The sequence below is a fragment of the Drosophila suzukii genome, unplaced genomic scaffold (assembly GCF_043229965.1).
Source record: "Drosophila suzukii unplaced genomic scaffold, CBGP_Dsuzu_IsoJpt1.0 scf_4, whole genome shotgun sequence".
Taxonomy (NCBI): Eukaryota; Metazoa; Arthropoda; class Insecta; order Diptera; family Drosophilidae; genus Drosophila; species Drosophila suzukii.
In genome coordinates this window covers 2,208,643-3,362,075 of record NW_027255927.1, presented here as the reverse complement: position 1 = coordinate 3,362,075, position 1,153,433 = coordinate 2,208,643, and the positions used below count along the sequence as shown (strand labels likewise).

Below are 1,153,433 nucleotides of genomic sequence, written 5' to 3'. Positions count from 1 at the left end.
CCCTACAGCAACGTGGTACCGAAGTTGCTTGTTGGGCTTGATCACGGACACTTGGGATTTCCACTTTGAACGCGACGGTTGGCCAGACAGGGACCGTACGCTGCCGCAACCGAGCTGGGCTGAGTTGTTTTTGGGCCCGTAAGTGGACAATCAATATCGCCGTCGCCGATGTCTTGCCTTTTAACCGCGCCAACGGATGAAATTGTTCAGAGGATGGTGGAGGACTACTTCGATATTGAGAATTTTGGCGTGAAGCTTGTGCCACCAGTCGCAGGTAGTGTTGTGCTGCCGCCCAGCTATGACATTGCGTACATGCGGTTGGTCAATGTCGAGAAGAAGATGAAACGCAACGGTCAGTTGGCGCAGGCTTAAAGCAGGATCATCTAGGATTACGTGTCTAAAGGATACGCTCGACGATTGGAACCTAACGAGGTCGCGGTGGCTATGGTACTTGCCACATTTCGGAGTCGAAAACCCGAATAAGCCAGGCAAGATTCTATTGGTCTTCCACGCTGCAGCCAAAGCTGGAGGAACATCGCTAAACTCAGCCTTGGATAAAGGACCGCAACATTTCAAACCGTTGCGAGCCGTAATCTTTCGTCGGAGAAATGTTCCACCAAGTTCTGATCCAACCCGAGGATAGATGTTCCCAACGCTTCCTGTGGATGGCAACGACGAGAGGGATCCTGATGTCTATGAGATGAACTTGATGACCTTCGGAGACTGTGAATGCCAAACAGTTTTCAGATCTGAGAGCAGTCAAGGCCATCATCGATTGTTATTATGTGGATGACTATGTGGACAGCTTTACCACCGAGAGTGAAGCCATCAGCGTATCTACCCGAGTGGTGGAGATACATGCGAACGCTGGATTTGAGTTATGCCAGTTTTTATCCAGTTCGCCCGTTGTGGAGACAGCTCTGGGTCTGGGGTGAGTCTGAACAGAAAATTCTGGGAATGTATTGGCAGGCAGCCACGGATTACTTCAAGTTTAAAATGAAGTATCATTAAACTCCGAGCAGCGTAGTGAACGGAGAACGAGTCCCTACCAAGAAGCAGTTTTTGAGCTTGGTCATGTCTTCGTTCGATTCTCTGGGATTTATTTGCTGTCTCATGATAACAGCTAACAGCTAACAGCTGGAGGCAGAAAGTGTAGTGGGATGAACCACAACCGAATGAGATCAACAGAGCTATAGTGAATTGTCGAAAAGAGATGGACGCCGTGGGACATTTCCGATGTCCTCGCCATTATTTTGGGCGCGGACATGTACGGGGAAGAAGACGTGCGGATGCGAGTCAATCAGCATTTGCAGCAGTCGACGGTCGATAGTTTTTAAGATAGTGTTAGTATATACATCGAGAAATGTATGGATTAGATCTCGATCGGTGAAAGGTCGTACTGGGCGGCCATTGATTCGCCGCTATGGTTTAAGCTTCCGCATTTATAGACGCGTGGTGAATTGAGGAGGACATACTGCTGTAAGATTAGCTTACAGAATTGTGTTAGGTTATGTTCTAAGTGAATATTTCCAGAATAAAACGGCTTTAGAACGGCAGTCAGCCTGAGCAATCTTTCTACTCGCGGGGTGGAAACCGGCCATTAAAGGCAACTCCGTGGGGCCAGCGACATGGTCTTTTATTCGCAGTCCTAGAGGTCGACTGCAAGGCCCGGGCAGTGCAGAGGAAGACGCGGGCAGCTTCGGAACACGGACAGCGTAAAGATTGGTTTAAGTTCCTGGGCAGAATACAACAATGCAACACCCAATGGAGCAGTGGCGCGGGAAATAAGCAGGTGAAGAAGATTGTGATAGCTACTACGGCGCCGCTGATTCCTAGCCAGACCACTGCTATCAGTGTTATCAGTGGTATTGTTACCACGGTGGGAGGTATTGTACCAGAACAGATCTGGCCACCTCCAATGTTGGAACTCTTGGAGAGAATCGCGTCGTTGGAGAAGGAGCTGGAAGCTGTAAGAGCTCGTAGCAAAGTAAGCACTGGCGATTACGTAACCGAAGGCGACGGCGGCGTGGGTAACGCAGCCTCAGGGCCGCCACCATGTTGGAGCGATCCGCCATCTTTGACGAGTAGTAACGGGATCCCCTACAACGGGGTCGGTACGGCACATGTGGCGCGGCCATCTTGGAGCGGGCACTGCTAGCAGTCAGCAGCAGTCATCATCCCCCATATTGTGCAACAAGTACAGCGCAGTCAGCGCATGGTTTTGCACCGCCGGGCGTGAGTATCCAGAACATCGTGACGCCGACGTCAATAGCTGGATCCTACGCCTGGACGACACCAAATGGAAACCACATGCCACGCAAGCTTCCTGATGTGCCAGTACTTGGTAGTTTACTGAGACAACTCAAGCGTACAACAACAAACGTCAAAACTCTCCTGATCCATCCAAGAAATGTCAGCGCTGTGGTAGAGCAGCTGCGCTTTAGGTATGGCCGACCGGAACAACTTATTTGCAGCCAGCTGAGTGGTATTCGAGAGGTGCCTCCAATTTCGGAGCACAACCTGGCGAAGATTTTACCCTTCGCAACCCGTGTGAGTAACCTCACAGCCTTCTTGCAGTCAGCGATGGCAGATCAGAACTAGGGGAATCCAACATTAATGGAAGACCTTGTGGCCAAGCTCCCTACCAGCAAACGTGTGGAGTGGGCAAGGCATGCTGCGACGATTATTCCTTTCCCAACCATTGTGCATTTTAGTGCTTGGTTAACGGAGTACGCGAATGTAGTGTGTACTATCGTGGACGTCGAAGGGAAAGAACCGAGGCGTCCATAACGAAGGCTATCAACAGGGTCCCCCCCCCGAAGTTGTCCAATTTCTGGAGAACAACATGCAGTCAGGGACTGCAGAGAATTCAATGGAGCTTCGACATTGGACAGGTGAAGATATGTGAGAAGGCATCGATTATGCTTTATGTGCCTACAAAGTGGTCACATGACTAGATCCTGCAATTCGCATGGTGAGTGTCAATTTAATGGATGCCGGCAGAGGCATCACAGCATGCTGCACCAGGTGGACAGCCAACGCAGAAGATCGCAGCAACGAGGCAGCGGTAGAAGGTACAAAAAGGGAAACCAGAAGTCAGCAGTTTCTAGGCGTACCAACAATGGAGTAACTCCGCAGTCAGAGGAGGCGCCTGTAGAGAGGAATTTAAGCTGTGTCGTCGCAGAAGGAAGCCGTCTTCTGTTTTGTATATTACCAGTCACACTGTACGGGGCTGGTCGACGAGTGAATACGTACGCACTGCAAATCTTTGGATTGGGCAAGCAAGTTCGCCATGCGCTGCGAAGCGTGTATTCCGTTCCGGATCTGAGCTTGCCGATGCAGACCCTGAACCGACGAGATGTTCAATGCGTGCATAAGGATGCGCGACTGCCGGTGAAACCCTACAGCAACGTGGTACCGAAGTTGCTTGTTGGGCTTGATCACGGACACTTGGGGTTTCCACTTTGAACGCGACGGTTGGCCAGACAGGGACCGTACGCTGCCGCAACCGAGCTGGGCTGAGTTGTTTTTGGGCCCGTAAGTGGACAATCAATATCGCCGTCGCCGATGTCTTGCCTTTTAACCGCGCCAACGGATGAAATTGTTCAGAGGATGGTGGAGGACTACTTCGATATTGAGAATTTTGGCGTGAAGCTTGTGCCACCAGTCGCAGGTAGTGTTGTGCTGCCGCCCAGCTATGACATTGCGTACATGCGGTTGGTCAATGTCGAGAAGAAGATGAAACGCAACGGTCAGTTGGCGCAGGCTTAAAGCAGGATCATCTAGGATTACGTGTCTAAAGGATACGCTCGACGATTGGAACCTAACGAGGTCGCGGTGGCTATGGTACTTGCCTCATTTCGGAGTCGAAAACCCGAATAAGCCAGGCAAGATTCTATTGGTCTTCCACGCTGCAGCCAAAGCTGGAGGAACATCGCTAAACTCAGCCTTGGATAAAGGACCGCAACATTTCAAACCGTTGCGAGCCGTAATCTTTCGTCGGAGAAATGTTCCACCAAGTTCTGATCCAACCCGAGGATAGATGTTCCCAACGCTTCCTGTGGATGGCAACGACGAGAGGGATCCTGATGTCTATGAGATGAACTTGATGACCTTCGGAGACTGTGAATGCCAAACAGTTTTCAGATCTGAGAGCAGTCAAGGCCATCATCGATTGTTATTATGTGGATGACTATGTGGACAGCTTTACCACCGAGAGTGAAGCCATCAGCGTATCTACCCGAGTGGTGGAGATACATGCGAACGCTGGATTTGAGTTATGCCAGTTTTTATCCAGTTCGCCCGTTGTGGAGACAGCTCTGGGTCTGGGGTGAGTCTGAACAGAAAATTCTGGGAATGTATTGGCAGGCAGCCACGGATTACTTCAAGTTTAAAATGAAGTATCATTAAACTCCGAGCAGCGTAGTGAACGGAGAACGAGTCCCTACCAAGAAGCAGTTTTTGAGCTTGGTCATGTCTTCGTTCGATTCTCTGGGATTTATTTGCTGTCTCATGATAACAGCTAACAGCTAACAGCTGGAGGCAGAAAGTGTAGTGGGATGAACCACAACCGAATGAGATCAACAGAGCTATAGTGAATTGTCGAAAAGAGATGGACGCCGTGGGACATTTCCGATGTCCTCGCCATTATTTTGGGCGCGGACATGTACGGGGAAGAAGACGTGCGGATGCGAGTCAATCAGCATTTGCAGCAGTCGCTTACTGGAGGGTCACTTATGAGAATGACGACGTGCTAGTGAGCTTTGTAATGTGCCAAAAACAAAGTGCGCTCCGATGCGAACTATGTCAAATCCACGGCTAGAGCTGCAGACAGCAGTTATTGGGACGAGATTGATGGACACTGTCAGGCTGGAACACAGCGTGGCCATCAATGATATCGTGCTATGGTCGGACTCCAAGACGGTGCTTCGATGGATTGGCAGCACACATCGCCGTTACAAGCAATTTGTCGGCAACAGTGTGGCCGATATCCTGGAGTCGACGAAGGTATCCCAATGGAGGTGGGTGCCAACAACGACAACGCGGCGGATGATGCAACGCGTTTGCAATACCACGTGGACCTCAGTAGACAAGATGGCTAGGCGGACCAGCGTTCTCGAGGCAGCCAGCGGGTAGATGGCCACAGTCTGAATCCGGAGTTGAACAAGATCTGGATATAAACGACGCCGAGGAAGTCTCAAGTCAGTTTGCGTTGGTTGCCGCAAACAACTTTTGTATTTCGTTTCAGAGATTCTTGAGCTACAATCGGCTACTCAGGACCACAGCCTGGGTCTACGAGAAGATGCCGTAGGCAAAGAAGCCAGCTTGAGGAATATGGACTCACCGCAGCGGAGTGTGCTGCGGCAGAGAACCTGTTGGTCAACCAGACGGAACGACAGGCATTTTCCGATGAGATGCGGTCGACAGAAAACTGCAAGGTCGTCGTCAATGGAAGCGACATTCGAGGGCTGATGCCCTACATAAATGACCGTAGCGTTTTGCGAGCCTACGGCAGTGATGCCTCACTGTGCATGCCATACAGTGCGAGGAGGCCTATAATCCTGTCACATCGACACAGTCTTACGGATATGATTGTGTACCATTTTTGAATATTTCCAGTATTTTCAGTTGGCGCAGGCTTAAAGCAGGATCATCTAGGATTACGTGTCTAAAGGATACGCTCGACGATTGGAACCTAACGAGGTCGCGGTGGAAAGCGACCGGCTATGGTACTTGCCTCATTTCGGAGTCGAAAACCCGAATAAGCCAGGCAAGATTCTATTGGTCTTCCACGCTGCAGCCAAAGCTGGAGGAACATCGCTAAACTCGGCCTTGGATAAAGGATCGCAACATTTCAAACCGTTGCGAGCCGTACTCTTTCGTCGGAAAAATGTTCCACCAAGTTCTGATCCGACCCGAGGATAGATGTTGCCAACGCTTCCTGTGGATGGCAACGACGAGAGGGATCCTGATGTCTATGAGATGAACTTGATGACCTTCGGAGCTGCCTACTCGCCAAGTGCTGCGCATTACGTGAAGACTGTGAATGCCAAACAGTTTGAGCATTCGGATCTGAGAGCAGTTAAGGCCATCATCGATTGTCATTATGTGGATGACTATGTGGACAGCTTTACCACCGAGAGTGAAGCCATCAGCGTATCTACCCGAGTGATGGAGATTCATGCGAACGCTGGATTTGAGTTATGCCAGTTTTTATCCAGTTCGCCCGTTGTGGAGACAGCACTGGGTCTGTGGTGAGTCTGAACAGAAAATTCTGGGAATGTATTGGCAGGCAGCCCCGGATTACTTCAAGTTTAAAATGAAGTATCATTGAACTCCGAGCAGCGTAGTGAACGGAGAACGAGTCCCTACCAAGAAGCAGTTTTTGAGCTTGGTCACGTCTTCGTTCGATTCTCTGGGATTTCTTTGCTGTCTCATGATAACAGCTAACAGCTAACATCTGGAGGCAGAAAGTGTAGTGGGATGAACCACAATCGAATGAGATCAACAGAGCTATAGTGAATTGTCAAAAAGAGATGGACGCCGTGGGACATTTCCGATGTCCTCGCCATTATTTTGGGCGCGGACATGTACGGGGAAGAAGACGTGCGGATGCGAGTCAATCAGCATTTGCAGCAGTCGCTTACTGGAGGGTCACTTATGAGAATGACGACGTGCTAGTGAGCTTTGTAATGTGCCAAAAACAAAGTGCGCTCCGATGCGAACTATGTCAAATCCACGGCTAGAGCTGCAGACAGCAGTTATTGGGACGAGATTGATGGACACTGTCAGGCTGGAACACAGCGTGGCCATCAATGATATCGTGCTATGGTCGGACTCCAAGACGGTGCTTCGATGGATTGGCAGCACATATCGCCGTTACAAGCAATTTGTCGGCAACAGTGTGGCCGATATCCTGGAGTCGACGAAGGTATCCCAATGGAGGTGGGTGCCAACAGCCGACAACGCGGCGGATGATGCAACGCGTTTGCAATACCACGTGGACCTCAGTAGACAAGATGGCTAGGCGGACCAGCGTTCTCGAGGCAGCCAGCGGGTAGATGGCCACAGCCTGAATCCGGAGTTGAACAAGTTCTGGATATAAACGACGCCGAGGAAGTCTCAAGTCAGTTTGCGTTGGTTGCCTCAAACAACTTTTGTATTTCGTTTCAGAGATTCTTGAGCTACAATCGGCTACTCAGGACCACAGCCTGGGTCTACGAGAAGATGCCGTAGGCAAAGAAGCCAGCTTGAGGAATATGGACTCACCGCAGCGAAGTGTGCTGCGGCAGAGAACCTGTTGGTCAACCAGACGCAACGACAGGCATTTCCCGATGAGATGCGGTCGACAGAAAACTGCAAGGTCGTCGTCAATGGAAGCGACATTCGAGGGCTGATGCCCTACATAAATGACCGTGGCGTTTTGCGAGCCTACGGCAGAGTTGATGCCTCACTGTGCATGCCATACAGTGCGAGGAGGCCTATAATCCTGTCACATCGACACAGTCTTACGGATATGATTGTGTACCATTTTCACGCCAAGAAGCATCAAAATTTGGATGCGACAATTACTGAGATCCGGATGAGATTCTGGGTCACGAAGTTGAGACGTGTCCTACGCAAGTTGATCTCAGCGTGTAACGTGTGTAAGCTACATCGAGCGCAGCCGGTGCCGCCGGTTATGGGACCCCTCCCGGAGGATCCCTTGGAGGCCAATGGTTGGCCGTTCAAGAACACTGGACTGGATTATTTTGGGCCATTGATGGTGACCGTGGCTCGACTCAAAGAGAAGGGATGGGTAGCCCTGTTCACGTGCTTGACGACCAGGGCGATACATCTGGAGTTGGCACATGACATGTCGACGGATTCCTGCCTAATTGCGATCAGGAATTTCGTCTGCCGACGAGGACCAGTGTACAAGCTGCGCAGCGATAATTTTGTGGGAACTGACAGGGAAGCCAGACGTTTTGGTGATGGAGAGAATACAAGGAGAGCTCTCAGGCAGAGGCATTGAGTGGGTTTTAAACTGTCCGATAAACCCATCTGAAGGGGGAGTCTAGGAGCGATTGGTGCAGTGCGTCAAGAGGGTCCTGCGTCACACACTAAAGGAGGTGGCGCTACGGGATCTCGTACTGGAGAGTTTCCTGATCGAGGCGGAGAACATAGTCAATTCGCGTCCGCTCACCCACTTGTCGGTGGATGCGGACCAGGAAGCGCCTCTGACGCCGAAAGATCTACTCAGGGGAGTAGCCAAGTTGCCGGACATGCCTGGCGAGGACGTGGAGCTGCCCAAGGAGTGCGCTACACGGAAGCAATGGAGGATAGCACGGCTACTAAAGGACCGTTTCTGGAAGAGGTGGGTCTTGGAGTACCCGCCTACGCTTGTGCGCCGTAAGAAGTGGTGCCGAAGGACGGAGCCGATTCGCCAGGGTGACATGGTTATCGTTTGAGATCCAGCCTTGCTCCGAAGAGAGTGGCGCAAGGGAATCATCGAGGAGGTCTATCATGGAGTGGATGGAGTGATCCGACGCGCTAGGGTATGCTTGAGCGGCAACTGCCTATCTAGAATTATTATGCGTCCCGTTTCCAAACTTGCAGTTTTGGATTTGAGTGAAGCGGTTCTTCACGGGGTCGGGGATGTCGACGGTCGATAGTTTTTAAGATAGTGTTAGTATATACATCGAGAAATGTATGGATTAGATCTCGAACGGTGAAAGGTCGTACTGGGCGGCCATTGATTCGCCGCTATGGCTTAAGCTTCCGCATTTATAGACGCGTGGTGAATTGAGGAGGACATACTGCGGTATGCTTACAGAATTGTGTTAGGTTATGTTCTAAGTGAATATTTCCAGAATAAAACGGCTTTAGAACGGCAGTCAGCCTGAGTAACCTTTCTACTCGCGGGGTGGAAACCGGCCATTAAAGGCAACTCCGTGGGGCCAGCGACATGGTCTTTTATTCGCAGTCCTAGAGGTCGACTGCAAGGCCCGGACAGTGCAGAGGAAGACGCGGGCAGCTTCGGAACACGGACAGCGTAAAGATTGGTTTAAGTTCCTGGGCAGAATACAACAATGCAACACCCAATGGAGCAGTGGCGCGGGAAATAAGCAGGTGAAGAAGATTGTGATAGCTACTACGGCGCCGCTGATTCCTAGCCAGACCACTGCTATCAGTGTTATCAGTGGTATTGTTACCACGGTGGGAGGTATTGTACCAGAACAGATCTGGCCACCTCCAATGTTGGAACTCTTGGAGAGAATCGCGTCATTGGAGAAGGAGCTGGAAGCTGTAAGAGCTCGTAACAAAGTAAGCACTGCCGATTAAGTAACCGAAGGCGACGGCGGCGTGGGTAACGCAGCCTCAGGGCCGCCACCATGTTGGAGCGATCCGCCATCTTTGACGAGTAGTAACGGGATCCCCTACAACGGGGTCGGTACGGCACATGTGGCGCGGCCATCTTGGAGCGGGCACTGCTAGCAGTCAGCAGCAGTCATCATCCCCCATATTGTGCAACAAGTACAGCGCAGTCAGCGCATGGTTTTGCACCGCCGGGCGTGAGTATCCAGAACATCGTGACGCCGACGTCAATAGCTGGGTTCTACGCCTGGACGACACCAAATGGAAACCACAAGCCACGCAAGCTTTCTGATGTGCCAGTACTTGGTGGTTAGCCAGAGGACTGGCCGATCTTCTATTGTGCGTTCACTGAGACAACTCAAGCGTACAACAACAAACGTCAAATCTCTCCTGATCCATTCAAGGAACGTCAGCGCTGTGGTAGAGCAGCTGCGCTTTAGGTATGGCCGACCGGAACAACTTATTCGCAGCCAGCTGAGTGGTATTCGAGAGGTGCCTCCAATTTCGGAGCGCAACCTGGCGAAGATTTTACCCTTCGCAACCCGTGTGAGTAACCTCACAGCCTTCTTGCAGTCAGCGATGGCAGATCAGAACTATGGGAAATCCAACACTAATGGAAGACCTTGTGGCCAAGCTCCCTACCAGCAAACTGCGACGATTATTCCTTTCCCAACCATTGTGCATTTTAGTGCTTGGTTAACGGAGTACGCGAATGTAGTGTGTACTATCGCGGACGTCGAAGGGAAAGAACCGAGACGTCGATTGCTGCATGCGAGCATCGACCATAATGAAGGCTATCAACAGGGTTGCTGGGCTGGGTTGAGTTGTTTTTGGGCCCGTAAGTGGACAATCAATATCGCCGTCGCCGATGTCTTGCCTTTTAGCCGTGCCAACGGATGAAATTGTTCAGAGGATGGTGGAGGACTACTTCGATATTGAGAATTTTGGCGTGAAGCTTGTGCCACCAGTCGCAGTTAGCGACGACGTGCGGGCACGCAGGATACTCGAAGACGCGATGGTGAAATTGGGCCTACGTTAGACAGGTTTAATATGGAAGGACGACCACATTGTGCTGCCACCCAGCTATGACATTGCGTACATGCGGTTGGTCAATGTCGAGAAGAAGATGAAGCGCAACGGTCAGTTGGCGCAGGCTTACAGCAGGATCATCTAGGATTACGTGTCGAAAGGATACGCTCGACGATTGGAACCTAACGAGGTCGCGGTGGAAAGCGACCGGCTATGGTACTTGCCTTATTTCGGAGTAGAAAACCCGAATAAGCCAGGCAAGATTCGATTGGTCTTCCACGCTGCAGCCAAAGCTGGAGGAACATCGCTTAACTCGGCCTTGGATAAAGGACCGCAACATTTCAAACATTCAAACATTTCCGAGAAGTAGCCTTTGCAGTTTGTGGGGACATCAGGGAAATGTTCCACCAAGTTCTGATCCGACCCGAGGATAGATGTTCCCAACGCTTCCTGTGGAGAGATGGCAACGACGAGAGGGATCCTGGTGTCTATGAGATGAACTTGATGACCTTCGGAGCTGCCTGCTCGCCAAGTGCTGCGCATTACGTGAAGACTGTGAATGCCAAACAGTTTGAGCATTCGGATCTGAGAGCAGTCAAGGCCATCATCGATTGTCATTATGTGGATGACTATGTGGACAGCTTTGCCACCGAGAGTGAAGTCATCAGCGTATCAACCCGAGTGATGGAGATACATGCGAACGCTGGATTTGAGTTATGCCAGTTTTTATCCAGTTCGCCCGTTGTGGAGACAGCATTGGGTCTGGGGTGAGTCTGAACAGAAAATTCTGGGAGTGTATTGGCAGGCAGCCACGGATTACTTCAAGTTTAAAATGAAGTATCATTGAACTCCGAGCAGCGTAGTGAACGGAGAACGAGTCCCTACCAAGAAGCAGTTTTTGAGCTTGGTCATGTCTTCGTTCGATCCTCTGGGATTTCTTTGCTGTCTCATGATAACAGCTAAGTTGATGTTGCGAGAGATCTAGAGGCAGAAAGTTCAGTGGGATGAACCACTACCGAATGAGATCAACAGAGCTATTGTGAATTGGCGTAAAGAGATGGACGCTGTGGGACTGTTCCGATGTCCTCGCCATTATTTTGGGCGCGGTCATGTACGGGGAATAGAATTGCACGTCTTCGTGGATGCGAGTCAATCAGCAGACGACGTGCTAGTGAGCTTTGTATGTGCCAAAACAAAGTGCGCTCCGATGCGAACTATGTCAATCCCACGGCTAGAGCTGCAGGCAGCAGTTATTGGGACGAGATTGATGGACACTGTCAGGCTGGAACACAGCATGGCCATCAATGATATCGTGCTGTGGTCGGACTCCAAGACGGTGCTTCGATGGATTGGCAGCACACATCGCCGTTACAAGCAGTTTGTCGGCAATCGTGTGGCCGATATCCTGGAGTCGACGAAGGTATCCCAATGGAGGTGGGTGCCAACAGCCGACAACGCGGCGGATGATGCAACGCGTTTGCAATACCACGTGGACCTCAGTAGATAAGATAGCTAGGCGGACCAGCGTTCTCGAGGCAGCCAGATGGCCACAGTCTGAATCCGGAGTTGAACAAGATCTGGATATAAACGACGCCGAGGAAGTCTCAAGTGAGTTTGCGTTGGTTGCCGCAAACAACTTATGTATTTCGTTTCAGAGATTCTTGAGCTACAATTGGCTACTCAGGACCACAGCCTGGGTTTTTGAGGTTTACGAGAAGATGCCGTAGGCAAAGAAGCCAGCTCGAGGAATATGGACTCACCGCAGCGGAGTGTGCTGCGGCGGAGAACCTGTTGGTCAACCAGACGCAACGAGAGGCGTTTCCCGATGAGATGCGGTCGACAGAAAACTGCAAGGTCGTCGTCAGGAAGCGACATTCGAGGGCTGATACTCTACATAAATGACCGTGGCGTTTTGCGAGCCTACGGCAGAGTTGATGCCTCACTGTGCATGCCATACAGTGCGAGGAGGCCTATAATCCTGTCACATCGACACAGTCTTACGGATATGATTGTGTACCATTTTCACGCCAAGATGAAGCATCAAAATTTGGATGCGACAATTACTGAGATCCGGATGAGATTCTGGGTCACGAAGTTGAGACGTGTCCTACGCAAGTTGATCTCAGCGTGTAACGTGTGTAAGCTACATCGAGCGCAGCCGGTGCCGCCGGTTATGGGACCCCTCCCGGAGGATCCCTTGGAGGCCAATGGTTGGCCGTTCAAGAACACTGGACTGGATTATTTTGGGCCATTGATGGTGACCGTGGCTCGACACAAAGAGAAGGGATCGGTAGCCCTGTTCACGTGCTTGAAGACCAGGGCGATACATCTGGAGTTAGCACATGACCTGTCGACGGATTCCTGCCTAGTTGCGATCAGGAATTTCGTCTGCCGACGAGGACCAGTGTACAAGCTGCGCAGAGATAACGACAAGAATTGCGTGGGAGCTGACAGGGAAGCCAGACGTTTTGGTGATGGAGAGAATACAAGGAGAGCTCTCAGGCAGAGGCATTGAGTGGGTTTTTAACTGTCCGATAAACCCATCTGAAGGAGGAGTCTAGGAGCGATTTGTGCAGTGCGTCAAGAGGGTCCTGCGTCAAACACTAAAGAAGGTGGCGCCACAGGATCACGTACTGGAGAGTTTCCTGATCGAGGCGGAGAACATAGTCGATTCGCGTCCGCTCACCCACTTGCCGGTGGATGCGAACCAGGAAGCGCCTCTGACGCCGAAAGATCTACTTAGGGCAGTAGCCAACTTGCCGGACACGCCTGGCGAGGACGTGGATCTGCCCAAGGAGCTGCCCAAGGAGCTGCCCAAGGAGTGCGCTACACGGAAGCAATGGAGGATAGCACGGCTACTGAGGGACCGTTTCTGGAAGAGGTTTGTCTTGGAGTACCTGACTACACTTACACCGTAAAAAGTGGTGCCGGAGGACGGAGTTGATTCGCCAGGGTGACATGGTCTTCGTTTGAGATCCAGCCTTGCTCCGAAGAGAGTGGCGCAAGGGAATCATCGAGGAGGTCTATCACGCGCTAGGGTATGCGTGAGCGACAACTGCCTACCTTGAATTATTATGCGTCCCAATTTTGGATTTGAGTGAAGCGGTTCTTCACGGGGTCGGGGATGTCGAAGGACGATAGTTAATCCGATAGGTCTTAAGATAGTTTTAGTATATACATCGAGAAATGTATGGATTAGATCTCGATCGGTGAAAGGTCATACTGGGCGGCCATTGATTTGCCGGCATGGTTTAAGCTTCCGCATTAATAGGTGAATTGAGGAGGACATACTGCGGTAAGATTAGTTTACAGAAGTGTGTTAGGTTATGTTCTAAGTAAATATTTCCAGAATAAAACGGCTTTACAACGGCAGTCAGCCTGGGTAACCTTTCTACTCGCGGGGTGGAAACCGGCCATTAAAGGCAACTCCGTGGGGCCAGCGACATGGTCTTTTATTCGCAGTCCTAGAGGTCGACTGCAAGGCCCGGGCAGTGCAGAGGAAGACGCGGGCAGCTTCGGAACACGGACAGCGTAAAGATTGGTTTAAGTTCCTGGGCAGAATACAACAATGCAACACCCAATGGAGCAGTGGCGCGGGAAATAAGCAGGTGAAGAAGATTGTGATAGCTACTACGGCGCCGCTGATTCCTAGCCAGACCACTGCTCTCAGTGTTATCAGTGGTATTGTTACCACGGTGGGAGGTATTGTACCAGAACAGATCTGGCCACCTCCAATGTTGGAACTCTTGGAGAGAATCGCGTCGTTGGAGAAGGAGCTGGAAGCTGTAAGAGCTCGTAGCAAAGTAAGCACTGGCGATTACGTAACCGAAGGCCACCATGTTGGAGCGATCCGCCATCTTTGACGAGTAGTAACGGGATCCCCTACAACGGGGTCGGTACGGCACATGTGGCGCGGCCATCTTGGAGCGGGCACTGCTAGCAGTCAGCAGCAGTCATCATCCCCCATATTGTGCAACAAGTACAGCGCAGTCAGCGCATGGTTTTGCACCGCCGGGCGTGAGTATCCAGAACATCGTGACGCCGACGTCAATAGCTGGATCCTACGCCTGGACGACACCAAATGGAAACCACATGCCACGCAAGCTTCCTGATGTGCCAGTACTTGGTAGTTTACTGAGACAACTCAAGCGTACAACAACAAACGTCAAAACTCTCCTGATCCATCCAAGAAATGTAAGCGCTGTGGTAGAGCAGCTGCGCTTTAGGTATGGCCGACCGGAACAACTTTTTCGCAGCCAGCTGAGTGGTATTCGAGAGGTGCCTCCAATTTCGGAGCACAACCTGGCGAAGATTTTACCCTTCGCAACCCGTGTGAGTAACCTCACAGCCTTCTTGCAGTCAGCGATGGCAGATCAGAACTAGGGGAATCCAACACTAATGGAAGACCTTGTGGCCAAGTTTCCTACCACCAAACGTGTGGAGTGGGCAAGGCATGCTGTGACGATTATTCCTTTCCCAACCATTGTGCATTTTAGAGCTTGGTTAACGGAGTACGCGAATGTAGTGTGTACTATCGTGGACGTCGAAGGGAAAGAACCGAGGCGTGCATCACGAAGGCTATCAAGATCGCAGCAACGAGGCAGCGGTAGAAGGTACAAAAAGGGAAACCAGAAGTCAGCAGTTTCTAGGCGTACCAACAATGGAGTAACTCCGCAGTCAGAGGAGGCGCCTGTAGAGAGGAATTTAAGCTGTGTCGTCGCAGAAGGAAGCCGTCTTCTGTTTTGTATATTACCAGTCACACTGTACGGGGCTGGTCGACGAGTGAATACGTACGCACTGCAAATCTTTGGATTGGGCAAGCAAGTTCGCCATGCGCTGCGAAGCGTGTATTCCGTTCCGGATCTGAGCTTGCCGATGCAGACCCTGAACCGACGAGATGTTCAATGCGTGCATAAGGATGCGCGACTGCCGGTGAAACCCTACAGCAACGTGGTACCGAAGTTGCTTGTTGGGCTTGATCACGGACACTTGGGATTTCCACTTTGAACGCGACGGTTGGCCAGACAGGGACCGTACGCTGCCGCAACCGAGCTGGGCTGAGTTGTTTTTGGGCCCGTAAGTGGACAATCAATATCGCCGTCGCCGATGTCTTGCCTTTTAACCGCGCCAACGGATGAAATTGTTCAGAGGATGGTGGAGGACTACTTCGATATTGAGAATTTTGGCGTGAAGCTTGTGCCACCAGTCGCAGGTAGCGACGACGTGCGGGCACGCAGGATACTCGAAGACACGACGGTGAAATTGGGCCTATTATACCAGACAGGTTTACTATGGTAGGACGACCACATTGTGCTGCCGCCCAGCTATGACATTGCGGACATGCGGTTGGTCAATGCCGAGAAGAAGATGAAGCGCAACGGTCAATGGCGCAGGATCATCTAGGATTACGTGTCTAAAGGATACGCTCGACGATTGGAACCTAACGAAGTCCCGGTGGCCACAGCCGGAATCCGGAGTTGAACAAGATCTGGATATAAACGACGCCGAGGAAGTCTCAAGTCAGTTTGCGTTGGTTGCCTCATTTCAGAGTCGAAAACCCGAATAAGCTAGGAAAGATTCGATTGGTCTTCGGCGCTGCAGCCAAGGCTGGAGGAACATCGCTAAACTCGGCCTTGGATAAAGGACCGCAACATTTTAAACCGTTGCCAGCCGTACTCTTTCATTTCCGAGAAGTAGCCTTTGGAGTTTGCGGGGACATCAGGGAAATGTTCCACCAAGTCCTGTTCCGACCCGAGGATAGATGTTCCCAACGCTTTCTGTGGAGAGATGGCAACGACGAGAGGGATCCTGATGTCTATGAGATAAACTTGATGACCTTCGGAGCTGCCTGTTCGCCAAGTGCTGCGCATTACGTGAAGACTGTGAATGCCAAACAGTTTGAGCACTCGGATCTGAGAGCAGTCAAGGCCATCATCGATTGTCATTATGTGGATGACTATGTGGACAGCTTTACCACCGAGAGTGAAGCCATCAGCGTATCTACCCGAGTGATGGAGATACATGCGAACGCTGGATTTGAGTTATGCCAGTTTTTATCCAGTTCGCCTGTTGTGGAGACAGCATTGGGTCTGGGGTGAGTCTGAACAGAAAATTCTGGGAATGTATTGGCAGGCAGCCACGGATTACTTCAAGTTTAAAATGAAGTATCATTGAACTCCGAGCAGAGTAGTGAACGGAGAACGAGTCCCTACCAAGAAGCAGTTTTAAAGCTTGGTCATGTCTTCGTTCGATCCTCTGGGATGTCTTTGCTGTCTCATGATAACAGCTAAGTTGCTGTTGCGAGAGATCTGGAGGCAGTGGGATGAACCACTACAGAATGAGATCAACAGAGCTATTGTGAGTTGGCGTAAAGAGATGGCCGCCGTGGGACAGTTCCGATGTCCTCGCCATAATTTTGGACATGTACGGACATGTACGGGGAATAGAATTGCACGTCTTCGTGGATGCGAGTCAATCAGCATTTGCAGCAGTCGCTAACTGGAGGGTCACTTATGAGAATGATGACGTGCTAGTGAGCCTTGTGTGCCAAAACAAAGTGCGCTCCGATGCGAACTATGTCAAATCCACGGCTAGAACTGCAGGCAGCAGTTATTGGGACCTGATTGATGGACACTGTCAGGCTGGAACACAGCGTGGCCATCAATGATATCGTGCTATGGTCGGGCTTCGATGGATTGGCAGCACACATCGTCGTTACAAGCAGTTTGTCGGCAATCGTGTGGCCGATATCCTGGAGTCGACGAAGGTATCCCAATGGAGGTGGGCGCAACGCGTTCGCAATACCACGTGGACCCCAGTCAGAAGACAAGATGGCTAGGCGGACCATCGTTCTCGAGGCAGCCAGCGGGTAGCTGGCCACAGCCGGAATCCGGAGTTGAACAAGATCTGGATATAAACGACGCCGAGGAAGTCTCAAGTCAGTTTGCGTTGGTTGCCGCAAATAACTTTTGTAAGTCGTTTGAGAGATTCTTGAGCTACAATTGGCTACTCAGGACCACAGCCTGGGTCTACGAGAATATGCCGTAGGCAAAGAAGCCAGCTCGAGGAATATGGACTCACCGCAGCGGAGTGTGCTGCGGCGGACAACCTGTTGGTCAACCAGGCGCAACGAGAGGCATTTCCCGATGAGATGCGGTCGACAGAAAACTGCAAGGTCGTCGTCAATGGAAGCGACATTCGAGGGCCGATGTCCTACATAAATGACCGTGGCGTTTTGCGAGCCTACGGCAGAGTTGATGCCTCACTGTGCATGCCATACAGTGCGAGGAGGCCTATAATCCTGTCACATCGACACAGTCTTGCGCACCATTTTCACGCCAAGATGAAGCATCAAAATTTGGATGCGACAATTACTGAGATCCGGATGTGATTCTGGGTTACGAAGTTGAGACGTGTCCTACGCAAGTTGATCTCAGCTTGTAACGTGTGTAAGCTACAACGAGTGCAGCCGGTGCCGCCGGTTATGGGACCCCTCACGGAGGATCCCTTGGAGGCCAATGGTTGGCCGTTCAAGAACATTGGACTGGATTATTGTGGGCCATTGATGGTGACCGTGGCTCGACACGAAGAGAAGCGATGGGTAGCCCTGTTCACGTGCTTGACGACGTGGAGCTGCCCAAGGAGTGCGCTACACGGAAGCAATGGAGGATAGCACGGCTACTGAGGGACCGTTTCTGTAAGAGGTGGGTCTTGGAGTACCTGCCTACACTTGTGCGCTGCAAGAAGTTGTGCCGGAGGACGGAGCCGATTCGCCAGGGTGACATGGTCTTCGTTTGAGATCCAGGCTTGCTCCGAAGAGAGTGGCGCAAGGGAATCATCGAGGAGGTCTATCATGGAGTGGATGCAGTGATCCGACGCGCTAGGGTATGCTTGAGCGACAACTGCCTATCTAGAATTATTATGCGTCCCGTCTCCAAACTTGCAGTTTTGGATTTGAGTGAAGCGGTTCTTCACGGGGTCGGGGATGTCGACGGTCGATAGTTTTTAAGATAGTGTTAGTATATACATCGAGAAATGTATGGATTAGATCTCGATCGGTGAAAGGTCGTACTGGGCGGCCATTGATTCGCCGCTATGGATTAAGCTTCCGCATTTATAGACGCGTGGTGAATTGAGGAGGACATACTGCGGTATGATTAGCTTACAGAATTGTGTTAGGTTATGTTCTAAGTGAATATTTCCAGAATAAAACGGCTTTAGAACGGCAGTCAGCCTGAGTAACCTTTTTACTCGCGGGGTGGCAACCGGCCGGTAAAGGCAACTCCGTGGGGCCAGCGACATGTTGTGTTTAATTTATTTACCAATTCTCACTGAATGATTCGGTTCACAGCAAATAAAAGAATGATTTGGTCAGAGGATGCATCCCCTTTTCCGGTTGGATTTGTGGGAGGAGAACATGGATGGGCTTCGGATGAGATGGCGAGCTACGGTCCAACTGCGTTGTAAAAACAAAATAGAAAACCAAAAATAGAATAGAAAACGAAAAAATAGGTAAGTAACGTATGCACATGTCAAGAAAACATTTAAAATTATTGGCTTACAGAAAGGAAGTTTCAAGAGTGGGTCTGTCAGTAGGAGCTTAATCTACTACGACAGCCTAAAGTACATTTTATCATGCTCAAAAGAAATTTTTGAATTGATGGTCGAAAGCGTTGTACTTAAATATCTACCTTTTAATAAGTCATATATTTAGCAAATCTTTAATTAAAGTTTAGCCAATTATCGTGCTAACGTCGATAATGAGAAACCATCCTGCTTTCAACGTAGAAAACAATAATCAACATCTGAAAATAAAAAGGAAAACAAGGAAGAGCGCTAAGGTCGAGTGCCTCTACTATCAGATACCTGTTAAGTGGGCATACTAGTGCCCGAGTCCTGACAAGGACTTGGGCCGAGGGAGAGGCGTCCGATATTCAGGCACCATTTGCCGGCATAAGCTACGTCGTATTCGGGTCGTGGGATCTTGGTAAGCCTCTCTCCTCTCCAACATAACGAGACACATTCTTTTTCACATTATAAATTTATTAGGTAATATATATCTGCGTCTGTTGATTAATCTAATTTAATTGACAATTATTCTGTTAGAGGAGAGTATCGAAATTATCACCTATGAAGGTGCACACATCAGCAAAATACTGACTATTCACGACTACAAACGTCGCTCAGAGGGCTCTTGCAATTATCATATAACTACAAGGCTGATACTCGCCGCTGAAAAAGTTTATAGTAGTCTATAAAACTGTAGGATACTGCACGAATATTTATATATGTAAGTTTATAAGAAAGGAACCGTGTCCCGACAAACTTACCCCCTCTTTAAATCCTGGGCGATGAGATCTCGACGCTCCGGATCCTGGGCTTTGGGAAAATATTATATTGGATATATATATATAAATATACGTGCACCAAAATACGGCTGTTCTTAAGTATACCAATTCACTTAAACACAAAATATATATATATTATGTCAGAGGCATGCGACTTCTTCAACGGCTGGTGGAGAGATTCGTCCTCTCTAATTGTTCATCATGACTCGCACTTTGTCTATTGATTCAGTTGGTTTATATATATTTTAATGCATGTTTGAATGCTTGATTTTCACTTGTTATCCAATTGTGTTATTTGAGGATATTGGTCCTTGGTTATGCATGAGTTCACTTTAGCTTTGGTTGACTCGATTAACACACTTATATTGCATCACTACTTTCTCCGACGTATGCTATTGGTCGCTACGCTCTGAACGGATGGTTCCTACAGCTGAACAAATTTCAGGAGCATGGAGATCACTGATACTGCGTCCACAAACATCGCAGTATGTCGGATGTCGTCCTTATTGTTGATCCTCTCCACGTTCTTTGATGACAATAGCGGCGCTGGTTCGACACATAAGATTATTTCGAGCTGCAATTGTGTTCTCCTCAAGGACTGTTGGATATGGTGGCTGGTCTTGGTGACAGAAGACTCTATTGACGGCTGTCCCAGGGAAAATCGCCTTCCCTCGAAGTTGCCGGCTTCCGTCAGCAAGACACCCAAATGGATTCTCCCCTTTTCTCTATTTGTCTAATTTCTTTTATACCAGACTAGAACTTTTACTTGGCTGCGGGTATGGATCGGATAAACTAGGTGTTCCCACCTAGGATTACTGTTTCTTGATATCTGCTATCTTGGGAGTCAACGGCCGGCTGTTGCCCTTTGCAAGCTACCGGAGTATGGTTACCAATAGGTTGATAGTGGCCGTTGTTCTGGTCACGCGACACCCAAGAATTGCCGAATTGCTTTCTTCTGCCTTTACCAGTATGAGTCTGGTTAGTCACATGCACCCCTCCCCTGGCTAAAGATTCGTCGTTGTTTCTATATGTGAGTCTTTCTATGTGGAGGGCGATGAAGATATGCAATTTGGGCGGTTTGTGTGCGTCTATGTCGGCGTGGCAAACCTTTTTTGGGTCAATCGATTGGAATTGGCTAGACTAATAAACTTCACTTACAATTTTTTTTCTAGCATGAAAATTGTGGGTGACACAGGTTTTGGGCGGTTTGTGGGCGTTAGAGTGGTCGTGGCATACATAAATAGTTTCCGTAATATCCGCGTTCATACTTACTTTAGAAGTTTGTGGGCGTTGCAAACTTTTTTTTGAGTCAATCAATAGGCTATGATGAGTACAATGCAGTGCAGTTAAAATATTTATTCTAGTATTAAAACTGTAGGAGCCACAGTTTTGGGCGGCTTGTGGCCGATAGAACGGAAACAAAAGAGTAGAAACAAACTTGCGAGGGAAAACTCCAGAGGGAATATTGCTAGGATAGAATATAAGTACACCAATTTTGACTAATTTGATACTCATTATAAATACGTTTTATATGTTCTATGTATGTTCTATTTGTTTGTCATTAGGTTAAAAGATCTCTGAAATATATTAAAAATACAATTACGCACAACAATTCCTTATCTCGTAATCTGGGCTTGGTGATTAAAGTGCATTGCGAGTGTTTGTGAGGAGTTGAATAACTCCCCACAAATAGAAGCAGCAGCAGATGGCCGGCCGCTTACCAGTTACGCCGCGAATTCGCGTAGTAGCGGCGCGGCGAGGAGAGTTTGGAGACTTGGATGGAGAACGAGAGAGTTTGGAGACCAAGCGAGAGAGAATGGAGACTTCGCGGGCCAGGCAAGAGTGCCGTGTGCAAAAACAGGATAACGGAACTCCACCGGACTTTGGACTCTCCCGTGAACTTTGGACCGGGAGAGAAAGTGCCACATCTCGGCAGTGGAGCGGCACACAGGCGTGCCACAAGCATCACGGGAATCAGCGGGACTGCAGCAGTGGGCGGAGCATCGATTGAAAGCGGTTCGTGAAGGACAAGTGGGTAAACCAGGAGGCACGGACTTCGGACCCAGAGTGGAGAGATCCATCGGGCCGTGCGCAAAAGGGAAATAACGGTTCCCGGAAGCCCTATATAAGGCCGCAGAGCGCTGGCAGCTGGATCAGTCGATCACGAGGAGTCAAACCTTCAAGATCAGTCAAAGTACCAAGTAAACAGTCAGTCAAGCAAATAATCTACGAGGGAGCTACAACCAAGCGAGTCGTCGGAAGCAGCGCCGTGGGAAGCATACAAGGAGCAAGAGCGTCGAGACGTTCGGGATTAGGACATCAGGAATCTCCGAATTAAGACACAGGTGGCTGAGTTCTGGAAGGCATCACGCGGCTAAGTCAAGGCGTTTGTTTTCTAACTTTGTCACGACCACACCCTGGCGAGTCGCCCGGCGGGTCTGTCAAAGACAAGCAAAAGAGTCCTACACGAAGAACCGTCAGCTTGGGGAGGAAAGTTGTCTGCGACCCAGTGTACCTTGCCCGACCAAGCAGGACCTGGCGTGACGGACGAGCGGTAGATCGATTTGTGGTTTCAAGAGGCGGCCGCCTGGAGAGCCCTGCGATTACCGGCGAAGTTCCCGAGCAGCGACCGCCCAGCTCCCCGAGCGCCAGAACGACGAGATACTGGTCAGAAGACAGCGCAGAGGACATCGACAGCGACGCCAGCAGACATTTCCGGCAGCCACGTTACCATCGCCGCGCGGAGCTCATTGGGGAGCGCAGGAGCGTCGCGGACGTCACGCATTAGGGTAAAGCAGGGTGGAACGTTCGTCTGCGCTAGGCGTAAAGCAAAGTGAACCGCTAGACAGCCTCCTGGCGGCAGCCTCGACTGTCAGCGCGAACTAAGCAAGAACCTAGCGGGACCGTCCGGGACAGAGCAAGGGACAGGTATTGCCTCGAAAGGCGTCGGCCTGGAGAGCAAGGCTTGTTCACCCTAGTCTGAGAACGGGGACGCTTCCCTAAGCCCACAAGGCCAAACTCTCTGCGGGTCTAAGGCGCAACAAGCGACCCCGAGGCAACGCGTCGGCAAGCAAGCAGAGGCGACCACTACGAGCGTCCCGAGACCCAGGAGGAGCCAGCAAGAGGAGCGCCAGCAGCCGGCGGAACCAGAGCCAAGAGATACCAAAGCTAGCCCAGCCACACACCCGCTGTACTAATACCACGAGAATAAATCAATCCCACTGTTACCATTTGAACCCTTTGTTTTCTCACTGATCTACGGGCAATCACGTCATATAAATTTGGTGGAATGAACGCACAATCTTCTGAGCTAGCCGCACGAATCTCGTAGCGAGCAGACACACATAATCAGTTCGTTATATGTTGCTCTCATTTAAGAAATTGAGGAGTATGCAGCAGCATAATATCAAATTGTTTAATCTTGTGATTTGATGTCGAGGTCTTTTCTGATACCCCGAAAGCAAGCAACATGCCCGAAGGCATTTTCAACAACACTTCGACGAATTGTAGTTAAGGGCTCGTTTTTCTGTAGAAAGATCTAGTGAATAGGGATATGGCTTCATATCCGTCGTAGAAAAACTAAATACCGAGTAGCCACGGACAACAACTGGGATCGGAGTTCAACATATCGCGTTTGCATTTTCTTTTAATAATGGTGTCTCCTTAGACATTGTTTTTTAGTTTGCTCTACATGTTAATTTGTGAGTCGAGACATCGTCTTGGGCATCCAACATTAACGTAAATAAACCGGTACATGTAATGGTATAAGAATTTTTAGTTAAGATACAAAACATGGAAATACCTTTAACTAACTAAAGCAAATTGGATAGTGGAATGCAATCCTTTGAAATTGTAGGAATAGGTTGCATCCTGGGCTCTGGGCCGTATTTCGATATGACAACAACCTGAAATGAAATGAATAATTATTGTTATGGCATGACAAATTTATTAAGACATTACGCATCTCTCCAAAACATTGTGGGAATCCCAATTTCTGAAATCCTTCCACACCGTCATGAATTTTCATAACAGATATAACTTTGAAACAGAAATCGTTTAGAATTTGGAATACCATGGTTTTGATATGCCGAATAATTTGCCAATAGTTCTGTATTCCGAAGAAGACTCAAGCGAATAGAGGGCAACAGCAATCCGTTTATCCAATGGAATGGATGGCCGGTAAATTCTAACCTATACAGTTTTTGCAATCCGCCGCCCCTGTTTTGAAATCCGCACGGGCTTGGCTAAAACGGGCTAGGGTTGTCGCGATACGCATATAAAAATTCTCTGTTGAAAGAAATCTGAACATTCTCCATTATTTTCATTGTACTTTGGTAAGAAAGATTGTTAATCCGACATATCTAAAGAAATGCTTAAGTGTGAAAACTATATAATGCAGCCATATATCAGCTGTCAGCTATTTACAGATAAATTGATATTTGGCTTTATGTCAACACTACAACACAGCCTACAAGGTTGAGCTTTAAGTCCACAGTTTCTAGACTAATATGTTTCTTCCCTCGCATATTGTTCTTTGACTATTTAATTTTTAAGCAACATTATTTTTGTGCCTACAAATGATTTCATTAGATAAATAATGTACGTTTTGGTGCACCAGATGTCCGGTCCTCCCAAGGACGTAAGCTGGAGATTGGTCATTTCCTTAACAAAAGCGTAGACATATATTTCTTTTCAAAATGAGATCATTTGCTGGGTTCCGAGCCTTTGGGAGGCTTCTTGGCCTCCACCAACAACAATTTCCATATAACGGCGCAATTGCAGTTCAAATGCATTTCCTTCTTAAAAATTTCGAGGCACCATGTACTAAAATCACCTAAACTCGTAAAAAACACTAGAATACTGAATCGTTGAGAGCGTCCCATTTTCCGCTGCAGCGAGCTGTAGCCACATATTCCCGTCTCTTTCTTACACGTGTTTTTCTTATAGCCTAGTACTCAGATCGACGAAAACCGCGAGCTAGCCATAGGAGTGAGCGAGAGGCAAATACGCGTCTAACGCTTTTCGTCGGGTCTGTTTTTCAGCGCAGTGCTCAGATGAGCTAAGGAAATACCAGACCAAATACCAGATTTCGCGAGTGAATTTTCGATGAACGCCGTTAGCCGCGGCCCAAAGAATAAAGCCTAGTGCTCAGATCGGCTAAGAGTTTCACCAGTCGAAAAATCTTATTCTTTTAAGTATGACCGAAGTTTTCAAAGTTCAACGGCAATGCATGTGGCAGGGTCTTACTATCATGCAGCTGGGCTTGTTTCCAAACAAAAACAAATCAAATCTAGCAATTTAAAAAAAGAGTCTGCTGGTGCACAAAGAAATACAAATAAAAATACATGAAACGAATGCTTTTATTTATGGAAATTAAAAGTTTAAGGCCACGGTTGCTTCGCCATCTTTCCCACCTCCATCGCCATCTGTCCATCTGTCCACCTCCAAAACCCAATAGGCATAATGAACCTTTAGGATGTGGGAGTCGAATTGGGAACGTGGTTGTTCCGCCTGATGCTGCATGAAGTCGCCCAGCATCCTAGTAATGGCTGGTGATGGCTCCTCCAGCTGTCCCTTAGCGGACGACCTTATTTCCTCCTCCCTACAGAAGCCGGCGCGTCCTGCATCTCCGCTTTAGCTGTCAAGTAGCTGGTGGAGGTGCAATCCTCAATGGAGTGCTCGTCGGAGATCGAACGATGTCCCATGTTCCTTGGCCATGGGATTATCTATTGGATCTCCTCCAGCACTTTAACTATTGTGCGGATTTGCCCCGCTGTGGTATTGCTTCCTGTCGGTCAAGTCCTACAATAACGGGCAACAGCTTTGATTAGGCGTCCTTTTTCATCTGCACTGACCTCCTTGGGCACTTTTTTTCCATTTTTAATTTTTAAATTTCCCACGAACACCGCCAAAGATTAAATTTCTTATTCTTTGGGCCGCGGCTAACGGCGTTCATCGAAATTCACTCGAGAAATCTGGTATTTTTTCTGGTATTTCCTGAGCTTATCTGAGTACCGCGCTGAAAAACAGACGCGACGAAAAACGTTAGCTGCGTATTGGCCTCTCGCTCACTCCTATGGTTAGCTCGCTGTTTTCGTCGATGTGAGTACTAGGCTTAAGAAGTTTAATCTTTGGCGGTCTTCGTGCAAGGGCGATGTGGAAACTAAAAATTAAAAATGGAAGGGAGACCCCAAAATCGGTTGCAGGAGGTCAGTGCAGATGAAATAGGACACCAAATCCAAGCTTATGCCCTTTATTGTGGGATTTCACCGACAGGAAGCAATTCCACATAAGGGGCAAATTCACAGAATAGTTGAAGTGCTGGAGGAAATCCACTAGAGAATCCCAGTGGGAAGGCCCATGCCGAGTGGGACTTCGATCTCTACATGGACATCCTGCCGGGCACGTCTTCGCAAAGAAAGTAAGATCTGGCCAAAGGAATTTGATTGCGTTTTACTATTAGAAGTATCTTTTTAGCAGAACCACCAGTAATACGATCTCCGACGACCTCTCCATTAGGACTCCGGACACCACCACCAGCAGCTACTTGACAGCTTCAGCGGAGCTGGAGGACCCGCTGGCTTCTATAGGGAGGAGGAATATAGGGCGCCCGCTAAGGAACAGTTGGTGAAGCCATAGCCAGCCACTGACGCTGTGCGACTTCCTGCAGCATCAGCGGATCAACCCCGTTCTCCCACTTCATCAAGGTCCAACATACCTATTGGGACTCGGAGCTGTACTGCGGTGGAGCGGGAAAGGTGGCGAAGCATCCGTGGGACCAGAAGGAAGCTTTAAACTACTTATATACAAAAAGGAAAACATTCGTTGAACATTCCATTTATTTTTAATTAAATTTCTATGTGTACCAGCAGACTCCTCCTTTTTAAATTTCTTCAATTAATTTGTTTTCCGTTTGGAAACAGATCCAGCTGCATGACAGTAAGACCATGCTACATGCATTGCGGGTGAACTTTGAAAACTTGGGTCACACTAAAAGCCTAGTACTCAGATCGGCTAAGAGTTTCACTAGTCGAAAAATCTTATTCTTTGTGGTGTGACCGAAGTTTTTAAAGTTCACCCGCAATGCATGTGGCATGGTCTTACTGTCAAGCAGATAGGCTTGTTGCCAAACGGAAAACAAATCAATTGGACCAATTTAAAAAAAGAAGAGTCTGCTGGTGCACAAAGAAGTTAAAATAAAAATAAATGAAATGTTCAACAAATGTTTTTATTTTTGTAAATTAGAGTTAGTTTAAAGATTCCTTCTCGTCCCACGGAGGCTTCGATATCTTTCCCGCGCCATCTGCAGTCCAGCTACGAGCCCCAATAGGCTGTCCAATAATGGCTGGTGATCGCTCCTTCAGCTGTCCCTTAGCGGGAGACCATATTTTTTCCTCCCTACAGAAGCCGGCGCGTCTTGCATCTCCGCTTTAGCTGTCAAGTAGCTGGTGGAGGTGGAATTCTCAATGGAGAGCTCGTCAGAGATCGAACGATGTCCCATGTTCCTCGGCACTGGGATTCTTTAGTGGATCTTCTCCAGCGCTTCAACTATTCTGCGGATTTGCCCCGTTGTGGTATTGCATCCTGTCGGTCAAGTCCCACAACAATGGGCAACAGCTTCGATTAGGTGTCCTTTTTCATTTGCACTGATCTCCTTTATCCGTTCTTGGTGTTTTTCTTCCATTTTTAATTTTTAAGTTCTTCACCGCTTCTACACGAACACCGCCGAAGATTAAATTTCTAATTCTTTGGGCTGCGGCTAACGGCGTTCATCGAAAGTTCACTCGCGAAATATGGTATTTTTCTGGTATTTCCTTAGCTCATCTGAGTACCGCACTGAAAAACAGACCCGACGAAAAGCGTTAGCCGCGTATTTGCCTCTCGCTCACTCCTATGGTAAACTCGCGGTTTTCGTCGGTGTGAGTACTAGGCTTTATGCGCAGCCCGAAACGCTGGGCGTTTCGCATCAATTCCGCTGTGTGAACGCTACCTAAACTGATTCAAGTGGAAGTGTAAGGCCAGACAAGGATGTTAACAAAGAGTGAATTACATTCTTCTAAAATCTTAATAATTGCAATGAACTGCGTTTCGATTGATCCGTAAATTATAAAAGTTCAAATATTTATTCGTTATTTACAATACATAAAGAACATGGATAAATCATCAGGAGACGAAATATGGGAGGATTCGTTTGATAAATTGTTGGACCCGAGACCGTAAGATTAAAATTATTGAAATCTTTACTTATAAACAGAATATTGCTTCTAGGCAACAAAGTAATCTGAACATAATAAAGAAGAATGTAAGATTATCATATAATATCGACACGAGTGTAGAAAATAGCAGCCACAGTATAAAAGGTTGTTCACCAAAAAGTTGCAATCGAAGTGTATCTATATCAACACCTAATTATAACCACTTAGGCAAGGACTTGTTTAATTGCGGTTTGTCTCCGATCAACCGCTTACAACTTGATGGTTTTGAAGACACGACTGAGAAATGCAATGCCGATAAGGATGCAGAGCCAAATACAAAAAAAAGAGGTTTGATAGTACCATCTAAAAACCAAATTGACACATTTTCTAAATTTAGTAACCAAACAAATAAGGTTGCTTGTGCTAGTAACCAATCGAATAAGATTGTTGGTGTTGTACTAAAACCAGGAAAGTGGCGTAAGTCACTAAACATTTTTCGCCAAACTCAAATAAGTGTTCTAAATGAAAGCAAAAAATTGGAAAGCCGGAACTCAGTATGCCAGGATCGGAAGTCAATATTTTTAAATGGTCTAAATAAACAAAATGTTATTTCTCAACAAGACTTCTATAAATATTGCAATCAAGGCAAGCCCCTTAAATTTAATGCTGCATATTCGCAATATAAAATGTTGAAAACCCACAAAATAGGCGAAGGGGCTTACGGAGAAGTCTTTCGTTACACTCCAAACCGTAAAGGATGTAAAAATGATCTAGTTTTAAAGATAATACCCATCGAAGGTTCTATTGAAGTTAATGGAGAAAAACAAAAAAATTTTAGTCAAATTTGGCCAGAAATAATTATTACTAAAAAATTGAGCAGCATTCAAGGATTCGCAAACATTGAAAAGGTAATTTTTTAGATCTTAGTGATACAAATTATTGCATTAGGGGCCGGTTTCTCGAGTTCCTGTCAGAGTCCCAGATAGCTATCTGTCCGAAAAACTTAAAGACCAGATAAAGTGGTCGTAAAAGCAAATCGGTTTTCTCGACGCCTTTAATTTATCTGAACGAGAAACAATTACAGAGTGCTGTTAATCACAAATTTAAGCTGTTAAGCGAAAGCACAGGTCTTGCTTTGATTGTTACATCAACTTTTTAGGTTGTATTTATGTTCCAGATTGTATAATTTTATTTTAGTAGGCTTTGTGAAAATAGCTATCATTTTATCGAGTCGAGAAAGACTTAACAGGGAACCTGAGTTCCTGGCAAAGTTAGCACTCACTTTGAGGCTCGATGAAGCCAAAATCGCTTAGCAGGGACTTTTTCTGTTCGAGAATTGTTAGCCGGCACTCGAAAAACAGGCCCTAAGTACCCACATTTAAAACAAGAGAGGAAGTTTGTATACCCTAGCAGTTATAATTATTATATTTAGAAATAGAAAAAATTATATTTCCAATAGTATAAGATAATGTGTCAAAAAACACCGAAGCTATTATTTGTTTCATATTATTTTCCCACCAATTTTCCAATCGTTCCTATGACACCTACATGATATAGTCGTCCGATTTTGATAAAATTAAATTCGAAATTCAGAACTAATTAAAAAATTTTATTTCCAAGCGTAGGAGGTTATATGTTAAGAAACACCGAAGCTATAATTTGTTTCATATTATTTTCCCACCAATTTTACGATCGTTCCTATGGCAGCTATATGATATAGTCGTCCGATTTTGATAAAATTAAATTCGGAGTTAACTAAAAAATGGTATTTTAAATGGTATGTTAAAAAACACCAATTTTTTTCGATTATTCCTTTGGGAGCTATAAAATATAGTTGTCCGATCCGGCTCGTTCTGACTAATATAAGACTTTTGGGAAAGTTTCAGCCCGATAGATTTAAAACTGAGAGACTAGTTTGCGTAGAAACGGACGGACAGGCGGACATGGCTAGATCGACTCGTCTAGTGATGCTGATCAAGAATATTTATACTTAATACTATGAGCTCTCATAGTTGAAATAGAAGACCATTTCTGTAAAACTTAGGAAAAATAAAATCAATTACAAATAATATTAAAATAATTGCAAGGGTATAACAATTCTTTCATTATTTCTCCGACCGTTTCTTCGAGCGCTATTTGTTGGAGTCGTCTAATTTTTATTAAATTGAATTCGAAATTCTTAAAAATAAAAAAATGATACTCCCAATAGTATAAGATAATATGTCAAAAAAGAAATAAAATTAAACTTTGTAAAAAAAATTTTCATAAGCTACGTCGCATTTGGGTCGTGAGATCCTGCTAAGCCGCTCTCCTGTCCAACATAACGAGAATAAATATTTAGAGTGCCTGAAAAATAATATTATTGCGTAAAGTTCGTCAGTCATCAGTCCACATTGCCCCACAAGCTTAGCTATCCCTTGATCGCAATACGATCGAGCTGTGTTTCGGCCATATTCCCTCCCCTTCACAAATTCGTTTGCAAAATGGATCTTCGAGGGCCGTGCAACACGATCCCCTATTGTCAAGGTTGTCCGTCCCCTTTTGTTAAAGGTCGAGCCCATCGTAGTTTTAAATTGCTTTTTACATTATATGTTTATTTAATAAAATATTAGGCTTATATTGTTGGATACTGCACGAATATTTACACATGTATGTATCCTGGGCAATGAGACCTCGACGCTCCGGATACTGAGCTTTGAAAAATATTATATTGGATTATTATTGCTGTTCTTCTTGGTCACTATGCCTCTGAATGGATGCCTCGTACAGATTAATATTTTCCAGGAGCATGGGGATCAAGGGTACTGCGGCCACAGTCATCACAGTATGTCGGATGTCGTTCTTATGGTTGGTCCTCTTCACGTTCTTTGATTATTCTGGCAGCGGTGGTCCGACGCATAAGAGGGGGACGTACGTAACAGGCTCGAAGAGGTCGACGCGGACACGCATGGAATGACTTCGCAACAGGAATCTGAGTACGACCATAGTTGTCTGTTCCGTGAATTTGTTCTTCTTCTTGCCTCCATTAGTTGCCAGTACCATTTATTGACTCCACCTGCTAGTAGAATATGGAATTCCCTAAATACTTGTTGCCGATTTATGCCATACAACTCTTGCAATCGGTCGCCTCGGAACAGGATACATTCAACTCGCACTCCGTCGTTGGTGGTTCCCTCCGCGCGTTATTGCTCGAGGCACTCATCCTGTGCTGGGTTGTATAAAACCTTTTTGTTCACCCCTTCACTTATGCCCTCTCTTGGGCCCTCCTTTTCAGGCCTTCTCTTACTTAAATAGTTTTTCACTTAGTGCTGATTAATAATGGCGGTCAATTTTTAATAGTTTTTCACTTCATGCTGATAGATAAAGGCACAAAATTTTTAACGTGCTCGCTCCTAATACAACAGGATCAATGTGATAGTTATTAAACGCCCGGTCAGTGACGTAAACGCTGAATAAGTGGACAATAAATGTTTATATATGTTCACCAAGTCTCTCTTCGGTCAAGACCCGTCCGATATTTGAGCCCCAAAAAAACCAAAGCAACTGTGCTAGCCGCTTCTACACACCTGGGTTCTGCTAAGCTCACATGCCCTTTATATTCCTTTAAAGTCAGCTCAAATGTTCCAAATGAAAACTGGCTGCGCCTAGACAAGGAATCTGTCCAAATACCCCCTCCCGCCAGTCGTCGGAAATCAGGTTGTTTGACTCAACCGTTTTCCTATTTCTCTAGAGTCGAGCCTATCAAACGACCTCACAAAGTATTCTAGTACGCCGTGAAGCGTCGGTCAGAGAAAGTAAAATGGTCCCCCGACCAAATATGTCAAGGGAAACCGCAAAGACTCAAGCCTATCAAACGACCTGACAAATAACTAGTAAGTCGTGAAGCGTCGGCCTTACGTTTCATGTCCCCCACCCCTGTTATGTCCTAAATCGGCAAACGAAAAATAGATCCGCACCGCAAATGCTAAATGAGTTATCGTAATGTTTGCGGTCCTACTCTTTCTGGTTAGCACGTCGGCAGCGTCGGCCAGAAAGCACATCTAAATTCTATTTACGTAAATTATAACAAATAGTCGGTCGGAACGCAGTTACATAGTATTATAGAAAGGAAACCTCATAGTTCTTGACTTAAGGAAATCCACGTAAACTTGCCCATTAACACAACAGGGAATTTCTATGCTTATAAAAATACAAAAAGTAAAAAAAATAAAGTCAAGCCTCTATTCTGAGATAAAGTTCTGATCGAGTGGCCAATCAACACTGACAGTCGCAGAAGTTGGGGACTAGTTAAATGATAAAAACAAATAAGTATGTGCACATCTAAAACTACTTAAGCTACCTGTCCTATAGCACAGTCAAATTACTCATGGCAAATTAAGGTGAAAGCTATTCCAAAAATAGGTACATGCACTCCGATACCGCAGTTATACATTTTGTTGACCCTAATAAAATTCTTTAAGGAATATGAAAAATCCTAATGTTGGAAGTTAATTATGCTACGTGAGCTTATTAGAGCCCGAGTCATTTTTTTAAGTCAGTCGTAATTTCATGCATGCCTTATACGTACTTGGCGTATGGGAGGTAGCCTTGGAACATGTCCTTTACGCGCTTTTTGTTATGTTTTGCTTAGCTTTTATTTCCTGCCCGACAGAGGCATGTCACCCAGAGCTGACTCCAGAACTGAAAGACTTTTACTCAGAAAATCGCAGAGTTGCTGACCAAAATTATAAAATTAGAAAAACAGGAAGGATCTTTTAATAGCTGCAATTCTCGGTCGAAATGTGAAGGTAAACGAAATATAATAGTCTTCGTTTTATTTTTACTTTGTTACGTGGGCATATTAGTGCCCGTCCTGAAAGGGACTTGGGCCGAGGGAGAGGCGTCCGATGTTCAGGCACCATATGCCGGCCTAAGCTACGTCCTCTCCAACATAACGAGAATAAATATTTAAAGTGCCTGGAAAATAATATTAGTCCATAAAGTCCACACTGTCAAACAAGCTTAGCTGTCGCTTGATCGCAATACGATCGGGCTGGGTTTTTATTCCCTCCCCTTCGCACATTCGGGTGCTCCTTCGCACATTCAAGCACTCATGGTTTTGATATCTTTTTACATTATAAATTTATTGGGTAATATATACTCGTATATCGGCGTGTGCTGTGGATGAGTAACATAAATTTGGCTCATGCATATGGAATTAATTAATTGACAATTATTTTTGTTAGCGGAAAGAATCGAATTTACCACCTGTTAAGATGCGCACATCAGCAAAATGCTGACTATTCACGACTACAAACATCGCTCAGAGGGCGATTGCACACACAACTACAAGGCTGATACTCGCCGTTGAAAAGTTTTAAGTAGTCCAACATTCGACTGGCTGTCCCTTTGTAATGTTAGTACGAATTCTGATCTCGACATTAAACGCACTCTCGACTCGCCTGCTATACTCTCTTTCGCTAATAAATAGTTATCGAGCATAAAGCAACACGAAATTTCGTATTTTAATTTTGTAATAACTAATAAAAAAGCTTATTAGTTCAACATTTGGTAACCCCGACGTGATTTGTACATAAATAATACTAAGTGCAAGTCATATAAGTCTTTTTTTTTTGTCTTTTTCGTTCTTGCGGCTGCGGTGCACTGGCGGAGCAACAAATCATAAAGCCTTGAATGCAGTGAGCGCTATAAATAAATAGCAGTTGGTGATTGCGGAAATTTGCATAGAAGGCGCAAAATCAGTTATACATAGGAGCGTACATAGCCAAGTAACGGGCTGTTACTCCCTCGTTTGCTTTGCGCTTTTCGCTGGAACCGCAATTCGGGCATTTCGTCTGTTGGGTTGGTATTTGTTGTTGTAGCCATGCCTACGGGAACTTTTGGAGATGTCACCGCTGCTGCAAACAGGGCAATATTTTTAAAGCGCAAGGCAACTGCTTTACTTAATAGAGTGAAGCGTTTAGTTGATTCCCTATCAAGTGCGGCGTTAACTTTATGCGACGAATCTGGTCTTCATGTGAGGTTGGAGTTGATTGATGAGCTTCAAGAGTCATTTAAAAAGGTTCTCGGTGAGCTTGAAGAATTGGATATCGAGGAAATTTAAAGTGATTTGAGTGAGAAATTCTATGACATTCTCGTGATTCTGAAGTCATCGGTTCGAGCCGAAATTTCAAGACGAGCCTCACAGCACTCAACTTTTGCTGACGGCATCACTCCGGGAGTTTTCGACCCCCAGCAGCGTCAGCCTCGACATAGGGCAACATTGCTGCCTTGAGCTTCGAAAATTCGCTGGAGCAAAAATGGGCTGACTTTTATTATATGTTTACCATGATCATAGATAGTCATCCGGACCTCACGAACGTAGAAAAGCTGCAGCATCTACGATCATGTCTGAGGGACGCTGCGTTGGAAACTATTCGCTTATTAGAAATTTCGGATGGCAACTACGCAATGGCTTTGGATTTGCTGCAATATAGATTTAATAATCGTCGTTTAGTTTTTCAGGCACACATTACTGAGATCCTGGGACTAAAGGCGGTGCAGAGTGGTTCCGTCTCGACACTTCGGGAGCTGTCAGATAAATTCAACGCTCATATTCGCGCTCTCAAAGGACTGGGCACGACGGAGCAAAACGCATGAAGTATCATCGTCCAAGTCCTGTTCAAAGGTTGGATCCGACAAGTCAGGCAAAGTGGGAAGAGCGTTTAGAGGACCCTGCCTTCGTCAATTTAATTCCTACGTGTGCGTCAATGGCATCATTTATGAATCAGCGATGCAGGACGTTGGAGACTATAGATTTAATATGGCAAACTATGCGCCGGGCAATCTGGTGGGAAGTAACAGAATACCCAATGCGCGTATATCAGCATTTGTTGCCTCGAATTCTAACCCTTGGATTTGTATATTCTGTAATGATGCGGGGCATTCCATTTCTTATTGTCACAATTTTAAAACCCTGTCTCCTGCCAATAGGCTTCAAGAAGCGAAACGGATCGGTTTTTGCATAAATTGTCTTAATTGTCGGGCATGCGGATCTAAGCACCACACCCTGCTTCACCTGGGAAACTTAGCTTCCTTTTCTTCACAAGAAGGAGCAGAGCTTCAAGAAGCACTTCCCTCTGCCTCCAAAGGAGTTTAGTAATGATATTGTGCTCTTAACAACGGCTAGCGTTTTAGTAAAATACGGTTCCGTGGTTTTCGTTCCCTGTCGAGCTCTACTCGATTCGGGCTCCCAACTGCATCTAATAACGTCCCAATTCGCAAATCAGCTTCAAATAAAAAAAATAAAATCTTCAGCATCTGTAACTGGAATAGGAGGTTCCAGTTTTATGACGGAATGTCACTCGGTCAATATTACGATTCAGTCTCGAACTTCCGGACCTTTTAATCGGAGGCAGCGCCGTTTTTGAGATGTGCGTTGGTCAAATCAAGCTCCCACCTGTACTACCCATAATATAAAAGACGCGTGGAAGTGGAAAGCTGCGCCGAGCCAATAATACGCGCTACTAAGGAAGAATTGGACTGTGAAGCACATTTCGTAAGACACGTCGTTATTTTGCCAGCTGCGTATTATTCTGTTCGGCTGCATGCCAAGCTCAATCTAGATCTCTTGGGAGAGTTTTACCAGCAAGCTTATCCAGGATTCTTGTCCCTAGGGAGAAAGTTGAATCGTCAGCCAGTCTGGAAGGCTCAATATGCAGCATTCATAAAGGAATAAAGGAATATCTGAAGCCAAATCCAAGGAAGAGGCAGTCATCATTACGGATCAGGCATCAAAACTTCTAGCGAAGGGAAAATTTAAGCTAAGAAAGTGGTGCTCAAATGTGTCAGCTGTTTTGGATGGAGTTACAGACAACCATAAGGAGTCTTGTTTGAAGTTTGATGATGGCACTGATTTGGCAAAAACCCTAGGTCTCTCTTGGGATCCAGTTTCTGACCAACTATTGTTTTCCTTTTCGGTCTTACAGTCAGCATCAAGCCCCTGCAGGAGATCTGTCCTGTCTGCAATAGCGCGATTTTACGCTGACTGGCAGACCCCAATCATTGCTACAAAGCCAACGCTTGAGGTTCGCCGGAGAATTCTACTAATAAAATCTTTATACGAAGACATAATGGCCAGTTCAAAAATGGCCAATTCCTTGGCTGCCCTTCAAAGAATTTTCGGATACGTCTATAAGTTAAGTAATCGCATCCGTCGCCCTACGCTCACGGTGTCTGATCTTTAAGGCGGTACTCTACTGTTGCTTCGTCTTGTCCAGCGCTCACATTTATGGGATGACATCAAATCGTTGAAGTCAAAGGGATTGGTGCACTCGTCCAGCTCGCTCGCATCTCTTTCGCCATTCATTGAACTACATCGTAGTTCGAAAGTGATTCATAATTTAATTTACTAATGCTGACTACTTTATCTGTATTTGTTGTGTTAAGTAGTCTAATGAATGCATTTTCAGGGGATGCTATGGTATTTGCTTGGTTTGGAATCAATATACTGTCTTCTATTGAATCTATTTTAATTTTTCAGACAACTTGGGATCTTGCTGGCAGAATTATGGAGTTATTGCCAGAATTGTATGTTATTGGAATATAAACTAGGAATTTTAAGTTGTTTGGTCTGATTATAAGCCAATCTTCTGATGGCTTGAAGTCTAACTGACAGTTGTATTTTTTGATAAAGTCAATTCCTAATATTCCATCACAGCGAATGGCGAATCATAAATCTACAATATGAAAATTATGTGGGATTATATATTTAGTAGTCTGTATCTCAATGGATATTTGTCCTATAGATTTTGTAATATCTTGACTGATTCCTTGTATGTTTATTACATAGTCGGATTGAATGTCAGGAACAACATCTGAATTTTCTTTGAGTATCGACAAATAAAATTAAATTAAATATATCTTTGCAGAAGCTTGCAACGCATTAAAGGAGACGTTTCCGAACCCATGAAGTATATATATTCTTGATTAGCATCACTAGACGAGTCGATCTAGCTGTGTCCGTCCGTCATATTAACTTCTACTCTTGGAAATGTCAGCCTTTTAATGTTTCAGAATGTTTCAGCAAACAGCTAGTTAGCAGCTAATAACAACTAGTAAACAGCTACTAAACAGATAGTTACCATCTAATAACAGTTAATAACAGCTAGTAACCAACTAATTGCAACTAGTAAACAACTAATTAGTAAAGATAATACCATCTTACAACAGTTAGTGAACAGCTAATAACAACGTCTAACATCTATACCAAGTAAAAAATGCTCAACCCCCTTCATTAAACATGAAAATCCAGATGAGCGTTGTAATAAAGTTTATTAAAATTATTAAAAATACGCTGCTATGTTAGACAAGGATGCCTAACTCAATATCCCTTTTTGAAGAATATGCTTTGAATACTTAATTACTAAGACCTATCTTTGATTTATCAGGACAATCATGTTTTTCGGTTTCTGAAGGTTCTGGGTGTGGTACAAATGGAAGTTTTGAAAATATTTTAACATCTGAGATAGAATAAAATCTGTTGAATATTAATTGCATATAATGAGGAAAAAGGTCTCGTGATCAGTATTGTCAAATGGGGGTGTGGTAGTGGGGAAAACTAAGTATTCTTTTTATGGACATGATTGTTACATTTTTATGACATCTAAGCCCATTAAAATCAGTTAATTTATGGATTAGTCTAATTTTCACGGGAATTAAACAATAATAAATAATAATAATAAATAATAAATAAACAGAATTATCTGGTTACTAGCTGTTACTAAAAGGTTACTATCTATTTATTAGATGTTTACTAGTTGTTTGCTGGTTACTAGCTGTTATTAACTGTTATGAACTGTTAGTCTTTTGTTAAGAATAATCTAAAATTCTTGTCCTCTAGACAACATTAGATGTGAAGTAAAAACTTCACACATCCAAAATATCTGAAGATTGATATCTTAGAGGAACATGTCCGATCATGATGGGGAAAGCTGTGTCCTGTGATTGTAAAACTAATTAAGAAATCAAAAGAACCCCAATACTTGGACACAAGCTGTTTGCTGAACAGTTTCGATTCATGTTGACAGATTCTAGGACCACATAGTAATTTCATCCACATAAACTAGTGTATTGTAAAAACACATTTAATTTTTTCTTATTCTTTCATCTTATGTAGTTGTCCCTAATATCGATAGCTAGCCTTACATCCCAAAACAATCCAACGTCTAAAATGAAACAAAAGTATGGAGCCAAATAAATAAAATAATCACTCGTCTGTAAGCCTTAATAAATTTCTTAAGAAGAGGGTCAGGGCTTGAAGTTTCAGGTGGATGATGAAAGATTATTTGTACAACAAGCTTAGAAGCACAATTTTTCTGCGAATAAAGAGCTTGTGGAAATTTTTTGAAAGTAAAAGTCTATTAAAAAAATTGAAGAGCTATCATATTTATTTACATTTAAGATGTTTGCGATTGGGGTTAACTTTGATAACGAAATTCCTATGACCTGTTTGGAGCGTAGTGGAATATATGGGGATCACAACGAAGAACGCTTGTTCGTATAAGAAGTTTTGTGTAAGTATAACATTTTGCTTCTACTTTTAGTTTAGCGGACCCTTAACACAGGAACACAAAATTGAACTTTTTTGTCTTCTAAGTAAGTCCTAAATGTTAAATAAAGCGTGAAAAAGAAAATCAAAGTTTATTAGCAAAAGGAAGTATTATTATTCTATTCACATTTTGATACTAAGACTTTTCAACAAATGATTAGTTCAGGAGAAATTAAGGTGAAAGTACAAAGAAATGGCAGTTTTCACTTTAGTTTTCATAGCTTAGTTAAAAGGGTATACTAGATTCGTCGGAAAGTTTATAAAAGGTAGAAGGAAGCGTTTCCGACCCCTTAAGTATATATATTTTTGTGCAGGTTCACTAGTGGAGTCGATTTACCCTGTCCGTCTGTCCACATAAACGCAGTGATCTCGAAACTATAAAAGCTAGATTGTTTGGTTTAAGCATGAAGATTCTAGAAATTCTTGAGTAGCGCAAGATGTTTCAGCACGGTGCCACGCCCACTCTAACGCCCGCAAACCGCTCATAACTTTGGCTCCTACCGTTTTAATGTTAGAACAACTGAAATGTATTGTTTTCGACAATACCTAACAATTGACTCTCTAAAGCCCACAAACTTAAAAAAAAATCGCACGTATACCGCTGAAACCTCGGAAACTATATAACATGAACCTCCATTTGTTGGTCAATACTGAAATTCAAATTTCAGCCGCAATTCTGTTGTGGACCAGGTATGACAAATAAAATTAAACTTATTTTACCATGGTTTTTGTTCAAATACGGCTTGTTTGGTTCGTATAGACGATAACTTTATGTAATCTAAATTGTCAGGGCGAAAAATCTTTAAATGGAAATTGCGCTCTCAGCATGACAGTTTGATTTTTGGACAGATTAAGTTATTAGTTCGTGCTGAACAATTTTTTTTATAAACATAGCATTTTATGTGGTCACATCTTCTGCGAGTAAAGACTTGTCCTTATAATTTGGAGCCATCTGTATAGAAGCAGGTTGCGTCCGTCGTGCCCGGTCGGCCCTGCTCCCATTCCTCTCTGTCTGGGATCAGGGTCTCAAAGGGTGTGTGACTGTGCTCATGGGATTTGCATAGATCCGTTTACTTTGGAATCGATTATCATGTTGAACAATTTTGGCATGGCCACTCACTCGAATTGCTGCCGGCTTGGCCCTTTCCATGCCTGCAAAGTCCAGGCTATGGAGGTTCAAGATCGCGTTCAGCTTCATTCGGGGTGGTTCGAAGGGCTCCACTAATATATGCATTATTTGTGTAGAGCGGTCCACCACAGAGCCAATCCATATAGTAGCATTGGTTTGACTACCGCTGTGTATATCCAGTTGACAATTCTAGGGGACATGCCCCATCTTAGCCCATTTGATTTTTTCAGGAGTAAAGTGCAATGGTCGCTTTCCTTCTTTCAGGAGAGATTACAATTGTTTAGAATAGGTGGGTTGAGTTGTGGGATTTTGTATCTATTTGTGAATAGAACATGTTCCGTTTTTGAGGGATTTACCCCAAGTCCGTTTTCTATCGTCCATTCCGATAGTGTTTTTGTTTTAGCGGTCATAAGTGTTTGTGCATATTTTCCATTAAATATGATAGCGACATCGTCTGCGTATGCCACTACCTTTCCCTCTAGAATCCGCAGAAGTTTATTTACTGCGATTCTCCACAGGAGGGGTGATAGTACACCTCCTTGCGGGGTGCCTCTGTTCTCTAGTCTACCCCACTGGGTGTGATGGACGTTGGCGTCACAGCCTATTACCAAACCTTTCCTGAGATTTTCGCATTCCTCTGCCAGTCCTCTGACCAGCGCATCTGGGGGGTTTTCCTTCTCAAAGGCCAAATAGGCCGATAGAACCATTATAGAGCCACTCTGCAGCTCCAGGCTTACTGCGGTGTTGTCTCCTTTGTTCCTTTGTATTCCTTTGTTCCTAGTCCAGCAACCTTGCCTCCTACTACCCAAGGTTCCTGTACGAGGACTAGGTCGGCTCCGCCTTCTGTCAGGCGAAGCAAAAGTGCAGCAGACGCTGCATTACTGTGGTGAAGGTTTATTTGTAGAAGTCTTAATGACATCTACGGCTTCAACCTCCACCACAGTGACGTCGGCCTCCTCTGTGTCGCTGAGGTCTACGTTCTCGATTGCCGGTCCGAGCGCTCGCATCTCTCTGCTTAGCGACGAATCGGTAGAGTAGCCGTCCTCCGGCCCACCAGGTGCCTCCAACTCCTCAGCAAGCACCTGCTCGGCTGGGTTGCCGGCAGAGCTGCCAGCGGCGTTGGAGTCGCCCTTGTACACCTTGATGTGGATCGCACTGAACCCGAAGTTCAGCACTCCTCGAGCAGTCTCGATCGGAGCAACTGACTCCTTGTTTAGGACCAACACCGCCTGGTTGACGTCCCCTTCATGCTCCACCACCTTGACGACTTTCCAGTCCTTCGTGGGGAGGTGCGGGTTGCATTCTTGCAACATGAAGAGGATGTCCTCCGGTGTCTTGATCGCTGCTGGAAGCCAGATCCTGGCTCGGGGTCTACTGGGGACATCGCACCAGTCAAGCGCAACGATGTTCGCCCCTTCGTAAACCTCGACGAGCTTGTTTGTCGCCTCTTTCTACATATCAGCCGACCGCTGACTGTCGCATGCCACCACCTTGACGCTGCCCTGGTACTAGCCCGCGTCCATGCAGCAGGGCGAGGTGCCTGGCTTCTCCCGTACCATGCGCAGGCAAATGAGGGAAAGGTGGGACCTGCCCTCCAGATTTCCCTTGTCAATGAGGCCGAGTAGGACACGGTTCGTCGTGATTTCGGCGAACGAGACCGATGGCAGGATCTTAGATCTCTTCGCCGGTGGTCCGGGTAGTTCGAGGGATCGCTGCCTTTTTGCCTGAGTCCCTTCTTGAGTGGGCCTATCCTGCCTGTAGTTAGGAAGCACCGTCCTTGCCCACTCTACCTTATTTAGCCATTCAGGCGAGGGTGTGGCAATATTTCTTCTGGTATGAGAGCGCAGAGTCTGAGCGGCAGTCAGACTTTCTGCGTATGTGTATTTAATGGCGCCAGCGGGTGGCCCGAGCGCCTTGGCAGTACCTACCGCTGCTTTAGTCGCAAAGGCGTCCATGGCGGAGGCGTTCGCGGCCGGAATTTTGCCACCCGTCATCCCCAGTTTGGGATAGGTCCCACGAGTTGCTGAGAAGGGGAAAGGTCCGCCCGGGCAGAGATTCGCGATGCCCGGGTAAGGAGATAGGTAGAGCAGGGGGTCGCCATGTCCCTAAGCACACCGTTTAAGACTGGGCTAGTTTTTGATCCGTGCCAACCAGGCTGACTATTGGCACGGTCCGTATTACACCGTAGTTCGGCCCGGAGTGAGATGTTGTTTTGGGATGAGAGATGGGTAGGTGTTTAGGTGGTATTTAGAAGCGGCTGAACAATTCGCATCGTCGGTATGCTTCGTTGCAGGATACCCGCTGGCTGTCCGGAACTGTTTATTTACTGGGGTTTCCATCCACAATTCCGTGTTTGACTTCCCCCACCAGCTTATTCACAGTTGGCCTCGAGAGAGGTCGTCCACTATTCGCAACCTGCGACCAGCTCGGTTGCCCCAGCTAGGCGACTTTGGAACCATCTCACAAGTTCCTCAGCCGAGTATAATATGGTTTAGAATGTACAGAAGGAAAGGTTTGACAAACCTGGGAGACAAATTATCTAGGCCAGTTGCATTTGATTTGGTGACAGACACATACAACGTTATTATCACAGTTTAGTTCAGTAGTTAGGTGCGGATTGAATGTGGAATCACGTACATTGGTTGGTAAAAATTCTCCAATTAATTGATGCACGTCTATATCAATGTGTAAGTTTGGTTAAGATTTGTTTTTAAGAATACTTAACTTTTTTAGTTCCTTTCATGTTTGTTCAGTCCATATTGCACATAAAAAAATGTTTTAGCGGTCAGTCTTAGCCTTAAATATTGCACTCGTAACCTAACGTCTTAACTTTTTATGTATATCTTGAAAATCGTTTGTTAAGTAACTTTTCCACCACTTATACGCTTCATCTCTTTGGTTAATAATTCTTTTAATATGTTAATATATGTGTTGTACCAGGTTTTAACGGATAATGTGCATATCTTTGATTTAGGTATAATGATTTCAGTATGAAGTTTACAACGCAGTGAAGGAGAAGTTTTCGACCGCATAAGGTCGGTGTTTTTTGACTTATTAACTTCTACTCCTAGGAATATCATTCCTTTTATATTTCAGAGAATATTTAATTTTTTAAAATCGAAAATTTTTTTAAAAAGATTTCACTTCTCAGGTTTTTTACTTGTATTGTATTTGCTTATTTAGGAAAAATTTTGGATATAAAATCTATAAGGGGCTCATAGTTAACATAACGATTTGGTCTGTAGACACACCCTAATACCGTACTACCCGTTACTCGTAAAGTAAAAGGGTATACTGGACTCGTCGGAAAGTATGTAACAGGAAGCGTTTCCGACCCCATAAAATATATATATTCTTAATCGGGATCACTAGCCGAGTCGATCTATCCATGTCCGTCTCTCCGTATGAACGCTGTGGCGGCAGTATGATTTAAATATTAAGATTAATTTTAAACGATACTCGTAGAGTAAATGGGTATACTAGATTCGTCGGAAAGTATGTAACAACATAAAGTATATATATTCTTGATCAGGATCACTAGCCGATTCGGTCTAGCCATGTCCGTCTGTCTGTCCGTCCGGATGAACGCTGAGATCTCGGAAACCGCCCAAAACTATTTAGCTGAAATGTATTGTTCATATCAATACCTATCGATTGACCCAAAAATAGTTTGCCACGCCCATTTTAACACCCACAAACCGGCCACAAACTTCAAAAAATCGTAAATATGAATGAATTGGGATCTCAGATTTAGATTAAGTCTGTGGCGCTCACAATTTTCATGCTAGATACAAAATTTTAACTGAAATGTATTAGTCTCGTTAATACCTATCGAAAAAAATACTAAAATAACAAAATAAAAAAATGAAGTAGAAAACCAAAACAAAAAACAAACATAATATTGTGTGCATGGGGTAGCACGCCAGCCTATGCAACTACTTTTGTCTTTCGTTTCTGAGGAAAAACGTCTTCACATCGTCAAAGTGGGCCTGCCAGAAACACGCTCTCAAAAATTTGTTTACATGTCTACGTGAGCGTATATATAGCACGCTTTTAAACCACCAATATCATCTGTCGGATGATTAAAAACTCAAAAAATAAAATATTAATGCTTACAAATTAATAGTGAATCTTTGTTTTTAAATAGATAATATTAACGGTCCATGCTTTTATTTACAGGTATCAACAGTAAAAGGAAAATACCCACAACATTTTGTAAAGCTTTGGAAACGATATGACGATGAAAAAGGATCAGAGAATGACCATCCTGGACTTTTTGGAGAAAATCAACTTTTCGTAGTTTTAGAACTACATTTTGCAGGAAGTGACATGTCAAATGTTATATTTTTAAACTCGGAACAGTCATTTTACGCATTGCAACAGGTGACTCTAAGATGTTATTATTTTTAAAACTGTTTGTACTGAATTGGATCGTTTGTAGATTATTCTGACTTTGGCTGTTGGTGAGGAAGATTATCAGTTCGAACATAGGGATCTCCATTGGGGAAACATATTGATTAAATCTACCACTAAAAAACACATTTGTTTCAAATTTAATAACACTGACTTGATTGTGGATTCGAAAGGAGTGAACATAACTATTATTGACTATACTCTTTCAAGAATAACCATTGATGAATGCTGCTACTTTAATGACCTCTCAAATGATGAGGAACTTTTTCAGGCATCAGGAGATTATCAATTTGATATTTACCGAATGATGCGTAATGAATTAAAGTAAGTATTTTCCAAAATAACCAACCATGTTCGCACTCACTTTTATATAAATTTGTTCGACAAAGATAGAGATAATTCTATCTGCCTTGCATTTTCGCTCTTCTATTCTGCTTTGCAATGGACGCAACTGGTGAACATAAGATTCAAAGATCTGTAAATGACAACCCAAATCCTCGTGGCTGAGCTTGCTTAAATCGGGTTTCCTGGCCACTTTGACCTTTAATTTTTCGATTTTGGTTTCCATTTTTGAGCGCTGCGGTTGAAAGGAAGTCAATTGTGCTTCAAGTCGCTCTGCTGCTGAAACCTTGTTCATGTTTAACTGTTGGGGCTAATTGCGGTAGAGCAAAGAGAGAAACTACGGTTCAAAGAATATACGAAAAGCTAACAGTGAACTGTACTGAGTGTGCAGCCCGGCCTTATGTTTATTAGCGAATAGCAAACACAAATTCAGCACGTGTTGGTATGCATAAAGCAACGGTGGTTGGCCAATGTCGGATTGGTCCCAAGATTTTATAAAATGAACGTATAACTCTAAGCAGCCACGCGAACTTTACCATTTGTCTGGGCCAAACACAGCCTTGATTTTTTGTTGTTATATGTTATTATGTTATATTTGTGTGGTTTTTTAGACGTTATAATGTTTATTTGCTAACTCTCTAGAGCAAGAAAAGAATAATGATAGTTGTCAAAAACGCGATAGTGATTTTGTCGTTTACTGAAATACTAACTAAAGTACTAACTTCATGTGTGGCTGCAACACTTGTGGCACCATTAACTTCAAAGAATTTGTTTTAAATCGCATAGGATTTTATTTAGTTTGTCAATACCTATACTAATTCGGACGTAAGGTTGCCTTCCTATCCTTGTAAATTACTTTCGCTTAATTTGCCTAGTCTTGTAAACCGTAGAACATAGCTTGGTGCTATTTTAACGTCTTTCATTTCTTTATTAAGTTGATATACATATTACTTATTACGTTTTTGTAAATTTGTGGCTATGTTATTACGTGGGCATATTAGTGCCCGAGTCCTGACAGGGACTTGGGCCGAGGGAGAGGCGTCCGATATTCTGGCACCATTTGCCGGCATAAGCTACGTCGTATTCGGGTCGTGGGATCTTGGTAAGCCTCTCTCCTCTCCAACATAACGAGAATAAATATTAAAAGTGCCTGGAAAATAATATTTGTCATCAAGTTCGTCAGTCATCAGTCCACACTGCCCAACAAGCTTAGCTGTCGCTTGATCGCAATACGATCGGGCTGTGTTTTGGCCGTATTCCCTCCCCTTCACACATTCGTGTGCCAATGGATCGTCGCGGGCCGCGCAAATCGATCCCCTACTGTCAAGGTTGTCTGTCGAAAGTTATGCCATTGTTCTTGACCTACTCCACTCCTCGCGTCAGCACACACCCTTTGTTAAAGTTCTAGCACACCATGGTTTCCAATTCTTTTTCACATTATAAATTTATTAGATATTATATATCTGCGTCTGTTGATTAATCTAATTTAATTGACAATTATTCTGTTAGAGGAGAGTATCGAACTTATCACCTATGAAGGTGCACACATCAGCCAAATACTGACTATTCACGACTACAAACGTCGCTCAGAGGGCACTTGCAATTATCATATAACTACAAGGCTGATACTCGCCGCTGAAAAAGTTTATAGTAGTCTATAAAACTGTAGGATACTTCACAAATATTTATATATGTATGTTTATAAGAAAGGAACCGTGTCCCAACAAACTTACCCCCTCCTTAAATCCTGGGCGATGAGATCTCTACGCTCCGGATCCTGGGCTTTGGGAAAATATTATATTGGATATATATATATAAATATACGTGCATCAAAATACGGCTGTTCTTAAGTATACCAATTCACTTAAACACAAAATATATATAAGTTAACAACAGAGGGCTGGCAGCCCACCTAATAAATAGAAGAGGGCTGACCGGCCGGCTTCACCTTCCCCCCGCCGCGATGCCGACTCAGCGCGGCAACATGCGCCGGCCGGGCGCTGACCTACCTGCCCCCCGCACCCCGTGCCGAGTCAGCACAAAGACATCCGCTGGCCTGGCTCGGGAACGCTGACCGCTCACCGTGCAAGTGGAGCGCGGTGAGAACTGCAGGGTCGGCAAAACTTCAGCCGGCCGCTGACGCCGACGTCGAGCCGGGACGGGACTCACCGGGCTCTGGCAGGTGTCGGCGCAGAAGACTGGGGCAGAGTCAATTGGACCGGGGAATCAACACGACTTGTCAGCTTAAGTTTATTGAATAAAGAAGAATTATAACGTTTACAAAAGGCCAACGCTATTGATTTTGGAGGAACTATAACGTATGCAAGGGCCAACGCTATCGATTGGGAAGAACGAGCTACGCTTGGGACTGCACAAATACACCGGAATGTCTAAATATAAAGTCCTTCCCGGGGACATACGAAGCCCCTCGGGAAGGACCTAACTGGCGCCCGAACAGGGACCTCTCCATTAAGCGATGAGGATCCCTAGGACAAAAAGTGGGAGGTGAAAACTGTGTGTGTCGTGTGGAAAAAATTTTCTTTTGGAAAAAAAAATTTTAAAAAATGAAATAAATGTGGAAAAAAGTATATGACAAGAAAATGCGTTCCCAGTGGTGGTTTGTGTGTTGCAAATATAAAGAAATAGAAATTTTGATAACCGCTGCGGGCCACCCTCTATAATAAAAAATATATAAAGTGGAAAGTGGTGTGGGTAATTCACTAGATACGCTCAGTGTTACCAGCACAGAAAGAGCCGCCTATTGGATTGTGTGGCAACCGTACCTTAGTAGGTGGTAAAACCAAAAAGGAACAATACGGCACACCGTGCCTAGCACCGAATAAAGAAGGGAATCGGAACAACAAAAAATATACACAACAAATATGTGGAAAAAATCTGTACAACAAATATGTAAAAAAAAAAATATACAACAAATATGTAAAAAATATATACCACAAAAATAAGAAATTTATACAATATATACAACCACGAAACAAGTATAAAAAACTCGAACACACGCAAAAATTCACTTCCCGCTTTAAAAAAAATTGTACCTATACTAAAATAATTTTTTTTTATAGAATCTGCACTTTGTAAGTGACCGACTCAACACACGAAGAACATAACTGGAACACAAAATATAATTACACGAATCACGGGTAAGTGAGGCTTTTTCAGCGAATTTATTAAAAAAAAATATATACAATCAAAATCTTAACCGTCACCCTGTTGTCACTTAAAAACCCCAAAACTTTGAATCGATTTTTTTAATATGGAGGAAATGAAGGCACCTCTTACCAAATTTGAGGCAACCTTGGCCTTGTTGCTTGGCCAGATGGTCGATGTTAAAGAGGATGTGAAAAAGGTTATTGACAAGGTAGCGAGCCTAGAGGAGGCTCGAGAAAAGGTTAACGAAGTTGCTCCTCAATCAAAGCCCTTAGCCCCCGCTCGTACGGAGTACGAGTTAAAAGAGATAGCTAGATTGCCAGATTGTGTAAAAGAATTGCAGGTGTTTGAGGGCGAAGCTGGTGGCTACGACCCTTGGATGGGTAGACCCTTTTGTCGTACAACGTGGCAGAAGACGACTGTCCCGAGACGAAACGCGTCCTGATGCTCCACTACGCCGATAAGCGAGATCTGCGCACGCTGGAATACCAGATGGGGCAAATGACTCAGGGGACGAAGACCATAGACGCGTTTTATTCAGGAATAAATGCTCATTTTGCCCTGATAATACGCTGTCTTAAAAATGGTAACCGAAACCCGGAGATTCTTTGCGCGCTCGTCGAAACCTATAGGGACATAGCCTTGGATGTTTTTATCAGAGGTCTGAGCTTGACCTCTCGAAGCTATTAGTTATTCGCGGCCCAAAGAATTTTCCAGAGGCCTACGCAATCTGCTTAGAATTACAGAATCTGACCTCAATGAATCATGTCACATACCCTAGCAAGTTTTCATCCCCTGAGCCTTACCGCCAAAAGTACTCTTGGCCCCAACCTATCTACTCGTCTTATAATAAGCAATACCAGTACCAGGACGCAGGCAGGAATTCTCAGCCCCCGCACAGATATTCAAATCCCCGAGCAATCAAAATGGAGCCCCACCAGTCCGGCCACTCCTATCGCTCGAACCAGGGTAACGATAACCCGAGCATTAAGCGCAGCCCCAGCACCTCATCTAACCTTAACCCTTTCCGGAAATCCCAAAGATTGTATCAGCTAAATGCTGTCCCATCCTCGGGTGAGGCCGCTTTTAGCCAGCACGAAGGAAAATCCGTCGTGAGGCTTACTACGGCGAAGCCTTACCAGACAATCAGGCTGGCCACCAACCTCACACGGAGGCTGGTAGTAGCGGGGCGGTAAATTTTATGGCCGAAGCCTCTCTAGCGTTCCATACATAGAGTATGGCGTAAATGATGGGGCTAAGCTGCAGTTTCTGATAGACACTGGCGCGAATAAGAACTTCATTAGCCCCCAGATAGCCGAGGGATGCAAGCCCTTGTCGAAACCCTTCCCGGATCAATCCGCTGGAGGGGAGATTAAAATAACGCATCAACTGACCGGACCATTCTTCAGACCCGTAGGTAATAACTCGCCGTTCACCTTCTTTGTTCTCCCAGGTTTAACTGCCTTCCATGGCATTATTGGGGACGACACCTTAAAGTCCCTTAAAGCAGTTATTGATAGGAAAAATGATTCTTTAACAATAACACCAGGAGTAAAAATTGCGCTACTTGCCATGCCTTCCTTAGGTGTCCATTCCCTAATCGACAGTGAAACCCAGTAGAAGTGAAGGAATGCCTCGGATCCCTGATTTCCGAATTCTCTACGATTTTTGATCCACTCTCGCCAGGCGAGGCCGTGAACACAAGTGTTCGGGCTGAAATACGAACAAGTACCCAGGAACCTATATTCAAAAAGCTACCCTTACCCCGCGAACATGAGGGGGGAAGTGGAAAACCAGGTCGACGAGCTCCTGCGCGAGGGAATAATTAGACCCTCCAAAAGCCCCTACAATAGACCGATATGGGTAGTCCCAAAAAAACCAAAGCCAAACGGAGAAAAACAGTACCGAATGGTGATAGATTTCAAGCGTCTCAACGCAGACACCATCTCCGACACCTACCCAATCCCTGATATAACATCTACCTTGTCCAGTCTGAAAGAGGCAAAACTATTCACCACTCTTGACTTAACGTCCGGGTTCCACCAAATTCACATGAAGGAATCCGACATACCTAAAACGGTATTTTCTACCCTGAACGGGAAATATGAGTTTCTGCGCCTGCCATTCGGGTTGAAAAACGCCCCGGCCGTTTTCCAAAGAATGATCGACGACGTATTACGAGAGCACATCGGTAAGATTTGCTACATATACATCGACGATATTATTGTCTTTAGTAAAGACTACGAGTCCCACTGGCGCAACCTTCGCGCTGTATTTGAAAAATTAGGGAAGGCCAAGTTACAAGTGAATTTGGAAAAGACACAGTTTTTGCGCACGGCGGATGGGATCCGCGCAGATGAAAAGAAGGTCAGAGCCATAAAAGAAATGCCTTCACCCACGAATTTGAAGGAACTTAAAAGTTTCCTAGGAATGACCTCTTATTATAGGAAATTTATCTGCGACTACGCTAAGGTCGCGAAACCTCTGACGAACCTCACGAGGAGAGAACATGCCCAGGTCAAGGCATCTCAATCCAAGAATATTTCAATTTCACTTGACGAAGAAGGCAAGAAAGCCTTCGACGACTTGAAAACCATCCTTGCCCCTCCAGAAGTTTTGGCATTCCCAGACTTTAGTAAGCCTTTCCATTTGACAACCGATGCTTCAAATTATGCCATAGGAGCCGTTCTTTCTCAAAGCGACGACGGGAAAGACCGCCCAATCGCCTACATTTCGCGGTCTCTGAACAAAACAGAGGAGAGCTACGCAGTTAACGAGAAGGAAATGCTAGCGATAGTATGGGCCCTTGATAATTTAAGATCCTACTTCTATGGGGCCGCGTCAATTAAAGTTTATACTGACCACCAACCCCTAACCTTTTCATTAGGCAATCGGAACTATAACGCTAAGCTGAAACGCTGGAAAGCGCGCATAGAAGAATACAACTGTGGGCTTATTTACAAGCCGGGCAAATCCAATGTGGTTGCTGACGCTCTTTCCCGCATCACCTCAAACGTAAATTACCTCAATGCCGACACAGCCTCAACTTCAACAACGGACTCCGTTGCTACCGTCCACAGTGCGCTTCAGGACGCATCGGACTTAATTCCACACGTGGAAGCCCCTTTTAACGTGTTTAGAATATTCTTGCGAAACCCCACATACGGGATACGTGCGTCACTTAATCCCCATTGATAGCACACAAGACTTGCTACCCTGTTTAATAAAATACTTAAAACCATCAATTATCAATGGCATAAAAATTTCTGAGAGCTACTTACAATCTCTGCAAGAGCGCAAAGGTTGGTTACCGACGTAGCGGGCAAAGAAGAGACGATTAGAATAATAAATACGGAGCATACTAGAGCCCACAGAAATCCGAAAAAGATGAAGTTACAGATCTTGGAAAAATTTTATTTCCCCAGAATGGCCAGCCGCATTAGGTCGTTGGTCTCTTCCTGCCGGGCCTGTGATAGACACCCGGCCAAGCCGGAACTGCAATTAACCCCTATCCCTAATTACCCATGCGAAATCCTGCACATTGACCTTTTTACGATCGAGAGTCTCAAATTCCTGAGTTGCATCGATAAATTCTCAAAATTTGTCAAACTTTTCCCGATTGAATCAAAGTCGGCAGTCCATCTCCGCGAGAAGCTGACCGAAGTCCTGCACTATTTCACAGCACCAGACACAATAGTCTCAGACAACGAAAGAGGTCTACTGTGCCCCACAGTGCTCAATTACTTACAGTCCCTCGGAATAACAGTTTATTACACACCCTCTCAGAAGAGTGAAGTGAACGGCCAGGTTGAAAGATTTCACTCAACCTTCCTTGAAATATACCGGTGTCTGAAAAACGACAACCGTAACCTGAAGGTAACTGAGTTGGTTTTTATTGCCGTAGACAGATATAACAACTCTATCCATTCAGTGACGAACTGCAAACCAGTCGATATCTTCCTCAGTAGAACTTCTACAATAAATTATCAGGGACTTAAGAATTTTAAAGAACAGACGCAGGAAGACATAAGGGGGTTAATCCTACATAAACTAAAAATGTCAACCGATAGGCGCAATAAACACAGAAATAGGCCGGCACAATACAATCAGGGGGACACTGTTTATGTCTCCAACAAGCAGATCAAGAGTAAGGATAAAAATCGATTCAAACCGGAGGAGGTAGAAGGTAATGGTAGGGTCACGGTCAAATATTCCACGGTCCATAAATCCCATATAAAAAGTTAAAGACCACTTCGTTGAAAATGTTTCACAAATCCTTAAAGGAACAAATATAGGAAAAAAAATATACAATAATCAAAAAGATATAACAAAATTAGTTAAATATTAAAATAACAGCCAAACAAAAATATATAAAAGGCAAAAATCCTATACTTAGATTGAAAACAAAAAAACATAAAACTAAAAATAGTTAATTAAGTAATAACAACTAACAAAAATATAAAATACTACACTAAGATGAAATACTAAATAAACAAAATTGAGTAACGTCTCTCTCCCAAGTATGGCGATTATTCAAGTCGCAACTGCTCTTCACAACTTTAAATATGATACGCCGGTCGTCCCACTTCAACAAGGTGTGGTATGGCGCGTTAATGGAGTGTTCAAACTCGCCCATGTAATTGACCTAAAACAGATACAAAATATAATTGACAAGACCACCGAAGAAACATCAGTGGTCACCGACACCAGAGTCGCTTCGCTGATATGCCACTACCTGGAAGAAGCCTCCAATGGCATTACAAGAATGACGTCGGCACACCGCGCGCCTCGGTCCATAGACTGGCTGGGGTCGGCATGGAAATGTGTTGCCGGGTCACGCGACGCATCAGATTGGAATACCATCCTCCAGTCTCAAAGCAACGTGATCGAAAACAGTAACCAACAGATACAAATTAATACAAGGCTGTTTGACGCTACGCACGACTCCTTACAGAAGCTCGACGTTATGATGGCAAGGGTGAACTCCATTGACGGAGAGCTCCATTTGGCCACAATTTTAATGCAAAAGGCAATGATACTGCTGAAGCAAGTCGACGAAATCACGCGAGCATGTCAACTGGCAAAGGCGTCCGTAGTAAACACGAATCTCTTGGACCAAAAAGAGGTGGAAACCCTTCTAGCAGAAACCCGCAGCCTGCCATATCAAAATGTGGTGGAAGCGGTGGAGTTCGCAGAACTATCGATCCTAACTAACGGAACCTGCCTATTATACGTGCTGGCGTTACCCAAGGTCGTGGACACCAAGTACAAGCTGATGCTACTTTATCCCACGATTACGGAGGGTAAGCAAGTGGTGCTGGAATACAACAGGATGGCGGTGGACCCCCAGGAAACCTATGCAGTACTGGGAAACTGCCTCTCCATCGGAAATACGACTGTTTGCCAGAAAAAAAACTTAAGGAAGCTAGACGAGGCCAGCTGTATCCCCAGGCTCCTAAAAGGAGGACACGCTCTCTGCGATCACCTGAGAAACGATCAAGAGATAGTGGAGTTGGTTGACGACGGCACTCTGTTCCTGACGAACTTCAACGGAACGGTCGTAGCGGACTCAGGGAAACGCCATCTACTGGGATCGTTTATATACGACAACGAGACCGTCCACATCGGGAATATGTCTTACAGCAGCTACAACGCATGTGATGGCCATGCCGGCCGTACTGAGCAAAGTAACCGCCACTGGTTACCAGCTCTCGCTAAAATATGTTCATGATTTTAGCCTGCAGAACTTAAGAAAGCTGTCGGCAGTATCTAACAATTTTCTATTCTCAATCCTAACAGAAGCAGTAATGATCCTCGTTGTCGCCTTGTTATTATACATCGTATGGAGGAAAATAACCTCCACCAAGGGCATCCCAACGCATCGAGGTATCGTCGAACTGGAGGCGCACACCACCGGTGCGGCCCCCGTGAAGAGTTGCTGATCTGCGGGACGCAGATTTTCGGAGGGGGAAGAGTTAACAACAGAGGGCTGGCACCCCACCTAATAAATAGAAGAGGGCTGACCGGCCGGCTTCACCTTCCCCCCGCCGCGATGCCGACTCAGCGCGGCAACATGCGCCGGCCGGGCGCTGACCTACCTGCCCCCCGCACCCCGTGCCGAGTCAGCACAACGACACCCGCTGGCCTGGCTCGGGAACGCTGACCGCTCACCGTGCAAGTGGAGCGCGGTGAGAACTGCAAGGTCGGCAAAACTTCAGCCGGCCGCTGACGCCGACGTCGACGCCGGGACCGGACTCACCGGGCTCTGGCAGGTGTCGGCGCAGAAGACTGGGGCAGAGCCAATTGGACCGGGGAATCAACACGACTTGTCAGCTTAAGTTTATTGAATAAAGAAGAATTATAGCGTTTACAAAAGGCCAACGCTATTGATTGGGAGGAACTATAACGTATGCAAGGGCCAACGCTGTCGATTGGGAAGAACGAGCTACGCTTGGGACTGCACAAATACACCGGAATGTCTAGGTATTAAGTCGGTCCTTCCCGGGGACATACGAGGCCCCTCGGGAAGGACCTAACTTATATATTATGCCAGAGGCATGCGACTTCTTCAACGGCTGGTGGACAGATTCGTCCTCTCGAATTGTTTATCATGATTCGCACTTTGTCTATTGATTCGGTTGGTTTAAATATATTTCAATGCATGTTTGAATGCTTGATTTTCACTTGTTATCCAATTGTATTATTTGAGGATATTGGTCCTTGGTTATGCATGAGTTCACTTTAGCTTTGGTTGACTCGATTAACACACTTATATTGCATCACTACTTTCTCCGACGTATGCTATTGGTCGCTACGCTCTGAACGGATGGTTCCTACAGCTGAACAAATTTCAGGAGCATGGAGATCACGGATACTGCGTCCACAAACATCGCAGTATGTCGGATGTCGTCCTTATTGTTGATCTTCTCCACGTTCTTTGATGACAATAGCGGCGCTGGTTCGACACAAGATTAGGAACGGATGGTTCCTACAGCTGAACAAATTTCAGGAGCATGGAGATCACGGATACTGCGTCCACAAACATCGCAGTATGTCGGATGTCGTCCTTATTGTTGATCTTCTCCACGTTCTTTGATGACAATAGCGGCGCTGGTTCGACACAAGATTATTTCGAGCTGCAATTGTGTTCTCCTCAAGGACTGTTGGATATGGTGGATTCACGTGTGGCTTCGACCCACTCCTGTGATCAAGAGTCTCATGTTTTATCGGCTGAGCTGTCCCAGCTGATATCCTCACTGCTGTTGCTCTATGTCAAAGGTATATTCTGTACCCTAGTATTTTTCTTAAACTTGGTGCATGGAATCTGTGTTTTGATGTTTCCTCTTTTGATCTAACTGACGATCGCTTAAAGCATATTTATTAGAAATGGTTTGATTTATATGTTTATAAGGTGTAAGAACTTTTGTACTATTAGAAAAGCTTTGTAGTGCTGGGCATGTTTTTCACAGTATTTTTTAACCAGCAGTCCACTCGGAGACCCTCCTTTTTGAACTCCGCTAACGAAGTTAATGGGGATGTTGGCAGCAAGCCGCCCATCCGGGAGTTCATGTTGTCTTTCAAAAGCTTAACAAATTCATCTTCATCGATTTTATGCTTTAGTTTGAAATGCAAGTTGTGCATATCGGAGACATAATCGCTGAAGGTTTCGTGCTGTCCTTGCTTGCGTTCCATTAATTCCTTGACTTTCATAAGGTCACTTCCGGTAGTGGAAAATGCCCGTCTCATTTCTTGGGTCAATGAGTAGTAGTCAAAATCGTAGTCTTCAGCCTTGTCCTCCATTAAGTGTCAATACCATTTCGTGGCTGCACCTGCCAACAAAAGATGGAATTCACGAAAGACTTGTTGACGGCAGAGGTCATACAATTCTTGCAATCGGTCCACGCGGAACAGGAAACTTTCAACTGTCATGCCGCGACCACTCCCATCGAACTTTAGGTTCCATCTGTCTAATCTGACATCTTTTGGTCTTGGTCCCTGAAACGGTGAGCTCCGATCGATCTCTGGGTGCAGTTGGTGACTTGTCTCCCTCTCGTTTGTTCTGGATTGCCTGTGTGACGGAGTATTAACCCGCCTGGGTGTTCTTAGCCGGTGCATCTGACTATTGAGCATGTCCTGCGTTACCGGTTCCAGTGGCGGAGTCTCTTGATATTTTAAGAAACTGTCTGTTGGATTCGGAACTGTTCGGGGCGGCGAAGGCAGACCCTTCTGTTCGGGTCTCCTGAATGTCGGAGACTGTAATTCTGCTATTTGTGTCTTCAGAGCTTCTATCTGGGCGCTCATACCACGCTGCATTTCGTTGCTCTGCCTCAAGAGCTCCATCAATCTTTGTTCCCGCCTCTCGGCAGCCTCTAAGTTGTCCTCCTCATGCCTCTGAAATTGGGGAAGCATACTTGATCTTCCTTTCGGCGGTCCTAGGGGTAGATTCTCCCCACCGGCGGCTCCTTCTATTTCAGTATATTGGTCCAAATTGTTTTCTTCAGACAGGGTATCTACGTGTCCTGGCTGATTCTGTGCGCGCTCCCACGGCTCTCTTTCAGGTGAATCTCCCAGCCTTGGCGCGCTCGCACTCCGGGGTTGGTGACTTTCACCGCGCGTTGTTGCTCGGATCACTCTTCCGGTGCTGGGTTGGAATAAGACCTTCTTCTTGGCCCCCTTCGTTTATATGATTGGGCCTTCTTTAAAGGCCTCCGCTTTCTTTTATAAATTGTCACTTTGTGCTGATTAATACAGGCACTAAAATTTTCGTTTAATGTAAAAGGTTCACGTGATTCTTTTCAAAACACTCTGACGTAAACGCTTAATAAGTCTACAACAAAAATGTTTATAAACTGGGGGGGCTTCCCTCTGCTTCTCAAGTTTCTCTTCGGTCAAGAACCGTCCGATATTTAAGCCTCAAAAAAAAACAAAATAAATATCCCTAACTAGGGGTGTTAGCCGCTTCTACACAACGCGGTTCCGCTAAGCTAGCATGCCCTTACTTTTCCTTTCTATTCAGCTCAAATGCACCAAACGGAAACTGGCTGTGTTTAGATAAGGGATCTGTCCAAAAACCCCCTCCCGCCAGTCGTCGGAAAACAAGTTATTTGACCGATCATTCTCGGGCTCCACAACCGTCTCTATTTCTCTGGACTCGAACCAAGCAAACGACCTGACCAACTAGCCTAATACGTTGTGGGGCGTCGGCCAGAGAAACTAAAAATCGTCCACCGCCCAAATATGGTCAAGGGAAACTGCAAAGACTCGAACCAAGCAAACGACCGGAAAAATGCCTAGTACGTTGTACTGTCAGTTCCCCCACCCCCATTCTGTCCTGGATCGACAAACAAACAGTAGACCCGCACCGCAACTGCTAAATGCGTTACCGTAATGCTTGCGCTCCTGCGCTTTCTGGACACGAACCAATCAAACGACCGGACAAATGCCTAGTACGTCGTGGGGCGTCGGCCAGAAAGCACCTATAAATTGTATCTACGTTAATTTCAACAAATAGTCGGTCGGCACTTAGTTGTAGGTATAGTATGTAGTAGTATTATAAAAAGGATAACTCATAGTTCTTGGTTTAAGGACATTCTGGTAAATTTGCCCATGAACAAAACGGGGAATTTCTAAGGTTAAAAACATTTCAAAGTCAGGCCTCTATTCTCCGACAAAGTTCTGATTGAGTGGCCTCTCAAAACTGACAGTCACAGAAGTTGGGGACTTTACGGTTATTAATTTAAAGACAAAAACAAATAAGTAGGTGCATACTTAAAATTATTTAAGTACCCTGCTCTATAAAATAGTCAAATTACTCATAGCAAATAAAGATGAAAGCTGTGCCATCCCTAGGTACATCCACTCCGACACCGCAGGTACCGAGATTGTGGACCCTGGTAAAATTCCTTAAGGAATATGAAATGTCCTATCGTTGGGCATATTAGTGCCCTGACAGGGACTTGGGCCGAGGGAGAGGCGTTCGATATTCTGGCACCATTTGCCGGCATAAGCTACGTCGTATTCGGGTCGTGGGATCTTCGTAAGCCTCTCTCATCTCCAACATAACGAGAATAAATATCAAAAGTGCCTGAAAAATAATATTAGTCATCAAGTTCGTCAGTCATTCCACACTGCCCAAAAATCTTAGCTGTCGCTTGATCGCAATACGATCGGGCTGTGTTTTGGCCATATTCCCTCCCCTTCACACATTCGTGTGCCAATGGATCGTCGCGGGCCGCGCAATACGATCCCCTATTGTCAAGGTTGTCTGTCGAAAGTTGTCATTGTTCTTGACCTACTCAACTCCTCGCGTCAGCACACCCCCTTTGTTAGAGTTCTAGCACACCATGGTTTCCAATTCTTTTTCACATTATAAATTTATTAGGTAATATATATCTGCGTCTGTTGATTAATCTAATTTAATTGACAATTATTCTGTTAGAGGAGAGTATCGAAATTATCACCTATGAAGGTGCACACATCAGCAAAATACTGACTATTCACGACTACAAACGTCGCTCAGAGGGCTCTTGCAATTATCATATAACTACAAGGCTGATACTCGCCGCTGAAAAAGTTTATAGTGGTCTATAAAACTGTAGGATACTGCACGAATATTTATATATGTATGTTTATAAGAAAGGAACCGGTTCCCGACAAACTTACCCCCTCTTTAAATCCTGGGCGATGAGATCTCGACGCTCCGGATCCTGGCCTTTGGGAAAATATTATATTGGATATATATATATAAATATACGTGCACCAAAATACGGCTGTTCTTAAGTATACCAATTCACTTAAACACAAAATATATATATATTATGTCAGAGGCATGCGACTTCTTCAACGGCTGGTGGAGAGATTCGTCCTCTCTAATTGTTCATCATGACTCGCACTTTGTCTATTGATTCAGTTGGTTTATATATATTTTAATGCATGTTTGAATGCTTGATTTTCACTTGTTATCCAATTGTGTTATTTGAGGATATTGGTCCTTGGTTATGCATGAGTTCACTTTAGCTTTGGTTGACTCGATTAACACACTTATATTGCATCACTACTTTCTCCGACGTATGCTATTGGTCGCTACGCTCTGAACGGATGGTTCCTACAGCTGAACAAATTTCAGGAGCATGGAGATCACGGATACTGCGTCCACAAACATCGCAGTATGTCGGATGTCGTCCTTATTGTTGATCTTCTCCACGTTCTTTGATGACAATAGCGGCGCTGGTTCGACACAAGATTATTTCGAGCTGCAATTGTGTTCTCCTCAAGGACTGTTGGATATGGTGGCTGGTCCTGGTGGCAGAAGACTCCATGGACGACTGCCCTTTCTGTATTTGTCTAAGGTCTTTTATAGCAGACTAGAGCTTTTACTTGGCTGCGGGTATGGATCGGATAAACTAGGTGCTCCCACCTAGAATTACTGTTTCTTGATATCTGCTATCTTGGGAGTCAACGGCCGGCTGTTGCCCTTTGCCAACTACCGGAGTATGGTTACCAATAGGTCGATAGTGGCCGTTGTTCTGGCCACGCGTACCCGAGAATTGCCGAATTGCTTTTTCTTCTGCCTTTACCAGTATGAGTCTGGTTAGTCACAAGCACCCCTTCCCCTAAAGATTCGTCGTTGTTTCTCTATGTGAATCTTTCTATGTGGAGGGCGTTCGTAACAGTGTATGTGTGAGATAATAACTCGACACATAAGTTTATTATGTATTACGTACATGACACGTAAATAAATATATTTGTGTGCACATGTTTGAAAGAAACCTGCTCGAATAAAAATCACAGAAAAAAGCACAAATTGTAAAGAGTATTATACTTAAGGTGTATGTTGTGGCGGATGGCCTTCAATAAGTTGAGCTCGCGGAGCAGGTCCTCCAATTTTTCGTCATACTTGCACAAAAATAAAGAAGGGAGTTTGCAACAAAACAGAGTCGCAGCTTACTTTGATGACTTTCAGATAATTTCAAGAGAGGAGTTCGGCCTCTTTCTCCTCTCACTCTCATTTTTTTTTTACCGTTTCCTCTCACGTCCCTCCTCAACAGCCTCTAAACCGAGATTGCTTTTGACTCGGAATACTAAAATCGACATCGACAAGTGAACAGACAAAATTCTGTAACTGAGACGAACCGATCCCGGTTTTTTTTGTTTTCAATTTTTCTGGGTGTAATGAGCAAGACCCCGTAGCCTGTTCGGCGAGCCATTAATGAGGACAGGTTCAAGAGGCGCAGTCTATCGGCATAGGATACTACGCGACGATTTAACTTCCAGATACTAATACTTAATGTATGAAGGAGACCAGACACCCACTGGCAATACTCAAGAATATGTCAAACATGAAATATGTAAAGTTGTTTTGTGGTGTTAAGATCCTCAAACGTCTTAAATCAACGCATAACAAGGAGAGCAAAAAAAATTTGCTTTCTGGTTACACCAAGTATTAAGGTCTGTTCGTACCCAAGGTTGCTTAGCATGACCAGCACCCAACAAATCAAGCAGAAGCCAAGTTGGGAACAGTACCGGGCGCCCAATTGCACCGACTGCAGATGAGAATTCCTGATCAGTATATTATATGTCTTACTTAGTCACCGTCTCACCGACTCAACGGTACACTGACCCAGTCAGCACATTTTGCAGTGTCAGCCGAGCCAACTACGCAAACTGCTACCATTATCAAAACTTCCTGACCTACCTTCCTACCTATCTACTTTAGAATGTAGCTTATTTCACTAATCATTACACTAAACTTCCGTGTTCCAAGTAGTATATAAACATGTACCAAATGAAAAATAAATCAGGTATCAACACACCTCTTAACTCCTCGGTTCTACCCCTACCTCTGGGAATAGGGCTCGTAATACACTATCTCAACTAGCAGCTAACCTACGTTAGCTCAACCTCACCGCAGTTCCCGCATCGCCTGTGGTCCGGCACGGCAGTGACCATCGCACTATAGGCCACAAAAAGTGGTCAGCCAGCCTATAGTGCATCGTTACCATTGCCGCGACGCGATTAACCTGCCATCAAAGCGCCCCCGTGCCAGCGACTACCTCCTTGTGCCCAAAAGTGACTACTTCGGTAAGGCACAAACAAGGTCGTTAGAGTCCATCTTTAATAGTGAAAGCGAATCAAGATGCTTAAAATGCAAGCATATTTTTATTCCGCCTGCATACATTAAAACATCGGAAAATCTTTATGGGGTAGGTAATTAATGAAACAAACCGAACAAAAGGGGACCATGGAGAGAATATTAGAAGGGACATGAACCAGCGAATAAGTTATATTTTTAAGTTATATTTTATAATACGTTTTGAGTCCGGTTTGTTACGCAAGACGATATCCACAAGTCAGCATGGTTGAAAAGTCAAAAAGGTTGAAGCTTTTTTTTTTTAGGATTAAGGGTGATATCCTGAATCGAATGCCTTGGTTAAATCTGTAAAAATTACATCTGGCTGTATGATACTTCTGAAGTCATTTCGAATTGCTGTGATAAACTCGAGTAAATTTGTTGTGGATGGGTGCTTCATAAATCCATGTTGTGCAAAGGACATAATTAAGGTGCATTGGTGCTGTAACTGACAGGTAATCGACAGTTCCAAAATCTTTAGAATTGCAATAGGTTTTCCTCTGTAAGGATAGTAAGAAAAGGTTGGTTGAACATAGCAGCTATAAAAAAAGTGGTATCATTAGCCTAACCTTTTGGCTATACCTTAACAGTTTTATAGTTTTTTTTTGTTTATTTTTAAACTTGTCTTCATAATATATAATTACGGTTATAGCTTTTTGACGCGGAGGACCGACTTTATGTCAACTTTATTTTTTCTTTATTTGTCTAGAGAGTACCATTAACCACTGAAAAATCGTCGGTGTCAACTTTTTTTCGGACGTCCCGACCGTATTTTGGATTGATTAAGGATAACAACATCTTGGGCCATCGAGTTCTCGTTAACGGGTGCAATCACCATTGGCACTAGCACTGGTAGCATCACTGGCACCATAAAAACTTTATATATACCTTAACAAGATCCGTATTATCAAATATTACCTTCAACTATACTTGCACAGGAAGTGTTTGCAGTTCTAGAGTAGTATACCCAAGTTTGGCACAAAATTTCGCTTCAAAAAAAAAATTACATGAAAAAATCTGGCGAGTCCAATAAAGTGTCTCAAACAGAATTAAAATACTTTATCTAATCTGACATTGTCCGAAATTAATTCCTAACTTCTTCGTCTTATGGCGTTTAAAGCTCAAATTGTTAGTGCCCCCTCTAGTGTTATAATGTTTATTCATTAAAAACGCTGAGGCTGATGTGTCCAAACGGAGCATAGCTAGAATTTTCGTTTAGCAAGAAATTGGAATCAACATCAATTCATAAATTTCTATAACATTCAGAAACATGGAACGAGCTTTTAAATATTTTGTATGGTCGACTTGAAGCAAAAATTTGTTTAATTTCTTAAAATAAATATTTTTTGTTGCTATTTGGCTTCTTTTAGGTTTGAAAGACCATTTTGAACCATGGCAGCTTGTAAGAAACATTTGACTAAGTGAAGGCACTGTGAGGAGTTGTACATGGTGGCCTGCCGGTTACCAGATATGCGGCGAGTTAGCGCGTAGTAACGGCAAGGTGAAGAGAATGAGAATTTTAAGACTGAAAGGTTGAAAGAGAGAGAAATTGGAGAAAGAGAAAGTGGAGATTGAGAGATTGTAGAACGGTACGTTTGAAAAAGAGCGTTTGGAGAATGAGAGTTTAAAAATTAAGTGAGTAGAGACTTCGAAGGCAGAACGAATGTGCAGTGTGCAAAGGAAAATAACGGAACGCATCGAACCTTGGACTCTGTCGTGAGCTTTGGACTGGGAGCTTTGGATTTCAGCAGCGGGACAGCGCGCCTGCGTGCAGGATGGCGCCAAGACGTAGGACTCCAGTTGGAAGCAGTGGGCAGAGGACAAAGAGGTCATGAAATGGAGTATACCAGCGGGCCGTGCGGAAAAGGAAAATAACGGTTCCCGAAGGCCCTATTTAAGGCCGCAGAGAGCTGGCAGCTGGATCAGTCGATCAAGTAGAGTCAATCCCTCAAGATCATTCAGTTATCAAAGTTAAAGAACCAGTCAACCAGCAACAAGACAACAACAACAAGTCAAGTCGTCGGAAACAGCGCCGTGGGAAGCCTACAAGGAGCAAGATCGCTACGTAGAGTCGTACGGGATTGAGCCATCAGGAATTTCCGAATTGAGGCACAGGTAGCTGAGGTCCTGAGGGCATCACACGGCTAAGTCAAGGCGGTTTGTTCCTACTCTTGTCCACACCCTGCACAGCGCTTGGCGGGTCCGTCTGAGTTGAGCAACATAATCCTGCGACGAGGAACCGTGAGCTCGTGGGGAAAGTTGGCTAAACCCAGTGTGGCTTGCTCAATTGAGCGATCGTCCAAAGCCTCAAGAGCCATAGACCAAGATACATCCAGCCTCGCAACAAGCACGGCCAGGTGCAGAGCAGGGGACATCGGCAGCAGTAAACATCATCCTCAGCCACATCACGACAAGGACGGAGAACTCATTGAGTAGCGCAGGAACGTCACGTCACAAGCAATAGGGTGAGGCTAGGGTGAAACGTTCGTCTGTACAAGGCATAACGCGAAGTGAACTGCTAGGCAAACCCTAGTGGGGCTGTCCAGGACAGAGCAAGGGACATGTGGTTGTTGTTTTGAAAGGCGTTGTTTGAAGAGGAATTGCTCAAGGGAAAGGCTTTGAAGTGGTTCATTGCCAACAACAAACAACAAATTCAAAGAACGCTCCCAAACCTATTTCCTGCCGAGAGACTTCTTTACTAGGATGGCGGATGAAATCAGGCAACGGAAGCAAGGCTACAGCGAGTCCTTCAAGGATTATATGACCGACCCTAAAAGACCCTAAAAGAGAGCACAGGAGAACAACTTGCAACTTCCTTACACAAGTCGTAGCCGAAATAAAGTGTGCTTGAGATTGAGATTATAATACCAGCCAGGAACCGACACAATGAATAGCTCGAGGAAAAACTATCGGTGGCAGACATTCAACGGTCACGCGAGAAGGGCGACAGCACGAAATTCCTGGAGACATAGCTAGCAGACTTCAACACCATGACGGAACCATCGAAAATGGCACCAGATCGCATTAGTATACGCGCTGTATTGAAGCGGGTTACTAATATTTCGGCATATCAGATCAGAGAGACAGGCTAAACAAAGCCCATTGGTCTCAGGTATCAAAATATTTAAACAAATTACGGGATATCCTAATATTTATAAAGCAAAGGTACGACTTAACAATTTCAGTACCAACTATCCTTAACACACCTTTGAAGATAGAAGCTAGAGAAGAGTCAGAATCATCAGATCCACCAGTACAAGCTGAGGCTGACGACCCTATCTCTAAAGATCCCGATATAGAGGAAAAAGATATAAACAACCTCACTATTCCGGCAGTCCTTATTCAATCTGAATTATCAGACCAGGAATCGACCGACTCGGATTCTCACAACAGCATTGTAGAAATAAATCCAATCAAAATGGCACAAACTAATATTGATTTTATTAATACAGCATCCAAGCTTATACCAGTTTTCGATGGTAAAGCTGAAAACTTAACAAGTTTTATGGATGCATTAGAAATAATAGAATCAATAAAAGGCGAACACGAACAATTAGCAGTTTCCATTAAAAACAAAGCTAAAAGGTGTCGCCAGAAATCTAATCGGAAATGAAACAATTAATGAAGTCAATTCCAGATTAAAAAACAACGTCAAAGGCGAAACTGTAGAAGTGTTGTCAGCGAAACTGATGAACCTACAACACCGCAACAAAACTGCCAGCCAGTACACACAAGAGGTTGAGCAGATGACGAAGATGCATTTATAACAGATGGCTTATCCCTAGAGTTAGCCAGAAGTTATTCCACTCGTCATGCAGTGAAAGCAATGACTAAAAATTGCACAATCGATAAGGTAAAAACTATCATGCAAACTGGTACCTTCAATACAATGAATGAGGCCATATCCAAATTTGTAAGCAGTTGCACAGAAGCAACCGGACAGCCAAACACTGTCCTATATTACAAAAATTACCCGCAGCGCGGTGGAAATCGCGGACGAGGTAATAATCGAGGTAATAATCGAGGTAATTATAACAATACCAGATATTATCAGAATAACGGATATAATCAAAACAATGGTTATAACAGAAATAACAATAAACAAAATAACAATTATTACAGAAACAACCACCGTGGTGGAAACATTGGCGGCGGAAACAGCAGTGGGGGAGACAACAACAACCACAATAACAATGTTAGAGTAGCACAAACAAATTCGGGAAACTCCCAACCACCTTTAGATACACGACAGTAAGCAACATCAAAATTCTCACTTTAAATCTCAGTCAAAATACATTTGTCACTTTCATGAACGTAGCATCAGGAAAAGAATTAGTTCTCCTACTAGACACAGGTGCTGAAATATCCTTATTGAAGGAAAATTCCGATAATTTTCAAAACATTCAAGATAATCACATCATAAACATACAGGGTATAAGTCAGGAAGTTACCAAATCAAGAGGCTTAACTTCTATTGAAATTCAAACTTCTAAGTACATAATTCAACATGATTTCCATATCGTAAATATGCAATTCGCTATTCCATGTGATGTAATACTAGGAATCGATTTTATCAAAAGATACAACTGTCAATTAGACTTCAAGCCGTCTGAAGACTGGCTTATAATAAGACCAAATAACATAAAACATCCAATTTATGTTCCAATAGCATACAGTTCTGGCAACAACTCCCTAATTCTGCCAGCAAGATCCCAAGTCGTCCGAAAAATCGAAATAAATTCAGAAGAAGACAGTGCATTAATTCCGAATCAAGAAATTCAGCATGGTATCTATATCGCAAATACCATAGCAACAGTTCAAAATGCATATATAAGATTACTAAATACTACAAACACAGATCAAGTAGTCTATATCAAAACAAGGAATCAGATACCCGTTACTCAGCTATATGGAGATATGCAAGCAGCAAAGAGAGATTAAAATGCGCCACCTACCGGCGGTATACACATTTAAGCGTTATGGGCGTTAGAGTGGGCGTGGCAAATTTTTTTTTGGATCAATCGATAGGTATCGACGAGACCAATACATTTCAGTTAAAATTTTTTATCTAGCATGAAAATTGTGGGCGTCACAGGTTTTCGCGGTTTGTGGGCGTTAAAGTGGGCGTGGCAAACTTTTTTTTGGGTCAATCGATCGGTATTGATGGGAACAATACATTTCAGTTAAAATTTTTATTCTAGCATCAAAACTGTAGGAGCCACAGTTTTGGGCGGTTTGTGGGCGTTAGAGTGGGCGTGGCACTGTGCCGAAACAAACTTGCGCTGCGTAAGAAGCTCAGGAATCTGCACGCCAAATCTCAATAGCCTAGCTCCCATAGTTTCCGAGATCTCAGCGTTCATCCGGACGGACAGACAGACGGACAGACGGGCAGACGGACATGGCTAGATCGACTCGGCTAGTGATCCTGATCAAGAATATATATACTTTGTGGGGTCGGAAACGCTTCCTTCTGCCTGTTACATACTTTCCGACGAATCTAGTATACCCTTTTACTCTACGAGTAACGGGTATAAAAATTCATCATGAACCACTTTCAAACTACGAAATAGTAAAAACGGACTTAGAAGACAGACAAAAAATTGTATTATCCCAACTTGCAAAAGACTTCCCGCCTCAATTCAATGAACAACTTGCATTATGCACCCAGTATAGTGATATATTCGGACTAGAAACCGAATCGATCACTCCCAATAATTTTTATAAACAAAAGCTGAGATTAATTATAGAAATCCTCATAGTCAACAAGACGAAATTCAACAAGTCCAAAAACTCATCAATGATGAAATAGTGGAACCCTCTGTATCACCTTATAATAGCCCACTTTTGTTATTACCAAAAAAGTCACTTCCAAATTCGGAAAATAAAAAATGGCGATTAGTAATTGACTATCGTCAAATTAATTAAAAACTCTTGTCTGATAAATTTCCACTCCCTAGAATCGATGATATTTTAGATCAACTAGGTAGAGCAAAATATTTCTCATGCCTTGACTTAATGTCAGGTTTTCATCAAATTGAACTGGAAAAAAGTTCACGGGATATAACATCTTTTTCAACAAACAATGGTTCGTATCGCTTCACGCGATTACCATTCGGTTTAAAAATAGCGCCAAACTCTTTTCAGAGAATGATGACTATAGCTTTCTCTGGATTAGAACCTTCGCAAGCATTTCTTTATATGGATGACTTAATAGTCATAGGTTGTTCCGAAAAACATATGCTTAACTGATGTTTTCGAGAAATGTAGGAAACACAACTTGAAGTTACATCCTGAAAAGTGTTCATTTTTCATGCATGAAGTCACTTTCTTAGGACATAAATGCACAGATAAAGGAATCTTGCCCGGCGACAAAAAATACGACGTAATTCAAAATTATCCAGTCCCACATGATGCGGACAGCGCTAGAAGATTCATTGCATTTTGCAATTATTACCGACGTTTTATAAAGAATTTTGCTGACGGGAGTATCACATAACAAGATTAACTAGAAAATTCATTGCATTTTGCAATTATTACCGACGTTTTGTAAAGAATTTTGCCGAATACTCCCGTCACATAACAAGATTATGTAAGAAAGATGTAAAATTCGAATGGACAACACAATGTCAAAACGCCTTCGAACATCTTAAATCAGCATTAATAAATCCCACTCTGTTGCAATACCCAGATTTCAGCAAAGAATTCTGCATAATCACAAATGCTAGCAAATACGCTTGTGGAGCAGTCCTAACTCAAAACAAAAATGGACTACAGCTTCCAGTGGCTTACGCATCAACATCTCTTACGAAAGGTGAAAGCAACAAGAGCACTACAGAACAAGAATTAGCATCCATTCATTGGGCAATAACACACTTCAGACCATATATTTATGGTAGACACTTCACTGTCAAAACAGACCATAGAGCACTTACCTACTTATTTTCAATGGTAAATCCCAGTTCCAAACTAAAACGAATGAGACTTGAATTGGAGGAATTTAATTTTACGGTAGAGTATCTAAAGGGTAAAGATAACTATGTAGCCGATGCGCTCTCTAGAATAACCATCACAGACTTATAAAATATACAAACAAGCAATACAATTCTGAAAGTCACTACCAGAAACTAAAGTAGACAAAAATCCTGCGCAGGAAAAGATCAAATAGAAGTGCATAAGCAATCTATAGAAAAAGCTTCAAAGCCCAACGTATATGAAGTCATTAATAATGATGAATTACGTAAAGTAGTGACCGTGCATATAAATAATAAAATGTGTTTATTTAAGCACGGAAAGAAAATTACAGCAAGATATGATGCTAGCGATTTGTATACTAATGGAACCATTGACTTAGGTCAATTCTTTCAAAGGCTTGAAAAGCAGGCCGGTATTCACAAAGTACGCCAACTCAAAGTGGCACCATGGGAAAATATCTTTGAACATGTTTCAATTGATAATTTTAAAATGATGGGCAATAATATATTGAAATCATTGAGAGTAGCGCTACTCAACCCGGTGACCGTAATCAAAAATAATAAAGAAAAAGGAGCTATATTGTCTACATTCCATGATGATCCAATACAAGGTGGTCATACACGCATTACAAAAACCTTGGCCAAGGTCCAGAGACACTACTACAGGAAAAATATGTCCAAAGACATAAAAGAGTACATAAAGAAATGTCCTAAATGCCAAAAGTCGAAAACGACTAAACATACTAAGACCCCACTAACTATAACCGAAACTCCACAAAGAGCTTTTGATACAGTAATTGTAGATACTATTGGTCCACTTCCAAAATCTAATAATGGAAACGAATACGCAGTAACACTCATCTCGATTTAACTAAATACCTAGTAGCTATACCTATTCCAAATAAAAGTGCAAATACAGTAGCAAAAGCTCCATTTGAAGATTTTATTCAAAAGTACGGTCCAATGAAGACGTTCATTACGGACATGGGAACAGAATATAAAAATTCAATTATTGAAGATCTATGTAAATACTTACATATTAAAAACATAACTTCAACTGCACACCACCACCAAGACTGTAGGTACCGTGGAGCGAAGCCACAGAACACTCAATGAGTTCATTCGTTCATACATCTCAGTTGACAAAACAGATTGGAATGTATGGCTACGATACTTCGTCTATTGTTTTAATACAACTCCATCTATGGCACATGACTATTGTCCATATGAGCTAGTTTTCGGTAAAACTTCAAATCTACCAAAACGCTTTAATAGCATAGATAAAATAAAACCCATTTATAGTAAAGAAGATTATGCTAAGGAATCCCAATATAGATTAGAGCAGGCAATTAAGAGAGCTAGACTAATGCTAGAATCTCATTAGTTAAAACAGAAAATTAGTTACGACAAAACTAGTTTAGATTTCGATTTAAAAATAGGAGATCAGGTTTTATTGAAAAATGAAACGACATAAGTTAGATTCGAAATATATATAGAACAAATAGGAGATAGAGATAACATAACTATAATAAAAAACAAAAATAAAAAACAAATAGTACATAAAGATATATTAAAACTCTTTATTTCATAATCAATTTTTATTCCATAAATATATTACGTATGGCCATACATAATATAAGAGCATATAAAAATAACTACATCTAAAATAATTATACACAAAAAAAAAAAAATAGAAAAACAAATTAAAAACAAACAAAAAAGTTTTTAATCTTATTGCTATAAATAATATTAATTTTCTCAAAATTTGCTCAAAGAAAATAACTCCATTATATTACGTTATTTTTCAAAAGGAGGGAGATGTAGTATGCACTTATATTGAATATCTACTGTACCAAGAGTACTTGAATCAAACACACTGTAACACTTTGTTGCAGTGTTTACACAAACAAAGGCTCGGTCAAAAACCTAAGTGGCCGAAACATGAGTCGATCGGCGGCGTACACAGAAAGTGCAAGTGTCAGCATTCTGTTGCACACGCCGGCCGCTCAGCCAAAGTCAAGTACGTACATATACCTCCGCGCTCCAGACTAAGTGAGCATAGCTATATACATAAGAATATATAGGCCGTCTCTCCGCTGCCGCTGTTGGCAGCGCCGCTATGAGACTTAGACCTCCTTAGCTCCTAAGTAAATTAAGTTTGTCAAGAAACTCTTTTGAGCTCAGAGCGGCAACAACGGCTGCTCTGCTCCGAATAAAATACAAATAACAAGGGAGAACGCTATAGTCGAGTACCTCGACTATCAGATACCCGTTACTCAAAGGGAAATGGAGATATGCAAGCAGCAAAGCGAGATTAAAATGCGCCACCTACCGGCGGTAGACAGATTTAAGCGTTATGGGCGTTAGAGTGGGCGTGGCAAATTTATTTTTGGATCAATCGATAGGTATTGACGACACCAATACATTTCAGTTAAAATTTTTTATCTAGCATGCAAATTGTGGGCGTCACAGGTTTTCGCGGTTTGTGGGCGTTTAAGTGGGCGTGGCAAACTTTTTTTTAGGTTAATCGATAGGTATTGATGGGAATAATACATTTCAGTTAAAAGTTTCTATCTAGCATCAAAACTGTAGGAGTTACAGTTTTGGGCGGTTTGTGGGCGTTAGAGTGGGCGTGGCAGTCTACTGAAACAAACTTGCGCTGCGTAAGAAGCTCAGGAATCTGTACGCTAAATCTCAATAGCCTAGCTCTCATAGTTTCCGAGATCTCAGCGTTCATCCGGACAGACAGACGGACAGACGGACATGGCTAGATCGACTCGGCTAGTGATCCTGATCAGGAATATATATACTTTATGGGGTCGGAAACGCTTCCTTCTGCCTGTTACATACTTTCCGACGAATCTAGTATACCCTTTTACTCTACGAGTAACGGGTATAAAAATCATCCAAATGAATATCAAACCTAAATGAATTGGACTTATATTATTTGGGCTATATGGAAAGTCCTACTCGTTTAAACATATTACAGCAGCCTTTCAGCGGATTTTAAACCAAGTAATTGACCCCGAAACGTCACCTCGCGCATTCGCCAACCAGGATGACATAATAGTGGTCGCCAAACGGTAAAAGAACACAAGGAAAACCAGAGACAAGCGTTCGACGTCCAAACCAAAAATGCCAATTTAAAAAAAAAAGAACTGCTGTACCTGGGACATCAAGTGACCAGCGAAAGAATAGACACAGATGCGGAAAAAGTAGCCGCCATCGCTGAACTGGAAACCTCGACCGTTAATAAACTCCGGCAGTACCTGAGTGTAGCGTTGTGGTACCGCCTATTTGTGCCAGATTTTTAAAAAACTGTCCAACCCTTGTACGACTGGCTACACAAAGGCAGTAAATGGCGTTTGAGGAAATGAACTCATGACTCGTGGCAGATCCGGTACTGGCATGACCGGACTTTAGCAGGACGTTCATCCTGTAAGCAGACGCTAGCGACTTCGGTATCGGAGAAAGTTTGCAACGCAGTGAAGGAGACGTTTCCGACCCCATAAAGTATATATATTCTTGATCAGCATCACTAGACTAGTCAAGCCATGTCCGTCTGTCCGTCCGTTTCTACGCAAACTAGTCTCTCAGTTTTAAAGTTACCGGGGTGAAACTTTCCCAAAAGTCTTGTTTTTTTTGGATGTAGTATATAAGACGGAACCAGCCGAATCGGACAACTAAATCTTATAGCTCCCATAGGAATAATCAAGAAAAATAATTAGAAAAAATTACATCTTTGATGTTTTTTAACATACAATACGAACGCTTGCAAATAACATTTTTTAAATTAAATTTTATCAAAATTAAATTTTTAATTTTATTAAAATTTTATCAAAATCGGACGACTATATCATATAGCTGCCATAGGTACGATCGGAAAATTGGTGGGAAATATGAAACAAATCATAGCATCGGTGTTTTTTGACATATTATCTTATACTATTGGGAGTATCATTTTTATACCCGTTACTCGTAGAGTAAAAGGGTATACTAGATTCGTCGGAAAGTATGTAAAAGGCAGAAAGAAGCGTTTCCGACCCCATAAAGTATATATATTCTTGATCAGGATCACTAGCCGAGTCGATCTAGCCATGTCCGTCTGTCCGTCTGTCCGTCTGTCCGTCTGTCTGTCCGGATGAACGCTGAGATCTCGGAAACTATGAGAGCTAGGCTATTGAGATTTGGCGTACAGATTCCTGAGCTTCTTACGCAGCGCAAGTTTGTTTCAGTAGACTGCCACGCCCACTCTAACGCCCACAAACCGCCCAAAACTGTAACTCCAACAGTTTTGATGCTAGATAAAAAATTTTAACTGAAATGTATTTTTTTCATCAATACCTATCGATTGACCTAAAAAAAAGTTTGCCACGCCCACTTAAACGCCCACAAACCGCGAAAACCTGTGACGCCCACAATTTGCATGCTAGATAAAAAATTTTAACTGAAATGTATTGGTGTCGTCAATACCTATCGATTGATCCAAAAATAAATTTGCCACGCCCACTCTAACGCCCATAACGCTTAAATCTGTCTACCGCCGGTAGGTGGCGCATTTTAATCTCGCTTTGCTGCTTGCATATCTCCATTTAGCTGAGTAACGGGTATCTGATAGTCGAGGTACTCGACTATAGCGTTCTTCCTTGTTTTATTTTTAAGAATTTCGAATTCAATTTAATAAAAATTAGACGACTCCAACAAATAGCGCTCGAAGAAACGGTCGGAGAAATAATGAATGAATTGTTATACCCTTGCAATTATTTTAATATTATTTGTAATTGATTTTATTTTTCCTAAGTTTTACAGAAATGGTCTTCTATTTCAACTATGAAAGCTCATAGTATTAAGTATAAATATTCTTGATCAGCATCACTAGACGAGTCGATCTAGCCATGTCCGCCTGTCCGTCCGTTTCTACGCAAACTAGTCTCTCAGTTTTAAATCTATCGGGCTGAAACTTTCCCAAAAGTCTTATATTAGTCAGAACCAGCCGGATCGGACAACTATATCTTATAGCTCCCAAAGGAATAATCGAAAAAAAATTGGTGTTTTTTAACATACCATTTAAAATACCATTTTTTAGTTAACTCCGAATTTCGAATTTAATTCTATTAAAATCGGAGGACTATATCATATAGCTGCCATAGGAAAGATCGGTAAATTGGTAGGAAAATAATATGAAACAAATTATAGCTTCGGTGTTTTTTGACATATTATCTTATACTATTGGGAATATCATTTTTTGTATTTTTTAAGAATTTCGAATTAAATTTAATATTTGTAACTGCAAGGATATGCAAACTTCGGCTTGCCGAAGTTAACTTCCTTTCTTTTTATTCTTCGGAGAAGCTAATGTCGTCTTCAAAATCCTTGACGTGACCTTGTCTCCAGTCTTCTTTGCTGACATGGCAGTTGCGTGTATTAGAAGACTTGTAGGGTTTTCTTCTTTCTTTTGAATCGGGACTCACCATTCTCGTAATTTAATAAGAGGACGACCAGTCTTGCTTGCACCATGTTAATTTTTTGCAGAAAGTTAAATTTCTGATGCAAGCCAGCTTGCATTTGCATTATTGAAGCGTTTAACATGCTTATGGGGTTTTTTAGCAGCTTACGAACATGGGAAACAATATTTTTTAATGTCTTCTTGATGTCATTCAAGGAATTTTCAGTTGGTCGATTTTGAATTTTGAACTTTTCGCACAACCAGTTAGGGTATCGCCCCTACTAATGTGGAGTTGTTCCGAATATATTTAAATATTACGAAATGGCGCAAGTATGCGCAAAAGTTATTGGCTCCATTTAATCATATATACAATAACACATATTACCACATTTGAACTTTTTGCAATCCTGCGTACTCTTGCTAGTTCTACTCCACGAAACACAAATATTTATAGGTTAACTTCTACATAACACATGGTTCAATAAAACAATTAAATACAGCACGAAACAAAAGCATTTCTAGTGTAGGCCCTCTAAGCAATATTATACATACCTTGACGAAGATTGTCCATAATTTAACCGAAAGGAATGCGCCATATTTGGTAAAGAATAATTAATTAAACTTTTGGCACGCTTCGTAGAATAATTATGTCGCACTCAACTTAGCTCGAACAGCTGACTTTAGAGCCGAAGAGTCAGGGATGGTCACAAAAATATTTTAAAATTAGTTTTATGATAGTTGAACAATTGAAAAAAATGCTGAAAATTTAAAAAAAAATTTTTGGACTTTATACCAAAAAAATGCTTTTCATCCCTATGTGTGTGGTGCCTAGAAAGTCTAGACTCCTGGCAATCCTATGGTGTACTTTTAACATGGACAATACACTTCTAATATGGTCGGTATTGAAATCAAGTATTTTTCGCATATGCGACTCTGGGAACAGATCGGACAACCTAGTAGTTTCTTTCATCATCATTGAGAATTCAGTCAAGTTGCTTGAGTGGCGAAGAAAATTTCTCTGCTCCCAGACCAGTGCCACACCGTCCGTGATGGGGATATATTGGGCGTGCGAATAGTCCGTCACTCTAGCGTTAACTAAAACTATCGTTATCAATATAATTCGCGCTATCCTGTAAGACGGCGAAAGATTAAATTTACTGTGCGTCTAATGGGGTTAATATGCTTAACTGTAGAGTGAATGAAAATAAGGTAGAACAAATTAAGAGGGGCTTATCTAAGGTTGTCCTTATGGACCACCCTCCCTTTAATAAGAACATACGTTCCTATGTCTGTATGTACACGCTCTTTTGTGTACAGTGCGGTTAGTTTATTCCCTAACCTTTTCTTATTTTTGAGGTATACCTTTACTCCTACCTCGGTTTTGTCTAGTAGCGTTGCACCTATCTAGATTAGCCTTTTGCGCCTTTTCGATATTATGTTTTATTGCCCATTTCTGATCGTCGTTGGCTGACTGCATGGCTTACATAGATTGCACTTTCGTGACTGAGTGTAATGTTTTGTTATACTCTATCGTGGCTCTCATGATGAGCTCGACGGTGTCATCAACTTTTTTTTGTCGATTTTAATGCACCTAGCTATCTCCGTTGGGGTGCTGTGAATTCGCTCCACTTGCCCATTAGAGCTACTGTGTAAACGGGGTGCGTTTACAATGTGTATGTCATATCGATTTTTCAATAATGAAGTTATGGTCTCCGAGTTGAAAGACGACTCATTATCGCAGTATATTTTAAATTAAAAAACAAATTTACCAGTATTACATATGGAGTTGTTTGTGGGCGATTTTAACCGCTTTTGAAAAAGAGTAGTCCTAAAGGACTTCTATCACATTTTTCTGCGTAGCCCTGTGGGCACTGTTGTGTTCGCATGTAATTATTTCGTTGTGCTCGCTTGCATCCGTGATTTCATTCACGAATTTTTTGCAGTGCCAAATCTTAGTTGATGGGATGCTGGATGCATGGTAGTGTGGGAAGGTTTCAGTAAATAGCGTTCACAACATCTACGTTAACAACTTCCTTAACCAATCCTAACAGCGAGTCTCTGTAATTTTGTTTCGGAAAACTATAAAATGTCGCCGTAAAGGCTGGCCTGCTTTTTCTAGGGTTATTTGAATCCTGTAGCAGTTCAAGGGTTTGTCGCTAGATTCGACCGTGTAGAGATTCGACCGTATGAGAACTCACTGTGCTGCACAGTGGCTGCGTCAGATTAGGGTTCGCTTTGCATGGCGTTTATATTTTGTCGGGCAAAGCATCGGCCACAAAATTTTCCTTTCCATCGTTTAATTTTTGCAGTAGTATTTTGCTCAGATATAGCTAAAGTGAGAGGTTGATAGCTGTTAAAGGTCCGGATCTCTTTGGTGCCATATATGTAATTTTGTAATTTCCATATAGCCCAATCGATTGCTAATAGTTCTTTATCGTTTGTTGCGTAATTAAGCTCGCAGTCTTTTTATGTGCGAGATATAATCGTGATTTGCCTGCCATTTTCGGACAGGACCTTACCAACACCGCTTGCTGAGGCATTGGTGGACAAATCGAAAGGAAGTTTAAAATCCGGATACTTTAGTATGATATTTTCTGATGATAAAAGGTTCCGCAGGTACCACCAAATTCGATAGCAACCTTTTTTGGCTTGTGTTTGTTAACATTACCATTCTCTCCCTTAAGTATGGAGGTAAGTGGTCTAGCTATGGATAAAAGGTCCCGCAGGTACCACCAAATTCGATAGCAACCTTTTTTGGCATGTGTTTGTTAACATTACCATTCTTTCCCTTAAGTATGGAGGAAAGTGGTCTAGCTATGGTTGCGATGTCTTTGTATTGCATATTCTTGAATAGTTTTACCTTTTCCGGGCCTGTTTTGGCTCCGTTTGATGAAACAATAAAACCTAAAAACTTAAAACTTTCTTTGAAGAATATAATTTTTTTTGGCGCCACTCTCATGTTGGCTTCGCACAAGCATTTAAGAACTCTGTCAATGTGTATTACGTGGTCAGCCGCATTTTCGGACAAAATGACCACGTCGTCTACATAGACGTTACAAATTTTCCCGATTTGTTCGCGATTTGCCCTTTGGAAGATGCTTTCTGCATTTTTTAGTCCAAAGGGTAGACTGCAAAATTCATACTTTTACTTTAAATCTAGTGATACCCCGATTTTAAGTGTAGGGTAATGGAAAACTTACCCTTTCCTAAGCTCGCTAGAATCATAGGAGTACTTCGCATTGGGTAACGATCGGCGATGGTTTGCTCATACAGTTTCCTGAAATCGATCACCAATCGTTCTGTGTTAACAAAATCCGCTGCACCCATGGGATAAGGGTATAGCTTAGAATATGCGGGTTCGTTACTCTCCGTACGAATAGTAGCGATCATAGAGGTGTTAAATGGAAGAAACTCGTTAGAGTGCGGATACACTTGTTTCCTCTTAAGGATCTTTTTTTTTAATTCAGCTTTCACCGAGCTTGGGACTATTAAATCATCGATATTTGTGAAGTTCACATTTTCGAATTCGTGGTATTTAAGATGTTTCAGATTCGTTTCCATACGTGATTGCGTTGTTTCTTAGATCTAAACCGCTCTGACCTGCGTTAGCAGGTCGAAACTTATTATGGCATCAAGCAAAAAAATGGGAACCTTTGGGCCTAATATGTGCATTAAGCACTTTTATTTTACCTTACTGGAGCCATGAATGGAACTCACAGTCAATGGGGAGTCGACAAGCATTAGCTCAGCTCCTTTACGGGCTTTACATAATTCTTTGCCGCTCCAGTGTCTTCCTCCAAAAAATTAAAGAGGTCGATGGAATCAACTGAGTCACTATCGTGGTCAATTGCAAACAGTGCGGCTGCGGCTGCGGCTGCGGCCACAGTCTCATAATCTTGAGTTCCTTCTGCATTGGCGGCTTGCTCAACATTGTTAAGCCGCTGACGCCTTTGGCCATTCATTCTCTCTGAACCTTTGGTCTTTTGGGGCCAGCGAACTTTGGAATTGTGTATTATTTCCCTGCCTAAAATTCGTAGCTTGTCTGAATTTAGAGGATGATGGATCTATGTCCATTGGCTCAGGATTGATTTTGTTTACACAGATGTCTTGTTACTTTAATTCTTGTTTGACTTCTTGAAAAAGTGGCTAGTTATAAGCTTTTGTTCTTGTAGAGCCAATGCGGCCTGAAAGAATGCTTCTACACTGCCCGCGTTCACGGTGTATATATTTATTCCTTGTGCCTCTCCCTGTGATGGCTGATATCTTCGGGGTTCTCAGACCTGCTCTTCCTCGCTATCACTTTCAAATTGGCGTTTAGTATCCCTATATGGGCCCGGAAAATTCAAAAGGCCACTAACTGGTTAACCTTAAACACAAGGTATTTGGTGGCCGAATATTTTAATTCGACAGAAAATGTTTTGACTCTGGTATTTCGATATAATATATTTTAAAATTATTAAGCGGGAGTTTGGCTTCTGAAAAATTTTATTCAGAATCGGTAGCGCTGATGTTTGCAATTTTTATTCGCTTTTTATTTGCATGCAACATTTACAATCGCATTGTTATAAAAAATTTTATAATTAAAATATTGTTTTGATAATATGTAACGATTCTTATTTATGTATATTTGAAGCTTTGTGTTTAAGTTTGATCAGCCCACTTACATATTTTTGGTGTCGTGGATTCGAAAAGCCAAGTTGGGTGCCAATTATGTTTAAGGAATGTGCCCTAAGTTATCCCAGGCCGCTGTCCGTAGGAAGGGGGGTGGATCACGTCAGTGCCGATAACTGGCTGCTCTGCTTAAGCGGAGAACTTCTCCGAACGGTGTGCTAGCCGACTGTTTGTGGGCCCAGCGCCGTTCCTGGGGGGACTTTTCTCCGTTATTATCTGCCCTTAAGGCTTAACAAGTAATTCAATAATAACATTGTTTACTGGAGTCATTGAGCGATCCGCTCTTTATTATAAACAAAATCTAACTAAAGCTATTTTTTGCTGCATATAAAAAACTTATCCAATAATCACCCAAGATGTATACCGACTCACTATATATTTATTACATATATCGACATACATATATATCATATATATACATATTGAAATCGAAATCAAGCAACTGCGTGTGCTGTATCTGTCCTGGAATAAAGAAATTTTGTCTGCGCTACGATTTGTTTATGAATATCCTGTTGATATACAACTTTACTTCACTTCATCTGGACATTTAGACATATCCCAGAAAGTTACAAGGAAACCCAAATATATATAACACAATAATATTAATTTCATATTCAAAAATACATTTTAGATACATGGAATTTCGGATCCGGTTCCTGCGAGGCTTGGTACAGTATACCATCATCGAAGTTAGAAGGTAGTAACACTTTATTGGTTGCGTTATCCTCATCCGGCTGCTGGGTTGCCGGCATCGCTGGCCAGAATAGATCACGAAGCCTAGCTTTCTCGGGGTTAATTTTATCGGCAAACTTCACAATAATAAAAGAATCGTCCATGGCAGATTTATTAAATATTACATAATTAATATTACTAACCCTTCAGAGGTCGTAAGTTCGGGAACGTATTCCAAAAAAAATAGTTCTAGGTCGTATATTTTTTACGCTAAACAACGCGCATGCAACTTTTGAAGGGCAAATGTGCGTGCTAAGTGCATTCTATTGGGGTGCCATCTGGGTGTGTTTCAATATAGTGCATCCAGATGCATGCCAAAGCGGAAATTTGGGAACGCATTCTGAAACAAATAGTTCTGGGTCGTACCTTTTTTACGCAAAACAACACGCATCCAAATTTACCAAGGCAAATGTGAGTGCTAGGTGCAGTCTATTGCGGTGCCTTCTAGATGTGCATCCAACGTCTTTTTCGTCTATTAATCAAGCTAATAATATGGTCAAGCAAAGACTTTTTTGCCTCCCGATATCTTCATTAAGCTACCAGGAGTGGAATGGGACCTTTTTCGAAATAAAAGAAGATATACGCGTCTGAATTTGCAGCAAGTATCGAATTGGAATTGTTTGAATGGCATTATAGTGAGTACTTAGACGGATGAACGATCTTGTCTGTAGATCGGAAGAACCCGTTTAGATGTTTGCAGTTATTAATCACAATTGGCGGTGGTTTGTGATTTGTTAGGTGGATGGTAATGTAGTCTTCACTAATGTTCTTAATATTATTGTCGTTGTTGCTTACAATTGTTGGTGCTACTGCCGTTGCGAGCGGTGTTGTTATTTTTGCTGCTGCAATGGCTTAAGTCGACGCTGGCACTGGCCTGACAGGAGTTTTTCCTTATTCGGCTGAATGAGAGTTTATCAGGACTATTCGAATTTCGAATTTTATTAGCTGAATTGAGAGCCCTAAACTCTGGGCTTCGTTTGCCATTATAAGGGGTCTACCAGCCTTCATCGTCGCCGACGATGGCTTCCAATTCGGTTACTAATTGGGTGGGGTGTTGACGGAGGCGGGCTGCTAAATCTATGTTGTGAAATATTTACATGTACATCATGTAATTTAGTACATCTTATATTCTTTTGTGCCTAAGCCACCTTTGAATGGATGTCAAAGTGGAGGTTGTGCACTGCTTGGTACTGCTTTACCGACTTCCGGTACACTAGTGACCACTAAGTCATGGCCTACTGTGCCAGGTGTGAGCATTGCAGCCAGAAGGCAATGCGTCCAAATACGGAGTACAAACATCTGCGTTTTATTTTATTTTATTTTTTTGTTAAGTTCATGAATTAGCGTTAGAACTTTAGTTTGAATTTGAAAGCGTCTGACTACTGCCACTGCAACTTAAGCTGCCGCGTTTACAACAACAAATTGTTTTGCCACGAAGGTGAACTTGTCCATAGAATCTTCACAAAGAACTTCGCAGCGATTCAAAAATGCGTTTGTACTCCGCGAAAGCATGAATCAATGTCAATCCTAAATATCCGAATTACACCGTAAGTGAATGCTGTCTGGATAGAATACCCCCTAGTGAACGATTTTAATGTTCAGTTGAACCGCAGACTTAAGTTCACTTTACAAAATTACATTCGCCTAATTGGCGAATTATTATAAATAATAATTGTAGATCTAACTATGACTTTTCTGAACCTTTTTCTATTATATCAAATTCTGACTTTCTGCCCCTCTTAAAACGATTTGTTCGAACTATATCCTTATTTTTCTACCTCGCGTCTACCGCCTCGCAATTTGTGCTGAGTGATATACGGCAGCGTTGGGCTGGTGGTAAGACCGTGGGATTCCGCTACTCCACTTCTGTAAGCATTTTCTCATTATAATGGTCGCCGAAGAACAGTAAAGCATTTGTGTAGCGACAACGGAACAATCTTCGTTGGTGCTAATAAGTTAAAGGCACTAAAAGCTGACATCGACAACTCTACCTGCCCGACATGGCATTTCTTTGACGTACTCCGCCCAATTTTGGAGGCCATTTGGAGGACAGCGTCAAGTCGATAAAGTATTAATCTAAAGAGGATTGTAATGTTGCACTTAAACGAAAATTACAGTTAATAATAAAATCGTGGTTGACTGATCTAATTTATAATGAACATTCGGGCCTGTTCTAGTTTCCACTCGGAATTAAGTTCGTTATCATAATTCAATTTCCCTTACATCTTGTGTAATTTTTTTTATAGAAATTCCCCTTTGGTGTTAAGTAAGCTGACTTTAAACGTGGTCGTGTGGACACCAAAGACGCTGAACGCAGTGGTCGCCCAAAAACAGCAGTTACGCCAGAAAATGTGGAAAAAATCCGAAAAATGGTATTGGCCGATCGCAAATTGAAATTAAAGGAGAAAGCTGATGCCTCAAAGATATCGGAAGGCAGTGTGTTTACGATATTACATGAACATTTGGACATGAGAAAGCTCTGCTCGAAGTGGGTGCCGCGATTGCTAACACCGGACCAAAAGCAACAACGCATCGATGCTTCCGAGACGTGTTTAAGCATGTTAAAGCGCAATAGGACCGATTTTTTTCGCCGTTACGTAACCATGGATGAAACCTGGATACACCACTATACTCCAGAATCCAGTCGTCAGTCTTCTGAGTGGGTGGTAGCCGGTGAAAGCCGTCCGAAGCGTCCCAAAACACAAATATCGGCGGGTAAGGTTATGGCTTCTGTATTTTGGGATGCAAATGGGATTTTATTTATAGACTACCTGGAAAAAGGTAAAACAATAAACAGCGAATATTATATAAAACTGCTGGATCGATTGGATCGCGTTATCAAGGTAAAACGTCCACATATGGCCAAGAAGAAACCACTGTTTCACCAGGATAATGCACCATGCCACAAGTCTATGGCAACAATGGTGAAATTGAGTGAATTGAGGTTCGAACTTCTGCCGCACCCACCTTATTCTCCAGATATGGCCCCCAGTGACTACTGGCTTTTTTCAGATCTCAAAAAGCACCTCCAAGGCAAGAGATATCGATCAAATGAAGAGGTGATTGTCGATACTGAGACCTATTTTAAGGGTAAAATTTCATCTTTCTACAAAAATGGCATAGAAAGGTTGGAGAAGCGCTGGACTGAGTGTATAGCCGTAGATGGAAACTATATTGATGAATAAAACAAAATTTTCAAAAAAAAAAGTGTTTTTCCTTGTTAGGCCGGGAACTTATTGAGCGGTGTGATAGAACCCAATAAACAAGCAATAGTTGGGATAAACACAAGTTGCAATATATTGTAAAAATAATACAACCGTTATCCAATAACACAAACTATCCCAGAGCGCCCCTAGCATGTGGTGTGCATTCTCGATTGAAATTGCAAAATATTTACTATAACTTGGCTATAACTTTTTAACGACAGGTCTTATTTCAATAATTATGGTCATGTGGATGGGTATTGATAATAACAACAAATTCTCATTTGAATAAAAAAAATCCGGGCGCTGGATGGGTTTTAGTGTTATAGTCTTTTGTGGGCGTGGGTTGTGGGCTTGCCAACTCCCAACATTCTACTTCTTATAGTTTCCGAGATCTCAGCGTTTATACTGACTAACGGACAGACGGTCACGGCTAGTGATTCTGAACATGAATATATATACTTTATAGGGTCGGAAAAGCTTCATTCTACCTGTTACATACAGACGAATCAAGAATACCCTTTTCTCTTCGAGTAACGGAGTGGTATTGATATCTAGAATAAAACATTTAAAATATTAAGAAACGTGGGTGCTACACTAGTTCTAGCGTTATGGGCGTTAGAGTGGGCATGACACCCTGGATTTAAATCCGTCAGCCAAATTCTTGGCGGAAACTTTCCGTGAGAATTTTTGGAAAGTTTACAGAGTAATAACAGAGGAATATTCGAACCCGTGCAGTTCTTTCGAAAGTGAGTCATGGAACAGGATTGGGAAATTCGAATCTTTCAAAGTTAAAAACTGGAACAGGTCCGATTAAAAATAAGGCTATATTACTAAGTGGTTTTTATGAAAAATTTGGTTTATATATTGTTTTTAAATGATTCTGTCGAGTGGTGTATTTTTATGCCCTTGCAAAGGGGATAATGATTTGAATCAGAAGTTTGCAACGCAGTGAAGGAGACGTTACCGACCTCCAAATTGTTTATATAAGTAGTATATTCTTGTCCAGAATTACTGCATGAGTCGATCTAGCCGTGTTCGTCAGTCCAAAGAATGAATAGCGTCAGTGTTTTTGATATAATGTCTTCTACTCTTAGGAATCACATTTTTGAATATTCCAGAGTTTCGAATAAAATTGATCGGACGACTATATCAAACAGCTGCCATACGAATGATTGGATATTAATTAATGGTAAATTAATAGGAAAATAATTAAAATTTCGTTATTTTTGACATATTCTCTTCTACTTTGGTGTATGGCATTTTTTATACACGTTACTCGTAGAGTGAAAGCGTATATGTTCGACCGAAAGTATGTAACAGGTATAAGGAAGCGTTTCCGTCCGTCTGTACGGCCGTATAAACGCTGAGATCTCGGAAACTGTACAAGATAGAATGTTGTGATTTGGCATGCAGATTCTAGAGCTTGTTGCGCAGCGCAAGTTTATTTCAACACGCCCCTTTAACGTCTATAACGCTTAACCCTGTATAGCGAATAACATCGTATAAAAACTTTTTTATGGATAAGTTTTTTTAAATTTATTTCAGAAACTTTTTTGGTTTCTTCATGTTTTTATTTGTATTTTGAGTTTTCCCAGTCGGACCGTCAGGCATGTGGTGCTTGATTCCACAATAAGTTCCATAGGAAAAATTCAGGGGTTGGCACCACGTGAACTTTTTCAGGGGGTTTCAGGCCTTTTTCCATAAGAATTTCCTATGTAAAGCGGTCGCGAACGTTTCAGTACTGAACATTTTGGACAGCCTTAATGAAAGCCAATGGGGTTCTTTTGATTTCTAAATTAGTTTTACGTTGTTCCCCAACATGATCGGACATGTTCCTCTAAAGCAACGGGAGATGATGTTTTGGGCTTGCGACCTTTCTCACGTGTACAGCAACACCTGCTGAATATTAATTGCTGATAATGAGGAAAAGCATACATGATCAATATTGTCACAAGGGGATGTGGGGAAAGTGTGCGACCTTTCTCCCGTGTACAGCAACACCTGCTGAATATTAAGTGCTTATAATGGGGGAAAAGGTCACGTGATCAGTACTGTCACATGGTGAGGTGGGGGTGGGGGCAATTTAGTATAGTCTTTATGGATATGATCGTGACATTTTTAGGGCATCTAAACCTTTTAAAATCAGCTAATTTATGGATTATGCTAATTGTCCCAGAACCCGCATATATTAGTGAGGAGGCAGGGGCCATCAATATGTTAATTAGTGAGGGGCGGGAGTCATTAATATACTAATTAGTAAGGGGGCGGGGGCCATTAATATGCAAGTGGTCCCAGAATCCGCGTTTCCATACTACTGGTGACGTTGACCACGTTGCGAGCAGTTTCGGTTGCTGCTGCATTGACTAAGAGAATGGGAAGAACTGAGGCAATTGATGCATGCCTTCGAGCGGTCGACTATAACCATTCGCGCGAAACAATCCTTGGCAAGGAAGTCCTGGCATCGTATTTGAACGTGATTCTGTTGGCATATCGAGCACCTGATGGATCCAGACTGAAGAGGGTTGTGGAAGCTGTGTCCCCGAACAGTGGAGTTTCCCGATGGTCTGGTTGTCTGGCGATGGTTGGTCGATTATATACATAAAGACTAACTGGGATGGCTGGTTTCCTACTCTCAATTAGGTCGATGCTGACCAATCGATTGTGAAGAAACACCTCCAGCATTGTGAAGGTGGGGATTTCCACGATGTTGCCCAGGGAATGCTCCCAGGCCTGTGTTGTGTTGATAGGCAGCTTTGTAAGTAAGTGATGTACCAACCAATAATCACAGGAATCAATGGCAATGTGTTGTCGTCTGAATTCACTGATATATACATTTGCCAAGTTTAACAAATTCCTAAGGTCCACCGCGATCTTCTTGGGCAGTGGCTCGATTCCGTACAGTGCATTCATATTGCACATGAACTGCAGTCGAGGGCTGTTGTATCGTTTTACCACAAGGTTCATTGCCGCTGAATAGTTGGTTTCTGTTATTGCCCTATGGTTTGTATCCTGGTCTCGTCCGTCCGGTAGAGCTTGCTTGAAGAAATGAAATTTTTGAATGTTTGAAAGAGACGGATTTTCATGTATGTACTAGCTGCGTAAAGCTGTCATAAAAAGATGGCCAATCCCCAAAATTTCATGAGAAGTGGGGTACGGGCAAGTTGGGCGTGTTGTTTATGGATTAGTCCCCTGACACTTGTATTGGTACTGGAAACTTGGTTTCGTATTCATCGGCGAATGAACAATAAATGTATGTTTGTATGTTTGATCAAAATTGTCTTTAACAGCATCCGCAAAATATGGGTGCGAGCGTGGACATTGCTGTAAAATGAGCGCTTGATGAAAATGGTTTTGAAAGCTCGTTGAGCTTGCTGAGGCGAAACTCATAGTAGGATTTAGTTTACTTTATTTGACCTTCCTTTTAAGCATTTTTAATTAGTTGGGTCAACCTGGAAGATAAGTCCATCTGCATTGCGTACATGTCTGCAATAAGCTCGACCACAGCCAATGGTGCCGAACTCTGTTGTGCCAAATCACTACCATTACTTAAATTTTTACCCATTCTAACGTTTTTCCATTGCAATCTATTTTGAAATATTACGCACTAACACTCTCAAAACCCAACTCCCATGTTTTAGTCGTTCCGATCGTATGTTCCCCTCAAGGGCCAGCAAAATGTTGTGACGATTCGCACCCGATCGTCAAAGTTAAGCAAAAGTCTACTCTGGGGGTCTTACACACACTTTGTAATAAAAAACACAGAAAGATGTCGAACTTCACCAGTTGTATTCAGTTGTATACTTTCAATCTTTGACTTAATGCTACTTTTGGTTTTACAAATTAGGGAATATAAAAATCTCGGCTTTAAAAACGCGACCAGCTTCTACTTATATCTTCTTCGTCTTGTTGCGCTGCTAGCATTAGCAGCAGAATTCTAACATTCGCTGTTAAAAGGTGCTGTTGTCCACTGCTTCTCAGAGTGGCCAGATACAGCTGTCCAGCTTCTCCGAATCGCCAGAAACACCCGTTCAGTTACAGTTCTACTACTACTAAAAGTTTAATGCTTAGACGCGCTCTTTTCGATTTCTGTACGAAATATTAAAATTAAGGACTTACTAAGAGGACTTAATGAAGACAAAATTTTATACGTATCAGACACCTATCTTAAACTGCCAGTAACTTTGGACTCATTAAATCCATCTGCATTGAAGGCTGGCACCGTCTTATAGTTCCAGGAGTCCAAGAGTTAAGGGGAGAAGGATTCGCGTACTATAATTGACGAACTGGATGCTAATTTAAATACTCTTCAAGGCTTGTATGAAAGTTTAAACTCAAAATATTCAAAGACATTTCCTGGTTAAGATGTTGCAGTAAAGCATTGTTATGTCAATCATAGACTTTGCCAGCTGAAGCTGGCCGATGAAAAGATAGCTACTCAATCACACACTGCTGCAGCGGCTGCCCGCCGCTAATGGGCGCGTCATCCCCACCTCTTTTTACTGTGAATTGTGCTTTGACCCAAGGTTTAAATAAAAAGGAGGGAAACATTAACAAAAAATAAAAAGTTGCTGCTATTAATCCGATTGCTATGTTGAATTATGGGTTCACTAAACTAAAAGTAGATGCAAAATGTTAAACTTACACAAAACTACTTATACGCACAAAGCGCTCTTCGTCGTGATCCCCATATATTTCACTACGCTCTAAATAGGTCATAGGAATTTCGGTATCAAAGTTAACCGCAGTCACAAACATCTTAAACGTAAATAAATGTGATAGCTTAGAGCCTAGGCTCTTCACTATTTTAAATAGACTTTTACATTAAAAACATTTTCTCCAAGCTCTTTAGCCGGCAGAAAAATTTTGCTTCTAAGCTTATTGTATAAAAGAGTTGTATAAACAATTTAATCCTAAAACTTCAATAGTTCAAAGCCCTGGCTATTATCTAAAGAAATTTTTTAAGGCTTACAATCTAGTTGGTATTTTATTTTTTGGCTCCATAGGGCTGACAGATGCTCCGGTGGTCGGCGCTACGAAAGGGCCGAGAGATGCTTCGTCGGGTTGTGTTCTGATTGGTCGGTCGGGAACGTTCTACTCGGGTGGGGTTGATGCAACGGGATTGCTACTCCGCGTCGTTTCCGGGTCGGGAGCGTGACTTCTAGGGGAAACTCCCTGAGCTGGGCTGACAAACAAATTACACCGGACTCAGAGATCTTGACCGGGCCAAGGCTTGTTACTACTAACCAAACTGGGCGTCAGTGACCCTTTCTAGGTCGTGAGTCGGTCCACATCCGCACTCGACAGGAACCACCAACAAGAACAGAAGTCAGAACACTTACCCTTAGATGTTGCTCGATCAATCGCCAAAACACGAGTGACCGGTCTGGAGCCGTGGCTCTTTTTATACAGCCCCTAGTTAGTGGCTAGTGTGACCAGCTCAGGGTGCTCAAGATTGCGTGCTTATGTTTGTTTTGTTTTTATGTTTTATTGTTTCTTGTGACGGCCCGCCGCTTGGATCGATTAGGGATGTGTTGCTCTTATCCTGGTGTAGTGTTGGTGCTGTCGTCGGAGTACGCTGAGGAGCCTGTCTGGCCACTGGTGCTGTCCGCGCTCTCTTCGCCGGTCCTGCTGTTTGATGTACGACAACAGGACAACCCGTCTTCGTCTTGCCTCCAGCCTCTGCAACGTGGCCCGGTACTTTGCCGCTAAGTTTTGTAGTTTTTTCTCCATCTGTAATGCCGGTATTTGTTGTTTTTCCGCGCTAGCTCTCCTGTTTCCTTCATACGTTTCCATCGGTCTGTGATCTCTTCAATTATTCCTGAGCCTGACGTGATCTCATTACACAGGCTTCTGGGGAGCCGTATTTCCTGTCCATATAGTGGGTAAGCGGGGCTGTACCCCGTTTGATTCTGACCTACTGCTGTTTAATGCTAGCGTTATTTTCGGGCGCCACTGTAACGACATTCAACACTCATTCCTATCGGCTGCTTACGAGATTTCACTAACACCTAGGTTTCACCTTATGTGGCGCTTGTGAAATTTTTAAAGCAGCAATTATGCTGTATGAGTATATCTCTATCTCTCTTGCACTATATTGAGTTTGCTAATTGTTTTTTATGGTTTGGTTATAACTTTTTAATGAATGGTCCGATTTGAATTATTTTTTGCATGTTGATGGGTATTAATAATAAGAACAAAACCTCATTAGGACAAAACTGTAAAATATAAAACTCTAAAGGTCTTTAAAGACATTAATTCCTGAGATAATAAAATTGAAAACATTAACAAGCCTTGTTCAGCACCAAAATATTTTGAAGTACAATTAAAAGAGTTCATTGTAAAAATTTCGCACATATAAATCAGCTAGTTAAAGTTATTTGAGTTAGTTAGCTTAAAGTATACGTTCAAATCCCAGACAAATCCCAGTAAATGTCGTAAGCATTTGTCTCGTTCTAACCCTGTAATAAAAGAGCCAAACAATATTGTGATGAAAAAGAAATTAGTTGTAGCGAAGAAGTCATTCGTCAAATGTATTACACTTATTTTTGCACGTCTGGAATTTATATCAACTGAGAAAAAATAAAAGAAGAAATTCAACTACGTCGCATAATTGGGCCGTGTCTATTTTGATTTCACGCATTTAACTTTTTAGTAATTTTTGTGATTTTTATAAACGAATATCGTCATTCACAAAATATAAGCAAAATAAAGTAAAACAAAACATATCTAAACAATTTTACGTACTTGGTCAAAATAGCTAGCCTTTCGCCTGGGCTTACAGGGTTGCTAACAATTTATCTTGTTATGTTCCATTGCTAAAATTAATTCAGTTCTTATTTTATCTCTTCGCGACGCACAACGCTGGAAATTTAAAAAAAAAATTAAAAATTATATAAAAAATACCACAGGAAAAAAAAACATCTGCATTTGGGGCAAAGTTATAGCCGTGATCAAAAAATCATCTTGATCGGATCAACGGTGTACATTTTCATTCCCGTTGGTCGTAGAGTAAAGGGGTATACTAAAGGGTGGCCCACGAAATATTTGCGTTTTAAAATCCCTATATAAAAACGAGTGTATATTAAAAAAATTTTTTTTTATTGGATAGCCTCAACATTGCGGCTTATGTATGAAACACCACTTCGTTCATATGACTGCCTCGGTTGGCTTTACAGTAGCCCATTCGGTCGACCCAATTTTTAAGCACATTATCGACGGTATGGCCCTCAATGGCCCTGATGGCGACTTCAATCTTGTGTCTCTGGGTGGTTGACGTAACACTTATTCTTACGGCACCCCACAAAAAATACTCCAACGGGGTCAAATCGCAGCTGCGAGGCGGCCAGTTGACATCGCCGTTTCGGCTGATTATGCGATTTTCGAACGTACCGCTCAAGAGATCGATTGTGACGTTGGCTGTGTGGCACGTAGCGCCGTCCTGCTGGATCCTTATGTCGTATATGTCTTTCTCTTCCATTCGGGGAAAGAAGAAGTCTTCCAACATGCCGCGATATGGGACACCATTAACGGTTACGGCGGCTTACTCCTAGTTTTCAAAGAAAAACGGCCCAGTGATGCCACCCGACCACATACCGCACCAAACAGTCACTCGTTGTGGATGCATTGGCTTCTCCAAGACAACGTGTGGATTTTTCTGAACCCCAAATGCGACTGTTTTGCTTATTAACATAACCACCGAGGTGGAAATGGACCTCATCAGAAAACAGGACTTTTCGTCAAAAATGGTTATCTTCGACCAAGCGCTCCTGAGCCCATTCCGCGAACCGAAATCGCATTGGATGGTCATGCGGCTTAAGATGCTGAACCAACTGAATCTTATATGTCCTTAGACGGAGGTCTTTGGCTAAAATCCGATGCAGGGAAGTGCGCGAAATGTCCAACTCTTGAGCACGGTGTCGAGTTGACGTCGACGGATTGTCATTGACACATTCGGCCACCGCAGCGATATTTTCGACCGACCCAACTGGACGAGCGCGTAAACGATCCAGTCTCACGCACACGCTTCACAAAACTATCCACAAACTGCCTGGAAGGCTCTTTTTTTTTCCGAATTTTGAACGCAATTTTCTTGGTTTCGGTTGAAGACCCTTTACTTCGGAAGAAAGTTTTCAATATTTCCCAATTTTCTTCGAGCGTAAACTTAAACATTTCGTAAACCACAAACCTTCTACTAAATATCTGACACATTGACAATGACATTCGAAATGTCAAAGTCAAAATTATCGATAGTTCAAAAAGCAAACACCAGATGGGCCTCCAGATGAGTGCTCCCAGCATACTTAGCTGAGTTACGGGTATCTTCTCTCTTTTTTTTAGTTTTTTCCTCAAATTTTTTTTAATTTTAAATTTAAAAGTGAAAATAAATAACATTTAAGCTGTAGGGCCGGTAACAATAAATACCCCAGGTTATTAGGCTACTTGTATTTTTACTCAAAATACGCCTCGATGCTCCGTTCGAAATTACAATTACAAAAACAAAATTAGAGGACTTTCCGAAATTTTAATGTTTGTCATATCTTGGTTTTAGTATCTTGAACTAAATTTTACTGTGTTTAGCGGATTTTTGGCGGGAAATAATATAAAGACAGGTTTAAAGGCTTATAGCTTATAAACGACTAAAGATACGGACTATATGCTTAATACCGTTAAAAAGCTACTGTTGGGGCGGGGTGGCTTGATCGTTGAAAATAGGTGAAGCCCCAAGATCGAACGGTACGCATAAAAACACGGGGGTACTTTGGGGTTTTTACGCGACGGGCGACACTTGGAAGTGAGAACTGCTTAAGCCTAACTTAACTTAAGCGCTAAAGAGCAGAGCGCAGACTTAGGGGAGAGAAGGAGAGGGAGAGCGAACGGCAGTGCGAGTACGCGAGATGTAGACAGTACGCGAGAAAACCTCGGTGTCGATAGGAGTCAGCCGACAGCCATACGACGTGGAATTTTGGGACGGAGTTACTGGAGCTTGAGGTATTTGGGAGGAGCCTTTTTGGATTTGTTCCATCAGCTGCGCGGCAAATATTTCTTAAGTGGAGTACGTTTGGTAATACTTGGACTTTAGTATGGATTTCGTGTCTGCGGCGCTCTTGCCTGCAGCTATAATGCAGGAATTGAATTGCCACAAGGAATTGAAGGGATCTCGTCGGATTTTACAGGCGGATAACGTTGGGGTAGGAGCACCTGGAGCGTTCACAGTGGCCTCAAACGTTAAATAATTTAGAACTTTAATTCAGAAGTAAGGAAACGGATTGGAATTAAATTGGAATTTAGGAACCAATTAAGATTGTAAATATATACGGTCACACTGGCGGATAGGCATTGTCAATAAGTGTTTATTATATCGGATGGTCGGACTTATGTACAGAATTACGGACTTTAATATTTTATGTTTGGATGGAACATTTATTGTGAGCTCTTGACCCACTGTCCTCTGGCGAAAATATCGATATGCGTATGTATGTACACTGTACATATGTACATATGTGGGGTTATGTTTGTAGGTCGGTGCGTTTGTTTGTCACCTGCACAACTAAATTGCAAACGATTTCCTGGAGTAAATTTGTGGATACGATCAATACGATTTAGCGTCGCTTGTGAACGGTTGTGTTTACTCTTGTGCTCTGAATTTTTGTCTATTCTGTGATTTTTTGCGAGTGTTTTGTGTTTGTTTATTAACAAAGCTTAGTCTAACCGCTGGGTTAGTGTGTTTAGTGTTTTTTACTAGATCTCCCAGTGATTATAGTTATTTTAACATTTATATTAGATTTGTTTAATCTCCTAGCTTTGTTAGTGTAATTCTTATACTCACTAAACTTGCTAAAACTCTTTGATTCTCACTCTCTCTCCCGCTCTATATTACAACTGTAACTTAAACTCTCTCTGAACCTGCCAAATTTCTGGTAGACTTTTGGTGTGCTATTCTCTTGTCTCTCTCTCTCTCTCTTGCTTGCTTTACATTGTAACTGTTCCTGCGTAAAGCTCAATCGATAGAAGATTTTTTCTCTCGTGCTCTCTTACATTTAAATTATTACGCGATCTCGCGCTCTTATTTTTTTTCGTGTTTTGTGCCTTTGTGGTTTTGGAATTTGATCCCAGTGCCAAATTTACTCGAGGTATTTTTCATATATTATTTTATTTTATTTAATTTCCTTAAAATGGCTCTTGTCTGCTCTAAGAAAACTTTTAATCTTTCGTCTTCAACTAAAGACCCTTTTATTTTCTGCTGGCTCTGCGAGTCGATAATGCACGTTAAATGCGCAGGATTTACTGGTAGAGTCAAAGACTTTATTGATCAGAATTCTGGACTCATGTGGTCATGTGGATCCTGCAAGGAAATGGTTGTTGAGATGAGCGGCTTTATGAAGCAGACTCGAGACAGCCTTTTGAATCTTTCTGGTGCTTTTAAACAGCTCAATGATGGGTTCAATTCCGTTTGTGCCCAATTTAATAATAAAAAATTACTAACTGAGTCGCCTAAACGTAAAAAAACCAGCTTAGCGGCAGTTAATACGGTCACGGTATCCACCCCAAATCCGAACTTGGTGGTAAGTGAACCTACTGCGCCTATGGATACAGCTGTTTTAGGTGAAGTCACTGCTTCTCGAAGTCGGGTGGTAAATAAACCTTCAGTGCCGGCTACGGTGCCGACCGTACCTATAGGTGCAGAAGTTACCGTTTCTGGCTCTCAGCTTAGTGAGGTGCAATCTGCTGCTGGGGGACGTAAGAAATTATCAGTTGTTCCACAAAGAAAACAATTATTTGTTTCGAGATTCACCCCAGATACCACATCTGAGGATGTTTTGGAATTTGTTCGTGAAAAATTCCCATCCGAGAATATTTCAGTGGAACAATTTAAATTTTCATATGCTCGTAGTATATCGTCGTTTAAAATATTTGCTCCGCCTGATGTGTTTAAGGTACTACTTTCTGAAAGCTTTTGGCTTAATGATGATTTAGTAATAAAAGAATTTGTTCCCAATAAACCGAGAACAAATATCAGACCTTCCACGGCGCCAAATAACTAAAAAGTTTATTTTTGGCCTATCAAAATGTTAGGGGACTAAATATGAAGCTACCCAAGCTTTATGCTGACTCCTCTGCATTTACTGCTGATATTTTGGCTTTTACGGAAACTTGGCTGAAACCAGAGATATCTGACAATGAAGTTCTGTCAAACAATTTTAATGCCTATAGGACCGATCGCTCCTCACGTAGGGGAGGCGGTGTGCTGATTGCCGTTAGCACTAGCCTAACATCCGAGAGAATTCACTCTGATACTCCTAATGAAATTGAATTTGTTAGTGTGAAAGTTTCCTTGCAATCATTCTCAATATTTGTTACATGTTCCTATATTCCACCTGGTTTTGATTTAATAATTTATGAGCACCACCTGTCTGCGATAAAATCTGTTCTATCCCTTCTTTCTAACAGTGACCTTTTGATTGTTTTGGGTGACTTTAATCTCCCTGATATTTCTTGGTCTCCTCCTACTGACTCACTAGTCGCTATACCTTTATCCGCCAATGATTTTGTTGATGGTCTTCTAGAATTATCGTTACAGCAAGTAAGCTTTATACGGAATTCATTAAATAGACAACTAGATCTTGTGTTTGTTTCAGACCCGTCTGAAGTCACGGTATCTAGAATTGACGCTCTTGTTGTACCTGAAGACCGATATCATCCAACAATGGAATTGACAATCTGCCTCCCATGCGTTGATACCCTCTCTCCTTTAGTTTCTCAAACTAAAGTGAGATGTTTCCGAAAATGTAACTTTAAAAAACTTAACGACATGATTTCTCAATATAATTGGACAGAATTGTACAATTGTATGGATATTGAAAGCGCCACTGAACACTTCTATATAGTGTTAAATACCTTTTTTAATGAATGCGTTCCTGATAGGTTTCCTTCAAAGACAAACAGGCCACCTTGGTTTACCAATGCGCTTCAAAGACTTAAAAATCTTAAGACAAACACTTATAAAAAGAATAAGAAATCGGGTAAGCCATCCGATTTTTCGAAATATGTGGTGGCTCGATCAGATTTTAATGTTCTCAATAGTCATTGTTATTCTATGTATTTAAGTCGATGTAAATTTGAATTTTCAAATGATCCGAAGCAGTTTTATAACTTTGTCAATGCCAAGCGTAAGTCGTCAGCATTGCCTTCATCGGTACGTTTTAACTCAATGGAGGCATCGACGGATTCTGAAATTGCTGATTTATTTGCCGAGTTTTTCCAAACTACTTATAGTTCGGCTGCTTGGTCAAATTCTAACTACCCTAATCCCTTAAATAAGGCAAATTGTATCTTTACCCCTGAAATTACGGAAATTTCTCTCGTAAGAGACTTAGAAAAAACAACGCCAACTTATTCTCCCGGTCCTGATGGACTCCCCGGGTGTGTGCTTAAGTTTTGTGCGTCAACCATATGTAAACCGATTCTTAAACTTTTTAATTTGTCTATTTCATCGTCAGTTTTTCGTACTATCTGGAAGGACTCTTTTATCATTCCACTTCACAAAAAGGGTGCGAAGGCGGATGCCAGAATTACAGAGGTATTTCTAAATTGTCGGCAATTCCTAAAGCATTTGAACGTATTATTACTTCTTATTTGCAACATTTATGTTCCTCGCTAATATCACCGTGTCAGCATGGTTTTGTTAAGCGAAGATCGACCACCACCAACCTTCTGGAATTGTCATCTATTGTAATAAATGGATTTAAGAATAAAATGCAGACTGACGTTATATACACTGATTTTAGTAAGGCCTTTGACTCTGTCAACCACTCTCTTCTCTTATTCAAATTAAATCAGCTTGGGTTTCCATGTAATCTATTAACTTGGATTTCAAGTTATTTGAATGGTAGGACTCAGAGGGTTATATTCAAGAACGCTGCCTCAAAACTGATCTATGTGACATCTGGAGTGCCTCAGGGTAGTCATTTGGGCCCTTTGCTGTTTACTTTGTTTATTAACGATCTTCCCTCTATCATAACACACTCTCGTGTACTAATGTATGCTGATGATGTTAAGCTTTGTTTATCACATAATGATATAGCGTCGGGTTTCAACTTACAGTCAGATATTGATTGTTTTTAGGGATGGTGTGAGTATAACCTTTTAAATTTGAACTGCCTTAAATGCAACGTTATGACTTTTCATAGAGGTACTCCTACTTTTGTTAGTTACTCTCTTCAAAATACGCCACTCGACCGTATATATTCAGTTAATGACTTAGGCGTTCTTCTGGACCCAAAACTTAAATTTGACTGCCACATAATGTCCACTGTCAGCAAGGCCATGAGTGTTCTTGGGTTTATAAAGCGTTGGTCAAAAGAATTTGATGACCCTTATACAACCAAATTATTATTTACCTCCCTTGTCCGTCCTATTTTGGAATATTGTTCTTCGGTTTGGAGTCCACAATATCAAGTGCATATTGACCGTATTGAGTCAGTACAAAAAAAATTTCTTCTTTTTGCCCTTCGTAGTTTGAACTGGGATCAAAACATAAGGCTACCTTCCTATCAGAGTAGATTACTATTGCTTAATTTACCTACCCTTGCAAATCGTAGAACAATGCTTGGTACTATTTTTATACAAAATCTTATAAGAGGTGATATTGATTCTGTAGAACTTGTAAACCGCCTAACTTTCAATGTTCCTGTTAGACTAACACGAAATTATTATCCCCTAAATTTGCCACGATGTACATCTAATTTTTGCCTGCACGAGCCCTTTCGCGTTCTATGTAATAATTATAACAACCTTTATCATTTAATTTGCACTTCAACTTCTATCCCGGTATTAAAAACTAATATTTTAACTCATTTGCTTCATTCTTAGATGCTTCTTTTATTTTCATTTGTGTCCCGTCTCTATTTGTTTTTTGTATCTTCCTCGCGAACTCGTATTTTTTGCCCAAATTGATAAAAGGGCCCCGCGCGTAACAAGCACGTGCTTGGTGTCGTTGGGCCACTTGTTTGTACTGCTCGTAGTGCATCAACGTACATCATATATATATATATTGTAACTTTGTTTTTAATTTTAGAAAAAATTTAGCCGTATTTGTAGGTCGAGAAAAGTAGTTGGAGTGGCCTGTATAAGAAAGAGTACGTAGAGTGGACTGTATTAGAATATGTATGTAAATATACACACGCAGCTGGAACACAGTAAAAAATAAAGAGTGCTAATCTTAAGGAAAAATTTTATGATCGGGAATTTTTTACTGTGGCTGAGTTATAATTTACACACAATTGAAATTGAAAATGTATTTGAGAAATATTTTTGTTGATTAGTAGCACTGAAATATATACTGGAATTGTTTAAAGTGTACAATTGTGGGCAAAGGAAACTGGAATATAGTCGGGTACAAATAACGGAATGGTAATATATTTATTCAATGCCGTTGTGTCGGATTAATCACTTTTGGATTTAGACAATATATCATACAAAAAGTTAGTCGAAAAAGGGTTCGAAAAAATTGGCTGTATGACCGGCAATTATAGTAGGTGGAACTTATCTGGAGCGGTTCAAGCCCGCTGGGACAAAATCAAAGGAAACTCCAGGAGAGGAAAATCCAAAGATTTTGAAATCCGGCTTGAAGGACCAAAATGCTGGGGCGGGGTGGCTTGATCGTTGAAAATAGGTGAAGCCCTAAGATCGAATGGTACGCATAAAAACACGGGGGTACTTTGGGGTTTTTACGCGACGGGCGTAGATGTTTATTTGTACACTTGGAAATGAGAACTGCTTAAGCTTAACTTAACTTAAGTCCTCCAGAGCAGAGCGCAGACTTAGGGGAGAGATGGAGAGGGAGAGCGGACGGCAGTGCGAGCGCGCGAGATGTAGACATCTGGATAAAAAAATGGAGCTTGAATTTCCCAAGTCTGACAACAGGAAAACAGCTGTAAGTACACACAGTTGCGATCATGAAAATAGTAGTGCATGCATCGTTTCACTTAAGTACCGCTATTTTTCTTTTCGGTTTAAAAAATTTTACATTTTTTGTTAGATAAGACTATATGGAGTAATAAGTATAGCCAATAGCAATTACGACTTGACTTCATTTTTATTATTTTTAGAAATCATGACAAATTTCGACCGCTCATTAAAATAGTAGTGCCAGCATTCGTTACTCCAAAAAAATTTTAAAACGCAAAGTTGTAACAAGCCATCTTTTTTATGATAAACTACGTTTTTATTATCATTCCAAAAAGTTTAAAACTATATAATTATTTTTCGTCGTTATCCTTTTTGGAGGGGCTATTGTTTATGATGTTTTAGATTAAATAAATCGATAAGTCTTGACCGATAGAGGTAAAATTAGGTTTATTTAAAAAATTGGGCCCTAAATACAAAACACTTTGTACCTATAAGTAGTAATTTGTGGAGATTCGTTGGAGTAAATACCGCCTTTCCGTATTTGCTTACGTTATTTTCATGTACAAAGGCTTGCATTTCATTTTTGAAATTTATTTTATTTTTTACAATTTGGTGTTACTAATGTTAATTTATGAAAATTTAAAAAGAAGTTATTATATAAGTTAGCAGGAAACCATGAAATTTTGTTCTTCAAAATTTTAACAATAATACCCGTTCGCTTAATGGTCTTATTTCCAACTTAGCTATCTATTTAGAAACATTTAAGAAATTGAAATTTTAAATATTACTTAGAAAAAACAACGCCAACTTATTCTCCCGGTCCTGATGGACTCCCCGGGTGTGTGCTTAAGTTTTGTGCGTCAACCATATGTAAACCGATTCTTAAACTTTTTAATTTGTCTATTTCATCGTCAGTTTTTCCTACTATCTGGAAGGACTCTTTTATCATTCCACTTCACAAAAAGGGTGCGAAGGCGGATGCCAGAATTACAGAGGTATTTCTAAATTGTCGGCAATTCCTAAAGCATTTGAACGTATTATTACTTCTCATTTGCAACATTTATGTTCCTCGCTAATATCACCGTGTCAGCATGGTTTTGTTAAGCGAAGATCGACCACCACCAACCTTCTGGAATTGTCATCTATTGTAATAAATGGATTTAAGAATAAAATGCAGACTGACGTTATATACACTGATTTTAGTAAGGCCTTTGACTCTGTCAACCACTCTCTTCTCTTATTCAAATTAAATCAGCTTGGGTTTCCATGTAATCTATTAACTTGGATTTCAAGTTATTTGAATGGTAGGACTCAGAGGGTTATATTCAAGAACGCTGCCTCAAAACTGATCTATGTGACATCTGGAGTGCCTCAGGGTAGTCATTTGGGCCCTTTGCTGTTTACTTTGTTTATTAACGATCTTCCCTCTATCATAACACACTCTCGTGTACTAATGTATGCTGATGATGTTAAGCTTTGTTTATCACATAATGATATAGCGTCGGGTTTCAACTTACAGTCAGATATTGATTGTTTTTAGGGATGGTGTGAGTATAACCTTTTAAATTTGAACTGCCTTAAATGCAACGTTATGACTTTTCATAGAGGTACTCCTACTTTTGTTAGTTACTCTCTTCAAAATACGCCACTCGACCGTATATATTCAGTTAATGACTTAGGCGTTCTTCTGGACCCAAAACTTAAATTTGACTGCCACATAATGTCCACTGTCAGCAAGGCCATGAGTGTTCTTGGGTTTATAAAGCGTTGGTCAAAAGAATTTGATGACCCTTATACAACCAAATTATTATTTACCTCCCTTGTCCGTCCTATTTTGGAATATTGTTCTTCGGTTTGGAGTCCACAATATCAAGTGCATATTGACCGTATTGAGTCGGTACAAAAAAAATTTCTTCTTTTTGCCCTTCGTAGTTTGAACTGGGATCAAAACATAAGGCTACCTTCCTATCAGAGTAGATTACTATTGCTTAATTTACCTACCCTTGCAAATCGTAGAACAATGCTTGGTACTATTTTTATGCAAAATCTTATAAGAGGTGATATTGATTCTGTAGAACTTGTAAACCGCCTAACTTTCAATGTTCCTGTTAGACTAACACGAAATTATTATCCCCTAAATTTGCCACGATGTACATCTAATTTTTGCCTGCACGAGCCCTTTCGCGTTCTATGTAATAATTATAACAACCTTTATCATTTAATTTGCACTTCAAATTCTATCCCGGTATTAAAAACTAATATTTTAACTCATTTGCTTTATTCTTAGATGCTTCTTTTATTTTCATTTGTGTCCCGTCTCTATTTGTTTTTTGTATCTTCCTCGCGAACTCGTATTTTTTGCCCAAATTGATAAAAGGGCCCCGCGCGTAACAAGCACGTGCTTGGTGTCGTTGGGCCACTTGTTTGTACTGCTCGTAGTGCATCAACGTCCATCATATATATATATTGTAACTTTGTTTTTAATTTTAGAAAAAATTTAGCCGTATTTGTAGGTCGAGAAAAGTAGTTGGAGTGGACTGTATAAGAAAGAGTACGTAGAGTGGACTGTATTAGAATATGTATGTAAATATACACACGCAGCTGGAACACAGGAAAAAATAAAGAGTGCTAATCTTAAGGAAAAATTTTATGATCGGGAATTTTTTACTGTGGCTGAGTTATAATTTACACACAATTGAAATTGAAAATGTATTTGAGAAATATTTTTGTTGATTAGTAGCACTGAAATATATACTGGAATTGTTTAAAGTGTACAATTGTGGGCAAAGGAAACTGGAATATAGTCGGGTACAAATAACGGAATGGTAATATATTTATTCAATGCCGTTGTGTCGGATTAATCACTTTTGGATTTAGACAATATATCATACAAAAAGTTAGTCGAAAAAAGGTTCGAAAAAATTGGCTGTATGACCGGCAATTATAGTAGGTGGAACTTATCTGGAGCGGTTCAAGCCCGCTGGGACAAAATCAAAGGAAACTCCAGGAGAGGAAAATCCAAAGATTTTGAAATCCGGCTTGAAGGACCAAAATGCTGGGGCGGGGTGGCTTGATCGTTGAAAATAGGTGAAGCCCTAAGATCGAATGGTACGCATAAAAACACGGGGGTACTTTGGGGTTTTTACGCGACGGGCGTAGATGTTTATTTGTACACTTGGAAATGAGAACTGCTTAAGCCTAACTTAACTTAAGTCCTCCAGAGCAGAGCGCAGACTTAGGGGAGAGATGGAGAGGGAGAGCGGACGGCAGTGCGAGCGCGCGAGATGTAGACATCTGGATAAAAAAATGGAGCTTGAATTTCCCAAGTCTGACAACAGGAAAACAGCTGTAAGTACACACAGTTGCGATCATGAAAATAGTAGTGCATGCATCGTTTCACTTAAGTACCGCTATTTTTCTTTTCGGTTTAAAAAATTTTACATTTTTTGTTAGATAAGACTATATGGAGTAATAAGTATAGCCAATAGCAATTACGACTTGACTTCATTTTTATTATTTTTAGAAATCATGACAAATTTCGACCGCTCATTAAAATAGTAGTGCCAGCATTCGTTACTCCAAAAAAATGTTAAAACGCAAAGTTGTAACAAGCCATCTTTTTATGATAAACTACGTTTTTATTATCATTCCAAAAAGTTTAAAACTATATAATTATTTTTCGTCGTTATCCTTTTTGGAGGGGCTATTGTTTATGATGTTTTAGATTAAATAAATCGATAAGTCTTGACCGATAGAGGTAAAATTAGGTTTATTTAAAAAATTGGGCCCTAAATACAAAACACTTTGTACCTATAAGTAGTAATTTGTGGAGATTCGTTGGAGTAAATACCGCCTTTCCGTATTGGCTTACGTTATTTTCATGTACAAAGGCTTGCATTTCATTTTTGAAATTTATTTTATTTTTTACAATTTGGTGTTACTAATGTTAATTTATGAAAATTTAAAAAGAAGTTATTATATAAGTTAGCAGGAAACCATGAAATTTTGTTCTTCAAAATTTTAACAATAATACCCGTTTGCTTAATGGTCTTATTTCCAACTTAGCTATCTATTTAGAAACATTTAAGAAATTGAGTTTTTAAATATTACTTAGAAAAAACAACGCCAACTTATTCTCCCGGTCCTGATGGACTCCCCGGGTGTGTGCTTAAGTTTTGTGCGTCAACCATATGTAAACCGATTCTTAAACTTTTTAATTTGTCTATTTCATCGTCAGTTTTTCCTACTATCTGGAAGGACTCTTTTATCATTCCACTTCACAAAAAGGGTGCGAAGGCGGATGCCCAGAATTACAGAGGTATTTCTAAATTGTCGGCAATTCCTAAAGCATTTGAACGTATTATTACTTCTCATTTGCAACATTTATGTTCCTCGCTAATATCACCGTGTCAGCATGGTTTTGTTAAGCGAAGATCGACCACCACCAACCTTCTGGAATTGTCATCTATTGTAATAAATGGATTTAAGAATAAAATGCAGACTGACGTTATATACACTGATTTTAGTAAGGCCTTTGACTCTGTCAACCACTCTCTTCTCTTATTCAAATTAAATCAGCTTGGGTTTCCATGTAATCTATTAACTTGGATTTCAAGTTATTTGAATGGTAGGACTCAGAGGGTTATATTCAAGAACGCTGCCTCAAAACTGATCTATGTGACATCTGGAGTGCCTCAGGGTAGTCATTTGGGCCCTTTGCTGTTTACTTTGTTTATTAACGATCTTCCCTCTATCATAACACACTCTCGTGTACTAATGTATGCTGATGATGTTAAGCTTTGTTTATCACATAATGATATAGCGTCGGGTTTCAACTTACAGTCAGATATTGATTGTTTTTAGGGATGGTGTGAGTATAACCTTTTAAATTTGAACTGCCTTAAATGCAACGTTATGACTTTTCATAGAGGTACTCCTACTTTTGTTAGTTACTCTCTTCAAAATACGCCACTCGACCGTATATATTCAGTTAATGACTTAGGCGTTCTTCTGGACCCAAAACTTAAATTTGACTGCCACATAATGTCCACTGTCAGCAAGGCCATGAGTGTTCTTGGGTTTATAAAGCGTTGGTCAAAAGAATTTGATGACCCTTATACAACCAAATTATTATTTACCTCCCTTGTCCGTCCTATTTTGGAATATTGTTCTTCGGTTTGGAGTCCACAATATCAAGTGCATATTGACCGTATTGAGTCAGTACAAAAAAAATTTCTTCTTTTTGCCCTTCGTAGTTTGAACTGGGATCAAAACATAAGGCTACCTTCCTATCAGAGTAGATTACTATTGCTTAATTTACCTACCCTTGCAAATCGTAGAACAATGCTTGGTACTATTTTTATGCAAAATCTTATAAGAGGTGATATTGATTCTGTAGAAATTGTAAACCGCCTAACTTTCAATGTTCCTGTTAGACTAACACGAAATTATTATCCCCTAAATTTGCCACGATGTACATCTAATTTTTGTCTGCACGAGCCCTTTCGCGTTCTATGTAATAATTATAACAACCTTTATCATTTAATTTGCACTTCAACTTCTATCCCGGTATTAAAAACTAATATTTTAACTCATTTGCTTCATTCTTAGATGCTTCTTTTATTTTCATTTGTGTCCCGTCTCTATTTGTTTTTTGTATCTTCCTCGCGAACTCGTATTTTTTGCCCAAATTGATAAAAGGGCCCCGCGCGTAACAAGCACGTGCTTGGTGTCGTTGGGCCACTTGTTTGTACTGCTCGTAGTGCATCAACGTCCATCATATATATATATTGTAACTTTGTTTTTAATTTTAGAAAAAATTTAGCCGTATTTGTAGGTCGAGAAAAGTAGTTGGAGTGGACTGTATAAGAAAGAGTACGTAGAGTGGACTGTATTAGAATATGTATGTAAATATACACACGCAGCTGGAACACAGTAAAAAATAAAGAGTGCTAATCTTAAGGAAAAATTTTATGATCGGGAATTTTTTACTGTGGCTGAGTTATAATTTACACACAATTGAAATTGAAAATGTATTTGAGAAATATTTTTGTTGAATAGTAGAACTGAAATATATACTGGAATTGTTTAAAGTGTACAATTGTGGGCAAAGGAAACTGGAATATAGTCGGGTACAAATAACGGAATGGTAATATATTTATTCAATGCCGTTGTGTCGGATTAATCACTTTTGGATTTAGACAATATATCATACAAAAAGTTAGTCGAAAAAGGGTTCGAAAAAATTGGCTGTATGACCGGCAATTATAGTAGGTGGAACTTATCTGGAGCGGTTCAAGCCCGCTGGGACAAAATCAAAGGAAACTCCAGGAGAGGAAAATCCAAAGATTTTGAAATCCGGCTTGAAGGACCAAAATGTTGGGGCGGGGTGGCTTGATCGTTGAAAATAGGTGAAGCCCTAAGATCGAATGGTACGCATAAAAACACGGGGGTACTTTGGGGTTTTTACGCGACGGGCGTAGATATTTATTTGTACACTTGGAAATGAGAACTGCTTAAGCCTAACTTAACTTAAGTCCTCCAGAGCAGAGCGCAGACTTAGGGGAGAGATGGAGAGGGAGAGCGGACGGCAGTGCGAGCGCGCGAGATGTAGACATCTGGATAAAAAAATGGAGCTTGAATTTCCCAAGTCTGACAACAGGAAAACAGCTGTAAGTACACACAGTTGCGATCATGAAAATAGTAGTGCATGCATCGTTTCACTTAAGTACCGCTATTTTTCTTTTCGGTTTAAAAAATTTTACATTTTTTGTTAGATAAGACTATATGGAGTAATAAGTATAGCCAATAGCAATTACGACTTGACTTCATTTTTATTATTTTTAGAAATCATGACAAATTTCGACCGCTCATTAAAATAGTAGTGCCAGCATTCGTTACTCCAAAAAAATGTTAAAACGCAAAGTTGTAACAAGCCATCTTTTTTATGATAAACTACGTTTTTATTATCATTCCAAAAAGTTTAAAACTATATAAGTATTTTTCGTCGTTATCCTTTTTGGAGGGGCTATTGTTTATGATGTTTTAGATTAAATAAATCGATAAGTCTTGACCGATAGAGGTAAAATTAGGTTTATTTAAAAAATTGGGCCCTAAATACAAAACACTTTGTACCTATAAGTAGTAATTTGTGGAGATTCGTTGGAGTAAATACCGCCTTTCCGTATTGGCTTACGTTATTTTCATGTACAAAGGCTTGCATTTCATTTTTGAAATTTATTTTATTTTTTACAATTTGGTGTTACTAATGTTAATTTATGAAAATTTAAAAAGAAGTTATTATATAAGTTAGCAGGAAACCATGAAATTTTGTTCTTCAAAATTTTAACAATAATACCCGTTTGCTTAATGGTCTTATTTCCAACTTAGCTATCTATTTAGAAACATTTAAGAAATTGAGTTTTTAAATATTACTTAGAAAAAACAACGCCAACTTATTCTCCCGGTCCTGATGGACTCCCCGGGTGTGTGCTTAAGTTTTGTGCGTCAACCATATGTAAACCGATTCTTAAACTTTTTAATTTGTCTATTTCATCGTCAGTTTTTCCTACTATCTGGAAGGACTCTTTTATCATTCCACTTCACAAAAAGGGTGCGAAGGCGGATGCCCAGAATTACAGAGGTATTTCTAAATTGTCGGCAATTCCTAAAGCATTTGAACGTATTATTACTTCTCATTTGCAACATTTATGTTCCTCGCTAATATCACCGTGTCAGCATGGTTTTGTTAAGCGAAGATCGACCACCACCAACCTTCTGGAATTGTCATCTATTGTAATAAATGGATTTAAGAATAAAATGCAGACTGACGTTATATACACTGATTTTAGTAAGGCCTTTGACTCTGTCAACCACTCTCTTCTCTTATTCAAATTAAATCAGCTTGGGTTTCCATGTAATCTATTAACTTGGATTTCAAGTTATTTGAATGGTAGGACTCAGAGGGTTATATTCAAGAACGCTGCCTTAAAACTGATCTATGTGACATCTGGAGTGCCTCAGGGTAGTCATTTGGGCCCTTTGATGTTTACTTTGTTTATTAACGATCTTCCCTCTATCATAACACACTCTCGTGTACTAATGTATGCTGATGATGTTAAGCTTTGTTTATCACATAATGATATAGCGTCGGGTTTCAACTTACAGTCAGATATTGATTGTTTTTAGGGATGGTGTGAGTATAACCTTTTAAATTTGAACTGCCTTAAATGCAACGTTATGACTTTTCATAGAGGTACTCCTACTTTTGTTAGTTACTCTCTTCAAAATACGCCACTCGACCGTATATATTCAGTTAATGACTTAGGCGTTCTTCTGGACCCAAAACTTAAATTTGACTGCCACATAATGTCCACTGTCAGCAAGGCCATGAGTGTTCTTGGGTTTATAAAGCGTTGGTCAAAAGAATTTGATGACCCTTATACAACCAAATTATTATTTACCTCCCTTGTCCGTCCTATTTTGGAATATTGTTCTTCGGTTTGGAGTCCACAATATCAAGTGCATATTGACCGTATTGAGTCGCTACAAAAAAAATTTCTTCTTTTTGCCCTTCGTAGTTTGAACTGGGATCAAAACATAAGGCTACCTTCCTATCAGAGTAGATTACTATTGCTTAATTTACCTACCCTTGCAAATCGTAGAACAATGCTTGGTACTATTTTTATGCAAAATCTTATAAGAGGTGATATTGATTCTGTAGAACTTGTAAACCGCCTAACTTTCAATGTTCCTGTTAGACTAACACGAAATTATTATCCCCTAAATTTGCCACGATGTACATCTAATTTTTGTCTGCACGAGCCCTTTCGCGTTCTATGTAATAATTATAACAACCTTTATCATTTAATTTGCACTTCAACTTCTATCCCGGTATTAAAAACTAATATTTTAACTCATTTGCTTCATTCTTAGATGCTTCTTTTATTTTCATTTGTGTCCCGTCTCTATTTGTTTTTTGTATCTTCCTCGCGAACTCGTATTTTTTGCCCAAATTGATAAAAGGGCCCCGCGCGTAACAAGCACGTGCTTGGTGTCGTTGGGCCACTTGTTTGTACTGCTCGTAGTGCATCAACGTCCATCATATATATATATTGTAACTTTGTTTTTAATTTTAGAAAAAATTTAGCCGTATTTGTAGGTCGAGAAAAGTAGTTGGAGTGGACTGTATAAGAAAGAGTACGTAGAGTGGACTGTATTAGAATATGTATGTAAATATACACACGCAGCTGGAACACAGTAAAAAATAAAGAGTGCTAATCTTAAGGAAAAATTTTATGATCGGGAATTTTTTACTGTGGCTGAGTTATAATTTACACACAATTGAAATTGAAAATGTATTTGAGAAATATTTTTGTTGAATAGTAGAACTGAAATATATACTGGAATTGTTTAAAGTGTACAATTGTGGGCAAAGGAAACTGGAATATAGTCGGGTACAAATAACGGAATGGTAATATATTTATTCAATGCCGTTGTGTCGGATTAATCACTTTTGGATTTAGACAATATATCATACAAAAAGTTAGTCGAAAAAGGGTTCGAAAAAATTGGCTGTATGACCGGCAATTATAGTAGGTGGAACTTATCTGGAGCGGTTCAAGCCCGCTGGGACAAAATCAAAGGAAACTCCAGGAGAGGAAAATCCAAAGATTTTGAAATCCGGCTTGAAGGACCAAAATGTTGGGGCGGGGTGGCTTGATCGTTGAAAATAGGTGAAGCCCTAAGATCGAATGGTACGCATAAAAACACGGGGATACTTTGGGTTTTTACGCGACGGGCGTAGATGTTTATTTGTACACTTGGAAATGAGAACTGCTTAAGCCTAACTTAACTTAAGTCCTCCAGAGCAGAGCGCAGACTTAGGGGAGAGATGGAGAGGGAGAGCGGACGGCAGTGCGAGCGCGCGAGATGTAGACATCTGGATAAAAAAATGGAGCTTGAATTTCCCAAGTCTGACAACAGGAAAACAGCTGTGAGTACACACAGTTGCGATCATGAAAATAGTAGTGCATGCATCGTTTCACTTAAGTACCGCTATTTTTCTTTTCGGTTTAAAAAATTTTACATTTTTTGTTAGATAAGACTATATGGAGTAATAAGTATAGCCAATAGCAATTACGACTTGACTTCATTTTTATTATTTTTAGAAATCATGACAAATTTCGACCGCTCATTAAAATAGTAGTGCCAGCATTCGTTACTCCAAAAAAATGTTAAAACGCAAAGTTGTAACAAGCCATCTTTTTTATGATAAACTACGTTTTTATTATCATTCCAAAAAGTTTAAAACTATATAATTATTTTTCGTCGTTATCCTTTTTGGAGGGGCTATTGTTTATGATGTTTTAGATTAAACAAATCGATAAGTCTTGACCGATAGAGGTAAAATTAGGTTTATTTAAAAAATTGGGCCCTAAATACAAAACATTTTGTACCTATAAGTAGTAATTTGTGGAGATTCGTTGGAGTAAATACCGCCTTTCCGTATTTGCTTACGTTATTTTCATGTACAAAGGCTTGCATTTCATTTTTGAAATTTATTTTATTTTTTACAATTTGGTGTTACTAATGTTAATTTATGAAAATTTAAAAAGAAGTTATTATATAAGTTAGCAGGAAACCATGAAATTTTGTTCTTCAAAATTTTAACAATAATACCCGTTCGCTTAATGGTCTTATTTCCAACTTAGCTATCTATTTAGAAACATTTAAGAAATTGAGTTTTTAAATATTACTTAGAAAAAACAACGCCAACTTATTCTCCCGGTCCTGATGGACTCCCCGGGTGTGTGCTTAAGTTTTGTGCGTCAACCATATGTAAAACGATTCTTAAACTTTTTAATTTGTCTATTTCATCGTCAGTTTTTCCTACTATCTGGAAGGACTCTTTTATCATTCCACTTCACAAAAAGGGTGCGAAGGCGGATGCCCAGAATTACAGAGGTATTTCTAAATTATCGGCAATTCCTAAAGCATTTGAACGTATTATTACTTCTCATTTGCAACATTTATGTTCCTCGCTAATATCACCGTGTCAGCATGGTTTTGTTAAGCGAAGATCGACCACCACCAACCTTCTGGAATTGTCATCTATTGTAATAAATGGATTTAAGAATAAAATGCAGACTGACGTTATATACACTGATTTTAGTAAGGCCTTTGACTCTGTCAACCACTCTCTTCTCTTATTCAAATTAAATCAGCTTGGGTTTCCATGTAATCTATTAACTTGGATTTCAAGTTTTTTGAATGGTAGGACTCAGAGGGTTATATTCAAGAACGCTGCCTCAAAACTGATCTATGTGACATCTGGAGTGCCTCAGGGTAGTCATTTGGGCCCTTTGATGTTTACTTTGTTTATTAACGATCTTCCCTCTATCATAACACACTCTCGTGTACTAATGTATGCTGATGATGTTAAGCTTTGTTTATCACATAATGATATAGCGTCGGGTTTCAACTTACAGTCAGATATTGATTGTTTTTAGGGATGGTGTGAGTATAACCTTTTAAATTTGAACTGCCTTAAATGCAACGTTATGACTTTTCATAGAGGTACTCCTACTTTTGTTAGTTACTCTCTTCAAAATACATATTCAGTTAATGACTTAGGCGTTCTTCTGGACCCAAAACTTAAATTTGACTGCCACATAATGTCCACTGTCAGCAAGGCCATGAGTGTTCTTGGGTTTATAAAGCGTTGGTCAAAAGAATTTGATGACCCTTATACAACCAAATTATTATTTACCTCCCTTGTCCGTCCTATTTTGGAATATTGTTCTTCGGTTTGGAGTCCACAATATCAAGTGCATATTGACCGTATTGAGTCGCTACAAAAAAATTTCTTCTTTTTGCCCTTCGTAGTTTGAACTGGGATCAAAACATAAGGCTACCTTCCTATCAGAGTAGATTACTATTGCTTAATTTACCTACCCTTGCAAATCGTAGAACAATGCTTGGTACTATTTTTATGCAAAATCTTATAAGAGGTGATATTGATTCTGTAGAACTTGTAAACCGCCTAACTTTCAATGTTCCTGTTAGACTAACACGAAATTATTATCCCCAAAATTTGCCACGATGTACATCTAATTTTTGTCTGCACGAGCCCTTTCGCGTTCTATGTAATAATTATAACAACCTTTATCATTTAATTTGCACTTCAACTTCTATCCCGGTATTAAAAACTAATATTTTAACTCATTTGCTTCATTCTTAGATGCTTCTTTTATTTTCATTTGTGTCCCGTCTCTATTTGTTTTTTGTATCTTCCTCGCGAACTCGTATTTTTTGCCCAAATTGATAAAAGGGCCCCGCGCGTAACAAGCACGTGCTTGGTGTCGTTGGGCCACTTGTTTGTACTGCTCGTAGTGCATCAACGTCCATCATATATATATATTGTAACTTTGTTTTTAATTTTAGAAAAAATTTAGCCGTATTTGTAGGTCGAGAAAAGTAGTTGGAGTGGACTGTATAAGAAAGAGTACGTAGAGTGGACTGTATTAGAATATGTATGTAAATCAGTGGTCGGCAGCGGCCTATCTAGTGAGCATAGGGAAGTGTTCTGCCCATCCTCTGCTCTCTCACGTATAACGTACATGTTCGAGTGATTTCGGCATGGGTCTTCGGGTCATTTTTTCTCAACTTCGGCGCGCTTTTTTGTTGCTGCGGCAGAGGATCTCAGTGCAAAGCAGAGAAACGTCTCGCTTCAGCACGCTGCGCGCAAACTTCGTGTTTGTTACACTCACACTAATGTAAGGCAAACTTGTGATGGTATGTGTGTGCCGACCACTGATGTAAATATACACACGCAGCTGGAACACAGTAAAAAATAAAGAGTGCTAATCTTAAGGAAAAATTTTATGATCGGGAATTTTTTACTGTGGCTGAGTTATAATTTACACACAATTGAAATTGAAAATGTATTTGAGAAATATTTTTGTTGAATAGTAGAACTGAAATATATACTGGAATTGTTTAAAGTGTACAATTGTGGGCAAAGGAAACTGGAATATAGTCGGGTACAAATAACGGAATGGTAATATATTTATTCAATGCCGTTGTGTCGGATTAATCACTTTTGGATTTAGACAATATATCATACAAAAAGTTAGTCGAAAAAGGGTTCGAAAAAATTGGCTGTATGACCGGCAATTATAGTAGGTGGAACTTATCTGGAGCGGTTCAAGCCCGCTGGGACAAAATCAAAGGAAACTCCAGGAGAGGAAAATCCAAAGATTTTGAAATCCGGCTTGAAGGACCAAAATGTTGGGGCGGGGTGGCTTGATCGTTGAAAATAGGTGAAGCCCTAAGATCGAATGGTACGCATAAAAACACGGGGGTACTTTGGGGTTTTTACGCGACGGGCGTAGATGTTTATTTGTACACTTGGAAATGAGAACTGCTTAAGCCTAACTTAACTTAAGTCCTCCAGAGCAGAGCGCAGACTTAGGGGAGAGATGGAGAGGGAGAGCGGACGGCAGTGCGAGCGCGCGAGATGTAGACATCTGGATAAAAAAATGGAGCTTGAATTTCCCAAGTCTGACAACAGGAAAACAGCTGTAAGTACACACAGTTGCGATCATGAAAATAGTAGTGCATGCATCGTTTCACTTAAGTACCGCTATTTTTCTTTTCGGTTTAAAAAATTTTACATTTTTTGTTAGATAAGACTATATGGAGTAATAAGTATAGCCAATAGCAATTACGACTTGACTTCATTTTTATTATTTTTAGAAATCATGACAAATTTCGACTGCTCATTAAAATAGTAGTGCCAGCATTCGTTACTCCAAAAAAATGTTAAAACGCAAAGTTGTAACAAGCCATCTTTTTTATGATAAACTACGTTTTTATTATCATTCCAAAAAGTTTAAAACTATATAAGTATTTTTCGTCGTTATCCTTTTTGGAGGGGCTATTGTTTATGATGTTTTAGATTAAACAAATCGATAAGTCTTGACCGATAGAGGTAAAATTAGGTTTATTTAAAAAATTGGGCCCTAAATACAAAACACTTTGTACCTATAAGTAGTAATTTGTGGAGATTCGTTGGAGTAAATACCGCCTTTCCGTATTGGCTTACGTTATTTTCATGTACAAAGGCTTGCATTTCATTTTTGAAATTTATTTTATTTTTTACAATTTGGTGTTACTAATGTTAATTTATGAAAATTTAAAAAGAAGTTATTATATAAGTTAGCAGGAAACCATGAAATTTTGTTCTTCAAAATTTTAACAATAATACCCGTTTGCTTAATGGTCTTATTTCCAACTTAGCTATCTATTTAGAAACATTTAAGAAATTGAGTTTTTAAATATTACTTAGAAAAAACAACGCCAACTTATTCTCCCGGTCCTGATGGACTCCCCGGGTGTGTGCTTAAGTTTTGTGCGTCAACCATATGTAAACCGATTCTTAAACTTTTTAATTTGTCTATTTCATCGTCAGTTTTTCCTACTATCTGGAAGGACTCTTTTATCATTCCACTTCACAAAAAGGGTGCGAAGGCGGATGCCCAGAATTACAGAGGTATTTCTAAATTGTCGGCAATTCCTAAAGCATTTGAACGTATTATTACTTCTCATTTGCAACATTTATGTTCCTCGCTAATATCACCGTGTCAGCATGGTTTTGTTAAGCGAAGATCGACCACCACCAACCTTCTGGAATTGTCATCTATTGTAATAAATGGATTTAAGAATAAAATGCAGACTGACGTTATATACACTGATTTTAGTAAGGCCTTTGACTCTGTCAACCACTCTCTTCTCTTATTCAAATTAAATCAGCTTGGGTTTCCATGTAATCTATTAACTTGGATTTCAAGTTATTTGAATGGTAGGACTCAGAGGGTTATATTCAAGAACGCTGCCTCAAAACTGATCTATGTGACATCTGGAGTGCCTCAGGGTAGTCATTTGGGCCCTTTGATGTTTACTTTGTTTATTAACGATCTTCCCTCTATCATAACACACTCTCGTGTACTAATGTATGCTGATGATGTTAAGCTTTGTTTATCACATAATGATATAGCGTCGGGTTTCAACTTACAGTCAGATATTGATTGTTTTTAGGGATGGTGTGAGTATAACCTTTTAAATTTGAACTGCCTTAAATGCAACGTTATGACTTTTCATAGAGGTACTCCTACTTTTGTTAGTTACTCTCTTCAAAATACATATTCAGTTAATGACTTAGGCGTTCTTCTGGACCCAAAACTTAAATTTGACTGCCACATAATGTCCACTGTCAGCAAGGCCATGAGTGTTCTTGGGTTTATAAAGCGTTGGTCAAAAGAATTTGATGACCCTTATACAACCAAATTATTATTTACCTCCCTTGTCCGTCCTATTTTGGAATATTGTTCTTCGGTTTGGAGTCCACAATATCAAGTGCATATTGACCGTATTGAGTCGCTACAAAAAAATTTCTTCTTTTTGCCCTTCGTAGTTTGAACTGGGATCAAAACATAAGGCTACCTTCCTATCAGAGTAGATTACTATTGCTTAATTTACCTACCCTTGCAAATCGTAGAACAATGCTTGGTACTATTTTTATGCAAAATCTTATAAGAGGTGATATTGATTCTGTAGAACTTGTAAACCGCCTAACTTTCAATGTTCCTGTTAGACTAACACGAAATTATTATCCCCAAAATTTGCCACGATGTACATCTAATTTTTGTCTGCACGAGCCCTTTCGCGTTCTATGTAATAATTATAACAACCTTTATCATTTAATTTGCACTTCAACTTCTATCCCGGTATTAAAAACTAATATTTTAACTCATTTGCTTCATTCTTAGATGCTTCTTTTATTTTCATTTGTGTCCCGTCTCTATTTGTTTTTTGTATCTTCCTCGCGAACTCGTATTTTTTGCCCAAATTGATAAAAGGGCCCCGCGCGTAACAAGCACGTGCTTGGTGTCGTTGGGCCACTTGTTTGTACTGCTCGTAGTGCATCAACGTCCATCATATATATATATTGTAACTTTGTTTTTAATTTTAGAAAAAATTTAGCCGTATTTGTAGGTCGAGAAAAGTAGTTGGAGTGGACTGTATAAGAAAGAGTACGTAGAGTGGACTGTATTAGAATATGTATGTAAATATACACACGCAGCTGGAACACAGTAAAAAATAAAGAGTGCTAATCTTAAGGAAAAATTTTATGATCGGGAATTTTTTACTGTGGCTGAGTTATAATTTACACACAATTGAAATTGAAAATGTATTTGAGAAATATTTTTGTTGAATAGTAGAACTGAAATATATACTGGAATTGTTTAAAGTGTACAATTGTGGGCAAAGGAAACTGGAATATAGTCGGGTACAAATAACGGAATGGTAATATATTTATTCAATGCCGTTGTGTCGGATTAATCACTTTTGGATTTAGACAATATATCATACAAAAAGTTAGTCGAAAAAGGGTTCGAAAAAATTGGCTGTATGACCGGCAATTATAGTAGGTGGAACTTATCTGGAGCGGTTCAAGCCCGCTGGGACAAAATCAAAGGAAACTCCAGGAGAGGAAAATCCAAAGATTTTGAAATCCGGCTTGAAGGACCAAAATGTTGGGGCGGGGTGGCTTGATCGTTGAAAATAGGTGAAGCCCTAAGATCGAATGGTACGCATAAAAACACGGGGGTACTTTGGGGTTTTTACGCGACGGGCGTAGATGTTTATTTGTACACTTGGAAATGAGAACTGCTTAAGCCTAACTTAACTTAAGTCCTCCAGAGCAGAGCGCAGACTTAGGGGAGAGATGGAGAGGGAGAGCGGACGGCAGTGCGAGCGCGCGAGATGTAGACATCTGGATAAAAAAATGGAGCTTGAATTTCCCAAGTCTGACAACAGGAAAACAGCTGTAAGTACACACAGTTGCGATCATGAAAATAGTAGTGCATGCATCGTTTCACTTAAGTACCGCTATTTTTCTTTTCGGTTTAAAAAATTTTACATTTTTTGTTAGATAAGACTATATGGAGTAATAAGTATAGCCAATAGCAATTACGACTTGACTTCATTTTTATTATTTTTAGAAATCATGACAAATTTCGACTGCTCATTAAAATAGTAGTGCCAGCATTCGTTACTCCAAAAAAATGTTAAAACGCAAAGTTGTAACAAGCCATCTTTTTTATGATAAACTACGTTTTTATTATCATTCCAAAAAGTTTAAAACTATATAAGTATTTTTCGTCGTTATCCTTTTTGGAGGGGCTATTGTTTATGATGTTTTAGATTAAATAAATCGATAAGTCTTGACCGATAGAGGTAAAATTAGGTTTATTTAAAAAATTGGGCCCTAAATACAAAACACTTTGTACCTATAAGTAGTAATTTGTGGAGATTCGTTGGAGTAAATACCGCCTTTCCGTATTGGCTTACGTTATTTTCATGTACAAAGGCTTGCATTTCATTTTTGAAATTTATTTTATTTTTTACAATTTGGTGTTACTAATGTTAATTTATGAAAATTTAAAAAGAAGTTATTATATAAGTTAGCAGGAAACCATGAAATTTTGTTCTTCAAAATTTTAACAATAATACCCGTTTGCTTAATGGTCTTATTTCCAACTTAGCTATCTATTTAGAAACATTTAAGAAATTGAGTTTTTAAATATTACTTAGAAAAAACAACGCCAACTTATTCTCCCGGTCCTGATGGACTCCCCGGGTGTGTGCTTAAGTTTTGTGCGTCAACCATATGTAAACCGATTCTTAAACTTTTTAATTTGTCTATTTCATCGTCAGTTTTTCCTACTATCTGGAAGGACTCTTTTATCATTCCACTTCACAAAAAGGGTGCGAAGGCGGATGCCCAGAATTACAGAGGTATTTCTAAATTGTCGGCAATTCCTAAAGCATTTGAACGTATTATTACTTCTCATTTGCAACATTTATGTTCCTCGCTAATATCACCGTGTCAGCATGGTTTTGTTAAGCGAAGATCGACCACCACCAACCTTCTGGAATTGTCATCTATTGTAATAAATGGATTTAAGAATAAAATGCAGACTGACGTTATATACACTGATTTTAGTAAGGCCTTTGACTCTGTCAACCACTCTCTTCTCTTATTCAAATTAAATCAGCTTGGGTTTCCATGTAATCTATTAACTTGGATTTCAAGTTATTTGAATGGTAGGACTCAGAGGGTTATATTCAAGAACGCTGCCTCAAAACTGATCTATGTGACATCTGGAGTGCCTCAGGGTAGTCATTTGGGCCCTTTGATGTTTACTTTGTTTATTAACGATCTTCCCTCTATCATAACACACTCTCGTGTACTAATGTATGCTGATGATGTTAAGCTTTGTTTATCACATAATGATATAGCGTCGGGTTTCAACTTACAGTCAGATATTGATTGTTTTTAGGGATGGTGTGAGTATAACCTTTTAAATTTGAACTGCCTTAAATGCAACGTTATGACTTTTCATAGAGGTACTCCTACTTTTGTTAGTTACTCTCTTCAAAATACATATTCAGTTAATGACTTAGGCGTTCTTCTGGACCCAAAACTTAAATTTGACTGCCACATAATGTCCACTGTCAGCAAGGCCATGAGTGTTCTTGGGTTTATAAAGCGTTGGTCAAAAGAATTTGATGACCCTTATACAACCAAATTATTATTTACCTCCCTTGTCCGTCCTATTTTGGAATATTGTTCTTCGGTTTGGAGTCCACAATATCAAGTGCATATTGACCGTATTGAGTCGGTACAAAAAAAATTTCTTCTTTTTGCCCTTCGTAGTTTGAACTGGGATCAAAACATAAGGCTACCTTCCTATCAGAGTAGATTACTATTGCTTAATTTACCTACCCTTGCAAATCGTAGAACAATGCTTGGTACTATTTTTATGCAAAATCTTATAAGAGGTGATATTGATTCTGTAGAACTTGTAAACCGCCTAACTTTCAATGTTCCTGTTAGACTAACACGAAATTATTATCCCCTAAATTTGCCACGATGTACATCTAATTTTTGCCTGCACGAGCCCTTTCGCGTTCTATGTAATAATTATAACAACCTTTATCATTTAATTTGCACTTCAAATTCTATCCCGGTATTAAAAACTAATATTTTAACTCATTTGCTTCATTCTTAGATGCTTCTTTTATTTTCATTTGTGTCCCGTCTCTATTTGTTTTTTGTATCTTCCTCGCGAACTCGTATTTTTTGCCCAAATTGATAAAAGGGCCCCGCGCGTAACAAGCACGTGCTTGGTGTCGTTGGGCCACTTGTTTGTACTGCTCGTAGTGCATCAACGTCCATCATATATATATATATTGTAACTTTGTTTTTAATTTTAGAAAAAATTTAGCCGTATTTGTAGGTCGAGAAAAGTAGTTGGAGTGGCCTGTATAAGAAAGAGTACGTAGAGTGGACTGTATTAGAATATGTATGTAAATATACACACGCAGCTGGAACACAGTAAAAAATAAAGAGTGCTAATCTTAAGGAAAAATTTTATGATCGGGAATTTTTTACTGTGGCTGAGTTATAATTTACACACAATTGAAATTGAAAATGTATTTGAGAAATATTTTTGTTGATTAGTAGCACTGAAATATATACTGGAATTGTTTAAAGTGTACAATTGTGGGCAAAGGAAACTGGAATATAGTCGGGTACAAATAACGGAATGGTAATATATTTATTCAATGCCGTTGTGTCGGATTAATCACTTTTGGATTTAGACAATATATCATACAAAAAGTTAGTCGAAAAAGGGTTCGAAAAAATTGGCTGTATGACCGGCAATTATAGTAGGTGGAACTTATCTGGAGCGGTTCAAGCCCGCTGGGACAAAATCAAAGGAAACTCCAGGAGAGGAAAATCCAAAGATTTTGAAATCCGGCTTGAAGGACCAAAATGTTGGGGCGGGGTGGCTTGATCGTTGAAAATAGGTGAAGCCCTAAGATCGAATGGTACGCATAAAAACACGGGGGTACTTTGGGGTTTTTACGCGACGGGCGTAGATGTTTATTTGTACACTTGGAAATGAGAACTGCTTAAGCCTAACTTAACTTAAGTCCTCCAGAGCAGAGCGCAGACTTAGGGGAGAGATGGAGAGGGAGAGCGGACGGCAGTGCGAGCGCGCGAGATGTAGACATCTGGATAAAAAAATGGAGCTTGAATTTCCCAAGTCTGACAACAGGAAAACAGCTGTAAGTACACACAGTTGCGATCATGAAAATAGTAGTGCATGCATCGTTTCACTTAAGTACCGCTATTTTTCTTTTCGGTTTAAAAAATTTTACATTTTTTGTTAGATAAGACTATATGGAGTAATAAGTATAGCCAATAGCAATTACGACTTGACTTCATTTTTATTATTTTTAGAAATCATGACAAATTTCGACTGCTCATTAAAATAGTAGTGCCAGCATTCGTTACTCCAAAAAAATGTTAAAACGCAAAGTTGTAACAAGCCATCTTTTTTATGATAAACTACGTTTTTATTATCATTCCAAAAAGTTTAAAACTATATAAGTATTTTTCGTCGTTATCCTTTTTGGAGGGGCTATTGTTTATGATGTTTTAGATTAAATAAATCGATAAGTCTTGACCGATAGAGGTAAAATTAGGTTTATTTAAAAAATTGGGCCCTAAATACAAAACACTTTGTACCTATAAGTAGTAATTTGTGGAGATTCGTTGGAGTAAATACCGCCTTTCCGTATTGGCTTACGTTATTTTCATGTACAAAGGCTTGCATTTCATTTTTGAAATTTATTTTATTTTTTACAATTTGGTGTTACTAATGTTAATTTATGAAAATTTAAAAAGAAGTTATTATATAAGTTAGCAGGAAACCATGAAATTTTGTTCTTCAAAATTTTAACAATAATACCCGTTTGCTTAATGGTCTTATTTCCAACTTAGCTATCTATTTAGAAACATTTAAGAAATTGAGTTTTTAAATATTACTTAGAAAAAACAACGCCAACTTATTCTCCCGGTCCTGATGGACTCCCCGGGTGTGTGCTTAAGTTTTGTGCGTCAACCATATGTAAACCGATTCTTAAACTTTTTAATTTGTCTATTTCATCGTCAGTTTTTCCTACTATCTGGAAGGACTCTTTTATCATTCCACTTCACAAAAAGGGTGCGAAGGCGGATGCCCAGAATTACAGAGGTATTTCTAAATTGTCGGCAATTCCTAAAGCATTTGAACGTATTATTACTTCTCATTTGCAACATTTATGTTCCTCGCTAATATCACCGTGTCAGCATGGTTTTGTTAAGCGAAGATCGACCACCACCAACCTTCTGGAATTGTCATCTATTGTAATAAATGGATTTAAGAATAAAATGCAGACTGACGTTATATACACTGATTTTAGTAAGGCCTTTGACTCTGTCAACCACTCTCTTCTCTTATTCAAATTAAATCAGCTTGGGTTTCCATGTAATCTATTAACTTGGATTTCAAGTTATTTGAATGGTAGGACTCAGAGGGTTATATTCAAGAACGCTGCCTCAAAACTGATCTATGTGACATCTGGAGTGCCTCAGGGTAGTCATTTGGGCCCTTTGATGTTTACTTTGTTTATTAACGATCTTCCCTCTATCATAACACACTCTCGTGTACTAATGTATGCTGATGATGTTAAGCTTTGTTTATCACATAATGATATAGCGTCGGGTTTCAACTTACAGTCAGATATTGATTGTTTTTAGGGATGGTGTGAGTATAACCTTTTAAATTTGAACTGCCTTAAATGCAACGTTATGACTTTTCATAGAGGTACTCCTACTTTTGTTAGTTACTCTCTTCAAAATACATATTCAGTTAATGACTTAGGCGTTCTTCTGGACCCAAAACTTAAATTTGACTGCCACATAATGTCCACTGTCAGCAAGGCCATGAGTGTTCTTGGGTTTATAAAGCGTTGGTCAAAAGAATTTGATGACCCTTATACAACCAAATTATTATTTACCTCCCTTGTCCGTCCTATTTTGGAATATTGTTCTTCGGTTTGGAGTCCACAATATCAAGTGCATATTGACCGTATTGAGTCGGTACAAAAAAAATTTCTTCTTTTTGCCCTTCGTAGTTTGAACTGGGATCAAAACATAAGGCTACCTTCCTATCAGAGTAGATTACTATTGCTTAATTTACCTACCCTTGCAAATCGTAGAACAATGCTTGGTACTATTTTTATGCAAAATCTTATAAGAGGTGATATTGATTCTGTAGAACTTGTAAACCGCCTAACTTTCAATGTTCCTGTTAGACTAACACGAAATTATTATCCCCAAAATTTGCCACGATGTACATCTAATTTTTGTCTGCACGAGCCCTTTCGCGTTCTATGTAATAATTATAACAACCTTTATCATTTAATTTGCACTTCAACTTCTATCCCGGTATTAAAAACTAATATTTTAACTCATTTGCTTCATTCTTAGATGCTTCTTTTATTTTCATTTGTGTCCCGTCTCTATTTGTTTTTTGTATCTTCCTCGCGAACTCGTATTTTTTGTCCAAATTGATAAAAGGGCCCCGCGCGTAACAAGCACGTGCTTGGTGTCGTTGGGCCACTTGTTTGTACTGCTCGTAGTGCATCAACGTCCATCATATATATATATATTGTAACTTTGTTTTTAATTTTAGAAAAAATTTAGCCGTATTTGTAGGTCGAGAAAAGTAGTTGGAGTGGCCTGTATAAGAAAGAGTACGTAGAGTGGACTGTATTAGAATATGTATGTAAATATACACACGCAGCTGGAACACAGTAAAAAATAAAGAGTGCTAATCTTAAGGAAAAATTTTATGATCGGGAATTTTTTACTGTGGCTGAGTTATAATTTACACACAATTGAAATTGAAAATGTATTTGAGAAATATTTTTGTTGATTAGTAGCACTGAAATATATACTGGAATTGTTTAAAGTGTACAATTGTGGGCAAAGGAAACTGGAATATAGTCGGGTACAAATAACGGAATGGTAATATATTTATTCAATGCCGTTGTGTCGGATTAATCACTTTTGGATTTAGACAATATATCATACAAAAAGTTAGTCGAAAAAGGGTTCGAAAAAATTGGCTGTATGACCGGCAATTATAGTAGGTGGAACTTATCTGGAGCGGTTCAAGCCCGCTGGGACAAAATCAAAGGAAACTCCAGGAGAGGAAAATCCAAAGATTTTGAAATCCGGCTTGAAGGACCAAAATGTTGGGGCGGGGTGGCTTGATCGTTGAAAATAGGTGAAGCCCTAAGATCGAATGGTACGCATAAAAACACGGGGGTACTTTGGGGTTTTTACGCGACGGGCGTAGATGTTTATTTGTACACTTGGAAATGAGAACTGCTTAAGCCTAACTTAACTTAAGTCCTCCAGAGCAGAGCGCAGACTTAGGGGAGAGATGGAGAGGGAGAGCGGACGGCAGTGCGAGCGCGCGAGATGTAGACATCTGGATAAAAAAATGGAGCTTGAATTTCCCAAGTCTGACAACAGGAAAACAGCTGTAAGTACACACAGTTGCGATCATGAAAATAGTAGTGCATGCATCGTTTCACTTAAGTACCGCTATTTTTCTTTTCGGTTTAAAAAATTTTACATTTTTTGTTAGATAAGACTATATGGAGTAATAAGTATAGCCAATAGCAATTACGACTTGACTTCATTTTTATTATTTTTAGAAATCATGACAAATTTCGACTGCTCATTAAAATAGTAGTGCCAGCATTCGTTACTCCAAAAAAATGTTAAAACGCAAAGTTGTAACAAGCCATCTTTTTTATGATAAACTACGTTTTTATTATCATTCCAAAAAGTTTAAAACTATATAATTATTTTTCGTCGTTATCCTTTTTGGAGGGGCTATTGTTTATGATGTTTTAGATTAAACAAATCGATAAGTCTTGACCGATAGAGGTAAAATTAGGTTTATTTAAAAAATTGGGCCCTAAATACAAAACATTTTGTACCTATAAGTAGTAATTTGTGGAGATTCGTTGGAGTAAATACCGCCTTTCCGTATTTGCTTACGTTATTTTCATGTACAAAGGCTTGCATTTCATTTTTGAAATTTATTTTATTTTTTACAATTTGGTGTTACTAATGTTAATTTATGAAAATTTAAAAAGAAGTTATTATATAAGTTAGCAGGAAACCATGAAATTTTGTTCTTCAAAATTTTAACAATAATACCCGTTCGCTTAATGGTCTTATTTCCAACTTAGCTATCTATTTAGAAACATTTAAGAAATTGAGTTTTTAAATATTACTTAGAAAAAACAACGCCAACTTATTCTCCCGGTCCTGATGGACTCCCCGGGTGTGTGCTTAAGTTTTGTGCGTCAACCATATGTAAAACGATTCTTAAACTTTTTAATTTGTCTATTTCATCGTCAGTTTTTCCTACTATCTGGAAGGACTCTTTTATCATTCCACTTCACAAAAAGGGTGCGAAGGCGGATGCCCAGAATTACAGAGGTATTTCTAAATTATCGGCAATTCCTAAAGCATTTGAACGTATTATTACTTCTCATTTGCAACATTTATGTTCCTCGCTAATATCACCGTGTCAGCATGGTTTTGTTAAGCGAAGATCGACCACCACCAACCTTCTGGAATTGTCATCTATTGTAATAAATGGATTTAAGAATAAAATGCAGACTGACGTTATATACACTGATTTTAGTAAGGCCTTTGACTCTGTCAACCACTCTCTTCTCTTATTCAAATTAAATCAGCTTGGGTTTCCATGTAATCTATTAACTTGGATTTCAAGTTTTTTGAATGGTAGGACTCAGAGGGTTATATTCAAGAACGCTGCCTCAAAACTGATCTATGTGACATCTGGAGTGCCTCAGGGTAGTCATTTGGGCCCTTTGATGTTTACTTTGTTTATTAACGATCTTCCCTCTATCATAACACACTCTCGTGTACTAATGTATGCTGATGATGTTAAGCTTTGTTTATCACATAATGATATAGCGTCGGGTTTCAACTTACAGTCAGATATTGATTGTTTTTAGGGATGGTGTGAGTATAACCTTTTAAATTTGAACTGCCTTAAATGCAACGTTATGACTTTTCATAGAGGTACTCCTACTTTTGTTAGTTACTCTCTTCAAAATACGCCACTCGACCGTATATATTCAGTTAATGACTTAGGCGTTCTTCTGGACCCAAAACTTAAATTTGACTGCCACATAATGTCCACTGTCAGCAAGGCCATGAGTGTTCTTGGGTTTATAAAGCGTTGGTCAAAAGAATTTGATGACCCTTATACAAACAAATTATTATTTACCTCCCTTGTCCGTCCTATTTTGGAATATTGTTCTTCGGTTTGGAGTCCACAATATCAAGTGCATATTGACCGTATTGAGTCGCTACAAAAAAAATTTCTTCTTTTTGCCCTTCGTAGTTTGAACTGGGATCAAAACATAAGGCTACCTTCCTATCAGAGTAGATTACTATTGCTTAATTTACCTACCCTTGCAAATCGTAGAACAATGCTTGGTACTATTTTTATGCAAAATCTTATAAGAGGTGATATTGATTCTGTAGAACTTGTAAACCGCCTAACTTTCAATGTTCCTGTTAGACTAACACGAAATTATTATCCCCTAAATTTGCCACGATGTACATCTAATTTTTGTCTGCACGAGCCCTTTCGCGTTCTATGTAATAATTATAACAACCTTTATCATTTAATTTGCACTTCAACTTCTATCCCGGTATTAAAAACTAATATTTTAACTCATTTGCTTCATTCTTAGATGCTTCTTTTATTTTCATTTGTGTCCCGTCTCTATTTGTTTTTTGTATCTTCCTCGCGAACTCGTATTTTTTGCCCAAATTGATAAAAGGGCCCCGCGCGTAACAAGCACGTGCTTGGTGTCGTTGGGCCACTTGTTTGTACTGCTCGTAGTGCATCAACGTCCATCATATATATATATTGTAACTTTGTTTTTAATTTTAGAAAAAATTTAGCCGTATTTGTAGGTCGAGAAAAGTAGTTGGAGTGGACTGTATAAGAAAGAGTACGTAGAGTGGACTGTATTAGAATATGTATGTAAATATACACACGCAGCTGGAACACAGGAAAAAATAAAGAGTGCTAATCTTAAGGAAAAATTTTATGATCGGGAATTTTTTACTGTGGCTGAGTTATAATTTACACACAATTGAAATTGAAAATGTATTTGAGAAATATTTTTGTTGAATAGTAGAACTGAAATATATACTGGAATTGTTTAAAGTGTACAATTGTGGGCAAAGGAAACTGGAATATAGTCGGGTACAAATAACGGAATGGTAATATATTTATTCAATGCCGTTGTGTCGGATTAATCACTTTTGGATTTAGACAATATATCATACAAAAAGTTAGTCGAAAAAGGGTTCGAAAAAATTGGCTGTATGACCGGCAATTATAGTAGGTGGAACTTATCTGGAGCGGTTCAAGCCCGCTGGGACAAAATCAAAGGAAACTCCAGGAGAGGAAAATCCAAAGATTTTGAAATCCGGCTTGAAGGACCAAAATGTTGGGGCGGGGTGGCTTGATCGTTGAAAATAGGTGAAGCCCTAAGATCGAATGGTACGCATAAAAACACGGGGGTACTTTGGGGTTTTTACGCGACGGGCGTAGATGTTTATTTGTACACTTGGAAATGAGAACTTAACTTAACTTAAGTCCTCCAGAGCAGAGCGCAGACTTAGGGGAGAGATGGAGAGGGAGAGCGGACGGCAGTGCGAGCGCGCGAGATGTAGACATCTGGATAAAAAAATGGAGCTTGAATTTCCCAAGTCTGACAACAGGAAAACAGCTGTAAGTACACACAGTTGCGATCATGAAAATAGTAGTGCATGCATCGTTTCACTTAAGTACCGCTATTTTTCTTTTCGGTTTAAAAAATTTTACATTTTTTGTTAGATAAGACTATATGGAGTAATAAGTATAGCCAATAGCAATTACGACTTGACTTCATTTTTATTATTTTTAGAAATCATGACAAATTTCGACTGCTCATTAAAATAGTAGTGCCAGCATTCGTTACTCCAAAAAAATGTTAAAACGCAAAGTTGTAACAAGCCATCTTTTTTATGATAAACTACGTTTTTATTATCATTCCAAAAAGTTTAAAACTATATAAGTATTTTTCGTCGTTATCCTTTTTGGAGGGGCTATTGTTTATGATGTTTTAGATTAAATAAATCGATAAGTCTTGACCGATAGAGGTAAAATTAGGTTTATTTAAAAAATTGGGCCCTAAATACAAAACACTTTGTACCTATAAGTAGTAATTTGTGGAGATTCGTTGGAGTAAATACCGCCTTTCCGTATTGGCTTACGTTATTTTCATGTACAAAGGCTTGCATTTCATTTTTGAAATTTATTTTATTTTTTACAATTTGGTGTTACTAATGTTAATTTATGAAAATTTAAAAAGAAGTTATTATATAAGTTAGCAGGAAACCATGAAATTTTGTTCTTCAAAATTTTAACAATAATACCCGTTTGCTTAATGGTCTTATTTCCAACTTAGCTATCTATTTAGAAACATTTAAGAAATTGAGTTTTTAAATATTACTTAGAAAAAACAACGCCAACTTATTCTCCCGGTCCTGATGGACTCCCCGGGTGTGTGCTTAAGTTTTGTGCGTCAACCATATGTAAACCGATTCTTAAACTTTTTAATTTGTCTATTTCATCGTCAGTTTTTCCTACTATCTGGAAGGACTCTTTTATCATTCCACTTCACAAAAAGGGTGCGAAGGCGGATGCCCAGAATTACAGAGGTATTTCTAAATTGTCGGCAATTCCTAAAGCATTTGAACGTATTATTACTTCTCATTTGCAACATTTATGTTCCTCGCTAATATCACCGTGTCAGCATGGTTTTGTTAAGCGAAGATCGACCACCACCAACCTTCTGGAATTGTCATCTATTGTAATAAATGGATTTAAGAATAAAATGCAGACTGACGTTATATACACTGATTTTAGTAAGGCCTTTGACTCTGTCAACCACTCTCTTCTCTTATTCAAATTAAATCAGCTTGGGTTTCCATGTAATCTATTAACTTGGATTTCAAGTTATTTGAATGGTAGGACTCAGAGGGTTATATTCAAGAACGCTGCCTCAAAACTGATCTATGTGACATCTGGAGTGCCTCAGGGTAGTCATTTGGGCCCTTTGATGTTTACTTTGTTTATTAACGATCTTCCCTCTATCATAACACACTCTCGTGTACTAATGTATGCTGATGATGTTAAGCTTTGTTTATCACATAATGATATAGCGTCGGGTTTCAACTTACAGTCAGATATTGATTGTTTTTAGGGATGGTGTGAGTATAACCTTTTAAATTTGAACTGCCTTAAATGCAACGTTATGACTTTTCATAGAGGTACTCCTACTTTTGTTAGTTACTCTCTTCAAAATACATATTCAGTTAATGACTTAGGCGTTCTTCTGGACCCAAAACTTAAATTTGACTGCCACATAATGTCCACTGTCAGCAAGGCCATGAGTGTTCTTGGGTTTATAAAGCGTTGGTCAAAAGAATTTGATGACCCTTATACAAACAAATTATTATTTACCTCCCTTGTCCGTCCTATTTTGGAATATTGTTCTTCGGTTTGGAGTCCACAATATCAAGTGCATATTGACCGTATTGAGTCGCTACAAAAAAAATTTCTTCTTTTTGCCCTTCGTAGTTTGAACTGGGATCAAAACATAAGGCTACCTTCCTATCAGAGTAGATTACTATTGCTTAATTTACCTACCCTTGCAAATCGTAGAACAATGCTTGGTACTATTTTTATGCAAAATCTTATAAGAGGTGATATTGATTCTGTAGAACTTGTAAACCGCCTAACTTTCAATGTTCCTGTTAGACTAACACGAAATTATTATCCCCTAAATTTGCCACGATGTACATCTAATTTTTGTCTGCACGAGCCCTTTCGCGTTCTATGTAATAATTATAACAACCTTTATCATTTAATTTGCACTTCAACTTCTATCCCGGTATTAAAAACTAATATTTTAACTCATTTGCTTCATTCTTAGATGCTTCTTTTATTTTCATTTGTGTCCCGTCTCTATTTGTTTTTTGTATCTTCCTCGCGAACTCGTATTTTTTGCCCAAATTGATAAAAGGGCCCCGCGCGTAACAAGCACGTGCTTGGTGTCGTTGGGCCACTTGTTTGTACTGCTCGTAGTGCATCAACGTCCATCATATATATATATTGTAACTTTGTTTTTAATTTTAGAAAAAATTTAGCCGTATTTGTAGGTCGAGAAAAGTAGTTGGAGTGGACTGTATAAGAAAGAGTACGTAGAGTGGACTGTATTAGAATATGTATGTAAATATACACACGCAGCTGGAACACAGGAAAAAATAAAGAGTGCTAATCTTAAGGAAAAATTTTATGATCGGGAATTTTTTACTGTGGCTGAGTTATAATTTACACACAATTGAAATTGAAAATGTATTTGAGAAATATTTTTGTTGAATAGTAGAACTGAAATATATACTGGAATTGTTTAAAGTGTACAATTGTGGGCAAAGGAAACTGGAATATAGTCGGGTACAAATAACGGAATGGTAATATATTTATTCAATGCCGTTGTGTCGGATTAATCACTTTTGGATTTAGACAATATATCATACAAAAAGTTAGTCGAAAAAGGGTTCGAAAAAATTGGCTGTATGACCGGCAATTATAGTAGGTGGAACTTATCTGGAGCGGTTCAAGCCCGCTGGGACAAAATCAAAGGAAACTCCAGGAGAGGAAAATCCAAAGATTTTGAAATCCGGCTTGAAGGACCAAAATGTTGGGGCGGGGTGGCTTGATCGTTGAAAATAGGTGAAGCCCTAAGATCGAATGGTACGCATAAAAACACGGGGGTACTTTGGGGTTTTTACGCGACGGGCGTAGATGTTTATTTGTACACTTGGAAATGAGAACTTAACTTAACTTAAGTCCTCCAGAGCAGAGCGCAGACTTAGGGGAGAGATGGAGAGGGAGAGCGGACGGCAGTGCGAGCGCGCGAGATGTAGACATCTGGATAAAAAAATGGAGCTTGAATTTCCCAAGTCTGACAACAGGAAAACAGCTGTAAGTACACACAGTTGCGATCATGAAAATAGTAGTGCATGCATCGTTTCACTTAAGTACCGCTATTTTTCTTTTCGGTTTAAAAAATTTTACATTTTTTGTTAGATAAGACTATATGGAGTAATAAGTATAGCCAATAGCAATTACGACTTGACTTCATTTTTATTATTTTTAGAAATCATGACAAATTTCGACTGCTCATTAAAATAGTAGTGCCAGCATTCGTTACTCCAAAAAAATGTTAAAACGCAAAGTTGTAACAAGCCATCTTTTTTATGATAAACTACGTTTTTATTATCATTCCAAAAAGTTTAAAACTATATAAGTATTTTTCGTCGTTATCCTTTTTGGAGGGGCTATTGTTTATGATGTTTTAGATTAAATAAATCGATAAGTCTTGACCGATAGAGGTAAAATTAGGTTTATTTAAAAAATTGGGCCCTAAATACAAAACACTTTGTACCTATAAGTAGTAATTTGTGGAGATTCGTTGGAGTAAATACCGCCTTTCCGTATTGGCTTACGTTATTTTCATGTACAAAGGCTTGCATTTCATTTTTGAAATTTATTTTATTTTTTACAATTTGGTGTTACTAATGTTAATTTATGAAAATTTAAAAAGAAGTTATTATATAAGTTAGCAGGAAACCATGAAATTTTGTTCTTCAAAATTTTAACAATAATACCCGTTTGCTTAATGGTCTTATTTCCAACTTAGCTATCTATTTAGAAACATTTAAGAAATTGAGTTTTTAAATATTTGTAACAATAGGTTTTCGCCACTGCGGCTGCTTTTAATTGAAATTTGGCATAATTTTTAAAAATATGCATAATATTTTAAACCGAATACTGAATGCTATTTTTGCTGTATTCCTATACTGTATGTATAGTATAATCTAAATAAAAAAAATAAAAATACTTATTGTAGAACTTTTTAGTAAAAGGATGAGCGCCCTAGTATTTTCATGATCACAGCTGTAGCTACATTTCGAAAGACCGTAACTTCTGAACCGATAAATCAACAAACTTGTGATATGTGTAGTTAAAAGGGTTTTTTGAAATACTATTCACAGCTTTCTTATGTAATTTGTGTAAATACCACAGTTCAAAAGCAATAGAACTTATGAACTTGTACTGTAACGAACTGATTTTTGTGGTCTGCGGCTAGTTCAGTAGATTGTGTGTTTGTCTTACCAAATTTATATAGACGTGACCGACCACTAGCTCAGTGAGAAGCACAAAATTCACGGGTTCGTAGTGTGTTTATTACAAACGAGTTGGTAGTTCGGATGGCCTTGATATCGCCACTTGTGGCCTTTATTATCTCCGACGGTCCTGGTTGTCTCGATGACCTCTCGCCTCGTTGACTCGGTGCTAAAGTCCTGTAGCTCCCTGAAGAAGCTCCCTGAAGATGCTAGCTCGCTGCTCGTCCCTGACGCGTTGACTCAGCGACTGCTTATAACGACTCGGACTCGCGAGGGGGGTCAGCCGTGCCGGCTTAGGGAAGCGTCACCGTTCTCATACTAGGGTGAACAGACGCTGCGCTCTCTCTCCCTCTCTCTCTACTCCTTTTGACACACCACCGCCTGTCTTTTGCTCTGTCCCGGATGGTCCCACTGGGGTTTCTGCTCAGATCGCGCGGAAAGTCAAGGCTAAACGCCAGGAAGCTGCCTCGCGCTTCACTTCGCTTCTACGCCTAGTGTAAACGAAAGTTCCACCCTAGCCTCACCCTCTTTCGCACTGCTCCTAGCTGTGCTGGCTGCACGGCTGGACGTAGCGTGGCTTCTGGTACTCGGGGTTTCGGGCATACGCCGATCCGGGACTTCATGAGTCGAAACCGTAGGGCTCTCCTGGACAACTCCCCTCGAGACCGTACCGACCGACCGCTCTCCCTTCTGGCTCGTTATACTCGGGGTTCGGACACGACCTTCTGGGACTTCACCAATCAAGACCGTAGGGCTCTCCTGGACTACTCCGCTTGAGACCGTACAGAATCGACCGCTCTCTCTTTTCGGCTTATCGCGCCAGGACCTGCTCAGTTTCACTTGACGTACTGGGCCTACGCCGGGACACTCCAAAGTAGTGATTGGGACTACACGGGGTTTAGACAGGCTTCTCCCCGAGCTCACAATTTCTTGTCTCAGGCCTTCACCGCTCAAACTCTGACCGACTCTCCAGGCGTAACGCCGGGATTTAGTTGACAGGGATAAACGGATCACCTTGACCTAGCCGTTTGATGCCCTCTAGACCTCAGCTACCTGTGTCTCAATTCTGAGATTCTTGGTATTCCTATCCCGATCTTTCTCCTTGAAGGCTTCCATGGCGCTGCTTTTCGACGACTCGACTTTTTTTGGCTCCCTTGTAGTTTACTTGGTTGACTGACCGTTCATTTTGATATCTTGACTGATCTTGATGGTTTGACTCCTAAGGGATCGACTGATCCAGCTGCCAGCACTCTGCGGCCTTATATAGGGCCCCCGGGAACCGTCATTTCCCTTTTGCGCACGGCCCGCTGAATCTCTCCAGTACGGATCCAAAGTCCGTGGCTCCTGTTTGACCCACTTGTCCTTTACGCACCGTTTCCAACCGAAGTTCTGCATAATGCTGCCGTCCCGTTGGTGCATGTGGGACGCCTGTGTGCCGCTCCGCTGCCGAGATGTGGTACTTCTTCCTCCAGTCCAAAGTTCACGGCAAAGTCCAATGTCCGGTGGAGTTCCGTTATTCCCTTTTGCACACGGCACTCTCGCTCTGCCCGCCAAGTCTCCACTCTTTCATTCTCCGCACCTTTGTCTCCAAACTCTCTCATTTTCCATCCTTGGTCTCCAAACTCTCTTCTTCTCCACCCACTCCTCGCCGCGCCGTTACTACGCGAATTCGCCGCGTAGCTGGTAAGCGGCCGGCCATCTGTTGTTGCTGCTTCTAGGATTTGTGGGGAGTTATTCAACTCCTCACAGTACTTACTTGGTAATGATCTGATTGTGAAATTAAATGTCACTAAAAATGTCACGTAAAATGATTTATTGCCACCAAATTTGATATTATAACTTTTGTAAGTTGATCGCGCCGTCACTATTCTTTCACCTCATTAAGAGGTGTTTTTTGTCTGCTATTAATGATGAAAATATTTTTTTAATTCCCTTTTCACAAATAAAGTAAGTGGCCAGCTTCAGCGGTCTTATGGGCGTGAGAGCTGTTATGGCACTTTGCTCACACAAACTTGCGCTGACCAGGAATCTCTAAAATATACATGCTAAAGAAATCTGTAACTTTAAAAAGGAACGGTCGTGTTTTTTTCTACGCTCCTAATTTTTATTTGCTTTCATGGTTTGCTTTAGTCGCTTTAAATCAAAACTTGTTATATTCGGTCCCTTAGTTGATTAGACTAATTATTTCGTTTGTTTCGCAAGTGAATCTATTCTATTCTTGTGTACAATCTTAATAAATAAATTTACAATTTTTAGTTTACTGTTTTGTTTTTTGTTCCTGTGATTTCTATTGCTTTTCTTTGTCCATCGAAGCCACAGTGCTGTTTTGAGTTGTTGTTTCTGTATATGCATTAACTGTATTAAGCTCCCGCTTGCCCGCACACTCTCATTCTATCTCTTAACTTTGTTCCCCTAATATAAAGCTTAAGCGTGCATAGTTTGTGCTCTCCCCGTAATACAAAAATTCAGAATACTTTGTCTGCTCCATTAAAAAATGCCATCTATTTATCAGAGCTGACCAGTCAAAACTGACGTGTTGGCTTTGTGAAAAAATGGCTCATACCAAGTGTGCCGGTCGAACTAGTGATGACCATAACATACTATATTGTTGTGACCCTTGTATTGAGTTGCACACGAGATGAGGACGTTTATGCGCCAAACTAAAGGTGGCTTAAAGGGTGTGATTAATATCGTCGGCGTAGCCTTAAGCTATTAGATGAGCTACTGTTGGTAGGTAAGAAGAACACCACGCAACCGCTAGAGAGCAATCATCAGAGCTCCAGCACGGTCGCACAGCTGCGGTCGACATCAACAAATCCTCAAATATTGTTAAGATAAACAGCTAAAAAAGATTTGGGTCAATTGCAATCTGGATCGTCTGCAATTGACTCACCAATTCCTCCTTCCTTAAATAACCTGCCACCTTCAGTGAATATTTAACTTATACTTACACCGTATTCAAAAAACTTAAATCTAGCTTAACTCTTTCTAATCAGAATGCCAGAGGCTTGCATATTCTCTCTTTTGCATCTCACATTATTCTTTTTGCTGAGACCTGGCTAAAACCGAAGATCCTTAACTTCGAAATTTTTCCTGCACACCATTTATAGGCATGATTGACCATCCAAGCGAGGAGGTGGAGTCTTAATCGCCGTGGACTTTACCCTCACATCGGAAGACGTACTTGTTGAGGAATTCTGTAATTTTTAATTTATATGTGTAAGCCTATCGTTTCCTGGTTTTATATATATTACCTGTTCGTACATTCCTCCTGCATCTGAATTCCCGGAGTATTTAAACCATCTTTTCGCTCTACAGTCAGTTTCAAATAAGGTGACTATTAAAGAAATCGAATGTCTTATTTCCATTACCTCATCATGATTTCACTGAACTTAAGATCTCTACTCATCTTAAAATATGGATACTATAAATATTTTCTTGTGTTCCGTTATGCTATCCGTCAGTCTCCAACAAGCCACCTTGGTTCAGTAAAGAGCTGACGCACCTTAGAAATAAAAAGTCCAGACTTTATAGGAAATACATAGATACCGGTTATCAATCTATTTACTCTAGATACTTGAGTGCTCGGTCTAGTTTTACCGTGCTAAACTCTCTGCGTTACTAAAACTATTTAAATAGTTGTTAAGTCCAATTCTCTCAGAACCCGAAAAAGTTTTATAATTTTGTTAAAAATAAGTGTAAATCCACCAATTATCCTTGCCGACATAGTCTACGTTACCTCATTCTTCACAGTCTTATTCTTACACAGTATCCAAGACGGATTTAATATTCTGTCTGTATTCTTGATCTTCAACGTGTTAAGACCGTCTATTCACCTGGTCCCGATGGAATTCCTGGATGCGTGCTTAGATATTGCGCGAAGGCCTTAAGCAAGCCCCAACTCTAATTGTTTACCTTATATTTAGAATCTTCACAATTCCCCATATGGGGAAAAATAGTTTGTAATTCCTCTCCACAAGAAGGGTAGCAAGGAGAAAGCAAGTATCTCTAAATCAGTGGTCGGCACACACATACCATCACAAGTTTGCCTTGCATTAGTGTGAGTGTAACAAACACGAAGTTTGCGCGCGGCGTGCTGAAGCGAGACGTTTCTCTGCTTTGCACTGAGATCCTCTGCCGCAGCAACAAAAAAGCGAGCCGAAGTTGAGAAAAAAATGACCCGAAGACCCATGCCGAAGTCACACGAACATGTACGTTATACGTGAGCGAGCAGAGAATGGGCAGAACACTTCCCTATGCTCACTAGATAGGCCGCTGCCGACCACTGCTCTAAATTATCAGCCATCTCAAAGCTTTGAAAATATTATTACTCCCCATTTGCAGCACCTCTGTAGGTTAGTTATGTCTCCGTGTGGACGCGGGTTGATAAAACGTAAATCAACAACTACTAACCTTTTAGAGCTTACTTCATTTGTGAACAGGGTACTTAATAAATGTTTTTAAACAGACGTCATTTACACTGACTTTATTAAAACATTTGACTCTGTAAATCACGTTCTTCTGGTTAGAGAACTCGATTTATTATTGATCTTTTAAGATGGATCTTTAGGTATTTAAATTGCAAAAAACACAAAGTACTTTATAAAAATACTATTTCTTGCCTACTACACGTTACCTCAGATGGCCCACAAGGGAACCACCTGGGGCCGCTACTTTTTACTTTATTTATAAATGATCTATTCTTAGTTATAACTCATTCTCGTGTACCAATGTACGCAGATGATGTTAAATTATGCCTTCAGTGTGAGGTAATAACTTTTTGTCGTGTCAGTCCTCAATATCCAATATAACTGTAGTATACAATTTTAGTGTTGGACCCAGTTTTTAAAATTTCACCTTAAAAAATTGGAAACAAAAAACGCCAATATTTTTATACCCTTGCAAAGGGTATTATGATTCCAGGCAGAAGTTTGCAACGCAGTAAAAACGTTTCCGACCCCATAAAGTATACATATTCTTGATCAGCATCACTAGACGAGTCGATTTAGCCATGTCCGTCTGTCCGTCCGCTTATACGCAAACTATTCTCTCAGTTTTAAGGCTATCGGGCTGAAACTATCCCAAAAGTCTTATTTCTTTTGCAGGTAGTATATAAGTCGGAACCAGCAGGATCGGACAACTATATCTTATAGCTCCCATAGGAATAATCGAAAAAGAATATTTTTTTTTTTTATTTCTTTGGTGTTTTTTTCCACATATAAACTCCTACGCTTGGAAATAACATTTTTAATTAGTTCTGAGTCGAGTAATGGAGATATGCAAGCAGCAAAGCGAGATTGAAATGCGCCACCTACCCGTGATCTCAATATATGGTTATGTGGGCGGTAGACAGATCTAAGCGTTATGGGCGTTAGAGTGGGCGTGGCAATAGGTATTGACGAGACCAATACATTTCAGTGAAAACTTTTTATCTAGCATGAAAATTGTGGGCGCCACAGGTTTGGGCGGTTTGTGGGCGTGGCATATTCGCGTAACAAGCTTGCGCTGCGTTCAAGGCTACGAAATTTAAATCTGAGATCCCAATTCTCTATCTTTCATGGTTTGCAAAATATCCGCGCTCATATTTACGTTTTTTTGAAGTTTGTGGGCGTTAAAATGGGCGTGGCAAACTTTTTTTTTTGATAAATCTATAGGTATTGATGAGAACAATACATTTCAGTTAAAATTGGTATTCTAGCATCAAAACTGTAGGAGCCACAGTTTTGGGCGGTTTGTGGGCTGCACAGGAGTTTCTGGAATCTGCATGCCTAATTCGTTATTGTAGCTCTTATATTTTACGAGATCTTAGCGTTCATATGGACAGACGGACATGGCTAGATCGACTCGGATAGTGATCCTGATCAAGAATATTTATACTTTACGGGGTCGTAAACGCTTCCTTCTGTCTGTTACACACTTTCCGACGAATCTAGTACATCCTTTTACTCTGTTTTCTAGTTTTAATTGCATTCGGCTTACCGAAGTTACCTTTCTTTCATGTTATAATAATTATAATTGTTATATTCTTTTATAGGAACAACTGGTCATTATATTCCCCAAAAACAAATATCCTATGGTTGTCCTATATTATTGCAAAGCTAATGGATAGCGTTAAATATAAAAGTATCAATTCAAAGGTTCACAGACTGCACATTAACAAGCTAAAGGAACTGCAAAGCATTATACTGACATTTGAAAGCGCCGCACATTGCGCGAGACATATATTTAATTTGTGAGAAGCGAACAAAGAACATTCTTTTCCGTATGACGTTTAAGCTTATCTTGGAACACAACCTATCAAAGTACTCATGTATGGAGACGTCTTGTTGATGCTGACAGATAGACGAGAAACGGAGCAATAAATTTATTCACATTTGAAGAAGTAGAGAAACATTAGACTTCCTTTAAATAATCTTAACAAATACTAAAAAGTATAAAACATCAAAAAAATGCCTTGCAAAAAGTATTGCTTTATTGTGGATTGAGCAGTCCACTTGGAAGGCCAAACAGAAAATAAGAGCTGAAAATCGAAATGAGGGAAAAGTAAAGATTAGCGAGTTTCTAATCCCAATTGCAACATACACAATAAGAGAGAATGGGAAGACTCCTTTCATGTCCAGTTCTACCATTTAAATATCGAAGAATTTAAAGGCGTGCTGAATGACGTGCTACGAACGATGAAATCTCGGAAACTACAAGAGCTAGAATGTTAGGATTAAGAATGTAGATTCTATATGTTCTTGCTCAGCGCAAGTGTACTTCAGATGGGTGCCCACATTTGTGGCGCGCACATTTTTAAAGGTACAATTTAAAATATTTTTCATTTTTATATTATTTTGCTTGTCTATACCTACCGGAACCCGAATATTGTTCTAACCGTACTATTATTTAATAGGTAAACACATTACGCCCGTATCTAGAAAGAACTTCGTATGTGACGATACAAATACAATTTCTGAAACCATGTGTTCTTAACCTTTTTTGCCTCTAGCAGCTGAAATCACAAAGAGGCATATCTTAAACTTCCAAATATCAAGAATGTTTAAAAAAAATTAAAAAAAGTATACAAAAATAGTTTTAAATACTTTTATATTTTCAATAAAAGATAAAAAAGGGACAAATTTACAATTGGCAAATATTGAATATCTAAAAAAATGCCGGACAGCAAACTGTACCGGTAGTTATGTATCTAACACTAAATAAATTTGTCAACTATGAATAAAAAATCTATTTCTTAATTGTTTCAAATAGTGTATCATTTTCATTGAAAACTAGATTTATTCTCTTTTTTCTAAGGCCAAACATTCGTATCAAGAAATTTAGGAAAGAAGGATAGCTTGAATTGACTGAATTTCCGCGTAGTGTTGCTGGTATACATTAATATCAAACCAGGGCGGAACATAAGAGTAAGTAATAATAACAGTATGAGTATAGAGCATTATGATTTGTACTCATAAGCAACAAACTCAATAAGGGGAAATGAATTCGGAAGCTAGAAATGATTTTACGGAAATTGGAAATCGCATTTCAGGGCCATCTAATCGATCGCCACGAAAATGTGATAGTTTGGCGTGAAAGGCAATCACATCTGCACCAAAGGTAACAACTATCAACCTGTATTTTACTGAGTTTTCCAACTAAACTATAATAGTTTACAAAACAAAAATAATCTTTTAGTTTTTGGAATTGACATTGTTAGTGCTTAAGACACCGAAAACTGAGTCCAGTGGCCAGTGGCGCCAGTGTCCTTTTTTTTTTGCTAATAAATCAAATCTTTTGAGCAATGGATTTCGCATTACAGAAGTATATCTGCAAATCAGTGAAGCCAATATTTGTACTCAAATCGATTCAATGATAACTAATTTTTTTTAAACAAAACTTATTTTTGGCTTTATATACGTCCTTTTTTTGTTAAAGAGAAGATTAATCCAACTTGAGGTCATGTCGGCATGGACTTCAAAGAAGTCTTGGTGTTCGACATTATCCAAACACTCAAAATGGAGCGTTGATGCTTTGCTGTGTCATGTAGTAGCCAAATACCATCATCTGTAGTGAAATCTCTGTTGATCACCAGAGCGGTAAACTTCAAAGTTGATTAAGCACTTAGTGTAGTGTAGGACTTTTAGTTTGCCTGGATCTCTATCAGAGTTCCCGATGCAGATTATAAAAACTAATTAACATTTTTAGGCTTGCATGAAACAGCCATTCACGGCAAGTTTTCCGTCTTTGTCCAAAAATTGGCTTTATATACGATCTTTCTGTTTGTATACTTATACCTCTTGTGGGGCGGGGTGGCTTGATCGCTAAAAATAGATGAAGTCCCAAGAACGACGGGTACGCAAAAAACACGGCGGTACTTTGGGGTTTTTTATAATAAGAACTAGTTAACTTAACTTAAGTGCTCCAAAGCGGAGCGGAGACTTAAAGGTGAGATGGGGAGGGAGAGCGGACGGCAGTGCGAGCGCGCGAGATGTAGACATCTGGATAAAACTGCTGGTCGACACTGCCTCCTCAAACTAAACACCCTTTTGACGTAAAGATTCCCCCCACCCGTAGCAAGAACCTCAGGAATATGTTGGAAGTGAAGATCGGTCATCCGTACGTAGGAGAGTGTGGTGGCCCTTTCCACACTTGTGGCAGTGATGACCACTGCGGCAGGAGTCCTTGGAACGCACTATAGGCTGGCCACTTTTTGTGGCCAAAATTAATAACTTCAAAACGAAACCAAATATTATAGTTCAGTTTTTTATTTGGGTTTATAAATGAACAGAAAATAGGCGTGGCACGGCTTTTTTTTGGCAGAAATTTCTTGTTATATCATTAAAAATATTTTAAAAATATATAAGAAAATACTTACCCTAAAAACAAAAGTTAATATAAAGGTATATTTTTTGGATTTGGTTTTAAATTGATATATTGAACATATATGGATAAAAAAGGTGTGGCACCGCCCATTTTTTACATTTTATCGCCCTTACGCGTAGTCGCACTAGCTGAATTTATAAATAATTTAATATATCCAGCCGTGGATTTGTTAAATTTGAAGCTGCTTTTCTCTGAGCCCTTTCTCTTGACAACAAATAAGGCAATTGCCTTTCGATCTCCGCCTATTTATGCAAACCTCAGTGTGTTCTTTTAAAATGATTTAAATTTCTTTTGCAAGATATCCATTTGCGGGACAATCTATAACAAATAGCTTTGCTTTGTTTTTTTCAAAAAGTACTCATAAGCATCTGAACCAGCTATCAAAGATCTAAATCTGTCAAATGTTGCCTGCTCTATCTCTCCAGAACTCCAAATCCCAAACAATTCTGTATTGGCCTACCTGAGGTAGTGCCCTAGAAAGGTAAGTTGAGACGAAAGTGCGCAAAAGTGCACTTTAGGATTGCATTCATATGAACAAGAACTGAACAACCGACAACACAGTGTAAATAGTACGGTGAAACTCACTTTATATCTCTATTTAAATGATAGTTTTTATTTTTAATTTGTTCACGTAAAGCGACTATTAAAAACACTCTATTACAGGGACAACACAAACAAATCCAACTTGTGACGACCACAAACATATAGTACAAGCCGCTATCTTTCGACGCCATTACAACTTGTTTGACAAAAACTTAGTTTGGTGCCATATTTTTTATAATTTCAAACCGACTCTTTTTTTCGCTGTATAGCTTTCGTGCGCCCGTGACACCGAACAGTTGTTTTAACAGCCGATATTTTAACAGACTGTGACTCTGTTAAAATTTCTGTTACGAAACATTGAAGTTTGATGTTTTCCCAACACTATGACGTCATTAGATTTTAATATTAACGACTTTCGAAATATGTATTTTTGGCCACAAAAAGTGGTCAGCCAGCCTATAGTGGAATGATTGTGAGCCAAGCAATTGGAGCAGTACCTTCTGGAGCCGATTCCTGGGGGCTTAGCCGTAGAAAGTGGTGGCACTTCCGTAGAGGATGGATCTTTTGCCAGACTCGGCATTAGTAGGATTTAATACCTCGAGTACGTCTGCCATCCAAGGCGGGTATGGAAGCCAATATTCGGATGGAGTATTCTTAGGAGGTACTTTTTGTACGGAAACTTGCGCTGAATAGGACGAAAAGGTGTGTGGAACTGAGGCGGATACTGGCCTTGGAGGTCGGGTGGAATCGGCGGAGTAGTAGGACCGCTGTTTTGATGCAGCAATGTGTGATGCCGATCTTGGCAAGTGAGATAGTTGTGAGCGCTTGTGCAATCCCGGAATTGATGGCTGCTTGCAAAGCAATTGGAGCACAACTGCTTCCTTTGGATATAGGCTAGGCGATCGTCTACCGTCATTTCTAAGAAGCGTGGACATATACGCACGGGGTGGTTTTTCCTCTGACACAGATCGCAGCCTTTGGGTATCGGAACTAACCTTGTGTTGAAGGGATTTATTTTTGGAAATTCTGCCACTCGATTTGTGTCTTTGGACTGGACGTGTCGGAAGCTATCGACGGCCTCAAGAGTTCGATGGCGCTCCGTCAAATTGGAATCAAGCTCAAGCCTCGTAGGAAGTTCGGCTTTATATTGGATGGATTACTCCCATAAGAGAGCATGAGCTTTGGTAGTTTTGTCGAGCACATATAAACAAGAACATGGTCCCAATTCTCAATATTAACACCGGTAAATTTTAAGAAAGTTAAGCAACCTTGGAAAGTGCGTTAAAGTTGCTTTAAGGCTGCTCCCGACCCATTGCTAAAGATTGCACATTGAAAAGTGTTTTCAGGTGATTGTTACCCTGCGATCTCTGGGATCTCGAAACTATGAATGAGGTTCGCCACTTGTTTTTGAATTTAAGTGGAATAGTTTTTCAACGGGCGTTAGAATCGGATTGTCTATGTATTTTGCCGTGAAAAGGTCCCGGAATTTTGGGACGGTTACTGGAGCTTAAGGTACCTGGGAGGGACCTTTTTGGATTTGTTCCATTAACAATCCAATACTGAGATTTTAGTATGGATTTCGTGTCGCCTACAGCCACAATGCAGTCCTTGCCACAAGGAATTGAAGTGATCGCGACGGATTCTACAGGCGGATAAGGAGCACCTGGAGCGTCCGTAATGGCCTCAAAGTGGACCAGACTGTCAGCTGTGGTCATAAATCGGGTTAAATCGGTTTTTACTGATGTTGCCATGACGTAAAATAATTTAGAATTTTAATCCAGAAGTAAGGAGACGAACTAGAATCCAAATGAAATTTAGGAACCAATCAGGATTGTAAATATATGCGGTCACACTGGCGGATAGGTAGAGTCGATAAATATTAATTATTATGGCTGGTCGGACGTACGTAAAGAATTACGGACTTTTATTTTATTAGTTTGGTAGGAACATTTATTGTGAGCTCTTGACCCACTGCGCACTGGCGAAAATATCGATATACGTATGTATGTACACTGTACATATGTACATATGTGGGGTGCGAATAGCGGATTAACGTTGCGGGATTTGTAAAGACTTCGCTTCTGTTTGTTTGTCGGTGCGTTTGTTTGTCACCTCCACAACCAAGTTGCAGACGATTTGCTGGAGTACATTTGTGGATATCGTAACTTTAATTAATTTAGCCGTATTTGGAGGTCGAGAAAAGTAGTTGGAGTGGACTGTATTAGAAAGAGTAGTTAAGGTGGACTGTATTAAAATATTTATGTAAATATACACATGCACCTGGAACACATTTAAAAATTAAGAGTGCAAATCTTAAGGAAACATTTTATAATCGCAAATTTGTTACTGTGGCTAAGTAATATTTTATACACAATTGGAATTGAAAATATATTTGAGAAATATTTTTTAGTTGAATAGTAGCACTGAAGTATCTACTCGAATTGTTTAAAGTGTACAATTGTGGGCAAAGGAAACTGGAATGTTGTCTGGCACAAATAACGGTATTGAAATACATATATTCAATCCCGTTGGTTACTTCTAGCCTTGTTAGGACCAATTCGACTCTTCCCAAAAACAAATTGGAGTTTTATCGGTAAAAGCTCCTTACAACTTTTTCATGTGTGACCACGTTTAATACCGAATAACGATTGATCAAAACTTACCGCGGCAGATAAATGGAATTAACCCGTGAAAATTTTCGTGCAATCCTTTTTCTCAACTTTCGATGTGAATTATCACGACAAGGGGGCATCAATCAACTTAAATAGTTGTCTAGCACCATTCTATAGCACTGTAGAAATCAAAAACTGGACAAAGGTATGAAGGTCGACCGAAACAGTCTTGGACATTTGTCTCACTAGTATACATCCGATATTGCATAAACATCTGGCCGTAAAAATGGTTTCGTTCTGATTGGATCCCGCTCAATTTGACAATCGCTCAAGAAGGGGTTATTGGGGATTAATGCGAAGACTTTTTGATAAAATACAGTCGCGGTGTTTAGTAGAACGTTTGTAAGATCGTCACAAGTGACAAATCTTAAACCTATTCTTATGAGCTCAAAACAAAACTACAATCGACCAAATCCAACGAAGCACTTCGAAGCAAATGGTCCCCGGTTTCTTCGTTAAAAATGGTCATGTGGCGACTGTTTCATTTGAGCAACGTAATTCTACTATTTGTTTTGCCTGAAATCTTCGGAAAAATTCGATAAACGAAAAATAGAAAAAGGATCAAAGCACTATGACAGTGCGAGCTGTCACACATCAGCTCAAACCATCGTCAAGTCGCCGAATTGATGGGGCATCCGCCGCACAGCGCTGACTTGGCACCAAATGACTTCTTTTTATTCCCGCACATCAAAACAAAAATGCGTGGTCAACGGTTTTCGTCGCATGCTGTTGAAGCGTACAAAAACCATTGTTTGGAGGTGCTTCAATCGGAGTGGAAATAGTGCTTCGACAATTGGCTTGAGCGCATGCAAAAGTGTATAAATCTTGCTGGAGAATATCTTGAAAAATAATAATACCATAAAACCATAAGTAATCGCACTTTCATTATTAGGCCTTAAATATATAAAGCAACCCTCGTATCATATAGCTGCTACAGGAATGAACGGAAAATTAATGATAAAAACCGTTATATTTTTGTATTGGTAAACATATACGGTAGTAAATTATAATTAATCTCAATATTTCGGTAGCTATTTTCTAGTTTTCTAAAATTCGAAAAGCTCTGTATATATAATGGACACTCGGACGGACAGACGAACATGGCTAAACCCACTCGTCGAGTTATACATATACTTTATGGGTTCGGAAACGTCTCCTTCACTGCGTTGTAAGCTTCTGACTGAAATCCTTATATCCTCTGCATGGGTATAATAAATGTTTAGCAGGCGCAAAACACCAATTAGTTGTTTTTTTTTCGCGCAGGACTCCCAACTGAAGAAGGGGAGCTGCCGTGTGTCGTACGGCACGAATTCGCGAGATGATAGACGCGTAGAAAAATAAAGATATTGTTCGTGGAAAACAAGTAGGATCTAATTCTGTGCTAGAAAATGTTGTATTAATCGTTTTAAGCGAGGCAGAGAGTCAGATTTTGAGATAATAGGTAACGTCGGTTATAGTCAGAAAATAACACTCTGAAAGGTTCATGCAAGTTATATGACACATTATATAGTGGCACTTACCCAATTTACAAACAACTTTGAGCCGCATGTTATTCTCCAAATAACTCAGACTGACTCCGAGATAAACCAGTGGTCAGCTATTTTTTTCAACTACGCCGCCAAATTATTCCTACCCAGATAAGTTTGATAGACTCCGCATCAAACGGATACTGTAAACATCCAAGGCGATATTGTAAACACAAGAGCCCCAGAGCGAGCCCTGAAGTCCGCTTACGTAAACACAAGATCCTCAAAGCGATCCCTAAAGTCCGCTAACGCTAACACCAATTTGCGGCCGAATTTTAATTTCAAACTTAAATGGCCAATTGTGTCATCCTACTTTCCGACTCAATTTTGAGATTAATCTCTTAAGCTGAGGTTTGATTATTGATCATCCATTTTGGAGAATCGAATCGAGCAGTTGAAACGAATGAAAAGTAAAGAGCAGTGAACAAAAAATAAGTTCGACCTATAATATTGAAATAGTGAATAAGTGAAATTAAAATATAAAAATACAGTTTTTTCACAAATTTAATAGTGAGAAAGTTGTTTGGCGCCCAACGTGGACCGCATAACTAAAATTTTAAAACGAGGCTTTAAAACAAAAACTAAAAAAAATTTGTATGTGAAAAAAGGCCAAAAACCCGATAGAACCGACGAAAGTGAAAAAGTTTGTGTTGATCAAAACTAAAGTGGAAATAATAAATGTAATATTGTAATTCCCTTCAAACTTAAAAAACCAACAAAAATAAAAAAGTTTTTGTTGATCAAAAAAATTAAGGTGGAAACTAATTAATGAAATAATCCCCTTATATCTTCAAAAGAAGGACGACCCCAATAGGATCTTCAATCCCAAACCCCAAAAAGAGGATCATCAAGCAACAAGAAGACAAATAAAGAAGACGATTCGTGAGCGATAATATTTTTTTTTTATTGTTTTATAAGAATTTTGTATAACGGAAATAATAAAACAAAGTTTAAGAATTCATTTTTGATTTAGAACCTTCAACCAGCCAGAAGCATACAATAAAAGACCACATTAAATCCATTAAAAGAGGAGATTGTGAACCTGAGATCGCAGTTATCTCACAAAATAAAAAAGGTTGTAGATTTTCAGATTGAGATTATTGATCCCAATATTAAGTGCGACAAGTCTTATGACATCATCAAAACGGTTAGAGAATATAAAGGTGAGGAAGAAAAATATGTTAGTTGGAGAAAATCAGCTAAAATAGCTATGGGCCAATATGCCAGAGGCAGTAAAACGTTTTATTCCGCTTTATCAATAATAAGAAATAAAATAACGGGAATGGCAAATGATGCCTTAACCCATAGTAGTGCGGTGACAAACGTCCAATTCATGTTATAGAACAATGGATATTTATGGTATGTTTGATAGAAAATTATTATTATTAAATCTCTACGGTAGCTAGGGAGTAGCTTAATCAATAAAACTATTATGACTTATAGTAGGAATAAGCCAATACCACAAGAAATGAACAAACGCTTAGGAAGACAGCTCTCAGAGTTTTCTTTACCGGCCTTAACGGCCAAATTTCGGACACTATTTTCTCAATGAATCCACACGAAATGTAACCCAGAACACTCAGCAAGGTCAAACCCAATAAAAGGGTACCAACTGGAACTGTTAACCAACCGGCTAACAAGACGATGAGACTAAATAATATTGAGGACCATTTTTTAGACAAAAGTTAGGAGTAGCTTTACCCTACTTAATTAGAAATGACACGAAAAAAAAATTAAAAATATTAATTGACACTGGGGCAACCTCGTGTTATATAAGAACAGGAATTTATAAAAGTAAGAATGAGCTTCCAATATATAAAAGAGTATCCACAGTGAACGGATATTCAATAATTAAATATTATCACATGATAACTATTTTCGATACGCGATATACTTTTTATGAAATAGAAGGGCTAGACTCAGATTTACTAGTCGGGTAAAACCTGTTGAAAAAAATAGGAGCTGTAATTGATACAGCTAAGGGAGTTATTTTATATATTGGAAAAGAAGAAAAATTAAATTATAACAACGGAAACCTTTTTAACCAGCATTCTTCAACAGAAGAAAACACCACTATTCCATTAAAGGAATTTATATTAAAAAAAGAAAGGAAGTTAACTTCTGCAAGCCGAAGTTTTTATACTTTTGCAGTTATAATTGTTAAATTTAAAAAACAAAAAATGATATTCCCAACAGTATAAGATAATATGTCAAAAAACACCGTAGCTATAATTTGTTTCATATTATTTTCCCACCAAATTTCCGATCGTTCCTATGGCAGCTGTATGATATAGTCGTCCGATTTTAATCAAATTAAATTCGAAATTCAGAACTAATTAAAAAATTGTATTTCCTAGCGTTAAAAACACAGAAGCTATGTTTTGTTTCATATTATTTTCCCACTAATTTTTCGATCGTTCCTATGAAAGCTATATTATACAGTCGTCTGATTTTGATAAAATTAAATTCGAAATTTGGAACTAATTAAAAAATGTTATTTCCAAGCGTAGGAGGCTATATGTTAAAAAACACCGAAGCTATAATTTGTTTCATATTATTTTCCCACCAATTTTTCGATCGTTCCTATGGCAGCTATATGATATAGTCGTCCGATTTTGATAAAATTTAATCATCGCGAATTCGCATTTTTTGCGCAAATTAATAAAAGCGCTGCACGTAACAAGCACGTTATTGGTGTCGTTGAGCCACTTGTTTGTACTGCTCGTAGTGCATCAACGTCCATCATTAAAAAATATATGTCTAAGAATTTGTAAATACAAAACTAACTTATAGAAACTAAGATAAATATAAGTTGAAACCAATTGTAAGTTAACACAAGATCCAGGGTATCTTAAAATGTCAGGACGGCCGAATTGTAGCAGGACTACTACGTAGTATCATGTATGTATGTATATGTTATTATATTTTTTCCAGATCATTCTTGTACCTTATAAGAATAAGTGGTTGTGTTTGTACGATGCCTCTCACTGTTTTCTATCTCTCTCTCATTCTCATCGCTCTCACACTCTCCCAATGAGTCGGGGGTTGGTGCGGGTCGTGAGCTGCGAGTGAGAGCGGTTGAACGGCGACCGTGATCCTGAACAGACGGAGTTATAAAATAAAAGTAAAGACTGGATTTACAAATATATATCCGTGTTGGTGCTTAACTTGTTACGTGGGCATATTAGTGCCCGAGTCCTGACAAGGACTTGGGCCGAGGGAGAGGCGTCCGATGTTCAGGCACCATTTGCCGGCATAAGCTACGTCGTATTCGGGTCGTGGGATCTTGGTAAGCGTCTCTCCTCTCCAACATAACGAGAATAAATATTAAAAGTGCCTGGAAAAATAATAATAGTCATCAAGTTCGTCAGTCATCAGTCCACACTGCCCAACAAGCTTAGCTGTCGCTTGATCGCAATACGATCGGGCTGTGTTTTGGCCATATTCCCTCCCCTTCACACAATCGTGTGCCAATGGATCGTCGCGGGCCGCGCAATACGATCCCCTATTGTCAAGGCTGTCCGTCGAAAGTTATGTCATTGTTCTTGACCTACTTCACTCCTCGCGTCAGCACACCCCCGTTGTTAGAGTTCTAGCACACCATGGTTTTGAATTCTTTTTCACATTATAAATTTATTAAGTAATATATATCTGCGTCTGTTGATTAATCTAATTTAACTGACAATTATTCTGTTAGCGGAGAGTATCGAATTTATCACCTATGAAGGTGCACACATCAGCAAAATACTGAATATTCACGACTACAAACGTCGCTCATAGGGCTCTTGCAATTATCATACAACTACAAGGCTGATACTCGCCTCTGAAAAAGTTTATAGTAGTCTATAAAACTGTAGGATACTGCACGAATATATATGTATGTTTATAAGAAAGGAACCGTGTCCCGACAAACTTACCCCCTCTTTAAATCCTGGGCGATGAGATCTCGACGCTCCGGATCCTGGGCTTTGGGAAAATATTATATTGGATATATATATATAAATATACGTGCACCAAAATACGGGTGTTCTTAAGTATACCAATTCACTTAAACACAAAATATATATATATTATGCCACAGGCATGCGACTTCTTCAACGGCTGGTGGAGAGATTCGTCCTCTCTAATTGTTTATCATGATTCGCACTTTGTCTATTGATTCGGTTGGTTTAAATATATTTCAGTGCATGTTTGAATGCTTGATTTTCACTTGTTATCCAATTGTATTATTTGAGGATATTGGTCCTTGGTTATGCATGAGTTCACTTTAGCTTTGGTTGGCTCGATTAACACATTTATATTGTATCACTACTTACTCCGACGTATGCTATTGGTCGCTTCGCTCTGAACGAATTTCAGGAGCATGGAGATCACGGATACTGCGTCCACAAACATCGCAGTATGCCGGATGTCGTCCTTATTGTTGATCTTCTCCACGTTCTTTGATGGCAATAGCGGCGCTGGTTCGACACAAGATTATTTCGAGCTGCAATTGTGTTCTCCTCACAGACTGTTGGATATGGTGGCTGGTCCTGGTGGCAAAAGACTCCATGGACGACTGCCCCAGGGAAAGTCGTCTTTCCTCGAAGCTGCCGGCTTCCGTCAGCAAGACACCCAAATGGATTCTCTCCCTTTCTCTATTTGTCTAAGGTCTTTTATACCAGACTAGAGCTTATACTTGGCTGCGGGTATGGATCGGATAAACTAGGTGTTCCCACCTAGAATTACTGTTTCTTGATATCTGCTATCTTGGGAGTCAACGGCCGTCTGTTGCACTTTGCCAGCTACCGGAGTATGGTTACCAATAGGTTGATAGTGGCCGTTGTTCTGGCCACGCGACACCCGAGAATTGCCGAATTGCTTTTTCTTCTGCTTTACCAATATGAGTCTGGTTAGTCACATGCACCCCTCCCCCTGGCTATAGATTCGTCGTTGTTTCTCTATGTGAATCTTTCTATGTGGAGGGCGTACGTACCAAACTTCAGGGGGATATATTATACTTCTACAAGACCTTCTTTTTTGTTTTGTTATTTACTACTAAACTTTATCAAATTTTAAATATGTTATGGCAACCTACAGATTGCGAACAAACGTGTATGTTTTTATATATAAAATAATTTTATATTTATTTAAATTTTCTTTGGAATAAATTATTTTAAAAACAGCATATTGGACCCATCTGCACGAATAAGAAGTCCTTATGAACTAAAAAGCGATCTGGAGTAATCGAAGTGAAGTGATCCTTTAATGCGTAACTAGTCCTTATTGAGAGCTTTTTAATAAGATAAATAAAGTAAGGTGTAACAGTAAACTACAAAAAGGCTGCTAGCTGCAAAAAAATTGAAAATTCCCTGAAATGCGAATAAATGCGATCGTGCTCGACTATCCCATTCACACAAAAAACAACAATATTTTGTATATCCACTCTGCAAGCCGGTTAGCATGTTGATCATTTATACTTATCATACTGGATGCATCATACTCAGGATGCTTTTAAGAACAGAGTAGGTTTCTTTAAAGTGGGGTCCATACGCCACTGGAATTGACGGTCCTAACTGGTATTATGCAAAAGCAGGGCTTTTAAACAGCTTTTAAATGCATCGATAAAAAGTCGCCACTCCTTGCTAATATGTTCATAGTTAATTTTTTCAAAAAGATTCTTGATATTATGACAGTAAACAAGTCCGTCGACGTTTTCGGTGAAGACATCTTCAAAAATCGAATGTCTTACGATATGTTGATATTTTGACTTTCGTTTCCAGTGCTTAAGCCTTGACGCTAAAAGTCCTCCTTTTTTAAGATAAATCCAGATCCTGTATTAAATTATTAAGAGTCTGTTGGATAATAAGTATGGGAGTCGTATGCTTCTAGCAGTCGTCCTTACGGGCGTGGCCCATAAAGCATACGAAAGTATAGGCAGGAAAATGTAATACATACATTTTCCTCAATTAATTACAACACTTAATACGAATGCGGTAGGCATAAAACGCAAGTGAGTGGTATGGACGGTGAGAAGGAAAAAACCAGGGCTGGTATGTCAGCCCAAACGTCGATGGAAAGTACGACTGCTACCATTGGCGGTCATCTCAGTGGAAATGCTACTGACACGACTGCGAATGCACACCACAACGTGTGGGGAAGCTCCGACATCAACGACAGAGGTGAGTCACTCTTAGACTTTATTCTATCTACCAACTTATATATAGCAAACGTGGAGTACTCTGTCTTTGACAGAGTACTTTGGTCTCTGAATGGAGAGTCCTAAAAACACCATCCTTCTCAGACCATAGGTATATTCAGTTCAGGTATGTTTATAAAAGAACTCCAAAGGTAACTGTCTATAGAAACCCCCGGAACACGGGCTGGGAAAAGTGGCGTAGTAAAATCCGTGAAAGACATAAAAAAATGCTTAGAGACCCTGTCCAAGGAATTACTGAATGCGTATCACACATAATGCCCGACATGAAGAACTTGGAAGAAGATCTTGGTGGTATCAGACACCATCACTCAAAAGAAATAACCTCCAAGAATACTTCGAAATCGCCAAAAAGGCAGACGATGAGCTGCTTTCGAAGCAACCTACCATACAGAGTCAGCTAAATGCGACGACGGACAGTGGAATGAGGGCAGTAACAGCACTCATGCATTCGCACTTCCCAGGATGTACGGATCCTAGACGCCCCGAACGATCTAATAACACCTAGGAAAATAAACTGAGTCACAGACTCCTTTGCGGGCTATAAGGCACCAGGACTAGATGGAATATTTGCAGCCATGTTACAGATGACTACGGAAAGGATCACCCCATGGCTTTATGAAATATACTCGGCACGTCTAAGCGGGAAAGTGCAGTCACGCAAGCTCCAAGGATTATAGGCCGATAAGCCTTGCCTCTTTCTTACTCAAAACACTAGAAAAGCTGTTTGATCTACACATCAGGAAGGATGTAGGAAGACTTATGTCATCCAACCAGCACGCCTACACCAAAGGGAAATCTGTGGAAACACGACTGCACTCGCTAGTAATAGCCGTTGAGATAGCCCTACACATTAAGGAATATGTGCTTGGAGTATTCGTAGAGATATCCGGAGCATTCAACATTGTCAAAACGGATGGTATAATGGATCGCCCAGAAGCGACCAACACGGACCCCGCAATAAGCCTCTGGATGATAAACTTGCTTAGCTGCAGGCGGATACATTCGGAGTGGGGCCTAATCAAGAGATTCGAGAGGAGAGCCCCAAAAATAACAGCCTATGCGGACGACATAGGCATAATTATTAAGGGAGTCTGTCCATCGACCCTCAGCTCTATAATGGAATCAACATTCAGGGAGGTGGGACTCAGTATCAATGCGGATAAGACGGGCCTCATCCTCTTTACTAAGAGATACAAGGTACCGAAATCGACCCCCCGAAAATTGACGCAACCAGACTGACCCCGAAAAAACAGGTCAAATACCTTTTCACAGCTGGTATGAAGACCCAATGTAGTGGAAAGAGTGAAAAAGACCACCGTGACGCTATATGCATCCAAGAAGACGCTTAGCAGCACATGGGGCCTGTCACCTGCTCTGATGCACTGGGTCTACATCTCGGCGGTGCGTCCGACCCTGCTGTATGAAGCCTTAGTGTGGTGGCAAGCCACTAAAAAGACGACCTACAGCGAGCTTGTGGCGAGAACCCAGCTGCACTGGTCTGCATAACGGGGGCGCTGAGGTCAACCCCAACTAAAGCTCTAGAAACGATCCTCGGAATCAACCCCATAGATATCCACGCTCAACTGACTGCAGGAAAGGCAGTACAACGTCTAGTTGCACCAGGTAACATGACGACGCAAAGTTTTGGGCATAGTTTAATCGGCCGAAGCATGATCGCGATGGGTGCCGCGTTTGCTCACTCCGGACAACAAACGCAACCGTGAGACCACTTCAGAGCAGTGTTTGACCCTGTTTAGGCGCAACCCGAAGGAGTTTCTGCGTCTTTTCGTGACCGTCGGCGAAACATGGATCCACTGGTACACACCAGATACCAAGGAACAGTCGAAACAGTGGACTTCACCCGGCCAACCTGCTCCGAGGAAAACTGTCCCATCGGCCGGAAAGTTGATGGCCACCGTTTTTTGGGACTCACAAGGTGTGATCAACATCGACTACCTGAAGAAGGGCAATACAGTCACAGGGCTGTACCATGCCGAATTATTGGACCGATTCGCCGCCGAGTTGCAGAAAATACGGCCCCATTTGGCGAAGGAAAAAGTGCTCTTCCATCATGACAACGCAAAGGCCAAATATGTCGAATTGGGCTACGACCTGCTACCACATGCACCATATTCTCCAGATTTGGACCCGTGTGATTTCTATTTGTTTCCAAACTTGAAAAAGTCACTCGCTGGACAGAAATTTGCGTCGAATGAGAAGGTCGTCGCCGCCACAGAGGCCTTTTTTGCAGACCTCGTGAAAACGTATTTTTCAGACGGGTTAAAGAAGTTAAAGCACCGCTGGTCAAGTGCATCGACCTAAGAGGAGATTATGTTGAGAAAAAAATCGCCACTTTTCCAAAATTTTCGGACCACCCTCGTATTATGACTTATAGTAGGAATAAACCAATCAGAGTTTTCATTACTGGCCTTAACGGCCAAATTTCGGACACTATTTTCTCAATGAATCCACCTGACTTACCAAATGCATTGGTAATAGTTCTGACTTAGAAAGTAACAACACGAGGGCTCATTTCGCAAATAGTTTCTCAACTTCTCAGAGAAAATATAACGAGCAAAACTCGGGTGGAAATGGACAAACACACTTAAACCACAATCCAAGACAACAAAACAATAATTATAACAACCAGAGGAACAATAATAATTTAAGGTTTAGCCAAATAAACCAGAGCCAATGGATATAGACGAGTCTATTCAGGTTCAGAATAGGGCCAATAACGGTTATAACCAATGTTATAAAAATTATCAAAACAACAAGTGGGATCAAACTAAAAGAAATGTAACCCAGAACACTCAGCAAGGTCAAACCCAATAAAAGGGTACCAACTGGAACTGTTAACCCACCGGCTAACAAGACGATGAGTCTAAATAATATTGAGGACCATTTTTTAGACAAAAGTTAGGAGTAGCTTTACCATACTTAATTAGAAATGACACAAAAAAAAATTGAAAATAATAATTGACACTGGGGCAACCTCGTGTTATATAAAAACAGGAATTTATAAAAATAAAAATGAGCTTCCAATATATAAAATAGTATCCACAGTGAACGGATATTACATAATTAAATATTATCACATGATAACTATTTTCGATTCGCGATATACATTTTATGAAATAGAACGGCTAGACTCAGATTTACTAGTCGGCTATAACCTGTTGAAAAAAATAGGAGCTGTAATTGATATAGCTAGGGGAGTTATTCAATATAATGGAAAATAAGAAAAATTAAATTATAATAACGAAAACATTTTGAACCAACATTCTTTAACAGAAGAAAACACCACTCTTCCATTAAAGGAATTTATATTAAAACAAGAAAGGAAGTTAACTTCGGCAAGCCGAAGTTTTTATACCCTTGCAATTATAATTAATAAATTTAAAAAACAAAAGAATAATATTCCCAACAGTATAACATAATATGTCAAAAACACCGTAGCTATAATTTGTTTCATATTATTTTCCCACCAATTTTCCGATCGTTCCTATGGCAGCTGTATGATATAGTCGTCCGATTTTGATAAAATTAAATTCGAAATTCAGAACTAATTAAAAAATTTTATTTCAAAGCTTAGGTGGTTATATGTTAAAAACACAGAAGGTATGTTTTGTTTTATATTATTTTCCCACCAATTTTCCGATCGTTCCTATGGCAGCTATGTTATACAGTCGTCCGATTTTGATAAAATTAAATTCGAAATTTAGAACTAATTAAAAAATGTTATTTCCAAGCGTAGGAGGCTATATGTTAAAAAACACCGAAGCTATAATTTGTTTCATATTATTTTCCCACCAATTTTTCGATCGTTCCTATGGCAGCTATATGATATAGTCGTCCGATTTTGATAAAATTTAATCATCGCGAATTCGCATTTTTTGCGCAAATTGATAAAAGGGCTGAACGTAACAAGCACGTTATTGGTGTCGTTGAGCCACTTGTTTGTACTGCTCGTAGTGCATCAACGTCCATCATTAAAAAATATATGTCTAAGAATTTGTAAATACAAAACTAACTTATAGAAATTAATATAAATATAAGTTGAAACCAATTGTAAATTAACACAAGATCAGGGGATCTTAAAATGTCAGGACGGCCGAATTGTAGCAGGATTACTACGTATTAGCATGTATGTATGTATATGTTATTATATTTTTTCCAGATCATTCTTGTACCTTATAAGAACAAGTGGTTGTGTTTGTTCGATGCCTCTAACTGTTTTCTATCTCTCTCTCATTCTCATCGCTCTCACACTCTCCCAATGAGTCGGGGGTTGGTGCAGATCGTGAGCTGCGAGTGAGAGCAGTTGAATGCCGACCGTGATCCTGAACAGACGGAGTTGTAAAATAAAAGTAAAGACTGGAACTGCATATATATATCCGTGTTGGTGTTTAACTTCAGGGGGATACATTATACTCCTACAAAACCTTCTTTTTCGTTTTATTATTTACTACTAAACTTTATCAAATTTTAAATATGTCATGGCAACCTACAGATTGCGAACAAACGTGTATGTTTTTATATATAAAATAATTTTATATTTATTTAAATTTTCTTTGGAATAAATTATTTTAAAAACAGCATATTGGACCCATCTGCACGAATAAGAAGTCCTTATGAACTAAAAAGCGATCTGGAGTAATCGAAGTGAAGTGATCCTTAAATGCGTAACTAGTCCTTATTGAGAGCTTTTTAATAAGATAAATAAAATAAGGTATAACAGTAAACTACAAGAAGGCTGCTAGCTCCAAAGGATTTGAAAATTCCCTGAAATGCGAATAAATGCGTGCTCGATTATCCCATTCACACAAAAAACAACAATATTTGGTATATCCACTCTGCAAGCCGGTTAGCAACGCAACGAATTTCAGATCTGCGCATATTGATCATTTATACTTATCATACTGGATCAAACTCAGGACGCTTTTAAGAACAGAGTAGGTTTCTTTAAAGTGGGGTCCATACGCCACTGGAATTGATGGTCCTAACTGGTATTATGCAAAAGCACGGGTTTTAAACAGCTTTTTGATGCATCGATAAAAAGTCGCCACTCCTTGCTAATATGTTCATAGTGATTTTTTTCAAAAAGATTCTTGATATTATGACAGTAAACAAGTCCGTCGACGTTTTCGGTGAAGACATCTTCAAAAATCGAATGTTTTACGATATGTTGATATTTTGACTTTCGTTTCCAGTGCTTAAGCCTTGACGCTAAAAGTCCTCCTTTTTTTAAGATAAATCCAGATCCCGTATTAAATTATTAAGAGTCTGTTGGATAATAAGTATGGGAGTCGTGTGCTTCTAGCAGTCGTCCTTACGGGCGTGGCCCGTAAAGCTATACGAAAGTATAGGCAGGCAAATGTAATACATATATTTTCCTCAATTAATTACAACAATTAACACGAATGGTATGGACGGTGAGAAGGAAAAAGCCAGGGCTGGGATGTAAGCCCAAACGTCGATGGGAAGTACGACTGCTACCATTTGCGGTCATCTAAGTGGAAATGCTACTGACACGTCTGCGAATGCACACAACAACGTGTGGGGAAGCTCCGACATCAACGACAGAGGTGAGTCACTCTTAGACTTTATTCTATCTACCAACTTATACATAGCAAACGTGGAGGCGGAACACACCTTCGTAGGTCCTACCTCGTCAAACGTGCTAAATATAATGCTCGTAAAGAGACAGATTACTTTGGTCTCTGAATGGAGAGTCCTAAAAACACCATCCTTCTCAGACCATAGGAATATTCAGTTCAGGTATGTTTTGAAAAGTACTCCAAAGGTAACTGTCTATAGAAACCCCCGGAACACGGGCTGGGAAAAGTTTACAAGGACAGTTACCTCGAAACTCGCGACTAGCCCGGGCGTAGTAAAATCCGTGAAAGACATAAAAAAGTCCTTAGAGACCCTGTCCAAGGAATTACTGGATGCGTATCACGCATAACGCCCGACATCAAGAACAAGGAAGAAGAGCTTGGTGGAATCAGAAACTGTCACTCAAAAGAAATAACCTTCACGAATACTTCGAAATCAACAAAAAGGCAGACGATGAGCTGCTTTCGAAACAACCTACCATACAGAGTCAGATAAATGCGACGACGGACAGTGGACTGAGGGAAGTAACAGCACTCATGCAATCGCATTTCCCAGGATGTACGGATGTCCTAGACGCCCCGAACGATCTAATGACACCTTGGAAAATAATCTGAGCCATAGACTCCTTTGCGAGCTAGATGGAATATTTGCAGCCATGTTACAGGCTACCACGAAAAGGATCAACCCATGCTATATGAAATATACTCGGTATGTCTAAGCACGGGCTATATTCCAATCCAATGGAGGACCTCTCGGATTGCCTTCCCCCCAAAAGCGGGAAAGTGCAGTCACGCAAGCCCCAAGGATTATAGGCCGATAAACCTTACCTCTTTCTTACTCAAAACACTGGAAAAGCTGTTTGATCTACACAACAGGAAGGATGTAGGAAGACTCATGTCGTTCAACCAGCACGCCTACATCTGTGGAAACGCGACTACACTCGCTAGTAATAACCGTTGAGAGAGCCCTACACATTAAGGAATACTTGCTTGGAGTATTCGTAGAGATATCCGGAGCATTCAACAATGTCAATACGTATGCTATAATGTATCGCCCAGAAGCAACCAACACGCACCCCGCAATAAGCCTCTGGATAATAAACTTGCTTAGATGCAGGCGGCTACATTCGGAGGTGGGCACAGAGGCACACCACAAGGTGAGGTCCTCTCGCCTCTCCTTTGGAATTTAGTGGTCGACATCCTAATCAAGAGATTCGAGAGGAGAGCCCCAAAAATAACAGCCTATGCGGACGACATAGGCATCGACCCTCAGCTCCATAATGGAATCAACATTCAGGGAAGTATGTGAGTGGACCGAAAAGGTGGGACTCAGTATCAATGCGGACAAGACGGACCTCATTCTCTTTACACCCCCCGAAAATTGACGCAACCAGGCTGACCCCGAAAACACTTGTCAAATACCTCGGCACAGCTGGTATGGAGACCCAATGTAGTGGAAAGGGTGAAAAAGACCAAAAAGACTATCCAAGAAGATACTTAGCAGCAAATGGGGCCTGTCACCTGCTATGATGCACTGGGTCTACATCTCGGCGGTGCGTCCGACTCTGCTGTATGAAGCCTTAGTGTGGTGGCAAGCCACTAAAAAAACGACCTACAGCGAGCTTATGGCGAGAACACAGCTGCAGGCACTGGTCTGCATAACCGGGGCGCTGAGGTCAACCCCAACTAAAGCTCTAGAAACGATCCTCGGAATCGACCCCATAGATATCCACGCTCAACTGACTGCAGAAAAGGCAGCACAATGTCTAGTTGCATCAGGCAACATGACGACGAAAAGTTGTGCATAGTTTAATCGGCTGAAGCATGATCAACAAAACGGACTATGTTTGTGCCTAACCAAAGTAGACACTTCTGGGTCACACCGCAGGACAAGGGGGTAATGAGTACTTGTCGCTGGCACGGGAACGCTTTGATGGCAGGACGATCGCGTCGCGGCAATGGTAATGATGGTTACTGCGATGCCGGACCACAGGCGATGCTGGAGTTGCGCTGAAGGTGAGCTAACGTGGTTAGCTGCTAGTTGAGATAGTGTATTACGAGCCCTATTCCCAGATGTAGGAAGTAGAACCGCGGAGTTATGAGGTGTGTTGACCCGTTGGCCCTTGTAATGATACCTTGGCGGTCGCGAGCAGAGTATATCCTCTAGGGTTGTCGTAGCCTGCAATGGTTACTGCGCCGGCCACTGGATTGCTAGTCGGTCCTTGGTGTAACAGTGAATGATGCCGTTGCTGGCAGACTCGACAAGTGGTCGGTGATCCACAGTTTTCAACCTTATGAGCTGTAGACAAACTATTTGTGCATGCTCCTACTCGAATAGCGGCTTGGCGCCGTGCTTTGTGGTCCATTTTCTGGAAACGGCTACATGCTCTAAAATGATGTGGTCCTAGTTGACAAATCTTACAGCTCTCTTCGTTGTTAACTGACTGATGGCGGAATGTTTCTTTAGGTTGAGCGCCTATCGTCTCCAGCATGAAAGCGTGCCGCTCAATAAACGTCAGTACACTCCCTAACGTTGGAATTTCCGTTGGTGCATCCGCTGAATTCTCCAGAGCAGCTAGAGACTGCTGGTCTAGTTTTCTTCTGATAAGAAAACACGGGATTGGATCCCAGGATTTTGTGCTGACATCGAAGTTTTTAAGAGTACTCATTGAGTTTTTTATAGTGTCATGTAAGGCCCTTAGTTGGCGCGAGGAGCCGTCTATAGGCTTATGGTCAATAATTTTTGCTATGGCGGCGAATACTAGTATTTTTCCGTTCTGGTACCTGGCCTTCAAACGCAACCAGGTGTCGTCATAGCCACCCTGTGAGAAGGCTGTGTCTGTCAAAACGTTCCTCGATTCACCACGAAGCGAACTCTGTGGAATATGTAGTTTTTGACTAACCGAATACGGTTTATTATGTACCAATTCCACAAAGAGATCATGGAACCGTGGGCAGTCTAGATACTCGCCGTTGAACTCCGGAATGCTAATTGGCGGAAGTGCCAAGTTTAGGCTCATTGGCGCGTCGTTTTCTCGAAGCAGGTTCATTTTGTATTCCTCGTATAATGTACGGAACTGAGCTAGCTCTGCTTCTGCCAGAGCTGCGACCCCAGGTGTGCTACCTAATTCGTCGTGGGCTTGCCTCAGTAACGCCCAGTGGAGATCCAGGTGCCTTTGTAGGGCTGAGGTGACGGTTGGGGCGTTCGAGGCTAATGTTAATGATGACACCAATTCGTTGCATCTTCTCTGCAACTGTCGGATCACCGTGTCAATTGCGGAATCTCCTTTGACTTGATCTCTTGTTGTGATCTTGATGTTGGCCGAAGTTCGTCTGGGGGCCTTCGGAAGCCCGCTTCCAGTCGGCATGTTGTCCAGAAAGATATTCTTATATTTTTCGACCAGCTCCTTAAGTGCTACTAGTCGTGAAGAGTACTCCCTTCCATTGGGTAATGCCGCTTGCTGGGCTTCTTGGAATAATAGCCGTCTCGGTGGCGTCGGTCGGCAGAATCCTTGCCATAATTCTTAATGAGCTGTTGGATTTTCCCTTGCAGCTCGATTTGGGTGTCTAGTAATCGATTGTGTAAATCGATTCTTGTGTGACTTGTTTACTCTATGTATGAGGTAGACATATTGTGTCTTGGAAATAAAGAATCCTGTGAAGCTGGATGAAGCTGACGTTCCTTTGACGCTGGAAGAAGAAGCGTATCCTGTGAAGCTGGATGAAGCTGTGAGTCCTGTGAAGCTGGATTAAGCTGAGTATCCCGTGAAAATGGATGAAGCTGACGTTCCTGTGACGCTGGAAGAAGAAGCGTATCCTGTAAAGCTGGATGATGCTGAAGTTCCTGCGACGCTGGAAGAAGAAGCGTATCCTGTGAAGCTGAATTAAGCTGAAGTTCCTGTGACGCTGGAAGAAGAAGCGTATCCTGTGAAGCTGGATTAAGCTGAGTTCCTGTGACGCTGGAAGAAGAAGCGAATCCTGTGAAGCTGGATAAAGCTGACGATCCTGTGACGCTGGAAGACGAAGCGTGTCCTGTGAAGCTGGATTAAGCTGACGATCCTGTGACGCTAAATGACAAAGAGTGTCCTGTGAAGCTGTATGAGCTATGGTTTCCAGGGCGGGTGGATGTGGTGAACTTAACGGGTCTTCTCACCAGTCAGAGGTTCAGCCTTTGGTGGGAAGGGGGTTGCTTGAGTGTGATCCTTTGTTAGTAAAGGATCACGTCGGGGTCACCAATGTTTGTGCCTAACCGAAGTAGACACTTCTGGGTCACACCGCAGGACAAGGGGGTAATGAGCACTTGTCGCTGGCACGGGGACGCTTTGATGGCAGGACGATCACGTCGCGGCAATGGTAATGATGGTAACTGCGATTCCGGACCACAGGTGAAGCTGGAGCTGCGCTGAGGGTGAGCTAACGTGGTTAGCTGCTAGTTGAGATAGTGTATTACGAGCCCTATTCCCAGATGTATGAAGTAGAACCGCGGAGTTATGAGGTGTGTTGATAACTGATTTTTTCTTCATTTGATACCTGCTTATATACTACTTGGAGCACGGAAGCTTAGTGTAATGATTAGTGAAACAAGCTATATTCTAAAGTAGGTCAGGGAATTATGATTATGGTGCAGTTGGCTCAGTGTGCCGTTGAGTCGGTGAGACGGTGAGTTAGTGAGACATATAATATGCTGATCAGCAATTCTCATATGCAGTGGGTGCTACTGAAGGCCTGGTACTGACACTGCAACATGTGCTGACTGCATTGGCGGGTCAGTGAGCCGTTGAGTCGGTGAGACGGTGAGTTAGTCTGCAGTGAGTGCTACTGAGCGCCTGGTACTGTTCCCAACTTGGCTACTGATGGTTTGTTGGGTGTGGTCATGTTGAGTATCTTTGGGTACGAACAGACTACATGATCCCCAGATCCTGCCCGGAGTGTAGAACAACCTCGCTCATGGGCCCAGACGAGTGATAAGGGGATCGGGACCAGACTCAACACCTCAACATATACACAGACGGCTCCAGGAAGGAAGGGGGAGTTGGAACGGCTGTCTCATAAGCTACTCAGCGACTGCTGTATATTCCAGGCAGAAACTCTGTGCCATAAGAAAGGCGGCAACTTGTTCGTAAACAGCCAAGCGGCGATAAGACCCAAGCCGTCGTCAACGGTCAGTTTCAAAAATGTAATGGCGAGCAGAGAGGCACTAGATAGCCTCAGCACGACGAAGTCAGTGCGGATCTATTAAGTTCCCAGCCACCAGGGCATAAATGGCAACGAGGCAGCTGACGTTCTTGCAAAGGAGGGCGTAGAGCTGACGAACGAAAGAACGGACAACGTGCCTATCTCCCTCCGATCGCTACAAAGCGCCTTGGAGAAACAGGCGGACACGCGAGCAAAAAGCAGGTGGAAGAATACCAAGACTGCCGAATCTCAAGAATTATATGCAAAGAGCGCAACGATAAACTCAGCCACTACGTACTGCATCTACCACGGAAAGACTGCAGACTGTTAGTGGGAAACCTCACAGGCCACTGTCTGGCAGCATCACACGGAACCACACTCGGAATACTCAACAGGCGCGCCTGAAGGAAAAGCGATGAATCGGGGGCTATTGAAATCCTGAAACATCTCATCTGCAATTGCCCGGCACTCTCACGAGCAAGAAGAAGATAACTAGGTGCCCCAGTACTGGCATCACTAAGAGACGCCTCCAGCAGGAAACCAGGCGAACTTCTCACAAAATAAAAAAGGTTGTAGATTTTCAGATTGAGATTATTGATCCCAATATTAAGTGCGACACGTCTTACGAGATCATAAAAACGGTTTGAGAATATAAAGGTGAGGAAGAAAAATATGTTAGTTGGAGAAAATCAGCTAAAATAGCAATGGGGCAATATGCCAGAGGCAGTAAAACGTTTTATTCTGCTTTATCAATAATAAGAAATAAAATAACGGGAATGGCAAATGATGCCTTAACCCATAATGGTGCGGTGACAAACGTCCAATTCATGTTATAGAGCAATGGATATTTATGGTATGTTTGATAGAAAATTATTATTATTAAATCTCTACGGTAGCTAGGGAGTAGCTTAATCAATAAAACTATTATGACTTATAGTAGGAATAAGCCAATACCACAAGAAATGAACAAACGCTTAGGAAGACAGCTCTCAGAGTTTTCTTTACCGGCCTTAACGGCCAAATTTCGGACACTATTTTCTCAATGAATCCACACGAAATGTAACCCAGAACACTCAGCAAGGTCAAACCCAATAAAAGGGTACCAACTGGAACTGTTAACCAACCGGCTAACAAGACGATGAGACTAAATAATATTGAGGACCATTTTTTAGACAAAAGTTAGGAGTAGCTTTACCCTACTTAATTAGAAATGACACGAAAAAAAAATTAAAAATATTAATTGACACTGGGGCAACCTCGTGTTATATAAGAACAGGAATTTATAAAAGTAAGAATGAGCTTCCAATATATAAAAGAGTATCCACAGTGAACGGATATTCAATAATTAAATATTATCACATGATAACTATTTTCGATACGCGATATACTTTTTATGAAATAGAAGGGCTAGACTCAGATTTACTAGTCGGGTAAAACCTGTTGAAAAAAATAGGAGCTGTAATTGATACAGCTAAGGGAGTTATTTTATATATTGGAAAAGAAGAAAAATTAAATTATAACAACGGAAACCTTTTTAACCAGCATTCTTCAACAGAAGAAAACACCACTATTCCATTAAAGGAATTTATATTAAAAAAAGAAAGGAAGTTAACTTCTGCGAGCCGAAGTTTTTATACTTTTGCAGTTATAATTGTTAAATTTAAAAAACAAAAAATGATATTCCCAACAGTATAAGATAATATGTCAAAAAACACCGTAGCTATAATTTGTTTCATATTATTTTCCCACCAAATTTCCGATCGTTCCTATGGCAGCTGTATGATATAGTCGTCCGATTTTAATCAAATTAAATTCGAAATTCAGAACTAATTAAAAAATTTTATTTCCTAGCGTTAAAAACACATTAGCTATGTTTTGTTTCATATTATTTTCCCACTAATTTTTCGATCGTTCCTATGAAAGCTATATTATACAGTCGTCCGATTTTGATAAAATTAAATTCGAAATTTAGAACTAATTAAAAAATGTTATTTCCAAGCGTAGGAGGTTATATGTTAAAAAACACCGAAGCTATAATTTTTTTCATATTATTTTCCCACCAATTTTACGATCGTTCCTATGGCAGCTATATGATATAGTCGTCCGATTTTGATAAAATTAAATCATCGCGAATTCGCATTTTTTGCGCTTTGATAAAAGCGCCGCACGTAACAAGCACGTTATTGGTGTCGTTGACCCACTTGTTTGAACTGCTCGTAGTGCATCAACGTCCATCATTGAAAAATATATGTCTCTAAGAATTCGTAAATACAAATCTAACTTATAGAAACTAAGATAAATATAAGTTGAAACCAATTGTAAATTAACACAAGATCAGGGGATCTTAAAATGTCAGGACGCTCGAATTGTAGCAGGATTACTACGTATCAGCATGTATGTATGTATATGGGCAAATCCGAAAAATGGTCAACCAGGACCAAAACCAAAAAATCTTCAAAATCATCGAATTTTTTGCGTATTTTCACAAATTAATCGCTATACTTTCATAATTCCAAACCAAAGCATATTTCATTTGTGTTGCTGAAGAAATTTCGCTGAAAACTGAAAATATTAACTTTTTGTCATTTTTAGCTACTTTTAAAGGCAACTTTATGATTAATTATTTCGCAAGGAAAACATTTGATTTGTTTGGACCTTTTCTAGCAAATCTGTTTATTGCAATCTAATAAGGAGATAAAAATCCAAAGAGGTCAAAAAAAGTTTCAATTAACTGTTAAAAAAACAACATGGAAAAATCGTACGTTCGCGACCCGTACGTTCGCGACCGCTACTTAATTCAATAAAAAAAAAAAAACAAATGAACATATTTCCTTGGGAACAGACTCGAATGATAGCTACATGAATCCATTATAAAAGTAAAGTTATTGCTTTAGAATATTCCGTAACAATTCGCAGATATTTGCATTTTACTAAAGTAAGCCAAAGTCGACTTCCATTTTGTGTACGTTCGCGACCGCATGATTTTTGCCAATATTATGAAAACGATAGCTATCGAATGCTATCGATTAGCAAAAAAAAATTCAGAAAAGATTTTGTTTCATTTTTTTATTTGCACTAAGTCGGTACGAACGTACGTTCGCGACCCCTGGGAATGCCCATACCTTATTATATTTTTTCCAGATCATTCTTGTGCCTTATAAGAATAAGTGGTTGTGTTTGTACGATGCCTCTCACTGTTTTCTTCCTTTCTCTCATTCTCATCGCTCTCACACTCTCGTGATCGTGAGCTGCTCGGATCGTGAGCTGCTGAGAGCAGTTGAACGCCGACCGTGATCCTGAACAGACTGAGTTATAAAATAAAAGTAAAGACTGGAACTACATATATATATCCGTGTTGGTGTTTAACTTCAGGGGGCTACATTATACTTCTACAAAACCTTCTTTTTTGTTTTATTATTTACTACTAAACTTTATCAAATTTTAAATATGTCATGGCAACCTACAGATTGCAAACAAACGTGTATGTTTTTATATATAAAATAAATTTATATTTATTTAAATCTTCTTCGGAATAAATTATTTTAAAAACAGCATATTGGACCCATCTGCACGAATAAGAAGTCCTTATGAACTAAAAAGCGATCTGGAGTAATCGAAGTGAAGTGAACCTTTAATGCCTGACTAGTCCTTATTGAGAACTTTTTAATAAGATAAATAAAATAAGGTATAACAGTAAACTACAAACTACTACATCTACCACGGAAAGACTGCAGACTGTTAGTGGGAAACCTCACAGGCCACTGTCTGGCAGCATCACACTGAACCACACTCGGAATACTCAACAGCCGCGCCTGCAGGAAAAGCGATGAATCGGGGGCTATTGGAACGCTGAAACATCTCATCTGCAATTGCCCGGCACTCTCACGAGCATGAAGAAGATAACTAGGTGCCCAAGTACTGGCATCACTAAGAGACGCCTCCAGCAGGAAACCAGGCGAACTTCTCACAAAATAAAAAAGGTTGTAGATTTTCAGATTGAGATTATTGATCCCAATATTAAGTGCGACACGTCTTATGAGATCATAAAAACGGTTTGGGAATATAAAGGTGAGGAAGAAAAATATGTTAGTAGGAGAAAATCAGCTAAAATAGCAATGGGGCAATATGCCAGAGGCAGTAAAACGTTTTATTCTGCTTTATCAATAATAAGAAATAAAATAACGGGAATGGCAAATGATGCCTTAACCCATAATGGTGCGGTGACAAACGTCCAATTCATGTTATAGAACAATGGATATTTATGGTATGTTTGATAGAATGATCACATGATAATTTTTTTCGATACGCGATATACTTTTTATGAAATAGAAGGGCTAGACTCAGATTTACTAGTCGGCTATAACCTGTTAAAAAAATTGGAGCTGTAATTGATACAGCTAAGGGAGTTATTAAATATAATGGAAAAGAAGAAAAATTAAATTATAACAACGGAAACATTTTGAACCAGCATTCTTTAACAGAAGAAAACACCACTCTTCCATTAAAGGAATTTATATTAAAACAAGAAAGGATGTTAACTTCGGCAAGCCGAAGTTTTTATACCCTTGCAGTTATTATTATTAAATTTAAAAAACAAAAAATGATGTTCCCAACAGTATAACATAATATGTCAAAAAACACCGTTACTATAATTTGTTTCATGTTATTTTCCCACCAATTTTCCGATCGTTCCTATGGCAGCTGTATGATATAGTCGTCCGATTTTAATCAAATTAAATTCGAAATTCAGAACTAATTAAAAAATTTTATTTCCTAGCGTTAAAAACACATTAGCTATGTTTTGTTTCATATTATTTTCCCACTAATTTTTCGATCGTTCCTATGAAAGCTATATTATACAGTCGTCCGATTTTGATAAAATTAAATTCGAAATTTAGAACTAATTAAAAAATTTTATTTCCAAGCGTAGGTTGTTTTATGTTAAAAACGCAGAAGCTATGTTTTGTTTCATATTATTTTCCCACCAATTTTCCGATCGTTCCTATCGCAGCAATATTATACAGTCGTCCGATTTTGATAAAATTAAATTCGAAACTTAGAACTAATTAAAAAATGTTATTTCCAAGCGTAGGAGGTTATATGTTAAAAAACACCGAAGCTATAATTTGTTTCATATTATTTTCCCACCAATTTTACGATCGTTCCTATGGCAGCTATATGATATAGTCGTCCGATTTTGATAAAATTAAATCATCGCGAATTCGCATTTTTTGCGCTTTGATAAAAGCGCCGCACGTAACAAGCACGTTATTGGTGTCGTTGACCCACTTGTTTGAACTGCTCGTAGTGCATCAACGTCCATCATTGAAAAATATATATCTCTAAGAATTCGTAAATACAAAACTAACTTATAGAAATTAAGATAAATATAAGTTGAAATCAATTGTAAATTAACACAAGATCAGGGGATCTTAAAATGTCAGGACGGCCGAATTGTAGCAGGATTACTACGTAGTATCATGTATGTATGTGTATGTTATTATACTTTTTCCAGATCATTATTGTACCCTATAAGAATAAGTGGTTGTGTTTGTACGATGCCTCTCACTGTTTTCTATCTCTCTCTCATTCTCATCGCTCTCACACTCTCCCAATGAGTCGGGGGTTGGTGCGGATCGTGAGCTGCGAGTGAGAGCGGTTGAACGGCGACCGTGATCCTGAACAGACGGAGTTGTAAAATAAAAGTAAAGACTGGAACTGCATATATATATCCGTGTTGGTGTTTAACTTCAGGGGGATACATTATACTCCTACAAAACCTTCTTTTTCGTTTTATTATTTACTACTAAACTTTATCATATAATATAATTTTAAATATGTCATGGCAACCTACAGATTGTGAACAAACGTGTATGTTTTTATATATGAAATAATTTTATATTTATTTAAATTTTCTTTGGAATAAATTATTTTAAAAACAGCATATTGGACCCATCTGCACGAATAAGAAGTCCTTATGAACTAAAAAGCGATCTGGAGTAATCGAAGTGAAGTGATCCTTTAATGCGTAACTAGTCCTTATTGAGAGCTTTTTAATAAGATAAATAAAATAAGGTATAACAGTAAACTACAAGAAGGCTGCTAGCTCCAAAGGATTTGAAAATTCCCTGAAATGCGAATAAATGCGATCGTGCTCGATTATCCCATTCACACAAAAAACTACAATATTTGGTATATCCACTCTGCAAGCCGGTTAGCAACGCAACGAATTTCAGATCTGCGCATATTGATCATTTATACTTATCATACTGGATCAAACTCAGGACGCTTTTAAGAACAGAGTAGGTTTCTTTAAAGTGGGGTCCATACGCCACTGGAATTGATGGTCTTAACTGGTATTATGCAAAAGCACGGCTTTTAAACAGCTTTTTGATGCATCGATAAAAAGGCGCCACTCCTTGCTAATATGTTCATAGTTAATTTATTCAAAAAGATTCTTGATATTATGACAGTAAACAAGTCCGTCGACGTTTTCGGTAAAGACATCTTCAAAAACCGAATGTTTTACGATATGCTGATATTTTGACTTCCATTTTCAGTGCTTAATGTAGTATGTCCACATATTGAATGCACACTGTACTCAGTGTTTCGCTTTAAAATTATTACATATACATTGTAGCACTTGGCCACAATAAGTAAGCCACAAATACAAGTCACAAATAGTTCTTCAAGGGCCCGGTAATATGATCGCCGTTTGGTGCACTGGGGCTGGGCTGGGACTGGACTGGGCCACTGAAAAATACTGAGTGAGTAGAGATGGAGTTATGGCTAAACGCAGGGGCGTGAAGCATAAAATAAACAAAAGAATAGCGCACGTAAAGTGGCTAATATTTAAGAAACAACCACCACCCCCCTGGGCAACTGCACAAAAACTACAAGATGAAATTGATTTTTTAAAATCAAGTATCGAGCAAAAAAAGGCACTAACTTCAGCTCACTCAACCATAAAAGTTATAAATACAAAAATAACACCTCCTATCCCGAAGCCTCTCCCCAAAGGAGAGAAAGCGTGCCCGAAGGACTGCCCAGGACCGCTGGAAAGCCCCCACTGCGAAATGACCTGCGGAGAAAATCCGAAAGAAAAAACCTGTGCGACGACCGGCACCGGTACCGCCTGAGCCCAGAGGCCCCTGACAGCAGCAGCAGAAATTACAAGTGAGGGGGGCAAGCCAAAATCCCTACGCCGTCGATGGAGCATCAGCGTGCCAACCCCGGCGACGCCCAGTAAAGCTATACGAACAAATAGGCAGAGAACTGTAATTTTTTTCTAAATAAAAAAGAAATCAAAACAAAAACTTAAAAAATTAAACAAAAAGAAGAAAGACCTAAAAATAAAAAATAAATTACTAATGAAAAGTAATAGTATAAGTAAATTCGATCAAAGTAATGAGATAAGTTATATAAACACAATGGGATTGATCGACACGAAAACAGTGGACTCCACTGGAAACGTGATTAATAAAATAGAATCGACAAATATCGATCCCCATTTAACAAATATATTGTTATTGATAATTGTCATAATTTTGTGCGGATAGATAAGATTTAAATGCATACGAACAACATTATAATAATTATAACAAAAATATATATTCGAAGATCTTGAAATAAATATATATAAATTGAAAACAAAACTTTTTCAAAATAATGGTCTAAGTAATGAGGACTTCATTTATTGTCTAAGAAACATAATTTCTGAATAATGAAATTAATAAAATAAAAGCTAAAGATAATAAATAAAAATTTAAAAAAAAAACATGATCGTAAAAGAACACAAAAAAAAGAGAACTTGATTTGGAGAAGAGAGAATAGGACATTTTTGATAAATCAAAAGACAACAGAGCCCCTGTAATTTGCTATGCAAATAGATGGATAGGTACAAATGAAAAATAGGTGAACAATAAACACAAACGCCAACAAATGCCAACAAATAAAGCGATAAGGGAAACCTTGAGAAAGGACCCCGAATTTTCTGAGCGTCACCAATGTCAATCAATGAACTCGAAAATGAATACATTGAAAGATATAACCAACAATTTTCACCATTGATCCATTGCACTGCAACACAAAAAGGAATTATTCTGAGTACAGTACCAAATTGTAAAATTTTTTCGGAAGTAAATAAAGATCCGTTTCTTGGTAATGTAATAGTGATAAAAGCACAATGGAATGGAAAGAAATAAAGGATAGGCTGACAGAAGTAAAAAATACGTTTGGCAAATCCTTTAAACGCCTAAATCAAAACAGAAATATACAAGAAGGCACCATAAACAAACACGCTAAAATACTAGTAGAATGCTTTAATGAAGCACGAACGCTAGTACATAATAACAGAGAAAAACTAAACCAGTCACACTGGTCATATGCCTCAAAATTATTCCTACGGATAAGATCCAATCTTATTTATGTCAAAGAAAAATACGATTTGGATATATCTATTCCCACTGTTCTTAATACCCCACTGACGGCTGAACCTAGTCAACAACTAGAGTCAGATACCGATACTACTGAAAAAATAGATTCAGAAAAAGAAGAAAATATTGACGAGAAAAATATAAATGATTTAACATACCAGCCGTAATCACATTACCTGAGGCAAAAGTAGAAAATTGGTTAGAATCTGAATCTAATTGTAGTACTGTTGAGGATAAACCAGTCATGGCACCGGAACGGGAGGAAATGGCTTTCACACCAATTGAATTCCTAAAATTAGCCTCATCACTCATAGCAGAGTTTGATGGTAAGGCAGAAAATTTAAAAAGTTTCTTAGATTTCTTAAATTTGGTAAACTTCCTGAAGGAGTCACATGAAGCTTTAGCAGTTAATCTAATCAAGACTAAGCTAAAAGGCCATGCACGAAACTTAATAGACAATGAGAATTCAACCTCAGAAATAATAGAGAAACTAAAAAATAAAGTTAAAGGAGAATCAGTAGATGTAATTTCGGCAAAACTATTGAATATCCAACAGAGACAGAAAACAGTAAATCAATACGTTCAAGAAGTAGAGAAATTGGTAAACGCACTAGAAGGAGCCTACATAAATGACGGAATGTCCACAGAATTAGCCACTCAGTACAGCAAAACACATGCCGCCAAAGCAACGACCAAAAACTGTACAATCGATAAGATTAAACTTATCATGGAGGCTGGCATATTCAACACATTGAATAAAATTCGTAAACAGTTGTACGGATGCAACAGGCCAATCGAACACGGTCCTGTTTTACAGTAGAAGTAACCGTGGAAATTACCGCGGAAGAGGTAATTTAGCATTGCAAATACCATAGCATCCCCTGAAAATGCATTTATTAGACTACTTAACACAACAAATACAGATAAAGTAGTCAGCATTAATAAATTAAATTATGAATCACTATCGAACTACGACGTAGTTCAATCAAGCAAAGAAAATAGATAAAAGCCTGTATTATCTCAACTTTCCAAAAATTTTCCCCCACAATTCCGGACACAACTGTCAACCCTATGCACACAATATAGCGATGTATTCGGATTGGAAACCGAATCGTTAAGTACAAATAATTTTTATAAACAAAAGCTGAGATTGAAGGATGAAGAACCGGTTTATATCAAAAACTACAGAAGTCCTCACAGTCAAAAAAACGAAATTAAAGCCCAGGTGCAAAAATTAATAAAAGATAAAAGTGTGGCACCATCTGTATCTGCATATAACAGCCCACTCTCATTAGTTCCGAAAAAGTCGATCCATGGCTCAGATAAGAAGAAATGGCCATTTGTAATTGACTATCGTCAGACCAATTAAAAACTATTGTCTGATAAGTTCCCTCTAGCTAGAACTGATGACATTTTAGACCAACTAGTAGAGATATATACATATATAAAGATATAACGTCCTTCTCGACAAGCATTGGTTCGTATCGCTTCACGCGATTACCATTCGGCTTAAAAATACCGCCAAACTCTTTTCAGAGAATGATGACTATAGCATTCTCTGGACTAGATCCTTCTCAAGCATTCCTTTACATAGATGATCTAATAGTCATTGGTTTTTCCGAAAAACATATGCTTAAAAACTTATCAGATGTTTTTGAGAAATGTAGGAAATTCAACCTGAAAAATGTTCATTTATTTATTTTATTATTTATTAATGCATGAAGTCACTTTTCTAGGACATAAAGGCACTGATAAAGGAATCTTGCCCGACGACAAAAAATACGACGTCATAAAAAATTATCCAGTCCCACACAATGCGGACAGCGCAAGAATTTTTGTTGCATTCTGCAATTATTACAGACGTTTTGTTAAAAACTTTGCCGACTATTCTCGTCACATAACTAAGTTATGCAATCTTAAATCGGCTTTAATAGAACCAACATTGTTACAATACCCAGATTTCAGTAAAGAATTTTACATAATAACAGTTGCTAGTAAGAAAGCTTGTGGAGCAGTTTTAACTCAAAACAAAAATGGACTTCAACTCCCAGTTGCATACGCATCAAGATCGTTTACAAAGGGTGAAAGTAACAAAAGTATAACGGAACAAGAACTTACAGCAATTCATTTGGCAATAACACACTTTAGACCTTACATATGTGGTAGACACTTCACTTTCAGAACACAGACCACTTTCGTACCTATTTTCCATGATAAATCCGAGTTCCAAACTCACGCGAATAAGGCTTGAATTAGAAGAGTTCGACTTCACTGTAGAGTATCTAAAGGGTAAAGATAATTACGTAGCAGATGCGTTATCGAGAATAACCATCGAAGAGCTAAAAAACACTACCAGAAATATAAATAAAGTCACTACAAGATATCAAAGTAGACAGAAATCCTGCGCAGGAGAAAAAGAAATAGAGTAGCCAGGCAATCTATAGAAAAAGCATCAAAGCCCAACGTATACGGAGTCATCAATAATGACGAAGTACGTAAAGTAGTGACCTTGAACGTAGATAATATGACCTGTTTTTTCAAACATGGAAAACAAATTACTGCAAGATATAATGTTAGCTATTTATTTACCAATGGAATTCTTGACAGTTCTTCCAAAAGCTTGAAATGCAAGGCGATATATATAAAATCAGCCAACTAAAAGTGGCACCGTGGGAAAATATCTTTCAACAAGTTTCAATAGATGATTTAAAAAAAATGGGCAAGAAGACACTGAAATCATTGAGAGTAGCGCTACGCAACCCGGTGACCGTAATATATACTGATAAAGAAAAAGAAGCTATACTGTCTACATTTCACAACGACCCAGTACAAGGAGGTCTCACTGGCATAACTAAAACCTTGGCCAAGGTCAAAAGATATTATTATTGGAAAGGTATGACCCGATATATTACTTAGTACATAAGAAAATATCAAAAATGCCAAAAATCAAAAGTGACAACACATACAAAGACTCCTATGACAATCACAGGCATTCCAATAAATGCTTTCAACAGAGTGATAGTAGACACAATTGGTCCACTACCAAAATCAGATAATGGTAACGAACACTCAGTCACAGTTATATGTGATCTAACAAAATATTTATTTGCCATTCCAATTGCCAATAAAAGTGCAAATACTGTCTCAAAAGCTATTCTCGAATCTTTTATATTAAGGTACGGTCCAATGAAGACGTTTGTTTGTGCCTAACCGAAGTAGACACTTCCGGGTCACACCGCAGGACAAGGGGGTAATGAGCACTGGCCGCTAGCATGGGGACGCTTTGCTGGCAGGACGATCGCGTCGCGGCAATGGTAACGATGGTTACTGCGATGCCGGACCACAGGCGATGCGGAACTGCACCTAGGTTGAGCTAACCTAGGTTAGCTGCTAGTGGAGATAGTGTATTACGAGCCCTATTCCCAGAGGTATGAAGTAGAACCGCGGAGTTATGAGATGCGTTGATAACTGATTTATTCTTCATTTGATACCTGCTTATATACTACATGGAACACGAAAGCTTAGTGTAATGATTAGTGAAACAAGCTATAATCTAAAGTAGGTCAGGGAATTATGAATATGGTGCAGTTGGCTCGGCTAAAAGTGCAACATGTGCTGATTGCATTGGCGCGTCAGTGTGCCGTTGGGTCGGTGAATTAGTGAGACATATAATATGCTGATCAGCAATTCTCATCTGCAGTGAGTGCTACTGAGCGCCTGGTACTGTTCCCAACTTGGTTTCTGCTTGATTTGTGGGGTGTGGTCAATTTGAGTACCTTTGGGTACGAACAACGTTCATTTCGGACATGGGAACCGAATATAAAAATTCAATCATAAATATTCAAATATTCAAAAATTAAAAATATAACATCTAGAGCACACCACCACCAGACAGTTGGAACAGTAGAAAGAAGTCACAGAACATTTAACGAATACATACGCTCATACGTATCGATTGATAAAAATGATTGGGACGTATGGTTATAATATTTTGTATACTGCTTCAACTCTACACCCTCAATGGCACATGGTTACTGTCCAGATGAGTTAGTTTTTGGCAAAACATCGAATTTGCAAACACAATTTAATACCATAAAAAACATAGAGCCTTTATATAACATAGATGATTATGCTAGAGAGAGGAAATGATTAGAAATAGCACATAAAAGAGCTAGAATTATGATAGAGGAAACTAAGAGGAAAAACAAAGAATTTTTTGACAATACGGCTAATGAATGACATAGATATATCTATAGGAGATAAAGTTTTATTTAAAAATGAAACAGGACATAAGCTAGATTCTAGGACATCAAACAATAAAAATAAGAAGCAAACAGTACATAAAGTTAGACTTAAAAATTTTATTTTATATTTAACAAATGTTTCAAGTATGGCCATACATAGCAGTAAAATCATAATTACACAAAAAAAAACACTAGAAATAAAAATGCATAAATTTATATATATATATTCCTATATACATACATCTATACCTAAGCATTGAACGCTGCTCTGCCGGCGTCTAAGGCGTCGCAGCTACACTCTCAGTAGCTGTACAAAAAATTGTAATAGAGTTAAGAATTCATTGAATAAAGAGAACTCTAACTAAAAGGTTGGCGTACAATCTTAATTGGGACAACATATTACAATTGGGACAATAGCCATCACATTAAGCCTTGACGCTAAAAGTCCTCCTTCTTTTAAGATAAATCCAGATCCCGTATTAAATTATTTAGAGTCTGTTGTTTAATAAGTGTGGGAGTAGTGTGCTTATAGCAGTCGCCCCCTCGGGCGTAGCCCGTAAAGCTATACGAAAGTATAGGCAGGCAAATGTAATACATATATTTTGCTCAATTAATTACAACAATTAATACGAATGCGGTAGGCATAAAGCGCAAGTGGGTGGTATGGACGGTGAGAAGGAAAAAACCAGGGCTGGGATGTCAGCCCAAACGTCGATTGGAAGTTCGACTGCTACCATCGGCGGTCATCTCAGTGGTAATGCTACTGACACGTCTGCGAACGCACACCACAACGTGTGGGGGATCTCCGACATCAACGACAGATGACTTTAGACTTTATTCTATCTACCAACTTATATATAGCAAACGTCAAACGTTCTAGATATAACGCTCGTAAAGGGACAGAGTACTTTTCTCTCTGAATGAAGAGTCCTAAAAACACCATCTTTCTCAGACCATAGGTATATTCAGTTCAGGTATGTTTTTAAAAGTACTCCAAAGGTAACTGTCTATAGAAGCCCCCGGAACACGAACTGGGAAAAGTTTACAAGGACAGTTACCTCGAAACTCGCGACTAGCCCGGGCGTAGTAAAATCCGTGAAAGACATAAAAAAGTCCTTAGAGACCCTGTCCAAGGACTTACTGAATGCGTATCACGTATAATGCGCGAAGCAACCTTTCGAAGCAACCTTCCATATAGAGTCAGCTAAATGCGACTGAGGGCAGTAACAGCACTCATGCAATCGCATTTCCCAGGATGTACGGATGTCCTAGACGCCCCGAACGATCTAATAACACCTAGAAAAATAAACTGAGCCATAGACTCCTTTGCGGACTAGATGGAATATTTGCAGCCATGTTACAGGTGACCACGGAAAGGATCACCCCATGGCTATATGAAATATACTCGGCATGTCTAAGCACGGGCTATATCCCAATCCAATGGAGGTCCTCTTGAATTGCCTTTCTCCCAAAAGCCTTACCTCTTTCTTACTCAAAACACTAGAAAAGCTGTTTGATCTGCACATCAGGAATTCGGCCAAAGAGCTAGTGGGATGGCTCGGAGGGCGCCGAGCTGAAGGCTACCGAACGGGTCCCAGGTTGCGGATAGCGAGCGCACTGATTCTTCAGGGTAGCTACGAATAAGCGTGGAAGTTGGATACGGCCCGGCTACTGCCGAGCCCCCAACACGAAGCGATAATAAGTAGCCCCGGACAGTCAGCGGGTATCTGCGCCGTAGCAGTACCGACGTCGCGCTGGTGCTGCCGCCTCCGACAAATAGCTCACACATACCCCCTTCCCACACTCTTTGAACCTACCTCTTCCCTACCCACACAACTCATCTCACCCCGGGCTGGACTGAGGTGTCATTCGAACCGTGCCGAGAGTCAATCTGGCTGGGAGCACGAGTTATCAAAAAGCTCAGTCTCAAACGGTGAGCTCAGGCAAGTGGCGACCGCTTGTTCTAAGTCAGCCTTACCCGGGTACAGCGGATCTCTGCCCGGGTGGACCTGTCCCTTCTCCGCAGCGCGTGGGAATAATTATAGAGAACTTTACATATAACAACAAAAAAAAAAGAAATGAACAACAAAAAAGAGCCCGACACTCTGAAAAAGTCGGAAGTCGCAACCAACGACGACAAGAAGAGCAAGATCACGGCTCCGATTACCCTAGTCCCTGTGACGTCTACCCCTGTCAAGGCCAGCGAACAACGCAGCCGGCTAAGCCCAGCCCATCGACAAGCCCAAGCCTCCCACTAGCGTAGGTGTGGCTAACCAGCTACTCCAACCTGAGGGGATCGCCAAAGCCGGTCTCGTGGTGAGTACCAAGGCAAAAGAGTTCAAGAGGATACCACCTAACCAGGCAGGACCTCTTAATCGCAAGAAAGCTTTTCGGATCCTCAAACGGCTGTCCACAAACCCGATACGAGAGGATCATAGCCTGGGCAAAGGCGGTAATCCTAGACTTTGACAACGCTATGACCACCAGCAACAGCAACAAGCGAGAAAGGTCGATGGAGACAGCTCAACCAGCGAGCAAGAAGCGCAGAGTAACCAACCGCGGCACATGGTGCTGAAGTAGTAAAGGATCGGAAGATCATTGGAGTCATCGACCAGAGCGATGAAGGCGGAAGGATCCCAAGGAACCAATGGGGTCTGGTTAAACAGGCCCTTGCGTCAGTGGCCTTAAAAGTTCTGGACGAGAACCCAGGTCCGCCACCCGATTGCACAGATGCAGGGTGGTACCAGGGCAACGTTAAGTTGATCGCCTGTGAAGACGAGAGATCGGCAGCACTTTACAAGGCTGCCATCAATAAGGTCGGCGAGGTCTACCCTGGGGCCAAGCTGGCAGTTTGCGAGGCCGCAGACATCCCGTCTCGACCGTGAGCGAGGGTGTGGCTGCCGTCGGAGCCCTCGGAACCAGAGGCTATACTCAGCCTGCTGACCAGGTTCAACACGAAGCTTCCGACAGACGGTTGCAAGGTGGTCACGGTGGAGAAAACCGAGCGCGTCACCATGAACGTGGTAATCCTCTTGAACCAGGCCTGCTTGGAACCCCTCGCAGCCCAACAAAACCGGGTGAACTATGGGTTCGATAAGGTGCAACTGCGCATCTATGACACAGATAAGCTAGCGGCAGACAACTTGGCTGCCTGTGCGTCGTACAAACCCCCGAGCGACGACGAATTGAAGAATGAGGAAGCCACCCTCACCGGCTACGTGTCAACCGACTCGGATCTGACAGAGAGCCTGAAGCAGCTGTGAACTCAGTACATAACCCGACCAGGGCGCACTGTTCTCCAGGACATAGCGGAGGGAGCGGAGGGTACCCAGACCGACCACGGTCCCAAAGATGGTGCAGTTTCTGCAGATCAACCTGCACCACATCAAGGCAGCATCCGCTGCCCTCCTCACCCGCCTGGCAACAGGCAACATTGACGTAGTCCTCATTCAAGAACCATGGATTGTTGGTATCAACATCTGTGGCTTATCAACCCCCTATACAAGCTATTTTACACCAAGGATAAGGGTAAAACCAGAACCTGCATTCTTAAAAAGACACACTTTAACACATTTCTTATTCCACAGTTTAGCGAAGGCGACATCACCACGGTCAGACTGGAGCTAAACGAAAACACTCATCACACCATAGCTAACTCACAACACACACAACGAGGAAGTACAAACACAAACGAAAGGGGTGAGTTACTCTACGACTATCTCCTTCAATCAAATCTATTCATCTGCAACAAAGGTAATGACCCAACTTTCATCACTAGAAATAGGAGGGAAGTCTTAGACATTACACTGATATCTGATCCCCTACTTAACCAGCTAGAAGCGTGGAAGGTGGGGATCGAGCACTCATTCTCAGACCACCGATACATAGAATTTACACTATCTCTAGACTGTCCTCCCGCCGAGAACATTACTAATCTAGGATTAACCAACTGGGGATACTACAAAAATCTCCTAAGCAGGAACCTACACGCTCCACCGACGCACATACGTAACGGTCAAGAATTAGATAACCTAGTTAACACTTTTATTTTACTGCCTTAAAAAGGGCTTGCCCAAGCAGAACAGTCAAAGCAAAGCAAAAACCCCCATGGTGGAACGCAACCCTGGCTAACCTCAAAAGAGAGTGTAGAACTTACTTTAAAAGAGCTAAATACAACAATAGCGAATCTTCCTGGAATTTATACCATACAAAACTAAGCCTATACAAAAAGGGCTTTAGAATATCAAAACGAAGAACTTGGGCTAATTTCCGCATTAGCATAGAATCTACTGCGGGAGCATCCATACTCAGAAGAATTTTAACAAAATTTCCAGCAACCATTGGCTATCTAAAAACCAATGCTGACAGCTGGACGGAAAACAGTCAGGAAACCCTTGAACTACTGTTAGACAACAACTTCCCTAAAAACACCCATGCAATGGAGGACCTCTACATAGAGGAGAACTTAGACGACCAGAGTGTTGACAACATCTCAAACCCTGGCCGCATTCAATGGGCTGTTAGCTCTTTTAAGCCCTTCAAATCACCCGGCTCAGATGGGTTCTTCCCGGCCCAGCTACAACGGACATTAGATATTTCCCTACCCTGGCTGACAGCCATCTTCCACGGCTGCCTTGCTCTAAACCATATTCCAACAAGGTGGCTGGACGTTAAGGTAATTTTTACACCGAAAGCCGGCAAACCCTCCCACGCCAACCCAAAGGACTTCCGCCCGATTAGTCTCTCTTTCTTCTTGTTGAAGACCCTGGAAAGGCTAGTTGACACTCATATCAGGCTAACCATCGACCAAAGCCTACTCTCTGACGCACAACACGCGTACCGTAAGGGCAGATCAACAGATACCGCCCTCCACTCTCTAGTGTCCAGTATAAAGAGGTTTCCACAATAAGGAATACTCTCTGGCAGCGTTTTTAGACATAGAAGGCGCCTTTAACAACGTCACCCCAACGGCGATTACTGGTGCTCTGACTGAACTGGGCATTGAGCGGCCCATAGTGGGACACATACACACCATGCTAGCCAGCAGAGTAGTGTACTCCACTATGGGATCAGCCCACTCGACCAGGAATGTCAGCAGAGTAACCCCACAAAGGGGCGTATGGGTTTTAGTGATCAACAAACTGCTATCACTTCTAGAAGAGGCGGGCACTAAAGTGGTAGCCTACGCGGACGACGTGGTTATCCTACTGTAGGGCGAATTCCCGCAAACTCTTTGCAATCTAATGGAGACAGCCTTATCCACCCTCTCCAGGTGGACGGCTGTCTGTGGACTGGGAGTTAACCCAGAAAAGACCGAACTAGTTCTCTTTACAAGGAAGTATAAGATACCAAATCTAATTCTCCCAAAACTACACCAAACGCGCCTAACCCTTAGCAAACAAGCAAAGTGGTTATCCTTATCAAGGTGTTATCCTTGACAAAAAGCTTCTCTGGACAAACAAAATAGCTCTCTTCGCTTGTAAAAAAGCCATAGGGAGGAAGTGGGGTTTCTCCCCCATTATAGTTCACTGGCTATACACTGCAATAGTCAGGCCCATTCTCCTCTACGGAAACATTGTATGGTGGCCTTCCCTAGAAAAGAATTGCAACCTCCGGATCCTTCACAAGATCCGAAGAAGCTCTGAACTCTGCATCAGTGGGGCGCTTCGCACCACCGCCACTGAAGCATTCAACACAATTCTCGACCTCCAATCCCTGGACCTACTTGCCAAAAGCTGGGCATCTGCAACAGCGCTGAGGCTCCGCGAAGCAGCGACATGAACAACAGGCTCTACGGGTCACTCCAATATTCTATCAAAACATACATACTTACCACGCAGTACAGACTACGTTCCACCCATAGTCAACTTCGAGAGAAGATACAAGATCTTCATACCCACCCGTACAGACTGGGACAACCTCCCACACCAATTCGAAAACGCTGTCAACATATACACAGACGGCTCCAAGCTTAACTTCCAAACAGGTGGGGGAGTCTTCTCCCCCGAACTAGACATAAAAGTCTCGATCCGCCTACCAGACCACTGTAGTGTTTTCCAAGCGGAAGTCATGGCAATTCGGGAAGCCATGACCCACCCGGACACGTCAGTACGTCATGACATAGATATTTTTATCTTCTCGGATAGTCAAGCAGCCCTCAGGGCCCTCGACTCCTACACAACGAACTCAAAAACAATCTCTGAATGCCGCAAATCAACCTCATCTGGGTGCCTGGACACCGAAATATTGAGGGCAACTGCGTGGCAGACGAGCTAGCAAGACAGGGGACAACCGCCGATATCCTTCGTGATAAGGACACGGTGAGTATGCTCATGGCTACCTGCAAGCTCCATCTCAGGCAGAGACTGTACACACTTTCCAACAACCGTTGGAACTCACACTCAAAATGCCACAATTCTAGACTCACATGGTAAAACTACAACTCGAAAAGAACAAAAACTCTCCTACAATGTAGCAGGGAGAACATCTCCACTCTCCTAAATGCCATCGCGGGCAACTGCCTTATAAGGAGTCGTGCGCTCAGGCTGGGACTCAGTTACCACGACTTCTGCCGCAGCTGCAAACAGATAGACGAAGAGGAGAGCATCGAACACCTCCTATGCTTTTGCCCAGCGCATAACCTAAAGCGCTTTCAAACCCTAGATAGCTACACACTTCCGAACCTTGCGGCCATTCAGGGCGTAAGCATCCAAAAACTCTTATGTTTCCTAAGAAGAACAAAATACTTCGCGAAGTAAATAACCCATGAGCTAGTGAAAAGGATCTAATCAGAGATCATGTGGTATTACAAGGGGCCCAATGTGGCCTAAGTGTGGGGATTAGGATCTAATCTCCAACCACTCCTACCTAACCTAACCTAACATCAGGAAGGATGTAGGAAGACTCATGTCATCCAACCAGCACGCCTACACCAAAGGGAAATCTGTGGAAATGCGACTACACTCGCTAGTAATAACCGTTGCGAGAGCTCTACACATTAAGGAATACGTGCTTGGAGTATTCGTAGATATATCCGGAGCATTAAACAATGTAAAAACGGATGCTATAATGGATTGTTATAATTGCCATTACTTTTCATTAAAAAATTGCCATTTTTTATAATTGCCATGGGCAGATTTTTATTCAGGAATTGTCAAATTGAGATTGACTTACAGCTAGCTATTTGCGGCTGCGCTGCCTGCAAGCATTGGCAGCGGCCGTCATGTCAATATCGAAGTATATGCTCACAATTGTATTTGGGCTGGTAGCACCGAGAGCGCGAGAGAAGTTGTATATGCATGCCTTGTATGTGTCTGCACTCAGGCCATGGGTATATGCTGACACTAGCACTTCCCATAAGTTGGGCTCTGAGGCGCATTTATATTTCGGCTGGCCGCAAAAGTTTAGCGGACGGCACTTTGTATTTGTTTAAGTACACTGTAACACAATGTTGGTGTCGGTACAGTGGGTACTCGCTACAATGATGCATGCATACTACAGGATCGCCCAGAAGCAACCAACACGCACCCCGCAATAAGCCTCTGGATAATAAACTTGCTTAGCTGCAGGCGGGTACATTCGGAGTGGGGCACTGCTTTCATGGTAAAGGGGGCAGACAGAGGCACACCACAAGGTGGGGTCCTCTCGCCTCTCCTTTGGAATTTGGTGGTCGACGACCTAATCAAGAGATTCGAGAGGAGAGCCCCAAAAACAACAGTCTATACGGACGACATAGGCATAATTAATAAGGGAGTCTGTACATCGACCCTCAGCTCCATAATGGAATCAACATTCAGAAAGGGCCAAAGGTGGGACTCAGTATCAATGCGGACAAGACGGACCTCATTCTCTTTACTAAGAGATACTAGGTACCGAAATCGACACCCCGAAAATTGACGCAACCAGGCTGACCCCGAAAACACAGGTCAAATATCTCGCCACAGCTGGTATGGAGACCCAATGTAGTGGAAAGGGTGAAAAAGACCACCATGGCGCTATATGCATCCAAGAAGATGTTTAGAAGCACATGGGGCCTGTCACCTGCTCTGATGCACTGGGTCTACATCTCGGCGGTGCGTCCGACTCTGTTGTATGAAGCCTTAGTGTGGTGGCAAGCCACTAAAAACAGCGAGCTTATGGCGAGAACCCAGCTGCAGGCACTGGTCTGCATAACGGGGGCGCTGAGGTCAACCCCAACTAAAGCTCTAGAAACGATCCTCGGAATCGACCCCATAGATATACACGCTCAACTGACTGCAGGAAAGGCAGCGCAACGTCTAGTTGCATCAGGTAACATGACGACGCAAAGTTTTGGGCATAGTTTAATAGGAATCAAACCGCATCAACAAAACGGACTACATGATCCCCAGATCCTGCCCGGAACATGTACACAGACGGCTCCAGGAAGGAAGAGGGAGTTGGAACGGCTGTTTTATAAGCTACTCAGCGACTGCTGCATAGTCCAGGCAGAAGTCTTTGCCATAAGAAAGGCGGCAACTTGGTCGTGAACAGCCAAGCGGCGATAAGATCCAAGCCGTCGTCAACGGTCAGTTTGAAAAATGTAAAGGCGAGCAGAGAGGCACTAGATAGCCTCAGCACGACGAAGTCAGTGCGGATTTATTAAGTTTCCAGCCACCAGAGAATAAATGGCAACGAGTCAGTTGACGTTCTTGCAAAGGAGGGAGTGGAGCTGACGAACGACAGAACGGACAACGTGCCTATCTCCCTCCGATCGCTACAAAGCGCCCTGGAGAAACAGGCGGACACGCGAGCAAAAAGCAGGTGGAAGAATACAAAGACTGCCGATTCTTAAGAATTATATGCAAAGAGCGCAACGATAAACTCAGCCACTATGTACTGCATCTACCACGGAAAGACTGTTAGTGGGAAGCCTCACAGGCCACTGTCTGGCAGCATCGCACGGAACCACACTCGGAATACTCAACAGCCGCACCTGCAGGAAATGCGATGAACCGGGGGCTATTGAAACCCTGAAACATCTCATCTGCAATTGCCCGGCACTCTGACGAAGAAGAAGAAGATAACTTGGTGCCCCAGTACTGGCATGTCTAAGAGACGCCTCCAGCAGGAAACCAGGCGAACTTCTTGCCTCCGCCAAAAACACCTAGATCCTGGTGGACATAAAAACCTCCTAACTCATCTCAAGGTTTATACAAATCAGCCGGACAACTAAGAACCATATTGCCCTATGCGTGGCCCTGTGAGGGCCGTCGGGGTTAACCTAACCTAACCTAAAACGAACTCGACTATAGCGTTCTTCCATGTTTAATTTGCTCCAATTCACATTTGACTTTTATTGTATCTTTTTCAATAGAAATCTTTTGTTTTTTATTTTCCTTGACAAGTTCATGTAAGGGCTTGGAATGGTTTTAAAAATTTCATCCAATTAAAAAATTGATTGATTTTTTACTTGCTTGAGATCATCGAATTTTCGCTTTAATACAAATCTAGTTTTGGTTAAGTGAGACAAATTATTAATTGTAATACATTTTACATAAAAAACTGAAAATTTCTGAAATTTATGTAGTCTCCCCTTAGTTGCTAAACTAATTTTGTAAAGGGAACACCATAATCTGAAATAGTTATAAACCATTTCTGGATAAAAAAGATTCGATATATTTTCTTCATTAGATTTAATAAGTTTATTTTTTGTTTTCTTCTTAAAAACTCATTACTTACTAGTCATTACTTTTACGATTATTGAATTTTCCACCAACCATTTCATTGATGATTCTGATGATTCATTGATTCTGAAGAGAGGTGTACCTCCTCCTGTGCTCCTCCAACTCGAGAGCAACAGATTGAGCTTCGTGAATCTTGCAATTTCAGGCATCCTTGTCTTCGATAGCAGTGTCTTTTTGTTAAATTTATTAAACTCTTCAATTTCAATGCTCATCTATTTTTCATTGTTATTGATGATGGTAGAGCTGTTTGGACTTGGTACAGTTGTTACACGTTGCATTTAGCTGTATTTTGATGTTTACTATCTGTTTCGCAGGGGTTCAGTACTTGTTTCGTAGTTGTTTACTAGTTGTTATTGGCTGGTTCTAGCTGTTATTAGATGATTACAATCTGTTTAGTAGCTGCTTACTAATTGTTATTAGCTGGTTACTAGCTGTTATTAACTTAATGATCAAACATTCGTGTCCTCTAGACGACTTTCGTTGTGAAGTAAAAACTTAGACTATGAATTTCAACGCTCCACTTTTTATACTATACAGAGTTCACACATACGTGTACCTATACATTAATTTTCAACCCCCGAATGTAAGCTTGGAATGTAATACAATCAGCGGTTCATATGAAAATAATACACCAAAACACGCGTTACATTAGCTCGGCATTAATGTTCCGCCTGGGTATAAAATCACAGTGACACCACATAACCTAACTTATTTACCAATCTACTGTGACGAAATAAGCGCACTATCTATACGCATAGTTGATCAAAACAGTGATTTGGTAAATTAGAAAACGTTTCGATTTTCACATACGGTTGATAGAATGATTATTTATAATGAAAGACTTGAAAGACTATAGCTTAAGTCCTCAGCCAAGCATTAATAATTGTAAAGCTATAGAAAGAGGATGAACAGTTAAAATCAACTTTTAAAAATAAACTATTTTTAAAGTCGATTTGATTGAAGCTTCGAGTATAATAAATATAAAAGGCGAAAACGAAAACAATCAACGAAATTTTAAATGTTCGAGAAAAGGTTTTCTCAGATGAGAGTATTTCGAAGAAAGAGTTTCATACTTATTCATCGCATAATCAAACATTTAAACCAAACGATGAAATTCCAACTACAATCTAAAACCAAGCCTTGTACGTGCTTTCTCACGAAAGTTACCATAATTTTCAAGGAATTATTAGAAGATTCGCCGAATGGACCGACAACTGATAATGTTATCACGTTTTTTTTTAATAATTGTATTGCTTACTTTTTGGATAGAACACGATTTGTCGGTATTACTACCACCCGAAAAACCACCCTTGAACAAAACAGAAGTGACCAAACTTTTAAACTGGAACTGACAAATATAACATCAAAAATTCCCCATGTACCTCCGACCGATTTCGCAAAAATTAAGATGTACGATATTATTAAAAGTGGTGTAAAGCTACCAATCGCATTCCGTAGTTGGGATTCATATGTTAACCCCAAATTGGGTTATGGGAGCCAACACAGTTGGAATCTGAAATTGTCGGCAAATAATTTATCAAACTTGATAAGAAAGGATCCAATGCCGTCGGCAATAGGAAAAAACGCAGACCAATCACATTAAGGTCTCCCAATCTTAGGGATTCCGAGCTTAGTTATGCTACGAACGAAAGGGAACTCTTAACCATTGCATACCTCCCCATATGGCACAAGTGAAGTACCAATTTTCACAGACCTACGCCGTATCAGAGCAGAACACTAAATGAAAGGTAAAACGATAAAAAGCATACATTGAAGAAAACAACGTAAAAAACCAGACAGGAAATGAAAATTTTGTTGCACATGCCCTGTCTCGTCAGAACATAAAAGATCTACAGAACGAACCCCAGTCCGTTGTTGCCACTGTGCACAGCGAACTTTCCCAGACCTACACGGTCGAATGCACAGATAAATCTCTAAATCGCTTCAGGACTCAAATAATCCTGGTGGAATCAAGTCAGCCTTTACGGCGAGATCCGAACGAGCAGAAAGAAATAATAACATGCGAACGTAACCGCTTCCTTAGGGCTACCCAAGAAAATATAAAGCAAGTTCTACAAGATTATTATTTTCCAAACATGCCAAAACTCGCCAACGAAAACGTTCTAAATTGGAGAAAAAAAAAATATAGGAGACACCTAAAAATACAATAAATGTAGGTGCGAAATGGTACATTATTCAAACAATTATTCCTCACTTGCACCGACAAATTCTCTAAGTTGTGCAACAGTTACTTTCAAGGGCTATCGTTGACGTTCGTGGCCCCATATTACAACTAATTAATTCCTTCCCAAATAATACATTCAGAAACTGTAACTTCCTTTTTGAACCTTATACCCTTACATACATAGTAGCTCTAACGGAGAAGTGGAACGATTTGACAGCACTTTAACAAAGATAACAAGGTGTTTAAAAATCAGCAAACAAATTGACGACACTATCGAATTTATAATGCGAGCCACGATAGAATATAACAGGACAGTGCATTCGGTCACATACCTAAAGATAATAGATGCGGTTCACGCTAGTTGCCTAATGAGCAAAAACTGACCTACTTTTGAGGTAGGGGAGAAAGTGTATGTTAAAAACAACAAGTGGTTAGAAAATAAACTAGCCGCTAGAAACTGTCACATTGTCCGAGCTATTTCAAAATAGCTGTGCGCCGGGGGCAGCGGGGTACCGTGTTGGCGCTGGTGGAATGGCGTGGGAGGCGACGGCGGGAAAACGGTCGGCGTCGGCGGGCTGGTTCGCTGGGCTTCGCTGGCTTGCTGCTGGTGCGGTTTGCTGCTGGTGCTGATGAAGCTGTAGGGGAGAAACCACTCGAACGCGTATTTGCCCCTTAGTCGGAAATAAATGTGCACAAGAAGTTAACTGGGTAAAAGTAGGCGGGGGTACGACCGCGGTTTATTCTACTGAACTTCAGAAATCGAACTGACTTAGTCTAAGCTCCGCTCTGCGCTCCAAAGCGCAGCGGAGACTTCATGGCGGGAGCTAGGAACAGCGCAGGAGAGCGGGAGCGCGAGAGAGCGGGAGAGCGGGAGAGCGGTAGAGCGTTGCAGCTGGTGCAGCTGGATAGCGGGGCCAGTCCAGATTCGCCGGACAGTGGGCCTGAACATTCCGCCCCCCTTGCAATCGCTAGCGTTGCAAAAATAATAACGGAGACGGAACTTCGGCCAGAGATCAGTTGGATCCTCGGACATGGGAGATAGCGGTCTGGAATTCAGACAAGCTTCGATTCTCGCTAGGAGGGTGGACAGCTCTTCAAAGGTGTACTTCCGCGTAGCGGTGGACTTGTAAAACAAGGTCTTGAAGCTCTTGACACCGGCTTCCCATAGGCCTCCCATATGGGGTGCCCCAGGAGGAATGAAATGCCAGGTGAGCTGCTGATGACTATAGGCATCGGTCACAGACTCCTTAACGGCTTGCAGGAAGTCTCGGGAAAGCACGGTGGAGGCGCCGACGAAGGTCTTTCCATTGTCGGATTGGACTTGGCGAGGACACCCTCTTCTAGAGACGAAACGAGCGAAAGCGGCAAGAAACTTTTCAGTCGTTAAGTCGGATGTAGGCTCTAGATGGATGGCCTTTGTAGAAAAACAAACGAAAACCAACACATACCCTTTCGTAATGAGACAAGCTCTTCCGGTATAATTTTTTATGTCAAACGGGCCGGCGTAGTCCATCCCTGTGTACGTGAACGGGCGGGAAAAGGACACTCGCTCTTTCGGAAAACTTCCCATCATCTGGACTTGCAATCTCTTTTTGTGGATAACGCAGACCTTGCAGGAGTTAACCACTGCCTTCACCAAGTTCTTTATTCTCGGAACCCAGTATCTGGACCGAGTGAGACGCACCACTAACTGGTTGCCACCATGCAACGTAATGAGATGCGTGAATTTGACCAGAAGCCGCGAGAGTGCACATTCGTACGGCAGGATTATCGGATGTCGTTCATCATACCGCAAACTGTCGGAGGCCGTTACGCGGCCGCATGCCCTGATTACCCCTTTCTTATCTAGAAAGGGGTTCAGGGAGAGAATCGAACTCGCCGCGGGCACAGGACGCTCCTGACTCAAGCAGCGGTATTCTTCAGAAAAATACCTGCGCTGAGTGCAAATCGTCATGAGTTCTTCCGCGGCGGCAACGTCCTGGGCCTCTAGACGGACCCCGGAAGGCGGTGATTGTCTTCGACATCGTTGGACAAATCGATGGACATACGCGAGGACCCGCAAAGCTCTATCTAAATTGGAAAAGCGATCTAGGAAATCTTCTGACGGCATAGACGCCACATGGACTTTAACGGCACGCTTTTCGATCTCAGTCACCGGCAGGTCGGTTCCCTGGCTGGGCCAATGATCGCGCGGACGTTGCAGCCAAGTGGGTCCATGCCACCAAAGCGGGTTATCCACCTGCTCTTGAAGGGGAACTCCTCGACTAGCCAAATCAGCTGGATTATGTTCGGATTGAACGTGAGACCAATTGGCCGCCTCAGTGGACTCGGTGATCTTCGTCACCCTGTTGGCAACGAACGTAGTCCAATGGCACGCTGGTTTTGCTAACCATGCTAGCACAATCGTGGAATCGGTCCAACAATGGAATTTTGAGGTCAGCCTCGGCATGTTTGGAAGAATGGCTTCGGCCATCTCGGACAAAAGGAGAGCCCCACATAACTCCAGCCTGGGAAGGGACACCGTTTTGACTGGCGCCACACGCGTCTTGGCCGTGAGCAAGTGCACCATCGTCTTATGGCCCACTTCTACGCGCACATAGATCGCAGCACCGTATGCCTTTTGCGAGGCGTCACAGAATCCGTGATGCTCTACGCGGAACTCTGGACGGAAGGAAACCCATCTGGGTATTCTGACCTGGTCTAGGACCGAATAGCTCTGGAGAAAGCTGTTCCACCTTTGGCACAGCTCAATTGGAAGTTTATCGTCCCAGCCTAGATCCTGAAGCCAAATCTCTTGCATAAAGATTTTGGCACACACAACAAATGGAGCGAGCCAGCCTGCTGGATCAAATAGCTTGGCAATTTGGGAAAGGACTTGTCGTTTCGTGTGGGAGATTTCCGTTGCTAAATCTGGTGGGACGTCGCCTTCCATCGTACGCCGAGAGTTTTGGCTGTGCTCCGGGTGTCGATCTCGAGGAAGTCGGTTGTCAGAAGATGATCGCTTTGGATATGAGCTAATATTTCTTTGTTGTTGGAGGTCCATTTTCTCAATGGAAACCCCGCGGAATCTAGAGCACTTTGTAGCTCGCGAACAATGGACTTAGCGTCCTCGGCGGAGTCAGCTCCCGAAAGGACATCGTCTACATGCATATGGTTTCGAATGACGTTGCTCGCTCTTGTATGGCTGAACTGCACGTCAGTTGCCAACTGTTGCAGGACTCGAATGGCCAGGAATGGCGCGCAATTGACTCCAAAAGTTACCGTCTGTAATTCGAAATCTCGAATGTGCCCCTCGCTGTTGCGGAACAAGATGCGCTGGAACGGGGAATGCTTCGGATCTACCCATATCTGCCGATACATTTTCTCGATATCGGCACTGTAGACGTATCGGAAATATCGCCACTTCAGGATCTGGATAGTTAGATCGGACTGTAAGACTGGGCCAGCATGAAGGATATCATTTAAGCTGACCCCATTCTCTAAAGGGCTGGAGGCATTGAAAACCACACGTAACTTAGTGGTTGTACTTTCCGGCTTGAGCACGGCATGATGCGGAAGGTAATAACTGGCAGAATTATGGGTAGGACGGACCTCTTTCATGTGATTGAGGTCGAGATACTCTTGAATCACGGAGTCGTATTTGGCTTTCAGCTGACAGTCCCTCTTCAGGCGTTGCTCGGTTCTTAGGAACTGCGACAACGCGGAAGATCTGGAGTGACCGAGGGCGGATTTTACGTTCTGAGGATCACGAAACGGAAGACTTACGACATACCTGCCGTTATCGTCTCTCGTAGTCGTTCGGAGAAAATTTTCCTCACAAGCCAAATCGGAAGATTTTGTCACTTTTACTGGCAGATCCTCCACCTCCCAAAATTTGGTGAGAAGCCTATCCAGGGACGTGTCAACTGTGTGGGAGATTCGTGTGGAAAAAACGGAAATCTGATTTTCCCTTGGAGCAGGAACGGGTCCTGTTAGGATCCACCCGAAAATGGTTTCTTGCCCGAGAAGAGAGCCACAAATATTCGGCCGGGTGCCGCTTAGGAGAATGGATGGCAGTATGTCGGCCCCGACCAGAATATCTATCTGTGCACTCTCGTAGAACTTTGGATCCGCTAGTGACAGTTCGGGAAGATCCCGTAGAAACTGTTGCGGAATCGGATCCACCCGAAAATGGTTTCTTGCCCGAGAAGAGAGCCACAAATATTCGGCCGGGTGCCGCTTAGGAGAATGGATGGCAGTATGTCGGCCCCGACCAGAATATCTATCTGTGCACTCTCGTAGAACTTTGGATCCGCTAGTGACAGTTCGGGAAGATCCCGTAGAAACTGTTGCGGAATCGGACAAGATGGAAGGTTTCCAGCTAATTGAGGAAGAACATAGGCCGTCGTGTTTATTTGCAAGCCAGGCCTGGTCGGAGAACGGATGGTAAACTGACAGAGCTTTTTGGATTCAGCGGATACTGTCTGGTTTAAGCCTGATACTTGGGCTCGGATTACCTGGTGAGGCAACTTAATTAGTTTGAACAGCCGCTCAGAAATGAAGGTTGCCTCTGATCCTGAATCTATCAAGGCACGAGCTTTAAAATTCGACCCCAAGTGACATATGTCAATTATGGCGGTGCCCAGCAAGACGGATCTATACCCCGTCGCGAAGTAATTTTGTACTGTAGAGTCCGTGGACCGGGAAGCGATGGCAACTGGTATACTTGGTCTTGATCTGGGTCTTGGGGCGGGATTCGAAGGCGATTGGGAGGAGTTGCCTCTGTGTAGTAAGGTGTGATGGCGGCCGCGGCACGTAAAGCAACTATGAGTGCTCTCACAATCACGCAGCTGGTGCCCTCGTGCGAAGCAGTTTAGACACAGCTGCTTCCTCTTTATGTATGCCGAACGCTCGTCGACCGTCATCTGGAGGAACCGTGCACATGTGCGGACAGGATGGTTTTCCTTCTTACAAAGGTCACATCCTTTTGGCTTGGGTGCTACCCTTGTCTCGTAAAAATTTATTCTTCGAGGCGCTGCAGTGGGGGCGGATGTTTTTGGCAGAGATTGACTCGATCCCGACGGCCGTACGTCGTCTATGGCTTCTAAGGTCCGGTGACGCTCCGTAAGGAAGGCGTTCAGTTCCTGCCACGTCGGAATCTCTGCCTTGTTGTGCAGGGACTGTTCCCACAAGGATAGCGTGAGCTTAGGAAGTTTGGAGGAGCACATGTACACTAGGAGGCAATCCCAATTTTCTGTTTCAATTCCGGACATTTCTAAAGCCGTAAGGCAACCCTGGATGGTACGTTGAAGTTCACGGATAGCTGACCCAGATTCCTGATTAACGGACTGCACATTGAAAAGTATTTTCAATTGGCTATTTACTAACAACCGCTTGTTTTCGAAACGCTCAGTTAGGTTAGCCCAAGCTGAGCGAAAGCCGTCGTTAGTAAGGGGGGAGTTTGACACTATCGTGTGTGCATCGCTGCTTGTTTTGGCATTTAGGTGAAACAATTTTTCGACTGGCGTCAGCCTTGGATTGTTTATGTAAATGGCCGTAAACAGATCCCTAAAGGTCGGCCACCGCAGATAATCTCCGGTGAAAACCTCGGTATCGCACGGAGGCAGCCGACATCCAGAGGGAATGTAAGTCTGGGTAGGAACAGCTTGAACTTGGGGAGCCTGGGCTATCATATCCGGGATCTGAGCCCCACATCTCTCGTAAACGGAATAGCAGTAGCCGTATTTAGCCTTGAGAACTGGCAAACTATCAGCTGCACTGTCTCCGGCTTCTGCTATGCACCCGGTGCATTCATCGTATTCTGCCTTGATGCGGTCCCATAACGCGCGTATTTCTTCGCGGCGGATGTTCAGCATAGACAGAGTAGGAGGGATCGGCGAAGGAGTGTTTGCTCCAGATTCAAACTCACTCAGCCGATCTGAGACCTCAGTAAATTTGCTTAGAGCGATCTGGGAAGGTGTTAGTGCCATTTTGACGTTTGCACGGGTGGCCCTTTTTCGGGGCGACGAGGTCTTGGCAGTTAGTTCGGGTGTGGGCGGATCTACGGATATGCCTGGGACTACGGCAGGTGGAATAGACAACTTGTTGTTATCACTTCCAGCGGACATTTAAAGAGAAATTACCTTTATTTGGGTCTGAATCTGTTCGCCTTTGTTTATGTCGGATAAATAGGAAACCTGGCCCACTTCTGGAACAGTGGAACGAGGTGTCGACAAAAAAGTAGTGGATCGGAGAAATAGAAATTGGAAGCAAGTACCGACCTGGTTACTTTGCGGAATTAAACCCAATAATACGGATTAGGAACAGTGAGTGATGAGTTCGAATATCACCCGTTGAGAAGTAATACTATAATGTTTAACCCTTTTGGTATATGTATTATGGTTGGAATCAAGTTTGGTATATTTTTTGCTGGTATTTTTTGCGTTTGCATAAATGTGTAATGTGTTTGCACTATGTGTATATATATAGTCCCCGGTGGAGTAATTGTAATATTTTCGCCTTTATTTAAACTTCTAAATGAAGAAAAAATACCAAAATTTGTTGGCCGGAGATGCGATCGGTTGATTATTTAATATTGGAGTATTGCTTTAATTTGATTTAATATTTCGAGGGAAAAATACTAAAAATATACCAAAAAAAATGGTGGACGGAGGATGCTATGCATGCAGTGGAGTGCTGGTATTTTTTCCGTTTAAATAAAATAAATTTTACGGAGTAAATACCAAATACCAAAAGAATACTAAAAAAGTTTGATGGTAAATAAAACACAATGACCAAAAAATTTTCACGTCGGTTGGTGTAATTTTTGTATTTTATTATTTTTTACCGGATGGCCGACGGAAAACTTTAATTAGTCGGAACGGGATGGTGGAGTTAAAAATTATATGTGACTGTATGTAGATATGTGTATGGATGTAGATATTTGTATGGATGTAGATATTTGTATGGATGTAGATATTGTATGGATGTAATATATTTGTATGTATGTAATTTTGTATGTATGTAATTTTCGCCGGTTTTAAATTTATTAAATAATTATTGCCGGCGGGGTATGTGTTGTTGTGGAAGTTTTCGATTTATTGTGTGTGGACTGTATTTGGAAAAACGAAAAAATATGTGCAAGTATTTTAGCGGCTGCGGATATACAGAGAGAAAAATCTTGAAAAGTTTTGGGGGCCTGAATTGGCAGAACACTAGAAATTTAATAATTCTCACTGTATGCTTGGCTTATATTTGCACAATATTTTTTCTAAGCTTGGAATTTTTTCTCGATTTTGTATATGTGTATGTAAGTATGGATGAGCGGCCAAATGCAATTAAAAAAGGAGTCGGAAAAAATTGGCAATATGGCCGCACGTAGCAAAAGGAAAATCGAAGAAAAAAATGGCGAAGTAATTTTTAATTGCCGTTGTCGGATTTAATCGGACTAGGATTTTAGACAAATCGTACAGAAAGTCAAACGAATTATTTTCGAGTGGCTGACTGCAGACCGGCAATTAATAAGACGAAAAGCTTTACTTATCTTATCCGGCTCGAAGAACCAAAATGTGCGCCGGGGGGCAGCGGGGTACCGTGTTGGCGCTGGTGGAATGGCGTGGGAGGCGACGGCGGGAAAACGGTCGGCGTCGGCGGGCTGGTTCGCTGGGCTTCGCTGGCTTGCTGCTGGTGCGGTTTGCTGCTGGTGCTGATGAAGCTGTAGGGGAGAAACCACTCGAACGCGTATTTGCCCCTTAGTCGGAAATAAATGTGCACAAGAAGTTAACTGGGTAAAAGTAGGCGGGGGTACGACCGCGGTTTATTCTAGTGAACTTCAGAAATCGAACTGACTTAGTCTAAGCTCCGCTCTGCGCTCCAAAGCGCAGCGGAGACTTCATGGCGGGAGCTAGGAACAGCGCAGGAGAGCGGGAGCGCGAGAGAGCGGGAGAGCGGGAGAGCGGTAGAGCGGTGCAGCTGGTGCAGCTGGATAGCGGGGCCAGTCCAGATTCGCCGGACAGTGGGCCTGAACAATAGCAAATTCGAAAATTATTAGAGGCTTATACAGACCAAATCTGCAGCAACTTTTCAGTATTAAAAGTACACCATAGAAAGGCCAGAAGTTTAAATTTCTGACTAAAAGTAGTAGCGGGCACACCGAATGCCTCCGACCTAGAAACGTTGAAAATGTACGAGTCACGACTGATGGAGTGAAACAATAGGCAAATCATCATTAACTCAAAAGCGCAGAATCAAATCAATATGCTTAATGAAATAACAAAGGTAAAGAGGATCGAGATAGTTGATAGACCCCACTTATACGACATAGTCTTGGCAAGAAATAGAATGTTAATAGCCTGGATTTAAAATTTAATAAAGTATAATAAATCCAACCATTTTTAATCACCATCACTTGAAGTCGATATTAATTGATCATCCGACAATAGTACCCCATTGATCATCCGATAACATTATCCACGCACTAAGTGCATACACTAGAATTAAATTTACATATAAAAAGGTACCAAATTTTCACGTGACGACTTATGACTCAGCAAGCCACAACTCCAAAGCATTAATATTTAAAATCTACAAGTCATTCAGAAACTCGAAGGGGAAGTGAAGCTCGCCGGATCAACCAACAACTGGTTCAGCAGCTCCATCCTGTTTCATCGCGTGTGGAAAGGTTGCGAGGGAAGTTCAGCAGATCGCCAACAAATTCAAACTGTAAAAAACGTTGGTGATTAATGAATCACCCTAGGGTCTTTACATGCAGAATCAGCATAAACACCCTTATTGACCGTGCCTGGTGTCTATTGGCTGAGATATGCTCTAATTGCAAGTGTCAGCAGATGATCTGACGAGCGGTCGGCTTGCCAGGCACGCTTAGCTTGCGTACAGTTAAGTAAGTTTCAGTTTTGTATGAAATTTTATTAAAAAAAACACTTGGCTCATATACTTAACTCCAGCCACTGCAGTATATTTGTTATATTAATTAATTGGGGGGCATAGGAGTATAGTCACCCTCTCAACCTAATCATCAAAAGGTGCACACTGTACTACAATTAAAAGAGAGCAGCGGACTACTGAAATCAACCCCCTCATCACCCGAAGTACGGACCAGAGCCACGTCACCGTGACATAACGGATCAGAGACACGTTACCGGGAAACATACCATACCTTTTAAAATTAATTTTTAGTTTTAAAAATACTCACACATAAAAAAAATATACCGATTGGAACGCTTTTTGGCCTACCTCTGGGTTTAAAATTAGGAAATTTGACACTTTGAAAGCGATTATCTCGTTTGCGTTGTACACAATTTAGGTACAACTAAAGGTCCGATCGCAATCCTTTTTTGTCACTACCTGTCAACAAAAATTTTGAGTATCGAAAAATCACTTTGCGCTCAAACTTTCTTAATATTGTTACATATTCGATTTTTGATAACCCGTTCTCACGGAATCATGTCCAGCGCAAAATCAAAAGTTTTAAAAAATTTGTTTAAGACTCAAAAAACAGAATTAGAATTAAAATGTTCCCTCAAATAAGACAATCCAAAAAAGTCTACCTATTTTTCGAGATTTAACCAAGATTACTTTTTCACTTTTCTTCCTCTTTTTTCATGAAAATATTATTTTGGTTAAGTATCTAAGCACGTCATTTTATTCTCAAAATAACACACGATTGCATAGCCTGTCAAGCACTTCCATTTGTTAACACCAGTTGTGACTGCGCATGTGCAATCCGCCAAAGCTTGGAATCCACGTATCTTTGTTACCTCGCACACACAATTGGCCACAGACCTCATTGTCCAATTCTTTATTTATTAAATGGCTATATACCAGTACAACAAGTTAATAAATTTTTAATGCACTAGTGATAATATGTTTTTCAAAATTTCCAAAAATGTAATTACTTATATCTAACACTTTTTAGTTCTTTCTTTCCAATTTTGGAATAAATTTGTTCTATCTTATTTTCCTGTTTTTATAATCTTAATTATATAATAAGTTTCCAATTATAATTTATTGGTTCTTAAAATGTTTTTTACAGAATTGCGGAATTGAGCAGGGTTTCGTATAGTTTTTAAATTATGAGGTAAATTATTCCATAATCGTATTGCCAGGTATAGAGAAATTTCGCTCTAAGCCTGACAGTTTGATTCTTGGACAGATTATGTTATTAGTTCGTTCTGAAAGGCAAATCTTACTTTTGTTATAAATATAGTACACAAATCACAAAAAATATAAGCAATCTGATTTTTGAACAATTTTGTTTGTAGTTACTATTATTTTTGTTTAGAGAAACTTTTTGCATAAAAAATTTTAGTTTTAAGACGAGGATAAAAACTATAAAAGTAGATTTTCACACTAGTTCGTCCTTTTCAATAAGTACTGAATAGGTTTAGAAAAGTATTATATCATTCAAACGACATTAAAATTACCTCTCCATTGATGCCAAAGTTTACAAGAAGAAAGTTCAAACTAAGAGTATATTTAACTTTTGTTTCGTCAAAATACTTAGGCCGAGCAGTGTATGTCTTTTCGTCTTTACGATATTATAAAGAAATATTAAAATTTTTCAAAAATACGTAGCTTAAGGCCAAAGATGGAGTTTGCTGGAATTCAATCTCAGCGATTTTGCCTGCGACATTACATTTGCCTTTGAATTTGCTTAAGATTCTGCCTTTGCCTTTGTCATTAAATTCGAGGGCTGCGCTTGGCTGTCCTTCTAAGATAAATAAACCAATCGTATTGTTCGGAGCAGATCGCCAGCGCCTAGTCATGCGCGCATAGGTGTACGACGGCACCTGCAGCGCTCTCTGCTTATCTTTGTCGCCTTCTTTCTTATATCGCTTATCTATTCAGCAACTACTTTGTAAGCCTGCAAATGTCTATATGAAGTTCTTGGAGCCGAGCTTTTACACAGTCCGTCTGCCGCTCCGAATAAACGCTATACATTTTAATATAACCTATTCGTGCGTTATTAATTATAAATATAATGTGGCATGTGGCAAAAAGTAAGGTGACTTTTCAAATTTCGCGGGCAACATATTTTCGATAATCGATTTTTTTGTTTTGTGATTGTAGAACCGTCGCATGAGCATCGCTCAAGAGCTGTTGGATGACGTCAACGACGACCCAGATTTACTCAAAAGGGTCATAACTGGTGACGAATCATGGGTATATGGGTATGATATCGAAACCAAAGCCCAATCGTCACAAGGGAAGAGCCCAGGTGAGCCAAGACCGAAAAAAGCACGCCAAGTTCGATCAAATGTCAAAGTTTTGATCTCTGTATTCTTCGATTACCATGGCGTGGTGCATCAGTATTATCTGGAAGTTATGCGACGTTTGCGAGAAGCAATACGAAAGAAACGTCCAGAATTGTGGAAAAACAATTCATGGCTTTTGCATCACGATAATGCCCCTGCTCACTCATCTTTGCTTGTGAGAGATTTTTTGGCCAAAAACAACACCATAATAATGCCTCAGCCACCATATTCACCGGATTTGGCCCCATGTGACTTTTTCTTGTTCCCAAAACTAAAGAGACCTATGAAAGGACGGAGATTTGCAACGATTGAAGAGATAAAGACTGCATCGCTGGAAGAGCTCAAGGCTATACCGAAAAGTCCTTATGGGAAGTGCTTTGAGGGTTGGAAAAACCGTTGGCATAAGTGTATTGTATCTGAGGGGGATTACTTTGAAGGGGACAACATTAATATTGATAAAGAAATTAATAGTTTTTCTTGAAAATACAAAGTCACCTTACTTTTTGAACACACCTCGTATGTGCATATAAAAGTGCACAGCCGGCCGTTTGATTTTTTGTACAATTTGCGCTGTGAAAAACACCAAAACTGTGTTGTGCAAATAATTCTTAACAAAGTGAATCGCCGTTAATCTTTGTTAATAGCGCATGTTACTTATATATATATGTACAAGTACATATAACCATGCATACATTCGTTTGCCAATTACATATATCCGCTGTTGCTAGGCAGGCAATTTATCGGCAAGAACAACAACAACCAAGTTAAAGGTTCCGTTGCATCTCGGCGACGCTTGTTAACCTCCACATTTTCGCGGTAAAAGATTGAAAAATGTCTTATACGGAAAACTCGGTTCGGGCTAAAAATGAATGAATAAAAGTGACGCCGACTACTACCGAGTCAAAGCCCAATCTATTTTGCGGCAAATGAGCTCGATGAAATGTTATTTGAACGCTGATGCGGTTATTCAGTTTGACGAAGCTCATTTGCTGGCGCGAATGGAATGGGTCAATTCCTTAAACCAGGCATTTGATTCTGCGCAGACATCGTTGCAAAGACTGGATTTTGCAGAGATCTCGAGCGACCATCGGATTGAATTTGCCGTGGTTTTCGTGGATGTGAAGGCCAAGCTAAGCCGAGGCTTGGCTACTCATCGAAAGTCACAATTGCCGGCTTCAACTAATAATGGGAATCTTTCTTTTCGATCTAGGAAGCCTCGGTTGCCAAATTTGGAAAATGCTCGTTTTCATGGATCCTACTCTGAGTGGCCGGATTTTCTTGCGACTTTCACTACGATCATCGGAATTGATAAGCGGCATTGAAAAATTACAATATTTGCGTTCGAGTTTGGGCGGCGTGGCTCTAAATACCATACGCTCGCTCGAACCCTCGAATGCTAATTACAAAAAGGCTATGAATTTGCTGGTTTATCGATTTGATAACAAAGTTTTACACTTTCAGGCACACGTTCAGGCAATATTTGATTTAAAGGGTGTCGAGAAGGGATCTTCGAAGGGTCTTCGGGAGCTGAGTGATTGCATGAATTCGCATGCGAACAATTCGAACCCTGGCCAATGCGCAACAAATTTTGGATGGACTTTTAATTCACATCGTCACTCGGAAACTGGATCAGAGGACGCGGGAAAAATGGGAAGAGGATTTGTCAATCACTGAGCTGTCTACCTGGGATGCTATGGAGTCGTTTTTGGAAAAGAGGTGCAGGATGATGGAAAACTTGGATCAAGCCTTGGTAACTTAAACACCAGGCCAGCAGGTGGGAAAAAACTTCACAAATATAACCAAAACACACTTATTGCTTCTGCTACTAACTGAAATCATTTGATATGTTTATTTTTGCGATGCACGGGATCATTATTTGTCAAAGTGTTCTCGATTTTTAAATTTGAGTCCGAATCTTCGATATAGAGAAGCAAAGAAGTTGCACCTTTGCCTCAACTGTTTGCGCAAGGGGCATAGTTTGCAGCAATGCAAGTCGACTCACTGCAAATATTGTCGCATGAAGCACCATTCATTATTACACATGAACCATGACCTATCCGCAACATCCACCTCATTTTCATCTCCATCATGCGATCCATCCTCGAGCTCTCAGCCATTACCATCTACTTCATCAGCATTAGTATCATGTTCGCGTACATCATCGCATCCTGATCATCATTTACTAAGCCCTCCACCCAAAACCTTAAATATTTTGCCGATCGACTACGTGTTGCTTCCAACTGCTATTATCTACGTTAGAAATATAATTGGAGCATTTATGCCTTGCCGAGCAATTTTAGATTCGGCCTCCCAGCTAAACTTTATAACCTCTCGCTTAGCTAGCAAACTAAACTTGAATCATAGAAGATCGCAAACCTCGATTTCTGGGATAGGAGAATCTTCCATGATCTCTGATAACACTGTCGATATTCTTGTGCAATCACGGGATGCAAGCTATCGTGCGGCATTCACAGCGGTTGTGACTCACAGTATTACTGATTATCAGCCCCATTTCAATATAAATGCAACATCATGGAGGATACCGCAAAACATTTCACTCGCTGACCCTAATTTAAATCAATCAAAACGAATTGACCTTTTACTCGGCGCTGGGTTGTTTTTCGAAATAATTTCTCTGGGACAAATTCATTTCGATAGGGCCTTGCCAATTCTTCAGAACACCAAACTTGGTTGGATAGTCTCTGGAGGGTTGTCATCGAACATGCCAACACATAAATCGGTTTTACAAGCCAGCATGAAGGACCCAACTGATCATTCCGATGACACACTTGCCGCCATAGTAATGCGATTTTGGGAAATTGAGGACTTTACTTCATCTAAACCATCTTTATTGCCGGAAGACTTGCGATGTGAGTAACTTTTCACTGAAAATTGCACTAGACTTGGAAACGGCCAATACTCTGTTCGTCTCTTGTCCACTTCCGGATTCGAATCTCTAGGTGATTCTTATTGCCTGGCTCGTCGTCGTTTCAAGAGTTTGGAAGCTAAACTTGATAGAAACCCAGCCCTGAAAGCTCAGTACTCAGCATTTTTGAGGGAGTATATCGATCTAGGTCACATGTCTCTTGTAACTAAGGAACCGTCAGAAACACAATTATTTTTGCCCCACCAGTGCGTACATAAGCAGGAGAGCACGAGTACGAAGCTTCGTGTCGTTTTTGATGGATCTGCTAAAACAAGTTCTGGTAGCTCTCTGAACAACTTACTTCTGGCTGCTTCGCTTTCGATTTATTAAAGTTGCCCTTTGTGAAGATATCTGCAAGATGTACCCATTTTTTGCAGTGCATCGTTTGGAGAGAGAGCTCCACGGAAGAGTTGAGTGTTTTTAAATTGAACACGGTGACTTATGGAACCAAGCCAGTTGCCTTCTTGGCTATAAGGGCCATGCATCAACTCTCTTACGATGAGGAGGAATCATTTCCTATTGGAGCCAAAATTGTTCGTAGAGATTTTTATGTGGACGATTTAATATCTGGTGGGGACTCAGTTGAGGAGGTGAGAGAAATTCGTCGTCAGGTGAAGGAACTACTGTCGCGAGGCCACTTTCCAATGCGCAAATGGTGTTCGAATGAGTCTGGAAGGAGAGTCTGAATGCGACAAGTAGCAGCTAATCAAATTTCACGATGGATCGGATGTCGCCAAGGCATTGGGACTAGTCTGGGATCCATCTTCTGATCAACTCCTATTTAATTTTTCTCAACTGCCAAGCAATCAACGACCCACTAAGCGGGTTGCATTGTCAACGATTGCTAAATTCTATGATCCACTCGGTTTAATAACTCCTATTATCACAAAAACTAAGATTTTTCTGCAATCTCTATGGAGTGCGAACGTGGATTGGGATGACGAACTGCCAGAGCCCATTCTCTCGTCATGGGGGAGTTGACCTCACAGTTATCGGTCGGACAGAACTTAAAATTTCCACGATTCGTACTGCAACCAAGGGCTTCCGTTGAGTTGCATGGATTCTGCGATGCTAGCATGTCAGCTTATGGAGCGTGTCTATACTTGCGATCGGAGACCAATGGAGAATCGAAAGTCCATCTGTTCTGTGCCAAGTCAAGGGTAGCTCCATTGAGGGCCTTAACAATTCCAAGATTAAAACTTTTCGCAGCGCTTTTATTGGCTGAGCTAATCGTAAACGCTAAGGAAACCATAGATTTCGATTGCACCTCTCATTGCTGGTCGGACTCGTCTGTTGTGTTGGCGTGGATTCGGCAACCTCCGAGGGAGTTTAACGTTTTCGTATCAAACAGAATCGCGAAAATTCAGGAGATGACGAAAGACATGACTTGGCATCACGTTCCTTCAAACTTGAAATCGGCAGATGTTGTATCGCGAAGATGTACCCCAAGAGAATTGTTGGAACATTCCCTTTGGGCTAACGGGCCTCCATTCCTTCTGCAAAGTTCGTCGAATTGGCCGCCCTTGCTAGACTCAGTAAAGGACCTTCCAGAGCGCCGTTCTGTGGCTCTAATTGGGTCCGTTTGCATAGACAGTTCATCAAACTGCAAATCGCATACATTTATCGGTTCATTTCAAGTTGCAGAGCCAAATCTGTACCGTTAAAAGGTCGTCTTTCGGTGGAGGAGATCAAATCTGGAACTGTACTTCTTTTGAGGAGCATCCAACAGGTTAACTTGGCGAAGGAGTATGGATCTCTTAGCCAGGGCAAGCCGTTTCCACAGAAAAGCAAGCTGGTTTCGCTTGGGCAAATACTCGGCTCCGATGGGTTACTTCGCGTGGGTGGAAGGCTTCAGAACGCAAACTTGGACTACGACACGAGGCATCCGATACTGTTGCCCAAGGATCATCCAGTCACCAAGGCGATCATCGTTTATTATCATGAGAAATATTTGCATGGAGGATCGCAGGCGCTGCTTGCCGCATTACGGCAAAGGTACTGGCCGATTGGAGGCCGCAAGTTCGTCGCCAGCGTTATCAACAAATGCGTCCGATGTTTCCGAATGAAGCCTGTTACACAGCACACAGCTTCGATATCTTCCGTCTGTTTAGCTGATGGGATCGATTGGATTTCAACCCTCCGCGTGCCCCGCACTTCGGTGGTTTTTGGGAGGCTGCTGTGAAGTCAGCTAAATTTCACTTCTACAGAGTCGTCGGTGCATCCATCTTAGCCATCGATGAATTAAGAACTCTTGCATATGAGATTTCTGCTATCCTTAACTCTCGTCCACTCTGTCCAATTTCAGAAAATGCTGAAGGCCTTGAGGTGCTAACACCGGCGCATTTCCTGAAGGGTTCCAGCTACACTAAGTTTCCTGAGCCTGACATTACTCATCTTCGCGAAAGCCGCCTCAGCAGATGGCAGCGGGTTATCCAGATGCAGCAGCATTTCTGGAAAAGGTTGAGCAGCGAGTATTTGTCCCTGCTTCAAGAGAGGAGCAAGTGGCGCGTCGAAACGTCTAACATCAAGGTTGGAAGCATAGTTTTGCTGAAGGAGGACAACGTTCCGCCCTTGAGATGGCAGCTTGGGAGCATCCAGGAATTCATACCCGGCGGGGACGGAGTCATCCGAGTAGCTATGGTATTTTCGTAGCAGATCGCCAGCGCCTAGTCATGCGCGCATAGGTGTACATCGGCACCTGCAGCGCTCTCTTCTTATCTTTGTCGCCTTCTTTCTTGTATCACTGAAGCTGTCGCTTATCTATTCAGCAACTACTTTGTAAGCCTGCAAATGTCTATATGAAGTTCTTGGAGCCGAGCTTTTACACAGTCCGTCTGCCGCTCCGAATAAACGCTATACATTTTAATATAACCTATTCGTGCGTTAGTAATTATAAATATAAGGGTGGCATATTTGTTGTCTTCCCCACAAACACGTATAGTAAACACAAGCTTCCGTTCGAAGCCCAATCTCTCACGATAATCTTTTATAATTGCACTGATTAGTGGATCTTTACATTTATTTCCTATACTCGGACAGTCGGACAGACGGACATGGCTAGATCGACTCGACTCGGCGATCCTGATCAAGACTATATATACTTTATGGGGTCAGAAACCCTTCCTTCTGCCTGCTACATACTTTCCGACGAATCTAGTGTACCCTTTTACTCTACGAGTAACAGGCACAAAAACACCGAATTTATAATGTGTATATCCTTGCAAAAGCTTGCAACGCATTGGAGGAGAAGTTTCCCAACCGATGAAGTATACATATTTATATATATATTTTATACATATTTTTGATTAGCATCACTAGACGAGTCGATCTAGCTGTGTCCGTCCGTCATATTAACTTCTACTCTTGGGAATGTCAGCCTTTTAATGTTTCAGAATTTTGAAGAAAATTTAAAAATAAAGCAGACGACTTTACCATATATCTGCAATAGAAAACGATCAGATGATTAATGTCAAAATAATATAAAGATCGTTGTGGAGGCTTCCACAATTCTGAGCCATGCCATGCAAAACAAAGATAACCCAAAATCGAAAAATGGGCTTATTGTGAGTAGTTAGAAAATATAGATCCTGATACAATTAGCCTAATCCATAAATTAACTGATTTTAATGGGCTTAGATGTGATAAAAATGTAAGAATCATGTCCATAAAAAGAATACTTAGTTTTCCCCACTGCCACACCCCCATGTGCCAATACTGATCACGAGACCTTTTTCCTCATTATATGCAATTAATATTCAACAAGTGTTGTTATGTGAAAGATTTTGTCCTTTCCAAAAGTTAGTCATAAACTTGTCACCAATAATAATGACGCATAGAAGACCTACCCCGATCATAAACATCATTTACCAAAAATCGAAATGCCGTGACCTATCATTACCTGACCGTCATAAAAGTCACTTACCCGAGACCCAAGGTACAGGATCACTGATAAGAGCATACATCTCAAGAGCATAGCCGACATACCTAAATGAAGAAAATATGTTGCTTATGTAATTACAATTAAAAAGTCAGATGCATATTTGGTAGCTTATTATAACATTTTTTCAATTATTTTATTATTGTGATCATGTTTCATTAAGTTCAATTAAACATATGTATTATAAATATATTTGTATATAAGTGTTTTCTGGATTAATTTTGGTGAACTCTCATAAACTTCACTTACCAAAATCCGACATGCCCTGACCTATCAATACTGACCGTCATAAAAGTCTCAAGACCCTAATTAAATAATATACCGGTTATTATCATTCTCTTCAAACGCAGATTTCCGCTTATCTCCCGTTAATAGATGCAAAATAAGTGACACAAGTTAATGTTTCTTAAATGTTAAAATATTTTTAAAACATCCATTTGTACCACACCCAGAACCTTCAAAAACCGAAAAAACATGATTGTCCTGATAAACCAAAGATTAGTAATTAAGTATTCAAAGCATATTCTTCAAAAAGGGATATTGAGTTAGGCATCCTTGTCTAACATATCAGCGTATTTTGAATAATTATAAAAAAATTTCTTAATTACAACGATCATCTGGTTTTTCATGATTGATGAAGGGGGTTGAGCAGTTTTTACTTGGTATAGCTGTTAGACGTTGTTATTAGCTGTTCACTAACTGTTGTTAGATGTTACTATCTATACTTACTAGTTGTTTACTAGTTGCAATTATTTGGTTACTAGCTGTTATTAACTGTTATTAGATGGTAATTATCTGTATAGTAGCTGTTTACTGGTTGTTATTAGCTGCTAACTAGCTGTTTACTAGTTGTTATTAGCTAGTTACTAGCTGTTATTAAAGGGTTACTATCTATTTAGTAGATGTATACTAGTTGTTTGCTGATTACTAGCTGTTATTAACTGTAATAAACTGTTAGTCTTTTGTCAAGAATAATCTAAAATTGTTGTCTTCTACACAACTTTCGATGTGAAGTAAAAACTTACACTGTGAATTTCAACGTGTTTGCTGCGTACATGGGAATGGTCGCACATCCAAAATATCTGAACATTGATATCTTAGAGGAACATGTCCGATCATGATGGGGAAAGATGTGTCTTGTGATTGTAAAACTAATTAAGAAATCAAAAGAACCCCAATACTTGTACACATCTTGTTTAAAAGCTGTTTGCTGAACAATTTCGATTCATGTAGACAGATTTTAGGACCACATAGTAATTTCATCCACTTAAACTAGTGTATTGCAAAAACACACTTCATTTTTTCTTAATCTTTCATCTTATGTAGTTGTCCCTAATATCGATAGCTAGCCTTACATCCCAAAACAATCCAACGTCTAAAATGAAACAAAAGTATGGAGCCAAATAAATAAAATAATCACTCGTCTGTAAGCCTTAATAAATTTCTTACGATGAGGGTCAGGGCTTGAAGTTTCAGGTGGATGATGAAAGATTATTTGTACAACAAGCTTAGAAGACAATTTTTCTGCGACTAAAGAGCTTGTGGAAATTGTTTGGAAGTAAAAGTCTATTAAAAATATTGAAGAGTTGTTATATTTATTTACATTTAAGATGTTTGCGATTGGGGTTAACTTTGATACCGAAATTCCTATGACCTATTTGGCGCGTAGTGGAATATATGGGGATCACAACGAAGAACGTGTTGTTCGTATAAGAAGTTTTGTGTAAGTATAACATTTTGCTTCTACTTTTAGTTTAGCGGACTCTTAACACAGGAACACAAAACTTAGCTTTTTTGTCCTCTAAGTAAGTCCTAAATGTTAAATAAAGCGTGAAAAAGAAAATCAAAGTTTATTTGCAAAAGGAAGTATTATTATTCTATTCAAAAAATGATTAGTTCAGGAGAATTTAAGGTGAAAGTACAAAGTGGCAGTTTTCACTTTAGTTTTCATAGTTAAGTTAAAAGGGTTTACTAGATTCGTCGGAAAGTTTATAAAAGGTAGAAGGAAGCGTTTCCGACCCCTTAAGTATATATATTCTTGTGCAGGTTCACTAGTGGAGTCGATTTACCCTGTCCGTCAGTCCATATAAACGCAGTGATATCGAAACTATAAAAGCTAGATTGTTTGGTTTAAGCATGAAGATTCTAGAAATTCTTGAGTAGCGCAAGATGTTTCAGCACGGTGCCACGCCCACTCTAACGCCCGCAAACCGCTTATAACTTTGGCTCCTACCGTTTTAATGTTAGAACAACTGAAATGTATTGTTTTCGACAATACCTAACAATTGACTCTCTAAAGCCCACAAACTTAAAAAAAAATCGCACGTATACCGCTGAAACCTCGGAAACTATATAAGCTAGAAAGTTTTGAGCACTGCCTAAGGGAATAACATGAACCTCCTTTTGTTGGTCAATACTGAAATTCAAATTTCAGCCGCAATTCTATTGTGGACCAGGTATGACAAATAAAATTAAACTTATTTTACCATGGTTTTTGTGCAAATACGGCTTGTTTGGTTCGTATAGACGATAACTTTATGTAATCTAAATTGTCAGGGCGAAAAATCTTTAAAATGTTTTTGACTCCAATTCTTCTAGAAACTACCATCATCATGGGGCTTTTGGCTGTAAGGAAATTGCGCTCTCAGCATGACAGTTTGATTTTTGGACAGATTTAGATATTAGTTCGTACTGAACCATTTTTTTTATAAATATAGCAAGTTATGTGGTCACATCTTCTGCGATTAAAGACATAACTGGTTCTACAGTTAAACGCAGCTTGTAGTTTTTGCTCGTCCAAATTATTTTCCGGGGAACAGAATTTTACTTTGGTTTCATGCAATTTGAGATGGTTGAGGTAGCAGGTATCGATTATATTTTATATATTAACGTACATTTTGTTTTTGACGGGATTATACATAAAGCATTTTCCGTTTCCCAGTTACTTATTTTACCTAGTTCTTCATTACAGTCAACAATACACTCATTAAATTCTATTGGGACGACTGACATAGACTTGCACTAGAAGTTCGTTTAAATACGCTGAAAAAGCGGAGATCAGTTACAGTTTTAAAGTCAGAAAGGATTGAGTCAAATACTTTTGGCTGAGACCTACTTGTCAAAAAGCATTCTATAAGTTTCCTTGCTGTTCGCGAAAGTTATAAAGATTTCTGAGTTTCGTACACATAATTTGGTAGTAAACAGCATCAAAGGCCTTACTATGATCTTAAAGAGCTGAAAATGTTACATTGCTGTCGTCAAGCTGTACTCTAATGTCTTCTACAACATTTTGTACAGCACTTGTGCCACTTCTTTTTCTCTAATTTGGACTATTTGTCAGAATCTTGACTGTCTTGCACATTTCACCAATCGAAGATGTTGTGAAAACTGTATTCAAAATAAGTGTAATATAATTAGGTTAGGTAATGGAGGCTGTCGTACTATGGTCCGAAACACTTAGACCTCTGTGGGTCCATTGTGATACCACATGATCTTTGAGATAAATCTCCGATATTTTGGAAAGATCGTCGATGAAGGGGTTTCCTAAGTGTTTCAGTCTGCGTCTTCATATGGCTAGGCAGAAGTAGGGAAGGGTTTCTACCGTTTCCTCTTCTTCCCCATTCCCCCAGCTTCTGCAGAAATCGTTCTTTGGGGTTTTTTGCCTGCCGGCATGTGTGCTGACGGGCCAGTAGCCTGTAAGAGCTCAAATCAGCATGCCACACTCTGTGCGGCTGAATTTTAGTAATTCCGAGGTTTTTTTTATTGCTTATCAGAGGCCATGTCTGGTGTGGTGGGTTTTGCCAATGGATGTTGGCTAGTTTTTTAGAATAGTTTTTTATGTTTAGCTTGCAAGTTGCCATGGGCATGCTGACGTTCTCTTTTCCTGGGAGGAGAGGCACTATGGTACCCTGCCTGGCTAACTCGTCCGCTATGCAGTTGCCTACGATATCCCGGTGACCCGGAACCCATATTAGGCTGATAGTAAACTGACTACCCATCTCGTGGAGAGATCTGCGACAGTCTGCTATTGTATGGGAGTTTTTGCTTGTCGAGTTTATCTATTTAGTAGCCGCTTGGCTGTCACTATATATTTTTAGGTGTCCTCTTTGGAGGCTTACGTTCTCTAAACAGTTTAATGCTTCCTTTATAGCGTGGACCTCCGCTTGGAAGACTCCGCAGTGGTCCGGGAGCCTGAAATACTTCCTGATATTTAATTGTTCGGAGTAAACGCCTCCGCCAACTTGTCCTTCTAATTTGGAGCCATCTTTATATAAGCAGATTGCGTCCGTCGTGCCCGGTCGGCCCTGCTCCCATTCCTCTCTGTCTGGAATCAGGGTCTCAAAGGGTGTGTGACTGTACTAATTGGGATTTGCATAGATCCGTTTACTTTGGAATCGATTTATCATGCTAGACAATTTTGGCATGGCCACTCACTCGAATTGCTGCCGGCTTGGCCCTTTCCATGCCTGCAAAGTCCAGGCTAGGGAGGTTCAAGACCGCGTTCAGCTTCATTCGGGGTGGTTCGAAGGGCTCCACTAATACAGAAAGCAACATTCGCTGTACTTTGTTTAGGGGAGTCAATATGCAGAGCCAATCCATATAGTAGCATTGGTTTGACTACCGCTGTGTATATCCAGTTGACAATTCTAGGGGACATGCCCCATCTTAGCCCAATTGATTTTTACAGGAGTAAAGTGCAATGGTCGCTTTCTTGGTTATTTAAGCCCCATTTGAGACGCTTATTTAATACTATCCCCAAGTATGTGGCGTGATCGCTACAGGAGAGATTACAATTGTTTAGAATAGGTGGGTTGAGTTGTGTGATTTTGTATATATTTGTGAATAGAACAAGTTCCGTTTTTGAGGGATTTACCCCAAGTCCGTTCTCTATCGTCCATTCCGATATTGTTTTTTGTTTAGCGGTCATAAGATCGCAAACTGTTTGTGCATATTTTCCATTAAATATGATAGCGACATCGTCTGCGTATGCCACTACCTTTCAGCCTCCTCCCTCTAGAATCCGCAGAAGTTTATTTACTGCAATATTCTACAAGAGGGGTGATAGTACACCTCCTTGCGGGGTGCCTCTGTTCACTAGCCTAGTCTGGGTTGAGGTCCCTAGTGTGGCTGTGACCATTCTGCTTATCAGCAATTTATGGATCAACCTCACCATTGGCGGCTCAACCCCTAGTTCTGTGTCCTACCGCCAGGATGGAGTAGAAGATTTTTTTCAGTCAGTTTATAGCTAGTTGTCCTGCTTGTTGGATGTGTGCCGGTGCTATCCCGCCCGTTCCCGGCGATTTGTATGGTTTGAAGCTATGAATGGACCATTTCATGTTGCGGCCTGACAGGAGGAGATCTAATTTGATTCCTTCTCAGGCACTTCTTTCTGGACCTGACCTGTTTGTAGGCTCCCTGGAAAAAGAGCGTCTAGGAGCAGGCCCAAGGACTCTCTGCTGGAGTCTGACCATGATCCATTTGCTTTCTGAAAATAGCCCAAAGGCGCTGCTGTCTTAGAGAGTATTTTCCTGAGCCTTGCGGCATCAGTCGTTTTTTCTATGTCAGAGAAGAAAGTCTGCCATGCAGTTTATTTCGCTCTTAGCTCTGCCTGTTAGTGTCCTCATTTCCCTCCTTTGCTCTGTTGAACAGGCATCTGCAGTTGGGCCTGAGGATTGATAGTTGTTGGGTCCACCAGGGGGTTTTTCCCTTCCCCTTGGTTTCCCTGTGGGGCCTGCAACTTTAAAGGCAGTATTGCATGCTTCTGTGAATTTATCTACTGTTCTGTCCAGCTCCTGTAAGTTTGTAATGCTTTCTGACGGTTCCATGGGGAGGATATTTTTCAGAACTTCTTTGTACCTGTGCCAGTCGGCTCGTCTGGGGCTAGCGAAGCTGACCGGCAAGGGAGAATCAAGGGACAATACGGTTTCTATGAATCTATGGTCTGAAAATGAGTGCTCGTCAGAGACTGCCCAGTATTTGACTTCGCCTACGAGTGAGTCTGATACCAAAGATAGATCTATGATCGTTTGGCAAGTTTTAGTTATGAATGTAGGGACATTGCCCCCATTGCATAGGAATAGGTTCGAATTTAGAATAAAATCAAAAAGAGACTCACCTTTGTCGTTGTTGTTTGGGCAACCCCACTGGGTGTGATGGGCTTTGGCGTCACAGCCTATTTCCAAACCTTTCCTGAGCTTTTCGCATTCCTCTGCCAGTCCGCTTTATTGTGGTGTAGGTTGATTTGTAGAAGCCTTATTGACATCTAAAGCTGCTACCTCCATCACAGTGACGTCGGCCTCCTCTGTGTCGCTGAGGTCCACGTACTCGATAGCACCAGTTTACAAAAGAAAATTGATGAAATACGCCTTTCAGGAAACCTTTGTTTTCCGGTAAGATACATCTCCCTGATTAAGAAAAGGGCACTTAAAATTTTTTCTATGGTACCAATTTTTTTTTAAGTGTAAAAAACGTTTTTCTCACTTTTTTATTTTCTAACTCGAGTTGTGATAAACCGAATTCGGTCATCAAAGACTCATTTTATAGGTAATAGAATGCCCTTTAACTTTCTTATACACACCATTAAGTTCCATTCATTAGTTCAAAAGCTACACTACAAAGTTGAAAAATTTGGAAAAAAAATCAAAAACGCTGGCATAAATGGCTTCTTTAAAAATACACGCGTAAAAACCGAAATTAGTTTTATGTTGTTTTCTTGAAGGCTGAACCATAACGGAGAATATGCGCCATCGATCACGACAATCCGTTGGTAAATCGATTTTTAACAGATTTTTAAACGTATATACCCAAGTTCAGTATTCGGGAGCAGCGGCCGTTAAACGTTATTTTAAATTTTCAGTGTTGGGGAACGTAAGAATTTGGTGCAAGTTGTTATGCATAACGTCAGTTTCCTTGCTATTAGCGCTGGGCAAGCTAAAAAGTATGCGATTGCAGTTACGAGGAAATCATTTTTATATATTTTTAGCAAGGAAACTGACGTTATGCATAACAACTTGCACCAAATTCTTACGTTCCCCAACACTGCAAATTTAAAATAACGTTTAACGGCCGCTGCTCCCGAATACTGAACTTGGGTATATACGTTTAAAAATCTGTTAAAAATCGATTTACCAACGGATTGTCGTGATCGATGGCGCATATTCTCCGTTATGGTTCAGCCTTCAAGAAAACAACATAAAACTAATTTCGGTTTTTACGCGTGTATTTTTAAAGAAGCCATTTATGCCAGCGTTTTTTTTTTTTTTTTACAAATTTTTTAACTTTGACGAAGTGTAGCTTTGGAACTAATGAATGGAACGTTATGATGTGTATAAGAAAGTTAAAGGGCATTCTATTACCTGTAAAACGAGTCTTTAATGACCGAATTCGGTTTATCACAACTCGAGTTAGAAAATAAAAAAGTGCGAAAAACGGTTTTTACACTTAAAAAAAAATTGGTACCATAGAAAAAATTTTAAGTGCCCTTTTCTTAATCAGGGAGATGTATCTTACCGGAAAACAAAGGTTTCCTGAAAGGCGTATTTCATCAATTTTTTTTTGTAAACTGGTGTAGCCGGTCCGAGCGGTCGCATCTCTCTGCTCAGCGACGAATCGGTAGAGTAGCCGTCCTCCGGCCCACCATGTGCCTCCAACTCCTCAGCAAGCACCTGCTCAGCTGGGTTGCCGCCAGAGCTGCCGGCGGCGTTGGAGTCGCCCTTGTACACCGCTTGGTTGACATCCCCTACATGCTCCTCCACCTTTACGACTTTCCAGTCCTTCGTGGGAAGGTGCGGGTTGCATTCCTGCAACATGTAGAGGATGTCCTCCGGTGTCTTGATCGCTGCTGGAAGCCAGATCCTGGCTCGGGGTCTACTGGGGACATCGCACCAGTCAAGCGCAACGATGTTCGCCCCTTCGTAAACCTCGCCGAGCTTGTTTGTCGCCAGCCGACCGCTGACTGTCGCATGCCACCACCTTGACGCTGCCCTGGTACTAGCCCGCGTCCATGCAGCAGGGCAAGGTGCCTGGCTGCTCCCGTACCATGTGCAGGCAAATGAGGGAAAGGTGGGACTCCACTGCCTTCCATTTATTCCTGGGAATCCTGCCCTCCGGATTGCTCCTGTCTACGAGGCCGAGTAATACTCGGTTTTTGGTGATCTCGGCGAAAGAAACTGATGGCTGTATCTTGGATCTCTTCGCCGATGGTCCGGGAAGATCGCTGCTTTTTTGTCCATTCCACCTTTTTTACCCACTCAGGCGAGGGAGTGGCAATATTGCTTCTGGTATGAGAGCGCAGAGTTTGGGCGGCAGTCCGCCTTTCTGGTATTTAATGGCGCCAGCGGGTGGTCCGAGCACCTTGGCAGTGACTACCGCTGCTTTAGGCGCAGGGGTTTCCGTCCACTATTCCGTGTTTGACTTCCCCCACCAGCTTACTCACAGTTGACCTCGAGAGAGGTCGTCCGCTATCCGCAACCTGCGACCCGCTCGGTTGCCCCAGCTAGGCGACTTTGGAATCATCTCACAAGTTCCTCAGCCGAGCTGTAAAGGGTTTAATTTGTATCGTGCTGACCGTGAATACCACCTAATTGAATTAGAAAAAATGATGTCGGAAGTGCAATAGAAAGTTTTTTTATTGAACTCTCGAGTTCTGGCTTAACAGAAAAACCTAATCGCAACATTGAGTATACAGATTGTTCGTACCCAAGGGTGCTGAACATGACCAGCGCCTAGCAGATCAAGCAGTAAGTAGTAGCACCCACTGCAGATGAGAGTTGGTGATCAACATATTATATGTCTCACTAACTCACCGTCTCAACGGCACACTGACCCGCCAATGCAGTCAGCACATTTTGCAGTGTCAGCCGAGCCAACTACGCAAACTGCTACCATAATCCCAATTCCCCGACCTACTTTGGAATATAGCTTATTTCACTAATCACTACACTTAACTTCCGTGTTCCAAGTAGTATATAAGCATGTATCAAATGAAGAATAAATCAGTTATCAACGCAACTCATAACTCCGGTAATAGTGCTCGTACAACACTACCTCAACTAGCAGCTAACCTACGCTAGCTCACCCTCAGCGCAGTTCACGCACAGGATTCTCGCTACACAGGATTACCAGCTTAATTCAGCTTCACAGAAAACTTAGCTTCATCCAGCTTCACAGGATACTCAGCTTCATCCAACTTCACAGGATGCTCAGCTTCATACAGCTTCACAGGATCGTCAGCTTCATCCAGGTTCTAAGGATACTCAGCTTCATCCAGCTTTACAGGATACGCAGCTTGCTCCAGCTTCATAGGATCGTCAGCTTCATCCAGCTTCACAGAATTTTCAGCTTCATTAAGCTTCACAGGATATGCAGCTTGATCAAGCTTCACAGGATCGTCAGCTTAAATTAGATAGTTTTTTTTAACTTATCACATTATGTCAACTTCATCCTTAGAGGAAAAAAGTCACACAAGAATCGATTTACACAATCGATTACTAGACAACCAAGCCGAGCTACAAGTACAGATCCAACATCTTATAAATAATTATATCAAGGATTCGGTCGAACGACACCACCGAGCCAGCTATTATTCCGGTAAGCTAAATCAGTTAAACGATCTCTGGCAGCAGTTTTACGACCTAGATGAAGAAGTCCAGCTAAAGCCGCTTGCTGGACTGGAAGTGAGTACGCTTCACGACTAGTAGCACTTAAGGAGCTGGTCGAAAAATATCAAAAAATATTTCTGGACAACATGCCGACTGGAAGCGGACTTCCGAAGGCCCCCAGACGAACTTCGGTCAACATCAAGATTACAACATGAGATCAAATCAAGAGGGATTCCGCGATTAACACGGTTAACCGACAGTTGCAGAGAAGATGCAACAAATTGGAATCATCATTAACATTAGCCTCTAATGTTCCAACGGTCACCGCAGCCTTACAAAGGCACCTGGACCTCCATTGGGCGCTAGTAAGGCAAGCATATGACGAACTGGATAGCACACCTGGGGCCGCAGTTCTGGCAGAAGCAGAGCTAACCCAATTCCACACATTATAAGAGGAAAACGAAATAAAACTGCTTCGAGAAAACGACGCTCCAATGAGCCTAAACTTGGCACTTCCGCCAATTAGCTTTCCGGAGTTCAACGGCCAGTATCTAGACTAACCACGGTTCCATGATTTCTTTGTGGAATTGGTACGTTATAAACCATATTCGGCCTATCAAAAACTACATATTCTTCAGAGTTCGCTTCGTGGTAAAGCGAGGAACGTTTTGACAGACACAGCCTTCTCACAGGGTGGCTTTGACGACACCTGGTTGTGATTGATGGACAGGTACCAGAACGGAAAAATACTAGTATTCGCCGCCATAGCAAAAATAATTGACTATAAGCCTATAGACGGCTTCTCGCGCCAACTAAGGGTCTTACATAACACTATCAAAAACTCAATGAGTACTCTTAAAAACCCCGATGTCAGCACAACATTTTGGGATTCAATCCTGTGTTTTATTATCAGAAGAAAACTAGACCAGCAGTCTCTAACTGCGCAGTCTCAGCGGATGCACCAACGGAAATGCCAACGTTAAGGAGTTTACTGACGTTTATTGAGCGGCTCGCCTGCATGCTGGAGACGATAAGCGTTCAACCTACAGCAACACTCCGCCAGCAGTCAGTTCATAACGAAGAGAGCTATAGGATTAGTGACCTAGGACCACATAATTTTACAGCATGAGGCCGTTTCCAGAAAATGGACCCCAAAACGCGGCGCCAAGCCCTTATTCAAGTAGGAGCATGCACAAATTGTTTGTCTATAGCTCATAAGGCTGAAAATTGTGGATGACCGGCCACTTGTCGAGATGCCAACGGCATCATTCACTGTTACACCAAGGACCGACTAGCAATCCAGTATCCGGCGCAGCAACCATTGCAGGCTACGACAATCCTAGAAGATATGCTCTGCTCGCGACGGCTAAAGAATCATTACAAGGGCCAACCGGTCAACTATAGAAACGTCGCGCTGTAATAGATGGTGGATCACAGGTGAATCTTATCTCAAGGAGGATGGCAGATCTGCTATCTCTTAAGGAAATTTCGTCACCGACTTAAATATCTGGAATCGGAGGGAAAATACCAACAGCAATTAGATCAATACTAAAGCTCCCATCAGGTACGTCAGGTTTTAAAACAATGTAGACCAACCGTCATTACCGTTTGCAACAGGTCTTGATATTCCCGAGGGACTGCCGTTAGCAGATCCTGACTTTCGGCAACCTGGACCCATTGACCTAACCTTAGGGCTTGGTGTATATTCTCGTGTAATAACCGGTGAACTTCTTTGACTAGGACCTAATTAGCCTTTGGCACTAGGACACAAGGCTTTCTTATACAGGATTTCTCAATAAAGAAACATCATCTGATACGGAAATCAATCCTATTTTGGTAGAAGACGCAGATGATCTTACAGGTCCGAACGCTGCCTTTGAGCCAACGAAAGATAAGAATCCGGTGAATCCTAATAAATTTCATATAGAAGATAGCAACCGGCAAAATGAGATTTCTGTCGATGAAGATGGGATTCATTTAACGAACTTAGAATTGTTGGATCATGAAAAAAAAGGGCCTGTAGTATGTAGCCAATCAAGAACTAGCGACACTAACTCGACCGATCGAGAATCAATCGCCGCATATAATGGTTCATTGCAGCTGACTGAACTTTTTACTGCTAGAGAAAAACCATTTAATATAGAACCGACTTCTCATCAACTTAAAACCTTCAAGAAGTCAGACTTTTGTACAACATTTCTAAATTTAACCAAGAAATATTTTAGTTTTGTTGCAGAAGGTCCACATACCATAGACGTGCCAAATGATCAAGTTCTACGAGGGCACAATGTTAGTCCCCACGGTAATGTCTCCACGGTCAATGTTTTGTTAGGTGCTTATTATACAAGGGCTGACCGACATCACGCCTTAATGGAGGGTACCCCTCAATGGGTGAGAGACTGTTCGAACCCAATGGTGGTCCCAATTTTGTGATATCTTCATGGCATATTGGTAGATGGGAAGACGTATTCTGGAAAAATTTGCATATTATTATATTGCCCCCTTACTAGTTAGCATATTAATGACCCCCGCCACCTCATTTATTTATGGGATTAAGTGTTATAAAAATGTCACCCACACCCCCCTGTGACAATACTGATCACGTGACCTGTTTCCTCAGTATGAGCAATAAATATTCAACAGGTGTCTTTGTGAACGTGAGAAGGGTCGCACACTTTCCCCACACCTTACTATGGGAACTTTGCCCTGATTTTTTGGCATAATTCTGTATTTCACAAATATTCAAAATTGCGAAAAGTTGATGTTATCGAACTAAGAATTGATCTGTTCTTTTATGTTGCAAAACGGAAATGTGTTAAGCTAAGATTGACAACTGTAAAAATAACAGCTGTCAAGCTCAGCTGCTACAAGCGAACAGCACGTTAGTACGTTCAGCCTATTTTTTTTAATGAAAACGAAAATTAATATCTCTTGAACAACGTAAATCCTTCAAGTTTGAAATGGATATTCATTCTGCATGTGTGTACTATATGATAAGATTAATATATTGCTTATTTTGTTTTTCAAACAATTTACAAATTAAGCAAGTGACGCTTTTTTGCGTCTTTTGGAAAAAATTACATTTTTCTGTAGCAATCTTTCTTGGCAATGCGGCCCTGTTAAAAGTATGGCGCAAGCAAACGTACGGCCGTGACAAACAGAGTGCCGTACTTTATTTGTGAGCACATCCTCGGCAATATTCTTCAGATGAATGCAACTCGCACACTTCTGCAAACTAAATCTAAGGGTGTACCGACCACTAGAAAATAAATTGATCAAAATACCTTGCATAATGCCAAAAAAAAGGTCTAGGTCCCCGTAGTGCATCCCCATGTGATAATATTGATCATGTTTCCTTTTCCTTTATTATAAGAAATTAATAGTCAACAGGTGTTGCTGAGTACGTGAAAAAGGTCGCACACACAAAAGATCCAAAGATTGTTATCTTTGACGAACATTTCTGATCATGTTGTGGAAAGAGTTGATCACGTGATCTTTTCCTCATTATGGGTAATTAATATTCAACAGGTGTTGTTATGTGACAGATTATCTTCTTTCCAGAAGTGATTTATAAACATGTCACCAATAATAGGGACGCACGCAACACCTACCCCGATATTAAACTTCACTTACCAGAAACCGACTTCGCATGATCTACCATTATCTGACCGTCATATAAGTCACATACCCAAAACCCAAGGTGCAGGATCACTGATAAAAGCATACATCTCAAGACAATTGATAAGGAATGAAATCAGGACTGTGTATAATCTCTTAAGTAGCCGATATACCTTGTCCAAGAAAATAATTTTCCATTTTCCGTACCTTTAGTTTTATTTACATTTAAAAGTTTAGAAGCATATTTTGTGGCTTATTACAATATTTTATCATTTATTTTATTATTGTGATCATGTTTTATTATATACAATTAAATATATATTATATATGTATATGTACAAGTTATACCCAATTTACCCAACTTAAAAACAACTCTGTGCCAAGAGCCAATATCCAAAAAAAAAAAAATGTTCCACCCAGATCTGTTTCACACACTCCACATCAAACGGATACTGTAAACATCCAAGCCGATATTGTAAACATCAGAGCCCCAGAGCGATCCCTGCAGTCCGCTAACGTAAACAGAAGGTCCCGAAAGCGATCCTTAAAGTCCGCTGGCGTAAACACTAATTTCCGGCCGAACTTACATTTCAAGTTAAATTGGCCAATTTTGAGATGAAAAATGTTGAGATAAAAATACGAAGCGAAGGTTTGATTATTGATCATTGAACTCGAGGCACGGCAGTCCGTTCTTAAGAACCGAATTGAGCAGTTGAAACGAGTGTTAAGAAAAGTGCAGTGAATATAAAATAAGTTTCACCTCTAAGAACGTCATAGTGAATAAGTGAAGTTAAAAAACAAGCAAGAACGCTATAGTCGAGTACCTCCGCTATCAGATACCCGTTACTCAGCTAAAGGGATCAAATTAACATATGCAAGCAGCAACGCGAGATTGAATTGCGCCACCTACCCGCGATCTCAGTATATGGTTATGTGGGCGGTAGACAGATTTAAGCGTTATGGGCGTTAGAGAAGACATTGCAAACGTGGGGCGGCACACGCTTGGGCGGTTTGTGGGCGTTAGAGTGGGCGTGGCATTTTCGCGTAACAAACTTGCGCTGCGTACAAGGCTACGGAATCTAAATCTGAAATCAAAATTCACTATCTTGATAGTTTCAGAGGTATCCGCGTTCATACTTACGATTTTTTTTAACAGACGGCAAGTTAGGTTGGCAGATGGAAGGTGCGGCGGAATTGATGCGCAGCTCGAGGTGGAGGTCAAGTGACCATGAGCCTGTTGATTTTACCCGAAGTAGTGGATCCACTAGTGTTGGGATGGATATTCCTGAATCAAGTCGGAACCGAGATAAGGTGTGCTGGACACGAGATAATAATATCAGCCAGGAACCGACACAATGGATGGCTCGAGGAGAAGCTATCAGTAGCAGTCGTTCAACAAGTAAACGAGTTGGACGATACTACAACGTTTCTTGAAGCAGAGCTGGCAGACTTCAGCACAATGACGGGAACATCGAAAATGGCAGAACACCAGATCAAAATGAAGGATGACAAGCCAATCAAGCAGAGATACTACCCCAAGAACCCGAAAATTCAAGGGGAAATCAACGCAAAGGTGGACGACCTTCTCCGAATGGGGTTCATAGAGCATTCAAAGAGCCCATACAGCTCCCCCATCGTGATGGTGAAAAAGAAGACAGGCAAGTGGAGACTGTGTGTCGACTTCAGGCAGATCAACGCGAAGTCAGTTAAGGATGCCTACCCAATGCCCCGCATAAACTACATCCTGGACCAACTAAGGGAAGCGCGGTACATCAGCAGTTTGGACCTGAAGGATGGATACTGGCAAATCCCACTGGAAGAGAGTAGCAGGCAATATACGGCGTTCACGGTACCAGGCAAAGTTCTGTTTCAGTGGAGGGTAATGCCGTTCGGACTTCACTCGGCGTCGGCAACGTTTCAGCGAGTTTTGGACCAAGTAATTGGCCCCGAGATGTCACCTCACGCATTCGCTTACCAGGATGACATAATAGTGATCGGTCGCACGCTGGAAGAACACAAAAGAAACCTGAGAGAAGTGTTCCGGCGTCTAAAGGAGGCAAGCCTGAGGCTGAATCCAGAAAAATGTACCTGGAACATCGAGTGACTAGCGAGGAAATAGGAACAGATCCAGAAAAAGTAGCCGCCATCGCCGAACTGGAACCGCCATCGACCGTCAAAGAACTCCGGCAACATTTAGGAGTAGCGTCGTGGTACCGCCGATTTGTACCAGATTTTTGCAGAATCGTCAAACCCTGAATGACCTGCTGCCCAAAGGCAGTAAGTGGGAGTGGACACCAGAGCACCAGATGGCGTTTGAGGAAGTAAAGGCAAGACTCGTGGCAGATCCGGTGCTAGCATGCCCGGACTTCAGTAGAACTTTCATCCTGCAAACAGACGCCAGCGACTACGGCATCGGAGCAATACTGACTCAGGACACCGAAAAGGGCAAAAGAGTAATCTCCTATTCGAGCTGAACACTGAACGGCGCGGAAAAGAACTATTCAACAACGGAGAAGGAGTGCTTGGCGATCGTCAATCCGGAAGCTCAGGCCATATCTGGAAGGTTACCACTTTAAGGTAGTAACCGACTACATGGCCCTGAAGTGGCTCAACAGCATCGAAAGCCCTTCAGGAAGGATCGCCAGATGGGCCCTGGAGCTACAACAGTACGACTTTGAGATTGCGTACAGAAAGGGTCAGCTAAACGTGGTGGCCGACGCATTATCAAGACAACCACTACCAGAGACGCTACAAGGATTAAAAGAGGCATCGGCAACAATAACTTCGGGAGGGTGCAGCTGGATCAAGGACGTGGGCGAAAAGATAAGGTCCCAACCACAGAAGTACCCGGACTATGTTATGGAATGTAAGATACTGTACAGAAACATACCTCACCGAGCAGGCAGTGAAAACGTCGCGACATGGAAGATGTGCGTCCCTAAATCGCTACGAGAAACAGTGTTGAGCGATAACCACGACGCACCGTCTGCGGGACACGTAGGAAGCCGGAGGACAATTGCACGGTTGGCAGCCCGATACTACTGGCCAGTCATGCAAAGAGACGCCCGAGCCCACGTAAAAAAATGCGAGATTTGCATGCGGTTTAAGTCAAATCAGATGCAGGCGGCCGGGAAGATGTTGACCCAAGTGCCGAAGGAACCATGGGCCACGGTATGTGCAGACTTCGTTGGACCCCTACCAAGATCTAAGCACGGGAACCATGATAGACAGATTTTCGAAATGGACGGAACTGGTGCCCCTGCGCATTGCGACAGCAGAGTCGCTCAAGAAGGCGTTTAGGGAGCGCATAATCGCAAGGTACGGGGTCCCGAAGGTGGTCATAACTGACAATGGAGTACAGTTTGCAAGCCGCATCCTTAAAAATTTCCTGGCTGAGATGGGTATCAGTCAACAATTCACCTCGCCATACACACCACAAGAGAATCCGACCGAACGAGCAAACAGAACGGTCAAGACCATGATTGCGCAATTCGCAGGGCAGGACCAGAGAAACTGGGACGAGAAGTGGCCGGAGATTATGCTAGCAGTGAACACGAGCACATCGGAATCCACTGGCCATACACCGGCGTTTCTTACCCAGGGAAGGGAACCACGTATACCCAGCAGCCTATATGATAAGGAAACCCTAGGCACTGGACGAGCTACGGAGACCCCTGAGGAAAATGCCAACAAACTAAGAGAGGTATTCGAGATCGTGCGGCGAAATATAGAAAAGGCGTCCCAGGACCAAGCCAGACCCTACAATCTGAGAAGGAGGCAATGGTCACCAGCGGTGGGCGACATAGTGTGGGCCAAGGAACATCACCTGTCCAAAGCGGCTGAAGGATTCGCTGCAAAACTAGCCCCGAGGTACGATGGCCCTTACCAGGTTGTAGATTTCGTGTCTCCAGTGATCTGTAAAATTCGACACACACAGTCGAAGAAAGAAAGGACAGTTAACGTTGGCGAGCTCAAGCAACAACAAAACGAGCAGACAGCAGAAACGTCAGATTGTCTAACGACAGGTACGAGGCGACAGGATTAGGCGTTAGGCCGAAGCGAGAGTCATTCATACGCCACACGGAAAGGACAATCAGGATAGCACAAGGACATGGATAAGGATTTCTCGTTAATCCAGACTGCGAGGCCAAAGGATTATGCGTCAGGCCGAAGCGAGAGTCATCCAAAAGCCACGAAGAAAGATCAACCATAAATATAGGTCACAAGGATACGGGCAACGTGTAGGGATCGAACCGCAAGGCAGCAGGATTCAGCGTCGGGCAGTTGCCAGAGTCATCCGCGATTACGCCAGGCGGAAGGGGCACTTAGAAAACGGCACAAGGATACGGGCAACGTGTAGGGATCCAACCGCAAGGCAGCAGGATTCAGCGTCGGGCAGTTGCCAGAGTCATCCGCGATTACGCCAGGCGGAAGGGACACTTACAAAACAGCACAGGGATACGGGTAACATATAGGGATCCACCCGCAAGGCAACAGGATTCAGCGTCGGGCAGTTGCCAGAGTCATCCGCGATTACGCCAGGCGGAAGGGACACTTACAAAACATCACAAGGATACGGGTAACATATAGGGATCCACCCGCAAGGCAACAGGATTCAGCGTCGGGCAGTTGCCAGAGTCATCCGCGATAACGCCAGGCGGAAGGGACACTTACAAAACGGCACAAGGATACGGGTAACGTATAGGGATCCACCCGCAAGGCAATGGAATTCAGAGTCGGGCATTTGCCAGAGTCATCCGTGGCTAGGCCAGGCGGGAAGGACACGGACAAGGTCGACAACAACAGTATCAAAAGCACATCACTTCAACAAGGATACCCCAACAATACCCTAAGTGTGCCCAAAGGACACCCGAAGGACACCCTAGGGATAGCCCAACGATACCCGAAGGATACCCGAAGGACACCCCAACAATACCTTTAAGTGTGCCCAAAGGACACCCGAAGGATACCCTTGGGATAGCCCAGCGATACACTAAGGATACCCGAAGGACACCCCAACAATACCCCTAAGGATACCCGAAGGACACCCCAACAATACCGCAAAGGGTTCCCAAAGGACACCCGAAGGATACCCTAGGGATAGCCCAACGATACCCCAAGGATAGCTGAAGGATACCCAAAGGACACCCGAAGGATACCCTAGGGATAGCCCAACGATACCCCAAGGATACCCCAATAGTACTCGAAAGACACCCCAAGGATACCCCAATAGTACTCGAAAGACACCTCAAGGATACCCCAATAATGCCCCAAAGATACCCCAAGGATACCACCCAGGAACGCCCCGAAGCAAGGTGTAGGCCCAAGGACAACTTCCAAGGATACTCACCAAGGGTGATCAAGGTGGGGTCTCAAGCAAGATGGTTACGGAACCGGGAGGTACAACTAACCGCAGCATCCAGAGTGCCACGGTGATCTGAGGGAGTACAACTTGTGGTTTACGAAGAAAGGGGGAAGACGGCAAAGAGACCTGTACCGTAAGAGAGCGAGCGCCCCAAAGAAAGAACACAACGGGATCGATCAAAAGGAAGGCCCGCAACCGAGGTTTCATGTATGGGGAGCCTGGCAACGGTCGAGCATTACAATTCAGGAAACCAAGATGAGCACACGCGTCACCAGATCCGAAGCGCGCCGGAGGATGGCGGCCCTACAGGAACCTCGCCCGGGGCAGGGATGGTCGGAGACCCGGAGTACCTGAAATACAATTTTTTGTCTGTCTTCTAAGTCCGTTTTTACTATTTCGTAGTTTGAAAGTGATTCATGATGAATGTTTTTGATATAGGCTACTTGATCTGTGTTTGTAGTATTTAGTAATCTTATATATGAATTTTGGACTGTTGCTATGGCATTTGCGATATAGATACCATGCTGAATTTCTTGATTCGGAATTAATACACTGTCTTCTTCTGAATTTATTTCGATTTTTCGGACGACTTGGGATCTTGCTGGCAGAATTGGGGAGTTGTTACCAGAACTGTAAGCTATTGGAACATAAATTGGATGTTTTAGGTTATTTGGTCTTATTAAAAGCCAGTCTTCAGACGGCTTGAAGTCTAATTGACAGTTGTATCTTTTGATAAAATTGATTCCTAGTATTCCATCACATGGAATACCGAATTGCATATTTACGATATGGAAATCATGTTGAATTATGTACTTAGAAGTATGTTTATGATGTGATTATCTTGAATGTTTTGAAAATTATCGCAATTTTCCTTCAATAAGGATATTTCCGCACCTGTGTCTAGTAGGAGAACTAATTCTTTTCCTGTTGCTACGTTCATGAAAGTGACAAATGTATTTTGACTGAGACTTAAAGTGTGAATTTTGATGTTGCTTACTGTCGTGTATCTAAAGGTGGTTGGGAGTTTCCCGAATTTGTCTAACATTGTTATTGTGGTTGTTGTTGTTTCCCCCACGGCTGTTGTTTCTGTAATATTTGTTATTTTGGATATTGTTATTTCTGTTATAACCATTGTTTTGATTATATCCGTTATTCTGATAATATCTGGTATTGTTATAATTACCTCGATTATTACCTCGATTATTACCTCGTCCGCGATTTCCACCGCGCTGCGGGTAATTTTTGTAATATAGGACAGTGTTTGGCTGTCCGGTTGCTTCTGTGCAACTGCTTACAAATTTGGATATGGCCTCATTCATTGTATTGAAGGTACCAGTTTGCATGATAGTTTTTACCTTATCGATTGTGCAATTTTTAGTCATTGCTTTCACTGCATGCCGAGTGAAATAACTTCTGGCTAACTCTAGGGATAAGCCATCTGTTATAAATGCACCTTCTAAAGATTTTGTCATCTGCTCAACCTCTTGTGTGTACTGGTTGGCAGTTTTATTGCGTTGCTGTAGGTTCATCAGTTTCGCTGACAACACTTCTACAGTTTCGCCTTTGACGTTGTGTTTTAAACTGCAAATGACTTCAGCTATTATTGTTTCATTTCCGATTAGATTTCTGGCGACACCCTTTAGCTTTGTTTTTATAATGGATACTGCTAATTGTTCGTGTTCGCCTTTTATTGATTTTATTATTTCTAATGCATCCATAAAATATGTTCAGTTTTCAGCTTTACCATCGAAAACTGGTATAAGCTTGGATGCTGTATTAATAAAATCAATATTAGTTTGTGCCATTTTGATTGGATTTATTTCTACAATGCTGTTGTGAGAATCCGAGTCGGTCGATTCCTGGTCTGATAATTCAGATTGAATAAGGACTGCCGGAATAGTGAGGTTGTTTATATCTTTTTCCTCTATATCGGGATCTTTAGAGATAGGGTCGTCAGCCTCAGCTTGTACTGGTGGATCTGATGATTCTGACTCTTCTCTAGCTTCTATCTTCAAAGGTGTGTTTAGGATAGTTGGTACTGAAATTGTTAAGTCGTACCTTTGCTTTATAAATATTAGGTTATCCCGTAGTTTGTTTAAATATTTTGATACCTGTTTAGCCTGTCTCTCTGATCGTGTATTGGTATACGCGCTGTATTGAAGGGGCTTACTAATATTTAGGCATGCTTGTTCACAGTGTTTTGCTGTGCAGGAAATTAATGACGATTTCATTTCACCGTGACGCTGGTCCTGGAGGACCTAGAAAGGAACAACTGGAGGACAGAAATTGATGAATTTCATTAGCAGCAGACAAAAAATAATATCGCAGTGAGTAGAGTGTAATGTGTGCAAAACGCAGTGGTGTGGTAAAGAGACTAAAAGCCAGAAGGGCTGAATTACTGAAGCTACTAAATAGCGGAAGTAAATTAAATTGGAACGATTCGCTAATATTACATGCCGAACTCGAAAATATAAAAACTTTAATAAGTGAAAGAAAAAATCAAGCCACAGCCACAAACACACACACCTACCTTGCAATTAAAAGTCTTGCTAAAACTAAGGTAAGATTACCTCCACCACAGAAAAAAGAAATACCAAAATTTACAAAGAAGTGCCCAAACGACTGCGAGGGACCACTGTGCTCGCCCCATTGGGAGTACACCTGTGCAGCCAGCACCATTGCCCCAACAAAGAAGACCGTCAAGGAAGTCCAGCCTGTGCAGCCAGCACCGGCCACGTCTTGCCAACCAAGCGAGACCAAGGATAAGTGAGCCGACAGCGCTTCATAGAGCGCATTTTTTTTTACCATGCACTGCGTTGCATAATTTTTTTCATTGCACTGCGATGCATATTTTTTTTATATTTTATAAAAAACTAATGTAAAATTGAGCGACATTAAAGTTGCCCAACTAGCGTGTGGCCTGAAAACCATACAAAAACTATGCAGGCTTTCCCATTGTTAAAAATTAAATTTTATCAAATTATACAAAAAAAATTTCACGGCCCAATAAGGCAAATTTGTAAATACATGAGCCAAACTAAATGGCAAATAAATTATAAATTAAACTACATACCTATAGCTATATCAGCTCATAGAAAAACACCCAAAATGGGTTAAGTAGACGTAAAAGAAGTGGACTCCACAGCAAACGTCATAAATAAAATCGAGTCTAAAAATATTAATACAGATTTAACGAACATTTTATTATCAGTTATTGTCTTTATTATGAGCGCATTTATTTTGTATAAGGCATATATGTTTCATAATAAATGTATATCAAAGAGAGCCATAAATAAAAGCCAGGCTAATGATCTGGACAAAATATAAATACATAAAGCGCCAACAGTAATTATAAAAAGATGTTTAAAATAAAATAAAAACAAAAGAGCAAACCATTTAATATAAATATGTATGTCCATATATTGATATATTGAATATAGATATTATTTCATCTAATAATCATATCTAATGTACAATAAAAAAAAAAAAAAAAAAAAAAAAAAATAAACATAAAATATGAATACTACAGAGTGCATTAGAATCACTCTTGATAGGGGACCCAACTTTCATGACAGGGTATTATCAATAATTGAAAAAGGAGCTGAGCCTCTACTAATTAATGAATTCGAATATGAGTACATGAATAGGTACAACTTAGACTTTTCTCCCTTGATACATTGCTCAAGTACACAGAAGGCGATAGTATTGAGCACCGTCCCGACCCTAAAAATTAGATCAGTTATTAACGATAACAAGTTACTTGGGAGACATCTTTCATTGATGGTTTCAAGAACCTAGAAAGTATTCCATTAAATAATGGAATGGGTCGAGTTATATAAAGAACTAAATAATATAAAAATTGAATTTGACAGATCTTATAAGTCAAGACCCCGGCCAGCACAGCAAAACACTGTGAACAAGCATGCCGAAATATTAGTAACCCTCTTCAATACAGCGCGTATACTAATACACGATCAGAGAGACAGGCTTAACAAAGCGCATTGGTCTCAGGTATCAAAATATTTAAACAAATTACGGGATAACCTAATATTTATAAAGCAAAGGTACGTCTTAACAATTTCAGTACCAACTATCCTAAACACACCTTTGAAGATAGAAGCTAGAGAAGAGTCAGAATCATCAGACCCACCAGTACAAGCTAAGGCTGACGACCCTATCTCTAAAGATCCCGATATAGAGGAAAAAGATATAAACAACCTCACTATTCCGGCAGTCCTTATTCAATCTGAATTATCAGACCAGGAATCGACCGACTCGCACAAACTAATATTGATTTTATTAATACAGCATCCAAGCTTATACCAGTTTTCGATGGTAAAGCTGAAAACTTAACATGTTTTATGGATGCATTAGAAATAATAAAATCAATAAAAGGCGAACACGAACAATTAGCAGTATCCATTATAAAAACAAAGCTAAAGGGTGTCGCCAGAAATCTAATCGGAAATGAAACAATAATAGCTGAAGTCATTTCCAGTTTAAAACACAACGCCAAAGGCGAAACTGTAGAAGTGATGTCAGCGAAACTGATGAACCTACAGCAACACAATAAAACTGCCAACCAGTACACACAAGAGGTTGAGCAGATGACAAAATCTTTAGAAGGTGCATTTATAACAGATGGCCTATCCCTAGAGTTAGCCAGAAGTTATTTCACTCGGCATGCAGTGAAAGCAATGACTAAAAATTGCACAATCGATAAGGTAAAAACTATCATGCAAACTGGTACCTTCAATACAATGAATGAGGCCATATCCAAATTTGTAAGCAGTTGCACAGAAGCAACCGGACAGCCAAACACTGTCCTATATTACAAAAATCACCCGCAGCGCGGTGGAAATCGCGGACGAGGTAATAATCGAGGTAATAATCGAGGTAATTATAACAATACCAGATATTATCAGAATAACGGATATAATCAAAACAATGGTTATAACAGAAATAACAATAAACAAAATAACAATTATTACAGAAACAACAACCGTGGTGGAAACATTGGCGGCGGAAACAGCAGTGGGGGAGACAACAACAACCACAATAACAATGTTAGAGTAGCACAAACAAATTCGGGAAACTCCCAACCACCTTTAGATACACGACAGTAAGCAACATCAAAATTCTCACTTTAAATCTCAGTCAAAATACATTTGTCACTTTCATGAACGTAGCATCAGGAAAAGAATTAGTTCTCCTACTAGACACAGGTGCTGAAATATCCTTATTGAAGGAAAATTCCGATAATTTTCAAAACATTCAAGATAATCACATCATAAACATACAGGGTATAAGTCAGGAAGTTACCAAATCAAGAGGCTTAACTTCTATTGAAATTCAAACTTCTAAGTACATAATTTAACATGATTTCCATATCGTAAATATGCAATTCGCTATTCCATGTGATGGAATACCAGGAATCGATTTTATCAAAAGATACAACTGTCAATTAGACTTCAAGCCGTCTGGCTTATAATAAGACCAAATAACCTAAAACATCCAATTTATGTTCCAATAGCATACAGTTCTGGTAACAACTGCCCAATTCTGCCAGCAAGATCCCAAGTCGTCCGAAAAATCGAAATAAATTCAGAAGAAGACAGTGTATTAATTCCGAATCAAGAAATTCAGCATGGTATCTATATCGCAAATGCCATATCAACAGTCCAAAATGCATATATAAGATTACTAAATACTACAAACACAGATCAAGTAGTCTATATCAAAAACATTCATCATGAACCACTTTCAAACTACGAAATAGTAAAAACGGACTTAGAAGACAGACAAAAAATTGTATTATCCCAACTTGCAAAAGACTTCCCGCCTCAATTCAATGAACAACTTACAGCATTATGCACCCAGTATAGTGATATATTCGGACTAGAAACCGAATCGATCACTCCCAATAATTTTTATAAACAAAAGCTGAGATTAATTGATGATGAACCCGTATATATAAAAAATTATAGAAATCCTCATAGTCAACAAGACGAAATTCAACAAGTCCAAAAACTCATCAATGATGAAATAGTGGAACCCTCTGTATCACCTCATAATAGCCCACTTTTGTTAGTACCAAAAAAGTCACTTCCAAATTCGGAAAATAAAAAATGGCGATTAGTAATTGACTATCGTCAAATTAATAAAAAACTCTTGTCTGATAAATTTCCACTCCCTAGAATCGATGATATTTTAGATCAACTAGGTAGAGCAAAATATTTCTCATGCCTTGACTTAATGTCAGGTTTTCATCAAATTGAACTGGAAAAAGTTCACGGGATATAACATCTTTTTCAACAAACAATGGTTCGTATCGCTTCACGCGATTACCATTCGGTTTAAGAATAGCGCCAAACTCTTTTCAGAGAATGATGACTATAGCTTTCTCTGGATTAGAACCTTCGCAAGCATTTCTTTATATGGATGACTTAATAGTCATAGGTTGTTCCGAAAAACATATGCTTAACTGATGTTTTCGAGAAATGTAGAAAACACAACCTAAAGTTACATCCTGAAAAATGTTCATTTTTCATGCATGAAGTCACTTTCTTAGGACATAAATGCACAGATAAAGGAATCTTTCCCGACGACAAAAAATACGACGTAATTCAAAATTATCCAGTCCCACATGATGCGGACAGCGCTAGAAGATTCATTGCATTTTGCAATTATTACCGACGTTTTATAAAGAATTTTGCTGAATACTCCCGTCACATAACAAGATTATGTAAGAAAGATGTAAAATTCGAATGTCAAAACGCCTTCGAACATCTTAAATCAGCATTAATAAATCCCACTCTGTTGCAATACTCAGATTTTAGCAAAGAATTTTGCATAATCACAGATGCTAGCAAATACGCTTGTGGAGCAGTCCTAACTCAAAACAAAAATGGACTACAGCTTCCAGTGGCATACGCATCAAGATCCTTTACGAAAGGTGAAAGCAACAAGAGCACTACAGAACAAGAATTAGCATCCATTCATTGGGCAATAACACACTTCAGACCATATATTTATGGTAGACACTTCACTGTCAAAACAGACCATAGAGCACTTACCTACTTATTTTCAATGGTAAATCCCAGTTCCAAACTAACACGAATGAGACTTGAATTGGAGGAATTTAATTTTACGGTAGAGTATCTAAAGGGTAAAGATAACTATGTAGCCGATGCGCTTTCTAGAATAATTATCAAAGACTTAAAAAATATACAAACAAGCAATACAATTCTGAAAGTCACTACCAGAAACCAAAGTAGACAAAAATCCTGCGCAGGAAAAGAACAAATAGAATTGAATAAGGAATCTAAAGAAAAAGCTTCAAAGCCCAACGTATATGAAGTAATTAATAATGATAAAATAAATAATGATAAATAAATAATAAAATGTGTTTATTAAAGCACGGAAAGAAAATTACAGCAAGATACGATGTTAGCGATTTGTATACTAAAGGAACCACTGACTTAGGTCAATTCTTTCAAAGGATTGAAAAGCAGGCCGGTATTCACAAAGTCAGCCAACTCAAAGTGAAAATTTCCTCACAGGTCAAATCGGAAGATTTTGTCATTTTTACTGGCAGATCCTCCACCTCCCAAAATTTGGTGACAAGCTTATCCAGGGACTTGTCAACCGTGTGGGAGATTGGCGTGGAAAAAGCGGAACTCTTACTTTCCCTTGGAGCAGGAACGGGTCCACAAATGTTCGGCCGGGTGCCTGTTGATGATCGCATTACAGACGTTATTTAATTTTGTATCTTATTCTATCTTCGGTATATGAAATACTAACTTTGCCCTTTCTAACACACTTTAGACATTTTTTAGGACTAAGTGTTAAAAATACAACTGAAAGCATCGAACACACAAAAAATGTGACAAATTTAATAATTGAAACACAGTCCTCTCAAATCGGGAACGTTTTTATAACCACCATGTCTTTGGTCTTTCTAGCCAAATTTAGTCACTAATGAACATAGACCAGTTTAAACTTTTGAAGGCAGCTAGAATCAGTTTAAACTTTTGAAGGCAGCTAAAAGTCGTGCGAAGGCAAGCATTACGCGTTTGCTAACGGCGTCACAAGATCCACGTGCGGGTTCAAAATGGGAGCTTGATGAAATACAAGTTTCATTGGAAAGGCTCAACATCGTATGGAAAGAATTCGAGTCCATTAGCGAGCAAATGGCCCTTTTTGACGAAGATGAAGGGTACGTCGATTCAGCCGTCGACAACGAAAGGTACGAGGACAAGTTAGTAAGTACAAGCGAGCGCATTATTTCGCAACCTCATACGCACCTGTGAAGAATCTCAGGAGAATGAAAGAGAAGGCAACAACTTCAGACAATCTGGCAACCCGCATCAATGGCATCAGAAGTGGGAAACGAAAACCTAGTTCGTTTTTTGAAACAACAACAGCAGCTTAATGAGCGTTTGGCTGAGCAACAAGCAACGTTTTCAGGGCAAACTCGGCAGCAAATGTGATGCATAATAAACTTCCAAAAATCCACATCAAGCTATTCACTGGCGACTACAAGGAGTGGCCAGCCTGTAAGAACATCTTCGGGAGTACGATCCATAGCAAGCAGCATTTGACAGCAATACAAAAGTTGCACTACTTGAAAACGTACATCACTGGAGAAGCAGCTGACTTGATTCGACATATGCCAATAACGGATGCAGCTTTCGAGCCTGCTTGGACTTGCCAAAATGATCGGTTCAATAGACCACATCACATTGTTAACACTATGCTGAAACCCGTCGCAAATGGATCGAAGGAAGCCGGGAACTGGAATCTCCGTCTGTGGATGATCTACTCAAGTTTTTAGACCGTCGTTGCGAGGAATTTGAGCTCAGCAGAGACGCACATAGGCAAAATCGGCACATCCCAAGCGCTACCGAAGATGCAACGGTCACCATCAGCCATATCGCACGGGCACAAGTGGCTCCCACAGCTGAATCCTTATGCAACGGATCAACAACCGCAACACAGCCACAAGAGCTACGAAAAAGTGAATTGCCAACAGCTCTAGTGTTTGTTAGAAACGCAACAGGATCGCACACTACCTGCTTTTGGACAGTGGTTCCGAACTGTCGTACGTCTCCGAGCGGTGCGTACAGGCACTCGGACTGACACGGTCACCGTCACTAATTTTGGTGACCGGAATTTCGTCAATCAAAGCTGAGACAACTAGAGGCTGCAGCACACTGGACTTGCAGTCAAGGATCTCAGATCACACAATGAAGGTACGTGCTCACGTACTCAGCAAAATTACCTCCACGTTGGCAAGACACGATATCGCCGCCTCAGCAATCAAGGCATTTGCCGGCTTTGAGCCTGCGGATTCTGACTATCAGTCGTTGGCGCCAGTTGATATACTCCTGGGCAGCGACTACGTTTGGACCGTGTTCACCGGTCAAAAGATGTTCGACAACCACGGTAACATCATCGCCATTTCGACCATATTTGGATGGGATATAACATATATCGTTACTATTGGATGTTCATCTACAACAACAATGCTATTGACATTGACGCATCGCTACGGCGCTTTTGGGAGCTGAAGGATGTCAACCAGGAATTCCATGGCAAACCAGAGGACGATGAAGTTGAACAGCACTTTGTGAAGTCGCACACTCGGGACTCTAAGGGGCGTTACATCGTTGAACTTCCTTTTAAAAACTCCAAGGAACAGTTTTCGGATACATTACAGGGAGCGCTAACAAGATTCAGGGGTGTAGAGCGCCGCCTAAAAAAGACCCCAATCTGCACTCACAGTACGTGCAATTTATGCGTGAGTATCTTCAGTTAGGCCATATGCGAGAACTATCGCCAGAAGACATTGACAAAAAGTCGAGCTTTGACGGTTCATTCAAGGACACGAATGGACCGTCCTTAAACGAAGTTCTGAACATTGGACCCACCATTCTACGAAACCTTTTTTCGATTTGTTTGCGTTTTAGAATGTTTAAGTTCGTCTTCTCAGCAGATATGGTCAAAATGTATCGACAAATCTGGGTGGCTGCCAACCATTGTAGCTATCAGGGTATTGTTTGTAGAGAAGATGAAACAACTCCTATTAAACACTATGAACTGTCCACGGTAACATACAGCACATCCTGCGCACCATTTATGGCAGTGAGGGTCCTGGATCAGTTAGCTCCCGACCATCAACACGACTTTCCTACCGCTGCAAGGATCTTGAAGAAGCAGTTTTATATGGACGACGTACTGACGGGAGCACATTCCGAGGAGGAGCTCATTCGCAATCAAAATGAGTTGATCCAGTTGATGAAATGTACAGGCATGGAACTTGGTAAATGGGTTTCCAATACATCACGTGTCGCTGACAGATCTCCCGCTACAACCGAAGTACAAGGCAAAGGATGCAATTCACCAGCAAAGGTTCCTGGCATTTATTGGGATCCAGAAGAGCATATGTTATCCTAAAAAGGTTGCCTTACAACAAATCCGGACAACACCAAACGCCAAGTGATGTGGCACGCATTTTTGACCCACTGGGTATTCTGTCGCCAGTGGTAGTGCAGTTTAAGATTCTGTTCCAAGAGTTGTGGCTACTCGATCTCAGTTAGCACACGGAGCTTCCTCCAAAAATTTCGGACTGGTGGAATAAATGCCGTAACGACCTACACATCCTTTGAGATCTACGCCTGCCACGGTTTGTCCAAAACAACCACATCGAACTTCATGGATTTTCAGATGCCTCCATCAAGGCATATTCCGCAGTCATCTATAGCAGAGTGGTGCGAGCAGATGGCACCGTATCTGTTTCACTCATAGCAGGAAAAACCAGAGTTGCTCAGCTGAAGTCTCTACCGCTACTTGAACTGTGTGGCGCTTTCCTACTGATCCGACTGTTCTTATCAGTCAAGGCTGCCCTACAACACAACGACATTGAAGTACATGCATGGTGTCACTCAACCATAGTCTGGCCTGGTTTTCACATCCACCATCTAAGCTATAAACATTTGTAGCCAATAGAAACTCAGAAATACTCGAAGCCTTACCCCGCAACGCATGGCATCATGTAAACACACAAAAAAATCCGGCGGACTGCGCCACACGAGGAACGCTTGCTTCGGACCTTCTCCATTTCGACTTATGGTGGACGGGACCTTCATGGCTGCAAGATCCAGCAAAGCTAGCGCTAAAGTTGAGCTGTAAAAAGTTATATTCTTCCGTTTCAGAAAACCATGGCAAAGAAGAAGTAAAGACCACCGCATTAACCGCACATGATAGCTGCTCATTGTCACCAATCGAAGCTTTGACTCAACGCGTCTCGTCCTGGACATTCAAAAGAAGAAAAAAAGGTGCTTACCTTTGAGAAGATTCAGGCTGCTCGCATTCTTTGCCTGCAGGCTCAGAAATGTTTCATGGAAGTTCGCAAGCTACTGTCGGAAAACAAGCCACTTCACAGCCTCTCCCAGTTGGTGAAGCTCTTGCCGATTATCTGCAAAGATGGCCTGGACAATTCACAATTTCCAGCTGATGTAAAACACCCTATACTGCTTCCGAAGTCGAACCGCATCACCAGAATGATTTTGGATCACGAGCGTACGACAAATCTTTATCCAGGAGTGTTTGCACTTTTTGTAATTGCTCGTCAAAAGTACTGGATCTTTGGTGGGCGTAACCTTATAAGGAATCTGGTCACAATTGCATCAAATTTTTTCGCCAATCCCCGAAAAACTAAGGGCTACATATATGGAACTGGCCACCGATCTTAGCACAGACACATTCCTGGCATGTCTCCGGCGTTTCATGTCCCTTCGAGGAAAATGCTCACAGATCTTCAGCGACAACGGGACGAATTTTGTTGGTGCCAAACGAGCATTAGATGAGATGCAGCAATTTTTATCTTCGCAGGAGCATCAACACAATCTAACACTATCGCTGGCTAATGATGGAATTAAGTGGAGTTCTATACCTCCTTAAACTATACCTGCGTCGAGTTGTGAGAAAAACTGTTCTAACCTTTGAACAAATGCAAACTATGGTTGCTCAGATCAGTGCAGTGGTAAACTTGCGACCGTTATGCTACTCACCTGACACTGACCTTACCTACTTGTCTCCGGCCCACTTTTTAATTGGACGCCCATTCACAACTATTCCAGAGGGAGATCTGACTCATTTGCCGATCAATCGGCAATCAATCAATTGGCAGCACTTGCAATCGATGTATCAAGGGTTTTGGAAACGCTGGCACCAAGAGTATTTAACATCCCTACAGCAACGTCAAAAGTGGAACAACAAGGAACGCAACATCGCAGTAGACAATGTAGTCCTCGTCAAGGACTCAAATCTCCCACCAGCAGCTTGGATCCTAGGCCGTGTAGTGGAAGTGCATCCTGGACCAGATGGACTTGTACGCGCTTAAAACTTAAGACGTCTACTGGAGAGATGACCGTGGACCCGGTAGCGGTGGCAACTGGTGTATTTGGTCTTGATCTGGATTTCGGGGAGGCACTCGGCGGCGATGGGGATGAGTTGCCTCTGTGTAGTAAGGTGTGATGGCGGCCGTGGCACGTATAGCAACTATGAGTGCTTTCACAATCACCCAGCTGATGCCCTCGTGCGAAGCAGTTCAGACACAGCTGCTTTCTCTTTATATATGCTCGTCGACCGTCATCTGGAGAAATCGTGCACATGTGCGGACAGGATGGTTTTCCTTCTTACGAAGGTGACATCCTTTGGGCTTGGGTGCTACCCTTGTCTCGTAAGAATCTATTCTTCGAGGCGCTGCACTGGGGACGGTTGTTTTTGGCAGAGGTTGACTCGAGCCTGACGGCCGTACGTCGTCTATGGCTTCTAAGGTCCGGTGACGCTCCGGCCTCGGCTCTCGGCCTTTTCGTGCAGGGACTGTTCCCACCAGGATAACGTGAGCTTAGGAAGTTTGGAGGAGCATATGTACACTGAGAGGCAATCCCAATTTTCGGTTCGAGTTCCGGACATATCTAAAGCCGTGAGGCAACCCTGGATGGTGCGTTGAAGTTCAGTTGAAAAGTATTTTTAATTGTCTATTTACTAACAACCGCTTGTTTTGGAAACGCTCAGTTAGGTTAGCCCAAGCTGAGCAAAAGCCATCGTTAGTGAGGGGGAAGTTCGAAACTATAGTGTGTGCATTGCCACTTGTTTTTGCATTTAGGTGAAACAGTTATTCGACTGGCGTCAGCCTTGGATTGTTTATATAAATGGCCGTAAACAGATCCCTAAAGGTCGGCCACCGCAGATAATCTCCGGTAAAAACCTCGGTAACGCACGGAGGCAGCCGACAGCCAGAGGAAACGTAAGTAGTAGGGAAAGACGGGTTCTGGGACAATTAGCATATTAATGGCCCCCGCCCCCTTACTAATTAGCATATTAATGACCCCCGCCTCTCACTAATTAACATATTAATGACCCCCGCCTCTTCATTAATGTATGCGGGTTCTGGGACAATTAACATAATCCATAAATTATCTGATTTTAAGGGGTTTAGATGTCATAAAAATGTCACGATCATATCCATAAAGAGTATACTAAATTGCCCCCCCAACCCCACACCACCATGTGACAATACTGATCACGTGACCGTTTTGCCTCATTATCAGCAATTAATATTCAGCAGGTGTTGCTGTACACGGTAGAAAGGTCGAACACTTTCCCCACATCTCCATGTGACAATATTGATCACGTATCCTTTTCCTCATTATCAGCAATTAATATTCAGCAGGTGTTGCTGTGCACGTGAGAAAGGTCGCAAACCCAAAACATCTAAAGCTGGTTGCCTTAGAGGGACATGTCCGATCATGTTGGGGAATAACGTTTCCTATGATTGTAAAACTAATTTAGAAATCAAAAGAACCCCAAATAAAATAAATCCCACAAGTTAATGATTCTCAGATGTCGAATATTTTCAAACAGACTTTTTTTTTCGCCCCAGAATGTTTAACTGGTAAATTTTTTCAAGATCTCTCCTTTCTACAAACGGGTCATAAACATATCATAAAAGGGATTCAAGCAAGAGCTACCCGAACATGCGCACCTGTCTATTACCTGACCGGAATAAAAGGGACACATGCACAAGTCTGAAGGCGCACGCCCATTGACAAAATCATGAGCCTCACGCCAACGACCTCACGGCTAAGTGCGAGCTCTAATACGTTCCCATAATAGGGGTTGAAGTCACGACCGCGCAACAACTCGCAAGTAGCCGACATATCTCAGTCAAGGAAATATTTTCCATTCTCCGTACCTGTAATTTTAACTCGAAATAAAATGTCAGAAGTTTATTTTGTACCATAAAAATACATTTATTCATTTACATTTATTTATTTTGGTATTGCGAACATTTTTTTTTTATATATAGAAATTTATTTTCTGCTATGATTCCGGCGATTTGCATAGAAGAAGCAGGCGCACGTTTCCGACGTCATTTCTGGATTACAAAATGTAAAGTGTTCACCATAATTCGTAGTTTTGAGGTCATGTCCACCTCGATTCATGAACATAGTTTTTGTGTTTAGAAGGTATTGAAAATGCTGACCAATTATCTCTCCTTTAAATTGTTCAATAAATTGGTCAATTTCCTCATGAAACTTAATTTGGTTAATTTTGTTTTCTTGCACATCTTTACACATCTAGTCTCAACTTTAAAATAATGTATAAAAATTATTTTATTGTTTTGAAGCTACTTTTAAAAAATGTCAAAATAATGTATGCATTGTTTAGAGCACAAACCCCGCCCTTAAGGTGTGTTTCACAATAGGGAAACCGGTTTCCTTTAAACCTGTTTAATGACGGACAGCCCATTTCCTCGACATTAATGAGCTGACGACTCCCAAAAAACGTCTGTAGAAATCGTTTCTTTTCCACACCTTTACAAATAATTTGTTTTCCGCTTGTAATTGTCCTTAGATGCTTTCGAGTTTGTGGAAAACTATTTTCTCCATCGTTCCAAAAAATTTTGTGATGTGTATTGGTTAACCAAATTGCAGTCTTTCGAGATTTTGTATTTAGCAAAGTAAAATCATATGGTGGTTCTATTAAAAAACTATTATTCAAGTTTGGATCTTTTTCGAATACAATTCCAATTTCCTTTAGAATAAAATTAATATTATTATCAAAGAAACCTTGAACATCAATCGAAACAGTATCTTTCAACATTTTTCTAATGTTAAACAACTCGTTGTACTAGTCCGTTTAGTGGGTTATATTCAACTAAACGGTCTTGTATGAGGAGACAATAATCTTGGGTATTTTCATGACTTGGTGTCTTTAATTCTATTGAAATTCTCACATCAATAGGACCAATTTTACTGATTCATTTTGATATGAAAGATCAACCACAATAATAGGGGTCTTCAATTTAAATTCATTTGGGGTCAAAAATGGTTGTGATTTACGATTAACTAGATTGAAATCTTGTATACATTTTATATAGGTGAGCATACTAATTCTTACTAAAATCAACATTCAGATTATCACATGGATATGACTCAGAATTCAAGTGAACTTTCAAGTTTGATAAGTTATTTGTGATAAGTTCTCCATTTAGTGTAAATCCAATTATGGCAAATCTTGGTTTGTTGCGGTTAGCCGACAATTTCACATTCCAGCTGTGTTGACTTCCATACCCCAATTTGGCGTTAACATATGAATCCCAACTCCGGAATGCGATTGGTAGGTTTACACCACTTTTAATAATATCGTACATCTTAATTTTTTGCAAAATCGCTCAGAGTTACATGGGGAATTTTCCAGATTTTATTCGTAATTTCCAACTTAAAAGTTTGTTCATTTCTGGTTTGCTCAAACACATCACCAAGATTCTTAGTTAGCATCAACACTAGTTCATGCTTACAATTTAACAAAACTTTTTTATAATCCTCAGTCAATCCCAACAAATTTTTTAATGGTACAGAAAAATTTTAATTGGGGATCCCGTAGAAATTTCGTCTCCACTGCTCCATCCAGAATTTACTAGGTATTGACTTTGAAGATTATCCAGAGATATACAATTTTTAGGGTAGTAGCCATACCGACATAGACTTGACACGTTGGACTCGTTGTATTTAGTTGTTACCTAGCAGTATTTTGATGGTTACTTTCTTTTTAGTCTTGCTTTTGGATGGTTACTTTTTGTATAGTACCTGTACAGTACTTGATTTTGGATGGTTACTATCTGTATAGTATCTGTAAAGTACTTGGTTTTAGATGATAACTAAATGTTAACAAGTATTATGAGTCGCTATAGCCTCTTTTTAAGAACTATCAAAGTACACAAGTTAAAGTTTCTAAGATGTGTTAGCCAAACACACTTGCAGTGAACTATCATTACCTGACCGTCATCAAAGTCACATGCCCAAGACCCAAGGACATTGAATAAAATACTTCCCCTTCATTTGTACCTGGAGTTTTAATTACAGTCAGATACAAAATTTGTAGGATTATTCAATATTTCTTTATATATTTTATTATTGTAAACATATTTCATTAAATTCATAATTAATTATATTTTATGTATATTTGTATATAATTAATTTTCTTACTTCAGCCCTCTGTAAGAAACATGTCGCTTATTAATCTTCGTTCCAAGCGTAGATTTTCGCTTGGTTCCCATAGATAGATGTAAAATAGTTCTCACAATGTAATCTTTCTCAGATGCTGCATTATTTTTAAAGCATTCATTTGTTCCATCCCATAATAATATTGTAACATATTTCGAAGGCATCATTAGCTAGCATAGAAGCGCCTATCAATTTAATTTTTGATTGAAGTTTATGATAGAGGTGTTGGGACCTGGTAATATCGGTTTTTGTTGTCAACTATTTTTCTAGTTCTAGTTTTCTAATTCTATTCTATTTGTATACTATTTGTATGAGTAAGGCATCATTGTCTAAGATTCTGAATAAGTTTAATAAACTCTTTAATTACAATACTGATTAGCTGGTTACTATATATTTAGTAGATGTATACAAGTTGTTTAGTATCTGGTTTGATATGTTTAATAGATGTATACAAGTTGTTTACTAGATGTATACAAGTTGTTTACTAGATGTATACAAGTTGTTTACTAGCTATTTAGTATCTGGTTACTATATATTTAGTAGATGTATACAAGTTGTTTAGTTCTGGTTACAATATATTTAGTAGATGTATGCAAGTTGTTTAGTATATATGTTTAGTAGATGTATATAAGTTGTTTACTAGATGTATACAAGTTGTTTACTAGCTGTTTAGTATCTGGTTTCTATATGATTAGTAGATGTATACAAGTTGTTTAATAGATGTATACAAGTTGCTTACTAGCTGTTTAGTAACTGGTTTATATATCTTTAATATCTGTTTACTTGATGTTTACTATTTATTAGCTGGTTACTAGTTGTTATTAACGTCTACGAGCTTTTATAGTCTTTTGTTAAGAATGATCAAAAATTCTTGATCACTAGACGACTTTCGATGTGAAGTAAAAACTTACACTCTGATTTTCAGTGTGTTTGCTATGTACGTAAGAAAGAATGCAAAGCCAAAATAGCTCAAGATTGATATATAAATCTTAGAGGAACATGTCCGATTATGTTGGGGGAAGATGTATCCTGTGATTGTAAAACTAATTAAGATATAAATTGTTCACAAGTTGTCTAAAAGCTGTGTAGAAGCTGCTTTGATAAACAATTTTGATTCATAATTACAGATATTAAGAATATATAATAATATCATCCACTTTAACTAGTATATTGTTAAAATAAAACATTTCCATTTTTCATATTCTTTCATCTTATGTAGGTATAATAAATGTAATCTTAACTACGATAGCTAGCCTTACATCCCTATACATCAACTATAGTTATTAGCTACAATAAAATGTCTAGAAAGAACAAAATATATGAATGTCCAAAAACCATTTAAAACTAACTATAATTGGGAAAGTAATTGAAATCGCTCCGGCGTAATACAGTAAAAAACAAAAAACACTGTGATTATCCCATTTTCTATCACCATAACAAATATGTATACCCACACCTAAATGACCAATTATATCCTTTGTCCAAAAATGTCTGTGACTTTCACTTATAAATTTGTCACCGATAATTTAAATCCCATTAAGCAAACCACCCATTGCTAACCGTACCATAACCCCAGAGTCAAGTTGGTTACCTACAATAAACATAGGTGGTGGTGTAAAGGATTGCTAAAATGCATCGACGCAGGCGCAAATGTCATAAAAAATGATCATAAAAATATAATTAGGAAAGTATTTTTTATTTGCGAACCATTTATAACTGTTACCAACAACACAAATAGTTATGTTACAAAGGATTTGCTTCAATGCCTCGACGCAGGCGCAAAGGTCAAGGTATTGGAAAAAAATTCATGGAATATTATCCCTTCATAAAAGAGGTCATATAATATATAATTAGGAAAGTATTTTTTATTTGCGAACAATTTATAAATGTTACCAACAACACAAATAGTTGTTACAAAGGATTGCTAAAATACCTTGATGCAGGCGCAAAGGTCAAGGTATTGGAAAAAAATTCATGGAATATTATCCCTTCATAAAAGAGGTCATAAAATATATAATTAGGAAAGTATTTTTTATTTGCGAACAATTTATAAATGTTACCAACAACACAAATAGTTGTTACAAAGGATTGCTAAAATACCTTGATGCAGGCGCAAAGGTCAAGGTAATGGAAAAATTCATGGAATATTATCCCTTGACCAAAAACGAAAGTTTCTTCTATTTGGATAATAAAAAAATATATATTAATTCAATACTTTGATTTTTCCATCAAAATGCTTTATAAATCTAGTTGTTTGATATTCTCTAACTAATTGAGTAATATGTTTTCATGTGCCTATTTAATTTACCAAAAACAGTATTAGTCTTCTCTCATAAAATCCCTCTAATTCCCCACCGGTGAAATATATGTTCCTCATATTTAATAATGATGGTTTGTCATAGATGGGTACTTGTAATTCATATTTAAGATACTTACATCCTTCTCTAACTAATATCCTTTTATCCATCATGTAAACAGGTTTAGAATTGTATTGCGTGCTTCAACCCCTAGCCACACCCACCACTGTAACAGATTTCACTTTTCCAATGGCTGCCCCAGCTACCTAAACTGTACATTTCTTTTGATTTTCTCTTTTCCTTTCTAAGCAATGTACACAATTTTTAAACTGGTTCTGACCTCCCTCTTTAATGGCATCCTCTACTTTATTTTCGTTATATTTCTGATCTTTTCCTAACAGTAGGTTGTTAAACTTTTATTATTTTATGGGATTATTGAGCACCCGAAATCCCTGATATTAAGTCATAACATGTAACTAGCAGAATATAGTAAAAGACATTAGACTCTAAAAAGACCAGATTTACCTACAATTCAATTTACCATCTACAATCCCTGGAGAAGAGCTTAGTATTTGCAGTTTAATTTTCAAATTTATTGATTTCACAGATTCCCGCTGGTAAATACCAATTTTTAACAAATGGCTGCCAACTCCATACCATTCAGACACTGGTTTACAACCTCATAGAACTGACTCTCAAGGTATCTGTAATGCACAATATATTTCTGTCTCTTTTCTTCTAATCAATATTAAAAAATTTCATAAACTGGTTTTGGAGTTCATTTTATTCTTAGAATTAAATTATTAAAAATTATTAAGCCAACAGAGATAATAATGATTTTGTGATAGTATCCCGTTAATAATACATACATAATTCTTATTTGTATATTTTCAAATTTTTTTATTTTAGAAAATTATTCATTAATCACATTCAAATAATATTCATAATATATCTTACAATTTTTTAAATTTATCAATAATGTTTCCCAATTATTAATATTAAATGATATTGCATCATATCTATTTTTAAGATTAAATATTAAGATGGGGTCGTCCTCGCGAGACATAGCGCTGACCAACTCACATTGCTCTGCCTCACCATTAAATTTAAGATACTCTAAGTCTGATATTGAATCCCTTATACGAAAAATCATCTCCTTAACTTCCAGGAGCAGTCGTGACAGCGGATTATTTTCGATTTCCGCATCGTGAAGATCAATTTGCTGTTGAAACTTGGTTGTCTCCATCATCAGCTCGGTGATTCGATTTTCCACGTTCTCAATATCAAAGAGATGGGAATCGTTATTGTTTTCGCTCTGCAAATCCACCAAGCGCCATTTCAGGATGTCCAACTCTTCTATAGTATCATAATAGATACTACCGAATTCTCGCCGCGACTCTTTGGAAACCTTTAAAATTTCCTTGAAGATTCCTATCTCAACCAACAAATCTTCATTTATTTTAAAATCACAGTGGTTGATTTGCTTGTTGATTTCAGTCATCTTATGTCCTTCGATTCAAATTTTGTACTGTTTTAGGTTTTGTAATCTCATCAACCAGGAAAAGACAGAACGTAGAATCGAGCAGGTACTTTATATCCAAGGATCAAACCCCCTCCCCCAAGAATCAAACCACCATCCTATGCGATTGGCTTAAGTAAAACCATTCCATACTGTGTCAAAGTGAGAAGAAGAATACATAAGAAACCGGAAATCAAAGGCAAAGTAAGATTGTAGGCCAGCATATATCGATATTGGGAACTGTTGTTATATGAGTACGCATACATTTAATTGTATTTAATATAATAGTTGTTGATAATTATAATTTTATAATGGTCATCATTAAGTAGGAGGAGTGGAAAAGAATTTTTATTCTTAATATTTAATCTTATAAATAGATATGACGCAATATCATTTAATATTAATAATTGGGAAACATTATTGATAATTTTAAAAAATTGTAAGATACATTATGAATATTATTTGAATGTGATTAATGAATAATTTTCTAAAATAAAAAAATTTGAAAATATACAAATAAGAATTATTTATTATTAACGGGATACTATCACAAAATCATTATTATCTCTGTTGGCTTAATAATTTTTAATAATTTAATTCTAAGAATAAAATGAACTCCAAAACCAGTTTATGAAATTTTTTAATATTGATTAGAAGAAAAGAGACAGAAATATATTGTGCATTACAGATACCTTGAGAGTCAGTTCTATGAGGTTGTAAACCAGTGTCTGAATGGTATGGAGTTGGCAGCCATTTGTTAAAAATTGGTATTTACCAGAGGGAATCTGTGAAATCAATAAATTTGAAAATTAAACTGCAAATACTAAGCTCTTCTCCAGGGATTGTAGATGGTAAATTGAATTGTAGGTAAATCTGGTCTTTTTAGAGTCTAATGTCTTTTACTATATTCTGCTAGTTACATGTTATGACTTAATATCAGGGATTTCGGGTGCTCAATAATCCCATAAAATAATAAAAGTTTAACAACCTACTGTTAGGAAAAGATCAGAAATATAACGAAAATAAAGTAGAGGATGCCATTAAAGAGGGAGGTCAGAACCAGTTTAAAAATTGTGTACATTGCTTAGAAAGGAAAAGAGAAAATCAAAAGAAATGTACAGTTTAGGTAGCTGGGGCAGCCATTGGAAAAGTGAAATCTGTTACAGTGGTGGGTGTGGCTAGGGGTTGAAGCACGCAATACAATTCTAAACCTGTTTACATGATGGATAAAAGGATATTAGTTAGAGAAGGATGTAAGTATCTTAAATATGAATTACAAGTACCCATCTATGACAAACCATCATTATTAAATATGAGGAACATATATTTCACCGGTGGGGAATTAGAGGGATTTTATGAGAGAAGACTAATACTGTTTTTGGTAAATTAAATAGGCACATGAAAACATATTACTCAATTAGTTAGAGAATATCAAACAACTAGATTTATAAAGCATTTTGATGGAAAAATCAAAGTATTGAATTAATATATATTTTTTTATTATCCAAATAGAAGAAACTTTCGTTTTTGGTCAAGGGATAATATTCCATGAATTTTTCCATTACCTTGACCTTTGCGCCTGCATCAAGGTATTTTAGCAATCCTTTGTAACAACTATTTGTGTTGTTGGTAACATTTATAAATTGTTCGCAAATAAAAAATACTTTCCTAATTATATATTTTATGACCTCTTTTATGAAGGGATAATATTCCATGAATTTTTTTCCAATACCTTGACCTTTGCGCCTGCATCAAGGTATTTTAGCAATCCTTTGTAACAACTATTTGTGTTGTTGGTAACATTTATAAATTGTTCGCAAATAAAAAATACTTTCCTAATTATATATTATATGACCTCTTTTATGAAGGGATAATATTCCATGAATTTTTTTCCAATACCTTGACCTTTGCGCCTGCGTCGAGGCATTGAAGCAAATCCTTTGTAACATAACTATTTGTGTTGTTGGTAACAGTTATAAATGGTTCGCAAATAAAAAATACTTTCCTAATTATATTTTTATGATCATTTTTTATGACATTTGCGCCTGCGTCGATGCATTTTAGCAATCCTTTACACCACCACCTATGTTTATTGTAGGTAACCAACTTGACTCTGGGGTTATGGTACGGTTAGCAATGGGTGGTTTGCTTAATGGGATTTAAATTATCGGTGACAAATTTATAAGTGAAAGTCACAGACATTTTTGGACAAAGGATATAATTGGTCATTTAGGTGTGGGTATACATATTTGTTATGGTGATAGAAAATGGGATAATCACAGTGTTTTTTGTTTTTTACTGTATTACGCCGGAGCGATTTCAATTACTTTCCCAATTATAGTTAGTTTTAAATGGTTTTTGGACATTCATATATTTTGTTCTTTCTAGACATTTTATTGTAGCTAATAACTATAGTTGATGTATAGGGATGTAAGGCTAGCTATCGTAGTTAAGATTACATTTATTATACCTACATAAGATGAAAGAATATGAAAAATGGAAATGTTTTATTTTAACAATATACTAGTTAAAGTGGATGATATTATTATATATTCTTAATATCTGTAATTATGAATCAAAATTGTTTATCAAAGCAGCTTCTACACAGCTTTTAGACAACTTGTGAACAATTTATATCTTAATTAGTTTTACAATCACAGGATACATCTTCCCCCAACATAATCGGACATGTTCCTCTAAGATTTATATATCAATCTTGAGCTATTTTGGCTTTGCATTCTTTCTTACGTACATAGCAAACACACTGAAAATCAGAGTGTAAGTTTTTACTTCACATCGAAAGTCGTCTAGTGATCAAGAATTTTTGATCATTCTTAACAAAAGACTATAAAAGCTCGTAGACGTTAATAACAACTAGTAACCAGCTAAAGTAAACAGATATTAAAAATATATAAACCAGTTACTAAACAGCTAGTATGCAACTTGTATACATCTATTAAACACCTTGTATACATCTTCTAATCATATAGAAACCAGATACTAAACAGCTAGTAAACAACTTGTATACATCTAGTAACCAACTTATATACATCTACTAAACATAGATACTAAACAACTTGCATACATCTACTAAATATATTGTAACCAGAACTAAACAACTTGTATACATCTACTAAATATATAGTAACCAGATACTAAATAGCTAGTAAACAACTTGTATACATCTAGTAAACAACTTGTATACATCTATTAAACATATCAAACCAGATACTAAACAACTTGTATAGATCTACTAAATATATAGTAACCAGATACTAAACAACTTGTATACATCTACTAAATATATAGTAGCCAGATACTAAACAACTAGTAAACAACTTGTATACATCTAGTAAACAACTTGTATACATCTATTAAACATATCAAACCAGATACTAAACAACTTGTATACATCTACTAAATATATAGTAACCAGCTAATCAGTATTGTAATTAAAGAGTTTATTAAACTTATTCAGAATCTTAGACAATGATGCCTTACTCATACAAATAGTATACAAATAGAATAGAATTAGAAAACTAGAACTAGAAAAATAGTTGACAACAAAAACCGATATTACCAGGTCCCAACACCTCTATCATAAACTTCAATCAAAAATTAAATTGATAGGCGCTTCTATGCTAGCTAATGATGCCTTCGAAATATGTTACAATATTATTATGGGATGGAACAAATGAATGCTTTAAAAATAATGCAGCATCTGAGAAAGATTACATTGTGAGAACTATTTTACATCTATCTATGGGAACCAAGCGAAAATCTACGCTTGGAACGAAGATTAATAAGCGACATGTTTCTTACAGAGGGCTGAAGTAAGAAAATTAATTATATACAAATATACATAAAATATAATTAATTATGAATTTAATGAAATATGTTTACAATAATAAAATATATAAAGAAATATTGAATAATCCTACAAATTTTGTATCTGACTGTAATTAAAACTCCAGGTACAAATGAAGGGGAAGTATTTTATTCAATGTCCTTGGGTCTTGGGCATGTGACTTTGATGACGGTCAGGTAATGATAGTTCACTGCAAGTGTGTTTGGCTAACACATCTTAGAAACTTTAACTTGTGTACTTTGATAGTTCTTAAAAAGAGACTATAGCGACTCATAATACTTGTTAACATTTAGTTATCATCTAAAACCAAGTACTTTACAGATACTATACAGATAGTAACCATCCAAAATCAAGTACTGTACAGGTACTATACAAAAAGTAACCATCCAAAAGCAAGACTAAAAAGAAAGTAACCATCAAAATACTGCTAGGTAACAACTAAATACAACGAGTCCAACGTGTCAAGTCTATGTCGGTATGGCTACTACCCTAAAAATTGTATATCTCTGGATAATCTTCAAAGTCAATACCTAGTAAATTCTGGATGGAGCAGTGGAGACGAAATTTCTACGGGATCCCCAATTAAAATTTTTCTGTACTATTAAAAAATTTGTTGGGATTGACTGAGGATTATAAAAAAGTTTTGTTAAATTGTAAGCATGAACTAGTGTTGATGCTAACTAAGAATCTTGGTGATGTGTTTGAGCAAACCAGAAATGAACAAACTTTTAAGTTGGAAATTACGAATAAAATCTGGAAAATTCCCCATGTAACTCTGAGCGATTTTGCAAAAAATTAAGATGTACGATATTATTAAAAGTGGTGTAAACCTACCAATCGCATTCCGGAGTTGGGATTCATATGTTAACGCCAAATTGGGGTATGGAAGTCAACACAGCTGGAATGTGAAATTGTCGGCTAACCGCAACAAACCAAGATTTGCCATAATTGGATTTACACTAAATGGAGAACTTATCACAAATAACTTATCAAACTTGAAAGTTCACTTGAATTCTGAGTCATATCCATGTGATAATCTGAATGTTGATTTTAGTAAGAATTAGTATGCTCACCTATATGAAATGTATACAAGATTTCAATCTAGTTAATCGTGAATCACAACCATTTTTGACCCCAAATGAATTTAAATTGAAGACCCCTATTATTGTGGTTGATCTTTCATATCAAAATGAATCAGTAAAATTGGTCCTATTGATGTGAGAATTTCAATAGAACTAAAGACACCAAGTCATGAAAATACCCAAGATTATTGTCTCCTCATACAAGACCGTTTAGTTGAACGGACTAGTACAACGAGTTGTTTAACATTAGAAAAATGTTGAAAGATACTGTTTCGATTGATGTTCAAGGTTTCTTTGATAATAATATTAATTTTATTCTAAAGGAAATTGGAATTGTATTCGAAAAAGATCCAAACTTGAATAATAGTTTTTTAATAGAACCACCATATGATTTTACTTTGCTAAATACAAAATCTCGAAAGACTGCAATTTGGTTAACCAATACACATCACAAAATTTTTTGGAACGATGGAGAAAATAGTTTTCCACAAACTCGAAAGCATCTAAGGACAATTACAAGCGGAAAACAAATTATTTGTAAAGGTGTGGAAAAGAAACGATTTCTACAGACGTTTTTTGGGAGTCGTCAGCTCATTAATGTCGAGGAAATGGGCTGTCCGTCATTAAACAGGTTTAAAGGAAACCGGTTTCCCTATTGTGAAACAGACCTTAAGGGCGGGGTTTGTGCTCTAAACAATGCATACATTATTTTGACATTTTTTAAAAGTAGCTTCAAAACAATAAAATAATTTTTATACATTATTTTAAAGTTGAGACTAGATGTGTAAAGATGTGCAAGAAAACAAAATTAACCAAATTAAGTTTCATGAGGAAATTGACCAATTTATTGAACAATTTAAAGGAGAGATAATTGGTCAGCATTTTCAATACCTTCTAAACACAAAAACTATGTTCATGAATCGAGGTGGACATGACCTCAAAACTACGAATTATGGTGAACACTTTACATTTTGTAATCCAGAAATGACGTCGGAAACGTGCGCCTGCTTCTTCTATGCAAATCGCCGGAATCATAGCAGAAAATAAATTTCTATATATAAAAAAAAAATGTTCGCAATACCAAAATAAATAAATGTAAATGAATAAATGTATTTTTATGGTACAAAATAAACTTCTGACATTTTATTTCGAGTTAAAATTACAGGTACGGAGAATGGAAAATATTTCCTTGACTGAGATATGTCGGCTACTTGCGAGTTGTTGCGCGGTCGTGACTTCAACCCCTATTATGGGAACGTATTAGAGCTCGCACTTAGCCGTGAGGTCGTTGGCGTGAGGCTCATGATTTTGTCAATGGGCGTGCGCCTTCAGACTTGTGCATGTGTCCCTTTTATTCCGGTCAGGTAATAGACAGGTGCGCATGTTCGGGTAGCTCTTGCTTGAATCCCTTTTATGATATGTTTATGACCCGTTTGTAGAAAGGAGAGATCTTGAAAAAATTTACCAGTTAAACATTCTGGGGCGAAAAAAAAAGTCTGTTTGAAAATATTCGACATCTGAGAATCATTAACTTGTGGGATTTATTTTATTTGGGGTTCTTTTGATTTCTAAATTAGTTTTACAATCATAGGAAACGTTATTCCCCAACATGATCGGACATGTCCCTCTAAGGCAACCAGCTTTAGATGTTTTGGGTTTGCGACCTTTCTCACGTGCACAGCAACACCTGCTGAATATTAATTGCTGATAATGAGGAAAAGGATACGTGATCAATATTGTCACATGGAGATGTGGGGAAAGTGTTCGACCTTTCTACCGTGTACAGCAACACCTGCTGAATATTAATTGCTGATAATGAGGCAAAACGGTCACGTGATCAGTATTGTCACATGGTGGTGTGGGGTTGGGGGGGCAATTTAGTATACTCTTTATGGATATGATCGTGACATTTTTATGACATCTAAACCCCTTAAAATCAGATAATTTATGGATTATGTTAATTGTCCCAGAACCCGCATACATTAATGAAGAGGCGGGGGTCATTAATATGTTAATTAGTGAGAGGCGGGGGTCATTAATATGCTAATTAGTAAGGGGGCGGGGGCCATTAATATGCTAATTGTCCCAGAACCCGTCTTTCCCTACTACTAACGTAGGTCTGGGTAGGAATAGCTTGAACTTGGGGAGCTTGGGCTATCATATCCGCGATCTGAGCCCACATCTCTCGTTATTTTTTTTAATTTTATTTAATATTCCGAGGGAAGCTATTGTTGGGTCGTCACCTTTTGTGTTGTTCTATTTAATAAATATTCTTTTAGGTATTTTTTTAAACTTATAAAGTATGTACAGTGACATACTTAATATTAAGAGACCCAGTGTTACAATTACAATTATTTTGTAAATCTGGTTTTCTTTATTTTGTTCAAAAAATATTTCTTTTGCTTGTATGTATGATATTGGGTCTAATTTGGTGACATTATTTCTTGTGTATATGCTTTGTGTGTAGCTAGAATTATAATTGCTTATGGATAAATTGTTAATTGCAATTGAGCAATTGTGTATTTTGATCATATTATTTCCTTCAATTACAATTTCATTTTTAATACAATTTTGATTTAGTATAGTTTTTGAAAAATTCCTTGTAATGTTCGATATAAATAATTTGGGTAGTTAATAGCGTTTTTGTGTACCTGCAATAGTATTTGTTTGATTAACAAGACCTAAAAGACATGTGTTGGTAACAGGTTTTTTTGTTTCCTTGTTATACAAGCTGTTTCTGTATAAGTAATATTTGTTTTGGGTGTTATCTTGTAATATTTTATTATTTTCATCTGGATAAGGTAATATTTCGGATACGGGAAGTTTCTTTATTTCTCTGGGTATGGTGGATATAACTAAAATTTCGTTTGAATCTGACCTAGGCCAAGTTGAGGTTTTTATGTGTCTCAGAATTAATGTTTGTGAAGTAGTCGTGTTTTAATAACTTTGGATTTGCTTACGTTAAAACGACGTTTAATTTCAGTTTCAAGCAGTGTCGAGCGGCAGTTTTATCCGCCGTCCGCTCTCCCTCTTCATCTCTCCCCTAAGTCTCCGCTCTGCTCTGAAGCGCTTAAGTTAAGTTAGGCTTAAGGAGTTCTTATTTCAAAGTGTACTAATAAACACCTATGCACGTCGCGCAAAAAACCAGAAAGTACCCCCGTGTTTTTTGGGTACCGTTCAATCTTGGGGCTTCATCTATTTCAACGATCAAGCCACCCCGCCCCAACATTTTGGTGCAGTCGAAGCCGGATTTCAAAATCTTGGGATTTTCCTCTCCTGTGGTTTTTTTTGATTTTGTCTCAGCAGGTTTGAACCGCTCCAGATAAGTTCCACTTACTATAATTGCCGGTCATACAGCCAGTTTTTTTTAACCCTATTTCGACTAACTTTCTATATGATATATTGTATAAATCCAAAAGTGATTAGTACGACGCAACGGCATTGAATGTATGTATTGCCATTCCGTTATTTGTGTCCGACAATATTCCAGTTTCTTTTGCCCACAATTGTACACTTGAAACAATTCCAGTATATATTTCAGTGCTACTATTCAACTAAAATATTTCTCAAATACATTTTCAATTTTAATTGTGTGTAAAATATTACTCAGCCACAGTAAAAAATTCCCGATCATAAAATTTTTCGTTAAGATTTGCACTCTTTATTTTTTACTGTGTTCCAGCTGCGTGTGTATATTTACAAAAACATTCTAATACAGTCCACTCTAAGTACTCTTTCTTATACAGTCCACTCCAACTACTTTTCTCGACCTACGAATACGGCTAAACTATTTCTAAAATTAAAAACAAAGTTACAATATCCACAAATGTACTCCAGCAATTCGTCTGCAATTAAGTTGTGCAGGTGACAAGCACATGCACCGACAAACAAACAAAAGCGAAGTCTTTACAATTCCCGTAACGTTAATCCGCTATTCGCACCCCACATATGTACATATGTACAGTGTACATACATACGTATATCGATATTTCCGCCAGTGCACAGTGGGTCAAGAGCTCACAAAAAATGTTCCTTTCAAACAAACAAAATTACAGTCCGTAATTCTTTACATATGTCCGAGCATCCGATATAATAAACATTTATTGACTCTGCCTATCCGACAGTTTGACCGTATATATTTACAATCTTGATTGGTTCCTAAATTCCAATTGGATTTAAGCACGTTTCCTTACTTCTGAATTAAAATTCTAAATTATTTTACGTCATGGCAACATCAGTAAAATCCGCTTTAGCCCGATTTAAGGCCACTGTGAACGTAAAATCCGACGCGATCACTTCAATTCCTTATTGCAAACGGTAAAGGCAGCATACGACATATGCTCCGACTGCATTGTCGCTGCAGGCGAGAGCGCCGCAAACACGAAATTTATACTAAAGTCAATTATTATTTGCCGCGCAGCTGATGGAACAAATCCAAAAAGGCTCCTCCCAACACCTCAAGCTCCAGTACCTCCGTCCCAAAATTCCACGTCTTATGGCTGTCGGCTCCCTCCTATCGACACAGAGGTTTTCTCTGGCGATTATCTTCGCTGGCCGACTTTCCGGGACCTTTTCACGGCAATGTACATAGACAATCCGAGTCTAATGCCCGTTGAAAAATTATTCCACTTAAATTGAAAAACAAGTGGCGAAGCTCATTCCGTAGTTTAGAGATCCCCACTCACCAATGATGGCTTTCGCTTAGCGTGGAATAACCTAACTGAGTGTTTCGAAAATAAGCGATTGCAGGTGAACAGTCACCTGAAAACACTTTTCAATGTGCAATCCATAGCACAGGAGTCGGGAGCAGCCTTAATGGAACTTCAACGCACTTATCATGGTTGCTTAGCTTTCATAAAATTTTCCGGTGTTAATATTGAGAATTGGGACCCTATCCTGGTTTATATGTGCTCATTATGGGAGCAATCCATCCAAAATAAAGCCGAAATTCCTGCGTGGCTTGAGCTTGATTCCTATTTGACGGAGCGCCATCGAACTCTTGAGGCCGTCGATAGCTTCCGATCTGCCAATTTCCACCACGTCCAGTCCAAAGACACAAATCGAGTGGCAGTATTTCCAAAAATAAATTCCTTCAACACAATGCTAGTTCCGATACCCAAAGGCTGTGACCGAAGAAGAACCACCCCACGCTTCCTACAAATGAAGGAAGCAGTCGTGCTTTAATTGCTTTGTCTCACTTGCCAAGACCGGTATCACACATTGCTGCATCGAAACAGCGGCCCTACTACTCCGCCGATTCCATCCGGCCCTCCAAGGCCAGTATCCGCCTCAGTTCCACACATCATTTCGTCTCATTCAGCGCAAGTTTCCGTACAAAAAGTCCCTCCTAAGAATACTCCATCCGAATATTGGGTTCCATACCCCGCCTTGGATGGCAGACGTACTCGAGGTATTAAATCCTACCAATGCCGAGTCTGCCAAAAGATCCATCCTCTACGAAAGTGCCACCTCTTTCTATGGCTTAGCCCCCAGAATCGGCTCCAGGAAGTGCATATCCAGAAGTATTGCTCCAATTGCTTGGCTCACAATCATTCCAAGGACTCCTGCCGCAGTGATCATCACTGCCACAAGTGTGGAAAGGCCCACCACACTCTCCTACACATGGACGACCGATCTTGACTTCCAACATATTCCTGAGCCTACTATCCTGAGGTTCTTGCTACGGGTGTCCTCGCAAGGGGGGGGGGAGAATGTTTACGTCAAAAGGGCGTTTAATTTCAGGAGGCAGTGTCGAGCGTCAGTTTAATCCAGATGTCTACACCTCGCGTGCTCGCGCTGAAGCGCTTAAGTTAAGTTAGGCTTAAGCAGTTCTTATTTCAAACTGTACACCTATGCACGTCGCGCAAAAAACCCCAAAGTACCCCCGTGTTTTTTGCGTACCGTTCCATCTTGGGGCTTCATCTATTTCAATGATCAAGCCACCCCGCCCCAACACGATTGAATATTCCTAATCTTGCTAACTGCATTCCCATTTCCAAGTCTTCAATTTATTCTGCGAAATGTTTTAAATTAAAAAACAATAATTCAAGAATTTTTTCGTTTTCCTTGTATTCGAGATGCTTGTTTATTATATCGATGCCTTTGTTAACTATATCGATTATAATTTTTAGTTCGTTTACCTGTACACTGTTTTGAGCTATTAATAAGCTTCTAATTTTTCTTTATCATTATTTTCTAATTTTCCAAAAAGATATTTGTAAGCTGTTCCTACAAAATTAGCTAATCCTCTAATCCTCCTAACAATTTTTTACCCATTAATTTCTCTTTGTAGTTTTTCCGTTAAATATTTAATCTGCATTATTTCCTTAAGGCCAAACGCTTGTGATAACAAGTTTTTGTAAGTTTCTTCCGTTTTTGTAATATTAATTGTGAGGCAATGGTATTTACAACTATCTGGGATGTTGATTGTGTCGGTCATAAATAACAAATAGTCATTGTATGATTTTATAGGGTTAATTTCTATAACTTGGTTGTTAGCAAATGGCATCATTATTATTAATGTTGATGTCGAATGATGAAAGTCAAAGAGCTGGGTCTTGATCCGGGTCCTCCTGCAAATATTTACTTTTATTAACTTTCTTTTGTCTCTGGAAGTTTGTTTTGTAATGTTTTAGTTCTCTGTTAGTTTCCTCTGTTAGTTTCCTCAAAATGATCATTATCTACTTGTTCTATATTTCCTGTCTTTTTATAAGGATTGTGTAATTTCCCGTGAATTATGGAAGCCTTTCTAAATTTGGTATTTACCTTAAAATGTTGTCGTTTTTTATTAAGTTGTTCTATTTTAGCTTCTTTTATAACTTGGCTATTATATGCAGGGGTACCTGCTTAAATAAAAATATCAGCTGCATTGTGTTTTATTTTATGATTGTAAGTATACAGTATTACTTCCATTTTCATAGGTTTATTTTCCGTATTGTCGCTGGTCTCGATCACACGTATTTTTTGGTTAATTGTTGTGTGTAATCTTTCTACATCTGATACTCCATGTTTGCTTGTTGTTATCTACATATTTACGTTTTCTGTGTCCAGTCAATTTTTAAGCGCTATACTCATGAAAGCACTATCCCTATCTGTTTTCAAGGTTCTGGGTTTTCCCATTGAATTAAATATTCGAAAAAGTCTTTTAAATTCCATCCAGTCCTTTCCGGTTTATTCAATCGCGGTTTTAAATTTGGAGTATAAATCAATGCAAGTTAGGTCATTTTGATTTTTGATCGTATAAATATCTGCGACGTAAACTTTCCTACAAAATTCTGTTTCTGGAGTTGTTTTTAATAAAAGGGATGTTTTTCTATGTTTGGTTTTTGCTTTGCTATACACATTACACTCATTAATTAAATTCTTTGAAAAGCTTTATCATTTTTTCAATTCCTGGGTGCAATAGTTTTTCGTGGTTGCTAACAATAAATTCTTTAAATTCAATTTTTGTAGTAGAGTTCATGACCTTTTTAAAAGCTTGTTGAATGATTTCAAAATCAGAGTCGTGTTCGATGTAAAGTGCACTTAACTTGGTACAAAAGTGTTTTATTAATATTTGCTTAGCTTTTTCAATGTTTAATTCATTAAACATTATTTTAATCTTGACTTTCTTAAAATAATTTTCACTTTCTTCCCCTGCTTCGAATCATTTCTACCTGTCTTGCGAAATGATTGATTGTTTTTCAGTAATTGTTATTAAATTTTTACTACCTTCTTCAGCGCTTTGTGCTGTTGCTTTGTTACTTGCATAGTATACTTCGTTAATTTTGATTCTTGACCATGCATCGGCTACGTTATTTTGCTTTCCTTCTAAATATTTTATTTCGAAGTCATATTCGCCTACCCTTATCTTCCATCTTTGCAGTTTCATATTAGGTTATTTGATATTGCTTAGCCAGACAAACGGCTTATGGTCACTTAATATCTCAAATCTTTTTTCGAATAAATAGGGTCTTACGGTTTTTGTCGCCCATACTATAGCTAATAATTATTTTTCAATTGTACTATAGTTTTCTTCATGTGCATTTAGAGTCCTACTAATGTAAATGATTGGTTTTTTATCCTGAGATAGAATTCGTCCTAATGCAAAATTGCTAGCATAATTTTTATTGAATTGAAATTTAATTGAAATTAATTGAATTGAAATTTTTTTTCAAAATCTGGACAAATCAGTATGATATCGCTTATGATTGTTTTAATTTATTGAATGCTGCAATAAATGTATCATCTTTGAATGTCACTTTAGAATCAGCTTTTAAACATTTAGTTAAAGGCTTTAAAATGTCTGCGAAGTTTGGAATGAATTTTCTGTAACAACCGCAAAGACCAAGAAATGATTTTATTTCTTTTTAAGTTTTGGAATTGAAAATTTATTGATTGCCTTAACCTTTTCTGGATTGGGCATTACACCGATTTGTCCAACTATGCGTCTCAAAAATTCTGTTTCTTTTTTCAAAAATTCACATTTGTCTAGTTGTAATTTTAGATTAGCGTTTTTAAGTTTTTCAAAAACAGTTTTTAATGAAGTAAGGTGTTCGTGAAGAGACGTAGAGAAAACAATTATATCGTCCAAGTACACAAGGCAATGCTTGTTTATTAATTCACGAAGGACATTGTTCATGCATCGCTGAAAAGTTGCAGGTGCCTTTTTTTTATCCAAATGGCACTCGTGTGTACTCGTAGTGTCCGTACTTTGTGGAAAACGCTGTTTTGTTTATGGAATTTTGGTCCATTTCCATCTGGTGGAAACCTTTAGCCAAATCAATGGTGGTAAAGTAATGACACCGTCCTAGCTTGCCTAGTATTTCGTCCATATTGGGAATGGGAAATTTATCAACAATAGTGATCTCTATAGCCTAAAACAAGTCTAAATTTTTGTTTACCTGAAGCATGTTTCTTTTTTGGTACTATCCACATTGGACTGCAATAAGGTGATTGGCTGTACCGAATTATTCCTTGCTTTAACATATCCTGTATTTGAGACTCAACTTCTTTTTCAAATGAAAAAGGATACCCATACGGTTTTTTATAAATTGGATTTTCACGATGAGTTTTTATTTCATGCTTAACAACATTCGTAAAGGTCAAATTTTCACCATCACGATATTGAATGCATTTATATTGGTAAATTAATTTTAATAATTGAACTTTTTCTTCTTCATTTAAGTGTTCTAAACGATCATTTTTTCCCTCTGCTAATTCATTTTGAAAAGCATTATTTTTTTCATCAGTATAATTTTTAGATTTTAGCAATGCCTCAAAATCATTTGTTTGTGTTTGATTTTTCAAACTTATATTTTTGTGTATAAAAATGCGCCCACTAACAGTAGTGCGTTTATTTAAATAGTCAATATTTGCCTGGTTTGCCTCTAGTAACTTTCGTCCTAATAGTATGTCATAATTGGAAGAAAAGTCGTGAATATAAAATATTTGTTCTTGAGTAAATAAACTATTAGGTGCAAGTATTAGCCTCATCGCCCGATGGCGTCACTATTTCAGCCGAACGTAGTAGAACGTAGAACGACTCGTAGTTTTGTTTTGACTGTCCGCGGATTTTAGAAAAATGGAGAAAGAGCAATATCGATCTGTGATTCGATTCTTGTTTTTGGAAGGGAAATTGCGCAGCGAAATCAAAGAGCGCTTGGATGCTGTGTACGGTGACTCTACTACTTCGATGGCAACCGTCCAAAATTGTTTTAACGAGTTTCAACGTTGTCGCACGTCGGTTTTTGATGAGCCACGCCCAGGTGCCCCGAAAACGGCTACCACGGAGGATAACGTGACAAAAATCCACGATCTCGTATTGGCAGACCGCCGATTGAAGATACGCGAGATAGCTGAGACAGTAGGCATGTCAAAAGACCGCGTGGGTCATATCCTGCATGAAATTTTGGGCATGAGAAAGCTTGCAATGTGAAAATTTTCCAATCTACATCGACTACCTGGAGAAGGGCAAAACGGTCACAGGGCTGTACTATGCCGAATTATTGGGCCGATTCGCCGCCGAACTGCAGAAAATACTGCCCCATTTGGTGAAGAAAAAGTGCTCTTCCATCATGACAACGCACCGGCTCACACTTCCGCCCTCGCCAAGGCCAAATTGGTCGAATTGGGCTACGAACTGCTACCCACCATATTCTCCAGATTTGGCCCCGTGTGATTTCTTTTTGTTTCCAAACTTGAAAGTCACTCGCTGGACAGAAATTTGCGTCGAATGAGGAGGTCGTCGCCGCCACAGGGGCCTATTTTGCAGACCTCGAGAAAACGTATTTTTCAGACGGGTTAAAGAAGTTGGAGCATCGCTGGGTGAAGTGTATCGAGCTAAAAGGAGATTATGCTAAGAAATAAATCGCCACTTTTCCAAAATTTTCGTTTTTTCTTTTGGAGGCTAAGTACTTATCGCACCACCCTCGTAGTTCATAATGACCTGTCATAGTGCGTATAATGGTCGGATCTTGATGTATGCTCCCGTTAAGAAAATTATTATACCCGTTACTCGTAGAGTAAAAGGGTATACTAGATTCGTCGGAAAGTATGTAACAGGCAGAAGGAAGCGTTTCCGACCCCACAAAGTATATATATTCTTGATCAGGATCACTGTTTGCCACAAACCGCGAAAACCTGTGACGCCCACAATTTTCATGCTAGATAAAAAATTTTAACTGAAATGTATTGGTCTCGTCGATACCTATCGATTGGTCCAAAAAAAAATTTGCCACGCCCACTCTAACGCCCATAACGCTTAAATCTGTATACCGCCGGTAGGTGGCGCATTTTAATCTCGCTTTGCTGCTTGCATATCTCCATTTAGCTGAGTAACGGGTATCTGTTAGTCGAGGTACTCGACTATAGCGTTCTTCCTTGTTTTTCATTAAGTTAATTGATGAACCGGTATCTACGAGGCAACGATAATTATGATTATTTATAGTTTTTTTACATTGGAAAATTTTCATTTTCATCCTAAACATCTTCTTCTTTGTACTCTTTATTTTGTTGATAATTTTCGTACTTTGGGTACTGAGCCCGATCGTCAACTTGGCGGTTGGCTTTGATTCGTTGTATTATTTTGCTGTCCCTGAATTAAATTTCTTCGAAACTCTTGGTAACTTCCCCTATTTTGGTCAAAAGTTTTATTTCTGTTATTCGATTAGAACCTATAATTTTGTGGAACCATTTTTTAGGGTGTAGCTGAATTGAAAGAGCTTTGCCAGGATTAAATTGTTGGGTGTTGTACAAATTAGTGTAAGAGTAGGGGTTACGTGTATAATTTGTTTGTTGTTGCTTTTGAATTTTATTAAATGTTCATTTTCTTCGTATAGCCCTTCTTGCTGAGCCACTTTTTTCAGTTTAAGTACTGTTGAAATATTGCTTCTTGCTACTGTCATAAAAATTCTGTTAGGTAATTTTCGTTGTATTAGGTTTTTTGTAGTCCTAAACATTGCTTCTGTGTACAATATTAATTCATTTGGATTTCCCCTTAAGTTCTAAGTTGTTGCTTATAATTACAAAATGTTCTTAGGTTACCTTGTAAGTATTTAGTATTGTATAATCGCCTTAATAGTTCCTCCACAGGGGTTTGCGATTTGTACTCGTCGACTAGGGCTGCTCTAAGATCTGTAAGCCAGTTGTTGACTTGTAGAACTTGCAGAATCCTCTGAGCATCACCGGTGATTTGAAGTTCAATTGCTCCAAATATAACGATCATTGGTTATAGGATACAGACGCAAAAGGCAGTTAACTCTTCTGACAAAGGTTCCTAGGGTAGATGAATCTCCTTTAAACGTTGGAATATTCCGGATCTGGGACAAAAGCTGATTTAAGTTTTGCTCCGTCAATGGGTTGGGTGCCACCCCAATTTGTGGTTGCCCTTGAGCTGGTGGTTGTTGGTCCATTTTATTGTGTTTAATTAAATTCCACTCATCTTTATCACTGACCGAATTGGATTTATTCAGTAGTCGATTAAAATATAATTTATTTTTATATTTTTTATCAGTGCCTTTAATTTGCACTTAGGTTCTTTTGAGGATCTCTTAGTTGCACCTCCGAGCTAGTCGATTAAATTGCTTACTTGTGGGCAATTCCATACCACGCGCTGATCTGGATATCCTATTAGTTTAGAAATATCCTTTTAATTGATCAGAAAGCTCCCGACTTTGTTTTTTCGCAAGGATATTTTTGAAAGAGATCCTACCAAATGCGCCATTTACATGAGTCGTTCTTCGCCCAAATAAAAAAATATGACATTTGTTATATTTGTTGGTTATTCTTTATTAAAACGTTGGAAAAAGACTGATTGTGTGTTACAGAATTGGTTAGAATGAAACCTCGGTTTGCGTCTTAGAATTTACTGTTAGTCCATTTGGTGACGCAATCGCAAGTGGATGATGCGATCGTCACTTCTTTGTTTATGTTTACATAATTCGGACTTATTAGTTTTTGCGATCTTATTGGATTTTCACGTTTATGGAATTACGTCATTGTTGACTTTCGGACTTAATCAATTTTCTTTGTTTATTTGCATTGCAAGATCTCAAGCTTCTGTAACGTTTTAAATCAAAGCCGAAATTGGCGATTCTGTTTGTTTGTGAACTGGTTCTTTGAACTGGTGGCCGTTAAGAAATCGCAGTGCATACACGTCACACATGTATGCAGATATGGATATGTATGTATGTAATGTTCGCAGGTTTTATATTTGTTAATTAATTAATGCCGGCGGGTATGTGTTGTGGTGGACGTTTTTGATTTCTTTCTATCTGGACTGTGTTGGAAAAACGAAAAATATGTGCAAGTATTTTAGCGGCTGCGGATATACAGTGAGAAAATCTTGGAAAGTTTTGTGGGCCTGAATTGGCAGAACACTTGATATTAAATTATTCTCACTGTATGCTTGACATATATTTGTACAATATTTTAACTAAGCTTGGATTTTCTTCTCTCGATTTTATTTAAGTGTATGTATGTTATTATGGATGTAAGGCCAAATGCAATTAAAAAAGGAGTCGGATAAATGGGATAAAGGAAAATCGAAGAAAAAATGGCGAATTATTTTATTAATTGCCGTTGTCGGCATCGTACAGAAAGTCAAACGAATTATATTTTCGAGTGGCTGACTGCAGACCGGCAATTCGAAAGATGAAAAAGCTTTACTTATTTTGTTTCAAGATCCAGCTCGAAGGACAAAATGTTATGCCGGGGGTAGCGAGGAAACGCTGGCGCTGGTAGATGGCGTGGGGGGGCGGCGGGAACTTGCGGCGTCGGCTGGCTGCTGCGCTGGGCTTCGGCGGTTTGGTGCTGGTGCGGCTGGCGTACGTCGGGTGCGTCGGGTGCGTCGGACTGCTTCTGAGCTGTAGGGGAGAAGCCACACGATTCGCGATACCCCGTTGACCGAAACAAATTACACAAAATGTTCACTTTGTTCAGAACAGAGTCGGGGGAGCGACCGCGGTTTATTCTTGAACTGGCAAAATCGAACTAACTTAAGCCTAAGCAGAGTTCCGCGCTCCAATGCGCAGTGAAGACCACACGGAGGGGAGATGGGAACAGAGCGGGAGAGCGAGAGAGCGGTGCACTAGGAGAGCGGTGCACACGGAGAGCGGTACAATTGGATAGCGGTGCCAGGGTCCAGCTTTGCCGGACAGTGGTCCTGAACACCAACTAACCGTCCAACACTGTGGCGCCCACAATTTTAATGCTAGAAAAAATTTTAACTGAAATGTATTAGTCTCGCCAACACCTATCGATTGACCCAAAAAAGTTTTCCAAGCCTTAACTATTAAATCTGACTGCCGCCCACATAACCATATATTGAGATCGCGGGTAGATGACACATCACAATCTCGCTTTGCTGTTTGCATATTTCCATCTCCCTTTTGGTCCCTTTAGCTGAGTAACAGATATCTGATGGTCGAGGTACTCGACTATAGCGTCCTTCCTTGTTTTAAAACTATATACTGCAAGAAAAAGCAAAAAATGTGATTTTTAGGCTGGTTCCAGCGTATATGAGTCTTTGATGCAAACTAAAAACATCTCCAAAATAATTTTGGTATGTTTGTGAATTTTTCATTTGTTATTCAGAGGACGATGAAGAAATGTAAATTTATTCTATATGTATAAACATACATGATTCACAAACTGTCCCCAACTATTTTTTGCTTTTGCAAAGCCGTACATTGATGTAGATAAAGGCATTTGTATGGGGTAAAAAAAGTTGCCAAATTGAAACGTAGCTCAGATGGCACGCAGGCCATAAATATGGTACTGCGTCCTTAGGGAACAGTACCACCCGGCCACTCTAAGACAGCATTTCCATCTCCACTTACAACAGAAAAAAAATTGTTGAGCTTATTTCTAATTAAAGGCGTCACAATTTAAGGGACCGAGTAACTTTAAACAACCTACCATATCAAGGTAATATTGATCAACACACGGCTTCCTAGGTTATACGCTAATGGTATTCTGTTCTGCACAAGGCAACTCACAGTCCACTCAAGTACCACAATTCAACTCCGTGCGAAAAATCGGGTGTCTCTGATACGTACTAGGACCTTTATTCCTACTTTAGCATCATCCTATCTACAGCCAAAACACGTTTAAAGAAACGTCTTTATAAATTAATATTAAGATATATTTGTCTTGATTTATTATTTAGAACTTAAATTATACATATTTAAGATTTAACAAATATGATATTTATGTTATGAAGTTCCTTTCACAGGAATAGAAAAACCACTCAACACAAGTAAAAATTAATTTATACGAAATTATAGCCAAGGATGCCAGGCAGGGTCCATGCGACAAAGATTATCGATGTTGGTTGCCGATTGTATAAGCATAGAAATCTTTTTATTTTCAATGCTATCGAAATAAGAAATTTTATTAAAACGCATCATTATGATGTCCACCGCTGAATTCACAACGCTAACTGTTTGATCCATAACATTTCCATCGGAATACCGGCCTTCAGAACCATCTGAAAATTTACATTCTCTGAACCCTTTTTTTTGCAAGGCCATTATTTCATCTTTTAAAACAGTTTGTAGTATAGAACATAGCTTATAGTTCGGTTGAATAAAACATCGAGCTGTAGCCACAATTGCCGCCGATAAAGGTCCGGTTATTCCAATATGTGTTATAAATTCACCAACGTTTGGTGTTAGGCGAAATGGTACAGGTCTATGTTGGTTAAGCTGGCACTTATCATCATTCAAATCAAACTTGAAATACGATATGTTCATGAGTCCTGAGTCTTGATGAAGGTACATCATATCCGCATTTAGACGAGTAAGATTCAATGCGTGTTCGCATAAAAAAGCCAAGGCCAACTGCAGGGTAATCTGAAAAGGAAATAAGCAAATTAATTTTTAAGCTAATACTTGTAAGAATTATTTTTTTAAGATGACTTAAAATCAAAAATTGCGAGAGAACGCTTAAAACGAGTGCCCCGTTACTCAGTTAAAGGAAATGCGAGGGAAATTAATATTTGCAAACATCTCCTGGCGCCACCTGATAGTAACAACAAAAGTTCAGTCACACTTACAAAATATTCAAGACTGTGGGCGTCGAACAAACAGAATTAAGCCATAGGGGTGTCGAATGATACAACTGCGCTGCGCAGAAACCCCTAGATTCTGTATTCTTGATCCCAAATACATTTTATAGATTCCGAGAACTCAGCGTTCATACGGACAGACAGGACAAGATCGACTCGGTTAGTGGTCGTGATTGAACAGCTTTTTTGCGTTGACATTTTTGATTTGCCTGAAACTGTTTTTACGTATACTATTCGGTAAATAGGTAAAAAAAAACGTTAAATTTACAAAATTACCCTCTGTTTGAAAATCTATATCTCCAGCTGTAGTTATCCGATTGAATTCGTGTCTTTTGTATAATAACCCCGGAAACCTAAACTTTTTAAATACATTTTTTTAAAAACACAAATTTTTCAATTTTTTCTGGAACAAGAAAGGAAGTTAACTTCGGCAAGCCGAAGCTTGTATACCCTTGCAGCTATAATTATTAAAATTAAAAATCCAAAAAATTATATTCCCAATAGTATAAGAAAATATGTCAGAAAACACCGAAGCTATAACTTGATTCATATTATTTTCCCACCAATTTTCCGATCGTTTCTATGGCAGCTAAATAATACAGACATCCGATTTTTATCAAATTAAATTCGAAATTCAAAACCAATTAAAAAATGTTATTTCCAAGCTTAGGAGGTTAGATGTTAAAAAACACCAGAGGTATAATTTAAAAAAATTTTTTCCCGATTATTCCTATGGGAGCTATAAGATATTAGTGTTCGATCCGGCTGGTTCCCACTTATATACTACCTGCATAACATAAGATATAAGAAGATATAAGACTGAGAGACTAGTTTGCGTAGAAACGGACGGACAGACGGACATGGCTAGATCGACTCGTCTAGTCATGCTGATCAAGAATACATTTACTTTATGGGGTCGAAAATGTCTCCTTCACAGCGTTGCTGACTTCTGACTGAAATCATTATACCCTCTGCAAGGGTATTAAAAATATGGGAATAGCTTAACAATTGCGAAAGTACTCGCGAGTTATGGGGACACTCACACTACAATTCCAAAAGGAAAAGAGCCGTAGCACATGAAAAAATAGCATGTGCTCTGCTCTTATCTCGCTATCAATTTTTTGCTACCGTTACTGCTACACAGAGCACATTTTCTGATATCGCTATTGCTACAGTTTCTCAAGCGACAAAACTGCGAGCAGAGCAGAGCACATACTTTCTCGTTGTTCTGCTATGGCTCTGCTACGGCTCTCGTCAAAAAGAGAGCGATAGCAATAGCAAAACCAAATACTACGAGAGTAGCGTAGCTTTTCAAACGCTGTACGCAAGTAGATTCGTCCTTTTTTTCTAGGCAGCAGTTTAGTCACTTAAAATAATAAAGTTAATATTAAAATTTTGTTAACACTGTTATAAACGAAAGAAGACATAGTCAAATACATACAGGTGTGCTCTTGTGCCAGAAAATCTTATTCGCTTTGAATCGCCAACGCCAACGCAAGAGTTCTGAGAAAGGGTTCTGAAGTTGAAACTGCTGTTTTTTTGCTTTTTTTGAACCGCAGATCCAAATGCAAAAGGAGGTATAGAATATAGTTGTCTGATTCAGTTCGTTCCGACTTTTTTACTACTTGCAATAGAAAAAAGACGTTTGGGAAGTTAGCTTAAGATAGCTTAAAAACTGAGAGACTAATTCGCAAAGAAACGGACAGACATACTGGCAGACGGAGGGAAACGAGGACAAAACGCGGCCAGATTACAAAAAAGGACCAGCGTCTTAAAAAATAGTTTATAGGAAGTGCAAAGAAAAAAGCGTGGCAGACCTTCTGCTCGGATTTAGAAATGGATTTAGAACTAGACTTAGAATGGAAGTTTCACGACATTCTTCCAGTTTCCATTACCAAAACAAATCTACATAATGTATAAAGTTATTATTTCATCACTACAACTGTAGAAGCCGCATTTATGGGCGGTTTGTGGGTGCTGGAGTGGGTACCCTGGCGAAACTAAGTTGCGCTGCGCAGGAATCTCAGGAATCTGCATGCCTAATCCCAGTATTGTAGCTTTCATAGTCTCCGAAATCACAGCGTTCATAGGGACAGACGGACTTGGCTAGATCAACTCGGCTAGAGTTCCTGATCAAGAATATATATACTTTATGTGGTCGGAAAGCTTCCTTCTACCAGTTACATACTTTCCGACGAATCTAGTACACCCTTTTACTCTACGAGTAACGGGTATAATTATTCAATGCCAATATAATACAAGGTCCAAGCAAATTGTGTATAGTTGTGTCCCCCTGTCTCTTGGTTTAAGATGAGGTGATTGTAAGAGGGCTTCCCGGGAAAATACAAACGCAGAGCTTATGCTTAAATTTATACTTTAGATTCCAATTATACATTAAATATAAGTACACCTCGTTAGACCGAAGGCGTGCGTTCCAGTTTGTTCTCTTGACAAATTCAGCTGGTCGACCGATCAGCTGTTGACTGGGACAAGCAGCAAACTGAACATGTCTCCCGCCAGTGCTAGACCTAGCATGAGACATTTTTGCTTGTCCGCGTATTTCTGGTTCTTCCTGGGAGTAATAGAGCAAGAAGTGTATGGAGGCAAAACGTATATACAACAAATAGGGTGTATTGGTGAGTGCGCAGCAGCATCAATGGGTGGCGGGCAAAGCTTTGGCACAGAATGCTTTAACAGTACTTCCTTGGTTTAAAGCTTTACCATGCGGACCAACTAGTCCGCCCTGGGTCGAAGCTCCATAGCTTGAAATTCTCATCCAATTGACACCATTACGGTCTTTGCTGCAGATGAGTCAGACAGTCGCAGCTCCAGGCCTTCCAGAAATGGCGTAGCATGAATTGTTGGGTGAGGAACTGCTCTCTTAAGGATGTAGATGGTGGTAGGTATTCTGGCGGCGAAAACATGGATTCCCCAAGCGACTTTACATTGGCTTTCCACAAGCCACCGACTGATGAGAGTTCAAGTGCAAGTAGTTTTCTGCATCGCTCGTCTGGTAAACCTGTCCAGAGTCAGCAATAAGTGCGGCAAAGTCATCTGCGCACCACCATGGCAAATTAAGCAATGAGAGTGCCGGATTACCAAATCAGTAATCTAATGATAGTTAGGCAAGATTATTGGATACCGGGGCTCATGCGAAAGAGGAGAGTGGCGCAAACGTCCCTTTACTCGTAGGATGTCGTCTGACAAGATCGGTGTCAAACTCAAGAGCTTACTTCTAGAGGGTAACCGTTTAGAGCCACTAAATGGGGCTAGGTTACCTGAGAAAGCTTCGCGATGTACAATGCGTAATAAAGCTTTCAGAGCGTGGTCTAGTTCCTCAATAGTTAGGGGTCCCCTGCAGTTTCCTTTTTTCCTTCCTACGTTGTTCGTGAATCGAATTATGTAGAGCCTGACTGCATGCCGAAAACCTTTCAACAATGGTGGTGATCTATCGGTTACATGGTGTATAAGCCGCTTGTCCACCTTAACTTCCTGATCTGTGTCGCCCACTCAGCATAGTCCGACCTCTGCGACTGGCCAGCAGTTTTGGTTGCATCTAAGCCGATCTGGACCTGTCCACCACAACTCGAAATCCTTGAGCTCCGTTGGAGGAAGGCCTCTGGTCGCGCAGTCCGCTGTGTTTTCTGTGGGGCTTACGTAACCCATTGAGTTGGCTTCGAACGCTGCAGCATAAAGGCCACCCTTTGACGTCATCGCGCCAGTGTAAGGCAATTTTCTGTACGCGAAGTGAGGCCAGACAATTGAACAACTAGTTTTATTGCCAATACTGCTCAACTCAGCTATGTTCGTGGTATAGTAAATGGCTTTGTTGACCTTTGATGAGCAAGGAAGACTTTCACAGTGTCCTCGTATTCCAGCCTTAGACGTAGGTTGACGATTCATCGCAAAACGCGTGGACCTGCACTGAGACTATGGAGCCTGGATAAAAATGAACCCACCGACTCATGCGGATATTTTCAATCCCTAACAAACCATCTCAAAATCACCGCGCCTTTGAGCCATCCGGGTGCACTATCTTGACTATGGTTAGTTCCTTTAGAATCAGTTTCCGCAGATAATAACAGAAGAAATTCGGAGGTTCAAAAAATCTTGCTATACTAGATGAGATCGCCATCTTTTTGAAAATGGTTGGCAGCTCAAAGTTGGTCTGAATTTTTAAAACATTTGGCAGCCAATACATCTCCAATGCCTTTAGGGCGTCCGTGTTCTCACCAACTTAGAAGCTTGCGCTGCAGCCGAGGAATGCAGCCAGGTGCAAACACACACAAATGCCAGAAAAACTGATTTTAGTGAATTTTTTTCAAAGCAAAGAATATAATAAACTACAAATCCATATTTATATCCGTTACTAATAAAGATTTTAAAGATTTTGTGAAAGTGTTAATGTGATTTCGTATTTTATCAAGTTGTTTTATCTAGTTTTTCAGATCTGACCATTCATTAAGACGAACAAGTATTGTAATCGTCGCTAATTTGTTACCTGCAATCTCAGAAAAAGGCGATGTGATCAGTTCAATCAATTAGTTAGAGGTGCAGAAAACATCGCTTATCCGATGTTTTAATAGGCAATCATCGATGTAACATCGATGTTTCTGGACCTTTACAATTAGCCGTCTGAAGAGAAAATGGTTGTTTTCAAATCACGACCTATTAGGACAAATTGTCCCCGTTGTGGTGAAGGTAAAGTTATTTAGGAAAAATCCGTGGGGGCTGAACTTAAGTCGGGACGATAATCTTCGTTAACAGCTTACAAATGATTGGAAGAACTATCGCTCGGATATACAAGCATTAATTAGTATAAAAATCTGCAACCATATCTGTACTGGAATAGTTCCAGACATCGTCGGCATCAAAGCTAGCCCTACAAGTATCCAATTGACTGATGGGTGCAATTTTGGAAAGTATGATAACAAGTCCGTTTGTGTGAGAGACGAGTCTTGATATGTAGCGAGTGGCAGTCTTAGTGATAGATGTACAAGCAGGATTAATTTTGAGATCTCGAGAAATGGTAGTGTTTGTTGAGCGTCTATCATACGTCTTAAAATTTTGTTTTGGCAGGTTTTAATTTTTTTATAGACGTGTTACAGGCATTGCCCCAGAAGTGTATACCCCAATGTAAACTAGGCAGTGAAACCGCTTTAAGGAGCAGAGTTTTATCTAGTCCACTGCCAGGAAGAAGGATCCATCTGATTTTCTTCGCCTTTTGCCTTGTGGAAACACAGGTAGACACAATGTGCTGCTTCCAGTTAAGCCGCCTTTCCAGGGTAAGCCCATGGTACTGTGTCGGAGTGCTTTATTGGAGTCCCGTCCCGGGTGAGGCGAAAAGTTTTCAGTCTGTTCAACGAAAAAGTGGCATGCTGAAATTTTGCAGGACTGACAGCGATATTCCACCTCTAAGCCCAGGCCTCAAATTCATTTAACATGTCCTGGACCATATCTGTCGCCTCTATTCGCAGATTACTTGTCGCCAGAAGTGCAGTGTCATCTGCATAAGTAGCTGTTAGAAGATTTCTGCTTCTGGGCGAAGGAAGGTTCCAAGTGAATATGGTATATAAGACAGGGCCCAGAAAACTTCCTTGAGAGACTCCAGAAAATGTGGGTCTTGAAGCAGACTTAGATCTTCGAACCTGGAAGGTTCTGCTATTACGAAATAAGAATTATTATATTATAAGAAATGATACAATAAGAAATGATTCGGAATTGCATCGTGGAATTAATGTACACTAAAAAGCCTTTTTAGAAAAATTTGCTAAAAAATCTTGTAGAAGGCAACAGGCTTATGGGTCGAAAAGAATCTGCACCATTCGCATGCTTCCACTGCTCCAGATAATATGAAAGAACAATCATAGCATTCAAGATACGCATAAGGATCGATATAGCTGTCAGGCCCAGTGGCCTTGCTCTGGATTAATGGGCAGAGTTGAAGAAGCAGGACCAGCGGAAACTCATCAAAAACTTCTGTAGTAGCAGTCCCTTCATCTGTGACCATTTCAATAGGCTTTCATCTTTCTTTCAAAGAATCAGCGAATTCCTTAGCTATTTTATCACCTTTACTGGCCGAAGTACCGTCCAATCGAAGCAAAGGAAACTTCGGCTGCCGCTTAAGCCGGTAAGTGCATTTCCACAGCCCGAAGCCTCGATCAGCATCCGGATTGATAGCAAGTCTGTGAATGTCGCGTTTGCACCCAGGATTTAAAAGGGCATTATTTAGCTGTGAAACAGCAGAGTGATTACCGTAGCGGCAGACTGAAACTTTAGAGTCAGGTCGTTAACAGCAGCATCCATATCCAGAAGACAACTCATATAGCACACTCATCATAATCAATAAGGATTGTCCAATTTCAGCCCGACGAGAGAGCAGACTTCTTGTTGTACGTCGGGGTGAAACAGCAGCGCATAAAAAAGTACACCCAAAAAAAAATCATCGAGTGTTAATTTGATAAGTGTGGGTGAAAAAATGACACTACACCTAGGGTCAAATTTTTCGGATCAATTTGATCCTAAATGAGTGTCAAAAGTGTATTCTACATTGTATGAAAAATCTTTTTGATCCTAATTAGTGTCATTTTGAACAATTCCAGGGTTTCGTCGATACCAACAATTTTAATTCTATTTTCAAAATTCGAACTGAGCCTATCGTACAAGCAAGCGTAGTTATCGATAAATTATTGTGAGCTCGACCATTGTGTAAAAGACGACAAATATTTTGGTGCAAGGTGCTAGTGTTTATTGAATCAGGTAAGTACATTCCTAATAATATAATATATACTAAATACATATTTTGAATGTGAGTGTGAGTGTGCCATTAGTAGTTTGCGGTTCCATAAATACATATTTAGACAGGAATGTGTATCTATTCGTTGGCGATCTGCGAATTCATAGATACACACTGTACATATATATGTATGTAAGTATTAAGCACTGACGGTGTCATCGCTTGCAATTTTTGAATGCAATATTTTTTTTTTTTGTCATTTAAGTTCACTATGGAGGACAACGTTTTTATGCGGATGGCCCGCCTATCCACGTACACGGTCTTTTTATACCCCGAATAAGTACTAAATTACTGCGAAATAGAGTCAATGTGACCATTAGGGCGGTCCACATTTGTATGGAAATGTTTAAGGTCCTATTCTCACCCGCCTATACGGTGCGCTTTAAGTTATTTAAAGTAAACCAAAAGAAATTTTTGGAAAAAAACGCGTTTTTGGGGTCTGCGGATTGGTTTCATTGATCAAATATATTATTTTCATATGGGTGGCCTTGACTTGGTTTTATTTCTCAATTTCGTTTGTCACCTTTCCAAACTACTTTGAAAGCTTTAAAAATTGAAAAAACTTTTATAGTAGCTAAAACCAGAATTTACATGGTCGTACAAGATCGAATTGGATTTAATTTTTGAAAATATTGACAATAAGGTATTAAAATAATTTTATTTATTTTTGAAAAATATCGTTTCATAAATGGACCTTCTGTAAACACTTATATACCCAAATGAGGAAGGACAAAGAAGGCTCTATTTTTGTATTAACTTTTTTTTTAGGCTAAAATAATCTTTGTGAAGCCGCGATATGGATTTAATAATATGATGGTGAGGCCGGACTGGAATACCCCTTTGACTCCAAATGGTAACTAGCACTTGTGTTACATCTTTGGCGCTTTGTAACAAAGTTTTTCCGGAAAATCTAGTCCTGTAGAGGACACTAGATTATACGGATGTGTCAAATTCGGATTTTAGATGTCCAACCAAAAACACTTCAAAAATGTCCATATATTACTAATATTGACTGAGCTTAGAATGTTGACCAAGTTGGGGGTGGGAAATCGATTTTTTCGAAAAACACATGTAGTATGAGTAATTTTAAAGCAAACTTTGAGGACGATTCGCAAGGTCTAAGTCTCAACAAAAATTTTTTTTTATTTTTATTACATTTTTTACAGAAATTAATATACAATGTAAAATGGTTAGAACTAGTGACCATATATTCTTACTAAAAAATGCAAAAGTGTAGTGTTTTTTTGACACCAAAAAGTGTCAAATTGATATATTCGAAAATATCAAAATGACACCAAATTAGTGTCAATTAGATGTTCTTCGTATAAATGATTTTTTGACACTTAATGGTTTCACATTGACACCCAAGTACTGGCATATCGATGACGATTTTTCTTGGATGTATTTCAAGCGGAATGTGATTAGAACAAAGTCCATTTAATTCATGAACAGTCAGAAAGTTGGGCGAAATACCCTTATACATATGTATATAGCAAAATCACATTCCGTTGGATTTCTTCTTGCATCAGGTGGAAAGTGCGTTGGTCTTACTGTAGCTAAAACTTGCAGACAAGAAGACGTAATACAATCTAAAGGCTGAACACCTCTCAGAAAACAACAACTTCATCTTGGCGTTCAGGAGTACTATAGTATTTGACTGATATGCCAAAAACTTATTATAATTTGACTACGATCCTGAAAGATCGATCGAAGAGATGTTGAACTATCTTGTTGTATATCCAGTCTATTTATCTTATATTGGTTGTGGCAGCGTTGATGAGATTTATAAGTTGTTTGGCATCAGTAACTCCCTTTATCATAATGGCGGGAGGACGAAGGCTATGTTTTTGATGCTTTAGTCGAAGGAGTAGCAGTACCTGAAAATTCTTTGGAACTTTGGGAAATTCCACCTCTGTTGGTAGATGTTATTGTACGATTACTACTCACAGGGGGCTGGCGGGAGTTAGAGGGCTCCGATACGATCATTAGGGAGCGGGTTATCAATGTCATTATCATATAAGAGGGTATGGCCTTTTCCATGATCTGAATATTTTGACCAGAAGAGTCTAAATCCACAAGTCCCATACTATGGCTAACAATTTATTTTTATTTGTGGCATAAAGTTGTTCTGTTTTATTCAATGTTTTTAAAATAAAAACAAGGAAGAACGCTATAGTCGAGTACCTCCACTATCAGATATCCGTTACTCAGCTAATGGGACCAATACATTTCAGTAAAAATTTTTTATCTAGCATGAAAATTGTGGGCGCCACAGGCTTGGGCGGTTTGTGGGCGTTAGAGTGGGCGTGGCAAACTTTTTTTTGGGTCAATCGATAGGTATTGACGAGAACCATACATTTCAGTTTAAAACTGTAGGAGCCACAGTTTTGGGCGGTTTGTGGGCGTTAGAGTGGGCGTGGCACTCTGCTGAAACAAACTTGTGCTGCGCAGGAATCTCAGGAATCTGCATGCCTAATCCCAGTATTGTAGCTTGTATAGTTTCCGAGATCTCAGCGTTCATACGGACAGACGGACAGGGCTAGATCGACTCGGCTAGTGATGCTGATCAAGAATTTATATACTTTATGGGGTCGGAAACGCTTCTGCCTACTTTCCGACGAGTCTAGTATACCCTTTTACTCTACGAGTAACGGGTATAATAATTGGTTTAATATTGAATTTTTTACTATAATCTGGCTTAACTAATTCAACTTGTGCTATATGATTGTCTTTTAGCTCGTTAAAAGCTTGTACAGTTGATTCGTCAAACTGTATTGAAATTTTTTTAGAAACCTTTCCATATTCCCCTTCTAGATATATTGTTAATAGTTTAGCAATTTTTGCATAGTTACGGACAAATTTTCTGTAACAGCCCGTTAGGCCTAGAAAACTTTGGAATTCTCTAATATTTCATGGAATCTGATATTATGTAATTGTGGCAATATTTTCCCTTTCAGTTACATTACGATAAACAGTGTAAGCTAGAAATTCGGTTTCTAATTTTAAAAATTTACATTTTCGAGTGAAATTTTCATATTTGCTCTTAGTAAAATATTAATTATTTTATTTAAATCGGCATAATGTTGTTCAACTGTGATTGAAAAAATAATAACATCTATATTAAAATGACACGCTTTTCCCACTTGTTCCCTTAAGATATCATCCATGGTTCTTTGAAAAATTCTCTGTGCCTTTGTTAGGCCAAAAGGCTTTCGTAAAAATGCTATTTATTTTCAATATCTGAATCTATAATTAAAATTTGGAGGAATCGTGATTCCAAATCGATTGTTAAAAAGTATTAAGCCATTCCTAAATTAGCATATATTACAGACGCGGGTTGCATCGGGTATCTATCCGGTTTACTGTTTGCCATGACTGCCATCTTCATTTTGATCTTTTTTGGGTACCACGAGCTTCAGCGACCGGAACCACATCGTCACCTTTTTCTTTTCTGCCCATTGCGACCCCCTTTGTATAAAAGTTAATAATTGAACAATTGCGAAGTGTAAACATTATAAGGTAATAAATTAAAGGTTGAATTGTTATATTTAAACTTCACTGGTTTAACTACTCCCAAGAGCCCCTCTTACTATGACAGCTCGTATATCATTTTCTGCACGCCGTCACAACTGAACATGGAGGCCCATGAGGGAAATCGTGCTTGAATTCTAAAAATCTCAGTTTAATCTTTCAATTGATAAAGCATACCTATCTAACACAATTTGCGATCGACTCCGTTTCTGTCCCCAACACGTGCTCTTACACCGACAGAGGACAGACACCAATACCAACACACCTGACATTGCTTCCACACGCTTCCAAAACGGAATCGGACAACAGTACAGCCGGCACTCACACTATAGTAAACGTTACAAAAATTCGGGCGTTAGCAGAAGGAAAAAGATCAACTGATGATCCGGCCTTAAAAGGTTATGTTCCACTTCAAGAGGAGCGTCTTCTAAGTCTAACACGTCTGCAGCATAATTGCAAGAAGGCTTCCGCGTTTCGAAAAACCGAAAGCTATTATGGGAAGCGCCTGCCGCATATCGAGAGTTTAAACTCGGCTTTTGAGACCACCCATCAAGTAATAATCTGCACAGAGGGATACTCCAAATCGGACTATCACGCCAAGAAGATCGCCGTCAGTTTTGAAGATCTGTACATGGAAACCTACTGTCTTGTAGCTGAAGACCAAAAAATAAAGTTCCCGGCGATGCCGTCCTCAGCCTCTCAACCACCCGACGTTTCGACGGTTGTCGACGCACGTGTCCACACGGTTGTCGACGCACGTGTCCACATGCCACAACTGCCAGTGCCCAAGTTTAGCGGAAACTGCGTTGACTTTCCAGGATACTATTACGCCTTTACTCGGTTTATTCATCAAAACAAGCGGCTGAACAATATTCAACGGATTCATTTCCTTAAGGAATCAAATTCCTTTGACGGCCGCTAATATTCGGTGGCATGGGACAAATTAGTTCAGCGTTATAATAATTCACGCGTGGTCTTCTCCAATAACATGAACATATTGTACCAGGTGCCAAGCCTAAGCAAGCTAAAGCCCGATGATATTCGATCCATAATAAGTGCAGTCAACGTCTGCACAGCCGCCTGTAACAACATCAACGCGTCATTGCAGGACGGTGATCACTGGCTCGCCCATTATTTGACTGCAAAATAACCGAAAGAAACGCACTCCGCCTGGGAACGTCATCTCGGCAGTCAAACCCACATTTCCTTGTACAAGGATCTCGGCCCAAATCTACATTCTTTCCCCTCTTTTGCGAAACTCATCATTTGGATGGCTGATTGAAATAAAGGCTCATGCATTTATATGCAAGGGGAAAAGGATTTGCGATGTCAACGTCAACTTGCGACGATTTTGGGAAGTAGAAGAACTGAGCCCAGATTAGCCGGTTCTCAGAGGGGACGAAGAAGCCTGCAAAAAACAGTAAGCATCTCAGTTGTCAGATCTTGGTTCCGGACGCGTACAAACTCTTGGCACTTCAATTGAGACAGACAGCGCAACCCTTTGCTGAAAGATATGTACCGACATGAAGATTAGAGATCATGTTGATATCTTCCAGCCACACTACTTTATTCCCCACCATGGAGTTCTACATTCGGACAGCTCAACAACGAAACTACGTGTAGTATTCGACGCGTCAGCTACAACATCGAGTAACCTATCGCTCAACGATATTGTTATGGCCGGCCCGACCTTTCAACAGACACCCTTACTAACACTCCTCTTATTTCGCACTCACAGGTATGCTCTCACTGCAGACGTCTCAAAAATGTACCGAAAATTTATGATACACCCTGACGATCGCAAGTTTCAACTGATACTTTAGAGATCATCACCAGAGCAGCCACTATCAGCTCAACACGGTGACCTATGGAATGGCATGCTCACCATTCCTAGCAATAAGGAGTCTTCAATTTATCGCCCAACGGAAACAAGAACAGCATCCTATTGGTGCGTCTGTACTTCTCGAAGACATGTATGTCGACGATCTGCTGACAGGGGCAGACTCCATTGAAGCAGAAGGTCCGCGTAGTTAACAATGACCATCACCCCCATAGAACTGAAAAAGGAATACATACACATCGTTGCTGCAATTTAAATGCAAATACTTCGTTCTCTAAGAAAATTTCACAGCTCACCAGGAATTGAGAAACCAAGGATAAAACTATTAGAGGACGAGAGGTCGATTTACTAGAGCACAAATTTCTTTTGACAAAAGATATCCCTTGCTCCTGTTAAAGTACCATGATTTAACCTGGAAGCTTGTCAATCATCTTCATAGGACCAACATGTAACCAAAGCGCTCGTCGGACTACTTCGTCTACACATTTGTGTTGCAAACGCCAAAAAACTGGCATCGTCTGTAGACCCTGACTTACCAACCAAATAACGGGTTCGATCCCATTCGACAGACTGCAGACCATTTACTGTAACTGAAGAAGGCAGCAAGGTGCCATATAAGACCTAATATGCTATCTATGTCTGCTTTTCAACAAAGGTGGAACACATAGAGCTTCTCATAGATCTTTCAACTAACACATTCATTCTTTCGTTGGAGCGCTGTGTTTCTCGTCATGACAACCCTTGTCGCATATACTGTGACAACGCAAAAAATTTCACTGGATCCTGCGTCCAACTCAACCGTTTCAAGCAAGAACTTTTCAACCAGCAAGGTAATCAAGATCTGAATATATATATAGCAACGATAACAGACTACAACTCTTCTTTATCCTGCTATGAGCTCCACATTTCGGTGGGCTTTGGGAGGCGGCGGTGAAGTCTTTAAAGAACCTACTAATCAAGTGAATGTCGGGCACAGGGATGACATATGAAGAACTGCAGACGATCGCGAACGAGGCCGAAGCCATCTTGAATTCTCGACCAATTGCTGGACATTTAGAGGATGCCAATAACGGGGGAGCTATTACCCCTAGTCATCTCCTCAATGGTTCGTCCCTTGAGGCATTCCTGAACCAGCAGTGAATCACAGCAAGCTATTGTATCTTACACGATTTCAACGCATCGCATACACAAAATGGCGCCCATGTAGACGCTTCAGATGCGATTGAAATGGACTACCCAATGGCAAGCCTCGAACCTGGTCATGTTGTTGTTATACATGAGGACAATAGCCCTCCCCAGCTTTGGCTACCTAAACGCATCGTCATCCCGATCATTGGAGAGGACAACTAGATTCGGATGGTCGAAAATCAAACCGCCAATGGAATTATACGACGCCCAATTTGCAAGATAGCATCTTCGCCAATCCAATATGGTGATTGTACACATATCATCGGGCGAAGAAGGTTGGGACCTTGTGTTATGAGGGCAGTCCGATAAGTAGTTAGCCTCACCGCCCGATGGCGTCACTATCGCAAGAGAAATTTACTATCGTGTAGTACATTCTCGTAGACGGCTACTGTCGAAATTTCAGCCAAATCGGACTCGTAATTTTGTTTTGACTGCGTGTGGAATCGGACGTGTCCGCGGGTTTCAGAAAAATGGAGAAAGAGCAATATCGGTCACGCCCAGGTTCCCCGAAAACGGCTACCACGGAGGATAACTTGACAAAAATCCACGGTCTCATATTGGCAGACCGCCGACTGAAAATACGCGAGATAGCTGAGACAGTAGGCATGTCAAAAGACCGCGTGGGGATATCCTGCATGAAATTTTGGGCATGAAAAAGCTGTCGGCGCGATGGGTGCCGCGTTTGCTCACTCCGGACAACAAACGCAACCGTGAGACCACTTCAGAGCAGTGTTTGACACTGTTTAAGCGCAATCCGAAGGAGTTTCTGCGTCGTTTCGTGACCGTCGACGAAACATGGATCCACTGGTACACACCAGAGACCAAGGAACAGTCGAAACAGTGGACTTCAACCGGCGAACCTGCTCCGAAGAAGGCGAAGACTGTCCCATCGGCCTGAAAGGTGATGGCCACCGTTTTTTGGGATTCACAAGGTGTGATCTACATCGACTACCTGGAGAAGGGCAAAACGGTCACAGGGCTGTACTATGCCAAATTATTGGGCCGATTCGCCGCTGAATAGCAGAAAATACGACACCATTTGGTGAAGAAAAAAGTGCTCTTCCATCATGACAACTCACCGGCTCACACTTCCGCCCTCGCCAAGGCCAAATTGGAATCGAATTGGGCTACGAATTGCTACCCCATGCACCATATTCTTCAGATTTGTCCCCGTGCGACTTCTTTTTGTTTCCAAACTTGAAAAAGTCTCTCGCTGGACAGAAAAATGAGTCGCCGCCAAAGAGGCCTATTTTGCAGACATCGAGAAAACGAATTTTCAGACGGGTTAAAGAAGTTTAAGCATCGCTGGGTCAAGTGTATCGAGCTAGAAGAAGATTTTGTTGAGAAATAAATCGCAACTTTTCCAAAATTATCGTTTTTCTTTTGGAGGCTAAGTACTTATCGGACCACCCTCGTAAGTCAAAACCAGCCGGATCGGACAACTATGTCTCAAAGGAATAATCGGGAAAAAATTTTTTTTAAGTATATCTTTGGTGTCTTTTAACATATAACCTCCAACGCTTGGAAATAACATTTTTTAATTAGTTCTGAATTTCGAATTTAATTTTATCAAAATCGGACGACTGTCATAAAGCTGCCATAGGAACGATCGGAAAATTGGTGGGAACATAATTTATAACAAATTATAGCTTTGGTGCTTTTGACTTATCTTATAATATTTGAAATATCATTTTTGTATTTTTAAGAATTTCGAATTACATTTAATAATTATAACTGCAAGGGTATAAAAACTTCGGCTTGACGAAGTTAACTTCCTTTCTTGCTTAGTATTCAACTTATTGTAGGCTTTTAATAGCTCCTCGTCTGGTTCCACAAATGTATTATTTTCATTTTTTCGGGTTCTAATGTAAAACCCACTTCTTCACTGCTATCTGGATCTTATTTCCTATCCCTCCACTGCGATAACATGGTTTTTTTCAGCATTTGACATGAATTTTGCACACAAGCACTAAAATTTAATTCTAATTTCACAGATACGATAAGATAAGATATTAATTTAATATTTATTTCGTATTTTGTTGATAAGAAAAAACTTTAGTATTCTCAATAGGATAATATTTTTTACGTAATCTCAATATTTCACGAAAAGCCCACTTACATGATTTCCGTTTATTCTGTATTTTTTTCATAAGGCTAGTATGTGCCCATCCACCAGCTTCTGTTTTCTTGATAGTTTAAATAGCGAGCTCCTTTCATTCTGCAGAAGGTGGGTCTTTTAGGTATCGAGAGCTGCGTCCTGCAGCTATTTAGCAATACTTTTCTTTTGTTGAGCTTTTTTTTTTATTAGGTGTGTTAATTGTAATTTCTAAATTAGCCTCGCACACGTTTTTGTTTGAGTTTTTTTCGTAGATTTGGTTTTTATTCGAGGTCCCCGTCCTCCAGCTACTCTCCAGAATTTGTTGTTGATAAATATCTTTATTAAACGTTTTGTTCACATTAAAATAAATGTTGAGCTGTTAGTTGTACAACGCACACGTTTATGTTTGAGTTTTACGAAGATTTATTTTTTAATATTTGCTTTTTTTAGCGTGTAAACTCGGTTGGGCGACTTATTCACCCGGAAACCGTTTGGATTCTTTCGGAGTCTATTTCGAACTAAATTATGCTAAATTTAATATTCTCTAAGAAAACCGGGCAGAAGGTCTGACGTTGGCTGACCTTGCACTGCGCATCTGCTGCATAACTTTCGCCTTGGTCGGCGGTTTGGTCTCCCCTCCGTGAAGTGTCCACTGCGCATTGGAGCGCGGAACTCTTCTAAGGCTGAAGCTGTACGAATCTGTCACTCATCTGAATAAACCGCGGTCGCTCCCCCGAGTATATTTTACAAAGTGAAATTGTGTTAGTTCTTTCGGCCAACGGGGTACTTCGCGAGTCGAGTGTTTTCACCCCTACAGCGCAAAAGCAGTCCGCCGCACCAGCAGCAGGAAACCGCCGCACCAGCAGCAATCCGACGCACCCACCGAAGCCCAGCGCAGCAGCCTGCGGACGCCGAAAGTTCCCGGCGTCGCCTCCCACGCCATCTACCAGCGCCAGCGTTCAACCGCTACCCCCCGGCATACATTTTTGTCCAAAATGAAACAAGATAAGTAAATATTTTTCATCTTACTAATTGCCGATCTGCAGTCAGCCACTCGAAAATATTATTCGTTTGACTTTCTGTACGATTTGAATTACTTCGCCATTTTTTCTTCGATTTTTGTTTTGCTACGTGCGGCCCTATTGCCCATTTTTCCGACTGCTTTGGTATTTTTTTTCTTTACCCACAGGTTTAAATTAAGGCTAAAATATACTATTACTTTAGCGGGGACTACAACACATAAAAAATACACACGTATACATAAAAATATACACGTATTTTTCCCCCTCAAATTCTTTCAAAAGCAAAATAATACCAGCTCTAAACAAATAAAATTCCAAACTCAGACCCAATTATACCACACCACATTCTACATACATTGGTGATACGCAAACTCCGTGCTCACCGTTCCTAATCCGTATTATTGGGTTTAATTCCGCAAAGTAACCTGGTCGGTCCGTGCTCCAATTTCAATTTGTTCCGATCCACAATTTTTTTTGTCGACACTCCGTTCTGCCGTTCCAGAAGTGGGCCAAAAAGGAAATTTGTATGGCATGTCTGTTGGAAGTGATAACAACAAATGTCTATTCCACCTGCAGTAGTCGCAGGCATACCGTAGATCAACCCACACCCGAACTAAGCGCTAAGACTTCATCGCCCCGAAAAAGGGTCACACGGACAGCCGTCAAAATGGCACTAACAGCTTCCCAAACTGCTCTAAAAAATTTAATGAGGTTTCAGACCGACTGAGTGAATTTGAATCCAGGGCAAACACTCCTTCGCCTGTCCCTCCAACTCTTTCGATGCTTAACATACGCCGCGAGGCGGATTCACAATTCTCAAAGCTAAATACGGCTACTGCTATTCCGTTTACGAGAGACGTGGGGCTCAGATCGCGGATATGATAGTCCAAGCTCCCCAAGTTCAAGCTGTTCCTTCCCAGACCTACATTTCCTCTGCCTGTCGGCTGCCTCCGTGCGACACGGAGGTTTTTACCGGAGATTATATGCGGTGGCCGACCTTTAGGGATCTGTTTACGGCCATTTATATAAACAATCCAGGGCTGACGCCAGTCGAAGAACTGTTTCACCTGAATGCAAAAACAAGTGGCGATGCAGTTTCGAACTGCCCTCTTACTAACGATGGCTTTCGCTCCGTTTGGCCTAACCTAACTGAGCGTTTCGAAATTTAGAAAGGCTCCCATAATTCATACCATTGCCTCACAATTAATATTACGAAAACGGAAGAAACTTACAAAAACTTGCTATCACAAGCGTTTGGCCTTAAGGAAATAATGCAGATTAAATATTTAACGGAAAAACTACAAAGAGAAATGAATGGGTTAAAAATTATTAGGAAAAACAAAAGAGGATTAGCTAATTTTGTAGGAACAGCTTACAAATATCTTTTTGGAAAATTAGATAATAATGATAAAGAAGAATTAGAAGGAAAAATCAATGTAATAGCTCAAAACAGTGTACATGTAACAAAGGCATCGATATAATAAACAAGCATCTCGAATACAACGAAATCGAAAAAATTCCTGAATTAATTGTTTTTTAATTTAAAACATTTCGCAGAATAAATTGAAGACTTGGAAATGGGAATGCAGTTAGCAAGATTAGGAATATTCAATCGTGTTGGGGCGGAGTGGCTTGATCATTGAAATAGATGAAGCCCCAAGATCGAACGGTACGCAAAAAAAACCGGGGTACTTTGGAATTTTTTGCGCGACGTGCATGTTTATTAGTACAGTTTGAAATAATAACTGCTTAAGCCTAACTTAACTTAAGCGCGTCAGAGCAGAGCGGAGACTTAGGGGAGAGATGAAAAGGGAAAGCGGACGGCAGCGCGAGCGCGCGAGGTGTAGACATCTGGATAAAACTGCCGCTCCACACTGCCTCCTGAAATTAAACGTCCTTTTGACGTAAACATTCTCCCCCCCCCCCCCCCCCTGCGAGGACACCCGTAGCAAGAACCTCAGGATAGTAGGCTCAGGAATATATTGGAAGTCAAGATCGGTCGTCCATGTGTAGGAGAGTATGGTGGGCCTTTCCACACTTGTGGCAGTGATGATCACTGCGGCAGGAGTCCTTGGAATGATTGTGAGCCAAGCAATTGGAGCAGTACTTCTGGATATGCACTTCCTGGAGCCGATTCTGGGGGCTTAGCCATAGAAAGAGGTGGCACTTCCGTAGAGGATGGATCTTTTGGCAGACTCGGCATTGGTTGGATTTAATACCTCGAGTACGTCTGCCATCCAAGGCGGGGTATGGAACCCAATATTGGAGTATTCTTAGGAGGGACTTTTTGTACGGAAACTTGCGCTGAATAGGACGAAATGATGTGTGGAACTGAGGCGGATACTGGCCTTGGAGGGCCGGATGGAATCGGCGGAGTAGTAGGGCCGCTGTTTCGATGCAGCAATGTGTGATACCGGTCTTGGCAAGTGAGACAAAGCAATTAAAGCACGACTGCTTCCTTCATTTGTAGGAAGCGTGGGGTGGTTCTTCTTCGGTCACAGCCTTTGGGTATCGGAACTAGCATTGTGTTGAAGGAATTTATTTTTGGAAATACTGCCACTCGATTTGTGTCTTTGGACTGGACGTGGTGGAAATTGGCAGATCGGAAGCTATCGACGGCCTCAAGAGTTCGATGGCGCTCCGTCAAATAGGAATCAAGCTCAAGCCACGCAGGAATTTCGGCTTTATTTTGGATGGATTGCTCCCATAATGAGCACATATAAACCAGGATAGGGTCCCAATTCTCAATATTAACACCGGAAAATTTTATGAAAGCTAAGCAACCATGATAAGTGCGTTGAAGTTCCATTAAGGCTGCTCCCGACTCCTGTGCTATGGATTGCACATTGAAAAGTGTTTTCAGGTGACTGTTCACCTGCAATCGCTTATTTTCGAAACACTCAGTTAGGTTATTCCACGCTAAGCGAAAGCCATCATTGGTGAGTGGGGATCTCTAAACTACGGAATGAGCTTCGCCACTTGTTTTTCAATTTAAGTGGAATAATTTTTCAACGGGCATTAGACTCGGATTGTCTATGTACATTGCCGTGAAAAGGTTCCGGAAAGTCGGCCAGCGAAGATAATCGCCAGAGAAAACCTCTGTGTCGAGAGGAGGGAGCCGACAGCCATAAGACGTGGAATTTTGGGACGGAGGTACTGGAGCTTGAGGTGTTGGGAGGAGCCTTTATGGATTTGTTCCATCAGCTGCGCGGCAAATATTTCATAAGTGGAATACGTTTGGTAATACTTGACTTTAGTATAAATTTCGTGTTTGCGGCGCTCTCGCCTGCAGCGACAATGCAGTCGGAGCATATGTCGTATGTTGCCTTTACCGTTTGCCACAAGGAACTGAAGTGATCGCGTCGGATTTTACAGACGGATAACGTTAGGAGGAGCGTTCACAGTGGCCTTTAAGTGGATCAGACAGTCAGCTGTGGCCTTAAATCGGGTTAAAGCGGATTTTACTGATGTTGCCAGATAACGGGCTTAAATTCAAATGGAATTTAGGAAACAATCAAGATTGTAAATATATACGGCCACACTGTCTGATAGGCAGAGTCATTAAATATTTATTATATCGGATGGTCGGATATATGTAAAGAATTACGGACTTTAATTTTTTTGTTTGAAAGGAACATTTTTTGTGAGCTCTTGACCCTTTGTGCACTGGCATATGTACATATGTGGGGTGCGAATAGCGGAATAACTTTACGGGAATTGTAAAGACTTTGCTTTTGTTTGTTTGTCGGTGCGTGTGTTTGTCACCTGCACAACTAAATTGCAGAGGAATTGCTGGAGTACATTTGTGGATATTGTAACTTTGTTTTTAATTTTAGAAATAATTTAACCGTATTTATAGGTCGAGAAAAGTAGTTGGAGTGGACTGTATAAGAAAGAGTACTTAGAGTGGACTGTATTACAATGTTTTTGTAAATATACACACGCAGCTGGAACACAGTAAAAAATAAAGAGTGCAAATCTTAACGAAAAATTTTATGATCGGGAATTTTTTACTGTGGCTGAGTAATATTTTACACACAATTAAAATTGAAAATGTATTTGAGAAATATTTTAGTTGAATAGTAGCACTGAAATATCTACTGGAATTGTTTCAAGTGTACAATTGTGGGCAAAAGAAACTGGAATATTGTCGGGCACAAATAACGGAATGGCAATACATACATTCAATGCCGTTGCGTCGGACTAATCACTTTTGGATTTATACAATATATCATATAGAAAGTTAGTCGAAATAGGGTTAAAAAAACTGGCTGTATGACCGGCAATTATAGTAAGTGGAACTTATCTGGAGCGGTTCAAACCTGCTGGGACAAAATCAAAGAAAACCCCAGGAGAGGAAAATCCCAAGATTTTGAAATCCGGCTTCGACTGCACCAAAATGTTGGGGCGGGGTGGCTTGATCGTTGAAATAGATGAAGCCCCAAGATTGAACGGTACGCAAAAAACACGGGCGTACTTTCTGGTTTTTTGCGCGACGTGCATAGGTGTTTATTAGTACACTTTGAAATAAGAACTCCCTAAGCCTAACTTAACTTAAGCGCTTCAGAGCAGAGCGGAGACTTAGGGGAGAGATGAGGAGGGAGAGCGGACGGCAGTGCGAGCGCGCGAGATGTAGACATCTGGATAAAACTGCAGCTCGACACTGCCTGAAACTAAAATTAAACGCCCTTTGACTTAAACAAATCCAAAGTTATTAAAACACGACTACTTGACAAACATTAATTCTGAGATACATAAAAACCTCAACTTGGCTTAGGTCAGATTCAAATGAAATTTTTATTATATCCCACATACCCAGAGAAATAAAGAAACTTCAGGTACTCGAAACATTACCTTATCCAGATGAAAATAATAAAATATTACAAGATAACACCCAAAACAAATATTACGTATACAGAAACAGCTTGTATAACAAGGAAACAAAAAAACCTGTTACCAACACAAGTCTTTTAGGTCTTGTTAATCAAACAAATACTAGTTGCAGGTACACAAAAACGCTATTAACTACCCAAATTAAATATGTCGAACATTACATGGAATTTGTCAAAAACTATACTAAATCAAAATTGTATTAAAAATGAAATTGTAATTGAAGGAAATAATATGATCAAAATACACAATTGCTCAATTGCAATTAACGACTTATCCATAAGCAGTTATAATTCTACCTACACACAAAGCATATACACAAGAAATAATGCCACCAAATTAGAACCAATATCATACACACAAGCAAAAGAAATATTTTTTGAACAAAATAAAGAAAACCAGATTTACAAAATAATTGTAATTGTAGCACTGGGACTCTTAAAATCAAGTATATCACTGTACCTACTTTATAAGTTTAAAAAAATACCTAAAAGAATATTTATTAAATACAACACAAAAGGTGACGGCCCAACAATAGAAACACAAGACTTACAAATCTCACAAAAGTTACAAGAAATACCAAAACTATACCCCAAAATCACATAAATAACCATATGATTTTGTCTAAGTGATGGGGGAGTGACGTGTCTGCACTGCGATTTCCCAACGGCCACCAGTTCAAAGAACGAATCCGTTCACAAACAAACAGAATCGCCAATTTCGGCTTTGATTTAAAACGTTACAGAAGCTTGAGATCCCGCAATGCAAACAAACAAAGAAAATTGATTAAGTCCGAACGTCAACAATGACGTAATTCCATAAACGTGAAAATCCATTAAGATCGCAAAATCTAATAAGTCAGAATTATGTAAACATAAACAAAGAAGTGGCGATCGCATCATCCACTTGCGATTGCGTCACCTAATGCACTAACAGTAAATTCTAAGACGTAAACCGAGGTTTCATTCTAACCAATTCTGTAACATACAATCAGTCTTTTTCCAACGTTCTAATAAAGAATAACCAACAAATATAAAAAATCTGCTTATTTTTTATTCGGGCGAAGAACGACTCATGTAAATATATACATATCTACATACATATCCATATCTACATACATTTACATATCTACATACATATCCATACATACATACACACATACCTACTTACATTCATATACATTTTTAATTCTTACCATCCTGTTACCACTAATTAAAGTTATCCGTCGACCATACGGTTAAAAATAATAAAATAAAAATTATACCAACCGACGTAAGAATTTTTTTTTGGTCATGGTGATTTTATTTAACAACCACCAAACTATTTAGTATTTTTCGGAATTTGGTATTTAAGCTGTAAAATTATTTTATGCAAGGGAAAAAATGCCAGCACTTTACTGCATGCGTAGCATCCTCCGTCCACCAATTTTTTTTGGTATATTTTAGTATTTTTTATTTCCTCGGAATATTAAATAAAATTAAAAGAATAACGAGAGATGTGGGGCTCAGATCGCGGATATGAAAGCCCAAGCTCCCCAAGTTCAAGCTGTTCCTTCCCAGACCTACATTTCCTCTGGCTGTCGGCTGCCTCCGTGCGATACCGAGGTTTTTACCGGAGATTATCTGCGGTGGCCGACCTTTAGGGATCTGTTTACGGCCATTTATATAAACAATCAAAGGCTGTCGCCAGTCGAATAACTGTTTCACCTTAATGCAAAAACAAGTGGCGATGCACACACTATAGTTTCGAGCTTGGCTTTCGATGGCTTTTGTTCAGCTTGGGCTAACCTAACTGAGCGTTTCCAAAACAAGCGGTTGTTAGTAAATAGACAACTAAAAATACTTTTCAATGTGCAGTCCTTTAATCAGGAATCTGGGTCAGCTATCCGTGAACTTCAACGAACCCTCCAGGGTTGCCTCACGGCTTTAGAAATGTCCGGAACTCGAACCGAAAATTGGGATTGCCTCTTAGTGTACATATGCGCCTCCAAACTTCCTAAGCTCACGCTATCCTTGTGGGAACAGTCCCTGCACAAGAAAGCCGAGGTTCCGACGTGGCAGGAGCTGAACGCATTTCTTACGGAGCGTCACCGGACCTTAGAAGCCATAGACGAAGTACGGCCGTGAGGTTTGAGTTAATCTCTGCCAAAAACATCGGCCCCCAGTGCACCGCCTCGAAGAATAAATTCTTACGAGACAAGGGTAGTACCCAAGCCCAAAGGATGTGACCTTTATTAGAAGGTAAACTCCAGATGAGCGATCGGCACATACAAAGAGGAAGCAGCTGTGAAAGCACTCATAGTTGCTTTACAGAGGCAACTCCTTCCCATCGCCTTCAAATCCTTCCCCGAGACCCAGATCAAGACCAAATACACCATACACCAGTTGCCACCGCTACCGGTTCCACGGACTCTACAGTCCAAAATTACTTCGAGACGGGGTATTGATTCGTCTAGCTGGTGCCCTGATAGATTCAGGATCAGAGGCAACCTTTATTTCTGAGCGGCTGTTCAAATTAATTAAGTATCAGGCTTCAACCAGACAGTATCCGCTGAATCTAAAAAACTCCGAGAGACGATAATGGCAGGTATGTCATAAGTCTTCCGTTTCGGGATGCTGAAAACGTGAAATCCGCCCTCGGTCACTCCAGATCCTCCGCGTTGTCGCAGTTCCTAAGAACCAAGCAACGCCTAAAGAGGGACAGTCAGCTGAAAGCCAAATACGACTCCGTGATTCAAAAGTATCTCGACCTCCATCACATGAAAGAAGTCCGTCCTACCCATAATTCTGCCAGTTATTACCTTCCGCAACATGCCGTGCTCAAGCCGGAAAGTACAACCACCAAGTTACGTGTGGTTTTCAATGCCTCCAGCCCTTCAGAGAATGGGTCAGTTTAAATGATATCCTTCATGCTGGCCCAGTCTTACAGTCCGATCTAACTATCCAGATTTCCGATACGTCTACAGTGCCGATATCGAGAAAATGTATCGGCAGATATGGGTAGATCCGAAGCATTCCCCGTTCCAGCGCATCTTATTCCGCAACAGCGAGGGGCACATTCGAGATTTCGAATTAAAGACGGTAACTTTTGGAGTCAATTGCGCGCCATTCCTGGCGACTCGAGTCATGCAACAGCTGGCAACCTACGTGCAGCTCAGCCATCCAAGAGCGAGCAACGTCATTCGAAATCATATGTATGTAGAAGATGTCCTTTCGGGAGCTGACTCCGCCGAAGACGCTAAGCTCATTGTTCGCGAGCTTCAAGGGCTCTAGATTATTTACAATTCCATTGTAAAAATGGACCTCCAACAACAAAAGAAATATTAGCTCATACCTTCTGACAACAGACTTCCTCGAGATCGACACTGAGGGCACAGCCAAAACTGTCGGTGTACGATGGAAGGAGACGGCCGATGAGATCTTCTTCGTCCCACCAGATTTAGCAACGGAAATCTCCCCCACGAAACGCCAAGTCCTTTCCCTAATCGCCAAGCTGTTTGATCCAGCAGGCTGGCTCGCTCCATTTGTTGTGTGTGCCTCTTTATGCAAGAGATTTGGCTTCAGGATCTAGGCTGGGACGAAAAACTTCCAACTGAGCTGTGCCAAAGGTGGAACAGCTTCCTCCAGAGCTATTCAGTCCTAGAACAGGTCAGAGTATCAAGATGGGTTTCCTTCCGTCCAGAGTTCCGCGTAGAGCATCACGGATTCTGTGACGCCAGAGGATTTCCTGGATCGCTGTTCCAAATTAGATAGAGCATTGCGGGTCCTCGCTTATGTCCAACAATCACCGCTTTTCGGGGTCCGTCTAGAGGCCCAGGACGTTGCCGCCGCGGAACGGCTCGTGACAATTTGTACTCAGCGCAGGTATTTTTCTGAAGAATACCGCTGCTTGAGTCAGAAGTGTCCTGTGCCCGCGGCAAGTTAGACCAGAAAGGGCTAGTCAGGGCATGCGGCCATGTAACGGCCTCCGATAGTTTGCAGTATGATGAACGACATCCTATAATCCTACCGAACAAATGTTTAAAGAACTTGGTAAAGGCAGTGGTTAACTCCTGCAAGGTCTGCGTTATCCACCGCGCTCAGCATCCTCGACACCAGCTCCGTCGCTCGCGGCATTTCTCCAACGTCGTAGCGTCAACGTCCTTGCGACTTCTTTGTTGATCGTCGGGAGCGGGGAAGAGACGTTCGACACCGCCGTACTGATCGACCCGTGCACCCCGACAAGCTCCATCGATGCATCCATGGCCGCCGCGTTTCGTTTGCCGACAACCAACGTGGGAATGAGGACATCTGCACGGCGACGACTATAAAAGCTACAATACTGGGATTAGCCATGCATATTCTTGAGCTTCTTGAGCATCGCAAGTTTGATTCAGCAGCGTGTTGCGCCCACTTTAACACCCACAAACCGCTTACAAACTTTCAAAAATCGTAAATATGAACGCGGATATCTCGCCCAAAACTGTGGCGCCTACAATTTTCATGCTAGATAAAAAATTTTAACTGAAATGTATTAGTCTCGTCAATACCTATCGATTGACCCAAAAAAAGTTTGCCACGCCTACTCTAAAGCCCATAGCGCTAAAATCTGTCTGCCGCCCACATAACCATATATTGAGATCGCGGGTTGGTGTCGCATTACAGTCCCGCTTTGCTGCTTGTATATGTCCACTTCCCTTTGCTCCCTTGAGCTGAGTAACGGGTAACTAATAGTCGAGGTACTCAACTATAGCGTTCTTCCTTGTTGATTTTTTTAAGTTAGGTTAAAAGCAAAAAATGGCATGTTTTCTAAAGCTTTCAGTTTTTCAAAATTATAAAGGTGTACTTACAGTAGACAAATGATTCCCCAAAAAAAATTTTAAACAATCGTATTCTGATTTAAGTATTGTATAATGTTAGAACTGGACGTGAAAAAAAAATTCCCGTTTTCAAACATCAAAAATTTCATATTACCGAACCCAGTTTCTTTAAGCTGTCTGCTGGGGATGTCGCACCAGTTTACTGGAACGATTTTTTCCCCTTCGGAGACATCTCCAAGCAGGTCTGCTGGCTATTAATACAAGTCAGACGATCTTTGGCTGTCGCAGGCCACCACTTTTTACGCTGCCCTGGTACCATCCAGCGTCTCTGCATCAAGGTAATGAACCCGTCTATAAAAAGGCACTTCTAGGTCAGTATGGTCTCCACTACCTTCCACTTGTTTCTAAGAGTCCTGCCCTCCCAGTTTACCGTGTCGATAAGCCCAATCATGACTCCGTCTTGGCTGATTTCAGCGAAGGAAACCGATGGCTGGACTTAAGATCTCTTCGCCAAATGTGCGGCAGTCCGTCATTCCATGTAAGTGACTTTATTTGCGCCGATGGAAGGTTCGGTCGCCTTGGTTACGTCTGCCGCTGCCGAAGTTCTGCCTCCAGACACCCCTAATTTAAGATGGGGCCCTATATGGACCCCCGTGCTGGTGCTACCTTTGGAACCAGTATTCAGCATTACCGTTTTTCCATCGTCGAGTTTTTTAAAGTTCCCGACACTGATTTAGTGTTTTTTCTGATTAATGGTGTACATAATATTTTGTAATGTTAATGCGGTTATGGTCGGGTATGTCAAAAGATTATAAATATTAAAATTTGAAACAACTTTGAGAAGATTTATAAGAGCAATAACCGAAGAAAAAATGGAAAAAACTACTCGAATTTTGGAACACTTTGGGGTAACCTTGTAAACCAATTTATAGATAGCACGGCGTGTACAAATTATTTCAGAACATCCTTTTTATAAAATTGTATCAGAAGCTACTTCCCCGTTTTAGGCCCTTCTTATATATTATGTAAGATAAGATAATTATAAATTAAATTTAACAAAAATTGTATAAATAAATCAAAAACCCTATTAAATAAAGTAATGGGTAGTGTTAGGGTACAAAATATTACTTATTGTTTTGCCCATAATATTGTTCTACTCTTGATTATAGGTTCTTAATACGGTTTTAGCGTTGGGGCTATTTCAACTTTAGCTTGCCGTACCTGTATGTTTTTTCATATTCCGAATTTTTATTATGATTGACTGTTGAACATTTTTTGAAGCGCCAACCAAGTCGCGCTTGGTATAGTATTAAATACTATAAATATCTTACAATTCGGAAGTTGTAGGTCATATTTACCCCGTTCAACGTTTACATAAAACAATAGATAGCAAAGTAGCTTTTTATAAGCTACACATTTCTGCGATCAATTTCTTCAAATACATCGTAGCTTGCTCTGCTTGCACATACTTGATGACGACTGGTAAAGTATAAAGTCGAAAGCTATTAAAATATTTTGTTGATTAGGTCGGAAGTCTTCTTCGAAGTGTTTAAAACACAAGTTAAAAAAAATACAGAAGAACAGATGTGATTATGCGAAATTAATTAAATTTAATGCTTACCATTTTTCTGAAATGCCAAAAGTCTGTAGCTGCCGTGAATGTTTTCAAAGCCCAATGTTTTAGTAAGATCTTTGGGATCATAGTCAATTGTATTTCTGAAAATATTTCTCTCAAAATTGTGTGTGTGGCTTGAGTTCCTCTTGCCTGAACTTCAGAAAGTCGGTCATAATATTTAACTATTGGCATATCATAGTCAACCTGCATGTTGTGACAACACTTTTTAAATATTTTTAACAAAGAAATGCTGTTTGGATTATCTTCCGCTAATCGCATTTGTGGCGATATTGGGACAACCCTTGGTACCGTTATGTTCAGAAACCGTCGACTAGTTTCTTTTTGCTTTTCAAGGTAATAGTTTAACAAACGTTTTAATTGCAAAACTCTTTCTTCTCGGCGAGCATCTCCCAGTCCGGAATCAAGGACTACAAGATACGGATATATTTTTCCATTCGTACCTCTTATATATAATCTTCGTGCAGCAGTATTATTTTTTTGTACAATTTCCACACGAGGCATAAATCTGGCAATTCTAACGTAATAATGTGATGATACCGGTAGTAATAGTTCTCCAGGAAGTTCAACCTCTGCCGTTTTTTGACTAAAGTTTGATAAGAATCTACACTTATCTTCTATTAAAAATGATGTAGGTAGTTTTTTAACTTTTGTTTCAAGGACTTTTATCCATGTTTTTAATTTTGATATCAAGTTGTGTAATTTCATAGCACCTGGCTTTGAAAAATCAAAGTCATTTGTAAATTGTTCTTTCATTTTTTGAAATACTGGGTCCTGAAAAGTGACTTGGGCACGTCGTGCAAGAGATTCTGAAGCTGCTGAATTTGAAATTGAAGATGTTACGGATCCTGGAACGTTTTCTATTCCAATGCCAAATGTAGAACCAAGCTTTTTTACAAAGTGCAACGTATGGGGAGTTATAGTAGAAAGGACAACACTATTTCTATTTTCAAATGCGATGGCATAGCATTTTATTAGGCCTTGCCGTAGTTGTCGAAGCACTTCCTCTGTCCAACTTTCTCTAAACCACACCATTTGGTCAACAATTCCTTCCAAGGAACTCAATATTGTGGGATGTACTTCTCTTTGCAATTGCATAACCTTAGAGCAGCGCCACATGGGTGGCGTTGCTTTAATTGGATTAATTGAAGGAATATTTCCGTGACTAGCTCTTCCACAACTTGAAGCAATGGTATCCATATTCTAAAATAAAAAAAAAAATTACTTCATTATAATATATACATTAATATATTAATATAATTTAATTTTTTTCGTCCGATTTTAAAGAGCATTAAATTTTTCCACTAAAATGATGATTTATTTGCTGAAAATATGTTTTCTCTATGTGCATCAATTAGCAGATTAACTTTTGATATCGAAACTTTTTTTTCTTATTGACAATTTGTCGTTATTTATCCGTAAATTGTTCTTGAAGGAATAAATGTTACCGCTCCATTTCTAACATTTATTTTTCAGAAAAAAAAATTTTCGTTTTCATAGCCGTACTTATTAAACTTGAATTTTTCCAAAAATTTGTTATCTGATTTTTTGCCGATAACTATCCGTAAATTATTTAATTTATTATTTGTTATTAAAGTTACCCAAATTTAAGTTTAATTACCATACGAAAAATTGCATACATTTTTGAACAAGTGATTCAATAAGTGTGTATTGCAAATGTAAAGTGTTACTTTGCAAAAATCGATGACAAATCAAATGCAATGGATGTTTTCCCTCGATAAAAATATTGCTAAGAAGCTGCCGTCAATCTTTTCATATTGTATACGTTTTTACATGCTTAAAATACCTACCACTTTACCGTTCTTGATTTGTATCTTTCTGTTGGACTAATTAAATAAGATTTGTAGCAAAAAGGAACCATTAAAATCCAGCCAATGGCCTCGACTATCAGATAAAGAGAGTGAGAGAGGGATGGTGATACTTTTGCTTATGACTAGCTCTCTGCATTAACGAATAAGGATGTTACAGTAGCTCTTAAGGACTTAAATTCTTGATAATTTTGTAACTTTTCCATCTTCTACAAGCAGTATCGGTTTGCCTTATTTGTAGCAATACTGTTCGGAGCTGCAGCTGATAAAACTCCCTGTAAATAGAGCATCAACTCGCTCTTAATATTACCACTCATTCGAAAGCTTCTGTTAAATCTCTCTGTTCTTCTGTCTGTCGAAAGGCTGCTAAGGCGTGATAAAAGAAATTCTGCGGCTCATTACAAAAACATTGTTAAAACTAACTAAAATAAAGAATAAACTTAAATTGCTATCTAGCATGTGTTAGTTTATTAATTAATTGTTGTTGCTTAAAACGTAGAACTTTGCAGCTATTTGAAAAGTTATTAGGCGTACAAATTGAACAATAACTTGTGTGCTAACGGTATTTAAAAACTGCTCCCGATTTGATTGTTTCAGAATCTAACTTTAAGTTAATAAATTTCAAAATAAATGGCAGAGGGGCATAGTCCAACTCAGGGTGGCGGATCTGGTATCCGCCCAGCAGCACCAGCAACGCAAGGAGAAGCTTCGGGAGAAGTTCTTAACAATTCTCGGCCACCATCTACAGAGCCATCTTCAATAGACTTGAGTCCCTTAGACACAGCAGGAGGCAGTTGCGGTCGATGGGTAACTAGTAACGAACTGATTTTGTTTGGTCTGCTCGCTACGAGATTCGTAGCTCAGTAGACGTTTCACCCCAGCCTCATCATATTGCTTGTCATCCGTGACGTTCTGACGTTTCTGAACCGTTGTGCCTCTCTAGGACAACGGCTTTTGAATGCCTCAACCAGTCGACTGCTCGCCCTTTCTGGCTGGTAGTGTGGTTCTCTGACCTCGGGGTTTCAGTCGTTTGCTGTTGCGGGACATTTGCTGTTGCGGGACATTTGCCTTCGCGCTAGGTCCTGCAAGGCACACTGTGTTTAGACAACTTTCCCTTCGAGTTCACGGTTCCTCGTCGCAGGACTCTATTGCTCGACTCTGACGGATCCGCCGGGCGATGTGCCAGGGTGTGGTCGTGACAAAGTATGAGACAAGCCGCCTTGACTTGGCCGTGTGATGCCCCCTGGACCTCAGCTACCTGTGTCTCAATTCGGAGATTCCTGATGTCCCAATCCCGAACGTCTCGACGTAGCGATCTTGCTCTTTGAAGGCTTCTCACGGCCCTCCTTCAATGACTTGACCTGTTGTTTACCTGCTGCTAGTTGACTTGGTTCTTTGATTTTGATAGATGACTGATCTTGATGGTTTGACTCCTCGTGATCGACTGATCCAGCTTCCAGAGCTCTGCGGCCTTATACAGAGCATCCGGTATCCGCTGGTACTCTCCACTCCAGGTCCAAAGGTCACGGATCCTGTTTGTCTTAGACCCACATCTACCACCGGGAACCGTTATTCTCCTTTTTGCGTACGGCCCGCTGGTACTCTTCACTCCAGGTCCAAAGTCCACGGATTATGCTGAGACGTGGCACTTCTTCTCCTGGTCCAACGTCCACGGCAGGAACAGGATTTTAATTCCATAGGCTCCGAAATGTCAATCAAGTTTGAAACCAATTTAATAACTCTACTTGGCAGAGGGAGCTCGGTACGATGATCTCGAACACTGATGACGCGCTGTCAATCATGGTGTTGTCCAATAGATCCCGCTTGCCTCAATTGAAATTTCTTAAATTCACCGGGGCTTGCGCTGATTGGGCCAGTTTCTACTTTATGTTTGTAGCAGTCATTCAACTGACTTCAATCGAAAAATTTCAGCATTTGGTCTCCTGTTTATCTGGTATAGCATTGGAGACCGTAACTACGTTGGAAATTGAGGATGCTAACTACCAAGTTGCATTGGATGTTCTAAAGAAACGATTTGACAATAAACGTCTTATTATACAAGGTCATATAAGACAGATATTTGTGTTCGAGCGAGTGGACTCTTCGAGTACGCGTTGCACCTCCTGATGCTATACTTCAGTGTATCCTTTGGTAGGATTATCCGACCCTGAATATTCAGACATTTAAGCAGTTGTCGAAGCTAATTCCTACCCTTTAGGTTCCGCCGTGGTTCTACGATATTTTTAAGTAGATGATATGAACTCTTGGACTAGTTTGGGAGCCACATCGAGATAGGTTTTTGTTCACGTTTGCCCGTACTATTGGGTCTAGAAGCCAGACAAAACACTCAGATTTGTCAACGATAGCAAGGTGCTACGACTCACTTGGGTTAATCCGTCCCACTATAAACAAGGAAGAACGCTATAGTCGAGTACCTCGAATATCAGATACCCATTACTCAACTAAAGGGACCAAAGGGAAAAGGAGATATGCAAGCAGCAAAGCGAGACTGTAATGCGACACCCACCCGCGATTTCAATATATGGTTATGAGGGCGGTATACAGATTTAGGCGTTAGAGTGGGTGTGGCAAACTTTTTTTGGGGTCAATCGATAGGTATTGACCAGACTAATACATTTCGATTAACCTTTTTTTCTAGCATGAAAATTGTGGGCGCCACAAGCTTAGGCGGTTTGTGGGCGTTAGAGTGGGTGTGGCACTCTGCTGAAACAAACTTGCGCTGCGTAAGAAGCTCAGGAATCTGCACGCCGAATCTCAATAGCCTAGCTCTTATAGTTTCCGAGATCTCAGCGTTCATCCGGACGAACAGACAGACGGACAGACGGACATGGCTAGATCGACTCGGCTAGTGATCCTGATTAAGAATATATATACTTTATGGGGTCGGAAACGCTTCCTTCTGCCTGTTACATATTTTCCGACGAATCTAGTATACCCTATTGCTTTACAAGTTACGGGTATAAAAATGGACTATACCTCTTTTTAAATAAATTTGATTTTATTCATTAAAATTATATCAATATATTTATTTTAAAGAATTTTATATGAATCAATATTCATTAAATTAAAAAAAATACAAAGAAGAACGCTATAGTCGAGTACCTCGACCATCAGATACTCGTTACTCAGATAAAGGGACCAAAGGGAAATGGAGATATGCAAGTAGCCATGCGAGATTGAAATGCACCACCTACTCGTGGTCTCAATCTATGGTTATGTGGGCGGTAGACAGACTTAAGCGTTATGGGCGTTAGTGTGGGTGTGGCAAACTTTTTTTTAGATGAATCGATAGGTATTGACGAGACCAATACATTGCAGTTAAATTTTTTTATCTAGCCTGGAAATTTGTTGGTGCCACAGGTTTGGTCGGTTTGTGGGCGTTAGAGTGGGCGTGGCACATTCGCGTAACAAACTTGCGCTGCGTACAAGGCTACAGAAGGCTATATGAATCCATATTCATTAAATTAAAAAAAAATACAAGGAAGAACGCTATAGTCGAGTACCTCGACTATCAGATACCCGTTACTCAGATAAAGGGACCAAAGGGAAATGGAGATATGCAAGCAGCCATGCGAGATTGAAATGCACCACCTACTCGTGATCTCAATCTATGGTTAGAGTGGGCGTAGCACATTCGCGTAACAAACTTGCGCTGCGTACAAGGCTACGGAATCTAAATCTAAGATCCGAATTCTCTATCCTTGATAGTTTCCGAGATATCCGCGTTCATTCTTACGATTTTTTGAAGTAGATACCACTCCAGCAACAGTGCATAGTGCACAAGAAGATAATGGTGATTGCATACAAATTACCAAACGACCAGTTAACGTTTTTAATCACCAACTTATATTTGAAAAGGGAAATCAAGATACTAACGAACTTACTCACTACATTAAAAAACTATTAATAAAATTATTTGCAGTGACATGACTGAAACTTTGGCGAAAGACATAATTATAAAATTTATATGTGACACAATTTTGTTATGTACATTAATAATGACGAAGACTTTGCAATTTTTCAACGAGCTTATATGAAATTAATTAAACCAAATACTGGTACGAAATTAATGAAAACTTCAGTAGTACTTCCCAAATTACCCACATATGCAGACTTTCATGAAAAAATATTAGAAATACATGAGAAAACAATACACCAAGGTATTAAAAGACTTATGAGACTTTTAAAAAGAAATACTACTTTCCAGACGCACAAAAACGCTCAAACGCTCAAAACATTATTAATAAATGTGAAATTTGTAATTTATGCAAAGCAGAGCACAGAAAAGTTGCTCTTCCGTTTGAAAAAACTCCAGAAACTGAAAATATTCGCGATAAATATGTTATAGACTATTACTTTATTGACCAACCTAAATTTTTAACATGCATCGATATTCATTCAAAATTCATTTCTATTATTGAAACAAAAACCACAGATTGGATTGAAAGTAAAAAGCTCTTCTTAAAATCTTTAATATGATAGGTAAACCGAAAACAATTAAAATGGATCAAGATCCTGGCCTAGTATCTAAATCATTACAAAATTGGTTACAAAAAGAATATATTAACATTGAAATTACAACTAGCAAGAATGGTATAGCCGATATAGAAAGGGTACATAAAACAATCAATGAAAAACTTAGAATTATTAATACACTTACAGACGCTGAAGACAAGTTAATGAACATAGAAAAGGCAACATATGTTTATAATCATGAAATAACCCACGATGCCACAGGTTAAACTCCTGCTGAAATATTTCTTTATGGAATAAAACCAAGCAAAAATATGGAAAAACAAAAAGAACATAAGATAGATAAACTTAATAAAGACCGCGAGGAACATGAAGTAGATCTGGAATACACTAAAGTTATAAAATAAATGAAACGTAATGCTAAATTAGTAAACCCATTTAAAAAGACAGGAGCGTTAGAACAAAAAGACGAAAACATTAACATTGAAACAATTATTTCATGAAATTAAGGAATTACTTCATCATCGAGACAAAAACGGGGATTAATTAACTTTTTAGGGACAGCTCACAAATACCTATTTGGAACATTAACTGAAGATGATAAAAAAGAGTTGGAGGATAAACTACAAAACTTACAAGAAATGGTAATTGAAAACAAAGAATTTAATGAAATAATTTAAAATATAAATGAACAATCAAAAGATATAAACAAACTCGTAAAAGATAAACAAGAAGAAAAAGCTTTGCACATTTTTAGATATTCTTTAAATATATTCCTAGAATACATTGAAGATTTACAAATAAGTTTACAATTAACAAGAGTTGGAATATTTAATCCTAAAATACTTAAACATGAAGAGTTAGAGAACATAAACGAAGAAAAATTACTATCAATCAAAACTTCAGCTTGGTTAAGCAGTCAAACTAAAGACACTTTTATTCTAGCCCATATACCCACTTCATTTAAAGAAACACAAAAATATAGAATTATTAAATATCCAGATAATATGTGCCGACAAATTGATATAAATGGTAATTACGAAAATTTTGTAAATGACGAAAAGAAAGTATTTTACTTGACAAATTCACTAAATTAATTAGCAAATATATTAGAACAAAAATTTACAATCACTGATCCAATGTATCTCTCAAATCCTTACTAATCAATTTGCTAAATGTCAACACACTTTTGTATCAGAAAATGAATCTGTAAAATATATTGAGCCTAACATCATTGTTAATTATAATTTAAAAGAGACACAAATTAATCAAGATTGTGAAGTGTTCAACAAAACAATTCAGGGAAACAATATAATACAATTAAGTCAATGTACGTTAGAAATAACAGATATTAAAATTACAGCATCAAAGAATATAAAAGAATATAAAATTATATTATCCAGCACTAATATTACTTTATATGAACCAATACGATTGTTAAAACTTAAAAATTCTAATACCCATTAACAAAAACAAGAATCAATTTATAAGTGGATGGTTTTTACCACATTAATATTTATACTTTTAAGCATTAGTACTTACATCATATTTACCTATAGGCGTCAGCCAACAAAAAAGAAATTTCGTTTAAATTCAACAAGGATGTTGAATCTTCTAAAGGAGGGGCGTGTGACGTATACCAAACCCAACATACAACCTGTATATCCCGAGATACCCATTATTCCAATTGTCAATAACATAAGTCCAGAGCCTACTATCGCAGTTATTCAAATCAATCCGACATAAACATTTAACCCCTCAGACACAAATCTTTCCCACGCCTTCGATCGACGGCACCAGTAGTATAAACACTTCTCACGCCTTTATCGACGACGGCAGACATAAACAATATTCAAACTCTTAAACAAAGGGTCCAGCCTGAGAACCCATTCGTCAGCATAAAAGCTTTGGCCAATCCGAATTAATTAAACAAAAGATGCAGCCTAGAAGCCACAGATTTGACCAATCAAAATTCTTAATCAAAGTCCACTTTCGCTGCTCGCGTCGCTTTCACTGTTAAGAACCATAGAATAAATAGAATATAGAATAATGCATTTTGTAAAATCAGTTTAAGACTGGGAATCAAACTTGAAAGAACTTAACCAATAAAAACTCCGCTATATATTAACAAAAAGCATATTTTATATATATACAATATAATATTTTCCAAAGCCCAGGACCCGGGGAAGTCGAGATCTCATCGCACAGGATTTGAAAAGGGGGCAAGTTTTCCGGAACACGATTCCGTTCTTATAAACATACATATATAAATATTCGTTCAGTGTCCTACAACTTTATAGACTACTGTGTTATAAACTTTTCAGCGGCGAGTATCAGCCTTGTAGTTATGTGTGCAATTGCAAGAGCCCTCTGAGCGACGTTTGTAGTCGTAAATAGTCAGCGTTTTGCTGATGTGCGCACCTTAACAGGTAGTAAATTCGATACTTTGTGGTAAAAAAAAAATTGACAAATATATTAATTTCATATGCATTAGCCAATATTATATTACTCATCGGCGGCGCACGCCGAAATACTCGTATAGTATTCAATAAATTTATTATGTGAAAAAGAAATAAAAACCATGAAGTGCTAGAACTTTAACAAGGGGGTGTGCTGACGCGAGAAGTGAAGTAGGTCAAGAACAAGGGGATGGTATTGCACGATGCATTGTGTGAAGGGGAGGGAATATGGCCGAAATACAGCCCGATCTTATTGCGTCCAAGCGACAGCTAAGCTTGTGGGGCAGTGTGTAGTGACGACTGACTAACTTTATGGACTAATAGTATTTTCCAGGCACTTTATGTATTTATTCTAGTTATGTTGAAGAGGAGAGAGGCTTACCAAGATCCCACGACCCGATAACGACGTAGGGTATGCCGGAAAATGGTGCCTGAACATCGGACTCCCTCGGCACAAGTCCCTGTCAGAACAGAATTGGCGCCCAACGGTTGAAATTTTCATATTTCTTAAGGAATTTTACTAGGGTCCACAATCTCGATATATACTTGTTTGTCTTTGTCTTTAAACTAGTAACCTTAAAGTCCCCGACTTCTATGACTGTCAGTGTTGAGTGGCCACTCAATCAGAACTTTGTCACAGAGTAGTGGCTTGACTTTAAGATGTTTAAGTTTTTGTCTTTTTCAATCGTAGAAATTCCCTGTTTTGTTAATTTCCAAATTTACCAGAATTTCCTTAAATCAAGAACTGTGAGATTTCCTTATTATAATACTATAAAACTACGTGCTGACCGACTATTTGTTGAAATTAACGTAAAAACAATTTATATGTACTTTCTGGCTGACGCTGCCGACGTGCTATGATTAGGCTAGGTCGTTTGAGAGATTCGAGTCCAGAAGGAGCAGGAGCACAAGCACTACGGTAACGCATTTAGCCATTGCGGTGGGGTCTACTGTTCGTTTGTCGATCCAGGACAAAATGGAAGGTGGGGGAACTGACAGGAAATGCAAAGCCGACGCCCCACGATGTATTTTTTGCTAATACTATATTACTCATCCACTGCGCACGCCGATAAATTACCATGTGGTAGAGCTTTATCATGGAGGGAGTGCTGACGCGAGAAGTGGAGTAGGTCAAGAACAATGACATAACTTTCGACGGACAACCTTTACAATAGGGGATCGTATTGCACGGCCCCCATTTGGCACACAAATATATGAAGGGGAGGGAATACGGCGAAAGCGACAGCCAGAGAGGCTTACCAAGATCCCACGACCCAAACACGACGTAGCCTGAACAACGGACGCATCTCCCTCGGCATAAGTCCCTGTCAGGACTCGGACACTAATATGCCCACGTAACAAAACTTACTACCGAAATTTGGAGTCAGTGGCCTTATCTTTAAGAGCGAAAGGCCATATTCATTGAGAACGCTCAATACGGGCTGAATGGCCTTGGACAACCAGTAGTCCACACATACTCCATGAGTCACCGTTGCATCCCGAAAAAATTTGAGGCTTGGTGCGGTTTATGGGACGGCAGCGACATTGGGCCACACTTCTTCCATGCTGATAAAGACCGCCACGTTACTGTGAATGGGAACCGTTACCGCTTAATGATAACCCAATAGTTTTGGGCCGAATTGGATGGACTTGGACACAATGTGGTTCCAACGCAACTGCGCCACAAACCACATAGCTAATGTCACAATTGTTTTATTAAAAAACCAAGTTTGGTGAACGAAAAGGCCCAGCTCGGTCTTGCGATTTGACGCCGAAACTATTTTTTTTTTATTTTTTTTTTAAGAAAAACTTTAGTGGCGCTCTTATTGAAAGCCGTTAATATATAAGTCCAACACTTGAAACTTTTCTGCAGCTCGTTTGCGCGCCGTTTGTCAGATTTGATAATATTTTTGTATTATGTTCGAGATTGGACATTGGTCGCTCGCTTTTCATAAAATTTTTTCTGAAGCAAAATGATGTGTCAAACCGTTTTTCAATATTTTTTTTGCTTTTCATTCTGATATTCAGTGATATTCTGCAAAAACTCAAAACATGCCCTGAGGGGCAAGAATAGTTGAAGGTAATATTTGATAATAAGGATATTGTTGAAGTATATGTATGGTTTTCATAGTGGTGGTGCCAGTCGATGACCAAAGATGTAGTAATACTTGATCAAGCGGTCCAAAACGTAGTCGGGGACGTACAGCTTCGAAAAAAATAATAGCACCACTTACTCGAGCAATGTTTGGATAGTCACCCTACCTATATTTTTAGCTCTGTCAAAACATGCAATACCTTTTTGGAATCGAATTGCAACAAAGTATCAGAAAGTGAAAAAAAAAATTTTGATTTCTTTTTTAGTTTTTAACTTATTTAAGAAACTTTACTAAAACTTAAAATACTTAACGAAAAAAATAATAGCACCACTTTTCAAAAATGGGTTTAAAATTATAGGAACTACCAATATTCATGAGATAACAATATTGAACTGTTAAATCTATGTTTACATTCTTCATTTAATACCTTGTGGTGTATCCTTTATTGGAAATAACATCTGCGCAGCGTCTTGGCATGGGGTCAACTAGGTTCTTGCATCGCTTTATGGAAATTTGAGTCCAGGACTCCTTAATTACTCCCCAAAGGGATCCGATGGATGTTGGTTTTGATGCAGCGACAGCCTTTTTGACGTCCGACCATAGATTCTCTGTTAGATTAAGGTCTGGAGACTTCGGAGGCCACACCGTAACGTTCACAGAGTTGTCCCCAAACCTTTTCTTTGCCTTCTTGCTGGTATGTTTGGGGTCATTATCTTGTTTGAAGACCCACACGAGCGGCATTTCATACTCTGCGAAAGGTAGCATAATGGTATCCATGATATCCACGTATACGTGCTGGTCCATGATGGCCTTGATCCAATGTATCGGGCCTACTCCGTAATAAGAAAAGCAGGCCCATACCATCACACTACGCCCTACATGCTTTATGGTCCTTGTGGTGTTCTGGGGCTTAAACTCCGAGTTCTTTGGACGTCTGAAATACCATCTGGATCCTTTTCCACCAAACATAATCACCTTGCTGTCACCTGACCGTAAAATATTCCTCCACTGATCGGGTGACCAATTTGAATGATCCTTGGTAAACTTCATTCGCTTAGATATATGTCTGCCATTTAAAAATGGTACTTTTCTCGGGCTGCAGGTTTTTAGGTTAGGTTCCCTGAGATATGTACGCAGAGTTTGCACCGTCGCATTTATTTCAAGCTCCTTTTTAAGCTCAGTAGCAGATTTGAAAGGATCCTTCTAGCTCTGACGAATCAATCGATTGACGTGAAGGGGGGTCATAGATTGGTTTCGTCCTCGTGTTTCAGGTTTTTCTTTATAGTTTAGAGCGTTCTTAATCATTTTATTTAAACATCCGACCAATCGAACAACTACTCTGTAAGATTTTCCATCCTTTATCAACTTTTGGATGATATCACACTTTTCCTCAGTGCAATACTTTCCACGTCTCATTTCAATGGCTATTCATCAAAATATGGGGTTTTTGCTAATAAATGTTGTAGTGGTGCTATTTTTTTCGCCCTTTTTTGGGTTCTTTTAATAAAACTCTTAAAAATAAATTTATAGGCAGGATTTAAAAATAAGCTAACACATTTTTTCGTTAGAAAGAATACTAAAGAGTACAAAAAAAAAATTTTGTGTTGAAAAAAAACAAACACTAAAAACAATTTTATTTTACGCAGAAGAAAATGTATTGAAATGGTGCTATTATTTTTTTCGCCACTGTAAGAAAAAAATGACTTCGCCGAATTTTTAGGAGATATGGTATTCTGTAGATCAGTAAAGAGAAAAAATAAATTGACAAAAATGCGCCCCTCTACGCCAAAGAGCGATAACCGCAATTTAATATCATAAAAACAGGTAAAAAACAACAAACTATTCCATTTCAGGGAAGAAGATTGTTGTCCAAAGACCACAAAAAAAATTTTTGTACTTTTCTGCACTGTACGTTGGCTGGCAGAGGCTGAGCAGAGCTTTTTCCCTATCCCCGCTTAATGGGATACTGTCAAGCGCTAATCTACAATCTTAATAAAAAATTTCGAGCTTCCCAGTTATCAGCTTTCAGACGGACGATTTTGGGCGTTTTTTGGGCTTATTAATGAGAGCAGAACATTTTATTTAAATTTTTTTTGTATTTTAGCATCAAATCTGTAGGGGCTAAGGCCGGTCGCATACTTTCTGAAGAATCTATTATACCCTTTTACTTTTACTCTAAGTTCTTTCAAAAATATGTATGTGTTACTTGTATTTACTATTTTCAGAATATTGTTTTATCAGGTGGTTAGGGGAGAGCGGGTTATAGGGGATACAGCCACAGTTTTGGACGTTTTGTGGGCGTTAGAGTGGGCGTGGCACCCTGCTGAAACAAGTTTGCGCTGCGCAGAAATCTCAGGAATCCCAGTATTGTAGCTCTTTTAGTTTCGGACAGACGGACATACGGAAATGGCTAGATCGACTTGGCTAGTGATCCTGATCAAGAATATATATACTTTATGGGGTCGGAAACGCTTCTTTCTGCCTGTTACATACCTTCCGACGAATCTAGCTGACCACTCGGAAAGGCGGTTGGATCCTGTTTTTCGTGCGGGTGAACAAGCAGCCGATACTTGATTTCGTTATATTAAGCGCTTGGCTCCTACGTACCGTGCGAGTGAGCAAAAAGCAAATACCGTGCAACGAGCACAGGGTAGATCAACTTAGAATCACCTGTTGGAAAGAGCGCAGGATATGGCTAGGAGTGCTACAGCTAGACGTTTTAGGTCGTCGATCAGGTAAAAAAATACACCGGCTCGAAAAGCAACTATCGATGCAATTAAAAATATATGTCAAAGAGTTAGTCAGTATAGAAGCCTTAGTGGAAATAGGGAAGCAGAAAACATTCGGAACTCAATCCAAAGTCAGGAGATACGGCTTAGTGTTTCTCAGGAGCATAGGCCCAGTAGAAACCCTACTGAATTGAAAGTTCTTATAGTCACTTTTAATAGAAAAGTAAAGCTTGGTCTTTATCAGATTTGCCTTTGTTGTAAAGAGTTGTGGTTTCCAAAGCAAAGAAATAAGCTTCTTAGATCCTATTTGGAAAACATAGTGAGTTCAGGGAAGAGATTTACCAGAATGCCACCATCTTTCAGTTGTCAATCTTTTAAGTTCTGTGCAACTTTTCACAGCAATATAAAAGCCGGCAGAAAGTCCAAAGGTGCCATATTCAAAGGCCTAGACTTCCCAGAAGTTTCGCATTCCTTGAGGGGGCTTACGATCTTGGAGGAACGACTGATTTTACCTCGCTTTCCATTTCGATAGGTCATGAGCGTCAAAGTGCTATAAAAGAAGTTGTTGTAAATGTTCCAATTCCAGTGAGCAATATCGCGACGTCCCTCCCACAAGCTTTATATGAGGCTGAGGTTATACAAGCTACCCCTCAAGCGATGAATGGACTATGGACATGATTTCATGATTTTCATAAAGGTCTCTTTATTAGAGCTGGGAAAAAATCGGTGTCAACATCGATTACATTGATTTTTTTTTCGGTCGATGCATCGATCCGGTTTTGAAAAATTCGATATGTCGAATCCATCATAAAGATATATTTAACCACTGTGAATAAGAAGAGAAGAAAGACGTGCAAATAACGGTAATTAAAAAAAATTTGCTTACAAATTATTAAATATATCCAAACGTTTCCTTAAGATTGTTGTGTGTTGGTGGATAAGAAAACTGGAGGAAAATGGACATATTTTTGGAAGAGTCAGGTAAAAATTCTTAAATTCAGTATTAAGCACGAGTTTCGCGAAGCTAGAGATGGCATATAGCATGTTTATCCATATGTACATAAATAAATACATATTTGCAATAAAGTTTCCCTTATATCACCCACCGCCAGGAACGACGAGAACGGGAAGATGTCGAAGGCGCGCTGGAAGATCGTCCATGCGCGACTCGTTGAGTCTCTCTATGCACGGATGGAAGAGGCACCAACAGACCCCATGCCCACAATCGATGGTGCAGGGTGGTTGAACGGTGTCAAAATCCTGAAGTGCAAAGACGATCCGACCAGAAGGTGGCTAACGCAATCGGTCTGCCAACTGGAGGCGTTTTGGGAGGGGGCCAAGCTAGAAGTGGTGGAAAGGGAATTCATCCCATTCATGCCGAATGCGAAATTGCTCTTCCCCATCGCAATCCAAGGGGATCGAATTGGAAGATTGTGCACATGGTCAGCTCACTACCCAACGGGGGGGGGCAATGTGTGGTTCTCCAAATCAACAAGGAGGCGGACGCTCTGCAGTACCCAAGATTCGGGAAGATGGCGTGGGGCTTGGGTAGTGTCTACCTGCGTCTTAAGAAGCGCCACCCCGACGACAAAGGCGCACACATCCTGCAGGCAGGCGTGGTGGAGAAGGACCTAGGTCTGGAAGCCATCGTGGAAGCCGACCAGGACCTTGCGCTAGACGACTCGGAGAACGAAGAGGACGGTGAACTGACTGTCATAGCCAACCCGTCGAGCGGAGATAAGCCAGCCACCCATGACACTGAAGGTGCTTCAGATTGCGGCGGAGCTCCTGATTGCCCTGAAGCAAGGGCCCGTCGACATAGCCTTAGTTCAAGAGTCATGGATTGCCTCGAGCAATATCGTGGCCGGACTAAGGTCCTCAAACAACAATACATTCTACTCCGAACGGTAAGCAGGAACAGAAGCGCCGTACTTGTACGGAAGCGTATCCATGCTAACCTAATGCCTCATTACAGCTCTGATGATTTGACTACCGTGATCCTAGAAAGCAATGAGCAGCGCCTCTTGGTAGCCTGCTACATGGCACACGACAGACCGGCGCCACCAGACCACCTGAGCAGCTTGGTGGAATTCGGCTCGAAGGATGACCAACTCCTCATTGGTGCAAATGCCAATGCACAGCACAGCGTGTGGGGAGGCTCCGACACCAACGACAGAGGTGAGTCACTCTTAGACTTTGTTCTATCACTAACTTATATAGCAAACGTGGGGGAGAACACATCTTCGAAGGTCCTACCTCGTCAAACGTGCTAGATATAACGCGTGTAAAGGGACAGAGTACTTCGGTCTCTGAATAAAAAGTCCTAAGAACACCATCCTTCTCAGACCATAGGTATATTCAGTTCAGGTATGATTTTTAAAGTACTCCAAAAATAACTGTCTTTAGAAACCCCCGAAACAGTTTACAAGGACAGTTACCTCGAAACTCGCGACTAGCCCGGGCGTAGTAAAATCCGTGAAAGATATAGAAACGTCCCTAGAGACCCTGTCCAAGGAATTACTAAATGCGTATCACGCATCATGCCCGACATCAAGAACAAGAAAGAAGACCAAGTCGCCATGGTGGAATCGGGAACTGACACAAAAAAGAGATAACCTACGAGAAGTCTTCAAAATCGCCAAAAAGGCAGACAATAAGATAATCAACGGGGAAATCAAAGTCCTACTTAGGGATTACAAGAAGGAATCTCGCAGGGCACAGATAAGCTCGTGAAGAAACTTCTGCTCCAGCATCCAGAACGTCCCGGAAACAACTAGACTCCGGAGGCTGCTTTCGAAGCAACGATCTAACAATGCCTAGGAAAATCAACTGGGCTACAGACTCCTTTGCGGCCTATAAGGCACCAGGATTAAATGGAATATTTCCAGCCATATTACAGGTGACCAAGGCCCCATGCCTATATGAAATATACTCGGCATGTCTAAGCACGGGCTATATACCAATCCAATGGAGGACTTCTCGGATTGTCTTCCTCCCAAAAGCGGGAAAGTGCAGTCACGTAAGCACCAAGGATTACAGGCCGATAAGCCTTACCTCTTCCATACTCAAAACACGGGAAAAGCTGCTGGATCTACACATCAGAAACGATGTAGGAAGACTCATGTCATCCAACCAGCACGCCTACACCAAAGGGAAATCTGTGGAAACGGCACTACACTCGCTAGTAGTAACCGTTGGAAGAGCCCTTCACATTAAGGAATAAGCGACCGCTGAAGAGAGTGGACGTGTCTTGTGCGAGCTCCGCGAAAAGTGCAAGAAAGTTGATAAATTAAATGCAAACAAAACACAAAAACTAAACTGGTTAATTTCAAATAAGCGAAAAGACGCTAAAACCCAAAGAAATTTAGGTTTCAACACAAAATCGGTGTAATGACTTTAACTAGCACATACATTTTTTTCATCTTATAATAATAAATAAGTGCCACGCTAATAAAAGCTCAATGAGCTACGAACAGAATAAAGAGCGACTCAGTTCCGCGAGCCGAAGAGACGGTTACTTTTCGTATGTCTCAACGCGTGATAGCGAAGTGCAAAAAACGACCCTACTGTTGGTCGATAGCCAAAGAGCACGATCTTGCTCACCATGCTTACTTACGGCTACCCCTACTCCGACGGCGTGGAGTCAACAATGCAAAACCCCCCCACCATCAGTTTCGAGCCCTGGCGCACCAACAACATGCAACGGTAAAACTTCTGCATTCTCACTAAATTTGTCAGCAACAACTACAGCTGCGGCAAAAAAACCAACGACAACCACAGCTACGACTATTATTTCGGAATCGACTGCAACCGCAGCTCTAAATACAACGGAAACAAAAACCACGACAACAAATCAAAACCAAAACAAAATTCAGCAAGCGGGTCCGGCCATACAGACTGGACTAGATCGGTACATCCATATCAAGCGTAAGCCTAGCCCGCAGAACACCGCGGTAGATAACAAGTCAAAAATAAACCGTGTCCAAGTAGAAGATATATTACCCGGGAGATCCGACAGCAATCGATTTGCGCTTCTAGCAGAAAAGGAGACCCAACCGAAACCTAAGCCCCCACCAATTTACATTAGGGAGAAAATGTCGAACGCCCTGGTCAACAAAATTATTGCGCTGACCGGGGACGAAAACTTTCATGTTGTTCCAGTCACAAAAGGGGATATCCATGAAACCAAGCTTCAGACCAAATCTGAAGAACATTTCCGAGCAGTATCCAAATACCTGGAGGAAGCTAGGAAAAGCTACTACACATACCAACTAAAAAGCAGCAAGGGCCTGCAAGTGGTAATAAAAGGAATCGAGCCCGACGTAACCGCCAAGGAAGTTATCGATGCTCTCAAGGAAAAAGGGTTTTCTGCAAAGAACGTCAGTAACATTATAAACAGGAAAAAAGAGCCGCAACCACTCTTCAGGGTCGAGCTGGAGCCAGACAGCAGAGACTTGAAGAAAAATGAAGTGCACCCCATTTATAACCTGCAATACTTATTGCATCGAAAAATTAACGTGGAAGAGCCACATAAAAGGAACGGCCCAGTGCAATGCACAAACTGTCAGGAGTATGGACACACCAGCGCATACTGTTCGCTTCGAACAGTCTGTCTAGCTTGTGGAGACTTCCACAATTCGGCTAACTGCCCTGCCAACAAAGAAGACCCCAAAAAGAAAAAATGCGGCAACTGCCAAGGTAACCAAACGGCAAACTACAGGGGCTGTCCGGTCTACAAGGAGATGAAGGACCGCATGCGAAAAGTGATAGCAACGCGTCATCAGAATACCCAAAATGCGTACACTTACTCGCGTACGACGCCGGAAGTATTTTTCGGCACGGCTACAAGATCCTCCTTTGGTCAACTAAATACCCAGAAGGGATTCTCATACGCCGATGCCCTTCGATCGGGGACGGAAAACCCACTCCAGTCTAATCTAGGAAACGCTCAGCAGATCCTAGAACAGTCGCAAAGCACTCTGGAAACTATGATGGTCACCGTGCAACATTCATGAAAACGACCATGCAAACACTGGTTCAAAACCAGAACATGGTGTTACAGCTACTTGCAGCTAAGCAGTCTAAATAATCAGATGGCAAATCTACGAATAACAATGTGGAACGCCAAGGGCGTTTCACGGCACAACCTTGAAGTAACACAGTTCCTGAATGAAAATCATATCGACATTATGCTACTGGTAGAGACGCACCTCACAAACAAATACAACTTCCAAATAAGAGGCTACACTTTCTACCGCACAGACCATCCAGATGGTAAAGCCCACGGCGGAACCGGCATCCTAATCAGGGAACGTATCAAGCACCACTTTCACCAAAGGTTTTCAACTAATTACTTGCAAGCCACGTCTATCAAAGTGCAGTCAGGCAACGGAAACCTCACCATAGCCGCTGTCTACTGCCCGCTTCGCTTTACAATTTCTGAAGGACAATTCATGGACTTCTACAATTTGCTTGGAGACCGCTTTATAGCTGCAGGGGACTATAATGCCAAACACACGCACTGGGGATCACGCCTTGTGACTCCCAAAGGAAGGCAATTATACAATGCAATCATAAAACCGAACAACAAATAAGACTACGTTTCTCCTGGCAGCCCCACATACTGGCCAACAGACCCAAAGAAAGTTCCAGAGCTAATAGACTTTGCGGTGTCAAAAAACATTCTCCGCAATATAATAAGCGCCAAAGCGCTTTCGAACCTGTCGTCAGACCATTCGCCAGTGCTAATAATTCTTCTTCAAAGCACAAAAACCACAGATCACCCCCTCAGGCTGACGTCGCACAGAACAAACTGATTAAAATATAAAAAGTATGTAAGCTCACACATCAAATTAACCCCTCACTTCAACATCGAAGCGGACATCGACTGCTCTACCGATGCTCTTGAAGAAGTATTCGTGGAGGCAGCCACTATCTCAACACCACAAGGCAGGGACGTGCAAGGCAACCACTTCAAAACTAATCTGCAAATTGAACGGTTAGTCCTAGAAAAGAGGCGCCTGCGACGTGCCTGGTAAACCAACAGGTCGCCGTCATCAAAACAACGTCTTAAGGAAGCCACTCGCTCACTAAATCGAGCTCTAAAGCAAGAAACAGAAAATGCACAGCTGCAGTACATTAAAGAACTATGGCCAACCAGTACAAAATATCCTCTGTGGAGGGCTCACCCAAATCTGAGCTCTCCAATCGAAACAGTCACTCCGATAAGAAACTCATCTGGCATCTGGGCCCGCAGCGACGAAGATAGAGCCGAAACTTTTGCTTTACATCTAAGAAACGTCTTCCAGCCGAACCCTGTCACTGGTTCATTTTTCCTACCACAAATCGAATCTGAATCTACTTCCCTACCACCATTGTTTCAGCCAAAGGAGATCGCGAAAGTCATTGGGGAACTGAAACCGAAAAAGGCCCCTGGCGGTGACCAAATAACCCCAAAAATGTTAATTGAACTTCCAAACTCTGCCATTGAGGTTATTTGTAAGCTCTTCAATGGGATTATAACTCTCGGCTACTATCCGAAAAAATGGAAAAAATCTATTATCATTATGATACCGAAGCCCGGAAAAGACCACACAATTCCGTCATCCTACAGACCAATTAGTTTATTATCGTGTCTGTCTAAGCTGTTCGAAAAATGCCTTCTAACTCGCATAACACCATATCTAGGAGCACACAATGTTATCCCTGCTCATCAATTTGGATTTCGTCAAAACCATGCAACAATCGAACAAGTTAGTAGAATAACATCAGAAATACGCACAGCCTTTGAGCATCGGGAATACTGCAGCGCAATATTCCTCGCTGTATCTCAAGCCTTCGATCGAGTATGGCTAGATGGCCTCATGCACAAAATCAAAACACACTTACCTGATTACACTCACAAGCTTCTTGAGTCGTATCTATACAACAGGACCTTCGCAGTAAGGTGCAATACAACAACATCCGACGACTACATTATTAAAGCTGGAGTCCCGCAAGGAAGCGCGCTAGGGCCTACTCTGTTCCTCCTATACACAGCGGATATTCCCACGAACGAGCAGCTAACAACATCTACCTTCGCTGACGACCACGCAATTTTAAGTCGCTCGAGGTGCCCAGGCCGAGCCACAACACAGCTAGCAAACCACCTCCTCGTAGTAGAGAGGTGGCTATCTGATTGGCGGATTAAACTAAATAAACAAAAATGTAAACACATAACGTTTACTCTCAACAGGCAAACATGCCCTCCACTATTATTGAATAACACGCAGATTCCCCAAGTCAACGATGTAACGTATCTCGGCGTCCACCTTGACAGACGACTAACCTGGAGAAGACACATCGAACGCAAGAAAGTACATCTAAAACTAAAGGCCAGCAGCTTCCACTGGATTCTTAACGCTCGTTCGCCCCTGCGTCTGGACTACAAGGTTTTGCTCTACAACCCCACTCTCAAGCCCATCTGGACATATGGCTCCCAGCTATGGGGGAACGCCAGCAGAAGCAACATAGACATTATACAGCGCGCTCAATCGAAAATCCTGCGAACTATCACTGGGGCACCATGGTATATTCGCAACCAAAACATCCACAGGGACCTAAGCATTCTTACCGTTAAAGATGAAATAGACAAACAAAAAGCGTCCTACAACGAAAAACTCTCTGTGCACCCCAATCGCCTCGCAAGAGGCTTGACTTGGGTTTCCAGCCGATCCCGTCTACAACGCAACGACCTGCCAAGCCAGCTATAACTTTCGGGCCCCTTTAGCACAACATCAGTCATATGACTGTGAGTTAGATTAATTAGTCTAAGATTTGATACACTTATTGTTAGTATCCAAAGGGAGAAGATTCAATAAATAAATAGCAAAGCATTTAAAAAAAAAAAAAAGGAATATGCGCTTGGAGTATTTGTAGATATATCCGGAACATTCAACAATGTCAAAACGGATGTTATATTGGATCATCTAGAAGCAACCAACAACGCACCCCGCAATGAGCCTCTGGATAAGAACCCTGCTTAACTGCAGGCGCCACCGTGGCGCTATTAGCAGCACATGAGGCCTTTCACCTCTGATGCACTGGATCTACATCTCGGTGGTGCGTCCGACTCTGCTGTATAGAGCCTTCGTGTGGTGGCGAGCCACTAAAAAGACGACCTACACCGAGCTGCATAACGGGAGCGCTGAGGTCAACCCCAACTAAAGCTCTAGAAATGATCCTCGGAATCGACCCCATAGATATCCACGCTCAACTGATTGCAGGAAAGGCACAACAACGTCTAGTTGCATCAGGTAACATGACGACGCAAAGTTTCGGGCATAGTTTAATCGGCCGAAGCATGATCAACAAAACGGACTACATGATCCCCAGAACGTGCCCGGAGGTTAAAACAACCTCGATCATGGGCCCAGACGACTGGAAAACGGGTCGGGAACAGAATCAACACCTCAACATATACACAAACGGCTCCAAGATAGAAGGGGTAGTAGGAGCAGGCTTATACTGTACGGAACCTGAAATTAGGCTGTCTTATAAGCTACCCAGCGACAGCAGCAGAAGTGGCTTAAAATATAAACAGACCACATGATGTGGTCAACTTTGTCGTGGACAGCCAACCGGCGATAAGATCCATGCAGTCGTCAACGTTCAATTCCAAAAATGTAATGACGAGCAGGGAGGCACTAGATGGCCTTAACACGACAAAGTCAGTGCGGATCTATTGGGTTCCCAGCCACCAGGGCATCGATGGCAACGAGACAGCTGGCATTCTTCAAAGGAGGGCGTAAAGCTGACGAACGACAGAACGGAGAACGTGCCTATCTCCCTCCGAATGCTACAAAGCGCCCTGGAGAAACAGGCGGACACGAGAGCAAAAAGCAGGTGGGGGAATACCAAGACTTGCCGAATCTCAAGAACTATGTGACTGTTAGACTGTTAGTGGGAATCCTCACAGGCCACTGTCTGGCGCGCTGCACACGCAATACTCAACAGCCGCACCTGCAGAAAAACTAAACAACTAAGGGCCACATTGGCCTATGCGGCCACGTGAGGGTCGTCCCGGTTAACCTAACTAACCATTAGGCCTTCTAAAATTGCTTCTCTATTGCTATTTATTGAATCTTCTCCCTTTGGATACTAACAATAAGTGTATCAAATCTTAAACTAATTAATATAACTAACATATGGTATGGCCCGAAAGTTATTGCTGGCTTGGCAGGTCGTTGCCTTGTAGACAGGATCGGCTGGAAACCCAAGTCAAGCATCGTGCGAGGCGATTGGGGTGCACAGAGAGTTTTTCATTGTAGGACGCTTTTTATTTATTTATTTATTTACTTATTTATTTCGCCAACGGAATTCCTTTACTGACTACTTGTACAATTCAACAACTTATCTTACGTACTAAAATTTACAAGATAATGACTAACCTATGCTTAAGAATTGATTTACTTGAGAAGTAGTCCAATTGCATATCAATTGGAAGTGCGTTAGACTTATATAAGGCTTTATGGAGGGGTTCATTTTTGAAATAATTTGTCCGCCGCAGCTCGAGGAAAAAGGGATCAAAATTCCGAAGTTGTCTAGACGGGGCGTGAAAACCAACTTTCGATAGTAGTTCTGGACAGACGATACTACCATCCACCAAATCAGAGATGAAGCAAATGGCGAGGATACTTCTACGATGCTCAAGGGATGGTAGGTGAACAAGCCTACACTGCTGGTGGTATGAAGGGGTAGGGTCTAAAAACCTTAGCGGCAACAAAGCGAATTTCAAAAACTGTTTCTGTAGACGTTCTATTCTGTTTCCATGAGTGGTAGTGAAGGGATTCCAGGGACAAATGCAAAATAAAGCGCAAGTCTGGTGTAGGGATAGTGATGCGTTCCGTTTCACAAATCCAAACATGGCATAGGCCCTGGGCATGATGTAATCGAAGTGTGCTGCAAACTTAAATTTCGAGTCAAACAACACTCCTAGATCCAAGGATTCTTGCCGCAGTTGACCATTGATATTATAGGATGTGACGAAATTGTATACGGATTTACTGTAAGTGACATAGAAGCACTTGCTTATGTTAAGAGGAAGCGAATTCGGGCTACACCAAGAGCTCAAGGAATCTAAGTCATGTTGAATCAATTGTGAGTCTGTCGCTAATTGAATAGACTTACAAATTTTTAAATCACCTGCATACAGGAGACACTCTGAAGATAGACAGAACCTCACGCCATTAATGAAAATGATGAAAAGCAGAGGTCCCATAGCCCTCCCCTGAGGGAGGCCAGAGGTTGCCAAATAGGAATCCGAGAAGTTTCCATTAATATTAACTCTATAAAGTCGATGGTGTAAATATGATTTTATCCAATTTAGTAATGTCGAATGTATACCCAAGCGTGCCAGTTTTGCCAGTAGGGCACTGTGGCAAACTTTGTCAAAGGCTTTCGCAAAATCAGTGTAAATAGCATCAACCTGAGATCGCATATCAAAGGCATGAATGCAATAGTTGCTGAAAACGACAAGATTAGACGTAGTTGACCGACCTGCAACAAAACCATGCTGAGAAGTGCTTATATATGTTTTTACAAGAAATGATAATTTATGGGCAACAATGCGTTGGAAGAGTTTAGCGATACTACTGATCTTTGCTATAGGCCTGTAATTTTCAATGTTATTCCTCGGCCCTGAGTTTAAAATTGGAGTCACGGATGCGACCTTCCATCTGTCCGCAAAGTGTCCGCGAGAAAGTGATTTATCAAATAGAATTTTTAGTGGAACGCATAGCACCTCTATACAATGTTTCAGAAGGTAGGCCGGAATCCCATCACAGTCCGGAGTGTAAGAATCATCCACGTCTTTCACAGCCCTATGAATATTCTCTTCTAGCACGGTTAAACTACCTAAATTCAATAGGGGAGTGATTGCATTTAAGGTTTGAGAATCATTCAAGGCTGCTGTTGGCTCAATAAGAGGCAAAGAGATTTGCAGTTTCTGTATTTGAATGGGAAGACAAATTCCCTAGGAACATAGCAGATGGAACTGAAGAAGCGTTCTTCTTTGAATTGATGAATCGCCAAAAAGAGTTGGGATTACTTTTTAGGCCGTTCTCAACACTCGCTATATACTGATTGTAAAAAAAATTTATTTAGAAATTCAAATTCTCGTTTGTGCTGCAAGTGTCTATTCCAATCACCAGGATCCTGTGTAACTAAGAACATTTTATAGAATTTATTTCGAAGATTTTTAAGCTTTTTCAAACCTTTCGTATACCATGGCAACCTAAACGAATTGTGGACCCTTTCTCGAGCATTGTTCTTAATGATGCTTAAAATAAAAACTAAAATAGTGTCATAACACGACTCCAAACTGACATGTGATAAAACTGACTCCCAGTTAATGGCAGAGATCTCTTGTTTGTCTATTTCATTTTTTGCGGTAAGAATGCTTAGGTCCCTGTGGATGTTTTGGTTGCGAATATACCATGGTGCCCCAGTGATAGTTCGCAGAATTTTCGATTGAATGCGCTGTATAATGTCTATGTTGCTGCTGCAGCTGCGAAAAAAATAATAGCACCACTTACTCGAGCAATGTTTGGATAGTCACCCTACCTATATTTTTAGCTCTGTCAAAACATGCAATACCTTTTTGGAATCGAATTGCAACAAAGTATCAGAAAGTGAAAACAAATTTTGATTTCTTTTTTAGTTTTTAAAATATTTAGAAAACTTTACTAAAACTTGAAAAACTTAACGAAAAAAATAATAGCACCTCTTTTCAAAAATGGGTTTAAAATTATAGGAACTACCAATATTCATGAGATAACAATATTGAACTGTTAAATGTATGTATATTATATTATTCATTTAATACTTTGTGGTGTATCCTTTATTGGAAATCACATCTGCGCAGCGTCTTGGCATGGGGTCAACTAGGTTCTTGCATCGCTTTATGGAAATTTGAGTCCAGGACTCCTTAATTACTCCCCAAAGGGATCCGATGGATGTTGGTTTTGATGCAGCGACTGCCTTCTCGACGTCCGACCATAGATTCTCAGTTGGATTAAGGTCTGGAGACTTCGGAGGCCACTACATATCGTTCACAGAGTTGTCCCCAAACCTTTTCTTTGCCTTCTTGCTGGTATGTTTGGGGTCATTTCATACTCTGCGAAAGGTAGCATAATGGTATCCATGATATCCACGTATACGTGCTGATCCATGATGGCCTTGATCCAATGTATCGGGCCTACTCCGTAATAGGAAAAGCGGACCCATACCATCACACTACGCCTTACATGCTTTATGGTCCGTGTGGTGTACTGGGGCTTAAATTCCGAGTTCTTTGGACGTCTGAAATACGATCTGGATCCGTTTCTCACCTGACAGTAAAATATTCCTCCACTGATCGGGTGACCAATTTGCATGATCCTTGGCAAACTTCATTCGCTTAGATATATGTCTGCCATTTAAAAGTGGTACTTTTCTCGGGCTGCAGGTTTTTAGGTTAGGTTCCCTGAGATATGTACGCAGAGTTTGCACCGTCGCATTTATTTCAAGCTCCTTTTTAAGCTCAGTAGCAGATTTGAAAGGATCCTTCTTGCTCTGACGAATCAATCGATTGACGTGAAGGGGGTCATAGATTGGTTTCGTCCTCGTGTTTCAGGTTTTTCTTTATAGTTTAGAGCGTTCTTAATCATTTTATTTAAACATCCGACCAATCGACCAACTTCTCTGTAAGATTTTCCATCCTTTCCTTAGTGCAATGCTTTCCACGTCCCATTTCAATGGTATTATCAAACTTTTTAAGTTCAAAATATTTAAATTATAGATAAATTTAATTGACCCGTGCTTTGTATTAAGGCTATTCGGCAAAATATGGGGTTTTTGCTAATAAATGTTGTAGTGGTGCTATTATTTTTTCGCCTTTTTTTTTAAGCTTTTTTAATAAAACTATTAAAAATAAATTTATAGGCAGGATTCAAAAATAAGCTAACACATTTTTTCGTTTGAAAGAATACTAAAGAGTACAAAAAAATTGTATGTTGAAAAAAAACAAACACTGAAAACAATTTTATTCTACCCAGAAGAAAATGTATTGAAGTGGTGCTATTAATTTTTTCCCCACTGTATGTCCAGATGGGTTTGAGAGTGGAGTTGTAGAGAAAAACCTTGTAGTCCAGACGCAGGGGCGAACGAGCGTTAAGAATCTAGTGGAAGCTGCTGGCTTTTAGTTTTAGATGTACTTTCTTGCGTTCGAAGTGTCTTCTCCAGGTTAGTCGTCTGTCAAGGTGGCCGCCGAGATACGTTACATCGTTGACTTGGGGAATCTGCGTGTTATTCAATGATAGTGGAGGGCATGTTTGCCTGTTGAGAGTAAACGTTATGTGTTTATATTTTTGTTCATTTATTTTAATCCTGTGCGTATTTCTGATGTTATTCTGTTAACTTGTTCGATTGTTCCATGGTTTTGACAAAAGCCAAATTGATGTGTTCGTACCCAAAGGTGCTCAGCATGACCACACCCAACAAATCAAGCACTGGAAGTGAGTACTCTTCACGAGTAGTAGCTCTTAAGGAGCTGGAATATCTTTCTGGACAACATGCCGACTGGAAGCGGGCTTCCGAAGGCCCCGAGACGAACTTCGGCCAACATCAAGATCACAACAAGAGATCAAGTCAAAGTAGATTCCGCAATTGACAAGGTGATCCGACAGTTACAGAGAAGATGCAACGAATTGGAGTCATCATTAACATTAGCCTCGAACGCCCCAACCGTCACCCCAGCCCTACAAAGGCACCTGGATCTCCATTGGGCGTTACTGAGGCAAGCCCACGACGAATTGGGCAGCACACCTGGGGCCGCAGCTCTGGCAGAAGCAGAGCTAGCTCAATTCCACACATTATACGAGGAATACGAAATGAACCTGCTTCGAGAAAACGACTCGCCAATGAGCCTAAACTTGCCACTTCCGCCAATTAGCATTCCGGAGTAAAACGGCGAGTATCTAGACTGGCCACGGTTCCATGATAAATAATAAACCTACAGCAACACTCCGCCATCAGTCAGTTTACAACGAAGAGAGCTGTAAGATTTGTCACCTAGGACAACATAATCTTAGAGCATGTAGCCGTGTCCAGCAAATGGACCCCAAAGCACGGCGCCAAGCCATTATTCAAGTCAGTGTTATTATTATTCATTCACTGTTACACCCATGACCGACTAGCAATCCAGTGGCCGGCGCAGTAACCATTGCAGGCTACGACGACGTAGGAGGATATACTCTGCTCGCGACCGCCAAGTTCTCATTTCAAGGGCCAAACGGTCAATTACAAACATTTTGCGCTGTAATAGATGGTGGATCACAGGTGAATCTTATCTCAAGGAGAATGGCAGCTCTGCTATCTCTTAAGGAAAGGTCACCGATTGAAATATCTGGAACCGGAGGAAAAATATCAACAGCACTTAGATCAACACTAATGCTCTCATCAGTTACATCAGGGTTTGAAACACTAATAGAGGTATTTATTGTTCCCACAGTCATTACAGACCAACCGTCAGTACCGATTGATACCGATTTTAATATTCCCGGGGGACTGCCGTTAGCAGATCCTGACTTTCGGCAACCTGGACCTCTTGACCTAACCTTAGGGGTTGAGGTGTATTATCGTGTAATAACCGGTGAACTTCTTGAACTAGGACCTAAGAAACCTTTGATCTAATCACAGGTTATCTCAATAAAGAAACCTCATTTGATACGGAAATCAACCATATTCTGGTAGAAGACAGAGATGATCTTGCAGGATTCATTTAACGAACTTAGCATTGATGGATCATAAAATAAGGGAACCTGAAGATATATGTAGCCAATCAAGAACCAGCGACACTGACACTGTTGCAGAAAGTCCACATACCACAGACGTGCCAAATAATCAAGTTCTACGAGGGCACAATTTCAATCCCCACGGTAATGTCAATTTTATCGCAAAGGGGAGTGTTAAGCAGCATCAAGAAGATGTGAAGGACCTGAATTACAAACATGAACCGCCGCAGTTAAAGGAAGGATCCACCTCGGTCAATGATTTGTTAGGTGTTTCCTATACATTTCAGCCAAGGGCTGACCGACATCACGACTTAATTGAGGGTACCCCTCAATGGTGTGGAGAATGTTCGTACCCAAAGGTGCTTAACATGACCACACCCAACAAATCAAGCAGTAGCCAAGTTGGGAACAGCACCAGGAGCTCAGTAGCACCCACTGCATATGAGAGTTGCTGATCAGCATATTATATGTCTCACTAACTCACCGGCACACTGACCCGCCAATGCAGTCAGCACATTTTGCAGTGTCAGCCAACTACGCAAAGCCAACTACGCAAACTGCTTCCATAATCATTATTCCCTGACCTACTTTAGAATATAGCTTACTTCACTAATCATTACACTAAGCTTCCGTGTTCCAAGTAGTATATAAACATGTACCAAATGAAAAATAAATCAGTTATCAACGCATCTCATAACTCCGCGGTTCTACTTCCTACCTCTGGGAATAGGGCTCGTAATACACTATCTCAAGTAGCAGCTAACCGCGTTAGCTCACCCTCAGCGCAGCTCCAGCATCGCCTGTGGTCCGGCATCGCAGTAACCGCGACGCGATCGTCCTGCCATCAACACGTCCCCGTGCCAGCGACAAGTGCTCATTACCCCCTTGTCCCGCGGTGTGACCCAGAAGTGTCTACTTCGGTTAGGAACAACCAGATGAGTAGGGATAACATTTTTTGCTCCTAGATATGGTATTATGCGAGTTAGAAGGCATTTTTCGAATAACTTAGACAGACACGATAATAAACTAATTGGTCTGTAGGATGACGGAGTTGTGTGGTCTTTCCCGGGCTTTGGTATCATAATGTTATATAAACAGCTTACGTTCTAAGCAATAAGCGGTAAAGGAAAATTGTCACGAACTGTCTTCTTATTCAACCCACGGTAATCAACACACATTCTTATATTTCCATCTTTCTTTTTAACTAGTACCACAGCCGAAGCATATGGGGAGTTACTTGGGCGAATGATTTTATCGGCCAATAGATTATTAACTGTATCAGAAACAATCTCCCTTTCATAACATGACAATCTTCTAGGGGCGCAGTGAAATGGGGTTGTTTCAGTAAGATGAATGCACATTTTAAATCTTGGCGAGCTACAACGTTTTGAAAACTTATTAGTGTAATAGCTTGCAATAATATCCCGGCACTCCTGCATTCGAACACAACCAAACCCCTCGCCTACGATCGCAACGCTGTCAGTCGACACCACCAAGTTCGCAAACTCATTCATATATTCATGAAACATCTCAAGCTTCACCGGGGATGCAATTGTGTTTACAAATAAACATTGATCTTTTTGCTTATTTAAGCTATGGCAGGGTATGTTTTTTAAGTTTTACATCTTAGTAAATAGGGATGCACAGTATAAATCGGAATCCACCGCAATAACATTGTTTAGTGAGTAATTATTTTCATAATTTGGTACAGTTTTACGTATTACTAACTTAAGTGACAATAGTTTCAATACATCTCTGCCCAATAACAATGGCGTCGGTAATATAAGACTAGGAATGACAAAAGCTTCCATTCTATAGTATTTTTCTTTAAACACAAGTATCAGTTTAACTTTTCCAATTGTCAAAATGTTTTGTCCATGGAGGCCACGGAAACGACGATCTTCTAGGTTTTCATAATTAACAGCTTGCGGAATGATATCTTTACTAATAAAACTCACGGGGCTTCCGGTATCTAATAACGCAAAAATGTTAGCAATATCAATGCATCCTGTTTACTAGGTAATTTTATGCTTACTAGCGGAATCGTCTTCCTCTTCCTTCTCGTCACTGGTATACAAAGCAGCTGTCCGTATACGCTTCGGGCACTCCCGGTACTGCCCAGTCGTAAGTTGCGGAACGTGTTTTAAAAAATCATAGTTCTGGGTCGTACCTTTTTTACGCAAAACAGCACGCATGCAAATTTTCCAAGGCAAATGTGCGTGCTGGGTGCATTCTATTGCGGTGCCTTCTAGAAGTGTTTCAGAATAATGCATCCAGAAGCATGCCCAAACACCCGTTTCGGGAACGTATTCCGAAAGAAATAGTTCTGGGTCGTATCTTTTTTACGCAAAACAGCACGCATGCAAATTTACCCAGCAAAATGTGCGTGCTGGGGGCAGTCTTTTGGGTGCCTTCTAGAAGTGTTTCAGAATAATGCATCCAGAAGCATGCCCAAACGGGATTTCGGGAACGTAAAAATAGTTCTGGGTCGTATCTTTTTTACGCAAAACAGCACGCATGCAAATTTACCCAGCAAAATGTGCGTGCTGGGGGCAGTCTTTTGGGTGCCATCTGGGTGTATTTCAATATAATGCATCCAGGTGCATTTTAGTGGGAATGTAGAAAAACCAAACTCAAACCCGAAGTTTGCCGATGCCCATTTTTTTACAATCGTCTTTTTTCGGAACTGTTCTCTTGACAAACAAATAATAAAGACAAAAGGGAACATGCAAGGAAGCGAGCGGTTTTTCTTGTCTCTTGCATTTCTCGTCAGTTGCATTTTTAGTTCTGAAAAGTGAAGTTCGTGCCACGTGTTTTGAAAAAGTTTGTTGCTTTCTGCCACCAATTTTACATCAATATTTTCACAGGTATATAAAGTGTAGATAATTTAGTTCAATATGAACACAATAAAATAACACAGTACATGTACACTGAACATTCAAACTAAAAACATATTAAACAAATAAAATAATAACTATTTGTGTGTAAATTGTACATACAAAATAAACATATTGTATATTTGTAATGTATATACACATATTTCAAAATATATAATATTAAATTTGCTTTATATTTTTCAGAATCGCAAAAAATGAATGGGCACACCAAGGACTGAACTGCGTAAATGACAAAAGTACATAAACAAGAAGGAAGCACCAAAGCACCGTACAGAAGGGGAGTTACTCCGATTAAAAATAAGTTGCGTTCTTGAATATTGAAATGAAAATAAATATGAAATTGAAATCCAGTTTTATGTATTCCTGGGGAAAACTTCCAGATATTTGGTTTTTGAATGCTTCTAGGTGCATTCCTGGGTACATGTTACAGGTGCATTAAAAAAGAGTACACCCAGAAGGAGTTTAGTATGTTGCTTCCAGGTGCATTAAAAAATAATACACCCAGAATGTGTTTAGTATGTTGCTTCCAGGTGCATTAAAAAAGAGTACACCCAGAATGTGTTTAGTTTGTTACTTCCAGGTGCATTCCAGATATATGCTTCCAGAAGCATGCAACGGGTGCATTCTTTTATGTCCCGCAGCCGTGTAAAAAGAATGGACAGACTCATAACTTCCGGAACACCTTTTTGATGCCATTTCATAATGAAAGAACGCATGCTGGAATGCTGCCATTTACGACTGGATGGTGCCCAGTCTCAAAGCAATGGAAGCATCCTCCCTCTGGGCGCCTCGGTTTCTTGCATTGATTGCTGTAATGTCCCATTAAGCGGCAATTAAAGCACCTTATGTTGGCGTCTGCATTACGAGCATCCGAAATGTTTGCGGAAGATGACTGTCGCAAAGGTACAGCCGTGCGTGGAGCTTGTGGCTTTCATTTAATCTCGGCCTGTACGGTCTGATAACGCATCATTTTCTCACGCAGCTCATCGAGAGAAACACAGTAATACAACGGTGCTGCGCAGCCGGAGTGATCCTGCAAGCCATCCACAATGTATTTTATAACGTCGGTGTCCTCGAACGTCCCTTGTCTAGCAATATTACGCATAACTATAAAATATTGTAGCAGCGATTCGCCTTTAAGGAGTGAGCGACTCTGCAACTGCTTTGCAACCTCAAGGTTCGTCATTTGGAACCCAAAGAGTTTGAGTAGACACTCGCTCAGTTCCTTCCAGGTGGTGATTTTTTCGTACATCGTGTATGGTCGGTCTGACCCCTGTAGCTTGCGATTACCCAGTAGCCAACGCTGGGGATCGCTCCGCTATCTTACATTTATGTGTCCGTCTATCGGTTCACTTCATTTATCGATTATTATATATGTACAATTCACACTTAAAGCTAATAGTTCGTCATGATATTGACTAGATGTTTACAATATGTACAGTTCACACTTAAAGCTAATAGTTCGTCATGATATTGACTAGATGTTTACAGTTAATAGATTTTTTCCATTTTTTCGGATAGTAGCCGAGAGTTATGATCCCATTGGAGAGCTTACAAATATCCTCAATGGCAGAGTTTGGAAGTTCAATTAACATTTTTGGGGTTATTTGGTCGCCGCCAGGGGCCATTTTCGGTTTCAGTTCCCCAATGACTTTCGCGATCTCCTTTGGCTGAAACAATGGTGGTAGGGAAATAGATTCAGATTCGATTTGTGGTAGAACAAATGAACTAGTGGCAGGGTTCGGCTGGAAGATGTTTCTGAGATGTAAAGCAAAAGTTTCGGCTCTATCTTCGTCGCTGCGGTCCCGCTGCCAGAAGAATTTCTTATCGGAGTGACATTGGAGAGCTCAGATTTGGGTGAGCCCTCCACAGAGGATGTTTTGTACTGGTTGGCGAAAGTTTTTTATTTTACCGCAGCTGAGCATTTTATGTTTCTTGCTTTAGAGCTCGATTTAGTGTGCGAGTGGCTTCCTTAAGATTTTGTTTTGATGACGGCGATTTGTTGGTTTGCCAGGCACGTCGCAGGCGCCTCTTTTCTAGGACTAGCCGTTCAATTTGCAGATTAGTTTTGAAGTGGTTGGTTTGCACGTCCCTGCCTTGTGGTGTTGAGATAGTGGCTGCCTCCACAAATACTTCTTCAAGAGCATCGGTAGAGCGATGTCCGCTTCGATGTTGAAGTGAGGGGATATTTGAAGTGTGAGCTTACATACTTTTTATATTTTAACAAGTTGGTTTTGTGCGACGTCAGCTTGAGGTGGTGATCTGTAGTTTTTGTGCTTTGAAGAAGAGTTATTAGCACTGGTGAAAGGTCTGACGACGGGTCCGAAAGCGCTTTGGCTCTTATTTTATTGAGGGGAATGTTTTTTGTCACAGCAAAGTCTATTAGCTCTGGAACTTTCCTGAGGTCTGTTGGCCAGTATGTGGGGCTGCCAGGGGAAACATAGTCTAATTTGTTGTTCGGTTTTATGATTGCATTGTATAATTGCCTTTCTTTGGGAGTCACAAGGCGTGATTCCCAGTGCGTGTGCTTGGCATTATAGTCCCCTGCTGCTATAAAGTGATCTCCAAGCAAGGTATAGAAATCCATGAATTGCCCTTCAGAAATTGTAAAGCAAGGCGGGCAGTAGACAGCGGCAATGGTGAGGTTTCCGTTGCCTGACTGTACTTTGATAGACGTGGCTTGCAAGTAATTAGCTGCAAACCTTTGTTGAAAGTGGTACTTGATGCGTTCCCTGATTAGGATGCCGGTTCCGCCGTGGACATTACCATCTGGATGGTCTGCGCGTTGTATTTGTTTGTGAGGTGCGTCTCTACCAGTAGCATAATGTCGATATGATTATCATTCAGGAACTGTGTTACTTCAAGGTTGTGCCGTGAAACGCCATTGGTGTTCCACAATGTTATTCGTAGATTTGCATCTGGTACTTGGACTGCTTAGCTGCAAGAAGCTGTAACACCATGTTTAGGTTTTGAACAAGTGTTTGCATGGTCGTTTTCATGAATGACATAAATTCCATCATACTTTGTTGCATGGTGACCATCATAGATTCCGGAGTGCTTTGTGACTGTACTTGGATCTGCTGAGCGTTTCCTAGATTAGACTGGAGTGGGTTTTCCGTTCTTGATCGAAGGGCATCGGCGTATGAGAAGCCCTTCTGGGTATTTAATTGACCAAATGAGGATCTTGCAGCCGTGCCGAAAAATACTTCCGGCGTCGTACGCGAGTAATTGTACGCATTTTGGGTATTCTGATGACGCGCTGCTGTCACTTTTCGCATGCGGTCCTTCATTTCCTTGTAGATCGGACAGCCCCTTTAGTTTGCCGTGTGGTTACCTTGGCAGTTAACGCATTTTTTCTTTTTAGGGTCTTCTTTGTTGGCAGGGCAGTTAGCAGAATTTTGGAAGTCTCCACAAGCTACACACACTGTTCAAAGTGAACAGTATGCCCTGGTGTGTCCATACTCCTGACAATTTGTGCATGGCACTGGGCCGTTCCTTTTATGTGGCTCTTCCACGTTAATTCTTCAGTGCAATAAGTATTGCAGGTTAGGTTAGGTTCAAGACTCTGCTGTCTGGCTCCAGCTCGACCCAGAAGAGTGGTTGCGGTTTTCTTTTCCTGTTTATAATGTTACTGACGTTCTTTGCAAAAAAACCTTTTTCCTTGATAGCATCGATAACTTCCTTGGCGGTTACGTCGGGCTCGATTCCTTTTAGTACCACTTGCAGGCCCTTGCTGCTTTTTATTAGTACGTGTAGTAGCTTTTCCTAGCTTCCTACAATGAAAAACTCTCTGTGCACCCCAATCGCCTCGCAAGAGGCTTGACTTGGGTTTCCAGCCGATCCTGTCTACAACTCAACGACCTGCCAAGCCAGCAATAACTTTCGGGCCCCTTTTTGCACAATATCAGTCATATCAAATGTTAGTTAGATTAGTTAGTTTAAGATTTGATACACTTATTGTTAGTATCCAAAGGGAGAAGATTCAATAAATAGCAAAGCATTTAAAAAAAAAAAAGCAATTTTAGAGGGCCTAATGGTTAGGTTAACCGGGACGGACCTCACGTGGCCGCATAGGCCAATATGGCCCTTAGTTGTCCGGTTGATGTTTTTAAATTTTTAGATTATTTAAGAGGATTTCGATAGCCCCCGATGTATCACTTTTTCTGCAGGTGCGGCTTTTGAGTGCGGCCAGACAGTGGCCTGTGAGGATTCCCACTAACAGTCCGCTGTCTTTCCGTGTAGGTGCAATACATAGTGGCTTAGTTTATCGTTGCGCTCTTTGCACATAGTTCTTGAGATTCGGCAAGTCTTGGTATTCCCCCACCTGCTTTTTGCTCTCGTGTCCGCCTGTTTCTCCAGGGCGCTTTGTAGCATTCGGAGGGAGATAGGCACGTTCTCCGTTCTGTCGTTCGTCAGCTCTACGCCCTCCTTTGAAGAATGTCAGCTGTCTCGTTGCTATCGATGCCATGGTGGGTGGGAACCCAATAGATTCACACTGACTTTGTCGTGTGGTCGGTTTATATTTTAAGCCACTTCTGCTGCAGTCGCTGGGTTGCTTATAAGACAGCCTTATTTCAGGGTCCGTACAGTATAAGCCCGCTCCTACTCCCTCTTCTATCTTGGAGCCGTCTGTGTATATGTTGAGGTGTTGATTCTGTTCCCGACCCGTTTTCCAGTCGTCTGGGCCAATGATCGAGGTTTTTTTAACCTCCGGGCACGTTCTGGGGATCATGTAGTCCGTTTTGTTGATCATGCTTCGGCCGATTAAACTATGCCCGAAACTTTGCGTCGTCATGTTACCTGATGCAACTAGACGTTGTGCTGCCTTTCCTGCAATCAGTTGAGCTTGGATATCTATGGGGTCGAATCCGAGAATCGTTTCTAGAGTTTTAGTTGGGGTTGACCTCAGCGCCCCCGTTATGCAGCTCGGTGTAGGTCGTCTTTTTAGTGGCTTGCCACCACACGAAGGTTCTATACAGCAGAGTCGGACGCACCACCAAGATGTAGATCCAGTGCATCAGAGGTAAAAGGCCTCACGTGCTGCTAAGCATCTTCTTGGATGCATATAGCGCCACGGTGGCGCCCGCAATTAATCAGGTTTCTTATCCAGAGGCTTATTTCGGTGTGCGTGTTGGTTGCTTCTAGACGATCCATTATAGCATCCGTTTTGACATTGTTGAATGCTCCCGATGCTCCTATGACTAACTTTTAAGTGTACAATAAAAAATAGTCCTGGTGCCTTATAGCCCGCAAAGGAGTCTAGAGCCCAGTTGATTTTCCTAGGTGTTGTTTTCCAGTTTAAGGTTTAAAGTCGAGGAAAAAAGTTTAAAAAATATTCGTACTTTTCAATAAGTACTGAATGAGTTTAGAAATGTATTGTATCATTGCATTTAAATTACCTTTCCATTGATGCCAAAGTTAACAAGAAAAAAGTTCAAATTATGTGTATATTTAACTTTTGTTTTGTGAAAATACTTATGACTACCCCTGTAAATTGGTGGGGGCTTAGGTTGGGTCTCCTGAGGCTGTTCTGGTTCATTTTCTGCCAGAAGCGCAAATCTATTGCTGTTGAATCTCCCGGGTACATAATTTTCTAAAATTGCTGACGCTATTAGATACTTGGCGAATCCCGAGCTTTACAGAAAGCAAAATGCGTCAGTAAACGAGTGGATCTCTGATTTTACATCCGAAACTGCCCCCTTCATAGAACCTTAAGCTGACTTAGCATTAGTAGATGAAAAACTAGCCATCCAGCAGGGGGATGTAAATTCGGAGGCGACCAATTCCGATGAGAGCACAGAAGCAGAAGAGCTAAATCCTGGAGGTCAGGAAACGATGCATGAGAATAACCAGACACACAATGTAGGTATTCCGAAAATTACAATGTCTCCAGGTGAGGGCCAAAGAGCCCTACACGTAATTCTCGATGCTGACTGAAGAATATCCCAAGTATATACGTATACTGGCGTCAAGAGACAATCTTCAGAGTTTTATACAACCGTAGTTAAGTCTGAACTTAGGAACGTTAGAAGAGGTTGTAGAACTGACAAATTATTTTTCAATTATAAGAAGTTGAAATTGATTAAAATTCGAAACAGCATTTTACCTTGCTTACGTAAGCGCAGGGCCTCCAGCGCGATGTCAGCCGCGAACGTACTTGATGAAGTTTTTATGGGCAACTTAATGACCCATGATGATGGATATCGAATTTTTAAGGATATTCGCACGTCTATGGCCAGAGCTCATAGTACTGCTCACGCGCGATTTAGATAGGTTTGAAATAAATGAAGAAGAAGCTTTCAATTTTCAAATTAGGAAAAGGAGCGCCTGATTAAGACACCCCCAGTAAGGTGTTCTAAATATTTTGATTATAGATATTGGAAAGTTCTCAAATTAATGAAGAAATCTGTGGGTATCTTTTGAAGTGATTTTGTAACTACCTATTATTGGCGAGAAAAGTTTCAACAGAGAGGTTTACCTCATATTGACGGTATGTTTTGGCTGAAAGACGCCCCGGAAGTGGATATCAACAATGAATAATCTATGTCTAGTGTGATAGTGTAATTGATCAGTTTGTAACTGTGGATGTTACAAACACAGATGTGGCTCCGTACATTGAATACCAAAAGCATAGCCAAGGGCATTCGTGTTTAAACAAGGAAGAACGCTACAGGCGAGTACCTCGACTATCAGATACCCGTTACTCAGCTAAAGGGACGAAAGGGAAATGGAGATATGCAAGCAGCAAAGCGAGATTGAAATGCGCCACCTACCGGCGGTAGACAGATTTAAGCGTTATGGGCGTTAGAGTGGGCGTGGCATTTTTTTTGGATCAATCGATAGGTATTGACGAGACAAATACATTTCAGTTAAAATTTTGTATCTATCATAAAAATTGTGGGCGCCACAGGTTTGGCGGCTTGTGGCCTTAGAGTGGGCGTGGCGCATTCGCGTAACAAATTTGCGCTGCGTTCAAGGCTACGGAATCTAAATTTGAGATCCCCATTCCCTATCTTTGATAGTTTCCGAGATATCGACGTTCATATTGGGCGGTAAAGTGGGCGTGGCAAACTTTTTTTTGGGTTAATCAATAGGTACTGATGAGGACAATACATTTCAGTTAAAATTTTTATTCTAGCATCAAAACTGTAGGTGCCACAGTTTTGGGCGGTTAGTGGGCGTTAAAGGGAGTGTGGCACATTGCTGAAACAAACTTGCGCTGCGTAAGAAGCTCAGGAATCTACATGCCAAACCTCAATATCCTAGCTCTTATAGTTTCCGCGATCTCAGCGTTCACCCGGACGGACAGACAGACGGACATGGCTAGATCGACTCGGCTAGTGATCCTGATCAAGAATATATATACTTTTGTTACATACTTTCCGACGAATCTAGTATACCCTTTTAGTCTACGAGTAACGGGTATCAAAAGGTGCGCGGTGCCCCAACTTTCTGAAGAAACTCTAAACTTTTCTCTTCACCACGAAAATTTCCAAAAAAGTCGTAGCTTTTTGCTTCACGATCAATCAGATGATTTGATTAGCCAACTTAGCATATTTGAAAATTTTCTTTCTCATAATCAGGGGAGCCTCGGTTACAAGGACTACATATATGCATTGAGGTCTAGTTTTTATACCCGTTACTCGTAGAGTAAAAGGGTAACTATATTCGTCGGAAAGTATGTAACAGGCAGAATGAAGCGTTTCCGACCCCATAAAGTATATGTATTCTTGATCAGGGTCACTAGCCGAGTCGATCTAGCCATGTCCGTCTGTCTGTCCGTCCGGATGAACGCTGAACTATAAGAGCTAGGCTATTGTGATTTGGCGTGCAGATTCCTGAGCTTCTTACGCAGCGCAAGTTTGTTTCAGGAATGTGCCACGCCCCCTCTAACGCCCACAAGCCGCCCAAAACTGTGGCGCCTACAGTTTTGATGCTAGAATTAAAATTTTAACTTAAATGTATTGTTCTCATCAAGACCTATCGATTGACCTAAAAGAATGTTTGCCACGCCCACTTTAACGCCCACAAACCGCCCAAGCCTGTGACGCCCACAATTTGCATGCTAGATAAAAAAGTGTAACTGAAAAGTATTGGTCTCGGCAATACCTATCGATTGATCCAAAAAAAAAATTGCCACGCCCACTCTAACGCCCATAACGCTTAAATCTGTCTACCGCCGGTAGGTTGCGCATTATAATCTCGCTTTGCTGCTTACATATCACCATTTCCCTTTGGTCACTTTAGCTGAGTAACGGGTATTTGATAGTCGGGGTACTCGACTGTAGCGTTCTTCCTTGTTTTTATTTATTTATTTCATTGAATTCGGCAAATATATACGAACATAAACAAAGTAGTGGGCGGTGGTAAAGATAAGTGGGTTAGGATTTTTGTTACGTTCAAATTTCAATTTTCAAATTCAGTGAAAATCAAAAAGTACAGTTTAATATATTGCGAACATATAACGCGAAATGGATCATGTAATTCAAAATTAGTATTACAAATATTGAGGGCGATAGGTCGAAAGTGACGAGTTGACCTTACAGAGCTGGAGAACTATATTTGACCGAGAAGGTAGCTTTATTTTACAAGTCCAGTGATTAGTTTGTGAAGGTTAATCCACGTAGTCCAAACAAAAGAAACTGTTTCTGTACCGATTCGATAAGGTCCTGATACTTGGCATATTGAGGGGACCAAACACACGAGCAGTTTTCCAGGACGGGTTCCTCAAATTGCTTTGACCAACGTTTGACAAAAGCAAAAACCCCTTTTGCTTTACTAACTATGATGCCAATGTGATACGTGAAGTTTTAGTTGTGGTTGAATAAGACCAAGGTCTGTAGCGGAATTTATGCGTTCAAGATCCCTCGACCCGATAAAATATCTTGTGAGAAAGAGATTCTTCCGATAAAAGGACATAAAGTTACATTTAGAGTTCTTTAAGAATAGCAAATTCTGGATGCACCAAGTATGCAAATTGTTCAGATCGGCTTGTAAAAGGGTATGTGAATCGAAATTCGTTAATGGCAAGCAAAGTTTTAAATCGTCAGCGTACTTCAGAACATGAAAGGATAGAACTACTTGAGGCAAGTCATTAATGAAAATTCCAAAAAGAAGAGGTCCGAGGTGGCTTCCTTGTGGAAAACCAGGTCACGTGGACAAGGTTAGAGATTGAGCTTTTAAAAGCTACTCTCTGAGTCCGGTTCGATAAGTATGTTGAATTTCACTTAGTTAACGTGATCGGCAATCCTAATAGTATAAGTTTTTTCAATAATAACTGATGGTTCACAGAATCGAAAGCCTTAATGAAGTCTGTAAAAATTACATCAGTTTGATAATTATTTTTAAAAGCGTTTCTGATGATTGAAGTAAATTCCAGAAGATTCGTAGACGTTGACCTTCGTTTCAAAAAACCATGCTGAGTCGGGGACATAACTGAACTGCATTGGTGCTGTAGCTGAGCGGTAATTAGCTATTCAAAAATCTTTGGAATCGTACTTACTTTTGCAATACCACAGTAGTTTTTAATAGTGGAATGATACAAGATTTCTTCCAAACTTCAGGGAAATAAGAGTGTAGAAGGGATAACTGAAAAAGTTTAGATAACGGTTTACGCAAAGCAACAGTTCGGTACAAGATCAGGGCCCGAAGAGAAAGACAACTTGACTGTTTGAAGGTCTTGAAAAACGTCGTCCTCACTAATAAGTGGCATGAAAATACAGTTGGAGTGAGGGAGAAGGTATGGATAGGATGAAGTCTTATCGTAACTAATAGATGAAAAGGTGGCCTAAAAAATTTTGGCAAATAAGTTAGCAATATCGGAATCACAAGAGGCGGATGAAGTATCAAGGTGAAAACAAGATGAAAATTCATGTGCTTTTCGTTTCGAATTAACAAAAGTTTGAAAAACACCGATTTAATGCTTATGATAAGAGTTTACTTCATTTGTTATAGGAGGTTTTAGAAAGAATCGTCAGACTGATGTGGTCTACACTGATTTTAGTAAGGCGTTTGATTCTGTAAGTCACCCGATTTTAGTCCGTAAATTGGACCTTTTAGGGTTTTCAGGTGATCTTCTTAGGTGGATTTTAAGTTATTTGAATGATAGGACTCAAAGGGTCATTTTTAAAAACTCTTTGTCATCCCTAATCCGAGTTACTTCCGGTGTACCACAAGGAAGTCATCTCGGTCCGCTCCTGTTTACATTATTTATAAATGACCTTCCATTAGTCTTAACGAAGTCACGGGTTCTTATGTACGCAGATGACGTTAAGTTGTGCCTGCAATATAATGACCCCGCACAAAGTTTAGCTTTACAATCGGATCTAAATGCATTTCAAACATGGTGCATGGATAATGAATTGAATTTAAATGGTTCTAAGTGTAAACTAATGACCTTTTTTCGTGTCAGCCCCCACCAATCAACGTATACTTTGAGTGGTTGTGCGTTAGATAGGATAACGCATGCTGACGACCTTGGAGTCTACATGGATCCTAGACTTAAATTTTCCGATCACATTACTACTATGGTAAATAAAGCCAGGGGCGTGCTTGCATTTATCAAAAGGTGGTCGAAGGAATTCGATGATCCCTATGTCACAAAGACCTTGTTTATTTCATTAGTCCGACCAATTCTTGAGTACTGCGCTCCTGTTTGGAGTCCCCAATATGGGGTGCATATAGACCGGATTGAGTCTGTGCAAAAAAACTTCTTAATATTTGCCTTACGGAGACTTAACTGGGATACAAGCCTAATACTACCATCCTACTCTAGTAGACTACTTCTAATTAACTTACCATCGTTAGCTAACCGTAGAACTATGCTTGGTATTACGTTTATTAGAAATCTTATTCATGGTGATGTAGAGAGTCCCGAGTTACTGGGTCGCCTGCATTTTAATGTGCCAAATAGATTCACTAGAAACTATATTCCTTTAGTATTAAATCACTGTATCTCTAATTACGCAATGCATGAACCTTTTAGAGTACTTTGCAATGATTATAATAGACTATATCATCTAATATCTACTACTGACTCACTTCCTATCTTTAAATCAATAATACTATCCTCCCTAGTAACTAATTAGTTTTACTTGATGTATTTTGTCTATTCGTATTGACCTGTATTTTTAATTGTCTATTGTTACATTGTCTTTTTCTTTGTCCGCGATTATGTTTACTCGCCCAAAACAGTGATGGGCTCCGCGCGTAACAAGCTTTGCTTGGTGTCGTAGGGCCACTTGTTTGTGCTGACCATAGTGCATCAACGTCCAAGAAGTATAAACACATTCTTGTTATGCAAAAAGTAAGAAAAGGAAATCCAGTTAATTTTTGACGCTTTGGCTTGCTGAAGTATGTACGTTATTAATAATATTACCAAATCCCAAAGGGGTATTTCGTTCATATCAACACCTTCCCTCCAAATCATCGAGTTCGTATGCTAAGCGTCCTGCAAAATATGCCTCAGAGTTCCACTGACATCTATCAGAAAGGTTTGCTGGACAGACACGAACAAAGACCAGATTCCCATTCAGGCCTCTGTTTAGCCGAATTTGCTGCAGATTATGAGTTTTCAAAAAGCCGTGGAAGAACTCGTCATGGGGCAAATAGTAACAATTGAGAAGGGTAGCTTTTCGAGTGGTGTAGGTTTTATTTAGGATAGTTGCGTTGAATATATTATTACATATAGAAATTATAACTATAAGTGTTCTGCGCACGTTCTGCTCTTGAGTACGACTCTGTCTCGACTACTTTACATTTTCAGAGTCTGGTAACATTATAAAAAGGGACTTATTCTACACTAATATCGAAGGTTTGGTATATACTATATTAGGCGCTGTTCACAGTCCCCTTTCCTGACAAATCTCTGCGTCCTCGCAGGATGCATGGGGTGGATCATCTTCAAAGTCGCCATCTTCATCGGGCTCCTCCGGTGGCAGCTCACACCAGCGCTTCATCTTGTCGGACGAATACACCGACTTGTAGTGCCTCTGCTTTCGTTGTACGTGAAAGATATCTTCTACAAGATATCTGTCGTTCGGCAGGACTTTGTTGATTATAAAAGGTCCTTTGTAGCGCGGCTCCAATTTGCGTGATGTGCCCGTGCTGAATGGCTCATTCTCGACCAGCACAAGGTCTACAAGGCTGTAAACAGTTGGCTTCGCATGTTTGGCATCGTAGCGTTTCTTAGCAGCAGCTCGGTGATCGTTGACAGTTGTCGCAGCATCTGCTCTAAGTTGATCCAATTCCGCATCGGTTAGCATCTTTTGGTGTTGGCTTTGAATGATGTTGTTGTTCGATCTGGCGTTCCCAGGTAGCTGGTTACATCTTGCAGGACATCCACGACGTGCTTAGTTGCTGTACTTTTCACCGCTCGTACAATGGTGAATTTTGTGAATGCATCGACTATTACCAAAATATGCTCGTTTCTCTTGGAACTCTTTGGAAATGGCCCCAGGTGGTCCATGTGTATCGTTGAAAAGGGAATCGGCTTGATGTCATCGTAGTGGTACTGACCTTCCTGACGTCCACCTGGTGTTTTATAAAACGCACAGCCCACACAGGATTTTATGTAGCTTTTGACATAGTTTCGCATTTGGGGAAACCAAAATAAGTTTAGAATTCGTGCCATAGTCTTATCCGTGCTCATATGACCGGCCTTATCGTGACATTCATGTAAAATGTGGAATCTCAACTGCCTCGGCACAACCCATAACAAATTGTTACCATGTTTTCGAAACAAGCGATCTTGCTCGATCACATACTCGTCGGTCTCAGATTTCTTTTCCAATTTCATGTCGGAGACAATTTTCTGTACTTCCTCGTCCTGTAGCTGTATAGAAAATAGCCAATCCTCTTCGTCGATTATCGTTTTTGCTATTTTCAGACTTGCGGTATCCATCTCTCGAGCGTCTTCGAACGGAGCTCGACTGAGTGCGTCTACGTGGTTCATCTGTGTTCCTGAGCTGTGAACGATGTCTATGTCGAATTCTTGAATGCGTAACCACCATCTTGCAATCCGGGGTATCAGTTCACGTTTCTCCATAGTCGTCTTTAGGGCATTGCAGTCGGTGATAACCTTTATCTTTTTGCCATAAATGTAGTATTTGAATCGCTCCAACGATTCCAAGACGGCTAGAGCCTCAAGTTCGTAGCTGTGATAATTTTTTTCTGGTTTCGAAGTAGCTCGGCTATAATAAGCGATTGGTTTCATCTGGTCCTCCTCACGTTGTAGCAAAACTCCGGCTAAACCAACGGCGCTGGCATCGGTATGTAGTTCATGATCTGCGTCTAGACGATAGCTGGTGACAACTGGATTTGATACTAGGCATTGTTTTAATTCGTCGAAGGCTTCTTGTGGCGCTTTCCAAGAAAACGGCTGATCCTTGCGCAATAGGATTCTCAATGGCTCTGAAATGATGGCATATCCAGCAACGAATTTGCGGAAATAACCAGTGAGACCCAAAAAATTTCTCACATCGGTAACATTGGCTGGTTTCGGGAACATTCTGATGGCGTTCGTCTTAATTTCTCCAGGACTGATTCCTTCTGCGTGTATCTGGTGACCAAGGAATGTTATTGACTGCTTATATAACTCACATTTGTCCAGGTTTAACGTTAATCCGCCCTCCTTTAAAACTTTCAGGATCCTCTCAAGCTTCTCGTACATCTCATCAAATGTTTGACTGCCAATAAGGATGTCGTCCATGTAGTGTATCATGTCGCCTTTCTGCACTCTCTTTTGTAACTCTGCCATGAGTCGATTGAAAACCGCACGTGCGTTCTTCAATCCGAACGGAAGTCGCTTGAATTCGTATAATCCATCTGTGGTGATGAATGCAGTAAATTTTCGGCTCTCTGGGGCTATCTCTATCTGATAGTATCCACTGTTGAGGTCTAGGGATGAGAAGTACTTAAATCTTTTCGCCTGCTGCAGACGTTCTTCGATGTTTGGCACTGGAAAATTCTCCTTCTTGATCAGCTTGTTTAGGCGGCGGTAATCGACGCACATTCGATCGCTACCATTCGGCTTCTTGATGAGCACCACCGGGCTGGCGTACTCTGATGTTGACAACGTAATGATGTCCTGCTTTAGCAGCTCGTCGACCATTCTGCTTACGATTTCTTTCTTTGGCTCGGATACTCGGTAAGGGGCTTGTGCTACTACCTGATTGCTTTCGACGGTGATGTCTGCTTTGACCACGCTTGTCTTTCCTATGCCTTCCAATCCTGTCGAGAAAACATCGGCTAAGTTCTCTAGTAAGCTGCGCATTTGCTTACATTCTTTGGCGTTCTCAAAATTTTCTAGCAGCTTCCCGATATTGGTGCTTACAGGGGTTGTCGGCTGATGGACTGCTCGTTTGATTTTAGAATCGCCTGACTCAAAGTTGAGCTCGAGATGAGCGGAAATGATGACGTCCTGTCCCAACAGAAAGTCCTCCTGCAATATATCGATGTCTGCTAATCGCTGTAATCGTCTTCCCATCGATATCCATATCCACAGTCATCGCTTCTGTGAGGATACATGAACCTCCGCAAATGCCTCTAATCTTCATAGAGCACTTGTGGCGCTTGGCGTTAATTTGCTCGGCAACCGATTGTCGGATGAGACTGGCTTGACTACCTGTGTCGATGAAGGCGCTGTAATCGTGCGAGTGTACGCAGATTTTCCTAGTGAAAAGTTTGTCCTGATTTGCGGCTCCTAAACGCATGACATTGGTGGCTTGGCAACTTCCATTTGGCTCGTGGAACTTGTTGCATTTGGTACAGCGTGACTTTTTCTTGTCCCTTTTCTCCGCAGTTGTAGCATATTACGGATTCCTTTGTCCTTGGTGGCTTAACATCGCTGTCTGGCTTCTGCTCGAAGTGGCTGGCTTTCGGTGAATACTCTTTCTTGCTCGTACTTGACCGACCTCGATTAACGAAATACGATTCGGCTGTTTCATTGTGACGAAATGAATTGCTGCAATACTGTTTTGCAATTCACGATGCTGTAGACCTGCGCGAACATATCTGATGATCGCTGCCTCGCTGAGCTTGTAACGCACCCCAAGGGCTGACATCCTGAAACAGTACTCCTTTACCGTCTCCTTTGATCGCCTGGTTGCATTGGCCATGTTGAAATGCACTTCTGCTTCGTCTGGATTTGCGCCAAACTCGTCCTTTATAGCTTCGGCGAAGTTTTTCCACGTAGTGTGTAGAATGGGTGATGAATCTAGCCACATCTTGGCTGGACCTTTTAGCTTTGTATAGATGGCGAGTAACAGGAACTTCTCGTCCCACTGGTAGGCATCAGCCACTTTGTTGACACGATCGATGAACTGATTGACTGAAATGGCGTGGTCGTCGTTGGGATCAAATTCCGGCAAGGTGTTGGCAATTTCCTTGACTGAAGCTTGCCTCACGTTGTTAGTAGCCTGAACAGGAATGCTCTCGTTGTTGATCTCGTTGATATCCAAATCGATTATTTGGTACTGTTGCTGATTTCCTGCATGTGCTGGTGCTGCGTTTCCCATTTGCCTCACGTTGTTAGTAGCCTGAACAGGAATGCTCTCGTTGTTGATCTCGTTGATATCCAAATAGATTTTTTGGTGCTGTTGCTGATTTCCTGCATGTGCTGGTGCTGCGTTTCCGATTTGAACGGTAACTAATTGAGCTAACATGTCCTTTAGTTCCTTCATCTCGTTTTGCAATTGTGAAATTGCCGCTGACTGTGCTGACATCGTTTCTTCTTGCTGCATGTTGATACCCACTGCTGCTGGCAGTTCTACGTCCTCCGATTGTTCAAACTCAATTAGTCTTTTACCCAATTCGGCTCTGGTGCCCGAAACTGACACGTTTCTAGATCTCAGCAGGAATCTTAACACGTCGCCCTTAAGATCTGCTATCTTCGGCATTTTAATGTTGTTTTAGCGCCTAAGTTGGCAGTCCTCTTTGCGAGCGAGACAACTATATGTACCTCACAAAGTTCTGCATCTGCTTTCTCACTTGACCAATACACACAAACTCCTTGTATGCATGTATGTGCTCCGGCTTCTAGAGAATTCTGACTTGCATCAACTTGTAAAATTCACCAATACTCACAACCGCTTTGTGTGTATGTGCTTTGGCTTCTCTTGAGACTTCTGCTGCTCTTGAGACTTCTGCGGCCACAGGCTCACTAAGAATCCTAATCTAACTGATATGCTTGACTCCACGGCTTCACTAAGATTCCCGATCTGCTTTCCTTGAATCCGCCTGCCACGTAGAACTGGAACACATCCGTAATTTGCAATTTAAGCTGTCACATAGACCTGGGAACACATCCCATTGCAAACTTTCCACGCCGACGATTCTTGCTGCTTTCTTAGAGTTCTTGGCACAACTCCTCCGCTTCATACATATCCAACCACACTGATCCCACTTCTGAACTGAGAAGGGTAGCTTTTCGAGTGGTGTAGGTTTTATTTAGGATAGTTGCGTTGGATATATTATTACATATAGAAATTATAACTATAAGTGTTCTGCGCACGTTCTGCTCTTGAGTACGACTCTGTCTCGACTACTTTACATTTTCAGAGTCTGGTAACATTATAAAAAGGGACTTATTCTACACTAATATCGAAGGTTTGGTATATACTATATTAGGCGCTGTTCACACAATGAAGTTGAAGATGAAAATTATATTTTAGGAGAAGTTTATTTCGGGCGTCGCGACGGTTTTACAAGAGAAAGGAATAGTATAATTAGGTTTAGCCTCTTCACTGGTAATACGGATAGACCGAATTATTTTATAGCATTTGTAATGCTTTATTCTCCGTGAAAAGACAAGCAGGCAGAATTAATACACAGAAATTGTAAAGAGTTTTACCAAGGTAATAAGGAGATTATTAAAGCCAATTTTGCCATAGAAAGTTTGGAAGACGCGGGCAATGAAGGTAGAAAACAATAGCCTTAGCTTTTCAGGAAGTATGAAAGTGAGTTTTAGCGAATATATTTAAGATAAGTTATTAAATTTTGAACATAAGATAAGATTGACCCAAAAAAAAGTTTGCCACACCCACTTGAACGCCCACAAGCCGCCCACAAACTTCAAAAAATCGTATATATGAACGCGGATAGCTCGGAAACTATCAAAGATAGAGAATTGGGTTTTCAGATTTAGATTCCGTTGCCCTGTACGCAGCGCAAGACTATTACGCAAAATCTGTGGCGCCCAAAATTTTTATGCAAGAAAAAAAATTTAACTGAAATGTATTAGCCGCGGCAATACCTATCGATTGACCCAAAGAAAGAAAGAAAGAAAAAATTTCACAACACTGCCTAAGAAAATTACACGAACCTTGTTACGTCGTGTTATGAGTCTAGAGTCGAGGAGAGGGCTGCATTTGACTAACTAGACTCAGACTGATAAAGGTAGAAGAAAATGCAATTATTTGTTTCCAGTGTAGCTGAGAGGTCAATGGTCAACACCGTGGTTACACACACACAATTTTAGCAGGCACTATATTTCCTATTTGCAGGTATATTTATGTATATTTATGTTTCCGTGCGAGGCCGGAAAGCTCTCATCTGATTTCAGGAAAATATTAAATAAGTAAACAATTAATCCACTAAAACAATAAGTCCAACTAGGTCTTCAAACTGAGACTGGGTTATAGTAGTGGCTCGTAGCCACACGTAAATGGGCGCTTTTAAAAAAGGAAAAAAAGGAGAAAAATACTGAACATTTAACTAAGGTTACATTGATCACTTCGAGCCTGTTACGTACGTCCTCCCCATACAAAGATTCACCTAAAGAAACAACATCTTGAGTCGGGGGAGGGGACCAATTGACTAACCAGACTCAGACTGATAAGGGCAGACGAAAATGCAAATTCATCGACTCCCAAGATAGGGAAAGTGGAGAAACATTACCCCTAGGTGGGAACACCTAGTTAATCCTTCCAGTTTTGGAGGCTCGTGAAAGCTCCAGTCCGGTATACAAGATCCCAGCAAAGTAGAGAAGACAAACAGAATTTGTTTTGATCTCCCTGGCACTGGTTTAGAGGTGCTACTCCCACGCAGACCACCGACCACCGACTGGAAGAAGGATAGTGTCCAGAAGGACTTCTTGATTGTTTTTCCTGAGTTCAACTTTATCCAGGAGGAAGTCCGCCTGCGAAAGTTGATGGACGAAAGTACCGGTAAATGGTTTATCTAGCCAAAGGGCCCCAAGAGCTATTAGATCCGACGTTTGCCGCACTGGAACTTCTATACAATGCATTCACACATACATGTTTATACTGCCATAGTGTTATTTTTTGTATAACAGTTATACGCGTTACTCGCAGAGTAAAGGGGTATACTAGATTCGTCGAAAAGTATGTAACAGGCCGAAGGAAGCGTTTCCGACCCCATAAAGTATATATATTCTTGATCAGGATCACTAGCCTAGTCGATCTAGCCATGTCCGCTGTCCGTCTGTCTGTCAGTCCGTATGAACGCTGAGATCTCGGAAACTATCAAAGATAGAGAAATGGGATTTAAATCTGTCTGCCGCCCACATAACCATATATTGAGTTCGCGGGTAGGATGCGCATTACAATCTCGCTTTGTTGCTTGCATATCTCCATCTCCCTTTGATCCCTTTAGCTGAGTAACGAATATCTGATAGTCGAGGTACTCGACTAAAGCGTTCTTCCTTGTTTTTACTTTTCTTATTAACAAATAACAAAAATCCAAAAAAAAACAAGGTTGGCAATAATAAAGATACATTTAAATTAATTATGTAAAAACCAAATAGGTAGTAAAACTCTTTTGGACAGTTTTGTCGGGTGCACCGTAAATCGACCTGGACAGTTGTGTCGGGTGCTTTGCAAATCACAGTGTTAAGCTTACAGCTGATCGGGTTGCAATCTTGTAATTGTACTGGTGAACTACCCGAAAGCTGGTCGTGTTTTTTCATCTCTGCTCGAACTTCTTAAAACTTAAAACTCCGATTTGTATTTTATTAAGAATAAAGTAAATAGAGAACATTAAACCCATCCATCGTATCGATTCATTAATTTGTGAAAAGGAAAAGTCCCCAGAGCAGTGTTATGCTCATCTATGAAACTGTTGCAGAAAAGTTTCACAACATTTTTGGAGGCCCATGAGGGGACCCTTTTTATAACAGACATCCGCACTTTTTATTGCGACATCCTAACTTAATCTAATAACCTTTACCAGCATATAGTTGGTCCGATCTTAACTGGAACGACGAGTACAAAGAGGACGACATACATATCGGAAACCAAAACGACGAACACAAAGAAGACGACGATCACGAAATATAGACGACAGCTGCAAGAGTTAGCTACCGCGCAACATGATATTGTCCTACGACTAGAAAATCTACATCGAAATTTTAAAAAGGACAGCGCGGAGCGTAAAACAGCTTCCTACTTTCAGCTACGCATACGACAGCTAGAAACTATGAACGATGAATTCAATAAAAATAATCTGCAGCTTCAATCAGCGTCAAACTCAGGTGCCTTTCAGTTCGACGAAGATTATGCAACTATTGCGCGTGTCGTAGCAGAGTCCTTTGAAGCAAAGTTTCCTCCCACCATTCTAGGAGTAATATATCCTTCGCCGAACAATACTAACGCCCAGAGCTCCAAAATAGCCGCAACACCGCCTGTACAAATAGTCAAAGTGCCTGTACCAACGTACAGCGAAAAGGCCGTGAGTTGGCCGCCATTTTACGACGCCTTTATCCTACTTATACACGACAACACAGTTCTGTCTGACACACAAAAATTTCTTTTTCTATAACAAGCGCTTCCGACGAGCCAAGACGAAGGTGTTCATCAGATGATCCTCACTGTGTTAGAATGTTAGTGGGTGTTTAGATATTTGTAGAATGCAGATTGCAAAAGTAAATGAATGGGCAAAAAAACAACGGTCTTGCCATATATAAAAACGCAATATTGAATATTTACCCCTGATGATTAACGAAACACCAATTGAGTACGTGGAAACCGCCAATAATTTGGGTATCACAATTAATATAACCTTGTACTGGAATGACCACGTAAACAAAGCTGTAGGCAAAACATACGGACTAATGAGATCCTTGTCACTAGTTAAATGTTTTTTACCTGTTAGTGTGCGTCTTCTAATTGCGAAGTCTTGTATAATACCCACACTCGTCTATGGTCTAGAGATCTATGCAAATTGTGATGTAGCAAGTCAACATTAGCTGAAAATAGCATACAATAGTATTGCGCGTTTTATATTTAATTTGCATAGATCTGACCATGTAACTCAATTTGCTTACCAGATATTTGATATAAGCTTGGCAGATTATATAAAAAGTAGAACAATAATCTTTTTACACAAACTTATATACACCAGAAAGCCATCATACTTACAAAAAAAAATTACAATTCTCCAAATCTACAAGAACAAAGAATATTATCTGCATCCGACACAGGATTCTGCTTTCAAATAGACAATTTTTTATAAATACGATTAGAACGTGAAACGAACTAAAATAAACTATGAGCGCAACACTATTTAAGACAAAATTTAACTTTATTTGTCATTTTAAATGTTCATCAATTAATGTAACAATGTCATTAGATTTAAGAACCAATTTTGTCCAAATTTAAATATGTTTACCAGTTGTGACTAGCGCAGTAATTTATAAGTTTTAGGACTTGTAGCGTTAGGAAGTCTAAACAATAAATAATAATAATAATAATAACTTTTGCGACTACATTCATGTACCACATAAATTCGCTGTATGATCCGCCACAACTATCAAAGAAAAAGGCTTCTGACCTGAAGCATATGATCAATGTTACACTGGTATGCATCAATGCACTCACACGACTTAATGTTCCCATCTGTAACGCGGACCACAGGATTGTTCATTACCTTTTAAACAAGCTCCCAGCTTCAACTGTTCAATCCTGGGAATACAACCTTGGAAACTCAGTAAACATTCTAACGTTCTCCCAACAAATCAATCGACGTCACGGACTCCCAGCAGACCCGCCAACAGCTCCGTGCATAGGGGTAATAGTTTGCACACCATGACCGGAACAGTAGCACCATCACTGCGTTGCATGCACTGTGGAGGGCCTCATGACCTGCGTCGCTGTCCAGATTTTCTACATAAGAATTCCTTTGCCCGGAAATCCATCGTAGACAAATGCAAAGCCTGTCTCAGCAACGCGCATACACTATCGCAATGCCTGAGCAGTCGAAATTGCATACAATGTGATCAAAGACACCATACTCTTTTACATTTTCCTCAACATACTGCGAACACGACGATGTCACCGGGAAGCTCATCCGCTGATACAGACCATAACTTTCATTCCAGTGAACTTTCGCCGTCTGCAGCTCCACTTCAGACCGCACTTGTAATAAACCATAACAACAGAATTGACCAATCTACGATTGTCCGTGCCTTAGTGAATTCGGGATCAGAAGGAACAATCATCACTGAACGCTTCGGATTGAAACGACACCCTGCTGCATCCGATATTGCTGGAGTTGCAGGTCTAACAGCTTACCGATGCAGATACACTACAGAACACACAATAAGAGTCAGAATTCTCGGCAGGCATTGAACCGGTTTTCAATCTCAACTTTCTTACAACTCATTTACCTAAGCAGACGATATGCCTGCAGAACTGTCACCATCTACAAGGTCTGGTGCTCGCAGATCCTAACTTTTTGCAATCACGCCGAACCGACCTAGGGGTAGACGTGATCCCGCAATTTATTCTCCCAGAAATTCGCTAGGGGTTAAAGGATCAACCAGCCCAACAAACGCACCTCGGCTGAATCGTTTTTGGCCAAGTTACCGAAGTGGCTACTCCTACTTTGACGATAAAGTTGCATCATATTAGAAGATTAGGACCACAACCGAGGAAAGAAAGATCATCACTGCGAATGCGCACTATGCAGATTCTTCGGAGAATTTTACCCTTCGATTCTTATACTATGACAAGGTTTAGGCCGTAACAGCATACATGCTGAGATTCATCTACAACGTGCAACGAAAATCATTGCTACGGTATGTTGGTCCTCTCACCGTAAAGGAATTGAGCAACGCTTTAAACGTGATCGACGGCTTGTCCAAAGACAAATTATCCCAATTAGTTTCCATCTTACCGCCCAATCATCATTTCACAGAGCTCATAATTAGAAATGCGCACCTTTTAACTTTACACGGAGGAACTAGACTTACACTGGTCACGACTAGACATCAGTTTCGGATTGTCAACGGCAGACAAACGGTTAAACGTATACTGAAAGGCTGCATTCAGTGTTTCCGACAGCGCAAAAATGTTATCGGAACGGACAGAGCCCTTTAAAGTTGGCATCGAGAATTTCGCAAGGAGGTCAACGACATCGTTTTCCCGGCATTAGCTACCAAGCAGATTCAATGTCTTTTCAATCCGCCTCACAGTCCCAATTTTGGAGGAATTATGGAAGCCAACGTTACATTAGTAAAAACTCACCCACATCGAGCTATTTCCGTCTTTCGAATGGCCTGTGTTCAAATTCTCGGCCATTATGCACTCTTACTGATGACCCAAACGGCTTGGCAGTATTAACCACGGTACATTTCTTTATTGGCGACTCTCTGCTGGCACCGCCAGATGTTTCGCCAAAGATGGTCCTCTCAGCACACAGTTTATGGATGGTCAAAGGATACTCCGCCAATTCTAGAAGAGATGGAGCACTGAATGGCTGAATGGCACCGAAATGGAGACAGGAGTCAGACAATCTTCAAGTTAATGATGTTGGAAGATTGGTAGAATAATTGAAGTTCAACCAGGCTCAGATAATTTGGTTCGCGTAGCGTCAATTAAGACCTACGTTGGAATTTACAAACGTTCTGTCTTCAAAATTTGCCGGTTGCCGATCCCACGTGCAACAGAGCCAGAACGTCTAGTTAAGTACCGAAGTTCCCATTATCACCTCCAACTGATCGCCAATGCAACATGCCACAACAAACACTCTCTTACAGCAACTTTGGGGTCAAGTGAAAATAATACTGGACCCAGTATTGGGGGCGGCATGGACAGTTTTGTCGGGTGAATTGTAAGTCGACCTGGACAGTTGTGTCGGGTGCTTTGCAAATCACAATGTAAAGCTTACAGCTGATCGGGTTGCAATCTTGTAATTGTACTGGTAAACTACCCGAAAGCTGGTCGTGATTTTTCATCTCTGCTCGAACTTCTTAGAATCTCACAACACTGTATTGTATTTTATTAAAAAACGTAATTTGAGAACATTAAACCCATCCGTCGTATCGTTTCAATAATTTGTGAAGATATAAAGTCCCCAGAGCAGTCTTATGCCCATCTATGAAACTGTTGCAGAAGTTTTACAACATATTTCCTTATTGAACAAAAAAAAACATTAAACAAAATATTATTAATAGGCTGTATGTATATTTAAATTTATTTGGTATTGTGAATAATGTTGCCTTCCGTATGGTACGGATGGACAAAATTTTTGGGGAGCAAGGAGTTCTCAAACTTGTAGAAAGTTTGACAACGTTCTCCATGTGCCGTGCTCTATACAATATAATTCTTAATTTTGTTATTGTTTTTTATTATCTCAAGAATTGTAAATAAGCAAGAGTGTTCGTTTTTCGAGTTCAATGATTTATATTCACTTTGTGGATAAAAGTAAGACACAATTTTGACGTTTTTAAATAAAAACAAGCAATAGTCGATGCCATCGACAGAAAAATATCCGTTACTCAGCTAAAGAGAGTGCGAGAATAAAAATTTTAACTGAAATGTATTTGTTTGTGCCAAACCGAAGTAGACACTTCCGGGTCACACCGCGGCACAAGGGGGTAATGAGCACTTGTCGCTGGCACGGGGACGTTTTGACGGCAGGACGATCGCGTCGCGGCAATGGTAACGATGGTTACTGCGATGCCGGACCACAGGCGATGCTGGAGCTGCGCTGAGGGTGAGCTAACGTGGTTAGCTGCTAGTTGAGATAGTGTATTACGAGCCCTATTCCCAGAGGTAGGAAGTAGAACCGCGGAGTTATGAGATGCGTTGATAGCTGATTTATTTTTCATTTGGTACATGTTTATATACTACTTGGAACACGGAAGTTTACTGTAATGATTAGTGAAGTAAGCTGTATTCTAAAGTAGGTAGGTAGGTCAGGGAGTTTTGATTATGGTAGCAGTTTATGTAGTTGGCTCGGCAGACACTGTAAAATGTGCTGACTGCATTGGCCGGTCAGTGTGCCGTTGAGTCGGTGAGACGGTGAGTTAGTGAGACATATAATATGCTGATCAGCAATTCTCATATGCAGTGGGTGCTACTGAGCGCCTGGTACTGTTCCCAACTTGGCAACTGCTTGATTTGTTGGGTGTGGTCATGTTGAGTACCTTTGGGTACGAACATCCTCCCCCCGTTGAGGGGTACCCTCAATTAAGTCGTGATGTCGGTCAGCCCTTGGACGAGTTGTATGGAAAGCACAAAACAATTCATTGACCGAGGAGAATCTTTCCTTCAACTGCGGCGGTTTATGTTTGTGATTCAGGTCCTTCACATCTTCTTGATGCTGCTTAACACTACCCTTTGCGATAAAATTGGCATTACCGAGGGGACTGAAATTGTGCCCTCGTAGAACTTGATCATCTGGCACGACTATGGTATGTGAACCTTCTGCAAGAAAACTAAGATATTTCTTTGTTAAATTTAGAAGTGTTAAACATCCTCCGATTCCAGATATTTCAATCGACATTTCCTTAAGAGATAGCAGATCTGCCATCTCCCTTGAGAGAAGATTAACATGTGATCCAGCATCTATTACAGCGCGACATGTTTGTAGTTGACCGTTTGGCCCTTGTAATGATACCTTGCCGTTCGCGAGCAGAGCATATCCTCTAGGGTTGTGGTAGTCTGCAATGGTGCTGCGCCGGACACTGGATTGCTAGTACAGTGAATGATGCCGTTGCTGGCAGACTCGACAAGTGGCCGGTGATCCACAGTTTTCAACCTTATGAGCGGTAGACAAACAATTTGGTCATCCTCCTACTTTAATAATGGCTTGGCGCCGTGTTTTGGCGTTTGGTTTTTAAACATCAGTACACTCCTTAACAATGGAATTTCCGTTGGTGCATCCGCTGAATTTTCCAGAGCAGCTAGAGACTGCTGGTCTAGTTTTCTTCTGATAAGAAAACACATGATTGGATCCCAGGATTTTGTGCTGACATCGAGGTTTTTAAGAGTACTCATTGAGTTCTTTATAGTGTCATGTAAGGCCCTTAGTTGGCGCGAGGAGCCGTCTATAGGCTTATGGTCAATAATTTTTGCTATGGCGGTATTTTTCCATTCTGGTACCTGGCCTTCAAACGCAACCAGGTGTCGTCATATCCACCCTGTGAGAAGGCTGTGTCTGTTAAGACGTTCCTCGCTTCACCACGAAGCGAACTCTGTAGAATATGTAGTTTTTGACTGGCCGAATATGGTTTATTATGTACCAATTCCACAAAGAGATCATGGAACCGTGGCCAGTCTAGATACTCGCCGTTGAACTCAGGAATGCTGATTGGCGGAAGTGCCAAGTTTAGGCGCGTCGTTTTCTCGAAGCAGGTTCATTTCGTATTCCTCGTATAATGTGTGCTTCTGCCAGGGCTGGGCCCCAGGTGTGCTGTCCAATTCACCGTGGGCTTGCCTCAGTAACACCCAATGGAGATCCAGGAGCCTTTGTATGGCTGGGGTGACGGTTGGGGCGTTCAAGGCTAATGTTAATGATGACTCCAATTCGTTACATCTTCTCTGCAACTGTTGGATCACCGCGTTAATTGTCGAGTCTCCTTTGACTTGATCTCCTGTTGTGATCTTGAAGTTGTCCGAAGTTCGTCTGGGGGCCTTCGGAAGTCCGCTTCCAGTCGGCATGTTGTATAGAAAGATTTTCTGATATTTTTCGACCAGCTCCTTAAGTGCTACGCTTGTTGGACTTCTTCATCTAGGTCGCAAAACTGCTGCCAGAGATCGTATTAGGGCATTCACATGTCGCTGCCCCACGAAAATTTTTCCGCCGAAATTTTAGTCGCTAGCAGAACATAACAGAGAGACGCAAAAGAAATAACGGATCGGCCGAAATTTGTCTCTGAGAGCGCCGAGTGCAGGCAGATAATAAGACAAAGAAATAATAATGATGGACGTTGATGCACTACGAGCAGTACAAACAAGTGGCCCAACGACACCAAGCACGTGCTTGTAACGCGCGGGGCACTTTTATCAATTTGGGCAAAAAATACGAGTTCGCGAGGAAGATACAAAAAACAAATAGAGACGGGACACAAATGAAAATAAAAGAAGCATCTAAGAATGAAGCAAATGAGTTAAAATATTAGTTTTTAATACCGGGATAGAAGTTGAAGTGCCAATTAAATGATAAAGGTTGTTATAGTTATTACATAGAACGCGAAAGAGCTCGTGCAGACAAAAATTAGATGTACATCGTGGCAAATTCAGGGGCTAATAATTTCGTGTTAGTCTAACAGGAACATTGAAAGTTAGGCGGTTTATAAGTTCTACAGAATCAATATCACCTCTTATAAGATTTTGCATAAAAATAGGACCAAGCATTGTAACATTTGGAGCATTGGACATTTGCAAGGGTAGGTAAATTAAGCAATAGTAATCTACTCTGATAGGAAGGTAGCCTTATGTTTTGATCCCAGTTCAAACTACGAAGGGCAAAAAGAAGAAATTTTTTTTGTACCGACTCAATACGGTCAATATGCACTTGATATTGTGGACTCCAAACCGAAGAACAATATTCCAAAATAGGACGGACAAGGGAGGTAAATAATAATTTGGTTGTATAAGGGTCATCAAATTCTTTTGACCAACGCTTTATAAACCCAAAAACACTCATGGCCTTGCTGACAATGGACATTATGTGGCAGTCAAATTTAAGTTTTGGGTCCAGAAGAACGCCTAAGTCATTAACTGAATATATACGGTCGAGTGGCGTATTTTGAAGAGAGTAACTAACAAAAGTAGGAGTACTCCTATGAAAAGTCATAACGTTGCATTTAAGGCAGTTCAAATTTAAAAGGTTATACTCACACCATCCCTAAAAACAATCAATATCTGACTGTAAGTTGAAACCCGCCGCTATATCATTATGTGATAAACAAAGCTTAACATCATCAGCATACATTAGTACACGAGAGTGTGTTATGATAGAGGGAAGATCGTTAATAAACAAAGTAAACAGCAAAGGGCCCAAATGACTACCCTGAGGCACTCCAGATGTCACATAGATCAGTTTTGAGGCAGCGTTCTTGAATATAACCCTCTGAGTTCTACCATTCAAATAACTTGAAATCCAAGTTAATAGATTACATGGAAACCCAAGCTGATTTAATTTAAATAAGAGAAGAGAGTGGTTGACAGAGCCAAAGGCCTTACTAAAATCTGTGTATATAACGTCAGTCTGCATTTTATTCTTAAATCCATTTATTACAATAGATGACAATTCCAGAAGGTTGGTGGTGGTCGATCTTCGCTTAACAAAACCATGCTGACACAGTGATATTAGCGAGGAACATAAATGTTGCAAATGAGAAGTAATAATACGTTCAAATGCTTTAGGAATTGCCGACAATTTAGAAATACCTCTGTAATTCTGGGCATCCGCCTTCGCACCCTTTTTGTGAAGTGGAATGATAAAAGAGTCCTTCCAGATAGTAGGAAAAACTGACGATGAAATAGACAAATTAAGAAGTTTAAGAATCGGCTTACATATGGTTGACGCACCAAACTTAAGCACACACCCGGGGAGTCCATCCGGACCGGGAGAATAAGTTGGCGTTGTTTTTTCTAAGAGTCTTACGAGAGAAATTTCCGTAATTTCAGGGGTAAAGATACAATTTGCCTTATTTAAGGGATTAGGGTAGTTAGAATTTGACCAAGCAGCCGAACTATAAGTAGTTTGTAAAAACTCGGCAAATAAATCAGCAATTTCAGAATCCGTCGAGGCCTCCATTGAGTTAAAACGTACCGATGAAGGCAATGCTGACGACTTACGCTTGGCATTGACAAAGTTATAAAACTGCTTCGGATCATTTGAAAATTCAAATTTACATCGACTTAAATACATAGAATAGCAATGACTATTGAGAACATTAAAATCCGATCGAGCCACCACATATTTCGAAAAATCAGATGTCTTACCCGATTTCTTATACTTTTAATAAGTGTTTGTCTTAAGGTTTTTAAGTCTTTGAAGCGCATTGGTAAACCAAGGTGGCCTGTTTGTCTTTGGAGGAAACCTATCAGGAACGCATTCATTAAAAAGGTATTTAACACTATATAGAAGTGTTCAGTGGCACTTTCAATATCCATACAATTGTACAATTCTGTCCAATTATATTGAGAAATCATGTCGTTAAGTTTTTTATAGTTACATTTTCGGAAACATCTCACTTTAGTTTGAGAAACTAAAGGAGAGAGGGTATCAACGCATGGGAGGCAGATTGTCAATTCCATTGTTGGATGATATCGGTATTCAGGTACAACAAGAGCGTCAATTCTAGATACCGTGACTTCGGACGGGTCTGAAACAAACACAAGATCTAGTTGTCTATTTAATGAATTCCGTATAAAGCTTACTTGCTGTAACGATAATTCTAGAAGACCATCTACAAAATCATGGGCGGATAGAGGTATAGCGACTAGTGAGTCAGTAGGAGGAGACCAAGAAATATCAGGGAGATTAAAGTCACCCAAAACAATCAAAAGGTCACTGTTAGAAAGAAGGGATAGAACAGATTTTATCGCAGACAGGTGGTGCTCATAAATTATTAAATCAGAGCCAGGTGGAATATAGGAACATGTAACAAATATTGAGAATGATTGCAAGGAAACTTTCACACTAACAAATTCAATTTCATTAGGAGTATCAGAGTAAATTCTCTCGGATGTTAGGCTAGTGCTAACGGCAATCAGCACACCGCCTCCACTACGTGAGGAGCGATCGGAGGAGTCAGCATAAAGCTTGGGTAGCTTCATATTTAGTCCCCTAACATTTTGATAAGCCAAAAATAAACTTTTTAGTTTTTTGGCGCAGGGTAAGGTCTGTTATTTGTTCTCGGTTTATTGGGAACAAATTCTTTTATTACTAAATCATCATTAAGCCAAAAGCTTTCAGAAAGTAATACCTTAAACACATCAGGCGGAGCAAATATTTTAAAAGACGATATACTACGAGCATATGAAAATCTAAATTGTTCAACTGAAATATTCTCGGATGGGAATTTTTCACGAATAAATTCCAAAACATCCTCAGATGTGGTATCTGGGGTGAATCTCGAAACAAATAATTGTTTTCTATGATAATTAGTAATTTTTTATTATTAAATTGGGCACAAACAGAATTGAACCCCTCATTGAGCTGTTTAAAAGCACCAGAGAGATTCAAAAGGCTGTCTCGAGTCTGCTTCATAAAGCCGCTCATCTCAACAACCATTTCCTTGCAGGATCCACATGACCACATGAGTCCAGAATTCTGATCAATGAAGTCTTTGACTCTACTAGTAAATCCTGCGCATTTAACGTGCATCATCGATTCGCAGAGCCAGCAGAAAATAAAAGGGTCTTTAGTTGAAGACGAAAGATTACAATTTTTCTTAGAGCAGACAAGAGCCATTTTAAGGAAATTAAATAAAATAAAATAATATATGAAAAATACCTCGAGTAAATTTGGAACTGGGATCAAATTCCAAAACCGCAAAGGCACAAAACACGAAAAAAAATAAGAGCGCGAGATCGCGTATTAATTTAAATGTAAGAGAGCTCGATAGAATAAATCTTCTATCGATTGAGCGTTGCTTGTGGGACACTGACAACTTTACAGGAACAGTTGCAATGTAAAGCAAGCAAGAGAGAGAGAGAGAGAGAGAGACAAGAGAATAGCACACCAAAAGTCTACCAGAAATTTGGCAGGTTCAGAGAGAGTTTAAGTTACAGTTGTAATATAGAGCGGGAGAGAGAGTGAGAATCAAAGAGTTTTAGCAAGTTTAGTGAGTATAAAAATTACACTAACAAAGCTAGGAGATTAAACAAATCTAATATAAATGTTAAAATAACTATAATCACTAGGAGATCTAGTAAAAAAACACTAAACACACTACAAACACAAAACACTCGCAAAAAATCACAGAATAGACAAAAATTTAGAGCACAAGAGTAAACACAACCGTTCACAAGCGACGCTAAATCGAACTTCCGAATATCTGCCTCTTTTTGTTGCACGATCGTTTCCGTAGGCAGTCTTCTACGCTTCGCCGACTTCTCTGCTGACTTCAACAGCGGCACAGCCTTTTTGGGCACAAAAAAAAAAGTCAAAAAGCTTTACTGCAGCAGCGCTCCAAGTGGCGCACCCTAAAACCTGGCCTGGTTGTCGATGACTTAGTTCTGCTCAAGGAGGAAAACTTGCCTCCCATGAAGTGGCCCCTCGCCAGAGTGATCGAGCTTCTGTTCGGTGGAGATTGGGTTGCTCGAGTTGCCGTTCTGAAGACAGCATCAGGAGTGACAAAGCGAGCAGTAAACAAGCTGTGTCTGCTTCCCCTTAAGGATGATGTTGAAACCTAGGCTTCCAACGGGGGGAGTATGTCGGGTCACGCAGCCGCAGCAGCTAATTAACTTAATTCGATCTCTTATATTAATTGCATCGAGAAAGGTAGCTCTCTCTATCTAGCTCTCTCGTTTTTTGTGTACTTGCATTCTTGGGCCCAGCATTCGGCTGGCTGTCCCTTTGTAAAACTAGTACGAATTCTGATCTCGACATTAAATGCACTCTCGTCTCGCCTGCTGTACTCTCTCTCGCTAATAAATTCCAACCTGCAAAGTCGTATTTTAATTTATCAATAACTAATAAAAAAGCCTATTAGTTCAACAGCTACTGTTTTTGCAATTTTATTTTGTACTGGTATGGGAACAAGGTATTTTGACAGATCACATATTAAAATGACTGCATATTCATTTCCTTAATCCGATTTCGGCAGGGGAACGATCGTATCCACAATTACCTTATCGAATATCATTTCAGTAAGTGTTAAAAGAGTTTTAGTGTGTTTTGTCGTTTTCGACTTTTGGCATTTTGGACATTTATGTATGTACTGGGTTATGACTTTATTCATTCCTTTCCAATAGTAGTGTCCTTTGACCTTGGCCAAGGTTTTTGTTATACATGAATGTACTCCTTGAATAGAATCGTCATGCAGTGTAAACAATATTTCTTCTTTTTCATTATTAGTTGTTATTAGGGTCACCGGGTTGAGTACCGCTACTCTTAATGATTTTAAGATTTTGTTGCCCATTTTTTTAAAGGTATCTATTGATATATTTTCCATGGTGCCACTTTAAGTTGGGTAATGTTTTGTTTACCAACCTGCAGTTCAAGCCTTTGGCAAAACTGATATAAGTCAAGGGTTCCATTAGTATAAAAATCTCCAACATCATATCTTGCTGTATTTTTGTCCATGTTGGAAATAACATAAATTATTATTCACATGCAAGGTACTACTTTACGTACTTCGTCATTGTTAATGACTACATATATGTTGGGCTTAGAAGCTTTTATTTGAGATTGCCTAGGCAATTCTACTATATCTTTTCCTGCGCAGGAATTTTGTCCACTTAAGTAGTCTGTGCTCAGTTTTAACTATAAAATGTTTCCCATAAATATATGGTCAAAAATGTGCAATTGCCCAATGAACTGCTGTTAGTTCCTGTTCTGTAGTGTTTTTATTGCTTTCAGCTTTTGTAAAAGAAGGTGATGCATACGCTATCGGGAGTTGGAGTCCGTTATGGTTTTGAGTTAACACCGCACCACATGCTTGTTTACTTGCATCCGTTAATATAAAAAATTCTTTGAGGAAATCAGGTTACTGTAATAAAGTAGGTTTTTTACGTTTATCTTTTAAATATTGGAATGAATTTTTACATTCGGATGACCATTCGAATGGAACATTCTTTTTACATAATCTTGGTAAGTGCCGAGAGAGGTCGGCGAAGTTTATAATGAAACGTCTATAACAATTGCTAAATGCTATAAATCGTCTAGCGCTAACTGCATCATGTGGGACTGGATAGTTTCTTATGGCGTTGCATTTTTTGACTTCCGGTAAGATTCCTTTGTCTGTGCATTGATGACCAAGTAAAGTCATTTCATGCATACAAAATAAACATGTTTGTGAATGTAGTTATACCCGTTACACGTAGAGTAAAAGGGTATACTAGATTCGTCGCAAAGTATGTAGCAGGCAAAAGGAAGCGTTTACGACCCCATAAAATATATATATATCGATCTAGCCATGTCCGTCTGTCCGTATGAACGCTGGGATCTTGGAAACTATAAGAGCTCGGCAGCGCTAGTTTTTTTCAGCAAGGTTCCACGCCCACTCTAACGCCCACAAAATGCCCAAAACTGGGGCTCCTACAGTTTTAATGATAGAATATAAATGTTAACTGATATGTATTGTTCTCATCAATAGCTATCGATTGACCAAATAAAAGTTGGCCACGCCCACTTTAACGCCCACAATCTTATAAAAGTGTAAGTATGAACGCGGAAATTTCCGAAACTATCAAAGATGGAGAATTGAGATTTCATATTTAGATTCCGTCGCCTTGTACGCAGCTCAAGTTTGTAACGCGAATAAGCCACGCCCACTCTATCGCCCACAAGCCGTCCAAACCTGTGGCGCCCACAATTTTCATGCTAGATACAAAATTTTAGCTGAAATGTATTAGTCTTGTCATTACCTATCGATTGATCCAAAAAAAATTTGCCACGCCCACTCTAACGCCCATAACGCTTAAATCTGTCTACCGCCGGTAGGTGGCGCATTTTAATCTCGCTTTGCTGCTTACATATCTCCGTTTCCCTTTGGTCCCTTTAGCTGAGTAACGGGTATCTGATAGTAGGGGTACTCGACTATACTTATACAATCGGCAACCAACATCGATAATCTTTGTCGCATGGACCCTGCCTGGCATCCTTGGCTATAATTTCGTATAAATTAATTATTCCTTGTGTTGAGTGCTTTTTCTGTTCCTGTGAAAGGAACTTCATAACATAAATATCATATTTGTTAAATCTTACATATGTATAATTTAAGTGCTAAATAATAAATCAAGACAAATATATCTTAATAATAATTTATTAAGACGTTTCTTCAAACGTGTTTTGGCTGTAGATAGGATGATGCCAAAGTAGGTATAAAGGTCCTAGTACGTATCAGAGACACCCGATTTTTCGCACGGAGTTGAATTGTGGTACTTGAGTGGACTGTGAGTTGCCTTGTGCAGAACAGAATACCATTAGCGTATAACCTAGGAAGCCGTGTGGTGATCAATTTTACCTTGATATGGTAGGTAGTTTAAAGTTACGCGGTCCCTTAAATTGTGACGTTTTTAATTAGAAATAAGCTCAACAATTTTTTTTTCTGTTGTAAGTGGAGATGGAAATGCTTTCTTAACGTGGCCGGGTGGTACTGTTCCCTAAGGACGCAGTACCATCTTTATGGCCTGCGTGCCATCTGAGCTATGGCTAGTTACCGATGTCCCTTTTGCTTTTGGTCATCAGTTCTTGTGTACGTGTGCTGATATATTTCGACCAGCAATGTTTTGGTCTCCTAAGATTTTGATCCAATTCTCTGTTGTTCCTTAGTTTGAAATGGTTCTCAGTCGCTTTTGGATAGTGTTGAGTGAGACCAATTCTGAACCTTGTCTGCGTTTTCTTCTGAGCCCATACGGGCTAGTTCTTCTTTACTGATGTTACTTTAACAACAATCAGATTTGCCTCTACTTATTTCCATATGGAATAGTATTGCACCTTAACAATTTTTCTACAACGTATACGTTTCAATTTGGCAACGTTTTTTATTCCATACAAAGGCCTTTATCTACGTCAGCTTTGCAAACGCAAAAAATAGTTGGGCACTGTTTGTGAATCATGTATGTTTATGCATATAGAAAAATGTATATTTCATCATCGTCTTCTGAATAATAAATGAAAAATTCACAATCATACCAAAATTAGTATGGAGATGTTTTACACTCGTTTTTAGTCTGCATCAAGGAGTTATATACACTGGTACCAGCTTAAAAATCACAGTTTTTGCCCTTTCTTGCAGTGTATAGTTCTAAAGCAAGGAAGAACGCTATAGTCGAGTACCTCGACCATCAGATATCCGTAACTTAGCTAAAAGGACCAAAAGGGAGATGGAGATATGTGGGCGGCAGTCAGATTTAGGCGTTATGGGAGTGGACAACTTTTTTTGGGTCAATCGATGGGTATTTATACGAAAAATAAATTTCAGTTACAAAATTACCAACATTAAAACTGTAAGAGCCACAGTTCTGGGCGGTTTGTAAGCGTTAGAGACGAAACAAACTTGCACTGCGCAGGAATCTCAGGAATCTGCATGCCTAATCCCAGTATTGTAGCTTTTACAGTTTCCGAAATCACAGCGTTCATACGGACAGACGGACATGGCTAAATCGACTCGGCTAGTGTTCCTGATCAAGAATATATATATATCATCAAGAATATATATTCTTTATGGGGGCAGGAAACGGTTTCTTCTACCGATCACATACTTTCCGACGAATTTAGTATACCCTTTTATCTACGATTAACGGATATAACTGGAAGAAACGCTTTAGTCAAGTTCCTCGACTATTAGATACCCGTTACTCAAATTTCCTTTTTAAATTTTATCTACTTTACATCTTACACTTTTTATTATATTTTCCGGCTGTGGCGTCATTTACGTTGCGGGCGTAAAATAATTACTTAAGGACTAATGGTCTGATTTTAACAATTTCCGGCGTGCCGGTAGGTATTGACAAGCAGAATAAAATAAAATTTATTTTAAATTTTAATCTTTGAAAATGTGGGTGACACCGTTTTGCGCGTTCTGTGAGCGTCAGGGAGCATGACACTCTCCTAAAATACACTTGGGTTGCCAAAGTAAATCTAAGCCAACTTCTAGCTTAACTTCTAAATACTAACTTTCTAAGTTTTAAAGTTCTTAAGATATCAGAATTCATGCGGACGGACAAACAGAAGGACATAAAACGGATTAACGGACGTACAGACGCACATGGCTAAATCGACTCGTCTAGTGATGCTTATCCAGAATATATATACTTTTTGGTTCGGATCAGTCTCGTTCACTGCGTTGCAAATAACTAAAATCATTAATCGCTCTGCAATGGTATAGAAAGGTATACTTAAATTAAGTTGTTCAATATCTACATTACTAGTAGGGTGCACAAGTGGTGTTAGTATTATTAAAAGCACTTTAAGTTATATTGTTCGCTGGGTCAAGTGTATCGAGCTAGAAGAAGATTTTGTTGAGAAATAAATCGCAACTTTTCCAAAATTATCGTTTTTCTTTTGGAGGCTAAGTACTTATCGGACCACCCTCGTAAGTCAAAACCAGCCGGATCGGACAACTATGTCTCAAAGGAATAATCGGGAAAAAAATTTTTTTAAGTATATCTTTGGTGTCTTTTAACATATAACCTCCAACGCTTGGAAATAACATTTTTTAATTAGTTCTGAATTTCGAATTTAATTTTATCAAAATCGGACGACTGTCATAAAGCTGCCATAGGAACGATCGGAAAATTGGTGGGAACATAATTTATAACAAATTATAGCTTTGGTGCTTTTGACTTATCTTATAATATTTGAAATATCATTTTTGTATTTTTAAGAATTTCGAATTACATTTAATAATTATAACTGCAAGGGTATAAAAACTTCGGCTTGACGAAGTTAACTTCCTTTCTTGCTTAGTATTCAACTTATTGTAGGCTTTTAATAGCTCCTCGTCTGGTTCCACAAATGTATTATTTTCATTTTTTCGGGTTCTAATGTAAAACCCACTTCTTCACTGCTATCTGGATCTTATTTCCTATCCCTCCACTGCGATAACATGGTTTTTTTCGGCATTTGACATGAATTTTGCACACAAGCACTAAAATTTAATTCTAATTTCACAGATACGATAAGATAAGATATTAATTTAATATTTATTTCGTATTTTGTTGATAAGAAAAAACTTTAGTATTCTCAATAGGATAATATTTTTTACGTAATCTCAATATTTCACGAAAAGCCCACTTACATGATTTCCGTTTATTCTGTATTTTTTTCATAAGGCTAGTATGTGCCCATCCACCAGCTGCTGTTTTTTTGATAGTTTAAATAGCGAGCTCCTTTCATTCTGCAGAAGGTGGGTCTTTTAGGTATCGAGAGCTGCGTCCTGCAGCTATTTAGCAATACTTTTCTTTTGTTGAGCTTTTTTTTTTATTAGGTGTGTTAATTGTAATTTCTAAATTAGCCTCGCACACGTTTTTGTTTGAGTTTTTTTCGTAGATTTGGTTTTTATTCGAGGTCCCCGTCCTCCAGCTACTCTCCAGAATTTGTTGTTGATAAATATCTTTATTAAACGTTTTGTTCACATTAAAATAAATGTTGAGCTGTTAGTTGTACAACGCACACGTTTATGTTTGAGTTTTACGAAGATTTATTTTTTAATATTTGCTTTTTTTAGCGTGTAAACTCGGTTGGGCGACTTATTCACCCGGAAACCGTTTGGATTCTTTCGGAGTCTATTTCGAACTAAATTATGCTAAATTTAATATTCTCTAAGAAAACCGGGCAGAAGGTCTGACGTTGGCTGACCTTGCACTGCGCATCTGCTGCATAACTTTCGCCTTGGTCGGCGGTTTTGTCTCCCCTCCGTGAAGTGTCCACTGCGCATTGGAGCGCGGAACTCTTCTAAGGCTGAAGCTGTACGAATCTGTCACTCATCTGAATAAACCGCGGTCGCTCCCCCGAGTATATTTTACAAAGTGAAATTGTGTTAGTTCTTTCGGCCAACGGGGTACTTCGCGAGTCGAGTGTTTTCACCCCTACAGCGCAAAAGCAGTCCGCCGCACCAGCAGCAGGAAACCGCCGCACCAGCAGCAATCCGCCGCACCCACCGAAGCCCAGCGCAGCAGCCTGCGGACGCCGAAAGTTCCCGGCGTCGCCTCCCACGCCATCTACCAGCGCCAGCGTTCAACCGCTACCCCCCGGCATACATTTTTGTCCTTCGAGCCGGATCTTGAAACAAGATAAGTAAATATTTTTCATCTTACTAATTGCCGATCTGCAGTCAGCCACTCGAAAATATTATTCGTTTGACTTTCTGTACGATTTGAATTACTTCGCCATTTTTTCTTCGATTTTCGTTTTGCTACGTGCGGCCATATTGCCCATTTTTCCGACTGCTTTGGTATTTTTTTCTTTACCCACAGGTTTATATTAAGGCTAAAATAAACTATTACTTTAGCGGGGACTACAACACATAAAAAATACACACGTATACATAAAAATATACACGTATTTTTCCCCCTCAAATTCTTTCAAAAGCAAAATAATACCAGCTCTAAACAAATAAAATTCCAAACTCAGACCCAATTATACCACACCACATTCTACATACATTGGTGATACGCAAACTCCGTGGTCACCGTTCCTAATCCGTATTATTGGGTTTAATTCCGCAAAGTAACCTGGTCGGTCCGTGCTCCAATTTCAATTTGTTCCGATCCACAATTTTTTTTGTCGACACTCCGTTCTGCCGTTCCAGAAGTGGGCCAAAAAGGAAATTTGTATGGCATGTCTGTTGGAAGTGATAACAACAAATGTCTATTCCACCTGCAGTAGTCGCAGGCATACCGTAGATCAACCCACACCCGAACTAAGCGCTAAGACTTCATCGCCCCGAAAAAGGGTCACACGGACAGCCGTCAAAATGGCACTAACAGCTTCCCAAACTGCTCTAAAAAATTTAATGAGGTCTCAGACCGACTGAGTGAATTTGAATCCAGGGCAAACACTCCTTCCCTCCAACTCTTTCGATGCTTAACATACGCCGCGAGGCGGATTCACAATTCTCAAAGCTAAATACGGCTACTGCTATTCCGTTTACGTGAGACGTGGGGCTCAGATCGCGGATATGATAGTCCAAGCTCCCCAAGTTCAAGCTGTTCCTTCCCAGACCTACATTTCCTCTGGCAGTCGGCTGCCTCCGTGCGACACGGAGGTTTTTACCGGAGATTATATGCGGTGGCCGACCTTTAGGGATCTGTTTACGGTCATTTATATAAACAATCCAGGGCTGACGCCAGTCGAAGAACTGTTTCACCTGAATGCAAAAACAAGTGGCGATGCAGTTTCGAACTGCCCTCTTACTAACGATGGCTTTCGCTCCGTTTGGCCTAACCTAACTGAGCGTTTCGAAATTTAGAAAGGCTCCCATAATTCATACCATTGCCTCACAATTAATATTACGAAAACGGAAGAAACTTACAAAAACTTGCTATCACAAGCGTTTGGCCTTAAGGAAATAATGCAGATTAAATATTTAACGGAAAAACTACAAAGAGAAATGAATGGGTTAAAAATTGTTAGGAAAAACAAAAGAGGATTAGCTAATTTTGTAGGAACAGCTTACAAATATCTTTTTGGAAAATTAGATTATAATGATAAAGAAGAATTAGAAGGAAAAATCAATGTAATAGCTCAAAACAGTGTACATGTAACAAAGGCATCGATATAATAAACAAGCATCTCGAATACAACGAAATCGAAAAAATTCCTGAAATATTGTTTTTTAATTTAAAACATTTCGCAGAATAAATTGAAGACTTGGAAATGGGAATGCAGTTAGCAAGATTAGGAATATTCAATCGTGTTGGGGCGGAGTGGCTTGATCATTGAAATAGATGAAGCCCCAAGATCGAACGGTACGCAAAAAAAACCGGGGTACTTTGGAATTTTTTGCGCGACGTGCATGTTTATTAGTACAGTTTGAAATAATAACTGCTTAAGCCTAACTTAACTTAAGCGCGTCAGAGCAGAGCGGAGACTTAGGGGAGAGATGAAAAGGGAAAGCGGACGGCAGCGCGAGCGCGCGAGGTGTAGACATCTGGATAAAACTGCCGCTCGACACTGCCTCCTGAAATTAAACGTCCTTTTGACGTAAACATTCTCCCCCCCCCCCCCTTGCGAGGACACCCGTAGCAAGAACCTCAGGATAGTAGGCTCAGGAATATATTGGAAGTCAAGATCGGTCGTCCATGTGTAGGAGAGTATGGTGGGCCTTTCCACACTTGTGGCAGTGATGATCACTGCGGCAGGAGTCCTTGGAATGATTGTGAGCCAAGCAATTGGAGCAGTACTTCTGGATATGCACTTCCTGGAGCCGATTCTGGGGGCTTAGCCATAGAAAGAGGTGGCACTTCCGTAGAGGATGGATCTTTTGGCAGACTCGGCATTGGTTGGATTTAATACCTCGAGTACGTCTGCCATCCAAGGCGGGGTATGGAACCCAATATTGGAGTATTCTTAGGAGGGACTTTTTGTACGGAAACTTGCGCTGAATAGGACGAAATGATGTGTGGAACTGAGGCGGATACTGGCCTTGGAGGGCCGGATGGAATCGGCGGAGTAGTAGGGCCGCTGTTTCGATGCAGCAATGTGTGATGCCGATCTTGGCAAGTGAGACAGCTGTGAGCGCTTGTGCAATCCCGGAATTGATGGCTGCTTGCAAAGCAATTAAAGCACAACTGCTTCCTTTGAATATAGGCTAGGCGATCGTCTACCGTCATTTGTAGGAAGCGTGGGGTGGTTCTTCTTCGGTCACAGCCTTTGGGTATCGGAACTAGCATTGTGTTGAAGGAATTTATTTTTGGAAATTCTGCCACTCGATTTGTGTCTTTGCACTGGACGTGGTGGAAATTGGCAGATCGGAAGCTATCGACGGCCTCAAGAGTTCGATGGCGCTCCGTCAAATAGGAATCAAGCTCAAGCCACGTAGGTATTTCGGCTTTATTTTGGATGGATTGCTCCCATAATGAGCACATATAAACCAGGATAGGGTCCCAATTCTCAATATTAACACCGGAAAATTTTATGAAAGTTAAACAAACTTGAAAAGTGCGTTGAAGTTCCTTTAAGGCTGCTCCCGACTCCTGTGCTATGGATTGCACATTGAAAAGTGTTTTCAGGTGACTGTTCACCTGCAATCGCTTATTTTCGAAACACTCAGTTAGGATATTCCACGCTAAGCGAAAGCCATCATTGGTGAGTGGGGATCTGAAAACTACGGAATGAGCTTCGCCACTTGTAAATTGTAAAGACTTCGCTTTTGTTTGTTTGTCGGTGCGTGTGTTTGTCACCTCCACAACTAAATTGCAGACGAATTGCTGTAGTACGTTTGTGGAGATTGTAACTTTGTTTTTAACAACATTTTTAATTAGTTCTGAATTTCGAATTTAATTTTATCAAAATCGGACGACTGTACTGTATCATATAGCTGCCATAGGAACGATCGCAAAATTGGTGGGCTTCGGTGTTTTTTATCATATAACCTCCTACGCTTGGAAATAACATTTTTTAATTAGTTCTGAATTTCGAATTTAATATTATCAAAATCAGACGACTATATCATATAGCAGCCATAGGAACGATCGCAAAATTGGTGGGAAAATAATATGAAACAAATTATAGCTTTGGTGTTTCTTGACATATTATCTTATATTATTGGGAATATCATTTTTTGAATTTTTAAATTTAATAATTATAACTGCAAGGGTATACAAACTTCGGCTTACCGAAGAACTTCCTTTCTTGTTTATTTTGTTTTTGTTGAAAATACAAGGTTGTAAATTGAAATGGAACATTACCTTAAAATTTTTGTATTTAGTTTTCTAAAAATCAACAAGCTCTGACATACAATCAACCCACTTGAACGACCTGCAAGAGTATAGAAACTTCGGCTTGCCAAAGCTAGCTTCCTATCTTGTTTTGAATAGTTCTTAAGTGTTGGTAAAGTATAATTGCTAAGTAATCTATAAATAAAAAAAAGGTAGTTTTTAAATGTTGGTAAAGTATAATTGTTACGTGATCTATAAATAACAAAAAAGGTAGCTAACTTCGGCAAGGTGAAGTTGGCTTGCAGCTTAGGCCAAATCATGGAACTAAAATCATACGTATATAACAGAAACCATATATTTGGAATATTTGTATATTAATACACAGAAAATTCCAATGACAGTCTAGCAATCGGCCGAATTTTATATTAAAAGCCAGAGAAATGATGCAAGTGTTGTTTATATTCGGCTCCATAGCCAACACCATTCGTGTTGTTGAAAAACATAAAACCGGAGAATATGTTTTCTGGTATTCAAATACAAATTTTTGGTTGCATCCTTTTGCTACCAATCTTGCCTAGTAGCGCTTGTTAGAGACCCATTCCTTAGACTTTCTGCACAGGCTACTGACTCGGAGAAAAATGAAAAATGTCCACCCCGGACACTGGTCAGCATTGCGCGTGCCGTATACAACAAGGTTCTGTTTTACCTTTCGGCCACCCCATTTTGCTAGGGCGTATACGAGACAATAAGATTTTGTACTCTGTGCCATTATCACTCGTAATGGTTTTAATTTTCAGAACAAATTGTCGCTCCACCACGATAACATGTTTTGTAAACACACTGAGCACCTTAGACTTCTGTTTTAATAAACATACATTAGCATATCGCTTTTTGAGGTAAATATTTCTTTTCACCTCTTGAATCTTTCTTCACAGACCCGCATAAGTCACTATCAAAAATTTCCAACACATTACTTATTTTTCATGCACGTTAAGCATTTTGCATCGGCTGCTTTACTGGAATCCAATGTTAATCCACGATCCATCGCTTTGCTGTGTAGGTCCCAAAAGTCTTACATGTTTGTTAGTTTTACATATTATTTTGATTGTAACTCGCACAGATACAGACTGGAAACGTTCTTCGTCTTTTGAATCATACTATTTTGGTTAAAGTTGGCAAGTTTTGGCTAAACCTTACTGTGCACCCACTTGCAACTGCTTTGATTTTGAAGACCAAATTTCTTTAACTCACCACGGTGCCACGACCGTTTGCGTATAAGTGTTCACTTTCAACAAGTTCAATCTTTTAATAGAATTTTTTAAACAAATCGAAGAGACCGCGACGTTCACCTTGTGAATTGAACCTGATGGCTGATGAATCTATTTTAGGTTATCCCATATAAATTTGGCGGTGAAACATTTTTGTCATAAATATCAATGCCATCGCATTGTCATTTTGGACTTTCATCACTATTCTCATCGTGGCTTTATCTGAAAGATAGAGAAGGAACAAATAACCTAAGCTAGGCAGCATTGCCGTACATTTAGAGTCTTGCAGGAATTTTGCAATCAACAGTATGTAACAGGTAGAAGGAAGCGTTTCCGACCCATTGAAGTGTATATTTTCTGGATCAGAATCACAAGTCCGTTTCTACGTAAACTAGTATCTCAGTTTTGAAGCTATCGTTTAATTTATCTGTCAACAGAACTATCGGTATATTTTTTTACTAATCCTCCGGATATACGGTTTCTTTAACATAAATTGCATGATATGGCTTAAGAAGGAAGGGTATTACTACAGCTTTGGCTTGCTGAAGGAAACTTCATGTATTGTATCCATTATCAGTATCCTGTTTTGCAAATAATCCAATGCCTAACGATGGCCAATTAGTATAGAGGATATTACATCACAATTTTGCATTTAAAAGGAGAGCGTACTTACCGAGCATGACATTTTCCCAGCATAGACAGCTTGTTCGGCGGTTTTGTGTTTTTCCCGCTGTTCGATTTTTAAAGTCAAATATAAAGTCCGAATCGGAAAATAAACCGCTTGGGGGTATAGGCGTCCAATCTAAACAAATCAATTAGAAAGGATTGTAATAATTTTATAAATTAGGAATATACAGCATGTTTTTGCTTTCACATTTGTATACCCTTGCAAGTATAATGATTTCAGTCCGAAAATTGAAACGCAGTGAAGGAGACGTCTCCGACAGATAAAGTATATATATTATTGATCAGCATCACTAGGCAAGTCAATTAGCCATGTATGCCTGTCTGTCCGTCCGTCTGTCCGTCTCTACGAAAACTAGTCTTTCAGTTTTAAGGCTCGAAAACTTCCACAAAGTCAAATTTCTATCGCAGGTACTACACAAGTCGGAACAAGACAGATCGGACAACTATATCCTATAGTTCCCATAGAAATAATCGGAACAATAGTAAAATGTTTTTATTATAGCTTTGGTGTTGTTTGACATATAGTTGACATATAATTTTAAACTTTAGGAATATCATTTTTGTAATAATTCAGATTTTCAAATTAAATTTTAAAAAATCGGTCGATTATGCCATACGAATTGGAAATAGCTCTTATTCTCCAATTTATTGATCACGTTTTCTTATATGCCGAAAAAAATAAATAAGTGTTTACTCCTTTTTTTTATGCTGTTTTGGGCATTAATTATACCCGTCCCACAAACCTCCAACGCCTGTGGCGCCCAAAATTTTCGTGCTAGAAAAAACTTTAACTGAAATGTATATGTCCCGTCAATACCTATTGATTGATCCAAAAAAAAAGATTGCCACGCCCACTCTTACGCCCACAAACCAACCAAACCTCTGGTGCCCACAATTTTCTTACTAGATAAAATATTTTAACTGAAATGTATTGGTCTCGTCAATACCTATCGATTGATGCAAAAAAAGTTTGCCACGCCCACTCGAACGACCATAACGCATAAATCTGTCTACCGCCCATATAACCATATATTGAGATCACGGGTAGCTGGCGCAGTTCAATCTCGCTTGCATATCTCCTTTTCCCTTTGGTCCCTTTAGCTGAGTAACGGGTATCTGATAGTCGAGGTAATCAACTACAGCGTTCTTCCTTGTTTTTTTTTAATCTTTTTGTTTTTTAACATTTTAAGTTGTGTGTAATTCAAGGTTTTTTACTAGGCTTCGAAATTGTTGTTCCACTCTGCAAAAAAAAGTTAAAGTTAAGAGTTATATATTGGGGCCCTGTCATACCGACTAAATTTGTCAGATAAAAAGAATATGTTAGTATATGAAAATGTTTGGTCTTTCTTGTTGAGATAGACATCATAAGATGTCACAAGACGAAACGCTATAGTTGAGTGTCTCGACAATCAGATACCCGTTACTCAGCTTTAAAATTGAAAATTGATAAAAGTTAAGTTAAAACGTTAGGAAGACCGCGGTAAATTGGAATACTCTTTGGGCACATGAGTGCCTGGTAAAACAAAGACTTACAGCGCTGTTCCTTACACAAATTTTCGGTCCTTTTACTGCCTTTTAGTGCTTTTCAACACTGGTGAAATGATCTTCCGTCTCTTTATTTTTCGCTTATGTGAATGTCAGGTCAGAATGGAGAGAGGGGTAATGCAAAATGCGAGAAGCCCCCTTCCCGCGGCATAATCATTGTTTTTCAGGAAAAATAAAAGTTTACATTAACCTGATAGGAATTAGATAACTAAAATCGGTACTGAAAAAAGGACAAATTGCTGAAATTGTTAATTATTCAATAGATTAAGTTAGCTCTCTTAGCAGCGGCAGCGCTTTACGCTTTGCCGCGCAGTTCGGCCTGCAACTATTTACACACACATGAATAATTACATTTGTAATTGTCTGGCTCTAACGTCATTGCTTTTTTTTGGGATATCGATAGGTATTGACGAGACCAATACTTAGCAGTTAAATTTGCTTTTCTCGCATCAAAACTGTGGGCGCCACAGTTTTGCGCGGTTTGTGAGTATTAGAGTCGGCGTGGCACCCTGACAAAACAAACTTGCGCTGCGCAGGAATCTCTAGAATCTGCATGTCTAATCCCAATATTACAGCTTTTATAGTTTGCATGGTCCTGATTTGAATGCGTTGGTGTAGTCGAATTGACTAGGCGTGGGCTAAGGGTTCTATATTATCGGTTAGGTGGCTTTCACCAAGTTCATTGATATTATACTCGCCCATAATTACAATGTATGTATAGGAAAGCGATAAGGTTGAAGTTTGATATACTATATTATTATATGCAGCTGAGCGAAAGGACGAAAAACACAATCAGCAAAAATTTTTCGATCGTATTTTGAACAGTTAATTTCAACAAAAAAGAACACTATCATCATCATATATTGCAAGTCCCCCTCCATTACCTTGCGATCCGCACGAAATACAGTACAATTTTGAATTTACAAACATATATCTAAGCTCATCCAGTTTTTTGACCAAGCTTTGAGCCTTAATATAAACCAAGTTTAAACCACTAGTTTGATTATCAACATTTTGTATAATTGTTTTACTATTCGCCATGGGATTAATCAAGTTATCAAACATTAAAGGTTGGGAAAAGCAACGGAAAGAACTACAATTAAAATATTACGCCCTACAAAGTTTACATTCACAAACAACTTTCAAGAACTTAAGAATAACATATCAAACAAAAACACCTCTTAACGACGAATATGTATAATATTGCAGATCGTTCCCGTGCGACCATTGTATGTACAGAGGTTTTCCTCATTTTTAGAAAACTAAAAACTAATTAGAGAATTTTTGGATTATGTTCCATTTAAATTAGCTACCACATATGTTTACCGAAAATGAAATTTAACGGTCTATGTATTATTTTGACAGTTGTCAATACAATATTAAAAGAATAATTTTCCCAAGGGTAGAAGTTTATATGTAAAAAACACAGAAGTTATAATTTTTACATTTTTGATACATATATACATATATATTAGGATATAGTTGTCCAATCCCTGCAATAGAAATAAGACACTTGGGAAGGTTTCATCCCGATAACTTTAAAACTGAGAGACTAGTTTGCTCAGAAACGGACAGGCGGACAGAGGGACAGACGGACATGGCTAGATCGACTCGTATAGTGTTGCTGATCAAGAATATATATACTTTATGGGGTCGAAAACGTCTGCGTTGGTAACTTCCGACTGAAATCACTATACCCGCTGCAAGGGTATAAAAACGGGTTGCGGAATGCAGTCATTTCCGACTTTTTTAAATTACATCCCGAGTTGCGCTTTACCGATTTATGTAATATAAATTTTAGTTTGCAACTATGTCACCCTTTAATTTTTCCGAATAAATAATTAAACAAAAACTTCTTAAAATCTAGTGACGATCGCATGAGAGCAAACAAAAGTTCTGATATCTACTTTTGTGACGAAAATGTTTTATAAGATCTACTAAATAAATACACTTTCTTATTTTTTTTACATTCGGCACGCTTTATCAAAATCGTACAGCTAAACCCAAGCATATTGAATAGCATCAGAATTTTGCTTTTACACTTTCACCGATCTTTTTCCCAAACGAATTAAAATTGGTACAGTCTTTGTATGCAATCCTTTTGGGTTTCGCAATATCTTTTGATTGTGAGCTTCGTCACAAAGTGGACTGCCGCCCACAGTCATGTTAGTTTTCACATTGTTGTACCTCAATACCATGATCAGAAGTCATGTTTAAATTAAAAACTAATACAATAGAGTTTTTCCTTTTTCCCACTGTAAAGGTTGGGATTTCGCATGCAATTCTATGGAGCGCACATTTAAAGATTTTTTCACATTTGTAAACGGATGATTGAAAAAAGTGCATTTTAGTTTTCGTCAGAAGTTTTTAACGCAGAGAAGGAATAAAAGTCGTTTCGAAAGGCGTACAAAGTATTTCTAAATTCCTTTCTACGATATATAGCACAAACCTGTAGCTTAAGTGGTTTACAAGTTACGTGTGTACTAAATGTATCTATATGTAGCTGTTTTTCTGCCAAACTAAATTTCCAGGACCTTCAAATAGACTTTGGATACCAAAAATAAAAGGTGGCATTTTTGTTGATTATTAACTTTGAAACGAGAAACTAAAAATTGATGAATCTCAAGGGGCTATACACTATAAAAATTAAATTGAAATCGTTATAGCCGTTTTTGAGGAATCAGAAAGAAAGCAAAAAAAAAACTCTAAGCAAAAAAAAAAACGTTTGCCAATAATTTGGTGGCATTACGCAAATAATGGTAGAAAGGCGCATATAGCACAAGCCTGTAGCTTTAGTAGTTCACAAGTTACGGGTGTAAAAAATTTAGATATTTATATGTGGTAGAACTAATGTTTCTTATATTAAGCTGTTTAACATCGTCTATAATTTTCAGGACTATGAAATATCGTTTTGGGACAAACTGACAAACAAAATAAAATTTTCTTTTTGAGAAAATCCCCAAAAATCTTGTTTTGCGGAGCATACGATTTTGACAATTGAGGTGTCATTCGACGCGTATTTTAATTGAGAATACAATTAGGTTGATAGCGGGGGGTAATTATCCCCACCAGCCCCAACAGATCCAATTTTCCAAATTTTAACTTTTACACTTCACCGCTCTTTCTCCCACACCAATTGTTATTTTTAAATGTTGGTATGCAATTTTTTTAGTTTTTGCAATACCTTTCGATTGATATATCTCTCGACGGTTACAGTAGATTTTCATTCCTTCGTGTATATATAGTAGTCGGCTTTGCAAACCCTCCTGGTGTGCTTCGTCTCTACATGGACTGCCTTCCACAGTGATAGACAATTAAAAATACAGACTTGAAAGAAATTAATGAGGAATAAATTTCCATCAGTTTAAGAGGCCAGACCCGTTGAGTTCGAATTGAAAATTAAAGTAACGGCTATGAAAATACCAGCGAAAGGGGGGCCGAAGACTGGCTGCCACCCCCATATAGGTTAGGTTAGGTTAGGTAGGAGTGGGGATTAGATACTAATCCCCACACTTAGGCTACATTGGGCCCCTTGTGATACCACATGATCTTTGATTAGATCATTTTCCCTAGCTCATGGGTTATTTGCGTTCGCGAAGTATTTTGTTCTTCTTAGGAAACATAAGAGTTTTTGGATGCTTACGCCCTGAATGGCCGCAAGGTTCGGAAGTGTGTAGCTACCTAGGGTTTGAAAGCGCTTTAGGTTATGCGCTGGGCAGAAGCATAGGAGGTGTTCGATGCTCTCCTCTTCGTCTATCTGTTTGCAGCTGCCGCAGAAGTCGTGGTTACTGAGTCCCAGCCTGTGCGCATTTAGGAGAGTGGAGATGTCCTCCCTGCTACATTGTAGGAGAGCTTTTAGTCTTTTCGAGTTGTAGTTTGGCCATGTGAGTGTAGAATTGTGGCAAGTTGAGATTGAGTTCCAACGGTTGTTGGAAAGTGTGTACAGTCTCTGCCTGAGATGGAGCCTGCAGGTAGCCATGGGCATACCCACCGTGTCCTTATCGCGAAGGATGTCGGCGGTTGTCCTTCGTCTTGCTAGCTCGTGTGCAGTTGACCTCAATATTGCGATGTCCAGGCACCCAGATGAGGTTGATTCTCAGATGAGTGGCCATATCGTTAAGAGATTTGCGGCATTCAGAGATTGTTTTTGAGCTCGTTGTGTAGGAGTCGAGGGCCCTGAGGGCTGCTTGACTATCCGAGAAGATAAAAATATCTATGTCATGACGTACTGACGTGTCCGGGTGGGTCATGGCTTCCCGAATTGCCATGACTTCCGCTTGGAAAACACTACAGTGGTCTGGTAGGCGGATCGAGACTTTTATGTCTAGTTCGGGGGAGAAGACTCCCCCACCTGTTTGGAAGTTAAGCTTGGAGCCGTCTGTGTATATGTTGACAGCGTTTTCGAATTGGTGTGGGAGGTTGTCCCAGTCTGTACGGGTGGGTATGAAGATCTTGTATCTTCTCTCGAAGTTGACTATGGGTGGAACGTAGTCTGTACTGCGTGGTAAGTATGTATGTTTTGATAGAATATTGGAGTGACACCTAGAGCCTGTTGTCCATGCCGCTGCTTCGCGGAGCCTCAGCGCTGTTGCAGATGCCCAGCTATTGGCAAGTAGGTCTAGGGGTTGGAGGTCGAGAATTGTGTTTAGTGCATCAGTGGCGATGGTGCGAAGCGCCAATTCTTTTCTAGGCAAGGCCACCATACAATGTTTCTGTAGAGGAGAATGGGCCTGACTATTGCAGTATATAGCCAGTGAACTATCATGGGGGAGAAACCCCACTTGCTCCCTATGTCTTTTTTACACTTTGCTTGGTTGCTAAGGGCTAGGCGCGTTTGGTGTAGTTTTGGGAGAATTAGATTTGGTACCTTATACTTCCTTGTAAAGAGAACTAGTTCGGTCTTTTCGGTCACCTGGAGAGGGTGGATACGGCTGTCTATATTAGATTGCAAAGAGTTTGCGGGAATTTGCCCTGCAGTAGGATAACCACGTCGTCCGCGTAGGCTACCACTTTAGTTCCCGCCTCTTCTAGAAGTGATAGCAGTTTTTTGACCACTAAAACCTATAGAAGAGGTGAGGGTACGCCCCCTTGTGGGGTTCCTCTGCTGACATTCCTGGTCGAGTGGGCTGATCCCATAGTGGAGTATACTACTCTGCTGGTTAGCATGGTGTGTATGAGTCCCACTATGGGCCGCTCAATGCCCAGTTCAGTCAGAGCACCGTTGGGGTGACGTTGTTAAAGGCGCCTTCTATGTCTAGAAACGCTTCCAGAGAGTATTCCTTATTGCGGAAACCTCTCTCTATACTGAATACTGGAGAGTGGAAGGCGGTATCTGTTGATCTACCCTGGCGGTACGTGTGCTGTGCGTCAGAGAGTAGGCTTTGGTCGATGTTTAGCCTGATATGGGTGTCGATTAGCCTTTCCAGGGTCTTCAACAAGAAGGAAGAGAGACTATTCGGGCGAAAGTCCTTTGGGTTGGTGTGGGAGGGTTTGCCGGCTTTCGGTATAAAAATTACTTTAACGTCCAGCCACCTTGATGGAATGTTGTTTTAACGCAAGGCAGCCGTGGAAGATGGATGTCAGCCAGGGTAGGGATTTATCTAGTGTCCGTTGTAGTTAGGCCGAGAAGAACCCGTCCGGGCCGGGGGATTTGAAAAGCTTCAAGAGTTAACAGCCCATTGAATGCGACCAGGGTTTGAGATGTTGTCTATACTCTGGTCGTCTAAGTTCTCTTCTATGTAGAGGTCCTCCACTGCATGGGTGTTTTTAGGGAAGTGGGTGTCTAACAGTAGTTCAAGGGTTTCCTGACTGTTTTCCGACCAGCTGTCAGCATTGGTTTTTAGGTAGCCAATGGTTCCGCAGTAGATTCTATGCTACTGCAGAAATTAGCCCAAGCTCTTCGTTTTGATATTCTAATTTCCTTTTCGTATAGGCTTAGTTTTGTATGGTATAAATTCCAGGAAGATTCGCTGTTGTTGTATTTAGCTCTGTTAAAGTAAGTTCTACACTCTCTTTTGAGGTTCGCCAGGGTTGCATTCCACCATGGGGGTTTGTGCTTTGCTTTGACTGTTCTGCTTGAGCAAGCCCTTTTTTAAGGCCTCACCGCAGATATCAGTAAACTAGGTTATCTAATTCTTGACCGTTTAGTATGTGCGTCGGTGGAGCGTGTAGGTTCCAGTTGAGGAGATTTTTGTAGTATCCCCAATTGGTTAATCTTAGATTAGTAATGTTCTCGGCGGGAGGACAGTCTAAAGTTATTGTAAAATCTATGTATCGGTGGTCTGAGAATGAGTGCTCGATCCCCACCTTCTACGCTTTTAGCTGGTTAAGTAGGGGATCAGATATTAGTGTAATGTCTAAGACTTCATTCCTATTTCTTGTGATGAAAGTTGGGTCATTACCTTTGTTGCAGATGAATAGATTTGACTGAAGGAGATAGTCGTAAAGTATGTTTTCGTTTAGCTCCAGTCTGATCGCGGTGAGGTCGCCTTCGCTAAACTGTGGAATAAGAAATGTGTTAAAGTGTGTCTTTGTAAGAATGCAGGTTCTGGTTTTACCCATGACCTTGGTGTAAAATAGCTTGTATAGGGGGGTTGATAAGCCACAGATGTTGTTACCAACAATCCATGGCTCTTGAATGAGGACTACGTCTATGTTGCCTGTTGCCAGGCGGGTGAGGAGGGCAGCGGATGCTGCCTTGCTGTGGTGCAGATTAATTTGCAGAAACTGCACCATCTTTGGGACTGGGTTCGGGCTGGGTACCCTCCGCTCCCTCCGCTATGTCCTGGAGAACAGTGCGCCCTGGTCGGGTTATGTACTGAGTTCACAGCTGCTTCAGGCTCTCTGTCAGATCCGAGTCGGTTGACACGTAGCCGGTGAGGGTGGCTTCCTCATTCTTCAATTCGTCGTCGCTCGGGGGTTTGTACGACGCACAGGCAGCCAAGTTGTCTGCCGCTAGCTTATCTGTGTCATAGATGCGCAGTTGCACCTTATCGAACCCATAGTTCACCCGGTTTTGTTGGGCTGCGAGGGGTTCCAAGCAGGCCTGGTTCAAGAGGATTACCACGTTCATGGTGACGCGCTCGGTTTTCTCCACCGTGACCACCTTGCAACCGTCTGTCGGAAGCTTCGTGTTGAACCTGGTCAGCAGGCTGAGTATAGCCTCTGGTTCCGAGGGCTCCGACGGCAGCCACACCCTCGCTCACGGTCGAGACGGGATGTCTGCGGCCTCGCAAACTGCCAGCTTGGCCCCAGGGTAGACCTCGCCGACCTTATTGATGGCAGCCTTGTAAAGTGCTGCCGATCTCTCGTCTTCACAAGCGATCAACTTAACGTTGCCCTGGTACCACCCTGCATCTGTGCAATCGGGTGGCGGACCTGGGTTCTCGTCCAGAACTTTTAAGGCCACTGACGCAAGGGCCTGTTTAACCAGACCCCATTGGTTCCTTGGGATCCTTCCGCCTTCATCGCTCTGGTCGATGACTCCAATGATCTTCCGATCCTTTACTACTTCAGCACCATGTGCCGCGGTTGGTTACTCTGCGCTTCTTGCTCGCTGGTTGAGCTGTCTCCATCGACCTTTCTCGCTTGTTGCTGTTGCTGGTGGTCATAGCGTTGTCAAAGTCTAGGATTACCGCCTTTGCCCAGGCTATGATCCTCTCGTATCGGGTTTGTGGACAGCCGTTTGAGGATCCGGAAAGCTTTCTTACGTTCAAGAAGTCCTGCCTGGTTAGGTGGTATCCTCTTTAACTCCTTTGCCCTGGTACTCACCACGAGACCGGCTTTGGCGATCCCCTCAGGTTGGAGTAGCTGGTTAGCCACACCTACGCTGGTGGGAGGCTTGGGCTTGTCGTTGTGGTGAGCTGGGCTTAGCCGGCTGCGTTGTTCGCTGGCCTTGGCAGGGGTAGACGTCACAGGGACTAGGGTAATCGGAGCCGTGATCTTGCTCTTCTTGTCGTCGTTGGTTACGACTTCCGACTTTTTGAGAGTGTCGGGCTCTTTTTTGTTGTTCATATCTTTTTTTGTTGTTGTTATTTGTTAAGTTCTCCATATGTATTCCCACGAGCTGCGGAGAAGGGTCCACCTGCCAGGTCCACCCGGGCAGAGATCCGCTGTACCCGGGTAAGGCTGACTTAGAACAGGCGGTCGCCACTTGCCTGAGCTCACCGTTTGAGACTGAGTTTTTTGATAACTCGGGGTCCCAGCCAGATTGACTCCGAGGTGAGATGAGTTGTGTGGGTAGGGAAGAGGTAGGTTCAAAGAGTGTGGGATGGGGGTATGTGTGAGCTATTTGTCGAAGGCGGCAGCACAAGCGCGACGTCGGTAATGCTACGGCCACCCCCATATAGATCCATATTTTTAAATAATGTTATGTATGTCCCAAGATTCCCTTCACAGGGTTTTTAAGTAATGAAATAAGGATCATTTTAACATTTTTAAGGGCAATGGCAATGGTCAATTCTCCATGAATGTCAACCTAGCCAAAAATCTTAAAACATTATTAAAACTTATTTCTTCATTATTTTGCCCCGATCTTCTTTCCAATTACATAGATTCTCAACTAAGCTAAGCAATTTACATATCATCGGATAATTTTTTACACGAACAAAAAGTATTTTTTGGTGCTTTATCGGTACATTTTTAAGTAAGGGCTAAAGAAAATTCACCTTACACTAACCAAAGTCACTAAAAATTTTTTTGCAATTATTTCGATCCGGCTGGTTCCGACTTATATACTACCTGCAAAAGAAAGAAGACTTTTGGGAAAGTTTCAGTCCGATAGCTTTTAAACTGAGAGAATAGTTTGCGTAGAACCCGGACGGACATGGCTAGATCGACATGATGCTGATCAAGAATATATATACTTTATGGGGTCGGAAACGTCTCCTTCACAGCGTTGCAAAAACCGTGAGTTATGGGGAATTTACAATTATTTATTATGCTACTTAAATATATTTTTGAAGCTGTTTGGAGCCAATGGGAGAATTATTGAACCTTAGTGGGCACCTAAGCTCCCTATGAAATACTGAGTAAATATTTGGCTTTCATAGCTCATACGTTTTGGGCTTTGGGTTTCATCTTTAAAGATATTTAATATAATATTTTATCCTGAAAGGGAGAGACACTACAAAAGTAAACAGAGGAACAGCCAACGACGCCATATTTTTTTACTCTGTTTTGTCATTTTTCTTCAGTAAAGATTGACATTTCATCATGTAACAAATGTTACGTACGCCCTCCACATTAAAAGATTCACATATAAAAAGAACGACGAATCTTAAGTCGGGGGACTAACCAAACTTAGACTGTTAAAAGCAGAAGTAAATGCAATTCGGCAATTCTCGGGTGTCGCATGGCCGGAACAACGACCACGATCGACCTACTGGTAACCATACTCCGGTAGCTAGCAAAGTGCAACAGGTATGTCTCGGATCCCTCCGAACTCCTTTTACGTGGCGTGTTCCACAATGAAGGGATTACAACCATGGCATTCTAATATACCCACAAGTGAGTATATACTGGTTAAGCGTCAAACCAACGCCCCGGACTAGAAGCTATATCTATATACTCGTACATAGCAACCACCCCAGTAGCAATTCGAGTACTTACTTGTCGGGCAAGAACTCCCCCTTGCGTAGGGGCGAGATCTACCTAAAATCTCTACCGTTCTGTGGGTCACAGCACACGAGTTGTATAACGCAACATCCATGTCGAGCCCAGAGACTCTACCCGCGATATAGATGTCAACCACAGCACCACGATACTCCCACTAGGTGGCCAACCTCAATTAGCAGTCTAGGAAGCTGTGGCAGTATTCTTCGCCGCTACCACTCGACAAAAGAGGGGTGGGTCTAACGTCCCGACGCCTGCGATTTATCCCTCGCCGCATCAATCCTTCGCCTCGAGAGGGCAGCATCAGCGTAAAACTACTAGGAGACGCACCCGTTCTGGGGTCTCGACTACTCGCGCAACGATCCATCTTCGCTGGTCTCGAACGACTCCAAGGGTATCCAGGTCCCGCAAATCGTGGTACAGGCGGCATTCACATAGTATGTGAAGGCAGTTCTCTCTGAGGACTAAGATGCCAGGGTACCGGCATTTGGTGACGTAAGGTATGCTTGCTCCAGCAAACCGTACCGTGGGTCTCCTCGTGCGTGAAAGCTGCCCTTTCAGCAACATTATTGCCGTGTTCCTGGATAACACACTCACTACCACCTCAGCTCCCACGATGTGCTCACCCTTCCGCTCCAGATCGGCACGGCAATTCCCGTCGACGAAGAGTAGAAGATCATCTGCAAACGCGCTCAGAGCACAATGTGGCTCCAAGCGCTGAAGTAGCACATTCATCAGTAAGTTCCAAATAAATGGACCACTGACGGACCCTTGCGGGCAGCCCCGTGTAACCGCAACTGTGACTGCTTCATAACAGCTGATGATGCTTGCGCTACGGCCGGAGAAATAGCTTTTCAACAAGTCTATTTCTCGACAGCCTACGTCGACAAGCCGATCCAGCACCGCGCTCCACTCCACGTTGTCAAAGGCTCCCTTGAAATCGACAAAGATTCCAAGGACTCTCCTCTCACGACTGTTGGCGACGGTGTTTTTGGCGTGCATCCACGCAGCATTCAGGCCTGGACCTGAATCAAAATTGCCATCTGCAGCCATCCGGCACATCCTTCAGCCGATTCAACATGATTCCTTCCGAACACTGGTAAAAGGCATATGCTACGATAAGAGGCAGGCCCCTTTCCCAGCGGTATCACTCTCGGCCGGAAAGTATTTTTCCGAGATACACCTAGAGTTCAGCTTCGTCAGGTGCTGAGGGATGGCACGTCAGATGTCATCCATACCCGGCGATCGCCGGCTTCTCAGCCTCGCGACGCTACTTGCCACCTCAAAGGCTTTGAGGATCGGTGGGGCACCAGAGGGTATGGTATCGGCTGTCTTTTTCCGGCCTCGGCATATCCGGTAGACGTGCCAGACGAAGTCCCGCCAGTTTTGCTCCTTAGTCGTCAGCATGAGCTTCTTGTACTGGCCTAAGGCAAATCTCAGTCCAGCGGCAAGTTGCTCAGCATCGTCGGTGCCACTCCGGCGATCTGCCTGCAGCCTACGCCTCAGTCTCCTGACCTGTTAGCGCTTGGTACACAGTTCAGGATTCCACCATATTACTTTTCGCCTCGCTGCAGGTATCCTACGCCCTATCACCCAGTCGCACACTTCGTGTACGATGGAGCGAAGGGCAGACACATGGTCGTGCAACGGCGATTCCACCAGTTCCTCAAGGCTTTGTGCTGCACTTTACACTGAATTTTCACCAACTTGCATTGGTGAGCTTCCATTGCGGTACCGGAGTTAGGCTCTCAATGGTACTGCTCAACAGTAATAATGTTGTGGTCACTCAGTTCCCAGAAGCCAACTCTCCACTCGTATGTTGCCCATACTCGCGCCGCTTCGTTGGCGAAGGTCACGTCGATATCACTTCTGGAGCGGTGATTATCGAACGTGAACACTTGGCTGGCCGGCCTTATTCAGCACAGTGGCACCGCTTGCGATTATCCACTCGTTCATGAGCTGTCCACGTTTGCGGTTCAGGCAGTCTATAGAGTCGTCTGGAGATTTGCTGAAACTGCGTTGGCATCAAGTCCGACGATTGTCGGTGTATCGAGAAAGTCAGTGTAGGGTTCCAGAGCAGCTAGACACTAGCAGTATACGGAGGTCAGAAAAATTGTGCCATATCTTCCTGAGGCACTCACGAACACTGCGTAGTCCGTCGTCAAAGCATCGATGGGCATGCAGATGGCGGATGGGTCGTCCGCGATGATGGCAGCTTTCTTTCTTTAATCGGCGAAGATCCTCCTTCATCCAGGTAGTCCAGATGGCCGGCAATTTCGATGACAGCGCAGCGGCCTCGACCACAATTTGCTTAAATTGAGCTATGTTTAGCTATGCTCTCGGGGTGCTGACCGATATACGGCGCTCTGCTAATCAGGGCGCAATTACGGCAGTCTACCGCATTTCTGCACTGTGCCGCGACGTGGTCGGAACTGCTTTTTTCGGGCGTACCGACACTGGCTGACCTTATGGTCAAACTCAAGGCATCGGCCACCTGAGAGCGGCAATGGTAGGAGAACTACTTTATGTAGACTCTCCCGCCTTCGACAACGGCCGCACCAAGGCTAGGAGATTCACCTGAGCTAGGAGCCGTGGGAGATAGCAGAAACTCAGCCAGGACAGGTAAATACCCTGTCCGAAGACAACAATCTGGACCATTAAACGAATTGGGAGCAGCTGCCGGTGGGGAGAATCTATGCCTTGGACCTCAAATAGGAAGATCAAGTATGCTTTCCCAATATCAGAGGCACGAGGAGGACAACTTAGAGGCCGCAGAGCGGCGTGAACAGAGGTTGATGAAGCTCTTAAGGCAGAGCAATGATATGTAGCGAGGCATAGGCGCCCTGAAAGAAGCTTTGAATGCTCAAGTGGCAGAATTGCAGTCTTCATCATCTAGAAGGCCTGAGCAGAAGGGACTGCCCCATCGTCTAGAACCATTCCAAATCCCTCCGAAATTTTTTTGAGGTATCAAGAGACGCCATCCCTAGAGCCGGTAACACAAGACATGCTCAATAGTCAGATGCACCGGTTAAGAACACCCAGGCTGATGGACACCCCGTCAAACAGACAGTCCCGAACCAACGAGATGGAGGCGAGCCACCAGCTTCACCCGGAGATAGATCGAAACTCATCGTCTCAGGGAACGAGGCCAAAAGAAGTTAGGCCGGACAAATGGAACCTAAAGTTCAATGGAAGCGGTCGCGGCATGACATTTGAAAGTTTCCTGTTCCGCGTCGACCGATTGCAAAATTGGTACGGCCAAAGCCGCCAACAAGACTTTCGGGAATTCCATATTCTGCTGGCAGGTGCAGAGACTAAATGGTATTGGCAGCTAATGGAGGACAAAGCTAAAGACTATGACTTTGACTACTACTCATTGACCCAGGAAATGAGAAGGGCGTTTCCCACTACCGGGAGTGACTTAATGAAGGTCAAGGAGTTAATGGAACGCAAGCAAGGGCCGCACGAAACCTTTAGCGACTACGTTTCCGATATGCACAATTTGCATTTCAAGCTGAAGCATAAAATCGCTGGAAATGAATTTGTCGAGCTGTTGAAGGACAACATGAACTCCCAGATAGGCGGCTTGCTCCTAACATTCCCATTAACAACTATTGCGGAATTCGAAAGGGAGGGTCTCCGTGTTGACCGCTGGTTAAAAAATACTGCAAAAAACATGCCCAGCACTACAAAGCTTTCATAAGAGTACAAAAGTTTTTATACCTTATAAACAAATAAATCAAACCATTTCTAATAAATATGCTTTAAGCGATCGTCAGATAGATCAAAAGATGAAACATCAACGCCCAGATTCCATGTGCCAAGTTAAAAAAAGTACTAGAGTACAGAAACTACCTTTAACACAGGAGTGAGTCGAAGCCACACGTGAATGGACGCCTAAGAGAAGAAAAAAAACACGGAACAGGCAACGATGGTCGTACGCACATTCCTTTTGCGAAGTCATTCCATTCGGTCCGCATCGATCACTTCGAGCCTGTTACGTACGCCTTGATTCGGGGGAGGGGTGCATTTGACTAACCAGACTCAGCGTGGTAAAGGCAGAAGAAAATGCAATTCGGCAATTCTCGGGTGCCGCGTGGTCAGAACAACGGCCACGATCGACCTACTGGTAACCACTCTCCGGTAGCTGGCAAAGTGCAAGTAAAAGCTCTTGTCTGCTATAAAAGACCTTAGACAATAAGAGAAAGGGGGAGAATTCATTCGGGTGTCTTGCTGACGGAAGCTGGCTGCTCCGAGGAAAGGCGACTTTCCCAGGGGGTAGTCGTCCACGGAGTCTTCTGCCACCAGGACCAGCCACCATATCCAAGAATCCTTAAAGAGGACACAAATCGCAGCTCGAAAGAATTTTACGTGTCGAACCATCGCCGCCGTTGTCATTAAAGAACGTGAAGAGGATCAACAATTTGATCGACGTCCGACATACTGGGATGCTTGTGGCCGCAGTATCCGTGATCCCCATGCTCCTGAAAATTGTTCAGCTGTAGGAGCCATCCGTTCAGAGCCGTAGTGACCAACAGCATACTTCGGAGAAAGTACGAACCAATCAAAGCTAAAGTGAACTTATGCATAACCAAAGACCAATAGCCTTAAATAGTGCAATTGGAGAACAAGTAAAAACAAAAAAGCATTGGAAGCATTCAAACATGCATTGAAATACATATAACAAACCGAATCGATAGGCAAAGTGCGGATCGTGATGAACAATTACAGAAGACGAGTCTATCCACCAGCCGTTGAAAAAGTCGCATGCCTCTGGCATAATATATCTTTTTATTTTGTGTTTAAGTGAATTGGTATACTTACAAACAGCCGTGTTTTGGTGGACGTATATTTATATATATAAGTGACGTATACGCAAATACCCTGAATACCAAACCCAACATACAACCTGTATATCCCGAGATACCCATTATTCCAATTGTCAATAACATAAGTCCAGAGCCTTCTATCGCAGTTATTCAAATCAATCCGACATAAACATTTAACCCCTCAGACACAAATCTTTTCCACGCCTTCGATCGACGGCACCAGTAGTATAAACACTTCTCACGCCTTTATCGACGACGGCAGACATAAACAATATTCAAACTCTTAAACAAAGGGTCCAGCCTGAGAACCCATTCGTCAGCATAAAAGCTTTGGCCAATCCGAATTAATTAAACAAAAGATGCAGCCTAGAAGCCACAGATTTGACCAATCAAAATTCTTAATCAAAGTCCACTTTCGCTGCTCGCGTCGCTTTCACTGTTAAGAACCATAGAATAAATAGAATATAGAATAATGCATTTTGTAAAATCAGTTTAAGACTGGGAATCAAACTTGAAAGAACTTAACCAATAAAAACTCCGCTATATATTAACAAAAAGCATATTTTATATATATACAATATAATATTTTCCAAAGCCCAGGACCCGGGGAAGTCGAGATCTCATCGCACAGGATTTGAAAAGGGGGCAAGTTTTCCGGAACACGATTCCGTTCTTATAAACATACATATATAAATATTCGTTCAGTGTCCTACAACTTTATAGACTACTATGTTATAAACTTTTCAGCGGCGAGTATCAGCCTTGTAGTTATGTGTGCAATTGCAAGAGCCCTCTGAGCGACGTTTGTAGTCGTAAATAGTCAGCGTTTTGCTGATGTGCGCACCTTAACAGGTAGTAAATTCGATACTTTGTGGTAAAAAAAAATTGACAAATATATTAATTTCATATGCATTAGCCAATATTATATTACTCATCGGCGGCGCACGCCGAAATACTCGTATAGTATTCAATAAATTTATTATGTGAAAAAGAAATAAAAACCATGAAGTGCTAGAACTTTAACAAGGGGGTGTGCTGACGCGAGAAGTGAAGTAGGTCAAGAACAAGGGGATGGTATTGCACGATGCATTGTGTGAAGGGGAGGGAATATGGCCGAAATACAGCCCGATCTTATTGCGTCCAACCGACAGCTAAGCTTGTGGGGCAGTGTGTAGTGACGACTGACTAACTTTATGGACTAATAGTATTTTCCAGGCACTTTATGTATTTATTCTAGTTATGTTGAAGAGGAGAGAGGCTTACCAAGATCCCACGACCCGATAACGACGTAGGGTATGCCGGAAAATGGTGCCTGAACATCGGACTCCCTCGGCACAAGTCCCTGTCAGAACAGAATTGGCGCCCAACGGTTGAATTTTTCATATTTCTTAAGGAATTTTACTAGGGTCCACAATCTCGATATATACTTGTTTGTCTTTGTCTTTAAACTAGTAACCTTAAAGTCCCCGACTTCTATGACTGTCAGTGTTGAGTGGCCACTCAATCAGAACTTTGTCACAGAGTAGTGGCTTGACTTTAAGATGTTTAAGTTTTTGTCTTTTTCAATCGTAGAAATTCCCTGTTTTGTTAATTTCCAAATTTACCAGAATTTCCTTAAATCAAGAACTGTGAGATTTCCTTATTATAATACTATAAAACTACGTGCTGACCGACTATTTGTTGAAATTAACGTAAAAACAATTTATATGTACTTTCTGGCTGACGCTGCCGACGTGCTATGATTAGGCTAGGTCGTTTGAGAGATTCGAGTCCAGAAGGAGCAGGAGCACAAGCACTACGGTAACGCATTTAGGCATTGCGGTGGGGTCTACTGTTCGTTTGTCGATCCAGGACAAAATGGAAGGTGGGGGAACTGACAGGAAATGCAAAGCCGACGCCCCATGATGTATTTTTTGCTAATACTATATTACTCATCCACTGCGCACGCCGATAAATTACCATGTGGTAGAGCTTTATCATGGAGGGAGTGCTGACGCGAGAAGTGGAGTAGGTCAAGAACAATGACATAACTTTCGACGGACAACCTTTACAATAGGGGATCGTATTGCACGGCCCCCATTTGGCACACAAATATATGAAGGGGAGGGAATACGGCCGAAACACAGCGAAAGCGACAGCCAGAGAGGCTTACCAAGATCCCACGACCCAAACACGACGTAGCCTGAACAACGGACGCCTCTCCCTCGGCATAAGTCCCTGTCAGGACTCGGACACTAATATGCCCACGTAACAAAACTTACTACCGAAATTTGGAGTCAGTGGCCTTATCTTTAAGAGCGAAAGGCCATATTCATTGAGAACGCTCAATACGGGCTGAATGGCCTTGGACAACCAGTAGTCCACACATACTCCATGAGTCACCGTTGCATCCCGAAAAAATTTGAGGCTTGGTGCGGTTTATGGGACGGCAGCGACATTGGGCCACACTTCTTCCATGCTGATAAAGACCGCCACGTTACTGTGAATGGGAACCGTTACCGCTTAATGATAACCCAATAGTTTTGGGCCGAATTGGATGGACTTGGACACAATGTGGTTCCAACGCAACTGCGCCACAAACCACATAGCTAATGTCACAATTGTTTTATTAAAAAACCAAGTTTGGTGAACGAAAAGGCCCAGCTCGGTCTTGCGATTTGACGCCGAAACTATTTTTTATTTTTTTTTTAAGAAAAACTTTAGTGGCGCTCTTATTGAAAGCCGTTAATATATAAGTCCAACACTTGAAACTTTTCTGCAGCTCGTTTGCGCGCCGTTTGTCAGATTTGATAATATTTTTGTATTATGTTCGAGATTGGACATTGGTCGCTCGCTTTTCATAAAATTTTTTCTGAAGCAAAATGATGTGTCAAACCGTTTTTCAATATTTTTTTTGCTTTTCATTCTGATATTCAGTGATATTCTGCAAAAACTCAAAACATGCCCTGAGGGGCAAGAATAGTTGAAGGTAATATTTGATAATAAGGATATTGTTGAAGTATATGTATGGTTTTCATAGTGGTGGTGCCAGTCGATGACCAAAGATGTAGTAATACTTGATCAAGCGGTCCAAAACGTAGTCGGGGACGTACAGCTTCGAAAAAAATAATAGCACCACTTACTCGAGCAATGTTTGGATAGTCACCCTACCTATATTTTTAGCTCTGTCAAAACATGCAATACCTTTTTGGAATCGAATTGCAACAAAGTATCAGAAAGTGAAAAAAAAAATTTGATTTCTTTTTTAGTTTTTAACTTATTTAAGAAACTTTACTAAAACTTGAAAAACTTAACGAAAAAAATAATAGCACCACTTTTCAAAAATGGGTTTAAAATTATAGGAACTACCAATATTCATGAGATAACAATATTGAACTGTTAAATCTATGTTTACATTCTTCATTTAATACCTTGTGGTGTATCCTTTATTGGAAATAACATCTGCGCAGCGTCTTGGCATGGGGTCAACTAGGTTCTTGCATCGCTTTATGGAAATTTGAGTCCAGGACTCCTTAATTACTCCCCAAAGGGATCCGATGGATGTTGGTTTTGATGCAGCGACAGCCTTTTTGACGTCCGACCATAGATTCTCTGTTAGATTAAGGTCTGGAGACTTCGGAGGCCACACCGTAACGTTCACAGAGTTGTCCCCAAACCTTTTCTTTGCCTTCTTGCTGGTATGTTTGGGGTCATTATCTTGTTTGAAGACCCACACGAGCGGCATTTCATACTCTGCGAAAGGTAGCATAATGGTATCCATGATATCCACGTATACGTGCTGGTCCATGATGGCCTTGATCCAATGTATCGGGCCTACTCCGTAATAAGAAAAGCAGGCCCATACCATCACACTACGCCCTACATGCTTTATGGTCCTTGTGGTGTTCTGGGGCTTAAACTCCGAGTTCTTTGGACGTCTGAAATACCATCTGGATCCTTTTCCACCAAACATAATCACCTTGCTGTCACCTGACCGTAAAATATTCCTCCACTGATCGGGTGACCAATTTGAATGATCCTTGGTAAACTTCATTCGCTTAGATATATGTCTGCCATTTAAAAATGGTACTTTTCTCGGGCTGCAGGTTTTTAGGTTAGGTTCCCTGAGATATGTACGCACAGTTTGCACCGTCGCATTTATTTTAAGCTACTTTTTAAGCTCAGTAGCAGATTTGAAAGGATCCTTCTTGCTCTGACATATCAATCGATTGACGTGAAGGGGGGTCATAGATTGGTTTCGTCCTCGTATTTCAGGTTCTTCTTTATAGTTTAGAGCGTTCCTACTCATTTTATTTAAACATCCGACCAATCGAACAATTACTCTGTAAGATTTTCCATCCTTTATCAACTTTTGGATGATGTCACACTTTTCCTCAGTGCAATACTTTCCACGTCTCATTTCAATGGCTATTCATCAAAATATGGGGTTTTTGCTAATAAATGTTGTAGTGGTGCTATTTTTTTCGCCCTTTTTTGGGTTCTTTTAATAAAACTCTTAAAAATAAATTTATAGGCAGGATTTAAAAATAAGCTAACACATTTTTTCGTTAGAAAGAATACTAAAGAGTACAAAAAAATTTTGTGTTGAAAAAAAACAAACACTAAAAACAATTTTATTTTACGCAGAAGAAAATGTATTGAAATGGTGCTATTATTTTTTTCGCCACTGTAAGAAAAAAATGACTTCGCCGAATTTTTAGGAGATATGGTATTCTGTAGATCAGTAAAGAGAAAAAATAAATTGACAAAAATGCGCCCCTCTACGCCAAAGAGCGATAACCGCAATTTAATATCATAAAAACAGGTAAAAAACAACAAACTATTCCATTTCAGGGAAGAAGATTGTTGTCCAAAGACCACAAAAAAAAATTTTTGTACTTTTCTGCACTGTACGTTGGCCGGCAGAGGCTGAGCAGAGCTTTTTCCCTATCCCCGCTTAATGGGATACTGTCAAGCGCTAATCTAAAATCTTAATAAAAAATTTCGAGCTTCCCAGTTATCAGCTTTCAGACGGACGATTTTGGGCGTTTTTTGGGCTTATTAATGAGAGCAGAACATTTTATTTAAAATTTTTTTGTATTTTAGCATCAAATCTGTAGGGGCTAAGGCCGGTCGCATACTTTCTGAAGAATCTATTATACCCTTTTACTCTGCACAACAGTTACTCAGCTAAGAGTCCACGTCACACGTTATTATAATATCTATTATACCCCTTTACTCTGCGAGTAACAGGTATATATTTATTTATATACATTAATCAACAGTAGAAATATATTTGTTCAAGATAATATAAAACTCTAAGTTCTTTCAAAAATATGTATGTGTTACTTGTATTTACTATTTTCAGAATATTGTTTTATCAGGTGGTTAGGGGAGAGCGGGTTATAGGGGATACAGCCACAGTTTTGGACGTTTTGTGGGCGTTAGAGTGGGCGTGGCACCCTGCTGAAACAAGTTTGCGCTGCGCAGAAATCTCAGGAATCCCAGTATTGTAGCTCTTTTAGTTTCGGACAGACGGACATACGGAAATGGCTAGATCGACTTGGCTAGTGATCCTGATCAAGAATATATATACTTTATGGGGTCGGAAACGCTTCCTTCTGCCTGTTACATACTTTCCGACGAATCTAGTATACCCTTATACTCTAGGAGTAACGGGTATAAAAAGATTTTGCTTCATTGAGTATGTTGTGAGCTACCACTAGGCAAACTTAGACAATTGCGGATTCTTTTTAGCAATTTAAAGTTACCGCCTTAAAATTTTTATTCATAAGCTTTAGTGTGCCCACTCGCCATGCATAAGATAAACACCATCTCAAGATATATAAAGGGAAAACAAAAAAAATCAGGGTATCAGAGCACAGCCCAAGTCGTAAGAGCAAGAGCAGCCATTCGACATTCAATAGGGGGTATTTATCTAGTAAAATATTAATATTGCAATATTATTGACTGAGATATTGAATATTGATTACTCGCAGAGAAAAAGGGTATACTAGATTCGTCAGAAGGTATGTAACAGGTAGAAGGAAGCGTTTCCGACCCTAAAAGTATATATATTCTTGATCAGGATCACTAGCCGAGTTGATATAGCCATGTCTGTCTGTCCGTCCAAATGAACGCTGTGATCTCGGAAACTATAAAAGATAGAAATTTGGAATTTGGCATGTAGATTCGTGAGTTTCTTGCGCAGCGGCAATTTGTTTTAGCAGGGTGTCAAGCCCACTCTAACACTCTCGTCAATACCCATCGATTGACCTAAAACCCTCTTATGCACACAAACCGCCTTCAAACTACCCAAAAATCTCCATTTGACCGCTGATATCTCGGATACTAGAAAGTGGGAATTAAGCATAAATATTCTTGAGATTCTAGCACAGCGCAAGTTTATTTCGGCAGAGAGCCACGCCCACTCCAACGCCCACAAATCCCAAAAAAAAGCAGCGTTAGAGCCAGACAATGACAAATGATTATTTGCATGTGTGTGTGGAAATAGTTTCGATGAAAGCTATTCGACCAAATATTTAATACGCTTAAATATTAATTGTTTTTTGTCCATTTTATGTATTGCTCTCTCTTTCTTAGTGCTGCCGGAAACATAAGCGGGTCCAAAAAAATGAGAACGAAAATCGTTGCCGGCTCTAAGAGGGAGCAGTATGCGTGTCTAACTTATTATATTAAATAATTTAACATCTTAAATATATTTTTCCTTTTGGACTCGCCTGTTCTCTAGCAAATTCATTTACCTAATTCCGATTTATGTAATATAAGATTTAAATTGCTGAAAAACCATGGTATGGTCGCGGGAAGGAGGGCTCTTGCTCCTGGCATTTTCTCTTACCGCAGTGCATTCACATGGGTCGAAAGAGACAGAAGGTTGGAGTAAAAGGACCGAAAATTCGAGGACGTATAATTGGCTCGAAACAACTTTACAGCTCTGTAAGTCCTTCTGTTATGTTTTTAGTCTACGACTAACCTTCGTAAGTGAACTTTTGCCCGTGTGCCGAATGCGATTTTCGAGAATTTTCCAAGTGTATTCCAATTTCAAAGCGATAATATTAACGTAAATTAACCTTTATCAATTTTTACTTTCAAGCAATTTAACGTAAAATCATTTAAGTCAATTTCCGTAAATTTGTGTTTTCACGCGGTCGCAAGTTGTGGCTGCTTCTGCCGACGTCGCTACCGCGGTTCGCTGCCTGCTGGTTGCTGCGCATTTGCTAAGTGCCCATTTTAAAGTAGTTTTATTAACAATTGTAAAGATGTCTGTGTTCATATATTTCAAATATTTTTCCGATCAAATTTTCGATTTTAAATTTTTCCAATCGCTTCTCACTTTTTTCATATTTATATAAATATAAAAAAATTGCCCTTTTCAATAATTTTTTTTTATATTTTCATAAACTTATCATTTTTAAGGACTAACACTTATAGTTGTGTTTATAAATTATTAATTAAAGTATTTAACTCACTTTATTGACGTTTTTCATATTTAAATAATATTGGTTAGGTATCGACCTTAAGGTAGATATTTAAAAATATTTTAAGATAAGGTCTTCTTAAAGATTTATTCTTTTATTATGATTGTTTAATTTTTATCAGACTATTTGTTTTCCCAAAGCCAATTCTTATATTTTTATTAATAAGCGTATTTAAAGTAAACAATCGTAATAGTGCTTTAAGTTTATGTTATTTAGAGACTAACACTTATAGTTCTATTCATTTAGCTATTCAATTAATTTATCCTTTTTATATAAGTTACCACTTATTAATTATATTTCCAAGCACAATTTTTTATTAGGTATATTGTAACATTAAAAAAAGCCTCGCTTAAATAGACCTTCAGCATCTCAGCGGGCTACGAACTAATTGCTAAAAAAAAAGTCCAACAGGGAAAATATAGAGTATGTAGAGATATAGAGGGTAGAAAATTCAGAAGCTCAACGTAGTCGAACGGAAAATTAATTATTCAGAAATGCAGAGCTAGGCGTTAATACAACGTCTCGTAGGTCAAGACGTCTTTATAGTCCCAATCGTGCAGTCGAACAAGCTGCCAATACCCGGAGACGTTTAGAAAAGCGACAAAATATCGAAGTTAGAGATATAGAGCAGGATCAAGACAGCAAACCGCAGGGAAAGACGCTTGGATGATGCTTTCCGTGCGGATGAGCAAGCAGCCGGTACTCGGTGTCGTTCTAATAGACGAAAAAATAGCCAAGTCCGAGCTATAGAGCAGGTTCAAAGTACTGCTGACCACTCGGAAAGGCGGTTGGATCCTGTTTTTCGTGCGGGTGAACAAGCAGCCGATACTTGATTTCGTTATATTAGGCGCTTGGCTCCTACGTATCGTGCGAGTGAGCAAAAAGCAAATACCGTGCAACGAGCACAGGGTAGATCAACTTAGAATCACCTGTTGGAAAGAGCGCAGGATATGGCTAGGAGTGCTACAGCTAGACGTTTTAGGTCGTCGATCAGGTAAAAAAATACACCGGCTCGAAAAGCAACTATCGATGCAATTAAAAATATATGTCAAAGAGTTAGTCAGTATAGAAGCCTTAGTGGAAATAGGGAAGCAGAAAACATTCGGAACTCAATCCAAAGTCAGGAGATACGGCTTAGTGTGTCTCAGGAGCATAGGCCCAGTAGAAACCCTACTGAATTGAAAGTTCTTTTAGTCACTTTTAATAGAAAAGTAAAGCTTGGTCTTTATCAGATTTGCCTTTGTTGTAAAGAGTTGTGGTTTCCAAAGCAAATAAATAAGCTTCTTAGATCCTATTTGGAAAACATAGTGAGTTCAGGGAAGAGATTTACCAGAATGCCACCATCTTTCAGTTGTCAATCTTTTAAGTTCTGTGCAACTTGTCACAGCAATATAAAAGCCGGCAGAAAGTCCAAAGGTGCCATTTCCAAAGGCCTAGACTTCCCAGAAGTTTCGCATTCCTTGAGGGGGCTTACGATCTTGGAGGAACGACTGATTTTACCTCGCTTTCCATTTCGATAGGTCATGAGCGTCAAAGTGCTATAAAAGGAGTTGTTGTAAATGTTCCAATTCCAGTGAGCAATATCGCGACGTCCCTCCCACAAGCTTTATATGAGGCTGAGGTTATACAAGCTACCCCTCAAGAGATGAATGGACTATGGACATGATTTCATGATTTTCATAAAGGTCTCTTTATTAGAGCTGGGAAAAAATCGGTGTCAACATCGATTACATTGATTTTTTTTTTCGGTCGATGCATCGATCCGGTTTTGAAAAATTCGATATGTCGAATCCGTTATAAAGATATATTTAACCACTGTGAATAAGAAGAGAAGAAAGACGTGCAAATAACGGTAATTAAAAAAAATTTGCTTAAAAATTATTAAATATATCTAAACGTTTCCTTAGGATTGTTGTGTGTTGGTGGATAAGAAAACTGGAGGAAAATGGACATATTTTTGTAAGTCAGGTAAAAATTCTTAAATTCAGTATTAAGCACGAGTTTCGCGAAGCTAGAGATGGCATATAGCATGTTTATCCATATGTACATAAATAAATACATATTTGCAATAAAGTTTCCCTTATATCACCCACCGCCAGGAACGACGAGAACGGGAAGATGTCGAAGGCGCGCTGGAAGATCGTCCATGCGCGACTCGTTGAGTCTCTCTATGCACGGATGGAAGAGGCACCAACAGACCCCATGCCCACAATCGATGGTGCAGGGTGGTTGAACGGTGTCAAAATCCTGAAGTGCAAAGACGATCCGACCAGAAGGTGGCTAACGCAATCGGTCTGCCAACTGGAGGCGTTTTGGGAGGGGGCCAAGCTAGAAGTGGTGGAAAGGGAATTCATCCCATTCATGCCGAATGCGAAATTGCTCTTCCCCATCGCAATCCAAGGGGATCGAATTGGAAGATTGTGCACATGGTCAGCTCACTACCCAACGAGGGGGGGCAATGTGTGGTTCTCCAAATCAACAAGGAGGCGGACGCTCTGCAGAACCCAAGATTCGGGAAGATGGCGTGGGGCTTGGGTAGTGTCTACCTGCGTCTTAAGAAGCGCCACCCCGACGACAAAGGCGCACACATCCTGCAGGCAGGCGTGGTGGAGAAGGACCTAGGTCTGGAAGCCATCGTGGAAGCCGACCAGGACCTTGCGCTAGACGACTCGGAGAACGAAGAGGACGGTGAACTGACTGTCATAGCCAACCCGTCGAGCGGAGATAAGCCAGCCACCCATGAAACTGAAGGTGCTTCAGATTGCGGCGGAGCTCCTGATTGCCCTGAAGCAAGGGCCCGTCGACATAGCCTTAGTTCAAGAGTCATGGATTGCCTCGAGCAATATCGTGGCCGGACTAAGGTCCTCAAACAACAATACATTCTACTCCGAACGGTAAGCAGGAACAGAAGCGCCGTACTTGTACGGAAGCGTATCCATGCTAACCTAATGCCTCATTACAGTTCTGATGACTTGACTACCGTGATGCTAGAAAGCAATGAGCAGCGCCTCTTGGTAGCCTGCTACATGGCACACGACAGACCGGCGCCACCAGACGACCTGAGCAGCTTGGTGGAATTCGGCTCGAAGAATGACCAACTCCTCATTGGTGCAAATGCCAACGACAGAGGTGAGTCACTCTTAGACTTTGTTCTATCACTAACTTATATAGCAAACGTGGGGGAGAACACATCTTCGAAGGTCCTACCTCGTCAATCGTGCTAGATATAACGCGTGTAAAGGGACAGAGTACTTCGGTCTCTGAATAAAAAGTCCTAAGAACACCATCCTTCTCAGACCATAGGTATATTCAGTTCAGGTATGATTTTTAAAGTACTCCAAAGGTAACTGTCTTTAGAAACCCCCGAAACAGTTTACAAGGACAGTTACCTCGAAACTCGCGACTAGCCCGGGACACAAAAAAGAGATAACCTACGAGAAGTCTTCAAAATCGCCAAAAAGGCAGACAATAAGATAATCAACGGGGAAATCAAAGTCCTACTTAGGGATTACAAGAAGGAATCTCGCAGGGCACAGATAAGCTCGTGAAGAAACTTCTGCTCCAGCATCCAGAACGTCCCGGAAACAACTAGACTCCGGAGGCTGCTTTCGAAGCAACGATCTAACAATGCCTAGGAAAATCAACTGGGCTACAGACTCCTTTGCGGCCTATAAGGCACCAGGATTAAATGGAATATTTCCAGCCATATTACAGGTGACCAAGGCCCCATGCCTATATGAAATATACTCGGCATGTCTAAGCACGGGCTATATACCAATCCAATGGAGGACTTCTCGGATTGTCTTCCTCCCAAAAGCGGGAAAGTGCAGTCACGTAAGCACCAAGGATTACAGGCCGATAAGCCTTACCTCTTCCATACTCAAAACACGGGAAAAGCTGCTGGATCTACACATCAGAAACGATGTAGGAAGACTCATGTCATCCAACCAGCACGCCTACACCAAAGGGAAATCTGTGGAAACGGCACTACACTCGCTAGTAGTAACCGTTGGAAGAGCCCTTCACATTAAGGAATAAGCGACCGCTGAAGAGAGTGGACGTGTCTTGTGCGAGCTCCGCGAAAAGTGCAAGAAAGTTGATAAATTAAATGCAAACAAAACACAAAAACTAAACTGGTTAATTTCAAATAAGCGAAAAGACGCTAAAACCCAAAGAAATTTAGGTTTCAACACAAAATCGGTGTAATGACTTTAACTAGCACATACATTTTTTTCATCTTATAATAATAAATAAGTGCCACGCTAATATAAGCTCAATGAGCTACGAACAGAATAAAGAGCGACTCAGCTCCGCGAGCCGAAAAGACGGTTACTTTTCGTATGTCTCAACGCGTGATAGCGAAGTGCAAAAAACGACCCTACTGTTGGTCGATAGCCAAAGAGCACGATCTTGCTCACCATGCTTACTTACGGCTACCCCTACTCCGACGGCGTGGAGTCAACAATGCAAAACCCCCCCACCATCAGTTTCGAGCCCTGGCGCACCAACAACATGCAACGGTAAAACTTCTGCATCCTCACTAAATTTGTCAGCAACAACTACAGCTGCGGCAAAAAAACCAACGACAACCACAGCTACGACTATTATTTCGGAATCGACTGCAACCGCAGCTCTAAATACAACGGAAACAAAAACCACGACAACAAATCAAAACCAAAACAAAATTCAGCAAGCGGGTCCGGCCATACAGACTGGACTAGATCGGTACATCCATATCAAGCGTAAGCCTAGCCCGCAGAACACCGCGGTAGGTAACAAGTCAAAAATAAACCGCGTCCAAGTAGAAGATATATTACCCGGGAGATCCGACAGCAATCGATTTGCGCTTCTAGCAGAAAAGGAGACCCAACCGAAACCTAAGCCCCCACCAATTTACATTAGGGAGAAAATGTCGAACGCCCTGGTCAACAAAATTATTGCGCTGACCGGGGACGAAAACTTTCATGTTGTTCCGGTCACAAAAGGGGATATCCATGAAACCAAGCTTCAGACCAAATCTGAAGAACATTTCCGAGCAGTATCCAAATACCTGGAGGAAGCTAGGAAAAGCTACTACACATACCAACTAAAAAGCAGCAAGGGCCTGCAAGTGGTAATAAAAGGAATCGAGCCCGACGTAACCGCCAAGGAAGTTATCGATGCTCTCAAGGAAAAAGGGTTTTCTGCAAAGAACGTCAGTAACATTATAAACAGGAAAAAAGAGCCGCAACCACTCTTCAGGGTCGAGCTGGAGCCAGACAGCAGAGACTTGAAGAAAAATGAAGTGCACCCCATTTATAACCTGCAATACTTATTGCATCGAAAAATTAACGTGGAAGAGCCACATAAAAGGAACGGCCCAGTGCAATGCACAAACTGTCAGGAGTATGGACACACCAGCGCATACTGTTCGCTTCGAACAGTCTGTCTAGCTTGTGGAGACTTCCACAATTCGGCTAACTGCCCTGCCAACAAAGAAGACCCCAAAAAGAAAAAATGCGGCAACTGCCAAGGTAACCAAACGGCAAACTACAGGGGCTGTCCGGTCTACAAGGAGATGAAGGACCGCATGCGAAAAGTGATAGCAACGCGTCATCAGAATACCCAAAATGCGTACACTTACTCGCGTACGACGCCGGAAGTATTTTTCGGCACGGCTACAAGATCCTCCTTTGGTCAACTAAATACCCAGAAGGGATTCTCATACGCCGATGCCCTTCGATCGGGGACGGAAAACCCACTCCAGTCTAATCTAGGAAACGCTCAGCAGATCCTAGAACAGTCGCAAAGCACTCTGGAAACTATGATGGTCACCGTGCAACATTCATGAAAACGACCATGCAAACACTGGTTCAAAACCAGAACATGGTGTTACAGCTACTTGCAGCTAAGCAGTCTAAATAATCAGATGGCAAATCTACGAATAACAATGTGGAACGCCAAGGGCGTTTCACGGCACAACCTTGAAGTAACACAGTTCCTGAATGAAAATCATATCGACATTATGCTACTGGTAGAGACGCACCTCACAAACAAATACAACTTCCAAATAAGAGGCTACACTTTCTACCGCACAGACCATCCAGATGGTAAAGCCCACGGCGGAACCGGCATCCTAATCAGGGAACGTATCAAGCACCACTTTCACCAAAGGTTTTCAACTAATTACTTGCAAGCCACGTCTATCAAAGTGCAGTCAGGCAACGGAAACCTCACCATAGCCGCTGTCTACTGCCCGCTTCGCTTTACAATTTCTGAAGGACAATTCATGGACTTCTACAATTTGCTTGGAGACCGCTTTATAGCTGCAGGGGACTATAATGCCAAACACACGCACTGGGGATCACGCCTTGTGACTCCCAAAGGAAGGCAATTATACAATGCAATCATAAAACCGAACAACAAATAAGACTACGTTTCTCCTGGCAGCCCCACATACTGGCCAACAGACCCAAAGAAAGTTCCAGAGCTAATAGACTTTGCGGTGTCAAAAAACATTCTCCGCAATATAATAAGCGCCAAAGCGCTTTCGAACCTGTCGTCAGACCATTCGCCAGTGCTAATAATTCTTCTTCAAAGCACAAAAACCACAGATCACCCCCTCAGGCTGACGTCGCACAGAACAAACTGATTAAAATATAAAAAGTATGTAAGCTCACACATCAAATTAACCCCTCACTTCAACATCGAAGCGGACATCGACTGCTCTACCGATGCTCTTGAAGAAGTATTCGTGGAGGCAGCCACTATCTCAACACCACAAGGCAGGGACGTGCAAGGCAACCACTTCAAAACTAATCTGCAAATTGAACGGTTAGTCCTAGAAAAGAGGCGCCTGCGACGTGCCTGGTAAACCAACAGGTCGCCGTCATCAAAACAACGTCTTAAGGAAGCCACTCGCTCACTAAATCGAGCTCTAAAGCAAGAAACAGAAAATGCACAGCTGCAGTACATTAAAGAACTATGGCCAACCAGTACAAAATATCCTCTGTGGAGGGCTCACCCAAATCTGAGCTCTCCAATCGAAACAGTCACTCCGATAAGAAACTCATCTGGCATCTGGGCCCGCAGCGACGAAGATAGAGCCGAAACTTTTGCTTTACATCTAAGAAACGTCTTCCAGCCGAACCCTGTCACTGGTTCATTTTTCCTACCACAAATCGAATCTGAATCTACTTCCCTACCACCATTGTTTCAGCCAAAGGAGATCGCGAAAGTCATTGGGGAACTGAAACCGAAAAAGGCCCCTGGCGGTGACCAAATAACCCCAAAAATGTTAATTGAACTTCCAAACTCTGCCATTGAGGTTATTTGTAAGCTCTTCAATGGGATTATAACTCTCGGCTACTATCCGAAAAAATGGAAAAAATCTATTATCATTATGATACCGAAGCCCGGAAAAGACCACACAATTCCGTCATCCTACAGACCAATTAGTTTATTATCGTGTCTGTCTAAGCTGTTCGAAAAATGCCTTCTAACTCGCATAACACCATATCTAGGAGCACACAATGTTATCCCTGCTCATCAATTTGGATTTCGTCAAAACCATGCAACAATCGAACAAGTTAGTAGAATAACATCAGAAATACGCACAGCCTTTGAGCATCGGGAATACTGCAGCGCAATATTCCTCGCTGTATCTCAAGCCTTCGATCGAGTATGGCTAGATGGCCTCATGCACAAAATCAAAACACACTTACCTGATTACACTCACAAGCTTCTTGAGTCGTATCTATACAACAGGACCTTCGCAGTAAGGTGCAATACAACAACATCCGACGACTACATTATTAAAGCTGGAGTCCCGCAAGGAAGCGCGCTAGGGCCTACTCTGTTCCTCCTATACACAGCGGATATTCCCACGAACGAGCAGCTAACAACATCTACCTTCGCTGACGACCACGCAATTTTAAGTCGCTCGAGGTGCCCAGGCCGAGCCACAACACAGCTAGCAAACCACCTCCTCGTAGTAGAGAGGTGGCTATCTGATTGGCGGATTAAACTAAATAAACAAAAATGTAAACACATAACGTTTACTCTCAACAGGCAAACATGCCCTCCACTATTATTGAATAACACGCAGATTCCCCAAGTCAACGATGTAACGTATCTCGGCGTCCACCTTGACAGACGACTAACCTGGAGAAGACACATCGAACGCAAGAAAGTACATCTAAAACTAAAGGCCAGCAGCTTCCACTGGATTCTTAACGCTCGTTCGCCCCTGCGTCTGGACTACAAGGTTTTGCTCTACAACCCCACTCTCAAGCCCATCTGGACATATGGCTCCCAGCTATGGGGGAACGCCAGCAGAAGCAACATAGACATTATACAGCGCGCTCAATCGAAAATCCTGCGAACTATCACTGGGGCACCATGGTATATTCGCAACCAAAACATCCACAGGGACCTAAGCATTCTTACCGTTAAAGATGAAATAGACAAACAAAAAGCGTCCTACAACGAAAAACTCTCTGTGCACCCCAATCGCCTCGCAAGAGGCTTGACTTGGGTTTCCAGCCGATCCCGTCTACAACGCAACGACCTGCCAAGCCAGCTATAACTTTCGGGCCCCTTTAGCACAACATCAGTCATATGACTGTGAGTTAGATTAATTAGTCTAAGATTTGATACACTTATTGTTAGTATCCAAAGGGAGAAGATTCAATAAATAAATAGCAAAGCATTTAAAAAAAAAAAAAAGGAATATGCGCTTGGAGTATTTGTAGATATATCCGGAACATTCAACAATGTCAAAACGGATGTTATATTGGATCATCTAGAAGCAACCAACAACGCACCCCGCAATGAGCCTCTGGATAAGAACCCTGCTTAACTGCAGGCGCCACCGTGGCGCTATTAGCAGCACATGAGGCCTTTCACCTCTGATGCACTGGATCTACATCTTGGTGGTGCGTCCGACTCTGCTGTATAGAGCCTTCGTGTGGTGGCGAGCCACTAAAAAGACGACCTACACCGAGCTTCATAACGGGAGCGCTGAGGTCAACCCCAACTAAAGCTCTAGAAATGATCCTCGGAATCGACCCCATAGATATCCACGCTCAACTGATTGCAGGAAAGGCACAACAACGTCTAGTTGCATCAGGTAACATGACGACGCAAAGTTTCGGGCATAGTTTAATCGGCCGAAGCATGATCAACAAAACGGACTACATGATCCCCAGAACGTGCCCGGAGGTTAAAACAACCTCGATCATGGGCCCAGACGACTGGAAAACGGGTCGGGAACAGAATCAACACCTCAACATATACACAAACGGCTCCAAGATAGAAGGGGGAGTAGGAGCAGGCTTATACTGTACGGACCCTGAAATTAGGCTGTCTTATAAGCTACCCAGCGACAGCAGCAGAAGTGGCTTAAAATATAAACAGACCACATGATGTGGTCAACTTTGTCGTGGACAGCCAACCGGCGATAAGATCCATGCAGTCGTCAACGTTCAATTCCAAAAATGTAATGACGAGCAGGGAGGCACTAGATGGCCTTAACACGACAAAGTCAGTGCGGATCTATTGGGTTCCCAGCCACCAGGACATCGATGGCAACGAGACAGCTGGCATTCTTCAAAGGAGGGCGTAAAGCTGACGAACGACAGAACGGAGAACGTGCCTATCTCCCTTCGAACGCTACAAAGCGCCCTGGAGAAACAGGCGGACACGAGAGCAAAAAGCAGGTGGGGGAATACCAAGACTTGCCGAATCTCAAGAATTATGTGCAAAGAGTGCAACGATAAACTCAGCCACTATGTATTGCATCTACCAAGGAAAGACTGCAGACTGTTAGTGGGAATCCTCACAGGCCACTGTCTGGCCGCATCATTCGCAATACTCAAAAGCCGCACCTGCAGAAAATGTGATACATCGGGGGCTATCGAAAACCTCTTAAATAATCTTAAAGTTCATACACATCAACCGGACAACTAAGGGCCATATTGGCCTATGCGGCCACGTGACGTCCGTCCCGGTTAACTTAACCTATCCATTAGGCCTTCTAAAATTGCTTCTTTTTTTAAATGCTCTGCTACTTATTGAATCTTCTCCCTTTGGATACTAACAATAAGTGTATCAAATCTTAAACTAACTAATCTAACTAACATATGATATGACTGATATTGTGCAAAAAGGGGGCCCGAAAGTTATTGCTGGCTTGGCAGGTCGTTGCGTTGTAGACAGGATCAGCTGGAACCCAAGTCAAGCCTCTCGCGAGGCGATTGGGGTGCACAGAGAGTTTTTCTTTGTAGGACGCTTTTTGTTTGTCTATTTCATATTTTACGGTAAAAATGATTAGGTCCCTGTGGATGTTTTGGTTGCGAATATACCATGGTGCCCCAGTGATAGTTCGCAGGATTTTCGAATGAACGCGCTGTATAATGTCTATGTTGCTGCTGCTGGCGTTCCCCATAGCTGGGAGCCATATGTCCAGATGGGCTTGAGAGTGGAGTTGTAGAGCAAAACCTTGTAGTCCAGACGCAGGGGCGAACGAGCGTTAAGAATCCAGTGGAAGCTGCTGGCTTTTAGTTTTAGATGTACTTTCTTGCGTTCGAAGTGTCTTCTCCAAGTTAGTCGTCTGTCAAGGTGGCCGCCGAGATACGTTACATCGTTGACTTGGGGAATCTGTGTATTATTCAATGATAGTGGAGGGCATGTTTGCCTGTTAAGAGTAACCGTTATGTGTTTATATTTTTGTTCATTTATTTTAATCCTGTGCGTATGTTATTCTGTTAACTTGTTCGATTGTTCCATGGTTTTGACGAAAGCCAAATAGATATGGTATTATGCGAGTTAGAAGGCATTTTTCGAATAACTTAGACAGACACGATAATAAACTAATTGGTCTGTAGGATGACGGAATTGTGTGGTCTTTCCCGGGCTTCGGTATCATAATGTTAATAGATTTTTTCCATTTTTTCGGATAGTAGCCGAGAGTTATGATCCCATTGGAGAGCTTACAAATATCCTCAATGGCAGAGTTTGGAAGTTCAATTAACATTTTTGGGGTTATTTGGTCGCCGCCAGGGGCCTTTTTCGGTTTCAGTTCCCTAATGACTTTCGCGATCTCCTTTGGCTGAAATAATGGTGGTAGGGAAATAGATTCAGATTCGATTTGTGGTAGGACAAATGAACTAGTGGCAGGGTTCGGCAGGCAAACGTTTCTGAGATGTAAAGCAAAAGTTTCGGCTCTATCTTCGTCGCTGCGGTCCCGCTGCCAGATGAATTTCTTATCGGAGTGACATTGGAGAGCTCAGATTTGGGTGAGCCCTCCACAGAGGATGTTTTGTACTGGTTGGCGAAAGTTTATAATTTTACCGCAGCTGTGCATTTTCTGTTTCTTGCTTTAGAGCTCGATTTAGTGTGCGAGTGGCTTCCTTAAGACGTTGTTTTGATGACGGCGATCTGTTGGTTTGCCAGGCACGTCGCAGGCGCCTTTTTTCTAGGACTAGCCGTTCAATTTGAAGATTTGTTTTGAAGTGGTTGGTTTGCACGTCCCTGCCGTGTGGTGTTGAGATAGTGGCTGCCTCCACGAATACTTCTTCAAGTGCATCGGTAGAGCAGTCGGTTCGATTCGATGTTGAAGTGAGGGGTTGATTGGATGTGTGAGCTTACATACTTTTTATATTTTAACCAGTTGGTTCTGTGCGACGTCAGCCTGAGGGGGTGATCTGTAGTTTTTGTGCTTTGGAGAAGAGTTAGTAGCGAATGGTCTGACGAAAGGTCCGAAAGCGCTTTGGCACTTATTATATTGCGGGGAATGTTTTTTGCCACCGTAAAGTCTATTAGGTCTGGAACTTTCCTGGGGTCTGTTGGCCAGTATGTGGGCTGCCAGGGGAAACATAGTCTAATTTGTTGTTCGGTTGTGTGATTGTAGGTTTCCGCTGTCTGACTGCACTTTGATAGAGGTGGCTTGTAAGTAATTAGTTGCAAGTCTTTGATGAAAGTAGTGCTTATTAGGATGCCGGTCCCGCCGTGGGCCTTACCATCTGGATGGTCTGTGCGGTAGAAAGTGTAGCCTCTTATTTGGAAGTTGTATTTGTTTGTGAGGTGCGTATCTACCAGTAGCATAATGTCGATATGATTATCATTCAAGAACTGTGTTATTTCGAGTTTGTGCCGTGAAACGCCATTGACCTTCCACATGGTTATTCGTAAATTTGCCATCAATTATTTAGACTGCTTAGCTGTAAGCAACTGTATCACCATGGTTGTTTTCATGAAGAACATAAGTTCCATCATACTTTGTTGCATGGTAACCATTATAGCTTCCAGAGTGTTTTGTGACTGTTCTGGGACCTGCTGAATGTTTCCTAGATTAGACTGGAGAGCATTTTCCGTCCTTATCGAAGGACATCGGCGTATGAGAAGCACTTCTGGGTATTGAACTGACCAAATGAGGATCTTGCAGCCGTGCCGAAAATACTTCCGACTTCGTATGCCAGTAAGTGAACATATTTTGGGTATTCTGCGGTCCTTCATCTCCTTGTATATCGAACAGCCCCTGTAGTTTGCCGTGTAGTTTTCTTGGCAGTTTCCACATTTCTTCTTTTTAGGGCCTTCCTTGTTGACAGGGCGGTTTGCGGAATTGTGGAAGTCTCCACTACGCAGACTGTTCGAAGTGAACAGTATGTCCTGGTGTCCATACTCCTGACAGTTTTTGCATTCCACTGGGCCGTTCCTTTTATGTGACTATTTCACCTTAACTCTGAATAAGTATTGCTGGCTATAAATGGGGTGCACTTCATTTTTCTTCAAGACTCTGCCGTATGGCTCCAGCTCGAGCTTGAAGAGTGGTTCCGTCTCTTTTTTCCTGGAAATGATATTACCGAAGTTCTTTGCAGAAAACCCGTTTTCTTTGTGGGCGTCAATAATTTCCTTGGGGGTTAAGTCAGACTTGATTCCTTTTAGTAAGCCCTTGCTGCTGGTACGTGTAATAGTTTTTCTTAGCTTCCTCCAGGTATTTGGATACAGCTCGAAAATCTTCTTCAGATTTGGTCTGAAGCTTGGTGTCGTGTGTATCCCCTTTTGTGACCGGAACAACATGAAAGTTTCCGTCCCCGGTCAGCGCAACAATTTTGTTGACCAGGGCGTTCGAGATTTTCTCCCTAATGTAAATTGGGCTTAGGTTTCGGTTGGGTCTCCTGACCCTGTTCTGGTTCATTTTCAGCTAGAAGCGAAAATCAATTGCTGTTGGATCTCCCGGGTAATTTATTTTCTATTTGGACACGGTTTACTTTTGACTTGTTACCTACCGCGGTATTCTGCGGGCTAAGCTTACGCTTGACATGGATGTACCGATCTAGTCCGGTCTGTATGGCCTGACCCGCTTGCTGAATTTTGTTTTGGTTTTGATTTTTTGTCCTGGTTTTTGTTGCCGTTGTATTTAGAGCTGCGGTTGCAGTCGATTCCGAAATAATAGCCGTAGCTGTGGTTGTTTTTGGTTTTTTTGCCGTAGCTGTAGTTGTTGCTGACATATTTAGTGCGGATGCAGAAGTTTTACCGTTGCATGTTGTTGGTGCTTTAGGGGTCGAAACTGATGGTGGGGGTGTTTTGCATTGTTGACTCCTCGCCGTCGGAGTAGGGGTAGCCGTAGGTAAGCATGGTGAGCAAGATCGTGCTCTTTGGCTATCAACCGACAGTAGGGTCGTATTTTGCACTTCGCTATCACGCGTTGAGACATACGAAAAGTAACCGTCTCTTCGGCTCGCGGAGCTTAGTCGCTCTTTATTTTGTTCGTAGCTCATTGAGCTTTTATTAGCGTGGCACTTATTTATTATTATAATATAAAATAGTTATGTGCTAGTTTAAGACATTACACCGATTTTGTGATTTGAAACCTAAATTTCTTTGGGTTTTAGCGTCTTTTCGCTTGTTTGAAATTAACCTGTTTAGTTTTTGTGTTTTGATTACATTTAATTTATCAACTTTCTGGCATTTTTCGCGGAGCTCGCGCGAGACACGTCCGCTCTCTTCAGCTGTTTCTCTAAATGTTACTTTACGTCCTTTTATCGGAAGAATCTTTTCCTCACAAGATATTTTATTGGGTCGAGTGATCTTGAACGCATAAATTCCGTTACGAACCTTGGAGTCTTATTCAGCCACAACCTAAACTTCAACGGTCACATGGTCACCAAAATATCAGGACCTTAAGTATCAGGACCTTATCGAATCGGTACAGAAACAGTTACTTTTGTTTGCCTTACGTGGTTTAAACTGGAAAACACATTGTAACCTTACATATAACGTAAATAGACTGCGTCTACTGAACCTGCCCCCCCACAAGGATCGTCGGACCTGCCAACACCATGGCATGTTTATTCACAAATTAAGCACTGGACTGTAAATTCAAGCTACCTTCTTGGTCAAATACAGTTCTCCATCCTTGTAAGGTCAACTCGTCATTTTCGACCTATTGCCCTAGAAATTTGTAAGGCTAATTTTGAGTTAAATGATCCATTTCGCGTTTTATGTTCGCAATATAATGAATTGTATTTTTCCTTATCCTTACCCACCTGCCTGTGCCCAACTCTATCTCCAACTTGATGTGAGACGGGTACAATGTTGACTTTGGCAGATACTTGCTGACTTTAATAAAATAAATAAAAATTTTAACTGAATTGTATTGTTCTCATCAATACCTATCGATTGACCCAACAAAAAGTTTGCAACGCCCACTCTAACGCCCATAACGCTTAAATCTGTCTGTTGCCCATATAACCAAATACTGAGATTGCGGGTAGGTTGCGCATTACAATCTAGGTTTGCTGCTTGTTTATCTCCATCTCTCTTTGGTCCTTTAGCAAAGTAACGGGTAACTGATAGTCGAGGTACTCGACTATAGCGTATTTCCTTGTTTTATTATTACAAAATATTATTTTAACCAAAATTTTCAGAAGCTTTGAATCCCGCATTATGGCCTATTGACAATATTGTTTATGAATTTCTGTCTAAAAGACTTGAACAAGAATCCCAATATTACCGGTTCAAATGCTCATAGATTCCCCCAAAGTGTGATTTCATAATATATTTAAGCCACCTATATGCCATTCAGTTTGTAAGGTCTGCCTTAGGTTATACAGACCAAATAATAGTAATGGGTGACTTTAACCTCACACATATTTTTGGATCTCCTGTAATGACTCTATTCTACGATAGGAAAACTGGTTGGAAAATAATATGAAACAAATTATAGCTTCCGTGTTTTTTAACATATAACCTTCTACGCTTGGATATAACATTTTTTTAATTGGTGGGAAAATAATATGAAACAAATTCTAGCTTCGGTCTATTCGGACATATATACTATTTATATTGTTGAACGTTGATGCACTAAGAGCAGTACAAACAAGTGGCCCAAACGACACCAAGCACGTTCTTGTTACGCGCGGGCCCATTTTTGTTTCGGGCAAATACGGTTCGCGAGGAAGGTACATAGAACAAATAAAGTCAGGACAAAACATAGATCAACAAGACTAAAGCAAATGAGCTAAGATTTTAGCTTTGATTTCAGAGATAGATGCTGAGGAACAAATTAAATGATATAGGTTGTTATAATTATTAGAAAGAACGCGAAAGGGCTCATGCTGACTAAAATTAGATGAACATCGTGGCTAGTTGATAGGATAGTAGTTTCGCATTGGTCTAACAGGAACATTAAAATGTAGGCGGCTTACCAAATCTACAGAATCAATATCGCCTCTAATAAGATTATTCATAAAAATAGTACTAAGCATAGTTCTACGGCTTACTACACTAGGCAAATTAATTAATAGCAATCTACTCGAGTAAGAAAGCAACCTGACGTTTTGATCCCAGCTCAAACCACGTAAGGCAAAAAGAAATAATTTTTTCTGTACGGACTCTATACGGTCAATGTGCACTTGATACTGAGGACCCCCAACGGAAGAACAGTATTCTAAACTAGGACGGAAAAGGGAGGTTTCTGCAAGCAGAAACCAGACTCAATATTGTTATATGAAAAACAAAGCTTAACATCATCAGCATACATTAGTACACGAGAGTGAGTTATGATAGAGGGAAGATCATTTATAAACAGAGTTAACAGCAAAGGGCCTAAATGACTGCCCTGAGGCACTCCAGATGTCACGTTGATCATCTTGAAAACAGTGTTTTTGAGATCTACCATTCAAATAACTTTAAATCCAAGTTAACAGATTATTCGGAAACCCGAGCTGATCTAATTTGAATAAAAGAAGAGAGTGGTTTACAGTGTCAAAGGCTTTACTAAAATCTGTATATTAAACGCCTGTCTGCAATTTTTTGTTAAATCCATCTATTACAAAAGATGTCAATTCGGGCAGGTTAGTGGTGGTGGATCTTCGCTTAACAAAACCATGTTGACACGGCAATATTAAAGAGGAGCACAAATGTTGCAACTGAGAGGTAATAATGCGTTCAAATGTTCTAGGGATTGCAGACAATTTGGATTTTCCTCTATAGTTCTGAACATTAACCTTCGCACCCTTTTTGTGGAGTGGAATAATAAAAGAATCTTTCAAGATAGTAGGAAAAACAAATGATGAGATACACAAATAAAAAAGTTTAAGAATGGGTTTACAAATAGTTCGGGCACAAAACTTATGAACACACCCAGGGAGTCCATCTGGCCCCGGAGAATAGGTTGGAGTTATAATTTCTAAATCACTTAAGGGAGAACTTTCGGTGATTACAGGAGAAGACGACGAGCCAAGACGAAGGTGTTCATCAGATGATCCTCACTATGTTAGAATGTTAGTGGGTGTTTAGATATTTCTAGAATGGAGATTGCAAAAGTAAATGAATGGGCAAAAAAACCACGGTCTTGCCATATATAAAAACGCAATATTGAATATTTACCCCTGATGATTAACGAAACACCAATTGAGTACGTGGAAACCGCCAATAATTTGGGTATCACAATTAATATAACCTTGTACTGGAATGACCACGTAAACAAAGCTGTAGGCAAAACATACGGACTAATGAGATCTTACCTGTTAGTGTGCGTCTTCTAATTGCTAGGTCTTGTATAATACCCACACTCGTCTATGGTCTAGAGATCTATGCAAATTGTAATGTAGCAAGTCAACATAAGCTGAAAATAGCATACAATAGTATTGCGCGTTTTATATTTAATTTGCATACCATGACCATGTAACTTAATTTGCTTACCAGATATTTTATATAAGCTTGGCAGATTATATAAAGAGTAGAACAATAATCTTTTTACACAAACTTATATACACCAGAAAGCCATCATACTTACAAAAAAAAATTACAATTCTCCAAATCTACAAGAACAAAGAATATTATCTGCATCCGACACAGGATTCTGCTTTCAAATAGACAATTTTTTATAAATACGATTAGAACGTGAAACGAACTAAAATAAACTATGAGCGCAACACTATTTAAGACAAAATTTAACTTTATATGTCATTTTAAATGTTCATCAATTAATGTAACAATGTCATTAGATTTAAGAACCAATTTTGTCCAAATTTAAATATGTTTACCAGTTGTGACTAGCGCAGTAATTTATAAGTTTTAGGACTTGTAGCGTTAGGAAGTCTAAACAATAAATAATAATAATAATAATAACTTTTGCGACTACATTCATGTACCACATAAATTCGCTGTATGATCCGCCACAACTATCAAAGAAAAAGGCTTCTGACCTGAAGCATATGATCAATGTTACACTGGTATGCATCAATGCACTCACACGACTTAATGTTCCCATCTGTAACGCGGACCACAGGATTGTTCATTACCTTTTAAACAAGCTCCCAGCTTCAACTGTTCAATCCTGGGAATACAACCTTGGAAACTCAGTAAACATTCTAACGTTCTCCCAACAAATCAATCGACGTCACGGACTCCCAGCAGACCCGCCAACAGCTCCGTGCATAGGGGTAATAGTTTGCACACCATGACCGGAACAGTAGCACCATCACTGCGTTGCATGCACTGTGGAGGGCCTCATGACCTGCGTCGCTGTCCAGATTTTCTACATAAGAATTCCTTTGCCCGGAAATCCATCGTAGACAAATGCAAAGCCTGTCTCAGCAACGCGCATACACTATCGCAATGCCTGAGCAGTCGAAATTGCATACAATGTGATCAAAGACACCATACTCTTTTACATTTTCCTCAACATACTGCGAACACGACGATGTCACCGGGAAGCTCATCCGCTGATACAGACCATAACTTTCATTCCCGTGAACTTTCGCCGTCTGCAGCTCCACTTCAGACCGCACTTGTAATAAACCATAACAACAGAATTGACCAATCTACGATTGTCCGTGCCTTAGTGAATTCGGGATCAGAAGGAACAATAATCACTGAACGCTTCGGATTGAAACGACACCCTGCTGCATCCGATATTGCTGGAGTTGCAGGTCTAACAGCTTACCGGCAGGCATTGAACCGGTTTTCAATCTCAACTTTCTTAAAACTCATTTACCTAAGCAGACGATAAGCCTGCAGAACTGTCACCATCTACAAGGTCTGGTGCTCGCAGATCCTAACTTTTTGCAATCACGCCGAACCGACCTAGGGGTAGACGTGATCCCGCAATTTATTCTCCCAGAAATTCGCTAGGGGTTAAAGGATCAACCAGTCGCCCAACAAACGCACCTCGGCTGAATCGTTTTTGGCCAAGTTACCGAAGTGGCTACTCCTACTTTGACGATAAAGTTGCATCATATTAGAAGATTAGGACCACAACCGAGGAAAGAAAGATCATCAATGCGAATGCACACTACGCAGATTCTTCGGAGAATTTTACCCTTCGATTCTCATACTATGACAAGGTTTAGGCCGTCACAGCATACATGCTGAGATTCATCTACAACGTGCAACGAAAATCATTGCTACGGTATGTTGGTCCTCTCACCGTAAAGGAATTGAGCAACGCTTTAAACGTGATCGACGGCTTGTCCAAAGACAAATTATCCCAATTAGTTTCCATCTTACCGCCCAATCATCATTTCACAGAGCTCATAATTAAAAATGCGCACCATTTAACTTTACACGGAGGAACTAGACTTACACTGGTCACGACTAGACATCAGTTTTGGATTGTCAACGGCAGACAAACGGTTAAACGTATACTGAAAGGCTGCATTCAGTGTTTCCGACAGCGCACAAATTTTATCGGAACGGACAGAGCCCTTCAAAGTTGGCATCGAGAATTTCGCAAGGAGGTCAACGACATCGTTTTCCCGGCATTAGCTACCAAGCAGATTCAATGTCTTTTTAATCCGCCTCACAGTCCCAATTTTGGAGGAATTATGAAAGCCAACGTTACATTAGTAAAAACTCACCCACATCGAGCTATTTCCGTTTTTCGAATGGCCTGTATTCAAATTCTCGGCCATTATGCACTCTTACTGATGACCCAAACGGCTTGGCAGTATTAACCACGGTACATTTCTTTATTGGCGACTCTCTGCTGGCACCGCCAGATGTTTCGCCAAAGATGGTCCTCTCAGCACACAGTTTATGGATGGTCAAAGGATACTCCGCCAATTCTAGAAGAGATGGAGCACTGAATGGCTGAATGGCACCGAAATGGAGACAGGAGTCAGACAATCTTCAAGTTAATGATGTTGGAAGATTGGTAGAATAATTGAAGTTCAACTTGAAAAATCGGATGGATAGAAGTTTGTTTTTAGGTTTCTCAGTCTTTGCAACTGATTGGTAAACCAAGGAGGCCTGTCTAACTTAGGAGGAAAACTATCAGGAACACATTCACAGAAAAGAGTTTAGGACACTATAAAATAGTTCCGTAGCACTTTCAATATCCAAGCAATTATATAAATTTGTCCAGTTATATTGTGAAATCAAGTTGTTGAGTTTAATAAAGTCACATTTACGAAAGCATCTACTTTTAGTTGGAGAAAGTGAAGGAGAGAGGGTATCAACGCAGGGAAGACAAATTGTAAGTTCTAATGTGGGATGATACCGGTCTTTTGGCACAATTCAATTCAATTCTAGATACCGTGACTTCAGACGGATCTAAAACAAATACAAGATCTAAATGTTTGTTTAGTGAATTACGTATAAAGCTAACTTGCTGTAATGATAATTCTAACAGACCGTCAACGAAGTCATGGTCAAATAAAGGGGTAGATCAAAGATCCCTTTCGGAAAGATGAGATAGAACAGTTTTTCTCATAAATTGTTAAATCAGATCCAGGTGGAATATAAGAACAAGTTACATAAATAGAAAAAGATTTCAAAGAAACTTAAGCACCAACGAATTCTATGTCATTGGGATTAAGAAAGTATATCTCTCCGATGTTAAAGTAGAGGTAACGGCAACCAGCACCCCAGCAACCCGCCCCTATTATTAGTTCTCCGTCTGTTTGGAACAAATTCTTTAATGATCAATTCATCATTAAGCCAAAAACTTGTAGAATTTAGTACATTAAATAGTTCCAGAGGAGCAGATATTTTAAATGAAGATATCCTTCGAACATATGGAAACTTAAACTCCTCCTCTGTGGTGTTTTGAGATGGGAATTCCTGTTGTATAAATTCCAAAACATCTGCAGAAGTGTTTTCAGGTGTTAAACGAGACACAAATAATTGCTTCCTTACTAGCAGAAACTGGGACTCCTCCAGTGCTTTTGGTACCTATGGGTACTGCTGTCAGTGAAGCTTTAAGTCCCCCAGCCCCAGTGGATGCCGACATAGCTGCCGTTACCGATCGGGTAAAAATATTTGAAGCTAAGTTGGGATTCGGAACGGATGCCTTTACTTGAACAGATTTTGAAGGAGCGGTCTTTTTTAGGTGACCCTACTGACATTTTTTTACTAGCAAGGTCCGCCTTAAACTCTTTAAAATCGGCAACTACGCTCATAAGTTTATCAAACAGTTTCATAAAACGATCATTGGTCAGCGCAACATAGCCATCCAAATCACGGTCTATTTCAACGCATGAGGCACAAGTCCACGAAAAACCAACACGCAGATCAATATAATCTTTTACTCTGCCAACAGGTCCAGTACATTTTGGATGTATGACTGTATTGCAGAGACGACAGTAAATAAAAACATCATTAGGTGACGATCCAAACTGACAATCTTTCTTGGAACAAAAAAGCGCCATTTTTAAGTTTTTAAATTTAAGAAAAAAAGTTGTTTATAAAACCAAAGAATCAAAAGAATTATAAATACGTCACTTAATTTGACACTGGGATCAAACAATAAAAATGTAGACACACAAAAACACAAAAGTATAAGAGCGCGAAGAGACTGCGAAAGCGAGAGTGCACGACAGAGTGGCTGTCGACTGAGCGTGGCTTGCGAAACACAAACAAAATATACACGTCAACAGTTGAGACGACAAGAAACAGGAGAGAGATTACAAGAAAGTTATGGGAAACAACAACAAAAGCTATTGAAACAAATGCACTGCAGCGTACAGAAGTTACAATAACAAAATGCACAGGTTAAAAACAGAGTTAGGTTTTGTTAAAATTGCTACAATAAAATAGACAATTAAACATAAACAGACGATTTAAAACACAAGCACGGCTGGTTATGTTGGACTAAGACACAAAGCAAGGCACCAGTAACACAGATATTAATGACAAATTGACAAAAATCACAGAGCACAAGATAAACACAACCGGTCACAAGCGACGCTAAATCGATTAGGTTAACAACGCAGAGCTAAAAAGTATTTGTAAGGCAACGAAATATTGTCCAATAAATAAAAAACAATTAGAAGCTCACAATTTTAAAATAGTTTTAGCTTTAGTTTTCTTTATGTATCGTGTATTTATAACTAAAAAGTCAAGAATCTAGATCAAATAAAACATCTAGTAATATGTTGTCATCTCCATCATCAAGCAAAGTAAAATAATGGTTAGTCGGTGGCGGTTGAGGTCCAATAAGTTCTTCAAAGATGTGGTCGTCGTTAGGAAAAACCTCATCTTCTGGCCTGGATAAGTCGTCGTCCAATTGAAATTCCTGTGCACACTAATATTCATCTTCGCTTTTATCGTGTGTGATAAGGGATTCCAAAAAAGCCTGCATAGTAGTCCCCAATGGAAACTGGCTCCACTCCAGAGACTCCAATCCCTGGTCCCTATTTTGGGTCGACGATGCAGCCGGTTAAAATACGCTTTGTAGGAGCCGATCAACCGAATCTTCTGTTTCGGAAACCTGCACAAGGTCCAGATCCTAGTTTTTAATTATTTCAACGTCAGAATCTTGCGTAGGTGGTAAATCTAGGTTGTCAATCTCAACCTCGTTTTCCGAATCTATTAGAATTTATCGATTAGATCCATAGGTATAAGGTATAAGGTATAAGGTATAAGGTATAAGGTATAAGGTATAAGGTATAAGGTATAAGGTATAAGGTATAAGGTATAAGGTATAAGGTATAAGGTATAAGGTATAAGGTATAAGGTATAAGGTATAAGGTATAAGGTATAAGGTATAAGGTATAAGGTATAAGGTATAAGGTATAAGGTATAAGGTATAAGGTATAAGGTATAAGGTATAAGGTATAAGGTATAAGGTATAAGGTATAAGGTATAAGGTATAAGGTATAAGGTATAAGGTATAAGGTATAAGGTATAAGGTATAAGGTATAAGGTATAAGGTATAAGGTATAAGGTATAAGGTATAAGGTATAAGGTATAAGGTATAAGGTATAAGGTATAAGGTATAAGGTATAAGGTATAAGGTATAAGGTATAAGGTATAAGGTATAAGGTATAAGGTATAAGGTATAAGGTATAAGGTATAAGGTATAAGGTATAAGGTATAAGGTATAAGGTATAAGGTATAAGGTATAAGGTATAAGGTATAAGGTATAAGGTATAAGGTATAAGGTATAAGGTATAAGGTATAAGGTATAAGGTATAAGGTATAAGGTATAAGGTATAAGGTATAAGGTATAAGGTATAAGGTATAAGGTATAAGGTATAAGGTATAAGGTATAAGGTATAAGGTATAAGGTATAAGGTATAAGGTATAAGGTATAAGGTATAAGGTATAAGGGGTAATGAATTGCTTGCAGTTTTTTTTAGTCCTTAACCTTTATCTAACACATTTCCTCTGCTGAAATTACAAATTACTCAAAATACTAACTCATTTTGCTTGGGTGAGATGATACAAAATAATTATGTGAACGATGAAGAATCATTAAGAAAGAAGAACTAATTTACAAATCAGTTGAATTGGAGATGATTTATTATGATCGGGACTTTGGATAATATTAATGATAAGAAACATCATTTGAATTTTTTTATTTTAATGACTCACCGAAAATTTCGAAAATATGTCTATAACAGTCAACAAGTATCGGTACCCATCATTAGATTTTGAAAAGGCTCCCATTTCAACCAAATCTTGCCACAGATCGTTTATACCAATGAATTGTTTGCAATTTTTTTTTAGTCCGTAACCTTTATCCAACACATTTCCTCTGCTCAAATTACTGATAATAAAACAAGGAAGAACGCTATAGTCGAGTACCTCGACTATCAGATACCCGTTACTCAGCTAAATGGAGATATGCAAGCAGCAAAGCGAGATTAAAATGCGCCACCTACCGGCGGTAGACAGATTTAAGCGTTATGGGCGTTAAAGTGGGCGTGGCAAATTTTTTGGGATCAATCGATAGGTATTGACGAGACCAATACATTTCAGTTAAAATTTTTTATCTAGCATGAAAATTGTGGGCGTCACAGGCTTGGGCGGTTTGTGGGCGTTAAAGTGCAAACGTTTTTTTAGATCAATCGATAGGTATTGAAAAGAACGATACATTTCAGTTAAAATTTTTATTCTAACATCAAAACTGTAGGAGTCACAGTTTTGGGCGGTTTGAGGGCGTGGCACTCTGTTGAAATAAATTTGCGCTGCGTAAGAAACTCAGGAATCTGCACGCCTAATCTCAATAGCCTAGCTCTTATAGTTTCCGAGATCTTCGCGTTCATCCGCACAGTCAGACGGACAGACGGACATGGCTAGATCGACTCGGCTAGTGATCCTTCTGCCTGTTATATACTTTCCGACGAATCTAGTATACCCTTTACTTTACGAGTAACGGGTATAATCATCACTATAACTAGTGTTATTATCTTCTAGCTCTACATCCACACCCATATCGGCCTCTTCTTTATACATTGAAAAATGTGTCGTCCTTTCTTTTTGACACTTTTCCGTCTGTTTTTTCTCTTCTTCTATATATTCTTCTATATTCGTGTGTGAAAAGAATTCATTATAGGAATCACTATCATCGAAAGACTAAGTCTAAGTCTAAACCTAAGGCTCAGCTCCGCTCTGGAGCGCTTTAGTTAAGTTAGACTTAACTAGTTCTTATTTCAAAGTGTACTAATAAACACCTATATACGTCGCGCAAAAAACCCCAAAGTACCCCCGTGTTTTTTGCGTACCATTCGTTATTGGGACTTCAGCTACTTTCAGCGATCAAGCGTAGAATTTATCGACTCGGAAAACGAGGTTGAGATTGATAACCTGGATTTACCACCTATGCAAGATTCTGATGTTGAAATAGTTGAAAACTCGGACCTGGACATTGTGCAGGTTTCCGATTCAGAAGTTTCGGTTGATCGCCTCCTACAAAGCGTATTTCAACCGGCTGCATCATCGACCCAAAATAGGGACGCGGGATTGGAGTCTCTTGAGTGGAGCCAGTTTCCATTAGGGACTACTACGCGGGTTTTTTTGGAATCCCTTATCACACACGATAAAAGCGAAGATGAATATTAGTGTGCACAGGAGTATCAATTGGACGACGACCTATCCAGGCCAGAAGATGAGGTTTTTCCTCACGACGACCACATCTTTGAAGAACTTATGGGACCTCAACCGCCACCGACTAACCATTATTAACCTTGGCTGGATGATGGAGATGACAACGCATTACTAGATGTTTTATTTGATCTAGATTCTTGACTTTTTAGTTATAAATACACGATACATAAAGAAAAATAAAGTTAAAACTATTTTAAAATTGTGAGCTTCTAATTGTTTTTTATTTATTGGACAATATTTCTTTGCCTTACAAATACTTTTTAGCTCTGCGTCGCTATTGGAAGATTTATATAAATATAAAAAGAGATAGACATACTGATTTCTGATTTCTGACTTTATTCTTAAGTATTACATAGTTTGAATATGTATTTTGGTACATATAATGAAGACATATTGTTATCTCATTTACTCCACATGAATTGCTAGAAATATATAGTTTTTGACAAGTATAAAAGACCATGTAATTTCGAGTTAAAGAATTAGTATACAACAGTTGTGCCGTAGTACACAACGAATTCTTGTTAGACTAATGCGAAACTACCATCCTATTAACTTGCCACGATGTTCATCTAATTTTAGTCAGCATGAGCCCTTTCGCGTTCTTTCTAATAATTATAACAACCTGTATCATTTAATTTGTTCCTCAACTTCTATCCCTGTACTAAAAACTAAAATCTTAGCTCATTTGCTTTAATCTTGTTGATCTATGTTTTGTCCTGTCTTTATTTGTTCTATGTACCTTCCTCGCGAACCGTATTTGCCCGAAATAAAAATGGGCCCGCGCGTAACAAGCACGTGCTTGGTGTCGTTTGGGCCACTTGTTTGTACTGCTCTTAGTGCATCAACGTTCAACAATATATAAGAATCCAATCTTACGCTGATTAAAAATGGTATGCATATAAATTAAAAGTAAATTCTTTATCAACTAATTTTGTTGAATTTGATAGGACTTCTTAGAGACCTTAAATGACGTGAAGCCTGTGATTGGCTACACAAAAATTGTTTTCAATTTTCTTTTCTATGTATTGGATTTGAGTATAAGATCACTGGATGTAAGCTGAAAAAGACACCATATGGAACTAAAATAGCTCTGTATTTAACTGATAAGGACGATAAAGATGTTTGGATATTTCTAGCTAAAAGTTATGTGAACAAATTTTCTACAAAGACACCATTTAGGAAATTAAATGAGAATGGAATAACCCATATGGTATATAAAGAAAAAGATCTGAACAGATATAGTTGTGCTCAAATTGAATTTTTATCAGTAAATGAGTGAAGTAAATAAAATTCTTCAATATAAAGAGCTGAGTTTTTAAATCCAACAACAGTCTTAAATCAGTCCCAAAAAGAAATAGTTTTCCTTAAAAATGTACGCTCAACAGATAGAACTATTCTTGATGCAATTTGAAGGCATGCTTTTCGAGCAACACCTACAAAGGATGGAGTTCCTAAAAGCTACTTTGGAGGATTTAGAGGAAAAAGAGTTGATCCATTCGAAGTTTGGATTCCATTATAAACTTTGTCCCTGGAGCGACGATGATGCCTCATCTGGACCAGACACATGTCAGTGTCATATGCTGCCTGCACTGAAAGAGGAAGCCCTTAGTCTAATGATTAAATATTATAAGTTAAACAAACGTATTGCTCCAAAACCATGTTTTTTATTTTTTTAAATGGTTCTTAAACATTTTTATTATTAATTTATCATTAAATGAATAGTCGTTTTTCTTGAATTTTCTTAAAAAAAAATTTAGTGTTTTCTTTTTACTTTTAAAAAGACCGAACAGCATACAATAATGTCCGCAAGTGTTAGAAAAGTAACCCTGCAGTTGTTGCTAATTAAAAAAAAATTTATAAGCGTTAGATTTTAAAAATTTTAAAAATTCTTTTTTCTGGGGATATTGACCATATGAATCGAAAAATTCTGCCGACCTACGACTATCAAAATAAAATGCAATCCAATGAGTTCCAGGTTGATCTGAAGTGTCGGTATTCGCAATTATTAGTGCGGGATACTTTAAAATAGTTTTTGGTAACCTATCCGAAGGAAAAACTCCTTTAAAAATAGATTTTGTCTTTGAATGCTTAGAAAGAAAATGTTCAATTTGTAAAGTATTCATTTTAAAAGAGCGTACGAATATTTCTATGCTTATCAATATCAATCATTGAATCGTATTCACAGTATACCAAGCAAGTAACTGCTTCAGCAAGTGGTTCCGAAAATCTTCCTTCGATTCTTATAGTACCTTGACTGATTAAATTTGAACATATAGTTGAATTTGATTGATCAGCAGTTAAGTCAAAGGCTAATATAAAACTGTTTGAATCAAACATTTCCTTGGTAATTTGTAGTCCACGATCGTAATGTTTAATTCCACATGATCTAAAAAGCATATTATAACCTCTTGAGCTTTGAACCTTTTCAGCGTTCGAGTAATCGAACTCCAGAGCCTGGGAAGGAACTTGAACTCCATTAACCAATAGGTTAAAGCGTTGAATTTTAAAATGTTCAAATTGAAATGGGTCTAAGGTTCGGTTTCCTGAGTATGAGCGGTTTTTAACCATACAAAAGGCCAGAAAATTTGGTATTTGACCAATAACTGCGTTGTCTATCGACAGTGTATTGTTGCCCGGATATATTGTAAATGATTTGACTTCAACCTTGCTGAATGGGTACAGAGCATTTTTTGTTTGTAAAACATGATGGTGAGCCAATAAAATGCTTGGGTTAACTGTTATGTGGTTCATGAAAAGTTGTGCTTCAAGTATCTTTAAATTTGATTCAGTACCAGTTTCCATTAAATAAAACGCTGTTTTTTCAATATTGAAATTAATTCTTAAATCAACATTGTTAACAAGCAGTTTGGGTTGATTGAAAATATCTCCATGAACTTTTCCGAATAACTCAACCTTGTTACTATTTTGAAACATATTTTTAAGGGTTTCATTCGAGTCCGGATAAACATATTTCCCTGCTGTTATTCTTCCAAAATTGGGAAAATAACCTTGGGAGGCCAAGTGACTTTCAGAGGCGTCACTCCCATAGTTTAAAATTGTTTGCAAATACGCTCTATAGTGATAATTATTATCACTTTGCGATACCAGTATATTATTTAAATAAACTGACGAACTTCTAAATATTGAATGTAGAATATTGTTTACAACACCAACAGCATTTCCTTCAATGCTGTTGTTATCATTTTTTTTAAGTTGCACAACAAGTCGTAAATAAACACTTGATAAATCTCGATACGTTTCACCATTTCCCAAGCAAACAAATTCGATTGAAGAGGCACCGTCCAAAGAAGCAATTGGGTTGTATGAGACTTCTTCAGTTCTTAGAATAGAACTTTGCGTGGGGTGTGCCGCAAACAAATCTAATTCACTTTTCATACATTCGATATGCGTACTCATTTTGCTTTAGAAAAAATATCTTTAATATTTAATTTTCTTGTTGATTTTTTTTTTTTATGTTGCGTTTGGGTATGTTTACGTTGTCGTTTAGATGTATAATGAAGTCGTTTTTTCCTATTACCTAGCCTTTTATTTCTTTTTCCACTTCCACTTTGAAAACGGGTAATTTTATCAATTGCTTTATTTGAAAGATTTTGTAAAGCAATTTTACTTTGTTCTTGAATTATATTTCTTAAAGGCTTTCTCCCAAATTCATTGATTACAGCCTTACCAGTCTCAGCAGCCTGATTTTTTATAGCAGTTATGCCCGAAAGAAAAAGTGGTTTTATGTAATTAAAAAGACCGCTAAAAAAATTTCCGATTCCTCGTCCTTGTTGCACTATATGCGGAGATATGTAAAGACTTCCGATGTTGCTTAAGCCCCCACCACACTGATTTACATAATAATCCTGATAAGATTTCACCATGATGACTATTTTGGTTCTAAATAAATAATATTTGGGTATGCATTATTTATAGTCCTGACCTTCTTCTTCTTCTAAAGTGAAGAGTAACGAAAATCGGAACAGCTGAAGTTTCAAATGGTACCTTATATCCATTGGAATCAGTAATTAGTATTGAGATTTCATTTGGTGACCATATGTCCAAAGGGTAATATTCAATATTTTTAAATTGAATATTTTTTTCCTTTCCATTATAATGCATTACACGAAGACATCGCGGTCTTTTACTACCTACTGACCTTGGTTTTATTATGTCAGTGTAAATAAAAATCAATCCATTTTCAGGAATATTCGTTTGAACGGATACATTTTTATACCTAAATGTTTCAGCATTTACAAGACTAACAAACTCGGTTTCTTCAACGACATTTTTATCTTGGTTAGGTGTAAATTTAATGTAATTATTCAAATATATGTCTGAAATACCGACTTCCCAATCATCGTTCATGTCTTCTGGAATGTTAACAATGTTTGTAAATGCACACTTTACGTTGTCAGGAAATACATTCATTGAGTCATTACTTAACAATGTGATAAAAATCTCATTTAAATAACCCATATTTGATTTTTATGGAAGTTAATGATACGAAATCCAATTTAATTTATTTTTACCAGTTTGTACTGGATTTTTTGTTCTAACCGATCGCATTAACCTTTCACGTCCTGTTACATATTTAAAATTTTGATAAGGTAAAGTTTCCGTTTTCAATTTTTGTAGTTTTGCTTTGAATTTGCGTTGTCGTTCATTAAGCTTCACTTTGAGCACTGGTTTCTCTAATCCTATTTTCTTTTTATCTGTTTCACTATCTAAAAAAGAGGTATCACTCACTTTTCGTTTATCTGATACAACATTTTCTTTTTTATTGGAACTAAAATCCTCATTATCACTTTCAGGTGGTAAATCGGGAAACTCAAATTTTTCCGGACGTGAGTGATCGTACTTTGATGTTGATTTTGATGTGCTGGGTTTTATATCAATCCAATCAGTGGTTTGGGATTCAATTGTTTTGGTTGTAATAGGATTCGCTTTTTGTTCATTTTGAAAATTCCATGATTTATTACGTTTTTTATTTTGATAGTAACTTAATTCTTGACGAATTTTGATCCATTTATCGAAATCACTTATTTTGTTATTATTTAATATTGGTAAAAATTTTATATTTATTAATTCATTTCCTCTATCATTGTTTATCAATTTCTGATAGCTGTTAGGATGCATTAAAATTACTTTGCTTAAATTATGTTTATTCTTAATCATTTTTTAATAGTTTTCCAAAAATTCCAGAAAGCAATGAAGTTATTAGAATCGGTAGAAATCCCCCTTTTTGAATAAGGACTTTTCTCTTAGAGTTTAATGTACGCTTTGGGCACGAAAGGTAGCGCAATGCATTTTTATACTTTTTTAGAGCATTAAGATGGGATTTAGTAACTTTATGGTTTCCCTGTAATGTGTTCAATACAATCTCTACTATTGTTTTTACCAGGTCACTATTACTATTGCTTATAATTGCCTTACGTAGTCTATTGTCGGCTTTTTTGAGCACATACAATAAATGTTTGTTCGCTTTCAAGCGATTTAGGCTCTTTTTGTAAACCATTTTCATTTGAATAGCACACAGAATATTCTGAATTAAAAATGTCAGATCTAAATCTTAAGAGATCGTTAATGCCCTGAGTGAGATCAATAAGTAAATATCCGTGAGGTTGCTCCGTTACTTCTTTATATATTCTAAATAGCTCCGTGGGGTTTTCTGGGTAAATTTGTCTTGCTAAACATTGAAATTGAAGCTTATCACGAGGATTTTTGAAAGCAACAATGTATTTGGTATTTAGTGAAATATCTCTGGTGTGCGAAGATTTATGAAATATGTTCTGAGTTACCACTATTACTGATAAATTCCTATGGTGTGATCCTTTTGTAAACAGCTCACACACATTTTTATTAAAGGCTCCCATCATCAAGTCATCCAATATTAAAAGAATTGGTTCATTCGTTTCATTTTCAACTGTTTCAGGGACTCCTTTAAAATATTCAATCTTTTCGAAATTGGGCTTGGCACTCTCCTCTGCATAACACCAAATAATTCGATCTATTGGAATATTAAAAAGATCATTCTTTTTGGTGATTAGATTTTCTAAAAAGGTTGTTTTTCCCGATCCTGAGGGTCCACAAATAAGCATCGTAAAAGGAAGTGTAAATTGTGTAAAATTTTTTTATTCGGAATGAATTTTAATGTATGTTTTAAGTTACATTAGGTTTTATTAATATTCTCTTGATCGCGTTTCTTGGAGCAGTTCTTTTCGAAATCAGATCCGCAATAATTACAATAAATAAGTTGCGTGTATCCATTTTTACGGGGATCATTTCCAAAAAATCTCTTGAAAGAATCCATAATTAGAGACAACCTGATAGAACCAGGAATTTCTTTTTACTAAATCTTAAACACATGTGTCACCATTGCTATATATTTCATAATTGGTGTTTTCTATGTATACAAAAAGCTTAAATAAATTATTTAGTGAACATCGAAGTGGAAGTATTTTTTTGTGTATTCTACAATTCGTAAAAAAATTAGGTAGTTGAGTTAAACTTCTTCCAATATCTATATCGATAATGTTTGTTGATAAATACTTGATTAAGAAATTCTTTTCCATTTCACCACGAGCATGAACTGTGTGATACTTATTGAGTGGTGTTAGTATTTCTTCAAGACTTGTGTATGGAATATCTCCAGCTGACCAATCCAATCCGTTTACGTTCTGCTGGTTAAGGTGCTGTTGCTTAAGAGCTCCATTATCCAATTCTTTTCTGTTATATGGCGGTTTAAAATGGAAACAAGGAAGAACGCTATAGTCGAGTACCTCGACTATAAGATACCCGTTACTCAGATAAAGGGACCAAAGAGAAATGGAGATATGCAAGCAGCAAAGCGAGACAGACGGTAGACAGATTTAAGCGTTATGGGCTTTATCTAGCATGGGCGTCACAGGTTTGGGCTGAAACAAACTTGCGCTGCGTAAGAAGCTCAGGAATCGTATAGTAAAAGGGTATACTAGATTCGTCGGAAAGTATGTAACAGACTGAAGGAAGCGTTTCCGACCCCACAAAGTATATATATTCTTGATCAGGATCACTAGCCGAGTCGATCTAGCCATGTCTGTCCGTCTGTCCGGATAAACGCTGAGATCTCGGAAACTATGGGAGCTAGGCTATTGAGATTTGGCGCACAGATTCCTGAGCTTCTTATGCAGAGCAAGTTTGTTTCAGCAGAGTGCCACGCCCACTCTAACGCCCACAAACCGCCCAATGCAGTGGCTCCTACAGTTTTGATGCTAGAATACAAATTTTAACTGAAATGTATTGTTCTCATCAATACCTATCGATTGACCCAAAAAAAAGTTTTCCACGCCCATTTTAACGCCCACAAACCGCGAAAACCTGTGACGCCCACAATTTTCATGTTAGATGTCTGATAGTCGAGGTACTCGACTATAGCGTTCTTCGTTTTTTTTTACTACATTTTTATGTTGGAACTCCATATTACGACAGCAAGTAATATATCTTTACAATAATCATATTATTCCTAAGTTTGTATCTTTACAAAAATTTGATATTCAACTATCTGATTTAGAAGGTACCTATGATAAGGATGTGCAAATAGATTTAACACGAATATGTTTTGAAATTTCAAAAAAGATGCGTACAGAAATAAAAAGGGATGTTCTTGTATATAAGCAAGCATTATTGACTAAGCAACCATCGTCATCAAATAAAAAATAACACTAATAAATCATCACCTTAAGATGAGCAAACAACAAGTTGTCCATGAAATTCATAAGGCAGCGCGAAAAAACTTTATACGGGAAATATTATATATACTTATAATATATATATATATACGGTGGATGTAGCAGAGGCAATGAAATCTGTTTTTAAAAAGAGTAAAAGTACACCCAAGAATATTCAGTCAGATCAAGGGAAAGAATTTTTTAATTCCACTTTTAGGAAATTAATGGATAAATTTGATATAAATCATTATCACACTTATACGCATCTCAAGGCTTCTATATGTGAACGCTTTAATAGAACATTAAAAAATCGTATGTGGAAAATGTTTAGTATGCAGGGTAAATATAAGTGGATTCATAACATCAATGATCTCGTAAATCAATACAATAATTCATATCACCGAACAATTAAAATGAAGCCTATAGATGTCTGCACGAAAAATGAAGAGTTTATTTTAAAATCGGTATATAATATACCAAAAATATTTCCAAAACATAAATTTTTAGTAGGTGATTTTGTTAGAATAAGTATATACAAGGGAGCATTTATGAAGGGATACGAACCTAATTGGACCACAGACGTTTTTGAAGTTTTAAAGTAAGTCTACATACCCCTTAACATATGAAATACAAGATTATATGGGTACCCCTATAAATGGTTCATTTTATGAAGAGGAACTTCAAAAAGTGAAAGATAAAAACGCTTTCCTAGTAAAAAAAAATCCTAAAAATGAACAAGTGCTTGTAAAATGGAGCGGTTTCGATTCCAGTCACAACTCATGGATATTTGTAAATAACCTGTTAAAGTAAAAAAACGCAACAATAACAGTTTTTTTTTTTAAATATTTATTTACAAATTTTTATTCTTTTAATATAAATATATAAACATTTTTTAATAATGGGTTTAATTTTGGTTACTACTTAATATATGTTTTATATTATAATGACCATGAGCCAATGTATTACAATTATCTGATAAAATATATCTCTTATCATCCTTATAATTAAGACTTATTTTGTTCATAATTTCAGTATAGAGGAGGATGTGCGACCTACTTCGAATAACTCGCTGGGCTCCATAAAATGTGTTTTTATATTTTATACATTCTATATAATCTTCATGATTCAGTTTTTTAATAACTGATTTCTTAACTCCTTTAATTTTTTTATATATTCGTTTTCGTTTCCTTCCTTATCAACTAAACAAGAGTATGCCTTAGCCTTAAGTCCAGCAAAAGAAGTCATAACCCTACCTGCATGTTCATCCTTCATTTTTCCAGGTTCCCTATTATTAGCTTGAACTAAATTAAATTGGTTTTCTAGTTTATAATTTGAGGTATCAAATCGTTCTGGATTTTCTTTCATAGTTTCGTAAAAGTCTTCCTCTGAAGATAAAATAAATGAATCTTTATCCATATAGAATATTTTCGAAGAAGGACTTTTAAGTAATAGAAAATTATAATAGAATAGAAAATTATAATAAAATATTATATTAAAACAGCAACTCCTATGTATATTGGTTTATCATACATAATTTTTGTTGGCGTTGATTCAATCGCTGCAAGATCTATCCCGAATATCTTGTCTTGATTTATAATGTTTTACCCATACTATATTTTTTTTTCGCTTGGCGACATTTTCAGTTGTTTTGCCGTATACTGCATTATTCAATAACTTAAAAATTTTTTTTTCAAAATCATTTTCGGCTAGTTTTTTTTATCAGTGTTTAAATCAATATAAGGCTTTAACCAGCACGATTGTGTAAAAGACAAAATCCTATGTATTTTTTTACATTTAAACAATGCTGTATACAAAGTTTAGGTTGTTTTAAATGGATAATGTATATGTTTTTATTCGTTAAATCAGCTATAAATTTTTCTGTTTACCTCCTGGAGGAACTTAGTTTTCTGGACAGAAAGGCAAGTAGTAGTAGTCATGCCGAACAACTTCCAAATGAACTTTTAGTAAATATATTTTACATTTCCCTCAACAGAAATATTTTTATAATCGAATGATTCGAATTGATCATTACTTAAACATTTAAGTCCTGAAAGCGGCAAGGGTTGACTCATTGCCCAAACATATAAATTATTTGCATCAATGTAGCTCAGAAAGTTATTTTGTTTACCTAAATCAAAGTTAGTTATGTATTTATTATTAGCAATAGAAATTCTTTGGGTACATTGAGTTAACCACCTTGTATCGCTCGTTTTAAAAATTGTACGTGTCTCCGTCGCTAATAAGTTCTAAATGTACATTAGTATACTTCAGCATATCATCCCAAGATATTGATGGTGCTGTAACATAGTTAATAGGGTATAGCTTATAAATTTTCTGACTAATTTTTCTACAATTTTCGAAAACATCGGTCAAATTGAAAACATCACTTTTTAAATAAAGTTTTATATAATCTTTAATAGTATTACAATTGAAAGTTTTCCAAACCTTTTGGGTCAAATTGTAATCATCTATACTACAATTTTCTTCACTGAGAGAATTGTAAAAACTATCGATGTCAGGAAGCTGGGTATCCTCAAATTTTTCAAAACTATCTAAATGGTCGTAAGGCAAAACACCCTTTCTACGCATTTGCTCAAATTTTTCTCCCCGAAATTTAGTACTTACAATTTTCAAATCTTTGTCTACATGGAGGACTCGATAGTTTTTCTAAACTCGAATTTAAAAATCTAATCGAATTGATGTATCTTCTTTTATATTTATTTGAGGCATTTATTTTAATTGTCTGCGTTATAGGGTATGGGGCTTAAGTCTCCTTCTAATTCAGTAATGAATAAATGTATGTCATATTTAGATAAGTTATGAAATACTACAGGAAAGAACGGATCGCTATTTTTTTGTACTTTGGACTACCATTCTTACACATTTCGTTAAGATCAGGATTATATTTATGTGCTAAATAAAATGATACGGCACATGCAGTATATGCTTCTGCACTTTTGTTGTTGATGAAGTTAAAGACGAATTTAGGCATGTTTTATAGTTTTCAAGAACAGCTTCAATATCGGCATATATCATCACCAAAGGAGATCATTTTTTGTGAAAGACCTTGAATAAAGTTGTAGTATTTGGATCAGGGTAAAACGAGGCCACTTTTCCGCATTCAAGTTTGTTGTGGGTAGTATTGTTGACTGTGAAAAACTATAGACAGATATCAAAAAAATATCCTCCTGATTTGGCCTTGGGATGCTGTGAGTAGCATAATCTTTTTACACTTGTAATGTAAGCGTAGTGGATACTTTCTTGGCTTACATTATTTATTCCCAATATATTTATGTGGTTAGTGCGAATACATTTAGTTCTAAACGTTGGACCGATAATTTTGTCACCATCAGCATCGATCTCTTAAATATTTATACTAAAATCTTTATTATTTTCTCGAAATGAATAATCCCGGTTTTCGAGATGGGAAACTCTGTTCCTGAAAAATCCAATCTAATTCCGTCATATACAATTATTTCGTTGTTAATATTAATGTGGTAAGTTGTGGGCTTTGTAATTTTCTCTCGTGAATATTTTTGTTGCTTTGCTGTTGAAAGGTAGCACTCTCATGACTTTTATTAGCTATGAATGCTATTGTAGTATGCACCATTTGAAACAAAATGCGTCAGTATTCTGTACGTTTATAAGTGCATTTCGGGCTCTTATATTCTTCGGAGCCTGTATGTATCCGCTAGCAGGAATGTTTTCTAGCTTGATTATAGTAATTTCAAAATAATTTAAATTTTGTATTGCCCAACCAGAGTCTTTTTCTTGAACTTACTGCTCGATGCTAATAAGCTATCTACTGCCATATTTAGTTCATCGCTAATGTTTTCATTTTGGTATACAGATTTGTATGCAGTCCCAAAATGTTTTGTTGTTTCAACAGTAACTTCTTCGTCTGTTTGTTTAATATAGATACCATAAACTCTTTGGTTGAATTTATTGGCTCTATATTCTATCATGCAATGCTTTATAATTTCAATTATATTTTTTTGACAATGCTGATAAAAATCTTTTAAATTAATAGTATTTTGGACTGTACTATTGATTCGATATGATTTTACAGGGAAAACAGTTTGTGAGTTCAGAAGAATTATATTTTCATTATTTTTTACCTCTCTGGCTGATGCATTTTTATGCTTATCGGTCAATATGTGTTGACGTTCCCTTGTTGCAAGATATTTATCACCACAAGTAGGGCATAAGAGTTCTAATTTTAAATCCTTTTTTTTCGCTAATCATAGCTTTTTTTCCTTGGTTGAGTACTTCCTTACCCTCATCCATTCTCATCCGTTTGAGAGCATTTGATGATGTTGTGGGATGATCGTCCAGATGATTTAGCCTTCTGTTTTGTGGTTGCCGTTTTTCAACATTCATTAAAACATTGAATGCATTTATAGGTCCATTACAATTTTGATAGTGCTCGTCAAATTCATAATTATGAACTAAGGTAGAGCATAAGTCACACCTTATTTTTGATTTACACAATAAAACCTCGAAAGCATTCCGAGGCTTTGAGCATAATGAGCTTCAAACTCACTCATCTCCACATTTTTGGTGCCCAAATCACAAGCAACGAATAACTCCATTTTTAGGGTTTAGTTTTAATTTTTTTATTCCAAAAAATATATTGTTATATGTTGTAATGTTGTTAACAATTTTCACCCACTCGTTAAAAAGGTAAAAAGCACGATAATGTTGTTAACAATTTTCACCCAGTCGTTTAAAAGGTAAAAAGCACGATTAGAATTGTTAGGCGCGATTACAAGGACCGATGTGGATCTAATTATTTTATTAGAATACAGTACTGAGGCATTTAAAGAACTGATCCTGAGCAATTTGAGTGGTGTCATTTTTATAGTCTAGAATGTTCACTTAACAGGTTGACATCTACAGGGAGTGCATACAGGCATGTTGTACTCCTAGAACCAATCCGATTGGTTCTCGAACATAAGGAGCAGCCCAATACCCCAGTAGAATGGTTATTAGAAGGAAAACGAACACAAGGATTGATAGCAAATTACCGGGGGCGAAAGTGGTGTAGGAGGAGTTAGAATTTAGGTAAATATCGAAGGTGTACAACTTTCACAATGGTTAGGGAAAGGGAATCTCTGTATAAGCAAGATACGAATAAATGGTCAGTTAAGGTCGGGCCAGTATTGACAAAAGATGTCGCGATGCAACCATTCGAATTTCCTAAGCTTTGAGCGGTTGCGGAGGTTTTTTCGGCGGTTTTAAATGTATTTTGAATGAGTCGTTTTAATTGCAAGCCTACACATCCTGTTTAGTTGTGACGCCGTGCCGAGAATGCTATGTACGGCTGTCATAGTAAGAGGGGCTCTTGGGAGTAGGTAAACGACTGAAGTTCAAAGATAACAGTTTAGCCTTTAATTCATTAGCTTATAATATGTACACTTCACTCTTGATCATTAATTAACTTTACAAATAAATGGGTCGCAATGGACAGAAAGTAAAAGCAGACGATGTTGTTCCGGTCGCTGAAGCTCGTAGTTCTCTTCTTCCTGGTGGCTCTGTAGAGTTGCCAGATGTCCTGACCTTCGTCTTCAGTTGGCAGGGCTATCAGTTGTGTATACGAACTTAGTACCGTGGGACTGAACACATCCCATAGTACTCCCAATACTCGACTGAAAAAGGCAAAAAACAACGATGACCGCCGATTCCGTAATTAGTATACCCCTCACTAAAAAAGAAAAAAAAATGTAATATCATTGGAAAGCCCTTTCCAATGGTACAATTTCCTCTGTTCTAAAATAAAAACTGCACATTTTGAACAAAATTCAATTAAAATTTCACACCTTCGCGCACAAGCTTTCATGAGTAAGGACTCGAGGGTAGGGGGTGAGATTCGGGTTCGTGAGTACGCTCGTTTACTTTCTCCTGCTCATTCTCAGAAGATAACGAGGGGTCACAATATTTGAAACGCAATAAAACGGTAGGATTCCGTGGAATACCAAACACACTGATTATGGGATGTGTATATGCTTGCAATTAAAACGACTCATACAAAATACATTTAAAACCGCCGAAAAAACTTCCACATCCGCTTTTAATAGCTACTCACGGTGTATCAGCAGCGTGGACTTAAAGGATGGGTTCTGGCAAATTCCTCTGGAAGAAACAGCACGGCGGTCACGATGGTCATTCTTTTGTGAAGATTTTTTTTATTCTTTCTGGTGATTCTTTTGAGATGAGGCGAGGATTGATTATTGGATTGATATTCGGATTCAGTGCCATCCGCATAAAAGTCTACAAGGGAGACTCTAACTCGAAGGAGGACCCGACCGGCAACCCAGCCGAGCAGGTCTTTCCCGAGGAGATAGAGGCTCCTGGAGATGACGAGCCGGAAGATGGCTACTCAACCGACGCGTCGCTAAGCAGAGGGATGCAGGCGATGAACCCGGCGGAGGAAGACGACGGCGACCTCAGCGGCAGCGAGGAAGCGGACGTCACGGTGGTGGAGGGGAACTCGGCAGATGTTGCTAAGACTACTGCAAGTGAACCTCCATCACAGTAAAGCAGCGTCGGCTGCCCTCCTGCTCCGCCTGGCTGACGGCGGGGCAGACCTAGTACTCATACAGGAGCCTTGGGTGGTAGGAGGCAAGGTTGCTGGACTGGGTACCAAAGATTTCAAGCTGCTGCTTGATCCAAAAGAAGGTAAAATTCGAACCTGCATTTTAGCCAAAAGGCACCTTAGCATATTTCTGATTCATAATTACAGCAACGGAGACAACACCGTAGCAAGTCTGGAACTTCCAGCGGCTACAATCAGGGTGGCTTCAGCTTACATGGCCTTCGAGAAGGAAGACCCCGCAGACGAGCTTGTCCGGACACTGGTCAAAAATAGCGAGGCGCTCAAAATAGGACTGGTAATCGGCTGCGACGCAAACGCTCACCACACTCAGTGGGGAAGCCCAACAAGCAACAACAGGGGTGAGTCTCTTTTTAACTTCATCCTTGGCTCAAATCTATTTCTATGCAACAGGGGTAATACCCCCACCTTTATCACAAAAAATAGCCAAACAGTCATTGACCTTACCATGGTGTCAGGTAATCTGCTAGAAGCAGTCAGAAACTGGGAAGTCTCAAACGAACACTCTCTCTGACCATAGATTTATAGAAACCACTTTATCGCTAGACCCTCCTACTCCAGCTGAATTCGTCAACCTTAGACGTACCAACTGGCGCGCTTATAGGGAAGCCCTACTAAACATTCTTCCAATAGAACCCCCAAGTGACAACAGTGATATACTCAGTCTTGATAACATAGTAGGGATGTTCACGAATGCCTGCAACTCGGCTTTCGAAGCAGCCCACCCTAAACGCAAACCGAGAGGAACCAGAAAGTCTCCTTGGTGGACACAGAAACTTTCAGAACTCAGATCCAGTTGCAGAACCCTTTTTAACAGGGCAAAAGCAGGAAATGAGGATCTAAAATGGCAACAGTACAAGTTAGAACTAGCCTCCTACAAGAAGGCCATAAGGAAAGAAAAAAGATCAGCTTGGCAGACCTTCTGCTCAAACATAGAGAAAACAGCCGATGCAGCTCGGCTTAGGAAGATCCTCTCCAAAACAACCCCCTCCCTGGGGTACCTTCAAAAACCAGATGGCTCGTGGACAGACTCTAGTGAGGAGTCCCTAAGCCTACTACTAGACACCCACTTTCCGGGTAGTCTCCCGGTAGAACGCATTGAAGCATTGACTTGGAAACGCTTATTTCCGAACGCAACATAAGTTGGGCCATAAACAGCTTCAAACCCTTCAAATCACCAGGACCCGATCATCTCTCACCTGCGCACATCCAACACGCAGGTCAACTTGCCATCAACTGGCTAAAGACAATTTTCCGTACCATTCTTAGGATAGGAACGTTGCCATCATCATGGAGGGAAACAAAGGTAGTCTTTATACCCAAAGCGGGCAAGCCTCGCACACGACGACGAAAGATTTTAGGCCCATAAGTCTGACATCCTTTCTCCTTAAGAGCTTCGAGCGACTGATTGGACTGCACATCAGGTCAGTCATGGACTCGAAACAGTTATCAGCAGCGCAGCATGCATATTCAAAAGGCAAGTCCACCGAATCAGCTCTACACGCGGTAGTCAGCCAAATCGAAAAGTCACTCAATCACAAGGAATACGCACTTGCTGCATTCCTGGACATAGAGGGTGCTTTCAACAATGTTCTCCCTACAGCCATAACCGAATCCCTCACCGACCTGGGTGTTGAGATCCAAATCGTGGAGTTAATCCATAAATTGCTGATGAGCAGAATGGTAACCTCCACGCTAGGAATCTTAACACAAACAAGGTTCGTGAACAGGGGAACCCCTCAGGGTGGTGTACTCTCCCCCCTGCTATGGAACATCGCAGTAAATAAGCTGTTGTGCTACATGGAAGGGGGTGGATGCAAGGTTGTGGCATATGCGGACGATGTAGCCATTATTTTCTCAGGAAAATTTCCTCAGACACTATGCGATCTAATGACCGCCAAACTTAAAATACTCTCTGACTGGACAACAGAAAGAGGTCTAGGGGTAAACCCCTCGAAAACGGAACTGGTGCTGTTTACAAACAGATACAAGATTCCTCAACTAAACCCACCAATATTAAATAACTGCTCTCTCTCCTTCAGTAACAACGCCAGGTATTTGGGGTTAATATTAGATAAGCGTCTGACATGGAGACTAAACAGCCAAGAGAGAACGCCCTCTACTCCTGCAAAAAGGCCATCGGAACGAAATGGGGCATGTCCCCAAAAATCGTCAACTGGATACACACAGCGATAGTTAAGCCTATTCTTCTCTACGGAGTGTCAATATGGTGGCCCGCGCTAATGAAGCAGACAACCACAACAAACCTAAACAAGGTACAACGAATGGCATCCTTATGCATAAGCGGAGCCCACCCCCAAACGAGGCGCTAAATGCTATTCTGAACCTTCCAAGTCTGGACTTAGCCGGCATGGAACGAGCTAAGATAGCTGCGGTTCGGATGAGGGACTTAGGGCAGTGGAAGCCCCAAATATACGGTCATGCCAGGATACTCCAGCAGGACACAATGATCCCACCCAGTACAGATCTATGTAAACCTATTGAATACATCCACACCCCCTTTGAAGCCTTGCTCCCAACCAGAGAAGACTGGGAACAAGGCCAGCCGGGCCCTACAGAGGCAGTCAATTTCTACACTGACGGCTCAAAATTAAATAATCAAGTCGGAGGAGGTATATACTCCGAACAACTTAATATCAGGAAATCCTTCAGACTTCCGGATCACTGTAGCGTCTTCCAGGCGGAAGTATTTGCCATAATTGAAGCTTTGATGCTTCTGAAATGGGCCTCTTTCCATCTTTAAAAGCCCATAACTTGGTCAAATGAACTCGGATTTCGATATGGCATACCTTTATGGGCATGTGGAATGATTAAGTTGTTATCTGCTTTAAAATATATAACTAGTAAAAAATATGACCGTTTTTAAATTTAATGATTTCAATTTTGCGAAGGTTAACAGAAATTGTCTTTCTTTTTATCTTTAAAAGCCTATAACTTGGTCAAATGAGCTCGGATTTCGATATGGCACACCTTTATGGGCTTGTGGAATGATTATGTTGTTATCTGCATTAATATATATATTTTTAAAGGTAGTAAAAAATATGACCGTTTTTATGTCATTGATTTTAATTTTGCGAAGGTTTACAGAAATGGGCCTCCTTTCTATCTTTAAAAGCCCATAACTTGCTAAAATGAGCTCGGATTTCGATATGGCATGCCTTTATGGGCTTGTGGAATGATAGTGTTGCTATCTGCAATAATATATGTTACTTTAAGGGTAGTAAAAAAAAAGACCGTTTTAATGTCAATGATTTTAATTTTGGGAAGGTTTACAGAAATGGGCTTTCTTTCCATCTTTAAAAGCCCATAACTTGGTCAAATGAACTCGGTTTTCGATATGGCATGCCTTTATGGGCTTGTGGAATGATAATGTTGTTTTCTGCATTAAAATATATAACTAGTAAAAAATATGACCGTTTTTAAATTTAATGATTTCAATTTTGCGAAGGTTAACAGAAATTGTCTTTCTTTTTATCTTTAAAAGCCTATAACTTGGTCAAATGAGCTCGGATTTCGATATGGCACACCTTTATGGGCTTGTGGAATGATTATGTTGTTATCTGCATTAATATATATATTTTTAAAGGTAGTAAAAAATATGACCGTTTTTATGTCATTGATTTTAATTTTGCGAAGGTTTACAGAAATGGGCCTCCTTTCTATCTTTAAAAGCCCATAACTTGCTAAAATGAGCTCGGATTTCGATATGGCATGCCTTTATGGGCTTGTGGAATGATAGTGTTGCTATCTGCAATAATATATGTTACTTTAAGGGTAGTAAAAAAAAGACCGTTTTAATGTCAATGATTTTAATTTTGCGAAGGTTTACAGAAATGGGCTTCCTTTCCATCTTTAAAAGCCCATAACTTGGTCAAATGAACTCGGATTTCGATGTGGCACACCTTTATGGGCTTGTAGATTGATTATGTTGCTGTCTGCATTAATAAATGTAACTTTAAGGGTAGTAAAAAATATGACCGTTTTAAGGTCAATGACTTTAATTTTGCGAAGGTTTACAGAAATGGGCTTCCTTTCCATCTTTAAAAGCCCATAACTTGGTCAAATGAACTCGGATTTCGATATGGCACACGTTTATGGGCTTGTGGAATGATTATGTTGTTATCTGCTTTAAAATATATAACTAGTAAAAAATGTGACCGTTTTTAAATTTAATGATTTCAATTTTGCGAAGGTTTACAGAAATTGTCTTTCTTTTTATCTTTAAAAGCCTATAACTTGGTCAAATGAGCTCGGATTTCGATATGGCACACCTTTATGGGCTTGTGGAATGATTATGTTGTTATCTGCATTAATATATATATTTTTAAAGGTAGTAAAAAATATGACCGTTTTTTATGTCATTGATTTTAATTTTGCGGTTTACAGAAATGGGCCTCCTTTCTATCTTTAAAAGCCCATAACTTGGTAAAATGAGCTCGGATTTCGATATGGCATGCCTTTATGGGCTTGTGGAATGATAGTGTTGCTATCTGCAATAATATATGTTACTTTAAGGGTAGTAAAAAATATGACCGTTTTAATGTCAATGATTTTAATTTTGCGAAGGTTTACAGAAATGGGCTTCCTTTCCATCTTTAAAAGCCCATAACTTGGTCAAATGAACTCGGATTTCGATGTGGCACACCTTTATGGGCTTGTGGATTGATTATGTTGCTGTCTGCATTAATAAATGTAACTTTAAGGGTAGTAAAAAATATGACCGTTTTAGGTTAGGTTAGGTTAGGTAGGAGTGGTTGGAGACTAAATATTAGTCCCCTCACTTAGGCCACAATGGGCCCCTTGTGATACCACATGATCTCTGAAAAGATCCGTTTCCCTAGCTCATGGGTTATCTGCTTTCGCGAAGTATTCTGTTTTTCTTAAGAAACATAGTAGTTTTTGAATGCTTACGTCCTGAATGGCCGCAAGGTTCGGAAGTGTGTAGCTACCTAGGGTTTGAAAGCGCTTTAGGTTATGCGCTGGGCAGAAGCATAGGAGGTGTTCGATGCTCTCCTCTTCGTCTATCTGTTTGCAGCTGCGGCAGAAGTCGTGGTTACTTAGACCCAGCCTTATCGCATGAGTCCCTATAAGACAGTGGCCCGTGAGGGCATTTAGGAGAACCTATTGAATACATCCACACCCCCTTTGAAGCCTTGCTCCCAACCAGAGAAGACTGGGAACAAGGCCAGCCGGGCCCTACAGAGGCAGTCAATTTCTACACTGACGGCTCAAAATTAAATAATCAAGTCGGAGGAGGTATATACTCCGAACAACTTAATATCAGGAAATCCTTCAGACTTCCGGATCACTGTAGCGTCTTCCAGGCGGAAGTATTTGCCATAATTGAAGCTTTGATGCTTCTGAACGATGCAAACTGTCAGAATAAACTGATTAACATCTATAGTGATAGTCAAGCGGCTATCAGGTCGATTATCTCGACCAATACAAACTCCCACACCATATCAAACTGCCGCAAATCTCTGCACGAGATGGCTCTGCAGTTTAAAATTTACTTGATTTGGGTCACCGGAACATTACAGGCAACTGTATTGCAGATGAGCTGGCCAGGCATGGCACTACCTTTCCTCTCCTTCCGGACGAGGAGAACATCGGTATGCCGATGGCCACATGCAAGCTTAACATTAGAAATCAATACAAGAAACTTGCGAGCCTAGCATGGACACATGTTAAGCACTGTCGCATCTCTCGCCAGACATGGCCAATCATCGACGCGAAGAGAACTTCGGAACTATTAAGACTAAACCGTACCGAGTGCGGAATGGTAATACGAGTTTTAACAGGCCACTGGTTGGTTGGCACACACGCAAGCAGATTGGGCGCGCCCCGAAACGATTTCTGCAGAAGCTGCAGGGACGAGGAGGAAGAGGAAACGGTGGAACACCTGTTCTGTTCCTGCCCGGCCCTGTGCAGATCTAGACTGTACCACTTAGGGAATCCCTTCATGAACAGTCTATCCGAACTGGCGAACATAAGCCTAAAACGAATAATAAAATTCATTAAAGCAACCGGATGGGAATTGTGCTAAGCCAGCTGCAATAATGGCAGCAGATTTTTAAGAAAGGGGATACAGATCCACGCGGTACCACAATGGACCTTTTAAGGACTAAGTGTGTCAATGATTTGGCAGCCGCTCTAACCTAACCTAACCTAACCTAGAGAATAAGTAAAGTTAAAAAATAAAATAAAATTTAATTAATAACTTCACTAAGGAGAAAGGTAACTTGCACGTGGGCCGTAGTTAAAGTCGTGATCAAAACCTCACCTTGATTGAACCAATAGTGTATGTGGGATATGGATATATTGAGGGATTTACAGCAGCCTACTTAATTTCATATGGGGACACACTGTTCAGATTTCCACAACTTCATAGCATATTCCATCCGCCGAAAACGAAAAACAGTTCCTATCCCTTTTCATCAAAGAAATTTATATCCATTCCCCCCTTTTTCATTAGAAATTACACCTTATAAACTTAAGCAAGTCAGTTGATGTGGATATTTTGTCAGAGGCTGTCGTGTCTCCATAGAGTGCGAAAGTCGTGGAGTTTAAATAAAAACCTTTGTTTCTTTAATTTACTTAACTATACCCGAAATAAACATTTTAATTTGTAATACCCTACATGTATATTTTTATACCCGTTACTCGTAGATTAAAAGGGTGTACAAGATTCGTCGGAAAGAATGTAACAGGCAGAAGGAAGCGTTTCCGACCCCATAAAGTATATATATTCTTGATCAGGATCACTAGCCGAGTCGATCTATCCCGTCCGTTTGTCCGTCTGACTGTCTGTCCGTATGAACGCTGAGATCTCGGAAACTATAGGAGTAACAATACTGGTATTATTCATGCAGATTCCTAAGATTCGTGCGCAGCGCAAGTTTGTTTCAGCAATGTGCCACGCCCACTCTAACGCCCACAAACAACCCAAAACTGCGGCTCCTACAGTTTTTATGCTAGAATTTAAAAAAAGTTTGCCACGCCCACTCTAACGCACATAACGCTTAAATCTGTCTACCGCCCACATAACCATATATTGATATCAGGGGTAGGTGGCGCATTTCAGTCTCGCTTTACTGCTTGCATATCTCCATTTCCCTTTGGTCCCATTAGCTGAGTAACGGGTATCTGATAGTCGAAGTTGAATAATTCAAAAGATTCCGATTGAGATGATACGAAAGACACAAACGAATTTTCCTGTATATCGGCTGAGTTAGCTGGAATAACTGAAGTAATGCTGGGTATTTTCAATTCTTCATTTGAACACTGAATTTGCATCATTGTATTAGCTGTTAAGATAAGCAATTCATTGCATTGCTTTATCCAATAATGGGAACCAATTGTGTCACATGCTTGAGAACAAATAATACAAGTATATAATAATCTATCGTGAAGTCTACGACGCATTGAAGAGTCTAAAATCTCAAAAAATTTGGCCCGTATATGCGGATTTTGAAAACGTAAGCCGTTCAAAAATGCTCGACTACAGCGTTCTTCCTTGCTTTGATTAAAAATGCTGCTGCAGGTTTTATTCGAAGTAACGGGGGGTTTACAATTTTTTTGTTGGTTTATGATTTCTTCTTTTCATAAACTAAATTTTTGTTAAAATAGCGATAATACAAACACATTAGATGTTACGGAGCTTTTAAAAGTTTTTATATAGTTCCTTAATTATTTTTTTAGTGGTCATCTAAGCCCCCTATGAAATGTTGAGTTGGTTCCTCTATCTCTTACGGTTTGCACTGTGTTTTTCTATACATATCTTATGATGGATTGTACATTTAAACGAGTTTCGCTGATAATCGAATTAGAACGAGTTTAAAATAATCGAATTAGAATGAGTTTGAAATAGTATAAATTCAAAATTTTAAACATCGAAACATATAGACGTGATCACATTCACAATTTTTTTGCGTTTTGTATGCTCTTGCGACAGAGATTCATCTACAATCCTTTATTTATATTACACTATGCAAGGATATTAAAGTTGATATTTTAATACTTACTTGACTTAAAAGATTTAATATAACGTCGCCCTCAATTTGCTCCAAGCAGCACAGTAATTGAGGTATCCATGGAAGCCAATAAGAGGGTGGAATGCCTGGAACATATTTTTCCAAAGTACTTAATAGAGTTTTCGTGTGGTTATCATAAGACATGAACCATAAAACTTTTGCAATATATTTTCTGGTTTTGCTTTCAATTTGATTTCTGCTTGCGTGTAAATAACATATTAATGCATTAGCAGCTAGTGAAATTTTTCTTTCTTTAAGAAAAATTTGTTCCATATAATCGCCCCACATAGCCCAGGCTTTTGTAAGACCATCATGAAGCTGTGCAGCAGCACTAAATGATTTTCCAGCTTCTTCAGTTCGTCCAATTTGGGCTAGCAGAAGTCCTTTTAAAGCATAAAATTCAGCATTCATTTCACCAGTAAAGTATTTCAAATTGGTGGATTCAATAACTTCCAAGGCTTCGTTAATTTCATTTTTTCCAGATGTTGAGGGCATTTGGAGGTAGCATTTTACTTGCTGCCGAATTTTCTGCATAAAAGTAGATTAAAAGTTCAGAAGTCTTTATAAACTGATAAGGCAAGATAACTATTATGATATACCAGAAACGGAATTCTGCAACGATACATGAGTTAGAGCAGAGCATGAGTGTGCAGTCTGTCTGTCTGTCAGTATTTTTCGATCACAGCAGTGTTCTATCTTTAATATGTACAGTATAAACTAAACTAGAGCCGTGGCATAAAAATAATCAAATATTTTGGTTTGATTAGGTGAGAATAAAATGTTTTCAGTTCACTTTAGTAAATTTGTATACTCGTAGAGTAAGAGAGTATTATAAATTCGGAATTTCGTTGGAAACTATGTAACAGGTAAAAGGAAGCGTTTCCGACGCCATAAAAAGTATACACTCTTGATCAGGGTCACTAGCCGAGTCGAGCTAGCCATGTCCGTCTGTTTGTCCGTCCGTATGAACGATGTGATACAATTTTAGGATTTAAAACGCAGATTCTAGGAGAGTCCCCGCCCGCTCTAACGCCCACAAACCGCCGAAAAACCTTAAAAAATCGCCTGTATGAACGCTGATATCTCAAAAACTATAACAAGATTGAGTATACAAGAATCTAAACCAAATGCAACTTTAAAAGTATACATTTTAAAACATAAGCTCTTTAAGTTTTTTAATTTAAGGTATTAAATTATACTAAATGGATTCTGACATTAATAATTCGCTGTTGGTTTTTTTAAAGTTGAGGATATTATCAGGCTTAACAAAATTGTTGTTCTGCAATTCAATACTATTATTGTCCATTCCATCTTGATCTTAAGAATTCTCTGATTTTTTCTTATATGTTTAAATTATGATTTAAGAATTTCGAAAAATTTGTTTTTAATTTAGGTGCCATAGGAACTATCGGAAAACTAATTAGAAAACAAGGAAGAACGCTATAGTCGAGTACCTCGACTATCAGATACCCGTTACTCAGCTATATGGAGATATGCAAGCAGCAAAGCGAGATTAAAATGCGCCACCTACCGGCGGTATACAGATTTAAGCGTTATGGGCGCTTTGGATCAATCGATAGGTATCGACGAGACCAATACATTTCAGTTAAAATTTTTTATCTAGCATGAAAATTGTGGGCGTCACAGGTTTTTGCGGTTTGTGGGCGTTAAAGTGGGCGTGGCAAACATTTTTTTGGGTCAATCGATAGGTATTGATGAGAACAATACATTTCAATTTAAATTTTTATTCTAGCATCAAAACTGTAGGAGCCACAGTTTTGGGCGGTTTGTGGGCGTTGGAGTGGGCGTGGCACATTGCTAAAACAAACTTGCGCTGCGTAAAAAGCTCAGGAATCTGCACGCCAAATCTCAATAGCCTAGCTCCCATAGTTTCAGAGATCTCAGCGTTCATCCGGACAGACGGACAGACAGACAGACGGACAGACGGACAGACGGACATGGCTAGATCGACTCGGCTAGTGATCCTGATCAAGAATATATATACTTTGTGGGGTCGGAAACGCTTCCTTCTGCCTGTTACATACTTTCCTTTTACTCTACGAGTAACGGGTATAACAATGTGAAGAAAGGTACACAGGCGTGCTCCGGTTTTAAGTAAAAAAACTTTACTTTACTTTTGCGTTTTTCGTTTTCAAGGAAAATTTTTGTTTTCGTTTTTACGTGCTATGGCTTTCTTATTTTCTTATTTTTATAAAACTAAAAAATAATAACAGAAATATTAAATATTCTGGAATATTAAAAGAATGCTATTTCCAAGAATAGAAGTTAATGTCAAAAGTCACCGAAATTATAAATTTGTAAATTATTTTAAAAATATTTTTGGGATCAATCCTATGGGAGCTACAGGATATAGTTGTCCGATCCGTCTCGTTCCGATTTATATACTACCCGAAATTTAAATATCCCGATAGCTTTGAAACCGAAAGACTACTTTGCGTAGAAACGGACGGCCGGCTGATGCTAGGATCGGAAATATCGCCTTTACTGCGTTGCAAGCTTCTGACTGAACTCATTACACCCCGCAAGGTATATAAATGCCTTTAACTTTTTGTAATGCAAAACAATTTTTGTCGCTTTCAAAAAGGAAAAAATTGGGTTTTGCGTATACCGAAGCACCAATTATAGTGTTTTAGAAGTTAAAGGAAGAAGGTTCTAGGGTACAGCAATTTTTTTAATGTAACATTTGCTTGCCGAATGTAGCATACTTTCTTGTGTTTATTAAAATGGCCATTGGGACGATAACAATTAAATTTAATTTCAAATTACCTGAAAACAATCCACAATCGGAACGGAAGGAATGGTATATATCCTGGACAATGTTTCTTGACAAACACCTGTCAAATTGTGTTTTCTAGCAATTTTTCCAAAAGAAATAATTGCTTGTGCGGATGCGTGTACTCCTAGCATTGTACTTCCTTGATCTGCTTGTTGTTCTAGGTGTTGCGTTATTATTTGGTAGTGATGTTGTCGCCAAGTAAATATATCACTCCAATGTGATAAGTCATCAGAAATAATTGGTAACCGATTACGCCAAGTTTTAACGATGGCTTTCATATCGTGCAATGAATTACTACGAGATTGCGCCAGTCCTTGGTGGATTTGACTTGCTTCATGAAGTTCCATAATTTGTTGTGAGGCTTGAAGATATGGCAAGTGTATATGTGAAACTATATTGGGTAATCGCCGCCACTCACGAATACATAAGCTAGATGCAATCTCTACATATCTTTCTACACTGCCATTTTGCCTTTCTTCTTGGTGAAGTATATTCAAATAGCCTTTGAAAAGGTTTATTTTAAAACCATGATGTTTCAAATAACATTGTTCTGTTTTAGCTAAAGATGTTTTCATTAAATTCCAATCAGGTACGCGCCATGAACTTTCAAGAATTAAAAACATATTTTTATCTTTATTAGTTTGGGCATAGTCCAGTAGAATGTCCCACTGATTCAATTCCTTAGCACATCGCATCCAGTGTTTTTCCCATAATAATAACTCGCTATTAACATATGTATTAACGACACCGTTATTTAAATCCTGTTTAAATTTGGTCATTGCTAGGTCATAAGCACCTTGAGCTTCTTCGAAAAATCCCATTTGTTCATATGAAACCGCTATATTTGTTTCCGGATAGTGTGCAAACTTAAGCCAAAGGCCAGCCCACAGATCTTCCTCATGCATTGAAGAATACATTTTTGAAAGTGAGTCAAATATATTTTTTGATTCTTGATTATCCAAATCGGGAAAATTAAAATCCACATCTTTAGAGTTATCCTTACTTTGATTAACTGACATATCCTCTAAAACCAGGACTGCTCTGTGCCACAGGTTATGAGATTTTCCAAGGTATGCTAATAAATTGGGAGGAATATATATGGATGGCGTGCATTTAGTCAAACTTTCTACAAAAGTGTTCAGTGTACTTGGAAAGCAATCCTTTTGATTGACATTTGTTCCAGACGATAAAAACGGAATTAATTCCTTTGTGATGTTATGCTTTTGATCTTCAGTAAATATACTCCAAATACGTGGAAATATAGATATCCAAATGCATTGAGCTAAATGCGTGTCGATATGACAAAGCTGAGAAGTAGCGACAAGCATCTGATCGGTCCTTATATTTCGATTTGCTTCCAAAAATTCAGCTTGCTTATAAACTAGTTCAACTAACGTAGCACGTCGAGTTGGTAATATTTGTAGACAATCATCTTTTCGATCAGCGGTGAATTCGAGAGTTAAATCAATATCAAACACGTCATCTTTATCATCAACACCTTGAATAATATCAAAAGATTCCGATTGAGATGATAGGAAGGACACAAACGAATTTTCCTGTGTATCGGCTGAGTTAGCTGGAATAACTGAAGTAATGCTGGGTATTTTCAATTCTTCATTTGAACACTGAATTTGCATCATTGTATTAGCTGTTAAGATAAGCAATTCAATGCATTGCTTTATCCAATAATGGGAACCAATTGTGTCCCATGCTTGAGAACAAATAATATACAATAATCTATCGTGAAGTCTACGACGCATTGAAGAGTCTAAAATCTCAAAAAATTTGGCCCGTATATGCGGATTTTGAAATCGTAAGCCGTTCAAAAATGCTCCCTCCAGTTTGCTTGTTAATTCTGTTTGCTTAAGAACTTCATCTCTATATATAAAGTTTATAATTTCTAAGAATTGTACGTTTAGTTCAATTTCATCAGTGAATTTTTTATCAACGTTCTGCATTAGTTTTACGAGCAAAGCTGATTTTTCCCGAATAGATGGAACTTGAATCATAACATTTGCTTCTTTTGTTTTAATCCAGTCATCCATCATTTTAATTATACATTTTATAATTTTTACTTCAGAGCTTTTTTCTATAAGACTAACCAAAATTGTACCCATGAAAAGTTTTCTGATTTCCACACTCATTATAAAAATTCTATTTTTTATTAATTCCAGCGAAAGCACTAAGAGCTCTAAAGGTAAAGAATTTGAATCAGGGAGTTGGCTGTTAACATTGCCGTTTATTGTATTTATATGATCCTTTGTAAGTCGATTTAGAACTCTTATAAATTGAACCAAAATTCGATCGATATAATTGTGGTTATTCGTGGTGCACGCCTTTAAAATCATTAAGGCACCAAATAGCGACGACGCATTCGGTTGCGGACTCTTTTCGTAAAACGTGAGGTTTTCGCCAATCATTTTACTAACAGCACTATATAATAAATCAAGATCGTCATGTTTGTGTTGCGAGTCTGGTGGAAAAATTCCCATAATTCGTGTTAAAAACATATGCATTAATCGCACAATCCGAGTATTTTGATGAATTATACATAAGGACAAGCCTCGTTGAACTGGTCTTACAATTGATAGTAACTGGTCCTTGTTCAATATAGTAGTTAAAAATGTTAAAAAATCGATTCCAGTGCAAATGTTGTTTAAGTTGTGATGAGGAGTTTCCACAGTTGCAAGAACTTTATCAAGCCAATTAAGCTTAATATCAAAAGGTTGTGGCCAAATCTCAGGACGCATTGCCATTTTTAAAAGCATAACGCACCTGAAAATAAATTATACAAGAAATTGAATTAAACATATTAAATAATATAATATAAATAAATATAAGACAACAAATAACACCAGCTTATAAAACAATATCGTCATAATGCTATAAAGTTAAGTTACCTGATTTAAAAATTGACACTCAAAATTCAACGCGTTTTCCCATTGTTCTTGGGCCTATATTTATTATATCTGTTACTCGTAAAGTAAAAGGGTAAGCCAGATTCGTCGGAAAGTATGTTACAGGTAGAAGAAAGCGATTCCTACACCCTAAATTATAAACAGTGGGGAGCAAAAGTGAGTACATGTTTGCTCTGTTACTCGTAAAGTAAAAGGGTACGCCAGATTCGTCGGAAAGTATGTTACAGGTAGAAGAAAGCGATTCCTTCACCCTAAATTATAAGCAGTGGGGAGCAAAAGTGAGTACATGTTTGCAAGTTTTGACTGTTGGCCGCTTAAAAAGTTAGTACGCTTGTCAATACCTACCTGCACGACGGCAATTGTTAAAATCGGACCATTATTTCATAAGTAATGATTTTACGCTCATAACTAGCAAGAAAATCGTCAACAACGTCACAGTCAGTAGCTTACAGTGAAAAGTGTAAAATGTATAATTGTATAGTAGATAAAATGTAAGAATAATTTCATTTTGAAAATGGTTAGCTGAGTAGGCACTCAAATAGGCGTTCTCTCTTGTTTTATGTCGAGTTCTGTTGAGTCGATTGCGATTAAAGACACAAATTGCTGGTAATAAAATGCTCTTCAACCTTTTTATATACAACATATAGCTCAAGTCGCTAGCGCCCGACAAAGTTGAACAAAGCTGGTCAAATTAAAGAGGCGAACGGCACACAACGTAGTGACGAAACATAAAAAACAACTTTTTAAAGTGACAAAAACAAAAAGTTCCACACATGCGATATTTAACACGTCTTCTCTGTACTACGTGGAGTCAATACTAAATGTCGTTTAGTAAGTACCTAAGTATATGTATACGTGGGCGCAATTTAATGTCTGTTTTTAAGATCAGTCTTGTTTGTGGGTATGCATATATGTAATATTTATATTAAAAACTGTAGCTTTCTCAAAATTCGGAAAGAGGTCACAAAGAGTCACAACCGATTCCTTTAAACGTATAACGCAAAGTACCGCCACAACTCTTACTCTTCCTTATTCTCCCTTATCTAAGTGAGCGAGCTAGGTGTACATACATTCGATCTCTTAAGTAAAGTACTAGACAGAAGGGGATGCGAATATAATTCTTACAGTTAACTTGGGATAGGTTTACCGCTTATTCTATCGCACAGTGGGTGTCCTAAGTAGTAAAGTGTGGAACAGTTGACCTTGCAAGTAAATGTCCTACTACAACCTGACAGTGTATCCCCTGATCACCGTGGGTTAACGCTTCTTTATTTACAAAATGCGTTGCAGTTTTAGTAATTTAATCTTATAAGTAGTGATAATTAACATATTATATTAACATATTTTACACAGGTTTTGCAAACATTCATGCATCATAATCAGTAAAAAAGGAGCGTAAAACATTGAAGTAAGTTAAATTCTTTACAACTGATCGATGGCAAACCAATATCGTCTTTAAAAACGCAGTTTTTATTAAAAAACCTTTGTTTATAAAGTGACAGTCACAGCCTTACACTTGGACCAATTTAAAAAGACATTTAAATTGCATGATGCAATTTTTCATGTAAAATGTTTTACTTTTTAACGTCGTTATGTATAATGAGCGTTCAGCAAAACAAACTTGATCACTGATTACTGATCCATTTGTTATCAAGTTATCTGCTGATCGCGGCCAATTATGTGTGCTGTAAGCTAGTTGAGCAGCAAGAGAGAGATCTATTGATAAAAACCAAACTTTTGATATCTACCCACAGCTGTTTTCTTTGGGTTGCCAGATTGGTCGCAACATATTTATTCAGCACATTTTCTTTGTTTTATCAAATGCCTTTTAAACTTATGTATTTGAATAACAAATAAGCATTATCAGTGTTGTAAAAGATTTGAATACGAAAAACGATGGTGTTGTAAATGTGTTATTTTCTAAACCGTATACAAAGGACATACTTACGTCAAAATAAAAAAAAATAAAAAACAATTAAGACAAACTTTGGCCTGACCCCCGAGTGTGGGAGTCCTCTGCCGGCGCTCTGCCACGACACCGACCTTCCCAGTCGTAAATGATTGCATTCCAGCACCCGTTCTTTCATTATAAAATGTCAATAAAAAGGTGTTCCGAAAGTGATGACTCTGTCAATTCCTTTTGCGGGACAAAAAATAATATACCCGTTGCATGCATCTACACCCAGAAAAAAATCCGTTCGAAACGTTCAAAAATCAAGCCCATTCGGAGTTAAAAAGTGCGTAAGCCCGTTTGTTGACAATTCATGAACGGTCGTTCATAAAATTTGACCGAAGCTTTAGGGTTGGGTTCCGAACGAATGGTGTCAGTTTAAGAACATTTCGGGCTTAACTTGAGAACTTGAGAAAAAAAACTAAAAACAAGGAAGAACGCTATAGTCGAGTACCTCGACTATCAGATACCCGTTACTCAGCTAAATGGAGATATGCAAGCAGCAAAGCGAGATTAAAATGCGCCACCTACCGGCGGTACAGATTTAAGCGTTATGGGCGTTAGAGTGGGCGTGGACGGAGGTATCGACGAGACCAATACATTTCAGTTAAAATTTTTTATCTAGCATGAAAATTGTGGGCGTCACAGGTTTTTGCGGTTTGTGGGCGTTAAAGTGGGCGTGGCAAACATTTTTTTGGGTCAGTCGATAGGTATTGATGAGAACAATACATTTCAATTTAAATTTTTATTCTAGCATCAAAACTGTAGGAGCCACAGTTTTGGGCGGTTTGTGGGCGTTGGAGTGGGCGTGGCACATTGCTGAAACAAACTTGCGATCTAGCCATGTCCGTCTGTCCGTCTGTCCGGATGAACGCTGAGATCTCGGAAACTATACAAGCTACAATACTGGGATTAGGCATGCAGATTCCTGAGATTCCTGCGCAGCGCAAGTTTGTTTCAGTAGAGTGCCACGCCCACTCTAACGCCCTCAAACCGCCCAAACCTGTGGCTCCTACAGTTTTGATGCTAGAATAAACTGAAATGTATTGGTCTCGTCAATACCTATCGATTGATCCCAACAAAAATTTGCCACGCCCACTCTAACGCCCATAACGCATAAATCTGTCTATCGCCGGTAGGCGGCGCATTTCAATCTCGCTTTGCTGCTTGAATATCTCCATTTCCCTTTGGTTCCTTTAGCTGAGTAACGGGTATCTAGTCCAGGTATTCGACTATATCGTTCTTCCTTGTTTTTATTTCAATATTTAGGAATGCAACTAATTTTTATTCGGAATCACTGCCCATCTGTACGTGGCTTTGCTGCTTCCTTCTTGTTTTTGTACTTTTATCATTTACGCAGTTCTGTCCTTGTTGTGCCCATCCCTTTTTTGCGATTCTGATAGATATAAAGCAATTTGAATATTATATATTTAAGTACATGTGTATATATATTACAAATTTACAATTTATTTATTTTGTCACAATTACACTGTTTTACTATGTAAAATTACCATACAATTAATTTTTACTTTAATAAATTACTTTGTTTTTATTTTGTATGTTCAATTGTACATATGTATATATAATATGTATGAACATATGTACTATGTTATTTTATTGTGTTCATATTGAACTAAATTATCTACACTTAACTTACCTTTGAAAACATAGATGTAAAACTGGTGGCAGAAAGCAAAAAACTTTTTCAAAACAGTCGGCATGAACTTCACTTTTCAGAATTATAAATGCAACTGACAAGAAATGCAAGAGACAAGGAAAATCGCGCGCTTTCTTGCATGTTCCCTTTTGCTTTTATTATTTGTTTGTCAAGAGAACAGTACCGAAAAATTTTTGTTGTACATTCCCATCAAATTAAACCTGGATGCACTGTATTGAAACACATCTAGAAGGCACCACAATAGACTGCACCTATCACGAACATGAATGATTTTTACCTCGTTAAGGTGTTTTTTTTTGATATCAGAAGTTTTGGTTTTAGACATCAATCACATAATTCATCTTCATACGGCTTCCATTTTTTTAATTTTTACTTTTACTTTCACCGATCTTTTTCCCAAACGAATTAAAATTGTTGCCGTCTTTGTATGCAATCCTTTTAGGTTTTTCAATATCATTTGATTGTTGTAACACTAGTTATGATCGGACCATCATAGCAGTGATGCAGTGGGCTTCGTCACAAAGTAGACTGCGGTCCAAGTGATGTTTGAAAAGACTGCATTTAAGTTTTCGTCAGAAGTTTTTTACGCAGAGAAGGAATTAAAGTCGTTTCGACACAGTATATCAAACGATATATAGCACAAGCCTTTTGCTTTTGTAGTTTACAAGTTACGGGTGTACTAAACACAGCTACTTACAGCTGTTTTTCTGTCAAACTAACGAGTTTTTCCAAAAGTGATAAAACTAAAGATTCTCATATTAAGTTGTTTAATATCATCTTAAATTTCCAGGAGCTTCAAGTAGAGTTTGGACACGCACAAAAAAGGTCAATGTGCAGGCAGTGTTAGATGTTCTGAAGAGGTAAATGTGGCCTTTTTTGTTGATAAATAACTTTGAAAGGAGACTGTTTACTACAATGTGTCGCGTGTCAAAAGCTAAGGAATCTCAAGGGCTATGCACCTTAAAATTTAATTTAAAATCGTAAAAGCCGTTTTTAAGAAATCAGGAAAAAAAAAAAGAATATCTAAATTAAAAAAAAATACTTTATCCTTAGTTTTTAGCGGATGGTATTTAGACAAATCATGTTAAAAGGCGTACAAAACATTTCAAAATACCTTTCTAACTACATATAGCAACAACATATTCACAAGTTACGGGTGTACAACATTTAGCTATTTATAGATGTTTTGTCGCCAAACTAGCTTGTTTTTCCAAAAGTGGTGGAAGAAAAGTTTCTTCTATTAAGCTAGTTAAGCAACATCTTAAATTTCCAGGACCTTCAAATAGAGTTTAGATACGGCCAAAAAACTGGTAAATGTGCCCATTTTTGTTGATTAATTACTTTGAAACGAGACTTTTTACAACTATGTGCCGCATGTCAAAAGGTAAGGAATCTCAAGGGCTATACACCTTAAGATTTGATTTGAAATCGTTAATGCCGTTTTTGAGAAATAATAAAAAAAGTTTAAAGCATTAAAAAAAACTTTAGACCATTTTTTTTTAACGGTAGTTTTTACCGCCCAGTACATTTTTAAACCTCAATTGATTTACATAAATTTATCGGTTGGACCCGACACCAATCAAGACATCTCGCCGACAATCGAGCGACCAGACCATACAGTTACAGTGCGATCTTCAGTAGAAAAGGAAGATTTTTTAAAGCTCTTTATTTTATCTTGCCTTTTTTATTTGATTTTACTAATTAAAACATCGGATTTTAAAACAGTGCTATTGGAAGCTTTCATTAAGGGGTCGGCTGTAACATTCTTTAAAAAATCGTAATATAGGAGAGCACAAAAAAACAACCAAACACCACAAGTGGCTGGGTCTGAACAATAAAGTTCAATATTAAACATAGTCTAGTTCCAATCGCGGGTTCACTATTATTTGGTGCTCGACTGCGTCTTAAGAATAAGAAAGTTCCGCAGTCCCTTGCACTAACAAATAGATTCTTGCGAAGACACTCCGCTTATTGGTGTTCGTGTTTCGTGGAAAAAAACCAAAAAGAACAAAACTATAATCTGATTCCACGGTTTGCCTTTCTGCCAACTAAGGCTGTGAGTAGGGGCATAGCTTGCGAAAGCAAATAAATTTTTCCCCAACAGGCAGAGAAGCTCACAACCGGAATGAATTTCGCGAACACGATAAATTGCTTCCACGGGGAGGTGATACTTCGGTATGCCATGATCGACCCTGTAAAGACATAGTATGGGTGTTCGTACCCAAAGGTACTCAACATGACCACACCCAACAAATCAAGCAGAAGCCAAGTTGGGAACAGTACCAGGCGCTCAGTAGCACCCACTGCATATGAGAATGGCTGATCAGCATATTATATGTCTCACTAATGCACCGTCTCACCGACTCAACGGCACACTGACCGGCCAATGCAGTCAGCACATTTTGCAGTGTCTGCCGAGCCAACTACACAAACTGCTACCATAATCAAAACTCCCTAACCTACCTACCTACTTTAGAATATAGCGCACTTCACTAATCGTTACACTAAACTTTCGTCTTCCAAGTAGTATATAAACATGTACCAAATGAAGAATAAATCAGTTATCAAAGCATCTCATAACTCCGCGGTTCTACTTCCAACCTCTGGGAATAGGGCTCGTAATACACTATCTCCACTAGCAGCTAACCTACGTTAGCTCAACCTAAGCGCAGTTCAGCATCGCCTGTGGTCCGGCATCGCAGTAACTATCGTTACCATTGCCGCGACGCGATCGTCCTGCCAGCAAAGCGTCCGTGTCTACTTCGGTTAGGCACAAACATTGGTGACCCCGACGTGATCCTTTAACAACAAAGGATCACACTCAAGCAACCCCCTTCCCACTAAAGGACTCACAGCTTTATCCAGCTTCATAGGATACGCTTCTTCTTCCACCGTCACAGGAACTTCAGCTTAATCCAGCTTCACAGGATACGCTTCGTCTTCCAGCGTCACAGGAACTTCAGCTTAATCCAGCTTCACAGGATTCGCTTCTTCTTCCAGCGTCACAGGAACTTCAGCTTCATCCAGCTTCCCAGGACTCGCTTCTTCTTCCAGCGTCACAGGAACTTCAGCTTCATCCAGCTTCACAGGATTCGCTTATTCTTCCAGCGTCACAGGAACTTCAGCTTAATCCAGCTTCACAGGATACGCTTCGTCTTCCAGCGTCACAGGAACTTCAGCTTCATCCAGCTTCACAGGACTCGCTTCTTCTTCCAGCGTCACAGGAACTTCAGCTTCATCCAGCTTCACAGGATTCGCTTCTTCTTCCAGCGTCACAGGAACTTCAGCTTCATCCAGCTTCACAGGATACTCAGCTTCATCCAGCTTCACAGGATACTCAGCTTCATCCAGCTTCACAGGACTCGCTTCTTCTTCCAGCGTCACAGGAACTTCAGTTTCATCCAGCTTCACAGGATACGCTTCTTCTTCCAGCGTCACAGGAACTTCAGCTTATTCCAGCTTCACAGGATACGCTTCTTCTTCCAGCGTCACAGGAACTTCAGCTTCATCCAGCTTCACAGGATACTCAGCTGCATTCAGCTTCACAGGATATTCAGCTTCATCCAGCTTCACAAGATTCTTTGTTTCCAAGACACACAATATGTCTACTTCATTCATTGAGGAAACAAGTCACACAAGAATCGATTCCAACAGCTCATTCCAACAGCTCATTAAGAATTATGGCAAGGATTCTGCCGACCGACGCCACCGAGACGGCTATTATTTCGGTAAGCTAAATCAGTTAAACGATCTCTGGCAGCAGTTTTGCTACCTAGATGAAGAAGTCCAGCAAGCGGCATTACCCACTGGAAGTGAGTACTCTTCACGATTACTAGCACTTAAAGAGCTGGTCGAAAAATATCAGAATATCTTTCTGGTCAACATGCCGACTGGAAGCGGGCTTCCGAAGGCCCCGAGACGAACGTCGGCCAACATCAAGATCACAACAAGAGGTCAAGTCAAAGCAGATTCCGCAATTGACACGGTGATCCGACAGTTGCAGAGAAGATGCAACGAATTGGAGTCATCATTAACATTAGCCTCGAACGCCCCAACCGTCACCCCAGCCCTACAAAGGCACCTGGATCTCCATTGGGCGTTGCTGAGGCAAGCCCACGACGAATTTGACAGCACACCTGGACCCGCAGCCCTGGCAGAAGCAGAGCTAGCTCAGTTCCACACATTATACGAGGAATACAAAATGAACCTGCTTCGAGAAAACGACTCGCCAATGAGCCTAAACTTGGCACTTCCGCCAATTAGCATTCCGGAGTTCAACGGCGAGTATCTAGACTGGCCACGGTTCCATGATCTCTTTGTGGAATTGGTACATAATAAACCATATTCGGCCAGTCAAAAACTACATATTCTACAGAGTTCGCTTCGCGGTGAAGCGAGAAACGTCTTGACAGACACAGCCTTCTTACAGGGTGGCTATGACGACACCTGGTTGCGTTTAAAGTCCAGGTACCAGAACGGAAAAATACTAGTATTCGCCGCCATTGCAAAAATTATTGACCATACGCCTATAGACGGTTCCTCGCGCCAGCTAAGGGCCTTACATGACACTATAAAAAACTCAATGAGTACTCTTCAAAACCTCGATATCAGCACAAAATCCTGGGATCCAATCCTGTGTTTTCTTATCAGAAGAAAACTAGACCAACAGTCTCTAGCTGCTCTAGAAAATTCAGCGGATGCACCAACGGAAATTCCAACGTTATGGAGTATACTGACGTTTATTGAGCGGCGCGCTTGCATGCTGGAGACGATAAGCGCTCAACCTACAGCAACACTCCGCCATCAGTCAGTTCACAACGAAGAGAGCTGTAAGATCTGTCACCTAGGACAACATAATCTTAGAGCATGTAGCCGTATCCAGCAAATAGACCCCAAAGCACGGTGCCAAGCCATTATTCAAGTAGGAGCATGCACAAATTGTTTGTCTACAGCTCATAAGGTTGAAAACTGTGAATCACCGACCATTTGTCGAGTCTGCCAGCAACGGCATCATTCACTGTTACACCAAGTACCGACTAGCAATCCAGTGGCCGGCGCATTAACCATTGCAGGCTACGACGACGTAGGAGGATATACTCTGCTCGCGACCGCCAAGGTCTCATTACAAGGGCCAAACGGTCAATTACAAACATGTCGCGCTGTAATAGATGGTGGATCACAGGTGAATCTTATCTCAAGTAGAATAGCAGATCTGCTATCTCTTAAGGAAAGGTCACCGATTGAAATATCTGGAATCGGAGGAAAAATATCAACAGCAACTAGATCAACACTAAAGCTCTCATCAGTTACATCAGGGTTTGAAAGACTAGACACAGTCATTACAGACCAACCGTCAGTATCGATTGATACCGATCTTAATATTCCCGGGGGACTGCCATTAGCAGATCCTGACTTTCGGCAACCTGGACCCATTGACCTAACCTTAGGGGCTGAGGTGTATTCTCGTGTAATAACCGGTGAATTTCTTGAACTAGGACCTAATAAACCTTTGGCACAAGGCACTAGGCTTGGTTATGTAATCACAGGTTATCTCAATAAAGAAACCTCATCTGATACGGAAATCAACCCTATTCTGGTAGAAGGCAGAGGTGATTTTGCAGGACCGAACGCTGCTTTTTTTTTTTTTTTTTATTATTTATTGTTTTAGGCTTCCTAACGCTACAAGTTTTAAAACTTATAAATTACAGCGCTAGTCACAACTGGTAAACATATTTAAATTTGGACAAAATTGGTTCTTAAATCTAATGACAACAAAAGATAAAAATCCGATGAATATAGAACCGATTTCTCATCAATTTAATACCTACAAGAAGGCTGACTTTGGTTCAACATTTGCAAACCTAACCAAGAAATATCTTAGTTTTGTTGCAGAATGTCCACATACCATAGACGTGCCAAATGATCAAGTTCTACGAGAGCACAATTTCAGCCCCCACGGTAATGTCAATTTTATCGCAAAGGGGAGTGTTAAGCAGCATCAAGAAGATGTGAAGGACCTGAATCACAAACATGAACCGCAGTTGAAGGAAAGATCCACCTTCCTATACAATTCGGGCAAGGGCTGACCGACATCACGACTTAATTGAGGGTACCCCTCAATGGGGGGGAGAATGTTCGTACCCAAAGGTACTCAACATGACCACACCCAACAAATCAAGCAGTAGCCAAGTTGGGAACAGTACCAGGCGCTCAGTAGCACCCACTGCATATGAGAATGGCTGATTAGCATATTATATGTCTCACTAACTCACCGTCTCACCGACTCAACGGCACACTGACCGGCCAAAGCAGTCAGCACATTTTGCAGTGTCTGCCGAGCCAACTACACAAACTGCTACCATAATCAAAACTCCCTGACCTACCTACCTACTTTAGAATATAGCGCACTTCACTAATCATTACACTAAACTTTCGTCTTCCAAGTAGTATATAAACATGTACCAAATGATGAATAAATCAGTTATCAACGCATCTCATAACTCCGCGGTTCTACTTCCTACCTCTGGAAATAGGGCTCGTAATACACTATCTCCACTAGCAGCTAACCTACGTTAGCTCAACCTCAGCGCAGTTCAGCATCGCCTGTGGTCCGGCATCGCAGTAACTATCGTTACCATTGCCGCGACGCGATCGTCCTGCCAGCAAAGCGTCCCCGTGCCAGCGACAAGTGCTCATTACCCCCTTGTCCCGCGGTGTGACCCGGAAGTGTCTACTTCGGTTAGGCACAAACAATGGGTTCAATGTGATAATTGGAAAACTTGGTACCATTACACTTGTGGACGTGAAGAAAGCGAAAATAACATTAAAGGCTAGGCCTACCCTCCTTGCGAGAAGGGTGATACCGACATCGTGAAGACCAATACAACTGCACAGCAACGCTAAGCCGCGAAGGGATTGGCAAAAGAGCCGAAAATAAGTTTACAAGAAACACCCGGTATAAACATGTCAACTAACGATCTTATGTTACAGATGCTAGAGGCAAAACGAGAAGCTAAACAGAGATATATTGAACAAAAATATAAAATTTTGTCGCGCCAACACGATTCCAACATGACATGGATACACACGACAATGGGCCTCAGCTCGCCTTTGAAAACGGCTGTTCTGTTGCCGGCTTTTCAAATGTCGAAAATATGCTTCGACTTCAAAAATGTCTAAAAGGGATAGCGTACGATCTAGTCCTAGACAAGCTTTTGTTGCCAACCATGGTTGCCGAGGTTATACGCACATTAAAAACATTCTTTGGTCATCCAGATCAAATTCTGGATCGCCTAATTGAGAAAGCTAAACGAATTTCGGCAAAGAAGGACAGGCTGGATTTACTTATCGACTACGCCCTTGCTGTTCGCAACACCTGTGCTACCATGGAGGCCTGCCAACTAGATGCACATTTGAACAACCCTATGCTTGTTTGTGAGTTGGTTGACAAACGTCCAAATCAATATAAGCTGAACTGGGCAATGCACCCAAAAGACGATCCATAGCAAATGTAAAAGCATTTAGCGATTGGATGTATAAGATCGCAGAAGCAGCGTCCACAGTCGTTTCAACCTCATACTCAAGGACGAATAATGTATATACTCATACCACCTACAATGATGTACCGATCCGAGAACTCACTTTGCTTCGTATGCCGAAGCGCACAGCACCAAGTCGCTCAGTGTGAACAATTCAAAAATCTCTCTTACGAAGGAAGGCAACAAGTTGTTCGCGACAACAGGCTCTGTTCTAAGTGCCTAAGAAGGACGAAGGCTTTTCGGTCACACTAATAGCCGAATCCTTCTTTAAGCTTTTAAACATAAGTGGCACCCCCGAACCGATCTGTATGCAGTGGACCAATCAAACCATCAGAAGGGAGGGTAATTCCGTATACTGCAATACTCGAATCGCCGAGGCAGACGCCACTAAAACATATTGGCTAAATAATGTCCATACTGTGAGAAACCTAGGCTTGCCAAAACAGACGATCAAGGAAATGAATTGCGCATCAAGTTTCCACATCTAGATGGAATACCCCTACAATCTTATTCGAATGCCGAACCAATGATTCCCTTTGGAACCAACAACTGGAAGCTCGCTGTACCACGAAGGCTGAGAGATGGAAAATGGAGTGATCCAATTGCGTCTAAGTGGATTCTCGGTTGGGGACTTCAAGGCTCCACAAGCTCCAAAACTGAATTTTCCATGCACCACTGCCAGTGCAACTGTGACGAGATTAAAAAGAGAATTAAAGAGAGTTTTTGAAACTGTTACTACAAAGACGTTTCGTTCAACATGTTTAAAAAATGAAGGACATTATCAAGAAGGACTTGTTTACGCGAGAATAATCCCACTTTTCCGGAAAGCTACAACAACGCAATGAATCGGCTAAACTGTCTAAAGGCTAAGATAAGCCTAGAACCTGAACTTTTTGGCAAATGGTGTTTCGAGTTGGTAAAATAGCTGTTTGTTGCGACATTGCTGAAATGTTCCACCAAATTCGAATTCTGGAATCAGATGTGACGCTCAACGTTTTGTGTGGTACAACAAGGAAACGCAGGCTATCAGAACTTTTGTAATGAGATCTATGACATTCGGAATATCCTGTGCGCAATGTATTGCTCATTATGTTCGCTACAAAAACGCGGAGGAATACAAGCTGCTTACCTAGGCGACGAAACTGAAGCAATCGAGGCTACCCTAAAGGTCCGAGACATACCCGCGGCTGGAGGTTTCAATATAAGGAATTGGGCTTCTAATTCACCCAAAGTCTAGAAACATTTACAGTGTGATTCCCTCGATCTACAATCGACAAAGGAACTCGGATACCCAGAAAAAGTCCTCGGTATGTTTTGGGAACCAGCAACTGACATGTTTAAATATGTTTTCAGATTTGCACGAATGAAAAGAAACGTCCTTTCGGAAGAAAACTTGCCAACCAAATGCGAGGTACTGCAAGTGTTGATGTCCATATTTGATCCATTAGGATTATTATCCTGCTACACTATTGGCCTCAAAATGCTTCTTCAGGAAATTTGGCGCACAGGCATAAGCAGGGACAACATCTTACCTCAGCTGGGTTTTTGGACGAAATGGAAGGACTTGATAACCCAAGCTACAACTATTCAAGACCCGCGCCATTACATAACTTAATACTTTCGTGGACGCCAGTGAGTACGGACATGCCGCAGTGTCTTACAGCGTCGATCAACACACTTATTAAACCGATTCAAGGGCAGAACTTTCCTGGCTGACGATGGACCCGCGTAATTTTTCCGCTTTCGTAATGCACCGCTTAGGAGAAATTCTGGAGACCACAAACGCTGGTCAGTGGCATTGCATACCAACAAAGCTTAACGAAGCAGACATGGCGACAAAGTTTATCAGCAAACCAAACGCACAAGAATGGATTAACGGCCCATCATTTCTTCAACAGTCAAGGCCACTGGCCAAAACAGCCCACTTTGTGCCCTTCTAACAAAGTCGACCATGATGAGATTCGAAAAACTGTTTGATAATCAAAAAGGAAAGCATATTAGTGGAAGCATTAAACGTTGAGCGCTTTTCTGATTAGAAGCACTTATACCGGGCAACGGAAACTTTTTTGTTATACTTGGACATTAGGGTGGTCCAAAAAATGAAAACTGATTCTCACCAGTTTATATGGTAGATTAAGGTCTGTAAAAAATGTTATCAAAAATAAAAAAAAATTTGTTGAGGTTTAGACCTTGCGAATCGTCCTCAAAGTTTGCTTTAAAATTACTCATACGACATGTGTTCCAGCCGGAACTTTATTCGAAAAATCGGTTTCCCACCCCCAACTTTGTTAAACTCAGTCAATATTAGTAAAAAATGGACAATTCCGAAATGTTTTTGGTTGGACATCTAAAATTTTACACAACGGATTTACCATCTAAGAGATCGTATTATCTAGTGTCCTCTATATTACTAGATTTTCCGGAAAAAGATTGTTACAAAGCGCCAAAGATGTAACACAAATGCTAGTTACCATTTGGAGTCAAAGGGGAATTTCAGTCCGGCCTCACCATCATATTATTAAATCCATAACGCGGCTTCACAAAGATTTGTTTAGCCCTACAATTATTTACTTATGCTTATTTGTTTTTAAATAAATATATATAGTTGAATATTACCTTCTTTGTCCTTCCTTATTTGGGTATATAAGTGTTTACAAATATAAATAATAAATTAGCTGCTAGTTGAGATAGTGTATTACGAGCCCTATTCCCAGATGTAGGAAGTAGAACCGCGGAGTTATGAGGTGCGGTGATAACTGATTTATTTTTATCGATTATTCCTATGGAAGCTATAGGATATAGTTGTCCGATCCGGCTGGTTCCGGCTTATATACTACCTGCAAAAGAATTAAGACTTTTGGAAAAGTTTCAGCCCGATAGCTTTAAAACTAAAAGACTAGATTGCGTAGAAACGGACATGACTAGATCGACTCGTCTAGTCATGCTGATCAAGAATATATATATTTTATGGGGTCGGAAACGTCTGCTTCACTTCTGACTGAAATCAATATACCCTCTGCATAGTTATAAAAAGGTTCGTGTGAATTGGTGCAAAGAAATTTTGAAAAAATACAATCGCCGTGTTTTAGAAGACGTCATAAGATTGTCACAACAAAACAGCAATCGACAGTGTGAAGACCCACACAGACGAGTCCAATCCAACGAAGCAAATGGTCGCCTGTTTCTTCGGTAAAACTGGTCATGTGGCGACTGTTTCGCTTGAGCAACGTAGGACGGTCAATTCTGAGTGGTACATAATAATTTGTTTGCCTGAAGTCTTTCGAGAAATTTGAAAAATGAACAAGAGAAGACGGATCATTATGCACAATGACAATGCGAGCGCTCACACATCAGCTCAAACCAGCGCCCTTTTGACCGGCCAAAGCATCGAGTTGGTGGGTGCGCCGAACCGCACTGACTTGGCACCCAATGACTTCTTTTTATTCCCGCACATCAAAATAAAAATGCGTGGTCAACGATTTTCGTCGAGAGAAGGTACTGTTGAAGCGATTAAAAACCATGCTTTGAAGATGTCTCAATCGGAGTGGGATAAGTGCCTTGACAATTGGTTTAAGCGCATGCAAAAGTTAATAAATCTTGCTGAAGAACACTTTGAAGAACAATAAAAACATTTTTGATGTTAAATATTTACATGCATTACGAGGGTGGTCCGATAAGTACTTAGCCTCCAAAAGAAAAACGAAAATTTTGGAAATGTGGCGATTTATTTATCAACATAATCTCCTTGTAGCTCGATACACTTGTCCCAGCGATGCTCCAACTTGTTTAACCCATCTGAAAAATACGATTTCTGCAAAATAGGCCTCTGTGGCGGCGACGACCTCCTCATTCGACGCAAATTTCTGTCCAGCGAATGACTTTTTCAAGTTTGGAAACAAAAAGAAGTCACACGGGGCCAAATCTGGAGAATATGGCGGATGGGGTAGCAGTTCGTAGCCCAATTCGACCAATTTGGCCTCCGCGAGGGCCGAGTGTGAACCGGTGCGTTGTCATGATGGAAGAGCACTTTATTCTTCGCCAAATGGGGCCGTATTTTCTGCAATGCGGTGGTGAATCGGCCCAATAATACGGCATAGTACAGCCCTGTTACCGTTTTGCCCTTCTCCAGGTAGTCGATGTAGATCACACCTTGTGAATCCCAAAAAACGGTGGCCATCACCTTTCCGGCCGATGCACTATGGGGAATTTGCCCACTTTTTGTGGCATTAATTAATAACTTAAAAACGAAGCAACATTTCAAAGTTTTATTTTTTTTGAATTAAGTATATAAAACCCGAAGGAAGTAAATTAAAAAATATGGGCGTGGTCCCGCCTTTTTTTAAAAAAAAAATTTTTTTTTTCTTTTTCTCAATCAAATAAAAAAATGTTTCCTTTTTTTTTTATAGAAAACCAAACTGAATTTAAAAAAAATGTTGGCGTTTTTTATTTTTCATTTTCTTAATGAAATTGTAATTTTTTGTTTGGTTATCACTATAATTCTTAACAAAAATACTAAAATCCTTTATATTAACGGTTAGTAAGTGAAATGATGTTGTAAGATAATTTTAAAATAATCGTTATATAATAAGAAATATAATTGCACACTGTTTCTCTGAAGATAACATCGAAACTGGCATTTACCAGACAAAAATGCGAGAAATATACCATATTAGGTAGAGGTCTTTAAAGCTAAATTTTAGAGAAAGTGCGCAAAAGTGCACTTTTATACTAACCGAGCTCAATGAGAATTAAATACTCTACAAGATAAAAGAGGTTTCAGAGGTGGAAACAGCTGGAATCACTTTGTAGCTCCATTTAAAAATACAAATTAACTTGAAGATTTTGTTTTTTTTTTAGGTTAGCACTAGAACACGAATATACGAGAACCACAATCAATAAATACAATATCAAGGTCACAAACACAAGATACAAGTCCCTCTGATTGGATGGTATTTCAAAAACTTCAGTGCTATGTTTAGTTTTACACTTTTTGACAAATTAAACTATTAAGAATAATAGGCGTTTTACCAGCGCTGCCACCTCGTTGAAATAAAAACAGGCTTTAACAGCTGATAACTTAACAGTGGGGCGCACTGTTAAACTTTTCTGTTAGTAACATTAGATATTGATGTTATCCTGATGCACTGTGATAAACAAAACCAAATTTTAACGACTTTTAAAAAATGGGTTTTGGCCAAGAAAAGTGGTCAAATTTCCCATAGTGCGATGGGACAGTCTTCGCCTTTTTCGGAGCAGGTTCGCCGGGTGAAGTCCACTGTTTCGACTGTTCCTTGGTCTCTGGTGTGTACCAGTGGATCCATATTTCGTTGACGGTCACGAAACGACGCAGAAACTCCTTCGGATTGCGCTTAAACAGCGTCAAACACTGCTCTGAAGTGGTCTCACGGTTGCGTTTGTTGTCCGGAGTGAGCAAACGCGGCACCCATCGCGCCGACGTCTGCCAATACGAGATCGTGGATTTTTGTCACGTTATCCTCCGTGGTAGCCGTTTTCGGGGCACCTGGGCGTGGCTCATAAAAAACCGACGTGCGACCACGTTGAAACTCGCTAAACCAATTTTTGATGGTCGCCATCGAATGAGTAGAGTCATCGTACACAGCATCCAAGCGCTCTTTGATTTCGCTGCGCGATTTTCCGTCCAAAAAAAGAATTGAATCACAGACCGATATTGCTCTTTCTCCATTTTTCTAAAATCCGCGGACACGTCCGATTCCACAAGCAGTCAAAACAAAACTACGAGTCCGATTCGGCTGAAATTTCGACAGTAGCCGTCTACGAGAATGTACTACACGATAGTACATTTCGGTGAGGCTAAGTACTTATCGGACTGCCATCGTATATAGCAACCCTAGTTGTTCTAAAGACATACTCGCAAGTAACTGAATTTTATATTTTTTTTGGAAATTCAGACTCTTTTACCAAGTACCTCAATTTTTTTTCCTATTCCGTTTTGCCATTGTGACGGTATACCATCCACATCTTGTTGCCTCGCTCTGGCATGCCTAAATAGTTACAGGCGTTAAGTATGACCGCATACGAACAAAATACAACATCCACTATTTGAATGGTATTCCTTGTTTTAACTTCTAGGTTTAAATACATATAGTTGGGCCCCATTTTATTTACGTAACCGTTAAAGCCTAGTACTCAGATCGGCTAAGAGTTTCACTAGTCGAAAAATCGTATTCTTTGTATGTGACCGAAGTTTTCAAAGTTCACCCGCAATGCATGTAGCATGGTCTTACTGTCAAGCAGTTAGGTTTAAAATTGAAATTTAAAAAGGAGGAGTCAATTAAATTAAAATAAAAATAAATGGAATGTTCAACGAATGTTTTTACTTATCTAAATTAGTAGTTTAAAGCTTCCTTCTCGTCCCACGGATGCTGCGCCGTCTTTCCCGCTCCACCGCAGTTCAGCTCCGAGTCCCAATAGGCATATTGGACCTTGAGGAAGTGGGAGCCGGATTGGGAACGGGGTTGATCCGCTGATGCGGATCCCAGCATCCTGGCAGTGTCTGGCTAAGGCTTCTCCAACTCCCTCCCTCCCTATAGAAGCCAGCGGGTCTTTCAGCTCCGCTTAAGCTGCCAAGTAGCTGGTGGTGGTGGTGTACGGAGTACTAATGGAGAGGTCGGTCGTCGGAGATCACTTTCTTTGCGAGGAGACGCCCGGCAGGATGTCCATGTAGAGAGCCAAGTCCCACTCGGTATATTCCTTCCCAATGAGATTCTCTAGTGGATCTCCTCCAGCACTTCAACTATTCTGCGGATTTGCCCCTGTTGTTTTGCTTCCTGTCGGTGAAATCCCACAATAAAAGGCAACAGCTTGGATTAGGCGTTCTATTTCATCTGCACTGACCTCCTGCATCCTATTTTGGGGTTTTCCTCTCATTTTTAATATTTAGTTTCCACATCGCCTTTGCACGAACACCGCCAAAGATTAAATTTCTTATTCTTTGGGCCGCGGCTAACGGCGTTCATCGAAAATTCACTCGCGAAATCTGGTATTTTGTCTGGTATTTCCTTAGCTCATCTGAGTACCGCGCTCAAAAACAGACCCGACGAAAACCTTTAGCCGCCTGTTTGCCTCTCGCTCACTCCTATGGTTAGCTCGCGGTTTTCGTCGATCTGAGTACTAGGCTTAAATCTAAAAACAAGAGAAAACGCTATAGTTGAGTGCCTCGATTATGAGATACACGTTACTCAGCTAAAGGGACCAAGGGGAGATAGAGATATTTAAACAGCAAAGCGAGCGACTATGGGCGCCACAGTTTTGGTCGGTTTGTGGGCGTGGCACACTAACGAAACAAAGTTGCGCTGCGCAGAAAGCTCCGGAATTTGCAAGCCTTATCCCAGTATTGTATCTTTTATAGTTTCCGACATCACAGCGTTCATACAGACAGAAGGATCGACTCGGCTAGTGATCCTGATCAAGAATATATATACTTTGTGCGGTCGGAAACGCTTTTTACTTAAAACTATTAAGTTTTTCTTAATTTAACAATGCTCCGATCAGCATGTGATTTTAGTAACAAATTTAAATTTTCTATTTTCCTTAAAATTGTTTTTATTTTCAAAATCCAAATTTTGGTTACAAAGAAAATCCACTTCTAAAATAGTACGAGAACGCGTGTCAAGCCTTGGAACAATCACGTATTCGTATACGGAAACCCAAGCAAATAAACAGTTCCTGACAACCAGCGGGTATCTTGCAACAAAAGAATTTCGAAGATGCAAGTTGTTACTTGATACACCCCTGCCGGTCAACTTCGCAAACCCAATCCGAACCAACTGGCACGTGTACAAAGAAGCTGTGGTGAGTAATCTCTCCACGGAACTACCAGTCAGCGCAATATACCCACAAGAGCTGACTAAAATAGTATGCAAATGCAAATGCAAATGCTTCTGCATGCGACACGCCCTTCAAAGTGGCATGCCCCTTAGAGAATCCTAGGGGAAATAAAAACCCCTTTCATAGAGCCAACATCTATAAATCTATATTTCATAGGCCATCTGCAGAGCCTTGATTAACCCAGCAAAAGCTTGAAATGAGAAAATAACGCGGCAAAATTACAAATTAGCAACAGCAACTCTCTCTTAAAGACAGCTTCACCCTTGGACTATCTTCAGCAGACATACGGAACACGGTCAGACTTTAGTGAAGAGTCCCTGAACCTACGCCTAAACACTAGTTCTCCAGGAAGTCTAAAATTGGGACATCCTCGAGAAAGCAATGCCGATTAGGATATGGACCGAGCCAACAACACAAAACTGCTACCATAATCATAATTCCCTGACCTACTTTAGAATATAGCTTATTTCACTAATCATTACACTAAACCCCCGTGTTCCAAGTAGTATATAAGCATGTATCAAATGAAGAATAAATTAGTTATCAACGCACCGCATAACTCCGCGGTTATAGTTCCTACCTCTGGGAATAGGGCTCGTAATACACTATCTCAACTAGCAGCTAACCATGTTAGCTCAACCTCAGCGCAGCTCAGCATCGCCTGTGGTCACCAAAGTGTCCCCGTGCTAGCGACAAGTGCTCATTACCCCTTGTCCCGCGGTGCGACCCAAAAGTGTCTACTTCGGTTAGACAAACATGGGCCATAAGTAGTTGAAAACCGTATTAATCACCAGGGCCAGATGAAATAAAACCTGCAAATATTTAGCAGGCAGGAAAACTAGCCACTAATTGGCTGGGACCAATCTTTTGCAACATATTGGCAGGAGATCTACCAACCTCATGGCGAGAGGCGAAAGTGGTCGTCATTCCCAAAGCAGGAAGAGCTTCTCACACTACGGCAAGGGACTTCATAGCCACCATCGACCCAACGAAAAAAAATCAGCAGTTATCCTTTGAATTCTGTGCATTGTCACTGATCTACGGGCAGTCACGTTATATAAATTTAATGGGACGAACGCACAAACCTACGGAGCTATCCGCACGAATTTCGTAGCGAGCAAAAAAAAACAGTTCGTTACATTTTAGAGTGCTCTTTTCTGTCTGACCTCGTCGTTAGCACGATATTCGCTTGATTGCTCTGTTGTTTCAGAGTCGTAAGGATAAATCCAAATCTCAATTCCGTAATCTTTCATTTGAGCTTTTCCTGAAAGTCAGAACACATCAACGCGACGACTTTTTTGCAAGCAAACGCTGTTTTGGGCGATTGGTAAACACAAGTGTAAATATATTACTGATAATGACATTGACATAAAATTTAGCCCAGATGTCATTAACAGTCCTGCCAATTCAAGGAAAAACGAACTAGCTCTAAATGGTAAGCCCGCGAAGTTTAAATTGCCCGTACTTGTTTGCCACAGTAAAAGTTAGCATCTTATCTTGTTTTATATTCTTTCACATTTTTTTGAAATGAATAGCATTGATTAACCAAACTTATTTTTAGTTGTTTTGATCAATTTTCTAAGTGACGATCTTACTTTGGTTTAGGCTAAAGGAAAATGTTCAGTTTTATCAATCATAAACATTTATCAATTGATTTGATGCTAATAAACAAAATGATTTTCAACATCCCAGAATTTGTGATATGATTTGCTGACAGCCAATCATCCTTTTGAACTTCTTCAAGGAGGGGCTTCTATTTTTGTAAAAACTCATCCGTCAAATTGCTGCTGCAATTACCTTAAGCGCGGACTCGGTAATGGTAATTGCTTAATTTACTGCCCCACCGTTTGTTTGAGCAGACCAAGACTTTTGACATTTTTCAGCGAATATATCATAGCTGGTGACTGGAATGCACTCATTCAATGTTGGGGTTGTAGACCATATTAGACCATAACACGCCTTCTTGTCTGAAAGTTGTAGCTACAGGAGGACGTACGCACTTTCTTATTAAAGGAGGAACACAACGGTAATTCATTTTGATACTTATAAGAGAATTTGGTCAAGCTTTCTGATAAATCTGCAGATATGAGTTTTTCCCTAGATATTGATGCTGCAGCTAATGACCTGACCGTTAAGTCTGCCGCTGCCGCATCTACGGCTAATGGTTATTACTCTTGTAAATCCTGGAAAACGACAACGCTGGTTGCAAACGGGTCATCTGCAAAATTTAGCGATCTTTAAAAGAGCTGATTCTTTACTAAGGACCAGTTTCTTGTGTCCTTTGCAAAAGCAAATCGGTTTTCTCGACTATTTTAATTTATCTGTTCGAGTGATGCTAATCACAAAATTGAGCTGTAAAGCGTCAATACAGGGCGTGCTTTGATTATTTCATCAGCTGTTTAGGTTTTACTTATGTTTGAGACTAGAAAAATTATTCTTAGTAGGCTTTGTAAAATCAGCTGTCATTTTATCGAGCCAAAAAATACTTAGCAGGTAGCCTGAGTCCTTTTCAGAATTAGCACTCACATTGACGTTTGAGAAAACCAAATTTATTTAGCATCCTCTCATCGCTGTTCCCTTTCTGTAAGTAGTTCGTAATAGTCTCTCTAAATGGAAGTGATCACTATCCCATTATGACAGATTGACAAATAAATTTCAAAAAAAGCCCATCGTTTGGTGTTTGGTAATGGCAAGTGAGCAAGATAGAATGATGCTGTGGTGTGATGAAAGTGTTCGTTTAGCTCCAGTCTGACCGTGGTGAGGTTGCCTTCGCTAAACTGTGGAATATAAATGCAGGTTCTGGTTTTACCATTACCCTTGGTGTAAAAAACCTTGTTTAGGGGGGTTGATAAGCCACAGATGTTGTTTCCAACAATTCATGGCTCTTGAATGAGGACTCTCTGTCATCTCCGAGTCGGTTGACACGTAGCTAGTGAGGATGGCCTCCTCATGCTCCAATTCGTCGTCGCTCGGGGGTTCGCGTATGACGCTCAGGCAGCCAGGTTGTCTGCCGCTAGCTTATCTGTGTCGTAGATGCGTAGTTGCACCTTATCATACCCATAGTTCACCCGGTTTTGTAGGGCTGCGAGGGGTTCCAAGCAGGCCTGGCTCAAGAGAATTACCACGTTCATGGTGACGCGCTCGGTTTTCTCCACCTTGACCACCGTCCAACCGTCTGTTGGAAGCTTCGGGTTGAACCTGGTCAGAAGGCTGAGTATAGCCTCTGGTTCCGAGGGTTCCGACGGCAGCCACACCCTCGCTCTCGGTCGATACGGGATGTCAGCGGCCTCGCAAACTGCCAACTTGGCCCCGGGGTAGACCTCGCCGACCTTGTTAATGGCAGCCTTATAAAGTGCTGCCGATCTCTCGTCTTCACAGGCGATCAACTTAACATTGCCCTGATACCACTACGCATCTGCCCAATCGGGTGGCGGACCTGGGTTTTCGTCCAGCACTTTCAAGGCCACTGACGCAAGGGCCCGTCTAATCAGACCCCATTGGTTCCTTGGGATCCTTCCGCCTTCATCGCTCTGGTCGATGACTCCAATGATCTTCCGATCCTTTCCTACTTCAGCAAAGGATATCGACCATGTGCCGCGGTTGGTTACTCTGGCCTTCTTGCTCGCTTGTTGAGCTGTCTCACCGCCTTTGCCCAGACTATGTCCTCTTGGATTTTTAGGTAATCCAATTTTGACGTTTGATCCTCAGGTATCGGGTTGGTGGCCAGCCGTTTGAGGATCCGGAAAGCTTTCTTACGTTCAAGAGGTCCTGCCTGGTTAGGTAGTACCCTCTTGAACTCCTTTCCTCTGGTACCCACCACGAGACCGGTTTTGGCGATCCACTCAGGTTGGAGGAGCTGGTTAGCCACACCTACGCTGGTGGGAGGCTTGGGCTTGTCGTTATGGTGAGTTGGGCTTAGCCGGCTGCGTTGTTCGCTGGCCTTGGCAGGGGTAGGCGTCACAGGGACTATGGTAATCGGACTAGACGAGTCGATCTAGCCATGTCCGTCTGTCCGTCTGTCCGTCCGTTTCTACGCAAACTAGTCTCTCAGTTTTAAAGCTATCGGGCTGAAACTTTCCTAAAAGTCTTATATCGTTTGCAGGTAGTATATATAAGTCGGAACCAGCCGGATCGGACAACTATATCTTATAGCTCCCATAAGAATAATAGGAAAAACAAATTTAAAAAAATTATATCTTTGGTGTTTTTTAGCATATAACCTCCTACGCTTTGAAATAACATTTTTTAATTAGTTCTGAATTTCGAATTTAATTTTATCAAAATCGGACGACTATGTCATATAGCTGCCATAGGAACGATCGGAAAATTGGTGGAAAAATAATATGAAACAAATTATAGCTTCGGTGTTTTTTGACATATTATCTTATACTATTGGGAATATATTTTTTTTTTTTTAAATTTAATAATTATAGCTGCAAGGGTATATAAGCTTCGGCTTGCCGAAGCTAACTTCCTTTCTTGTTTTTTTTTGTTGTTATTTGTTAAGTTCTCCATATGTATTCCCACGAGCTGCGGAGAAGGGACAGGTCCACCCAGGCAGAGATCCGCTGTACCCGGGTAAGGCTGACTTAGAACAGTCGCCACTTGCCTGAGCTCACCGTTTGAGACTGAGTTTTTTGATATCTCGGGCTCCCAGCCAGATTGACTCTCGGCACGGTAGGAGTGACACCTTAGTCCAGCCCGGGTTTTTTTTTTTTTTTATATTCATTTATTCTCTACAATTATATACAAGTAAAAGTGAGTTCAAGAACAGGAGTAGGGGGCCGTGGTTGCGAGGTATTGCTTCTCGCAATGGTAGCCACCTGGGCTGTAGTTTCTCTCCTCTCGTTGTCGGTGCGACGCAACGTTCGCAGTACGCTCGCTGCGTAGGCTGCCGTCGCTTCCCAATTCGCCTCCTTCAGCAGCATGAGGGGCACAAAAGTTTCTGGCCGAACTCTTGCCCCGGTGGTCTCCATGAGTATCTGGCGGTCATAGCCAAAGTGGCGACATTCAAAAAGGACATGCTGAGTGTACTCGACAATGCCACTGCCGCACTCTGGGCAACCGTCCTCCGTGTCGTGCCCGAATCGCTTAAGGAAGCTTCGGAAGCAGCCGTGTCCACTCAGCGCCTGCGTGAGGTAAAAATCCACCTGGCCGTGCTTCCTATTTAGCCATGGCTCTATGCTGGGGATGAGCTGGTGCGTCCAGCGACCCTTGCTGGAGATGTCCCAGGCTGCCTGCCAGTTGACGACGCTCTGCATCCTGGCCATTCTCTTCACCTCGGTCTTGGTACTGTGGTCCGCCTGTTCGCCTGCTAGAGCCGCGCGAATCTTCTTGGCCTCCCCCACCAGTTCACACAGGGGAACTTGGCCTGCGATGACAAGGGCTGCGTCGTCCGAGATCGTCCTGAAGGCACTCGAAATTCTGACGGCGCACAGGAGGTACGTCGAGTTAACACCTCGCATGTAGCTGCTCACAGCAGTGGCCTCAGCCCACACTGGAGCAGCGTACAGCAACTGCGACTTGAAAACAGTCGCGAGGAGCCTGCGTCTGTCCTGCTTCGGTCCCCTGGTATTCAGCAGGATCCTGCAGAGCGATCCTGTGGTTTCGCTTGCCTTCTTGTTTACGAACTCCAGGTGTTCGCGGTAGGAGAGGTGGGTGTCCAGCATGACTCCCAGGAACCTTATGGCACGCTGAGAAGTTATCGTTGTCCCTCCGATCTGAGTATGCGCCGACTCCACTGCTTTCCTGCTTGAAATCAGCACCGCTTCAGTTTTGTGTGAGGCCAGCTCTAGACCCTCCACTGCGAGCCACTCCTCCACTGCTCAAATTGCGCAGTTTGCAGCTGCCTCCACGGCAGCAACTTCCTTGGCCACCACAACCAACGCTACGTCATCTGCAAAGTCAACAATGTTGGCGCTGCTCGGCAGTGGGAGCTTCAGAACTCCGTCATACATCGAGTTCCAAAGCAGAGGGCCCAGTACCGAGCCCTGAGGAACACCGGCTGCCACCTCGTAAGTCCTGGGGCCCACAAAGGTATTTGCTGAGATAGCTGTGCACTACATTCAGCAGGTATTCCGGGATGTTGAAGGACCGAAGTGCCTCCAGTGTCCTCCCCCAATCGGCTGAGTTGAACGCGTTCCGTATGTCCAGCGTGACCACTAGACAATACTTTTTCGTCCCACCCTTCCATCTGGTACCAGCGATGGCTTTAGCAGCAATGTTGGTGACCCTCTATCGCGTCCAGTGTAGATTTCCCTTTCCGGAAACCGTACTGGTTGGAAGAGAGTCCACAGCGTTAAGCCTTGTTGCAATGACCCTTTCGAAGACCTTGCCTATAGTGTCCAGCAGGCAGATGGGTCTATAGGAAGAAGCTTCGCCCGCAGGTTTCCCTGGCTTCGGCAGGAGCAGAAGTTTTTGACGCGTCCACCTGTCGGGGAAGGTCCCTTCCAGCAGGCACGAGTTGTAGAGCGATGCTACCGCGCCCGGATGGAGGGATAGCAGGGTCTTCACTGCCCTGTTCGGGACCAAATCCGGCCCGGGTGCCTTCCTGCTCTTCAGGTTCCTTGGCACAGACAATAGTTCCGTCTCCGTGACCGGACATATCTGGCTCCCAATTTGTCGCGTCCATCGGGGGATGCAATGGCGGCGACCCTCTGGCAACAGCACTTGGACAATGCCTTCCAGGACCGCCGGGTCAGTAGGCGACCTGTTGCCGGCACTCACACGCTTGACCACCGTCTTGTAGGCTCTTCCCCATGGGTCGTTTTCCAGCTCGTCACAGAGCTTGAGGTAGCTCTCCCTCTTGCTGCCCCGAATCTATCTGGACTAACCTCCTCGCTCCACCAGTACACTGGCGCGTGGTGCTTCCGAAAGGTCTTACGCTGCTGCATGCTTTGGTCACAGGCTTCCTCCAGTCTGGCTGCCAATTTGTTCGCTGCTACATCTGCCGAGTCCAGCTCAGATACAGCCAATCCCTCCAGTGCGCTGGCGAAGGTCTGTGTCCTAAAGGTGTCCTGGCGGTAGGCTTTTCTTGGCCCAGTCATCGGCTGGCTTTGGCACGGTGGACCGCCAACTGTCAGCAGGATGGCTTCATGGCCGTGAACACCACGCCTATCCTCCAGCGTGTGCTACGGGATAACGAGCTGCTCGCGAACGATAGGTCTATGATTGAACCGGCCCCAGCTCTGTTGAAGGTGTGCTGGGAGCCCTCGTTCAACAGGTCGATGTCCAGTGACGCAATTGCTTCAAGGATGGTGCGCCCCCTGGCGTTGGTATAGAGGGAGCCCCATTCCTCGGCCCAGGCGTTAAAGTCGCCTCCGATCACCACGTTGCTCCTTCCTCTCAGGTCGCTGATCAGCTCGTCCAGGATCCTGCTAAAGGACGTCAGTGATAGACTGGGGGCCAGGTAGCAGCTGTAGATCCATGTGCCGCCTACGTTGGCTCGGACAAATCCCTACGTTGGCTCGGACTGCCCTCGTGTCCCGCATTGGTGGAACACTCACACCGCAGAGCCACAGTGCCGCTTCGCCTGTGCGATCCGTGACCCAATCGCTGCTGCTTTCCACTCTGTAGGGCTCACTGAGTATCGCCACCTCAGAACCCAGCTCGCGCACCGTCTGCTTCAGGAGGTCCTGCGCGGCCCTACAATGGTTCAGATTTAGCTGAATCAATTGCATGACGGCCGAGGTCTCCCTGTCCCGATGGTTGTGGCTGGGCAGAGTCTGCTTCCTGCCTGGTGCCTGGTCTCCTTTCTTCCTGCCGCAGAGCAGAATAAGCATGAAGCCTCCTTGCTGCACTTGGCTGCCTTGTGCCCTTTTTCACCACATCTTATGCAGCAATCGCTCCTGTCCACTAGGCTCTTGCAGTTAACTGAAATATGCCCGGATTCCAAGCATTTGAAACATCTTGGGGGCCCTGTTCTTTCCCGGATCCTGCAGATGGTCCATCCAATCCGCACCTCGCCACGATGGAGGACGGCGTTCCCCAGGGAGTAGGGCAAACTGATCACAGCTAACTGCGACTCCGCGTAGCCTCGACGCAGACTCCGAACGCTGATGCGCTCCGCGTCGATACCATACTGGCTCGCAATCGCAGCGCAGATTTCCTGCTCCGTCGCGATGGAGTCGATGTCTCTTATCTCCAGAACGAGCAGTTTGGTCTCGTCCGACATGGCTCGCACTGACGCTGCGTCGCCTAACACCCTCGCAATGCTCTCCTTCATAGCTTCTGCACTTTCTGCGCTGCCTTTGGCCACCTCGAGCAGTAGGTTGCCGTTAATGGTGCGGCGTACCTTGGATACACAGCTTCCCAGCCCGGGGTGAGATGAGTTGTGTGGGTAGGGAAGAGGTAGGTTCAAAGAGTGTGGGAAGGGGGTATGTGTGCGCTATTTGTCGGAGGCGGCAGCACAAGCGCGACGTCGGTACTGCTACGGCGCAGATACCCGCTGACTGTCCGGGGCTCTTTATTTACGCTTCGTGTTGGGGGCTTATTCGTAGCTACCCTGGAGAACCAGGGCGCTCGCTATCCGCAATCTGCGACCCGTTCGGTAGCCTTCAGCTCGGCGTCCTCCGAGCCATCCCACTAACTCTTTGGCCCGAACTTGGTAATTGGTATAAAGCAAGTTTCAACACTTTCACTCTAAAAATTATATATAAACCATACGCCGAAAAGTTATTAAGTGAATGCAGCTAATCTGGGAATAACATTTAACAATACTTAATCATGGAGCTACCATATAGTCTAAGCGACAGGACGTACATATGCTCTGTTGAGAAAACTTTCATTCTCTAAATCGTTCCTAACTGAGGTAGTTAGATTATTAATCGCCAAAGTTATCCTTATGCGCATTTTTTTACGGCATAGAAATTTTTGGAAATTGTTATGCGCGGGATATGCGCACATTAACTATAGCTTTTAATTCAATTGTCCGTTCTGTGTTTAACTTAAGACGTTTTGACCATGTATCACAACTGACTTGATTTACCAACGGATTGTCGTGATCAATGGTGCATATTCTCCGTTAAGGTTCAGCCTTCAAGAAAACAACATAAAACTAATTTGGGTCAATCGATAGGTATTGACGAGACTAATACATATCAGTTAAAATTTGTTTCCAGCATAAAAATTGTGGTCGCCAATGGTTTAGGCGGTTTGTGGGCGTTAGAGTGGTAAACTTTTTTTGGATCAATCGATAGGTATTGACGAGACCAATACATTTCAGTTAAAATTTGTTATCTAGCATGAAAATTGTGGGCGCCACAGGCTTGGGCGGTTTGTGGGAGTTAGAGTGGGCGTGGCTTATTCGTGTAACAAGCTTGCGCTGCGTACAAGGCTACGGAATTTAAATCTGAGATCCCATTTCTCTATGTTTGATAGTTTCCGAGATATCTGCGTTCATATTTACGATTTTTCGAAGTTTGTTGGCGGCTTCTGGGCGTTAAAGTGGGCGTGGCAAACATTGTTTCGGGTCAATCTATAGGTATTGATGAGAGCAATACACTTCAGTTAAACATTTTTATCTAGCATGGAAATTGTGGGCGCCACAGACTTGGGCGGCTTGTGGGCGTGGCCTATTCGCGTTACAAACTTGCGCTGCGTACAAGGCTACGCAATCGAAATCTAAAATCCCAATTCTCTATCCTTGATAGTTTCCGAGGTATCCGCGTTCATATTTACAATATTTTGAATTTTATGGGCGTTAAAGTGGGCGTGGCAAACTTTGGTTCAATCGATAGGTGTTAATAAGAACTACCCCTTTCAGTTAAAATTTTTATTCTAACATCAAAACTGTAGGAGCCACAGTTTTAGGCAGCTGGTGGGCGTTAGGGTGGACGTCGCACTTGGATGAAATAAACTTGCTTAATCTTTAAACTTAATTTAAGCCTTATAGCTTTTTTTAGTTTACAAGATCTTAGTGCTTATACGGACTACGGATTCTGCACATAAATATTTGAAGAGTTCTTCTACCTGTTACATATTTTCGAACAAATATTTTACATATATTTAATATTTATGGACTCACTGTAACCATTGTTTTTACTTATGCACGGATAAAATAACAGTTTTTGGTTGATTTGCGATGCAAATTCTTATTAACTCAGAATGTTACCTTTAAACGAAGAGGCGGGTTGAGAGATAAAGTCTTGTAGCGACGGTATTGCAAAGAAGACTTTAACTGTGTAACAACACGTTCAGCAGCAATTATTAGAAAAGTCCTGCTCACAAATATAATTTTATATTCGCTGAAGACATTTTTGCAGTTGGACAATATCAAAGCTTGCACACCGTTCTGGACGGTGGCCAAAAATAACTGAGCTCAACCTCAGAGCAACAATTCCGAGGAATTGTTTGTAAAGGTCATTACCCGCAATTGCAAAAGCAAACAACATTTCGTGTTTAAAATATTTTTCTGGTGTTCAGCTATCATAATTTTTGTAACCTTTTTCATTTAGGAAGTAGTGGTCGCCAGCTCTGTATCTGTAATCAGCGGCATGCTTAATCTGATGAGAAACTGTCCCAAGGAAGCCGCTCATCTCAGGAAAGAGCTCTTAATTGCAGCCCGTCATATTTTTGCCACGGACTTACGTCAAAGTAAGTTTCTATATTATATTTGATATAATTTTAAGTATAATCCTTATTGCTGTGAAAAGGTTGCTCAACATGACCAACACCCAGCAAATCAAGCAGCAGCCAAGTAGGGAACAGTACATGGCGCTCAGTAGCGCCCAATCCAGATGAGAATTGCTGATCAGCATATTATATGTCTCACTAACACACCGTCTCACCTACTCAACGGTAAACTGACCCGCCAATGCAGTCAGCACATTTTGTAGTGTCAGCCGAGCCAACTACGCAAACTGCTACCATAATCAAAATTCCCTGACATACTCTAGATTATAGCTTATTTCACTAATCATTACACTAAACTTCCGTGTTCCAAGTAGTATATAAACATGTATCAATTATAGAATAAATCAGTTATCAACGCAACCTATAACTCCGCGGTTCTACTTTCCACCTCCGGGAATAGAGCTCGTAATCCTACACTATCTCAACTAGCAGCTAACCACGTTAGATTAACCTCAGCTCAGTTCTCGCATCGCCTGTGGTCCGGCATCGCAGTAACCACCGTTATTGCGAGTGTTTACTTCGGTTAGGCACAGACACACACCATCTTAATGTGGTAAGAAATAAAAAATTCTCACATAAACAAATTTAATTTTGGTCATGTACGGTTATAAGAATTGTTAAGGGTAGAAAAATTTTGGAGATGACAAAGAGCACCGGAATATTTTGCAAAAGCGACTGAAAACTTGTATTTTAATTTTGTTACACAGCTTGGCACTTACTCTTTTTCTACGTCTTTAGCAAAAACCCGCTAGCTTAGAGGAAAAAAAGTTGAAATTAGCTATTATAATTAGTTAACTTCATAAACATAATTTGTGGAAATACCGTAGCTTAAAAGTATGGTCGAAAGTGACACATTGTCTTTAGAAATATGAACATTGAAAAAATTGACCTTTTTTAAAAAAGCTGCAATACTTTGATTTAGAAATTGTGACTGCAAAGACAGCTTCAATTTTACGTCATCATTAAATCGCAAAAAAAATACTGTTAAAGAGCATTCTAAGTGGAGTTTTTGGAACGGAATGGTATGTTCTTTATAAATTAATTTTGACTAATTTTGAGGAGGAGCTGGAGCAAAGACTACTACAGTAGTTTACAAAATACCATTGTCAAAACTAAGATTCGGTTGCCGATTACAACATACAAATTATTTCTAAAAACCCCTCAGAAATCGGATTTTATACGAATTTTTCAAGCTTAAGGATCAGAAATTTGTTGTTTGTTAAGGCCTGTAAGGAGCATTCTTAGAGGCGTGTATATCAATTAATGGAGAATACAAGGCTGAAAGAGTAAAAAATAACCGGCTTTCTTAGCTTTTATCTCTTCGTACCGTTTCTTTTGGAGTGAAATAATATAGGAATACAGTTTACTCGCTGTAATGGTAGTTCTAAGCCATTAACAAAGTCATGGAGAGATAAAGAAATACCAAGAAGACTGAAGTCACCCAAAACAATGTAAAAGAAAGAGATGAAAAAGGGATACACAAACAAATGGTGCTTATAAATTATTTAGTCAGTTCCAGGTGGAATATAATAACAGTTAATATAAAATAGACCGAAGGACTTGCAAGGAAACTTTACGCTAACAAATTCAATGCCATTGGGTTCTCTTCGATGTTAAGGTCCAACCGCTTAGGTAATATACCATTCATGTTTTTTTACTCAGGTACCACAGTCAAAGTCCTATTATTGGTTCTCTGTCTATTGGAAACAAGTTCTTTAATTACCAATTCAAGGCAAAAACTTCTGGAATTTGGTACATTAAATATTTCGGGCGGAGCAGGTATTTGAATGGAAGATATCTTTCGAACGCAATAAAATCTGAATTGTTCCATCATAATTTGACACTGGCGACTCCTCCAAAGATAGCTGTACCTGTAGGTACAGTACACACCGAATTGTTTGACCACCAGGCTGAATTCCGGAACCAGGGACTTCTCCAGACCTCAAAGTACCTTAAAGCACAGTCGCCACTTATGTTTTTGACTTCGAAGAACTCAATTGCGTTGCAAACGTTTGAAAAGTGTAAAAGTGTAAGCAGTTCCAACAACAATTTCCATGCAAAATAGTTTTCAAGGCCTACAACACCCCAGCCCATGTATACAAATCTGTTGTACTTGTGTAGAAATAGGGGGTTAATAATGGGTAGGAATTTTATCTAAAATACTAAAAATATACTGAAAAGTTGGGTTTAAATCCATGGTAACTGTCCTTACCATGAAAGAAACAAATTTGTCTTCTATAAAACAAAATCATTTAATAACAATTTCAATTGAAGAAAAACCCTCAAGAAAGCAAGCCAGGTAGGTCGAAACTAAGCGATGGTCTGAGAGCGAAGTTAATTAAGCCCTAGATTATATGTTGCAGCAATAACGATTTAGCGTCGCTTGTAAACGGTTGTGTTTACACTTGTGCTCTGAATTTTTGTCTATTCTGTGATTTTTTGCGAGTGTTTTGTGTTTGTTTATTAACAAAGCTTAGTCTAACCGCTGGGTTAGTGTGTTTAGTGTTTTTTACTAGATCTCCTAGTGATTATAGTTATTTTAACATTTATATTAGATTTGTTTAATCTCCTAGCTTTGTTAGTGTAATTCTTATACTCACTAAACTTGCTAAAACTCTTTGATTCTCACTCTCTCTCCCGCTCTATATTACAACTGTAACTTAAACTCTCTCTGAACCTGCCAAATTTCTGGTAGACTTTTGGTGTGCTATTCTCTTGTCTCTCTCTCTCTCTTGCTTGCTTTACATTGTAACTGTTCCTGCGTAAAGTTGTCAGTGTCCCACAAGCAACGCTCAATCGATAGAAGATTTTTTCTCTCGTGCTCTCTTACATTTCAATTATTACGCGATCTCGCGCTCTTATTTTTTTTCGTGTTTTGTGCCTTTGTGGTTTTGGAATTTGATCCCAGTGCCAAATTTACTCGAGGTATTTTTCATATATTATTTTATTTTATTTAATTTCCTTAAAATGGCTCTTGTCTGCTCTAAGAAAAATTGTAATCTTTCGTCTTCAACTAAAGACCCTTTTATTTTCTGCTGGCTCTGCGAGTCGATAATGCACGTTAAATGCGCAGGATTTACTGGTAGAGTCAAAGACTTCATTGATCAGAATTCTGGACTCATGTGGTCATGTGGATCCTGCAAGGAAATGATTGTTGAGATGAGCGGCTTTATGAAGCAGACTCGAGACAGCCTTTTGAATCTCTCTGGTGCTTTTAAACAGCTCAATGAGGGGTTCAATTCCGTTTGTGCCCAATTTAATAATAAAAAATTACTAACTGAGTCGCCTAAACGTAAAAAAAACCAGCTTAGCGGCAGTAAATACGGTCACGGTATCCACCCCAAATCCGAACTTGGTGGCTGCAGCAGTCTCTGTTGACACTGTGGTAAGTGAACCTACTGCGCCTATGGATACAGCTGTTTTAGGTAAAGTCACTGCTTCTCGAAGTCGGGTGGTACAAAAACCTTCAGTGCCGGCTACGGTGCCGACCGTACCTATAGGTACAGAAGTTACCGTTTCTGGCTCTCAGCTTAGTGAGGTGCAATCTGCTGCTGGGGGACGTAAGAAATTATCAGTTGTGCCACATAGAAAACAATTATTTGTTTCGAGATTCACCCCAGATACCACATCTGAGGATGTTTTGGAATTTATTCGTGAAAAATTCCCATCCGAGAATATTTCAGTTGAACAATTTAAATTTTCATATGCTCGTAGTATATCGTCGTTTAAAATATTTGCTCCGCCTGATGTGTTTAAGGTACTACTTTCTGAAAGCTTTTGGCTTAATGATGATTTAGTAATAATAGAATTTGTTCCCAATAAACCGAGAACAAATAACAGACCTTCCACTGCGCCAAAAAACTAAAAAGTTTATTTTTGGCTTATCAAAATGTTAGGGGACTAAATATGAAGCTACACAAGCTTTATGCTGACTCCTCTGCATTTACTGCTGATATTTTGGGTTTTACGGAAACTTGGCTGAAACCAGAGATATCTGACAATGAAGTTCTATCAAACAATTTTAATGCCTATAGGACCGATCGCTCCTCACGTAGGGGAGGCGGTGTGCTGATTGCCGTTAGCACTAGCCTAACATCCGAGAGAATTCACTCGGATACTCCTAATGAAATTGAATTTGTTAGTGTGAAAGTTTCCTTGCAATCATTCTCAATATTTGTTACATGTTCCTATATTCCACCTGGCTCTGATTTAATAATTTATGAGCACCACCTGTCTGCGATAAAATCTGTTCTATCCCTTCTTTCAAACAGTGACCTTTTGATTGTTTTGGGTGACTTTAATCTCCCTGATATTTCTTGGTCTCCTCCTACTGACTCACTAGTCGCTATACCTCTATCCGCCAATGATTTTGTAGATGGTCTTCTAGAATTATCGTTACAGCAAGTAAGCTTTATACGGAATTCATTAAATAGACAACTAGATCTTGTGTTTGTTTCAGACCCGTCTGAAGTCACGGTATCTAGAATTGACGCTCTTGTTGTACCTGAAGACCGATATCATCCAACAATGGAATTGACAATCTGCCTCCCATGCGTTGATACCCTCTCTCCTTTAGTTTCTCAAACTAAAGTGAGATGTTTCCGAAAATGTAACTATAAAAAACTTAACGACATGATTTCTCAATATAATTGGACAGAATTGTACAATTGCATGGATATTGAAAGTGCCACTGAACACTTCTATATAGTGTTAAATACCTTTTTAATGAATGCGTTCCTGATAGGTTTCCTCCAAAGACAAACAGGCCACCTGTAGTGGTCAGTTTAAATAGAAAGTACAAATAGCTATGCTCTTAATGTTCTCTTTATAATTTCCATTGAGTGAAACTTCTGAAGTATAAGACATTTTATGGTTCATATGCAGAAAGCTTCGCCTTGCAAGAGTGCATCGAGAAAACGCTCATATATGATAGATAAGCAATAAGCAGGTAGAAAATCGTATGATTCCTCCGTTATCGCCCCGGCTTGAGTAATTCGGGGTCGGCAGCTCTGCACGAACTCTCAAAAGCTCGGTTGCGAGCCCAAAACTTCTTTAAGCGACAAAAGACAAATTCATTACCGCCGATCGAGTCATTGCGAACACAAGTGCGAACACAAGTTGTCCAAAATCCATTACATAAAGCAACCTCGTGTCACCCGGAATCTATTATTTAATACTCCAATCTGAATAATCGTTCGCATCACCTTACCGGTTAAAAGGGATTAAAAACCAAAGATCTTTCCTACTCGGGAGTTGCCGTCTAAGGCCGTGTACTCGCCTGGCCCCTTTGAGGGCCTGATACCTTTCGACGAGGGACTTTTAATTGGAAACAACTAAACCTGGAACCGCAGACCCCAAGCTATCGGAGAGGCTTATTCTTCACGCCGGATCCAGGTCCGGATAAAAGGTCGTAAACTGCACGTGGTCATGATTACATAAACTGTCAGAGCAACCCCACTAACAAGAAGAAATAGTGCTCCAATGACCCCATAATTGTGACCTGTACTACTCCTGATCGTCTTCAGGGAACCCGGATGACAATCACGCTTCGCTAAAATCAGTTTTGGCCAACACATCGCCGCCTCTCAAACTGTGCCAATGTGGCTACGGGAGTGGCTTTGAAATCGAAGCTGTATGCGCAAGGCAGTTGCTCTAAAACTGTTGCTGCTAAAGATGGACTGCTGTTCGAGACTTTTTTTTCTTTTATAAATAATATTTAGATTGTTAGCCTTTACGTAAATTTTGAACTTAAGTATAGTGTCGAGGATGGTACGTGAATAAGGGTATGAAAACAAAATAATGAAGTATATTTCTAGTTAAGAGTAGGCCTTGTTTTACTTATAAATCTTTTTGATTCCCTAATACAGCACTCATCAACCACCGTCATCCTTGAGCTCAACGGTCACGCTTGGAAATTGATACAAAAAGTAAAGAGTGAGTTACAGTAAGAATAATAAAAAAAATGAATTAAATCCTCTAAATTATATATATACTTGCGCCCCATTCTTAACTAAAGATACAAAAAATGAAATCCTAATATCCTAAATACATACTATCGTACAACTATTTAGTTCATCTAAATTTTGATAACTTAGCTTATAACTATTTTTCTTTCTTTATAAATATAAAATTATATACGCTAAAAACAATATTGGAAAACTGTGAGAATTACTATGAATAGTTTTGACACTTGTTTGAATTATTAAAATGTACTCTTAACATTAAAATGATCGCCTAATTTCTTTATTTACTCGTCCCGAGTAGAGTATGTGTAGGGCAGTGTTAATATGACTTAAAACTAGAACCTTTAAAAGGGTCATATTAACATAGAATATGATAAAGGAAGGGAGGGTAAAGAAATGGGATAACTAACATCTAATTCCCAGTCTGAAGAACGAAACCACCACTTGGCTATAGTCGTTAGCCGATTACAGTTATTATATTTGCCAATCCCACAACTTTTAATAGTCATAAATTCGCAGTCATACGTGTACCTAAAATATTATGCTAATGGGATCGATTGGCATATAGGAGAGTAGAAAGACCCCACGACAATCCGGCGAGCTAGTTTGAGCACAGCAAGAGGTACACTTCTCGAAATCCTGTCGATCGTCTGTGTCGTCCGAAATCAATAGCTTTTAGCTGTTTCCTCTACAACATCTTACTTTTTTTTTGACACAGGGAAACCACCCACATTACATAATTGGCGCCCGAACGTGAGGCCTTTGAAACCAGGAGAAAAATTAAGGTTTTAGATACCGCAAATAAAGCTCTTCCAATCCCACCCAAAAACAATAGTATTTTGCAAATAGTCATGCTAAACTGAGTCTGTCCCTTTTAAGTTCTGGATGATATTAACGGATATGCGATGTCTAATTCAAAACTGGATTAACCGACCTTTATTAATTCAGAGTATAAGTGGATACAAACTCAGTAAGGCTGACAAAGTAGACATAGATATTTAGGTCAATTTTAGTTTGCGATTTTACGTCATCCATTCGGAGTATCAGGATAGGGCGTCCAAACTATAAACCATATATCACCAAAGTTTGTGAAAGGAAATTAAATCAAAGCAGTTGGATATTTAATTTGCTAGATGCATTATTTGGAGATTAACCACTACCAGATTAGTTTCTATAAAAGCAAACAAAATGTATATTAAATTTCAAAAGGAAGTGTTTCGTTCTCAGCTAGTAGTTTTATATTTTACTGACTAAAACATGCTCAAAAGGGACGAATTTTTTTTTGTATTTGATTATAAAACAAACATTCTTGAGTTTAGAGGAAAGCTAGTCTAGGACAATTAATTTCTAAACGCAACAAATTTACTTATATTTAAAATGCCGTTACAACGCACCCCAGAAGGTGGGGCAGTAGGCGGCGATCTGGGGGAACCTGCCCCCGAATTTTGCGACATCTGTAAAGAGGCATTAACTACAACGCAGTTAAATTGTACCACACCATGTGGACATCGCTTTCACGATAGTTGCATGCAGGAATTTTTGAAAACGAGCCGGATATGCATTATTTGCAAAAACGAATTTAATCCGGCTATGATCACCTTTGAGGAAAACACTCTAGCGGCTGAACTACCAGATAATATGAATTTAGCTCCAGCTCAACAAAATTTTGAATTTCTATCTCCCGAGCAAAGACCTAGTGGTCGAGGGAGGGGACGAGGGGCTAAGTCTCGACAAAACCGTACAGATTTCGATCGCAGGAAGATGAGAACCAGATCACAGACTCGAAACGGAAGAGATAACTCAGTTGCAAGTACAGCACCTTACTCTCAAGAAGGAGATGAGAGCGAGAATACTTCAAACGTTATCCATGCTATTATAAAAAGCCAGCAAAAAGACATGATGACAGAACTTAGTTCATTTGTAAAAAGGACTATAGAAGAGAGTCTTAGAGCACAACTAGGAAGACTTACATTAGGTACGGACTTAACTCCGACACAGCCGCAGCAACCGGATCCTCAAAGTGAAGTACAAAGGAATCAACCTTCACAAAGAAACGCAGAAGGAGTAAGGAATCAATTTAGCAGCGCATCGAATAGATCAGTGGCACCAGAGAAGGCTGCAAATATTCTGGCCAGTTGGCGTTTAAAATTCGATGGATCAAAGGACTCCATGTACGTTGACGAATTTCTGTACAGGTTGAGGTCTTTAACATCTTCAACTTTAAATAACGACTATGGATTACTATGCGATAACCTGCATCTGTTGTTCTCAGCCAAAGCCAGTGATTGGTTCTGGAACTTTCATCGGAAGAACCCGCTCTTTTCGTGGCAAACCTTTTCGGTAGCCTTTAGGCAAAGATTCGATGATACGAAAGATGACTTTGACTTGTGGGAGTTGATAAGGAGAAGGCGACAAAGAGAAGGGGAATCATTTGACGATTTCCAATCAGCCATGGAAGACCTAGTATCTCGTCTTTCCAGTGAAGTAGCAGAAGATAAAATAGTGGATATTTTAAAGCGCAATGCTAAAGTCTCACTTAGATACGAGCTTCTTCACCTAAAAATTAAAAACCGCTGCGAACTGCGTGAAGAAGTTAAGAAACATGACACCTTTTGTATAGAAACTAACAATGCCATACCTAGAAACAGGTTCGGAAAACAACACGTATCCGAGATCCTAACCGATACTGAAGAGGAAGAAGAATCTGTGGCACAGATAGTAAAAAGGGATTGGACAAAAGTGACTTGCTTTAACTGTGATCAGGTCGGCCATGGTTATAAGGAGTGTTTGGCGGAAAAGCGATTGCATTGTTACGGATGTGGTGCTAAAGATGTATACAAGCCTCGGTGTCCAAAATGCAATCCGTCGGGAAACCGGAAGCAGGATGCGCAGAACCAGCATCGATCAGCGCATCCGACCAAGTAGAACCATTTAAGATGTTTGATATTAACGTCGCGAAAGTAGACCAAACTTCTAAGTTACACTCTTATCCATTAAAATTAGTCAGTCAAGCCGCAACTCAAACTTTAGACGAACTATTAGATAAAAACGAAAAAGAACTATATAACAATCCATTACTCAATATACGGATCAAACCCAAACGATCTACATTAAGAAGTCGGGAGTTCTGGAAAAAAGTAAAAGCAGATCGGGCCCGAATAATATCAGCAGTCATTTTGAGTTCCGACAACCGTTTATACACTGACATTATAATAGAAGGTACAACTTTTAAAGCGCTTTTGGATTCGGGTGCAACTGTAAGTTGTTTAGGGGGAGCCGCAGCCAAAACCTTAGCACATCATCAGAAAACCCGCAAATGTTTAGGGAAAATACGAACAGCCAGCAATGAGTCTTGTTCAGTTATCGCAAAACTTTTAATCCCAATTAGGTTTCAAGATAAAGTTAAGGAAATAGAATTTTTTTTGATTCCGGAATTAAAACAAGATGTTTACTTAGGAGTTGACTTCTGGCAGAATTTCGGTCTTTTAGCTAAGTTACTTAAGAAGGAAGAAACAGCGGGTGAGTTAGATACAGGAGATGATTCCTCCAGAAAAGAGGATCCAAAAATGCATTTATTAACTGAAGATCAGAAAGTTAAACTTGGGGCAGTCATAAAAACATTTCCATCATTTGAACGCGAAGGACTGGGTCGTACATCTCTGATTGAACACTCGATGATTATAAATACAGAGACTCCAGTTAAGCAAAGGCATTGGCCAATCTCACCGGCCAAAGAGAAATGGATGTTTGAGGAAGTGGAAAAGATGATAGCCTTAGATGTCATAGAACCTTCAAAAAGTCCGTGGAGCAGTAATTGCGTATTGGTTAAAAAAGGAAATAAAAACAGGTTATGCTTAGACTCACGCGAAATTAACAGACACACACGAAAGGACGCCTATCCCTTGCCCCATATAGATGGGATACTTAGTCGGCTGCCTCCAGCCAAATACATAACAGGGCTGGATATGAAGCATGCCTACTGGCAAATACCTTTAGCTGAGTCTTCTCGACCTTACACTGCATTCACTATACCAAACAGGCCACTTTACCAGTATAAAGTTATGCCTTTTGGGCTAACGAATGCCGCTCAGACTCTATGTAGGCTTATGGATCAGGTGATACCCGCTCATCTGCGAACGCGAGTTTTCGTCTATTTGGACGATCTTTTAGTGTTGTCCGATGATTTTGAATCACATCTTATGTTATTACGAGAAGTAGCGGTGCACTTACGGAAAGCTAATCTTACGATTAACGTAGCAAAGTCCCATTTTTGTATGCAGGAAATTAAGTATCTCGGGTTCATAATTGGATATGGCCAACTGAAAACCGATCCGGGCAAGATTAAAGCAATTGAAGATTTTCCAATACCGAAATCAGTAAAGCAACTTAGGCGTTTTCTGGGTCTGGCCGGGTGGTATCGTCGTTTTGTTGATAATTATGCCACAGTCAGTTGTCCGCTTACCGAGCTTCTAAAGAGCTCGAAACACTATGCATGGAATTCTACAGCAGACGAAGCCTTTAACACCCTTAAACGATGTCTTACGTCCGCTCCAATTTTATCCACCCCAATTTTTACGAAACCTTTTCTGCTTTTGTGCGACGCAAGTACTTTTGGATTGGGATGTGTGTTAGCACAAAACAATGAGGAGAACGAGGAACTACCTGTAGCATTTATGTCCGAAAAGCTGTCGAAGGCTCAAAGAAACTACTCAGTAACGGAGCTAGAATGTTTGGCGGTAATAAGAGGAATTCGTAAGTTTCGGGCGTACGTAGAGGGTCAGGATTTTGAAGAAGCTACTGATCACGCGTCTCTACAGTGGCTTATGAGTCAAAAAGAATTGTCTGGTCGTTTGGCTCGTTGGGCAATACAATTACAAGGGTTCTCCTTCCGAATAACCCATAGAAAAGGAACCCAAAACGTTGTAGCAGACGCGCTTTCGAGAAAAGAGGAACCTGTCGTATCCGAAGTAGAAGAACAGGGACCAATAGTCGATCTTAATTCCGAGGAGTTCAAATCAGAGGAGTATGTTAATCTTATAGAAAATATTCGTAATAATCAGGCTAAGTTACCCGATGTAAAGATCATAGATGGGATAATTTATAAAAGAACTGAACCAGTTAGGGGCAATGACACTGACGACCAATTAGTCTGGAAATTATGGGTACCGGCTGGACTAACATTAGATGTTATTATCAGAGCCCATGACCCGCCTAACGCAGCTCATAGGGGAGTAGGAAAAACTATTGAAAAAATCAGAAGATATTTGTTTTGGCCGAAGATGGTAAAGCAGATACGGGAATACATAACCGGCTGCGATGTTTGTCGTCAGACCAAACATCCTAACGTAGTCTTAAAGCCGCCTATGGGAAAGCCCATGATGTCCGATCGACCTTTCCAGAAGCTTTACATGGATCTTCTAGGACCTTACCCGAGATCACAAAATGGAAACATTGGAATCCTTATAGTAGTAGATCACTTTACAAAATTCCATTTCCTGCACCCGCTTCGAAAGTTTACCTCAAACCGAATATGTGAATTTTTGGAAAACAGTCTGTTTTGTACTTTTGGCGTACCTGAAACTATATTGACCGATAATGGGTCACAGTTTGTGTCTAACTATTTTAAAGCATTCTCTACCCGTTTTGGAGTCAAGCATATATGTACTGCGATTTACTCGCCTCAGGCTAATGCCAGCGAGCGGCTAAACAGATCAGTTTTGGCAGCAATACGGGCCTATATAAAACAGGATCACACCACTTGGGATGTTAAGTTACCAGAAATTAGTGCAGCATTAAGATCCACCGTTCACCAAAGTACGGGATATTCTCCATATCTGTTAGCATTTGGGCAAAATATGTTATTAAACGGGAAAGATTATGAGATACTACGTCGACTTCAATTACTTTCGGGGGATACTAAAATAGGATATCCAGATGCGCTTCAAACCATGCGTATAGCCGCACGTCAAAACATTTCCGAGACACATGATCGAAATGCAGCTAGATACAATTTGCGTAGTAGAAATATAAGTTTAAAGGAAGGTGATAAAGTATTCGCTCGAAATTTTTGCCAAAGTAGTGCAATCAAAAAGTTTAGTGCAAAATTGGCACCAGTCTTTGTACCAGCCATGGTTGAACGCAAGGTAGGATCGTCTTATTATCAGTTATTAAATGAACAAGGTAAAAAGTTAGGAATCTTTCATCTAAAAGATATCCAAATAAGAACATAAGGAACTGTCCTTCTTTCTGTTTTCTCATTGCTAGTTATACCTAGCACTCGCAAACTGGGTGTAGTGGTCGCTTTAAATAGAAAGTACAAATAGCTATGCTCTTAATGTTCTCTTTATAATTTCCATTGAGTGAAACTTCTGAAGTATAAGACATTTTATGGTTCATATGCAGAAAGCTTCGCCTTGCAAGAGGGCATCGAGAAAACGCTCATATATGATAGATAAGCAATAAGCAGGTAGAAAATCGTATGATTCCTCCGTTATCGCCCCAGCTTGAGTAATTCGGGGTCGGCAGCTCTGCACGAACTCTCAAAAGCTCGGTTGCGAGCCCAAAACTTCTTTAAGCGACAAAAGACAAATTCATTACCGCCGATCGAGTCATTGCGAACACAAGTGCGAACACAAGTTGTCCAAAATCCATTACATAAAGCAACCTCGTGTCACCCGGAATCTATTATTTAATACTCCAATCTGAATAATCGTTCGCATCACCTTACCGGTTAAAAGGGATTAAAAACCAAAGATCTTTCCTACTCGGGAGTTGCCGTCTAAGGCCGTGTACTCGCCTGGCCCCTTTGAGGGCCTGATACCTTTCGACGAGGGACTTTTAATTGGAAACAACTAAACCTGGAACCGCAGACCCCAAGCTATCGGAGAGGCTTATTCTTCACGCCGGATCCAGGTCCGGATAAAAGGTCGTAAACTGCACGTGGTCATGATTACATAAACTGTCAGAGCAACCCCACTAACAAGAAGAAATAGTGCTCCAATGACCCCATAATTGTGACCTGTACTACTCCTGATCGTCTTCAGGGAACCCGGATGACAATCACGCTTCGCTAAAATCAGTTTTGGCCAACACATCGCCGCCTCTCAAACTGTGCCAATGTGGCTACGGGAGTGGCTTTGAAATCGAAGCTGTATGCGCAAGGCAGTTGCTCTAAAACTGTTGCTGCTAAAGATGGACTGCTGTTCGAGACTTTTTTTTCTTTTATAAATAATATTTAGATTGTTAGCCTTTACGTAAATTTTGAACTTAAGTATAGTGTCGAGGATGGTACGTGAATAAGGGTATGAAAACAAAATAATGAAGTATATTTCTAGTTAAGAGTAGGCCTTGTTTTACTTATAAATCTTTTTGATTCCCTAATACAGCACTCATCAACCACCGTCATCCTTGAGCTCAACGGTCACGCTTGGAAATTGATACAAAAAGTAAAGAGTGAGTTACAGTAAGAATAATAAAAAAAATGAATTAAATCCTCTAAATTATATATATACTTGCGCCCCATTCTTAACTAAAGATACAAAAAATGAAATCCTAATATCCTAAATACATACTATCGTACAACTATTTAGTTCATCTAAATTTTGATAACTTAGCTTATAACTATTTTTCTTTCTTTATAAATATAAAATTATATACGCTAAAAACAATATTGGAAAACTGTGAGAATTACTATGAATAGTTTTGACATTTGTTTGAATTATTAAAATGTACTCTTAACATTAAAATGATCGCCTAATTTCTTTATTTACTCGTCCCGAGTAGAGTATGTGTAGGGCAGTGTTAATATGACTTAAAACTAGAACCTTTAAAAGGGTCATATTAACATAGAATATGATAAAGGAAGGGAGGGTAAAGAAATGGGATAACTAACATCTAATTCCCAGTCTGAAGAACGAAACCACCACTTGGCTATAGTCGTTAGCCGATTACAGTTATTATATTTGCCAATCCCACAACTTTTAATAGTCATAAATTCGCAGTCATACGTGTACCTAAAATATTATGCTAATGGGATCGATTGGCATATAGGAGAGTAGAAAGACCCCACGACAATCCGGCGAGCTAGTTTGAGCACAGCAAGAGGTACACTTCTCGAAATCCTGTCGATCGTCTGTGTCGTCCGAAATCAATAGCTTTTAGCTGTTTCCTCTACAACATCTTACTTTTTTTTGACACAGGGAAACCACCCACATTACACACCTTGGTTTACCAATGCGCTTCAAAGACTTAAAAACCTTAAGACAAACACTTATTAAAAGTATAAGAAATCGGGTAAGACATCTGATTTTTCGTAATATGTGGTGGCTCGATCGGATTTTAATGTTCTCAATAGTCATTGCTATTCTATGTATTTAAGTCGATGTAAATTTGAATTTTCAAATGATCCGAAGCAGTTTTATAACTTTGTCAATGCCAAGCGTAAGTCGTCAGCATTGCCTTCATCGGTACGTTTTAACTCAATGGAGGCATCGACGGATTCTGAAATTGCTGATTTATTTGCCGAGTTTTTACAAACTACTTATAGTTCGGCTGCTTGGTCAAATTCTAACTACCCTAATCCCTTAAATAAGGCAAATTGTATCGTTACCCCTGAAATTACGGAAATTTCTCTCGTAAGAGACTTAGAAAAAACAACGCCAACTTATTCTCCCGGTCCGGATGGACTCCCCGGGTGTGTGCTTAAGTTTGGTGCGTCAACCATATGTAAGCCGATTCTTAAACTTCTTAATTTGTCTATTTCATCGTCAGTTTTTCCTACTATCTGGAAGGACTCTTTTATCATTCCACTTCACAAAAAGGGTGCGAAGGCGGATGCCCAGAATTACAGAGGTATTTCTAAATTGTCGGCAATTCCTAAAGCATTTGAACGTATTATTACTTCTCATTTGCAACATTTATGTTCCTCGCTAATATCACTGTGTCAGCATGGTTTTGTTAAGCGAAGATCGACCACCACCAACCTTCTGGAATTGTCATCTATTGTAATAAATGGATTTAAGAATAAAATGCAGACTGACGTTATATACACAGATTTTAGTAAGGCCTTTGGCTCTGTCAACCACTCTCTTCTCTTATTTAAATTAAATCAGCTTGGGTTTCCATGTAATCTATTAACTTGGATTTCAAGTTATTTGAATGGTAGAACTCAGAGGGTTATATTCAAGAACGCTGCCTCAAAACTGATCTATGTGACATCTGGAGTGCCTCAGGGTAGTCATTTGGGCCCTTTGCTGTTTACTTTGTTTATTAACGATCTTCCCTCTATCATAACACACTCTCGTGTACTAATGTATGCTGATGATGTTAAGCTTTGTTTATCACATAATGATATAGCGGCGGGTTTCAACTTACAGTCAGATATTGATTGTTTTTAGGGATGGTGTGAGTATAACCTTTTAAATTTGAACTGCCTTAAATGCAACGTTATGACTTTTCATAGGAGTACTCCTACTTTTGTTAGTTACTCTCTTCAAAATACGCCACTCGACCGTATATATTCAGTTAATGACTTAGGCGTTCTTCTGGACCCAAAACTTAAATTTGACTGCCACATAATGTCCATTGTCAGCAAGGCCATGAGTGTTTTTGGGTTTATAAAGCGTTGGTCAAAAGAATTTGATGACCCTTATACAACCAAATTATTATTTACCTCCCTTGTCCGTCCTATTTTGGAATATTGTTCTTCGGTTTGGAGTCCACAATATCAAGTGCATATTGACCGTATTGAGTCGGTACAAAAAAAATTTCTTCTTTTTGCCCTTCGTAGTTTGAACTGGGATCAAAACATAAGGCTACCTTCCTATCAGAGTAGATTACTATTGCTTAATTTACCTACCCTTGCAAATGTCCAATGCTCCAAATGTTACAATGCTTGGTCCTATTTTTATGCAAAATCTTATAAGAGGTGATATTGATTCTGTAGAACTTATAAACCGCCTAACTTTCAATGTTCCTGTTAGACTAACACGAAATTATTAGCCCCTGAATTTGCCACGATGTACATCTAATTTTTGTCTGCACGAGCTCTTTCGCGTTCTATGTAATAACTATAACAACCTTTATCATTTAATTGGCACTTCAACTTCTATCCCGGTATTAAAAACTAATATTTTAACTCATTTGCTTCATTCTTAGATGCTTCTTTTATTTTCATTTGTGTCCCGTCTCTATTTGTTTTTTGTATCTTCCTCGCGAACTCGTATTTTTTGTCCAAATTGATAAAAGGGCCCCGCGCGTAACAAGCACGTGCTTGGTGTCGTTGGGCCACTTGTTTGTACTGCTCGTAGTGCATCAACGTCCATCATATATATATATATTGTAACTTTGTTTTTAATTTTAGAAAAAATTTAGCCGTATTTGTAGGTCGAGAAAAGTAGTTGGAGTGGCCTGTATAAGAAAGAGTACGTAGAGTGGACTGTATTAGAATATGTATGTAAATATACACACGCAGCTGGAACACAGTAAAAAATAAAGAGTGCTAATCTTAAGGAAAAATTTTATGATCGGGAATTTTTTACTGTGGCTGAGTTATAATTTACACACAATTGAAATTGAAAATGTATTTGAGAAATATTTTTGTTGATTAGTAGCACTGAAATATATACTGGAATTGTTTAAAGTGTACAATTGTGGGCAAAGGAAACTGGAATATAGTCGGGTACAAATAACGGAATGGTAATATATTTATTCAATGCCGTTGTGTCGGATTAATCACTTTTGGATTTAGACAATATATCATACAAAAAGTTAGTCGAAAAAGGGTTCGAAAAAATTGGCTGTATGACCGGCAATTATAGTAGGTGGAACTTATCTGGAGCGGTTCAAGCCCGCTGGGACAAAATCAAAGGAAACTCCAGGAGAGGAAAATCCAAAGATTTTGAAATCCGGCTTGAAGGACCAAAATGTTGGGGCGGGGTGGCTTGATCGTTGAAAATAGGTGAAGCCCTAAGATCGAATGGTACGCATAAAAACACGGGGGTACTTTGGGGTTTTTACGCGACGGGCGTAGATGTTTATTTGTACACTTGGAAATGAGAACTGCTTAAGCCTAACTTAACTTAAGTCCTCCAGAGCAGAGCGCAGACTTAGGGGAGAGATGGAGAGGGAGAGCGGACGGCAGTGCGAGCGCGCGAGATGTAGACATCTGGATAAAAAAATGGAGCTTGAATTTCCCAAGTCTGACAACAGGAAAACAGCTGTAAGTACACACAGTTGCGATCATGAAAATAGTAGTGCATGCATCGTTTCACTTAAGTACCGCTATTTTTCTTTTCGGTTTAAAAAATTTTACATTTTTTGTTAGATAAGACTATATGGAGTAATAAGTATAGCCAATAGCAATTACGACTTGACTTCATTTTTATTATTTTTAGAAATCATGACAAATTTCGACTGCTCATTAAAATAGTAGTGCCAGCATTCGTTACTCCAAAAAAATGTTAAAACGCAAAGTTGTAACAAGCCATCTTTTTTATGATAAACTACGTTTTTATTATCATTCCAAAAAGTTTAAAACTATATAAGTATTTTTCGTCGTTATCCTTTTTGGAGGGGCTATTGTTTATGATGTTTTAGATTAAATAAATCGATAAGTCTTGACCGATAGAGGTAAAATTAGGTTTATTTAAAAAATTGGGCCCTAAATACAAAACACTTTGTACCTATAAGTAGTAATTTGTGGAGATTCGTTGGAGTAAATACCGCCTTTCCGTATTGGCTTACGTTATTTTCATGTACAAAGGCTTGCATTTCATTTTTGAAATTTATTTTATTTTTTACAATTTGGTGTTACTAATGTTAATTTATGAAAATTTAAAAAGAAGTTATTATATAAGTTAGCAGGAAACCATGAAATTTTGTTCTTCAAAATTTTAACAATAATACCCGTTTGCTTAATGGTCTTATTTCCAACTTAGCTATCTATTTAGAAACATTTAAGAAATTGAGTTTTTAAATATTACTTAGAAAAAACAACGCCAACTTATTCTCCCGGTCCTGATGGACTCCCCGGGTGTGTGCTTAAGTTTTGTGCGTCAACCATATGTAAGCCGATTCTTAAACTTCTTAATTTGTCTATTTCATCGTCAGTTTTTCCTACTATCTGGAAGGACTCTTTTATCATTCCACTTCACAAAAAGGGTGCGAAGGCGGATGCCCAGAATTACAGAGGTATTTCTAAATTGTCGGCAATTCCTAAAGCATTTGAACGTATTATTACTTCTCATTTGCAACATTTATGTTCCTCGCTAATATCACTGTGTCAGCATGGTTTTGTTAAGCGAAGATCGACCACCACCAACCTTCTGGAATTGTCATCTCTTGTAATAAATGGATTTAAGAATAAAATGCAGACTGACGTTATATACACAGATTTTAGTAAGGCCTTTGACTCTGTCAACCACTCTCTTCTCTTATTTAAATTAAATCAGCTTGGGTTTCCATGTAATCTATTAACTTGGATTTCAAGTTATTTGAATGGTAGGACTCAGAGGGTTATATTCAAGAACGCTGCCTCAAAACTGATCTATGTGACATCTGGAGTGCCTCAGGGTAGTCATTTGGGCCCTTTGCTGTTAACTCTGTTTATAAATGATCTTCCCTCTATCGTAACTCACTCTCGTGTACTAATGTATGCTGATGATGTTAAGCTTTGTTTTTCATATAACAATATTGAGTCTGGTTTCTGCTTGCAGTCAGATATTGATTGTTTTCAGGGATGGTGTGAGTATAACCTTTTAAATTTGAACTGCCTTAAATGCAACGTTATGACTTTTCATAGGAGTACTCCTACTTTTGTTAGTTACTCTCATCAAAATACGTCACTCGACCGTATATATTCAGTTAATGACTTAGGCGTTCTTCTGGAACCAAAACTTAAATTTGACTGCCACATAATGTCCACTGTCAGCAAGGCCATGAGTGTTTTTGGGTTTATAAAGCGTTGGTCAAAAGAATTTGATGACCCTTATACAACCAAATTATTATTTACCTCCCTTGTCCGTCCTATTTTGGAATATTGTTCTTCGGTTTGGAGTCCACAATATCAAGTGCATATTGACCGTATTGAGTCGGTACAAAAAAAATTTCTTCTTTTTGCCCTTCGTAGTTTGAACTGGGATCAAAACATAAGGCTACCTTCCTATCAGAGTAGATTACTATTGCTTAATTTACCTACCCTTGCAAATCGTAGAACAATGCTTGGTACTATTTTTATGCAAAATCTTATAAGAGGTGATATTGATTCTGTAGAACTTGTAAACCGCCTAACTTTTAATGTTCCTGTTAGACTAACACGAAATTATTATCCCCTAAATTTGCCACGATGTACATCTAACTTTTGTCTGCACGAGCCCTTTCGCGTTCTATGTAATAATTATAACAACCTTTATCATTTAATTTGCACTTCAACTTCTATCCCGGTATTAAAAACTAATATTTTAACTCATTTGCTTCATTCTTAGATGCTTCTTTTATTTTCATTTGTGTCCCGTCTCTATTTGTTTTTTGTATCTTCCTCGCGAACTCGTATTTTTTGCCCAAATTGATAAAAGGGCCCCGCGCGTAACAAGCACGTGCTTGGTGTCGTTGGGCCACTTGTTTGTACTGCTCGTAGTGCATCAACGTCCATCATATATAATACAAAAATTTAAAAGTTATCTTTCTTTTGTACGTCAATTTCCTGCAACGATATTTTAAAATAGAGGACGTTCACAATTCTCGTCTGGCAAACATACAAAGTTTACACTTTTGCAACGCAATTGAATACCCTAATTGATTTCTTTTCGTTTTGAACTCCTGTTTATTTTGGCATAAGCATAATATACTAAAAATACTATGTAAAACAGCTTGGGATCGGAAATGAAATCTTTTGTTTTATATGTACGAAGGTACACGGTAAACGGTAGATAGTGATTAATGTGAATAAGCTATAAAGGACCCATTATAATTTGAATAAAATTTAAAATGCAACATATTTTCATTCCGTTTCAAAGTGGGAGTTAATTGTATATTCGAACTTTGCACATACACTAATAGTTATATTTGATTTTATAGAATTCATTCCTTCAATTGAAAAATACTTAACGACAACTTGCTTATCGGAAAAAGCGTCACATTGGAATCTATTCGCCCTTTAGCATATTCAACATTAGCAGTCCCTACTCACCGTGTTTGCCAAACCCTAAGCTTAGACCTATTAATAATAGCAGTTAGTCTTTATTCAAACAAGGAGTAACGTTATAGGCGAGTAGCTCGACTATCAGGTACCCGTTACTCAGCTAAAGAGACCAAGGGGAGATAGAGATATGCAAGAAGCAAAGCGGGACTGTAATGCGCATCGTACCCCCGATCTCAGTATATGATTGTATGCTCATAACAGTTAATAACAGCTAGTAACCAAATAATAACAGCTAGTAAACAACTACAAGACATCTTCCAAACAGATAGTAACCAGCTAATGATAACTAGTAAAAAACTAGTAAACATCTAGTAAACGGTTAGAGACCAGCTAATAACAACTTGTAGCTAGTAGCCAGTAAACAGCTACTAAACATATATAGGGTATTCAATTGCTTTGCAAAAGTGTAAAATTTGCAAGTTTACCAGACGAGAATTGTGAACGCCCTCTATTTTTTAACATCGTTGCAGGATATTGACGTATAAAAGAAAGGTAACATTTTTAAATTTTTGTGAGAAGAAGGCTATGACCATCGCTTAGTTTCTACCTCCCTGGCTCTCTCCCTTGAGGATATTTGTTCCATTGACTTTGTTATTCAATTATTTTGTTTTACAAAAGACAATTCAAATTTGTTTCTTTTCTTTCACTGTCATTACCATGGATTTAAACCCAACTTTTCAGTATATTTTTAGTATTTTAGATAAAATTCCTACCCATTATTAGCCCCCTATTTCTACACAAGTACAACAGATTTGTATACATAGGCTGGGGTATTGTAGGCCTTGAAAACTATTTTGTATGGAAACTGTTGTTGGAACACTTTTACACTTTTCAAACGTTTGCCCCGCAATTGAATACCCTAATAGTAACATTCTTATAACAAATCATAACAGTTTTTAACAGCTAGAACCAGCAAACAACTAGTAAATATCTACTAAGCAGATGGTAACCATCTAATAACAGCTAGTGACCAGTTAATAACAATTAGTAAAAAATAGTAAACAGCTGCTAAACAGATAGTAAACATCTAAAAATAGCTCATAACAGTTAATAACAGCTAGTAACCAAAGTCCAAGCAGCTTGAATCAGGAAACCAGATGAGTAGTGTTATTAAAGAGTTATTAAACTAATTTAAAATGCGCTGTTATTTTAGACAAGGATGCATAACTTATACAAATAGTGTACAAATAGAACAAACCTAGAAAACTAGAACTAAATAGATAGTTAGCAGCTAGAAACACATATTACCAGGTCCCATAACCTCTATCATAAAGTTGAATCAGAAATTAGATCAAAAGGCGATTCTATGTTAGGCTAGGATGCCTTTGAAATATGTTATAATGTTAATATGGGATGGAACAAATGAATGCTTTAAAAATAATCCAACATCTGAGAAACATTAAATTGTAAGAATTATTTTACATCTATCTATGGGAACCAAGCGAAAATATGCGTTTGGAATGAAGGTTAATAACCCATATAACAATAACCCATATAATATATATTTTATCATGAATATACTAAAATATATTCACAATAATACAAAAATATGAAATGATCCCACAAATTATGTTTCTGACTATAACTAAAAGTACAGGTACGAAAGAAGGAAAAGTATTTAATTCAATGAGGTTTGTCGGCTACTTGCGAGTTGTTGCACGATCGTAATTTCATCCCTCATCCATTGTCTTGAGATGTAAGACCCTTGGGTCATGGGCATGTGACCTTTTCGTAAGTGAGGCTTTTGATCGAGATAGGTCTTGTGTGCTTTCCCACTATTGGTGACATGTTTATGGATCACTTGCGGAAAGAAGACAATTTTTCTTATTTTTATAGCTAATGGTTCTGGGACGGAATGGCTATGACATCTAAGAAAAATTAACTTGTGTGATATGATCATTCTTAATAAGAGACTATAACGTAACGTGTCAAGTCCATGTCGGTATGACCACCACCCTAAAAAATGTTATATCTCAGGATAATCTTCAAAGTCAAAATCGATTAAATTCTGCTTGGAACAGTGGTGTCGAAATTTCTACCGGAACCCACTTCATCTTTTCTGTACCATTAAAAAATGTGTTGGGATTTGCTGACGATTATACAAAAATTTTTGTTAAATTGTAACCACGAACCATTGTTGATGCTAACTAAGAATCTTGGCGATGTGTTTGAACAAACCAGAAATAAACAAACTTTTAAACTAGAAGTAACGAATACAACCTGAAAAGTTCCCCATGCAACTACGAGCGATTTTGCAAAAACTAAGATGTGCGATATTATTAAAAGCATTGTAAACCAACCAATCCGGAGTTGGGATTCATATGTTAACCCTAAATTGGGGTATGACAACCAACACAGTTGGAACGTGAAAATATCGGCTAAACGCGAAAAAACACGATTCGCAATAATTTGATTTACACTAAATGGAGAACCTATCACAAATAATTTATTAAACTTGAAAGTTCACTCGAATACTATTTTATAATATACTTTCTCAATTATTGATACTTGACAAACCCCTTTACAAAGGTTTTATATTTTGACTATGCCGGTGATGGTAGCTACATTTTTTATGGTATTTTTTTTTCATGCTGGCAAAATATTTCAAGAATTTTCCCAATTACATTGACCTTTGCCTGCGTCGAAGCATTTTAGCAATTGTCTACACATCCAACTTGTGTATTGTAGGTAAAAAAAACTTGATTCTGGGATTATGGTATGGCTAGCAATAAGTGACTAGCCTAATAAGATATAAACTATGGCTAACAAATTTATAAGTAAAACTCGCAGACATTGTTTGGCAAAGGAAAGTATGCTTCATTTAGATCTGGGTACATACAACTGTTTTGGTGTTAGAATTTTGTATAATACCTGTGTTTTTGTTTTTACTATATTACGCCGGAGCGATTTCAATTACTTTCCCCATTATAGGTAGTTTTAAATCGATATTTTAAATTCATATTATTGTTTCTTTCTAAACGTTTTATTGTAGCTATTAACTATGGTTTTGGGATGTAAGGCTAGCTATCGAAGTTAAGGATAAATTTATTATAGGATCTTGAAACAATCGATAACTATATAAAATGAAAGAATAAGAAAAAAGGATGTGTTTGTTTTAAAATACACTAGTTTAAATGGATGAAATTATTATGTGATCTTTAAATCGTTTAAATTGTTTATCAAAACAGCTTCTAATCAGGTTTTAGACAGCTCGTAAACAACTATTGGGGTTCTTTTGATTTCATAATTAGTTTTACAATCACAGGATACATCTTTCCCCAACATAATCGGACATGTTCCTCAAAGATATCAATCTTCAGACAACTTGAGTGCGCGATCTTACATAGCAACCCCGTTGAAAATCAGAGTGTAAGTTTTTACTTCACATCGAAAGTCGTCTAGAGGACAAGAATTTTAGATCCTTCTTAACAAAAGACTATAACAGCTCGTAGACGTTAATAACAACTAGTAAACAGTTAATAATAATTAGTAAACATCAAGTAAACAGATACTAAACATATATAAACCAGATACTAAACAGCTAGTAAACAACTTGTATACATCTACTAAACAACTTGTATACATCTACTAAACATATAGAAACCAGATACTAAACAGCTAGTAAATAACTTGTATACATCTAGTAAACAACTTGTATACATCTACTAAACATATAGAAACCAGATACTAAACAACTTGTATACATCTACTAAACATATAGTAACCAGCTAATAAAAACTAGTAAGCAACTAATAGACATCTACCAAGCAGATTGTAACCATCTAATAATAGCTCATAACAGTTAACAACAGCTAGTAATCAAAGTCCAAACAGCTCAACCGCCGTTATGAATCACGAAAACCAGATGAGTATTATAATTAAAGAGTTTATTAAACTTATTCAGAATCTTAGACAATGATGCCTTACTCATGCAAATAGTATACAAATAGAATAGAATTAGAAAACTAGAACTAGAAAAATAGTTGACAACAAAAACCGATATTACCAGGTCCCAACACCTCTATCATAAACGTGAATCAGAAATTAAATTGAAAGACGCTCCTATGCTAGCTAATGACGCTTTCGAAATATGTTATAATATTATTATGGGTTAGAACAAATGAACGCTTTAAAAATAATCCAACATCTGAGAAAGATTACATTGTGAAAACTATTTTACATCTATCTATGGGAACAAGCGAAAATGTGCGTTTGGAACGAAGATTAATAACCGACATGTTTCTTACAGAGGGATGGAGTAAGAAAATTAATTATATACAAATATACATAAAATATAATTAATTATGAATTTAATGAAATATGTTTACAATAATAAAATATATAAAAAAATATTGAATGATCCTACAAATTTTGTTTCTGACTGTAATTAAAACTACAAGTACAAATGAAGGGGAAGTATTTTATTCAATTTCCTTGGGTCTTGGGCATGTGACTTTGATGACGGTCAGGTAATGATAGTTCACTGCAAGTGTGTTTGGCTAACACATCTTAGAAACTTTAACTTGTGTACTTTGATAATTCTTAATAAGAGACTATAGCAACTCATAATACTTGTTAACATTTAGTTACCATCTAAAACCAAGTACTTTACAGATACTATACAGATAGTAACCATCCAAAACCAAGTACTGTACAGGTACTATTCAAAAAGTAACCATCCAAAACAAGACTAAACGGAAAGTAACCATCAAAAAATTCTAGGTAACAACTAAATACAACGTGTCCAACGTGTCAAGTCCATGTCGGTATGACTACTACCCTAAAAAATTTAATATCTCTTGATAATCTTCAAAGTTAATATCTATTAAATTTAATAACAGCTAGTAACCAGCAAACAACTAGTATTGTATTGTATTACTAAACAGATAGTAACCATCTAATAACAGCTAGTGACCAGATAAGAACAACCACTAAGCAACTAGCAACAACATCTACTAAACAGATAGTAACCAGCTAATGACAACTAGCAAAGAACTAATTTACCTAACTCATTATCCTTTTTTTAAGAATATGCTTTGAATACTCAAATACTAACACCCATCCTTGACTTATTAAGCCCGTTCAGTTTTTTTTTGGTTTCTGAAAGTTCTGGGGGTGGTAAAAATGGATGTTTTGAACATGTTCCAACATCTGAGAAACAATAACTTGTGAAATTTACTTAACATTTTTTTATGGGAGACATGCGGAAATCTGCGTTTGCAGCGAAGGATAATAACCGGTATATTATTTTATTTCTTGGACAAGTTGGTAAGAGTTCTCCACCAGAGTTATATATTATGAATCATGTTCAAAATAATAAATAAATGATAAAATATTACAACAAACTACAAAAAACAAACTACTTTAATTGTAATTAAAAATACAAGTACGGAGAATGGAAAATATTTTCTTGATCGGCTACTTGAGATTCTACACAGTCCTGATTTCATCCCTTATCAATGGTCTTGAGATGTATACTCTTATCAGTGATCCAGCGACTTGGGGCTCGGGTATGTGACTTTTATGACGGTCAGGTAATTAAAGGTCACGGCAAGTCAGTCGAGTACCTCGACTATCAGATACCCGTTACTCGGTTAAAGGGAACTAAGGGAAGTAGAGATATGCAAGCAGCAAAGCGAGATTGAAATGCACCACCCACCCGCTATCTCAATATATGGTGATATGGGCGATAGACAGATTTAAGCGTTATAGGCGTTAGAGTGGACGTGGCAAACTTTTTGTTTGGATCAATCGTTAGGTACTGACAAGACTAATACATTTCAGTTACAATTTTGTATCTATCATAGAAATTGTGACCGCCACAGGTTTGCGCGGTTTGTGGGCGTTAGAGTGGGCGTGGCATATTCGCGTAACAAACTTGCGCTACGTACAAGGCTACGAAATCGAAATCTTAAATCCCAATTCTCTACCTTTGAAAGTCTCCGAGACATTCCCTTTCATATTTACGATTTTTTCAAGTTTTGGGGGGTTTGTAGGCGTTAAAGTGGGCGTGAAAAACTTTTTCTTTCGGATAAATGTATGGGTATTGATGAGAACAATACATTTCAGTTAAAATTTGTATTCTATCATCAAAACTGTAGGGCGGTTTGTGGGCGTTAGAGTGGGCGTGGCACCCTGCTGAAACAATTTATATGAATTATAAACACATAAAAATATATAATATATGTATATTTAATTATATATAATAAAAAATGTTCGCAATACCAAAATAAATGTATAAACGTATTATTATGCTACAAAATAAACTTCTGACTTTTTATTTCGAGTTAAAATTACAGTTACGGAGAATGGAAAATATATTCTTGACTGAGGGATGCCGGCTAGTTGCGAGTTGTTGTACGGTGGTATTTCTACCCCTATTACTGCATGTGTTTGAGCTATCAGTCAGGTAGAGGTTGTTGGCTTGTGCATGTGTCCCATTTATTGCGGTTTTTTGCGGTCAGGTAATGGACAGATTCTTGATTGAATTCCTTTTATGAAAGACAATTTCAGTTTACCAGTTACACGTTCTGGGGCGGACAGAAAAATGTGTTTTTGAAAATATTCCACATCTGAGAAGCATTAACTTGTGAGATTTATTTTGTTGGTGTTCTTTTGATTTCTAAATTAGTTTTACAATCATAGGAAACATTGTTTCCCAACATGATCGTACATTTTCCTCTAAGATATCACTCTTTGGATATTTTGGATACTACCTTTCTCACGTGCACAGCAAGCAGGTGTTGCTATTAATGCTATTGCTATTAATTGCTCATAATGAGGGAAAGGATACATGATCAATAGTGTCACATGGGGATGTGGGCATAGAGTGCGACCTTTCTCACGTATACAACAATACCTGTTGAATATTAATTGCTCATAATAAGGAAAGAGGTCACGTGATTAGTATTGTCACATGGGGGTGTGTGCAATTAAGCATACTCTTTATGGACACGATAGTCACATTTTTAGGACATCGAAATATATAAAAATCAGTTAATCTATGGATTATGCTAATTGTTCTAGATCCCGCATACGTTAATGAGGGGGCAGGGGCCATTAATATGCTAACTATTTAGGGGCGAGGGCCATTCATATGCTAATTAGTAACGGGGCGGGGGTCATTAATATTCTAACTGTGCCAAAATCAGTATTTTCATACACCTTTGGTAATAGCATTAGGTTCTCCAGTCAGCTGATTAGTAATACAACCAATAATATTGAATATTCGCGCGAAAACAAGAACAAGAGGCACAAGAGGGAAGGTTAATTTTTACAGAATTTGTAGTTAAATATTAAACTTTCTAAGAAAAACAAGGAAGAACGCTATAGGAGAGTACCTCGACTATCGGATACCCGTTACTCAGCTAAAGGCACCAAAGGGAAATGGAAATATGCAAGCATCAAAGCGAGATTGAAATGCGCCACCTACCTGAGATCTCAATATATGGTTATTTGGGCGGCAGACAGACTTAAGCGTTATGCGCGTAAGAGTGGACGTGGCACATTGCTGAAACAAACTTGCGCTGCGCAGGAATCTTAGGAATCTGCATGCCTAGTCCCAGTATTGTAGCTCCTATAGTTTCCGAGATCTCAGCGTTCATACGGACAGACGAACAGACGGTCAGAAGGACGGGCTAGATCGACTCGGCTAGTGATCCTGATCAAGAATATATATACTTTATGGGGTCGGAAACGCTTCCTACTACCTGTTGCATAATTTCCGACGAATCTAGTTACCCTTTTTGTCTGGAAATATCCAAAACAACATGACGTTTTTGACATGACATTAAAAAAAAAAATATATATATATAAATACTTGCTTTTTGCAATATGCTAAGAATTGGTTAATCTTATAGTTTCCTTCTATACATATACAATAAGAATCTTAACGGCTTCTGTTCTAGTAACGAATTTTTTTATTGGCTAAAATTCTATCTTGAATCGTTAACTTAGAAATTCTGTAGTGGGATAACTAATCCAAAAAAATTAAAAATTAAAATTTTTTAAAGCTCTGGGCTATAAAGGGTTTGTTGCAAAAAAAAAGCTAGTTTAGGCTGTAAAAACGTATTCAAATAGGAAATTATAAAAATAAGCGCCTCAATTATCAGATACCCTTTACATTGTTAACATAAGTTGCAACGCTTATAGCTCCCAAATGATTGCTTCGAACGGTTTTCGAACCCCTTAAACTTTTATTAAAGTTGTATTAAACAGTTGTCCAATTTAGTATTTTTAAAACGCAAGATAATAGAGATAATTTTAAAATTACTGTGTTAAGTTTATTTATTTAATAAAGGTTTAAATGCCTTGAACAAGCCACAATCAAAGGTAGGGACCACCTAGCTATTTAGACAACACAAATATATTCAAATTTTTACATTACCTTCGAGATAAACTCTCTCCTGGCGAAATGATTGTGACTTGTGGATCATTCACCTGGCATGCCAACCGTACCAAAAAATTTAAAACCGTATCGCAGTAGGATTTATCTATAGAGCGGAAAACGTCATCAGCCTTAGCATATGGTCCCACACCTGTAATAATGAAAAGTAATAATGTAGATCTGTTTATTTTTTTTAAATGTATAAAGCTGAAATCCGTAACACCAAACAAATAAATAACACGTTAATAATAATATTAACACTTTAATAAAAAAAAATTTTATAGTGTGAAAGGAAGCTGTAGCAGAGTGCATCAGGTGCATCCTAAAATGACTGATTTCACCTAAAACAAGACAGACCGCTTTACTGGAGTGCCAACAAGCTTAAAAACAATAAAAAAGGCTATAGGCCTGGACTATCAGATTTACGTTCCCCAGGTAAAGAGAGTGCGAGAGGGATGAAGATGTTTGCTTTTAGCTAGCGCCACCAAGATTATAACACCAACTATCTTATAGCGCCACCTAGCGCCACCAAGACTATAACACCAACTTTCTTATAGCGCACCTAGCGGCTTGGGGGCGTATTACTGAAAACAGCTGATTTGCTGCGCAACCTTGGATTGCAAAATATTACTTTTTAGTTGGGTATCACCTTTTATAAATGGTCTGATATTAATCATTTTTGGCGTGTAGGTAGGTATTGATAAGAAGAACAAACTTTCATTTACATTTCCACAAAATTGTATTTTATTAAAAAATGTGGGCGCTGGACAGGTTTTAGTGTTATAGTCAATTGTGGGCGTTACAGTAGGCGTGGACCCTGCCGAAACAAACTTGCGCTGCGCATGAAGTTCAAGAATCTGCATGCCAAGTCCCAACATTCTAGCTTTTAAAGTTTCCGAGATCTCAGCGTTGATAGACGGACATGGCTAGATCGACTCGGCTAGTGATCCTGATCAAGAATATATATACTTTATGGGGTCAAAAACTCTTCCTTCTACCTGTTACATAATTTTCGACGAATCTTACCCTTTTACTCTACGAGTAACGGGTATAAAAATGGAACGAATCTCTGGAATTTTCTACCTTGCTATCTTGGTCATCTTCCTTGCAAATGGTGGAACGTCATTGTCAGTACAGGACAGGACTTATAGGTGCGCTCAATTTCGTGACATGAACACTATGCAGCGGTACGAAACCACCAAACGGCTCTTGCTATGTCTGAATTGCTTGAACGTAGGTCATTGGGCAACCAATTGCCCTAACACCCAGAAATGTCCCAATTGCTACAAAGCTCATCACACCATGCTCCTTAGGGAAAGCAGCACCCCTCACACACCAATACTACAACGGGGCGCTCGCTCATGCTCACATCAATCAAGTGACTGATCAAATTTTGTTGTCCAAAGCCAACACCTTGGTAAAGGATAACTTTGGAAATATCACACTTGGTTGCGCACACCTCGACTTGTGCTCTCAGGTAAATTTCATTTCAGAGAAGATTTTTTAAAACTCTTCGATTACCTAAAAAGAAGCGTCAAATAGATACACTTCGGTCAAATCCCGCTTTAAAGGCACTGAGATATCTGTCGATTGCTACGTCACATCGCATACCATTTGAACTCGGATAATGATGTTTCATCTTGGAATATCCCTCAGAATATCTCGATAGCACGGGATGCCTTAATGCAGTCCCGTCGAATAGACCTGTTCATTTGAACAGAGATCTTCTTTGAAGAACTATCAGTTGGACAAATCAAACTAGGAGGATAATAAATCAAAATCAACTAAGGGACAGGATGCCAACGCTACAGAAAACTGAATTTGGATGGATAATTACTGGTCGCGCTAGAAGCCCAGGAAGGGGAGCAGACGGCAGATTACTGATCAACTTATCATTTAAGGAATAACGCTGCCTTTTTTGATCATCAATCGAACGCGCTCGGACTAGCTTTCTGTCCTTGGAACAACGACTAAACAAAGATATAGAGCTAATAACTCAATCGATTCGCAGCTCGTATTGCATTGGATCAAACAGCATTAAGCAATGATATCGGCATTCGTCGGCAATCGGATAGCAGAAATTCAAGACCTTACCCCGGACTGCGTGTGGAGACTCGTTCCAACTCGTCTCAACCCTGCGAAATTGGCATCAAGAGGATGCTCATTGTAGGAGCTTAGAAAATAATTACAGTGTGGAAGACCGTTTTACTTATTGCAGCCCGGGAAGGATCGCGAAATACTGGACATGGACGTTATTAAGGTGGAAAACGAAAATCTGCCGATATGGTCATTCAAGGACCAGAAAGGAATTATCTACTTGAGAGACTTCGACAGATCAGCTCCTACAGGAAATGTTTGCGTACAGCTGGAACTCTCAACAATTACCGAAGGGCGACTCGTTTGTCATAAACTACTTTCGGGACGTTCACCTGCAGAACTTTCACGCTGGACCCAACGCATTAGTGGAAATAACGCACGGGACGTGGCCAGATGTATAGACAGAAACTGCTTACATTGTGTGCGTTATCGGCCCAAACTCTTCCAACAGGTCATGAGAAATTTGCCTGTCGAACAAATCCCTCCTTCCCGACTATTTTCTCGCAGTGGAATCGATTTTTGTGGCCCGATCTCAACTTACTTACGCATTCGAGGACCCTATTTATCTCGCCAAATTCGTGTACTTCGCCACAATGACAGTACACATCGAGGTGGTAAGGGATTTGTGAATAGTTACAATCTTCGGAGCATTGAAGCGCATGATATCGAGGCAATGCCTACCAACTAATATATTTTGCGACAAGTGTAGCATCAAACTGGTGGAACTAAAGGAATTCTTATTCGACGACAAAGTCAAAGCAACGATAATCTAATATTGTACTAATAAATTTATAAACTTTCATTTTATCCCCCCCAGGGCACCTCAGTTTGGCGGCCTATGGAAGGCCGCGGTAAGAGCGTCAAGGACCTCCTGTACCGAACCATGTTTGATGCGCGCCTCACGTACGAGGACCTTACCACGGTTACAGAAGAAACCGAAGCGATTCTGAAATCACGACCATTGTCGCCAATGTCGTCGGACCCAAACGACCTCGCAGTCATCATCCCTGGTCACTTCTTAACAGGAGACTGTTGGATGTGGTGATGTTGATAAACGAACCTCGAAGGATACCATTTGACGACCAATCCACAAACAGGCTCCACTACCTATTTCTTGAAAGTCACCGAAAAGCATTCGATGGGTCCGGGATGTTGGGTCCGATTCACATTGCTTTGTTGGTAGAACCGAAACAGCTGCATTTTGTAAGACCTTTATGAATTGTTAGTACCTAAGCTTACATTGTTATGAGCGAAAGCTCCGAGTTAAACCTTTACATTACTGCTCTATGTTACTCTCTGATCACTGTAAATAGTTCTCTCACATTCCCTCGGAGTTACATAAAAGGGGGTAGTCAGGTACTTTTCGCCTTTCGCAAATTATTTTTTTTCAGAAAAGTTTTTATTTTACGTTTAAGATTTTATACAGGTTTATTATACTTGTAAAAACGATGAAAAAAATATTTTTCTATTTTATGCCGGTTGCTTCCGGCGGAGATATAGTTGATTCAAGATGATATTGCAAAATCTGGGCGCTACGATGTCTCCAGTTGTCTGAATCACACAAACCACTTTTTTTTATAAATCACCTGTGAATGTCTATCGCCCCTACCACCATCCTAAAAAAGTATTTTTAAATAAACAAACAGCGCCGGTCTATATTTTTTCTTCATTTTCCCCCTGATTTTTAACAATTTTTGTTATATAACATTGTTAAATATCAATGGACAATGACGATCGAGGTAGAGGCGAAATCTATGTCTTTTGTGAACATTTTAAATCGGCTCAGTAGATCAGTTGCAATCATGGCGCCCTTTTTCAAAAATACTGTTCGAGAAAAGTGCCAAGTGCGCGTACCCTCTGCGGCTGATTTTATTTTTCGACAACTTCCTTGTTTCAAAGGGTTAGTGTCCGAAAATGCAAAAAAAACAAGGAAGAAAGCTATAGTCGAGTACCTCGACTATCAGATACCCGTTACTCAGCTAAATGGAGATATGCAAGCAGCAAAGCGAGATTAAAATGCGCCACCTACCGGCGGTATACAGATTTAAGCGTTATGGGCGTTAGAGTGGGCGTGGCAAATTTATTTTTGGATCAATCGATAGGTATTGACGACAGCAATACATTTCAGTTAAAATTTTTTATCTAGAGTGCAAATTGTGGGCGTCACAGGCTTTCGCGGTTTGTGGGCGTTTAAGTGGGCGTGGCAAACTTTTTTTTAGATCAATCGATTAGAGTGGGCGTGGCAAATTTTTTTTTGGATCAATCGATAGGTATCGACGAGACCAATACATTTCAGTTAAAATTTTGTATCTAGCATGAAAATTGTGGGCGTCACAGGTTTTTGCGGTTTGTGGGCGTTAAAGTGGGCGTGGCAAACTTTTTTTTGAGTCAATCGATAGGTGTTGATGAGAACAATACATTTCAGCTAAAATTATTATTCTAGCATCAAAACTGTAGGAGCCACAGTTTTGGGCGGTTTGTGGGCGTTGGAGTGGGCGTGGCACATTGCTGAAACAAACTTGCGCTGCGTAAGAAGCTCAGGAACCTGCACGCCAAATCTCAATAGCCTAGCTCCCATAGTTTCCGAGATCTCAGCGTTCATCCGGACGGACAGACAGACGGACAGACAGACGGACAGACAGACGGACAGACAGACGGACAGACAGACGGACAGACGGACAGACGGACAGACGGACAGACGGACATGGCTAGATCGACTCGGCTAGTGATCCTGATCAAGAATATATATACTTTGTGGGGTCGGAAACGCTTCCTTCTGCCTGTTACATACTTTCCGACGAATCTAGTATACCCTTTTACTCTACGAGTAACGGGTATAAAAATCTAAACAAGGAAGAACGCTATAGTCGAGTACCTCGACTATCAGATACCCGTTACTCAAAGGGAAATGGAGATATGCAAGCAGCAAAGCGAGATTAAAATGCGCTACCTACCGCCGGTAGACAGATTTAAGCGTTATGGGCGTTAGAGTGGGCGTGGCAAATTTATTTTTGGATCAATCGATAGGTATTGACGACAGCAATACATTTCAGTTAAAATTTTTTATCTAGAGTGCAAATTGTGGGCGTCACAGGCTTTCGCGGTTTGTGGGCGTTTAAGTGGGCGTGGCAAACTTTTTTTTAGATCAATCGATAGGCATTGATGAAAACAATACATTTCAATTAAAATTTTCTATCTAGCATCAAAACTGTAGGAGTTAAAGTTTTGGGCGGTTTGTGAACGTTAGAGTGGGCGTGGCAGTCTACTGAAACAAACTTGCGCTGCGTAAGAAGCTCAGGAATCTGCTCGCCAAATCTCAACAGCGTAGCTCTCATAGTTTCCGAGATCTCAGCGTTCATCCGGACAGACAGACGGACAAACGGACAGACGGACATGGCTAGATCGACTCGGCTAGTGATCCTGATCAAGAATATATATACTTTGTGGGGTCGGAAACGCTTCCTTCTGCCTGTTACATACTTTCCGACGAATCAAGTATACCCTTTTACTTTACCCTTAAATTTAACTGAAATGTATTGGTCTCGTCAATACCTATCGATTGATCCAAAAAAAATTTTGCCACGCCCACTCTAACGCCCATAACGCTAGAATCAGTCTACCGCCGGTAGGTGGCGTATTTAAATCTCGATTTGCATATCTCCATTTCCCTTTGGTCCCTTTAGCTGAGTAACGGGTATCTGATAGTCGAGGTACTCGACTATAGCGTTCTTCCTTGTTATAGCTGCAAGGGTATGCAAACTTTGGCTTGCCGAAGCTAACTTCCTTTCTTTTTTTTATGAGTTTTGGATGAGTTATGCGTGAAGGCGATCATTCTTAAGTTAGCTAAAACTTGTACAATGTTTTGTAGTTTAAAAAAAAACTTAATTTTTTTTTACTTTCCTTGCAATGCTGATTCCCGTATGTTATCAAATGACTTCTTTCGATTTTCTACGGAATCGATTCCTGGACGCTTTATTGAGCTTTCATGCATTAGTTCATCTTCAGTCGAATCAACTTTAGTTTCTCGATCATCCTCCTTAATTCGATGAAGCTCCCACTTTATAATAACTTCTGCTAAGTCCACAGCTAGTTTCTTATGTTCAATGGATGCTGTAGGAGGAAATCCGAGGCGCTGCATATAATTAATCAAGTGTTGCACTAGTTGGTGTCTCACAGGAAAATACACCTAAAATGTAAGTCACATAATAAACAATAAGTTGAAGGAAAATTAATTTTATTCTTACTTTATAATGACGAATTATAAGTTGTAAAATATGGAATAACTGCTGCATTGCATGTCCTTCTTCAACGATAATTTTTTTGGTCCAGTGCGTTAGCATAGTGTTCCCGTCTTCCATTCGCAATGGCATAGCTGGTGTTAGTACATCAAGTGCTTGCTTAACAATAGATCTGGCCTCTAACGCATGTCCTTTCAGCAAAGAATGAAATACTTGTAAGACTATTTTCTTATGAATGGCTAATCTGGCGATTATATGAGCAAGCAATAAGTGACCATGATATCGTGCAGTAGGATCCACTGAATTCTTGCTGAGTAAACAAGGCCATGCAAAGGTCATAAGACGCCTCAACTTATTTCCTTGGCGTTTATTATTTGCATCCCCATCATGTATGTGCTGAGATGCACGTTCTACCAATAAGCATGCTAGCTGAAGCAGAGCAATTCTCACAGCATCATCATATTGTTTATCTGGGTCAAAAACTTTATTAATAAATACGGAAACAATATTTTTTTCGTCTTCTTGATAAGGGGTCGGTGGTGCTCCAATTAGTTTATTTCCTTCGCCTTTATCAAAGCTTACAGTAAAACATGGAATAATTACAGCGGTAATAATTTTGGCTTTTAACTCTTCCGAAATTATATTATTATTAAAATTTTCAACAAAGTAAAAAAAGGCATTTCGTTTCCAATTCACAGTAAAGCTTTGAGCAACTGTATTTTGCAAAAAGTCTCGTAAGAAAAAGACATCCGGTATAAATCGAAAGCATAATGCCCTTAATAATTGAAAGAGCAGTTCAATGTCGTTCGTATTGTTTGAAAAATAAAGCAAAAGTATTTTTCCAATTAAATGCCATAAGTCACAAGCTACGTCTTCAAAGCAAGTGGAACTCAAATCATTCTGCCAACAACTTTTAAGGGTGTCGACAATATCCTGCCGTGTCGGAATCCATTGATCGTCTAATTCCATTATTGTAAATATTATTAAAACGGCTTGGTGCTGAATCTCGTACTTATGCTTTTGAGGAAATTCTGTGCAGACGTTTAAGTAAATTAATAATTTATTGTATTTACTGCTTTTTATAACTGAACGAAATGTTGATCCCTTTTGATGTTTCAAAATATATATAAAAAACCGATTCCATTGAGAATCAATCATAGTAGATTCAGTCAAAAATAAATCCACAGTTTCGTCTGGGAAGCGTTGAAGAAACTTCAGAAGAGCTTCCCGATATGGGCTAGATGCCTCAATCATCAAGTTCTTTTCAGTTTTTAAGACAAGCTGGCACAATTTTTCAATATATTTTACTGAGGCCGAGATATGGAAAAACATTTCAATTAATATGACAATTTTCTGTTCATACTCTCCACCTTTCGATGATGCAAAGAAATTAATATTTGCATTTGTGCACTTGTAGTCACCAACAAATATTTCAATAATTTTTGAGCAATGTTGCAATATTTGCTCACTTAATTTCTCATTAAACATATGTGGAAATAACTGAGTAAAATAAGATAAACGTTTTATTGCTGGTATAGATAAATTCCTGTGATCACCCAATTTTAAGAGCAGTGGACGCATTGCAGATTGTACCTGAAAATATTAACACGGTAGAAATATTATTAATATTTTTGGATAGGCATGACATGAAAAGAGGAGTAGTCTAATACTTCTAAAGGAAAAAGGATTCTTATTTTACAAGAGTCTATTAACTTTTGTTGCGAAATCGATTACTTAGCATTTAAAGAGTTTAATAACTCCTGTACTTTCTGGCTAATTGGGTTAGTTGAATGGAGTGGACTTTAACATAACTTCTCCCCATTAGAAAATAATTCTTCTGAATTCTAATATTTGAATTTAATTCTGGATTTTTCATTTGTTGTGTCTTATTATCCAAGAACACAACAAAGAAGACAAACTAATTTTAAAAAAGTTTCACAACACTGCCTAAGAATATAACATGAACCTCCTTAAGTTGGTCAATACTAAAATTAAGAATTCAGGTGCCATTCTGTTATCGACCTAACAATGAAGAACTATGACAAATAAAATGTAACTTACTTTACCATTGATTTGACAAAATGTGACTTGTTTGGTTCGTTTGGACGGTAACTTTAAAGTGGCGCACGTCTCGATTAGTGTTCGGATTTTTTTCACAAACGCTTTACAGTCACTAAATGCTTTGAAAATTCCAAATTCCGAAATTTGCTGGGTTGTAGCTCACAATATACTTAATGTAGCTTAATCATATGTTCGGCCAAATTAAAGGGTAACATTAAAGTTGTATATTAACACATATATCACCTATGTTCGTTAAGCGCAGCTCGAGATATAATTAAAGCACGGAGATACAAAACAAAATATTTTTGACTTCTTTTTCGTTATCTCCCAGGGACATTCTTCTTGGGACATTTTGGATGTACGCTAGTGATATTTAAACTTTGTAGTTTTCTATGTTTTTGACTAATATATCATTGAGGACCTGTTCCTGAAATTCGAAGGGCCTTAGGTCAAAATGTGTTTTACACCAAATCATACTATAATATTGGTTGCTATAATATCCAAACGCGAGCTAAGCCAGAGGAACGACAAATGGAGTCTGACTCGTTTCGACGAGATTTTAAAATCCAACCTGCACCGGAAAGAAAAAAAAAAAAAGTTTTTATGGTTTTTTTTAAAAGTTGTAATCCTTCAAAATTAAAAGAATAGAGGCTTATAAAATATATTCACCGTGGAATGTGCCTCTTGGTAAAATCACAAAAAACTACAAAACCTTTATCTCTATGGTGGTGTGGGAATGATTTAAGTTTTGTTAAGGTAGCATAGATAAACACAAGACAAAGTATGGGATATATCCCATAGTATACATAAATATCTCAGTAAATTTTAGTAAAAATCGGTCGCATGTATACGGTTTATACGGTTTTTGTAACATACCTTAGTTTTGGATAAGTTAACCGAGTAGCTTTTTCACTTTATTTTGGCCTCTGTGTCTGCCTATCTCTCTTACTCGCTTGAAGCGCTCTAAAAGAGCGACGCTCTTCTTTGCAAAAAAGCCCGATATATCGTTGTCATCGATGCCCTTGTTGGGTTTTCCTGAGATGGTGTTTATACTTATGCTTGGCCAGTGGGCACACTAAAGGTTATAAATAACAATTTTAAGGCGGTAAAGTGGTGCACGTTTCGATTCTTGGTCGGTTTTTTTTAGTTTTTGCGATATCAACAGACGCCTTTACAATCACTAGGTTGTTAACGAATTACACATTTTCAAAGTTTGCCGAGTTGTAGCTCACAATACACTTAATGTAGCCTTATCACTGTGGACGGCAGTCCACGTAGTGACGAAGCGCACCAGGAGGGTGTGCGAAAGCGACTACTATACTATATACACGAAGAAATGAAAATCTACTGTAATCGTCCGATTGTTTCAAGTAATACATCAATCGAGAGGTAAAAAACTAAGGATTGCATACCAAGACTTTAAAGAAATCAATTGGTTTGGGAGAAAGAGCGGTGAAAGTGTAAATGTGAAAATTTAAAAAATTTGATCTGTTGGGGCCGGTGGGAATAAACACCCCCCTCTATCAACCTACTTGTATTCTCACTTAAAATACTCGTCGAATGACACCTCAACTGTCAAAATCGGATGAAGAGGAATTGGAGGCACACGGTGTGCGGCTTGTGAATATTTGAATACATATAAATATAAAGCTTGCCTTAAATGGACACTGCCTCTTTATTTTCTTCTTTTTGTTCAAAAATTCGCCGTGATTTTTTTATTAATTTCATGACAAATTTTACTTGTTGCATTTATTTGTATACCCTTGCAGAGGGTATTATGATTTCAGTCAGAAGTTTGCAACGCAGTGAAGGAGACGTTTCCGACCCCATAAAGTATATGTTCTTGATCAGCATCACTAGACGAGACGATCTAGCCATGTCCGTCTGTCCGTCCGTTTCTACGCAAACTAGTCTCTCAGCGTTAAAGCTATCGGACTGAAACTTCCCCAAAAGCCTTCTTTCTTTTGCAGGTAGTATATACGTCGGAATCAGCTGGATCGGACAACTATATCTTATAGCTCCCATAGGAATAGTCGGAAAAAAAATTATATCTTTGGTGTTTTTTAACACATGTATAACCTCCTACGCTTGGAAATAACATTTATTTATTACTTCTGAATTTCGAATTTAATTTTATCAAAATCGGACGACTGTATCATATAGCTGCTATAGGAACGATTGGAAAATTGGGGGGAAAATAATATGAAACAAATTGTAGCTTCGGTGTTTTTTGACATATTATCTTATACTATTGGGAATATAATTTTTTGTATATCATTTGTCATATATTCGGATCTGCAACGTGGATTAGGCCTATGGGGGACACCACTGTAAAAAAACGAGTGGAACGTTACCTCAATGGTGGTTCGGTAAAGTGTTCATTGAAATTATTTGAATAAATATAAAGATACAAATTGTTGGAGTGTTATTTAATGCATTAAATGATCGTTTATAGCCGTCACTTAAATCACGCTACACCATTGTAACGTTAATCATGCGTCCTTTATAGACCGCACTCCACGTATAACATGATTATTTGGATATGCTTATTCAGTAGACAAAAAAATAATATTTTTTATTAAATGAAAAAAAATGTTACATTGTTTTTTAAAGGAACTCATTTGAAACCCTAATTAGGTTTATAAGATCTCATTTAAAAATTTAATTCATTTTATAACTACTTATTACAATATAATTACTTTGATTGAATATACATATGTGAAAAGCACCCTTGATTTTTACAGAAAAACCAGAAACATTGAAATTCAATTACAAGAGAACCATGTCCGACCGCCAAGTTCTTTTTGGACGTAAACTCTTAAGAAATTGCGGTCCATGGAGGATAATTTTTTTGCGAATTTAAGGGGTTAATCCCCTAATCTAGAGTATTACCAAGCTTGTGCTATATGTCGTTAGAAAGGTATTTTGAAATGCTTTGTACGCCTTTCTAATATGATTTGTCTAAATACCACCGTTTAACAATTATGGGCAAACATTTTTTTTATTTCGATTTTTTCAGATTCCTCAAAAACGGCTCTAGCGAATTTAAATTAGAATTTAAAGTGTATGGCCCTTGAGATTCCTTAACCTTTGACATGCGTCACATTGTAGTAAAAAGTCTCCTTTCAAAGTTATTTATCAACAAAAAAGGCCACATTTACCTCTTCAGAACATCTAACACTGCCTGCGCATTGACCTTTTTTGTGCGTGTCCAAACTCTATTTGAAGGTCCTGAAAATTTAGGATGATGTTAAACAACTTAATATGAGAATCTTTAATTTTACCAGTTTGGCAGAAAAACAGCTATGAATATATATATTTAGTACACCCGTAACTTGTAAACTATAAAAGCTACAGGCTTGTGCTATATATCGTAAAAGGAAATTTTGAAATACTGTGTACGCCTTTCGAAACGACTTTTATTCCTTATCTGGGTAAAATCTTCTGACGAAAACTAAAATGCACTCTTTTCAAATATAACTTGGACCGCAGTCCACTTTGTGACGAAGCCCACTGCATCATTGCTATGATGGTCTGACCATAACTACTGGTAAAGCAATCACAAGACATTGCAAAACTTAAAAGGATTGCATACAAAGCCTGTAACAATTTTAATTCGATTGGGAAAAAGATCGGTAAAAGTGTAAAAGTAAAATTCTGTTGCTATTCAATATGCTTGGGTTTAGCTGTACGATTTTGATAAAGCATTCGGCACGCTTTATCAAAATCGTACAGCTCCTTTTAAGTAAAAACAAGGAAGAACGCTATAGTCGAGTACCTCGACTATCAGATACCCGTTACTCAGCTAAATGGAGATATGCAAGCAGCAAAGCGAGATTAAAATGCGCCACCTACCGGCGGTATACAGATTTAAGCGTTATGGGCGTTAGAGTGGGCGTGGCAAATTTTTTTTTGGACCAATCGATAGGTATCGACGAGACCAACACATTTCAGTTAAAATTTTTTATCTAGCATGAAAATTGTGGGCGTCACAGGTTTTCGCGGTTTGTGGGCGTTAAAGTGGGCGTGGCAAACTTTTTTTTGGGTCAATCGATAGGTATTGATGAGAACAATACATTTCAGTTAAAATTTTTATTCTAGCATCAAAACTGTAGGAGCCACAGTTTTGGGCGGTTTGTGGGCGTTAGAGTGGGCGTGGCACTGTGCTGAAACAAACTTGCGCTGCGTAAGAAGCTCAGGAATCTGCACGCCAAATCTCAATAGCCTAGCTCCCATAGTTTCCGAGATCTCAGCGTTCATCCGGACAGACGGACAGACGGACAGACGGACAGACGGACAGACGGACAGACGGACAGACGGACAGACGGACAGACGGACAGACGGACATGGCTAGATCGACTCGGCTAGTGATCCTGATCAAGAATATATATACTTTGTGGGGTCGGAAACGCTTCCTTCTGCCTGTTACATACTTTCCGACGAATCTAGTATACCCTTTTACTCTACGAGTAACGGGTATAACAATAAGAAAGTGTATTTGTTTAGTAGATCTTATAATACATTTTCGTCACAAAAGTAGATATCAGAACTTTTGTTTGCTCTGGTGCGATCGTCACTAGATTTTTACCTCGATAGGAGGTCTTTTTGTTTGATTATTTATTCGGAAAATTAAAAGGTGACATTATAGTTGCAAACTACAATTTATGTTACATAAATCGGTAATGCGCAACTCGGGATGTAATTTAAAAAAGTCGGAAATGACTGCATTCCGCAACCCATTTTTATACAATTGCAGGGGGTATAGTGCTTTCAGTCGGAAGTTACCAACGCAGACGTTTCCGACCCCATAAAGTATATATATTCTTGATCAGCAACACTTATACGAGTCGATCTATCCATGTTCGTCTGTCCCTCTATTCAACTGTCCGTTTCTGAGCAAACTAGTCTCTCAGTTGTAAAGTTATTAAAACTGTCAAAATAATACATAGACCTTTATATTTCATTTTCGCTAAACATATGCGGTAGCTAAAATTTTCTAATTAGTTTTTAGTTTTCTAAAAATCAGGAAAACCTCAGTACATACATGCTCGCACGGGAACGATCTGCAAGGGTATAGAAACTTCGCAGTGCCAAATCTAGCATTCTTTCTTGTTTACTTTGCCATTTATATATGTTGGATCTTCGTTTTTATACCCTTTCAGAGGGTACAATGATTTCCGCTAGAAGTTTGCATCTCAGTGAAGAAGACGTTTCTGACCCCATAAAGTGTAAACGAGTATATTCTTGAACATAATGACCAGATAAGTCGATCGAGTCATTACAGATGAAAAGTGACAAAAATTAAGTCTTGGTTTTTTTTGACGACCTGTGTTATTTGTTTAATTTTATTGGATATATATTCAAATTGATTATTCGGAGTTTTAATTTTCGCTTGACAAATAACGCTTACTTTAATAAACAAGAGAGAACGCTATAGCCGAGTGCCCCGACTATCAGATACCCGTTACTCAGCTTTTAAGCAGAAAATTGATAAAAGTTATGTTAATATGTTAAGATGACCGAGCCAAATCTGTAAAGATGGGATCGAGGAGATCGGGCAGCTTTAGTGGACCAACGAGTAGCAGATGCGTCACATTGGGATGAGGCAGAAGTCTAATCAGCTTTAGCAGCTGACTCTGCAAAACCAAAGCTAAGTTTCGGTACAGCAAGGAGTTGATCGACTCCTTCTCCTGAGACTACTACTACTACTTTGTGTCCCCTAAAATTTTTCCAGCCCAGTGGTTTAGAGGCTTAAAGTCCGCTTCCAAACCTTGTGCCAATTTAGCTTTATGAAGCATTCGTTGACGACGAGGGTAGGGTATCGCTTATAATTTTTTTTCCGATTTTGGTCTTATTTATGCATAACATTTTTGGTTCTTCATAGCTCTCTTCGGAATTATTATAGCCTCTGCACACAGTTGCTTGTGCATTTACATAGAGAATCGACATAAGCAAACCGTATCCATGTAAAACGTGTAATTGAGAGTTAACTAATAATGGAAACCAACGCAAAACTAAATATAATTTTAACGCTAGCATGTGGAAGATATGGAAGAAAAGGTAGATGGATTTGGTCGCTGAAGTCTCTGTGTGAATAGGCTATTAGCTAATAACGGGTATCTGACAGACGACGACAGTGGCTATAGAATTCACTTTTGTTTTCAGTATTCGTGTTGTCGTTAGTTATCCCCCTGGACTAGACTATGAACATTTTCTTTGATGCAGCGGAACGGGACTAATACATCCAAAATATAAAAACCTACAGCTCGATACGTAAAATTAATCTAAAGATTAAAAGATAAAATTTACAAAAGTCTTCTTCCCCTTAAATTAAGTTGAAAAGAAAAAAATTTAAAGGTGAACCCTTGCTAAAAACCACCTTAACTCCTCCTCACCATCTTTTACAGTGACGTGCTGCGGTAATCAACGAAAAAATATAAAAACACCCATTAAAAAATTCTAGATCCTTTAAAATACTTAAACTTTTATTATTTATTATTTATTATTTCAGCTACCAAGCCACCCTCCGCCCCAACAGTTCATATAGTCTGCTACTCGCCGAAAAATCGTATTCTTTGTAGTTTTCAAAGTTCACTGGCAATGCATGTACTGTGAAGCAGCTGGATTTCTTGACAAACAAACAACCAATCCATGGAGAAATTTAAAAAGAACTTCTGGTTCACTAAGAAATAAAAGTTAAAATAAATGAAATGTTCAACGAATGTTTATAATTATGTTAATTATTAGTCTAAGGCTTCCTTATCGTCACGTGGATGCTTCGCCATCTTCTCCGCGCCATCTGCAGCTCAACTTCGATTGCCGCCGATATGTCAAGATGGATCTTAAGGGAGTGGCAGCCGGATTGCGAACAGGTTTTTCCGCTGGCGCTGGTTGAAGTTGCCCAGCATCCTGGCAATGTTTGGTTATTACTCCTCCGCCTTCGCGGGCGTCCCTTTTTTCTCCTCCCTATGGAAGCGCATTTATAATTTTAAATGTGTTAGGTTGTCAAAAAAGTACTGCGGTATTTTTATTGAATTTTAAATTGTTCATAAAATAGGTTACAATAATGCGATTCAAGTCAAATATGCTCCGTTTTGTTCATAATGCTATAGAAGCTTTCTTCCCTATTGGCAAAAAACTCGGAGAGCCAATTTTCACAGGACTCTCTTATGTCCAACTTCAGACTACCAAGCGCGGTCGCCATGGACAGAAACAGGTGGTAATCACTTGGTGCGAGATGCGGCCTATACGGTGGATGCAAAAGAATCTCGCCTGCTCTTTCCTATGGTTAGCTCGCGGTATTCGTCGATGTTAGTATATATATATAAAAATTGGGACATAGAAAAGGAGGATGAATTTCAAAAACTTTAAATGCAGTTATTTGCGGGTGTGTATTAGGATTGTGAAGAGTACATTTTAAAACCAATTTAGTAACATCTATAACAGAAAAAAAAAATTTTTGTTTAACATTTTGAATTTTATTGCTCTTTGGTGATGGGTAATATTCCAATTCATGGTTAATAGGATAAAAAAACGGCAAAATTATGATTACGTAAGGGGCTGTATATAAAATTTGGTTGAGTTTTTTAAACCTGTTTTCCCTTATATAATCATTATGTTATTATGTTATAATAATACGCCTATATTCATATTTAGTAATTAAAGCATTTTAGAGTGCATTATAATAAAACGTAAAATGAATACTACGATTTAGTGTTAATTTTCATCGAAAGCATCGCTACCTATTTCCTAGCCTAGCCTTATTCCTGACATACCACCTCCTACACACACATACTTCTAAACAACGCATTTATATTAAAATGTGTGTTACACATACATTTTTAAATAATATTGAAAATATACCTTGTTTACAAAATTTGGGGCTTTGTGTAGTCGTTTCATCGCGCGAACTCTTTGGGCAATTGGTCAGTACCTGTAATGACGTCCATAGTCATCTTTTATTCTTTTACATGTACTCGTGCTGTGTAACACATTTTAACTCGTCCATCACTCTACACAGTGACTTCATGATTACCGGCTTCATCGCCACACCCATTTACTTTACCATCACCACGTCCATCAGCATACACATGGTTTCATACCGGAATTCTGAATCAACAACGATTGACAAACTTTCTTTCTTAGTCAATATCCATTCTTCTGCAATTTAAACATTTGGCCACCTTCGAAAACTTTCTTGTGAATAATTATACTTTCTGTTTCTAATCTATCTAATTTTGTCTTTCGGTTTTCTTAGCAAAACATTTAGCTTTATTTTTGTCGATCCTTAACTTCTCATCCGTAGTGGGATTTTGCCTGATCAATTTAATTTTAAATATCACTTCTAGGAGTCATTCCCAACGGATGTGTTGTTAGCCTATCAAAAGTTCAAAATGAGTCGTACCCTCAAGCTTGACTGATGAGCTACGATGACAACCAGTCGATACTGGCAAAACCCAAGAATTCAGAGGTTTAATCCCAAGTATGTGCAGTGATCTTGAACTGTGCTTAAGGTCATATGTATGTACAATGTACATATATGACTGGAATATCATCGAGGTAAATAAATAAAGGTACTATTTTGATTTTTAATTTTTTTTTCTCAAAAATAATGATTATTTTTGGAATGTTATTAAAAAACAGTAAAAAATTAAATAAAAATCACTTACTTGTGAGTTTTGTTTTATTAAACTCAAAGTAAAAGTAAAAACGCGACTAAGGATATTGTATTAGGAATTTTAGAATGATTTAAAATGGTTCTTGTTGTTCAAGTAGTTTAAATATAAAAAATTTATTTTTTTTATTTATATAAGGATTTACAATGCGTGCAGGCAGCTCGCTGAAAGACGAAGCGAGGGAGAGAGAGATGTGTTTTTATAACATAAAAGCGATAGTGCAATTCCATAACAAAACTTATGTTTTCGTTCACTGATTCCCCGCCACAAGGCCATAGTCTTGCTATTCAAACATGATCTAACTTTTTATGGCTTTTATTATAATTACTCACCCTCTACAGTTCCTAAAACTTAATATACAGTCACACAATAACATCTTACCTTTTCTTTTTCAAGTGTAACTCCTGATATAAAATGTTTCATGCATAAGTACGCAGTTTCCTGGAGTTCCGATTTATCATTTTCCATGACTTTAAAGATTATATTTATAATTTTTTCTTTGTATCCGATATCACTAATGTAGTGACATGCAGCTAGCGCTCGCAACGCACTGGTCCTAAGTGGTATAAGATTAGGAACGTTTTTGTAACAGTCCAATTTCGCCAACGTGGCATCTTCGGCCTCACTTAATGTAAGCAACTCGTGAAAAAATAGTTTATGATAGGTGTTCGTCAAATCTAGAAGTTTAAGAATAGATAAATAGTCACACGTTAGAAAACATTTTTTGACAAGAATGAAAGTAAAATAACATAGCAAAATTAATTTATTTAGTTCTTATAGTTCAATAAATTATTCATGCGTATTCCGCAAAACACTACTGTTTAGATCGTCAGTTTACACAATGCACAGTGGTTCCGTCAGAGGCTAAAAATCAAAAAAACCTATTTGAAAATATTTAAATTAAATTTACACAGTTTGTCTCTAAAATGTCCAATCTTCCAACTTGCAAACCGGTTTTCGCTGAAAACCCAACGGTACATTCTAAAAATAGAATTAAAAGCATGAACACGTGTTCATTTCAACAGCGCATCGGAGCTGTGGTGAAATATTTCAAAGCAAAAGCGCACTTCAAATCGGACTGGTAACTGTTCAAGTTGATAAATTTATATTATTCAAAATGGATTTTGAAGCTCAAGGTATTTATTTTACTTTATGAAATTAATTAATACTAACTTGATATGAAATTAATAAAATCTAACTTGATATGTGAAACCTCTTTGTTTGTACCTGTTTTGTGTGTCTCAAATTTGTTTACCTAAAGTTTTAGTTGTGATCCCACACGATTCCAAACAAGGATTTTTTGTTATATTTAGGTGCGGAATGTTGCGAATGTAGTTGTAATCGTTAATATGCTAACACGACTTCTTATTTTTTCAAGGTCAAATTTTGCCAGCGCGCTGCAGCGGAGCCCCTGTGTCGTCTTTTGTGTCTCTGTTTTTGTTGTGTCTTTGTGTTCGTCTTTTGTGATTGTTTACAGCTTCTATTTGTCAGTTTATTTCTTTTACTTAAAATTATTCTAATTATTTTTCCGTTTTTCTTTTATAATTTTTACAAAATAAATTTGGACAAATTTAATGAATACGCCATCGATACTGCTAAGGAATTGATAAAAGAGTATCCATGGTACTGTTTGACAGCTACAGTCCATAAGGTGTAAGTTCATGGATCTTCTGTAATTGAGCATGCACTCGTGTCAATCGGAGAGCTTTCGGAAGAAGCTGCCGAGTCGAATAATAAGGAATTAAAAAAATGTACATTGTATCACAGCCGAAAAATGTCACGAATTGCAATAAACACAGACATATTGAACACACTCATTTTACGGTCGGACCCATTTATAACTGGGCAAAGAAAACATGGAAAGAAGGATAAATCAACGTTACTTGAATCTGTGTTCAACTTACTTGAAGAAACATTATAAATCTTTGTTATAATTATATTAATTCGTTAATAGCTTTGAAAATATCAATATAATAAATTGGCTTACAATATGATTGTTTAATTTATGATTTTTTGATATGATATTATTTTAGTAGGTAAATTTATGAAATACAAACAAAATAGTTGATTTTTCCTATGGCAGCAAATGTGAAACTACACCAACCTTATAGTCTGGGAGTTTAGATAACATACTAATTTTCTATTTAAGGGGGTCTTCTCATTCAAAACCCGTTTTATGGACCCTTTTTAAAAAAATTCTTATTTGAAAACGCAAAAAATAATTGAAAACTTTTTTTATTTATTGGTTCATTTTAAGGTTCAAAGTAAATAAAAAAAAAATTGTGGCCGCAGCTCCATACAAGCCGAACCACTGTGCAATGGTCCGATAAGTACTTAGCCTCACCGCCCGATGGCGTCACTATCGCAAGAAAAATTTACTATCGTGTAGTACATTTTCGTAGACGGCTACTGTCGAAATTTCAGCCGAATCCGACTCGTAGTTTGGTTTTGACTGCGTGTGGAATCGGACGTGTCCGCGGATTTTAGAAACATGGAGAAAGAGCAATATCGGTCTGTGATTCGATTCTTGTTTTTGGAAGGGAAATCGCACAGCAAAATCAAAGAGCGCTTGGATGCTGTGTACGGTGACTCTACTCCTTCGATGGCGACCAACAAAAAATGGTTAAACGACTTTCAACGTGGTCGCACGTCGGTTTTTGATGAGCCACGCCCAGGTGCCCCGAAAACGGCTACCACGGAGGATAACGTGACAAAAATCCACGATCTCGTATTGGCAGACCGCCGATTAAAAAACGCGAGATAGCTGAGACAGAAAGCATATCAAAAGACCGCGTAACTCATATCCTGCATGAAATTTTGGGCATGAGAAAGCTGTCGGCGCGATGGGTCCCGCGTTTGCTCACTCCGGACAACAAACGCAACCGTGAGACCACTTCAGAGCAGTGTTTGACGCTGTTTAAGCGCAATCCGAAGGAGTTTCTGCGTCGTTTCGTGACCGTCGATGAAACATGGATCCACTGGTACACACCAGAGACCAAGGAACAGTCGAAACAGTGGACTTCACCCGGCGAACCTGCTCCGAAGAAGGCGAAGACTGTCCCATCGGCCGGAAAGGTGATGGCCACCGTTTTTTGGGATTCACAAGGTGTGATCTACATCGACTACCTGGAGAAGGGCAAAACGGTAACAGGGCTGTACTATGCCGTATTATTGGGCCGATTCACCACCGCATTGCAGAAAATACGGCCCCATTTGGCGAAGAATAAAGTGCTCTTCCATCATGACAACGCACCGGTTCACACTTTCGCCGTCGCGGAGCCCAAATTGGTCGAATTGGGCTACGAACTGCTACCCCATCCGCCATATTCTCCAGATTTGGCCCCGTGTGACTTCTTTTTGTTTCCAAACTTGAAAAAGTCATTCGCTGGACAGAAATTTGCGTCGAATAAGGAGGTCGTCGCCGCGACAGAGGCCTTTTTTCCAGACCTTGAGAAATCTTTTTTTTCAGACGGGTTAAACATGTTGGAGCATCGCTGGGTCAAGTGTATCGATCTAAAAGAAGATTGTGTTAAGAAATAAATCGCCACTTTTCCAAAAATTTTCGTTTTTCTTTTGGATGCTAAGTACTTATCGGACCACCCTCGTATGTTATATGTCGTCTTATCATTATAATTAATTTTACAGCGTTGGCGGTAAATGCTTTAATTCAGAGCTCGTAAAATACCATCAACCGATTTTTTGTAATCGGGCTGCTGCTTAGTCAAAAGACCTTAACAATTTAATCTGAGCCATATCCCCTTTTTTCGATCGAGCTTAAGGTCTCAAGGCTTACGAATGGGTCCCTTACTGACCTCTTGGTACGATCGAAAGAATTCGTTTTATATTGAGAGTCAGGGTACTTTTTTAACAGGACAGCTTTAAAGAAAGAAAAAGAGAGAGAATATAAACAAGATAAACATGTAAGGCCAAACTATACGACATTTATTTATTTATTTTATTTATTAAAGATGTTAGAAAAGTTTACAAAACTAAAACTAACATAGGGGGTTGTAGTACTAGCTGCGGGGCCTTCGACTACGTAATTTTTAGTAAGTGAACTTAATTTAAGAATATTTTAAATTTTGGTTTTAGATTAATTTGTATAAGTTGGTTTATTTTAGAAAATTTATGATAGTAGTTATATTTTCTGCTGTAGGGTGCATGAGGTAGTCGGTGGCTTTGAGATTTTTAAAAAGTAGTTGCTTGTCCTGGGTTATTGCTGGGCATGAATCTAAAATGTGTTCCATGTTAACTGGAGTGAATGTCCAAGGCGGAGTCTTATAAATTTGATTTGGTCAACTCTGGTAATTTCTTTTTGAATTATGTTAGAGAGTGTTGATATGTGGGTGTTGTTTGTGTTAATGTTTTTGTACCATGTGTTGCATTTGTTTATTAGGGTTTCTTTTTCTTGCGTTAGGTGATTTTTTAGAAGTTTGTTTATGTCTTTTATATTTTCGTTTTTCATATATAGAAGTGGCATTTCGTTGCTTCTTTGGCCGTTCTGTCTGCGAGTTCGTTTCCTTTGATGTTGGAGTATCCTGGGGTCCATAAAAGTTTTATTTTGGGTTGTTTTGATTGTATTTGTGATCTGATGTGTGCTGTTTAGTATGTTTTTTGGGGCGTACCCATATGTATGAAGTGCATAGTCAATTTTAGATATAAGTATGGCTTTTGTGATGTTTAGTAGAGTGTTTGTGTTGCAGTTAAACTTGGGGCTGGCCAAGCATTTTATGATGTTAAGTTTGTTGGAGAGTGATGGTATGAGAGTGTCAATGTGTGAGTTCCAGTTGTATTTCTTGTTTATGGTTAGTCCGAGTATTTTAAGTGATGCTACGTTTTTTATGCTAGAATTCTGTGTTGTAATTACGCAGTTGCATCTGTGTTTTCTACATATGTGTAGATGTTCACATTTAGTTTGTGACAGGGATGCGCCTGAGTAACTTCCCCAGTCTTCTATTTTCCTAAAGAGGTGGTTTAGGTTGATGGTAATGTTTTTCTTATTTTTTAGATTTACCAGCAAAAGGAAATCGTCTGCATATACGCTGAATTTGATCTGTTTATATCTTGTCAGGATGTTGGCTAGTTTATTGAATGCTATTAGAAAGAGTACCACTGATATGGGGGATCCTTGCGGGATTCCGTTTTCCAAAGGGTGTATGTTTGAGTAGTGTGTCCCTATTCGGACTGTTATCTTTCTGCTTTTGGTGAAGTTTATAATGTTATTTATTATTTTGTGGCCGCATTTCCATTTTATCAGTTGGTCAATTATTGAGTGAGTACCTACTCGATCGAAAGCTCTTGCGAAGTCAAGAGAGATGAGTGAGGTATGTTTCCTAGTATTGAGCGACTTCGTGATGATGTGATCTGCATAGAGCAGATTATCTGAAGTCGATTTACCTTTCTTGAAACTAAATTGGTGTGGGTGTAGAAGTTTGTCGTTGTTAAGGAACCACCACAGTCTGTTCGCTTTTATTTTGTCCATTGTTTTACTCAGGCAGCAGTTAAGTGAGATGGGTCGGTATGACGAGATGTCGGTTTTGTCCTTTTGAGGTTTCAGGATTGGTATGATCAGACTGGTTTTGTATGATTGAGATATGTAGTGGTTGAAGATGTGGTTGAAGTGAGAAAGTATTCTATTTTTTATTGATGGTGAACTGTTTTTTATCATGGGGTATGAGATTCTATTGATTCCTGGTGTTGTGCCTTTAAGTGATTGGAGAGCAATGGTTAATTCGATATTGGTTATGGGTTTGTCAATTTCTAAAGCAAATGTGGTTGGGATGTGATTGAGGGTTATTGTGTTGTATTGCAGGTTGTGCGAGCAGGTTAGCGATTTCGTTTTTGTCGTTGGTAGTTACGTTATTGTTGGTTGTTATGCAGTGTATTTGTTTTCCTGGGTTAAGACCGCAAAATCGGCGAATGTTGTTCCATATTTTTGTTGTTGGTGTGTTTGATTGAATGGTTGATGTGAAAGTGGTTGTGGATTCCCTTTTCCTAATTTTAATTTCCCTTTTCAGGAACGCGTTTGCTTTTCTGTAAGCAATGATCGTTTCTTGGGTTGTGTTTCTTTTCAATGCTTTCCATGTTTGTATTTTCTTTATGTGTAGCTCTGCTAGGTTTTTGTTTCACCAGGGAACTGTGCATGAGTGTCGGTTGGGTAGTGTTTGTGGTATTGGATGGTGTGCGCTTTTTACAATTATTTTGTTAATTAGTGCTGTTTCTTTGTTTATGTTAGTTGAGGGAGGATATAGGTTGTTGTTGTTATGTGTATGGGTTGCAAAGTTGTCCCAGTTTGCTTCGTTTAGTTTAAAAATTGGTGTCTTTTTGTTGATGGTGGTGTCGGTTGGAAAAAGGGTAATAATGATTGGGAAGTGGTCACTTCCGAAAAGGTCATCTATTAGATTCCAGGTTGTGATTGGTGTGAGAGAGGGAGAACAAAAGCTGAGGTCAATGTGTGTGAAGGTGTTGTGTTTAGTAAAGTTGGTGACTTATCATTTAGTAGGGTAACTTGTGACTGTTCAATGTACTTAGCTATTGTTTTTCCTCTTGAATTCGAGTGTGTGGATCCCCAGTTTTGGTGCCAGCTGTTAAAATCTCCTGTTATCATGACAGTTTCGTTGTTGATGTTAATTACGTTGTTCAGGTTATTGCGCGAAAAGGATTTGTTGGGTGAAATATAAATGGAGTATATTTTAAAGTTTTCTTTTGATTTAATTTGGGCTGCTATTGCTTCAACATCTTCATTGATGTTACTTTGAGTGTGTTGAATTGATTTGTGGATTAGCAGGGCTACTCCTCCAAATCTGTTGGATGCAATGTTTGTTAGTATATTGTAGTTTATTGGTGTCGGTAGGCTGTGAAAATGTTGTATGTGTGTTTCTTGGAGTGAGATAATATGTGGAGAGTGTGTCTTGATGAGTATTAGTAGTTGGTTGTAATTGTTCAAATATCCCTTTATATTCCATTGTAATATTTTTAAGGACATAGTTTAATGAAGTTTATGTGTTTGTTTTATGACGTTAGTGCTGGAAAGGTTTGAATTTTGTTCTTTTGCTTTGAGGTTTTTAGATAGGATGGATTTTTCTTTATTTTGGCTTCTGAGTACACGGTCGTTTGTTGATGTCGAGGGTTTTTGAGAGTCGTCATTGGTAAGTGAGCGCATTTCTTCATCGAATAAGTCGTAGGCTGCGGCGGTACGTGCTATTTTAGAGATCTCTTCATATTTCTCGTCAACCTCTTTAAGAAAGTCTTCTAATCCGGTTGTTTTCTTATGGATTACGTTATTATTATGGATTTGTGTTTCTGTTGATCTGGTGGGGTTTTCTGTAGGTGGTGGATTTATTAGGGTTTGGGAGTAAGAAGTTTCTTGGATAGGGTTGTGATGTGTGAAGTAAATGGAGCGGGCAGTTTTATGGTCTACTTTTTCGGTGATTCTAATGGATATGAGTTCCTGTTCCTTGAGAAATATTGGGCATTTTCTGTCCATGGATGTGTGGTTGCCCTTGCAGTTAATGCACTTTGGTTGCTGTTTGCATTCGTTGTTGTCGTTGCTGTGAGTGGTTTCAGAGCAGTTTTTGCATGAAGGGTTTTCTTGCTTGCAGTCAGGTTGGGGGTGGTTAAAGCGAAGGCATTTTTTGCATTGCATAGGGCGTGGTATGTATGGGCGTGTGAATACTATTTCATAGCCAATAAACACCTTTTCAGGGAGATTGGTAGAGTTGAACGTTAGCGTTATAAGTCCTGTTCGGTCTCGGGTTTGGTCGACTAGTTTGGTCCATTTGTAGACCTCAGAAACTTTTTGGGACTTCAGTTCAGCTAGAATTTCTTCTTCTGAGACATTCCTTAGCAAATTACAATAAATGACTCCCCCTTGGTCTCGTTAAGGTTCTTGTGTTCGTATGCTTCTACGTCTGCTTCACCAATTTTTGTAATTTTGAGTAATTTTTCTGCTTGTTGGGTGTTTTTTGTTTGAACCAGAATTGTACCTGCTCTTGTTAATTTGCATTTTTCGACTTCACCTCCGCACACGTAGTCGATTGATTTTTTTATGATAAATGGATTTGTGTTTTCCAGGGATAAATTGTCTTTTCTTTTTATAACAATAAATTTATGTTCAATTATTGGGTTTTTAGAAAAAAGTTTGTTTTTGTCTGGTGGTAACATTTTTCTTTCGTGGGGCGAACCCCCTGCTTGTGGTTGTTGTGATCACGTGACTGTTTGTTGTTGTATTTTTTTTTATTTTTTGGGTGTCTCTGTTGTACACTTGTTTGTTGTTGCAAGTTTTGCTGATAAGCACTGGTTGTTGGTGATTTTAGATCGCCGTAGCTACACGTCTTTACTCAATGAGGTCTGGAGTGAAACTGAAACTATACAACATAATATCATAATAATGTTGAAGTAGCTTAAAAAAAAACCAAAATTCTGATATACAGCTGCGGCAACAAAAATAGCACCAATGTGTAGGCTATTTTTCTTTCTACTACAAAATGTTAATTTTTATACCCTTGCAGAGGGTATAATGATTTCAGTCTGAAGTTTGCAACGCAGTGAAGGAGACGTTTCCGACCCCATAAAATATATATATTCTTGATCATCATCAATAGACGAATCGATCTAGCCATGTCCGTCTGTCCGTCCGTTTCTACGTAAACTGATCTCTCAGTTTTAAAGCTATTGGGCTGAAACTTTCACCTCCTACGCTTGGAAATAACATTCTTGAATTAGTTCTGAAACTCGGATTTAATTTTATCAAAATCGGACGACTATATCATATAGCCGCCATAAAACGATCGGAAAATTGGTGGGAAAATAATATGAAACAAATTATCTTATGCTATTGGAAATATTTTTTTTGTATTTTTAACAATTTCGAATTAAATTTAATAATTTTAACTGCAAGGTTATACAAACTTTGGCTTGCGGAAGTTAACTTCCTTTCTTGTTTTCCGATTATTCCTATGGGAGCTATAAGATATACGAGGGTGGTCCGATAAGTACTTAGCCTCCAAAAGAAAAACGAAAATTGTTGGAAAGTGGCGATTTATTTCTCAACACAATCTCCTTTTAGCTCGATACATTTGACCCAGCGATGCTCCAACTTGTTTAACCCGTCTGAAAAATACGATTTCTCGAGGTCTGCAAAATAGGCCTCTGTGGCGGCGACGCCCTTCTCATTCGACTCAAATTTCTGTCCAGCGAGTGACTTTTTCAAGTTTGGAAACAAAAAGAAGTCACACGGGGCCAAATCTTGAGAATATGGCGGATGGGGTAGCAGTTCGTAGCCCAATTCGACCAATTTGGCCTCCGCGAGGGCGGAAGTGTGAACCGGTGCGTTGTCATGATGGAAGAGCACTTTATTCTTCGCCAAATGGGGCGAATCGGCCCAATAATACGGCATAGTACAGCCCTGTTACCGTTTTGCCCTTCTCCAGGTAGTCGATGTAGATCACACCTTGTGAATCCCAAAAAACGGTGGCCATCACCTTTCCGGCCGATGGGACAGTCTTCGCCTTCTTCGGAGCAGGTTCGCCGGGTGAAGTCCACTGTTTCGACTGTTCCTTGGTCTCTGGTGTGTACCAGTGGATCCATGTTTCATCGACGGTCACGAAACGACGCAGAAACTCCTTCGGATTGCGCTTAAACAGCGTCAAACACTGCTCTAAAGTGGTCTCACGGTTGCGTTTGTTGTCCGGAGTGAGCAAACGCGGCACCCATCGCGCCGACGTCTGCCAATACGAGATCGTGGATTTTTGTCACGTTATCCTCCGTGGTAGCCGTTTTCGGGGCACCTGGGCGTGGCTCATAAAAAACCGACGTGCGACCACGTTGAAACTCGCTAAACCAATTTTTGATGGTCGCCATCGAATGAGTAGAGTCATCCTACACAGCATCCAAGCGCTCTTTGATTTCGCTGCGCGATTTTCCGTCCAAAAAAAGAATTGAATCACAGACCGATATTGCTCTTTCTCCATTTTTCTAAAATCCGCGGACACGTCCGATTCCACAAGCAGTCAAAACAAAACTACGAGTCCGATTCGGCTGAAATTTCGACAGTAGCCGTCTACGAGAATGTACTACACGATAGTACATTTCGGTGAGGCTAAGTACTTATCGGACTGCCATCGTATATAGCAACCCTAGTTGTTCTAAAGACATACTCGCAAGTAACTGAATTTTATATTTTTTTTGGAAATTCAGACTCTTTTACCAAGTACCTCAATTTTTTTTCCTATTCCGTTTTGCCATTGTGACGGTATACCATCCACATCTTGTTGCCTCGCTCTGGCATGCCTAAATAGTTACAGGCGTTAAGTATGACCGCATACGAACAAAATACAACATCCACTATTTGAATGGTATTCCTTGTTTTAACTTCTAGGTTTAAATACATATAGTTGGGCCCCATTTTATTTACGTAACCGTTAAAGCCTAGTACTCAGATCGGCTAAGAGTTTCACTAGTCGAAAAATCGTATTCTTTGTATGTGACCGAAGTTTTCAAAGTTCACCCGCAATGCATGTAGCATGGTCTTACTGTCAAGCAGTTAGGTTTAAAATTGAAATTTAAAAAGGAGGAGTCAATTAAATTAAAATAAAAATAAATGGAATGTTCAACGAATGTTTTTACTTATCTAAATTAGTAGTTTAAAGCTTCCTTCTCGTCCCACGGATGCTGCGCCGTCTTTCCCGCTCCACCGCAGTTCAGCTCCGAGTCCCAATAGGCATATTGGACCTTGAGGAAGTGGGAGCCGGATTGGGAACGGGGTTGATCCGCTGATGCGGATCCCAGCATCCTGGCAGTGTCTGGCTAAGGCTTCTCCAACTCCCTCCCTCCCTATAGAAGCCAGCGGGTCTTTCAGCTCCGCTTAAGCTGCCAAGTAGCTGGTGGTGGTGGTGTACGGAGTACTAATGCGAGGAGACGCCCGGCAGGATGTCCATGTAGAGAGCCAAGTCCCACTCGGTATATTCCTTCCCAATGGGATTCTCTAGTGGATCTCCTCCAGCACTTCAACTATTCTGCGGATTTGCCCCTGTTGTTTTGCTTCCTGTCGGTGAAATCCCACAATAAAAGGCAACAGCTTGGATTAGGCGTTCTATTTCATCTGCACTGACCTCCTGCATCCTATTTTGGGGTTTTCCTCTCATTTTTAATATTTAGTTTCCACATCGCCTTTGCACGAACACCGCCAAAGATTAAATTTCTTATTCTTTGGGCCGCGGCTAACGGCGTTCATCGAAAATTCACTCGCGAAATCTGGTATTTTGTCTGGTATTTCCTTAGCTCATCTGAGTACCGCGCTCAAAAACAGACCCGACGAAAACCTTTAGCCGCCTGTTTGCCTCTCGCTCACTCCTATGGTTAGCTCGCGGTTTTCGTCGATCTGAGTACTAGGCTTAAATCTAAAAACAAGAGAAAACGCTATAGTTGAGTGCCTCGATTATGAGATACACGTTACTCAGCTAAAGGGACCAAGGGGAGATAGAGATATTTAAACAGCAAAGCGAGCGACTATGGGCGCCACAGTTTTGGTCGGTTTGTGGGCGTGGCACACTAACGAAACAAAGTTGCGCTGCGCAGAAAGCTCCGGAATCTGCAAGCCTTATCCCAGTATTGTATCTTTTATAGTTTCCGACATCACAGCGTTCATACAGACAGAAGGATCGACTCGGCTAGTGATCCTGATCAAGAATATATATACTTTGTGCGGTCGGAAACGCTTTTTACTTAAAACTATTAAGTTTTTCTTAATTTAACAATATGCTGCTCCGATCAGCATGTGATTTTAGTAACATATTTAAATTTTCTATTTTCCTTAAAATTGTTTTTATTTTCAAAATCCAAATTTTGGTTACAAAGAAAATCCACTTCTAAAATAGTACGAGAACGCGTGTCAAGCCTTGGAACAATCACGTATTCGTATACGGAAACCCAAGCAAATAAACAGTTCCTGACAACCAGCGGGTATCTTGCAACAAAAGAATTTCGAAGATGCAAGTTGTTACTTGATACACCCCTGCCGGTCAACTTCGCAAACCCAATCCGAACCAACTGGCACGTGTACAAAGAAGCTGTGGTGAGTATTCTCTCCACGGAACTACCAGTCAGCGCAATATACCCACAAGAGCTGACTAAAATAGTATGCAAATGCACAGAAGCATGCGACACTTCAAAGTGGCATGCCCCTTAGAGAATCCTAGGGGAAAGAAAAACCCCTTTCATAGAGCCAACATCTATAAATCTATATTTCATAGGCCATCTGCAGAGCCTTGATTAACCCAGCAAAAGCTTGAAATGAGAAAATAACGCGGCAAAATTACAAATTAGCAACAGCAACTCTCTCTTAAAGACAGCTTCACCCTTGGAGCTTCACCCAGGAGATCTACCAACCTCATGGCGAGAGGCGAAAGTGGTCGTCATTCCCAAAGCAGGAAGAGCTTCTCACACTACGGCAAGGGACTTCATAGCCACCATCGACCCAACGAAAAAAAATCAGCAGTTATCCTTTGAATTCTGTGCATTGTCACTGATCTACGGGCAGTCACGTTATATAAATTTAATGGGACGAACGCACAAACCTACGGAGCTATCCGCACGAATTTCGTAGCGAGCAAAAAAAAACAGTTCGTTACATTTTAGAGTGCTCTTTTCTGTCTGACCTCGCCGTTAGCACGATATTCGCTTGATTGCTCTGTTGTTTCAGAGTCGTAAGGATAAATCCAAATCTCAATTCCGTAATCTTGCATTTGAGCTTTTCCTGAAAGTCAGAACACATCAACGCGACGACTTTTTTGCAAGCAAACGCTGTTTTGGGCGATTGGTAAACACAAGTGTAAATATATTACTGATAATGACATTGACATAAAATTTAGCCCAGATGTCATTAACAGTCCTGCCAATTCAAGGAAAAACGAACTAGCTCTAAATGGTAAGCCCGCGAAGTTTAAATTGCCCGTACTTGTTTGCCACAGTAAAAGTTAGCATCTTATCTTGTTTTATATTCTTTCACATTTTTTTGAAATGAATAGCATTGATTAACCAAACTTATTTTTAGTTGTTTTGATCAATTTTCTAAGTGACGATCTTACTTTGGTTTAGGCTAAAGGAAAATGTTCAGTTTTATCAATCATAAACATTTATCAATTGATTTGATGCTAATAAACAAAATGATTTTCAACATCCCAGAATTTGTGATATGATTTGCTGACAGCCAATCATCCTTTTGAACTTCTTCAAGGAGGGGCTTCTATTTTTGTAAAAACTCATCCGTCAAATTGCTGCTGCAATTACCTTAAGCGCGGACTCGGTAATGGTAATTGCTTAATTTACTGCCCCACCGTTTGTTTGAGCAGACCAAGACTTTTGACATTTTTCAGCGAATATATCATAGCTGGTGACTGGAATGCACTCATTCAATGTTGGGGTTGTAGACCATATTAGACCATAACACGCCTTCTTGTCTGAAAGTTGTAGCTACAGGAGGACGTACGCACTTTCTTATTAAAGGAGGAACACAACGGTAATTCATTTTGATACTTATAAGAGAATTTGGTCAAGCTTTCTGATAAATCTGCAGATATGAGTTTTTCCCTAGATATTGATGCTGCAGCTAATGACCTGACCGTTAAGTCTGCCGCTGCCGCATCTACGGCTAATGGTTATTACTCTTGTAAATCCTGAAAAACGACAACGCTGGTTGCAAACGGGTCATCTGCAAAATTTAGCGATCTTTAAAAGAGCTGATTCTTTACTAAGGACCAGTTTCTTGTGTCCTTTGCAAAAGCAAATCGGTTTTCTCGACTATTTTAATTTATCTGTTCGAGTGATGCTAATCACAAAATTGAGCTGTAAAGCGTCAATACAGGGCGTGCTTTGATTATTTCATCAGCTGTTTAGGTTTTACTTATGTTTGAGACTAGAAAAATTATTCTTAGTAGGCTTTGTAAAATCAGCTGTCATTTTATCGAGCCAAAAAATACTTAGCAGGTAGCCTGAGTCCTTTTCAGAATTAGCACTCACATTGACGTTTGAGAAAACCAAATTTATTTAGCATCCTCTCATCGCTGTTCCCTTTCTGTAAGTAGTTCGTAATAGTCTCTCTAAATGGAAGTGATCACTATCCCATTATGACAGATTGACAAATAAATTTCAAAAAAAGCCCATCGTTTGGTGTTTGGTAATGGCAAGTGAGCAAGATAGAATGATGCTATGGTGTGATGAAAGTGTTCGTTTAGCTCCAGTCTGACCGTGGTGAGGTTGCCTTCGCTAAACTGTGGAATATAAATGCAGGTTCTGGTTTTACCATTACCCTTGGTGTAAAAAACCTTGTTTAGGGGGGTTGATAAGCCACAGATGTTGTTTCCAACAATTCATGGCTCTTGAATGAGGACTCTCTGTCATCTCCGAGTCGGTTGACACGTAGCTAGTGAGGATGGCCTCCTCATGCTCCAATTCGTCGTCGCTCGGGGGTTCGCGTATGACGCTCAGGCAGCCAGGTTGTCTGCCGCTAGCTTATCTGTGTCGTAGATGCGTAGTTGCACCTTATCATACCCATAGTTCACCCGGTTTTGTAGGGCTGCGAGGGGTTCCAAGCAGGCCTGGCTCAAGAGAATTACCACGTTCATGGTGACGCGCTCGGTTTTCTCCACCTTGACCACCGTTCAACCGTCTGTTGGAAGCTTCGGGTTGAACCTGGTCAGAAGGCTGAGTATAGCCTCTGGTTCCGAGGGTTCCGACGGCAGCCACACCCTCGCTCTCGGTCGATATGGGATGTCAGCGGCCTCGCAAACTGCCAACTTGGCCCCGGGGTAGACCTCGCCGACCTTGTTAATGGCAGCCTTATAAAGTGCTGCCGATCTCTCGTCTTCACAGGCGATCAACTTAACATTGCCCTGATACCACTACGCATCTGCCCAATCGGGTGGCGGACCTGGGTTTTCGTCCAGCACTTTCAAGGCCACTGACGCAAGGGCCCGTCTAATCAGACCCCATTGGTTCCTTGGGATCCTTCCGCCTTCATCGCTCTGGTCGATGACTCCAATGATCTTCCGATCCTTTCCTACTTCAGCAAAGGATATCGACCATGTGCCGCGGTTGGTTACTCTGGCCTTCTTGCTCGCTTGTTGAGCTGTCTCACCGCCTTTGCCCAGACTATGTCCTCTTGGATTTTTAGGTAATCCAATTTTGACGTTTGATCCTCAGGTATCGGGTTGGTGGCCAGCCGTTTGAGGATCCGGAAAGCTTTCTTACGTTCAAGAGGTCCTGCCTGGTTAGGTAGTACCCTCTTGAACTCCTTTCCTCTGGTACCCACCACGAGACTGGTTTTAGCCACACCTACGCTGGTGGGAGGCTTGGGCTTGTCGTTATGGTGAGTTGGGCTTAGCCGGCTGCGTTGTTCGCTGGCCTTGGCAGGGGTAGGCGTCACAGGGACTATGGTAATCGGACTAGACGAGTCGATCTAGCCATGTCCGTCTGTCCGTCCGTTTCTACGCAAACTAGTCTCTCAGTTTTAAAGCTATCGGGCTGAAACTTTCCTAAAAGTCTTATATCTTTTGCAGGTAGTATATAAGTCGGAACCAGCCGGATCGGACAACTATATCTTAAAGCTCCCATAGGAATAATAGGAAAAACAAATTTAAAAAAATTATATCTTTGGTGTTTTTTAGCATATAACCTCCTAAGCTTGGAAATAACATTTTTTAATTAGTTTTGAATTTCGAATTTAATTTTATCAAAATCGGAAGTCTATATCATATAGCTGCCATAGGAACGGTCGTAAAATTGGTGGAAAAATAATATGGAACAAATTATAGCTTCGGTGTTTTTCAACATATAACCTCCAACGCTTGGAAATAACATTTTTTAATTAGTTCTGAATTTCGAATTTAATTTTATCAAAATCGGACGACTATATCATATAGCTGCCATAGGAACGATCGGAAAATTGGTAGGAAAATAATATGAAACAAATTATAGCTTCGGTGTTTTTTAACATATAACCTCCTACGCTTGGAAATAATATTTTTTAATTAGTTCTGAATTTCGAATTTAATTTTATCAAAATCGGACGACTATATCATATAGCCCATCGTCCCCAAAATGTAATCTAGATAAAGCCAATTGGGATCTGTACCGCACTAAATGCAAAAGTAAGGAATCAGAGCGTCAGCTAATGAAGCAATCCCACCAAACCAAATCCTCTACATCCGAGAAATGTTTCTTGGTGGAGCTAAACGCTTTAAGAGGAGGCAAAACACATCAATTCCTTTGGCATGCATACAAACAAACTCGGAGCACCTCTGCTCTGATCCCCTACAGCAAATGAAATGCTCTATTTAAATACAAACAAGGAAGAAGGCTATAGCCGAGTACCTCGACTATCAGATACCCGTTACTCAGCTAAAGGGACGTAAGGGAAATGGAGATATGCAAGCAGCAAAGCGAGATTAAAATGCGTCACCTACCGGCGGTAGACAGATTTAAGCGTTATGGGCGTTAGAGTGGGCGTGGCAATTTTTTTTTTATCAATCGATAGGTATTGACGAGACCAATACATTTCAGTTAAAATTTTTTATCTAGCATGAAAATTGTGGGCGTCACAGTTTTGGGCGGTTTGTGGGCGTTAGAGTGGGCGTGGCACTCTGCTGAAACAAACATCATAATATAAGTCCCCTGTCATCCACTTAGACATGGTTCGACCTATATCCTCAAATAGATAATTTCCCAAATAGCCTCAGAACAATAACAAATATCACCACTCTGCAGATATCTGCGATTCCTTTCGGAACTGTTGGTCGGATTAATCCAAGGACGACAATTTCTCCCACCAATACAAGACCCGTAAAGAAGAAATTCTCTTTCAGGAACATACATGGACTAAACTGTCCGCTGCCTTTAGATCTTGAATTTCACCTTTAGTGAGCCTTTTATGACTGCAGTGTGCGAAAGAAAAAACACCCGGTATAGACCGGATTTCATATTGAATGCCAAAAAAATCACTGCCGTAGCTAAATACCGACTATTATAAATATAAATATAAATGTATAACGCAATGCCATTATTATCCATATCCTAAATCCTTACAAAGTCCATGAAATTACATCTTTTAGACCTATTTATTTACTCCAAGAAATAATGGTGTGCTCACAATAAGTATTAACTTTCACGGTGGTGAGTAGGTCAAACTACCTTGAAATTACCAAAGGCTTTTATAACACCAGTTTACAATAAAAAATTGATGAAATACGCATTTCAGGAAACCTTTGTTTTCCGGTATCTCGCTGATTAAGAAAAGGGCACTTAAAATTTTTTCGATGGTACCAATTTTTTTAAAGTAAAAAAACTTTTTTCGCACTTTTTTATTTTTTAACTCGAGTTGAGATAAATCGAATTCGGTCATCAAAGACTCATTTTACAGGTAATATTATGACCTTTAACTTTCTTTTACTCATCATTGAGTTCCATTCATTAGTTTAAAAGCTACATTTCGTCAAAGTTGATAAATTTTTTTTTTTTTTTTTAATGCTTTGCTATTTATTTATTGAATCTTCTCCCTTTGGATACTAACAATAAGTGTATCAAATCTTAGACTAATTAATCTAACTCACAGTCATATGACTGATGTTGTGCTAAAGGGGCCCGAAAGTTATAGCTGGCTTGGCAGGTCGTTGCGTTGTAGACGGGATCGGCTGGAAACCCAAGTCAAGCCTCTTGCGAGGCGATTGGGGTGCACAGAGAGTTTTTCGTTGTAGGACGCTTTTTGTTTGTCTATTTCATCTTTTACGGTAAGAATGCTTAGGTCCCTGTGGATGTTTTGGTTGCGAATATACCATGGTGTCCCAGTGATAGTTCGCAGGATTTTCGATTGAACGCGGTGTATAATGTCTATGTTGCTTCTTCTGGCGTTCCCCCATAGCTGGGAGCCATATGTCCAGATGGGCTTGAGAGTGGAGTTGTAGAGCAAAACCTTGTAGTCCAGACGCAGGGGCGAACGAGCGTTAAGAATCCAGTGGAAGCTGCTGGCCTTTAGTTATAGATGTACTTTCTTGCGTTCGATGTGTCTTCTCCAGGTTAGTCGTCTGTCAAGGTGCACGCCGAGATACGTTACATCGTTGACTTGGGGAATCTGCGTATTATTCAATAACAGTGGAGGGCATGTTTGCCTGTTGAGAGTAAACGTTGTGTTTACATTTTTGTTCATTTATTTTAATCCGCCAATCAGATAGCCACCTCTCTACTACGAGGAGGTGGTTTGCTAGCTGTGTTGTGGCTCGGCCTGGGCACCTCGAGCGACTTAAAATTGCGGTGTCGTCAGCGAACGTAGATGTTGTTAGCTGCTCGTCCGTGGGAATATCCGCTGTGTATAGAAGGAACAGAGTAGGCCCTAGCGCGCTTCCTTGCGGGACTCCAGCTTTGATAATGTAGTCGTCGGATGTTGTTGTATTGCATCTTACTGCGAAGGTCCTGTTGTATAGATACGACTCAAAAAGCTTGTGAGTGTAATCAGGTAAGTGTGTTTTGATTTTGTGCATGAGGCCATCTAGCCATACTCGATCGAAGGCTTGAGATACAGCGAGGAATATTGCGCTGCAGTATTCGCGATGCTCAAAGGCTGTGCGTATTTCTGATGTTATTCTACTAACTTGTTCGATTGTTGCATGGTTTTGACGAAATCCAAATTGATGAGCAGGGATAACATTGTGTGCTCCTAGATATGGTGTTATGCGAGTTAGAAGGCATTTTTCGAACAGCTTAGACAGACACGATAATAAACTAATTGGTCTGTAGGATGACGGAATTGTGTGGTCTTTTCCGGGCTTCGGTATCATAATGATAATAGATTTTTTCCATTTTTTCGGATAGTAGCCGAGAGTTATGATCCCATTGGAGAGCTTACAAATATCCTCAATGGCAGAGTTTGGAAGTTCAATTAACATTTTTGGGGTTATTTGGTCGCCGCCAGGGGCCTTTTTCGGTTTCAGTTCCCTAATGACTTTCGCGATCTCCTTTGGCTGAAATAATGGTGGTAGGGAAATAGATTCAGATTCGATTTGTGGTAGGACAAATGAACTAGTGGCAGGGTTCGGCAGGCAAACGTTTCTGAGATGTAAAGCAAAAGTTTCGGCTCTATCTTCGTCGCTGCGGTCCCGCTGCCAGATGAATTTCTTATCGGAGTGACATTGGAGAGCTCAGATTTGGGTGAGCCCTCCACAGAGGATGTTTTGTACTGGTTGGCGAAAGTTTATAATTTTACCGCAGCTGTGCATTTTCTGTTTCTTGCTTTAGAGCTCGATTTAGTGTGCGAGTGGCTTCCTTAAGACGTTGTTTTGATGACGGCGATCTGTTGGTTTGCCAGGCACGTCGCAGGCGCCTTTTTTCTAGGACTAGCCGTTCAATTTGAAGATTTGTTTTGAAGTGGTTGGTTTGCACGTCCCTGCCGTGTGGTGTTGAGATAGTGGCTGCCTCCACGAATACTTCTTCAAGTGCATCGGTAGAGCAGTCGGTTCGATTCGATGTTGAAGTGAGGGGTTGATTGGATGTGTGAGCTTACATACTTTTTATATTTTAATCAGTTTGTTCTGTGCGACGTCAGCCTGAGGGGGTGATCTGTGGTTTTTGTGCTTTGAAGAAGAATTATTAGCACTGGCGAATGGTCTGACGACAGGTTCGAAAGCGCTTTGGCGCTTATTATATTGCGGAGAATGTTTTTTGACACCGCAAAGTCTATTAGCTCTGGAACTTTCTTTGGGTCTGTTGGCCAGTATGTGGGGCTGCCAGGAGAAACGTAGTCTTATTTGTTGTTCGGTTTTATGATTGCATTGTATAATTGCCTTCCTTTGGGAGTCACAAGGCGTGATCCCCAGTGCGTGTGTTTGGCATTATAGTCCCCTGCAGCTATAAAGCGGTCTCCAAGCAAATTGTAGAAGTCCATGAATTGTCCTTCAGAAATTGTAAAGCGAAGCGGGCAGTAGACAGCGGCTATGGTGAGGTTTCCGTTGCCTGACTGCACTTTGATAGACGTGGCTTGCAAGTAATTAGTTGAAAACCTTTGGTGAAAGTGGTGCTTGATACGTTCCCTGATTAGGATGCCGGTTCCGCCGTGGGCTTTACCATCTGGATGGTCTGTGCGGTAGAAAGTGTAGCCTCTTATTTGGAAGTTGTATTTGTTTGTGAGGTGCGTCTCTAACAGTAGCATAATGTCGATATGATTTTCATTCAGGAACTGTGTTACTTCAAGGTTGTGCCGTGAAACGCCATTGGCGTTCCACATTGTTATTCGTAGATTTGCCATCTGATTATTTAGACTGCTTAGCTGCAAGTAGCTGTAACACCATGTTCTGGTTTTGAACCAGTGTTTGCATGGTCGTTTTCATGAATGTTGCACGGTGACCATCATAGTTTCCAGAGTGCTTTGCGACTGTTCTAGGATCTGCTGAGCGTTTCCTAGATTAGACTGGAGTGGGTTTTCCGTCCCCGATCGAAGGGCATCGGCGTATGAGAATCCCTTCTGGGTATTTAGTTGACCAAAGGAGGATCTTGTAGCCGTGCCGAAAAATACTTCCGGCGTCGTACGCGAGTAAGTGTACGCATTTTGGGTATTCTGATGACGCGTTGCTATCACTTTTCGCATGCGGTCCTTCATCTCCTTGTAGACCGGACAGCCCCTGTAGTTTGCCGTTTGGTTACCTTGGCAGTTGCCGCATTTTTTCTTTTTGGGGTCTTCTTTGTTGGCAGGGCAGTTAGCCGAATTGTGGAAGTCTCCACAAGCTAGACAGACTGTTCGAAGCGAACAGTATGCCCTGGTGTGTCCATACTCCTGACAGTTTGTGCATTGCACTGGGCCGTTCCTTTTATGTGGCTCTTCCACGTTAATTTTTCGATGCAATAAGTATTGCAGGTTATAAATGGGGTGCACTTCATTTTTCTTCAAGACTCTGCTGTCTGGCTCCAGCTCGACCCTGAAGAGTGGTTGCGGCTCTTTTTTCCTGTTTATAATGTTATTGACGTTCTTTGCAGAAAACCCTTTTTCCTTGAGAGCATCGATAACTTCCTTGCCGGTTACGTCGGGCTCGATTCCTTTTATTACCACTTACAGGCCCTTGCTGCTTTTTAGTTGGTACGTGTAGTAGCTTTTCCTAGCTTCCTCCAGGTATTTGGATACTGCTCGGAAATGTTCTTCAGATTTGGTCTGAAGCTTGGTTTCATGGATATCCCCTTTTGTGACCGGAACAACATGAAAGTTTCCGTCCCCGGTCAGCGCAATAATTTTGTTGACCAGGGCGTTCGAGATTTTCTCCCTAATGTAAATTGGTGGGGGCTTAGGTTTCGGTTGGGTCTCCTTTTCTGCTAGAAGCGCAAATCGATTGCTGTCGGATCTCCCGGGTAATATATCTTCTACTTGGACACGGTTTATTTTTGACTTGTTACCTACCGCGGTGTTCTGCGGGCTAAGCTTACGCTTGATATGGATGTACCGATCTAGTCCGGTCTGTATGGCCGGACCCGCTTGCTGAATTTTGTTTTGGTTTTGATTTGGTGTCGTGGTTTTTGTTGCCGTTGTATTTAGAGCTGCGGTTGCAGTCGATTCCGAAATAATAGTCGTAGCTGTGGTTGTCGTTGGTTTTTTTTGCCGTAGCTGTAGTTGTTGCTGACAAACTTAGTGCGGATGCAGAAGTTTTACCGTTGCATGTTGTTGGTGCGCCAGGGGTCGAAACTGATGGTGGGGGGGTTTTGCATTGTTGACTCCACGCCGTCGGAGTAGGGGTAGCCGTAAGTAAGCATGGCGAGCAAGATCGTGCTCTTTGGCTATCGACCGACAGTAGGGTCGTTTTTTGCACTTCGCTATCACGCGTTGAGACAATCGAAAAGTAACCGTCTCTTCGGCTCGCGGAACTGAGTCGCTCTTTATTCTGTTCGTAGCTCATTGAGCTTTTATTAGCGTGGCACTTATTTATTATTATAAGATGAAAAAAATGTATGTGCTAGTTAAAGTCATTACACCGATTTTGTGTTGAAACCTAAATTTCTTTGGGTTTTAGCGTCTTTTCGCTTATTTGAAATAAACCAGTTTAGTTTTTGTGTTTTGTTTGCATTTAGTTTATCAACTTTCTTGCACTTTTCGCAGAGCTCGCACAAGACACGTCCACTCTCTTCAGCGGTCGCGACTTATCAGCTACATTTCGTCAAAGTTGATAAATTTGAAAAAAATGCAAAAACGCTGGCATAAATTGCTTCTTTAAAAATACACGCCTAAAAACCGAAATTAGTTTTATGTTGTTTTCTTGAAGGCTGAACCTTAACGGAGAATATGCACCATTAATCACGACAATCCGTTGGTAAATCGATTTTTTATAGATTTTTAAACGTATACACCCAAGTATAGTATTCGGGAGCAGCGGCCGTTAAACAATATTTTAAATTTTCAGTGTTGGGGAACGTAAGATTTTGGTGCAAGTTGTTATGCATAACGTCAGTTTCCTTGCTATTTCCTTGCTAAAAATATATGAGTATATACAGCTGCGGCAACAAAAATAGCACCAGTGTGTAGGCAATTCTTCTTTGTGCTACAAAATGGTAATTTATTGCAATATTTTTATTCTGTTTGTAAGGGTAAGTGGGTTACATATCTATTAACTAAAATAAAAGTGGTTACGCCCACAATGCGGATGGTTTTTAAAATTTCAATACATTTATCAAAAAAGTAGCAAAGTTATGCGGCAACAAAAATAGCACCACTTAAAGAAAAGGCTTAAAAAACTTAAAATTAACGCGATTTGAAAATTTTTTTTTATTGAAATGTATGATTTCATACATTTTAAGGTAAAAAATATTGTTCTAAAGCTTGGGCTGCAACAACAACAACAACAACAACGACCGACCTTGACGTCACTAGACACCAGAATTTTCCCTTGGCAAAATTGTTGTCTGGCTCTTTCAAAATAGCTCACGGGCAGTTTTTTTTCTTTGGTTTTGCATTAAAAACATAGGTTTTTAACATTTCTGCAAAGATTTTCGATGTGTTTTAGTTCTGGGGCTTGTAAGGTCCCCATTATACCATTTAGCCTTAGGGTTTTAAAACTTTGGACGTCTTTCTATCTGATTTTTTTGGTTTATAACCGTGGAAAAGCTTCCAAAATAAATTAGTGTTGTATTACGAATAAAATTGCATCACAATTTCTGAGCTATCAAGGTGAACATGTTGATCCTGTATGGGTTTACATTATGATATGGTACCAACATTATAATACGAGAATATGCCCATACCATGATACTTGCTTCACCATTATTATTCTTTGCAAATGTGAATTGGGGACTCAATTTTGGATATGTAGGTTATCTGATGTGAATTTAAAGTCCGCCAGACCGCCTTATTTAATACTAGTCCTTCAAATTTACCCATGCTCTGCAGTCTAGGGAGATTTTTTTTTTTTGGACGTCAAGCGCATAATTTTTGTTTATGTACATTATATCCAACTTTTTATGTACTTACAAATATTAAAAAAAAAAAGCGACTTTATAGGCGCCTAAAACGGGACCTACTTGCATTCATGCACATGACTTTTTAACAGTTATGGGGTCATTGCGGCTTTCGTACTGCGTGCTATTCTTTTGTGTTCTTGTTTTAGGTAACTACTAGTCATTATTTTAAGGAATTCTACGATTCAACTTATCTTTTGCATTGCCTTTATAAATTAGCTTTTTAAATGTCCTTCTATCTGTATCATTACAGCGCGCTAAATGACCGCGCTTTTATTCATTATTTTACCAATTCATTTAGTAGTACTTATTCCTAATACAACAAAACGAAAAACAGCCAACAAATCTGAGCAAATGAAGTTGTATACCCAAAAACCGTTAATAGTGCTATTTTTGTTGCCGCATAATTATGCTACTTTCTTCATAAATGTATCGAAGCTCTAAAAACCATCCGCATTACGCCCACAACCACTTTTTTTTTAGTTAAAGGATATGTAACCCTACTTACCCTTACACACAGAATAAAAATATGGCAAAAAATTACCATTTTGTAGCAGAAAGAAAAATTGCCCACACTTTGGTGCTATTTTTGTTGGCGCAACTGTACGTTTAAAAATCTGTAAAAAATCGATTTACCAACGGATTGTTGTGATCAATGGCGCATATTCTCCTTTAAGGTTCAGCCTTCAAGAAAACAACATAAAACTAATTTCGGTTTTTAGGCGTGTATTTTTAAAGAAGCAATTTATGCCAGCGTTTTTGCATTTTTTTCAACTTTTTCAACTTTGACGAAGTGCAGCTTTTAAACTAATGAATGGAACTCAATGATGAGTAAAAGAAAGTTAAAGGTCATTATATTACCTGTAAAATGAGTCTTTGATGACCGAATTCGGTTTATCACAACTCGAGTTAAAAAATAAAAAAGTGCGAAAAACGTTTTTTACACTTTAAAAAAATTGGTACCATAGAAAAAATTTTAAATGCCCTTTTCTTAATCAGGGAGATGTATCTTACCAGAAAACAAAGGTTTCCTGAAATGCGTATTTCATCAATTTTTTATTGTTAACTGGTGTAATCAGCTGGTCTATCCGAGTGTAAGTAACCAGCATTCTCACTAAATTCTATAGTCTCCATAATGGCATCCCACAAGAATCGGCCCTCTCTGTGGTATTGTTCATTATCGCCTTCCAGTCCTTAAATAACATTAGACTTAGACATAATCAAATTAGACTTTAAATATATGCAGGCGATTTTATTTTTAGCAAATGTAAAAAATCCTTAATGAAATCCAAATCTGGGAAAACACTTCCGGTGAGACCCTTGATGTATATTGTTCAGGCCCACTGTCCGGCGAATCTGGACTGGCCCCGCTATCCAGCTGCACCAGCTGCACCGCTCTACCGCTCTCCCGCTCTCCCGCTCTCTCGCGCTCCCGCTCTCCTGCGCTGTTCCTAGCTCCCGCCATGAAGTCTCCGCTGCGCTTTGGAGCGCAGAGCGGAGCTTAGACTAAGTCAGTTCGATTTCTGAAGTTCAGTAGAATAAACCGCGGTCGTACCCCCGCCTACTTTTACCCAGTTAACTTCTTGTGCACATTTATTTCCGACTAAGGGGCAAATACGCGTTCGAGTGGTTTCTCCCCTACAGCTTCATCAGCACCAGCAGCAAACCGCACCAGCAGCAAGCCAGCGAAGCCCAGCGAACCAGCCCGCCGACGCCGACCGTTTTCCCGCCGTCGCCTCCCACGCCATTCCACCAGCGCCAGCACGGTACCCCGCTGCCCCCCGGCGTACATTTTGATCCATTCGAGCCGATAAGATAAGTAAAGCTTTTCGTCTTATTAATTGCCGGTCTGCAGTCAGCCACTCGAAAATAATTCGTTTGACTTTCTGTACGATTTGTCCAAAATCCTAGTCCGATTAAATCCGACAACGGCAATTAAAAATTACTTCGCCATTTTTTTCTTCGATTTTCCTTTTGCTACGTGCGGCCATATTGCCAATTTTTTCCGACTCCTTTTTTAATTGCATTTGGCCGCTCATCCATACTTACATACACATATACAAAATCGAAAAAAAAATTCCAAGCTTAGAAAAAATATTGTGCAAATATAAGCCAAGCATACAGTGAGAATTATTAAATTTCTAGTGTTCTGCCAATTCAGGCCCCCAAAACTTTTCAAGATTTTTCTCTCTGTATATCCGCAGCCGCTAAAATACTTGCACATATTTTTTCGTTTTTCCAAATACAGTCCACACACAATAAATCGAAAATTTCCACAACAACACATACCCCGCCGGCAATAATTATTTAATAAATTTAAAACCGGCGAAAATTACATACATACAAATATATTACATCCATACAAATATCTACATCCATACAAATATCTACATATATACACATATCTACATACAGTCACATATAATTTTTAACTCCACCATCCCGTTCCGACTAATTAAAGTTTTCCGTCGGCCATCCGGTAAAAAATAATAAAATACAAAAATTACACCAACCGACGTGAAAATTTTTTTGGTCATTGTGTTTTATTTACCATCAAACTTTTTTAGTATTTTTTTGGTATTTGGTATTTACTCCGTAAAATTTATTTTATTTAAACGGGAAAAATACCAACACTCCACTGCATGCATAGCATCCTCCGTCCACCATTTTTTTCGGTATATTTTTAGTATTTTTCCCTCGAAATATAAAATCAAATTAAAGCTATACTCCAATATTAAATAATCAACCGATCGCATCCTCCGACCAACAAATTTTGGTATTTTTTCTTCATTTAGAAGTTTAAATAAAGGCGAAAATATTACAATTACTCCACCGGGGACTATATATATACACATAGTTGGTATTTTCCCCCCTCAATTTGTCCAAACGCAAAAAAATACCAGCAAAAAATATACCAAACTTGATCCCAACCATAATACATATACCAAAAGGGTTAAATATTATAGTATTACTTCTCAACGGGTGATATTCGAACTCATCACTCACTGTTCCTAATCCGTATTATTGGGTTTCATTCCGCAAAGTAACCAGGTCGGTACTTGCTTCCAATTTCTATTTCTCCGATCCACTACTTTTTTGTCGACACCTCGTTCCACTGTTCCAGAAGTGGGCCAGGTTTCCTATTTATCCGACATAAACAAAGGCGAACAGATTCAGACCCAAATAAAGGTAATTTCTCTTTAAATGTCCGCTGGAAGTGATAACAACAAGTTGTCTATTCCACCTGCCGTAGTCCCAGGCATATCCGTAGATCCACCCACACCCGAACTAACTGCCAAGACCTCGTCGCCCCGAAAAAGGGTCACCCGTGCAAACGTCAAAATGGCACTAACACCTTCCCAGATCGCTCTAAGCAAATTTACTGAGGTCTCAGATCGGCTGAGTGAGTTTGAATCCAGAGCAAACACTACTTCGCCGATCCCTCCTACTCTGTCTATGCTGAACATCCGCCGCGAAGAAATACGCGCGTTATGGGACCGCATCAAGGCAGAATACGATGAATGCACCGGGTGCATAGCAGAAGCCGGAGACAGTGCAGCTGATAGTTTGCCAGTCCTCAAGGCTAAATACGGCTACTGCTATTCCGTTTACGAGAGATGTGGGGCTCAGATCGCGGATATGATAGCCCAGGCTCCCCAAGTTCAAGCTGTTCCTACCCAGACTTACATTTCCTCTGGATGTCGGCTGCCTCCGTGCGATACCGAGGTTTTCACCGGAGATTATCTGCGGTGGCCGACCTTTAGGGATCTGTTTACGGCCATTTACATAAACAATCCAAGGCTGACGCCAGTCGAAAAATTGTTTCACCTAAATGCCAAAACAAGCGGCGATGCACACACGATAGTGTCAAACTCCCCCCTTACTAATGACGGCTTTCGCTCAGCTTGGGCTAACCTAACTGAGCGTTTCGAAAACAAGCGGTTGTTAGTAAATAGCCAATTGAAAATACTTTTCAATGTGCAGTCCGTTAATCAGGAATCTGGGTCAGCTATCCGTGAACTTCAACGTACCATCCAGGGTTGCCTTACGGCTTTAGAAATGTCCGGAATTGAAACAGAAAATTGGGATTGCCTCCTAGTGTACATGTGCTCCTCCAAACTTCCTAAGCTCACGCTATCCTTGTGGGAACAGTCCCTGCACAACAAGGCAGAGATTCCGACGTGGCAGGAACTGAACGCCTTCCTTACGGAGCGTCACCGGACCTTAGAAGCCATAGACGACGTACGGCCGTCGGGATCGAGTCAATCTCTGCCAAAAACATCCGCCCCCACTGCAGCGCCTCGAAGAATAAATTCTTACGAGACAAGGGTAGCACCCAAGCCAAAAGGATGTGACCTTTGTAAGAAGGAAAACCATCCTGTCCGCACATGTGCACGGTTCCTCCAGATGACGGTCGACGAGCGTTCGGCATACATAAAGAGGAAGCAGCTGTGTCTAAACTGCTTCGCACGAGGGCACCAGCTGCGTGATTGTGAGAGCACTCATAGTTGCTTTACGTGCCGCGGCCGCCATCACACCTTACTACACAGAGGCAACTCCTCCCAATCGCCTTCGAATCCCGCCCCAAGACCCAGATCAAGACCAAGTACACCAGTTGCCACCGCTTCCCGGTCCACGGACTCTACAGTACAAAATTACTTCGCGACGGGGTATAGATCCGTCTTGCTGGGCACCGCCATAATTGACATATGTCACTTGGGGTCGAATTTTAAAGCTCGTGCCTTGATAGATTCAGGATCAGAGGCAACCTTCATTTCTGAGCGGCTGTTCAAACTAATTAAGTTGCCTCACCAGATAATCCGAGCCCAAGTATCAGGCTTAAACCAGACAGTATCCGCTGAATCCAAAAAGCTCTGTCAGTTTACCATCCGTTCTCCGACCAGGCCTGGCTTGCAAATAAACACGACGGCCTATGTTCTTCCTCAATTAGCTGGAAACCTTCCATCTTGTCCGATTCCGCAACAGTTTTTACGGGATCTTCCCGAACTGTCACTAGCGGATCCAAAGTTCTACGAGAGTGCACAGATAGATATTCTGGTCGGGGCCGACATACTGCCATCCATTCTCCTAAGCGGCACCCGGCCGAATATTTGTGGCTCTCTTCTCGGGCAAGAAACCATTTTCGGGTGGATCCTAACAGGACCCGTTCCTGCTCCAAGGGAAAATCAGATTTCCGTTTTTTCCACACGAATCTCCCACACAGTTGACACGTCCCTGGATAGGCTTCTCACCAAATTTTGGGAGGTGGAGGATCTGCCAGTAAAAGTGACAAAATCTTCCGATTTGGCTTGTGAGGAAAATTTTCTCCGAACGACTACGAGAGACGATAACGGCAGGTATGTCGTAAGTCTTCCGTTTCGTGATCCTCAGAACGTAAAATCCGCCCTCGGTCAATCCAGATCTTCCGCGTTGTCGCAGTTCCTAAGAACCGAGCAACGCCTGAAGAGGGACTGTCAGCTGAAAGCCAAATACGACTCCGTGATTCAAGAGTATCTCGACCTCAATCACTTGAAAGAGGTCCGTCCTACCCATAATTCTGCCAGTTATTACCTTCCGCATCATGCCGTGCTCAAGCCGGAAAGTACAACCACTAAGTTACGTGTGGTTTTCAATGCCTCCAGCCCTTCAGAGAATGGGGTCAGCTTAAATGATATCCTTCATGCTGGCCCAGTCTTACAGTCCGATCTAACTATCCAGATCCTGAAGTGGCGATATTTCCGATACGTCTACAGTGCCGATATCGAGAAAATGTATCGGCAGATATGGGTAGATCCGAAGCATTCCCCGTTCCAACGCATTTTATTCCGCAACAGCGAGGGGCACATTCGAGATTTCGAATTACAGACGGTAACTTTTGGAGTCGATTGCGCGCCATTCCTGGCCATTCGAGTCCTGCAACAGTTGGCAACTGACGTGCAGCTCAGCCATCCAAGAGCGAGCAATGTCATTCGAAATAATATGTATGTAGACGATGTCCTTTCGGGAGCTGACTCCGCCGAGGACGCTAAGTCCATTGTTCGCGAGCTACAAAGTGCTCTAGATTCCGCGGGGTTTCCACTGAGAAAATGGACCTCCAACAACAAAGAAATATTAGCTCATATCCAAAGCGATCATCTTCTGACAGCCGACTTCCTCGAGATCGACACTGAGAGCACAGCCAAAACTCTCGGCGTACGATGGAAGGCGACGTCCGATGAGTTCTTTTTCGTCCCACCAGATTTAGCAACGGAAATCTCCCACACGAAACGACAAGTCCTTTCCCAAATTGCCAAGCTATTTGATCCAGCAGGCTGGCTCGCTCCATTTGTTGTGTGTGCCAAAATCTTTATGCAAGAGATTTGGCTTCAGGATCTGGGACGATAAACTTCCAATTGAGCTGTGCCAAAGGTGGAACAGCTTTCTCCAGAGCTATTCGGTCCTAGACCAGGTCAGAATACCCAGATGGGTTTCCTTCCGTCCAGAGTTCCGCGTAGAGCATCACGGATTCTGTGACGCCTCGCAAAAGGCATACGGTGCTGCGATCTATGTGCGCGTAGAAGTGGGCCATAAGACGATGGTGCACTTGCTCACGGCCAAGACGCGTGTGGCGCCAGTCAAAACGGTGTCCCTTCCCAGGCTGGAGTTATGTGGGGCTCTCCTTTTGTCCGAGATGGCCGAAGCCATTCTTCCAAATATGCCGAGGCTGACCTCAAAATTCCATTGTTGGACCGATTCCACGATTGTGCTAGCATGGTTAGCAAAACCAGCGTGCCATTGGACTACGAGTCCACTGAGGCGGCCAATTGGTCGCACGTTCAATCCGAACATAATCCAGCTGATTTGGTTAGTCGAGGAGTTCCCCTTCAAGAGCTGGTGGATAACCCGCTTTGGTGGCATGGACCCACTGGCTGCAACGTCCGCGCTATCATTGGCCCAGCCAGGGAACCGACCTGCCGGTGACTGAGATCGAAAAGCGTGCCGTTAAAGTCCATGTGGCGTCTATGCCGATAGAAGATTTCCTAGATCGCTTTTCCAATTTAGATAGAGCTTTGCGGGTCCTTGCGTATGTCTATCGACTTGTCCAACGATGTCGAAGACAATCACCGCTTTCCGGGGTCCGTCTAAAGGCCCAGGACGTTGCCGCCGAGGAAGAACAAATGACAATTTGCACTCAGCGCAGGTATTTTTCTGAAGAATACCGCTGCTTGAGTCAGAAGCGTCCTGTGCCCGCGGCGAGTTCGATTCTCTCCCTGAACCCCTTTCTAGATAAGAAAGGGGTAATCAGGGCATGCGGCCGCGTAACGGCCTCCGACAGTTTGCGGTATGATGAACGACATCCGATAATGCTGCCGTACGAATGTGCACTCTCGCGGCTTCTGGTCAAATTCACGCATCTCATTACGTTGCATGGTGGCAACCAGTTAGTGGTGCGTCTCACTCGGTCCAGATACTGGGTTCCGAGAATAAAGAACTTGGTGAAGGCAGTGGTTAACTCCTGCAAGGTCTGCGTTATCCACAAAAAGAGATTGCAAGTCCAGATGATGGGAAGTTTTCCGAAAGAGCGAGTGTCCTTTTCCCGCCCGTTCACGTACACAGGGATGGACTACGCCGGCCCGTTTGACATAAAAAATTATACCGGAAGAGCTTGTCTCATTACGAAAGGGTATGTGTTGGTTTTCGTTTGTTTTTCTACAAAGGCCATCCATCTAGAGCCTACATCCGACTTAACGACTGAAAAGTTTCTTGCCGCTTTCGCTCGTTTCGTCTCTAGAAGAGGGTGTCCTCGCCAAGTCCAATCCGACAATGGAAAGACCTGCTTTCCCGAGACTTCCTGCAAGCCGTTAAGGAGTCTGTGACCGATGCCTATAGTCATCAGCAGCTCACCTGGCATTTCATTCCTCCTGGGGCACCCCATATGGGAGGCCTATGGGAAGCTGGTGTCAAGAGCTTCAAGACCTTGTTTTACAAGTCCACCGCTACGCGGAAGTACACCTTTGAAGAGCTGTCCACCCTCCTAGCGAGAATCGAAGCTTGTCTGAATTCCAGACCGCTATCTCCCATGTCCGAGGATCCAACTGATCTCTTAGCGTTGACACCAGGGCACTTTCTTGTTGGTGGACCTCTTCTATCCATAGTGGAACCTGAAGTAAAGGGCGAATCCAAGTCCATTCTGAACCGGTGGCAGCACTTAAAGTCTCTCCATCAACAATTCCGCACTCGATGGAAGGATGAGTACCTTAAGGAGCTCCACAAGCGCAACAAGTGGCAAGTCCCCACAGAAAATCTGCGTGTTGGCGATCTGGTCGTCATTAAGGATGACAATTTGCCCTCAAATGAGTGGCGACTCGGAAGAATAGACTCCGTTTTTCCGGGAGCCGATGGTAATGTCCGCGTAGTCGACATTCGTACGACACGCGGCATTGTCAAACGTCCAGTGACCAAGGTGGTTCTTCTTCCAAGAGAGCCGCCCAAAACTACCTCGTAACGAGCCGCGTTTCTTACACACCCTAGTCCGTAGCCATTATCCACGTCAGTGTTAATCAACCCTGTTTGTTTTTTTCCTTATCCACACTCTAAACAGAAAAATGGCTCCCCGTCCACGTAGCGCTCAGGCTCTGGATAGCAGACGTACTCGAGGTACTCAGTCCTACCGATGCCGAGTCTGCCGCGGAATCCATCCTCTTCGGAAGTGTCAGAGGTTCCTAAAGCTGAGCGCAGAGAAGCGGCTGCGGGCAGTGCTTATTAACAAGTACTGCGCGAACTGTCTCGCACACGAGCACTCCACTGGGAGCTGTCGTAGCGGTGACCGGTGCAGAACGTGCAACCGGGATCATCACACGCTGCTGCACATGCATGACCTTGGTTCCCGGAAAAAGTCCGGCTCCAAGCAAAAGTCCCGCTCCAAGCAACAGCCCGCTTCTCCGCAGCGTTCGCGCCGGCAAGATCCGCCAACTCGCCAAACGCCTGCTCCTCCACCGCGCTCAGCATCCTCGACACCAGCTCCGTCGCTCGCCGCACTTCTCCAGCGGCATAGCGTTAATGTCCTCCCGACTGCTGTGGTGATCGTCGACACCGGAGAGAAGAAGTTCGACACCGCCGCACTCATCGATCCGTGCACCCCGACAAGCTCCATTGATGCATCCCTGGCCGCCGCGTTGCGTTTGCCGACAACGAACGTGGGCGACGAGAGCATATGCACGGCGACGATTCGTTCGAAGGTCGACGAGGCCATCAAACTGGAGGTGGTCCTCAAGATCGAGCCGAACGTGCGCATCCGCACTCCCATCCGTGCGCTCAGTGAGAGCGTCGTCCAAAAATTTAAGGAGCTACCGCTCGCGGATGAGGTTTTCCACCGGCCAGCCACGATCTCATTGATCCTGGGCGCAGACGTCTACCCGAAGGTGATAAAGCCGGGCTTTCACATGGTCGACGAGGGACTGCCGGTAGCCCAGAAGACGGTGTTCGGGTGGATCGTCTCCGGCGCCTGTACGCAGGCTTGAGGCGTAGGCGGCTGGCCGAAGTTCCGTCTCCGTTATTATTTTTGCAACGCTAGCGATTGCAAGGGGGGCGGAATGTTCAGGCCCACTGTCCGGCGAATCTGGACTGGCCCCGCTATCCAGCTGCACCAGCTGCACCGCTCTACCGCTCTCCCGCTCTCCCGCTCTCTCGCGCTCCCGCTCTCCTGCGCTGTTCCTAGCTCCCGCCATGAAGTCTCCGCTGCGCTTTGGAGCGCAGAGCGGAGCTTAGACTAAGTCAGTTCGATTTCTGAAGTTCAGTAGAATAAACCGCGGTCGTACCCCCGCCTACTTTTACCCAGTTAACTTCTTGTGCACATTTATTTCCGACTAAGGGGCAAATACGCGTTCGAGTGGTTTCTCCCCTACAGCTTCATCAGCACCAGCAGCAAACCGCACCAGCAGCAAGCCAGCGAAGCCCAGCGAACCAGCCCGCCGACGCCGACCGTTTTCCCGCCGTCGCCTCCCACGCCATTCCACCAGCGCCAGCACGGTACCCCGCTGCCCCCCGGCGTACATATATAAATGTAATCTCTTTGAAGAAGTTGATCGATTCCTTGAGGAATGAAAAATAAATATTTAAATAGGATTTGACATGTTTTATACTCGTTTTTTGACGAAGAAGACGATTTGAAGACGATTTTCTTGTTTATCCGCATTCTACTCAAAAATTTCTTCCATTTAAAATTTATTTTTTAGGGACTATTTTCCATCAGACAAATTGTAAAAAATTAAGGACCATGGTTACAGTGTATGAATTGAAAGTGTGTTGTAGCAAAAGTATTTAAGATAAGTCCAAATATGTAAGCCATATAATGTCAACAAACATCGTTTTTTTTGTGTTCTTAGCTATACCGCGGAGCATGTAGGTGAAGAATGAACACCATCATATCATGGAAATTTTGAAATGGTTCGTGGATATTTCACAAAGTAAAATGTTGTGTTCATGTGTTATTTCCGAATATGTTTTTTTAGATTTTTATGTCAAGCCGCAAACTAGATTTGGAGGCCATGACGTCACAATGAACAATGCGGAATATTAAAAATTAGGGGACATGGTCAAAAAGGCTTAGTTTGGGAGAATATGTTATGCAGTTAGTTGCGGGTGTACCTTTAGATTATAAGCAGCACAATATAAAACCACTTTGACTAAATTTATAACAAAGAAATGGCAAAAAAAAATTTTTTTTTTAAATTAAACGAACTTTTAAGGCCGCTTTGGGCTCAAGTGTCTTCGAATTATTTTCGAATTTCAGTTCTTTTTTAGATTTTTACGTCAAGCCGTTTTTGCTGCAGGAGCTATTTGCCATTTTTATACCCGTTACTCGTAGAGTAAAAGGGTATACTAGATTCGTCGGAAAGTATGTAACAGGCAGAAGGAAGCGTTTCCGACCCCATAAAGTATATATATTCTTGATCAGGATCATTAGCCGAGTCGATCTAGCAATGTCCTTCTGTCTGTCCGTCCGGATGAACGCTGAGATCTCGGAAACTATAAGAGCTAGGCTATTAAGATTTGGCGTCCAGATTCCTGACCTTCTTACGCAGCGCAAGTTTGTTTCAGCAAAGTGCCAAACCCACTCTAACGCCCACAAACCGCCCAAAACTGTGGCACCTACAGTTTTGATGCTAGATTAAAAATTTAAATTTAACTGAAATGTATTGTTCTCATCAAAACCTATCGATTGACCCAAAAAAAGTTTGCCACGCCCACTTTAACGCACACAAACCGCCCAAGCCTGTGACGTCCACAATTTTCATGCTAGATACAAAATTTTAACTGAAATGTATTGGTCTCGTCAATACCTACCTATCCATTGGTCCAAAAAAAAATTTGCCACGCCCACTCTAACGCCCATAACGCTTAAATCTGCTACCGCCGGTAGGTGGCGCATTTTAATCTCGCTTTGCTGCTTGTATATCTCCATTTCCCTTTGCTCCCTTTAGCTGAGTAACGGGTATATGATAGTCGGGGTACTGGACAATAGCGTTCTTCCTTGTTTTTGTTGGTTCTCATATAAAAATAGATAATAAATAATGTAGGCGACAGGTGTCAGGCAAAGCCTTGAAACTATTATTTTAAACATTTATTTTTATTTAAACACAGCAATTCGAGAATACCAAAATTAGTTTGAAATTTGAAATTAGTTTTGACCTTTGAAGGAAATGTGTTGAAGCTTTTTAACATATGCAAATTAAATATTTTTACAAAAGGATATCGGTGGGTATTATAAAGAAATTGTATTTAAACTAATCTCATTTTCTTCTTCCATGTTTGAAGATTTTGTAAAAGTTGAAATGAAATTTTATTTTGATTATCAATATCTTTCCTCATGCCAAAAATTATTCAAAGCGGACAAAATGTGTTAACGAAATGAGTTACATCTTTTGAAGATTTGCAAATTAAATATTTTTAGCAAAAGGATTTTAGTGGGTATTATAAAGAATTTTTATTAAAACGAATCTCATTTTCCACGTCAGCTACAAATGCTAATATACACACAGACGCACTGATATCTTATTTTAAGTATTCCTATTTTCATTAGTTTAGTTTCGTCCGGATGAACGCTGAGATCTCGGAAACTATGGGAGCTAGGCTATTAAGATTTGGCATGCAGATTCCTGAGCTTCTTACGCAGCGCAAGTTTGTTTTAGCAGCGTGCCACGCCCACTCTAACGCCCACAAGCCGCCCAAATCAGTGGTGCCCAAAATTTTTATGCCAGATAAAAAATTTTAACTGAAATATATTAGTCTTGTAAATACCTATCGATTGATCCAAAAAAAAATTTGCCACGTCCACTCTAACGCCCACAAACCGCCTAAGCCTACAATTTTCATGCTAGAAAAATATGTTAACTGAAATGTTTTAGTCTCGGCAATACCTATCGATTGACCCCAAAAAAAGTTTACACGCCTACCTAACCATATATTAAGGTGGCGCATTTCATTGTCGCTTTACTGCTTGCAACTTAACCCACACTTTTTAAACAATTGTAATCTCTCTTTTAGCGATCACGCCAGGTACTTGGGGTTAGTACTAGATAAACGCCTCAAATGGGGCTTAAACAACCAAGAGAGAACCAAAAAAGCGACCATTGCACTTTACTCCTGTAAAAAAGTAATCGGGCTAAGATGGGGCATGTCCCCAAGAATAGTTAACTGGATATACACAGCGGTAGTCAAGCCAATCCTACTGTACGGAGTGGCTCTGTGGTGGACCGCCTTGCACAAACAATGCATACTGACTCCTCTAAACAAAGTACAGCGAATGGCGGCTTTGTGTATTAGTGGAGCCCTTTGAACCACCCCGAATGAAGCGCTGAATGCGATCTTGAACCTCCCTAGCCTGGACTTAGCAGGCATGGAAAGGGTCAAACTCAGCCGCACAGAGTGTGGCATGTTAATTCGAGCTCTTACAGGCCACTGGCGCACATGCCGGCAGGCTAAAAGCCCCGCAAAATGATTTCTGCAGAAGCTGTAGGGATGAGGAAGAAGTGGAAACGGTAGAACACCTTCTCTGCTTCTGCCCGGCCCTATGCAGACTCAGACTGAAACACTTAAGAAGCCCCTTCATCGACGATCTTACCGAAATATCGGAGATTAATCTCAAAAGCATAAGTGCCTTTATTAAATCTTCCGGGTGGAAGACATGCTGATCAGCTTAACACAGGCTGAAACTACTGAAAGTTTAGAGAAGGAAAAACGAGATCATGCGGTATCACAATGAACCCATTGAGGTCTAAGTGTGTCGGACTATAGTCCGACAGCCGCCCTAACCTAACCTACTGCTTGCATATCTCCATTTCCCTTTGGTCCCTTTAGGTGAGTAAGGGGTGTCTGGTAGTCGAGGTACTCGACTATAGCGTTCTCCCTTGTTTTCTTTTAAGAACACCATAATTCAGTCTTTCTTTTTTGTTATTATCCATATTTGTTAAAATATTCAAGTACCTAACAGGCAAAAAACAGCTAAATTATTTAAAAGTAAATAAATAAAACTTTTTTATATAAGTTTTGTCTCAATGTTGTGTTTTTATTAGTGTTTTTCGATTTTATACGTGCAGGTCGTATGCACAGCTATTTCAATGAACACAGCTGTACTTTATGGGGTCGGAAACGTCTCCTTCACTGCGTTGCCAACTTCTGACTGAAATTATTATACCCTCTGCAAGGGTATACAAATTTAAAACAGAAAAAGGACAGAAGAAAATCGCCTATTGTACAAGTTTATACTTAGCAAGCGCCTTCGAATTATTTCCGATTTTATATTTTTTGGATTTTTATGTCGAGCCGTTTCTGCTGCAGGAGCTACTTGGAATTTTATTTTTTTGAATTTTTAACTCTTGATAGCATTATAAAACTTTTGAGTGCTAAGAGATGTTTGACCATTCCCCAAAGGAATTCGTGGATTATTTAACCTACACTGGTGGAAAAAATAATAGAAACGATTTTCACTTCTGCACTTCTTATTAAATAGCAAAGTAAGTACGAAAGTTCTGGGCTTCATACCAATAACATGTGAAGCACTGATAACTGTTCTTTATTTTGTGTTACACCTTGAGCCCCATTCGCCGTTATTATGTGCTGTGTGCATAATTTTTGAGGGCAAGCACATGTTTGGCCTGGAAAAAAAAATAGAAACACTACTTATTTCAACCGAAATTTCGGCTTAGACTCTTTGTATTTCGAACTTTTTGGTTTAGTTTTAGTACTTTAAGGTAAGTTTAACAAAAAGTTTCGAACATGGTGAAAATCCGTTTATAATTACGACTTCTAGGCTCAGAATGGGTCGAGGAGTGCACTGCACGGCTCCAGAAAGGCAGATAATAAAAAAACTGAGTGATGAAGGCAAATCAATGACTGAAATAGCTGAACTAATGAATTGCTCAAAGAAAAAAGTGTTTTCCGCTGTTCATTACATCGATAAAAAGGAGAACCGAGGTAGAAAGCGAGCCACAACCAAAAGGTTTGACGACATTTTGGCTCGAACAGTAAAAAAGGACCCATTCCTTACAGCCAAGGAACTCAAAAATACCTTAGGGGCAGCAGTTACAGCTCGGACAATTAGAAACAGGTTAATTGAACAAGATCTGAGAGCATGTTCAGCCAGGAAGGTTCCATCTCTGAGCCAAAAAAAATATGAAAAATAGACTGATTTTTGCAAAACGACACCAGAACCGCCAAAACTGGAACAATGTTCTCTGGTCCGATGAAACTAAAATAAATATGTGTGGATCAGATGGGAAAATATATGTGAGACACCCAAAGAACACTGCTTTCGATCCTAAGCATACGATTAAGACTGTTAAGCATGGTGGAGGGAATATAATGCTATGGGGATGCTTTTCATCTTCTGGAGTTGGTCGTATATTTTGGACTAAGGAAAGGATGTTTGCTGAGGACTACCGTAGGATACTTGAGAGCACAATGCTTCCATATGCCGATGAGGAAATGCCGCTTAAATGGGAGTTCATGCAAGACAATGACCCAAAGCATAAAGCAAAAATTTTACAAAAATGGTTCCAGGACCAAAAAATATCTGTAATGGACTGGCCAGCTCAATCGCCGGATCTAAATCCGATCGAGCATTTATGGGGACACCTTAAAAGACGAATTGGAAACTTCAAAGCGCCAAATAAGGAAGCATTGTGGCAGAAAGTTCAAAGCGAGTGGTACGCCATTTCTCCTTCAACTTGTGCCAATCTTGTACACTCTATGCCTCGCCGATGCCTTGCAGTATTGCAATGTAAAGGGAATACTACTAAATATTAGATGAGGAGCCATTATGGCTTAAAAAAATGATGTTTTTGAAGTTTCAACGTTTTGTTTCTATTATTTTTTCCAAGAAAAACCCAAAAATTAATTCTTTAAGTCCACACGTGATTTATAAAAATCTTTTTGTTCCTTATTATAAAACATACATAAGTATTTGTTAAAAAAAAAATATATATGAGATATATCTACTTTATTTTTTATGAAATAAAAAAAAAATACTAAAGCGATAAAGCCGTTTCTATTATTTTTTCCACCAGTGTAAGTCGTTTTTATGTTTAAGACATTTTTACCTTAGCAATCCACGGTGGCAATCGTATTCTTTCGTAAGTAAAATTATGATTGCATATTCAGACTGCATAAGGGCACATTATTGCCATGCTCTTTTCATTTAGACCCTTATTTCAGCGCAAAATGTGATTCGTTAATTCTGCAGTTCAAGTAAACCAGAAATAGAGTTTATCATAACTTTAGCCAAGAACTGAATGTTTTACCCAAAAAGCGTTGTGTTGCATAAAAATCGGTTGACTCGTTCAAAAGTTCTTGTTTCTTAAAGATTTTCTTCCAAATTACCTAAATTATTTATAGCTCGCGACAACCCTCAAATCAAACCTTTTGTGTTTGTTTTGACGTAGTGTAGGGTATAGTGACAAACGATTCGTTTTTAAATTTCAATTTTCCAAAAGTAGATGTTTTACAAAGGTTTAAAAGCAGAAAGTTGCTGACATCTAGTGAGCATATTCCTGTAAAAGTTCGATGGTGAAATTCTAGCGGAAGTTAATACTAAAACTATTGGCGTGAACCAATATTTGGTTTTCTCCAAGGTTTTGATCTGGCTGGTTTCTCTTCTGAAACCCTTATAAATTGAATAAGTTTTTTTAATTTGGCTCCACCTTTTTAGTCAAAAGTATCTTAATAATGTTATTGTAAATACATTGTCGGCACGATAAGAATAATCAACAATAAATATTTGGAATAGAATAGGCGTGCTACTTTGCTGAAACAAACTTGCGCTGTGAAATATTCTCTAGATTCTGCATACTGAATCCGAGCTTTGTATGTTTTATGGGTTTATGAGACATCAGCGTTCATACGGACGGCTTTTGGTGGTTTGTGGGCGTTTGAGTGGACGTGGCACCCTTTTAAAGAAAACTTTTGATGCGCAGAATCTAGTGCTTAATCTCAACATTTTAACATTTTAGATTTTATAGACTCCGAGTTCACAGACGGACTCTACGAATAACAGGTATACAAATAAGTATTGCAGAGCCACAAATTTTAAAATTTGAGTTGCAGCACACAACTTAGCAATTTTTTTTTAGGCAAATAATAAATAATAAAAAGTAATAAATCAAAAGTTAGAAAATAAAACATAGCTCAGCCAAATTGGTTTAGCAAAGCGTGAAATATTAATAAAAATACGGAGAAATTTCCTAAAGAAATATTAAAAAAAACGTATCTATACCAAAATTGGTTGTCCATTGGCTTTTGCTGTATTTGGATGTATACTTTTTAAACCATAATGAATTTTTAACTTACCAATTGTAAACAATCGTGGTTCTAAAGTTGTACAAAATGTATTGCCATCCATTAATCCAATTTGTGCATTTGCTGGTTGGTGCCTCAACAGATGTTTCTTCGGAGGTATTATGTCAGCGAGAACATCTTTATGTGGATCCATAACTTCAGAAACCGACTTTAACTGCATGGTTCCAATGTGCTTTAACAGTACCATAGACTCTTCTCTGACAATTGCGTTGGGGCTTGTTATATGCCGCACTAATTCGTGAATAACTTCATAGGTGGCTTTGATTTGTAAGTCTTTTAGCTCTTCATTGTTATAACATTCATTTATCGGGCTTAAGCAAATTTCTAACATGCTTTTTATATAGCTTTTTGTTATTTCGATAGCGCCGTTAGAAACATCTCCTTCTAAATCCATTAGGATAAACATAAAAGCTTTCAAAAAATTAAAAAGATTTTGAAAAAGGGCACGTAGAGACATATGTTTACATAAAAATTGAATAGCTTGGCAACCGCCTACTTTAGAGTACCAAGGGCGGTCATAACATAAAGATATCATTTTTTCTGATAAATACTGTATGATAGGCAATTTACATGCTCTTTCTTTATTTCCCATTATGTTTGTTGCAGTGTCAAGTATAATACCCATGCATGCTATCCCCGGTTTACATAATTCCTTTTCTTCATGTCCCATGCAAGAGGCTAATGCGTCAATTAATACCATGGGGTCAACTCCATTTGTAGCTTGATATCCCTTCTGTGGAAAAGGTCCTGCCTGTTGTGCAATAGCTACCATGGTATAATGTCTTACAACAGCTGCCATTACTGGACACACAGAGTCTCGCAAGTCCTTTGTAGCTGATGCAACTAGCATTCCTACAAGCGCAGTCTGATGAGTTAATCTAACAGTTTCATCTTCAACTTTGTGCTGAAATGTAGACCAATTCATAATTTTATTTTCAACAAAATCCACATGACTAAAAAGTTTTAGAAGTATATGTTTTTCATCATCCAAACTAATAAACGCAGCTAAGAAACATCGAATTACTTCCCAGCTCTGTCGTCTATAAAACTGGTCAGTAGAATTTGATCCCAGTGCTCTCAGTGCTGATTTAATAGCCTCATCAACAGGAAAATCAATTGGTATTTCATATTCTTGAAAATATGTTACAATTGAAATAGTGGGGTTTTCAGTCCGATAATAGGATAAAGTTTGTGGCTCAACCATCATCTTTCGATTCCCGCCTCCGAATTTCCCAAGAACGCGAAAAGCAACTAAAGCAGCATTGTCCTGATTTCTTAAGGTTTTCCACAAAGCTTGCATCAAAGCTGCTCTTACTGGTTGTATATGATCATACAAAAAGTCCGGCTGCAAATTATCAACGCAGAGCTCCAATGTTCGCAAGCCCTAAAATAAAAAAGGATATGATAAAAGTTAAAGTATTGCTTGTGCGTTTTGAAAGGAAGAACACTATAGTCGAGTGCCTCGACTATCAGATTACTCAGCTAAAAGAAGCAGAAGGAAGATGGTGATATGCAACCAGCAAAGCGAGATTGTAAAGCGACATCTACATGCGACTTTAATAAACGGTAATTTAGATTCAAGCGTAATGGGCTTTTGTGGACGTTAATTTAAAAAATGTACACAGGCGGATTTCATTTTTGCAAACAAGGCTTACGCGAATAGGAATCTATTTTTACTTTGCCTTTCTCTCTTTCACTTGCTCTATCGCTCCCGAAACTCCGAGATGCCAAGAAGTCAAAATTCAAAATTTGGCTCATTCGTCAATTCTTGAATCATGTTGACGAAAAAGAATCGTCCTAAAAGGCACATTGCTCTTAACAATTATAAAAGGTCTGTGGCGCATTCCGTAAGTGGCTCGCGGATAATGGGCTCGAGGTTCAATTCCACTCTGAGGCTGGACTTTCTTTTAATACTTTATATATTTTTTCTCTTTTCCAGCTGTATTATTACTATTATTATTTTTTATACCCTTGCAGCGGGTGTTATGATTGCAATTAGAAGTTTAGCTGAAGTTTGCTGAAGAACTTGTGAGATGGTTCCAAATTCGCCTAGCTGGGGCAACCGAGCGGGTCGCAGGTTGCGGATGGCGGAAGACCTCACTCGAGGTCAATTGTGAATAAGCTGGTGGGGGAAGTCAAACACGGAATCGTGAACGGAAACCCCAGTAAATAAACAGTCCCGGACAGCCAGCGGGTATCCTGCAACGAAGCAATACCGACGATGCGCATCTAAATAGTTGCTTTACACAAACCCCCTACAGACAACACAACACCTACCCATCTCCCTTCCCAAAACAACATCTTACTCCGGGCCGAACTACGGTGTAATACGGACCGTGCCAAGAGTCAGCCTGGCTGGGGGCCCGGATCAAAAACTAGCCCTGTCCCAAACGGTGTGCTCAGGGACACGGCGACCCCCTGTTCTAACTATCGCCTTACCCGGGCATCGCGGATCTCTTCCCGGCGGACCTTTCCCTTCTCCGCAACTCGTGGGACCAACTATGGACAACAAGACTAACACACAACAGAAAACAGGGACGGGAACTCTTAAAAGCCCACGGAAATGTCGAACACTGGTTCCAACATCCGCACCAGCACGGTCCTGAAAGGGCCGCATCCCAAACTGGGGATGACGGGTTGCAGAAAGCCAGCCGCAAACGCCTCCGCCACGGGAGCTACACCTTCGCCTGAATGGCTAAAGAACCATCGGACCATCGGCGAAGAGATCCAAAATCCAGCCATCGGTCTCTTTCGCCGAAATTATCAAGGACCGAGTCTTACTCGGTCTCATAGACAAGGGCAATTCGGAGCGCAGGATTCCCAGGAACAAGTGGAAGGCAATGGAGTCCCACCTTTCCCTCATTTGCATGCGCATGGTGCGGCAGAAGCCAGGCACATCGCCCTGCTGCATGGACGCGGGCTGGTACCAGGGCAGCGTCAAGGTGGTGGCCTGCGATAGTCAGCGGTCGGCTGACCTATACAAACAGGCGACGAGCAAGCTCTGTGAATTCTACGGACTAGAATGGTGTGATGTCCCCGGTAGGCCCCGAGCTCGGATTTTGGCCCCGAGCTCAGCAGCGATCAAGGCGCCGGAGGACAACATCTTCATGTTGCAAGAATGCAACCCGCACCTCCCCATGAAGGTCTGGAAAGTCGTCAAGCTGGAGGAGCATGAAGGGGATGTCAACCAGGCGGTGTTGGTCCTAAACAAGGAGTCAGTTGCTTCAATCGAGACTGCTCGAGGAGTACTGAACTTCGGGTTTAGTGCAATCCACATTAAGATCTACAAGGGCGACTCCACCACCGCTGAAAGTCCTGCCGGCAACCCAGCCAAGCAGGTGCTTGCTGAGGAGTTGGAGGCACCTGGTGGGCCGGAGGACGGATACTTTACCGATTCGTTGCTGAGCAGAGAGATGCGAGCGCTCGGAGGACGTAGACCTCAGCGACACAGAGGAGGACGACGTCACTGTGGTGGAGGAACCTTGGGTAGTAAAAGGCAAGGTTGCTGGACTAGGAACAAAGGAATACAAGCTTATGCTTGACCCCAAAGAAGGTAAAATTCGAACCTGCATATTAGCCAAAAGGCATCTTAGCATATTTCTGCTTCGCAATTACAGTAACGGAGATAACACAGCAGTAAGCCTGGAGCTGCAAAGTGGCTCTATAAGGGTACTATCGGCCTACTTGGCCTTTGAAAAGAAAAACCTCCCAGATGCGCTGGCAGAGGAATGCGAGAAGCTCAGGAAAGGTTTGGTAACAGGCTGCGACTCCAACGCCCATCACACCCAGTGGGGTTGCCCAAACAACAACGACAAAGCTGAGTCTCTTTTTGATTTTATTCTAAATTCGAACCTATTCTTATGCAATAGGGGCAATGTCCCTACATTCATAACTAAAACTTGCCAAACGATCATAGATCTATCTTTGGTATCAGACTCACTCGTAGGCGCAGTCAAAAACTGTGCAGTCTTTGACGAGCACTTATTTTCAGACCATAGATTCATAGAAACCGTATTGTCCCTTGATTCTACCTTGCCGGTCAGCTTCGCTAACCCCAGACCAGCCGACTGGCACAGGTACAAAGAAGTTCTGACGAATATCCTCCCCATGGAACCGTCAGAAAGCATTACAAACTTACAGGAGCTGGACAGAGCAGTAGATAAATTCACAGAAGCACGGGCCGTTGGTATTCTCCACTCCAGGTCCAAAGTCTGTGGTTTCTCCTGAGGCATAAGGCACACGCAGGCGCCCGTTTCGCTGCTCTCGAAGTCTCCACTTTCTCACTCTCCAAGCTCTCATTCTCCAAACTCTCGTTTTCCCAATTCTTCAACTTCTCTTTCTTCAAACTCTCTCCTTCTTTAAACTCACTTTCTCCACCACTTTCCTTTCTCATTCTCCAAATTCTCTTTCTCCAAATTCTCTTATTCGCCACAATGCATATTTGCCGCTGAAATTTGTGGGGACTCCTCTAAGCGTATTGAGAGGGTTTTTTTTAGCAAAAATATTTAAGATAAGTCCAATGACGTAGGCCACATAATTCAATATGTGGGCAACCATCGGTTTTTGTATTCTTACCTATACCTGTAGGTTATGGAACAAAAGTTTTTTTGGGACTTTTACTCATGAGGATCCAATTATCGTGGAAAACTAGGAATGGCTTGCAGAACTTTCACAAAGTTCAATTTTGTGTTCCTGTGGAATTTTTAATTTTTTTTGTATCTGCCCACAGTTTTGGTTTATCGAAACCTTCTGATCAAAGTCCACTTTTTCTGCTAGCGTCGCTCTCACCGCTAAAAACCCAAGTTATAAGAAAAATGCATTTTGTATGGTAACATCAGCTTAGAGGCAAACACATTTGAACGAAAGTACAAGAAATTAAGAAAATAAATTTAAAAAAATTGTATTAATAATTCAATATTTAATTTAAATCTAATAATAAAATCTTATACAACAACGGACAGAAGGTAACGGTTTGAGCTTCTAGATCTTTTATTATTGTATGGAATTGAAGCTTGTTCTGAAACTGTCGCATACCATTGTCAAATTAATTTATGCTGACCGATGCAATTTGGTTGAAAACTGGAATTAAGACATTTGTAACGAACTGTTTTTTATGGTCTGCTCGCTACGAGATTCGTGCGGCTAGCTCAGTATATTGTGTGTTCGTCCCACCAAATTTATATTAACGTGACCGCCCAGTAGCTCAGTGAGAAAGCACAGAATTCACGGGTTCGTATTGGGTTTTATTGCGGGTATATTATTACAAGTGTCTTAGTCGCTTGGTTGGCCTTGACTCATTGCTTGTGACCTTCGGTGCTTCCGACGATCCTGTATGACCCGACGACCTCTCGCCTTGATGACTCGGTGCTCCAGTCCTGTAGCTCCCTGAAGATACTCGCAGCTCCCTGAAGATCCTCGCCGCTCCCTGAAGATCCTCGCAGCTCCCTGAAGACGCTCGCTCGCTGTTCACTTCTCACGCGTGACTTGGTGACTGCTGGTAACGACTCGGAATCGCGAGGGGTATCGGCCGTACGGGCTTAGGGAAGCGTCACCGTTCTCAGACTAGGGTGAACAGAAGCTGCGCTCTCCAGGATCGCTCCTTTCGACACACCGCCACCTGTCCCTTGCTCTGTCCCGGATGGTCCCACTGGGGTTTCTGCTCAGCCCGCGCGGACAGTCAAGGCGGAACGCCAGGAAGCTGCCTCGCGCCTTACTTCGCTTCCACGCCTAGTGTAAACGAACGTTCCACCCTAGCCTCACCCTTTTGCTCTTTGTCCGGGACGTTTCCGTGTGGCTTTTGGTACTCGGGGTTCGGGCACGCCGCTCCGGGACCTCGCAAGTCGAATCCGTAGGGCTCTCCTGGACAATTCCACTCGAGACCTTACCGATAGACCGCTCTCCCTTCTGGCTTGTTATACTCTTTCCAGGCGTAACGCCAGGACTTTGTGGACAGGGTTAATCGACCGCCTTGACCTAGCCGTGTGATGCCCTCTGGATCTCAGCTACCTGCGTCTCAATTCGGAGATTCCTGGTATCCCAATCCCGAGCGTCTCGACGTAGCAATCTCGCTCCTTGTAGGCTCCCACGGCGCTGCTTCTCTGGCGACTCGACTTGCTGCTGCTCCCTTGTAGATTATCTGGTTGTTTGATTGTTCACTTTGGTATCTGAGTGATCTTGACGGTTTGACTCCTTGTGATCGACTGATCCAGCTGCCAGCGCTCTGCGGCCTTATATAGGGCCTCCGGGAACCGTTATTTCTCTTTTGCGCACGGCCCGCTGGATCTCTCCGCTCTGGGTCCAAAGTCCGTGCCTCCTGGATGACCCACTTGTCGTTCCCGTACCGCTTCCAATCGATGCTCCGCCCACTGCTGCCATCCCGCTGATTCCCATGATGCTTGTGGCACGCCTGTGTGCCGCTCCACCGCCGAGATGTGGCACTTCCTCTCCCGGTCCAAAGTTCACGGGAGAGTCCAAAGTCCGGTGGAGTCCCGTTACCCCCTTTTGCATACGGCACTCTTGCTCTGCCCGCGAAGTCTCCATTCTCTCTCGATCTCCATCCTTGGTCTCCAATCTCTCTCGCTCTCCATCATTGGTCTCCAAACTCTCTCGCTCTCCTTCGTTGGTCTCCAAACTCTCTCGATCTCCACCCTTGGTCTCCAAACTCTCTCGTTCTCCTCGCCGCGCCGTTACTACGCGAATTCGCCGCGTATCTGGTAAGCGGCCGGCCATCTCCTGCTGCTTCTATTTGTGGGGAGTTATTCAACTCCTCACACATTGTAGGGACAGAAAAGAAGAATATACATTAATGACAGAAACTATACAATGTCCCAAAGAAACAATTGTCCGTATGACCAAATAAAAGAAATTATGCTATCGTTGTGCAGAATAATGGAGTCAGAGGGGACCGAACCGCCTGCAGTCAGGCCTAGACAAAGAGCATGACGGCATTTCTTACGGAACTCAAGGGTAACTTAGTCAGAACTATGAGGCTATGAGGCCTGTAAACCAAAAATAAGCTTATGATTTGGCTATCAAGGAAAGAAACATTTTTTAGTGCTGCTAAATAGGAAATTAATCAATCAATCAGTTCAATCAAATCAAAATCAAGTATCAAAATGGGGACAGTAATCGATACAGCCGATTCGATAGGCTTGCTTACAATCAAAGAAGATAGGATAACAATAATCTAAACTCGGGATACCCAGCCATAATGGCGAGCGACGAAATTCCCAGTTCGTCGAGCGCCGCCCCACAGAAAAACTCTAATAATAACAGATTTAACTCAAACGGAAAATACTCGTAGATGTTCAGTATCGAGACTAAGGACAAGACAGAAGTTACAACACATTATATCGATAAAGAGGAACATTTTTAATCAAGGGCCTTAAAACGCAAACAGGATTCCTGAGTAAGTTTCGACTAGAGGCCAACTTACCGTACATAGAATTGTCACTCCAGAATAAACACAACCTAAAATTTTGTATAGACACTGGTGCTAAGGGTTCTTTCATCAATTCTAAATTCGTACCGGACAATAAAAATATCAGGCTCGAAAAGTCTATCTCAATTACGACACTTCTATTCTATTCTATTTACAATATTACTCGTTTTTGAAGAAATTAACGACCATAAGGAATTTCCCTTCCTGCCATTCGACTTCCATCAATTTTTTGACGGACTATTTGGTATGAAAATCATGACCCATCAATATCTCGGATATAATCTTCACCACGCCAAACGTTGAACTCCCCTTACTTGTTGAACCAAATCATTTCTCAGAGATTCAATTTAGTATGAAATAAGGTTAATTCTTGTGTGACTACATTTGCTTAGGAGAGGACCTTTTCATATCGGAAGAAATTTATAAAGCACATCTTTCGCTTTATCGAAATTAATAATTTCTCTACCAAACCCAAAAAGTTCTTCTTGGATTCGAAGTTGAAGATAAACAAATTTAAAGGGGAAAAGTTCGCTCTCATTAATACTATGCCTAGCATACCGACCATCGGATTGAATTTGCCGAGGTTTTCATGGATGTGAAGGCGAAACTAAGCCGAGGCTTGGCTGCTCATTGCAAAACACAATTGCCGGGTTCAACCGCTGCAAAAAATTGACATCACTAATAATGCGGATCTTTCTTTTCGATCTGGGAAACCTCGGTTGCCAAATATTGAAATTGCTTGCGACTTTCACTACGGTCATCGGAAATGATGATAAGCTAAGCGACATTGAAAAACTACAATATTTGCATTCGCGTTTGGGCGGCGTGGCTCTGGAAACCATACGTTCGCTCGAACCCTCGAATGCTAATTATGGTTTATCGATTTGATAATTACGTTTTACACTTTCAGGCACACGTTCAGGCAATATTTGATTTAAAGGGTGTCGAGGAGGGATCTTCGAAGGGTCTTCGGGAGCTGAGTGATTGCATGAATTCGCATCTGCGAACAATTCGAACCCTGGCCAATGCGCAACAAATTTTGGATGGTCTTTTAATTCACATCGTCACTCCGAAACTGGATCAGAGGACGCGGGAAAAATGGGAAGAGGATTTGTCAATCACTGAGCTGTCTACCTGGGATGCTATGGAGTCGTTTTTGGAAAAGAGGTGCAGGATGATGGAAAACTTGGATCAAGCCTTGGTAACTCAAACTCCACGCCAGCAGGTGGGAAAAAACTTCACAAATATAACCAAAATACACTTATTGCTTCTGCTACTAACTCACAAATATAACCAAAATAAACTTATTGCTTCTGCTACTAACTCAAATCATTTGATATGTTTATTTTGCGATGCACGGGATCATTATTTGCCAAAGTGTTCTCGATTTTAAATTTGAGTTCAAATCTTTGATATAAAGAAACAAAGAAGTTGCACCTTTGCCTCAACTGTTTGCCTTCGTGGTACAGCGAGCTTCCAGTTGTTGGCTCCAACGAGAATCATTGGTTCGGCATTCGAATAAGATTGTAGGGGTATTCCATCTAGATGTGGAAACTTGATGCGCAATTCATTTCCTTGATCGTCTGTTTTGGCAAGCCTAGGTTTTTCACAGTATGGACATTATTTACAAGGGGGTAATGAGCACTTGTCGCTGGCACGGGGACGCTTTGCTGGCAGGACGATCGCGTCGCGGCAATGGTAACGATAGTTACTGCGATGCCGGACCACAGGCGATGCTGAACTGCGCTGAGGTTGAGCTAACGTAGGTTAGCTGCTAGTGGAGATAGTGTATTACGAGCCCTATTCCCAGAGGTAAGAAGTAGAACCGCGGAGTTATGAGATGCGTTGATAACTGATTTATTCATCATTTGGTACATGTTTATATTCTACTTGGAAGACGAAAGTTTAGTGTAATGATTAGTAAAGTGCGCTATATTCTAAAGTAGGTAGGTAGGTCAGGGAGTTTTGATTATGGTAGCAGTTTGTGTAGTTGGCTCGGCAGACACTGCAAAATGTGCTGACTGCTTTGGCCGGTCAGTGTGCCGTTGAGTGTGAGTACGAACATTCTCCCCCCCATTGAGGGGTACCCTCAATTAAGTCGTGATGTCGGTCAGCCCTTGCCCGAATTGTATAGGAAGGTGATCTTTCCTTCAACTGCGGTTCATGTTTGTGATTCAGGTCCTTCACATCTTCTTGATGCTGCTTAACACTCCCCTTTGCGATAAAATTGACATTACCGTGGGGACTGAAATTGTGCTCTCGTAGAACTTTATCATTTGGCACGTCTATGGTATGTGGACATTCTGCAACAAAACTAAGATATTTCTTGGTTAGGTTTGCAAATGTTGAACCAAAGTCAGCCTTCTTGTAGGTATTGATGAGAAATCGGTTCTATATTCATCGGATTTTTATCTTTTGTTGTCATTAGATTTAAGAACCAATTTTGTCCAAATTTAAATATGTTTACCAGTTGTGACTAGCGCTGTAATTTATAAGTTTTTAAACTTGTAGCGTTAGGAAGCCTAAAACAATAAATAATAAAAAAAAAAAAAAAAGCAGCGTTCGGTCCTGCAAAATCACCTCTGCCTTCTACCAGAATAGGGTTGATTTCCGTATCAGATGAGGTTTCTTTATTGAGATAACCTGTGATTACATAACCAAGCCTAGTGCCTTGTGCCAAAGGTTTATTAGGTCCTAGTTCAAGAAATTCACTGGTTATTACACGAGAATACACCTCAGCCTTAGGTCAATGGGTCCCGGTTGCCGAAAGTCAGGATCTGCTAATGGCAGTCCCCCGGGAATATTAAGATCGGTATCAATCGATACTGACGGTTGGTCTGTAATGACTGTGTCTAGTCTTTCAAACCCTGATGTAACTGATGAGAGCTTTTTTGTTGATCTAATTGCTGTTGATATTTTTCCTCCGATTCCAGATATTTCAATCGGTGACCTTTCCTTAAGAGATAGCAGATCTGCCATTCTCCTTGAGATAAGATTCACCTGTGATCCACCATCTATAACAGCGCGACATGTTTGTAATTGACCGTTTGGCCCTTGTAATGAGACCTTGGCGGTCGCGAGCAGAGTATATCCTCCTACGTCGTCGTAGCCTGCAATGGTTACTGCGCCGGCCACTGGATTGCTAGTCGGTCCTTGGTGTAACAGTGAATGATGCCGTTGCTGGCAGACTCGACAAGTGGTCGGTGATCCACAGTTTTCAACCTTATGAACTGTAGACAAACAATTTGTGCATGCTCCTACTTGAATAATGGCTTGGCGCCGTGCTATGGGGTCCATTTGCTGGATACGGCTACATGCTCTAAGATTATGTTGTCCTAGGTGACAGATCTTACAGCTCTCTTCGTTGTGAACTGACTGATGGCGGAGTGTTGCTGTAGGTTGAGCGCTTATCGTCTCCAGCATGCAAGCGCGCCGCTCAATAAACGTCAGTATACTCCATAACGTTGGAATTTCCGTTGGTGCATCCGCTGAATTTTCTAGAGCAGCTAGAGACTGTTGGTCTAGTTTTCTTCTGATAAGAAAACACAGGATTGGATCCCAGGATTTTGTGCTGATATCGAGGTTTTGAAGAGTACTCATTGAGTTTTTTATAGTGTCATGTAAGGCCCTTAGCTGGCGCGAGGAACCGTCTATAGGCGTATGGTCAATAATTTTTGCAATGGCGGCGAATACTAGTATTTTTCCGTTCTGGTACCTGGCCTTTAAACGCAACCAGGTGTCGTCATAGCCACCCTGTGAGAAGGCTGTGTCTGTCAAGACGTTTCTCGCTTCACCACGAAGCGAACTCTGTAGAATATGTAGTTTTTGACTGGCCCAATTTGGTTTATTATGTACCAATTCCACAAAGAGATCATGGAACCGTGGCCAGTCTAGATACTCGCCGTTGAACTCCGGAATGCTAATTGGCGGAAGTGCTAAGTTTAGGCTCATTGGCGAGTCGTTTTCTCGAAGCAGGTTCATTTCGTATTCCTCGTATAATGCGTGGAACTGAGCTAGCTCTGCTTCTGCCAGGGCTGCGGCTCCAGGTGTGCTGTCCAATTCGTCGTGGGCTTGCCTCAGCAACGCCCAATGGAGATCCAGGTGCCTTTGTAGGGCTGGGGTGACGGTTGGGGCGTTCGAGGCTAATGTTAATGATGACTCCAATTTCCTCAATGAATGAAGTAGACATATTGTGTGTCTTGGAAACAAAGAATCTTGTGAAGCTGGATGAAACTGAATATCCTGTGAAGCTGGATGCAGCTGAGTATCCTGTGAAGCTGGATGAAGCTGAAGTTCTTGTGACGCTGGAAGAAGAAGCGTATACTGTGAAGCTGGATTAAGCTGAAGTTCCTGTGACGCTGGAAGAAGAAGCGTATCCTGTGAAGCTGGATGAAACTGAAGTTCCTGTGACGCTGGAAGAAGAAGCGAATCCTGTGAAGCTGGATGAAGCTGAGTATCCTGTGAAGCTGGATGAAGCTGAGTATCCTGTGAAGCTGGATGAAGCTGAAGTTCCTGTGACGCTGGAAGAAGAAGCGAATCCTGTGAAGCTGGATGAAGCTGAAGTTCCTGTGACGCTGGAAGAAGAAGCGAGTCCTGTGAAGCTGGATGAAGCTGAAGTTCCTGTGACGCTGGAAGAAGAAGCGAATCCTGTGAAGCTGGGTTAAGCTGAAGTTCCTGTGACGCTGGAAGACGAAGCGTATCCTGTGAAGCTGGATTAAGCTGAAGTTCCTGTGACGCTGGAAGAAGAAGCGAATCCTGTGAAGCTGGATGAAGCTGAGTATCCTGTGAAGCTGGATGAAGCTGAGTATCCTGTGAAGCTGGATGAAGCTGAAGTTCATGTGACGCTGGAAGAAGAAGCGAATCCTGTGAAGCTGGATGAAGCTGAAGTTCCTGTGACGCTGGAAGAAGAAGCGAGTCCTGTGAAGCTGGATGAAGCTGAAGTTCCTGTGACGCTGGAAGAAGAAGCGAATCCTGTGAAGCTGGGTTAAGCTGAAGTTCCTGTGACGCTGGAAGACGAAGCGTATCCTGTGAAGCTGGATTAAGCTGAAGTTCCTGTGACGCTGGAAGAAGAAGCGAATCCTGTGAAGCTGGATGAAGCTGAAGTTCCTGTGACGCTGGAAGAAGAAGCGAGTCCTGTGAAGCTGGATGAAGCTGAAGTTCCTGTGACGCTGGAAGAAGAAGCGAATCCTGTGAAGCTAGATTAAGCTGAAGTTCCTGTGACGCTGGAAGACGAAGCGTATCCTGCGAAGCTGGATTAAGCTGAAGTTCCTGTGACGGTGGAAGAAGAAGCGTATCCTATGAAGCTGGATAAAGCTGTGAGTCCTTTAGTGGGAAGGGGGTTGCTTGAGTGTGATCCTTTGTTGTTAAAGGATCACGTCGGGGTCACCAATGTTTGTGCCTAACCGAAGTAGACACTTCCGGGTCACACCGCGGGACAAGGGGGTAATGAGCACTTGTCGCTGGCACGGGGACGCTTTGCTGGCAGGACGATCGCGTCGCGGCAATGGTAACGATAGTTACTGCGATGCCGGACCACAGGCGATGCTGAACTGCGCTGAGGTTGAGCTAACTTAGGTTAGCTGCTAGTGGAGATAGTGTATTACGAGCCCTATTCCCAGAGGTAGGAAATAGAACCGCGGAGTTATGAGATGCTTTGATAACTGATTTATTCTTCATTTGGTACATGTTTATATACTAATTGGAAGACGAAAGTTTAGTGTAACGATTAGTGAAGTGCGCTATATTCTAAAGTAGGTAGGTAGGTCAGGGAGTTTTGATTATGGTAGCAGTTTGTGTAGTTGGCTCGGCAGACACTGCAAAATGTGCTGACTGCTTTGGCCGGTCAGTGTGCCGTTGAGTCGGTGAGACGGTGCATTAGTGAGACATATAATATGCTGATCAGCCATTCTCATATGCAGTGGGTGCTACTGAGCGCCTGGTACTGTTCCCAACTTGGCTACTGCTTGATTTGTTGGGTGTGGTCATGTTGAGTACCTTTGGGTACGAACACCCATACTATGTCTTTACAGGGTCGATCATGGCATACCGAAGTATCACCTCCCCGTGGAAGCAATTTATCGTGTTCGCGAAATTCATTCCGGTTGTGAGCTTCTCTGCCTGTTGGGGAAAAATTTATTTGCTTTCGCAAGCTATGCCCCTACTCACAGCCTTAGTTGGCAGAAAGGCAAACCGTGGAATCAGATTATAGTTTTGTTCTTTTTGGTTTTTTTCCACGAAACACGAACACCAATAAGCGGAGTGTCTTCGCAAGAATCTATTTGTTAGTGCAAGGGACTGCGGAACTTTCTTATTCTTAAGACGCAGTCGAGCACCAAATAATAGTGAACCCGCGATTGGAACTAGACTATGTTTAATATTGAACTTTATTGTTCAGACCCAGCCACTTGTGGTGTTTGGTTGTTTTTTTGTGCTCTCCTATATTACGATTTTTTAAAGAATGTTACAGCCGACCCCTTAATGAAAGCTTCCAATAGCACTGTTTTAAAATCCGATGTTTTAATTAGTAAAATCAAATAAAAAAGGCAAGATAAAATAAAGAGCTTTAAAAAATCTTCCTTTTCTACTGAAGATCGCACTGTAACTGTATGGTCGCTCGATTGTCGGCGAGATGTCTTGATTGGTGTCGGGTCCAACCGATAAATTTATGTAAATCAATCGAGGTTTAAAAATGTACTGGGCGGTAAAAACTACCGTTAAAAAAAAATGGTCTAAAGTTTTTTTTAATGCTTTAAACTTTTTTTATTATTTCTCAAAAACGGCATTAACGATTTCAAATCAAATCTTAAGGTGTATAGCCCTTGAGATTCCTTACCTTTTGACATGCGGCACATAGTTGTAAAAAGTCTCGTTTCAAAGTAATTAATCAACAAAAATGGGCACATTTACCAGTTTTTTGGCCGTATCTAAACTCTATTTGAAGGTCCTGGAAATTTAAGATGTTGCTTAACTAGCTTAATAGAAGAAACTTTTCTTCCACCACTTTTGGAAAAACAAGCTAGTTTGGCGACAAAACATCTATAAATAGCTAAATGTTGTACACCCGTAACTTGTGAATATGTTGTTGCTATATGTAGTTAGAAAGGTATTTTGAAATGTTTTGTACGCCTTTTAACATGATTTGTCTAAATACCATCCGCTAAAAACTAAGGATAAAGTATTTTTTTTTAATTTAGATATTCTTTTTTTTTCCTGATTTCTTAAAAACGGCTTTTACGATTTTAAATTAAATTTTAAGGTGCATAGCCCTTGAGATTCCTTAGCTTTTGACACGCGACACATTGTAGTAAACAGTCTCCTTTCAAAGTTATTTATCAACAAAAAAGGCCACATTTACCTCTTCAGAACATCTAACACTGCCTGCACATTGACCTTTTTTGTGCCTGTCCAAACTCTACTTGAAGCTCCTGGAAATTTAAGATGATATTAAACAACTTAATATGAGAATCTTTAGTTTTATCACTTTTGGAAAAACTCGTTAGTTTGACAGAAAAACAGCTGTAAGTAGCTGTGTTTAGTACACCCGTAACTTGTAAACTACAAAAGCAAAAGGCTTGTGCTATATATCGTTTGATATACTGTGTCGAAACGACTTTAATTCCTTCTCTGCGTAAAAAACTTCTGACGAAAACTTAAATGCAGTCTTTTCAAACATCACTTGGAACGCAGTCTACTTTGTGACGAAGCCCACTGCATCACTGCTATGATGGTCCGATCATAACTAGTGTTACAACAATCAAATGATATTGAAAAACCTAAAAGGATTGCATACAAAGACGGCAACAATTTTAATTCGTTTGGGAAAAAGATCGGTGAAAGTAAAAGTAAAAATTAAAAAAATGGAAGCCGTATGAAGATGAATTATGTGATTGATGTCTAAAGCCAAAACTTCTGATATCAAACAAAAACACCTTAACGAGGTAAAAATCATTCATGTTCGTGATAGCTGCAGTCTATTGTGGTGCCTTCTAGATGTGTTTCAATACAGTGCATCCAGGTTTAATTTGATGGGAATGTACAACAAAAATTTTTCGGTACTGTTCTCTTGACAAACAAATAATAAAAGCAAAAGGGAACATGCAAGAAAGCGCGCGATTTTCCTTGTCTCTTGCATTTCTTGTCAGTTGCATTTATAATTCTGAAAAGTGAAGTTCAGCTTGTTGCCTTCCTTCGCAAGAGATTTTTGAATTGTTCAGATTGAGCGACTTGGTGCTGTGCGCATCGGCATAAGAAGCAAGGTGAGTTCTCGGATCGGTAGGATACGTGTGGGTGCTCCTCCGATTCCGCATGTTGCGGCTTTACATCATTGTAGGCGGTATGAGTATGTACATTATTCGTCCTTGAGTATGAGGTTGAAACGTGTGTGGACGCTGCTTCTACGATCTTATACATCCAATCGCTAAATGCTTTTACATTTGCTATGGCTCCGTCTTTTGGGTGCATTGCCCAGATCAGTTTATATTGATTTGGAAGTTTGTGAGAAGTTGAATAACTCCGCACAAATCTCAGCAGCAGCAGCAACGGCCGGCCGGCCGCTTACCAGATACGCGGCGAATTCACGTAGTAACGGCGCGGCGAGAAGCGGTTGGAGAGGAAGAGAGTTTGGAGACCAAGGTTGGATAAGAATAGAGTTTAGAGACCAATGTGGGAGAATAAGAGACTTTGAAGACCAACGATGGAGAATGAGAGAGTTTGGAGACCAAGGTGCGGAGAATGAGAGAGTGGAGACTTGGCGGGTAGAGCAAGAGTGCCGTGTGCAAAACGAAATAACGGAACTCCACCGGACTTTGGACTCGGCCGTGAACTTTGGACCGGGAGAAGATGGGCCACATCTCGGCAGTGGAGCGGCACACAGGCGTGCCACGTGCATCACGGGAACCAGCGGGACGGCAACATTGGGCAGAACCTCGGTTGGAAGCGGTGCGTAAACAGAAGCCACGGACTTTGGACCCGGAGTGGAAAGATTCAGCGGGCCGTGAAATAATAACGGTTCCCGGAGGCCCTATAAAATGCCGCAGAGCGCTGGCAGCTTGATCAGTCGATCACGAGGAGTCAAACCATCAAGATCAGTCAAAATACCAAAGTAAACAGTCAGTCAACCAAGTAAACTACAAGGGAGCCACAACAAGGCGAGTTGTCGGAAGCAGCGCCGTGGGAAGCCTACAAGGAGCAAGATCGCTACGTCGAGACGTTCGGGATTGGGACATCAGGAATCTCCGAGTTGAGACACAGGTGGCTGAGGTCCGAAAGACATCACACGACTAAGTCAAGGCGTTTGGCTCCCAACTTTGTCTCGACCACACTCTGGCGAATCGCCCGGCGGGTCTGTAAGAGGCAAGCGAAAAAGACCTGCGACGAGGAACCGTGAGCTCGGGGGGAAAGTTGTCTAAGACCCAGTGTACCTTGCCCGACCAAGCAGGACCTGGCGCGAAGGCCGAACGGTTGATCGATCTGTGGTTTCAAGAGGCGTTGTCCTGGAGAGCCCTGCGATTACCGGCGAGGTCCCCGAACAGCAACTGCTCAAACTCCGAGGGCCAGAAACGCCAAGCTACCAGTCAGGAAGGGCGAGCGATCGACCCGTTGAGGCATTCAAGAGGCGTTGTCCTGGAGAAGCCCTGCGATTCGGCAAGTCCCGAAACGGCGGTTGCCCAAAGACACGCGAGACAAGAAACAGCGCAGTGGACATCGGCAGCGACGCCAGCAGACATCACCGGCAGCCACGTCGCCATCGCCGCGCGGAGCTCATTGGGGAGCGCAGGAACGTCGCGGACGTCAAGCATTAGGGTGAAGCCGGTTCGAGCGCGAGGCAAAGTGAGCGGCTAGGCAACTTCCTGGCGTTAGCCTTGACTGTCTCGAAAGGCGTTGCCTGGAGAGCAATCGTTGTTCACCCTAGTCTGACAACGGTGACGCTTCCCTAAGTCAGCAAGGCCGAACTCTCTGCGAGTCCAAGGTGCGACAAGCGACCCCGAGTCAGCGTGTCGGCGAGCCACTACGAGCAGCCTGCGACACAGAAGCCAGCGGTCGCCAAGTCAACGCATCGACAAGCCAGGACGAGGAGCATCAGCAGTCCGTGAAACCAGAGTAGGGAAACACCGAGACCAGCCCAGCCACGCACCCGCTGTATTAATAACAAGAGAATAAAACCCACTGTTATGCGTTCACGTCTTATAAATTTGGTGGGACGAACAAACAATCTTCTGAGCTAGCCGCACGAATCTCGTAGCGAGCAGACCAACAAAATCAGTTCGTTCCAACTTTGTCAACCAACTCACGAACAAGCATAGGGTTGTTCAGATGTGCACCAAGTTGGCAGGCCTCCATGGTATCACAGATGTTGCGAACAGCAAGGGCGTAGTCGATAAGTGAATCAAGCCTGTCCTTGCTTACCGAAATTCATTTAGCTTTCTCAATTAGGCGATCCACAATTTGATCTGGACGACCAAAAATGTTTTTAATGTGCTTATAACAATGGGAACCATGGTTGGCAACAAAAGCTTGTCTCGGTCTAGATCGTACGCTATCCCTTTATGACACTTTTGAAGTCGAAGCATTTTTTCGACATTTGAAAAGCCGGCAACAGAACGCAGCTGGGGCCCATTGTCGTGTCTGTCCATGTCATGTTGGAATCGTGTTGGCGCGACAAAATATTATATTTTTGTTCAATACATCTCTGCTCCTCTAGCATCTGTAACATAAGATCGTTAGTTGACATGTTTATACTGGGTGTTTCTTGTAAACTCATTTTCGGCTCTTTTTGCAATCCCTGCGCGGCGGAGCCTTGCTGTGCAGTTGTATTGGTCTTCACGATGTCGGTATCACCCTTCTCGCAAGGAGAGCAGGCCCAGCCTTTAATGTTATTTTCGCTTTCTTCACGCCGACAAGAGTAATGGTACCAGGTTTTCCAGTTATCACACTGAACCCATATTATGTCTTTCCCGGGTCGATCTTTTTTGCAAGTATCATCTCCCCGTACAAACATTTTTACGTGTTCGTGAAATGGATGTCGGTTGTGAGCTTTTCTGCCGGTTGGGGGAAAATTTATTTGCTTTCGCAAGCTATGCCGCTTTCACAGCCTTAGTTGGTAGAAAGGCAAACCGTGGAATCAGATAACAGTTTTGTTCTTTCTGGTTTTTTTTGCCACGAAACACTAACACCAATACGCGAAGTGTCTTCGCAAGAATCTATTTGTCAGATTCTGCCTTCCCTTGGTGTGTATACACTAATTATAAATGTCGCAGTTAATTTGAAGTTCGTGTCACGATTACGGTTAATAATTGATTGGTGTCGGATCCAACCGATGAATTTATGTAAACGACGTTTCAAAATGTACTGGGCCGGTAACATTCTGTATCTCCGGTATAAGCTTGTTGTTGCACTCGAATATCTCTCGGTTATTATGGATAGGCATCACGATATTCGAGCAAGACCATCACACCGGTGTAGCAGTTCGTGACATCATTAACAGCCCAGTCGATATAGACATGGCTGTGGCACCCCCGATAATAGGCCTTTCTAAGGGAATATAAAATGGGAGTTTTTAATTTCCTTTCATTTTTTAAAAATACGTAAATGCATATGCAGATTTAGTTATTTTTATACCCGTTACTCGTAGAGTAGAAGGGTATACTAGATTCGTCGGAAAGTATGTAACAGGCAGAAGGAAGCGTTTCCGACCCCATAAAGTATATATATTCTTGATGAGGATCACTAGCCGAGTCGATCTGGCCATGTCCGTTTGTCCGTCTTTCCGTCCGTCCGGATGAACGCTGAGATCTCGGAAACTATAAGAGCTAGGCTATTGAGATTTGGCGTGCAGATTCCTGAGCTTCTTACGCAGCGCAAGTTTCTTTTAGCAGCGTGCCACGCCCACTCTAACGCCCACAAACCGCCCAAAACTGTTTTTGATGCTAGAATAAAAATGTTAACTAAAACCCAAAAAAAAATTTGCCACGCTTACTCTAACGCCCATAACGCTTAAATCTGTCTACCGCCGGTAGGTGGCGCATTTTAATCTCGCTTTGCTGCTTGCATATCTCCATTTCCCTTTGGTCCCTTTAGCTGAGTAACGGGTATATGATAGTCGAGGTACTCGACTATAGCGTTCTTCCTTGTTTTCAGTTAAAAAACAAGGAAGAACGCTAAACTTGGAGTCTCGACTATTAGATACCCGTTAATAGGTAAGTACGAGACCAAACCATTTCAGCTAAAATTCTAGCATTAAAACTGTGGGCGCCACACCTGTGTTGGCGTGGCAAACCTTTTTTAAAGTCAATAAGTAAAGACGAAAGCAATATATTTCAGAAAACATTATTGAACATATATATTATACTTACTTTATGGCGTCGGAAGCGCTTTCTTCTACCTGTTACGGTTTTTTCGCCGAGTTCAATATACCCTTTTAACATTTAAAACACTTTTATATATAATTTTAAAGTTTTCAAATCAATAAAATACCTTAATTTACTTAGGTAATTTTTTAAAAGGAGAACATTTGTAGAACATTCAGACTCAGCCTCAGGGAAGCAGCAGAAATTCAAAGACATAAACAAACTTCTAGACCAAAATATCATTAAGCACAGCCATTCGCCCTGGAGTCTTCCAGTATTACATGTTTTCAAGAAACTGGACGCTTCTAAAAAAAAAAGTTGAGGATGGTGTTCGATTTTAGAAACAGTAGTTTTAGTCTTAGAAAATAGTAAATGATAGCAAATATATTTCACGGCCCTAGATCTGGCTAAGGGGTACCATAAAGTTGAGATGGAACCCAGGATACACCCAAAACTGCCTTTACGGCACAAGGGGGGCACTACAAATTTATTACGGCCAACACCAAGAACATAAAAAAGAGGGAGATCAAATCATTCCTGAGTCTTTTGGGCTATTATAGAAAGTTCATTTTGGACTTTGCAAAAATTACTAAGCCCATGACGCAACAGTTAAAAGTTAAAGCCGCGGTACTGTTAACGGAACAATTTACAAAATCTTTCAAAATTTGTAAAACCTTGTTGTGTAACGACCCTTTACTAAAATACCCCATTTTAGGAAACCATTCATATTCTTGTCGCGAGGAACCATTTGTTCAGATAGACCGGTTTTATTCGCAAGTAGAACGCTCAACAAAAGAGAAGAACAATACTCTACGGTGGAAAAAGAAATGCTGGCCTACACTTGGTCTTCAAATCGTCACACACCTCTGACTCGGTTAATGACGCACTGTGGCGAAAGTAATGTTTAATCTTCAAACTATAACTGAAATATTAAAAGAAATCCTAACACCGAACAGCTTACATGCAATCCTAGCATCCAACACAATTTTTGAATCGATAAAAAAGTTTACGTCCAAAACTTTAAGGACCACAAATTGGACAGGTGTAACAAGAGACGGTATTTAGGGATTACCATCAGAAGAGTAATCATCGTGGAATAGAAGAAACTTTAACCCACCTGAAAAGAACCATTTACTTTTCATATATGAAGCAAAAGATCACGCAAATAATTAGTTCATGTGATAATGAAATGTGATGAAAGACAACCTAAGCCTAAACATGAAAAAACCGAAATTCCGGAACGATCATTACAAATAATTCACAAGGATAAATATACTATAAATGGCCAGACTAACTTAACAATGATCGAAAAATTCTATAAGTCTGGCAGCGCTTACTGAATTATCATCTGAAACAGAAAGGCGAAAGGCTGGAATGTAATCATGAAGACATATTATTAGAAACGTAACCACCTATAACAGAACATACACTCCGTTACTAAACATGCACCACAAGCTATTTTCAGGGAAAACACACAATTTAAATAAAGAATTTAACTACAACACGGAACACGACTACTTACAGAAACTTAACGGTTTTCAGAATAAACTATATATACAAAAGATAAGGCCCAATTAGAGGACAAGATGAATTCTAGAATTCCTGACTTGATTTGTGTGCGAAATTCTGAAATATTAAAAGAATGATATTTCCAAGAGAAGAAGTAAGTACAAGGTGAGTTCCAAAGTAAACAGGACTTTTTTAATCTAGCGCCCTCTAGTGGCGCCATCTATATGTCAACTGGTGCGTTAGAATCTGCTATCGTTTATTGACTTCCAGTAAAAATTTCATGACATTTCATCTATTGAAAGTGAGGTTATTGCGTTTTAAGTGTCAGTATGTTTTTGTCATCGGTGCGAAAATGAGCTTCGAACAAAGAGCCAACATTAAATTTTGTTTTAAAATTGGTACAACTTTTACCGAAACGTTTCAATTGGTAAAACAAGTTTATGGCGATGATTGCCTATCCCGTAGCAGAGTGCACGAGTGGTTTCAATTAAACTGTGCGTGAATTCATAAAAAATCAGCCGAAATCATCATTGAAATTCATGGAAATAGAATTGAACATCTCCAAAACATTGATTTATCGCATTTTGACCGAACATTTGGGATTACAAAATGTGTGTGCACGGTTTGTTCCGCACAAATTGACTGACGTCCAAAAATTGCTCAGAATTCAACAGGACATCATTAAAGAGGCAAAAAAAGACCCGAACTTCCTTTACTAGATTGTGACTGGTGACAAAACGTGGTGTTTTCAATATGATCCCGAAACGAAACGCCAGAGTGCTGAATGGAAGGCGCCGGACGAGCCGAAATCCAAAAAATCGCGCCTGGAGAAGTCAAAAGTGAAGACAATGCTGATTTGTTTTTATGATTCCAAGGGTATTGTCCACAAAGAATTTGTTCCACCCGGCCAAAACGTTAATGCGGTATTCTACCTTGGAGTTTTGAAGCGTTTGGTGCGCCGTATTTGACGTGTTCGGCCCGAATATGGCGAAGATGGAAGTTGGCATTTGTTGCACGATAACGCGCCGTCTCATCGATCGACGCTTGTGTCCGACTATTTGACCAAAAATCACATTTTAACCATCAATCACTCCCCGTATTCACCGTGCGACTTCTACCTTTTCGGAAAAATGCATTTGCCGATGAAAGGAAAGCGTTGTGCAGACGTAGAGGCCATTCAAAAGGCTTGCACCGGCATACTGGCGGCCATACCGGGCAACGAGCTAAAACACTCGTTCGACATGCTTTTGGACCGTGCAAAAATAAATTGATTTTGCCGAAAAAACTATATGTTCTGTCTTTTTTTTAAAGTCCTGTTTACTTTGGAACTCACCTTGTATGTCAAAAAAACAAGTTATAATTGTTGTACATAAAAAAAAAATTTGGGGATTTAGGATATAGTTGTTCGATCCGGACTTATACTACTATTATTACTACCTGTAATAAAAATAAGACTTTTGGAAAGGTTTCATCTCGATAGCTTTTAAACTGAGAGACTAGTAGTTTGCGTAGAAACGGATAAACGGACGGACAGACGGACATGGCTAAATCGACTCGTTTTTCGAGACCATTTCGTCAAAAATGAGACGCATATCGTTCCGCCAACTGCCGGAGAGAGCGGACGTGTTTTGCGCGAGCTCCGGAAAAGAACACCAAAAAATAAGTTATAACATAATACTGGAGCAGTCTAAGAAATAATTAGTGCTATGAATTAAAAAAGTGACAAATTATTATAAATAAGAAGTACCACGAATAAAACTTAGCTTAATGAGCGGCCATCAAAAATAGTATTTAAATGCCGAAAACGTAAATGACTTCCAATCTAGGTTTTTAGTTCCAAAGGAATGCAGCTTAAAGGAACTACCAAATTATCCTTTGAGGACCGCGGTAATTTTGGCTGTAGAACTCCTTGGTGAAGTACACATAAAATGTGGCCACATTAAGAAGCCTAGTTCCCCAGCCACTCGGCGCAGCCCTTGCAAGTGTGCCGCGTTGTTCAGCCGGAAGACGATGTAGGGCACCAGAAAGTAGCGCAGCTCTAAGAGTAGCTGGAAGCACAGCACCAGGAAAAGATTGACAGGAAGCTGTCCGGCATAGGACGCAGTCCGCAGAAGAGCACGCAAATGGAGAGCAGGTAGACTGGAGCCATGGCGTACCGAATCCACCAAAATCGTCCGTAAAGTCGGCTCCAAAAGTAGAAGGTATAGTGTCTGTTGTCGGCTAGCAGATATGGATGCATCTCGGTGATCAGGTGTATCAGAACCAGTATTATCAGCATAACCAACGAATTAGGTCCGCTGCCGAACGTAACTGGCGTATGGTGTTGTATGTTCCAAAGCCCACCACAATAGAGCCATTAATGAACAGGAACTTTACGACGGGCGGATTGATCGTAGCGTAGCATTTGGCCAAAATGCTCAGAAAGCAGATGCTCCGGAATTGGGGACTGCTAAAGAGTTGCATCCACAACTCTTCGACCATCAATCGGATTTTGTCCTTGGGAACGACCAAAGTGCGGATGCATTGGTGGACTAACGTGTCCAGCACTGTCATCCCGGTGACCATGCAAACCCACACGATGTTCGTCTGGCGCATTAGCACACAAAGACCGCCGCCGGCAGATGAGCCTTCTGCTGCCAATAGTTGCAGAATAGGAGCAACATGGTCAGCGACAGAGTGTCTGTGTAGTACAGGTGGGTGAAGAAGTAGAGTGGCCGGAGAACGGTCATCGTTATCGCCTCAATGGCGGCATACGAGTTTCCCCCGAGCCTTCCAGGATGCAGCGCCTGATCTTGTAGAGCAGGAGGATGTTGATACCGCCATCGGCCAAGCTAAGCATCCTCAGGCCCGTTACCGTACACGGGTTTAAAGGATTCAGGGTGAGGGCAATCAAGTAAAAGCGCAGAATCTCCGTAAACCAGGGAAACGGTTATCTTTCATATGTCTCAACCCGTGATAAAGAAGTAGAAAAAGGTATTTAACGAGCAACTCAGGCGTACTGACCACTGACAGTGAAAAAGCGCGGTCTTGTTCTACCGCCTCCTCACCTTGTGGGAGTTATGGTGGAGCAAGCATGGAGCTTGCAGTGTAGAGAACCACCACCAGTTTCGAGTCATAGCTCACCAGCCAAGAGCGCAGTGACCTCATTAATTTCTGCAACCGCAGAAACTGCAACAACAACATCAACAGAAGCTTTGTCAACTTATACAGTGCCGATTAAAGACACAAAAACCAATTGTAAGTACGAGGGACAATATCGGTTATAACAAAACACCAGCGGATCCGGCTACACAGAGTGGCCTGGATCGTTACATCCAAATCAAACGAAAGCTTAACCTACAAAATAATATGGTCCGAAATAAACTGAAAATAAGCTGCCCAATAAAGGCGTTGAACAATTAAGGGCATCTATAATAACAAGAAATTCACCCTATTGTCGGATGTTGAAAATATTCAATCCGAACCTGGACAACTGCGGACTTCGGTCAGTCTGCATAGCTTGTGAGGCTTCCACAATTTTGAACTATGCCCTGCAAACAAAGAAGACCCAAAAACGAAAAATGCGCTAACTGTTGAGAAAACCATACCGCAAACTACAGAGGCTGCCGAGTCTATAAAGAGCTGAAGAATCGGCTTCAACGAGCAGAATACACAATATGAGGGCGTGCAATCTCAAACCACATCTGAAATTTTCTTTGGGAAAGCAGCCAGACCTTTATATGGCCCTCAAATGTGGGAGTAGCATACGCCAGTACCCTGAAAAAGGACTAAAAAATCCTACGTTGATTCCTGACATTTTCATTGCGAAAGCAACCAGACCTTTATATGGCCCTCAAATGTGAGAATAGCATACGCCAGTACCCTGAAAAAAGGACTACAAAATCCTACGTTGATCCCACAGCCGAATATAATAACCTCTCAGCAAGCAATATGACAAAAAACCAATAACATCGAAGCCGTTGGCCTTACAACAAAGTATGATGGACTTTATGTCCTTCATAAATACAACAATACAAAACCCTATGCAAAACCAAAACATTCTTATAAAGATGCTGCATCCCAACAATCTAAATAATAGATGTCTTGTCCTCATTGAAAACCACATAGACGTAATGCTGCTGGCAGAAACGCATCTTACAAGTAAATATTAAGCTTGTTAGTACATGGGAAGCTCCGAATAGCATCAAGACTGGACGAAAAGCATATTGTGCCAAAACTTTAATTTCAAAATCAAATTTTCATAGTGCAACTAAAATTAATGATAATTTCTATGCAATGTTTTTAGAATTTGCAGTATTAGACTTATCGAAAGAAAATGTATGATTTTCACTATCAATATATGAAGCCAAAGTTTCAGGAAAAGTTATTCTTAAATTATATGGATTCTGATTCATTTATCTATACAATAAAAACTGAGGATTTTTATAAAGGTATTCGTAATGATCTTGAAGAAAAATTTGGTACATCGGATTTTTCAGATGAAAGAATTCATCTATATAACTTCAAAAGAGTTAACAAAAAAGAGTTTAGGGTTTTTATAAAAAAGAGCTTAACGGTAAACTCATGACATATGTTTATATTTACTAATACGAACATGGCCCCCTTACGGAATTTACTCGCAACAAATATTTTCAGGTGATTATAGGATGATTGTAATATTTGTTTTTCAGTGGAAGAATTGACATTACCTGGACTCATTTTTATTGTTCTATGCACTCTATTATTCTATTTATTAATTAATTGCTTATACATATCTATCCACTTATATTTTCCATTAAAACTAAACTCACGCCACATTAATTTTTTAAGAGTTCTATTGAAACGTTCAACTACAGATGCTTTAAGAGTACTGAAGGTTGAATAATGATTTATCCTATAACTTTTCATCAGCACCTTAAATTTCGAATTAAAGAATTCAGTGCCATCATCAGTTTGCAGGTTTTTTGGTGTTCTATGACACGAGAAACATAATATGCATTTTTTGATTAAGTGCCTCACCCCAAGCATATTTCGAAAATGTGTCTATAACAGTCAACCAGTATAGGTACCCATCATTAGATTTTGAAAAGGCTCCCATTTCAGCCAAATCTGCTTGCCACAGATCGTTTATACCGAGATGGTCGGTAATGATATCGGTTTTTTTTACATATTTAAATATATAGTCCTCAATGGTTTTAATCTTTTCCAGAATTTTAGCAAAAAATTTGGTCAGCGCTGTCTGCCCTCTTATTATAAAATTCAATTTTATTCTCTAGGCTTGAAATTTTTGTGAATTTCTCCCAACTTTCCGAGATCTCATCAGTATATTGTTTCGTTGCTAGATCATTTTTGTCTAAAGGTTTAGTTCCGTTTTTGGTACGTTTATTTTGAGCATTTAGAATACCGTCGGTAGACTTAACACGTCTTTTCAAATTTTCTGATCGTTCCCTATCAACAGAAAAATTTTCAAACTGGTCGACAGACATGATGATGAAGTGATGTTATTTTATTATCTTTAATTTTTAATTCTTTATCTCCCAAAGTTAATTAATTGTTTGCAGTTTTTGTAGGTCCATAACCTTTATCCAACACATTTCCTCTGGTCAAATTACTGATATTAAAATCATAACTATAACTAGTGTTATTATCTTCTAGCTCTGCATCCACACCCATATCGGCTTCTCCTGTATCCATTGGTAAAGGTGTTGTCCCTTCTTCTTCACTCTTTTCCGACTCCTTTTTTCATCTTCTATATCTTCCTATATATTCGTCTGCGAAAAGAATCACTATCATCGCAAGACTTTGGTGGAGTTATATTTCGATTAGACTGCAGATCTTTCTCATTAGTTGTAAATTAGAAATCGTCAAGCTCTCTCTCATCATCATCGTATTTTTTAATTTGCTTAAATTCACGCTTTACTTTTATACAATCTTTTACATTAGAGATCTTTTGTTTTTTATTTTTCTTAAGATCATTTAAGGGTTCAGTAATGGGTTTAAAAGTTTCCTCCAATTATAAATTCGTATGATTTTTGACTTGTTTGAGATCATCGAATTTTCGCTTCATAGCAAATCCAGCAAATCCTGAGTCATATCCAAATGGTAGTCCGAATGTTGATTTTAGTAAGAATCTGTAGCTCGGGTAGCTCTTGCTTGAATCCCTTTTATGACATGTTTATGACTCATTTGTGGAAAGGACAGAATCTTAGACAGTTTACCTGTTAAATGTTCTGGGGCGGAAACAAAAATGTGTGTTTGAAAATATTCCACATCTGAGAATCATTAACTTGTAAGATTCATTTTATTGGGGTTCTTTTGATTTCTAAATTAGTTTTACAATCATAGAAAACATTATTCCTCAACATTATCGGACATGTTCCTCTAAGATAACCATCTTTGAATACTTTGGGTGTGAGACCTTTCATACGTGCACAGCAACATCTGTGATAATGAGGCAAAAGGGTACGTGATCACACCTTTCCCCAACATGATCGGATATGTTCATCTAGATAACAACCTTTGAATACGATACACATAATGAGGGGACGGAAACATGATCAATATTGTCACATAGGGATGTGGGGACGATGGGGGCAATTAAGTATACTCTGGACATGATCGTGAAATTTTTTTGACTTCAAAGCCCATCTTTCCATATATTTGTTTTGAAATTCTCTAGAGGGTATTCCAAATTTTGAGTCAATTTGAGGATCTAGGAGACCAGCAGGCCAAGTGAAAATATTGCAAGACAACAATGAGCTGTACAACAAGTTAACAAGTGAACAGGTGATCAAGTGAATAAGTGAACAGATGAGCAAGTTAGCAAGTGAGCAAGAGAGCAAACGAACAACTGAGCAAAATGAGTGAGTTGAGTCATTAAAAAAAAGAACAAGTGAACATGTTACCCTAATAAGCATTATTTTCCCAACACTAATGTCTTGGCTTCGAATAATATGGAATGCCAGCGGCGTTTCACGGCACAAACTTGAAATAATTTCAATTCCTTATTTAAAACCTCTTTGACGAAATGTTGCTGGCAGAAACGCATTTTACAAGTAAGTACAACTGCCAAGTAAGAGGATACACTTCGTAATGCACAGATCATATAAGGGGCCGTCCATATACCACGTGGACAAATTTTAAGCACTTTTTGAACCCCCCTCCCCCCCCTCGTGGACAATCGTGGATTTTTAACTAACCCCCCCCCCCCCCCCACCACTATTTTTGTCCACGTGGACTTTTTATTGAAATTTTTTTTTTCTTTTTAAAAATGATATCTATAGAGATTTTTAAAAATGGTAAATTAATAGAAGTTTAATAGTAAATTTAAAAGTGGAATAAGTAACATAAAGGTTAAAATTAAATTTTTACTATGTCCATGTGGACATTTACCTCGAACCCCCTCCCACCCCTCGTGGAAAATCGTGGACTTTTGACGAACCCCCCCTCCCCCAAAACTTTCCACGTGGTATATGGACGGCCCCTAAAGCAATTATAAGCTTCAGCAACAAACTCGACTATGTTTTCCCTGCAAGCGTACATACTGGCAGCTGTCCCCAGAAAAGTTCCGGACTTAATTGACTTCGCTGTGAAAAGGACCTCTTAAGAAATCTAGTACGCGCTAAACTTCTATCGGACTTAGATCGAGGGAATCACACTGTAAATGTTTCTAGACTTCGGGTGAATTAGAAGCCCAATTCCTTATATTGAAACCTCCAGCCGCGGGTATGTCTCGGACCTTTAGGGTAGCCTCGATTGCTTCAGTTTCGTCGCCTAGGTAAGCAGCTTGTATTCCTCCGCGTTTTTGTCGCGAACATAATGAGCAATGCATTGCGCACAGGATATTCCGAATGTCATAGATCTCATTACAAAAGTTCTGATAGCCTGCGATTCCTTGTTGTACCACACAAAACGTTGAGCGTCGCATCTGATTCCAGAATTCGAATTTGGTGGAACATTTCAGCAATGTCGCCACAAACAGCTATTTTACCAACTCGAAACGCCATTTGCCAAAAAGTTCAGGTTCTAGGCTTATCTTAGCCTTTAGACAGTTTAGCCGTTTCATTGCGTTGTTGTAGCTTTCCGGAAAAGTGGGATTATTCTCGCGTAAAGAAGTCCTTCTTGATAATGTCCTTCATTTTTTGAACATGTTGAACAAAACGTCTTTGTAGTAACAGTTTCAAAAACTCTCTTTAATGCTCTTTTTAATCTCGTCACAGTTGCACTGGCAGTGGTGCATGGAAAATTCAGTTTTGGAGCTTGTGGAGCCTTGAAGTCCCCAACCGAGAATACACTTAGACGCAATTGGATGACTCCATTTTCCTTCTCTGAGCCTTCGTGGTACAGCGAGCTTCCAGTTGTTGGTTCCAAAGAGAATCATTGGTTCGGCATTCGAATAAGATTGTAGGGGTATTCCATCTAGATGTGGAAACTTGATGCGCAATTCATTTCCTTGATCGTCTGTTTTGGCAAGCCTAGGTTTCTCACAGTATGGACATTATTAAGCCAATATGTTTTAGTGGCGTCTGCCTCGGCGATTCGAGTATTGCAGCATACGGAATTACCCTCCCTTCTGATGGTTTGATTGGTCCACTGCATACAGATCGGTTCGGGGGTGCCACTTATGTTTAAAAGCTTAAAGATATCAGTTTTGAATATTGTTCGCAGTCCAAGCAAGACGATGGGAATCCGGTTGTACCTACATACCCAAAAAGGACCGAAAGAACATAGAAGAATCAGAAGAATCAATTCGACCTCTTTTCTTGTGATAAACTCCTGACTAGTAGAGATCAAAATATTGTTCCATTTTTTTGTGTGCCAATCACAGGTAACAAAACCCTTAAAAGCTAACTTTGTTTGAGTTTAGTCTGAAATATTTCAGATAATTCCGTTATAAAGGCAACCAATTCTGCCTACACGTGGACGGCTTCACCTAGCTGGAAGATTGAGGAATTCAAGAAATATTTTCAAGAATCACCACCATCAGCACCCGATTAGGAACAGCGTACCCAAAATCTCCTAATTTTTTCCAACTAACAACAGATAAAGAAAATGAATTGAAATTGAAAAATGAATTAAATAAGCAAAACCAATAGATAAATGCAACCCATATACCTATAGGACTTACCTGTATTTTAAACCTCAATATACCTTAGCCTAACCACAAAAAAGTGAAGAAAAAGAATGGATGCTGAACAGATGAAATTAATTAAATACTGAAAACATTTTCGTTTGTTGGAATTTAGGTAGTTATTTTTGATTGATAAGTTAAACGAATGCTTATAGTCCGGAAGAAGAATATAGTTACACATACATGTGCATAGCGCGATAAAAAGAATCAAAACAAAACCACGAAAATTCTGTATATTACGTGCTATCGAATACCGCAAAAGAACAAAAGCTGTCGGCACTCGTCTCCTAATCTAATGTCTTAATAACCTTAGATACAGCAAAATCATCACTGCTGTCCTCCGCGAAAGATCTTTCGGCTCGGGAATTGCGAAGATGTAAGTGATATACCCAAATATTCATTGTCAACTGAAAAGCTCATAAATATACATATATAATATGACAACTCTTTGAGAAGTCTGCGGATAGTTAAAATTGCATTGTACTGGCTTGCATCCCAATTATTACGGCTGTTCAACAGCACGAGACAGAAAGAATAAAGAAAAAAAACCCACATTCAATCAAGTAAAACAGGGAAACTACTATCGCACTTATTAATACAGTCCTCATTATTATTTCTCAAACATTACGCACTCGTTAGCATGATCGTAATTTAAGAGAACATTTGATTTTAGTTGTAAATTTATAAACTTGTATAAATGAATTAATATTGAAATTTTAGAAATGGTCTTGAATAACTATTACATCGAATCTAACCATTTCGGCACATTTTGAAGGCTTTCTTAGAATATACAACGCTTTGTAAAAAATGAACTAATTTCTTATCATGTTGGAACCCAGCCGTATTGGAATGTTGAAGAGTTACCTCTAAACCTTTCTGAGGGATCTCTGACTTTATTAGTTTTTCTGGGTTTTTTCGGAGATCAAGGTTGGGTGGGAGTACTTGCAGCGATGCGAGATTATGTAAGAAAGGTAACCTTTGCTGATACGATACCCTGTTGTCTACTTAGCTGACAACGTGAGCTACCGAATTAATCGATTTTTTTTATACCCCCAAATCATTTCGTACGCGAACAAATTTGAATAACCGCAGCTAACGCTGGAGCTAAGCGCGAGACAGTAATATTGAAACCGCGCACTCCGTCCCAGTCCCCGAACATCTGCTCCGAACGGAATACCCGTTAATCGTTACATATTTTAATGTTGCCTTGAGCGTGCGATCAATTTTACGCCTAGAATGCGCGATAGCTCTTTGAACAGGCCAGACTCGAACTGACGTCCTTGGTTGCTCGTGATCCTCACAGGCACACCATAATGTGCGATCCACTCGTGCAGAAGTGCGCTTACCACCTCTTCAGCCGTGATTTCAGTCAATGGAACTACTGGTGGCCATCTGCTGAACCGGTCGATGACCGTCAGGCAATAGCGATAGCCATTTGACGGGGGTAGCGGTCCAATCAGGTCTATGTTGATGTCCTGGAACCGGGCATCGGGCGAATCGAAGCTGTTGAAAGCTGCTCTATTGTTGCGATATATTTTGCACCGCTGGCACTGGATGCAGGAAGACGCCCATGAGGCGATGTCTTTGTTGATGCTGGGTCACACTAAGCGTCCTGTGACAAACTTGACGGTGGCCTGCTTGCCGGAATGGGCCAATCCATGCAGCACGTCGAATAACGTTCTTCTCATCGGCGATGGAATGTATGGATGTATCGCAATACACGCTGATGCCGGAGTTTGACAATTGGAGTTTACGCAATTGCAAGGATGATTTGCCAGTCTCAGCTTGACGTCCGCTTCTTGTAGGCGCGTACAGTCGTCCATGTCGATCTGCTGAAATTCTGCGATGCGGGAGAGGGCGTCTGCAACAGTGTTAGTGGAACCAGTGATATGCTCGATTTTGGAGCACAATTCAGCGATAAATGACAAATGTCTCCCTTGTCATCGCGATGCTTTTTCGGGATCCTGCCGAAACGCATACACTAGCGGCTTGTGATCGGTGTACATACTGTACTGCAGTGGCGTCCCTCTATCATGAACCGATTAAACTTGGCCGCCTTATAAATGGCTAACGTAACGTACGCTTTTGTGTATCCTTCATGACCTTGGAGTAAAAGCTTAGCGGCTGCAGTTGTCCGCCGTTGAGCTGGTGGAGCGCTGCACCAACCGCATAATTTCTGGCGTCGACATAAAAATCGAGATGCGTATTGGCTATTGGGTGCGCCAACCGTGTTGCGCTGACCAAATCGGACTTGCAGCGCTCAAATGCGTTAGTGGCATCCTCAGTTTACCCCACTGGCGATTGATCATTTTTCTTGTTGCCAAAAATGAGCGCTTGGAGAATACCTTGGGTGACGGCAGCTTGCGGCAGAAAACGACGGTAATAGTTAAGCATAGCAATGAATCGACGCAATTCGCATGTCCTGGTAGGCTTTGGAAACTCGTTGATCGCATTCACTCGTTCGACTGTTGGGGAAATGCCGTGTGCTGTAATATAATGTCCCAGAATTGTTATATCAGTGTCGTCGATATACACTGCCACAAAATTGAGATCGCCGAGGATGTTGTTCATGTGCCGCTGAAACTTTTGCGATGCATTCCGGAGAGCAAATGTCATCACATTAAACTCGAAGAGCCCGAACGGTGTGATGATTGTGGTCTTTTCTTGATCCTTCGGCGCGAGTGGAATCTGATGATAGACGCGGGCCAAATCGATGGTGGAGAAGACCTGGATGCAACCGCGTTGACCGTGTGGTGTCCCTACTCCCAGGTCCAGTCGGCCATTAGCGCGATATTATCGGTAATCGCCACTACAAGTCGCAAGCCCTTGGTCAACCTCTCCCAGGATATGGCTTTCAAGGCGACCTCCCCGATGCCGCCCCTAGCCAGTTCGCGCATACGGCGCAGCAATAAAGACGGCTTGCTGCCCCGAGCTCCAACGACCTGAACAATTGCGCAAACTGCGCCTGATTTGAAGGTAGATGTTCGGCAATCATTTTTCTCTTTATCGCTTCATACTTTCCCGCTAGCGGCGGATTCCGCTAAATGTACATTATTGTCTCCAAGTATTCTGCCGTATGTTCAGTGCAGTATTTTCAGCGTTTGGTGAAACTTGGTGTCGTCCACCGTAATGCGGAGGCTTTGCGAACTGTGACTCCAGCAGGGTGAAGAAAACGGCTGGGTGCCCTTTAAATTGCGGAGGAGCCCTCAACGACACTCGGCTGATCTCAACTGATGTCTGCTCGATGCCATCCGGTTTGGTTGAGATCGATGGGAGCGAAGCGGACAAGTCCGGAGCAAACGCGACGGGTTGCTGGAGTGCAGTCGGTGCAAAATATTGAGGTTGGATTACACCATGCGGTTGCAGTGGTAGTTGGGACGCTGACTGCTGTGGGGTTTGGCGAGGCGTCTGCTGCGGCAATTGAACGGGCGCCTGTTGTGGTGGCCCTTGTAGTATCTGCTGGGGTGACTCCTGCCTCGAGCCGGCGACCTAATAATCGCTGTGATCAACCATGTTTTCTTATACAGACAGTAGCACATGTAGGGTTTTGCATTTTCGATGAGAAAGATTATATTTATCAGGTTTTAGCTAAACACGAAATTAATTCAAATAGCGATACAATTGAAACATGTGGGAGGTTCAATATCACAGTGACCTATTATTTGGGCTATAAGTTTTATTCGTTATCAGCGGGACTTGCACTTAACCTTCTCGTGTCAAGTCTGCGGGGAGAGAGAGATTTCCGTTACCGAACCCAAGGGAGAAGCTTTTTAACAAGTCCGCCGTGCCATTCACCGCGAAGCTTGAGTAGTCTCAGCTGTTTGACATTCACCCGTAGATGCTGGCACTGGGTTGGGACTTATTAGGTGGTCCCCACAAGCTCAAGTTGGCCATCTCGGGTGGTTCAGGATATCGGTCCAGGCAAAATTAGCCTTTCGTTGTAGGAATATCTGTGGTGTATAGAATAAACAGAGTAGTGCCCAGTGCGCTACCTTGTGGAACTCCAGATTCAATGGTATACTGGTTAGATGTTGTTGCATTGCATCTCACCACGAAGACTTATGAGTGTTTTCTGGCATCTACTTTATGATTTTATGCCTTTAAGCCAAACTCGGTCAAATGCTTCGAAGACATCGAGGAATATCGCACTGCAAAGGCTGTACGAATTTATCCGGTTGACCTGCTCGATAGTTCCGTGCCTTTCCCGGAACCCGAATTGATGTGCCTGAATTAAATTGTGTGCTCTTAGATATGGTGTTATGCGTATTGAAATTTTCTAATAATTTGGACAGCCACGATAATAAACCTATTGGCCTGTACAATGAGGGAATTGTGAGGTCTTTACCAGGCTTTGGTATCATTATGACTGCAGATTTTTTTGATTTTTTTTGGGAGGTACCCAAGTTTTGTGATCCCGATAAATAGTTTGCTTATGGCTTTGAATAAGAGTTATTAGGACCAGCGAGTTGTCCGATGATAAGTCCGATAGAAGTTTAGCGCGTACTAGATTTCTTAAGAGGTCCTTTTCACAGCGAAGTCAATTAAGTCCGGAACTTTTCTGGGGACAGCTGCCAGTATGTACGCTTGCAGGGAAAACATAGTCGAGTTTGTTGCTGAAGCTTATAATTGCTTTAGGGGCCGTCCATATACCACGTGGAAAGTTTTGGGGGAGGGGGGGTTCGTCAAAAGTCCACGATTTTCCACGAGGGGTGGGAGGGGGTTCGAGGTAAATGTCCACATGGACATAGTAAAAATTTAATTTTAACCTTTATGTTACTTATTCCACTTTTAAATTTACTATTAAACTTCTATTAATTTACCATTTTTAAAAATCTCTATAGATATCATTTTTAAAAAGAAAAAAAAAATTTCAATAAAAAGTCCACGTGGACAAAAATAGTGGTGGGGGGGGGGGGGGGGGGTTAGTTAAAAATCCACGATTGTCCACGTGGGGGGGGAGGGGGGTTCAAAAAGTGCTTAAAATTTGTCCACGTGGTATATGGACGGCCCCTTATATGATCTGTGCATTACGAAGTGTATCCTCTTACTTGGCAGTTGTACTTACTTGTAAAATGCGTTTCTGCCAGCAACATTTCGTCAAAGAGGTTTTAAATAAGGAATTGAAATTATTTCAAGTTTGTGCCGTGAAACGCCGCTGGCATTCCATATTATTCGAAGCCAAGACATTAGTGTTGGGAAAATAATGCTTATTAGGGTAACATGTTCACTTGTTCTTTTTTTTAATGACTCAACTCACTCATTTTGCTCAGTTGTTCGTTTGCTCTCTTGCTCACTTGCTAACTTGCTCATCTGTTCACTTATTCACTTGATCACCTGTTCACTTGTTAACTTGTTGTACAGCTCATTGTTGTCTTGCAATATTTTCACTTGGCCTGCTGGTCTCCTAGATCCTCAAATTGACTCAAAATTTGGAATACCCTCTAGAGAATTTCAAAACAAATATATGGAAAGATGGGCTTTGAAGTCAAAAAAATTTCACGATCATGTCCAGAGTATACTTAATTGCCCCCATCGTCCCCACATCCGTCCCCTCATTATGTGTATCGTATTCAAAGGTTGTTATCTAGATGAACATATCCGATCATATTGGGGAAAGGTGTGATCACGTACCCTTTTGCCTCATTATCACAGATGTTGCTGTGCACGTATGAAAGGTCTCACACCCAAAGTATTCAAAGATGGTTATCTTAGAGGAACATGTCCGATAATGTTGAGGAATAATGTTTTCTATGATTGTAAAACTAATTTAGAAATCAAAAGAACCCCAATAAAATGAATCTTACAAGTTAATGATTCTCAGATGTGGAATATTTTCAAACACACATTTTTGTTTCCGCCCCAGAACATTTAACAGGTAAACTGTCTAAGATTCTGTCCTTTCCACAAAAGAGTCATAAACATGTCATAAAAGGGATTCAAGCAAGAGCTACCCGAGCTACAGATTCTTACTAAAATCAACATTCGGACTACCATTTGGATATGACTCAGGATTTGCTGGATTTGCTATGAAGCGAAAATTCGATGATCTCAAACAAGTCAAAAATCATACGAATTTACAATTGGAGGAAACTTTTAAACCCATTTCTGAACCCTTAAATGATCTTAAGAAAAATAAAAAACAAAAGATCTCTAATGTAAAAGATTGCATAAAAGTAAAGCGTGAATTTAAGCAAATTAAAAAATACGATGATGATGAGAGAGAGCTTGACGATTTCTAATTTACAACTAATGAGAAAGATCTGCAGTCTAATCGAAATATAACTCCACCAAGGTCTTGCGATGATAGTGATTCTTTTCGCAGACGAATATATAGGAAGATATAGAAGATGAAAAAAGGAGTCGGAAAAGAGTGAAGAAGAAGGGACAACACCTTTACCAATGGATACAGGAGAAGCCGATATGGGTGTGGATGCAGAGCTAGAAGATAATAACACTAGTTATAATTATGATTTTAATATCAGTAATTTGACCAGAGGAAATGTGTTGGATAAAGGTTATGGACCTACAAAAACTGCAAACAATTAATTAACTTTGGGAGATAAAGAATTACAAATTAAAGATAATAAAATAACATCACTTCATCATCATGTCTGTCGACCAGTTTGAAAATTTTTCTGTTGATAGGGAACGATCAGAAAATTTGAAAAGACGTGTTAAGTCTACCGACGGTATTCTAAATGCTCAAAATAAACGTACCAAAAACGGAACTAAACCTTTAGACAAAAATGATCTAGCAACGAAACAATATACTGATGAGATCTCGGAAAGTTGGGAGAAATTCACAAAAATTTCAAGCCTAGAGAATAAAATTGAATTTTATAATAAGAGGGCAGACAGCGCTGACCAAATTTTTTGCTAAAATTCTGGAAAAGATTAAAACCATTGAGGACTATATATTTAAATATGTAAAAAAAACCGATATCATTACCGACCATCTCGGTATAAACGATCTGTGGCAAGCAGATTTGGCTGAAATGGGAGCCTTTTCAAAATCTAATGATGGGTACCTATACTTGTTGACTGTTATAGACACATTTTCGAAATATGCTTGGGGTGAGGCACTTAATCAAAAAATGCATATTATGTTTCTCGTGTCATATAACACCAAAAAACCTGCAAACTGATGATGGCACTGAATTCTTTAATTCGAAATTTAAGGTGCTGATGAAAAGTTATAGGATAAATCATTATTCAACCTTCAGTACTCTTAAAGCATCTGTAGTTGAACGTTTCAATAGAACTCTTAAAAAATTAATGTGGCGTGAGTTTAGTTTTAATGGAAAATATAAGTGGATAGATATGTATAAGCAATTAATTAATAAATAGAATAATAGAGTGCATAGAACAATAAAAATGAGTCCAGGTAATGTCAATTCTTCCACTGAAAAACAAATATTACAATCATCCTATAATCACCTGAAAATATTTGTTGCGAGTAAATTCCGTAAGGGGGCCATGTTCGTATTAGTAAATATAAACATATGTCATGAGTTTACCGTTAAGCTCTTTTTTATAAAAACCCTAAACTCTTTTTTGTTAACTCTTTTGAAGTTATATAGATGAATTCTTTCATCTGAAAAATCCGATGTACCAAATTTTTCTTCAAGATCATTACGAATACCTTTATAAAAATCCTCAGTTTTTATTGTATAGATAAATGAATCAGAATCCATATAATTTAAGAATAACTTTTCCTGAAACTTTGGTTTCATATATTGATAGTGAAAATCATACATTTTCTATCGATAAGTCTAATACTGCAAATTCTAAAAACATTGCATAGAAATTATCATTAATTTTAGTTGCACTATGAAAATTTGATTTTGAAATTAAAGTTTTGGCACAATATGCTTTTCGTCCAGTCTTGATGCTATTCGGAGCTTCCCATGTACTAACAAGCTTAATATTTACTTGTAAGATGCGTTTCTGCCAGCAGCATTACGTCTATGTGGTTTTCAATGAGGACAAGACATCTATTATTTAGATTGTTGGGATGCAGCATCTTTATAAGAATGTTTTGGTTTTGCATAGGGTTTTGTATTGTTGTATTCATGAAGGACATAAAGTCCATCATACTTTGTTGTAAGGCCAACGGCTTCGATGTTATTGGTTTTTTGTCATATTGCTTGCTGAGGGGTTATTATATTCGGCTGAGCGTTCTACTTGCGAATAAAACCGGTCTATCTGAACATATGGTTCCTCGCGACAAGACCTGGGAGCGGTCTACATTGCATCGGTGGTTAATATGAACGGTTTCCTAAAATGGGGTATTTTAGTAGAGGGTCGTTACACAACAAGGTTTTACAAATTTCTAAAGATTTTGTAAATTCTTCCGTTAACAGTACCGGGTCTTTAACTTTTAACTGTTGCGTCATGGGCTTAGTGATTTTTGCAAAGTCCCAAATGAACTTTCTATAATAGCCCAAAAGACCCGGGAATGATTTGATCTCCCTCTTTTTTATGTTCTTGGTGTTGGCCGTAATAAATTTGTAGTGCCCCCTTGTGCCGTAAAGGCAGTTTTGGGTATATCCTGGGTTCCATCTCAACTTTATGGTACCCCTTAGCCAGATCTAGGGCCGTGAAATATATTTGCTATCATTTACTATTTTCTAAGACTAAAACTACTGTTTCTAAAATCGAACACCATCCTCAACTTTTTTTTTTAGAAGCGTCCAGTTTCTTGAAAACATGTAATACTGGAAGACTCCAGGGCGAATGGCTGTGCTTAATGATATTTTGGTCTAGAAGTTTGTTTATGTCTTTGAATTTCTGCTGCTTCCCTGAGGCTGAGTCTGAATGTTCTACAAATGTTCTCCTTTTAAAAAATTACCTAAGTAAATTAAGGTATTTTATTGATTTGAAAACTTTAAAATTATATATAAAAGTGTTTTAAATGTTAAAAGGGTATATTGAATTCGGCGAAAAAACCGTAACAGGTAGAAGAAAGCGCTTCCGACGCCATAAAGTAAGTATAATATATATGTTCAATAATGTTTTCTGAAATATATTGCTTTCGTCTTTACTTATTGACTTTAAAAAAGGTTTGCCACGCCAACACAGGTGTGGCGCCCACAGTTTTAATGCTAGAATTTTAGCTGAAATGGTTTGGTCTCGTACTTACCTATTAACGGGTATCTAATAGTCGAGACTCCAAGTTTAGCGTTCTTCCTTGTTTTTTAACTGAAAACAAGGAAGAACGCTATAGTCGAGTACCTCGACTATCATATACCCGTTACTCAGCTAAAGGGACCAAAGGGAAATGGAGATATGCAAGCAGCAAAGCGAGATTAAAATGCGCCACCTACCGGCGGTAGACAGATTTAAGCGTTATGGGCGTTAGAGTGAGCGTGGCAAATTTTTTTTTTGGGTTTTAGTTAACATTTTTATTCTAGCAACAAAAACAGTTTTGGGCGGTTTGTGGGCGTTAGAGTGGGCGTGGCACGCTGCTAAAAGAAACTTGCGCTGCGTAAGAAGCTCAGGAATCTGCACGCCAAATCTCAATAGCCTAGCTCTTATAGTTTCCGAGATCTCAGCGTTCATCCGGACGGACGGAAAGACGGACAAACGGACATGGCCAGATCGACTCGGCTAGTGATCCTGATCAAGAATATATATACTTTATGGGGTCGGAAACGCTTCCTTCTGCCTGTTACATACTTTCCGACGAATCTAGTATACCCTTCTACTCTACAAGTAACGGGTATAAAAATAACTAAATCTGCATATGCATTTACGTATTTTTAAAAAGTGTATACTGCCAACTGCATACCGGCTAGCCGCCAACTGCCAACCGCCTACCTCTAACCAATCACCAACCAACCGCTAGCAGGTGCCAAACTACTGCAACGGCGCTCATCCCAACATGACATCAACGGCACTCACTCCAAGAGGACTACAACAACGCTCACCCCAAGACGACTGCAACTGCGAGGGACGCCGCAGCTCATTAATTCTCCCTTTTTGTTTTCTCATTTGCAAGATTATACTACTGCGGCTGACTACCTTCTAACCCCGACGCACTACCGAGGCTTGGGGGTTCGATGTCGTTATGTGCCTGCAACTGCTGAAGTGGACATCGCCTTCAGTTTGATCTGGGTCAACCGTGGTCAACCGCCAATTGGACACTGGCATGGCACGTAAGAGGGGCAGATGACCACAGGAGCTTTCCGCACACCGCCAACCAACCGCTTACTGCCAACCACCTACTGCAACCCGCCGCTGAAAGATGACAAGCGATTACAACAGCGCATATCCCAAGACGACTACAACAGCGCTCATCCCAAGAAGACTACAACAGCGCTCATCCCAAGACGACTACAACAGCGCTCATCCCAAGACGACAACAAAGCGCTCATCCCGGGAGGACAGCAACGGCGAGGGATGTTACAATTCATTACCCTACTTTGTTTTGTTTTTTCTCTCTCTCTGTTGTTAGATTATGCGTAAACCTACCTCTTGTCAGCCACATGACAGCAAAATAATGTTAAAGCATCACAAGTCTTCTGTTATTGTAAACGTTAAATAATATTCATGTAAATTACTATAATCGTAATAAGGTGAATAAAATGACCAGCTCTGTTTCGGCAGGACTGATTTTCATATTAAAAAAAAAGTGAAAGGAAATTAAAAACTCCCATTTTATATTCCCTTAGAAACGCCTATTATCGGGGGTGCCACAGCCATGTCTATATCGACTGGGCTGTTAATGATGTCACGAACTGCTACACCGGTGTGATGGTCTTGCTCGAATATCGTGATGCCTATCCATAATAACCGAGAGATATTCGAGTGCAACAACAAGCTTATACCGGAGATACAGAATGTTACCGGCCCAGTACATTTTGAAACGTCGTTTACATAAATGCATCGGTTGGATCCGACACCAATCAATTATTAGCCGTAATCGTGACACGAACTTCAAATTAACTGCGACATTTATAATTAGTGTATACACACCAAGGGAAGGCAGAATCTGACAAATAGATTCTTGCGAAGACACTTCGCGTATTGGTGTTAGTGTTTCGTGGCAAAAAAAACCAGAAAGAACAAAACTGTTATCTGATTCCACGGTTTGCCTTTCTACCAACTAAGGCTGTGAGTAGCGGCATAGCTTGCGAAAGCAAATAAATTTTCCCCCAACCGGCAGAAAAGCTCACAACCGACATCAATTTCACGAACACGTAAAAATGTTTGTACGGGGAGATGATACTTGCAAAAAAGATCGACCCGGGAAAGACATAATATGGGTTCAGTGTGATAACTGGAAAACCTGGTACCATTACTCTTGTGGGCGTGAAGAAAGCGAAAATAACATTAAAGGCTGGGCCTGCTCTCCTTGCGAGAAGGGTGATACCGACATCGTGAAGACCAATACAACTGCACAGCAAGGCTCCGCCGCGCAGGGATTGCAAAAAGAGCCGAAAATGAGTTTACAAGAAACACCCAGTATAAACATGTCAACTAACGATCTTATGTTACAGATGCTAGAGGATCAGAGATGTATTGAACAAAAATATAATATTTTGTCGCGCCAACACGATTCCAACATGACATGGACAGACACGACAATGGGCCCCAGCTGCGTTCTGTTGCCGGCTTTTCAAATGTCGAAAAAATGCTTCGACTTCAAAAGTGTCATAAAGGGATAGCGTACGATCTAGACCGAGACAAGCTTTTGTTGCCAACCATGGTTCCCATTGTTATAAGCACATTAAAAACATTTTTGGTCGTCCAGATCAAATTGTGGATCGCCTAATTGAGAAAGCTAAATGAATTTCGGTAAGCAAGGACAGGCTTGATTCACTTATCGACTACGCCCTTGCTGTTCGCAACATCTGTGATACCATGGAGGCCTGCCAACTAGGTGCACATCTGAACAACCCTATGCTTGTTCGTGAGTTGGTTGACAAAGTTGGAACGAACTGATTTTGTTGGTCTGCTCGCTACGAGATTCGTGCGGCTAGCTCAGAAGATTGTGTGTTCGTCCCACCAAATTTATAAGACGTGAACGCATAACAGTGGGTTTTATTCTCTTGTTATTAATACAGCGGGTGCGTGGCTGGGCTGGTCTCGGTATTTCCCTACTCTGGTTTCACGGACTGCTGATGCTCCTCGTCCTGGCTTGTCGATGCGTTGACTTGGCGACCGCTGGCTTCTGTGTCGCAGGCTGCTCGTAGTGGCTCGCCGGCACGCTGACTCGGGGTCGCTTGTCGCACCTTGGACTCGCAGAGAGTTCGGCCTTGCTGACTTAGGGAAGCGTCACCGTTGTCAGACTAGGGTGAACAACGATTGCTCTCCAGGCAAGCCTTTCGAGGCAGTCAAGGCTAACGCCAGGAAGTTGCCTAGCCGCTCACTTTGCCTCGCGCTCAAACCGGCTTCACCCTAATGCTTGACGTCCGCGACGTTCCTGCGCTCCCCAATGAGCTCCGCGCGGCGATGGCGACGTGGCTGCCGGTGATGTCTGCTGGCGTCGCTGCCGATGTCCACTGCGCTGTTTCTTGTCTCGCGTGTCTTTGGGCAACCGCCGTTTCGGGACTTGCCGAATCGCAGGGCTTCTCCAGGACAACGCCTCTTGAATGCCTCAACGGGTCGATCGCTCGCTCTTCCTGTCTGGTAGCTTGGCGTTTCTGGCCCTCGGAGTTTGAGCAGTTGCTGTTCGGGGACCTCGCCGGTAATCGCAGGGCTCTCCAGGACAACGCCTCTTGAAACCACAAATCATTGAACCGTTCTTCCTTCGCGCCAGGTCCTGCTTGGTCGGGCAAGGTAGGCTGGGTCTTAGACAACTTTCCCCACGCGATCACGGTTCCTCGTCGCAGGACTCTATTGCTTGACTCTGAAAGACCCGCCGGGCGATCCGCCAGGGTGTGGTCGTGACAAAGTTGGACTTTGTTGAATTGACTTAGCCGTGTGATGCCTTCCGGACCTTAGCCACCTGTGTCTCAATTCGGAGATTCCTGATGTCACAATCCCAAACGTCTCGACGTAGCGATCTTTCTCCTTGTAGGCTTCCCACGGCGCTGCTTCCAACGACTGGATCTGTTGTTACTGACTTGCTGCTGGTTGACTTGGTACTTTGACTTTTACAATTCACCGTTACACATTTCGCCCTCTGCATACGGCCCCACACTAGGGGGCTAAGCGCGGCGATCTACCGTTAACCCTTCGCTCCTTCTCTCCAAACTCTCTTTCCTCGTACTCCCCAAACTCTCTTGAACTGAATTTTCCAAACACTTCCTTCCCGCAGTGCCGATACTACGCGCATTCGCTGCGTATCCAGCAGCTGGCAGCCCTCCGTACAATCGATCTCTTCATCTATTTGTGCGGAGTTATTTAACTCCTCACAGTATGTAACAGGCAGAAGGAAGCGTTTCCGACCCCCATGAAGTATTTATACTCTTGATCAGGATCACTAGCCGAGTCGATCTAGCCATGCCCGTCTGTCCGTCCGTCAGGATGAACGCTGAGATCTCGGAAACTATAAGAGCTAGGCTATCGAGATTTGCCATGCAGATTCCTAAGCTTCTTGCGCAGCGCAAGTTTGTTTCAGCAGCGTGCCACGCCCACTTTAATGCCCACAAACCGCCCAAAACGGTGGCTCCTACAGTTTTGATGCTAGAATAAAAATTAACTGAAATGTATTGCTCTCATCAATACCTATAGATTGACCCAAAAAACAGTTTGCCACATCCACTTTAACGCCCAAAAACCGCCCTTAAACTTCAACAAATCGTAAATATGAACGCGGATAGCTCGGAAACTATAAAAGATATAGAATTGGGATTTCAGATTTAGATTCCGTAGCCTTGTACGCAGCGCAAGTTTGTTACGCGAATAGGCCACGCCCCACAATACGCCCAAGCCACAATTGTCATGCTACATACAACATTTTAACTGAAATGTATTATGCTCGTCAATACCTATCAATTGATAAAAAAATTTGCCACGCCCACTTTAACGCCCAAAAATCGCCTAAGCCTGTGGAGCCTACAACTTTCATGCTAGAAAAAAAATTTAACTGAAATGTATTTGTCTCGTCAATACATATCGATTGACCCAAAAAAAAAAGTTTACCACGCCCACTCTAACGCCCATAGCGCTTAAATCTGTCCATTGCCCACATAACCATATATTGAGATCGCGGGTAGGTGGCGTATTTCAATCTCGCTTTGCTGCTTGCATATCTCCCTTTCCCTTTGGTCCCTTTAGCTGAGTAACGGGTATCTGATAGTCGAGCTACTCGACTATAGCGATCTTCCTTGTTAGCTTGTTGAACAATTTATAATTTTTTTTTTATAAATATATTCCAACTTTCGTCGACGTTATGATCACCTGATTTTGTAAACGTTCCAGTTTAGGTACATTTTTAATTTCTTTTCCAGTTGATTTTTAGACGATATATACCCTTTGAATTTGTTTTTATACTACCGATCTTTCCCTGGTACATGCTAAGCGAAAATGTTCAGTTTTATAACTTTTGAAACCAAAATCCCGCAAAGCAGTACCGTTTCTTATTTTAGGTAAGAGCCGCATTAGCGTTGGCCTTTGTGAACAGAATCACATTTTCCAAACAATCATTATACATAATAAAAGGGGGAAGCTAACTTCGGAAAGCCAAGTTTCTATACCCTTGCAGGTCGTTTCCGTGGGAGCATTCTATGCACAGAGCTTTCCGATTTTTAGAAAACTAAAAACTAATTTCAGAAAGCGAAATATATCGGTCTTTGTATTGTTTTGACATTAATTATCCGATCGTTCCTATGGCATCCAACTGATAAAGTCGTCAGAGTTTTTTAAAATTTGATTTGAAGTTCTAAAATATTAAAAAAAAATTAATTTCCCCAGAGTAGAAGTTAAGTTTTTATTTTATTATATATTTTTTCTCATTCTTATTGGAATTATAGAATATAGTTGTCCGATCAGGCTTGTTCATACTTACTTACTACCTGCAATATAAATAAGACTTTTGAGAAGGATTCATCCCGATAGACTAGTTTGAGAGACTAGTTTGCGTAGAAACGGACAGACTTAGCTAGATCGACTTGTCTAGTAATGCTGATCAAGAATGCATTCACTGCGTTGCAAACTTCTGACTGAAATGCTAATCAAGTTCAAGCCAGAAAAGGTTAGATGTGGATGTATAGTTGCTATCTAGTACCAAGTCTCTCCCTGGATTCCTTTAGGCATGCATTGGACGAGATTGCCTTCGCTACCCAACCATCATTGCCGTCAATTTCAACAACAATATTTGGGTACGATTATTACTCGAGGCCATTGCAACTCTAGACGTGGCGCTACTAAGCGACGGTACGCGGAAAACGTAAATCCGGGCAGAAGCCGGATCTATCATAGACCTCACATCCTCGTTAGCCCGATGTTTTCACTGGAAAATCAGCGATTTCTTCACGGCTAGCGACCACGAGGCAATTCTGTGTACAGCAGGTACCCGCTGAGGACCAGCAATCAGGAACAGAGAAGTCAATGGCTACCGCAAAGATACGCTAAATGCCCAAGAGATGTGCAGGTGCCTCGCGGACTTGCAATTTAACTCGAACGCTGCCTCAAACACCAATGCCCACGGGATCGCAAACTGTCTGGAAGACGCGTGCAGGACAGGAATGAGAGAAGAGCTATTCAAAGGTCGAGGAGGCCGGACAGGTGCAAGATTTCACACGCCAATTTTAAACAAGCCAGGAGGTTCATGAACAGGTCCCTGACAGCAAATAAAGGAAGCCGAAGTTGCTGAAGCCTGTCGCAGACCAAGAAGGTGCCAGGGCCGGTTGCAAGATCCAACAAAGCGATGAAGGTGGCGCTGGCGTTCCGGCCGGGCACGTTTGCGGAGCTCTACAACGCGTGTCTACGCGAGGGAGGAAAATCCAGAGGCTGCTGCTCCCAAACAAACCAAAGATGTTACCCTCCAGGGCGAAGTTGGCGAAGTGTGTGCACTCGAAGCTGCAGGCGGTCTCTCCCTCAACCAGTTTGGTTTTCCAAAGGGGAAACTCCACATTAGACGCGATCCAAACGGTCACCGGGATAGCGGCGGAAGGCGGAGCGAAAAAGCACTGCCTGCTGTTCACGCTCGACATTAAAAATGCGTTCAACACAGCGAACTGAAGGCAGCATACCCAATCAAGGTCTTCGACAGCTACCTTGGTGAAAAGTTGGAGCTGTTTGAAGCCAAAATATGCCATTGACATTAACAAGCTGCTTTAAGCTGCTGTCCATCAGGTGCCATGCACCATCTTTAATGGATGGCGAGAGCAAATTATTTTAACAAAATAACTTTGCTTAGCTTCCAGCTGAAGGGAGAACTACGTGGCTCACTTTTTTGTTAGTATAGCTTTTAATACCATTTAATTGTAGAGTAAAAAAAAAATTTATTAGGTTAGTTGGCGGGAAAGTGCGTAAGAGGCAGATGTAAGGGTTTCCGACCCTATACAGGATCACTACCCGAGTCGATCGATTTATTTTAGTCTGTCCGACCGCCCGTATGAACATGTGAGGAGTTAAATAGTTCCGCAATACTTAAACCAGGAATAACTTTATGGAGACCTGCCAGTTGATAAGAACGCAGTGAATTCGCGTAGTAACAGCAATTCGGGAAAAAAAGGTTTGAATAATGCATTTAAAGAGTTTGGAGAGTACGAATAGAGTTTGAAGAATTCGAACAGAGAGGATTAACGGTGCCAAGAGGTCTATAGAACCGGGCCCAGCGCTGGAAGCGAGATTGTTCATCGTGAGTCAAACCGCGAGCGAAAAACGGCAGGTAAAGTCAAAGTCAAGGAGATACAGCCGTGAAAGCCAGGAAGGAGCAGAATTGCTACGTCGAGACGATCGATGCAATATGTGTCACTGAATTGAGACACAGGTAGCTGAGGTTTTTAGAAGCAACACGCGGCTATGTTGAGGAGAGACCCGGTCTACTGTTACAAGGACTGCTCTAGCTAGGTTGGACGTATGATCGAATAGTTAAGCAGGAATTGAGCAGACGTGGCGCCGTCTGCATATGCGTCAGGCGGGACCGGCCAGGACAGAGAAAGGGAGACAGGAGGCTGTGGATGGCAGGATGTAAGTCTTGAAAGCTCGGTGCCTGTTCAACCTAGTCTCAGAGCGATGACGTTTCCCTAAGGCCCAAACGCCGCGCTATATCTTACGAGTGGCAGCGTAAGTACCGGAGCAGCGGAGGCCACCGTAAGGTCGTCGCACGAGAAGCACTAGCACGGGATACATCAGACCCGTAAACAAACACCACTTAACAGGAAGGTTGTTATTATTGTTATTAAATTTGGACGGACGAATTTCGTATCGAGCAGACCAAAGACAACAGTTTGTTACAAACGCTGAGGTCTCGGGAACTATAAAAGATACAGAGATCGGATTATTCTTAAGATTCTAGAGATTCATGCGCACAAAAAATGGTTGCGACCGGCTTCCACATTTTAAAAGATTTTGTAAAGGTGTAAATTGGATTTTGCCTTAAAAAAATTGTTTAAATTGGAGCATAAGATGTTATGATGTTATGAACAAATATTGGATATCTTCATCTCCCTTGCACTCCCTTTAGTTGAGTAACAAGAACATGATAGTCGAGGCACTCTTCCTTGTTTGTTTTAATTGCGATTTGGTAGAATCGGACAGATAAACGAACAGACGTACTTGGCTAGATCGATAATATATACCTTATAGGGTCGGAATAGTCTCCCTCACACCGTTGAAATCTTTAACTGCAAGGGTATTCAAATAGTATGTCAGTCGACGCACATTTTCGGCAAGAATACAACCATGCTATACTGAAACATACATCACCGGCCTCAATATTCTAATGTTTTCTTCTACCTTATCACCCTTTCTTGTGAAAAATTTGATTTTATCGCGGTTATATATAATAAGTACGCTCCCGGTGCATATGTTAACTCTGTGTACTGCCGATTACAGTAATATTGCAAAAATATTTTTAAAACTTTTCATAATTAATATTGGTACTTACCTGACTTATTAAAGTAGGGGATCCGTTTAAAGCAGAAACCAGAGGATCCATTAACATTGGAAGATAAGGTAGTAAAGACGACAACCGAACTGGGACCGTAAGGCAAAGTTCCACAAAAAGGTCCCGCATATGCTGTTTATGATATCCACTCTGAAGGCGATTTAGTCCTTCCAAAAGATTTGGTAGAAGTGGCAAAAACTCTTGATATAGAAGGTCATGGCTACCACCACCAATGGACCTAAACAATGCCCTTAGAAGTAAAAAGTAGTTATACGGCTCGTCCGAAATCAAAGCCAATTCCATTGATTGAGTAACTATTTTATGAAGATGTGGACGCAACATTTGTTCATTTTCGACTGGAAAAAGACTAACGCTTCCAAAAACTAATTTGAATAACCGTAGATACAAGTTGGAACGCTCCAGATTTGATCCCATTTCTTTCATTTTTTCTAAAAGATATTCGACCAACACAGTGGCAAAAAGTGGTGAGGTAGTAGGATTTGCTAAAAACGAGTTGGCTATTACTTGCAAGGACTGATTTTTATATATTCTTTCCACTAAGAAATTAATTGTTGTTGAAAATACTTCTTGGAAGTTTTGGGAATGCATCATTAAGAACTGTTAAAAAAATAAGAAAAGAATTATTTAGTTAATAAGAATAATGTAAAACTCTCTTCGCAGACCGAAGATTTTCCTTGTTTTTACTAAGCTTAAAGTTCACTGCCCCATTTCACGATTTTTATTAGACACTTATGGCGTTCGTGTTTCTGAGTCGATTAACAATCTTTGGACAATTTCTGAATAAATTTTAACAATCTTTTCAAAACATCTGTACGTTAAAAAGGACATTTATATTTTATTTATTTTATTTTAGTTCTTAAAAAGAATATTTCTTTTTTCCCATTTAGAAGTTGTCATAAGCCATAAGAATATAAGATTGTGCGAAACAGACTGTTAAGCGACGCACAAACAAAAACGCCAAAGGCATCTTATAAATGTTAGCCAGATGCACTACTTACTGCAACGTGCGTACGTAGAAAAATGCAGAGGGTTTGTTGAAAAAAAAGCGACATTTTAAAAGCCAAAAATGGTTCCAACTTTTTAAGAAAATCCATTGAAGGTAACAACAATTAAACATCACTTTTTTTGTAGGGACAAGCCTTCAAATTTATAAAAATCTTTACTTGTTTCTTTTTTATACAAGAAATGAATGTCTTAAATAATATATTATTGTACCCTTGCAGAGGGTATAATTATTTCAGTCGGAAGTTTGCAACGCAGTGAATTGAGAAGTTTCCGACTCCATAAAGTATAAATATTTTGATCAGTATCACTAGAATTGTCGATCTGGCCATGTCTGTTTGTCTGTTTCTACGCAAACTAGTCTCTCAGTTTTAAAGCTATCGGGACGAAACCTGCCCAAAAGTATATAAGTTGGAACGAGCTTGATCGGACAGCTATATCGCACAGCTCCCACAGGAATGATAAAAAAAAATTGTAAAACAAGGAAAAACGCAATAGTCGAGTACCTCGACTATCAGATAGCCGTTACTCAGCTAAAGGGACCAAGAGGGAGATGGAGATATGCAAGTAGCAAAGCGAGATTGTAATGCACCACCTATCCGCGATCTCAATATATGGTTATGTGAGCGGCATACAGATTTAAGCGTTATGGGCGTTAGAGTGGGCGTGGCAAACTTTTTTTTGTGTAAATCGATAGCTATTGACGAGACTAATACATTACAGCTAAGATTTTTTATCTACCATGAAAGTTGGCGCAATAGATTTGGGCGGTTTGGGGCAATCGATAAGTATTGACGTGACTAATACATTTCAGTTAAAATTTGTTTTCTAGCATGAAAATTGTGGGAGCCACAGATTTGGGCGGTTTGTGGGCGTTTGAGTGGGCGTGGCACCCTGCAAAATCAAACTTGCTCTGCGCAAGAAGCTCAGGAGTCTACATACCAAATCCCAACTAGCTTTTGCAGTTTCCGAGATCTCAGCGTTCATCCGGACGGACAGACAGACGGACATGGCCAGATCGACTCGGCTAGTGATCTTGGTCAAGAACATATATACTTTATGGGGTCGGAATCGCTTCCTTCTACCTGTTACGTACTTTCCCACGAATCTAGTATACCCTTTTACTCTACGAGTACGGGAAAAGCTTCTGTCTTTTTTGAAATATATACACTGGACTCTTTAGAATTTCAGAGTTTCGAATACAATTTTAAAAAATGGGAGGACTTTATCATATTGCTGCCATAGGATCGGATAACTAATGTCAAAATAATAAATTTTGTTTTAAGTAAACATACGGTCGAAAATTGAAATGAAACACTAACAATTTTTGTAATTAGTTTTCAGTTTTTTAAAAATCGGAAAGCTTTTTACATACAATGCTCCCACGGGAACGGCCTGCAATGGTATAGAAACTTCGGCGTGCCGAAGTTAGCTTCCTTTCTTGTTTAAAGATACAATAGAACGCTAGAGGGGACACTAAGAATTTGAGCTTTAAACGCCATTAGATGAAGAAGTAATTTAGTTTCTGTCATTTTCAAATTTCATAAAATATTTGTATTCTATTTGAGTTACATTACTGGACATTAGTCGCCCGCGAGATTTTAAAATGTAATTTCTGCAGCAAAATTCGCAACAACTTAAAACATTCTTTGTGAGGCAAGGATACTTGAAGGATAATTGATTATACGGATTTTCTTGGTGTTTAATAGTTTTCATGGTGCCAGTCATGCTACTACTGTGCCAGTGATGTGCCAGAGGTGATTTCACCTGTAAAGCGATCCAAGACGCGGGAACGTCAAAAATAAGTTGACACCGCCGAATTTTCAGGGTATAATGATACTCTGTAGATCAAAAAAGAAAACAAGGAAGAACGCTATAGTCGAGTACCTCGACTATCAGATACCCGTTACTCAGCTAAAGGGACCAAAGGGAAATGGAGATATGCAAGCAGCAAATCGAGATTTAAATACGCCACCTACCGGCGGTAGACAGATTTAAGCTTTATGGGCGTTAGAGTGGGCGTGGCAAAATTTTTTTTGGATCAATCGATAGGTATTGACGAGATTAATACATTTAAGTTAAAATTTTTTATATAGCATGAAAACTGTGGCCGTCACAGGTTTGGGCGGTTTGTGGGCGTTAGAGTGGGCGTGGCAATTTTTTTTTCGGGTCACTCGATAGGTATTGATGAGAAGAATACACTTATGTTAAAATTTTTATTCTAGCATCAAAACTGTAGGAGCCACAGTTTTGGGCGGTTTGTGGGCGTAAGAGTAGGCGTGTCACATTGCTGAAACAAACTTGCGCTGCGTAAGCTCAGGAATCTGCACGCCAAATCTCAATAGCCTAGCTCCCATAGTTTCCGAGATCTCAGCGTTCATCCGGACGGACAGACAGACGGACAGACGGACATGGCTAGATCGACTCGGCTAGTGATCCTGATCAAGAATATATATACTTTATGGGGTCGGAAACGCTTCCTTCTGCCTGTTACATACTTTCTGACGAATCTAGTATACCCTCTTACTCTACGAGTAACGGGTATAAAAATTAAATTGACATGAGTTCGGTTCTCTGCGTCAAAATTGCAGTTTCAAATCATGAAGACAGAACTAAAACAAAAATGTTCTCATCATATATAATTTACAGCGGTAGTAAATTTATAAATCTTTTTACCCCAATACTGGGGCCAGGATAGTTTGAAAAGTATTTTGACATTTTGCATAATTTCTCGAAGACTTGCAATTGAATTCTAAATTTTTTAGAAAAATGTATAGCCAAGAGATCCAATGATCTCACTGTCATGGTAATGACTCTTTATTTAATTTTGTAAATTGACCTGCCACTAGTCGCATTAAAGGTGCATCCCATTCTAAATGTAACTTAGATTACCGAATAAAAAGATTCACATTAATTATTTCCATAGTTTTTGGAAATATTAATGTTTTTACAAAACACACACAAATGAAACTTTTGTTTGTTTGTTTATCGGAAAAAAATTATTATTGTCATTTAAATGTTTAAGATGTAGGTTACGTTCCTGTTAAAATTTCGTTTGTACTTATAAATAAGGAAAACTATATTTTTGCTGTCCAACCAAACTTTTCTTACTATCCTTACCGCACTCTCCACAATTACATCTTCCTTTAAAAAAAATAATTTTTGAAGTAATTTTTTATTTGTTTAAATGTAACGTAAATATTTTTGTTATTTATTTATACAAAGCTAGCTTAAAGTTAAAACTATAGACAAACTAAATTAAGAGCTCTAGCAGCAAAGACCTCAGCTCGTCTGAGGTGTGGAATTAATTACATTTTTATTTAAATTTAAATTATAAACTTAATTTGGGCTTTTTCAAGGAATGAGATGATTTTAATGATGTTGTCGGGAGTTAGGTTTGAGATGGTGTTGGTGGCGTTAAATGAATGAAAGGATTATGATCTGGGCTGGGATAAGAACGGGCAGTGGAAATCGATTTGTTGGATGGTAGAATTGGCAAGTGTTGGGAAGTGTTCTGTCCCTCTAATGGACATTAGTGAGTTTGATACGACCTAGTCTTAGCCGGTGTATGAGTGTTTGTGTTTTCCTATTGGTGTTTGGAGGTATGTGACAGATGAATTGCAGTGAGGTCTGTAGCATTTATTTGTACCAAGGAAATACATTGCTGTACATGTCTGCTTGTATTGATTCTGTGTTTTTTCAAGAAGTGTGAAATGTCGTTAGAGTTGTTGTTTGCGGAGTAGGTAAGGGGGAGTACTTCTGAGCCTCTTTAGCTGCTTTATCGGCGTTTTCGTTCCCTGTTGTGCCGATGTGGCTGGGTTGGATCCCTAATTAGTTTCCCCCATAGTTTAATTTTAGGGAAGTTGTTAGAAACGAGGTTTCTGATGGTTGAGGGATAGTAGGAATGGTTATTGGAGTTGGTGAGGGACTTTAGTGCAGAGAGAGAGTCTGAGCAGACAGCTTGTTTGCCTGGTATTTTTAACGCAATTTAAACAGCTTCATGGAACGCTATTAGCTCGGTAGAGTGAACGGATGAGTAGTGGGGAAGTATTCCTGTTTTGATTGCTTAGTTTCGCTAGTTACGCTATAGCTGATTATAACGTTGGCCGTTGAGCCGTCGGTTTAAAGAAACTGGTGGTTAGGCAGAGTGTTCTTTAGAGATTGAAAGAGCTGTTTATATACTCGTATTGTGGGAGATGTGCTGGTGCTGGTGATGTGTTAGTAGCTTAGTTAATAATATCCATGTGGTATTTTTTATTGGTGCGAAGAGAAGGTTAAGTTCCTTACAGATGTAAATTATTCTGTCTTTTGTACTGGGCTTTTTGAATTTTTTTTTGGAGGTTTTAGTAAGCTTTTTAAGGGGGTGTCAAATGAGTGTATAAGTTTTTTTGAGAGTTAAAAGTTGTATTCTCTTTTATATTGCTTATATTGGCTTCTTTAAGTAGGTTGTTAGTTGGTGTTGTCCTAAATGCACCTAGCGCTGATCTGGTTGTTGAGTTTAAGGAAGTTTTTATACGGTTAATAGCGTTTCCGTAAATGGGCAGACAGTAATCTACTTTTGAGTTGAGGATGGATTCTACAATATGGATTAGCGAGGAAGTGTTGGTGTTGTATTTTGGAGAGGGAAGGTGTTGAATATTGTTCAGAGGTTTGCATAGTTAGGTTGTTAGTTGTTGTTTTAGTTTCTGGGATATTTACGATGCCGGTTCGGATTTCAGATAAACAGTTATGTTTACGGCACATGTGTAGGCCTTGGCATTTTTCAATTGATAGGGAGGCTCCAGAGTCGGAACACCAATGACCTATTTCCTGGAAGAGGGAATAGAGGTCTTCAATGGAGTTTTTTCTTCTGTTGTGTTCGATAATTAGGTGGAAGTCATCAGAATTTTAAGAAATTAAGAAAGGGATGAAAGAAATGGATAAACCTTGTGGGGTGCCATCGTCGACATGGTCTACATATAGTACTGTCTAGAACTGATTTACCTTTTTTGAATCCGAACTGGTTGTTGTGAATGAGTTTGTTCGTTAGAACAAACCACCACAACCTTTTCACAATAATTTTGTCTTGTATTTTGGCTATTTTAAGGGTTTGAGGCAGAGCTCGCAAATAACTGTCAACCATTTCTCGTTGTCTGCAAATAAGTGTCTTTTCCTGACTCTTTATGAAAAGACTCAGAGTGCAACCGATTTATAAGATCTTGAATGAGCGCGCTCGCGCTCAGAGCGAAACCGTTTTTTTCGGTTCTCTTTTCTTCTTGTTGTTCCAAGACCGTTTTGTTGTGTTCAGTGAAGCAAAGGGTCTTTTGCGTATGTATTGGTATACATTCACACGCATAGGCAAGCAAATCGTTAAGCGTCTGTTTTGCAGACGAAATATATTAATTGCAATCGTTAACAAAAATATATGAAAATATATTTAAATTGTTATATTAAAAAAATTATATTTGCGTTTGCGTTGAGTTTTTCGGTCAATCGGTCCTTTGCTGGCTCTCATTGTGCGATCGTTTTTCGTTCCGCTCTTTACGAACTGCTCATTGAAAGAGCGACATACAAAGAGCTCAACGAAAAGCGCTCAATAGAAAACATAATTGAAGACAGCAAGAGTCTCTTGCTCAGAGCGAGAGCGAGAGAATATGAACTTTTTCGGTTGTGCTCGCAACGAGAGCGCAAGAAGAAAAACGGTCAACAGTTATTTGCGAGCTATGGTTAAAGGATATATATGTAGGTCTGTATGATTTAGGTTCAATTTGCGGTTTTTGGTTAGGAAGGACGAAACTAACTTTGTAGGTTTTGCGGTATGTGTGAACTTAGAATATTATTAAAATGATTGAGGATTCTGATTTTGAAGGAGGGTGGTGAGTTTTTAATCATAGAATAGGAGATGCGGTCCATACCAGGGGTGCACATAACATGTCTATAAAAGATATGTCGTTTTCTATTTAGTTGGCTGCTTGGCCCGGAATGTAATTTATTGTATTTAAAAGAAGTTTGTTCGTTTTAAATGAATCCGAGACGTTTGTGTCCTTGGCCTCTTGCGTCCAGAGGTCTGCGAAGGTGTTGGCTATTCCTGAAGGGCAAGTGTATGTGTCTTGTGTATTGTATATATGTATGTATATGTTTTGTTGGGTGAAGGCCGCATAATCGTTTTATGTTGGTCCACATTCTCGATAGGTCGGAGTTAGGCTTGATATCAGAAGTAAAGTTGTATAATGGTGCTTTTTTTTGCTTCTTTAATAGCTCTTTTAATTTTAGCGTTTGCCTTTTTAAGTTCTAAAATGTTTCTTGTGTTTTAGTTTTGTTTTAGAAGTTTAAATTTATTGTTTTTTGTGTTTTTAGCAATGTAAGACTGTGTGCTTAAGGGAAAAGGTTGTATTTTGTGAAATAGCTATATGAGCTGATTGTATAAGTTTTTTTTTTTTTGAGCTTCTTTATTAACGTTGCAAGGTTGTGTAGAGGAACTGAGTTGCGTAATGATGTTGGAAAATAGTATCCAGTCTGCTTTGTTCAGGTTAAAGGATGGTATGGCGAGAAAGGATGGAGAGGAGGTGTTTGGGAACATAGAAATAAGGATAGGAAAATGATCGCTTCCATGAAGGTCATCGGTGTGTTGTGAGTGGAATAGTGTTTTGGAGATTTGTCGTTAAGGAGTATATAATCTGATAGGTCTATGAATTTGGCAACAATGTTCCCCTTAGAGTTGGCACTGGGGAAACCTCAATATGGGTGCCAGCTGTTGAAGTCACCTAGGACTATAGTGGGTAGGTTTGTCTGTTGAATGTTGTTTGTGGAGATTTTGGAGGTTGTTTGTGCGAAATTGTTTGTTGGGAGAGATGTATGTGGATATTAGTGTACATTTTGTTTTGGAATTTATCAGAATGGCAATAGCTTTAAACTCTGGGATCAGTTGGTGTTGCGTGTGGGAGATAGAATTATGCCCAAATATCGCTGTGCCTCCGAATGCATTAGTATTGTGGCTGCAGAAAAGTGTAAAGTTTACAGGGGTAGGTTGAGAATGAGTCCCTAGAAACATTCTCAGGCGTAGTTGAATTTTTTTTTTTTTGTGATGGTCTTGGCTGCGGCTTTGAGGTTTGCGATCATTTGTTTGGACGTGGTAAGCGGTAGGATTTAGGGGGGTTGGTTTGGGGGGTTGGGTTAGTTTTAGTTTATCTAAGTTATTATCTGTGTTTGTTAGATCTGCATATGATGTTAGTCCTGGAGGTAGTTCGTCCTTGTTGGATATGGTGTGGTCCTTTGAGATGTTGAGGTCCTGTGTTTTGTTGTGGTGTAGGGTTTGGATGTGTGTGCTGGGTAGTTTTAGTTATTGATGCGTATGAGTGTGGGGTGGTGAGTGTGTAAGGAGATCGTGAGATGGAGAGAGCAGTTTTGTTGTCGTATTTTTTTGTAGTTTTATTTACTGTAATTTCCTGTTGGGTTCCAAATATGGAGCAACTTTGTTTTACAGAGTTGTGAGGATCGGCGGTTTGGTTTTCTTTGCAGTATACGCAATGCGCGGGTCTTGTGCACTTGTCGTTAGTGTTACATGCATTACTGATGTGGTTAAACATACAGAATGTATTCTTTAACATTAGATTTCTGGTAAGCGATCATAATATATTCCGGGAGAGTAAGAGTGTTGAAGGTGAGAATTACAAGGCCGGTGTCTGTAAGAGTACCGTTTTGTCTCTTGAGTATTTAGCTAGTTCTCTTTTTATTATGTTCTCGACGATTCCTCTAATGTCGTTCGAGTATATGACTCCCTTGGTAAAATTAAGAGAGTTGTGAAGTTGGACGTTGACCTCTATCTCGGCGAAAGCTTTAAGTTGGAATAGTCTCTTTGCTTGAAGGTTAGTTGTTGTTTTAATTAGTAGAGTTCCATTTCTGAGTTTTTTACATTCTTCTACTTCACCTGCAGGCAAGGTCAAATTGCTTCTTGATCAAGAACGGTGAGATATTGTTTAGATCAAGATTTAAATCTGATCTAGATATTGTAATGTAACGTTTATGGAGCTTAGGTTATGCTTGGCAATTGCAGTTACCGTTTGGTTTTAAATTGTTTTTTTTTTGTAGGTGGGTTTATAAGGTAAGCATTGGATTTGTAACGTAGATAGAAAGGCACGACTGTTCTCTATGAGTTTGTGACTGAAATTATTTTTATATTTAATGTAAAATGTAATAATTGAAAATATATTGTGGTTGTTTTGTGCGCCTACGTGAAAACTCGTCGGCTAGCCTTCAGTCGAAACGCCAGTCTGACACACCTTCACTATTTGTGCTTGAGAACATGAAACCTCTGTTTCCGGAACACAGTACGGAGGTAACTGGCAGCATGACCGAGGTGGAACAACGCATCATGAAGGCACTGCTCCAACGCATTAGGATTGGGGCGCTGCAGGCACAACTCTCCAGAAAACCGAGGGGGAGGAAAATGAGCACTTTGCCTGCGATCTTTAAATGCATGGCGTTTCAATGCGTCGAAGGCGAACATATTAAGACCGTGTTCCACAAGATGTGCTTTTCATTAAACCTCAACCCACCGCCAAAAATACAAAAGGTCATTCGCCTCATTCTAAAATTCTTTGTCTATTTAAATGTCTGCGGTTAACAATATCCCAGATGCGAATTGCCATACACTACAGAGTTTTATCACATAAACGCTCAGAGCTTAACGAAGAAAATGTAGGTGTTTAAGCACAACAAAAGAACAGTGAACTTGACACGAACGAATTTTCATGACCTTCGACATTGACTCTAGGACAGACGAAAGTCTGTAAATCATAATGCTGATCACCTAAAATTTGTTTCAAGTACTAGAATCTGTGATTTTAGTTAGATATATGCACAACTTACTGTTGACTCTCAACTGCAACACCTAAATACATATTTACAATTTTTACTTAATGAGTTTGTCCCATTGCGAAGTATAGTAGCCAAGCCTAAGCTTAAGCTTTTTTTAAGTGGAAGCGGTATAAAACTACTAATCATTTCGAGGACTTTAGGAAGTTAAGAAAAACTCAGTGATTTTAAATGTGTAATAGCAGGTAAACGAATGTGGAAAGAACTAAGATGCCTTTAAGTGGGTAAAAATAAGCTTCAAGGTGATCCTGAAGTTGACGTAGAAGATTTCAACACTAAGTTTGTGCAATCTAATGTTCCTCAAGTAATATACGATTCGTGTCTGAGCTTAACGCATTCTTGCAACTGTGTTAGTATTTTTAGCTTTGTCTGTGTTAGTGAACGTGAAGTTTTAAGGTTTTGTCTAAAAACTAAGTCCAATGCCATAGGTCCATAGTCTAGACCAAATAAATCCAAAGTTTCTTTAAATGTTACTCCCTCACTTTTTGGCTCCTATAACATATAACATAACAGCGACTATTACCACTTATTTTTTCCCAAATCAGTAGAAATTATGTAAAGCAAGAAAGAATGCTGTAGTCGATGCCAACGACTGTTAAATACCTGTAACTTAGCTAAGGGGAGATGGAGATATACAAAGCGACTGTTCTCAGGATTTGCATTTGCTTATAGTTTTTTAATAATTGACCCGAACTGATAAATTTTTGTCATGTAGATGGGTATTAATAGATTATAATTTCAAATGCCTCATAATTTTTACAATATCGCACTTTTTCTTTTTAAGCATAAATTAGTTTATGGAAAGGACATATCATAAGGCCAGGCAAAATTTTAAAAATCCTCCATACTTTGGGTAAAAGGATTGACCTTATATACAACCTTTTCTTGTCAGGAAGAAGTTTTAGCTAATTCGAGATCATGTAAGGATGTGAGGAATATATCTATATACCGATACTTTGACCGAGATATATAATATTGATATTTTTTCAAGTGCTTTTTGGGATATTTTAAATTTGGTCACTCCTAAGCCGGTATGCAAGCTATATGATACATTATTTAGGGGCTCTTACCCAATTTATAAACAACTTTGAGTCGAGAACTAATTTCCAAATAACTCTGACAGACCCGAGATAAATCCGTGGTCAGCTATTTCTGCCAAGCAGGCCTCCAAATCTATCCCACCCAGATCAATTTCACGCAGTCCGAATCAAACGGATGCTGTAAACATCCAAACCGATATTGTAAACAATCGGAGTTCCAAGCGAGCCCTGAGTCCGCTAACCTAAACAAAAGATCCCCAAAGCGAGTCCCGAGTCCGCTTACGTAAACAAAAAGATCCCCAAAGCGGTCCCTAAACTCCGCTAATGTAAACACCAATTTCCGGCCAAGATTGGACTTCGAATTTAATTGGCAAATTGCATCATCCTATTTTCCGACTCTCTTGAGTTATTCTCTTTATCAATTTTTGGGGATAAAATCTCTTAAGCCGAGGTTTGATTATTGATCATTGAACTAGAGAGCAGGCAGTCCGTTTTTGAGATCCGAATCGAGCAGAACAAATATTCGAGAATAAATACAAGAGCAGTGAATTAAATAAGTTCGACCTATTGTAAAATTGTAATAGTGAATAAGTGATTGTAAAAAATAAAAATAAATTTTTTTAATCAATTCACTAGTGAGAAACTTAATTGGCGCCCAACGTGGGGCCGTGTGATTAAAAAATTCTAAAGCAAAGCTTTTAAATAAACCCCAAAAAAGTTTAAAAGTGAAAAAGGAATTTTGCGCGGCCAACAACCCGATACAACCGACGAAAATATAAAGCCTGTGTTGAAAAAAATAAGGTGGAAATTAATAAATGCAATAATCCCCTTAAACTCTATACAACCGGCAAAAAAATAAAAAGTTTGTGTTGATCAAAAAATAATAAGGTGGAAAATAATTAATGGAATAATCCCCTTAAAATCTCACATTACAAAATAGTGTTCGTAACATAAATTCACTGCTCGGACAAAATAAAAAATTTAAAAAGTGACAACAAAATTCATCGAAATAAATAACCATTGTGAAAAACAATTTAATTAAAAAAATATCTAAAAACAAAAATCTACAAACAAATCTTCGAAAAGACATTTAAAGACAAAAAGGCTGAAGGGCAATCCCTCGCCAAGAAATAAACACTGAAGAAAGAAGGAAGACATCAATTTAAAAACCCGAAGAAGGAAGGAAGACCCCAAGATACAAAAAAAGGAAGGACGACCCCAAGCAGGATCATCATCTAAGAAAAACAACAACCCCAAAAACAACGACAAGAAAAAATAAGGAGGACGATTCGTGAGCGATATAATCTTTTTTTTTATTATTATTATTATTTAATAAGAAATTTGTAAAAAAAATATAATTATACAAAGTGGAAGAATTAATTTCTGATTTCGAAAATATTCTCAAAATGTCAGAACCTTCAACAAGCCAGAACGGAGCAAATAAAAGACTCCACATAAGTTCGCCTCAAGAACATCATCAGGCGATAACAAACAATACCATGTTAAATGTAGGAGATTTAATTAAACAAATTGTAAATTTTGAATTGAATCCATTAAAGGAAGAGATCGTTAACTTAAGATCGCAGCTTTCTCATAAAGTTAAAACGGTTGAAGATTATCAGATAGAGATTATAGATCCAAATATAAAGTGCGACACATCTTATGAGATCATCAAATCTGTTAGGGAATATAAAGGAGAAGAAGATAAATATGTAAGCTGGAGAGAATCGGCTGAAATAGCCATGGGGCAATATGCCAGAGGGAGTGAAAGATTTTATTCCGCCCTATCAATATTAAGAAACAAAATAACGGGAATGGCAAACGATGCCTTAACCCATAACGGTACGATATTAAATTTCGATGCCATAATGGCCAGACTTGACTTTGTCTTTAGCGACAAACGCTTTATTCATATTATGGAACAGGAACTAAGTGTTTTGAGTCAGGGAAAATTATCCATTATGGATTATTATGGTACAGTTAATAGAAAATTAACTCTACTTATTAATAAAACAATTATGACCTACGGGAGAAACAAACAGATAACAGCAGAAATGAGTGAAAAACATAGGAAGACTGCTCTTAGAGTTTTCATTACCGGCCTCAACGGCCAAATTTCAGATACAATTTTCTCAATGAATCCACCAGATAGAACTGGCGGAAAGGGATAGGGAAAAAACAGCATTCTCAATAAATAACGGTAAGTATGTATTTTGTAGACTGCCGTTCGGCCTAAAAAATGCTCCGAGCATTTTTCAAAGGGCTATTGATGACGTATTACGAGAAAAAATTTCAAAGACATGCTACGTGTATGTCGACGATGTAATAATTTTTTCTCAGACAAAAGAGGACCATGTTAAAGATATCCACTGGGTTCTCGAGAAACTCTTATATGCAGGCATGAGGGTGTCCCAAGAAAAATCAAAGTTTTTTAAAAAAAGCGTTGAATATTTGGGATTCATAGTATCAGAAGCCTACGAACCTGACCTGAAAAGGTCAAGGCTATCAAGGAATCTTCCCTACCAAAAACCCTTTTCGATCTCCGATCCTTTTTGGGTTTAGCTAGTTACTATAGATGCTTTATTAAAGGATTTGCATCAATAGCGGGACCCCTTACGGGAATACTAAAAGGGGAAAATGGAAAAGTAAGTAAATATCAATCGAGGAAAATTGGTATTGAAATGTCTAACCAACAGAGGGACGCATTTCATAAGTTAAGAGAAATCCTAGCATCAGAAGATGTCCTATTGTCATACCCTGACTTTACGAAGCCGTTCGATTTAACAACGGACGCTTCAGGTCTCGGTCTGGGGGCGGTATTATCCCAAGGGGGACGCCCCATTACCATGATATCTCGGACGTTACGTGATAACGAAAAAAACTTCGCAACAAACGAACGGGAACTACTTGCCATAGTCTGGTCCCTAAAAAACCTCCGCAACTACTTATACGGAGTAAAAGATTTACACATTTATACCGACCACCAGCCGTTAACGTTCGCTGTGTCAGATAAAAATCCCAATGCGAAACTCAAACGCTGGAAAGGTATTATCGATGATCATGGAGCAAAAGTAATTTACAAGCCAGGCAAAGAAAACCTTGTAGCGGACGCGTTGTCTAAACGTCTTCGCTATCCTACACCATTAAAACGACCGACAACCCGGTCAACTGCTTCCGAAATCAGATTATAATCGAGGAAAGAAACAGTTCATTTGTAGATAACTTTATCTTATTTAAAAGCAAAATGAGACACATAATAAAGTTCTCAGACCGCAGTAGCCTGATTAAAACGATTCAAGATGTAGTCAATCCGGAGGTAGTAAATGCGATACATTGCTCCCTCCCAGTCCTAGCTTTTGTTCAGCATAAGATAGTCGAGTTATTCCCAGGCACAACATTTAAGTATTCAAAAACCTTTGTACAGGACATAACAGATAAAACCGAACAAAAAGAAATCATAGTTACTGAGCATAATAGAGCCCACCGTGCTGCTCAGGAAAATGTAAAACAGATTTTACGAGACTATTTCTTTCCAAAAATGCTCAGGCTAGCATCAGAAGTTACTTTAAATTGTAAAACTTGTTCCATGGCCAAGTACAGCCGCCACCCCACCAAACAGACGGTCGGACAAACACCAATACCCTCTTACGCAGGGGAAATTCTTCACATCGACATATTCTCAACGGATGGAAATCTTTTTCTGACATGTATTGACAAATTAAATTAACAAAATAACCTCAAGGGCCATCGTGGATGTAAAAGCCCCAATATTAAATGTAATACATTTTTTTCCAAACACAAAAATCATTTACTGTGACAACGAGAGGTCACTTAACTCCGAAACGATAAAATCAATTCTACTTAATAACTTTAATATTTGCATCTCAAATGCACCCCCATTACACAGCACCTCGAACGGACAGGTCGAAAGATTTCACAGCACTCTTGCTGAAATTGCACGCTGCCTAAAAATTTAAAAACAAATAGACGACACTACAGAGGTTATCCTACTAGCCACAACAAAATACAATAGAACCATCCATTCAGTGACGAACAAAATGCCTATAGAAATAATACATTCTAATTCTGCAGAATTTGAGACAGGGATTAGCACAAAAATTCAGCAGGCCCAGGAGAAGAGCTTAGACCAGATAAACAAAAACAGAATTTATAAAAAATTTCAGGTCGGCGACAAAGTTTTCCTGAAATCAAATAAACGCCTGGGGAATAAACTGTCTCCCCTATGCTCAGAAGAAATAATTGAGGCAGACCTTGGGACGACAGTTCTCATTAAAGGGAGGGTGGTCCATAAGAACAATTTACGGTAATAATTATCATTAAAAACTAAATTACCCTTTCATTTTATTTTAGGTTTAAGAAATACTTTCTACTACTTACGCTAACGGCTGCCATGACAAACGCGACAGTCAAATTGAACAACTACACGAACGCGGACTACATCCCAATAGTGGACGGTGACATCGTAATTTGGGATAGTTACGGATACCTACAACATTCAACGAACTTAACATCGTACGAGGACTATGCGGACCAGACGGATGCGATGACAAAGACCTTCACGAACGATCACAGGACCCAGGTAATATCCACTGACTTAGGACACATTCGCAAATTAGTTGCTACCCTTAAGGTTCACCACAGGGATGCTAGGAGCATTAACTTAATCGGAACAGCACTTAAAGTCATTGCAGGAACTCCCGACTTTAATGATTGGGAGCAAATAAAGTTTAACCAAGAACAATTAATAAACGCCGAGGAATGGCAATCTGAATTAAATATTAAATTTCAACAACGCTTAAATACTCTCACTAATTCTATGAACCAAATTCAAAAAGTAGACATAGAGGAAGAGACACACCTCTTAGAAATCATTTTGGCAAAAAACAGAATTGTTATCACAGACTTAGAAAATATTTTGATGGGCCAAACCCTAGCGAAACTTAACATCGTAAGCCCGGCTATCCTGGATAGCAGCGACATAAGCGAATTCAAAGACAAACAGCCTACTAACATAAGCTTAGTAGAAATATTAGAAGTATCTAGCATAAGCGTTTTTCAAAATTCGGAAATAATCCACTTTCTTATTAAATTCCCCTACTCTAAGCTAGTATGTAAGAAAATAACGGTCTACCCGGTCCAGCACCAAAACAAGATCCTAGACTTCGAGAATGGAAACCTAGTCGCCGACTGCGCAGCCCGAATTGTCAACATCGGGGGCTGCAGAACTACAGTAGGCGCTACGTTCTGCAAAGAACTCCAAGGCGATACATGCGCACAACAGATGGTGGCCGGAGTGACTGCGAATGCTCTACCCTACCAGGTCACTTGAGCCCAGTTACCGTAGTGGACCACGGTACCCTCATCTTCAACGACGCCCGTGTGACCATCATCGACGACCTCGGTCTGAAGCAAGAAATATCTGGCTCGTACCTGCTAACCTACTCTAGCAAGGTGTCAATCAACGGCACTTGGTACATAAACCAACTTGGAACTTCGAGCAAAAAGCCTGCGGTCTCAGCCTTGACCCTAGTAAACATTACTGCTCATCAGAATCGACTCAGCCTCCCGTTTCTCCATGAGCTGAGCTTGAGAAATCTCCACCACATTGGGACCCTTAGAGAAAAATGTGCTTAGGAATAATAAATAAATAAAATTAAACACCTCTTCTTCTTATTTGCCTAAAAGGGCTGGGAGGAATCGGAATAAAATAATTGGCACATCGAAGCCACAATTAAAACTAAAAGCAAATAGCCTTCACTGGTTTGTCAACGCTCGGTCCTCCCGTAGTCTTGAATCCTCCTGCTCTACAATTCCGTAGTTAAACCTACCTGGAACTATGGCTCACAGTTATGGGAAATCGCTAGCAGTAGCAATATTTATGTTGTCCAGCGGGCACAATCGAAGATCCTAAGAACCATAACCTGGCCACCGTGGTACGTTCCCAACGAAAAATACAGAAAGACCTCAATATTTAACCAGTCAGAGATGTCATAGGTGAACAGAAAGAGAAATACCACAGCAAGCTTTTCCCGCACCCTAAGCACCTCGCGCGAGGGCTAACACGGCTGTGCAGCCGCTCCCGTCTTCGTCGTTATGATCTACCAACCCAGCGATAAAATCTAAAACCCTAAAACAGTTCAATTGAATTGTTAGTTTAACTATAAGATTAGATAACTTATTGTTAGTCTCAACTTAGGAGAAGATACAATAAATAAAAATGAAATGAAAAATGAAAATCAAAACTATTCAACCTTAGAACAGTTCAATTTAATTGTTAGTTAATGTTTAATTATAAGATTAGATAACTTATTGTTAGTCTCAACTTAAGAGAAGATACAATAAATAAAAGCACAGTATTTCAAAGAAAATCAAAACAATACCCACTTTTACCAGTTCAGAAGAACTAACGCTGGCTGATCATTGAATTTTGTATGTGCGTATTCAGACTCTTTCCTAGGGTCATGGATGTTTAAAACAAAACCTTCCGATACCAAAAAAACTTTTAACGAGGTAAGGGATAGTGACGATCGCACCTTCAACATACGATCATTTTTCGTCAAAAAATTAGATTTCAGAACTTTTGTATGTTGAAGGTGCGAGCGTCACGACCCCTATCGTGTGTTTTTATTTGATCAATTGTAAGACCAGTTCAACGAAGCCTGTCTATATGTATAATTCATCAAATTACTCGATTGTGCGATTAATGCATCTATTTTTAACACGAATTATGGGAATTTTTTCACTAGACACGCAACATAAACATGACGATCTCAATTTTTTATATAGCGCTGATAGTCAAATTATTTGCTAAAACCTCACGATTAACGAAAATAGTCCGCAGCCACTAATAATAATCTTAATAATTTTAAAAGCGTGAACCACAAATATATATAGATCGAATTTTGGTTTAATTTATAAGAGTTCTAGATCGTCTTACAAACATAACATAAAAACAATAAACGGCATTTTAACAGCCAACTCCTTGATTCAAATTCTTTCCCTTTAGAGATCTTGGTGCTTTCGCTAGAATTAATAAAAAATAATTTTTATAATGAGTGTGGAAATCAGAAAACTTGAATTAGGTACAATTTTGGTTAGTTTTACAGAAAAAAGCTCGAAGTAAAAACTATAAAATGTATAGTTAAAACAAGGAAGAACGCTATAGTCGAGTACCTCGACTATCAGATACCCGTTACTCAGCTAAAGGGGCCAAAGGGAAATGGAGATATGCAAGCAGCAAATCGAGATTTAAATACGCCACCTACCGGCGGTAGACAGATTTAAGCGTTATGGGCGTTAGAGTGGGCGTGGCAAAATTTTTTTGGATCAATCGATAGGTAGTGACGAGACCAATACATTTCAGTTAAAATTTTTTATCTAGCTTGAAAACTGTGGCCGTCACAGGTTTGGGCGGTTTGTGGGCGTTAGAGTGGGCGTGGCAATTTTTTTTTCGGGTCACTCGATAGGTATTGATGAGAAGAACACACTAATGTTAAAATTTTTATTCTAGCATCAAAACTGTAGGAGCCACAGTTTTGGGCGGTTTGTGGGCGTAAGAGTGGGCGTGGCACATTGCTGAAACAAACTTGCGCTGCGTAAGAAGCTCAGGAATCTGCACGCCAAATCTCAATAGCCTAACTCCCATAGTTTCCGAGATCTCAGCGTTCATCCGGACGGACAGACAGACGGACATGGCTAGATCGACTCGGCTAGTGATCCTGATCAAGAATATATACACTTTATGGGGTCGGAAACGCTTCCTTCTGCCTGTTACATACTTTCCCACGAATCTAGTATACCCTTTTACTCTACGAGTACGGGAAAAGCTTCTGTCTTTTTTGAAATATATACACTGGACTCTTTAGAATTTCTCCTGCCAAATGTCGATGAGCAGGACCTCCATCTGCTTAATCCACCTCAGTTTGCCACCGGCAGTTCGCGTATTATTGACTGTAAAATTAAAAGCAATAAATTATTACAAATATAAAGAGCATTTATGTTCATACCTATTGCTTTGTCGCCTTCCATTTTCAAAAGTTTCCCGTCATCATTGTTTACGTTTTTGTAGTGAATGTTCCACTTTCCACTTTCAAGAAGAAGAGTTTAGGGTTTCCATCCAAAATTATCGCCTAACTGTCGCATAAAGTAGTCCGTTAAAATTGGATGGGGAACTAACTAACTGGGAAATTTTCGGAACGGCAAAACCTTATGGACCATCCGTTCAACGGATGGTAGATGGTGGATGGATCTCTGTGGGAAGACCCTATAAGGGTCGTTCCCTTAATTGCTAAAATTTTCTGTTGAATTTTCAACAATTCAGCAATTCAGCAGGGAATACCCTGATTATTTGAGCGCTATGCGTAGTTTGCATGAATCATTTTAGGCCAACAACTCTTGGTTTTTGCATCCCGATAATGCACCGTCTCACACTGCACTTGTTTATTGTGACCATTTCGTCAATTCAACCATATCGTTCAGCAACCACCGCTTGACTTGACTCCGTGTGACTTCTGGTTATTCCCAAAACTCAAGAAACCCCTGCTTAGAACGCGTTTCGAATCGAGTCAGGAGATAGCTATACCAGAAAGGGACTATTGGGCATGTTTCGAAGATTGGAAAAAAAATTGGGTTTATTTTACCGGGAGCGAGTTACTTTGAAGGGTATGAAATTGATTAAGAATAAATTAAATTTTGTTATTATTTAATTATTTTATTTACACACAGATTTACCTTACTATTGTGAGCTTCAACTCGGAAAACTTTGAAAACGGGGAATTTTTATCATTCAAAGATGAGATTGAACAGGTTAGAAAAATAGATGAAAATTGCAAAGAAACAAACAAATTCAATGTTGTTAGGATTAAGAGAGTATATTCTCTCCGACTTTAGACTAGAGGTAACGGCAATCAGCCGTTTTAAAATTAAAATTGTTGAACAGAACTTTTGAATCAGATATCTCCGGTTTCAGCGAAGTGTCAGTAAAAGCTAGAATGTTTTTATTAAAAGCAACTTTTCAGTTTTTTGGCGCAGGTACTAACGTGGAAGGCCTATTATTAGCTCTCCGTCTGTTTGGAACAAATTTTTAATGGAATAAATTTTTAATTCATCATTAAACCAAAAACTTTTGGAATTTAGTAAATGAAATACTTCAAGAGGAGCAGATATTTAAAATGAAGATATCCTATTTCTTCTACTGTAATGCTTTGCCATGGAAACTCTGCAGACGTGGTTTCAGGGGAAACACAATTAACTGATTCCTATATGGAACAATCGAGAGTCTCTTTCCCTACCAGCAATTAGAACAACATTCGTCTGATTATCGGGACCAGGGGCTCCTACAGAGCTTTCTTCTCCGGTAGGCACTGAAACCTCCGAAGTGTTTGGCACCTCAGGCTGTTTAGCGAAACCAGGGACTCCTCCAGACCTTTCGGAACCTGTGTGTACTGCCGGCAGCGAAGTTTTAAACTCCCCCGCGCCGATAAATGCGACATAGCTTCCGTTTCAGATCGGGTAAAAATTCTGGATATTAAGTTGGGATTCGGGACTGATGCCATCACTCCCACAGGTTTGGGTGACCCCACTGACATTTTTATACCCGTTACTTGTAGAGTAAAAGGGTATACTAGATTCATCGGAAAGTATGTAACAGGCAGAAGCAAGCGTTTCCGACCCCATAAAGTATATATATTCTTGATCAGGATCACTAGCCGAGACGATCTAGCAATGTCCGTCTGTCCGTCTGTCTGTCCGGATGAACGCTGAGATCTCGGAAACTATGGGAGCTAGGCTATTGAGATTTGGCGTGCAGATTCCTGAGCTTCTTACGCAGCGCAAGTTTATTTCAGTAGAGTGCCACGCCCACTCTAACGCCCACAAACTGCCCAAAACTGTGGCTCCTACAGTTTTGATGCTAGAATAAAAATTTTAACTGAAATGTAATGTTCTTATCAATACCTATCGATTGACCCAAAAAAAGTTTGCCACGCCCACCCTAACGCCCATAAACCACCCACAAACTTCAAAAAATCGTAAATATGAACGTGGATATCTCGGAAACTATCAAAGATAGAGAATTGGGATTTCAGATTTAGACTCCGTAGCCTTATACGCAGCGCAAATTTGTTACGCGAATATGCCACGCCAACTCTAACGCCCACAAACCGCAAAAACCTGTGACGCCCACAATTTTTGGTCTCGTCAATACCTATCGACTGGTCCAAAAAAAAATTTGCCACGCCTAGTCTAACGCCCATAACGCTTAAATCTGTATACCGCCGGTAGGTGGCGCATTTTAATCGCTTTGCTACTTGCATATCTCTATTTAGCTGAGTAAAGGGTACCTGATAGTCGAGGTACTCGACTATAGCGTTCTTCCTTATTTTTAACTTAAATTTGTAATTGGGTATTAATATTTGATTTATTAGAAATAAATAAAACATTTCAGTAATGAGTACTGCCTCCTTTATTACTAATAACTTCATATATCCGGTCCTTCATAGAATAGTTCAGGGAATCTAGGTATTTCAACGAAATCTCGCTCCAAGCACGTTTAATAGCTGCAGGTAATGTTTCCTTATCTTTGTATTGCTTTCCTCCTTCGTATACCTTCCTCGTTAGCCAGCCCCAAACATTTTCAATTACGTTAAGATTTGGAGAATATGGTGGCCAGGTCATGATATTAACGTTTTGACTCGAAATAAACTACTTTACTTCTCGAGCGTTATGAAAAATCTTGTTGAAAAATCCAAGGAATTGGTCCAAAGGGATCATTTAATTTTGGAAATACGGACTCCAACAATGATTTGAAGCGATCGCCGTTCATCTTCTGATCGATACAAATCAAGTCAATTGTTCCATAAAACGTGATGGCACCCCACACCATTACTCCACCTTTTCGGCTGTGGTGGCGACTTAAATATAGCTCATCTTTTCGCAAATCATCTTTTTTCAATTCTAACAATTTGGAGTACTGCTTGTTCAGATAGTGTTCTTTTTTTCCTTTGAAGTTTCTTCCATATTCCTCTGGTTTCTTTAAATATCGATCAACAGTCCTGGAGCTGCGATTTATCTTTTTGGCAATGTTTACAGGGTTTTTACTTTAAATATAGCTCTTAAACAATTTGTGTGTTTTTTTTAATACATACTCAATACAAAAAACTGCACTTGTTTACGCAAGACAAAGAAATCTAAAGTGCGTCTTTTTTAATGACCAACCGAAAACACGCGTGATTGCCATGGAAATTTCTGGAATCTTCGAATGTACAGTTATTTTTTCGCAAATCAACACGCTGTGAGCACATATTTTTCGAGCAAGATTCAAACTCTGATAAGAAAAGCTTTTTGGACAGTTAGATCAAGCATTATTATAAATATAGCATTTTATTTAAAACAAAAGTGGGTGCGTCTAACCTAAGACCAGCAGTGTATATATGCAGTACTGCATAAACTGCATTAAGGGGTCGGAAACGTCTCCTTCATTGACTGAAATCAATATACCCACTGCAAGGATAAAGAAGCACTAGCGCTAAGCATGTGGGCCATCTATGATCCTACAACGGTGTACCTTTTTTTTAAATTTTGTTTTAAATTTTACCCCCAATGTGTAGGGATATTTAAATTTTTGTTGGTTATGATTTGTCCCATAATATAAACATTTTTTATACCCGTTACTCGTCGAGTAAAAGGGTATACTATATTTGTCAGGAAGTATGTAAAAGGCAGAAGGAAGCGTTTCTGACCCCAAAAAGTACATACAAGGATGGTCAAAAGTATTTTCACAAAAAAAAGGTTAAATATATTCATAATTTGAACTTACATCTTGTTAACTTTGGCATCAATGGAAAGGTAATTTAAATGCCGTTTGAATGATACAATACATTTCTTAACACATTCAGTACTTATTGAAAAGGACGAGTTTGTGTGAAAATGTCCTTTTTGAACTTTTTTCCTCGACTTGAAAACTTAAATTTTTTGATGCAAAAAGTTTCTTCAAACAAAAAAAATAGTAACTGCAAAAAGAATTTTTCAAAAATCATTTTGCTTATATTTTTTATGATTTTTTGAAAATGCTTAGAAACATGCATTTTAGGCATATTTTTCTCTTTTTCATACAAATTTTTTCCAACAGTGTCACCTTTAAAAAACCATAAAAAATATAAGCAAAATGGTTTTTGAAAAATTCTTTTTGCAGTTACTATTATTTTTGTTTGAAGAAACTTTTTGCATCAAAAAATTTAAGTTTTCAAGTCGAGGAAAAAAGTTCAAAAAGGACATTTTCACACAAATTCGTCCTTTTCAATAAGTACTGAATGTGTTAAGAAATGTATTGTATCATTCAAACGGCATTTAAATTACCTTTCCATTGATGCCAAGTTAACAAGATGTAAGTTCAAATTATGAATATATTTAACTTTTTTTTTGTGAAAATACTTTTGACCACCCTTGTATATTCTTGACCAGGATCACTAGCCGAGTCGATCTAGCCATGTCCGTCTGTCCGTATGAACGCTGAGATCTCGGAAACTGTAAGAGCTACAATACTGGGATTAGGTATGCAGATTCCTTCCTAACGCCCACAAGGCGCCCAAAACTGTGGCTCCTACAGTTTTTAAGCTAGAATACAAATTTTAACTGAAAAGTATTGTTCTTATCAATACCTATTGATATATCAATACCAAACTTGAAAAAATCGTAAATCTGAACGCGGATATCTCGGAAACTATCAAACATAGAGAAATGGGATCTCAGATTTAAATTCCGTAGCCTTGTACGCAGCGCAAGTTTGTTACGCGAATATGCCGCGCCCACTGTAATGGCCACAAACCCACTCAAACCTGTGACGCCCAAAATTTGCATGCTAGATAAAAAATGTTAACTGAAGTGTATTAGTCTATCGATTGATCCAAAAAAAAGTTTGCCACGCCCACTCTAACGCCCTTAACGCTTAAATCAGTCTACCGCCCACATAACCATATACTGAGATCACGGGTAGGTGGCGCATTTCAATCTCGCTTGCATATCTGCATTTCCCTTTGGTCCCTTTAGCTGAGTAACGGGTATCTGGTCGAGGTACTCGTTCTTCCTGGTTTTTTTTTTGCTTCTTAAAACGTTTGGAGCCGTTTGGGGTCAGTGGGGGAACGTACTGGAACTTAGTGCGCACCTATAATGTTGAGTATAAATTTGGCTATGCGCTGAATACCCTTAAATTTTTATTATTTTCCTTTCTATATCTTTATATAATATAACATAAATACTAAATATAGGGCCCTGCTAATTATTCCAGCAAGGGTTAAACATATTATTTATCACATTATTATTATTTTTTTATTATTACTTACAATGCCACTAAAATGTTCCAATACTTCTTTTTCTTCTTTACTTCTAGATATCAAACCAGAAGTTCTCTGTTGATTTGGATTAACGTTAATGGTATAAATATCTAAAGCCTCCATCGCATAATACACTAATTCGATATAAGAGCATAAGATTTCAGGTCCAAATATCTTTTCATGATTAGCAAGAGTTGTATCAGATACCTGAAACTTTTAGAAACATTGGGAAAAAAATAAAAGCAGAATGAATATTAAAAACATACCTTAGAATTGAAGAAACCCCATGTTATTGTTTTAACTCCACCTACAAGAGTTTTTACTAAGCTCCGAAATTCAGCTACATTTACGGAGTTAACCCATTGTAATCCAGAAGCGGATGCTTTAGCTTGTTCGCTGGACATTTGGTCCTAATTTAAAAAATGTTGGTCATTAAATTGAACGTATTTTTTGTAAGTACATACGTCTTTTAGATCAGGAACATTGATAAGCGACAATGAGACATTGCCGGACGAATTGATCGTAACTCCAGAACTCGGTTGCCCTTTGCTATAATGTTAAAAAAAAAGGCATTTCATTGTTTCTATGTATTACTAAGAGTGCAATCTACACAAAAAAAGACAATTTTTTTAACAACAGTATTTCTAATTTAAAGTGCAATAAACGCAGAGTATTTCTTATTTCTTCAAAAGAAAAATAAATGTTGTATGTTTTAGACTTTTGAAGAAGGTGTTAATGTTAATTTATTTCAGTGGGAAGTTGTAATGTTTAAGGGAAACATATTTGACATACAGATGTGTTCATTAAAATAGCAGTGCGACAGAAGCGAAACTGTATAACGGTTAATTAGCATAGTCCTTTTCGTTAGTTTATCGCTAGTACATTTTTTTGTAGAATGGATCATGGAGATACAAAACCCCATTAGATTTGGTCTGTTTTTGGGTTTCTTTCATATTTTTGCACACGGACACAACATTTTGGTTGTTCACTAGAATATCAGTTTTTGATTTTCTTCCAGGAAAAGTCCCGAAAATGTTTGTAATTTGGTAAAAATGGGTTTTAATGAAGACCATTATAATAAATTGAACCATAATACACTATAAATATAGAAAAAAATTAACTTTAGTGGGTAGAGGACCTCATTGCTTCAAGGGAGAAAGGAAAAATTGATTGAGCTTAGAAAGGAGGGCAAAACGTATCAATTTATTCTGTGTCCCTTAAAATGTCCAGCCAATATGGTTTACAATGCCATAAATTATGAACCGAAGCCCGAAAAACGTTATGCGATACGGAAAACCACAATTATAGAGGACGTTCGCAAAGTGCGCTTCAGCAAAACTTATCCTTTTGCATCCTGTAGGACTATAAAAGCGGATCTGAGCTTGAGAATCAGGGCTGGCACTATTCTCCGAAGTCTGTTCGATGAAAATTTGAATGCTAGAAGTCCACCAAAGGAGCCATTACTTGGTAAAAGACACCCCAAAGACAGGTTGAAGTTTGCCAAAAGCCACTTGAACTAGCCACTTTCAAAAGGCCGATGTATCCTTTGGACAGGTGAGTCTTAGCTGGTGGTTTTTGTTGGAACAGGTTCATAATAATATGTCCGTCGACCACCAAACACCGGGTACCACCCAAAACAAAATCTCAAGACCGTTGAGCAGGTGGCCTTAAAATCATGGTATGGGCATGTTTCTCATACAGCGGTGTGGGCCCCATACGTTTGATCGATGAGATCATGGGCCAACATGTTTTCGTAAATATACTGAGAAACGACATTCTGCCGTAAACTGATGATGAAATGTCCTTTATATGGACATTTCAGCAGGACAATGATCCTAAACACACCAACAAATTGGTCAAGGAATGGTTTAGCCAATAACAAATTGACGTAATGCCGTGTCCAGCACAGTCCCCGGATTTAAATCCGATTGAGAACTTATCGAAGGTCATAAGCGTTATGTTGCCATGAAATCCCCGACTTCTAAGCCGCAGCTTTGGCAAGTTGTGCAGGAGGGTTAGGGTCAGATTTCCCGCTAACGTGGCAAGGACTTGGTAGACTCCATGCCACGTAGGTGTTAGCCTGTAATAGCCAATAAAGGCTATACAATAAAATATTTGGTCGTAATCAAATCGATATTTAGTAGGATTAAGTTATTTATGAGCCATATTGAATTTTTTCATATTTTTGTTTTAGGACTGCTATTTCAATGAACACCATAATTCAGTTTTTCTTTTTTGTTATTATCCATATTTGCTAAAATATTGAAGTACCCAACCCAATAAATAATTAAAACTGTTGTATTTAGGTTTTGTTTCAATGTTGTGTTGTTTTTCGATTTTCACGTGCAGGTCGTATGCACTGCTATTTCAATGAACACAGCTGTATATAAAGTATATATACTACTGATCAGGATTGGCAGCTCATTCGATCTAGTTATATTTGTCTGGCCATCCGTCCGGTAGAAGGCCAAATCTTAAAAAACAAAATAAACCGGAAAAAAATTATTTTTCTTTTCGAAAAATAGGTATACTTCGGTTTTTTGCATTCTTAGCTATTTCGCAGAATCTTTAGTTGATAGCACAAAAATTTTTATGAGACTTTACTCAGAAGGACCGAATTATCATGGAAGAGTAGGAATGGTTCATGGAAATTTTCGGCTAAGTACCTGTGTAATTAGTTAATTTTTATAAAAAAAGAAATAATTTTTCATAATGGATGGTATGGCCTTGCCTGGAATAAAAATGTTGGCTTTACCAAGCCACGAGTAAAAAATTTTTTCAAAGTATTCACCAGTTATCAAAACAGAAATTTAGGATTGTACTTACCATTTTTGAATTATTAATGGAAGCTGCACTTTGGCAATAGTTTCAAATTTTTTTACAAACACTTTTAAAAGTTTTGTAAGTATAGCTCTTGATCTATGAGGCTCTATTTCACTGTGTTGTCGTAAGCAATCAACCAAGTTTAATAAGAGCTTGCAAGACATGGTTTGTATTCCAACGGCAAGTGTTTCATCATGAACATTTTTTGAAAATAGATTTACTGCTTTTGTTAATACGTCTAAGCTCAGGCTTTGGCGAACATGGTGAGCAAGGTCTGCTAATGTTGAATATGCTAAAGGGCGAATAGATTCCAATGTGACGCCTTTTCCGATAAGCAAGTCGTCGTCAAGTAGTTTTTCAATTGAAGGAATGAATTCTATAAAATAAAATATAACTATTAGTGTATGTGCAAAGTTCGAATATACAATTAACTCCCACTTTGAAACGGAATGAAAATATGTTGCATTTTAAATTTTATTCGAATTATAATGGGTCCTTAATAGCTTATTCACATTAATCACTATCTACCGTTTACCGTGTACCTTCGTACATATAAAACAAAAGATTTCATTTCCGATCCCAAGCTGTTTTACATAGTTAGGGTATTCAATTGCGTTGCAATCGTTTGAAAAGTGTAAAAGTGTAAGCAGTTCCAACAACAATTTCCATACAAAATAGTTTTCAAGGCCTACAACACCCCAGCCTATGTATACAAATCTGTTGTACTTGTGTAGAAATAGGGGGTTAATAATAGGTAGGAATTTTATCTAAAATACTAAAAATATACTGAAAAGTTGGGTTTTAATGACAGAAAATATCATAGCCTTCTTTTCACAAAAATTTAAAAGTTGGCGTTATTTTGTACGTCAATTTCCTGCAACGATATTTTAAAATAGAGGGCGTTCACAATTCTCGTCTGGCAAACTTACAAAGTTTACACTTTTGCAACGCAATTGAATACCCTAAGTATTTTTAGTATATTGTGCTCATGCCAAAATAAACAGGAGTTCAAAACGAAAAGAAATCAATTAGGGTATTCAATTGCGTTGCAAAAGTGTAAACTTTGTATGTTTGCCAGACGAGAATTGTGAACGCCCTCTATTTTAAAATATCGTTGCAGGAAATTGACGTACAAAAGAAAGAAGACAAATTTTTTTCTTTTGCATTTAAAATTCAAATTTGTTTCTTTCCTTTCACTGTCATTACCATGGATTTAAACCCAACTTTTCAGTATATTTTTAGTATTTTAGATAAAATTCCTACCCATTATTAACCCCCTATTTCTTCACAAGTACAACAGATTTGTATACATGGGCTGGGGTGTTGTAGGCCTTGAAAACTATTTTGCATGGAAATTGTTGTTGGAACTGCTTACACTTTTACACTTTTCAAACGTTTGCAACGCAATTGAGTTCTTCGAAGTCAAAAACATAAGTGGCGACTGTGCTTTAAGGTACTTTGAGGTCTGGAGAAGTCCCTGGTTCCGGAATTCAGCCTGGTGGTCAAACAATTCGGTGTGTACTGTACCTACAGGTACAGCTATCTTTGGAGGAGTCGCCAGTGTCAAATTATGATGGAACAATTCAGATTTTATTGCGTTCGAAAGATATCTTCCATTCAAATACCTGCTCCGCCCGAAATATTTAATGTACCAAATTCCAGAAGTTTTTGCCTTGAATTGGTAATTAAAGAACTTGTTTCCAATAGACAGAGAACCAATAATAGGACTTTGACTGTGGTACCTGAGTAAAAAAACATGAATGGTATATTACCTAAGCGGTTGGACCTTAACATCGAAGAGAACCCAATGGCATTGAATTTGTTAGCGTAAAGTTTCCTTGCAAGTCCTTCGGTCTATTTTATATTAACTGTTATTATATTCCACCTGGAACTGACTAAATAATTTATAAGCACCATTTGTTTGTGTATCCCTTTTTCATCTCTTTCTTTTACATTGTTTTGGGTGACTTCAGTCTTCTTGGTATTTCTTTATCTCTCCATGACTTTGTTAATGGCTTAGAACTACCATTACAGCGAGTAAACTGTATTCCTATATTATTTCACTCCAAAAGAAACGGTACGAAGAGATAAAAGCTAAGAAAGCCGGTTATTTTTTACTCTTTCAGCCTTGTATTCTCCATTAATTGATATACACGCCTCTAAGAATGCTCCTTACAGGCCTTAACAAACAACAAATTTCTGATCCTTAAGCTTGAAAAATTCGTATAAAATCCGATTTCTGAGGGGTTTTAGAAATAATTTGTATGTTGTAATCGGCAACCGAATCTTAGTTTTGACAATGGTATTTTGTAAACTACTGTAGTAGTCTTTGCTCCAGCTCCTCCTCAAAATTAGTCAAAATTAATTTATAAAGAACATACCATTCCGTTCCAAAAACTCCACTTAGAATGCTCTTTAACAGTATTTTTTTGCGATTTAATGATGACGTAAAATTTAAGCTGTTATCTTTGCAGTCACAATTTCTAAATCAAAGTATTGCAGCTTTTTTAAAAAAGGTCAATTTTTTCAATGTTCATAGTTCTAAAGACAATGTGTCACTTTCGACCATACTTTTAAGCTATGGTATTTCCACAAATTATGTTTATGAAGTTAACTAATTATAATAGCTTATTTCAACTTTTTTTCCTCTAAGCTAGCGGGTTTTTGCTAAAAACGTAGAAAAAGAGTAAGTGCCAAGCTGTGTAACAAAATTAAAATACAAGTTTTCAGTCGCTTTTGCAAAATATTCCGGTGCTCTTTGTCATCTCCAAAATTGTTCTACCCTTAAGAATTCTTATAACTGTACATGACCAATATTAAATTTGTTTATTTGAGGATTTTTTATTTCTTACCACATTAAAATGGTGTGTGTCTGTGCCTAACCGAAGTAAACACTCGCAATAACGATGGTTACTGCGATGCCGGACCACAGGCGATGCGAGAACTGAGCTGAGGTTAATCTAACGTGGTTAGCTGCTAGTTGAGATAGTGTAGGATTACGAGCTCTATTCCCGGAGGTGGAAAGTAGAACCGCGGAGTTATAGGTTGCGTTGATAACTGATTTATTCTATAATTGATACATGTTAATATACTACTTGGAACACGGAAGTTTAGTGTAACGATTAGTGAAATAAGCTATAATCTAGAGTATGTCAGGGAATTTTGATTATGGTAGCAGTTTGCGTAGTTGGCTCGGCTGACACTACAAAATGTGCTGACTGCATTGGCGGGTCAGTTTACCGTTGAGTAGGTGAGACGGTGTGAGTGAGACATATAATATGCTGATCAGCAATTCTCATCTGGATTGGGCGCTACTGAGCGCCTGGTACTGTTCCCTACTTGGCTGCTGCTTGATTTGCTGGGTGTTGGTCATGTTGAGCAACCTTTTCACAGCAATAAGGATTATACTTAAAATTATATCAAATATAATATAGAAACTTACTTTGACGTAAGTCCGTGGCAAAAATATGACGGGCTGCAATTAAGAGCTCTTTCCTGAGATGAGCGGCTTCCTTGGGACAGTTTCTCATCAGATTAAGCATGCCGGTGATTACAGATACAGAGCTGGCGACCACTACTTCCTAAATGAAAAAGGTTACAAAAATTATGAGAGCTGAACACCAGAAAAATATTTTAAACACGAAATGTTGTTTGCTTTTGCAATTGCGGGTAATGACCTTTACAAACAATTCCTCGGAATTGTTGCTCTGAGGTTGAGCTCAGTTATTTTTGGCCACCGTCCAGAACGGTGTGTAAGCTTTGATATTGTCCAACTGCAAAAATGTCTTCAGCGAATATAAAATTATATTTGTGAGCAGGACTTTTCTAATTATTGCTGCTGAACGTGTTGTTACACAGTTAAAGTCTTCTTTGCAATACCGTCGCTACAAGACTTTAATTCTCAACCCGCCTCTTCGCTTAAAGGTAACATTCTGAGTTAATAAGGATTTGCATCGCAAATCAACCAAAAACTGTTATTTTATCCGTGCATAAGTAAAAACAATGGTTACAGTGAGTCCATAAATATTAAATATATGTAAAATATTCGTTCGAAAATATGTAACAGGTAGAAGAACTCTTCAAATATTTATGTGCAGAATCCGTAGTCCGTATAAGCACTAAGATCTTGTAAACTAAAAAAAGCTATAAGGCTTAAATTAAGTTTAAAGATTAAGCAAGTTTATTTCATCCAAGTGCCACGTCCACCCTAACGCCCACCAGCTGCCTAAAACTGTGGCTCCTACAGTTTTGATGTTAGAATAAAAATTTTATCTGAAAGGGGTAGTTCTTATTAACACCTATCGATTGAACCAAAGTTTGCCACGCCCACTTTAACGCCCATAAAATTCAAAATATTGTAAATATGAACGCGGATACCTCGGAAACTATCAATGATAGAGAATTGGGATTTTAGATTTCGATTGCGTAGCCTTGTACGCAGCGCAAGTTTGTAACGCGAATAGGCCACGCCCACAAGCCGCCCAAGTCTGTGGCGCCCACAATTTCCATGCTAGATAAAAATGTTTAACTGAAGTGTATTGCTCTCATCAATACCTATAGATTGCCACGCCCACTTTAACGCCCAGAAGCCGCCAACAAACTTCGAAAAATCGTAAATATGAACGCGGATATCTCGGAAACTATCAAACATAGAGAAATGGGATCTCAGATTTAAATTCCGTAGCCTTGTACGCAGCGCAAGCTTGTTACACGAATAAGTCACGCCCACTCTAACGCCCACAAACCGCCCAAGCCTGTGGCGCCCACAATTTTCATGCTAGATAACAAATTTTAACTGAAATGTATTGGTCTCGTCAATACCTATCGATTGATCCAAAAAAAGTTTACCACTCTAACGCCCACAAACCGCCTAAACCATTGGCGACCACAATTTTTATGCTGGAAACAAATTTTAACTGATATGTATTAGTCTCGTCAATACCTATCGATTGATCCAAATTAGTTTTATGTTGTTTTCTTGAAGGCTGAACCTTAACGGAGAATATGCACCATTGATCACGACAATCCGTTGGTAAATCAAGTCAGTTGTGATACATGGTCAAAACGTCTTAAGTTAAACACAGAACGGACAATTGAATTAAAAGCTATAGTTAATGTGCGCATATCCCGCGCATAACAATTTCCAAAAATTTCTATGCCGTAAAAAAATGCGCATAAGGATAACTTTGGCGATTAATAATCTAACTTCCTCAGTTAGGAACGATTTAGAGAATGAAAGTTTTCTCAACAGAGCATATGTACGTCCTGTCGCTTAGACTATATGGTAGCTCCATGATTAAGTATTGTTAAATGTTATTCCCAGATTAGCTGCATTCACTTAATAACTTTTCGGCGTATGGTTTATATATAATTTTTAGAGTGAAAGTGTTGAAACTTGCTTTATACCAATTACCAAGTTCGGGCCAAAGAGTTAGTGGGATGGCTCGGAGGACGCCGAGCTGAAGGCTACCGAACGGGTCGCAGATTGCGGATAGCGAGCGCCCTGGTTCTCCAGGGTAGCTACGAATAAGCCCCCAACACGAAGCGTAAATAAAGAGCCCCGGACAGTCAGCGGGTATCTGCGCCGTAGCAGTACCGACGTCGCGCTTGTGCTGCCGCCTCCGACAAATAGCGCACACATACCCCCTTCCCACACTCTTTGAACCTACCTCTTCCCTACCCACACAACTCATCTCACCCCGGGCTGGGAAGCTGTGTATCCAAGGTACGCCGCACCATTAACGGCAACCTACTGCTCGAGGTGGCCAAAGGCAGCGCAGAAAGTGCAGAAGCTATGAAGGAGAGCATTGCGAGGGTGTTAGGCGACGCAGCGTCAGTGCGAGCCATGTCGGACGAGACCAAACTGCTCGTTCTGGAGATAAGAGACATCGACTCCATCGCGACGGAGCAGGAAATCTGCGCTGCGATTGCGAGCCAGTATGGTATCGACGCGGAGCGCATCAGCGTTCGGAGTCTGCGTCGAGGCTACGCGGAGTCGCAGTTAGCTGTGATCAGTTTGCCCTACTCCCTGGGGAACGCCGTCCTCCATCGTGGCGAGGTGCGGATTGGATGGACCATCTGCAGGATCCGGGAAAGAACAGGGCCCCCAAGATGTTTCAAATGCTTGGAATCCGGGCATATTTCAGTTAACTGCAAGAGCCTAGTGGACAGGAGCGATTGCTGCATAAGATGTGGTGAAAAAGGGCACAAGGCAGCCAAGTGCAGCAAGGAGGCTTCATGCTTATTCTGCTCTGCGGCAGGAAGAAAGGAGACCAGGCACCAGGCAGGAAGCAGACTCTGCCCAGCCACAACCATCGGGACAGGGAGACCTCGGCCGTCATGCAATTGATTCAGCTAAATCTGAACCATTGTAGGGCCGCGCAGGACCTCCTGAAGCAGACGGTGCGCGAGCTGGGTTCTGAGGTGGCGATACTCAGTGAGCCCTACAGAGTGGAAAGCAGCAGCGATTGGGTCACGGATCGCACAGGCGAAGCGGCACTGTGGCTCTGCGGTGTGAGTGTTCCACCAATGCGGGACACGAGGGCAGTAGAGGGATTTGTCCGAGCGAACGTAGGCGGCACATGGATCTACAGCTGCTACCTGGCCCCCAGTCTATCACTGACGTCCTTTAGCAGGATCCTGGACGAGCTGATCAGCGACCTGAGAGGAAGGAGCAACGTGGAGATCGGAGGCGACTTTAACGCCTGGGCCGAGGAATGGGGCTCCCTCTATACCAACGCCAGGGGGCGCACCATCCTTGAAGCAATTGCGTCACTGGACATCGTCCTGTTGAACGAGGGCTCCCAGCACACCTTCAACAGAGCTGGGGCCGGTTCAATCATAGACCTATCGTTCGCGAGCAGCTCGTTATCCCGTAGCACACGCTGGAGGATAGGCGAGGTGTTCACGGCCAGCGACCATGAAGCCATCCTGCTGACAGTTGGCGGTCCACCGTGCCAAAGCCAGCCGATGACTGGGCCAAGAAAAGCCTACCGCCAGGACACCTTTAGGACACAGACCTTCGCCAGCGCACTGGAGGGATTGGCTGTATCTGAGCTGGACTCGGCAGATGTAGCAGCGAACAAATTGGCAGCCAGACTGGAGGAAGCCTGTGACCAAAGCATGCAGCAGCGTAAGACCTTTCGGAAGCACCACGCGCCAGTGTACTGGTGGAGCGAGGAGGTTAGTCCAGATAGATTCGGGGCAGCAAGAGGGAGAGCTACCTCAAGCTCTGTGACGAGCTGGAAAACGACCCATGGGGAAGAGCCTACAAGACGGTGGTCAAGCGTGTGAGTGCCGGCAACAGGTCGCCTACTGACCCGGCGGTCCTGGAAGGCATTGTCCAAGTGATGTTGCCAGAGGGTCGCCGCCATTGCATCCCCCGATGGACGCGACAAATTGGGAGCCAGATATGTCCGGTCACGGAGACGGAACTATTGTCTGTGCCAAGGAACCTGAAGAGCAGGAAGGCACCCGGGCCGGATTTGGTCCCGAACAGGGCAGTGAAGACCCTGCTATCCCTCCATCCGGGCGCGGTAGCATCGCTCTACAACTCGTGCCTGCTGGAAGGGACCTTCCCCGACAGGTGGACGCGTCAAAAACTAATGCTCCTGCCGAAGCCAGGGAAACCTGCGGGCGAAGCTTCTTCCTATAGACCCATCTGCCTGCTGGACACTATAGGCAAGGTCTTCGAAAGGGTCATTGCAACAAGGCTTAACGCTGTGGACTCTCTTCCAACCAGTACGGTTTCCGGAAAGGGAAATCTACACTGGACGCGATAGAGGGTCAACAACATTGCTGCTAAAGCCATCGCTGGTACCAGATGGAAGGGTGGGACGAAAAAGTATTGTCTAGTGGTCACGCTGGACATACGGAACGCGTTCAACTCAGCCGATTGGGGGAGGACACTGGAGGCACTTCGGTCCTTCAACATCCCGGAATACCTGCTGAATGTAGTGCACAGCTATCTCAGCAAAAGGGAGCTGGTCCTAGATACCTTTGTGGGCCCCAGGACTTACGAGGTGGCAGCCGGTGTTCCTCAGGGCTCGGTACTGGGCCCTCTGCTTTGGAACTCGATGTATGACGGAGTTCTGAAGCTCCCACTGCCGAGCAGCGCCAACATTGTTGGCTTTGCAGATGACGTAGCGTTGGTTGTGGTGGCCAAGGAAGTTGCTGCCGTGGAGGCAGCTGCAAACTGCGCAATTTGAGCAGTGGAGGAGTGGCTCGCAGTGGAGGGCCTAGAGCTGGCCTCACACAAAACTGAAGCGGTGCTGATTTCAAGCAGGAAAGCAGTGGAGTCGGCGCATACTCAGATCGGAGGGACAACGATAACTTCTCAGCGTGCCATAAGGTTCCTGGGAGTCATGCTGGACACCCACCTCTCCTACCGCGAACACCTGGAGTTCGTAAACAAGAAGGCAAGCGAAACCACAGGATCGCTCTGCAGGATCCTGCTGAATACCAGGGGACCGAAGCAGGACAGACGCAGGCTCCTCGCGACTGTTTTCAAGTCGCAGTTGCTGTACGCTGCTCCAGTGTGGGCTGAGGCCACTGCTGTGAGCAGCTACATGCGAGGTGTTAACTCGACGTACCTCCTGTGCGCCGTCAGAATTTCGAGTGCCTTCAGGACGATCTCGGACGACGCAGCCCTTGTCATCGCAGGCCAAGTTCCCCTGTGTGAACTGGTGGGGGAGGCCAAGAAGATTCGCGCGGCTCTAGCAGGCGAACAGGCGGACCACAGTACCAAGACCGAGGTGAAGAGAATGGCCAGGATGCAGAGCGTCGTCAACTGGCAGGCAGCCTGGGACATCTCCAGCAAGGGTCGCTGGACGCACCAGCTCATCCCCAGCATAGAGCCATGGCTAAATAGGAAGCACGGCCAGGTGGATTTTTACCTCACGCAGGCGCTGAGTGGACACGGCTGCTTCCGAAGCTTCCTTAAGCGATTCGGGCACGACACGGAGGACGGTTGCCCAGAGTGCGGCAGTGGCATTGTCGAGTACACTCAGCATGTCCTTTTTGAATGTCGCCACTTTGGCTATGACCGCCAGATACTCATGGAGACCACCGGGGCAAGAGTTCGGCCAGAAACTTTTGTGCCCCTCATGCTGCTGAAGGAGGCGAATTGGGAAGCGACGGCAGCCTACGCAGCGAGCGTACTGCGAACGTTGCGTCGCACCGACAACGAGAGGAGAGAAACTACAGCCCAGGTGGCTACCATTGCGAGAAGCAATACCTCGCAACCACGGCCCCCTACTCCTGTTCTTGAACTCACTTTTACTTGTATATAATTGTAGAGAATAAATGAATATAAAAAAAAAAAAAAACCCGGGCTGGACTAAGGTGTCACTCCTACCGTGCCGAGAGTCAATCTGGCTGGGAGCCCGAGATATCAAAAAACTCAGTCTCAAACGGTGAGCTCAGGCAAGTGGCGACTGTTCTAAGTCAGCCTTACCCGGGTACAGCGGATCTCTGCCTGGGTGGACCTGTCCCTTCTCCGCAGCTCGTGGGAATACATATGGAGAACTTAACAAATAACAACAAAAAAAAACAAGAAAGGAAGTTAGCTTCGGCAAGCCGAAGCTTATATACCCTTGCAGCTATAATTATTAAATTTAAAAAAAAAAAAATATATTCCCAATAGTATAAGATAATATGTCAAAAAACACCGAAGCTATAATTTGTTTCATATTATTTTCCTACCAATTTTCCGATCGTTCCTATGGCAGCTATATGACATAGTCGTCCGATTTTGATAAAATTAAATTCGAAATTCAGAACTAATTAAAAAATATTATTTCCAAGCGTAGGAGGTTATATGTTAAAAAACACCGAAGCTATAATTTGTTTCATATTATTTTCCTACCAATTTTCCGATCGTTCCTATGGCAGCTATATGATATAGTCGTCCGATTTTGATAAAATTAAATTCGAAATTCAGAACTAATTAAAAAATGTTATTTCCAAGCGTTGGAGGTTATATGTTGAAAAACACCGAAGCTATAATTTGTTTCATATTATTTTTCCACCAATTTTACGACCGTTCCTATGGCAGCTATATGATATAGACTTCCGATTTTGATAAAATTAAATTCGAAATTCAAAACTAATTAAAAAATGTTATTTCCAAGCTTAGGAGGTTATATGCTAAAAAACACCAAAGATATAATTTTTTTAAATTTGTTTTTCCTATTATTCTTATGGGAGCTATAAGATATAGTTGTCCGATCCGGCTGGTTCCGACTTATATATACTACCTGCAAAAGATATAAGACTTTTAGGAAAGTTTCAGCCCGATAGCTTTAAAACTGAGAGACTAGTTTGCGTAGAAACGGACGGACAGACGGACAGACGGACATGGCTAGATCGACTCGTCTAGTCCGATTACCATAGTCCCTGTGACGCCTACCCCTGCCAAGGCCAGCGAACAACGCAGCCGGCTAAGCCCAACTCACCATAACGACAAGCCCAAGCCTCCCACCAGCGTAGGTGTGGCTAACCAGCTACTCCAACCTGAGTGGATCCCCAAAACCGGTCTCGTGGTGAGTACCAGAGGAAAGGAGTTCAAGAGGGTACCACCTAACCAGGCAGGACCTCTTGAACGTAAGAAAGCTTTCCGGATCCTCAAACGGCTGGCCACCAACCCGATACGTGAGGATCAAACGTCAAAATTGGATTACCTAAAAATCCAAGAGGACATAGTCTGGGCAAAGGCGGTGAGACAGCTCAACAAGCGAGCAAGAAGGCCAGAGTAACCAACCGCGGCACATGGTCGATATCCTTTGCTGAAGTAGGAAAGGATCGGAAGATCATTGGAGTCATCGACCAGAGCGATGAAGGCGGAAGGATCCCAAGGAACCAATGGGGTCTGATTAGACGGGCCCTTGCGTCAGTGGCCTTGAAAGTGCTGGACGAAAACCCAGGTCCGCCACCCGATTGGGCAGATGCGTAGTGGTATCAGGGCAATGTTAAGTTGATCGCCTGTGAAGACGAGAGATCGGCAGCACTTTATAAGGCTGCCATTAACAAGGTCGGCGAGGTCTACCCCGGGGCCAACTTGGCAGTTTGCGAGGCCGCTGACATCCCGTATCGACCGAGAGCGAGTGTGTGGCTGCCGTCGGAACCCTCGGAATCAGAGGCTATACTCAGCCTTCTGACCAGGTTCAACCCAAAGCTTCCAACAGCCGGTTGGACGGTGGTCAAGGTGGAGAAAACCGAGCGCGTCACCATAAACGTGGTAATTCTCTTGAGCCAGGCCTGCTTGGAACTCCTCGCAGCCCTACAAAACCGGGTGAACTATGGGTTTGATAAGGTGCAACTACGCATCTACGACACAGATAAGGTAGCGGCAGACAACCTGGCTGCCTGAGCGTCATACGCGAACCCCCGAGCGACGACGAATTGGAGCATGAGGAGGCCATCCTCACTAGCTACGTGTCAACCGACTCGGAGCTGACAGAGAGTCCTCATTCAAGAGCCATGAATTGTTGGAAACAACATCTGTGGCTTATCAACCCCCCTAAACAAGGTTTTTTTCACCAAGGGTAAGGGTAAAACCAGAACCTGCATTTATATTCCACAGTTTAGCGAGGCAACCTCACCACGGTCATACTGGAGCTAAACGAACACTTTCATCACACCATAGCATCATTCTATCTTGCTCACTTGCCATTACCAAACACCAAAACACAACAACTCATCCACACCCACTCATCCTGGGTGGGGACGCTAACTCACACCACACGCAATAAGGAAGTACAAACACAAACGAAAGGGGTGAGTTACTCTAAGACTAACTCCTTCAATCAAATTTATTCATCTGCAACAAAGGTAATGACCCAACATTCATCACTAGAAATAGGAGGGAAGTCTTAGACATTACACTAATATCTGATCCCCTACTTAACCAGCTAGAAGCGTGGAAGGTGGGGATCGAGCACTCATTCTCAGACCACCACATCAATAGGAACCTACACGCTCCACCGACGCACGTACGCAACGGTCAAGAATTAGATAACCTAGTTAACACTTTTACTGATATCTGGGGTGAGGCCTTAAAAAAGGCCCTGGCAAACCATAAAAGAGAGTGTAGAACTTACTTCAATAGAGCTAAATACAACAATAACAAATCTTCCTGGAATTTATACCATACAAAACTAAGCCTGTACAGAAAGGAAATTAGAATATCAAAACGAAGAGCTTGGGCTAATTTCTGCAGTAGCATAGAATCTACTGCGAAACCATTGGCTACCTAAAAACCAATGCTGACAGCTGGACGGAAAACAGTCAGGAAACCCTTGAACTACTGTTAGACACCCACATCCCTAAAAATACCCATGCAGTGGAGGACCTCTACATAGAAGAAAACTTAGACGACCAGAGTATAGACAACATCTCAAACCCTGGTCGCATTCAATGGGCTGTTAACTCTTGAAGCCTTTGAAATCCCCCGGCGCGGACGGGTTCTTCCCGGCCTAACTACAACGGACACTAGATAAATCCCTACCCTGGCTGACATCCATCTTCCACGGCTGCCTTGCATTAAAACAACATTCCATCAAGGTGGCTGGACGTTAAAGTAATTTTTATACCGAAAGCCGGCAAACCCTCCCACACCAACCCAAAGGACTTTCGCCCGATTAGTCTCTCTTCCTTCTTGTTGAAGACCCTGGAAAGGCTAATCGACACCCATATCAGGCTAAACATCGACCAAAGCCTACTCTCTGATGCATAGCACGCGTACCGCAAGTGTAGATCAACAGATACCTCCCTCCACTCTCTAGTTTTCAGTATAGAGAGAGGTTTCCGCAATAAGGAATACTCTCTGGCAAAAGCTCTTCTGGACAGACAACATCCTAGATCGCACTTGCAAAGCGGCCATAGCCCTCTTCGCTTGTAAAAAAGCCATAGGGAGGAAGTGGGGTTTCTCCCCCATGCTAGTTCACTGACTATACACTGCAATAGTCAGGCCCATTCTCCGCTACAGAAACATTGTATGGTGGCCTTGCCTAGAAAAGAATTGGCGCTTCGCACCACCGCCACTGATGCACTAAACACAATTCTCTACCTCCAACCCCTGGACCTACTTGCCAAAAGCTGGGCATCTGCAACAGCGCTGAGGCTCCGCGAAGCAGCGGCATGGACAACAGGCTCTACGGGTCACTCAAATATCCTATCAAAACATACATCCTTACCACGTAGTACAGACTACGTTCAACCCATAGTCAACATCGAAACCCGTACAGACTGGGACAACCTCCCACACCAATTCGAAAACGCCGTCAACATATACACAGACGGCTCCAAGCTTAACTCCCAAACAGGTGGGGGTGTCTTCTCTCCGGAACTAGACATAAAAGTCTCATTCCGCCTACAAGACCACTGTAGTGTTTTCCAAGCGGAAGTCATGGCAATTCAGGAAGCCATTACCCACCTGGACACGTCAGTACATCATGACATACATACTTTCATCTTCTCGGATAGTCAAGCAGCCCTCAGGGCCCTCGACTCCTACACAACGAACTCAAAAACAATCTCTGAATGCCGCAAATCTCTTAAGGATATGGCCACTCATCTGAGAATCAACCTCATCTGGGTGCCTGGACATCGCAATATTGAGGGCAACTGCATAGCACACGAGCTAGCAAGACAAAGGGCAACCGCCGACATCCTTCGCGATAAGGACACGGTGGGTATGCCCATGGCTACCTGCAAGCTCCATCTCAGACTTGCCACAGTTCTAGACTCACATGGCCAAACTACAACTCGAAAAGAACAAAAACTCTCCTACAATGTAGCAGGGAGGACGTCTCCACTCTCCTAAATGCCCTCACGGGCCACTGTCTTATAGGGACTCATGCGCACAGGCTGGGACTCAGTAACCACGACTTCTGCCGCAGCTGAAAACAGATAGACGAAGAGGAGAGCATCGAACACCTCCTATGCTTCTGCCCAGCGCATAACCTAAAGCGCTTTCAAACCCTACGTAGCTACACACTTCCGAACCTTTCGGCCATTCAAGGCGTAAGAATTCAAAAACTCTTATATTTATATATATTTCGCGAAAGCAAATAACCCATGAGCTAGGGAAAAGGATCTAATCAGAGATCATGTGGTATCACAATGGGCCCAATGTGGCCTAAGTGTGGGGATTAGTATCTAATCTCCAACCACTTCTACCTACCTACCTACCCATTACCAAGCACTTCGATTTCTTGGGATTTATACCCAAACCATTTTCCTCTGTTCACTTTTCAATTTGTGAAAACATTTTATTACCTATATGGGCACAGGCATGTATTTAAGTTAAGGGTCTACTAACATGTATTTGGACATCGTCAGCATATAAATGTACTTCACACTCAGACAGGATACTAGGGAGATTATATACATATATAGAAAACAATAAAGGACCTAGCACAGATCCGTGTGGCTCGCACTCTCCTGGATAAGTTCCGGAGAGAAGTAACTTGCGTCCCAAAGACGACTGATTGATACCTATTCGTTAAACACGACCTAATTGCTATAATACAACTCCTTTTCTCACGCAATCCAGATTGTTTTTCATTAAGTAGAGAATTATTAGCTAAGTTAAGTTAAATCTGTAAGGACAAGGTTTTCAAAGACTTTTGATAAAAAAAGGTAATATTGAAATAGGCCTATAGTCATTTTTTAGTCTAGCAATTGGGAAAATTTTGGCATTTTTCCATATTGTCGGAATTGAAGACGTGGTAAAAGTCGTGTTAAAAATATATGTAACTTGGGGCACCATTAAGGGGAGCAAAAGCTTATCAAATTTTGGACTCATATTATCGAGACCTACAGCATTAGACTTGATTTGCAGAATATTAGCTAGGACATCACTTTGGTTTATACATATAAAGCTAAAACTAGTATGACAGAGGGGTTGAGTATCCAGGTACGGATTGCATGTTGCTTCAGGTACATCTATTTCCAAAAACTTTTTGTTTATTAAATCGACGACCACCTCATACTCTGTCTATTGTTTACATATTCCACTACCTAACCGTTTTAGTTTGCTCCATCTGTTTTTAACACAGTTATTAAATTAAAATAAAAGAATTGATTTTGCTGTCAAAGGTCAAATCGTATGTTAAAAATATTAAGTCCTGAAGAAGGCTGGTACAGAAACCTGGTCATAATGTATGATTTTGCTAGGGTCATTGATAAGAAATAAGTCAAGTAAAGTATCACAGTGGCTGCTTTAGTGCGAGGAAATCGTTTCGTTTACGGAATATAGACCTAGAGATTTAATGTTATCCACGAGATGGCTTTCTGACAATAGGTTGCTGTTGAAATCGCCTGCCAATATGATGTCGGTGTACTCCAATGAAATGTCTGAAACAACATTAAGAAATGACCCGTACTCAATTGTCCGATTCGGTCTATATATGCAACCTACAATTCAGCTTTATAATTCATCTTCACATTCACATATATTGCAACACCTCCTGCATGACCAGTACGATCGGACCAATAAACATTAAAGCCTTCACAAACAATAGACGAATCACATAAATCATGTTCAAACCACGTCTCAGACACACATATCACATCGACATTAGACTGGGTGAAAAGGAATCTAAACTCATCAATCTTCTTTAACAGACTTTGTGCATTTAAGTGAACGATTTTGGGACCATTTTTATAACTACTTATGGTTTATATCATGGCACTAGCTGTGTAACAAACTTCCTCATCCTGCATTGTTGTTATCAATGATTATTAGGGGCGCAATCTCAATGTTCAAACCGTAAGTTATAAATTTCTTAAAGTGAACTATTTTTAAACCTATCTTAATTAAGAGAATACAATTTATAAGCTGAAAAACGAAAGCTATCAGCTTCAGGTCCAGCCGAAGCGTTGTAGAAAGTGGATCAGGCGAATGATTAATGGACGAAAGTTCCTCCATGCTGTTAATGGAAAAGACACCCTCTCTTCCAGTGCAGCGTACGTGCACAAGGCCGCGTCGTGTAAAGACAGCCGTAAGGACTTTATGCTTTTTTATACGCATAGCCTTTTTAAAGATGAGATAATGCTCTTTTAACAATTCTTGTGCTCGCGCCTGTACATTCCGATTTGACCAAGCAGCTTGATCTTTTCGCGTGGGTTTTACGTTTTAATTGTTATTACTGGATCCACATGTGTTTGTTGTGATTTCCTTGCTCGGAAGATATCGGAGAGTTTTGGTGGTGGAGATTAAAGCATAGCTTGTGATAGAGTGTTCTGAGATCTTCACCTTCGACACAGGGAACTCCATAAATCCTCAGGTCACATGAGCTAGACTCCCTTCATTGCGTTGCCATCCTGGCCTCCGCACCCAACCTCTCACCTGCTGCTTGTAGATTTTCTACCTCCCGGTTCAGCGTCGCAATCCGCTAACCCATTCGGTCCCTCATGGAGCGAGGATCGGCAACCTCGCGCTCCAACGTCAGGACACGAGCATCCATTTGCTTTAATTCCCCGGAGATCATGACCAAGCGATCTATAAGGCGGCTGAGCAATTCGCTGTCCAGTTTCCCGATCGGTCGACTCAATTTTCTCGGTTTGTTCCTCGAATTTACATCCGAGATGCGTTCGCTGGCATTTCCAGCATTGTTGCGGGTACGTTTAGTGGGTGGAGCAGAAAAACCCATTGATTTGATTAAAGTTAGGTGTATTTGTCGGTTGTGTTTGTATTGTATCTTTCAGATTTAATCTTTAAGTTTAAAATGTAGCTTAGCTTGCAACCACTCATTGCTTTACCGACAAACTGTCTTATCGACAATAGAGAAAAGTTGCCTTATCAGCGATAGCGTAGCTGATGGGGCAACCCTTTTCTCTCTTGCACGCACAACCGCAAGAAATTATTTTCCGATTTACAGAGTCAACTTCGTTTGTTAGCACTATGTTGTGTTGTTCGCGGATAGAGCTGGTAATATATTAGGCGGCTATAGACTTTCTTGAATTTTATAAATGTTATTTTCCATGGAGTATCGTTAATTTTATAGAGCGTTCAATAATGCGACAGAAATACAGAAACATATAAGCCTTGCCCTTCTGTCTGTCCGTTTGTTTGTCTGTCTGTCTGTCCGTCCGTATGAACGCTGTGATTTCGGAAGCTATAAAAGCTAGATATTTGGGATTTGGCATGTTTCGTGATTCGTGAGCTTCTTGCCCAGTGCAAGTTCTAACGCTAACAAATGACTATAACACTAAAACCAGTCTAGCCCCCACATTTTTAATATCTTGTAAAAATTTAAGTAAGAGTATGTATTTATTATCAATACCTATCTACACGGCAAATGTTATTAAAATAAGACAACTCGTTAATAAGTTAAAGCCAAATATTGATCGATATTGGAGCAAATTAGCTGTTTTCACTAATATAACGAGTATCTAATAGTCGAGGCCATCGACTGTAGCGTTTTCTCTTGCTTTTAAAACAGAAGATGGGCATTTTAATTCGTTAGTTGCTTTAAGAATTCTCTTGGATTAATGCATATTTAAATTTTTCTTTAGCATTGAAAACGGAGGAGGTAAAGTTCAATACATATAAAGTTTTTAGATCAAATCGAATTGAACGAATTTATTTATTTCCCTTGTTGAGTTCAGCGACTTGTTTTTTTATTTTTCTCCACTTCTTTTAAGGTAAAAATTTTATTTTTTAATAATATTTCCTTTTTTCTTGAAAAATTTGGTCGATTAAATTAAAAGGATTTTTATACCCTTGAAGAGGGTCGGTCTAGCAATGTCTGCCTGCCTGGATTTCTGTCCTATGTTTCTATGCAAAGTAGTCTCTCAGTTTTTAAGACATCCCTATGGCTTCCCAAAACTTCTCTTTTCTATTACAGGTAGTATATAAGTCGAAACAAGCCGTATCGGACAACTTTATCCAAAAGCCTTCTAGGAATGACAACAGTTTGTTTTATTACTTACTACTTATTTCTTCTCTTGGATATATCATTCTTTTAATATTTCAAACTTTCGAATACAATTTAAGTCATGATTTCTAGAATTCATTTTGTGTCTGGGCCTTTACTCTTGGATATAGGGTATTCTGGAAATCGTTAAGTTTCTGTAAGTAGTCCTCTTCTGTGTTATAGTTAATTTTTTCAATTAAATATATGTGTTTTCCCTGAAAATAGTTGGTGGTGCATGTTTAGTAACGGAGTGTATGTTCTGTTATAGGTGGTTAACGTTTCTAATAATATGTCTTCATGATTACATTCCAGCCTTTCGCCTTTCTGTTTCAGATGATAATTCAGTAAGCGCTGTCAGATTTATAGAATTTTTCGATCATTGTTAAGTTAGTCTGGCCATTTATAGTATAATTATCCTTGTGAACTATTTGTAATGATCGTTCCGGAATTTCGGTTTTTTCATGTTTAGGCTTAGGTTGTCTTTCATCACATTTCATTATCACATGAACTAATTATTTGCGTGATCTTTTGCTTCATATATGAAAAGTAAATGGTTCTTTTCAGGTGGGTTAAAGTTTCTTCTATTCCACGATGATTACTCTTCTGATGGTAATCCCTAAATACCGTCTCTTGTTACACCTGTCCAATTTGTGGTCCTTAAAGTTTTGGACGTAAACTTTTTTATCGATTCAAAAATTGTGTTGGATGCTAGGATTGCATGTAAGCTGTTCGGTGTTAGGATTTCTTTTAATATTTCAGTTATAGTTTGAAGATTAAACATTACTTTCGCCACAGTGCGTCATTAACCGAGTCAGAGGTGTGTGACGATTTGAAGACCAAGTGTAGGCCAGCATTTCTTTTTCCACCGTAGAGTATTGTTCTTCTCTTTTGTTGAGCGTTCTACTTGCGAATAAAACCGGTCTATCTGAACAAATGGTTCCTCGCGACAAGAATATGAATGGTTTCCTAAAATGGGGTATTTTAGTAAAGGGTCGTTACACAACAAGGTTTTACAAATTTTGAAAGATTTTGTAAATTGTTCCGTTAACAGTACCGCGGCTTTAACTTTTAACTGTTGCGTCATGGGCTTAGTAATTTTTGCAAAGTCCAAAATGAACTTTCTATAATAGCCCAAAAGACTCAGGAATGATTTGATCTCCCTCTTTTTTATGTTCTTGGTGTTGGCCGTAATAAATTTGTAGTGCCCCCCTTGTGCCGTAAAGGCAGTTTTGGGTGTATCCTGGGTTCCATCTCAACTTTATGGTACCCCTTAGCCAGATCTAGGGCCGTGAAATATATTTGCTATCATTTACTATTTTCTAAGACTAAAACTACTGTTTCTAAAATCGAACACCATCCTCAACTTTTTTTTTTAGAAGCGTCCAGTTTCTTGAAAACATGTAATACTGGAAGACTCCAGGGCGAATGGCTGTGCTTAATGATATTTTGGTCTAGAAGTTTGTTTATGTCTTTGAATTTCTGCTGCTTCCCTGAGGCTGAGTCTGAATGTTCTACAAATGTTCTCCTTTTAAAAAATTACCTAAGTAAATTAAGGTATTTTATTGATTTGAAAACTTTAAAATTATATATAAAAGTGTTTTAAATGTTAAAAGGGTATATTGAATTCGGCGAAAAAACCGTAACAGCTAGAAGAAAGCGCTTCCGACGCCATAAAGTAAGTATAATATATATGTTCAATAATGTTTTCTGAAATATATTGCTTTCGTCTTTACTTATTGACTTTAAAAAAGGTTTGCCACGCCAACACAGGTGTGGCGCCCACAGTTTTAATGCTAGAATTTTAGCTGAAATGGTTTGGTCTCGTACTTACCTATTAACGGGTATCTAATAGTCGAGACTCCAAGTTTAGCGTTCTTCCTTGTTTTTTAACTGAAAACAAGGAAGAACGCTATAGTCGAGTACCTCGACTATCATATACCCGTTACTCAGCTAAAGGGACCAAAGGGAAATGGAGATATGCAAGCAGCAAAGCGAGATTAAAATGCGCCACCTACCGGCGGTAGACAGATTTAAGCGTTATGGGCGTTAGAGTAAGCGTGGCAAATTTTTTTTTGGGTTTTAGTTAACATTTTTATTCTAGCATCAAAAACAGTTTTGGGCGGTTTGTGGGCGTTAGAGTGGGCGTGGCACGCTGCGTAAGAAGCTCAGGAATCTGCACGCCAAATCTCAATAGCCTAGCTCTTATAGTTTCCGAGATCTCAGCGTTCATCCGGACGGACGGAAAGACGGACAAACGGACATGGCCAGATCGACTCGGCTAGTGATCCTGATCAAGAATATATATACTTTATGGGGTCGGAAACGCTTCCTTCTGCCTGTTACATACTTTCCGACGAACCTAGTATACCCTTCTACTCTACGAGTAACGGGTATAAAAATAACTAAATCTGCATATGCATTTACGTATTTTTAAAAAGTGTATACTGCCGACTGCATACCGGCTAGCCGCCAACTGCCAACCGCCTACCTCTAACCAATCACCAACCAACCGCTAGGAGGTGCCAAACTACTGCAACGGCGCTCATCCCAACATGACATCAACGGCACTCACTCCAAGGACTACAACAACGCTCACCCCAAGACGACTGCAACTGCGAGGGACGCCGCAGCTTATTAATTCTCCCTTTTTGTTTTCTCATTTGCAAGATTATACTACTGCGGCTGACTACCTTCTAACCCCGACGCACTACCGAGGCTTGGGGGTTCGATGTCGTTATGTGCCTGCAACTGCTGAAGTGGACATCGCCTTCAGTTTGATCTGGGTCAACCGTGGTCAACCGCCAATTGGACACTGGCATGGCACGTAAGAGGGGCAGATGACCACAGGAGCTTTCCGCACACCGCCAACCAACCGCTTACTGCCAACCACCTACTGCAACCCGCCTACTGCCAACTGCCAACCAACCACCAACCAACAGCTGAAAGATGACAAGCGATGCAAACAGCGCATATCCCAAGACGACTACAACAGCGCTCATCCCAAGAAGACTACAACAGCGCTCATCCCAAGACGACTACAACAGCGCTCATCCCAAGACGACTACAAAGCGCTCATCCCGGGAGGACAGCAACGGCGAGGGATGTTACAATTCATTACCCTACTTTGTTTTGTTTTTTCTCTCTCTCTGTTGTAAGATTATGCGTAAACCTACCTCTTGTCAGCCACATGACAGCAAAATAATGTTAAAGCATCACAAGTCTTCTGTTATTGTAAACGTTAAATAATATTCATGTAAATTACTATAATCGTAATAAGGTGAATAAAATGACCAGCTCTGCTTCGGCAGGACTGATTTTCATATTAAAAAAAAAGTGAAAGGAAATTAAAAACTCCCATTTTATATTCCCTTAGAAACGCCTATTATCGGGGGTGCCACAGCCTTGTCTATATCGACTGGGCTGTTAATGATGTCACGAACTGCTACACCGGTGTGATGGTCTTGCTCGAATATCGTGATGCCTATCCATAATAACCGAGAGATATTCGAGTGCAACAACAAGCTTATACCGGAGATACAGAATGTTACCGGCCCAGTACATTTTGAAACGTCGTTTACATAAATGCATCGGTTGGATCCGACACCAATCAATTATTAGCCGTAATCGTGACACGAACTTCAAATTAACTGCGACATTTATAATTAGTGTATACACACCAAGGGAAGGCAGAATCTGACAAATAGATTCTTGCGAAGACACTTCGCGTATTGGTGTTAGTGTTTCGTGGCAAAAAAAACCAGAAAGAACAAAACTGTTATCTGATTCCACGGTTTGCCTTTCTACCAACTAAGGCTGTGAGTAGCGGCATAGCTTGCGAAAGCAAATAAATTTTCCCCCAACCGGCAGAAAAGCTCACAACCGACATCAATTTCACGAACACGTAAAAATGTTTGTACGGGGAGATGATACTTGCAAAAAAGATCGACCCGGGAAAGACATAATATGGGTTCAGTGTGATAACTGGAAAACCTGGTACCATTACTCTTGTGGGCGTGAAGAAAGCGAAAATAACATTAAAGGCTGGGCCTGCTCTCCTTGCGAGAAGGGTGATACCGACATCGTGAAGACCAATACAACTGCACAGCAAGGCTCCGCCGCGCAGGGATTGCAAAAAGAGCCGAAAATGAGTTTACAAGAAACACCCAGTATAAACATGTCAACTAACGATCTTATGTTACAGATGCTAGAGGATCAGAGATGTATTGAACAAAAATATAATATTTTGTCGCGCCAACACGATTCCAACATGACATGGACAGACACGACAATGGGCCCCAGCTGCGTTCTGTTGCCGGCTTTTCAAATTTCGAAAAAATGCTTCGACTTCAAAAGTGTCATAAAGGGATAGCGTACGATCTAGACCGAGACAAGCTTTTGTTGCCAACCATGGTTCCCATTGTTATAAGCACATTAAAAACATTTTTGGTCGTCCAGATCAAATTGTGGATCGCCTAATTGAGAAAGCTAAATGAATTTCGGTAAGCAAGGACAGGCTTGATTCACTTATCGACTACGCCCTTGCTGTTCGCAACATCTGTGATACCATGGAGGCCTGCCAACTAGGTGCACATCTGAACAACCCTATGCTTGTTCGTGAGTTGGTTGACAAAGTTGGAACGAACTGATTTTGTTGGTCTGCTCGCTACGAGATTCGTGCGGCTAGCTCAGAAGATTGTGTGTTCGTCCCACCAAATTTATAAGACGTGAACGCATAACAGTGGGTTTTATTCTCTTGTTATTAATACAGCGGGTGCGTGGCTGGGCTGGTCTCGGTATTTCCCTACTCTGGTTTCACGGACTGCTGATGCTCCTCGTCCTGGCTTGTCGATGCGTTGACTTGGCGACCGCTGGCTTCTGTGTCGCAGGCTGCTCGTAGTGGCTCGCCGACACGCTGACTCGGGGTCGCTTGTCGCACCTTGGACTCGCAGAGAGTTCGGCCTTGCTGACTTAGGGAAGCGTCACCGTTGTCAGACTAGGGTGAACAACGATTGCTCTCCAGGCAACGCCTTTCGAGGCAGTCAAGGCTAACGCCAGGAAGTTGCCTAGCCGCTCACTTTGCCTCGCGCTCAAACCGGCTTCACCCTAATGCTTGACGTCCGCGACGTTCCTGCGCTCCCCAATGAGCTCCGCGCGGCGATGGCGACGTGGCTGCCGGTGATGTCTGCTGGCGTCGCTGCCGATGTCCACTGCGCTGTTTCTTGTCTCGCGTGTCTTTGGGCAACCGCCGTTTCGGGACTTGCCGAATCGCAGGGCTTCTCCAGGACAACGCCTCTTGAATGCCTCAACGGGTCGATCGCTCGCTCTTCCTGTCTGGTAGCTTGGCGTTTCTGGCCCTCGGAGTTTGAGCAGTTGCTGTTCGGGGACCTCGCCGGTAATCGCAGGGCTCTCCAGGACAACGCCTCTTGAAACCACAGATCGATCAACCGTTCGGCCTTCGCGCCAGGTCCTGCTTGGTCGGGCAAGGTACGCTGGGTCTTAGACAACTTTCCCCCCGAGCTCACGGTTCCTCGTCGCAGGTCTTTTTCGCTTGCCTCTGACAGACCCGCCGGGCGATTCGCCAGAGTGTGGTCGAGACAAAGTTGGGAACCAAACGCCTTGACTTAGTCGTGTGATGTCTTTCGGACCTCAGCCACCTGTGTCTCAACTCGGAGATTCCTGATGTCCCAATCCCGAACGTCTCGACGTAGCGATCTTGCTCCTTGTAGGCTTCCCACGGCGCTGCTTCCGACAACTCGCCTTGTTGTGGCTCCCTTGTAGTTTACTTGGTTTACTGACTGTTTACTTTGGTATCTTGACTGATCTTGATGGTTTGACTCCTCGTGATCGACTGATCAAGCTGCCAGCGCTCTGCGGCATTTTATAGGGCCTCCGGCGGCATTTTATTTCCCGGCCCGCTGAATCTTTCCACTCCGGGTCCAAAGTCCGTGGCTCCTGTTTACGCACCGCTTCCAACCGAGGTTCTGCCCAATGCTTCCGTCCCGCTGGTTCCCTCTGTGTGCCGCTCCACTGCCGATATGTGGCCCTTCTTCTCCCGGTTGAAAGTTCACGGCCGAGTCCAAAGTCCGGTGGAGTTCCGTTATTTCCTTTTGCACACGGCACTCTTGCTCTACCCGCCAAGTCTCCACTCTCTCATTCTCCGCACCTTGGTCTCCAAACTCTCTCATTCTCCATCGTTGGTCTTCAAACTCTCTTATTCTCCCACATTGGTCTCTAAACTCTATTCTTCTCCAACCTTGGTCTCCAAACTCTCTTCCTCTCCAACCGCTTCTCGCCGCGCCGTTACTACGTGAATTCGCCGTGTATCTGGTAAGCGGCCGGCCGGCCGTTGCTGCTGCTGCTGAGATTTGTGCGGAGTTATTCAACTTCTCACAAACTTCCAAATCAATATAAACTGATCTGGGCAATGCACCCAAAAGACGGAGCCATAGCAAATGTAAAAGCATTTAGCGATTGGATGTATAAGATCGTAGAAGCAGCGTCCACACACGTTTCAACCTCATACTCAAAGACGAATAATGTACATACTCATACCACCTACAATGATGTAAAGCCGCAACATGCGGAATCGGAGGAGCACCCACACGTATCCTACCGATCCGAGAACTCACCTTGCTTCTTATGCCGATGCGCACAGCACCAAGTCGCTCAATCTGAACAATTCAAAAATCTCTTGCGAAGGAAGGCAACAAGCTGTTCGCGAGAACAGGCTCTTCTTTAAATGCCTAAGAAGGACGAAGGTTTTTCGGTCACACTAATAGCCGAATCCTTCTTTAAGCTTTTAAACATAAGTGGCACCCCCGAACCGATCTGTATGCAGTGGACCAATCAAACCATCAGAAGGGAGGGTAATTCCGTATGCTGCAATACTCGAATCGCCGAGGCAGACGCCACTAAAACATATTGGCTTAATAATGTCCATACTGTGAGAAACCTAGGCTTGCCAAAACAGACGATCAAGGAAATGAATTGCGCATCAAGTTTCCACATCTAGATGGAATACCCCTACAATCTTATTCGAATGCCGAACCAATGATTCTCTTTGGAACCAACAACTGGAAGCTCGCTGTACCACGAAGGCTCAGAGAAGGAAAATGGAGTCATCCAATTGCGTCTAAGTGTATTCTCGGTTGGGGACTTCAAGGCTCCACAAGCTCCAAAACTGAATTTTCCATGCACCACTGCCAGTGCAACTGTGACGAGATTAAAAAGAGCATTAAAGAGAGTTTTTGAAACTGTTACTACAAAGACGTTTTGTTCAACATGTTCAAAAAATGAAGGACATTATCAAGAAGGACTTCTTTACGCGAGAATAATCCCACTTTTCCGGAAAGCTACAACAACGCAATGAAACGGCTAAACTGTCTAAAGGCTAAGATAAGCCTAGAACCTGAACTTTTTGGCAAATGGCGTTTCGAGTTGGTAAAATAGCTGTTTGTGGCGACATTGCTGAAATGTTCCACCAAATTCGAATTCTGGAATCAGATGCGACGCTCAACGTTTTGTGTGGTACAACAAGGAATCGCAGGCTATCAGAACTTTTGTAATGAGATCTATGACATTCGGAATATCCTGTGCGCAATGCATTGCTCATTATGTTCGCGACAAAAACGCGGAGGAATACAAGCTGCTTACCTAGGCGACGAAACTGAAGCAATCGAGGCTACCCTAAAGGTCCGAGACATACCCGCGGCTGGAGGTTTCAATATAAGGAATTGGGCTTCTAATTCACCCGAAGTCTAGAAACATTTACAGTGTGATTCCCTCGATCTAAGTCCGATAGAAGTTTAGCGCGTACTAGATTTCTTAAGAGGTCCTTTTCACAGCGAAGTCAATTAAGTCCGGAACTTTTCTGGGGACAGCTGCCAGTATGTACGCTTGCAGGGAAAACATAGTCGAGTTTGTTGCTGAAGCTTATAATTGCTTTAGGGGCCGTCCATATACCACGTGGAAAGTTTTGGGGGAGGGGGGGTTCGTCAAAAGTCCACGATTTTCCACGAGGGGTGGGAGGGGGTTCGAGGTAAATGTCCACATGGACATAGTAAAAATTTAATTTTAACCTTTATGTTACTTATTCCACTTTTAAATTTACTATTAAACTTCTATTAATTTACCATTTTTAAAAATCTCTATAGATATCATTTTTAAAAAGAAAAAAAAAATTTCAATAAAAAGTCCACGTGGACAAAAATAGTGGTGGGGGGGGGGGTTAGTTAAAAATCCACGATTGTCCACGAGGGGGGGGAGGGGGGTTCAAAAAGTGCTTAAAATTTGTCCACGTGGTATATGGACGGCCCCTTATATGATCTGTGCATTACGAAGTGTATCCTCTTACTTGGCAGTTGTACTTACTTGTAAAATGCGTTTCTGCCAGCAACATTTCGTCAAAGAGGTTTTAAATAAGGAATTGAAATTATTTCAAGTTTGTGCCGTGAAACGCCGCTGGCATTCCATATTATTCGAAGCCAAGACATTAGTGTTGGGAAAATAATGCTTATTAGGGTAACATGTTCACTTGTTCTTTTTTTTAATGACTCAACTCACTCATTTTGCTCAGTTGTTCGTTTGCTCTCTTGCTCACTTGCTAACTTGCTCATCTGTTCACTTATTCACTTGATCACCTGTTCACTTGTTAACTTGTTGTACAGCTCATTGTTGTCTTGCAATATTTTCACTTGGCCTGCTGGTCTCCTAGATCCTCAAATTGACTCAAAATTTGGAATACCCTCTAGAGAATTTCAAAACAAATATATGGAAAGATGGGCTTTGAAGTCAAAAAAATTTCACGATCATGTCCAGAGTATACTTAATTGCCCCCATCGTCCCCACATCCCTATGTGACAATATTGATCATGTTTCCGTCCCCTCATTATGTGTATCGTATTCAAAGGTTGTTATCTAGATGAACATATCCGATCATGTTGGGGAAAGGTGTGATCACGTACCCTTTTGCCTCATTATCACAGATGTTGCTGTGCACGTATGAAAGGTCTCACACCCAAAGTATTCAAAGATGGTTATCTTAGAGGAACATGTCCGATAATGTTGAGGAATAATGTTTTCTATGATTGTAAAACTAATTTAGAAATCAAAAGAACCCCAATAAAATGAATCTTACAAGTTAATGATTCTCAGATGTGGAATATTTTCAAACACACATTTTTGTTTCCGCCCCAGAACATTTAACAGGTAAACTGTCTAAGATTCTGTCCTTTCCACAAATGAGTCATAAACATGTCATAAAAGGGATTCAAGCAAGAGCTACCCGAGCTACAGATTCTTACTAAAATCAACATTCGGACTACCATTTGGATATGACTCAGGATTTGCTGGATTTGCTATGAAGCGAAAATTCGATGATCTCAAACAAGTCAAAAATCATACGAATTTACAATTGGAGGAAACTTTTAAACCCATTACTGAACCCTTAAATGATCTTAAGAAAAATAAAAAACAAAAGATCTCTAATGTAAAAGATTGCATAAAAGTAAAGCGTGAATTTAAGCAAATTAAAAAATACGATGATGATGAGAGAGAGCTTGACGATTTCTAATTTACAACTAATGAGAAAGATCTGCAGTCTAATCGAAATATAACTCCACCAAAGTCTTGCGATGATAGTGATTCTTTTCGCAGACGAATATATAGGAAGATATAGAAGATGAAAAAAGGAGTCGGAAAAGAGTGAAGAAGAAGGGACAACACCTTTACCAATGGATACAGGAGAAGCCGATATGGGTGTGGATGCAGAGCTAGAAGATAATAACACTAGTTATAATTATGATTTTAATATCAGTAATTTGACCAGAGGAAATGTGTTGGATAAAGGTTATGGACCTACAAAAACTGCAAACAATTAATTAACTTTGGGAGATAAAGAATTAAAAATTAAAGATAATAAAATAACATCACTTCATCATCATGTCTGTCGACCAGTTTGAAAATTTTTCTGTTGATAGGGAACGATCAGAAAATTTGAAAAGACGTGTTAAGTCTACCGACGGTATTCTAAATGCTCAAAATAAACGTACCAAAAACGGAACTAAACCTTTAGACAAAAATGATCTAGCAACGAAACAATATACTGATGAGATCTCGGAAAGTTGGGAGAAATTCACAAAAATTTCAAGCCTAGAGAATAAAATTGAATTTTATAATAAGAGGGCAGACAGCGCTGACCAAATTTTTTGCTAAAATTCTGGAAAAGATTAAAACCATTGAGGACTATATATTTAAATATGTAAAAAAAACCGATATCATTACCGACCATCTCGGTATAAACGATCTGTGGCAAGCAGATTTGGCTGAAATGGGAGCCTTTTCAAAATCTAATGATGGGTACCTATACTTGTTGACTGTTATAGACACATTTTCGAAATATGCTTGGGGTGAGGCACTTAATCAAAAAATGCATATTATGTTTCTCGTGTCATATAACACCAAAAAACCTGCAAACTGATGATGGCACTGAATTCTTTAATTCGAAATTTAAGGTGCTGATGAAAAGTTATAGGATAAATCATTATTCAACCTTCAGTACTCTTAAAGCATCTGTAGTTGAACGTTTCAATAGAACTCTTAAAAAATTAATGTGGCGTGAGTTTAGTTTTAATGGAAAATATAAGTGGATAGATATGTATAAGCAATTAATTAATAAATAGAATAATAGAGTGCATAGAACAATAAAAATGAGTCCAGGTAATGTCAATTCTTCCACTGAAAAACAAATATTACAATCATCCTATAATCACCTGAAAATATTTGTTGCGAGTAAATTCCGTAAGGGGGCCATGTTCGTATTAGTAAATATAAACATATGTCATGAGTTTACCGTTAAGCTCTTTTTTATAAAAACCCTAAACTCTTTTTTGTTAACTCTTTTGAAGTTATATAGATGAATTCTTTCATCTGAAAAATCCGATGTACCAAATTTTTCTTCAAGATCATTACGAATACCTTTATAAAAATCCTCAGTTTTTATTGTATAGATAAATGAATCAGAATCCATATAATTTAAGAATAACTTTTCCTGAAACTTTGGTTTCATATATTGATAGTGAAAATCATACATTTTCTATCGATAAGTCTAATACTGCAAATTCTAAAAACATTGCATAGAAATTATCATTAATTTTAGTTGCACTATGAAAATTTGATTTTGAAATTAAAGTTTTGGCACAATATGCTTTTCGTCCAGTCTTGATGCTATTCGGAGCTTCCCATGTACTAACAAGCTTAATATTTACTTGTAAGATGCGTTTCTGCCAGCAGCATTACGTCTATGTGGTTTTCAATGAGGACAAGACATCTATTATTTAGATTGTTGGGATGCAGCATCTTTATAAGAATGTTTTGGTTTTGCATAGGGTTTTGTATTGTTGTATTCATGAAGGACATAAAGTCCATCATACTTTGTTGTAAGGCCAACGGCTTCGATGTTATTGGTTTTTTGTAATATTGCTTGCTGAGGGGTTATTATATTCGGCTGAGCGTTCTACTTGCGAATAAAACCGGTCTATCTGAACATATGGTTCCTCGCGACAAGACCTGGGAGCGGTCTACATTGCATCGGTGGTTAATATGAACGGTTTCCTAAAATGGGGTATTTTAGTAGAGGGTCGTTACACAACAAGGTTTTACAAATTTCTAAAGATTTTGTAAATTCTTCCGTTAACAGTACCGGGTCTTTAACTTTTAACTGTTGCGTCATGGGCTTAGTGATTTTTGCAAAGTCCCAAATGAACTTTCTATAATAGCCCAAAAGACCCGGGAATGATTTGATCTCCCTCTTTTTTATGTTCTTGGTGTTGGCCGTAATAAATTTGTAGTGCCCCCTTGTGCCGTAAAGGCAGTTTTGGGTATATCCTGGGTTCCATCTCAACTTTATGGTACCCCTTAGCCAGATCTAGGGACGTGAAATATATTTGCTATCATTTACTATTTTCTAAAACTACAACTACTGTTTCTAAAATCGAACACCATCCTCAACTTTTTTTTAGAAGCGTCCAGTTTCTTGAAAACATGTAATACTGGAAGACTCCAGGGCGAATGGCTATGCTTAATGATATTTTGGTCTAGAAGTTTGTTTATGTCTTTGAATTTCTGCTGCTTCCCTGAGGCTGAGTCTGAATGTTCTACAAATGTTCTCCTTTTAAAAAATTACCTAAGTAAATTAAGGTATTTTATTGATTTGAAAACTTTAAAATTATATATAAAAGTGTTTTAAATGTTAAAAGGGTATATTGAATTCGGCGAAAAAACCGTAACAGCTAGAAGAAAGCGCTTCCGACGCCATAAAGTAAGTATAATATATATGTTCAATAATGTTTTCTGAAATATATTGCTTTCGTCTTTACTTATTGACTTTAAAAAAGGTTTGCCACGCCAACACAGGTGTGGCGCCCACAGTTTTAATGCTAGAATTTTAGCTGAAATGGTTTGGTCTCGTACTTACCTATTAACGGGTATCTAATAGTCGAGACTCCAAGTTTAGCGTTCTTCCTTGTTTTTTAACTGAAAACAAGGAAGAACGCTATAGTCGAGTACCTCGACTATCATATACCCGTTACTCAGCTAAAGGGACCAAAGGGAAATGGAGATATGCAAGCAGCAAAGCGAGATTAAAATGCGCCACCTACCGGCGGTAGACAGATTTAAGCGTTATCGGCGTTAGAGTGAGCGTGGCCAATTTTTTTTGGGTCAATCGATAGGTATTGATGAGAACAATACATTTTAGTTAACATTTTTATTCTAGCATCAAAAAGAGTTTTGGGCGGTTTCTGGGCGTTAGAGTGGGCGTGGCACGCTGCTGAAACAAACTTGCGCTGCGTAAGAAGCTTAGGAATCTGCATGCCAAATCTCAATAGCCTAGCTCTTATAGTTTCCGAGATCTCAGCGTTCATCCGGACAGACGGACACACGGACATGGCTAGATCGACTCGGCTAGTGATCCTGATCAAGAATATATACACTTTATGGGGTCGGCAACGCTTCCTTCTGCCTCTTACATCCTATCCGACGAATCAAGTATTCCCTTTTACTCTACGAGTAACGAGTATAACAAACACAAGCGAGAGCCGTAGCACATGAAAAAATAGCATGTGCTCTGCTCTCATCTCGCTATCAATTTTTTGCTACCGTTACTGCTACACAGAGCACAGAACTTCATTTTCTGCTATCGCTATTGCTACAGTTTCTCAAGCGTCAAAACTACGAGCAGAGCAGAGCATATTCTTTCTCGTTGTTCTGCTATGGCTCTGCTACGGCTCTTGTCAAAAAGAGAGCGATAGCAATAGCATAGCAATATTTGTATTCATCTCGCTGCTACGGAGTAGTAATTGCAAACACTGTATTCAGTTGCAGCGTGCCAAGATCGTATAATACATTTACGTTTTAAAGGTTGATATCAGAGGTGATTTTGTTTCATAATTTATTACAGAAATCTTTGTTGTGGCACGGAGTTGATTTTACAACCAGATGCGGGGGCATATTAGTCCCCAAGTCCTGAAAAAGTACGTGGGACGAGGTGATTTTGTTTCATAATTTATTACAGAAATCTTTGTTGTGGCACGGAGTTGATTTTACAACCAGATGCGGGGGCATATTAGTCCCCAAGTCCTGAAAAAGTACGTGGGACGAGGGAAAGACGTCCTTCGTTCAGGCACCATTTTGCCGCTCTAAGACGTAGCCAGGAAGACAATAATAATTCGTACAGTTCGTCAGTTGTCAGTCCGCACTGACCCATAAGCTTAGCTGTCACTTTACTTCAGTTCTGGAATCAGATCTGAGTGACATGTCAGTAGGCAACAGTCGGGCAAGAAAGATAAGCAGATATTCGTAGATTTACATCTCTTTCTTTGTCAGAATTCGGGAAAGGTCAAAACAAAACGAAATATGCGTAAAGCAGTGAGCAGTTTGTATACCCTTGCAGCTATAATTATTAAATTTAAAAATACAAAAATTGATATTCCCAATAATGTAAGATAATATATATAAAAAAACCGAAGCTATAATTATATACAGCTATATGATATAGTTGTCCGATTCTGATAAAATTAAATTAGAAATTCAGACCTTATTAAAAAATGTTATTTACAAGCGTAGGAGGTTATATTTTAAAAAACACCGAAGCTATAATTTGTTTCATATTATTTTCCCACCAATTTTCCGATCGTTCCTATGGCAGCTATATGATATAGTCGTCCGATTTTGATAAAATTAAATTCGAAATTCAGAACTAATTAAAAAATGTAATTACCAAGCGTAGGAGGTTATATGTTAAAAAACACCGAAGCTATAATTTGTTTTATATTTTTTTCCACCAATTTTCCGATCGATCCTATGGCAGCTATATGATATAGTCGTCCGATTTCGATAAAATTTAATTCGAAATTCAAAACTAATTAAAAAATGTCATTTCCAAGCTTAGGAGGTTATATGTTAAAAACAAGGAAGAACGCTATAGTCGAGTACCTCGTCTATCAGATACCCGTTACTCAGCTAAATGGAGATATGCAAGCAGCAAAGCGAGATTAAAATGCGCCACCTACCGGCGGTATACAGATTTAAGCGTTATGGGCGTTAGAGTGGGCGTGGCAAATTTTTTTTTTGGACCAATCGATAGGTATTGTCGAGACCAATACATTTCAGTTAAAATTTTTTATCTAGCATAACAATTTTGGGCGTCACAGGTTTTCGCGGTTTGTGGGAGTTAGAGTGGGCGTGGCAAATTTCTTTTTGGATCAATCGATAGGTATCAACGAGACCAATACATTTCAGTTAAAATTTTTTATCTAGCATGAAAAGTGTGGGCGTCACAGGTTTTCTCGGTTTGTGGGCGTTAAAGTGGGCGTGGCAAACTTTTTTTTGGGTCAATCGATAGGTATTGATGAGAACAATACATTTCAGTTAAAATTTTTATTCTAGCATCAAAACTGTAGGAGCCACAGTTTTGGGCGGTTTGTGGGCGTTAGAGTGGGCGTGGCACTGTGCTGAAACAAACTTGCGCTGCGTAAGAAGCTCAGGAATCTGCACGCCAAATCTCAATAGCCAAGCTCCCATAGTTTCCGAGATCTCAGCGTTCATCCGGACGGACAGACAGACGGACAGACGGACAGACGGACAGACGGACATGGCTAGATCGACTCGGCTAGTGATCCTGATCAAGAATATATATACTTTGTGGGGTCGGAAACGCTTCCTTCTGCCTGTTACATACTTTCCGACGAATCAAGTATTCCCTTTTACTCTACGAGTAACGAGTATAACAAACACAAGCGAGAGCCGTAGCACATGAAAAAATAGCATGTGCTCTGCTCTCATCTCGCTATCAATTTTTTGCTACCGTTACTGCTACACAGAGCACAGAACTTCATTTTCTGCTATCGCTATTGCTACAGTTTCTCAAGCGTCAAAACTACGAGCAGAGCAGAGCATATTCTTTCTCGTTGTTCTGCTATGGCTCTGCTACGGCTCTTGTCAAAAAGAGAGCGATAGCAATAGCATAGCAATATTTGTATTCATCTCGCTGCTACGGAGTAGTAATTGCAAATACTGTATTCAGTTGCAGCGTGCCAAGATCGTATAATACATTTACGTTTTAAAGGTTGATATCAGAGGTGATTTTGTTTCATAATTTATTACAGAAATCTTTGTTGTGGCACGGAGTTGATTTTACAACCAGATGCGGGGGCATATTAGTCCCCAAGTCCTGAAAAAGTACGTGGGACGAGGTGATTTTGTTTCATAATTTATTACAGAAATCTTTGTTGTGGCACGGAGTTGATTTTACAACCAGATGCGGGGGCATATTAGTCCCCAAGTCCTGAAAAAGTACGTGGGACGAGGGAAAGACGTCCTTCGTTCAGGCACCATTTTGCCGCTCTAAGACGTAGCCAGGAAGACAATAATAATTCGTACAGTTCGTCAGTTGTCAGTCCGCACTGACCCATAAGCTTAGCTGTCACTTTACTTCAGTTCTGGAATCAGATCTGAGTGACATGTCAGTAGGCAACAGTCGGGCAAGAAAGATAAGCAGATATTCGTAGATTTACATCTCTTTCTTTGTCAGAATTCGGGAAAGGTCAAAACAAAACGAAATATGCGTAAAGCAGTGAGCAGTTTGTATACCCTTGCAGCTATAATTATTAAATTTAAAAATACAAAAATTGATATTCCCAATAATGTAAGATAATATATATAAAAAAACCGAAGCTATAATTATATACAGCTATATGATATAGTTGTCCGATTCTGATAAAATTAAATTAGAAATTCAGACCTTATTAAAAAATGTTATTTACAAGCGTAGGAGGTTATATTTTAAAAAACACCGAAGCTATAATTTGTTTCATATTATTTTCCCACCAATTTTCCGATCGTTCCTATGGCAGCTATATGATATAGTCGTCCGATTTTGATAAAATTAAATTCGAAATTCAGAACTAATTAAAAAATGTTATTACCAAGCGTAGGAGGTTATATGTTAAAAAACACCGAAGCTATAATTTGTTTTATATTTTTTTCCACCAATTTTCCGATCGATCCTATGGCAGCTATATGATATAGTCGTCCGATTTCGATAAAATTTAATTCGAAATTCAAAACTAATTAAAAAATGTCATTTCCAAGCTTAGGAGGTTATATGTTAAAAACAAGGAAGAACGCTATAGTCGAGTACCTCGTCTATCAGATACCCGTTACTCAGCTAAATGGAGATATGCAAGCAGCAAAGCGAGATTAAAATGCGCCACCTATCGGCGGTATACAGATTTAAGCGTTATGGGCGTTAGAGTGGGCGTGGCAAATTTTTTTTTTGGACCAATCGATAGGTATTGTCGAGACCAATACATTTCAGTTAAAATTTTTTATCTAGCATAACAATTTTGGGCGTCACAGGTTTTCGCGGTTTGTGGGAGTTAGAGTGGGCGTGGCAAATTTCTTTTTGGATCAATCGATAGGTATCAACGAGACCAATACATTTCAGTTAAAATTTTTTATCTAGCATGAAAACTGTGGGCGTCACAGGTTTTCGCGGTTTGTGGGCGTTAAAGTGGGCGTGGCAAACTTTTTTTTGGGTCAATCGATAGGTATTGATGAGAACAATACATTTCAGTTAAAATTTTTATTCTAGCATCAAAACTGTAGGAGCCACAGTTTTGGGCGGTTTGTGGGCGTTAGAGTGGGCGTGGCACTGTGCTGAAACAAACTTGCGCTGCGTAAGAAGCTCAGGAATCTGCACGCCAAATCTCAATAGCCAAGCTCCCATAGTTTCCGAGATCTCAGCGTTCATCCGGACGGACAGACAGACGGACAGACGGACAGACGGACATGGCTAGATCGACTCGGCTAGTGATCCTGATCAAGAATATATATACTTTGTGGGGTCGGAAACGCTTCCTTCTGCCTGTTACATACTTTCCGACGAATCTTGTATACCCTTTTACTCTACGAGTAACGGGTATAAAAATCGAATTTTTGAACCCATTTCATAGAGTGCCCCCCTTAATCAGGGAACGCATCAAACACCACTTTCACCAAAGGTTTGCCACTTATTACTTGCAGGCCACTTCTATCAAAGTGCAGTCAGGTAATGGCTGCCGCTGTCTACTGCGCGCCTCGCTTTCATGGACTCATGGGTTCATGGATTTGTACAACTACTTGAAGATCGCTTCATAGCTGCAGGGAACTATAATTCCAAGCACACGCACTGGGGATCTCGCCTCGTGACTCCCAAAGAATGTCAATTATATAATGCAATCATAAAACCGAGCAACAAGTTAGACTATGATTCCCCTTGCAGCCCCACATACTGGCAGGCAGACCCCAGAAAAGTCCCAGACTTTATTGATTTTACGGTGACAAAAAACATTCCACGCAATATATTAAGCGCCAACGCGCTTTCGGACCTCTCCTCAGACACTCGCCAGAACTTATAACTCTTCTTCAAAACCCAGAAACTAAAGATAACCTCCACAGGCTTTAACCAACTGGTTAAAATATAAAAAGTAAGTAAGTTCCCACATTGAACTAACCCCGCTGTTTAACATCAAAGCGGACATTGACTGCTCTACCGATGCTCTTGAAGAAGTACTCTCAACACCACAAGGGAGGGACGTGCAAATAAGCTACTTCAAAACTAATCAGCAAATTGAACGGCTTGTCCACCATCAAAACAACGTCTTAAGGAAGCCACTCGCACACTAAACCGATCCTTGAAGCAAGACTCAGAACTGAGGTACAATGAAAAACATACTCTGTGGAGCGCTCACCCAAATCAGAGCTCTGCAATTGAAACACTCCGATAAGAAATTCATCATGTAGCTGGGTCGACGAAGATAGAGCCGAAACATTTGCTTCACATCTCCGAAGCGTCTTGCAATCGAATCCTGCCACTGGTCCACTTGGCCACAAATCGAATCTGAAACTATTGCCCTATTAACATTGTTTCAGCCAAAGGAGAACGCGAAAGTCATCGGGGAACTGAAACCGAAAAAGGCCCCAGGCGGTGACCTAATAACTTCAAAAGTGATAATAGAACTTCCAAACTTCAAGAAAGAAAATGAAAAAATCTATTATCATAATGACACCGAAGCCCGAAAAAGACCACACAATTCCGTCATCCTTCAGACCAATAAGTTTATAATCGTGTCTGTCTAAGTTGTTCGAAAAATGTCTGGCGCTGTCGTCCGCTCTCCCTCTCCATCTCTCCCCTAAGTCTTCGCTTCGCTCTGAAGCGCTTAAGTTATGTTAGGCTTAACTAGTTCTTACTTTCAAGTGTACCAATAAACACCTATGCACGGCGCCTAAAAAAGACCATTCCATTATTTGTGCCCGACAATATTCCAGTTTCCTAATTGCTGGTAGGGAAAGAGACTCTCGATTGTTCCATATAGGAATCAGTTAATTGTGTTTCCCCTGAAACCACGTCTGCAGAGTTTCCATGGCAAAGCATTACAGTAGAAGAAATAGGATATCTTCATTTTAAATATCTGCTCCTCTTGAAGTATTTCATTTACTAAATTCCAAAAGTTTTTGGTTTAATGATGAATTAAAAATTTATTCCATTAAAAATTTGTTCCAAACAGACGGAGAGCTAATAATAGGCCTTCCACGTTAGTACCTGCGCCAAAAAACTGAAAAGTTGCTTTTAATAAAAACATTCTAGCTTTTACTGACACTTCGCTGAAACCGGAGATATCTGATTCAAAAGTTCTGTTCAACAATTTTAATTTTAAAACGGCTGATTGCCGTTACCTCTAGTCTAAAGTCGGAGAGAATATACTCTCTTAATCCTAACAACATTGAATTTGTTTGTTTCTTTGCAATTTTCATCTATTTTTCTAACCTGTTCTTATATTCCACCTGGACTATTTGTCTGCAAAAAAATCTGTTCAATCTCATCTTTGATGCCTTACAGTTACTGAATTGATAAAAATTCCCCGTTTTCAAAGTTTTCCGAGTTGAAGCTCACAATAGTAAGGTAAATCTGTGTGTAAATAAAATAAAATAATAACAAAATTTAATTTATTCCTAATCAATTTCATACCCTTCAAAGTAACTCGCTCCCGGTAAAATAAACCCAATTTTTTTTCCAATCTTCGAAACATGCCCAATAGTCCCTTTCTGGTATAGCTATCTCCTGACTCGATTCGAAACGCGTTCTAAGCAGGGGTTTCTTGAGTTTTGGGAATAACCAGAAGTCACACGGAGTCAAGTCAAGCGGTGGTTGCTGAACGATATGATTGAATTGACGAAATGGTCACAATAAACAAGTGCAGTGTGAGACGGTGCATTATCGGGATGCAAAAACCAAGGGTTGTTGGCCTAAAATTCTGGAGTTTTTAGACGAAATGATTCATGCAAACTACGCATAGCGCTCAAATAATCAGGGTATTCCCTGCTGAATTGCTGAATTGTTGAAAATTCAACAGAAAATTTCAGCAATTAAGGGAACGACCCTTATAGGGTCTTCCCACAGAGATCCATCCACCATCTACCATCCGTTGAACGGATGGTCCATAAGGTTTTGCCGTTCCGAAAATTTCCCAGTTAGTTAGTTCCCCATCCAATTTTAACTGACTACTTTATGCGACAGTTAGGCGATAATTTTGGATGGAAACCCTAAACTCTTCTTCTTGAAAGTGGAAAGTGGAACATTCACTACAAAAACGTAAACAATGATGACGGGAAACTTTTGAAAATGGAAGGCGACAAAGCAATAGGTATGAACATAAATGCTCTTTATATTTGTAATAATTCATTGCTTTTAATTTTACAGTCAATAATACGCGAACTGCCGGTGGCAAAGCAGATGGAGGTCCTGCTCATCGACATTTGGCAGGAGAACATCGAGGAGTTGCGCGGAGCCAGAAAAAATGTCCATATATACATGGAGATGGCCCAGACCCTAATGGAAGCTGGGTTTGATGTGTCCTGCAAGGACGTCCGAACGAAAATAGAGAACCTGACCAAAAAGTACAGGTAACTTATATGCGCGCAACAACATATTGGAAATCCACTCAACTATACTTTTCCTTGCAGGCAGGAAAAAAATAAAATGGGGCCAAGCGGTGGCGCTCCTTCCTCGTGGCAGCATTATGAGTTGGTCCACTCGTTTTTAGGCGCATACCGCATCCACAATATGGAGCAGAACACCTTGGAGAACGAGAGTATGTCCCCACACTTATATTTTCGGTTTAAAATTATTTTAAAAAATCTATTTATTGCAGATACTAGGGAATACTTTGTGGAGCTCTTGGATGTCGGCCCAGATGACAGGGAAGCCTCTACCTGCAGCGGCAGTCAGGACCATAAGTCGGAGCTTGTAGAGATTGCTCGAGAAAGACTGGAGGAGCAAAGGGGGCAGACAGAAATATTGTCGAGAATGGCAGACAGCCAGGCAAAATTCCAACCTGATTTGTTGGAGCTTTTAAGAAAATCAACTAATTCCTAATAAATTTATAATTTATAATAAATAGACCAAAATGAAATGTGATATTATAATTAAATAAAAAAACAAACAGATTTATATTTTATGAACTTTATTTGTTACCATTTAGACAATATTGGGAAATAGCTGCTCTTATTTTTTCTGCAGGTTGGCTAAAATCTGCAGACATATTAGTCCGATTTGGTTGTTCGCCTAGGTCATTTGCAGCCTGTTGCCAAGTTTCATTTATAGCGCTGTTGTGCTCATTTAAAATGTTGTGCAAAATGCAGCAGGCTAGAATAACTGCATTATTATTCTTGTAGTGGCTGTCAAGACCTTTCCCAATAAACCGAAATCTTGCCTTTAAATGGCCAAATGCATTTTCTACCACTCGCCTAGCTTTAGACAGATTATAGTTAAAATTTCGCTGTTCTTCGGATGCAGTTGTGGAAAATGGGTACGGCTTCATCAGCGTTTGGGAAAATCTAAAGGCAGAGTCCCCAATAAGCAGCACCGGAACTTGAACGCCACAAATTTCCCTTGTTATTTCGTGAAGAAACGAAGAAGACACAATTTTCCTTGCCAGGCTCGACTTTTGAAATATAGTGGAGTAGTTGCAGCGCCCAGCAGAGCCGATGTTTACATAGGTAAATCTGTATCTGTAGTAAATTTAAAATACAATGCGTTTAGAACATTGTTGAGCTCTTAGAAGAACGCAGTTTACCTGTAATCCACGAGAGCGAATAATACTATTGAGTACCAGCCTTTGTAGTTGTGGTGATCGACTGCCGCAAAACACCAAGTCGGTCCACCAAAAACGAAAAGGTCCTCTTCTCCATACGAAAGCTCTCTTTGAAGAACTCGTCCTTGTTTTCCGGTATGTCCTTCTCCAAAATGTCCCGTATCGCTTCTGTTTAATATAATTCGCACTCTTAAATCGTATTTTTAATACATTTTAAGAGCACGTACCAGCATCCACACCCTTCGTGGCATTTGCTCTTTTGCAGAAAAAATGCTTTCGTACAGATCCAATTCGTCGTCATTCCACTCCTCTGAATTGGCTGCCAATAAAAGCTGATTCAACTTAAGATTTTGCTGTTGTACAGCAGCCAAAATAATTGGTAAATTGTTCATTTTGGTCTGGCAAAATCCACTTTAACAATTTTTGCTTGTGTTTTTATTAGTCACAGCTGAACTGACAGCTGTTGTCGGATGGTAGATGGTGGATGTGCCCTGTGGGAATCGGAGTTTCACATTTGTCAAAAATCCCAACCGTTTCTAACGAATGGACTGTATGGGAAGGGGGTATTAAAGTTCCCTGTTGAATTTTCAATTTGTTGTCTGTTGTTTGTCAGATTGTCAAAATGTCAGGCTGTGCTTACCAAAGATTATGTTTAAAATTAAGGAAAATGCCGAGAATAAGCCAAAAAACTTAACTATTAGAACTGCTAACAGGCAGCATCCTATCAGATATCCTTTTATTGCATATTTTATACGCTTACAATTCCTCCATGTTTACAAGTGACCAGAGTTCCTCTAACTTTTAGTCGAGAACAGCGACAACTCTGGTTTTCAGCAATTCAACAAAATTTTCAACAGCCCCGAGGCTGTTGAATTGCTGAAATTTCAGACAGTTGACTTTGTATGGAACAGCTGATTAACAGCTGATCAAAATTCAACAATTCAGCAATTCAACAGTTTAGGGAATACCCAGAATATTTCTTACTTGCCGTTTTTCCGGGTGGATGGAATTCATAGTAAACGAAAATCGAAAAAAAACTATCATCATGACCTTGATATTGGAACGACTTTTGTGAGGAGATAAATTCCTCTGCACAAATAAAGTGAGTAACAACTGTACGGAGGCCCGCCAGTTGCTGAATTCGCAGCGAATTCGCGTAGTAACGGCATTGCGGGAAAAGAGAGTTTGGAGAGAAGATGCGGAGAGAGGAAAACAGCAGTATGAGGAGCGAGGCGGCGAGAGACGAGATAGCGCAGACGTGCCGTGAGCGAAGGAACAACGGTACATCGACGAACTTTGGACTCTAGTGTGGTGCGGTGCGCAGAGTGCGAAAGGTCGTAAAACTGCGGACTTGTACACTGGTGTGGTGCCGTGCGCACAGAGCAGGAAGAAGTCGAAGATTAAAGGTACCAGGAGACCTATATAAGCGGGACCCGAGTGAACAACATCAAGCAAGTCAAAGTCAAGAAAACAGTCGTGACTGTCAGCAAGAAGCAAGATCGCTACGTCGAGACGTTCGGGACAGCATAAATCTCCGAATTGTGACACAGGTAGCTCAGGTCCTTAGGTGCAAATACACGGCTAAGTTGAAGGAGACTCGGTCCACTGTTGCGAGGACTGCTTTAGCTACGTCGGACGGTTGAGCAGGCGGATCTCCAACGTATCCTGTCGATCCTGGCGTGGAGTTGATTGGCTATAGCGCCCAACGGTTGTCTAGAAAGCGCAGCCGTTACCTACCTTGAGTCCAAAATCGGAGGCGTATGCCGCCGATCCTGACGTGGAGTCGATAGGTTGAAGAGCCCGATGGTTGTCTGGAAAGCGCAGCCATTGGCTACCTTGAGTTTGGTACAGAGGCGATTTGCACGGACTGCTGGCGTAAGCCGGACGGTTGCCAGGAGCTTCAAAGGCAACTGAGTGAGAGTCTGGAGGGACCGACCGGGACAGAGCAAGGGACAGGCGGCTGCGGCTGGCAGGGCGGTTGTTTTGAAAGCTCAACGCCTGTTCACCCTAGTCTGAGCACGGTGACGCTTCCCTAAGCCCCAACATTCTTCTTCGATTTCTCTTACAAGTGACAGCAAAAGTATCCGGAGCAGCGGAGGCCACGCAAGAAGCACCATCACAAGGTAAGTAAACTTTTTAACCCAGAGCCGTGAATAAACCTTTATTCTAAATTGTTATTACTGTTAACTGGGCGGTCACGTTTTCTATAAATTTGGTAGGACGAACGAGCAAATCTAAAAAAAATAAGTTCGTTACACTTTAAAGTGCTCTTTTTTGTCTGACCTCGCCGTTAGCACGATATTCGCTTGATTGGTATGTTGTTTTAGGGTCGTAAGGATAAATTCAAGTCTACCCTGCAAGCATTTTCTATCGCGGAAGGCACTATTAAGTGACTTCGAGAAGATAAAAACGATCGTCCGCGATATCGTATTCGTATCGCGGAAGTGACTCCCGTCGGGAAGAAATGTGCCACTTCGGCGACACTTCTCGAAGTCACTTCTGCGTTACTTCTGGAAGTGTCGCCGAAGTCACTTCTGGAAGTGTCGCCGAAGTGACTCATAGAAGTGCCGCCGAAGTGGCACATTTCTTCCCGACGGGAGTCACTTCCGCGATCCGATTGCGATATCGCCGACGTAACTTCTAAAAGTGTCACCGTAGTCACTTCTGGAAGTTACTCCGAGGTGACTTTACATTTGCTTGTAGAAGACATCTAGAAGAGTCTTTCCCAATTGGAAAAACTTGAATAAAAACATATTTTTTTATACTTTCAATATTTTGCATTTATTATTTGTATAAGGGCTTTGTCCGCTTGTATACACGGAACAATGTTATTTAGGTCCAGCTCCGTCGACATAAGAAATTTATTAATAACCATTTCTAAAGGAAACAGAAACAAAAATTTTTTTCTGTTCAGTAAAAGTAAAAATAAACTAGAAGACATTACCTTTTACAATGAAATATGTTGAGAATCGTTGGATCCGCAGTTACACGCCAAGTAATGTCCATAGCTAGCTTGTCCGTAAATAGCTTTAAATAATCGTACAGCTCACGATAAGCACTTAATTTTGCACCCTTTGTTAAGGGGGATATTTAAATATGATAAGCAATTAATAACATTTAGAAAAAAACAAAGCAATATTTTTAAAACGCACAAAATTGATACAAAACCGCACTGTACACAGACAAATCGCGCAACGAAATGTCGCTCGGGCGAAAAATAATAGCGTGGGTCAAAGGGAAGACCAAAAAATTTTCAGAAAAAAAGGGGTAACGGAAAATTACCACGACCTCTTTTTATGGCTTGTTTTTTTTCCATTAATTTTGTTTTTGTAAAATGTGTACTATCGTCTTTCTGTCACGCAAAAGTGTCTCCGAAGTTACTTCTTCGCGATCCCGACCCTTTTTGTTTTTGTAAAATGTGTACTATCGCCTTTCTATCGTCCAGAAGTGACTTAGAAGTGACTTCTACGCGTTATATGTAAATTTTGTTTTTGTAAAATGTGTTCTATCGCCGTTTTATCGCGTAGAAGTGTCTCAGAAGTTACTTCTTCGCGATCGCGACCCTTTTTGTTTTTGTAAAATGTGTACTATCGTCTTTCTATCGTCCAGAAGTGACTTAGAAGTTACTTCTACGCGACACATGTATATTTTGTTTTTGTAAAATGTGTACTATCGTCTTTCTATCGCGCAGAAGTTACTAAGAAGTGACTCCTGGACGACAGGCGATAGAAATATCGCCCTTTTGCTTGCAGGGTAATCTCCCGTAATCTTGGATTTGAGCTGATAGTCAGAAAGCATTGTTTCACACACATCAACGCGACGACTTATTTGCAAGAAATTTACCGCTCTCGGTCGAAAAAACGGAAAATGCTGTCTTGATCGTTTGGTAAACACAAGCGAAAATATATTACTGACAATTACATTGGCCTGAAATTTAGCCCTGATGTCATTAGCAGTCCTGCCAATTCGTGGAAAAAAGAACTAGCTTGGAATGATAAGCCCGCGAAGTTTAAATTCACCTTACTTGTTTGCCACAGTAAAAGTTTGCATCTTATCTTGTTTTATAATTTTATTATTAGAACTTATTTTTAGAAGTTTCGATCAATTTTATAAGTGACGTTCTTACTTTTGGTTTTGGCTAAACGAAAATGTTCAGTTTTATCAATCATTATCACTTATTAATTGATTTTATGCTAATAAACAAAATGCATTTCAACACTCGCTCACATTCCAGAATTTTTGTAATTTTATCGAGCCAAAAAAAACTAAGCAGGTAGCCTGAGTCCTTTTCAGAATTAGCACTCACATTGACGTTTGAGAAAACCAAATATATTTAGCAAGGACTTTATCTGTCCGAAAAATATTAGCCAATGTAAGCAACAGCGTCTTCAGAAGTTTTCCCTGCTTCGATCGGACGGTACTTCGGCAAATAAAGATAGTGAGGTAGCTAACAAATTTGCTGATACTTTGGAAAACTGCGTTTCTTGCGAAGATTGCTCTGCGACGAGATGCGGTATGGTCCAGGACATGTTCAACGAGTTCGAAACTTTAGTGGCGAGATGGAATATTGCCGCTAGTCCTACCATGTCTCAGCGTGCTACCTTTGTATTAAACAGGTTCAACAGTTATCACCTTACTCTGGACGGGACTCCAGTTATAAACTCTGCTGCAGGCTTGGGCTTACTGTGGACAGAAGTCTTTAAATTTTTAATAAACATAATCAACGCCGTTTTCTATACAAAAAACATTACCAAATTTGGAGATTGCTATCAGTAACACTGCCACCCCTTTCAGAACTAACCAGAACAACGAAAAAAGATGACTTAAAAGATTGCACATATCAGACAATTGAAAACTTAAACGGCCCGCAATACACACTTACCACGCCTGACTTATATAAACAGGCATCAGCCCTGTAGGAGAGGTCTACGAAGGAACAAAAATCATTGCACTACAGTGGTGCGACATCCCCAGTGACATAATTCAGGCAATTGTGGTGCTCATCTATGGCTTCAGTGCAATACATATTATAGTGTATAAGGGCGACTCCAATGACGTAAAACTGCCTGCTGGACTAGGAACAAATAAATACAAGTTTATGCTTGAACCCAAAAACGGTAAAATCCGAAACTGCATATTGGCCAAACGGCATCTTATTTTACTTATGCTTCGTAATAAAAGTAGCTGAGATAATTCAGCGGTAAGTCTGTAGCTACAGCCTGGCGCCATTAGGCTGCTATCGGCCTACATGGCCTTTGAGAAGCACGCGCTGGGCAGAGGGCTGGCAAAAGAATGTAAAAAACTTAAGACAGGTTTGTTAATAGGCTGCAACGCCAATGCCAATCACTCTCAATGGGGCTGCCCAAATACCAACGACAGACGTTAGTTTCTCTTTAAATTTATTTTAAATTCAAATCTGTTCATTTTAGTGAAAAGTTTCTGAACCTACGTCTAGGCACTTTTTTTTCTTCTAAAAATGGGTCATCCTCCAAAAAGCAATGCCGGGTTACAAATAGTTGAAACCCGTATAAATCAGCAGGATCAGATGAAATAAAACCTGCAAATATTTAGCAGGCAGGAAAACTAGCCATTATCTGGCTGGGACAAATCTTTCGCAACATATTGGCAGTGGGAGATTTACCAACCTCATGGCGAGAGGCGAAAGTGGTCTTCATTTCCAAAACAGGAAAAGTGTTGGGGTAATTACCTGGTAAGGGTTATACCGATTAAGGATTATGGGGCTCGAAAGACCGACTTCTAGCCCACACAAGCCACTGTCGTTGTAGTCGTCGAAAGATTCGTTTGAAGAAAACACCTGTTATATGCTGATCACTTATTTTTGGATCTTTTGCAATATATTTGAGCTTTTGCGCTCGTCAACTCGTGTACTTCAAGAATTTTATATGCAAGTGGCGTCTCTTTTTGCCGACTAGAGTGACCGTCTTTCATTCGGTGATACATACGAGATTTCGATAACAGTTTAGTATTTTTCTTACATAACACAATGACATAACATCAACATATCAAATTCAAATTAATATAATGCATCAACATCCTCCTCCCAAGTATTGGAGTCGTGGAAAATTAAGTATAGACGACGGCAATACTTAGAGTTTACAATGTATCTGTTCTTACATCTAGTTTAATTATTTTTACAGCAGGTCTCTTATAAATATGGTCTTTAATTTTTACATCAACAATTCTCACACGCCCATCATTTGATGGATACGTTTTGACAATTATGCCTTTTGGCCAAACATTTCTAGGAAGGTCGGATTCCATTATCAAAACTACATCACCTTCTTTTAAAACATTACTGTCTTTTGTCCATTTACGACTACATAGTAAAAATTGTCTATATTCTTTTTTCCATTTCAACCAAAAAATGTCTGCAAGTCTTTGTGACGATTTCCACATATTTAACAGTCTCAAATCATTATCATTGGTGTTAGTGTAAAAGGATTCGCGATAATTAGAACCAATTAACAAGTCATTTGGCGTTAATGGTTCCGACATGGAGTCTGAAGGAACAATCAAAAGTGGTCTACTGTTAATCATAAACTCGATCTCACAAAACAAAGTTTTCAAAGTGTACTCTCTAGGATATCTCTCTTTTAGTAGAACTCCTAAATATTTCTTGACTGACTGTATGAGCCTCTCCCAAGCTCCTCCCATGTGAGGGGACAATGGCGGGTTAAAGTACCAAGTGCAACCTTTCGTGGTTAAAAACTGAGTAAACTTGTCATTTGGCCACTGTTCTATGATTTCTTTTATGTCCTTGTCAGCGCGTCTGAAATTGGTTCCGTTGTCTGAATATAATTCTGTCGGAAATCCTCGCCTACAACCAAATTGTCTAAATACATGCATAAACGCATTGCAGGATAGGTCTTCAGCAATCTCAAGATGAACTGCTCGTGTTGTCATGCATGTGAAAATAACACCGTAACGCTTTACATGGCTTCTATTTTGTGTAACTTCTATAGGCCCAAAATAATCAATACCTACTTTCAAAAAGGCTCTTTCGGTTGGCTTTATACGGCAACTTGGAAGCTGACCCATTAGAGGTGGTTGCGGCCTGGCTTTTTTGTTTTTACATTGCTGACAATTTCGAATGATGTTCTTTACTGTACTTCTACATTTTGTAATCCAAAACCTTTGGCGGATGTTGGCAATTACAGTTTCGGTTCCCATATGACAATTTTCGACGTGATAGTACTGAACGAGTAATTTAGTGATTGGATGATCTCTGCTTAAGATAATCGGATTTTTAGAGTCGATACTCATCTCCTCTTCACTTAAATTATTTAGTCTGCCTCTGAGTCTTAACAGATTATCGATAGAGAAAAATAGGGGTAGACTATGCAGACTGCTTGAAGTTGATACAGGTTCATTACATTTAAGTTTTCCAATTTCCTGATAATAACTGTCTTGTTGTATGCTAAGAAAGATTAATTTTTCCGCTTTGAAAAGTTCTGTGGCTGTTAGCTCATTATTGATAGATATTCTCAAATTTGGTCTTAGCTTTGTCAAGTATCTCAAAACCCAGGCTGTTGTTCTTAAGAATCTCATCCAATTGGAGAACCTTGAGACGTCCGGTAATATAAATGACTGCTTTTGAATGGTAGTGAGATTTACGAACTCTTTATCGCTAGCATCAGAACTGTCTGGTCTTAGAGGGATTTTACCTAATGGCCACTGATCTTGATTTTTTCTAAGGAATGGCGGTCCCGTCAGCCATAACTCATTTGATGAGAAGTCAAAGGATGAGATCTTTGTTGCTTTATCAGCGGGGTTCAGTTTTGAGGGTACATGTCGCCATTCACTTGAATTTGTCAATTCTTGTATCTCTCCCAAACGCTGAGCCACAAAAGTCTTGAACCTTTTGCTGCTCGTTTTCAGCCAGTATAAGACTATCTCGGAATCTGTCCACATGAAAGTTGAGTCTATTCTGAGATTGAGCGTTTCTTTAATAGCTTTGCTTAGCCTAGCTCCTAGTAAGGTTCCTTGAAGCTCTAGTCTAGGAATTGACATTGGTTTAAGTGGCGCTACTCGCGACTTAGCTGAAATCAGGGTGGTTTCTATTTGGCTGTTACACTGGAAGCGTAGGTACGCGCAAGATGCGTATGCGTATTTTGATGCGTCGCAAAATATATGTAACTGAACATTACAATGACTTATGCTAAGTGTAGTCAACTGCCTTGGAATGTAAAAATCGTTTATTTTATTTAAGCTGTTACACAATGCCTTCCATATTTGAAATTGATCGTCTGTAATGTAGTCGTCCCAATGGATTCCGCTATCCCAAATGGCTTGTAGAAGGATTTTATTTGATATCAAAAGGTTTGAAAGAAACCCTAAGGGATCAAAAATGGACATAGTTATTTTTAATATTTCTCGCTTAGTTGGTCGTCTGAGATTGTTAAGAAGTTCAAAATGGGACTTAGAAAACTTTAAATTGTATGTGAATATGTCTTTTTTGTGATCCCAAATTAAACCTAGAACTCTCTCTTCGGTTAAATTCTTTTCTGTGACTTGTTTCGATGGAGTGTTGTCTGTTATCTGATTTAAAACTTCTGGAGAATTAGATATCCAATTTCGCATGTCGAATCCACCTGCCTTGTGTACATATGTTACGTCCTTAATTAATTTTACGGCTGTACTAATGTCTGGAGCTCCACCCAAATAGTCATCCATGTAATGTTTTGTTATTATGTCCTTACAGGCTTGGTCATAGTCATTTTGAAAATCTAAGGCGTTTCTGTTTCTGACCTGTTGGGCGATACTTGGGCTACATTTAGCGCCAAAAAATAGAACTTGTATTTCGTACACGTCCGGTTCGGATTGTCGGTTGTCGCCTCGCCATAGGATTCTTTGTGCGCAACGGTCTGACTCCTGTACTTTTATTTGGAGAAACATCTCTTTGATATCTCCGACAAATGCAATTTTATGTTCTCGAAAATTCATTAGAACTGTTGACAATTGGCTATATAGATCTGGACCTGGCAAAAGGAAATCATTAAGACAATAACCATGGCTTTTGGAGGCTGCGTCGAAAACTATTCTAAGTTTGTCTGGCTTGTTGCTATTTAGAACTCCAAAGTGTGGCAAATAGTAGGTCAAGGGAGTGATATTAGTTTTCTCAGCAGAAGTCAATTTCCTCATATACCCATTTTGTATGTAGGAGTCAAAGGTTTGTTTATATTTTTTCCCGTACTCCGGGTTTTTGTCCATTTTTCTTTCGCATAACAACAATCTAGAGTATGCATTTTTGTAACTTTCAGGTAGTTTAATGTCGTCACTTTTCCAAAATAGACCACATTGAAATCTGTCATCGATTCGTTTGAGGGTTTTGTCAACAATTTCCAAACATCTTCTGTCGTCAAGTGATGTCGGAAAGTCATGAGGTGTTAATAACTCATTCTCAATGGACCAATAGGATTTAACCAGATTGTGTAGAATGTCCAGGTCATCGTTAGGGTTGTCGTAACCTACGCAATCAAATACATGGCATGAATAATTTCTATCTGGAATTTCTCTAATCATTCCCACTGTTCCATGTACAACCCAACCCAGCGCCGTTTTGCTAGCGACAGGTCCTTGAAATGATTGATATTTCAATTTCCTAGATACTATGATTGACCAATTGTCTTGACCAATCAAAATCTTTGGATGCGCGTTTTGGTAGGAACAAAAGGAAAAGTCTTTCAAAAACTCGTAGGTCTCAGACATGTCGCTTATTGACAGGGTTTGAAGGGGTAGATTTAAGCATGATACGGTCTTAACTTTTCGAAGAGTAAATACTTTGGAAGTCTGTTCCTTACCTCGGATACCCACACTAACTACCTTTGAGTTCGCTTGTTCATATACCTCGTTATTTGTCCACTGCATCTTTAAAGGACTAGTCGGTCCTTCTAGTTGTAGGTCAGTCGCTAGTTGTTCATCGATCAATGAAATTGTCGAGGCTTCGTCAAGTAAAGCGTATGTCTCGATTGCTTTTTGTGGACCTATTAGTGTGACTGGAATGACCTTTAGTAATACTTTGTTACAACCGAAATTAATGTTGCAGTTCATGTCGGGAATTGTCTTGTTTTGGTCATTATTACTAGGCATATCAAGGGAAGCGCTTGCTGTGTTGTCTTTGTCTTTATGCAACAAAAAATTGTGGTTAAACTTACAATTTTCTGCCCTACAAGTCTTTTTGCGTTTGCAGTCTTTCATAATGTGATTTCTACCCAGACAAGATATACATAACTTATTGTGAGATGTGAATTCCCAACGCTTGTCGACACTCAAGGATTTAAATTTTGGACAATCTGTTATGTGATGATCAGTAGACTTACAATAGTTACAATAGTATTTGGATTTTTCAAATGTCTTGACTGGACTTGAGACTGTTAGTGTTGTTTCTTTTGATTTATTCTGACCGAATCCGAGCAATGTCGCTGCTTTTATGGTTTGACCTAACCATTCGTGAAATAGTATAATCTTCGGATCGTCAGACTTTATTTTTTGAAAATGTTTTATGAATGAGATTCTTTGAGAAACCTGAATTTTTTCTAGAATTTCCTCAAACAGCAAATTGTTACGAATCTGATCAATATCATTGAAGGACAGTAAAGTTTGAATGAGATTTGTAATCATATCATAAAAAGTGATGAGTCTGTCATATTTATCCTCTTTGATTACAGGAAAAGCTCGAATTTTATCTATCATCATTTTCACGACATGACTACAGTCTCCGAATCGATTTCTTAATATGTCAATTATCTCATTTACATTTTGTGGCACTAATAGAAGTGACTGTACACATTCTTTGGCTCGACCTGTCAGTGCTTTTCGCAAGCGATTGATGTTTTCGTAGTCGGTGAATTTACACACTTGAGAACTGTTCTCATACTCGGCAATAAAAATTGGCCATTCTAAATGGTCACCACTGAATAAGGGAAGTTCCTGTTTAATTGTTTGCCTAGCCATAAAACTAACAATGGCATTTGAATTGATGTCATCAGGCTGATCTGTTTGCTTTCGTTGAGAAGACTTAACCCACTCACGTGTCCTGGTGCCGTTGTTGTACTCATCGCCGATGTTGTCATCTTGGTCGTCTTGGCTTCTGTTGTCTTCTTCAATTTCTGTCATTTGCATCTGCATCTCCAGTTCCAACTGTTTCTCCTCGAACTCTAGCTGCATCCGTTTAGCTTTCAGCTCTTGTTGCTTCTGTAGATGCTCCATTTGAAGTTGAAGTTTTTGGGCTTTAACGGATCGTTGAGATTGGTGGCTCCGGTTAGACTGTGCTTCTTCGTCCCACCTTTCTGGAACTTTCTGCGTTGATGCTGCCCCTCGCATAACCGTTGCCATTGAAATCTCCAGTAGATTCGCCGCAGAGGTGCCTGGTCGCGGCGTGTCCTCTATTTCCCTGGGCGTGTTGTCGTCATTCTTCTGCTTCTTGAGACGTGTCTTAGGCATCTTTTTGAGGTTGTGTTTGTCCAGTTCCAAATTTTACAGGTACACACACACTAGTCGTCGTCAATGTATGTGTGAAGACTGTTCTGTGCATGTCCGAGATCACGCTCGGTAATACATACACTTGCAAATTTTGGCTGATGAAATTGCGCTCTAGTTTCGCGTAATCCATGTGCCGTTCAGGAGGCTAAGAAGGACCATTTGTTGGGGTAATTACCTGGTAAGGGTTATACCGATTAAGGATTATGGGGCTCGAAAGACCATTTGTTGGGGTAATTACCTGGTAAGGGTTATACCGATTAAGGATTATGGGGCTCGAAAGACCGACTTCTAGCCCACACAAGCCACTGTCGTTGTAGTCGTCGAAAGATTCGTTTGAAGAAAACACCTGTTATATGCTGATCACTTATTTTTGGATCTTTTGCAATATATTTGAGCTTTTGCGCTCGTCAACTCGTGTACTTCAAGAATTTTATATGCAAGTGGCGTCTCTTTTTGCCGACTAGAGTGACCGTCTTTCATTCGGTGATACATACGAGATTTCGATAACAGTTTAGTATTTTTCTTACATAACACAATGACATAACATCAACATATCAAATTCAAATTAATATAATGCATCAACAAAAAGCTTCTCACACTACGGCAAGGGACAACACACATTTCAGAGGCACAACATGCATACACACAAAAGGTAAGTCAGCCGAGTCGCCATTACGCTCAGTGGTAAGTAACATCGAGAAATCACTTATCGTTTAGGAGAATGCATTGGTCCTGGACATAGAAATCTTTTACCATATTTCCCATATACATATATACATATATATATATATATATATATATTATATATTTATGTATTTATATATTTATATATTATATATAATATATATATATATATTTAAATGTCTTCACCATAAGTGTGTTATAAAAAAAAACTTTATTTAATTTACTTTTACACTGGTTACAATATTTTGGAAGAACACCGACTTGCTGTTGACAAATCTCAAACTGAACTCACTCTCTAACTCCTACTTAATTTACGATCATAACTCGGTTTTGAGCTTTAGAGCTTTTTGTGAGTGGGACTTATTGCTATTGGGTGATTCTCTCAATTTGGACTTTGGACTCCAGACTTGAGTCCCGAAATCTGAGTATCCTGATTTGTGGAAACGTGTCGATAGTCTGAACAGCGGCTCGTTCTAATTGTTTAGTCTATAAACTGTGGTTTTTTGTTTCATGAAAATTTCCTCTGGCTTGCTTATAGTTTGGTTATTTTCCATTGGGTTGATGACAATTAAATTTGGGTTCTTATTTCTTAGAGGGTGTCTCGAGGGTGACTGCATAATGTGTGCATGTATGTGTGGGTGTGTGGACATGTAAATTGGAGTATGTGGTGCTATGGATATGTCAGTATATATGTATATATTATATATTTATATTCCATATTTTGCTGATTATCTGAATGGTGACATCCCCGCTGGGAAGCACATTTCAGATTAGACTTGTAAGTGAAGGCATCCCTCAAGAAGGTGATTCTCTCCCCTTCTGAGGAACATCGCAGTTGTTGTAGGGTAGTGGCTTACGCAGACGAGGTCGCTATCACATTCATCAATGAGCATCCACAAACGTTCTGCGATCTTATGACCCTTAAATTGTGTAGGTTGCCAGAAAAAGATCTTACAACTTTAAAAAATGTCAATACTCTGAAGATTTCGTGACAAGCACTTCATCAAGATTACAAATCATTAAACATGAATTTATTCTAAAACGTAAGCCGCATGAGCAATGCCTCAACTTTTCCGGTTACTTAGTTTTATAATTAGGCGCACAATATTAATAGTATTACATTAATTTTTAAAAAATGTTATATAAAATAGTTAATTAAGCTGTTAGTATATACATTTACACAGCGAAAGGCTTCTTTGTGTATAAGTGTAACTCTCCGAATTGCCATAAAATAAAGCGCTGAAGGCGATTTTGAATCATCCTAGTCTTTTCTTAGCAGGCATGGAGATGACGAAATCGGCAGCTGTTCAACTGAGGAACACTGGGACAATGGAAAACCAACTCATTTGGTCATGCAAGGATTCTTCAGCACGACAATATGATCCCAGAAAAAGCGGATATGAGAATAATCTGTTACAACACTAATAATACTTGCTGTTTATTTTAAAACATTTATTTAACGGACAAATTAAAAAGGCATTTTTTAAAACAAAGAAAATGTTCTGAATATGTGCTGAGTTCTAGACCATTATGTTTATTACACCCGTTACTTGTAGAGTAAAAGGGTATACTAAATTTTCGAAAAGTATATAACAGGTAGAAGAAATCATTTCCGACCACATAAAGTACATATATTCTTCATCAGGATCAATAGCCGAGTCAATCTAGCCATATCCGATTGTCCGTCTGTCTGTCCGTCCGGATGAACGCTGAGATCTCGGACACTACAAAAGCTTGAAAGTTGGGATTTGGTATGTACATTCCTGAGCTTCTTGCGCAGCGCAAGTTGGCGCCCATAATTTTCATGGTAGATAAAAAAATTTAACTGAAATGTATTAGTCTCGTCAATACCTATCGATTGATCCAAAAAACGTTTGCACGCGGGTATGTGGCGCATTTCAATCTTGCATTGCTGCTGGCATACCTCCATTTCCTTTTGGTCCCTTTAGCTGAGTAACGGGTATCTGATAGTCGAGGTACTCGACAATAGCGTTCTTCCTTGTTTTTTTCGTTACGGTCCTGGTATATTTTTTTCATATTTGAAAAACATTTCTTTTGAAACTTTTTGAAAAATCCTTTAGATATGCGATTAAAGAGCTAGAAAAGGATAAAAGGCTAAAAACGCTTCATCAAAATCGGACAGCTTCGAACCTACAGATTGAATTGCAGTTTATGGTTGGAAAACTATAAAAGTATTTAACAACAATCGATAAGTTGTCCCCATTCCACCAATTCTTATAGATACATAACTATTGTTTATAGTAACCTGTTAAGTTGCCTGACTGAGAATACGCTTTTAACAGCGCCCAAACTAATACCCAAGATTTAATGTTTAATGGTATATTTATATTTAACTGTTTCGTAAAGCTCTGAGAGTAACGGTTCTTTTATTCGGCTAGTTGTAGAGAAAAATAACCTTTCACAGGAATTATTGATTTCGGCGGCAACATAGCCCTTATATTAAAGTATTTCGTAAAAAAAAACTATTTCGTTGGTCAAATCGCCAATCCAACGGGGCCAACCCATTTAATTATTATATGAGTCAATTTGACCCAAGTTTTTGTGTGTGTAGAGAAGAATAAAAGAAAAGAACGAACGACTAGTATGACATTCAGGACTCATTCCATTGAAACGTTTTTAAATCTTTTTTAAAACGTTTTTAAAAATAATAACACGAATTACCTGAAATATTCGGACAATATACGCCAAAAATGACAATGTCTTAATTTGTGCACCCATGAAATCTACAAAAATTTCTTTCTGTGGTGAGTTCCTGCAAAGAGAAATAGAATACGAATTAGACATTAGACAATAACCAACATATAAAACTCTTTTAAAGGGCTATTTTATTATTAATTTTCAAAAAATAAAAGCTAATAAGCCCCTATTCTAATGTTATTACCATATATTTTTTTGCATTTTTCAAATAATTCGGGTTTTTTATTTTCACAATGGTTTGCAAAAGGTGTTTTGACATCACTATCGTTGCATTACAGAAAATATCACTGTGTACGACAGTCCACGTAGTGACGAAGCGCACCAGGAGGGTGTGCGAAGGCGACTACTATCTATACACGAAGAAATGAAAATCTACTGTAATCGGCCGCTTGATAAATACCCTTAAATGGTAAATACCCTTAACATATGAAAAAAAATTTTAGGCATCAACGGCGCTATTTCTTGAAATTATGGTAAAGCGCCTTAAAAACAAGGCGAAGTGCCCTAAAAATTAAAACAAATTTTTATAAAAAATTGTGCTTGGACATGTTTACTGGTTTATCGGCAAACATTATCTGCGGTCCTTTTTTTCGGAATATTTGACTTAGTGCCCTTTTTTATACCCTTGCAGGGGGTATATTGATTTCAGTCAGAAGTTTGCAACGCAGTGAATGAGACGTTTCCGACCCCATAAAGTATATATATTCTTGATCAGCATGACTAGACGAGTCGATCTAGCCATGTCCGTCTGTCCGTCCGTTTCTACGCAAACTAGTCTCTCAGTTTTAAAGCTATCGGGCTGAAACTTTCCCAAAAGTCTTATATCTTTTGCAGGTAGTATATAAGTCAGAACCAGCCGGATCGGACAACTATATCTTATAGTTCCCATAGGAATAATCGGAAAAAAAAATTAAAAAAATATATATTTTTGGTGTTTTTTTTTTTTAGCATATAACCTCCTAAGCTTGGAAATAACATTTTGTAATTAGTTTTGAATTTTGAATTAAATTTTATCGAAATCGGACGACTATATCATATAGCTGCCATAGGAACGATCGGAAAATTGGTAAGAAAATAATATGAAACAAATTATATCTTCGGTGTTTTCTGACATATTATCTTATACTATTGGGAAAATCATTTCTTGTGTTTTTAAATTTAATAAATATAAATCAAGGGTATATTAACTTCGGCTTGCCGAAGTTAACTTCCTTTCTTGTTTTACTATAAGTTGAGAGGGTAAGGAGAAGACAAGGTTATTATTCGTCCGCTCATTGTATGTTGCTAAACCTCCTAATTAGAATCATAAGAACTGAAAGTAGCCATTAAACAGGATCAGGGAAGTGTAAAAACATAGATATCAAACAACTTCCTTTTTGAGAAAACTCATCGTGGACGCTGCGAGAATCGAACTCACGACCGCTGTCGAGAACACTACCGCTGCACCACAGACACATCGCGCTAGGCGAAGCGCAAAAGGGTTCATATCTCTATTTGTTCTAAGAACAAATTCTCAATATAGTTCTAAGAAATATTCACACTAGTTACAAGAAATTATTTTTTATTTTACCCAATTAGACTAATTACATTAAAAATCTGTTATTTTAAGGTAATATACTAGTTTTTTTATTAGTTATTTTGACGTGTTCTAAAATTTTTTTGCCTTTGCACATAAAATTGTTTAAGAAATCAATTCTAAAAACTTGAACAAAATATAAAAATAAATGTTGACTCTTCGTGGGCTCGAACTCACGCCGATTAGATGAGTTTAAAAGTTCAACGCGTTAGACCGCTAAAGCCACCGATTTTCGAATTTCAAGGGCGATTTTCTAGTTTCCAAAGCGATTTTGGATGATTTTTTGTTCTACGAAATAAGGCTATTTGCCCTACATATGAGAAAATATTAAAAGCACATACTCTGAAAAATTTACCCTAAATTATAGAAATAACTGGCATTTTAGAAAAATTAACCCAAACACATATTTTCTGTGGATATTTTTCTTAATGTTAGGGCGATTTCATGTTTAGGGCGATTTTTCTAGTATCTAGAAAAATAATTTTATGAGTGTACTTTTCACACAGCATGTGTTGATCTCCCGGAGGATGCTATTAGATTATTAACAAATGATCGCTGTGTTGTGAGTAATAATTCATACTCCAAAATCGATGAAGTAATGGAAGAACTTCATGACCTAAAGAGACTATACATGGATTTAAACTCAAAGTTTCTAAAGGCTTTTCCCAATTCTACCAATGTCAGTCAGCGTAAAAAAGTGGTGAAACCATTGGCTCCAGCTTCTTCAATTGGTCGTCAAGCCAACCATGCAGACCTGATACCCCACGCACCAGTTTCTTCTGCCGCCAGGAACCATGCAAAGAATCACAGGAACAAAAGGGCAATAGTTGGTCAAGCTCCTAGTTGTGAACTACTTGAAGTTGTGCCGAGCAATAAATTCCTTCATATTGGTAGAGCGCACGTAAGATCTGATTCTGTGTGCGAATATGTTGCAAATAAGCTAGGTGTGGATACCGCCACCATAATTCGCGCTATTCGGAGTTGTGCGCTCATCACCGTCAAACAAACAACAACGTCAGCTGGTGCTGTCGTTGTCTGTTTTGCGCGACATTCGTCAAACGCTGAACGATGAGGCGCTCTCATCATATTCCATCACGCTTCTCCCTCTAAGCGCGCTCTTTGGGGATGTGCATGCATCACAATCAAATCCCCTTGCAAGCAAAAAGGCGATATTTCTATCGCCTGTCGTCCAGAAGTCACTTCTTAGTAACTTCTGCGCGATAGAAAGACGATAGATAGACGATAGTACACATTTTACAAAAACTGAAGTCACTTCTGAGTCACTTCTGCGCGATAGAAGGGCGATAAAACACATTTTACAAAAACAAAAAGGATCGCGATCGCGAAGAAGTAACTTCTGAGACACTTCCGGACGATAGGAAGACGATAATACACATTTTACAAAGACAAAATTATTGGGAAGAAAAATTGTCTTCTAAATGACTTCAAGATGTTGAAAAGAAGATAGAAAGGAATTTCAAAAACATGTATTTTGTTTTTGTAATTTGTTGTCTATTTTCTTGTCGTCCAGTCTGCATCTCAGCAGGTACAGTGCTCGACCAAAATAGAACAGTAAAGACTTTCTTAAGGAACCAATTGTTTATATTATAGATAATGTTTAAAATAATAATAAGGTACCTTTATTTTATATATTAATATATGATTAAAATAATAATAATAAGATTGATATATTTTTTATATAATTATATGTTCAAGTATTTATTTATTTTAACTATACCTTAGATTTCAATTTAAACAAATTAAATAATGTTAAAAAAAAAGGAATAAAATATTTTTTTAAACAAATTAAAATTAAATAAAATACTTAATCCGATAGCTTCAGTGAACTTAAGTTTTTCGGCGAACGCCCCCGTTATTTAAAGGTTCACTGAACAGATTGTTCTATATTTAAAAAAACAACGATCACCCGTAAAAGGAGGTCGCGACAATTTGCCGTTATCCCTTTATTTCTGAACATTCTTCGGTTCTCCCTTTATTTTCCGCCCAAGCGTCACTTCGTTTCGCGAATTGTTTGTGGTCACTGCGGCTGTGTATAAAATTTGTGTTTACAAAATATTGCTTTGTTTGTTTATTTGCTTTGATTTTAAAATGTCCCTACAAACAAAGGCTGCTAAATTGCGTGCTAAGCGTGATTATTTTCAGCTATTTACGAGACTGAGGAATCAACAAATGTTGCCAGCTCATCTAAAATAATATCCTTAGATGTTTGTGAAGAAACAAAAGAGTGTAATAATGTGCCTGCTATTGTTGATGCTAATACACCTAAGGAAGTAGATGTTGCTATACCTGACGAAGTCAGTATTTTTTTTTATTTCATAAAAAGAAAGTAGATATGTATATCTCATATATATTTTTTTTTAACAAATACTTATGTATGTTTTATAATAAGGAACAAAAAGATTTTTATAAATCACGTGTGGACTTAAAGAATTAATTTTTAGTTTTTTCCTTGGAAAAAATAATAGAAACAAAACGTTGAAACTTCAAAAACATCATTTTTTTAAGCCATAATGGCTCATCATCTAATATTTAGTAGTATTCCCTTTACATTGCAATACTGCAAGGCATCGGCGAGGCATAGAGTGTACAAGATTGGCACAAGTTGAAGGAGAAATGGCGTACCACTCGCTTTGAACTTTCTGCCACAATGCTTCCTTATTTGGCGCTTTGAAGTTTCCAATTCGTCTTTTAAGGTGTCCCCATAAATGCTCAATCGGATTTATATCCGGCGATTGAGCTGGCCAGTCCATTACAGATATTTTTTGGTCCTGGAACCATTTTTGTAAAATTTTTGCTTTTTGCTTTGGGTCATTGTCTTGCATGAACTCCCATTTAAGCGGCATTTCCTCATCGGCATATGGAAGCATTGTGCTCTCAAGTATCCTACGGTAGTCCTCAGCAAACATCCTTTCCTTAATCCAAAATATAGGACCAACTCCAGAAGATGAAAAGCATCCCCATAGCATTATATTCCCTCCACCATGCTTAACAGTCTTAATCGTATGCTTAGGATCGAAAACAGTGTTCTTTGGGTGTCTCACATATATTTTCCCATCTGATCCACACATATTTATTTTAGTTTCATCGGACCAGAGAACATTGTTCCAGTTTTGGCGGTTCTGGTGTCGTTTTGCAAAAATCAGTCTATTTTTCATATTTTTTTGGCTCAGAGATGGAACCTTCCTGGCTGAACATGCTCTCAGATCTTGTTCAATTAACCTGTTTCTAATTGTCCGAGCTGTAACTGCTGCCCCTAAGGTATTTTTGAGTTCCTTGGCTGTAAGGAATGGGTCCTTTTTTACTGTTCGAGCCAAAATGTCGTCAAACCTTTTGGTTGTGGCTCGCTTTCTACCTCGGTTCTCCTTTTTATCGATGTAATGAACAGCGGAAAACACTTTTTTCTTTGAGCAATTCATTAGTTCAGCTATTTCAGTCATTGATTTGCCTTCATCACTCAGTTTTTTTATTATCTGCCTTTCTGGAGCCGTGCAGTGCACTCCTCGACCCATTCTGAGCCTAGAAGTCGTAATTATAAACGGATTTTCACCATGTTCGAAACTTTTTGTTAAACTTACCTTAAAGTACTAAAACTAAACCAAAAAGTTCGATATACAAAGAGTCTAAGCCGAAATTTCGGTTGAAATAAGTAGTGTTTCTATTTTTTTTTCCAGGCCAAACATGTGCTTGCCCTCAAAAATTATGCACACAGCACATAATAACGGCGAATGGGGCTCAAGGTGTAACACAAAATAAAGAACAGTTATCAGTGCTTCACATGTTATTGGTATGAAGCCCAGAACTTTCGTACTTACTTTGCTATTTAATAAGAAGTGCAGAAGTGAAAATCGTTTCTATTATTTTTTCCACCAGTGTAGGTTAAATAATCCACGAATTCCTTTGGGGAATGGTCAAACATCTCTTAGCACTCAAAAGTTTTATAATGCTATCAAGAGTTAAAAATTCAAAAAAATAAAATTCCAAGTAGCTCCTGCAGCAGAAACGGCTCGACATAAAAATCCAAAAAATATAAAATCGGAAATAATTCGAAGGCGCTTGCTAAGTATAAACTTGTACAATAGGCGATTTTCTTCTGTCCTTTTTCTGTTTTAAATTTGTATACCCTTGCAGAGGGTATAATAATTTCAGTCAGAAGTTGGCAACGCAGTGAAGGAGACGTTTCCGACCCCATAAAGTACAGCTGTGTTCATTGAAATAGCTGTGCATACGACCTGCACGTATAAAATCGAAAAATACTAATAAAAACACAACATTGAGACAAAACTTATATAAAAAAGTTTTATTTATTTACTTTTAAATAATTTAGCTGTTTTTCGCCTGTTAGGTACTTGAATATTTTAACCAATTCTATCCGAAAAGAGGTACGAACACTTTTTAAATTTATCCCTAGCAATACGTATATTGTTACATTGCAATTGTTCTTTGGCAGATAAAATGGCCCAAAATCTCTTAATAGGTTTTGTAATAGAAGTATCCTCGTTATATGACCCTTGCTTCATGACTTGTAATTTTCATTATTTGCTTCATATTCACGAGGAAGCAAAATCTTTTGGGTCCATAGAAACAATAAGCGCTTTCCGTTTTGAAAATGACCTACAAACTATAAAAATTAAAAATCAAACAATGCTGCTGACCAAATTTACAACAGACATGTTGAAAACAGTTATACCCTCGAAAGGTACCAAAAAAATATTGATATAATATTTGGTCGACAACTTTCTGATAACGAGGAACTGTACAGTTTTTTAAAAGCTGATAACTTTTACTTCTCTGTTGATATGCCTAACAATATTTGATATGTTAATGCAAATTTTGTCCTTATTAACAAAATTAAAAAGATAGAAAATGTTCCGTTTTTTGAAGGGAAAATTATAATAAACTTACAACCACTTTTCAAACAACCTTACAATTCATCAAATTTTGGTATTTTTAAAGTAGATGAGATTTTAACAGATAAAAGTATTAGCTTTAACCTTAGCAACATTAAAAACAAAGCAAAAATATATAATAATAACACAAAACACTTTTGCTATTTTTCCTTTCGTGTAGAAAATAAAAACATGGATTTTAACACCGGTGCAGGTAAGTATTAATTGTATCAGTAAATGTTTATTTATATTCTAAGACCAACTATTTTATAAAAAATTAAACAAAAATACAAGTTGCATGGAAACTAAATAAAATTAATGCTCTCTAAAAACTACTCGGTTTAAATTTTAAATTTTTTTTGCAGATTTGTAAAATTTGGGGCAAATAGTTTTTTGAGTGTATGGTTAGGTTAGGTAGGTAGCCCCATAGTAAGTGTATATTTAAAAAAATATTTGTCCAGTCTTAATAACTATTGGACAAATTTCAGACTACCTCTTTGAAAGGATGTTGAAGGAGCTTGACATGAGTCTACACAGGGAAACCCAAATTTTAAAAGAATTGGAGGAAAGTAGGCGCAGGGAGGAAGGATCTCAAAAGCTGCTAAAAACGCTAACGGAGGAGGTCTTTATGCTCCGTGACGAAGTTAGGAAACTTAAGTCCTTACCGGTTCCGGAGCCTGTAGCCAATAATCTTAAAATGCTGCCCTTCGAAACCCTGCCCGATTTTCAAAATTTCGACCAAAAACTTTTAGTTGATGATGAAATGCGGAGAGAACTGGTAATTTACATATATTGTGTCTCGTTTACGGTTACCTGATAAATAATTTTTGGCCTTTTTCTAGAAATCAAAACTAACAAGGAAGAACGCTATAGTCGAGTACCTCGACTATCAGATACCCGTTACTCAAAGGGAAATGGAGATATGCAAGCAGCAAAGCGAAATTAAAATGCGCCACCTACCGGCGGTAGACAGATTTAAGCGTTATGGGCGTTAGAGTGGGCGTGGCAAATTTATTTTTGGATCAATCGATAGGTATGGACGACACCAATACATTTCAGTTACAATTTTTTATCTAGCATGCAAATTGTGGGCGTCACAGGTTTTCGCGGTTTGTGGGCGTTTAAGTGGGCGTGGCAAACTTTTTTTTAAGTCAATCGAGGTATTGATGAGAACAATACATTTCAGTTAAAATTTTCTGTCTAGCATCAAAACTGTAGGAGTTACAGTTTTGGGCGGTTTGTGGGCGTTAGAGTGGGCGTGGCAGTCTACTGAAACAAACTTGCGCTGCGTAAGAAGCTCAGGAATCTGTACGCCAAATCTCAGTAGCCTAGCTCTCATAGTTTCCGAGATCTCAGCGTTCATCCGGACAGACAGACGGACAGACGGACAGACGGTCAGACGGACAGACGGACATGGCTAGATCGACTCGGCTAGTGATCCTGATCAAGAATATATATACTTTATGGGGTCGGAAACGCTTCCTTCTGCCTGTTACATACTTTCCGACGAATCTAGTATACCCTTTTACTCTACGAGTAACGGGTATAAAAATGGTTGGAGGAAATGATGTTCTCACTTTTACAAGGCTGGCTATCTAAGCAGTTATTTCGGACAAGCTAGCTGTGGACATAACGTGGCGGGGAACTCTGGAGAAACCCAGCGTCCAAATATTCTCAACATAGGCGATTATTGAAGGTAACGCCCCAAAGTGTATTTTTATTTTGACTGATATAAAGCACATTTTTGTTTCTGTTCCTTTTAGAAATAGCTTTTAGTACATTTCGCAACATATGCGATTATTAAAGGTAACGCCCCAAAGTGTATTTTTGTTTTGACTGAATAAAAACGCATTTTTGTTTCTGTTCCTTTTAGAAATGGCTTTTAGTAAATTTCCAACGTCAACGGAGTTGGACATAAACAAAGTTATTCAGCAGCATTTCCTACATGCAAGAGACCGTATCTACAAGCGGCAAAAGCCCAACCTCTGGCCTTCCTCAGGGGTGTGCTATGGGACCTCTGCTTTTCATCATTTCCATTAATGATGTGAGGTTCTGTCTATCTTCAGAGTGCCCACTGTATCCAGATGATTTACAAATTTTTAAGTCTATTCAATTAGCGTCAGACTCACAATTGGTTCATCATGTCTTAGATTCGCTTCCTCTTAACATAAATAAGTGCTTCTATGTTACTTACAGTAAATCCGTATACAATTTCGTCACATCCTATAATATCAATGGTCAACCTCTACAACTGCGGCAGGAATCCTTGGTGTGATGTTTGACTCGAAATTTAAGTTTGCAGCACACTTCGATTACATCATGCCCAGGGTCTATGCTATGTTTGGATTTGTGAAACGGAACGCATCACTATTCACGGGTCCCTTCACCGGACTTGCGCTTTATTTTGCATTTGTCCGATCTAAACTAGAATATGCGTTTCTTATTTGGAACCCCTTCACTACCACTCATGGAAACAGAATAGAACGACTACAGAAACAATTTTTGAAATTCGCTTTGTTGCCGCTAAGGTTTTTAGACCCTACCAATTCATACCACCAGCAATGTAGGGTTGTTCACCTACTATCCCTTGAGCATCCTCGCCATTTGCTTCACCTCTGATTTGATGGATGGTAGTATCGACTGCCCAGAACTACTCTCGAAAGTTGGTTTTCACGCTCCGTCTAGACAACTTCGGAATTTTTAACCCTTTTTTCTCGAGCTGCGGCGGACAAATTATTCCCGAAATGAGCTCCTCTATAAGCCCTTATATGAGTCTAACGCACTTCCAATTGATATGCAATTGGACTACTTCTCAAGTAAATCAATTCTTAAGCATAGGTTAGTCAATTATTTTATAAATTTTAGTACGTAATAATCAAACAAAAACAGCTCTTAACGAGGTTAACAACTAGTAACGACCACAAATTTTCAGCCTTTTCTTAGGCTATGGTAGAATTCAGTACAGCCAGGGTCCTCTACAGTTAAATTTGTAGAAACATAGGATGCGAAAAACGGGGTGTCGGTTGCCGCCGGGATTTGTTTGGGACTACTGGGATTGGGTTTCTACGTTTAAGCAGAGTAGCCAGATCGGATTTCAGATTTAGATTCCCTAGCCTGGAACGCAGCGCAAGATTGTTACGCGAATATGCCACGACCACTCTAACGCCCACAAACCGCCCAAGCCTGGCGCCCACAATTGTTATGCTAGATACAAAATTTTAACTGAAATGTATTGATCTCATCAATGCCTATCGATTGATCCACAAACCAGCAAATCCCATGGCGCCCACAACTTCCATGCTAGAAACAAATTTTAACTGAAATGTATTAGTCCCGTCAATACCTATCGATTGATTCAAAAAAAAAGTTTGCCACGCCCAGGGTCCGCTAAATTGTTTTCCACTTGGCCTTGTTAACATCAACTTTGCTGACTGGTAGAGCTTTCATTAATTTGAAAAGTACTGTTGCTTTCACTTTTAAAATTTTTTCAGAAGTATTTATTTTTATTAAAATAAAAAATTGTTTATAAAAAATCATTTACTTTGTGCTTTGAAATGCACTTTCCTGTGGAAGATATTCCACTGATCTCTGATTGAGATTTATTTTTTGTAACTTTAGAATCTGCGCTGACTCTTCAGAAATTATTCGCTAAAGCATTTTTTTTATGTGGGTGTTTAAGACATATATAACACAAAGAAGCTTTCTTAACATTTTTCCATTCCATTATAGATTTAAAGCTTTAAACTTGTTAAAATAAAATATTGTGTGCCCCACACCATTGCAAATGGGAAAACTGCTAGTGAAGAATTCTTTTTAACTGTTACTAAATATATTTGTTTTTGAGCTAATCGAACTTATTCGTTGCTTTAGAAATTCTGTAACGGTAGATAATGTTTGAATTTCTTTTTAATTCTTTATTTGGCTCTCATATAATTTAAGAGCCTTTTTATTATTTTGTAATAATTATGTACACACCTGATCATAATAATAGGTACACACCGGAATTTTTTAATTGTAAATGGTTTTTTGGTACTTTTAGTGTTGACAACTTTTTAATTTTTCGTTTTTTGTTGTTGTCAATGTCTGCCAAAGAGTTGAAAGAGGGGCTGCCCCGTATATCAAAGCTTTTCTATTAATTGCGAGTCCATTACACATTTCGCCTGATCATAATAATAGGTACAGTCTCCGTTTCTCACAAGTATCGAGTGAATTATTTTGTAATCAGTGATCTTTTGGTAACTAAAGGTAAATTAAGTATAGATCCTGTCAATATCGAGAATTAAATAATTTTTTTTTTTTAGAAAAAATGGGTGGAAATTCTCATTGTACTAAAGAAGAAGCTTGATTGGTTCTTAGTCTGAAAAAAGAAGGCAAATCTTTACGAGCCATCGCCAAATTAATGAACAGGTCTCATAATTTTGTTAAAAATGTATTAGAAAGAAAACCAAGAAGTTGACGTTCTGAAGTGGCCAAGCCAATCCCCCAACCTTAACCCCATTGAAAACTTGTGGGGAGACTTAAAAAAAAATTTGCTAAGCATTCATTTTCAAATAAACAAAAATTATGGGAAGGTGTCCAAAAACTGTGGTATAAGACACCAGTAGAGACTTGCCAGGCTCTTATTAAAAGTATGTCAAAAAGAATAGCAGTAGTGGCCAAAAATAGAGGTGGATACACTGGATACTAAGTAAGGGAATACTAATTTACCTAAAAAATAATACAAAATGGAAATTAAAATTTTTTTTCTTACCAACACATGAAGTGTACCTATTATTATGATCACACTGAAAACGTATCTGAAACACAAAATGATCTCTTTTATGTTATATTATTATCCTATGTTACAGTAAAGTTTATTTTATTGAAAACAAATAGTTTAAGAACCAATGAGAACAAATATTAAGTTTGAAACAATGAAGAAATCTTTATTTTGTTACCTTTAAGTCAGAGTTGATGTGTGTTCCTATTTATATGATCAGGTGTGTATATGTGCAAAGATATCAACATCATCGAAAATTTGTGCCTTTAGTTTAGTTTTGGGAATCGACTCATTTATTGTCTCAATTAACATTCTTAATTGCTTTACTGAGTGAACGTTTAAGTTTTCGAGCTCAAGAAGGCGATTTAATTTTCGGAAAATATTTTCCGTTTATTTTTTTACCGCTTGTTTAATTGTTTCCAAGCGTCCTCAAATTAGCTAATCCAGCTTTTCCCTGAGGGAAATCTTGAGAAATCGTATACATTTAGATTTGTCACTTCTTCCTTAGTTGGCACATTTTCGATGATCCTTTTCTTCATGTTAAATGTGAATGTTAACATATAAAATTCTATCTCATCTAGAATTTTATTATACCTCCTATAAGTTACATCAGTCATCTCGACTTCTTTAACACTAACTTGTTTTTTCCAATAAAAAATATTTTTTTCAATCCTAATCTCAAAAATGTCCATTTATCTCCATTTATATCTTCTAACTTCTCTTTATAATAACTATTTATCTGCTATATAGCTTCCTCTAACCGGCTACTACCAACTATTTTCCTTTTTTTGGCCATTGTAATACTGTTACTCGGTTCTAACTCAACCTCGACTTTGTCAAATTTTGTAAAGTACTCAAAAGTAAAGCGTTGGAGCTGCAGCAGCTAGGGAAGGTAATCTCGACTTGCCTTTTAATTAGCGCAATTGTTTTACCGAACAACATTTTCAATTTCAATGTAAAAGTGGAGTATTGCAGAGTTCTGCAATAAATGTCAGAATAAATGAAAACAACCCTTAAATTAAGTTCTGGCTAAGGAATGATTTTCATTTTTCGAAGTCTCTGCTTAGGAAACTACTTTGAGTTCTTATTATAAACTTATGTAAGACCTCTCCGTCTCCCTCTCTTTCTCTCTCTCTCCCTCTCTTTCTTACTTTGCTACTTTGAATTCTAATTATATCTTATGTAAGACCTCTCCCTCTCTGTCTCCCTCCCTCTCTCTCTTTCTAGCTCTCTTCCTCTCTCTTTTGGCGGGAGTTCAACCAGTTCAGCGATTGCATTGCTCTTCACGAGAAAGTGGAAGGTTATGTCGATCCGGAGATCAACAATGCGGTCTAAGAGCAAAATACCTAAGGGCAGGCGCTATTCTACAACCGGGGAGCAGTGCGAGTGGCAGCAACGGGCTTCAGTCAAGCAACGATGCAATCTTGCTGCTATTTGAGCGACTTGCTGTAAGTCAGATCACACCGAACATGCCTAATCATGTTGGTGGTGACGTCACGTTAGCGAATTTTCGGAACTCGGTACTCACGGCGAATTCAAATCTGAGCGAATTGCCGACAATTCAAATCAAGCGGTTCTCTGGCAACTACACGGAGTGTCCATCCTTTGAAGACATACATGAAAGAACAATTCATATCAAACAGCATTTGCCCAACACCCAGAAGTTCCATCACTTGAAAACACTTCTCGTTGATGAGGCTGCAAACTTGGTTCGACACTTGGCAAATACGGACAAGGCTTACAACACTGCATGGGAAAGTCTTAAGGAAAGATAAAATCGTCCGCGGCAAATTGTAAACGGGTTTCTGGAGCAGTTTTTGAACCTGCCATTGATGCAACAGTTCAACGGAAGGATTCGGACGGAGCCAACGAAATTGTTCGTGGAATGTTTGCGGTGAATCAGACGGGATGCGATGTTGGATCATATATCTAGCCCTAGAAAAACATGACGCTGACAAGCGACGCACGTGGATTGCGCAGCATGGAGACAGATTCACCGACTCTGGAGGAATTCTTTAAGTTTCTCGATTCTCGCTGCGAAGAACTGGAGCTGAGCAAAAGAGAGCTTGCGACTGGAAGCAAGACAACAACACATCCTAAAAAACCAAAAAGGATCACACAATCGATGGTTGCGGTTGAAAGTAGTGGCTGCACCAAAGGTAGTTCTGCAGAACACACTCTATATGGCTGTCAGCAGTTTCTGGATATGTCTGGAGTGCAGAGGCGATCATTTGTGAAGGAGGAGAAATCACTATGCTACAACTGCTTGCTACCTGGTCATTGGGTCAACAGGTGCAAGTCAACATACAAATGCAAGCAATGCAAAGGAAATAATGACTTCCTTCTTCATGACCAACTGAATCCACAGTCAAGTGGGAAACGGAGGGGGACGAGCAAAACTTAAGCGCGTCTAACAACAACTCAGTGACACTCAGTCATTTGGCCCGAAAAACGGGCTTCGAAACCAACTGCTATGGTGTATGTTAAAAACGCAAAAGGTGATCACGTAACATGCCGTCTCCTATTGGACACAAGACCAGAGCTGTTTCATGCATCTGAGCGTTGCATCCAAGCTCTCGGATTGACATGGTCGGCATCACGCAGACACGGCAAGGAAATGCAGCACGCTGCAAAGCCTCGCATATCCAATGATCGTTTGGTTGTCTATGCAGTAGGCAGAATCATCTCATCTCTGGAACGCCAAAATATCGACGCATCGACACTCGAGGTATTTAAGGATCTGCAGTTGGAGAATACACATTTTAATGCAAACACACCAGTTGATATACTATTAGGTCAGTGTTCACAGGACAAAAGATGTACGACAACAGCCATTCTATGTGAGCATGTATTTTAAACTGTCTATTTTTATGTCGTCTTTTTCCATGTCCGCGATTTCGTTTACTTGCCCACATCGGTTTAGGGCTCCGCGCGTAACAAGCATTGCTTGGTGTCGTAAGGGCCACTTGTTTGTACTGACCATAGTGCATCAACGTCCAAGAATACGTCCAAGAACAAGGGTAATCTTATCGCTATTTTGTCGGTAAACGGATGGGTAATAGCTTCACTCACCAAATCGAACGCAAGCAACGCTATTGCACTAACCACAACAATGGATATCGACTACAAGCTTCAGAAGTTTTGGGAACTGGAGATCGTTCAAAGCAACGAAAAGGTCGATTGTTTTTTCGTCTCCGGTTCACGCAATTGTTGCTGATCGACGAGCAGACTTGCAGAATGGCACCCAGGAAGGACAAATTTCAGAAGGATGAGGTCCAGGTCCAGCTGGGTCCCTACGTTGGCGACGGAGAGATCGTTCACATCTACGCCAGCTTCAACGACACTTTTGTCCACGATACGGATCTGTCCGGCCGTTAGACCATCGCCCGTGTCACCGGAGGCATAAATGTGAAGGCTGATCGTGATGAGGCTTCGCTCTACGCCGCTATGTTGGCCGCCCAGGACGTGGCTGAGATGTGCAAGCTGCTGGGAATCACCGCTCTGCGCGCCACCGGCGGCAACAAGACCAAGATCCGGTGCCCAGTCCGCTCTGCGTGCTTTGGCCCTTTCGTCCATGAAGATCGGCCGCGTCGAGGACGTCACCCGCATCCCATCGGACTCCACCCGCAGGAAGGGCGGTCGCCGTGGTCGTCGTCTTTAAAAATGTGCACCACCCGGTTCTGACGCTGCGATTTTTCAAAAACTCTGGCTCTTAAACTTGGATTGTGATGACCCGCTCCCAACTAAACTAGCGGACAACTGGCTGAAGTGGATAGCAGATCTAGACACTTTACAAAGGTTCCAATTACCACGTACGCAGTCAATATCGAGCTCCACGGATTTTCGGATGCTTCAACCAGGGCGTATGCGGCTGTGATGTATAGCGGTGTCTCTTGTGGCTGCGAAAACCGGGGTGGCTTTACTGAAACAACAATCCTTGCCTCGCCTGGAACTTTGCGCAGAACTTTTTCTAAGCCATCTTATTCGCTCGACTTCTTCTGGATTACGCCACAAGAACACAGCTGTTTTTGCCTGGTCAGAGTCATCAACAGTGCTCTGCTGGTTATCCTATGCACCAGCCCAACTAAAGACTTTTGTTGGAAACAGAACCTCGGAAATCCTTGACACAATTCCTAGTAGTTTTTTACGAAAAAGGAAAGAAATCCCGCACAAGCAATGAAAATATTTTGAGTGCAAATTTAATAAGTGTGGGTGAAAGTGACACTACACCTGAGATCACATTTTTGGGATCAATTTAATCCTAATAAGTGTCAAAAGTATGTCATTGTATGAAAAATCTTATTTGACCTTGGTGTCATTTTGTCATTTTGGCAACAGCCGTGGACACTTCGATATCGATAAAAGCTTTTTGATTGTTCAAATTTCTGTTATCATGGCATTTGAACTTCACACCCGCGGGAAACGTTGTGCGATAGACCAATGGATAAGGTGTCTGTCTCTGATGCGAAAGGTCTTCGGTTCAAGTACGCGCCGATGCAGAGTATGCTGTACGATTTTTTAAAATAATATATAACATTTCTTTATTGTTGTAGTTGTATTAAAAACGTTTTTAGATTTCAAATGCAAATAATTAATTTGTCACGAACGCGACTCGAATAAATTTTCGTCCCAAAAGTTGATATCAGAACTTTAGTTTGTTGAAGGTGAGATCGTCACTAGATTTTTACCTTGTTAATTTTTTTTTTTTTCTATCAAAAGTTTTTGTTTTAAAAATCAATCTTATAATTCACATGCCTAATCCCAGTATTTTAGCTCTTATAGTTTCCGAGATCTCAGCGTTCATTCGGACAGACGGATATGGCTAGATCGACTCGCCTAGTGGTCCTGATCAACAATATATATAATTAATGGGGTCGGAAACGCATCCTACATACTGTCCGACGAATCTAGTATACCCTCTTACTCTACGAGTAACGGGTATATTAATTACGAAGGAAGACAGGGGCTAGGCGGGTTTGAGGGTTATGGACATTTGTTTGCGTTACAGTGCATGCTAAATCCCACATTCGTTGCGGAAACGCGGCCTTCTATCTGTTACATACTTTCCGACAAATCTTACACACCGTTTTACTCTAGGAGTTAGTAGCGGGTACAAATAGTAAGTTGAAAATAATTTTGGTAAGAACGTGACAGAAGTAATATAATTTAAAATGATTCTTAACTTCAACATTTTATACATATTTTTAGACATAAGAGCGAGTACAGTCTTAAGGATTCTTGGATTTGTAATCAATAATTTTTATAAAGATATATATTAAAATTACCTTTGCATTGCTGTTGGTTGCAAATTAATGGTAGTCAATATTAAAGGAATGAATTCGGAAACTTCTTGATGTACTGCATTTTTATATATTTGATACATAAGTACAACAATTATTGGGAGCTCCTGCAAAACCTTCAATGACAACATTCCGCGAGGAAGAAGGTTATACTGAAAATAAAAGAAAATATTTATTTATTTAATATATATCAAGAAACGCTGTAGTCGAGTGCTTTGACTATCAAATACCATGTGAAAGCCTATTTATCTTAATTAGTCATAATAAATAATAATTGATCTGTTAAATCAATTTCATACCTTACCTTACCTTCAAGAATGTGGGCGCTAGACAGGATTTAGAGGTTTAAGGTGTTACAGAGGGCGTTGCACCCTGGTAAAATAAACTTGCGCTGCGCAAGAAGCTCCAGAATAGACGGAATAGATAGAATGGACAGACTAGACGAGTCGATCTAGCCATTTCCCTAGTCTCTCAGTTTTAAAGCTATCGGGCTGAAACTTCCAAAAGTCTTCTTTCTTTTGCAGGTGGTATTTAATTCGGAACCAGCCGGATCGGACAACTAAATCTTATAGCTAACATAGGAATAATCGGAAAAAAAATTATATCTTTAGTGTTTTTAAACATATAACCTCCTAGGCTTGGAAATGGCATTTTTGATTAGATCTGAATTTTGAATTTAATTTTATAAAAATCGGACGATTATATCATATAGCTGATATAGGAACGATCGGAAAATTACGATCGGAAAACAATATGAAACAAATTATAGCTTTGCTGTTTTTTGACATATTATCTTTTGAGAATATAATTTTTTGTATTTTTAAGAATTTCGATTTAAATTTTATAATTATAACTGCAAGGGTATACAAACTTCGGCTTGCCGAAGTTAACTTCCTTTCTTGTTTACTGTTCAGGCCCACTGTCCGGCGAATCTGGACTGGCCCCGCTATCCAGCTGCACCAGCTGCACCGCTCTACCGCTCTCCCGCTCTCCCGCTCTCTCGCGCTCCCGCTCTCCTGCACTGTTCCTAGCTCCCGCCATGAAGTCTCCGCTGCGCTTTGGAGCGCAGAGCGGAGCTTAGACTAAGTCAGTTCGATTTCTGAAGTTCACTAGAATAAACCGCGGTCGTACCCCCGCCTACTTTTACCCAGTTAACTTCTTGTGCACATTTATTTCCGACTAAGGGGCAAATACGCGTTCGAGTGGTTTCTCCCCTACAGCTTCATCAGCACCAGCAGCAACCCGCACCAGCAGCAAGCCAGCGAAGCCCAGCGAACCAGCCCGCCGACGCCGACCGTTTTCCCGCCGTCACCTCCCACGCCATTCCACCAGCGCCAGCACGGAACCCCGCTGCCCCCCGGCGTACATTTACATAATATTAAATATTTTCCAAAGTTTTAATAAAATTTTCTGGTACTGCTGCTTCTTCTACTAAGTCAAACAACTTAAGAATCTCATCATCTCTCTCGATGGTGATACATACAAAATAGTTCAACATCTCTTGCGGAGTAATAATATCCCGTTTAACTCTTGGCAATTGAAAAGTGATTGATTTTTCAAGATCGTATTCAAAGGCCTTCATCTACGGATCAACAAGATATCATGGCTGATTTTTGTTTACAAATTTTTGGACGTTGATGCACTGCGGTCAGTACGAGCAAGTGGCCCTTCGACACCACGCAATGCTTGTTACGCGCGGGGCCCTTCACCGTTTTGGGCGAGTAAACGAAATCGCGGACAAAGAAAAAGACAATATAACAATAAACAATAAATAATACAGGTCAAAATACGAATAGACAAAATACATAAAGTAAAACTAGTAAGTTGCTAAGTAGGATAGTATTATTGATTTAGAGATAGGCAGTGAGTCGGTAGTATATATTAGGTGATATAGTCTATTATAATCATTGCTAAGTACTCTAAAAGGTTCATGCACTGCATAATTAAAGATACAATGATTTAACACTAGAGGAATATAGTTTCTATTGAATCACACACATTAAAATGCAGGCGACGGAGTAACTCGGGACTCTCCACATCACCATGAATAAGATTTCTAATAAACGTAATACCAACCATAGTTCTACGGTTAGATAATGATGGTAAGGTAATTAGACGTAGTCTCCTAGAACTACTTCTACTACCTTTTGATAAATGCCAGCACGCCCCTGGCTTTGTTTACCATGATATTAATGTGATCAGAAAATTTAAGTTTAGGATCCGTATGGACTCCAAGGTCGTCAGCATGCGTTATCCTATTTAACACACAACCACTCAAAGTATACGTTAAATAGTGAGGGCTGACACGAAAAAGGTCATTAGTTTACACTTCGAACCATTTAAATTTAATTCATTATCCATGCACCATGTTTGAAATCATTGAGATCAGATTGTAAAGCTAAACTTTGTGCGGGATCATTATATTGCAGAAACAACTTAACGTCATCTGAGTACATAAGTACACGTGACTTCTTTAAGACTAAAGGAAGATCATTTATAAATAATTTAAACAGGAGCGGACCAAGATGACTCGGATTAGTGATGAAAAAGAGTTTTTAACAAGGAAGAACGCCATAGTCGAGTACCTCAACTATCAGATATCCGTTACTCAGCTAAAGTGACCAAAGGGAAATGGAGATATGCAAGCGAGATTAAAATGCGCCACCTACCCGTAATCTCAATATATGTGTGCGGTAGACAGATTTAAGCGTTATGGGCGTTAGAGTGGGCGTGGCAAACTTTTTTTTGTATCAATCGATAGGTATTGACGAGACTAATACATTTCAGTTAAAATTTGTTTCTAGCATGGAAGTTGTGGGCGCCACAGGTGGTTTTGGTGGTTTGTGGGCGTTAGGGTGGGCGTGGCATACTTTTTGGATCAATCGATAGGTATTGACGAGACCAATACATTTCAGTTAAAATTTGTTATCTACAATGAAAATTGTGAGCGCCACAGGCTTGGGCGGTTTGTGGGCGTTGGAGTGGGCGTGCCATATTCGCGTAACAAACTTGCGATCCTGAGATCCCATTTCTCTATCTTTGTGGGCGTGGCAAACTTTTTTTGGGTCAATCGATAGGTATTGATGAGAACAATACTTTTCAGTTACAATTTTTATTCTAGCATCAAAACTGTAGGAGCCACAGTTTTGGGCGGTTTGTGGGCGTTAGAGTGGGCGTGGCACATTGCTGAAACAAACCTGCGCTGCGCAGGAAACTCAGGAATCTGCATGCATAATCCCAGTATTGTAGCTCCTATAGTTTCCGAGATCCCAGCGTTCATCCGGACAGAAGGACAGTCGGACAGACGGACATGGCTAGATCGACTCGGCTAGAGATCCTGATCAAGAACATACATACTTTATGGGGTCGGAAACGCTTCCTTCTGCCTGTTACATAATTTCTAGTATACCCTTTTACTCTACGAATAACGGGTATAAAAATTATCCTTTGAGATCCACCATTCAAATAACTTAAGATCCACCTAAGAAGATCAACTGGAAACCCTAAAAGGTCAAATTTCCGGACTAGAATTCGGGTTACTTACAGAATCAAACGCCTTATTGAAATCAGTGTAAGCCACACCAGTCTGACGATTTTTTCTAAAATCACTTATTACAAATGAAGTAAACTCCAAAAGGTTGGTTGTCGTTGACCTACGTTTTAAAAATCCGTTTTCACAAGAGGAAATAAGGGACCTACAACTGTGTTGCAAATGCGTAATAATGTTCTCAAAGAGCTTCGGTATAGCTGATAGCTTTGAATTACATCTGTAAATACATGCGTTCAATTTACTCCCCTTTTAATGAAGCGGGATAACAAACGACTCCTTCCATCTATGTGGGAAATCTGACGTTTCTAAGAACAAAGTAAAAAGTTTGTGCAATGGTCTACACAAAGTCTTAGCGCAATACCTAAGCACACATCCAGAGACTCCGTCAGGACCCGGAGTGTAGACTGGTTTGACCCTTTGCAAATCTAAAAGAAGTGAGATTTCATTTATAACAGGACTTAAATAAAGTTTGATTTAGGCATGTCTTATGGGTAAGACTGATCTGGAGGACTTGATGTTAAATAGGTGGTTTGAAAAAACTGTGCACAAAGATCGGCTGTGGCCCGATCAGTCAGTCAGCGACCGAATTTTCAAATTTAAGTGATGATGGGTAACTTGAAGACTTACGCATTGTGTTAACAAAATTATAAAACTGTTTTGGATCCAGTGTAAACTTGGTCTTGCAACGAGCTAAGTAGTTTTTATAACACTGGGCGCTAAGCACGGAAAATCAGACCGAGCACTTATGTATCGGGAAAAGGCAGCTTGTGAACCGGAAGCTCTAAACATTTTTGTAGAGTCTAGACTTTACATTTTGAAGTCGTGGCAACTCTTTGTTAAACCACGGGGGTTGGTTTGAAATTTTAGGATAATACTTAGAAACGCATGTTTCAAAAACTGCGTTTAATATATTATAAAATATATTAACAGCATCAGTTATATTAGTACACAAGTACAGATTAGACCAATCCGAAAGCTATAAGGCTATTGATAAGTGCAAAGTTTGCTCTACGAAAGCAGGGGATGCGTTTAGCTGACTTTTCAGATAGTTGATGCACTTTTGTACCCGTGTCAATAGTCAGCTCTAGCGTTAGGTTATATGGGTCTTCTGGTAAAGTAATTGCATAGGTTCTAGCTATGCAAACACAATCTGGACTGGAAACAAAGCATAGATCCAGTAATAGTCCTAGTAAATTTAAAACATTATTTATATGAGACAATGAAATATCAACCAAACCGTCAAGAAAATCATGCTGCGTTGAAGGTAACAATATATTTGATGTTTCGACGGTGGACCATGTCGCCCTAGGTATATCAAAGTATTAACTATTAACTGATCCCTATCTGATAGTTTACTTGAAATAAACTGGATAGCGGACAGATGATTCGCATATATTGGGAATTCAGATGACGGCGGAATATATGAACATGTTATGTATATAGAAATTGCCGGAAGGGAAATTTAATGTCATATATTTCGTCGGACGTTATTACTTCAGAAGTTAATTCTGAGTCAGCTGCAATTAAAACTGCACCTCCACGTCGGGACGAACGATCAAGCCTGTAATTTGTGTACTTCGGAACTAAGAATTTTCGGTTTTAATCAGGTTTCTGTGAACACAATAACATGGAAGACAAGGAAAATCAGTATACAATTTGGTCAACTTACTTTGTAAACCTCTTGTGTTCTGATAAGAAAGCTGAAGAAAAGAATCAGTTTTTTGAGATAGATGAGGATGTAGATGTGGATGGCTCTTTAAAGGGATTTCCAACTTCCTTTGAACGATTTCTTTTTTTTATAGCTTCGTACTCTTTAACAAAAATGCCTACAGGCCAAAAATTGGCTGAGAACATAGTTGCAAAATGAGCACAGGGAATATCAATTTTAAATGATGATACTTCCCTAGCATATGGAAAGTTAAATCGTTCAACCTTTAGATCATCAATCTGAACTTTGTTACGAAGATAGGCCGTAATGTCCAGGGATGAAAGGTCAGGATTCAGCCGAGCAACAGATTTGGTACTACGGCATTTATAGCTGCACTACCAGTTTCAGTCGGTACTCCGGACGTGAAGTCAACATGCGCCGTTGGAATTTTTATTGTATTATTTATAACAGACTTTTCGAGCGTCTCATGCGGCAAAATCTCGCGTCTTTTGCATTCGGAAACCGAATCTTTTTTAGCTTTCGATCTCAGTACCATTTGTGCGGCGGCTGAGATCGACTGCTGTGCTGCAGACCCCGGATCCCCAGAGAGAGTTACACTAGCGGCTACCGTGGGTTGTCTATCGACCGCGATCTTTTGACGCTTAGGAAAATCGGGTTGAGATAGCATAGTGAGCTGCGACTCAAGCGCCACAAGCAGATCCGTATTTATACGGCTGTTCCGGATTAATTCCGTAACAGTGCTTTTTGTAAGCCGCCTTATAGAGAGTGCCAGGGTGTCATAAGCAATGCATTCATGTCGATTGCATCGCGTACCAGGCCCGAATAGCCAATGCATTTTGCATGAAAAATATTCTCGCACGAATGGCACGGAACGTCCATTTGTCCAGCCGAAATCAACGACTTGCATTTCTTTAAATTACAGACAGCCATTATCGCGATAGTCCAAACCACAGTGGAAAGAGAATAATGATACGCAACTAAAAGAGAGAGTTAGAGAGCGGAAGAGAGTGAGCGGGAGTGAGTAAGCTGGGGGAGCGTAAGTTTTTGATGTTCCAACAACAAAGTTTTATGCGGGAGTGCGGAAGAGCGGGTAACTACCGTTTAGACTCTTACCGCTCCAAACAGCGTTTGGAAGAAATGGATAAAACAAAAAACGATAAAACAATAACCACAAACACTGCACAGAGGTTAGACGTGCAAACTAATTTTGTTAATTAAAACACAAAACAATCACTATGCACTCGCGAAGCGACAGGATGTTTTTAGGGACATAAAAAGTTATATAAATGTAAGAAAATTTGAATTACACCCCGATGGTTTATGGACAAAAAGAACAAAAATTCGGAACAAGACAAAAACACGACCTTTCACTGAAAGAGGGAATACCAATGAAAAACAAGGAAGAACGCTATAGTCGAGTACCTCGACTATCAGATACCCGTTACTCAAAGGGAAATGGAGATATGCAAGCAGCAAAGCGAGATTAAAATGCGCCACCTACCAGCGGTAGACAGATTTAAGCGTTATGGGCGTTAGAGTGGGAGTGGAAAATTTATTTTTGGATCAATCGATAGGTATTGACGACACCAATACATTTCAGTTAAAATTTTTTATCTAGCATGCAAATTGTGGGCGTCACAGGCTTTCGCGGTTTGTGGGCGTTTAAGTGGGCGTGGCAAATTTTTTTTTAGGTCAATCGATAGGTATTGATGAAAACAATACATTTCGGTTAAAATTTTCTATCTAGCATCAAAACTGTAGAAGTTACAGTTTCGGCCGGTTTGTGGGCGTGGCAGTCTACTGAAACAAACTTGCGCTGCGTAAGAAGCTCAGGAATCTTTACGCCAAATCTCAATAGCCTAGCCCTCATAGTTTCCGAGATCTCAGCGTTCATCCGGACAGACAGACGGACAGACGGACATGGCTAGATCGACTCGGCTAGTGATCCTGATCAAGAATATATATACTTTATGGGGTCGGAAACGCTTCCTTCTGCCTGTTACATACTTTCCGACGAATCTAGTATACCCTTTTACTCTACGAGTAACGGGTATAAAAAGAAGAAGAAAAAAAAAGAAATTGTGCTCAATGCTAACAACCATCTGGCACAGTGGATCCGTCAGAGGCCAAAAATCAATAAACATGATGACGTTTTATTTAAGAAAAATATAAAGAAATTGTCTCTTTCAAGTCTAAGCTTCTCTATAACATACCGGATTTTACTGGAAATCTAACGGTATTTTCTAAAAATATATATGAACTCGTGCTCATTTTCGCAACGCAGCTGCGCTCTGGGAGTGGTTTCTCGAATTCAAATCGCCCTTAAAACAGATCACAAGTTAGCTGGAGTGCTCCGAATTTAATTATTTAAAATGAATTTTGAAATGGAAGGTATTTACTTTAAATCGAGATATTAACATTCCTGTCAGTTATTTCGTAAAACTAATTTGAACGAATAACTCTTTTTTTGTGTATTTTGTGAAAGTCTATTTTATGTTTAGTTAAAGTTTTAGTTGTGAATCCAGAAATGCGTATGTATGTCATTGTGTTTGTCTTACTTTTAAGGTGTTTAATGTTTTAAAATTAGCTGCAGAAACCTGCAGATGTGTGTTTACTATTAAAAATATCAGAGCAGTTAATGGTGAGTCTTTGCCTATTGTGCTGTTGCGCTGTTGCTTTGTCTTCGACTGTCGTGGTTTGTGTTTTTGCAAAACTTTTAATTTATTAATTATTATTTAAATTTTGTTTATTTTTTCCGTTTTGAATCATATTTGATTTTGGTAGGTGTATCGCAAAAGTGTGTGTTTCCACGTCTTTATATTTTTATTATGTGGTGCTCAGAAAATGGAACCAACGCAGAAAAATTGAAGAAATTTATTTCCCATGTGCAAGCGAAAATTGAAAACAACGGCTACATTACTCCAAAGTTGAGCGAAGTGTAAAAAAAAAAATTGAGAACCTCTGCAAAACAATTCAACTTTTTGCAAACATTTCAAACGCCAAAAATCTTCGGTTACTCCATATCAATCTGAATGGCTTAATAAAAAAGAATCAATCATCGGGGCCGTCCTAAACTTGATTTCTTCAAAGAGAACAAAGCGACGACGTGTAGGTCAGCTGATCAAAATAAGTGAGTCCGCTGTTTCTGTTCTACACAATGATAATAAAAATCAAAATTTCCTGCTAGCAGATCTCATGGAAGATATTTTGCTTTTAATGGAGACCTTCATGACGAAACACCAATATTTGATGATAAGAAACTTTGTAAATAATAAAATATCCTTTGAACTTTTTTCCAGTTATCAAAGAGTACTAAGTTAAAAAAAAATGAGATACCCTGATGGTGGTTAGGTCATATAGACGAATCTCGTGCGGAAGTCGAATTACAGAGCTTACTAGACATCACGTCATCTAGTATAAAAGAGCTTCAAACCAACATAATTGAAACAAGGAAGAAACCTCGACTATATACCCGTTACTCAGCTAAAGTGACCAAAGGGAAATGGAGATATTCAAGCAGCAAAGCGAGATTAAAATGCGCCACCTACCGGCGGTAGACAGATTGAAGCGTTATGGGCGTTAGAGTGGGCGTGGAAAATTTTTGGATCAATCGATAGGTATTGACGAGACCAATACATTTCAGTTAAAAGTTTTTATCTAGCACAGGTTTGGGCGGTTTGTGGGCGTGGCAAACTTTTTTTTGGGTCAATCATAGGTATTAATAAGAACAAAACATTTCAGTTAAAATTTTTATTCTAGCATCAAAACTGTAGGAGCCACAGTTTTGGGCGGTTTGTGGGCGTAGCACTCTTCTGAAACAATCTTGCGCTGCGTAAGAAGCTCAGGAATCTGCACAAACCTCAAAAAATCGTAAATATGAACGTGGATATCTCGGAAACTATTGTAAGGATGTTTTCCCAGCCAGGATATACTCAGGGGTTGGCTAGAGCCTCCACAAAATATTTATAAATTAACAGTGGACGTTGTGGGTTAATCGAGTGAGTTTTGAGGCGTGGTCTTTATAATTAGGAGAGGAAATCGATCCAAAAGGTACGTGACTAGACCTAAGACCGGTTACCGAGTTCGGGCAGACCCTGGACTTGGTAAACGGCTATCGTAGGAAACTCGGGCGCACCCAGGGTTTCGTTTCTAATAACTACGATAAAACTCGGACAGACCCAGGGTTTCACTACTAATAACTATGACAAAACTCGATAATTACGATAAACTCGGGCGGACCCAGGGTTTTATCAATAACTAGAATATAACTCTATTAACGGCCGATATGTTAGTTAATTACGCGTGGGAGTTACGGTTCCGTTACGTTTGATCGATTCTCGGATTAGGGTTATTACCATTTGTTATAATTAATTTATTTATTCTTCGGGCTTGATAAAGACGGGTCGAAAGTCAAGGAAAAGGAATACACACTCGTTGTCAAAATTATAATTCATTAAATTTGTCTTTATTCACCGTTGGCTTCTCTCGCCTTCTCACAACATCTCCGTCTACAGTTTTTTGTTCTAATCGCGTTTCTCGCTGCACCAGTAAAAATCTTTCACGACTATACCGTTTCGCTTACCAACTACAAAAAAAAAACGTGTGGTCTGTCTAGTTGTGACTTATCTCGTCTGCCTAAATAGGTCTATTCGGCTCCGATGTTCGCGTGTCAATCCCCTTGCGCTTCTTCAGTTTTTACCGTTCTCCTGCTCTTGGCCTTTCCGATCTCACCATTTTGTCACCACGCAGTCGAAGTGGTGAACTTCTCGGCAAGTCGAAACTTTCTTTTCTCCATTTGGCAACAGCAACTCCTCTGCTCTGCCAAGCTCGCTTTTCGATATTCCCTCTCGCTCTCCGTTGTCGGCGACCGCGCAGTCGCTGAGGTGGGCTTTGCGTTCTGTTTAGGTCGTTCGGTTTACTGCTCTCTCGCGCTCCCTTGGGGGGTGAATTTCTTAGGCAACTGCGTAGGAGTTGTCGAATAATATATTTATGTGTGTTTGCCCCTAGGGAATCGGGAATAATTGTGGCGGCGTCGGAATCGCCGTCACACTATCAAGGATAGAGAATTGCGATCTCAGATTTCGATTCCGTAGCCGTGCACGCAGCGCAAATTTGCTACGAGAATATGCCACGCCCACTCTAACGCCCACAAACCGCCCAAGCCTGTGGCGCCCACACTTTTCATTCTAGATAACTGAAATGTATTGGTCTCGTCAATACCGATCTATTGATAAAAAAAAATTGCCACGCCCATAGCGCTTAAATCTGTCTACCGCCGGTAGGTGGCGCATTTCAATCTCGCTTTGCTGCTTGAATATCACCATTTCCCTTTGGTTCCTTTAGCTGACTAACGGGTATCTGATAGTCGAGGTACTCGACTTGTTTCTTTTCCTTGTTTATTTTTGGTTTTTTTAATAATAATACTATGTATAAGTATGAAAAATATCTTTCATTATTATACCCGTTACTCGTAGAGTAAAAGGGTATACTAGATTCGTCGGAAAGTATGTAACAGGCAGAAGGAAGCGTTTCCGACCCCACAAAGTATATATATTCTTGATCAGGATCACTAGCCGAGTCGATCTAGCCATGTCCGTCTGTCCGTCTGTCCGTCTGTCCGTCCGTCCGTCTGTCCGTCTGTCCGTCTGTCTGTCCGTCCGGATGAACGCTGAGATCTCGGAAACTATGAGAGCTAGGCTATTGAGATTTGGCGAGCAGATTCCTGAGCTTCTTACGCAGCGCAAGTTTGTTTCAGTACAGTGCCACGCCCACTCTAACGCCCACAAACCGCCCAAAACTGTGGCTCCTACAGTTTTAGTGCTAGAGTAAAAATTTTAACTGAAATGTATTGTTCTTATCAATACCTATCGATTGACCCAAAAAAAAGTTTGCCACGCCCACTTTTACGCCCACAAACCGCGAAAACCTGTGACGCCCACAATTTTCATGCTAGATAAAAAATTTTAACTGAAATGTATTGGTCTCGTCAATACCTATCGATTGATCCAAAAATTTGCCACACCCATTCTAACGCCCATAACGCTTAAATCTGTATACCGCCGGTAGGTGGCGCATTTTAATCTCGCTTTGCTGCTTGCATATCTCCATTTAGCTGAGTAACGGGTATCTGATAGTCGAGGTACTCGACTATAGCGTTCTTCCTTGTTTCCAAATATATTACTTGTATATAAATAATATCTTAATAAATTACATTAAAAAATATTTTTTTAGATTTTGTGTTGAATGTTTCTATGGGAGCTATAGGATATAGCCGTTCGATGTGTCCCATTTTTTATACCCGTTACTCGTAGAGTAAAAGGGTATACTAGATTCGTCGGAAAGTATGTAACAGGCAGAAGGAAGCGTTTCCGACCCCATAAAGTATATATATTCTTGATCAGGATCACTAGCCGAGTCGATCTAGCCATGTCCGTCTGTCCGTCTGTCCGTCTGTCTGTCCGTCCGGATGAACGCTGAGATCTCGGAAACTATGGGAGCTAGGCTATTGAGATTTGGCGTGCAGATTCCTGAGCTTCTTACGCAGCGCAAGTTTGTTTCAGCACAGTGCCACGCCCACTCTAACGCCCACAAACCGCCCAAAACTGTGGCTCCTACAGTTTTGATACTAGAATAAAAATTTTAGCTGAAATGTATTGTTCTCATCAATACCTATCGATTGATCCAAAAAAAAGTTTGCCACGCCCACTTTAACGCCTACAAACCGCGAAAACCTGTGACGCCCACAATTTTCATGCTAGATAAAAAATTTTAACTGAAATGTATTGGTCTCGTCAATACCTATCGATTGATCCAAAAAGAAATTTGCCACGCCCACTCTAACTCCCACAAACCGCGAAAACCTGTGACGCCCAAAATTGTTATGCTAGATAAAAAATTTTAACTGAAATGTATTGGTCTCGACAATACCTATCGATTGGTCCAAAAAAAAAATTTGCCACGCCCACTCTAACGCCCATAACGCTTAAATCTGTATACCGCCGGTAGGTGGCGCATTTTAATCTCGCTTTGCTGCTTGCATATCTCCATTTAGCTGAGTAACGGGTATCTGATAGACGAGGTACTCGACTATAGCGTTCTTCCTTGTTTTTAACATATAACCTCCTAAGCTTGGAAATGACATTTTTTAATTAGTTTTGAATTTCGAATTAAATTTTATCGAAATCGGACGACTATATCATATAGCTGCCATAGGATCGATCGGAAAATTGGTGGAAAAAAATATAAAACAAATTATAGCTTCGGTGTTTTTTAACATATAACCTCCTACGCTTGGTAATAACATTTTTTAATTAGTTCTGAATTTCGAATTTAATTTTATCAAAATCGGACGACTATATCATATAGCTGCCATAGGAACGATCGGAAAATTGGTGGGAAAATAATATGAAACAAATTATAGCTTCGGTGTTTATACCCGTTACTCGTAGAGTAAAAGGGTATACTAGATTCGTCGGAAAGTATGTAACAGGCAGAAGGAAGCGTTTCCGACCCCATAAAGTATATATATTCTTGATCAGGATCACTAGCCGAGTCGATCTAGCCATGTCCGTCTGTCCGTCTGTCCGTCTGTCCGTCTGTCTGTCCGGATGAACGCTGAGATCTCGGAAACTATGAGAGCTAGGCTATTGAGATTTGGCGTACAGATTCCTGAGCTTCCTACGCAGCGCAAGTTTGTTTCAGTAGACTGCCACGCCCACTCTAACGCCCACAAACCGCCCAAAACTGTAACTCCAACAGTTTTGATGCTAGATAAAAAATTTTAACTGAAATGTATTGTTCTCATCAATACCTATCGATTGACCTAAAAAAAAGTTTGCCACGCCCACTTAAACGCCCACAAACCGCGAAAACCTGTGACGCCCACAATTTGCATGCTACATAAAAAATTTTAACTGAAATGTATTGGTGTCGTCAATACCTATCGATTTATCCAAAAATAAATTTGCCACGCCCACTCTAACGCCCATAACGCTTAAATCTGTCTACCGCCGGTAGGTGGCGCATTTTAATCTCGCTTTGCTGCTTGCATATCTCCATTTAGCTGAGTAACGGGTATCTGATAGTCGAGGTACTCGACTATAGCGTTCTTCCTTGTTTTTAAAATATAACCTCCTACGCTTGTAAATAACATTTTTTAATAAGGTCTGAATTTCTAATTTAATTTTATCAGAATCGGACAACTATATCATATAGCTGTATATAATTATAGCTTCGGTTTTTATACCCGTTACTCGTAGAGTAAAAGGGTATACTAGATTCGTCGGAAAGTATGTAACAGGCAGAAGGAAGCGTTTCCGACCCCATAAAGTATATATATTCTTGATCAGGATCACTAGCCGAGTCGATCTAGCCATGTCCGTCTGTCCGTCTGTCCGTCTGTCCGTCTGTCCGTCTGTCCGTCTGACCGTCTGTCCGTCTGTCCGTCTGTCCGTCTGTCTGTCCGTCCGGATGAACGCTCAGATCTCGGAAACTATGAGAGCTAGGCTATTGAGATTTGGCGTACAGATTCCTGAGCTTCTTACGCAGCGCAAGTTTGTTTCAGTAGACTGCCACGCCCACTCTAACGCCCACAAACCGCCCAAATTTGTAACTCCTACAGTTTTGATGCTAGATAGAAAATTTTAACTGAAATGTATTGTTCTCATCAATACCTATCGATTGACCTAAAAAGTTTGCCATGCCCACTTAAACGCCCACAAACCGCGAAAACCTGTGACGCCCACAATTTGCATGCTAGATAAAAAATTTTAACTGAAATGTATTGGTGTCGTCAATACCTATCGATTGAGCCACGCCCACTCTAACGCCCATAACGCTTAAATCTGTCTACCGCCGGTAGGTGGCGCATTTTAATTTCGCTTTGCTGCTTGCATATCTCCATTTCCCTTTGAGTAATGGGTATCTGATAGTCGAGGTACTCGACTATAGCGTTCTTCCTTGTTTTATATATATTATCTTACATTATTGGGAATATCAATTTTTGTATTTTTAAATTTAATAATTATAGCTGCAAGGGTATACAAACTGCTCACTGCTTTACGCATATTTCGTTTTGTTTTGACCTTTCCCGAATTCTGACAAAGAAAGAGATGTAAATCTACGAATATCTGCTTATCTTTCTTGCCCGACTGTTGCCTACTGACATGTCACTCAGATCTGATTCCAGAACTGAAGTAAAGTGACAGCTAAGCTTATGGGTCAGTGCGGACTGACAACTGACGAACTGTACGAATTATTATTGTCTTCCTGGCTACGTCTTAGAGCGGCAAAATGGTGCCTGAACGAAGGACGTCTTTCCCTCGTCCCACGTACTTTTTCAGGACTTGGGGACTAATATGCCCCCGCATCTGGTTGTAAAATCAACTCCGTGCCACAACAAAGATTTCTGTAATAAATTATGAAACAAAATCACCTCGTCCCACGTACTTTTTCAGGACTTGGGGACTAATATGCCCCCGCATCTGGTTGTAAAATCAACTCCGTGCCACAACAAAGATTTCTGTAATAAATTATGAAACAAAATCACCTCTGATATCAACCTTTAAAACGTAAATGTATTATACGATCTTGGCACGCTGCAACTGAATACAGTATTTGCAATTACTACTCCGTAGCAGCGAGATGAATACAAATATTGCTATGCTATTGCTATCGCTCTCTTTTTGACAAGAGCCGTAGCAGAGCCATAGCAGAACAACGAGAAAGAATATGCTCTGCTCTGCTCGTAGTTTTGACGCTTGAGAAACTGTAGCAATAGCGATAGCAGAAAATGAAGTTCTGTGCTCTGTGTAGCAGTAACGGTAGCAAAAAATTGATAGCGAGATGAGAGCAGAGCACATGCTATTTTTTCATGTGCTACGGCTCTCGCTTGTGTTTGTTATACTCGTTACTCGTAGAGTAAAAGGGAATACTTGATTCGTCGGAAAGTATGTAACAGGCAGAAGGAAGCGTTTCCGACCCCACAAAGTATATATATTCTTGATCAGGATCACTAGCCGAGTCGATCTAGCCATGTCCGTCTGTCCGTCTGTCCGTCTGTCTGTCCGTCCGGATGAACGCTGAGATCTCGGAAACTATGGGAGCTTGGCTATTGAGATTTGGCGTGCAGATTCCTGAGCTTCTTACGCAGCGCAAGTTTGTTTCAGCACAGTGCCACGCCCACTCTAACGCCCACAAACCGCCCAAAACTGTGGCTCCTACAGTTTTGATGCTAGAATAAAAATTTTAACTGAAATGTATTGTTCTCATCAATACCTATCGATTGACCCAAAAAAAAGTTTGCCACGCCCACTTTAACGCCCACAAACCGAGAAAACCTGTGACGCCCACACTTTTCATGCTAGATAAAAAATTTTAACTGAAATGTATTGGTCTCGTTGATACCTATCGATTGATCCAAAAAGAAATTTGCCACGCCCACTCTAACTCCCACAAACCGCGAAAACCTGTGACGCCCAAAATTGTTATGCTAGATAAAAAATTTTAACTGAAATGTATTGGTCTCGACAATACCTATCGATTGGTCCAAAAAAAAAATTTGCCACGCCCACTCTAACGCCCATAACGCTTAAATCTGTATACCGCCGGTAGGTGGCGCATTTTAATCTCGCTTTGCTGCTTGCATATCTCCATTTAGCTGAGTAACGGGTATCTGATAGACGAGGTACTCGACTATAGCGTTCTTCCTTGTTTTTAACATATAACCTCCTAAGCTTGGAAATGACATTTTTTAATTAGTTTTGAATTTCGAATTAAATTTTATCGAAATCGGACGACTATATCATATAGCTGCCATAGGATCGATCGGAAAATTGGTGGAAAAAAATATAAAACAAATTATAGCTTCGGTGTTTTTTAACATATAACCTCCTACGCTTGGTAATAACATTTTTTAATTAGTTCTGAATTTCGAATTTAATTTTATCAAAATCGGACGACTATATCATATAGCTGCCATAGGAACGATCGGAAAATTGGTGGGAAAATAATATGAAACAAATTATAGCTTCGGTGTTTTTTAAAATATAACCTCCTACGCTTGTAAATAACATTTTTTAATAAGGTCTGAATTTCTAATTTAATTTTATCAGAATCGGACAACTATATCATATAGCTGTATATAATTATAGCTTCGGTTTTTTTATATATATTATCTTACATTATTGGGAATATCAATTTTTGTATTTTTAAATTTAATAATTATAACTGCAAGGGTATACAAACTGCTCACTGCTTTACGCATATTTCGTTTTGTTTTGACCTTTCCCGAATTCTGACAAAGAAAGAGATGTAAATCTACGAATATCTGCTTATCTTTCTTGCCCGACTGTTGCCTACTGACATGTCACTCAGATCTGATTCCAGAACTGAAGTAAAGTGACAGCTAAGCTTATGGGTCAGTGCGGACTGACAACTGACGAACTGTACGAATTATTATTGTCTTCCTGGCTACGTCTTAGAGCGGCAAAATGGTGCCTGAACGAAGGACGTCTTTCCCTCGTCCCACGTACTTTTTCAGGACTTGGGGACTAATATGCCCCCGCATCTGGTTGTAAAATCAACTCCGTGCCACAACAAAGATTTCTGTAATAAATTATGAAAGAAAATCACCTCGTCCCACGTACTTTTTCAGGACTTGGGGACTAATATGCCCCCGCATCTGGTTGTAAAATCAACTCCGTGCCACAACAAAGATTTCTGTAATAAATTATGAAACAAAATCACCTCTGATATCAACCTTTAAAACGTAAATGTATTATACGATCTTGGCACGCTGCAACTGAATACAGTATTTGCAATTACTACTCCGTAGCAGCGAGATGAATACAAATATTGCTATGCTATTGCTATCGCTCTCTTTTTGACAAGAGCCGTAGCAGAGCCATAGCAGAACAACGAGAAAGAATATGCTCTGCTCTGCTCGTAGTTTTGACGCTTGAGAAACTGTAGCAATAGCGATAGCAGAAAATGAAGTTCTGTGCTCTGTGTAGCAGTAACGGTAGCAAAAAATTGATAGCGAGATGAGAGCAGAGCACATGCTATTTTTTCATGTGCTACGGCTCTCGCTTGTGTTTGTTATACTCGTTACTCGTAGAGTAAAAGGGAATACTTGATTCGTCGGATAGGATGTAAGAGGCAGAAGGAAGCGTTGCCGACCCCATAAAGTGTATATATTCTTGATCAGGATCACTAGCCGAGTCGATCTAGCCATGTCCGTGTGTCCGTCTGTCCGGATGAACGCTGAGATCTCGGAAACTATAAGAGCTAGGCTATTGAGATTTGGCATGCAGATTCCTAAGCTTCTTACGCAGCGCAAGTTTGTTTCAGCAGCGTGCCACGCCCACTCTAACGCCCAGAAACCGCCCAAAACTCTTTTTGATGCTAGAATAAAAATGTTAACTAAAATGTATTGTTCTCATCAATACCTATCGATTGACCCAAAAAAAATTTGCCACGCTCACTCTAACGCCGATAACGCTTAAATCTGTCTACCGCCGGTAGGTGGCGCATTTTAATCTCGCTTTGCTGCTTGCATATCTCCATTTCCCTTTGGTCCCTTTAGCTGAGTAACGGGTATCTGATAGTCGAGGTACTCGACTATAGCGTTCTTCCTTGTTTTGTTATATGTTTAGACAAATTTTCTATATTTTTGTTATAAATTTCAGCATGCTATGGCCATTATTAGTATTTTTGGCCGCTTTTCCATACAAACTGATCCACTGTGCCCTGGTAAGAACAGTGGTTACAGACCCAATATTTTCGTCTTCGCCAAACAATGTTCAAGTATCAACATATGATGTTGTTAGATGTTATAATTGCAAAGATATTGGTTACATGGAAACATACTCTTTCTTGCCTCCAAAATTCGCTAAATGTAGTGGTGATCATGAATCTGGAAACCATGTTTGCCCCGCTAGGTCTCAGGATCAATTTTGGTGCATTAATTGCGGTTCCAATCACAGGGCAGGCTACCTCAAATGTCAAGCTTTTCTAGAAGTCGTCGCTAATCTGGAACAACCAAAGACAACCTTCAATTAAATTTGTACATGCCCCGCTTCCTGCTCAGAGTGCTTGGGGACCATCTATACCATCGCCGTCTTCCAATTCAATGCAACGCGCCCCTGAGGCTCCATCGTCTGGTGACTGGAATGATCACAATTAATTTTGGGGTTGAAGCAATGTTCAGATGTTCAGCTTTAAGATCGTAGTACGTCTTTTTACCTGCAAGTATTAGCCAGATGAGGACCTATGGGCCGGGAGAAATCCAAAGGGAATTGATTTTGCTATTTATATGGGCAGAAGGGATCACTACGGCGACGCTGGATGCAAACGCCTCATCCACCAGACTTAGCTATTTTTAAAAGGTCTGATATACATATTATTAAGAAAACGTCTTTTTGATGCTCCGTAAACTTAGTGTTATCAATCCGCATGCTGATCGAGGCTTCGAGCTATGAAAATGCGTTTGCGGTCTTAAGCGACCACGTCTCCGAAAGATTCCTTTGCTTCGGACGGTACTTGGGCAAATAAAGATAATGGAATAGCTAAGGAATTCGCTGATTCTTTGGAAGAAAGATTTAAGCCTTTTACTTTGGCCACAGATGAAGAGACGGCTGTTACAGAAGCTTTTCATGGTCTTCCCTGGTCCTGATTCTTAAATGTTGCATATTGATGCAGAAGAAGCTAAAGACAAAATAAGCGATTTAAGCATAACAAGGCCCCTGGGCATAACAGTATTGACGGGAAAGTGGCTAAAGTTTTGCCAGTGGCAGCTATTTCGTTCGTTACGCGTATCTTCAATGTTCTTTTATATTATCTGAAGCAGTGGAAGAATGCGAATGTTAGTATGATCCCCAAGAAAGGCGTCTTTCCCCGCTGTGCAAATTATTGGCTGCCTAAGCCTATTGCCAACCTTATCCAAGATTTTTAAGCAAATCCTTCTAAAAAGGTTTTTAGTGTTCATCTATTCCAGGACGCAACTGCGAAATCATCAGATCAGTTTGTTGAGCAAATGCATCGGGTGGTCAATCATATCCTTAAGGTCCTTGAGACGAAAGAATAGCGGAGTATTTTTTTTAGATGTCCAGCAATCCTTTGATCGAGTCTGGAACTGCGGCTAACTCTTTAAGCATAAACCCGTTCTTCCCTGACATACTTTGATCTCCTCCGCTCATTTCTTATTAGCAAACCTTTCAGGTGGATGTTCGAGGTTCTAAGTCTAATTTAAAGGCTATACTTGCTGCAGTCCATCAAGAATGTTTGTTGGGCCCTGTCTTATATATCCCATATTCACCTCATACCTTCCTTCGCCCAGAACAGAAATGTTCTAACATCTACTTTTGCAGATGATATTGCATTTCTGTAGATAAGTTCTCTGCGAAGAGTGGCGACAGATATAGTAAACCACATGTTAAATGAGTTTAAGCCTTTGTCGTCGATATGAAAAATCGTTGTTACTCCTGCAAAATCTCAGCATGCTGCCTATTCGTTAAACAGGCTGAACACTTATCATCTTTCCCTGAACGGGACTCCAATAAAGCACTCCGACACGGTTAAGTACCTTGGGCTTAGTCTGGACAGGCGGCTTACATGTAACAACAAATTGTGGCTACCTGTGCTTCCACAAGGCAAAAGGAGAGGAAAATGAGATGGCTCCTTCGTGTGCGCAGTGGACTCACGGCGAAAACAAGGCTTTTCAAAGATAGCCTAGTCAACATTGAGTCCTGCCAAGATAAAATTCTAAGTTTTAAAGTTCGTCTGGAGGTCGTGGTGTAAGGGTGACCTCAGTCAGGTCTAAGAAAGATACGTCACCGAAATTTGATTCTGAACGCCATTTACAATCTATTGCTGATATTTCTTCATGATCGTAAGACAATTTGAAAGACGTTTCGAATACTTCGGCGAATACTTAAATTGATGATGAGATAGATTTTCCTTCTCCACATTTTAATGAAGGAATACATGGTGCAAGCACACCTGGTCATTCCACTACTGTAACTCAGTCAAAATGTCTAAAGAAATTTCAGGTACTGCTACTCCTTCAACTAAAGCATCAAAAACATGACCTTCGTCCTCCCGCCTTTATGATAAAGGGAGTTACTGATGCCAAACAACTTATAAGTCTCATCAACGCTGCCACAACCAATATAAGATTTAAGATAAATAGACTGGATATACATACAAGATAGTTTAACATATCTTGTGGATTAATAATATCCCGTTTAACTCTTGGCAAATAAAAAATGACCGATCTTTCAGGACCTACATTCGTCTACGGATATTAAATATATAAAGGCTGATTATTAATATTTTCTTTGTTGAGCTAGAGTGGTCGCCAAATAATATAAAAGTCTACGACAATAAGTTGTTGGCATATCAGTCAATTACTATAGTACTACGGAACGCCAATATAAAGTTGTTGTTCACCGAGAGGTGTTCAGCCTTTAGATCGTATTAAGTCTTCTTGTATGCAAGTTTTAGCCACAGTAAGACCAGCACACTTTCCACCTGATGCAAGGAGAAATCGAACGCAAATTGACTTTGCTATATATAAGGGTATTTCGTCCAACTTTCTGACTGTTCCTGAATTAAATGAACTTAGCTCTAATCACATTCCGCTTGAAATACTTTTATGCGCTGCTGTTTCACCCCGACTTACAACAAAAAGTTTGTTGCTCATCGGGCTAAAATTGGACGTTTTAAGGATCATCTAACTATCCTTATTGATAATGATGAATCTGCTATCTGAGTTGTCCTCTGGATATGGATGCTGCTGTTAACGGTTATCACTCTGCTGTTCGACAGCTAAATAATGCCCTTTTAAATCCTGGGTGCAAACGCGACATCCACAGACTTAGCTATCTTTAAAAGGGCTGGTTCACTATCAATAAAAGCTATTTATGGTGGTAAGTCGGACTTTTTTCTAAACTTAGTGCTATCAGTCCGGATGCTGATCAAGGCTTCGAGCTGTGGAAATGCACTTACCGGTTTAAGCGGCAGCCGAAGTTTCCATTGCTTCGATTGGACGGTACTTCGGCAAGTAAAGGTGATAAAATAGCTAAGGAATTCGCTGATTATTTGAAAGAAAGATTTAAGCCTATTGAATTGGTCACAGATGAAGGGACTGCTTCTCAAGCGCAGCTTATTAATCCAGAGCAAGGCCCCTGGGCCTGATTGATTGTTCTTGCTATGATTGTTCTTTCATATTATCTGGAGCAGTGGAAGCATGCGAATGGTGCAGATTCCTTTCGACCCATAAGCCTGTTGCCTTCTCCAAGATTTTTTAGCAAATTTTTCTAAAAAGGCTTTTTAGTGTACATTAATTCCACGACGCAATTCCGAATCATTTCTTATTGTATCAGTTCTTATTATATAATAATTCTTATTTCGTAATAGCAGAACCTTCCAGGTTCGAAGATCAAAGTCTGCTCCAAGGCCTATATTTTCTGGAGTCTCTCAAGGAAGTTTGCTGGGTCCTGTCTTATATACCATATTCACTTGGAACCTTCCTTCGCCCAGAAGCAGAAATGTTCTATCAGCTACTTACGCAGATGACACTGCACTTCTGGCGACAAGTGCTCTGCGAAGAGAGGCGACAGATATGGTCCAGGACATGTTAAATGAATTTGAGGCCTGGGCTTAGAGGTGGAATATCGCTGTCAGTCCTGCAAAATTTCAGCATGCCACTTTTTCGTTGAACAGACTGAAAACTTTTCGCCTCACCCGGGACGGGACTCCTATAAAGCACTCCGACACAGTACCATGGGCTTACCCTGGAAAGGCGGCTTAACTGGAAGCAGCACAAAACAAAAGGCGAAGTAAATCAGATGGATCCTATAAAAGGGTATACTAGATTCGTCGGAAAGTATGTAACAGGCAGAAGGTGCGCTCTCGACCCCATAAAGTATACACTTGTCAGAAAAAGTATGCGTAGAAACATTTCAGGAAACTTTAGAGTTAAAAAAAAAACATGTTAAAAAAATCTTAAAAATTGTATTTTAATTTTTACAGATATTATCTTTATTCACCTTCCGTTTAATGAAACTCTTAAATTTTAAAGACTTATACTTTTTCTTAAATAAATTAAAATGTACAAAATGGACCGATTTCGCATCAGAAAAAGTATGCGTACAAAGGAAAAGAATGCAAAAATAACGGTATTAAAAGCTTTTAAATTGCTGTTTTGGCATTGATAACTGTAATTCTAAGTTTGTTTACTTGTTTCTAATCATTTCTGGCATATTCGTGTTGTAACCAGACGTTATTTTTATGATGGGGAAAAAGACAAAAAAAATTAGCCATGATTTGAGGAAAGTCATAGTAAAACTACGTGATGAAGGGAAAACTCTTCGGGAAATTGGTGGGATAGTTGGCAGAACACACTCCTCTGTACAAAAAGTCCTTTAAAATTTCAATGTATCGGGTTCCTGTGAGTCAAAACCCCGCTCTGGTAGACCACCAAAGCTCACTGAGCGTGAGAAGAGAAGCGTTTTGAAGACTGTTAAAATAAATCCAAGGACAACAGCCTCCCAAATTGCAAAGGATATTAAGGAGAAGTATAATAAGCATCTTCATAACGACACTGTATGTAAAATTTTGAAGAAGGAATACTATAACAGCCGTACTGCCCGGAAGAAACCACCAAGAGAAAATTCAATAACAAGCCCAGGAGTTCTGGAAAAAAGTGATTTTTAGTGACGAAAGCAAGTTTTGCATATTCGGGATAAAGGGTCGTACGACGGTGTGGAGAAAAACTGGTACAGCCCTCGAAATCCAAAACCTTGTCCCAACCGTTAAGCACGGTGGTGGTGGCGTTATGATTTGGGGATGTATGGCGGCCAGTGGAGTTGGAAATCTTGTTTCATTGAATCCACAATGGATCACAAGATGTATATCAACATCCTAAAAGAAAATTTACATCAAAGCGCCGCGAAACTGGGACTGGAGGATGACTTTTGGTTCCAACAGGACAACGACCCGAAGCATTGTGCCATGAATACGAAACTTTGGTTGATTTATAATGTGAAGAATCAGTTAAATTCGCCACCGCAGTCCCCAGATCTCAATCCAATTGAGCATTTGTGGGACCTCCTGGAGCGCAGGATCCGCCAGCACACCATTACATCAAAGGACATCCTAAAACAAGTGATGGTCGAGGAATGGAATAAAATATCGGTGGAGGACACAACAAAATTGGTCCAGTCAATGCCAAATCGGTTGGCTGAAGTCCTAAAACGAAAGGGGTATCCGACCTCAAATTGAATTCCAGTCCTTTTGCCAAAAACATGGAGTTTTCTTATGATTTTTGATTTTGTACGCATACTTTTTCTGATGCGAAATCAGACCATTTTGTAAATTTTAATTTATATAAGAAAAAATATAAGTGTTAGAAAATTAAGAGTTTCATCAAAGGAAAGGTCAATAAAGGTACTATCTGTAAAAATTAAAATGAAATTTTAAATATTTTTTAACATGTTTTTTTTAACTTTAAGGTTTCCAGAAATTTTTGTAAGCATACTTTTTCTGACAAGTGTATATATTCTTGATCAGGATCACTAGCCGAGTCGATCTAGCCATGTCCGTCTGTCCGTATGAACTCGGAAACTATAAGAGCTAGGCTGTTTGGATTTCGCATGCAGATTCCTGAGCTTAATGCGCAGCGCAAGTTTGTTTCAGCAGGGTGCCACGCCCACTCTAACGCCCACAAACCGCCCAAAAATGTGGCTCCTACTGTTTTAATGCTAGAATAAACATTTTAACTGAAATGTATTATTCTCATCAATGCTTATCGGTTGATCCAAAAAAAGTATGCCACGCCCACAAATCACTAAAGCCTGTGGCGCCCACAATTGTTATGCTAGATAAAAATTTTAACTGAAGTGTATTGGCCTCGTCAATACCTATTGATTCATCCAAAAAAAAACTTTGCCACGCCCACTCTTACGCCCATAACGCTTAAATCTGTCTACCGCCGATAGGTGGCGCATTTCAATCTCGCTTTGCTGCTTGCATATCTCCATTTCCCTTTGGTCCCATTAGCTGAGTAACGGGTATCTGATAGTCGAGGTACTCGACTATATCGTTCTTCCTTGTTAGACCTGGCTTTGCAAAGACGATACTGATGCCTTGAGAGCAGAGCTCGTAAATAATTGTCGACCGTTTCTCGTTGTCTGCAAATAAGTGTATTTTCCTGACTCTACGAAAAGACTCAGAGATCAACCGACTTATGGGTTCTTGAATGAGCTCGCTCGCGCTCAGAGCGAAACCGTTTTTTGCTATTCTGTTTTCTTCTGGTTGTTCCAAGACCGTTTTGTCGTGTTCAGTGAAGCAAAAGGTCTTTTGCGTATGTATTGGTATACATTGACACGCATAGGCAAACAAATCGTGAGGCGTCTGTTTTGCAGACGAAATATATTAGTTGGAATCGTTAGCAAAAATATTTGAAAATATATTTAAATTGTTTTATTAAACAAATTATATTATTACTTTTTTACAACAACGAAAGTACTTGTGAAGACCGTTTGCGTTGAGTTTTTCGGTCAATCGGTCTTTTGCTGACTCTCATTGTGCGATTATTTCTCGTACCGCTCTTTACGCACTGCTCATTAAAAGAGCGACATACAAAGAGCTCAACGAAAAGCGCTTAACAAAAAACATAAATGAAGACAGCAAGAGTCTCTTGCTCAGAGCGAGAGCGAGAGAGTATGAACTTTTTCGGTTGTGCTCGCAACGAGAGCGCAAGAAGAAAAACGGTCAACAGTTATTTGCAATCTATGCTTGAGAGTCTTCTGCAGTTAAGTGATTTCCGAGCACATGCAGCCGCCAGGAAACACTGTAAAAGTTTCTTCAAGTTAAAATGTAAGAGATAGAAAAAAAAATCAAAAACAAAAGGCATGAACTCAGTTTTGCACATTCCGTTATTCGCACTTGTTTTTGCTCTCCCTGTTCTCTTATCAGCAAAATACTTGCAGATTTACCGTTTTATGTCTTTTTCATTCATTATTCGTTGATATAATTCCGAATTCTTATAGTTCAAGGTAGATTTAATGACTTTAAAAATTAGTCTCCAACTTATATCTGTAAAATGAAGAAGCTTTCGCCAGATACCGAAACTAGTATTGTTTTCATGACTAAAAGTGGTTGTTCGACACGCACAATTGCTGAGAAGCTGAAAATTAGGTGAAAAAAAGACAAATAAAAAGACAAATTGATTCGAAAGCGTGTTGAATGGTCGCCGCCGCCTTCTAACGGACTCTGATGCTCGACTTATGATGTCCAACATGAGGAAGGATAAGCTTTTAACACCAAAAGAGGCTTCTAAGGAGTTAAATAAAACCGTAGGTCGATGGACAGCCAGAAGAGCACTGGGTAGAACTTGATATGTCGCCTCTGTTAAAAAAAATAAACCAGCTCTATCCGGGAAAAATGTTAGAGCTCGGTTATAATTTGCAAAGACACACAAAAACTGGTCGGACGAATCCAACTTTAACCGTTTCCAGTCGGATGGCAAGGAGTATTATTGATTGGCCCGGTAACAAGCTTCAGAGACATCAAATCAAACCGTAAAGCATGGAGGAGAAAATATAATGGCTTGGGGTCCTTCATATGGTGGCACATTGGGCCGTTGCACAAGATTGATGGGATAATGCGAAAAGAGGACTATTTAAACATTTTAAAAACCCGTCTTCACAATTTTCTCGATAAGAGTGCCTATCCTGAAGGAGAAATCACTTTCCAACAGGATGGGGATATAAAGCACACAGCGAAAATTGTAAAAGAATGGTTGGCAAAACAAAATTTTAAGTTCAAAATCCCGACCTCAATCCAATTGAAAACTTATGGTCAATTGTGAAGCGGCGGCTCGGGCAGTATCAATCGGCCCCATGCAACCTTGAATGTAACCAAATTCCGAAAGAAATTATACAGAACTTAGTTGAAAGTATGCCAAAGCGCATAAAAAATGTAATAGACAATAAGGGTCTTTGGACCAAATATTAATTTGGTATTTCTTTATAATTTTTCATAAAAGGTGCAAAGCTGAGTACATGCCTTCTGTTTTTGTTTTTTATTTCTCTCTCTCTTACATTTCTTCTTCTATTATTGTAGTACTTAAGTCTATTTGTTACAAATAAAATAGGTATTACGGGAAAAAAAGTTTGTTTCATTTGGTTCAGCATATGCTGAACATGGAATCAATTTTGCTCCCCACTGTGTATTATTATAAAAGATATGGGTTGCGAAGGCACAAAAAATGTTGCGCATACTACAAAGTTCCTTAGATAAAGTCCCCTTTATAAAGCTTATAGGCACAATAGAGGCCTAAAGGATATAAAGTATGATACGGTTGATGTCGAAGATGATATATTGAATATATTATAATTAAATAATTATTAAGCACAACTTAATATTAATAGTCGTCAATACTAAAAAATAAAAAAATAAATAATTTTTTGTACTAATTTTAATATGATAAAAAAACACAGCTTTTTTTCACCCTTGTCCCGCCGAAAACAGCTTTTTTTTCCTGCAAAAGTTGGCAACACTGGCCGGAACGGATATCCGCTGGGGCAAAGTAAGTCAAATGTTTTTAAGAATCTTATTAAATATTTCCTAAACAATTAAAAGTATAATACTTTTTTTTAAAAATATGTCAAGTGAAGAATTAGAATTTGTTTTGGGAAGGACTCAAACTGTGAAGCCCGAGTACAAATAAAGGTCGTACCACTTGTTTCGCTAAACCAAGTCCATATGAATTTCTTCCGTGAAAAAATGCCTTTTTAAGTTTAAAAAAATGATTTGTTGTACTATCAAATACACATTTATTTTAATTTACTATACGGGTAATCATCTAATAACTATACAAAGGTGAAATTTTTACCATTTTCATTCTAGGATCTAAATTGCTTGGAGAAATAATTGAATAATATTTAAAAAAATGATTACAGCAGGAAGTTTCTTATGATTATTAGTTTCAATATCCGGTACAATTTTTTTTTCTGATTTGAAAATATAACCTATTTCTTAAATTTTTTGGTAGGTTTTTCTAGCGTCTATACATTCTCGGTAGGCATCGTCACCACTCCTTGTTCCACCAACATGCTGGTCTGCGTCCTTAAAAACTATTGCTGCTTTGCATACTGGCGTCGCAAGCCTCCTTGACTTTGGTCATCATTGTCTCTTCATGTTCGAGATCTTCCATTCCTTCTAGAAATGCTATGAACATTTAGTTGGTTTAATGTACTTTTCTTGTAGTGACTCCTAAGTGTTATTCTTGACGCGTTTCTCTGTGTGTAGTGGGTGGTAGTAATTGCGCAATGTCGCTTGCGGTGTACGCCTCGCTGATTTCCCACATTGCCGGCGCTGCCATGCGTGTGCTTATATAAGTGGGATCTATTATCGACAGTGAATTGTAGGCGGTTAATAGGAACAACTCCGGAGAGGCAAAGGCCTCTACCACAGTTCTATGTCGTTTGTGTACACTCACAGATCGTTTAACTTCGCCCTTTTGTGTCCTTTCGTATTGGGCCTTTTGGCCAAACGACCTCCGTGTTAGATCTTATAGTCCTATAAGGTTTCCTAGGCATTGCCACGTCTATCCTGAGCTTTGTAATTGTTTTGCATTGTTCTGCAGAGATTTCGTTTTAGTTGGTTAAACCCTACCATCTCATTTTTTGATAGCCTCGATGTTTGCCGGACAATTAAAGCTGCCAGACGAGTTATATGTTGGTTGATCCTTTTTTTGGGCACACAGAATGCAAGCACGGATTTAATGCGGCAGATGACCTACCTGTCGGGCCAGCCAATCCAAGCTCTTATATCATTTGCATCGCATATCACCTCTCTTTCGATCTCGCTCTCTTGGTTTGCATTCTTGTGCCCAGCGTTCGGCTGGCTAACTTTTGTTAAGTAGTACGAATTTGTTCTCGACATTAACCCTCTAGTGCTCTAGACCTCCTCTACGGATCAACAACTTTTGTTTTATATGTTTTAAAAACTCCACCGCATTAAACCAAATTATTTCCGTGTTGTTGATAATACTAAGTACGCAAAACAAAAAAAAAAACAAGGAAGAACGCTATAGTCGAGTACCTCGACTATCAGATACCCGTTACTCAGCTAATGGGACCAAAGGGAAATGGAGATATGCAAGCAGCAAAGTGAGATTAAAATGCGCCACCTACCGGCGGTAGACAGACTTAAGCGTTATGGGCGTTAGAGTGGGCGTGGACATTTTTTTTTTTATCAATCGATAGGATTGACGAGACCAATACATTTAAATTTTTCCAAATTTTTACTTGAAATATATTGTTCTCATCAATACTTATACCACGCCCACTTTAACGCCCACAAATTGCGCAAACCTGTGACGCCCACAATTGTCATGCTAGATAAAAAATTTTAACTTAAATGTATTGGTCTCGTCAATCCTATCGATTGATAAAAAAAAAATGTCCACGCCCACTCTAACGCCCATAACGCTTAAGTCTGTCTACCGCCGGTAGGTGGCGCATTTTAATCTCACTTTGCTGCTTGCATATCTCCATTTCCCTTTGGTCCCATTAGCTGAGTAACGGGTTTCTGATAGTCGAGGTACTCGACTATAGCGTTCTTCCTTGTTAAATTAGAATTTTGTTAATCTACATCAGACACAGCCATTCCTGAATGAAACGATATTAAAAGGTCAGGTTACATGTTTTGTTCGCTCTGAAAAAAAGTACGTTGACATAAATTGCCCAAATGTAGTCCACGAATACTACAGCAGCCCAACCTTGCTGCTAATTGTCGGACTTATTGGGCGTTATACGAATTTATTAAAAACCAAAAAGTACACAAATCGACAATTTACACATATGCTTGATTTAGCTATGGTAAATGCTTAAATTTGTTTCATCGAATAAATCAGCCCGTGCCAGCAAAAAGACTGTTTCTACGATTTTCATCACAAACAAGAAGACTAAATTACGGAGTTTTATAAATTAAAGTTATGTTAATTTTAATTGTTATTTCTTTTCTTTTATGATCCTTTCTTTTTGTACTTTATAATAAAACGTAAAAACAAAAACATTTTTGTACTGAACATTTTTTAGGTTACTTTCCACGTAGCCGCCGATAGGCGATCCAAGGCTTAAGTCAAATAAAACTCAAACCACGAAAAATTAAAAAAAATTTCCAGAACAAACCTTTATTTAAAGACCGAACCGAAAATTGTATTGATTGATTAATTGTATTTTTTCGCTAATAAATTGTTAGCCAGAACATAACCCAACAAAAATTAAATATTTCTTTAATTTAACAACACCTAATGAAATAGCTTATTAGCTCAACTTTGGTGACTCCGATGTGATTTGTCCAAATTATACGAATCTAATTAGATGACTCTGTCTTTGTTGCGGCTGCGGTGCATTGGCAGAGCCACAAAACATTCGTGGTCAAAATACAACTAAGTTTTAAATACAGTGAGCAGTGCAGTGATTACGCAAGCTTACATATAAGGCCATAGTTCCGTAGCCAAATAACGGGCAGTTGTACCCTTGCCCTTTTTTCTCGCATCTTCCCGATGAAGCCGAATTTCAGGTATTCGCTCGATGGAAATTTCCAATTCTTCTAAGGAAGCATCGCAGCCTCCAGAAACGCTTGCCTCTGTCTCACTGTCTCTCCGTCTCTCAGCTGCACCTAATATCAACCCGATTCGGAAGCCAGCTTCACACAAAGAAGATAAGGACTTTAGCATCTGTAACTGGAATAGAAGATTCCAATTTTGTGACGGATGGGCACTCGGTTAATATTACATTGCGGTCCCGAGCGCCCGAATACTCAGTTAAAATAACCGCTGCTATCGCACCGAACATAACCAACCCTAGCATCAAAGTCGACGTTGGAAACTGGAACATACCTCAAAATATACAGTTAGCTGACTCCACCTTTTGTGCTCCCCAGCGTGTGGACCTCTTAATTGAAGCCAAACTTTTCTACGATTGCCTCTAGTTCAAAAGACTCGCCTGGGTTTGGTTGTTTCTTGAGGTTATGACCTCTCCAATGGCTCCTTCTTAATGTCGTCTCACGATCTACCCCTCGCTAGTAATAAGAATAGTTTGGATCGGTTAGATGACCTTCTTTGACGATTTTGAAAAGTGGAAAGCAGCGGCCAGCCAATACACGTACTAACAAGAAAGGAAGTTAGCTTCGGCAAGCCGAAGTTAATATACCCTTGATTTATATTTATTAAATTTAAAAACACAAGAAATGATTTTCCCAATAGTATAAGATAATATGTCAGAAAACACCGAAGATATAATTTGTTTCATATTATTTTCTTACCAATTTTCCGATCGTTCCTATGGCAGCTAATATGATATAGTCTTCCGATTTTTATAAAATTTAACTCGAAATTCAGAACTAATTAAAAAATGTTATTTCCAAATTTCCAAGCGTAGGAGGTTATATGTTAAAAAACACCGAAGCTTTAATTTGGTTCATATTATTTTCCCACCAATTTTCCGATCGTTCCTATGACAGCTATATGATATAGTCGTCCGATTTTGATTACATTTAATTCGAAATTCAAGACTAATTAAAAAATGTTATTTTCAAGATTAGGAGGTTATATGTTAAAAATCACCAAAGATATAATTTTTTTAAGTTATTTTTTTCCGACTATTTCTATGGTAGCTATAAGATGTAGTTGTCCGATTCGGCTGGTTCCGATTTATATACTTCCTGCAAAAGATATAAGACTTTTGGGAAAGTTTCAGCCCGATAGCTTTAAAACTACGAGACTAGTTTGCGTAGGAACGGACGGACAGACGGACATGGCTAGATCGACCCGTCTGCTCATGCTTATCAAGAATATATATATTTTATGGGGTCGGAAACGTCTTCTTAAATGCGTTGCAAACTTCTGACGTCGTATATACTTGTCCCTCGAGAGAAAGCTGACACCGTTACTTATGGAACGAAACCAGCATCATTTCTGGCTCTACGAACTATGCACAAGTTGTTAGCAGACGAGCACTGCTCGTTTCAAACTTCTGACTGAAATCATTATACCCTCTGCAAGAGTATTAAAATAATAGTAATTTTTTTATTTTTATACAATTTTTGTATTATTTATGTTGCGGTATTTTGTTTTTCTGTTTGTTTTTTTTAACTTTTTTATCTTGAATGTGTTGGGATCGCCTTTCGAAAACATTTGACAGGGTCGTTTGGGCTATCGATTAATAATGCTTAGAAATGTATATTAGTTGTAAATATATTTTAGTTGTATGCTATTTTTGTAAGTTTCTGGCTTAGGTCACGTCACTTCTGCCGTATTGGGAAAAATTAGCATTTTCCCAAAAAAAGCCCAATCAACTTTTTCATGTCTCACTACGCTTGAATTCGATTAGGGATTAATCAAAAACTTAGCCCGGCAGAAGAATTGAATTAACTCGTGAGCATTATCGTGCAATCATTTTCCACAACATTCGACGAGGATTGTTGATGAACTTAAATCTATGTATGGCGATGAAGCAACATCCTATAGTACTGTGAAATACAAATGAATTCAATAGGGGCCGACGCTCGCTCGAGACGAAAGTCGTGAGTGAAGGTCATCCAAAAAGTCGTTGAGCCAGAAAATATTGATGCCGCGCGTGAACTGATAATACAAGATCGCTATGTGACATACCGTGAGATAGCGGCATCCTTTGGCATTTCTTCCACCAGTCGTGAAAAAGGTTTGTTCTAGTTGGATACTACACAATTTGACAATCGCTCAAAAAATGGATCGTGTGGTGTTTCTTCGGTAAAACTGGTCATGTGGCAACTGTTCCGCTTGAGCAACGTAGGACGGTCAACTCAGAGTGATGCACCACAAGTTGTTTGCCTGAAGTCTTCGGAAAAATTAGAAATACGAACATGAGAACACGGATCATTGTCCTATTTTTAGCCCTACTTTTTTATTGGGCCCCTTCGCCTTAAACGTTTTAAACAAAAGTAATACGGTATAAACTATAATTATATATATAACCATAATTATATAATAATAAAGATTAACACAATAAATAATCTTAAGTATTAATAATTACTTTATTTTGTCCTATAAGTGTCGACAATTATCCAATGATACTTACGAGTTGTGGTTGAGAATTTGAGTCCAATTGCTTCTCGACATGTATTGCTCTCGTGGAATATGCCTCTGATAAAAGCACTTCGAAATTTAGATCTTTTAAATCGGTTATCCAAATATCACTAGATGTTTCGAAAATAGATGGAAGATGATTTGGAAGATTTGTATAGATATCTTTAACAAATCCCAAAAAAAGTTGAATCTGGAAGAAAAAATAAATAGATGTTTAATTTGATTTTTTTTTACATTTAATTAGAAAAATGACAGCCCTTACGACCGCGTTTAAGTTTTGGAAGACCGTCGCTCCAAAAAACGATCAATAAATATGAACAATTTTAAAGCTCTAGCTTTTCCCAAAGTCTCGCCACATAGCGGGAAAAAATTTAATTGCTCATAACTTTTGAAAAATAAATGGGTAGGTGAATATTACTAACACTAGTTTACAAAATGTTATTTAAAAAATGTTCCATGAAGGACAATGCTAGTTTCTAGTAGAGTACGACAAGGTTTTTGAATGATTTTAAAGAAAATGTGTTAGGTATGCCCCTGCTTTTAATTATGTCTCGAGTTGCGACTTAACCAATTTTGGTGATATATATTTGATTTTAAAACTATAATATCACCCTTTTTATTTCGCCGAATAAATTAATAGGCTACATAAAGTTATATTCTGAGCTACAATTCGGCAAACTTTGAAAATAAGGAAGTTTTATCAACTTAGTAACTGTAAGAAGTTTGTTGATATCGTAAAGAATCTAAAAAAAAACAAGGAAGAACGCTATAGTCGAGTACCTCGACTATCAGATACCCGTTACTCAGCTAAATGGAGATATGCAAGCAGCAAAGCGAGATTAAAATGCGCCACCTACCGGCGGTATACAGATTTAAGCGTTATGGGCGTTAGAGTGGGTGTGGCAAATTTTTTTTTGGATCAATCGATAGGTATTGACGAGACCAATACATTTCAGTTAAAATTTTTTATCTAGCATGAAAATTGTGGGCGTCCCAGGTTTTCGCGGTTTGTGGGCGTAAAAGTGGGCGTGGCAAACTTTTTTTTGGGTCAATCGATAGGTATTGATAAGAACAATACATTTCAGTTAAAATTTTTACTCTAGCACTAAAACTGTAGGAGCCACAGTTTTGGGCGGTTTGTGGGCGTTAGAGTGGGCGTGGCTCTGTACTGAAACAAACTTGCGCTGCGTAAGAAGCTCAGGAATCTGCTCGCCAAATCTCAACAGCGTAGCTCTCATAGTTTCCGAGATCTCAGCGTTCATCCGGACAGACAGACGGACAGACGGACAGACGGACATGGCTAGATCGACTCGGCTAGTGATCCTGATCAAGAATATATATACTTTGTGGGGTCGGAAACGCTTCCTTCTGCCTGTTACATACTTTCCGACGAATCTAGTATACCCTTTTACTCTACGAGTAACGGGTATAAAAACTAACAATAGAGACATAAACCATTTTAAAATTACTGTCCAAACAATTTGAAAAAAAATCCACGGTAAAATAGATTTAACTATATTTTTACAATTTTCATTGCCAGACCGGTAACAGCTTTTTGCCTAACATTTTAATTCCAGTATTGATTAACGTAAGGGGGTTCATGTTATTCCCTTGGGCAGTGTTGTGAAACCTTTTTTAACATTCTTTCAAAAATATTTTAAAAAACTCTTAGGCTCTTTTTGTGATTGAGGAGTCCAACTCTACTAGGAACTACCATCATCCTTCTTGGAGAACTTTGGTTGTAAGCTAGAGCAATCAAAACCAAAATTCATTTATACTTTTACAAAATCTTTAAAATTTTGGCTTTGTAAGCTATTGTCAGCTCATAAAGATTCCGAGATAACAGCGTTCACACGGATAAATGGCGAGATCACAGCGTTCACACGGACAGACGGACATTGCTAGATCGACTCGGCTAGTGATCCCGTTAATGATCATACATACATACGTTACGTTATAGGGTCGGAAAAGCTTCCTTCTACCAGCGACTTAAGTTTAAAAAAAAAAAAAGTTCATTGAAAATTTGGTTACAAGATTATAATATCTCCCTTTCATAAACTAAGAAAATAAAAACTTAAGAAAAAACCTGGTATATAAATATAAAAATAATAATATAATAATATTAAAACATTAGCTCCTTAAATGTTTTTTAGCTTTTTGAGACCACTGGAAGGAAATATCTGATCATAGTGCGCACCTTTATGAAATGTTGATTAAAAATTTGGCTGCTCTACCTCTAACGGTTTGGGCTGTGAGCTGATGCCCTCAATTTGTCCTGCTCTTCTTGATCACACCGGTTACTTGTAGAGTAAAAGCATATATTAGATTCGTCGGAAAATATGTAATCACTAGCCGAGTCTATCTGTCCGTCTGTCCATATGAACGTTGAGATATCGGAAACTAAAAGAGCTAGAATGTTGGGATAAAGATTTTTGGGCTTCCTGTGAAGCGTGCAGGGGCCACGACCACTCTAACGCCCATAACGCTAAAATCCGTCTAGCGGGTTTTTAATACTTTGTACAATCTATATGAGATTTTGTTCTTATTATCAATATCCAAATCTAACCATATATTGAAAAGTTTTAACCAAACAATAATTAATAACTAACAAACTCAATAGAGTGCTACAGGGATGGATGGCACTATAGGCTGGCTGACCACTTTTTGTGGCCAAAAATCCATTTTTCGAAAGTCGTTAATATTAAAATCTAATGAAGTCAAAGTGTTGGGAAAACTTCAAACTTCAATGTTACGTAACAGAAATTTTAACAGAGTCACGATCTGTTAAAATATCGGCTGTTAAAACAGCTGTTCGGTGTCACGGGCGCACGAAAGCTACTTTGTGAAAAAAAGAGTCGGTTTAAAATTATAAAAATAAGGCACCAAACTAATTTTTTACCAAACAATTTATAATGGCATCGAGAGATAGCGGTTTGTACTTTATGTTTGTGGTCGTCACAAGTTGGATTTGTTTGTGTTGTCCCTGTAATTGAGTGTTTTTTATAGTCGCTTTAAGTGTACAAATTTACAATAAAAACTAACTTTAAATAGAGATATAAAGTGAGTTTCACATAGTTTCACCTTAATATTTACACTGTGTTGTCGGTAGTTCAGTTCTTGTTCATATGAATGCTATCCTAAAGTGCACTTTTGCGCACTTTCGTCGCAATTTACCTTTTTAGGTCACAACCTCAGGTTGGACAACTCAGAATTGTTTTCGATTTAACATGTGAAAAATGGGCGGCGCCACACCTTTTTTCTAAATATATGTTCATTATATCGATATAAATCCAAATCAAAAATATACACCTCTAAATTATGTTTTGTTTTTAGGGTAAGGACTTTCTTATATATTTTTATATTATTTTGTATGATACAACTAGAAATTTCTCCAAAATGGGGCGTTGCCACGCCTTTTTCTGTTAGTTTGCTAATTATAAGCCCAAATATAAGAACCGAACTCAAATATTTGGTTTTGCTTGAAGTTATTAATTTTGGCCACAAAAAGTGTTCAGCCAGCCTATAGTGGATGGTTTCACAAGCGCCACCTAGGTTTCACCTTATGTGCCGTGTAAGTAAGGAATGAACGATAGATGGCGCTTTTTTTTTTAGCTGACTAACGGGTATCTGATAGACAAGGCCGTCGACTATGGCGTTTTCTCTTTTTATACCCGTTACTCGTAAAGTAAAAGGGTATACTAGATTCGTCGGAAAGTATGTAACAGGCAGAAGGAAACGTTTCCGACCCCATAAAGTATATAAATTCTTTCTTGATCAGGATCACTAGCCGAGTCGATCTAGCCATGTTCGCCTCGGAAATTATAAGAGCTACAATACTGGGATTAGGCATGCAGATTCCTGCGCAGCGCAAGTTTGTTTCAGAAATGTGCCACGCCCACTTTAACGCCCACAAACCGCCCAAAACTGTGGCTCCTACAGTTTTAATGCTAGAATAAAAATGTATTGTTCTCATCAATACTTATCGATTGACCCAAAAATAAAATTAATACGCCCACTTTAACACCCACAAACTTCAAAAAATCGTAAATATGAACGCGGTTATCTCGAAAACTATCAAAGATAGAGAAATGGGATCTCAGATTTAGATTCCGTAACCTTGTACGCAGCGCAAGATTGTTACGCAAATATGCCACGCCCACTTTAACGCTCACAAACCGCCCAAGCCTGTGGCGCCCACAATTTTCATTGTAGATAACTGAAATGTATTGGTCTCGTCAATACCTATCGATTGATCCAAAAAAAAATTTGCCACGCCCACTCTAACGCCCATAACGCTTAAATCTGTCTACCGCCGGTAGGTGGCGCATTTTAATCTCGCTTTGCTGCTTGCATATCTCCATTTCCCTTTGGTCCCTATAGCTGAGTAACGGGTATCTGATAGTCGAGGTACTCGACTAAAGCGTTCTTGCTTGTTTTCTTTTAATAACGGACGTAAAACAGAACATACACAAACAAAACACATATAAAGGATCTTGTTAGTTTTGTAAAACAACTTTTATGCGCTTTTATATCAATCAAACAATTTTCGACAACATAAATGTTTTTTTTTAATATTTCAGATATTATATTATATATATAATACTATAATCCAAATTTAAAGCAAATATATTCAAACGCAAGAAAAGTACAGAACAACCTTATTGACTGTTTTTATACCCGTTACTCGTAGAGTAAAAGGGTATACTAGATTCGTCGGAAAGTATGTAACAGGCAGAAGGAAGCGTTTCCGACCCCATAAAGTATAAATATTCTTGATCAGGATCACTAGCCGAGTCGATCTAGCCATGTCCGTCTGTCCGGATGAACGCTGAGATCTCGGAAACTATGGGAGCTAGGCTATTGAGATTTGGCGTGCAGATTCCTGAGCTTCCTACGCAGCGCAAGTTTGTTTCAGTAGACTGCCACGCCCACTCTAACGCCCACAAACCGCCCAAAACTGTGGCTCCTACAGTTTTGATGCTAGATAGAAAATTTTAACTGAAATGTAATGTTCTCATCAATACCTATCGATTGACCCAAAAAAAAGTTTGCCACGCCCACTTTAACGCCCACAAACCGCAAAACCCTGTGACGCCCACAATTTTCATGCTAGATAAAAAATTTTAACTGAAATGTATTGGTCTCGTCAATACCTATCGATTGATCCAAAAAAAAATTTGCCACGCCCACTCTAACGCCCATAACGCTTAAATCTGTATACCGCCGGTAGGTGGCGCATTTTAATCTCGCTTTGCTGCTTGCATATCTCCATTTAGCTGAGTAACGGGTATCTGATAGTCGAGGTACTCGACTATAGCGTTCTCCCTTGTTTTTACTAAAGTACTAAAAAGTAAAATTTAAATTTTATTAATAATACTAAAAAAAAGTTCCAGTAAAAAAATAAAAATTGCCAGAGGATCAGAAAGGCAAACTTTTAATTTATAGCGTACGTCTGAAGATTGGAGAACGGATTTGGAGTCTTCGGCACTATCGCCTGCAACCAAACACAGCTTTCCCCACCTTACGCCACGACGGACCTTGCAGGCGGATACGGAAGGATAGAACCAGCTGGAATGTTGACGATGGCCTGGAAATGGCTCAGACGGTCACTTGTGGCAATACATTTGGATACAATTTAAAATTAAGTTGATGATACAAAAAAGAAATACTAATTTGTACAATCGATTAAAATTTGAATTGTAATTTTATTTTTCTAAATCCTCAGGAACTGATTGAAATGTGTAAGGATATACAGCCACACTGAAATATAAAAATGTCAAATTGCCACTTTTTAGTAATAATTATACCCGTCTACGAACTCATAAAGTATATGTTGCAGGGTTATTACATATTTTTCTATGTTTTAAGGAATTAGGTGTCAGGCACAGTAAATTCTGCTCGTATTCTCTGCACTTTCTGAACTATCTTCCCACTGTTAGCCGTTTCTCTCTAACAAGTTTATCAGAGCTCTACGAATAGACCTCACTCGGTAGCAATCTATGGCTATCTTGCTCTGCCATGCTTTCCACTTAATTTTGAACTACTTTTGCTTTCTTTTTGAAATGCAAGTGATTAATACCGTACAACTAAGGAATGTCCACAACAACAAGCAGAATTAAGCAGGTCGCGTTTCACTTGCTTTGACATAAGAAATACAGTAGGCCCCGCTTCATTTGATCACATAAGTATATATATTATTGATCAGTATCACTAGTCTAGTCGACAAGAAAGGAAGCTAGCTTCGGCACGCCGAAGTTTCTATACCAGGGATGCTCAGCCCATAGGCACGCCGGTCACATTTGTTGTTGTAAAGTCACAAAGCATGCCTGTGGTCACATGCCTATACTGAATAGGGCACACGTCAATTCTTCTTTGTGCCAAGCAAACAACAATTCCATTGAACATTTTTTTTGGTCTGAACTTACAGGGCAAATTATAAGTTATATATTATACAATAAGTTAATTAAAAACAACCATCGAAGCCGTTTAAACAAAAATCACTTGAATGCTTTATTAAAAATATCTACTACTAAAATGAATATAAACATTGATGCTTTTTTAAGCCAACTGTAAACATTTTTTGAAAAAAACATAATTTTAAGAATTAAACGTGTTTTTCTTTTCTCAGTGTTCATCTTGCAGCAATACAACTGCGTGGATATATGCGTGTGTTTTCTTTTATTTGTGTTGGTAAGGGGACCTCCGTAATGCAATTTTGAGCACCCCTGTTCTATACCCTTGCAGGTCGTTCCGATTTTTTGAAAACTAATAACTAAATAACCAAATTTTATGATAGTGTTCCACTTCAATTTACCACCATTTTAATTTAACGTAAACGAAATATAACGGTTTATGTATTATTTAGACATTAATTATTCGATAGTTCCTACAGCAGCTATATGATAAAGTCTTCAGATTTGGTTTAAATTTTATTTGAAATTCTGAAGTATACAAAAAATGATATTCCCAAGAGTAGAAGATTATATGGCAAAAACCACAAAAGTAATTGTATTTGTAGTTAAAAAAAAACTATTTTTTTATCATTCCTATCTGAGCTTTAGCATATACATAGTTGTCCGATCCGGCTCGTCCTGGCTTATATACTACCTGCCATAAAAATAAGACTTTTGGGAAGGTTTCGTCCCGATAGCTTTAAAACTAAGAGACTAGTGTGCGTAAAATCGGACAGACGGACGGACATGGCTAGATCGACTCGTCTAGTGTTGCTGATCAAGGATATATATATATACTTTTTGGTGTCGGTAACGTCATTTCACTGTGTTGCAAACTTTTGACTGAAATTATACCCTCTGCAAGATTATTAAAACATCAATAAAGTAAAACGTAAAGGAGTGGCACTGGGACTCGAAACTGCGTCACATCGATTTCTTACCAAACGCTTTACCCGTCTGCGCTACGGATATAGCAAGTATGATAAGTTCAAAAATCGAATAATTCTGTACTATAGATCGAGAAAAAGAAAAATAAATACTTTCAGAGAAATTTATATTTTTTAGAAAATATTTCTGTCTTTTAAGATAAGAATCATTTTATGGTTAGTGTGTTCACTTTTAGAAAAGGTAATGCAAAACAAGTTTATTTTTGCGCTAGCATGTCCATTTTTGGGACGATTCTATGGTACCATTTCCTATACTAAAGTAACGCTTTCTTGATTTAGGAAATTTTATTCTTAAATTTAGAAAAATGTTCAAAATTTTAGAAAAAAATTATAGTTAAAAAATTTAGGGATAATTTTATTAAGAGTGTAGCCGAGTCGATCCGTCTGTCTGTCTGTGGATATGAACGCAGAAACTATAAAAGCTAAAAAGTTGGGGTAAGGCATACAGATTGAAGAGATTTTTGCTCGGCCCAAGTTTACTGCCCGCCCACTCTAAGTCATATTAACTATTCTAAGGACTGTCAGGGAAATTTATCCTCTAAAGCCCGAACTGTCAAGACTTCTGATAACCTAGCTTAGAGGGCAATCCAAAAAAACAATTTATATATGTTAATCAAGATATTAAATACAATGTTACTTTACTTACTTCAGGGTTAAACGACGGGCGGAAGTGTTTATGTAGTTCAATTATAATGCGAAGACTCACAAGAACATTTTCTTCATTATCAGTTTTAAGTATTTTAAGCATCATAGTTATTATTGACTTGACATGTTGCCTTAAGCTTTCTGTTATAGGCAATCTGTGAATCAACTCCAAAATAAGTTTTCGAATCTAAAATTAGAAGACATGTTAGGAATTTTAAAATAATGTTTTTCATTAGTTGATTTATAACAGTAAAAGCAGGAAACTAATAAAAGCCAGAGATATCGATATAGTCGAAGCCATCGACAATCAAATACCCTTCACAGTTCCTTACACCGCCTTGGCGACACCTAGCGTCGATTTCTTTGTTTGCTTTTAACTTTTTAATAGATGGTCCGATAGATGGTTTGAACTATGAATATAGATATTGATAACAAAGGCTTCAAACAAGTGGGCGCTAGACAGGTTTTACGTTGGCGTATGGGGCTGGCACCCTGCTGAAGCAAGCTTTTGCTGTTCCAGAACCTCAAGAATCTGCATGTTAAATCCCCACATTCTAGTTTTTATAGTTTCCGAGATCTCAGCGTTCATACGGTCGGACAGACAGGCGGGCATGGCTAGATCGACTTGGCTAGTGATCCTGATCAAGAATATATATACTTTGGAAAGTCGGAAACGCTTCCTTCTACCTGTTACGTACTTACCCTTATATTCTTTGAGTAACTGGTATAATTATTATGTTGGTAGTGTTTTGCTTCTTGAGTTTAACTTAAGTAACATATTTTGAAAAATTTTAACAAAAAGCAAACGGCTGAACGATATCTCTTTCAATGGTCAAAGGATTCACTTAACGAACTCAGCATTGGTGGACCATGAAACAATAGAACCGAAAGGTACGAATAGCCAATCATCCGAATGAAAATGAATGAATGAATGAAATGAATGAAAATCAACCGGTACAATTAATTGTTATTTGCAGCTAGTTGAGAAACATACTGCAGTGGAAATTAACAAGGAAAATAAGTCCGATTAGTTTCATCAGCTTCTGAGCTACAAGAATTCGGAATTTTAAATGACACTTCTAAATTAAATCAAGAAACATCTAAGCCTTGTTGCAGGAACTCCACATACCATAGAGGGTACCCTTCAATTGGGGAAGAATGTTCGTAGCCAATGTTGCTTAACATGACCAGCACCCAACTTATCAGGCAATAGCCAAGTTGAAAACAGTACCAGGCGCCTAGTTGCACGCACTGCAGAAAAGAGTCAACGCATTATTCGACGTATCACTAATTCATCGTGGGACTCGACGGCACACTGACCCGCCAAAGCGGTCAGCACATTCTGCAGTGTCAGCCGAGCCAATTACCCAAACTGTTAGCATGATCAAAATTCACCGAACTATTCTAGAACACAACTCGTGTCACTTTTCATTACACTAAAATTTCGTCTTCCAAGTAGTATATAAGCATGTAATCTATTTAAGAATATATCAATTGTCAACGCATCTTATAACTCTGCGGTTCTACTTCCTACCGCCGGGAATAGGGCTATCTTAACTAGCAGCTATCCATCGTTAGCTCACCCTCAGCGCAGTTCCCGTATCCCCTGTAGCTTGGCACCGCTGTAACTCTAGTTACCGTTGTCGCGACGTGATCATCGTCCTCGAAGCGACACTACTTCGGTTAGACACAAACAATAATATTAAAAGTTTCAACTTATTCAAATTTGAACAAAAGAATAATGCAAAATAAGTTGCTAATAATTGGTTCATTTCAGTCATGATCATTTATTTTTAAATCGCTAATATTTATAACCAAATGAAAACATACATATAATATTAAGCTTTATTAACCCAATTACAATGTTAGCCCAAAAAAATATTTTCTCTTTCATCCCCGTTAACTAACCCCAAAATAAATAACAAAAACGAATGGGCCATGAATGTTTGGAATATCGTGGCCAAGGTTGGGTGGGCAAAATGGGTCGCGACAACAGCAGCGGACCGTTACCGATCCTAACTTCTTTCAGCACGTCCTTTATAAATACCTCTCTCTCTTCGTCCGGTTTAGTTGTATCTATCGGTTCGTTTTTGCACGTTTTTAAAATATAACAGGAGATGCTTACGCCCCCTACGTCGCTCCATGCCGAGTTGCATGTGGTATGTGAACGGGTGTTTCTGTCGATTAGGAATAGCTGGACAGCTGTTTTCTGGCGACTCTGAGAAGCAGTGGACAACAGCAGTTTTAACAGCGAATGTTAGATTTCTGCTGCTAATGTTAGCAGCGCAACACTACGAAGAGGACATGAGGAGAGCTGGTCGCGTTTTTATAACCGAGCTTTTATATTCCCTTATTTGTAAATCAAAAAGTTAGCAATAAGTCAAAGATTGAATGTTTACAACTGAATACAACTGGAGAAGTTCAGCATTTTTCTGAGTTTTTATTACAAAGTGCGTGAAAGACCCCCAGAGTAGACTTCTGCTCAACTTTGACGATCGGGTGCGAATCGTCACAACATTTTGATGGTCCATGAGGGGAACATACACTCATAACGACTGAAACAGGTGAGTGTGTTTGTGAGAGTATTTGTGCGTGGTATTTCAAAGCAGAGTGCAATAGGAAAACATTAAAATGGGTAAAAATGAAAGTAATGGTAGTGATTTGGCACAACAGAGTTCGGCACCATTGGCTGTAGTCGAGCCATTTGCAGACATGTACGCAATGCGGATGGACTTATCTTCCGGGTTGACCCAACTAATTAAAAATGCTAAAAAGGACGGCCAAATAAAGAAAACTAGATCCTAATATGAGTTCCCCTCAACAAACTGAACGAGCTTTCAAAACAATTTTACACAAATCATCAGCGCTCGTTTTACAGCAATGTCCACGATCGCATCCATATTTTGCGGATGCTGTTAAAGACAATTTTGAGCAAGCATACAGCCACATTTATTGTTCATTCGCCGATGAATACGAAACCAAGTTTCCAGTCCCAATACAGGTATCAGGTTATCAATCCATAAACAACACCCTTGTGTCCATTCCTGTTTCCACAATTCAGCTGCCCAAATTTCTTGAAGCAAGCTCTACCGGACGGACGAGACCAGGATATAATGGCATTAACAGAAACCAACTATTCAGTGGCATGGAACCTTGTGGTAAAACGATACAACAACCCTCGACTGCAGTTCATGTACAATATGAATGCACTGTACGGAGTCGAGCCACTGTCCAAGGAGATCGCGGTGGACCTTACGAATTTGTGAAACTTGGCAAATGTATGTATTAGTGAATTCCGACGACTACACATTGCCATTGGTTCCTGTAATCATTGGTTGGTACATCACATACTTACAAAGCTGCCTATCAGTACAACTCAGGCCTGGGAGCATTCCCTGGGCAACAACGTGGAAATCCCCACCTTCACAAAGCTGGAGGTGTTTCTTCACAATCGATTGGTCAGCATCAACCTAATTGAGAGTAGGAAACCAGCCGTTCCAGTTAGATCACCTATACAATCGACCAACCATCGCCAGACAACCAGACCATCGGAAAACTCCACACCACTCTTGAGTCTGGATACATCAGGTGCTCGCTCTGCCCACAGAATCACGTTCTAAGACGGTACCCGGACTTCCTTGCCAAGGATTGTTTCGCGCGAAAGGTTATAGTCGACCGCTCGAAGGAATGCATCAATTGCCTTCGTTCTTCCCATTCTCTTAGTCAATGCAGCAGCAACCAAAACTGCTCGCAATGTGGTGCAGACGCTGTACAAAATGCACCATCGACGCAACTCTTCAACGCAGTTGCTCAATGACCCTTCTTGCTACTGCACTGGTTCGGATCGTAAATAGCTCCACCGGGCAGTCAGCTTTAGTTCGAGCTCTCATCGGCACCTCATCACGGAACACATCGTCCAAGAGCTCAGACTCAAACTGCATCCTGTACGAGCTGAGATCACGGGAATTGGTAATAAGTCGCATAATCAGTGCAGGCACAGCACCGACTTCACCATAATCTCATGTTCAGGATCTGGTTTTAATGCCTACGTATCCTCAGCCTTCATCCTTCGGTTACTAACACATCATTTACTTAAACAAAATGTAAACATGAAGTCCTGTAAACATCTCCAAGGATTATCCCTTGCAGATCCAAATTTCATCAAGCCAGGTCGCATTGACCTACTTATCGGTGTCGACATTATCCCGCAAATAATGCTTCCGGACATACGCAAAGGGACGGTTGCAGAAACAATTGCACAAAACACACAGCTGGGTTGGATAGTTTATGGACCAACTGAAGCAGCCCAGACTACTTTAATCTCCATTCGTTGTAATTTGGCAAACCTAAACAACATGGTACAGAGGTTTTTCGAATTGGATCAGGTTTCCACAACAAGACAACTCAGCGCAGAGGAGACCATTTTCAACAAACTCATATCCGTCAGCCGAATGGGAAATATCTAGTTCGTTTGCCTTTAAAAACGTTGTTTGACCCGACACAGGTGATCGGCCGGTCAAGGCAAATCGCATTAAACCGTTTCCACGCCCTGGAAAGAAAACTTAATCATCGGCCAGATTTCAGTCAACAGTATGCCAGCACTATTCAAGAGTACTTTGATCTAAAGCAGATAAAAGAGGTAAAAGGTAGTGAGGAAGAACACACTAGGATCAACGCTCAAAGGCAACTCTCAATCTCTGCGTGCACCGCTCCACATCATGCTGTGATCAAAGACGACAGTTTAACTACAAAGATGCGCGTCGTATACGACGCTTCGTGCAAAACGTCTAACGGGAGGTCCTTGAATGATAATTTATGCACGGGTCCCGCCCTACAAAACGATCTTGGAGGAGTTATACTCAACTGGCGTCTCCATCGGTATGTCTTCGTGGCCGATATAACGAAAATGTATCGCTGCATAGATATGCATAAAGAAGATGCCCAGTATCAGCGAATTTTCTGGCGCAATGAAAAGGGACTCGTTAAGGAATATTTTTTGACTTCAGAAACGTTTGGCACTGCCTCGGCACCCTTCACGGCGATTCGAGTCATACATCAGATTGCGTCCGACGAGCGCGAACGCTATCCTCTGGCCGAGCATGTCCTTAAAAAGGAAATCTATGTGGACGACGGAGCTCTAAAAATTCGCAATGATGTCTTCGCAGCTCTGCAATCAAGAAGTAGGCATCCAACCATCCAGATATCTTAGAAAGCATCCCAACTACAGATCTCTCTAACAGTAGCATTTCCGAGATACAAACAAAGATGGTTTTGGCTTTAATCTTAAGTTTTCTCTCAATCCTATATTCACCAATCGTTATATACTATCCACAGTAGCACGTTTATTCGATCCGTTGGGATACCTGGCACGAGCAATCATCGCTGCGAAAATCCTGTTGACGGAAGTTTGGAGTTTTCGTATCGAGCGCAGAGATGAGCCCCCCGCATCATTAGATTGGGACGACCCAGTGCCAGATCAACTCGCCGAGCGGTGGCGACAGATCATTCAAGAGCTCCACGACATTCAAAAGATACACATCCATCGTTGATTAGGCTTCGATCTAAGGCATGTCTCGACTTTGCAACTACGCAAGCGCTTATCTCCGAGCTAGTTGTACGGATGGTTCCGTGCAGGTTAACTTATTAGCCGCCCGCAGTCGAGTCACACCTGTTAAGCCGCTAACAATTCCGAGAGTTGAGTTATTCGGAGCCCTGCTGTCTACACAATTAGCCGAGTGAATTATCAATCAACTTCAAGCATCACATCACACCATATCCGTACACTACTGGTCGGATGCAATGATAGTGCTCTATTGGATCAGCGGTGACACCAAGCGTTGGAAGAGGCGTCCTGGAGGCGAGTTCTCCATCGCAGTGGAGACATGTTCTTACGCAAGAAACCCTGGCATAGCTTGTGAGGCTTCCACAATTTTGAACTATGCTTTGCAAGCAAAGAAGACGCAAAAACGAAAAATGCGCTAACTGTTGAGAAAACCATTCCGCAAGCTACAGAGGCTGCCCAGTCTATAAGGACCTGAAGAATCGGTTTCAACGATCAGAACACACAAAATGAGTACAAGCAATCTCAAACCACACCTGACAATTTCTTTGGGAAAGCAGCCCTCATTTGGCCATCAGAACACAAATGTAGGAATGGCATACGCCAAAACATTGAAAACAGGACTAGAAAATCGTCCGTTGACCCTGTTCGTGTCTAACCGGAGTAGACAATGTTCGGGTCACTCCTCGGGACAAGGGGGTATGAGCGCTTGTCGCGGGCACGGGAACGCTAGGTATGACGGAGATCGCGTCGCGACACGGGTAACTATGGTTAGTACGGTGCCGGACCACAGGCGATATATAAACTGTGCTGCGATGGCTTAACGAGGGTAAGCCGATGATAGAAGTAATGATTCGAGTGGGATTTAGGATTGTAACTAACTGTATTGAGCTGTTGATCAGAGCTTAAATACTATTCTGACCCGGAAATTGGGTGTATAAAATATGTGCTGTGTAGTGCATCTGTGTTGGGGATGCTCCTCTGTTCCAGTTGACCTGGTTGTAGTTTTCTTGATTTTGCCCGGTCGTCCAGGCTGCAATGTTACTGCTGACTGCCGCTTGTTGGGCTGTTACGCTGAGTCATGACCGACCGTCCCAAATTGCAGCGTCGGCACTATATTGTTCTGCTACTGTGTGCCTGGTCGCTATTCCGTATAAGTTGCATTGATTGTATGTCTCGCTCGTTGATAACTTACAACTGCTTCGTGTTGGGCGTCGCGTGCGTTTGAACCGGGCTGCTCAACCTTGCTAGACCGAGCCGAGTAACCTTGGTTACGAACAGATCCCACAATCTCGATGCACTGAGCCTAATATATTAACATCTCAGCATGCAATAGAACAAATACCAAATAATATCGAAGCCGTTTTGTTAACCTTAACACAAAGTATGATGGACTTTATGTCCTTCATGAAAACAGCAACGCAAAACTTTATGGAAAATCAAAAAATTCTAGGAAAGATGATCGCATCCCAACAGTCTAAATAATCAATCATAATAATCACAAACTCGAAATAACTCAATTCCTCATTGACAAACACGTAGACGTAATGCTGCTGGCAGAAACTCACCTTACAAGTAAATACAACTGTCCAATAAGAGGATACACTTCGTATTGCACAGATCATATAAAGCAATCATGATGATCATATAAAGCAATCAACAAACTCGATTCTGTTTTCCCTGCAAGCGTACGTACTGGCAGCAGTCCCCAGAAAAGTTCCGGACTTAATTGACTTCGCTGTGAAAAAGAGGTCTAGTACGCGCTAAATTTTTATCGGACTTATCATCGGACCACTCTTTATTAAGAAATAACTCTTATTCAAAGCCAAGAAATAATCAAGAACCCCTGCAGGCTGACGTTGCATAGAACTAACTGACTAAAGTACAAGTACGTGAGTTCCCACATTGATCTAACCCCACAGCAATCGAGCAGATCGCCGTGCTCGAAGCAACTTTTTAACGGAGCCACCCGCAGGCTCACTAAAACCCTAAGACAAGAAGAAGAACTAGCCCTTCGCCTGTAAATTGAGAAATTATCGCCGACCAGAACAAAGAATCCCTTGTGGAGAGCTCATCTAAATTAAAGCTCTCCTGCAGAAACAGTGCCTCCGATGAGAAACTCCTCGGGTACTTGGGTCCGCAGCAACGAAGACAGAACCGAAACATTTGCTCAAAGCCTACTGTTTATGGGGAAGACAACAAATATGCCACCCTTATAGTTATAATTAATAACGCACGAATAGGTTATATTAAAATGTATAGCGTTTATTCGGAGCGGCAGACGGACTGTGCATGTGATAAAAGCTTGCCTCCAAGATCTTCATATAGACATATGCAGGCTTACAAAGTAGTTGCTGAATAGATAAGCGACAGCTTTAGTGGTATAAGAAAGAAAGCGAAAGATAAGCAGAGAGCGCTGCAGGTGCCGTCTTACACCTATGCGCGCATGACTAGGCGCTGGCGATCTGCTCCGAACACCTACGAAATTTTTTAAAGCCAAACGCCGTCACAAACTCTTTTGATCTCCCGTCGTTTTGCACTAAAATTGCAAGATCCGATATTCTTTTGAACACGTCAAATCGTGAATGTTATTAGGAAGCAACTGAAACCAAAAAAAAAAGGTCCAGGAGGGGACTTAATAATCCCATAAATGATAACTTTGAGCTTCCAAACTGTGCAGTAGATTTAATAAGCAAACTATTTATCAGGATCACAAAACTTGGGTAATTCCCAAAAAAATCTGTTGTCATAATGATACCGAAGCCTGGTAAAGACCACACAATTCCCTCATCGTACAGGCCAATAAGTATACTATCGTGCCTGTCCAAATTATTAGATTAGATTCTCACGCGCATAACACCATATTTAAGAGCACACAATTTAATTCCGGCACATCAATTCGGGTTCCGGGAAAGGCACGGAGACATCGAGCAGGTAAACCGGATAACATCAGAAATTCGTACAGCCTTTGCAGTGCAATATTCCTCGATGTCTCCGAAGCATTTGACCGAGTTTGGATTGAAGTCATAAAACATAGCCGCCAGAAAACACTCATAAGTCTTCGTGGTGAGATGCAATGCAACAACATCTAACCAGTATACTATTGAAGCTGGAGTTCCACAAGGTAGCGCACGGAGCCCTACTTTGTTTATCATGTACACCACAAATATTTCTACAAACGAAAGGCTAATTATGCTCGTCACCGCTATCCTGAACCACTCAAGATGCCCAACTTGAGCAACAGCTCAACTAGCGGATTATCTGGTAGTAGTTGATACTGGGCTATTAGACTGGCGAATCAAAATGTTAACATATAACGTTTACTTTTAACAGACAATAGTGCCCTCCGCTAACTTTGAAAATTACGCAGGTCCCCCAAGCCAACGATATATATCGGCTTCCACCTCGACAGACGTCTAACCTTGGAGAAACACGTTGAATGCAAGAAAGTACATCTCAAACTTAGAGCTAGCAGCCTACACTGGATTATACATTTTACAATACATTACCTGTTTTTTTGGACCTCAAGGTTCTACTCTACAATTCCAATCTTAAGCCCATTTGGATTTACGGCTCCCAGCTTTGGGGGAATGCAAGCAACAGCAATATTGATATTATACAGCGCTCACAAGGAGTTACATAACGAGCACCAAAAACAAGCGCTTTTTTATCATTTTCATTCATTCATTTATACTCTTGCATTTATACTCTTGCAGAGGGTATAAGGATTTAAGTCAGACGTTTGCAACGCAGAGAAGAAGAGGTTTCCGACCCCATAAAGTATATGAGCCGTTCTTTTACAAGCGAATTGGATTTCTCAAAAAAAATGCACATTCATTTTTTTAAGGTATACTATTCGTATTTATGGTATACTATTCGGTTAATAAAAAGATATTCACGTGGATCAGGATTTGGCCGAATACATTTTTTTAATTCTAATTTCAAAAAAATTTTCTGATAATCTATATATCTGCTGTAGTTATCCGATTGACTATATTAACTACATAGAAAATCAACATTTCAAATATATCAAAGACTCTCCTACTGAGACCACTTTTTTGGAGAATCTAAAAAAAGTAAAAGTACTAAAAGTAAGGAACCTGAAAAACATTACTTTCTAAGACTACATCTCTCCTAAATGATTGGTCCGATCAAACTTAAGTTTAAAAATGTAATTCAGAACACTTTAACTAATTTAAAAAATGAATAACATTTTGGGATTTTCTAGATTTAAAGGCGGCACCCAGCGACGATTACAACATTTGGTCATGTGGTCGTCAGACAGGTCTTACCGTTATGGTCGTTTGTGGGTGTGGCAACATTTTTGGGTCAATTAATAGGTATGGACGAGAGCTATACATTTCTGTTAAAATTTTTACGCCAGCATTAAGACTGTATGAGCCAATTGCTAAATCAAACTTGCGCTGCACAGGAATCTCTAGATTCTGCATGCCCAACCCCAATGTTGCAGCTCTTTTAATTTCCGAGATCCCAGCGTTCATACGGGACATGACTAGATCGACTCAGCTAGTAATCCTGATCAGGAATATATACACTTTATGGGGCCAAAAACGCTTCCTTCTACCTGATACATTCTTTCCGACGACTCTATTATACTCTACTCTCTCACCAAACTGGCGCACCTACCGTAAAATTCTTTAATTGGCCATAATGAACAGTCCCATTTAAAACATTGCAAGATCGGTAGGTGAATACTTAAAATCAAAACAAAATCTCGTTTGCACTTACAAAATCTTAAAAATATGTGCGCGCTAGACAGACGTTAGCATTGTACGCAATTGTGGGTTTGGATAAAAAATGTGCGCCTAATGAGAAGCTAAGGAATGATAATCTGAAATCTTAACTCTCTAGCTGCTGAGATTCCAGGGTTGACACGGACAGGCGGACATGTATAGATCGACACGGCCAATGATCCTGAAAGTATGTATACATGTGAATGTAAGCAAGTCTACTGTTCACAACATTATTAGGAAGTTCTAGGATGAATTTAGATTTGCCAGCAAAAGCAGGAGAACAAATTGGAAATGAAAGGATTGTCTTAAAAAAAAATTGAACAAGATAGTTTTAAAGCTTCCAGACAATACAAATTTGATGTGTGGCTCAACAATGTTCGTTTTATTGTGGAGAAGGTGCATTAAATAGTAAATGATCTAAATTAATTGTATTTTATTTAAACAATAAATAAAATGTTGTTATTATTGCTCGTGGTCCTTTCCGTTTTTTTGAAGTGAGAAACAAGAAATGCTGTAAGTAAATAACAAACGGTAATAAAAACCTGTAAAATGTCGTACTTAAATGTGAACTTGTTAGTAATGAAATCCAAATTTTGTGTAAGCACGCGATAGATTAAGGAGTTGACAGCACCGGTTTGGAGAGTTTAGGCAGCGGAAGATGTTTTCCTAGCAACCAGCAGTAGTCGTAGCTGAAAGGCCGTCGAAGCCATAGAATCCGCCAAAACAAAATGTCGTAGAGTTCAAGCCGTAAAGTCGTAGAGTTATAAAAAGTCGGAGAAACGAATCGACATCAACATGCCCCTATTTAGGTGTCAATGTGACATTATTGAGTGCCAAAAAATATCTGATACGAAACTCATTAAATATGATCACTAATATAGGATCACTTTGCCACTTAAAAAAAAAATTTTTCAAAAAACGTTTTTGTAAAAAAAAAAAGCATTCTGCCGCACGAAAATATAATATAGACATGGCTCAGAGTGCTAGCGCTTTGTTTTTTATGCACGGGCCTGAGGGTTATTGGTTTGAGTCCGGCTCGTGATATATATATTTTTTTTAAATTGGAAATTGTTTTATATACAACTTTGCTATTAGAATTTACAAGGAAATGTTAGTTATACGAGTAATTCTTAAAAATCTTACGACGTACTTAGCATCAGCTCTTACTTGAACCGGGGGCCTTTTGCATCAGAGACAAACACCTTACCCATCGGTCTATCGCACAACGTTTCCCGCGGGTGTTAAGTTCAAATGCCATGATAACCGATACTTGAGCGCAGCTCGAAACTCGAACATTAAAAAAAGCTTTTATGGTATTTGTTCCTAGTTGTAGTGTCAGTCTCACCCACAATTATGAAATTGACACTCAAAGATTTTAATACCTTTTTATATCCATTGTGAGGAGTTAAATAACTCCCCACAAATAGAAGCAGCAGCAGATGGCCGGCCGCTTACCAGATACGCGGCGAATTCGCGTAGTAACGGCGCGGCGAGGAGATCGAGAGAGTTTGGAGACCAACGAAGGAGAGCGAGAGAGTTTGGAGACCAATGAAGGAGACCGAGAGAGTTTGGAGACCAACGAAGGAGAGCGAGAGAGTTTGGAGACCAATGAAAGAGAGCGAGAGAGATTGGAGACCAAGGATGGAGATCGAGAGAGAATGGAGACTTCGCGGGCAGAGCAAGAGTGCCGTATGCAAAAGGGGATAACGGAACTCCACGGGACTTTGGACTCTCCCGTGAACTTTGGACCGGGAGAGGAAGTGCCACATCTCGGCAGTGGAGCGGCACACAGGCGTGCCACAAGCGGCCCGGGAATCAGCGGGACTGCAGCAGTGGCGGAGCATCGAGTGAAAGCGGTACGTGAAGGAGAAGTGGGTCATCCAGGAGGCACGGACTTTGGACCCAGAGTGGAGAGATCCAGCGGGCCGTGCGCAAAAGGGAAATAACGGAGCTTGGAGGCCCTATATAAGGCCGCAGAGCGCTGGCAGCTGGATCAGTCGATCACGAGGAGTCGAACCTTCAAGATCAATTAAAGTACCAAATAAACAGTCAGTCAAGCAAATAATCTACGAGGGAGCTACAACCAAGCGAGTCGTCGGAAGCAGCGCCGTGGGAAGCATACAAGGAGCAAGATCGCCACGTCGAGACGTTCGGGATTAGGACATCAGGAATCTCCGAATTGAGACACAGGTGGCTGAGTTCTGAAAGGCATCACGCGGCTAAGTCAAGGCGTTTGTTTTCTAACTTTGTCATGACCACACCCTGGCGAGTCGCCCGGCGGGTCTGCGACCCAGCGTACCTTGCCCGACCAAGCAGGACCTGGCGTGACGGACGAGCGGTAGATCGATTTGTGGTTTCGAAAGGCGTCAGCCTGGAGAGCCCTGCGATTACCGGCGAAGTTCCCGAGCAGCGACCGCCCAGCTCCCCGAGCGCCAGAACAACGAGATACTGGTCAGAAGACAGCGCAGAGGACATCGACAGCAACGCCAGCAGACATTTCCGGCAGCCACGTTACCATCGCCGCGCGGAGCTCATTGGGGAGCGCAGGAGCGTCGCGGACGTCACGCATTAGGGTGAAGCCGGGTGGAACGTTCGTCTGCGCTAGGCGTAAAGCGAAGTGAACCGCTAGACAGCCTCGGGCGGCAGCCTTGACTGTCAGCGCGAACTGAGCAAGAACCTAGCGGGACCGTCCGGGACAGAGCAAGGGACAGGTATTGCCTCGAAAGGCGTCAGCCTGGAGAGCAAAGCTTGTTCACCCTAGTCTGAGAACGGTGACGCTTCCCTAAGCCCACAAGGCCGAACTCTCTGCGGGTCTAAGGCGCTACCAGCGACCCCGAGGCAACGCGTCGGCAAGCAAGCAGAGGCGGCCACTACGAGCGTCCCGAGACCCAGGATCCAGAGGAGGACGAGTCAACGCGTCGAGAAGCCAGAAGGAGGAGCACCAGCAGCCGGCGGAACCAGAACAAGGAGATACAGAAACCAGCATAGCCACACACCCGCTGTACCAATACCACGAGAATAAATCCCACTGTTACCATTTGAACACTTTGTTTTCTCACTGATCTACGGGCAATCACGTCATATAAATTTGGTGGGACGAACACACAATCTTCTGAGCTAGCCGCACGAATCTCGTAGCGAGCAGACATACAAAATCAGTTCGTTACCTCTGGCGCCCAACGTGATTGTCCCAACAGTGAGAACAGCACAGTAAAAATGGGAAAGAAGTGGATTTACCGCCTCAAGAAGGAAGACTTCGCCCATGTCGCACAGAGGCTCAATGTCGCCCTGGAGGGCAGGCTAGACGACATGAGGAAGGCACTATCGGAATACTACTCCGAAACAGAGAATGATCCACAACTCGTCGACATCTGGGCCGAGCTGGAGGCAGCATACTACAACAGAGCTGGCCCAAGCATTACGCTAACGAACGCTGAAGGGGACAACTTTGTGGCAAGCCTGAGCATTGACAACATGCAAAGAGAGGCACACAGGAAAGAATCAAGCCAAGAAAAGAAAGCAGCAGCGCTAACCCCGAGACCAAGCCAGTCGGACTATGCAAAGGTCGCTAAACAGGTCCGTGAATGGTCGTTCAGGTTCGACGGGGCGGAAAAACCATTCGAGTTCCTGGAGCAAGTAGAATGGTCCGCCAACACGTACGGTTTGGAGCTCGATATGATCCCTCGAGCGATGCCGGAGTTGCTAAAAGGAAGGGCTTTGAAATGGTTCATCGCCAACAATAAGCAGTGGAGAACTTGGGCAGAATTCATTGAAAGTTTCCACACATATTTCCTGCCAAGAGATTTCTTCACCAGGCTGGCGGACCAGGTCCGGCAAAGGAAGCAAGGCTTCAGCGAGTCGTTCAAGGACTACATGATCGACATGCAGACGATGGTGAGGCCACTTAATTACTCCGCTAAAGAGACCCTAAGGATCATCAAGGAAAACTGCACCCCTAGTCTAAGGATCTTCCTAAGGGCATACAAAGTGTCGGACCTGGACACGCTGATGATATTAGCAGACGAGTACGAAGAACTTGAAAAGGAACGGGAAGTTTTCGCACAGGAGAACAAGTTCTCAAAAACCAAGTCGGCGTCACCAACACAGGTGACATGCAGAAGATGCGAGGAGACAGATAACCAGGACATACGAGGAAACGACCAATGGTCACCACCACACCAAGCCAGACGACAGCAGGCAACAGACGCACCACGCGGAGGTCATGGGACACCACCCCCACAGCAACAGAGACAGCCAAACAATACCTTGTGGAGGCCGCCAAGCAACACACAGAGGCCACAAGATGCCACCCATATCACAGGCCCGCAGGAGGCCTGTCGGAAATGCGGTGGGAACGGACACTGGGCTAGAGGATGTCGTAACCAGCGGCTGCTGTTTTGCTGGATATGCGGCAAGGTGGGTGTTAGGAGCGTCGATTGCTGCCAACGATCGGAAAATGGCCAGCGATCTCAGCCGCAGAGAGGCGAGCGGGGATCGCACAATGCCACCTCTCCAAACTAACGGGCGAGCTAATCGAGGAGGAGCAGCAGTTGTCCGCAGCTGTGATGATTGGTGGGAAAAACTACAAAGCCACAATCGACACCGGAGCAACGGCAAGCTTCGTTAGCGAAGAATTGGCGGACAATATTGCTGCTCTAGGAAAGATTACAAGGACAAGACGGCAAGTTAGGTTGGCAGATGGAAGGTGCGGCGGAATTAATGCGCAGCTCGAGGTGGAGGTCAAATTCGGCAACAAACAAGTGACCATGAGCCTGTTGATTTTACCCGGGGTAGTGGATCCATTAGTGTTGGGATGGAACTTCCTGAAACAAGTCGGAACCGAGATAAGGTGTGCTGGACACGAAATAATAATACCAGCCAGGAACCGACACAATGGATGGCTCGAGGAGAAGCTATCAGTAGCAGTCGTTCAACAAGTAAACGAGTTGGACGATACTACAGCGTTCCTTGAAACAGAGCTGGCAGACTTCAGCACAATGTCGGGAACATCGAATATGGCAGAACACCAGATCAAAATGAAGGACGACAAGCCAATCAAGCAGAGATACTACCCAAAGAACCCAAAAATTCAAGGGGAAATCAACGCAAAGGTGGACGAGCTTCTCCAAATGGGGTTCATAGAGCATTCAAAGAGCCCATACAGCTCCCCCATCGTGATGGTGAAAAAGAAGACAGGCAAGTGGAGACTGTGTGTCGACTTCAGGCAGATCAACGCGAAGTCAGTGAAGGATGCCTACCCAATGCCCCGCATAAACTACATCCTAGATCAACTAAGAGAAGCGCGGTACATCAGCAGTTTGGACCTGAAGGATGGATACTGGCAGATCCCACTGGAAGAAAGTAGCAGGCAATATACAGCATTTACGGTACCAGGCAAAGGTCTGTTTCAGTGGAGGGTAATGCCGTTCGGACTTCACTCGGCGTCGGCAACGTTTCAGCGAGTCTTGGACCAAGTAATTGGCCCCGAGATGTCACCTCACGCATTCGCTTACCAGGATGACATAATAGTGATCGGTCGCACGCTGGAAGAACACAAAAGAAACCTGAGGGAAGTGTTCCGGCGTCTAAAGGAGGCAAATCTGAGGCTGAATCCAGAAAAATGCCAATTCTTCAAAAAGGAGCTGCTGTACCTGGGTCATCGAGTGACTAGCGAGGGAATAGGAACAGATCCAGAAAAAGTAGGCGCCATCGCCGAACTAGAACCGCCATCGACTGTCAAAGAGCTCCGGCAATACCTAGGAGTAGCGTCGTGGTACCGCCGGTTTGTACCAGATTTTTCCAGAATCGTCAAACCCCTGAACGACCTGCTGCGCAAAGGCAGTAAGTGGGAGTGGACACCAGAGCACCAGATGGCGTTTGAGGAGGTTAAGGCAAGACTCGTGGCAGATCCAGTGCTAGCATGCCCGGACTTCAGTAGAACTTTCATCCTGCAAACAGACGCCAGCGACTACGGCACCGGAGCGATACTGACCCAGGACACCGAAAAGGGCGAAAGAGTAATCTCCTACTCGAGCCGAACACTGAACGGCGCGGAAAAGAACTACTCGACAACGGAGAAGGAGTGCTTGGCGATCGTCTGGGCGATCCGGAAGCTCAGGCCATATCTGGAAGGTTACCACTTTAAGGTAGTAACCGACCACATGGCCCTGAAGTGGCTCAACAGCATCGAAAGCCCTTCAGGAAGGATCGCCAGATGGGCCCTGGAGCTACAACAGTACGACTTTGAGATAGCGTACAGAAAGGGTCAGCTAAACGTGGTGGCCGACGCATTATCAAGACAACCACTACCGGAAACGCTACGAGGTTTAAAGGAGGCATCGGCAACTACAGCTTCAGGAGGGTGCAGCTGGATCAAGGACATGGGCGAAAAGATAAGGACCCAACCGCAGAAGTACCCGGACTATGTTATGGATGGTGAGACACTGTACAGAAACATACCTCATCGAGCAGGCAGTGAAGACGTCGCGTCATGGAAGATGTGCGTCCCGAAGTCGCTACGAGAAACAGTGTTGAGGGAAAACCACGACGCACCGTCCGCGGGACACGTAGGAAGCCGAAGGACAATTGCACGGTTGGCAGCCCGATACTACTGGCCAGGCATGCATAGAGACGCCCGAGCCCACGTACGAAAATGCGAGATTTGCATGCGGTTTAAGCCCAATCAGATGCAGGCGGCCGGGAAGATGTTGACCCAAGTGCCGGAAGAACCATGGGCCACGGTATGTGCAGACTTCGTTGGACCCCTACCAAGATCTAAGCACGGGAACCAAATGCTGCTGGTCATGATAGACAGGTTTTCGAAATGGACGGAACTGGTGCCCCTACGCAGTGCGACAGCAGAGTCGCTCAAGAAGGCGTTTAGGGAGCGCATAATCGCAAGGTACGGGGTCCCGAAGGTGGTCATAACGGACAACGGAGTGCAGTTTACAAGCCGTATCTTCAAGAGTTTTCTGGCCGAGATGGGTATCAGACAACAGTTCACTGCACCATACACACCACAAGAAAATCCGACCGAACGAGCAAACAGAACGGTCAAGACCATGATTGCGCAGTTCGCAGGGCAGGACCAGAGAAACTGGGACGAGAAGTGGCCGGAGATTATGCTAGCAGTGAACACGAGCACATCGGAATCCACCGGCCATACACCGGCGTTTCTTACCCAGGGAAGGGAACCACGTCTACCCAGCAGCCTATACGATAAGGAAACCCTAGGAACTGGACGAGCTACGGAGACCCCTGAGGAAAATGCCAACAAACTAAGAGAGGTATTCCAGATCGTGCGGCGAAATATGGAAAAGGCGTCCCAGGACCAAGCCAGACACTACAATCTGAGAAGGAGACAATGGTCACCAGCGGTGGGCGATATAGTGTGGGCCAAGGAACATCACCTGTCCAAAGCGGCTGAAGGATTCGCTGCAAAACTAGCCCCGAGGTACGATGGCCCTTACCAGGTTGTAGATTTCGTCTCTCCAGTGATCTGCAAAATTCGCCACACACAGTCGAAGAAAGAAAAGACAGTTCACGTTGGCGAGCTCAAGCAACAAGTAAACGAGCAGACAGCAGAAACATCAGATGTCTAACAACGGGTACGAGGCGGCAGGATTAGGCGTCAGGCCGAAGCGAGAGTCATCCATACGCCACACGGAAAGGACAATCAGGATAGAACAAGGACATGGATAAGGATCACACGTTGATCCAGACTGCGAGGCCACAGGATTAGGCGTCAGGCCGAAGCAAGAGTCATCCACACGCCACGCAGAAAGGTCAACCATAAGGGTAGGGCACAAGGACGTGGATAGGGATGGATGGTGATCCCGACCGCAAGGCAACAGGATTCAGCGTCGGGCAGTTGCCAGAGTCATCCGCGATAACGCCAGGCGGAAGGGACACTTACAAAACGGCACAAGGATACGGGTAACGTAGAAGAGAGTATGCGCGGAAGGAGACAAGCAACACAAGACGCGCAGTCCAAACATACACCGCAGCATCCGGAGATTCTATACGGAATGCGCCGGACGAGCTCGACTAGTTGTTACCCGAGGAAAAGGGGAGGACGGTGCAGAATCAGATCTACACCGTAGCCAGCTGGTCACAAAAAAAAAAAAAACAGAAACACGCACCACACCAACAGTTGACTAAAAACAAGAAAAGGAACGGGGCATGCATAGGCCGCACCAGCAACCTGAAATTTAAAGGGGGCTTAATGCAGGAAGCAGAAAGACATCATAAATACTTACCGGCTGTCCTGGTTGCGAAGCGAATGCGAAGTCCTCTCCGCAACCGCTCTCAAAAGCTGCCAATGTGGAGTCAGATGCTGCCAACAGAGGACGAGTGAAGGGCGAGAGAGGACGAAAGGATGAGATGAAAAGGAGTGAAAGAAATGCAAAAGAAACTTACCTATGAATTTCATAGTATGAAAGTTGCAAAATCACCACGAGCCAGGGAAGGGGGCGCCTCGATAGGCGATCGATTGGCACTGGACAATAGTGCGATCGATGGGCACACGACAATGGAAATATCGGCCAAGGTGGAAATATCGCAAACGAGCAGGTGGCAACGCCGCACCGTCGGTATCGATATGCGAATAAATATCGATCACGCACGAATGGTGTGACCAGGCGGAGGAAACACGGAAAGGAGTGAGACGCAGCAATGAGCAGCGAGCTGGGGATCGATAGCCCAGGAGTATCGATGTCCCAGTAAGAACACAGGAAATATCGGCGCGGGAGATTTAAAGTTGCTACGAGGCGGATGACCCCCGCTGTAGAAACTCAAGGGAGTTAAGAGCGTCGAGGGAGCATCGAGGGAGCAACGAGGGAGCGCCGCGGGAATCACAAGGACTCAAAGGCTAGGATAAGCAAGGAAACGCCGGAGAGTAGGAACCAGTCTTAAATGTTTCCCGAAGTAAGGGGGGAATGTGAGGAGTTGAATAACTCCCCACAAATAGAAGCAGCAGCAGATGGCCGGCCGCTTACCAGATACGCGGCGAATTCGCGTAGTAACGGCGCGGCGAGGAGATCGAGAGAGTTTGGAGACCAACGAAGGCGAGCGAGAGAGTTTGGAGACCAATGAAGGAGACCGAGAGAGTTTGGAGACCAACGAAGGAGAGCGAGAGAGTTTGGAGACCAATGAAAGAGAGCGAGAGAGATTGGAGACCAAGGATGGAGATCGAGAGAGAATGGAGACTTCGCGGGCAGAGCAAGAGTGCCGTATGCAAAAGGGGATAACGGAACTCCACGGGACTTTGGACTCTCCCGTGAACTTTGGACCGGGAGAGGAAGTGCCACATCTCGGCAGTGGAGCGGCACACAGGCGTGCCACAAGCGGCCCGGGAATCAGCGGGACTGCAGCAGTGGGCGGAGCATGAGTGAAAGCGGTACGTGAAGGAGAAGTGGGTCATCCAGGAGGCACGGACTTTGGACCCAGAGTGGAGAGATCCAGCGGGCCGTGCGCAAAAGGGAAATAACGGTGCTTGGAGGCCCTATATAAGGCCGCAGAGCGCTGGCAGCTGGATCAGTCGATCACGAGGAGTCGAACCTTCAAGATCAATTAAAGTACCAAATAAACAGTCAGTCAAGCAAATAATCTACGAGGGAGCTACAACCAAGTGAGTCGTCGGAAGCAGCGCCGTGGGAAGCATACAAGGAGCAAGATCGCCACTTCGAGACGTTCGGGATTAGGACATCAGGAATCTCCGAATTGAGACACAGGTGGCTGAGTTCTGAAAGGCATCACGGGGCTAAGTCAAGGCGTTTGTTTTCTAACTTTGTCACGACCACACCCTGGCGAGTCGCCCGGCGGGTCTGCGACCCAGCGTACCTTGCCCGACCAAGCAGGACCTTGCGTGACGGACGAGCGGTAGATCGATTTGTGGTTTCGAAAGGCGTCAGCCTGGAGAGCCCTGCGATTACCGGCGAAGTTCCCGAGCAGCGACCGCCCAGCTCCCCGAGCGCCAGAACAACGAGATACTGGTCAGAAGACAGCGCAGAGGACATCGACAGCAACGCCAGCAGACATTTCCGGCAGCCACGTTACCATCGCCGCGCGGAGCTCATTGGGGAGCGCAGGAGCGTCGCGGACGTCACGCATTAGGGTGAAGCCGGGTGGAACGTTCGTCTGCGCTAGGCGTAAAGCGAAGTGAACCGCTAGACAGCCTCCGGGCGGCAGCCTTGACTGTCAGCGCGAACTGAGCAAGAACCTAGCGGGACCGTCCGGGACAGAGCAAGGGACAGGTATTGCCTCGAAAGGCGTCAGCCTGGAGAGCAAAGCTTGTTCACCCTAGTCTGAGAACGGTGACGCTTCCCTAAGCCCACAAGGCCGAACTCTATGCGGGTCTAAGGCGCTACAAGCGACCCCGAGGCAACGCGTCGGCAAGCAAGCAGAGGCGGCCACTACGAGCGTCCCGAGACCCAGGATCCAGAGGAGGACGAGTCAACGCGTCGAGAAGCCAGAAGGAGGAGCACCAGCAGCCGGCGGAACCAGAACAAGGAGATACAGAAACCAGCATAGCCACACACCCGCTGTACCAATACCACGAGAATAAATCCCACTGTTACCATTTGAACACTTTGTTTTCTCACTGATCTACGGGCAATCACGTCATATAAATTTGGTGGGACGAACACACAATCTTCTGAGCTAGCCGCACGAATCTCGTAGCGAGCAGACATACAAAATCAGTTCGTTACACCATAGAATTATTATAAACAGTCAAAGTATTTCAAAAAAGTTATCTTTTTTAATTCCGCTGATTTAACTCTAGATAAACCAATAATATTTTTTTGCCTCTTTTTCCCTTCGAACCTTTCCATCGTTACCCCTTTGCGTTTTACCCCATTGTTCACGCCAAACGGGCGTTTAATTTGTGGAGGCAGTGTCGAGCGGCAGTTTTTTCCGGATGTTTTCGTCCAGCCCGCTCGCACTGAAATGAATGAAAGCGTGAAATGGCCATCGCATAAACGCAGTAACAGTCCACTCCAACTACTTTTCACGACCTACAATTACGGCTAAATTATTTCTTAAATTAAAAACAAAGGTACAATATCCACAGATTTACTCCAGCTAATCGTCTGCAATTGTGCAGACAAACATTTGCACACTGTATATCGACATTTTCTCTAGCGCACAGAGGATCAATGGCTCACAATAATTGTCGCTTCCAAAGAAAAAAAAATTTAATTGCGTAATTAATTTAATTTAATTTGTCTATCCGGCAGTGTGACCGTATATTTTACGGACTTCTATTGGTTCTTAAATTCCAATTAGTTCCTAGCACGATTCCATTTCCTTACTTCTGCACTAAAATTCTTAATCGGTTTCCATTAAGGCACCATCAGAAAAATCCGCTTTAGCCCGATTTATGGCCACAGTTGACTGTCTGATCCAATTTGAGGCCACTTTTAACGCTCAAGCGGCTCCTACCCCAACGGCACCATATGACATATGCCCCGATTGCTTTGTGGGCGCAGCTCATGGAACAAATCCAACAGGGCTCCTCCCAAATACATCAAGCTCCAGTAACTCCGTCCCAAAATTCCAGGTCTTATGAATGTCGGCTCCCTTCTATCGACACATATGTTTTCTCTGGCGATTATCTTTGCTAGCCGACTTTCCGGGACCTTTGCACGGCGATATACAGAGAAAGAAACGCCCGTTGAAAAATGATTTCACTTAAATTCAAAAACAAGTGGCGAAGATCATTTTATAGTTTCGAGACCCCACTCAAAAAATAAAACTGCGCGTTTCGAAAATAAGCGATTGCAGGTAAACAGTCACCTGAAAATTCTCTTCAATGTTCAGTCCATAGCACAGGAGTCTGGAGCAACCTAAAAGAAACTTTAATGCACTATTCAAGGTTGCTTAACTTCCTTACAATTTTCCGGCGTTAACATTTACAATTGGGATCCTATCCTTATATGTGCTCTACAAAACTACCATGACTCACGCTCTCATTATGGGAGTAATCTATCCAAAATAAGGCCGAATCTCCTACGTGCCTCGAGCTTGATTGCCAAATTTAACCACGTCCAGTCAAAAGACACTAATCAAATGGCAGAATTTCCAAAAATGATTTCCTTCAACAAAAAAGTAGTTGTGATACCCAAAGGCTACGATCGTCTTGCCTATATCCATCGGGATTGCACAAGCGATCACAACTGTTTCCATTTGTCAAGATCGGCATAATATATTGCTGTGGTCCTACTAATCCGTCGATTCCATCCGACCCTCCAAGTCCAGTATCCACCTCAATTCCACACACAATTTTGTCCTATTTAGCACAAGTTCATGTACAAAAATTCCCTCCTAAGAATGCTCCATCCGAATATTGGGTTCTATAGCCCGCCTTGGATGGCAGACGTACTCGACGTATTAAATCCTACCAATGCCGAGTCGGCCAAGAGATCCATCCTCTACGGAAGTGCCACCACTTTGTGAGGCTTAGCGCCCAGAAACGGCTCCAGGAAGTACATTTCCACAAAAACTACTCCAACTGCTTGACTCATTATCATTCCAAGGACTCCTTCCGCAGTGGTCATCACTGCCACATGTGTGGAAAGGGCCATGACCGATTTTCGTTTCCATCTTGCTCCTAAGCCTACTACTCTGAGGTTCTTGCTTCAGGTGTCCTCGCAAGGTGGGGAGAATGTTGACGCCAAAGGGGCGTTTAATTTCTGGAGGTAGTGTCGAGCGGTAGTTTTCTCCAGATGTCTACATCTTGCTCGCTCGCACTGCCCTTTGCTGACATGTCAGACGACAAAAAACGGTTTTGTTTTTTTGTGCCTGAAACTCTGTGCCGCTGTCGACGTCAGCAGAGAAGGCGGTGCAGCGTAGAAGACTGCCGTCAAAAGCGGCCGGGCAACAAGGAGGGGCAGATATTCTGAGATTTTCCTCTCTTTCTTTGTGTTATAATTTGACTGCACTCCGCGCTCGCGGATAAAAATTTCGGCCGGTCCGATATTCGTATTTTTTTGCGTCCCTCCGTTATGTTCATCTAGCGACTAACATGTCGGCGGAAAAATTTTCGTGACAGCGACATGTGAATGCCCTAATATTTTAGGACCATTACTGTATTTTAAAAGAATAAAGAATAATATTGTTCAAGCAGTAGCCAAGTTGGGAACAGTACCAGGCGCTCAGTAGCACCCACTGCAGATGAGAATTGCTGATCAGCATATTATATGTCTCACTTACTCACCAACGCAACTGCACACTGACCCGCCAATGCAGTCAGCACATTTGCAGTGTCGGCCAACTACGCAAACTGCTACCATAATCATAATTCCCTGACCTACTTTAGAATATAGCTTATTTCACTAATCATTAAACTAAACTTCCCTGTTCCAAGTAGTATATAAGCATGTATCAAATGAAGAACAAACCGGTTATCAACGCACCGCATAACTCCGCAGTTCTACTTCCTACCTCTGGGAATAGGGCTCGTAATACACTATCTCAACTAGCAGCTAACCATGTTAGCTTAACCTCAGTGCAGCTCAGCATCGCCTGTGGTCCGGCATCGCAGTAACCATCGTTACCATTGCCGCGACGCGATCGGCTTGCGAGTGTCTACATCGGTTAGGCACAAACAAATATTGTTATATAAAAGCACATTTTTCGATCGTAGTAAACATAAGTTAATTGAATTTACCTATAATGTTGTGAATAGATATGTATACATTGTTATTACAACATAATTTTAAGTTTAGATGTAGAACATTTTTTTAAAAACATTTTAGTATTAACATTTTTATAAAATTAATATTGTGTTTTTTACTCAAGGAGTAAAAATTATACAGTCGGATATTTTTTTCTTTAGAAAGGGTATAGGTGCAATGACACGCGCCAACAGCGAAGAGAAAACAAAATAAATCAATTAGGGGGTGAGAAGACTTGGTGCATTCTGTTTGAGTTATTAAAAGAAAAGCAGGCTATTTGAATTGTGCGCAGCGAAACACATTTATTTTGTTATTAAGTGATATTTTTGACAATAAAAGAGACAGGTAAGTGTTACATTAAGTTTAAGATGTGCATTGATCTTCGTTTAAACTACTTATATTTTAAAGGTGTTTTATGGGTTCCGTTAGCCGAAAGTGGACGATGAAATTTTTTGTGCCAATAAAAATCCCTTAAAGGGGATTTCACGTCCCACGCGAAATCACTTGTGAAATTCAGAATATGAATATGAAAAATTTTAAATACATACATTTTTATTTACTTTTTAGCAGGGACTTTAAATAATGATTATTAATCTGTATTTTGAATCAAAAAATCACCCAGTTGGGATCGACACACGCAAAATAGTGATTGTCCGTGGTTTCCCTATCCATTTTCATCACGATTTTAAAATTTGTGATTTTAACTATATTCCTCAAATACAATCATTATTTTTAAGTTCTGTAATAAAAATCAAAAATAATCATTATTCCTGAAAGCGGTTCGTTTCCTATTATTATACCCGTTACTCGTAGAGTAAAAGGGTTTACTAGATTCGTCGGAAAGTATGTAACAGGCAGAAGAAAGCGTTTCCGACCCCATAAAGTATATATATTCTTGGTCAGGATCACTAGCCGAGTCGATCTAGCCATGTCCGTCTGTCCAGATGAACGCTGAGATCTCGGAAACTATAAGAGCTAGGCTATTGAGATTTGGCGTGCAGATTCCTGAGCTTCTTACGCAGCGCAAGTTTGTTTCAGCAATGTGCCACGCCCACTCTTACGCCCACAAACCGCCCAAAACTGTGGCTCCTAATTTTAACTGAAGTGTATTGTTCTCAATACCTATCGATTGACCAAAAAAAAGTTTGCCACGCCCACTCTAACGCCCACAAACCGCCCAAACCTGTGGCGCCCACAATAGATAAAAAATTGTAATTGAAAAGTATTGGTCTCGGCAATACCTATCGATTGATCCAAAAAAAAAATTTGCCCACTCTAACGCCCATAACGCTTAAATCTATTGTTTTAACATTTTAACTAATGCGCATCATAAAATCATTTTAATCAACTTAATTTTACTACGATCAAAAAATGTATTTTTATAAAACAAGTTTACACGTTTCTTTTAAATACAATAATGCTCCTAAAATTTTAGGGCATTCCCATATCGCTGCTCCACGAAAATTTTTCCTCCGGAATGCTAGTCGCTAGCTGAACATAACGGAGGCACAACTGCAGAACTAAAGGGAGGGTAATATTTTAAAAATTTATTTTAGTTTGCTTTAACAAAGTGTTGCGATCCTCATTGTTTTGAGGTAATGTCATATGTCTTAGACTATTCCATAATCGAATATCATTGACGTAAAACTGCCTCTCTGAGAAAATTGTTTAGTCACGTACGCCACATGATCAAATATACTTTGCCGGTTGATTTGCCTATGTGATTGCCCCAAGTCAATGTGTTGCTGAAGGTTATCAACAAATCCACTGCGTGTCCTACATACTCAATAGATCTATTGTTTATAAATAGTTTGTGAAGAGTAGAAGAAAAATGGGTCTTTTGCCGATTACTGAACATTTTGATTTTTCGGGGTTTATCTCCAGCTGTTTTCATTTTCCCATTTCTCAATCAAAGACAGCATTAAATTCGTTTTACCAACACACACATCTATTTCTTTAACTGGATCAATAACATAGATTTGTAATTCATCAGCGTCAACAGCACATTCGGACAGGACACCAGGTAAATAATTTACATAGATGATTATTGTGGGATTACTCTTAAAATATGCCTGCAATTGAAAATATTATTACCCGCAGAAACTGCTTGGTGTCTATTGGCCAGATACAACCCAATTAAGCTGAATACAGTGCATAACATATTTTTTAGTTTTGTACAGAGAATGTTGTGATTCACAGAATCGCTGAACTTGGGTATATACGTTTAAAAATCTGTAAAAAATCGATTTACCAACGGCTTGTCGTGATCAATGGCTCATATTCTCCGTTAAAGTTCAGCCTTCAAGAAAACTACATAAAACTAATTTCGGTTTTTAGGCGTGTATAAGTAATTTATGCCAGGCATTCCAACTTTTTCAACTTTGACGAAGTGTAGCTTCTAAACTTATGAATAAAAGTCAATGCTGTGTATAATAAAGCTAAAGTACATTCTGTTACCTGTAAAAGGAGACTTTGATGACCGAATTCTGTTAATCAGAACTCGAGTTAGAAAATAAAAAAGTGCAAAAAACGTTTTTTACAATTTAAAAAAATTGGTACCATTGAAAAAAATTTAAGTGCCCTTTTCTTAATCAGGGAGATGTACCTTACCGGAAAACCAAGTTCGCCTTCAAGGCGCATTTTGTGGATTTTTTTTGGAAACTGGTGTTATTTGACGTTATTGACGTGACGTCACATGTAAGATTTGACGAGTTCGTCACTTTACCCTACACTCCCCAACAAATTCCTGACGACTTAAATAAAAGACTCAAACCTCTCTTATTTTCGATCCATGGAAAAGTGTTAAGCAAATGGTATTTTATATTACAAATAAATAATGTGATATTGATCATTTAATATAGTCTGTAACAAGGGACTGCAAAGATTATAAATTTTAATTAAATATATTATTTTAAAATGAATATTTTCTGAGTTTTATTCATTACTCCAAAATTAATCGTTGCTTTATATTAATTTCAAGAATAATGATCATGTGTTGAGTTTTATTTCAGCTCTAGAAATAATGATTAATTTAATAGTTTTATTTTCCACAATAAACGCTTCCTTTTTTTTTATTATGATTCTTTCTTAATTGTAAAAATAAAAGTGTTGGGCCCTTTTGATGATGCGTAAGAAATGCTGTCCTACGATGTACAAGTGCTGGCAGAGGCTGAGCAGAGCTGTTCCCTATCTTTGCTTAATAGGACTCTGCGACCACTGGCTTATATTTAAGTTTAAAAACGATTTTAGGATACAAGTCAAGCAGAAGTCCATTAGAAGTATAGGGCCAATTATAATTTAGCCAACCAAATCTATTAAGTTTTAACGACATAGTTAATTTAATTTCTTTTTAAATTTTGTATACATACTAAAGGAATTTACATAAATCTCAACACGTAACAGTACAATAATTAAGATCACTGTTCATATGTTATGCTTTTAGTTTGACTTCTTAACTTATTCAAATCTTTATTATAAATCTTACGTGTTGCATTGTATTTTCTTGAACAAACTGAGGCTCGCCATCCTGAAGTATACGCATGAATATTTTTAATGAGTTATCTAAGAAAGACGGATATGCTGGACTTTGCAATATCATTTCAAAATTTTCACTCAGTTCTTGTGTAGCTTTTAGCTTCAGTTCCTCTTTTGTAGAAGAATCATTCAGAATATTTAAATAATTTCGGTATGTATTTATCGGAATACTTTCTATAAGCGACATTATTATATGTTAACTTTTTAGACCTCTTCACCGGTGTAAACAATACCGAACCAGCGGAAGCTGATTAACGTATGCTTTCGCTGGATTTGGAATTAATAAATAGGTACATAAAATCAAGGACCATAACATAGAAGTCCCACTCAACCAGATAGTTGGGACATATGATAAAACTCAAACGCCGAGTCCAAAAGAGTAATAGCCTTTTCACACGGAGCGGGTTTCCGCTTCCAGGACCCAATTCCGCTTCAACGACTTTTTTTCAATAATGAATACACGTGCTAAAAAGGGATGGAGACTGCTTTGTCACTATTATTTACGTTAAGGAGATTTTTGCACTTGTCATGTCCGGATTCATTTGAGAAGGATTTGCATATGGACTGCAATGGCGCCTTTATAAGGATACTGTTAGTACAGTACCGATGAGCATTATAACGTCTTTGAACTCAGTATTTGATCTCATCTTAACAAGTATAATGCTATGTATATTTTAAGGACATGTCCAAGCTCTCGCTTATGTTCTTCTTGGCAAGACCTGGCAATTGTTTCACCGAAACGTAAATTATTTATCTGAAGAAAAGGACATTTGAAGGATCATTAACCTTCCAAAATTTGTGCTTAAAACATGGATATAGACAAGAGCAGAATGCGAGGAAGATGTTATAAATACTGAAAAGCGTTCAAACGGTTTCTACTTGTGAAAATATCATGGCATCACCGTTGGCCAACAATAGTCCCGGTTTAATAGAGGTGGAGAAACATCGATGGATACATCGATGCATGGAGGTTTTAAAATTTTCTAGAAACATCGATTTTGATTTTTGTTTTTTCCGATAATCGATGTTTTTGTCACATCACCCTTCTTAGGGAAACGGTGCGGAATATATGTAAAATATGTGTTTATAAATTAAGTTATTACTGTATTAATATATTTTCACATTTTCCATGAAAATTTCGTAATTTAGCTATATATAATATGAATATGATCTCTTAGAATACTGATGGTTTTTTTTAAACTTGGTTGCTGTATAAAGCCTTTGTTCTTTTGTTTTATTGTGAACCATAAGAGACTTTTAGTTGCGCTACACTATTTAACTAATTTATTTAGAAGCAAAAAAAATTTATTTTTTTCAAAACATCGATGTTTAGGTGTGCACCGTTGACCATTGTCTAACTGTTGAAAGGACGTCCAGGTCCATCAAATTTAAATGGCTTACCAATTGTCTGTTCAGACAATGGTGTCTCTGCATCAGCGACCAAATTCCGATTCAGATTTCCCATAAGATGTACATGCGCTAACAAGAGTGAGTTAGAAGCCCTAAAAAATCAAAGGTCTAGTTAGAAACAATTCAATATCTTTAAAATAATAAATGGCTCGGACTTAAAAAAAAACAATCAAATCTGTCGCATACATTTAAATTTTAAAAAAATGTTTGTGGGGCAAGACTTAAACATATTTGTTTAAATACAGTTTGTTTTACCTTAAAAACAAATTTATTTTAAAAGAAGAGGATTCCGAGGATTAAAAACATAAAAAAACAAGAGAGAACGCTACGACTATATAAGATACAATATAAGAAAAATTGAAATTGATACGAAATAAGTCATCTTAATAAAATTAAAATACGCTTCGAACTTTCGAAAAAATTCACATTAGGCACACGGGTTTCGACACACGAGAGTTGGTCGTAGACTAATGGTAAAACATAAAGATTTATAGCGCTGTGACGTGCATAAATTGTCGGTCCTTTTATTGCCTTCTAGTGCTTTTCAACACTGCCCAGTCGTGAGCTCGGGAACGTATAAAAAAAAAAAATAGTTCTAGGTCGTATCTTTTTTACGCATGACAACGCATGCTAATTTTGCAGGGCAACTTTGCGTGCTACTTGCATTCTATTGCGGTGCCATCTGGGAAACGGGAAACGGAAATTTGGGAACGCATTCTGAAACAAATACTTCTGGGTCTTCATGCACATTTTCCACAACAAATGTGCGTGCTAGGTGCAGTTTATCGCGGTGCCTTCTAGATGTGTTTCAATATAGCTCCGAATCCCAACGGGCATGTTGGAACTTCAGGAAGTGGGAGCCGGATTGGGAACGGGGTTGTTCCGCCTGAAGCTGTATGATGTCGCCCAGCATCCTGGTAATGGCTGTCTCTAGCTACACCAGCTCCTCCTCCCTATAGAAACCGACGCGTCTCTTATCTCCGCTTTAGCTGCCAAGTAGCTTGTGGAGGTGGAGTCCGGTCTTTCCTCAATGGAAAGCTCGTCGGAGATCGAGCGAAGTCCCAATCGGCATGTTCCTTCCCACTGGGATTCTCTAGTGGATTTCCTCCAGCACTTCAACTATTTTGCGGATTTGCCCTGTCGTGGTATTGCTTCCTGTCTGTGAAATCCTACAATAATGGGCAACATCTTGGATTAGGCGTCAGTTCTCACCTACACTGACCTCTTTTAGGAAATTTTGGGGTTTTATTTCCATTTTGAACTTTTAAGTTCCACACCGCTTTTGCACGAACACCGCCAAAAATTAAGTTTCTTATTCTTTGGATCATCGAAGTTCACTCGCTAAATCTGGTATTTTTCTGGTATTTCGTTAACTCATCTGAGTACCGTGCTGAAAAACAGACCCGACGAAAAGCGTTAGCCACGCGGTTTTCGTCGATGTGAGTACTAGGCTTAAATCTTGAAAACTAACCCTCTATCTTAGATACCAGCGTTGTTATGTCGCTATACCTCAATAATCGAGCAATCGGTTAGAGTCCAGTGATGGGCAACGCAAAAATTGGAATCGGTAGGGGACGAATTTAAATTCAAACCGGACGAATGTAGGTTAAAGAGGACATTGACCCACAACGCAGGGAAAAGAGGCCCGTAATCGGCATGGGTTGGCTGAAGGCAAATGGCCGACACTAGATCAGTTCAGATTTGGTGTCGGCGGCGCGCAGTCGCAGCGGGTTCAATAGAAATTGAAATGGCCATCAGCGCCAAGACATTTGTGATCTAAATTTCAAACGCAGTGCCATTAATTAAAAAGGAGTGATCCCGCTAGTTGAAAGTTTTCTCTGGTCGCCGACGCCAAAGAACGGTCTCCGAAGCCGGACTGGCCAAGGCCCTGTGGTGACTGCGTTCCGTGTTAGTGGGGGGAACGAAAAGGCCAATTAGGAATCCCATTTCAGGTCAGCCGAGACGAGACGAGGAAGATAGTGGCCAGGTTCCGCTAGTTAGGGCCTGTCCAAGCTTTTTGGAGTAATCCCGCATTTTTAGGAAGGTTACGCAATCGGCGGATCCGGCACCTCCAGCCGACTGCCACTTAGATATACCCGTAGTACCTGCCAGAAATAATACTCGCGCTTAGAGAATTGACTCCAGGAAGAGGCGTAATCCTGTCTAGGATTCGGCGGATTGACTTGATCCAGCGTAATAGCACGTGGTGAAGTTACGTCACCAACCGGAGCTGGAAGAGATCGGCGGCTTAGCGCGGAACGATTCTTTTATATTTTATGTTGTGTCGTCTATTAATTTACCAATTTATTTACTTATTTGATTATTTATATATTTCAGTATAATATTTATTGGGGACAGGATTTTTATTATTCTTTAAGCTTATTACACTGTACTTACGTATTTATTTATTTATTTACATCACTTATTTAAATCAAGTTATTTATTGAAGTACGTTTTTTTTCATATTTATATTAATTTATTATTTATCACTTGTTACTCCTTCTGGGCGAGGCTTTGCATTTAAATTATCAAAGTCATCGACTGAGTCGAAGTTGGAAAGAGTCGACTTTGTCATTCTTTTGTGTCAAACGTCAAATTTAGTTATGTTTCTAGGTCCAGGACAGTCCATAAGGGAAATAGAGTATCGGTTATGGGTAAGAATGGAAATAATATGGAAGATGGCGGCAACCTTTCGATCCCTTTAGGGAACGCAGGACCAGTCACTTGTCCTCCACTGCAATCAACGCCGTTTCACGCTCTAAACCGGGTTGGAAACCCAAAAAGACAACTCCACTCCAATACCGACTTTTTCAAACATCCAGCGAGATCCGATCCAAGAACAGTAGAGCCGAGGGAGCGGACAGCCAGGGCCACGTTAGCGATGTGATGAACTTTGTGGTAGATTCCCAGAACCAGTTTCGGGCTGAAACGGAACGGTTTATCAGCGACAAGATTGATAAAAATATTAAACAAGGATTTGCTGAGTTGTTGAGGCAGGTCGAAAGGAAGACATCTATATCGAGGATGTTAGAAACATCGACTAGAGCTCAGGGACTCCCTGCGGGCGGTCATTTTGGAAGTCGTCAACCTGAAAATCAGCCGATAATACAAAACCGATTCAGGAATGACCCGGAAGTAAGTCCTGGCCCTAGTGGACAACGTCAGCAAATCGGTCTGTCGAATTATCATCAGAATATTCAACAGGAAAGTATGCACTTGCGATCAGGTTCCTCTTTCAGTGGAAGCAATCAACCAAGAGGCACGGAAGGCCGACAAGGGGCTGTTCGGCGGAATCCTGAAGGCTACGGGTATTCTCAACGAGGACACTGTGACCCAGTGCACAAATGGGGGATACAATTCTCGGGCAACTCAGATGGGATGAGCGCGGAAGAATTTATATCCCGAGTCGAGCACTTAGGGCAGCATTATGGGAGGCCTCTTTTCCGAATCTTTCACCGCCTGGTGGTCGACAGTGCGGCGGAATGGTATTGATTGCTTGTCCGTACCAACAACATAACAACCTGGTTGGATTTGCGGACAGCCATTGAGCGTCGGTATAGCGACACTAGATACGACTATGAGAGGATCCAGGACCTGAGCGAGCGAAGGCAAATGCCAGGAGTGTCTCTGGATTCGATCTTCCATGCGATGCGAAGACTGAGGGCTGCTGTGCGGTTACCAATTACGGAAGTATGGATGATCAAGACCGTCAAGCGTAATCTGTGCGAGCCCTTGAAGCAGTACGTGTTTCCGATTCGGGCATGCACCTTGAAGCATCTCAGAGACGAATGTCGAGAGGCTGAAAGAGCTTTTGCGGAGGAAGTGGGACGAGCCAGACAGACACCACGAGCGGTACCCCCAGACGACAGGAATTTCGAGGATAGAGGGTAGACGAAGTCCAGTACAGCAGCATTTCCAGCCAGTAGTGGAAGATGAAAGCGAGGGAGGACTAGTAGAGCCCATCTAATCTGTCAGGCAGCGGAAAGCCGTGGTATGTTGGAACTGTAAGCCAGCCGGGCACATCTACAAGCAAAGTGAAACACTGCAAAAGTCCTACTTTTGTTTCAAATGTGGCCGAGCCGACACGATGACGCCGAAATGCCCAAACTGTAATCCGGGAAACTCGAAGAGGAACGTGATGAACTCAGTAGAGTTGTGAATCGGACGGGAGTCGGTAGGTGTAACCCCAATGACCCAGAGTCGTGCGAAGTAAACGCAGGATCAAGGATGGTGTTCGGAGCAGATCGCCAGCGCCTAGTCATGCGCGCATAGGTGTACGACGGCACCTGCATCGCTCTCTGCTTATCTTTCGCCTTCTTTCTTATACCCATAAAGCTGTCGCTTATCTATTCAGCAACTACTTTGTAAGCCTGCATATGTCTATATGAAGATCTTGGAGCCAAGCTTTTTACACACACACAGTCCGTCTGCCGCTCCGAATAAACGCTATACATTTTATTATAACCTATTCGTGCGTTATTAATATGGCATATTTGTTGTCTTCCCCACAAACATTTGGTGACCCCGACGTGATAGCAGTTTTAATCGGAGTCTGCAACTCGGTTTCGCGATTGTTTAATATAGTTTAAACAAACGCTTTGTTTCGCTGTCGTTATCGTGCATTCGGTCACAAACAGACGAACATACATACATATGTGCATATAAAAGTGCACAGCCGGCCGTTTGATTTTTTGTACATTTTGCGCTGTGAAAAAGCACCAAATTTGTGTTGTGCAAATAATTCTTAACAAAGTGAATCGCATTTAATCTTTGTGAATAGCGCATATTACATATATACATGTACATATAGCCATACATACATTCGTTTGCCAGTTACATAATCCGCTGTTGCTAGGCAGGCAATTTATCGGCAAGAACAACAACAACAAAGTTAAAGGTTCCGTTGCATCTCGGCGACGCTTGTTAACCTTCACGTTTTCGCGGTAAAGGGTATACGGTGTTTTGTGCCTCTAACGCGGTCGGACATTTTACTTTACTTCATTTTCATTTCATTTTTTTCTTTCTCGTGATTGAAAAATGTCTGATACGGAAAACTCGGTTCGGGCTCAAAATGAATCCACAAGTGACGTCGACTACTACCGAGTCAAAGCCCAATCTATTTTGCGGCAAATGAGCTCGATGAAATGCTATTTAAACGCTGATGCGGTTAATCAGTTTGACGAATCTGATTTGCTGGCGCGAATGGAATGGATCAATTCCTTAAACCAGGCATTTGATTCTGCGCAGACATCGTTGGAAAGACTGGACTTTGCAGAGATCTCGAGCGACCATCGGATTGAATTTGCTGAAGTCTTCATGGATGTGATGGCGAAACTAAGCCGAGGCTTGGCGGCTCATCGCAAGTCACAATTGCCGGCTTCAACCGCTGCAAATTCAACATCTATTGACATCACTAATAATGCGGATCTTTCTTTTCGATCTAGAAAGCCTCGGTTGCCAAATTTGGAAATTGCTCGTTTTTATGGATCCTACTCTGAGTGGCCGGATTTTCTTGCGACTTTCACTACGGTCATCGGAAATGATGATGAGCTAAGCGACATTGAAAAATTACAATATTTGCGTTCGAGTTTGGGCGGCGTGGCTCTGGAAACCATACGCTCGCTCGAACCCTCGAATGCTAATTTTAAAAAGGCTATGAATTTGCTGGTTAATCGATTTGATAATAAAGTTTTACACTTTCAGGCACATGTTCAGGCAATATTCGGTTTAAAGGGTGTCGAGAAGGGATCTTCGAAGGGTCTTCGGGAGCTGAGCGATTGCATGAATTCTCATCTGCGAGCAATTCGAACCCTGGCCAATACGCAACAAATTTTGGATGGACTTTTAATTCACATCGTCACTCGGAAACTGGATCAGAGGACGCGGGAAAAATGGGAAGAGGATTTGTCAATCACTGAGCTGTCTACCTGGGATGCTATGGAGTCGTTTTTGGAAAAGAGGTGCAGGATGATGGAAAACTTGGATCAAGCCTTGGTAACTCAAACACCAGGCCAGCAGGTGGGAAAAAACTTGCACAAATATAACCAAAATACACTTATTGCATCTGCTACTAACTCAAATCATTTGACATGCTTATTTTGCGATGCACGGGATCATTATTTGCCAAAGTGTCCTCGATTTTTAAATTTGAGTCCGAATCTTCGATATAGAGAAGCAAAGAAGTTGCACCTTTGCCTCAACTGTTTGCGCAAGGGGCATAGTTTGCAGCAATGCAAGTCGACTCACTGCAAGTATTGTCGCATGAAGCATCATTCAATATTACACATGAACCATGACCCATCCGCAACATCAACCTCATTTTCATCTCCATCATGCGATCCATCCTCGAGCTCTCAGCCATTACCATCTACTTCATCAGCATTAGTATCATGTTCGCATACATCATCGCATCCTGATCATCATTTACCAAGCCCTCCACTCAAAGCCTTAAATATTTTGCCGATCGACTACGTGTTGCTTCCAACTGCTATTATCTACGTCAGAAATAGAATTGGAGCATTTATGCCTTGCCGAGCAATTTTAGATTCGGCCTCCCAGCTAAACTTCATAACCTCTCGCTTAGCCAGCCAACTAAACTTGAATCACAGAAGATCGCAAACGTCGATTTCTGGGATAGGAGAATCTTCCATGATCTCTGATAAGACTGTCGATATTCTTGTGCAATCACGGGATGCAAGCTATCGAGCGGCATTCACAGCGGTTGTGACTCACAGTATTACTGATTATCAACCCCATTTCAATATAAATGCAACATCGTGGAGGATACCGCAAAACATTTCACTCGCTGACCCTAATTTCAATCAATCACAACGAATTGACCTTTTACTCGGCGCTGGGTTGTTTTTCGAAATAATTTCTATGGGACAAATTCATTTGGATAGGGCTTTGCCAACTCTTCAGAACACCAAGCTTGGTTGGATAGTCTCTGGAGGGTTATCATCGAACATGCCAACTCATAAGTCGGTTTTACAAGCCAGCATCAAGGACCCAGCTGATTATTTCGATGACACACTTTCCGCCATTGTACAGCGATTTTGGGAAATTGAGGACTTCACTTCGTCTAAGCCATCTTTATTGCCGGAAGACTTGCGATGTGAGCAACTTTTTACTGAAAATTGCATTCGACTTGGAAACGGCCAATACTCTGTTCGTCTCTTGACCACTTCCGGATTCGAATCTTTAGGTGATTCTTATTGCTTGGCTCGTCGTCGTTTCAAGAGTTTGGAAGCTAAATTAGATAGAAACCCAGCCCTGAAAGCTCAGTATTCAGCATTTTTGAGGGAGTATATCGACCTAGGTCACATGTCTCTTGTAACTAAGGAACCGCCAGAAACACAATTCTTTTTGCCCCATCATTGCGTACATAAGCAGGAAAGCACGAGTACGAAGCTTCGTGTCGTTTTTGATGGATCTGCTAAAACAACTTCTGGTAGCTCTCTGAACGACTTACTTCTGGCAGGACCAACAATTCAACAAAAAATCTTCAATATACTGCTTCGCTTTCGATTTTTTAAAGTTGCCCTTTGTGGAGATATCTGCAAGATGTACCGTTGCGTGCGTGTTTCGTACCCGGATGATTTCTTGCAGTGCATCGTTTGGAGAGAGAGCTCCAGGAAAGAATTGAGTGTTTTTAAATTGAACACGGTGACTTACGGAACCAAGCCAGCTGCCTTCTTGGCTATAAGGGCCATGCATCAACTCTCTTACGATGAGGAGGAATCATTTCCTATTGGAGCAAAAATTGTTCGTAGAGATTTCTATGTGGATGATTTAATATCTGGTGGGGACTCAGTTGAGGAGGTGATAGAAATTCGTCGTCAGGTGAAGGAATTACTGTCGCGACCCCACTTTCCAATTCGCAAATGGTGTTCGAATGAGTCAGCAGCCCTGAAGGGAGAGTCCGAATGCGACAAGGAGCAGTTAATCAAATTTCACGATGGATCGGATGTCGCCAAGGCATTGGGACTAGTCTGGGATCCATCTTCTGATCAGCTCCTATTTCATTTTTCTCAACTGCCAATCAATCAACGACCCACTAAGCGGGTTGCATTGTCGACGATTGCCAAATTCTATGATCCACTCGGTTTAATAACTCCTATTATCACAAAATCTAAGATTTTTCTGCAATCTCTATGGAGTGCGAACGTGGATTGGGATGATGCACTGCCAGAGCCCATTCTTTCGTCATGGGGGGAGTTGACCTCACAGTTATCGGTCGTACAGAACTTAAAATTCCCACGATTCGTACTGCAACCAAGGGCTTCCGTTGAGTTGCATGGATTCTGCGATGCTAGCATGTCAGCTTATGGAGCGTGTCTATACTTGCGATCGGAGACCAATGGAGAATCGAAAGTCCATCTGCTCTGTGCCAAGTCAAGGGTAGCTCCATTGAAGGCCTTAACAATTCCAAGATTAGAACTTTCCGCAGCGCTTTTATTGGCTGAGCTAATCGTAAACGCCAAGGAAGCCATAGATTTCGATTGCACCTTTCATTGCTGGTCGGACTCGTCCATTGTGTTGGCGTGGATTCGGCAACCTCCGAGGGAGTTTAACGTTTTCGTATCAAACAGAATCGCGAAAATTTGGAGATGACGAAAGACATGTCTTGGCATCACGTTCCTACAAACTTGAACCCGGCAGACGTCGTATCGCGAGGATGTACCCCAAGAGAATTGTTGGAACATTCCCTTTGGGCTAACGGGCCTCCATTCCTTCTGCAAAGCTCGTCAAATTGGCCGTCCCTGCTAGACTCAGTAAAGGATCTTCCAGAGCGCCGTTCTGTGGCTCTAATTGGGGCCGTTTGCATAGACAGTTCATCAAACTGCAAATTCCTCAACTCTTTCGATAAGTTGCAGCGCGTATTTGCATACATTTATCGATTCATTTCAAATTGCAGAGCCAAATCTGCGCCGTTAAAAGGTCGACTTTCGGTGGAGGAGATCAACTCTGGAACTGTACTTCTTCTGAGGAGCATCCAACAGGTTAACTTGGCGAAGGAGTATGGATCTCTTAGCCAGGGCAAGCCGTTTCCACAGAAAAGCAAGCTGGTTTCGCTTAGACCTATACTCGGCTCCCATGGGTTACTTCGCGTGGGTGGAAGGCTTCAGAACGCAAACTTGGATTACGACACGAGGCATCCGATACTGTTGCCCAAGGATCATCCAGTCACCAAGGCGATCATCGTTTATTATCATGAGAAATATTTGCATGGAGGATCGCAGGCGCTGCTTGCCGCATTACGGCAAAGGTACTGGCCGATTGGAGGCCGCAAGTTCGTCGCCAGCGTTATCAACAAATGCGTCCGATGTTTCCGAATGAAGCCTGTTACTTGGGAGCACGTCATGGGTAGCCTTCCAGCAAATAGAGTGCAGCCTAATCCAGCTTTTCATACCACAGGAGTGGACTATTGTGGGCCATTCTATCATAAAGCAGAGGCCAGAAATAAGGCACCCCACAAGTGCTATATCGCCGTCTTTGTCTGTTTTTCCACGAAGGCTGCTCATTTGGAAGTGGTCCAGGATCTCACGACGGATTCTTTCATCGCAGCGCTGAGGAGATTCATCAGCCTTAGAGGCAGTCCGCGTACCATTTGGAGCGACAATGCTACAAACTTTGTCGGTGCAAAGAGAGAGCTTGCCGAGCTGAGAGAGCTCTTTTTAAGCGAGCAGCACACAGCATCGATATCTTCCGTCTGTTTAGCTGATGGGATCGATTGGAAGTTCATCCCTCCGCGTGCCCCGCACTTCGGTGGTTTATGGGAGGCCGCTGTGAAGTCAGCTAAATTTCACTTCTACAGAGTCGTCGGTGCATCCATCTTAGCCATCGATGAATTAAGAACTCTTGCATATGAGATTTCTGCCATCCTTAACTCCCGTCCACTCTGTCCAATTTCAGAAAATGCTGAAAGCCTTGAGGTGCTAACACCGGCGCATTTCCTGAAGGGTTCCAGCTACACTAAGTTTCCTGAGCCTGGCATTACTCATCTCCGCGAAGACCGCCTCAGCAGATGGCAGCGGGTTACCCAGATGCAGCAACATTTCTGGAAAAGGTGGAGCAGCGAGTATTTGTCCCTACTTCAAGAGAGGAGCAAGTGGCGCGTCGAAACGTCTAACATCAAGGTTGGACGCATAGTTTTGCTTAAGGAGGACAACGTTCCACCCTTGAGATGGCAGCTTGGGTGCATCCAAGAAGTCATACCCGGCGGGGACGGAGTCATCAGAGTAGCTATGGTCCGTACAGCTACGGGTCTGATCAAGAGAGCCGTCGCCAAGCTAGCCGTTCTGCCCATCGATTCCGAGATAGTTGGAACCTTACCTCTTCCAACGGGGGGAGTATGTTCGGAGCAGATCGCCAGCGCCTAGTCATGCGCGCATAGGTGTACGACGGCACCTGCATCGCTCTCTGCTTATCTTTCGCCTTCTTTCTTATACCCATAAAGCTGTCGCTTATCTATTCAGCAACTACTTTGTAAGCCTGCATATGTCTATATGAAGATCTTGGAGCCAAGCTTTTTACACATTCACAGTCCGTCTGCCGCTCCGAATAAACGCTATACATTTTAATATAACCTATTCGTGCGTTATTAATTATAAATATAAGGGTGGCATATTTGTTGTCTTCCCCACAAACAGATGGAATGGCAAGGAAGACTGGCTATACCACTAAAGGAGAGATGGCGGCGATACAAGAAGGCTCGGGAACGCATTTTTAATAGAATCCTTTAAGTATCCCAACGACGATCCAAGGACCTACGCGACAGCAACTATAGCAGATCAGGAGATCCAAGGACAGCTGGATTTCGGAGCTTCCATTAGCGTTTTAGGTACCGGCTGCCAGGAGTTGGTGGTTGACTTGGATTGGATTGGTTAGCATACAGGGGAAACGTGAAAACAGCGAACGGCGAGGATCAAGGGATACTAGGCAAGGTCATCGTGAGAGTGGGTTTTTGGGGACGAGAGGACAGCATGTGTTTATATCTATTTGGGGGTAGACTTTTGGAAGAAGTTCGATATTGCTACGGAACTATTTCAAGTTACAACTGCCGAACCCGAGCGTTATCAACTATCGGGGTCTCAGGAATCCCGACTGGCTAAAGTCCGAGTAGTTTTTCTTTCTTACGAAAAGATTGGATTGGGACGAACTAAACTTCTAAAACGCAGGATAGAATCTGAAGAAGGAGCTGTACCGGTGAAGTCAAGGCACTATCTGATGTCTCCGGCGAAACACGCGGCGGTCTATGCTGAAGTGGATGAGATGTTGCGACTAGGCCTCAACCATTTTTATCAGAAGCGTCGACCTGAAACATGCTTACTGCAAAACGAGCTGGAAGAAGAGAGTCGACCGATCACTGAATTTACTGTCCCGGGAAGGCCCTTGTACCAATTCGTCATAATGCTCTTTGCGCTCTTTAACGCGGGTCAAAGCCTGTGTCGGTTGATGGAAAAGGTCATCCCATCCAAACTAAGGGAGAAAGTCTTTGTTTATCCCCACGATCTACCGATAGTAACCCCAGACCTTGAATCACATCTGTCCATTTTGAAAGAAGTCGGAGAATGTTTGAAGGCAGCAGGACTCACAATCGGGTTGAAAAAATCACATTTCTGCTTCAAAGAATTGCGCTATTTGGGTTTCGTAATTGGCGGAGGGGAATTAAGAACAGATCCCAAGAAGGAATGACAGCTGTAACCAGACGGATTCACAAGGCTAAGCAGCGCTTCAGGAAAAGGAAAACGGAAAAGGCAGGAGGTCCAGCGGACGATATTGCAAATAGAATCTCTTAAGTATCCCAACGATGATCCAAGGCCCTACGCGACAGTGACTATAGCAGATTAGGAGATCCAAGGACTGCTGGATTCCGGAGCTTCTATTGGCGTTTTAGGTACCAGCTGCCAGGAGTTGGTGGATCGACTCGGATTAGATTGGTTAACATACAGTGGAAACGTGAAGGCCGCGAACGGAGAGGATCAAATGATACTGGGCAAGGTCATCGTGAGAGTGGGTTTCTGGGGACGAGAGGCCAGCATGTGTTTGTATCTATGTCCTGCCTTAAAGCAACAACTATATTTGGGGGTAGACTTTTGGCAGGAGTTCAATATTGCTCCGGAATTATTTGGAGGTGGCGTCGAGGAATTGGTAGATTCGCAACCAACGGAAGTTACAACAGTCGAACCCGAGCGTCACCAACTATCGGTGTCCCAGGAATTCCGACTCTTTAAAGTCCGATAAGCTTTTCTTTCTTATGAAAAGGTTGGATTGGGACGAACTAAACTTCTAAAGCACAGGATAGAACTGGAAGAAGGGGCTGTACCGGTGGAATCAAGTCACTGTCCGATGTCTCCGGCGCAACAGGCGTCGGTCTATGCTGAAGTGAACGAGATGTTGCGTCTAGGACCTGGATGGGCGGCTTGCTCGTTGGTCATTAAAGCTTAAGATCTATGACTTTGCTATAGAACACAGGAAGGGCTCAGAAAATGAAGTGACTAACACTCTTTCCAGGATGATAGAGTCAATTGCCTTGAAACCCTTGTTGGGGCTCGAGACGACAGAATTCAAGTCTCCAGAGTACGCTGAGCTTAGAAAGGAGGTATTAGTCCATGAAGAAAGTTTTCCAGATCTCGTTGTGGATGGAGATTATGTGTTTCTGCGGTCTAAACGAGATGATGACAAGCCCGAACTGGGGGAATACTCCTGCCCTACAAGCACTCTGATAGAGCAAGCGCATGGCCCGAAAAATGGAGCTCATGGCGGAATGGCGCAAACATTGAGTTGGCGGCGTCAGTAAGCCGGGAATGGTAAGCCATGTCCGAGCTTATGTTGGGGATTGTACGGTTTGCAAAGAAACCAAGCCAGCGAATCGCGGTATTAAACCCGAGACTAGTGCGGAAATGATTACACTTAGGCCATTCCAGAAAATATACATTGATTTTCTGGGCAAGTTCGAGGAGGGAATTCGTATGTGTTTATGGTAGTCGATCATTTCTCGAAGCTCACACTGCTTAAGGGCATGCGGGAAGCAACCTCTGCAGGAGTAATTCGGTGCAGGAGGTGTTTAACAAGTTTGGGGTTCCGGATCTGTTACATTCCGACAACGGGAAACAATTTGTTTCCAAGCAGTTCTCGAAATTTCTGAAGGAATATTGGCGGAAAGAGTCAACCAGTCTGTTCTAAATGCGATTCGAGCCTATTTAGAGCACAACCACCGAGACTGTAATCTGTACTTGTCGGAGATTGAGTGTTCACTCAGAGAAGCGGTTCAACAGGCTACTGTAGTATCTCCATATTTCGGTCTGCTTGGGCAAAATATGTTCACCATCGGGGCAGATTACCAACTGGCGAGACGTTTGAAGGCGTTAGAAGACATCGAGCTTTATGTCCGGCCAAGGGAATCGACGATCGCCCCAATGCGCAAAGAAATCCGGAGGAATTCACACAAGGCATACGAAAGAAGCGTAGCTGTGTACAATCGGAGGAATAAATGGAAATGGAATAAATTTACCTAGAGTACTTTCGGACAGAGCTACAATGCCAAATTCGCGAAGAAATTTGTTAAGTGCCGAATCAAGTCAAAGATAGGAAACAACATGTATGAGACCGAGACATTGCAAGGGAGACCTAGTGAAATATATCACGCGAAGGATTTGAAGCAGTAAGAAGGCCCCTGCAAGCTACCCACGACGAGCACTGAAAGAGAAGGTGTCGGTGAGGAGGGTTTGCTGCGATTATGTTCTCATCTGGCTCCCGCGACGAGGTTACAAGTCCATTAGTGGCCGTCCACCTAAAACCAAAACAAACACAATCCGATGTCCAGCTGGGGAAGAAGAAGACATCTCAACAAGGTGATCGGTAGTGTATTTGGGTGTGATCCCTCGTTGGGCCCTGTCCTAATGTCCCAAAATGATCTTCCGTATTTTTAGGGTAGTTCAGGATGTCCAGATGATTTGTAGAGGTCAATGGGAGGGATGTCTTTTATATTTTACTAGCGTTTAGGATAAACAAGCATCCGAAACGCTAGTAAGGTTGTTATGTCGCCATCCCTCAATAATCGAGTAATCGGGAAAACCAGGGATGCAAAGTGGGTTTAGGGTCCAGTGATGGGCAACGTAAAAATTGGAATCGGTTGGGGGCGAATTCAATTCAAACCGGATGAATGTAGGTTAAAGGGACATTGACCCAGAATGCAGGGAAAAGAGGCCCGTATTCGGCACACTAGAGCAGTTCAGATTTGGTGTCGGCGGCGCGCTGTCGCAGCGGGTTCAATAGAAAAAGCAATCTCTTTATAGCAGTCGCGGTATTCAAATGGCCATAAGCGCATTTGTGATCTAAATTTCGAACGGAGTGCCATTAATTAAAAAGGAGGGATACCGTTAGTTTCCGAAGCCGGACTGGCCAAGGCCCTGCGGTGAGTGCGTTCCATGTTAGTGGGGGGGAAGGAAAAGGCCAATTAGGAATCCCATTTCACGCCAGCCGCGATGAGACGAGGAAGATAGTGGCCAGGTTCCGCTAGTTAGGGCCTGGCCAAGCTTTTTGGAGTAATCCCGGATGGTTACTCAATCGGCGGATCTGGCGTCTCCAGCAGACACCCACTTAGATAAACCCCTAGTACCTGCCAGAAATAATACTCGTGCTTAGAGAACTGACTCCAGGAAGAGGCATAACCCTATCTAGGACTCGAGGGATTGACTCGATCGAGCGTAATAGCACGTTGTGGAGTTACGTCACCAACCGGAGCTGGAAGAGATCGGCGGCTTAGCGCGGAACGATTCTTTTATATTTTATGTTGTGTCGTCTATTAATTTACCTATTTATTTACTTATTTGATTATTTATATTTTTTAGTATTATATTGGTTGGGGAGGGGATTTTTATTATTCTTAAAAATTAATTTATTTTTTGTACATTATTTATTGCACGCTTATTACACTATATTTACGTATTTATTTATTTAGTTACATCACTTATTTAAATCAATTTATTTATTTCCATGCGTGAATAGTTCACTGCGAACGTTATCATATTTATATTTATTTATTATTTATCACTTGTTACTCCTTCTGGGCGAGGCTTAGGACTTTTATTATCAATGTCAAAGAAAAGAAAAAAGAAATAAAAGCACAAAGACAAACACAACTGCAATTGTATCGCGGGAACCTTGTTACTCCCACGGGGAATCCTATCCAGTGACCGTGTCGAGTAGGTCGCGTATCATTTAAGTCTGGAATCCAGTAAAGAGAGCTCTTTTAGGTAGGGACCGAAGGAAAAAAAAAACAGACATCCTATTCGTCTATACAAATCCCTGTGAGGGATTGTTGCACCCGGGGGGCGGTGGTTGATGGGTTCCCTTACGGGAAGCTGATGCAATTCTGTGAATAAATTAAGGGAATAAATTGTAACAATATGAACATTATATTGTGAGGAGTTGAATAACTCCCCACAAATAGAAGCAGCAGCAGATGGCCGGCCGCTTACCAGATACGCGGCGAATTTGCGTAGTAACGGCGCGGCGGGGAGATCGAGAGAGAGTTTGGAGACCAACGAAGGAGAGCGAGAGAGTTTGGAGACCAATGAAGGAGAGCGAGAGAGATTGGAGACCAAGGATGGAGAGCGAGAGAGGTTGGAGACCAATGAAGGAGAGCGAGAGAGATTGGAGACCAAGGATGGAGATCGAGAGAGAAAGGAGACTTCGCGGGCAGAGCAAGAGCGCCGTATGCAGAAGGGGATAACGGAACTCCTCTGGACTTTGGACTCTCCCGTGAACTTTGGACCGGGAGAGGAGGTGCCACATCTCGGCAGTGGAGCGGCACACAGGCGTGCCACAAGCGGCACGGGAATCAGCGGAACGGCAGCAGTGGGCGGAACGTCTACTGGAAGCGGTACATAAAGGACAAGTGGGTCATCCAGGAGGCACGGACTTTGGACCCAAAGTGGAGAGATCCAGCGGGCCGTGCGCGAAAGGGGAATAACGGTGCTTGGAGGCCCTATATAAGGCCGCAGAGCGCTGGCAGCTGGATGAGTCGATCACAAGGAGTCAAACCGTCAAGATCACTCAGATACCAAAGTGAACAATCAAACAACCAGATAACCTACAAGGGAGCAGCAGCAAGTCGAGTCGCCAGAGAAGCAGCGCCGTGGGAGCCTACAAGGAGCGAGATTGCTACGTCGAGACGTTCGGGATTGGGATACCAGGAATCTCCGAATTGAGACGCAGGTAGCTGAGATCCAGAGGGCATCACACGGCTAGGTCAAGGCGGTCGATTAATCCTGTCCACAAAGTCCTGGCGTTACGCCTGGAAAGAGTATAACAAGCCAGAAGGGAGAGCGGTCGATCAGTAAGGTCTCGAGTGGAATTGTCCAGGAGAGCCCTACGGATTCGACTTGCGAGGTCCCGGAGCGGCGTGCCCGAACCACGAATATAACAAGCCAGAAGGGAGAGCGGTCGATCGGTACGGTCTCGAGTGGAATTATCCAGGAGAGCCCTACGGATTCGACTTGCGAGGTCCCGGAGCGGCGTGCCCGAACCCCGAGTACCACAAGCCACACGGGAACGTCCCGGACAAAAAGCAAAAGGGTGAGGCTAGGGTGGAACGTTCGTTTACACTAGGCGTGGAAGCGAAGTAAGGCGCGAGGCAGCTTCCTGGCGTTACCGCCTTGACTGTCCGCGCGGGCTGAGCAGAAACCCCAGTGGGACCATCCGGGACAGAGCAAGGGACAGGCGGCGGTGTGTCGAAAGGAGCGATCCTGGAGAGCGCAGCTTCTGTTCACCCTAGTCTGAGAACGGTGACGCTTCCCTAAGCCCGTACGGTCGATACCCCTCGCGAGTCCGAGTCGTTACCAGCAGTCACCAAGTCACGCGTGAGAAGCGAACCGCGAGCGAGCATCTTCAGGGAGCTGCGAGGATCTTCAGGGAGCGGCGAGGATCTTCAGGGAGCTGCGAGTATCTTCAGGGAGCTACAGGACGGGAGCACCGAGTCATCAAGGCGAGAGGTCGTAGAGTCATCCAGGACCGGCGGAAGCACCGAAGGTCACAAGCAACGAGTCAAAGCCAACCAAGCGACTAAGACACTTGTAATAATATACCCGCAATAAAACCCAATACGAACCCGTGAATTCTGTGCTTTCTCACTGAGCTACTGGGCGGTCACGTTAATATAAATTTGGTGGGACGAACACACAATATACTGAGCTAGCCGCACGAATCTCGTAGCGAGCAGACAATAAAAATCAGTTCGTTACATCTGGCGCCCAACGTGATTGTCCCAACAGTGAGAACAGCACAGTAAAAATGGGAAAGAAGTGGATTTACCGCCTCAAGAAGGAAGACTTCGCCCATGTCGCACAGAGGCTCAACGTCGCCCTGGAGGGCAGGCTAGACGACATGAGGAAGGCACTATCGGAATACTACTCCGAAACAGAGAACGATCCACAACTCGTCGACATCTGGGCCGAGCTAGAGGCGACATACTACGACAGAGCCGGCCCAAGCATTACGTTAACGAACGCTGAAGGGGACAACCTGGTGGCAAGCCTGAGCGTTGACAACATACAGAAAGAGGCCCACAGGAGAGAGTCAAGCCAAGAAAAGAAAGCAGCAGCGCTGATCCCGAGACCAAGCCAGTCGGACTATGCAAAGGTCGCTAAGCAGGTCCGCGAATGGTCGTTCAGGTTCGACGGGGCGGAAAAACCATTCGAGTTCCTGGAGCAGGTAGAATGGTCCGCCAACACGTACGGTTTGGAGCTTGATATGATCCCTCGAGCGATGCCGGAGTTGCTAAAAGGAAGGGCCTTGAAATGGTTCATCGCCAACAATAAGCAATGGAGAACATGGGCAGAATTCATTGAAAGCTTCCACACATATTTCCTGCCAAGAGACTTCTTCACCAGGCTGGCGGACCAGGTCCGGCAAAGGAAGCAAGGCTTCAGCGAGTCGTTCAAGGACTACATGATCGACATGCAGACGATGGTGAGGCCACTTAACTATTCTACGAAAGAGACGTTAAGGGTCATTAAAGAGAACTGCACCCCCAGTCTAAGGATCTTCCTAAGGGCATACAAAGTGTCGGACCTGGACACGCTGATGATATTAGCAGACGAGTATGAAGAACTGGAAAAGGAGCGGGAAGCGTTCGCGCAAGAAAACAAATTCTCGAAGAACAAGTCGTCATCGCCAGCGCAGGTAACATGCAGAAGATGCGAAGAGACAGGAATCCAGGAGACGCGGGGAAACGACCAATGGTCGCCACCTAACCGAGTACCACGGCAGCAGGCAACAGGAGCACCACGCGGAGGCCAATGGACACCACCACAACAGCAACAGATGCAACCAGCAAACAATGTTTGGAGGCCACCAAGTACAACACAAAGGCCTCGTGAAACGACACACATCACAGACCCCCAGGAGGCCTGCCGAAAGTGCGGCGGTCATGGACACTGGGCGCGGGGATGTCGGCACCAACGCCTGTTGTTCTGCTGGGTGTGCGGGAGAGTAGGCGTCAGGAGCGTTGAATGCTGCCAGCAGGCGGGAAATGCCCAGCGATCTCAGCCGCAGAGAGGCGAGCGGGGGTCGCAAGATGCTACCTCTCCAAACTAACGGGAAAGCTGATCGAGGAGGAGCAGCAGTTGTCCGCAGCGGTGACGATTGGTGGGGGCACATACAAGGCCACAATCGACACCGGGGCAACAGCAAGCTTTATAAGCAAAGAGCTGGCGGACGACCTGGCTGCCCTCGGAAAGATTACGAGGATACGACGGCAAGTTAGGTTGGCAGACGGAAGATGTGGCGGAATCGATGAGCAGCTGGAGGTGGAAATTGCGTTCGGGAACAAGCGACTGAGCATGAGCCTGCTGATACTACCAGGAGTAGTGGATTCATTGGTGTTGGGATGGAACTTTCTAACACAAGTCGGTACCGAAATTAAGTGCGCTGGACACGAAGTGATAATACCGGCCAGGAATCGTCACAAGGGATGGCTCGAGGAAAAGTTGTCGGTGGCAGTCGTACAACGGGCAAGCGAAGATGACGACACGACGAAATTCCTGGAGGCAGAGCTATCGACTTTCAGCAGCATGAAGGGAACATCAAACATGGCAGAGCATCAGATCACGATGAAAGACGACAAACCAATAAAGCAGCGATACTATCCCAAGAATCCGAAAGTTCAAGGGGAGATCAATGCGAAGGTGGACGAGCTTCTCCAAATGGGATACATAGAACACTCAGCAAGCCCATACAGTTCTCCCATCGTGATGGTTAGAAAAAAGACGGGCAAATGGAGACTGTGCGTCGACTTTAGGCAAATAAACGCCAAATCTGTAAAGGATGCCTACCCGATGCCCCGAATAAATTATATTCTCGACCAACTGAGGGAAGCACGGTACATCAGCAGCTTGGACCTAAAGGATGGGTACTGGAAAATCCCACTGAAAGCGGACAGCAGGCAGTATACGGCATTTACAGTGCCGGGGAAAGGTTTATTCCAATGGAAAGTAATGCCATTCGGACTTCATTCGGCGTCTGCGACTTTTCAACGGGTGCTGGACCGGGTGATCGGCCCAGAAATGTCGCCGCACGCATTTGCTTACCAGGACGACATCATAGTGATCGGGCGCTCGCTGGAAGAACATAAGGCCAACCTAAAGGAAGTTTTCCGACGACTAAAGGAGGCAAATCTGAGATTAAACCCGGAGAAGTGTCAATTTTTTAAGAAAGAGCTGTTATATCTCGGTCATCGAGTGACTAGCGAAGGAATAGGCACGGATCCGGAAAAGGTAGCAGCCATCGCCGAACTAGAACCACCATCGACAGTAAGAGAGCTCCGACAGTACCTGGGCGTAGCATCATGGTACCGCCGGTTTGTACCTGACTTCGCAAAAATAGTCAAACCTCTCAACGATCTGCTACGCAAGGGCAATAAATGGGTGTGGACACAGGAACATCAGACGGCGTTCGAAGAGGTGAAGGCAAGACTCGTCGCAGACCCCGTACTGGCATGCCCGGACTTCGACAAACCATTCATCTTGCAAACTGACGCAAGCGACTACGGCATCGGGGCAATCTTGGCCCAGGAAACTGAACGAGGCGAAAAGGTAATCTCTTACTCAAGCCGAACGCTCAACGGCGCCGAGAAGAATTACTCAACAACCGAGAAGGAGTGCTTGGCAATCGTCTGGGCAATCCGAAAGCTCAAGCCGTATCTGGAAGGTTACCACTTTAAAGTAGTAACCGACCACATGGCACTGAAGTGGCTCAACAGCATAGAGAGCCCTTCAGGGAGGATCGCCAGATGGGCCCTGGAGTTGCAGCAGTACGACTTCGAAATAGCGTACAGGAAAGGGCAACTCAACGTGGTGGCAGACGCTTTGTCAAGGCAGCCACTGCCGGAAACGCTTCGAGGGATCAAGGAGACGTCGGCGGCGGAAGCTTCTGCAGCATGCAGCTGGATTCTGGAAATGCGCGAAAAGATAAGGACCCAGCCGCAAAAGTATCCAGACTACGTGATGGAGGGTAACACCCTGTACAGGAATATACCCCATAGAGCGGGCAGCGAAGATGTTGCAACATGGAAGATGTGCGTCCCGAAAGCGCTGCGGGAAACGGTGCTGAAGGAGAACCACGACTCACCGGCGGCTGGCCATGTAGGAAGCCGAAAGACAATAGCACGTCTGGCAGCCCGGTACTACTGGCCAGGAATGCACAGAGACGCCCGAGCCCACGTGCGAGTATGCGAGACATGCATGTGGTTCAAGCCGAATCAGATGCAAATGGCTGGGAAAATGCTTACGCAGGTGCCAGAGGAACCATGGGCTACGGTATGTGCGGACTTCGTCGGACCCCTGCCGCGTTCGAAACACGGCAACCAAATGCTGCTGGTATTGATAGACAGGTTCTCCAAGTGGACTGAGTTGGTGCCGCTGCGAAGCGCGACGGCCGAATCCCTAATGAAAGCTTTCAAAGAACGCATAATCGCGAGGTATGGGGTCCCCAAAATAGTCATAACGGACAACGGAGTCCAGTTTACCAGCAAAAGCTTCAAGAGTTTCCTGGCCGAAATGGGAGCCAGGCAACAGTTCACAGCTCCATACACCCCACAGGAGAACCCGACTGAGAGAGCCAATAGGACGGTGAAAACAATGATTGCGCAGTTCGCAGGGCAGAACCAAAGAGACTGGGACGAAAAATGGCCAGAAATCATGCTGGCAGTAAACACGAGCGTTTCAGAATCCACAGGTTACACACCGTCGTTCATTACCCAAGGCAGAGAACCAAGACTACCGAGCGCCCTATACGACAGAGAAACCATAGGGACCGGACGACCGACAGAGACCCCGGAAGAGAATGCTAACAAACTCAGGGAAATCTTCGAGATTGTAAGGCGGAACCTGGAGAAAGCATCCCAGGACCAGGCTAGGCATTATAACCTAAGGAGGAGGCAATGGACGCCAAAGGTGGGTGACGTCGTGTGGGCCAAGGAACACCATTTATCAAAAGCGGCCGAGGGGTTCGCAGCAAAATTGGCCCCAAGATACGACGGACCTTACCAAGTCATAGGTTTTGCGTCACCAGTAATCTGCAAAATAAGACACATAAACACAAAGAAAGAGCGGACCATCCACGTAAGCGAGCTGAAACAGCAACAAACGGAAAACACAGGCGAGCGGCTACAGCAAGCAGACACAACAGATGCAAAACAACATTAAAAGTCCAAGGATACCTACAAGGATGACCAACGGATACTACGAAAGGGTCCAAGGATACCTCCAAGGATGACCAAAGGACACTACGAAAGGATCCCAAGGATACCTCCAAGGATGCCCAAAGGATACTACGAAGGGTGTCCAAGGATACCTCCAAGGATGACCAAAGGACACTACGAAAGGAGTCAAAGGATACGTCCAAGGATTCCCAAAGGGTACTACGGAAAGAGTCCAAGGATACCTGCAAGGATTCCCAAAGGATACTACGAACAAATTCCAAGGATACCTCCAAGGATACTACAGGTCATCTACAAAGGCGCAATGAAACACATAAAGGACATCAGGAGAACGTTAAGAACACAAAGGGAGCGAACCAGAGCGTCTAAGGTCTCGATTGGGACTGATCGGAGGAAAAGAAAAAACACGCATCAAAAGTCTGCCGAAGGAAGAGGGAAGACGGCACAGAGCAGAGAGCTGTACCGTAGATCTGGGTAGTAAGAAGGACGAGGAGAAGCCCACGAAAACAGAAGCCCCAGCCAAAACCAAGCCAAGCAAGGCACTAAATGCCAAATTGGAGCAGCAAGCGCGGCTGGAAGAGGAAGCGGAGGCGGAACGACTGGCTAACTTATCACCCGAGGATAAACTGGCCGAGAAGCTGCGCCTGCAAAAGATCCAGGAGGCCTCAGACCTCAAACACGCCCAAGACGCCTTCGGCGTTACGAGTACGAGCGGCGGCCTCGATGCCTTCAATCCGGAAAGCAAGGAGGAGTTCAAGGAGTCCGGCGCCACGATCAGCTGGAAGGTGGCCCAGTTCCGGGGATCGGAGCACTTTCCCCAGTTCGTCGAAGATCTGGTGCGCAGCCTATGCGTGAACCTGAGCGCCGCTGACATCAAAAGGGTCGAAATGACCGTGGAGATATTGCACTCGGAAAAGCTGAAACAGGGGCCAGAAGTAAGGGGCATACATGGCAGCTGCAGCGTCCTGAAATCAATATTGGGTTAATACAGGAAGCAGCCAAGCGACACCAAAATACTTACCTGCAGCGAAGCAAATGCGAAGTCCTCTCCGCACCAGCGTTCGAGTGTTGCCAGCGTAAAGCCAGGCTCAGCCGGCTGGAGACGATTGAAGGGCGAGAGAGAGAGACGAGAGGCGAGAGAGGTCTTGTGGAGAGAGAAAGGATGAAATAGAAAGGAGTGAGGAAATGCGAAAACTTACCTAGAAAGTTGCAAAATCACCATGAGCCAGGGAAGGGGGCGCCTCGATAGGCGATCGATTGGCACTGGACGATAGTGCGATCGATGGGCACACGACAATGGAAATATCGGCCAAGGTGGAAGTATCGCAACGAGCAGGTGGCAACGCCGCACCGTCGATAGCGAATAAATATCGATCACGCACGAATGGTGTGACCAGGCGGAGGAAACACGGAAAGGAGTGAGACGCAGCAATGAGCAGCGAGCTGGGGATCGATAGCCCAGGAGTATCGATGTCCCAGTGGGAACACAGGAAATATCGGCGCGGGAGATTTAAAGTTGCTACGAGGAGGATGACCCCGCTGTAGAAACTCAAGGGAGTTAGGAGCGTCGAGGGAGCATCGAGGGAGCAACGAGGGAGCGCCGCGGGAATCACAAGGACTCAAAGGCTAGGATAAGCAAGGAAACGCCGGAGAGTAGGAACCAGTCTTAAATGTTTCCCGAAGTAAGGGGGGAATGTGAGGAGTTGAATAACTCCCCACAAATAGAAGCAGCAGCAGATGGCCGGCCGCTTACCAGATACGCGGCGAATTTGCGTAGTAACGGCGCGGCGGGGAGATCGAGAGAGAGTTTGGAGACCAACGAAGGAGAGCGAGAGAGTTTGGAGACCAATGAAGGAGAGCGAGAGAGATTGGAGACCAAGGATGGAGAGCGAGAGAGGTTGGAGACCAATGAAGGAGAGCGAGAGAGATTGGAGACCAAGGATGGAGATCGAGAGAGAAAGGAGACTTCGCGGGCAGAGCAAGAGCGCCGTATGCAGAAGGGGATAACGGAACTCCTCTGGACTTTGGACTCTCCCGTGAACTTTGGACCGGGAGAGGAGGTGCCACATCTCGGCAGTGGAGCGGCACACAGGCGTGCCACAAGCGGCACGGGAATCAGCGGAACGGCAGCATCAGACGGCGTTCGAAGAGGTGAAGGCAAGACTCGTCGCAGACCCCGTACTGGCATGCCCGGACTTCGACAAACCATTCATCTTGCAAACTGACGCAAGCGACTACGGCATCGGGGCAATCTTGGCCCAGGAAACTGAACGAGGCGAAAAGGTAATCTCTTACTCAAGCCGAACGCTCAACGGCGCCGAGAAGAATTACTCAACAACCGAGAAGGAGTGCTTGGCAATCGTCTGGGCAATCCGAAAGCTCAAGCCGTATCTGGAAGGTTACCACTTTAAAGTAGTAACCGACCACATGGCACTGAAGTGGCTCAACAGCATAGAGAGCCCTTCAGGGAGGATCGCCAGATGGGCCCTGGAGTTGCAGCAGTACGACTTCGAAATAGCGTACAGGAAAGGGCAACTCAACGTGGTGGCAGACGCTTTGTCAAGGCAGCCACTGCCGGAAACGCTTCGAGGGATCAAGGAGACGTCGGCGGCGGAAGCTTCTGCAGCATGCAGCTGGATTCTGGAAATGCGCGAAAAGATAAGGACCCAGCCGCAAAAGTATCCAGACTACGTGATGGAGGGTAACACCCTGTACAGGAATATACCCCATAGAGCGGGCAGCGAAGATGTTGCAACATGGAAGATGTGCGTCCCGAAAGCGCTGCGGGAAACGGTGCTGAAGGAGAACCACGACTCACCGGCGGCTGGCCATGTAGGAAGCCGAAAGACAATAGCACGTCTGGCAGCCCGGTACTACTGGCCAGGAATGCACAGAGACGCCCGAGCCCACGTGCGAGTATGCGAGACATGCATGTGGTTCAAGCCGAATCAGATGCAAATGGCTGGGAAAATGCTTACGCAGGTGCCAGAGGAACCATGGGCTACGGTATGTGCGGACTTCGTCGGACCCCTGCCGCGTTCGAAACACGGCAACCAAATGCTGCTGGTATTGATAGACAGGTTCTCCAAGTGGACTGAGTTGGTGCCGCTGCGAAGCGCGACGGCCGAATCCCTAATGAAAGCTTTCAAAGAACGCATAATCGCGAGGTATGGGGTCCCCAAAATAGTCATAACGGACAACGGAGTCCAGTTTACCAGCAAAAGCTTCAAGAGTTTCCTGGCCGAAATGGGAGCCAGGCAACAGTTCACAGCTCCATACACCCCACAGGAGAACCCGACTGAGAGAGCCAATAGGACGGTGAAAACAATGATTGCGCAGTTCGCAGGGCAGAACCAAAGAGACTGGGACGAAAAATGGCCAGAAATCATGCTGGCAGTAAACACGAGCGTTTCAGAATCCACAGGTTACACACCGTCGTTCATTACCCAAGGCAGAGAACCAAGACTACCGAGCGCCCTATACGACAGAGAAACCATAGGGACCGGACGACCGACAGAGACCCCGGAAGAGAATGCTAACAAACTCAGGGAAATCTTCGAGATTGTAAGGCGGAACCTGGAGAAAGCATCCCAGGACCAGGCTAGGCATTATAACCTAAGGAGGAGGCAATGGACGCCAAAGGTGGGTGACGTCGTGTGGGCCAAGGAACACCATTTATCAAAAGCGGCCGAGGGGTTCGCAGCAAAATTGGCCCCAAGATACGACGGACCTTACCAAGTCATAGGTTTTGCGTCACCAGTAATCTGCAAAATAAGACACATAAACACAAAGAAAGAGCGGACCATCCACGTAAGCGAGCTGAAACAGCAACAAACGGAAAACACAGGCGAGCGGCTACAGCAAGCAGACACAACAGATGCAAAACAACATTAAAAGTCCAAGGATACCTACAAGGATGACCAACGGATACTACGAAAGGGTCCAAGGATACCTCCAAGGATGACCAAAGGACACTACGAAAGGATCCCAAGGATACCTCCAAGGATGCCCAAAGGATACTACGAAGGGTGTCCAAGGATACCTCCAAGGATGACCAAAGGACACTACGAAAGGAGTCAAAGGATACGTCCAAGGATTCCCAAAGGGTACTACGGAAAGAGTCCAAGGATACCTGCAAGGATTCCCAAAGGATACTACGAACAAATTCCAAGGATACCTCCAAGGATACTACAGGTCATCTACAAAGGCGCAATGAAACACATAAAGGACATCAGGAGAACGTTAAGAACACAAAGGGAGCGAACCAGAGCGTCTAAGGTCTCGATTGGGACTGATCGGAGGAAAAGAAAAAACACGCATCAAAAGTCTGCCGAAGGAAGAGGGAAGACGGCACAGAGCAGAGAGCTGTACCGTAGATCTGGGTAGTAAGAAGGACGAGGAGAAGCCCACGAAAACAGAAGCCCCAGCCAAAACCAAGCCAAGCAAGGCACTAAATGCCAAATTGGAGCAGCAAGCGCGGCTGGAAGAGGAAGCGGAGGCGGAACGACTGGCTAACTTATCACCCGAGGATAAACTGGCCGAGAAGCTGCGCCTGCAAAAGATCCAGGAGGCCTCAGACCTCAAACACGCCCAAGACGCCTTCGGCGTTACGAGTACGAGCGGCGGCCTCGATGCCTTCAATCCGGAAAGCAAGGAGGAGTTCAAGGAGTCCGGCGCCACGATCAGCTGGAAGGTGGCCCAGTTCCGGGGATCGGAGCACTTTCCCCAGTTCGTCGAAGATCTGGTGCGCAGCCTATGCGTGAACCTGAGCGCCGCTGACATCAAAAGGGTCGAAATGACCGTGGAGATATTGCACTCGGAAAAGCTGAAACAGGGGCCAGAAGTAAGGGGCATACATGGCAGCTGCAGCGTCCTGAAATCAATATTGGGTTAATACAGGAAGCAGCCAAGCGACACCAAAATACTTACCTGCAGCGAAGCAAATGCGAAGTCCTCTCCGCACCAGCGTTCGAGTGTTGCCAGCGTAAAGCCAGGCTCAGCCGGCTGGAGACGATTGAAGGGCGAGAGAGAGAGACGAGAGGCGAGAGAGGTCTTGTGGAGAGAGAAAGGATGAAATAGAAAGGAGTGAGGAAATGCGAAAACTTACCTAGAAAGTTGCAAAATCACCATGAGCCAGGGAAGGGGGCGCCTCGATAGGCGATCGATTGGCACTGGACGATAGTGCGATCGATGGGCACACGACAATGGAAATATCGGCCAAGGTGGAAGTATCGCAACGAGCAGGTGGCAACGCCGCACCGTCGATAGCGAATAAATATCGATCACGCACGAATGGTGTGACCAGGCGGAGGAAACACGGAAAGGAGTGAGACGCAGCAATGAGCAGCGAGCTGGGGATCGATAGCCCAGGAGTATCGATGTCCCAGTGGGAACACAGGAAATATCGGCGCGGGAGATTTAAAGTTGCTACGAGGAGGATGACCCCGCTGTAGAAACTCAAGGGAGTTAGGAGCGTCGAGGGAGCATCGAGGGAGCAACGAGGGAGCGCCGCGGGAATCACAAGGACTCAAAGGCTAGGATAAGCAAGGAAACGCCGGAGAGTAGGAACCAGTCTTAAATGTTTCCCGAAGTAAGGGGGGAATGTGAGGAGTTGAATAACTCCCCACAAATAGAAGCAGCAGCAGATGGCCGGCCGCTTACCAGATACGCGGCGAATTTGCGTAGTAACGGCGCGGCGGGGAGATCGAGAGAGAGTTTGGAGACCAACGAAGGAGAGCGAGAGAGTTTGGAGACCAATGAAGGAGAGCGAGAGAGATTGGAGACCAAGGATGGAGAGCGAGAGAGGTTGGAGACCAATGAAGGAGAGCGAGAGAGATTGGAGACCAAGGATGGAGATCGAGAGAGAAAGGAGACTTCGCGGGCAGAGCAAGAGCGCCGTATGCAGAAGGGGATAACGGAACTCCTCTGGACTTTGGACTCTCCCGTGAACTTTGGACCGGGAGAGGAGGTGCCACATCTCGGCAGTGGAGCGGCACACAGGCGTGCCACAAGCGGCACGGGAATCAGCGGAACGGCAGCAGTGGGCGGAACGTCTACTGGAAGCGGTACATAAAGGACAAGTGGGTCATCCAGGAGGCACGGACTTTGGACCCAAAGTGGAGAGATCCAGCGGGCCGTGCGCGAAAGGGGAGGCCCTATATAAGGCCGCAGAGCGCTGGCAGCTGGATGAGTCGATCACAAGGAGTCAAACCGTCAAGATCACTCAGATACCAAAGTGAACAATCAAACAACCAGATAACCTACAAGGGAGCAGCAGCAAGTCGAGTCGCCAGAGAAGCAGCGCCGTGGGAGCCTACAAGGAGCGAGATTGCTACGTCGAGACGTTCGGGATTGGGATACCAGGAATCTCCGAATTGAGACGCAGGTAGCTGAGATCCAGAGGGCATCACACGGCTAGGTCAAGGCGGTCGATTAATCCTGTCCACAAAGTCCTGGCGTTACGCCTGGAAAGAGTATAACAAGCCAGAAGGGAGAGCGGTCGATCAGTAAGGTCTCGAGTGGAATTGTCCAGGAGAGCCCTACGGATTCGACTTGCGAGGTCCCGGAGCGGCGTGCCCGAACCACGAATATAACAAGCCAGAAGGGAGAGCGGTCGATCGGTACGGTCTCGAGTGGAATTATCCAGGAGAGCCCTACGGATTCGACTTGCGAGGTCCCGGAGCGGCGTGCCCGAACCCCGAGTACCACAAGCCACACGGGAACGTCCCGGACAAAAAGCAAAAGGGTGAGGCTAGGGTGGAACGTTCGTTTACACTAGGCGTGGAAGCGAAGTAAGGCGCGAGGCAGCTTCCTGGCGTTACCGCCTTGACTGTCCGCGCGGGCTGAGCAGAAACCCCAGTGGGACCATCCGGGACAGAGCAAGGGACAGGCGGCGGTGTGTCGAAAGGAGCGATCCTGGAGAGCGCAGCTTCTGTTCACCCTAGTCTGAGAACGGTGACGCTTCCCTAAGCCCGTACGGTCGATACCCCTCGCGAGTCCGAGTCGTTACCAGCAGTCACCAAGTCACGCGTGAGAAGCGAACCGCGAGCGAGCATCTTCAGGGAGCTGCGAGGATCTTCAGGGAGCGGCGAGGATCTTCAGGGAGCTGCGAGTATCTTCAGGGAGCTACAGGACGGGAGCACCGAGTCATCAAGGCGAGAGGTCGTAGAGTCATCCAGGACCGGCGGAAGCACCGAAGGTCACAAGCAACGAGTCAAAGCCAACCAAGCGACTAAGACACTTGTAATAATATACCCGCAATAAAACCCAATACGAACCCGTGAATTCTGTGCTTTCTCACTGAGCTACTGGGCGGTCACGTTAATATAAATTTGGTGGGACGAACACACAATATACTGAGCTAGCCGCACGAATCTCGTAGCGAGCAGACAATAAAAATCAGTTCGTTACAATATTTCCGGAGGGGAGGGGACATCTAGACAGTCCTAAAGTATCCGGCGGTGACCGGTCCAAGGGGCAGTCGGAGACACCAAAGGCTTTGGGTTTGCCCCCAAAAACCAACAAAGTATCCAATGGTGTCTGTGACCTAGAAAGGAACAAGTGGGGGTGTTAGTTTTGTGATAATTATGTGTTTTGTTATTTTTAAAGCTGTGCACATTTCGTCAATGTTTTGGGCCAGCTGTAAGACAGCTGTTACTGCGTGGAGTGTTGTAAAGTACAAGCATCTGTGGACGTGGAAACTTTGTTTTTGGTTAATCGATTGGTATTGATAAGAACAATACATTTCAGTTTTCTTCTAGCAGCTTGGGCGGATTGTGGGTGCGTGGCACCCTGTTGCACTATGGGGAATTTTACCACTTTTTTGGCCAAAACCCATTTTTTAAAAGTCGCTAAAAATTGGTTTTGTTTATCATAGTGCATCAGGATAACATCAATATCTAATGTTACTAACAGAAAAGTTTAACAGTGCGCACCACTGCACCACCACTGTGGTGCTCTTATATTCCTGTTGTAGTTTTAACCTAAAAAAAACAAAATCTTTCAGTTAATAGTATAGTATAGTGGAGTATTTAATTCTCATTGAGCTCGGTTGGTATAAAAGTGCACTTTTGCGCACATTCTCTGAAATTTAGCTTTTAAGCCCTCTACCTAATACTGTATATTTCCCATATTTTTGTCTGCTAAATGCCATATTTGATGTTATCTTAAAAAAACAGTGTGCAATTATATTTCTTATTAAGCCACGATTTTTTAAAAATTAATTTTACAACATAATTTAACCTACTAAACGTTGATATAAAGGACTTTAGTATTTTTGTTATGAATTATAGTGGTAACAGTATTAAAAATTACAATTTCACTTAAAAAATGGGAAATAAAAAACGCCAATTCGTTTTTAGTTCAGTTTGGTCCTTTTGAAAATATATAAAAATAATATTTTTTTTATTTCATTGACAAGAAAAGTGTTTTTTCTTACAAAAAAAAAAAAGACGGAACCACGCCCATCTTTTTTATTTTACTTCCTTTAGATTTTATATACTTAATTCAAAAAACAAAACTTTGAAATGTTGCTTCGTTTTTAAGTTATTAATTAATGCCACAATAAGTGGGCAAATTTTCCGTAGCGTGCTGGTACAAACTTGCGCTGCGCAGGAATCTGTGGAATCTGCATGCCTTATCCCAGTGGTGCAGCCTTAACAGTTTCTGAGATCACCGCGTTCATACGGACAGATGAACCGAAAGACATAACTAGATCTACTCAGTTAGTGATGCTGAGCAACATTATATGTACTGAATGGTGTCGGAAACGGCTCCTTCTACTTGTTACAAACTTTCCGACGAATATAGTAAGCCCTTTTACTTAACGAACAGCGGGTATAAAAAGTGAAACCAATCGGATAGCTACAGCTGGAGATATAGATTTTCAAACAGAGGTACTTTATGAAATTTGGGGTTTTTACAAAATTTAAAATATTAAATTAACATTTTTGCTTACCGCTAAAAAAGTTTTGGAGATGTCAAAAATGTTTAACATAAAAGGTGTTCGGTTTGTAAAAGAACGGTCCATATACCCTTTTACATAAAAATGATCATTGGAAACCGAGAGTCCCGGAAGAAAAGGATTATATTTTACCGTCCAATATTAAAAAAGTTGTGTCAATTTTTTTGAGCGAATGGACACGCTCTAGTTTGTGTCTTCCTTGGCAAGTCCACGCATTAAACTAAAGCATTAAAAGCGTTTCTGCTCAATCAGAAATTTTTAACGAACTTATTTTATTGGTCTGCTCGCTACGAGACTCGTGCGGCTAGCTCAGTAGGTTGTGTGCTCGTCCCACCAAATGTACGTATATGACGTGACTGCCCGTAGATCACTGAGAAAGCACAGAATTCAAAATATAACAGGGGGTTTATTTTCGTATTACTTATTACAGCAGTGGGTGGCTTGGTGGGTCTCGGTGTCGTCTCGTACTGGTTCCACCGGCTGCTGATACTGCTCATCTCGGCTCGTCGACGCGTTGACTCGGTGATCGCTGGCTCCTTCCTTCCCTTCCTCAGGCTGCTCGTAGTGGCCCTCGCCGCTGCTCGCTCGCCAACGCGCTGACTCGAGGCCGCTTGTCTCGCCTTGGACTCGCAGAGAGATCGGCCTTGCGGGCTTAGGGAAGCGTCACCGTTCTCAGTCTAGGGTGAATAGTATGGAAACGCGGATTCTGAGACAATTGGCCTATTAATGGCCCCGCCCCCCGGCCCCAATCACTAAAAGGATAAGCATAATCCCCTCATTATGTGAAATTAATAGTCAGGTGAGAAAGGTGGTATCCAAAGGTTGTTATCTTAGAGGAACATATCCGATCATGTTGGGGAACCTTTTGCCTCGTTATCGCAGGTGTTGCTGTGCACGTGAGAAAGGTCGCACACCCAAAGTATTCAAAGATGGTTATCTTAGAGGAAAATGTCCGATTATGTTGGGAAATATTGTTTCCTATGATTGTAAAACTAATTTAGAAATCAAAAGAACCCCAATAAAATAAATCTCACAAGTTCATGATTCTCAAATGTGGAATATTTTCAAACACACATTTTTGTTTCCGCCCCAGAATGTTTAACTGGTAAATTGTCTAAGATTCTCTCCTTTCCAGAAATGGGTCACAAACATGTTATAAAAGGGATTCAAGCAAGGGCTACCCGAAAATGCGCACCTGTCCATTACCGGACCGCAACAAAAGGGACACATGCACAAGCCAAAAGGAGCACGCTTATTGACAAGCGCAATAAAAGGGACACATGCACAAGTCTGAAGGCGCACGCTTATTGAGAAGATCATGGGCCTCACGCCAACGACCTCACGACTGACTGCTAGCTCTAATACGTTCCGATAATAGGGGTTGAAATCGCGACCGCGCAAGAACTTGCAAGTAGCCGACATATCTCAGTCAAGGAAATATTTTCCATTCTCCGTACATGTAATTTTAACTCGAAATAAAAACTCAGAAGTTTATTTTGTAGCATAATAATACATTTATTCATTTATTTTGGTATTCCAAACATTTTTATTATATATAGAAATTAATTTTCTGCTTTGATTCAGGGGATTTGAATAGAAAAAGCAGGCACACGTTTCCGACGTCATTTCTGGATTACAAATCATGTCCACCTCAATTCATGAACATAGTTTCTAGCCTCAACTTTAAAATGATGTATAGAATTTATTTTATTAAGCTACTCTTAAAAAATGTCAAAATAATGTATGCATTGTTTAGAGCACAAACCCCGCCCTTGAGGTGTGTTTCACAAAAGGGAAACCGGTTTCCTTTAAACCTGTTTAATGACGGACGGCCCATTTCCTCGATATTAATGAGCTGACGACTCCCAAAAAACGTCTGTAGAAATCGTTTCTTTTCCACACCTTTACAAATAATTTGTTTTCCGCTTGTAATTGTCCTTAGATACTTTCGAGTTTGTGGAAAACTATTTTCTCCATCGTTCCAAAAAAATTTGTGATGTGTATTGGTTAACCAAATTGCAGTCTTTCGAGATTTTGTCTTTAGCAACGTATAATCATATGGTGATTCTATTAAAAAACTATTATTCAAGCTTGGATCTTTTTCGAATACAATTCCAATTTCCTTTAGAATAAAATGATTATTATTATCAAAGAAACCTTGAACATCAATCGAAACAGTATCTTTCAACATTTTCTAATGTTAAACAACTCGTTGTACTAGTCCGTTTAATGGGTTATATTCAACTAAACGGTCATGTATGAGGAAACAGTATTTTCATGACTTGGTTTCTTCAGTTCTATTGAAATTCTCACATCAATAGGACCAGTTTAAACTGATTCGTTTTGATATGAAAAATCAACCACAATAATAGGGCCTTCAATTTAAATTCATCTGGGGTCAAAAATGGTTGTGATTCACGATTATAGTAACTAGATTGAAATCTTGTATAAATTTCTTATAGGTGAGCATACTGATTCTTAATAAAATCAACATTCAGATTATCATATGGATATGACTCAGAATTCAAGTGAACGTTCAAGTTTGATAAGTTATTTGTGATAAGTTCTCCATTCAGAGTAAATCCAATTATGGCAAATCTTGGTTTTTCGCGGTTAGCCGACAATTTCACATTCCAGCTGTGTTGACTTCCATACCCCAATTTGGGGTTAATATATGAATCCCAACTCCGGAATGCGATTGGTAGGTTTACACCACTTTTAATAATATCGTACATCATTCGAATTAGGTCTCTGTTGTACACGGACGTGTTTTATATTTGCTCCTACATTTATTCGCCTAGTGTCTAAATTACCGATCTGATATATTCCCAAAGTTTACAATTTCAACTCGGTTGAGGCCGTCGTTTGCATGCAAATTAGTTATTTGTGTTAAAACCATTATCTTTATTATTCTATTGAATAATAGTTAACAACGCGGGTGCTTTGTGCATTGTTGTTGTTTCTTATTTACATTGTTGTTTTGGCGCTCTCTCGCACCGTTCGCTCTGCTACATTCTCCCAACTTCAATCGCCGGCTCTCATTTTCGAGTTAACGGGTCTTTGCTGAATTGGTCTTATCGCTCTCTTTTCTTATCTTTCCTCTGCGTTTTGCAAAGCCACACATCTGTTTGTTGGCACTCATCTAAAGCTTCCTACTTTTTCTACATTCTACATTTAACTGCCCTCAACTTGTAAGCAATGTCTGCCTGCAGTGTTGTTGGTTGCCAATTTGTTGGTAAAATCACTTCTCGGCAGCCAATTGTTAGTTGCTGTTTATGTGAGAACATTGCGCACGCAAAATGTGCAGACTTTGAGCATAGCTGCCCAAATTGCTGATCGCACTAGATCTAATGCTAACCTGGACTGCCCTACATGCCTAAATATCAAAATTGATATAAGAGAATTTATGAGGCAAACGGAGCTGGAGTTTCAGGCATTACGTGATGGATTTACGGACTTATTAAGTCGATTTAATGTCTGCGACTCCAACTTTAAAGGTCGGATTCTTCTAAGTCAATCTTCATAAAATATAAATCGTAGTCCCACACTGCCTAATGTCTCTTTACATGTTCCAGATCTCTCGACCAACCTCTCTCTTCCCAGCCCCACTGGATGGAGGATGATCCCAATGGGATCGAGTCATCAACGAATGACGCCACGGGGCAATCGCTGCCAGATTCGGGGACTGTAGTTTCGCCTGAGTCATTAAGGCCTACTAACCGTTCACCGGCTATTGCCACTTCCGGGACTCTGCCGCACCTTGTACTGCCTCTAGCTAATACCCTTGCACCTCCTCCTGTCCCACTTACTAGCATGATCCCTAGGAAAAACACCCATTGCCATGCTCTCTCTTCTCCGGTACCACTCACTGTCATGGTACCTAGGAAATTTATTTTTGTGTCTAGGTTGAATGCAGCAATAACAGTAAATGACGTGATGTATCATATTGTCAAGGACCTCTCCCTTCCCAATCAAAATGGTATTGACATCACCAAATTTAATTTTAAACAGATAAGAGATTACTCTTCATTTAAAATACTTGTTCCGGATGGGCTGTTCTCTAAACTTCTTTGCCCCAATTTGGCCTGCTGATATAATTGTCCACGAGTATATAACAAACACATCTATAAATAGATTTCTTATCAGTTATTGCAACCGCTTAGACTGCACCTGCTTCAACAGAGCAGCATATAAGCACTCCGAACTATGCGGGATCCTCCAGACATCTGGAAAGGAAAGCCTTCACCCACCAGCAAATTCTTAGTAATAACTAGAATTAATGATGAAGAAACCCAATCTGAAGTCCCACGAACCCTAGCAGGGGTATCACCATTCACCATCAAAACAATCATCGACTTAACATGCGGAGGCGAAGTAGTAAGCTGCAAGAAAACACGCGACGGAAACCTTCTAGTCCAAACAAAAGACCAACAACAAGCCGACAAATTATTAAAACTCACAAACATTCCAAACAATATCCAAGTAGCAGTATCTGAACACCGAACCCTGAATTACTCAAAGGGAGTTATATATTCTAACGATCTTCGAGGTATAACAGAAGAAGAAATCTTAGAAAATGTAAGGTCCCAAAAGGTCTCTGAAGTGAAAAAAATCATGAAGAGAGCAATTTGCGGCGACCCAACCGAAACTGGACTTATCACCTTGACATTCGCAAAACTAGACCTGCCAGATTACGTATACATTGGATACGAGAGAGTCGAAGTTCGCCCTTACATACCTTCCCCAATGCGATGCAACAATTGCCTACGTTTAGGTCATCTGATGTTTTCCTGCAAAACTTCAGAAAACTGCTATAGGTGTAGCCAAACAAACCACGTCGACCTGGCAAAAGGACAAAAATGCGAGCGTGCTGTGAGCTGCATTAATTGCACTGATAAAAGCCTTCCTAACTCCGATCACCATCCCAGAGACAGAAATTGCCCAGTATTTCTTACTCACCGAGAAGTACAAGCCATCAAAACCAAACAAAAAGTTGACTACAGAACGGCCTGGAACATTCTCAAAAGCAGACACCATCATGACGGATCCTTGTACGCATCGGTAGCAAACTCCTCTAATCAAAAGAACTCTCGACTACAACATCTCAGCCAGAACACGCCATCAACATCAGCTTCCACGTCTCATAACCCACCAGCAACAGCAAACACAGGCAGACAAATAATTTCCTACGACGACAATGATGACGAAAATATGTCTACGGACACTGGCGAAGAACAAATCAACAATGGTAAAACACCCCAAATAACTATTCTTCCAAGAAATATAAGTAACAAAACTAAAAGACATCTTATTAGTAAGGAAAAATCTAATCCAACAATGTTAACTAGATCTATGATTAAAAATACCCCTAGCTCAAACGTAACAAATAACTAATAGAAAAACGTAGCGAACACATCATACCCCACAATAGTAAATATGGCACTTACTGTATTACAATGGAACATTAATGGCTATGTAAATAATTATAACGAACTACTAATACTCTTAAAACTCCATAAACCCAAAATTATTTCCCTTCAGGAAACCCACATAACACTCTTTCAACAATTCCCAATCCCAGTTAACTTTAAAATCTATAACACAACTGCGGCTTCAGCCAAAGGTGGAGTTGCTCTACTGATCCATAAATCAGTTCAGCATAAGCAAATCCCTGTAGGACAAGCTATCGAAACCATTGGATTTGAAATACAGTCCCAAAAAAAGCTTAATATCTTTTCAGCCTACATACCACCTTCACAAAAATTTACCAAGACAGATATAGAAACTACGATACCCTACCTAACAACACCTACACTGATCACAGGTGACTTTAATGGATGGAATAGCCTCTGGGGATCTCCCAAAAGCAATCGCAGGGGTAGAATCCTCGGAGATTACATTCACAGCAACAACTACATCATATTAAACAACGGCCAGCCTACACATTTCTCCACACACAGTTCTTACACACACATAGACCTTGCCTTTTGCTCTCTGAACCTCAAAATTCACTGCGATTTTAATATCATGGACACTCCCCAGGGTAGTGACCACTTTCCCATAATAATAAACATTTTTGCCCAAGAAAAGCAAACATTTAACTACACAAAAAGGTTTATAACTAAAAGAGCAAACTGGAATAAATTCGAAAGTCTTACCAACCGCTTTAATAACCAAATTCCAGTATCAACTAACACAAACAAAGAACACAGCAACATAAACAAAATAATATTAAACAGCGCCTATCATAGTATTCCCCAAACCCAACCTCCAAAAAGTCAAAATAACGTCCCGTGGTGGAATAAAAAGCTAGACGACTTAAAAGTCAGCAAAAACCGAGCCTGGAGAGCATTCAATAGGGAAATGTCCCTGTCCAACCTAATACATTTTAAGAAAACTAATGCCCAGCTCAGACGAGAAATTCGGCTTAGCAAAAAAAGTAGTATTCACGCACTAACAACCAGTATTTCAACTGACTCAAAGCCAGACATGATTTGGAGTAAAATTAGACAATTCTGTGGAATTCACAAATCCACACACATACATTGTATTCAGAACAACAATCTCAACACAATAGTCTCAAATCCAGAAGATATTGCTACAGTTTTTTCCAAACATTGGTCATCTCAATCCGATGATCACAACTTTTCGCAAGCTTTTTTAGATGCAAAACGCAACGCATACAGACAAAACAACGACGAACCACCTAAAAAAACAGCTGACTTCATGGAACAAGACATTGACTACCTTGAATTTTCTGTAGCTTTGAACAGTCTCAAAGGAAACACTCCTGGGAACGACAAGATCAATTATACAATGTTACAGCAAACGGCAAAACCAGTTAAAATTAGAATAATAAACTTCTTCAACTCTATCCTAAAATCTTTTATACCTCAGGCCTTTAAAATAAGTACAATAGTCCCAATTCATAAACCTGGCAAAGACAAAACCATTATTGAATCATACAGACCCATTTCCCTTAACCCATGTATTTCAAAAACGCTTGATAAAATCATCTCCAAACGGCTCTGGTGGTTTGTTACTTCCAACAAACTTCTGAACAGTCGTCAAGTTGGGTTCAAAAAGGGGAAATCTGTGACAGATTGTCTACTATATGTAGACTCTCTGATCAACAAGGCCCTCTCAGAAAAAAGACACGCCTCAATTATATCTCTTGACTTTGAAAAAGCATTTGAGAAAGTAGGACTGCACACGATAAAAAACCAATTGATTAAGTGGGGCTGTGGGCCAAGGCTAATCAAATACGTTACCCAATTTATGACAAGCCGAAAAATTAGAGTTAAAGTCAACCACAGTCATTCACTAATTCAACCACTTCACAATGGAATACCGCAGGGATCCCCCCTATCTGTGATACTTTTTCTAATTGCATATAACAGCCTATCAGACACAATAAGTAAACACAAGAACCTTAACTTTACAGCATTTGCAGACGACTACAACATTATAGTTGACCTAAAGAAACAGAAAAACCCAACAATAAACTTAAATAGTCTATTCGAGGACATCAGTAACTGGTGCAACTTATCTGGAGCGTCGTTATCCCTATCTAAATGCAAACATATACACATCTGCAGAAAACATAACTGTGTCTGCCAACTTTCTACAGTAACAAACTCTATATGCACAGTAGCGGAACTAACAATGCTAGGCTTATCATTCGACACAAAATACAAATGGCAACCCCACATAAAAAAACTAGCAAAATCCTTAACAAACTCAATTAATATTATAAAATGCCTCTCAAACGATAAATATAACTGCCAGCCACTGACCTTAGTCCAAATAGTCAGATGTCTATGTTTGTCAAAAATAGACTACGGCTTACCATTTTATGGTCTAGCTCCGAAATCGCAAATCAAACCGATCCAAACCCTTCTCAACAATGCAATCCGTTCAGCACTAGGAGCCTTCTGCTCAACACCCGTCATTAACTTACACTTAGAATCGAACATACCACCCTTAGACATTAGAACAAATCATCTTCAAGCCAAAATGTCTAATACAATAACGCAATCATCGGATATTCCTCTAAAATCAATAATAGATAAAATTACAAAAAAGCATACTCTGAAATACAGGAACTCAGTCCTACACAAAACTATTATGTCCTGTGCAAGCCTAGGTCTCCCTATAAGCCCAGCAAAAATCTTACCAAAATCGAAACCCCCTTGGCACTTACAATCAGATGCTATAGACACACATTTAAGCCAATATAAAAAAGCAACAACAAGCATGCCAATATTAAGAAAAGAATTCCTCGACATAAAATCAAAACTGACCAACTACACTTTTATATACACGGACGCATCACAAAACCAAGACACAACTGCTTATGCCATAACTACAGAGAACATTGTTCTAAAAAGAGCCATCCTTCCAAACTATACATCAGTTTATACTGCAGAAATTATCGCAATACTAGAAGCCACCGAGATAGGCCTTAATAACAAAGGAAAAATCTGTATCTGCTCTGACTCCCTTTCCGCAATTCACTCTATTCTAAACATAGACAATTCCGCTTATTATCCCACGAAAATTCGTGGTATAATAAATAACGCCTACCCCAAAATAAAAATCCTGTGGGTTCCGAGCCATGTTGGTATTAGTGGCAACGAATTTGCTGACGAAGCCGCAAAAAACGCAACTATCGCACCGCTGATCACCACACACAATATTAACCAATCCGACATAAACAGATTTTTAAAAAAACATTTCTGTAGCACCTCCCTCAATCTTTTCCAATACTCCTCCAGTTGGTACCAATCCATAAACAGCAACCATCTTAACATAAGCGACTACACAAAAGCTAAAGAAATAGTCAAACTAACACGAAAAGACCAAACCCGAATCATAAGATTACGCCTGGGCCACACCAGACTTACCCATGAATTCAGACTCCTTCAGGCTACAGACAACCCCTGTAAGTTCTGCAATAATAACTCAATGTCAATAGACCATATCCTTAACGAATGCACTGCATTTAATTACAACCGAACCCACATCCCGAATAATAACCTTACTCCACTTCTTTCCAATCCTACGACCACCAACCTCCTTCAACTTCTCGATTTCCTTAAGAAATCTAACTTATTAAACCTTTTATAATTAAGATACTTTGTTAATACACCTGAAATGTAATTTATTAATTAAGAAGCGAATACCATGAATGAATTATACCCTTAGTAATTAAGAACCGAATAGAAAATTGAACTATAGACTTTAAGCCAGCCTAAAGCCTAAGTAGCTATGGCTGCCTACCCCTGTTGCTTTAGTTTTAACTTTAAGCAAGCAGTTTGTAAATAAATAAATAAATATATAACAAAAAATAGCTCCCTTTCCATGACTTCTTTGTTGGCGCCCAGCTCTGATATAAATTCAAAAAACTAAATTTCCTAATTCACTGTCAGAATGTTCGGGGGCTTCTTAGTAAACTCTCTACGCTTTATATAAATGGTTCAATTTTTGAGGCCAATGTTATTGTACTTACTGAGACCTGGCTTAACCCATTCGTACACGATAGTGAGATTTTGTATAATAACTTTTTTGTTTATCGGAAGGATCGTCAGACCGTCGAGGTGGAGGCGTTCTTATTGGAGTCAAATCCAATTTAACTTCTGAGTTTGTTGATATTTCTGAATCATCAGGTATTGAATTTATTTCCGTAAAATTATCTTTCCCAAAAAGAAACATTTTTTTAACCTGCTCGTATATATCTCCTGGCTCTGAATTTAACGTGTATCTATTGCACCTGTCCGCCATACATTCTATCTCCTTGTTGCTTGCTGAAACTGACCAACTTATTGTGCTTGGTGACTTTAATCTTCCCAATATCTCTTGGTTGGAGAGTAAGGACTCATTGGCAATGATTCCTAGGATGCAAAATGATTTTATTGATGGTCTTGTTGAACTATCTTTGCAGCAAGTTAACAGGATTCCCAATCATATTGGTCGTCTTCTTGACTTAATCTTTGTTTTTGATAGTAGCGATGCTGAAGTCAGTCGTATTTCGCCACAATCTTTACCTGAAGATTGTTATCATCCTACCCTTCAGCTCTGTATTAATGGATTTTTTAATAATCCTAGGACTGCAATAAATGTACAGCCTAGTTTGTGTTTTAAGAGGACTGATTACGGCAGACTAGTGGAATCTTTATCGACAGTAAGCTGGTCCTTTCTAGTTGACCTTCCTGTTGATGATGCAGTTAGGTACTTTTATGAGGTCCTTTACCGTCTATTTGATGAACATGTCCATCTTTCCTCCACGAAGAATTCTCACAGCTCTCCATGGTTTACCCGTCAACTATCTTATCTAAAGAATAAAAAAACCAGACTATTTAAACGGTTCAAAATATCCGGCTTACAGACAGACTTCACCAAATATAGTTGAGCTAAGGTGGAATTTGTCCAGTACAATTCTGATTGTTACAAAAATTACCTGTCTCGTTGTAAGCGTGATTTCAAAAGTAATCCTAAGCTTTTCTTTTCTTTCGTCAGTTCTAAACGGAAAGTCTAACTGCTTCCCTCCCTCTCATTTTCTCTATAATAATGTAGCATCTGATGATAATGATATTTCCAATTTATTCGCAGACTTTTTTCAATCGACACATACGAAATGCAATAGTGTCATTAATAAAGATTATCCATACCCACTACCACATTTGAAGTCTATCTTCAAACCAGTGATTGATGTATCTGATGTTCTTCAGAGTCTTAATACTCTCAAGCTCTCATTTTCACCGGGTCCTGACAGAATATCAAGTTGTATACTTAGAAATTGTTCATCTTATCTTGCTCTTCCCTTAACATTGATATTTAATCAGTCCCTAAGTCAATGTAGATTTCCATCCATATGGAAGGAATCCTTTATTATCCCATTGTTTAAAAAAGGGAAGACGTCCGATATCTCAAACTATCGTGGTATTGCTAAACTCAGTTCTATTCCTAAACTTTTTGAAAAAATTATTACCTGTCAGTTGCAGCATCATTGCAGGTCTATTATTTCACCTTGTCAGCATGGCTTTACTAGATGTCGCTCTACTTCCACAAACCTACTTGAATTTACGTCTTTAATTACTAAAGTTTTTCTGACACATCATCAAACTGATGTGATTTATACCGATTTCTCTAAAGCTTTTGATTCAGTGAACCATAAGATTCTTATTTATAAATTGTGCCTTTTAGGTTTTCCACCTAACCTACTAGAGTGGATATTTTCCTACCTTTCTAATATAACTCAAATGGTCTGTTTTAATAATAAAATCTCCAAAATAATTAATGTTACTTCTGGAGTGCCATAGGGTAGCCACCTGGGACCTTTACTTTTTGGCTTAATGATTAATGATCTACCTTATGTCATAAAATCATGAACTGTTTTAATGTATGCAGATGATGTCAAGCTATGTTTGTCCATGTGTTTACCTAATTCATATAATGACCTTCAATTAGATCTTGATTGTTTGTATACGTGGTGCAGATTAACATGTTGAATTTGAACTATTCTAAATGTAACTTTATAACCTTTTATCGTTGTAATCCATCTCTGTATTCATATTCTATCGGAAATAACGCCCTTGAACGTTTTTTTTCTGTTCAGGATCTTGGCGTTCTATTTGATCATAAACTTAGTTTTAAAGACCACATATCTACTATAACTAACACAGCCAGAAGTCTCCTGGCGTTTATGAAGCGTTGGTCAAGGGAGTTTGATGATCCATACACAACAAAGCTTTTTGTATGTTTCTCTTGTTCGTTCGTCAATGGAATATTGCTCGTGTATATGGTCACCTCAAATTAGCTGTTACCAAAATATGTTAGAGTCCGTTCTAAAACCATTCCTTTTATTTGCTTTGCACGGTTTCGGGGTGTCACGTCTTTCTGTTTGATAGCCCTAATTATGATAAGCTTATGTATTTTCTATCTTCCAATAATTTGTAAGTTTCTATGTTACTAGCCATTCTATGTGAGCATGTATTTTAAACTGGCTATTGTTATGTCGTCTTTTTCCATGTCCGCGATTTCGTTTACTTGCTCAAATCGGTTTAGGGCTCCGCGCGTAACAATCATTGCTTGGTGTCGTAAAGGCCACTTGTTTGTACTGACCATAGTGCATCAACGTCCAAGAACATTTAGTTTTTGCAAAATCGCTCGGAGTTACATGGGGAATTTTCCAGATTATATTCGTCATTTCCAACTTAAAAGTTTGTTCATTTCTGGTTTGTTCAAACACAACACCAAGATTCTTAGTTGGCATCAACACTAGTTCGTGTTTACAATTTAATAAAACTTTGTATAGTCCTCAGCAAATCCCAATAAATTTTTTAATGGTACAGAAAAGTTAAAGTGGGGTCCCGTAGAAATTTCGGCGCCACTACTCTATCCGGAATTTAATAGATTTTGACTTTGAAGATTATCCAGAGATATATAATTTTTTAGGGTTGTAGTCATACCGACAAATCGTGTTTTATCAATCTCACATCCATTTATTTCGTACTTAATTTCATCCAAAAAGTAAGCCATACAATTATTTTAAAAAAAAGTGGTTACATTATCATTCGGTGAATCTTTTCTAATAATTCCTTGAAAATTAAGGAAACTTTCGTGAGGAAGCACGTACAAGTCTTGATTTTGAATAGTAATTCGAATTTCATCGTTTGGTTTAAATGTTTGATTATACGATGAATAAGTATGAAACTCTTTCTTCGAAATACTCTCATCTGAGTAAACCTTTTCTCGAACATTTAAAATTTCTTTCATTGTTTTCCTTTCCACCTTTTATATTATACTCGAATCTTCATGCCAAACGACTTTAAAAATAGTTTATTTTTCAAAGTAAGTGAGCTTCTTTTTACTGTTGATCCTCTTTCTATAGCTTTACAATTAGTAATGCTTGGCTGAGGACTTAAGCTACGTCTTTTATTATAAATAATCATTCTATTAACCGAATGTGCATGCGAATCGAAACGTTTTCACCACGTAAATTCACCAAATCACCGTTTTGATCAACTATGTGTATAGATAGTGTGCTTATTTCGTCACAGTTGATTGGTAAATAAATTAGGTTATGTGGTGTCATTGCCATTTTATACCCTGGCGGAACATTAATGCCAAACTCATGTAATGTATGATTCGGTGTATTATCTACATATGAACCGCTGATTATATTACATTCCAAACCAATTGTATTAATTTTTAATATGTTCACGGTCTGATCTGATCGATAAGTTTTTGTAGGATGTGGTTCTAGTACTTTTTGATGGAAACCAAACAGTTGTCCAACCGATCTCTCCTTATTAAAGTAAACTGACTCTCGCATGGTAGTTATTTCAACTTGAAGTGTATTATTATTACTTCGAATTTTAAATGTATTTTCAACGTTATAGTCTTTTAGTTTATTGTAAATGAAATCGGTGATATCATTCAATTCACATGATTTTTATTTATTTTTTTTTTTCATCAATGTTTGGAATTGAATTATACATATTAAAATCGATAAGAGCGCACTCATATCGACCATTTAATTCGATAGGTGGAAAAAAGTTTGTATTTATAATGGAACTATTTTCATTCAAGGATAATGCAAGTGATCTAGACATATTGAAATCTCTTGATAAACTGTGGGATTGTAAGTATCTAACCAAGCCTTATATTGAAATTACTCCTTAAATCATAATAAATTGATCAAATCCTTTTCTGTATCTTCCGTTATCCATTTCGTTATCCTTGCTAATTAATAGGAATCCGTGCTTGTCCTCCCAACATTTTTGACAAATTTTCACAAATGTTTCATAATTCATATCAGTGTTAATATGGTCCCGATATATATATTATACATTATAATAAAGTTAGCATTGTCACGAATCAGATGTTTCGGTATATGACTATATGTTTGACATAAATAAAAAGAGTCGATATTTGTATGTCGACCCATACAAAAATAAGATCTTATGATATTGTTCACACCAAAAGGGCGTTTAATTTCAGGAGACAGTGTCGAGCGGCAGTTTTATCCAGATTTCTATATCTCGCGCGCTCGCACTGCCGTCCGCTCTCCCTCTCCATCTCTCCCTTAAGTCTCCGCTCTGCTCTGGAGCGCTTAAGTTAAGTTAGGCTTAGGCAGTTCTTGTTTCAAAGTGATACAATAAACATCTACGCACGTCGCGTAAAAACCCCAAATTACTCCCGTGTTTTTTGGGTACCACTCAATCTTGGGGCTTCAATTATTTCAGCGATCAAGCCGCACCGCCCCAACATTTTGGTCCTTCGAGCCGGATTTCAAAATCATTGGATTTTCCTCTCCTGGAGTTTCCTTTGATTTTGTCCCAGCAGGCTTGAAACACTCCAGATAAGTTCCGCTTACTATAATTGCCGGTCATACAGCCAGTTTTTCGAACCCTATTTCGACTAACTTTCTGTATGATATATTGTCTAAATCCAAAAGAGATTAATCCGACGCAACGGCATTTAATATATGTATTTCAATTCCGTTACTTGTGCCCGACAATATTCCAGTTTCCTTTGCCCACAGTTGCACACTTTAAACAATTCCAGTAAATATTTCAGTGCTACTATTCAACGAAAATATTTGTCAAATATATTTTCAATTCCAATCGTGTGTAAAATATAACTCAGCCGCAGTAAAAAGCTCCCGGTCATAAAATTTTCCCTTAAGATTTGCACTCTTTATTTTTTACTGTGTTCCAGCTGCATGTGTATATTTACAAAAACAATCTAATACAGTCCACTCCAACTACTTTTCTCGACCTACAAATACGGCTAAACTATTTCTAAAATTAAAAACAAAGTGACAATATCCACAAATTTACTCCAGCAAATCGTTTGCAATTTAGTTGTGCAGGTGACAAACAATCGCACCGACATACAAACATAAGCGAAGTCTTTCCAATTCCCGCAACGTTATTTCGCTATTCGCACCCCACATATGTACATATGTACAGTGTACATACATACGTATATCGCCAGTGCACAGTGGGTCAAGAGCTCACAAAAAGTGTTCCTTTCAAACAAACAATATTAAAGTCCTTAATTCCTTACATAAGTCCGACCATCCGATATATTAAATATTTATTGCCTATCCGACAGTGTGACCGTATATATTTACAATCTTAATTGGTTCCTAAATTCCAATTTGATTCCAACCCGTTTCCTTACATCAGAATTAAAATTCTAAATTATTTAACGTCATGGCAACATCAGTAAAATCCGCTTTAACCCGATTTATGGCCACAGCTGACTGTCTGATCCACTTTGAGGCCACTGTGAACGCTCCAGGTGCTCCTACACCAACGTTATCCGCCTATAAAAGCCGTCGCGATCATCTCAATTCCTTGTGGCAAACGGTAAAGGCAGCATACGACATATGCTCCGACTGCATTATAGCTGCAGGCGAGAGCGCCGCAGACACAAAATCCATACTAAAGTCCAAGTATTACCAAACGTACTCCACTTACGAAATATTTGCCGCGCAGCTGATGGAACAAATCCAAAAAGGCTCCTCCCAACACCTCAAGCTCCAGTACCTCCGTCCCAAAATTCCACGTCTTATGGCTGTCGGCTCCCTCCTATCGACACAGAGGTTTTCTCTGGCGATTATCTTCGCTGGCCGACTTTCCGGGACCTTTTCACGGCAATATACATAGACAATCCGAGTCTAACGCCCGTTGAAAAATTATTCCACTTAAATTCAAAAACAAGTGGCGAAGCTCATTCCATAGTTTCGAGATCCCCACTCACCAATGATGGCTTTCGCTCAGCCTGGAATAACCTAACTGAGCGTTTCGAAAATAAGCGATTGCAGGTGAACAGTCACCTGAAAACACTTTTCAATGTGCAATCCATAGCACAGGAGTCGGGAGCAGCCTTAAAGGAACTTCAACGCACTTTTCAAGGTTGCTTAACTTCCTTAAAATTTTCCGGTGTTAATATTGAGAATTGGGACCCAATCCTGGTTTACATGTGCTCGACCAAACTACCAAAGCTCACTCTCTCATTATGGGAGCAATCCATCCAAAATAAAGCCGAAATTCCTACGTGGCTTGAGCTTGATGCATATTTGACGGAGCGCCATCTAAGTCTTGAGGCCGTCGATAGCTTCCGATCTTCCAATTTCCACCACGTCCAGTCCAAAGAAACAAATCGAGAGGCAGAATTTCCAAAAATAAATTCCTTCAACACAAGGTTAGTTCCGATAACCAAAGGCTGCGATCTGTGTTCGAAGAAGAACCACCCCGTGCGTATATGTCCACGCTTCATACAGATGACGGTAGAAGATCGCTTAGCCTATATCCAAAGGAAGCAGTTGTGCTCCAATTGCTTTGCAAGTAGCCATCAATTCCGGGATTGCACAAGCGCTCACAACTGTCTCACTTGCCAAGATCGGCATCACACATTGCTGCATCGAAACAGCGGTCCTACTACTCCGACGATTCCATCCGACCCTCCAAGGCCAGTATCCGCCTCAGTTCCACACATCATTTCGTCCTATTCAACGCAAGTTTCCGTACAAAAAGTTCCTCCTAAGAATACTCCATCCGAATATTGGGTTCCATACCCCGCCTTGGATGGCAGACGTACTCGAGGTATTAAATCCTACCAATGCCGAGTCTGCCAAAACATCCATCCTCTACGGAAGTGCCACCACTTTCTACGGCTAAGCCCCCAGAATCGGCTTCAGGAAGTACATATCCAGAAGTACTGCTCCAATTGCTTGGCTCACAATCATTCCAAGGACTCCTGCCGCAGTGGTCATCACTGCCATAAGTGTGGAAAGGCGCACCACACTCTCCTACATACGGACGACCGATCTACACTTCCAACATATTCCTGAGCCTACTATCCTGAGGTTCTTGCTACGGGTGTCCTCGCAAGGGGGGGGGAGAATGTTCACGCCAAAAGGGCGTTTAATTTCAGGAGACAGTGTCGAGCGGCAGTTTTATCCAGATTTCTATATCTCGCGCGCTCGCACTGCCGTCCGCTCTCCCTCTCCATCTCTCCCTAAAGTCTCCGCTCTGCTCTGGAGCGCTTAAGTTAAGTTAGGCTTAGGCAGTTCTTGTTTCAAAGTGATACAATAAACATCTACGCACGTCGCGTAAAAACCCCAAATTACTCCCGTGTTTTTTGGGTACCACTCAATCTTGGGGCTTCAATTATTTCAGCGATCAAGCCGCACCGCCCCAACAGATATCTTGTTTTTCACAAGCTACGTCATCGAATATCATAATGGAATTGTTTTTGGCTTCACTGGGGTCTAGTACACCCTCATTATGGGAGAATATATGATATCCAATTCCTTTAATCGGTTTGATTAATTTCTCCAAGTACTCATATTTAGGTTGATATAAGCTTTTTGAAAATATATAAGCATTTTCGAATTTTATTCCATTGATAATAATATTAGTTTTACCACAATTCGAAGGCCCAACAATTTGAGCCCTTATTGTGTTCGGTAAGAGAGCACTATGTCGTGGCGCTAGATTTTTCTCGTTTTCATCGTTAATATTTCTAACTACAATTTTTTGTTTTTGACTTATTAAACGCATTATACGCCGGGGGGTAGCGGGGTACCGTGGTGGCGCTGATGGAATGGCGTGGGAGGCGCCGGCGGGAAACTGGCGGCGTCGGCGGGCTGCTGCGCTGGGCTTCGGCGGTTTGCTGCTGGTGCTACGGAAGCTGTAGGGTAACGTTGAAACGCGTATTGCCCCTTGGTCGAAAATAAGTACTCGAGAAAAAGTTAACTGGCAAAAGTTGGCGGGGGTGCGACCGCGGTTTATTTCAGTTTTAACTCCAGAATCGAACTAACTAAGTCTAAGCTCCGCTCTGCGCTCCAAAGCGCAGTGAAGACTTCATGCAGGGAGCTAGGAACAGCGCAGGAGAGCGGGAGCGCGAGAGAGCGGGAGAGCGGTAGAGCGGTGCAGCTTGATAGCGGGGCCGGTCCAGATTCGCCGGACAGTGGGCCTGAACATTCCGCCCCCCTTGCAATCGCTAGCGTTGCAAAAAATAAAGGAGACGGAACTTCGGCCAGTCGCCTACGCCTCAAGCCTGCGTACAGGCGCCGGAGAGGATCCACCCGAACACCGTCTTCTGGGCTACTGGCAGTCCCTCGTCGACCATGTGGAAGCCCGGCTGTATCACCTTCGGGTAGACGTCCGCGCCCAGGATCAATGAAATAGTGGCTGGCCGGTGGAAACGCTCATCCGCGAGCGGTAGCTGCTTAAATTTGTGGACGACGCTCTCACTGAGCGCACGGATGGGGGTGCGGATGCGCACGTTCGGCTCGATCTTGAGGACCACCTCCAGCTTGATGGCCTCGGAGCTTGTCGGGGTGGAGCTTGTCGGGGTGCACGGATCGATGAGTGCGGCGGTGTCGAACGTATTCTTTCCGGTCTCGACGATCACCAAAGCAGTCGGGAGGACATTGACGCTATGACGCTGGAGAAGTGCGGCGAGCGACGGAGCTGGTGTCGAGGATGCTGAGCGCGGTGGAGGGGCAGGCGTTTGGCGAGTTGGCGGATCTTGCCGGCGCGAACGCTGCGGAGAATCGGGCTGTTGCTTGGAGCCGGACTTTTTCCGGGAAACAAGGTCGTGCATGTGCAGCAGCGTGTGATGGTTCCGGTTGCACGTTCTGCACCGGTCATCGCTACGACAGCTCCCAGTGGAGTGCTCGTGTGCGAGACAGTTCGCGCAGTACTTGTTTATAAGAACTGCCCGCAGCCGCTTCTCTGCGCTCAGCTTTAGGAACCTGTGACACTTCCGAAGAGGATGGATTCCGCGGCAGACTCGGCATCGGTAGGACTGAGTACCTCTAGTGCGTCTGCTATCCAAAGCTTGAGCGCTACGTGGACGGGGAGCCATTTTCCTGTTTAGAGTGTGGATAAGGAAAAAACAAACAGGGCTGATTAACAATGACGTAGATAATATCTACGGACTAAGGTGTGTAAGAAACGCGGCTCGTTACGAGGTAGTTTTGGGCGGCTCTCTTGGAAGAAGAACCACCTTGGTCACTGGACGTTTGACAATGCCGCGTGTCGTACGAATGTCGACTACGCGGACATTGCCATCGGTTCCCGGAAAAACGGAGTCTATTCTTCCGAGTCGCCACTCATTTGAGGGCAAATTGTCATCCTTAATGACGACCAGATCGCCAACACGCAGATTTTCTGTGGGGACTTGCCACTTGCTGCGCTTGTGGAGCTCCTTAAGGTACTCATCCTTTACTTCAGGTTCCACTATGGATAGAAGAGGTCCACCAACAAGAAAGTGCCCTGGTGTCAACGCTAAGAGATCAGTTGGATCCTCGGACATGGGAGATAGCGGTCTGGAATTCAGACAAGCTTCGATTTTCGCTAGGAGGGTGGACAGCTATTCAAAGGTGTACTTCCGTGTAGCGGTGGACTTGTAAAACAAGGTCTTGAAGCTCTTGACACCAGCTTCCCATAGGCCTCCCATATGGGGTGCCCCAGGAGGAATGAATTGCCAGGTGAGCTGCTGATGACTATACGCATCGGTCACAGACTCCTTAACGGTTTGCAGGAAGTCTCGGGAAAGCACGGTGGAGGCGCCGACGAAGGTCTTTCCATTGTCGGACTGGACTTGACGAGGACACCCTCTTCTAGAGACGAAACGAGCGAAAGTGGCAAGAAACTTTTCAGTCGTTAAGTGGGATCTAGGCTCTAGATGGATGGCCTTTGTAGAAAAACAAACGAAAACCAACACTTACCCTTTCGTAATGAGACAAGCTCTTCCGGTATAATTTTTATATCAAACGGGCCGGAGTAGTCCATCCCTGTGTACGTGAACGGACGGGTAAAAGACACTCGCTCTTTCGGAAAACTTCCCATCATCATTTACCAGAAGCCGCGAGAGTGCACATTCGTACGGCAGGATTATCGGATGTCGTTCATCATACCACAAACTGTCGGAGGCCGTTACGCGGCCGCATGCCCTGATTACCCCTTTCTTATCTAGAAAGGGGTTCAGGGAGAGAATCGAACTTGCCGCGGGCACAGGACGCTTCTGACTTAAGCAGCGGTATTCTTCAGAAAAATACCTGCGCTGAGTGCAAATTGTCATGAGTTCTTCCGCGGCGGCAACGTCCTGGGCCTCTAGACGGACCCCGGAAAGCGGTGATCGTCTTTGACATCGTTGGACAAATCGATGGACATACGCGAGGACCCGCAAAGCTCTATCTAAATTGGAAAAGCGATCTAGGAAATCTTCTGTCGGCATAGACGCCACATGGACTTTAACGGCACGCTTTTCGATCTCAGTCACCGGCAGGTCGGTTCCCTGGCTGGGCCAATGATCGCGTGGACGTTGAAGCCAAGTGGGTCCATGCCACCAAAGCGGGTTATCCACCAGCTCTTGAAGGGGAACTCCTCGATTAGTCAAATCAGCAGGATTATGTTCGGATTGAACGTGCGACCAATTGGCCGTCTCAGTGGACTCGGTGATCTTCGTCACCCTATTGGCAACGAACGTTGTCCAATGGCACGCTGGTTTGGCTAACAATGCTAGCACAATCGTGGAATCGGTCCAACAATGGAATTTTGAGGTCAGCCTCGGCATATTAGGAAGAATGGCTTCGGCCATCACTGACAATAGGAGAGCCCCACATAACTCCATCCTGGGAAGGGACACCGTTTTGACTGGCGCCACACGCGTCTTGGCCGTGAGCGAGTGCACCATCGTCTTGTGGCCCACTTCTACGCGCACTTAGATCGCAGCACCGTATGCCTTTTGCGAGGCGTCACAGAATCCGTGATGCTCTACGCGGAACTCTGGACGGAAGGAAACCCATCTGGGTATTCTGACCTGGTCTAGGACCGAATAGTTCTGGAGAAAGCTGTTCCACCTTTGGCACAGATCAATTGGAAGTTAATCGTCCCAGCTTAGATCCTGAAGCCAAATCTCTTGCATAAAGATTTTGGCACACACAACAAATTGAGCGAGCCAGCCTGCTGGATCAAACAGCTTGGCAATTCGGGAAAGGACTTGGCGTTTCGTGTGGGAGATTTCCGTTGCTAAATCTGGTGGGACGAAAAAAAACTCATCGGACGTCGCCTTCCATCGTACGCCGAGAGTTTTGGCTATGCTCTCAGTGTCAATCTCGAGGAAGTCGGTTGTCAGAAGATGATCGCTTTGGATATGAGCTAATATTTTTTTGTGGTTGGAGGTCCATTTCCTCAATGGAAACCCGCGGAATCTAGAGCACTTTGTAGCTTTCAAACAATGAATTTAGCGTCCTCGGCGGAGTCAGCTCCCGAAAGGACATCGTCTACATACATATGATTTCGAATGACGTTGCTCGCTCTTGGATGGCTGAGCTGCACGTCAGTTGCCAACTATTGCAGGACTCGAATGGCCAGGAATGGCGCGCAATTGACTCCAAAAGTTACCGTCTGTAATTCGAAATCTCGAATGTGCCCCTCGCTGTTGCGGAATAAGATTCGCTGGAACGGGGAATGTTTCGGATCTACCCATATCTGCCGATACATTTTCTCGATATCGGCACTGTAGACGTATCGGAAATATCGCCACTTCAGGATCTGGATAGTTAGATCGGACTGTAAGACTGGGCCAGCATGAAGGATATCATTTAAACTGACCCCATTCTCTGAAGGGCTGGAGGCATTGAAAACCACACGTAACTTGGTGGTTGTATTTTCCGGCTTGAGCACGGCATGATGCGGAAGTTAATAACTGGTAGAATTATGGGTAGGACGGACTTCTTTCATGTGAACCGCTAGTAGCAGTTCGGGAAGATCCCGTAGAAACTGTTGCGGAATCGGACAAGATGGGAGGTTTCCAGCTAATTGAGGAAGAACATAGGCCGTCGTGCTTATTTGCAGGCCAGGCCTGGTCCGAGAACGGATGGTAAACTGACAGAGCTTTTTGGATTCAGCGGATACTGTCTGGTTTAAGCCTGATACTTGGGCGTGGATTACCTGATGAGGCAACTTAATTAGTTTGAAAAGCCGCTCAGAAATAAAGGTTGCCTCTGATCCTGAATCTATCAAGGCACGAGCTTTAAAATTCGACCCCAAGTGACATATGTCAATTATTGCGGTGCCCAGCAAGACGGATCTATACCCCGTCGCGAAGTAATTTTGGACTGTGGAGTCCGTGGACCCGGAAGCGGTGGCAACTGTCGTGTTTGGTCTTGACCTGGGTCTCGGGGAGGGATTCGAAGGCGATTGGGAGTAGTTGCCTCTGTGCAGTAAGGTGTGATGGCGGCCGCGGCACGTAAAGCAACTATGAGTGCTTTCTCAATCACGCAGCTGATGCCCTCGTGCGAAGCAGTTCAGACACAGCTGCTTCCTCTTTATGTATGCCGACCTGTCGTCAACCGCTCGGAACCGTGCACATGTTCGGATAGGATGGTTTTCCTTCTTACAAAGGTCACATCCTTATGGCTTGGGTGCTACCCTTGTCTCGTAAGAATTTATTCTTCGAGGCGCTGCAGTGGGGCGGATGTTTTTGGCAGAGATTGACTCGAGCCTGACGGCCGTACGTCGTCTATGGCTTCTAAGGTACGGTCACGCTCCGTAAGGAAGGCGTTCAGTTCCTGCCACGTCGGAATCTCTGCCTTATTGTGCAGGGACTGTTCCCACAAGGATAGCGTGAGCTTAGGAAGTTTGGAGGAGCACATGTACACTAAGAGGCAATCCCAATTTTCGGTTTCAATTCCGGACATTTCTAAAGCCGTAAGGCAACCCTGGATGGTACGTTGAAGTTCACGGATAGCTGACCCAGATTCCTGATTAACGGACTGCACATTGAAAAGTATTTTTAATTGGCTATTTACTAACAACCGCTTGTTTTCGAAACGCTCAGTTAGGTTAGCCCAAGCTGAGCGAAAGCCGTCGTTAGTAAGGGGGGAGTTCGACACTATCGTGTGTGCATCGCCGCTTGTTTTGCCATTTAGGTGAAACAATTTTTCGACTGGCGTCAGCCTTGGATTGTTTATATAAATGGCCGTAAACAAATCCCTAAAGGTCGGCCACCGCAGATAATCTCCGGTGAAAACCTCGGTATCGCACGGAGGCAGCCGACATACAGAGGAAATGTAAGTCTGGGTAGGAACAGCTTGAACTTGGGGAGCCTGGGCTATCTTATCCGCGATCTGAGCACCACATCTCTCGTAAGCGGAATAGCAGTAGCCGTATTTAGCCTTGAGAACTGGCAAACTAAACTGCACTGTCCCCGGCTTCTGCTATGCACCCGGTGCATTCATCGTATTCTGCCTTTATGCGGTCCCATAACGCGCGTATTTTTTCGCGGCAGATGTTCAGCATGGACAGAGTAGGAGGGATCGGCGAAGGAGTGTTTGCTCTGGATTCAAACTCAGCTGATCTGAGACCTCAGTAAATTTGCTTAGAGCGATTTGGGAAGTAGTATGTGCCATTTTGACGTTTGCACGGGTGACCCTTTTTCGGGGCGACGAGGTCTTGGCGGTTAGTTCAGGTGTAGGCGGATCTACGGATATGCCTGGGAATACGGCAGGTGGAATAGACAACTTGTTGTTATCACTTCCAGCGGACATTTAAAAAGAAAAGACCTTTTTTTTGGGTCAGAATCTGCTCGCCTTTGTTTATGTCGGATAAATAGGAAACCTGGCCCACTTCTGGAACAGTGGAACGAGGTGTCGACAAAAAAAAGTAGTGGATCGGAGAAATATAAATTGGAAGCAAGTACCAACCTGGTTACTTTGCGGAATTAAACCCAATAATACGGATTAGGAACGGTGAGTGATAAGTTCGTATATCCCCCGTGGAGAAATAATACTATAATATTTAACCTTTTTGGTATATGTATATTGTAATTGGGATTAAGTTTGGTATACATTTGTTTTTTTTAGTGCTGGTATTTTATGCGTTTGAAATAAATTGAGGGTGAAAAATACCAAATATGTGTTAATCTGTAGTCCCAGGTGAAGTAATTGTAATATTTCGCCTTTATTTAAAATTCTGAATGAAGAAAATATACTGTTCGTACCCAAAGGTACTCAACATGACCACACCCAACAAATCAAGCAGTAGCCAAGTTGGGAACAGTACCAGGCGCTCAGTAGCACCCACTGCATATGAGAATGGCTGATCAGCATATTATATGTCTCACTAACTCACCGTCTCACCGACTCAACGGCACACTGACCAGCCAATGCAGTCAGCACATTTTGCAGTGTCTGCCGAGCCAACTACACAAACCGCTACCATAATCAAAACTCCCTGACCTACCTACCTACTTTAGAATATAGCGCACTTCACTAATCATTACACTAAACTTTCGTCTTCCAAGTAGTATATAAACATGTACCAAATGAAGAATAAATCAGTTATCAACACACCTCATAACTCCGCGGTTCTACTTCCTACATCTGGTAATAGGGCTCGTAATACACTATCTCAACTAGCAGCTAACCACGTTAGCTCTACCTCAGCGCAGTTCCGCATCGCATCGTTTCCATTGCCGCGACGCGATCATCCTGCCAGCAATGCGTCCCCGTGCCAGCGACAAGTGCTCATTACCCCCTTGTTCCGCGGTGTGACCCGGAAGTGTCTACTTCGGTTAGGCACAAACATTGGTGACCCCGACGTGATCCTTTAACAACAAAGGATCACACTCAAGCAACGCCCTTCCCACTAAAGGACTCACAGCTTTATCCAGTTTCACAGGATACGCTTCTTCTTCCAGCGTCACAGGAACTTCAGCTTAATCCAGCTTCACAGGATACGCTTCGTCTTCCAGCGTCACAGGAACTTCAGCTTAATCCAGCTTCACAGAATACGCTTCTTCTTCCAGCGTCACAGGAACTTCAGCTTAATCCAGCCTCACAGGATACGCTTCGTCTTCCAGCGTCACAGGTACTTCAGCTTAATCCAGCTTCACAGGATACGCTTCTTCTTCCAGCGTCACAGGAACTTCAGCTGAATCCAGCTTCACAGGATACGCTTTGTCTTCCAGAGTCACAGGAACTTCAGCTTAATCCAGCTTCACAGGATTCGCTTCTTCTTCCAGCGTCACAGGAACTTCAGCTTCATCCAGCTTCACAGGATACTCAGCTTCATCCAGCTTCACAAGATTCTTTGTTTCCAAGACACACAATATGTCAACTTCATTCATTGAGGAAACAAGTCACACAAGAATCGATTTACACAATCGATTACTAGACACCCAAAACGAGCTGCAAGGGAAAATCCAACAGCTCATTAAGAATTATGGCAAGGATTCTGCCGACCGACGCCACCGAGACGGCTACTATTCCGGTAAGCTAAATCAGTTAAACGATCTCTGGCAGCAGTTTTGCGACCTAGATGAAGAAGTCCAGCAAGCGGCATTACCCACTGGAAGTGAGTACTCTCCACGACTAGTAGCACTTAAAGAGCTGGTCGAAAAATATCAGAATATCTTTCTGGACAACATGCCGACTGAAAGCGGGCTTCCGAAGGCCCCCAGACGAACTTCGGCCAACATCAAGATCACAACAAGAGATCAAGTCAAAGGAGATTCCACAATTGACACGGTGATCCGACAGTTGCAGAGAAGATGCAACGAATTGGAGTCATCATTAACATTAGCCTCGAACGACCCAACCGTCACCCCAGCCCTACAAAGGCACCTTGGGCGTTACTGAGGCAGGCCCACGACGAATTGGACAGCACACCTGGGGCCGCAGCCCTGGCAGAAGCAGAGCTAGCTCAATTCCACACATTATACGAGGAATACGAAATGAACCTGCTTCGGGAAAACGACTCTCCAATGAGCCTAAACTTGGCACTTCCGCCAATTAGCATTCCGGAGTTCAACGGCGAGTATCTAGACTGGCCACGGTTCCATGATCTCTTTGTGGAATTGGTACATAATAAACCATATTCGGCCAGTCAAAAACTACATATTCTACAGAGTTCGCTTCGTGGTGAAGCGAGAAACGTCTTGACAGACACAGCCTTCTCACAGGGTGGCTATGACGACACCTGGTTGCGTTTAAAGGCCAGGTACCAGAACGGAAAAATACTAGTATTCGCCGCCATAGCCAAAATGGTTGACTATAAGCCTATAGACGGCTGTTCGCGCCAACTAAGGGCCTTACATGACACTATCAAAAACTCAATGAGTACTCTTAAAAACCTCGATGTGAGCACAAAATCCTGGGATCCACTCCTGTGTTTTATTATCAGAAGAAAACTAGACCAGCAGTCTCTAGCTGCTCTGGAAAATTCAGCGGATGCACCAACGGAAATTTCAACGTTAAGGAGTGTACTGACGCTTATTGAACGGCGCGCTTGCATGCTGGAGACGATAAACGCTCAACCTACAGCAACACTACGCCATCAGTCAGTTCACAACGAAGAGAGCTGTAAGATTTGTCACCTAGGACCACATAATATTAGAGCATGTAGCCGTTTTCAGGAAATGGACCCCAAAACACGGCGCCAAGCCATTATTCAAGTAGGAGCATTCACAAATTGTTTGTCTACAGCTCATAAGGTTGAAAACTGTGAGTCACCGACCACTTGTCGAGTCTGCCAGCAACGGCATCATTCACTGTTACACCAAGGACCGACTAGCAATCCAGTGGCCGGCGCAGTAACCATTGCAGGCTACGACAACGTAGGAGGATATACTCTGCTCGCGACCGCCAAGGTCTCATTTCAAGGGTCAAACGGTCAATTACAAACATGTCGCGCTGTAATAGATGGTGGATCACAGGTGAATCTTATCTCAATGAGAATGGCGGATCTGCTATCTCTTAAGGAAAGGTCACCGACTGAGATATCTGGAATCGGAGGAAAGATATCAACAGCAATTAGATCAACACTAAAGCTCTCATCATGTACATCAGGGTTTGAAAAACTATTAGAGGTATTTATTATGCCCACAGTCATTACAGACCAACCGTCAGTACCGATTACAACCGATCTTAATATTCCCGAGGGACTGCCATTAGCAGATCCGGATTTTCGGCAACCTGAACCCATTGACCTAACCTTAGGCGCTGAGGTGTATTCTCGTGTAATAACCGGTGAATTTCTTGAACTAGGACCTAATAAACCTTTGGCACAAGGCACTAGGCTTGGTTATGTAATCACAGGCTATCTCAATAAAGAAACCTCATCTGATACGGAAATCAACCCTATTCTGGTAGAAGGCAGAGGTGATTTTGCAGGACCGAACGCTGCTTATGAGCCAACCAAAGATAAAAATCCGATGAATATAGAACCGACTTCTCATCAATTTAAAACCTACAAGAAGGCTGACTTTGGTTCAACATTTCTAAACCTAACCAAGAAATATCTTAGTTTTGTTGCAGAATGTCCACATACCATAGACGTGCCAAATGATCAAGTTCTACGAGAGCACAATTTCAGCCCCCGCGGTAATGTCAAAGGGGAGTGTTAAGCAGCATCAAGAAGATGTAAAGGACCTGAATCACAAACATGAACCGCAGTTGAAGGAAAGATCCACCTTGGTCAATGATTTGTTTGGTGCTTCCTATACAATTCGGTCAAGGGCTGACCGACATCACGACTTAATTGAGGGTACCCCTCAATGGGGGGGAGAATGTTCGTACCCAAAGGTACTCAACATGACCACACCCAACAAATCAAGCAGTAGCAGTTGGGAACAGTACCAGGCGCTCAGTAGCACCCACTGCATATGAGAATGGCTGATCAGCATATTATATGTCTCACTAACTCACCGTCTCACCGACTCAACGGCACACTGACCGGCCAATGCGGTCAGCACATTTTGCAGTGTCTGCCGAGCCAACTACACAAACTGCTACCATAATCAAAACTCCCTGACCTACCTACCTACTTTAGAATATAGCGCACTTCACTAATCATTACACTAAACTTTCGTCTTCCAAGTAGTATATAAACATGTACCAAATGAAGAATAAATCAGTTATCAACACACCTCATAACTCCGCAGTTCTACTTCCTACATCTGGTAATAGGGCTCGTAATACACTACCTCAACTAGCAGCTAACCACGTTAGCTCTACCTCAGCGCAGTTCCGCATCGCATCGTTTCCATTGCCGCGACGCGATCATCCTGCCAGCAAAGCGTCCCCGTGCCAGCGACAAGTGCTCATTACTCCCTTGTCCCGCGGTGTGACCGGAAGTGTCTACTTTGGTTAGGCACAAACAAATACCAAATTATGCCAATAAGTTGATGGCCGGAGGATGCGATCGGTTGATTATTTAATATTGGAGTATTGCTTTAATTTGATTTAATATTCCGAGGGAAAAATACTACAAATATACCAAAAACATGGACGGAGGATGCTATGCATGCGGTGCAGTGCTGGTATTTTTCTCGTTTAAATAAAATAAATTTTACGGAGTATATACCAAATACCGAAAAAAATACTAAAAAGTTTGATGGTAAGTAAAACACAATGACCAAAAAATTTTTACGTCGGTTGGTGTAATTTTTTATTTTATTATTTTTGACCGGATGGCCGACGGAAAACTTTAATTAGTCGGAACGGGATGGTGGAGTTAAAAATTATATGTGACTGTATGTAGATATTTGTATATATGTAGATATGTATGTATGTAGATATGTATGTAGATATTTTTATGGATGTAGATATGTATGTAGATATGGATGTAGATATGTATGTAGATATTTGTATGGATGTAGATATCTTTATGTATGTAGATATGGATGTAGATATTTATATCTATGTAGATATTTGTATGTATGTAGATATTTGCATGTATGTAATTTTCGCCGGTTTCAAATTTATTAAATAATTATTGCCGGCGGGGTATGTGTTGTTGTGGAAGTTTTCGATTTATTGTGTGTGTACTGTATTTGAAAAAAGGAAAAAATATGTGCAAGTATTTTAGCGGGTGCGGATATACAGTGAGAAAAATCTTGAAAAGTTTTGGGGGCCTGAATTGGCAGAACACTAGAAATTTAATAATTCTCACTGTGTGCTTGGCTTATATTTGCACAATATTTTTTCTAAGCTTGGAATTTTTTCTCGATTTTGTATATGTGTATGTAAGTATGAATGAGCGGCCAAATGCAATTAAAAAAAGGAGTCGGAAAATATTGGCAATATGGTCGCACGTAGCAAAAGGAAAATCGAAGAAAAAAATGGAGAAGTAATTTATTAATTGCCGTTGTCGGATTTAATCGGACTAGGATTTTGGACAAATCGTACAGAAAGTCAAACGAATTATATTTTCGAGTGGCTGACTGCAGACCGGCAATTAATAAGACGAAAAGCTTTACTTATCTTATCCGGCTCGAAGGACCAAAATGTACGCCGGGGGTTAGCGGGGTACCGTGGTGGCGCTGATGGAATGGCGTGGGAGGCGCCGGCGGGAAACTGGCGGCGTCGGCGGGCTGCTGCGCTGGGCTTCGGCGGTTTGCTGCTGATGCGGTTTGCTGCTGGTGCTGCGGAAGCTGTAGGGGAGAAACCACTCGAAACGCGTATTGCCCCTGGGTCGAAAAGAAGTACTTGTGAAAAAGTTAACTGGTAAAAGGTGGCGGGGGTGCGACCGCGGTTTATTTCAGTTTGAACTCCAGAATCGAACTAACTAAGTCTAAGCTCCGCTCTGCGCTCCAAAGCGAAGCGGAGACTTCATGGAGGGAGCTAGGAACAGCGCAGGAGAGCGGGAGCGCGAGAGAGCGGGAGAGCGGGAGAGCGGGAGAGCGGTAGAGCGGTGCAGCTGTATAGCGGGGCCGGTCCAGATTCGCCGGACAGTGGGCCTGAACACGCATATTTTAACTTAATGTACCTCATTCAATGAGAAATCTTTGATGATTAAACATCAATAAAATGGGAAAACGTTTATATAATCGCATCAGTCGTATTTTTAATTTTAAACACGGTGGTGGTCTTGTCCATAAGCTAATCAATACATTACCGTTTGAAGTCCATATTCCGGGATATAATTTTTGTGGACCGGGTACAAATTTACAGAAACGGTTGGAACGTGGTGATCAAGGAATAAACCCATTGGATGAAGCTTGCAAAGAGCACGATATTGCATATTCTTAAAACAAGGCATTGAGTGAACGACATAGGGTAGACTCCATATTAATTGACAAGGCCTGGTCGCGTGTCAAGGCACCAGAAAGCAGTCTTGGTGAAAAAGCAGCAGCATACTTTGTTACAAATATAATGAAAGCCAAGAAAAAATTTGGTATGGGATTGAATAAAACGGAAAAGAAAGGGAGGAAATAGATATTGAAGAATAAAATAAAGAAGACAAACCTTTCGAATGTTATTAATGTTGCTACTAAGACATTACAACAACTTACAAAACAAAAGATATAAAGGAGAAAAAACGTCACAACAGGAAATTGTTATAGGGGGATCAGCCGTACGGGCTTAGGGAAGAATCATCGTTCTCAGACTAGGGTGAACAGAAGCTGCGCTCTCCAGGATCGCTCCTTTCGACACACCGCCGCCTGTCCCTTGCGTGACTTGGTGACTGCTGGTAACGAGTCGGACTGGCGAGGGGGATCAGCCGTACGGGCTTTGGGAAGCGTCATCGTTTTCAGACTAGGGTGAACAGAAGCTGCGCTCTCCAGGATCGCTCCTTTCGACACACCGCCGCCTGTCCCTTGCTCTGTCCCGGATGGTCCCACTGGGGTTTCTGCTCAGCCCGCGCGGACAGTCAAGGCGGAAGGCTAAGAAGCTGCCTCGCGCTCTACTTCGCTTCCACGCCTGGTGTAAACGAACGTTCCACCCTAGCCTCACCCTTTTGCTTTGGGTCCGGGACGTTTCCGCGTGGCTTTTGGTACTCGGGGTTCGGGCACGCCGCTCCGGGACCAAGTTGAATCTATAGGGCTCTCCTGGACAATTCCACTCGAGACCGTACCAATCGACCGCTCTCCCTTCTGGCTTGTTATACTCTCTCCAGGAGTAACGCCAGGACTTTGTGGATAAGGTTAATCGACCGCCTTGACCTAGCCGTGAGATGGCCTCTGGACCTCAGCTACCTGCGTCTCAATTCGGAGATTTCTGGTATCCCAATCCCGAACGTCGAACGACGTAGCAATCTTGCTACTCGTAGGCTCCCACGGCGCTGCTTCTCTGCCGACTCGACTTGCCGTTGCTCCCTTGTAGATTATCTGGTTGTTTGATTGTTCGCTTTGGCATGTGAGTGATCTTGACGGTTTGACTCCTTGTGATCGACTGATCCAGCTGCCAGCGCTCTGCGGCCTTATATAGGGTCTCCGGGAACCGTTATTTCCCTTTTGCGCATGGCCCGCTGGATCTCTCCACTCCGGGTCCAAAGTCAGTGCCTTCTGGTTGACCCGCTTGTCCTTCACGTACCGCTTCCGATCGATGCTCCGCACACCGCTACCGTCCCGCTGATTCCCGTGATGCTTGTGGCACGCCTGTGTGCCGCTCCACTGCCGAGATGTGGCTCTTCTTCTCCCGGTCCAAAGTTCGCGGGAGAGTCCAAAGTCCGGTGGAGTCCCGTTATCCGCTTTTGCACACGGCACTCTTGCCTTGCCCGCAAAGTCTCCATTATCTCTCGATCTCCATCCTTGGTCTCCAAACTCTCTCGTTCTCCGTCCTTGGTCTCCACACTCTCTCGCTCTCCATCCTTGGTCTCCAAACTCTCTCGTTCTCCATCCAAGTCTCCAAGCTCTCTTTGCCGCGCCGTTACTACGCGAATTCGCCGCGTATCTGGTAAGCGGCCGGCCATCTGTTGCTGCTTCTACTTGTGGGGAGTTATTTAACTCCTCACAAGACATTGCTATCAACAGGACAAGGATGCCTGAAAATTTAAGATTCCCGATCCTCCAGGCGGAGCGCGAAACAACAGACGTTGGAGAATCTATTGTCCTCCAGTTGGAGGAGACCATTCTGTACATGCCGGAAAGGTACACCTCTCTTCAAGATGATATCATCAATGAAATGGTTGATGCAAAATTTAATATTTATAAAAGTAATGACAAATTGTATTTAGAAATAGGTCAGTAATCATTAAAAAGATTGAGATTTTAAGAATATCACAGTAAATACACTTTTTTAAATATAATGAAGAAAATGTATCCAATCTTTTTTATTCGCAAATGGTATAAAAATATTACAGATTATGGCGTTCCCTAAACAGTATTTGTTTAGTATCTGAGGAGTGACTACATGAATTTCGGAAATTTTAAATCTTTCACCTATAAAGTTTGTAAAATATACTACAATGAATATTTTGTCACAGTTGACCAAGGCTAGATTTGCTTTGAAGCGAAAATTCGATGATCTCGAACAAGTCGATTTTACAATTTGAGGAGACTTTTAAACCTATTACTGAACCCTTATATTAAGGAACATAGAAAACAAAAGATTTCTAATGTAATAGATAGTATAAAAGTAAAGTGTGAAATGAAGCAAATTAAAAAATACGATGATGATGAGAGAGAGCTTGACGATTTCTTCTTTACTAATGAGAAAGATATGCAGTCTAATTGAAACAAAACTCCACCAAGGTCTTTCGATGATAGTGATTCCTATAATCAATTCATTTCACAGACGAATATAGAGGAAGATATAGAAGATGAGAAAAAGGAGACGGAAAAGAGTGAAGAAGAAGGGGCAACACCTTTACCAATGTATACAGGAGAGGCCGATATGGGTGCGGATGCAGATCTAGAAGATAATAACACTAGTTATAATTATGATTTTAATATCAGTAATTTGACCAGAGGAACTGTGTTGGATAAAGGTTATGCACCTACAAAAACTGCAAACAATTCATTAACATTGGGAGATAAAGAATTAAAAATTAAAGATAATAAAATAACATTTTCTAGTGGAATGGGTTGTGATCTGACTCCAGGTCTGTACTCTCTAATTTTTCTTAGTAAACCTAATAACTATCAAGATTTGAAAATGTATAAAAAAAATTTTTAGAAACGAATATACATAGAGTAGACTTTAAACCTAATAACAGAATCAAGGGTACACGAGTATACAAATATAGCCATATTATTAAGAAGTTGATAGGCAAAGATGTCAGTCCTAAAACGTCTACTGTACTTCGCTCAAAAACAGATTTTGGTTACATGACTTTTCAGAAATCAAATCCAAACTATTGTGAGGAGTTGAATAACTCCCCACAAATAGAAGCAGCAGCAGATGGCCGGCCGCTTATCAGATACGCGGCGAATTCGCGTAGTAACGGCGCGGCGGGGAGAACGAGAGAGTTTGGAGACCAACGAAGGAGAGCGAGAGAGTTTGGAGACCAACGAAGGAGAGCGAGAGAGGTTGGAGACCAATGAAGGAGAGCGAGAGAGATTGGAGACCAAGGATGGAGATCGAGAGAGAATGGAGACTTCGCGGGCAGAGCAAGAGTGCCGTATGCAGAAGGGGATAACGGAACTCCACTGGACTTTGGACTCTCCCGTGAACTTTGGACCGGGAGAGGAAGTGCCACATCTCGGCAGTGGAGCGGCACACAGGCGTGCCACAAGCGGCACGAGAATCAGCGGAACGGCGGCACTGGGCGGAACATCTATTGGAAGCGGTACATAAAGGACAAGTGGGTCATCCAGGAGGCACGAACTTTGGACCCAGAGTGGAGAGATCCAGCGGGCCGTGCGCAAAAGGGGAATAACGGTGCTTGGAGGCCCTATATAAGGCCGCAGAGCGCTGGCAGCTGGATCAGTCGATCAAGAGGAGTCAAGCCTTCAAGATCAGTCAAAGTACCAAGTGAGCAATCAGTCAAGCAAGTAATCTACGAGGGAGCTACAACCAAGCGAGTCGTCGGAAGCAGCGCCGTGGGAAGCATAGAAGGAGCAAGATCGCCACGTCGAGACGTTCGGGATTAGGACATCAGGAATCTCCGAATTGAGACACAGGTGGCTGAGTTCTGAAAGGCATCACGCGGCTAAGTCAAGGCGTTTGTTTTCTAACTTTGTCACGACCACACCCTGGCGAGTCGCCCGGCGGGTCTGTCAGAGACAAGCAAAAGAGTCCTACGACGAAGAGCCGTCAGTTTGGGGAGGAAAGTTGTCTGCGACCCAGCGTACCTTGCCCGACCAAGCAGGACCTGGCGTGACGGACGAGCGGTAGATCGATTTGTGGTTTCGAAAGGCGTCAGCCTGGAGAGCCCTGCGATTACCGGCGAAGTTCCCGAGCAGCGACCGCCCAGCTCCCCGAGCGCCAGAACAACGAGATACTGGCCAGAAGACAGCGCAGAGGACATCGACAGCGACGCCAGCAGACATTTCCGGCAGCCACGTTACCATCGCCGCGCGGAGCTCATTGGGGAGCGCAGGAGCGTCGCGGACGTCACGCATTAGGGTGAAGCCGGGTGGAACGTTCGTCTGCGCTAGGCGTAAAGCGAAGTGAACCGCTAGGCAGTCTTGACTGTCAGCGCGAACTGAGCAAGAACCTAGCGGGACCGTCCGGGACAGAGCAAGGGACAGTATTGCCTCGAAAGGCGTCAGCCTGGAGAGCAAGGCTTGTTCACCCTAGTCTGAGAACGGTGACGCTTCCCTAAGCCCACAAGGCCGAATTCTCTGCGGGTCTAAGGCGCAACAAGCGACCCCGAGGCAACGCGTCGGCAAGCAAGCAGAGGCGGCCACTACGAGCGTCCCGAGACCCAGGATCCAGAGGAGGACGAGTCAACGCGTCGAGAAGCCAGAAGGAGGAGCACCAGCAGCCGGCGGAACCAGAACAAGGAGACACAGAAACCAGCATAGCCACACACCCGCTGTACCAATACCACGAGAATAAATCCCACTGTTACCATTTGAAGACTTTGTTTCCTCACTGATCTACGGGCAATCACGTCATATAAATTTGGTGGGACGAACACACAATCTTCTGAGCTAGCCGCACGAATCTCGTAGCGAGCAGACATACAAAATCAGTTCGTTACATCTGGCGCCCAACGTGATTGTCCCAACAGTGAGAACAGCACAGTAAAAATGGGAAAGAAGTGGATTTACCGCCTCAAGAAGGAAGACTTCGCCCATGTCGCACAGAGGCTCAACGTCGCCCTGGAGGGCAGGCTAGACGACATGAGGAAGGCACTATCGGAATACTACTCCGAAACAGAGAACGATCCACAACTCGTCGACATCTGGGCCGAGCTAGAGGCGACATACTACGACAGAGCCGGCCCAAGCATTACGTTAACGAACGCTGAAGGGGACAACCTGGTGGCAAGCCTGAGCGTTGACAACATACAGAAAGAGGCCCACAGGAGAGAGTCAAGCCAAGAAAAGAAAGCAGCAGCGCTGATCCCGAGACCAAGCCAGTCGGACTATGCAAAGGTCGCTAAGCAGGTCCGCGAATGGTCGTTCAGGTTCGACGGGGCGGAAAAACCATTCGAGTTCCTGGAGCAGGTAGAATGGTCCGCCAACACGTACGGTTTGGAGCTCGATATGATCCCTCGAGCGATGCCGGAGTTGCTAAAAGGAAGGGCTTTGAAATGGTTCATCGCCAACAATAAGCAGTGGAGAACTTGGGCAGAATTCATTGAAAGTTTCCACACATATTTCCTGCCTAGAGATTTCTTCACCAGGCTGGCGGACCAGGTCCGGCAAAGGAAGCAAGGCTTCAGCGAGTCGTTCAAGGACTACATGATCGACATGCAGACGATGGTGAGGCCACTTAATTACTCCCCTAAAGAGACCCTAAGGACCATCAAGGAAAACTGCACCCCTAGTCTAAGGATCTTCCTAAGGGCATACAAAGTGTCGGACCTGGACACGCTAATGATCCTAGCCGATGAGTACGAAGAACTGGAAAAGGAACGGGAAGTCTTCGCACAGGAGAACAAGTTCTCAAAGACAAAGTCGGCGTCACCAACACAGGTGACATGCAGGAGATGCGAGGAGGAAGATAACCAGGACACACGAGGAAACGACCAATGGTCACCACCACACCAAGCCAGACGACAGCAGGCAACAGACGCACCACGCGGAGGCCATTGGGCACCACCCCCACAGCAACAGAGACAGCCAAACAATACCTTGTGGAGGCCACCAAGCAACACACAGAGGCCACAAGATGCCACCCATATCACAGACCCGCAGGAGGCCTGTCGGAAATGCGGTGGGAACGGACACTGGGCTAGAGGATGTCGTAACCAGCGGCTGCTGTTTTGCTGGATATGCGGCAAGGTGGGTGTTAGGAGCGTCGATTGCTGCCAACGATCGGGAAATGGCCAGCGATCTCAGCCGCAGAGAGGCGAGCGGGGATCGCACAATGCCACCTCTCCAAACTAACGGGCGAGCTAATCGAGGAGGAGCAGCAGTTGTCCGCAGCTGTGATGATTGGTGGGAAAAGCTACAAAGCCACAATCGACACCGGAGCAACGGCAAGCTTCGTTAGCGAAGAATTGGCGGACAATATTGCTGCTCTAGGCAAGATTACAAGGACGAGACGGCAAGTTAGGTTGGCAGATGGAAGGTGCGGCGGAATTAATGCGCAGCTCGAGGTGGAGGTCAAATTCGGCAACAAACAAGTGACCATGAGCCTGTTGATTTTACCCGGGGTAGTGGATCCATTAGTGTTGGGATGGAACTTCCTGAAACAAGTCGGAACCGAGATAAGGTGTGCTGGACACGAAATAATAATACCCGCCAGGAACCGGCACAATGGATGGCTCGAGGAAAAGCTATCAGTAGCAGTCGTTCAACAAGTAAACGAGTTGGACGATACTACAGCGTTCCTGGAAACAGAGCTGGCAGACTTCAGCACAATGTCGGGAACATCGAATATGGCAGAACACCCGATCACAATGAAGGACGACAAGCCAATCAAGCAGAGATACTACCCAAAGAACCCAAAAATTCAAGGGGAAATCAACGCAAAGGTGGACGAGCTTCTCCAAATGGGGTTCATAGAGCAGTCAAAGAGCCCATACAGCTCCCCCATCGTGATGGTGAAAAAGAAGACAGGCAAGTGGAGACTGTGTGTCGACTTCAGGCAGATCAACGCGAAGTCAGTGAAGGATGCCTACCCAATGCCCCGCATAAACTACATCCTAGATCAACTAAGAGAAGCGCGGTACATCAGCAGTTTGGACCTGAAGGATGGATACTGGCAGATCCCACTAGAAGAAAGTAGCAGGCAATATACAGCATTTACGGTACCAGGCAAAGGTCTGTTTCAGTGGAGGGTAATGCCGTTCGGACTTCACTCGGCGTCGGCAACGTTTCAGCGAGTCTTGGACCAAGTAATTGGCCCCGAGATGTCACCTCACGCATTCGCTTACCAGGATGACATAATAGTGATCGGTCGCACGCTGGAAGAACACAAAAGAAACCTGAAGGAAGTGTTCCGGCGTCTAAAGGAGGCAAATCTGAGGCTGAATCCAGAAAAATGCCAATTCTTCAAAAAGGAGCTGCTGTACCTGGGTCATCGAGTGACTAGCGAGGGAATAGGAACAGATCCAGAAAAAGTAGCCGCCATCGCCGAACTAGAACCGCCATCGACTGTCAAAGAGCTCCGGCAATACCTAGGAGTAGCGTCGTGGTACCGCCGGTTTGTACCAGATTTTTCCAGAATCGTCAAACCCCTGAACGACCTGCTGCGCAAAGGCAGTAAGTGGGAGTGGACACCAGAGCACCAGATGGCGTTTGAGGAGGTTAAGGCAAGACTCGTGGCAGATCCAGTGCTAGCATGCCCGGACTTCAGTAGAACTTTCATCCTGCAAACAGACGCCAGCGACTACGGCATCGGAGCGATACTGACCCAGGACACCGAAAAGGGCGAAAGAGTAATCTCCTACTCGAGCCGAACACTGAACGGCGCTGAGAAGAACTACTCGACAACGGAGAAGGAGTGCTTGGCGATCGTCTGGGCGATCCGGAAGCTCAGGCCATATCTGGAAGGTTACCACTTTAAGGTAGTAACCGACCACATGGCCCTGAAGTGGCTCAACAGCATCGAAAGCCCTTCAGGAAGGATCGCCAGATGGGCCCTGGAGCTACAACAGTACGACTTTGAGATAGCGTACAGAAAGGGCCAGCTAAACGTGGTGGCCGACGCATTATCAAGACAACCACTACCAGAGACGCTACGAGGAGTAAAAGAGGCATCGGCAACAATAACCTCAGGAGAGTGCAGCTGGATCAAGGACATGGGTGAAAAGATAAGGACCCAACCGCAGAAGTACCCGGACTATGTTATGGATGGTGAGACACTGTACAGAAACATACCTCACCGAGCAGGCAGTGAAGACGTCGCGTCATGGAAGATGTGCGTCCCGAAGTCACTACGAGAAACAGTGTTGAGGGAAAACCACGACGCACCGTCCGCAGGACACGTAGGAAGCCGAAGGACAATTGCACGGTTGGCAGCCCGATACTACTGGCCAGGCATGCATAGAGACGCCCGAGCCCACGTACGAAAATGCGAGATTTGCATGCGGTTTAAGCCCAATCAGATGCAGGCGGCTGGGAAGATGTTGACCCAAGTGCCGGAGGAACCATGGGCAACGGTATGTGCAGACTTCGTTGGACCCCTACCAAGATCTAAGCACGGGAATCAAATGCTGCTGGTCATGATAGACAGGTTTTCGAAATGGACGGAACTGGTGCCCCTACGCAGTGCGACGGCAGAGTCGCTCAAAAAGGCATTTAGGGAGCGCATAATCGCAAGGTACGGGGTCCCGAAGGTGGTCATAACGGACAATGGAGTACAGTTTGCAAGCCGCATATTTAAAAATTTCCTGGCTGAGATGGGTATCAGTCAACAATTCACCGCGCCATACACACCACAAGAGAATCCAACCGAACGAGCAAACAGAACGGTCAAGACCATGATTGCCCAGTTCGCAGGGCAGGACCAGAGAAACTGGGACGAGAAGTGGCCGGAGATTATGCTAGCAGTGAACACGAGCACATCGGAATCCACCGGCCATACACCGGCGTTTCTTACCCAGGGAAGGGAACCACGTCTACCCAGCAGCCTATACGATAAGGAAACCCTAGGAACCGGACGAGCTACGGAGACCCCTGAGGAAAATGCCAACAAACTAAGAGAGGTATTCGAGATCGTGCGGCGAAATATGGAAAAGGCGTCCCAGGACCAAGCCAGACACTACAATCTGAGAAGGAGACAGTGGTCACCAGCGGTGGGCGATATAGTGTGGGCCAAGGAACATCACCTGTCCAAAGCGGCAGAAGGATTCGCTGCAAAACTAGCCCCGAGGTACGATGGCCCTTACCAGGTGGTAGATTTCGTCTCTCCAGTGATCTGCAAAATTCGCCACACACAGTCAAAAAAAGAAAGGACAGTTCACGTTGGCGAGCTCAAGCAACAACAAAACGAGCAGACAGCAGACACGTCAGGTACGAGGCGACAGGATTAGGCGTCAGGCCGAAGCGAGAGTCATCCATACGCCACACGGAAAGGACAATCAGGATAGAACAAGGACATGGATAAGGATCACACGTTGATCCAGACTACGAGGCGGCAGGATTAGGCGTCAGGCCGAAGCGAGAGTCATCCACACGCCACGCAGAAAGGTCAACCATAAGGGTAGGGCACAAGGACGTGGATAGGGATGGATGGTGATCCCGACCGCAAGGCAACAGGATTCAGCGTCGGGCAGTTGCCAGAGTCATCCGCGATAACGCCAGGCGGAAGGGACACTTACAAAACGGCACAAGGATACTGGTAACGTAGAAGAGAGTATGCGCGGAAGGAGACAAGCAACACAAGACGCGCAGTCCAGACATACACCGCAGCATCCGGAGATTCTATACGGAATGCGCCGGACGAGCTCGTCTAGTTGTTACCCGAAGAAAAGGGGAGGACGGTGCAGAATCAGATCTACACCGTAGCCAGCTGGTCACAAAAAAAAAAAAAAAAAAAAAAACAGAAACACGCACCACACCAACAGTCGACTAAAAACAAGAAAAGGAACGGGGCATGCATGGGCCGCACCAGCAACCTGAAATTTAAAGGGGGCTTAATGCAGGAAGCAGAAAGACATCATAAATACTTACGGGCTGTCCTGGTTGCGAAGCGAATGCGAAGTCCTCTCCGCAACCGCTCTCAAAAGCTGCCGATGTGGAGTCAGATGCTGCCAACAGAGGACGAGTGAAGGGCGAGAGAGGACGAAAGGATGAGAAAGGAGTGAAGGAAATGCAAAAGAAACTTACCTATGAATTTCATAGTATGAAAGTTGCAAAATCACCACGAGCCAGGGAAGGGGGCGCCTCGATAGGCGATCGATTGGCACTGGACGATAGTGCGATCGATGGGCACACGACAATGGAAATATCGGCCAAGGTGGAAATATCGCAAACGAGCAGGTGACAACGCCGCACCGTCGGTATCGATATGCGAATAAATATCGATCACGCATGAATGGTGTGACCAGGCGGAGGAAACATGGAAAGGAGTGAGACGCAGCAATGAGCAGCGAGCTGGGGATCGATAGCCCAGGAGTATCGATGTCCCAGTGGGAACACAGGAAATATCGGCGCGGGAGATTTAAAGTTGCTACGAGGAGGATGACCCCGCTGTAGAAACTCAAGGGAGTTAAGAGCGTCGAGGGAGCATCGAGGGAGCAACGAGGGAGCGCCGCGGGAATCACAAGGACTCAAAGGCTAGGATAAGCAAGGAAACGCCGGAGAGTAGGAACCAGTCTTAAATGTTTCCCGAAGTAAGGGGGGAATGTGAGGAGTTGAATAACTCCCCACAAATAGAAGCAGCAGCAGATGGCCGGCCGCTTATCAGATACGCGGCGAATTCGCGTAGTAACGGCGCGGCGGGGAGAACGAGAGAGTTTGGAGACCAACGAAGGAGAGCGAGAGAGTTTGGAGACCAACGAAGGAGAGCGAGAGAGGTTGGAGACCAATGAAGGAGAGCGAGAGAGATTGGAGACCAAGGATGGAGATCGAGAGAGAATGGAGACTTCGCGGGCAGAGCAAGAGTGCCGTATGCAGAAGGGGATAACGGAACTCCACTGGACTTTGGACTCTCCCGTGAACTTTGGACCGGGAGAGGAAGTGCCACATCTCGGCAGTGGAGCGGCACACAGGCGTGCCACAAGCGGCACGAGAATCAGCGGAACGGCGGCACTGGGCGGAACATCTATTGGAAGCGGTACATAAAGGACAAGTGGGTCATCCAGGAGGCACGAACTTTGGACCCAGAGTGGAGAGATCCAGCGGGCCGTGCGCAAAAGGGGAATAACGGTGCTTGGAGGCCCTATATAAGGCCGCAGAGCGCTGGCAGCTGGATCAGTCGATCAAGAGGAGTCAAGCCTTCAAGATCAGTCAAAGTACCAAGTGAGCAATCAGTCAAGCAAGTAATCTACGAGGGAGCTACAACCAAGCGAGTCGTCGGAAGCAGCGCCGTGGGAAGCATAGAAGGAGCAAGATCGCCACGTCGAGACGTTCGGGATTAGGACATCAGGAATCTCCGAATTGAGACACAGGTGGCTGAGTTCTGAAAGGCATCACGCGGCTAAGTCAAGGCGTTTGTTTTCTAACTTTGTCACGACCACACCCTGGCGAGTCGCCCGGCGGGTCTGTCAGAGACAAGCAAAAGAGTCCTACGACGAAGAGCCGTCAGTTTGGGGAGGAAAGTTGTCTGCGACCCAGCGTACCTTGCCCGACCAAGCAGGACCTGGCGTGACGGACGAGCGGTAGATCGATTTGTGGTTTCGAAAGGCGTCAGCCTGGAGAGCCCTGCGATTACCGGCGAAGTTCCCGAGCAGCGACCGCCCAGCTCCCCGAGCGCCAGAACAACGAGATACTGGCCAGAAGACAGCGCAGAGGACATCGACAGCGACGCCAGCAGACATTTCCGGCAGCCACGTTACCATCGCCGCGCGGAGCTCATTGGGGAGCGCAGGAGCGTCGCGGACGTCACGCATTAGGGTGAAGCCCGGTGGAACGTTCGTCTGCGCTAGGCGTAAAGCGAAGTGAACCGCTAGGCAGTCTTGACTGTCAGCGCGAACTGAGCAAGAACCTAGCGGGACCGTCCGGGACAGAGCAAGGGACAGTATTGCCTCGAAAGGCGTCAGCCTGGAGAGCAAGGCTTGTTCACCCTAGTCTGAGAACGGTGACGCTTCCCTAAGCCCACAAGGCCGAATTCTCTGCGGGTCTAAGGCGCAACAAGCGACCCCGAGGCAACGCGTCGGCAAGCAAGCAGAGGCGGCCACTACGAGCGTCCCGAGACCCAGGATCCAGAGGAGGACGAGTCAACGCGTCGAGAAGCCAGAAGGAGGAGCACCAGCAGCCGGCGGAACCAGAACAAGGAGACACAGAAACCAGCATAGCCACACACCCGCTGTACCAATACCACGAGAATAAATCCCACTGTTACCATTTGAAGACTTTGTTTCCTCACTGATCTACGGGCAATCACGTCATATAAATTTGGTGGGACGAACACACAATCTTCTGAGCTAGCCGCACGAATCTCGTAGCGAGCAGACATACAAAATCAGTTCGTTACACTATGTATATTGGTATGATGTAAATGAGTTAGTCGAATAATTGGAAATCTTAGTAGCATCAAAAGGAGCGGGTAACACCAGCCACAATAACAAAATTTTTTCAATAATAGAGGAATTGCGTGAAGAAAGGATTATATTTTAATGGGTATAAATAGGAAGGACAAATATGTTTTACATTTATAAACATCATGTCTGTCGACAAGTTTGGACATTTTTCTGTTGATAAGGAATGATCAGAAAATTTGAAAAGACGTGTTAATTCTACTGTGGGATTATTCATCGATAAAGACGGTAATCTAAATGCTCAAAATAAACGTATCAAAAACGGATCTAAGTCTTTAGACAACGATGATCTAGCAACGAAACAATATACTGATGAGATCCTCGGAAAGTTGGGAAAATTATAACTCACAATGTTAATCGTCGACTCACAAAAATTTCAAGCTTAGAAAATAAAATTGAATTGAATAATAAGAGGGCAGACAGCGCTGACCAAATTTTTGCCAAAATTCTGGAAAAGATTAAAACCATTGAGGACTATATAGTTAAATATGTAACAAAACCGATATCATTACCGAAAAAAACAACAATTGAGTTAAAAGGTGTCGCTTTTCAGCCTATTAGAAGAATATGATTAAACGAGAAATCGTAAATGAGTTGCACGGACCATCTCGAAAAAACTTTCAACGAAGACGAGTGATTACAAGGGGTATAAACGATCTGTGGCAAGCAGATTTGGTTGAAATGGGAGCCTTTTCAAAATCTAATGATGGGTACCCATACTTGTTGAAAGTTATAGAGACACATTTTCGAAATATGCTTGGGGTGAGGTATTAAAATCAAAAAATGCAAATGATGCTTCCCAAGCCATGGAGAGAATATTTATATCGGGTCATGGAACACCAAAGAACCTGAAAACTGGTGATGGCACTGAATTCTTTAATTCTAAATATAAGGTAATCATTATTCAACCTTCAGTACTCTACAAATGTAGGGATCTGACATTATTCAACCTTCAGTACTCTATAAATGTAGAGAACTGAAGGTTGAATAATGATTTATCCTATAACTTTTCATTAAGACCTTAAATTTAGAATTAAAGACCTTTACATTTATAGAGTACTAAAGGTTGAATAATGATTTATCCCATAACTTTTCCATATGTTTAAATTTAGAATTAAAGAATTCAGTGCCATCACCAGTTTGCAGGTTTTTTGGTGTTCCATGACCCGATTTAAATATTCTTTCCGTGGCTTGGGAAGCATCATTTGCATTTTTTAATTTTAATGCCTCACCCCAAGCATATTTCGAAAATGTGTCAATATTAGTTGAACGTTTCAATAAAACTCTTTAAGAATTAATGTGGCGTGAGTTTAGTTTCAATGGAAAATATAAGTGGATAGATATGCATAAGCAATTAATTAATAAATATAATAATAGAATGCACAGAAAAATAAAAATGAGTCCAAGTAATGTCAATTCTTCCAATGAAAAACAAATATTACAAACATCGTATAATCATCTGAAAATATTTGTTGCAAGTAAATTCCTTAAGGGGGGCCACGTTCGTATCAGTAAATATATACATGTCTTTGAGAGCACCAAACTATACAACTGAAATCTTTAAAATTAGAATACATACCCTTAAGCATACTTACTTGAAGATTTAGATGGTAGCCCGATTCAGGGAGGATTCTATAAAGAACTAAAAAAACACGATTTCCTCACACATACCTAGTTGAGAATGTTGTAAGGCGAAAAGGAAATAAAGTTTTGGTTAAGTGGCTCGGGTTTTCAAAGACTAGCTGGATAAATAAGGAAGACATTTTGTAGTATAAGAAATGATTTATTTAATTAATTTTTATTTATATATTTATCTTATCTTATATTAAGTTAAATATTAATATTTTTGTACAATGTTTAAAAGTAAAATTAAATATAATAAAAATACTTTTTACAAACTCAAAATCATTTTCATTTATATTTTCCAAATTCTTGATCATAATAAAACATCTCCAATTCGACTGATTTATAAAAGAGTTTTTTTTCAATATGTTCCTTTTGAAATTTAAGGCTTTCTAATAATTCTCCATCGTTCACATAATTATTTTGTATCGTCTCACCCAAGCAAAGTGAATTTGATTCTAGCCATTCAACATTTTCTAAAATATCTTTTTCGATTAATCTCTGATGTTTAATTGATGACGTACCATGGTCTTCATTACTTGTCTCTAAAATTGTGTTCCGTTAATATTAACTTAAAGTTTTTATATGGTAAAGGTTGTGACATTGCCCAACCATACAAGTTATTCGCATCCACATACATTAAAAATGATGACTCCTTCGAGGAATCATAATCTGACAAACATTTATTATTTGCTTTTGTATATCTATGACAACATTGAACTAAACCACCTCGAATGCTACTTTAAATAAATCTATACATATCTATATCTGTCAGCAATTCAAGTTGAATATTTTCAGTTTTCAACATTGCCTCCCGAGATAGACCTGGTGCCGTAAAATACTGAACTGGATCAAGTAAATAAATTTGCATACAAATTTTTCGGAAGTTTTCAAAAATGTCAGTGCTTTCGACAAAAAGGCCGTTTAAGTTCAGGAGGCAGTGACGAGCGGCAGTTTTATCCAGATGTCTACATCTCGCGCGCTCACACTGCCGTTCGCTCTCCCTCTCCATCTCTCACCTAAGTCTCCGCTCTGCTCTGGAGCGCTTAAGTTAGGCTTAAGTAAGGCTCTTTTCTAAGTGATCAAATAAACATATACGCACGTCGCGCAAAAGCCCCAAAGTACTCCCGTCTTTTTTGCGTACCATTCGATCTTGGGGCTTCATCTATTTTCAACAATCAAGCCACCCCGACCCAACATTTTGGTCCTTCGAGCCGGATTTCAAAATCTTTGGATTTTCCTCTCCTGGAGTTTCCTTTGATTTTGTCCCAGCAGGCTTGAACCGCTCCGGATAAGTTCCACCTACTATAATTGCCGGTCATGCAGCCAGTTTTTCGAACCCTTTTTCGACTAACTTTCTGTATGATATATTGTCTAAATCCAAAAGTGATTAATCCGACACAACGGCATTGAATATATGTATTACCATTCCGTTATTTGTACCCGACTATATTCCAGTTTCCTTTGCCCACAATTGTACACTTGAAACAATTCCAGTATATATTTCAGTGCTACTATTCAACTAAAATATTTCTCAAATACATTTTCAATTTCAATTGTGTGTAACATATAACTCAGTTACAGTAAAAAATTCCCGATCATAAAACTTTTCCTTAAGATTTACACTCTTTATTTTTTACTGTGTTCAAGCTTCGTGTGTATATTTACATACATGTTCTAATACAGTCCACTCTAAGTACTCTTTCTTATACAGTCCACTCCAACTACTTTTCTCGACCTACAAATACGGCTAAACTATTTCTAAAATTAAAAACAAAGTTACAATATCCACAAATTTACTTCAGCAAATCGTTTGCAATTTAGTTGTGCAGGTGACAAACAAACGCACCAACATACACGCATAAGCGAAGTCTTTCCAATTTCCGCAACGTTATTCCGCTATTCGCACCCCACATACGTACATATGTACAGTGTAAATACATTCGTATATCGATGTTTTCGCCAGTGCACAGTGGGTCAAGAGCTCACAATAAATGTTCCTTCCAAACAAACAAAATTAAAGTCCGTAATTCTTAACATAAGTCCGACCATCCGATGCAATAAATATTTATTGACTCTACCTATCCGATAGTGTTACCGGATATATTTACAACCTTGATTGGTTCCTAAATTCCAATTAAGTTTTAGCGCGTTTCCTTACTTCTGAATTAAAATTCTAAATTATTTAACGTCATGGCAACATAAGTAAAATCCGCTTTAACCTGATTTATGGCCACAGCTGACTGTCTGATCCACTTTGAGGCCACTGTGAACGTTCCAGGTGCTCCTACCCCAACGTTATCCGTCTGTAAAATCCGGCGCGATCACTTCAATTCCTTGTGGCAAACGGTAAAGGCAGCATACGACATACAAGGGTGGTCAAAAGTATTTTCACAAAAAAAAAGTTAAATATATTCATAATTTGAACTTACATCTTGTTAACTTTGGCATCAATGGAAAGGTAATTTAAATGCCGTTTGAATGATACAATACATTTCTTAACACATTCAGTACTTATTGAAAAGGACGAATTTGTGTGAAAATGTCCTTTTTGAACTTTTTTCCTCGACTTGAAAACTAAAATTTTTTGATGCAAAAAGTTTCTTCAAACAAAAATAATAGTAACTGCAAAAAGAATTTTTCAAAAATCATTTTGCTTATATTTTTTATGATTCTTTGAAAATGCTTAGAAACATGCATTTTAGGCATATTTTTCTCTTTTTCATACAAATTTTTTCCGACAGTGTCACCTTTAAAAAACCATAAAAAATATAAGCAAAATGATTTTTGAAAAATTCTTTTTGCAGTTACTATTATTTTTGTTTGAAGAAACTTTTTGCATCAAAAAATTTAAGTTTTCAAGTCGAGGAAAAAAGTTCAAAAAGGACATTTTCACACAAATTCGTCCTTTTCAATAAGTACTGAATGTGTTAAGAAATGTATTGTATCATTCAAACGGCATTTAAATTACCTTTCCATTGATGCCAAAGTTAACAAGATGTAAGTTCAAATTATGAATATACATATTTAACTTTTTTTTTGTGAAAATACTTTTGACCACCCTTGTATGCTCCGACTGCATTGTCGCTGCAGGCGAGAGCGCCGCAAACACGAAATTTGTACTAAAGTCAAGTATTACCAAACGTACTCCACTTATGAAATATTTGCCGCGCAGCTGATGGAACAAATCCGAAAAGGCTTCTCCCAACACCTCAAGCTCCAGTACCTCCGTCCCGAAATTCCACATCTTATGGCTGTCGGCTCCCTCCTATCGACACAGAGGTTTTCTCTGGCGATTATCTTCGCTGGCCGACTTTCCGGGACCTTTTCACGGCAATGTACATAGACAATCCGAGTCTAACGCCCGTTGAAAAATTATTCCACTTAAATTTAAAAACAAGTGGCGAAGCTCATTCTGTAGTTTCGAGATCCCCACTCACCAATGATGGCTTTCGCTTAGCGTGGAATAACTTAACTGAGTGTTTCAAAAATAAGCGATTGCAGGTGAACAGTCACCTGAAAACACTTTTCAATGTGCAATCCATAGTACAGGAGTCGGGAGCAGCCTTAAAGGAACTTCAACGCGCTTTTCAAGGTTGCTTAACTTTCATAAAATTTTTCGGTGTTAATATTGAGAATTGGGACCCTATACTGGTTTATATGTGCTCGACAAAAATACCAAAGCTCACTCTCTCATTATGGGAGCAATCCATCCAAAATAAAGCCGAAATTCCTACGTAGCTTGAGCTTGATTCCTATTTGACGGTGCGCCATCGAACTCTTGAGGCCGTCGATAGCTTCCGATCTTCCAATTTCCACCACGTCCAGTCCAAAGACACAAATCGAGTGGCAGAATTTCAAAAAATAAATTCTTTCAACACAAGGTTAGTTCCGATACCCAAAGGCTGCGATCTGTGTTCGAAGAAGAGCCACCCTGTGCGTATATGTCCACGCTTCCTACAGATGACGGTAGAAGATCGCCTAGCCTATATCCAAAGGAAGCAGTTGTGCTCCAATTGCTTTGCAAGCAGCCATCAATTCCGGGATTGCACAAGCGCTCACAACTGTCTCACTTGCCAAGATCGGCATCACACATTGCTGCATCGAAACAGCGGCCCTACTGCTCTGCCGATTCCATCCGGCTCTCCAAGGCCAGTATCCGCCTCAGTTCCACACATCATTTTGTCCTATTCAGCGCAAGTTTCCGTACAAAAAGTCCCTCCTAAGAATACTCCATCCGAATATTGGGTTCCATACCCCGCCTTGGATAGCAGACGTACTCGAGGTATTAAATCCTACTAATACCGAGTCTACAAAAGATCCATCCTCTACGGAAGTGCCACCACTTTCTACGGCTAAACCCCCAGAATCGGCTCCAGGAAGTACATATTCAGAAGTACCGCTCCAATTGCTTGGCTCACAATCATTCCAAGGACTCCTGCCGCAGTGATCATCACTGCCACAAGTGTGGAAAGGCCCACCACACTCTCCTACACATGGACGACCGATCTTCACTTCCAACATATTCCTGAGCCTACTATCCTGAGGTTCTTGCTACTGGTGTCCTCGCAAGGGGGAGGAGAATGTTTACGCCAAAAGGACGTTTAATTTCAGGAGGCAGTGTCGAGCGGTAGTTTTATCCAGATGTCTACATCTCGCGCGCTCGCACTGCCGTCCGCTCTCCCTCTTCATCTCTCCCCTAAGTCTCCGGTCTGCTCTGGAGCGCTTAAGTTAAGTTGGGCTTGTGGTGCTCTTTTCCAAGTGATCCAATAAACATCTACGCATGTCGCGCAAAAACCCCAAAGTACTCCCGTGTTTATTGCGTACCATTCGATCTCAACGATCAAGCCACTCCGCCCCAACAGTCAGTTAAAAGTAATACATCAGTTTTCAAATATAATTCTAAATAATCTTTAAGAGTGGGACATAATAAATGGGACCAAACTTTAAGAGCGTGATCATAATTTTCCTGAGAGCATTCCCTTTTCGTTAAAATATTATAGAATGCTTCCCTTGGTGGGAGGGAAGTTTCCTCGAGTCTACTAGCGCAATCTTAATATTCATAGGGAAATATACCCTTCTTACGCATTACTTGAAATTCAATATCATTACTAAAAAATGACTTTACAGTATTCATTTGATCATCAACTAAATTAGAAGCTAGGGTATTTAAACGTGATGGCTTAAATCTATATGTGTCGAGAAAACGAATTTCAAAACAAGCAAGAACGCTATAGTCGAGTACCTCGACTATCAGATACCCGTTACTCAGCTAAATGGAGATATGCAAGCAGCAAAGCGAGATTAAAATGCGCCACCTACCGGCGGTATACAGATTTAAGCGTTATGGGCGTTAGAGTGGGCGTGGCAAATTTTTTTTGGATCAATCGATAGGTATCGACGAGACCAATACATTTCAGTTAAAATTTTTTATCTAGCATGAAAATTGTGGGCGTCACAGGTTTTTGCGGTTTGTGGGCGTTAAAGTGGGCGTGGCAAACTTTTTTTTGAGTCAATCGATAGGTATTGATGAGAACAATACATTTTAGTTAAAATTTTTATTCTAGCATTAAAACTGTAGGAGCCACAGTTTTGGGCGGTTTGTGGGCGTTGGAGTGGGCGTGGCACATTGCTGAAACAAACTTGCGCTGCGTAAGAAGCTCAGGAATCTGCACGCCAAATCTCAATAGCCTAGCTCCCATAGTTTCCGAGATCTCAGCGTTCATCCGGACGGACAGACAGACGGACAGACGGACATGGCTAGATCGACTCGGCTAGTGATCCTGATCAAGAATATATATACTTTATGGGGTCGGAAACGCTTCCTTCTGCCTGTTACATACTTTCCGACGAATCTAGTATACCCTTTTACTCTACGAGTAACGGGTATAATTATTTCCACTTTAACATTTCATTTTTTTGCGACAGAAATATAGTTTTCCTTACTTATTGGTATTACGAAAATTTCAGCGGGAATCTTTCCCAACTCTTGAATAAATAAATGACAGTCGTGTTTCGAAAAATTATGAAAATATACTGGTATGAATTTGTTAACTTTATAATCCAAGTTACATTACCCTATCAGTCCCTAAATCTTTCTGACAAATAGAACAATTCAATGAATTATCAAATACTTGCTGGTCATCCAAAGTCATTTTCATAGGAACTATTTTATGTAAGTAGTCATTACTCAATTTAGTTAAATTTTTGATCAAGGAACTTACAAAACCTATTCCTGAATTTTTTCCTGTTTCTAAAACAAATTTATCTAGTTTAGAATCAAAGGCACACTTTATCTAATACGCATATGATATTGGAATATGTTCATTAATATTAAATAATTTGGGGCTCACTTCAAAATTTTTCGGTTCCAGAATGCATTCACAATCCGCGTAGACAACAAATGGAACTTGAAGCTGATGTTGAACTTGGGTAAATTCCAGTGTATTATTCTGGGTGCGGCATCTTTGAAACCTTCCTACTGCAGAGCGTCTTGTGTTTCAATACAGCTTCCTGGGATCCGGAAAAATTCAAACACACATTGCAGAAAAATTTCTCCCTCCTCTGATTTCCTCTTTGAGCAGTCATTAGTCTTTGAAATAGAAATGTATACAAATTATTTAATTTCTTAAAAGAGAGTATTAAGGAAACGCGGATTCTGGGACAATTAGCCTATTAACGCCCCCACCCCCCCTCCCGCCATCATTAACGTATGCGGGTTCTGGGACAATTAGCATAATCCAATAAATTAACTGATTTTAATGGGCTTTGAAGTCATAAAAATGTCAGGATCTAGTCTATAAAGAGTAAAATTAATTGCCCCCATCGCCCCCACATCCCCATGTGACAATATTGATCATGTATCCTTCCCCTCATTATGTGCATTTAATAGTTAGGTGAGAAAGGTGCACGTGAGAAAGGTCGCACAACCATAGTATCCAAAGGTTGTTATCTTAGAGGAACATATCAGATCATGTTGGGGAAAGGTGTGACCACGTACCCTTTTGCCTCATTATCACAGGTGTTGCTGTGCACGTGTGAAAGGTCGCACACCCAAAGTATTCAAAGATGGTTATCTTAGAGGAACATGTCCGATCATGTTGGCGAAGAAAGTTTCCTATGATTGTAAAACTATAAAATAAATCTCACAAGATTATGATTCTCAGATGTGGAATATTTTCCAATACACATTTTTGTTTCCGCCCCTAAACGTTTAACTGGTAAATTGTCTAAGATTCTCTCCTTTCCACAAATGGGTCATAAACATGTCATAGAAGGGACCTGACCGCACTAAAAGGGACACATGCACAACCCAGAAGGCGCACGCTCATTGACAAGATCATGGGCCTCACGCCAACGACCTCACGGCGGACTGCTAGCTCTAATACGTTCCCATAATAGGGACTGACATCACGACCACGCAACAACTCGCAAGTAGCCGGCATATCTCAGTCAAGGAAATATTTTCCATTCTCCGTACCTGTAATTTTAACTCGAAATAAAAAGTCAGAAGTTTATTTTGTAGCATAATAATACATTTATTCATTTATTTTGGTATTGCGAACATGTTTTATTATGTTATTTAATCATTTTCATTCTTTTTTCTAGATTATAGTATATATTCATAATGTTGAGTGCTTCCTTTTTGTAATCCGAAATTCGATGGCATACACAAGTAACAACTCCCTTAGTGACTGCATCATTGCTCCACACGCAGGTGTCCATATGATTTCCATGAATAGATTTTTTCATATTACCTCGTTCACATTCAAAGAGTTTGGATTGTATGAACTGGAGCCGTACAAAGTGTGCATTAAACATAATTCCGTCAAATACATTCAGAAAGTTATTTATTTTATCTGAATGCATGTTGTCTATCTAAGTCAACAATCTCGTCTTAACCTTTTAAATATGCTTACACAATTTATAAGGAAATTTTGTGCAGGTTTTCATCTTCTTCTTTTAACCAAAAATATGCATTCTCGAAATTCAACAAATGAAAATCTTTGATTTTTCCTCTTTTTTTACCCAAAAATGTGCATTCTCGAAATTCAACAAATGAAAATCTTTGTTTTTTCCCAAACTCGAAATGATTTTTTCCAAACTGTCCCCTATTGGCTACCTGAGTATGATGGTGTGTATAAAAAATTACCTTTCCTTTCCCACCTGCAAGCAAAGTATGTGCGACCTCTTCTAACCAACACTCTCCTTTATTCTATGATTTTGTGTCTCCTTTATCGATTTGATAAATCGATTTGATAAATCGATTTTCAAAATCAATACTTCTCATCTCATCTAACCAATGAATAGTCGATGTAACCTAATAGAATTGCCTAAGTTTTTGAATTTAAAAAAATCTTTAGTATGCATCTCTCATCTTCAATATTATCGTTCACGCCCACTTCAAACAATATAAATGATCGAGGACAATAGTTAGTCTTCCAAAAATAGTCTTGAAGTGGGATACTCTGCTACGTCAAAAAGAACTTTAGTAAAAGTGAAAAAGAGATCGTGAAAAAAGAATTTAAACAAAACGAATAAAATAAAATGAATAACCAAAATCAGTTTTGTCAATCCTGCAAGTGTTTCTTGCTAAAGAATAAGTGGGCAAATCATGTCCGTTCGGAGTTGCATAAGCGAAATGCATTTCAACCCCTTGACGGAAGAGTCAAAAAAATTTCTGAGGGATTCAAGGGAAGAATACTACATTACATGTATGTAAACGATGGATCGGACTTGATCTTACCTGAGAGTTTCTTGAGTGAAGCTGGATTGTCCCTGCTACCTCATCTCAGCATTCTGTTAGAAAGTTATACTTCAGCAAAAGTAAACTTTGAACTGTTTGCAGAGTATATACTTTTTAAAGATGAATCTGAAGAAATCGAAATGAAAAGTTTTCGAAGTAAAATGACGATCATAAATAAAGATTCTGACTTAGAAAATACCTTCCAAGAACATACCATGGAAATAATTTCAAAAACACAAGAATTTCAAGAGAGAGACAGTGGATGGTCTCCTATAAAATTGATTCGCTTGGAAATGAATGTGAATCATTATACACCGATGGCTGGTTCGTCCTTCATAACACTACCTCGTTTCTTTTTAACGAAAAAAGAAATAGTTAACGTTTGTAACGAAAATGATCAATATTGTTTTAAATGGGGCTTTAATTTCTGCCTTGAAAATTGTTAACAGGCCGCAAAGATGTTCGGCATATAATATTGATATATCGCTGGAGATAATTCGTATAAGTGATGAAATAATATTAGATTTCACAGGGTTGACTTTCCCCCTTGAAATAAAATGTATAAACAAATTTTTAAAGAAGAAAACTCATATGAGTTTAAACGTATTCGGATATAATGAAGAGACGAGGGAAATAATTGGACCACTTTTTCAATCGGAAGTGGAATAGCCTCTTCATATCAATATGATGGTTTTGGAAGAAGGTGGAAATGGACATTACATGTACATTAAAAATCTTTCAAGGTAAATTCTTTTATTCATTTTTATCTCTTTTAAGCAATTAAATAATTTATATATATTTCTCTTTCAAAGACTGATGACTGCTCAAATAGGAAATCAGAGGAGGGCGCAATTTTTCTGCAATGTGTGTTTGAATTTTTCTGGAACCCAGGAAGCTGCATTGAAACACAAGACGCTCTGCAGTAGGAAGGTTTTAAAGACGTCGCACCCCCAGAATAACACACTGGAATTTACCCAAGTTCAACATCAGCTTCAAGTTCCATTTGTTGTCTACGCGAATTTTGAATGCATTCTTGAAACCAAAAAATTTTGAAGTGAGTCCCATTATTTTATATCAATGAACATATTCCAATATCATATGCGTATTATATAAAGTGTGCTTTTGATTGTATTCGGGATTAAAAAATTCGGGAGTAAGTTTTGTAAATTCATTGATAAAAAATATAACTAAATTGAGTGATGACTACTTACATAAAATAGATCCCATGAGAATGACTTTGGATGACCAGCAAATGTTTCATAATTCACTGAATTGTTCTATTTGTCAGAAAGATTTAGGGACTGATAGGTTAGAGATCATTGTCATTTCACAGGTCGCTTTAGAGGTGCAGCCCACTATAAATGTAACTTGGATTATAATGTTGACAAATTCATACCAGTATTTTTTCATAATTTTTCGAAACTCGACTGTCATTTATTTATTCAAGAGTTGGGAAAGATTCCCGCTGAAATTTCCGTAATAAAAAAGGAAAACTATATTTCTGTCTCAAAGAAAATACAAAGTTTAAGTGGAAATAGTTTTGAAATTCGTTTTCTCGATACATATAGATTTATGCCATCAAGTTTAGATACCCTAGCTTCTAATTTATTTGATGATCAATTGAACACTGTAAAATCGTGCATTTGTATGCAAATTTATTCACTTGACCCAGCTCAGTATTCTACGACACCAGGTCTATCTTGGGAGGCAATGTTGAAAACTACAAATATTCAACTTGAATTGCTGACAGATATAGATATGTATAGATTTATTCAAAGTAGCATTCGAGGTGGTTTAGTTCAATGTTGTCATAGATATACAAAAGCAAATAACAAATATTTGTCAGATTATGATTCCTCGAAGGAGTCTTCATTTTTAATGTATGTGGATGCGAATAACTTTTATGGTTGGGCAATGTCACAACCTTTACCATATAAAGATTTTAAGTGGATGTCTACCACAGACATAGACAATTTTGATAATAATATTCCAATCGATAGCAAATACGGTTATTTTTTGGAAGTGGACTTAATATATCCATACCGTTTACATGATCTTCATAATGATCTTCCATTTTGTCCGTCAAATTGTCTGGCCTCAAAAGAGGATAAGGTAAAAAAATTAATTGCTGACATGGGAAATAAGAAAAATTATGTTATACATTATCGGAATTTGCAACAATATATACAGAATGGGTTAGTATTGAAAAAGATCCATAGAGGTGTTCAGTTTTTACAAAAGCCTTGGTTAAAGAATTACATTGATCTAAACACTTTACATAGTCAAAATGCAAAAAATAAATTTGAAAATGATTTTTTAAATTAATTAATAATTCTGTTTACGGAAAAACAATGGAAGATCCCTAGCGCAGGGTCGATATTAACCTCATTAGTACATGGGAAGCTCCGGATAGCTCGAAGACTGGACAAAAAGCACATTGTGCCAAAACTTTAATTTCAAAATCCAATTTTCATACTGCAACTAAAATAAATGATAATTTCTATGCAATTCAAATGAAAAGATTGTCCGTTCTATTTAATAAGCCAATGTATTTAGGATTTGCAGTACTAGACTTATCGAAATGGAAAATGTATGATTTTCACTATCAATGTATGAAACCAAAGTTTCAGGAAAAGTTACTCTTAAATTATATGGATTATATTATTCATTTATCTATACACTAAAAACTGAAGATTTTTATAAAGATATTCGTAATGATCTTGAAGCAAAATTTGATACATCGGACTATTCAGATGAAAGAATTAATCTATATAACTTCAAAAGAGTTAACAAAAAAAGTTTAGGGTTCTTTAAAGATGAGCTTAACGGTAAACTCATGACAGAATTTGTAGGCCTGTGCTCAAAGGTTTATTGTTATAAAATAGATCAAGTTGAATCTTCACATAATAAAGCAAAGGGAGTGAGTTCACGAAATCTTACAATTGAAGACTATAAAAACGTTTTATTAACTGGGGCCTCACTATATGGTAATAGAACAATGTTTAGATCAAAAGCACATAAAATAACTACAGTTAAAGTAAATTAAAGTAAAAAAATTCTTTGTGGCAAAGAAAACAAAAGAAAACGTAATGTTAATGAAACACAATTTTTAGAGTTAAGTAATGAAGACCATGGTACGACATTAATAAAACATCAGAGATTAATTGAAAAAGATATTTTAGAAAATGTTGAATGGCTAGAATCAAATTCATTTTGCTTGGGTGAGATGATACAAAATAATTATGTGAACGATGGAGAATCATTAGATAGCCTCAAACTTCAAAAGCAACATATTGAAAAAGACCTTTTTTATAAATAAGTTGAATTGGAGATGTTTTATTATGATCGAGACTTTGAAAAATATAAATGAAAACAAGGAAGAACGCTATAGTCGAATACCTCGACTATCAGATACTCGTTACTCAGCTAAAGGGACCAAAAAGAAATGGAGATATGCAGCAGCAAAGCGAGATTAAAATACGCCACCTACCGGCGGTAAACAGATTTAAGAGTTATGGGCGTTAGAGTGGGCGTGGCAAATTTATTTTTTGGATCAATCGATAGGTATTGACGAGACCAATACATTTCAGTTAAAATTTTTTATCTAGCATGAAAACTGTGGGCGTCACAGGCTTGGGCGGTTTGTGGGCATTAGAGTGGGCGTGGCAAACTTTTTAATAGGTCAATCGATAGGTATTGATGAGGACAATACATTTCCGTTAAAATTTTTATTTTAGCATCAAAACTTTAGGAGCCACAGTTTTGGGCGGTTTGTGGGCGTAAGAGTGGGCGTGGCACATTGCTGAAACGAGCTTGCGCTGCGTAAGAAGCTCAGGAATCTGCACGCCAAATCTGAATAGTCTAGTCTATAGTTTCCGAGATCTCAGCGTTTCTGTGGACAGACGGACAGACGGACATGGCTAGATCTACTCGGCTAGTGATCCTGATCAAGAATATATATACTTTATGAGGTCGGAAACGCTTCCTTCTGCCTGTTACATACTTTCCGACGAATCTAGTATACCCTTTTACTCTACGAGTAACGGGTATAATGATGTTGAGTTTGTAAAAAGTAGTTTTATTATATTTAATTTTAGTTTAAAACATTGTACACAAATATTAATATTAAACTTAATATAAGATAAGATAAATATATAAATAAAAATTAATATACAAATAAAAGTTAATTAAATAAATCATTTATTATACTACAAAATGTCTTCCTTATTTATCCAGCTAGTCCTTGAAAACCCGAGCCACTTAACCAAAACTTTATTTCCCTTTCGCCTTACAACTTTTTCAACTAGGTAGGTGTGGGGAAATCGTGTTTTTTTCAGTTCTTCTTTATAGAATCCGCCCTTAATCGGGCTACCATCTAAATCTTCAAGTAAGTATGTTTTAGGGTATGTGTTCTTCACCTTTCTAATGTTAAAGATTTCAGTTGTATAATTTGGTGTATACCCTTTCTCAAAGACATGTTTATATTTACTGATACGAACGTGGTCCCCCTTACGGAATTTACTTACAACAAATATTTTCAGGTGATTATACGATGTTTGTAATATTTGTTTTTCATTGGAAGAATTGACTTTACTTGGACTCATTTTTTTTATTCTATGCACTCTATTATTATATTTATTAATTAATTGTTTATACATATCTATCCACTTATATTTTCCATTGAAACTAAACTCACGCCACATTAATTCTTTAAGAGTTCTATTGAAACGTTCAACTATTGATGCTTTTAGAGTACTGAAGGTTGAATAATGATTTATCCTATAACTTTTCATTAATACCTTAAATTTAGAATTAATCATCATCAGTTTGCAGGTTTCCTGGTGTTCCATGACCCGATTTAAGTATTCTCCCCATGGCTTGGGAAACATCATTTGCATTTTTTGATTTTAATGCCTCGCCCCAAGCATATTTCGAAATTGTGTCTAATACAGTCAACAAGTATCGGTACCCATCATTAGATTTTGAAAAGGCTCCCATTTCAACCAAATCTACTTGCCACAGATCGTTTATATCCCTTGTAATCATTCGTCTTCGTTGAAAGTTTTTTCGAGATGGTGCGTGCAACTCATTTACGATTTCTCGCTTAATCATATTCTTCTAATAGGCTGAAAAGCGACACCTTCTAACTCAATTGTGGTTTTTTTCGGTAATGATATCGGTTTTGTTACATATTTAAGTATATAGTCCTCAATGGTTTTAATATTTTCCAGAATTTTGGGAAAAATTTGGTCAGCGCTGTCTGCTTTCTTATTATTCAATTCAATTTTATTTTCTAAGCTTGAAATTTTTTGTGAGTCGACGATTAACAAAATGTTAACTCAAAATGAGTTATAATTTTTCTTAAATCTTCTCCCAACTTTAAGAGGATCTCATCAGTATATTGTTTCGTTGCTAGATCATTGTTGTCTAAAGGCTTAGATCCGTTTTTGTTTATTTTATTTATTTTGAGCATTTACATTACCGTCCTCATCGATGAATAATCCCTCAGTAGAATTAAGACGTCTTTTCAAATGTTCTGATCGTTCTTTATCAACAGAAAAATGTCCAAACTTGTCGACAGACATGATGTTTATAAATGTAAAACATATTTGTCCTTCCTATTTATACCCATTAAAATATAATCCTTTCCTCACGCAATTCCTCTAATATTGAAAAAATTTCGTTATTATGGCTGGTGTTACCCGGTCCTTTTGATGCTGTAAGGACCTTTTTCATGGGCTGGGATAAAACTCAGTCCGGCCAGGGTCCTCTACAGTTAAATTTGTAGAAAAGTGTTGGGACGAAACTGGACGGGGAGTTTCCGCGGGGATTTGTAGGGAAAGGAGGCCAGAGTATCCGCGTTGCACCGAGTAAGCAGCTCTAACGCAACACGGCACCCGAAAGGTATAGTGGAGGGCGGGGCTGCTCCCGGCGAAAATACTAACGAAAACGAGCGGCGTAGCCGATCCCTGAGAAAATACCAACAAAACTGGACAGCGTGGCCGTTCCCCCTGGATGTGCGACTCACAAGCTACTGGGGTAAGGGAGTAGGGATCCGAGGGGAGGATGGCCGGAGGCGACCCTTCCCTGTGCTCCCTGTGGTCGGTCGAGTGGTCGTTTGCACTGAGTAAGCTTCTCTGGCGCAACACGATTCCCGACCGGCACAGATTACTGCACGTGGCTCGCGACTACCTAAATCGTATTTGGGGCGGGGTTCCCAGGAGAGGGTGGCCAGAGGCGATCCCTTCCTATGCTCCTTGTGGGCGATCGGGTGGTCGTTTGCACTGAGTAAGCAGCTCTGGCGCAACACGATTCCCGACCGGCACAAATCACTGCATGTGGGTTCCCGAAAAATGCACAAATTCACACGGACACATACTTCTTCACTCTCTCTTGTCTTTATTATTCGCTAGTACTACTGCTGCTACCCCTACTCGCACTCAGTCTGATCGCTATTGTCTCCTATTGTCCCACTTACTCCTTGGATCCGGCGTGCCGACGCTCGTGCCGCTGTACCACCCCGGGTTGAAGTCCGCTCCTAGGTCTGCTCGCCTTGGCTGCCATTCGAGAAAGAGAGCGAGCTTCCGCCCTTGCGGCCGCATGTAAGCCCGGCTTGCCGGGTTTCTTCGTTTCCCAACACAGTTTCTTATCGAACCTCCCGCCTATCGCTATCGGCACTATCAGCTGTTGGCCCTCGGTCGACCAACACTGGGTGGTTTTCCAGCCCTGGTGCGCGCAATATTTAAATCGGATAAGCTTAGCTTCTAGTTTGAACTTATATAAGTAAATTGCCTTCGTGGCGTAATCTCCAATTGTATGCCTTCGTGGCAGAAAGAATAGAAATGGCGAAATGTGGAGGGTGTGTTTCACGCATCCTCACACCCCCTTTCTTCGGCGTGATTATGGCGGAGGGAAACGATCACCTCCCGCCCGGCGGTGATGGTGACTCGGAACCGATGACCCTCGATCTGGCGCAGGTAGCGCACCCTCCGTCGATCCTGCTCCTGGATGGATGCGACTAGGGCTGTAGGCAGTCGTCGCTGGTGGGTGTCTACCCTCCAGCTGACTGGGGCGACGATCCACTGGGCCTCCATCCTGTTGTTGTAGTTCCGATCTGTAAATTGCTAGAATATTAGCCTAGGCCTACGTTCCTTACTGGCCCTGCCTGAGTGCGAGGATCGACTTATCTAGTGGGTACAACTCTCAGCTTAACCTAGTTTTCTACTAAAGTTATTACTACGATGCTTTGGGTACATTCGTCGACTCCCTTATGTTGGGAACGCGCTCTCTCCGGTGGCTTCTTCCGGGTCCCCTAGTTGGTCACTGCGTTGGTGGTACTCCTTCAGGTCGCCTACTCCTGCTGTTCGCCTCTTCCTGTTTTCCATATGTTGTATCCTGACGATATTCGGGGAGAGGAACTTCAGCACCTTAAATGGCCCCGAGTACTTAGGAGCAAGCTTCGCGTTAAAGCCTTCGCTGGCCTTTGACAGGTGGTGGAGGCGGACCATCACCTGTGATCCGAGCTGAGGTCTCCACTCGCGACGTCGCAAATTGTAGTGGCGGCCTTGTTCCTGAGAAGCCATCTGGTTGGTTTCCAGCGCAGTGCGGAAAGCTTCCTGAAGTCGTTTAGCTTGCTCAGTGGGGTCCAACGGCGACGAGTGTAGACCAGGCGTGACCACATCAAAGAGGGCCCCTGGCAATCTGGGTTCCCTACCCTGCACCAGATAGGCGGGGCTGAAACCGGTGCTATCTGAGATGCTCGTGTTTATGGCCAGCGAGATCTCTGGCAGTAGCTGATCCCATGTCCGGTGATCCTGGTCCACGTACTGAGCTATCATTGTCTTGATGGTCCGGTTTGCCCGTTCGGTGGGGTTCTGCTGCGGGGAATAGGGAGCTGTGTATTCCAGTTTGATGCCGTTAGTGCGACAGAATGTCTTGAAACCGCGGCTGGTGAACTGCGTGCCGTTGTCGCAGATCAAAGTCCTGGGTGCTCCAAAGCGGGATATTATCCTTTCCCGAAATCCAAACTCCAGTTGGGCGGCTGTGGCCTTCTTTAGGGGTATGATCTCGACCCATTTGGAAAAGACATCTATAAATACGAGCAGCATGGTATTCCCTCGTCGGGTCCGAGGAAGAGGTCCAACGAAGTCGGCTCCGACGAGCGCAAATGGCTCCGTGGGATGGCGGGTCAGCATTTTGCCCGCCGGTTTGCATTGACTCACCTTGTATTGTTGGCAAACCAAGCAGCTGGTGACGTACCGCACAACGTCTCGATGTAATCCCGGCCAGAAATATCGTTGGGCAATCCGTCTGCGAGTCTTCCGGATGCCCAGGTGACCAGCAGAAGGGTGGTCGTGGCATTCCTCCAGCACTCGTTGTCTCTGCTCCCGAGGCACGCAAAGCTTCCATGGGTTGCTGTTTCCCACGTCTGAGGTGTGTCCGATGTGTCGATACAGCTGTCCGTGATCCAGAGTGTAATCCGGAAACTTTTCGGGGCGCCTCTGGACTTCTTCTTGCATCCTCCGGATCCATTTGCACTGAGTTCCGTGCTCCGCGAGCAGCTGAAGCATCCCTAGGGGTTGTCGGGAGAGGGCGTCGGCGACAACGTTGTATTTGCCCTTCCGATAGAGGACGGTAAACTGGTATTGCTGCAGCTCCAGAGCCCACCGGGCTATACGGCCCGTGGGGTTTTCAATCGAGTTCAACCACTTGAGAGCGAGGTGATCCGTAATCACGTCAAACTGGTAGCCCTCCAAGTAGCAGCGTAGCTTCCGCGTGGCCCAAACTATGGCGAGGCACTCCTTTTCGGTAGTGGAGTAGTTTTCCTCGGCTCGCTCGAGGCGTCGACTTACGTAGGCGATGACCTTCTCCTCTCCATCGATGCTCTGAGTGAGGACTGCTCCAAGTCCTGTATCACTTGCATCCGTCTGAAGCTGGAACTTGTATTCAAAATTTGGGCAGGCCAGTACCGGTGCGGCCGTTAGTCTGGCTTTGAGTGTCTCGAATGCCTGCTGTTGGGGCTCCTCCCAGCTCCACTTGACCCCCTTCCTGAGGAGTCGGGACATGGGCTGAACGATGGAGGCGAAATCCTGGACGAAGCGTCGATACCAAGATGCGATGCCCAAATGGCGACGTTGGTTGGCGGGCGTAGTCCCTGGATAGCAGCTATCTTATCTGGGTCCGTCCTGATGCCTTCTTCGCTGATCAAGTGGCCTAAGTATACCAGCTTTTTCTGGAAAAACTTGCACTTGCCTTGATTCAGCCGAAACTTTGCTTCCCGCAGTCGTCGGAAGACTTCCCTGAGATTCCTGGCATGTTCCTCCCACGTCGCCCCGATGACGATGATGTCATCCAAGTAGGCAAAGGCGTGGGGTTCCATATCCGGCCCGATGACGCTGTCAAGGGCTCGCTGGAACGTTGCTGGGGCAGAATGCAGTCCAAAGGGCATGACTTTCCAGTGGAAGAGTCCACGCCCAGGGACGGTAAAAGCCGTGCATTCGCGGCTTCCTTCCGCCATAGGGATCTGCCAGTATCCATTCTTAAGATCCAGCGTTGAGATGAACCGGGCGTTCCGTAGCCGCTCCAATATGTGGTTGATTCGTGGGAGTGGGTACGCATCGGGTATGGAATGTGCGTTGAGTTGTCGATAGTCGACGCACATCCGCATATCCCCTGTCTTCTTCCGCACGAGCACCAGCGGGGCACTGTGCGGGCTACGGGAGGGCTCGATTCGGTCGTCTCGTAATAGCTCGTCCAACTGCTGATTGATTATGCTCTGCATGGCGGGGTTCTTTGGATAATACCGCTGCTTTAGTGGCTTATTCTCCCAGAGAGTGATGGTATGCTCGGCGATCTCCGTTGGCCCGCTTAGCTCGTCGAAAAGCTGTAGCTCCTCCTGCAGAAAGTGGGCGGTTTCCTCGGCGTGAGGTTCTTCGGCCACCTGTAGCCTGGTTGGGTCCTCTGCTACAGTGGCCAGGTGTCCGTGGGGACAGTGGCTCCGGAACGGGTTGTGCTTCCGTGCGCTGCCTGCGTCCGACTGGGCTGGCAGCTGATATACACCGATTTTCCATTGTGGTTCCCCAGGCCCAGGTGAGGTGGCTGGTTTGCGCGTGTGAGTTTCCACCGTTGTGGTGGCCAACAGGGCGCTCGTGGAGGGGCGTCGAAACGGGTTCTTCTCCTTTGCCGTGGCGGCGTCCGCCTGCGGTTGTAGGCCGTACCTGTTATCCGTGGGGGTGCAGGTTCCCGCGGTGTCGCCTGACGGGTTCCTTGACAACGGGGGTCCCGAGGGGTCAGGACTTGTCTTCCGCACTGGCGCGTTTGGCTTTATGTGAGTCCTCGGAGCAGGCTTTGGAACTGTTTTGGTCCCCCCCTCGGTGCCTTGCGATGATTGCGGCGTACCGGGTGTGCTTGGGGATTGCGCGGTTGCGGCCGTAGGAGTCGCCCGCGTATCTGGGGTTGGTTCTACCTTCCGGGTGGCAGGTGGGGCTAGTTGCAAGCAGACTTGCCCGCAGATTAGAGTTGCGCTGATGGCGCAAAGAAAGTCGATGCCCAAAATCACTTCATCCAGGATCGTTGGCAGGACTAGTAGCGTCAGCCCGATCTGTCGGTCGTTTAAGCCGACTTGCGCCCGGAGGGCCTTGGTCACCTCTTTCTGGGATCCATCCGCCAGAGAGATGCGGGAGCGGACTTCTCTGCTGTTTCTTCCTGAGTCTAAGCGCTTGGCGATCGCTTCGCTGACAAAGCTTCGCGAGGCTCCTGTGTCAATTGTTGCCGAGAAAGGTTGTCCCTCGATGGTAACATTGGCAACAATTCGCCCCCCCGCCAGGCGGAGTGGGGAATCTAGTGATGGGGGAGCACCGAGTGGGTCACCGCGGGCTCCCGACGTGGGCGGCGACCCTGGCCGTTTTCCGTCCGGCGGCAGCAGTCGATGGTACGGATGCTTCGTTTCCCACAGTCCCAGCAGTACATCAGCGGTGGGTTTCGGCATTCTCGTGTGAAGTGTCCAATTTCTCCGCAGCGGTGACAAGCTCGGCCGACGTCAACCGGTGGTTCCGCTTCCTGGGCGATCATCCCGTTGGATATCGCCGGCCTCCTGGGTCCAGAGGGCGTTGGAGCGAGAAAGTTCTGGAGTCGAGGTGTGGGTCTTCCGCTGCTCTCCCTGCCGGAATTCCAGCTTGCGGTTGGAATTAGGGCTGCATGTCGAACGGGGTCTCGATCCCGTGCGATTTCGAACGCAGTTGCCAGTTGGGTAAGCCCCTCTAGTGAGGAGAACTCATGTCGCCGTATGAAAAGCTGGTACTCCGGCATCAAATTCTCGTAGATCCGCTCGAGCTCCTGGCCTAGTGAGTACTTGGCGCGTTGCATCATCAGGCGTAATTCCACTACGTATATTTTGAAGGGCTCGCCCACTTGTTGTTGCCTGGTCCGGATGGCATCTTCTAGGCTCTGGTAGTACCGCGGAGGCAAGAAAAACTCCAGAAACTCTCTCCGGAAAGTTTCCCATGGCTCGGTGTGCATTTGGTATGCCCGGTACCAGCCTTCGGCGCGGCCTAAGAGAAGTCCGATGACGGCCCTCGGTATGTCACTCGTTCTCACATTGTAGGTAGTGGCACCTTCCTCGATGCGTTCTATAAAATGAACGGGGTCTGACTGTCCGTCAAACAGTACGCCCCATCCTCGCAGTTTCTCGGCGAACACTGCCGCGGATATGGAGCTGTGCGGAAGATGGGCGGCTGGGTTGGCGGCCGGTATCTCCCGTCCAGGGCTTTTCCGTAGGTTCCCTAAGCAGGGCACGGGAAGCGTGTGATCCTCAATTCCGGGCATCGGTGAGGTGGCCCGACTGGTGGACGTCCTCTGGGTGGGCGCTTCCGGGTACATTGCCTCCAGCGCGGCAAAGCGCTCTCGTAGAGCCGGGCTGTGGTCTCCTCCTCCGATGAAGGATGCCAATCGTGGTCGTAGTTCGTCTACTTGGCCGTTCGGGTCAAGTCCAAACTCTTTTAGCAGAGCCTGCAGCTCGTCCTTCCGGCGGTAGGCGATCCACCTGACCCCCATGTTTGCGGTCGTGGAATCACCCCCGGATGCGGTGAAAAACCTGTCCTCTTCCAGTCCGGCAGCTGCCGGATCTGGCTTTGATTCTGCGTCCTCTGACGTTTTCTTTCCCGAGACACTGGGCATACGCGCGGTGGCGCTGCCGATGGCTCTGCTGGGGATCACTTGGTGAGCGCTTCTAGTGGCGTGACTGGGCGCTGGGCGCACGGCAGGTGCTGCTGACGTGCGGCACTGGCTGACCGATGTGGTTGCGGCTAGCGCTCTCGGTGGCGCTCGTAGCGTGGCTAGTGACCACGTATCCGGCGCGGTTGGCGCTGCTGAGGGCGCTGCTGGGCGCTGCTGATGGGCGCTACTGGTGGCGCTCGGTGGGCACTCGGTAGGCACTCGGTGGGTGCTGCTGGTGGTGCAAATAACGCCGCCCGATGGGCGCTGAACGCTGTGGAGGGCGCGGGGCCGCTCGTTGCGCGCTCCTGGTGACGCTCGTTGAGTGGCTGGTGACCACGTATCCGGCGCGGTTGGCGCTGCCGGTGGCGCTCTGTGGGCACCTGGTGGGCACGTGGGTGGGTGCCGCTGGTGGTGCACTGACGCCGATCGCTGGACGCTTGTTGGGCGCTGCTGGGCCGCTCTGTTGGCGCTGCTCGGGGCGCGGTATGCGCTTGACGGCTTCGTGGGAGACCACGTGGCTATGTGGCGCTCCGGGAGTGGGTTGGCATTGGCGGGCGCAGCGTTACGGGATCCCCTACTCTAACTATTCCTGCGGTCTCCTATATTTCTCTAAATCTCGTCTACTGGACATGGGTCTTTAGGCCATGCGGTTGGTGGTAAAAACCCAACTCTCCTGAAGGATATCTAGTCGTCCTTATTTGTCCCTGTTCGGGCGCCAAACTGTAAGGACCTTTTTCATGGGCTGGGATAAAACTCAGTCCGGCCAGGGTCCTCTACAGTTAAATTTGTAGAAAAGTGTTGGGACGAAACTGGACGGGGAGTTGCCGCGGGGATTTGTAGGGAAAGGAGGCCAGAGTATCCGCGTTGCACCGAGTAAGCAGCTCTAACGCAACACGGCACCCGAAAGGTATAGTGGAGGGCGGGGCTGCTCCCGGCGAAAATACTAACGAAAACGAGCGGCGTAGCCGATCCCTGAGAAAATACCAACAAAACTGGACAGCGTGGCCGTTCCCCCTGGATGTGCGACTCACAAGCTACTTGGGTAAGGGAGTAGGGATCCGAGGGGAGGATGGCCGGAGGCGACCCTTCCCTGTGCTCCCTGTGGTCGGTCGAGTGGTCGTTTGCACTGAGTAAGCTTCTCTGGCGCAACACGATTCCCGACCGGCACAAATCACTGCATGTGGGTTCCCGAAAAATGCACAAATTCACACGGACACATACTTCTTCACTCTCTCTTGTCTTTATTATTCGCTAGTACTACTGCTGCTACCCCTACTCGCACTCAGTCTGATCGCTATTGTCTCCTATTGTCCCACTTACTCCTTGGATCCGGCGTGCCGACGCTCGTGCCGCTGTACCACTCCGGGTTGAAGTCCGCTCCTAGGTCTGCTCGCCTTGGCTGCCATTCGAGAAAGAGAGCGAGCTTCCGCCCTTGCGGCCGCATGTAAGCCCGGCTTGCCGGGTTTCTTCGTTTCCCAACACAGTTTCTTATCGAACCTCCCGCCTATCGCTATCGGCACTATCAGCTGTTGGCCCTCGGTCGACCAACACTGGGTGGTTTTCCAGCCCTGGTGCGCGCAATATTTAAATCGGATAAGCTTAGCTTCTAGTTTGAACTTATATAAGTAAATTGCCTTCGTGGCGTAATCTCCAATTGTATGCCTTCGTGGCAGAAAGAATAGAAATGGCGAAATGTGGAGGGTGTGTTTCACGCATCCTCACAATGCTACTAAGATTTCCAATTGTTCGACTAACTCATTTACATCATTCCAATATACATAGTTTGGATTTGATTTCTGAAAAGTCATGTAACCAAAATCTGTTTTTGAGCGAAGTACAGTAGACGTTTTAGGACTGACATCTATGCCTATTAACTTCTTAATAATATGGCTATATTTGTATACTCGTGTACCCTTGATTCTGTTATTAGGTTTAAAGTCTACTCTATGTATATTCGTTTCAAAAAATTTTTTTTATACATTTTCAAATCTTGATAGTTTTCAGGTTTACTAAGAAAAATTAGAGAGTACAGACCTGGAGTCAGATCACAACCCATTCCACTAGAAAATGTTATTTTATTATCTTTAATTTTTAATTCTTTATCTCCCAATGTTAATGAATTGTTTGCAGTTTTTGTAAGTCCATAACCTTTATCCAACACAGTTCCTCTGGTCAAATTACTGATATTAAAATCATAATTATAACTAGTGTTATTATCTTTTAGCTCTGCATCCGCACCCATATCGGCCTCTCCTGTATACATTGGTAAAGGTGTTGTCCCTTCTTCTTCACTCTTTTCCGTCTCCTTTTTCATATCTTCTATATCTTCCTCTATATTCGTCTGTGAAAAGAATTGATTATAGGAATCCTATCATCGAAAGACCTTGGTGGAGTTTTGTTTCAATTAGACTGCATATCTTTCTCATTAGTAAAGAAGAAATCGTCAAGCTCTCTCTCATCATCATCGTATTTTTTAATTTGCTTCATTTCACACTTTACTTTTATACTATCTATTACATTAGAAATCTTTTGTTTTCTATGTTCCTTAACATAAGGGTTCAGTAATAGGTTTAAAAGTCTCCTCAAATTTTTAAATCGTATGATTTTTGACTTGTTTGAGATCATCGAATTTTCGCTTCAAAGCAAATCTAGCTTTGGTTAACTGTGACAAAATATTCATTGTAGTATATTTTACAAACTTTATAGGTGAAAGATTTAAAATTTCCGAAATTCATGTAGTCACTCAGTTACTAAACAAATACTGTTTAGGGAACGCCATAATCTGTAATATTTATATACCTTTTACGAATAAAAAAAGATTCGATACATTTTCTTCATTATATTTTAAAAAGTGTATTTACTGTGATATTCTTAAAATCTCAATCTTTTTAATGATTACTGACCTATTTCTAAATACAATTTGTCATTACTTTTATAAATATTAAATTTTGCATCAACCATTTCATTGATGATATCATCTTGAAGAGAGGTGTACCTTTCCGGCATGTACAGAATGGGCTCCTCCAACTCGAGAGCAATAGATTCTCCAACCTTTGTTGTTTTACGCTCCGCCTTGAGGATCGGGAATCTTACATTTTTAGGCATCCTTGTCTTCGATAGCAGTGTCTTTTTATTAAATTTATTGAACTCTTTAATTACAATGTTCATCTGCTTTTCCTGATTCATGATGGTTGTTGAGGTTTTTGGACTTGGTACAGTTGTTCCACGTTGTATTTAGCTGTATTTTGATGTTTACTACCTGTTTAGCAGTTGTTCAGTTCTTGTTTCGTTGTTGCTTACTACTTGTTTTAGCTGGTTAATAGCTGTTATAAGATGGTTATTATCTGGTTAGTAGCTGTTAACTAGTTGTTTACTAGTTGTTATAAGCTGGTCACCAGCTGTTTTGAGCTGTTATGAGCAGTTATAGTTTTTTTTTGTTAAGAATGATCAAAAATTCTTGTCCTTTAGATGACGTTCGATGTGAAGTAAAAATATAGACTGTGAATTTGAACGCGTGCAGGTCCACTTTTTATACTATACAGAGTTCACACATACACATACCCATACATTGATTTTCAACCCCTCCAAATGTAAATTAACCATTTAAATATACCGGTTTTGACTCCACATCTACGAAAGAAAGTAGAAAAGCGAGGCACAGGTGTCCACAGTTGTATGAATCAAAGTCTTGAAGTCTATCGTAGTTGTATTGTATTCTATGTCCCAAGTATTTCACAACTTCTCTAGGTGGCCGAAGATTTTCGAAACTATCGAAATAATGTATATTATTTTTATACCCGTTACTCGTAGAGTAAAAGGGTATACTAGATTCGTCGGAAAGTATGTAACAGGCAGAAGGAAGCGTTTCCGACCCCATAAAGTATATATATTCTTGATCAGGATCACTAGCCGAGCCGATCTAGCCATGTCCGTCTGTCCGTCTGTCTGTCCGGATGAACGCTGAGATCTCGGAAACTATGAGAGCTAGGATATTGAGATTTGGCGTACAGATTCCTGAGCTTCTTACGCAGCGCAAGTTTGTTTCAGTAGACTGCCACGCCCACTCTAACGCCCACAAACCGCCCAAAACTGTAAGTCCTACAGTTTTGATGCTAGACAAAAAATTTTAACTGAAATGTATTGTTCTCATCAATACCTATCGATTGACCTAAAAAAAAGTTTGCCACGCCCACTTAAACGCCCACAAACCGCGAAAACCTGTGACGCCCACAATTTGCATGCTAGATAAAAAATGTTAACTGAAATGTATTGGTGTCGTCAATACCTATCGATTGATCCAATAAATAAAATCCACTCCCACTCTAACGCCCATAACGCTTAAATCTGTCTACCGCCGGTAGGTGGCGCATTTTAATCTCGCTTTGCTGCTTGCATATCTCCATTTAGCTGAGTAACGGGTATCTGATAGTCGAGGTACTCGACTATAGCGTTCTTCCTCCTTTTTTTTATTATATGCAACCCAATGTGTACCACTTGATCGTGAATTATCTAGGTTTACTATACCACACTCCCGACTTTTTGGTGCTTCTGGGAGTAGATCTCTCATAAACAACCCTCTAAAATGTGGGATATATTTCTTAGCAAAATTGGTAGAAAACCTCCAATTTTGGGTACATTAATTACACGAGGTACTTTAACATTTTTCTTAGAACCCATTGACTGATGAATTGATTTACATGCAACTTTAATTGCACTCATAAGGTCTAATGGTTTTTGTTTTTTTAATGTCTTAGTAGCAACATTAATAACAGTCGAAAGGTGTGTCTTCTTCATTTTGTTCTTCAATATCTTTTTCTTTCCTTTCTTTTCCGTTTTATTCAATCCCATACCAAATTTTTTCTTGGCTTTCATTATATTTGTAACAAAGTATGCTGCTGCTTTTCACCAAAACTGATATCTGGTGCCTTGACACGCGACCAGGCTTTGCCAATCAATATGGAGTCTGCCCTATGTCGTTCACTCAATGCCTTGTTCTGAGAATATGCAATATCGTGCTCTTTGCAAGCTTCATCCAATGGGTTTATTCCTTGATCACCACGTTCCAACCGTTTCTGTAACTTTGTACCCGGTCCACAAAAATTATATCCCGGAATATGAGCTTCAAACGGTAATGTGTTGATTAGCTTATCGACAAGACCACCACCGTGTTTACAATTAAAAATACGACTGATGCGATTATAAAAACGTTTACCCATTTTATTGATGTTTAATCGTCAAAGATTTCTCATTGAATGAGGTACATTAGGTTAAAAGATGCGTTTAATAAGTCAAAAACTAAAAATTTTAGTTAGAAATATTAACGTTGAAAACGAGAAAAATCTACCGCCATGACATAGTGATCTCTTACCGAACACAATAAGGGCTCTAATTGTTGGGCCTTCGAATTGTGGTAAAACTAATATTATGTTAAGTCTAATAGAGAGTCCTAATGGATTAAAATTCGAAAATGTTTATATATTTTCAAAAAGTTTATATCAACCTAAATATGAGTACTTGGAGAAATTAATCAAACCGATTAAAGGAATGGGAAATCATACATTCTCCCATAATGAGGGTGTACTAGACCCCAGTGAAGCTAAAAACAATTCCATTGACGTAGCTTGTGAAAAACAAGATAACATAAGATCTTATTTTTGTATGGGTCGACATAAAAATATCGACTCCTTTTATTTATGTCAAACGTATAGTCATATACCTAAACATCTGATTCGAGACAATGCCAACTTTAATATAATGTTTAAGCAAGATAATTTAAATATGCCGCATATATATCGGGACCATATTAACACTGATATGAATTATGAAACATTTGTGAAAATTTGTCAAAAATGTTGGGAGGAAAGGCACGGGTTCCTATGAATAAGCAGGGATAACGAAATGGATAACGGAAGATACAGAAAAGGATTTTATCAATTTATTATGATTTAAGGAGTAATTTCAATATAAAGCTTGGTTAGATACTTACAATACCACAGTTTATCAAAAGATTTCAATATGTCTAGATCACTTGCATTATCCTTGAATGGAAATAGTTCCATTATAAATACAATCTTTTTTCTACCTATCGAATTGAATGGTCGATATGAGTGCGCTCTTATCGATTTTAATACGTATAATTCGATTCCAAATATTGATGATAAAAGTAACCTCGTCCACATCGGTGACAAGGTTATTACAATTCCTACTGAATCATATAAATTAAATGATATCACCGATTTCATTTACAATAAACTAAAAGTTCATAACCTTGAAAATACATTTAAAATTCAAAGTAATAATAATACACTTCAAGTTGAAATAACTACCATGCGAGAGTCAGTTTACTTTAATAAGGAGAGATCGGTTGGACAACTGTTTGGTTTCCATCAAAAAGTACTAGAACCACATCCTACAAAAACTTATCGATCAGATCAGACCGTGAACATATTAAAAATTAATACAATTGGTTTGGAATGTAATATAATCAGCGGTTCATATGTAGATAATACACCGAATCATACATTACATGAGTTTGGCATTAATGTTCCGCCAGGGTATAAAATGGCAATGACACCACATAACCTAATTTATTTACCAATCAACTGTGACGAAATAAGCACACTATCTATACACATAGTTGATCAAAACGGTGATTTGGTGAATTTACGTGGTGAAAACGTTTCGATTCGCATGCACATTCGGTTAATAGAATGATTATTTATAATAAAAGACGTAGCTTAAGTCCTCAGCCAAGCATTACTAATTGTAAAGCTATAGAAAGAGGATCAACAGTAAAAAGAAGCTCACTTACTTTGAAAAATAAACTATCTTTAAAGTCGTTAGGCATGAAGATTCGAGTATAATATAAAAGGTGGAAAGGAAAACAATGAAGGAAATTTTAAATGTTCGAGAAAAGGTTTACTCAGATGAGAGTATTTCGAAGAAAGTGTTTCATACTTATTCATCGTATAATCAAACATTTAAACCAAACGATGAAATTCGAATTACTATTCAAAATCAAGACTTGTACGTGCTTCCTCACGAAAGTTTCCTTAATTTTCAAGGAATTATTAGAAAAGATTCACCGAATGATAATGTAACCACTTTTTTTTTAAATAATTGTATGGCTTACTTTTTGGATGAAATTAAGTACGAAATAAATGGATGTGAGATTGATAAAACACGATTTGTCGGTATGACTACAACCCTAAAAAATTATATATCTCTGGATAATCTTCAAAGTCAAAATCTATTAAATTCCGGATAGAGTAGTGGCGACGAAATTTCTACGGGACCCCACTTTAACTTTTCTGTACCATTAAAAATTTTATTGGGATTTGCTGAGGACTATAAAAAAGTTTTAATAAATTGTAAACACGAACTAGTGTTGATGCCAACTAAGAATCTTGGTGATGTGTTTGAACAAACCAGAAATTAACAAACTTTTAAGTTGGAAATGACGAATATAATCTGGAAAATTCCCCATGTAACTCCGAGCGATTTTGCAAAAACTAAATGTTCTTGGACGTTGATGCACTATGGTCAGTACAAACAAGTGGCCTTTACGACACCAAGCAATGATTGTTACGCGCGGAGCCCTAAACCGATTTGGGCAAGTAAACGAAATCGCGGACATGGAAAAAGACGACATAACAATAGCCAGTTTAAAATACATGCTCACATAGAATGGCTAGTAACATAGAAACTTACAAATTATTGGAAGATAGAAAATACATAAGTTTATCATAGTTAGGGCTATCAAACAGAAAGACGTGACACCCCGAAAAGGATCATGAAGGGCATAATTGGATCTACAAATTGGCAGGGACAGCGGACGAAAACGACGAACTGTTCTACAGGGTACATTCCAGTGGAGGGAACTAAGATGGAAGGGAGCGTCGACATCACCATTAATTAATTTATGCAAAAACATAGCTCCATGACACTTTCTACGATGGTTCACGGTTGGTAAGTCCAGCAGGCGCAACCTCGCATGATAAGAGGGCAATTGACTTCCTGTGTCCCAGTTTAAACCTCTCAAAGCAAATAAAAGGAATGGTTTTTGAACGGACTCTAACATATTTTGGTAACAGCTAATTTGAGGTGACCATATACACGAGCAATATTCCATTGACGAACGAACAAGAGAAACATACAAAAAGCTTTGTTGTGTATGGATCATCAAACTCCCTTGACCAACGCTTCATAAACGCCAGGAGACTTCTGGCTGTGTTAGTTATAGTAGATATGTGGTCTTTAAAACTAAGTTTATGATCAAATTGAACGCCAAGATCCTGAACAGAAAAAATACGTTCAAGGGCGTTATTTCCGACAGAATATGAATACAGAGATGGATTACAACGATAAAAGGTTATAAAGTTACATTTAGAATAGTTCAAATTCAACATGTTAAACTGCACCACATATACAAACAATCAAGATCTAATTGAAGGTCATTATATGAATTAGGTAAACACATGGACAAACATAGCTTGACATCATCTGCATACATTAAAACAGTTCATGATTTTATGACATAAGGTAGATCATTAATCATTAAGCCAAAAAGTAAAGGTCCCAGGTGGCTACCCTATGGCACTCCAGAAGTAACATGAATTATTTTGCAGATTTTATTATTAAAACAGACCATTTGAGTTATATTAGAAAGGTAGGAAAATATCCACTCTAGTAGGTTGGGTGGAAAACCTAAAAGGCACAATTTATAAATAAGAATCTTATGGTTCACTGAATCAAAAGCTTTAGAGAAATCGGTATAAATCACATCAGTTTGATGATGTGTCAGAAAAACTTTAGTAATTAAAGACGTAAATTCAAGTAGGTTTGTAGAAGTAGAGCGACATCTTGTGAAGCCATGCTGACAAGGTGAAATAATAGACCTGCAATGATGCTGCAACTGACAGGTAATAATTTTTTCAAAAAGTTTAGGAATAGAACTGAGTTTAGCAATACCACGATAGTTTGAGATATTGGACTTCTTCCCTTTTTTAAACAATGGGATAATAAAGGATTCCTTCCATATGGATGGAAATCTACATTGACTTAGGGACTGATTAAATATCAATGTTAAGGGAAGAGCAAGATAAGATGAACAATTCCTGAGTATACAACTTGATATTCTGTCAGGACCCGGTGAAAATGAGAGCTTGAGAGTATTAAGACTCTGAAGAACATCAGATACATCAATCACTGGTTTGAAGATAGAGTTCAAATGAGGTAGTGGGTATGGATAATCTTTATTAATGACACTATTGCATTTCGTATGTGTCGATTGAAAAAAGTCTGCGAATAAATTGGAAATATCATTATCATCAGATGCTACATTATTATAGAGAAAATGAGAGGGAGGGAAGCAGTTAGACTTTCCGTTTAGAACTGACGAAAGAAAAGAAAAGCTTAGGATTACTCTTGAAATCACGCTTACAACGAGACAGGTAATTTTTGTAACAATCAGAATTGTACTGGACAAATTCCACCTTAGCTGAACTATATTTGGTGAAGTCTGTCTGTAAGCCGGATATTTTGAACCGTTTAAATAGTCTGGTTTTTTTATTCTTTAGATAAGATAGTTGACGGGTAAACCATGGAGAGCTGTGAGAATTCTTCGTGGAGGAAAGATGGACATGTTCATCAAATAGACGGTAAAGGACCTCATAAAAGTACCTAACTGCATCATCAACAGGAAGGTCAACTAGAAAGGACCAGCTTACTGTCGATAAAGATTCCACTAGTCTGCCGTAATCAGTCCTCTTAAAACACAAACTAGGCTGTACATTTATTGCAGTCCTAGGATTATTAAAAAATCCATTAATACAGAGCTGAAGGGTAGGATGATAACCATCTTCAGGTAAAGATTGTGGCGAAATACGACTGACTTCAGCATCGCTACTATCAAAAACAAAGATTAAGTCAAGAAGACGACCAATATGATTGGCAATCCTGTTAGCTTGCTGCAAAGATAGTTCAACAAGACCATCAATAAAATCTTTTTGCATCCTAGGAATCATTGCCAATGAGTCCTTACTCTCCAACCAAGAGATATTGGGAAGATTAAAGTCACCAAGCACAATAAGTTGGTCAGTTTCAGCAAGCAACAAGGAGATAGAATGTATGGCGGACAGGTGCAATAGATACACGTTAAATTCAGAGCCAGGAGATATATACGAGCAGGTTAAAAAATGTTTCTTTTTGGGAAAGATAATTTTACGGAAATAAATTCAATACCTGATGATTCAGAAATATCAACAAACTCAGAAGTTAAATTGGATTTGACTCCAATAAGAACGCCTCCACCTCGACGGTCTGACGATCCTTCCGATAAACAAAAAAGTTATTATACAAAATCTCACTATCGTGTACGAATGGGTTAAGCCAGGTCTCAGTAAGTACAATAACATTGGCCTCAAAAATTGAACTATTTATATAAAGCGTAGAGAGTTTACTAAGAAGCCCCCGAACATTCGAACAATTAGGAAATTTAGTTTTTTGAATTTATATCAGAGCTGGGCGCCGACAAAGAAGTCATGGAAAGGGAGCTATTTTTTGTTATATACTCGTGGACAATTATATCAGCAGGCCAAAAATTGGGGCAAAGAAGTTTAGAGAACAGCCCATCCGGAACAAGTATTTTAAATGAAGAGTAATCTCTTATCTGTTTAAAATTAAATTTGGTGATGTCAATACCATTTTGATTGGGAAGGGAGAGGTCCTTGACAATATGATACATCACGTCATTTACTGTTATTGCTGCATTCAACCTAGACACAAAAATAAATTTCCTAGGTACGATGACAGTGAGTGGTACCGGAGAAGAGAGAGCAGGGCTATGGGTGTTTTTCCTAGTTTCCTGCTAGTAAGTGGGACAGGAGGAGGTGCAAGGGTATTAGCTAGAGGCAGTACAAGGTGCGGCAGAGCCCCGGAAGTGGCAATAGCCGGTGAACGGTTAGTAGGCCTTAATGACTCAGGCGAAACTACAGTCCCCGAATCTGGCAGCGATTGCCCCGTGGCGTCATTCGTTGATGACTCGATCCCATTGGGATCATCCTCCATCCAGTGGGGCTGGGAAGAGAGAGGTTGGTCGAGAGATCTGGAACATGTAGAGAGACATTAGGCAGTGTGGGACTACGATTTATATTTTATGAAGATTGACTTAGAAGAATCCGACCTTTAAAGTTGGAGTCGCAGACATTAAATCGACTTAATAAGTCCGTAAATCCAGCACGTAATGCCTGAAACTCCAGCTCCGTTTGCCTCATAAATTCTCTTATATCAATTTTGATATGTAGGCATGTAGGGCACGTCCAGTCCAGGTTAGCATTAGATCCAGTGCGATGTGGGGCGATGGGGGCCATCTCCTCTGAGATAACCACCCTTGGATACTATAGGTGTGCGACAATTCTCACGTGCACCTTTCTCTCCTGACTATTAATTGCGCATAATGAGGGGAAGGATACATGATCAATATTGTCACATAGGGATGTAGGGGCGATGGGGGCAAGTAAGTTTACTCTTTATAGAAATGATCGTTACATTTTTATGACTCCAAAGCCCATTAAAATCAGTTAATTTATTGGATTATGCCAATTCTCCCAGAACCCGCATACGTTGATGAGGGGGGCCGGGGGCCATTAATATGCTAATTGTCCCATAATCCGCGTTTCCATACTAGTACGGTGAACAGGTGCCTCGCTTTCCAGGGCAACGCCTTTCGAGACAATGACCGCCTGTCCCTTGCTCTGTCCGGGCGGTCCCACTTGGGTCTTGCTCATTTCGCGCAGTCAAATCTAACGCCAGGTAGCTGCCTAGCGGTCCACTTCGCTTTACGCCTAACGCAGACGAACGTTCCATCCCAGCCTCACCCTATTGCTTGACGTCCGTGACGTTCCTGCGCTCCTCAATGAGTTCTCCACGGCGGTCGTGGTTGCCGGTGGTGTCTACTGCTGTTGCTGTCGATGTCGACTGCGCCCCCTTTCTGGCTGGTAGTGTGGTTCTCTGGCACTCGGGGATTTGGTCGGTTGCTGTTCTGGGACTTCGCCGGTAATCGCTGGGCTCTCCAGGACAACGTAGCTAGAAACCACAAATCGATCAACCGCTCGTCCTTCGCGCCAGATCCTGCTCAGTCGGGCAAGGCTTGACTCTGACGAATTCGCCGAGCGATGAGCCAGGGTGTGGTCGCGACAAAGTAAGAAACGAGCCGCCTTGACTTAGCCGTGTGATGCCCTCTGGACCCCATTTACCTGTGACTCAATTCGAAGATCCGTGATGTCCCGATCTTGCTCCTTGTAGGCTTCCCACGGCGCTACTTACGACGACTTGACTTGTTGCTGTTGATATGTTGTTCTCGTGCTGCTGGTTGACTTGGTTCTTTGCTAACTGACTTGTTGGAATGACTTATCGTGATCGACTGATTGCTCCCAGCGCCCTGCGGTCTTATATAGGGCATCGGGGAACGGTATTTCCCCTTCTGCGCACGATCCGCTGGTACTCTCCACTCCAGGTCCGAAGTCCACGGACCCACGGCCACCCCACGGAGTCCGATGTCTTGGCGCTACCCTGCTGAGCCTCCTGTGGCATGTGACACGCAGGCGCGCTTTCCTGCTGCTGAGATGTGGCACTTCTTCCTATCGCCATCGATGTCTCCACTCTCTTTTTCTCCAACCTCTAGTTCTCCAAACTCTCTTTCTCCAACCTCTCGTTCTCCAAACCCTCTTTCTCCAACCTCTCGCTCTCCAAACTCTCTTTCCCTACATTCTCTTTCTACAAACTCCCATCTTCGCCATGCCGTTACTACGCTAATTCGCCGCGTATCTGGTAGCCGGCAAATCACTATGTAAAATTGCCGCTGGAATTTTTGGGGAGATATTTAACTCTTCACATTCCCCCCTTTATTCGGGAAAAAACAATAAGCTCGTTCATCCTCTCGGCCTTTCATTCTCGGCGCTTCCTCCGGGCTCTTCGGTGCTCCCTCGGCGCTCCCCCGGCGCTCCCTCAACGCCCCCTTACAGCTCTATCTGGAGATCCACAGCGCCGGGTCACGATCAAGATTGTATTTGCTTTCTCTGCGCCTCTCTTGACGAATTTAAATTCTCCCACGCCGATACTTCATAGGTGCAACATAGTGCAACAGACGGACGTTGACTCCCAAGATAGCAAATATCGAGGAATAGTAATCCTAGCTGGGAACACCTAGCTGATCCGATCCATACCGGCAGCAGATATAAAAGACCTTAGACAATTAGAGAAGAAGAGAGAATCCATTTGGGTGTCTTGCTGACGGAAGTCGGCAGCTCGGAGGGAAGGCGACTTTCTCAGGGGGTAGTCATCCACGGAGTCTTCTGACACCAGGACCAGCCACCATATCCAACAGTCCTTAAGGAGAACACAATTCCAGCTCGAAAGAATCTTTTGTGTCGAACCATCGCCGCCATTGTCATCAATGAACGTGGAGAGGATCAACAATAAGGACGACATCCGACATACTGTGATGTTTGTGGACGCAGTATCTGTGATCCCCATGCTCCTGAAATTTGTTCAGCTGTAGGAGAAAGATCCAATATAAATGTGTTAATCGAGCCAACCACAGCTAAAGTGAACCCATGCTTAACCAAATACCAATATCCACAAGTAATACAATTGGATAACAAGTGAAAGTAGTAGAATAATACGGGAGCTGGCTCACTAGGCAATATATAATGTCAAAAAAGGGGGTGGGGGTTACCCTAATTAGTCACGCAAGATCACCCCAAAGAAATGGCGAAAGTGGGGTTGTTTTGTGATGTCTTGTTTTGTCTTGACTTTTTCTCACCCCAAAGGTGTGTGTGTGTGAGGGGTGCAAACGTCATACGTAAAAATGTGTGGTTGTTTAGAGTGATCTTTACCCGAGTAGGGTGTGTAGGAGTGTGATATGGGTGTTTTGTCATGCGTAGAAACTTGTGATTGCTTGTGAGTGAGGGGTGCAAATGTCATGCGTAGGATTTTGTGGTTGTTTAGAGTGATCTTTACCCAAATAGGGTGTGTAGGAGTGTGAGAGGGGTGTTTTGTCATGCGTAGGAATTTGTAAAACGATATTTAGGCGGAGGAGGAGGAGGAGGGGAAGTTGTTTTATTATGCGAGGCCGTTTTGTTGATTCAGTTAGGGTTGTATATGACATCTGTTAGTGTAACCTGTCTACGGCCTTGTGGTCTAAAGGTGTTGGCTTGAGGGATATTTATACTTTTGTGGTGTGAAACAAGCGTGAGTTCGATATCCTCCCCCTCTTAGGGAGCATTAGATGGGAAAGCGAGCGTGAATATCTAAAGTATATTGCTTCTAACTTGTTATAAGTTAAGGGGAGGGTAATCTTAAATGTTTCAATTCTATAGTGGAGGTGGGGGTGGTGGTGGTGGTGGTCCTAACAGAATATACACAAAAACAAATGAGATCGTTTATTTAGTCAAATACGTTTTTATTTAATCATATTCTTGTTAAATTAGTTTCCATTGAGTTTTTTAAATAAATTAATGTATCTTTCCATCAATTTTAAGGCATTTTCTTCTTTCTTTTCAACATGCATACACCTGCAAGTGTCAGGTCAAACTTTTCAATCATCATATGCGCATGCACAGGATGATAGGTGTTCTCCATACTTTAAATGAATTACTGGGGTGTCTTCTACATCTTTAAAAAATGTATAAATTGATTTCAATTTCGTAACATGTTCCTTGAAGATCTCACTTCCATGCTCCTTTAAGAACTCTTCAATTTTTGAGGAAATCATTTTTTCTTTCAACGCAATAGTCTGAATGTTTATCTTAAACTAAAGTTTGGTAGAGATAAATAATTGTATTATACTTAGAAAAAAGATGTTAAAAATTGCAACAGCTGATGATACCCCCACCCTCGAATTCCTATTATTCCCAAGAAATCCTTGAACATCAATTGCAACAATGTATTTACTCATGATTGATTGATTGATTAAACTATACGATCATGTATGAGCATGCAATATACTTGAACATTTTCGATAGTGGGCTTGGCAAGTTCAATTGAAATCCTAACATCAATGGGACCCGATATTTCATTTTGATATGATAAGTCTATTACGATAATAGGAGCTTTAGTCTTAAACTCTGTGGGTGATAGTAAAGGAGATTCACTTCGGTTATAGTAGCTAGTTTGAAACTTGCAATACATTTCATATAGGTGAGCAAATCGATCTTTTTCAAAGTCCAAGCTTAAGTCATCGTAGGGATATGTTTCAGAGTTTAAGTAGACCTTTAGATTTCTTAAATTGTTTGTAATCAGATGGTGGTTATCTTAAAATCCAATTAAAGCAAATCGTGTACGTTCTCGGTTAGCAGCTAGTTTAACATTCCAAACATGATCTGTTCCATTACTTAGTTCCCAAGTACGGAATGCAATCGGTGGATTGGTTCCACTTTTTATAATGTCATGCATTTTAATTTTCGTTGAATCGATCGGTGTTATATGAGGAATTTTCCATGTACTATTAGTCATATTGAGATGATATTTTCCGACTAATTGGGCATTCTTAAATTTATCTTGCTTAAGTACATCATTAAAATTTTTTGATATTAATAGTAACCAACTCCAGTAGCTGGCAAAGTGCAACAGACGGACGTTGACTCCCAAGATAGCAAATATCGAGGAATAGTAATCCTAGCTGGGACCACCTAGCTGATCCGATCCATACCGGCAGCAAAGTAAAAGATCTAGTCTGATATAAAAGACCTTAAACAATTAGAGAAGAAGAGAGAATCCAATTGGGTGTCTTGCTGACGGAAGTCGGCAGCTCGGATGGAAGGCGGGGGCTTAAATTGAAATCGGATTCTCCACTCCATCCAGAATTGTTAAGTCTCTTGCTCTCAAATTGATTTAAATAAACAAAGTTTTTTATTGTAGAAGTAATACCACTAAATCTTGTTCTATCTATCTTAACACCATTTATTTCATAGCGTATTTCTAAAATAAGTAAGTTTCTAAAAAGTATGCCATACAATTAATTCTCATCCTCTCAAAAACATTTTGAGTTTCTACCGCTCCCCCTTCCTTAGTTAGGGTAATATTTCCTTAAAAAATTTAGAAGACTCTCATGGGAAGGTACATATAAATCTTGATTTTGGATTGTAATTCTTATCTCATCATTTGGTTTAAATGATTGTTGATACGGTGAATAACTGTGATATTCTTTCTTTGATATACTATCAACAGAGAAAGGTTTTTCTCGTACTGCCAATATTTCATTCAACCCCATAACTTTAGTTAAACTCGCAGTTTGAAGCCCAGTGATTTAAGAATTAACTTATTTTTTAATGTAAGTGTGTGTCTTTTTGGTTTCGATCCTCTTCCTATAACTTTAAGTTTTAAAGTGTGCTGATGATGGTAAGTATCGCCTCTTTTATTGTATATAATCATTGTATTAATCTTAATTGTTAACGAATTGTATAGTTTTTACCGTGTAAATTTATTATATGTATATATTTATATATATATATATTTATTATTATGTGTATAGAGAGTGTATTTATTTCTCTAGTGTTGAGTGGTAAGTAAATAAGATTGTGTGGTGTGATATTCATTTTATAGCCCGGTGGAATATTAATTCCAAATTCGTATAATGAATGATCTTGTCTACTATCAATATATGATCCGCTTACAATATTACATACTAAGCCTATTGTGTTTATTTTTAAAATGTTGACAGGTTGATCAGATATATATGTTTTTTTCAAGTCGGGGTAAATTATTTTTTTTATTGAAACCAATGGAGTTGTTTCTATTAAAATAAATAGGTTCCTCGGTAGTTGTAATATGAACTTGAAGTGTGTTATTATTACTCACAATTTGAAATGTTTTCTCAAGATCATAATCTTTTAGTTTATTTTTTAGAAAATCATAAATATCATTGAGTTCATATGATCCTATTGGAAGTTGAATTACTTTATGACCAATATGAAATAGACTATTATTTATATCAACATTGGGTATAGAGTTGTACATATGAAAGTCAATGAGTGCACACTCTTATTCACCATTTGTCTGTTGAATGGGTGGGAAATAAGATATGTTTGTAATGGGTTCATTGCCATTTAATGTAAGAGTGAAATAATCTTAGCTTACAGAATGAAACTTATATTCTCGAATAATTATAAATTATCTTCCTAATTCCATATCGTTATCTTTACTTATTGTGAGGAATCCGTATTTATCACGCCAACACTTTTGACAAATTTTCATAAATGAATCATAGGACATATCAGTATTTACATGATCACGATATATATGACGTATATTTAAATCATCTTGTTTAAACATTACAATCATATTCGCGTTATCACGTATTAGATGTTTTGGAATATAAGTATATGTTTGACATAGGTAAAAAGAATCTATATTTTTTGACGTCCCATACAGAAATATGAACGAATGTTGTTTTGTTTTTCACAAGCAACATCATCAAAAATCATAATAGAGTTTTCTTTAGCTTTAGCGGGTGGTAGAACTTCATCAATTTGTGAGAACGTATAATATTCCATTCGGTTTAATTAGTTTCTCTAAATACTCATACTTTGGTTGATATAAACTCTTTGAGAATACATATATATTCTCAAATTTAAGCCCGTTTGGACTTTCAATAAGAATGAGCATAACATTTGTTTTTCCACAGTTTAAGGGACCGACAACCAATGCAATGCTCTTATTGTATTGGTAATAAAGAACTATGTCGTGGAACTGAATTTGTTAGTGAATGATCACCACCCTCGATATTTCTAACACAGATTTCTTGTTTTTGACGTATTAAACGCATATTCACGTGTGTAATGTAGTTCATTCGATGAGAAATGCTCCTTGATTAAACATTATATAAAATGGGTAAATATTTTTATAATTGTTGCAGTCAGAGTTCAAACTTGAAACCAGGTAGTGGTATTATCAACAAAAGTATTAACACACTTCCATTTGAAGCAGATATTCCTGGCTATAATTTTTGTGAACCTGGAACAAAGCTAAAACAAAGGTTGGAGCGCGGTGATCGTGGGATAAATCAATTCAATGAAGCTTGTAGAGTACATGATATTGCATATTCACAATATAAGGATCTAAATGATCGACATAAGGCTGACGCAGTATTAATAAATAAAGCGTGGGAACGTGTTGGTTCAAAAGATAGTAGTATTGCAGAGAAAACAGCAGCATACTTGATTACAATTATTATAAAAACAAAAAAGAAATTCGAAATGGACGTGAAAAAGGGAACAAAGAGAAAGTGTAAGAAAAGGATATCAAAAGTAAAGAGTTTTTCAAATGTTATCCAAACAGGAATACGAGCAGTCAATAAATCAATTGGTAGAAATTAAAAAAAAAATAAGATTCCTCGTACTATTAATGTACCGAAAATTGGTGGTTTTTTACCTATTGTACCCATTTTGACTGCACTAAGTGCATTAGGTAGTCTCGCCTCTGGTTGTGCAACCATTTCTAAAACTATCAATAATGCAAATATGGGGAAAAAACAATTAGAAGAGAGTAAACGACATAATACAAAATGGAAAGTCATAAGGTGGGTTGAGGTATGTTTCTAAAACCTCATAGAAAAGGTTACGGATTATATCTTAATCCATTTGGAGCAAATCCAAAACACTAATTACTAAGCAAAAAACATCTTTCAAATTTCGAAATTTTGACTTTTGCTCAAAAGTACATTCCACATTTCCGAGTTGTGTTTATGAGAGACTCACTACCAAAATCTCCTTGGAGAGAAGAGTCAGGTATTATAAACCTAGATTATAGTTCATCAAATGGTACACATTGGGTAGCTTATTAATAAAATAAAAAAAGTATACATTACTTTGATAGTTTTGAAAATTTGCAACCCCTAAAAGAAATTGTGAAATATTTGGGGAATAACATTAACTATAACTATGAGAGAAAACAATCCTCTAATAGTTCCAACTGTGGACACCTGTCCCTCCAATTCTTATTCTCTATCCCACCCTACCTTTTTCTTTATGATCAAGTAATTTCTCTATGATTCTTGAAACCCACCCTATTTACATGCTATTCGCTGCTATGATTGGTCGATTCTAAATCAAGAATGATTACAGAACCTGTACATGAATTACTCACTGAAAATAAAAAATTGAATAAAAAAGAATATATTAATGATACACATGATATTAAGACTAAGTTCAAGAAAGAGAAAATAAGAGTACCTAAAAGTAAAAAAAAAGGGTACACGAGAGAGTAATCGAAAGTGATAATGAGAGTGATGTTTATGTTGATGCTTTTTCACAAAACTCTCATATAGATGAATCCGACATTTCACAGCAGTCTCTTATAGATGACTCCGATGTTTCAGAACAGTCTCACACAGATGATTTAAATGAAAGTGTATATAAAGAAACCGGGGTGAAGTACAATCTCAACATTAATCAGTTTAAGCAAGAAAAGATTTTAGACAATAGTTATGGACCAAGAGAAGAAAATAATATTTCAATGTTCGGTAATAGTACACTTAAAATTAAAAAAAAATGTAATGAAATAAGGAAGTGGAAATTGATGGACTCTATGACCAGGTCTATACTCTTTAATTTTTCATAATAGTCCTAAGGATTATACTAAGAATGATTTAGAATCATATAAAAACATTATAATTGAAACAAGTGCTCACAAAAGAAACTATCAACCAGATAGTCAAATAAAAGGAAATCGTTCTAAAAAATATTCTTCAATTATTAAACCATTAATATCATCTTCAGTAAATTAAGAATATCCTGGTTCTGGGTATATGAGACTACAAAAAATACCACCAAACTATGTATATTGGGATAATGTTAATGAACTTGTTGAAAGATAGCAACTCTTAATGGCATCAAGAGCTGTTGGTAATAACAACCATACTAATGAAATTCTTTCAATAATAGAAGAATTACGGGGAGCAAAAATAACATATTAATAAAATAGAAAACTTCTTCTCATTTTGTTTAATAGTAAAATGTCTATTGACAAGTTTGGTATCTTTTTAAATGATAGAGATTTTTCATCGCTTTTTAAAAGGGAAGTTGAGAGTCTTACAGGTATATATCTAGAAACTGATGGTCACATAAATGTTCAGAAAAAAAGAATTAAAAACTCTTCAAAACCAATAAATGGAAATGATTTCGCTATTAAATTTTATGTAGATGATAAAATTAATGAAGCGAAATCACATCAAATGGAAACTATAACTAAATCATTTAAACTACGAAATAAAATAATTTCAGAGCTGGAAAGTAAAGTAATAAAAATGATAACTCAAATGTTGTTATATGAGTATGCATATATTTAATTATATTTAATATAATAGTTGTTGGTAATGATAATTTTTTTAATGGATGTGTTTAAGTAGGATGTGTGGTACAGAATTTTTTTTCTTAGTATTTACTCTTAAAAATAGATATGATGCAATATCATTTAATATTAATAATTGGAAAACTGTATTGAAAAATCTAAAAAAAATTGTAATATGTGTTATGAAAATTATTTGAATTAATGAATAATTTTCTGAAATAAATAATTTTGAAAATATGCAAATAAGAATTATGTATTATTTATGGGATATTATCATAAAAACATTATTATCTCTGCTGGCTTAATAATTTTTTAATAATTTAATTGAAAGAATAAAATGAACTCCAAAACCAGTTTTTGAAATTTTTTAATATTGATTAGAAGGAAAGAGACGGAAATAAATATTGTGCATTACATTTACCTTGAAAGTCAGGTCTATGAGGTTGTAAACCAGAGTCTGAATGGTATGGAGTTGGCAGCCATCTTGTTAAAAAATGGTATTTACCAGCGGCAATCAGTGAAATCAATAAATAAGAAAATTGAACTGCAAATACTAAACTATTCTCCAGGGATTGTAGATGGTAAATTGAATTGCAGGTAAATCTTGACTGTACGCCGGGGGGTAGCGGGGTACGTCGGCGCTGGTAGAATGGCGTGGGAGGCTAGCGTTGCAAAAAGGAGACGGAACTTCGGCCAGTCGCCTACGCCTTAAGCCTGCGTACAGGCGGATCCACCCGAACACCGTCTTCTGGGCTACTGGCAGTCCCTCTTCGATCATGTTGAAGCCCGGCTGTATCACCTTCGGGTAGACGTCAGCCCTTAGGATTAAGGAAATGGTGGCTGGCCGATGGAAACGCTCATCCGTGAGCGGTAGCTCCTTAAACTTCTTCACTACGCTCTCACTGAGCGCACGGATGGGGGTGCGGATGCGCACGTTCGGCTCGATCTTGAGGACCACCTCCAGCTTGATGGCCTCTTCGACCTTCGACCGAATCGTCGCCGTGCAGATGCTCTCATCGCCCACGTTTGTTGTCGGCAAACGAAACGCGGCGGCCAGGGATGCATCGAAGGAGCTTGTCGGGGTGCACGGATCGATGTGTCGACGGAGCTGGTGTCGAGGATGTTGAGCGCTGTGGAGGGGCAAGCGTTTGGCGAGTTTTCGGATCTTGCCGGCGCGAACGGTGCGGAGAAGCGGGCTGTTGCTTGGAGCCGAACTTTTTCCGGGAAACAAGTTCGTGCATGTGGAGCAGCGTGTGATGGTTCCGGTTGCACGTTCTGCACCGGTCACCGCTACGACAGCTCCCAGTGGAGTGCTCGTGTGCGAGACAGTTCGCGCAGTACTTGTTTATAAGAACTGCCCGCTTCTCTGCGCTCAGCTTTAGGAACATCTGACACTTCCAAAGAGGATAGATTCCGCGGCAGACTCGGCATCGGTAGTAATGAGTACCTCTCGTACGTCTGCTATCCAATGCCTGAGCGCTACGTGGACGGGGAGCCATTTTCCTGTTTAGAGTGTGGATAAGGAAAAGACAAACAGGGCTGACTTCCATCATCTGGACTTGCAATCTCTTTTTGTGGATAACGCAGACCTTGCAGGAGTTAACCACTGCCTTCGCCAAGTTCTTTATTCTCGGAACCCAGTATCTGGACCGCGTGAGACGCACCACTAACTGGTTACCACCATGTAACGAAATGAGATGCGTGAATTTTACCAGAAGCCGCGAGAGTGCACATTTGTACGGCAGGATTATCGGATGTCGTTCATCATACCGCAAGCTGTCGGAGGCCGTTACGCGGCCACATGCCCTGACGCACAGGACGCTTCTGACGCAAGCAGCGGTATTCTTCAGAAAAATTCCGCTGCGGAAACGTCCTGGGCCTCTAGACGGACCCCGGAAAGCGGTGATCGTCTTCGACATCGTTGGACAAATCGATGGACTTACGCGAGGACCCGCAAAGCTCCATCTAAATTGGTAAAGCGATCTAGGAAATCTTCTGTCGGCATAGACGCCACATGGACTTTAACGGCACGCTTTTCGATCTCAGTCACCGGCAGGTCGGTTCCCTGACTGGGCCAATGATCGCGTGGACGTTGCAGCCAAGTGGGTCCATGCCACCAAAGCGGGTTATCCACCAGCTCTTGAAGGGGAACTCCTCGACTAGCCAAATCGGCTGGATTATGTTCGGGTTGAATGTGCGACCAATTGGCCGCCTCAGTGGACTCGGTGATCTTCGTCACCCTCTTGGCAACGAACGTTGTCCAATGGCACGCTGGTTTGGCTAACAATGCTAGCACAATCGTGGAATCGGTCCAACAATGGAATTTTGAGGTCAGCCTCGGCATATTAGGAAGAATGGCATCGGCCATCTCGGACATAAGGAGAGCCCCACATAACTGCACCATCGTCTTGTGCTCCACTTCTACGCGCACAAAGATCGCAGCACCGTATGCCTTTTGCGAGGCGTCACAGAATCCGTAATGCTCTACGCGGAACTCTGGACGGAAGGAAACCCATCTGGGTATTCTGACCTGGTCTAGGACCGAATAGTTCCGGAGAAAGCTGTTCCACCTTTGGCACAGATCAATTGGAAGTTTATCGTCCCAGCCTAGATCCTGAAGCCAAATCTCTTGCATAAAGATTTTGGCACACACAACAAATGGAGCGAGCCAGCCTGCTGGATCAAACAGCTTGGCAATTTGGGAAAGGACTTGGTGTTTCGGGTGGGTGATTTCCGTTGCTAAATCTGGTGGGACGAAAAAAAAACTCATCGGACGTCGCCTTCCATCGTACGCCGAGAGTTTTGGCTATGCTGTCAGTGTCAATCTCGAGGAAGTCGGTTGTCAGAAGATGATCGCTTTGGATATGAGCTAATATTTCTTTGTGGTTGGAGGTCCATTTCCTCAATGGAAACCCGCGGAATCTAGAGCACTTTGTAGCTCGCGAACAATGAACTTAGCGTCCTCGGCGGAGTCAGCTCCCGAAAGGACATCGTCTACATACATATGATTTCGAATGACGTTGCTCGCTCTTGGATGGCTGCGCTGCACGTCAGTTGCCAACTGTTGCAGGACTCGAATGGCCAGGAATGGCGCGCAATTGACTCCAAAAGTTACCGTCTGTAATTCGAAATCTCGAATGTGCCCCTCGCTGTTGCGGAATAAGATTCGCTGGAACGGGGAATGTTTCGGATCTACCCATATCTGCCGATACATTTTCTCGATATCGGCACTGTAGACGTATCGGAAATATCGCCACTTCAGGATCTGGATAGTTAGATCGGACTGTAAAACTGGGCCAGCATGAAGGATATCATTTAAACTGACCCCATTCTCTGAAGGGATGGAGGCGTTGAAAACCACACGTAACTTGGTGGTTGTACTTTATGGCTTGAGCACGGCATGATGCGGAAGGTAATAACTGGCAGACTTATGGGCAGGACGGACTTCTTTCATGTGATGGAGGTCGAGATACTCTTGAATCGCGGAGTCATATTTGGCTTTCAGCTGACTGTCCCTCTTTAGGCGTTGCTCAGTTCTAAGGAACTGCGACAACGCGGAGGATCTGGAGTGACCGAGGGCGGATTTTACGTTTTGGGAATCACGAAACGGAAGACTTACGACATACCTGCCGTTATCGTCTCTCGTAGTCGTTCGGAGAAAATTTTCCGCACATGTCAAATCGGAAGATTTTGTCACTTTTACTGGCAGATCCTCCACCTCCCAAAATTTGGTGAGAAGCCTATCCAGGGACGTGTCAACTGTGTGGGAGATTCGTGTGGAAAAAACGGAAATCTGATTTTCCCTTGGAGCAGGAACGGGTCCTGTTAGGATCCACCCGAAAATGGTTTCTTGACCGAGGAGAGAGCCACAAATATTCGGCCGGGTGCCGCTTAGGAGAATGGATGGCAGTACGTCGGCCCCGACCAGAATATCTATCTGTGCGCTCTCGTAAAACTTTTGATCCGCTAGTGGCAGTTCGGGAAGATCCCTTAGAAACTGTTGCGGAATCGGACAAGGTGGGAGGTTTCCAGCTAATTGAGGAAGATTTGCAGGCCAGGCCTGGTCGGAGAACGGATGGTAAACTGACAGAGCTTTTTGGATTCAGCGGATACTGTCTGGTTTAAGCCTGATACTTGGGCTCGGATTACCTGGTGAGGCAACTTAATTAGTTTGAACAGCCGCTCAAAAATAAAGGTTGCCTCTGATTCTGAATCTATCAAGCCACGAGCTTTAAAATTCGACCCCAGGTGACATGTCAATTATTGCGGTGCCCAGCAAGACGGATCTATACCCCGTCGCGAAGTAATTTTGGATTGTGGAGTCCGTGGACCCGGAAGCGGTGGCAACTGGTGTATTTGGTCTTGACCTGGGTCTCGGGGAGGGATTCGAAGGCGATTGGGAGGAGTTGCCTCTGTGCAGTAGGGTGTGATGGCGGCCGCGGCACGTAAAGCAACTATGAGTGCTTTCACAATTCCGCAGCTGATGCCCTCGTGCGAAGCAGTTCAGACACAGCTGCTTCCTCTTGATATATTCCGACCGCTCGTTGACCGTTACCTGGAGAAACCGTGCACATGTGCGGACAGGATGGTTTTCCTTCTTACAAAGGTCACATCCTTTTGGCTTGGGTGCTACCCTTGTCTCGTAAGAATTTATTCTTCGAGGCGCTGCAGGGGGGCGGATGCTTTTGGCAGAGATTGACTCGAGCCTGACGGCCGTACGTCGTCTATGGCTTCTAAGGTCCGGTGACGCTCCGTAAGGAAAGCGTTCAGTTCCTGCCACGTCGGAATCTCTGCCTTGTTGTGCAGGGACTGTTCCCACAAGGATAGCGTGAGCTTAGGAAGTTTGGAGGAGCACATGTACACTAAGAGGCAATCCCAATTTTCGGTTTTAATTCCGGACATTTCTAAGGCCGTAAGGCAACCCTGAATGGTACGTTGAAGTTCACGGATAGCTGACCCAGATTCCTGATTAACGGACTGCACATTGAAAGGTATTTTTAACTGGCTATTTACTAACAACCGCTTGTTTTCGAGCCTCTCAGTTAGGTTAGCCCAAGCTGAGCGAAAGCCGTCGTTAGTAAGGGGGGAGTTCGACACTATCGTGTGTGCATCGCCGCTTGTTTTGGCATTTAGGTGAAACAATTTTTCGACTGGCGTCAGCCCTGGATTGTTTATATAAATGGCCGTAAACAGATCCCCAAAGGTCGGCCACAGCAGATAATCTCCGGTGCAAACCTCGGTATCGCACGGAGGCAGCCGACATCCAGAGGGAATGTAAGTCTGGGTAGGAACAGCTTGAGCTTCGGCAGCCTGGGCTGTCATATCCGCGATCTGAGCCCCACATCTCTCGTAAACGGAATAGCAGTAGCCGTATTTAGCCTTGAGAACTGGCAATCTATCAGCTGCGCTGTCTCCGGATTCTGCTATGCACCCGGTGCATTAATCGTATTCTGCCTTGATGCGGTCCCGTATTTCTTTGCGGCGGATGTTCAGCATGGACAGAGTAGGAGGGATCGGCGATGGAGTGTTTGCTCTGGATTCAAACTCACTCAGCCGATCTGAGACCTCAGTAAATTTGCTTAGAGCGATTTGGGAAGTAGTTAGTGCCATTTTGACGTTTGCACGGGTGACCCTTTTTCGGGGCGCCGAGGTCTTGGCGGTTAGTTCGGGTGTGGGCGGATCTACGGATATGCCTGGGACTACGGCAGGTGGAATAGACAACTTGTTGTTATCACTTCCAACGGACATTTAAAAGAAATTACCTTTTTTTGGGTCAGAATCTGCTCGCCTTTGTTTATGTCGGATAAATAGGAAACCTGGCCCACTTGTTGAACAGTGGAACGACAAAAAAGTAGTGGATCGGAGAAATAGAAATTGGAAGCAAGTACCGACCTGGTTACTTTGCGGAATTAAACCCAATGATACGGATTAGGAACGGTGAGTGATGAGTTCGTTATCACTCGTGGAGAAATAATACTATAATATTTAACCTTTTTGGTATATGTATATTGTAATTGCGATCAAGTTTGGTACATATTTGGTTTTTAGTGCTGGTATATTTTTTGCGTTTGAAATAAATTGAGGGGGAAAAAATACCAAATATGTGTTAATATGTAGTCCCCGGTGGAGTAATTGAATTATTTCGCCTCTATTTAAACGTTTGAGTGAAGAAAAATACCAAAATATGCCAATAAGTTGTTGGCCGGAGGAAGCTTTTGGTTGATTATTAAGTATTAGAGTATTGTTTTAATTTAATTTAATGTTCCGAGGGAAAAAATACTGAAATATACCAAAAAAATGGTGAACGGAAGATGCTATGCATGCGCTGGAGTGCTGGTATTATTTGCCCTGGATAAATAAATTTTACGGAGTAAATACCAAATACCGAAAAAAATACTAATAAGTTCGACGGTGGTAAATAAAACACAATGACCAAACAAATTTTCACGTCGGTTGGTGTAATTTTTATTTTATTATTTTTAACCGGATGACCGACGGAAAACTTTAATAAGTCGGAACGGGATGTTGGAGTTAAAAACAAGGGAGAACGCTATAGTCGAGTACCTCGACTATCAGATACCCGTTACTCAGCTAAATGGAGATATGCAAGCAGCAAAGCGAGATTAAAATGCGCCACCTACCGGCGGTATACAGATTTAAGCGTTATGGGCGTTAGAGTGGGCGTGGCAAATTTTTTTTGGATCAATCGATAGGTATTGACGAGACCAATACATTTCAGTTAAAATTTTTTATCTAGCATGAAAATTGTGGGCGTCACAGGGTTTTGCGGTTTGTGGGCGTTTAAGTGGGCGTGGCAAATTTTTTTTTGGGTCAATCGATAGGTATTGATGAGAACATTACATTTCAGTTAAAATTTTCTATCTAGCATCAAAACTGTAGGAGCCACAGTTTTGGGCGGTTTGTGGGCGTTAGAGTGGGCGTGGCAGTCTACTGAAACAAACTTGCGCTGCGTAGGAAGCTCAGGAATCTGCACGCCAAATATCAATAGCCTAGCTCCCATAGTTTCCGAGATCTCAGCGTTCATCCGGACAGACGGACAGACGGACAGACGGACATGGCTAGATCGACTCGGCTAGTGATCCTGATCAAGAATATATATACTTTATGGGGTCGGAAACGCTTCCTTCTGCCTGTTACATACTTTCCGACGAATCTAGTATACCCTTTTACTCTACGAGTAACGGGTATAATTATATGTGAATGTACGTAGATATTTGTGTATGTAGATTTGGATATGTATGTAGATATTTGTATATGTAGATTTGGATATGTATATAGATATTTTTATATGTAGATATGTGTGTATGTATGTAGTGTTCGCAGGTTTAAAATTTATTAAATATTTATTATTGCCGGCGGGATACGTGTTGTGGTGGACGTTTTCGATTGATTGTATGTGGACTGTATTTGGAAAAACGAAAAAATATGTGCAAGTATTTTAGCGGCTGTTTGAGAAAGTCTTGAAAAGTTTTGGGGGCCTGAATTGGCAGAACACTAGAAATTTAAGAATTCTCACTGTATGCTTGGCTTATATTTGCACGAATTTTTTTGCTAGATTTGGTATATGTGTGTGTAAGTATGGATGAGCGGCCAAATGCAATTAAAAAAGGAGTCGGAAAAAATTGGCAATATGGCCGCACGTAGGAAAAGGAAAATCGAAGAAAAAAATGGCGAAGTAATTTATTAATTGCCGTTGTCGGATTTAATCGGACTAGGACTTTGGACAAATCGTACAAAAAGTCAAACGAATTATATTTTCGAGTGGCTGACTGCAGACCGGTAATTAATAAAGACGAAAAGCTTTACTTATCTTATCGGCTCGAATGGATCAAAATGTACGCCGGGGGGTAGCGGGGTACGTCGGCGCTGGTAGAATGGCGTGGGAGGCGACGGCGGGAAACTGGCGGCGTCGGCGGGCTGCTGCGCTGGGCTTCGGCGGGCTTGCTTCTGGTGCGGTTTGCTGCTGGTGCGGAGGAAAGCGTCTAAGCTGTAGGGGAGAAAACCACTCGAAACGCGAATTGCCCCTTGACCGAAAAGAAGTACGCGAAAAAGTTCACTTGTAAAATAGTCGGGGGTACGACCGCGGTTTATTCAATATGACTTCCAAAATTGAACTACCTAAGTCTAAGCTCCGCTCCGCGCTCCAAAGCGCAGCGGAGACCTCACGGTGGGGAGCTGGGAACAGCGCAGGAGAGCGGGAGCGCGAGAGAGCGGTGCCACTGGATAGCGGGCCCGGGCCAGATTCGCCATACAGTGGGCCTGAACAGAGTCTGATATCTTTGACTATATTCTGTTAGTTACATGTTATGAGTTGATATCTGGGATTTGGGGTGCTCAATAATCCTATTAAATAATAAAAGTTTAACCTACTGTTAGGGAAAGATCAGAAATATAACGAAAATAAAGTAGAGGATGTCATTAAAGAGGGAGGTTAAAACCAGATTAAAAATTGTGTACATTGCTAAGAAAGGAAAAGGGAAAATCAAATGAAATGTACAGTTTATGTAGCTGTTACAGTGGTGGGCGTGGCTAGTTGTTGAAGCATGCAATACAATTCTAAACCTGTTTACATGATGGATAAAAGGATATTAGTTAGAGAAGGATGGAAATATCTTAAATATGAATTACATGTACCCATCTAAGACAAACCATCTTTATTAAATATGAGCAACAAATATTTCAAAAGATCAATTTTATTAGAGAAGAGGCACATTAAAACTCATTACTCAATTAATTAGAGAATGTCAAACAACTAGTTTTATCAGGCATTTTGTTGAAAAAATCAAAGTATTGAATTAATATATTTTATTATCCAAGTAGAAGAAATTTACATTTACTAGTATTATTTTTTTTTTTGGTCAAGGGATAATATTTTATGAATATTTTCCATTACCTTGACCTTTGCGCCTGCGTCGAGGGATTTTAGCAATCCCTTGTACCATAACTATTTGTGTTGTTGGTAACAGTTATAAATGGTTCGCAAATAAAAAATACTTTTTTACTACTAACACTTCTGAGAAACATAAACTTGTGTGCCTTGGTAATTCCTAAAATACAACTTATAACACTTGTAAACAGTTAGTTACCATCTAAAACCATCTAAAACTACAGATAGTAACCATCCAAAACCAAGTACTGTACAGGTACTATACAAAAAGTAACCATCCAAAAACAAGACTAAGCGGAAAGTAACCATCAAAAAAATGCTAGGTAACAACTAAATACAACGTGTCCAACGTGTCAAGTCCATGTTGGTATGATTACTACCCTTAAAAATTTAATATCTCTGGATAATCTTCAAAGTTAATATCTATTAAATTCTGGATGGAGCACTGGAGACGAAATTTCTACGGGACCCCACTTCAACTTTTCTGTACCATTAAAAAATTTGTTGGGATTATAAAAAAGTTTTGTTAAAATGTAAACATGAAGTAGTGTTGATGCTAACTAAGATTCTTGGTGATGAGTTTAAATAAATCAGAAATCAACAAAACTTTTAAACTGGAAATGACGAATATAACCTAAAAAATGCCCCATGTAACTCCGAGCGATTTTCCAAAAATTAGGATGTACAATATTATAAAAAGTGGTGTAAACCTACCAATCACATTCCGGAGTTGGTATTCATATGCTAACCCCACAACACAGCTGGAATGTAAAATTGTCGGCTAACCGCGAAAAACCAAGATTTGCCATAACTGGATTTACACTAAATGGAGAACTTATCACAAGTAAGTTATCAAACTTGAAAGTTCACTTGAATTCTGAGTCATATCCATATGGTAATCTGAATGTTGATTTTAGTAAGAATCAGTATGCTCACCTGTATGAAATGTATACAAGATTTCAATCTTGTTACTATAATCGTGAATCACAACCATTTTTGACCCCAAATGAATTTATATTGAAGGCCCTTATTATTGTGGTTAATCTTTCATATCAAAACTAATCAGTGAAAGCTGGTCATATTGAAGTGAGATTTTCAATAGAACTGAAGACACAAAGTCATGAAAATACCCAAGCTTACTCTCCTCATACATGACCGATTAGTTGAATATAACCCATTAAACGGGCTAGTACAACAAGTTGTTTAACATTAGAAAAATGTTGAAAGATACTTTTTCGATTGATCTTCAAGGTTTCTTTGATAATAAAAGTAATTTTATTCTAAAGGAAATTGGAATTATATTCGAAAAAGATCCAAGCTGGAAGAATAGTTTTTTAATTGAACCACCATATGATTTTACTTTGCTAACTGCAAAATCTCGAAAGACTGCAATTTGGTTATCCAATACACATCACAACATTTTTTGGAACGATGGAGAAAGCAGTTTTTCACAAACTCGAAAGTATCTAAGGACAATTACAAGCGGAAAAAAAATTATTTGTAAAGGTGTGCAAAAGAAACGATTTCTACAGACATTTTTTGGGTTTCGTCAGCTCATTAATATCGAGGAAATGAGCTGTCCGTCAATAAACAGGTTTAAAGGAAACCGGTTTCCCTTTTGTGAAACACACCTTAAGGGCGGGGCTTGTTCTCTTAACAATGCATACATTATTTTGACATTTTTTAACAGCAGCTCCAAAACAATAAAATAATTGTTATACATCATATTAAAGTTGATCCTAGATGTGTAAGGACCTACAAGATAATAAAATTAAGAAAATGAAATTTCATGAGGAAATTGGCCAATTTATTAAACAATTTAAAGGACAGATAATTGGTCAGCATTTTCAATATCGTCTAAACACAAAATCTATCTTCATGAATCGAGGTGGACATGATCTCAAAACTACGAGTTATGGTGAACACTTTACAGTTTGTAATCCGGAATTGACGTCGGAAACGTGCGCCTGCCTCTTCTATGCAGATCGGCGGAATGAAGCCGGAAAATTCGTTTCAATATATAATAAAACATGTTCGCAATACCATAATAAATGAATAAATGTATTATTATGATACAAAATAAACTTCCGACCTTTTATTTAGAGGTAAAATAAAGGTACGGAAAATGGTCAGGTAATAGACAGGTGCGCATGCTCGGGTAGCTCTTGCTTGAATCCCTTTTTTGATATGTTTATGACCCGTTTGTGGAAAGGATAGATCTTAGAAAATTTACCAGTTAAACGTTCTGGGGCCAAAAAAATGTCTGTTTGAAAATATTCCACATCTTGTGAGATTAATATTTTTTGGGGTTCTTTTGATTTCTAAATTAGTTTTACAATCATAGAAAACATTATTCCCCAACATGATCGGACATGTCCCTCTAAGGCAATCATCTTTGAATACTTTGGGTGTGCGACCTTTCTCACGTGCAAAAAACCTGTGATAATGGGGCAAAAGGGTACGTGATCACACCTGTCCCCAACATGACAGGATATGTTCCTCTAAGATAACAACCTTCGGATACTATGGTTGTGCGACCTTTCTCACGTGCACCTCTTTCACCTGACTATTAATTGCACATAATGAGGGAAGGGATACATTAATATATTTAAAAAACTCAATGGAAACTAATTTAACACGAATATGATTAAATAAAAACGTATTTGACTAAATAAACGATCTCATTTGTTTTAGGAACCACCACCGCATCCCTCACACACACTCACCTTTGGGGTGAGAAAAACACAAGACAAAACAAGACATGTCAAAACACCCCCACTTTCACTATTTCTTTGGGGTGATCCTCACACCCTTTTCTAACCTTATGAAGTGACCTTTTTATGTTAATTAGGTCATAATAACACCTGTGTGCAACCATGCGTGACTAATTAGGGTCACCACCACCCATTTTTTCTAACACTTTTGTTACTTAATTAATGTATTAGGTGCAAGAGCCCTCTGAGCGACGTTTCACCTTACAATAAATTCGATACTCTCCGCTAACAAAATAATTGTCAATTAATTAATTTTCATTTAAATTGCCAATATTATGTTACTCATCCACGGCTGACGCAGATATATAATACCTAATAAATTTAGAACTCGAAACCATGGTGTGCTAGCACTCTGAGATGGGGGGTGTGCTGACGGGAGAAGTAGAGTAGTTGAAGAACAATGACATAACTTTCGACGGACAACCTTGACAATAGGGGATCGTATTGTGTGAAGGAATATGAACTAATATTATTTTCCAAGCGCTTTAAATATTTATTCTCATTATGTTGGAGAGGAGAGAGGCTTACCAAGATCTCACGACCCGAATACGACGTAGCTTATGCCGGCAAATGGTGCCTGAACATCGGACGCCCCTCCTCCGGCCCAAGTCCCTGTCAGGACTGGGGCACTTATTTGTTTTTGTCTTTAAATTAGTAACCTTAAAGTCCCCAACTTCTGTGACTGTCAGTGTTGAGAGGCCACTCAGACTTTGTCGCGGAATAGAGGCATGACTTTGAAATGCTTCTAACCGTAGAAATTCCCTGTTTTGTTCATGGGCAAATTGACCAGATTTCCCTTAAATCAAGAACTATGAGGTTTCCGTATTATAATACTATGAAACTACGTGCTGAACGACTATTTGTTGAAATTAACGTTAATACAATTTATAGGTGCTTTCTGGCCGACTCCTCACGAGGTACTAGGCATTTGCCAGTTCGAGTCCAGAAAGAGCAGGAGCGCAAGCATTACGTTAACGCATTTAGCAGTTGCGGTGCGGGCCTACAGTTCGTTTGTCGATCCAGAATGGGAGGTGGTGGAACTGACAGGAAAAGCAAAGCCGACGCCCCACGACTTACTAGGCATTTGTCAGGTCGTTTGATTGGCTCGAGTCTTTGCGGTTTCCCCCGACATATTTGGGCGGTGGACGATTTTTAGTTTCTCTGGCCGACGTCCCACAACGTACGAGGCTAGTTAGTCAGGTCGTTTGCTTGGTTCGATTCCAGAGAAATAGGAAACGGTTGTGGAGCCCGAGAATGATCGGTCAAACAACCTGTTTACCGACGACTCGCGGGAGGGGGTTTTTGGACAGATTCCTTGTCTAAACACAGCCGTTCCGTTTGGAACATTTGAGCTGACAAGAAAAAGGGAAAGTAAGGGCATGTTAGATTAGCGGAACCCAGTTGGGTAGAAGCGGCTTACACCCCTAGTTAGGAATATTTGTTTTGTTTTAATGGTACAGAAAATGCTGTGCCGACATTCCAGTGACCGCTTCCAAATGAATCGCTTTGCTCGCTAAGCAAATGAAAACTTCAATGTATGCTTTATAGCAAGTGTGACCTCTGAATCTGGATGACTTTATCTCAATCGCATCAACTCCAGTTGCTTCGAACGCCCGTTTGGGCGGATTGGCACGGTGCGCTGGTAAATCTCCCATTAGTTGGCTTGATGTTGACGGGCGGTGTTTGAAACAGGTTACGCACTGTCGCAGAATCCTTTTTACTGCCTGCTTACCGTTGACGATCCAGAAAACTTGATGAATTGTAGATAAAGTCAGTTGCACACCGCCATGTAAGGTGTTGTGATGAGCGTTCCTTATAACCAAAATCGTCAGGGGGTGGGCCTTTGGAAGGATTATTGGTGTGCGTTGAGACATGGAGAGCTGCAAAGCATTCTTAAGTCTGCCTTTAACTCTCATGAGTCCCTGATCGTCGAGAAACGGTGATAGCTGGCTGAGTTTGTTGTGTTCGGATAGAAATTTTTTGGATCGTAGTCTTGATAACTCTTCCGAATAGACTTCTTGTTGAACCATCCGCACCAGTGCGAACAAAGCCTTTTGGAATTCAGATACCTGAATAGGGCCGGTGAGTCTATCCGCTTTTTTGTGACGAGTATTATAAATGAATCGTTTGACGTAGGCTGTTTCGAATAAGAGTTTATTCTAGGAGGAATATGATTCGATAAACGGTTGCACTTCTATACAAATGTGGGCTCCGATGTGCTTTAAGGATTTCTCTCCTGAAACAAGTTCTGATTTTGGGGACTGAACTGGATTGACTGGCCAATGCTCCTCTGAAAGATGCAGCCAATGTGGTCCGTTCCACCAAAGCGTGTGATGTTTCAGCTGGGAAGGGGTGAGTCCGCGAGTAGCACAATCTGCTGGGTTTTTTTGCGTAAGAACATGTCTCCACTGCGATGGCGAGCTTGCTTCCAGGATGGCTCCAATTCTATTCGACACAAATGTCTTCCAACGCCTGGGGTCTCCGCTGATCCAATACAGCACTATCATTGCATCCGACCAGTAGTGTACGGATATGGTGTGATGTGATGCTTGAAGTTGATTGACAATCCAATCGGCTAATTGTGTACACAGCAGGGCTCCGGATAACTCAATTCTCGGAATTGTTAGCGGCTTAACAGGTGTGACTTGACTGCGGGCGGCTAATAAGTTAACCTGCACGGAACCATCCGTACAACTAGCTCGAAGATAAGCGCATGCTGCATACGCCATGGATGATCCATCACAAAACATGTGTAGTTGCAACGTCGAGACATGTCATAAATCGAAGCCTAACCAACGAGAGATGCGTATCTCTCCAATGTCGGGGAGCTCTTGAATGAGCTGTCGCCACCGCTCGGCGAGTTGATCTGGCAATGGGTCGTCCCAATCTAATGATGCGGGGGGCGCATCTTTGCGCTCGTTACGAAAGCTCCAAACTTCCTTCAACAGGATTTTCGCAGTGATGATCACTGGTGCCAGGTATCCCAACGGATCGAATAAGCGTGCTACTGTTGATAGTATAGAACGTTTGGTGAATATAGGATTGAGAGAAAACTTAAGATTAAAACCAAAACCATCTTTGTTTGGAAGCCAATACAACCCTAAAGTTTTAATGCAGTCCTTATTGTCTATCTCAAAAATGCTACTGTTAGAGAGATCTGTAGTTGGGATGCTTTCTAAGATATCTGGACGGTTGGATGCCCACTTCTTGAGCTCCATGCCTGCTGATTGCAGAGCTGCGATGACATCATTGCGAATTTTTAGAGCTCCGTCGATGGTCTCGTGTCCTGTTCGAACATCGTCTACATAGATTTCTTTTTTAAGGACATGCTCGGCCAGAGGATAGCGTTCGCGCTCGTCGGACGCAATCTGATGTATGACTCGAATCGCCGTGAAGGGTGCCGAGGCAGTGCCAAACGTTTCTGAAGTCAAAAAATATTCCTTAATGAGTCCCTTTTCATTGCGCCAGAAAATTCGCTGATACTGGGCATCTTCTTTATGCATATCTATGCAGCGATACATTTTCGTTATATCGGCCACGAAGACATACCGATGGAGACGCCAGTTGAGTATAACTCCTCCAAGATCGTTTTGTAGGGCGGGACCCGTGCATAAATTATCATTCAAGGACCTCCCGTTAGACGTTTTGCACGAAGCGTCGTATACGACGCGCATCTTTGTAGTTAAACTGTCGTCTTTGATCACAGCATGATGTGGAGCGGTGCACGCAGAGATTGAGAGTTGCCTTTGAGCGTTGATCCTAGTGTGTTCTTCCTCACTACCTTTTACCTCTTTTATCTGCTTTAGATCAAAGTACTCTTGAATAGTGCTGGCATACTGTTGACTGAAATCTGGCCGATGATTAAGTTTTCTTTCCAGGGCGTGGAAACGGTTTAATGCGATTTGCCTTGACCGGCCGATCACCTGTGTCGGGTCAAACAACGTTTTTAAAGGCAAACGAACTAGATATTTCCCATTCGGCTGACGGATATGAGTTTGTTGAAAATGGTCTCCTCTGCGCTGAGTTGTCTTGTTGTGGAAACCTGATCCAATTCGAAAAACCTCTGTACCATGTTGTTTAGGTTTGCCAAATTACAACGAATGGAGATTAAAGTAGTCTGGGCTGCTTCAGTTGGTCCATAAACTATCCAACCCAGCTGTGTGTTTTGTGCAATTGTTTCTGCAACCGTCCCTTTGCGTATGTCCGGAAGCATTATTTGCGGGATAATGTCGACACCGATAAGTAGGTCAATGCGACCTGGCTTGATGAAATTTGGATCTGCAAGGGATAATCCTTGGAGATGTTTACAGGACTTCATGTTTACATTTTGTTTAAGTAAATGATGTGTTAGTAACCGAAGGATGAAGGCTGAGGATACGTAGGCATTAAAACCAGATCCTGAACATGAGATTATGGTGAAGTCGGTGCTGTGCCTGCACTGATTATGCGACTTATTACCAATTCCCGTGATCTCAGCTCGTACAGGATGCAGTTTGAGTCTGAGCTCTTGGACGATGTGTTCCGTGATGAGGTGCCGATGAGAGCTCGAACTAAAGCTGACTGCCCGGTGGAGCTATTTACGATCCGAACCAGTGCAGTAGCAAGAAGGGTCATTGAGCAACTGCGTTGAAGAGTTGCGTCGATGGTACATTTTGTACAGCGACTGCACCACATTGCGAGCAGTTTTGGTTGCTGCTGCATTGACTAAGAGAATGGGAAGAACGAAAGCAATTGATGCATGCCTTCGAGCGGTCGACTATAACCTTTCGCGCGAAACAATCCTTGGCAAGGAAGTCCGGGTACCGTCTTAGAACGTGATTCTGTGGGCAGAGCGAGCACCTGATGTGTCCAGACTCAAGAGTGGTGTGGAGTTTTCCGATGGTCTGGTTGTCTGGCGATGGTTGGTCGATTGTATAGGTGATCTAACTGGAACGGCTGGTTTCCTACTCTCAATTAGGTCGATGCTGACCAATCGATTGTGAAGAAACACCTCCAGCTTTGTGATGGTGGGGATTTCCACGTTGTTGCCCAGGGAATGCTCCCAGGACTGTGTTGTACTGATAGGCAGCTTTGTAAGTAAGTGATGTACCAACCAATGATCACAGGAATCAATGGCAATGTGTAGTCGTCGGAATTCACTAATACATACATTTGCCAAGTTTAACAAATTCCTAAGGTCCACCGCGATCTCCTTGGACAGTGGCTCGATTCCGTACAGTGCATTCATATTGTACATGAACTGCAGTCGAGGGTTGATGTATCGTTTTACCACAAGATTCCATGCCATTGAATAGTTGGTTTCTGTTAATGCCATATGGTTTAATCCTGGTCTCGTCCGTGCGGTAGTGCTTGCTTCAAGAAATGAAATTTTTGAATGTTTGAAAGAGATTGATTTTCATGTATTAGCTGCGTAAAGCTGTCATAAAAAGATGGCCAATCCGCAAAATTTCCTGAAAAGTGGGGTACGGGCAATTTGGGCAGCTGAATTGTGGACACAGGAATGGACACAAGGGTGTTGTTTATGGATTGATCACCTGATACCTGTATTGGGACTGGAAACTTGGTTTCGTATTCATCGGCGAAAGAACAATAAATGTGGCTATATGCTTGCTCAAAATTGTCTTAATATGGATGCGATCGTGGACATTGCTGTAAAATGAGCGCTTGATGATTTGTGTAAAATTGTTTTGAAAGCTCGTTGAGCTTGTTGTGGCGAAACTCATAGTAGGATTTAGTTTTCTTTATTTGACCGTCCTTTGTAGCATTTTTAATTAGTTGGGTCAACCTGGAAGAAGTCCATCTGCATTGCGTACATGTCTGCAAAAGGCTCGACCACAGCCAATGGTGCCGAACTCTGTTGTGCCAATTCACTACCATTACTTTCATTTTTACCCATTTTAATGTTTTCCTATTGCACTCTGCTTTGAAATACCACGCACAAATACTCTCACAAACACACTCACCTGTTTCAGTCGTTCCTCTCGTATTGCGATCAAACTTTGAAGGAAGGGGACGGCAAACTTCACGAGACTAGTGTGTCGTATGAGATGGCAATAGGCATGGGTTGAATCCGCTGTTCTCCTCGACTTCTTGATTCCTCCGTTATTCGAGGCTCCGTTATGGCGATGTACGTGGCAAAGGTTGCGTAACTTTGCTGGTTTAAATTAGTAGTAGATTTGCAAAAAAATAAGCACAAAGATTGAAGTAAGTTTACAAATATTGGAAGCTGATGAAGTTATGAGTGTATGTTCCCCTCATTGGCCACCAAAATATTGTGACGATTCGCACCCGATCGTCAAAGTTGAGCAGAAGTCTACTCTGGGGGTCTTTCACACACTCAGAAATTTGTTGAACCTCACCAGTTGTATTCATTTGTATACTTTCAATCTTTGACTAATTGCTAACTTTTTGATTTACAAATTAGGAAATATAAAAGCTTGGTTATAAACGCGACCAGCTTTTCCTTATGTCTTCTTCGTAGTGTTGTGCTGCTAACATTAGCAGCAGAAATCTAACATTCGCTGTTAAACCTGCTGTTGTCCCCTGCTTCTCAGAGTCGCGAGAAAACAGCTGTCCAGCTTCTCCTAATCAACAGAAACACCCGTTCAGTTATACTAAGCGCAAGAAAAAGGAAATTTTATTGCGTGTATTAATCAGCACAAAGTGACAATTTATGAAAGAAAGCGGAGGCGTTAAAAGAAGGTCCAACCATATAAATTAAGGGGACCAAGAAGAAGGTCTTATTCCAACCCAGCACCGGAAGAGTGACCCGAACAACAACGCGCGGAGAAAATCACCAAGCCCAGAGTGCGAGCGCTCCGGAGACTCACCTGAAAAAGAGCCGTGGGAGCTCGCACAGAATCAGCCAGGACAGGTAGATACCCTGTCCGAGGAAAACAATCTAGACCAATCCACTGAAATGAAAGGAGCCGCTGGTGGGGAGAATCTACCCGTAGGACCGCCAAAAGGAAGATCAAGTATGCTTCCCCAATTTCAGATGCACGAGGAAGACAACTTAGAGGCTGCCGAGCAGCGTGAACAAAGATTAACGGAGCTCTTGAGGCAAAGGAACGAAATGCAGCGTGGTTTGAACGCCCAGATAGAAGCTCTTAAGGCACAAGTATAAGAATTGCAGTCTTCGACATCCAGGGGACCCGAAGAGAAGAGACTGCCCTCGCCGCTCCGAACTGTTCCGAATGCCACTGACAGTTTTTTGAGATACCAAGAGACTCCGTCTCTGGAACCGGTAACGCAGGACATGCTCAATAGCCAGATGCATCGGTTAAGAACACCCAGGCGGATAGATACTCCATCCCAAAGACAATCCAGAACAAACGAGAGGGAGACAAGTCACCAACTGCATCCAGAGATCGATCGGAACTCATCGTTTTAAAGACCGAGACCAAAAGAAGTCAGATTAGACAGATGGAACCTAAAGTTCGATGGAAGCGGTCGCGGCATGACAGTTGAAAGTTTCCTGTTCCGCGTGGACCGATTGCAAGAGTTGTATGACCTCTGCCGCCAACAAGACTTTCGTGAATTCCATCTTCTGCTGGCAGGTGCGGCCACTAAATGGTATTGGCAGCTAATGGATGACAACGGGGACGATTACGATTTTGACTACTACTCATTGACCCAGGGAATGGGACGAACGTTTTTCACTACCGGAAGTGACCTTATGAAAGTCAAGGAATTAATGGAACGCAATCAAGGGCAGCACGAAACCTTCAGCGATTATGTCTCCGATATGCACAACTTGCATTTCAAACTGAAGCATAAAAACGCCGAACATGAATTTTTCGAGATTTTGAAAGACAACATGAACTCCAAGAGGGGGCATTGCTGTTAACATCCCCAATAACCTCAATAGCGGAGCTCAAAAGAGTGGGTCTCCGAGTAGATTGCTGGTTAAAAAACACTGCGAAAAACATGCGCAGCATTACAAAGCTTTAATAATATTACAAAAATTCTTACACCTTGTTCTCCCCGGAAATTTTCACTGTAACACTGTGTCGGGTCACGTAGCCGCAGCAGCTAATTATCGTCTTAATTCGATCTCTTATATTAATTGCATCGCGAGAGGTATCTCTCTCTATCTAGCTCTCTCATTTTATGTACTTGCATTCTTGAGCCCAGCATTCGGCTGGCTGTCCCTTTGTAAAATCAGTACGAATTCTGATCTCGACATTAAACACTCTCTCGTCTCGTTTTCTGTACTCTCTTTCGCTAATAAATTGTTAGCGAGCATAATGCAACCCGTGGTTTCGTATTTTAATTTTGCAATATCTAATAAAAAAGCTTATTAGTTCAACATATGGTGACCCCGACGCGATCTGTACATAAATAATACTAAGTGCGAATCATATAAGTCTATTTATTGACTTTTTCGTTCTTGTGGCTGCGGTGCATTGGCGGAGCAACAAATCATAAGGTCTTAAATGCAGTAAGCGCTATAAATAAATAGCAGTTGGTGATTGCGGAAATTTGCACATAAGGCGCAAAATCAGCTATACATAGGAGCGTACATAGCCAAGTAAAGGGCTGTTATTCCCTCGTTTGCTTTGCGCTCATCTTCCCGCTGGAACCGAATTTAGGGCATTTCGTCTGCTGGGTTTTTTGTTGTTGTTGTTGTAGCCATGCCTACGGAATCCTTTGGAGATGTTACCGCTGATGCAAACAGGGTAATATTTTTAAAGCGCAAGGCAACTGCTTTATTTAATAAAGTAGAGCGTTTAGTGGATTCCCTATCAAGTGCGGCGTTAACTTCATGCGATGAATCCGGTCTGTGAGGTTGGAGTTGATTGTTGAGCTTAAAGATCCATTTAAAAAGGTTCTCGGTGAGCTCGAAGAATTGGATTTCGAGGAAACTACCCCTAATTCAAAACACGCGTCTGGGTTGCGTTTTTTCTGGAGGTTATGGCATTTCCAATGGCTCATCCTTAATGTCGTCTCAAGATGTACGTCTCGCTATTAGGGATAATAGTTTCGATCGGTTAGATGATCTTCTTCGACGATTTTGGGAAGTGGAAAGCTGCGCCGAGCCAATTATACGCGCTTCTAAGGAAGAATTGGACTGTGATGCAAATTTCGTAAGACACGTCGTTCGTTTGTCAGCTGGTGATTATTCTGTTCGGCTGCCTCCTTTAAGGCTCAATATGCAGCATTCATAAAGGAATACCTCGATCTAGGACATACGAGTATATCATCAGTTTCTGCCGCTGACATCGGGTCGTGCCGATACTTCTTGCCTCATCATTGCGTCATAAAGGAAGATAGCTCCACTACAAAGCTTCGACTAGTTTTTTATGGATCGGCAGTCAGTTCCTCAGGCTATTCTCTCATCGATGTTCTTATAGCAGGCCCTGTAATTCTTCTTCTTCTTCGGTTTCGTTCACACCCAGCAGCAATCACAGGAGACATTTGCAGAATGTACGGTTGTGTTAGGGTTCAGCCTGAAGACAGCCCAGTGTTTAAGCTAGACACCGTCACTTATGGCACGAAGCCAGCATCATTTCTGGCTGTGCGAGCTATGCATCAGTTGTCAGCAGACGAGCATAGGTAATTTGTCGCGATTTTAATACGGATGATTTGATATCTGGAGCCAAATACAAGAAAGAGGCAGTCATCATTATGGATCAGGCATCAAAACTGCTAGCCAAGGGAAAATTAAAGCTTAGAAAGTGGTGCTCAAATGTGTCAGCTGTTGTGGATGGAGTTGCAGGATAAGGAGTCCTATTTTAAGTTTGATGATGGCACTGATTTTGCAAAAACCTTTGGTCTCGCTTGGGATCCAGTTTCTGACCAACTATTGTTTTCCTTTTCGGTCTTACAGTCAACATCAAGCCCCTGCAGACGATCTGTCCTGTCTGCAATAGCGCGATTTTACGATCCTCTCGGGTTGGTTGGAGCTGTGATCACAAAATCGAAAATTTTCCTTCAACAACTGTGCAAGGAGAAGTTATCCTGGGATGAAAGCCTTCCTGAGATTTTAATGGGTGTCATCCAATTATATTACCACGGAGTAATTCGGTCACTATTGCCATTATTTCTCACTTTCATGAACGCAATCTGTACACTGGGCCACGGGCACTACTCGGGAACTCCTAGTCATTCTAAACAAGGTCTCTGACCCTAAAACCGTAGAGCTTCAGACCACAATGAAGGCTGTCCTGGGCAACAATGTCGACGTCAGAGCGCTGACTGAGACAATGCTGATCGAGGTAAAAGACATCGATGAGACCACCGACAAAGCGGACATCTTATGTGCGGTTCAATCACAGTTCGATGTGAAACTGCCAGAATCCGCTGTGGTAAATCTAATGGTAACATACGGAGGCACCCAAACCGCCACACTAAGAGTTATGCCCGACATAGGGAGACGACTCTTGGAGAAGAGCAAAAGCTAACACCTAAAAGGTGTTTTAAATGTATGGAGTTTAACCATATAGCAGGGAATTGCAGGGTCCAGGAGGACTACTCAAAATGCTGCTACAACTGTGGCGTAAAGGAGCACCAAGCCAGAGGCTGCAAAGCAAAGACCTGCTGCATGCTACGCAAATTCAAAAAGGAAAAAGATTGCGATCACCCAACAATGAGTGGGAAATGCCCGTACTTCAGGAGGGCTATGCAAGGGCTGAGGGGTAAATGAAGTTCCTTCAGATTAACCTAAACCATTGCGAGGTTGCCCAATCGTTGCTGGAGCAAAATGTCATCGAGAAAAACGTAGACATGGCACTCATAAGCGAGCAATATAGGAATAAAAATTCCGGGGAATGGGTAACAAATAAAAGCAAAAAATCGGCAATATGGAGCTGCGGAAATCCAAAGCGACAGATTAGCAAGAAAAAATGCGGAAATTGCTTCGCTAGGGCTCATGTGAATGGTATAGCTTTCTATAGCTGTTACCTGCCGCCAAGCCTTAGCCTTCCCCAGGCAATATCTGCGCTCGAAAAGATTGCAGAAGACGCCCGAGAAAATCGCCCCGCCGTAATTGTCGGGGACTTTAATGTCTGGGCTACGGAGTGGGGCTCCCCTCGAACCAACGCGAGGGGAAAAGCGTTACTTGAGAGCTTCGCCGCACTTGACCTAGTGCCGCTGAACTCCGGAACAAAACCGACTTTTTCAAGAGCCGGCATTATTTATATTATTGACCTCACATTAGTGAACGCTAGATTGGCCTCGGGCTCCAGCTGGGAGATTAGTGACACCTACACGGATAGTGACCATGCAGCAATAATCTGCACGATAAATTCTAGAAATGGTCTACCACGAGTTCCTAAGACCGTGCCAGGGTACAAAACAGAAAAGCTAGACGTGGAGATGGTACAGATGTTGTTCGAGGACCTCTCCACAAGCGGCTCAGCTGAAGAAAGGGGCAAACCACATCGCAGAATTCACCAAGGTATCCTGTGATGCGTCTATGCAGAGAAGGGGGAAAATCCCATCAAAAAAAAGACAAGCATACTGGTGGAACCAATCCATTGCGGAAGCCAGGAAAGACTGCCACAGGGCAAGACGCGCATGCCAACGCTCAAGAGGAAGGCCCGAGTTTGAGGCACTTCAAATATATTTCAGGGAAAAAAAGACGAGCAATGGAAAAAACTATAAAAGAGAGCAAACGCAGGTGCTTTAACAATATATGCAAAGAAATAGACTCCAACCCATAGGGCTTCGCATATAAACTCGTTATAAAACGGCTGCGGGTATTTAGTCGGCCATCACCGACATGCCCAGTCAGCCTAAAAAAGATAGTGGGAACACTATTCCCAGAGCAAGAGGGTATGGCGCCAACCTCACTGATCGTGAACAGGGCGAGCATAAAGCTCACAAGTGTCGAAGAAGTTGTCCAGGTATTGAAGACAATACTGAACGACAAGGCAACGGGACCAGATGGAATCCCGAATAAAGTTCTCAAAATTGCCATAAAAGCAAATACTAAAGAGTACGTTTAAATGTATAATGCATGCCTAACGGACATGCCTAACAAAGAAACTCCCAGATGCGGAAAGAATCTGCAACGAAGAGGGGAAACGAGCAAGCGCATGGCTCGACTCCAAGGGACTCGCCTTGGCAGCGCACAATACTGAAGCAGTCCTGATAAGTACCAGGCAGAAAGTAGAGGCAGTTACTATCAAAAATTGGATAAGCCACAATTACATCGCGTCCAAGCCTAAAATACTTGGGCGTCATGATCGACCACCGGCTTTCTTTCAAAGAACATCTAGCGTACGCTAGTGGCAAGACAAGTAGGACCGCGGCCGCGATTTCGCGAATTATGGCGAACACTCGGGGACCAAGGCAACCAGGACGAAGATTACTGGTTAGTGCTGCCACATCGACGCTGATGTAAGCTGCTCCCATATGGGCTCGAGCCACAAAAAATGGAAGTTATATGCAAGACGGCGACTCCGTGCAGAGATTGTGTGCCCTGCGGGTATGCTGTGCGTTCCGCACGGTATCCCATGACGCGATGCTGGTAATATCGGGAGGCATACCGATTGATCTGCTGGCAGTGGAATCAGCTAACATCCACGCAGGCAGCACAGGGGTCGCAACTGCAGAATCCCTACGGAAAAGGTGCAGAGAACTCACCATTGCTACGTGGCAAGAAAGGTGGGTAAATAGTAGCAAAGGACGATGGACGTATAAGCTTATCCCAGAACTGCAGAGATGGCTGGGACGGAAGCATGGACATGTGGACTTTTACTTAACGCAACTGTTGACGGGACATGGATGCTTTAAATACTACCTGAATAGGTTTAAGCATGAACGTTATCCGCACTGCCCACTCGGCGAGTCGGATAATGAAGACGCAGAATACGTGTTTTTTGTCTGTCCGAGATTCGAAAATGAGCGAAGAGATCTGAGCATAAAGGTTGGGAGGACACCAGCCGCTCGTAACCTGGTGGTCTGCGGTATGTAACATGGCCACAATAGTACTCAAAAAACTGCGCTCGCAGAAAGACTGCAAAATTCCAATAGGATAGAATCCCAGAGAGCCCTAAGGGCACTAACACAACAAAAAAATGAAAAAAAAACTACTCGGCATAATTCGATCCCAATGTTGGCCTATTGGGGGGAGGAAGACGATGATGAAGGCAGTAAAAAAATGCATTAGATGATATCGAATAAAGCCTCGAGTAGTGGATTATATAACGGCGGATATTCCAAAGGAACGACTTGATGCATTCGTAGTCACTGGCATTGACTTTTGCGGCCCATTTCTCTACAAGTCAGAGGTACGCTATCGTTTCTACATGGCCTCAAACGATTTATATGCACTAGAAGAAGGCCGCGGCAGATTTGGTCTGATAATGCAACCAACTTTGTTGGCACTCGCAATGAGCTGTTCGAACTAAGGCTCCTATTCCTCAGCAGTGATCGTCAGATGGCTACTTTGGACTTTTGCCTAGCGGAGGCTATTGATTGTAGTCTCATTCTTCCTAGGTCGCCACACTTTGGCGGTCTTTGGGAAGCGGCTGTGAAGATCACTAAGCACTGCTGTTTTAGCCTTTGAAGAGTTGCGGGCTCTGGTGGATCACATTTCGGCGGTTGTTAATTCTCGACCATTAGTCTCGATTTCAGAAAACCCCGCTGATCTGGATGTATTAGCCCCTGCACGTTTTTTGAATGGTGCACCGCCTTCCTCTTTCGTCGAGTCGGATGAGACCAGTTTTACCATCAATCGCTTGGATGGATGGCAACACGTGGCTTATTTGCAGCAGATCTTTTAGTCCCGATGGAAGGAAGAATACTTAACACTACTGCAGCAGCGCTCCAAGTGGCGCACCCCAAATCCTGGCCTGGTTGTCGATGACTTAGTTCTAGTCCCATGAAGTTGCCCCTCGGCATAGTGATCGTATTCGTATTTTAATTTAACAATAACTTATAAAAAACTGTAAAGCGTACAAAAACAAGGAACAAATCGAACATTTGTGATAAAAATGATTTATTCGATCGTCAGTTAGATCAAAAGATGAAACATGAAGGCCCAGATTCCATGCGCCAAGTTTTAAAAAATACTAGAGTACGAATATGCCTTTAACATGAAGCAACAGAAGGGAAGATATCAGCCTGGACAGCTCAGCCGATAAAACATGAGACTCTTGATCACAGGAGTGGGTCGAAGCCACACGTGAATGGGCTCCTAAAAAGGAGAAAAAAAAACACAAAACAGGCAACGATGGTCGTACGCAGATTCCATTTGCGAAGTCATTCCATGTGGTCCGCATCTATCACTTCGAGCCTGTTACGTACGCCCTACATATAGAGAAACAACGACGAATCTTGAGTCGGGGGAGGGGTGCATTTGACTAACCAGACTCATTCCGGTAAAGGCAGAAGAAAATGCAATTCGGCCATTCTCGGGTCTCGCGTAGCCAGAACAACGGCCACGATCGACCTAATGGTAATCATACTCCAATAGCTGGCAAAGTGCAACAGCCAGCCCTTGACTCCCAAGAGAGCAGATATCGAGGAATACTAATCCTAGCTGGAAACACGTAGGTGATCCGATCCATACCGGTAGCCAAGTAAAAGCTCTTATCTGGTATAAAAGACCTTAGACAATTAGAAAAGAGGAGAGAATCCATTTGGGTGTCTTGCTGAAGGAAGCCGGCAGCTCCGAGGGAGGGCGACTTTCCCAGGGGGTAGTCGTCCACGGAGTCTTCTGCCACTAGGACCAGCCACCATATCCAACAGAACTTGAGGAGAACACAATTGCAGCTTGAAAGAATCTTATGTGTCGAACCAGCGCCGCCATTGTCATCAAAGAACGTGGAAAGGATCAACAACAAGGACGACATCCGACTTACTGTGATGTTTGTGGACGCAGTATCCGTGATCCCCATGCTCCTGAAATTTGTTCAGCTGTAGGAGCCATCCGTTCAGAGGCGTAGCGACCAATACCATACGTCGGAGAAAGTAGTGATCCAATATAAATGTGTTAATCGAGCTAAAGTGAACTCCTGCATAACCAAGGACCTATATCCTCAAGTAATTCAATTGGATAACAAGTGAAAACTAAAAAAACATTGGATGCATTCAAACATGTATTGAAATACATTTAAACCAACCGAATCAATAGACAAAGTGCGAATCATGATGAACGATTAGTGAAAACGAATCTCTCCACCAGCCGTTAAAGAAGTCGCATTCCTCTTGCATAATATATATAATTAAAGATTTGTACCATAAGTGTATTAAAAAAAATCTTTATTTAATTTTACTTTTACACTGGTTATAATATTTTGGAAGAACACCGACCTACTGTTTATAAGTCTCAAACTGAACTCATTCTCTAACTCCTACTTCACTTACGATCATACCTCGGTTTTAAGCTTTCGAGCTTTCTGTGAGTGGGATCTATTGCAATTGAGTGATTCTTTAAATTTAGACTTTTGACTCCTGATTCGTGGGAACGTGCCGATAGTCTGAACAGCGGCTCGTTTTAATTGTTTAGTCTATAAAGTTTGGTTTTTTGTTTCATGGAAATTTCCTCTGGCTTGCCTTTAGTTCGGTAATTTTCCATTAGCTTGTTTACAATTAAATCTGGATTCTTATTTCTTAAAGGGTGTCTTGAGGGTGACTGCATAATGTGTGTATGTATGTATGTGTGGGTGTGTGGACATGTACATAGGAGTATGTGGTAGTATGGATATGTCACTATATATATTTTATGGTTAGGTGAATTGGTATCTTAGGACGTAGATATTTATATGTATATCCAATATAATATTTTCCCAAAGCCCAGAATCCGGAACGTCGAGATCTCACCGCCCAGGATTTGGTTCTCCCTCAACACTGTTTCTCTAAGTGACTTTGGGACGCACATCTTCCACGACGCGACGTCTTCGCTGCCCGCTCTGTGTGGTATATTTCTATATAGTGTCTCACCTTCCATCACGTAGTCTGCTGCTGGGCCCTTATCTTTTCGCCCATGTCCTTGATCGAGCTGCACTCCCCTGAAGCTATTGCCGCTGTCGCCTCCTTTAATCTTCGTAGCATATCTGGTAGTGGTTGTCTTGACAAAGCGTCGGCTACCACGTTTAGCTGATCCTTTCTGTACGCTATCTCGAAGTCGTACTGCTGTAACTCCGGAGTTCATCTGGCGATTCTTCCTGAAGGGTTTTCGATGCTGTTCTAAAGTGGTAACCTTTCAGATACGGCTTGAGCTTTCGGATCGCGCAGTCAATTGCCAAGCACACCTTCTCCGTTGTTGAATAGTTATTTTCCGCGCCGTTTAGTGTCCCCGTCGAAAGGAGATTCCTTTTTCGCCCATTTCGGTTTCCTGGGTCAGTATCGCTCCGATGTCGTAGTCGCTGGCGTCTGTTTGTAGAATGAAAGTTCTACTGAAGTCCGGGCATGCTAGCACCGGGTCTGCCACGAGTCTTGCCGTTACTTCCTCAAACGCCATCTGGTGCTCCGGTGACCACTCCCACTTGCTGCCTTTGCGTAGCAGATGATTAAGGGGTTTGACGATTCTTGAAATATTTGGTACAAATCGGCGTTATCACCACGCTACTCCTGGTTATTGCCGAAGTTCTTGGGCGGTCGAGGGTGGTTCCAGTTCAGCGATGGCGGCTACTTTTTCCGGACCTGATCCTATTTCCTTGCTAGTCACTCGATGTCCCAGGTACAGCAGTTCCTACTTAAAGAATTGGCAGTTTTCTGGATTTAGCCTAAGGTTTGCTTCTCTTAGACGCCGGAACACTTCTTCATCTCGGCATGCCAATAACTTGGTCCAAAGCCCGCTGAAATGTTACCGACGCCGAGGGGAGTCCGAACGGTATTACCTTACACTGAAATATACCTTTGAATGGCACCCTGAAAGCCGTGTATTGCCTGCTTTTTCTGCCAGTATCCATCCTTCAGGTCCAAACTGCTGATGTACAGTGCTACTCTTAGTTGATCTAGGATGTAGTTTAAGCTGCGCATTGGGTAGGCATCCTTCATTGACTTCGCGTTGATCTGTCTGAAGTCGACACACAGTCTCCACTTGCTTGTCTTCTTTTTCACCTTCACGATGGGAGAGCTGTATGGGCTCTTTGAATGCTCTATGAATCCCATTTGGAGAGGCTCGTCAACCTATGCGTAGTATCTCTGCTTGATTGGCTTGTCATTCATCATTTTGATCTGGTGCTCTGCCATATTCGATGTTTCCGTCATTGCGTTGAATTCTGCCGGCTCTGTTTTCAAGTACGTTGTAGTATCGTTCACCTCGCTTGTCTGTTGAACGACCACTGCTACCGATAGCTTCTCCTCGAGCCATCCATTGTGTCGGTTCCTGTCTGCTATTATGACCTCGTGTCCAGCACACTTTATTTCGGTTCCGTCTTGTGTAAGGAAGTTCCATCCCAACACCAAAGGATCCACTACTCCTGTTAAGATCAACAGGCTCATGGTCCACTTGTTTGTTGCCGAATTTGACCTCTACCTAGAGCTGTGCATTTATTCCGCCGGACCTTGTAATTCTTCCTAGACCAGCAATATTGTCCGCAAGTTCTTCGCTAACGAAGCTTGCCGTTGCCCCGGTGCCGATTGTGGCATTGTAGCTGTTCCCACCAATCATCACCGCTGCGGACAACTGCTGCTCCCTTTAGATTAACTTGCCAGTTAGTGTGTGTTGTTTGGCTGCCTCTGCTGCTGTTGGGGTGGTGTCCATTGTCCTCCGCGTGGTTCGCCTGTTGCCTTCTGCCGTGGTGGTCTGTCTGTTCGAATCTTCTGCATGTGACCTGCGTTGGTGATGCCGATTTGGTCTTCGAGAACTTGTTCTCCTGCGCGAACGCTTCCCGCTCTTTTTCAAGTTCCTCATACTCAACGGCTAAGAGCACTAGAGTACCCAGGTTCGACACTTACGCTCTTAGGAAGATCCTTAGACTGGGGGTGCAGTTCTCTTTAATGATCCTTAAGGTCCTGCATGTCGATCATGTAGTCCTTGAACGACTCGCTGAGGCCCTGCTTCCGTTGCCTGACCTGATCCGCCAGCTTGGTGAAGAAATCTCTCGGCAGAAAATAGGTCTGGAAGCTTTCTATAAACTCCGCCCAGGTTCTCCTCTGCTTGTTGTTGGCAATGAACCACTTCAAAGCCCTTCCCTTCATCGCTCGGGGGATCATGTCTAAGTCCAAGCCGTATGTGTTGGCGGACCATTCTACTTGCTGCAGGAACTCGAATGGTTTTTACGCCCTGTCGAACCTGAACCACAACTGGCGGTCTTGTTTAGCGACCTGAGCATAGTCTGACTGGCTGGGTCTCGAGGTTAGCGCTGCTGTATTCCTTTTCTGTCTTAAGGACAGGAGAGAGCTCCTGCGGCCCTCCTTTTGCAAGTTGTCAATGCTTAGGCTTGCAACTAGGTTGTCCCCTTTGGCGTCCGGATCTGTCGTGGTATGCTGCTTCCAGCTCGGCCCACATATCGACGAGTTGTGGGTCGTTCTCCGTTTCTGAATAATATTCCGACAAGGCCTTTCTCATGTCGTCTAATCGGCAGATATTAATCCTCCAGGGCGATATTAATCCTCCTTCTTGAGGCGGTAAATCCACTTATTTCCCGTTCTGATTCTGTTGCTCTTACTTTTGGGACAATCACGTTGGGCGCCAGATGTAACGAACTGATTTTATTGGTCTGCTCGCTACGAGATTCGTGCGGCTAGTCAGTAGGTTGTGTGCTCGTCCCACCAAATTTATATGAGGTGACTGCCCGTATATAAGTGAGAAAACACAACAATATGACAGGGGGTTAATTTTCGTATAACTTACTACAGCAGTTGGTCTCGGTGTCGTCTCGTGCTGGTTCCACTGGCTGCTGATACTGCTCGTCTCGTCTCGTTGACTCGGTGATCGCTGAATCCTTCCTTTATCTCGCAGTGTCCTTCGCCGCTGCTCGCTCGCTGACTCGCAGAGAGGTCGGCCTTGCCGGCTTAGGGAAGCGTCACCGTTCTCAGACTAGGGTGAACACGGACAAGGACCGCCTGTCCCTTGCTCTGTCCCGGACGGTCCCAATAGGGTCTTGCTCAGTTCGCGCAGTCAAGGCTAACGCCAGGAAGCTGCCTAGCGGTCCACTCCAGTCTCACCCTGTTGCTTGACGTCCGTGACGTTCCTGCGCTCCTCAATGAGTTCTCCGCGGCGGTGGTTGCTGGTGGTGTCTACTGGTGTTGCTGCCAATGTCGACTGAGCGCCCTTTCTGGCTGGTAGTGTGGTTCTCTGGCACTTCGCCGGTAACCGCTGGGCTCTCCAGGACAACGCCGCTAGAAACCACAAATCGATCGACCGCTCGTCCTTCGCGCCAGGTTCTGCTCAGTCGGGCAAGGCACACTGGGTCTAGACAACTTTCCCCTCGAGTTACGATTCCTCGTCGTAGGACTCTATCGCTTGACTGTGACGGACCCGCCGGGCGATATGCCAGGGTGTGGTCGCGACAAAGTAAGAAACGAAACCGCCTTGACTTAGCCGTGTGATGCCCTGTGGATCTCAGCTACCTGTGAATCAATTCGGAGATCCCTGATGTCCCGATCTTGCTCCTTGTAGGCTTTCCACGGCGCTGCTTATGACGACTTGACTTGTTGTTGTTGACTTCTTGTTCTCGTGCTGCTGGTTGAATAGGTTCTTAGCTAACTGACTGATTTTGTTGGATTGACTCCTCGTGGTCGAGTGATGATGCTCCCAGCGCCCTGCGGTCTTATACAGAGCATCTGGGAACCGTTATTTCACTTTTGCGCACGACCCGCTGGTACTCTTCAGTCCAGGTGCCAGCAGATTCATCTTTTTAAAATTCTTCAATTTTTCGTTTGTCAATAATAATAATGCAGTTGCTTGACAGTAAGACCATGCTAAACTTTGAATACTTTGACCACACTACAAATAATACGATTTTTAACAAACATAAAAAACGTTCATTAACATTGTGAGGAGTTGAATAACTCCCCACAAATATAAGCAGTAGTAGATACGCGGCGAATTCGCGTAGTAACGGCGCGGCGAGGAGAAGATGGAGAACAAGAGAGTTTGGAGACCAAGGGTGGAAATCCAGAGAGTTCGGAGACCAAGGATGGCGATCAAAAGAGTTTGGAGACCAAGGATGGAGATCCAGAGAGTTTGGAGACCAAGGAGCTGATAAGGAGAGAGTGGATACTTGCCGGGCAGAGCAAGTGTGCCATGTGGGGATAACGGAACTCCACCGTACCTTGGACTCTCCCGTGAACTTTGGACCGGGAGAAGAAGCGCCACATCTCGGCAGTGGAGCGGCACACAGGCGTGCCGCAAGCATCGCGGGAATCAGCGGGACGGCACCAGTGCCAGAACGCCAAGCTACTAGTCAGGAAAAGCGAGCAAACGACCCGTTGAAACAGTCACTAGGCGTTGTCCTGGAGAAGCTCAGCGGCAAGACAGGAGACAGCGCAGAGGACATCGGCAGCGACGCCAGCAGACATCACCGGCAGCCACGTTACCATCGCCGCGCGGAGCTCATTGGGGAGCGCAGGAGCGTCGCAGACGTCAAGCCATAGGGTGAAGCCGGGTGGAACTGCTAGGCAGCTTCCTGGCGATAGCCTTGACTGTCAGCGCGATCTGAGAAAGAACATAGCGGGACCGACCGGGACAGAGCAAGGGACAGGTGTTGCCTCGAAAGACGTTGGCCTTGTTCACCCTGGTAAGGCTTGTTCACTTTAGTCTGGGAACGGGAACTAAGCCAACAAGGCCGAACTCTGCGAGTCCAATGCGCGACAAGCGACCCCGAGGCAGTGCATTGGCAAGCGAGCAGAGGCGGCCACTACGAGCGTCCCGAGACACAGGAGCCTGCGGACGTCGAGTCAACGCGTCGACAAGCCAGGACAAGAAGCGCTAGCAGCCGGCGGAAACAGAGCAAGGAGATACCGAGGCCAGCCCCGCCACACACCCGCTGTACCACAAGAATAAATCCCGCTGTTACGTAATATAAATTTGGTGGGACGAACACACAATCTTCTGAGCTAGCCGCACGAATCTCGTAGCGAGCAGACAACAAAAACAGTTCGTTACATCTGTCGCCCAACGTGATTGTCCCAACAGTGAGAACAGCACAATAAAAAAGGGGAAAGAAGTGGATTTACTTCGCCCATGTCGCACAGAAGCTTAATGTCGCCCTAGACGACATGAGGAAGGCACTGTCGGAATACTACTCCGAAACAGAGAACGACCCACAACTTGTCGACATCTGGGTCGAGCTGGAAGCAACATACCACGACAGAGCCGACCCAAGCATTACGTTAACGAATGCTGAAGGTGACAACCTAGTGGCAAGCCTGAGCATTGACAACATGCAAAAAGAGGCCCACAGGAGAGAGTCAAGCCAAGATAGGAAAACAGCAGCGCTGACCCCGAGGCCAAGCCAGTCGGACTATGCAAAAGTCGCAAATGGTCGTTCAGGTTCGACGGGGCGCAAAAACCATTTGAATTCCTGGAGCAGGTAGAATGGTTCGCCAACACGTACGGCTTGGACCTAGATATGATTCCCCGAGCGATGCCGGAATTGCTTATGGGAAGGGCTTTGAAATGGTTCATCGCCAACAACAAGAAATAAAGAACCTGGGCAGAGTTCATAGAAAGCTTCCACACCTATTTTCTGCCGAGAGATTTCTTCACCAGGCTGGCGGACCAGTTCCGGCAACGGAAGCAGGGCTTCAGCGAGTCGTTCAAGGGCTACATGATCGACACGCAGACGATGGTGGGGCCACTTAGCTATTCTACGAAAGAGACGTTAAGGGACCTGTCGGACCTGGATTCGCTAATGATCCTAGGCGATGAGTATGGAGAACTTGAAAAGGAACGGGAAGTTTTCGCACAGGAGAACAAGTTCTCAAAGACCAAGTCGGCATCACCAACGCAGGTCACATGCAGAAAATGCGAGGAGACAGACAACCAGGACAAAGGAGGAAATGACCAATGGTCACCACCACAGCAAGCCAGACGACAGCAGGCAACAGACGCACCACGCGATGGCCAATGGACACCACCACCACAGCAACAGAGACAGCCAAACAATACCTTGAGGAGGCCGCCAAGTAACACACAGACGCCACAAGATGCCACCCATATCACAGACCCGAAGGAGGCCTGTCGGAAATGTGGGGGGAACGGACACTGGGCTAGAGGCTGTCGAAACCAACGGCTGTTACTCAGCTGGATATGTGGCAAGGTGGGTGTCAGGAGCGTCGATTGCTGCCAGCGATCGGGAAATGGCCAGCGATCTCAGCCGCAGAGAGGCGAACGGGTATCGCACAATGATACCTCTCAAAACTAACGGGCAAGCTAATCGAGGAGAAGCAGCAGTTGTCCGCAGCTGTGATGATTGGTGGGAACAGCTACAAAGCCACAACCGACACCGGAGCAACGGTAAACTTCGTTAGCGAAGAAATGGCGGACATATTGATGCTCTATGAAGGATTACAAGGACGAGACGGCAAGTTAGGTTGGCAGACGGAAGATGCGGCGGAAATAATGCGCAGCTCGAAGTGGAGGTAAAATTCGGCAACAAACAAGTGACCGTTACCCTGCTGATTTTACCCGGAGTAGTGGATCCGTTGGTGTTGGGATGGAACTTCCTGAAAGAAGTCGGAACCGAGATAAGGTGTGCTGGACACGAGATAATAATACTAGCTAGGAACCGACACAATGGATGGCTCGAGGAGAAGCTATCGGTAGCAGTCGATCAACAAGTAAAGTAAAGTAAAGTAACTACAGCGTTCCTGGAAACAGAGCTGGCAGAATTCAACGCATTGACGGGAACATCGAATATGGCAGAGCACCAGATCAAAATGAAGAAGGACAAGCCAAGCAAGCAGAGATACTACCCCAACAAACCAAAAATCCAAGCGGAAATCAACGCAAAGGTTGACGAGCTTCTCCAAATGGGGTTCATAGAGCATTCGCAGGGTAGGACCAGAGAAACTGGGACGAGAATCCACTGGCCATACACCGGCGTTTCTTACCCAGGGCATGGAACCACGTTTACCCAGCAGCCTATATGATAAGGAAACCCTACGGAGACCCCTGAGGAAAATGCCAACAAACTAAGGGAGGTATTCGAGATCGTACGGCGAAATATGGAAAAGGCGTCCCAGGACCAAGCCAGACACTATAATCTGAGAAGGAGGCAATGGTCAACCGCGTTGGAGACATAGTGTGGGCCAAGGAACATCACCTGCCCAAAGCGGCTGAAGGCTTCGCTGCAAAACTAGCCTCGAAGTACGATGGCCCTTACCAGGTTGTAGATTTCGTTTCTTCAGTGATCTGCAAAATACGCCTCACACAGTCGAAGAAAGAAAGGACCGTTCACGTTGGCGAGCTCAAGCAACAACAAAACGAGCAGACAGTAGAAACGTCGGATGACTAACAACAGGTACAAGGCGACAGGATTAGGGGTCAGGCCGAAGCGAGGGTCATCCATACGCCACACGGAAAGGACAATCAGGATAGCACAAGGACATGGATAAGGATTTCATATTGATTCAGACTGCGAGGCCACAGGATTATGCGTCAGGCCTAAGCGTGAGTCTTCCACACGCCACGCAGAAAGGTCAATCATAAGGATAGGTCACAAGGACATGGATAAGGATTTCACATTGATCCAGGTCACAAGGACGTGGATAAGGATGGATGGTGATCCCGATCGCATGGCAACAGGATTCAGCGTCGGGCATTTGCCATAGTCATCCGCGATTACGCCAGGCGGAATAGACACTTTCGAGGACGACACAAAGACACGAATTTCAGCGTCGTTGAAGAGAGTGTGCGCGGAGGGAGACAAGCAACACAAGTCGCGCAGTCCAGACATACACCGTAGCATCCGGAGATTCTATACGGAATGCGCCGGACGAGCTCGTCTAGTTGTTACCCGAGGAAAGGGGGAGGATGGCGTAGAATCAGATCTACACCGTAGCCAGATGGTCACAAAGGAAAAGGGAATTGGTTTCATGGCAATATTAGTAGTAATACAGATCAGAAATAACAAAAAATGAAATATTCTTGACGTGAATTGCTTGCGAGGGCACAAGAGGCGCATTCATGGTAACCGACGAGCGGACCAAGAAACCAACACGCCATATCTGCCTTAAAACATTTTGCAGTAATTCCAGCCTCAAACGGCATATGCTTACCCATAATCGTGAGACAAATCCGATGAAATGTTCTAGACATGATTTACGTTCGGCGGCACAAGAAGCGCATTCATAGTAACCGACGAGCGTCGATCGAAAAGAAGTAAAAGCCGAAAGTGCAACTCACTACGGACAGAAAAGCGCTGCTGCAAACGATGACCAATCGCTATGCAAATCCGCTGGGCCATTGTACTTGGGGTCAAGAACAACGAACGGCATAGGCTGGAAGGAGCTGAGAAAATAAAATGGAAAATACAAGTCAGCCAGAAGCTGTGCGGGCAGATCGAAAGTTGCCAAATCACCACGAGCCAGGGAAGGGGCGCCTCGATAGGCGATCGATTGGCACTGGACGATAGTGCGATCGATGGGCACACGAAAATGGAAATATCGGCAAAAGGTGGAAACGCCGCACCGTCGGTATCGATAGTCGAAGAAACATCGATCACGCAAAGATGGTGTGACCAGGCGGAGGAACCGTGGAATGGAGTGAACCGTAGCAATGAGCATTGAGCTGGGGATCGAAAGCTCATGAGTATCGATGTCCCAGTGGAAACATGTTAAATATCGGTGCGAGAGATTTCATGTTGCTACGAGGAGGATGACCAGCGCCGTAGAAACTCAGTGGAGTTAAGAGCGTTGAGGGAGCAACAGGGGAGCAACGAGGGAGCGCCGCGGGGAGCATCACAAGGACACGAAGGATAGGATATGCAAGGAAACGCCGGAGAGTAGGAACAAGTTTTAAATGTTTCCCGAAGAAAGGGGGGAATGTGAGGAGTTGGATAACTCCCCACAAATATAAGCAGTAGCAGCAGCAGATGGCCGGCTGCTTACCAGATACGGGGCGAATTCGCGTAGTAACGGCGCGGTGAGGAGAGGATGGAGAACAAGAGAGTTTGGAGACCAAGGGTGGAGATCCAGAGAGTTCGGAGACCAAGGATGGAGATCAAGAGAGTTTGGAGACAAAGGATGGAGATCCAGAGAGTTTGGAGACTAAGGAGCGGATAATGATGGAGTGGAGACTTGCCGGGCAGAGCAAGAGTGCCATGTGGGGATAACGGGACTCCACCGTACTTTGGACTCTCCCGTGAACTTTGGACCGGGAGAAGAAGCGCCACATCTCGACAGTGGAGAGGCACACAGGCGCGCCGCAAGCTTCACGGGAATCAGCGGGACGGCAACAGTGGGCAGAACATCGGTTGGAAGAGGTACGTAAAGAACAAGTGGATCAACCAGGAGTCACGGACCTTGGACCCGGAGTGGAGAGATCCAGCGGGCCGTGCGCAAAAGGGAAATAACATTTCCCGGAGGCCCCATATAAGGCCGCAGAGCGCTGGCAGCTGGATCAGTCGATCACGAGGAGTCAAGCCATCAAGATCGGTCAAAATACCAAGGTGAACAGTCAGTCAACCAAGTAATCTACGAGGGAGCCACAACAAGGCGAGTCGTCGGAAGCATCGCGGTGGGAAGCATACAAGGAGCAAGACCGCCACGTCGAGACGTTCAGGATTGGGACATCAGGAATCTCCGAGTTGAGACGCAAGTGGCTGAGGTCCGGAAGGCATCACACGACTAAGTCAAGGCGTTGTTTTCCAACTTTGTCACTACCGTACCCTGGCGGATCGCCCGGCGGGTCTGTCAGAGTCAAGCGAAAGAGGCCTACGACGAAGAACCGTGAGCTCGGGGAGGAAAGTTGTCTAAGACCCAGCGTACCTTGCCCGACCAAGCAGGACCTGGCGTGAAGGACGAGAGGTGGATCGATTGCGGTTTCAAGAGGCGTTGGCCTGGAGAGCCAAGCTACTAGTCAGGAGGGGCGAGCGAACGACCCGTTGAAGCAGTCAATAGGCGTTGTCCTGGAGAAGCTCAGCGGCAAGACAGGAGACAGCACAGATAACATCGGCAGCGACCGGCAGCCAAGTTACCATCGCCGCGCGGAGCTCATTGGGAAGCGCAGGAGCGTCGCGGACTTCAAGCCATAGGGTGAAGCCGGGTGAAAAGTTCGTTTGCGCTAGGCGTAAACCACAGTGAACTGCTAGGCAGCTTCCTGGCGATAGCCTTGACTGTCAGCGCGATCTGAGAAAGAACATAGCGGGAAAAATTTTGCCTCTCAAAAATAAACAATTTTTAAAACTATCTGGGTATTCCCTAAACTGTTGAATTGTTGAATTTCGATCAGCTGTTCCATACAAAGTCAACTGTCAGAAATTTCAGCAATTCAGTGCTATAGTGCTATCAGAAATATGCAACTTGGTTCATATTTTTTGGGCTCAGAGCACGCGTTCGGGTGTGATTTTTATTTTTGTCAAATCTTTGCTTAGTTTAGCCGACCTTTCAACTATTTGAGAAATATGCTATAAGCCTATAAGCCTATAAGCCTATAAGCTTATAAGCTTATAAGCTTATAAGCCTATAAGCCTATAAGCCTATAAGCCTATAAGTCTATAAGCCTATAAGCCTATAAGCCTATAAGCCTATAAGCCTATAAGCCTATAAGCCTATAAGCCTATAAGCCTATAAGCCTATAAGCCTATAAGCCTATAAGCCTATAAGCCTATAAGCCTATAAGCCTATAAGCCTATAAGCCTATAAGCCTATAAGCCTATAAGCCTATAAGCCTATAAGCCTATAAGCCTATAAGCCTATAAGCCTATAAGCCTATAAGCCTATAAGCCTATAAGCCTATAAGCCTATAAGCCTATAAGCCTATAAGCCTATAAGCCTATAAGCCTATAAGCCTATAAGCCTATAAGCCTATAAGCCTATAAGCCTATAAGCATATAAGCCTATAAGCCTATAAGCCTATAAGCCTATAAGCCTATAAGCCTATAAGCCTATAAGCCTATAAGCCTATAAGCCTATAAGCCTATAAGCCTATAAGCCTATAAGCCTATAAGCCTATAAGCCTATAAGCCTATAAGCCTATAAGCCTATAAGCCTATAAGCCTATAAGCCTATAAGCCTATAAGCCTATAAGCCTATAAGCCTATAAGCCTATAAGCCTATAAGCCTATAAGCCTATAAGCCTATAAGCCTATAAGCCTATAAGCCTATAAGCCTATAAGCCTATAAACCTATAAGCCTATAAGCCTATAAGCCTATAAGCCTAAAAGCCTATAAGCCTAAAAGCCTATAATAAGTTTCAAAATAGTAACAAGGTTGAGTTTTTCGGAAAAATTCATGGAGATATTTTTAATCAAACCAAACTGCGTGTTAACAATGAAACAAGAAAGGAAGTTAACTTCCTCTGATAAGATTATTCATAAAAATAGTACCAAGCATAATTCTACGGCTTACTAGACTAGGCAAATTAATTAATAGCAATCTACTCGAGTAAGAAGGCAACCTGACGTTTTGACCCCAGTTCAAACCTTGTAAGGCAAAAAGAAGACATTTTTTCTGTACGGTCTCTATACGGTCAATGTACACTTGATGACTGGACAAGTGAGGTAAATAATAATTTGGTAGTGTATGGATCATCAAATTCTTTAGACCAACGCTTTATAAACCCAAGAACACTCATAGCTTTATTTACAGTAGAGGTTATGTGGGAGTCAAATTTAAGTTAAGGATCTAGGAGAACACCTAAATCGTTTACTGAGTATATTCGTTCCAAGGACATGTTCTGAAGAGAGTAACTCATGAACTTTGGCGTACGCCTAAAAAAGTCATAACGTTGCATTTAAGATAGTTTAGATTCAAAAGATTGTACTGACACCATTCCTGGAATGTATTCATGTCTGACTGCAAGCAGAAACCAGATTCAATATTATTATATGAAAAACAAAGCTTAACATCATCAGCATACATTAGTACACGAGAGTGATTTACGATAGAAGGAAGATCATTTATAAACAGAGTAAACAGCAAAGGGCCTAAATGACTGCCCTGAGGCACTCCGGATATATATATATATATATATATATATACAAGTTTGAAAACTACGTTGATAGATAGAAATAAATAAATTAATAATACCATAAAAATACATATATACAATATAAAAATACATATATACAATATGCTATATACAATTAATTTTTTTTTCTAACCTATTACAATTTTTACAATTTATATATTTAATTATGTTACCTACTACAAGCTACACTTTAAAAAATTCCATCGTGGTGGCTATATGGTGTCTCATAAGTAATGGCAAGAGCTTGTGGAATTCGAGAATCTGAAAATATCCAATCAATTTGTGTTATTTGTTTTGTTGTGGGAGAATCATTGATTGAAAAGAGGTTATAGGCATTCAAGTGTTCCTCCAGAATATCAGTCCCTGTGGATCTGCAAATAATAGAATCTCCTAATATTACTACTTTAGTATTATCCATTCTATTATTCCAAATCAGCTTTAATTTCATTTCGAAATCTTGCAATAGGAAATCCGGGACTCCTTTAAACAATTATAAATGTCGTGTCAAGATATTTAAATGCAATCGATTGATACGTTGCCTTTGTGTTTGTGGACTTCCTTGTCTCAAACAGAAATGCTGAATCTTTATCTGCTTTGATTTTTTGTGGTTTTCCCATTTCATTGAATACTTTCATAATAGCTCTTTTGGCTTCTAACCAGTCTCTACCTGTGACTTCTACTAGGGTAGCAAATTTTGAGTATACATCGATACATGATAAAAATTGTTGGTTACCTACCATATAAAAATCCATAAAAAATTTTTCTCTTATGTTTTGAATTTCTGGGGTAAGTTCAAATGTTAGTTTAGTATTTCTATGTTCTGTTTTAGCGATGTTACAAATTTCACATTCATTTATTATATTTTGAATTAACTTTTGATAATCAGGGAAATAATATTTTTCTCTAAACCACTTGGTAGTTTTCTCGATTCCTGGATGTAATAGTTCTTTATGTTTTTTCAAAATTGTTTCTTTAAGGTCTGTATATGTCAATATGTCTTCGAGTCTGGCTGTACATCTTACTAATTTTGTTAAATGGTTTGTATTTATGATTTCTACGTAGGCTTTTTGTAATGTGAGGAAATCTGAGTCATTATGGAAATAAACTGCGCTCTTTTTTGTGCATAAATATTCTTTAATTATTTCCTTCGCTGATGTTTCTGTCATTTCTTTATAAATAATTTTGATTTTTAATTTATGGAAATAGTGTGTTATTTCTGTTGTATCTTCATTTCCTTTAATTAGTTCGATCTGTCGGGAGAAGTAGTTAAATGGTCTTTCAGTTATAGAAATGTAGTTTTGGTTATCTTCTTGGGCACTATGCGCTGTTGCGTCTGCGTTACTAACAGTTTCTTCTGGTACGTTTTCCTCAGAATTTTCTGTGTACATAATTTCTTCTATTTTGGTTCTAGATAGTGCGTCGGCTACGTAATTCTCTTTCCCTGGCAAATATTTTATTTGATAATCGTATTCATTTAGTTTTATCTTCCATCTTTGTAATTTCATATTCGGTTCTTTAATATTGTTTAACCAAACTAGAGGTTTGTGATCACTTAATATTTCAAAAGGTCTGCCGAATAAATATGACCTGAAGTATTTGGTGGCCCATACAATTGCTAAGAGTTCTTTTTCTATGGTGGAATAATTTATTTCGTGTTCGTTAAGGGTTCTGCTGGCATAACAAATGGGTTTATGATTTTGAGATAATACTGCTCCTATCGCCATGTTGCTTGCGTCTGTTGTCAAAGAGAATGACTTACTAAAGTCGGGGTAAATTAGAATGGGATCGGATGTAATCAAGATTTTCATTTTTTCGAATGCTTCTATGTATGGTTTGTCTTTAATGTTGATTGTTGCACCTTTCTTTATTTTTATTGTCATGGGTTTTACAATATTTGCAAAGTTTGGTATGAATTTCCTATAAAATCCACATAATCCTAGAAATGATTTTATCTCTTTTGGAGTTTTTGGTATCGGGAAATTTATAATAGCACTTATTTTTTTCGGGTTTGGTTTTATGCCTGTCGTTGTTACTATATGACCTAGGAACTCTGTTTCTTTTTTCATAAATTCGCATTTATCCAATTGTAGTTTTAAATTTGCGTCTCGAAGTTTTTGGAAAACCTTTTTTAATGATAAAATGTGTTCCTCCAATGAAGTGGAAAAAATTATAATATCATCTAGATATACTAAACAATCTTTATAGATTAAGTCCTCTAATAAATTGTTCATACATCTTTGGAAAGTAGCGGGGGCGTTTTTAAGGCCAAATGGCATTCGAGTGTACTCGTAATGGCCATGTTTGGTTGAAAATGCTGTTTTTGCTATTGACTCAGGTTCCATTTGAATTTGATGGAATCCTTTAGCTAGATCGATGGTAGTGAAATACTGACATCTTCCTAACTTGTCCAATATTTCATCCATTCTAGGTATTGGGAATTTATCGTTAATTGTGATTTCGTTTAGATTTCTGTAATCTACAACTAATCTGAATTTTGGTTTACCCGATGCATCACTTTTTTTTGGAACTATCCAAATTGGTGAGCAATAGGGAGATTTTGACTTGCGAACTATTCCTTGTTCGATCATTTCGTTTATTTGTTTATTCACCTCCTCATCAAAAGTTTGAGGGTATTTGTACGGTTTCCTCTATATAGGGTCTTCGTGTTTCGTTTGTATCGAATGTCTGATAGTACTTGTGAAAGTCAAATTTTCACCTTCCTTGTACTGAATATCATTGTATTCGAACAAAACCCTTTTTAAGTTTTCTTTCTCTTCTTCGTTTAAATGTTCTAGTCTGTATTCATTGCATTCCTTTAATTCGTTATTAATAGCAAAGTTAAAAGATTGGTCCTTTGATAAGGGCGGATTAAGGCATTCTAATGCGGTCTTATCCTCTTCAATCTTGTCCTTTACTACATCATTTTCGCCATATCTTATATAAAGTAGCGTGTTTCCTAACATGACTGTTTCTTTTTCGTAGTCTATTTTTGCTTTACTATCCCTTAAATAGTCTCTACCTATTAGGATATCGTAGCTGTTGGAAAATTTGTGTAAATAGAACTTTTGTTTAGACGGACAAATTTTGGAAGGGTCCAATGTTATGCTTTTATTTATTTCCATTGAACCATTTATTGTAAATACTTTTAATTTTTCTATTTGTTTTTTATTATCTCCAAAATTTTCTGTCATTAGGTTGATAGATGACCCGGTATCTACCATTGCTCTAAGGATCTTTCCCTTAATCATCACCCTTACATATAGGCAACATCTTCTGAATCCGAGGCAGTTTGCTGAAAATTTACGTCCATTCTATTCTGTGTACTCTCGTTTTACCTCTGTCTTTTGACAGGTGCATTTGGAGAATTATTTGATGTGGATGCCTGGAAATTTAAGGGATTTTGGGCCCTGCCTTGATCTAAGTTTCTCCTAAACTCATGATAATTTCCCTGGTTTCTAGGGGGAATATGATTTATTTGATTTCTGTTCGTCGAACTTTGAGGATTTGTTGAGTTGTTCATGTTGTTATTGTAACTATTTCTTGGGTAATTATGTGTCTGAGAATTATATTTTTGGTAATAATGATTCTGATGCGAAAGGTGTTTATTAGTACACTTTGAAACATGAACTGCTTAAGCCTAACTTAACTTAAGCGCTCCAGAGCAGAGCGGAGACTTAGGGGAGAGATGGAGAGGGAGAGCGGACGGCAGTGCGAGCGCGCGAGATGTAGACATCTGGATAAAACTGCCGCTCGACACTGCCTCCTGAAATTAAACGCCCTTTTGGCGTGAACATTCTCCCCCCCCTTGCGAGGACACCCGTAGCAAGAACCTCAGAATAGTAGGCTCAGGAATATGTTGGAAGTGTAGATCGGTCGTCCGTATGTAGGAGAGTGTGGTGGGCCTTTCCACACTTGTGGCAGTGATGACCACTGCGGCAGGAGTCCTTGGAATGATTGTGAGCCAAGCAATTGGAGCAGTACTTCTGGATATGTACTTCCTGAAGCCGATTCTGGGGGCTTAGCCGTAGAAAGTGGTGGCACTTCCGTAGAGGATGGATCTTTTGGCAGACTCGGCATTGGTAGGATTTAATACCTCGAGTACGTCTGCCATCCAAGGCGGGGTATGGAACCAAATATTCGGATGGAGTATTCTTAGGAGGAGCTTTTTGTACGGAAACTTGCGTTGAATAGGACGCAATGATGTGTGGAACTGAGGCGGATACTGGCCTTGGAGGGTCGGATGGAATCGTCGGAGTAGTAGAACCACTGTTTCGATGCAGCAATGTGTGATGCCGATCTTGGCAAGTGAGACAGTTGTGAGCGCTTGTGCAATCCCGAAATTGATGGCTATTTGCAAAGCAATTGGAGCACAACTGCTTCCTTTGGATATAGGCTAAGCGATCTTCTACCGTCATCTGTAGGAAGCGTGGACATAAACGCACGGGGTGGTTCTTCTTCGAACACAGATCGCAGCCTTTGGTTATCGGAACTAACCTTGTGTTGAAGGAATTTATTTTTGGAAATTCTGCCTCTCGATTTGTGTCTTTGGACTGGACGTGGTGGAAATTGGCAGATCGGAAGCTATCGACGGCCTCAAGAGTTAGATGGCGCTCCGTCAAATATGAATCAAGCTCAAGCCACGTAGGAATTTCGGCTTTATTTTGGATGGATTGCTCCCATAATGAGAGAGTGAGCTTTGGTAGTTTTGTCGAGCACATATAAACCAGGATAGGGTCCCAATTCTCAATATTAACACCGGAAAATTTTAAGGAAGTTAAGCAACCTTGAAAAGTGCGTTGAAGTTCCTTTAAGGCTGCTCCCGACTCCTGTGCTATGGATTGCACATTGAAAAGTGTTTTCAGGTGACTGTATACCTGCAATCGCTTATTTTCGAAACTCTCAGTTAGGTTATTCCAGGCTGAGCGAAAGCCATCATTGGTGAGTGGGGATCGTGAAACTATGGAATGAGCTTCGCCACTTGTTTTTGAATTTAAGTGCCTATGTATATTGCCGTGAAAAGGTCCCGGAAAGTCGGCCAGCGAAGATAATCGCCAGAGAAAACCTTTGTGTCGATAGGAGGGAGCCGACAGCCATAAGACGTAAAATTTTGGGACGGAGTTACTGGAGCTTGAGGTATTTGGGAGGAGCCCTTTTGGATTTGTTCCATCAGCTGCGCGGCAAATATTTCGTAAGTGGAGTACGTTTGGTAATACTTGGACTTTAGTATGGATTTTGTGTCTGCGGCGCTCTCGCCTGCAGCTATAATGCAGTCGGAGCATATGTCGTATGCTGCCTTTACCGTTTGCCACAAGGAATTGAGGTGATCGCGACGGATTTAACAGGCGGATAACGTTGGTGTAGGAGCACCTGGAGCGTTCACAGTGGCCTCAAAGTGGATCAGACAGTCATCTGTGGCCATAAATCGGGTTAAAGCGGATTTTACTGATGTTGCCATGACGTTAAATAATTTAGAATTTTAGTTCTGATGTAAGGAAACGGATTGGAATCAAATTGGAATTTAGGAACCAATTAAGATTGTAAATATATACGGTCACACTGTCGGATAGGCAATAAATATTTATTATATCGGATGGTCGGACTTATGTAAGGAATTACGGACCTTAATATTGTTTGTTTGAAAGGAACACTTTTTGTGAGCTCTTGACCCACTGTGCACTGCCGATATACGGTATACGTATGTATGTACACTGTACGTATGTATATATGTGGGGTGTGAATAGCAGAATAACGTTGCGGGAATGGGAAAGACTTCGCTTATGTTTGTATGTCGGTGCGTTTGTTTGTCACCTGCACAACTAAATTGCAAACGATTTGCTGGAGTAAATTTGTGGATATTGTCACTTTGTTTTTAATTTTAGAAATAGTTTAGCCGTATTTGTAGGTCGAGAAAAGTAGTTGGAGTGGACTGTATTAGAAAGAGTAGTTAGAGTGGACTGTATTAGAATATTTATGTAAATATACACACGCAGCTGGAACACAGTAAAAAATAAAGAGTGCAAATCTCAAGAAAAAATTTTATGACCGGGAATTTTTTACTGCGGCTGAGTTATATTTTACACACGATTGGAATTGAAAATATATTTGACAAATATTTTCGTTGAATAGTAGCACTGAAATATTTACTGGAATTGTTTCAAGTGTGCAACTGTGGGCAAAGGAAACTGGAATATTGTCGGGCACAAGTAACGGAATTGAAATACATATATTAAATGCTGTTGCGTCGGATTAATCTCTTTTGGATTTAGACAATATATCATACAGAAAGTTAGTCGAAATAGGGTTCGAAAAACTGGCTGTATGACCGGCAATAATAGTAAGCGGAACTTATCTGGAGTGTTTCAAGCCTGCTGGGACAAAATCAAAGGAAACTCCAGGAGAGGAAAAGTCCAAAGATTTCGAAGTCCGGCTCGAAGGACCAAAATGTTGGGGCGGTGCGGCTTGATCGATGAAATAATCGAAGCCCCAAGATCGAGTGGTACGCATAAAAATACGCGGGTACTTTTGGGTTTTTACGCGACGTGCGTAGGTGTTTATTAGTACACTTTGAAACATGAACTGCTTAAGCCTAACTTAACTTAAGCGCTCCAGAGCAGAGCGGAGACTTAGGGGAGAGATGGAGAGGGAGAGCGGACGGCAGTGCGAGCGCGAGATGTAGACATCTGGATAAAACTGCCGCTCGACACTGCCTCCTGAAATTAAACGCCCTTTTGGCGTGAACAGTTACTTCCCGAATTCCTTCGGTTATCATAACGTTTTGGTTTATAATTATCAAAAGAGTCTGAATCCCAATGACCTAAAATCATTGCTGATTCTTTTAAGTTAGAAAGTGTTGAGATATCCTTTTTGGATAGGGAATTATATAATCTGTCGGGAAGTTTTCTCTCAATACAATCTTTAATTGTTTTGTTTAAAAAATTTGTATAAATGGATCTTTCCATTGGATCCAATTCTAACTCTAACTTATTATTTACTTTTGAAGACCTAAACTGTAGTTCATTAACGAACTTACTTATGCTTCCTTGATACTGGGTGTCCCGCACATGTTGTATAATGTCCTCGTATGGTCTATGATCCTTGAAGGCCTTGATTAGGGCTGCTTTAGTTGTTATCCATGTATTAGATTTCTCCTCTTCGATGACTCTCTGGGCTGAATCGACAATGGTCCTCTCTATGGCTCCGTATATGATGTGAGTTTGTCGGACGTCTTGAGTAGGGTATAGTTGTAAAAGGTACTCCACTCTGGCTATATATCGACTTAATTCCGATGGGTTTCCATCGAAATATGGCAATTCCTTAATTTGGCCGATTAATTGATTCAAATGAATCTCGGACAACTGTGGTAACGTTGAGGGGTTTGCCATTTTTATTGTTCTTTTCAATATTTGCACTTTAAGTTTTCTTTAGCGCGTATTGACCGATTTGGATTTTAGTTTTAGTCTATTGGTTGTATAAATTACACATAGCCTCTTTTGTTTTTTCAATATTGGCACTTTTTATTTTAGGTTTTTAAGCGCACATTGACCGAATTGGATTTTGTTGTTGTAAGTTCTTCGTGCGAAATTTGCACATAGATTCTTATGCGGATCTCGGTGATTGTCTTTTATTTGTTCACTGATTATTTGCTGATCCGGATAAACTAGTTGTTTAGTATTATCCTTGTAGTTGATCAGTACCGGTGACTTTTCAAAAGGACTTTTGAGATCCTACCGACTGCGCCAATTAAAGATTCGCACCATAAGTGTATTAAAAAAAATCTTTATTTAATTTTACTTTTACACTGGTTACAATATTTTGGAAGAACACCAACCTACTGTTTATAAGTCTCAAACAGAACTCATTCTCTAACTCCTACTTCACTTACGATCATACCTCGGTTTTAAGCTTTCGAGCTTTCTGTGAGTGGGATCTATTGCAATTAAGTGATTCTTTAAATTTAGATTTTGGACTCCAGACTTGGGTCCCGTAATCTGAGTATCCTGATTCGTGGGAACGTGCCGATAGTCTGAACAGCGGCTCGTTCTAATTGTTTAGTCTATAAAGTTTGGTTTTTTGTTTCATGGAAATTTCCTCTGGCTTGCCTTTAGTTCGGTAATTTTCCATTAGCTTGTTTACAATTAAATCTGGATTCTTATTTCTTAAAGGGTGTCTTGAGGGTGACTGCATAATGTGTGTATGTATGTATGTGTGGGTGTGTGGACATGTACATAGGAGTATGTGGTAGTATGGATATGTCACTATATATATTTTATGGTTAAGTGAATTGGTATCTTAGGAACAGCCTCATTTTTGTGCACGTATATTTTTATATGTATATCCAATATAATATTTTCCCAAAGCCCAGAATCCGGAACGTCGAGATCTCATCGCCCAGGATTTGGTTCTCCCTCAACACTGTTTCTCTAAGTGACTTTGGGACGCACATCTTCCACGACGCGACGTCTTCGCTGCCCGCTCTGTGTGGTATATTTCTATATAGTGTCTCACCTTCCATCACGTAGTCTGCCGCTGGGCCCTTATCTTTTCGCCCATGTCCTTGATCGAGCTGCACTCCCCTGAAGCTATTGCCGCTGTCGCCTCCTTTAATCTTCGTAGCATATCTGGTAGTGGTTGTCTTGACAAAGCGTCGGCTACCACGTTTAGCTGATCCTTTCTGTACGCTATCTCGAAGTCGTACTGCTGTAACTCCGGGGTTCATCTGGCGATTCTTCCTGAAGGGTTTTCGATGCTGTTCTAAAGTGGTAACCTTTCAGATACGGCTTGAGCTTTCGGATCGCGCAGTCAATTGCCAAGCACACCTTCTCCGTTGTTGAATAGTTATTTTCCGCGCCGTTTAGTGTCCCCGTCGAAAGGAGATTCCTTTTTCGCCCATTTCGGTTTCCTGGGTCAGTATCGCTCCGATGTCGTAGTCGCTGGCGTCTGTTTGTAGAATGAAAGTTCTACTGAAGTCCGGGCATGCTAGCACCGGGTCTGCCACGAGTCTTGCCGTTACTTCCTCAAACGCCATCTGGTGCTCCGGTGACCACTCCCACTTGCTGCCTTTGCGTAGCAGATGATTAAGGGGTTTGACGATTCTTGAAATATTTGGTACAGATCGGCGTTATCACCACGCTACTCCTGGTTATTGCCGAAGTTCTTGGGCGGTCGAGGGTGGTTCCAGTTCAGCGATGGCGGCTACTTTTTCCGGACCTGATCCTATTTCCTTGCTAGTCACTCGATGTCCCAGGTACAGCAGTTCCTACTTAAAGAATTGGCAGTTTTCTGGATTTAGCCTAAGGTTTGCTTCTCTTAGACGCCGGAACACTTCTTCATCTCGGCATGCCAATAACTTGGTCCAAAGCCCGCTGAAATGTTACCGACGCCGAGGGGAGTCCGAACGGTATTACCTTACACTGAAATATACCTTTGAATGGCACCCTGAAAGCCGTGTATTGCCTGCTTTTTCTGCCAGTATCCATCCTTCAGGTCCAAACTGCTGATGTACAGTGCTACTCTTAGTTGATCTAGGATGTAGTTTAAGCTGCGCATTGGGTAGGCATCCTTCATTGACTTCGCGTTGATCTGTCTGAAGTCGACACACAGTCTCCACTTGCTTGTCTTCTTTTTCACCTTCACGATGGGAGAGCTGTATGGGCTCTTTGAATGCTCTATGAATCCCATTTGGAGAGGCTCGTCAACCTATGCGTAGTATCTCTGCTTGATTGGCTTGTCATTCATCATTTTGATCTGGTGCTCTGCCATATTCGATGTTTCCGTCATTGCGTTGAATTCTGCCGGCTCTGTTTTCAAGTACGTTGTAGTATCGTTCACCTCGCTTGTCTGTTGAACGACCACTGCTACCGATAGCTTCTCCTCGAGCCATCCATTGTGTCGGTTCCTGTCTGCTATTATGACCTCGTGTCCAGCACACTTTATTTCGGTTCCGTCTTGTGTAAGGAAGTTCCATCCCAACACCAAAGGATCCACTACTCCTGTTAAGATCAACAGGCTCATGGTCCACTTGTTTGTTGCCGAATTTGACCTCTACCTAGAGCTGTGCATTTATTCCGCCGGACCTTGTAATTCTTCCTAGACCAGCAATATTGTCCGCAAGTTCTTCGCTAACGAAGCTTGCCGTTGCCCCGGTGCCGATTGTGGCATTGTAGCTGTTCCCACCAATCATCACCGCTGCGGACAACTGCTGCTCCCTTTAGATTAACTTGCCAGTTAGTGTGTGTTGTTTGGCTGCCTCTGCTGCTGTTGGGGTGGTGTCCATTGTCCTCCGCGTGGTTCGCCTGTTGCCTTCTGCCGTGGTGGTCTGTCTGTTCGAATCTTCTGCATGTGACCTGCGTTGGTGATGCCGATTTGGTCTTCGAGAACTTGTTCTCCTGCGCGAACGCTTCCCGCTCTTTTTCAAGTTCCTCATACTCAACGGCTAAGAGCACTAGAGTACCCAGGTTCGACACTTACGCTCTTAGGAAGATCCTTAGACTGCATGTCGATCATGTAGTCCTTGAACGACTCGCTGAGGCCCTGCTTCCGTTGCCTGACCTGATCCGCCAGCTTGGTGAAGAAATCTCTCGGCAGAAAATAGGTCTGGAAGCTTTCTATAAACTCCGCCCAGGTTCTCCTCTGCTTGTTGTTGGCAATGAACCACTTCAAAGCCCTTCCCTTCATCGCTCGGGGGATCATGTCTAAGTCCAAGCCGTATGTGTTGGCGGACCATTCTACTTGCTGCAGGAACTCGAATGGTTTTTACGCCCTGTCGAACCTGAACCACAACTGGCGGTCTTGTTTAGCGACCTTAGCATAGTCTGACTGGCTGGGTCTCGAGGTTAGCGCTGCTGTATTCCATTTCTGTCTTAAGGACAGGAGAGAGCTCCTGCGGCCCTCCTTTTGCAAGTTGTCAATGCTTAGGCTTGCAACTAGGTTGTCCCCTTTGGCGTCCGGATCTGTCGTGGTATGCTGCTTCCAGCTCGGCCCACATATCGACGAGTTGTGGGTCGTTCTCCGTTTCTGAATAATATTCCGACAAGGCCTTTCTCATGTCGTCTAATCGGCAGATATTAATCCTCCAGGGCGATATTAATCCTCCTTCTTGAGGCGGTAAATCCACTTATTTCCCGTTCTGATTCTGTTGCTCTTACTTTTGGGACAATCACGTTGGGCGCCAGATGTAACGAACTGATTTTATTGGTCTGCTCGCTACGAGATTCGTGCGGCTAGTCAGTAGGTTGTGTGCTCGTCCCACCAAATTTATATGAGGTGACTGCCCGTATATAAGTGAGAAAACACAACAATATGACAGGGGGTTAATTTTCGTATAACTTACTACAGCAGTTGGTCTCGGTGTCGTCTCGTGCTGGTTCCACTGGCTGCTGATACTGCTCGTCTCGTCTCGTTGACTCGGTGATCGCTGAATCCTTCCTTTATCTCGCAGTGTCCTTCGCCGCTGCTCGCTCGCTGACTCGCAGAGAGGTCGGCCTTGCCGGCTTAGGGAAGCGTCACCGTTCTCAGACTAGGGTGAACACGGACAAGGACCGCCTGTCCCTTGCTCTGTCCCGGACGGTCCCAATAGGGTCTTGCTCAGTTCGCGCAGTCAAGGCTAACGCCAGGAAGCTGCCTAGCGGTCCACTCCAGTCTCACCCTGTTGCTTGACGTCCGTGACGTTCCTGCGCTCCTCAATGAGTTCTCCGCGGCGGTGGTTGCTGGTGGTGTCTACTGGTGTTGCTGCCAATGTCGACTGAGCGCCCTTTCTGGCTGGTAGTGTGGTTCTCTGGCACTCGTGGTTTCGGTGGGTTGCTGTTCCGGGACTTCGCCGGTAACCGCTGGGCTCTCCAGGACAACGCCGCTAGAAACCACAAATCGATCGACCGCTCGTCCTTCGCGCCAGGTTCTGCTCAGTCGGGCAAGGCACACTGGGTCTAGACAACTTTCCCCTCGAGTTACGATTCCTCGTCGTAGGACTCTATCGCTTGACTGTGACGGACCCGCCGGGCGATAAGCCAGGGTGTGGTCGCGACAAAGTAAGAAACGAAACCGCCTTGACTTAGCCGTGTGATGCCCTCTGGACCTCAGCTACCTGTGACTCAATTCGGAGATCCCTGATGTCCCGATCTTGCTCCTTGTAGGCTTTCCACGGCGCTGCTTATGACGACTTGACTTGTTGTTGTTGACTTCTTGTTCTCGTGCTGCTGGTTGAATAGGTTCTTAGCTAACTGACTGATTTTGTTGGATTGACTCCTCGTGGTCGAGTGATGATGCTCCCAGCGCCCTGCGGTCTTATACAGAGCATCTGGGAACCGTTATTTCACTTTTGCGCACGACCCGCTGGTACTCTTCAGTCCAGGTGCCAGCAGATTCATCTTTTTAAAATTCTTCAATTTTTCGTTTGTCAATAATAATAATGCAGCTGCTTGACAGTAAGACCATGCTAAACTTTGAATACTTTGACCACACTACAAATAATACGATTTTTAACAAACATAAAAAACGTTCATTAACATTGTGAGGAGTTGAATAACTCCCCACAAATATAAGCAGTAGTAGATACGCGGCGAATTCGCGTAGTAACGGCGCGGCGAGGAGAAGATGGAGAACAAGAGAGTTTGGAGACCAAGGGTGGATATCCAGAGAGTTCGGAGACCAAGGATGGCGATCAAAAGAGTTTGGAGACCAAGGATGGAGATCCAGAGAGTTTGGAGACCAAGGAGCTGATAAGGAGAGAGTGGATACTTGCCGGGCAGAGCAAGTGTGCCATGTGGGGATAACGGAACTCCACCGTACCTTGGACTCTCCCGTGAACTTTGGACCGGGAGAAGAAGCGCCACATCTCGGCAGTGGAGCGGCACACAGGCGTGCCGCAAGCATCGCGGGAATCAGCGGGACGGCACCAGTGCCAGAACGCCAAGCTACTAGTCAGGAAAAGCGAGCAAACGACCCGTTGAAGCAGTCACTAGGCGTTGTCCTGGAGAAGCTCAGCGGCAAGACAGGAGACAGCGCAGAGGACATCGGCAGCGACGCCAGCAGACATCACCGGCAGCCACGTTACCATCGCCGCGCGGAGCTCATTGGGGAGCGCAGGAGCGTCGCAGACGTCAAGCCATAGGGTGAAGCCGGGTGGAACTGCTAGGCAGCTTCCTGGCGATAGCCTTGACTGTCAGCGCGATCTGAGAAAGAACATAGCGGGACCGACCGGGACAGAGCAAGGGACAGGTGTTGCCTCGAAAGACGTTGGCCTTGTTCACCCTGGTAAGGCTTGTTCACTTTAGTCTGGGAACGGGAACTAAGCCAACAAGGCCGAACTCTCTGCGAGTCCAATGCGCGACAAGCGACCCCGAGGCAGTGCATTGGCAAGCGAGCAGAGGCGGCCACTACGAGCGTCCCGAGACACAGGAGCCTGCGGACGTCGAGTCAACGCGTCGACAAGCCAGGACAAGAAGCGCTAGCAGCCGGCGGAAACAGAGCAAGGAGATACCGAGGCCAGCCCCGCCACACACCCGCTGTACCACAAGAATAAATCCCGCTGTTACGTCATATAAATTTGGTGGGACGAACACACAATCTTCTGAGCTAGCCGTACGAATCTCGTAGCGAGCAGACAACAAAAACAGTTCGTTACATCTGTCGCCCAACGTGATTGTCCCAACAGTGAGAACAGCACAATAAAAAAGGGGAAAGAAGTGGATTTACTTCGCCCATGTCGCACAGAAGCTTAATGTCGCCCTAGACGACATGAGGAAGGCACTGTCGGAATACTACTCCGAAACAGAGAACGACCCACAACTTGTCGACATCTGGGTCGAGCTGGAAGCAACATACCACGACAGAGCCGACCCAAGCATTACGTTAACGAATGCTGAAGGTGACAACCTAGTGGCAAGCCTGAGCATTGACAACATGCAAAAAGAGGCCCACAGGAGAGAGTCAAGCCAAGATAGGAAAACAGCAGCGCTGACCTCGAGGCCAAGCCAGTCGGACTATGCAAAAGTCGCAAATGGTCGTTCAGGTTCGACGGGGCGCAAAAACCATTTGAATTCCTGGAGCAGGTAGAATGGTTCGCCAACACGTACGGCTTGGACCTAGATATGATTCCCCGAGCGATGCCGGAATTGCTTATGGGAAGGGCTTTGAAATGGTTCATCGCCAACAACAAGAAATAAAGAACCTGGGCAGAGTTCATAGAAAGCTTCCACACCTATTTTCTGCCGAGAGATTTCTTCACCAGGCTGGCGGACCAGTTCCGGCAACGGAAGCAGGGCTTCAGCGAGTCGTTCAAGGGCTACATGATCGACATGCAGACGATGGTGGGGCCACTTAGCTATTCTACGAAAGAGACGTTAAGGGACCTGTCGGACCTGGATTCGCTAATGATCCTAGGCGATGAGTATGGAGAACTTGAAAAGGAACGGGAAGTTTTCGCACAGGAGAACAAGTTCTCAAAGACCAAGTCGGCATCACCAACGCAGGTCACATGCAGAAAATGCGAGGAGACAGACAACCAGGACAAAGGAGGAAATGACCAATGGTCACCACCACAGCAAGCCAGACGACAGCAGGCAACAGACGCACCACGCGATGGCCAATGGACACCACCACCACAGCAACAGAGACAGCCAAACAATACCTTGAGGAGGCCGCCAAGTAACACATAGACGCCACAAGATGCCACCCATATCACAGACCCGAAGGAGGCCTGTCGGAAATGTGGGGGGAACGGACACTGGGCTAGAGGCTGTCGAAACCAACGGCTGTTACTCAGCTGGATATGTGGCAAGGTGGGTGTCAGGAGCGTCGATTGCTGCCAGCGATCGGGAAATGGCCAGCGATCTCAGCCGCAGAGAGGCGAACGGGTATCGCACAATGATACCTCTCAAAACTAACGGGCAAGCTAATCGAGGAGAAGCAGCAGTTGTCCGCAGCTGTGATGATTGGTGGGAACAGCTACAAAGCCACAACCGACACCGGAGCAACGGTAAACTTCGTTAGCGAAGAAATGGCGGACATATTGATGCTCTATGAAGGATTACAAGGACGAGACGGCAAGTTAGGTTGGCAGACGGAAGATGCGGCGGAAATAATGCGCAGCTCGAAGTGGAGGTAAAATTCGGCAACAAACAAGTGACCGTGACCCTGCTGATTTTACCCGGAGTAGTGGATCCGTTGGTGTTGGGATGGAACTTCCTGAAAGAAGTCGGAACCGAGATAAGGTGTGCTGGACACGAGATAATAATACTAGCTAGGAACCGACACAATGGATGGCTCGAGGAGAAGCTATCGGTAGCAGTCGTTCAACAAGTAAAGTAAAGTAAAGTAACTACAGCGCTCCTGGAAACAGAGCTGGCAGAATTCAACGCATTGACGGGAACATCGAATATGGCAGAGCACCAGATCAAAATGAAGAAGGACAAGCCAAGCAAGCAGAGATACTACCCCAACAAACCAAAAATCCAAGCGGAAATCAACGCAAGGGTTGACGAGCTTCTCCAAATGGGGTTCATAGAGCATTCGCAGGGTAGGACCAGAGAAACTGGGACGAGAATCCACTGGCCATACACCGGCGTTTCTTACCCAGGGCATGGAACCACGTTTACCCAGCAGCCTATATGATAAGAAAACCCTACGGAGACCCCTGAGGAAAATGCCAACAAACTAAGGGAGGTATTCGAGATCGTACGGCGAAATATGGAAAAGGCGTCCCAGGACCAAGCCAGACACTATAATCTGAGAAGGAGGCAATGGTCAACCGCGTTGGAGACATAGTGTGGGCCAAGGAACATCACCTGCCCAAAGCGGCTGAAGGCTTCGCTGCAAAACTAGCCCCGAAGTACGATGGCCCATACCAGGTTGTAGATTTCGTTTCTTCAGTGATCTGCAAAATACGCCTCACACAGTCGAAGAAAGAAAGGACCGTTCACGTTGGCGAGCTCAAGCAACAACAAAACGAGCAGACAGTAGAAACGTCGGATGACTAACAACAGGTACAAGGCGACAGGATTAGGGGTCAGGCCGAAGCGAGGGTCATCCATACGCCACACGGAAAGGACAATCAGGATAGCACAAGGACATGGATAAGGATTTCATATTGATCCAGACTGCGAGGCCACAGGATTATGCGTCAGGCCTAAGCGTGAGTCTTCCACACGCCACGCAGAAAGGTCAATCATAAGGATAGGTCACAAGGACATGGATAAGGATTTCACATTGATCCAGGTCACAAGGACGTGGATAAGGATGGATGGTGATCCCGATCGCATGGCAACAGGATTCAGCGTCGGGCATTTGCCAGAGTCATCCGCGATTACGCCAGGCGGAATAGACACTTTCGAGGACGACACAAAGACACGAATTTCAGCGTCGTTGAAGAGAGTGTGCGCGGAGGGAGACAAGCAACACAAGTCGCGCAGTCATACACCGTAGCATCCGGAGATTCTATACGGAATGCGCCGGACGAGCTCGTCTAGTTGTTACCCGAGAAAAGGGGGAGGATGGCGTAGAATCAGATCTACACCGTAGCCAGATGGTCACAAAGGAAAAGGGAATTGGTTTCATGGCAATATTAGTAGTAATACAGATCAGAAATAACAAAAAATGAAATATTCTTGACGTGAATTGCTTGCGAGGGCACAAGAGGCGCATTCATGGTAACCGACGAGCGGACCAAGAAACCAACACGCCATATCTGCCTTAAAACATTTTGCAGTAATTCCAGCCTCAAACGGCATATGCTTACCCATAATCGTGAGACAAATCCGATGAAATGTTCTAGACATGATTTACGTTCGGCGGCACAAGAAGCGCATTCATAGTAACCGACGAGCGTCGATCGAAAAGAAGTAAAAGCCGAAAGAAAAGCGCTGCTGCAAACGATGACCAATCGCTATGCAAATCCGCTGGGCCATTGTACTTGGGGTCAAGAACAACGAACGGCATAGGCTGGAAGGAGCTGAGAAAATAAAATGGAAAATACAAGTCAGCCAGAAGCTGTGCGGGCAGATCGAAAGTTGCCAAATCACCACGAGCCAGGGAAGGGGCGCCTCGATAGGCGATCGATTGGCACTGGACGATAGTGCGATCGATGGGCACACGAAAATGGAAATATCGGCAAAAGGTGGAAACGCCGCACCGTCGGTATCGATAGTCGAAGAAACATCGATCACGCAAAGATGGTGTGACCAGGCGGAGGAACCGTGGAATGGAGTGAACCGTAGCAATGAGCATTGAGCTGGGGATCGAAAGCTCATGAGTATCGATGTCCCAGTGGAAACATGTTAAATATCGGTGCGAGAGATTTCATGTTGCTACGAGGAGGATGACCAGCGCCGTAGAAACTCAGTGGAGTTAAGAGCGTTGAGGGAGCAACAGGGGAGCAACGAGGGAGCGCCGCGGGGAGCATCACAAGGACACGAAGGATAGGATATGCAAGGAAACGCCGGAGAGTAGGAACAAGTTTTAAATGTTTCACGGAGAAAGGGGGGAATGTGAGGAGTTGGATAACTCCCCACAAATATAAGCAGTAGCAGCAGCAGATGGCCGGCTGCTTACCAGATACGGGGCGAATTCGCGTAGTAACGGCGCGGTGAGGAGAGGATGGAGAACAAGAGAGTTTGGAGACCAAGGGTGGAGATCCAGAGAGTTCGGAGACCAAGGATGGAGATCAAGAGAGTTTGGAGACAAAGGATGGAGATCCAGAGAGTTTGGAGACTAAGGAGCGGATAATGATAGAGTGGAGACTTGCCGGGCAGAGCAAGAGTGCCATGTGGGGATAACGGGACTCCACCGTACTTTGGACTCTCCCGTGAACTTTGGACCGGGAGAAGAAGCGCCACATCTCGACAGTGGAGAGGCACACAGGCGCGCCGCAAGCTTCACGGGAATCAGCGGGACGGCAACAGTGGGCAGAACATCGGTTGGAAGAGGTACGTAAAGAACAAGTGGATCAACCAGGAGTCGCGGACCTTGGACCCGGATTGGAGAGATCCAGCGGGCCGTGCGCAAAAGGGAAATAACATTTCCCGGAGGCCCCATATAAGGCCGCAGAGCGCTGGCAGCTGGATCAGTCGATCACGAGGAGTCAAGCCATCAAGATCGGTCAAAATACCAAGGTGAACAGTCAGTCAAGCAAATAATCTACGAGGGAGCCACAACAAGGCGAGTCGTCGGAAGCATCGCGGTGGGAAGCATACAAGGAGCAAGACCGCCACGTCGAGACGTTCGGGATTGGGACATCAGGAATCTCCGAATTGAGACGCAAGTGGCTGAGGTCCGGAAGGCATCACACGACTAAGTCAAGGCGTTGTTTTCCAACTTTGTCACTACCGTACCCTGGCGGATCGCCCGGCGGGTCTGTCAGAGTCAAGCGAAAGAGGCCTACGACGAAGAACCGTGAGCTCGGGGAGGAAAGTTGTCTAAGACCCAGCGTACCTTGCCCGACCAAGCAGGACCTGGCGTGAAGGACGAGAGGTGGATCGATTGCGGTTTCAAGAGGCGTTGGCCTAGAGAGCCAAGCTACTAGTCAGGAGGGGCGAGCGAACGACCCGTTGAAGCAGTCAATAGGCGTTGTCCTGGAGAAGCTCAGCGGCAAGACAGGAGACAGCACAGATAACATCGGCAGCGACGCCAGCAGACATCACCGGCAGCCAAGTTACCATCGCCGCGCGGAGCTCATTGGGAAGCGCAGGAGCGTCGCGGACTTCAAGCCATAGGGGGAAGCCGGGTGAAAAGTTCGTTTGCGCTAGGCGTAAACCACAGTGAACTGCTAGGCAGCTTCCTGGCGATAGCCTTGACTGTCAGCGCGATCTGAGAAAGAACATAGCGGGAAAAATTTTGCCTCTCAAAAATAAACAATTTTTAAAACTATCTGGGTATTCCCTAAACTGTTGAATTGTTGAATTTCGATCAGCTGTTCCATACAAAGTCAACTGTCAGAAATTTCAGCAATTCAACAGCCTCGGGGCTGTTGAAAATTTTGTTGAATTGTTGAAAACCACAGTTGTCGCTGTTCTCGACTTAAAGTCGGTAAAAGAGGGTAACTTTGGTCACTTGTAAACATGGAGGAATTGCTAGCGTATAAAATATGCAAATAAAGGATATCTGTTAGCAGTTCTAGTAGTTACGTTTTTTGGCTTATTCTCGGCATTTTCCTTAGTTTTAAACATAATCTTTGGTAAACACAGCCAGAAATTTTGACAATCTGACAAACAGCAGACATCATAAATTGAACATTCAACAGGGAACTTTTCTGTTGAATTTTCATCAATTCAGCAATTCAACAGTTTAGGGAATACCCTGTATATATCAAATTATTATTGTAAGACAATTATTTTATTTCAAACGATTTAAAAAAAATGTTTGATCAATATTTTCGTGACGATCGTCAGCATATATGTTTGCTAGCGTGTTTGCACACAACGCTTGGAAAAGGTCAGCAAGCTAACTTGTGTGTTTGTTCTTAGATTTAGTGTTGCATTTAGTGCTATCAGAAATATGCAACTTGGTTCATATTTTTTGGGCTCAGAGCACGCGTTCGGGTGTGATTTTTATTTTTGTCAAATCTTTGCTTAGTTTAGCCGACCTTTCAACTATTTGAGAAATATGCTATAAGCCTATAAGCCTATAAGCCTATAAGCCTATAAGCCTATAAGCCTATAAGCCTATAAGCCTATAAGCCTATAAGCTTATAAGCTTATAAGCTTATAAGCTTATAAGCCTATAAGCCTATAAGCCTATAAGCCTATAAGTCTATAAGCCTATAAGCCTATAAGCCTATAAGCCTATAAGCCTATAAGCCTATAAGCCTATAAGCCTATAAGCCTATAAGCCTATAAGCCTATAAGCCTATAAGCACATAAGCCTATAAGCCTATAAGCCTATAAGCCTATAAGCCTATAAGCCTATAAGCCTATAAGCCTATAAGCCTATAAGCCTATAAGCCTATAAGCCTATAAGCCTATAAGCCTATAAGCCTATAAGCCTATAAGCCTATAAGCCTATAAGCCTATAAGCCTATAAGCCTATAAGCCTATAAGCCTATAAGCCTATAAGCCTATAAGCCTATAAGCCTATAAGCCTATAAGCCTATAAGCCTATAAGCCTATAAGCCTATAAGCCTATAAGCCTATAAGCCTATAAGCCTATAAGCCTATAAGCCTATAAGCCTATAAGCCTATAAGCCTATAAGCCTATAAGCCTATAAGCCTATAAGCCTATAAGCCTATAAGCCTATAAGCCTATAAGCCTATAAGCCTATAAGCCTATAAGCCTATAAGCCTATAAGCCTATAAGCCTATAAGCCTATAAGCCTATAAGCCTATAAGCCTATAAGCCTATAAGCCTATAAACCTATAAGCCTATAAGCCTATAAGCTTATAAGCCTATAAGCCTATAAGCCTATAAGCCTATAAGCCTATAAGCCTATAAGCCTATAAGCCTATAAGCCTATAAGCCTATAAGCCTATAAGCCTATAAGCCTATAAGCCTATAAGCCTATAAGCCTATAAGCCTATAAGCCTATAAGCCTATAAGCCTATAAGCCTATAAGCCTATAAGCCTATAAGCCTATAAGCCTATAAGCCTATAAGCCTATAAGCCTATAAGCCTATAAGCCTATAAGCCTATAAGCCTATAAGCCTATAAGCCTATAAGCCTATAAGCCTATAAGCCTATAAGCCTATAAGCCTATAAGCCTATAAGCCTATAAGCCTATAAGCCTATAAGCCTATAAGCCTATAAGCCTATAAGCCTATAAGCCTATAAGCCTATAAGCCTATAAGCCTATAAGCCTATAAGCCTATAAGCCTATAAGCCTATAAGCCTATAAGCCTATAAGCCTATAAGCCTATAAGCCTATAAGCCTATAAGCCTATAAGCCTATAAGCCTATAAGCCTATAAGCCTATAAGCCTATAAGCCTATAAGCCTATAAGCCTATAAGCCTATAAGCCTATAAGCCTATAAGCCTATAAGCCTATAAGCCTATAAGCCTATAAGCCTATAAGCCTATAAGCCTATAAGCCTATAAGCCTATAAGCCTATAAGCCTATAAGCCTATAAGCCTATAAGCCTATAAGCCTATAAGCCTATAAGCCTATAAGCCTATAAGCCTATAAGCCTATAAGCCTATAAGCCTATAAGCCTATAAGCCTATAAGCCTATAAGCCTATAAGCCTATAAGCCTATAAGCCTAAAAGCCTATAATAAGTTTCAAAATAGTAACAAGGTTGAGTTTTTCGGAAAAATTCATGGAGATATTTTTAATCAAACCAAACTGCTTGTTAACAATGAAACAAGAAAGGAAGTCAACTTCCTCTGATAAGATTATTCATAAAAATAGTACCAAGCATAATTCTACGGCTTACTAGACTAGGCAAATTAATTAATAGCAATCTACTCGAGTAAGAAGGCAACCTGACGTTTTGACCCCAGTTCAAACCTTGTAAGGCAAAAAGAAGAAATTTTTTCTGTACGGTCTCTATACGGTCAATGTACACTTGATGACTGGACAAGTGAGCTAAATAATAATTTGGTAGTGTATGGATCATCAAATTCTTTAGACCAACGCTTTATAAACCCAAGAACACTCATAGCTTTATTTACAGTAGAGGTTGTGTGGGAGTCAAATTTAAGTTAAGGATCTAGGAGAACACCTAAATCGTTTACTGAGTATATTCGTTCCAAGGACATGTTCTGAAGAGAGTAACTCATGAACTTTGGCGTACGCCTAAAAAAAGTCATAACGTTGCATTTAAGATAGTTTAGATTCAAAGGATTGTACTGACACCATTCCTGGAATGTATTCATGTCTGACTGCAAGCAGAAACCAGATTCAATATTATTATATGAAAAACAAAGCTTAACATCATCAGCATACATTAGTACACGAGAGTGATTTACGATAGAAGGAAGATCATTTATAAACAGAGTAAACAGCAAAGGGCCTAAATGACTGCCCTGAGGCAACTACGTTGATAGATAAAAATAAATAAATTAATAATACCATAAAAATACATATATACAATATAAAACAAGGGAGAACGCTATAGTCGAGTACCTCGACTATCAGATACCCGTTACTCAGCTATATGGAGATATGCAAGCAGCAAAGCGAGATTAAAATGCGCCACCTACCGGCGGTATACAGATTTAAGCGTTATGGGCGTTAGAGTGGGCGTGGCAAATTTTTTTTTGGATCAATCGATAGGTATTGACGAGACCAATACATTTCAGTTAACATTTTTTATCTAGCATGAAAATTGTGGGCGTCACAGGGTTTTGCGGTTTGTGGGCGTTAAAGTGGGCGTGGCAAACTTTTTTTTGGATCAATCGATAGGTATTGACGAGACCAATACATTTCAGTTAAAATTTTCTATCTAGCAACAAAACTGTAGGAGCCACAGTTTTGGGCGGTTTGTGGGCGTTAGAGTGGGCGTGGCAGTCTACTGAAACAAACTTGCGCTGCGTAGGAAGCTCAGGAATCTGCACGCCAAATCTCAATAGCCTAGCTCCCATAGTTTCCGAGATCTCAGCGTTCATCCGGACAGACGGACAGACGGACATGGCTAGATCGACTCGGCTAGTGATCCTGATCAAGAATATATATACTTTATGGGGTCGGAAACGCTTCCTTCTGCCTGTTACATACTTTCCGACGAATCTAGTATACCCTTTTACTCTACGAGTAACGGGTATAAATACATATATACAATATGCTATATACATTTAATTTTTTTTTCTAACCTATTACAATTTTTACAATTTATATATTTAATTATGTTACCTACTACAATCTACACTTTAAAAAAATTCCATCGTGGTGGCTATATGGTGTCTCATAAGTAATGGCAAGAGCTTGTGGAATTCGAGAATCTGAAAATATCCAATCAATTTGTGTTATTTGTTTTGTTGTGGGAGAATCATTGATTGAAAAGAGGTTATAGGCATTCAAGTGTTCCTCCAGAATATCAGTCCCTGTGGATCTGCAAATAATAGAATCTCCTAATATTACTACTTTAGTATTATCCATTCTATTATTCCAAATCAGCTTTAATTTCATTTCCTTTCCTTTAAACAATTATAAATGTCGTGTCAAGATATTTAAATGCAATCGATTGATACGTTGCCTTTGTATTTGTGGACTTCTTTGTCTCAAACAGAAATAATACATTTTGCGAAATGTTTTGTTTAGCATAAATAAGTATTCCGTTCTTCCCAATACCATTCAAACGATTGCAATCTATTCTTCTTATAATGTCGAAATCCCTCAAAGTGTACTCTTCTTGTGGAAGAGTCCAGGTTTCAACAAAACATTCAAAGTTGGCAGAACCAATAATGTTGTCGTTGGCAACATCTTCGCGATGAGCGCAAAGAGATATCCTCATTTTCATTGACCAAAAATTCATAATGCGTAGTCAAAGCCAAATCTCAATAGCCTAGCTCCGAGATCTCAGCGTTCATCCGGACAGACGGACATGGCTAGATCGACTAGGCTAGTGATCCTGATCAAGAATATATATACTTTATGGGGTCGGAAACGCTTCCTTCTGTCTGTATAATACTTTCCGACGAATCTAGTATACCCTTTTACTCTACGAGTAACGGGTATAAACACCGAAGCTATAATTTGTTTCATATTATTTTCCCACCAATTTTCCGATCGTTCCTATATGATGTCGTCGTCCGATTTTGATAAAACTTAATTCGAAATTCAAAACTCATTAAAAACAAGAAAGGAAGTTAACTTCGGCAAGCCGAAGTTTGAATACCCTTGCAAGGTCAAGGTCACAATTCACGAGGAGGAAAATATTATCATTTTTATATATATATACAATTTTGAAAACTACGTTGATAGATAGAAATAAATAAATTAATAATACCATAAAAATACATATATTCAATATGCTATATACAATTAATTATTTTTTCTAACCTATTACAATTTTTACAATTTATATATTTAATTATATTACCTACTACAAGTTATACTATAAAAAAATTCCATCGTGGTGGCTATATGGTGTCTCATAAGTAATGGCAAGAGCTTGTGGAATTCGAAAACCTGAAAATATCCAAACAATTTGTGTTATTTGTTTTGTTGTGGGAGAATCATTGATTGAAAAGAGGTTATAGGCATTCAAGTGTTCCTCCAGAATATCAGTCCCTGTGGATCTGCAAATATTACAATCTCCTAATATTACCACTTTAGTATTATCCATTCTACGCACTTTTTCCACATCAGCTTTAATTTCATTTCGAAGTCTTGCAATAGGAAATCCGGGACTCCTATAAACAATTATAAATGACGTGTCAAGATATTTAAATGCAATCGATTGATACGTTGCCCTTGTGTTTATGGACTTCTTTGTCTCAAACAGAAATAATACATTTTGCGAAATGTTTTGTTTATCATAAATAAGTATTCCGTTCTTCTTAATACCATTCAAACGATTGCAATCTACTCTTCTTATAATGTAGAAATCCCTTAAAGCGTACTCTTCTTGTGGAAGAGTCCAGGTTTCAACAAAACATAAAAAGTTGGCAGAACAAATAATGTTGTCGTTGGCAACATCTTCGCGATGAGCGCGAAGATATATCCTCATTTTCATTGACCAAAAATTCATAATGCGTAGTCAAAGCCTTTTCCCCTCTTAAACGTTCAAGTTCTACTTGGACATTTGTAGCCTCAAATCTAGTTGGAGGGACAAAGTCTCCTAAAAGGAAAAGGCCCGATGCGCTAGTTGCTCTGCTGAAACCTACGTACAACGAAGCTCGCTTAGTGCCTCTTTTAAGATGCACTGCGACTTTGCTGTAGGTTGCTCCTTGGCTCTTATGGATGGTAATAGCCTCAGCAGGAACAACTGGAAATTGTTTTCGATCAATAGAAGAATGTCCCGAATTTCCGCATTGGAATACTCGGGCTGTTTTATAAATTGGAGTCCAGTCTGGGTGATCATTTCCTCGAAGTTTTGACCTAGCTATAGTACCGACAGTGGCATCTGTAAACTTAATCCACAGTTCAGTAACTAATAATGAGCCGTTAACTATACAGTTGTCAATTCGCATTAATTGACCAGTTGCCCCATTTACAAGTCCATCATTTGTGTCAATATTGACGGTATCCATATATTTTGCAGTAGTCTTCAGGTGTAAAATATATGGCAGACCCTGAGTTTCAGAGGTCTTCATGTTATGGGCATGCCTAAGAGTTGATTCTCGACTTCTTTCAGACATATTAGCTGATTTAACTGTGTCTACTGCAGTTGAAACAAATTCTTCAGTTCTAATTTGGGCAAGTTTTAGGGAGTTGTAATGGTTTACGTCAGCATTAGAACAGAATAAGTGAATTGCATCGTCAGAAACATCGGTTACTGGAAGAACTCTTGTCCTGAAAAGCTCAATATCTGCATCTGTCATGTTGGCTTCAGACATATTATTCAAAGCCAAAGCAAAAGCGCGGTCGTCACGTTGCCGCAATATTTCCGTTAGCTCGAAAAACTTAAAGTTATTCCAAAGGTTAGCTCCTGCCAGAATGTTATAGGGATTAGATGTATTTTCTGCGAATATCCAACGATCTCCAACTGGGCTAAGATGCTTTAGATCTCCAAACACTATTATAGACTTGCACCCAAAACTTACATCTTGACTTCTTAAAATTTGACAAAGTCTTTGATCTAAGTATCCAAGCATTTTTGATCCGACCATCGACCATCTCATCTATAATAATTAATTGGATATAAACCAACTTGCAATGCATTGTATTTAAAGTGTCATTGCCTAAGGGTCTTAAAGGACCAGATGTTTGATTAACAGGAAGGGAGAAAACTGAATGAAGCGTTTGTCCCCCAATCCCAAAAGCTGCTTTTTCATTAGGAGCACAAAGTAAAACCTTTGCGGAATCTGTTGCCCCAGGAAGTTTATTTGCTCGCCAAGTTATAGACTGAAATATTGTAGAAATCAATCTGCTTTTTCCCACTCCGGCCCCTCCACAAACATATTCATAAAATGTTTTTTTGGCTGCAACATTAAACATTACGTGGGCGTAATACTGGCGTTGCTTAAAGTTGAGAGACCGGGTAAGCGAGCAAAGGTTATCGTCAGATACTATCGGAGGAAGTCTTATAAGAGGAAGTTCGCCATTTGAATCATTTTCATCTTGGAGTACATTTACGTTTTGGCCGACGTCGGGGACTGCAAAAGCTCTGAACTCTTCATCAAGGTATTGAGAGGCTGGCCCTTCGGGAAGGGGGCCGTTTTCTTCACTATCCATATTTTACAGATCTTGAAGACCTCTCTCTAACTCCATGTCGTCAAACACATCATACTGCTCTTTATTGCGTATAATAATTTTAAAATTATTTCTAAACGTGCTTTTATTGTCGTTTGAAATGAGTTCCGTCTCTTCACTTCTCCATGGGAAAAAGAGCATTACGTGCTCTCTAAAATAATCTGATGGAGAAGAGCTTAAACTGAAGCGAACCCACCTAAGTATTAGGGCATGATTTCGTCTTTTTACCCTACCAGTCCCATCCAGCATTTGGTAACTTTGTGCAGCAACGTTATTTTCTTCATCTGCATCAAAGTCGGTTGGTTCGTCATATTCTTCGTTTGACTGTTCTGATCATGCATTTAGCTTTTAGAATTTGAACCAAGCCGCAAATTCCGCAAGACAACGATTCTAGTTGTTCACGTCTTTGCACGTATCGATCAAGTAAATTTCGCTCAAAAATATCTCTTGAGTTTGCGGGAAGCTGTTCTAATTCTCTGTTAGATCGGACTATCCGGACCCTTTTATCTGGATGGCAAGTGTTAATAAAAACATTCCCTTCACTAGCCTCAGACAAGTGTAAACCTAAAATGTTGTACGCAGCTTCTTGGGCAGATATTTCTGTAGCGTTAATAAACTTGCTCCCTAAATGCTTCAATTTTCTTTTGACGGAAACACTTCCATGGCTTATTTCTGTCATTGCTTCTCGAAGCAGTTGCGACACGCCACGGTTGGATTTATTTATATAGTTAATTATATAACTACAACAGGCGTAAGCATCTAGAATGAAATGAATATCCATGTTTGCTCTATGCAAGCCTAAAATATTTCTATTGTAAGCATTTAGCAACCTATCAGAAAATTGGCGACGAAGAAATACTTGAGGCTTTTTTAAGCTAGACCGAATGGCGAACTTGTACTCCTCATATGAAATTTCAAGATGGCTGAGAAAATATTCAAAACTATTAAACATGGCCGATTCTTCTTCGGAAACAGACTTTAGGAGCTTTTTAACATTTTTAAATATTTCTTTATATTCTTCAACGTTGGATTCGTTTTCTTCAAATGGATACAAAGCAAGAGTTTCAGGCTTTGGTCCTCTCAGTTCCCTTAAACATGAAGCGCTGTGCTTATGGCGCTGATATTGAATTACTTCATGAATTTCAGGATCGTCCCCGCTGGTAGTAATGAAACGATCAATAAAGCAGGTGACCTCTTCGGCGTTATCGGGTCCTTCTAGCTTTGGGGCACCAGAAAACCAATACATGCCATGAGTCGTTGCATTTCATAAAATTTGTACATATAAAAAACTTTGGGCACTACTGCGCAACGACGGTCGTAAAAGCGAATTTGCGATATTTCTTTTTTTGCATAGGTCGAATTCACTTAAATATTTCGCCGCAAGAAATAGTTGTGAAGGAAAGTTCTTCTGCGTCGTCGTCAAGGGTTAAATTTGTTGGAATGCGGCCTTCTCCGGGAGCCATAGCAATACGCTGAAGTCCACTATCATCGTTTTCTAATAGGATTTCATGACCTCCGGGATTTAAATCACCTTCTTGCTCGTCATTTGATTGAGAATGAGAATGTTGACGAAGAAGCTCTTCTACGACTTCTCGGTCAGATTCATCTGCGAAGAAAGGTATCTCTTCTCCGGCTCCCATTTGATTGAGCCAATCACCGTCAAAGGAAATGTTGTGCTTTCTGTAGAGCTCAGTGTTAACCAAGTGTCGCACAGCTTGAATAACCCGAGCGGGTCGAATAGTTTTCGTTATGAAATGATGGGAATATTCTAACTTTCTTTTTAAAGGAACCTGGATTAAATGGGTCGAATCAAAGGTGCGCGGGAGTACGCTTACAGTATCACGTACTGAAATTGGAACATTGACTACAGCGCCTCTTATTCCGCATTGCCTTTCATATCCAAGAGATATAATGCGCATGAAGGGAATTTGAGGAGAAATAAGGCGCTCTTCAAGACATGTCAAGTTTTTAAGGCATTTCGGTATTTCTGGAAAGTCGAAGCCATTAGAGAGACAAAGGGATGGTATCCTACCTTTGGAAACGCCTTGACGACATGTACTGCAAAATTGATATTTGCCGGACGGACTCGGAAACTTTCTAAATAAAAGGCATTGTCTAGAATAAAGTTGGGGTATTTAGAAGAAATAGTACGTATGTTCAAACTACTTACCTGAGATGGAAACCACGTTCCTCCACAGCACGTACAAAACTTAGTTGGTCCGTCCTTAATGTTACGAAGATATTGTTCCCTTGCCGTAGCTCGACTCCTCCGTCGCTGGCGTTCCCGTTGATCCTCTCGTTCATCCTCCGAAAGTTGTGCTCTTGCAGCAATATTGCGCTGTGACTTTCTGGAAGATTCCGCCTGTCGATTTTGTGAACTCGACCTGTATGTGAGAAGTCGCTCGTCAGCCATTTCCTGAATTTGTTGTTCCCGAAATCTTAGCTGAAGTCTTGTGTTCCGATGATGCACTGTGTTGGTCCTTTGCTCCTGTGTCCTAGTGAAAGGGTTGTTCCTAGTGATCCTATGAGCTAATGCGTCCCGTAAACGCTCGAGTCCTCTATTTTCCTCGATCGATCTCCAGGTAGCATGATCAGCAGTGTTTCGCGACTGCTCTCGTCGTCGCTCCTCGGAATCCGACCTGACTATTGCGCGCGCTACAGCGTCCCGTGCGCGCTCTGGTCCTCGATTTTCCTCGATTTTGCACCTGCTGTCGTCGTCGCTCTTCGGAATTCGACCTGGCGCTTGCGTGCGCTTCAGCGTCCCGCTCTACAGGTAGCGCGATTCTCAGTGTTCCTCAATCGTTCGCTGGCTCGAATTCTTTCGCTTCTCCTTCTCTGAGAGCGAGCAGCGGACGAGCTGCTTCTGCTGCCTCCAAATTACTTGTACGGGCCAAGGCAATGTGCTGGGCATTACGGGTCCTTATTTGTGACGCATTTTGAGCATATTGGGATCGGCTTCGTCTAAGCGCAGCTTGGCGGCGCTGCTCTTGAGGTAAAGAAGATATGCGCGGAATTCTCTTTATTTTGTTGTTAAAAAATAATTGTATAAAAGTTACGGGGTTATAATTTGTCAGAGATTTTCCAAATCTCTTTGGTCGGGATTCTGGTAAATATTTATTGATGTTCATTGATGTTCCACCTGAATTTCATCACTATAGAGCGTATTTGCAAACAATTTGAAACTATGGGAGTGACGCCTTTGAAAATCCCTTGGCCCCCCAACAGCAGGGGAATATGTTTATCCGGACACGAATAAGACCCTTATAAATATGTTTCAAAATAGAAACAAGGTTGAGTTTTTCGGAAAAATGCATGGAGAGATTTAAGAACTAATTTCACTAATGAAAAAACAGCGTTTTATTAAATGGAAACTATTACTGAATCAAATTAAAGGATACTAGAAGCACAACTTTTCATATATCCGGGCAACAATACACTGTCGTTAGACAACGCAGTTATTTTTCTGGCCTTTTGTATGGTTAAAAACCGCTCATATTCAGGAAACCGAGCCTTAGACCCATTTCAATTTGAACATTTAAAAATTCAACGCTTTAACCTATTGGTTAATGGAGTTCAAGTTCCTTCCCAGGCTCTGGAGTTCGATTACTCAAACGCTGAAAAGGTTCAAAGCTCAAGACGTTATAATATGCTTTTTAGATCATGTAAAATTAAACATTACGATAGTGGACTACAAATTACCAAGGAAATGTTTGATTCAAACAGTTTATTAGCCTTTGACTTAACTGCTGATCAATCAAGTCCAACTATATGTTCAAATTTAATCTCTCAAGGTACTATAAGAATCGAAGGAAGATTTTCGGAACCACTTGCTGAAGCAGTTACTTGCTTGGTATACTGTGATTACGATTCAATGATTGATATTGATAAACACAGAAATATTCGTACGCTCTTTAAAATGAATACTTTACAAATTGAACACTTTCTTTTTAAGCATTCAAAGACAAAATCTGTTTTTAAAGGAGTTTTTCCCTCGGATAGGTTACGAAAAACTATTTTAAAGTATCCCGCACTAATAATTGCGAATACCGACACTTCAGATCAACCTGGAACTCATTGAACTGCATTTTATTTTGATAGTCGTAGGTCAGCAGAATTTTTCGATTCATATGGTCAATATCCACAGAAAAAATTTTTAAAAAATTTTTAAAACAACTACAGGGATACTTTTGTAACACTTGCGGACGTTATTGTATGCTGTACTGTCTTTTTAAAAGTAAACAGAAAACACTAGATTTTTTTTTTTTTTTAATTCAAGATAAACGATTATTTATTTAATGATAAATTAATAATAAAAATGTTTAAGAAACATTTTAAAAAATAAAACATAGATATTTAAGTAAAATCAATTCGTTTTATTTATGGTTTTGGAGAAATACGTTTGCTTAACTTATAAAATTTAATCATAAAGCTAAGGGCTTTCTCTATCAGTGCAGGCAGCATATGACACTGACATGTGGCTGGTCCAGATGAGGCATCATCGTCGCTCCAGGGACAAAGTTTATAATGGAATCCAAACATCGAATGGATTAACTCTTTTTCCTCTTAATCCTCCAAAGTAGCTTTTAGGAACTCCATCTGTTGAGCGTACATTTTTAAGAAAAAACTATTTCTTTTTCAGACTGATTTATGACTGTTATTGGATTTCAAAACTCAGCTCTTTATATTGCCGAATTTGATTTACTTTACTTATTTACTGATAAAAAATCAATTTGAGCACAACTATATGTGTTCAGCTCTTTTCCTGTATATAGCATATGAGCTATTCCTTATCAGTTAAATTCAGAGCTTTTTTAGTTCCATAAGGTGTCTTTTTCAGCTTGCATCCAGTCATCTTATACTCAAATCCAATACATAGATTTTTAAATACTAATATTAATACAATATGTCTTCATTATATGTACCAAAATACTTATTCAAACTATGTAATACTTGAGAATAAAGTCAGAAATACATATCAGTATGTCTATCTCTTTTTATACCCGTTACTCGTAGAGTAACAGGCAGAAGGAAGCGTTTTCGACCCCATAAAGTATATATATTCTTGATCAGGATCACTAGCCGAGTCGATCTAGCAATGTCCGTCTGTCCGCCTGTCTGTCTGTCCGGATAAACGCTGAGATCTCGGAAACTGTATGAGCTAGGCTATTGAGATTTGGCGTGCAGATTTCTGAGCTTCTTACGCAGCGCAAGTTAGTTTCAGCAGAGTGCCACGCCCACTCTAACGCCCACAAACCGTCCAAAACTGTGGCTCCTACAGTTTTGATGCTAGAATACAAATTTTAACTGAAATGTATTTGTTCGTACCCAAAGGTACTCAACATGACCACACCCAACAAATCAAGCAGTAGCCAAGTTGGGAACAGTACCAGGCGCACAGTAGCGCCCACTGCATATGAGAATTGCTGATCACCATATTATATGTCTCACTAACTCACCGTCTCACCGACTCAACGGCACATTGACCGGCCAATGCAGTCAGCACAATTTGCAGCGTCTGCCGAGCCAACTACACAAACTGCTACCATAATCAAAACTCCCTGACCTACCTACCTACTTTAGAATATAGCGTACTTCACTAATCATTACACTAAACTTCCGTCTTCCAAGTAGTATATAAACATGTACCAAATGAAGAATAAATCAGTTATCAACACACCTCATAACTCCGCGGTTCTATCTCCTACCTCTGGGAATAGGGCTCGTAATACACTATCTCAACTAGCAGCTAACCACGTTAGCTCAACCTCAGCGCAGTTACGCATCGCCTGTGGTCCGGCATCGCAGTAACCATCGTTACCATTGCCGCGACGCGATCGTCCTGCCAGCAAAGCGTCCCCGTGCCAGCGACAAGTGCTCATTACCCCCTTGTCCCGCGGTGTGACCCGGAAGTGTCTACTTCGGTTAGGCACAAACAGTATTGTTCTTATCAATACCTATCGATTGACCTAAAAAAAAGTTTGCCACGCCCACTTTAACGCCCACAAACCGCCCAAACCTGTGACGCCCACAATTTTCATGCTAGATAAAAAATTTTAACTGAAATGTATTGGTCTCGTCAATACCTATCGATTGATCCAAAAAAATTTGCCACGCCCACTCTAACGCCCATAACGCTTAAATCTGTCTACCGCCGGTAGGTGGCGCATTTTAATGTCGCTTTGCTGCTTGCATAACTCCATTTCCCTTTGGTCCCTTTAGCTAAGTAACGGGTATCTGATAGTCGGGGTACTCAACTATAGCGTGCTTCCTTGTTATATTTATATAAATCTTTCAAAAGCGTTAAAATAAAGTGAGTGTATATAACGTAAGAATAGTCCCTCAGATCCTATATAAGATACATTTTTTATAGAAAAGTCATTTTATTTTTAAAAACATCGAAATGGTGAAGTATCATTGCGAGTTGTGCTCAGAAACAAAATCCGAATTACGACTCGCAGCGGCCTAAAAGCGCATACCTTAAAGATACACAACTTCGCCTATCAGATATCTAAATCATCCTTTTATTATTGTTATTTCTATCCTAAAGTACGGAAAATTTGGTTGCGATACGACTTTAATATGCACCGTCTGTTGGTTGTTGTTGAACGTTGATGCACTAAGAGCAGTACAAACAAGTGGCCCAAACGACACCAAGCACGTGCTTATTACGCGCGGGCCCATTTTTATTTCGGGCAAATACGGTTCGCGAGGAAGGTACATAGAACAAATAAAGACAGGACAAAACATAGATCAACAAGATTAAAGCAAATGAGCTAAGATTTTAGTTTTTAGTACAGGGATAGAAGTTGAGGAACAAATTAAATGATATAGGTTGTTATAATTATTAGAAAGAACGCGAAAGGGCTCATGCTGACTAAAATTAGATGAACATCGTGGCAAGTTGATAGGATGGTAGTTTCGCATTAGTCTAACAGGAACATTGAAACTTAGGCGGCTTACCAAATCTACAGAATCAATATCGCCTCTGATAAGATTATTCATAAGAATAGTACAAAGCATAATTCTACGGCTTACTAGAGTAGGCAAATTAATTAAAAGCAATCTACTCGAGTAAGATGGCAACCTGACGTTTTGATCCCAGTTCAAACCATGTTTCTGTACGGACTCTATACGGTCAATGTGCACTTGATACTGAGGACTCCAAACGGAAGAACAGTATTCTAAATTAGGTCGGACAAGTGAGGTAAATAATAATTTGGTAGTGTATGGATCATCAAATTCTTTAGACCAACGCTTTATAAACCCAAGAACACTCATAGCTTTATTTACAGTAGAGGTTATGTGGGAGTCAAATTTAAGTTTAGGATCTAGGAGAACACCTAAATCGTTTACTGAGTATATTCGGTCCAAGGACATGTTCTGAAGAGAGTAACTCATGAACGTTGGCGTACCCCTATAAAAAGTCATAACGTTGCATTTAAAATAGTTTAAATTCAAAAGGTTGTACTGGAATTCCTGGAATCTATTTATGTCTGACTGCAAGCAGAAACCAGATTCAATATTATTATATGAAAAACAAAGCTTAACATCATCAGCATACATTAGTACACGATAGTGATTTACGATAGAAGGAAGATCATTTATAAACAGAGTAAACAGCAAAGGGCCTAAATGACTGCCCTGAGGCACTCCAGATGTCACGTTGATCATCTTGGAAACAGCGTTTTTGAATAAAACCCTCTGAGATCTACCATTCAAATAACTTGAAATCCAAGTTAACAGATTATTCGGAAACCCAAGCTGATCTAATTTGAATAAAAGAAGAGAGTGGTTAACAGAGTCAAAGGCTTTACTAAAATCTGTATATATAACGTCCGTCTGCAATTTTTTGTTAAATCCATCTAGTACAAAAGATGTCAATTCGAGCAGGTTAGTGGTGGTCGATCTACGCTTAACAAAACCATGTTGACACGGCGATATTAAAGAGGAGCACAAATGTTGCAACTGAGAGGTAATAATGCGTTCAAATGTTTTAGGAATTGCAGACAATTTGGAGATTCCTCTATAGTTCTGAACATTAACCTTCGCACCCTTTTTGTGGAGTGGAATAATAAAAGAATCTTTCCAGATAGTAGGAAAAACAGATGATGAGATAGGCAAATTAAAAAGTTTAAGAATGGGTTTACAAACAGTTCGGGCACAAAACTTAAGAACACACACAGGGAGTCCATCTGGCCCCGGAGAATAGGTGGGCGTTACAGTTTCTAAATCACTTAAGAGAGAACTCTCTGTGATTACAGGAGAAAAAATACAATTTGCCTGTTTAAGGGGGGCACTCTATGAAATGGGTTCAAAAATTCGATTTTTTTTTATTGCTTTAATCGATAGATATATTATCTGAGAACATAATTGCAAAGTTTCAAAGTCGAATTCCTATTACTTTCGGAGATATAATTTCTAGAATTTGCTCGTGCATAGTCATGCCAGGTGTTCGTTACTACAGCGTTTTTTCTGAACCTAAACTTTGAAGCGCGTTTTCTCAAAACCAAGACGGACTCTAACCGTCTTCACGATAAAAAAAAAACCATTGAACCGATTTTCAAAAATGAACACTCATTTTGTAGGATATTGAACAGAAAAGTGCATGAACCACATAAATGCATGAAAAAATTTTTTTTTTCAATGTTTTTTTAATAAAAACAACAGACCAAAAATTCACTTTTTTGTTTTTATATGGTTTTGTTGCTAATTTAAAAAAATTTCAATAGTTTTTGAGGTTCATGCACTTGGGACAAGCCTGCTGATTAATTTGATATATAATTTGTATGTTTCAGACTTCAACTTGAGACGATATCGTGAGGACGGGGAGACAACTTTTTTAAAACCAGCCGTGGGCGATGTTCAATATGTCCGCCATTTTTAATTTTTTTTACAAACAAAACCTTGTTTTCTTAACTTCAGACTTATGTCTAAAGATATTGTAAACGGGAATATCCTGTGTTTTTTGGTTGATTTACAATAAAAAGAAGAAAACTGACAATCTTTTCTGCCGTTTCATAGAGTGCCCCCTTTAAGTGATTAGGGTAGCTAGAATTAGACCATGAAACAGAACTATAAGTAGATTGGAAGAATTCAGCAAATAAATCTGCAATTTCCGGATCCGTAGATGCCTCAATAGAGTTTAATCGTACGGATGATGGCAATGCTGAAGACTTTCGCTTAGCATTGACAAAGTTATAAAATTGCCTCGGATCCTTTGAAAATTCAAATTTACATCGGTTCAAATACATGGAATAGCAATGACTGTTAAGTACATTAGAATTAGTACGAGCCACCACATATCTTGAAGAATCGGATGGCCACCCGACTTTTTGTACTTTTTATAGAAGTTTGTTTTTAGGTTTCTAAGTCTTTGCAACTGATTGGTAAACCAAGGTGGCCTGTCTAACTTAGGAGGAAAACTGTCAAGAACACATTCACTGAAAAAAGAGTTTCGGACACTATAAAATAGTTCCGTAGCACTTTCAATATCCAAGCAGTTATATAAATTTGTCCAGTTATATTGTGAAATCAAGTTGTTGAGTTTACTAAAGTCACATTTACGAAAGCATCTACATTTATTTGGAGAAAGTGAAGGAGAGAGGGTATCAACGCTGGGAAGACAAATTGTAAGTTCTAATGTGGGATGATACTGGTCTTCAGGCACAACTAGTGGGTCAATTCTAGATACAGTGACTTCAGACGGATCTAAAACAAATACTAGATCTAATTGTCTGTTTAGTGAATTACGTATAAAGCTAACTTGCTGTAATGATAATTCTAACAGACCGTCAACGAAGTCATGGTCAGATAAAGGGGTAGAGACAAGTGAGTCAGTGGAAAGGGACCAAGAAATGTCAGGGAGATTTAAATCACCCAAAACAATTAAAAGATCCCTTTCGGAAAGATGAGATAGAACAGTTTTTATTGCAGACAAATGTTGCTCATAAATTGTTAAATCAGATCCAGGTGGAATATAAGAACAAGTTACATAAATAGAAAAAGATTTCAAAGAAACTTTAACACCAACGAATTCTATGTCATTGGGATTAAGAAAGTATATTCTCTCCGATGATAAAGAAGAGGTAACGGCAACCAGCACCCCACCCCCCCTACGAGGAGAGCGATCAGTTCTATACGTATTAAAATTTTTGGACAGAACTTCGGAGTCTAATATCTCCGGTTTCAGCCAAGTCTCAGTAAAGGCCAGAATGTCTTCAGAAAAGGCAGAGGAGTCAGCATAAAGCTTAAGTAGCTTCATATTGAGTATAAAAGTTATTTTCCGTATAAAAGTTACGTGATGGTAAGAAACAGGAAAAGGTGGCTACAACTCGCTTTATACACTATTTAGAGTGAGGGTGTTTCCGCTTCAGCGATTAAACTCCGCTTCAGGAGACGTGAAAATGTCGCTAGTACTCGCTGAAGCGGAAAGCACGCGCAAATCGATTCAGTATTTGGGTGTTTTTATTTATTATACTTTACGAGCATGGGAGATTTTTGTAGTCGGCTTTTCAAGATTTATTTGAGAAGGAAATACATTTGGACTGCATCGGCGTTGTTGTAAGGAAATTGTTGTTTAAGAAAATGACCAACCTCCAGCGTTTGGCAAAAACTGGCACCTGTTGCACCAAACGTACATTATTTATTTAAAGTCTTTCAAAGGCGCATCCATCTTCCAAAATTGGTTTAAATTGAAGTTCAAAAATATAAGAAAATATAATAAAATACTTAAATAAATGAAACTTTTCGTGACAACACTGTTGGGACACAAAAGTCCCAATTCAATTTTGCCTACGCTTGTCTGAATGGAAACCTTATGGAATTATCAGTTGCCGCTGAAAACATTCCCACATGCTAGCGTTCAAATTGTGTTTAGTTTTGAGTTGTCTTGCATATTGAATTCCCTTTGGATACGATTTGCTTCGACATTGGCACGAAAAAAGGACATAAACTATAAAGCATATTTGAAAGGTTTTTTCTGCAGCATATGTGTTTTTCACCTTCAGACGAAGCATTTCATTTAGGACTGCTTTCAAAATAAATAAGAAATAAATACATAATTTGTATATTCGCGTTAAGCTGAGTCGTGCCCTAAAATGCCCATCTCTAGTCGATTTCTTCGGTATATTATACAGTGGTAAATCTTCTTCGATAGGTAAAAAAATACTTCATATACTGAAAACTACCAACAACAGATACCAAATACCCAACCAAGTCAAAAGTTAAACCTATGTGAATAAGAGGTAAGCTGCTCATAGGGAAATCCGGTTGCAGAAACAACTCATCGGAATAAGCAAATTGAAGCCATAGAATAAAAGAACAAATTTAGAAGCAAATTCAGTTTTCACATAAATAAAAACGACAAAGAAGAACGTTATAGATCCAAGTTATAGATCCAAGTAGCAACGCCACATTGTCTACATACAGCTATCACAAAAATAAAAACGACAAAGAAAAACGATTTAGATAGAGATACCCAACAACAAAGCCACATTTTCTACACTTGGTGCCACCTAGCACCAGTTAAACTATTAAGTCATAATTTATAGGTAAACGCTGTTTTCTACCTGTTATATAATTTTTGACGAATACTACATACCCGCTTACGCTACGAGTACCGGGTTTTAAACACTAGCAAGAGGAATCTTTTCCGCGGAAAATAACGCCAGCTTACAAAATAAAATCGATGAAATACGCCTCGAAGGAAACCTTTGTTTTCCGGTAAGGTACATCTCCCTGATTAAGAAAAGTGCACTTAAAAGTGTAAAACGTTTTTCGCCCTTTTTTGGTTTTCTAACTCGAGTTCTAAAAACCAAATTCGGTCATCAAAGACTAATTTTCAGGTAATAGAATGCCCTTTAACTTTCTTCTCATTCACCTCATTGAGTTCCATTCATTAGTTTAGAAGCTATACTTCGTCAAAGTTGAAAAAGTTGGAAATGCGAGAACGCTGGCATAAATGGCTTCTTTTCAAATACACGCCTAAAAATTTAAGTTAGTTTTATGTTGTTTTCTTGAAAGCTGAACTTTAACGGAGAATATGCGATTAATCACGACAATCCGTTGGTAAATCGATTTTTTACAGATTTTTAAACTTATATACCTAAGTTCAGTATTCGGGAGCAGCGGCCGTAAAAAATTATTTTAAATTTTCAGTGTTGGGTAACGTAAGAATTTGGTGCAAGTAGTTATGCATAACGTCAGATTCCTTGCTATTAGTGCTGGGCCAGCTAAAAAGTATGCGATTGCAGTTACGTGGAAACCATTTTCATATATTTTTTGCAAGGCAAGCATCGTGAAAATTAAATCTAAGCTGTTAAGAGCCAGCAATCTTCTGGAAAAGGTGACGTCTTTGGAGTTTTAACATATTAGATCAGTCCATACCCTTTAAAGTATTTATAACACCGTCATCGCGTTCATATATTTAATACAATCGTTTCTCTGAGCAACGAAATGGGAAATTTCTACATTGCTATTAGCAAATATGTAGCGTGTAACGTTTATCAAACAATAACAACTCTTAACGATGTAAAAATCTAGGGACGATCTCACATTCAACAAACAAAAGTTCTGATATCAACTTTTGTGACGAAAATGTATTATTCGAATTACTAAATAAATACACTTTCTTAATTAAATTCAATTTTTATACCCGTTACTCGTAGAGTAAAAGGGTATACTAGATTCGTCGGAAAGTATGTAACAGGCAGAAGGAAGCGTTTCCGACCCCATAAAGTATATATATTCTTGATCAGGATCACTAGCCGAGTCGATCTAGCCATGTCCGTCTGTCCGTCTGTCCGTCTGTCCGTCTGTCCGGATGAACGCTGAGATCTCGGAAACTATGAGAGCTAGGCTATTGAGATTTGGCGTGCAGATTCCTGAGCTTCTTACGCAGCGCAAGTTTGTTTCAGTAGACTGCCACGCCCACTCTAACGCCCACAAACCGCCCAAAACTGTGTCTCCTACAGTTTTGATGCTAGAATAAAAATTTTAACTGAAATGTAATGTTCTCATCAATACCTATCGATTGACCTAAAAAAAAGTTTGCCACGCCCACTTTAACGCCCACAAACCGCGAAAACCTGTGACGCCCACAATTTTTATGCTAGATAAAAAATTTTAACTGAAATGTATTCGTCTCGTCATTACCTATCGATTGACTCAAAAAAAAGTTTGCCACGCCCACTTTAACGCCCACAAACCGCAAAAACCTGTGACGCCCACAATTTTCATGCTAGATAAAAAATTGTAACTGAAATGTATTAGTCTCGTCGATACCTATCGATTGATCCAAAAAAAATTTGCCACGCCCACTCTAACGCCCATAACGCTTAAATCTGTATACCGCCGGTAGGTGGCGCATTTTAATCTCGCTTTGCTGCTTGCATATCTCCATTTAGCTGAGTAACGGGTATCTGATAGTCGAGGTACTCGACTATAGCGTTCTTCCTTGTTTTATATGGAATCGTTTATAACAATTTAAATGATTCCATGATCCTAAAAAAGCGTTTGGATTGAGTTGAGGAATCACAAGGGCAATAAAGCTTAAAGTTTTAACCGAAATCGTTTTTCAAAAATAAAAAAAAAATAAAAATTCGAAAAAAACGGTTGCCCATAATTTTTGAACGATGACATTTAGACAACTCATGTTAAAAACGCGTACACAGTATTTCGAAATACCTTTCTAACGAATTTCTAATGCTGTAGCTTTAATAGTTACAAGTTACGAAAATGAGCTATTTATTGCTGTTTTCCCGCCAAAATACCACGTTTTTTCAAAAGTGGTAAACTTAAGATTTTTATACTAGGATTTTTAAGGGGCAGTCAGGTATTAAAAGTTAAATCGGCCACAAAGTGCGAAGTTCGCCAAAACCTTGTTTCTGCGTATAACTTTTAAACGGAGCATAGGATTTTAACGAAGCGTATTTTAAGTGAAAATACAACTGGACTAATGAACTTGTGTATTTATCCCCAAAGGCCCCACCAAATCAAACTGTTTAGATTTTAACTTTTACACTTTCACTTCTCTATCTCCGAAGTTAATTGATTTGTTTAGGTCTTTGTATGCAATCCTTTTAGTTTTTGCAATAACTTTCGATTTTTCACTCGTTACGGTCGGACTATCACAGTATAAACAAGGGCTAGATTCAAAACAGAAAGAATTTAATTATGCATAAGGATAGGCAAAGAAGCAAAGTCGAGAATTAAATGAAAGAATTTGGCAAAACACTGTTGGTATTGTGTTCGCGGTACGCCAAGCCTACCCATGATCACCTGCCGCTAGAGCATGGCTCTGGTGACCCCATGACCCTAGGACGGTAGAAACATAAGCTTAGTTCAGTTAATTGAATTTTTAAACTTTCATTTTAATAATCTTTTAATTATTCATTCGTAATTTTTCTTCGTAAAGTTACATGCCGAAAAATTATTCGTCGAAAAAAAATATAAATTATAATAATTACAGAACCGCATAGAGGGAGCACTAAATGGATTAGAGTAAGGTGACGAGCTCGTCAAATCTCATATGTGGCGTCACGCAAAAAAGACGATTTCTCTACTTTGATCGTGAGATAATTATACCCGTTACTCGTAGATTAAGAGGGTAATATTTCTGTCCCTATATAATATATTTATCTTCTTGATCAGGGCCACTAGCCAAGTCGATCTAGCCGCGTCCGTTTATCTGTCCGTCCGTATGAACGCTGAGATATCGGAAACTAAAAAAGATAGAATATTGGAACTTTGCATGTAGATTCTTGAGCTTCTTGTGCAGCGCAAGTTTGTTTCAGGAGAGTGCCACGCCCACTCTGACGCGCACAAACGCCCATAACACTAAAACCCGTCTAGCACACACACTGTAAAATATGATTAAAAAGTTTTAATATGATTTTGACTTGTTTATCAGTCTTGGAGACAGACGCTTCCCTCGCACGGTAACGGGTATCTGATAGTCGATGGGATCCACAATAGCGTACTTTTTTGTTTATTTTTTTAAATTTTTCTTGAATGTTGCCTACGCTGGTTATTTACTGTTACAGTATTTGGAGTGAAAGCTCTCAGAGCAAAATAACCAAATTCTTTATAACTTAAAATTGTAATTTGCAAGTTATATTTCCTTTTTTTCCAGGGTGGATATAACCGTAAATTCACCGTGCACTTATGAACCATTACATAATCTATAAACCTATTCAATATTTTCTTACTGCTTTTTTGTCCTGTAAGGGTCAGTTTATTTTTCGGCTACGTTGGCATTTCTCGTTAGAACATTTCCCATGGTAATTAAAATAAAAAGCCCAGATTCAACCCTTCAAGTTAGGATCTGATCCGACCCTCGCCCAAATACCCAAGAAAATACCATTTTGATCGATTTTGGGTATTTTGTGCATCTTACGTCTACTCTACACGCCATAATGTCCTCCTCTTTTCTGGATGCTTCTCTTTTTTTATATCCGACCGCATCTATAATTCCGCGTGTGAGTTTCTTTGAATTTTATGGATTATTATTCCCAATATTGGTGGTAAGATAATTGGGACGGAATATTGGTAATATCTAACCGTAATTTCCGAAAAATGGCAATGACCAGCGACCATCTGCGCTCAGCAAGGAGCAGATGCCGCGTGCAGCGGTTAATCTCGCCAGAATCTGCACTAAAGATTTCCATACCGCATCCCACGTGAGGTATTCAGCTTACCAACCGCGTAAGGTTTCACCCTAGCAAATCGGCACCAGTCGGACCAAGTTTGAGTTGGGATGAATATCTCACAGGCGCCGATCCGGCGATAAAAAGAAGCTAAAACGCAAAGAAAAAAATTTAAGTTAAGTTAAGTTAAAAAAATTAGTGACTTAAACAAGTGCATATTTATTTCAAGGATCGTAACTGTTATAAGTTTTATTTTTAAAATCACTTTATAATAGTAATGTCATGATTTTTTTTAAACTTATGAAATAATCGTTTTTTTGTGAGTTTTATATTAAACATAAGAAATAAAACTTATTCTCAGAGTTTTTTGTTCCGCTTGAAAAATAACAGATATCCCTTGAGTTTTATATAAAAATCAAGTAATATAACTTATTTTGTGAGTTTTATTATTTCGTTCAAAAATAAAACATAATATCATATTGTGGGGGTTCTGTAGTTCATAGAAATGTGATTAAAAATTTATAATAATAAATGCGCAAATGGCTATTTTTTTAAATTTTTTTTAGATACTATAGATAATTATTTTTATTAATTGATGTCGCACATGGAAAAAAATCAATGTTTTAATAGTAGGCATACATTCATACATATCCGACTAGTTATATATAAGAGTACACTTTCGGTTAACAATATGATTTTGAGTTTAATTTTTGATCTAACAAATAAAACTCAGAGAATAAGTTTTATTATTCGATTTTTATATAAAACTCAAAGTACGAGTATAACTGTTATTTTTCAACAGAAAAGTAATACAGAAAATAAGTTTTAGTTGCCAAGTTTAATATAAAACACACAAAATAACGATTATTTCATGAGTTTTAAAGAAATCTCTGAAAAATAAAAATCATTGCGGTTATGTAAAATACAATATTTAATAATGTCAGTGGTGTAGTTGGATTTTTTCCAGGACTTTCCCTTGTTATTGATTTTTTCTTTTAAAAAAAAAAAACAGTTATTTTCGAACCATGATTTATTTTTTTTATTATAATAGCTAAGTGCCACGCAAAATGAGCTCAATAAGCAACGAAAGAAAAAAAGAGGGACTAAAAGCAGCTAAATTTATCAGCATCAGTTACAGCTACGGCAACAAAACATACAACAACCACAGCTACGTCTATTATTGCGGAATCGAAATCACGGCAACAAAAACCACGACAACAAATCAAAACCAAAACAAAATTCGGCAAGCGGGCTTGGCCATACAAACCGGATAACATCGCTGCATCCATATCAAGCGTAAGCTTAGCCCGCGGTAGGTAACAAGTCCAAAAACAAGGAAGAACGCTATAGTCGAGTACCCCGACTATCAGATACCCGTTACTCAGCTAAAGGGACCAAAGGGAAATGGAGATATGCAAGCAGCGTTAGAGTGGGCGTGGCAAATTTTTTTTTGGATCAATCGATAGGTATTGACGAAACCAATACATTTCAGTTTATCTAGCATGAAAATTGTGGGCGTCACAGGTTTTGGCGGTTTGCGGGCGTTAAAGTGGGCAAAGCAAATTTTTTTTTTGGGTAAATCGATGGGTTTTTATGAGAAACATACATTTTAGTTAAAATTTTTATTCTAGCATCAAAACTGTAGGAGCCACAGTTTTGGGCGGTTTGTGGGCGTTAGAGTGGGCGTGGCACATTGCTGAAAAAAAATTGCTCTGCGTAAGAAGCTCAGGAATCTGCACGCAAAATCTCAATAGCCTAGCTCTTATAGTTTCCAAGATCTCAGCGTTCATCCGGACAGACAGACGGACAGACGGACATGGCTAGTGATCCTGATCAAGAATATATACACTTTATGTGGTTGGAAACGCTTCCTTCTGCCTGTTACATACTTTCCGACGAATCTAGTATACCCTTTTACTCTACGAATAGCGGGTATAATAAGAAGATGATATGCGTAAACTGGCAAGAAAACCACACGGCAAACTAAAGGGGCTGTCCGGTCTACAAGGATATGACGTTCAGCAGATCCAAGTACAGTCACAAAGCACTCTGGAAACTATGATAGTCCCCATGCAACAAAGTATGATTAAATTCATGTCATTCATGAAAGCGACCATGAAGCACTGGTTTAAAACCAGAACATGGTGTTACAGCTGTGTTTGTGCCTAACTGAAGTAGACACTAGCAAGGCGATCGCGCCGCGGCAATGGTAACGATGGTTACTGCGATGCCGGACCACAGGCGATGTGGAACTGCGCTGAGGTTGAGCTAACTTAGGTTAGCTGCTAGTGGAGTAGGGTATAACGAGCCCTATTCTCAGAGTTAGGAAGTAGAACCGCGGAGCTATGAGATGCGTTGATAACAACTGATTTATTCTTCATTTAATACATGCTTATATAATACTTGGAACACGGAAGATTCGTGTAATGAATAGTGAAATAAGCTATATTCTAAAGTAGGTAGGTGGGTAGGTCAGGGAGTTTTGATTATGGTAGCAGTTTGTGTAGTTGGCTCGGCAGACGCTGCAAATTGTGCTGACTGCATTGGCCGGTCAATGTGCCGTTGAGTCGGTGAGACGGTGAGTTAGTGAGACATATAATATGGTGATCAGCAATTCTCATATGCAGTGGGCGCTACTGTGCGCCTGGTACTGTTCCCAACTTGGCTACTGCTTGATTTGTTGGGTGCTGGTCATTTTGAGCACCCTTGGTTACGAACAAGCTGCTTGCAGCTAAGCAGTCCAAATAATCGATGGCCAATGGCGTTTCACGGCACAAACTTAAGGTAACACAATTCCTGAATGAAAATCATATCGACATTATGATACTGGTAGAGACGCACCTCACGAGCAAATACAACTTCCAAATAAGAGGCTACACTTTCTACCGCACAGATCATCCAGATGGTAAAGCCCACGGCGGAACCGGCATCTTAATCAGAGCACGCATTAGGCACCACTTTAACCAAAGGTTTGCAACTGATTACTAAGTGCATTCAGGTAAAGGAAACCTCTGGTGGTCGCTTTATAGCTGCAGGGCATTATAATGCCAAACACACGCACTGGGGATCACGCCTTGCGACTCCCAAAGGAAGGCAATTATATAATGCAATCATACAACCGAGCAACAAATTAGACTACGTTTCTCCTGGCAGCCCCACATACTGGCCAACAGACCCCAGAAAAGTTCCAGACTTAATTGCGTAATGTTAGTGGGCTTACTAGGGATGGCAACTGGCACCGCGAGCTAAAGTTAGTGACTGGCCAGGAAATAATCACTGTCAGTGCAAACTACGATCAGTTACTTGCCAGGGATTTGCCACTAACAATGCAAACTACGGTTAGTTATTTTTATCGGTTACGGAGTCGCTGCTGGCCAAGGAGCTCCACTGGTCCTCAGCCTAACTTCGGGGTCGGGGCATTGAATGCAAAGATGGGAGATTCACTGTAGAATAAGTACACTTGGTTAATCTATTTAGATCTGGGTAGGTATCGCGGGTATGCTATGTCCCTAATACTGCCCGTTATGCAGCGGGAAAATATCTGTTCCGAGAGTCTTACCCGGAGCACGCGTCCGTCCGCTGGCACGATCGAGAAAACAAGAAAGCTTTTCGATATCGCTCCGCTCGCTCTATAATCCATACCCCGATTGTTATATTCGATATTTGATTGGGGTTGTGAGAATACTGTTCAACTGTTACTTACTGTTGAAGCATCTACTTGATCGGTAGACGAAGACTTAAACTGCTGTACCTAGTGTGACCTTAGCTAAAATCGTACTATCGCTTAGTAAATAAGACAGAATGTTGGGATTGAACTTAACTTATTTATCCTCCGATGGACTTATAAATAATTACATGGCTAAAATTCTATTGTAATGAACTGATTTTTGTGTCTTCTCGCTACGAGATTCGTGCGGCTAGCTCAGAAAATTGTGTTTTCGTCCCACCAAATTTATATGTCGTGATTGCCCTGTAGATCAATGAGAAAATAAAGGGTTCAAATGGTAATAGTGGGATTTAGTCTCGTGGTATAAGTACAGCGGGTGTGTGGCTGGGCTGGCCTCGGTATCTCCTGGCTCTGGCTCCGCCGGCTGCTGGCGCTCCTCTTTCTGGCTCCTCGACGCGTTGACTCGGCTTCCACTGGATCCTGGGCTTCGGGACGCTCGTAGTGGCCGCCTCTGCTTGCTTGCCGACGCGCTGCCTTGGGGTCGCTTGTTGCGCCTTAGACCCGCAGAGAGTTCGGCCTTGTGGGCATAGGGAAGCATCACCGTTCTCAGACTAGGGTGAACAAGCCTTGCTCTCCAGGCCGACGCCTTTCGAGGCAATAACTGTCCCTTGCTCTGTCCCGGACGGTCCCGCTAGGTTCTTGCTCAGATCGCGCTGACAGTCAAGGCTGCCGCCAGGAAGCTGTCTAACAGTTCACTTTGCTTTATGCCTAGCGCAGACGAACGTTAAACCCGGCTTCACCCTAATGCGTGACGTCTGCGACGCTCCTGCGCTCCCCAATGAGCTCCGCGCGGCGATGGTAACGTATCTGCTGGAAATGCCTGCTGGCGTCGCTGTCGATGTCCTTTGCGCTGTCGTCTGACCAGTGTCTCGTCGTTCTGGCACGCGGGGAGTTGGGCGGTCGCAGGGCTCTCCAGGCGGCCGCCTCTTGAAACCGCAAATCGATCTACCGCTCGTCCGTCACGCCAGGTCCTGCTTGGTCGGGCAAGGTACGCTGGGTCTTGCTCCTTGTGTGCTTCCCACGGCGCTGCTTCCGACGACTCGCTTGGTTGTAGCTCTCTCGTAGACTACTTGCTTGACTGACTGTTAACTTGGTACTTTAACTGATCTTGAAGGCTTGACTCCTCGTGATCGACTGATCCAGCTGTCAGCGCTCTGCGGCCGGGAACCGTTATTTCCCTTTTGCGCACGGCCCGCTGGATCTCTCCCCCCCGGGTCCAAAGTCCGTGACTCCTGGTTGACCCACTTGTCCTTCACGTACCGCTTCCAATCGATGCTCCGCCCACTGCTGCCATCCCGCTGATTCCCGTGATGCTTGTGGCACGCCTGTGTTCCGCTCCACTGCCGAGATGTGGCACTTCCTCTCCCGGTCCAAAGTTCACGGGAGAGTCCAAAGTCCGGTTGAGATCCGTTATCCTGTTTCTGCACACGGCACTCTTGCCTTGTCCGCGAAGTTTCCATTCATTCTCGATCTCCATGCTTGGTCTCCAAACTCTCTCGCTCCGTCCTTGGTCTCCATACTCTCTCGATCTGCATCCTTGGTCTCCAAACTCTCTCGCTCTCCATCCTTGGCCTCCAAACTCTCTCGTTCTCCATCCAGTCTCCAAACTGTCCTCGCCGCGCCGTTACTACGCGAATTCGCTGCGTATCTGGTAAGCGGCCTGCCATCTGCTGCTGCTTCTATTTGTGGGGAAATATTCAACTCCTCACACTATGTTATTATACGAGAATATTATTATGGGAAACTATATCTAAGAGTTTTGTAAGTTGTTTAGTTTAGTCTTAAATCGTTCAAGAATGTCAGTTAGGCACAGCAACGAGAACCTAGTTTCTCTAGGGGTGGATAACTCAGTGACGTGCATCCTCTGCAATGAAGTAGTTTTCGATTTGGATTTAACTGAAACTGCTTGTAAACATTACTTTCACAAGGCTTGTCTACAAAACTGTCTGCAACCATGTTCTGAGTCCCAGAATGGAACTATTACGAATCCCGCTGTTCGTACCCAAAAGTGCTCAACATGACCACACCCAACAAATCAAGCAGTAGCCAAGTTGGGAACAGTACCAGGCGCTCAGGGGCACCACTTGCATATGAGAATTGCTGATCAGCATATTATATGTCTCACTAATTCACCGTCTCACCGACTCAACGGCACACCCACCCGCCAATGCAGTCAGCACATTTTGCAGTGTCAGCCAACTACGCACACTGCTACCATAATTATAATTCCCTGACCTACTGTAGAATATAGCTTATTTCACTAATCATTACACTAAACTTCCGTGTTCCAAGAAGTATATAAGCACGTATCAAACGAAGAATAAATCAGTTATCAACACACCTCATAACTCCGCGGTTCTACTTCCTACATCTGGGAATAGGACTCGTAATAGACCATCTCAACTAGCAGCTAATCACGTTAGCTCACCCTCAGCGCAGCTCCAGCATCGCCTGTGGTCCGGCATCGCAGTAACCATCGTTACCATTGCAGCGACGCGATCGTCCTGGCATCAAAGCGTTCCCGTGCCAGCGACAAATCCCCATTACTCCCTTGTCCCGCGGTGTGACCCAGAAGTGTCTACTTCGGTTAGGCACAAACATTGGTGACCCCGACGTGATCCTTTAACAACTCTTCTTCTTCCAGCGTCACAGGAACGTCAGCTTCATCCAGCTTCAGAGGATACTCAGCTTCATCCAGCTTCACAGGGTACTCAGCTTAATCCAGCTTCACAGGAATCACAGCTTCATCCAGCTTTACAGGATACGCTTTTTCTTTCAGCGTCACAGGAACGTCAGCTCCATCCAGCTTCACAGGACACACAGCTTTATCCGGCTTCACAGGATTCTTTGTTTCCAAAACACTAAATATGTCTACTTCATTCATTGAGGAAACAAGTCACACAAGAATCGACTTACACAATCGATTACTAGACATCCAAAACGAGCAAACGAGGTATTTATTATGCCCACAGTCATTGCAGACCAACCGTCAGTACCGATTGCAACCGATCTTAATATTCCCGAGGGACTGCCGTTAGCAGATCCTGACTTTCGGCAACAAGGACCCGTTGACCTAACCTTAGGGGTTGAAGTATTTTCTCGTGTACTAACCGGTAAACTTCTTGAACTAGGACCTAACAGACCGTTGGCCCAAGGCACAAGGCTTGGACATGTAATCACAGTTTTTCTCGATAAAGAAACCTCATCTGATACACAAATCAACCCCATTCTGGTAGAAGACAGAGGTAATTTTGCAGGATAAAGATAAAAGTCCGATGAATAATAACCAATTTGATATAGAAGAAAGCAAACGGCAAAATGAGATTTCACTCGATAAAGAAGGGATTAACTTAACGAACTTAGCATTGATTGATCATAAAATAAAGGAGCCTGAAGATATATGTAGCCAATCAAGAACTAGCGACTTTGACTCGTCCGATCGAGGATCAACATAATAGTTCATTGCAGCTAACTGAACGTTATCCTACAAAAGAAAAGCCAATTAATACAGAACCGACTTCCCATCAACTCAAAACCAATAGGATGTATTGATTGCTATTAGTTGTGTTAATTGTCATCCTTGTTGTTAGTATATTCCCGTAGAGAAAAATGCGTTGTTTTAGTCTCCGTGGCCAACGGCCGCGGGCAGATCTTTATTGTATTGTTGTCAAATGATTGACTTACAGCTAGCTATTCGCGGCTGCGCTGCCTGCAAACATTGGCAGCGGCCGTCATGTATATATCGAAGTATATGCTCACAATTGTATTCGGGCTGGTAGCACCGAGAGCGCGAGATATTGTATATTTTTTTTTAATGCTTTGCTATTTATTTATTAAATCTTCTCCCATTGGATACTAACAATGAGTGTATCAAATCTTACACTAATTAATCTAACTAACAGTCATATGACTGATATTATGCTGTATAATTTCTGTATTGCTGCTGCTGGCGTTACCCCATAGCTGGGAGCCGTATGCCCAGATGGGCTTTAGAGTGGAGTTGTAGAGCAAAACCTTGTAGTCTAGACGCAGGTTGAAGTTGCTGGCTTTTAGTTTTAGTTGTACTTTCTTGCGTTCGATGTGTCTTCTCCAGGTGAGTCGTCTGTCAATGTGGACGCCGAGATACGTTACATCGTTGACTTGGGGAATCTGCGTATTATTCAATAATAGTGGAGAGTAAACGTTATGTGTTTACATTTTTGTTCATTTATTTTAATCCGCCATTCAGATAGCCACCTCTCTTCTACGGAGAGCTAGCTGTGATGTGGCTCGGCCTGGGCACCTCGAGCGACTTAAAATTGCGGTGTCGTCAGCGAACGTAGATGTTGTTAGCTGCTCGTTCATGGGAATATCTGCTGTGTATAGGAGGAAAAGAGTAGGCCCTAGCGCGCTTCCTTGCGGGACCCCAGCTTTGATAATGTAGTCGTCGGATGTTGTTGTGTTGCACCTTACTGCGAAGGTTCTGTTGTATAGATACGACTCAAAAAGCTTGTGAGTGTAATCAGGCAAGTGTGTTTTGATTTTGTGTATGAGGCCATCTAGCCATACTCGATCGAAGGCTTGAGATACATCGAGGAATATTGCGCTGCAGTATTCCCGATGTTCAAATGCTGTGCGTATTTCTGATGTTATTCTGTTTACTTGTTCGATTGTTCCATGGTTTTGACGAAAGCCAAATTGATGAGCAGGGATAACATTATGTGCTCCTAGATATGGTATTATGCGAGTTAGAAGGCATTTTTCGAACAACTTAGACAAACACGATAATAAACTAATTGTTCTGTACGATGACGGAGTTGTGTTGTCTTTTCCGGGCTTTGGTATCATAATGATAATAGATTTTTTTCCATTTTCTCGGATAGTAGCCGAGAGTTATGATACCATTGAAGATCTTACAAATAATCTCAATGGCAGAACTTGGAAGTTCAATTAACATTTTTGGGGTTATTTGGTCACAGCCAGGGGCCTTTTTCGGTTTCAGTTCCCCAATGACTTTCGCGATCTCCTTTGTCTGAAAAAATGGTGGTAGGGAAATAGATTCTGATTCGATTTGTGGTAGGACAAATGAACCAGTGGCAGATTGGGCTGGAAGACGTTTCTGCGATGTAAAGCAAAAACTTCGGCTCTATCATCGTGCTTTTAAGATCGTGCCTTAAGAGAAGAGTTAGTAGCACTGGCGAATGGTCTCAGGAAAGGTCCGAAAGCGCTTTGGCGCTTATTATATTGCGGGGAATGTTTTTTGCCACCGCAAAGTCTATTAGGTCTGGAACTTTCCTGGGGTCTGTTGGCCAGTATGTGGCATTATAGTCCCCTGCAGCTATAAAGCGATCTCCAAGCAAGTTGTAGAAGTCCATGCATTGTCCTTCAGAAACTGTAAAACGAGGCGGACAGTACTCAGCGGCTATGGTGAGGTTTCCGCTGCTTGACTGCACTTTGATAGAGGTGACTTGTAAGTAATTAGTTGCAAGTCTTTGTTGAAAGTGGTGCTTGATGCGTTCCCTGATTAGGATGCCGGTTCCGCCGTGGGCCTTACCATCTGGATGGTCTGTGCGGTAGAAAGTGTAGCCTCTTATTTGGAAGTTATATTTGTTTGTGAGGTGCGTCTCTACCAGTAGCATAATGTCGATATGATTATCATTCAGGAACTGTGTTACTTCAAGGTTGTGCCGTGAAACGCCATTGGCTTTCCACAATGTAATTCGTAGATTTGCCATTTCTTATTAAGACTGCTTAGCTGCAAGTAGCTGTAACACCATGTTCTGGCTTTGAACCAGTGTTTGCATGGTCGTTTTCATGAATGACATGAATTCCATCATACTTTGCTGCATGGTGACCATCATAGATTCCAGAGTGCTTTGTGATTGAACTTGGATCTGCTGAGCATTTCCTAGATCAGATTGGAGTGGGTTTTCCGTCCCTGATCGAAGGGCATCGGCGTATGAGAAGCCCTTCTGGGTGTTTAGTTGACCAAATGAGGATCTTGCAGCCGTGCCGAAAAATACTTTCGGCGTCGTACGCGAGTAAGTGTACGCATTTTGGGTATTCTGATGACGCGGGCCTTCATCTTTTTGTAGATCGGACAGCCCCTGTAGTTTGCCGTGTGGTTACCTTGGCAGTTAACGCATTTTTTTTTTTGGGTCTTCTTTGCTGGCAGGGCAGTTAGCCGAATTGTGGAAGTCTCCACATGCTACACAGACTGATCGAAGTGAACAGTATGCCCTGGTGTGTCCATACTCCTGACAATTTGTGCATTGCACTGGGCCGATCCTTTTATGTGGCTCTTCCACGTTGATTCTTCGGTGCAATAAGTATTGCAGGTTATAAATGGGGTGTACTTCATTTTTCTTCAAGACTCTGCTGTCTGGCTCCAGCTCGACCTTGAAGAGTGGTTGCGGGTCTTTTTTCCTGTTTATAATGTTACTGACGTTCTTTGCAGAAAACCCTTTTTCCTTGAGAGCATCGATAACTTCCTTGGCGGTAACGTCGGGCTCGATTCCTTTTAGTACCACTTGCAGGCCCATGCTGCTTTCTAGTTGGTACGTGTAGTAGCTTTTCCTATCTTCCTCGAGGTATTTGGATACCGCTAGGAAATGTTCTTCAGATTTGGTCTGAAGCTTGGTTTCATGGATATCCCCTTTTGTGACCGGAACAACATGAAAGTTTCCGTCCCTGGTCAGCGCAACAATTTTGTTGACCAGGGCGTTCGAGGTTTTCTCCCTAATGTAAATTGGTGGGGGCTTAGGTTTCGGTTTCGAGCCTCTTCTGGTACATTTTCGTCTAGAAGCGCAAATCTATTGCTGTTGGATCTCCAGGGTAATTTATTTTCTATTTGGACACGGTTTATTTTTGACTTGTTACCTACCGCGGTGTTCTGCGGGCTAAGCTTACGCTTGATATGGATGTACCGATCTAGTAGAAGTTTTATATGTATGCCTTGTATGTGTCTGCACTCAGGCCATGAAAATATGCTGACACTAGCACTTCCCATAAGTTGGGCTCTGAGGCGTATTCATATTTCGGCTGGCCGCACGAGTTTAGCGGCCGGCACTTTTGTATTTGTTTAAGTACACTGTAACACAATGTTGGTGTCGGTACAGTGGGCACTCGATACAATGATACATGCATATTACATCTCCCTCTTTTTGAAAAATAACGTAATGTAATGAAGTTATTTTCTAAAGAATATGTGTTTTTTTTTTTAATGTAATAAAATGAAATTATTTCTAGTTATGAAATTATGTTCTACAACTTAAAATTTAAAAATTATAGAAATTATTTTGTATTGTAGAGGAAGTATATATACAAAAATTTGTTATAATCATAAAATATTGATAACATGATTATTGCTTTTTTTTTTGAATAAATTTATAAAATTTTTTTCTTACTATATGTATATATTAGATAAATAAACATTTAGGGTATTCAATTGCGTTGCAAACGTTTGAAAAGTGTAAAAGTGTAAGCAGTTCCAACAACAATTTCCATACAAAATAGTTTTCAAGGCCTAAAACACCCCAGCCTATGTATACAAATCTGTTGTACTTGTGTAGAAATAGGGGGTTAATAATGGGTAGGAATTTTATCTAAAATACTAAAAATATACTGAAAAGTTGGGTTTAAATCCATGGTAATGACAGTAAAAGTAAAGAAAGAAATTTGAATTTTAAATGCAAAAGAAAAATATTTGTCTTCTGTAAAACAAAATAATTGAATAATAATTTCAATGGAAGAAAAACCCTCAAGGAAGAGAGCCAGGGAGGTCGAAACTAAGCGATGGTCATAGCCTTCTTCTCACAAAAATTTAAAAGTTAGCTTTCTTTTGTACGTCAATATCCTGCAACGATGTTTTGAAATAGAGGGCGTTCACAATTCTTGTCTGGCAAACTTACAAAGTTTACACTTTTGCAACGCAATTGAATACCCTAATTATATTTTTTAATAGTATTTTTTTTTGTAGGTGTTATTTTATTTATTTTTCGAATCAGAAAGTATTATTTATTTAATTTTATTTTAAAGCTTGTATTGTATTTCCATTATAATTATGGTTCTTAGTTTATGTATGGCCATACGAGATATATATATATGATAATTAAAGTGATTAAGAATTACAAATTTTTAGTCTATCCTTATGTTCTGTTTGTTTATTATTTTTATTATTATTTGAAATTACTGTTATCTTTTTCTTCTATACTTTCAACCTTATAGGGACCAGTATATTTAAAGTCTAACTTATGCCCTGTTTCATTCAATCTAAAGTATTTTTGTCAAAGCTAATTTTTTGTTTCTGTTTATGAAATTCTAACATTAATCTAGCTCTCTTAAATGCTTGTTCTAGTCCAAACTTGGATTCTTTAGCGTAGTCATCTATATTATATTGTGGTTCTATTCTATCTACGCTATTGATAGTTTTGGTAAATTCGAAGTTCTACCAAATACTAACTCATATGGATAATAATCATGTGCCATAGATGGTGTCGTGTTGAAGCAGTAAATAAAATATTTTAACCATACATAAATTCATTAAAAGTTCTGTGGCTTCGTTCCATAGTTCCGACAGTCTGATGATGGTGTGCTGTCGATGTTATATGTTTAATATTTACGTTTTTGCATAGGTGTTCGATTAAAGAATTTTGTATTCTGTTCCCATGTCCGTAATGCACGTCTTCATTGGACCGTACTTTAGTACAAATTCTTCGAATATAGCCTTTGCTACTGTTTTTGCATTTTTATTTGGTACTGGTATGGCAACAAGGTATTTTGACAGATCACATATTAATGTGACTGCATATTCATTTCCTTGATCTGATTTTGGCAGTGGACCGATCGTATCCACAATTACCTTATCGAATACCATTTCTGTGGTTTCTGTAAGTGTTAAAGCAGTTTTAGTATATCTTATCGTTTTCGACATTTGGCATTTGAGGCATTTACGTATGTACTGGGTTATGTCTTTACTAACTCCTTTCCAATAGTAGTATCTTTTGACCTTGGCCAAGGTTTTTGTTATACCTGAATGTCCTCCTTGAATAGGATCCTCATGTAGGGTAGACAATATTGCTTCTTGTTTATTATTATTTGTTATTGGGGTCACCGGGTTGAGTAGCGCTTCTCTTAATTAGGGTATTCAATTGCGTTGCCAACGTTTGAAAAGTGTAAAAGTGTAAGCAGTTCCAACAACAATTTCCATACAAAAAAGTTTTCAAGGCCTACAACACCCCAGCCTATGTATGTATACAAATCTGTTGTACTTGTGTAGAAATAGGGGGTTAATAATGGGTAGGAATTTTATCTAAAATACTAAAAATATACTGAAAAGTTGGGTTTAGATCCATGGAAATGACAGTAAAAGGAAAGAAACAAATTTGAATTTTAAATGCAAGAGAAAAATATTTGTCTTCTGTAAATCAAAATAATTAAATAACAATTTCAATGGAAGAAAAAACCTCAAGGAAGAGAGCCAGGGAGATCGAAACTAAGCGATGGTCATAGCCTTCTACTCACAAAAATTTAAAAGTTAGCTTTCTTTTGTAAGTCAATATCCTGCAACGATGTTTTAAAATAGAGGGCGTTCACAATTCTCGTCTGGCAAACTTACAAAGTTTACACTTTTGCAACGCAATTGAATACCCTAAATGATTTTAATATTTCGGTGCCTTTTTTTTTTTAATTTATCTATTGAAATATTTTTAAAGATATTATCCCATGGTGCCACTTTAAGTTGGGTAATTCTTTGTTTACCAGCCTGCAGTTCAAGCCTTGACCTAAGTCAAGGGTTCCGTTAGTATACAAATCTCCAAAATCATATCTGGCTGTAATTTTTTTACCATGTTTGAAAAAACATAAATTATTATTCACATGCAAGGTCACTACTTTACGTACTGCGTCATTGTTAATGACTTCATATACGTTGGGCTTAGAAGCTTTTATTTGAGATTGCCTAGGCAATTCTAATTTATCTTTTTCTGCGCAGGAATTTCGTCTACTTTTTATACCCGTTACTCGTAGAGTTAAAGGGTATACTAGATTCGTCGGAAAGTATGTAACAGGCAGAAGGAAGCGTTTCCGACCCCACAAAGTATATATATTCTTGATCAGGATCACTAGCCGAGTCGATCTAGCATCTGTCTAGCGTCTGTCTGTCCGTCCGGATGAACGCTGAGATCTCGGAAACTATGGGAGCTAGGCTATTGAGATTTGGCGTGCAGATTCCTGAGCTTCTTACGCAGCGCAAGTTTGTTTCAGCAATGTGCCACGCCCACTCCAACGCCCACAAACCGCCCAAAACTGAGGCTCCTATGTATTGTTCTCATCAATACCTATCGATTGACCCACGCCCACTTTAACGCCCACAAACCGCAAAAACCTGTGACGCCCACAATTTTCATGCTAGATAAAAAATTTTAACTGAAATGTATTGGTCTCGTCGATACCTATCGATTGATCCAAAAAAAAATTGCCACGCCCACTCTAACGCCCATAACGCTGAAATCTGTATACCGCCGGTAGGTGGCGCATTTTAATCTCGCTTTGCTGCTTGCATATCTCCATTTAGCTGAGTAACGGGTATCTGATAGTCGAGGTACTCGACTATAGCGTTCTTCCTTGTTTGCCTTGTAGTGACTTATAATATATTTTTCGTAATATTTTTAAGGTCATTTATTGTTATTTTAGAGAGCGCGTCGGCTATATGATTGTCTTTTCCCTTACACAGTAAAATCATATTCTTCTAAGTCTAATCTCATTCGTGTTAGTTTTGAGCTCGGGTTTGTCATTGAAAATAAGTAAGTTAATGGCCTATGGTCTGTTTTGACTGTGAAGTGTCTTCCAAAAATATATGGTCGAAAATGATTTATCGCCCAGTGGATAGCTGCTAACTCTTGTTCAGTTATATTTTTGTTGCTTTCTCCTTTAGTAAATGATCTTGATGCATAGGCTACTGGTAGCTGTGTGTTATTGTAATCGTGAGTGAGAACAGCTCCACACGCTTGTTTGCTTGCATCTGTTGTTATACAAAATTCTTTATTAAAATCTGGATATTGCAGTAGTGTAGGTTTCATTAATTGCATTTTAAGGTATTCGAATGCGTTTTGACATTAATTTGTCCATTCGAATTTAACATTCTTTTTACATAATCTAGTTATGTGTCGTGAGTAATCGGAAACATTTTTAATAAAACGTCTGTAGTAATTGCAAAATGCAACGAATCTTCTAGCGCTGTCTGCGTCCGTTGGGACTGTGTATTTTTCTATTACATCGTATTTCTTACTGTCTGGAAGGTCACTTCGTGTCTGAAAAATGTGCACTTTTCTGGGTGCAATTTGAGGTTGTGCTTCCTACATAAATCAAAAACGTTTGTAGGTTTTTTAATCATATGTTTTTCTGAACAACAGATGACAATTAGGTCATCCATATACAAGAATGACTGTGAAGGTTCGATACCTGAAAATGCAATTGTCATCATTCTTTGGAAAAAATTTGGCGCTATTTTTAAACCATAAGGTAATCGCGTGAAGCGATAGGAGCCATTGCTCGTGGAAAAAAACGTTATGTTTCTAGACGTTTCTTCGAGTTCTATTTGATGAAATCCTGACATCAGATCTAAACATGAAAAGTATTTAGCTCTACCTAATTGGTCAAGAATATCGTCTATTCTTGGTAGTGGAAATTTATCTGATAATTTTTTTTTAATTTGACGGTAATCAATTACTAAACGCCATCTTTTAGTATCGCAATTTGACAATGATTTTTTCGGGACGATTAATAATGGACAGTTGTATTTAGAAACTGAAGGTTCTACTATTTTGTCTTTAGTTAATTTGTCTACTTGTTTTTCTACTTTGTCTTTTGGACTGTGGGGAAATCTATAATTCTTTATGTATACTGGTTCATCATCTTTCATTCTTATTTTTTGTTTGTAAAAATTATTAGTTGATATCGATTCGGATTCTTTTCCAAATATATCTGTGTATTTCGTGCATATTTCGTTAAGTATTTCCTTGAACTGTGGTGGAAAATTTTTGTTCAGTTTGTCTAAAATTTCTTCTTTGCTTACATTTTTATTAGATTTAATTATGTCGTAATCATCCAATGGTTCAACTTTCAATGTATTTAATTGAATGATTGCAGTTTTATCAGTTGTATACAAAATTCGGACAAAAGTGTTTTTAGAATCTGCAATGGAATTTCCAATGAATACACCATTTTGGATATCTTGGTTTGGTATTAATATATACCTGGTTGCTGAATTTATATCAATTTTTCGGACTACTTCGGATATTGCTGGTAGAATTGTCAAATTATTTTCTAGTGTATGGTTTATTGGAATGTGAATCGAATTGTAGAGGTTATCTGGTCTCAGTATGAGCCAATCGTTTTCTGGTTTTAAATCTATTTGACAATTGTATTTTTTCATAAAGTCTATGCCAATAATTCCATCACATGGAATAGGAAAATTTGATGTTACTATATGAAAAGTATGCGGTATAGCATAGTTGCTTGAAAGAAGTTATATTGATACTAATCCCTTTGAGTTGCTTGTTCCTTCACCAACACCGGATATTTGGGTAATATTTTTATAATTAACATTGGTAAAGGAGTCCGGAGTTTCTTTTATTAAAGAGATGTCTGCACCTGTATCAACTAATAATGTATATAACTTATTTGTGTGTTCATTTTTAAGAGAAGCAAAAAGATTGAAATTATGGTTGATAGTATGAACCGTATTCTTTACTGGGTTTTTATCTTAAGGGTCTTTATTGGTTCTTATTATTATTGTTCTGTCTGTTGGTATTCGTATTTGAATTTTTGTTATTATAGCTGTTGTTATTGGTGTTCCCACCACGGTTGTTTTCTCTATAATAACCACGCCCTCTATAATAGTTGTTGGTCTGATTATTATAGTTTCGGTTATAACCGTTATTTTGGCTATAGCCATTTTATTGGTAATATCCATTATGTTTATAATTACCTCGGTTATTGCCCCTACCGCGGTAATTGTTTCTGAAGTTGTTACCGCGATAGTTCTTTCCTCTTTGGGTGTACATTATTCAATTTGCATTGCCTGTCATTTCAGTACTGCATTGTATGTACTTAGTGACGGCTTCATTCATAATTGTGAAGTTGCCTGCCTCTAAAATTGTTTTAGGCGGCCATGCTCACAATTTTTAAACATTGTGGTAATGGCTTCTTTTGTGCTGAATTTGTCAGCTTCAAGGAGCTTTTGTAAGCTATCTATTTCTGATGTAAATTTCTCGGCTGTTTTGCCTTTCTGGCTTGTTTTCGCCATTTTCGCTTTGACTACGTCGGATGTTTCGCCGACTATAGTGTCTAACAATTTCATTATTATTGAATTTATTGTTGTTTCATTCTGTACTTTGTATAGTGTAAATCCTATAATTTTAGATTTAATGACTTCTACAGCCATATCTTCGAATGTGCCTTTAGTTAAGTAAACCAACATCAAGGCTGTTATGAATCTCTGAAGATGTATCTTTTGCCCGTTAAATTCCGGGATTGCATTCGAGATATCTTTTATATATGCCCTTTGGGCTGCTGGATCTGCCAATATGTTTTCTTTTATGTCTGGCACGCTTATATCTGATTCTTTATCTTCTTCTTCTTCTGCTTCTGTTACTGTTATAACTGCAGGAATTGTTAGATCATGTAGATCTTTTTCTTTTATTTCGATTCCTTCGCTCGAATCGGAATCTTTATTTTCCGTTAGGTCTATTTCTTTATCTATTGTCAAAGGGGTATCTGTCGGTATTGATATATTTAAATTATACCTATCTTTGACAATTATTAGATTTGTACGTAACTTGATCAATAATTTAGATAATTTTGACCAATTCGTTTTATTTATTGCTGTCCTATTTTTATGTACTAAAGTTCTTGCATTATTGAAAGAATCTACAAGAATCTTTGCTTATTTATTAATAGTGTCTTTATGTATTGGCCTATTTTGGCTTATACATTTGTAAGACTTGTCAAATGTCCATTCCATACTAATTTATTTTATTTTTTGCATTAATTGTGTATAATTTTTAGCATATTTACATGTCCTAGCACTGGGTGTATGTCTACTTCCGAGAATACTTTACAGTTTCTTACTGTAGACAGTACTTTTTTTTTTTTCAGTATAACAAATTTATTTATTCAACGTTGATTAACAATATTTACAATAATTGAACAATTTCATTGCTTTAGGACTCGAGAGACCTGACGTCCTCTTGTCCAGAGATCACCGGGGTGCCTTCGCTTTAGTCTTCTTCTCATTGTGATTCGGTTTGCCAGGGACGCACCGTGGGGATGTGACGGTCGCAAGCTAGGACATCGTTCCTTACGTACCAAGGCGCATCCGCAATCGTACGTAGCGCCCGGTTTTGAACTCTTTGAACCCTCATAACATTTGAGTCTGAAGCGGTACCCCATATTTTTATGCAACACGTGAATGAAGGAACCACTATCGACCTGTACAGCAACATCTTGTTGCTAAGGCTGAGCTCACTTTTACCTTTAAGCATCCAATTTAGTTTCCGCAGTTTGGAGCGACATGTTGCTGTAATTTTGGTTATGTGCTGCCTCCACGTAAGACGTTTGTCCAAAATCAAGCCCAAGTACTGAGCCTGGGCTGATTGCGGTATGAGTGTGTCATGTAATTTCACTCTGGGGAGAATTTTACTTCTAAGAGAGAAGTTGCAGTGCTGAGACTTATTTCCGTTTATCGAGATGTTCCATCGATTCGTCCATTCGCCATACAAATCCAAAAAGGTTTGTGTGATTTGGGTTGCTTCAATTCGACACGTGGAGTTGGCAATAAAGGCTGTGTCATCAGCATATGTAGCCAAGAGGGTACCCAGTTCCCTAGGGTATGGCAGGTCAGCGGTATATAGAGTGTATAGAACCGGACCAAGAACGCTACCCTGAGGTACGCCAGCTCGAATGCATCTGATGGACGATCTTTCGCCTCTCACATCTACCATAAAATTTCGTTCTAATAGATAAGATTTTAGGAGAAGATATTGGGCAGTAGGCAGGAGAGTTTTCAACTTATACAGCAAGCCATCGTGCCAAACGCGGTCAAAAGCTTCTTTGACGTCAAGAAAGACTGCAGAGCTGTACTGCTTGTTCTCGAACGCTCCAAAGATGTGCTGCGTTACCCGATGCGCTTGCTCTGGGGTTCCATGTCGACTTCTAAGTCCGAACTGGTGGTCTGGAATGGCGTCCTGCACACTTCTTACTGCCATCATTCTACTAAGGAATATTCTTTCGAATATTTTAGAGAAGGTGGGCAGTAGACTTATAGGTCGGTAGGATGCAACAAGGTTTTCCGGTTTTCCTGGCTTGGGTACCATCGATATCACAGCACACTTCTACTGTGTGGGAAAATGGTGGATACGGAGCATGGAGTTGAAAAGAAGAACTAGAAAAAGTATACCCTTCCTAGGTAACGCCTTGGCAATTCTGCTGTCGATCCCGTCGAAACCGGAAGCCTTACTGCGTTGCAGCTTGCGAATTTGAAGGCAAACCTCTTCCGGACTCACATGTGGGATAGGTTCAATCGACAGACAGTACTATTGCTTTTTGCGTACCGCTGCAATGAATAAGCGGGGAAAAAGCAAGGTCGTACCTATTCATATATTCGTCTTCAAAATCTTAAATTGATAGAGGCTCTGCTCTGTTTCTAAGTATGTCTAATACCCTATTTTCAAAAATTGGTTGGTTGGTTATAGTAATTCTGAGGAAGTCTGTGGTATTCATTTTAATTTGTTAATAATTTGTATTTATTTTCAAAATTTTAATTTTCTTATTTTTTAGTATGTCACTGCATACATTTACAAATTTCGTATTTTCTTTTTATTTTGAAACATATTTTTATAATAATTGTTTGTGCTTTATTAATTTAAATCTTATCCAGATCGTTGGCCTGGCTTCTGTTTATAGCTCTTTTTGATACACACTTTTTGTGGTACATATAGGCTTTGTACAAAATGTATGGACTCATAATAAAAACAATTATTGATAATATGTTTGATAAATCGGTATCAATAATTTTTGATTCGATTTTATTAATAACATTGGCAGTGGAGTCCACTGTTTTAGTATCAATTAAACCCATTTTGGGTATTATTTCTGTAACGTATTCAAAATCTGCGTTAGATATTGCGTTACTTTTCATTAAAAAATGTTCAATTATATTATTTTATTTTATTTATTTTCATATCTTTAATTTTTCTTATGACACGTATACTCGCAAGCAGTATTTTCGAAAGGCCCTTTACAATCTGCAGGTCACTTTGGTTTTCTTGCTTCTTTCATAACTGTTTTATTTTTTTTAAGCATCTAATTCCCTATACGTGTTCTCTAATTCTTTCTTAATTTCTACGTTTTCATCCCAGGGTACTGGGGTAGTTTTATCAGCATATAGCAGCCTATTTAATTCTTTTATTTTTAAATTTAGGAAGTTCTTCTGACCTCCTCTCCTTTTTTTCTTATTGTTCTTTTTTGTTTTACGCATTTATATGTATTTAATTAATAATATTTTTTTTTTAATTTTCTGAAGGTATTTATACAATTTTACATGTATCCCTACCAAGGTAAAAAATTATTAAGACCCGCAGATAGAAACTGCCTGGTCTGTACAATTGTTGTTAATTTTAAGTTTTTGCACCGCAGATGCATATAAATATAATAAAAAAAGATTAAGATGTGCGCTCTTGGAAGCGCTGTCGGTTCACTTTTCTAGGGTCCGGCTTGGAGCGCCGAACGGGGCCGGTGCTGGCTGCACAGGCTTCTACTTCTCCAGTGTATGCTTTGGTGGGACACGTCGTCTTTTGTGCTTGTTAGATTTCCATCGTAGGTGTGGAGGAATTGCCATGCCTCCCACACATTTTTATCCTGTTATAGTTGTCCTTGGCCTATGGGTTTAGGCGGTGTCGGTGCTGGTCCTCGCACAGGCAGTGATTGCTTTCATTCCTTCTATTTTATTGTATATTTTTGGCCTATAGGTTTAGGCGGCGCCGGTGCTGGTCCTCGCACAGGCAGTAATTATGTTATTCTGAATTTGCTTGCTCTTCCTTCTGTCCAGTTGAGTCTCTTATTAGTAGCATTTTCTCTAACATTTGTTTGTTATACAATCTGTACCATAACCATTTTCTTCAATCTTCTTGTTGAACTTTTACTTTTTTAGGTCTCCACTTTTGTTTGTACTCTTCTCATTCATTAGATAGAATTATCTTCGATTCTTTCATTCTGGACTCAATAGACACATGTTGTTTCACTTAAACATTTTCGCTCGTACACTTTCACACAAGTGGATGTGGCGGCAAACTTTCATAACTTTCATAACTGCTTGGTCGACTCTCTTCTGGCTTTCCTCGCGTTTCTTTCACTTTCAGCTTTGTTTTGTTTTTGGATCCAGCATAGCTGTCAGTTGTGTTAATTGTCCTCGTTGTTGTTAGTATAAACCATGAAAACCATGAGAAAAATGCATTGTTTTAGTCTCTAGGCAGATCCTTATTGTGTTGTTGTCAATTCGAGAATGACTTACAGCTAGCTATTCGCGGCTGCGCTGCCTGCAAACATTGGCAGCGGCCGTCATGTATATATCGAAGTATATGCTCACAATTGTATTTGGGCTGGTAACACCGAGAGCGCAAGAGAAGTTGTATATGTATGCCTTGTATGTGTCCGCACTCAGGCCATAGGAATATGCTGGCACTAGCACTTCCTATAAGTTGGGCTCTGAGGCGTACTCATATTTCGGCTGGCCGCACGAGTTTAGCGGCCGGGACTTTTGTATTTGTTTAAGTACACTATAACCGGCTTGGAATTCAGTAAGAATATTGTAGTTTTTTACCCAGTTTTTTAGCCACTCGAGTAGCAACGCAGAGAAGACTTTAGCTAACACATTTTGAAAAGAGATTCCTCTGTAGTTAGATGTCACTTTCGGGTCGCCTTTCTTAAAGATGTGAAAAATTATAGCTTTTTGAAAGCTATTTGGAAATGTTTCCGATCCCAAGAACTTGTTGAAAGCAGTGACAAGGCTGGCTTTAAATTGAGGAGTAGCGTACTTTATGATTTCCGATGGTATCCTGTCAGGCCCGGGTGCTTTTCTTTCTTTTAACATTGAAAGTACATTTTCCACTTCTAGTCCTGTCACACACCCATCTAAAGAATGATTCTTTACCCACGGCATTGCAAAGTGCAGCGATAGCGTCCATTCTGGAGGCGCTAGAAGATCACGGAAATGTTTTTCTAGAACATCTGCATTAACTTTCATTGATTTTACAAATGAGTTTCCATACTCTCCAATATGCCCTGCTATCTGTTATGGAATAAAATGATCTCGCTTGGTTAATGTAAAATTGCGTCCGAGCGTTTTGACAAGTACTTGTATGCGGAGTTTGCTTCATGATACATTACCGCTGCACTTGCTGCGTTTGTTGATTTGGCCTGCCTTAGCAAGTTGAAGGAAAGTATTCGAGCTGCCTCACACTGCTCCGTGTACCACTCTTGCTTAAAGTCTCTGGGCTTTCTTCGTCCTCGATTATTAGCGGCTTTGGTAATTCACTCTGTAAGAAATCCTTCAATTTTGTCAGGGTTATTAAATCAGCCACACAATTTGTTGCCAGGTTTCGGTCCAACTTTGTCCTATAGTCTTTACTCTCTCGATTTCGCCAAATCAAACTTGTTAGAAGTCCAAGCGGCGCTGTGCTTGCGTCCGATGTTGTAGAGAGGATGACTGTAACTTCCAACGGGAGATGTTCAGAGATTATTTGACTGCTCACTTGGAAGTCCTTGATAGTTTCTATCCATGTACCGCGTGCCATACATAGGTCGATGGTGGTCCTAGCTTCACCTCTCATAAAAGTGTAATCGCCCAAAGGATCGCTTGCCGACCTTCCAATGACCACCGTGAAGCCAAACAGCTCGACCAAGTCCATTAGGTGCCGGCCATTGGCGTCTGTTACTTTGTCTTGGCATTACGGGCTTCATTGAGGGAACTTGTGGCTAACTGTTGGTCGAATCCATGAAGTTGAGCTTCACCCAGCCTTGCGTTACAATCTCCTATGATCAGTGCACTTTCATTTAGTCGAGCATGGTTTAAAACCTCATATAACTTCCCAGAATCTCTTTCCCAATGATTTTCTACAGTCCTCAGTTGGATAACACTGGTCTCACCTACATTTATGAATCTGATTATATTCCGGTCGTGAAGTTCTTTTTTTATTCCAAATAACATTCCACCACTTGCTCGTCCTCTTGCGCTAGTTCGGATGGCGGGCACCCATCTAAGCACAAAATCCTTAAATTTGACTTCGACAGCATCCAATTTGGCTTCAAGGAATGTTTCAAATAGAATGAAAATTTGAAACGACGCAATGTATTGTAAGAAATCATTATATATAATCTTATTTTTTATTCCTGGCACGTTATAGGACAATATTTTTATCTCCAGTCTCTTTATGGTCTCGGCCTCTTCATTCGCACTTGCACCTGCAACATTACTATATTTTAACAAAGGACTACATCTACTACATTTATTCTTGTTTCTTTTTAGTTTGTTGACTTCGACTTTTGGCTTTGGGACGCATAATTAATGTGAGACATTTCCAAACTATTTCCGTATATTTCCTTTAATTTTATTTCAGCTGGATTTCTTTGCCACATAAGCACCTTATTATTATTAAGGGACATCCAATTTCCGTCTACGTTAATACTGTCGTTTTTGACTTTTACTTTTGTTTCCCTGCGAATGGCCAGAAAAAACTTTTTTAGCTCTAAAAGAACCATTTTATTCGCCTGTTTTTCCAATGTCAAATCCTTGTCAAGGAACACCTGACTTCCACGCAATTTATGGTCATTCTTCAAAATATTCTCCGCTTGTCCTTGGGATTCGCATTCCACTAGAACCATCACTTTGCCATCCCGCCAACCTTTTAATTGTAGTTTCTCTTCAATTAGAGTTTTGACAGCCAATTTGCAGTTTTTTTCCACCTTCAGAACTTTTACAACTACATTTTTTTCTTTTGTTGTTCTAGCAACTTATTTATAGTTCGCTTATCAGCTTCTCTATCCGAGCGAAGGCTTATAACCTCTTCTTTGAGCCGTGCATTGTCGTCGGTAAGCTGTTTGACCTGCAGAGAAATAGCCTCAATATCGCTTTTCAGTTCTTGTTTAAGCCCTTCGACGTCCGATATATTTGGCAGATTTTTTAACTTTATGTCGAGCAGCTTCGACATAACTGATGTCAGATCCTTCAAGGATGTTCCACCTGCAAAGTTTTGGGACATATTCTCCAGCTTCCACTTTTGTGATGCCTGCACCGGTGATAAGTAGATATCTTTTTCCTTTAATTACCCGCCTAGCAGTATGCTCTATTTTAATAATAAAAGGTACCTAGCGCCCTTCCGTGGTGGCCGCTACCCGATATGTTCAACGTTCTCGTTGAGTGTTAGGCAACTCACTGCGGCTGCGATCAGCTGATGGTTACCACCCCGAATCTTGTTTACTTCTTCCCACGCCGGTTCAACTCATACGCGCTTTCCTGCCATTTCCCGGTTCTTCACAAATTTCGCCGAAAAAATGAGTGAAAACCGAGTTAAGCTTTGTGCAAAACGAAATGCTTATTCTCGTGAGGTACGCTGGTCCACTGCGGATCCTCCGTGTTTTCTGCGGTCAGTAAGCACAGCGTCGACGATTGGGCGTAAGTTTGTGTTTTTTATGGTGCGGGTGTCTTAAGCAGCGAAACTTTTCTAGGAGCCTGAAAAAAAACTTGACTACACACTTCACTTTCTTCTTCTTCTTTGTCAAGAAAAATAAGCATGTATCAAACGAAGAATAAATCAGTTATCAACACACCTCATTACTCCGCAGTTCTACTTCCTACATCTGGGAATAGGGCTCGTAATGCACTATCTCAACTAGCAGCTAACCACGTTGGCTCACCCTCAGCGCAGCTCCAGCATCGCCTGTGGTCCGGCATCGCAGTAACCATCGTTACCATTGCCGTGACGCGATCGTCCTGCCATCAAAGCGTCCCCTTGCCAGCGACAAGTGCTCATTACCCCCTTGTCCCGCGGTGTGACTAAGAAGTGTCTACTTCGGTTAGGCACAAACACCCGGTATGAAAAATCGAAGAATGACCAGAACTATGAACCGTAACGCAGATAACCAGAACAATATAATCGTCTCTCAAATTCCTAACTCAAATTCCCAGCAAGACATTAGACATGCTGTAACGCCCTAAATCAGGGGCGCACAAATCCCGTTCATTCGTATTTAGTTTATTGTTATCATAGTCATAGTTTCTCTATTAGCTTTAAGATCGGACATGAAGTCCAACGTTATGAATTTAATAGGAACTAAGGAAAACTAATTAATGTAGTATTAATTCTGAGCCCCTTAACGCGTTATCGCACTCGTGAGGCCCGCAATCGATAGCACCACCGATAGCGGGGAACTGGTTCAGCGAGCGCGACGCTTGACTGAAGTGCGATCTCTGATTGCTAAACTCGGCCTCTTCCGTTTTGGCTTTTCGCCGAGAGTGGACGCGTGTCCAAGCATCCCTCCGGCACGCCACAACCGACACCCACGTGACAAGATACGCGCTGATCCGCCGGGGACTTAAGTCAGCCTTGCGTCTCCGAACCCGCGCCCGACGCCACACCTTTTTTTCCGTATAGTGTTTTTTTGGCGCACCAAAAATACACGTAAGCAAGCATACCCATTGTGAGGGCAGCAGCCAGGCCCCCCTATTCTTATCAATTGCAAGTACCTGAAACTTAAAAAAAAAAAACCCCGTGTGTTATTTCTACCCCTACACTCCCCTCCTCCTTCTCCTACCCTTTTTCGACCCAGATCAACGGCGCAATAGAATCCCGGTAGTCTGCGAGAATATCCGGAGTGTAGAATCCCCGTAGTCTCCGAGAATATCCGGAATGTAGAATCCGCGTAGTCTCCGAGAATATCCGGAGTGTAGAACCCTCATAGACTCCAAGAACATCCGGAGTGTAGAAACCCCGTAGACTCCGAGAACATCCGGAGTGTAGAATCCGAGTAGCCTCCGAGAATATCCGGAGTGTAGGACCCCCCGTAGACTCCCAGTTCACCCGGAGTAGATAAGCCCCGCCGTTCACGCCCGGCGGAATCCCCGTAGACAACTCCAGTCGGAGTCACCCAAGTTCCCCACCAAGCAGCGCGATCGCCCTCTCAGTACCTCGCTCTGCCACCAGAGAGCGTTCTCAGCGGGACCCCCCCAAGTTGCCCACCAAGCAGTGCGATCGCCCTCTCAGTACCTCGTGCTGCCACCTCCCAGTCGGAGTCATCAAAGTTCGCCACCAAGCAGCGCGATCGCCCTCTCAGTACCTCGCTTTTCCACCAGAGATCGTTCTCAGCGGGACCCCTCCGAGTTCCCCACCAAGCAGGGCGATCGTCCCTCTCACTACCTCGTGCTGCCATCTCCCATACAAATTCCTACTACAGGTTCCATCCTTCTATATAAATTTCTTGTACAGGTTCTTGGCCCCGACTGAGGTTTTACCCCGGCCAGAGAACTCCGTGACAAGTGGCACCCGAACAGGGACCTGATAGGGAGAAAGACCAGGAAAATGACTACCTGTATGGGAGTGCGTGGCCCCAGGACGAGTGACATAACCTAAAGATTCCGCGAAAACAATCGAAAACTAGAACAAAAGTGCCCCGACCGTGGGAAATAACCTCAACGAACTAGTGAACGCGCCTGGTATCAAGCCCACGAGCTTACTCGCGAGCCCGTACAGTCCACGCGATCGTGTGTCTATAAAAACACAAACATATAGCCCAAGAAGTACCGTAAAGACTCCAACCAACGAAGACTTTATTCCAAGACGACAACACATCAAAGACACGCTGCAAACATGGACCCCGACCAGAAAATTTCCGGTGAGTCCGTTCCACGCTTGCTTAAATATCCTGGGGTCCCCTCGCGGTGGATTTATTCCCGCTTGAAGGCCGAATTACTAGCCTTCGCTGACGAATTCGGGTTCTCCGCCGAAGGAGTCGTCGACGACTTGCGGAGAAACTTTGTCACCCTAGTTAGGGACTCTGAACAAACCCAAGAGGTGTGGGCTCGACTCGCCGACCTAGGAAGGCAATTTGCCTTACGTGCGCCGAGCCCCGTACCTTTGGGGAAAGAGAAACCTGGCCTTAGCGGAACATAAGCTCAGGGTCAAGCTCCGGCGTCTCCGCCGTAGGCCAGCCTCGAACCAACCCTAGGTTCACTATTAGTGGTCGCTATCCGGGGATAACTAACCGAGAAACTTTTATGAAGCCGAGCCACGACCGGAGCCGCCGCGAAGATCTTTGCGTCCCCGAACGAATTCGTATATGGGGCCTCCAATTCGATGGGTATTCAGACCACCTAGCCTTCATCGAGCAGGTCGAAGGCCGGGCCTTATTCTACGGAATCGACCTTGAGCTCCTTCCTCGAGCCATGGCAGAGCTGCTAACGAGCAGAGCAGACATGTGGTTCCAAACAAGCCGCCTCCAAGGGGCTGACTGGATCACACTTCGGCGCGAATTTCTCGAGTTTTTCCTTCCACCCCGATACCTCCAACGCTTGGACGACCAGATTCGGAGTCGTGAACAACTGGAAAGGGAAACGTTCAAAGATCTTCAGTTCTCATGCAGCATGCGGGCTACAACGAAACCCAAGAGCTGGATAGTTTATACGAAAATGTCGCGCCAGAATATCAGATGTATAACCGACGTAGCGAGTTCCGGACCATTGGGGAACTGGCCCAGTTGGCCACTGAGTTCGAGGCCGTCCAGAAGCGGAGAATCGAGAGAAACAACTACAACCACGCCTCTAAAAATGCGACAGCTTATCGCCCCCCCTCACAGGGTCGGACTCAACCTGCGTTCGCTGAAAGAATTCCCCAAGGAAACCCACCACGCGCATCGCCAGAACCCAGAGCTGCCTCGCCAGCTAGGGTTAACCGTGTAGCAGTATCCGATCGTCGAATCGACGTGCGGGATGCTTGTCGGAATTGCGGGGCACCGGGACATTACAGCCGCGATTGCCGAAATCCGCGACAGTACTTCTGTTGGGACTGCGGACGACGAGACGTCCGGACCGTCGAATGTTGTCGACGTCCACAACCGGGAAACGGGATGGGTCCCCCCAACCGGCGGAGTCCGTCGGGACCCAATCAGGTCTAATGAAACGGAGCACGTCATCCAAGGCAATCAATCGGAACCACGACCTCGACCCCGACCACGAAGACCACTCAGCCGCGAAACTACGCCCAGGACATCGAACACGCCATCAACGGAACCTCGGCTAGGCATAGCCAATCATAGGACATAGGACCACAGAATGACAGGGATGCCAATGCGCCCGAAGAGCCGCAAGGGGTACATGAATCGCACAACGCAGCAACACGCCAAGAAAACGATGAGAACAACAACACAGGAGGAAACATCAGAGTATCAACAGAGAACGACGAAGCCAGAATATCTAAGAACAGCGACAGGGAGCATCAGGAAGATCACAACCAGGAGAGACACGCTGAGAATTCACGAGGGATACCCGACAAGGACACCGAGACCCAGGGGTATCAAATAATCAACCAGGAGTACAAGGAACGCGGCTGCGAGACTAATCCGCAAGTCCAAGCGTTCCTTAGCGAACAGCTAACACAATTTGAAGGAATGGCGGGAGTAGCAAACATAGCGGAGCACCGGATCACCATGAAAGATGACCGTCCGATTAAACAACGATATTTCCCAAAGCACCCTGCCATGCAGCGGATCATAGACGAACAAGTGGACGCGTTGCTGGAACAGGGATGTATCGAACCGTCACATAGTCCGCACAGTGCCCCTTTGGTTTTGGTCCGGAAGAAAACCGGCCAGTGGCGCATGTGCGTGGACTACCGACAACTAAACGCAAAATCCATCCAAAATGCCAATAACTCAGAATCAACCGAAGACCCGGATCAACAAAAAAACACGAGCATTTCAAACAAGCATTTTAGAGAACGAAAGACCATTTTATGGAACCATGACAGATTCCAGCACAAACAAAATGGCTCAGTTATTGATAACAGTGCACAGCACGAATTCCGCAACAACTCAGGACAAGTTGATTTCCAGAACAAACAGGGTCAAGACAACGATTTCCAACTAGCGAATCAAGTTCAGTGGTTCAGCTAACGAAGAAAGCGTGTCACCGCCACGAAGAATTTCATCGTAGCGCTCGGTCGAAGCCAGTTCAACGCCTTAATCAAACCAAACGGTTTGTCAACACAATTCTTCACGATAACGATTGTGAATATCAGTCCGAAGAAGAAGCCGACGTCGAGGGCGAAGTCTGCACAATTAAGCATGCACACAAATTCATATGCTGGAACTGTGTTGAACCAGGTCACCGGTACCACGCCTCAAATATTCAGCTGTCTTAGACAGCGGAGTCAACAAAAGTATCATTGGTGAAAAGATTGCCCAACAAATAATATCCAACAAGCCGTATAACAAATTCAAAAGCGTAGCCGGTACTGCAGAAGGTCAAGTCCAATTCGTCGCTGGCACAATCTCTATCTTGTTAACGTACAACTCTATTCAAACATTGAGTTCTTTACAGTACCTTCTATACAAAAGAGCGTGATATGCGGTATGGAGTTCTGGGAAACCTTTGGAATGGATTGCAAACCCATTGCAAACCTCTCACATCTGTTTATCGACGCACAGAAATCAAAGCTACAAAAGGAGATCGACTTCTTTCCATCCTACGGGAGTGAGGGCATAGGTTTGATCAGATTGATAGAAGTCAGCATTGACACATCTACCGCGAAACCAATTAAGCAAAAGTTTAGTCTCGCATCACGGCTGAGGAACTTGTGAGATGGTTCCAAAGTCGCCTAGCTGGGGCAACCGAGCGGGTCGCAGGTTGCAGATAGCGGACGACCTCTCTCGAGGCCAACTGTGAATAAGCTGGTGGGAGAAGTCAAAAACGGAATCGTGGACGGAAACCCCAGTAAATAAACAGTCCCGGACAGTCAGCGGGTATTTTGCAACGAAGCAATGCCGACGATGCGAGTTGTTCAGCCGCATCTAATTAATTGCTTTACACAAACCCACTCCCAACACAACACCTACCCATCTCCCCTCCCAAACAACATCTCACTCCGGGCCGGACTACGGTGTAATACGGACTGTGCCAAGAGTCAGCCTGGCTGGGGGCCCAGATCAAAAATTACCCAGTCTCAAACGGTGTGCTCAGGGACATGGCGACCCCCTGTTCTAACTATCGCCTTACCCGGGCATCGCGGATCTCTGCCCGGGCGGACCTATCTTCTTCTCCGCAACTCGTGGGACCAAATTATGGAACATATCAAGAAAACAAAGAGAACTTTCAGTGAACGGTCGTGTTTTTGTCTTGCGCTCCGAATTTTTGTTCTTTTTGTCCATAAACCATCGGGGTTTAATTCATATTTTCATACGTCTATATAACTTTTTATGTCCCTAACAACATCCGTTCGCTTCGCGAGTGCATAGTGATTGTTTTGTGTTTAAATTAACAAAATTAGTTTGCACGTCTAATCTCTGTGCAGTGTTTGTTGTTATAGTTATACCCGTTACTCGTAGAGTAAAAGGGTATACTAGATTCGTCGGAAAGTATGTAACAGGCAGAAGGAAGCGTTTCCGACCCCACAAAGTATATATATTCTTGATCAGGATCACTAGCCGAGTCGATCTAGCCATGTCCGTCTGTCCGTCTGTCCGTCTGTCCGTCTGTCCGTCTGTCCGTCTGTCCGTCTGTCCGTCTGTCCGTCTGTCTGTCCGTCCGGATGAACGCTGAGATCTCGGAAACTATGGGAGCTAGGCTATTGAGATTTGGCGTGCAGATTCCTGAGCTTCTTACGCAGCGCAAGTTTGTTTCGGCACAGTGCCACGCCCACTCTAACGCCCACAAACCGCCCAAAACTGTGGCTCCTACAGTTTTGATGCTAGAATAAAAATTTTAACTGAAATGTATTGTTCTCATCAATACCTATCGATTGACCCAAAAAAAAGTTTGCCACGCCCACTTTAACGCCCACAAACCGCGAAAACCTGTGACGCCCACAATTTTCATGCTAGATAAAAAATTTTAACTGAAATGTATTGGTCTAATCGATACCTATCGATTGATCCAAAAAAAAATTTTCCACGCCCACTCTAACGCCCATAACGCTTAAATCTGTATACCGCCGGTAGGTGGCGCATTTTAATCTCGCTTTGCTGCTTGCATATCTCCATATAGCTGAGTAACGGGTATCTGATAGTCGAGGTACTCGACTATAGCGTTCTTCCTTGTTTTTTTCTAATTGCCTTCTTCTTTTCTTCCAAACGCTGTTTGGAGCGGTAAGTGTCTAAACGGTAGTTACCCGCTCTCCCGCACTCCCGCTTATAACTTTGTTTTTGGAACATCTAAAACTTACGCTCCCCCAGCTTACTTACTCCCGCTCATTCTCTCCCGCTCTCTAACTCTCTCTTTTACTTGCGTAGCTTTATTCTCTTGGCACTGTGGTTCGGAATATCGCGATAATGGCTGTCTGCAATTTAAAGAAATGCAAGTCGTTAATTTCGGCTGGACAACAAAGCATTCCGTGCCATTCGTGTGAGAATATTTTTCATGCAAAATGCCTTGGCTATTCGGGCCTGGTACGCGATGCAATCGACATGAGAAGTGGCTTGCGCTACTATTGTGATGAATGCATTGCGTATGAAACCCAGGCACTCTCTATAAGGCGGCTTACAAAAAGCACTGTTACGGAATTAATCCGGAACAGCCGTAAAAATACGGATCTGCTTGTGGCGCTTGAGTCGCAGCTCACTAGCCGTATGCTATCTGAGCCCGATTCTCCTAAGCGTAAAAAGATCGCGGTCGATAGACAACCCACGGTAGCCGCTAGTGTAACTCTCTCTGGCGATCCGGGGTCTGCAGCACAGCAGTCGATCTCAGCCGCCGCACAAATGGTACTGAGATCGAAAGCTAAAAAAGATTCGGTTTCCGAATGCAAAGGACGCGAGATTTTGCCGCATGAGACGCCCGAAAAATCTGCTATAAGCAATACTTTAATAATTCCAACGCCGCATGTTGACTTAACGTCCGGAGTACCGAATGAAACTGGTAGTGCAGCCGTAAATGCCGTAGTACCTAAACCTGTCACATGCGTGGTACCTAAAACAGTCACCTGTGTACCGCAGCGGAAACAAATTTTTGTTTCTCGGCTAAATCCTGACCTTTCATCGCTGGACATTACGGCCTATATCCGTAACAAAGTTCAGATTGATGATTTAAAGGTTGAACGATTTAATTTTCCATATGCTAGGGAAGTATCATCTTTTAAGATCGGTGTTCCCTGTGCTCATTTTGCAACTATGTGCTCAGCCAATTTTTGGCCTGTTGGCATTTTTGTTAAGGAGTACGAAGCTAAAAAAAAGAAAACTCGTTCAAAAGAAGTTGGAAATCCCTTTAAAGAGCCATCCACATCTACATCCTCATCTATCTCAAAAAACTAGATTCTTTTCTTCAGCTTTATTATCAGAATACAAGAGGTTTACAAAGTAAGTTGACCAAATTGTATACTGATAGTTTTTCCTTGTCTTCCCATGTTATTGTTTTTACTGAAACCTGGTTAAAACCGGAAGTTCTAAGTTCCGAAGTTTTTCCAAGTAAGTACACAACTTACAGGCTTGATCGTCCGTCCCGACGTGGAGGTGGAGTTTTAATTGCAGTTGACTCAGAATTAACGTCTGAAGTAATAACGTCCGACGAAATAAATGACATTGAATTTCTGTGTATAAAACTATCCCTTCCGGGTATTTCTATATACATAACATGTTCATATATTCCGCCATCATCGGAATTCCCGACATATGCGAATCATCTGTCCGCTATCCAGTAAACTATCAGATAGGGATCAGTTAATAGTTTTAGGTGACTTTAATATACCTAGGGCGACATGGTCCACCGTCGAAACCTCAAATATATTGTTACCTTCAACGCAGCATGATTTTCTTGACGGTTTGCTTGATATTTCATTGTCTCAAGTAAATCATGTATTCAATTTCTTAGGACGATTACTGGATCTATGCTTTGTTTCCAGTCCAGATTGTGTCTGCATAGCTAGAACCTCTGCAATTACTTTACCAGAAGACCCTTATCACCCAACGCTAGAGCTGACTATTGACACGGGTACAAAAGTGTATGAAGTATCTGAAAAAATAGCTAAACGCATTCCCTGCTTTCGTAAAGCGAACTTTGCACTCATTAATAGCCTTATAGCTTGCTCGGATTGGTCCAATCTGTACTTAAGTACTAATATAATTGAAGCGGTTAATATATTTTATAACATATTAAATGAAGTTTTTGATACATGCGTTCCTACGTATTATCCTAAAATTTCAAACCAACCTCCGTGGTTTAACAAAGAGCTGGCACGACTTAAAAATGTAAAGTCTAGACTCTACAAAAAGTTTAGAGCTGCAGGTTCACAAGCTGCCTTTTCCCGATACTTAAGTGCTCGGTCCGATTTCACCGTGCTTAACGCTCAGTGTTATAAAAACTATTTAGCTCGTTGCAAGACCCAGTTTACACTGGATCCAAAACAGTTTTATAATTTTGTTAATACAAAGCGTAAATCTTCTAGTTACCCATCATCACTTAAATTTGAAAATTCGGCTGCTAGCACTGATCAAGCCATAGCCGATCTTTTTGCACAGTTTTTTCAAACCACCTATTCAACATCAAGTCCTCCAGATCAGTCTTACCCATATGTCATTCCTAAATCAAACTTTATTTGTTGTCCTGTTATAAGTAAAAGCTCACTTCTTTTAGAATTGCAAAGGGTCAAACCAGTCTACTCTCCGGGTCCTGACGGAGTCCCTGGATGTGTGCTTAGGTATTGCGCTGAGACTTTGTGTAGACCATTGCACAAACTGTTTACTTTGTCTTTAGAAACATCCGATTTCCCACACAGATGGAAGGAATCGTTTGTTATCCCGCTTCATAAAAAAGGGAGTAAATTGAACGCATGTAATTACAGAGGTATTTCAAAGCTATCAGCTATACCGAAGCTCTTTGAGAACATTATTACGCCTCATTTACAACACAGTTGTAGGTCCCTTATTTCCTCTTGTCAACACGGATTTATAAAACGTAGGTCAACGACAACCAACCTTTTGGAGTTTACTTCATTTGTTATAGGAGGTTTTAGAAAGAATCGTCAGACTGATGTGGTCTACACTGATTTTAGTAAGGCGTTTGATTCTGTAAGTCACCCGATTTTAGTCCGGAAATTGGACCTTTTAGGGTTTTCAGGTGATCTTCTTAGGTGGATTTTAAGTTATTTGAATGATAGGACTCAAAGGGTCATTTTTAAAAACTCTTTGTCATCCCTAATCCGAGTTACTTCCGGTGTACCACAAGGAAGTCATCTTGGTCCGCTCCTGTTTACATTATTTATAAATGACCTTCCATTAGTCTTAACGAAGTCACGGGTTCTTATGTACGCAGATGACGTTAAGTTGTGCCTGCAATATAATGACCCCGCACAAAGTTTAGCTTTACAATCGGATCTAAATGCATTTCAAACATGGTGCATGGATAATGAATTGAATTTAAATGGTTCTAAGTGTAAACTAATGACCTTTTTTCGTGTCAGCCCCCACTACTCAACGTATACTTTGAGTGGTTGTGCGTTAGATAGGATAACGCATGCTGACGACCTTGGAGTCTACATGGATCCTAGACTTAAATTTTCCGATCACATTACTACTATGGTAAATAAAGCCAGGGGCGTGCTTGCATTTATCAAAAGGTGGTCGAAGGAATTCGATGATCCCTATGTCACAAAGACCTTGTTCATTTCATTAGTCCGACCAATTCTTGAGTACTGCGCTCCTGTTTGGAGTCCCCAATATGGGGTGCATATAGACCGGATTGAGTCTGTGCAAAAAAACTTCTTAATATTTGCCTTACGGAGACTTAACTGGGATACAAGCCTAATACTACCATCCTACTCTAGTAGACTGCTTCTAATTAACTTACCATCGTTAGCTAACCGTAGAACTATGCTTGGTATTACGTTTATTAGAAATCTTATTCATGGTGATGTAGAGAGTCCCGAGTTACTGGGTCGCCTGCATTTTAATGTGCCAAATAGATTCACTAGAAACTATATTCCTTTAGTATTAAATCACTGTATCTCTAATTACGCAATGCATGAACCTTTTAGAGTACTTTGCAATGATTATAATAGACTATATCATCTAATATCTACTACTGACTCACTTCCTATCTTTAAATCAATAATACTATCCTCCCTAGTAACTAATTAGTTTTACTTGATGTATTTTGTCTATTCGTATTGACCTGTATTTTTAATTGTCTATTGTTACATTATCTTTTTCTTTGTCCGCGATTATGTTTACTCGCCCAAAACGGTGATGGGCTCCGCGCGTAACAAGCTTTGCTTGGTGTCGTAGGGCCACTTGTTTGTACTGACCATAGTGCATCAACGTCCAAGAAAAAAAAAAAACACAGAGACGGGTACTCTCAAAAAACCCATGGATAAGCTGAACACTGGTTCCACCATCCATACCAGCACGGTCCAGAAAGGGCCGCATCCCAAACTGGGGATGATGGGTGGCAGAAAGCCAGCCGCAAAAGCCTCCGCCACGTGCGAATCTGCACCGAAAGCAGCGGTAGGCACTGCCAAGGCGCTTGGGCCACCCGCTGGAGCTAACAAATGTACATACGCAGAAAGGCGGACTGCCGCCCAGACTCTGAGCTCACACACTAGGAGCACCGTTGACACACCTTTGCTTGAATGGCTAAAAAAGCTAGAGTGGGCAAGGAAGATGCTTCCTAACTACGGGCAGGACAAGCGATCCCTCGAACTACCCGGGCCCTCGGCGAAGAGATCTAAGATCCAGCCATCGGTCTCTTTCGCCGAAATCACGAAGAACCGTGTACTACTCGGCCTTATTGGCAGGGGAAATCCGGAGGGGCAGGATCCCCAGGAACAAGTGGAAGGCAGTGGAGTCCCACCTTTCCCTCATTTGCCTGCGCATGGTACGGGAGAAGCCAGGCACCTCGCCCTGCTGCATGGACGCTGGCTGGTACCAGGGCAGCGTCAAGGTGGTGGCCTGCGACAGTCAGCGGTCGGCTGACATGTATACACAGGCGACGAGCAAGCTCGGCGAGGTATACGAAGGGGCGAACATTTCTGCGCTTGACTGGTGCGATGTCCCCAGTAGACCCCGAGCGAGGATCTGGCTTCCAGCACCGATCAAGGCGCCGGAGGACATCCTCTTCATGTTGCAAGAATGCAACCCGTACCTCCCCACGAAGGACTGGAAAGTCATCAAGGTAGAGGAGCATGAAGGGGACGTCAACCAGGCGGTGTTGGTTCTGAACAAGGAGTCAGTTGCTCCGATCGAGACTGCTCGAGGAGTGCTGAACTTCGGGTTCAGTGCGATACACATCAAGTTGTATAAGGGCGACTCCAACGCCGCTAGAATCTCTGCCGGCAACCCAGCCGAGCAGGTGCTTGCTGAGGAGTTGGAGGCACCTGGTGGGCCGGAGGACGGCTACTCTACCGATTCGTCGCTAAGCAGAGAGATGCGAGCGCTCGGACCGGCCACCGAGGACGTAGACCTCAGCGACACAGAGGAGGGCGACGTCACTGTGGTGGAGGTTGAAGCTGTAGATGTCACTAAGACTTCTACAAATAAACCTTCACCACAGTAAAGCAGCGTCTGCTGCACTTCTGCTTCGCCTGACCGAAGGCGGAGCCGACCTAGTCCTTGTACAGGAACCTTGGGTAGTAGGTTGCTGGACTAGGAACAAAGGAATACAAGCTTATGCTTGACCCCAAAGATGGTAAAATTCGAACCTGCATATTAGCCAAAAGGCATCTTAGTATATTTCTACTTCGCAATTACAGCAACGGAGACAGTACCGTAGTAAGCCTGGAGATGCAAAGTGGCTCTATAAGGGTTCTATCGGCCTACTTGGCCTTTGAAAAAAAAACCCCTTAGATGCGCTGGTCATAGGACTGGCAGAGGAATGCGAAAAGCTGAAGAACGGTTTGGTAACAGGCTGTGACGCCAATGCCCATCACACCCAGTGGGGTTGCCCAAACAACAACGATAGAGGTGAGTCTCATTTTGATTTTATTCTAAATTCGAACCTATTCTTATGCAATAGGGGCGATGTCCCTACATTCATAACAAAAGCTTGCCAAACGATCATAGATCTAACTTTGGATCGTAGGCGCAGTCAAAAACTGGGCACTGGGACGAGCACTCCTTTTCGGACCATAGATTCATAGAAACTGTATTGTCCCTTGATTCGCCCTTGCCGGTCAGCTTCGCTAATCCTAGACGAGCCGACTGGCACAGGTACAAAGAATTTCTGACAAATATCATCCCCATGGAACCGTCAGAAAGCATCACAAGCCCACAGGAGCTGGACGAAACAGTATATAAATTCACAGAGGCATGCAACACTGCCTTCAAAGTGGCATGCCCTACAGAGAAATCAAGGGGAAGGAAAAAACCCCCCTGGTGGACCCAACAACTATCAATCCTCAGAACCAACTGCAGATGCCTGTTTAACAGAGCAAAGGCGGGAAATGAGGACACTAATTGGCTGAACTACAAGTATGAACTACCCTCCTACAAAAAGGCCATTAGAAAAGCAGAACGAACGGCATGGCAGACCTTCTGCTCTGACATAGAAAAAACAACTGATGCCGCAAGGCTCAGGAAAATACTCTCTAAGACAGCCGCGCCTTTGGGCTATCTTCAAAAAGCAAATGGATCATGGTCAGACTCCAGTAAAGAGTCCTTGGACCTGCTCCTAGACGCTCACTTCCCGGGGAGCCAACATGCAGGTCATCCTCCTGAAAGAGGAGCAGGAGAGGGCATCGAATTAGATCCACTCCTATCAGACCGCAACATGAAATGGTCCATTCATAGTTTCAAACCATAAAAATCGCCGGGACCGGACGGGATAACACCGCCTCACATCCAACAAGCAGGACAAGTAGCCATAAACTGGTTGAAAAAAATCTTCCAATCCATCCTGGCGGTAGGAGAACTACCAACAGCATGGCAAGAAACAAAGGTGGTTTTCATTCCCAAGGCAGGGAAGGCCACTCACACCACAGCAAAGGATTTTAGGCCAATAAGCCTAACATCATTCCTGATTAAGAGCTTTGAAAGAATGATAAGCCTACACATAAGGACCACCGTAGACCCGACACAAATATCAGAAGCACAGCACGCTTACACCAAAGGTAAGTCAACCGAATCGGCGCTACAGTTGGTGGTAAGCAGCATCGAGAAATCACTCAGCATCAAGGAATACACACTGATCGCCTTCCTGGATATAGAGGGAGCCTTCAATAACGTGCTCCCCACTGCTATAACAGAATCTATCACAGAACTAGGGGTTGAGCCGCCAATGGTGAGGCTAATCCATAAATTGCTGATAAGCAGAATGGTCGCAGCCACACTAGGAACCTCAACCCAAACTAGTATATTGAACAGAGGTACAGCGAAAGGAGGTGTACTATCACCCCTCTTGTGGAATATCGCAGTATATAAACTACTGTGGATCCTGGAAGGAGGAGGTTGTAAGGTCGTGGCATACGCAGACAACGTCGCCATCATCTTTAAAAGAAAATATCCACAAACCCTATGGGATCTTATGACCGCTAAACTAAAAATACTATCGGAATGGACGATAGCGGACGGACTCGGGGTAAATCCCTCGAAAACAGAACTTGTTCTACTTACAAATAGGTACAAAATTCCACAACATAACCCACCCATTCTAAACAATTGTAATCTCTCTTTTAGCGATCACGCCAGGTACTTGGGGTTAGTACTATATAAGCGCCTCAAAAAGGGCTTACACAACCAAGAGAGAACCAAAAAAGCGACCATTGCACTTTACTCCTGTAAAAAAGCAATCGGGCTAAGATGGGGCATGTCCCCAAGAATAGTTAACTGGATAAACACAGCGGTAGTCCAGCCAATCCTACTGTACGGAGTGGCTCTGTGGTGGACCGCCTTGCACAAACAATGCATACTGACTCCTCTAAACAAAGAACAGCGAATGGCGGCTTTTCGCATTAGTGGAGCCCTTCGAACCTCCCCGAATGAAGCGCTGAATGCGATCTTGAACCTCCCTAGCCTGAACTTAGCAGGCATGGAAAGGGTCAAATCGGCAGCTATTCGACTGAGGGACACAGGGCAGTGGAAAGCCCAATTCTATGGCCATGCTAAAATTCTCCAGCATGATAAATCGATTCCGAAGATCACGGATCTATGCAAAACCATCGAATATAGTCACACACCCTTTGAGGCCCTGATTCCTGATAGAGAGGAATGGACGCAATCTGTTTCTATACAGATGGCTCCAAATTAGAAGGACACGTGGGCGGAGGTGTATACTCCGAACAATTAGATATCAGGATATCAGATATCATTCAGGCTCCCGAACCACTGTAGCGTCTTTTAGGCGGAGGTCCACGCTATAAAAGAAGCACTAACCTGTTTAGGGAACTTTAGCCTCCAGAGAGGACACCTAAACATATACAGTGACAGCCAAGCGGCTATTAAATCGATCTACTCGACAAACACCAACTCCCGTACAATAGCAGACTGTCGCAGATCTCTCCACGAGATGGCAAATCAGTTTACTATCAGCCTAATATGGGTTCCGGGTCACCGGGACATTGTAGGCAACTGCATAGCGGACGAATTAGCCAGGCAGGGCACCACCAAGCCTCTCCTCTTAGGAGAGGTGAATGTCAGTATGCCCATGGCTACTTGCAAGCTAAACATAAAAAACTACTTCAACACACTAGCCAACATTGGTAAAACGCACCACAGTGTCGCATCTCTCACCAGACATGGCCTTTGATAAACAACAAAAAAATCTGGGAGTTACTCAAAATCAGCCGCACAGAGTGTGGCATGTTGATTCGAGCTCTTACAGGCCCCTGGCTTGTTGGCCGGCAGGCTAAAAGCCCCGCAAAATGATTTCTGCAGAAGCTGTAGGGATGAGGAAGAAGTGGAAACGGTAGAACACCTTCTCTGCTTCTGCCCAGCCCTATGCAGACACAGACTGAAACACTTAAGAAGCCCCTTCATCGACGATCTTACCGACATATCGGATATTAATCTCAAAAACATAAGTGCCTTTATTAAATCACCCGGGTGGAAGACATGCTGATCAGCTTAACACAGGCTGAAACTACTAGAAATGGGACCCTAGAGAAGGAAAAAACGAGATCATGCGGTATCACAATGGACCCATTGAGGTCTAAGTGTGTCGGACTATAGTCCGACAGCCGCCCTAACCTAACCTAACCTAGTCTCGCATGATTAAAATGGACGTTTTAGAAGAGGAACCATTATCGCCTTGGATTTCTCCGGTTGCCGTGAACGTTAAACCGTTCATCTGCCTAGATCGAATGACCTGTGAGAAGACAGCGTTTACGTTACCGAATAGTCCGCCGTACTAATTCAAAAGGTTGCCATTTGGTTTGACCAACGCTCCGCAAGCCATGTGCCTTTTCTGCTTACAAACAAAATCAGTGCTGTCTGTGAATTTCCGGTACCAAAAACTCAGAAACAGCTACCTCAGTCATATTCCACCTAACAGAATTGTAATGTCGCAAAGCCTTTCAATGGAATGCATATGCTCAAAAGGCCTTCAAGAACATCAAAGCCAAGCTATGTTCTGCTCCATGTCTCCTTCACCCCAATCACGAGAAACCATTCATTCTACCGTGCGATGCCTCACTACATGGTGTTCGTGCAGTTATAGCCTAATGAGGCGAGTCTGATTGCAAATAGCGTTCATGTCCAAGAAGCTTAACAATGCCCAACTTAACAATACAGTTACAGAACTCAAATGCATGTCTATATTCATGGGGATTAAAAAGTTCAGGATGTGTATTAATGGAAATTTTTTCAAAATAGTCAGTGACTACTCCAGTTAGTGTTGGCTTATGAATCAATCCGATCTACGCGGTGGACTGGCCAGATGGGCTATCAAGCTGCATGGTTACTCCTTTAAAATCGAGCATCGTAGGGAAGTGATCCTGCCGAAGTTGCTGCGCTAAATATTGAAGTTCACTCTGAAATCGATCTCGCATCTGATGCTTTCCGATCGGCAGATTGTTCTGCACTCCGGAAGAAACACTCGTCCTCAAAGCTACCTGACTATCAAAATGTCGATGATTGCATCTAACACCGTCCATTTCCCAATTCGATCGATACTTCACCAGCCGATTGTTAGAAGTTGTTCGTACCCGAGTCGTTGCGCCAAAGCGTCATCTATGCCGCCCATGATCAACTATCCTCTGCGCATTATGGAATGACTAAATGGCGGATGCGCTCTCCGCCGTCGTTTTTACGCGGTAATCAACGTGCGGGACTACATACGCAACTGCGAAACGTGCCACACCACAAAGTATCCCACGCGATCCCTAAAAAAACCTATGGGCGCCCAAGTGCACAGCGAAAGGATATTTCAAAGGCTCTATCTGGATTTTATTGAACCATCTCCGCGTTCCAAATCTACAAAAATAGGCATATTTATTATCCTGGATAACTTTTCAAAAGGTACTTTTCTTAAAAGCTCACCACTAAAGTAATAATCAATGAAATACAGGACGAAATATTTCCTTGTGTTGCCTGAAACAGTCGTAAGTGACAACGACACTCAGTTTAAAAGCCGTGACCTCTCAGACTTTCTTTCGAATTACGGCGTTCGCCACATGTTCACAGGTTCCTATACTCCGTAGTCCAACGCAGCGGAGAGTCAACAGTGCACCGTTTGTGAAAATCACTTATTTATTATTATAAGATAAAATAATTATGTGCTATTTTAAGTCATTACACCGATTGCTTTGGGGCCTAGCGTCTTTTCGCTTATTTGAAATTAACCAGTTTAGTTTTTGTGTTTTGTTTGCATTTAATTTATCAACTTTTGCACTTTTCGCGGAGCTCGCACGAGACACGTCCACTCTCTTGAATTGATGTATCATGTGAGGCTGGATTAAGCTGACGATCCTGTGACGCTGGATGAAGACGTGTGAAGCCGGATAAAGATGTGTATCCTGTGAAGCTGGATGAAGCTGTGAATCCTGTGAAGCTGGATTAAGCTGACGATCCTGTGACGCTGGATCAAGAAGCATATTCTGTAAAGCTGGGTGAAGCGGAGTATCCTATGAAGCTGGATGAAGCTGAGTATCTTCTGAAGCTGGATTAAGATGACGATCCTGGAAGCTGGATGAAGCTGAGTATCCTCTGAAGCTGGATGAAGCTGACGATCCTGTGAAGCTGGATGAAGCTGAGTATCCTGTGAAGCTGGATGAAGCTGACGATCCTGTGACGCTGGATGAAGAAGCTTATCCTGTGAAGCTGGATGAAGCTGAGTATCCTTTGAAGCTTGGAGAAGCTGAGTATCCTGTGAAGCTGGATTAAGCAGACGATCCTGTGACACTGGATCAAGAAGCGTATCCTGTGAGGCTGGATGAAGCTGAGTATCCTGTGAAGCTGAATGAGCTATGGTTTCCAGGTCGGGTGGATGTAGTGAACTTAACGGGTCTTTTCACCAGTCCGAGATTCAGCTTTTGGTGGAAAGGGGGTTGCTGGAGTGTGATGTTGGTAAAGGATCACGTCGGGGTCACCAATGTTTGTGCCTAACCGAAGTAGACACTAGCAAGACGATCGCGTCGCGGCAATGGTAACGATGGTTACTGCGATGCCGGACCACAGCCGACGCGGAACTGCGCTGAGGTTGAGCTAACTTAGGTTAGCTGCTAGTGGAGATAGTGTATTACAAGCCCTATTCCCAGAGGTAGGAAGTAGAACCGCGGAGTTATGAGATGCGTTGATACCTGATTTATTCTTCATTTGATACATGCTTATATACTACTTGGAACACGGAAGATTCGTATAATGATTAGTGAAATAAGCTTTATTCTAAAGTAGGTATGTAGGTAGGTAGGTCAGGGAGTTTTGATTATGGTAGCGGTTTGCGTAGTTGGCTTGGCTGACACTGCAAAATGTGCTGACTGGGTTAGTGTACCGTTGAGTCGGTAAGACTGTAAGTTAGTGAGACATATAATATGCTGATCAGCAATTCTCATCTGCAGTGGGTGCTACTGAGCGCCTGGTACTGTTTTGTTGGGTGCTGGTCATGTTGAGCACCCTTGGGTACGAACAAGCTGCTTGCCGCTAAGCAGTCCAAATAACAGATGGCAAATCTACGAATAACAATGAAGAACGCCAATGGCGTTTCACGGCACAAGCTTGAAGTAACACATTTCCTGAATGAAAATCATGTCGACATTATGCTATTGGTAGAGACGCACCTCACGAGCAAATACAACTTCCAAATAAGCGGCTACACTTTCTACCCCACAGACCATCCAGATGGTAAAGCCCACGGCGGAACCGGCTTCTTAATCAGGGAATTAATCACCAAAGGTTTGCAACTAATTACTTGCAGGCTACGTCTATAAAAGTGCAGTCAGGTAATGAACCCCTCTCCATATACGCTGCCTACTGCCTTCCTCGCTTAACAATTTCTGAAGGACAATTCATGGACTTTTAGAACTTACTTGGAGGCCGCTTTATAGCTGCAGGGGACTATAATGCCAAAGACACGCACTGGGGATCACGCCTTGTGACTTCCACAGGAAGGCAATTATATAATGCAATCATACAACCAAGCAACAAATTAGACTATGTTTCTCCTAGTAGCCCCACATACTGACCAACAGCCGAAAGGAAAGTTCTAGACTTAATAGTCTTTGAGGTGACAAAAAACATTCCACGCAATGTAATAAGCGCCAAAGCGCTTTCGGACCTCTCGCCACACCATTCGCCAGTGCTAACAACTCTTCTTCAAAGCTAAAAACTACAGATCACTCCCACAGGCTAACGTCCAACAGAACCAATTGGTTAAAATATAAAAGGCATGTAAATTCACACATTAAATTAACCCCTCAGTTCAACATCGAAGCGGACATCGACTGCCCTACCGATGCTCTTGACGACGTACTCGTGGAGGCAGCCACTATCTCAACACCACAAGGCAGGTACGTGCAAACCAACCACTTTGAAACTAATCTGCAAATTGAACGGCTTGTTCTAGAAAAGAGGCGCCTGCGACGTGCCTGGCACGCGAACAGCCAGTTCAATAAGAAACTCATCAGGCAGCTGGGTCCGCAGCGACGAAGATAGAGCCGAAACTTTTGCTTCACATCTCCGAAGCGTCATCCAGCCGAACCCTACCGTTGTTTTATTTGTCCTATCACAAATCGAATCATTGGGGAACTGAAACCGAAAATGGCCCCGGGCTGTGACCTAATAGCCCCAAAAATGTTAATTGAACTTCCAAACTCTGCTATTGAGGTTATTTGCAAAATAGGCACGGCCTTTGACCATCGGTGTACTTCAAGCCTTCGATCGAGTACGGCTCGATGGCCTCATGCACAAAATCAAATACACTTGCCTGATTACACTCTCAAGCTACTTGATTGGTATCTCTACAACAGAATCTTCGCAGTAAGGTGCAACACAACAACACCTGACGACTACATTATCGAAGCTGTAGTCCCGCAAGGAAGCGCACTAGGGCCTACTCTGTTCCTCCGATACACAGTGGATATCCCTACGAATGAGCATCTAACAACATCTACGTTTGCTGACGGCACTGCAATCCTAAGTCGCTCGAGGTGCCCAGGCCGAGCAACACCACAGCTAGCCAATCACCTCTTCGATGTAGAGAGGTTGCTATCTGACTTGGGTGTTACAATAAATGAACAAAAATGTAAGCACATAACGTTTACTCTCAACAGGCAAACATGCCCTCCACTATCATTGAATAGAACGCAGATTCCCCAACCACTCTTCAAGGTCGAGCTGGAGCCAGACAGCAGAGTCTTGAAGAAAAATGAAGTACACCCCATTTATAACCTGCAATACTTATTGCACCGAAGAATCAACGTGGAAGAGCCACATAAAAGGATCGGCCCAGTGCAATGCACAAATTGTCAGGAGTATGGACACACCAGGGCATACTGTTCACTTCGATCAGTCTGTGTAGCATGTGGAGACTTCCACAATTCGGATAACTGCCCTGCCAGCAAAGAAGACCCAAAAAAAAAAAATGCGTTAACTGCCAAGGTAACCACACGGCAAACTACAGGGGCTGTCCGATCTACAAAAAGATGAAGGCCCGCGTCATCAGAATACCCAAAATGCGTACACTTACTCGCGTACGACGCCGAAAGTATTTTTCGGCACGGCTGCAAGATCCTCATTTGGTCAACTAAACACCCAGAAGGGCTTCTCATACGCCGATGCCCTTCGATCAGGGACGGAAAACCCACTCCAATCTGATCTAGGAAATGCTCAGCAGATCCAAGTTCAATCACAAAGCACTCTGGAATCTATGATGGTCACCATGCAGCAAAGTATGATGGAATTCATGTCATTCATGAAAACGACCATGCAAACACTGGTTCAAAGCCAGAACATGGTGTTACAGCTACTTGCAGCTAAGCAGTCTTAATAAGAAATGGCAAATCTACGAATTACATTGTGGAAAGCCAATGGCGTTTCACGGCACAACCTTGAAGTAACACAGTTCCTGAATGATAATCATATCGACATTATGCTACTGGTAGAGACGCACCTCACAAACAAATATAACTTCCAAATAAGAGGCTACACTTTCTACCGCACAGACCATCCAGATGGTAAGGCCCACGGCGGAACCGGCATCCTAATCAGGGAACGCATCAAGCACCACTTTCAACAAAGACTTGCAACTAATTACTTACAAGTCACCTCTATCAAAGTGCAGTCAAGCAGCGGAAACCTCACCATAGCCGCTGAGTACTGTCCGCCTCGTTTTACAGTTTCTGAAGGACAATGCATGGACTTCTACAACTTGCTTGGAGATCGCTTTATAGCTGCAGGGGACTATAATGCCACATACTGGCCAACAGACCCCAGGAAAGTTCCAGACCTAATAGACTTTGCGGTGGCAAAAAACATTCCCCGCAATATAATAAGCGCCAAAGCGCTTTCGGACCTTTCCTGAGACCATTCGCCAGTGCTACTAACTCTTCTCTTAAGGCACGATCTTAAAAGCACGATGATAGAGCCGAAGTTTTTGCTTTACATCGCAGAAACGTCTTCCAGCCCAATCTGCCACTGGTTCATTTGTCCTACCACAAATCGAATCAGAATCTATTTCCCTACCACCATTTTTTCAGACAAAGGAGATCGCGAAAGTCATTGGGGAACTGAAACCGAAAAAGGCCCCTGGCTGTGACCAAATAACCCCAAAAATGTTAATTGAACTTCCAAGTTCTGCCATTGAGATTATTTGTAAGATCTTCAATGGTATCATAACTCTCGGCTACTATCCGAGAAAATGGAAAAAAATCTATTATCATTATGATACCAAAGCCCGGAAAAGACAACACAACTCCGTCATCGTACAGAACAATTAGTTTATTATCGTGTTTGTCTAAGTTGTTCGAAAAATGCCTTCTAACTCGCATAATACCATATCTAGGAGCACATAATGTTATCCCTGCTCATCAATTTGGCTTTCGTCAAAACCATGGAACAATCGAACAAGTAAACAGAATAACATCAGAAATACGCACAGCATTTGAACATCGGGAATACTGCAGCGCAATATTCCTCGATGTATCTCAAGCCTTCGATCGAGTATGGCTAGATGGCCTCATACACAAAATCAAAACACACTTGCCTGATTACACTCACAAGCTTTTTGAGTCGTATCTATACAACAGAACCTTCGCAGTAAGGTGCAACACAACAACATCCGACGACTACATTATCAAAGCTGGGGTCCCGCAAGGAAGCGCGCTAGGGCCTACTCTTTTCCTCCTATACACAGCAGATATTCCCATGAACGAGCAGCTAACAACATCTACGTTCGCTGACGACACCGCAATTTTAAGTCGCTCGAGGTGCCCAGGCCGAGCCACATCACAGCTAGCTCTCCGTAGAAGAGAGGTGGCTATCTGAATGGCGGATTAAAATAAATGAACAAAAATGTAAACACATAACGTTTACTCTCCACTATTATTGAATAATACGCAGATTCCCCAAGTCAACGATGTAACGTATCTCGGCGTTCACTTTGACAGACGACTAACCTGGAGAAGACACGTCGAGCGCAAGAAAGTACATCTAAAACTAAAAGCCAGCAGCTTCCACTGGATCCTTAACGCTCGTTCGCCCCTGCGTCTGGACTACAAGGTCCTGCTCTACAACTCCACCCTCAAGCCCATCTGGACATATGGCACCCAGCTACTACAACAACATTAATGTCTATGTCTATGTCAGCGCGCTCAATCGAAAATCCTGCGATCCGTGGTATATTTGCAACCAAAGCATCCACATGAACCCCGGCATTCTTGCCGAAACGTAAAGTAAATATCCCTTTCTTATCCTTTTGATTGTATGTAGTCTTGAGAACTTACCCTTCAGTTCCAAAAAAAAAGTTTCACTTGTGAAACACCTTGTGAATCCCGTGGGACATGTCCTCTTGCACAAGTGAAGAACAAGTGACGCTCCATATAGAAAATTTTATGGGATGTCCGCATTTTCACAAGTGAAAATTCAAAAGAAAATTTTTCGAAGTCCCACGGGATTTCACTTGTTCCTTATACTCATTTTTCGTATGGCCTGTCACGTGCCGGTGACACGTCCCAAGTGAAATCACGTTTGAAAATCAAATTTTTTCCATGAGATTTCACTTATGAAATCACTTGCAAGTGACACGTCCCAAGTGAAATCACTTGTGAAAATCAGAATTTTTCCCATGAGTTTTTACTTATAGAATTTAAAATACATAAATTTGTATATACTTTTAAATATATTTAAATTAAATAATGTTATTTATGTTTTCTGTTAAAGGACAATTATTGTTAGTAAGCCTAATTTTATGTTACGTTAATTTGCTTTTTACATTGGTCATCGCCTTCCTTAAACCTTTGTCCGGGTCCTCCGAATCCTTGGCCAACGCTCCTGATAAAATTTATGGTCATATGCTTAAAAAATGCGTTTTATTTGTTTATTTGCATATTTACCTTTTAGAGCTGTGTTTCACCCTTTGCTGGATTTTAATTGGCGCAAAACATTTCATCATCCACTTTCGGCTAACGGAACCCATTGAATACCTTAATACTTTAAACTAAGATCAATGCACAACATCTTCAACTTAATGTAACACTTACCTGACTTTATTATTTTCACTTTAAAAAACGAAAGAAGTAAATTTGCTGCGCACAATTTAAATGGCTTGCTTCCCTTTCAATAACTCAAACAGAATGAACCAAGTATTCCTCTCACCCCTTTACATGATTTCTTTTAATTTGTCTTCGCTGTTGGCGCGTGCCACTGCACCTATACCCTTTCTAATGCGAAAAATATCCGACTACATAATTTTTACTTTTTTGAGTAAAAAATACAAAATGTATTCTTTAAAAATGGTACTATTAAAATGTTTTAAATATTGAAATAAATTTTAACGAACTTAAATTCTATAACTTAACTAAAAAATTATATTGTAATATTAATGTATAATACGTAAGCATAACATTGAAAGTAAATTCAATTTACTTAATTTTACTATAATCAAATAATTTACTTTTATAAAACAATATTAGTTGTTTTTTTTTCGATATACAATAATTCTCCTAAAATATTAGGGCATTCACATGTCGATGCGCCACGAAAATTTTTCCGCCGAAACATTAGTCGCTAGCCGGACATAACGGAGAGACTCAAAAGAAATAACGGACCTGCCGAAATTTTTCTCTGAGAGCGCCGAGTGCAGGCAGATTATAAGACAAAGAAAGAGAGGGAAACTCCGAGTATCTGCCTCTCTTTGTTGCACGATCGTTTTCGTAGGAAGTCTTCTACACTGCGCCGACTTCTCTGCTGACGTCAACAGCGGCACAGCGTTTTAGACACAAAAAAAAAACAAAAAAACTTTTTGCCTTGAGGGTAGGGTTAGGGTTGTAGTATTAAGAACCTTGAACCATACTATCGCATTTGCCGTATTAAATGAAATTTAGGTTCTAAGTTGTGATCTTTGAGGGCACCTTAGAGAATGTAGCGTAGCGGTCGTTTAAGGGTGTAGTCTAATGAGACTTTACAGGTAGGGTGGGTATAGAAGGAGGCCATTGGCATCTGGGCTTCCATCTTCGATAGGTACACTCTTGTTCCCTCTTAACACAAACCCATACCCACCTCCCTTAGCAGGCCGGTCAAAACGTAGACAGAGGTGTTAGGGCTGGCAACCCTCATAGAGTGTTTTTGTTACCGAATTAAATGGCGCCCACAATGGGACCAGCCCGATGCGTGATCAGGCATCTGTCGTTTGACAGCCGAGCTTCACGAAAAAATTCTAATCCATCCATTTTTGGTAAAATTTAAGTTTCAGTTGGTACTTAGTTTTTGACTTGGATTTGATGGTACTCTGGATAGATTCGGAGCCATACCAGCAGAAATGTTATACTTTTGTTATAAGTTTTTCTATCAATTCGGTCATTCTCGAACATTCCATTTTGATTATTTGGCCCTAAGGAATTATAGTTCTGATTTCTTTGCCAGGTCATCAGTTTTCAAACAACAACTTTTATCCAATTAAAATCGAAATTTGTTCTGGCTGAACAGATTCTTCTATTTGATGGGTTAGACCGCAAAATAAAATTTTTATAATTAGTTTCGAAAACAATTTCAGTTCATATTTAATACCTATCAAAAACAAATCAACCTGTGGCTGCATTACTCCTCAGGATAAGCCCCTCATATTTTTATGATATTATCGCATTCCTTATTTCTCAAGGATTGTCCTAATTTTGTCATTGTTAAAAGATAATAGAACATTTCTATCGCATATCGCATATTTACCTTTTATCTTTCTAAGGCCAGGGTTGCATTCAGTCGGGGCCAGAGAACTTTAAAAGAAATTTTGTAAGAAAAGGTAGGGCGAACCTGTGGTTGGAATTTATCGGAAGAAAATGACCCTCAAGATGATCTTCGCGACACGCGGGGTGGTCAGGTAAAATATTGAAAAGAGGGCGCGTGGTAGTCAGGCGTAGCATTGGGTGGTTATCAGTACGATCGGTCTTCGCTACCTTTTGCTGTCGGCCAGGGATTGTCCACTGGCGGTGTTTCTGATAATTTGGCTAAGCCTTGGGTTAATGTCTGCCGGGGAATGGCCTCCGGCAGCGTAATCTACGCGAGTTACTGACCAGGGATGGCCACTCACCACGATTACCAGGGACGGCCAATGGCAACGCAGTTTTCGGTTACTACTAATCGGGGATGACCACTGGCAGCGAAAACAGGGGAAGATTAATTGCCGGGCAATGGCCACGGGCACCGTAATCTATGGTTAACTACTTTCGAGAGATTTGCCACTGACCATACAAGCTAAAGTTAGTGGCCTTACCAGGGATGGCAACTGGCACCGCGAGCTAAAGTTAGTGACTGGCCAGGGAATAATCACTGTCAGTGCAAACTGCGATCAGTTACTTGCCAGGGATTTGCCACTGACAATGCAAACTACGATTAGTTATTTTTATCGGTTACGGAGTCGCTGCTGGCCACGGAGCTCCACTGGTCCTCAGCCAAACTTCGGGGTCGGGGCATTGAATGCAAAGATGGGAGATTCACTGTAGAATAAGTACACTTGGTTAATCTATTTAGTTCTGCGTAGTTATCGCGGGAATGCTATGTCCCTAATACTGCCCGTTATGCAGTGGGAAAATATCTGTTCCGAGAGTCTTACCCGGAGCACGCGTCCGTCCGCTGGCACGATCGAGAAATCATGAAAGCTTTTCGATATCGCTCCGCTCGCTCTATAATCGATACCCCGATTGTTATATTCGATATTTGATTGGGGTTGTGAGAACACTGTTCAACTGTTACTTAACAGTGGTTGAGGCATCTATTTGATTGGTAGTCGATGACTTAAACTGCTGTACCTAGTGTGACCTTAGCTAACATCGTACTATCGTATATAAGACAATTATAATAATTTCCGAAATCACACCCTTCACATGAACAGCCAGGCGGACATACTTATAATTTGTTGCGTTTTTAAAACCTTTATTATTTCTTTTTTTTTGAATTGAACTTAACTTATTTATCCTCCGGTGGACTTTTAAATAATTACATAGCTAAAATTCTATGTTAATATACGAGAATATTATTATGGGAAACTATATCTAATTGTGCGCCGCGATCTCAAGAAAGAGGCGTCACACTATTTATATTCACATATAATATTACAATTTATACATTTCCCATTTCGAATCCCTTTGAATCATCCGCTCCAAAGTATTCTTCTCTGAGTTTAGTAAGTTGTTTAGTTTAGTCTTAAATCGTTCAAGAATGTCGGTTAGGCACAGCAACGAGAACCTTGTTTCTCTAGGGGATGATGACGCAGTGACGTGCACCCTCTGCAATGGAGTAATTGTCGATTTGGATTTAACTGAAACTGCTTTTAACATTATTTTCACAAGGCTTGTCTACAAAACTGTCTGCAGGACAACAACACTTGTCCGACTTGTTCTCAACCATGTTCTGAGTCCTAGATGGGATCTAATCCGAATCCTGGTTTGAAAAATCGAATGATGACCAGAAGTATGACTCGTAACGCAGATAACCAGAACAATATAGTCTTCTCTCAAAATTCTAAATTAAATTCCCAGCAAAACAATAGACATGCCAATAACTCAGAGTCAAAAGAAGACCAGGATCAAAAAAATACGAGCACTTCAAACAAGCATTTTAGAGAACGAAAGAGCATTTTATGTAACCATGACAGATTCCAGCACAGACAAAATGACTGAGATGTTTAGCCATTTGAATATGTCCACGTTATTGATAACAGTGCACAGCACGAATTCCGCAACAACTCAGGACAAGTCGATTTCCAGAACAATCAGGGTCAGAACAGCGATTTCCAACTGGCGAATCAAGTTCAGTGGTTCAGCTAACGAAGAAAGCGTGTCACCGCTACGAAGAATTTCATCGTAGCACTCGGTTGAAGCCAGTTCAACGCCCTAATCAAACCAGACGGTTTGTCAACACAATTCTTCATGAAAACGATTGTGAATATCAGTCCGAAAAAGAAGCCGACGTCGAGGGCGAAGTCTGCACAATTAAGCATGCAGACAAATTCATATGCTGGAACTGTGATGAAACAGGTCACTGGTACCACGCCTCAAATATTCAACTGTCTTAGACAGCGGAGCTAACAAAAGTTTCATTGGCGGAAAGGTTGCCCAACAAATAATATCCGACAAGCCGTATAACAAATTCAAAAGCGTAGCCGGTACTGTAGAAGGTCAAATCCAATTCGTCGCTGGCTCAATCTCTATCTCATTGACGTACAACTCTATTCAAACATTGAGTTCTTTACAGTACCTTCTATACAACAGAACGTGATATGCGGTATGGATTTCTGGGAAACCTTTGGCATTTTCACCCAACATTCGTTTTCAGTCAACGAAATCGATTGCAAACCCAGGGACGACTCCTCTCACATCTGTTTATCCACGCACAGAAATCTAAGCTGCAAAAGGTGATCGACTGCTTTCCATCCTTCGGGATTAAGGGCATAGGTTTGACCAGATGGATAGAAGACAACATTGACACATCTACCGCCAAACCAATTAAGCAAATGTTAAATCGTTTATCGCCAGCCAAGAAAAAACTTTTGTGTGTAGAAATCGATCGCATGATTAAAATGGACGTCATAGAAGAGGAACCATCATCGCCTTAGTTTTCTCCGGTTGCCATGAACGTTAAACCGTTCATCTGCCTAGATCGAAAGTCCTGCGAGAACACAGCGTTTTCGTTACCGAATAGTCCGCTGTACTAATTCCAAATGATGCCATTTGGTTTGACCAACTCTCCGCAAACCATGCGCCCTTTAATGGACCTTGTAATTCTGTATCAGCTGATGTCGCATGTGCTATTCTATCTTGATGACCTTTTGGTTTTGTCAAAAAGCTTCGAAGATCATCTTCTGCATTTTTCTAAGGTAGCCACCCAACTGAGAAAAGCAGGATTGACAGTTAACGTCCAGAAGAGTCAGTTCTGTCTGAAACGGGTTATCTGCATACAAACAAAATCAGTGCTGTCAGTGAATTTTATTTATTTTTTTTATTTATTTATTTATTTATATCCTAGCGCTACAAGTGCACACTTATAATTATCGCGCTAGTCACATTGAGTTGATATTTTATATTATAATTATTTTTTAGTTATTAAAACAATTTCTCTCGCTCTTAATTAATATTAATGACTAACATCAAATTCCCAGTACCCAAAACTCAGAAACAGCTACCTCAGTCAGAATTGCTATGTGGCAAAGCCTTTCAATGGAATGCACATGCTCAAAAGGCCTTTGAGAACATCAAAGCCAAGTTTTGTTCTGCTCCATGTCTCGTTCACTCCAATCACGAGAATCCATTCATTCTGCCGTGGGATGCCTCACTACATGGTGTTGTGGCGCTAAATATTGAAGTTCACCCTGAAATCGATCTCGCATCTGATGCTTTCCGATCGGGAGATTATTCTACACTCCGGAAGAAACATTCGTCCTTAAAGCTACATGACTATCAAGTAGTCAATGATTGCATCTATCACCGTGCATTTCCCAATTCGATCGACACTTCACCAGACGATTGTTGGAAATTGTTTGTACCCGAGTCAAAGCGTCATCTGTGCCGCCCATGATCAACCATCGTCTGCGCCTTGTGTAATGACTAAATGCCTAGCGCTTCCGCCGTCGTTTTTACTGGCCACACGCGGTAATCAACGTGCGGGACTTTATACGCAACTGCGAAACGTACCACACCACAAAGTATCCCACGCGTTCAGCGAAAGGATATTTCAAAGGCTCTGGATTTTATTGGCTAAAAATAGGCATGTTTATTATCCTGGATAACTTTTCAAAATGTACTTTTTTTAAAAGTTCACCACTAAAGTGATAGACAATGCACTACAGGACGAAATCTTTCCTTGCTAACTTATAATCATATCTGAGAGCGGTGCTCAGAAAGTGGGAATTTTATGTTCAAATACATTTGGATCAATTTGTTGCTGCCGCCAGGCTGTTGGAAAAAGCTGACGAAGCCGCATATCTCTAGCTTAAGGCGTATGTTGGCAAATTACGTTTGCACTTGAAGAGTTCGGATCCTGCATATTTTGCACTTACACTGTTGCCAAGTGTACAGTGCGTACACAGTATACTACATCTCCCCCTTTTGAAAAATAAGGTATTTATATGCAGTTATTTAACTGTTCTAATAAATAAAAAAGTTATATTAAAATGTTTATTTTTTCATGTTTGATTCATACTCTTTTAGCCTTTTGCTTCCTAGCCTTTTGCGAGTATATATTTGTACCTATGTTTGCCAACCGGTTTTATAACAACCATACTAAAAGTATTTCATTTAAAAAAATGTAAAGAATATGAAAGGTGTAATTAAAATAGGAATACAATTTGATACAATTACGTAACTCGTTGTGTAAATGGGTATACTAGATTCGACGGAAAGTATGTAACAGGTAGAAGAATGCGTGGGCGTGGCACCCTCCTGAAACAAACTTGCGCTGCGCAGAAAGCCAACGTATCTACATGTCAAGTACCAACATTCCTGTTCTTTTAGTTTCCGAGATCTCAGAGCTCATACGAACGGACAGACTGACGGACATGGCTAGATCGACTTGGCTATTGGCCCTGATCAAACATATTTACTTTATAGTTCCGTCCCTATCGATCTGGCTACTCGTGATCGAAACAAGTTCTTCAAAACCAGCAAAGGGAACATGAATTGCGCCAAACAATTGATGCACTTGCTGCCAAGGTGGCAGCGGTGAGTGTCTCACCAACCTCAGCACAGACCCCGTAAATAAAGGTGTATGAGGAGATAAAAATTTTAGACAATGTCCGTTGTGAGGAGCCGTTAGATGCCGTCAAATGCCTACCAGAATTCGCGGGGACACAGGAATCATAGGTCTCTTGGAGACAAGCGGCCGTTGCCGCATATCGCGTATTACGTCGGTACGATGGCAGCTCACGCCATTACCAGGCTGTCATCATAATCAGAGGTAAAGTCAGGGGTCCCGCCGATGCGGTACCATCCTTTTTTGGCACGGAATTGAATTTCGACGCGATAATAGGTCGCCTCGATTTCACATACAGTGACAAACAGCCGATGCATGTCATGGAGCAGGAATTAGGAGCCCTAAGGCAAGGGGGGCTAAACTTATTGCAGTATTATGACGAGATAGAGAAAAAATTCATCTTGTTAACCAATTAAGTGAACATTTCCTATGATAAAGAAATGAAAAAAATTCTGTGTGGAAAATTCCGCGACGATGCGTTGCGTGTGTTCATATCAGGCCTTAGGTGAAACCTGACAGATGTGCTCTTCGCAGCAAAGCCAAAAGACTTGCCGTCGGCCTTGGCACTAGCACAAGAGGTGAAGTCCAATCGCGAAAGATACGCCTTTGCGGCTACTTTTGCAAAAAACCCAGAAGATAAGGAGCGTAGACTGAGCGAAAAAATGCAAGGTCGTCAACAAGAAAAGACTTTTCAGTCGTCAATTGCTCAAGTTCTTCGCGAAAAGAATCCGCACTTCAAGAGACAACACAAGGTTCATTTTCACGCTGATCAGCAAAGTTACAGATATCAAAACAACTCTAAGCCAGAGCCTATGGAGGTCGATCCCTACCTCAATAAATTATGCCCTACCAGAATAGGAGACCTACTACTTCCTAACGGACGAGTGTCCCGAGGAAACAGCAATGGCTGAAGCATATTGCCTATAGCAAAGGAAAGGAGAAAGAGACGTACGACCATACTGCTTCCGACGTGGCAAGGGAAATAGACGGTGACGCCATTTGTGACTATGATTCAGATGTCGTTAATTTTGTAGGGGAAAGTCCCTGATACCTCTCGTAAGACGAAGAGTAGCGGAGATGGAGAAGACACCGGTGCGTCCAAAAGCTTTATCCGGCCTTACAAGGTATTGCGAAGTGTCAAGTACTTCACAACGCTGTCCTTAAAGTCCGGCTGTCATCAGATAATTCTCACGGAAAAAGGCCACAAAAAAAAATCTTTCTCAGTAAACGGGAGAAAATATTAATTTAAAGACTCCCTTTTGGACTAAAAAATGCAGCCAGCATTTTCCAAAGAACTATTGACGATATCTTGCGAGAGCAAATCGGCGAGTTCTGCTATGTTTACGTCGATGATGTCATAATTTTCTCGGTAGACGAAAACTCTCACATCGAGGACGTAGACTGGGTTCTAAAGAGTCTATAGGATGCAAACATGAGAGTCTAAGCACAGAAATCACGTTTTTAAAAAAAAGTGTAAATTTCCTCGGGTGTATTGACACCGGTTACGGGGCTACAACAGACCCAGAAAAGCGAAAGGCAGTAAAGGAATTCCCTTAGCCAAAGAATGTGTATGAGGTAAGATAATTTTTAGGTCTAGAAAACTACTACAGATGCTTCACAAAAGACTTTGCGGCGATAACCAGACCTATTTCCGAAATCCTAAAAGGGGAAAATGGAAGTGTATCTAGGCACAGATCCAGAAATATCCCAGTGCAGTTTTTTAAAACATAATCATTACAATGATCTCGAGGACATTGAAGGACAGGGGGTCGCCTTCGCCACCAATGAAAGAGAACTATTGGCGATTACCTTAACCTTTGCAGTGTCGGATTCGAACCCCAATGCAAAGACTAAAAGGTGGAAAGCGCGAATCGACGAATCGCAATACATTGCGATTTACACACACTTGCGATGATCCAAGACAATTTGGTCGTGCGTTCCCGGCCACAAAGTTCTGGCACTGCAAAAATAGGGTGACAGATATGGTTCCGGTCGACGAGAGGAGTGAAATACCTGAAATACTACGTGAAGCAAGTACTACTACGAGTACTACTTCCCTAAAAAGGCTAAAATGGCAAACAAAATAGTAACCAATTGCAAAACATGCGCCAGGGCCAAGTATGATAGAAGCCCGAGTAAACACGAGATAGACGAGACACCAGTCCCCTCTCATGTGGGAGAATAGTTACAAATTGACATTTTCTCCACAGATAGAAAGTATTTCCTCACCTGCATAGATAAGTTCCCCAAATTTGCTGCAATCGAAGACTTGAAGCCAGACTGCAGCTGATGAATTTCTTCCCAAAGGCGAAGACAATTTATTGCGGCAACGAACCCTCGTTAAACTCACATACAATTTCGATCATGCCGACCGACCACTTTGGTGTTGGTATTTCAAACGCGCCACCCCTGCACAGTGTCTCGAATGGTCAAGTAGAGCGCTTCCATACCACTCTTTTAGAGCTAGCCAGATACCGTGGAGTTGATCTTACTAGCCTCCACCGAGTATAACAAGTCAATCCACTCTGTCATTGGTAAAAGGCCGAAGGACGTTAAGCAAACGCAAACGGAGGACACACCAACAGATATCCCAGACAGGATCAGAAGCGCGCAGGTTGCGCACAGGGCCAGGAAAACTGCATCTCGGCACAACAAGGCTTTTGAAGGCGACAATGTCCTGGTAAAATCAAACCGAAGACTCGGTAAAAAACTAACGCCGTTGTGTGAGGAGAGAACCGTTGAAACGGATCTCGGGACCACGGTCCTTATTAAGGGGAGGGTGGTCCACAAAGACAAACTTAAATAACACTGTTAACAGATTAGACGCCAGAAGTGTAACTGTTTAAATTGATTTTTATTTGTCTTCACCGAACATTCAATATAAATTAGTACGATCAATCTCGATGCGCTCTGGTTGCGTTGGTAGCAAAAATGTGACTGACTGTATCTGGGTATATTACTTCAAGAATAGGCTGAATTAAATCGTGAATAGTGATCGTAAATGGTGATGAATGGAAAAGTACTGACCAAGGCAATGCATTTGGCAAAGCTCTTGCACGTACATACAAATTAAGCTGCGCTTCATGCGCGTGTATGTGTAAATAGATAACACAAGCGAGCAAGAGATAAAGTTTACGAGAATAAATGTACAGGGTGTCTGGTTCCCCAACATACCGCCCCCCTGAACGGCTATTCAGCAAAAGGGCAAGATCGCCAATTTGGTAATTGGCCGCTTGAAGACTCCTTGGGCGGTTTTTGTCCGGCGTGTATCTCCTGGATACGTCCTAGAATCCATTTTGATGGAGGTAGATTTGGTTCCTTGAGCACTACCAGTGTGTCGAGCTTCAAATTATCGTCTTCCAGTTGCCATTTGGTGCGCTCGGGCAGAGAGGTGTGGTACTCCAAAGCCAGCGTTTCCAAAAGCCTTGGACCATTGCTTGTAGTTGAGTACATCGTTCCAAGCGGTTGATGGGGACATCTAGACGGGATGGCTCCGGTGAGGCAGTATAGGGAGCGCCAGTCAAAAAATGGGACGAAGTAAGCGGATCCAAAGTAGAATCCCCTGATGAGCAAAGACGACGAGAGTTAAGTAAGGCTTCCATCTGTATTAAAACTGTGGACAATTCCTCGAAGGTAAGGGCTGACGATCCGGTTATTCTTTTCATATGTAGCTTGAGGGACCGAAATCCGGCTTCCCATATTCCCCCGAAATGTGGGGCAGAAGGCGGTATGAAGTGCCACAGGATTCCTCCGTTGGCGAAGAAGTTTGCTAAATTCTCATCCTTGCCTTGCTCCATGGCTAGGAGCCTCATTTCGTCGAGCACTCGTTTGCTGCCATGAAAGGTGGTTGCGCTGTCTGAGTAGAGATCAGTTGGTTTGGATCGCCGAGCAATGAATCGTTGGAAAGCCGCAATATAGGTTTTGGTTGTTAGATCGGTGACTGCTTCGATGTGGAGCGCCTTAGTTGTTAGACAAACGAATATTGTGAACCTTTCCGATCATTGGTGTGCGCCCAGTTGAACATTTAATTGAAATTGGCCCGGCATAATCCAAGCCGGTATGTTGAAAGCAGCGGCTGGTTTGAACCCGAGGTTAAGGTAGCTCTCCCATTATCTGGCTACTTGTGCTCTAGCGTTCGAGGAAACAGCGTTTACATTGAAAGACAGTCTTTCGGACGATATTTCGTGCACCCAAGATCCAGTTCTTTTGTCGAAGATTTGTGAACGTGGCGTCCACTCCAGTGTGAAGATTCGTCACATGAGAATGTCGTACCAGGAGCTCGGCGACTTGAGAACTCTTTGGAATTAGAACCGGGTGCTTGGCTGAGGAACTTGTGAGATGGTTCCAAAGTCGCCTAGCTGGGGCAACCGAGCGGGTCGCAGGTTGCAGATAGCGGACGACCTCTCTCGAGGCCAACTGTGAATAAGCTGGTGGGAGAAGTCAAAAACGGAATCGTGGACGGAAACCCCAGTAAATAAACAGTCCCGGACAGCCAGCGGGTATTTTGCAACGAAGCAATGCCGACGATGCGAGTTGTTCAGCCGCATCTAATTAGTTGCTTTACACAAACCCACTCCCAACACAACACCTACCCATCTCCCCTCCCAAACAACATCTCACTCCGGGCCGGACTACGGTGTAATACGGACTGTGCCAAGAGTCAGCCTGGCTGGGGGCCCAGATCAAAAATTACCCAGTCTCAAACGGTGTGCTCAGGGACATGGCGACCCCCTGTTCTAACTATCGCCTTACCCGGGCATCGCGGATCTCTGCCCGGGCGGACCTATCTTCTTCTCCGCAACTCGTGGGACCAAATTATGGAACATATCAAGAAAACAAACAACACAACACAAAACACAGAGACGGGTACTCTCAAAAAACCCATGGATAAGCTGAACACTGGTTCCACCATCCATACCAGCACGGTCCAGAAAGGGCCGCATCCCAAACTGGGGATGATGGGTGGCAGAAAGCCAGCCGCAAACGCCTCCGCCACGTGCGAATCTGCACCGAAAGCAGCGGTAGGCACTGCCAAGGCGCTTGGGCCACCCGCTGGAGCTAACAAATGTACATACGCAGAAAGGCGGACTGCCGCCCAGACTCTGAGCTCACACACTAGGAGCACCGTTGACACACCTTTGCTTGAATGGCTAAAAAAGCTAGAGTGGGCAAGGAAGATGCTTCCTAACTACGGGCAGGACAAGCGATCCCTCGAACTACCCGGGCCCTCGGCGAAGAGATCTAAGATCCAGCCATCGGTCTCTTTCGCCGAAATCACGAAGAACCGTGTACTACTCGGCCTTATTGGCAGGGGAAATCCGGAGGGGCAGGATCCCCAGGAACAAGTGGAAGGCAGTGGAGTCCCACCTTTCCCTCATTTGCCTGCGCATGGTACGGGAGAAGCCAGGCACCTCGCCCTGCTGCATGGACGCTGGCTGGTACCAGGGCAGCGTCAAGGTGGTGGCCTGCGACAGTCAGCGGTCGGCTGACATGTATACACAGGCGACGAGCAAGCTCGGCGAGGTATACGAAGGGGCGAACATTTCTGCGCTTGACTGGTGCGATGTCCCCAGTAGACCCCGAGCGAGGATCTGGCTTCCAGCACCGATCAAGGCGCCGGAGGACATCCTCTTCATGTTGCAAGAATGCAACCCGTACCTCCCCACGAAGGACTGGAAAGTCATCAAGGTAGAGGAGCATGAAGGGGACGTCAACCAGGCGGTGTTGGTTCTGAACAAGGAGTCAGTTGCTCCGATCGAGACTGCTCGAGGAGTGCTGAACTTCGGGTTCAGTGCGATACACATCAAGTTGTATAAGGGCGACTCCAACGCCGCTAGAATCTCTGCCGGCAACCCAGCCGAGCAGGTGCTTGCTGAGGAGTTGGAGGCACCTGGTGGGCCGGAGGACGGCTACTCTACCGATTCGTCGCTAAGCAGAGAGATGCGAGCGCTCGGACCGGCCACCGAGGACGTAGACCTCAGCGACACAGAGGAGGGCGACGTCACTGTGGTGGAGGTTGAAGCTGTAGATGTCACTAAGACTTCTACAAATAAACCTTCACCACAGTAAAGCAGCGTCTGCTGCACTTCTGCTTCGCCTGACCGAAGGCGGAGCCGACCTAGTCCTTGTACAGGAACCTTGGGTAGTAGGTTGCTGGACTAGGAACAAAGGAATACAAGCTTATGCTTGACCCCAAAGATGGTAAAATTCGAACCTGCATATTAGCCAAAAGGCATCTTAGTATATTTCTACTTCGCAATTACAGCAACGGAGACAGTACCGTAGTAAGCCTGGAGATGCAAAGTGGCTCTATAAGGGTTCTATCGGCCTACTTGGCCTTTGAAAAAAAAACCCCTTAGATGCGCTGGTCATAGGACTGGCAGAGGAATGCGAAAAGCTGAAGAACGGTTTGGTAACAGGCTGTGACGCCAATGCCCATCACACCCAGTGGGGTTGCCCAAACAACAACGATAGAGGTGAGTCTCATTTTGATTTTATTCTAAATTCGAACCTATTCTTATGCAATAGGGGCGATGTCCCTACATTCATAACAAAAGCTTGCCAAACGATCATAGATCTAACTTTGGATCGTAGGCGCAGTCAAAAACTGGGCACTGGGACGAGCACTCCTTTTCGGACCATAGATTCATAGAAAGGAAAAGGAAAAAACCCCCCTGGTGGACCCAACAACTATCAATCCTCAGAACCAACTGCAGATGCCTGTTTAACAGAGCAAAGGCGGGAAATGAGGACACTAATTGGCTGAACTACAAGTATGAACTACCCTCCTACAAAAAGGCCATTAGAAAAGCAGAACGAACGGCATGGCAGACCTTCTGCTCTGACATAGAAAAAACAACTGATGCCGCAAGGCTCAGGAAAATACTCTCTAAGACAGCCGCGCCTTTGGGCTTTCTTCAAAAAGCAAATGAATTATGGTCAGACTCCAGTAAAGAGTCCTTGGACCTGCTCCTAGACGCTCACTTCCCGGGGAGCCAACATGCAGGTCATCCTCCTGAAAGAGGAGCAGGAGAGGGCATCGAATTAGATCCACTCCTATCAGACCGCAACATGAAATGGTCCATTCATAGTTTCAAACCATACAAATCGCCGGGACCGGACGGGATAACTCCGGCTCACATCCAACAAGCAGGACAAATAGCCATAAACTGGTTGAAAAAAATCTTCCCATCCATCCTGGCGGTAGGAGAACTACCAACAGCATGGCAAGAAACAAAGGTGGTTTTCATTCCCAAGGCAGGAAGGCCACTCACACCACAGCAAAGGATTTTAGGCCAATAAGCCTAACATCATTCCTGATTAAGAGCTTTGAAAGAATGATAAGCCTACACATAAGGGCCACCCAAGACCCAACACAAATATCAGAAGCACAGCACGCTTACACCAAAGGTAAGTCAACCGAATCGGCGCTACACTTGGTGGTAAGCAGCATCGAGAAATCACTCAGCATCAAGGAATACACACTGATCGCCTTCCTGGATATAGAGGGAGCCTTCAATAAAGTGCTCCCCACTGCTATAACAGAATCTCTCACAGAACTAGGGGATGGTGAGGCTAATCCATAAATTGCTGATAAGCAGAATGGTCACAGCCACACTAGGAACCTCAACCCAAACTAGACTAGTGAACAGAGGCACCCCGCAAGGAGGTGTACTATTACCCGTTTTGTGGAATATCGCAGTAAATAAACTACTGCGGATTCTGGAAGGAGGAGGTTGTAAGGTCGTGGCATACGCAGACGACGTCGCCATTATCTTTAATGGAAAATATCCACAAACACTTTGCGATCTTATGACCGCTAAATTTAAAATACTATCGGAATGGACGATAGCGAACGGACTCGGGGTAAGTCCCTCGAAAACGGAACTTGTTCTATTTACAAATAGGTACAAAATTCCACAACTTAACCCAACCATTGTAAACAATTATAATCTCTCTTTTAGCGATCACGCCCGGTACTTGGGGTTAGTACTAGATAAGCGCCTCAAATGGAGCTTAAACAACCAAGAGAGAACCAAAAAAGCGACCATTGCACTTTACTCCTGTTAAAAAGCAATTGGGCTAAGATGGAGCATGTCCCCTAGAATAGTCAACTGGATATACACAGCGGTAGTCAAGTCAATCCTACTGTACGGAGTGGCTCTGTGGTGGACCGCCTTGCACAAACAATGCATACTGACTCCTCTAAACAAAGTACAGCGAATGGCGGCTTTGTGTATTAGTGGAGCCCCTTGAACCGCCCCGAATGAAGCGCTGAATGCGATCTTGAACCTCCCTAGCCTGGACTTAGCAGGCATTGAATGGGCGAAATCGGCAGCTCTTCGACTGAGGGACACAGGGCAGTAAAAAGCCCAATTTTATGGCCATGCTAAAATTCTCCTGCATGATAAATCGATTCCGAAGATCAAGGCTCTATCCAAATCCATCGAATATAGTCACACACCCTTTGAGGCCCTGATTCCTGATAGAGAGGAATGGACGCAATCTGTTTCTATACAGATGGCTCCAAATTAGAAGGACACGTGGGCGGAGGTGTATACTCCGAACAATTAGATATCAGGATATCAGATATCATTCAGGCTCCCGAACCACTGTAGCGTCTTTTAGGCGGAGGTCCACGCTATAAAAGAAGCACTAACCTGTTTAGGGAACTTTAGCCTCCAGAGAGGACACCTAAACATATACAGTGACAGCCAAGCGGCTATTAAATCGATCTACTCGACAAACACCAACTCCCGTACAATAGCAGACTGTCGCAGATCTCTCCACGAGATGGCAAATCAGTTTACTATCAGCCTAATATGGGTTCCGGGTCTCCGGGACATCGTAGGTAACTGCATAGCGGACGAATTAGCCAGGCAGGGCACCACCAAGCCTCTCTTCCCAGGAGAGGAGAATGTCGGTATGCTCATGGCTACTTGCAAGCTAAATACAAAAAACTACTTCAACACACTAGCCAACACCCATTGGCAAAACGCACCACAGTGTCGTATCTCTCACCAGACATGGCCTGTGATAAACAACAAAAAAACCTCGGAGTTATTCAAACTCAGCTGCATAGAGCATGCGGGAGAAGTGGAAACGGTAGAACACCTTCTCTGCTTCTGCCCAGCCCTATGCAGACTCAGACTGAAACACTTAGGAAGCCCTTTCATGGACGATCTTACCGAAATATCGGAGATTAATCTCAAAAACATAAGTGCCTTTATTAAATCTTCCGGATGGAAGACATGCTGATCAGCTTAACACAGGCTGAAACTACTAGAAACGGGACCCTAGAGAAGGAAAAAACGAGATCATGCGGTATCACAATGGACCCATTGAGGTCTAAGTGTGTCGGACTATAGTCCGACAGCCGCCCTAACCTAACCTATCCTAACCTAGAAGCGGGTGCTTGGCGTTGTAGTTAAGGGTCTTCCTCTCGATTCGCCCGCCAACTCGCATTAATCCGTCCTTGTCAAGAAATGGAGAAAACCGGATCAGCTGCGATTTTGCATGAAGCTGGCGTCCGTTTTTCAGCTGCGTTTACTCTCTTTGAGAGGCCATTTGTTGGATGTGACGGAGAAGTTGGTCTCGAGGTGCCTGAAGTTCCGTTGAAGTAAGGTATTCAGAATAAGAACTGTGCTGCAAGCGAAGACGATAAATAAAGCGATAAAAATAGCTTGTTACCCTTATGAGCCGAGTCCAGGAGGAGATCTTGTTGATGAGCCACTCGTCGATACTTTCGTAAGTAAAACTATGTAGAGTTGTAGGCTTGGCTGGACGTTCCTCTGCTCTGACCTCCAAATTTGTATCAACTCGGAACTTGCTAGTAGACAGAGGCCATTCGTATTGTGGCAAGGCCATTCAGGATGGGCCTTTCCACCAAAGTTCGTGGTCAAGAAGCTTAGATGGGTGAAGTCCCCCAGTATTATCATCGGAGCGGACATGGCTCTAGCAGCTACGTGGGTATTCGCTCAGTATCTCAGCCGTTCTGTTGCAGACGTACGAGGGTGGTCCGATAAGTACTTACCCTCCAAAAGAAAAACGAGAATTTTGGGAAAGTGGCGATTTATTTCTCAACATAATCTCCTTTTAGCTTGATACACTTTACCCAGCGATGCTCCAACTTCTTTAACCCGTCTGAAAAATACGTTTTCTCGAGGTCTGCAAAATAGGCCTCTGTGGCGGCGGCGACCTCCTTATTCGACGCAAATTTCTGTCCAGCGAGTAATTTTTTCAAGTTTGGAAACAAAAATAAGTCACACGGTGCCAAATCTGGAGAATATGGTGGATGGGGTAGCAGTTCGTAGCCCAATTCGACCAATTTGGCCTTGGCGAGGGCGGAAGTGTGAGCCGGTGCGTTGTCATGATGGAAGAGCACTTTATTCTTCACCAAATGGGGCCGTATTTTCTGCAATTCGGCGTCGAATCGGCCCAATAATTCGGCATAGTACAGCCATGTGACCGTTTTGCCCTTCTCCAGGTAGTCGATGTAGATCACACCTTGTGAATCCCAAAAATCGGTGGCCATCACCTTTCAGGCCGATGGGACAGTCCTCGCCATCTTCGGAGCAGGTTCGCCGGGTGAAGTCCACTGTTTCGACTGTTCCTTGGTCTCTGGTGTATACCAGTGGATCCGCAGAAACTCCTTCGGATTGCGCTTAAACAGCGTCAAACACTGCTCTGAAGTGGTCTCGCGGTTGCGCAAACGCGGCACCCATCGCGCCGACAGCTTTCTCATGCCCAAAATTTCATGCAGGATATGACCCAAGCGGTCTTTTGACATGCCTACTGTCTCAGCTATCTCGCGTATCTTCAATCGGCACTCTGCCAATACTAGATCGTGGATTTTTGTCACGTTATCCTACGTGGTAGCCGTTTTCGTGTGGCACCTGGGCGTGGCTCATCAAAAACCGACGTGCGACCACGTTAAAACTCGTTAAAGCAATTTTTGACGGTCGCCATTTCGCTGCGCCATTTCCTTTCCAAAAACCAGAATCGAATCACAGACCGATATTGCTCTTTCTCCATTTTTCTAAAATCCGCGGACACGTCCGATTCCACACGCAGTCACAACAAAACTACGAGTCCGATTCGGCCAATTTTCGACAGTAGCCGTCTACGAGAATGTACTACACGATATTAAATTTCTCTTGCGATAGTGACGGCATCGGGCGGTGAGGCTAAGTGCTTATCGGACTGCCCTCGTATGTGTTCCAATTCCGTGGTGGTGCGAACAGCCAGTGGAGCACGATCTCCGAATCTGTCCAGAATAGTTAACGACGCTCTAACAATAGTGAGCAGCCGCGTCAGGAGTAGGGCAGCGTAAAATTCCAGGCGTGGAACTGAGATTGATTTGATTGGAGCCACACGTGTTTCGACGGCAACGAGATTTATGTGGAATTTCCCATCCGGTGCTACTCGACTATAAACAACAGCACCGTACGCGTCTGCGACTTCGTGTAGTTGGATGTGTTACTAGGGTGCAGCAATATACCGAGGTACTTGGCATTGTGTTAGGGACGATAAATCCTCTACTAATGCCCTCCGGCGTGCATTCAGGGCTTCAGGAATAGGTTCGTCCCAGTGTATTACAGCGTTCCAACATTCTTGGAAGATGAGCTTGAGAAGCACGGTGGTAGGCGCTGCAATTCCGAGTGGGTCATAGATTTTGGAAAGTTGCGATAATAGTTCTCGTTTCGTGGGGACAATGCTGAGATCGAATTCTGTAGGTTTGACGAACATTACAACACGACCTGGATTCCATTGAATTCCAAGGACCTTGACGGGCGATTCCATGAGTGAACCTTTGCTGAGCTGTACTGGGTTATAACATCGATCCTCTTCAGGTAATGATTGCAGAAGGTTCCAGCAGTTAGAGCTCCATTTCCGTAGTTTGAACTTCGCTTTTCCTAAAAGTCCAATCAGCTCCGTCTTTAACACCACAAGATCTTCTACCAAATCGCATCCAGTTGGGATATCGTCCACATAAGCATCTTATTTATTTATTTATTTATTTATTTATTTATTTCGCCAACTGGCTACTTACTAAATCTTGTGATATTATCTTGTGATAATGCTTGTGATGCGGCCGGGTACTCGAAGCGATGATCGTCAGCTAGTTGCTTCAAAACTCGAACGGCCAGAAATGGAGAGGGTGCTAAGCCGTACGTGACTGTTAACAGCCGAAAATGAAGCATAGGTTCATTCTCATTTGAAAATTTGTGTGACGCCTGGAAACTTGAATCCCCCTAAACATCTTTTCAATATCTGCACATAGAACATACCGGTGCTGCCGGAATCGTAGGCAAACCCCGAGCAAGTCCCGCTGAATCGATGGCCCAATATGAAGTCTGTCGTTTAAGGAAATTCCAGAAGTGTCTTTCCCAGATCCATCGAAGACCACACGACATTTGGTCTTCAGGCTATCCTGTTAATGACAGCGTGGTGCGGTAGATAAACGCAAGTATCAGGGTCGTCCATTACTTGGGCTGATGTCAGTTGTTCCATATGACCGCGTTGCAAGTAGTCATCTCCAATGAGACTAGGCGGTTGGTGGCTTGGGGAAGAGTTGAGTCGATAGGCGGAGCTCCATCCTTGAAGGGATACTCGACGATATAGACCCCGTCTTCGGAGCGCGTGTGAGTGTTTGCAAAATGACTCTCTGTGGGATCACTGGAGTCCAAGAGAGACTGGTTAGGTTGCACATTGTCCATTTCCATAAACGATCGAACCATCATGTCAAGATCCGCGTGATGGGTCACGGCCGGAGTGATGTGGTCGTCGCAGGTAGTGTATGAGCCTGCAAAAATCCAACCAAAAATTGTTTTGAGAGCGATGGGATAGTTCTTACCAAAATATTTTTTTCTCCGGTATATAGAGACCATAGTTGATCAGATCCAACTATGACATCTATAGATCCGGTGGTGCAGAACGCGGGATCCAAGCGCCGTCGACGTCTGCGAGAATGGTTGGCAATAGGAATATTTTCCAGGAATATTTTCCAGGGTATGATGAGTGTAACTGTTCCCCACAGGATGAACGCTGCCTGATGGTGTATCTTCGTGAGGGCGAAGTTGATTGTTTGTGCTGAAAGATCTAGCTCGGGATGTTGAGGGCAGATTGCCGGTATTTACGCTAGGCGACTTATTGTGCTCTCCAGTTCGATAAGGCTGCGGCGTGTCGTGGACCAATGTATGATGTTTGCGGCGGCAGACCCGGCATGTGTGTTTCGATGTGCAATTTCCGACCATGAGTGAAGCGCTGAGGCAGTAAAACAGAGCTTTCTGGTTTTCAGGAATTCTCGGCGAGCTGCGATGTCCAACGATAGAAATTGGTCACACCTGTACAGTTGATGAGTCTGTTGGCAATATATACACTTGTTTTCGTCGCGTCTCTGGTGGGCGTCAGCATGGTGAGTAGCAGCAGATCGTCAAGCTTGAGGCGCGCAAGAGAGTTGGCAGGCTTCAAAGGTGTCGCAGTGAGATGTGAGAAAAGTTTGAAATAGGTCGATGGTCACACTGGGATTTTCACATTCTGCGCACTGGGCCCATGATTGCCGAGATTCAGGATCTCACTTTGATAATAATATAAAAACTAACCTGGGATCTCGTTCATCGCACTGAAGTGCTCTTAACCCACGAATAACTTCATCTGCCCCGTCAACCAATTTACGCACAGTGCTGATGCTACTGGTTATGGCACTAGATAGCGTTAAAAAACTGTTCAGAAATGATCGGATAATAAGCGGTTTTTTGTGGTACCGCTTTTCCACCTTGTCCTAGGCTTCACTGTAATTTTCTTTAGTCACGGGAATATGTTTCACTAATGCGATCGCCTCGCCAGACAGGTAAGATTTCAAATAGTAAAGTCTTTGGCAATCAGTGAAATTCGTATTTGATGCGATCGATGCCGTAAACATGTCCGAAAAATATTTCCAATCCTCATAATTTCCTGAAAAGGTTGGGAGCTTGATTCGCTTGAGCTGAAAGTCCACATGGCCTCTGCAAGTAGTGTTGAATGATTGATCGGAAACAAGAAGAGTATTGTTAGCGACTTCATCCTTTAAATCTTCAAGCGTATTACTGAGAATAGCGTATGTAGTGTAGTGTTTTTCCTCGTATATATCAACGTCTTCAGCAGGGTCTTCCCAACACTCTTTAGACTCATACGCGTACAAATCCTTTGTGAAAAACCGCAAGTAGTTGTCCTGTAGCTGGGCCAATCGCTCGACTAATGTCGGGATTGACTAAATATCTTCCACAAATTTCGTGGCATAGTTAAAAGTCCCGCTGTTGAATCACACTCCGCATGACGATTGAGGTTAGAGGATCGTTCTATACGATGCAGAAAACTATAGATCACAAGTACTAATTATACCCGTTACTCGTAGAGTAAAAGGGTATACTAGATTCGTCAAAAAGTATGTAACAGGCAGAAGGAAGCGTTTCCGACCCAATAAGGTATATATATTCTTGATCAGGATCACTAGCCGAGTCGATCTAGCCATATCCGTCTCTCCGTCTGTCCGTCTGTCTGTCCGGATGAACGCTGAGATCTCGGAAACTATAAGAGTTAGGCTATTGAGAGTTGGCGTGCAGATTCCTGAGCTTCTTACGCAGCGCAAGTTTGTTTCAGCAGAGTGCCACGCCCACTCTAACGGCCACAAGCCGCCCAAAACTGTGGCTCCTACATTTTTGACGCTAGAATAAAAATGTTAACTGAAATGTATTGTTCTCATCAATACCTATCGATTGACCCAAAAAAGTTGCCACGCCCACTTTAACGCCCACAAGCCGCCCAACCCTGTGACGCCCGCAATTTGTATGCTAGATACAAAATTTTAACTGAAATGTGTTGGTCTCGTCAATACCTATCGATTGATCCAAAATTTGCCACGCCCACTCTAATGCGCATAACGCTTAAATCTGTCTACTGTGGAACGGGTATCTGATAGTCGAGGTACTCGAATATAGAGTTCTTCCTTGTTTTAATTAAAATGTCCCGAAAACAAACGCGTTCCTGGCTATCCGCGATCGAAGGACCAGTAATTTTATGTTAACAAATTAGACGCCAGAAGTGAAACTGTTTAAATTGATTTTTATTTGTCTTCACCGAACATCAATATAATTTAGTACGATCAATCTCGATGCGCTCTGGTTGCGTTGGTAGCAAAAATGTGACTGACTGTATCTGGGTATATTACTACAAGAATAGGCTGAATTAAATCGTAAACACGTTACCGTAAGAGATGAATGGAAAAGGCAATGCCAAGGCAATGCATTTGGCAAAGCCCTTGCACGTACATACAAATTAAGCTGCGCTTCATGCGCGTGTATGTGTAAATAGATAACACAAGCGAGCAGGAGATAAAGTTTACGAGAATAAATGTACAGGATGTCTGGTTCCCCAACAAACACCATTAGGCTATAAGCCTTTGATAGGTTTTAGCCACTTGGCATTAGTTATAAGCTCAAGTTATTTTAAGCGATTCCTTCTGGTGGTCTGAAGCCTCATCATAAGCACAATCTAAAAAGAATTCAAATTTGCAGGTTCGAACTGATAGTTCTCCTTTCACTAATATTGGCGTCGGCGCACATCACTGACTTTTCTCAAGCCAAATACATTCCTGTTGTGGAATTCCCATACTTCCTAGTATGGGAAGAGTTCACATATACTTGTATATTCATTGCAAGTTCTGTGGCATCTTTCTACTGTTCCTAATGTCTGAAGGTGGTGTACTCTGGACATGATATTGTCAATTTTCAGGTTTATACATAGTTTTTGTTTCAGTTTCCAGACCGAACTTTAAATTAAAAGATTCAAACATTTCTTTAGCTACAGTATTTTTGCTTTTGATTGCTATTGGAACAGCCAATTAGTTTCCGCTGTCTGATTTGGTAAAGGGCCCATATCCGTGTCGAATGCACAAATTGGTGTTTCGGTAATAGTTAGGGTTGTTTTTGTATGTGTAGTTACTTTTGATTTTTGGCATTTGGGAAATTTCCTTATGTGTTCTTTTATTTTTCTTGACATATTTTTGCACAAATAATGTCTTGCGACCTTGTCAATGGTTTTTGTAATGCCTGTGTGTCCTCCTTCTTCTGAAACATCATGGATTTTACAAAATATCAATTGAAACACTGTTAAAGATATTTTCCCACGGTTTTTTGTAATGTCTTTTAATTGATCGATGGTTGTTCTTGATGGTACATCGGCTAAATAGTTGTCTTTAGCCTCATTCTAGTTAACTTTGATCTGAAGTTTACCTTTGAAAATTAGTAAGTTAGTCGACTGTGATCTAAATTGATTTATTGTCTTATGAATAGCTGTCAATTCTGGTTCTGTTGTGGATTCTTTACTTTGACCACTTGTAAATCTGCTTCTGAAACGTAAAGTCCTCCATGGCTTTGACTTAAAACCGCTCCATAAGTTGGCATCTGTGCTTATGCAATATTCATTGAAATCAGGGCATTACAAAGAGGATGCATTTATTAATTTTTTTAAAGGTAATCGAAAGCATACTGGCCATCTGTTGTTCTTTCGAATCCTACATTGTTTTAACATAATCTTGTTAAGTGGCGAAATATTTTATAAATCGTATATAATAGTTACAGAATGCAACGAATCTTCTAGCGCTGTCTACGTCCGTAGGAACTGGGTATTTCTTAACAGCTTCATACCTGGAGTCATCAGAAAATATACCTATATCGATGCACTTATGTCCAATAAAACTAACTTCGCTCATAAAAAATTAACACTTTTTAAGATGCAACGTAAGGTTTTTTTTTGCATAGATCAAAAACGTTTGTTAGATTTTTAGGCATATGATTTTCAGACCAGCCTATGACAATAGGGTCATCCATGCACACAGTGCACACACAGCTTCTATCGTACCGAAAGTGTCTGCATGTTCAGCAGTTAATCCGTGATCTAAATATGGCGCTTCTGCAGTTATTCCTTTCTGGTGTAAATTGGCAATTTTGGCTTTGATTACATCGGATGATTCACCAACTATAATCGCCTGTAATATATTTGTTATGGCCAACATTTTAGCTTTTATCGTTTCCGAGATCTCAGCGTTCATAAAGACAGACGGACATAGCTAGATCGACTCGGCTCAACGTTTTTCATATTTTTTAAAACTTCGATGTTTTTTTTAGACTATCGATGTTTCAAGGGCCATCACTGTTCAAAGAAGAAGAAGGACGAAAGCACGCTAAAGGCTTGTAATTTGTTACCAAGCTTGTCACGCTTAGAAGACGACTTTCAAAATATTTTTACCAAATTGGCTCGATAACAGTTCACAGCAGCATCGATAGCGCTTACAACACAAAATCCAGCTGAGTCTTCGAGCTATTTTACAATGCTGCAAGAAAACCGCTACAACTCGTTCTCAGACAGCATATAGAAAGCACAAATGAGCGCGAAGCATGTGATCCTTAAAAATAATTAAATGTTTTGTTATTTATTTTTAATACCAACTCCATTGAGATTTTAAAATTTTATTTTATAGTATAATAATTTTGGAAAACATCGATGATATCATCGATGTGATATATATACTTTATGAGGTCCTTCTAGCTGTTAAATATTTTCCGACGAATCTAGTAGACCCTTTTACTCTACTTATATATAAGGGCCTAGTTCCGTCGCGGAAGTAGCAAAACACCGGAACGTTGTTTCCTCGCCCTGTTTTTGCTGGTTTTGTTGTTGCTGTCGTCATGCCTACGAGAAATATTGGAGATCTAAACGCTGATACAAAAAAATTTAACACTCACTTACGCACTCGGCACAACGGAACAAATCGCAGGCTGCATCATCATCCAAGTACTGCTTTAAAAGCTGGATCCGGCAGGTCAGACAAAATGGAAAAGCCGTCTGGAGGACCTTGCCTTCGTTAATTAAATTTTCTGGAGCAGCGGTGCAAACTATGCGCCGGGCAATGCGCAAAGGTCTTTTACCCAACGCTTCCAAAATTTATCAGCAAATGATTGCGTTTGATGCCATCGCAGTCTTAGATCGCTCGATGATCCTAATAGCAAGTGATTTGGGGTAAGCGCTTCATCGTCTGCTGAATCTATGGAAACAAAGGTAAATGGTCTGGAGTTAATGATGATTTCAGCTTCCATGAGAGCTGTGCGGAGTGTTTCATCATTAAAATTATTCGCCTGACATATTGATTTTAGTACTGTTTTTACTAAACGAACTAGTCGCCCCCACGCTCCTCCCATGAAGCTGCACCCCACATGGGTTGAAACGCCACTTTATAGCTTCGTAATGTATTGTAATTTCATTAAAGTCAATTTTCCTGAGCTCTTCCTGTACTTGGTTCACTATGGCTTTGAAGTTGGTTCCGTTGTTGGAGAAAATTTGTTTCAGAGTTCTACGGAGCGCCATACAATTTTTGAGACACATTATGCATGAGCTTACGTCGAGTTAACATTCTACTTCTACGTGTACGTAAGTGTAAGGCACGTAATAGGACTTCCAGAGTTTTTCCTTGTGTCTGCCAACGTTCATTAGTATAAGGCCAAAATAGTTCACCCCAGTATAGGTGAAGGGTCTTTCAAAACATGCGAGTCTGGTTGCTGGTATCTGTGCTATTTGGGGAACTTGTGGCGACAATTTAGCATTTTTAGCACGCCTTACGAACAGTTCTGTACAAGACACGTTGACGTGCTATGTAGAATTGGCTTCGAGTTGATTGTCGTCCCGTGAGGCATATGGTGAGATCTCTCATGGAAATTCTTCGTGACTAAGAAGGCGATCTTTCAGTTCTTTGGCAATACGATGGCATCTTCTTCGGGATTCAAGCGATCTGCTCTGCCTTGTACACGTTTTAAATTAAAAAAATAATACACTGCAAAGTTAAAATGATCGAGTTCTGTGACGAGGAAAACGTGTTTACGAAGTACAGATTGGGCGGTACTGATACTACTCGTAAAATCGACTTCTTGGCATGACCATTCGGCTTCAGGCTGCCTCAGAAATTGTGGGCCTTTGTTCCATCTTGATGTATCAGGAGTCTTAAAGAATTTCGTAGCTAAATCGGCTACGTTCTCCTTTGTTGGAACCCAGTGTAAGGCACGTAATAGGACTTCCAGAGTTTTTCCTTGTGTCTGCCAACGTTCATTAGTATAAGGCCAAAATAGTTCACCCCAGTATAGGTGAAGGGTCTTTCAAAACATGCGAGTCTGGTTGCTGGTATCTGTGCTATTTGGGGAACTTGTGGCGACAATTTAGCATTTTTAGCACGCCTTACGAACAGTTCTGTACAAGACACGTTGACGTGCTATGTAGAATTGGCTTCGAGTTGATTGTCGTCCCGTGAGGCATATGGTGAGATCTCTCATGGAAATTCTTCGTGACTAAGAAGGCGATCTTTCAGTTCTTTGGCAATACGATGGCATCTTCTTCGGGATTCAAGCGATCTGCTCTGCCTTGTACACGTTTTAAATTAAAAAAATAATACACTGCAAAGTTAAAATGATCGAGTTCTGTGACGAGGAAAACGTGTTTACGAAGTACAGATTGGGCGGTACTGATACTACTCGTAAAATCGACTTCTTGGCATGACCATTCGGCTTCAGGCTGCCTCAGAAATTGTGGGCCTTTGTTCCATCTTGATGTATCAGGAGTCTTAAAGAATTTCGTAGCTAAATCGGCTACGTTCTCCTTTGTTGGAACCCAGCGCCACTGGTTGCGGTTCGTGTTGTCAATGATCTTGCCAACCCGATGCATGACGAATGATTGAAACTTTCGGAGGTCCATAGTTAGAATCTGACCAGTATGCACTTGTAACAATTTTAAGCCTTCGAGTGTTCAATATCCATTTTGCTAATCCCTCTCCCATTACTGCTGCCAAAAGTGTGTTGAAGATACCTTAAGGATTTTCGTCAATTGGCGTGACAGATGAGCGCTCACCTAAAAAGGCAAATGTGTTGAAAGTAGCTTCGTTTCCGTACAGTGTAACTGGCACGATCCGGAAGTATAGTTCTTCGCGGACCCTTTATTATGGTGGGCACTGACGAGTTCTGTTTTCGGTGCATCTCTATGAAGAAGGGGGTTTTGCCTCGATTGACAATTGGCGACGCCACAGATATGCCTCGAAATACATTTGCGACGGTTGAGCTTTAGGCACCTGTAGCGCGCCTTAATTTCGTTAATAAAGCATTGCCGTTCTTCAGCAGTTAGCATCTGAAATTTCTGGCACTGGGCAGCTTGATGTTCAGTGGACTTACACATCGCGCATGTGGGGCTTGAAGCGGCTTCTCGATCTGATTGTCCATTGCATTGTGATCCTGTGTGTGAGTGCTAACACTGCTGGACCTTGAGCTTGGTCCGGTTATAACGGTCGATGCTGCTTCTGCTAATTTGTACAACCAGTCGCTGAATGACTTAACGACAGGTATGACGGTGTAAGACTCAGTTCAGATTCTGTTGCGTGAGCAGCTAATCAACAAGCTCGCGCAGAAGCATTGGGTTGTCAAGATGAGAAGTCAGGTTGCAGGCTTCCATAGTTGCGCATGAATTACGTACTGCCATGGCAAAATCAATGATTGATTCCAATCTGTCCTTGTGTACGTTGATCTTTCCGATTTTGTCAATCAAAAGTCAAGGATATGTTCTGGGCGTCCAAAGAAGGTTTTCAGGGTTCACCAGTTCATAGGCTCTTCTTGAGGCACTTCTGGAGCTGAAGCATGTTTTTTGCGTTTGAGAAGCCGGCTACTGCGCAGCTATTCTCGTACATTCTGATAAGAATTGGCCAGTCCTCTGCATCACCATTAAAGATTGGAAGATCCGGAGAAAGCACCTGTCTTTCGGCTAGTTGAGACGCAGTTAGAGCAATGTTGGAATTGAAATTTCGAGGCTACAAATTGGCTTGATTAGTTTGTATGTCGAAAGGATTGTCCTTTTCCAGTTGATGTTGTATTCCGCTTGTTGAAGCCTCATCGCCTTCCGGATCTTTATATAATGCGAAAATCCAATCCAGTTGCGCAATTGCGATGTTCACTCCAACACATACAAAGTGGTACCACACTTTGCATTTATCGCAATGCACCCATTTTTGGATGCCACAGACTGGAGTGTCTTGTTCCACGGTCTTTTTGCTGGTTTAGCTTAATTTGCACAAGTTCTATTCGGCGCGATGTATTACAGAGTGGCTTCTTACACATACATGGCTTTTACACTTATGTGCACCCCGAAGTTCCAAAATTGAGTATAAGCGCCCAATCATCACGAAGTCGACTGCGACGTCGGCAGAGCAGCCAGCGTCGCGTATTGCCAAAGAACTGAAAGATCGCCTTCTTAGTCACGAAGGATTACCATGAGAGATCTCACCATATGCCTCACGGGACGACAATCAACTCGAAGCCAATTCTACATAGCACGTCAACGTGTCTTGTACAGAACTGTTCGTAAGGCGTGCTAAAAATGCTAAATTGTCGCCACAAGTTCCCCAAATAGCACAGATACCAGCAACCAGACTCGCATGTTTTGAAAGACCCTTCACCTATACTGGGGTGAACTATTTTGGCCTTATACTAATGAACGTTGGCAGACACAAGGAAAAACTCTGGAAGTCCTATTACGTGCCTTACACTTACGTACACGTAGAAGTAGAATGTTAACTCGACGTAAGCTCATGCATAATGTGTCTCAAAAATTGTATGGCGCTCCGTAGAACTCTGAAACAAATTTTCTCCAACAACGGAACCAACTTCAAAGCCATAGTGAACCAAGTACAGGAAGAGCTCAGGAAAATTGACTTTAATGAAATTACAATACATTACGAAGCTATAAAGTGGCGTTTCAACCCATGTGGGGTGCAGCTTCATGGGAGGAGCGTGGGGGCGACTAGTTCGTTTAGTAAAAACAGTACTAAAATCAATATGTCAGGCGAATAATTTTAATGATGAAACACTCCGCACAGCTCTCATGGAAGCTGAAATCATCATTAACTCCAGACCATTTACCTTTGTTTCCATAGATTCAGCAGACGATGAAGCGCTTACCCCAAATCACTTGCTATTAGGATCATCGAGCGATCTAAGACTGCGATGGCATCAAACGCAATCATTTGCTGATAAATTTTGGAAGCGTTGGGTAAAAGACCTTTGCGCATTGCCCGGCGCATAGTTTGCACCGCTGCTCCAGAAAATTTAATTAACGAAGGCAAGGGCCTCCAGACGGCTTTTCCATTTTGTCTGACCTGCCGGATCCAGCTTTTAAAGCAGTACTTGGATGATGATGCAGCCTGCGATTTGTTCCGTTAATTTGCACAAGTTCTATTCGGCGCGATGTATTACAGAGTGGCTTCTTACACATACATGGCTTTTACACTTATGTGCACCCCGAAGTTCCAAAATTGAGTATAAGCGCCCAATCATCACGAAGTCGACTGCGACGTCGGCAGAGCAGCCAGCGACGCTGGCAGAGCTAAGCGCAACGGCGGCAAAGAGACGCGCTCTCACTCGGGGTCCGCAAGGAGAACGCACAGAAAGTACTTTTGGGCTCTTCCTCTCTCGCCATGTCTCAGCTGGAAAAATGTGGGTGAAGGCAAGGAGGCCCAGCAATTCAAATATCTTTTTACTCGGCGTTTCCATATTATTCTTTTGTTGCTGCTGCTATATCAGTCTATGTGGCCCTCTCGATGTGGAGGCAGTCTTTGGCGATATTTATTACGGCGGAGACAACCTTACTCCTACGAATCACCTTCAGGAGGCAAAACGGCTCGCTCTTTGCATAAATTGCCTTAATGGTAAGGCAAGACAATTCCAGTAATTTCCTTACATGCGAATCTAACACCACACCCTGTGTTTGCGCACTTTGCGCGTTTTATTTTTTGAAGTTTGTTGGAGAGTGTAAGGAGGAAGCGGGAGCGCAGTAAAGCTTTCTTCGCACTCGCGAATTCGCCCCGTCTCTCGCCCCTAGTTAAGACATGCTTAAGGAATGAATGAAATTAAAGGCAGTTGTTATATTAGAATCATTGCGTACACTACCTTTCGTCGTCGAATAAATCCCGAATTTCCCTGCAGTCACAAGTTTTCGCGTTTTTTCTTATACAAATTAGTATTAAATTTTAACCCTGCTTCACCTGGAAAAATTAGCTTCCACTTCTTCGCAAGAACATAGCAGCCTCCAGAAAGGCTTGCCTCTGTCTCACTAAATCGTGTCATAGAACCCTCTGTATTGCCTTCCACTTCTACTCTACTTGTTGCACAGAATTTCAGTAATGACATTGTTCTCTTACCAACAGAAAGCGTTCATGTTAAAAAAACGATTCTGGGGCTTTCGTTTCTTGTCGAGCTCTACTCAATTCGGGCTCTCAGCTGCCCGATTCCCAAGACAGCATCACAGAAAGAAGATAAGGACTTCAGCATCTGTAACAGCAATAGGATATTCAATTTTTGTGATGGATAGCCACTCGGTTAATATTACAATGCAGCCCCGAGCGTCCAAATAGTGAGTTAACATAAGCGCAGTTATCGCACCGAACATAACCAAGCCTAGCATCAAACTCGACGTTGGAAACTAAAACATACCTCAAAATATACAGTTAGCTGACCCCAAGTTTTGTGCTCCCCAGCGTGTGGACCTCTTAGTTTAAGCCACCATTTTCTACCAGTTGTGCGTTGGGAAAATCAAACTTCCTCCTGGATTGCCTCTAATTCAAAAACTGCCAACTCGTGATTATTCTGTTCGATTACCTGCCAATTTGAATCTTCATTTGTTAGGAGAGTCCTACCAGCATGTACATCGTAGATTCTTGTCCCTAGAGAGAAAGCTGGATCGTCAGCCAGCCTTGAAGGCTCAATATGCGGAATTCATAAAGGAATACCTCGATTTAGGGCATATGTCATTAGTCTCTGCCACTGACATCAAGTAGTGCCGATACTCTTCAATCATCATTGCGTCATAAGAAAAGTAGTATGGAAACACGGATTCTGGGACAATTAGCATATTATGGCCCCCTCCCCCCCTCATTAACGTATGCGGGTTCTGGGACAATTACCATAATCCAATAAATGAACTGATTTTAATGGGCTTTGAAGTCATAAAAAATTAATTGCCCCCATCGCCCCCACATCCCCATGTGACAATATTGATCATGTATCTTCCCCCTTATTATGTGCAATTAATAGTCAGGTGAGAAAGATGCACGTGAGAAAGGTCGCACAACCATAGTATCCAAAGGTTGTAATCTCAGAGGAGATTGCCCCCATCGCCCCCACATCCCCATGTGACAATATTGATCATGTATCCTTCCCCTCATTATGTGCAATTAATAGTCAGGTGAGAAAGGTGCACGTGAGAAAGGTCGCATAACCATAGTATCCAAAGGTTGTTATCTTAGAGAAACATATCCGATCATGTTGGGGAAAGGTGTGTTCACGTACCCTTTTGCATCATTATCACAGGTGTTGCTGTGCACGTGTTAAAGGTCGCACAACCAAAGTATTCAAAGATGGTTATCCTAGAGGAACATGTCCGATCATGTTGGGGAATAATGTTTCCTATGATTGTAAAACTAATTTAGAAATCAAAAGAACCCGAATAAAATAAATCTCACAAGTTAATGATTCTCAGATGTGGAATATTTTTAAATACACATTTCTGTTTCCACCCCAGAACGTTTAACTGGTAAATTGTCTAAGATTCTCTCCTTTCCACAAATGGGTCATAAACAAGTCATAAAAAGGATTCAAGCAAGAGCTACCCGAACATGCGCACCTGTCAATTACCTGACCGAAATAAAAGGGACACATGCATAACCCAGAAGTCGCACGCTCATTGACAAGATCTTGGGCCTCACCCCAACGACCTCACGGCGGACTGCTAGCTCTAATACGTTCCCATAATAGGGACTGAAATCACGACCACGCAACAACTCGCAAGTAGCCGACATATCTCAGTCAAGAAAATATTTTTCATTCTCCGTACCTGTAATTTGAACTCGAAATAAAAAGTCAGAAGTTTATTTTGTAGCATAATAATACATTTGTACATTTATTTTGTTATTGCGAACATTTTTGTTATATATAGAAATTAATTTTCTTCTTTGATTCCGGCGAATTGCATAGAAGAAGCAGGCGCTCGTTTCCGACGTCGATTCTGGATTACAAAATGTAAAGTGTTCACCATAATTTGTAATTTTGAGATCATGTCCACCTCGATTCATCAACATAGTTTTTTTGTTTAGAAGGTATTGAAAATTATCCCTCCTTTAAATTGTTCAATAAATTGGTCAATTTCCTCATGAAATTTCATTTTGTTAATTTTATTTTCTTGTAGGTCCTTACACATCTAGTATCAACTTTAAAATGATGTATAACAATTATTTTATTGTTTTGGAGCTACTTTTAAAAAATGTCAAAATAATGTATGCATTGATTAGAGCACAAACCCCGCCCTTAAGGTGTGTTTCACAATAGGGAAACCGATTTCCTTTAAACCTGTTTAAAGACGGACAGCCCATTTCCTCGATATTAATGAGCTGACGACTCCCAAAAAACTTCTGTAGAAATCGTTTCTTTTCCCCACCTTTACAAATAATTTGTTTTTCGCTTGTAATTGTCCTTAGATACTTTCGAGTTTGTGGAAAACTGTTCTCTCCATCGTTCCAAAAAATTTTGTGATGTGTATTGGTTAACCAAATTGCAGTCTTTCGAGATTTTGTATTTTGCAAAGTAAAATCATATGGTGGTTCTATTAAAAAACTATTGTTCAAGTTTGGATCTTTTTCGAATACAATTCCAATTTCCTTTAGAATAGAATTATTATTATTATCAAAGAAACCTTGAACATCAATCGAAACAGTATCTTTCAACATTTTTCTAATGTTAAACAACTCGTTGTACTAGTCCGTTTAATGGGTTATATTCAACTAAACGGTCATGTATGAGGAGACAGTTAGCTTGGGTATTTTCATGTCTTGGTGTCTTTAGTTCCATTGAAATTCTCACATCAATAGGACCAGTTTTCACTGATTCGTTTTTATATGAAAGATCAACCACAATAATAGGGGCCTTCAAAAATGGTTGTGATTGAAATCTTGTATACATTTCATTTAGGTGAGCATACTGATTCTTACTAAAATCAACATTCAGATTATCATATGGATATGACTCAGAATTCAAGTGAACTTTTAAGTTTGATAAGTTATTGGTAGGTTTACACCACTTTTAATAATATCGTACATCTTAATTTTTGCAAAATCGCTCGGAGTTACATGGGGAATTTTCTAGGTTATATTCGTCATTTCCAACTTAAAAGTTTGTTTATTTCTGGTTTGTTCAAACACATTACCAAGATTCTTAGTTAGCATCAACACTAGTTCATGTTTACAATTTAACAAAACTTTTTTATAATTCCAGCAAATCCCAATAAATTTTTTAAAGGTACAGAAAAGTTAAAGTTGGGTCCCGTAGATATTTCGTCCACACTGCTCCATCCGGAATTTAATAGATTTTGACTTTGAAGATTATCCAGAGATATATACTTTTTTAGGGTTGTAGTCATACCGACAAATCGTGTTTTATCAATCTCACATCCATTTATTTCGTACTTAATTTCATCCAAAAAGTAAGCCACACAATTATTTAAAAAAAAAAATGGGAACATTATCAGTTGTAGGTCCATTCGGTGAATCTTACTAATAATTTCTTGAAAATTAAGGTAACTTTCGTGAGGAAGCACGTACAAGTCTTGATTTTGAATAGTAATTCGAATTTCTTCGTTTGGTTTAAATGTTTGATTATACGATGAATAAGTATGAAACTCTTTCTTCGAAATACTCTCATCTGAGTAAACCTTTTCTCGAACATTTAAAATTGCGTTCATTGTATTTCTTTCCACCTTTTATATTATACTCGGGGATTGAAAATCAATGTATGGGTACGTGTATGTGTGAACTCTGTATAGTATAAAAAGTGGACCTGCACGCGTTCAAGTTCACAGTCTAAGTTTTTACTTCACATCGAACGTCATCAAGAGGACAAGAACTTTTGATCATTCTTCACAAAAAAAACTATAACTGCTCATAACAGCTCAAAACAGCTGGTGACCAGGTTATAACAACTCCTTAACATCTACTAAACAGAAAAATAACCATCTAATAACAGCTATTAACCAGCTAAAACAAGTAGTAAGCAACTACGAAACAAGTACTGAAAAACTGCTAAACAGGTAGTAAACATCAAAATACAGCTAAATACAACTGTACCAAGTCCAAAAAGCGCAACAACCATCATGAATCAGGAATACCAGATGAACATTGTAGTTAAAGAGTTCAATAAATTTAATAAAAAGACACTGCTATCGAAGACAAGGATGCCTGAAAATGTAAGATTCCCGATCCTCAAGGCGGAGCGCAAAACAACAAAGGTTGGAGAATCTATTGCTCTCGAGTTGGAGGAGCACATTCTGTACATGCCGGAAAGGTACAACTCTCTTCAAGATGGTATCTTCAATGGAATGGTTGATGGAAAATTTAATATTTATAAAGGTAAGGACAATTTGTATTTAGAAATAAGTCAGTAATCTTTAAAAAGATTGAGATTTTAAGAATATAACAATAAATACACTTTTTTAAATATAATGAAGAAAATGTATCGAATCTTTTTTTTTTATTCGGAAATGGTATATAAATATTACAGATTTTGGCGTTCCCTAAACAGTATTTGTTTAGTAACTGAGGAGTGAGTACATGAATTTCGGAAATTTTAAATCTTTCACCTATAAAGTTTGTAAAATGTACTACAATGAATATTTTGTCACAGTTAACCAAATCTAGGAAAGCGAAAAGCGAAGCGAAAATTCGATGTTCTCAAACAAGTCAAAAATCATACGAATTTACAATTGGAGGAACTTTTAAACCTATTACTGAACCCTTACATGAACTTGTTAAGGAAAATAAAAAACAAAAGATTTGTAATGTAAAAGATAGTATAAAAGTAAAGCGTGAAATGAAGCAAATTAAAAAATACGATGATGATGACAGAGAGCTTGACGATTTCTACTTTACAACTAATGAGAAAGATCTGCAGTCTAATCGAAACATAACTCCACCAAGGTCTTTCGATGATAGTGATAGAAGATGAGAAAAAGGAGACGGAAAAAAGTGAAGAAGAAGGGACAACACCTTTACCAATGTATACAGGAGAAGCCGATATGGGTATGGATGCAGAGATAGAAGATAATAAAACTAGTTATAATTATGATTTTAATATCAGTAATTTGACCAGAGGAAATGAGTTGGATAAAGGTTATGGACCTAAAAAAGTGCAAACAATTCATTATCATTGGGAGATAAAGAACTAAAAATTAAAGATAATAAAATAATATTTTCTAGTGGAATGAGTTGTGATCTGACTCCTGGTCTGTACTCTCTAATTTTTCTTAGTAAACCTGAAAACTATAATGATCAAGACTTGAAAATGTATAAAAACATTATTTTAGAAACGAATATACATAGAGTAGGCTTTAAACCTAATATTAGAATCAAGGGTACACGAGCATACAAATATCGCCATATTATGATTTCAGTCCTACAACGTCTACTCCACTTCGCTCAAAACAGGTTTTGGTTACATGACTCTTCAGAAATCAAATCCAAACTATGTATATTGGAATGATGTAAATGAGTTAGTCGAACAATTGAAAATTTAAGTAGCATCAAAAGGAGCGAGTAACACCAGCCACAATAACGAAATTTTTTCAATATTAGAGGAATTGCGTGAAGAAAGGATTATATTTTAATGGGTATAAATAGGAAGGACAAATATGTTTTACATTTATAAACATCATGTCTGTCGACAAGTTTGAACATTTTTCTGTTGATAAGGAACGATCAGAAAATTTGAAAAGACGTGTTAATTCTACTGAGGGATTATTCATCGACGAGGAAGGTAATCTAAATGCTCAAAATAAACGTATCAAAAACGGATCTAAGCCTTCAGACAACAATGATCTAGCAACGAAACAATATACTGATGAGATCCTCGGAAAGTTGGGAGAAGATTTAAGAAAAATTATAACTTAATCGTCGACTCACACAAATTTTAAGCTTAGAAAATAAAATTGAATTGAATAATAAGAGGGCAGGCAGCGCTGACCAAATTTTTGCCAAAATTCTGGAAAGGTATTAATGAAAAGTTATAGGATAAATCATTATTTAACCTTTAGTACTCTAAAAGCATCAATAGTTGAACGTTTCAATAGAACTCTTAAAGAATTAATGTGGCGTGAGTTTAGTTTCAATGGAAAATATAAGTGGATAGATATGTATAAACAATTAATTAATAAATATAATAATAGAGTGCATATAACAATAAAAATGAGTCCAACTAAAGTCAATTCTACCAATGATAAACAAATATTACAAAAATCGTATAATCACCTGAAAATATTTGTTGCAAGTAAATTCCGTAAGGGGGGCCACGTTCGTATCAGTAAATATAAACATGTCTTTGAGAAAGGGTATACACCAAACTATACAACAGAAATCTTTAAAATTAGAAAGGTGAAGAATACATACCCTGAAACAAGCTTACTTGATGATTTAGGTGGTAGCCCGATTCAGGGCGGATTCTATAAAGAAGAACTGAAAAAAACACGATTTCCCCACACTTACCTAGTTGAGAAAGTTGTAAGGCGAAAGGCAAATAAAGTTTTGGTTAAGTGGCTCGGGTTTTCAAAGACTGGCTGGATAAACAAGAAAGATATTTTGTAGTATAATAAAAGATTTATTTAATTAATTTATATTTGTATATTAATTTTTATTTATATATTTATCCTATCTTGTATTAAGTTTCATATTAATATTTTTGTATAATGTTTTAAACTAAAATTAAATATAATAAAAATACTTTTTACAAACTCAAAATCATTTACATATATATTTTTCAAAGTCTCGATCATAATAAAACATCTCCAATTCAACTGATTTATAAAATAGTTCTTTTTCAATATGTTCCTTTTGAAATTTAAGGCTATCTAATGATTCTGCATCGTTCACATAGTTATTTTGTATCATCTCACCCAAGCAAAATGAATTTGATTCTAGACATTCAACATTTTCTAAAATATCTTATTCAATTAATCTCTGATGTTTTATTGATGTCGTACCATGGTCTTCATTACTTAACTCTAAAAATTGTGTTTCATTAACATTACGTATTCTTTTGTTATCTTTGCCACAAAGAATTTTGTTTACTTTAATTTACTTTAACTGTAGTTATTTTATGCGCTTTTGATCTAAACATTGTTCTATTACCATATAGTAAGGCCCCAGTTAATAAAACGTTTTTATAGTCTTCAATTGTAAGATTTGTTGAACTCACTCCCTTTGCTTTATTATGTGAAGATTCAACTTGATCTATTTTTTAACAATAAACCTTTGAGCACAGGCCTACAAATTCTGTTAAGCTCATCTTTAAAAAACCCTACACTTTTTTTGTTAACTCTTTTGAAGTTATATAGATTAATTCTTTCATCTGAATAGTCCGATGTATCAAATTTTGCTTCAAGACCATTACGAATATCTTTATAAAAATCTTCAGTTTTTAGTGTATAGATAAATGAATAATATAATCCATATAATTTAAGAGTAACTTTTCCTGAAACTTTGGTTTCATATATTGATAGTGAAAATCATACATTTTCCATTTCGATAAGTCTAGTACTTCAAATCCTAAATACATTGGCTTATTAAATAGAACGGACAATCTTTTCATTTGAATTGCATAGAAATTATCATTTATTTTAGTTGCAGTATGAAAATTGGATTTTGAAATTAAAGTTTTGGCACAATGTGCTTTTCGTCCAGTCTTCGAGCTATCCGGAGCTTCCCATGTACTAATAAGGTTAATATCGACCCTGCGCTAGGGATCTTCCATTGTTTTTCCGTAAACAGAATTATTCATTAATTTAAAAAATCATTTTTAAATTTATTATTAATATCAAAATTGTCTATGTCTGTGTTAGACATCCACTTAAAATCTTTATATGGTAAAGGTTGTGACATTGCCCAACCATACAAGTTATTCGAATCCACATACATTAAAAATGAAGACTCCTTCGAGGAATCATAATCTGACAAATATTTGTTATTTGCTTTTGTATGTCTATGACAACATTGACCTAACCACCTCGAATGCTACTTTGAATAAATCTATACATATCTATATCTGTCAGCAATTCAAGTTGAATATTTGTAGTTTTCAACATTGCCTCCCAAGATAGACCTGGTGTCGTAAAATACTGAGATGGGTCAAGTGAATAAATTTGCATACAAGTTTTTCCGAAGTTTTCAAAAATATCGATTAAAAGAAATACATCAGTTTTTAAATATAATTCTAAATAATTTTCAAGAGTGGAACAAGAGAAATGCGACCAAGCTTTAAGAGCTTGATCATAATCTTCCTGAGAGCATTCCCTTCCCGTTAAATTACAATAGAATGCTTGCCTTGGTGGGAGGGAAGATTCCTCGAGTCTACTAGCGGAATCTAAATATTCATAGGGAAATATACCCTTCTTACGCATCAGTCGAAATTCTATATCATTACTGAAAAACGATTTTACAGTGTTCAATTGATCATCAACTAAATTAGAAGCTAGGGTATCTAAACTTGATGGCATAAATCTATATGTATCGAGAAAACGAATTTCAAAACTATTTCCAATTAAACTTTTTATTTTCTTTGAGACAGAAATATAGTTTTCCTTATTTATTTGTATTGCGGAAATTTCACCGGGAATCTTTCCCAACTCTTGAATAAATAAATGACAGTCGTATTTCAAAAAATTATGAAAAAATATTGGTATGAATTTGTTAACTTTATAATCCAAGTTACATTTAGAGTGGGCTGCACCTCTGAAGCGACCTGTGAAATGACAATGATCTCTAACCCTATCAGTCCCAAAAACTTTCTGACAAATAGAACAATTCAATGAATTATCAAATATTTGCTGGTCATCCAAAGTCATTCTCATAGGAACTATTTTATGTAAGTAGTCATCACTCAATTAAGTTAAATTTTTTATCAATGAATTTACAAAACTTACTCCCGAATTTTTTCCTGTTTCTAAAACAAATTTATCTAGTCTAGAATCAAAAGCACACTTTATATAATACGCATATGATATTGGAATAAGTTCATTAATATTAAATAATTTGGGGCTCACTTCAAAATTGTTTGGTTCCAGAATGCATTCAAAATCCGCGTAGACAACAAATGGAACTTGAAGCTGATTTTGCGGCATCTTTGAAACCTTTCTACTGCAGAGCGTCTTGTGTTTCAATGCAGCTTCCTGGGTTCCGGAAAAATTCAAACACACATTGCAGAAAAATTGCGCCCTCCTCTGATGTCCTATTTGAGCAGTCATTAGTCTTTGAAAGAGAAAGATAAACAAATTATTAAATTGCTTAAAAGAGATAAAAATTAATAAAAGAATTTACTTTGAAATATTTTTAATGTACATGTAATGTCCATTTCCACCTTATTCCAAAAAGAGAGGCTTTTTCACTTCCGATTGAAAAAGTGGTCCAATTATTTCCCTCGTCTCTTCATTATATCCGAATACGTTTAAACATTTTATTTCAAGGGGGAAAGTCAACCCTGTGAAATCTAATATTATTTCATCACTTATACGAATTATCTCCAGCAATATATCAATATTATATGCCGAACATCTTTGCGGCCTGTTAACAATTTTCAAGGCAGAAATCAAAGCCCATTTAAAACAATATTGATCATTTTCGTTACAAACGTTAACTATTGCTTTTTTCGTTAAAATCAAAAGATGAAGTGGTATGAAAGATGAACCAGCCATCGGTGTATAATGATTCACATTCATTTCCAAGCGAATCAGTTTTATAAGAGACCATCCAATGCCTCTCTCTTGAAATTCTTGTGTTTTTGAAATTATTTCCATGGTATGTTCATGGAAGATATTTTCAAAGTCAGAATCTTTATTCATGATAGTCATTTTACTTTGAAAACTTTTCATTTCAATTTCATCAGATTCATCTTTAAAAAGTATATACTCTGCAAACAGTTCAAAGTTTACTTTTGCTGAAGTATAACTTTCTAATAGAATGCTGAGATGAGGTAGCAGGGACAATCCAACCTCACTCAAGAAGCTCTCAGGTAAGATCAAGTCCGATCCATCGTTTACATACATGTAATGTAGTATTCTTTCCTTGAATCCCTCAGAAATTTTTTTGACTCTTCCGTCAAGGGGTTGAAATGCATGCAACTCCGAACGGACATGATTTGCCCACTTATTCTTTAGCAAGAAACACTTGCAGGATTGACAAAACTGATTTTGGTTATTCATTTTATTTTATTCGTTTTGTTTTAATTCTTTTTTCACGATCACTTTTTCACTTTTACTTAAGTTGTGTTTGACGTAGCAGAGTATCCCACTAACTATTCTCCTCGATCATTTATAGTGTATGAAGTGGGCTTGAACGATAATATTGAAAATGAGAGATGCATACTTCAGATTTTTTTAAATTGAAAAACTTAAGCAATTCTAGTACGTTACATCGACTATTTATTGGCTAGAAGAGATGAGAAGTATTGATTTTGAAAAATATTTGATACAAGTGTAACCAATAGGACACCATCAAATCGATAAAGAAGACACAAAATCATAGAATAAAGGAGAATGTTGGTTAGAAGAGGTCGCACATACTTTGCTGCAGGTGGGAAAGGAAAGGTAATTTTTTATACACACCATCATACTCAGGTAGCCAATAGGGGAAAGTTTGGAAAAAATCATTTCGAGTTTGGGAAAAAACAAAGATTTTCATTTGTTGAATTTCGAGAATGCACATTTTTAGGTTAAAGAAGAGGAAAAATCAAGGATTTTCATTTGTTGAATTTCGAGAATGCATATTTGGGTAAAAGAAGAATATGAAAACCTGCATAAAATTTCCTTATAAATTGTGTAAGCATATTTAAAAGGGTAAGACGAGATTGTTGACTTAGATAGACAACATGCATTCAGATAAAATAAATAACTTTCTGAATGTATTTGACGGAATTATGTTTAATGCACCCTTTGTACGGCTCCAGTTCATACAATCCAAACTCTTTGAATGTGAACGAGGTATTATGAAAAAATCTATTCATGGAAATCATATGGACACCTGCGTGTGGAGCAATGATGCAGTCACTAAGGGAGTTGTTACTTGTGTATGCCATCGAATTTCGGATTACAAAAAGGAAGCACTCAACATTATGAATATATACTATAATCTAGAAAAAAGAATGAAAATGATTAAATAACATAATAAAACATGTTCGCAATACCAAAATAAATGAATAAATGTATTATTATGCTACAAAATAAACTTCAGTTTTTATTTCGAGTTAAAATTACAGGTACGGAGAATGGAAAATATTTCCTTGACTGAGATATGCCGGCTACTTGCGAGTTGTTGCGTGGTCGTGATGTCAGTCCCTATTATGGGAACGTATTAGAGCTAGCAGTCCGCCGTGAGGACGTTGGCGTGAGGCCCATGATTTTGTCAATAAGCGTGCGCCTTCTGGGTTGTGCATGTGTCCCTTTTATTGCGGGCAGGTAATTGACAAATGCGCATGTTCGGGTAGCTCTTGCTTGAGTCCCTTTAATGACGTGTTTATGACCCATTTGTGGAAAGGAGAAAATCTTAAACAATTTAATAGTAAAACGTTCTGGGGCGGAAACAAAAGTGTGTATTTGAAAATATTCCACATCTGAGAATCATTATCTTATGAGATTTATTTTATAGTTTTACAATCATAGGAAACATTATTTCCCAACATGATCGGACATGTTCCTCTAAGATAACCATCTTTGAATACTTTGGGTATGCGACCTTTCACACATGCACAGCAACACCTGTGATAATGTTGCAAAAAGGGTACGTGATCACTCCTTTCCCCAACATGATCGGATATGTTCCTCTAAGATAACAACCTTTGGATACTATGGTTGTGAGACCTTTCTCACGTGCACCTTTCTCACGTGACTATTAATTGCACATAACGAGGGGAAGGATACATGATCAATATTGTCACATGGGGATGTGTGGGCGATGGGGACAATCTCCTCTGAGATTACAATCTTTGGATACTATGGTTGTGCGACCTTTCTCACGTGCACCTTTCTCACCTGACTATTAATTGCACATAATGAGGGGAAGGATACATGATCAATATTGTCACATGGGGATGTGGGGGCGATGGGGGCAATTAATTTTTTATGACTTCAAAGCCCATTAAAATCAGTTCATTTATTGGATTATGCTAATTGTCCCAGAACCCGCATACGTTAATGATGGGGGGAGGGGGCCATTAATATGCTAATTGTCCCAGAATCCGCGTTTCCATACTACTAAGAGAAGATAGCTTCTTCTGCGGATTGTTCATCTGGCTATTCTCTCAGCGATGTGCTTATGGCGGAGCAAGAAGAACAGCACTTTGCAATGGATTTTGTGAAGGGATTCCCCTCAGGACCAATTACGGGTGCTCAAGCTAGACACTGTTACTTATGGAACGGAACCAGCATCATTTCTGGCGGTTCGAAGTATAGGTAAGTTGCTTAGCGATTTTTATGCTGGTGACCTGATATCTGGAGCCATTATCATGGATCAGACTGCAAATTTTGCAATTCTTTTGCTGCGCATCCGCCATGGAGTCCAATCTTTAAAACGGTACTCAGCTGTTTCTTCATCTTATCCAGCGCACTCATTTATTGGACGATATAAAATCGTTGCAGTCGAAGGGATTAGTACAGTCATCTAGCTCGCTCGCCTCGTTTTTACCTTTCATTGACCAGTTTGGGCTAACGGAATACCTTTTCTGGCTACTTATACAATTCAAAAACTTACCTTACGTACTAAAATTTACAAAATAATTGACTAACATATGCTTACGAATTAATTTTTTTTTAAAGTAGTCCAGTTGCATATCAATTGGAAGTGCGTTATACTCAAATAAAACCCTATAGAGGGGCTCAATTTGGGAATAATTTGTCCGCCGCAGCTCGAGAAAAAAGGGATCAAAATTCCGAAGTTGTCTAGACGGAGCGTGAAATCCAACTTTCGAGAGTCGATACTACCATTCACCAAATCAGAGATGAAGCATGTTGGGGCGGTGCGGCTTGATCGATGAAATAGTTGAAGCCCCAAGACTGAGTGGTACCCAAAAAACACGGGAGTACTTTTGGGGTTTTTACGCGACGTGCGTAGGTGTTTATTAGCACACTTGGAAACATGAACTGCTTAAGCCTAACTTAACTTAAGCGCTCCAGAGCAGAGCGGTGACTTAGGGGAGAGATGCAGAGGGAAAGCGGACGGCAGTGCGAGCGCGCGAGATGTAGACATCTGGATAAAACTGCCGCTCGACACTGCTTCCTAAAATTAAACGCCCTTTTGACGTGAACATTCTCCCCCCCCCCCCCTTGCGAGGACACCCGTAGCAAGAACCTCAGGATAGTAGGCTCAGGAATATGTTGGAAGTATAGATCGGTCGTCCGTATGTAGGAGAGTGTGGTGGGCCTTTCCACACTTGTGGCAGTGATGACCACTGCGGCAGGAGTCCTTGGAATAATTGTGAGCCAAGCAATTGGAGCAGTACTTCTGGATATGTACTTCCTGAAGCCGATTCTGGGGGCTTAGCCGTAGAAAGTGGTGGCACTTCCGTAGAGGATGGATCTTTTGGCAGACTCGGCATTGGTAGGATTTAATACCTCGAGTACGTCTGCCATCCAAGGCGGGGTATGGAACCCAATATTCGGATGGAGTATTCTTAGGAGGAACTTTTTGTACGGAAACTTGCGTTGAATAGGACGAAATGATGTGTGGAACTGAGGCGGATACTGGCCTTGGAGGGTCGGATGGAATCGTCGGAGTAGTAGGACCGCTGTTTCGATGCAGCAATGTGTGATGCCGATCTTGGCAAGTGAGACAGTTGTGAGCGCTTGTGCAATCCCGGAATTGATGGCTACTTGCAAAGCAATTGGAGCACAACTGCTTCCTTTGGATATAGGCTAAGCGATCTTCTACCGTCATCTGTAGGAAGCGTGGACATATACGCACGGGGTGGTTCTTCTTCGAACACAGATCGCAGCCTTTGGTTATCGGAACTAACCTTGTGTTGAAGGAATTTATTTTTGGAAATTCTGCCTCTCGATTTGTGTCTTTGGACTGGACGTGGTGGAAATTAGCAGATCGGAAGCTATCGACGGCCTCAAGAGTTAGATGGCGCTCCGTCAAATATGAATCAAGCTAAAGCCACGTAGGAATTTCGGCTTTATTTTGGATGGATTGCTCCCACAATGAGAGAGTGAGCTTTGGTAGTTTTGTCGAGCACATATAAACCAGGATAGGGTCCCAATTCTCAATATTAACACCGGAAAATTTTAAGGAAGTTAAGCAACCTTGAAAAGTGCGTTGAAGTTCCTTTAAGGCCGCTCCCGACTCCTGTGCTATGGATTGCACATTGAAAAGTGTTTTCAGGTGACTGTATACCTGCAATCGCTTATTTTCGAAACGCTCAGTTAGGTTATTCCAGGCTGTGCGAAAGCCATCATTGGTGAGTGGGGATCTTGAAACTATGGAATGAGCTTCGCCACTTGTTTTTAAATTTAAGTGGAATAATTTTTCAACGGGCGTTAGACTCGGATTGTCTATGTATATTGCCGTGAAAAGGTCCCGGAAAGTCGGCCAGCGAAGATAATCGCCAGAGAAATCCTCTGTGTCGATAGGAGGGAGCCGACAGCCATAAGACGTGGAATTTTGGGACGGAGTTACTGGAGCTTCAGGTATTTGGGAGGAGCCCTTTTGGACTTGTTCCATCAGCTGCGCGGCAAATATTTCGTAAGTGGAGTACGTTTGGTAATACTTGGACTTTAGTATGGATTTTGTGTCTGCGGCGCTCTCGCCTGCAGTTATAATGCAGTCGGAGCATATGTCGTATGCTGCCTTTACCGTTTGCCACAAGGAATTGAGGTGATCGCGACGGATTTTATAGGCGGATAACGTTGGTGTAGGAGCACCTGGAGCGTTCACAGTGGCCTCAAAGTGGATCAGACAGTCAGCTGTGGCCATAAATCGGGTTAAAGCGGATTTTACTGATGTTGCCATGACGTTAAATAATTTAGAATTTTAATTCTGATGTAAGGAAACGGATTGGAATCAAATTGGAATTTAGGAACCAATTAAGATTGTAAATATATACGGTTACACTGTCGGATAGGCAGAGTCAATAAATATTTATTATATCGGATGGTCGGACTTATGTAAAGAATTACGGACTTTAATATTGTATGTTTGGAAGGAACATTTATTGTGAGCTCTTGACCCACTGTGCACTGGCGAAGGTATCGATATACGTATGTATGTGTGTACATATGTGGATTGCGAGTAGCAGAATAACGTTGCGGGAATGGGAAAGACTTCGCTTATGTTTGTATGTCGGTGCGATTGTTTGTCACCTGCACAACTAAATTGCAAACGATTTGCTGGAGTAAATTTGTGGATATTGTCACTTTGTTCTTAATATTGGAAATAGTTTAGCCGTATTTGTAGGTCGAGAAAAGTAGTTGGAGTGGACTGTATTAGAAAGAGTAGTTAGAGTGGACTGTATTAGAATATTTATGTAAATATACACACGCAGCTAAAACACAGTAAAAAATAAAGAGTGCAAATCTTAAGGAAAAATTTTATGACCGGGAATTTTTTACTGCGGCTGAGTTATATTTTACACACGATTGGAATTAAAAATATATTTGACAAATATTTTCGTTGAATAGTAGCACTGAAATATCTTCTGGAATTGTTTCAAGTGTACAATTGTGGGCAAAGGAAACTGGAATATTGTCGGGCACAAGTAACGGAATCGAAATACATATATTAAATGCCGTTGCGTCGGATTAATCACTTTTGGATTTAGACAATATATCATACAGAAAGTTAGTCGAAATAGGGTTCGAAAAACTGGCTGTATGACCGGCAATTATAGTAAGCGGAACTTATCTGGAGTGTTTCAAGCCTGCTGGGACCAGATCAAAGGAAACTCCAGGAGAGAAAAGTCCAAAGATTTCGAAATCCGGATTCGACTGGACCAAAATGTTGGGGCGGTGCCGCTTGATCGATGAAATAGTTGAAGCCCCAAGACTGAGTGGTACCCAAAAAACACGGGAGTACTTTTGGGGTTTTTACGCGACGTGCGTAGGTGTTTATTAGCACACTTGGAAACATGAACTGCTTAAGCCTAACTTAACTTAAGCGCTCCAGAGCAGAGCGGTGACTTAGGGCAGAGATGGAGAGGGAGAGCGGACGGCAGTGCGAGCGCCCGAGATGTAGACATCTGGATAAAACTGCCGCTCGACACTGCTTCCTGAAATTAAACGCCCTTTTGACGTGAACAAAGCAAATGGCGAGGATTGAAGGTGAACAACATTGCTGGTGATATGAAGGGACAGGGTCTAAGAACCTTAGCGGCAATAAAGCGAATTTTAGAAATTGTTTCTGTAGTCGTTCTATTCTATTTCCATGAGTGGTAGTGAAGGGATTCCAAATAAGAGTTGCATATTCTAGTTTAGATCGGACAAGCGTAAAATAAAGCGCAAGTGTGGTGTAGGGATCGGTGAATAGTGATCCGTTCCGTTTCACAAATCCAAACATGACATAGGCCCTAGGCATGATGTAATCGAAGTGTGCTTAGAACTTAAATTTCGAGTCAAACATCACACCAAGGAATTCTGCCGCAGTTGTAGAGGTTGACCATTGATATTATAGGATGTGACGAAATTGTTCACGGATTTACTGTAAGTAACATAGAAGCACTTATTTATGTTAAGAGGAAGCGAATTTCGGCTACACCAAGAGTTCAACGAATCTAAGTCATGTTAAACCAATTGTGAGTCTTACGCTAATTTAATGGACTTAAAAATTTGTAAATCATCTGGATACAGTGGCCACTCTGAGGATAGACAGAACCTCACATCATTAATGAAAATTATGAAAAGCAGAGGTCCCATAGCACTCCCCTGAGGAAGGCCAGAGGTTGTCAAAAAGGAATCCGAGAAATTTTCACTAAGAGTGAATACTCTATAAAGCCGATGGTGTAAATATGATTTCATTCAATTTAGTAATGTCGAATGTATACCCAAGCGGGCCAGTTTTGGCAGTAGGGCACTGTGGCTAGCGTTGTCAAAAGCTTTCGCAAAATCAGTGTATATAGCATCAACCTGAGATTGAATATTAAAGTTATGAATGCAATAGTTGCTGAAAACAGCAAAACAGCGACCTGCTACAAAACCATGCTGAGAAGTGCCTTTGTTTGTTTTTACAATAAATGATAATATATGGGCACAATGCGTTCGAAGTCTTTAGCAATATTACTAATCTTTGCTTTAGGCCTGTAATTGGCAATGTTATTCTTCGGCCCTGATTTTAAAATTTGAGTCAAGGATGCGACCTTCCATCTATCCACAAAGTGCAAATGTTTCAGAATGTAGGCCGGAGTCCCATCACAGTCCGGAGTGTAAGAATCATCAACGTCTTCAACAGCCATATGAATATTCTCTTCTAGCATGGTTAAGCTACCTAAATTCAATAGAGGAGTAATCGCATTTAAGGTTTGAGAATCATTCCAGGCTGCTGTTGGCTCAAAATTAGCTTTAAAATAAGAGGCAATGAGATTTGCAGTTTCTGTATATGAAAGCGAAGATAAATTCCCTAGGAACATAGCAGATGGGATTACTTTTTTGACCGATCTCAACATTCGCTATGTACTGATTGTAAAGAAATTTATTTAGAAATTCTCGTTTGTACTGAAAGTGTCTACTCCAATCACCAGGAAAATCTTTCACAGATTTTTTAGCTTTTTCAAACCGTTTGTATACCAAGACAACTTAACTGGACTGTGGACCCTTTCTCGAGCATTGTTCCTTAAGATGCTTAAAATAACAACTAAAAAAATGTTATCACACGACTCCAAACTAACATGCTAAATGTCAGAGATCTTATTTCTGATGGAACGAAGGCTGGTTTCATTGTAAAACAATCTAGGAGAATATTCAGCCGAAGACGCAAAAATGTAAAAGTTTATACCTAGTAGCAATGGCCTATGATGGATACCACAATTGCTTATTAATATCAGTTAATATCAGCGCTAACGAGTACGAAGTCTAAAATTTTATATAAGTTATTGAATATATTATTGACTTGTATTAAGCCCATACTGAAAATATCATCGATGAAAAGAATCTCGTGTGGTTGATGTATGTTGCTTGGCAGTGAAGAGTACTACTCCGGATCCTGAGACCAAACGAGGGATGATAGATTAATGTCGCCAATCACACAGATATGTTGACGATCCTGCAGATTATTGTAGATGTCGGTAATGTTTTCCAGGTGAGCCTTGTAAAGTTTATATAAACGATTCGGTAGTATGTATGACACCACAATTTGCAGCGTTTCCAATTCTTCAATTGTCGACATTGCAACTTGATCAAGAAGGGTATCTTCAATGAGAAGAGCAATTAACAAGCAGCTCATATTGCATCGAACAGCAACGATTACACCACCCCCTCTAGCACAGTGGGTTTTCGTGCTATCTCTGCCTTTGTGGAACACATGGTTCAAATTGAAGCCGAAGAATTCAATTGAGTAAAAGTTTATGTTGAGCCAAGTTTCAACTAAAACTATAACATCAAACTCGCATTGGGATGTGGCAACGTATACTTGCTCCGCCTTTGTCCGCATTCCAGAGATGTTTTCAAAATAAACTTTTATTGGGGCTGTACTCACAAAAGCACGATCAACCACCTCCGTATTCGCATTTAAGGCGTCATAGTCCTATGGAAAGTATTTATTTCCAATGTTGTAGACTCGCAGATCGCCTTCATTAATGTAGTGACTTTGATACGAATTTTATCATGCAGACTAGGATAGATGCATTCCTGAAGTTTGGTAGATACTTTAATGGCAATGGCCATTAAGAGAGCATATCTATCCAAGTTGAGAAGAGAAGGGCAATATTTTTGTTGATGCAGAAATCGAGAAGAGCCACACAAAGCAGTCGATGAGAAATCCAAGCAATTTCGAATCGTCAGAGAGGAGAGCGCTGATAAGGCAATGATATCGTGACCACGCGTATGAATCAAAGCAAATTTCGAGAGCTCTAGCCGTTGGGCTTTTGTGAACATTAGACGAACGTAACACAAATCAGACAACGACAACTTCAGCTGACGTTGTTGTTGGTTCCATTGTGATAGGCGCACAACTCCAAAGAGCGCGCTCAGAGCGGGAATCTTGATGAAATATGATGAAGCACCTCTCCAGAGAGCGCTTGACAATATTTTTGAACTCTGCATTTGCCTTTGTCTTCGCTTTTGGCTTTGAGGTCCGATCTTGGTTCCCAACTAAGTTAAACAAATCAAAATTAAAGTAAAAATCAGCTTCCCTTCGAAGCCCAATCAATTGCGCCTTTTGCGTTTCAAGTTCTCACCAAATTGCTAAAACAAGAAAAACTGAAGAAGGAAGGAAGGGCACTTCAATCCAGGAAGGAAGATCAACCCACAACCTCACAGAAGGAAGACCCCTTCGGGACAGTCTCGTGAGAAATTATTTACAATAATAAAAAATTAAAGATTATAATTTAAGATCATGGAGCTTAAGAAAAATAATATAAGATTTAAACATTGATAAAAAGTTAGATAGACTTATGATTTAATAAATAATATCAAGAAACAATTTGGAAGATTTGATAAATAGCTTTGGTGAATTAAATTTAACAATGGCAACCGGAGGTTCAGCACCAAATTTTTTCTGCAGGTAGTATAGCCACAGCCGGCGACTTAACAGTAAATTAAATATTAATAATAGATTGATAAATTTTCAATTAAATGAAGTGAGCAGGAAAATATAAGGTTTAAAAGGAAGGTTAGCAACAGATGCAAGCACTGTGGAGGATTATAAAATACAAACATTCGACCCAACTATAAAAAAAATCAATAAAATTCACCGGAGAACCAACACAATATGTAGGTTGAAGGGAAGCTGCAGAAACTGTAATGAGTATTTATAAAATTCAAAGTGAACAATATTTAATCGCCTTAACAATTTTACAATATAAAATTATGCGAGCTGCCCATGATGCTCTTACCAATCATGGCACCGTTTTAAACATTTGAGCAATCTTATCTAGATTGGACTGTGTATATAGCGATAAACCACCAATAAAAATTCTCGAGTCAGAACTAAGTATCCTCAGGCATGGACGAATGACAATTACTGAATACTATAATGAAGTCAAAAGACAACAGAAATTACCAATAAACAAAACCATAATGACATACGGAAAGGACAGTGTAATTACCAAGGAAACAAATAAAACAATGCTCTACGAATATTTATATCCGGGCTAAATGGATCTGTCTCAGAAACTCTTTTCTAATTAAGTCCACCAGGTTTGCCCAATGCTTTGGCAAAGGTCCAAGAATTAGAATCAAACAATTTTCGTGCTCAATTTGCAAATAGGTTTAATGGATTAAAAAATGAAAATAAATATCAGGAAAACATCTAACGATTTGATCAAATACGACAGAAAAATAATACAAATAAAATGGGAAATAATTGGAGTAATAAACAGAATAATAATTGGCCACAAAGGGGACATTTTTGACAAAACAATAATAAAACATGGAAGAACGCTATAGTCGAGTACCTCGGCTATCAGATACCCGTTACTCAGCTAAATAGAGATATGCAAGCAGCAAAGCGAGATTAAAATGCGCCACCTACGTGCGGTATACAGAATTATGGGCGTTAGAGTGGGCGTGGCAAGTTTGTTTTGGATCAATCGATAGGTATTGACGAGACCAACAAATTTCAGTCAAAATTTTTATTCTAGCATCAAAACTGTAGGAGCCACCGTTTTGAGCGGTTTGTGGGCGTTACAGTGGGCGTGGCACTCTGCTGAAACAAACTTACGCTGCGTAAGAAGCTCAGGAATCTGCACGCCAAATCTCAATAGCCTAGCTCCCATAGTTTCCGAGATCTCAGCGTTCATCCGGACGGACAGACAGACGGACAGACGGACAGACGGACATGGCTAGATCGACTCGGCTATATACGTTGTGGGATCGGAAACGCTTCCTTCTGCCTGTTACATACTTTCCGACGAATCTAGTATACCCTTTTACTCTACGAGTAACGGGTATAATAACAATGATCAAAATAACAATCAAAAGCAACATGCCGTCGAGCCAATTGATTTTTATCCATCGATTCAACTTCAGAATAAACATAATTACAATTGGCAGTTAAATAATAATTGGCAGGCAAATAATAATCGAGGAAGATATAATAATAATAATTATCAAAATAATAATCGTTCAAATTACTATTGCACAAATCAAAATGGAGAGTGTTCGTACCCAAAGGTGCTCAACATGACCACACCCAACAAATCATGCAGCAGCCAAGTTGGGAACAGCACCAGGCGCTCAGTAGCACCCACTGCATATGAGAATTGATCAGCATATTATGTGTCGCACTAACTCATCGTCTTACCGACTCTTCGGCACACTGTCCCGCCAATGCAGTCAGCACATATTGCAGTGTCAGTACCAGGCGCTCAGTAGCACCCACTGAATATGAGAATTGCTGATCAGCATATTATATGTCTCACTAACTCAACGTCGCACCGACTTAACGACTCACTGACCCGCCAATGCAGTCAGCACATGTTGCAGTGTCAGCCGAGCCAACTACACAAACTGATACCATAATCATAATTCCCTGACTTACTTTAGAATATAGCTTCTTGATTAGTGACATTACACTAAAATTCCGTGTTCCAAGTAGTATATAAACATGTATCAAATGAAGAATAAATCAGTTATCAACGCACCGCATAACTCCGCGGTTCTACTTCCTACCTTTGGGAACAGGGCTCGTAATGCACTATCTCAACTAGCAGCTAACCTAGGTTAGCTCAACCTCAGCGTAGTTCCCGCATCACCTGTGGTCCGGCATCGCTGTAACCATCGTTACCATTGCCACGACGCGAACATTGGTGACGTGACCCTTTACCAACAAAGCATCACACTCCAGCAACCCCCTTCCACCAAAAGCTGAACCTCTGACTGGTGAGAAGACCCGTTATGTTCACTACATCCACCCGCCCTGGAAACCATAGCTCATCCATCGTCACAGGTGTAATATGCATGTATCATTGTATCGAGTACCCACTGTACCGACACCAACATTGTGTTACAGTGTACTTAAACAAATACAAAAGTGCCGGCCGCTAACTCGTGCGGCCAGCCGAAGTATGAATGCGCATCAAAGCCCAACTTATAAGAAGTGCTAGTGTCAGCATATTCCCATGGCCTGAGTACAGACACATACAATAAATGCATATACAACTTCTCTCGCGCTCTCGCTGCTATCAGCCAAATACGTTTGTGAGCATATACTTTGATATATATGACGGCCGCTACCAATGATTGCAGGCAGCGCAGCCGCGAATAGCTAGCAGTAAGTCACTCATAATTTGACAATTGAATAATAAAGATCTTCCCGTGGCCGTTGGCCACTGAGACCAAATTTCTGGACTATTTTCTGGGTTCAACATTGACTCTACTAACCACAAGGAGGACCACCAATACACAGGATCGTCAGCTTAATCCAGCTTCACAGGATACGCTTCTTCATCCAGCGTCACAGGATCGTCAGCTTAACCCAGCTTCACAGGATACGCTTCGTCATCCAGCGTCACAGGATCGTCAGCTTCATCCAGCTTCACAGGATACGCTTCTTCATCCAGCGTCACAGGATCGTCAGCTTAATCCAGCTTCACAGGATACTCTGCTTCATCCAGATTTACAGGATCGTCAGCTCTATTCAGCTTCTTAAGATACCGAGTGACTCAGCTTCATACAACTTCACAGGATACTCGGCTTCATCCAGCTTCACAGGATCGTCAGCTTTATCCAGCCTCACAAGATACCAAGCTTCATCCAGCTTCACTGGCGACTCAGCTTCATCCAGCTTCACAGGACACTCAGCTTTTCATTCATAGAGGAAACAAGTCACACAATCATCGATTTACACAATTGATTACTAGACAACCAAAATGAGCTGCAAGTACAGATCCAACAGCTCATAAAGAATTAGGGCAAGGATTTGGTGGAGCGACGCCACCGAGACGGCTGTTACTCCGGTAAACTAAATCAGCTAAACGATCTCTGGCAGTTTTGCGACCTAGATGAAGAAGTCCAACAAGAGGCATTACCCACAACAGGAGATCAAGTCAAAGGAGACTCCGCAATTGACAGGGTGATCCGACAGTTGCAGAGAAGATGCAACGAATTGCAGTCATCATTAACATTACCCTCGAACGCCCCAACTGTCACTCGAGCCCTACAAAGGCACCTGGATCTCCATTGGGCGTTGGGATTTAGGAGCCACTTCTTGTTTTACATGAAAAGGAATTTTCGAAAATAAAAACAAGGGAGAAAATTGTAGGAGCCACATTTTTGGGCGGCTTGTGGGCGTTAGAGTGGGCGTGGCACATTGCTGAAACAAACTTGCGCTGCGTAAGAAGTTCAATAATCTGCATACCAAGTCTCAATAACCTAGCTCTTATAGTTTCCGATATCTCAGCGTTCATCCGGACGGACAGGCGGACATGACTAGATCGACTCCGCTGGTGATCCTGAGAATATATACGAAACGCTTCCTTCTGCCTGTTACATCTAGTATACCCTTTTACTCTATGATGAGTATGAGTACGAGTATAATAAGTTGTCAATATACAAAAAGAATTTATTATAAAAAAATATTTTGAAGATACAAGTAGCGAAAACATAGATTCATTATTTGTGGAAGATCGTGAGAAAAGCTTGGGAAATAAAAATCCTCAGAGCGCCGACGTAGAAATATCCGTCAATAAAAATACAAATATCTTGGGAATTAAAAATCCTGAGAGCGGCGTAGAAATATCCGTCAATAAAAATGCAAATATCTCGTACTTTATAAGGTCGGAAACGCTTCCTTCTGCCTGTTACATACTTTCCGACGAATCTAGTATATTCTTTTACTCTACGAGTACGAGTATGATGAGTTATCAATGTACAAAAAGGTAACATCAGTTCATGGTTATTCAATTATTAGGTATTACCATATTATAAATATATTTGAAACAAGACAAAACAGAAAAGTTAAAACATTATGATAAAGAGGCAAAAAATGAAATAAGTTTAATTGAAGAAAATAATATTCTTCAGTTATAAGAATTTATTATAAAAAAATATTTTGAAGATAAAAGTAGCGAAAACACAGATTCATTATTTGTGGAAGATAGTGAGAAAAGCTTGGGAAATAAAAATCATGAGAGCGCCGACGTAGAAATATGCGTCAATAAAAATACAAATATCTTGAGAATTAAAAATCCTGAGAGTGCCGACGTTGAAATATCCGTCAAAAAGAATACAAATATATTGGAAATTAAAAATCCTGAGAGTGCCGACGAATGAATAAAAATCGTTTGAAATGTAAAAATTTCAAGCACACCGTCGTTGAGTTATCCGACAAACAACAGATAAATAATATAGGTACTGATCAATAAGACGGACTTAATGAAAAAATAGTTCACTATATTGAAAAAGAGCATTTAAAGATAAATATGCAAATTCCCTTTAGAACAGACATAAAGGGGGAAATAAACCTTATTTAAGACAGGCCAATATACGGGAAACAATATCCGAAGCCCTTATAATTCACCAGTTCTGGTAGTCCCAAATTAAGGAGAAAATCGAAACGGAAGCCGTAAATTAAGGCTCGTCATTGACTATAAAAAATTAAATGAAAGTACCATACCTGACAGGTACCCAATTCTATCTAATTTGAAAAAAAGCAAGATATTGTTCAACAACAGATTTAGAATCACGTTTTCATCAGATATTAATGAAAGAATCTGATGTGGAAAAACATATTTTTCAATAAATAACGGAAAAGACGAATTTTTAAGAATGCCACTCGGAATAACAAATGCATCAAGAATTTTTCAGAGAGCAATGGACGACATCCTAAGAGAACAAATAGGGAAAACATGTCATGTCTACATGGACGACATTATAATATTCTCAAATTCGATTGAACAACATTATATACACTTAAACAAAATTATAAATATATTATTAAGGGCAAACATGAAAATCTCTTTAGAAAAATAAAAGTTTTTTAAGCGCGAAACCAGTTTTCTAGGATACATCGTATCTTATAACGCCATCAAGACAAACCCAGAAGAAAACAAGGAAGAACGCTATAGTCGAGTACCTCGACTATCAGATACCCGTTACTCAGCTATATAGAGATACGCAAGCAAAGTTTTACTTTCATAACTTGTATTGACGCTTACTCGAAATTTATTGTACTAAAAGGCATCCAAAATAAATTAAGTATTGAAAACAAAGTAATGGAACTTCTTCAACAATTTCCACAAGCCAAAGTAATAATGACCGATAATGAACCAAGCTTTACCTCGTCCCAATTTAAATCTTTTGCACAAAGGTGCGATTTAACTTTACATTACGCAGACCCTAGGTCAAACGGACAAGTTGAAAGGGCACATTCTACATTAACAGAATTAGCTCGGTGCATTAAAGAAGAATTTAATTTAACCGACTGTTCCGAAATAGTTATAAGAGCCGCTCAAGAATATAATCAGAGCATTCATTCTACAACGAACCAAAAACCTTTTGACGTACTATATAATAAAATAGAGCACGATAACATTATTCAAATTTAAAAAAAAACATAAGAGAAAATGTTAGAAACACATAATGAAAACAGAAAAGAAAAAGTATATCATGTAGGACAGGTAGCTTATGAAAAGAAAAATGAAACATGACATAGAAGTAATTGAACAAATTTTACCATAATAAAAATCACAATTAATATCAACTATTAACATTTGATCTGCAAAATTTAATTGACACAATCACACAAGCAAACATTTATGTTTTTAATATCAAAATATTAAAGAATGATAACATCATGAATATATTAGAACATGAACAAAAACCAGTAATTATCGCTGACTTAATTGACATCTCTGTTTTTAAAATCGCACTGCATAAAGAACTTTTAATAATTTATATAAAATACCCAATAATAAAAAAAAGATGCGAAAAGATGCGCTAGAGCAATTTCCCAAATCGATTGGAAACTAGTGTTAAAAAAATTAGAGAAAAAAATAATAAAATAGACATCATACAAGATGGTGCCATTCTTATAAATGGTAACAATATTGTTAAAAACTCCCATTTAAACGGATCATTCTTGAAAACATTTAATGGTACAACCGAAATTAATAATACTTCATTTACCAATTTGGAAAACAAAATTCTTAACTACATAACTACGAACCCTTTCAAAAATTTTGAAATATCCGATTACATATTATCAAATAACTCAGTACTTTCTTTAGATAATATAAACATTTTAAATCCTTTCATTAAAATAAATAATTAATAAAATTAATTAATAAATATCACTTACCTTTACTTAATTAATTATAATCATAATATATTTTTAATTTTTTTACTTATTATTAAATATAAAAATGCTATATTATTTGTAACCAAGAAACAACGGCCAGAACCAGAAAGAAGAAAGAACATTTTTAAACAGAATTTAGAGATCAATTAAATGAATTTTAGAAGGGGGAGAGTTATCCAACCCGTGAAACTAGGCCGCTTATGGCTTTTATTTTTTTTATTTGCCTTTGTCTTTTCCTTTGGCTTTGAGGTCCGATCTTGGTTCCCAGCTAAGTTAAACAATTCAAAACTAAAGTAAACATCAGCTTCCCTTCGAAGCCCAATCAATTGCGCCTTTTGCGTTTCAAGTTCTCACCAAATTGCATCGGTCAGCATAATTAAATTTCACAATGAGATGCGACAGTTTCATTTTAAGCTTTTAATCTAAACATAAATTGAAGTTCTAAAAGTTCAAAAAGAAATGCTCCTGCCCGAGGTTCATAGGAAAAAATTAAGAAATTAAGAGGGCAGTCCTATTTTGTCCGAGACCGCGATCGGTTTTCAAGTATTAAAAGTGTCTTGTATTAATTGTGTATTAAGAATAAAGGTTTAACACGAGTTTTGAAATAAAAAATACATTTTTTTAAATCGTCTGTAAACAACGAATTTAATTGGCGCCCAACGTGGGGCGTTCCACAAATTGTTTAATGAAAAATAAGTTAAATATAAACGGAGCTCGCGCACTAAACATTTTTAGTGGTGTGAGGAGTTGAACAACTCCCCACAAATAGAAGCAGCAGCAGATGGCCGGCCGCTTACCAGTTACGCGGCGAATTCGCGTAGTAACGGCGCGGCGAGGAGAGTTTGGAGACTTGGATGGAGAACGAGAGAGTTTGGAGACCAAGGATGGAGAGCGAGAAAGTTTGGAGATCGAGAGAGTTTGGAGACCCATGGTGGAGAGCGAGAGAATTTGGAGACCTCGCGAGCAAGGCAAGAGTGCCGTGTGCAAAAACGGATAACGAAACTCCACTGGACCTTGGACTCTCCCGTGAACTTTGGACTGGGAGCGGCACACAGGCGTGCCACAAGCATCACGGGAATCAGCGGAACGGCAGCAGTGGGCGGAGTATCGATTGGATCAACCAGGAGTCACGGACTTTGGACCCGGAGTGGAGAGATCCAGCGGGCCGGGCGCAAAAGGGAAATAACGGTTCCCGGAGGCCCTATATAAGGCCGCAGAGCGCTGGCAGCTGGATCAATCGATCACGAGGAGTCAAGCCTTCAAGATCAGTTAAAGTACCAAGTAAACAGTCAGACAAGCAAGTAATCTACGGGGGAGCTACAACCAAGCGAGAGCAAGATCGCCAGGTCGAGACGTTCGGGATTGGGACATCAGGAATCTCCGAATTGAGACACAAGTGTGTTAAGTGGGCATATTAGTGCCCGAGTCCTGACAAGGACTTGGGCCGAGGGAGAGGCGTCCGATATTCTGACACCATTTGCCGGCATAAGCTACGTCGTATTCGGGTCGTGGGATCTTGGTAAGCCTCTCTCCTCTCCAACATAACGAGAATAAATATTAAAAGTGCCTGGAAAATAATATTACTTCATAAAGTTCGTCGGTCGTCAGTCCACACTGCCCCACAAGCTTAGCTGTCGCTTGATCGCATTACGATCGGGCTGTGTTTTGGCCATATTCCCTCCCCTTCACACATTTGTGTGCCAATGGATCGTCGCAGGCCGCGCAATACGATCCCCTATTGTCAAGGTTGTCCGTCGAAAGTTATGTCATTGCTCTTGACCTACTCCACTCCTTGCGTCAGCACACCCCCTTTGTTAGAGTTCTAGCACACCATGGTTTTGAATTCCTTTTCACATTATAAATTTATTAAATAATATTTGTGTCGGCGTGTGCCGGTGTTGAATAACATAATATTGGTTAATTCATATAGGGATTAAATTAATTGACAATTATTGTATTAGCGGAAAGTATCGATTTTACCACCTGTGAAGGTGCACACATCAGCAAAATGCTGAATATTCACGACTACAAAGGTCGCTCAGAGGGCCCTTGCAATTATCATATAACTACAAGCCTGATACTCGCCGAAAAAGTTTATAGTAGTCTATAAAACTGTAGGATACTGCACGAATATTTATATATGTATGTTTATAAGAAAGGAACCGTGTCCCGACAAACTTACCCCCTCTTTAAATCCTGGGCGATGAGATCTCGACGCTCCGGATCCTGGGATTTGGGAAAATATTATATTGGATATATATATATAAATATACGTGCACCAAAATACGGCTGTTCTTAAGTATACCAATTCACTTAAACACAAAATATATATATATTACGCCACAGGCATGCGACTTCTTTAACGGCTGGTGGAGAGATTTGTCCTCTCTAATTGTTTATCATGATTCGCACTTTGATTCGGTTGGTTTAAATATATTTCAGAGCATGTTTGAATGCTTGATTTTCACTTGTTATCCAATTGCATTATTTGAGGATATTGGTCCTTGGTTATGCATGAGTTCACTTTAGCTTTGGTTGGCTCGATTAACACATTTATATTGCATCACTACTTTCTCCGACGTATGCTATTGGTCGCTACGCTCTGAACGGATGGTTCCTACAGCTGAACAAATTTCAGGAGCATGGAGATCACGGATACTGCGTCCACAAACATCGCAGTATGTCGGATGTCGTCCTTATTGTTGATCTTCTCCACGTTCTTTGATGGCAATAGCGGCGCTGGTTCGACACAAGATTATTTCGAGCTGCAATTGTGTTCTCCTCAAGGACTGTTGGATATGGTGGCTGGTCCTGGTGGCAGAAGACTCCATGGACGACTGCCCCAGGGAAAGTCGCCTTCCCTCGAAGCTGCCGGCTTCCGTCAGCAAGACACCCAAATGGATTCTCTCTCTTTCTCTATTTGTCTAAGGTCTTTTATATTAGACTAGAGCTTTTACTTGGCTGCGGGTATGGATCGGATAAACTAGGTGTTCCCACCTAGAATAACTGTTTCTTGATATCTGCTATCTTGGGAGTCAACGGCCGGCTGTTGCCCTTTGCCAGCTACCGGAGTATGGTTACCAATAGGTTGATAGTGGCCGTTGTTCTGACCACGCGACACCCGAGAATTGCCGAATTGCTTTTTCTTCTGCCTTTACCAGTATGAGTCTGGTTAGTCACAAGCACCCCTCCCCCTGGCTAAAGATTCGTCGTTGTTTCTCTATGTGAATCTTTCTATGTGGAGGGCATACGTAACAGGCTCGAAGTGATCGATGCGGACCGCATGGAATGCGGTTGTCTGTTGTCTGTTCCGTGTTTCTTCTCCTTTTTAGGCGCCCATTCACGTGTGGCTTCGACCCACTCCTGTGATCAAGAGTCTCATGTTTTATCGGCTGAGCTGTCCAGGCTGATATCCTTATTGCTGTTGCTTTATGTTAAAGGTATATTCTGTACATTAGTATTTTTATTACACTTGGCGCATGGAATCTGTGTTTTGATGTTTCCTCTTTTGATCTAACTGACGATCGATTAAAGCATATTTATTAGAAATGTTTGATTCATATGTTTATAAGGTTTAAGAACTCTTGTACTATTAGGAAAGCTTTGTAGTGCTGGGCATGTTTTTCGCAGTATTTTTTAACCAGCGATCCACACGGAGACCCTCCTTTTTGAACGAAGTTAATGGCGATGTTAGCAACAAGCCGCCCATCCGGGAGTTCATGTTGTCTTTCAAAAGCTCAACAAATTCATCTTCATCGATTTTATGCTTTAGTTTGAAATGCAAGTTGTGCATATCGGAGACATAATCGCGGAAGGTTTCGTGCTGTCCTTGCTTGCGTTCCATTAGTTCCTCTATTTCGATTGGTATAAAAGTTTTACGTGATTCTTTTCAAAACACCCGGTCAGCGACGTAAACGCTGAATAAGTTGACAATAAGAATGTTTATAAACTGGGGGTGCTTCCCTCTGCTTCTCAAGTTTCTCTTCGGTCAGGAACCGTCCGATATTTAAGCCCCAAAAACAAAACAAAATAAATATCCCTAACTAGGGGTGTTAGCCGCTTCTACACAACGCGGTTCTGCTAAGCTTACATGCCCTTACTTTCCCTTTCTATTCAGCTCAAATGCTCCAAACGGAAACTGGCTGTGTTTAGATAAGGGGTCTGTCCAAAAACCCCCTCCCGCCAGTTGTCGGAAAACAAGTTATTTGACCGATCATTCTCGGGCTCCACAACCGTCTCCTATTTCTCTGGACTCGAACCAAGCAAACGACCTGACCAACTAGCCTAATACGTTGTGGGGCGTCGGCCAGAGAAACTAAAAATCGTCCACCGCCCAAATATGTCAAGGGAAACCGCAAAGACTCGAACCAAGCAAACGACCGGACAAATGCCTAGTACGTTGTGGGGCGTCGGCTTTGCGTTTCCTGTCAGTTCCCCCACCCCCATTCTGTCCTGGATCGACAAACGAACAGTAGACCCGCACCGCAACTGCTAAATGCGTTACCGTAATGCTTGCGCTCCTGCTCTTTCTGGACTCGAACCAATTCAAACGACCGGGCAAATGCGTAGTACGTCGTGTGGCGTCGGCCAGAAAGCACCTATAAATTGTATTTACGTTAATTTTAACAAGTAGTCGTCGACACTTAGTTATAGGTATAGTATTATAAAAAAGGATAACTCATAGTTCTTGTTTTAAGGAAATTCTGATAAATTTGTCCATGAACAAAACAGGGCATTTCTAAGGTTACAAATCATTTCAAAGTCAGGCCTCTATTCTGCGACAAAGTTCTGATTGAGTGGCCCCTCAACACTGACAGTCACAGAAGTTGGGGACTTTACGGTTATTAATTCGACAACTAAGTAGGTACGCATACATTTAAAATTCTTTAATCTCCCTGCTCTATAAAACAGTCAAATTACCTATGGCAAAAAGGATGAAAGCTTTGCCATCATCCACTCCGATACCGCAGGCATCGAGATTGTGGACCCTGGTTAAATTCCTTAAGGAATATGAAATGTCCTAGCGTTGGGCGCCAATTCTGTTACGTGGGCATATTAGTGCCCGAGTCCTGACAAGGACTTGGGCCGAGGGAGAGGCGTCCGATATTCTGGCACCATTTGCCGGCATAAGCTACGTCGTATTCGGGTCGTGGGATCTTGGTAAGCCTCTCTCCTCTCCAACATAACGAGAATAAATATTAAAAGTGCCTGGAAAATAATATTACTTCATAAAGTTCGTCGGTCGTCAGTCCACACTGCCCCACAAGCTTAGCTGTCGCTTGATCGCATTACGATCGGGCTGTGTTTTGGCCATATTCCCTCCCCTTCACACATTCGTGTGCCAATGGATCGTCGCAGGCCGCGCAATACGATCCCCTATTGTCAAGGTTGTCCGTCGAAAGTTATGTCATTGTTCTTGACCTACTCCACTCCTTGCGTCAGCACACCCCCTTTGTTAGAATGCTAGCACACCATGGTTTTGAATTCCATTTCACATTATAAATTTATTAAATAATATTTATGTCGGCGTGTGCCGGTGTTGAATAACATAATATTGGTTAATTCATATAGGGATTAAATTAATTGACAATTATTGTATTAGCGGAAAGTATCGATTTTACCACCTGTGAAGGTGCACACATCAGCAAAATGCTGAATATTCACGACTACAAACGTCGCTCACAGGGCCCTTGCAATTATCATATAACTACAAGCCAGATACTCGCCGAAAAAGTTTATAGTAGTCTATAAAACTGTAGGATACTGCACGAATATTTATATATGTATGTTTATAAGAAAGGAACCGTGTCCCGACAAACTTACCCCCTCTTTAAATCCTGGGCGATGAGATCTCGACGCTCCGGATCCTGGGCTTTGGGAAAATATTATATTGGATATATATATATAAATATACGTGCACCAAAATACGGCTGTTCTTAAGTATACCAATTCACTTAACCACAAAATATATATATATTATGCCACAGGCATGCGACTTCTTCAACGGCTGGTGGAGAGATTCGTCCTCTCTAATTGTTTATCATGATTCGCACTTTGTCTATTGATTCGGTTGGTTTAAATATAATTCAGTGCATGTTTGAATGCTTGATTTTCACTTGTTATCCAATTGTATTATTTGAGGATATTGGTCCTTGGTTATGCATGAGTTCACTTTAGCTTTGGTTGGCTCGATTAACACATTTATATTGCATCACTACTTTCTCCGACGTATGCTATTGGTCGCTACGCTCTGAACGGATGGTTCCTACAGCTGAACAAATTTCAGGAGCATGGAGATCACGGATACTGCGTCCACAAACATCGCAGTAAGTCGGATGTCGTCCTTATTGTTGATCTTCTCCACGTTCTTTGATGGCAATAGCGGCGCTGGTTCGACACAAGATTATTTCGAGCTGCAATTGTGTTCTCCTCAAGGACTGTTGGATATGGTGGCTGGTCCTGGTGGCAGAAGACTCCATGGACGACTGCCCCAGGGAAAGTCGCCTTCCCTCGAAGCTGCCGGCTTCCGTCAGCAAGACACCCAAATGGATTCTCTCTCTTTCTCTATTTGTCTAAGGTCTTTTATACCAGACTAGAGCTTTTACTTGGCTGCGGGTATGGATCGGATAAACTAGGTGTTCCCACCTAGAATTACTGTTTCTTGATATCTGCTATCTTGGGAGTCAACGGCCGGCTGTTGCCCTTTGCCAGCTACCGGAGTATGGTTACCAATAGGTTGATAGTGGCCGTTGTTCTGACCACGCGACACCCGAGAATTGCCGAATTGCTTTTTCTTCTGCCTTTACCAGTATGAGTCTGGTTAGTCACATGCACCCCTCCCCCTGGCTAAAGATTCGTCGTTGTTTCTCTATGTGAATCTTTCTATGTGGAATCTTTCTATTCAAGGCATCACGCGGCTAAGTCAAGGCGTTTGTTTTCCAACTTTGTCACGACCACACCCTGGCGAGTCGCCAGGCGGGTCTGTCAGAGACAAGCAAAAGAGTCCTGCCACGAAGAACCGTCAGCTTGGGGAGGAAAGTTGCCTGCGACCCAGCGTACCTTGCCCGACCAAGCAGGACCTGGCGTGACGGACGAGCGGTAGATCGATTTGCGGTTTCAAGAGGCGGCCGCCTGGAGAGCCCTGCGATTACCGGCGAAGTTCCCGAACAGCAATCGCCCAACTCCCCGAGTGCCAGAACGACGAGATACTGGTCAGAGGACAGCGCAGAGGACATCGACAGCGACGCCAGCAGACATTTCCGGCAGCCACGTTACCAAGTGAACCGCTAGACAGCTTCCTGGCGGCAGCCTTGACTGTCAGCGCGAACTGAGCAATAACCTAGCGGGACCGTCCGGGACAGAGCAAGGGACAGGTATTGCCTCGAAAGGCGTCGGCCTGGAGAGCAAGGCTTGTTCACCCTAGTCTGAGAACGGTGACGCTTCTCTAAGCCCACAAGGCCGAACTCTCTGCGGGTCTAAGGCGCAACAAGCGACCCCGAGGCAGCGCGTCGGCAAGCAAGCAGAGGCGGCCACTACGAGCGTCCCGAAACCCAGGATCCAGTGGAAGCCGAGTCAACGCGTCGAGGAGCCAGAAAGAGGAGCGCCAGCAGCCGGCGGAACCAGAGCCAGGAGAAACCGAGGCCAGCCCAGCCACACACCCGCTGTACTAATACCACGAGAATAAATCCCACTGTTACCATTTGAACCCTTTGTTTTCCCACTGATCTACGGGCAATCACGTCATATAAATTTGGTGGGACGAAAACACAATCTTCTGAGCTAGCCGCACGAATCTCGTAGCGAGCAGACACACAAAATCAGTTCGTTACAGTGGAAAAATAAAAAAATCCACCAAGCGACACAACAATGCGACAGTGATCGTTAAAAACAATTAAATGGAAATTAATAAATGAAATAATCCATTTAAAGGTGAATTTAAAATAAAGGTAAGCTAAAATCTAAATCAAAAAAATTCAGGAACACAAAATAAGTGAAACGACGCACAAAATGAATTAAAAATAACGCAAAAAATTATTTTGAACCAGAAACGCATTAATCTAAAACATTTAAACAAACAAGAACTAACAACAACAAAAACAAAAAAACACAACGCGCTGAAACCAGAAAAACTGAAGAAGGAAGGAAGGGCACTTCAATCCAGGAAGGAAGATCAACCCACAACCTCACAGAAGGAAGACCCCTTCGGGACAGTCTCGTGAGGAATTAATTTACAATAATAAAAAAATAAAGATTATAATTTAAGATCAGGGAGCTTAAGAAAAATAATATAAGATTTAAACATTGATAAAAAGTAAGATAGACTTACGATTTAATAAATAATATCAAGAAACAATTTGGAAGATTTGATAAATAGCTTTGGTGAATTAAATTTAACAATGGCAACCGGAGGCTCAGCACCAAATTTTTCTGCAGGTAGTATAACCACAGCCGGCGGTTTAACAGTGGAATTAATAAATAGATTGATAAATTTTCAATTAAATGAAGTGAGCAGGAAAATAAAAGGTTTAGAAGGAAGGTTAGCCACAGATGCAAACGCTGTGGAGGATTATAAAATACAAACAATCGACCCAACTATAAAAAAAATCACTAAAATTCACCGGGGAAGCTGCGAGCTGCCCATGATGCTCTTACCAATCATGGCACCGTTTTAAACATTTGAGCAATCTTATCTAGATTGGACCTTGTATATAGCGATAAACGACCAATAAAAATTCTCGAGTCAGAACTAAGTATCCTCAGGCAGGGACGAATGACAGTTACTGAATACTATAATGAAGTCAAAAGACAACAGAAATTACCAATAAACAAAACCATAATGACATACGGAAAGGACAGTGTAATTACCAAGGAAACAAATAAAACAACGCTCTACGAATATTTATATCCGGGCTAAATGAATCTGTCTCAGAAACTCTTTTCTAATTAAGTCCACCAGCTTTGCCCAATGCTTTGGCAAAGGTCCAAGAATTAGAGTCAAACAATTTCCGTGCTCAATTTGCAAATAGGTTTAATAAATTAAAAAATGAAAATAAATATCAGGAAAACATCTAACGATTTGATCAAATACGACAGAAAAATAATACAAATAAAATGGGAAATAATTGGAGTAATAAACAGAATAATAATTGGCCACAAAGGGGACATTTTTGACAAAACAATAACAAAACATGGAAGAACGCTATAGTCGAGTACCTCGGCTATCAGATACCCGTTACTCAGCTAAATAGAGATATGCAAGCAGCAAAGCGAGATTAAAATGCGCCACCTACGGGCGGTATACAGAATTATGGGCGTTAGAGTGGGCGTGGCAAATTTTTTTTGGATCAATCGATAGGTATTGACGAGACCAACAAATTTCAGTTAAAATTTTTATTCTAACATCAAAACTGTAGGAGCCACCGTTTTGAGCGGTTTGTGGGCGTTACAGTGGGCGTGGCACTCTGCTGAAACAAACTTACGCTGCGTAAGAAGCTCAGGAATCTGCACGCCAAATCTCAATAGCCTAGCTCCCATAGTTTCCGAGATCTCAGCGTTCATCCGGACGGACAGACAGACGGACAGACGGACATGGCTAGATCGACTCGGCTATATACGTTGTGGGGTCGGAAACGCTTCCTTCTGCCTGTTACATACTTTCCGACGAATCTAGTATACCCTTTTGCTCTACGAGTAACGGGTATAATAACAATGATCAAAATAACAATCAAAAGCAACATGCCGTCGAGCCAATTGATTTTTATCCATCGATTCAACTTCAGAATAAACATAATTACAATCGGGAGCCAAATAACAATAATAATTCGCAGGCAAATAATAATCGAGGAAGATATAATAATAATAATTATCAAAATAATAATCGTTCAAATTACTATCGCACAAATCAAAATGGAGAGTGTTCGTACCCAAAGGTGCTCAACATGACCACACCCAACAAATCATGCAGCAGCCAAGTTGGGAACAGCACCAGGCGCTCAGTAGCACCCACTGCATATGAGAATTGCTGATAAGCATATTATGTGTCGCACTAACTCATCGTCTTACCGACTCTTCGGCACACTGACCCGCCAATGCAGTCAGCACATATTGCAGTGTCAGTACCAGGCGCTCAGTAGCACCCACTGCATATGAGAATTGCTGATCAGCATATTATATGTCTCACTAACTCAACGTCTCACCGACTCAACGACTCACTGACCCGCCAATGCAGTCAGCACATGTTGCAGTGTCAGCCGAGCCAACTACACAAACTGCTACCATAATCATAATTCCCGGACCTACTTTAGAATATAGCTTCTTGATTAGTGACATTACACTAAATTTCCGTGTTCCAAGTAGTACATAAGCATGTATCAAATGAAGAATAAATCAGTTATCAACGCACCGCATAACTCCGCGGTTCTACTTCCTACCTCTGGGAACAGGGCTCGTAATGCACTATCTCAACTAGCAGCTAACCTAGAAAAGCTCAACCTCAGCGTAGTTCCCGCATCGCCTGTGGTCCGGCATCGCTGTATCCATCGTTACCATTGCCACGACGCGATCGTCCTGCAAGTGTCTACTTCGGTTAGGCACAAGCATTGGTGAGGTGTCCCTTTACCAACAAAGCATCACACTCCAGCAACCCCCTTCCACCAAAAGCTGAACCTCTGACTGGTGAGAAGACCCGTTATGTTCACTACATCCACCCGCCCTGGAAACCATAGCTCAACGAGCTTCAAAGGATACGCTTCGTCATCCATCGTCACAGGTGTAATATGCATGTATCATTGTATCGAGTACCCACTGTACCGACACCAACATTGTGTTACAGTGTACTTAAACAAATACAGAAGTGCCGGCCGCTAAACTCGTGCGGCCAGCCGAAGTATGAATGCGCATCAAAGCCCAACTTATAAGAAGTGCTAGTGTCAGCATATTCCCATGGCCTGAGTGCAGACACATACAATGAATGCATATACAACTTCTCTCGCGCTCTCGCTGCTATCAGCCAAATACGTTTGTAAGCATATACTTTGATATATATGACGGCCGCTACCAATGATTGCAGTCAGCGCAGCCGCGAATAGCTAGCAGTAAGTCACTCATAATTTGACAATTGAATAATAAAGATCTTCCCGTGGCCGTTGGCCACTGAGACCAAATTTCTGGACTATTTTCTGGGTTCAACATTGACTCTACTAACCACAAGGAGGACCACCAATACACAGGATCGTCAGCTTAATCCAGCTTCACAGGATACGCTTCTTCATCCAGCGTCACAGGATCGTCAGCTTAACCCAGCTTCACAGGATACGCTTCGTCATCCAGCGTCACAGGATCGTCAGCTTCATCCAGCTTCACAGGATACGCTTCTTCATCCAGCGTCACAGGATCGTCAGCTTAATCCAGCTTCACAGGATACTCTGCTTCATCCAGATTTACAGGATCGTCAGCTCTATTCAGCTTCTTAAGATACCGAGCGACTCAGCTTCATACAACTTCACAGGATACTCGGCTTCATCCAGCTTCACAGGATCGTCAGCTTTATCCAGCCTCACAAGATACCAAGCTTCATCCAGCTTCACTGGCGACTCAGCTTCATCCAGCTTCACAGGACACTCAGCTTTTCATTCATAGAGGAAACAAGTCACACAATCATCGATTTACACAATTGATTACTAGACAACCAAAATGAGCTGCAAGTACAGATCCAACAGCTCATAAAGAATTAGGGCAAGGATTTGGTGGAGCGACGCCACCGAGACGGCTGTTACTCCGGTAAACTAAATCAGCTAAACGATCTCTGGCAGTTTTGCGACCTAGATGAAGAAGTCCAACAAGAGGCATTACCCACAACAGGAGATCAAGTCAAAGGAGACTCCGCAATTGACAGGGTGATCCGACAGTTGCAGAGAAGATGCAACGAATTGCAGTCATCATTAACATTACCCTCGAACGCCCCAACTGTCACTCGAGCCCTACAAAGGCACCTGGATCTCCATTGGGCGTTGGGATTTAGGAGCCACTTCTTGTTTTACATGAAAAGGAATTTTCGAAAATAAAAACAAGGGAGAAAATTGTAGGAGCCACATTTTTGGGCGGCTTGTGGGCGTTAGAGTGGGCGTGGCACATTGCTGAAACAAACTTGCGCTGCGTAAGAAGCTCAGGAATCTGCATACCAAGTCTCAATAACCTTGCTCTTATAGTTTCCGATATCTCAGCGTTCATCCGGACGGACAGGCGGACATGACTAGATCGACTCCGCTGGTGATCCTGAGAATATATACGAAACGCTTCCTTCTGCCTGTTACATCTAGTATACCCTTTTACTCTATGATGAGTACGAGTACGAGTATACGGGTATAATAAGTTGTCAATATACAAAAAGAATTTATTATAAAAAAATATTTTGAAGATAAAAGTAGCGAAAACATAGATTCATTATTTGTGGAAGATCGTGAGCAAAGCTTGGGAAATAAAAATCCTCAGAGCGCCGACGTAGAAATATCCGTCAATAAAAATACAAATATCTTGGGAATTAAAAATCCTGAGAGCGGCGTAGAAATATCCGTCAATAAAAATGCAAATATCTCGTACTTTATAAGGTCGGAAACGCTTCCTTCTGCCTGTTACATACTTTCCGACGAATCTAGTATATTCTTTTACTCTACGAGTACGAGTATGATGAGTTATCAATGTACAAAAAGGTAACATCAGTTCATGGTTATTCAATTATTAGGTATTACCATATTATAAATATATTTGAAACAAGACAAAACAGAAAAGTTAAAACATTATGATAAAGAGGCAAAAAATGAAATAAGTTTAATTGAAGAAAATAATAATCTTCCGTTATAAGAATTTATTATAAAAAAATATTTTAAAGATAAAAGTAACGAAAACACAGATTCATTATTTGTGGAAGATAGTGAGAAAAGCTTGGGAAATAAAAATCATGAGAGCGTCGACGTAGGAATATGCGTCAATAAAAATACACATATCTTGAGAATTAAAAATCCTGAGAGTGCCGACGTTGAAATATCCGTCAAAAAGAATACAAAGATATTGGAAATTAATCCTGAGAGTGCCGACGAATGAATAAAAATCGTTTGAAATGTAAAAATTTCAAGCACACCGTCGTTGAGTTATCCGACAAACAACAGATAAATAATATAGGTACTGATCAATAAGACGGACTTAATGAAAAAATAGTTCACTATATTGAAAAAGAGCTTTTAAAGATAAATATGCAAATTCCTTTTAGAACAGACATAAAGGGGGAAATAAACCTTATTTAAGACAGGCCAATATACGGGAAACAATATCCGAATGCTTTATCTGTCACCGACTTCGTGAATAGCGAAATTAGTAGAAGAAGTAGCAGAAGAAATTATTAGGCCTAGCCGAAGCCCTTATAATTCACCAGTTCTGGTAGTCCCAAATTAAGGAGAAAATCGAAACGGAAGCCGTAAATTAAGGCTCGTCATTGACTATAAAAAATTAAATGAAAGTACCATACCTGACAGGTACCCAATTCTATCTTATTTGAAAAAAAGCAAGATATTGTTCAACAACAGATTTAGAATCACGTTTTCATCAGATATTAATGAAAGAATCTGATGTGGAAAAACATATTTCTCAATAAATAATGGAAAAGACGAATTTTTAAGAATGCCACTCGGACTAACAAATGCACCAAGAATTTTTCAGAGAGCAATGGACGACATCCTAAGAGAAAAAATAGGGAAAACATGTCATGTCTACATGGACGACACTATAATATTCTCAAATTCGATTGAACAACATTATATAGACTTAAACAAAATTATAAATATATTATTAAGGGCAAACATGAAAATCTCTTTAGAAAAATAAAAGTTTTTTAAGCGCGAAACCAGTTTTCTAGGATACATCGTATCTTATAACGCCATCAACACAAACCCAGAAGAAAACAAGGAAGAACGCTATAGTCGAGTACCTCGACTATCAGATACCCGTTACTCAGCTAAATAGAGATACGCAAGCAAAGTTTTACTTTCATAACTTGTATTGACGCTTACTCGAAATTTATTGTACTAAAAGGCATCCAAAATAAATTAAGTATTGAAAACAAAGTAATGCAACTTCTTCAACAATTTCCACAAGCCAAAGTAATAATGACCGATAATGAACCAAGCTTTACCTCGTCCCAATTTAAATCTTTTGCACAAAGGTGCGATTTAACTTTACATTACGCAGAGCCGAGGTCAAACGGACAAGTTGGAAGGGCACATTCTACATTAAAAGAATTAGCTCGATGCATTAAAGAAGAATTTTATTTAACCGACTGTTCCGAAATAGTTATAAGAGCCGCTCAAGAATATAATCAGAGCATTCATTCTACAACGAACCAAAAACCTTTTGACGTACTATATAATAAAATAGAGAACGATAACATTTCTCAAATTTAAAAAAAAACATAAGAGAAAATAATAGAAACACATAATGAAAACAGAAAAGAAAAAGTATATCATGTAGGACAGGTAGTTTATGAAAAGAAAAATGAAACATAACATAGAAGTAATTGAACAAATTTTACCATAATAAAAATCACAATTAACATCAACTATTAACATTTGATCTGCAAAATTTAATTGACACAATCACACAAGCAAACATTTATGTTTTTGATATCAAAATATTAAACAATGATAACATCATGGAAATATTAGAACATGAACAAAAACCAGTAATTATCGCTGACTTAATTGACATCTCTGTTTTTAAAATCGCACTGCATAAAGAACTTTTAATAATTTATATAAAATACCCAATAATAAAAAAAAGATGCGAAATATATCACGCTAGAGCAATTTCCCAAATCGATTGGAAACTAGTGTTAAAAAAATTAGAGAAAAAAATAATAAAATAGACATCATACAAGATGGTGCCATTCTTATAAATGGTAACAATATTGTTAACAACTCCCATTTAAACGGATCATTCTTGAAAACATTTAATGGTACAACCGAAATTAATAATACTTCATTTACCAATTTGGAAAACAAAATTCTTAACTACATAACTACGAACCCTTTCAAAAATTATGAAATATCCGATTACATATTATCAAATAACTCAGTACTTTCTTTAGATAATATAAACATTTTAAATCCTTTCATTAAAATAAATAATTAATAAAATTAATTAATAAATATCACTTACCTTTACTTAATTAATTATAATCATTGTATATTTAGTTTTTTTAATTATTATTAAATACAAAAATGCTATATTATTTGTAACCAAGAAACAACGGCCAGAACCAGAAAGAAGAAAGAACATTTTTAAACAGAATTTAGAGATCAATTAAATGAATTTTAGAAGGGGGAGAGTTATCCAACCCGTGAAACTAGGCCGCTTATGGCTTTTATTTTTTTATTTGCCTTTGTCTTTTCCTTTGGCTTTGAGGTCCGATCTTGGTTCCCAGCTAAGTTAAACAATTCAAAACTAAAGTAAACATCAGCTTCCCTTCGAAGCCCAATCAATTGCGCCTTTTGCGTTTCAAGTTCTCACCAAATTGCATCGGTCAGCATAATTAAATTTCACAATGAGATGCGACAGTTTCATTTTAAGCTTTTAATCTAAACATAAATTGAAGTTCTAAAAGTTCAAAAAGAAATGCTCCTGCCCGAGGTTCATAGGAAAAAATTAAGAAATTAAGAGGGCCGCGATCGGTTTTCAAGTATTAAAAGTGTCTTGTATTAATTGTGTATTAAGAATAAAGGTTTAACACCCGAGTTTTGAAATAAAAAATACATTTTTTTAAATCGTCTGTAAACAACGAATTTAATTGGCGCCCAACGTGGGGCGTTCCACAAATTGTTTAATGAAAAATAAGTTAAATATAAACGGAGCTCGCGCACTAAACATTTTTAGTGGTGTGAGGAGTTGAATAACTCCCCACAAATAGAAGCAGCAGCAGATGGCCGGCCGCTTACCAGTTACGCGGCGAATTCGCGTAGTAACGGCGCGGCGAGGAGAGTTTGGAGACTTGGATGGAGAACGAGAGAGTTTGGAGACCAAGGATGGAGAGCGAGAAAGTTTGGAGATCGAGAGAGGTTTTAGACCCATGGTGGAGAGCGAGAGAATTTGGAGACCTCGCGAGCAAGGCAAGAGTGCCGTGTGCAAAAACGGATAACGAAACTCCACTGGACTTTGGACTCTCCCGTGAACTTTGGACTGGGAGCGGCACACAGGCGTGCCACAAGCATCACGGGAATCAGCGGAACGGCAGCAGTGGGCGGAGTATCGATTGGATCAACCAGGAGTCACGGACTTTGGACCCGGAGTGGAGAGATCCAGCGGGCCGGGCGCAAAAGGGAAATAACGGTTCCCGGAGGCCCTATATAAGGCCGCAGAGCGCTGGCAGCTGGATCAGTCGATCACGAGGAGTCAAGCCTTCAAGATCAGTTAAAGTACCAAGTAAACAGTCAGACAAGCAAGTAATCTACGGGGGAGCTACAACCAAGCGAGAGCAAGATCGCCAGGTCGAGACGTTCGGGATTGGGACATCAGGAATCTCCGAATTGAGATACAAGTGTGTTACGTGGGCATATTAGTGCCCGAGTCCTGACAAGGACTTGGGCCGAGGGAGAGGCGTCCGATATTCTGGCACCATTTGCCGGCATAAGCTACGTCGTATTCGGGTCGTGGGATCTTGGTAAGCCTCTCTCCTCTCCAACATAACGAGAATAAATATTAAAAGTGCCTGGAAAATAATATTACTTCATAAAGTTCGTCGGTCGTCAGTCCACACTGCCCCACAAGCTTAGCTGTCGCTTGATCGCATTACGATCGGGCTGTGTTTTGGCCATATTCCCTCCCCTTCACACATTCGTGTGCCATTGGATCATCGCAGGCCGCGCAGTACGATCCCCTATTGTCAAGGTTGTCCGTCGAAAGTTATGTCATTGTTCTTGACCTACTCCACTCCTTGCGTCAGCACACCCCCTTTGTTAGAGTTCTAGCACACCATGGTTTTGAATTCCTTTTCACATTATAAATTTATTAAATAATATTTGTGTCGGCGTGTGCCGGTGTTGAATAACATAATATTGGTTAATTCATATAGGGATTAAATTAATTGACAATTATTGTATTAGCGGAAAGTATCGATTTTACCACCTGTGAAGGTGCAGACATCAGCAAAATGCTGAATATTCACGACTACAAAGGTCGCTCAGAGGGCCCTTGCAATTATCATATAACTACAAGCCTGATACTCGCCGAAAAATTTTATAGTAGTCTATAAAACTGTAGGATACTGCACGAATATTTATATATGTATGTTTATAAGAAAGGAACCGTGTCCCGACAAACTTACCCCCTCTTTAAATCCTGGGCGATGAGATCTCGACGCTCCGGATCCTGGGCTTTGGGAAAATATTATATTGGATATATATATATAAATATACGTGCACCAAAATACGGCTGTTCTTAAGTATACCAATTCACTTAACCACAAAATATATATATATTATGCCACAGGCATGCGACTTCTTCAACGGCTGGTGGAGAGATTCGTCCTCTCTAATTGTTTATCGTGATTCGCACTTTGTCTATTGATTCGGTTGGTTTAAATATATTTCAGTGCATGTTTGAATGCTTGATTTTCACTTGTTATCCAATTGTATTATTTGAGGATATTGGTCCTTGGTTATGCATGAGTTCACTTTGGCTTTGGTTGGCTCGATTAACACATTTATATTGCATCACTACTTTCTCCGACGTATGCTATTGGTCGCTACGCTCTGAACGGATGGTTCCTACAGCTGAACAAATTTCAGGAGTATGGAGATCACGGATACTGCGTCCACAAACATCGCAGTATGTCGGATGTCGTCCTTATTGTTGATCTTCTCCACGAGCTGCAATTGTGTTCTCCTCAAGGACTGTTGGATATGGTGGCTGGTCCTGGTGGCAGAAGACTCCATGGACGACTGCCCCAGGGAAAGTCGCCTTCCCTCGAAGCTGCCGGCTTCCGTCAGCAAGACACCCAAATGGATTCTCTCTCTTTCTCTATTTGTCTAAGGTCTTTTATACCAGACTAGAGCTTTTACTTGGCTGCGGGTATGGATCGGATAAACTAGGTGTTCCCACCTAGAATTACTGTTTCTTGATATCTGCTATCTTGGGAGTCAACGGCCGGCTGTTGCCCTTTGCCAGCTACCGGAGTATGGTTACCAATAGGTTGATAGTGGCCGTTGTTCTGACCACGCGACACCCGAGAATTGCCGAATTGCTTTTTCTTCTGCCTTTACCAGTATGAGTCTGGTTAGTCACATGCACCCCTCCCCCTGGCTAAAGATTCGTCGTTGTTTCTCTATGTGAATCTTTCTATGTGGAATCTTTTTATTCAAGGCATCACGCGGCTAAGTCAAGGCGTTTGTTTTCCAACTTTGTCACGACCACACCCTGGCGAGTCGCCAGGCGGGTCTGTCAGAGACAAGCAAAAGAGTCCTGCCACGAAGAACCGTCAGCTTGGGGAGGAAAGTTGCCTGCGACCCAGCGTACCTTGCCCGACCAAGCAGGACCTGGCGTGACGGACGAGCGGTAGATCGATTTGCGGTTTCAAGAGGCGGCCGCCTGGAGAGCCCTGCGATTACCGGCGAAGTTCCCGAACAGCAATCGCCCAACTCCCCGAGTGCCAGAACGACGAGATACTGGTCAGAAGACAGCGCAGAGGACATCGACAGCGACGCCAGCAGACATTTCCGGCAGCCACGTTACCAAGTGAACTGCTAGACAGCTTCCTGGCGGCAGCCTTGACTGTCAGCGCGAACTGAGCAATAACCTAGCGGGACCGTCCGGGACAGAGCAAGGGACAGGTATTGCCTCGAAAGGCGTCGGCCTGGAGAGCAAGGCTTGTTCACCCTAGTCTGAGAACGGTGACGCTTCCCTAAGCCCACAAGGCCGAACTCTCTGCGGGTCTAAGGCGCAACAAGCGACCCCGAGGCAGCGCGTCGGCAAGCAAGCAGAGGCGGCCACTACGAGCGTCCCGAAACCCAGGATCCAGTGGAAGCCGAGTCAACGCGTCGAGGAGCCAGAAAGAGGAGCGCCAGCTGCCGGCGGAACCAGAGCCAGGAGAAACCGAGGCCAGCCCAGCCACACACCCGCTGTACTAATACCACGAGAATAAATCCCACTGTTACCATTTGAACCCTTTGTTTTCTCACTGATCTACGGGCAATCACGTCATATAAATTTGGTGGGACGAAAACACAATCTTCTGAGCTAGCCGCACGAATCTCGTAGCCAGCAGACACACAAAATCAGTTCGTTACAGTGGAAAAATAAAAAAATCCACCAAGCGACACAACAATGCGACAGTGATCGTTAAAAACAATTAAATGGAAATTAATAAATGAAATAATCCATTTAAAGGTGAATTTAAAATAAAGGTAAGCTAAAATCTAAATCAAAAAAATACAGGAACACAAAATAAGTGAAACGACGCACAAAATGAATTAAAAATAACGCAAAAAATTATTTTGAACCAGAAACGCATTAAACTAAAACATTTAAACAAACAAGAACTAACAACAACAACAACAAAAAAAACACAACGCGCTGAAACCAGAAAAACTGAAGAAGGAAGGAAGGGCACTTCAATCCAGGAAGGAAGATCAACCCACAACCTCACAGAAGGAAGACTCCTTCGGGACAGTCTCGTGAGGAATTAATTTACAATAATAAAAAATTAAAGATTATAATTTATGATCAGGGAGCTTAAGAAAAATAATATAAGATTTAAACATTGATAAAAAGTAAGATAGACCTACGATTTAATAAATAATATCAAGAAACAATTTGGAAGATTTGATAAATAGCTTTGGTGAATTAAATTTAACAATGGCAACCGGAGGCTCAGCACCAAATTTTTCTGCAGGTAGTATAACCACAGCCGGCGGTTTAACAGTGGAATTAATAAATAGATTGATAAATTTTCAATTAAATGAAGTGAGCAGGAAAATAAAAGGTTTAGAAGGAAGGTTAGCCACAGATGCAAACGCTGTGGAGGATTATAAAATACAAACAATCGACCCAACTATAAAAAAATCACTAAAATTCACCGGGGAAGCTGCGAGGTGCCCATGATGCTCTTACCAATCATGGCACCGTTTTAAACATTTGAGCAATCTTATCTAGATTGGACCTTGTATATAGCGATAAACGACCAATAAAAATACTCGAGTCAGAACTAAGTATCCTCAGGCAGGGACGAATGACAGTTACTGAATACTATAATGAAGTCAAAAGACAACAGAAATTACCAATAAACAAAACCATAATGACATACGGAAAGGACAGTGTAATTACCAAGAAACAAATAAAACAATGCTCTACGAATATTTATATCTGGGCTAAATGGATCTGTCTCAGAAACTCTTTTCTAATTAAGTCCACCAGGTTTGCCCAATGCTTTGGCAAAGGTCCAAGAATTAGAATCAAACAATTTCCGTGCTCAATTTGCAAATAGGTTTAATGGATTAAAAAATGAAAATAAATATCAGGAAAACATCTAACGATTTGATCAAATACGACAGAAAAATAATACAAATAAAATGGGAAATAATTGGAGTAATAAACAGAATAATAATTGGCCACAAAGGGGACATTTTTGACAAAACAATAATAAAACATGGAAGAACGCTATAGTCGAGTACCTCGGCTATCAGATACCCGTTACTCAGCTAAATAGAGATATGCAAGCAGCAAAGCGAGATTAAAATGCGCCACCTACGGGCGGTATACAGAATTATGGGCGTTAGAGTGGGATCAATCGATAGGTATTGACGAGACCAACAAATTTCAGTTAAAATTTTTATTCTAGCATCAAAACTGTAGGAGCCACCGTTTTGAGCGGTTTGTGGGCGTAACAGTGGGCGTGGCACTCTGCTGAAACAAACTTACGCTGCGTAAGAAGCTCAGGAATCTGCACGCCAAATCTCAATAGCCTAGCTCCCATAGTTTCCGAGATCTCAGCGTTCATCCGGACGGACAGACAGACGGACAGACGGACAGACGGACAGACGGATTTGGGTCTATACGGCTATATACGTTGTGGGGTCGGAAACGCTTCCTTCTGCCTGTTACATACTTTCCGACGAATCTAGTATACCCTTTTACTCTACGAGTAACGGGTATAATAACAATGATCAAAATAACAATCAAAAGCAACATGCCATCGAGCCAATTGATTTTTATCCATCGATTCAACTTCAGAATAAACATAATTACAATCGGCAGCCAAATAACAATAATGATTCGCAGGCAAATAATAATCGAGGAAGATATAATAATAATAATTATCAAAATAATAATCGTTCAAATTACTATCGCACAAATCAAAATGGAGAGTGTTCGTACCCAAAGGTGCTCAACATGACCACACCCAACAAATCATGCAGCAGCCAAGTTGGGAACAGCACCAGGCGCTCAGTAGCACCCACTGCATATTATAATTGCTGATAAGCATATTATGTGTCGCACTAACTCATCGTCTTACCGACTCTTCGGCACACTGACCCGCCAATGCAGTCAGCACATATTGCAGTGTCAGTACCAGGCGCTCAGTAGCACCCACTGCATATGAGAATTGCTGATCAGCATTACACTAAAATTCCGTGTTCCAAGTAGTACATAAGCATGTATCAAATGAAGAATAAATCAGTTATCAACGCACCGCATAACTCCGCGGTTCTACTTCCTACCTCTGGGAACAGGGCTCGTAATGCACTATCTCAACTAGCAGCTAACCTAGGTTAGCTCAACCTCAGCGTAGTTCCCGTATCGCCTGTGGTCCGGCATCGCTGTAACCATTGTTACCATTGCCACGACGCGATCGTCCTGCAACGTGACGTGACCCTTTACCAACAAAGCATCACACCAAAAGTTGAACCTCTGACTGGTGAGAAGACCCGTTATGTTCACTACATCCACCCGCCCTGGAAACCATAGCTCAACGAGCTTCAAAGGATACGCTTCGTCATCCATCGTCACAGGTGTAATATGCATGTATCATTGTATCGAGTACCCACTGTACCGACACCAACATTGTGTTACAGTGTACTTAAACAAATACAGAAGTGGCGGCCGCTAAACTCGTGCGGCCAGCCGAAGTATGAATGCGCATCAAAGCCCAACTTATAAGAAGTGCTAGTGTCAGCATATTCCCATGGCCTGAGTGCAGACACATACAATGAATGCATATACAACTTCTCTCGCGCTCTCGCTGCTATCAGCCAAATACGTTTGTGAGCATATACTTTGATATATATGACGGCCGCTACCAATGATTGCAGTCAGCGCAGCCGCGAATAGCTAGCAGTAAGTCACTCATAATTTGACAATTGAATAATAAAGATCTTCCCGTGGCCGTTGGCCACTGAGACCAAATTTCTGGACTATTTTCTGGGTTCAACATTGACTCTACTAACCACAAGGAGGACCACCAATACACAGGATCGTCAGCTTAATCCAGCTTCACAGGATACGCTTCTTCATCCAGCGTCACAGGATCGTCAGCTTAATCCAGCTTCACAGGATACGCTTCGTCATCCAGCGTCACAGGATCGTCAGCTTCATCCAGCTTCACAGGATACGCTTCTTCATCCAGCGTCACAGGATCGTCAGCTTAATCCAGCTTCACAGGATACTCTGCTCCATCGAGATTTACAGGATCGTCAGCTCTATCCAGCTTCTTAAGATACCGAGCGACTCAGCTTCATACAGCTTCACAGGATACTCGGCTTCATCCAGCTTCACAGGATCGTCAGCTTTATCCAGCCTCACAAGATACCAAGCTTCATCCAGCCACCGAGACGGCTGTTACTCCGGTAAACTAAATCAGCTAAACGATCTCTGGCAGTTTTGCGACCTAGATGAAGAAGTCCAACAAGAGGCATTACCCACAACAGAAATCAAGTCAAAGGAGACTCCGCAATTGACAGGGTGATCCGACAGTTGCAGAGAAGATGCAACGAATTGCAGTCATCATTAACATTACCCTCGAACGCCCCAACTGTCACTCGAGCCCTACAAAGGCACCTGGATCTCCATTGGGCGTTGGGATTTAGGAGCCACTTCTTGTTTTACATGAAAAGGAATTTTCGAAAATAAAAACAAGGGAGAAAATTGTAGGAGCCACATTTTTGGGCGGCTTGTGGGCGTTAGAGTGGGCGTGGCACATTGCTGAAACAAACTTGCGCTGCGTAAGAAGCTCAGGAATCTGCATACCAAGTCTCAATAACCTTGCTCTTATAGTTTCCGATATCTCAGCGTTCATCCGGACGGACAGGCGGACATGACTAGATCGACTCCGCTGGTGATCCTGAGAATATATACGAAACGCTTCCTTCTGCCTGTTACATCTAGTATACCCTTTTACTCTGTGATGAGTATGAGTACGAGTATAATAAGTTGTCAATATACAAAAAGAATTTATTATAAAAAAATATTTTGAAGATACAAGTAGCGAAAACATAGATTCATTATTTGTGGAAGATCGTGAGAAAAGCTTGGGAAATAAAAATCCTCAGAGCGCCGACGTAGAAATATCCGTCAATAAAAATACAAATATCTTGGGAATTAAAAATCCTGAGAGCGGCGTAGAAATATCCGTCAATAAAAATGCAAATATCTCGTACTTTATAAGGTCGGAAACGCTTCCTTCTGCCTGTTACATACTTTCCGACGAATCTAGTATATTCTTTTACTCTACGAGTACGAGTATGATGAGTTATCAATGTACAAAAAGGTAACATCAGTTCATGGTTATTCAATTATTAGGTATTACCATATTATAAATATATTTGAAACAAGACAAAACAGAAAAGTTAAAACATTATGATAAAGAGGCAAAAAATGAAATAAGTTTAATTGAAGAAAATAATATTCTTCAGTTATAAGAATTTATTATAAAAAAATATTTTGAAGATAAAAGTAGCGAAAACACAGATTCATTATTTGTGGAAGATAGTGAGAAAAGCTTGGGAAATAAAAATCATGAGAGCGCCGACGTAGAAATATGCGTCAATAAAAATACAAATATCTTGAGAATTAAAAATCCTGAGAGTGCCGACGTTGAAATATCCGTCAAAAAGAATACAAATATATTGGAAATTAAAAATCTTGAGAATGAATAAAAATCGTTTGAAATGTAAAAATTTCAAGCACACCGTCGTTGAGTTATCCGACAAACAACAGATAAATAATATAGGTACTGATCAATAAGACGGACTTAATGAAAAAATAGTTCACTATATTGAAAAAGAGCATTTAAAGATAAATATGCAAATTCCCTTTAGAACAGACATAAAGGGGGAAATAAACCTTATTTAAGACAGGCCAATATACGGGAAACAATATCCGAAGCCCTTATAATTCACCAGTTCTGGTAGTCCCAAATTAAGGAGAAAATCGAAACGGAAGCCGTAAATTAAGGCTCGTCATTGACTATAAAAAATTAAATGAAAGTACCATACCTGACAGGTACCCAATTCTATCTAATTTGAAAAAAAGCCAGATATTGTTCAACAACAGATTTAGAATCACGTTTTCATCAGATATTAATTAAAGAATCTGATGTGGAAAAACATATTTTTCAATAAATAATGGAAAAGACGAATTTTTAAGAATGCCACTCGGACTAACAAATGCACCAAGAATTTTTCAGAGAGCAATGGACGACATCCTAAGAGAAAAAATAGGGAAACATGTCATGTCTACATGGACGACACTATAATATTCTCAAATTCGATTGAACAACATTATATAGACTTAAACAAAATTATAAATATATTATTAAGGGCAAACATGAAAATCTCTTTAGAAAAATAAAAGTTTTTTAAGCGCGAAACCAGTTTTCTAGGATACATCGTATCTTATAACGCCATCAACACAAACCCAGAAGAAAACAAGGAAGAACGCTATAGTCGAGTACCTCGACTATCAGATACCCGTTACTCAGCTAAATAGAGATACGCAAGCAAAGTTTTACTTTCATAACTTGTATTGACGGTTACTCGAAATTTATTGTACTAAAAGGCATCCAAAATAAATTAAGTATTGAAAACAAAGTAATGGAACTTCTTCAACAATTTCCACAAGCCAAAGTAATAATGACCGATAATGAACAAAGCTTTACCTCGTCCCAATTTAAATCTTTTGCACAAAGGTGCGATTTAACTTTACATTACGCAGAGCCGAGGTCAAACGGACAAGTTGGAAGGGCACATTCTACATTAAAAGAATTAGCTCGATGCATTAAAGAAGAATTTAATTAACCGACTGTTCCGAAATAGTTATAAGAGCCGCTCAAGAATATAATCAGAGCATTCATTCTACAACGAACCAAAAACCTTTTGACGTACTATATAATAAAATAGAGCACGATAACATTTCTCAAATTTAAAAAAAAAACATAAGAGAAAATGTTAGAAACACATAATGAAAACAGAAAAGAAAAAGTATATCATGTAGGACAGGTAGTTTATGAAAAGAAAAATGAAACATAACATAGAAGTAATTGAACAAATTTTACCATAATAAAAATCACAATTAATATCAACTATTAACATTTGATCTGCAAAATTTAATTGACACAATCACACAAGCAAACATTTATGTTTTTGATATCAAAATATTTAACAATGATAACATCATGGAAATATTAGAACATGAACAAAAACCAGTAATTATCGCTGACTTAATTGACATCTCTGTTTTTAAAATCGCACTGCATAAAGAACTTTGAATAATTTATATAAAATACCCAATAATAAAAAAAAAGATGCGAAATATATCACGCTAGAGCAATTTCCCAAATCGATTGGAAACTAGTGTTAAAAAAATTAGAGAAAAAAATAATAAAATAGACATCATACAAGATGGTGCCATTCTTATAAATGGTAACAATATTGTTAACAACTCCCATTTAAACGGATCATTCTTGAAAACATTTAATGGTACAACCGAAATTAATAATTCTTCATTTACCAATTTGGAAAACAAAATTCTTAACTACATAACTACGAACCCTTTCAAAAATTATGAAATATCCGATTACATATTATCAAATAACTCAGAACTTTCTTTAGATAATATAAACATTTTAAATCCTTTTATTAAAATAAATAATTAATAAAATTAATTAATAAATATCACTTACCTTTACTTAATTAATTATAATCATTGTATATTTAGTTTTTTTACTTATTATTAAATACAAAAATGCTATATAATTTGTAACCAAGAAACAACGGCCAGAACCAGAAAGAAGAAAGAACATTTTTAAACAGAATTTAGAGATCAATTAAATGAATTTTAGAAGGGGGAGAGTTATCCAACCCGTGAAACTAGGCCGCTTATGGCTTTTATTTTTTTTATTTGCCTTTGTCTTTTCCTTTGGCTTTGAGGTCCGATCTTGGTTCCCAGCTAAGTTAAACAATTCAAAACTAAAGTAAACATCAGCTTCCCTTCGAAGCCCAATCAATTGCGCCTTTTGCGTTTCAAGTTCTCACCAAATTGCATCGGTCAGCATAATTAAATTTCACAATGAGATGCGACAGTTTCATTTTAAGCTTTTAATCTAAACATAAATTGAAGTTCTAAAAGTTCAAAAAGAAATGCTCCTGCCCGAGGTTCATAGGAAAAAATTAAGAAATTAAGAGGGCCGCGATCGGTTTTCAAGTATTAAAAGTGTCTTGTATTAATTGTGTATTAAGAATAAAGGTTTAACACCCGAGTTTTGAAATAAAAAATACATTTTTTTAAATCGTCTGTAAACAACGAATTTAATTGGCGCCCAACGTGGGGCGTTCCACAAATTGTTTAATGAAAAATAAGTTAAATATAAACGGAGCTCGCGCACTAAACATTTTTAGTGGTGTGAGGAGTTGAATAACTCCCCACAAATAGAAGCAGCAGCAGATGGCCGGCCGCTTACCAGTTACGCGGCGAATTCGCGTAGTAACGGCGCGGCGAGGAGAGTTTGGAGACTTGGATGGAGAACGAGAGAGTTTGGAGACCAAGGATGGAGAGCGAGAAAGTTTGGAGATCGAGAGAGTTTGGAGACCCATGGTGGAGAGCGAGGGAATTTGGAGACCTCGCGAGCAAGGCAAGAGTGCCGTGTGCAAAAACGGATAACGAAACTCCACTGGACTTTGGACTCTCCCGTGAACTTTGGACTGGGAGAAGAAGTGCCACATCTCGGCAGTGCAGCGGCACACAGGCGTGCCACAAGCATCACGGGAATCAGCGGAACGGCAGCAGTGGGCGGAGTATCGATTGGATGCGGTACGTGAAGGACAAGTGGGTCAACCAGGAGTCACGGACTTTGGACCCGGAGTGGAGAGATCCAGCGGGCCGGGCGCAAAAGGGAAATAACGGTTCCCGGAGGCCCTATATAAGGCCGCAGAGCGCTGGCAGCTGGATCAGTCGATCACGAGGAGTCAAGCCTTCAAGATCAGTTAAAGTACCAAGTAAACAGTCAGACAAGCAAGTAATCTACGGGGGAGCTACAACCAAGCGAGAGCAAGATCGCCAGGTCGAGACGTTCGGGATTGGGACATCAGGAATCTCCGAATTGAGACACAAGTGTGTTACGTGGGCATATTAGTGCCCGAGTCCTGACAAGGACTTGGGCCGAGGGAGAGGCGTCCGATATTCTGGCACCATTTGCCGGCATAAGCTACGTCGTATTCGGGTCGTGGGATCTTGGTAAGCCTCTCTCCTCTCCAACATAACGAGAATAAATATTAAAAGTGCCTGGAAAATAATATTACTTCATAAAGTTCGTCGGTCGTCAGTCCACACTGCCCCACAAGCTTAGCTGTCGCTTGATCGCATTACGATCGGGCTGTGTTTTGGCCATATTCCCTCCCCTTCACACATTCGTGTGCCAATGGATCGTCGCAGGCCGCGCAATACGATCCCCTATTGTCAAGGTTGTCCGTCGAAAGTTATGTCATTGTTCTTGACCTACTCCACTCCTTGCGTCAGCACACCCCCTTTGTTAGAGTTCTAGCACACCATGGTTTTGAATTCCTTTTCACATTATAAATTTATTAAATTATACTTATGTCGGCGTGTGCCGGTGTTGAATAACATAATATTGGTTAATTCATATAGGGATTAAATTAATTGACAATTATTGTATTAGCGGAAAGTATCGATTTTACCACCTGTGAAGGTGCACACATCAGCAAAATGCTGAATATTCACGACTACAAAGGTCGCTCAGACGGCCCTTGCAATTATCATATAACTACAAGCCTGATACTCGCCGAAAAAGTTTATAGTAGTCTATAAAACTGTAGGATACTGCACGAATATTTATAAATGTATGTTTATAAGAAAGGAACCGTGTCCCGACAAACTTACCCCCTCTTTAAATCCTGGGCGATGAGATCTCGACGCTCCGGATCCTGGGCTTTGGGAAAATATTATATTGGATATATATATATAAATATACGTGCACCAAAATACGGCTGTTCTTAAGTATACCAATTCACTTAAACACAAAATATATATATATTATGCCACAGACATGCGACTTCTTCAACGGCTGGTGGAGAGATTCGTCCTCTCTAATTGTTTATCATGATTCGCACTTTGTCTATTGATTCGGTTGGTTTAAATATATTTCAGTGCATGTTTGAATGCTTGATTTTCACTTGTTATCCAATTGTATTATTTGAGGATATTGGTCCTTGGTTATGCATGAGTTCACTTTAGCTTTGGTTGGCTCGATTAACACATTTATATTGCATCACTACTTTCTCCGTCGTATGCTATTGGTCGCTACGCTCTGAACGGATGGTTCCTACAGCTGAACAAATTTCAGGAGCATGGAGATCACGGATACTGCGTCCACAAACATCGCAGAATGTCGGATGTCGTCCTTATTGTTGATCTTCTCCACGTTGTTTGATGGCAATAGCGGCGCTGGTTTGACACAAGATTATTTCGAGCTGCATTTGTGTTCTCCTCAAGGACTGTTGGATATGGTGGCTGGTCCTGGTGGCAGAAGACTCCATGGACGACTGCCCCAGGGAAAGTCGCCTTCCCTCGAAGCTGCCGGCTTCCGTCAGCAAGACACCCAAATGGATTCTCTCTCTTTCTCTATTTGTCTAAGGTCTTTTATATTAGACTAGAGCTTTTACTTGGCTGCGGGTATGGATCGGATAAACTAGGTGTTCCCACCTAGAATAACTGTTTCTTGATATCTGCTATCTTGGGAGTCAACGGCCGGCTGTTGCCCTTTGCCAGCTACCGGAGTATGGTTACCAATAGGTTGATAGTGGCCGTTGTTCTGACCACGCGACACCCGAGAATTGCCGAATTGCTTTTTCTTCTGCCTTTACCAGTATGAGTCTGGTTAGTCACAAGCACCCCTCCCCCTGGCTAAAGATTCGTCGTTGTTTCTCTATGTGAATCTTTCTATGTGGAGGGCGTACGTAACAGGCTCGAAGTGATCGATGCGGACCGCATGGAATGACTTCGCAAAAGGAATCTGCGTACGACCATCGTTGTCTGTTCCGTGTTTCTTCTCGTTTTTAGGCGCCCATTCACGTGTGGCTTCGACCCACTCCTGTGATCAAGAGTCTCATGTTTTATCGGCTGAGCTGTCCAGGCTGATATCCTTATTGCTGTTGCTTTATGTTAAAGGTATATTCTGTACATTAGTATTTTTATTACACTTGGCGCACGGAATCTGTGTTTTGATTTTTCCTCTTTTGATCTAACTGACGATCGATTAAAGCATATTTATTAGAAATGTTTGATTCATATGTTTATAAGGTTTAAGAACTCTTGTACTATTAGGAAGGCTTTGTAGTGCTGGGCATGTTTTTCGCAGTATTTTTTAACCAGCGATCCACACGGAGACCCTCCTTTTTGAACTCCGCTAACGAAGTTAATGGCGATGTTAGCAACAAGCCGCCCATCCGGGAGTTCATGCTGTCTTTCAAAAGCTCAACAAATTCATCTTCATCGATTTTATGCTTTAGTTTGAAATGCAAGTTGTGCATATCGGAGACATAATCGCGGAAGGTTTCGTGCTGTCCTTGCTTGCGTTCCATTAGTTCCTCTATTTCGATTGGTATAAAAGCTTTACGTGATTCTTTTCAAAACACCCGGTCAGCGACGTAAACGCTCAATAAGTCGACAATAAGAATGTTTATAAACTGGGGGTGCTTCCCTCTGCTTCTCAAGTTTCTCTTCGGTCAAGAACCGTCCGATATTTAAGCCCCAAAAACAAAACAAAATAAATATCCCTAACTAGGGGTGTTAGCCGCTTCTACACAACGCGGTTCTGCTAAGCTTACATGCCCTTACTTTCCCTTTCTATTCAGCTCAAATGCTCCAAACGGAAACTGGCTGTGTTTAGATAAGGGGTCTGTCCAAAAACCCCCTCCCGCCAGTCGTCGGAAAACAAGTTATTTGACCGATCATTCTCGGGCTCCACAACCGTCTCCTATTTCTCTGGACTCGAACCAAGCAAACGACCTGACCAACTAGCCTAATACGTTGTGGGGCGTCGGCCAGAGAAACTAAAAATCGTCCACCGCCCAAATATGTCAAGGGAAACCGCAAAGACTCGAACCAAGCAAACGACCGGACAAATGCCTAGTACGTTGTGGGGCGTCGGCTTTGCGTTTCCTGTCAGTTCCCCCACCCCCATTCTGTCCTGGATCGACAAACGAACAGTAGACCCGCACCGCAACTGCTAAATGCGTTACCGTAATGCTTGCGCTCCTGCTCTTTCTGGACTCGAACCAATTCAAACGACCGGGCAAATGCGTAGTACGTCGTGTGGCGTCGGCCAGAAAGCACCTATAAATTGTATTTACGTTAATTTTAACAAGTAGTCGTCGACACTTAGTTATAGGTATAGTATTATAAAAAAGGATAACTCATAGTTCTTGTTTTAAGGAAATTCTGATAAATTTGTCCATGAACAAAACAGGGCATTTCTAAGGTTACAAATCATTTCAAAGTCAGGCCTCTATTCTGCGACAAAGTTCTGATTGAGTGGCCCCTCAACACTGACAGTCACAGAAGTTGGGGACTTTACGGTTATTAATTCGACAACTAAGTAGGTACGCGTACATTTAAAATTCTTTAATCTCCCTGCTCTATAAAACAGTCAAATTACCTATGGCAAAAAGGATGAAAGCTTTGTCATCCCTAGGTACATCCACTCCGATACCGCAGGCATCGAGATTGTGGACCCTGGTAAAATTGCTTAAGGAATATGAAATGTCCTAGCGTTGGGCGCCAATTCTGTTACGTGGGCATATTAGTGCCCGAGTCCTGACAAGGACTTGGGCCGAGGGAGAGGCGTCCGATATTCTGGCACCATTTGCCGGCATAAGCTACGTCGTATTCGGGTCGTGGGATCTTGGTAAGCCTCTCTCCTCTCCAACATAACGAGAATAAATATTAAAAGTGCCTGGAAAATAATATTACTTCATAAAGTTCGTCGGTCGTCAGTCCACACTGCCCCACAAGCTTAGCTGTCGCTTGATCGCATTACGATCGGGCTGTGTTTTGGCCATATTCCCTCCCCTTCACACATTCGTGTGCCAATGGATCGTCGCAGGCCGCGCAATACGATCCCCTATTGTCAAGGTTGTCCGTCGAAAGTTATGTCATTGTTCTTGACCTACTCCACTCCTTGCGTCAGCACACCCCCTTTGTTAGAGTTCTAGCACACCATGGTTTTGAATTCCATTTCACATTATAAATTTATTAAATAATACTTATGTCGGCGTGTGCCGGTGTTGAATAACATAATATTGGTTAATTCATATAGGGATTAAATTAATTGACAATTATTGTATTAGCGGAAAGTATCGATTTTACCACCTGTGAAGGTGCACACATCAGCAAAATGCTGAATATTCACGACTACAAAGGTCGCTCAGACGGCCCTTGCAATTATCATATAACTACAAGCCTGATACTCGCCGAAAAAGTTTATAGTAGTCTATAAAATTGTAGGATACTGCACGAATATTTATATATGTATGTTTATAAGAAAGGAACCGTGTCCCGACAAACTTACCCCCTCTTTAAATCCTGGGCGATGAGATCTCGACGCTCCGGATCCTGGGATTTGGGAAAATATTATATTGGATATATATATATAAATATACGTGCACCAAAATACGGCTGTTCTTAAGTATACCAATTCACTTAAACACAAAATATATATATATTATGCCACAGGCATGCGACTTCTTCAACGGCTGGTGGAGAGATTCGTCCTATCTAATTGTTTATCATGATTCGCACTTTGTCTATTGATTCGGTTGGTTTAAATATATTTCAGTGCATGTTTGAATGCTTGATTTTCACTTGTTATCCAATTGTATTATTTGAGGATATTGGTCCTTGGTTATGCATGAGTTCACTTTAGCTTTGGTTGGCTCGATTAACACATTTATATTGCATCACTACTTTCTCCGACGTATGCTATTGGTCGCTACGCTCTGAACGGATGGTTCCTACAGCTGAACAAATTTCAGGAGCATGGAGATCACGGATACTGCGTCCACAAACATCGCAGTATGTCGGATGTCGTCCTTATTGTTGATCTTCTCCACGTTGTTTGATGGCAATAGCGGCGCTGGTTCGACACAAGATTATTTCGAGCTGCAATTGTGTTCTCCTCAAGGACTGTTGGATATGGTGGCTGGTCCTGGTGGCAGAAGACTCCACGGACGACTGCCCCAGGGAAAGTCGCCTTCCCTCGAAGCTGCCGGCTTCCGTCAGCAAGGCACCCAAATGGATTCTCTCTCTTTCTCTATTTGTCTAAGGTCTTTTATATTAGACTAGAGCTTTTACTTGGCTGCGGGTATGGATCGGATAAACTAGGTGTTCCCACCTAGAATTACTGTTTCTTGATATCTGCTATCTTGGGAGTCAACGGCCGGCTGTTGCCCTTTGCCAGCTACCGGAGTATGGTTACCAATAGGTTGATAGTGGCCGTTGTTCTGACCACGCGACACCCGAGAATTGCCGAATTGCTTTTTCTTCTGCCTTTACCAGGATGAGTCTGGTTAGTCACATGCACCCCTCCCCCTGGCTAAAGATTCGTCGTTGTTTCTCTATGTGAATCTTTCTATGTGGAGGGCGTACGTAACAAGTGGCTGAGTTCTTCAAGGCATCACGCGGCTAAGTCAAGGCGTTTGTTTTCCAACTTTGTCACGACCACACCCTGGCGAGTCGCCAGGCGGGTCTGTCAGAGACAAGCAAAAGAGTCCTGCCACGAAGAACCGTCAGCTTGGGGAGGAAAGTTGCCTGCGACCCAGCGTACCTTGCCCGACCAAGCAGGCCCTGGCGTGACGGACGAGCGGTAGATCGATTTGCGGTTTCAAGAGGCGGCCGCCTGGAGAGCCCTGCGATTACCGACGAAGTTCCCGAACAGCAATCGCCCAACTCCCCGAGTGCCAGAACGACGAGATACTGGTCAGAAGACAGCGCAGATGACATCGACAGCGACGCCAGCAGACATTTCCGGCAGCCACGTTACCAAGTGAACCGCTAGACAGCTTCCTGGCGGCAGCCTTGACTGTCAGCGCGAACTGAGCAATAACCTAGCGGGACCGTCCGGGACAGAGCAAGGGACAGGTATTGCCTCGAAAGGCGTCGGCCTGGAGAGCAAGGCTTGTTCACCCTAGTCTGAGAACGGTGACGCTTCTCTAAGCCCACAAGGCCGAACTCTCTGCGGGTCTAAGGCGCAACAAGCGACCCCGAGGCAGCGCGTCGGCAAGCAAGCAGAGGCGGCCACTACGAGCGTCCCGAAACCCAGGATCCAGTGGAAGCCGAGTCAACGCGTCGAGGAGCCAGAAAGAGGAGCGTCAGCAGCCGGCGGAACCAGAGCCAGGAGAAACCGAGGCCAGCCCAGCCACACACCCGCTGTACTAATACCACGAGAATAAATCCCACTGTTACCATTTGAACCCTTTGTTTTCCCACTGATCTACGGGCAATCACGTCATATAAATTTGGTGGGACGAAAACACAATCTTCTGAGCTAGCCGCACGAATCTCGTAGCGAGCAGACACACAAAATCAGTTCGTTACAGTGGAAAAATAAAAAAATCCACCAAGCGACACAACAATGCGACAGTGATCGTTAAAAACAATTAAATGGAAATTAATAAATGAAATAATCCATTTAAAGGTGAATTTACAATAAAGGTAAGCTAAAATCTAAATCAAAAAAATACAGGAACACAAAATAAGTGAAACGACGCACAAAATGAATTAAAAACAAGGAGGAACGCTATAGTCGAGTACCTCGACTATCAGATACCCGTTACTCAGCTAAATGGAGATATGCAAGCAGCAAAGCGAGATTAAAATGCGCCACCTACCGGCGGTATACAGATTTAAGCGTTATGGGCGTTAGAGTGGGCGTGGCAAATTTTTTGGATCAATCGATAGGTATCGACGAGACCAATACATTTCAGTTAAAATTTTTTATCTAGCATGAAAATTGTGGGCGTCACAGGTTTTTGCGGTTTGTGGGCGTTAAATTGGGCGTGGCAAACTTTTTTTTGAGTCAATCGATAGGTAATAACGAGACGAATACATTTCAGTTAAAATTTTTTATCTAGCATAAAAATTGTGGGCGTCGCGGTTTGTGGGCGTTAAAGTGGGCGTGGCAAACTTTTTTTTAGGTCAATCGATAGGTATTGATGAGAACATTACATTTCCGTTAAAATTTTTATTCTAGCATCAAAACTGTAGGAGCCACAGTTTTGGGCGGTTTGTGGGCGTTACAGTGGGCGTGGCAGTCTACTGAAACAAACTTGCGCTGCGTAAGAAGCTCAGGAATCTGCACGCCAAATCTCAATAGCCTAGCTCTCATAGTTTCCGAGATCTCAGCGTTCATCCGGACAGACGGACAGACGGACAGACGGACAGACGGACATGGCTAGATCGACTCGGCTAGTGATCCTGATCAAGAATATATATACTTTATGGGGTCGGAAACGCTTCCTTCTGCCTGTTACATACTTTTCGACGAATCTAGTATACCCTTTTACTCTACGAGTAACGGGTATAATAACGCAAAAAATTATTTTGAACCAGAAACGCATTTAACTAAGACATTTAAACAAACAAGAACTAACAACAACCACAACAAAAAAACACAACGCGCTGAAACGAGAAAAACTGAAGAAGGAAGGAAGGGCACTTCAATCCAGGAAGGAAGATCAACCCACAACCTCACAGAAGGAAGACCCCTTCGGGACAGTCTCGTGAGGAATTAATTTACAATAATAAAAAATTAAAGATTATAATTTAAGATCAGGGAGCTTAAGAAAAATAATATAAGATTTAAACATTGATAAAAAGTTAGATAGACTTACGATTTAATAAATAATATCAAGAAACAATTTGGAAGATTTGATAAATAGCTATGGCAACAATGGCAACCGGAGGCTCAGCACCAAATTTTTTTTGCAGGTAGTATAACCACAGCCGGCGGCTTAACAGTGGAATTAATAAATAGTTTGATAAATTTTCAATTAAATGAAGTGAGCAGGAAAATAAACGGCTTAGAAGGAAGGTTAGCCACAGATGCAAACGCTGTGGAGGATTATAAAATACAAGCAATCGACCCAACTATAAAAAAACAAGGAAGAACGCTATAGTCGAGTACCTCGACTATCAGATACCCGTTACTCAGCTAAATAGAGATATGCAAGCAAAATGCGCCACCTACCGGCGGAATACAGATTTAAGCGTTATGGGCGTTAGAGTGGGCGTGGCAAATTTTTTTTTGGATCAATCGATAGGTATTGACGAGACCAATACATTTCAGTTGAAATTATTTATCTAGCATGAAAATTGTGGGCGTCACAGGTTTTCGCGGTTTGTGGGCGTTAGAGTGGGCGTGGCATATTCGCGTAATAAACTTGCGCTGCGTATAAGGCTACGAAATCTGAAATCCCAATTCTCTATCTTTGATAGTTTCCGAGATATCCACGTTCATATCTACGATTTTTTGAAGTTTGTGGGCGGTTTGTGGGCGTAAAAGTGGGCGTGGCAAACTTTTTTTGGGTCAATCGATAGGTATTGATGAGAACAATACATTTCAGTTAAAATTTTTATTCTAGCATGAAAACTGTAGGAGCCACAGTTTTGGGCGGTTTGTGGGCGTTAGAGGTGGCGTGGCACTCTGCTGAAACAAACTTGCGCTGCGTAAGAAGCTCAGGAATCTGCACGCCAAATCTCAATAGCCTAGCTCCCATAGTTTCCGAGATCTCAGCGTTCATCCGGACGGACAGACAGACGGACAGACGGACAGACGGACATGGCTAGATCGACTCGGCTAGTGATCCTGATCAAGAATATATATAATTTATGGGGTCGGAAACGCTTCCTTCTGCCTGTTACATACTTTCCGACGAATCTAGTATACCCTTTTACTCTACGAGTAACGGGTATAAAAATCACTAAAATTCAGCGGGGAACCAACACAATATGTAGGTTGAAGGGAAGCTGCAGAAACTGTAATGAGTCTTTATAAAATTCAAAGTGAACAATATTTTACCGCCTTAACAACTTTACGAAATAAAATTATGGAAGCTGCCCATGATGCTCTTACCAATCATGGCACCGTTTTAAACTTTCGAGCAATCTTATCTAGATTGGACTGTGTATATAGCGGTAAACCACCAAAATATGTATCCTCAGGCAGGGACGAATGACAGTTACTGAATACTATAATGAAGTCAAAGACAACAGAAATTACCAATAAACAAAGCCATAATGACATACGGAAAGGGCAGTGTAATTTCCTAGGAAACAAATAAAACAATAAAGAGCAATGCTCTACGAATATTTATATCCGGGCTAAATGGATCTATCTCAGAAACTCTTTTCTCATTAAGTCAACCAGATTTGCCCAATGCTTTGGCAAAGGTCCAAGAATTAGAATCAAACAATTTCCGTGCTCAATTTGCAAATAGGTTTAATGGATTAAAAAATGAAAATGAATATCAGGAAAACAACCTACGATTTGATCAAATACGACAGAAAAATAATACTAATAAAATGGGAAATAATTGGAGTAATAAACAGAATTATAATTGGCCACAAACGGGAAATTTTTAACAAAACAATAATATAATAACAATAATGAAAATAACAATCAAAAGCAACATGCCGTCGAGCCAATGGACTCAACTCCAGAATAAACCCAATTACAATCGGCAGCCAAATAATAATTGGCAGGCAAATAATAATCGAGAAAGATATAATAATAATAATTATCAAAATAACAATCGTTCAAATTACTATTGCACAATTCAGAATAGAGAGTGTTCGTACCCAAGGTGCTCAACATGACCACACCCAACAAATCATGCAGTAGCCAAGTTTGGAACAGTACTAGGCGCTCAGTAGCACCCACTGCATATGAGAATTACTATCAGCATATTATGTGTCGCACTAACTGATCGTCTTACCGACTCTTCGGCACACTGACCCGCCAATCCAGTCAGCACATATTGCAGTGTCAGTACCAGGCGCTCAGTAGCACCCACTAGTAGTAGGGAAACGCGGGTTCTGGGACAATTAGCATATTAATGGCCCCCGGCCCCCCTCCCCCCCTCATTAACGTATGCGGGTTCTGGGACAATTAGCATAATCCAATAAATTAACTGATTTTAATGGGCTTTGAAGTCATAAAAATGTCGCGATCATGTCTATAAAGAGTATACTTAATTGCCCCCATCGCCCCCACATCCCCATGTGACAATATTGATCATGTATCCTTCCCCTCATTATGTGCAATTAATAGTCAGGTGAGAAAGGTGCACGTGTGAAAGGTCGCACACCCAAAGTATTCAAAGAATGTTATCTAAGAGGAACATGTCCGATCATGTTGGGGTATAATGTTTCCTATGATTATAAAACTAATTTAGAAATCAAAAGAACCCCAATAAAATAAATCTCACAAGTTAATGATTCTCAGATGTGGAATATTTTCAAATACACAATTTTGTTTCCGCCCCAGAATGTTTAACTGGTAAATTGTCTAACATTCTCTCTTTTCCACAAATCGGTCATAAACATGTCATAAAAGGGATACAAGCAAGAGCTACCCGACCATGCGCACCTGTCAATTACCTGGCCGCAATAAAAGGGACACATGCACAACCCAGAAGGCGCACGCTCATTGACAAGATCATGGGCCTCACGCAAACGACCTCACGGCTGACTTCTAACTCTAATATGTTCCCATAATAGGGGTTGAAATCACGACCGCGCAACAACTCGCAAGTAGCCCACATATCTCAGTCAAGGAAATATTTTCCATTCTCCGTACCTGTAATTTTAACTCGAAATAAAAAGTCAGAAGATTATTTTGTAGCATAATAATACATTTATTCATTTATTTTGGTATTGCGAACATTTTTGTTATATATAGAAATTAATTTTCTGCTTTGATTCCGGCGATTTGCATAGAAGAAGCAGGCGCACGTTTCCGACGTCATTTCTGGATTACAAAATGTAAAGTGTTCACCATAATTCGTAGTTTAGAGATCATGTCCACCTCGATTCATGAACATAGTTTTTGTGTTTAGAAGGTATTGAAAATGCTGACCAATTATCTCTCCTTTAAATTGTTCAATAAATTGGTCAATTTCCTCATGAAATTTCATTTTGTTAATTTTATTTTCATGTAGGTCTTTACACGTCTAGTCTCAACTTTAAAATGATGTATAACAATTATTTTATTGTTTTGGAGCTACTTTTAAAAAATGTCAAAATAATGTATGCATTGTTTAGAGCACAAACCCCGCCCTTAAGGTGTGTTTCACAATAGGGAAACCGGTTTCCTTTAAGCCTGTTTAATGACGGACAGCCCACTTCCTCGATATTAATGAGCTGACGACTCCCAAAAAACTTCTGTAGAAATCGTTTCTTTTCCACACCTTTACAAATAATTTGTTTTCCGCTTGTAATTGTCCTTAGATAGTTTCGAGTTTGTGAAAAACTGTTCTCTCCATCGTTCCAAAAAATTTTGTGATGTGTATTAGTTAACCAAATTGCAGTCTTTCGAGATTTTGTATTTAGCAAAGTAAAATCATATGGTGGTTATATTAAAAAAGTATTATTCAAGTTTGGATCATTTTCGAATACAATTCCAATTTCCTTTAAAATAAAATTATTATTATTATCAAAGAAACCTTGAACATCAATCGAAACAGTATCATTCAACATTTTTCTAATGTTAAACAACTCGTTGTACTAGTCCGTTTAATGGGTTATATTCAACTAAACGGTCATGTATGAGGAGACAGTAAGCTTGGGTATTTTCATGACTTGGTGTCTTCAGTTCTATTGAAATTCTCACATCAATAGGACCAGTTTTCACTGATTCGTTTTGATATGAAAGATCAACCACAATAATAGGGGCCTTCAATTTAAATTCATTTGGGGTCAAAAATGGTTGTGATTCACGATTATAGTAACTAGATTGAAATCTTGTATACATTTCATATAGGTGAGCATACTGATTCTTACTAAAATCAACATTCAGATTATCATATGGATATGACTCTGAATTCAAGTGAACTTTCAAGTTTGATAAGTTATTTGTGATAAGTTCTCCATTTAGTGTAAATCCAATTATAGCAAACCTTGGTTTTTCGCGGTTAGCCGACAATTTCACATTCCAGCTGTGTTGACTTCCATACCCCAATTTGGGGTTAACATATGAATCCCAACTCCGGAATGCGATTGGTAGGTTTACACCACTTTTAATAATATCGTACATCTTAATTTTCGCAAAATCGCTCGGAGTTACATGGGGAATTTTCCAGGTTATATTCGTCATTTCCAACTTAAAAGTTTGTTCATTTCTGGTTTGTTCAAACACATCACCAAGATTCTTAGTTAGCATCAACACTAGTTCGTGTTTACAATTTAACAAAACTTTTTTATAATCCTCAGCAAATCCCAATAAATTTTTTAATGGTACAGAAAAGTTAAAGTGGGGTCCCGTAGATATTTCGTCCACACTGCTCCATCCGGAATTTAATAGATTTTGACTTTGAAGATTATCCAGAGATATATAATTTTTTAGGGTTGTAGTCATACCGACAAATCGTGTTTTATCAATCTCACATCCATTTATTTCGTACTTAATTTCATCCAAAAAGTAAGCCATACAATTATTTTTAAAAAAAGTGGTAACATTTTCAGTTGTAGGTCCATTCGGTGAATCTTTTCTAATAATTCCTTGAAAATTAAGGTAACTTTCGTGAGGAAGCACGTACAAGTCTTGATTTTGAATAGTAATTCGAATTTCATCGTTTGGCTTAAATGTTTGATTATACGATGAATAAGTATGAAACTCTTTCTTCGAAATACTCTCATCTGAGTAAACCTTTTCTCGAACATTTAAAATTTCGTTCATTGTTTTCCTTTCCACCTTTTATATTATACTCGAAGCTTCAAGCCTAACGACTTTAAAAATAGTTTATTTTTCAAAGTAAGTGAGCTTCTTTTTACTTTTGGTCCTCTTTCTATAGCTTTACAATTAGTAATGCTTGGCTGAGGACTTAAGCTACGTCTTTTATTATAAATAATCATTCTATTAACCGAATGTGCATGCGAATCGAAACGTTTTCACCACGTAAATTCACCAAATCACCGTTTTGATCAACTATGCGTATAGATAGTGTGCTTATTTCGTCACAGTTGATTGGTAAATAAATTAGGTTATGTGGTGTCACTGTCATTTTATACCCAGGCGGAACATTAATGCCAAACTCATGTAATGTATGATTCGGTGTATTATCTACATATGAACCGCTGATTATATTACATTCCAAACGAATTGTATTAATTTTTAATATGTTCACGGTCTGATCTGATCGATAGGTTTTTGTAGGATGTGGTTCTAGTACTTTTTGATGGAAACCAAACAGCTGTCCAACCGATCTTTCCTTATTAAAGTAAACTGACTCTCGTATGGTAGTTATTTCAACTTGAAGTGTATTATTATTACTTTGAATTTTAAATGTATTTTCAAGGTTATAGTCTTTTAGTTTATTGTAAATGAAATCGGTGATATCATTCAATTCATATGATCCAGTTGGAATTGTAATAACCTTGTCACCGATGTGGAAGAGGTTATTTTTTTCATCAATATTTGGAATCGAATTATACATATTAAAATCGATAAGAGCGCACTCATATCGACCATTCAATTCGATAGGCGGAAAAAAGTTTGTGTTTATGATGAAACTGTTTCCATTGTAAGTATCTAACCAAGCTTTATATTGAAATTACTCCTTAAATCATAATAAATTGATCAAATCCTTTTCTGTATCTTCCGTTATCCATTTCGTTATCCTTGCTAATTAATAGGAATCCGTGCTTGTCCTCCCAACATTTGTGACAAATTTTCACAAATGTTTCATAATTCTTATCAGTGTTAATATGGTCACGATATATATGCCGCATATTTAAATCATCTTGTTTAAGCATTATAATAAAGTTGGCATTGTCACGAATCATATGTTTAGGTATATGACTAAACGTTTGACATAAATAAAAAGAGTCGATATTTTTATGTCGACCCATACAAAAATAAGATCTTATGTTATCTTGTTTTTCACAAGCTACGTCATCGAATATCACAATGGAATTGTTTTTGGCTTCACTGGGGTCTAGTACACTCTCAATATGGGAGAATGTATGATATCCCATTCCTTTAATCGGTTTGATTAATTTCTCCAAGAACTCATATTTAGGTTGATATAAACTTTTTGAAAATATATAAACATTTTCGAATTTTAATCCATTAGGACTCCCTATTAGACTTAATATAATATTAGTTTTTACACAATTCGAAGGCCCAACAATTAGAGCCCTTATTGTGTTCGGTTAGAGAGCACTATGTCGTGGCGGTAGATTTTTCTCGTTTTCATCGTTAATATTTCTAATTAAAACTTTTTGTTTTTGACTTATTAAACGCATCTTTTAACCTAATGTACCTCATTCAATGAGAAATCTTTGCTGATTAAACATCACTAAAATGGGGAAACGTTTTTATAATCGCATCAGTCGTATTTTTAATTGTAAACACGGGGTCTTGTCGATAAGCTAATTAATACATTACCGTTTGAAGCCCATATTCCGGGATATAATTTTTGTGGACCGGGTACAAAGTTACAGAAACGGTTAGAACGTGGTGATCAAGGAATAAACCCATTGGATGAAGCTTGCAAAGAGCACGATATTGCATATTCTCAAAACAAGGCATTGAGTGAACGACATAGGGCAGACTCCATATTAATTGACAAAGCCTGGTCGCATGTCAAGGCACCAGATAGCAGTCTTGGTAAAGAGCAGCGGCATACTTTGTTACAAATATAATGAAAGCCAAGAAAAAATTTGGTATGGGATTGAATAAAACGGAAAAGAAAGGAAGGAAAAAGATATTGAAGAATAAAATGAAGAAGACAAACCTTTCGACTGTAATTAATGCTGCTACTAAGACATTAAAAAAACAAAAACCATTAGACATTATGAGTGCAATTAAAGTTGCACGTAAATCAATTCATCAATCAATGGGTTCTAAGAAAAATGTTAAAGTACCTCGTGTAATTAATGTACCCAAAATTGGAGGTTTTCTACCAATCGTGCCGATCTTGACAGCCCTCAGCGCTCTTGGTAGTTTAGCAAGTGGTAGTGCAGCAATTGCAAAAACAATTAACAATGCGAGAATGGCTAAGGAAGATATGGAGGAGAAAAAACGTCACAATAGGAAAATTGAAAGTGTTGCTGTAGGAGAAGGATTATATCTCAAGCCCTATAGAAAGGGTTATGGTTTCTTTCTTAAGCCCTATAGTAAGGGGAAAGGAATTAAGAAGCGAAAAAACTAATTTCTCTGCTACCCAATAGACCACTATCAAATATCGACATTATACATTTTGCTAGGAAATATATCCCACATTTTAGAGGGGTGTTTATGAGAGATCTACTCCCAGAAGCACCAAAAAGTAGGGAGTGTGGTATAGTAAACTTAGATAATTCCCGATCAAGTGGTACACATTGGGTTGCATATAATAAAAATAAAAATAATATACATTATTTCGACAGTTTTGGAAATCTTCAGCCACCTAGAGAAGTTGTGAAATACTTGGGACATAGAATACAATACAACTACGATAGAGTTCAAGACTTTGATACATACAACTGTGGACACCTGTGCCTCGCTTTTCTACTTTCTTTCGTAGAAAATGTGGAGTCAAAACCGGTATATTTAAATGGTTAATTTACATTTGGGGGGTTGAAAATCAATGTATGGGTACGTGTATGTGTGAACTCTGTATGGTATAAAAAGTGGACCTGCACGCGTTCAAATTCACAGTCTAAGTTTCTACTTCACATCGAACGTCATCTAGAGACAAGAATTTTTGATCATTCTTAACAAAAAAGCCTATAACTGCTCATAACAGCTCAAAACAGTTGGTGACCAGCTTATAACAACTAGTAAACAACTAGTTAACAGCTACTAAACAGATAATAACCATCTAATAACAGCTATTAACCAGCTAAAACAAGTAGTAAGCAACTACGAAACAAGTACTGAACAACTGCTAAACAGGTAGTAAATATCAAAATACAGCTAAAAACAACGTGGAACAACTGTATCAAGTCCAAAAAACTCAACAACCATCATGAATCAGGAAAACCAGATGAACATTGTAGTTAAAGAGTTCAATAAATTTAATAAAAAGACACTGCTATCGAAGACAAGGATGCCTGAAAATGTAAGATTCCCGATCCTCAAGGCGGAGCGCAAAACAACAAAGGTTGGAGAATCTATTGCTCTCGAGTTGGAGGAGCACATTCTGTACATGCCGGAAAGGTACACCTCTCTTCAAGATGATATCATCAATGAAATGGTTGATGGAAAATTTAATATTTATAAAAGTAATGACAATTTGTATTTAGAAATAAGTCAGTAATCATTAAAAAGATTGAGATTTTAAGAATATAACAATAAATACACTTTTTAAAATATAATCAAGAAAATGTATCGAATCTTTTTTTTATTCGGAAATGGTATATAAATATTACAGATCTTGGCGTTCCCTAAACAGTATTTGTTTAGTAACTGAGGAGTGACTACATGAATTTCGGAAATTTTAAATCTTTCACCTATAAAGTTTGAACAATATACTACAATGAATATTTTGTCACAGTTAACCAAAGCTAGATTTGCTTTGAAGCGAAAATTCGATGATCTCAAACAAGTCAAAAATCATACGAATTTACAATTGGAGGAAACTTTTAAACCTATTACTGAACCCTTACATGAACTTGTTAAGGAAAATAAAAAACAAAAGATTTCTAATGTAAAAGATAGTATAAAAGTAAAGCGTTAAATGAAGCAAATTAAGAAATACGATGATGATGAGAGAGAGCTTGACGATTTCTACTTTACAACTAATGAGAAAGATCCGCAGTCTAATCGAAACATAACTCCACCAAGGTCTTTCGATGATAGTGATTCCTATAATCAATTCTTTTCACAAACGAATATAGAGGAAGATATAGAAGAAGAGAAAAAGGAGACGGAAAAGAGTGAAGAAGAAGGGACAACACCTTTACCAATGTATACAGGAGAGGCCGATATGGGTGTGGATGCAGAGCTAGAAGATAATAACACTAGTTATAATTATGATTTTAATATCAGTAATTTGACCAGAGGAAATGTGTTGGATAAGGGTTATGGACCTAAAAAAAACGCAAACAATTCATTAACTTTGGGAGATAAAGAATTAAAAATTAAAAATAATAAAATAACATTTTCTAGTGGAATGAGTTGTGATCTGACTCCTGGTCTGTACTATCTAATTTTTCTTAGTAAACCTGAAAACTATGATGATCAAGACTTGAAAATGTATAAAAAAATTATTTTAGAAACAAATATTCATAGAGTAGGCTTTAAACCTAATAACAGAATCAAGGGTACACGAGCATACAAATATAGCCATATTATTAAGAAGTTGATAGACAAAGATTTCAGTCCTACAACGTCTACTCCACTTCGCTCAAAAACAGGCTTTGGTTACATGACACTTCAGAAATCAAATCCAAACTATGTATATTGGAATGATGTAAATGAGTTAGTCGAACGATTGGAAATTTTAGTAGCATCAAAAGGAGCGGGTAACACCAGCCACAACAACGAAATTTTTTCAATATTAGAGGAATTGCGTGAAGAAAGGATTATATATTAATGAGTATAAATAGGAAGGACAAATATGTTTTACATTTATAAACATCATGTCTGTCGACAAGTTTGGACATTTTTCTGTTGATAAGGAACGATCAGAAAATTTGAAAAGACGTGTTAATTCTACTGAGGGATTATTCATCGATGAGGACGGTAATCTAAATGCTCAAAATAAACGTATCAAAAACGGATCTAAGCCTTTAGACAACAATGATCTAGCAACGAAACAATATACTGATGAGATCCTCGGAAAGTTAAGAGAATATTTAAGAAAAATTATAACTCAAAATGTTAATCGTCGACTCACAAAAATTTCAACCTTAGAAAATAAAATTGAATTGAATAGTAAGAGGGCAGACAGCGCTGACCAAATTTTTGCCAAAATTCTGGAAAAGATTAAAACCATTGAGGACTATATATTTAAATATGTAACAAAACCGATATCATTACCGAAAAAAACCACAATTGAGTTAGAAGGTGTTGCTTTTCAGCCTATTAGAAGAATATGATTAAGCGAGAAATCGTAAATGAGTTGCACGGACCATCTCGAAAAAACTTTCAACGAAGACGAGTTATTACAAGGGGTATAAACGATCTGTGGCAAGCAGATTTGGTTGAAATGGGAGCCTTTTCAAAATCTAATGATGGGTACCGATACTTGTTGACTGTTATAGACACATTTTCGAAATATGCTTGGGGTGAGGCATTAAAATCCAAAAATGCAAATGATGTAACCCAAGCCATGGAGAGAATATTTAAATCGGGTCATGGAACACCAAGAAACCTGCAAACTGATGATGGCACTGAATTCTTTAATTCCAAATTTAAGGTATTAATGAAAAGTTATAGGATAAATCATTATTCAACCTTCAGTACTCTAAAAGCATCAATAGTTGAACGTTTCAATAGAACTCTTAAAGAGTTAATGTGGCGTGAGTTTAGTTTCAATGGAAAATATAAGTGGATAGATATGTATAAACAATTAATTAACAAATATAATAATAGAGAGCATAGAACAATAAAAATGAGTCCAAGTAAAGTCAATTCTTCCAATGAAAAACAAATATTACAAACATCGTATAATCACCTGAAAATATTTGTTGCAAGTAAATTCCGTAAGGGGGACCACGTTCGTATCAGTAAATATAAACATGTCTTTGAGAAAGGGTATACACCAAACTATACAACTGAAATCTTTAAAATTAGAAAGGTGAAGAATACATACCCTAAAACATACTTACTTGAAGATTTAGATGGTAGCCCGATTCAGGGCGGATTCTATAAAGAAGAACTGAAAAAAACACGATTTCCCCACACATACCTAGTTGAAAAAATTGTAAGGCGAAAAGGAAATAAGGTTTTGGTTAAGTGGCTTGGGTTTTCAAAGACTAGCTGGATAAACAAGGAAAACATTTTGTAGTATAATAAATGATTTATTTAATTAATTTTTATTTACATATTATCTTATCTTATATTAAGTTTAATATTAATATTTTTTTACAATGTTTTAAATGAAAATTAAATATAATAAAAATACTTTTTACAAACTCAAAATCATTTTCATTTATATTTTCCAAAGTCTCGATCATAATAAAACATCTCCAATTCAACTGATTTATAAAATAGTTCTTTTTCAATATGTTCCTTTTGAAATTTAAGGCTATCTAATGATTCTCCATCGTTCACATAATTATTTTGTATCATCTCACCCAAGCAAAATGAATTTGATTCTAGCCATTCAACATTTTCTAAAATATCTTTTTCAATTAATCTCTGATGTTTTATTGATGTCGTACCATGGTCTTCATTACTTAACTCTAAAAATTGTGTTTCATTAACATTACGTTTTCTTTTGTTATCTTTGCCACAAAGAATTTTTTTATTTACTTTAACTGTAGTTATTTTATGTGCTTTTGATCTAAACATTGTTCTATTACCATATAGTGAGGCCCCAGTTAATAAAACGTTTTTATAGTCTTCGATTGTAAGATTTCGTGTACTCACTCCCTTTGCTTTATTATGTGAAGATTTAACTTGATCTATTCTATAACAATAAACCTTTGAGCACAGACCTACAAATTCTGTCATGAGTTTACCGTTAAGCTCATCTTTAAAAAACCCTAAACTTTTTTTGTTAACTCTTTTAAAGTTATATAGATTAATTCTTTCGTCTGAATAGTCCGAAGTATCAAATTTTGCTTCAAGATCATTACGAATATCTTTATAAAAATCTTCAGTTTTTATTGTATAGATAAATGAATCAGTATCCATATAATTTAAGAGTAACTTTTCCTGAAACTTTGGCTTCATATATTGATAGTGAAAATCATACATTTTCCATTTCGATAAGTCTAATACTGCAAATCCTAAATACATTGGCTTATTAAATAGAACGGACAATCTTTTCATTTGAATTGCATAGAAATTATCATTTATTTTAGTTGCACTATGAAAATTTGATTTTGAAATTAAAGTTTTGGCACAATGTGCTTTTCGTCCAGTCTTCGAGCTATCCGGAGCTTCCCATGTACTAACAAGCTTAATATCGACCCTGCGCTCGGGATCTTCCATTGTTTTTCCGTAAACAGAATTATTCATTAATTTAAAAAAATCTTTTTCAAATTTATTTTTTGCATTTTGCCTATGTAAAGTATTTAGATCAATGTACTTCTTTAACCAAGGCTTTTGTAAAAACTGAACACCTCTATGGATCTTTTTCAATACTAACCCATTCTGTATACATTGTTGCAAATTCCGATAATGTATTACATAATTTTTCTTATTTCCCAGGTCAGCAATTAATTTTTTTACCTTATCCTCTTTTGAGGCCAGACAGTTTGACGGACAAAATGGAAGATCATTATGAAGATCATGTAAACGGTATGGATATATTAAGTCCACTTCCAAAAAATAACCGTATTTGCTATCGATTGGAATATTATTAATATCAAAATTGTCTATATCTGTGGTAGACATCCACTTAAAATCTTTATATGGTAAAGGTTGTGACATTGCCCAACCATACAAGTTATTCGCATCCACATACATTAAAAATGAAGACTCCTTCGAGGAATCATAATCTGACAAATATTTGTTATTTGCTTTTGTATATCTATGACAACATTGAACTAAACCACCTCGAATGCTACTTTGAATAAATCTATACATATCTATATCTGTCAGCAATTCAAGTTGAATATTTGTAGATTTTAACATTGCCTCCCAAGATAGACCTGGTGTCGTAAAATACTGAGCTGGGTCAAGTGAATAAATTTGCATACAAATTTTTCGGAAGTTTTCAAAAATGTCGGTTAAAAGAAATACATCAGTTTTTAAATATAATTCTAAATAATCTTTAAGAGTGGAACAAGAGAAATGCGACCAAACTTCAAGAGCTTGATCACAATCTTCCTGAGAGCATTCCCTTTCCGTTAAATTACTATAGAATGCTTCCCTTGGTGGGAGGGAAGTTTCCTCGAGTCTACTAGCGGAGTCTAAATATTCATAGGGAAATATACCCTTCTTACGCATTAGTCCAAATTCTATATCATCACTGAAAAATGATTTAACAGTGTTCAATTGATCATCAACTAAATTAGAAGCTAGGGTGTCTAAACTTGATGGCATAAATCTATATGTATCGAGAAAACGAATTTCAAAACTATTTCCACTTAAACTTTTTATTTTCTTTGAGACAGAAATATAGTTTTCCTTATTTATTGGTATTACGGAAATTTCACCGGGAATCTTTCCCAACTCTTGAATAAATAAATGACAGTCGTATTTCGAAAAATTATGAAAAAATACTGGTATGAATTTGTTAACTTTATAATCCAAGTTACACTTAGAGTGGGCTGCACCTCTAAAGCGACCTGTGAAATGACAATGATCTCTAACCCTATCAGTCCCTAAATCTTTCTGACAAATAGAACAACTCAATGAATTATCAAATATTTCCTGTCATCCAAAGTCATTCTAATAGGAACTATTTTATTTAAGTAGTCATCACTCAATTTACTTAAATTTTTTATCAATGAATCTAAAAGACTCCCGAATTTTTCCCTGTTTCTAAAACAAATTTATCTAGTCTAGAATCAAAAGCACACTTTATATAATACGCATATGATATTGGAATATGCTCATTAATATTAAATAATTTGGGGCTCACTTCAAGATTTTTCGGATCCAGAATGCATTCAAAATCCGCGTAGACAACAAATGGAACTTGAAGCTGATGTTGAACTTGGGTAAATTCCAGTGTGTTGTTCTGGGGGAAATCAAAGCCCATTTAAAACAATAATGATCATTTTCGTTACAAACGTTAACTATTGCTTTTTTCGTTAAAAGGAAACGAGGTAGTGGTATGAAAGATGAACCAGCCATCGGTGTATAATGATTCACATTCATTTCCAAGCGAATCAATTTTATAAGAGACCATCCACTATCTCTCTCTTGAAATTCTTGTGTTTTTGAAATTATTTCCATGGTATGTTCATGGAAGATATTTTCTAAGTCAGAATCTTTATTCATGATCGTCATTTTACTTTGAAAACTTTTCATATCAATTTCTTCAGATTCTTCTTTAAAAAGTATATACTCTGCAAACAGTTCAAAGTTTACTTTTGCTGAAGTATAACTTTCTAACAGAATGCTGAGATGAGGTAGCAGGGACAATCCAGCTTCACTCAAGAAACTCTCTGGTAAGATCAAGTCCGATCCATCGTTTACATACATGTAATGTAGTATTCTTCCCTTGAATCCCTCAGAAATTTTTTTGACTCTTCCGTCAAGGGGTTGAATTGCATTTCGCTTATGCAACTCCGAACGGACATGATTTGCCCACTTATTCTTTAGCAAGAAACACTTGCAGGATTGACAAAACTGATTTTGGTTATTCATTTTTATTTTATTCGTTTTGGTAAAATTCTTTTTTCACAATCACTTTTTTCACTTTTACTCAAGTTGTGCTTGACGTAGCAGAGTATCCCACTTCAAGACTATTTTTGGTAGACTAACTATTGTCCTCGATCATTTATAGTGTTTGAAGTGGGCGTGTACGATAATATTGAAGATGAGAGGTGCATACTTAAGATTTTTTTAAATTCAAAAACTAAGGTAATTCTAGTAGGTTATATCGACTATTCATTGGTTAGAAGAGATGAGAAGTATTGATTTTGAAAAATATTTGATACATGTGTAACCAATCGGACACCATCAAATCGATAAAGGAGACACAAAATCATAGAATTAAGGAGAATGTTGGTTAGAAGAGGTCGCACATACTTTGCTGCAGGTGGGAAAGGAAAGGTCATTTTTTATACACACCATCATACTCAGGTAGCCAATAGGGGACAGTTTGGAAAAAATCATTTCGAGTTTGGGAAAAAACAAAGATTTTCATTTGTTGAATTTCGAGAATGCACATTTTTGGGTAAAAGAAGAGGAAAAATCAAAGATTTTCATTTGTTGAATTTCGAGAATGCATATTTTTGGGTAAAAGAAGAAGATGAAAACCTCTATAAAATTTTCTTATAAATTGTGTAAGCATATTTAAAAGGGTAAGACGAGATTGTTGACTTAGATAGACAACATGCATTCAGTTAAAATAAATAACTTTCTGAATGTATTTGACGGAATTCTGTTTAATGCACACTATGTACGGCTCCAGTTCATACAATCCAAACTCTTTGAATGTGAACGAGGTAACATGAAAACATCAATTCATGGAAATCATATGGACACCTGCGTGTGGAGCAATGATGCAGCCACTGAGGGAGTTGATACTTGTGTATGCCATCGAATTTCGGATTACAAAAGGGAGGCACTCAACATTATGAATAAATACTATAATCTAGAAAAAAGAATGAAAATGATTAAATAACATAATAAAACATGTTCGCAGTACCAAAATAAACTTCTGACTTTTTATTTCGAGTTGAAATTACAGGTACGGAGAATGGAAAATATTTCCTTGACTGAGATATGTCGGCTACTTGCGAGTTGTTGCGCGGTCGTGATTTCAACCCCTATTATGGGAACGTCGTATGAGGTCGTTGGCGTGAGGCCCACGATCTTGTCAATGAGCGTGCGCCTTCTGGGTTGTGCATGTGTCCCTTTTATTGCGGTCAGGTAATTGACAGGTGCGCATGTTCGGGTAGCTCTTGCTTGAATCCCTTTTATGACATGTTTATGACCCATTTGTGGAAAGGAGAAATTCTTAGACAATTTACCAGTTAAACGTTCTGGGGCGGAAACAAAAATGTGTATTTGAAAATATTCCACATCTGAGAATCATTAACTTGTGAGATTTATTTTATTGGGGTTCTTTTGATTTCTAAATTAGTTTTACAATCATAGGAAACATTATTCCCCAACATGATCGGACATGTTCCTCTAAGATAACCACCTTTCACACGTGCACAGCAACACCTGTGATAATGAGGCAAAAGGGTACGTGATCACACCTTTCCCCAACATGATCGGATATGTTCCTCTAAGATAACAACCTTTGGATACTATGGTTGTGCGACCTTTCTCACGTGCACCTTTCTCACCTGACTATTAATTGCACATAATGAGGGGAAGGATACATGATCAATATTGTCACATGGGGATGTGGGGGCGATGGGGGCAATTAAGTATACTCTTTATAGACATGATCGCGACATTTTTATGACTTCAAAGCCCATTAAAATCAGTTAATTTATTGGATTATGCTAATTGTCCCAGAACCCGCATACGTTAATGAGGGGGGGAAGGGGGGGCCGGGGGCCATTAATATGCTAATTGTCCCAGAACCCGCGTTTCCCTACTACTCCCACTGCATATGAGAATTGCTGATCAGCATATTATATGTCTCACTAACTCAACGTCTCGCCGACTCAACGACTCACTGACCCGCCAATGCAGTCAGCACATGTTGCAGTGTCAGCCGAGCCAACTACACAAACTGCTACCATAATCATAATTCCCTGACCTACTTTAGAATAGAGCTTCTTGATTAGTGACATTACACTAAACTTCCGTGTTCCAAGTAGTATATAAAATGAAATCAAATGAAGAATAAATCAGTTATCAACGCACCGCATAACTCCGCGGTTCTACTTCCTACCTCTGGGAATAGGGCTCGTCATACACTATTCCAACTAGCAGCTAACACAGGTTAGCTCAACCTCAGCGCAGTTCCGGCATCGCCTGTGGTCCGGCATCTCTGTAACTGTGACCCTGTGACCTCGACGTGAACCTTTACCAACAAAGACACTCCAGCAACCCACTCCCACCAAAAGCTGAACCTCTGACTGGCGAGAAGACCCGTTAAATTCACTACATCCACCCGCCCTGGAAACCACAGCTCAACCAGCTTCACGGGATACGCTTCGTCATCCAGCGTCATACGATCGTCAGCTTAATCCAGCTTCACAGGATACGCTTCATCATCCATCGTCACAGGATCGTCAGCTCAATCCAGCTTCACAGGATACGCTTCTTCATCCAGCGTCACAGGATCGTCAGCTTAGTCCAGCTTCACAGGATACTCGGCTTCATCCAGCTTCACAGGATCGTCGGCTCTATCCAGCTTCACAAGATACCGAGCTTTAACCAGTTTCACAGGCGACTCAGCTTCATACAGCTTCAAAGGATACTCGGCTTCATCCAGCTTCACAGGATCGTCAGCTTTATCCAGTTTCACAAGATACCGAGCTTCATCCAGCTTCACAGGCGACTCAGCTTCATCCAGCTTCACAGGATACTCAGCTTCATCCAGCTTCACAGGACACACAGCTTTATCCGGCTTCACAGGATTTTTCGTTTCACACAATATGTCTACTTCATTAATAGAGGAAACAAGTCACACAGTTATCGATTTACACAATCGATTACTAGACAACCAAAATGAGCTACAAGTACAGATACAACAGCTCATAAAGAATTATGGCAAGGATTCGGTCGAACGACGCTACCGAGACGGCTATTATTCCGGTAAGCTTAATCAGCTAAACGATCTCCGCAGCAGTTTTGCGACCTGGATGAAGAAGTTCAACAAGCGGCATTACCCGCTGAAGGTGAGTACTCGGTACGACTAGTAGCTCTAAGGAGCTGGTTGAAAAATATCACAAAATCTTTCTGGACAACATGCCGACTGGAAGCGGACTTCCGAAGGCCCCCAGACGAACTTCGGCCAACTTCAAGATCACAACAGGAGATCAAGTCAAAGGAGATTCCGCAATTGACAGGGTGATCCGACAGTTGCAGAGAAGATCCAACGAATTGGAATCATCATTAACATTAGCCTTGAACGCCCCAACCGTCACCCGAGCCCTACAAAGCCACCTGGATCTCCATTGGGCGTTGGGATTCAGGAGCCACTTCTTGTTATATAAGAAACGGAATTTTCGAAAATAAAAACAAAGGAGAATGCTATTGTCCAGTACCTCGACTATCAGATACCCGTTACTCAGCTAAAGGGACCAAACGGAAATAGAGATATGCAAGCAGTAAAGCGATATTGAAATGCGCCACCTACCAGCGATCTCAATATATGGATATGGGCGGTAGACAGATTTAGGCGTTGTGGGCTTTAGAGTGGGCGGGCCCAACTTTTTTTGGGGTCAATCGATAGGTTGTGACGAGACTAATACATTTCAGTTAACATTTTTTCTAGCATGAAAATTGTGGGCGCCACAGGCTAAGGTGGTTTGTGGGCGTTAGAGTGGACGGGGCAAACTTTTTTGGGTTAATCGATAGGTATTGATGAGGACAATACATTTTAGTTAAAATTTTTATTCTAGCATTAAAACTGTAGGAGCCACATTTTTGGGCGGCTGGTGGGCGTTAGAGTGGGCGTGGCACATCGCTGAAACAAACTTGCGCTGCGTAAGAAGCTCAGGAATCTGTATGCCAAGTCTCAATAGCCTAGCCCTTATAGTTTCCGATATCTCAGCGTTCATCCGGACGGACAGGCGGACATGACTAGATCGACTCGGCTGGTGATCCTGAGAATATATACGAAACGCTTCCTTCTGCCTGTTACATCTAGTATACCCTTTTACTCTATGATGAGTATGAGTACGAGTATACGGGTATAATAAGTTGTCAATATACAAAAAGAATTTATTATGAAATATTTTGAAGATAAAAGTAGCGAAAACATGGATTCATTATTTGTGGAAGATCGTGAGAAAAGCTTGGGAAATAAAAATCCTCAGAGCGCCGACGTAGAAATATCCGTCAATAAAAATACAAATATCTTGGGAATTAAAAATCCTGAGAGCGCCGACGTTGAAATATCCGTCAATAGGAATATAAATATATTGGGAATTAAAAATCGTGAGAGTGCCGACGAATGAATAAAAATCGTTTGATATATACAAATTTCAAGCACACCGTTGTTGAGTTATCCGACAAAATACAGATAAATAATATAGGTACTGATCAATAAGACGGACTAAAGGAAAAAAAGTTCACTATACTGAAAAAGAGCATTTAAAGATAATTATGCAAATTCCTTTTAGAACAGACATAAAGGGGGAAATAAACCTTATTTAAGACAGGCCAATATACGGGAAACAATATCCGAATGCTTTATCTGTCACCGACTTCGTGAATAGCGAAATTAGTAGAAGAAGTAGCAGAAGAAATTATTAGGCCTAGCCGAAGCCCTTATAATTCACCAGTTCTGGTAGTCCCAAATTAAGGAGAAAATCGAAACGGAAGCCGTAAATTAAGGCTCGTCATTGACTATAAAAAATTAAATGAAAGTACCCAATTCTATCTAATTTGGAAAAAGCAAGATATTTTTCAACAACAGATTTAGAATCAGGTTTTCATCAGATATTAATGAAAGAATCTGAAGTGGAAAAACATATTTTTCAATAAATAATGGAAAAGACGAATTTTTAAGAATGCCATTCGGACTAACAAATGCACCAAGAATTTTTCAGAGAGCAATGGACGACGTCCTAAGAGAACAAATAGGGAAAACATGTCATGTCTACATGGACGACATTATTATATTCTCAAATTCGATTGAACAACATTATATAGACTTAAACAAAATTATAAATATATTATTAAGGGCAAACATGAAAATCTCTTTAGAAAAATAAAAGTTTTTTAAGCGCGAACCCAGTTTTCTAGGATACATCGTATCTTATAACGCCATCAAGACAAACCCAGAAGAAAACAAGGAAGAACGCTATAGTCGAGTACCTCGACTATCAGATGCCCGTTACTCAGCTAAATAGAGATATGCAAGCAGCAAAGCGAGATTAAAATGCGTCACCTACCGGCGGTATACAGATTTAAGCGTTATGGGCGTTAGAGTGGGCGTGGCAAATTTTTTTTTGGACCAATCGATAGGTATTGTCGAGGCCAATACATTTCAGTTAAATTTTTTATCTAGCATACAAATTGTGGGCGTCACAGGTTTTCGCGGTTTGTGGGCGTTAGAGTGGGCGTGGCATATTCGCGTAACAAACTTGCGCTGCGTATAAGGCTACGAAATCTGAAATCCCAATTCTCTATCTTTGATAGTTTCCGAGATATCCACGTTCATATCTACGATTTTTTGAAGTTTGTGGGTGGTTTATGGGCGTTAGGGTGGGCGTGGCAAACTTTTTGGGTCAATCGATAGGTATTGATGAGACCATTACATTTCAGTTAAAATTTTTATTCTAGCATCAAAACTGTAGGAGCCACAGTTTTGGGCGGTTTGTGGGCGTTAGTGTGGGCGTGGCACTCTACTGAAACAAACTTGCGCTGCGTAAGAAGCTCAGGAATCTGCACGCCAAATCTCAATAGCCTAGCTCCCATAGTTTCCGATCACAGCGTTCATCCGGACAGACAGACGGACAGACGGACATGGCTAGATCGACTCGGCTAGTGATCCTGATCAAGAATATATATACTTTATGGGGTCGGAAACGTTACATACTTTCCGACGAATATAGTATTCCCTTTTACTCTACGAGTAACGGGTATAACAAGGAAGAACGCTATAGTCGAGTACCTCGACTATCAGATACCCGTTACTCAGCTAAATAGAGATATGCAAGCAAAGTTTTACTTTCATAACTTGTATTGACGCTTACTCGAAATTTATTGTACTAAAAGGCATCCAAAATAAATTAGGTATTGAAAACAAAGTAATGGAACTTCTTCAACAATTTCCACAAGCCAAAGTAATAATGACCGATAATGAACCAAGCTTTACCTCGTCCCAATTTATATCTTTTGCACAAAGGTGCGGTTTAACTTTACATTACGCAGACCCGAGGTCAAACGGACAAGTTGAAAGGACACATTCTACATTAACAGAATTAGCTCGATGCATTAAAGAAGAATTTAATTTAACCGACTGTTCCGAAATAGTTATAAGAGCCGCTCAAGAATATAATCAGAGCATTCATTCTACAACGAACCAAAAACCTTTTGACGTACTATATAATAAAATAGAGCACGATAACATTTCTCAAATTTAAAAAAAAAACATTAGAGAAAATGTTAGAAACACATAATGAAAACAGAAAAGAAAAAGTATATAATGTAGGACAGGTACTTTATGAAAAGGAACACGAAACATGACATAGAAGTAATCGAACTAATTTTTCCACAATAAATATTACAAATAATGTCAACTATTAACATTTGATCTGCAAAATTTAATTGACACAATCACACAGGCAAATGTTTATGTTTTTAATCTCAAAATATTAAACAGTGATAACATCATGGAAATATTAGAACATGAACAAAAACCAGTAACTATCGCTGACTTAATTGACATCCCTGTTTTTAAAATCGCACTGCATAAAGAACTTTTAATAATTTATATAAATTACCCAATAATAAAAACAAAAGATTCGAAATATTTCACGCTAGAGCAATTTCCCAAATCTATTGGAAACTAGTGTTAAAAAAATTAGAGAAAAAAATAATAAAATAAACATCATACAAGATGGTGCCATTCTTATAAATGGTAACAATATTGTTAACAACTCCCATTTAAACGGATCATTCTTGAAAACATTTAATGGTACAACCGAAATTAATAATACTTCATTTACCAATTTGGAAAACAAAATTCTTAGCTACATAACTACGAACCCTTTAAAAATTATGAAATATCCGATTACATATTATCAAATAACTCAGAACTTTCTTTAGATAATATAAACATTTTAAATCCTTTCATTAAAATGAATAATTAATAAAATTAATTAATAAATATCACTTACCTTTACTTTATTAATTATAATCATTGTATATTTAGTTTTTTTACTTATTATACAACACAAAAATGCTATATTATTTGTAACCAAGAAACAACGGCCAGAACCAGAAAGAAGAAAGAACATTTTTAAACAGAACTTAGAGATCAATTAAATGAATTTCAGAAGGGGGAGAGTTATCCAACCCGTGAAACTAAGCCGCTTATGGCTTTTATTTTTTGTTATTTGCCTTTTTCTTTGCCTTTGGCTTTGAGGTCCGATCTTGGTTCCCAGCTAAGTTAAACAATTCAAAACTTAAGTAAACATCAGCTTCCCTTCGAAGCCCAATCAATTGCGCCTTTTGCGTTTCAAGTTCTCACCAAATTGCATCGGTCAGCATAATTAAATTTCACAATGAGAGGCGACAGTTTCATTTTAAGCTTTTAATCTAAACATAAATTGAAGTTCTAAAAGTTCAAAAAGAAATGCTCCTGCCCGAGGTTCATTGGAAAAAATTAAGAAATGAAGAGGGCAGTCCTATTTTGTCCGAGACCGCGATCGGTTTTCAAGTATTAAAAGTGTCTTGTATTAATTGTGTATTAAGAATAAAGGTTTAACACCCGAGTTTTGAAATAAAAAATAATTTTTTTTAAATCGTCTGTAAACAACGAATTTAATTGGCGCCCAACGTGGGGCCGCGTTAAAAAAAGTTTCACAAATTGTTTAATGAAAAATAAGTTAAATATAAACGGAGCTCGCGCACTAAACATTTGTAGTGGTGTGAGAAGTTGAATAACTCCCCACAAATAGAAGCAGCAACGGCGCGGCGAGGAGAGTTTGGAGACTTGGATGGAGAACGAGAGAGTTTGGAGACCAAGGATGGAGAGCGAGAAAGTTTGGAGACCAAGGATGGAGATCGAGAGAGTTTGGAGACCCATGGTGGAGAGCGAGAGAATTTGGAGACCTCGCGAGGAAGGCAAGAGTGCCGTGTGCAAAAACGGATAACGGAACTCCACCGGACTTTGGACTCTCCCGTGAACTTTGGACTGGGAGAAGAAGTGCCACATCTCGGCAGTGGAGCGGCACACAGACGTGCCACAAGCATCACCGGAATCAGCGGAACGGCAGCAGTGGGCGGAGCATCGATTGGATGCGGTACGTGAAGGACAAGTGGGTCAACCAGGAGTCACGGACTTTGGACCCGGAGTGGAGAGATCCAGCGGGCCGGGCGCAAAAGGGAAATAACGGTTCCCGGAGGCCCAATATAAGGCCGATCACGAGGAGTCAAGCCTTCAAGATCAGTTAAAGTACCAAGTAAACAGTCAGACAAGCAAGTAATCTACGAGGGAGCTACATCCAAGCGAGAGCAAGATCGCCACGTCGAGACGTTCGGGATTGGGCCATGAGGAATCTCCGAATTGAGACACAAGTGGCTGAGTTCTTCAAGGCATCACGCGGCTAAGTCAAGGCGTTTGTTTTCCAACTTTGTCACGACCACACCCTGGAGAGTCGCCAGGCGGGTCTGTCAGAGATAAGCAAAAGAGTCCTACGACTAAGAACCGTCAGCTTGGGGAGGAAAGTTGCCTGCGACCCAGCGTACCTTTCCCGACCAAGCAGGACCTGGCGTGACGGACGAGCGGTAGATCGATTTGCGGTTTCAAGAGGGGGCCGCCTGGAGAGCCCTGCGATTACCGGCGAAGTTCCCGAACAGCAATCGCCCAACTCCCCGAGTGCCAGAACGACGAGATACTGGTCAAAAGACAGCGCAGAGGACATCGACAGCGACGCCAGCAGACATTTCCGGCAGCCACGTTACCAAGTGAACCGCTAGACAGCTTCCTGGCGGCAGCCTTGACTGTCAGCGCGAACTGAGCAATAACCTAGCGGGACCGTCCGGGACAGAGCAAGGGACAGGTATTGCCTCGAAGGGCGTCGGCCTGGAGAGCAAGGCTTGTTCACCCTAGTCTGAGAACGGGCCGAACTCTCTGCGGGTCTAAGGCGCAACAAGCGACCCCGAGGCAGCGCGTCGGCAAGCAAGCAGAGGCGGCCACTAAGAGCGTCCCGAAACCCAGGATCCAGTGGAAGCCGAGTCAACGCGTCGAGGAGCCAGAAAGAGGAGCGCCAGCAGCCGGCGGACACGTCCGCTGTTCTAATACCACGAGAATAAATCCCACTGTTACCATTTGAACCCTTTGTTTTCTCACTGATCTACGGGCAATCACGTCATATAAATTTGGTGGGACGGCTAGAGGGCAGGCTAGAAGACATGAGGAAGGCACTGTCGGAGTACTATTCAGAAACAGAGAACGACCCACAACTTGTCGACATCTGGGCCGACCTGGAAGCAACATACCACGACAGAGCCGGCCCAAGCATTACGTTAACAAACGCTGAAGGGGAAAACCTGGTAGCAAGCCTGAGCTTTGACAACATGCAAAAAGAGGCCCACAGGAGAGAGTCAAGCCAGGATAAGAAAACAACAGCGCTGACCCCGAGACCAAGCCAGTCTGACTATGCAAAGGTCGCTAAACAGGTCCGCGAATGGTCGTTCAGGTTCGACGGGTCGGAAAAACCATTTGAGTTCCTGGAGCAGGTAGAATGGTCCGCCAACACGTACGGCTTGGACCTTGATATGATCCCTCGAGCGATGCCGGAGTTGCTTAAAGGAAGGGCGTTGAAATGGTTCATCGCCAACAACAAGCAATGGAGAACCTGGGCAGAGTTCACAGAAAGCTTCCACACCTATTTTCTGCCAAGAGATTTCTTCACCAGGCTAGCTGACCAGGTCCGGCAACGGAAGCAAGGCTTCAGCGAGTCGTTCAAGGACTACATGATCGACATGCAGACGATGGTGAGGCCACTTAACTACTCTACGAAAAAAACGTTAAGGGTCATTAAAGAGAACTGCACACCAGCCTACGGATTTTCTGAAGAGCATACAAAGTGTCGGACCTGGATACGCTATTGATCATAGCCGATAAGTACGAAGAACTTGAAAAGGAACGAGAAGTTTTCGCACAGGAGAACAAGTTCTCAAAGACCAAGTCGGCGTCACCAACGCAGGTGACATGCAGAAGATGCGAGGAGACAGATAACCAGGGTACACGAGGAAATGACCAATGGTCACCACCACACCAAGCCAGACGACAGCAGGCAACAGACGCACCACGCGGAGGCCATTGGACACCACCCCCACAGCAACAGAGACAGCCAAACAATACCGTGTGTAGGCCGCCAAGCAACACACAGAGGCCACAAGATGCCACCCATATCACAGACCCGCAGGAGGCCTGTCGAAAATGTGGTGGGAACGGACACTGGGCTAGAGGATGTCGAAACCAGCGTCTGTTATTTTGCTGGATATGCGGCAAGGTGGGTGTCAGGAGCGTCGATTGCTGCCAACGATCGGGAAACGGCAAGCGATCTCAGCCGCAGAGAGGCGAGCGGGGATCGCACAATGCCACCTCTCCAAACTAACGGGCAAGCTAATCGAGGAGGAGCAGCAGTTGTCCGCAGCTGTGATGATTGGTGGGAACAGCTACAAAGCCACAATCGACACCGGAGCAACGGCAAGCTTCGTTAGCGAAGAATTGGCGGACAATATTGCTGCTCTAGGAAGGATTACAAAGACGAGACGGCAAGTTAGGTTGGCAGAAGGAAGGTGGAGGTCAAATTCGGCAACAAACAAGTGACCATGAGCCTGTTGATTTTACCCGGAGTAGTGGATCCATTAGTGTTGGGATGGAACTTCCTGAAACAAGTCGGGACCGAGATAAGGTGTGCTGGACCCGAGATAATATTACCAACCAGGAACCGACACAATGGATGGCTTGAGGAGAAGCTATCAGTAGCAGTCGTTCAACAAGTAAACGAGTTGGACGATACTACAGCGTTCCTTGAAGCAGAGCTGGCAGACTTCAGCACAATGACGGGAACATGGCAGAACACCAGATCAAAATGAAGGATGACAAGCCAATCAAGCAGAGATACTACCCCAAGAACCCGAAAATTCAAGGGGAAATCAACGCAAAGGTGGACGAGCTTCTCCAAATGGGGTTCATAGAGCATTCAAAAAGCCCATACAGCTCCCCCATCGTGATGGTGAAAAAGAAGACAGGCAAGTGAAGACTGTGTGTCGACTTCAGGCAGATAAACGCGAAGTCAGTGAAGGATGCCTACCCAATGCTCCGCATAAACTACATCCTGGATCAACTAAGGGAGGCGCGGTACATCAGCAGTTTGGACCTGAAGGATAAATACTGGCAAATCCCACTGGAAGAAAGTAGCAGGCAATATACGGCGTTCACGGTACCAGGCAAAGGTCTGTTTCAGTGGAGGGTAATGCCGTTCGGACTTCACTCGGCGTCGGCAACGTTTCAGCGAGTTTTGGACCAAGTAATTGGCCCCGAGATGTCACCACACGCATTCGCTTACCAGGATGACATAATAGTGATCGGTCGCACGCTGGAAGAACACAAAAGAAACCTGAGAGAAGTGTTCCGGCGTCTAAAAGAGGCAAACCTGAGGCTGAATCCAGAAAAATGCCAATTCTTTAAAAAGGAACTACTGTACCTGGGACATCGAGTGACAAGCGTGGGAATAGGAACAGAACCAGAAAAAGTAGCCGCCATCGCCGAACTGGAAACGCCATCGACCGTCAAAGAACTTCGGCAATACCTAGGAGTAGCGTCGTGGTACCGCCGATTTGTACCAGATTTTTCCAGAATCGTCAAACCCCTGAATGACCTACTGCGCAAAGGCAGTAAGTGGGAGTGGACACCAGAGCACCAGATGGCGTTTGAGGAAGTAGAGGCAAGACTCGTGGCAGATCCGGTGCTAGTATGCCCGGACTTCAGTAGAACTTTCATCCTGCAAACAGACGTCAGCGACTACGGCATCGGAGCATTACTGACCCAGGACACCGAAAAGGGCGAAAGAGTAATCTCCTATTCGAGCCGAACACTGAACGGCGCGGAGAAGGACTATTCAACAACGGAGAAGGAGTGCTTGGCGATCGTCTGGGCGATCCGGAAGCTCAGGCCATATCTGGAAGGTTACCACTTTAAGGTAGTAACCGACCACATGGCCCTGAAGTGGCTCAACAGCATCGAAAGCCCTTCAGGAAGGATCGCCAGATGGGCTTTGGAGCTACAACAGTACGACTTTGAGATAGCGTACAGAAAGGGTCAGCTAAACGTGGTGGCCGACGCACTATCAAGACAGCCACTACCAGAGACGCTACGAGGAGTAAAAGAGGCGTCGGCAAAAATAACTTCAGGAAGGTGCAGCTGGATCAAAGGCGAAAAGATAGGGACCCAACCGCAGAAGTACCCGGACTATGTTATGGATGGTGAGACACTGTACAGAAACATACCTCACCGCGCAGGCAGTGAAGACGTCGCGTCATGGAAGATGTGCGTCCCAAAGTCGCTACGAGAAACAGTGTTGAGGGAAAACCACGAAGCACCGTCTGCAGGACACGTAGGAAGCCGGAGGACAATTGCACGGTTGGCAGCCCGATACTACTGGCCAGGCATGCATAGAGACGCCCGAGCCCACGTAAGAAAATGCGAGATTTGCATGCGGCTTAAGCCCAATCAGATGCAGGCAGCCGGGAAGATGTTGCCCCATGTGCAGACTTCGTTGGACCCCTACCAAGATCTAAGCACGGGAACCAAATGATGCTGGTCATGATAGACAGGCTTTCGAAATGGACGGAACTGGTGCCCCTACGCAGTGCGACAGCAGAGTCGCTTAACAAGGCGTTTAGGGAGCGCATAATCGCAAGGTACGGGGTCCCGAAGGTTGTCATAACGGACAACGGAGTGCAGATTGCAAGCCGCATCTTTAAAATTTTCCTGGCTGAGATGGGTATCAGTCAACAATTCACCGCGCCATACACGCCACAAGAGAATCCGACCGAACGAGCAAACCGAACGGTCAAGACCATGATTGCGCAGTTCGCAGGGCAGGACCAGAGAAACTGGGACGAGAAGTGGCCGGAGATTATGCTAGCAGTGAACACGAGCACATTGGAATCCACCGGCCATACACCGGCGTTTCTTACCCAGGGAAGGGAACCACGTCTACCCAGCAGCCTATATGATAAGAAAACCCTAGGCACTGGACGAGCTACGGAGACCCCTGAGGAAAATGCCAACAAACTAAGAGAGGTATTCGAGATCGTGCGGCGAAATATGGAAAAGGCGTCCCAGGACCAAGCCATACACTACAATCTGAGAAAGAAGCAATGGTCACCAGCGGTGGGCGACATAGTGTGGGCCAAGGAACATCACCTGTCCAAAGCGGCTGAAGGATTCGCTGCAAAACTAGCCCCGAGGTACGATGGCCCTTACCAGGTTGTAGATTTCGTCTCTCCAGTGATCTGTAAAATTCGCCACACACAGTCGAAGAAAGAAAGGACAGTTCACGTTGGCGAGCTCAAGCAACAACAAAACGAGCAGACAGCAGAAACGTCAGATGTCTAACAACAGGTACGTGGCGACAGGATTAGGCGTCAGGCCGAAGCGAGAGTCATCCATACGCCACACGGAAAAGACAATCAGGATAGAGCAAGGACATGGATAAGGATCTCACGTTGATCCAAACTGCGAGGCCACAGGATTAGGCGTCAGGCCGAAGCGAGAGTCATCCACACGCCACGCAGAAAGGTCAACCATAAGGGTAGGGCACAAGGACGTGGATAAGGATGGATGGTGATCCCGACCACAAGGCAACAGGATTCAGCGTCGGGCAGTTGCCAGAGTCATCCGCGATAACGCCAGGCGGAAGGGACACTTACAAAACGGCACAAGGATACGGGTAACGTGTGGGGATCCAACCGCAAGGCAACAGGTTTCAGCGTCGGGAGCGAGCCAAAGTCAACCGATTACGCCACGTAGAAGAGAGTATGCGCGGAGGGAGACAAGCAACACAAGACGCGCAGTCAAGACATACACCGCAGCATCCGGAGATTCTATACGGAATGCGCCGGACGAGCTCGTCTAGTTGTTACCCGAGGAAAAGGGGAGGAATCAGAATCAGATCTACACCGAAGCCAGCTGGTCACAAAAAAACAGAAATACGCACCACACCAACAGTTGTCTAATTACAAGAAAAAATGACTAATTACAACCTGAAATTTAAAGGGGGCTTAATGCAGGAAGCAGAAACGGACATCATAAATACTATCCTGCTGTCATGGTTGCAAAGCGAATGCAAAGTCCTCTACGCACCCGCTCTCAAAAGCTGCCAATGTGGAGTCAGATGCTGCCAACAGAGGACGAGTGAAGGGCGAGAGATGAAAAGGTGTGAAGGAAATGCAAAAGAAACTGACCCATAAAAGTTTCAAAATCACCACGAGCCAGGGAAGGGGGCGCCTCGATAAGCGATCGATTGGCACTGGACGATAGTGCGATCGATGGGCACACGAAAATGGAAACATCGGCCAAGGTGGAAATATCGCAACGAGCAGGTGGCAACGCCGCACCGTCGGTATCGATATGCGAATAAACATCGATCACGCACGAATGGTGTGACCAGGCGGAGGAACCAATAAAAGGAGTAGAACGCAGCAATGAGCAGCGAGCTGGGGATCGATAGCCCATGAGTATCGATGTCCCAATGGAAACATGGGAAATATCGGCGCGGGAGATTTAAAGTTGCTACGAGGAGGATGACCAGCGCTGTAGAAACTCAAGGGAGTTAAGAGCGTCGAGGGAGCATCGAGGGAGCAACGAGGGAGCGCCGCGGGAATCACAAGGACTCGAAGGCTAGGACATGCAAGGAAACGCCGGAGAGTAGGAACAAGTTCTAAATGTTTCCCGAAGTAAGGGGGGAATGTGAGGAGTTGAATAACTCCCCACAAATAGAAGCAGCAGCAGATGGCCGGCCGCTTACCAGTTACGCGGCGAATTCGCGTAGTAACGGCGCGGCGAGGAGAGTTTGGAGACTTGGATGGAGAACGAGAGAGTTTGGAGACCAAGGATGGAGAGCGAGAAAGTTTGGAGACCAAGGATGGAGATCGAGAGAGTTTGGAGACCCATGGTGGAGAGCGAGAGAATTTGGAGACCTCGCGAGGAAGGCAAGAGTGCCGTGTGCAAAAACGGATAACGGAACTCCACCGGACTTTGGACTCTCCCGTGAACTTTGGACTGGGAGAAGAAGTGCCACATCTCGGCAGTGGAGCGGCACACAGACGTGCCACAAGCATCACCGGAATCAGCGGAACGGCAGCAGTGGGCGGAGCATCGATTGGATGCGGTACGTAAAGGACAAGTTGGTCAACCAGGAGTCACGGACTTTGGACCCGGAGTGGAGAGATCCAGCGGGCCGGGCGCAAAAGGGAAATAACGGTTCACGGAGGCTCTATATAAGGCCGCAGAGCGCTGGCAGCTGGATCAGTCGATCACGAGGAGTCAAGCCTTCAAGATCAGTTAAAGTACCAAGTAAACAGTCAGACAAGCAAGTAATCTACGAGGGAGCTACAACCAAGCGAGAGCAAGATCGCCAGGTCGAGACGTTCGGGATTGGGACATCAGGAATCTCTGAATTGAGACACAAGTGGCTGAGTTCTTCAAGGCATCACGCGGCTAAGTCAAGGCGTTTGTTTTCCAACTTTGTCACGACCACACCCTGGCGAGTCGCCAGGCGGGTCTGTTAGAGACAAGCAAAAGAGTCCTGCCACGAAGAACCGTCAGCTTGGGGAGGAAAGTTGCCTGCGACCCAGCGTACCTTGCCCGACCAAGCAGGACCTGGCGTGACGGACGAGCGGTAGATCGATTTGCGGTTTCAAGAGGCGGCCGCCTGGAGAGCCCTGCGATTACCGGCGAAGTTCCCGAACAGCAATCGCCCAACTCCCCGAGTGCCAGAACGACGAGATACTGGTCAGAAGACAGCGCAGAGGACATCGACAGCGACGCCAGCAGACATTTCCGGCAGCCACGTTACCAAGTGAACCGCTAGACAGCTTCCTGGCGGCAGCCTTGACTGTCAGCGCGAACTGAGCAATAACCTAGCGGGACCGTCCGGGACAGAGCAAGGGACAGGTATTGCCTCGAAAGGCGTCGGCCTGGAGAGCAAGGCTTGTTCACCCTAGTCTGAGAACGGGCCGAACTCTCTGCGGGTCTAAGGCGCAACAAGCGACCCCGAGGCAGCGCGTCGGCAAGCAAGCAGAGGCGGCCACTACGAGCGTCCCGAAACCCAGGATCCAGTGGAAGCCGAGTCAACGCGTCGAGGAGCCAGAAAGAGGAGCGCCAGCAGCCGGCGGAACCAGAGCCAGGAGAAACCGAGGCCAGCCCAGCCACACACCCGCTGTACTAATACCACGAGAATAAATCCCACTGTTACCATTTGAACCCTTTGTTTTCCCACTGATCTACGGGCAATCACGTCATATAAATTTGGTGGGATGAAAACACAATCTTCTGAGCTAGCCGCACGAATCTCGTAGCGAGCAGACACACAAAATCAGTTCGTTACAGTGGAAAAATAAAAAAATCCACCAAGCGACACAACAATGCGACAGTGATCGTTAAAAACAATTAAATGGAAATTAATAAATGAAATAATCCATTTAAAGGTGAATTTAAAATAAAGGTAAGCTAAAATCTAAATCAAAAAAATACAGGAACACAAAATAAGTGAAACGACGCACAAAATGAATTAAAAATAATGCAAAAAATTATTTTGAACCAGAAACGCATTAAACTAAAACATTTAAACAAACAAGAACTAACAACAACAACAACAAAAAACACAACGCGCTGAAACGAGAAAAACTGAAGAAGGAAGGAAGGGCACTTCAATCCAGGAAGGAAGATCAACCCACAACCTCACAGAAGGAAGACCCCTTCGGGACAGTCTCGTGAGGAATTAATTTACAATAATAAAAAATTAAAGATTATAATTTAAGATCAGGGAACTTAAGAAAAATAGTATAAGATTTAAACATTGATAAAAAGTAAGATAGACTTACGATTTAATAAATAATATCAAGAAACAATTTGGAAGATTTGATAAATAGCTTTGGTGAATTAAATTTAACAATGGCAACCGGAGGCTCAGCACCAAATTTTTTTTGCAGGTAGTATAACCACAGCCGGCGGTTTAACAGTGGAATTAATAAATAGATTGATAAATTTTCAATTAAATGAAGTGAGCAGGAAAATAAAAGGCTTAGAAGGAAGGTTAGCCACAGATGCAAACGCTGTGGAGGATTATAAAATACAAACAATCGACCCAACTATAAAAAAATCACTAAAATTCACCGGGGAACCAACACAATATGTAGGTTGAAGGGAAGCTGCAGAAACTGTAATGAGTCTTTATAAAATTCAAAGTGAACAATATTTTATCGCCTTAACAACTTTACGAAATAAAATTATGGAAGCTGCCCATGATGCTCTTACCAATCATGGCACCGTTTTAAACTTTCGAGCAATCTTATCTAGATTGGACTGTGTATATAGCGATAAACCACCAAAAAAAATCTCGAGTCAGAACTATGTATCCTCAGGCAGGGACGAATAACAGTTACTGAATACTATAATGAAGTCAAAGACAACAGAAATTACCAATAAACAAAGCCATAATGACATACGGAAAGGACAGTGTAATTTCCTAGGAAACAAATAAAACAATAAAGAGCAATGCTCTACGAATATTTATATCCGGGCTAAATGGATCTATCTCAGAAACTCTTTTCTCGTTAAGTCAACCAGATTTGCCCAATGCTTTGGCAAAGGTCCAAGAATTAGAATCAAACAATTTCCGTGCTCAATTTGCAAATAGGTTTAATGGATTAAAATATAAAAATAAATATCAGGAAAACAACTTACGATTTAATCAAATACGACAGAAAAATAATACTAATAAAATGTAAAATAATTGGAGTAATAAACAGAATTATAATTGGCCACAAACGGGAAATTTTTAACAAAACAATAATAGAATAACAATAATGAAAATAACAATCAAAAGCAACATGCCGTCGAGCCAATGGATTCAACTCCAGAATAAACCCAATTACAATCGGCAGCCAAATAATAATTGGCAGGCAAATAATAATCGAGAAAGATATAATAATAATAATTATCAAAATAACAATCGTTCAAATTACTATTGCACAATTCACAATAGAGAGTGTTCGTACCCAAGGTGCTCAACATGACCACACCCAACAAATCATGCAGTAGCCAAGTTTGGAACAGTACCAGGCGCTCAGTAGCACCCACTGCATATGAGAATTTCTATCAGCATATTATATGTCGCACTAACTCACCGTCTTACCGACTCAACGACACACTGACCCGCCAATGCAGTCAGCACATGTTGCAGTGTCAGCCGAGCCAACTACACAAACTGATACCATAATCATAATTCCCTGACCTACTTTAGCTTATTGACTAGTGACATTACACTTAACTTCCGTGTTCCAAGTAGTATATAAGCATGTATCAAATGAAGAATAAATCAGTTATCCACGCACCGCATAACTCCGCGGTTCTACTTCCTACCTCTGGGAATAGGGCTCGTCATACACTATCCCAACAGCAGCTAACACAAGTTAGCTCAACCTCAGCGCAGTTCCCGCATCGCCTGTGGTCCGGCATCACTGTAACTGTGACCCTGTGACCTCGACGTGAACCTTTACCAACAAAGGATCACACTCCAGCAACCCACTCCCACCAAAAACTGAACCTCTGACTGGTGAGAAGACCCGTTAAATTCACTACATCCACCCGCCCTGGAAACCACAGCTCAACCAGCTTCACGGGATACGCTTCGTCATCCAGCGTCATACGATCGTCAGCTTAATCCAGCTTCACAGGATACGCTTCGTCATCCATCGTCACAGGATCGTCAGCTCAATCCAGCTTCGCAGGATACGCTTTTTCATCCAGCGTCACAGGATCGTCAGCTTAATCCAGCTTCACAGGATACGCTTCGTCATCCAGCGTCGCAGGATCGTCAGCTTCATCCAGCTTCACAGGATACGCTTCTTCATCCAGCGTCACAGGATCGTCAGCTTAGTCCAGCTTCACAGGATACCCGGCTTCATCCAGCTTCACAGGATCGTCAGCTTTATCCAGCTTCACAAGATACCGAGCTTCATCCAGCTTCACAGGCGACTCAGCTTCATCCAGCTTCACAGGATACTCAGCTTCATCCAGCTTCACAGGACACACAGCTTTATCCGGCTTCACAGGATTTTTCGTTTCACACAATAGGTCTACTTCATTCATAGAGGAAACAAGTCACACAGTTATCGATTTACACAATCGATTACTAGACAACCAAAATGAGCTACAAGTACAGATACAACAGCTCATAAAGAATTATGGCAAGGATTCGGTCGAACGACGCTACCGAGACGGCTATTATTCCGGTAAGCTTAATCAGCTAAACGATCTCCGCAGCAGTTTTGCGACCTGGATGAAGAAGTCCAACAAGCGGCATTACCCACTGGAAGTGAGTACTCGGTACGACCAGTAGCTCTAAGGAGCTGGTCGAAAAATATCACAAAATCTTTCTGGACAACATGCCGACTGGAAGCGGACTTCCGAAGGCCCCCAGACGAACTTCGGCCAACTTCAAGATCACAACAGGAGATCAAGTCAAAGGAGACTCCGCAATTGACAGGGTGATCCGACAGTTGCAGAGAAGATCCAACGAATTGGAGTCATCATTAACATTAGCCTCGAACGCCCCAACCGTCACCCGAGCCCTACAAAGCCACCTGGATCTCCATTGGGCGTTGGGATTCAGGAGCCACTTCTTGTTATATAAGAAACGGAATTTTCGAAAATAAAAACAAGGGAGAATGCTATTGTCCAGTACCTCGACTATCAGATACCCGTTACTCAGCAAAAGGGACCAAAGGGAAATGGAGATATGCAAGCAGTAAAGCGATATTGAAATGCGCCACCTACCAGCGATCTCAATATATGGATATGGGCGGTAGACAGATTTAGGCGTTGTGGGCTTTAGAGTGGGCAGGGCCAACTTTTTTGGGGTCAATCGATAGGTAGTGACGAGACTAATACATTTCAGTTAACATTTTTTCTAGCATGAAAATTGTGGGCGCCACAGGCTTAGGCGGTTTGTGGGCGTTAGAGTGGGCGAGGCAAACTTTTTTTGGGATAATCGATAGGTATTGATGAGGACAATACATTTTAGTTAAAATTTGTATTCTAGCATTAAAACTGTAGGAGCCACATTTTTGCGCTGCGTAAGAAGCTCAGGAATCTGTATGCCAAGTTTCAATAGCCTAGCCCTTATAGTTTCCGATATCTCAGCGTTCATCCGGACGGACAGGCGGACATGACTAGATCGACTCGGCTGGTGATCCTGAGAATATATACGAAACGCTTCCTTCTGCCTGTTACATCTAGTATACCCTTTAACTCTATGATGAGTATGAGTACGAGTATACGGGTATAATGAGTTGTCAATATACAAAAAGAATTTATTATAAAATATTTTGAAGATAAAAGTAGCGAAAACATAGATTCATTATTTGTGGAAGATCGTGAGAAAAGCTAGGGAAATAAAAATCCTCAGAGCGCCGACGTAGAAATATCCGTCAATAAAAATACAAATATCTTGGGAATTAAAAATCCTAAGAGCGACGTAGAAATATCCGTCAATAAAAATGCAAATATCTTGGGAATTAAAAATCATGAGAGTGCCGACGTTGAAATATCCGTCAATAGGAATATAAATATATTGGGAATTAAAAATCGTGAGAGTGCCGACGAATGAATAAAAATCGTTTGATATATACAAATTTCAAGCACACCGTTGTTGAGTTATCCGACAAAATACAGATAAATAATATAGGTACTGATCAATAAGACGGACTAAAGAAAAAAAAGTTCACTATATTGAAAAAGAGCATTTAAAGATAATTATGCAAATTCCTTTTAGAACAGACATAAAGGGGGAAATAAACCTTATTTAAGACAGCCCAATATACGGGAAACAATATCCGAATGCTTTATCTGTCACCGACTTCGTGAATAGCGAAATCAGTAGAAGAAGTAGCAGAAGAAATTATTAGGCCTAGCCGAAGCCCTTATAATTCACCAGTTCTGGTAGTCCCAAATTAAGGAGAAAATCGAAACGGAATGAATGTACCCAATTCTATCTAATTTGGAAAAAGCAAGATATTTTTCAACAACAGATTTAGAATCAGGTTTTCATCAGATATTAATGAAAGAATCTGATTTGGAAAAACATATTTTTCAATAAATAATGGAAAAGACGAATTTTTAAGAATGCCATTCGGACTAACAAATGCACCAAGAATTTTTCAGAGAGCAATGGACGACATCCTAAGAGAACAAATAGGGAAAACATGTCATGTCTACATGGACGACATTATAATATTCTCAAATTCGGTTGAACAACATTATATAGACTTAAACAAAATTATAAATATATTATTAAGGGCAAACATGAAAATCTCTTTAGAAAAATAAAAGTTTTTTAAGCGCGAAACCAGTTTTCTAGGATACATCGTATCTTATAACGCCATCAAGACAAACCCAGAAGAAAACAAGGAAGAACGCTATAGTCGAGTACCTCGACTATCAGATACCCGTTACTCAGCTAAATAGAGATACGCAAGCAAAGTTTTACTTTCATAACTTGTATTGACGCTTACTCGAAATTTATTGTACTAAAAGGCATCCAAAATAAATTAAGTATTGAAAACAAAGTAATGGAACTTCTTCAACAATTTCCACAAGCCAAAGTAATAATGACCGATAATGAACCAAGCTTTACCTCGTCCCAATTTAAATCTTTTGCACAAAGGTGCGATTTAACTTTACATTACGCAGACCCGAGGTCAAACGGACAAGTTGAAAGGGCACATTCTACATTAACAGAATTAGCTCGATGCATTAAAGAAGAATTTAATTTAACCGACTGTTCCGAAATAATTATAAGAGCCGCTCAAGAATATAATCAGAGCATTCATTCTACAACGAACCAAAAACCTTTTGACGTACTATATAATAAAATAGCGCACGATAACATTTCTCAAATTTAAAAAAAAACATAAGAGAAAACGTTAGAAACACATAATGAAAACAGAAAAGAATAAGTATATCATGTAGGACAGGTAGTTTATGAAAAGAAAAATGAAACATGACATAGAAGTAATTGAACAAATTTTAGCATAATAAAAATCACAATTAATATCAACTATTAACATTTGATCTGCAAAATTTAATTGACACAATCACACGAGCAAACATTTATGTTTTTAATATCAAAATATTAAACAATGATAACATCATGGAAATATTAGAACATGAACAAAAACCAGAAATTATCGCTGACTTAATTGACATCTCTGTTTTTAAAATCGCACTGCATAAAGAACTTTTCATATTTTATATAAAATACCCAATAATAAAAAACAGATGAGAAATATATCACGCAAGAGCGATTTCCCAAATCGATTGGAAACTAGTGTTAAGCAATCAAGTCGCAAAACGCGCAAATACGTATGTTTTATACAATTTCTAACTTTAAGAACGAACTTTTTAATAATTATTGCACTTTAATTGAGGAAAAAACTGGGTTTACCCGTTAATTAAATGGTGAGAAATCAACTTGTAAAAGAATTAGAGAAAAAAATAATAAAATAGACACCATACAAGATGGTGCCATTCCTATAAATGGTAACAATATTCTTAACAACTCCCATTTAAACGGTTCATTCTTGAAAACATTTAATGGTACAACCGAAATTAATAATACTTCATATACCAATTTGGAAAACGAAATTCTTAACTACATAACTACGAACCCCTTTAAAAAATTTTGAAATATCCGATTACATATTATCAAATAACTCAGAACTTTCTTTAGATAATATAAGCATTTTAAATCTTTTCATTAAAATTAATAATACTAAAATATCACTTACCTTTATATTATTAGTTTTAGTCATTATGTATTTAGTTTTTTTACTTATTATAAAATACAAAAATGCCATATTATTTGTAACCAAGAAACAACGGCCAGAACCAGATAAATCTATTAACCAAGAACATTTTTTAACAGAATTAAGAGATCAATTAAATGAATTTCATATTTAATCGGGACGGTCCATTTTAGAAGGGGGAGAGTTATCCAACCCGTGAAACTAGACCGCTTATGGCTTTTATAAACAATGTTTTCAAACTCTGCATTTGCCATTGTCTTTGCTTTTGGCTTTGAGGTCCGATCTTGGTTCCCAGCTAAGTTAAACAAATCAAAATTAAAGTAAACATCAGCTTCCCTTCGAAGCCCAATCAATTGCGCCTTTTGCGTTTCAAGATCCCACCAAATTGCATCGGTCAGCATAATTGTTTCATCTTAAGCTTTTAATCTAAACATAAATTGAAGTTCTAAAAATTCAAAAAGAAATGTTAATGGCCGAGGTTCATTGGATCAGATTAAGAAATGAAGAGGGCAGTCCTATTTTGTCCAAGACCGCGATCGGTTCACAAGTAATAAAGTGTCTTGTATTAATTGTGTATTAAGAGTAAAGGTTTAACAACAGAGTTTTGAAATAGAAAATACATTTTTTTAAATCATCTTCAAACAACGAATTTAGTTTGCACATCCCCGAACAGCGCGCTTAGAACAAAAAGCGTGATGGAATATTTTGAGAGCGCCTCATCGGTCAGCGTTTGACGAATGTCGCGTAAAACAGACAACGACAACTCCAGCTGTTTGTTTGACGGTGACGAGCGCACAACTCCGAAGAGAGCGCTTAGAACGGGAATCTTGATGGAATCTGGTGAAAGCGCCTCTCTAGTGAGCGTTTGATGAACGTCGGACAAAAAAGAAAACGAAGAATCCAGCTGATGATGTTTTTGACTTGGCAGTGACGAGCGCCCAATACTTAAGAGTATGAGAAAGTAATGGTAGCAGCTAGCGATATCGAAACCAGCGGACGTTGACATTGTGAATAAGTAGCATGAAGATGAGGGAGAGGATCACTGCCGAAGTAAAATCGACACCAGAGGCGCCAATTATTGGGGGTATTTTGAATCCGATGTCTGATGATTGTGCAAATCCAGAACGTTCCCATCAATAATCGGCCTATCCCTGTGGATGAATGCTCAGGTATTCCTAATTTAAAATTGACGAATTCCAATATAGCAACATCCACACCATTTTTGACTAAAGGCTTGCAGATTATGGCGGCGGTATCAACGTCTAGCTTATTGCAACATATTCACACACAGACCCAGCCGGAATGCGACTTTGTCGATATGTACATTTTTCCTATGGAAAAGGGCAGCAGGTTCACATCCCCATTATGGACAAAGTCCATTCGCTTTTATTAAGGCTGTCCAAATTTTTCAGTACTGAAACGTTCGCGACCGCTTTAGGAAATTCCTATGGAAAAAGGCCTGAAACCCCCTGAAAAAGTTCACGTGGTGCCAACCCCTGAATTTTTCCTATGGAAATTATTGTGGAATACGGCACCACATGCCTGACGGTCCGACTGGGGAATCAAATTTTACGTGAGCTCTGAATCTACCAAGGAATTTGTTGGTCAGTACAACTTCGAGTTGTTCACAACTAGGAGCTTGACCAACTATTTGCTTCATGATCCTGTGATTCTTTGCATGGTTCCTGGTGGAAACTGGTGCGGGGGTACCATGTAAGTGGTTTCACCTCATTTTAGGCTAACTTACATTGTTATTATCGGGGGCAGAAATGGGAAAAGCCTTCAGGAATTTTGAGTTTAAATCAGTGGTCGGCAGCGGCCTATCTAGTGAGCATAGGGAAGTGTTCTGCCCATCCTCTGCTCGCTCTCGTATAACGTACATGTTCGTGTGACTTCGGCATGGGTCTTCTGGTCATTTTTTCTCAACTTCGGCGCGCTTTTTTGTTGCTGCGGCAGAGGAACTCAGTGCAAAGCAGAGAAACGTCTCGCTACAGCACGCCGCGCGCAACCCTGCAAGCAAAAGGGCGATATTTCTATCGTCTGTCGTCCAGGAGTCACTTCTTAGTAACTTCTGCGCGATAGAAAGACGATAGTACACATTTTACAAAAACAAAATATACATGTGTCGCGTCGAAGTCACTTCTTAGTCACTTCTGAACGATAGAAAGGCGATAGTACACATTTTACAAAACTTCTGAGACACTTCTGCGCGATAAAACGGCGATAGAAAACATTTTACAAAAACAAAATATACATATAACGCGTAGAAGTCACTTCTAAGTCACTTCTCAACGATAGAAAGGCGATAGTACACATTTTACAAAAACAAAAAGGGTCGGGATCGCGAAGAAGTAACTTCTGAGACACTTCTGCGCGATAGAAAGACGATAGTACACATTTTACAAAAACAAAATTAATGGAAAAAAACAAGCCATAAAAAGAGGTCGCGGTAATTTTCTGTTGCCCCATTTTTTCTGAAAATTTTATGGTCTTCCTTTTGACCCACGCAATTATTTTTCGCCCGAGCGTCATTTCGTTGCGCGATTTGTCTGTGTACAGTGCGGTTTTGTATCAATTTTGTGCGTTTTAAAAATATTGCTTTGTTTTTTCTAAATGTTATTGATTGCTTAACATATTTAACATATTTATCTACACTTTACTTACCTGTGAAAATATTGATGTAAAATTGGTGGCAGAAAGCAACAAACTTTTTCAAAACACGTGGCACGAACTTCACTTTTCAGAACTAAAAATGCAACTGACGAGAAATGCAAGAGACAAGAAAAACCGCTCGCTTCCTTGCATGTTCCCTTTTGTCTTTATTATTTGTTTGTCAAGAGAACAGTTCCGAAAAAAACGATTGTAAAAAAATGGGCATCGGAAACCTTCGGGCTTGCGTTGGGTTTTTTTACATTCCCACTAAAATACACCTGGATGCACTATATTGAAATACACCCAGATGGCACCCAAAAGACTGCCCCCAGCACGCACATTTTGCTGGGTAAATTTGTTTTGCGTAAAAAAGATACGACCCAGAACTATTTTTTTCGGAATACGTTCCCGAATACCCGTTTGGGCATGCTTCTGGATGCATAGTTCTGAAACACATCTAGAAGGCACCGCAATAGAATGCGGCAGCAGCACGCGCATTTTCCTTGGTAAATTAGCATGCGTGCTGTTTTGCGTAAAAAAGATACGACCCAGAACTATGTTTTTTTAAAACACGTTCCCCAACTTACGACTGGGTATGTGTGTGCCGACCACTGGTTTAAATCCATGTATACATACACATAATATATTATTCATTACTCACAGCACAGCCATCACACTGGCAGAGTAGTTTCGGCATATTTGTTAATAATCTAATAGCATCCTCCGGGAGATCAACACATGCAGTGTGAAAAGTATGGCGACAAAGCCATGAGCAACGAACCGCCTCAAAACCGCGAAGCTGTGCTGCTGTAACTTCAGCGTTGCACTCGGAGCACGAATAAGAATTCATAGCGGAAAGAAAACATGTCTGACTACAAAGAATGCTAATCAGAGACTGATCCAAATTTTCGATCCCAAGCCCCGATTTGTAAGCATACTCGTATAATCGTCCAAAAGGAGCGACCTGACAGATCTCATGCATTTGAAGTCACTGGCATTCATTTTTGCGGGCCATTCCTTTAAAAGTCGGAAGTGCGAAATAAGCTTCCCGTAAAATGTTACGTTTGCGTCTTCGATTGCTTAGCAAAAAAAAAAAAATTAATTTGGAGCTGAATTAGGATTTCTCAACGATGTCGTTTCTTCATAGCCTAAAACAATTTATATGCACCTGAAGAAGGCCGCTGAAAATTTGGTCTGACAATGCAGCCAACTTTGTTGGCGCGCGCAATGAGCTGCTTGAACTAAGCTGCCTATTCCTCAGCGACGATCACCAGAAATTTTCATTGGATTTTTGCCTACCAAAGTCTATGGATTGGTGTTTTATACCTCCGAAGTCACCTCACTTTTGTGCATCATTTCTACTGCGCTGTTGAGTCTTCAGTTCAAGCCCTTGATGAGTTGCGGACCCTTGTGTGCCATATGTCTGCAGTAGTTAAATCTCGACCCTTAGTCTCGATATCAGAGAACACTGCTGATCTGGATGTATTAGCTCCGACTCACATTTTAAATGGTGGTCCGCCTTCACCTTTTTTTCGAGCCTGATCATGGATGACAACATGGATGACAAAACAGCAGTAATTTAACTTCTCCTAATCCAGACTATTATAGCATTATATCATAATATAATAAGCATCTCTTTCGATCTCGCTCTCTTGGTTTGCATTCTTGTGCCCAGCTTTCGGCTGGCTAACTCTTGTCAAGTAGTACGAATTTGCTCTCGACATTAACCACACTCCTTTCTCGCCTATTGTGATCTTTCGCTAATAAACTGTTAACCAAGCCAAGAATTTCGAAATTCTTTAGTTTTACAACAGCTAATAATCCAGCCTCTTCTTGTTTACTGAGATTCTCTTAGCTTCCTCAATTAGGCGATCTAGAATTTGGTCTGGACGACCAAAGAACGTTTTTAATGTGCTTATACCCTGAAAGCAAAAGGGCGATATTTCTATCGCCTGTCGTCCAGAAGTCACTTCTTAAGCCTAGTACTCAGATCGACTAAGAGTTTCACTAGTAGAAAGATCTTATTCTTTGTAGTGTGACAGAAGTTTTCAAAGTTCACCCGCAATGCATGTGGCATGGTCTTACTGTGAAGCGGCTTGTTGTTGCCAAACGGAAAACAAATCAATTGGAGAAATTAAAAAAAAAAAGTCTGGTGGTGCACAAAGAAATCAAAATCAAAATAAATGAAATGTTTAACGAATGTTTTTATTTATGTAAATTAGTAGTTTAAGAATTACTTCTCGTCCCACGGATGCTTCGACATTTTTCCCGCGCCATCTGTAGTCCAACTCCAAGTCCCAATAGACATGTTGGATCTTGAGGAAGTGGGAACCGGATTGGGAACGGGGTTGATCCGCTGATACTGCAGGAAGTCGCCCAGCATCCTGGTAATGGCTGGTGATGGCTCCTCCAGATATCCCTTACCGACCTTAATTCCTCCTCCCTATAGAAGCCGGCGCGTCCCCCATCTCCGCATTAGCTGCCAACTAGCTGGTGGAGAGTTGGTCGGAGATCGAGCGATGTCCCATGTTCCCTCTCACTGGGATTCGCTAGTGGATCTTCTCCAGATCTTCAACTATTCTGCGGATTTGCCCTGTTGTGGGATTCAGCTTGGATTTTAATCTGTACTAACCTCCTTAAGGCGTTTTTGGGGCTTTTCTTCCATTTTTAATTTTTAAATTCCGCACCGTTTCTGCACGAACACCGGCAAATATTAAATTTCTTATTCTTTGGGCCGCGGCTAACGGCGTTCATCGAAAGTTCACTCGCCACATCTGGTATTTTTTCCTGTATTTCCTTAGCTCATCTGAGTACCGCGCTAGAAATCAGACCCGACGATAAGAGTTAGCTGCGTAATTACCTTTCGCTCACTCCTATGGTTAGCTCGCGGTTTTCGTCGACGTGAGTACTAGGCTTTAGTAACTTCTGCGCGATAGAAACACGATAGAACACATTTTAAAAAAACAAAACATGTATCGTTTAGAAGTTACTTCTAGGTCACTTCCGGACGATAGAAAGGCGATAGTACGCATTTTACAAAAACAAAACGGGTCGGGATCGCAAAGAAGTAACTTCTGAGACACTTCTGAGCGATGGAAAGGCGATAGCACGCATTTTACAAAAACAAAAAGGGTCGGGATTGTGAAGAAGTAACTTCTGAGACACTTCTGCGCGATAGAAAGACTATAGAACACATTTTTCAAAACAAAATTAGTGGAAAAAACCAGCCATAAAAGAGGTTGCGGTAATTTTCCGTTACCCTTTTTTTTCGGAAATCTTCTCGGGTCTTTCTTTTGACCCACGCTGTTATTTTTCGCCCGAGCGTTATTTCATTGCGCGATTTGTCTATGGAGAGTGCGGTTTTGTATCAAATTTATGCGTTTTAAGAATATAGCTTTGTTTTTTTTCTAAATGCTTTTAATTGCTTAGCATATTTAAATGTCCCTCTCAACAAAGGGTGCGAAATTACGTGCTTATCGTGAGCTGTACGATTATTTAAAGCTATTTACGATTCTTAACATATTTCATTGTAAAAGGTAATGTCTTCTAGTTTATTTTTACTTTGACTGAACAAAAACATTTTTTGTTTTTGTTTCTTTTAGAAATTTAGAAATTTCATACATGCCCACAGGACCGTGTATTCAAGCAAACAAAGCCCTTACAAAAAAAACAAATGCAAAATATTGAATGTATAAAAAAATATTTTTTTATTCAAGATTTTCCAATTGGGAAAGACTCTTTCAGGTATCTTCTACAAGCATATGTAAAGTCACTTCTGAGTGACTAAAAGAAGTGACTACGGCGACACTTCTAGAAGTTACTTCGGCGATATCGCATTCGGATCCCTGAAGTGACTCCCGTCGGGAAGAAATGTGCCACTTCGGCGGCACTTCTCGGAGTCACTTCGGCGACACTTCCAGAAGTGACTTCGCCGAAGTGGCACATTTCTTCCCGACGGGAGTCATTTCCGCGATCCGAATGCGATATCGCGGACGATCGTTTTCATCTTCTAGAAGTCACTTATAGTGCTTTCCGCGATAGAAAATTCTTGCAAGGTAGTCGATGTAGCCATGTCCGTCTGTCCGTCCGTATGAACGCTGAAATCTCGAAAACTATAAAAGCTAGGAAGTTGGGATTTAACATGTAGATTCTTGAGCTTTTTGCGCTGACTCAACAGTCTAGCACCCACATTTCTTTACTTCTCTGGAATATTTTAAAAAGGATTTTGTTCCTATCAGTACCAATACACATGCCTATAGTTATTGAAATCGGACCAATCATTACAAAGTTATAGCCAAGTAATAGTCAATATTTAGAAAATTCAGCAAATCAGATGTCTTCACTAAGTCATCATCAAGCCGCTAAGGGCGCTTTGGGCTAGCCGGTGGCGCTGGATATGGCTAAATGGCGCTAGCTACAAGCAAGCATATCTCCATCCCTCCCGCGCTCTCTTTAACTGAGTAACGGGATTTAATTGTCGATACCATCGACTATAGCGTTTTCTCTTGTTGCATTTTTCATTTTTATCACAAAAAACTAAAACTAATACGTTGAGCTAATGTGCTTGGTGTGTATGTACTGATCAGCAACTTTTTTGGTTAAGCCTAGTACTCAAATCGACGAAAACCGCGAGCTAACCGTAGGAGTGAGCGAGAGACAAATAAGCGGCTATCGCTTTATGTCGGATCTGTTATTCAGCGCGGTACTCAGATGAGCTACGGAAAAACCAGGAAAAATACCAGATTTAGCGAGTGAATTTCGATGAACGCCGTTAGCCG

The 1,153,433-nt window shown here is 41.1% G+C and overlaps 7 protein-coding genes, 4 long non-coding RNA genes and 2 pseudogenes across 52 annotated transcripts; 8 read left to right on the top strand and 5 right to left on the bottom strand.

Moving 5' to 3' along the window:
• The first annotated feature begins 7,339 nt into the window (after window positions 1-7,339).
• LOC139354903 (uncharacterized) lies at window positions 7,340-8,450 on the top strand. Its single transcript, XM_070999158.1, has 2 exons — window positions 7,340-7,939; window positions 8,061-8,450. Exons 1-2 carry the CDS (start codon window positions 7,340-7,342, stop codon window positions 8,448-8,450), a joined length of 990 nt encoding a protein of 329 aa, XP_070855259.1.
• Window positions 8,451-23,346: 14,896 nt separating this feature from the next.
• LOC139354910 (uncharacterized) lies at window positions 23,347-24,107 on the bottom strand. Of its 2 annotated transcripts, XR_011605733.1 has the most exons (3): window positions 23,694-24,062; window positions 23,547-23,638; window positions 23,347-23,451 (listed from the first exon to the last, which is right to left on the bottom strand). It is a non-coding gene; the product is annotated as an uncharacterized lncRNA (long non-coding RNA). The 2 variants fall into 2 exon arrangements; XR_011605732.1 differs by having other exon boundaries at window positions 23,347-23,638; window positions 23,694-24,107.
• A 3,621-nt stretch (window positions 24,108-27,728) lies between these two features.
• Window positions 27,729-200,175, top strand: Haspin (haspin). 16 transcript variants are annotated; one of them, XM_070999104.1, is made up of 6 exons: window positions 27,731-27,949; window positions 28,002-28,093; window positions 28,157-28,836; window positions 43,825-44,028; window positions 44,087-44,382; window positions 97,543-98,313. In XM_070999104.1, exons 1-6 carry the CDS (start codon window positions 27,885-27,887, stop codon window positions 98,165-98,167), a joined length of 1,962 nt encoding a protein of 653 aa, XP_070855205.1. In that variant the 5' UTR covers window positions 27,731-27,884; the 3' UTR covers window positions 98,168-98,313. The 16 variants fall into 16 exon arrangements, with proteins under 16 accessions (XP_070855217.1, XP_070855205.1, XP_070855203.1 ...); XM_070999102.1 differs by having other exon boundaries at window positions 27,732-27,949; window positions 28,002-28,573; window positions 28,637-28,836; window positions 97,543-98,306; XM_070999110.1 differs by lacking the exon at window positions 97,543-98,313 and adding exons at window positions 195,589-196,152; window positions 199,610-200,175 and having other exon boundaries at window positions 27,737-27,949; window positions 28,002-28,836.
• Window positions 200,176-259,775: 59,600 nt separating this feature from the next.
• Nipped-A (Transcription-associated protein Nipped-A) lies at window positions 259,776-769,226 on the bottom strand. Of its 25 annotated transcripts, none has more exons than XM_070999179.1 (21): window positions 768,915-769,210; window positions 741,442-741,627; window positions 733,389-733,586; window positions 701,024-701,190; window positions 684,461-684,551; window positions 633,425-633,563; window positions 629,986-630,358; window positions 627,624-627,708; window positions 627,426-627,569; window positions 627,169-627,372; window positions 602,895-603,512; window positions 554,479-555,871; window positions 514,564-514,859; window positions 503,453-505,039; window positions 503,111-503,394; window positions 497,112-497,264; window positions 435,970-438,754; window positions 433,174-433,710; window positions 362,510-362,638; window positions 288,498-289,712; window positions 259,776-260,498 (listed from the first exon to the last, which is right to left on the bottom strand). In XM_070999179.1, the coding sequence occupies exons 1-21, from the start codon at window positions 769,149-769,151 to the stop codon at window positions 259,926-259,928; spliced, it is 11,394 nt and encodes a 3,797-aa protein (XP_070855280.1). In that variant the 5' UTR covers window positions 769,152-769,210; the 3' UTR covers window positions 259,776-259,925. The 25 variants fall into 25 exon arrangements, 21 of the variants coding, with proteins under 21 accessions (XP_070855280.1, XP_070855281.1, XP_070855286.1 ...); XM_070999180.1 differs by having other exon boundaries at window positions 627,169-627,366; XM_070999185.1 differs by lacking the exon at window positions 288,498-289,712 and having other exon boundaries at window positions 768,915-769,213.
• LOC139354891 (uncharacterized) lies at window positions 303,126-304,224 on the top strand. The gene is made up of 2 exons (XM_070999147.1): window positions 303,126-304,023; window positions 304,092-304,224. Exons 1-2 carry the CDS (start codon window positions 303,556-303,558, stop codon window positions 304,095-304,097), a joined length of 474 nt encoding a protein of 157 aa, XP_070855248.1. The 5' UTR covers window positions 303,126-303,555; the 3' UTR covers window positions 304,098-304,224.
• Window positions 387,984-389,201, top strand: LOC139354919 (uncharacterized). Its single transcript, XM_070999166.1, has 2 exons — window positions 387,984-388,881; window positions 388,950-389,201. The coding sequence occupies exons 1-2, from the start codon at window positions 388,414-388,416 to the stop codon at window positions 388,953-388,955; spliced, it is 474 nt and encodes a 157-aa protein (XP_070855267.1). The 5' UTR covers window positions 387,984-388,413; the 3' UTR covers window positions 388,956-389,201.
• LOC139354934 (uncharacterized) lies at window positions 522,339-676,391 on the top strand. The gene is made up of 2 exons (XR_011605759.1): window positions 522,339-522,480; window positions 675,285-676,391. It is a non-coding gene; the product is annotated as an uncharacterized lncRNA (long non-coding RNA).
• Window positions 575,110-586,713, bottom strand: LOC139354893 (dol-P-Glc:Glc(2)Man(9)GlcNAc(2)-PP-Dol alpha-1,2-glucosyltransferase-like; annotated as a pseudogene).
• LOC139354892 (uncharacterized) lies at window positions 667,677-668,909 on the top strand. The gene is made up of 4 exons (XM_070999148.1): window positions 667,677-667,700; window positions 668,200-668,402; window positions 668,463-668,590; window positions 668,651-668,909. Exons 1-4 carry the CDS (start codon window positions 667,677-667,679, stop codon window positions 668,872-668,874), a joined length of 579 nt encoding a protein of 192 aa, XP_070855249.1. The 3' UTR covers window positions 668,875-668,909.
• LOC139354932 (uncharacterized) lies at window positions 669,620-684,437 on the bottom strand. Its single transcript, XR_011605756.1, has 3 exons — window positions 682,003-684,437; window positions 669,820-670,083; window positions 669,620-669,760 (listed from the first exon to the last, which is right to left on the bottom strand). It is a non-coding gene; the product is annotated as an uncharacterized lncRNA (long non-coding RNA).
• Window positions 672,156-675,255, bottom strand: LOC139354933 (uncharacterized). 2 transcript variants are annotated; one of them, XR_011605757.1, is made up of 3 exons: window positions 674,475-675,255; window positions 674,344-674,414; window positions 672,156-674,289 (listed from the first exon to the last, which is right to left on the bottom strand). It is a non-coding gene; the product is annotated as an uncharacterized lncRNA (long non-coding RNA). The 2 variants fall into 2 exon arrangements; XR_011605758.1 differs by having other exon boundaries at window positions 672,156-674,275; window positions 674,475-675,246.
• LOC139354931 (small ribosomal subunit protein uS11A-like) lies at window positions 698,874-700,261 on the top strand (annotated as a pseudogene).
• Window positions 769,227-795,233: 26,007 nt separating the features above from the next.
• LOC139354902 (eukaryotic translation initiation factor 3 subunit J-like) lies at window positions 795,234-796,992 on the top strand. The gene is made up of 2 exons (XM_070999157.1): window positions 795,234-795,265; window positions 796,425-796,992. Exons 1-2 carry the CDS (start codon window positions 795,234-795,236, stop codon window positions 796,990-796,992), a joined length of 600 nt encoding a protein of 199 aa, XP_070855258.1.
• The last annotated feature ends 356,441 nt before the right edge of the window (window positions 796,993-1,153,433 follow it).

What these genes read in the sequence shown, in the direction of transcription:
- LOC139354903 (XM_070999158.1), top strand. Translation starts at nt 7,340, where the DNA reads ATGCGGTCGACAGAAAACTGCAAGGTCGTCGTCAATGGAAGCGACATT. An exon ending in AGCTGCGCAGCGATAATTTT is followed by an intron (nt 7,940 to 8,060) that starts GTGGGAACTGAC and finishes GGGGGAGTCTAG; the next exon opens with GAGCGATTGGTGCAGTGCGT.
- Haspin (XM_070999101.1), top strand. Translation starts at nt 27,885, where the DNA reads ATGGATAAATCATCAGGAGACGAAATATGGGAGGATTCGTTTGATAAA. An exon ending in AAATTGTTGGACCCGAGACC is followed by an intron (nt 27,950 to 28,001) that starts GTAAGATTAAAA and finishes TATTGCTTCTAG; the next exon opens with GCAACAAAGTAATCTGAACA. An exon ending in CATTTTACGCATTGCAACAG is followed by an intron (nt 44,029 to 44,086) that starts GTGACTCTAAGA and finishes GATCGTTTGTAG; the next exon opens with ATTATTCTGACTTTGGCTGT.
- LOC139354891 (XM_070999147.1), top strand. Translation starts at nt 303,556, where the DNA reads ATGGTCAGCTCACTACCCAACGGGGGGGGGCAATGTGTGGTTCTCCAA.
- LOC139354919 (XM_070999166.1), top strand. Translation starts at nt 388,414, where the DNA reads ATGGTCAGCTCACTACCCAACGAGGGGGGGCAATGTGTGGTTCTCCAA.
- LOC139354892 (XM_070999148.1), top strand. Translation starts at nt 667,677, where the DNA reads ATGGTCACAATAAACAAGTGCAGT. An exon ending in TCACAATAAACAAGTGCAGT is followed by an intron (nt 667,701 to 668,199) that starts GTGAGACGGTGC and finishes TTAATTTTACAG; the next exon opens with TCAATAATACGCGAACTGCC. An exon ending in AACCTGACCAAAAAGTACAG is followed by an intron (nt 668,403 to 668,462) that starts GTAACTTATATG and finishes TTTTCCTTGCAG; the next exon opens with GCAGGAAAAAAATAAAATGG.
- Nipped-A (XM_070999179.1), bottom strand. Translation starts at nt 769,151, where the DNA reads ATGTCGCTTATAGAAAGTATTCCGATAAATACATACCGAAATTATTTA. An exon ending in CAAATTCTCAACCACAACTC is followed by an intron (nt 701,191 to 733,388) that starts GTAAGTATCATT and finishes TTTTATTTTCAG; the next exon opens with TATAACCTTCTTCCTCGCGG. An exon ending in TGCCACGGACTTACGTCAAA is followed by an intron (nt 630,359 to 633,424) that starts GTAAGTTTCTAT and finishes TTTATTTTATAG; the next exon opens with AATTCATTCCTTCAATTGAA.
- LOC139354902 (XM_070999157.1), top strand. Translation starts at nt 795,234, where the DNA reads ATGAAAGCTTTCAAAGAACGCATAATCGCGAG. An exon ending in AAAGAACGCATAATCGCGAG is followed by an intron (nt 795,266 to 796,424) that starts GTATGGGGTCCC and finishes ACGCATCAAAAG; the next exon opens with TCTGCCGAAGGAAGAGGGAA.